General features: G+C 42.1%; 6 protein-coding genes and 8 long non-coding RNA genes across 21 annotated transcripts; 5 read left to right on the top strand and 9 right to left on the bottom strand.

The window, feature by feature from the left end:
* Positions 1-45,672: 45,672 nt before the first annotated feature.
* Positions 45,673-62,953, bottom strand: GDF6 (growth differentiation factor 6). The gene is made up of 2 exons (XM_020869612.2): positions 62,085-62,953; positions 45,673-46,905 (listed from the first exon to the last, which is right to left on the bottom strand). The coding sequence occupies exons 1-2, from the start codon at positions 62,506-62,508 to the stop codon at positions 45,923-45,925; spliced, it is 1,407 nt and encodes a 468-aa protein (XP_020725271.2). The 5' UTR covers positions 62,509-62,953; the 3' UTR covers positions 45,673-45,922.
* A 16,706-nt stretch (positions 62,954-79,659) lies between these two features.
* LOC110122198 (uncharacterized) lies at positions 79,660-81,178 on the bottom strand. The gene is made up of 3 exons (XR_002309139.2): positions 81,083-81,178; positions 80,493-80,592; positions 79,660-80,029 (listed from the first exon to the last, which is right to left on the bottom strand). It is a non-coding gene; the product is annotated as an uncharacterized lncRNA (long non-coding RNA).
* A 44,574-nt stretch (positions 81,179-125,752) lies between these two features.
* On the bottom strand, positions 125,753-132,778 carry UQCRB (ubiquinol-cytochrome c reductase binding protein). The gene is made up of 4 exons (XM_020869614.2): positions 132,568-132,778; positions 130,164-130,235; positions 129,166-129,332; positions 125,753-128,398 (listed from the first exon to the last, which is right to left on the bottom strand). Exons 1-4 carry the CDS (start codon positions 132,761-132,763, stop codon positions 128,321-128,323), a joined length of 513 nt encoding a protein of 170 aa, XP_020725273.2. The 5' UTR covers positions 132,764-132,778; the 3' UTR covers positions 125,753-128,320.
* On the top strand, positions 132,723-136,983 carry LOC139038492 (uncharacterized). The gene is made up of 2 exons (XR_011491531.1): positions 132,723-132,811; positions 136,661-136,983. It is a non-coding gene; the product is annotated as an uncharacterized lncRNA (long non-coding RNA).
* A 473-nt stretch (positions 136,984-137,456) lies between these two features.
* On the bottom strand, positions 137,457-158,008 carry MTERF3 (mitochondrial transcription termination factor 3). 2 transcript variants are annotated; one of them, XM_070477367.1, is made up of 9 exons: positions 157,710-158,008; positions 155,927-156,048; positions 154,596-154,944; positions 152,944-153,096; positions 148,356-148,545; positions 143,926-144,073; positions 143,466-143,537; positions 141,923-142,084; positions 137,457-137,725 (listed from the first exon to the last, which is right to left on the bottom strand). In XM_070477367.1, the coding sequence occupies exons 3-9, from the start codon at positions 154,927-154,929 to the stop codon at positions 137,531-137,533; spliced, it is 1,254 nt and encodes a 417-aa protein (XP_070333468.1). In that variant the 5' UTR covers positions 154,930-154,944; positions 155,927-156,048; positions 157,710-158,008; the 3' UTR covers positions 137,457-137,530. The 2 variants fall into 2 exon arrangements, with proteins under 2 accessions (XP_070333468.1, XP_070333467.1); XM_070477366.1 differs by lacking the exon at positions 155,927-156,048.
* An 81-nt stretch (positions 158,009-158,089) lies between these two features.
* Positions 158,090-226,164, top strand: PTDSS1 (phosphatidylserine synthase 1). Its single transcript, XM_020896768.2, has 13 exons — positions 158,090-158,402; positions 172,860-172,951; positions 184,961-185,005; positions 187,871-187,995; positions 194,425-194,583; positions 198,245-198,396; positions 200,434-200,575; positions 203,044-203,156; positions 205,779-205,844; positions 213,691-213,790; positions 222,004-222,072; positions 223,028-223,097; positions 225,096-226,164. Exons 1-13 carry the CDS (start codon positions 158,224-158,226, stop codon positions 225,203-225,205), a joined length of 1,422 nt encoding a protein of 473 aa, XP_020752427.1. The 5' UTR covers positions 158,090-158,223; the 3' UTR covers positions 225,206-226,164.
* Positions 214,471-224,077, bottom strand: LOC110139156 (uncharacterized). 2 transcript variants are annotated; one of them, XR_011491530.1, is made up of 3 exons: positions 223,869-224,077; positions 223,314-223,727; positions 214,471-217,813 (listed from the first exon to the last, which is right to left on the bottom strand). It is a non-coding gene; the product is annotated as an uncharacterized lncRNA (long non-coding RNA). The 2 variants fall into 2 exon arrangements; XR_011491529.1 differs by lacking the exon at positions 214,471-217,813 and adding an exon at positions 219,344-219,670 and having other exon boundaries at positions 223,869-224,076.
* Positions 226,165-293,415: 67,251 nt separating the features above from the next.
* LOC139038491 (uncharacterized) lies at positions 293,416-301,614 on the bottom strand. Its single transcript, XR_011491528.1, has 3 exons — positions 297,359-301,614; positions 296,813-296,936; positions 293,416-294,017 (listed from the first exon to the last, which is right to left on the bottom strand). It is a non-coding gene; the product is annotated as an uncharacterized lncRNA (long non-coding RNA).
* Positions 301,615-308,340: 6,726 nt separating this feature from the next.
* On the bottom strand, positions 308,341-318,910 carry LOC139038490 (uncharacterized). 2 transcript variants are annotated; one of them, XR_011491527.1, is made up of 2 exons: positions 318,595-318,910; positions 308,341-309,795 (listed from the first exon to the last, which is right to left on the bottom strand). It is a non-coding gene; the product is annotated as an uncharacterized lncRNA (long non-coding RNA). The 2 variants fall into 2 exon arrangements; XR_011491526.1 differs by having other exon boundaries at positions 308,341-309,792.
* Positions 318,911-388,127: 69,217 nt separating this feature from the next.
* On the top strand, positions 388,128-507,747 carry SDC2 (syndecan 2). Its single transcript, XM_070477365.1, has 5 exons — positions 388,128-388,271; positions 489,804-489,915; positions 498,018-498,154; positions 505,235-505,370; positions 506,485-507,747. The coding sequence occupies exons 1-5, from the start codon at positions 388,212-388,214 to the stop codon at positions 506,646-506,648; spliced, it is 609 nt and encodes a 202-aa protein (XP_070333466.1). The 5' UTR covers positions 388,128-388,211; the 3' UTR covers positions 506,649-507,747.
* Positions 507,748-545,002: 37,255 nt separating this feature from the next.
* CPQ (carboxypeptidase Q) lies at positions 545,003-1,082,300 on the top strand. 4 transcript variants are annotated; one of them, XM_070477362.1, is made up of 9 exons: positions 545,189-545,405; positions 575,156-575,245; positions 663,420-663,885; positions 729,110-729,317; positions 792,674-792,881; positions 897,163-897,274; positions 955,612-955,703; positions 994,442-994,643; positions 1,070,172-1,070,712. In XM_070477362.1, the coding sequence occupies exons 3-9, from the start codon at positions 663,420-663,422 to the stop codon at positions 1,070,333-1,070,335; spliced, it is 1,452 nt and encodes a 483-aa protein (XP_070333463.1). In that variant the 5' UTR covers positions 545,189-545,405; positions 575,156-575,245; the 3' UTR covers positions 1,070,336-1,070,712. The 4 variants fall into 4 exon arrangements, with proteins under 4 accessions (XP_070333465.1, XP_070333464.1, XP_070333463.1 ...); XM_070477364.1 differs by lacking the exons at positions 545,189-545,405; positions 575,156-575,245 and adding an exon at positions 545,003-545,103; XM_070477363.1 differs by lacking the exons at positions 575,156-575,245; positions 1,070,172-1,070,712 and adding an exon at positions 1,082,221-1,082,300 and having other exon boundaries at positions 545,187-545,405.
* On the bottom strand, positions 732,858-743,976 carry LOC110136589 (uncharacterized). 2 transcript variants are annotated; one of them, XR_002313680.2, is made up of 4 exons: positions 743,876-743,976; positions 743,055-743,120; positions 734,124-734,205; positions 732,858-732,992 (listed from the first exon to the last, which is right to left on the bottom strand). It is a non-coding gene; the product is annotated as an uncharacterized lncRNA (long non-coding RNA). The 2 variants fall into 2 exon arrangements; XR_011491524.1 differs by having other exon boundaries at positions 743,783-743,971.
* On the bottom strand, positions 885,649-897,716 carry LOC110123200 (uncharacterized). The gene is made up of 3 exons (XR_011491523.1): positions 897,620-897,716; positions 886,486-886,801; positions 885,649-885,873 (listed from the first exon to the last, which is right to left on the bottom strand). It is a non-coding gene; the product is annotated as an uncharacterized lncRNA (long non-coding RNA).
* On the top strand, positions 897,803-917,644 carry LOC139038489 (uncharacterized). Its single transcript, XR_011491525.1, has 3 exons — positions 897,803-898,293; positions 916,807-916,871; positions 917,349-917,644. It is a non-coding gene; the product is annotated as an uncharacterized lncRNA (long non-coding RNA).
* Positions 1,082,301-1,153,433: the final 71,133 nt, after the last annotated feature.

Here is a 1,153,433-nt window from a genome sequence, read left to right as displayed (position 1 = left end):
TTCTTTTCTTCAGGTGAAAGAAACTACTACTGTCAAAAGAGACTTTCCTTTATGACAAGAGACATAGAGCTCATAAGAGACATACAAGCAGGGAAACAACACAGGCTATTGATCCAGACATAGCTTGTCCCCAAGCCTGGTGTTTGGCCCATATGAAAACACCCTTTTGACATCAACCATGGTAGCTCCCTTGGGATGGCTTGAGTTCATATACATCAAGGGATGCTGAATCCCTCATTCCAACTTACAGTCTTACATCTGGGCTCTGGTTTGGAGTCTGAGGACATGACTCTTTCCCAGACAGTGGTACACCAAATGATCACACCCATCCTGTGGGATGCTATGCTTGAAGTCAAAGTTAAAAAGTAATGTGATTTCAAAGGTTTTTCCAGTAGTCATGTATGGAAGTGAGAGTTGGACCATAAAGAAGGCTGAGCACCAAAGAATTGATGCTTTTGAACTGTGGTGTTGGAGAAGACTCTTGGGAGTCCCTTGGACTGCAAGGAGATCCAACCAGTCAATCCTAAAGGAAATAAATCCTGAATATTCATTGGAAGGACTGATGCTGAAGCTGAAGCTCCAATACTTTAGCCCCCTGATGCGAAGAGCCAACTCATTGGAAAAGACCCTGATGCTGGGAAAGATTGAAGGCAAGAAGAGAAGGGGAGGACAGAGGACAAGATGGTTGGATGGCATCACTGACTCGATGGCCATAAGTTTGAGCAAGTTCTGGGAGATGGTGAAGGGCAGGGAAGCCTGACGTACTGCAATCCATGGGGTCTCAAAGAGTCAGACACAACTGAGTGACTGAGCAACAAAATACGATTTCAAGAGCCACTGTATTCCTGTTAAAATAGTATGTGTATCCTTTCTGGAGATTTCTCTTTGCCACCTCTCCTCTGCCTTCACCTCCCCAACAAACACCACACTGATGCCTTTCTTTCCTCCACAACTCCCTACTTATGTTGGCTATAAGCCTCCATCTACCCTCTAAACACACACACACACACACACACACACACACACACACACACATGATATTGCTGAAATTTGCTCTTCCCCTGGATTCCATGACAGTATCCTCTTTTGAAATCACTTTCATTTTGCTGATTCTTCTTGCCCTGTGTCTTTCTCAAGCCCCTTTTCCCTCTTAAATGAGTGGTTCACCAAGGATGTGGGGTTTTTTCCACTCCACTGGTAGCTTTCAACCTTGGCAGAATATCAGAATTCCATGTGGAGATTTGAAAAGAACTGTTCTGGAGTTACTGATTCATTGTGTCTGGTGGGAAAGCAGCCATTCAATTTTTTTAAGCTCCCAAGTGATTCTGATAAACATCTAAGATAGAGACCATTGTTCTGCTCTTTTTCTTCCCAAGAAATCTCATCAAGTACATGAATGAATAAATGATTGAATGAGGGAATGAATGGCTCCTGATATTAAAACTAGGCTCACAACATCAGGTCAAATAAACTACAATTTCCCCCTGGATATAATTTAGCATTTTAAGAAAGCATTTGGTAATTTTCTCGTGCCACGAGTCTGAGACTTTGTTCCAGCTTTAAACACTTTACTGGTTTCCAATAAATAGTTATTGAATGACTAGTGGAGTCTTATGATTTCTAGCCCTGACATCTCTTATAAGCTCTGACCCAACAGGTCCAACTGCCTGCTAGACTATCCACATAATTCTCACTCTAGATGTGTGATCATGTGCAGCTCAAGATAAATCTGTCTAGAGCTGAAATCATTATCTTTCATGCAAAAATTGAGCTTCTAGCATCACCATTATCTCGATGTCTCCTGAAATGTCAGGGTCATGTTTGTCTCCACGTTTATGCAAAGAATAGGTCTGACCTGTTGCCAAATCCTTTCGGTTCTTCTCAGCAGTGTCTTGTACATCTTGGGAGTAGAATGTCTGGGTGTGAAATATACTCCCTTCAAATGCTGGATGCATTACGTTGCCTCTGTTTTAAAGAGGATATCTTGGCATGTTCTAGACCACTGGGCCACTGGGCCACTGGGCCTTGAATCTTCCAAGGTTAACCTCTTGTCCTCTGGAGTCCATGTATTTTATCAATACTCTGATATGATTGCCGCTTTTAGTCATTTGGTCTGATTAACATGTTGCCATCATTAGATTGAGTGTTCTAACACTCAAATGGCCCATGTTTCTTTGACCTATATAAGACAGAGGACAGGAGGCTTACTATGTCCTGACACAAGACTATAAGTGTGTTTTGTTGCCCATTCCAAATGAATGCAGACTGTTTCTGCGCCTCCCTTCTAATATGCATGGGGGAAAAAATATGCCCCAGCTCAGTAGATCAGTGGCTGCACATCACATCCCTAAGGCCAGGTCAAACCGCTTGATTTGAGCAAAGAAAGCACATCTAGAATAACAGGAGTTTCTATTGGTTGAGGGTGTACTGTGACCTCCCACAATCATCTGATTTTTGTAAGGGTCAAACTGATTGAATTAAACATAGATATAATGAGGCCCACCGCCCTTGCATGTGTCAGACCCAGAAAGGTGACAATAATCTCTCAGTCCCCTGGCAATTTTGGTTGTTTTGATTTGCTGTCTTGGCTAGAGGGGGTGAGCAGCCAAAGTTTGGTGAGCAACCAAACCTTCATTTGACTTTCTCCACTAAAAGAGCTCTTACCCCAGAAGCCAAAGAACCAATGTGCAAATTGCACCAACTACTAAATTTGTCCAGCGGGTGTTCCTGGTCCCATGAGAGCCGTTGTGAGTCAGATCTGGGCCGGAACTCCACTTAATACTGAGCCCCTGTATGTCCTTACTCTAAGAGCAGGCTAGGATGCTGCTTTGGATCCTCAAGAATAAAATCAATCAGGACTTGAAATGTTTGGCGATTTCCAAGTACATAGTTACAGCATCCGTGACAGAGGAAAGCTCTCTGTGGAAGATTTTCAGCTCATAAAGCAGAAAGAATGGAACATCATTTTACAGTCTCTAGTGAAAGGATGCATGCCAGCCACAATTGTCAATGGATATTAAAACAATCAATTAAATGGACGAGAGTGAAGTTCATAATGAATGGATAAGACTAACAGCTCCCAAACCCAAGGCTCAACATTAGCATCACTGAAAAGGAAATACCTACACATCAGGTGCCTGCTGACAGAACAGAAGAGGAACTACCCTGCCCTTCAAACAGCCTTGCCTAAATTAAATGAATGCGAACTGAATTCATCCTAGACCTAAACCTGTTTATAGGAAAATGAAAGAAATAAAATAATAAATTAAAGGATTGACTTTTAGTCAATCAGTCAAATTTAGAAAGTGAAACATTCTACAGAACAAACAGTCCAGTTGTTTTAACAAATAAAGAGCATAGGATGGGATCAGGGAGTGGGGTGAGAGCAAACTGATATGAATGAAAGAAAAACAAGAGATAAATGCAATAAAAGATAAAATGCAATGTATGGATCTTGTTTGGATCATGCTGAATGAACCAAATGTAAAATGGCATTTTGAGACAAGGAAATTTTAAAAGAAATTGTGTATCCATGATATTTAGGGAACATTCTTAATTGTGGTAGATGTGATGGTGATATTGTGATGAAATTTTTTTTTAAATGGCATTTTGTCAAATGATATGGAACTAGTTTTAAAATATCCAAGCAAATTAGTGCTAGGGTGTATTCTTTTTTATTCATCTTCTTTATTTTCCTACATCTCACTTCCTCCCTTTATCAACCAACATGGCAAAATGTAACATATGATAAAACATAGCCAGAAAAAGTCCTGTAGAATATAATAGGAGGCACCAATGAACACTTCAGGAGGAATTACATTGTATTTGGATGAGATACAGAATCCATGTAAGCAACAGGTATCCAGCCCAAATTCCTGGTCTGGTTCAGCAAGCCGAGGGTGCCCAGAAAGCAGATCAGTTCCACAGCCATATCTGTGCACTGGCCATGAGTTCAAATACCTCCGAAGTTTTGAATGATGTTCATGTGAGCAAATCTTCCTGCCCGTCATTTAGATTTTTTTTTTTAATGTAGTGGCTGTGAGCCAATTTGGGGCAGTATGACAGGTCTCCCCTGAAGAGAGTTTCATGCATGTATCTTGCAAACAAACACAGGATATAGGAACCAAAATTCCCAGAAACAGAGAATATTGTTGGATATCACTCCATCTCAAAATATCTGAATTTCCTCCAAATAATAATATTTCATACGATACGATCTACTGAAAACCAAGATATCAAAAGTGAAACCAATGTGCAAATATCGGAAACAATCACTAACAAAATGTCTCTGTGCATACCTATATGATTAATCTAAACTTTGTGATCCATAAATTGTCTACAGATTGGGAGTCTTCTGGGTTAAACCTCTGCACAGAAAGGACCTTTTAAAGATCCAGACAACTATGGGTCATGATCACCCATTTCATATAAATCTGTTTCTGTTTATACACCCATTTAATCCCAGGCATATTGCTATGCTTTAAGCATTGGCCCAGCAATGAGTACTTGTTGAGTGAATGAATGAATGTTTAGAGTGTTATATTAGCTCAGACTTTCTCGATATCTGATGATTTATAAAGAAAAACTCAAACTGGCTTGTGAGTTTAAAAGATGGAGATGGGATTTATTTCCTTGTATAATTAAAATACTTCAGGGCTGTCCCGGTTTCAGGCCCCCATGAATCAGGCAACACAAATAGTATCAGCCGCGTGGTTTCTCCCCATCTCTCAGGGTGGTTTTCCTCTGAATGTCTCTATTGTCAGGCATCCTTTGTCCATGGTTAAGAACAGTCCAGGACTACATACTCTCCTCTAAAATTGCAGCTAGAGAAAGGATTACGCCAAAGTTCACTCCGATTAAGTAGTCCCACAACCTACCTTTTATCCCTTCACCTATCATGGGGACCAAGAGAGTGTGGGCCTCTGGTTTACTCACCCAAGAAGTGAGTGGCGTCTTAACCCTAACAGACCTGCCAGCAGAAATCCCTTTTGAAATCACCTTCAGAATCAGTTTGCAGAATTTTGTGGAATCCAGGGAACTGGTCTATCTCATTGACTATAGACACTCCAGAAATGGACAAAGCTTGGTATAGATTAGGTGCTCAAACTTTTGAATGGATACATTAAAAATTTTTAAACTTTTCAGACTGACTTTTAATTTTGACACTATCCTTTCTGAAAAAGGACACAGTTTTAACTGGCTTTTGTCTTTCAGCAGCAGAGTAAAGAGGAGAAAACATCCTGAAATTTGAAGTTTCTATCATGTTATAACATCTATTCTCATTCTAATTACTCCGAACTGAGGACAGCATTACTGTTATTATACTGTGGACAATAGCCAGGGCTCCTAGAACTTAGGTGCTAAGGTCACCTGGTAATTTAAGTGGCCCAGCCAAAATACGTAGCTCGTTCCTGCTCCATCACACACCGTCCAATTCACACATTGCTGTGATCTATCCGTGTGACTGGCAACAAATCTCTAAAAGGGGGTTCGTCTCTAAAGTAGTTGAACTCGATACAGTGATTTTCAAATATTTTGTAGCAACAGAACCTATTTTAGAAACAAAATATTAACCAGAACCCCAAACTAACATGCTGCTGCCGCTAAGTCACTTCAGTCGTGTCCGACTCTGTGCAACCCCATAGGCGGCAGCCCACCAGGCTCCTCTGGACCTGGGATTCTCCAGGCAAGAATACTGGAGTGGGTTGCCATTTCCTTCTCCAATGCATGCATGCATGCTAAGTCGCTTCAGTCGTGTCCGACTCTGTGCGACCCCATGGACAGCAGCCCACCAGGCTCCTCTGTCCACGGGACTGTCTAGGCAAGAATACTGGAGTGGGTTGCCATTTCCTTCTCCACCAAATTAACATACATACATACAAAAATGTGAGACCTCTCTGGTTGAAAGAGGTGGGGATACTTGGGGATACATTTGCTAAACCCTAAACCTATTGAACAAAATTTGATGATCCTTAAGTTTCTTTCCAGTTCCTGGTGGAAAAGAAAGAGAAAGAAGAGAAGAGAGAGTACTGTGATGGAAAATGTTAATGACCATTAGGAGCCAGTACCAATGACCACCTCCACTGGGTTTTAGATAGAGTCCTATGAATTCTAAAGGTTCTGCAAACCAATGTGTTTAGCAAATCAGCCTACAGAGCAGAATTGCTGGGGGAGCGTTTACACTGACGCCTGTGTCCCACATTGGACACATCAGAATCTCCAGGGGTGTGGAGCTGTTGTGTGTATAGGTGTATATTTCATGCCCCAAGTGATTTTATTCTGCCTCAAAGATTGAGAATCTCTGACCATAGGCCTGATGTTCAAATTCTCCCTACCTTCTCTCTTTCTCAATCTGTTTTCTCAAGACTCTCTGGGCTCTCCAGCTAAGGACACCTGCTTGCCAACAACTTCAAATGACTTGTATAATTACAGTGATGAGTGGCACTTCCCCAGTGTGTCTAAGAAAATCTGATGATGCCTCTGGCTTCTAGGAGCAGAAAAGTTGGGGTTTTTTTGGGGGGTGGGGGAATGGGGCTGCACTACATGGCTTGCAAGATCTTAGTTCCCCTACCTACACCCCAGCAGTGAAAGCATCAAGTCCTAACCACTGGATGGCCAGGAAATTCCCAAAAGAGTATTGAATTAAAGTTTGAATGACAGAAGTGCACATAAACGGGTGGATTTTCCATACACAGAGCTCAGTTAGGAGGCTGGTTGCGAATATGCCCTAAATAACATGTGGAAGCATCAATTAACTGGAGGAACGAAGACAGCCATAAATGTGAAAAACAATGAAGCACAATGTTATCTCTTTGGAAAACATGATGCAGTAGGCCCTAAAAATCAATGAGGTTAAAAAAAATTAGACTACCACAGAAAATGAATGAGGTGAAAATAGACTAGCCTCTAAATTATATTCCCTCCTGTATTTGCACCTGTTTCTAATAGCCAGTGTCTGTTTCATCCCCACAACTGCCTACACTAAACCAAAAATGCAAACTCCCCCAGTTCCTTGACCCTCAGCCAACCCCCATTATTTCTCACCAACCCAGGTCCCCAGAATCCTTACAAGTCTTAGATGAAATTCATCTCATTACTTTGAATGTGTTTAGAGTCAGTGTGTGTATTTAACTTAAATGCAGTCACCCGACAAATATATCCCATTCATTTTTACCACCAAGGACCTGGTCTGTTAGGAAGATGGGGGAAATACCAGTGAGTCAATCAGAGAATAATACAAGCCAATATACAGCTAGAGTAGATTCAGACAGATAGGTTGTCATATGAGGAGTAGTCTGGAAGGCTTCATGGAATAGGTAACCTCTGTGCGAGCCTCGCAGACTATCCCGTAGAACTTCGAGAGGTCACAGAGGTCACTGGGTGAGTGGTTGAAAGGAACATCACAAATATGCCAGCTTTCATTGGGAAATGCTTGGCTTCTCGTGGTGCAGGAATCTATAAAAGGATGGTGATAGCTCAAGTTCCATCTGATTGTTTTTCCAAGTGAGGAAGATCGAGTCTGGTTTGTTTTTTTAACAAACCATATTTTTAGTGGAGTCCATTATGAATCTACATTTTTCAAGCTGTCTCAAAGCTTATTTTATGTTGACATATTTCAAAGCTTGCAAAATTCTTGCTCCAGCTGAGATGGGGAGTTCAAAATAAAAGGAAAGTGCATAGACAAGAGCATGACTTCATAACCCATTTAAGAGAAGAGAACTTGAGAGAGAAAAGATCATTTGTGGAATCCCTCACATTATCATCCTGCTATTTTAAAACACGGCTGTTTATAGTAGGCCTTGCTTGGTGAGAATTCACTGCAGTCCAGGTGGCCACCTCCTCCTCAGTCCCCTCCTCCCAGTCTACTTCATGACAAGTCACCCACTCTGACTGTTGTTAACAGATTGGAAACCATGAAACAAAGGGAGCCTTATGATTCTTGTATCTCGGTGTCCTGTGGCCTCATGTACTGCGAGGCAAAAATACATGCCCCTAGCCTTGACACAAGACTTGCCTCTTTCCATATATTTTGGCTCCTAATACCTGTTCCTAATTGACTTGTTTGATGAGCCCTTCAACAAACGTTCAGGGATGAACTGCCACATACAAAGCATGCTGCTAAGGGCCCAGGGAGGGATGAAGATGAGGCTTTTATCTCCAAAAAACCCAGGACCCTCTCTTCCCTTGGCTTTGAGGTTAGGTCCAGAGGTTGGTCCAGATAACTGCTCAGGTACATCGGAGTTTCCCTTGTTAGTGTGAGAAATCGAACTACATACTCCGATTTTGGAACTACACCCTTCTTGGGCAAAAGCCAAGGGAAAGTGTTGGCCACAGCCAAAGTCATCCCCCTTTCCTGCAGCCAGTTGTGGGACCTCCCAGAGACCCAGAGACTGCTCTGAGTATCCAAATGTCTCACTGAGCTGTGAAGCCCATTTGGTCACCCCTGATTTTCACACAAAAGTAACTCAAGAGAGCTGTTCTCCTCTGCTGATCTATTGGATGGAGTTTTACTCAACCATCAACCCAGTCAGTTATCAACACTCACAGCTAGGCTTGGCAGCCTGAACCAAGCTTACCCAAACAGAGCTCTGTGGTATCCAGAGGGAAGAAAACATTCCCTCTAAAATCTGATAAGTAACAGCCTTAATGTAATAATCAGAAACAGAGAGAGCAATAGCTCATTTCGAGTCCTCCACTCAGCTTCCAAATACACCTGGCTCTGATATTAACGGGAAAAGAGAGTGAGGTTGGGCCCCATAGAAGAAACATGCTGTTTTAATGCATCAGCTAAGCAAACCAAAATACTAACAATAATCATATCACATGAAAAAATATGGGCTTTTATTTTCATCTATTACTTTCTTGAGTTCCAAAACTGCATACATTATTTTTAATATAATGGTAAAATGCATTAATGTCACAGAAAGGCTAAAATAAGCAATCACAGCTAAGGGAATAATGGGTGATTAGTGATACCCTTATTCATAGCCTTCTCTTGGGACTTTTCTAATCCATTTTAGTTTGTGGCTGGCATGTTTCATGTAGTATCCAATTTATTTGCAGGTGTTGTTTTCGAGAATGAAAAACATTTATTTTGTTTTGTTTGTGAAAGAATTGCCTCCCAAAACACACTGCTGCTCTGGGACATTTAATTGAACTGGCATCATCCTGTTTTAAAACATCACAGTGTTAAGTAAACTTGACCCACAGTACCAAAGTGCTTGCTCCTCCCCAGCTGTGCCATGCCGCCGAAATGCATGTGCCCATGGGTCATACGGTGACTCCTCCAGCTGAACAAGAATAAGCTTCCCTCTGAAAAATAATTAGGACTTTCTCCCCACCTCCAGAACTCTCGGAATTGCACCCTTTTTTTGGTGCAAAATCCTTGCACCAGAAGTAGAGCATTCTTACTCACTACTCCCCAGGGAAAGTATTTTCCCTGGAATTGTTTCAGTTGCCTAAAGTTAAGTTTCCTCTGATAAAACTGGACTCCTCTAATGTGCTGTGGGTTTGTCTTAAAAATGGAGCAAAGTCTTTGAGAATCCTAAGAATCAGGCCAGGGTTTACACACAGACACATTCACTGCAGTTCTTCATAGAAGGAAAAGTAAGCAAAATACTCCATATTGAAAGATGGTTGAGTAAATGATAGCATAATTCCTATGATAGAATATTATGCATCCTTTAAAATGATGCTAATGGAAAATGTAGATGGCATGTGGAAATGAGCATTATATAACAAGATTTAAAGAAACGGAATGCAAAGTGTGAGTCAAAACAGAGGGGGAAAACTGCTGCAAGTTATAGGCTAAAGTGTGTCTCTGTCCTTGTGGTGGAATAGGGAAGTGGGAGTGAAGACTGGGATTGGAAGGTGACTGTCTTATTCTGTATTCTTTATTTTTCCCAAAGTTTCCACAATCAGAAATGACCTTCATGTTAGGTTGTTACTGTATTTGTGTTTATTAAGGGGAAAAAAAAAGAAAAAAAAACAGGATCTGACATCCCTGGAACACAACCTAATTAGCACCATGACCAACTTCTAACTTCACATTAAGACAGTTTTGTGATCCTGGAATTGTACAGTAGCGTATGCATTAGGGAGACGATTGAATTGCAGGAGAATTTAGAGACCCAAAGTATATTTTAACTTTCACTTTAAAATATATAGGGAGTCGAGGGAGAAAGATCTAGACAGGAAACGCCACTAAGTGGAAAAAGGCATGGAAGCTCTGAAGGACTCCACAACACAGCCTCATGTGAGGGCAGGACTAATGTGGCAGGTTTTGAATTCACAGCTAAACCTGTGTCTCCTGATGGAAAAAAACACATGAAACGCACAGGCTTCACACACACTCACCCAGGCGGAAAGACCTTTTCTTCCCTTTCGAGGGCCTAATACCACGATTTCCAAATGCTGGTCCCCCTTCCTCAATACTTAAAAAGCCATCAAATAAAGCTTGACAAACTCTCACACTACAAATAACCTCTCTGCCCCTCCCTGATTTAGACAGGCAAATAGACACCACCTAGCAGAGAAAATGAGCTTTGCCAGGCCTCTTTAAGGCAACGAGAAAGCTGGGAATAAGATCAAGCAACTGAGTCCCAACCCTTGTTCCAAATACACCAAGATCTGTGAGAATTTTACTAAGCGCAAAAACAATGAATGAAGACGAGTAGATAACGATTTGAAAAGAAATGCTCTGTTCTTTAAATCTGAGTGCACCTCTGGGTTGTTAGGTTACTTTTTTTTAAGAAAAGAAAAAGAAAGAAAAGCTCAGAAAAGAGCCCCTTGTGGTTACAAAAATCACATAGCTATGTTATGAGGACCAATAAAACTATTAGCTATTGGCCCAAAGCCAAGAATCCATTAATGACAGACTGGTATCTATCCAGGAATGTAAAATGTTTTACTAAATAAACACTAGAGCAGGAAACAGTCAACTTCTGTCATTATGTAAAACTTAAGTGTGATTCTATCCTGAAGTGGAATAGCAAACAGGCCCGTTCAAAAAGAAAAAACGCAGCGGCAGCTCTCTGGTACCAGGAGGAACCAACAAAACTTAAAAATATTCTGCAGAGGAACTTACAAAGCCTGCTATATAAAGGATAATACTATTGTTAGAGAGTGCCCGTAGCAGCATTTAAAAACAAAATGAAAGAAGGAACTTGTTTAGAAGGAAGTGGAGTTAGCCACCCAGGATAATGGTTAGTAATTAAACTATAATGACTGATTTTTACAGCTTTTCAAGGCTATACAAACAAAAGATTAAGGCTAATTGAAATATAAGATTAAAATAATGATTACTATTTGTTACTGGAGGCTAACTACTGCTTTCTCACACGTATTTACACATGTCTTCCGTGTTAGGAAATCTTGTGAAAAATTACCGATAGATATGTAGCAAATTCCCTAAAAGGATGGAGCATCCAAGGATAACTTGAAGCAGACAAGTGCCTACCCACTCCTAAAACACAGGATTTTGTACGTATCTCATGACATTTAGGACTTCTCATATGAACTTCATCTGTGTTCTCGTAGACTACAGGAAAAAGACCGCAATCTGATTATGAATCAGCATTAACTTTCATCAAGATTTAACACTTTATCTAACTGAAGAATCCATTAAGATCTATGAACGCTATATAAAATTGTGTCATTCATGTATCTGAAGACATGCAAAGATAGCACCAAACAAGTCGTTTTGACTAAAACCATCACATTCAATTAAAGAATACTCAGCTTGATATTTCCTCCTAACATGCTATCCCTTTCCCCTTCCGCCCTCCCTTCCTAACCCCATCTCCACCCTCCACCCAGCAACACGCAGCTTGTGGAATCTGAGTTCCCCAACCAGGGATTGGACCCATCCCCTTTCCAGTGAAAGTGTGATGTCCTAATCACTTGACTGCCAGGAAATCACACTCTTCCCTTCTTCTGACATGAATCTGTTGTGTAGCCTCTATACCCTCTGGATGTCTTTTATGCTAAAGAAGCCAAAAATAAATGTTTTAAAGAAAATGACAAGACACAAATTATGTTCTTGAAAGCGACTCAGTCAGTGATAAACCAGCTCAGATTTCTCTGTTTGTAAGAAAGGACCGTTTGCAGGATATAGTTTTTCATCCTCAGCTGTCAGATGAAAGCTCAGTCATATATGGCAGAGCTCAGGGGGACAAAAATGTGAATTTACGTACAGCTTCAAACCTAGGATATGAAAATAGAATCAGAACATAGAACCAGCTACTGCTACAACTTGACAGGCAAGCATGAGCTCCATTAAAGAGCTAGGAATTTAAGGGTAGCTCTACAGAATGCCAGGGTCAAGTTAGTAAAGTTAGACCCTTGATCTTTCAAATATTGTTACCACCTGTTGATAACACAGAGGTAGAAAAATCCCTGCCTGAGGACCAGTGAGAGTTGCCGTGGCAACAGCATTCACCCATACCCTTCTCCAACACTATCTGTATTTCCATTAGCAGTCCAGCTTTTTTTTTAAATAAGATGCAAAAGAAATACTTTAGAAAAGCACACTGTTGAAATCTACTTACTAAAAGTGCTTTTCTAGTACATCAGTAATTTAGAGGCAACCACTTTAACTGGAATAATAAATTCTGAATTCGTAAAAAGTCTGAAATGATAGAATTTTAAAATAAAGTTAGCCTATTTCAAACACATAGACTACTTCTTATAATAATCAGTTTAAAATTTGAGAATCTCTGCAATCTTATTGAATCACAATGAAAATTTGATTTCTCTAGATCCTGTTGAGTTTTTTGCTGCAGCCCACTATTAAAAGAATGCATCAGCTCACAACCCCATACACCTGCATCATAAAATGTCTTTTTAAAAACTTCCATAGACCCAATATTCTAAATATCAACATCTCATTATAAATGCAGATTTGTGACTATTGTTCAGAATAATATTCCTGAGAAAATATAATATCCATAAACTGACTGCAATTACCATATTAACCAAAACAGTAAAAGAGGATGCATTTTTACAATGTTTAACCAAAAAGATGTAAAAAATTCAATAACCCTATCAAGATTTCATCATACTAATCTAAAGTTCTCAAAAGAGTTTGCTCTCCACAATCTGCTTTAGAGCATTATTCGCTTAGCAAACCCCTCATTCTACAGCAAGGCTATATTTAAGCCCAGTTCAGGGTGAATTATTACAAAGTCTAAATTAGGGAGCTCTAAATTAATGGGCTTTTCTTTTTTTTTAACCATTCTAGGATATCTCTACCCACAACCTGCTTTACCAAAACCTATTGCTGCTAACAATCGTATCTGATTTGACCCTAAAGTTGAGAAAAACATTTTACCAAGCCCTGTAACATCAGTGTAACAATAAGTAAAGATATTCCCATAGCTTGAATCAGTAAGAATGATTTTAAAAAAATAAACTCAAGAGTGAAGGAAATTTTTTGACATGCTACAATAGTACAGAACTGACAGTAATTAGTAAAAGAGGAAAGATTAGGCTAAATCTGGAAAACCTCAGAACAAAAGTATCCAAGATTAGGAGTGGAAGCAGCTTTGCTATTTGAAAAAACAAAAAGAAATAAAATAATGGGCTGCATGTTATAGATAAAGCTTGGTAAGTCAGATACATTGAATTTTTAACATTCTCTAAACTTTGTGATCTAATTATTGGATAAAAAACAAAATGTGAACTAATTAAGCGATTATTTGTAATATGCACCAAGAAAGCACTGAAATAATATTAAATTTGAATGGACTGCAATACACAGATTTGGGTTTTTTTATTATTATACATACTAAAATACACATGAAGTATTTACATATACAAGTGCTAGAACATAGCAACGTCCTTCTTGGGTCCTGGTATTAATAAGTATATGGTGTGTGTGGGCACACATGTGCACACCAACAACTGGCAACAGTATTCCACAAAGAGATAAATGCTAAGGGTAGGAAACGTGAAGGTGGAAAAGTGATAAAGTCCTAATGACTGTCTTAAATGAAGTTAAGACCTATTAGGTCAAACCCTGCTGGGTAAATAAACTAGTCCCTGGTGTAAATTAGAAACTTTTGGAGATGCATTAACTTTCTCAGGCCCCTAAGGTACTGTTTCGTAAATTACTGTTCCAGTGAACTAAACGATACCCTGGGGGCCTGCAAGACTTAATGCATCTTCAAAAGTGAAGGACTGACTGTCTTCTCACCAGTAGGATATCACACACCTGTGCACTGTGCCTCACCAGCTAAGTACTACAGATAAAAGAAATTCATCCATTCATTCACTCACTTACTCACTCACTGTCTACTGAGATTCAGCTCTGAGCGAGGCCATGTTCTAAGCACTAGAAACACAGCAACGAAAGGACAGAAAGGAAGACGAGCTTTCACAAAGTTGATTTGGGATGAGGAAAGACAAACTTTAAACAAGTGAAACAAGACACATCACGAAAGACAATAAAACAATGTGACGTGCTAGAAAGACAAAGGAGAACCACTCTGTCCCAGGGCTTCAAAATCTTGAGAGCTAACTCGTAAGCCAGCACCTGAATGTGGAGAAGGAAACAGAAGGGACCACCTTGGGTATTACTATTACAGGTACCACAAGCTTCACACACAGAGTCCAAAAGGAACCTCATCAAAAAACAAAAACAAAGTCAGTGCAGCTTCAGTGAGTGTTGATAGCAAGAGGAGGGGTGCCCGCCGTGGAGCAGACACTCCTGGCTCTGTCCAGTTCACTCTTAGAAAGCAAGCTGATTCATGTCAATGTATGGCAAAAACCACTACAATATTGTAATTAGCCTCCAACTAATAAAAATAAATGAAAAAATAAAAGAAAGCAAGCTGAGGTGGAAAAGGGAAGTGGGGGAAAACTAATTTTTAAAAATTATAAGAGAAACATGTCTTTGGGATTCTTGGACAGAGCTTTCCTAGAGGGAGGAAATAACAAGCTGCAGGAGATCCTAAAGGAAAAGTTTGGTGATCATGAACAATTTTAAAGAAATCTTGTTCTAAATGGGACAGGGTCTATACTAGTTAGCTTTCTCCAGGAAAACAGGAACACCAAGAGAAATATATGTGTGTGTGTGTATACACATGTATATATATTTACACATGTGTATATATATATATACACACACACACATATATATATTTACTTATGTACACACATACATACATACATATATTTCAATATATGTAGATAGATAAATGGGAAGGTGAAGAGAGATTATTTTAACAAATTGGCTCATGTTATGATGAAGGCTTGCTGAGTCCAAAATCCCCAGGGTAGGCCAGCAGACTAGAGGTCCAGGGAAGAGTTCAATTGAGTCCAAAGGTAATCAGATACGAGAGTTCCTTCTTGCTCAGGGGAAGCCAGTCTTAGTGCTATGCAGAACTTCAGCTGATTGGGTAAGGCCCACCCATTTTATGGTGGGCAATCTGCTTTACTCAAAGTCTACTGATTTAAATGATTTAAATGGTATTGAAACTCATTAAAACAACACCCTCACAGAAGCATTCAGAATAATGTTTGAACAAATATCTGTGTCCTTTTAGTCCAGCCAAATTGACACATAAAACTAACCATTACAGGTTCACAAGAAGAAATGAGCACAAATGTCTCATGTCAAGGGTATAAACCCAGATCAGCATTTCCAGGGCCTTGAGTGCCCACTTCTTGTCTTCTCTTCACTGAGTGAGGGACTAAAGATCCTGAAGCAATTCTGCCATTCCTCATGGTTAGAACTCTAAGAAACCTAGAGCCCCAGTCCCTGTCATTCTGAGGAGACTCTGACTTCAGCGTCAGTCAGAGCTGGGTGTGAGTTCAGGCTCTGTCACATAGCAACAGCAGGAGCACAAGCAAGTTCCGCAAACTGCCTGAGCCCCACATTGCTCATTTGCAGAAGGGGGCGACAATTGCAGTCACTTCAGAAGAGAGTTTCTTGGTGATGAAAAAATGAAATGCAAAATGAGATCATACAAACTGTACCCAGTTCATAGTAAGCGGTCAATAAACCCAAGTTCTAATTGTTCACTGAAGAATCTGTTTTCCAAAATCCTTGAATCCTTGTGTACATGCATGGAGCTTTTGATTGTGTGCATGAGTGTGTGTGTGTGTGTGTGTGTGTGCACATTTATACATGTAGATGGCAAGGATGTGTCCACAGTAAAATTCCCCTGAGCATGTAAGGAAACTACAGTTCTCCCAGTGACTCAACATATTTCAACAATCAAAGAGAGAGGAAGAAACTTCTTTAGGGGACATACCCCATGCCTCAGGGAGCAAAGTAATTCTTATCACTCTCTCCTACTCTCTCCCACCTCTTCTTCCTCTGACCATTCTCAAAGACCCTTTTTTCTAAAGGTTTCAGGAAATTCTAAAGTCCCAAACCTTTGTTTTTGTGTACAGAAAAATAAAGTAAAGCAGACTAAATTAATTTTCTCAGGGCTGCTGAAGGAATTGGCGGCAGAGTCTTTTTAACTCATCTGTAGAGAAATTGGGGGGCAAAATAATATTTCCTAAATGATTTCAAAAGAGTATTTACTAAGTAATAATTCAGTCACTGTTAAACATCCACATGAATTGGGTGTTTTATAAGTAGCATAATAACAAATCCTAAAAATAATGTGCCTGTAAAATCAACATCTTGCTGCTAAAATACCACCAATAAACACGATGGGCTAAACCCCTACTGTGACCTGAGATGTATCTGTAAAGGGATGGAGTCTTGAGTCTCTATTGCTCACATACTGTTCAGTGGTCAGTTGCCTTACAATAGAGGATGTCTTTGAACGAGGAGAGCAAATGCAGCATGTAAGTTATGTTAAGTTGGGTCAAACCGCTTACATTGCAAGGCACAAGCCTCACAGTCAAAAGCACCCACTTGATGCAAGGTAAATCCTGGCCGGATTTTGTCATGATCACTTTGCTGAATGTAGAAGCTGCTCCACTTAATAGGACAGCTTTTTAAATAGACAACCCCCCATGCAAAAGCAAGAGGAAGAGATGATTATGGCCAAGAACTCAGTAGTAAGCAATCGCCTGTGGGTGGTAAGCCATTGAAGAAAGTCATGGGCAACCAGCTTGCCACTGGGCTGAAGATAACCTGATAAGATTTAAAAAAAAAAAAAAAAAAAAGATTCTGTTCTGGTCCAGTCCTTAAAAAAGGAAAAAAGATTGGGATCTAGGATCCAGTGGCCCTTTTATAGTAGTAATCCTACAGCTCACAAGCACTTTGTTACAATTGCTAGAAAGCGAGAAGCCCTGGGATGCCAACCAGAAGTAGGGCTTTGGGCTCTGAGACTTGGCTAATTCACTGGAGTCTGTGCATTTCAAATATAAAGTTTAACGGAGAATATGATACCCCAGCCAATGATACATCTTATGACATTTTCCTGTCTTTTCCTATTCATACTTGCAATAAACCCCTAGGACAATGGTAGGCTAAGGGTGGTGATGCTCACTGAGTCTGGTAGTCTCATGACTAGTAAGCAACACAACCAAATGAAGCCCTTACTTTCAATGTCAGTGCTCATCCACTAAACAGCACTGCAAATAATCTTACTCTTTGAGGGTCAGAATCTATGTGAAATAGGTGTGTGCACCTGTTTGTATCCCTCTATTATCATTCCAAGATGTCAACAGCAGGCTATCACTGACTGTTTTATATCTAAGACACATATAGAACATTAGTAATTGTGTAAATGACTGTTTAATAAGAATATTTTATGATTTTAAAAAATGTTCATGGCATTTTTAAATCAAAAATTTGCATAACACTATATACAATGATTCCAGTTTTGTAAGAAGCCAGATAAAGGCACATGAGGTTGTATGTGTGAATAGACACACATATTGATAGAAAGCAAGCCTGGGATGTGGATGTCAGCTGGTAAATAGAGGCTGTCTTCCAATAATGGGATTATAGATGATTTTTTTTTTTAGTTTTTGTACTTTTCTACATTTTCGAAATGTTCTAAAATGAACATATTTTGCTTTTTCAATCAGAGAAAAAAGAACATATTTGTAAACTAGTAGAATTTTTTTTTCAGCTATAACACAGCAAAGTCATTTGATGCTAAAATAACATTTAATTCCAACAGTGAGCTCTTGTCAATGACTCAGGAAAGTACACATTCCTGCCAAGCATTTGGAAGGGAATTTGGCATATGCATTATGGGAATTAAAGTTGTTCATACCTTCTGAGCAATAACTCATTTCTGGAACTGATTTTGAACCATTCATCCTCAATGTTTGTGCCTAGTGATACACACAACATTAATTATAACAGCAAAAAATGGAAATAACAAAATGTTTAACAACAACTATTAAGAAAATTGACATTAAAAAAAAGAAAATTGACATCCACTCAATGAAATAGTAAGCCAATATTAAAAATAATGTTAAGACAGAAACATTTATGATATTGGGAAAAATCAGGTGATGAAGTAAATTTGTAGAATGGCACAGATTGTAGTCCACAATCCCAAGGGTGAAAATAGTATTTTTCTATAACAATTCAACTTCCTCTCTGACATATATCCTTCAGAGTGCTAGAAACAACCTCAGAATTCCTTCCTCCTGGAAGCGCCTCAGTACCAACACAGTGCTCGGGCATCTACAGGGAAATCTATCCTCCACTCTGGACCATTTCCAGCCAAAGTCATCTTCCAATTTTGGGTCACCCTTATGCTTCCTGACCAGAACACAGGATTGGACATTTCATGAGGCTGGTTTAAGCATTCTGACCTGGACACAACTACAGCCATTTCTTCCCTATAATTTTGTCACTGCCTTACTTCTCACCTGGAAAAATGGGAACAACATCCTCTGCTCCCGCATTTGACTATCTGTCTTGAGTTGTTGCCATTTTCCCTGGAGAACAGACCCTGAAGCCCTTCTGAATCCTCTGAACACTTCTCCTGTTCCCTTTCTCCCCAGGAGGGTGTGTGGGTGTGGGTGTGTGTGTGTATGTAGAGGAGGCGGAAGGAAGGGAAAGATCCCGCAGTCCCCCAACCATGCTCTCAAAACTCTACTCCGTGATGTCTACGCACCCAGGCACGTGGGCATTTCAAGCCCTGACACCAGAGAGAGATTCTTTTCCTTTGCTCCTTACTGAGTCACATATTTCTCCAGAAGCAGGGAACCCAGAATAGTCCAGCTGGTTAGAAAGCATTAATAACCTAAGATGTTATGTTTATATAATCATGAATAACTTTAAAGGAATTAAGTCTAGGGAGGAAATTCACTAGAAGTAAACACGTTAAAGTATTAGTACTGGCTATTGATTTCTGGAGAATAACTTTATTTTTCTGGGTGATTTGGCTTTTTAATTTCTTCACTGTACCAAGTTTTTCTGAAAGTCTGAGACTATGAGGGGTAAGATATGGAACAGCCAGTCATTAGGGAAAGGAGGAAACAAAAAAAGATACGCATACTACAGGAAAAAATAAAATTGAGATGCTACTGAAAAAGCAATGTCTATTTTTTTGTATCTTCGAAGACAGATTAGGCCAAGGTAAAACACACAATACAGAAAAGAATGCCACTGAAATGATATTGCAAGAAAAACTTACACTGCACTGACTGCCCCAAAATATACATTTTACATCTCTTCAGTCTTTGTTTTACAGATAACATCTGGTTGCAAAACACTGTTAATTCCAGCTGGTGGACTTTGAGAATTTCTACAACCTGAGAGTCCAAAACACTTAAGGTATTCTGATGGTTCTGGTCATTTAAGAGTTCTGAGAAAATGAGATTTTTCATTGGGTTGAGCAGAGAATGTCTACGAAGAAGCAGATGTGAAAATTAAATTTATAACTGTGCCAGTACTACTAGCCTATCAACTGCTTAACCCTGTAAAGTCACCAAGAGCCACAGTCCACTTTTCTTTCCGTTGGCTTTGCTTATTGTTATTCTCAGTTTTACAGCATTTGTAATGTACTGTCTAATTACACGGTGGGTCCAGATGAGCTTCAAAGAACTTTCCTCCTTTACCGAATGTTCGGTCTCTGCCCCCGTTAAAATTAGGTGTTCTACTTCTGGCTCCTGAATATGCAAGTTCCTGTGAGAAGCACTTTGCAATGGTCACTGGCAAGCAACGAGACTTGAGTACATCACCTCTCCCTTCTGGGACTGGATTTATCCTTATCTTCAAAATGCAGAGTGCCTGCTCCACTCCGGAGCTTCTCTGCAGACTGTGGGCGCCGAGCGTTAACTGCTGCCCGTGCGCCTCCGCTTGGGACCTACCGACATCAGGTCACCCTGGGTGCCTTTGGGCCTTCTTCTCTCTCTAGATTCACTCTGAACGTGACTCCCCCTGACTCATGGCTTTCAACCTCTACCTTTTACAGCTTGATGGCTCCCCAAGCAAAGTCTCCAGAGGGGACATCCCTTCTGAACTGCAGGCCCGAACATCCACTGACTTTCTTGTGGAATGAAGTGATTATCGCCTCTGATGTAACATACCCAAACCTAACACCGACTCCTCCCTCCAAAACCTGCTCCGCCTGCCACTCGCCCCATTTCAGTTAACTCAGGACTCCTCCCCTCTTCCTGTGGCACACGGCAGAAGTCTTGGGGTCTTTCTGGATTCATTCATTTTTCTTAGACACACGCTTTCCAACTCATCAGAAAATTCAGCTGGCTTTCCCTTCGAATTTTCCCTCAGCGTGTCCACTGCTCCCACTTGGATCCCACCGCGGTTCTCACTCAGGAGGATGTCCTCCTGGCCTCCTGTCGCGCCCCCTACAGCCCTTTCTCAGCACAGCAGAGGGATGACCGCACTAAAATGCCTGCCAGCCCACGTTGATTTGCATTCCAAGTTCTTTGGTTGCTTTGCCCTCACTCAGATAAAGTCAGGTTTTGCAGGGGCCCCCAAGGCCCAGAGCCATCTGCCCTTCTCTCCCCCTTGCTCACTTGGCTCGATGCTCCCTGGGCTGCTGTCCCTCAAACATGCCCAGCCACCTGAAGCTTTTGCCCTAGCTGCACCCTCTGCCTGGACCGCTCTTCGTCCAGATCCACGTGGCTCACCCCCCACCATATACAAGTCTTTGCTCAAAAGTCACTGTCAGTGAGACTTACTCTAAAGATGTCAACTTTTAAATTGCACCAAATCCATCCTGCACACCCCTTCCCATCACATGGCTTTATTTTGACTTCATGACACTCGTCACCTTCTAACAAAATTGTCATCATTTACTTATACTTTTAATTGTGGTAAAATATACATAACACAAAGTTTACCATTGCAATCATTTTTTAGTGTATAGTTCAGTAGTATTAAGTACATTCACGTCATTATGCAATCAATCTCCAGAATTATCACAAACCCCAAACTCTCTACCCCTTAAACAACTAACTCTCCACCCCGACTTCCCTCAGTCTCTAGCAACCACCATTCTACTTTCTGTCTCTGAATTTGATAACTCTAGGTACCTCATATAAATGGAATCATAGAATATTTGTCTTTTTGTGACTTGATTTTATCACTTAGCATTATGTCCTCAAGCTTTATCCAGGTCCTAGTATATGTCAGAATTCCCTTTAATTTTAAGCCTGAATGATACCTCATTGCATGTATATATCATGTATATAATACTTTGGCCATCTGATGCGAAGAACTGACTCATTTGAAAAGACCCTGATTCTGGGAAAGATTAAAGGTGTCAGGAGAAGGGGACGACAGAGGATGAGATGGTTGGATGGCATCACCAACTCAATGGACAGGAGTTTGAGTAAACTCCGGGAGCTGGTGGTGGACAAGGAGGCCTGGTGTGCTGTAGTCCATGAGGTTGCAAAGAGTCAGACACGACTGAGTGACTGAACTGAACTGAACTGATCACATTTTGCTTTTCCATTCATCCCTCAGTGGATACTGGGGTTGCTTCCACCTTTTAGCTGCTATGAATAGTGGTGCTGTGAACATGGGGACATAAATATCTGAGATCCTGCTTTCAATTCTTTTGAATATACTGGGTTGGCCAATAAGTTCGCTGGAGTTTCTTCATAATCTGTTATAGAAAACCCCAAGTTTTTTGGCCAACCCGATGTTACATACCCAGAAGTGGAATTTATAAATCATATGATATTTTGTTTTTACTTTTTTGAGGAACCACAGTACTGTTTCCAAAGCACTGCACCATTTTGCATTCATACCAACAATGCACAAGGGTTCCAATTTCTACACATTCTCACCAATATTTGTTATTTTTTTACAGAAGCTCTCAGTGAGTGTGAAGGAGAATCTCACTGTGGTTTTGATTTGCATTTCCTTAATGACTAGTGCCACTGTACCTCTTTTCATGTGCTTGTTGACCATTTCTTTATCTTCTTTTCCCCATTTTTAATCTGGCTGAGTTTTTTTGTCATTGAGCTGTAGGAGTTCTTTACCTATACTAGATATTAACTGCCTGTCAGCTGTATGATTTCACATTTTTTTCCTCCCATTCCATCAGTTGCCTTTTCATTCTTTTCATTGGGTCCTTTGATGCACTGCCGCTGCTGCTGCTGCTAAGTCGCTTCAGTCGTGTCCAACTCTGTGCGACCCCATAGACTGCAGCCCACCAAGCTCCCCCGTCCCTGGGATTCTCCAGGCAAGAACACTGGAGTGGGTTGCCATTTCCTTCTCCAGTGCATGAAAGTGAAAAGTGAAAGTGAAGTCGCTCAGTCGTGTCCGACTCTTAGCAACCCCATGGACTGCAGCCCACCAGGCTCCTCCGTCCATGGGATTTTCCAGGCAAGAGCACGAGTGGGGCGCTATTGCCTTCTCTGCCTCTGATGCACAGACATCAGTTATTTATTTATTGCTTTATTTTACTTACTGCTTTTTCCTCCTGTCTCCTGTCTGGTATATGAGCTCTACAAGGGCAAGGCCATGTCTATTCTGTCTGCAGCCACGTCCCTAATGCTGAGAACAGTGCTTAGCACCTGGTGGGAGCTCAACAAATATTTGCAGAATAAGAGGACAAGGGAGCAGACAGCTCAGAGATGTGCTCCAGCCTTTCCCTAAAACCTGCATGGGTTGAGAAAAAATCTGAAGCATAATTAATACATCAAAAAGAAGAACGCTCTAAAACAATAACTTACAAATAGATTTCTTGAATAAAGGGCTTTTTCAAAGTTCTTCTCTCATGGGAAGCTGGTTTCCCAGGCTACCTGGAAAGCAGGCCTGCCTCCTCCTGTAGAATCCATTAAAGTGACAACTCTGGATGTGTCTGAACACAACCCTGCTCCGTCGTTGGCTCTCCCGCCCCCAGCCCACCCCTTCAGACCTGACCTCTCTCCCGCTTCCTCTTCCCCTTCCTGCCCTGCGCTCTATGGCCCTCTCTCACACTGCAGGGCCCGGGCTGGGCCCCGTATCTGCTTTATGTCCAAGGTCCCAGCCCGCTCTGTCAGGGATTCCTTTGCCTCCATTGTTCCACTGAGGACCACACACAGGGGCAGGGCTCAGGTACCCTTCAGTCTAAGGAGGCCTGTGGGAATCTGGGAGAAAAGCGTGAAAAGGGGCAATGATTGAACAGTACTTAGGAGGGGCTTGTTCATGTCAAGCCCGATTAATGATAATGGTAATTTAGGATCTGCTTATGCTTTTCCATTGTTAGGCTTTGCCAAGAAATTTCCAAGTGGTATTCCAAAGGTTTCTGGGTCTGGTTCATGCTGCAGGGACACCAGCGGAGAAGGGCAACCACACCTGACCTGACCACGCTGTGTCCTATCGTGAACGCGGGTCCCATCTGTGTCTTCCATCTTCTTTACCAGTATCCACCCTCTCCCCCCCTACCCAGGGCAGCCTTTAGAGACTAGAAACCTCAGTGATTTCCATTATAAAGACAAGCTGTTGAGATCTTCTCTTCACTCTGTCTTCTCGAGAACAAAGGACTTCAGCATACTTTGTCATGGGAGGAAAGGTAGACAGAAGTGGTTAAGTTGAGGCTCAGATCCTGATCCAGCTGCTTTCTAAGCTTGGGACTTGCAGCAAACCACTTAACCTCTCCAGGATTCACTCTTCTCATCAAAAAAAAAAAAAAAAATGGTGATGATTGTAAAACCTACCTTGTAATCTCTTATGAGAAATAAATGAGAGGCCATGTGTAAAATCCTAAGAAGAGTGTCTGACACCAGGCAACGGGTTGACAAATGTTAGTTATTAGTATCGCCGCACAATTAGTGAGGTCAGGGGTCTCCTTTAGAACAGGGTTTCTCAGCCTCAGCCCCATTGACATTGGGGCCTGATAATTCTCTGTTGTGGGAGGTTGTGTATTGACGGATATTCAGCTGCATCCCTGATCTCTATCTACTAAAAGTTGGTAACTATCACCTCTCCTACCCCCCTCCACTTACCCACCCAGTCTTGACAACTAAAATAAAGGACTCCAGATATTATTAAATGTGCCTGAAAAGGGAGAGGGTGACGTCCCTTGGTTGAGAACCGTTATTTTAGAATGTGTATGTGTTAGTCATTCAGTCATGTCTGACTTGCGACTCCATGGACTGTAGCCTGCTGGGCGCCTCTGTCCATGGGATTCTTCAGGCAAGAATGCTAGAGTGGGTTGCCATTCCCTTCTCCAGGAGATCTTTCCAACCCAGGGATCGAACCCAGGTCTCCTGCAGTGCAGGCAGATTCTTTCCCATCTGAACCACCAGGGAAGCCCCACGACTTTAGAATAAGCATCAGTAATTATATAAATGTGTGACTATCAGTGGCTATGACCCACTGGGGAAGGTATATGTGTGTGTGTGCTAGCTTTCCTTAAACTGGGAATTTCAACCCTCCCAGAGAGGCTTTGAAGAGTCATGAGGTCACAGAAAATAATCCCGGTACACTTCTTATTCTGTCTTGGTCGGCCACTTTTAACACCTCCATCCAGCCCCAGTCCCTGCCTTCCACAGGGTGGCCCATTCCTTAGCTCCCCTTGGTTCAGCCCCCTCTGCAGGAGGGGTGGTGTATATGCCTCCCTGCAAGATGCCTGGCACATGCTAGGTGCTTAAGGAAAGTTTACTGAATGAAAGCAAGAGGTGAGTCTAAGTGGTTTGGCTCAGATTCTTTTCTTTTTCCATTTTCTGTTTGGTTTTGCACAGTAGCAAAATATCATCTTTCCCAAAAGCAGCAAATTTCACACAAAGCAGAATCTGAGTGACAGAACAGGAAAACAGGGGGCAGAGAAAGGCCCCTAGGAATAAAAGAAAAAGAGAAAGTCCCCTAGGAATAAAAGAAAAAGAGAAAGTGACAAAGAGGTGACAGTGGGGTGTCCTGTGATACACACACCCAGCTCCTCTTGGGAATATTTTACTTTCTTCTTAGCTGTCAGTATAGTCCCTGCCCTGTATCAGACTGTGATGAGGGGATGCCATGAACAAGGGATGTAATGAGCAAGGGAACATGAGGAGGGGCTCCTATCTAGAGGCTGAGAGGTCAAGGTGGTTTTCTCTCCCGCCCCCAATCCTGGCTGTCCCAAGGAACAATAAAGTAGGGAGATCACTTTGACAACATGAGTCTCCTCCAGAGGAAAACAAAAGCTCAGAGCAGAACTCAGAGGTGAACTCAACATGGAAATAACATCAACACCCAGTCCTGAAGCTGAGTGGGAGAGAATGAGACGGAAACACAGGGAAACCAGGGAACCACCTGGAGATAGTACATGAAGGGGAAAGTCAGGATTAAGGGGAAAGTCAAACTAACCCTGAGCTTGTACTGGCTGAGAGTCAGCCATCTTGGTTCTCTTTTTCTCTTGGCCATAACCTGGCCTAGATCAGGTCCTCTGAATTGTGGTCACTTGGCAGTAGACCCATGGATGGGAGAAAGCCCCAGACAGAAATATTTTATTGAATTTTAATGGCCATCCCCTCAATTCAATTTCCAAAGAGAAAAAAGAGGTTCCCCTCCCTCAAGTTCCCCCCCAGTATAACCAAGAAAGGCCAGGACAGAAAATGCTAATTCTGGAGGGGAAATGGGCCCGTGTTGAAAGCTGGGTGAACTGAGATCCTCCTCCTTTGTTGAAATACACTTATTCTTTCTTGTGACATCCTGATTCTCTTGATTTTCTGAGACAACATGTTCTTACTGCGCTCATCCTCCAGGAATTCCACGTCAGCCATCCGTTTTCCTGTATGCTCACAGAGAAAGCTTTCAGACAGGACTTGACACTAAGCTGCTTAGATTGGGAGATTCCCTTGAAGAGCTGCTAGATAGTGGATTTTGCTGATGGCTGCCTTGAACCCTTGGGCAAAATGTTGTAGATAGTTGTCTTGACATTGTTGGGGATCTAGTCTTTGCAGTAGCTGCTGCTCTTTTTCTTCAGCTGAGCATCTGTTTATCTACTTTCTTCATAGAATTCTGCTCTCAGAAAATGATGGCAATGGGTCTCATGCTGCCATCCCACATTGGCATCAAGGGTTTCCTGGGTGAGCTTTGGTTCAGTTGGAACTCAATATTACCAGTTGGCTAGGCTGATGGTGAGGTGAAACCTGGCATAAAGAAATGAGTTAAGAAATAGGGACCATGCAGACTATCTGCTATGGAAGTTAGTGTTGAACTGCCCAGGGAAATAGAGACAGGCAGAACACCTTACGTGTCTTTGTTTGAGCTGCTATAACAAAAACGCCATCGATTGGGTGGCTTAGGCAATGAACATTTATCCCTGACAGTTCTGGAGGCTGAAAAATCCAAGAGCAATGTAACGTGCTGGCCAGTTCAGTTTTGGTGAAAGTCCACTTCCTTGCTTACAGATAGATGTCTTCTTGCTGAATCCTTACATGAAAGAGGGAGACGGAGGAGAGAGGGAATAAAAGGGACAGTGAGGGAGGGAGGGAGAGAGATAGGGAGAGAAAGGACGTTGTCTTATTTCTCTTCCTATAAGGGCACTTACCCCATCATGAAGGCTCCATCCTCATGACCTAATAACCTCCCGAAAGCCCCATCTCTGAAAACCATCACATTAGGAATTAGGTATTCAACATATGGATTTAAGGGAGATGGAAATATGCAGTCTATAATACTTAGGTCACATCTTGAATTTTCCAGAGCAAATGAGAGCACTTCACCAACCACTAATCAGTGGACAGAGCAGTTGGTATTTGGTCAAGGTGTCTCGGACTTTGGATAAGGCTACCATGAGGTGGTGAGGTCCTAGTCAAGGTCTTGCAAATGGTGGTGGTGCTACTGGTAAAGAATGTGCCTGCCAATGCAGGAGATGTGAGAGACATGGGTTTGATCCCTGGTTCAGGAAGATCCCCCTGGAGGAGGGCATAGCAACCCACTCCAGTATTCTTGCCTAGAGAATCCCACGGTCAGAGGAGCCTGGTGGGCTACAGTCCCTAGGGTCTCAAAGAGTCGGACACAACTGAAGCAACTTAGCATGCACGCGTGCACCATGAGGTGGTCAGGTCCCAGTCAAGCTCTTGTAAGTGAGCGAGGTGCCCATGCCAGAGCCCTCGTCCCCTACCTAGAGTCAGCAGAAAACCCCAAAGCCTGTGACAGTTCTAAATGCCCTGGATACCATCTCATGATGGAGTCGCTCATCCTTGCTTCCTCCTTCTGTGGCCCTGGCCCACTCCAGACTAACTAAAGACAGATTGTCTAGCCTGAAGATCCAGTTAAAAGGATTTGAGCAAATATATAGGCCTTGGTTTTAATCATTCTAGATGGCAAGAAGAACACATCAACTACCTGAGCTTTATGGCAACAATGGAGCTCTGAACTAGCTACAGATCTGTGCTCTACGGTAAGTACTGGGGGCTCATCACTGAACACTAGCCAGACCTTGGCACCACCTGATTGCCACACAGGACAGTTTGGGTAGGCAAGGCTTCCCTCAAGGGTAGAATTTATTTTTATTTTTCACTCATCTCAAAGTATGCGAAGAATGAGAGAATGGTACATTTTTTCTGCTTATCACATGCCGTAAGAATGGCACATGGCCCAGGAAGCTGCAGCCACTACATCTGAGTCCAGGGGTTCTGAAATGCTGCAGCTTTTTACATTTATTTTCCTAACAGTTTTTGACCATTTCAAGTTAGAAGCTTCTGAAAAAGAGGATGTCTTCTCCTTTCTACTAGCTGTCACTGTACCTAGAAGAGTGTTCAAGGCTGATTAAATAATTGCTGACTATTTAAAAGAAAAACCCTTTTGCAGACTGTCGACTTAACAGATGTCTCTCGTGTTTTTCATTTCTCAAACATGACACGTGGGTGGATTTGGCCTGAAAAAAGGAGAAATTTCAGTGATATCAGTGCAGCAATTTTTCAGGGCTCCATTATTTTCTGATGCTCACTTTTCTTGTTGTCAGAACTGAAGAAGCACCAGCTACACATACATCAAGATAAGAGCTGTGTTTCCATTAATGAAAAGGGAGGCTTCGCTGGGAATAAAGGAGTTTTTTTTTTTTCATTATAAATGGTAAAAGGGAATTTGTTTCAGGGTCTTATCTGGCTTATGATCATCTGGACAGGCTTACAGAGAGAGAAATGTTGGTGTTTCTTTTCAAGACAAAAATTGCTTTTTCATTGCATCGAATGTGTTGCAGCTGCTTAGACACATGGTTCTGAAAAGCAAATAGAGTGAGCCTGCCATTGGACCTAGATATACAAAATAGTTTTGTTATTTTTTTTTAAAAAAAGAACTGTACTTAGTGCAACCAGTTGGTGAAAATCAAGAGGACTTTCAAAACCTACATGTGATTGCCTGAACGAACAGCATCCTACAATAACCAGAGGCTAGCACAGTTAATAAGTCAGTGTCCATTCTCATTAAGAGAAACAGAACAGGAAAAGTGAGAGAACCACATTCCTCTTTTCTAATGTGGGACCGAGACTCCAAGAGAGAACAAAGTTCACCTAGACTGCCAATGCCAAAACCAGCAGTCATCTGAGGCATCTGATAGATGCACAACTTGCATGAACTTATGGCCACATAGATTCCTCCCTCTGGCTCCCTCTGAGCTCAAGCTCATGGACTTTTCTCCAGTCTGCAGACCACCCAGAACTATGATGACATCTGACTGCTGCCCTGTCTCAAGGAAGCACTTCGAGGGAGAAGACGATGCCTTTTCTACCTTCTGATTCTCAACATGGTGTTTTGCAGATGCTAACAAACTTTCACCAAGCAAATGAATGAATGAGAGAATGGGCTTCTATCAGTTTACCAGAGTGTGATGATCATCACTACAGGTTGTTCTCTTTGTGTTCATGAAAGAAATATATTTGAATCCCCAGAGCAGCTTCTATTCCCAGGCTGATGTCCATCAGTGAAATATACTATATTCCAAGGGTGCCCTCTGCATGTTAAATGTCCGGTCAGGCCATCCTCTCCTTTCAGTCCCTATTGACTTGATAAACTCCAACAATCTCTTTTGCTTGTGCCTCTCTTCCACTCCCATATTCAAGTATCTTCCTTCTTCAGTCACCTTTTGGTGTTTCCATAACATTCCCTCTATATCCTTTTATCCATTGTAACTTTCTATTGCAAATCAGAAAACCCAAACCAAAGGCCATCCAGAGCTAGGGCTCTCTTCAAGCTTGAGACTCAGATGATACCGTGGGGCTTGGTTTCTCTCTCTACCTGCGAACTGTACATTTCACCATGTTGTCCATAGTCTCTGATGGGCTCTCCCCTCAAAGTTGTAATGTATCTGTAGCAACTCCAGTTTATATTCTAAGATTCAAGTCCAGGGTTAAACAAAGTGTTCTCTCCCCCAGTAGCACCATAATGAATCCCAGAGTGGAGCCTCCCTCGCTCTGACTTAGCCATGTCATACACAGGTGCCAATCACCGTGCCCAGAGGGTAGAACACACTGTTAGGACTAGACTCGGTCTCACATTGCCATGCTGGGCTTCAATGCAATCAACCAAACTCTAATCATGTGAGTTAAATGTTGACTAAGGGTGCTTTCTCCAAAACAAACCCACAGCATTCTCACCTCAAGAAGTATGAATGTCAGGTGACAAAAACAACCGATACCCACTGTCATCGTCAACTTGCTTTCTGGTTTTCTTATCTTTTCCTGTGTCATCAGCACCCACAGGATTCCACACCCTCCCTCTTTTTCTCATTCCTTCTCTACTGACATATTAATCCCTATCAAACACACATCAGTTCCAGTTTTATCCTTGGCTGCTCTCTACCTCTTTAGCAACATTTCTTTTTCTGCCTTCCTTCCCCAGTCTTCACCTGGATTTTAACTCGCCAGCATCGTCTTCAAGAATTAGAATACCTGCTGGTACTAAACTTCTTACCAGAACTGTAACAGCTGCTGGAACTGTTTGCTTTCTTGGGTGACCACAGAATCTCCCTCATTTTTCATCAGCTTTTTCCTTCTGTTTCTATAACCCCATCAAAACCAAATATACCCAGGCTTTCCCATCCATCTTAGAAAACAAGACAAAACCACTTTCTCGCAGCCTTGGCAGCGAGCCCACCTCCACCCTTCTCCTTCCTGTTTTCTGTCTCCTCCCCCCATCACATTCTCACCCCATCTCAACCCCTCCAGGCTTAAGCTCTCTCAACCTGTCTCTGCTTTCTTTCACCAAACTCGTTTCTTACATCTCTGAAGTTCTGTTTCTGGGGCTGTCTCCTTTCACCACCCTCCCCAAATTTCCTCATAGTCAAAATATTTGAGTCGTCTCTCTCCCTCATCTTCCACATCCAAACTGCCCTTGGAACTTTTCGAGTAGACCCTCCAAGAGTCCCTGAGCACCATCCCCTCCTCTACGTTTCTTCCACTATATCAAGAGCTTTCTCAGCTCACCTGTCTCCCTTGTTCCAGTCTCTCCATCTTTTAATTTGTCCTTCCATCCAATGCTCAGAACTGATTTGTGAAATACTCCCTTGCTTTAACAACTTACGGTGAGCCACGGGATGAAATGTACGTGCTCTGGCTCTGAATTCAAGACCATTCACCCTGTGCCCCCACCTGCTTTCTAATTCTAGAGACACTCTCCATGCCCATTGCAGCTCTCTGCAAAACTGGTCCCTCCACAATGTTCTCATCTTCCCTCTGCCGACTCTGCCTCTGGAGAAGCCCTAGTCCTTCTCCAAGGTTGGCCACAGGGTGAGCCCCTCCCCTGCAGGAGTCTCTCCCCACCTTCCTGACTGCCCTCCTCTAACATTATCACACTGATTTATTGCTGTTTGTCATTGTCTTTAAGTGCCAGACCAGGATCACGGTGAGGGCTGCCCCGTGCACCACTCCCCACTGTTTCACGCCTGGTGTGGTTGCTGGCACACGCTAGACGTGAGGTCTTCACTGCCTCTCCAGCCCCGAAGCTTCACCTGCTCTACATTTCCTTCAGGCCCCAAAACATGGCCTTTGTATTTCTCATCTGTCCACTGAGGCCAACCCACTCGGAGCGAGAATCCACAGAGCCCTCCACACTTCTTCCTGGAAACTGAACCCTGCTTCCAAATAGTCGCTCTCAGGCTCTGGTCTCACCCCTTCTTCACATCGAGCTCTGTTCCCTCCACCTGCGCACAATTTCATTTATCTAACAAGTGCGGATTTTTTGTTCAACATTCTTTTATTTAATAAATATCATTTGTCCCTGGGGATTCTGCTATCAAAGGGATCGACTCACCATTCCCTCATGGTCCCCACACTATGTCCCCTTGCAACAAGGAATCAACAGTTAGGTGACTTTTCACAGTTCCCACTACCTGGTAGGGTTTTTCTCATGTGTGTGTGTGTGTGTGTGTGTGTGTGTGACAATCTCTCCAGAATATATGCCTCTCTCTCCATATGCATAGCTAAATAGGTGCTTTACTCCTTGACCACAAACCCTGTACAAACTAAGACTAGCATGACTTTGCCATTTACCAACCAAACCCGGACTCTAGGACAGTCAACAAAGGAGCTATTAAAAGTTCCCCCTGGCAGCAGGTATAAATTGGAACCTTACCTGGCTAATGAGTACATCTGACCTCCCCAATATCTTTGGTTTTACTTCTAGAATTTTTCCCCTATGCGACCCACTGCTTTAAATGCCTCCCCCAATATCTGAGGTTGCCAGCATCTCCTTACTCTTCAGGGAAGCCTCAGTCATTCCCACTGCTTTCATCTTCAAATGTTCATGTTTCATGTTCATCTTCCTCCGTCTGCCACAAGTCTGCTTGATCCTAATTCTTTATTCGTTCAGCTGTAAGCAGACACTGGTGACTGATCTTTTTTTACATCTCTTCTTCCATCCCATCCTCACCTGTAAGAATCACTTTCCCTTCTTCAATGGACTTTTCTCCTCCTAATTGAAAACTCAGCCTGAAGTCTTCACCTTTATCAGGAATTTGTCATGACTGTGAAGAATAGGGGAGAAAACACTCTCATCCAAAGCCAAACATTAACCTCCCCCATTTACTTGGATCCTATATTATTGGCAAGAAAGAAACCCAGAGAAATTAAGGAGGGGTGGAAATTAAGGCATTTGTCCACATAATCTCTTTTACATTTTTATCTTATTAGTACTTTGCACAGAAGACTCATGCCTTCTGTTTCAGACACTAGTACGTGGGTATCTTGACAATAACAGTATCAAGGATGTGGAGGGTCTTCTCAAATAATTAATGCACATTTAGGGACAGCTTCTTACCTTTTTAAATCAAGTTGCCCCAAATGGTATCCAGGGGCTCAGAACTACCGGAAAATATTGATAGTTTTCTGTCCTCGGGAGCATTTTTTCACAAATTTTTTTAAGTCCGAGGCTTTGGGGAGATGGGTGGCCATTCCGACGGGTGTCTGTCTACGCCTCATCTTCCAGCGGAAGCTGCTCCCTCTTCTGGTCAACAGCGAGGGAACGTGCCGGGGAAGGACCGACCTCTCCCGTTCCCCGGAGGGCGCTGAGATGGGGTGTGAGAAAGACGGTTCATTGTACTTTGGCAAGAGGAACGGCACAGATGTGAGATAGGCTCAACTCAATTATCGCATTTGGTTTAATCAGCTTTCTGAGGCTTGCAGTCTCATCAGAGACGCAGCGATTGCTCACCATCCTTCTCAGCAACCCCAGAGAGCCGAGCACAACTCCGTCCTTCCCCAGAAGATCCTGGAGTCTGCCAGCGCGCTGGACCGCTGGAGTTCGGGCCCACCCCCGAGCTCCGCACCGAGGAGCCCTGCCAAGCCCCAGAGGAAGGAGACGGCAGTTCGGGTCATTAGAAAGACTTGCCAAAAAGTGCTCAGAAAATGAACAATTAATTTCGGCTGTCAAAACAGATACTAGAGGAGCCCAGTTAGATTTCAAGCATTTTTCTCTCCACCAGCAAATCCAAGGCTTTGTCGGTGATAAGAGATGGAGCAGATTTTAGGGATGTTTGTGAGACAATATTACATAGTGGTTCAGACTGCTGTGGGCTGTGGGATCAAATTGCCTGGTGTAGATCCCAGCTTTGCTTCCCCCTCACCCACCCTCGCCCGCTGTCTCCTCAGGCATTTAATTTAACCTCTCTGAACCTCGGTTTGCTTATCTGTAAATTGGGGATGGTGGAAGTAGACAGCAGGAAATGCGGGGAGGGGCGGATTCGAGGAAGACACTTAGCTTGGCTTCTGCATGCAGTGAATAAATGGTTGCTGGGGTTTGGGGGTTGTTTTGTTTTTTTTTTTTTTTTTTTTTTTTGCTTTTTTTTTTGATCATTATTGGTGGTGGTGATGTTATCACACAAAAACTCCTGCTTCTCTTGGAAGTTAACGGGTTCAATTTGTTTGTTCCCTCTTCCTGAAATGATTAGTACTTTGCCCAAACTTCAGAAAATTTTCTGAAAATCAGTTCCTTTGGGGAACCCTCACTGGTAAGCAGCAATTTATTGACTCAGTAAAAATGTTCCCCACGAATGTAAAACCTCAAAGAAAAGAGAAGTATTTTTGTTGTCGCTCTCCCCCCGGTGAGGCTGCAGGGTCGATGACACATACATAAGTAAAATGGAATTTGAAAAGCAAGAGGCAGGGTATTTTGAAAAATTAAAAGTTTCTTATAAATCCTTACAAAAATGCATCTGTGTCAACACAATAAAAGTAATATCCCAGCCTACTGGTTTTCATCTTCTAGTCCTGGGTAAGCCCTAGCTGGTTAACCCTTCCAGTGCTGTTCAGAGAATAGGAAACCCAGCTGCTACTGCTCTTCAGGGCAAGCAAGTGAGCACTCACCCTTATCTTCTGTAACATGAGCTTTCTCCCCTCATGGGGTCACAGTTTTTTCCAGACGATTGAAGAAAGCAGTATCTGACAGTACATTGTACAATAACACTAAACAATATTAAAAATAAATCATCGTCATAATTGAGAAAATAGGCAATTCTTTTTTAATATGGAACATAGAGAATAGATTTGTGAGTGCCAAGGAGAAAGGATGTGGGAGAAGGATGGATTGGGAGTGAGTTTGGATTAGCAGATGCAAACTGGTATACTAGAATGGATAAACAACAAGGTTCTACTCAATAGCACAGAGAACTATATTTAGTATCCTATGATAGGCCATAAGGAAAAAGAATGTGTGTGTGTGTAACTGAGTCACGTTTCTGTACAGCAGTAACACAACATTGTAATTCAACTATATATCTCAATTTAAAAAAGAAAAAAAAATTTTTTTAAAGCTAACCCTACATTCCTGGCTACTCTTTCTCTATTTCCAGTGACAAGTCCCATACTTCTGGGGAGAATTTGTACTGATATTCTTCTTAAAAACCAGTATCCTCCCAATATCCACATGCTACCTCCTTCCATGACCACAGAAACTGTTTTATTCCCAGCAATTATGTGCCCAGGTAAAAGACTACATTTTCCACCCTCCTTTGTAGCCAGGTAAGATCACACAGCTAAGTTCTAGTCAGTGAGATGTGAGTAAAAGTGTTATGTGAACCTTTGGAAAGGGTCCATAAAGGTAGCTGACATTGCTAGGATTCGGGTGCCTTCATTTTTGTATTTCTTTCCCTTTCTTGCCTACTAGAGCATGGATGTGATGACTGGAACTCCAGCAGTTATCTTGAACTATGTGGCAAACTTGAGGATAGAAACCACATTTAAATGATGAAAAAAATTTCCTAATGACTAAGAAATCATTATATCAATATCATTATATCAACCCTGGAATGTCAAATTCAAAATTTTATTTTTTCTCAAAATTATGACAACTACCTGGTTTGAGTCACTGTTACTTGGGACTCTCTGTTTAAAGAGATGAACCTGATCCTGATATATTTTTGGCCCTAGAATGAATTCTCTGCATTGACTTATCTAATGATGCTTACTGCATTGTGCTCCAGTGATTTTAGCAAGTCTTCTCTTCTACAGAGATCTTCCCATTAAGTCATTCCTATGCATCTGGCATGGAGAAGGCAATGGCACCCCACTCCAATACTCTTGGCTGGAAAATCCCATGGATGGAGGGGCCCGGTAGGCTGCAGTCCATGGGGTCGCTAAGAGTCGGACACAACTGAGCGACTTCACTTTCACTTTTCACTTTCATGCATTGGAGAAGGAAATTGCAACCCACTCCAGCGTTCTTGCCTGGAGAATCCCAGGGACGGGGGAGCCTGGTGGGCTGTCGTCTCTGGGGTTGCACAGTGTCGGACACGACTGAGGCGACTTAGCAGCAGCAGCAGCAGCATGCATGCATCTGGCATATGATAGAGGCCAAAAATGTACTCATAATTCTTTCATGAATAAATGATTGTTCCTTAGGACCAGCTTGTTTGGACTGTCATTTCTATTGCCAGTCAAAAATGAACACAGAGTTCAAAAATATATCCAAAAGCAGTATAATAGTGATGATGATAATCAACAATAATTGCCAATATCTTCTAAGTACTAGTTCATTTGTTAAACTGGAAAAAAAAAAAACCTATAAGCGAGTTAAACATAGGTGTGTGCACATTTCTATGTTATAGCTCTGCCTATGGTCCACACTTGCAGATGGCACATACTATCAAAAGAAGCCATGTCATTTGGTGCCATGATCACTGAAAGCTCCTCCTCTTTATCCCCACAGCCACACCCACCTGAACTGGCTTCTGAACATCTTGCTGAGCATACTTTTGGGGAGAAATATTTGTTCTCTAGTCTACATTTGAGCAAAATAACATATGAAGCTACTGAGCCCTCAAAGCTTGGTTCATGAATGAAACTCCGCTGTTAACAATCATTAAAGTTTATCATTTTGCCCATCTGTAGAGTAAAGGCCAAAGTGTTAAATAATGAATAAGGTAGACTGTTTGCAATGTGGGGCAAAAGATGCCATTTGAATGCTGAGGCATTATTCACAGAACTTCACAGAAACCCTACTGGAAACATCCAAGTAGTGGAAGACTGCTCTTGGTTCTGTTTTTTATTATAGACGGTGTCAAAATTATCAGTGACACTATAATTTCTTGGAGTTACGTGGTCTTTTCATTTATCTTATTAAAGTTCTTTGGTCCAGAGGCTAAGGAGCTTTTGGTTCTTAATTATGTTTAGCCTGACTAGTTCTTACTTCTATCCACTGACCCCTGATCAAGAGCCCAGGTTAGCAAAGCATTTCAATCAAGTATGGCTTGGAACCTACAACTAACTTGAGTTTATACTTATTTCCCAGCATGTATAAATGACACTTAAAAGTGATATTCTCATGGTATATACCATGACATTGTCTAAAATAAATGAATTTTTAGCAGTGACTGCCAGCATTTTTTGAGTCAGAGTGTACATTGCATCTGGGAATGTCTGTAGAACACGGTGGAACACAGAGAGAGTCTGCTTTTGGGTCGAGGTGATCTGCTAAAACTTTGGTTGCCACAGATCCAGTATCTCAGCACAACTGTAATCCCTCCAGGCCCATTGATTGCAAAGCTCAGAGTTATAACATTATGCACGGTAATGCATACAGTACATGGAATATATAAAGATAGAGAATATATCCATTTGCATGTAATAACAGACTTATTTATACATCTATATGTATGGCTAGATATACATTCAGCATAATATGAACACCTATAGTAAGAGAGCTAATGTTGAGATAGGATCCTCCACATATGCTGTTTCCCTTATCAGCACTTTCTCACAGGAGGAGGAATTCCTAATCTGATCTGTCAAAGTCAACCGTTTGCCTTCCCAGTGAACATTTTCCTTAATAAGTGCTTGTTCTTGTCTTTCAGTTTAACTGTCGTTTTTTCTGCAGTTAAATAGCTAAATCAGGCTTGTGTGCATTTCCAGCTCTGGAGGATGGGAGTAAAGGGTTTTAGTCTTCCCAGCCTCAGCCTGGTTCTCTAGTCAGGCTTTTATTGTAGAGCCTGCGCTTCTCAACCATCACTTTAGGGACACTTGGCTTCCATTGTGGTTTTAACTCTACTCTACATGAGGAGTACTCAGGGCTAGGAAACCTCCAGGGAATAGGAGGCATAAGTGATGGGATTGGATCTATGGTTGTGATATCGCTCCGTTCTCCAGAAGATCTTCCAACCCAGAGATCAAACTCAGGTCTCCTGCGTTGCAGGCAGATCCTTTATCATCTGAGCCACCAAGGAAGCCCCCCTGATCACAAGACTACTTGTTGCCTAACCAAAGGATGGCCACATGCTATATAGAGTAAGACTACTTTCCCTAGTCTTCCTCAAAGCCAGCTGTTGGTATGTTCTGGTCAGTGAAAATTAAAGAGAAATGTTTGGGACCTCTGGGCAGGCTGCTTAAAGGGAGCTGAACCAGCTGGGAAAGTCCTTTTTTCCCTCTGGCTGTTTTCTTTCCTTTGACTTCCAGTTGGGATGTGACTGCTGGACTCCAGCTGCCATCTTGGGTCATGAGGTAACCTTGAATATGAAAGACATGAGCTAGAATGATGGAGCAAACAGACAGGAGTCTCAGACTCTGAAGACACTGTGGAATCCTCATTAAACCCTGAACTGCCTATCATTAAACTTTTCCTTTTTTATGTGAGAACTAACTTTCCTTATTTAAGCTATGCTTAACCAAAGGGTTTCTATTAAATAAAACTGAATAGGCCTAATTGATTCTATTATTATCATATATTTATCTCAAATGTCTTTTTTATCCTATGTTTTGGCCATGCATGGCATTCACGATCTTAGTTCTCTGGCAAGGGATCGAACTCATGCATCTGCAGTAGAACTGTGGTGTCTTAATCACTGGACCACCAGGGAACTCCCTATCTTTAATTTCGAATGGTTAAACTGACTGACCCTGCAACTACCATTACCACACCATTGTCTATACATTATGTAAATAGCAGAGAGTTGAGGCTCACCACCAATCACAAAACCCACCAACATGCCAACAGGAGGAGCAAAGTTCCTGCACTTATAACCTCTCCTTCACCTTCTTTACTTGCTAGGGAAGATACAAATTTTCCTGGCTACTTCCCTGCTAAGGAACATGGGTGGACCTACAAGGACCCAGGAAACCTGATTATAGAGTGACCACCTGCAGCCTACAAACCACCTGCAGTCACACCAAGAGACTGGAAAACAGTAATATGAAACTAAATCTGCCTGTACCTGCAGTCCACCTCTAGACAAATAACCCAAATTCAAAGATTTGGGATAACTTGGAGGAGTTCTAAGACACAGTGGTTGTTCGGAGCTTGGTATTCTTCAACCACTCTGCTGTCCTACTGTTCAACCCAGGACACTTTCACTGCCAGCTAGGCAACAACAACTACCAATGTGCTGGCTGAGATGTCACTTTCCAATTAACACAAGCAAATATTAGAAAACAGAAAATTGTTTTTTTAGTGAAACAATCATCTGTTTATTTGGAAAAACCATTTGTTCACTGTAGTGGCAGAGGTTCTGTCTCACTGGAAGCTCATTCCCAAAAACCTCTAGTAGTTAGGTTTTAGTAAAAGTTAAAATCTGGAATGAATACATACAAAATTATTTAAGCCTAAATCAAACATTCTGTCCATTTGTTCTGGACAGCAATTTTAAAATAAGCCACATTAAAAATGCTTTCTGATGAGAATAAACTATGAACTGAACTCTTGACCAAGGGCCTTGAATATATTTTAATCTTCTACCACGACGTAAATGCTATTGGTATCCAACGAGCATTAACCACTAGTAAGGACAAGAATATAACTCTGAAGTTAATTATCTCCATGGTTTGCTCAACTTATTGGAGATTTTAGATATAAAACTGGAGATAAAGGAAAGTTTCAAAATTAAAACAGAAACTCTGAGACTTTAAGACTATCTCAACATAGACAGGTAAGTATTTCTCCATGTAAATGATTGCATTAGTTTCAAAGGCAAAGAGGGAAGATATTTTGCAATCCAAGTGTCCCTTCATTCTGACAAATTGGAGAACATAATTTCCCTAGAAATAACTAATGAATTCTAACAAAATAGAAATCAAATCAAGAAAATTTAAAAAAAAAACTGGCTGGTGTAAATCAGTTGGTAATCCCAAGTAAACCATTAGGTCTTCAATATAGAGACAGAAGATTCTCTCTGTTGCAAACACAATCCAACTTGGAAGTGTGGACTGCTGAATCTCTGCATCAGGGATGTTTCCCAATTGGTCATTGCCTGCTGCTGCTGCTGCTAAGTCGCCTCAGTCGTGTCCGACTCTGTGCGACCCCAGAGACGGCAGCCCACCAGGCTCCCCCGTCCCTGGGATTCTCCAGGCAAGAACACTGGAGTGGGTTGCCGTTTCCTTTTCCAATGCATGAAAGTGAAAACTGAAAGTGAAGTCGCTCAGTCGTGTCCGACTCTTAGCAATCCCATGGACTGCAGCCCACCAGGCTCCTCCGTCCATGGGATTTTCCAGGCAAGAGTACTGGAGTGGGGTGCCATTGCCTTCTCTGGTCATTGCCTAGGTCAAAAGTAAATAATCCTGTTAAACTTGTTTTAAAATTCCCTTTGCACATACTGTTGATTCCCTAGCTGGTTTGAGAAGAAAAGGCATATTAACTAGCTTTCACATTCTTACTTCTGAGTGATTATCATGCTTAAGAACTCCCAGCAGAGGTGAAGGAATCATCACTGGAAAGAGGAATTTTCAAAAACAAAGTTGCCTCAAGAGGTTCTAATTTCCACTCATGTGATCATCCTCAGTTACATCTGGTGAATTCTGCCTCTAGTCACAGATGACACTAATATATAATAAGTATTTATTAAATTCTTTCTTTTTAAATCAAACACATTTTATTACTAATAAGTTTGGACTTTCTTGGAAGGGTTAGCGTTACACCCTTTGTAATTCTGAACATCTGAATGGTACAGAGAACCCATGGCTGCAAAAACTGCCCTTTTCCTCATCTCTCAACTCCTCATCCTACTCTGCCTGCTTCCTCAACATTTCTGGAGGAGGGAGGCTAAAGCTTTCAGAGAATTTGTCTGTTGGAAAGGAAATAAGCCATTAAAAGCAGAACTTAGGTAGAGAGAGCAGTCTGCCTTTAGGAGTCTGCAAAGTCTTGGAAGTTCAGCTCAATTTTGGAACTTCCCTTACCTCTAGCTCTATTTGTAGTTTCTCTGAGCCTCAAACAGAGCCTTCCAAACTATGGGAACTTAATAAATAACCACCGAAAGACTGAGCAGATGCAAATATGCTCTGGAGTCTATCAGATTAAATCTTAGCTTCGCCCCAGCAATTGCTTGAACCTCTCTCTAAGCCTCAGTTTTCTCATCTGTAAAGCAGAGCAATCGTAATTAGAGTTCTTGTAATGATTAGCCAAGGAGATAATAGTAAACGTAACAATTATAATATTCCTGTGAACTCCTCAAGCGCAGGGACTGTGTTCTCATTCCTACAATTTTGTATGGTGAACCATAGAACCAGGCAAGGAACGAGCATGTGCAGTTTCCATTAGATGTCATTTTCTTAACTGTAAGAGTTGTGGATTTTCCAGACAGGACAGATGCAGAAAAAGATTGCAGAATTTTGACTACCAGAGTTTGATAAAGTTGGAAGAGGTGGTGGAAAAATTATGGGAGGGCAGAAGAATTCAATAGAGTGGCAGTAATTTTAAAGCCAAAGGTGAAAACAAGGAAATGTCCTAAGGTTATGAAATAAATGTGAAATCCAGCTCACTAATGAAAAAAAGCTTCAATCTTAATGGGGAGCATGGAATTCAGTTTACTCAAATCAGAAGGAAAGATGGGTTAACAGCCTCTCTTGAACCCAGAGAGACCAACTCATAAAAGACGTGGCTTTGGAGTTCCTGTTGGTGTGGTGACTATTAAGAAGGAGTTGGCATGCTGGCCTCTCAGAAGAATCCATCTCCTTCCTCAACTGAACCTCTGGTAGGTTAGAAACCACACAGTCTGTGGACATGGTCTCCTCACTTGCTTGTGAAACTATACTTTGTCAGTAGTAGGTTAGTATTTTTAACACAAAGAAACTTTGGAATAGAGTACAAAGATTAATTGGAATTTAAATTATTAATACTTTATATAAAGTTCTAAAATAATGTTTTTTAATCATTTAGACAACCTATATGTATTTGATATTTTAAATGTTTGCACGTTTGAAGAAAATGTGGCTTATTAAGGTATCTAACAGCCTTCTGGTGCCAGTTTAAATGGTCAACTGGGCAATTAACTTTAGATTCCCACCCAATGTTAAATCAAATGGTGTAAGCAGTACTGAAATACTTAATAGAACTTAAGAATCATCAGAGTGGTTTAAGTACATGGGAAGATTTTTTTTTTCCCTGTTAGGGAAATGTGAAGGGTTTGAGGGGAAAATGAATATATTAAATTGACAAAAGCAATGTATGATATTTAAAAGAAGTTTATTAACTAGGTCTGTAACCAGAATTGGTTGATTAAGGGAGGTTGGTCCACTCAACTTGAGTTGAAAAGACGGAAATCAAAGGCTCCCTTGAAAATGCTTGTTAAAACTACTAGATTTAAAAGTAAAATTGGATTTGTAAATATTCATTCAACATATTTATTGAGCGCATGCCATATGTTGAGCACTATTCTGTATACTAAGAATATAGAAATAAAACAAGGCCAAAAAAAAAGCTTCATGGGGCCTACATTCATTAAACTTAACGAGCTTTAGAAGAACTAAGTTATTAACTGCTTGCTTTAATACATTGGATATTAATTTTTAAATGTTAGCTGTAAATAGTCTCTTTATTGCACAAAATGTCCCCCAATGGACACCAAAAAATTTCACATTGCTAAGTGTCTTCATTAATCCTTTTGTCCTTAGTGCCTAGCTCAAAATTGTATTGAGTCCTCCTATATTGACTTCACATCACTCACAAGAGATCTGAGTTAAGCAAGATTTTTTTTCTTAAACTGCAAATGTCTCCAAGCTTAGGAAGCTTGGAGATATTAACATCTTCATGTAATTCAATCAGATTGTTTCTTCTAACATGTGAGTTGAGAAATAAATTTTCTGATAGAGGAAAGAGAGGAAAATTACTTTGGGGATGAAAATATCTGTGCAGAGAAAGGAAATCTCTTTATTGGAAGCATCGTAGGGGGCAGGGCTGGAAGTCCTGGGGCAGTTGGGAGGTTGAGAGACTTGGGTGAGGGGTACAGAAAAAGTGGTGGAAAAATGCAAAGAATTTTCAACTATTTCAAAAAGAAACTCCACGCAGGAAAGAGAAGGAGCTTCTCTTTTACTTTCTCAGGTGATTGTCTGTGCCCAAAACCCACTGGTCAAAATTGCTTTGTTAAAAACTTCCATGGGGCGGTGGGGGGCAGAATTTCCATCAGGGTAAATAAAGCTTTTGCAAGAAGACCTGGCAATTCAAACAACATTGCTTCCAAAGGAAAATGTTTCTCAATTCTTAACAGTCCTCTTAAAACCAGTCTACTGAAACATAACCTATCTGTAAATTAATCAGTATTTTGATAACCAAAACTCACAAAAACCACACCCAAGGCAGTTCCAGAAAATTGCAGAGACGCTACAGAAGCCCAGCAATGACCTAAACCATGCATTTGCAGAGCGAGCCCTAAACTGAGAACTCCCAGGATTTTGCAATCCGTACCCATTTTTCAGGTTCCTTATTCCAGCAGTCATAATTCACATATTCCAAAACTTCAGACAATGCTGGTGGCCCCTGGAGCAGTAACTCCTCCTCCAATTGGCCATTCCTACGGATAGTGGCTAACAGCAAATTCCCCCATTTCAGGACCAATTAGAGAGCAGATAGATGTCTCACGGTAAAAGTGTATAGCGGTTAATTCTTCAGGTTCTAGAATCTGAAAGAACTAAGTTTAAATCCTAACTACCACAGCCAGGTTATTTAAACTTGCCACACCTCAGTTTGCTCATCTGCAAAATGGGGGTTATAATAACACCTACTTCATGGAGTTTCTGAGGTGTTTAAATGAGATAATCCATGGACAGTATCATGCCTGACACAATGTGAACATGTAGAGTTACTCTTATAGACGGGCTCCCTAACTTATAGCAAGGAGCATTTCATATCTTCTGCTCCCCCTATGCCATAATGTAAGTGGTAATTATGGACATCTTGGCTGGCCTAGCTAACTTACAATTTTTTTCAACATTAAAGAAACTAAGAAACAATCCAGTTCCTATCTGGACTTTTGAGATGCTGGAATGAGTTACAGGCTCATAAACGCTGTTCTAACAGTTGACAAGGATTTGGCTTTAATCTAGTGAATGAAAATTTCATGAAAAGAGAGTTATGGAAGAGTTGTGAGGAGAAACTGCAATGCTCTGAAAGATGGATTTCAAAATCATCAACACCTTTTCAGACATTCAGTCCCATACTGGACCAAAATATCACTGACAGTAATTCCTTGAGAACATGATTTTTATAAATAGATCCATATAAACCAGGCAGATTTATTAAGGGAAAAAATGAGTTTAATAATACAGTATTAGATTGAGTATCATCCAGGAAAAGTGTACTGTAAAAAAATGTTTTGAATATTAATTGACCTCTGGTAACTTTTGTGTCGTAAATACTTGTATTATAGTGAGGTAGACAGTTTTAAAAAAACTCTCCATTAGACAGACTTAAAATTTTGTAATAATATTTAAGAAAATGATAACATTATGAAAGAATGAAATATCTGATGAATGCTTAACTTTGTACAACTCGAATATAAACTTTAAAAATATTAGAAATTATAACATTTGAGTGCATATAACGTTTTGTACATTAAGATGAATTGCATGCTGTCCATTTCCCCTTTGCACTTTCAGTTACCTTAAATAAACAAATATATACAGCCTTAACAGAACAACAGTGCATCCAAAGCAAATGTGCATTTTAAATTATTTCTCCTGGCCAAGTCTTTTTTTTTTCTTTTTTACTTAGCATTTTATATTAGCATTTATTATCAGTCTCACCCTTTCTTGGATAGTTTGTAGTTCTCTGAACCAAACAAGCAACAGGTTTAGATCCAGAGAGAGCAATACCACTTAGGAAGAACAAAAAGGTCTTGTAATGGTTGGTACAAGTTCCCTTGTTTAAACCATTTCATGGTCAAAGACAAGAAGGAAGCTAACTCTTCAAAGGGCCTACTTATGGGCAATGTTTGAAAATAACACTGGTGCAGGCTGGGGAAAGTTCGTGCTTTTGGCAACCTGAGGATGGGTATTTAACTTGCACCGGGCTCTCTCTTGCTTCCGGAAGATGAATTCCACCCTTGCCTTCTTCCTCACCACCCCATTCCCCATCTCGCACCCCAAGCTCAATGTAACACTTTGCTCTTTTCACAGTTTCTCATTACTAAGTTTTAAAAACATTGCCTAACTGGTAATTACAATCTGAAACAATTCTTTGGGGGGAGCCCTGGGCTATTGCTGGCTGGTAATCTTTCAGGAATGTCAGAGAGAGGGGAGGGAAGAGAGATTCCAAAGAAACTTCGAAGACAAGGACATGTGCCTCCTTTCATCCCACTCCTCCCAGCTCCTGGGCCTGCCCCTCCATCCCCATCCTTGGGGAAGGAGGGGGCAACCACCTCCCCTCCAGACTTCACCCTTCCTTCTCTTAGGTCACTTTCCCATCCTCTGCATCTCTTACTTTAGTTCTAAGTTCCCCAGTTCTGCCCTTTTTTTTTTTTTAATTGGAAATCACCTTCCCCTTCAAAGGGGATGTCTGAATTTTGGCAAATTCTGGCTAAAGAAATCAGTGAGAAACAGACATGGGGAAGGGCTTTTCCATAGGTTACCTCCAGCCTGGGCCAAGGCACCTCGGTGTCAGCCCGTCGGAGGCTGGTCTTGTGGTTTCTCATTAACCTTCAGGGGGTTCCATTTGGACTCATTCTTGTCATTCCATCCATACCAGCTCCCCTTTCCCCCAGAAAAAGCCAGTGAAGGCGGTGACCTGAGCCCCCTGGAGTGAGATGCAGGTTGCCACTTCTCCATACCCGAAGAGGCCGGGGCAGAGCTGGGTATACAAGGAAGCGGCAAAGGCCCGTTTGCATCCGCCTCTTGTCTAGCAAAGCTCTTCCAAGGCAGGACCCCTTCTGACTTTGTAATATTTCTGCCTTAACCCTTCCTGCAGGGGCGTGGGGTCGGGGTCACTGAACAGGGCCAGAAAGACCCACCTCCTTTACACAAGTGGAAAACAATCCGACCGAGATGTGGTCGAAGGTGAGTCTTCCTTCCACAGGTTCCCTTCTTAAACTATTAACCACCCCCCCCCACCCCCCATCCTTGGAGCAGTTGAGAAATAGGTACGCGTCTCCCCTGCCCCCACCTCCCATGGAAATCTGTTGAGACACACGAGGAAACCCAAACCCACACTAAAAACGACAAAAAAAAAAAAAAAAAAACAAGTGAAGAAATCCTCCTTGGCTGGTTTTTCCAGGATGGCCCCCCCGGGCAAGGTGTGAAATTCCGTCTCTCCCTCTGGGCAGGCAGGTGGAAGGTTCTGGGAAGGCAGAACTCCCTGGTCTCCCACCAGCCGAACAAAGTCCAGGCTGCGGCCCCGCTCTCCGCCTCTTCGGAGGCCAGCTCCCCGCGGCCTCTCCGCGGTCGGGCCGCCCTCCGGGCCGTCCCGGGCCGAGGCGGCAGGAAGGCGCCGCTACCTGCAGCCGCAGGACTCCACCACCATGTCCTCATACTGCTTGTAGACCACGTTATTGCCCGCGTCGATGTACAAGATGCTGATGGGAGTCAGCTTGGTGGGCACGCAGCAGCTGGGCGGGGTGGAGCCGGGGTCCATGGAGTTCATCAGCGTCTGGATGATGGCGTGGTTGGTGGGCTCCAGGTGCGAGCGCAGCGGGAAGTCGCACACGCCCTCGCAGTGGTAGGCCTCGTACTCCAGGGGCGCGATAATCCAGTCGTCCCAGCCCAGCTCCTTGAAGTTCACGTGCAGGGGCTTCTTGCTGCAGCGCAGCCTCGACTTCTTGCCGTGCCGCTTGCCGTGGCGGCTGGCGAAGGCCGTGCGCCGCCGCCGGCGGCCGGGCGAGGGCGGCCAGGTCCCGGCGTCCGGGGTGCCCGACGGCGGCGGCGGCGGCGGCGGTGGCCCCGACCCCTCGGCGCCCGCGCCGGGGCCGACCACCTCGGTCGCCGAGCCCAGCTGCTCACGCATCTCGGCGAACAAGGTCTTGCGCTGGGACCTGGAGAACACGACGAGCAAGGCGCGCTCCTGGGGGGTCCGCACCCTCCGGCCGAAGCCCAGACTCCGCAGGTCCGGGGGCGGCGGCTGCTGGGGCCCCGGCGCTCGCGCCTCGGCCTCCCCGGCGCCCGGCTCGCCGCCCCACGCGGCCCGAAGCTCCAAGCACAGCTGCTTCCAGGGCTGGGGGCGCAGGCCCCGCCACACGTCGAAGACTTCCCAGCCGGGCCGGGGCGCCCCCTGCGGGTCCAGGCTCCGCGCTTCCAGCAGCAGGGGCGACTGGCAGGCGAAGAGCTGCAAGCGGAGCGGCCCGGCCGGCGGCCCCCAGGGCGAAGCGGGCGCCTGGCGAAACAGCCGCAGCTCCGCGCCCACCAGCTCTTCTTTGTCTGAGAGCGTGGACACATCAAACAAATACTTCTGTCTCCGGAGAGGAGTGTGCGAGAGATCGTCTGCGAGATAAAAAAATAATAATAATAATTACAGTCAGTTTCACTTAAGAGGGAGATCAGCCCGGAGCTCTGCGGCCGCCCCTGGGATGGAGCCGGGGCAGGTCGGTAGGGGTCCCGGGGCGCCCGCCCGGCGGGCTGACCACAACGGCTCCCCGCCCCGGCGGAGCGCGGCAGAAAGGAAGGCGCACCAGGGCGGCCCCCTCGTCCCCATCAGCGCGGGACACCCTGCGCGGAAGTCGGTGGAGAAGGCAACCGCAGCGGCCTCCCAGGTTTCCCCCCTCCACGCACCCCCAGGAGCCTGCGTAACCACTAATGCGCCCTTCGGCCGCGATGCCTCCACACCTCCGCTCGGCTGGCTTGTTCTCATCACTCCCGTCTCAGTTCAAATGTCACCTCTTCCGAAAGGGCCATCTTCGACCACCCTGATCTAAAGCAGGCTCCCTCGGTCACTACCAGGGGACCCTGGTGTATTACTTTCCCGGCACTGAGCACGATCTACAAGGACCTCGTTTGTATCTGTCTCAATGGTCTGACTTTCCCAGCAAGAGCCATGCCCGATCTCCAGCAGCCCATAGGAGCTAGCCCCCTGTGCGGGCCAATCTTGCTCACAGCATTGTCTACAGGCCTGTCTGACCTAGGGTACATGCCAGTCAGTAAGTGGGGAACTTCTTGGCTGCCCTTTATAACCATCTAGGGAGTTTTTAAATGGCAGCACCAGGGCGTGCGTTAGCCAACTGGATCAATATCTGAGGACAGGGCCTGAGTATTAGAGTTTTGTTGGGGTTTCTTAGCTTTGCTTTAAAAAAAAAAAAAAAAATCTCCAAGTTGATTTGAAGGGACAGCCCAAGATGAAACCCAGGGGTCCGGTGGAACAGTGGAAGGTGCTGCCCAGCAGACAGGCTTGCTGAAACCTTTAGGCCGAGCACGAAGTTCACAGGATGCAGAGCTGCAAGGCAATTTCTTTCTTTTTTAAATTCATCAGTCACTTAACAAACAAAAGAGCAAGAAGGGTTTCTAAAGTCTGCAAGGGTGCAAATGAATCAACGCTAACACCGGGCATCTATCCATTGAGAAGATCCTGCAGCCAATGAGAAATAAATACATCAGCAAGGAGAAGAACCTAAGCAACGCATACACATAGAGAGTGACATTCTCCCCTCCTCCACCTACCCAATCTGAAATCATCTTGCTTTGCAACTAATCCTGAAGATAAAATTTTTGGTTACCACTGAGAGAAAAAAATGGGGGCACCTGGAGGAAGGACAATAACAGGCTTTTAAAATTCAAGGTGAATTCCTGGGGACCCAGGCAAAACTGGACTTCTTTTTTGACACATCTGTGCATGAAGCCAATCCCACTTCAGTGTGCAAGGCGGAAAGCGAACCAGATTTTCCTGGGCTGCCTTCTCATAAAATATTTACAACCCAGCAAATACAAAAATCCCCAAAGCCCCCAGCTTGCCCCAGAAGCTAGTAAAGTTGGGGTAGACTTCAATAGTAAAAGTGTCACCGGGTCCTGGGGTCCGGCCCTCGATGCCTATCCAGATGTAGCCCCAGGGCACTGGATCTGGAGCCTCTGCCACACCCAGTCCCCACTCCAGGCTGACCGCTGGGCGGCCGGCCACCTCACTCAGTTGTGCAAGTCTGGACCTGAGATGGAGCTGTGGGAAGGGTTAGAGAGGTGAAAAGGGAGAAGTCGCTGGAGGCACTTGATTTATGGAAACCGAGACCTTCAAACCGACCAGGGTCACATTAAAACCAGTGGGAATTCAGCACACTTTATTCTCCTTTAAAGAAACCTGTGTCTGACAACATTCAACCACCACCCAGATCTCTGGACCTATTATTGCCTGAGGCTTCCCCTTCCTGTCTCACAAATTTCTCTCTCCCCAAACTAAGGAGGTGATAAGAGGGACAAACCTAAGGTTCTTGCTGCACCAGCTCGATGTCTTGAGGGCTGACATATTTTTCATCCTTACTTTATCCATGAGCACAGATCGGTCCTGCAAGGTAAGTACTCATATTGTTCCCATTTTACAGATGGGAAAACCAAGGCTTGGAAAAACTAATTACCCAAGTGGTGGTATTCAGACGCAAACCTGCTCCTTCTGCTCCGGAGTTGGAGCATTTAGCCAGTAAGCCCCATGGCTCCCTGGAGAAAGAAATGGCAACCCACTCCAGTATTCTTGCCTAGAGAATCCTGTTGATGGAGGAGCCTGGTGGGCTGCTGTCCATAGGGTTGCACAGAGTCGGTGGACATGACTGAAACGACTTAGCATGCATACATGCATGCATTGGAGAAGGAAATAGCATCCCACTCCAGTATTCTTGCCTGGAGAATCCCAGGGACCGAGGAGCCTGGTGGGCTGACGTCTTTGGGGTCGCACAGAGTTGGACACAACTAAAGCGACTTAGCAGCAGCAGCAGCAACCCATGGCTCCCATTGCCTATCCAATTAGAATCCAGGTCCTGGAGCCAAGGCAACCGGGAGTGGCCAGGGTATAAGTGATGAAGGATACAGTCCAAACTGTATTTTCAGGGATTAGTAGGAATCAAACCTGGGATCCTTTAGGAAATCATTTCCATCTCTGCTTACATAACTTTTGAGACAATTTGTCACTGGTTGGAGAGGCATAGGGGAAGAAGAGGCAGGTGTAAAAGATGATTTATTTAGTTTTCTCTCATGCAACACAGAGAAATCAGCCTGCTTTTGTTCTCATTCCTTTTTTTAAAAGCATGGACTGCCATACAACAATGCAAATCAGCCATAATTATACTCAATCCCCTCCCTACCTGCATTGTTGTATGGCAGAAATCAACACAATATTGTAAAAAAAAAAAAGTGTTTTAAATTTTAAAAAGTGAAAGTGTGAACTAATAAATACTTAGTCTACACAGCTGAGTCATGTTTTTCTAGTCCTCAAGAGGGGTCAAAACAGGAAACCAGAGGTTTCCACTGGTTCTGCAGCCTTGGGATTCATGTGATTTTTCTAGCAAGATCAGTCTGCTTCCCCACCCATTCCAGAGCTCGGTGAAAGAATACAAATGGGGGCTTCCACCTGTATCCTGCTCTTTTCTTCCTACACCAGCTCCATCCCACAGTTTGGGGGCCTCACCTGCACGGACACACTTGCCACAGATGCATGCTTCCCCAGCTACAGGTGCACACACTGAGCAGTCGACACACCCCTAGGAGGACAGACCCAGAGAAGCAGCTGACCGGGGCCCGGAAGTGGGCTCAGGGCCATGTGAGCAAGGATGCGGCGGCTCAGGCACCAGAGCAGAGCAGTGTGAATAGCTCTCGAAGCCACTGAACCTGCAGTGGTCCCTAAAAAGGCATCATCAGCTTTCCCCAGAAACCTGTTAGAAATGCATACTCTCTTGGGCCCCAGAGGTTTGAGGTGGGACCCAGAATTTGCATTTTCCTCAGTTCCCCTGTGATGCTGGTTGGGTCCCCACTGTAGAAACCACACATCTAGCCAAGCCCACCTCCTGGGCTCTTCAGATGCCCCACCAGGTGGGGAGGGCCCCATGGGGATAAAACACAGGGCCAGGGCAGGAGCTAAGGCAGCAGCACCAGAACCAAGTTCCTATTGCTCCCTGCTCCTCCTGGCCCCTGCCACAGCCACCCCCACGTTTGTTTTTTTTTTTTTTTTAACTCTTACAGCCACATGTGTCCAGAACCTCTAATCCACCATCCGTGGCTGGTCTGTGAAGCTCCCCTGCAGACCACATTCTCCACCTGTCTGGACCTGCTCTGGAGGCATGCATCACAGAAATAGCCCCAGAGGAGGCTTCCAGCTTGGGGAGTGCACACACCATCCACTGTGACCCTGCAGACACTTTGCCTGCCGATGCTGGCATCACAAGGCCTTGCTCACGCTGTCCTGCCATCTGCGGGTAGAAAATCAGCCCTTCACACTCCCTCCCACAAGCCTCCTCTCCCACCATTGGACTGTTAGTTGCTCAGTCGTGTCCGATTCTTTGGGACCCCATGGACTGTAGCCTGGCTAGGCTCTTCTGTCCATGGGATTCTCCAGGCAAGAATACTGGAATGGGTCTCCTTTCCCTTCTCCAGGGGATCTTCTTGACCCAGGGATAGAACTCGGGTCTCCTGCATTGCAGAAAGATTCTTTACCATCTGAGCCACCAGGGAAGCCCAAGAAGCAAATCTCAGAGCGTAAAGTAAAAGGATACCCGAGGGCGCCTTAAGTCAGGATACCCCGGAGAGCGGCGTAAGGCAGCCTCCCGCGCCTACCCGCACTAATCCAGCTGCGGGCCGCTCCCGCGCGCCATCCTGCAGACCGCGTCCGGAAACCCCAAACATCCTTTGGTTTGGGGCGGAAAGGGCCCGGCCCGCACTGCATTTCCCCAGGACGTCTTGCCGTATGTCCTCAACTTGAGGTCCCTCTTGAGAGTCTTGGTTGCATCCTGCATCACTCTGCGGGGCCCCGAGGGCTCCCCGCAGCTCCAGCTGGCCCCCCAAGGCCCTTTGCACCCAGACCCTGGGCTCCAGGACGCTGCCTAATAGCGCGTGTCCCGCTCGCGTCCTCTGAATCTGCCGTGACCTAAGCAGCCACTGCTGGGCCCCACCCGCCTCCACTGGCCGCCCACCGCTCGTCTTGCCGCTTGTCCTCCGGCGATGGGCTGCGGCCCAGAAAGCCGCGATGACATCGAGGTCTCCCACCCCTAGTCCGCTAGGTGGGGGCGGAGCAGGGAGGATAATCGCCTGTCTTCACAAAGGGGACTCCGGGAGTCTTAGCTGCTCAGCCTTTCCACACACCGCCCCCCGCACCTTCAAAAGCATCCCTGAATGCTCCCGGGAGCGCCTCTGTGCAGGGCACGTGCTCAGGGTTTGGTGGCCTCTGTCCCGTGAGTGAATTCTCAGCGACAGCGTTCGAGGCCCGTTCTAACTGTTACGCACTCACTCTTTTATAGGTGAGAGAGCACCCTCCACGGGGAGTCATCCCTCGCCCAGGGTCTTGCTACTCGGAAGGAGGACAAGATCTGAAAGTCTCGATTCCGACAGAAGCTCCGGGACCGGAGGCCACGCCCCTCTTCCAGGGTTCTGATTGGGCGGCCGGGCAAAGAGGGAGGCCATGAGACACACAACCATCACAAAGCCGCCAACACAAGAGGCGCTGGGCACGGCCGGGAATTCCTCCCCCTTCCACTCCCCCCACACCCCTCCCCCCTTTACTGGAAATCAGAAGACCTTCAAGCAGGGAACTCAGAGCTGGCTTGGAGCCTCTTCTTCCCAGGGCACTCGGCCCTGAGGTTGCCCAAGGCCGCAATTTGGAAATAGAGCCAGGTGCACTGGGTGAGTAAAAAGGAGCCTTCGGTCCTCTCTGCGCTGGGGTATGAAGGTCTCTGAGTAATTTCTGCTCCAAATATTACCCTCTCCTAGGACAGTGATCTCCTGGTCATCCCCCCGCCCCCCCCCACACACATACACTTGTCCTGAGCCCTGCCTCCACCAAGATCTGAGCTTTGCAAACTGCTGACCTTGCTGAGCAGTCCCACTGATTCATGAGGCCACCCGCACAATTCACGCTGTCTGGGATGCTTTTGCTCACCTCCAGCATAATCCTAACAGTAAACTCTGGTGTAAACATTCACTATGTGCATACTAAGTCAACTCACTCGTGTCTGACTCTTTGCGACCCTACCAGTAGCCCACCAGGCCCCTTAATACTGGAGTAGGTTGCCATTCCCTTCTCCAAGGGATCTATCTTCCTGACCCAGGGATTGAACACATGTCTCATGTCTCCTGCATTGGCAGACAGGTTCTTTACTACTAGCGCTACCTGGGAAGCCCACTATGTGCTGGGCATGATCTAAATTCTAGACTTATAGTAAGTCATTTAAGCTTCAAAATGACCTAAGTCATTTTCCTCAAAAAAGAAGAAAGGAAAAATATCATTATTATGTCATGATTCAGAAAACTAAAACACAGGGCTCAAGTGTCACTTGTCCAGGACAGAGGTAGATGTGGCAGTCTGGCTCCAGTATCAGTGCCACCACTCTGGACTTCCCAGCCGCTGACCTGTGTGTCTGGTAGAGACCCTGAGAATGCTCCAGCTCTTTTGTGCTGCCCATGACTGTGGGGAGGACCTCCACCCCTGATCTCCAAGTGTCAATCACTTCGTAATCAGCAGAACCAAAGGGATGCCAACAATGGGACTTATAAAATAGAACTTAGATGGAAACAACTTTCTCATCTGCAAAATGAGAACATCATGCCAGCTCACAGTCACTGGGGGAAGGCTGGCAAATGAGATAGAGTAAGAAAGACATTCAAGGATATGTGTACATATTAGTTACTACTGACGACATGGAATGAGCATAGGAATCTAGAGTCTGAGACATGATTGTGATCCTGACCTGTAACTTGCTGGTTGGATGATCATGGATGGACTGAATCACATAAGCTCTCCCAGCATCATATGCCTCATCTGTAAAGCAGGAAAATGACCCCCAACTTTGCAGAGTCATTGTAAAGTTCAGAGTGGAGGCAACCAGAGTTGGCTGTGCATTACAGACAGAAGCACCCAACGAATCTAGCCAATACTACTATAACTACCTACGGCCAGGTAAGGGGTCCTGGGGGGAAGATGCACCTGTCCTCCTCTTGGCCTTCTTTGAGATGCAGTCCAGTTCTTTCCACAAGATTTTCGGAAGTGAGTGGAGGGGAGGTGTGGGGCAGAGGGGTCAAGAGAGAAACAAGGGCTTCCAGGGAAGGGCCAGGCCCATAAGGGTTTCAGCTTCACCCCCATCACCTTGCTCCATCTCAGTCCCTAGGCTTTATCCACTGCTCTGGGTCCCTCCCACAATGCCGAGTGAACAACCAACCTCCAGCCAGAACCTCATCAAGGATGGGGCCCTCCTCTGCAGGAAGCAGGTAGGCAGTATGCAAATCTACCACACCCCTGAGAGCCCTAGTGACGGGTCTCCTTGCCCCTCACCTCCCACTCTCCTGTTGGTATCTTTGTGGGGCACAGACTGTCCTGTACAAATCTAGGGTACAGGAGAGGTGTTCCCTAGCTTCATCAGGCAGCTTGGAGGAGAAGGGGTCATAGCCATGAATGACGCCTTGCGCTTCAGTACGAGGAGGCCGTGGCATCACACTCCCTCAGAAGTTCCCCTGGGCCAGCGCTTCCTCACCACACATTCACCCAAAGAGCCTTCGCTCTCGGACTGTTGGCTTCCCCAGTGTTTTCCCCAATAGCTTGCCCTGAATTTCTCAGCTTCTTTCCACCTTTTACAGACCAGAAAGGCCCCGGGAAATCCTCCACAGAGGACTTTTCCACCCTCTTCCCAAAGCCTCAGCACATCCCTGCCCCGTCTCCCTGTTTCTAGCCAGGGGGCCTTAGGAACCACAAAGAATGAGTCTGGTGGCCAGCCTCCATCCGGAAGAGAAACCTCAATGTTCCCACAGCAGGTTTTCACTCAGCCTGTGGCAAACCAATGAGGTTGGGTGGGGAGTGAAGGGGAACCCCGGTTTCCACCCGGCTGGGAAAAACTTCGCTCTCCCAGGGAACTTTCAGCAAGTTTCTGGAAGGAGACAGGCTAGCCCTTTACCTGAGCTCTGGGCGCTGGGCGCCCCTAGTAGGACTCCAGAGGTACTTCGAAGAGACTCCTTTTGTCTCTCAGGATGAAACAGATTCATCTATAAAGCAGTTTCCATGCGTGTGGTGCAAACTCTCCTGGCTGCAGGGGCGCATGAGCCAGAGATGCAAAGCCCAGATGAAGGACACTGCACCAGGCGTCTCTCTTCACTGACATCCTGTCCTCGGCTCTTGACCACAGTGGCTCAGATCTTAATTTGACAGCACCGCAGTTGAAATCCAAACAGAAGCTCGGAAGCACGCCACACGTCGGACCTTGTACCTTTCCTCTGCCGCTAAGCAGCCTGTGACCAGCGGCTTCAGCCGCAGCGTCGTCTGCAAGCCACTGCTGTCTCCTGGACCCTCGGAGCAGGATCCACACCTGGTTGATTTGCCCAAGGTCTCCCCACCTGCTATGTCGACCTGTATAGGGTCACCTGGGAGCCCAGGGAGTAACATCGCAGCCCTGAAACTGCCTTTTGGGCTGAAACATGATCGCGACCTTTGGACTTGAGAGCTTGGAGATTCAAAGTAGAAGAAAAGCTTCCCATTTTACGTTGTTTCCCCTCCAAGACCAGTCCTGAAGTTGCAGGTGGGAGGATGGTCTCAAACTGGCGTATGGTTATGGGCGGGATATTGGAAGGTCAGCGCCGGAGCGGGGGCGGGGACGGGGTGGGGGGTTTCCTGCGCAGGAGAAACCTCAGTGATGCGTGTTTCTTCAAGTGCTGAGCCGGACACTCCTCCCGAGGCCGGCATCGTGGCAACTCAGCTCCACTGCGTTCACCTCGGGCTGAATCCCGAAATAACGCGCTAGCATAAACAAGATTCCTGGTGGCAGTTATGGCCCATAGTCTAGCATCCTTCAATTCCCTCCCCACCGCTCCACTGGGCGTGGGAGCGGCGGTCGGCTGAGAAGTGGGATCGCGACTGGACGAAGTTGCCCGGAAGCCAGATTTGCAAAACAGGAGCAGGGATCCTCTTCGGGTCCGAGGTTATTTAGGAGGGGAACGGGGAAGGGTAAACCATCCCCGATCGACCCCAAAGTTAACCCTCCGCGCTGCCACTGCTCCTGCTTTCCGCTCCGCTCCAGCCGTCAGACCCGCTCCCGCTGGGGCCCGGAGGCCCGCCTTCTCCTCCTCTGCACGCACGCCCACTACCGGTTCCCTAAACCCTCCCCGGCCCCCAGGCGCCCGGGCCACGGGCGGCTCTGCGGCGCGGCTCCCTGCGAACGCCTGTCCGCGCAGCCCGCCGGCTCCCAGAGCCTGCAGCAACTCACCCCCAGCGGACCCAACCCTGGGCCCCCAGCAGCGCTAATGGACTGTCCTGGAGGGCAGGTAGCAGCCTCCCTGGAACGCATTTTGCCGATGAGGACCTATTTGATCCCTGTAAACAAGAGACTGGAGAAGGGAAGGGCGGCCCACTCCAGGACTCTTGCTTGGAGAATCCCATGGATAGAGGAGCCTGGCAGGCTTTCTAGTCCATAGGGTCGCAAGAGTCGGACACGACTTAGCTACTAACCCACAACCACCACCAAATAAGAGACACCATTTAACCGGCACTGAGCTTAAAAATTAACAGCCAGGCTTTAAGGGCGCGGGGGTGGGAATGGGGTGGGGTTGAGGGAGGTGGGAGGTACCGAGCAAGGAAATGGTGCTGTGAATCCACATTCCTGCTCGCCACCCCTCGCGGCCTCCACTCGGACCCCTTCCCACGTCCAGAGAGCGATGCTTACCCAGGGGTATTCCATACCCGCAGAGTTCTAGAACTAGAGCCCTCCTCTGCACTTAAGAGGCTCCCAGGGGTTATTGTTGATTTGCTCTGGGTCGTTGGATACAAGCAGAAGTCCTGGCTGGAAACAAAAGTTTTCTTTCTGCCCTACTACATCTTTCCCCCACCTGCCTGCTCACTTGCCTTCTCCCTCTCCGACCACGCCGCCCCCAGGAAGATGTCACCAGTTTACCCGAGGTATGCGGCAAGAACCCCAGAGCTCCAGCTGGGAGAAAAAAACAGGGTGCACTAGAGCGCCCATCAGTCCAGCGGTCTGCGTTCTCCGAGGTCACTCTGGTCGGAAGGGGGAGCTTTCATGTCTTGACTCAGTTTGCGCGGGAAGGGATTCCCAAGGCCTGTAGTGGGTTGTGGCTTAGGGAATTTTTTTTTTTTTTTTAATGTGCAGAAACGACAAGGATGTTGGAGTACGTTTTCGATCCCCTCCCCCTCACCCCCAGCAACTCGCAAACTCCCGGGGCCCCAGAGCCTCCCACGCCAGGAAAAAGCACACTGTCCTTTTCTGATTAGTCTCTCCTGCTGAGGAAGCCCAGCCCAGAATTCTGGGGATACTTGCCCTCTCGCTGTAGACGACACTAGGCGTTCTTAGCCTCTTGCTAAAGCGGCATTTGTAAGGCGGCCCTTAAGGCCTTAGGGGTGGGAGTGACAGTATCTGCTGTTTAACAGCGAGCCCGTGGCCAAGGATTAGGTTTATGGCCTGAAAAATGTTTTAGTCATCCCATCCAGAAGGGCAGAACAAACTTCTGGTTTCAGGCTTCCTTCCCTTACCCCCCGGGTTAGTTCCAGGACCTGCCCGTTCACTGGACTTGAGCAGGATCCTGAATCTGGAGGGCTTTGCAAACCCTGCGCGGGGCTCGCGGGGGCGCGTCCTCACCCGCACGCACTTGAACGCTCAGCAGTCCTTTCCCAAGGCTGTTCCCTCTTTCCGGGGAAATAAAGCCTAGATTGGAACCTTCTGCCGGCTTCCTCACTTGGCCGTCTGGTCTGCATTAGTGTTTTTATAAGGGACTCAAACAAATCGAATACAAGGTCACCAAATAATTAACAGTTGTGAATTCCCTCCATCCCCATTAAAATACTTCCCTGCTTATATTTCATTTTCCGTTTGCCAACGACAACAGGGTTCGGGCAAAAGCCCGGCTGTGTTGATTGCACCACTCTGCGGCCCAGGTCCACCCAGAAACTCGCTGTTTTGCATAAACACACCGCGCCAGACGCACTTCAATCAGGAGGGAACGATGCCGCTCTTAGAAGTGCTTCCCGCCGCCAGACTATCCCCACGACTGTCCTGCCCTGCCCCCTGGCAATCGCGACCCAGAAGGTAAACCTAGAAGCCAGCGATCCCGGGCAAACTCTCCCGAGGTTCATTTCCAGGGTGTCAAGTTCTTCAAGGATGTTCAGATCTCGGTTTTTTGGGTGGGTTTTTTTTTTTTTTTTTTTTTTTTTTTGGTTGGTTGGTTTTTATCTGTTCCCTACTGCCTCCTTTCTGAGAGTGCTATTGTAACAACCAGGAAAAAAAAAAAAAAAACAGTATTCTTATTTCAAAATTATCTGGAAACCTAACTCACAGCAGTGTTGTTAGATTCATTTTGTTTTCTTCATCCTTAAGAGGCTGTTTTTTTTGGGGGGGGGTCCCTTGTTGGAATTAACGTGGTGCTTTAGGTTAAAAAGTATGAGTTTCGCCTCATTCTTAAAACGCTCTCCCTCACCCTCTATCTTACAGCCACACTGAACTCACAGTTCTCACCGTCTGCCTTTCCCAGGTCCCGGGGTTGGGGATCCAAGCCTCCTGTACTTGCGGTCTTTTAATGTTATCATGTGCTAACTGCAATGTCTGTATATCCAACCTGGTCCATCCTGATCCTATGACTGTGCAAACACACATACACACATTTTCCCATCTCTGTGGATCCAAAATCATCTTGAAAGCACAATTTGGAGGCATTCTTAAAGGTCAGGGCTTCCCTGGTGGCTCAGCTGGTAAAGAATCCGCCCACAAGTAGGAGACCTGGGTTCGATCCCTGGATTGGAAGATCCCCTGGAGAAGGGAATGGCTACCCACTCCAGTCTTCTGGCCTGGAGAAGTCTGTGGACTGTATAGTCCATGGGATCGCAAAGAGTCGGACACGACTGAGCGACTTTCACTCACATACATGCTATGTGAAAATTACCTTTAAAAATTAAAGATCAGGGATAAGGTGGGTTTTGACTTTTACAGGGATATCAAAGAAGAAGCAAGGTGCATCTCAGTTTTAGACCTGTGAATTCAAAGTTTCATTCCAACTCTTAACTGCGTCTTGAGAGATTACAGAGGTAGGGAGTCTGTCAATTTTCTACTTCTGTTTGCTGCCACCATCCTTTAGAAATCTCCTCTTGCCTTACTCTATCCATATAGCGCCAGAGGTAAGCATGCAGAACTGGCTATATGCTTCAGCTCTCATTAGCTGTGTGACCTTGAACAAATTGCTTAACCTCTCTGCCTTCTTTAAAAACATCTGTAAAGCAGGGATTGTAGCACTTTCTTCCTGGGGGAGGGAGGTGTTGCTAGAATTAAATGAAATAATTCATGTAACAGATGTTAGCCAAGCATTCGGTACACAGTAAATGCTCAACATGTCAATATATCCCAGTTACATCGGAAAGCAAACTGAAAGGGTGGGCATATTTTTAAAAGTTTGTCATCAAGTCTTCTGGTGGGTTGAGAGAAGGAGGCAGGGAGCGAGGCAGTACAGAACAGGCAGTCGTCACAGATCTAAAGCGCTCTGAATCCATCCGCGCTGGGCAGAGTTCATCCGCACGCTCCCATTCTTAAAACGCAAGCTTTGGGTGTAACTTTTGGGGTTCCGGGGTCCCCAGGTGAAGAAGACTTTTTTTTAGAAATACTGTACGTTAAGTAGTCCAGGCCTCAACAGCGGGCTTCAGGATTCCTTACGTGGTCTTTGCTCCTTCCCCTGCGGGACCCCTTGCTTCTCAAAGCCAAGCCTGCCACACTCGACGGCGATTTAAACATCCCCGAGGCAAGGCGCCAAGTCAGCGCGGCCGGCGCGGCTCTCGGTTGGCCGCTTCTCTTTGCTCCTAGTCCTGCCATCCCCAGCTGGGGGAGGGGAAGCCCGAGGGTTTGGCGCGGTTTGAGAGTCCCCACGTGAGAGGGGCGGAAGTCCTCGCCAGGAGCCCGGGATGCGCGGCTGGCGGGTCCCTTCCATCACGGGAGACTAGACACCGTTTGATGTGTTATGACATGAACCCTCAATTAGATCGCTGAGTTGAAACACTCCAATCAGGGGCCCGATGCTAAGCAAGCCCCGGAAGGTCCAGCCCGAGGTCACCGCCGGTGACACATCAAATCAAAATCAGTGAGAGGGAAAGTGAGGCTTTCCCTTTATCAAGCTGGGGCTGTGGCCCGCAACGCACCCCCTCCCCTGCGCGCCCCCTCCTCCGCGCGCCCCCTCCGGCCCGCGGCTTCGCACTCCTTCGCCCCCGCGCGGCGTGCTACCCGCCGCACAGCCTTCCCGCTCAACGAACTGCCTTTCTTCCCGTTTTCTGGGAACCTGAGGGCTCGGGGGAGACCGCGCCTTGGACGCGGCTGGCCAGGTGGTCAGGCCGCGCCTCCTCCGGCTGGGGACCGCGTTCGGGAGTGGAAGCCGGACGTCTGGATCTCGGTCCGGCTAGCCTGGAGAGCTTGGCTCCGGAACAGAGCCCCCCCTCCCCCAGCCCCCCCTCCCCCAGGCTGGGCGCGCAGCCAGTCTCCTCCCTACCTCTGGCGCCCAGGGGCGCCCAGCGCGTTCCCCGGGGAGAGGCTGCCGCGCAAGTCGGGGTGAAGCGAGCCCGCGTCTGCGCCCGACCTGGAGTCCCCAGAGACCTCCCACAGTTGCCCCGACGCCGCAGGCTTCGGTAGACGCCTCCCAGGAGCCCGCAGGGTCCCCTGGTCCTGTGCCAAACTCTTGGGGGGCAGCTTGCGAGTTAGGGGGCGTCTGTCTGGGGGAGGGGCAGAGGTTCTGGCCACTTCCCGTGGGCAGAAGAAAAGGCGCGCCCAACGCCGGCCACCCTGGGCCTCCGGGATTTCTTCCCCTGGGGAAAGGCCTTTAGAGTAATTCTCTGTTCTTCCTCAGTCTCTGGACTGGGGAACTCTGGGGTAAGTCTTTGATTAGAGAATCAGAGAGGATGAAGGATACACAGAGCATCTGGAGGCAGAGAAACAACAGAGGTAGGGCTACGGTTGGAAGTGGGGTCAGGGCGAACTGCGCCGGCAGCAGGGAGGCCGGGGACCCTGATGCAACGCTGCGAAGAAGCCACTTGTATTTGCCAAGGTGGCTTTACTAGTCCTGAAATCACCATAAAATACCTGGCGTTAATTTGCCGCCCAGACCTTTCGGCAGCTCGTGAACCTCGCTGACCTCCGGCTGCAGACGCGAACGCCTCGTGGGCTGGACCCATGCGGGTCAGGAAGGCGGCGGCAAGGAAGGGGGCTTGGGGCCTGAAGCATGGAAAGAGTTGGGGGCTCAGGGCCTGCTCTGTAAATTTCAAGGGCGTGCAAGTCCCCAGGTCAACCGGGTGGTCCTCTCGGTCCGAACCCCGGCATTGGCCAGCTCCTGGGAGACCCCACTTTCACTGACCTGGAAGTGGGAGGCGGGGAAGGTATAGCAAAGCCGAAGAGCTACGTCTGGGCGGGTGGCGGAGTGGACCGATGCCTCCTTCCTTTCTCCTCGCCCCCTACCTCCCCTTTGCCTTTTCCGCCTTCATCCCATCTCCTTCCACGTTATCGTCTCTTTAGGAGCTGAGTGCCCGGCGCCGGCGGATCCCTCCCCAATTTCTGGGACCAGGGGAGCGCGCGGTTCTCTCCAAGGCACTTGCCACGCTGCAGACCCGCGCGGGTGGCAGGGAGGGGGCTCAGGGGTCTCCGCAGCCACCCACACATGCACCCGAGCCCACAGAGGGGCCCAAAGACGGGGCCCCTGGGTCGAAGCGCAGAGAGAGGCGAGTTGCCTGGCTGAGAAAGGTGGGTGAGCACACCCAGGCACCCACGTGGATTAAGTACCAACAAAACACCCAAACTGAGCCCACTTGCCTCTGCTCCCGGCTCTCCCAGCCAGTTGTTGCCGCTGCCTCTGCAGAAATGACTTGGTTGCGGCCCCGAGGTCGCGGGGCTCCTATGCGGCTGACCATGCCCACACTCAGCGCCGGGAGCCGTCGGGTACGGGCGGAGCGGCTGGACAGGGGTACTGCCACCCGCCGCTCGCGGACTCGCTGCTCCGGACCGCGGCACTCGCTTCTGCCGGCTTTTCCCGGAGCCGATGGGAGCTCGGGGCTTCCCAGCGCTCGCTCGGGTCCCAGGGCCGCTCGGTCCGTCACCGCGCAGCTCCGGGCCTTGGACCGCGCACCCGGTACCATCCGGGATTCCTCGCCGCGGGTTCCATCAGTCCCCTCCGCGACCCCTCTCCAGCCCGGGTCATCTACCCGCCACCTCCCGCCTTCCACGCTTCCTCTAGCAGCCACCAGACGTGCGGCCCCCACGCTGCTTTCTGCAAAAGGCGAGAGGAAGAAGGAAGGAATAGAGAAAGAAAGAAACAGACGAGAGAGAGGCAGGGAGAATTGCACACTGGAATAAAATCTGCAGCCGCGTTCAGAAACGTACTTGGGCTTGAGGAAAAGCAATTTAAGAAAAGAAGAGGAGGAGGTATGCAGAGCGGGAAGGCAAATTCACAGATGCAGGGTCCTGCCAGCGCCGGAGCTGAGCCCTGGCGGCTGACCTCCAGGGAGAAAGGAGTCGGGCGTCCTCTTTGCCACTTACCTAGTCCCCTGTCTACAAAGCTAGTGATCGTATTAGCCGACTTGGAAGACTGGAAAAAGCTGGCATTGATGCCCAGCTTCTCGGCGATGGCGTAAGTCCTGTAGATTGACAGCATGTACTCGTGCGGCACCACGCGCGGGCCCCCACCGAGAGGCTCCCGAACCTCGGGCTGCTGTGGCGGCCGCCTCTGGGGCTCCCCCTGCGGCCTCGGCTGGGGCTCCTGGCGATCCAGGGGCGTCCGGGCCGTGGCCTTCTCTCTCGGCGCCCGCGGCATCTTTCCTTCCTTGCGGCTTCGCATTCCCTTGGCGGAGCCCAGCTCGGCGGATGACGAGGAGGAAGAGATGGAAGCTTGCTGGAAACCCGGCAGATCCCACAGGAAACTGATGAGGAAGACGGCCGAGAGCAGGACCCTGGAGGTATCCATGGCGAGCGTCTCCCCGAGAGGCGGCGGCACCGGGCGCGCGGGGCGGCACGGAGCGGCTGGACAGCGGCCGGGGCCCGGCTCCTCCGGCGGACTCGGAGTGCGAGGAGCCGGGTCCCAGCCACACAAATCCCGGCCCTGCCACGCCCCCTCCCGCCCCTCGCCGGGAGGGGAGGGGAGAGGACGGAGGGGAGGGGAGGGGAGGAGAGGGGAGGAGAGGGTGGGAGGAGAGGCCGGGTGGTGTGGGCAGGAGGTGTGGGGGAGAAGGGGCCTCTGTGGGTCGGGGTGGCCGGGGAGGGGGCACGCAGCACCCCCGCGGGACGCGCGCGGGGTTGCCGGGCGGTGAGTGCGGAGCGGAGCCCGGCGCGGCGGGCAGGAGTAGGCGCGCGAGGCCGCTCGGCGGCAAGGAAGCCAGGGTCCTCCGCAACGCCAGAGCCCCTCCAGCTCTGCTCGAAGCTCGGTCCCTCCGCAGCGCCGCGCTGCGCGGGCTCCCGGTCTTCCCCCCACCCGCCCCACCTCGGTCGCCTCCACTTGGCTGGGAGCGTGCAGCCCCGGGAGGAGGCAAGCGGCGGCGGCGGCGGCGGCGCCCCCCAGAGACAGCTCCGAGCAGGCGCCTCTGCAGCCGACTGAGCGTCGACTCCGGGCGGTGGTACCTTCCTTTCCCGGCCCCGGCCTCCCGGGCCAGGCGATCGCTCCCCTTCAATGGCCAGCCCAGGGGCCAGGGAAGCCTCTCGCCGCGCGCGCCAGGCGTATGGCTCAGCCCAGAACAGCACCGTTCTCTTGCTGGGGTTGCCGCTTTCCACAAAGACCGGGCGTCTGTTCCCGACCCTCGAGGTCACTCAAAGGCCAGGAGTCTTTGGAGTCTGGATGGATGCTGAAAGCTGCAGCGCTCTCGTGCAGGCCCCAGCCTCTTCGGACGCTGGGTTTAGGCGGCTCTTTTCTCCTCCAGCTGTCCCCCCGGTCCTCTCCCCTCTCGAGGCCTGGCCCCCGCCTACAGTGCGTCCCCATTTTCCCCTCTCTTCTTTCCCTCCCGCCTTCCATACTTCCTCCTTCCCCAAGTTCCTTCTGCATTCCAATCCCTCTTTCCCCAGCCTGCTTTTCTTCCCACACCGCCCTCCCATCTCTCTCTGCCTTCCCACCCTCTCCCTCCTCGGACCCCCCCCCCCCTTCCCTTTCGGTGGACCCCTCCCTTTGCAGCTCTTCCCCAATCTGTTTCTCTTCAGCTCAGCCTCGCCCGGTCACGTTATCTGTCCCCAGATTCCCCGTGCCTGTCTTCTCCACCCACTGCCTCACTCATTCCGGGGCCTGACGGCTGAAATCGAGGCGGAGGGGCTGCCTCTCACTCGCTGGTCTCCGTGCCCCTGGAGCGCTGTGGACGTCGAGTTTCCCGTGCTTTTACTGGGTGCTCCCGGCACCGACCATAAAATTCTCTTGAATCGCCCCAGGTTCTACGGGAGGTTGGCCTTCCAGTTTTCCACTTTCACAGATTTAAACAATGAGACTGAAAGGGGATAAATGACTTTTCCAAGGACGCTCCGCCAACAGGATGTGAGGCCAGAAACAGAATCTAGGGGCGCAGGCTCCAGACCCAGTGCTCATCCCATTCCTGGGCCGGTGTCTCTACTTCATTCTTGCTTTTTTCTTTTCTTTATGGTTTTACTTGCTGTCAGATCATTTCCTTGCCCACACCGCATTGTACATGTGTGTGTGCGCGCACACGTGTTCCCAGTCTTCATATTCCCCACCCTCTCACTTTCTTCCCCCTTCTCCCTTTTGCTATTTCATTCCTCCTTCTGTCCCTGCAGAGACCAGTCACCTGACTGCGTGCGTAGAGAGGAAGTTTTGCTTCCTTGCTCCCTTCGTTCCCAAACTTCCTAAAGGTCTGGGCACTGGCCTCCCTAGGTAATGGCAAACACCCGGAAGAACCTGTTTCCTTTCATCTTCAACATGATCTTATGAGATCAGGGTTGTATTATCCCCATTTTACAGCTAAGGGAACTGAGGGCCAAGTTCACACTGCTCCAGAACCTGACTCTTAACCGCTGGGCTATGAACTGGCCACTCTCCTCTCAGTCTCTGCCGTGGGTGTCCCTTCCAGCTGTATCCCAGGCCTACTTATGTCCCAGTTTTCATTTCAAGATTATCAAGCTCTGAGATGTTAGACTCAAAGATGCCTTACCATAACCTTTTCTTCCTTCCTTTCTCTGGGCTTCCAAATAGTTTATTTATTTATTTTACAAACTTAACAACATAAAAGGAAGTGGAACTGAACAAAACAAATTGTTTTTCAGATTTTTGCCAGTACAACAGACTTTCAAAATGTGCTTGCCATTATGGGTCCCCTTGTAATCTGTCTCTGTCTTTTGTGTACTTATGATTGTCACACAAGGATAGATGTTATGTCGTATCCACCCCTTGTCACTTAACGTTATGTCCAAAGCATGTCTGCTGGTCCTTCTTTCCGTTTGCTGGTTTGGTTTGGTTTTATTGCCAAGGCCGTTTCCTTGGATGTGTGTCTTCTGTGTCCTTTCTGTCCCCTCTGCAGGTCTTCACCAGCCCTCTCCTCCCTGCACATGCCACCTCTCCCAAACCACAGACTAAAACCCCCTGTTTCCCACTTGAAGCATTTACCCTTCCGCCTGCCGCTTGTATTCTCCTGTGTCAATCCGGAGAGGCCTCCTCCTTTCGGTCTCTCTCCATCCCTTCCCTCGGGGAAATGAACACTTGTGGTTTGGGTTATCAAGTATTTTAATTTCTGTCGTTTCGGAGTCTGATTAGTGGTGATTCATGGTTTCAGGCCCCACCCCCCACCCCCACCCCCAGTCAATAAGAAGGCTTCCTGCTTGCAGCCGCTGTCCTATTATGTTCTCTCTTCTTTTTGCTCATGGCAGTTATTATCTGCCACAAGTTATCAGTAAACAGGAACCAAAGTCATCAGCCTATTGTACCTTAGAAGCACTGGATGGAGTCATGGGCAAGAGGATATGACACTAGGATAGGGACCACAGAGGATGTGGTCTGTTCTCCCAGCAGGATTCCTCTGGTGCAAAGATCATCCTCCTGCATCGCTACCAGACTCAGGTCCAAGCAAAGGTGTTGGCTCTCCTTTGCCTGAAAGCACTTCTCATGACACCGGTGAGCAGACGGACAAACTCAGTGAATGGGACCCAAGGTCACAAGCCAGTCAGGGATCTACTCACAACTAGGAGGGAGGCAAGTCTTTCTGACTCTAAATCCAGTGCTTTCCCTATACTGGAAAGCATTTCACATCTCAAGTATTATGACAGCGATCCCCAGTAAGGGATAAAACTCTACCTCTCCCTCCCTCGTGGATATGTTTCAAATAAGAATTTCAGCATTAACAAGGCCACACTGAGGCCTTTGCTCCGTGTGCGTGTGTGTTTATGTCTTGTAAAAAATAAAGATATGAGAACAAACTACTAAGATCTGCCTCTAGACCTTCTCAGAACATTTTGAAAATTTGAAACAATGTTGTAGAATTTTTCAGTCCAGTCTTAGATTCTCTTGTAATTTCTTCAGCTGTTTCTTCTATGAGGAACAGCAAAAGGGGGGAGAGGTTCTTGAGCTGAAATGAGAAGGTCTGGTATAGGCAGCTTTCGCAGCTTAATAGGTATTCTTTTCATGGTTCGATTTTTTTCCCTCCAAAGGGAAGGGAATACCGACAACTGCGCAGTATGGTGTGTCCTGCCCCCCTGTGGACACTGAGGGAGTTACCGGTGGTGAATCAAAACTGCTGGACCTGGTGAAGTTTTCAAGGGGCTTGCAAGATAAGCAAGGGATAGTGACATCTACATTAACACTAGTTTGAGAAATTAGAAGGTCCCCTATTAGGTGTGTGAAGCACACAAAACATCCATAAATAAAGATCTACCTGCCCAGAGATACAGAATCAAAGCAAACGGAATTGCCCTGTTACTATCTGAAATCTGTGTTATTCTTGTCTTTAAAGCATTATTTCATACTAACCCAGGGAGAGAAGATTCTCTTAAGTAAACAGTTTATCTTAGGGTAGGGGAAGGATGGAGTGGGAATTTGGAGTTGCCAGATACAAATTAGGGACATAAATAGAGAGAATGGATAAACAACAAGGTCCTACTATACAGCACAGGGAACTACATTCAATATCGTGTGGTAAACCATAATGGAAAAGAATATAAAAAAGAATGTATATAACTGAATCACTTTACTGTACATCGGGGATTAACACCACATTGTAATTGACTATACTTCATTAAAATAAATAATACAATAATTTAAAACGAGCTTATATCTTGCATTATGCCACTTTTCCATTAGACTGTCACTTGAAGAGCAGCTTTTATGACAGAAGTGACAGAGGAGATTAACTTTTACCATGGGCCCTGTGTGGTTAGTCGCCCAGTCATGTCCGACTCTGCGACCCTATGGACTGAAGCCCACCAGGGTCCTCTGGCCATGGGGACTCTCCAGGCTAGAATACTGAAGTGGGTTACCATCTCCTCCTCCAGGGGATCAAGCCCACATCTTCTGTGTCTCCTGCATTGCAGGTGGATTTTTTACCCGTTGAGCCATCACGGAAGGGGGCCCTACTCACAGGGGAAGTAACCATTCTGTAAAATCTCTTGAAATATATTCTAGGAGGATAGTCTAACATCTGAAATTTGCACAAATGAAATACTTTCTTTAGTTTGTGATACTGTTTTCATAATGTCCCAGTTAAACAAATGGGGATCAGGTACGATCCCCATTCATCCTAAAGGAGATCAGTCCTGGGTGTTCATTGGAAGGACTGATGCTGAAGCTGAAACTCCAGTACTTTGGCCACCTGATGTGAAGAGTTGACTCATTGGAAAAGACCCTGATGCTGGGAGGGATTGGGGGCAGGAGGAGAAGGGAACGACAGAGGATGAGATGGCTGGATGGCATCACCGACTCAATGGACATAAGTTTGAGTAAATTCCGGGAGTTGGTGATGGACAGGGAGGCCTGGCGTGCTGTGGTTCATGGGGTCGCAAAGAGTCAGACACGACTGAACGACTGAACTGAACTGAACTGATTCTGAATAAACTGATGAACTGATAATCCAAGACCAGTAACTAGTTGACACCTGTGTGAGACTTAAGACTAGCAGTTTTTTTTTTTTTTTAATTGAAAGAAGGTTATGGACGAAAAGGACCCGGTCAGTAGGTTTAAAATTCTCTTCCTTTGAGCTCCTAGAGCTTTCAGCAAGAGGCGTGAGGAGAAAACCTACCACTGAGGCCCCGACACCCCACATTTCCACAAGCTGAGCATCCCTGCTTTGTGTTTCTGACCTTTCCTGACTTCATCTCCAGGCAAAAGTCCCTCAGAGAAGAAAAAAGAAAATACTTAGAGTACTGGGCAGTCTTCTTCAAAGGAGGTCAAGGGTGAAAAATCAACGGAGTCCTGAGCAACAGGAAGAAAGAAGAAAAGTGGTGGAGAAGGCAAAGAGAGGGGAAAAAAAAAAAAAAGCCCCTTAGGAAATGGTGCACATGAAGATAAAACTGCTCTTGCACAATTTAGCCTGAGAGGTACCAGCCTCTGATTCCCCCTGCTTTCCCCAGTGTGATATGGAGACCTATCGTGCCACTAGCTCTGTCTGCTTTGGCGATCCCCTTTTTTCACAGGCTGGATTTACAGACAAGTTAAATGAAGTGGAAGGAAGAGTTGCACCCCGTGATATAATGCTCATACCTTCTCTGGGCCTCAGTTTCCCCACCCTATCAGCTGAACAGGTGTGACTCACACTTTCCTTAGGTCAGCCCTGTGCCTGGCTCTAGTCCGACAGTACTGAGATTGGCAGGGAATTCGAATTCCAGTTCTGGATGTTGAAAGAGCGTGAACACCCATCAGGGGGCATCAAAGCAGCCCAGTCACTGCTGGCCTTGTTTGGCTACACCATGGGGCACGCAGACGTTCAGCCATGATGGAGTCAGCTTGCCACCACTAGGGGCTCTTGAAGGATGGCCCTTGGACCAGCAGCATCACTGTTAGAAATGCAGAGTCTCAGGTCTCACGTCAAATCTACAGAATCAGAAACCAGGGCCCAGAGGTTCATACTTTAACAAGCTCTCGGAGAGGTTCTAATGCAGGCTGAGGTTTGAGAACTGTCGGTCTACACTATGAAATTAGAGGCAAGCTACCTGCCAAGAACTTCAACAAATGCTTTGATCTTTAAGAGAAAGTTGTAAAGGAAACACACTGTATGTAACTTTATTCTTAAATGAATGATTCATTCCTAATGAGCGAATAATTTTCATTCCCCATGCAAACCAGGTGTATATTAATTGCCCACTCATATCAGGTCAAATTGTGGCTAGTTGGGCCAGATTTCTAAAAATAAGAAGGGTTGGGCCTGTTTAGAACCTGGGAGGGAGACCAAAACTGTATCAGGATGAAGCAACCTGTAGACACTTTCTTGTGTACTATGGAATGAAAGGGGAGGGGCTTGGAGCAGATGACCAGAATTCCAGCTTTGACACTTTTTAGCTATATGAACTCAAAACCTTCTGCTTTTAGTTCTGTCACTTGAGATGGAGGTAAAAATACATCCCTCTGGGATTTTTATGCAGATTGCATACAGCAAATTATGCAAATTCTTATTACAGATACATGTATGTATATGCTGTGCTCAGTCACTACAATTGTGTCCGACTCTTTGCAACCCCATGGACCACAGCCCACAAGGCTCCTCTGTTCATGGGATTTGCCAGACAAGAATCCTGGTGTGGGTTGCCATTCCCTTCTCCAGGGTATCTTCCTGACCCAGGGATCGAACCCGAGTCTCCTGTGTCTCCTGCATTGAAGGTGGGTTCTTTTACCTGCTGAGCCATTGGGGAAACCTGTATGTAAATATGGTGACTATTAGTGACTCAGCCATTTGGATTTTTTAAATGTCAAATAAATCTCTGATAATTTTTTCTCAATTTTTATACTTTTGCTCTGGAATTACATTTTAAAACTTCAATCTAACCATCTCTCATATTCTCTTAAGAATCTCTTTTGTTGAGTTGCTTCTCTAAAAAGGCTTAATTGCTTGACATAGTGATCTTTTACTGTATTTCACTGTGAATTTGTGGCAACACTTTTCTTCTATAATGATTCAACATGTTTTATGTTTGTCCAAATCATCTAGATTAAAAACACATTGTAGTTCACTAATAAGTATTGGGATACTTAAATTGAGCAGACAAAATGCCTTCTCAAATGAGCATCTAGTATGCTTATGAGAGTAGAGATGATTAAACTCTAGAAATTATTTGATCTTTGCCAAATCTTGCATAGAAAATTTACAATTATGTAGGAAATTGTCTTTCCTATTTAGGATCAGAGTTGGTTTTAAAAATCACTACCAACTTTGTCAACATTAAAGTAGAAGCAATAAAGATGTGAAATTTCACACAGGGGATCTACAATATTTGGATAATTATAAGCATATGGCTACTTTACATGAGATCTCTGTTAAAAATGTATTTACTAGGGCTCTGGGAAAACAGAGGTTCTCAAATTCAGGGTTTATTTACATGTGCTGTGAATGTCATGTTTACTATCAATGTATCATAATCTATTCTTGCTTCCGAACTCTAAGTAGAATTAGCTAAATGATCAGAGTATCTGTTGTTTATTGCTCTCTTGTCTGTTTGTTAATATCCCAGGCTTTACTTGTAAAAGAAATGGCAAAGAACAATTAGCTTGGTGAATGTTTTCTCAATCATTATAGAAACAATTCCATATATTTTGTTAGAATTTAGGGCAGGAGCCCATACTGACTAGGTTCAGTAGATTCTAGTCAAATAGAAAGGATTGGTGGAACAACAATTTAATTTCATGTTCTTTTTGAAGATACTTCAATGTATCCATTCCTAGGAATCACTAAAACAAAGACAAACTTGTTGTCTACTCATTTAGAATTAATTAAATGAATACTTTAAATGTGAAAAATAGTTGAAACGTTATTTGGAAATTAATAAATATGAGATTTAAGAGTCTGAAATGTTACCATAAGCCCTCCTTTTCCTTGAAAAGCTTTCCCTCCATGAGTTTGCTTCTCAAATGCTAAGATGATGAAATGCCACAGCTACAACTTATAATGAATTGGTCTTTAAAAACAGTCAGAAAGTAGAGTAGTAGCTGCCAGAGGCTGAGGGGAGGAGGGAATGGGGAGTTAGTGTTTAATGGGTACAAAGTTTCAATTTGAGAAGATGAAAAAGTTCTGGAGTTGGATAATCATAGCGGTTGCACAATAACCTGGATGTACTGAATGCCACTGAATTGTACACTTAAAAATGGCTAAAATGGTCCCTTTTAAGGTGTAGTTTACCACAATAAAAAAAAATACAAAGATTTAATAAAAACAATTCAAGAAATGCCCATTTATAAAACAATATGCTTAAGGGCAGAACTTTGTAGACAGCTTTGTAGACAATTTTGGCTTTTAACACCTTTACACAGAACCTATCAATATGCCTAACCAGGAGTGGATTTATGCCTATCTACACAAATGTCAATGGAAAATTCCATTAGTCTTTTGGGGCTTTCCAGGTAGCACTAGTGGTTAAAAAAAAAAAAAAAAAAAAACCCGCCTGTCAATGCAGGAGACATACCAGATGCAGGATCGATCCCTGGGTTGGGAAGGGCATGGCAAGCCCCTCCACTATTCTTGCCTGGAGAATTCCAAGGACAGAGGAGCCCAGCAGGCCACAGTCCATGGGGTTGCAAAAGAGTCAGACATGACTCAGCAACTAAACAACATTAGTCCTTTTAGGATTAAAATCCATCCCTGCTTCACCTCTCCAAATATATGGCAGCTATGCTAAATTCCTTTTCTTCATATGATTATTTTTTCCCTTAAATAAGACCGTTTCACTTTGCCTTCAGTTAATTCCACTCCTGCCTCCTTCAGACTTCCGGCCACGGTCCCTTTCACCCTGAGCTCTTGCTCCTCAGCTCAGCACCCAGCGGTCGCCTGTCCCCTCTCCTGGGTCCCGAGAGTCTCTCCTTACACCCCCACCCCCACCTCCTCTTTCTCCCTGCCTTGTGTTTCACTGTTGTTCATCTCATCGCTATTTCTAGTCTCCTTTAACTAGCTGCCATCGGGAATTGCAGCCCATTTAAAAACTTTCCTTTCACATTGATCCTAATTAAAGCACCAAATGAATCGAACCTTATATTTTCCTCTTTAAGAAAAACCAAAAAAACCTACCCCTTGAGACTAATCTACTTTCCCGTTTATTTACATGCGTGTCCCTTAAGAGATTTCTTTTCCCACAGTGGTCCTGAAAGGGTGGGAGGAGGGGGACCCTATCTCCTCCATGAGGATTTTATTATTTGATATTTGTTTAAACAGAGCATCAAGTAAATATGGATTGCTTCCTTGTGAAGTACATTTTTAAAATTGGGTGGAACCAACATGACGATTCCCGTGCTGCATTTTTTTTTCAAGGTTCAAATGGCTGTCGCGGATTGTCTGACCCTCTGTTAGAAGTCAGTTCATATTTTAGCAACATTAGACAGTGCCTGACTTGCCAAGAATATCAGTGTAGAAGTGTAACACAGTAATACCTGAAATTTTGATTTTCATTGCTAGTGGTCTCTTTTAGAAGCATCTTCAATTCTCCTGGCATTCAAGCCTCCTACTGCAGGCTACCCCTAACCTCTCTCCCATTATACCTGGCAGCTCTATTGACATCTAGTGTCCTGGAACCTCTGACCCGCCTGTGTATCCTCACCACTGACTTCCTGGAAGGTCTGGCCTGTCTGCATCCTCTCTACATCTGCGCTTAGCAGTAACAATCACAGTTCCATGGTTCCCACTTCCAGCCAGCACCTGATGTGGCCTGATGTGGACTGTGGGGGTGTGGAGATGAAGGGCGAAGAAAGAAACGCGCTTGAATGATTTTATCAGCTTCCCTGCCTTCCAGATTCTCTGACCACCTACGTATACACTCACACCTCTTCTGAGAGTAAGAAACATTGGTTGAGGTTCATCCTATAGAGGTAATAATGTTCTAGGACTATATATCACAGAGCTTTTCCCCAAAAAAAACACAAGGAGGATAGGCTGAGTCTTTGAGAAACTCCCAAGCACCATGACAAGGAGAAGCACAGAAAATCAGATTCAAGGAAGACCTAAGAGGTCACTTATTTTTAATGGGCCCCAAATAGATGTGGGCTTCCCAGGTGGTGCTAGTGGTAAAGAACCGGCTTGCCAAGGCAGGAGACATAAGAGACACGGGTTCCATCCATGGGTTGGGAAGATCCCCTGGAGAAGGGCATGGCAACCCACTCCAGTATTCTTGCCTTGAGAATCCCATGGACAGAGGAATCTGGTGGGCTATGGTCCATAGGGTTGCAAAGAGTCGGACACGACTGAAGGGACTTAGCATGCATGCAAATAGGTGGTGTATAATAACAGTACAGGTTGCCCAGGCACAGATCCTGGCTCTCCTATTGGAGGTCTACAGCTTTAGCAGGTAGACCTTAGCAAAACCTCTCCTGGACTTGCCTTCCACAGCTATGACATGGGGGCCAACATAGCATCTCACTGGCAGATATGCAGTGAATTGTGCACGTAAATACTTGGAATAGAGATCAGCACATAGAAACATCTTAACTGTTAACAATATTGTTATTTTACAGACTAGAAAAAGAGGCTGAGGTGTATCCTGAACAGGGTCTCACAGTTGGTGGCAGAACTGGGACAAGAGCTGGGTTGCAAAACCAGGTCTTCCCAACTCCCGTTCTGCCAGGTAAGAAAAAGACGGATGCACCTTCGTGAAGTTCAACTTGATTCGAAAGGCTGGTTTTTTTAGATCAGAAAGAGGACTGATTGGAGTGTAGAGAGCCTGATTAATGCCTCCTAATCACTTTCCAGGCATGCTGGATTAAAAACAAATGGGATTTTAATATTGTGACCCAATTCCAAATGCTCTAGATTACAATGTTTTACAAACTGTGGGTTGTAACACATTAGTGGGTTATCACATCAGAGTAATGAGTCATGGCCCGCGGCTTTTTTTCACTGAAAGAACAGAATGGAATGGGATAGAATCAAATAGAATAGGATAGGAAATACCAGCATGTCTTATGCTGCATAGTACAAATATTCTCTTGGAAAACTTTTGTTCAAAGGGTGTGTGTGTGTGTGTGTGTTGTGGGTTGCCCCTGTAAAAGTTTGGGGGAGCTGCTGGGTCTTCGTTGCTACGCAGGGGCTTTACCTTGTTGCCGCAGGCAGCGGACAGCAGGGTGGGGGTGCTACTGTTCGTCCTGGTGCTTGGACTTCTCATTGAAGCGGCTTTTACACGGGCGCAGGACTTTTGGCTCGAGGGCCTTAGAGTGCATGGGCTTCAGGAGTTGTGGCCCACGGGCTTAGTTGCTCCGCGGCATGTGGAATCTTCCTGGACCAGGGATCGAAGCCATGTCCCCTGCACTGGCAGGCAGATACTTATCTACTGCCCCATCAGGGAAGTCCAACATTCTTAAAAGTACTTTTTTTAGAAAGGATTCCACAATACTTTTTAGCAAGGCATACAGCTATTCCTTTGGAATAAATGCCCTTTTCTACTAATTTCTTTGCCTGAGTGCTCACCTACTTCAACAGTGTCATTCATTCCAGGCAAAAGAACAGAACAGAGGAGTCACGTATGGGGGGTGGGGGGGGCAGTTTCCAGGGAAGGGGAGGGGCTGCTCACGGTGGCCGTTCTCCAGAAAACCATCTGGGACCAGCCCGGACCATAGCCTCCAAGTTTCCAGCAAGACGGGTTGCATTGGCCATGTGATTAATGGCTGAAAAAAAACATTAGTGGCCATCAGTTCGAATGCAAGGAGGATTAAAAGCTGGAGTCAGTGTCTCCCAGGACAGAGCTCACCCAAGGAAGCCCATTAAACAAGCAGATGTTTCCTTAAAGGTTGTCTGCAAAATGTGCAAACTGACAAAATGTTTACAGAATCGCTAGGACTCCACCAGCTAGGCTTACCTTTTAACAAATTGTTCCGATGGCTCTACAATTAGCACAGTCCTGGGGTTATCTTTCTTATGTGGCTGCAGATGAAAGCAAACCAATAACTGAGGCCAATTAATTCAAGCTGCCATTCTCCCCACCCCCACCACCACCCCCCCCACCACACACACACAGAGAAACTGGAAGAGATCTTCACAGCAACTGTCCAAAGTGATTATTTCATTCGAGACTCTCTTTTATAAAGCTCAAATACGTAGGCAGCAAACTTAACCTGGTTGTTCCTGGCTCTTCACCTGCATGCATGCGTGCTAAGTGCTTGCTTAGTCGTTCAGTCATGTCCAACCCTTTGTGACCCCATGGACTATAGCCCACTAGGCTCCTCTGTCCATGGGGATTCTCCAGGCACGAACACTGGAGCGAGTTGCATGCCCTCCTCCAGGGGATCCTCCTGACCCAGGGATCAAACCCACGTCTCTTATGTCTCCTGCATTGGTAGGCGGGAAAACCCAGCTCTCTCTCTGGCTCCCATCAAATCCCTGTTTCTGAAATTCATTCATTTAGAAAAACTCAATCCATGCTGGATATCTTGAGGGTGTACTAATATGCTTTAGACCCAGATAGTCAAATGTCTCTAAGGAAATCAGTAAAGAAACCCATGAGAAATCCCTAGCAAAGAGCCTGAGGGATGGTGGCCTGATGGAAGGGCCAGCCATCTGGTTGCCTGTGAACCTCGCTGTCCTTGTGGGAACATCCTTTCATTAATAATTCACCTTAAAGCATCTGAAACCTGCATCTCATTTTAATGCTGAGAAAACCAGCATTTTCCTGCTCTCGATATTTCTGGGGAATCGTGGAGGAGTAGGTTTCCCTGGTTCCCTCTTGTTCTAGGATCCTCTTCAGGCAGAATACTCATTTGCTCTATCCTTCTCTGCTTCTTCTTGCTATCTTGTCTTCAATGTGGTCATCATCCCTTGATCCCTGGCTCCCCACAGCACGCAGGATACCACGTATGCTAGGCATGCTACACTGAAGGTGTAGAGAACTTACACAGCCACAAGGCCCAGAAGGTGACTGAAAAAGTAACTTTAGAGGTCTTTGCCCTTGAGCGGTACTCCCTGGACCCCACCTCTGAGACCACCTTTTCACTGGTCCTCTCTCTTCTCCATCCTCCTAGCTTCTTCCCTGTTTCCTCACCACCATCACCACCTCCCCCCCCCTTCTCTTGTAGATTGTCCTGGGAATCTCAAAATTCCACTTCTTTATTATATAAATCAGATCAACTCCTGTCTCCTCCCTCACTGCTGCTCAAAAGAAACAAGGCCCATGAAAATGCCTTACAAAGCAACAGTCACCCAGGAGAGCCTGCCTCCACCCATTACATATCAGAGCCTGCAAACAGGTTGCAATTTACAGCTTCATTTTCTTCGGTTTTCCAGCTTTTTGTTTTGAATCAGGGCTACATTCTTGGGGAAGGCATCCTTACCTTGGCCTGAAATATGTAATCTTTAAATGCAGAAGTGGTACCCATTTTGTAAAAAATTTGTTTCTAATATTTAATAGCATTTACCCTCTTCTATTATAGATATTTCAAAAACTTTCTTGACTCCGAAACTGATTTTCAAAACCTGTGACAGTCTTCCTGACCCAGGAGTTGACCCTGGGTCTCCTGCATTGCAGGCAGATTCTTTACCAACTGAGCTATCAGGGGAGCCCTGTAAATCTGAGGTGGATGATAAATGTCTGTTTTGCCATGTTTTAATATTTCTACTATTTCACCATTTCTAGCATGACCTGCCTGATGTCCCAATAAGGTCACATTTCTTTTTGAAGTGATCATTTGCTGTTAACAGAGCCCCAATTTCTCTTGTTCTCTCCCGTTACCTCCTTGCCACCTCCGGTTGAATGGTTTGAGAACCTCAGAGACTTAACTGAGTCCAAAGAAGCCAGCCTTTCCCTATTTCTCCAAAATTTAGCTCCTAAACATCTAGGTTCTCCAGCTAGAGCTTTGATGGTTGTACTCCAGTTCTGTTCTCAACTCTGCCTTTCTAACAAGATGTCAAAGTCAAGAGTGACTCCCAGACTCCAATATACGCTGACTCTCCCTCTCTCTTTCCTGTGCCTTCTCTTCAACGATCGTTGGGATCCTTTCTGTCCTGGACTTTAGTTGAGACCACCTCAATCCATCAGAAAGATTCTAATCAGAAAGGAAGGGCTCTGAAGTCTTGATTTCTTCTCCTCCTACTGTAACTCTTGCGTATTTCCCATCCTGCTCCCAAATCACCAGATCTACCAAGGAGCACTGGGAAAAGCATCTCTGCTTGGCCACAAAAAAATCCGATTACACTTGCCCTCTGCCCAAGGCCAATGAGCACTCACATATCTGAGGACTGTCCGTGTGACTTTCCCAGGAAAAATAAGATATGCTCAAGAAGTAATAAACAAGTTCTCTTGCTGGAGAAACCAGTCATAATAAAAGTTATAATTTAAATTCCCTCTCATCACACTATGTTTTAAAAAATCATGTATTTGTAAATAGGTCTCCCCATTAAAGTCTTTATTGTTGTTCTTCCTATAGGGCCGGCTATAGCTCACATGAGAGTTTTGGGGAGAAATTCCTGATAAAAGTAATTTGAGGTTCAAATACCAATGTTAACATCTGTGAGATATAATGCATGTGTCTGACACTTAATAAAACTCTGTAAATGTTGTAAATTGCCTTCCCAAACCATTCCTTTAGTTGCAGTTAACATCTTTGGAATTTTGGTGATCACATGCTGAATCTCATTATGTTTAAAACCTAGTTCAAGTGATAAACCTAAAAGAAAGTAGAGTTGGTATGAATCACAAGTGAAAATAGTTATTTTGGTAATATGCCAGAGGACACATTGATTCTTTCAAAATTTAAAACAAGGACATTAAAATCTGGGGATGTCTATGCTAATACCCTTAAGGAATCATAGCATCCTGCTTCTGGGGTAACTTGAATTTTAAACCCCTCTCTTGAGGATAAGCTATTCACAGTCTGATGACTATCATGGAGATCACCAAAGCAGCTACCATAATTATAAGATAGAGTAACTGTGCCCACAGGAGGCCTGGTCGGGTTATCTGTATGGGCCCTGACACCACGTGCTAAGTCACTTCAGTCGTGTCTGACTCTGTGTGACCCCGTGGACTATGACCCGCCAGGCTCCTCTGTCCATGGGATTCTCCAGGCAAGAATTCTAGAGGGGGTTGCCATGCCCTCCTCCGGGGGATCTCCCCGACCCAGGGATCGAACCCACGTCTCTTACATCTCCTGCATTGGCAGGTGGGTTCTTTACCACTAGCGCCACCTAGAAAGCCCCCCTACACCACACAGAATGGCAATAAAATTTTTCAAAGTGCTTTCAGAGCCTCTGCTACCAAGCACGCTCACCCCAGACATAGGAAGAGGTGTAGGACCAAGGCTGGGCCAGCCTTGGTACTCGACCCGTCCCCCGTCACCTCTGTGATTGGTCTGTGGTTGGAGAAAGATGGGCGCTGAGCCAATCAGGATCTACACCCAGATTCCTCTAAGAGAAGTTAGGAAGGAGGACCGCTTTACGCTACACAGGCAAAGCGAGAAGATGTCAGCAGGGAACTGCCAGCAACTTTGGTTCTCGTCCTCCAGAAAGAACTAGCTCTCTGGAGGAGGGAACGGAGCCCACATCCCGGAGAGGTGAAGGTGAGAGGAGAGCCTTGAGGGAAGGGGTCTCTAGAGCCACCATCTGCAGTTCACCCCTGCCCTCTTCAGCTGAAGCTGGTTTCAGTCAGGTGTCTGTCACTTGCAATCAAAAGAGTTTTGAGTAACTCGAAAGTTGCTTCCAGCTACTGAGGTCCCCAGACGCAAGCCCAAGGCTAGCATGGTCAGATGTTCTTTCGCGGCTATGAGTCACAGCAAGAGTGCATTCTGATGGATCCTAATTGCAGTGTACGCTTGCTCGGGCTGGGTTGCTGACACTTGTATTTGACTTTTCTGGATTCATTTTCTCTTTCCTCAATTTCTCCATGAGTCGGTGGCCCTCAGGATAAATACTGTTTCCACTCCTCCTCTAGAGAAGTACAACCCATTTCCTTCTATGAATACTATCAAAAAGAGAAAAAGAAACACCTCTCAGGTCAAAAGGAAAGACAGGAGTGTCAGCTCCATGTGGACCGGAGGAATCTGCCAGAGGTTCCTCCTCAGGGAGGGGCTTGTCCTACACAGAGCATCAGTGGGTTAGTTTTGAGAGCTTGTTGTTGTTTAATCACTAAGTCATGTCTGACTCTTTATGCTCCATGGACTGCAGCACGCCAGGCCTCCCTGCCCTTCACCATCTCCCAGAGTTGGCTCAAACTCATGTCCATTGAGTCAGTGATGCCATCCCACCATCTCATCCTCTGTCGTCCCCTTCTCCTCCTGCCTTCAATCTTTCCCAGCATCAGGGTCTTTTCCAATGAGTCAGCTCCTCACATCGGGTGGCCACAGTATTGGAGCTTCAGCTTCAGCATCAGTCCTTCCAATGAGTACTCAGGGTTGATTTTCTTTAGGATGATCTGGTTTGATCTCCTTGCAGTCCAAGGGACTCTCAAGAGTCTTCCCCAACACCACAGTTTGAAACTATCAATTCTTTTGGTGCTCAGTCAATTTTCATGTCTGTACATGACTACAGGAAAAAACCATAGCTTTGACTAGATGGATCTTTGTCTGCAGAGTGACATCTCTGCTTTTTAATATGCTGTCTGCATTTGTCATAATTTTTCTTGCAAGGAGAGCTTATAGGGCCCTGATTTCTGCAGACCTTGTCATGGATGCCTGCTACCTGGATGCCACGCAATGAATATGTGCAGAATGAATGAAAGCATGATCAGGTAAAGAATGATGGAAGGAAAAAGGCGTCCTTCACCCTCCAGACCACGTTGTTCTCTTCGTCTCTTCCAGGAGCACTGTTTACATTCCAGTCCTCACCGCACTGCACCGCAGTTGCCTTTCATGTATATTTATCCCCCATAAGACAATGAAGAGCCGGGGCAAAGGGGCGCCTATGGAACACAGTGGAGAATAGTGTTTCAAGAGTCATTAATTGAATGGTGGTGAATGAACAGAGTCTGAGTTATGAATTTTCTAAATATATTTTTATTATTTTTTAAATCATAACAGCTACCAGCGTTTCCAAGTGAAGGCCCTGATGAGACCAGCTTTTATGGCCCTGTTGAGACTCATTTATGAATTCAGTCTGTTTACACACAATAAAAAGTTGTGGACCAAATGCTTTGGATCACACACCCCAGCAACCTTTGCAGTGTTCATTGGCTTAAAAAGTGCCTTCTCCATAAACCTACTGTGGGTCAGGTAGATTCAAAAAGACGCCCAACAGATGAGTGCTGATGGCTGCTGTTGACCCCCTTGGGGACTCAGCTGGAGAGAGACGCTCTGGGGGCAGTGCTGGACGCCAGCGGCCTGACGGAATGCTGGCTCTTCAGGACCAGGGAAAGGATGAATCTTTCGAGATGAATGAAGAGGCAGATCTCAGAAGTGCTTCTTCCTGAAATTATTTCAAAGCCTTCCTCAACTTCCATAGAAAGCCACTTGCTTCTCATGCCCAGAATCACCATTTGTCCTTACGCCTGGAATTATCAGTTCTTTCTTGTTAACCCTAAGTCCTGTCTGAGTCTTTGTGACCCCATAGACTATAGCCGCCAGTCTCCTCTGTCCATGGGATTCTCCAGGCAAGGACACTGGAGTGGGTTGCCATTCCCTTCTCCGGGGGATCTTCCCGGCCCACCTCTTGCCTTGGCAGGCGGATCCTTTACCACTGAGCCACCCGTTAGTTCCCTGAAAACCGTTTAAAACCAGCCTCCTGGTTTCTTGTTCATCTTAAGATCGGGCAGGAAGGAGTCAAGGAAATGCTGCCTTATTTAACTGTTAGTGGCCTTACTTCAAAGCAATGAGCCAATTATCAACTCTAAAATGGATCTAAAATATTGTTTTGTTTCACGGGGCCATACCTGTCAAGTTCTCTGATCAGAGCAGCGGCGACTCCAGAAACCAGGCTGATGGCGCCCTCTGGTGTTCAAACAGCGACGTGAGCCTTTGAAATTATGGAAGCTGGGGCAGGGGGAGGAAATCAATTAATGCCCCCAGGAGAGGAACCGTCTTCGATACAACTTGATAGTCCTGTTCTTGTCTGAGATGGGGAGAGTCCAGCACCGCTGCCCTGGAAACGTGGCCTGGTAGCCCAGCATCATCCTGGGGGTTTGCTGGCCGGGAGGTCAAATCAGCCTCCTGTTGCATGATTAATTAAGATAGAATGTCACGGTCCTCCCGGGCGCTGGAGAGAACAATGCCCCACAGACCCACACTCAGCATGTCCCTCATATCCCGGCTGAGACGAGGCTAAGAAGAATGTGTAGCGTAGATGCATTGGGTGTTGGGTATAAAGTGATTCAAGAGGCAAGTGCTGAGCCTGGGGTGGGGAGGAAAGAACCACAGCGAGGCACAGCCGGTACTCTGGCCTCCATGCGCCTGCATGATGGGGAATCCAGTGCCCAGCCTGACTTCCTCCCAGTCAGCAGCGATCCAACCCATCAAAAGGTACCTGCTATCCTCCCGCCCTCTCCTCAGAGTGGCCCAGCCAGCAGCAAATGCAGCACGTGGCCTTGGCCCGGAGGAAGTGGGTGCCCTTTAGAACGGGCCTCCATTCTGGCAGCGGGCAGCTCCATGGCAACCAACAGAGGATGAATCCTGCCCAGCCAGTTGTTCCAAAAATCATGACAATGGGCTCTAATGGTCCAAGGGATGAGGAAGTAGTTTTTCTTCTGATCGTGTAGCATCTGGAATGCTTAGAAAAATGAAAGAATGGCATGCCTCTGTAGGCAATTTTCACCAAAGATGGATTTTTATGAAACTTGAATGGGACATAGGCTGAAGTTGTCTATGATCAAAGCCTAGAGAATTCTGGATTGTTAGAAATAAAGCAAGACAATAGTCAACCTGACCGTCCTTTTCTGGAAATGAAATTAATGGTGACAATAATACTATCATTGAGTTTTGAGTGAAAATTTAAGTGCTTTTAATACATTAATCATTCATTGAATGTGCCAAGCATGGGATATACGGCAGTGGACATGTCTTTGTGAAACTTACATGCTAGTCAGGGGAGGCAGACAATAACCAAGTACATAAGGAAAGTCCATTTTAGATCACGATTAGAGTTACATAAACAATAAAATGAAGTAGTGTGACAAAGGCGTTCAGGAATGGCCATTTTTGATGGGGTGGTCAGAAATGAGCTCTTTGTGGAGAGGATATTTTCTCTGAGGCCTAAATGGGGAAAAGAAACTCGCCACACAAATCTAATGGGAGAGCCCTCTGCATGGGCAAAGGTCCAGAGGTGGGAAGAAGTTTGGCATGTCTGGGAAACAGAAAGACAGAATCCTTCTAACTGCTCATGGCATATTGTTGTTTTCTTGTTGTTCTCATTTTGCAGATGAGAAAAACTAGAGAGGTAAGCAGCCCCAGACCCTGGAGCTCAAGAGATGGAGCCGGGACCCCAGTTGGGCTTCCCCCCAGGAGACCAGCCCTCTTGAGGGTGGGCATGCTGTTCTTCGTGGGAGAGGGCCAGGGGCACGAAGCCCTTGGGTGGCAGTGATGTCCCAATTCCCCCAGCTTCTCCTGCACCTGGTGACCTCGCTGCTTTTTTGTGAAATGTTCACTTTCTCTTCTCCTTGAGGCTCCTTCGCTGTGGCTCTTCTCTCTCCCAACTCAGGGGCAGCTCCAGGAAACTGAGAAGGGATCTTGCATTTATCTTGCAAAACCATTGACTTGAATGGGCTGAGAGGTGCAGGGCGACGTGTGAGACAGCAGAGGAAATCTGACCTGCCGCATCCCTTTCAGGAAAAGAAACTTTAGGGTGAGAGGAGGTCATTTAGTCCATCCTTCTGCCACAGAGGCGGGGGTGGGGGGGTGGGGGCGCAGGGGACTCAAACAGCTTCAGGCAGATAAAGACCTGTCCTACTGTAAGGAGCGGGGGCTAAATATCTCTTCACAGCTGGAACTTGCTGACTGTATAGGGGAGAATCTATAAATGCAAAAAAATGATTGACAAATAAATACACCCAACTAAATTTCAAGTAGAAATACAACAAAGCCAATTCTGTGTTCAAGTGTGTTGACTGAAATGGAAAATATCCTCCCCTGCACACTTTTAACTTGCCCTCTGGGTTTTCCCTGAGCTTGGGGCATCCCTTGGATTAGTAATCAGCTCAGTCACTCAGTCGTGTCTGACTCTGCGACCCCATGGACTGCAGCACACCAGGCTTCCCTGTCCATCACCAACTTCCAAAGTTTACTCAAACTCATGTCCATTGAGTCAGTGATGCCATCCAACCATCTCATCCTCTGTCATCCCCTTCTCCTCCTGCCTTCAATCTTTCCCAGCATCAGCGCCTTTTCCAATAAGTCAGTTCTTTGCATCAGGTAGCCAAAGTATTGGAGTTTCAGCTTCAGCATCAGTCTTTCCAATGAATATTCAGGACTAATTTCCTTTAGGATTGACTTTATTGGAATTGTATTAGTAGCAGCTAACTTAACTGAGCGCTTGTGATATGTCAGACTTTGGCCACAAATACGTCATGATAAATTTTGAAGCAGGTCCAGTTATTATCATTCTACATACTTTAATGACCAAAGTCTTACTTAGCTCTTACTCTGCATCAGGTACGATTGTAGTCCTTTCCACATATTAATTCACTTAATCCTCATTGGGCTCTTATGTGGTAGGTATTACCAACTCCATTTTATGCATGTGAAAACTGAGGCTAAAGGCAATTAGTATAAGGTTAAGTAACTTGCCTGGGTCATAGACCTAGTAACTGAGAGAAACAGATTCAAGTTCAGGCTGCCTTTAGAGACTTCATCCTGAGTCTGTTTACAGCTGTTAATTGGGAGTTTTTCATCTAAGAGACTGATACGGTAGGAGGGTGGATTCTCAGCCACCATCCCGCGGCCTGCAGCCACCTGCCACCAGCTCCACCAGGCAGAGGGCAGTAGGAGCCTGACCCCAACCCTGCCTCCCCCCAGGGCAGGAAAACATTTCTTGCCTAAAGATTCTCCCAGGAAGAGGCTCCCAGCCCCACCCTGGTCTCTCCACACCTCTCAAATTCATCTATGCACCTCCAAATGAGCTTTTTTCACATCTGATCATCCCACATCCCTGTCACACCCTCCCTCCTCAGCCCAGCTACCCCAGAGCTGCCAGAGACTTCCTCCTGGAACCCTCCAACCCTCCCACTGCCAGGAAAGGCTCCCCTGACTCTGCAGAGAGAGACCCGCAGGGCCCGCCCAGGTCCGGCCCCCACTTGCCTCTGTAGGCCTGTCCTCACCCTCCCAGGGGGGCCTCGGCTCCTCTTGTACCCAAGTACTTCTTTCCCTTTTGTATTTCTGCCTTTCTTTTCTTACATCTAGCATGCTTGGCCCCAATCTCTTTTCTCCCTTCTGTATTGTTTACTCAGTAGTAAATAATAAGGAATTCCCGGGTGGTTCAGTGGTTAGGACTCCACGCTTTCACTGCCCAGGGCCTGCATTCAGTCCCTGGTTGGGGAACTAAGATCCCACAAGCCGGGTGGGGCAGCCTGTACCTGTGTGCTTATGTGTGGCAGTGGTGGTTTGGTTGCTGAGTCGTGTCCAACTCTTGAGACCCTATGGACTATAGCCCTTCCAGCTGCTCTGTCCATGGAATTTCTCAGACAGGAATACTGGAGTGGGTTGATACATATGTGTGTATCATATATATGTGTGTATATATATATGTGTGTATATATACACCAGTGGGCTTCACTGGTGGCTCAGCAGTAAAGAATCCGCCTGCAATGCAGGAGATGCGGGTTTGATACCTGAGTCGGGAAGATGCCCTAGAGGAAGGCATGGCAATCTACTCCAGTATTCTTGCCTGGAGAATCTCATGGACAGAGGAGCCTGGTGGTCTGCAGTCCACAGGGTTGCAAAGAGTCGGACGTGACTGAAATGACTGAGTATATGTTTATATATATATATATATATATATATATATATAGTGATAAATGATAACGGCATTTCCTAGGTACCAGCCACAACTTTTTAGGGGTTTTTAAGTATTTATTTTTATTATTTATTTGTTTGATTGCACCACATCTTTGCATGCGGGATCTAGTTCCCTGGCTGGGGCTCAAACCCTGGTCCCCTGCATTGGGAGCCCAGAGTCTGAGCCACTGGACCACCTGGCAAGTCCACTAAGCATCATTCTGACTTGTGTCATCTTACTTCTCACCTATAGGATGTATACGATTATCATCCCCATTTCTCAGGTAACGTTCCCAGCAGTAGTGGCAGAGCCTGGATTCGAGCTTGCTCCCGGACGCCAGCGTCATATCTCCCAACCCCCTTGTCACACAGCCCCTGAGGCTGCTTCCAGCATGAAGTGCTTGGAGGTTCTCCTCTGTGATGACGTACCCAGCACCCCTGCAGAGTTAATACACTTCTTCCACTTCTCTTATATGCACGTCTAGAAGAGCATTGTCTTGGGGGCACGCTCTCCCTCGGTAACTGCTGCTCGCTTTGAACCCCAAGCTTAACTGGAACTTAATGGTCATTCAATGATGCTGGCCGAGCTCATTGGTCAAACGAAGACGCAGGACTCCAGAAGGCTGGGTCTGTTGCCGGTCACACTGCCGGTGCCAAGTTGCGCTCAGGCTCAGGTTTCTGATTCTCACTGGTGGCTCCTCCTTGCTGGGTCACTGCCTCACCTGCCCAGACCTCTCTGCAGATGTGCATATGGCAGCTACATTCGGACAGTTCTTGTCTCTCAGGCATAGAATGTGGCCATGAGAATTTTTTTTATTAATTCTCAAAAGAATTCTCCTTTCTTCCAAAAGTATCCATCATCTGTCACTGATGTAATGACGGGCACCTGCCATTCTATTTAGAACACCTCCACCTTAATGCCTTTCTCTATATAAAGGCAAATACCCTAGAGGAAAGGGTAACAGACTGAGCTCTTCTAAGCTGGTCACAGAGTGAATTCTGTGCTAGACACAGCTGCCTAATGACCAGAGCACAGAGCTGAGACAGCGATCCCAGGTCATGGGGGCCAGGGCAGGAGTGGCTCCTAACAGGAAGGAACACCCGGAAGGGAGAAAAGCAGGTGGACTTGAGAAATGATAACTAAAGTGAGGATCCCAGAAGCACCCAGCGTCCATGGACGAGACTCCACAGTGGCTTAGAAGAGGTTGGTGGATTGATAAACTCACCAGCTTCAGCCATTTGAAGTATCTGGGGTTTCAAAAGACAAAGACTTTATAATAGCTATGTAGACAATTATAATTGCGCACTGCACTCTGGTCCCTGCTTCCCTAAAAAAGAAGGCGCCTTGGTACATTTCCCCAGAATTGCTCCGAGACCCCTTCTGTGTCTCCGGCTCCTCTGATCCTCGACCCCCTGCCTTGCTGATATCACAGCATCTCTTTTGGACTCCACAGCTTGGTTCCTGCTGCAGAACCCTGGCTCTTGGATTTGCTACCCCAGCTTCCCCTCCTGGCTCCTCGAGGATGTAATTCTGAGTCTCTTTTCTGCAACTGGACACGTCCCAATTTCAACATCAGCTCAGCTTTACAAGGTCTGCTCAAGCCAGGCAGGCCCCAGCTCCCATCACTCAGCCCCGGTCAAAGCGGGACCACGTCCTGATGGATGTTGACCACGAATCCTGAAGTGTACTTGACCAACCCTCTGAAACAGAAGGCGGGAAACTAGACGGGCAACATGGTGCCACCCGGTGACTCAGAGCAGCCTCAAGGTTCTTTCAAGATCAGGGACTCCGTCCCATAAATAACTGTAAAATAATTTAGCTGCTTTATGTTGATTCTGGTTGAATATAGGGGAATCTGAAATGATTGATTGTAGTGATTTTATTTACACACCCATGCATGTATACATGTTCCCATATACATGCATACAGAGGCATTTTGAGATTCTCATGGCAATCTCTAATATGCTTTTAAACATGTGTGGGCCCTTATGTGGATGCACTGTCTTCTGATTTAGCCTTTGACAACTGGGTGCAGGGAGACACCCGCAGAGAATGCAGGGTTGTTGCTCCCAGGTGGGGAGGCAATGAGCTGCTGTGGGTTCCCTGTCTTGACTCCCAGCACTGAGCTTCCCTCTCCATCTTATATCAGCTGGGAATTGGGAACCAGGGGATAAAACTCCTCTGTTGGTCTTCCTCAACAGGAACATCGGAGCCTGATCTTGGCTTAGAATTACTGGGGGATATATTAAAAATCCCATCACCCAGGCTGCACTCCAGACCATTAATATCAGAATCTTCAGTGATGAAATTCAGTCATCAGTATTTGGAAACCACCCAGATGATTGTAGTAGGTAACCAAGGGTGAAGACCACTACTGTCAAGAAAACTATGTTTCAGGTTATCATTGTCATTACTAATATCATCTCCATCCTCATTTATTTAACTTCTTGCCACATCTTCCCTAGTGACTCAAGGGTAAAGAATCCACTTATAACGCAGGAGGCCCAGGTTCAATCTCTGGGTCAGAAAGTTCCCCTGGAAGAGGGCATGGCACCCCACTCCACTATTCTTGTCTGAAGAATCCCCATGGACACAAGAGCCTGGCGAGTGGTCTATGGGTCACAAAGAGTCAGATATGACTGAATCAACTGAACATGCACACACGCAGACACATCTTCTCCCAAGGCTACATATTTTGAATAGAAAAATCACTTGGCCAAGAATAATGCATCTAAGGATTTTTTCACTTCCATCATTCAGTTCAGTTCAGTCGCTCAGTCATGTCTGACTCTTTGCGACCCCATGAATGGCAGCACACCAGGCCTCGCTATCCAGCACCAACTCCCAGAGTTTACTCAATCTCATGTCCATCGAGTCAGTGATGCCATCCAACCATCTCATCCTCTATCATCCTCTTCTCCTCCCACCTTCAATTTTTCCCAGCATCAGGGTCTTTTCAAATGAGTCAGCTTTTCGCATCAGGTGGCCAAAGTATTGGTGTTTCAGCTTCAGCATCAGTCCTTCTGATGAACACCCAGGGCTGATCTCCTTTAGGATGGACTGGTTGGATCTCCTTGCAGTCCAAGGAACTCTCAGGAGTCTTCTCCAACACCACAGTTCAAAAGCATCAATTCTTTGACGCTCAGCTTTCTTTATAGTCCAGCTCTCACATCCATACGTGACTACTGGAAAAACCATAGCCTTGACTAGATGGACCTTTGTTGGCAAAGTAATGTCTCTGCTTTTTAATATGTTGTCTAGGTTGGTCATAACTTTCCTTCCAAGGAGCAAGCATCTTTTAATTTCATGGCTGCAATCACCATCTGCAGTGATTTTGGAGCCCAGAAAAATAAAGTCAGCCACTGTTTCCACTGTTTCCCCATCTATTTGCCATGAAGTGATGGGACCAGATGCCATGATCTTAGTTTTCTGAATGTTGAGCTTTAAGCCAACTTTTTCACTCTCCTCTTTCACTTTCATCAAGAGGCTCTTTAGTTCTTCACTTTCTGCCTTAAGGATGGTGTCATCTGCACATCTCAGGTTATTGATATTTCTCCCGGTAATCTTGATTCCAGCTTGTGCTTCTTCCAGCCCAGCATTTCTCATGATGTACTCTGCAGATAAGTTAAATAAGCAGGGTGACAAGATACAGCCTTGACATACTCCTTTTCCTATTTGGAACCAGTCTGTTGGTCCATGTCCAGTTCTAACCGGACATGCATACAGGTTTCTCAAGAGGCATGTCAGGTGGTCTGGTATGCCCATCTCTTTCAGAATTTTCCACAGTTTATTGTGATCCACACAGTCAAAGGCTTTGGCATAGTCAATAAAGCAGAAATAGATGTTTTTCTGGAACTCTCTTGATTTTTCAACGATCCAGCAGATGTTGGCAATTTGATCTCTGGTTCCTCTGCCTTTTCTAAAACCAGCTTGAACATCTGGAAGTTCTCAGTTCACATATTGCTGAAGCCTGGCTTGCAGAATTTTAAGCATTACTTTACTAGCGTATGAGATGAGTGCAACTGTGCGCTGGTTTAGCTGTGTAATCTTAACTAACACCACAGTTACTAATGGTATGGATGATGCTGATGATAACAGCTAACATGGATTGAGTCCTTATTATATGCTAGAAACTGTGCCAAGAACTTTATATACTTTAGTTCACTTAACCCTCACCCAGGAAAGTATTCATTTATAGAAGAAGAAATTGGGGTTCAGAGAGGTAAAATCAATTGCCCAAGGACATAGAATGCAGGAGATATGGGTTTGATCCCTGGATCAGGAAGATGGACATGGCAACCCACTCCTGTATTCTTGCCTAGGAAATCCTGTGGACAGAAGAGCCTGGCAGGCTACAGTCCACGGAGTTGCAAGAGTTGGACACAACTTAGTGACTAAACCGCCACATAAAATAAGTAAAAATAAGTAGCAGAACCAAGATTCAAATTCAAGTTGTCATACCTAGAAGCTCGCATTAACTGCTTTTTAATACCACCTCCTTCAATAACTTGCCCTGATTACAGAGCTGGTGAAGTTGAGAATAAAAGATTCCCTTCCACGTCTGCCCAACTTCAAAGCTCACCCTTTAACTAGGACACTGAACCACTCGTGTAATTGACATAAAATTTAAGTCAGGTTGGTAGCTCTCCTCCTGACCTACTCTCTTTCCTGAAAGAAATATGGACGAAAAGGAAAAACATTTTCATGGCTAGAGAGATTTAAATGATCTAATCCAGTGAAAAGGGTCTCTGCACCGAACTACAATTCAGGGGATAAGCAAGTGAATCTCCATCTAAATGTTCAGGGATTTCCATATATAAGAAGAAAAACACACGTCATAGGCAAGATTTAAGACCAGAAATTGTAGGTTTGCAAGCTGGTAAATTTTTCTCACACTGTAATCCATATGGCAATAGCAAACCAAGTCTCTGATTTCTTTCATTTCTTTACAGGCTATAAAAAACGTATATACATTTGCAAAAATTTTACATGATAGACAAACACAACCCCTGTCCCATAGTAGAAATTAAGTTGTGTTTTCAGATCTCCCCAAAAATAGGTACATAGAAATGTCTAAACTCATCAGGCAGTTTAATTTCAAGATGTTTTGGTGTCCTGGGTCAGAATCTCATGGGAATATACTTTCAGATGGTTCCTGGGAAGCTTCGAGGACCTCTAAGGCAAGATCTGAAATTGATTAGTGCAATATATTCCAGGGACATGTTTCGTATGGCCTTCCTGGAGGAGACTGTCATCACTCTTGGGTGAGACCCAGGAGGTCACAGCAATTCACACCTGACAACAGGACATAGTAGGTAGGGCTGGGCGAGAGGCCCACGGTCATCCCAGTGGTATGTGACCGAGGGATGGGTGTCTCTCCCTTTGCAAGCAGGTGAAGAAAGCACTTTCAAAACCTGCTCGCCCAGGACATTTCGTTGCAGGCTTATTCTAAGCAGGGCAGAGAGAGGAGGAGGAGTTAGGAGAGAGAGTCCACTGGAAGTTTATTCCCGCGGGGTCTCAGACCGTATCAGCCATCTGTAATGTGAAAAGTGATGGAGAGAGAGTTTTTTAAAAAGGAAGGATGTACAAGAAAGAAAAAGAACTAGAGAGAGAAAAAGATGTCTGTTTTATTCAGGAGCTTCGCTACCACAATCAGAAGGAGAGGTTGCCAAAACTAGGGGTCCCCAACCCCAAGAGCGTGACCCACACAGCAAGGAGGTGAGCAGCAGGCAAGACAGCAAAGCTTCATCTGTATTTCTAGCCACTCCCCATTGCTTGTAATACCGCCTGGGCTCCACCTCCTGCTCCGTGAACTCAATAAATGTAACGTGCTCGAATCATCCTGAAACCATCCTCACCCCATCTTCCATGAAACCAGTCCCTGGTGCCAAAAAGGTTGGGGACCCATGGCCTAAAGTAATGCAAAAAAGAAAAAAAAAAAATTCAAGCTGTACTCCGTTTAAGCCAAGAAGAATCAGATTGGTCTCCCTTATTCATTCATGGGTTTGTTGAAACACATTCAAGCAATACAGAGCCCCCAAGTTGGAGGTACAGTAGTAAACAAAAGCCCCATCCTGTGGTGATTACATTCTAAAGGGGCAGATGGACAATAAACAAAATAACCAAATAGACACATACTATGACGTCAGGTGATGATAGGAATCACAAGTTCAGTTCAGTCTCTCAGTCATGTCCAACTCTTTGTGATGCCATGGGCTGCAGCACCCCAGGCCTCCCTGTCCAACACCAACTCCTGGAGTTTACTCAAATTCATGTTTTGAGTCAATGATGCCATCCAACCATCTCATCCTCTGTCGTCCCCTTCTTCTCCTGCCTTCAATCTTTCCCAGCATCAGGGTCTTTTCCAATGAGTCAGCTCTTTGCATCAGGTATCATAAGTTTATCATAAGTTTATGATAGGTATCATAAGTTTAAAAAAAACAAAGACCAGAATAAAGCGTTGGGAGGGGGTGTCAGCAGGGCAGTCTGAGGACATGAATTTTGAGCAGAGCCCTGAGCTGGTGAGTAGCCCTGCTCTGCCAGAGACAGCTCTTCAGGCAGAAGGAAACATGAGGGCGAAGGCTGGGATGCATGAAAGCCTTGGCTCTTTGGAAGCAAGTCATCCCAGTCAGGACCTGCTGGACCAGCTCAGGGAAGCAGGGCACCCGTATCTGAAACCCGGGCTTCTCTGGGTTCTTCCTGCCCTGTCCATATCCTGGTGCCCTTTCGTACATCGCTGTGTATAATGATGACTTGATGTCCCAAAGACACGATTGATTTGCAGCTAGGTAGTGCTGACCGACCTGTGGACAGGCCCCATCATCACGAGATAGATTAACACCACAGATTAACATGTATTTATAAGCTGCACGTATATTTGTATATGTGCCTTATTTTTGTGGTATATTTTCTAAAAAATATGCCATTGATTTTTAACATACTGGGAAATGGTCACTTTATTTTAATTTGGACATCTCAGTATAGTGCAAATGATGATAGAAAGATTCATTTGTTCAGGCTTAGCTTGTTTTTTGTCTTGATACTAGGGGATAACCAAAAAAGCATAATTTTTATCATTTGTATCTTTCCTTCATTTCACTGGAGGGGAACCCCCAGGGCCTTGTAATAATCTGGTGGACCTATCTCCTGCTGAGCTGAGCTCAGAATAATGCCTGGTAAACCCAACACGAAAGTGAAAGTGTTGCTCAGTCATATCCAACAAACCCCAAACCCCATGGACTGTAGCCCGCCAGGCTCATCTGTCCATGAGATTCTCCAGGCAGGAATACTGGAGTGTGTTGCCGTGTTCTCCTCCAGGGGATCTTCCAGACCCAGGGATCAAACCCACGTCTCTTATGTCTCCTGCACGGGCAGGCGGGTTCTTTACACCAGTGCCACCTGGGAAGCAACGTGGTTCCTGGGAAACAGCCTGACAATGCCATTCAGAGCTCCCTCATACCATCGTCATTCCTCCTGATAACACAAAGGCTTTTTCCTGAAAGGACAGCCCGTCTTCCTTTTCTTTTGCATAATTATAAACTGCCACAACCTTTTCCAAGAGCCCAAGGCAGGTCGTCTTCAGCAGAAGGATCTCTGCACTCAGCCACCACTACTGCTTCCACTGTAAGGTTCTGGGAGAGGAAGTGGAGCGGGCGTTTCAGATATGTTGTACGTATGTTTGTACGCAGCAGATATTTGTACATGTTTGTGCTGGGTGTGGGCTTCCCAGTTGGTGGCAGTGCTAAAGAACTCACCTACCAATGCAGGAGACCTGGGTTCAATCCCTGGGTCGAGAAGACCCCCACCGAGGAGGGCATGGCAACCCGCTCCAGTATTCTTGCCTGGAGAATCCCATGGACAGAGGCGCCTGGTGGGCTACAGTCCATGGGGTCACAAACTAAAGCAACTTACCATGCATTCAGGTGCTATGTAGAAAAATACATACAGTATATACAGTGTCTAATGCTGTGTGTACATTTTAAAAGTATGAGGCTCACTTTTTATTCAATGCAACATTAAAATTAAATCAAATGTTGAATTTTTTAACTTAAAAATTAAAAGATATTAATATGTTTATAATTTATAATATCTGTAACTCCTTTTGCTGAGTGACTTTTAATGACTTTTACATAAATTGTAATATATTAAATTACCAGTGAAAATCAACTGATATAAATATTGAATAATAATATCAATGTGATCAAATTTTTCAAAACATCATTCACACAGTTATTTTTCCAACAAAAATATAACAATTGGAAAGTAAAGTAATTTCTTAAAATTGTTTGTAGTGAATTTAACTTTTTATTTTAACTCAATATGAGAAAGTAGCTTTAGCTGCTAGATATTCATTTGATATTGCATTAATAGACTTTTTTTTTTCCAGCACTTGACCTAATTACTGGTGGAATAATTTTTGTAAAGAGATTTATAAACAATAAACAGATTTTTTATTCAGTTAACTATTTGTATTTAATTCTCAAAGACGAAGGCTCTGAGGGGAAAACACAAACAGTATTCACAAAGCAGCTAATCTCAGCCAACAAGCACATATAGGCCACCTCTCCAAACACAATTACAAGATAGTGCAGTCAATTAAAAGGAAGACCTCCAATCACAACCATCTCATCACCATAGTTTTCTAGCACTAATCTTCCATACATTTTGTGTATTTTCCATGAAGTCAATGTCAAAGGTACTGGTATCCAAGAAAACCCATGGAGAGAAATTAAATAAGATTAAGATTTTGTCAAATAGAGTTGACCTTTGGAGGGCCACAGAGATTGTACTTTTTTTTTTTTTTTTTTTGACACCCAAGAACCAGTGTTCACCTTCTGAGGTGCCCTATTGCCCTGCTAAGAATGTGTGCCCTAAATTGTGAGTTCCTCAGTCATAAGGTCTGGGTCCTTTTCATCCCTGTATTCCATCCTCAGCAGAGAGAATTTCATAGAGTTGAAATTCTCTTTAAATATTTGATGAGTGAAAGAAAGAGAGAGGAAGGTAATGACTGAGTTAGTGAAACAACCTGGGCTCAGACGCTCAGTCATATTAAACTCTTTGCAACCCCACTAACTGTAGCCCACCAGGCTCCTCTGTTCATGGGTTCTCCTGGCAAGAATACTGGAGTGAGCTGTCATTTCCTTCTCCAGGGGATCGTCCCAGCCCAGGGGTCAAACCCCCGTCTCTTGCACTGGCAGGTGGATTCTTTACCTCTAATGCCACCCGGGAAGCCTCGTGAAACAATAAATATTGGTAATCTGAGAGACTATTGTACACGGGAGTCAGTGGAAGAATAATGAAGGAAAAGAAAGAAAGACAGGACATTCTTGGTAGGAGATGTAGGGAAGGAGGGGCATGGAGTGATTTTCAAGTAAGTGAGAAGAGTTCTGGGCCTGAGGGTGATAAAGTTCTGTGTTGGAGAGGCAGTGTGGCCTGGCAAGAAAAGCAAGCATCTCATAATGAAACCTCTTTGCTTCCCTTCCAAATATAACATGATTGGCTAAGATTTTAAGCAATTTAGGAGCTTCTATCTCAGTTTTCCAACTTTTAAAACAGCGATGATAAACATGTTTCTTATAGAAAAGATCAGTAGTAAATAAGATGTCAAAAGCTCTGCAAAGGAAAAATAAGTATAAAATGTATTTATTGAGCCTGACATGTGGAGAGATATGGAGGGGCCAGACTATGACAAGCCTCAAATGCCACGTGGAGATGCAGAACGGACTCAAGGGGAGCACCACTGTTACAGGTTATTGGAAACAGCAAGGGAACCGATGTTTATTGAGTGGCTGCTCTGTGTTAAGCACGTATCTCTTACCTTATGTAATCTTCAGAGCCAATCTGTAAAGTAGACCCTGATACTGTCATTTTGCAGCTGAGAACATGGAGGCTCAGGAATATTAAAGCTGTTAGACTATTAAAGCTGACAGAGTTGTTGACAGATTGGCTAAGGGCTGCCAGGGGAAAGGAAGGAACGATGAATGATTCCTAGGTTTTTGCTTTATCACCAGAAGAATAATATTGCTACTTACTGAAACTGGGAACACTTGGCAGGAAGAAGTAGGGGCACAAGTTTAAAACTTAGTGTGGACATGTTGAATCAGACATGGTTCGGAGACATTCAGATGGAGGAGAGTGGGACGTTGGAAACTTCCATGTGAAGCTCAAAAGAGAGGTTAGAGTTGGAGCTGTAATGTGGGGACTCATCAGTATAAATGTTGTGTTTCTTTTTTAAAAACCATGTTACTGAGAATACCGAAGGAGTTATGGGTAGAGAGGGAAAGAGGAATGATTTTAAGAGAATGCCACATGTAGAGGTTGGGATGAAAGAAACAAGCGGAAGCACGTGGTGCTCTGGTAACCAAATGAGTCAAGTGTTTTGAGAAGGAAGGGGTCACCAACTGGGACAAATGCTGCAGAGAGGGGGAAGATGAAGACCGAAGGTGGACCTCGGTGGCAGCATGCATGTGACTGGCGACTTTGTTGAGAGGGATCTCAGAGGGGTGATGGTAATACTGTGCTATGCTGTCACTCAGTGATGTCCTGTTATTTGTGACCCCATGGACTGTAGCCCACCAGGCTCCTCTGTCCTTGGGGATTCTCCAGGGAAGAATACTGGAGTGGGTTGTCATGCCCTCCTCCAGGAGAATCTTCCCAACCCAGGAATTGAACCGGGGTCTCCTGCAGTACAGGTGGATTCTTTACCAGCTGAGCTACCAGGGAAGCCCAGTGATGGTAATAGACCCCCTAAAATTAGAGAGAATTGAGGAAAGTGTGAGATGAGCAAGAAGCAGTGAGTATAAACATTCCTTTGAAAATTTTTGCCAGGGAGGGAAAAGGGGCTGTATCCAGAAGAGGAGGTTGGGTGAACAGAGAGTTTTTTAAAATGTGGAAGATGTTACAGAATGTTGATATGCAGGATATGCAAGGAATGATGAACCAGAGAAAGGTTGATGAACCAGAGAAATGATGAACCAGGACACGTAGGGGAGAAGTAGCATGGGTGGAGGGGTTCCACATGAGATTAGAAACAAACAAAAAACCAACAAAATTTATCTTTCATAACGAGAGGGAAGTCAGGACATGTGGGTAGATGCACAGACAGGTTGTTGTTCCAGTGATAGACAGATGACGTAGTTCTCTTCTGACTGCTTCTATCTTCACTTCTCCATGTTGTGACAGCAGAAGTCCTCATGAAGAGTGAGGAAGGGGAAGGGGAGACAGTTGTTTACGGAAAGAAGGAAAGTATGAAATAGTCATCTTGGGGAAGAAAAATGGAATTGACGAGAGGAAGAAGGTAAGATCACCAGCTGGTGCAGAGGACCTACTTGAGATTTATATGTCATAAGTTTGAAGAAGGAAAAATCAGCATGCTTGTGCCTCTTCCCCCAGCTGAGTTCATCGCTGGGGTGCAGGCATGGCAGAGTTGTCACAGAGTTGGATTCGATTAGAGCTGAGACGTTTCCAGTGTCATGCAGTAACTGAAAGACCAAGAATTTGAGGGCACATGTAAGAGAGTGGGGTTTCCCTGGTGGTGCTACAGGTAAAGAACCCACCTGCCAATGCAGGAGACAGAAGAGACTAGGGTTCTATCCCTGAGTCGGGAAGATTCCCCTGGAGGAGAGCATGGCAACCCACTCCAGTATTCTTGCCTGGAGAATCCATGGACAGAGGAACCTGGTGCACTACAGTCCATGGGGTCACAAAGAGTCGGACACAACTGAAGCGACTTAGCACGAAAGTAAGTGACTGCCGTCATGGACTGCAGAATCCATGCTGGGTTAAGAGGGAAATGAGGAGGTTGGGAGGGAAAAGAGACAGTGGTGAGGGACAATGAAAAAGTGGTAAAGTCAGTTGGTTTGAGTTGCTGATAAGAATAAAGAAATGTTGGTGTGGGAGAACTAATCAAAGGGATGAAGAGGGATGCTGGAAATCACAATTTTGAAGGCAGTGCAGTTACTGAAAATGGCAAGATTTAGGACAAGACCACAGGAGTAGGTGGTTAACAGGGGCTGCAAGAAAAAGGCATGGGAAGTGATGAGGTCACGGGACTGAGGCCAGAGTGTTGAGTGGATTCTCTCTATGGATGCTGAAGCCACCAAATGTGATGACAGCAGTGAAGACTCAGAAATGCAGCTTCAGGGATCCTATCACAGTGTTTGGTGATTCCCATGATGTTCAGTCTTTATGTAGGAATCCCCATCTCTGCAACTGTGGTGAGTTTCATTCCTTGCAACCATAAAGCCATAACGAGTTCAGGAGCTCCTCCTATTTTCCACTAAAAAAATAAAATAAAATTTACTTTCTATTTTATCTCCCCTGAATTATGCTGACTAGAGCTAGAAGGAGAGATGAGATGAGGTTGGGTCCTGGGGTAGACAAGAAGAGGAGGAGACTGAACACATTCCTATTTATTTATTTTTGACAGTGGACTGGACCAGGTTGCTCTAGAATTACCCTGAACTTTGAGAGTTACAAAATACCTTGAACTTTGAGAGTTTTAAGATACTTGAAATCTCCTTTATTACGTACTCTAACCATGGTGGATACAGACTATGCTTGACACATGCAGGTCAACCACATTGTGCTTTTTAAATTCTACTTGTAAACTTTGTTCGTTGTCTTAGATCCCTAAATATCATCCTTTTTTGCAAAGGAACTACAAAAAGTTTTCAGTCAGCTCACACAGGGTTCTATTGATTCTGAGACAGGATTTATGATGAGTTATAACTCAACTGAATCACTTAGGGAAAAAAATCATTTCCAAAAAAAAAAAAAGAAATGAAGGAATAAATGAAAAAATATACACAATGATGTCATTTGACAGATTTTGTTTCTGAGACTCATTGGCACATCATTGAATGGGATTGAAATTTTCAACAACCCCTGTGTTTGGGCTGGCTTTGATAGAATGAAACCTGCAGGGAGACATATCTGTAGCTATCTTTCCAAAATGAAAATAGATCATTCTCAGAAATGAATCCCTAAAATGGTTGCTTAATGTGTGGCAGATGTGCCTCACAAGCTGGAATAACATCCAAATGCTGGTCTTTTCCCTATTTCTCTGCAGGAAAACTGTGTAACAGAAATAGATTTATCTGGTGCATTATCACTAATGTTCTCTAGATGCCTAAGTGCCCCTGTGGGTTGGCCCGGATAACTTGGAAACAGCTGCTGCCTGACAGAACACAAGGAAGAGACAAACAAGTATAGCACATCCCAAGACAAACAAAATCCTAAAAGAAGTCCCCAAGCCCATCATGTCATCCAAAGGCATCTGGCATACGGAATTCTCGTTTTCCTGCCCAAGGATAGCACCAGCAGTTTGGGAGAGGTATGAGAACCCAAGGCTCCTGTGACTGTCTGCCTTTTACTCACCAAGGAGTCATAAAGGGATTCTGGACATAAGCCAGAAAACTTGCCTACGCATTTCTATGTCCTAGAACTACATGCTGCAACCTACAGCGCTATGAGCCAAAGCACTAGCAGCCCCGGCCCAGAACAAATCCTGGCATGAAGAAGCTCTGTTTGTTTGTTGAGTTATTTTCAGAGTGTGTGCTTAAAGCCACACTGTGCACGTGTGTGTGTGTGCACGTGTGCGTGTGTGTGTGTGCATGTTTAAGCTCTTTTAGGTCCTGAGGCTTTCTATGAAGGAGGGGAGGGAGGCAGGAAGACCAACCTCAGTTCCTGGATGAGAAACTGAGATGTGAAAAATAGAAGTTAATATCTGTAGTAATTAGAAGAAAGCTAACACCTGATGGAGAGTTCCTTAAAGGTGCAAACTATATCTTATTTATCTTTGAGGTGTTTTCAGGATTAAGAACTAGTATATGACTTGAATACAAATTGCATGTTGGAGGAATTTTGGTTGAAATTAAATGTGCTATACCTACAATGCTGCAGGTACATATATTGTCTCATATGATCCTGGAAACTATTCTATAAGATAGATGTCATCACCCCCGTTTTATAGACAGGAAAACAAACTCAGAGAGGTTCAATAACTTTTTCAAGGTCACACACAACTGGTAGAGTACAGTCTGTAAATATCAAGTCTTGACTTCTCCTCTCCTGGTCATTCTTGTAAATTAGCAATTTTACTAATTACCGTCTGTCTTTGCACCCAGAACATGAATTTCATGAAGGCAGGAACTTTTCTTAGTTGGTAGCTTTAGAGGAAAACACTGTACCCCACATCAGCATTATCCAGTCTCTGGCCTTTTTATCTTTGTTCACATGGACCCCTTTGTGCTGGATTCTTTTTTCCTGCTCCATCCTCTGCCTACCCACCTCCAACTCCTATTCAATCCTTATGACTCAGTTTAGATGCCACCTCTTTTCAGAGGCTTTCCTGGATTTCTTTCCAGGCTGGCAAATACAGCTCTACTTGGTGTTCTTATGTGTCCTCCTGATCACCACATTTCTGCCTTCCACTAGGCTATATGAGTTTTTCAGGGACAAAAACTGTGACTTACACATCTTTGTCCCACCATATCAATGGGAGCTTAGAAAAGAAAAACAGAGGCGGGTGGGTTTCCATAGATGATGAATTTGGGACAGTGAAACATAAGGAAAGAGGGTGGCAGTTTCCAAAAGTGGAAGACAAATTAAGGAAAGACCGAGGGCTGTATATTGTCACCCTGCTTATTTAACTTATATGCAGAGTACATCATGAGAAATGCTGGGCTGGAAGAAGCACAAGCTGAAATCAAGATTGCCAGGAGAAATATCAATAACCTCAGATATGCAGATGACACCACCCTTATGACAGAGAGTGAAGAGGAACTAAAAAGCCTCTTGATGAAAGTGAAAGAGGAGAGTGAAAAAGTTGGCTTAAAGCTCAACATTCAGAAAACTAAGCTCATGGCATCTGGTCCCATCACCTGATGGGGAATAGATGGGGAGACAGTGGAAACAGTGTCAGACTTTATTTTTTGGGGGCTCCAAAATCACTACAGATGGTGACTGCAGCCATGAAATTAAAAGACACTCCTTGGAAGGAAAGTTATGACCAACCTAGGCAGCATATTAAAGAGCCAACAAAGGTCCGTCTAGTCAAGGCTATGGTTTTTCCAGTGGTCATGTATGGATGTGACAGTTGGACGGTGAAAAAAGCTGAGCACCAAAAAATTTATGCTTTTGAACTGTGGTGTTGGAGAAGACTCTTGAGAGTCCCTTGGACTGCAAAGAGATCCAACCAGTCCATCCTAAAGGAGATCGGTCCTGGGTGTCCAGTGGAAGGACTGATGCTTGAAGCTGAAACTCCAATACTTTGGCCACCTCATGTGAAGAGTTGAAAAGACCCTGATGCTGGGAGGGACTGGGGGCAGGAGGAGAAGGGGACGACAGAGGATGAGATGGCTGGATGGCATCACCGACTCGATGGACATGAGTTTGAGTAAACTCCGTGAGTTGGTGATGGACAGGGAGGCCTGGCGTGCTGCGATTCATGGGGTCGCAAAGAGTCGGACACGACTGAGCGATTAACTGAACTGAACTGAACTGAAGCTGGCTGGAACATTTCAAACTATCAGAGGAGAAGAATGTAATTACAATAGGACCAACAGAGGGACAGAGACAGGAGGGAACAGAATGAACTTTCTTGGTATTTGCTGCCTGTAGCACGGGAACAGGCAATAGTAGAAGCAATCTGATTCTCTAGGTATAGACATTGCTGGGGTTTTTATTTTTGTTACCTAAGTGATTCTTACGGCATGTGCTGGACTTTTTATAAGTTTAAATGGCTGAGCCAACTTTGCATAGTGCACATATTCTGTAGAAATGAATATTTATGCTGAGTTAGTTGGACAAATACACAACTCATTGGAGTTTCTTTCCCCAAAGCTATCAAAGTGAAAGAAAAGTCAAATCCATGTATAATGGGATTTGCTGAGCCTTTATCCCAGGACTGTGCCAACATGGGACTAGGAGAAAAGTGATTCTATGTCTGTTAGGTGGTTAAAAAGTAGTTGCATAAAATCATCACTGAGTATCATTTTCATAGGGCCCCAATTCACTCACACCAAGTAATTCTAGAGTTAGGAACCTTTCCAGAGAATTCCTGAGGAGCTATACCGGGATAAAATCTGGCCCATTGTGAATATAAAATGGCAATTTTATTTAAACAGTTGTAGCTCCCTGGGTCTCTTCTGGCTGACTCTAATATTGCTCCTTGTCTATATACTTTGGACACATTTTCACTTTCTTCTAGAAAGAGTTTTACTGCTTAATCATCTTCCTCTTGCCGCCTCTCCCTTCTAGCCGAGTTCTGTGTTGGAACAATGGAATAATATTGGCTTGGAGGCCTGTTGATGAATTTCATAGCAAAGCTATCACTAATAATCCCTAATGTATGTTCCTACCTTTGGCACAATGACCAAGCCACTTAACCTTCCTACGCCATCATATTTCCAGCTGTAAAGTTCAGTTGATAAGTCTTAATGCCTCAAGTTTCTCTAATGCTACAGAGCCTCCCTACCATTTCTTTGCCCAGGGTGAGTAATGACTTTCAACAGCCAAATTTAAAAGGCTGACTTCAATTACTGTCCCACCTGTGACACTTCTCTGGCAAACATGGGCTAATAAAATGCACGTGACCTGGAAAATCTGTAGTATTTTTTTTTGCAAGGTATTTCTAGTTATGACCATGAATTGAACTGATTACTCATTGGCCAAATAATCTCATCATCAGATTTAGCCACCAGGATGAATTTGAACCTCATCCAATAATAGGTTATAATTTAGTTTTTGATTAGAAAGAAAAAATAGATTGACTTATGCAGCCAGGAAATAGTTGTTAGGTATGTGTGATGTGCCAGGTATGGTGAAGGGTGGTAAGGCTATTGGTTGGTTATATTTTCCCTGATTGGTGAGAGTGAACTAACCAAAAAGTAAAAGTCTCTTTGGGTTATAGGTAAAGTGGTTCCCATAACAATGGGTGTTGACAAAGATGTTTACTGGAGCCCAGTGTGTAGTGTCTGAGCAAGGACTCCATCCTGGTTCCTCTCTTCTGGTACCAGCTCCAGATGGCCATGACCTTATCCTTTTTCTCTACTAATCCCTTGGCCAGAGTAAAGGACAAAACCTACCTCTTTGGACACGAATGGTGATCATGGTAGGGCATAGCACAGCTGCTGAGCCTAGAGCTGCAAACTCTAGAGTTTGCTGAGCTGCAAACTTCCTTTACAGTCTATCCTAAGAATTCCCCTCAAGTAATCATTCAGTCTTTGCAACCAATTGCCTTGAAACAAAAGCCAGTGTTTGCTGCCTTGGTTGTTATCCCATTCTATCCCTTCTTCAGCTCATCTTCAACACCACTCACCGTGAGATCTAATCATATTACTTTGTGGCTCAGAGAGCTTTTTGGGTCTCCTGTGGGTCCACCATGTCAAGTGCAAACAATTCAAACTGTTCATATGAATTGAGGTCATTTCTACCTCTTTAGTGAGATATATTACAGTGAGAGACCATAGCTAACCTTTACTGACAGCCTCATATGCACCTGACATTGTGCTAAATGCTTCTTAACTCATTTTGTCCCCATAACAAGAGTGTGAAATTTATACAGTTATTAGCCTAGTTTACAGATGAGCAAAATAAAGCCCAAAGAGGGATAGTTACCGGCCCAAAGTCAGCTGTCTTGGGGCAAAATTGGAAATCAGACCTAGATCTGCCTGCTTGACCTCAAGTCTTCTCTGCCTGCTGCCTCCTGGCAGACTAACAGTGCCCCCCTTCCTCCTCACCCCCCATCTTAACAGGGTGGCCCAGAGCGAGAGGACGCATGGGCATCCCCTGAAACCATGTCCCTTTCCTTAGAGTTCTTGACCTAGACTGAGGCCTGCAGACCAGCTTGCCAGCTGAAGGCCAGAGTCCTGAGGGACACAACTGCTGTGTGAAAGAGCAAGCCCCTTGGTTCTGAGAGACACCAACAGCTACGCTCGCCCACCACCCCAAGACAAGATAAGGCGTCATAGATGTGTGGGGTCATGCTGGCAGACACCTCCCTTGGACAAAGTAGAGGAGGCATCCTGTGTGTCTTCAAGTTCATTTCCACAAAGGTCTAATTTTCTTCCCCCACTATCCCCCTTTCTTCAGTGCTACTCACTGTGGGATCCGGTCACATTACCACTCAAAGGGCTTCTCTGGCCCCCATAGGTTCCCATACATGGCAACCCCACACCACATGCCATGACCTCTTCCTCTGTGGGGTTCACGGCACCCCACTCGGGTTCTGTCAGGTCAAGGATTTTGTTTCATTATCCCGACGGCCGTTAAACCCCTTGAGGACCCATGCAGTGTTCTGTTGTCTTTGGCCCCAGGAGCCTGGCCATGTGATGAAGAGCTCCACCCTCAGCTCTCTGAGAGGCCTTCCCTCTCACCAACCCACCAACCACACTTCAGCCCAAAGCAGAGCGAACAAAGCCCCCATCTGTGTCCCCAGAGCACCGGGTTTATACCACCAGCAGAGCATCTGTGTTAAGAGACAACTGAGTGCCTCTCTGTCCCCTGCTATCTGATCCCTGGCTATCCTCCCAGCCACAGCTCCTGGTTTGATCCGTTCCAGCCTCACCAGCCTGCCGTTGCTTTTCCAAACCAAGCCCATTCCCACCTCAGCGCTTGGTACACTCTGGAGAGTCTCTTCCCCCACTTTCTTCAGGCCACGTCTCAAGGGTCCCCTCCTCAGAGAGGCTGCCCCCAGGTGCCCTACCAAAATCGCAACCCCGCCCACCATTCTGCGGTCCCAGTCCTCACAGCACTGACCCCTACCCACCAAATCATCACTCACTTCTTCGTCTGTGTGACTGCTGTCACCTCCAGTAAAACATAAGTTCCTTGAGGACAGGAATTTTGTCTCTCCCCTCCCAGAACAGTGCCTGACATGTAATAAGCACTGAATGAATATCTGTTGAATGAATGAATGACTTCCCCAAAGGACTGTGAGAGTCTCAAGAGCCAGCAGTCTGTCTTACTCACTCTTTAACCTCCAGCACCTAGTAACAGTGGGCCTAGGACAGACCATGAGCCCGTTACTTGATTTATGATGTGGAGTAGAGGTACATAAAGAAGCACCAGGCCTTTCCTGAGTGCCCCGTGACAGGTCTCTGCTGTGAGCCTTGAGTGCAAGGCTTTGTCTTATGCACACAACTTCCTGAGGCAGTGGCTATGGCTCCACTTGATGGGGCAGGAGACTCAGTGTCACAGAGCTGAGGCCACATGTCTCCAAGTCACAGCTAGTGAGGCGCAGAGCTGGGATTCGAACCCAGCTCTCACATCAACGCCTCTATTTCATCCTTCACCTTGCCTCTCCTGAGACCCTGGCTACATTCAAATGGGCATTTGACTCATATACAGTCCTGTAATTAATGAAGCAAATCAAAGTGGAAAATTCAGAAAACTCTTTTCTAAGGAGGTTATTTTACTGTCTCTGATTTTGAAATTTATTTTTCTCATAGGTCAGTGATATTTTCAGCTTTCCTTTCAAGAGGAAATAGAATGTAAGTGATTATGATAATAAACACAACAGTCATTGAAACTGATTGTGAATATAAAGTGCTGGATAAAGCATAGCAATTGTGAGGTGTAAGTCATTGTTATTGCCTTTAAATTAGCCACATCTTTCTCAGAAAAATTAATTAACTTGCTCTTGTGGCTCTTTCAAACTTAACAGAAATTTATTGCTCAAAAAAAACCAAAAAACAAAAAAACACAACCCCAAGGGATTTTTCAAATACGCTCTATTCCCCAGGTCTCAGTGGAAGATTTCCTTTTCTTACAGGTGAGCTTGGGGTGTTTGGGCTGTGCCTTTCTGGGGTGTGAGCAAGAATGCAACAGTAGACAGAACTCTTGCTCGAACTCTGTTAGGGAGAACCATTTGGAGACTGGGGGCGTATTTTGCAAGAGGAGTGAAGCTTGGACTGATTTTATAAAATTACTGAATTTTAAATGTTTTGCATTTTCCTAAGTCTGAAGTCAGCGCCATTGCCAGATGACGCCGTTACTCCGGTGGTTGTCGTGCGTGCACTCAGAGTCAGTTAAGGACATGTCAGGAGCCAACCAATCTGACTGTAGACATCTAGAGGCCCTTGCTTGCACTGCTTTGACTCAATAGAGGTTTTGCAGCGTGGTCATCCTGTCAGTTAAAATGAAAGAGCACAAAATGTAACAGAGGCTGCCCCTCTTGCGTAAGAGCCTTAAATATGACCTGTGTACTGTTGACTTGTCAGTTACATTGCCAGCCCCAAACCCTCATGTGGACTCCAGATCCTTATGTCAGTATCTCCACTTAGATGTCTAATAGGCATCTCAGAGAAGACACATCTCTGCACTTAACTGGCCCTTCATCTCACCCACCAAAACCAGCTTCTACCACTGTCTTCCCCATCTCAGCAGGGGCAACTCTACATTCCCAATGACTTAAAACAAAAATCCTGGAGTTATCCTTGACCCCGCCCTTATCGCACACAAGGCATCTGGCCTACCAGAGAGCCTACTGGCTTTACCTTTGAAGTATATCCAGTCTGGTCCCTTCTCACCACCTTCATTCTGCCACTCAGGTCCTAGCCATCGTCATAGTTCACTTAAACCTCAACAGTTGTCTCTTAACTGATGCCCCTGTTTCTTCCCCTTGTGCCCAGCATAGTCTCCAAAGTGATTTTTTAAACAAATGTCAGATCATGTTGTTCTACTACCAGTGGTACCCCTCCCTCCATCACTCAGAACATAAGTCAAATTCCTAATATGACCTCTAGAGCCTGTATTTCTTTTCTAGGTCTTCTGTAACAAATTGTCACAAATTGGTCACTTAAAAAAGCCAGAAATATGTCTTCACAGTTCTGGAGTCCTTGGCTTGTGACTCATCCATCACTGCTGTCTTTCCATCACCTTGTCCTTGGTGTATCTATCTTATAAGGATATGTGTGATTGCATGCAAAGCCCACGTAGATAGTCCAAGATAACACCGTGGCTCCAAAATCACTGTGGATGGTAACTGCCACCATGAAATTAAAAGATGCTTGCTCCTTGGAAGAAAAGCTATGACAAACCTAGACAGCATATTAAAAAGCAGAGGTATCACTTTGCTGACAAAAGGTCTATATAGTCAAAGCTATGGTTTTTCCAGTAGTCATGTGTGGATGTGAGAGTTGGACCATAAAGAAGCTGAGCACCAAAATTGATGGTTTGAACTGTGATGCTGGAGAAGACTCTTGAGATTCCCTTGGACAGCAAGGAGATCAAACCAGTCAATCCTAAAGGAAATCAACCCTGAATATTCATTGGAAGGACTGATGCTGAAGCTGAAGCACCAATACTTTGGCCACCTGATGTGAAGAGTCAACTCACTGGAAAAGACTCTGATGCTGGGAAAGATTGAAGGTAAAAGGAGAAACGGGTGGCAGAGGATGAGATGGTTAGATAGCATCACTGACTCAATGGACATGAATCTGAGCAAACTCTGGGAGACAGTGGAGGACAGAAGAGGTGGACATGCTCCAGTCCCTGGGGCCACAAAGAGTCGGACACAATTGAGTGACTGAACAACAAGTCAAGATCCTTAATCATACTTCTGTCATACAAAACACTACTCACTCTTTTGACAATAAGAGAATATTCACAGGACCCAGGGGTTAGGACATAGATATATATTCTGGGGGCCATCATGCAATCACTACGGGTCCTGCATAACCTGCCCTTGACTCCTCCCTGGCCTCATCTCCTGCTTCTCCATGCTCACTGGCCTCCTTGCTGTGCCTTATGTGTTGCTATTGTTGTTTAGTCACTAAGTCGTGTCTGATTCTTTTGCAACCACATGGACTGTAGCCCGCCAGGCTCCTCTGTCCATGGGATTTCCCAGGCAAGATTATTGGAGTAGGTTGCCATTTACTTCTCCAGGGGGATCTTCCTGGCTCAGGGATAGATCCCACATCTCCTATATTGGGAGGTGGATTCTTTACCACTGAGTCACCGTGGAAGCTCAAGTTAATTTCTGCCACCGGCCCTTTGCATTTGCTGTTTCCTCGGCTGGAATGCTGGCTCTCCTACGTCAGGCTTTAGCTCAACATTTATCTTCTCAGTAAGGTTTCATCTATGTAAAATTCAAATACCTGCTAGCATTTCATTTACCCCTTCCCTGCTGTACTTTTTCTCCTTAGCACTTATGTTGCAGATTTTACCATTTTATCTAACTTATTATCAGTTTCACATGATTGTTTATTGTCTGTCTTCCCCCATCAGGATGAAAACTACCGGAGGGCAGGGGTTTCCGTCTGCCTCATTCACTGACACGTCCCAGCACCGAGAACAGTGCCTAGCTTATAGTCTTTCAGTGAATATTTGTTGAAGGAATAAACGACTGAGCATTTAGCTACTTGCTACACACTGTGCAAAGGGTCATCACCTTATTCTAATCCTCACAACAATACAAGATACAAACTGTTATTCCCATTTGCAGAGGGGGAAACTGACGCTTCCAAATTTAGTAAGTCACCCAAGAGCAGACAGCCATTCAAAACCTAGGCTGGATTCAAACCTGCCTGTCTGCCCCTAAGCCTGTGTGCAGTGGTAACAAATACCTCTAAACTAGTTTGCTGGGGCTCCCAACAGAGCACCACAGACTGTGTGGCTTAAAACACAGAAATGTATTCTCTCACAGTTCTGGAGGCTAGAAGTCTGAAATCAAGATATTGGCAGTATTGGTTTCTTCTGACCTGATTTCCTTTTCTTATAGGGACACTCAATCAAATGATAGATGACACTACTCTAATGGCAGAAAGTGAAGAGGAACTAAAAAGCCTCTTGATGGGGGTGAAGGAGGAGAGTGAAAAAGCTCGTTTAAAACTCAACTTTCGAAAAACTAAGATCATGGCATCTGATCCATCACTTCATGGGGAACAGATGGGGAAAAAGTGGAAACAGTGACAGATTTTATTGTCTTGGGCTCCAAAATCACTGCAGATGGTGATTGCAGCCATGAAATTAAAAGATATTTGCTCCTTGGAAGAGAAAGCTATGACCAGCCTAGATAGCATATTTAAAAACAGAGACATCACTTTGCCAACAAATGTCAAAGATATGGTTTTTCCAGTAGTCATGTATGCATGTAAGAGCTGGACCATAAAGAAGGCTGAGTGCTGAAGAATTGATGCTTTCAAATTGAAGTGCTGGAGAAAACTCTTGAGAGTCCCTTGGACAGCAAGGAGATCAAACCAGTCAATCCTAAAGGAAATCAACCCTGCATATTCATTAGAAAGACTGATGCTGAAGCTGAAGCTCCAATACTTTGGCCACCTGATGCAAAGAGCCGACTCATTGGAAAAGACCCTGATGTTGGGAAAGATTGAAGGCAGGAGGAGAAGGTGATGACAGAGGATGAAATGGTTAGATAGCATCACTGACTCAATGGACATGAATCTGAGCAAACTCTGGGAAATAGTGGAGGACAGAGGAGGCTGGCGTGCTACAGTCCATAGTGTCACGAGCTGGACACGGCTTAGCAACTGAACAACAGTCCAGTTGCTGGACTTTATTAGGACCTCATTTTGGAGACCCTGTCTTCAAATACAGTCTCATTCTGGGGTGCTGGGGATGAAGACTGCAGTGCGTGAATTTGGGGCACACAATTTAGCCCATAACACCACTTCTCCATCAGTCACAAAAGAAAGGGCTCCCCTATTCTTAAATCTTTAATCCATACTTCATTTCTCTCTGACATCTTTAATCTTCTGATCTTTAGTGGCTCCTTCTGTTTCACCCACAAAAACATATGAATCCATTTAATTTTTTAAAAATCCTGAGGTTTTTCCATCCCCTTCAAGTTCATATCCGCTCTCCACTGCCAAACTTCAAAAAAATTCTCCTTTTTTATCACTTAAAATCATTCTCCTCTCAACACCAGTGGTATTGCTTTTGCTAAAGTCTTAAAGCCCAGGTCAGTGGCTACTTTCAAGCTTCCTACCCCTTCACCCACCTTTGCACAGTGCCCAGTGGCTGCTGGCTCTCACCTCACTCCACGTGTTCATCTCTGAGAAGAGGATGCTCCTTGGGTGCAAAAGGGAAAAGCAACTCAGGGGATAATTTCTGATTGTTGGAATAAGAGGTGATGTTTTAAGGGTTTAGTATTTAGGGTTACTATTTAGAGCTAGGGCTTCCCTGATAGCTCAGATGGTAAAGAAACCGTCTACAATGCAGGAGACCTGGGTTCTATTCCTTGGTCAGGAAGACCCCCTGGAGAAGAGAATGGCAACCCACTTCAGTATTCTTGCCTGGAGAATCCCATGGACAGAGGAGCCTGGCAGGCTACAGTCCATGGGGCCGAAAAGAGTCAGACACAACTGAGCGACTAACACGACCATTTAGGACTAACCCCAAATATAGGTTACCATGCCACACTGGGGACACATTTATACTAAAAAATTGCTTATTGTTTATCTGAAACTCAAATTTGTTTGTTATATGGCAGTTCCATAGATACTGGATTTAGGTGAATGGCGTCTCCTGACTTTGCACCTTCAGCGACGTCTACTAGTCACAGTGGTAATTTGGGGAGTGAGGATAGCAAGGTGGTGCTCGAAATGGGCAAGGATTTGAGGAAGGGAGAACACACACAAGAGACTGTAAGTTCAGAGAGAGCAGCTGACTAGGAGAGAGGTAAGCCCACCTAGCAAATTCCCAGAGATCTGGAAAAAAGGTGTACCAAGGTACCTACATTATGACAAAGAAGTTCAAGCCAATTGATTTCAATATGAAAGGAAGCAATCATTCATATCATCTGTAACATAATTTAGAATACTTCAGCCAAGACAGAGTGATATATATGTACCCAACACGACTTTGGCGACTGAATAACAACAAACTCCACCAGGAATACAGTTAGCCTTTAGAAGATCCTGCGAAAGATCTGGCAGCATCCACATGCTATAGAACTATCTCTAAACAGTGCTACATCCACATTAGTAGAAAGAGCTACTGCAGAAGTTTCAATGCTACCATCAGGCTTGTAAACTAGCATTACGAATTGTGATAAAATATGGAGAGAGTAACATGGAAACTTATATTACCATATGTAAAATAGATAGCCAATGGGAATTTGCGGTGTGGCTCAGGGAACTGAAACAGGGGCTCTGTGACCATCTAGAGGGGTGGGATGGGGAGGGAGATAGGAGGGAGGTTGAAGAGGGAGGGGACACATGTATACCTGTGGCTGATTCATGTTGATGTTTGACAGAAAACACAAAATTCTGTAAAGCAGTTGTCCTTCAATTAAAAAATTAATTTTTAAAAATAAAACACGTGAGAAAAAATATCTCACTACAGATGTGAGTGGTGCTAAAGATACGGGAATTGGCTGTACAGGCACCTTGCATGAGTGGGATGTCAGATCCGGGATCCAGCAGATCTTTGGACGGGCCTGTTTCAATCACCCCCTACTGACCCCCCTGGCTATGGAGATGGCCAAGCAGGTGACGCTTGGCACTGGACAGATAAGATGGACAGCGGTTTATTAATCACATATACTCAGAGCCTGGGGGGAGGACCCCGAATGCCACGTGGATTCATGCGGGCACTGTACTCACAAACTGAGTGAACAGCCAGGGACTGTGGGAGGCAGGCTTTGTGGCATCAAGAGGCAGGGGGTGCGGAGGGGGGTCCCTGGCTCCCTCTGGAGATGCAGCTGGCCTGTTTGAATAATTCTGTGGGCTTGCAGGGAACTGGAGCCTTCTGTTCGGGGATGAGCAGGGACTGTGCTGGTTCCTGCGATGAGGAGGTTTCTTTGGCCCCTGGATCTTTTCTCCAGGAGCTGTGTGGGAAGGGGAACCTGCAGTTAGGCCATTCAAGGCCCTCCTGATTTTATAAGAACTGTCAAAGCAGCACATAATATGGGGCCTTGAGTTTAGATGGCAGGGCTCCCCCGGGCCAGGGCTCTTCTTGGTCCCGCGTGCTCCTTCTTCAGGAGGATTCACCCCTCTAGCCTAAAGCTGGTCCCACGACCTCTGTGATGTTTCCCTAGGTGAACATGACATGCAAAGTATTGTTGGAAATCTAGAGCGCCACCAAACTTGAAAGAGAAGGTTGGATGTATGACTTTTTCTGCACTGGCAAAAGTGTGGCATCTTCTGAGACCTGCTGTTTCCATTGTACCGTACCTCCTGAGGAAGACAGTTTGTGGGAGAGACTATAATACTTCTCATGTGCCTCTCGTCTTCAGACCTCTATTCAAATTGTAAAAGGTCAGCTGTGGCCCTAGTGGTCTAGACGGCTTGGAAATGCCCAGGGGGCTGACCCTAGAGAAACGCAAGCACCCCTTCACATCTGTTCTCAGCACCCTTCTCCCCTCACTCACACTCACTCTCCAATGTATCTGTGCCTAGGGCTCCAAGTATAAGCTCTCTGTGGATTTTCTCAGGAGCGCTAGAGCCTGGTCAACTCCGGAGCATTAGATTTAGTTTCCTACCTATGTGGTGAGTATTTCCACATGACATCTTTAATTCATTAATTCAACCACTTATCAGACATTTATTGGGAAATAAGTGGTCTAGATACAAACATACCTGAGGTGTCTTGCTGTCTCCATGGAGTCTACATTTGGATGGGGGGTGTCGTCTAGGGACATAAACTCAACAGGTCTAATATATTATTACTATCTTCTATCCCCAAATTGATTCTTCCTTTTCCAACTAAAGACATCACCATCCCACTACCTGCTAAACCTTACAGCTCTAAAGTCATATCTGTTTCCTCTCTTTACCATCCTTCACCATCCCACTGAGCCAATAACACAGCAATATAATCACAATAAATAAACGACTTTGTTACAGCCCCTTAACCTCCATCTCCAAGCTTACTACTTTAATATTTTAAGTTGTCACTCTTAAGGTCCCTTTTAAGCATAGATTATTGTCTACAAAGGGTTGTACTTTCTGCTTTATGCATATTGGCTATCTATCTTTAAAACATTTTTTAATCAAGGTTCTCCTGATTTTTAAGGTGAAATCTCTAAAACTTCAAAAAGTCTGAAAACTCTTTTGTCTAAAAGACCAAAACAAGCCAATAGATATGGTCTGGTTTTTCAAGGCCAGATCTGAAGTGGGGAAAGAAACATCTCCGCTGCTGAGAAAGATGCTGATAGTGCTATTCAGAAAGGGACCCAGAGGACTCCAGTTTTAAACAAACTGTAATAACAAGACACTGTCAGCCAAAAGAGAAAGCTGATCCTCCGACGTGAAGGGTGCCAGCAATATACCACCTTCCTCCCCTCAGCGAGGCTGCTGACGCCTGATGACGCACCTCCCACCCGCTTTGTGGCAGAGCCAATCAGTTCCCTTTGAATGAAATCTTTATTCAATTCAACTGCTTCAACACTCCTGGGGGAAGGGAGGGAGGACAAGAGAAGGATTTCGGAAACAAATGGAGCCCCAAACGCCAAGTTTCTGTCCTTGTTACTGTTCAGGTTTTGGCCCTGGGACGACGGTCTCAATTCCATGTTTTTCGTTAAGCTGGTTTGTTTTGCAAAATCCACTGATAAATACAAAACTCTGAGGTCAGTCTCACCTTACTCGGAAAAGGGGGGAGCTGGGAAGAAGGTCAGCTTTCTGTGGTCGGGGAGACTCTGGAAGCCACTGAACTGCTGTTGACAACGGGAGGCAAAGATATGGGCCAGATAATTTTTTCTTTACAAATGTGTGAATCTAGGACCTTTTTTTTTTAACCCCCCTTTAAAAACCCAACATACAAACGATCCTTTGTTGAAGGTTTGGTACCAGAGGCCAGGTCGGGGAGGGGAAGGCAGGACGGATGTGTGGGTAGAGTGAATTGGTGGAATCCATAGATATAGGTCAAGATGTGTTTTTTTAGTGAAATAAACACCCAAACTGATCCCTGCCTCTTCTCCCTGATTTTCTTATCCTCAGCTACTCACAGGCAGTCATGCCTTGCCCCATAAAAAGGCAAGGTGGTGAGGGAAGTGGGAGAGGACAGGGGCCTGGGTATCCACAGGGCAGGTGGTCAGTCTGGGAGAGTCAGTAGTGGCTTCTTGGGATCCAGGCTTGTTTTTCTGGTTCTGTGCCCCTCTCCGCCCTCCCCTGGGTCCCTGCAGCCACTTTACTCTAAGTCAATAAAATTAGCCATTTCTCTCTTCCTGGTATTGTCAACTGCTCTCGCATAAAAACAAGACTCTAAATGTGAAGAGGAATCTGTTTCAATGCTGGAAATTGAAAGGCCAAGGTAAATAATTTTGTGTCAACACCTGTGAAATCATGAGTGCCATGTTTCAAGTGCTTCCTAAGTGCTAAGCACGACTCATTGGAAAAGACCCTGATGCTGGGAGAGATTGAAGACAGGAGAAGGGGACAACAGAGGATGAGATGATTGGATGGCATCACCAGTGCAATGGATGTGAGTTTGAGTAAGCTCCGGGAGTTGGTGATGGACAGGGAGGCCTGGCGTGCTACAGTCCATGGGGTCGCAAAGAGTTGGACACGACTGAACAACTGAATTGAACTGAAGTGCCAAGTGCCATTCTGCATGCTTACCTTCTTATCACACAATCTTATGAGATGGGTAATATTATCATCATCCCATATTATATAGGTGGGGAGACAGGTGCAGAGAGGCTTAGCAACTGGTCTGAGGTCACACAGTTGGAATCTGAGCCCAGGCAGTCTGACCTCAGAGTCCATGCTCTTTAACTGCCCCCCACACAGACCTGGGCTGTCCCCTGTATGTGACTAGTGGCAAGTGACCTAGACAACACTCCGCTCCCGCCCCCCACCACACACATACTCACTTATGTCCATGGATAACGGGCAGCAATGGAGGGCTGTCTGGAAGGACAAAGATAATGACAGTAGGAGAGGGTAGCAGCCGCACTGATTCCTTGGACCGGCCAAGATTACAGGTCTCACTGTGCTGGGCCAGGCACAAGCCCCTCCATGCCAGGATGCCAACCAACCACTCAGAGAGGGCTGAGCAGGGCCTCACCACTATGTTGCTGGTGATGGGTGCTCACCCCGGTGGGAGGAAGGCAAAGTCAGTAAATTGCCCTCCACTGTGAAGGAAACTGATGTGCTAATACTAGCATGTATGTATATATGAAATAGACATGTTGTATGTCACCCAGTGACCCACCAAAGATATGTAACTTGGATTCAGTCTGTGGACTAGAAAATAAACATCTTGATGGTCATAATACAGCCAAAGGTCTCCTGCCTGTTGTCTTCGTCAATTCGGGCTGCTCTAATAGAACACACTGGTACAGACAGACAGGCCTAGGCAACAAGCATTTAGTTCTCACAGACAGGATGTCCAAGATCAAGATACCAGCAGGGCAGCGGCTGGTGAGAAATCGCTTCCTGGTTTGTAGGCAGCTGTTTTCTCATATCCTCACATGGCAGAGAGCCAAAAAGAGAGGAAGCTCTCTTGTATGTTTTCTATAAAGGCACTAATTGCATCATGGTGGCTCCACCCTCATGACCTAATTACCTTCCAAAGGCTCCATCCAAATACCATCACATTGTGGATTAGTGTTTCAACATATGGATTTGGGGGGAGGGGGGACATGAACATATGGTCTTAAAAGATGCCATTCTATAAGTCTACACAGCATCGTTAGAAATTACACACACACAATGCACAGTCCTGAAGTGATTCAGAGAGACCTCTGGCTCACTCTCTGATGAGCACCTCTGCCCAAGCCTCGCGCAGCCAGAAAGTTTAATTAACTGTCTCATTGTATTCAGTGTGACACTCTACTCTCTCCCCACTATCCCATTGCCTAGAATATAGAAGTACTCAACTTGTTGCTGCTGTTCAGTCACCCGGTCGTGTCCGACTCTTTGTGACCCCATGGTCTGCAGCACCAGGCCTCCCTGTCCCTCATCTTCTCCCGGAGTTTGCCCAAAGTCAGGTCCATTGCATCAGTGATACCATCCAGCCATCTCATCCTCTGATACCCTCTTCTCCCCTCAGTTTTTCCCAGCATCAGGGTCTTTTCCAATGAGTTGGCTCTTGGCATCAGGTGACCAAAATGCTGGAGCTTCAGCTTCTGCATCAGTCTTTCCAATGAGTATTCATGGTTGATTTCCTTTAAGACTGACTGATTCGATCTCCTCACTGTCCAAGGGACTCTCAGGAGTCTTCTCCAGCACCACGGTTTGGAAGCATCAATTCTTTGGCACTCGGCCTTCTTTATGATCCAGATCTCACAACTGTTCATGACCACCAGGAAGATCACAGCCTTGACTATATGGACCTTTGTCAGCAGAGTAATGTCTCTGCTTCTCAACACACTGTCTAGGTTTGTCATGGCTTTCCTGCCAAGAAGCAATCATCTTCTGATTTCATGGCTGCAGTCACCATCTGCAGTGATTTTAGAGCCCAAGAAGAGGAAATCTGTCACTGCTTCCACCTTTTCCTCTTCTGTTTGCCATGAAGTAATGGGGCCAGATATCATGATCTTAGTTTTTTCATATTTAGTTTTAAACCAGTTTTTTTTGGTCAGCTAGAACTGTTAAATTCAGTTACTCAGACTGCCCTGTTTCTTCATGTAATTAAGGCCCAACAATACCTTCTTCCCAAAACTTCTTCTATGTTCATACCTCACGCAGTGGTCTCTAGATTCTGACCACACTAAACCACCTCTATTGACTCACAGCAGAGATGGCTACAACTTGCAGTTATTGCCAATATTTTCATAATTGAAAGGAAGCAAAAGTTCCAGAGTAAAGATCATACTGGGTCAAGAAGAATGTAAAGATTTTCCAGACTATCAGAGAGAAATCTAAAAATACTAATATCTCTATTTTTGTTTAACTCAGTCACAACTCCTCCATTTAAAAAACAAATGTGTCCAGTGAAAGAATCTCTTCAAATATTTAAACAGCTGCCTTCATCCATCTCTCTACTCTCAAGCCCCTATCTTAAATCTCTGGACCAAAGTCCATAGATCCTTTCCTCCTAGGAATGATGAAGCTATGGAATTAAGGTTATAAATTCAGTCAAGCTCCAGGACCAAGTTCCAAGTTGAAGTGTTAAGGTCTAATGTTGATATTTTGCTTTTTAAGTCAACCAAGTCATAATTTGAAACAGTTGTTCATCGGCAAATCAATTTTCTTACTTTTCCCCTGATCTTCAGATAACAGTCTCAACAATTAAAAGTTTAAAATGGGGGTCAGTGAGCTAAGCTATGTTTTTAGGTCTCAATACTCGAGTTAGTTAACTCACAAAATCTTATACCAAAATTTCAATGTGAATTGGAAAGAAAAGCGACTGGGAGGAAAAAAAAGAACAATGAACCATTGCCCCAAAATGTCTGTTCCTTCTTTTGGCTCACCCATTTGTGCTATAAATATTTGAGTAAGGTAAAGACATAAGGTACTCTCTCTAACCCCGGAGACCAGTTCCAGCCAGTGAGTCAGCATGTTCTTTGTCTTCTCAATCAATTTCCAGTAGGAAGCGCTCCCTCTGAGAAAAGGCATCTGACTGTGTTGTTTTATGCCAAGTTCTGCTCACCAAGTTAAGTCACTGAGTCTTGCAGTTTTCCAGTTAAGGGTGTTAAGGTTTGACCCTTGCTTTGGAGGGCAATTTAGGACTTATTCTTTCTGTCATGGGCAAACTTCCAAGGAAGTACTACAAAAGCAAATTTTTCTTATTTGGGTATTGAACATCATTAAATGGTGGCAAAAAGACAATGGCTTATATTCTGAGAGCTCTGCCAGCAAGTGAGATCCAAAATATTTTATAGATGATAACAGTGACACAAGACATATTGAAGGGTGAGGGAGTTCCAAGATTTAAGTTAGAATAGTACTTTCTGGTGAGATGCATGCTATTAAGAACTAAAAGGGAGGTGAAGAAATGAAGTTAAGGATTGGAGAATCATAAATATCTTACTTATGAAGAAATGAAGAGAGAGAAGGCATTACTGTCAGGGGAGGTTTGGCATTTCGCTTTTTTGTATGGGAAACATGTATATACATGTTTGAAATTCGTGATCTTTAAGCAGAGGTGCCCAGATGATTCTGAGGATTTTTTTTTCTTTCTTGCATACTAAATCAGAATCTCTGCAGCAGTAATGGGGTGAGGGTTAGATATGGATTGTGGAAAAAGCACTTCGGGAAGTTCTGACATACACTTCTGGTTAAGAAAACTTGTGCTCCATACACATTTTTCTTCCTTTATTCCTAAACTACAGCTTAATTTTTCCAGTGCCATTATATTTAAAAAAAAAAAAAAAAGCTCAGATTATAAAAGTAATTCATTGAAAATTTGGAAAACATGGAAAAGTGCATATAAAAAGTCTAAAATCTCCTCTAAATCTTTTAGCCAAAGATATCCTTTTTAGTCCAGGGAATCTATGTAGAACCTGTGGCTAAATTTCAGAGGGTCCATGGCCTGCTGCTGCTGCTAAGTCACTTCAGTTGTGTCCAACTTTGTGCGACTCCATAGACGGCTGCCCACCAGGCTCCCCGATCCCTGGGATTCTCCAGGCAAGAACACTGGAGTGGGTTGCCATTTCCTTCTCCAATGCATGAAAGTGAAGTCGCTCAGTCGTGTCTGACTCTTAGCGACCCCATGAACTGCAGCCTACCAGGCTCCTCCATCCATGGGATTTTCCAGGCAAGAGCACTGGAGTGGGTTGCCATTGCCTTCTCCGAGTCCATGGCCTACACCTCTGCAAATGTATGGAAAATCACTGTGCTTTCCCCCCCCACCCCAAACATATATATTAGTAGCATATTTTGTTTTGAAATGGCTTTCTTTCCAGTCAGTAAGACATATTCCTTTTGGGCCTCACTGCAGTGCTTGGGCTTCTCACTGTGGTAGCCTCGCTTGTTTGCGGAGCACAGGCTGTATGCATGTGGGCTCAGTAGTTATGGCTTATAGACTTAGTTGCTCCATGGGGTATGGGATCTTCCAGGACCAGGGTTCAAATCTGTGTCCCTTGCATCGGCAGGTGGATTCTTATCCACTGCACCACCAGGGAAGTCTTGGCATATTCTCAATATCCCATGTGCTTAAATGACCTTTGAGAATATCACTGAGTCAGTAAAATTCCAACAGCCATTCCCTACATTGTTGGACAGCGATGCTATCCATATTTGCTACTATAAACAAGCCTGGAATTAACATCCATGTATATAAATCTCTACATTTTTGTCTATTTCCTTTCCCTCTCCCCATCCTGAGATGTACCTGAGATGACCCAGAATCACTGGGGCAAATGGTATGTCCTTTGAAAGACTCTTGAAATCTACTGACTTTGGGGAAGATCTTGTCCAATCTACATACCCACCAGGAGTATATTGAAGTGAGAGTGACTCTGGTTTTTTGTTTGTATACTTTTAAAACAGATTGTGTGACTTCGCTTTCAAGTTTTTTATTATAATAACTAAGTTCTTTTGGAAAATGGCAGCCTGATAAAGGACCCCAGTGTACTTAAATGAGCTGCCTGAAGAAGAAAGACCGAAGAACTCGCTGAGTTAGTGTTAACGCCTCCCTCAGGCCTCCAGCCCAGGCTCCTCCTCCTCCAGGAAGATGCTCCTGGTTACTGGTTCATTCCTGCAGTGTACACGTGGTGGCGTGTCCACATCAGGGCCCCCAGCATCCGAGCATGCTCTTGGCGAGTCTCAGGAGGTAATCCTCAAGTGTGAGTCCTGGTGGAAGGCAAAGCCCTGCCTCTTGTCACCAGAGCTTTAGGAGCAATGCACCCTCTCCTAGCAGTCGGCATGCGGTGTCTGATCCAGGCTCAACCCACTGGATGTTCCACCTCAAGATTTTGTCTTTTGGGGACAACACAGGCACAGAGCTAGAAATTAACCAGGCCAGCAGTGGGGTCGAGCAGCTGCAGTGGCCGGTGCAGAGCTTCAGCTTCGTCCTAGGGCAGGACGGGGCTCTGTGTGTCCTTGAGTCCATCCATCCCTTTCTGGAGGCTTCTCTCTTGCCTTCCGTGGTAGGCTGAATAACAGCCTGCCTCCCTAGAAATATCCTGTAAATCCTCGACACCTGTGAATATGTTACTTTCCATGACAAAAGGGACTTTGCAGATGTGACTCAGTTAAGAATCTTGAGATGGGGAGATTATCCTGGACTATCTGGGTGGGCCCAGTGTAATCAACAAAGATTCCTTATAAGAAGAGGTGAGGGGGAGGGCGTTCGTGATGGGAGAAGGCCATGAGCTGATGGCAGCAGGGATTGGAGTGATGTAGCCACAAGCCAGGCAATGTTGGCAGCCTTGACAAGCTGCAAGAATAAACGAACAGATTTTCCCACAGAATCTGCAGAAGGAATCAGCCTTGCTGACCCCTTGATTTTAGCTCCTTCAGACTTATGGGCTTCTGACCTCCAGAATGGGAAAATGAAAGATTTGGCTTGTTTTAAGCTAAATTTGCCCTGATTTGTTACAGCAGCAGTAGGAAACTCATACACCTTCCACTGATTTCATGATATTCTCCAGATGAGATGTCTTCTTAATTCAGCCACAATCCATTCCAGTTGCTTATCACCCACCTCCAGCCCTCAGCATGGGATTGGATCCATCCTCTGTGCTTCCATATCATCCCCTGCTTTCCTTGAAGAAGCCCTGCTCACTCTGAGTGGTGATATTCTACCAGCTGGGCTACCTCCCCCTCCCGACTGCAAACTCAACAAGCAGGGAAGTTGAGTGTGCTCCATCTTTGGATCCCGGCATCTGGTACAACCTGTGAATAAATGTTAGTAGAAGGAACAGATCAGAACTTATTTGTGTCTAAATATGTGCCAAAAAGGTGAAAGCACCTTGTTGTTGTTTAAGCGCTAAGTTGTGTCCAACTCTTTTGTGACCCCATGGACTGTAGCCTGCCAGGCTCCTCTGTCTATGGGATTATCCTAGGCAAGAATACTGCAGTGGGCTGCCATTTCCTTCTCCAAGGGATCGTCCCCACCCAGGGATGGAACCTGTGTCTCCTGCATTGGCAGGTGGATTCTTTACCACTGAGCCACCAGGGCAGTCCTGAGAAGTTAAAAAAAAAAAATCATTTGAATAGATGGAGAAACATTTTGTATTAAGTTCCTTTTCTATGTGTGTGTGCTCGGTCGTGTCTGGCTGTTTGTGATCCATGGTCTGTAGCCTTCCAGGCTCCTCTGTCCATGGGATCGTTCAGGCAGGAATACTGGAGCAGGCTATCATTTCCTCCTCCAGGGGATCTTCCCGACCTAGGGATCAAACCCATGTATCTTATGTCTCCTGCATTGGTAGGCAGATTCTTTACCACTGTGACACCAGGAAAGCCCTCCTTTTCTATAGACAATGGAAATTATTTTAAAATGGTATACTTATCTTAAAGTGAACTTCTGCTCTGATTTATGACAAGAGTTTTAAAAAGCTGACTTTCATGTGAACATGAAATACTAAACATACAATATGTTAGCAAAATCTCTTGGATAGAACTGAAAGCAGAGCAAATGTAATCAATTTATGATATTATTAAAACCTAAGGGGAAATGAAATGTCCTTTTCAGGAACACTGGGCTGTTTCTCACACTTCAGTATTATTCTAGGACACTCCAGCAGCTGTTTGCAAAATCTTGATGGTCTGCTAAACCTGGCTTTATCCAGGCTGGTGTGGAACACACATTTAAGATATTTGGGCTTAAGAGAGCTCTCTCCCTAGCATGACAGGGAGTTTTAAAGGATTTTCTCCCCTCCCCAACCCCACTCTGTTCCCTAAATTTTTTAAGCCCTTGGACTCTATCCTACAAAAATGCAAAAGCACAAGTGCACAGAGATATTCGCTGCAGCTCTATTTGTAATAGCATTCCCTTGGAAGCAACCCAAATGTCAATCACCTGGAAAGTGGTTGAATAAATTATGGGACATCCATAATCTGGAGGGCTATGCATTCCCTAAAAAGAATGAGGTAGTTTTATACACAGAGTACCTGCTTTAAAATCATAGTTCACTGCTCTGCTCAAAACCTTCTGAGCCTTCCAGTTGTATTTACGTAAAATCCAAACTCCTTCCCCGGGAAGGCACTGGTGGTAAAGAACCTGCCTGCCAATGCAGGAGACGTGAGACGTGGGTTTGATGCCTGGGTCAGGAAGATCTCCTGGAGAAGAGTGTGGTGATCTGCTCCAGAGTTCTTTCCTGGGGAATCCCACAGAGAGAACCCTGGAGGGTGACAGTGCATGGGGTCGCACAGAGTCAGACACGACTGCAGTGACTTAGCGTGCACCCATGGATAAAGCAGCCCACGTGGGCGCTGGACCTGCCTCTCTGACCTCGGGGTTTTCTCTCCCTTCTCTGCTGGGATTCAGCGAGATGGCCTTCTCCATCAGCGTCTCCTTACTGCTCCCTGGCTCCCTGCCACCACAGGTCCTGGCACTTGATGCTTTCTCAGCTAGGAACATTTTGCACTTGACCTATGTCTCTTGGCTTTAGTTACACAGTAAAACCATCTGCATTCCAGGCCACATCCCAAACCAATCAATTCAGATTCTCAGGAGTGGGACCCAGGCAACAAAGTGGTTTTGGTTTGGGTTGCTTATTTGTTTCCAAGCTTCCCAGGTGGTCTCCTGCACAGAGAACCAGGGTGGCTTACCCTGGTGGCACCTCTCCAACATTCAGGGCACAGTTTAAATGTCACTTCCTGGGAGAAAAAAATGATTGCACTACTTTTAAAGCTAGATAACTGGTAGAGTTTAACAAGAAAATTAAAAGCAAAAGACAAGTACAAAATGACATCAAATTTCTAAACACAAAGATGGTGAGTATGAGATGGCATACACTGAAAAGACAGCATAGCAATAGAAAAGCAGATGGAATTTAAATTTCAGTTTGCCCACTGGCCAATTGTGATCCAACAGCCGTTCCTGGCTCTCTCTGAGCCTGTATGAAAAGCAGATGAACATACCCACCTTGAAGAGTTTTTTTAAGAAATAACAAGACCACACCTGGCACATAATGAACACTAGGTAAATGGTATTAGCCATGATTAAGTAACAAATGGTTTGTTGAAGCAGTAATGTTTCAGAACTTTAAAAATGTAGAAAATGTCAAATGTCTGGGGATCAGAGAGGGCTTCTCCAAGTAAGTGGAATTTTACTTTTGTCTTAAAGTAAAGCTAGAATTTGGGCAAGTGGAGAGAATGGTGCGAGTTGCGAGCGGTACCCCCAGGAGCAACAAAGGTTAGAAGGAGAATTTTGCAGAGTGCATTTGGCGAAGAGGGAGTTAAACAAGAAGAAAGAGCTTGCCCAGGAAGACAGTGCAGCCCCATGTCAGGGTGGGTGGACCTTCTGTTTTCTGTCATACAGCATCTTTTTAGCACTGGCATTTCCCTGAATTAAATTGTGTGGAAGAGTAAGTCTCTGATTGGAAGCAGATCCATCAGGCATAGAGGCAGAGAGGTGGGGGTGGTAGGAGACACTGCCTTCGACAGGAGCTTGTGTGACCCCTTGGAGGCTGACTCTGGGCCATGAACTGGCCAACCGAAAGGAAGCAGGCTTGTAAGTTTTCCCAGGGACAGACCACAAACCAGTTCTGCTGCCCGTGGTGCTCCCAAGGGAAACCTCAGCAACCCTCAGCGGGTGGGAGACCAGCTCTGTGTGAGTCGAGGTTCTCAGTTGCAGGTCAGGCTCCTGCCACCAAGGAACGTTCAACGAAGGATCTACTAAAAAAGGGCAGGCAGAGTTAAGGGACCAACAAGAGATGGATGTGGGAAGGAAAAGAGCTGCAGGAGTCCTGAGAGGGATGGCCACCCCGCAGCCCACAGCAGTGAGCTGGGGAAACAGACTCCCCAGTCCCTCTGCTTGTCGGTCCTCTTCTGCAGGTAACTTCCCATTGGCCAAGCCCGAGTGAGAAGCCAGAGGACAAGGCATCCGTAGATGCAGTCCATACACGCCAGTCTCTGGGGCGCAGACAGGGATGGAGATGTGCAGAGAGTGGATCTGGTATATCCAGCAGGGGGAACAATCTTACAGAAAACAAGCCCACAGAAGGGGCTGATTACCCGCTGGCATCCGATGCTGGTAAAGATTGAAGGCAAAAGGAGAAGGGAGCGGCAGAGGATGAAATGGTTATAGCATCACTGATTGAATGGATGTGAATGTGAGCAAACTCCGAGAGATGCTGAAGGACAGGGAAGCCTGGCGTGCTGCAGTCCATGGGGGTCGCAGAGAGTGGACACGACTTAGTGACTGAACAAGAACAATCCTCCGGGGATCCCCCTTAGTGGGCCTCCTCCTCCTGTCTCTCTGCCTCCCACCTCCACCCCTGCACACAAAACTGATCATCCGCCTTACCAACTGCACCTCCTAGTATCTCTCAAAAATATACTCAGCTCACACCATATACCTAATTCCATAGGGATGAAAGATTTATGGTTTTACTTCTTACAGCTAATAGTACTGGATGAAAAACCTCACTGGATATTTATATAACCATGGAGTAAACGGAGGACTTCTCAAACATGACCTTAAAGGCAAAACCACAGAGAAGACTGACAGACTGTACTACACAAAAATTAGGAAATTCCATTCGACAAAACCCACTATAAAAGAAGTGGAAACGGCGTCCAAAAGATAACCAGAACAACATTCAAACAACAGAATAAGAAAGTATCTTTTTAGCAAATTTAAATAAAAGGAGTACTGTCTAAATATATAAAGGTATCATACAAATAGATAAGAACTGACCCAAATTGGGGGAGAGCAGAGGAGCTAAGAAGAAAACTGAACAAAGAAAATGCTGTGAAAATAAAAATAGATGCAAAAAAATAAAAAAATAAAAATAGATGCATAGGCAAAGGACACAAACATGATAAAGGAGGAAAAACAACTTGATAATAGCATATGGAAAACATGTTTAACTACTCAATCCAAGAAATACACATTTAAACAAGAAACCCTTTCTCCAATCAAATCCACCAAGATTGTTCTTAATGAAATACTTGGTACAGGCAGGGGTGCATTAAAAAGAACCCTCATGATGGCCTGTTTGTTGTTATTTAGTCAATAAGTCATGTCAGACTTTTGTGACCCCATGGATTGTAGCCTCTGTCTTTGGGATGTCCCAGGCAAGAATACCGGAGTGGGTTGCCATTTCCTTCTCCAGGGGATCTTCCCGACCCAGGGACTGAACCCACAACTCCTGCATTGCCAGGTGGATTCTTTGCCACTGAGCCACCAGAGAAAGTGCAAGTTATTATGGTCTTAAAAAGCAAATTGGCAGTTCAGTGTTGAGAAACTTTTAACCCTCGTCCCCCTTAACCTCACTTGAAAATGCTGGGGATTTTGACTTGCTAGAATCTACTCAAACACTCTCCTGCTCACAAAATGCAAGCACCTCAATACGGCATGTACTTTCCAAGTTCCATCACCCTCACCTCCCAGACACTTGCCACTCCATCAGTGTGAAGTTCCTTTCCTTGGCATACGCCCTGCTCTGCACTTTCCCGTCTGCCTTCCTCCACGTAGCTTGGCTGGCTCTGCTTACTCTTTTGGAAGCCGCTAAGTTGTCAGTGGGTGTTCTCAGATCACCTGCCAAAGTGATTTAGTTTTCCCTTGTCCACGTATCCGTAACACCCAGTGTATATAGTTTTACTAATAATTTACACACTTGTTTACATATATTACATACCTCTATTTACATGTCAATCTCCACCATCTTGGTTTCTCCCTCTGTATCCCCTGTACTGGTGATTTTCAAGTAGAGGCACTTCTGTCACCCAGAGGAACATTTAGCAAATGCCTAGAGACATTTTGGGTGGCCAGAACTGGGGGAAAATGACGATGCTACTGAACACCCTAGTTGTTTAGTTGTCCAATCGTATCTCTTTGCGATCCCATGGACTGCGGCATGCCAGGCCTCTCTGTCCCTCACCATCTTCCAGTTTGCCCAAGTTCATGTCCACTGCATCAGTGATGCCTTCCAGCCATCTCATCCTCTGACACCCTCTTCTCCTTCTGCCCTCAATTTTTACCAGCATCAGGGACTTTTCAAATGAGTCAGCGGCTTGCATCAGGTGACCAAAACACTGGAGCTTCAGCTTCTGTCAGTCCTACCAATGAATATTCAGGGTTGACTTCCCTTAGGACTGACTGGTTTGATCTCCTTGCTGTCCAAGGCACTCTCAGGACTCGTCTCCAGCACCACAGTTTGGAAGCATCAATTCTCTCGCGCTCTGACTTCTTTACAGTCCAGCTCTCATAACTACACGAGACCACCAGAAGACCACAGCCTTACTATACGGACCTTAGTTGGCACAGTAATGTCTGCTTTTCAACACACTGTTTAGGTTTGTCATAGCTTTCCTGCCGAGAAGTAATCGTCTTCTGAGTTCATGGCTGCAGTCACCATCTGCAGTGACTTTAGGACCCAAGAGGAAATCTGTCACTAATTCCACCGTTTCCCCTTCTATTTGCCATGAAGTAATGGGGCCGGATGCCCATGATTTTAATTTTTTTAATATTTAGTTTTAAGCAGGCTCTTTCACTCTCTTCCTTCACCCTCATCAACAGGCTCTTTAGTTCCTCTTCACTTTCTGCCATCAGAGTGATTATCATCTGCTAGTCTGAGTTTATTGATGTTCCTCCTGCCTATCTTGATTCTAGCTTGTAACTCATCCAGCCTGGCATTTCTCATCATATGCTCAGTATATAGGTTAAATAAACAGGGTGACAGCAGACAGCCCTGTTTTACTCCTTTCCTAAACCAATCAGTTGTTTCGTACAGGGTCCTAATTGTTGCTCCTTTATATATATATACACACACACACAATTATGTATATATGCATGTGCATATATATAATGAATAAGCCCAATTTCTTCTTCCATACAATGGTTGTGATCATGTCAGAAGGTTGCAGGGAGGATTAAGAGACAACATATGAACAGTGTCTGCTACAAAATTGATACTCCATCAGTCAGTATTAATTCATCCTAAGTGCATAAATTAAAAATACAGACCCAGGATGTTTTGTTCCTAAAATAATGGCTCATTTCATAAACTGCTTCATTTTATAGCTGAGATGTCCATCTTTAAAGGATAATGATTGCCTAAATAGTTGGCATCTAGTTTCTAGTTTACTGGCACACCATGTTTTAACTGTATGCATAAGGAATCAGAAGCTGAGGCTTGTAAAACAAATAATTATCTTTTTTGACTTATAGATACAATTTCATTGGCATGTATAAAAACTTTCTTCAAAATAGATAGAATACTAATAGAACAATGATTCAATTGAATAATGTTAGCAGAAATTTCACAGGGATTTATTTTGAAATTACATTTTTGGCATTTATGCCAAAATAGGCAAATGTATTAAAATACAAAGTTAAACAAATAATACATTTTTTTTGACTGCAGGAGAGATATAGTCAGAATCTAGAATAACACTTTAAATAGTTTGTCATAATACACAATCCACTCAAGTACTAACAAGTTTTCTGGAATCTATGCTAAAAATTAACAACTTTGTATAACGATTCAGTTCTTCCTCCTTGCTCAGTTGTTAACACATACAAAGAAATTTCTTAGCAAAATATAGTTGAGAGGCACCATCTGACCTGAGATCTTAGATTATAACATGTTGTGGCTTTTAATATGAACACCAGTATAACCAGAATTTAAACAAATTATGGCAAATAAATTAAAATATATGTATTTTAACATCTTTAGACTTTATTAGGTGTTCCTTATACAGTCATCTGGTATGTTTAAAGAGTGAGCAATCATATAAAAGGAAATATGGTCAAAACTGATTGAAGTAATAAAATCCTGAAACTAAATAACATCTCATAATTCATTGCACAGCATATATTAGATTTCATTACATCAGTATATAGCTTAGTAGTAAATTCTCCTGATGGCCATAAACCTCATAAGGTGTTGTCATCCTGAAAAATGAAGGGGAGGGAGTCAGGGGTCCAGAATGGATAAATCTTCAGTAGTGGTGGTGCTGTGTCCCTTTTAAGTAGTCAAGCTGTAGTGCATCACCACCTAGTGGCTGAATCTAGTACCTCACTCAAGAAAGGAATCTTTTGCCTGTTTAAAGTGAAACGTTGGTCAAAATTTTATCTCTGATAAAAAATATGTCGGATGTACACACCCACTTTTGATAGTCTCAGGAATTTTAACTACAGGCATACCTCCTTTATTAGACTTCACATTTTTTTTTTTTTTTTTTTTTACAAATGGGAGGTTTGTGGCAACCCTGTGTCTGGCATGTTTACTGGTGCCAATTTCCAACAGCATTTGGAACTCATATCTTTGTGACATTTTGGCAATTCTTGAAATATTTAAAACTTACTGTATTTGTTATGGTGATCAGTGATTTCTGATGTTATTAGCATAACTTGCTGAAGGCTTAAATGATGACTGATTTTTTAGCAAGAAAGTATATTTTAGTTAAGGTACATACATTGGTTTTTTAAAGCACAGTGCTATTATACACTTAATTGCACAGTTGTTAATTTTTACATGCACTGGGAAACCAAAAACTGTGTGACTCACTTTATTATAGTATTTGCTTTATTGTGGTGGTCTGGATTTGAACTCACTATATCTCTGGGGCATGCCTCTGTAATACAAAAATTGTTTTTCACACTGTTTTGTTTTACAAGGTAACATCCCAATCAGAGATGGTCTACCACACAGAGCACTAGCTTGTGGAAGACTGTAGACTGCAGGTTCCACAATTCCTTTCCCTACTTGCTGTGGCTCTGTGTTCTCACTTTCACCAAAATGTTTTAGAATTTAGGGGTGGGAATGATGACATTATAGAATGGTTCTAACATGTATTAAAAGAAATCGGACTACAGCTTTACTTTTAAATAGCATTACTATCCAATGCTTACAATAGATCTTTTTTTTTTTTGGCTGCACCCCTAAGTATGTAGAATCTTAGGTTCCCTGACCAAGGGATGAACCTGTGCCCCCTGCAATGGAAGCGTGGCATCTTAACCACCGAACTGCCAGGGGAATCCCACAATAGACTTTCACGATCATTTCCTAAGTGGAAAAGTCACTGGGAGTTGGAAAAAGTGTCTCGCCTATTGTCTACTTTTTATTTTCTGATATATATAACAGGAGCACATATATATATAACTTATACAGACACACATTGGGATTAATATGCATACTTTTTTTTAAAAGATAGGATGCAAATTTATTTGGACAACAGTGGTTGATAATGGCTCTTTCCCAATCCTGGCAAACTAGGGGGTGAATCCTCTCCCCCTTCATTCAGTAACTTTCAAAGTCTGAGAGCCAGTCTGCGCCACAGTTTATATATGTTACGCTAAGTCGTTTCAGTCGTGTCTGACTTTGTGATCTTATGGATTGCAGTCCGCCAGGATCCTCTGTCCAAGGCAATTCTCCAGGCAAGAATTTGGACGGAGTGGGTTGCCATTTACTTCTCCAGGGGGACCTTCCCAACCCAGGGACTGAACCCGCATCTCTTATGTCTCCTGCACTGGCAAGAGGATTCTTTACGACTAGCGCCACCTGGGAAGCCCTGCGCTATTTACTTCAGATAAAATAAAGTCCCTGGTGCTCGTTTCTTGCTCCATTCCATCCCTGCAAGGGGGGGGGCCCGCTGGGGCTTCGAGGTATCTTGCTAATCTACAGTAGCAACATAAATTCAGTAGTTATTCAGACTAAGGTTTAGAATTCCAAAACTCCAACAATAATTATGATATTTATTTAAAGTAATACATTTACAGCCCAGATAGTTCTACATTGTACATTTCAGGTTTAACCAGCTTCATAAAGATACTTGAGAACAGCTGTACCCACAGATTTAGATTACTAAATTACTTCTTTGCCCATTCTTCTCTCTCTTTTCTTTCCCGAATAACCTCTTTCAGATATGGTTCAAGGTAGAATTTATCCTAAAGAATGAAGAAAAGAAAAATATTATATGCCACCATCACATACTGATATATCCCAAATATTCAACAGGTCTTAAACAACAAAAGAAATATACAAAACTTATTTCCAGCTTAAGAAAATATATTCTCAAGCAGACTAAAATCTGTCTGCTTTTTATTGATGTACAATGTCACAAAAATATTGTAATAAGCCGTTCTGATAGGTTATCAGAGGGTCTGTTAAAGAGAAAGGAATGAGAGTCTACAAGGTTTGGCCTAGTTTCAATGCAGCCCAAGGGGTGAGGGATCGCTTCAGAGTCCTTTCCAGGAGCCAGAAAGCCACTAAATGGGCCGATCACAGAAACACCACCCTTTCTTCATCCGAGCAGAGCGCAGAGAGAGAAGACCTGGATTCTACTCCTGGATCTCTATCTCAGGGATGTGCTTAATGATTTGGAATGTCATTTCATGTCTAGATCTCAATGTGTTTATCTCTAAAACAGAGCTAACATTTGCTCTACTAACCTCAAGAGACTATCATAAGGATATCGATCTGACACAACTTTAAGAACTCTAAGTGAAGTGAAGTGAAGTCGCTCAGTCGTGTCTGACTCTTTGCGACCCCACGGACTGCAGCCTACCAGGCTCCTCTGTCCACAGGATTTTCCAAGCAAGAATACTGGAGTGGGCTGCCATGCCCTAAAGCACTATCCAAATGAATGTGTTCTTTGTTTCTGATATTGAACCCTTAATGGCCAACCTTATCAAATACACAAAAGCTGTCCTACCTCCTCATATTTTGTCCACTGCTCTTTAGGCAGGATCTGCTGCCTCATGCTGAGGTCCAGTGCTCTCTTAATGCGAAACACTCTGTCGTTATAAAGTTTCTCAGGAAGCCTTCTTATGGCTTCTTTTACATCGTCATTCTCATGTATTGTGTCATCTCGCATTAAGCCTATGGTAAAAAAACAAAGTTAGAATGAACATGCATCTTGAAAATAACTTTTTAAAAGATAAGTAAAATTTTGACTTATAACAAGTCATTAACTTGGGTGATATATCAAGAAATAATTATGATGGAAACTCAATGCCATTTCATATACAATAATGGGTTATTTAATGGATTATTTCTTAAATGGTACTGTGGAAACAATGAGTCTTTTAAAATATATTTCCACAAAGTTCACATTTTATCTACAGTAATTTTAAAAACATTTAAAATGTCTACCTTGTTTTTAAACATGTACCAATAAACCATGTCTCTACTTTATTATAGTTTGTAATTCTGAGCTCAAGGAATTAAAGAACCTTAAAATGACAGTGTACTAAGGTACCATTAACATTTAATGATGCTTCCATCCAGCTTCAATTACAAAAGATGAAGTTCACCACAAAGTATAAAGTTCTAAAAAAAAAGTTCAGAAAACTAACTGTAAAGATGGCAGATAATTTTAACATTTGAAAAATCTCTACTTTCAAAGTTCACATAACTTTAATTTTAAAATGCTAAGGAGAGGAGCTGAGAGAGGGAACATATAATAAGGAAAATGTTCTGCTCTCATATTTCAAGAACATAAATCATGTCCACCTCATACATCTGGGACAGTTCCATCCATTTCTTCTCAATAATAAAAAGGAAATGGATTTAACAATAAAATGTGACTTAATTTTAAAATTTAACGTACACAGGTACAAATAGTGAATGTATTCTGAGGATGCATAATAACTCCTACAAAAGCACTATACTCAGAAAAAGAATAAAACAAAAGAAAGCACAAATACTCACCCAGTTTATTGAACCCGGCAGCATTGTAATACCATTTTCGAATACCCTCCAGCCACCTGCTTGATGCTGAAACTGATATTGTCACACTATTAATTGCTAACAATCCCACTTAAGAGAATGCAAACACAGGAAGGAATTTCATTTAAAAGCATATACTCTATATATTGTAGATAAAAACTGCTTACTTTGTCTATCAGCAAAAGTGACTGCAGGTAAAAACTGGACAGTAAGGAAAAAGGATAAACTCAAACACCTGAAAGACCTATAGGTATGATTACAGTCCCTCACTATCTGCAAGGGATTGATTTCAGGATCCCTCAGATATCGAACTCCAAGAGGCTCAGGTCCCCTATATAACATGGTACAGTGTTTGCACATAATCCAAGCACGTCTTCCTACTTTAAATCTTCTCTGGGGTGTGCTTAGTTGCTCAGTCGTGTATGACTCTCTGCGACCCTATATGGATTGTAGCCTGCCAGGCTCCTGTCCCTCAGATTCTCCAGGAAAGAATACTGGAGTGGGTTGCCCTTTCCTCCTCCAGACCAACTTCCCAACCCAGGGATCAAACCCGCATCTCTTGAGCCTCCTGAGGGATTCTTTACTACAACTGCCACCTTAATACAATGTAAGAGCAATGTAAATAGGTGTAAATACAAAATAAATGCTATGTAAATAGATGGCTGAGAGCAGCAAGTTCAAGTTTTGCTTTTTTGAACTTTGTGAAATTTTTTTTTTCAAAATATTTTCCACCAGGAGGTTGCTGAATCCTCCAGTGTGGAACCAGTGGATACAGAGAGCTAACTGTACTGCCACTTCAGCTTTTCAAAGTCAAGCATCCCATTCCTTTATCTCCCCTTGCTGCCGTTAGAATTAAAGGAGTGGGGGAAAAGAAACTGAAATTCTCCATCATTTGCAATTTCAGAAACAGTTTACAGGAAATAACTCTAAACTTTTCAAGGGACTTGGAGTTGTATGTAAAGATGAGATTTCAGGATTCACTAGCAGATCTAAATGACCCCCATCTTCCAAAACTTTTATTCTACATTACTTTTATTTCACTTGGCTACTCTCTCTAAAAATATGCGTATTTCTGGAAGGGTTTTGATCCCATATGGACTAGTAAAAGAAGCACATTTCCCTCTTCCCCAGCAGCTAACTTTCCATGGAGGGAATGAATATTTCAAAGTGTATGAGGAGAAACAGGTAATGTTAAAACTCCTTTCCGGAACAGAACTGAGCTTGCTGGGTTACACAGTAGGAGTCAAAGGCAGCATGACAGTGCCTGATGTTTACAGGAGAGATGTGGTACTGGAGGAGAGGTACGGAAAGTTTAAATTTTCTTTTAAAATTGTGTCTTAGGGATAGTCCCTAACCAAGGAAGGAAAACAAACTCTCCTTTGATTCAACCAGAAATAGGGACCAACAGTTTTTAAAAAACCTGGGGCGGGGGGAAATGTGGGTTCCGTCGCCTGCGACTGAAAAAGCTAGAGGGTGGTTGGGGGGTTGTGTGTGTGCTGAGTCGCCTGAGACTCTTTGCGACCTCACGGACTGTAGCCCACCAGGCTCCACTGTCTATGGAATTTTTCAGGCGAGAATACTGGAGCGGGTTGCCATTTCCTACTCCACAGGATGTTCCCCACGCGCGGTTCCAACCCGCGTATCCTGCACTGGCAGGCGGGTTAGGGACTGACAAAAGGGGGGGCGGGGGAGGAGTGGGGAGGGGACTGTATTTTTTCACGTTGTTTAAATATTCCAGTAATATCTGCGTCCTATTCCATAATAAACACATCTGTTCCAATTCCCAAAATAGATGCAAATGTCTCCAAATCCAAAGACCAAGTGGATGTTCCAGATAAGCCAAGGTTATTAAACTGAAGCTTCGCCGTAACTCACTCACTCAGCTGCCTCTAATTTCCTGTTTGAGAAGTGCGAGAGAGGTGCAGCGAGGCTTCCAATCCTGTTTCCTCCGGCCACTTGGCCTCAGTTATCTTACTAGCCTACAAGGAAAACTGACACTGTCCCCCTCGCGCTGAGAGAACAGACCTAGCTAACGCACACGACAGCACTTGGCTCTCATTAAACGCTCGGTTCACTTAGGTTGAGGGCCACTAATTATCTCATGATGCCCTTGAACTTCTTCTAAGGTCGAGAGGAGAAGGGCTCAGAGCTCGAGCATCCGGAGCGCCAGGGCTGTGGGGGCCACCGCGGGCACCTTCACCAATAGCCGGCCCTGGACCCTGAAAGGGGGTGGGCCCAAGACGTCTCTGAGGTTGGCTGGAGCCGCCTCCTTCCCTCCCACCATAAACCTGGCCTTTTAGACAGAGCACAGGGAGAGGAGCAAGTTGTTGAGAGTATAAAAGGTTCAGCGCGGCGATGCCCGCCAGGCAGGCAGCCCCTCACTCACCAGCTGGCCGGCCCGCCATGTTGACCTGACACAGAAGCGTTGCTTCCTGGGTAAGTCCTAGAGGTCGAGCAGGGTCCAAGGCGCAGGCGCGTTGCGTCACTTCGCTAGTCGCGTAGGGGGCGGGGAGACGCTCGCGCAGGCGCAGTTCTAGAGGCCAACCTTTGGCCTCTGAGGTCCTGCACCTGTCGGTCACCATTATGCTAATCTTGTAGGCGTGGAGCCGCTACAGATTCCCTGCGACAAGGTGGGAAAAAACACTAGGCGAGGAATTAGAACTGGAGAAGGAGATGGCAACCCGCTCCAGTATTCTCCCCTGGAGAATCCCATAGACAGAGGAGCCGACGGTCCATAGGATCGCAGAGTCAGATACGTCTGAAGTGACTTGGCACGCACACAGGCAAGGAATTAGAACACCAGATCTTTTAGCCTGGCTTCTGTTACTGGCGAGCTCTGAGAGGTTGGGAAGTAATAACTGCGCCCTTTGTGTCAAGCAGCACGCTAAGCGTTTATGGACTTATTTTCATTTCATTCTAAACCTATAAAATAAATACTATGATTGTACCCATTTTAGAGAAGAGGAAACTGAAGCTCCAAAAGGTTGCATAAATTGTCCAAGGGCACTTACACTAGGAGGGATCCAGATCAGTTGCTAAATCCTGTCTGACTCTTTTGCAACCCCATGGGCTAAAGCCCAGTCAGGCTCCTCTGTCCCTGGAAGTTCTCAGGCAAGAATACTGGAGTGAGTTGCCATTTCCTTCTCCACAGGATTTTCTCGACCCAGGGATCAAACCTGTGTCTGCTGCATTGGCAGCAAGAATCTCTACGACTGAATCACCAGCGAAGCCCCAAAGATACAACTTTGGCACTCTTTAATTCTAGGGCCATATGCTACAACCACTGATCCAGGGGAAACTAACCCTCTCTCACCTTCAGTTTCTCCAGGTGAAGTTCTGCATCAAGCCATTTCAGTGGTAGTCTTGTTGAGAAAAACAATTTAATACTACATTTGAACTGTAGCTGAATTTTAATGCAATTTTAAGGTAAAAGTACATTTTAAAGGTTTCAGTCCAATTTAAGTCTAAAGTATAAAAAACTAGGGACAGCAGGATCACAAATTGTTGAGGTAGAAGAATTTTACTAAAGGTCACAGAACAGAATAATTGGTTAATTTGTGGGTGAGGCAGGCAGAGGAGACAAGTCAGACCGTCTCTTTACACCTTTTATCAAAATAAACTCCAGGTGTATTAAAGAGATTTAAAAGTATTAAAAAAACACACACACAACAACAAAAACCTTAGAGACAAAACAGTCTGGTTTGGTTACCATGTTTGATGCTTACTGAGTTATTGATGAACTTCTGCACCACTACCATCTTGGGCCACTCAGTCTCTGGTAACAAAATACCATAGACTGAGTAGCTTAAAAAACAAATTTACTTTCTCAGTTCTCTCCAGTTAGAAGCATAAGATCAAGGCACCAGCATGGTCAGTTTCAGTTGAGAGCTCTTTTCCTGGGGCTTATATAGGGCGCCCTTCTTACTGTGCCCTCACATGGCAGAGAGAGCAAGCTCTTTTGTATACCTTACAAGGACACTGATACCATCATGAAGGTCCCATGTTTATAGCTTCATCTAAACATATATTATCTCCCAAAGTTTTGCAGTTTGGGCGGGGGGAGTGGTGATGGAGAGACACAATTCAGTTCATAGCAGCTACCCACCAGAAACCACTTCTGTTTTCTTCTGTCCTAAGCTAAGACTTGGGGCAGTATAGAATGCCATCTAATTGTAAATTTGAAAAGTTTAATGGTCTTAGTCACAATCCAGGTCTAAAATCTTGTTGGCTTCTACCTTTTTTTTCCCCTCTGTGCCACCACAATTTCTTGTATTACTCAGCCCTATATCCAGTACTAAAAAGGTGATGAATGGCTGCTCCCAGACTACATTAGCCAAAGTGAAGTTGGAAGATAGGAAGAAATGCAGTACATTTGTAAGCTGGCAAATTGCCTTACAAGAACTCAGTAAATTGTTCTCTCTTCTTTATCCTTCAAGTTTGTTTGCTGGTTACAGGGTGAAGGTGGCAAGAGAAGGAAAACCTTTTAAAGGGATCATACCCAGGACTGTCACAAAATCCAGCCCCTAAAGGTATTAAGGACGAATCACAAGCTGGAATCAAGATTGCCCAGAGAAATGTCAACGACCTCAGATATGCAGATGATACTATAATGACAGAAAGTGAAGAGGAACTAAAGAAGCTCTTGAGAGGGGTCAAGAGGAGAGTGAAAAAGTTGGCTTAAAACTCAATATTCAAAAAACTAAGATCATGGCATCTGGTCCCATCACTTCATGGCAAATAGAAGAGGAAAAAGTGGAAGCAGTGGCAGATTTTATTTTCTTGGGCTCCAAAATCACTGCAGATGATGACTGCAGCCATGAAATTAAGACGCCTGCTCCGTGTCAGGAAAGTTATGACAAACCTAGAGCGCATATTTAAAAGCATCCCTTTGCTGATAAAGGTCCATTTGGTCAAAGTTTTGGTTTTTCCAGTAGTCATGTGCAGATACTGGACCATAAAGAGCTGGACCATAAAGAAGGCTGAGCACTGAAAACCTGATGCTCTCAAACTGTGGTGCCAGAGAAGACTCGAGAGTCCCTTGGGCAGCAAGGAGATCAAACCAGTCAATCCTAAAGGAAATCAATCCTGAATATTCATTGGAAGGATTGTTGCTGAAGCTGAAGCTCCAATACTTTGACCACCTGATGGGAAGAGCCGACTCACTGGAAGAGGCTCTGATGCTGGGAAGGATTGAGTTGGTTAGATAGCGTCAGCAACTCAATGGACATGAATTTGAGCAAACTCTGGGAGACATTGGAGGACAGAGGAGCCTGGTGCACTGCAGTCCATGAGGTTGCTGAGTCGGACACGACTTAGTGATTGAACAATAGGCATTAAGCCCAGAGAGCCTGGACATTTACTGATAGCCATTAGAATTGATTAAAAAATCATTTTTTATTTTCTTTCTGGCATATGGCAGGATTGCACTTCTCCACCCTTAAAGATAGGCTTGCCTATGTGATGCTACCAAGAAAGATGTGAGAAATTTTTAAGAGCAATTTTTCACATTCCTTTCCCCTTCCATAGATGGGCTACATTCCAGGCATGGTTGAAGCTCCACCAACCTCTGTCACTTAGATAATGTGGAACAGAAACTATTTGGCCCCAAGATGGACATGTGTGAGATTAAAAACATCTCTGGTTCTAAATCATACGTGGTTTTAGGGTTGTTCATAACAGCAGCATAGCTAGCCTGTTCTGGTAGGCAGTTAATTAAGGCAAACTGAAGTTCTGAGCCTTAGAAAGACCAGGCAGTTTGGTTCCATGCCATGCCTCCTGGTTGAACCTTCTTTCACGTTCCCTGTTTATTTTTTTAAAATAATTTATTATTGGTTGCACTGGGTCTTCATTGTTGTGAGTGGGCTTTTTCTAGTTGTGGAGAGCATGGGCTTCTCTTGTTGCAGAGCCCAGGTTCTACGGCTCCCAGGCTATAGACTGTGGGCTTAGTAGTTGTGGTGCGTGGGCTTAATTGCTCTACTGCATGTATCTTCCCGGACCAGGGATTGAACCTGTGTCCCCTGCATTAGCAGGCAGACTCTTATCCACTGTACCACCAGAGAAGTCCCTGTGTTCCCTGTTTATTGAGCTCATCTGTTAGAGAACTCCATGAAGACATGGATCTCTGCCACACTCACCACTGTATCCTAATCTGTTGAGGGAATGAGTAAAATACATTAATAGGAAGACCCCGATCAATTACGAGCTTAGTTTCTCAGTTTCAGGACATTCAGCACACAGAACCCCAATGCACAACGATCCATCCCTAAAGTTGGTCGTTTTAAAACACCGTTGCTCCTAGTTCGGAATTTGGCTGAGTGGTTCTCCACGTGGACCCTGCTGAGGCTGCGATACCCAACATGGCCTCTTCACTCCTTTGTGGTGCTCAGGGGGCAGAGCTGGCACAACTGAGGTGTGGTCAGGGATCTCATTCCACCTCATTTCTCCACGAGACTCATCAGACTTTTTCCATCCTGGCTCAGGGCTCCAGGTGGACAAGCACAGATGTACACGTGTCCCATGAACCACTGTGATCAACCAGAACGCGCCGCCTGAGACAGCGTGGGAGTGGACTACAACTGGAGCGCAAATACCAGTGTGGCTTCCTGGGGGCCACCAGCGTCAACAGTCCACTCACTCTCGTGACCCTAAGGCAGATACCTGAAGTCATGATGCCTCATCTCACAAATAATCAGATCCTGTCCCCAGGATCACATGTCTAAATGGGAAACAGGAAAAAAAAGTATCATTTCATGCTAAATCTCTATACCCCGGCCATAAGACAAAGGCTTGTTATGTGGCCTTTCACTACGTCTCATTGCTGTCCTTCAAACGACTTTCCTATCCCCTTTTCTTTCCAGATTTTCAGTAGCCAACTGTGGGCAACTTTCAATATCTTTCTTTGCTCAGGAACATAACAGTGTATATAAACCAAAATCGAATGTGTTCTGTAGCAAAATCTAAGGGAGTAGTAGATACTAGATGGATAATATGGCATGCTCCGAACTCCTAACATATCAAAGAAAATATAGCTGTTTTGTGATGAAACAGTTTTAAAAGACCTTGAAAACAAGAAGGAAAATCCTTCACTGTTCCCGTCTTCACCAGGACAGCACACCAGCCTGGTAAACAGCCTCCCTTTCTCTAAGCTTACTGTATTTTAGTTTTCTTTCCCAAGAAGGAAGGAAATGGTTGAGTCAAATCTGAGTTAAGTCACCAGAAACTTGGAAGAAGCATCTATCAGAAGTGTCCCCCAATTTATAATAGAGGTCTGAAGCATTTATTTAAAAATATGTTAATTTATTCATATATATATTCACTTTACATCATTACATTCTACCATACATCAAAAACTAAAGAGTTTTTAAGAATTTTTCAAAGTCCCGTACTGATGCCTTGGCCATCCCTTCACAAAATATTCCATCAGGCACAGATACCAATTTGTCTAAAGAGATGTAGTTAGGTTTTGTCGGGTCATACTGTGCTCTTCCTAAATAGGCAAGGAACAAATGTCTTTCTTTGACTTTAAACAGCCTTGTATTAAATACCTAGAAAAGAAAAAAAGAGTTAAAAAAAACACTGTACACTAAAACATGAACTATCAAAATGTTTATCTGGCTAAACAGTTTAATAGATTAACAAATATAAAGAATTAACCACATGTTCAATAAATACGGTAAATGCTACAGGGTTTAAACCCTTTGGCTTCTACTAAGAAATTATGATTAAAAATTAGGAACTCAAAACTAATAATCAGAACAATTCTAAAATAATAAAGGGCTGCACTGTAGGCAAAGACCAGACTTATTTGGAGAGACCAGAGGAGCTGTTTAAAAAGCAAACCCGAAAGTCCCACCCCAAATCTACTAAATCAGAAACTTTGAGAGTGGGGCCCACAAGTCCTCCAAGTGATTATGATGCTTTCCAAGCTGGAGAACCAAAGTAAGAGCTGGAGCTTTATGGCATGAAAAATTGTGTAAGATTTCACAGTCTGTGAAGCTTCCCTATATCCCCTTCTTTCTTTTTAAATTCCTGTTGCTCCCTCTGACTGGTATTGAAATGAAATGAACCTGGACTTCAGGGGAGCAACTTAACGGCTTTGGAGTTAAAACTCCTGAGGAATGGGGTAAATACAGTAATTTTAAAAAGGAGTCAGAAGCAGGCTAAATCTGTAAGTCAGCTGCAAGGAAGATGGGAGAATTGCAAGATCTGGCCAGACCTGAATGGAGCCCTGACCTAAAGAGACATCTGTGAGGCTCCCTGGCAAGGCCCAATGAACCACATTGACTACTAGGTCTCAGGTCCTTCCCGTGACTGTATTTCAGATACACTGGGGACACTCCACATAGCACATAACCTCCAAGAGTCTTTCTTTATATTCAAGTGGAAACAAAATAATAATAGATCACTTGGCAAGGACATCATGAAAAACGATTGTTGAAAACTAAAGAACTTTGAGAACGGTGGCCAAAAGAAGTATAGAGTGCTAACTCAACATGAGATTGGCTTGCTTTTGGAATATCTTTTTCTCTCTCTGCAGAAACAAATTATGCACTACTCTGCCTTCATTGTGGTAACTGCATTCCGGTTATCATGTTGTTATTGCTCAAAAGACATAAGAAGCATTTAGATGTTTCTTAAATATGACTCTTCCAGTCACTCTCAGCTTACACAACATACAGACAAGGCCACACATGACTCCGAAGCTCCCAAACTTATTCATTTCCTAAATATAATAATGCTTTGAGGCAATTACACAGCTTATGACTAGATAACTATATTAGCTTCCCAGTGGTTCAAAGTGAATTCATTATCATCGATTTAGATTTGTATGATCTTTCAAGTCCAAAGTCACTGCTCAGATTAAGTTTTTCCCTCTCTCTCGATCCCCTTCTGCCCTAACATGGACTTCAGCTCTGCCTTCACAGAAACCCATAGGGAAAGAGGAGAAACAAGAGATAAGCCTCATTCCTGAAAGTGATTTCTTCCTTGTTATTACCCTCACTGCTTTTGTTACTTTTTACCTTCCACAGTTCCTGCTCTGAAATGACTAAATTAACCATAGTTTTAAAGTTAGAACTGTTTCTCCATTTTAAATTAATCATAAAATTATGTACCAACCAGAACTGTTATTTGCATGAGAAAATTATTTCATACCACTAAGTTTTTAAAGCACCAGACAAAAATTTTAAGGCTACATCAGTTCCCTCACAGTCCTGGCTGTCAGTTAGCCTATGTTTCCATTAATGAAGCTTTTTTTTTTTTAAGGAAAAAGAAAACAATCCTACATAGGAGTCTGAGAATCCTCCCAATGTGGAAGCCACACATCTATAAGCGGGCTTCTCAGAAGCTAGGATCTGGGGTACCTAAAAAAATTCTGTGTTTTTAAACAACTGATTTTGATGCATCTAGTCAAGCTAGTATTTTTCTCTACTTGCAAAGTTTCTGTCCATTGTTAAACCCAACTCATTCTACTGACAACTCAAATGTCAGTCTTTAGAGTAGCAGTAGATCTCAGGTGACAGCATGGGTTTTCAAACTGGCTGCCAGAGTTCTAATCCTAGCTCTGGCCCCTGTTACCTGGGTAACCTTGGACAAGCTACTGAATCTCTTCATGCTTAATTTCTTCGTTTGGGAAGTAGGGACAATAATACTACCTATCTCATATAGGCTGCTGTGAAGATTAAATGAATTAATACAAGTAAAGCAGTAGAGACAGAGTCGGCATATAGTAAATAAGCAACCAATAGCTGAATTATTTCTAAGATCTTCCTGCCGCTCCTAAATTAAATCAATAGCTGTATATGGTATCTGGCTAAGACTCTAACATAATGTAAAGCGATTAACATTCTAAAGACCTATCTTCCACATTAGATTACAAGTTCCACGAGAATACAGACCATGACTCATTGATTTTTACATCCTCAAATCACATTCCCTTATCATGCGCTACTGTCACAGAATTATCTATCAACCAAGTGGAAAACTGTTATTGCTTTTCAGTTGAAGCTTACTTACTTTATGATGGTTCCATAAAGCCAAATTTGCAACCCTGGAGGCTTCTAACACTTTTTATAATGAATACTTATGCATTTGATGAAACAAAAATTCTCTATTAAGGGCTCATTCACTGTGAAATATGATAGGTAAATAAATGTTGTTGTTTGTGAGGAAACTGTACCTAATGCAGGCTAGTTCTGAGAGTTGTATTAAAGTCATGTTTCATTGCCCACCTTTTCATCAAGAACACATGAAGCAAATGGAGGAATCATTTTAATGCAATTCAATCTTTCATTTATCCAATGAATACTCACTGAGTGTCTATTCACATGTCAAACAGGAAAGAAGGATGACTTTCATGAGATTCATTCATTTGTTCAACAGATATCTATCCAGTACCTACTAATTGGTCCCTTCTAATTCCAGGTGCAGGGAATTTAGCAGTGTATAAATCAGACAAGACCCGCTTTCAAAGAAACATTCTTCTGAACAAGCAGATAATGTCACTCATCAGGTAAAGAACAGGAAAGTCCGATCAGCTTAGAAAACATAATTATGGCTTTGGCATGATGACTAACTGGAGTTAAGAACTACATGCTTTGATAGGAGATCATTACAACATGGCTTGTTAACTAATGGGTTTAGGCAGACTGTGAATAAAATACATTTAGAATGGAAAGAAATCTTTAAGGGAAGTGACCTATTTCCATGTGAATAGAGATGCACACAGGAGAGAACACGTTAGATTCCAATAAGCAGAATGAGGGCTAGATACAAACCACAGGGAAAGAGTCATCACTAATTTTTCCTCCAGAGATGTATATGGATGCCCTTCTCTCTCACAAGTAATCCCGCTATTACATTTGCTAGATTGTGGTCTTAATACAAAGATGGACAAAAAGAAATATGGCCTTATACAACCCAGCAATCCCACTGCTGGGCATACACACCAAGGAAACCAGAATGGAAAGAGACACATGTACCGCAATGTTCATCGCAGCACTGTTTACAATAGCCAGGACATGGAAGCAACCTAGATGTCCATTCCCAGATGAATGGATAAGAAAGCTGTGGTACTTATACACAATGGAACATCACTCAGCTATTAAAAAGAATGCATTTGAATCAGTTCTAATGAGATGGATGAAACTGGAGCCTATTATACAGAGTGAAGTAAGTCAAAAAGAAAAACACCAATACAGCATATTAACGCATATATATGGAATTTAGAAAGATGGTAATGATGACCCTATATGCGAGACAGCAAAAGAGACACAGATGTAAAGAACAGACTGCTGGACTCTGTGGGAGAAGGCGAGGGTGGGATGATTTGGGAGAATAGCACTGAAACATGCAGACTACCATATGTGAAACAGATCGCCAGTCCAGGTTGGATGCATGAGACCAGTGCTCAGGGCTGGTGCACTGGGATGACCCAGAGGCATGGGGTGGGGAGGGAGGTGGGAGGGGGGTTCAGGATGGTGAACACATGTACACCCATGGCTGATTCAAGTCAATGTATGGCAAAAACCACTGCAATATTGTAAAGTAATTAGCCTCCAATTAAATTAAAAAAAAAAAAAGAAATATGGCCTTAATACAGCTCTCAGAACTGGACTGTGTTTGGTCTGATTCCTTCACAAACAGCACGGGATTTTCACAAGCCGAGAGCACGGTGTGCTTCCGGGAGTTCTGGACGAGGGGTGACGGCAGCTCTTCAGGGCAGAGAGCTGCGAGCGCCTCACCTGCGGGAACCTGACGATGATGTGGTGGGGCACACACATCACGTTGTGCACGTAGTCGAAAATCTCGGTGAGTTTCCTTTTATTTGCAGTCAGCATCTTTGGGATTTTGGTGATCATGTGTTGAATTTCATTCTGCTGAAAACCTAGTTCAAGCCGAAAAACCTAAAGGAAAGTAGGGTTGCGATGAATCACGAAAGTCATTGTTTGTTGTTGTTCAGTTCCTAAGTTGAGCCCAACTCTTTTGAGACCCCGTGGACTGTAGCCCGAAAGGCTCCTCTGTCCATAAGATTTCCCAGGCAAGAATACTGGAGATCTTCCTGACCCAGGGATCAAACCCATGTCTCCTGCATTGGCAGGTGGATTCTTTACCGTTGAGCTACCAGGGAAGCCCGTGAATCACCAACACAAATAGTTCTTTTGGTAACAGGCTAGAGGTAACAATTCTTTCAAAACTTAAAGACATTAAAATCTGGAGATGGCTATGCCAATGCCCTTAAGGGTTCATGACTCCTTGTTTCTGGGGTAACCTGAATTTTAAACCTTTCTCTTGAGGATGAGCTACTGACAGCCTGATGATCATCACAGAGCTTACCAAAGCAGCGATCATAATTACAAGACAGAGGAACAGTGGCCACAGGAGGCCTGGTCAGGTTATCTGCATGGGCCCTACATCACATAGAGTGGCAGGAAGATTATCAAAGTGCTTTCTGAGCCTCTTCTCCCAAGCACACTCCTAATCATGTCATCTGGAAATGCTACATGTCAAAATTCCAAACAGAGATGACTTAAAAAAAAAAAAAAAAACAAAAAACACTCAAATGTGGGAGAGGTCCTTTGTGTGCATTCACAGTATTCTATGCTCCCCACCATCCATCGCTCTCATCACTTTGCAGGTGACCCCCTCTGCTGGACTGTATGCTCCACAACGGCAGGGTCTGTCTCCCCGGAAAAGGACATGGGCAGGTGCTCAATACAAATGTCTTCAAGAACTGAGTATTGAACACCTCAGGCACCTCAGCAAATAGGCTTTATATAATAATTTCAAATCGCATGGCAGCTGTGGGATACTAACAAGTCAGCTGCCCCTGGTTCTATACAGTAGTAGAGTGTCTGGTGTGTTCTATGCTAGAACGAGAGCTGGCAAGTGGCACAGGTTCTAGGAGAGACATGTGCCGGCACCACCCTCTGGAAAGAAGCTCCGGACGCCGCCGCTCATCTCCCACCCAGGTGACCCCGACACAGACCCTCAACCTGGGCAAAGGAAGCGGCTCCCAGGTCCCACCCGGATACCTACCCTGCTCCTCTAGGATTACGGTGCCAATGTCTGCAAGGCAACTTACTCATTAACATCTGGTCAGTGTGTGAAAAATTATAAACCAAAATAAACCGCCTGCTGTAATTTATTATTTCTTAGGTCCACCTTCTTCGAAATACCTTCTTTTACAATCTGGTTTTCTTTAAGATGATGAAAGCAAAACCCATTCCCTTCAGAGGACTTAAACACCTCAGAAGCAGGTTTCTCCAAAACTTCTTATTGTCCTACCTTCATGTTTTCCTTCACAGGCTCCAGACTTCCAGTTAGTAGCCTTGGGAGACGAATTACCAGATCTCGAGTCTACAGTTATAAAATAATCTATTATTAATATACATGCATATTCAACTAGTTTGGAAAAAACAAGGCATAACTAGGATATAAAAGTAAAATTTAAAATATGACCCAGGAGAGAAATGCTAAGGAGCCCAGAAATAACAAATACTTATTACTGTTTGAGGAAAACAAAAAATGCTCAAAGTAATAGTTAAGGAAGCAACTTGATGGAATTATCATAAAATGACATAGCGATATCATTAACCTAGCAAGGTAATCCATTCTTGTACAGAAAATACCAGCCATTGATAGAATTCATATGGGCCAGGCCCAGGCATCTGTTAGAAACATGAGCTTTAACTGTTACTAAATGTAGCTGACATGGAAACATACGAATTCTCCAGTTCTTTTTTACCTTCTTCACACTAAGTTCAAGTTCTTTCTGAAAAAATCCCAGTCTGTTATCCAATCTCTCCACTGAAAAACTCAGAAGAAATGGTGCATTTCTGACCATCTGTGCAATATCCGCCTTACTGAAATTTTTTGACTGTAGATAAGCCACCCTAGAGAAACAAAATACATGCACAGATTGTAAATATTTACTAGTGTCTTGCTACCTTCGAAAGTAACAACTGTTTTTAAAGCATTCACAAACCAAAAAAAATAAATTTAAGCAAAAACATTCTATAATAATAACCCAAAATATGGTTAAAATAAATGGCTTTCCAGGTGGTACACTGGTAAAAAAATCTGCCTGCCAATGCAGATGTTAGAAACAGGTTCAATCCCTGGGTCAGAAAGATCCTCTGGAGAAGGAAATGGCAACCCAGTCCAGTATTCTTGCCTGGAGAATTCCATGGACAGAGGAGTCTGGTGGGCTACGGTCCATGGGGCTGCAAAGAGTCGGACATGACTGAGCAAGCACGCATGCGTGGTTAAAACAAGTACCCATTCGGCTTTTCCATTTATAATTAGAAACAGGAAATATTTCTGAAATCCACTAACAGTCAGTCAGTTAATGACTTGTTTTATTGGTTGGTAAAAAAAAAAAGAAATGAGATAGCTTCTGCTTCAGAATTTTTTTGCTAACTCTTTTTACAAAGAAAGATCGTCAAGCATGCAGCTAAGACTGGAAAGAGGAAATTGTTTTTTTGGCTGTCTCACTGTCTCATGGCTTTAGGGTCTTAGGGAACTAAGCAGTGAAAGCATGGAGTCCTAAACTGCCAGAGAATTCTTAGAATGTATTTTCATAAATAATTTTCACTATAGTCTTTCAATATGTATTTTGTTAACAACTGAGAAATTTCCTGCTGTTTCTGGGAATGAAAATAAGGCAGTAAAGTCCAGAAAGTATAACTATAAAGTATGACCATAATGTAACACTATTGATTTTTAAAATCTATAAACACAGAGAAAGTCAGTTTAAATGCCTAAAATATTCTAGGACATTATTTTGTTTGATTCTCATCGGAAAAACAAACCCCTGTAAGTCAGGTAAATTTCCCACATTGCATTTGAAGAAACACAGATTAAGAGAAGTTAAATAACTTGTCTTAGGCCACTAACTAATTACTGACAGAGCTGAAATTTGAACTCAGGCATGCCTAACTCTAGTGACTATGATATTTTTATACCATGTATGAGAACTTATATTTTACACTAAATGATTATTATTCCTTTAAACCAGTCCCTTAGAGGAGATGAGAGAGAAAAAAATTGATAAAACTATACAAAACTTTAAATGCAAGGCAAAAAAAAAAAAAAAAAAAAAAATCACTAACCAAGTCAGACAAGCGAGAGTCTGGGAAAAATATTTACATGTCATAGAGAAAGAACTAATTTTGCTAATGCATTAAAAAATGCTTACCAAAAAAAAAAAGAAAAAGAAAAAGGCCCAATTAAAAATGGCAAAGGACACATATCATTTATAGAAAAGGAAATGTAAACAGACATTCAACATATGAAAAGATCCTTCAAACATCTGATGTTCTAAACATCATTTCCAAAACTACAAGGTAATGTTTTTATCAATAAAATAAACTGAAATTATACAGCTCAATGACACTGTATTAGTGAGGATAATAAGGAAGCTGGCAAACGTGTACACTGTTGGTGAGAGTGTAAACTGGAAAGTCTACATGAGGGGCAATCTATCTATTAAAATCATAAATGCATATACCCTTTGACCTAGCAATTCTACTTCTAGAAATGTGTCCTACAGATATATACCAATATGTATGAAATGATTTCTATAAAAGGGGAGTCACTGCAGCTTCTCTGTGACAGTAAAGACTAGAAAATAACCACTGTGTTTACTAAAAGGGGACTAGACAGATCTGTAGCATGAACTGAAAAAGGTTTAAAAAGAATAGGAAGAGCCAATAAAAAACTATCTCCGAAATAGAGTTAAGAATGTGAGGTGCAGCATAGTTGTACAAATGCTACCAACTGTGTATGTGTGTGCTCTTGTATATGAGTGCATAAAGATTCACATACATGCTGGTGTATGATACAACATTCTTAGCTAGTTGAACAAAAAACTTGATAATAGTACCTGCCTACCTAGAGAAGTCTTGCAAGGCTGATGAGGAATAGGAATAAGTAGGCTGGAAAGGATAATTACGATTTTTTTTTTCTTCTATGGTCACAGGAGAGACCAATATCTGATTAAAACACTATTGAAACTGTTATCTACTGTGATAACTTTTCCAATAAGAAATTAAGATACAAGGGCCAGGCCAAAAAAAAAAAAATTCTAATAACTTAAATGCACACCATTCATTTGAAAACTCTTAAAAATAATCAACCAACTCTTTTATATGTTTCAAATTCTCTTCACTGAAAAGCAAACAAGTGTATGAACTCAGTGCAATCACAGAAATTCTAGAAAATAAATCTGTACATACCAGAGCCAGAAGCTAAGTTCAAAAAAAGATTATACCTTTGCCTCTTCCAGGAGAAGCTTACTTTTCATTGTATCACCTTTTAAGTTTATGTGGTAAATTACCTATTAAAAAATTCCAAGTAATTCTTTAAAAAATGTTCCAATTTAATTTGACAGCCAGGTTTAGGATCCATTAGACTATACTCTGTATATGAAAATAATCTTTGTTATTCTCATATGTGTATGTATGATCTTGAGCAAGTTAACTTAACCTCCTTTTAAATGTATGCTTCCTTCACAGAATTAGAAGTAGGGAGGCAGTACAGTGTAGTAGTGAGGACTCTGAAGTTAGACCAAGTGGATCTGAATCTCAGCTGTGCCACTTGGACTAGCTGGAGCACCTAGGGCAAATTATTTAAACTCTCTCTACCTCTCCCAAGGATATGAATTAATAAAGGTGCCTTGGACAGCCTCTGAAATGGTTCCCAGTGATCTCCACCTCTTGGTATGTACCCTTCCTTGAACTACATCCTGAGCGGAAGGGCAAGCTGGTTTTTACATGGGGAGAGAAGGAGTGTTCCAGACAGTCAGGAGCAGAGCTGGCCACATGACACTGAGTCCCCTAAAACCATTTCCACTCTTTCCGTCCTCTGAACTGTAACAGCCTGTCTGTGTTACATGTGACTGTAAGTCACATGAAGGGAGAGAGTACAGCTAAGTGCCTTGCTTATATAGTAAGGGCTCAAATTGTTCAACTATAATTATGTAAGAAATATGTGTGTTTTTTGTTGTTGTTTTCTTTTTTTTTGTTTTCCTAACTCAGAGACCTTCAAGGAACTACGGAGCTCTCTGAATCCAGTAGGAGAACAGTCTGGGTGAGAAGATGAGAGGCAGATTAGTTAGGAGCAGGTTGTGGCATTCTTCACATGAGACAATGGGGACCCAAGGTCAAGCGTTCACAGGGAAGATTAAGATTTGAGAACGATACAAATACAACCAACAGACCTTATGTTATTTCTTAGATGTGGATGATAAAAGACGAGAGGTCCAAGTTAATACCAGTATTTCCAATTTGGGCAGCGGAGTGGACAGTGCTCTCATGCAGTGAGTCTGGGAAAACCTGATTTAGGTAAGAGGTCGGAGTGATGATAAATCCAAGATGTGAACTTAAAAGACCAAGACTCTGTCTTACTCTCTGTGATGTTGCCAATGCCCAGTGGGATTCACAGGTCAACAGTACCTGACTATATCAATTCTCACAAATTCAATAAACTCCTTGAATATTAAGTGAAGTACACAGATATTTATAAGAGTGCTATTAAAAAAAATAAAAGGAAAAACCAAAATAGCCAACTGACAGAAGCAACTAAGCAAATTATATGGTATTTGCCAAAAGAAGGTTAAATATGTACCATCCAACCTTGGCCAGAAAGAACAATAGAAAAGATCAGGCTTTCATACCTTAAAGTGTGCTCTCAGATAATTCAGCCATTTGCTAACGGATTAAAAAAAAACTTATCCCAGTTTCCAAAGAGAAACAGTAAAGTAGTGGCTTAGCAATCAACTGAAAGCATAAAAATAACAATGGGTAGTTGAACAAAAGAAGTAATTTAGATACTTAATTTTTTTTAAGTATTTATTTATTTGGCTGCACCAGGTCTTAATTGAGGCATATGGGATCTCTGACCTTCACTGCAGCATGCAGGATCTTTAGCTGCATCACTTGGGGTCCAGTTCCCTGACCAGGGATTTAATCCGGGTCCCCTGCATTGGGAGCATGGATTCTCAGCCTCTGGACCACAGGGAACTCCCTAGATACTTAATTTTGATCAAAGAAGGTCCATAACAAAGTCACATTCACATTCATTATTTCAGTAGATCCTTATGCTGCTGAGACTTACACATGTTATTTCTTCACAGCCTCTTCTTGGGTTATGTAAAAATCAATCTAACAGCCCTACCTGGTCTTCAGATTTTCAAGGTCTTCAGAGAAAAAAGCATAGTTTTTTGTCAGGAATGGTCCCAGTTGGGTATCCTCTATGCCCAAATCTTTAAGAAACAGGAGCATTTGCTTAATGTCTCTTTCAAAATCCAGTCGCAGGAGGAGGTTGGCTGCATCGGGATGTTTTTCTATCTTGGATAAATCCACTCCTGGAATAAATGACAAACCCTGTGTGAAGATACCTGTCTGGCTGAGTCATTAAATGTCATGTACAGAAACCCAAGAAATTACTGATGAAGGTAAATGACCTGTCCAAAGGAGACCTGAGTTGGGCCAACAGAACTTCTAATTTGGTTGCAGAAATAAAAATACATTAAAAGCCACTATTTCTTTCAAAGTCATCTATAAAGGAAAACAGTGCATTTGGGGCTAAATTTCCACCCGTCGTCATCGTCATCTTTATCTAAGGGTTCTTGGATACTGTTTGCAGGGTGCTTACGAGCCCTTACTGATCTCCACGGTAACTGCTTCACTGATCACTCTGCAGGGTAACAAGCCCCATGAACTGCTACTTTCTTTGAAACTTATCATTTTAGTTATAAGCATTACTTTAAAATTTGGCTTATGATTCCCTCCATAGGAGGAACAAAAGCAAACCCTATGTCTCACTTACTGTATTCATTTCACAGGCCTTTAGCATAAAGACAAGAACCTTGAAGGAGCTCATGAAACAGCTCATGAAATATACACAGCTCTCAAGTAACAACAAAGCAGAAAGTATACTGCCTTCCACCTTCACAAGGTCTCAGAATCTGAGGGAGTCTAAGCAAATGAGACAATGGACAGGAAAGGAAGTCAGAAGGGGGAGAGAGGAACTCACTGGACTTTAGTTAGGGATATAATCAGACGTCCACCTCGATTAATCAAAGTAACTTTTGATTAAAATTCTCACTGAAACCGAGCGTTTTCTTGTTTTTCCTTTCTATCTGATTAAAGAAAAAAATCAAACACGAATAGGAAAGGCCTATTCCTTATCCTAAACATAATAAGGTATGATTTTGTTTAGACTTAAATTTTATATTCTTTTTCTAAAATTTTATATTCTTAAAAATATTTCTTCAGGTTAAAAAGTAACTCTCAAACTGTTTTCTAGATGTAACTTTACAGTCTTAAATATAAATGCGATGAAATAAAAGCACTTCTAAACCCAAACTTCGTGACATTAAACAGGCATTGATGATAATTAACAGAAAAACAGATTACACAAACACACATACACACAGAATGAAGACTAAAAACAGATCCAAGATGAACTAAAAATCTAGTGTTCAAATAATAACATTTAAAATCAGTTGGGGAAAAGATGGACTGTTAATTAAAAAACAATGTGACATCTAGCTATATATTTGAAAAATAATTACTGATTCCTTCTATAGCTGATACAAAAGTTAATTTCAGATAGTTTAAGACTCTAAATGTATACTAACTCTAAAGTTACTAGAAGAAAACACAGACTTAAAAAAACTAATAGTAAGTTTGACTACATGAAGATATAAGACCCACTGCATGGCTTTCTGTAATACATGCATTTGCTTAGAAAAAGAAGAAACTACTCAACAAACTGGTGATGGTGGTTACCTTCGTAAAGTGGAACTGGAGATGGAGAGGAGGTTAGGGTTCTTTCTCCTTAATAGCTGCAGTTTTAACAACTAGATGTAATTCTTCTACAGTATAATTTTAAAAATCGTACTAACAGAAAAAGAATTTAAATTAGTGGGTGGGTGGATAAATAAGATAGGAACTATCTTATTATTTACTTGCTAAACTATCTTATTTAAACAAAGTTCCAAAAATTGGTGATAAATGTGGGACGGGACGCTTTAAAAACCACATCAAGGGTTTGGACTACAGTTGAACTCAGTATTGCAGCTGACATGTGCTCAAATGCCTCGCTCAGCATGTGCTGTCACGCCCTGCCCTGACTGTGCCGAAACCGAATTCCTCAAAAGCTGCTTCTTAACAGCAAAGGGAGGGCAGAGTCTCACCAGGAGAGCACAGTGCTGTCAGCACAGATCCACGTGGGCTGACTCAACGATTTCATTAACTTGAAAAAAAAAATAGTCACTGATGCCTCTTATGGACCAGGCAACTTCTGCGGGTATAAAGAATGAATAATACATGATGCTAACTCTAGGTGACCATAGCCCTAAGCTGGCTTTGACCCATCAGTTCAGTTTGGTTACACAAACTCTGTGTATCAGCCAGCGTCTGGCAGGCAACAGAAGTTGCCCGAGCAAGTTCAAAGGAAAAAACTTGAATGAAGGGACTCTGTAGAGTGGTGTGAGCACAGTTATGGGAATAAACAAGGGCACCCCTAGCGCTAAAGAGACAGGGAGGAGGGGGTCTCCTGTGAACCCAGAGGGAGCTGCAAGCTATTAAGCAAGGGCTGCTCTCGGGAGGAGCCGTTGCCATGGCGAAAGGCATCTACACGACCCAAGACAGGGAGGGGACAGGGGAAAAATGCTCCCACCTGCCGCCCCCTGCCTCCTCCCACGGCTGAGGTTGCTCAGAAGCCAGCTGGCAAAGGAGCCCGAGCACAGAGGTGAGCTCCCGGGATACAGAACAAGCAGAGAAAGGCAGGAAGCAGATCTGAGGAGCAGAGAAGAACCAGGACACTTGGGTCCTCAGAAACACTGTACAGAGTCTCCCTGGGTGGCTCGGGGGTAAAGAATCTGTCTGCCAAGGCAGGAGACACGGGTTGATCCCCGAGTTGGGAAGATCCCTGGAAAAGGAATTTTCTTTCAGTTAAAAAAAAAAAAAAAAAAAAAAACTACTTAACAATGGGATCATGGTTCCGACAGGGCATTGTCACTTAAGTTACTGCCAGGACATATTGTTGAAGGATCAGTACACAGATGAAGGAATGGCTGAAACGTATTTCAAAACCCTAAGTATACTGAAGATTATTCAAAGGTAGAGGCCACATGCCCTTCCCGTGGGACCTCTCCCAGGGCCGAGGACGTCCTGGGCTTCCCTGCTTGCAGCAGATGTCATCTTTCTCTCTCCTCAGAACCCAAAGAACACTTTATTTGTATCTCTTATGTGGAATTAATCACCTTTTTCACACTATTTGACTTTTAGGCATGTGCATGTACTTTGATAAAGATAGAAATGCTAATTTTAAAAATAAGGCAAAAAAAAAAAGTGTGGGTACAATTTATGTACCTTTCATTTTTGAATTTCCATTATTATTTAGATGCTTCTGAAGACCTGAAGCTTCTTGAGGGCAAAGGCCATTCTCTATACATTTGAGTAACTCGCACAGGGCCGATGTGTAAACAACTATAGAAATGTTCTTAGTGGCCAGACTGAGGTGAGCAGGGGCGGACGCTAAGAGCCGAGAGGAGGGTCACTCTGTCTGAAGGGTCAGAGAAGACATTTGGGAAGTCACTTGAACTTGAGTTAAGTTCTCCAGTTGTCAGACCTGGCCAAACAAAAAGGAGGGGAGTGGCAAGCAAGTGGAGGTGCAGGGGTGAGCAAGCGTCAGACCAGGAAGAGCTCAGAAGGATTTGAAGTAGGTCACTGACACAGTCAGATCCGCATTTTAGAAAGAGCACTAATATTAGAGAGATTACCAGGGAACACTGCTCAAAGGGAGACTATTAAGTTAGGAAGCTCCTAACTTTTTACTGAAATCTAAGGCAGTGACTAAGACATGAGAGAAACAGACGGGTCTGAGATAATCCCAAGCCTATCCTATTCCTCTCAACCCCGCAATTCATTATCTGGGAATGTAGAATAAGAGAAGTGCCAGATCCAGAGATAATGGGAAAAGCACAAAGTTGCAATAAGGAGCTAGAGTGAAAAATAAAAGAGGACTCATCAAAATTTGCAGGGAGATCTCTTGGCTGCCTTCAACCATCCAGATCTAGGTGCATCCTACTAGTCAACAAGCTAAGATGGTTTTGGAGCACGCCTAGAGACACCATCCAAAGCAGAACAGTGGGCTCCAGAGAAAGGTCAGCAGAGTAGGAAAACGGAAGGAAAATCACTTGAGAGGGTTAGGAAAAACTGTCCTGAGCGGCCACTGGAAGGTATGCGAAAGTTCAAAGAAAACTAAAGAATGCAAAGAAAGGAATCAAACAAAAAACAAAGCAATTACTAACTCCAAGAAAATGGAAGGTTGTATAGGAAGAAAATCATAGCACACTTTCTAGAGAGCAGTGGGCAATATTTAGAATTATAATGGGATCAGTGACTAATGATCTATTTAAAAAATTGTTAATATAGCCTATTGGGAGAATTGAAGAGAATGAAGGGGAAAAGTATGTGTGTGCAAGAGATTAACTGATATCTAAAACTGACATAACAACCAAGAGCACTACAAGCAATTACATGGGCATTTAGAGAGAGCCTAAGCAGAGACAGTAAAAGCAGACAGTCCAGGATGCAGGTCAGCAGGGATGAAGCTGGGAGTACAGTTTTTCACTGGAAGCTTTTTCACACTATTTGACTTTGAGGCATGTGCATGTACTTTGATAAAGATAAAAATGTTAATTTAAAAAATAAGGCAAAAAAAAAAAAAAGTGTGGGTTAGTTAGACTTACCTAGAAGCACTAACTTCCTTAGAGTTTCGGAATGATCCACATAGTCTCGAAGTGTGACTGAAGATGGGGGCAAAGGAGGGCCTGCGATAATCTGAACAGCCTCCTCATCAGAAATCGGCTGCAATGGGGACAACGGAGGCACATCGTCCAGTCCTTTGCGGCCAGGATGTGGAAAAGAAGCAAGTTAGCTTTCTCATCTGTATACGTAGATGTTCTTTCTACAAAGGCAGTCTCTTGCCTAGTTTGCTTCTTTTTAAATCTTGGCATCATTTCTGAATTAAACATCTAAAAATTCCATATATTTTCTACCTTCTAAGAGGTAAGGTTAAGACTATGTAGATAACAACTACTATTCCTCCAAAGTAAGAAATTTGTTGGTGAAGTCCTGTACAAAATTCCTTTCCTTTTCCTTCACTTGTAATTAACAGGTGTGAATGCTTAATGGCCTACAGTACATTCTGAGAAAGATTGAGTCTACTACCATAGCTTGTTAACTCGGCCAAAAGTACAACATACCCTACCAGCCTGATATGGGTTAAAGTCATCATATCCTGAAATGTCATTTTGATCTGATCATTTCTCCTCCAAATTATTCTCAAATATGTCTGTAAGAGGATTTCCACGATTCTGTTTTCATCACCCGCAATCCTCTGCCACGGAGTGACCCTCTCTAGTACAGCCTTGAGTCAGGTTTCGTTACGGCCCTAGTGGTAAAGAACCCCCTGCCAATGCAGAAGACACAAGAGACACGGGTTCGGTCCCTGGGTCAGGAAGGCCCCCTGGAGGAGGGCACAGCAGCCCACTCCAGTATTCTTGCCTGGAGAATCCCATGGACAGAGGAGCCTGGCGGGCTATAGCCCATGGGGTCGCCAAGAGCTGGACACGCTGAAGTGACCTAGCACGCAGGCACCCAAGTCAAACACAGTATAAAAGACCCTGGGAACTGTAACCCACCTGAGGCTAAGGAATCAGAGCTTTGACTTTTTGTTCTATTTTTCTGTCTCTCATCACTACCCTTTCTCATTTCTCAGAGCCAGTCTTCCCTCGCGGACCTCACCCCCCAGCTCCCTTGTGTTTATAATCTACTTAACCAAACATTATCTCATCTGCAGTGAAGTATTCCTTGCATAGGAATATTCCTAGAATGGGAAGCACAGGCAGGAAAAGAGTGACTAAAAAAATTGACATGAGCAGCTTTTTGGGGTGTTCTAACTGTTCTTGTTCTTCTATTTGTTGACTGTGGTGGCTGCTACAGAACTAAAAGCACAATGTCAAGATTCATAAAACTGTATACTCAAAAAGGATGACTTTTACGTGAGTAAAATTACACCCTAATTAGGTATATAGAATAGGGTAAATTAGGTCCTAGTAAACCTTTTTAAAATATCTAAATAAAGAACATAGAAAGCAAGTGCTATTGGCATAGTTATAATCTAAAACATATTAATCTAAAAACTTTTTTCTTAGTCATTAAGTCAGAGGCCTAAAAAAAAGCAAGCAGATTATTGCATAATAGAAGCAAATGAAGTGGATTGTTCTTTTTCTTTCCTGACACAAAGTATGACTTGAAATTGGCAACAAGATATAAACAGGTAGCTTGTTCAAATGACCAAGGTGAGGCAAAGGTGAGTTTTCCGAAAGTTGAAAATTACCTTCTAGAGACATCTCAGAATCAAGGCCGGGTATCTTTGGTGTCCTCTGTGACGGCTCATTCACGGAAGGAAGCAAAGTGCTTTGGGCACAATTAATCTCTTGCCTACTTGAGTCGGCAGACTGGGAACTATTCCACAGGGAGGAAGTCCTGTAAGTCCTAAAACCCCACTGGAGAAAGCAACCCTCAGAGGACACATGGGGCTGAGCAAAAATGCCACACGACAATGTTGTTCCTGGTCTCTGAAAATGTTTTCTGAGTTGCAGAGCAGTCATGAAGCTACTCAACTTACTTGAGTTGAGCCATCTGGATATTTGTGGGGCTGACAGGGCCATTTTTCTTAAAGTTGCCTATAAAAGAAATACATAACCATCAAAAAAGTGAAACTTATTTCACTTAAACATTTAAAACAGTATTCAAACCACAAAAAGATAAACTGGAAATTATTTTTGCTGCTTAAAAGGTGTTTATTACTTTAGATGACTAAAGCAGTCAGATGTTTTTAAGCAAAGGAAAAGCAAAAAACAAGGCAGTTTCAGTTACAAACCAAAAGGAACTTCTGAACTGGAAAGATAAAGATATGCTTTACAATTTAAAAACAGAAAGCAAAGTCAGTGGCATGAGAAAAACATCTAAAAAAAATCTGTAAATATTAAAATTACAGCTGAACCTGTTAACTTAATATTTAAAGAAAACAAGGTGATGCAATTAAGTGCTCTTTTTTTTTTAAGTGCTCTTGAAATTTGATTTGAAGGACATTTGAGAAGCAGATTGCTGATCAAAATAACACTGAATTATTCAGATGCATTTTATCTATGTACATTAGTCACAAAAACAAGAATTCTACTTAGTCTTAAGTGAATCATCAAAATATTATCATTGTAGAAGGTCATTTCTTGCTTTATTCTCAGGGTTGAGCACTATTGATTATTTCACAGGTAAAGCTGTTCCTCAAAAGAGAATTGAACAAAACCAAATTCTGTTTGACTGCAGGAACAAAGAAAAAGACTTTCAAAACAGAGTGGTGGGGTGGGGTTCAAAACCAATAAGCAAAATCGACAGAAATGTATTACAAGCAACCAGCAATGGATACATGTATATTTTGACTGAAAAACTGGCTGCTTATAAAGAGATTTTTTTATCAGCAAATGACTTTTATATTTAGCCAGCTTAATTAAAGAGTAAACGATGCATTTTTTATATTAAATAAGACAATCCATTAAAATATAGCATAGAGTCCAGCATGTGGAAAAAGCCCAACACATGTTAGCCATATAATAATCATTATATTCACTGATTACACAACTAAACATAAATGAGTTAGGACTTAACTGTTGCATACAACTTTTTGATTTGTTTCTCTCCATACTGAATTTCAGCTTGTTTTATGTTTGGAATTAGACCAAATAAATGCTTCAGGGTCTAAGCTCTTCTTGGAGCTTTAGGGAAGTCTCCTGAAAGTAATATATAAAAGTGAAACGTCTCCTTGTCATTCTGAAATGATTTTAGGAAGGAAAAACGGTATTTAAAGAAGACTTATATGAGTGATTTTTGTTAAACTCTGGTGGGAAATGAGCCTCCAAATCTGTCGTGTTTTTCCTCAAAGCTACAACATTCATTCTCTGCACAGCAGTGTTATAAGGGCATTCAGTTGGAAGCCAGAAGACCACAATTATGCTACTTGCAGATAAAAGTTTCTCAAGGTGGTTCAGCATGACTGGACCATGATGAGGGATTCAATAACCACTCTTTAAAAGGCAAGTTTTTAAAAGGTTATGGGTACAATAAGATGATTCTTGAGCTCTAAAATGTTCTGACTTCTCAGTTTGTCCAAGCATTCTGTCCTCCTTCAAACTCCTGAAATCCCCAATTCACTTCAAAGCCTCTTGAGCCAGGCTCAAATCAAAGCTCTCCCCACTACAAAGGAGGAGAGGGTGAGATGTATGGAAAGAGTAACATGGAAACTTACATTACCATTTGTAAAACAGATAGCCAACAGGAATTTGCTGTATGGCTCAGGAAACTCAAACAGGGGCTCTGTATCAATCTAGAGGGGTGGGATGCGGCGGGAGAAGGGAGTGGTTCAGGAGGAAGGAAATATATGTATACTTGTGACTGACTCATGTTGAGGTTTGACAGAAAACAACAAAATTCTGTAAAGCAATTATCCTTCAATAAAAAAACAACAACCCCAAAACTCTCCCCACTTCAGAACGATCCGCTTTTGCATTCTACCCATGTTCATTACAAGGTCTTTATGTAAACAACTAATGTTTATCCTTCTGTTTTTCTTACAATCGCACTGTCTTTGCTACATCATTTCATCGCCGTGTATACTTCTGACAATTGATTAATTGTTCGTTCACTAAAGCAGGGCTCTGTCTTCATCCCTGCATGCACCCTCCCAAACTCTGTATCATCCCCCCCCAACCCCCCCACCCCCCGTCCCAGAGCCTCGCAAGGCTCCCCTGTTTTCTGGGCTGAAATGAATCGGTTCGCAACTACGGTGAACTCATTTGCTTACAAAACACTTAAAATCCGGTAAAGGCATCTGCGTCTAAAGACAAAAGGCCTTAAAAGTAAATTTTGAAACCCACTAACACATATAGACTAGTTCTCCACTGAACGCCTTAGTAGTTTCATTGGCGCTTAACTACATTCGACGAGCGTGCAAGATTTCGACCTCTGTCTGGAAGGCTTAGATCAGGAGATTGAAAGATGGGGAGGAGGACGGTTTCGGAATCAGGGACCTCGGGAACACGGCTTGACCCCCCAACCCCGCTCCCCCGCCTCAGGCCATTCTCCCAAGTCCGTTTTAGGTTCCCCAAACCCAACTTCCGGAGGAAACCCCCCTCGCCATCTAGACCTCCTTCCGCGTGCCCCCCCGCCCCAATCACCCCGCGCCCCCACCGCCCGGGCAAAGCGTGCTAAACACACAAGCGCCGCGGCGCGTCCTTTTCACCCGCCCAAGGGAACAAAACATCGCCGACCCTCGGCGGGGCGGCGAGGCCTACAGGGCCACGCGGCTCCGGGGCGCGGCCTAGAGCCGAGGAGGAGGAGGGTGGTGGGGGGGCCCGACCGGGAGCCCCCCGGGCAGGGAGCGCTCCCCCTTTACCTGCGGCCAGGCCGACGCCAGCCTGCCGGACCCCGCAGGCCGCCCCTCGGCGCGGCTCTGCCAGCCGGCGCTCGCTAGCCTGCCGGCCCACGTGGGCTACGGCCGGAGCGGGCCAGACCATCGGCGCGGCTGCGCGGGTGGGGAGCGGGCGGCACCCGGCAGGAAGGACAGAGCCGGCCGCGGGGGGCACACGGTCTCCATCCCCCGTGGGCGCCGCAGACCCTTCCGATGGGCCTGGAAAGGCGCCGCGCATCCCTGCGGACGCCCCTCCCGGGGGCCCGGGCCCGGCAAGCCGGGTCCACCCGCCGCCCGAGGCCGCGTGGACCGCGCCGGCCCCGCCCTCCCGCGTCGGCCCCGCCCGCGGCTCGCCCCGCCTGAGCTGCTCGCCCAACCCGGCCCCGGCGTCGGCCCGGCCGCCCGCCCGCCCGCTGCGGCTCGTCCGCCGCCCGCTCCCCCACCCCAGGCTCCCAGCCTCCGCGGGCCGGGGCCGCGCCGTGGGACCGGGAGGCGGGCCATGGCGTCCTGCGTGGGGAGCCGGACCCTGAGTAAAGATGATGTGAACTACAAGATGCATTTCCGGATGATCAACGAGCAGCAAGTGGAGGACATCACCATCGACTTCTTCTACCGGCCGCACACCATCACTCTGCTCAGCTTCACCATCGTCAGCCTCATGTACTTCGCCTTCACCAGGTGCGGGGCGGGCCGGGCGCGCCCGAGGGCGAAGGGGAAGGGGCTGGCTGGGGATGCGGCGGGGCGCAGGGGGGCGGGGAGAGCCATGGCCGGGAGAGGAAGCGGGCTCGTTCTGCTCCCCGCGCGGGCTCGCCCGCCGGCGGCTCTGTCCCCGAGCACACCCAGCTTCGCTCCCCTACCGCTCCTCGGGGACCGGCGCTCGTCCCTTCCCTGCGACCCACCTCCATCCTCCACCCACCCCCACGCCTGTCCCCATACCGCCTCTCCCCATGCAGCGCCTCGGGCCACCCCGGGAACACGCGTGGCTCCGCTGGCGCGATCGCCCTCCCTTCCTCCTCCCCGGCTCCCAGCCTCGCTCCCCTCTCCACGCATCACGACACCAGCCCCCTCCTCTCCGGCCTCCGTCCCCGCCTAGCACACCGCATGAATCATCTGGTATGCACCACTTACAGCACACATGTCCCCGCTGCAGACACCCCGGTCTACGGGCGTCTTTCACGCGCCTTGCCCAGGCCCGGGACACAACCCAGACCCCTTCCCCGCGGAACTCCTCCAGGGTTCAGCACTACCTGCCCACAGAATGCACTCCAGTGTGCGTTGCACGCAAGTCGTCTCGCATAACCCTTCCCGCAGCCCCAAACACGACCGCCTGTACCACAACACAAACTGCCAGCCATGCGTACACATCACAGCCAACATGCCAGTACTGCCACACAGACGCCAGCCCATCACGCATCACACGGTGCCTGCTCTGTTCCGTTCTTACCCTGGCATGCCTGCTGAAATGAGACATTGTCAGGCCACTGGAGCAATGCTCGGTGCGTTGCAGATGCTATGGAAAAGGTTAAATTAAACAGTCACACCACACACACTATAGCACAACTCTCTTACCACCTGAAAACATACATGCACACACACTCAAAACCCTTCTGATATGCACTTGTGCCTAGGAGCTACCCCGCCCAACTCTTGTTGACCCACAGCTTATAGCTACCTCACTGAACATTCGGTCCCTCAGCCCAAGTCAAGGAACTGATTCCTGCCTAAAGGACCAGGTACACCTTGGGTCCTACTTTTAAGGGCTTTTATTTTCTGAATGAACCTCTTTAAGGAAAGAAAATGTGTGTTTATACCAACCATGCTTAAGCACTAACTTAGAGATGTGGAGTTTTGGAGCCAGACTGTTGGTCGCAAGACTATTTGTGTGACCTTGGTTGAGTTGTTTAGCCTTTCTCTGAGCCTCAGGATTCTCCTCTGTATAATGGGGATAAAATAAGTCCTTACCTAATATGGAATTATAAGGATTAAATGAACATGTGTGAATGTACTTAACAGAGTACCTGGTACATGATGTATAATTAATGTCAGATCAGTTCAGTTCACTCAGTCGTATCCAACTCTTTGCGACTCCATGGACTGCAGCATGCCAGGCCTCCCTGTCCATCACCAGCTCCTGGAGTTTACTCAAACTCATGCCCATTGAGTCAGTGATGCCATCCAACCATCTCATCCTCTGTCATCCCCTTCTCTTCCTGCCTTCAATCATTCCCAGCATCAGGGTCTTTTCAAATGAGTCAGTTCTTTGCATCAGGTGGCCAAAATATTGGAGTTTCAGCTTCATCATCAGTCCTTCCAATGAATATTCAGGACTGATCTCTTTTAGGATGGACTGGTTGGATCTCCTTGCAGTCCAAGGGACTCTCAAGAGTCTTCTCCAACACCACAGTTAAAAAGCATCAATTCTTCGGTGCTCAGCTTTCTTTATAGTCCAACTCTAACATCCATACGTGACAACTGGCAAAACCAAAACTTTGACTAGACGGACCTTTCTTCTCTAATATATTTTATCTAACAATCAATGGTTCTCAGCCCATCTGTAGAAACTGTACAGGAGTATATTTGGTGACCTCAGTATTGGGGGAACTTTTGCTATTTAGCAGGTGGGGGTTAAGGATGCTAAATGTGTAAATGCCAAGGATAGTGTTTAAGACAAAGAATTGTCCCTGACTCACAGGCACACGTGTGCACCTACACACTTGTGTACACGCAAGTGCCAATGGTGTCTCCCTTGAGAATCAATGCAACTTTTTCAGATTTTCATAAAACTGATAATGTCCTCCTACATCACACTTGTTCTTTTCCTCCACTATCCATTTAACTCTTGGTTCTTATTTTGTGTTTATCTATTTGTGTGAATCTATCTAAAGGCATAAAGCATATGAAACAATTACTCTTAATGATTGAGGGAAACAGCTACTTTTATGGTAAAATATTCTGCTAATTCTCTGCTGTGGAGTAAGGACAGATCTTTTCAGAGTATCCAACCAAGAACATATTTCTAGCTTTGGAGAGAAGTCTTGTCGCTAATTATAGTTATCCTCAAATACTTACCATGTCGTTTGATTTTACCACCTAGTATTTTTGTTTGTGTGGCCACTTAATATTGCTAAGCCCCTGATTGCTTATCAGTACATAGAGTGAAAATATTTAGTAATACCTGTTAGGATTTCATTTTAAGTATTCAATTCATCTTTTTAGATAATATGTATTTAGCTTGTGCGTGCTAAGTGGCTTCTGTTGTGTCTGGCTCTTGGTGACTCTATGGACTAGCCTGCCAGTATTCTCTGTCCATGGAATTCTCCAGGCAAGAGTACTGGAGTGGGTTGCTATTGCCTGCTCCAGGGGATCTTCCCGACTCAGGGACTGAACCCATGACTCAGGTCTCCTGCATTGTTGGGCAGGTTCTTTACTCAATTCGTAATGAATAGTAAGTGCTCAGTAAACATTAACTATTATTATTATATCATTTCATTGTGTGCCGCTGCCTCCTACATTAGATTTTTCATTGAGTGAGTATGTGGTGTGCTCTATAATTAAGAAAAAGAATAAAGACTTTGGAAAATTGGACAATGCTTTGCCTGGAGAATATATATGCCTGTTTCATATCAACTTCAGTTTTACTTTGTCTCATGTGGGTTGGCAAGGATGGAGTTAGTACAGGAGTTTCTTTGGAAATTAGAAAAGTAATTATGCTGTTTTACTTTAAATAATAAGAAGCAAGAATGAGCAGTGTGTTTCAAACTTTCACCTTATTATTCTAGGCCCTTTCAGAGCAGATTTCTCTTCCTCTTTTCTAATATAGAAAGTCCCATTCTTCTGGAAGTTCCCTTTTACAGCATGTCCTGCTAAAGCATTCAATAAATTACAGCAGTGGAAGTATAAAAAATGAGTGTGAATTTTAACAACTTGTCAAAAGTAATAGAAAAGGCATAATCTGAACTGTAGGCCATGGTCTTTTCCAAAATTGATTATGATTTTACTTCTCCCGCTAATTTCACAGAGACAGAAATCATACATTATAGAACTACTTCAGAACAAGTTTCATGCTATATAAAATCATAAGCACCATTAGTACATTAGTACTTACTGTCTTACTCATTTTTGGTAGTGATTTATGACCTTTTAAACTGAGACATTACAGTGATCACTCTGTCTTCTTCCGTAAAGATTGAAAGTAATGACTTCTTAAATGAAGATTATTCATTTTGTGCTCTTTTGCAGTAAGAACCTTATTTTATAACAGAGTTTGAGTTGGTGACTGTTCAGAGCAATTCTTTCAGTGAAACTTTAAAAATATGTCTTAAAGTTTGTTTTTCAAAAACCAGTGGTTGAAGAGAGCTGGGGGGTAGAATACTTTCCTGGTGTCAGATTACCAATACGCATGAAACACTACCTGGGTCATGACACATGATGCAGAGAGACACAGCAAGAATTTAGGATTGCCAAGGATTAGGTGCCTTACACAGAAGTCCAAGACAAGTTTGTATTCGTCCAGTAGTGCTTTTGTTAAATGGCAACTAGGCCAACTCACTGTTGAATCATAACGTTTCAGTCTCCAGTCCCTATCACTATCATTCACAATAAAGCCAGATCTATTGAATCCTGCCACCTAAGATTGGAAAAAGCTCTCTTTGCCACATTTTAGGGTAACCAGTTTTAGAAATCAAATGCCTTGGCATATGTCTTATAAAAGGTGTTCAGCCAACGTAGGGGCAAGGATAGCCTTTGTCTTAAGCTCTGAGCTCGCCTTTCATAGGTTGGTAAACTTGGACAGGTTGAATAGCCTTAGTTTCAAATGCTCGGGCTTTAGATTTGAAAATGCCAAAATTTACTAGATCCCATTGGTAGCAGGTCACTCTCTCCTCAAGAGGCGCCTGGCAGTAAAGCAGTGAAATCACTCTCTCCAGTGACACTTGTCCACCACAAGTCATCACTTGCCCAGAAGAGATTGCCTTCCTGCAGCTTCTAGTACCAGAGGCATCATCCACTCACCTGGGCTAGTCTTCTCCTTAATGTGGGACTGAGGAGGCGGATGAGGGCAGACACATGGCCAGACTTCTGATGGATTGGTTTCTACTTGTTCGTGATAGTGGTTTTCACGTCATTTCCCTTAGTGGCTCTGGAGCTCCAGCTTTTCTTCATCTTGCCGTGGAGCCATCGTTCCACCTTCCGTGTCTCTTCCCTCCTGGAGACCTGCCAGCCTCCCCTGTTTTTTCCCTTTAGACCATGTCAATTCCCATTAGAAACTGTCTCCTGATACTGCTGATTCAGTTGTCTCGAGCCTGTTTCCTTTAGGTACAGCGTGTTCTTTCTCTCCCAATAACAGAAGGCCTTGGCTGTCCTTGTTCCCGGACACCATCAATGTTAAGTGATTGTCTACGGCAGCTGTGTGCTGGGGTGACCCCAGCCCTGGAGGTGGAAGCGTGCCCTGTGTTAGGCCCCCTCTAAAGAGGTCCAGTTAACCCTCTTAACATTCCTCTTCCTCACTTCCTATGTGAATCATTTCTTTTTATTGGATTAAAATAAACACCTCTTTATATCCTTTCTTGTCCTTATTTCTGGTGTTTTATGTCCTTAACTGGAGAAGGAAATGGCAACCCACTCCAGTGTTCTTGCCTAGAGAATCCCATGGACAGAGGAGCCTGGTGGGCTGCTGTCTGTAGGGTCACACAGAGTCAGACACAGCTGAAGTGACTTAGCAGGCATGCACGCGTTGGAGAAGGAAGTGGCAAGCCACTCCAGTATTCTTGCCTGGAGAATCCCGTGGACAGAGGAGCCTGGGGGGCTGCTGTCCATAGGGTCACACAGAGTCGGACACGACTGAAGCGGCTTAGCATGCATGCATGCATGCATGGCCTTAATAAGATTATTCATTTCTTGAAAGGGAAAATGTGTCATATTTCTTTGGGGTCTTTGTGTATACCCCAAAGAGATAAATATATATATGTATTTCTTTGTGTCATATTTCTCTGGGATAATGTATATAATGTGTATTTCTCTCGGGTAAATAAGCACCTGGGTGACACGAAGAACTATTTGGTTTAGATGATGCTTACTTTGGAGAGTTGCATGCATAGTATTGCTGCTTAGTGTTTAGCACTTTATATATAGTTCTATTACCAATGACAATACAGTTTATCTTGTGATAGAATCCCTCTCGCCCCAGATTTCTGTAGGGACGTTCACAAGTATTTTAGGGCCAACAAATTTGAAAGCCCAGGACTCACAGGCAGCAAGGACTGCTTCCTGAGCCCTCGGTTGTACTCAGTTTAGTTCAGCAGTCCGTATTCCACCCAGCCCGGGCCTCCGGCATCCTGGAGTCCATCTAGTTTATCTTCTCCAGGTCCAGCCAGGCCTCAGTAGCGTTCAGAGCTGTCCTTCACTGCCCATGCCCACAAACCCCAGCTCTTTGGCATAAGACACGCCCAGGCCTTGACCACCCTTCCCTCCAGACCATCCTCCACACTGCTTTCCTCATGACCTTTCAAAGTCAAGGTCGTGATCCCGTCTATTCCGCTTACAGTCTTTCCCTAGATCTCCATCACCTGTCAGGAGTGCCTGCTGGCCCCCGAGGGCCTTCATTATAGAGCCTTACGCCTGCTTCCGCTGTACACGGCACACGCTGCAGGCCCAGGCAGCCCCACACCTGGTGCCAGACTGGCACCTCCCTCTGACTTGAGAGCGCCTTCTGCCCACCTACAAGCCCGTGGCATCCCTGGCAACCCACCCCACGGTCCCCTCCCAGACACCTTTCTTGGTTGTTCCTGGAAGCTCAGAGGAAGAAGTGTTTGTGTACAGTTAAGTCTCCTACATATGAACGGATTCCTCCAAGGATGCATTCATAAGTCCAGTTTGTTCGGAAGTCCAGAGTTCACCGAGGTACCCAGCTAACACAATTGGAAGGCAGGCTGTTTCACTCAGGCCTGATGTTGAAGGAACGCACGTTTCACATCTCTGGTTGTTCACAACTTGAAGGTTCGTAGGTAGAAGACTTACTGTACTTCCAAACATCTTTTATTAGTATCTCTCTCCTATTGTAATATTTGTTTTTATATTAATTTATTGAGAGCAGATATCTTAATCATCGCAGAATACACACCCAGTAAAATGCTAAATGAGTCAAATATAAAAAATAATTTATTCAATATGAACTTTCAAAAAATATCACTCTTCTCTGCCAGTTGATATTTCAGCTCTAATTCTCAAAAAGAATCTTTAACATTTTATGAGATGAAATGAATGTGGCCTTCAAAGCTAATATCAAAGTTAGTTAACATTGGTCCACTTTGTAACTCAAGACTGAGTTTTCCATTGGGAGAGAGGATCCTTAACAGTGTGTAGCCTCCTAAACATGACCCTATCTTTGTGTCTGTTTCAGAGATTCCTCTTAAAGAGATGGAAAGGAGAAGATGGCAGGGGGTGAGGGAACAGCCAACTTTGCATTTAGGAGTCAGGGTTAAAGATTCCTTACCTTCTTGGCCCCAGGGAGACAGCCATGGTTAGAGATTGTCTATGAGCGGAAAGAATTTGCTTTTTATCCCTGGTCTTTTTGCTCACTGCCTGTAACCTGTTCAAGTTTAAAACTCCGAGGCCAAAGCTTTTTGTGTTCAAACCTTTGTTAAAAAATGTTAGGGCTTTCTTTTCACTTGTCCTGCTTTTTGGGTTCTCTCTTGGATTATAGGTGGTTGTTTAATCACTAAGTCGTGCCCGACTCTTTGTGACCCCATGGACTGTAGCCCGCCAGGCTCCTCCGTCCGTGGGATTCTCCAGGCAAGAATGCTGGAGTGGGTTGCCATTTCCTTCTCCAGGGGATCTTCCCGACCCAGGGATCAAATCCATATCTCCTGCATTGCAGGCGGATTTTTACCACTGGGGAAGCCTCTCTCTTGTGCTAAGGCAGGGTGACGTGATGTGTTTCAGCCCCTGGCTGGTCAGCGCCGAGGCAGGGGAGTCATCTGCAGGGGGCCTCTGGGCCTGGGCCGTGGCTCCTCCTCACGTTCCCTGGGTCACGCACCTGCCCCGCCCTGGCCTCTTCCCCTCTCTGGCACCCACCACGTTGAGAAGGCCTGCTCTGTGCCTGGCCTTGGGCTGGGCCCTGGAGCTGCTGTGGGTGAATGAGAAGGGATCTTAAATGACAGTTTTCTTGTCATCTGTCCATTTGGTGTTTTCGCTGTGTATGGTCAGGGCTACCCCAGCATGCTGCTGCTGGAACACCTCCTAAATTTAGCAGAGCAAGGGGAAAAGAACTTTGCTTCCCTGGGCTCCTCTGTATCATACGGGTCAGTGTAGCAATCTTGACCTCCAGCCAGCATTCCAGAGGCCCTGGCACCTACTTCATTCTGCCTCTGTCTGTTGTAACTGTGAGCAAGATACAGCAAGAGCTTTATTTTCCTCATCCTCCAAGCAATGATGATACTTCCCCGGAGAACTGTGGAGCGGTCCAACCAAATGGCAGCTGGAAAAGGCCTTTGGAAAGTTCAGCGGCTCCAAGACCAAGGTGCCTGTTGTTAGGGGCCTCAGAGGGCCTAGCAGAGAGGCCAGGGTGCTGCCCCAGCGTCTCAGTTCCCAGTCTGAAGTCCTCTTATTCTTTGTTGCTGCAAAGCAAAATGTCTTAGTTGAACAAGAATCCTGAGACCAGGAATAGTCAAGATGGGGCTCTGGCAGCCCTGACTGCAGATCACAAACTTCCCCAGAAGTGGGAACCATATTAGTAGTCGTAGTTAGTAGTTAAGTCGCTAAGTCGTGTCCGACTCTTGCGACGCCATGGACTGTAGCCCGCCAGGCTCCTCCGTCCATGGGATTCTCCAGGCAAGAATACTGGGGTGGGTTGCCATTTCCTTCTCCAGGGGGTCTTCCCAACTCAGGTATCGAACCCCGGTCTCCTGCGTTGCAGGCAGATTCTTTACCGACTGAGCTATGAAAAGCCCGAGGGAACCATATTGCCCCCTGGCAAAGCCTGAGGAGATGGTACCAACTCCACAAACAGGGACCAGTCTCGTGTGAACAATCGAGAGGGTTTTGGGGGTTTGGGGGGATTTTGTTAGGTTAATCAGAGGCTGTTCCATCAAATTAAAAACTTTTCTCACAGGCCAAAGTTATACTAAGAGAATTATTTAATTTTTGTGTCTTGCTGTGCTCTTCATCATGGTTCTCTCAAAAAGTCAGGACTATGTTCATCTTTATCCACAATGATAGGTGTCAGCTAGCTGAGTGGGCAAAAATTACAAATTAATTACTGACAGGTCGTCTGTGCCAGGCACTGTTCTAATTCCCTCACGTGTGTTGTTATTTTCTCCTCACAACAGCCCAGTGAGGTGGGACTGTTACTCTCCTTTGATATACTGAGGAGCAAAGCAAGGCACAGAGAGGAGGGATAATTTGCCTGAGGTCACACGGGCTGATGGTGTGAATTCAGAATTCTGGCCCAGGCAGTCTGGCCACAAACCTTTCCTCCTTGTCACTGCACCGAACAGCCTCCTAAAGGGGAAAACACTTAGCCTTTGGGGTCAGTAAAATGCAGACTGTGATCATTTCCCCCTTCAAGGGTGTTAGGAAGATTAAGAGAACTAATGTGCAGAGCAGCTATAGCTAGCCTTCTGAGTGAGGCACAGACCCAGTGGATGTCAAGAGATAAACCCTTTTCATCCTCTGATTCAAAGTCTCTGGAATCTGTAGTGTGGTCTTTGTAGCCTTAGTAGCCAAGTTGCTTTTCATGATTAACTATGGAAAATGTCCATATCCCATAGCGTTGTGGTTAAGTCTCTGGATGACGGGGAGATGAGGGTCTCACAGAATGGTCCCGGTCAGCTAGTCGGGAGGCCGTGGTCAGTGGGCCGCCTCCTCAGTCACCCATTCCATTCTTTCTACGCGCCCACCTTTTGGAGGCAGTGTGCGAGTGCCCTGTCTGCTCTCAGGAAACCCAGAGGGCCTAGTGGAGACCCCTAGTCTGATCTGACTCAGATTTCTTCCTTAGCTCACCTGCCTACCCTTTGGTCTTTGATCACAGGAGTGTGATCTTCCTGTACTGTATGTTTTCAGTTTTACCAAAGACCTTGCTGTCCATCTTTGATATTTTTTTTTCTAATTAGGCAAATATAAAACGGCCAACTTTTCAGACTCGCTGCTATTTTATTCAGGGTTAATCTGCCTTTTTTTTTTCTTTTCTTTTTTTAACTCCTGAAACTAGGCTATTCTTTGATCCCATCTTTCTAGTAAGATTGCTCAGAATTTACAAAATTGCAGCTTCATTGTTTATCGCCAATCCCAAGTTCTTACAAATTTAATGTTGATGTATAATCCACTTTTTTGGAAAGTAATATATCTACATTGCTTAAAATCCAAGATATTCCACCGAGTGTATGGTGAGAAATCTCCCCAACTCTTCATTTATTTTCTTGGGATAAAACAAAGTCACCATTTCTTGGGTGGATTCCCAGACACCCTGTGGAGCTCAGAGCACAAGTTACAAGTTACGTATACCTATTTGTGCTCTTCTTTTTGCACATAAAAGTTGCTTACTATACTCCTGTTCTGCAAATTGCTTTGTTTACTTCATGATCTCTTAAATTACTCTGTACCAGTTAATTAAAAGCATCTTCATTGTTTTTATGGCTGCCTACTTTGCAGACAAATGTCCGCCTAGTCAGAGCTATCGTTTTTCCAGTAGTCGTGTATGGATGTGAGAGTTGGACTATAAAGAAAGCTGAGCACTGAAGTATTCATGCTTTTGAACCGTGGTGTTGGAGAAGACTTGAGAGTTCCTTGGACTGCAAGGAGATCCAACCAGTCCATCCTAAAGCAGATCAGTCCTGAGTATTCATCGGAAGGACTAATACTGAAGCTCCAATACTTTGACTACCGGATACGAAGAGCAGACTCATTGGAAAAGACCCTGTTGCTGGGAAAGATTGAAGGCAGGAGGAGAAGGGGATGACAGAGGGTGAGATGGTTGGATGGCCTCACCAACCCTGTGGACATGAGTTTGAGCAACCTCCGGGAGTTGGTGATGGACAGGGAAGCCTGATGTGCTGCAGTCCACGGGGACGCAAAGAGTCGGACACGACTGAGCGACTGAAAAGCAGCAAGTGCTTGCTTGTGAGCCAGAGCCGTAATGTTTTAACATCTCTTTTGGGTGGGCATGTAGTTGTTTCCGTACAGTGCTACGGTGAGCAGCCTTGTATATATGTCATTTTTGCATAAATGAGGGTATATCTGTGAGATATATTCTTGTACATGGACTTGCTGAGTTACAGAGTATATGCGTTTATAAATTAACGTGTTGTCAAATGGCCCCCCATAAAGGTAGTGTGTGAGAATACCTGTTTATCTGTTTCTGCATATCCTCACCAGCTCAGTCATTAAATTTTTGCCTTTTTCCATAAGGTAAGGAAGAGTTATGTTAGTCACTCAGTCATGTCCAACTCTTTGCATCCCCGTGGACTGAAAGCCCTCGAGGCTCCTCTGTCCATGGGCTTGTCCAGGCAAGAATACTGGAGTGGGTTGCCATTCCCTTCTCCAGGGGATCTCCCTGACCCAGGGATTGAACCTGGGTCTCCTGCGTTGCAGGCAGGTTCTTTACCATCTGAGCCACCAGTGATAAAGTAGATAAAAGTGGCCTCTTTGTATTGTTCCAGTGTGTCCATATCTTACCATGAACAAGATTGAGCATCTTTTTTTTTTACTTGCCTGAGAGCTGCTGGATTTTTCTACTCAGTGAACTGCCTCTTCATATCCTTTGTCCACTTTTCTATTTGTTTTTCTCTGTCCATTTGTTGTTCTTTCTGTTAATTGATTTGGTGGGGAGAACTTTGTAATTTGGTGAGTTGACCCTTTGCCTTCATATGAGTTGCAAATATTTTTTTCCAAGTTTATCTATCACTTTTCCTTGGACTTTGTTACTGATTTCTTTGTCATGCAAATTTGTCAGCTTTCTCCTCTGTGACCTTGGGGATTTGTATCATGCTTTAGAAAGGCATTCCCCACGCTGAGGTTGGGGTGTCTTTTTGGGGGGTGTATAGGTTTGGTTTGTTTTTTTTTTTAGTTCTCCCATCATTTTTTATCTCGAATTTGTTTTGTTTCAACTTTTAGTTGTTTGAATCATCTAGAGTGTATTTTGGTTTAAAGCATGAGTTATGAGGCTTTATCTTCTTTTCCTTGGCCACAGTTACTCATTTTAGCTTTGCTTTTATTTTGTGACTTACCAATTGCGTGCCCAGTCCACCTCTCGTATACCATGCCTGTGTATCTCCCATGAGTCAGGTGGAATTTAGGATGACAGGTAAGTTTTCATAAGGCAGTTTGGCAAAGGGGAAAGATCATTATCTTCAGAGTCTAGCAGGCCTGGTTTGAAGCTGGCTCTGCAACTTCTTAGCTCCACAGTCTTGAGCAAGTTACTGAACCCTTCTGACCTTTGTTACCTCGTCTGTAAGATGTGGTTGATATCAGCCCATTTTGCAGATGGGTTGTGACAATTAGAGATAATGTCTAGAAACTGCCTGTTCAGTGCGTGAAAACACAGTAGATCATTGATAGACAGGACCTGTTACCCTGGCTGTCATCAGTAGCAATATCAGTAGTGTGACTTGGTCTGAATAAGGACATTGTGTCCCCACACCCGCTGTGTGTAGCCATTCTTCAGTAAAAGCAAATATTCCTGAGAGTTGGATACAGGGCTTCCCTACATAAGCCAAAGGGCATGGCAAGTGTGCCCCAGCCTGGCACTTTAAAGTTGTGTTTATAACTTCTGGGCAAATGTTTAATTGTTAGGATGACCATTAAAATAAGATTGCACTTTGTTATGAGAAGAAGTCTATCTGATCGTAAAGAATGGTTTTGTAATCAGATTTCTGAATTTAACCACCAAGTGTTGTTTGTCCAGGATTAGTTCAGTGCTGTTTGGCTGTGTAGTGATCTAGGAAACATTTAAGACCTGTATGACATCTTATTTCAGAACCTTATGTTCAGTCCTGTCATAAGTCTGGAAATAATTTCACTGGGTGCAGAAACTTAGCGGCCTAAACAGGAGTTGGTATCTAAATTAACACTTTTAAACCATCACCCAGGACTCAGTCCTTAACAAGGTAATAATTGCTTCATTCCATACTTTTTCATGTGTGTATTCTCATTCTCAAGATCTTTTTTCTATGCAAACTTGGTTTTCTTCTAAGATTCTTCTTTGACCTGTTTCTTTTCATTTAGTAATATTCAATCTTAACTAATTTAGCATTTGTCTTTTGAAAACTTTCACTATAGACAGTCCTCCTCCAGATAAACCCAGTTTCTTTTATCATTTTTCAATGTACTGCTACCAGTTTCATCATCTCTAAACCATGTTCTTCCATTGTGTTTCTTCTCATATTTTTTCTTACCCTTACTTCTTTCTAAACTGGAACACTGAACTTCCCTCTACCAAACTTCCTGATAATTATCAATACTTCAGAAAATCTTCCAGTTGTTTTTCTGTTTTCCTACTTTTTTTGCTTCTCTGAGCCCCAGATTTGTTACTAGAATCTTCTTTCTTAATTAAAACCTAAATTTTTCACCATCAGTGGTAAGAAAATTTCCATTTCGGGGATTTTTGTTGTTCAGTCGCTAAATCATGTTGGACTCTTTTTGCAACCCCGAACTGTAGCCCACCAGGCTCCTCTGTCCATGGGATTTCCCAGGCAGGAATACTGGAGTGGGTTTTCATTTCCTTTTCCAGGGATCTTTCCAACCCAGGAATCGAACCTGTATCTCCTTTGTTGGCAGGTGGATTCTTTACAACTGAGCCACCAGGGAAGCCCTTGGAGAATTTTACTTCATTGTAAAACAGTAAATTTTCTTCCATAATAATCAGTCCAGAAACATATTGAGGGCCTACTGTGTCTCCAGGTTCTGTGGATACAGGTGTGAATAATTCCCTGCCTTTAAGTGTTCACTTTCTACAGAGAAGACAGATAACATGTGAACCAACAGATGTAATCTTTTCAGTTTACTGGGGTTATGGAGGAGTTAAACATAGGAACACATGGAAAATGACCAGGCAGGGGCAGGGCGGAGAAGCTTGTCTCCTTCTTTACAATTCTTATGTTTAGAATTTAAATGCAAGTTTAAATCTGGTATTTTGTTTTCATTTTTCCTTTAACATTTTTTTGCTAGTGCTTTCTGATGGCGTTACACTGCCCCGTTTTTGTTCACCCCTTGAATAGCCAACTGCCCATATTTGACAAGTGACTGCATAATCTCATCGCCTCATGTCCTTCCTCCTTACTTTTTGAGATAATTCTTAGTTAATTGGTTTTTGGCTGTGCTGGGTCTCCGTTGCTGGGCCTTTCTCCAGTTGTGGTGCTTGGGTTTCCCACTGCAGTGGTTTCTCCTGTTGTGGAGCATGGGCTTCAGGGCGTGCAGGATTCAGCAGTCGCGGCTCCAGGGAACAGGCTCCATGGTTGTGGAGCGTGGGCTTCGCTGCTCCGTGCCGTGTGGGATCCCCGTGGACCGTAGATCAGACCTGTGTCCCCTGCCTTAGCAGGTGGATTCTTTGCCACGGAGCCACCAGGGAAGCCTTGCCCTTCCGCTTTATAATCCTGCGCTTCCTTTCTGACTCATGAACAGTTTTCTGCCACAGTCTCTGTAGTGACGGTCCTCTGTGTGTCTGTGTGTGCTCAGTCACGTCTGACTCCCTGAGACCCCATGAACTGTAACCCACGAGGCTCCTCTGTCCATGGGATCTCCCAGCAAGAATACTGGAGCAGGTTGCCATTTCCTTCTCGAGGGGATCTTCCCGACCCAAGGATTGAACACGTGTCTCCTGCGCCTCCTGCATTGGCAGGTGGATTCTTTATCACTGAGCCACGTGGGAAGCCCCTTTGTAAAAGAATGATGATTCTCAAATGCTTGTCCGAGTAGAACGTGTGTTGGGGTGTAAGGTTGACAGTGCCTTTATCATAAGAACTAGGCTTTACTATGAGGCTGTATTATTTTAGGAAATACTGTAGTGAATAGTAAATAGTGAATGTAATGACTTAGCTCAGCAAAATAAAGTTAGCAATCCCCAGTTTTTTAGAACATGGAACTTGTACTCTTCTAGACTGATTATAGATTCAAAAGTAACACTCAATGTTCCTTTTCTGTTTTCAGGGATGACTCTGTCCCAGAAGACAACATCTGGAGGGGCATCCTCTCTGTAATTTTCTTCTTTCTTATCATCAGTGTATTAGCTTTCCCCAATGGTAAGTGATGTAATGCTCTGTCACATTTCTCCTGTGCATTGTGCTCTTGTTGGTATTTTTGAGATGCATGTCATCTAGAAGATGAAACTGGAGGGTGGAATAAAAAAAGAATCGGAATGTTGCGTGGTGACTAGGGGAACAGGCTCTGGAGGCAGACTGCCCATTCTGCCATTCCTAGCTCTGTCTCCTCGGTCCCTCTTTAAGACGTTTCTGTCTGAAATGGAGAGAAGTACAGTAGTAAGAGTTAACTGACTTAATACCGTTAAAATACTCTGAATAGTGACTGATGAAACCATAAGCTCTCAGTGAACATCAACTGTTCTTATTGCTGTTTTTGGTATTATCAGCCAAGTTGTAAATTACGCAATTACTGCTCATTTACTCCTTTTTGCTAAAGATGGGGTCAGTGCTCTAATGAATATTAGTTAAATAACTTGTTGTCTTTAACTGGAAACTTTGCTGGGATATGAATTTTTATTATCAGGTTAAAAAAATGATTACTGTGAAATTTTCCTCTTTCAGTGTTACGGAGTGAGGCAAAAGCCTTGGTCTAAAAACTAATTTGGTATTCTGCCACACTTAAGATTCACCCCTTTCCTCTGAATTGTCCCTAACAAGTTACGTTACTTTTTCTTATTCTGCTTCAGTACTTCCTCCCTGGAATATTCTTTACTTATTTTCTAAATATTCACTTTTTGTATCCTGTTTCTTTAACATTTAGAGTATTTTGTAACTTGCAGTCTTTTTTTGTGAGCTATGCTCCATGGGCCCTGCTCAGGTTTTAAATATGATGATTTAAGATGTGCTTCTTCTCCATCCTCCTATCTATTCAGTAGAGTATAATCTGTAATATACAGAGCTCATTATGAATGTTACGGATGCTACCTGGAGCTGCACCCTGGTGATAGGATTCCAATACCAATTCCATTGTGTGTGTGGGTGTGGAAGGGTGGTGTCTCTCTGCCACCTAGCATTGCTGAACATCAGCTGGGCGTCCTGCAGTTCTACTCAATTTGACACTTTCTGCCTGGGGATAGATTGGATTTCGCAGGTTGAGTCCCACCAGGCTGCTCCTGCCTCCACTCAGATACCAGTCACAAGTCCAGGGTGTCCCCTGTCTGTAGATCAGTGGTTCCCGTGACCTCCTCTTCGGGTTTGACTATTTGCTAGAACAGCTTGGGAGACCAGTTTACTCACTAGAGGACTGAGAACATTAATCAGCAGCCAGACGCAGAGATGCTTGGTGGGAAGAAAGGAGACCCTTCCATGCTTTCTCGGGGCGCCATTCCCACCAGACCTCCACGTGCTCACCGACCCAGAAGCTTTCTGAGCTCTATCCTTTCAGGTTTCAATGGAAGTTTCATCACATTGGTAATGACTGATTACATCTTTGGCCATGGGCAATTGATTTGCCCGCCAGGCCCTCCCCCACCCCCAGAGGTCAGGGCGGGCGGCTGAGGGTTCCTATCTCTAATCACTTTGTGGGCCCCAGGGCCTCCTTCCTGAGCTGCTTCATTAATGTAACAAAGGACTCTTATCACTTAGGAAATTCCAGGAGTTTAGAACTCAGTTCCAGAAAGGGGGCAAAGATCAAATACTTGCTTCTTAGAGATCACAGTACTCAGAAAAGTCCCCTGCATACTAACAAGTTCTTTTCCAGAGTGCATTCGTAAGTCCAGTTAGTTCATAAATTCAACAACGTTAGGTACCCAACTAATACATTCGGCTACATAGTACATTGCTATAATAGATTTATAATACTTTTCACACAAATAGCATATTAAGAAAAACAAACCCAAAAGATAAAGCATTGTTAGTCTCAGAGTGCAATACTTTGAAAAGTACAGTGTGTTAGTCGCTCAGTCATGACCCTTTGCAATCGCGTGGACATTATAGCTCTCCAGGCTCCTCTGTCCATGGAATTCTCCAGGCAAGAATTCTGGAGTGGGTTGCCACGCCCTTCTCCAGGGGATCTTCCTGACCCAGGGACTGAACCTGGGTTTCCTGCATCATAGGCAAATTCTTCATCACCTGAGCCACCAAGGAAGCCTGATAAGTACAGTCGTACCAGCTATGCCGTGACTGCCTTCACACTTGCTTCTGGGCACCTCGGGCTTGAAATGCAGATACTGCACCACTGTACTCTATACAGTGAAAGTGAAAGAAAAGTGAAGGTGAAAATTGCTCAGTCCTGTCTGACTGTTTGCAACCCCATGGACTGTATAGTCCATGGAATTCTCCAGGCCAGAAGACTGGAGTGAGTAGCCTATCCCTTCTCCAGGGAATCTTCCCAGCCCAGGGATCGAACCGCGGTCTCCCACGTTGCAGGCGGATTCTTTACCAGCTGAGCCACCAAGGAAGCCCAGGGATGCTGGAGTGGGTAGCCTATCCCTTCTGCATCAGATCTTCCCCACTCAGGAACTGAACCGGGGTCTCCTGCATTGCAGGCGGATTCTTTACCAGCTGAGCTGTGAGGGAAGCCCACTCCAGAGAGTACTATACAGTAAAGGACACCAAAGCACAGCCGCTTGTAGAGGATGCGTGCACATGAGGGTGTACACCAGACACATGAACTCACTCACGTGATTGGACACGTAAATGCACGTTCACGTCTTTGAATGTTTACAACTTGAAGGTCCATGTGTAGGGGACTGGCTGCATTATACATGGCAAGTCTTTCAGGTTTTCCCACAATGTTGGCAGTGGAATTTTGTTCTGTATTATTATTTTTTTTTAATGAGCATCTTTCTTTTCCTTTTTTTTTTTTAATATTTATTTGTCTGTGCTGGGTCTTAGTTGTGGCTTGCAGCGTCTTTAGTTGTACCTTTCAAACTCTTAGTTTCGACATGTGGGAATCTAGTTCCCTGACCAGGGATTGAACCTGGGCCCTTGGCCCTGGAACTGCAGAATTTTAGCCCCTGGACCACCAAGGACTTCCCTGTTCTGTAATTTTGTGGGTTCTGCTGGTAGCGTAATAATCCAACCAGTAAAACCACGATTCTGAATCCTTTGGGGAGTGGATTATTCTAGATGACCAAGTTATTTGGCAACTGAGTTTAGTTCTCCAAGCCTCTCAAGCTTTTCGATTTTTACTTTTATTTTTATGTTTTTAGTGAAAAGCTTTCAAGATATGAAAACCTGTGTCTTAATGTAGGCTGCCGTGATAGAATATCATAGACTGAGCAGCTTAAAGAGAAGATTTCATCCTGTGACAGCTGTGAACCTGTGAAACCAAGCAAGCTCTGTGCTTGCGGAGTACAAGAGCCAGCCAGGCACAGGGCAGACATTGCCATTCCCAAAAGAAGACGCTGGCAAGAAGGAAGGGGTGACAAATTCTAGGCCAAAACTTAGGAAGGCAAACTCTATGAGATCTCAGGGTTTAAGAATAAGCCTCCTGGACTTGATGCTCCGCCTTCCAGACCCCCAGGGACAGCGGTCTGCCCCCACAGCTTGCCCAGTGAGGGTTGAATCCCCAAGACTTCAGTACAGTCTTCTCCCCGGCTCTGCTGGGCATCGGTCTTGCCCTTGGAAACTAAGGTGAGGCTGTCCTGCTCCTGTCCCCGCCATGGCCCTGTCATGGAAGTGGACAGATGATCTCTGAGCCACCATGGGGTCCTTCTTCCTAGGTCTAAAGGATAGCAAATGTTCACAGTCAAGTAGCTCTGTGGTTTGGGCCTGAAGGATCCAGGAAGTCCAACCGTCTTCACCTTCAGGGTTAGAATTTCAACATGTGAATTTGAGGGGACGCAAACCTTCCGTCTACACTACCTGCATACCTTATGCAGATAATGACCAAACATAATTTGGCCTTTCCTCGGTAGTGAAAGTTCTAATACACAGTGATTGCAGTATGAAGAGATGTTCAGGATACAGAGAGGTCATGGAATGGAGAGGGATTGGCCCAGCTATGACATTCACTCTGTAGGAAACATCCCCAGTGTTGAACAGCTTTTCAAGTTATTTGTCTTACTTTCTTCCTCTCACTTCCAACACACAAGGGCTTCACAGGCAGCACTAGTGGTAAAGAACCTGCCTGCAATGCAGGAGACATAAGAGACTCAAATTTGATCCCTGGGTTGAGAAGATCCCCTGGAGGAGGTCCTGGCAACCCACATCAGTATTCTTACCTGGAGAATCCCCATGGACAGAGGAACCTGGTGGGCTGCAATCCAAAGGGTCACAAAGAGTCAGACACGACTGAAATGACTCAGCACGCATGTGAGCCCCAGCACACAACATCTCAAGATTTTAGGTTTAGGGACAGGTTGGACTTCATGGAGCCCATCCTGTCTTTCAAGGGCGCTGTGCCATTGTGCAGCTTAAGTGGCCGCTTGGGGCATCGAGCATTTTCTAGACAGTGGTGGTCCCCCTGAGCTCTGGAACCTGGCCTTACAGAGGTGGCCTAAGAATGTAGCCCAGGGTAGATGGTAAACCGCATCTCAGGTTTGCTACCAACACAAGGCCTGCGGCTGCCTGAGCCTGGAGGGAGGGAGAGTAGGTGACAGTTCAGCTGGTGGTCCCTGTCTCCCCCTCAGCCCCTGCCTGCTGTGTCCTGTGTAGGGCGGTGGCCTACTTCCCAGCCATCATTTGATGCCAGGGCCACTGTTGATCCCTCTCTTCTTGTTTCTTATCTCATTTGTCCCCCACCATCTTTTTTTTTTTTTTTCTAATTTTTATTTTAGATCAGTCAATGAGAACATAGTATGTGTGCAGGAAACTAATCAATCCAGAGATGTGTGTGTCCTTCCAGCCTCCTGTTTTCCTTGGCTGGGTGTTAATTCTTGCCTGTTTTTTCTCAGCTTTGAAGGTTTCTTTTCTGCTTTTTAAAAAAATTTAGGCTTGCTAATTCTAAGAGCTGTACTAGAAGTTTAGGGATTCCCAGACTCAGCCCTCCATAGCTGTGATTTTACCGCCTTGCCTGCTGGGGGACTCCGGCAGGCACTGGGGCTGTGGTGCTTTCCCTAAGATCCCCAAAGTCCTGAACGGTGGGGATTGCGTCTCTCGGATGTGACATTTCGCATGATTTCTGCTGATTTCTCCTCTCTTCCCTCGTGCAGACCTGTCATCTTCAATGTGCAGGTAACTGGCTCAGTCTCTCATGGTGGAACTGAGCTTTTGTTTTACCTTTTGGAAAGATAAAAGCTGTTTGTTTTCATGCTTTCCCTGCCTGCCCTGACTTTGTGATAACATGCAAAGCACGGATGACCCGCAGAGTCCTGCTTGGTTTACAGCCGATCCCAAGGCCGGCCAGTCACTCCTAGACCACCCTCAGCTGCTGCCGCTGGCCTGGGGTTAGGGCCCAGCCCTGCACAGTCCCGGACTCAGCAGAGCCCTGGTCTTGTCTCAGGCTAGGCCGATCATGAGGTGCTTTGTCTCTGTCTCCTGTGCGTTTCTCTATCTCTCTGACAGTTTCTGTCTCTTTCTCCCAGGAGCGCAGTCTCAGGGCCTCAGTTGGCCTGTATCTGGGGTGCTTGACTCCACGTCCGCAGCGGGGAGGCTATGCCTTTCCTCCTCTGGTGCCCACAGATGTCAGCCCCCAGATTGATCAGACCCTTTGCCCACAAAAAGGACAGAGACCTTCAGCCTTCTGTGCAAGAAGAGTTAGGATGTCAGGGAAGCCGTGCTTGGAGGGACTGTTTCGCAGCCACATGTACTGAGCGAGCCCACCGTGTCTGCCTTGTTCTCTAAAGAGCCAGTTACTCTACATCAGATCAGTAAAAGCATAAGTTTCCACGTTAAAGAATGCTGTCCTTGAACATCATTTTTTGAATCGGGCGGTGGCATGGAGTTGATGCGGCCGGGGCCTGGCCGGCCCCCTGGGAAAGGGGCCCTCCGGGCATGTGACTGGCCCCTCCCCCAGCTGGCATTCAGACGCCACCCTTTGCGGGAGCCGTTCCTCTGGTGGATGGTTCTCTGAGTGGGATGGACACACCTCTTCCCATTCCAGTCTTGCCACCTTGTCTTGCACTCTCCCCACCCTTGGCACAGATTCTCAAGTTAAGTATTGGAGTGAATGGGAGGAACGGAGCCCAGCGTCTGCCTTCTCCTTGAAAGGCAGTTTTGGGGAAGTGCCCACAGTAGATGGCATTCCCAGAATGGCTCTGCTTTGGCAGATTCAAGTGCATTTCTCCTTGACCTAGTAAAGGTTGCCCTAAACGTTTACGCAGAAGCCTGCATTTGGTGCTCGCCATGTGTCTCGTGAGTGTGATCACGTTCACGTATGCTCTCTGCATGCTAGGACTGGCCTGCTCCTACAGGAGGGGGCCTTGTGGTTCTTTTGGTACAGAGTCTAGGTAACAAAGACCCTTGACTTTCTCCATAAGGTCTATAACAGTCGGTGTGCTTTTGGCCACAAATAATAGGAAACCTCTTTCAAAGTGGCTTTAAAGAATAAAGTAAACGTTTGCTTTCTTGCATCCATGAGAGGTGCTGAGAGAGAGTGGTTCAGGGGTGGCTAATTGAGCAGCTCGGTGACACTGAAGACCTGGGCTGTCTACCTGTCTCTGCTCCACCCGCTTCATCGGGACTGAGCTGCTGCCCTCGTGGCTTTGGGACAGCTGCAGCCGTGGACGGTGTCCAGCAGCAGAGGAGGCTCCATCTTCCCCTGCACATTTTTACGAGTGAAGAGGCCTTTTCTAGAAACCGAAGCATGCGTGCCCTCCCTCCTCTTCAGTTAGGCGTAGGCCCTACGCCACCTCTGCTCCAGGCTGACCTGCGGACAGGCATTTAGAGGCTCGAGGGCCTCCCAGGCACATTCATAGATCTCCAGTAGATCTCCACTGACTGGAAGGGTGGAAGAGAACCAGGACTGCCTCCATCAGCTTAGAATTTACTGCTGGGTTACATGGAGGAGGAGTGGAGGAGACTCAAGCAGACTTTTTCATTTGACAGTCGACAGAGTGAGTGATGGGGTGGGTTCCAGAGTTCCTTCCATCCGATAAACGCACAAGGAGAGAGACCCCAGGGGGAGACCTGGGAGGGGGAGGGTCTGTTACCTACACCCGCTTCTTTCCTGTCACCTTCTCTCCCATTCTCTTTCTTCTGGTTCCCTTGAAGAAAATATTTTAAATGCCACCTCCACCTCCTTAGAGCAACTGGCCCTCCCATGTACGTGTATTTTTAACTATGCCACTGTGTCATTGGAGTGTAATTATAACTGCGTCACGGTCACCAGAGTGAAATTTAGAAACCCGCTGCATCTCCAGCTGGCTGTGAAATTTCTTTCAACAGGTGACTTCTGTGTGCCTTTCCAACTTCGGAGTGCCTCCTTTACGGTTCCTCCCCTTCTACCCCACCCGACCCCAGCCACCCCGTCCTTATCCTGGGCCCCCATTGCCCAGCCCACGGTGGTCTTCTCAACAAATACATGTTGCATTAAGTAATGAATCTGTCAGGAAAGAAGTTCACAGAATTAGCCTTCTCTTGTCCTCTCCTCGTCTGCAAGAGGAGCACCGTTCAGCTCTTCTTCAGGGTATTTTGAAGAGGGTGAGATCTCTAGGATGTCTGGATTTTTCTGAGTTTACCCTTCTATTTGTCCTAATCTGATTTCTCTGAGCTTAGATAGTGCGAATCACATCTCCCTGAGGCATGAAGATGATCCAGAAGATTCATTGTCTCCTAAATTAAAAGAAGAAAAAAATATTATCTCCCCCCATTCTCTGTCTCCTGCTCCAAGACATTTTTTTTTTGATAGAAAAATTCTTTCTTAGGTTTGAAATTTGCTGAGAGATCGTTTTATTTGCCTTTTCTAGGTTTTTCGTAGAGAAATTTCAACTTTCAACTAGTACTAATCAAATATCTTGCAATTTCCTTTGTCAATTACACCCGATAAAGCTGAAAACGAGATAATAAAGGGAAGAGGCAGACTGCGAGGCTCCCAGGCACAGTCCTGCCGATGCCGGAGAGGCTGCTTCTGACTTGGGTTAAAAGGAGTCTCTCTCCCTAGGGTTGGTTCTTGGAGCTCAGATGTTCGTGGATGTGACCATAGGTTGCTGGCAATTCAGGCTGTGATCTTACGTTTTGATTTCCGAGGAAATGTTTTAAATGCGTACTCTCTGCTAGCAAAGACGTTTGGTTTCTGTTTTCTTTTGAAATCAAACTGGCTCTTAATATCTGATTGAAAATGAGGTATTCCAGTCATAGGGACTGATAAGAAAGTAAAATATGTAGTTTTTCATAATGTGTCTTGTGCGAAAACCACCTTCGTAAATCAAACCAGCACTGAATTCTCCATCACCACCCTGAGACACCTGCCCCGTCTCTCCTGCATAATTGAACTGAGGACCCAGACTTTTCCAGGCAGCTTTTACGAAATCAGAAATAAAGTATAGACAAGAAGTCCTGCCCAACCCCCCCAACCCCCACCCCATGAGATGGACCACCCCTCCTGACGTCCTGGCTGTAACACTGGGCAGAGGAAGACCACCGAGAAAATAGTTTGCGGGGGAGTAAGATCTGTGGGCAGGCATTGGGATGAGGTAAATGGTCCAGGAGGGCTCTGCCCGCGTGGGCAAGTGGATGCTATAGGAGGCGTGGTTTTAGAGGTGACTTGATTGGCGTAGCCAAGTGTGTGTGAACACCAGTGAGTGTAAGTATCAAGGCTCATCCTATAGGAAACCGCCAGCCTTATCTTCCATCTTTTAGAAGGCAAAACAGTATTTTTAGCAATATTATTGTCTCTGATAGTGAAGACACTGTTTGTGAGTAATACTGCTGGCATCTACTTCTGAAAATACTACATGAAAGCATTCAGAGTTTCTTCTTAGAAAGAAGAGGGAGGATTAGACAACTGAAATAATGCCTGGACTGGGTTTAAAGTTAGCTCCTGAAAGGTCACCTAACATTCCAGGCTGGCCTTATAGCCTACCTTTTGTGGTAAAAGGCCCTGGTGCTCTGTTCCCGCCCACCCAGTTCAGGGCAGAGCTCCTTGGGGCTCCGCTGTCTCTTCTGAAACCCCCCGCATCAGATTTCTGAAGTCTTCCTGAGATCAAATGTAAGGCAGAAAGGGCAGTTTCAAAAATTGTATTTTATGAGAAAGATTTACGATGTAATATTATGGTATATATGTGGGATGTTGGAGAAAAGGGGGAAAAATTCCATAGTCATAAATCAAGATAAGGCTTTAAAAAACCAAATTACAGTGCTGTAAAATGGACATTCGCTCTCCAGGTCTTGGGACTTGTCTGTCTCAGGAATGACAGCCGGACAGAGAGACATAAGTCTTGAGCTGAAGCAGTTGTACATTGGGTTACAGAGAGCTTAAGGCCCCATCAGCCCCACATTCCTCAACCAGCCTGTCCTCTTATTTACTCTGAAATGGCCCTGCTTAGGGTTAGCTAGAAGAAGGGGCTGAGTTCTCCTTTCAGAAGGCCGCTCTTAAAGTAACCACAGGCCAGCGATGACTTTGGAGGCCTTTCTGCTGGTCAGTGCAGGCTCTTGTGTCAGTTCCCTGCCCCCTCTCTCATCCTTCCCATCTTTCCAGACCTTATCAGTTCCACATCACTGCAGCACTAAGCTCCATCACTAGCTTGTTTCTCTCTGCCCCTCTCCCGGCCCCGAGACAGTCCTGGCTCAGACCCTCCATGCTGTGCCTCTCCCCGGCCCCGGTCTCCCGAGCTGGCCCAGTCCTGGCAGTTGATGGAAAAGTACCATGGGTTCTCCAGACCTGAAGTGGGGTCCTGGAGAGGTATGGCCGAGAGTTCCTTATGCCCTGATGCCTTTATCTGTAGAAAGGGAAAGATGGTGGTCCTCACATCATCTGCCAGGAGGACTAAGACGTAGTGTGTCTCGTCCCCCAGCCTGCTACCCAGTAAGGGTTAAAGGAAAGCACTGCTGAAACTATTAGAATCAGGAGTGCTCTTGAGAATAACACTATGTGGTTTTAAAGTATCGATCAGGCATGGAATTCTGTTGCAAGGCAAATACTAGATCTTTGAGTTTCAGAGTTCACCTTGTAAAAGGAAATCATAGAGAAAGCTGCAGTCCCCTGTTCTGTCTGAAAGGTTAATTCAGTAGTTTGGATGGAGTAACGCTTTCAAGCCAGACTGCTACTGAAAGACAAGCCATTCCTGGTGACAGGTGAAGCTATTACCTAGCATCCATGAAGAAGAGCATTTGGAAGAGAAAATTAACTTAAAAGACTAATGTAACCATCAATTTTCTGGTAATTTGCAAAGAAAGTTAACCAGGTTGTGTTACCTGGAAGGGGATTCTAGCTTCACTTTGCCTTTTTTGAGAAAAAAAACCAGCTGATTAAAAAGAATACAGGCATCCCTTGCAGTCCAAATCTTTGCTGTCAGAACTCAAATCTTTCAAATTCCTCAGTATCTGAGCTCTCGCTGCTTGCCATCCAGAACTCAGACACCATATTCGTTTGGATAAAGCAGAGTCCCCCACAAACTTAACTTCTGCACTCTAAACATGTAAACCCAGAATCTGAATCAGTATTCCTCATATGAATGTGGCTCATCCAAAGAAAGCAGTTAGAATATGTTTCAGCGTACCCTTTTTTAGGAAGAAATAGGCCATTTGGAATGAGTTACAGAATAAAAATTACAATGTAATGTTCGCTTCAGGGAGGATTCCAGGTCACAAGCAACAGAAGCTGACTCTGCTGATGCAAGAGCCTGTTCTCAGATGTTAACTGGCTGCAGGAATCCTGGGAGGGCTCGGAAACCAGCCGCCCGTCCCGCTGCCAGCTAACCTCTGAGCTGGCGCATCACCCAGACCTGGTCTGTGAGTGAGCCTTGACCAGAGTCTGTCCCATTGTCACATCTGCAGTGCCTGCTAAATGGAACTGCCCCTGCCTGCGGTGTCAACCGCGTGAGGGGTGCCGCCCCCCACCACTATCCCTGCCAGCCAGGATCACGGGGACCGAGGAGGGAGAGGACCACTCTATACACTTGCCTCCACTGTCCGCAGCCCCTGATGTTCCCTAGCACGGGTGCAGCTGTAGGATCGGGACCCAGTTAGAAAGAAGGCTGGGCTGCAAGTTCTGGCCTGTCTCCTGGAGATAAGGGATCATGCCGCTGGAAATCCTCCAAGTGCAGGAAGGCCTGGGCAGCCCCAAAATAGGTCAAGGGCCCTCTAGAACAGTGATCAGTATTTGCCAGCTGTAACCCTGCAGTTAGTGGTCACTCAGTTTAGTGGATCCGGGCCCAGATTACTTGCATTCATCTACTGTTACTTTTTTTTTCTTTTTAATGAGATAAAATAGAAGGCAACATATTGTTATATCACATGTAGTAAGTTTCATCCTGTGAAATTTTGGCTTCCCTTTTGTGAAATCTGGTATCTGTGTATCTGAACTGGTCAGAGGTATTTTGTTACCAGAGGTCATAATCAGAGGCCCCAGCATGTTCCCGGCTCCAAGGGTTTGCTCTCAGTGTTCACTCCCCATCTCACTTGTTTTCCAAGCACAGTGTTTCTGTCTTTTATTGTCGGTCTTTTACAGTCCTGTCTGTCACACACACACACACACACACACACACACACAGACACAGACACAGAGCAAGCACAGTGTTTCTTTTATTGTCGGTCCATCACAGTCTTGTCTGTCTGTCTGACACACACACTATTCCATCTATCTGTCTGTCTCTCTCTTTCTCTCTCTCTCTCACACACACACACAGGATGTCCAGAACAGAGCTGTGAGGTGTCTTGTTAAGATCCAGTAAGTATTACGTGCAGTAAAAGGCTGGTCTAGTGACCTACTCACTGTCATTGTGTCCATGGGAAGTTACCATCTGATTCTGAAGGCAAAGCTTTAAGAAAAAGAAAAAAAAAAGCGTCTGTTGCAATCATGCCTGTTACAATTGTGGGGACAGTTGTTACAATGTAGACAAAAGCTTTCAACCTAGACTTTGACCTCCCAGAATTCTCCTAGAGAAAAAGTTTTGACAGTAGAGAGGCTTTTTAACCCCTTATCTCTGTGGAAATCAGCAGCACTGTCTTTATTTTGGTCTTGGATTGAAGGCAGTCCATTCTGACCTTGTAATGTTATCTCCGCAGGTCCGTTTACCCGGCCTCACCCGGCCTTGTGGCGAATGGTCTTTGGTAAGTTACACATTAGTCGGTTTCAAAATCCATTCTACTCTCAAGAGACCTTTTTTCCTGTTATGTTAGGGCAGTTTTTCATGCCGCTGCACTGTAAAACTTAATACTTTTTTACTTTTTGGTGTTCTGGTCTCAGTTTGTTATTAAAATGCTTTGCCACAAAAAATAAAGTGCTGGTGACAGCGGAAGTTCTCATACACGTGAACTGTTTCAATCCCTACCCCCCTCAACCTCCCAACACCGCTGTCCATTAACCACAGGATCTGACGTGAGGGAATGCGGCTCGTTCTTCCTGACGTTGCTCTTCACGTCAGGCCAGGCCAGGAGAGGCAGAGCCCGGCACAGATGGAACCACAGAGCTTGGGAAGGGCTGGGGGATGCAACGGGAGGGTTTTTTTTTTTTTTTTTTTTTTTTTCAGGTAAGTACATGACTCATTTCCATTTCTTACAAGATAGCTCTGGTTGTATTATACTTACAGCTCATGGGCTTAATATGGCCACTTCAAAGAGAAGTGAAGCTTCAAAGTGAAGCTCGCATGCCTGGTGTGAGCGTGTTTGCCTCGTCAGCATCCAGGAGGGACCGAAACCCCAGCAATCTCCCCAGTGTCGCAAATGAGAAAGAACGCAGAAAAGGAGTGTTCTTAGCAAAGAGCCCTGATTTCAACTACGGTTTAGTGATGAGCGTCACATATATGTGTTGGGTCTCTTGCAACGTTTACTTGACTTCTAGTCCGAAGAGTAAAACCACCTAAGTGGACTGAAATCTTATCTTCAAAACTCTGGGACTTGGCTTCATCTTACCTAAGTAATCATCCAAAAAAATTATTCAAGGTTCAGAAAGTGTAATCTTACGCTTAAGGGACCCTTAAAATGGAGATTATGCTCAAGTCTGTTTATTTTTCACCCTTCAGAGATCACAAGTGAGTCTCTCTGAATTCAGTGGTGAGCCCGGGTCGTGTGCTCAGCGGGTGTTCACCGAGTCCCAAGGGGTGGCCCCTGTGGCCCTGAGCCTGCAGGCGGAGGGGCCGGGGAGGGAGGGCGGCTGTAGCAAGCACCCTGGGAAACAAATCAGTAATCTGAGCAGAGCAGTTGTCTCCCCGTGGCAGAAAGTTTATTAAAACCACAAGAAGCGACATTGACTAAGTAGCCACTTTCACTTTGGGGTGATGGGAGGCGCGAAGGAAGTGTGCTTAAGCAGAAACCTGCCTGCAAAGAAGGATCCAGGCAAAGATGCCGGGAGGCAGGCCAGGCCAGGAGAGGCAGAGCCCGGCACAGATGGAACCACAGAGCTTGGGAAGGGCTGGGGGATGCAACGGGAGGGTTTTTTTTTTTTTTTCAGGTAAGTACATGACTCATTTCCATTTCTTACAAGATAGCTCTGGTTGTATTATACTTACAGCTCATGGGCTTAATATGGCCACTTCAAAGTTGTGAGTCATTTTCAGCTAGATGGCTACATCTAGTTTTTCTAGTTTCGTATGGTTCATTCTAGGTGATGAGCAGTTTTATTTCTTCCTTGGAGTCCTGGAACCCTTTGATAACCTGATGAGAACTATAGACCCTTTCCCAGTATACACACACAGGCACACACAGAGTTTTACCTATAATATTCAGGCCTTCAGGGAAGGCATTTTAGAAAGCCTGGCGTTGAAGCCCAACTGTGAACTCTCATTCACGGAGCCTCCTGGTCCACACTTTCTTTGTATCCCAAAATAATTATTTCGAAAGGGTCATAATGAGAAGGTGTAGTGGGAGGTGTTTGCAGTGAAAGTCTGTAAAAGTAGCTGGCACATAATAATACCTAGAAGGCTATCCTATGGACTTGTCTAAAAACGCATGCGCCCTGGGCCCTGGGATACACGACTGAGTCAGCCGTGTACTCTCAGCCATCCCCCCGCCCTGAGGACCAGGAGAAGCCTCGTCTGCCAGCCGCTCCGGAGGATTCCATTCCAGCCAGGGACACTCTCTCCTCTGGAGCGGCTCCCTGGGGACCGGTGCCAGCCCACTTTGGATGGGGCGCTGCAGTCCAAGGTTATTTGTATCACAGCATCTAGATGTCCTCCAGAGGCATTTTCTTCCCAGCAGATTCGAAAAGGAGGGAAAGTCACAAAGCCGTTGGGGGCTGGTTCTCAAGTCTTCCTGAAATGTCTTTGCAGGCTTTTGTCTTCTTACAGTAGATTATTGACTTTCTTTTTCAAATGACGTGGGGTGATTATTAGGCTACCAGTTACGATGTGATCATGCCCACAGGGGTTAATGTGGGATGTAAGGGGGGAGATGAGCGACCCTGGGCCACCTCTCACCCCTCAAACTCCAAACTGGGCCATCTGTCAGGCCTTCCTTGCCCGCCTCCAGTCCAGTCTCCATGCAAATGGCCAGAGTCCATCTCCTGAAGTGTTCCCTAGGTCATCTGATTTTCCTATTTGGATCCCAGCAGGGGCTCCTCCTTTGACTTAAGGTCAAGTCTGCGGTCTTGGCGGTAGCCCTGAGCCCTGGTCATCCCTTCCTAGCGGCCTCACTCCCTTCCCGTCTCCGCCAGCTCCCAGCCATGTGCGGACAGCAGGCCCTCTTTCCAGGAACCCGCCTGCTCGCCTCTGCCTGCCTTCCTGGCCCAAGTGCAGCGTCCTCTTGTCCACCCCCTCCAGCTCTCAATGTCAGCATCCCTGCTCAGAGGGGTTACTCCACCCTTAGGTCTAGATGAGGATGGAGTGTCAAATTCTCATCGAAGGAAAACTGCTGTCACACGAGGGGTCTCCACAGCCCACGTTTCAGCACCAGTGGCTGCTTGGGGCCACAGGCGATCGGAGTTTGCCGTCTGGCCCCGGCTCCCTGCATGGTCCTGAGGGTGTTTCTTGTTCCTCGCAGGACTCAGCGTGCTCTACTTCCTGTTCCTGGTGTTTCTTCTCTTCCTGAACTTCGAGCAGGTTAAATCCCTGATGTACTGGCTAGATCCGAACCTTCGCTATGCCACGAGGGAAGCAGACGTCATGGTACGTACTTGTCCGCTGTGTGTTAGAGAAGCTGGTTGACCCCTTGGGTGCAGGAGGTAATGTTGGCTTCACATCTTAAATTGGTCCTACGTAGAAATTTCTCCCAAATTTCCTACGTAGATAACCTCGGCACCAGTCTCTGGGTGGGCTGGTGTGGTGCCTGGATCCACGAGTGACCCAGTCCAGGGATGTGAATCCTCTCTTGGCCCTAAGCGGGTGGTGGTAGGAAGAGGTGAATGTTACCATCAGTCATAGATGGGAACTCTGCCCCTGACACTTGTAAGTTGTGGGGCCTTGAGCTGTGGACCTGTAGCCTGTTCCTTCTTCTGCAAAGTGGCATAGTACTTCTCTTGGATGTTTACTGTGACCTAAACGAGGGCCTAACATGGTGCTTTGCATGCTCCTGGTCCTCCAGTGCTGGCAGCTCAGCTCCGTCAGTGTCTCCCGCAGCCCCTCTGCCCCCCGATTCCAGCCCTGATGCTCTGATCCTTCCCACCTGCTTGCCATGAAGGGGCCAAGTTGTAACGAGGGAGGCCATTTCATTCATTATTTTTATGAAGCCACAATAAATAATTTTGTTCTTGGCCAAAATGACTAGTGTGCTTTGGCTTTTAATGAAGAGATTACTTTATACTGTGATACTTTTTCAATTTTTAAAAGGCCTGACGTTTAGCAGGTTAAAGAAATACCTAGCGACAATCAGAAAAGAAGAACAGCATTTAGGCCATAGATAGGTCCTTGTTTAACAAGCAGGAATGCGGTACAGAGGAGTTAGCTAAAAATCTAAAAAGTGATCATTCTAGCATAGTCAAGATTGGTCAGACCCTTCTTGGAATAGTATTTCCAGATTTTATCTTTAACTTTTATAAAGGACGTGTTAAAGACAAAAATAAGAAAGCCAAAAATTATTTGAAGGTCTCAAGGAGCAAAGTCTGTCTTGAGATTCTTCCTCTAAGGGAAGAGAAAGGTACAGGGTGACTTCCAGCTTCTAATGATGCTGGTCATAACAGTTAGGGTGAGGTTGACAGCAGTTGCTGATTGTGGATTGTCTGCTCGGCCAGACGGAGCTGGGTGCTTCATATATAGTGCTTTACATGTAGTGTATGTGTTCATATCCCTCTTTTACCAAGGAGGAAACAGAAGCTTAAAATAAGATCCATCTGGCTCCAAAACCTACCTTCCCTTTAGGACAGCGCCTCAAACATATAGTTACAATATCAAGTGTTTGATGCTCCCAGGTGTCTTGTGAAACAGAGACTACGAGGATGTCCCAGGTTATAGTTATTACCCGCCACGAGTTTCTTGAGTCAGAATGGTCACATGATGAACTAGCATACAGGTAGATTTGCTGGTGTGTCAGGCTTGTTCTCACAGTGGGTGGGGGAGAGTAAATCTCATAACATTTTGACATCCACCTTCCCTAGGAGCTTAACATCACAGGGACATCTGATTGTCATGTCAATAATTACAGTCCCCCAAAGAGCTGACACTGGCGAGTAAAATCTAGCTTCCGAGGACTGGCTAAGTCTTTCTTGGCAAACAAAGCTAAGCCACAGGCAGTTTTCAGCTTCTGAGATTCCAGCTGGTGCTAGCCTGGCCTCAGTGCTCTCCATCTCTAGTTCCTCGTCGCTCTTCACTTCCTTAAAGTAAACTTTTGCAGTTCTGAGGACTTGTTCCTTGGTGGCTCTAGAGAAACGCATTCCTGTTTTAGGACCTGTGGTGAGGAGAAGTGTCTTTATGTAAGACAGAAGCCTGTAGTCCCTGGTTCCCTGGGCCTTCTGCCCTCCCCATTCCTTCAGCCACCACCGGCTCCTAATCCTGATACCAGGCTCTCATCCATGGCAGGTGCCACACGTTGAAATGCAGACACCCCTTCCCCCTGAAAATTAATATTGTAACTTGGGGTTGGGAGGGTGGTCATTGAAATCCTATGAGAGACAGTCTTTTATGTAATTGTCTGAAAAGTTTGCTGTGTTCCTAAATATTTATTCTGTTCAAAAATATGTGATCTAAGCTTCAGACAAGCTTTCAAGCCCATCTGATATATAGACTGGTCGTCTGGAGCAGCGGTCTATTGTCTAGTAAATACTCACTGGGCCTTTTCTGTGTGCTGGACACCATGCTGGCAGTAGTGGGGGAAAGACCCCTTCACTCCCTGTCCTCTCGGAGTTTAGAATCTACAAGAAGGCAAATTAAACAAGTTAATTGCTGGCTTTTTTTTCTTTGAGAATTGTTTAAGATAACTTGGTTAAGTTTTAAAAATTTTATCAGCACATGCCTAATGTTTCATCCCACCCTCTCGCTTCCATCTTGGATTATTATCAGACATCAATATCTAAATACATGGATTTTTAAAAATGTAACCACAATGCCATTTTTAGTTGCTTAAAGTTAACAGTATGCAGTGTTCACATCTTTTCCCCAGTTGTCTCATAAAGGTTTCTTTCTTTATTTTTTTAATGGTTGACTTATTTGAATTAGGATCCAGACAAGGTCCCCATGTCGCCTTTGCTGCAGCTCTTGTATCTCTTAATCTGCAGTCCCTCCATGCTTTGGTTTAACATCATTGTTTATTTGTGAAAGACACTATATTGTTTATTCCATGGAGCATCTCATGTCTGGATTTTGCAGCTTACATTTCCAGGGTATCATTAATGCAGCCCCCTGTCTCCCTGTATTTCCTTTAAACTGGAAGTTAGATGTAGAAGCTGGATGGGATCCAGATTCCAGGTTGGTTTCCATTGCAGGGCTGCTTGTAGATGGTGCCATGTATCACACTAGGCCACACAGTGTCTAGGGGTCTTACAATGTTAAGCTTGATCATAGGGTCAGGAGGTCAGCATCAGTTGTAAGATGCACTATCAATTACAAAGGTTCATCTAGTCAAAACTATGGTTTTTCCAGTAGTCATGTATGGATGTGAGAGTTGGACTATAAAGAAAGCTGAGCACTGAAGAATTGATGCTTTTGAACTGTGGTGTTGGAGAAGACTCTTGAGAGTCCCTTGGACTGCAAGGAAATCCAACCAGTCCATCCTAAAGGAGATCAGTCCTGGGTGTTCATTGGAAGGACTGATGCTGAAGCTGAAACTCCAATACTCTGGCCATCTGATGCAAAGAACAAACTCATTGGAAAAGACCCTGATGGTGGGAAAGATTGAAGGCGGGAGGAGAAGAGGATGATAGAGGATGAGATGGTTGGATGGCATCACTGACTTGACGGACATGAGTTTGAGGAAGCTCTGGGAGTTGGTGATGGACAGGGAGGCCTGGCGTGCTGCAGTCCATGGGGTTGCAAAGAGTCAGACATGACTGAGCAACTGAACTGATAAATCACAGGTATGACTTGGGAGGAGAAAAAGGAGGAGAAAAGCAAAATATGCACCAAACATTGTAATACATTGAAAGTGAAAGTCGCTCAGTCGTGTCTGACTCTTTGGGACCCTGTGGACTATACAGTCCATAGAATTCTCCCAGCCAGAATACTAGCTGTTCCCTTCTCCAGGGGATCTTCCCAACCCAGGGATCGAACCCAGGTTCCTGCATTGCAGGCGGATTCTTTACCAGCTGAGCCACCAGGGAAGCCCAGTAATACTGAAGTGGGTAGCCTATCCCTTTGCCAGGGGTCTTCCTGACCCAGGAATTGAACCAGCATCTCCTGCATTGCAGGTGGATTCTTTACCAGCTGAGCTACTAGGGAAGCCCAATACATTGAAATATCCACCCAGTTCTCAAAATGCTAAATGTGAAAAAGAGGTGTCATAGAATCAAGAAAGTGTAATGATTTCAATATGCAGTGCAGTGGGATAAAGAAAAAGATATGGTGCTATTAGAACTTGTCCACTCTGAGAGGTCAAGGAACGCCTGTGTAAGAGCTGATGTTTATTGTTGTTGTTGTTCAATCATGAAGCTGTATCCCACCCTTGTGCCCCCCTGGAATGCAGCACACCAGACTCCTCGGTTCTGCATCTCCCGGAGTTTGCTCACATCCTTGTCCATTGAGTTGGTGATGCTGTCTAAGCTGACAAGTGGGGATTAGCCAAGCAAAGTGGGAGAATAGGGGGCCAGGCCATTACTCAGGAAGAAGGATCAGTCTGCATGGAGTCCCCAGCTGGGGACCTGGGGTGAGTCAGTAGTAAAGGAGAGAGGGAATGAGAGGCAGAGGAGGGCCGTTCCTGAGGCTGGGAGATGTGGACAGGAGGTAGGAGTACTTTGTGACTGTAGTAAGAGACCCCAAACACTGACATGCCCCCAAACACACACACCTCCCCCAAGCACAAACACACACACAACAGTCTGATTTATAATCTGCAAAATCATTTCATCTGTAGAGAACTGATTATAGAGATACCTGTTAAAATCTTTACAGTCTTCAGCTGGAGGTGTGTAGTCAGAGTGTCAGCTATACATTTTATAGTTTTAGAAAGCTATTGCAGTTTTCTAAGCAAGAAATAACAGTGGCATTGAGTTGGAAGAAAAACACATTGGGAGGTTAAGTGAACAGGACTTGGTGTTTGGTCTAGTGTTGGGCAAGCAGTGGAGAGGTGGAGCTGTCCAGACCAGCGGCGGGTCGGCTGGGAGGGCGGGCTCCATGCTCCCCCTGCTCCCTCCTCCCTGCATGGCTCTGGGAGTCCTCATCGCACGCCCCTTCCTCCCGCTTCCAGGGCTGTGCCTGTGTGTGCGGCTCCCCAGCTGCCTTAAACCGCGGCGTCCTGAGTCCCTCCCACGACCAGGACCTCGACCTCGGGATGTTCCAGATGTGACCACTGGCAAATTTGTTCCTAATGATTATTTGATAATATAGTAGTTATACACCAGCAGACACTCTTAGCTCTTTGTGGTGCCTTCAAAGTGCCTTCCTGTTTTTCGAAGCACAGAAATATTCTCCTAGAGAGTCAAAAGGCCTCCAAAGTGGTCTTCAACCTACGATTGCCCTCAGAACAGCCTTCTGAAGGCAGAAGTCAGCCCTCTCTTATCCAACCCTCTGCAGTGTGCTGCAGTGTAAATAAGAGGATAGGGCGGCTGCGAAAATGGGAGTTGACCAGGCTGTGAACCCTCCTTAACCTAAGGAGTAACCGCTTTAGGCCGAGGGTGTCTCTGTCGTCTGTGATTCCTGCGACAGGCACCTGCTCCAGAGCCTGGAAAGAGAATTGTCATCCCATGGCAGTGCCATTTGGCTTTTTTTAAGCCTTATCTTGACTTACCCCTATTGATTTTTTCCCCCCTCTTTTTTTCTAGATTTTCCACTTACACATCATCATACCATATAAAAAAAAAAAAAATACAGTTTTTAAAAATGTCCTTTCGGCTTTGCAAATTAGAGTGCATTTGTTCTGAGAAAGCTTCAGAAACCTGAGGCAGTGGATTTCAGAAGAGAGAGGCGCACCCCAATGCTCTTTTGCTCCTTCAGGGAGTATTGTTTCTTGAATTTGAAAATATTGTACTTTACAGGAGCTCCGCCAGCTGCCTGAAATCTTACTCCTTCCTATTTGATTAATCTGGGAAAAGCGAATGGGAAATGTAGAACTCTCTGAGAAATTTTGTCATATGATAACTGCTTTCATACAGTTTAAATACAGAAATAAAAGGAAATTGATTTCAAAGTTTTTTAAACCATATTAAAAAGAAAAAGATACTAGAGACGGAACCTAAATTCTTGAAAGCTTTATAGTGTTTAAATATTTAGATTATGTAATATTATACATTCTTGGGCGGAGGAGTAATTCTGCTTTCTTCTTATTTCTGAAGTTGGATGTCTCAGCTTTTCTTCTTTCCTAATAAAAACATTTAAGGGTGTGTATTTTCCTCTAACTTCTGCTTAATTGTATCTCCTCATTTTGATGTGTAATATTTTCATTATCCTTTAATACTGAGTATATTTTAAATTTCTATTATGACTTCTTTTTAACTCCATGATATTTAGAGGTGTGTTTTTAAATTTACAAACCTATTTGGTTTCTATTTATTCTTTATTTATTAGGATTCTGTGTTTTTGTTACTGACTTTAACACAGTTGCCCTATGGGCAAGCGACATGGACTCTGTGATGTCACTTCTTTAAGATGGGTTAGTGAAAGTAAAGTTGCTGAGTCGTGTCTAACTCTTTGCAACCCATGGAGCCCACCTGGCTCCTCCGTCCATGGGATTCTCCAGGCAAGAATACTGGAGTGGGTTGCCATTTAAGTCTTTGTAAAATGATTTTGTGTCCCACTTTATTTAAGCTTTTGCAATTCGGAACAAAGCAATTCTAGTGTATAAACTCTAATACTTGTCCATTTTTCCTCAAGCATCTTCAGTTACTAAAACTTTTTATTGGGTAGGACATATATTAGTTGTCAAGATCACATCAGTTGTTTTCATTTTATCGTCCAGACCCTGAAGCAAGTTGATTTCTAGAGCATTACTAATTATTTCCGTTTTATCTTAAACAGGAGTATGCTGTGAACTGCCATGTCATCACCTGGGAGAGGATTATCAGCCACTTTGATATATTTGCCTTTGGACATTTTTGGGGCTGGGCCATGAAGGCCTTGCTGATCCGAAGTTATGGTCTCTGCTGGACAATCAGTATCACCTGGGAGCTGACCGAGGTAAGAAGGGGGCATGGGCTGCTATCTAGATGCCGTAGCGTGGACAGTTTGTATGTAGGAGGAAGACAGTCCATCAGTTAGCAGTCACGTCATCTATTCTCCAGCTCCTGTGGTATGAAACTATTTAAATCCCAAGGGATATTTTAAGCCTTTGTCAAACACACAGAGAAGCTCCTTGTCAGCTTCAGGCCTGCTCTATCTCACAAGTCTTAAAGAGAAACAACTGGAATCAAGCTAAAGAATGGAGTTAAAGTCCCGAACAACAGAATTCACTGGTAATGAGGACATCCGCTGAGAAGTTAATAGGTGCTCCACCCACTAACTAGTTTCCAGTTTGAGATAAATAGAATTGTGGTGTTTAGGACCTTATGAGTGCAGCCAGGACGCTTTGTAGCTGAAAATGAATTCCCAGTAGAGCTCAGCTATCTTAGTAATCAAAAGTTTGTCTCATTTACTGAATTTAAGAGATATATTCTTGAAAAACTATTAGTGAAATGATATTCTGGGAACTGGCTCATTTATTGTTCAGTTATTATATTATTCTTAATCATTCCCAGGGAACAGAATTTGGCTGTGTACACAGTTATTTCTTGATTATCATTATTCTTCAGTGATTGTGCACAGTCCCATCATTGCTCTGATCCTAACTTAGGGAGCGTTCCGGGGCCATGAATGTCACTTCTATTGATGTGCCTTTCATGGCCCCGGAGGCCAGAAGCCTGAGTCCAGGGTGTCAGCCAAGTTCACAGCTTCGTATCCTGTCCCGGGCTTCTCCTCTCTGCTTGTGGTTTGCTGGCCGCCCCCAGTGTTCCTTGGCTTGTAGATCGCCTCAATCTCCGCCTTTGTCCTCATGCGGCCTTCTCCCTATGTGCCTTCACGTGGCATTATTTCTTTGAGGACACTAGTCATATTGGATTAGGGGCCCGCCCTCCTCCAGGATGACCCCATCTTGCTAATTACATCTCCAGTGACTGCATTTCTAAATAAGCTCACCTTATGAGGCCCTGGAGGTTAGGACGTCCAATGTATGGGTTTTAAGGGGGCCACGATTCAACACGTAACAGTGCCTGCCACTGTTTGTACGTCATCCAGAATCTTCCCCATGACCTGGAAGGGCAGCGTGTATCCCAGTGTAACAGTGGAAACCGGAGCTCAGAGCCGAGAGTGGATCCAGGAGTGCTTGCTTGTGAGCACGCCTGTGTCCTTGCCGCTGTGCCTCACACTCACTCTCCGACTTGCAGGCATCCTCAGGACCTCAGCCCGTGTGACCTGTGCGAGGCGCTTGGCCTTCCTCACCTCCCTGGCCTCCTGACCTTCACTTTCTTTGTTCCCCGGCATCCTGTCATCCCCACGTCCTGACGCCTCTTCTCTAGACACCTCTCCAGGTCATCCCTCTGCTCCCACTTGTGTCTAATCTATTCTCTTCTTAGCTGACTTTCCTGTCTGCTCTTGTAGCACTGTCTATTTCAAAGTGATCCTTACAGACCTCAACCCCATCACGTGCTCTACCACAAACGCTTCCCTGTTTGTCCATCGCTCTTAAAGCAAAATCAGGACTGGGGTGGGGGCACTCTGAACAGCCTACGAAGGCCGGTGTTAGGGTGCTAGCTGGCCCAGCCTGTCTCCCCAGCCTCGCCGAGACCTCTCTCTGCCCTCTGCTCCAGCCAGCTCTGCTTCCTGCCTGCACAGTTGCTGACCTCCCCCCCCAGGAAGCCGTCCTCTGAATTCTTCCCTCTCTGCCCTGCGTTGTCCGCTGGCTGGGCTCACGTTGGTGCCCCTGCAAGTAGAGCACCCGGCCTTGCTCTGAAACACTCTGCCCACGTTAGATACGTGACAGGTGTCTCTTTTCTGCTAAATCTCATGCTCCAGAGGGCAAGGCCCGTGTCTGCCCAGTCCCAGACCCCAGGGCTCTGCCTCACATGGGCGGACGCCCCCAGATCCATAGTGAGTGAGTGAGGTGACTCTTTCCAGCTCCCCCGACTCCTCTCTGGGCTGTCTTACCCCCAAACCCGGTACGATGCCTCCAGATCCATAGTGAGTGAGTGAAGATGACTCTTTCCTGCTCCCCCGACTCCTCTCTTTCTGGGCCGTCTCACCCCCAAACCCGGTACTTTCTAGAAAGGCTCCTCAGGCGGATGTGTGTGTCCACATCCACTCCCCTGCACTCCTGTTTTAGCAGGTCTGTGTCATGGGCTTCTGCAGAAGTTTCTCTCTGCCTCGTGTGAGTTAATGCTCCATGACACGGCTCAGACCTCGGAGTCAGTCCCAGGCGGTGAGCCGCCTGCCAGGGGTCAGCCCACAGCCCCTCGCCCTCACACACAGTAGCTGTTCTGTATCTTCTCAGCAGCAGGCACATCAGGAAGACAGAATCCTTGTATTTGTGTTGTTTTGCAGCCTTTGAAAGGGCTTTCCACATGGCATTAGTGGTAAAGATCCTGCCTGCCAATGCAGGAGATGTAAGAGATGTGGGTTCGATCCCTGGGTCGGAAAGATGTCCCTCTTGCCTAGAGTCCCACGGACAGAGGAGCTTGATGGGCTACAGTCCATAGCGTCGCCCAGAGTTGGATACAACTGAAGTGACTTAGCACACCTGCGTGCACAGTCTATAAAATGCTTTCATGAATAGTTCTAATTTGTAGCATTTATTTTATTACTTTAGAGGTTTATAATTATGGGGTTGCCTCTTTCCAGAGAGCTGTCAGGCATTTATAATTTCAAACCCTCTTAAAAGCGAGCCTTCACGCAGTACACTGTGCTGCTCTGGACACAGCAAACAGGTCCTTTGTTTTGGACAGAACTATTTCTGTAAAAGACTTCTATTCCACCCTTGATCTCACTGTACCCTCTTTTCTGGAATATCTTCACTTTCATCTCCATCTCTTTAAACCAATCATTCCTATCCTTAACCACCCCACTCTAGCCTGTCTACCTTCCAGAAATCTGCCACAGTTGCCATCTCTTAAAATAAATCTCTTCAGTGTCCCTGCGGTTCCCATTTATGTCACTACTGTACCACTTGCCACAGCTTACCTGATTCGGGTGTTCTGAATACATGTCTGGTTCCGAATAAGTCTGGCCCCTGCCTTTGAGATCAAGGACCTTGGTCCATTTTTGTCTCACCACCTTGTATTGCTTCATCGTAGGCACTTAATGAAAGAGTATCACTGCAAATCGGTTAGTGTGAGATTTCCTGTTAAGCTAATTTACAGCTTACTATTTTATTAAAATATCTGTAGACTGTTTCTAAAATACACAGCTTAAATTCTCAAGCTGCTAGTTTCAAGGATTCAGTGCTCTGTAGGCAGTTCAGAAAACTTTGCTCCCTTCCCTCTCCAGGGTCCATGTTATATTGTCATGAACCAAGGTGATTTATTGGTAGTATTTTTCAAGATGGGTCATCATTTCTTTAAAACCCTGTGTTAAAAATAAATTTTAAAAAGGCACTGTTTGGATTAGCAGTATTTTGCAAACTGTCATGAAATAAAAAATAAGAACCTGGTTACAGAACTTGGTTTTATTTTTTTTTTTTAATACATCAGTGAAACCTAAAATGTCAACAAGTTTGAACAAAAGAGTATACTGTTAAAAGGAACGTTATCTTTCAGGATGGTACCCCAGGTTTGTTGTATTTTTCACAACCGTCATCTCTCGTGTTTCCCAGCTTTTCTTCATGCATCTTCTCCCTAATTTTGCCGAGTGCTGGTGGGACCAAGTCATCCTGGACATCCTGCTGTGCAATGGGGGCGGCATCTGGCTGGGCATGGTCGTCTGCCGGTTTCTAGAGATGCGGACTTACCACTGGGCAAGCTTCAAGTGAGTCGTCCTCCTCCGGGCCCCGCGTCACCATTTCTCACGATGTGAACTTAACTGCTCAGTAGCCCGCAGCATGAGTGCGTTCTCTGATGACGAGGAGTAAATTATACATCGGTCACTGGAGCTCAAAAATGGTTCTAAAGCCAGTTTCGGGCACTGATCCAGAAAATGCTGAATCATTTACGAGTTTCTCAAATCCATCCCCTCTTTTCTTATCCTTATTCCCCAGCCTGCATTCCGACTCCCACGGCTGGATTGATGACTGCCCTGTCCCCAGGTTAACCCCTCTAAGCCTCCTGCTGCCGTTGCCCAAGAGATGGTCTCAGCACCGTCAGAGCCATCGTGTCACTCCCCTGTGATGGTTTCTCATGGGCCTGAGGACAAAGTCCATGGGCTTGGCAATTATAAGTAACCTATTTATTCTGTGTCAAATTAATTTTGGTATATGGTATAAGGGAGAGATTTCACAGTACTGGATCTGATTAACCGGTTTACTCCATCCCTTTCATGAGTAATCCTTTCTTTGGCTACTGACTTGAAAGGACTTTTTAATATATTTCGAGCAGTATATACTGTAACAAAATCTGTAGCAGCGCTGGATTTTGCTCTCAGCAACCTTCATACACAGTATCTCATTTGAGCATTACATCAACCCTAGGGGTAGACACACCACCATTCTCTTCATTTTAGGGATGAATGTACTATGGTTTCAGTTTGGTAATTTGCCCGAGGACATTCAACTAGCAAGCTGAGTCTGAATTTGCATCAGGCTGCCTGGCTCCTTAAACACTCCATGATGCTTCCCTAATTTCATATATTTATGCTCAAATTCAGCTTGAGAATCATTCTGTCAAGTTCCCAAGACATAAGCACAACAAATGAACAAAAAAGTCCCCCTGGTTTCAAGTTACATTAAACATGAAGGAATACAGATCAGGTTGGATTAAACTCTTCACTCCATTAAATATTCAGTTCTCCATCACATCGCATCTTTATCTCCGTCTTTCTCTAACTCTTTCCATGAAGTTTCACTATTTTTTAGTACAGGCCCTTCCTCGTTCTGGTTGCTTTTTGGAATAGTCTCTATTTCTTTGTTGGCCTTGTCCCACAAGCCTTCTTGCAGGAGGTTTTCTCACTGCAGGCTTGTTGATGGGCGGGGTAAGTGGGTGAAGGAACAAACCTGGGTTCCCTTACTACCCCTCCTATCCCCCTCCCCACTCCAAGAATGAAAGGCATGGCCTGTTTGTCCTTGTGCCTTCAGCATCTAAAACAGTGTCTAAGACCTGAGGGTCCTCGACATAATGTTTTTGTTGAATTAAAAAATCTTTACCATTAATTAAATACTGCGACCTTGGATTTCGGCTCCCCTGGTCTCCCACAAGAGGATCAGAACCTGCCCCCAGCTCTGAGGCTTAGGAGGGGCGCAGGCATCAGCTGGTCCGGGTCTTGAAGCCTCCATGGTCTCGTTTGTGACCCATGGGACTGTTTGTTTCTATCCTGGGAATATAAAATTTTTAATTGAGTGATATCTAGGATGGAACCTAAGAAAGGTTAAAAAAAGTCACGGTTCATCACCTGAAATTTAACTGAAGCACCTATAGGGCCAGGAGCCGCTATGGGTCACCCCTCATACGGAGCATGCTCTGTGTTTTGCCTTGCACCCCAGGTTGGGGTAGGGGCGGTGAGCCATGGGTGGGAGTTGCGTCATTGCTGCGTCCTCACCCTTCCTGACCTAGCTCCAAGTTGCTGTCTTCAGTGTCCCTCGGCATCTCTTGTCACCAGCTCACAGACTGTGGCCTGTGATGGCCCTGCTGTGGCCTGGCCTTTGCGTCGTGCCTGTCCTCGCCGAGGCTCCCCACCAGGTGTGACACTCTCAGCGCCTCACCTGTGAACAGAGGCCGCTGTTAGAGAGACGCTCAAATAAGAAGGGATCTTTTGTTCTGAGTACTGGTTGTAAAATAGTCAGTCCAGTTGTTTGTTTTTTTTTTCCCTTCCTTATCTCTCTGGATTTTCAGCAGAAGTGTTTTCTCCTTTCAGGGACATCCACACCACCACTGGGAAGATCAAAAGAGCCGTGCTGCAGTTCACTCCTGCCAGCTGGACCTACGTACGGTGGTTTGACCCCAAGTCTTCATTTCAGAGAGTGGCTGGAATATACCTTTTCATGATCATCTGGCAGGTGATTTTTTTCCAGATGCTCAGAAGTAGGAAAAAAAACAAAACCAACATAAAAACCATCCATTGATTTAGGGCTCATGCTAGTTGACATTGCTTATCAGCTCCGTGCATCAAAAGATGTACTGTTCTACAGCTGCCATACAGAATAATTCAACAGTGATGCTGTTACACTTCAGGTCCTGCTTCATTGTGAAGATGTTTTAAAATATGGATCTTTGAATTGCAAATTGGAAACAGATTAAAATTCACTGTAAAAACCTGTGCTCAGAATCTTTCACCCAGTGAGTTAGGCATTGGATTGCTTTCTATCCATAGAATGGTCTTTTCAGGACCAAAGTAACAAATGTAAGGCTTTTTTTTTTATAGTCCAGACTCAGTGTTTGAGTGTTGAGATGGTACCTCAGCTGTTACCACTGCAGGTAATTGGTGAAGTGCTAAATAAAGAAGCTCCCTGAGGAGCCTGGAGCCCCCTGGGGACCCGGATCCTCTGGAGTGGCATCAGCAGTGGGGAGAAGCCCTCTTTCCAAGCAGACTGAGGTGATACAGACAGCCTGAGGTCTCAGAAAGAGATTACCAAACAACTCTTTCCTGGAGGCAGCCTTTTTTATTGACCCTCCTGTTCATAGGTTAATTGTTCCACAGCTTTGGGAGAGTAGCTGAGGAAAACTAGTTTTCATCTGAATTGTCTTCCAAAATCTTCCAACATTATACTTTGAACACGTGAACAGTATACTCCCAACACAAGGAGAAAATTGGCATGTGTCACTTGAAGACAGTCTTTGTCCACAGGAGAACGATAATACCGATCTCAGTAAATGAGGTTTATGGCTGTGGAAGTCTATGTGGATGAATAGGTATACAGTCACCATGGTTTGGGGAAGTCAGTGGATAAAATGGGCACAGAGGGACGTCCCTGGCAGTCCAGTGGTCGGGACTTCACCTGCCAACGGAGGGGGTTGCAGGTTCAATCCCCGGCCAGGGAGCGAAGATGCCTTATGCCTCGAGGCCAAAAAACTAAAACATAAAAAAAACAGTGGCAATATTATAACAAATTTAATAAAGACTTTAGTAATGGTCCCCATCAAGAAAACTTTTTAAAAAGGAGTGGGTTACTTAAGTGAATGACGGTCAAGTTTTCCCTTCTGGGGCAGTGGCAGGGCAGGGAGAGGCTCCCTTTGATTGTGAGGGCCTCAGAAGGATTTGGATTTTCCTAGGGTGGCAGAATTCCATGTCCCACTCTCTCCTGGATCATGAGCGCCATGCAGGGATCAGTTTCCTATACGTGGTGATGACGAGTGAACTGTTATTTATTGTATATCCTTAAAACCAGCACTATGATCCTCCAATTAAATAAATTTTAAGAAAAAGCACTGTGGGGAAAGATGCACGTTTTAGTCACTGAAAGGAACCTGCTGGTCCATGTGACGTACGTTTTTCTCTTTTTAATACTTGTGTTTATTTTTGGCTCTCCTGGGTCTCTGTTGCTGCATGGGACTGCTGTCCACTGTGGTGCTCGGGCCTCTCATTGCGGGGCGTCCTCTAGTTGCGGAGCACAGGGTCTAGGCGCACAGACTTCAGTAGTTGCGACACGTGGGCTGAGTGGTCGTGGCGCACAGGCTGAGTTGCCCTGTGGCATGCCGGCTCTTACCGGACTAGGGATCGAAACCCGCGTCTCCTGCATTGGCAGGCGGATTCTTATCCACTGTACCAGCAGGGAAGTACTCGTGTGCTCTTAAAGCAGTGACCTTTCCTAATCTCTGCCACTCACTTCATCTGGAGGGGACAGGAGCGGCCTCTGGGCATGAGCACGGATTTCCTGATAGACGTATTTTGTGCCGCCAGGACGGGTCACCTGATGGTGGCCCTGGGTGCTGTCCTCGAGGGAGCAGTCCCACTGCCGGCTGAAGCCTGGACCAGCCCCCGCACCCACTTTTAAGAGCTTTTCAGCCTTTGGTCAAAGATCTGCTTGGTCCCCAGCACGAGCTGAATGAGCCCATCGTCCTCTCTCAGTCACACACAGCATCTCAAGCTCCTTTTGGCTATTAAAGAGCCTGCTTCCCTGCTGTCAGATGTCTTTTCGACCTGGCCTGATTTCTGTCCAGCAGCGAAGGTGTTCCTCGGCACAGATTTGTTTTCCTGACTTCGCTCTTGAAGCATCTGTCTCCCGACTGTCCCAGCTGCTCACGCGTATGAGCCAGGTCGCAGTCACGTGAACCTGGAAGCATGACGAATGGCCGATGCCCCCTGCGCCCCTCTCAGCACCTGGCACCTCCCCTGGACCCCTGCTTGGTTGGTGCCCATGTTGGCCTGGCTGTACCTAGGCTTAAACAGCAAACTCTTAAGAGACCCAATATATTTTCTGGAAATGATTTGAATATACCAGTTATTATTTACAATGTCCATTGAAGGACTAGATGCTCATGACTTAGCTCGAAGCACCAGGTTGACTCACGCCTCCTTCTTTTGCAGCTGACCGAGTTGAATACCTTCTTCCTGAAACATATCTTTGTGTTCCAAGCCAGTCACCCACTAAGCTGGTGTCGAATTCTCTTTATTGGTGGCATCACGGCTCCCACAGTAAGGTAATTCTGTGTTAGCCTGACAGTCATTTGAACATGTTGACCTGCTTTATGTTTTCCTGTGTAGCATAAAGGAAGTCATATAAACTGGCAGATTTTCCATGAGAATGTCATTCTAGACAATCATACTTCCAAGGGAACAAAAAGACTTATACATCCAGAACATGAAGAAAACATTTAGCTTCTCCAACCTCAGTAACATGAAGACTGACACCACCCCATTACATTCAGACCCCTTTATGATCTTCACTGCTGTTTTTTTTTCCCCTTTGCTCAGTCACTAAGTTGTGTCCAACTCTTTGTGACTCCATGAACTATAGCCCGCCAGGCTCCTCTGTCCATGGGGATTCTCCAGGCAAGAATACTGGAGTGGATTGCCATTTCCTTCTCCAGGGGATCTGCCTGACCCAGGGATCCAACCTGTATCTCCTGCATTGGCAGGCAGATTCTTTACCACTGAGCCACCTGGGAAGCCCTTTTTCCCCCTGTAGCATCCTATTTAAAACAAAATGAGGAAGAGACATGCTGAGGTTTTCTTCATGAAATTATCAAAAAATACAAACACTTTTATGGTGGATTGAAGTCATAAATGTTGTTATTTTTAGAATGAAACTTTATTAGTTCTTTTAGAGCCAATTAAGTTAACTTCCTTTTTCAAATGTCCTTCCTGTGAGCTTCCAGGACAGCAGGGACAAGCTTGGGTGTTCATCTTCCAGGGAAGCTGTCTTATCCTGGAGTCATGATTCATGTAGGACCCTAGAGATGAGGTGCTGTTCAGAGACTGGAGTCCCCCACACGGACCCATCTCAGTGAACTTCAGAGTGAAACATTTCCATTTGTTTTGTTGTTCCTATTTGGAAAGGATGATTAGGGTTTTATAACTAGTATGGAGTCTCGGCATTGATCAGTAGAAACACCCAGAGTCTCTGCACCGCTGATTCAAAGTAAACTTCTTTGGAAACTGTGGGATAATTTAATTATTTTTTAATGTGTGAGCGAACTACATAGGTAGAGGGTCTTATCTGCCAAGGAGAGTGGGTGTTTTCCTTGGTCAGACATAGCCCTCACCCCCAGCTAGCAATTCTTATTGTCCTCATTCGTTATTACAAATATATGTTAATATATACAGGAAGGTAACAGTTGGTACACCGTAGCCCTTTGGCACTTTAGGGACCACTGATCTGCTGAGATAGTTATCTCATGAATGCAGTTTTCCTTTTTGTGGATTGGCACCTCCTTATCTTATTTAAAATTTGATTTAATTTGAGGCTACTGTTATTTTCAGGAAAGATTAGCAGCAGTTCCTTCATAAAAATGAGGAGCAATCAACAAATAAGTGGGGAAAGAAATCTCTTAGAAAACAGAACAGCAAATCACATGTGATTTATCATGAAATTTCCTTACTGTTAAACATTTCATAGCAAAAACTAGAGACTCAACCAGAAACTAAAAATCCAGTGTTTGGACTTTTTGAGAGCTCCTTAAAATTTTTGCCAAACTCTATGGGTTTTCAAATGATTCTTTTTTTGTTTAAAAATTGGCCACTTCCTTTGTTCCTACATCACTTGAGGCTAAGGAGATGGTTGGCAAGCTTCTTGGAAAGATGGAAATGCTAATGGATTTTAGGTTCCAATGAGTAAGTGCCAGGCCCAGAAAGAAGCGAAAATGCAGGCTTCAGTATAAATCATACATACTTACCAGGTCTCTCGTTTTTGGTTAGACTTTCATATGACTCTTCTTTGAGAAGATAATTTGAGTGACATTCTTTTAATCTAATATAATGTGTAGTATCAGGGCTTGGATACAATTAATAAAGTAGCTGAACTGGTAAAAGCAAATTAGGTAATGAAAATGTGAAGTTAGAGGAAAACCTGAATTCTTTACAGCTAGAATTCTTCACTTTGGGGTACAGAGCCGATAGTTCGTGGATGAGCTTTAGGCATTCGTGAATCCCCTGAAGTTTAATGCAGAATTTTGTGTGCATGTTTTATGTGCCTTTATCGCAGCTGTCATCAAACCCTCAAAGGGGAGTCTGTAACCCCAGCTCTTACCCCCTGGTTCAGATGTCACCTCCCCAGGGATGGGTCGAGTTTCAGGGGCAGCTCTAAGACTCCCAGCCTATGTTGTCAGACAGGCAGCCTCTCCCACGTGTGGCTACTGAGCACTGGGAGTGTGGTCATCACCTTGAAATATTTCTGAGAGCCAAAATAAATGGATTTCCTGCCTGGTTACAGTCAGAGCAGCCTTTGTCCTAGAGAGAGCCAGAGGGGACAGAAACAGTGTAGGTGAACTTCTGGAACTGCCTCCATGGAGAGAGACTGAAGCACCCACCTGGGGTGACTTTGGCTCAGGAGTGTGGGAGTCTGCCTCTGAATCAAGACTGCCCCTGCCAATAATCTGGCTCTTTAAACCACCTCCCTCCAACCCAGTCCAAATTCTTAGCCTCTTACAGGAAGGTTTCAGCAGGCACTGGCTTCCTATTCCTTTGAATAGAACTAGACCAGGCAGCTTGAGTATGTGGAACAAGGCAGACAATTTTTATATTCACGCTGTCAGTGATTTAGTTCTGTATTGGCTTGCTGGTCTTCCTGGGGCGCTCAGTGAATTTCACCTTTGTTCTTTCAGACAGTACTATGCTTACCTCACCGACACTCAGTGCAAACGCGTGGGAACACAGTGCTGGGTGTTTGGGTGAGTAATCTGTTATCATTTGAAACCACTTACATTTGTAAATTTCTTGAGTTCTTTCTTGACCCTACATTAAGTGCCTTTCAGTGCAGTTTTATTTTTGTGTGTCTTTTGCTTTTAACATTCCTTTTCTGATTTAAATTTAGACTAGTTAACTGGCAAGTTATAGAAAGAGGATGTAGAAATTATTTTTTTAAAAGACAGTAGGAAATCAAAAGATATTTTCCACACAGAATTGGAGGCTTGTTTCCTGAAATAAATTAGGAAATGAATTGTTAGAATTGCCTCTGAAATCGATGGTAAGTTTGGGATGTCTTGTGATGGGCTTGACCACACTTCATGTTACTTTCCACCAGAAAGGGTCTGGTTTGACTGTCCCAAAGAAAACTACCACGTAGCCACATGGTCACAATTTATCATCTTATTATAGATACAAATGCTGTATCTGAATTTATAATTACTTAAATGATTTGAAAGAAAGCATAGGTTATCCAGTTTCATCCCCAGTATTAAACGTGAAATGCTGTTCAGTATCTCAGGTAATTGCTTCCTCTGTATAACACCATCCACATCTCACCATGCCATCTAGCAATAGATGTTCCAGAGACATCCAGCACGTCTGTGTGTGAAGTTGTCCCTCAAGGAGCTTAAATTCAGGACCTAATCTAGATTTTAAACTGAGCATAAAGAAAATCTGATGAAAACCACAACTGATTTTTAAACAGAATTTTTTTCCCCATGTAATGCATATTGATAATGTAGAAAAGAATAGACTAAAAATCATCCAAAGACATCAACTGTTTAGAGATACTTGCTGCTTACATTACATTGTCATTCCTTCCAAACATGTATGTGTGTGTGTGTGTGTGTCCAGCTCTCACCCAGATTCTGGAAGGGTTACTCAAGTTTCCCACCGCCTTCTTTTCAAAAGACAAAAGGCCTTTGTCACTGTTTCTCACAAACTCTGTGATGTAAGCTGATTTTCCTATCCAAAGTAGCTTAAAGGGTAATAGGATGGATTCAGTTTCCATTGTTTACTGCTCTGGTGGGAGAGAGAATCTACATTTACCAGACTCCTTACATACTTTTGTCGCAGGAAGGTGGGCTGCCTTCTTACTGTCTTGTCCAAGGACTGGGAATCTTTTCTGCCTTTGAGCTTTTCCTCTGTCCCATGCATCTTCTTTCCACATGCATTTTTCTTTTCACATTTATAAGTCTTGCCACATTTGTATTTCACATTTATAAGTCTTGCCACAGTCTTATTCTGCTGTGACTGGAGAACTCTGTCTAGTCACCTGTTGAGGAAAAAGGAAATGGTGGATCAGAGAGACAGGTAGTTCTCCCTAATCTGGTATCTTGAAAGTTTATTCCCTGTGGTGGGAGATATAGCTCTCAGGAGCTAGGCCAAAGTGTGGGACCAAACGCAGAAAGCTGCACCTTGCTGGAAACAAGACTAGGAGCCGACTGTGACTCAGATCAGGAACTCCTTACTGCCAAATTCAGACTGAAATTGAAGAAAGTAGGGAATACCACTAGATCATTCAGGTATGACCTAAATCAAACCCCTTACAATTATACAGTGGAAGTGACAAATGGATTTAAGGGATTAGATCTGATATACAGAGTGCCTGAAGAATATGGACAGAGGTTTGTGATACTGTATAGGAGGCAGTGATGAAGACCATTCCGGAGAAAAAGAAATGCAAAAAGGCAAAATGGTTGTCTGACGAGGCCTTAACAATAGCTGAGAAAAGAAGAGAAGCTAAAGGCAAAGGAGAAAAGGAAAGGTATACCTATTTGAATGCAGAATTCCAAAGAATAGCAAGGAAAGATAAGAAAGCCTTCCTCGGTGATCAATGCAAAGAAATAGAAGAAAACAAAAGAATGGGAAAGACTAGAGATCTCTTCAAGATAATTAGAGATACCAAGGGAACATTTCATGCAAAGATGGGCACAATAAAGGATAGAAACAGTATGGACCTAACAGAAGCAGAAGATATTAAGAAGAGGTGGCAAAGAGATGGGGAAACAATGGAAACAGTGAGAGTCTTTATTTTGGGGGGCTCCAAAATCACTGCAGAGAGTGACTGAATGAAATAAAAGACACTTGCTCCTTGGAAGAAAAGCTATGACCAACCTAGACATCATATTAAAAAGCAGAGACATTACTTTGCCAACAAAGGTCCGTCTAGTCAAAGCTATGGTTTTTCCAGTAGTCATGTATGGATGTGAGAGTTGGACTATAAAGAAAGCTGAGCGTCGAAGAATTGATGCTTTTGTTTTCTTTTTGTTGTTTTTTTTTCAATTTATTTTTATTAGTTGGAGGCTAATTACTTTACAATATTGTAGTGGGTTTTGTCATACATTGACATGAATCAGACATGGATTTACATGTGTTCCCCATCCCGATCCCCCCTCCCACCTCCCTTTCTACCCAGTCCCTCTGAGTCTTCCCAGTGCACCAGGCCCGAGCACTTGTCTCATGCATCCAACCTGGGCTGGTGATCTGTTTCACTATAGATAATATACATGTTTCGATGCTGTTCTCTTGAAACATCCCACCCTTGCCTTCTCCCACAGAGTCCAAAAGTCTGTTCTGTACATCTGTGTCTCTTTTTCTGTTTTGCATATAGGGTTATTGTTACCATCTTTCAAAATTCCATATATATATGTTAGTATACTGTAATGGTCTTTATCTTTCTGGCTTACTTCACTCTGTATAATGGGCTCCAGTTTCATCCATCTCATTAGAACTGATTCAAATGAATTCTTTTTAATGGCTGAGTAATATTCCATGGTGTATATGTACCACAGCTTCCTTATCCATTCGTCTGGTGATGGACATCTAGGTTGCTTCCATGTCCTGACTATTATAAACAGTGCTTCGATGAACATTGGGGTGCACGTGTCTCTTTCAGATCTGGTTTCCTCAGTGTGTATGCCCAGAAGTGGTATTGCTGGGTCATATGGCAGTTCTATTTCCATTTTTTTAAGAAATCTCCACAGTGTTCTCCATAGCGGCTGTACTCGTTTGCATTCCCACCAACAGTGTAAGAGGGTTCCCTTTTCTCCACACCCTCTCCAGCATTTATTGCTTGTAGACTTTTGGATAGCAGCCATCCTGGCTGGCGTGTAATGGTACCTCATTGTGGTTTTGATTTGCATTTCTCTGATGATGAGTGATGTTGAGCATCTTTTCATGTGTTTGTTAGCCATCTGTATGTCTTCTTTGGAGAAATGTCTGTTGAGTTCTTTGGCCCATTTTTTGATTGGGTCATTTATTTTTCTGGAATTGAGCTGCAGGAGTTGCTTGTATATTTTTGAGATTAGTCCTTTGTCTGTTGCTTCGTTTGCTATTATTTTCTCCCAATTTGAGGGCTGTCTTTTCACCTTGCTTATAGTTTCCTTTGTTGTGCAAAAGCTTTTAAGTTTCATTAGGTCCCATTTGTTTATTTTTGCTTTTATTTCCAATATTCTGGGATGTGGGTCATAGAGGATCCTGCTGTGATTTATGTCGGAGAGGGTTTTGCCTGTGTTCTCCTCTAGGAGTTTTATAGTTTCTGGTCTTACATTTAGATCTTTAATCCATTTTGAGTTTATTTTTGTGTATGGTGTTAGAAAGTATTCTCGTTTCATTCTTTTACAAGTGGTTGACCAGTTTTCCCAGCACCACTTGTTAAAGAGGTTGTCTTTTTTCCATTGTATATCATTTGCCTCCTTTGTCGAAGATAAGGTGTCCATAGGTTCGTGGATTTATCTCTGGGCTTGCTATTCTGTTCCATTGATCTATATTTCTGTCTTTGTGCCAGTACCATACTGTCTTGATGACTGTGGCTTTGTAGTAGAGTCTGAAGTCAGGCAGATTGATTCCTCCAGTTCCATTCTTCTTTCTCAGGATTACTTTGGCTATTCGAGGTTTTTTGTATTTCCATACAAATTGAGAAATTATTTGTTCTAGTTAGTGAAAAATACCGTTGGTAACTTAATAGGGATTGCATTGAATCTATAGATTGCTTTGACAATATTGATTCTTCCAATCCATGAACACGGTATATTTCTCCATCTGTTTGTGTCCTCTTTGATTTCTTTCATCAGTGTTTTATAGTTTTCTATGTATAGGTCTTTTGTTTCTTTAGGTCGATATACTCCTAAGTATTTTATTCTTTTTGTTGCAATGGTGAATGGTATTGTTTCCTTAATTTCTCTTTCTGAATTGATGCTTTTGAACTGTGGTGTTGGAGAAGACTCTTGAGAGTCCCTTGGACTGCAAGGAGATCCAACCAGTCCATCCTAAAGGAAATCAGTCCTGGGTGTTCATTGGAAGGACTGATGTTGAAGCTGAAACTCCAATATTTTGGCCTCCTGATGTGAAGAAGTGACTCTTTGGAAGAGACCCTGATGTTGGGAAAGACTGAAGGCAGGAAAAGGGGATGACAGAGAATGGGATGGTTGGATGACATCACCAACTCGATGGACATAAGTTTGAGTAAGCTCTGGGAGTTGATGATGGACAGGGAAGCCTGGCGTGCTGCAGTCGGGAACGTCAGGAAAGCATGACTCCATGCTGCAGTCATGGAGTCACAGAGTCAGACATGACTGAGTGAGTGAACTGAACTGAACATGCTCCTTCACGATAAGGGTGGCAACAAGCGCAAAGGGGAGGGAGAGTCCTGGGTTCCATCCAGCCACAGATTGGCCGTCTTACTCAGCCTGGTCAAGATCCGAGATTGAAATTGGCCCTAAGTTGAGGGCAGTACCACGCAGGGGCTGCCCTGGGTGAGATGGTTGGTGTTTCCTCAGATGCCAGGCTTCATAGAGATTCCCACAGTGCCCAGGCCTCTGGCCTCCAGCCCCAGGCCAACAGCAATTTGAGTCCCATAAGGAAGTGATGTTGACCTCACAGGACGGTGTTACATATCAGGACTCCCTCTAAGGGCCAGCGTTGCTGGGTAAGGGGTCCGTGGATAGCTGGGGTGATGCATCCCCGCTCCTGCTGCTCCCCACATCCCACATCTCCTCCAGGTCCTTGTCCTGCTCCATGGTCTCCTCACAGCAGTTCTCTTCCAGCTGCCAAAATGAGTCTCCACAAAATGAATCCAGTTCAGCCATCTGCTGCAATGCCTCCAGGATTCTCAGGTTCCTCAGACTGAAATCTGAGCTCTGGGGTGGCCTTCAAGACCCATGTCACCTCATGACCTCATGCTGCCCCTTCCCCTCTGTCCTGACCCCTCTCCCACCCAGTCTCTACTCAAAGTCACCTCCGTGAACAACAGGTTAGCTCAGATTCCTCAGAATGTGGGAACAAGTCATCCTGAAGTTCCTGACTGAAAAACACTGTTCTTTAGAGCAAATTTCAGGTCGTTATGGAGTCAACCGAGTGAGTCATGACCAGCATTTTTCTGACAATGAAATAGAGTAGGAAAATGTCAGAGCAAGGGGACAGTTGTTTTGTGTGTTTTGAAGCAGGTTGTGTGTGTGGTGGGGGTACAAAATAAAAATTGTGTTTCTTGCCATGGGACTCAGGTCACAGAAGTCTGAGAAACACAGCTCTAACCAGCTGGTCACGGAGCTCTCCAAGGGCGCCTCAGTCAGTTGACTAGAAGCCTGTCACAGTAAAGCCCGCTGTTCTGTCCGCTCCAGGCAGGTGGGCAGACTGACTTCCTGTTGCTGTGCCTCAGGCCGTCCCAGCCCTATGTTGCTTCCCGAAGCTGCTTTGCTGCCCCCTAGTGTCGGCTGGTGGTCTCGACCTCAGGGTGACAGCCGACCTCAGCCCTGCGCCCCCTAGGGCCTCCCATGATGCGGGGCTGAAATGCTGCTTTCCCACAAGGGCTGGGCTTTATTGGGCTGTGTGCTTTATTGGGCTGTGTGTGTGTGTGTGTGTGTGTTTATTGGGTTGTGTGTGTATTTATTGGGCTGTGTGTGTGTGTGTGTGTGTGTGTGTGTGTGTGTGTATAGGGCCTCCCACGATGCAGGGCTGAAATGCTGCTTTCTCACAAGGGCTGGGCTTTATTGGGCCGTGTGTGTGTGTGTGTAGGGCCTTCCACGATGCAGGGCTGAAATGCTGCTTTCTCACAAGGGCTGGGCTTTATTGGGCCGGGGTGTGTGTGTGTGTGTGTGTGTGTGGTCTTTAAAGATTCAGGCAACCACCCCTAACCCTTGTTCACCTGGGGACAAGACCCCCCAGCCTCTCTGGAGATACACACGTACTGCAGACTTTCTGCTTTGGTGGTTCTGACTCCAGGTGTTCAGTTGTTTACAGCTGTCCATCCATTTGACCATGGCAGTGACCTCTGTGTCTGCAGTAGAGAGGGGACCTGGGGTCTACCAGGCCCCTTCCTGCCTTTTCAGAAATTATGCCTGTAATAGGACCATTCCCTGATTGTCTCGCTTCCCTCCTGAGCAAGGAATTCCTACCGTGGCTTTGTCAGAAATCGCTATTTCTGGGCAGTCATTGGGATTAAGGGATGATCTGTGTTACCTCACCTTCTCAGTTCTTACCTTCATTTTCTGAACTGTAATAAAGATCTGATTCTAATATTCATAAATGAAGTTCTATAATACAAGATTGGCTTTTTTCTTTGATGTTTTAATTCAAGAGTAAAACATGGAAGTTTTTTTAAAACATTTTTTTTTTTTATTTAGCAAAATTCCTTATGGATGCAGAGGATAAAGGGTTTCTATCGTCAGCAGAACTGGACATATTAAATCTGGAAATTCCTAGATGGCTGGGAGGGAACATGACTGCTGCCTTCAAGTTACTGAAAGCCTCAACTGGAGGCTCACGCTCCCCTGTATGACTGTGGAGGGCAGAGTTAGGACTGGGGCGGGAGGAGGCAGATACCTGCCAGAAATGAGGAACAACTTCCCCAAAGTTAAAGAGACTGAGAGGGCAGAAGCAGCTGCCCACAGAGGTGGTGGATTTCCTGTCCCTGCCAGGGTCTCAACCAAGGGGGTGTCTGTCCCCCTGTCGTGACGGCTCTGACTGAGGTGACATCAGGTGACCCGCGGCTATGAAAATGTACACATTGAGATTGTGGTCTGTGAGGAAGGAAAATGTGAAAAATAACTCATTTCCAGGGAGGAATTAAGGGATGAATAGGCAGAACACAGTGGGCTTTTAGGGCAGTGAAACCATTCGGTCTGACCCTCTAGTGGTAGATGCCTGTACACTAAGTCACTTCAGTTGTGCCCAACTCTTTGCAACTGCAGTCCATGGGATTCTCCAGGCAAGAATACTGGAGTGGGTGGCCATGCCCTTCTCCAGGGGATCTTCCCAACCCAAGGACTGAACTTGCGTCTCTTACGTCTCCTGCCTTGGCAAGCAGGTTCTTTACCACTAGCACCACCTGGGAAGCCCAGTGGTGGATACGTTACACTTTGAACATCTATCCAAACCCAGAGAATCTACACCATCAGAGTGAACTCTGAGGTAACCTGTGGACTTTGGGTGACTATGTTCATCATTTGTGACAGATGTACTGCTCTGGTGGGGGATATTGATAGTGGGGGAGGCTGTGCATGTGTGAGGGCAGAGAATGGTCAGAAATCTGTACCTTTCCCTCAAGTTTACTATGAACCTGAAAAACTGCTCTGAAAAAAGAGAGGAGTAACAGTAAAATAGCCTTTTTTATTAAATATATATATATATATAATACATATAATATATATTGTCTCTAAAGAAAGCACAGTAGACTAAAACACTGTCATTTTGTAGGGGACTTGCTTCCAGTGTTTGGAGCAGAAATCTTTTGACCTGTTGAACTTTCTGATGGAATTATGCATATTTCTGGTAATGCGTTATGTTCTGATAAGGTGAGTTTGTTATTCAACCTCTTGTTCTGTGTCACAGGGTCATTGGTTTCCTGGAAGCTATTGTCTGCATAAAATTTGGACAAGATCTCTTCTCTAAGACCCAGATACTCTATGTTGTGCTTTGGCTTCTTTGTGTGGTAAGTCATTACTTTTCTACCTTGAAGTGTTAAACTCCCCATGGTCTCTTCTAAAACAAAACAAGACCCTCTTGTGCACCAAGGTTTCTTAGACATTTATAGACAAGACATACTACTTGTAGTAGCCCAAGATTGGCCATAGTATGAAGTTCAAGAACAAATACACAGGACCACGTGGCACCCTAAATTGGTCCCCTTTGTAGGTCTGATCACATGCCTCCAGCAGGTGCATTATACTCTCATTTGTTTCACTTGTGAGCATTCGTCTTCATTTGCTGAGAATGTCAGGTTTGCCTTGAGGGGACGATAGTTACCCATGCCCTGTAATGTGTGTATTACCGTCCAAGGATTTATGTACAAAACGACAGATTCTGGTTTACAGGCCATGTACGGGGAGGGGGTTTGGAGGTAATCAGACCACGAAATCCCCCCCCACCTTTCCCCGGGCCAATGTATGTTGGGCATGTTTTCCTCTCTGAAGGGAAGAGTCCTGGGGGCCTCCAGCTTCATTGTCCTGGGATTTTTCCCTCATCTCTCAAATGAAACAATATCTTACCTTAAAATTTTTGAAATTTAAAATACTGTGATTGCCCTTCTTAATTTGTTTTGTTACTTTGGAGAAAAGTCTTATTTTACATTTAAGATTCTTCACGTTTACTTACTTGGTCTAGAAAATTAAGTCGGGCTTTTAAAAAATTTTTATTATTAGCACATAAATTTCAAACATGTGGAAGTAGATAAGATCACCCAGATTCAGCAGTTACCCACCAATGGGCAGTCTCGTGTCCTTCTGTTCCGCACGTACCATCCCCAGCCCAGCTTACTCCGAAGCAGGCCCACCTTTCCTATTTCAGGATGTCTCTCTAAAAAAAGACATGAATGCTTTTTTGTTTAATGCAGCCACCGTGACATTATCACACCGGAAAAAGAATTCATTCTTTCATACTGTTAAGTCGCTGATCAGTGTTTACATTTCTCATGTTTTCTTCAGGTTTGTATTTTCTGAGTTTATTTGAATCAGCATCTACTCCTTGCAGTTGGTTTGCATGCCCTTTTTAATCTACATATTTCCCTCCATCTCTAGTGCTCTCTCCTTTGCAGTTTATTTGTTGAAGAAACAAGCTCTTTTGTCCTGTAGGTTTTCCCGTCTGGTTTTACTGATGCCATCCTTGCTGTCATTTGCCAGATTTCTTTGTCCTCTATACTTTCTATAAATTGGTAGCTGGATCTAGAGGCTTAATCAGATTCAAGTCCTTTTGTTTGTTTTTTCCTTTTGGCAGGACTGAACTTTGTATTTTTAAAGCGTTTTTATTGCCTTTCACGGTGTCTATTTCTAGGATTACTTGTTAGAAATCCTAACTCTGACACGGCACCTTGAGCCTGTACTGTTTTATCTTGAACAGTGAAAGGGGAGAAGGATCTCTTTTGTCCTCAAACCCCAGAATTCATGCTCAGATGTATTTTTTCCATCACAGTGAGACTAGATGTAAGGATTGGTTGGGGGGGAGTGTGTCAAACAGGCCAGGAAATGTTACCCTTTGCTCCTCACGTTTCTCTCTGGCATGGGCACCCCGGCTGTGTGAACTGTAGCGGGTACTCACGGCGGGCAGGGGTGGGCATAGCCCTCACCTGGCACCAACGGGACCACAGGCAGGTTAGAGCAGGCAAGGCTCCTGAGATGTGGGCAGAAGGTGCTTCTTATCAGAGCTTATTGCAGGCCTCCCCTGGGGGGGCATCAATAGCCAGAAGAGTCTCCCCACGGTCGGCCGAGTCCAAGGAGCTGTCTCTGGTCACCCAGCTGGCCGGGCCCCTTCAGTCTCTAAGTTTTAGAGACTTTCACTCTGTTTTACTGATTAGACACTTAGCATCCGCCCCCTTAAGTTGGTGAATTTTGACGCACCTTGGTGTCTATGCAATGGTAACTTTATCGAGGACACGACCCGTTTTTCAGTCTCTCCATCCCTTAGCGTGGTCCCTTGTAAGTCCATCACGTGGCCAAGTGCTCATCAGAGCTGCCCTGATGTGGAGCTGCACAGGTAGGTGAAGGCAGAGATGAGATTTATTCATGCTTACCCTGCGCCAGGCGCTGCTCCAAGCACTTTTTACACATTGCGTATTTGAGCTTCACACTTTGAGGGGAAGTACTTTGTTATCCCCTCTTTCCCAGATAAAGGAATAGAGAGGTCCCCCTAACTTACCTAAGGTCACACAGGTCGTCCATGGCAGAGCCAGGGCTCAAAGCCAGAGAGTCTGGCTAGAGATTTCCTACTCCCCCTCCACGGGGTCCCCCTCGGAGGCCCTCCAAGGGCACGTGGGAGTTACCTCTGCCCACTACTGATGCTCAGACATCATCTCGATGTGTGCGCGCAGAGCCGGAGGAGCTCTGGAGAGAGCAGCCGACAAGCTGGGGTGCAGCTCAGGCGGTCACGTGTGCTCGGGGTCACCCGGGATCTCCCATCTCTCCGGCGCCCAGCCTAAGCCCCGAGGCGAGGCGGCCGCCACCTCCCGACGTCACCCCTCGAATCAGCCGTCAGGCTCCCTGCCATGTGACCCACCCAGCTCCACCCCGTCCTCTCCCATCTTCTCCATCCTGCCCTTCGGATCCGTCCTCCACTCTGCTGCCAAAGGGGTCTTCCAGAATTCAGGTCGGACTCCCTTCCTCCCCGCTTAGAAGCCCCAAGAGAACAGTATTTCCCCCCGACCACCAGGTTCAGAGCAGTTAGGAGACAGGCAGGAAGAACGAGGGCTGTGGAGTCAGAAGCAGCCGCTTCATGACCGAGCGCCCACGTTCTCAGTATCCGCAGCTGATGCCAACGACAGCCTTCCAATCCTGAGCCCCAGGAGCAGACGCACTTTCCTCTCCGGCCTCAGAAAAGCCGGCTTCCCTGCGCTGAGAAAGGATATGGCCCGCTTGCTCATCCCTGTTCCCCAGTCAGTTAAGACACACCGCCCCCTGGGGAAGGGGCGAGGAGTGAGGGAAAGCCGCAGGGTTGCCCCGGGGGCGCTCCCTCTGGGGGGCAGAAACGGCGGAAGGAAGATGGGTCCCCAGCGCCCACCCAGAAATGGAAATACGAAGTCGTGCCCGCGCGTTCGGGGCCTCACTCTGGGTGGTTCACACGCCCAGCCCTACAGTACCCCGTCCTCAGGCTCCTCCAGACTGTTCCCGGTTACTGAACACCTCAGCGCATCGTCCTTCCTGACCTGTCCTGCCTGCACCCGAGAGGTTTCCTCTGTCCACGCTGAGCGCTTTGCCCTGCTTTTTCCTCCACCTGGTGAACCTTAATGCCAAGGCCAGCCTTCCATCTGCGCCCCGCGTGCAATACACTCCAGCCTGCAAGGCAGACGAGAGGACTCCCTCCTCGGGGGGAACCGTCCCATTCCGTACATACTTCCTCAAGCTCTGGCCCCAGCGTGACGTTTTCTGTGGTGGTTTATGTCGGTCTCCTCAACCTGGCACTTCCTGCTGCTCACAGAGCTCCATCGTCCTTCAGTCCCACGGACGCTAGCACAGCGCCTGAGGCACAAGAAACACTCATCCAATGCGGGGAGACCAAGGGGGTGAGGTCCAGAGACGGAGACCAGGGGGCCCAGACATATTTGACGAGGCAGGCAGGAGTGAAGACTCGAAGTGCCCCCGCCCCGGCATCACAGGAAGATGGCGGCCTGTCTGGGGAGCGAGGGCGAGAGCAAGGCGGAGGAGGAGGGGGTCGGACGTGTCTCAGGACCGGCTCTGTGTGTTGCTGGGAATTCAGAGGTTTTTTTTTTTTCAGTGGAAAGACTGCCTCACGGAGCAGCTGGAGGCCGGGAGAGCGTGCAAGGGAGGGTACGGAGGAGGGCTGAGCTGGAGGGTGTCGCTGGGAGCTCAGTGAGGACCTGTCCCAGGCAGTGGCGTTGAAGGTGCAGCGAAAAGGGCGGCAGAAACCCGGCCCAGCAGGCGTCCCCTCGGCAGCGCTGGGGAGGGCCGCTCGGCTTTCCTGTTGGGCCACTGGTGGCTTCCGGTACTGGTGACTGCTTGAGGGGTATCTGAGAAGGGCGTTGAAAGGAGGTGTGTTAAGGTGTGAAGGACCCTTAGATTTTACAGGTGAGGGTGTCTTGTGTCGTTGGAAATTCTGGCCTGTCCAGGAGCTCTGGAAAGACTCGGTCAGCGGTGGAGACGCAGGAGTCGGGAGGCGTCCACGCCTGGGGTATGGTAGGAGTCATTGGCTTGGTAAGAGTTGGGCGCAATAGTGAGGGAGGAGAGGCTGGCTGAGGATGGGGACCGGGGAGCAGTCACATTTTAGAAGCTGGGCTAGGGACGGAAACAGCCACAGGAAAGAGGACTTTACAGATAAGCCAAATCCCCCTGTTAGTGCTCTCAGTGAGGAGTGCCATGGAAAGGGAGCTGGCCTGAAGAGAGGCCTTTGGCTGGGATGATTAGGGGTCCCCACGGCCTTGCACATTTATCAGAGATAAAGAGTGGAAATAAAGTGTGGGTTTAATAAATAGTAAAAAAAAAAAAAAAAAAATGTGTGTGCCCGGCACATTTTTATAATCATGGTTTTAATTGAAGATCAAGATTGGTCTCAGTCTTAGGAGGGAGGCAAACATTTTTCAGTAAAAGAACACTGAGTTTATGCCATGTCTCCACGCTGAGAAACAAAGCCCCCAATTATTCGCCTTGATTGGGAAGAGAGTATACACAGAATGTGTGATTAATGTAGAAATAAAGGCCCCGTATGCTGGTTGATAAGCTGCCGCAGCACCAGTTGTCTAATAAGTCTGGGTGGATTTGAATGCTGGTAACCATAACATGGAAGCCACACCTGGGTCTGTGTGCTGCCTTGGCGCTCAGCCCTCACGTTTTTTCTTTTTTTTTTTCCTTCTCTATCTTTAAACAAAATCTGCACAATTGCAATTTAAATGCCAGGCCTTGACATTTTAAGTGGGTCCTTGCCTAGATTTCCAGAGGTGTGATTGCAAACCCATAAATAAGTTTTTGTCTCCTGGGACAAGTGTGAAAAAGGGCCTCTTGTACCCAGGTGAAGTGGTAAATTTGGCCACCACAGCAGGTCCTTTGCATGGCGATCGTGATAATAAGCATCTGCCATGCAGCACCTGCCAGTGTTTGCCTGCCCCTCCTGCAAAGCAAGGTCTGCCCAGCTGTCTGCTTCTGGAGCAGCCCCAAACTGCCAGTCTGCCCTCCCAGGGCAGGAGAGAAAGCTGAAGAGGAGTCCCACACGCCTGCCCTCTGGTGGGCGAGATGCGCAATGACGACCCCCGCCACACAGTCATCCTCTGGTCCCTGAAGGTGGAACCCTGCCCCTCTCCCTCCTTATGCAACATAAGCTGTCTTGCTTTCTCCGTCAAGGAGCTGACACGTGCTGCAGATCCCCTAGTCTTCCCACTCTTGCCATGCCGTGAAAACGGTACATTTAAAAATCTGAACAAGTACTGGACTGTGTTAAAGATTAGAAGTCGTTTTTTCATTTTATAATTTTCGTATATTCATTCATGGCTTAATTTTTTGATGGGGAGATATGAGCTTTCTTAAATAAAAAAACACCCTGCTCTATACCAGTTTCAATAGGATTTAATTTTAAAAAATGAACTAGTGGGTCTTCTTTTATTTCATGTTATCTCTCTGCCATTCCTCTATTCCCACTTCACTGGCATGGAAGGGCCACGGGAGCACTCAGACTCCTTTCTTTTTTGACCTGTAAGGTGACTCCGTGCAGCTAGCAGACACTCCGTGAATGTCGCTGACCGGGAGGAACTGGACCCGGGCTAGGCTGCAGGTCGCCCCTGACAAGAAGGCGCAGCCCCATGTCCCCTGCAGTCCGGGCTCCATCCTCCGGACTGCGGGCTGGGCACACTGGCTCCTCCCATGATGTCTTTCTTCCCCTGGGAATGGATGAATGGACAGATAAATAATGGATAGCACTCTAAAGACATGTAAACCTGAAATTAGCGTTTCTTTTGATAGACACCCCTAAAATTTGATCCAGGTATGTAAAGACACCTGTGTTTTGGTTTCAGTCTTGCCACCCTCTAGCTATGTGTCTTTAAGAAGGTCATTCGCCTCTCTGAGCTTTATTCCTCTGCTGTGAGATGAGGATTGAGATTAACATCTCTAGATTTAAAGTTATGACTCTTAGAAAGAACTGAAATTATTCAAGAAGAGACAATTACAGCATTTCACAACTATTTCCATGATTGAGTCAAGGGGTCAGGTCCCAGCAGGAAACACAATGGAAGAGATGGAGGTTAGACCCTGAGGAGGATGTTCTGTCAGTGGGGTCCCAAAGTAAGGAATTCTGAAGAAACAGAACAGCAGAAGTGCTGAGGAATTGATGCTTTCAAACTGTGGTGCTGGAGAAGACTCTTAAGAGTCCCCTGGACAGCAAGAGATCCAACTAGTGTATCCTAAAGGAAACCAGTCCTGAATGTTCATTGGAAGGACTGATGATGAAGCTGAAACTCCAATACTTTGGCCAACTGATGCGAAGAGCTGCCTCATTGGAAAAGACCCTGATGCTGGGAATGATTGAAGGCAGGAGGAGAAGGGGATGACAGAGGATGAGATGGTTGGATAGCATCACCGACTTAATGGACATGAGTTTGAGTAAGCTCCAGAAGATGGTGAAGGACAGGGAAGCCTGGCGTGTTGCAGTCCGTGGGGTCACATAGAGTTGGACACGACTGAGGACTGAACACCACATAACAGCAGAACAGACAGTTGTTTGCTTGGTTTTGGCGACTCCCTCACGGTCACGAGAGGAAACTGAGGCCCAGCTAGGGGGCCTTTCCTGTCCTGTCACATGGTGTAGTCCAGGCAGCCAGGAACTTCCCCCAACTTTCAGTTTTTTGACACATTTTAAAACTCTAGATTTTTAGGTGCTATTTTTTCCCTTAAATTAGAGCATAATTTAGGGTGTAGGGGGGCTGGTGGGGCTTACCAGGGGGGGAGTGGAGGTGATCCCAGCCTCTGGGTAACCATGGACCATGCCTGTGTCTTTTCACACAATCTCGGAAGACAACTTGATTTTCTGTCTATTTTCCTATCCACCTAACAGAAAAACGGAAGCAGCCAGAACTGGGATCGTGGTGGGGCTGCTGAGACTAAACAGCAGTGCCACACCCAGGGCAGTGGTGTCCTGCTGGGCCCTGCCACCTCCACATGGACGTGTGTCCTCAGGGCCCTCTGGTACCACTGTGTCCCCAGATGGAAGAAAACTGCTTTTTCATTCAGAATCCTTTTCCTGGGCTTCCCTGGAGTTCCAGTGGTTAAGAATTCACCTGGCAACGCAGGGGACACTGGTCCGATCCTGGTCGGGTGCAGATCCCAGCTGCAGAGGGGCAGTCAGCCCCTGCGCCCCAACTCCGGAGCCCACGTGCCCTAGAGCTCATGCTCTACAACAAGAGAAGCCACCATAATGAGAAGCCTGCAGGCCGCAAGGGAGAGGGGCCCCTGCTGGGCACAACTAGAGAAAGTCTGCATGCAGTGAGGAAGGCCCAGCGGAACCAAAAAATAAATATATATATATAAAAAGTCCTATTCCCCTCAGAAGGTGACCAGCTAAGTCCTCTTAACTGACTCCAGTGATGGGGGGCAGGGTCCAGAGGACGGACTATGAGAATCAGACCCAAAAAAGAGGTACAAGATAGAGGCCTATACGTGCTCTTAGCCGGAAGCTGCAGAGCTGCTCAGAAAATGCACCTACCTGATCCCACACTTGGAAGAGATCTTCATTCTGACAGGCAGACTCACAGTGATAACCACGGAAAGTGAAGTCGCTCAGTCATGTCAGGCTCTTTGGGACCCCGTGGACTATACAGTCCATGGAATTCTCCAGGCCAGAATACTGGAGTGGGTAGCCTTTCCCTTCTCCAGGGGATCTTCCCAACCCAGGGATCGAACCAAGGTCTCCCACATTGCAGGTCGATTCTTCACTTTACCAGCTGAGCTATCAGGGAAGCCCAGCCAGCCACAGAGACACTGGTAACCGAGGTCTCCTCCCAGCTCCTCTCTCAGAAAGCCCTAGCGGTCTTTCCTGCTGCCTCCCGGGATCGTCGCTGCCGCACCCAGCAGTGCTGTACCGTTGTCAGGGGCAGGAGGCAGAAACTCCTTGAGACGTCATGTGTGAATTCCCATCGAACTCCTGAAGTTCGGGAAAACGGAATTTTTGGTTGCACCCTCACTCTAAAACCGTTTTGTGCTTGTTTTTCTCTTCCAGGCTTTCACCACCTTCCTGTGCCTGTACGGCATGGTTTGGTACGCAGAGCACTACGGTCACCGAGAAAAGGTACGGAAGGGAAGGCAGAGATGGCCTTTTGTGTCTGATCACGCCCAGCCTGGGACTGTAGCCCGGAGCACAGTCACGGAGGATGGGGCGTGGCCGGCAGAGTGTCCCTGCTCCCCAGAAACCCAGCCAGTTCAGAATTCACTTCCTATAGTTGCCATCCCTGCTTGTGACTGCCCTGTTCAATAGGTCCCGTACTCTTATCCTCATTTCTTAAGAGGGTTGAAACTTAAAATTATTTGTTAATTTTTTTGCTTGTTTTTAATTGCGGGGCAAGCCCTGGACCAGTTTTTGCAAAGCTGGGTCTTTCACCCTGTGCAGGCCTCCTCCTGCGTCCCGGCCTGGGTCCCCCTGCTGAGCTCTGGCCCTGCTCACTTAATAGTGCGTGCATGGTGCGGGCGTGCTCAGCCACTCGGTCGTGTCCTACTCTCTGAGACCCCATGGACTGTAGCCCGCCAGGCTCCTCTGTGGGATTTCGCAGGCAAGAGTGCTGGAGGGGGTTGCCATTTTAGTCCTCCAGGGGATCTTCCTGAGCCAGGGACTGAACCCAAGTCTCCAGTGCTTCCCGCCTTAGCAGGCAGATTCTTTACCACTGAACCACCTGGGGAGCCCTCCTTTCCTAGTAGAGAAGGATTAAGGTAGAGGATTGATGTGAGTGGGCTTAAAATGCTATAGCAGCCTCGTCAACTGGGATCTTTTTTTTTTAAGTGAAAATAGCTTTCATCCTCTATTTATCCTTTTAGTCTTAAGGAGCTAAAGGCACTTTCTAGAAGATCTGTTCTGCATCACTTGGGAGTCTTCTTGCTCTAGAGCTGACAGCCTGAGTACCAGGCGGTCCTGCCCTTGCTGATGGGGTCCCTAGCCCAGGAGAGGCCGGGGTGGAGCACCCTTCCTTGTTCGCTGGCTCCCTCCTCCTGGGAGCACTCCATCCCACCACTAAGCCTGCCTCTCTCCCTAGACCTACTCAGAATGTGAAGATGGCACCTACAGTCCAGACATCTCCTGGCCTCACGGGAAAGGTTCAAAAGGTATTTATCTCCCTCTTTCTCTTCGCTAAAAGCTCCCCTAGGTCCTCTTCCCTCCCAAAGCCCAAGTAAAGGGATTTCGAATCAGAATTTATCCTCTGAATATTGATAAATATTTGCCCTAAATGGTCTCCAACCTACTCACTTGCATGTCTCCTCTCACTTATTAAGAAACAAGCAAAAAAAAAAAAACCAAAAAGAAATAAGCAAAGTGCTCACAGGTTCTGCCCAAGAAACTTGGCTTCATAAGAAGAGGCGCCGTGTGGTTCTGCCTCTTCTGAGATAGAAGGACAGAACAAGACCCCACTGTCTCAGCTATCCTGATGAGGATGTTCCTCCTCTTGGCTTTCATTGTGAGTGAGAGGGGTTAGGAAGAGCTGTGTGCCAGGAGAGAAGCCTTTCAAAAAAGAGGCGGATCACCTTGATCGCGTTGATTCAAGAGACGGACCATCATCAGAGGAATTTCAGCAGTGTAGTCAGGGATCTCCCACTGGCCTCTCCCCAAGGAGCATTCTGGAAAGATTCGGGGCCACCTGGTTGTTTTTAAAGAATTTGGCTTGTAGAAAAATGACCCCGAGGAGGCTCCACTGGACAGTACTTCCTCTTCAGTTATGGACTGATCATGGGACTTGACTAAAAGGAAAGAAGTGAACACCAGAGACCTTGAATGTCAATCCTAAGACTGGCTCAGCAAAGCCGGGGTAAGGGAGGGACTGCTCTGCTGAGTCGCTCTCCTGAGTTCTTCAGGGTGAAGCTCAGCACAGCACAACTCACCCTGGGAAAACGCTGCGGAGTGCTGGTCACCCTGCTGGAGGTGGTTTCTCCTGAATCCGCCAACTACTGTGGAATGCGGATGGAGGTGGGCACAGGGTTTCTCCCCAGGGCTCCCTTATTCAGAACCAACCCCCCTGCCCAGAGATCAGTCCATGGCACTTCTAGGATCTCCAGTGACAAGACCACAAGATATAAGCAATGGTACAGATATATTTAAATGAAAGGTAGGCTGACCTTTTAACAAACCAAACAAACAAAACCTGAGCCCTGGAGCAGAGAATCTTGGCTCTGCTGCTAGGCCAGAGGTTGTCCACATGCCCAACTCTGGGGCAGAGCCAGCCTCCTGCCAGGAAGTTCTGATGACCTTCCAGACCTTACACACGCCCTGCCCGGAATGCCCCAGCCCCACCGTCCAGCTGGCTGATAACCTGCTGATTGCTTAGCACTCAGCCCATGTAGACACCTTTCTCTGAGCTCCCACGCGATGGAGCATGACAAAGGATGCCGGCCCTGTAGACCCTGAGCCTCTCAAGGGCCCGCGAGTCTTCCCGGGTGACTCCCGTCTGCCCATCCTGAGTATCGGGGGACATCCAAGTCAGACCCCTGACCCGTCCTGAGTAGCAGGGGAGCTCCAGGTCAGACCCCTGAAGTCGTGTAATAGCTTTCATTTCTATCAAGTCAAGAATTCATTACAGTTTAGGGATTTAGAAACAACCCCAACCAAGGTGGGGGAAATGCCACTAATGCGTCCTTTGGTTGCAAAGGTAGACTCAACACCCACATGGTCTAAGTTTTCACGGGCTCTCCTCTGTGATTTGATGTGATCTGTGCCCTCACTAATAGCCCCCATCCCCATGGACCACAATCCACCCTGCGGGGAGTATAAAACATCCTCAGGACACCCAGGCCTTAGCTGTGCTAGTTAGCCGAGGGCCGGGGCTTCTATCCGTCAAGTCAGTCAGTTCAGTCGCTTAGTTGTGTATGACTCTCTGCGACCCCACGGACTACAGCAGGCCAGGCCTCCCTGTCTATCATCAACGCCTCGAGTTGATTCAAACTCCACTGGTTCGTCTATGCGTTGGTTTATTAGCAAGGCCACTAGATGGCGCCGGAGGATCAGTGGAGGAGCAGCGGGCGGCTGGGTTAGGGAGCCGGGGCAGAGGGGCAGAGCCTGGGCCCCGCAGCCCGCAATGATGCTGACCGTGTGTCCCGAATCCTCTTGACCAGGTTCTGAAGACGGCCCCACCAAGCATCCAGGCAACAACGAGAGCCATTCTTCCAGAAGAAGGAATCGACATTCCAAGTCAAAAGTCACCAACGGAGTGGGAAAGAAATGAAAAGACCCTGATTCTTCATAATCCAAGATGTTTCCAGGGAGTGCCTAGAACTGGGAGGGGACGGAATCGGCTGGACTTGCCGGGAGGAGGGAGGTCGAAAGGCACAGAGTGATTAGGAAGGAACGGGGGCTGGAGTCGTTATTTGAGAGCGTGGGTCTTGTTTCCCACAGACCCGGCCCGCGGGGCAGACGATTGTGGGAGGGGGTTGGGCCTTCGCCCCTCGGGGGTCCCTGGTAACTTCAGCACTTGGCCACCGGTAGCACGACGGTTCTCAGAGGAGGAGACTGTAGCTCTTTACTCAATTGCCGGAGCAGCTTTGTGCTTCCCGTGTTGTGGGTGTGGTTTAAACGTTTTCACTAAGACAGGGCATCCCACCGGGACAGTTGATGGACAGGTCACCACCGTTTTCTTTCTCTGAATCTGCCCTTCCACTTTTCTGTGTTTTATTTCGTTACTGCTTGTTTTTTAAGTCGGGATGCTTAATATAAGCCTTCAGAAGCCATTGCTGAAGTTGAATTGGAGGAGAGCTCCCCTCTCTCCCAGAGGAAAAAAAGTGGGGAGCGTTGGTGTTACATTTAGCAACCTTCTCCCCCAAGGACCTGAAACCACATGTGGTAGGTAGAAACCAGGCTACGGAAAGGTTAGCTCCCCACATAGGATCCTGGGCGTTAGACCAGAATGTTCCCGTTCCCTCTCCAGTGTCCAGACTTAGCCACAGTGCACAGGTGGGAACCTGCCTGAAGGCAGTGCTCGCTGCGACCCCTCCCCCAGCCAGGTGCCTTTTCCATTTTATTTGTTTTCTTTCATGGTGTGTTGCTGACATTGTCTTTTAGTCCCATGTGAGGTGCTGGTGAGTATTCCCTTTCATCCGTGCCATGCTCTAGACCATTGACCCTGATAGTTCACCACCTCTGATGGATCCCTGTTTTAAATAAAATGGTTCGCGTTAAAACCCATCAGATTCGGCCTCGTTAAGTGCTCATTTCTTTGCATCTTATTGGTACTTTTCACTGTTTGTAAGCGATCACTGTGTTTTTCAAGTGGCTTTAGGATACTGTGAATATGTTTGTGTTTTATGTAGTGAGAAGAAAAGAGGAAAAAATATATATTTTAGAGGGCTTGCAGACACATATGTTCCTTTTTCTAAACTTCCCAAGTGATCAATAGGAAATGAACAAGATAGTCATTGTTGTCTTTTGTGTGTGCGCACTATGGGAGTGGTTACATCAGCCAAGTTGGATTGATTTTTCTAGCAAGTGACCAGTACCCAGTTGATTTTCTCATAAACTCGCTAAAACCAATCACTTTGTTCCCTCCTTTCATAGAGCGCAAAGGTTTCGATGTCTTTCCCCCTTTAAGGAAATCTTGAACCATAGCCGTCATATTTTTCTTTTTCCGCAAAGAATTCCAGGGTGGAGGGGTTAAATGAATCATGCAAAGCTCAGGTCACTTCCTGTGCCCTGGGCCTCTGGCAGCCACTCAGTTGAGAGCCCACACAGACTTACTCCGGAGAAGTGTCGCCAGCCGCTGGGCTGGTGTGGGGAGCTGCGGGGGTTGCTGTGCTGGCTGCAGCTGTGAGCGGGCACGTACTCTCCTAACAGCGGCCCCATCCTTTCAATTAAAGTCCCAAAGAGAAGCCAAGAGGTGCCCGCTCTGTAGACCCATTTGCTTTTTCATCACTTTCTTAAACAGAGGCACCATGTAACATTTGTCTTACTTCCAAAATTAGGTGAGTGTGTTTTGTTTGGCTTCTCTGAGAGCTTGAAGGTACAGAATTTGTATCCCGGACACAGTGTTCAATTCCACTTCCTCATGCTGGGCCATGTCCCTGAGCATCTCCAGGTTCATTTTCTTACCAGTAGCTGGTCCAGCTAAGGAAGGGGGTTGCTTCTCCAAGGCTGCTCTCAAGGAGGCTCTGCCCAGCATGGGGTGACCCAGAAGTGCGGAGGGCACGTGAGACATTGTTCCTCCATGGCCTTGTACAGAACGGCCAGGAAAGTTCCCAGATACTTTCCACGTACTTTCTTTGCCATGAAACTTCCGTTTCCCCTGTCAGTAAGAGCTCTTGACTACAGTGGTTCCAAAACCAGTGCTTCCCTTGACCAGCCAGAACCACAACTGCCGCTCCTCCTAGAAGCCATGACTCTGGACTTGGTCTGCTGTTTCCACTCATTTCTAGGAAACTAGGCTTCCTTGATTGAAGGAGGTCCGAGTTGTCATATAATATCAGAAACGATTCAGTTACAAGTGATCTCACCTTTGTCATTTACAAAATGCCCTGTTATAAGACGCCATTGTTTTGGAGGTGATCCTCATAGAATGCTGTATGTATATTTCTCTGTAAGTAGCATCACATCCAATGTTTTGTTGTTCTTGTTCAGTCTCTTAAGTCATGTCTGACTCTTTGAGACTCCATGGACTGTAGCCTGCCAGGCTCCTCTGTCCATGGGGATTCACCAGGCAAGAATACTGGAATGTGTGGCCATTTCTTCCTCCAGGGGATCTTGCCGACCCCGGGATTGAATGCGTGTTCCCTGCATCTCAGGTAGATTCTTTACCGCTGAGCCACCAGGGACGCCCCAGGTGTTCAGTACTTTTTCCTCTCCGTCACTCTCAAAGGTCTTTCTGTGGCCTGTCCCTGCTTTGCCTGTGTCTGTCTTCACCGTTTGTAAAAGCCTTGGACAGACTGCTCCCACAGCAATGCTAAGACGCTTCATTGACCCGTTTTTAGGCATTTTGATGATAAAAGACATCTTACAAACGCCAGTCTTATTTTCACTATGATCACTTCTGTAGTGAGTTCATGAGAAAAGTACTCACCTCAGGGAAATAAAGTTCTTTACCAAAGACATCAGGCTCAGCCCTCCTGGTCCCCCTCTGAAGCCACTCTGCATCATCTTTAAGTGATACCTCCCTTTGTCAGGGATCTCCCTTTGGAATTGGGTCCTTGGGTTGTCTTATTTGTTGGTAATAGTGCACTTGGTCAGGCCCTTACAGGAGAAAGCTAAATGTAGGGTGGAAAAGAACATTTTTAACCACTAGAAACCAGAGGAACTGAGCACTCTAAGCAGGGGCATTAACTCTGGTGCTCTGTGCCCTTTGAATTCTGCTCAGCGACCTCGGCAGCCCACCTCATGTCCACCAGGTGGGCCTCATGTTCAGAGTTCTTGCTAGTGAGACCCAGGGATGCCCCAGCTAGGTGATTGCAGTCCTTAATGTAGTGCCCACTTTTATGATTGAAATCAACATATGAGGAGAGCTGAGACTTCTGTTCTTTAGTGTTTTATTCCAAGTGCATCTCTTGCCTTCATTGTGCATGTACATTCTGAGGGTCGTATTATTGGGTTCTTTGCGAGTTTCAGCATTAGTAATGGCTGAGGCTGAAGGGCTGCAGATTCTTGTTGCTTGGCCATAATAAATTTTTATAGCATTTCGCTTTATCAGTTTATTCTAAACCTGATGCCGGAACTATCACAGGTGAAGGTTACCAGGTTTTTTAATTGAACTCTGATATTATCTTTGATGCAGTAAATACAGCTTTTTTTATTTTGCTATCTTCTGTGAATTTAAAGGACTCATTAATGTCTTCCAAAGAAGGGGGGAATCATTGGATGGATGTGTGTTTGTTTATTCAGTGTGTGGGAGTGCTGAAATGTAAAACTTTTCCTTGTCTCCTATATTTACTAAAGACTGCCTTTAATCCCTGTCAGAAATTTATCTGCAGTTCTGTCCACCTTGATATTCCCTTTCTTCTATCCCCTTCTCATAAACCCAGAGAGGACAGGGACATCATTCAGAAAATAGAACTTGCCTCAGAGTTTTGCTTTTCCAGCTGATGCAACTCACCAGCCAACCTCCTTAGCCATTCTGGGCTCAGGCTTGAATCTCTTGGGCCCCAGGTATTTTGTTTGTTTTGTTATCTGAATGCTCTGAAAACATTGCTCTTGAGGGCCTGCAAATTGTGGGCATTGATAATGCCCCAAATGACAGGAAGGTTTTCTCCTGCGTGCTTGGCCTTCTGCCCTCCCCCCGACACCCCTGCCCTGCACACAGTCTCCCCAGGCCCTCAGATACCAGTGTCCCTGTGTGGACACACTTTTCTGGATGCTGAGTCAAGGGGCCTCATGTGTGGCTTTACAACCACAGGAAATAAGGTTTATTTGCCTTTCAACAGAAAGGTAGATGAACCTGAGATCACGACCTAAAATACTGCATCCTCATGTCTGAAGTCTACCTACAGTAGCCTTAACTGCAGTTGTTGAAAGGCAGGCAGGGTTTGTGTAATAGTCCATTCTGGAAAATCTGGACTGTCAACCTTGCTGTTCCCACCCGCCTGACTCCTCAACCTTATCAATCCAACTACATCCATCACAACGCGATTAGAGATATTATGGGTACAACCTGGGAAAATCTTACGAAGATTCCCCAGGTTTCAGAAGGCTTAGAATTCTCTCCCTTCTCTTAGTCTGCATGAAATCCAGGCCAGGAGCTGGGGCGGGATAAGTTCACTAGGGCCACTGCTCACAAATCTCCCAGACACAGGCACGCGGGGGACTGGGATCCTTCCAAAGGCCTCCGGACGGGGGCTCTTGGAGCGCCCCTCCCTCCCCTGTGTCTCCCGAGTGGCCACTGCAGCACTCAGCTGGCTTTCTAGAGAGCTGAGTGCCAGCGCGGCCCTTGCAGTTCCAGGAAAAAGGGGCGCCGGAGGCACCCGCCCCTCCCACTCCCCTGCTCGTGCCCCTGTGGCGCGTGTTCTGCCATCCTCTGAGCTTGCTCTTATCCCTGTTTTCTGGAGTCATGGGGCTTAAGGACTTGACCAAGAGCGCACTCGGGGGCATCAGATCGGCCCAGAGCCTAAAGCTGTCTCTCCCACTCCAGGCTTCTTAGTCTTGTGTGCGTGTCTTAAGCCCTATCACTGGCCCTGAGCCTGCACCCATGCCCCCCGCCCACCTTCCTCCCAGCCAGCCTCAGCAGAAGGATGATGAGAAGCCTCTGGCAGCACCCAAGACTTTGCCTCCCCCGCTCTGGGACTCACTGCAGAGTGGTGGTCAAACCTCCAGGCCACCGCAGACGCTGACCCTCGGTGTGGTTTCAGCTAGTTGCGTGCGTGGTGGAAGGAATGACCGGAGTCACGTGCTCCTTGAAGCAGGGTCCTTGCTCCACATGGGCCCTTTCGCTGATGTTTTGATGCATTCTGCAAACCGTTGGAACGCAATTCTTCCTGCCTGTCGCGGCTCCCTCTGCCCTCAGGAATCTGATTTACGACCTGGCCAGGCCATAAACCTCGGCTCTTCTGAAAAACGGCAAAGTATGGGAAAGAATGTAAATTATAAATACTGAATTCCTATGGTCAGCAATAATGTAGTGGCCTGGCTTCTTGTGTTTTGTGTTTTTTTCTTTAAATACGGCATCTGTATGGCTTTCCTTTCTAAGGGGCTAAGTTCACCACCACCCCCCCATCACCACCATCACCATATTTTCTAGGGAGAAAAGATAACCATGAAATGTCCCACTGGGATAGGGTGTTTTTTCCACAATGAGAAGCAGCACTTTCCGGTGTGATGACTCACTGGTCCAAGGTGGACATGCCACTCTTCTCTGAGAGGGACGGGACCCTGGGTCACAGTGACATCACCACAGTCTGGTCGCTCTGCTCCAAACCAGCCCCTGGTGTTGTTACTTAGCAAACCCCACCCCCAGTTTTGACTTTCTAGGAGGAGTTTTCTTGTAAGATTTTAAAATCCTCTCCCTGTCCCTTTTACCAGTCAAGTTCTGCTTACTCACTGGGAACAGACTTCTTACTTCCACTTGCACCACTGCTGGCGCCATCATCAAAGACAGCTTCAAACTCATCCTGAAGACCAGTTGGCTGGGTTTGAATATTTGTTCCAGCAGTGGGTCAGCTCCTGGCTTAAATTTCACACACAGGGCAGGAGCAGCTCCTTGCTCTGCTGAGGCAGGACAGAGCCGCTGATCACTGCATAAATTCCTGCTGCCCTCCTCTGACTGCAGAATCCAGTGCTTCAGAGGGCTGTGCTGGTCCTCAGCATTTCTGCCCTTAAACCCAACCACGTCCCTAGTACAAAATGACAGGTGAAAGCTATGAAAACACCCAGGGTCCCAAGCTGTTAGAACAGCCCTAGTCTACCAGAGCATCTGCTAAAGTCGATGGGATTGTGTTTCCTTTGGTCGGGACGTGTGCTAACAATAGCAGAGGAGGGTGCGTGAGAAAGTGATGCTCAAGCTCACAGGAGTGTCTACCCACAGAAATATATAGGCTCGCATGCACCTTTTCACTCCCACACTCGCCTTCATGCCTTCTCTTCATTTGCTTGGATCGTATTTGATCCACAAAATGCCAGGCCCAAATCCAGCATGGGACCTGCCAGACCACACATAGGGTGTGGAGGAGAGGGCCAGAGTTCTCAGAAATGTCCAAGGGGCGGTTGTATACATTTGGACCACGAGGATAACCTCAGTTGCAGTTCTATTCCTCAAAATTGTGTCTCTGCCAGAAGGTACTGTGTATGTACCTCTTAAGTAATTTCAACAGAAATCAAAGATAAACCCGGCAGTGATGACCAAAGAACACGTACATGTCAACTGATGGTTAATTTTATGTGTCAACATGACTGGGCTAAGGGATGCTCAGAAAGCTTGTAAAATGGTATTTTGGAATGTGTTGTCAGTGAGGGTGTCTCTGAAAGAGACTCGCATTTGAATCAGTAGACAGAGTAAAGCAAATTGCTCTCCCTGATGTGGGTGGGTGGGCCTCACCCGATCTGTTGAGGGCCTGAATAGAACAGAAGTACAAAGGGAGGGTGAATTTGCTCTCTATGCTTGATGTGAGACCTCCCTCTTCTTCCCTTGGATATTGCTGCTCCTGGTTCTCAGCTTTCAAACTCAGGCTAGAATTTATGTGCCCCCACCCCACTCCCCACCCCATGCACAGTGAGGCCTTTCAACTTGGACTGAATTCACAGCACCACCTTTCCTGGTTCTCCAACTTGCAGACAGCAGGTTGTGGGACTTGTAGGCCTCTGTAGCTGTGATAGCCAGTTCCTATAATAGCTCCCCTCATATGTATAGACATATATATATATATATATCCTATTTGTTCTGTTTCTCTGGAGAACCTCACTAATACTGCCAGCCTATATTTGGGCTAAGATTTGTAAGTTAAACTTATAAAGAGAAATGAGATAGTTGGAGTTGTAAAGAATGCTCCAAAATGTGAATGCTGACATGTAAACCAACTTGTATTATCAACTGGTTTTCCAGATAACATTGCTGTGAACAGCAGAATGGCCTTTTAAGTTTAGACTAGTGGTGCACACACAACTTTTTGTACGCTGCTGCAAAGATGGCCAGGGTTGTGAAACTTCCCCAAAGGGGAGTAATAGAGTTGGCCCAAGAACAAAAAACAAAAAGTCGGCATCGTACACTGGACTCATTGTCTCAACGTTTCCCACTTGTCCTAATCCAGTCCTTGACTGTTAAAACATCTTGGCCACACCACCATGAACACACCTGATGTCTGAAAAATCATTGCAAACAGTTGTATCTCGTTTAAGAAAATCCTCTACTGAGCAGCTACTCAGGCTGGGAGAGGGAGAAAGAACATTCATTTTTTCCAAATAAATTTTTTTGTACTTAGCATGTTGGCATCACCCAACTGCTCTGCTGTTGAGATGCTAATGTGACTGGCAGATAGTGGTTTTGTCCTACATGACAAAATAATTAACAGTACAAACGAATGCTAACTATTTGCTGAACACACGCTTGGTGCTTGCCATGGCTCATCCACCTCTCCAAGCTTATGGGACGGGAGACGGGAGAGGCCTTCCAGAAAGAAGCAGTGGGGCCAATACCCAACGAGCGAGGAATCGGGGATGGAGCCCACACTCCTTGGCATCTCAGGGATCAGAATGGGGCAACCCAGCCATGTGTCCAGCATCAGCTCTTACTCACCCCCGGCACCCCAGGGTGCCCCATCCCCCACTGATAGTGCTGCGGGATCCCCGCCATTCCCATCCCCCCCCCCCCCCCAGTACACTGCTTTCAGGCTGCGCGGCGTCTGGGACGCGCCTGGGACGCGTGCCTCTGGCGCTCTGCCTGACCGGTTTCAGGGTCCTGCAGAGCTCGGCTCAGATGCTCTGTGCTCTGTGCCACTCCCCCGATCCCCGATGTGCGTGGCCACGCTCCTTCCCGTGTGCTCTGTCCATCTTGGAGTCGGGGGCTCTCTCCGGTCTCCTGGACTCAGTCCAGGCTCCCAACAGGGTTGATCGCCAACACCTTTCTCATGGCAGGTGCTCAGTAAATGCTGTGAATGAGCCTGTGAGTGAGCGGGTTTGTGGGCCAGGGGCCACAGACCACCCCTTCCAGGATGGACCCGCAGTGTGTGACTGTTCCATTTCTGGTTTCAGGGGAATCCTGTATGGGGTCCTCTGGCCCAGGTGCAACTCAGCCTGCCTTTGGGTCTGCAGTTAAGTTCTGTTGCCTCCACGCTTTAATTTTTCTTCAAGGGGAATTTTTGGCCTACTGAAAAATTGAGCAGAAGATAGAGTTCCCAGGTACCCTCCACCCCTCCTTATGCATAGCCTCTCCTGTTATCAGCATCCCCCACCAGAGTGGGACATTTGTTACAGTTGATAACCTGCACTGACATGTCAGGATCACCCAGTGTCCAGGTTACCTTACTGTTCACTCTCAGTGGTGTACACTGTGTGGGCTTAGACAGGCGTGTAATTGGCAGATTCCCACCATTTTAGTATCATACAGAGTATTTCCACTGCCCCGGAGGTGTGGATCCAGGTAGAAACTGGCCAGCATTCTCAGTCTGCCTTGCAACCTGCTGGGATGCTCAGTTTAGACAGCATACAAAGTTTCCTGGATACAGGACAAACCCAGGCCTATGGAAAGAGCAGGAAGGTTAAAGTGTGTGGTACTTTGAGCAGTGACGAAGGTGTAACCAGGGAGCTGACCTGTTTGCTTCAGCGCCAAGACTTCCAGGACAATTTGTGATTCAACCGAAGCCAGTGTAGTTGCTGCAAAAAAAGAAGCCTGGGAACATACCTTGTTCTTGTTTTTGTCTTCCTGAATACCCATTCTGTTCTCTAGTGCTGTGGTGAAGATTGCTGACATCAAAAACAATGTCTGATGCTGTTTGCTGTTCTCTTTCTTGCAAGAGAATAAGAGGCAGGGCTCTGGCCAAAACATGCCTCTTATGTGCTAAAGGCATCAGCTTCCTGAAAAGCCTTGACACATGCTAACCTACTCCAAGAAACCATGGTTGGAGGCGCTTAGGAAAATCCTAGGTTTTATCAGGAATTATTTTTGCCAGATTAAGCCTAGCCTGAGGGCATCAATTACCTTCTTTCTTTTTCTTAAAGTTTTATTAAATAGAAGGGAAATAAAAACTTGGCTTGTCTGATCTGCCAAAACCCAAGTAGTTCCATAACTAGTATCCCAGAACCTCACAGACAGGTGTGTGAATGGGCTAAGAATTGTTCATCAGCTTGTTTCAGCACTGAGAGTATTCTGGAGAAGGAAATGGCAACCCACTCCAGTATTTTTGCCTGGAGGATCCCATGGACAGAGGAGCCTGGTGGGCTGCAGTCTGTGGGGTCGCAAGAGTTGGACAAAACTGAGTGACTAAGCACACACAAAAAAATCCTCTATGCTCTGACCATTCATTTCTCCCTCCAGGATTTCAGGCAACAACGGACTTTTTCTTATTGTCTCCATAGTTTTTGCCTTTTCCAGAATGTTGTATAGTTGGAATCATTCAGTATATAGCCTTCTCAGATTGACTCCTTTCAGTTGCACTGAAGATCCCTTCATGGCTTGATTGCTCATTTATTTTTAGGGCTGACTACCATTCTGTCATCTGGATGGGCCAAAGTTTGCTTATCCACTCACCTACTTGGAGACATCTTGGTTGCTTCAGTTTTGGCAATGATGAGTAAAGCTGCTGTAAACATTTGTGTGCGGGTTTTTGTGCAGACATACATTTTCAGCTCCTGTGGGTAAATCCCAGCAGGGCAGTTGCTAGATCATATGGTAAGAATGTACTTAGTGTTATGAGAAGCCACCAAACTGTCTCCCAAGAGGGCTGTACCATTTTGCATTTGCACCAGAAATGAATGAGAGTTCCTGTTGGTATCCTTGCCAGCATTTGGTGGTGACTGTGTTCTGGATTTTGGCCATTCTGATGTAGGGATATGTAGTGACATCTTATTTAAATTTTCATTTCCTTCAAGACATGATAGACCTGCCTCCACTTCTTCAGCTAGTGTTTTTTATCTTTGTGCCCACACCCTGGCATTTTGGAGGGCTGCCTTTCTTCCTTTTTTTTCCCCCCTCTTTAAACTTCCACCAAAGTGAAAATTTGTAGAGCCCCTTTGGCGTGTTAATCAGGAAATACCTTATTTTCAAGTTTCTTAGAACATCTTCCCTTTGAAGGTGATGACTAGGGACCACTTCTTGATTCTCAACACGCAGGTGAGGGGTGCAGAGTACAGGCACCAAAGGCATCCACTCTCCTGCTTAGGACTTGTTTTGATATTGTAAACTCCAGAAAAATGGTCTGATTCTCTCCCTTGGATCCTCGTTCATCCATATAACTCAGAAAATTTTATAAAGTGCTCCAGAATTGTACAGCTCCTTTAGAAAAAACTAATATATAAAGCTCTTACTCCCAATATTTGATTTTTAAAAATGCAAATGCCATATAGCCCCAGCTCTAGGTTACTTCCTAGAGCTTGGGGCAGGGGGCTTGGAAGAGGCCAGGTGAAAGAGGGCTGGAAAGCTGAAGCATCACCAACTTTGCAGTAAACCTACCTCCACTGGAACCAGTACGACTTGTGCTTCATCTGCTGGGGGAAATAAACCACATCTTGGATCCTTCCAGTTAACTGCTCAAACTGCCATTATCCGCAGGAAGCGTAGCCTTTCCCCCTGCGGCTTTTTCCCACCCCACTTAGGCACTCTAAGAACATTCGGGGATTTGCTCCATGCTGTGAGTCAGAACTGAGCGATTCCATCGGTCGTGGAGCACTCTGACTCAGGTGCTCCACCTCACAGAGCAGTGAGCGACTGTCCGCTGGGCCGGGACGCCTTGTCAGTCCTCATCCCATAGTCACAATGTCTGCACGTGGGCAGCCATTTGGCACCACCATACCATCCCCGGAGCAAGAGGCTGGGCCAGCGCCAGGGAGTCCATTGGACGGTCAAGCCTCAGATCCAGCCTTCCCACAGACCCATCTCTTGTTCCTGGGGGGCCGAGTTCACCAGGCCCTCCCACCCTGTTCTCTCACTGGGGCTTCAGCATCCATCACCACCAGGGGCAACCTAACCCATCCAGAGATTCCCCCAAAGCCAAGAGTGGAGCTTTTGGGGCCCCTCTCCTGCCCACTCTGCAGCCCTGGCCCCTCCTGCTGGCAACAACTTGCCAATAGAGGGTGTTGCAAGCGGGCTCTTTGCAAGGTCACAGAAGCGGGCCCCTGGTTTTCCAGTCCTGTGGTTCTCTCCCCATAAGGAGCTGCCTGGATCTGACACAGAGGCGTTTCTGCTCCCGTGTAAGCTGCTTCCTTCCTGATGGAGCCACAGCACCTCTGGTTTTCAGATGGTGACTGCGGTGTTCATGGGGATTCTTTCCGGAGCCATGGAGTCTGGGCTGCCAGCAACTGCGTCTGCTGTGTGTTTAGGAAAGACGTCCCTCCTTCCGTATCTTGACGTGCCTGGTACCCACTTTAATGAGGAAGGAGTTGCAGTGAAAAGGCACTTCTGTTGGTGACTCTCCCCCAAGTTGAAATAATTATCTTTCATCCTGCTAACTTTAGCCTGCTGGGACCAGTTTAGTTTGGGGAACTGTTTTGGCTTTTGAACGCAAATGTTCATCCCCCTCGCATCTGCTCCCCACAAGCTTTCCAAACATGCAATGGCAGACCATTGAGTTAGAATGTTTTATCCCCTCAAGAAAGCACTTACGTGTTTTTTAAATATACGTTTTCTCAAGAAAACTGCCCCTATGTGGAGCATCCGCCTTTTGTGGGCAGGCGTCTAGGTGAACCTGACTTCCCTCCAGGGTTAACTGAGCCAAAAATGAATCACTCATTTGGCTGCAGGGAGAGGTCAACCTCCATTCTGCAAGGTTACCATCCCTGTAACCAGCCAGCCAAGCTCTTCTGCTGGTTGAAGCCAGTAGACAAGTTTTATTAAAAGATGATGAGGAAATGACCCAGAAGAACAGATTTTCACCTCTTTTCCTGTCCAAAGAGAGCTGCTCCCAGATGCTGTTTCTGCAGTCCAGCTTCTGACTTGCAAGCTGTTCAAGAAGGAGGTGGTGGGCTGGATGGCCCAGAGCTCGCATGATGTAAGTTTCATGCTGTAACACACACATGCACAGACCGAGGAATCAGACATTTGGAGGAGAGGCTCAGGGTCAGCCCATGGTTGTACCCCTATAGTTCATATGTCAAGGCACCAAGGTCCCCTCATACCCATCAGGGTGCCTACTATCCAAGAAACAAAGCAAAACAAAATTAGTGTTGGTGAGGAATGTGGAAACCATTTTTGTGCACTGTTGGTTGGGATGTAAAATGGTGTGACTGCTGGAAAACAGTATGGTGGATCCTCCAAAAAGTGAAAATAGAATTACCATATGATCCAGTTAATTACACTTCTGGGTATATATCCAAAAATTGAAGGCAGACTCATAGAGATACTTGTACATTCATGTTCACAGAAACACTATTCACAATAGCTAAGACACAGAGGTAACCCAAGAGTCCACTGACAAATGAATGTGTCAGCAAAATCTTGGTATTTACATACAGTGAAATATTCAGTTCAGTTCAGTCACTCAGTTGTGTCCAACTCTTTGCAACCCCATGGACTGCAGAACGCCAGGCTTCTCTGTCCATCACTAACTCCCAGAGTTTACTCAAACTCATGTCCATTGAGTCGGTGATGCCATCCAACCACCTCATCCTCTGTCATCCCTTTCTCCTCCCACCTTCAATCTTTCCCACCATCAGGGTCTTTTCCAATGAGTCAGTTCTTCACAGCAGGTGGCCAAAGTGTTGGAGTTTCAGCTTCAGCATCAGTCCTTCCGATGAACACCCAGGACTGATCTCCTTTAGGATGGACTGGTTGGATCTCCTTGCAGTCCAAGGGCCTCTCAAGAGTCTTCTCCAACATCACAGTTCAAAAGCATCAATTCTTCAGCGCTCGGCTTTCTTTATAGTCCAACTCTCACATCCATACATGACCACTGGAAAAACCATAGCCTTAACTAAAAGGAAGGAATCCTGGACTTCCCTGGTGGCTCAGTAGATAAAAATCTGCCTGCCAATGCAAGGGACAAAGGTTCAATCCCTGGTCCAGGAAGATTTCACTTTAGAGCCCAGGAGTCACAGCTATGGAGCCTGACTGCTGCAATTACTGAAGCCCACATACCTGGAGTCTGTGCTTTGCAACAAGAGAAGTCACTGCAATGAGATGCTTTCGCACCACAACAAATAGTAGCCCCTGCTCGCCACAACTAGAGAAAGCCTGCGTGTAGCAATGGAGACCCAGTGCAGCCAAAATAAAAAAAATAAGTAAACGTTTTTTTTAAAAAAGGAAGGTATCCTGCAATATGCTGTGACATGGGTAAATCTTGAGGACATTGTGCTGAATGCAATACGGCAGTCACTAAAGGATGACTATTCTATACAAGTCCACTTACCCGAGGTAGGTAGAGCAGACAAAACCATAGGGACAGGGAGGAGAATGGTGGTTGCCAGGGGCTTGGGGGAGGGGAAGATGGAGAATCCTTGTTTAATGGGAGCAGAATTTCATTTTGACAAGATGAAGGCTTGTGGGGGTGAGTGAATGACAGAGACGTTAGCACATTATGAGTGTATTTTAAACCACTAATCTGTACACTTAATGACTAAGATGGTAAATTTTATATATATTTTACCACAATTTAGAAAAACAATTGGATTTAAAAAAAAAAAAAAAAGACACCTAGGCCCAGAGTGGTGAAGCCACTTGCCAGGGTCACACAGCTGGCTGCACCAGGCCCAGGCTTCAGGCTGCCTCCAGAAGCCTGCTGCAGCTCTCCTGCCCAGTACACCGTATCCTCCCACCAGTCACCCAAGAAGATGAACTGTGTGTGGCTTGTGCAGCCACCCATGCTCATGCATTCAGGGGACTTGTCCTTTCTCTTCCCGCCCCGCCCCATCACTTTTCTCACCTTCAGAATTTCTCACCTTCAGAATCTGACTCTACTCTCTGAAGCCTTCTATCACTGACTAACAGGTTTAGAATTTTAAAGCACATGTACAAAAATAGAGTGCACATAGGTGCACTGAAGGTGCTGGTGAAAAGGTGGCAAAACCCCCATAAAATCAGAGTATTCAGAGTGACCAAAGCCTGAGGTGATCTGAGGAGCTTGGGAAGTGCTGGGAACAACTTTTCAAATGAAGTTGGGGAGAGCTTTTGAAAGTCATGTATATAAGACAAAGAGGGAAAGCAAAAGAATGGTGTCCCCTGTTTGGACAAAGAGTTCCATCTGATGATGTCCTTCTCTGATGCAGGTCCTTTTGTGATGTCTATTAAGTCTTTATTATGTCAAATCAAGTTTATCTAAGTCAAGTTCAGGCCCTCCTGCACACACCCCCACCCCATCTCTATATTCAGCTATTCTGACCTATTTTCGTTACTTGAATATTCATCAAGTGTCTTCTCCATCACATCCTGTTCCCCACTATTCCTCTAGCAAATTGACCCACATCCTTACATTCTCAGACATCACCTGGGCAGGAAGACCTTTGTTGACACTCAGCCTAGGTTATCTGCTCCGTGGCACCATCCATCTCCTTTTGTAATTCTTAGTCCCTGTTCAACAGCTGTCTTCCCTGCCCAAGTTATTAACTTCCAGATTATTTTTGGTTTGTCCACTCTCAGATACCCAACACTTACCACGACAGTACTCAGCAAACATGTTTCAGATGAAAGACTTCTTCAATGAATAGATGATAGAGAAAACAGGACAAGTCAATACAGGCATGACAAAGAAATGAAGGGAGGGAGAGATGTGGTTACCCAGGAAAGAACTGGATGAAGCAAGGGATGTTCCAGCTAGCTTAGAAGGAAATGATATGAATTAGAGGAGATTCAGGAAGTCAATGAGAAACATGAAAGTCTGAGGCAGGGTCAGTTAGGAATCTGCCTTGACTAAGAGGCTGAGTGATTTATATTTCATTTTTATAGTCTCCATCAACAGAATGATATTCAGCCAGGAAAAGACAGAGTATGCATTAGTAGGAGGGAGCGGAAGCCCGAGATGGCACCTAACTGTGTTAAAAATGTCATCTCTAGGTAAATGTCATGTAAATATCATGGTGCTGAATTTCAGAGCTGTTGTGGGTTAAACCTGGGGGGGAAAAGAAAGTGTCATTTAAGAGAGGAGGAAAGAGGCTTTTGAAAACTGTCAATGCACAAGCTTGGTATTAAAGCACAGTAAAGTTCTAAAGCAGGTTATTAAAGATGGCCTGTGTCCATACTTTCTGAAGAACACATTAATCACTGGGCATTAACAGAAGTTCAATAAACAAGCCACGCAAGGCTAATGTGTCCTTTTTTCACAGAATGCTGAAGAACGGGTGTTTTTGAACTGTGGTGTTGGAGAAGACTGTTGAGAGTTCCTTGGATTACAGGGAGATCCAACCAGTCCATCTTAAAGGAGATAAGTCCTGGTTTCATTGGAAGGACTGATGTTGAAGCTGAAACTCCAATACTTTGGCCACCTGCTGGAAGAACTGACTCATTTGAAAAGACCCTAATGCTGGGAAAAATTGAAGGTGGGAGGAAAAGGGGCCGACAGAGGATGAGATGGTTGGATGGCATCACTAACTCAATGGACATGGGTTTGAGTAAACTCCAGGAGTTGGTATGGACAGGGAGGACTGGCGTGCTACAGTCCATGGGGTTGCGAAGAGTGGGACATGACTGCGACTGAGCTGAACTGAATTGTGCACAAGGAAAAGGGGGCTGATCTAGGGGCTTACTCTATGTTCCACCCAGTCCAGTGACTAGACAATAGAAATCTCTGTAGCCCCAGATAAGATCCTCTGGATGGAGACTCATTGTCTGGTGTGGCTCGGTGGCAGAGAATCAGGGTTGCCCAGTACTTACAGGTAGATCCGCCCCTTAGCAGGGCCGTATGGGATGAGTAGCTCCCATCCTTGGAGGTCATAGGCGACAATTCTCAGATTTTTCAGACAGAACTAGGCATGTAATGCACACCTTCCATGTGCCACATGCAGTGTTAACTGCTGTCACATCCCTAATGCCACTAAATCCCTTATCTATACTGTGAAAAAGCTTCTGCTGACTAAAAGAAAGCATTCTCCATCGGACTCAACTTGTGGTTTATGCACAAGGTCATGTCAAGGCCACCACTGGTAAAAATCATCTCCCCAAGGGTAGGAAGGGGCCTCCTTGAAATGCGATTGCCAGCCACAAAGTTTGGTTTACAGAAGGCGGTGTCTTCCAGTCACCAAAACACAGGGCTTGGAGTCCCTTCTGGTGAGTGAGCTGCACTGGCCAACAAAGAGGTATTTCTGAAAAACACTTTAGAACCCATCTGATGAAAGAGAATCTGTTACAAATAATATTTGGTTCTTAAATAGTGATCTGTGAGTGGCCTGTTTGAAAGTCCTTCTTGGCCTTTATTAAATTTGATGTTACTCTTTAGAAAGAATGATTGGTAATGCCTGAGGCTGAAGGTGGAGAGCAAGACACAGGGAAAAATTCGTCTTCTTTAACTTCAGCAGTGTTTACGGAGTAGGCAGAATCCAAATCCAAACCATATTTTCCAAAAATATTTTTCCTCTTAATTCTTAAATCCATGTGTACTATGTGAGAAATCTAATCCGTATGTTTCTTACTCATTTACACTTAACTCATCAAAGCATTTCCTCTGAAGAATTATTTGATGTCCAAGGAGACTGTAGAGACATTTTTCTTTTCAACAAGGCTTTGTTCTTAGAAATAAAGAAGTTGCTGCATTTCTGCATGCAAAGAATAAATGAACTTGAACCCCAGAAAGGTTAAACTTTGTTTCAAGTAGGTTCTATATTCAGAAGAAACAATTTGAGAAATGAGCTTTCTCTTTTAAATTTTTTAAGGGTGGGGTGGGAGAGAGCCTCCAAATGGATGCTTGGGATTTCATGACAGTTTCCTCTTCAGCTGTTGGTAGGTGCCCTTAGATAAAGTCCACCTTTATCTCTGAGGTGGTCTTTGACATTTTTGTTAGAAAAGGCTGCATCTAATTTGATCTCTGTCTCAATCTGTGACAGAATGTGCCCAGAGGAAGACAGAGGTATGCTGAAATTCCGAGAATGTGTTTGAAAGAACAAAGCTCTTGATGAAAAAGGTGCCATGAAACCAAGACACGGGACCACCACTTAACCCTTCTGTTAGGACGAAGAGCAATCTTGGAGGGAGACGCAAAGAAGCTTCTGGTCCTGAGAAAGCATGGGTGACCCTGAAACCTGGCTGTCAAGGCAGGGCATGGCTTTGAAGGGAAGGATCTGAGTCTGTTGTGTCTGAAGTTCCGGAAGAACTACCATCTAGGCTCCTGGTCCTCTCTGGAGAGTGGTCAGCGCTGAATCAGAGCCTCAAGTTGAGGAACTGACACCTATGGATGGACCTCCAGACAAGGAAGCAGGGCAACCCACCGAACACTGGACCTTTGGGACCACCGCCTTGAGTTTCTCACAATCCGATGTGGCTGCATCTCAGCGGGGGCTCTGCAGGCTCTGAGGTGGAGTGAGGGGAAAACAGAAGGGAAGCTTTGGGCTATCCCAGTGGCTGGAGGAGGCCACCCACCTTCTGCAGGTGCACAGGGTTACAGGGATACGAGATGTCCTACCATGCAGCAGACAGCTCTGCTCAACGTATATGAACTTGTAGATAGATTTTTCACTTAAATGAATGTCCAATAGGATATTTAGAAGTCAAGAGGAACCCAGAGTAATTTTTCGGTCTCTGAGCTTAGAATCTAACTACAGTTTCCATATATGCATATACATTTTGCTCCATTTAAATTGATGATCAGTTTCACAAAAATGGAATCATGTAGATAAAACATTGTACTTTGTTTTGCTGGAAGTGAGCAGTTGTTGCATTTCAGAAAATCACATCTCTCATTTCAATAATTTGCTAGAATTTGAGTTAGTTCTCTGCATTAATAGCAACTCCATCAAAGGTGATTCTGCATATGTAGTCAAGCACCTGATTACTTTGTCTTCAAGTACTCATGTCCAGCCATAAGTTGAAATACATTTTTTCCCCCAAATAGATTCTTTTCTCTTATCCTTCACATTAGAGTTAGGCCATTGTATTGCTTTTTTAAAATTATGCCTATAGATACGTTGCATTATCTATAATTTTCATTTCAGGAAAGTATAGGAAGTGTATGCTTAAAAACAGTTAAGATGATAAATGTGTATTCTGTTTTATATATTCTTTACCAAGATTTAAAAAAAAAGAACGTGAAATAAATGTTTATATTATGCATTTAACCCAGTTCAGTTCAGTTCAGTCACTCAGTCGTGTCCAACTCTTTTCGATCCCATGGACTGCAGCACACCAGGCCTCCCTGTCCATCACCAACTCCTGGAGTTTACTCAAACTCATGTCCATTGAGTCGGTGATGCCATCCAACCATCTCATCCTCTGTCATCCCCTTCTCCTCCCACCTTCAATCTTTCCCAGCATCAGGGTCTTTTCAAATGAGTCAGTTCTTCACAGCAGGTGGCCAAAGGGTTGGCCTTTCAGCTTCAGCATCAGTCCTTCCAATGAATATTCAGGACTGATTTCCTTTAGGATGAACTGGTTGGATCTCCTTGCAGTCCAAGGGCCTCTCAAGAGTCTTCTCTAACACCACAGTTCAAAAGCATCAATTCTTCAGCACTCAGCTTTCTTTATAGTCCAACTCTCACATTCATACATGACTACTGGAAAAATCATAGCTTTGACTAGACGGACCTTTGTTGGCAAAGTAGTGTCTCTGCTTTTTAATATGTTGTCTAGGTTGGTCATAGCTTTTCTTCCAAGGAGCAAGTGTCTTTTAATTTCATGGCTGCAATCACCATCTGCAGTGATTTTGGAGCCCCAAAAAATAAAATATGTCACTGTTTCCCTGTTTCCCCATCTATTTGCCATGAAGTGATGGGACAAGATGCCATGATCTTAGTTTTCTGAATGTTGAGTATATCCCAGTATAGTATCCCACTTGAGTATTTAATCCAGTATATCCCCAAATGCTATCATTTCAACATATAATTGAAATATCAACTTAAATTAATCAATAGAACAACTATCAACGAGATATTTTATATCCTCTTTCTTATACCAAGTCTTTGAGATCTGCATGTATTTTATTCCGACAGCAACTATCAAGCCAGACTGGCCACTCTTCTGGCACTCAGTGGCCGCATGTGGTTAGGGTTACCATACCGGACAGTGAAGTCCTAGATAATAGCTAACACTTGTTGAGCAGACTCTAAGTACCAGGTACTGCTGTGAACGCTTCGGGTGGAATGGCTCATTTAATCCTTACAACGGCTCTGTGAGACAGACACAATGGCTGTCCTCATCACATGTGACGAAACTGAAGCTCAGAAAGCTTGAGTCGCTGGCCCAAGGTCACACACCATTATGACCCCAAGCAGAAAGCTGAATGCAGGCATTCTATCTCCCGAGCTCTGCCTTAACCAGTGCTGTGGGCACCGTCGTAGGACTTTCCCCTCAGACTCCTTTTCTGACCTGGGGGCATCTACACTGCCCTGGCAGCCTTGGGGCAGCCGGAACCTGGCTGGTCCACCAGGCAGACTCGTCTTCCTGGCCACTCCTGATGAGCATGGAAGAGGCATGGGCCAGCCCGTCTGAGAAGCAGACAGAAACCTGTGATTGCTTCACGACCCCTGCAACCTTCTCATTCTTATCTGGATTTCCATTAAGAGAAATGGTGGGTCTGGCAAAGAAAGACAAATATCATATGATATCACTTAAACGTGGAGTCTAAAATATGATACAAATGAACTTATTTACAAAACAGAAGTAGACTCACAGGCAACTTACGACTTAGAAAACAACTTACAGCTACAGGGAGAGGAGGGAAGGGATAAATTAGGGGTTTGGGATTAACAGACACACACTGCTGTATATAAAATAGAAAAAAAAAGATAAACAACAAAGGTCCTACTATATAGCACAGGGAACTATATTCAATATCTTGTAACAAATTACAGTGGAAAAGAATATGAAAAAAAATATATCTATGTGAAACTAAATCAGTTTGTACAGCCCAGCTGTACACCAGAAACCGACACAACATTGTAAATCAACTATTCTTCAATTTAGAAAAACAAAAAAAGAGTAGCGGATCTGGGCAAATGGGGTCTGGACAAAGCACAGATGGGGCAGAAAGATTGTCCCAACTCATGCATCTAATAAAGACTTGCTCCCAAGACCTTGCTGGTGAATTGTCTGCATTCCAGTAACTTTTTCTCCTGGGTTTTCCTTAATAAGGACAGATTTCTTCATTTCCTGGGACTCCCTCAAGATTATACTGACAATTTCCCCATTAATTATCAAATTATGCCCCATCACAAAATGATTACATTTGCTTCCTACCTAAACACCTCCCCTCATTGATGAAAAGTCTCCTTTAAACTAATATGCCTTTAACTTGCTTCATTTCAACACCTCCATAGAGGCTACTAACGAGCTGACTCCTTGCCCAGCTGGTCCCTCCACCCTTCCTTATGTTCCCTGTTCCAAGACCAATTTAGATCTGGCGGAACAGGAAAGGGGAGGACTCATCCTCTGAATCGGAGGCTTGGCTAGAGCCTTCTTGAGGGATGAGGACACTTAGCACATGACCTTGAGCCTGCGCCCCCCCTCAAAAGGGAGACTCCACTCGCTGCTTCCAGAAACAGGAAACTTGCCGGAGAGTGCAGCCACTGGAGTAAAACAGCCTCCCAGTTTTGACTGAGCAGCTTAATGAGTCAGGTAATTATACCCAGATTCCCTTTACAGGGGCCTCTTAATTATTATTTAATAAAGAGATGATTCTAGGCTGTGACCCATGAGGCTGGCAGCAGGATAACCATCTCGCTGGAGGAGGGCCTCCCCTCAGACGTGGTCCTCCTCTGGCAGGGAGATGGGGTGCTTTCAAAGGACCCCTCAGGCCTGCTTTCAAGAACATCACGTGCCAAGAAACTCCCTTCCTGGCACTGCCTCCTCTGGGGTGTCAGATGGGCCCCTTCCATGGAGTGCTCTGAATCAGGTCAGTCTGCTCCTCTGAGGAACCCTGATCTCATTCTGTTGGCAGCAGGCCGCAGCCCGAGGCCCTGCTGCCTCCGAAGGCTGCCTGCTCACGCCGGAAACAGGAAGAGCTCCCTGCGCTCGGGCTGTGAGCCAGGCTCCATCCTACGTGCTGCCGATGCCTGTTCGCACATCTCTCCCCATTTTACAGATCAGGAAACTGAGGCTCCCTGGGGTTATACACATTGCCCACGGCCATACAACGAATGGAACTGCAAGAGCAAGGATTTGAACCTACATCTCTATGGCTCCAGAGCAGAAGGGCTTAATTCCTGTACCATACCACTTGGTGTTAGCTGGCCAGAGAGAAAATTATTTGGATCATGTTTTTCATGGCCAGAACTTTGGTAGAGTATCTAAGGACATCCATTTTCATCACTACTGATGGTGCATCCCTGGTCAGGGACCAGTACTGTAATCATGGTTTCCCTGCCCCTTCTCAGTATATGAGACCAAGGATGATGGGCTTCTCATCCTGGCCAGACCTGCAGGAGGTCTCCCCTGGAAATTTACAATTGGAATTGAAGAAAAGAGGTGTTTTCTTCACTCCAGTGGCACCAGCAACTAGGTAGGTATGAACTCCAAGTGCCCAGGGGTCATGGTCCAGGCTTGTGTAAAAAGGCAAAGACAATGTTGACAACACATAAAGAGAGAAAATTCCAGTTATATTCAAGCCCCTGATTCAAATTCCTGGGACATAGCCCATGTTATTTCCTACAATTCAGCTCTGTAAATCAGTAAAGTTCCACTGAAGTTTCTATCACTTGTAATAAAACTTCTAAGAAACCATGCTCTGGAATTTGGTCTACTGTGGACAACAGGAGCTTCTTAAGGGTTTTAATGCGGGCAGCAGAGAGGCAGCTGTGGCCTGGTAGAGAGGCAGGCATGCGGAGGGCCATGCGGTGAGGAGGAGGGCCACATGGAACTTCTTGCAACGCCGGCAGCAGTGGTCCAACCGAGAGATGACTAGAGGCAGAATCAAGGAGACTGGGGATGGGGTCAAGAGACACTTAGCTGGGAGAAGTTTTTAGATTTGATGGTTGATTAAAATTGGGAGATGATATTGGAGATGCCCAAGATGATCCTGAAATGGATGGTGATGCCGTTAGCTGAAAGGGAAACACAGGAGGCAGAGTGTGCTTGGGGGAGGTGAGTGGTGATGTCAGAGGTGACAGGCTTGGCAGTGGAGAGTTGACAGGTGTCCAGCTGCCTGTGGCTCTGTTAAGCTGCATGATGTGTTCTGGCACCGAGACAAAGGTATGCTCTGGCAATCACCTGCTGGTCACAGCCTCAGTCCTGACTCATCCATCCTGACCTGTGCAACACACCCCTTTCCATCCGTCTCTCAGGCCCCAGTCATCAAGTGGTTCTATTTTTGTCCTCACATCACCCTGCAGACTTGTGAGAACTGGTATTGTCTTCCATAGAACTTGGGCTTTTTTTCATGCGATTCTGTTCTTCCTGCTGCTCTGTTGAATTGAGCCACCTTGGATAACTCCCTGCCTAGAGTGGTGGGGAAAGATGGCTAGCACTTTAAAAACAAACAAATGAATCTTCCTGTAGGAAACTGACTCCAGCCAATTTGACTGCTTATAATTATTTGGGGTGTGTGTGTGTGTGTGTGTGTGTGTGTGTGTGTGTAGGGTATCTATAGCCTACTATAGTTAAAGGGAGCTGAGGATCACATTGATAGATCTCTACGAGGACTGCCCAGCTAAGGGGTTGATTGCATTGGGTAGGTTGCAGTGAAAGCAAGACCCAGACCAAATTCTTCTCTACATATACATACTTACCATTCATAAAACAGGCACTGCAAATGTGCACAACATTTATTCCTAAATTCAATGAAATCTTTGCTCTCTGTCTGACACACACCTTGTACAACGAGACAGTATTCTAGTGGCAGAATTCATCTGGGCTTCTAGTCGGAATCAGGCAACAGCCTCATCTGTTAATTGTGGCTCACAGATTAGGTGGAGTCTTAGGCTTGGTGAGCCAGTATGAAGGTTGTAAGCCCTTGAATTTGCAAAATTCTTCACCCTGCTCATGTAAGCATAGGGAGCCCATATTGTATTTCTAAATATCCACCCTATCTTTTTCAACATACATGTAATGAATGAAAATTATTTCTAAATGAACAAACTCTCTAGTGAGAATGAAATATAAAGATTGCTGAAACTCTACCCAAAAATAAACCCATGCATATATGGCCATTTAGTATTTGATAAGGAACCTAAAAAGACTCAATGGAGAAAGGAGAGTTGCTCCAATAAATAGTGATGGGAAAACTGGATCTTCACATGCAGAAGAATAGAATTAAATCCCTATCTTACACCACTCACAGAAGTGAATTCAAAATGGATTAGAGACTTGAATATAAGACATGAAACTATGAAACTGATAGAATAAAACACAAGGAGAAAACCCCTAACATTGGTCTTGGCAAAGGTTTTTTTGGTTACGACACTAAAAGCACAAGTAACCAAAGCAAAAACAACCAAGTGAGACAACATTAAAGTAAAAACTTCTTGCACAAAAAAGGGAAGAATCAAGATAAAAAGGAGAGCAGGAGAAAATATTTGCAAACCTAATATGGAACAGGAGAAAATATTTGCAAGCCATCTCTCTGATAAGGGGTTAATATCCAAAATATAGAAGGAATTCATACAACTCAATAACAAAAAACCCCAAACACTCCAATTTAAAAATGGGGAAGGGACCTGAATAAATATTTTTCCAAAGAAGATATACAAATGGTCAACAGGTCCATGAAAAAATGCTCAACATCACTAATCACCGGAGAAATGGAAACCAAACCACAACAAGGTATCACCTCACAGCTGTTAGAACAACTGTCATTAAAAGACAATATATAACTTTTGGTAAGAGTGTGGAAAAAAGGGAACCCTTGTATACCAGTTGGTGGGAATGCAAATTTGTACAGCCACTATGGGAAACAGTACAGAGATACCTCAAAAAATTAAAAAGACAACTGCCATATGATCCAGCAAACTCCTTTCTGAGTGTGAATCCAAAGAAAATGAAAACATCATCTCTAAGAGATATTTGTGCACCCATGTTTATTGCAACATCATTCACAGCAGTCAAGACTTGGAAAAAATCTAAGTGTCCCTATAAAGTCACCATATAAAGAAAACATTGTATATATAATATAGCTTAATATATTGACTACACTAAAGCCTTTGACTGTGTGGATCACGACAAACTGAGGAAAATTCTTTAAAAATGGGACTACCAGACCACCTTTCCTGCCTCCTGAGAAACCTGTATGCAGGTCAAGAAGCAACAGTTAGAATCAGACATGAAACAGCTGAGTGGTTCACGATTGGGAAAGGAGTGCATCCAGGCTGTATATCGTCACCCTGCTTATTTAACTTATATCCAGAACACCATGCAAAATGCCGGCTGGATGAAGCACAAGCTGGAATCAAGACTGCTGGGAGAAATATCAGTAACCTTGGATATACAGATGACACCACCTTAATGGCAGAAAGTGAAGAGGAACTAAAGAGCCTCTTAATGAAGGTGAAATAGAAGAATGAAAAAGCTGGCTTAAAGCTCAACATTCAAAAAACTAAGATCATAGCATCTGGCCCCATCACTTCAAGGCAAATAGATGGGGAAATGCTCAACATCACTAATCACCAGAGAAATGGAAATCAAACCACAACAAGATATCAGGAAATAGTGACAGACTTTATTTTCTTGGGTTCCAAAATCACTGTGGATGGTGACTGCAGTCATGAAATTAAAAGACACTTGCTCCTTGGAAGAAAAGCTATGAAGCCTAGACGGCATATTATAAAGCAGAGACATCACTTTGCCAACAAAGATCCATATAATCAAAGCTATGGTTTTTCCAGTAGTCATGTATGGGGTGAAAGTTGGACCATAAAGAAGGCTGAACACTGAAGAACTGATGTTTTCAAACTGTGGTGTTGGAAAAGAATCTTGAGAGTCCTTTGGAAAGCAATGAGCTCAAACCTGTCAGTCCTAAAGAAAATCAACCCTGGATATTCATTGGAAGGACTGATGCTGAAGCTGAAACTCCAATACTTTGGCCACCTGACGCAAAGAGCCAACTCATTGGAAAAGACCCTGATGCTGGGAAAGATTGAGGGCAGGAGGAGAAGGGGGTGATAGAGGATGAGGTGGTTGGATAGCATCACTGACTCAATGGACATAAGTTTAAGTAAGCTCTGGCAGACAGTGAAGGACAGGGAAACCTGGTGTGCTGTAGTCCATGAGGTCACAAAGAGTCAGACGCATCTAAGAGACTGAACAATAGTATAATATAATGCATTATAGTAATATTATGTTATATAACATTTGTATTATATACACACAAACATGTATATATATATATATATATATATATATACACACACAACAAACATTATTTACCCATTAAAAAGGAAGGAAATCCTGCCTTTGCAATAACATGAATAGATCTTGAGGACATTATACTAAGTGAAGTAAGTCAGATACAGAAAAATGAATTTTATGTTCTCACTTATACTGGGAATCTAAAAAAGCCAAACTCATAAAAGTAGAGAATAGAATGGTGGTTTCTAGGGCCTGGGGATGAGGGAGGTAAGAGATGTTGGTCAAAGATACAAAACTCTCAGCAATAAGATGAATAAATTCTGGGGAATCAATGCATAGTAGGGTGACTATAATTAATGACCTTGTATTAAATATTTGAAAGTTAATAGAGGAGATTTAAAATTTTTTCACCACAAAAACACAATGGTAACTATATGAGGTGATGAAAGTGTTAACTACCTTTATTGTAGTGATCATTTTACAATATATACATGTATCAAATCATCACACTATACACATTATATTTACATATAAATATCTCAATAAAGCTGGGAGGGAAAAAGATGGCTGAAGCTCTGGTAGAAGGTACCTCTGGAATCTGACATTCAATTAGCATCTATCAAAACATAAAAACTCTGGAATGCATAGTCCTGAGAAGGGTACTTCAGATGTTAATAAATTGCTCCTAGAATGTAGATTAAAAATAACACATCCATCTCTCTGTCTAGGCTGAAGTATTTGAAATTAAATTGTATGGAATATATATCATGCCATATACTCATCTCAGAACCTTTGCAGAAGTATTCACTGTGTACAATGTCTTCATTGCCTTCTCACTGATTTGCCTGGGTAACTTTTATTCAGTCTTCAAGATTTAGAATAGCTGTTCCCTCCTCCACAAAGCACTCCCTGATCTTCCCTATCCCTACCAAGGCAGAATTGAATGAGTCTCATGTCTCTCGTAGCATCTGTGATAATTTTTCATCATGGAGAATCAACTGGTCTTTCCCCACCACTTGATGATAATCCACAGTCCTTTTATCCTTAGTACCAAGCAGAATACCTGGCCATTAACACAGGCCCAATTTGTTTGTAAAATTGAACTTAACTCACACAAGAAACAAATTTTCTTCTTCTGTTTCATTGCTTCCCATCCATGCATTTGGAAAAGAAATTAAGGGTGATGATTTGTTGGCCAAAGATACATAACTGATGAGAAGGAAATAAATGAGACGAGTCCTAGATAGACCATAAGTATGAGAATAATTTGGAAGTGACCAAACATAGAACCGTTTTTAGTTTGTTTTACTTTAAATGCTCCAAGTCTTCACAGAGTTTGCTCTTAAGGTGAGCTATGGGGCTTCTGCTGGTTGATCTCTGATATTTATCCTAAAGAGAGAAAGCAATCAAAAGTCTTATTCACTGAATGCTTTCCTAGAAGTCCTGCAATTCCTAGTGGAGAGAAGGTCGGTGAGGTGTTCTCTGCCAGACAGAAAGCCCGTCAGGAGATTGATAACCCCATTTTATCCAAATACACAGACTTGGACTTGACATTTGCCAAAGTGCAGCTACACAAATGGTGGTAAAATGATGCCCCACCTATTTAACCCACATCAAAGTGGCTAAGTGGGGTTTTCGATGGTAGAAAATAGACTTGGCAGGATACTTAGATACAGCCATTTATTCCCAAGGACTCTTTCCCTTTGCAGCTATTGATCTGTAATTTTAAATAAGACCAAGCCTGCATCTCATTGGACATTTTGTCTCATTTAAATAGTGAAGAAGGAGAAAGGATAATGTGGAATTTGTGCATTCAAAATATGTCAAGTTCACACTCTTGGATGTTAAGGAAAATACTGTGAGCAAATGAGTGCTGTCCCCAGAGGCTTCTAGAAAGAACGGGAGGCTGGGGAGGGGCGCGGTTTCTGTTTCTCTTGTGCATCTCTATCCACAGCTCCGACATTCTCCCCACCTCAACCCCCTTTCCCGAGGCACCACAGAGTCACCCCAGGATCAGCAATCTGGGCAGGAAAAGGATGCAGGACTGTTCTAACACGGAGTGGAAAAACTGCGGTTCTGGGAAGGAGAGTGGGCAGCAGCCACTGGGGAAGCCGGGCCAGCATTCACGTGGAGGACTGGTCAGGGATGCGTGTCCTGGGGCTGGTTATCCTCCCTTGTGGGGAGCAAGGGCTTCTTTGAGGAGCACTTGGATACAAGGGCTTTTAATGCAGGTCATTCTGTGAACAAAATCTGGTGTGTCCGTGTTCTTGGCTCTGAAACTCACTCAGTAGTGTCTGACTCTTTGCAACCCCTCAGAGGGTAGCCCGCAGGCTCCTCTGTCCATGGGATTTTCCAGGAAAGAATACTGGAGTGGGTTGCCATGCCCTCCTCCAGGCGAATCTTCCCCACCCAGGGATCAAACCCAGGTCTCCCTCATTGCAGGTGGATTCTTTACCGTCTGAGCCACCAGGGAAGGAGGCTGGTTTAAACCCAACCTGTGGCCCCCTTCGGCTGTTTGCTGGATACCAGGGGGCTGCTTGGCCTCCGTGAACCTCAGCTTATTCAGCTACAAACCCTCTTGCAGGGCTGTCATAAGAATGAAATGAGGCTTTCAAATTGCTGACATTTATGAAATGCTTACTCTGTACAAAGCATGTGTTAAGAGATCTACATGAAAGGCAATTCTATAAAACAGATATCATCCTTGTTTCATAGACGAGGAAACTGAGCTCAGAAAGCTTGACTAACTGGAGCCATATTGCTCTCAAATGGTGAAGCTGGCATTCAACGCTGAGTCATCTAACCCCTGTTACTCTCAACCACTCGGCTCTAAGGGCTCCTTGGATGGTCAGTGAAATGTTTCACACAGTTTCTGAAATAGAGTGAACTCTCAGAGTAGGAGAGCTATGATGTCATAGTGATGATGTTAAAAGGGATTTGATTTCAAACTAAGCAGAATCTGGAGGCAGACCGTGGGGTGACTTGGTCGTCACTGTCAACGATTACCTATGTGATGGTCCTGACTTGACAGCCTAGGGATAACCCCCCGCAGCTCTGTCAATATCCTTTTTAAGTAGAATCTCACATATAGCTGGCTCAGGGTTTTTAAAAGTGCTATCAATCTGTCTTCCATGTCCTCTAGTTCAGTGATAAAGCAGCACTACTGTCTTAGGTCAGGTTCCTTGGGGGAAAAAAGCAACCCATAGGCAGAAAATTGATAGGCAAGTGCTCTAGGGATCATCGACTATGGGGAATGAAGGCTGAAGGACTGAGCAGAGAGGAGAATTGCACTGCAATGCAGTCCCAACAAAGACCTCAGCCTATCCCACTGGGACCACTGGGGCTGAGATGGTCTGTGGTGGTCAGAAATCTAGGATGGTACAAAGATTACTGCTCTGCGGTGTACATATGGCTTTCCAGGTGCTGCTAGTGGTGAAGAACCTGCCAGCCAGTGCAGGAGACACAAGAGACATGGGTTCAATCCCTGGGTCGGGAAGATCCCTGGAGAAGGAAGTGGCAACCCACCCCAGATTCTTCCTTCCTGGAGAATCCCATGGACAGAGCAGCCGGTAGGGCTACAGTGCATGGGGTCGCAAAGAGCTGGACACGACTGAAGTGACTCGGCACACAGCATGCTGCATACGTGCCGTGGGCAAGTCCTTTATCTTGAGTACAGGCAGAAGACTTGAATATGGTGGACTGTCACACCCATGGTTAGGCTACTAATTGGTTGACTTGGAGTTATTACAAAGGAAGAGTATCTGGATGGGGCCTGACCTAGTCAGGTGAGGCCCTAAGTGGATCTGAGCCCTTCCTGAAGTGGGATTCCAAGCATGCGAGGGAATAAAGGAAAGGCTTACATAGCAAGAAGCAGCAGGAAGGCCCTAGAAAGCTGAGAATGGTCTCAGGTCTGTCCAGGAAATGGGAGCGCCATCCTGGAGTCACAAGGAACTAGTTCCTCCAACTCCTGATGGAACTGGCAGGAAGACAGTGAAACCTCAGCTGAGACCACAGCTCCGGCTGGCACCTTGGGTTCAGCCTGGTGAGACCTGAGCAGAAGATCCAGTTGTGCTATGCTTGAACTTCTGACCTGGGACATGACAAAGGGGTGTGGTTTTTGCTTTACTATTTTAATAAAATTTTTTCTTTTGAGATAATTATAAATTCATGTTGTAAGAAAAAACACAGAAAGATCCCGTGTACTCTTTACCCAGTTTCTCCCAAGGGTAACATCTTGAAAACTTATAGTACAAAATCACAACCAGCATACTGTCAATGAGACAGTCAAGACACAGAGCCAACACCATCACCACAAAGATGCCTTCTGTAACAGCCAGTCCCCCTTGCCTCCTGCATCTCCTTCTTTGGTTTATCTTTAGCTCTCTGCAGTCACTAGTCCATTCTCTATTTCTGTAATTTTGCCATTTCAAGAATTTTATATGAATGTAGTAATACAATGTGCAACATTTTGGAATTGGGTTTTTTTCACTTAGCATCATTCCTTGGAGATTCATCCAAGCTGTTGTGTGTACCAATTTCATTCCTTTTTACTGCAAAGTATTCCATGAATGTACCACAGTGTGTTTAGCCATTTACCTGTTAAAGAATATTTTGGTGGCTTACAATTTGGGGCTGCTACCAGAAAACCTGCTTTGAGCATTCATGTACAGCTTTTTGTTTGAACATGTTTCCATTTCTCTGTGATAAATACCTAGGATTGAAACTCAGGTTGTACAGTTGTTGCATTTTTATTGCCCAACCTTTTTGGCACCAGAGACCAGTTTCCTGGAAGACAATTTTTCCCCAGACTGAGTGAAGGGGATGGTTCAAGCGGTAATGCCAGTGATGTGGAGTGGTAGATTAAGCTGTGTGGCCTGGTTCCTAACAGGCTTTGGACCACTGCGCTTCCATGGCCCATGGTGGGTTGGGAACCCCTGATTTAAGGAACAGTCAAACTTTTCTAAAGTGGCTACACCATTTTGCCTTCCCACTAGCAATGTATGAGTGATCAAGTTTAATGTCATCACTACTTTTTAGATTTTCTGATAGATGTATGGTGATAACTCATTGTATTTTTAAATTACATTTCCCTAATGGCTAGGATGTTGAACATCTTTTTACAGGCTTATATACTATTTCTATATCCTCTTCAGTTGGAGAAGGGAAAGGCTATCCACTCCAGTATTCTGGCCTGGAAAATTCCATGGACTCTATAGTCCACGCAGTCGCAGAGTTGGACATGACTGAGCGACTTTAAATGTAAATGTATCTTCTTCAATAAAATGTCCCTTCATGCCTTTCCCCTCAAATATAATTGGATTGTTTCTCTTTTATTATTTACTCTTGAGTTTTGAGAGATCTTTAAGTATTTTAGATACTAGATTTTTGTTTGAAAAATGGTTTGTAAAAATTTTCTGTCTGAAAATTATCTTCTCTAATAATGAAAACTATCATTCTCTAACAGAATATTTGCAAAAGCAAATTTTAAAATTTTGATGAAAAATTGTTTTTCTTTTATTGGTCATGCTATTGGTGAAAAGTCTAAGAATTCTTAGCTTAGCCTTGGATCCCTCAAATTTTTTCTGATGTTTTCTTTTCTGAAAGTTTCATAGTTTTACATTTTGAATTTAAGGTCATGATCCTTTCAAGTTAACTTTTTAATAAGATGTGAGCTTTAAGTTGAGGTTCATTAAAAAAACAGCCTTCCTCCATTGAACTACTTTTGTAATTCTGTAAAAACTTAGTTGGATATATGTGTGTGAATCTGTTTCTGGATTCTCTCTTCTATTCCATTAATTTATGTGTCTATCACTGTAAATATCACAGCTCTGTCTTGAAATCAAGTGGACTGATTCCTTCTGTTGTATTCTTTTACAGAACAATTTTAGCTATTTTAGTTCATCTGCATTTCCAAGTAAATTTTAGAATAATTTTATCTATATCTATAAAAAAATCTTACTTGGATTTTGATAAGAATTTCATTAAACCTGCATATAAATTTGGGAGAATTGACCTCTTAATTACGTTGAACCTTCCAATCCATGAATACACTATGTCCCCATATATTTAGATTGTTGATTTCTTTCTTTTTTTTCCATTGATTTCTTTCAACATTGTTTTGTTGTTTTTAGCATAGAAGTTTTGTAGATGTTTTGTTAGATTTACACTTAAATATTTCCTTTTTTTTTTTTTGAGTTATTGTAAGTGGCATTGTATTTTGAGTTTTGATGCACACCTATTCATTGATATACAGAAATACAATCACATTACTATATACAATTGTGCATACAGAAAACAAATGTGTACAATTTTTGTATGTTTGTCTTGTATCTTGCAACTTTGCTGAACTCACTCATTTGCTCTAGGAGTTGGGATGTTTTTGTTTGTTTATTTACAGATCCCACGGGATTTACTACACAGCTAACCATGTCATTTGCAAATAGGGACAGTTTTATATCTTCCTTTCTGGTCTGTATGCATTTTAATTCCTTTTTGTGCTATTCATTTGGTTAGAACTTCCAATACCATATTGAGTGAGAGTAGTGACAATGAACATCCCTTACCTTGTTCTTAATCTTGGCGGAGAAACCATTCAGTCTTTCACCATTAGGTATAATTTTAGCTGTAGGCTTTTGCTAGATACATTTCAACAAGTTGAGAAAGTTGCCCTCTATTCTTATTTTCTTCTGAGAGTTTTATCATGAACACGTGCTGAATTTTGTTAAAATTTTGCATCAGCTGATAAGACCATGTGGTTTTTCTTCTTTAGCTATTAATATGGTAGATCACAATGATTGATTTCCAAGATTGAACAGCCTTGCATTCTTTGAATAAACCTCCTCTTGGAGGGTGAGGAAGACCATTGGGAATGCTTTGTTGAACTTTAAACATCTTGAGAACAAATGGTGAGGTGTTCACCAGGCAATTATGGAGGGAAAGAACTTCCAAGGCGAGGTATTACAGTTACGAAGGCACTGAGGCATGAAACTGGCTTCCTTGAAAAAAATGCAAATATTTCAGAATGTCTGGAGTGTTGAGACCCAGAGGAAGAATGGCAGGAATGAGACTAAGCTGTAAGTAGAGCGCAGTTCCAAGGCTTTGTAGGCTGTGCTCTGGACAGCGACCTTTCACTGGAGGTGATGGAAACCACTGAGGCTGGACACAGGGAATGATCCTGTAAAGTCTGCCTTTTGGAAACCCCATGAAAAGGGAACTAGAAGACTGAGCCTGGAGAAGGTGAATCAACAGGAAGAATCCAGGAAAGGAAGGATGGAGTTTTGGCAACACCACTAACACTGAACTTACTGTCTTCCATCTTCATATGCTTCTCCTCAGAGCCCCTGACCAAGGTCATCTCAGACCCTTAGCCATTTGCCCAAGGTCATCTCAGACCCTTCTTTCTTTCTCTTCTACAACTGATCGGTCGACAGAGCCTTTGTGTCCTCATCTCTTCTGTCCCTTTGCTCTATTCACTGCCGCCAATTCAGTGAACCTGTAGTATTCCTGAACTGCTCACCGGCCTCCTACGTCTGCATTTTCTCCATCTTCACTTCATTCTCCTGGAGTAGGAAATGGCAACCCACTCCAGTGTTCTTGCCTGCAAAATTCTGTGGACAGAGGAGCCTGGCGGGCTACAGTCCATGGGGTTGCAAAGAGTAGGACATGACTGAGCATGCACACACAATTCATTCTCTGTCCTTGCCGCTACTTTCATCTTTAAAATTCTCTGGTCAGATCACTTCTATTTCTCTATAAAAGCTTCAGAAAGGGGTCACTTGGTCTGGATCAAATGGAACAGGCTCCTGGCTGCCTGGGGGCATGGACTGGGGTTTGAGGAGAACTGCTTTGGAAGGTATTTAAGAGAAATCTCATGTGAGTTGTCAGGGGGCCTCCAGTGCCAAGGGCAGCCTCTTATAGGGCAGAGCATTGATGCCTGAAAAGATACCCTCTCTTTAGCATGCCTGACCTCCACCAAACTGCTCATTTTTTTCTTGTGGCCTCCCTCTCAAGCAAGCTGGTTCATGACAGGCACACAGAGACACTCAATAGGTACCTGGTGAATTGAACATAGTTCAGCCAGCTTATTGCTTTATTATCATTTGCAATCTAATCTGTGTTTCTGGGACTTTTTTCCCCTGCTCTTACTTACCTCAATGTTAGAAAAATCTCTCCTTTCTCTGTGCTTTTCTGTGCTTGGCTTGGGGACAAATGAGGCAGGAGCCCTAGGGTCCCAGCTCCCAAGACCGCTGACTGCTGTGTCTTTGCACCAGGGTCATCCTGCCAGGCTCTCAGGGCACATTTTGATGTGAATTGTAACAGTCTTTGGGGGCAGGGATTGAGCTGTCTTTGTGATAAGGGTGGGGGCACGACACTCCAGTCCCTGCTAGTCCAAGGACAGAGAGTATTTATTTAGTAAATGAGTGCTAATATTTGGTTACGTGCAAAGCCCTCAGGGAGTCATTCCAAGAACACAAACGCACATCCCAGGCTTCGAGTTCCCTGATCCAGTCTATCACCATCCCCAGCCCCCACCACGCTCCTGAATGCCCAAGATGGAATTCTTGGCCTTCCTTCATTATCTTCCTTTCCGGTCTGTTCCCTAAGTCCTTCTGAGCCTCTTTTATGGCCCTTTGCTGCCCAGGCATCCACTCTTGGCATTGTTGCTGCCTATGCCTCCCTCTTCCTGTCCCAGGTCGTTTGTTCAAACTTGTGGTAGCTCCACTTACAATAGCTATTAAGGAATTCCTCCCCGGTCCCACCCCTCTCTGCTCTTGAGTACTATCCACTCACCTCTTGACCATGATGACCTTCTGGTCTTGGGTCATCTTATCTTCTGTGTCGGGAACAATGGCGGCGGTGTCAACAGTGAGAAGAGTGGCCTCAGGGTGGTGCAAGTGGTTGCCAGGATGTGCTGGAGCCTTGACTAAAGGACAGAGGCCTTCAGAGTGCAGAATTCTAAGAATTATCTTCAGGAAGGAATACAAAGACACAATGGCAGATCACAGATTTAGCTTTTCATGACATACTATAAAAATCAAGCCTCTGTTAACATCACACCCAGTTTTATAAGACTGGTGGTGGTAAATGAAGCTTTATGTGGATCAGGTGGCTGGATCTCACGGCCACAACTCCCAGGGAACAGCTGCCTCTTTCATTTACTGCCCAAGCCCTGCCCATAGTGTGGCTCTGTATTCAGTCCATCCAATGAGACCATGTTGGAAAACAGACACCCCTTAACCAGCACACCTCGACTTCAGAGGACCCAGGCTCCCTGGCTGTGTGACCCTGTAGCATCAGCAATTCCCATCCTCAAATGCTGTAAATGATCATTGGAGCATTATTAAGCATGAATGGCTGTCACTAGTCTGCCTTCCCTGGTCTGTCTGTATGTCAGTCATTCCCATAACCTACATCATAGCTCAGTGACTGCCACAGATTGACGCTCAACGGATATCTGCTAAATGAATGAAGAAATGGGTAGATGAATGACTAAATGAATGAATGAATGAAGTTTGTCTACAGCTCAAGGATAGCAAAAGAGAAAACAGACGCAGAACGCTAGCTACAGCTAAGGAATTCGGCTTACTCAGTGTAACTTACCCATCTCCAGCTTGTGTTCCTCTCCAGGGTCTCCCTTCCTAACTTCTGGCCTATCCCCACACCTCTCCCTTCCCACCTAGTGCACTCCAGCTAGACCTCAAGACAGATGTACAGGGCAAGGGAAACAGGAACTCCCTCCATGGTGGATAAGTTGAGTCTGAATCCACCCTCTAAGATTCCAGATTCCTGTATAAGGGCCTACATCTTCTTGGGATGACATGTCTACTCCTTCAGGGAGTGTGTACTTCCTCTAGGCCAGAAGGGTAAAGAGCTTTCACCTCACTTGGCAATGTTCATCAGTTTCTCCTAAAGTACTCTTTTGAGAATTAGCAAGAAAGCGTAGGTGATCCATTCACAGTGTCTGCCATGGGTGTGGCCAGGAGGAGAGAGCTTCTGTGGTGCATATTTGCCTATGGCCTCAGCAGGACAACCTTCCTTATACAGCAGAGAAATCTAAGAGCCACACTTAGGGGGATTGTTTCATACTTACCTTTAAGGAGCTAAGGTTTCCTTTGTCAGCCTTCGCAGGTACTATTCCACTACAGAAATTTGTGCTAAGTTGCTTCACTCATGTCCAACTCTTTGCAACCCCGTGGACCTGTAGCCCACCAGGCTCCTCTGTCCGTGGGATTCTCAAGGCAAGAATACTGGAGTGGATTGCCATGCCTTCCTCCAGGGGAATCTTCCCAACCCAGGGATCGAACCCCAGTCTCTCTTTTTTTTTTTTCCATTTATTTTTATTAGTTGGAGGCTAATTACTTTACAATATTGTAGTGGTTTTTGCCATACATCAACATGAATCAGCCATGGATTTACATGTATTTCCCATCCCGATCCCCCCCTCCTTCCTCCCTTGAACCCCAGTCTCTTACGTCTCCTGCATTGGCAGTCAGGATCTTTATCACTAGTATCACCTGGGAAGCTTGGTGAGGGACATTCTTTGTGTCCTTTTCTGTTGTGATTTTTTTTTCTTCTGAGATATAACGGAGGCTGAAGGAAACAACTGCAACAGGATAGTATTTCTTAAACCCAGTTCTGTCATTATTAATTTTGTAAATTTTATAATTTCATTATGAGCCTTTAATAGGATACTATTGGGCTTCCCTCATAGCTTAGTTGGTAAAGAATCCACCTGTAATGCAGGAAACCCTGGTTCAATTCCTGGGTCGGGAAGATCCACTGGAGAAGGGAAAGGCTACCTGCTCCAGTATTCTTGGGTTTCCCTTGTGGCTCAGCTAGTAAAGAATCCATCTGCAATGTGGGAGACCTGGGTTCAATCCCTGGGTTGGGAAGATTCCCTGGAAAAGGGAAAGGTTACTCACTCCAGTATTCTGGCCTGGAGAATTCCTAGGACTGTATAGTCCAGGGGGTTGCAAAGAATCGGACACCACTGAGCGACTTTCACTTTCGTCCTCTTTGGCAAGCATCATCCCTGAGCTCTGAGCTCTGTCAATGGTGATGGCTAAACCCGGGACAGGGTACCCACGGTGCCTCTTGTCCTCCTTGGGTCTGAACCACACCTTCCGACGGGCCCCAAAGGGAGTCTGGCTCAGCATCTACACCAGTACTCCCGAGACTGAGGCTCTTGTTGGGAAACCAAGAAGCAAGGTCTGTTGCTGGGCTCCTTTTTTTGTGAGAAGTATCTTCAGAGCATGAACCAACTAGGCCTGTGAGTGATGGTGGCCAGGGAAGGGCCTGAGTAGGTTTAGGCGGGTTCTTGGATTAAAACAATACAAACTCATTGAGCAGAGGAGGCGGAGGACAGTCTTTGTCTCACAAACCCCTGGCAGGGAGCTACAGAGCCAGAGCAAAAACAACAAAATGCCAGGAAGAGCAGAGACCAAAGGTGGGGAGACAGACAGCCGTGCAGACGAGGGGAAGGAGCTGGCACGAACAAGATGGGAGAGGTGGCCGAGACTGAGTGTACCTGTCCGGTGAAATCGAACGTTTTCTTTGCAGGTTCAAATTACCCTGTGAATATTTTCTAGTACTTTCTCATATCTCTGAGACCAAATATGTGCAGGGGGCATGTTTAAAACGCATGTATTTAAAGCAGTTTTTGAAGAAGCTGGTAGAGATAAGCTTCTAACTTTTAAATAGGGGAAGGAAGGAGTTTTCCCCTGACTTAGTAATGTGACAAAGCAAGCATCAACACATCTCTTCACTCAGAATGTCTCAGCTTACCTTCCTACATTGTCTCCAGCTGTTTCTCAAACTTAGGACTTTTTTTTTTTTACTTTCATTTTTATTTTATATTAGTGTTTCGGTGGAAACTTTCCTATTTCTTCCTGTGGGGCTTCCCTGGTGGCTTAGATAGTAAAGGATCCTCCTGCAATGCAGGAGACCCGGGTTCAATCCCTGGGTCAGGAAGATCCCCTGGAGAAGGGAATGACAACCCACTCCAGGATTCTTGCCTGGAGAATTCCATGGATAGAGGAGACTGACCGGCTGCAGTCCATGGGGTCACAAAGAGTCAGACATGACTGAGCAACTCACACACACACAATATAGCTGATTTACAATGTTATGTTGGTTTCAGCTGTACGGCAAAGTTTATACATATACAAATATCCATTTTTTTCAGGTTCTTTTCCCATATAGGTTATTGCAGAATACTGAACAGAGTTCCCTGTGCTGTATATTAAGTCCTTGTAGCTTAGGAGTGTTTAATCTTTCCCTTTCTTGGTGGGCAACATATCTGACTTGAAAGTAAAGGATAGCATCATGTATAATGGGTAAAGATTGAATAGATACAAGTGTTTATTTTCCTATTGTTAAAAAAATCATTTTACTAAGAAGTTTAAGAGACACAAAACTCTGTGGATGATTTAAAAATTGCACTGATAATGAATGAAGAGGAGAAAGCTCATTCTGCCTCTTCAAATCATCCCACTAGTGTATGACACAGAAGGAGATTTTTTTCACTTTCACTCTTGATCTTTCCATTAAATAATGGAATTTATTAATTAATAATTTAATAAACCATGATAACAATAGCAGTATATAATATTTGTAGTGATCATGTAATTTACTATCCAAACTGGGACTTTTAAGAGTGAAAGGGAGTGCTAATGATCTTTAATCCAGGATAACATGCTGGCAAAGATTGAGGGCAGGAGGAGAAGGGGATGACAGAGGATGAAATGGTTAGACGGCATCACCAACTCAATGGACATGAGTTTGGGTAAACTCTGGGAGTTGGTGATGGACAGGGAGGCCTGGCGTGCTGCGGTTCATGGGGTCACAAACAGTCAGACATGACTGAGCTACTGAACTGACCTGAACTGAAGAGGCTTAATCTTATATCCTGACGTATGCTCACCCTAATAACAGAAATGGCATGGATTCTGGAGTTAGACCCAGATTTCAGTTCCAGTTCCCCACGTACCTAACTGCTATGTGAGTGCAGACATGCTTTTCACCTCCAAAGCCCTTCTTTGTTCATTTGATATTAATACTTACCTCGCAAGAGTGTTCCAAGGGTTAAGTGAGATAGTATATATGAAATCAGCTAGCCTGGTACAGGGCTGGCATCCCAAATACAGACATATTCTTTGCTTCCTAGCAGTATTCCAGGGTTAGTGAGTTTGTCCCTTTCCTCATTTAGTCATGCACTCCTGAGTGAACTGGACAAGTGTTTTTTTTTTTTTTCTTTTGTCCATGCCACCCAGCATGTGGGATGTGGGATCTTAGTTCCCTGACCAGGGATTGAATCTGCAACCCCTGCATTGGAAGCATGGAGTCTTAACCATTGGACTACCAGGGAGATCCCAGACAAGCATGTATTGAACAAAAGCAACACATCTCCACAGGGGACATTATGGAAATTTGTGGAGGTGTATTTGGTTGTCACTATGACTTTTGGGGCCACTGTTGGCATTGAGCAGGAGGTGCCAAAGACACTAGACCTCCTGAGATATGCAGAAAAATCCTGGACAACAAAGGCTCGTCCTTCAAACTCTCTGGACTTCTTAGTGTCCCAATGGACATTCATTTTGTTTAAAAACAAATCTCCTCACAAATCTGAGCTTAGAGATCAATTTTATTTTACACATAAATGCACAGCATTTGTCGCAGAGTTTCAATATGCATTAGATTTTCCAGGAACATATCAGCAATGTAAATTAAGGGAAGGCTACCCTTCATTCAGAATCTTACCAAGAGTTGCTCACCATTTCAGGAACTCCTGTTACTAGTAGCAATACCTCTGTTGGACTACAATGATAGAACAGGGAAGGATATGTCAGTCACTAATACAACACAACTGTCTTCAGCTGCAAGGGATTCCCCATAGAGGAATCAGCATTTGACCTCATGTCTGCTAGTATGGCCAAGCTTGAGGATTTACATAATGAAAATTACATTTTTTCTTATAAATTATTTTTCTTTTTCACTTTTTTCATTTTTCCTTTATTTCTTTTTACTAATAGGATATTGTATTCACCAGGGCTTCCCTAGTAGCTCAGTGATAAAGAATCTGTCAGCAGTAAAATATCTGCCTGCAATGCAGGAGATGTGGGTTCGAGCACTGGCTGGGGAAGATCCCCTGGAGGAGGGCATCACAACTCACTCCAGTGTGCTTGCCTGGGAAATGGCACGGACAGAGGAGCCTAGCGGGGTACAGCCCATGGGGTCACAGAAGAGTCGGACATGACTTAGTGACAAAACAGCAAAAGCTGTATTCACAGCAGAAACTGGTAGAGGCCCACTAAAAGGCAAATTCTCCTCTGTCTCCTGGGCCCCTGACTAGACTTGATTTCCCAGCCACTCTTGCAGGTAGCTGTGGTCACATGACGGAGTTCCAGCCAAAGGCCTCTGAGAAATGATGCACAACGCTTCCAGGCCTGGCCCACGAAAACCTCGGGCGCTCACCCCTCCATATCTGCTTCAGCTCACCACCACTGTTTACCTGCCCAGTCCTATCATAGGAGCTAGAAATAAATTTCTGTTGTACCATTAATTATCGGGTTTATTTGCTTTAGCAGCTGGCGAACCTTAACAAAGGCAATGTGGTTTTCTTTTTTTTAAACACTTATACATGGATTTCATTTTAAGATAGTAAAGAGGACATTATAAAATATTAGCTATAAAGGGGGCCTTAGGTTTAATAGAGTTGAGAACCACTAGCTTAGATTGTAGGTTTTTTAAGAACTATAAAATGAAGAACACATGGACTGAAATTCATCACGTTCATCATAGTGTACGACTACAGACACACACGTGTGCAGAATTAATCACTAATTCAAGGCAGTGTGTAATAAGAACAACTGAATTGTACAGATTGGTAACCTCTAACTTTTTTCATTTTGCAACTTTATTAGTTAAAAACTTTGTGAGCAAGCACAAGCACACTATATATATACATTTTTCATAGAATTCAAGACACTATCAACTGTATATCACATTTTACGTCCCATGAAGAGAGCAAAATATTTTTGCAAATTAAATTGGGACATAAGGCTTTCTTAAGGCATCAGTTATAAAATACATCCTAATATGAGGATGTTAAAATGTGAACCAATGAGGATCTTAGAATTTCTGAAAACTGGTCATATACTTCTAAATGAATATATTAAGTCCATTTAAAAATATTCACAAAAATTGATATTTAAAAGGCTGAAATTTATAAGCAAAATTTTCACTACTTTCTTATCCCCAAAGGATTGCCATAGGCACCCCACTTTGAAAACCACAGACATAGGTCCTCTGTGGGTTCAGAAGAGAGAGGGTTCCTGTTGGCCATGCCTACGAGGCTCTGAAAAAGTGGAACAGAGTCTAGATGGAAGATGCTTTCAAATACAGAATAAATAGAAATGTTTGGGGGACTGAGAATGGACCTCAGGTTTGGAAGTGAGATTCTGAGCTTCCATGTTATGGCTAATGACAGAAGTATAGCAGCCAGGAGAGGAACCAAGTCTTGGGAGAAATGATAAATAACTCAAGGGGAAAAGAGGCTGTCCAAGGAGAGCTCACCTTGAACAGAGTGAGCAAATGATGGCTCATGTGGATTTCATGTCCGTGTGGGAGAAAAATTTCAGTAGTTGCCATGTAGGTTGGATCCGATAAGCCAGGTCTGGATTTCCTGTGTCAAAATCTCCTCACTACTGACTGTCACAGTGCCTGAAATTTCTCCTTTGAAAATTTACCTTTGTCAGGCAAAGGACTGGAGGCCCCAATTAAAATACAATTCCTCTGACAGAAGTAAGGTCTTTATTTCTTGTGAGTTAATATATCAAAGGGAACAGGTTGCTGAGAGGAAAATGGTTTAGAAATACAGTGGGAAAGCTGGAGGTGAGAGAGAGGAGTAACCCAAAGAGGAGAAAATGTTGTACTAACGGGAGAGATGGGAGGCTTTGGGACCTACTGAAGGAAATTTTACATTCACCATCTGCTTATGGAATCTTGGATTCTGCACTGGATTTTATCTGTATACATTTATAAATTACAAAACATATAACATAAACAATTATATATATTAATCACCTTATGAGAAAACACACATACATATATACTGCAATCATATATAACACACACATACAATGTATAATATAATTATATGTAATATATGTCTTTATGAGGATTTTTATCATATACATGCCCCTGAATTTTTTTCTTCTGTGAAAACACACATACATATATTTGATACATAATACAATTATTACATATAATTATACTCAATTAAAATAATAAAAGAATTGCATCATTATTATATTAGAGTTATAATTATGTGTCATGTGCATATGTTTTCTTACAAGGTGGTTTCTAGTAAGAGAAAAATGATAAGAAAACTCAGAAATAACCATTTTTAACATTTTCTCAGCCTAAAAGCAAGAGAAGAAATCATAAGCGAAAAGGCCCATTAGGTTTGAATAGATAATTTCAAAATTCTGTAACAAAGGGAAAGCACCACGAAAGCCAAGATTAAAAGGCAAGCAGAAGAATACATTTCCAGTAAATACAACAAAGGGCTGCTCTCTTTGCTGTATAAAGGGCTCAAGCAATTCAATGAGGAAAATGCTAAAAACCCTAAACATAAGCAAGGATGCATACAGACAGTTTGAAAAAGAACTCTCATTAGTCAGTGGACACAAGGTCCATGAAGAAGGGACCGTGTCTGTGTGCTCACCATCGGAGCCCCAGGTCCTGGTCAGTGCTGCGTCACCTGTTAAGTAAATATTTCTTGAATGATTGATTTAATGAATGAACTCATTAATATAAGAAAAAGTCAATCTTGAGCTAATCAAAGGCATGAAAATTAAACTTTTTTGTCCATCACTAGAGCAAATTTTTTTTTAATGGAGGAATATCCTAAGAATATCTAAAGGAATATCCAAAGTAATTAATATCTGTTGAATCACTGAAAAAGCAAGAGAGTTCCAGAAAAACATCGATTTCTGCTTTATTAACTATGCCAAAGCCTTTGATTGTGTGGACCACAACAAACTGTGGAAAATTTTTAAAGAGATGGGAATACCAGACCACCTGACCTGCCTCTTGTGAAATCTGTATGCAGGTCAGGAAGCAACAGTTAGAACTGGACATGGAACAACAGACTGGTTCCAAATCGGGCAAGGAGTACATCAAGGCTGTGTATTGTCACCCTGCTTATTTAACTTCTATGCAGAGTACATCATGAGAAACACTGGGCTGGATGAAGCACAAGCTGGAATCAAGATTGCTGGGAGAAATATCAACAACCTCAGATATGCAGATGACGCCACCCTTATGGCAGAAAGCAAAGAAGAACTAAAGAGCCTCTTAATGAAAATGAAAGAGGAGAGTGAAAAAGTTGGCTAAAAGCTCAACATTCAGAAAACATAGATCATGGCATCTGGTCCCATAACTTCATGCACATAGATGGGGAAACTGGAAACTGTGACAGACTTTATTCTTTTGGGCTCCAAAATCACTGCAGATGGTGACTGCAGCCATGAAATTAAAAGACGCTTGCTCTTTGGAAGAAAAGTTGTGACCAACCTAGACAGAATATTAAAAAGCAGAGACATTACTTTGCCAACAAAGGTCCGTCTAGTCAAAGCTATGGTTTTTCCAGTAGTCATGTATGGATGTGAGAGTTGGACTATAAAGAAAGCTGAGTGCTGATGAATTGATGCTTTTGAACTGTGGTGTTGGAGAAGACTCTTGAGAGTCCCTTGGACTGCAGGGAGATCCAACCAGTCCATCTTAAAGAAGATCAGTCCTGAATATTCATTGGAAGGACTGATACTGAAGCTGAAACTCCAATACTTTGGCCAACTGATGCAAAGAACTGACTCATTGGAAAAGACCCTGATGTTGGGAAAGATTGAAGGCAGGAGGAGAAGGGGACAACAGAGGATGAGATGGTTGGACGGCGTCACCGACTCAATGGACATGAGTTTGAGTAAACTCTAGGAGTTGGTGATGGACAGGGAGGCCTGGCGTGCTGCAGTCCATGGGGTCACAAAGAGTCAGACAGGACTGAGTAGCTGAACTGAACTGAACTGAAAGTAATTAAGTATAATGAAAAGGACTTTCTCATGGGAATCGATGGTGTGACTCCAAAGGAAAGCAGTTTGTCAATGACATTAACCTTGATGTGTCAGAACTTTTCACTGCTCACCTCCTTTTTTAAAATTTTTCTTTTATTTAATTAATTGATTTATTTAGATTGCAAGGGGTCTTCATTGCTGTGCACAGGCTTTCTCTAGTTGAGGCAAGTGGGGGCTACCCTCTATTGCGGTGCATGGGCTCTCATTGCTGTGGCGTCTCTTGTTATAGAGCACAGACTCTAGGCGTGTGGCGTCAGTAGTTGCAGAAGGTGGCCAGCGGTGGTGGCTCTTGGGCTCAAAATTGCGGCACATGAGCTTAGCTGCTTCGCAGCATATAGAATCTTCCTGGACCAGGGATCCAACTCCAGTCTCTTTTATTGGCAGGTGAATTCTTTACCCTTGAGCCATCAGGGAAGTCTTAACCTACTTCTTGTGCGTGGCAAGAACACACCTCCTCACCCTGCTTCCCGTCCTTGGAGTCAGAACCTGCTGTGTACCTAGTTCTGCCCACTGGGTTATGGGCAGAGGTGATTTCTGGATGGAAGCATTTAGGAACATGCCTCTGAAGATGTGATCATGGAAGAGGCCCCCGCTGAAAAGGTGGAGCCGAAAGACTGGAACAGCCTGGACTGCAGAAGGAAGACAGCAGCTTCAGAGAGTAACCTGAACCAAAAGAAGATGTCGTGGGACTAGGAAGTAAATTCTTAATCACATTTTGTTAGGTCATCGAGATATGAGGGCTGCTTTTACTGTGGCACACCTAGCTTATTTGATTAATATATTTACTTCGTTCTGTTCATGTGAATATCTATTGAGCTAAGCACCTACTATAAGACAGACCCAGAAATTCCTTTTATGAGGAAAGAGAAAATCATCCTAAAAAGGAAAAAAGATATTTATATATGAAGATGCTCATTGTAAGGTTATTTTAAAACCAACATTCCCATAATAGAACAGTAACTCTCAAAAGAAAAACGTATCACATGCACTTAGTAGATATTTATAAAGAAGTAATAACATGGGAAAATATTTGTGACTGTCATTCTCTTAAATTTTCTATGCATATTGGAAAATCAGATTGAAAGAAAAAACACGAAAAATGTTGAAGTATGGTTTTGTTGAGTAGTGAAAATTAAGATCATTTTTCCTCTTTATTTCTTTCTACTGTTTAAAGTTTTCTAAGTACTTAAAAATAAAACGGTATTCATTTTCATAATGAAAAGAAGTCATCCTCTCTTAATGTTTAGATTTATAACAAATAGGTATTTTTTAATATCTTTTCAGTAAGATTTAAAAAAAAACTTTGGAAACAAACCTTTCCCAAGTTACTCTAAAATCCAAATGGTGGGTGATCTTTATATTTTTTTGCTACGTTTTTTGTAGAAATGCAGACATTGTAAATTTTAAGGAAAATTTTTCTATCTATTCATCTTTTTTAAAGACTTTGCAAACTGCTTATTGATGTTTTTAAAATAGAATCTGATCTTGAGCAAGACCCTTCTCCTCTCTGGAACCCATTGTCTTTGAACAACAGAAGGCTGGGTCTAATAATCTCTTAGACTCCCACCAACTCTTGCAGCCTAACGTTCTATATTCAAGTGAAATAAGAAGTTAATAATTTCATATGGCAGAGGTGTCATTCAAGCAGGTTTTGGAAAACATTTGTCTCATCAGTTTTGTGAACGGGTATCTATGGAAACAACTTATATTTGCATTCAAGGGAGATAATCATTTATGAGTTTATCTCCATATTATCTTCACAAAGATAAGCTGTACTGGGGCTAAGCTGCTAATAGTGTGTACTGGGAGATACAGTTTTACACCTTTTTTGGTTGAATCAAGTAAAAATCAGGATGAGATACCATCAGAGTTTCAAAAACTGGAAGGTTTCACTTGAAAATAAGCTATAGGGATCCAGAGAGTCACAGCATTCAGTAGACACGATTTTTTAAAGCTTGAGAAAAACACTCTTGGAGGATGGCAAAACTAACCAAGTAAACATGGAAAGCAGAAGAGAAAAACTAGAAGCAAGCAGTATCATTTTTCCTTCAACCTGAGTCATTTTTTAAAAATTATTTATTCTTAATTGAAGGATAATTGCTTTATAGTACTGCATTGGTTAACCGGGTCATTTTAAACCAATGATTAGCTGCTCATCTCTGGGCCTGAGCTTCTTCTGCATGTAGAAGAGGAGAGACCTTAACCAGATGATGTCTAAAATTCCTTGAAGCTCTAATATTAACACAGTGACTGAGCTAGCATTTAGTATTTTTGCTATCATGTGATGTCTTTCAGCACCAGATGAAGAACCCAAAACCCAGGTTATGTGCAAAGAGGTGTTCTATTCTTTGATATTGTCTAATAAAGAGCACCGATATCTTCCAGTTAACAGTTCTTGACTCCTCTAGCTGCATTGTTCAGGGCTCTGGCCACCAATGACAAAAGCTGAACATGAGTTAGCTTAACGAAAGGGAGAGCCTTGGCTCACATAAACACATCACTGGAAGAACACGGGTCAGTGACAAAGGACAGTGGATTCAGGAACTCAGACTCTTTCAAGGTTCTCCCAGCCCTTTGGGTGTCAAGGGCTATGTGTGTCATATCCCCCTTATTGTGAAGGACATGATTATGAGCAGCTCTGGGTCCTAAGCTTAGGACCAGAAGGAAAACTAGGTCTCCAAGCAAATCAGGTAGAGACACTGATCACACAGCTTGGGTTACTGCCCAACACCTGAGTCGATTATCATGCCCAGAGGCAGGAAGTATGATGATCTGGCTCAGCATTTGCCCAATCTTTGTTGTCAAGAAGATTTGAGTCTGTTATTAGGAGTTGAAGGAAAAGATGCTGAGCAGAAAAATCTAGCTGACGTATTGTTTTCTGCTTCTTGAATGTAGCAAGTTATCACAAACATTATGGAGCTTAAAACAGTTCCATCTGTGAGTTCACAGAGCTGTAAGTCAGAAGGCTTACAGTCAGAAGACTGGATTCTCCACTCAGGATTTCACAAAGTTAGAAGGTGTTCACAAGGTTTTGTTCTTCTTGGAAGCATGAGGTCATCTTCCGAGTCATGTGGTTTTAGCAGTATTCAGTTCCTTGTGGGTGTGGGACTGAGGTCCTTGTTTCCTTGCTGGCTGCTCTCAGCTCCTAAAGGCTGCTCACCTCCCTTGCCACGTGGTCCTCTCCATCCTCAAAGCCAGCCAGAGTTGAATCCATCTCACTCTCCCAGTCGTTTTCACCAGAAAGAGCCCAATCCTTTTTAAGGGTTAATTTGATTAGTTCAGCCCTGGCCCCAGGATCATCTCCCTATTTTGAAGTCAACTGATTTAACACCTTAATTATATCTGCAAAATCCCTTTGCTGGAGTACCTACCTTAGTGTCTGAGTAGGAGAAGGTAGCTATTGGGTAAGAAGAGGGTGGAAATTGGGGACCATCTTAGAATTGTCCCGACTACCACTGCTACATGAGCTTAGGAATTTTAAATAAATCTTGAGCAGACCTATTCCAAAAGGCCAATCATTCCAAGACTTGAGTTTACTCAAGTAAGCAATTAGTCTGATAACTGAATTAGTTGCCCAAGACTTAGGTAAACTCAAGCCTTGAACTCTTGGGCAACTAATTCATTTTTCAGGCTAGTTGCTTGACTTATATATAATGAAATGATTGAATTTATTTTTTATTATTAATCTGAGTCTCAATTTTAGGAAGATGGAGTGCAAACTAAAAGCAGAGCTTGCTTAGTTAAAAGCACATTTTAAACATTTTCTGCATGCTCTTGCCCTGTGATCCCCTAAACTCAATTCAGTTCTCCTGTTGTACATTCTTATGGAGCCCTATTCTTTTCACTTACGATGCTTTTCATTGCTTATTCAACACCAGCCCTCTAGACTACATATTGATGATGCAGAATCTGTATTTCCTATGCATAATATAGCATAGTGCCTGAAACACACAATAAATATTTCTAAAACAAAGAGGACAGGTGTCATGTCATGCCTCAGTGTGGACTTCTGCGCTTAGGGCAGTGCCAGCACACATGGTTAAGTGTTCCATCAAAATGGAAGGAATTGAAGACTTCCTTAGTGGGCCAGTGGTTAAGAACCTGCCTTGCAATGCAGGGGGGACGCTGGTTCAATCCCTGGTTGGCGAACTAAGATCCCACATGCTACAGAGCAACTAAGCCTGCAGGTCACAACTACTGAGCCCAAGCACCACAACTGGGGAGTTTGGACATTAACAACAGGAACCGAGAGTTTTCGAATGCGGAGTGGTGTTAGCTGTGTGCATGCATGCAAAGTCACTTCAGTCATGTCTGACTCATTGGTTAGTTGAACATTCTCAAGCAAATATTTTGTCATTTGGAACCTCAGGTTTCTGGTAAGAGGAGTTAGGTTGCCCAAGGACAAAGAGACGTGCACATCCTCTGAGCACCATAATTCATTGCATAATTATATGAAAGTCATGGCATTTCGCCTTCACCTTTTTGCACTCCTCACAAGGCAAGACAATCTGCTAAGAGACCAACTCTGTGAAGTCCATTTCACTTCTGTTTATTTAAGCTGGACTACCCTTGTGACTGAGTAGTTCTTTCTAACCCTGTGGTGTTGCTGCCTTGGCAGAGGAAGTATCCAAATGTGGAGGGGATTAGAAATCCTTTATTATGGGGGAAAGTCTCCCATCTGCTTTGCAACTTTACTTCTAGGCAATAAGCAGAGATTCCTTTCTAACTTGTTAATATTCATTCCAAAATCTACCGAAGGAGATGAAAGCTCAAGTTTAAATTTGTCAAATATGTTTTAGCAGCAAAAAAAAAAAAAAAGATGATTGAAACACAGACACACACAGACACAGACGCACACACACAGACTTGCTGCTGTTGTTGTGATTCCCTCCTGAGGATTACTTGGTTTAGAAAGCTGATAATGCACTGAACACTTCCTATAAAATGTCCTAGCCGGGGAGTGAGCTATGTGATAAGGATCCCATATATGGGAGTGTGACTAAGCTCTGAGAGAAAATATGGCAGAGATGGCTGGCTACAAATCTGGGATAATTCCTTGAGAAGGAAAAAAAGAAGGAAGGATAACAAAACCCGCGGTACACAGGATATGCCTGGCTTGCAGAGGGCAAGCACGTTTGTGTGGGAAAAACACACAGCTTCGCCAGCGCCAGCTCCCGGCAGAAAGATGTTTTCAAAACACTGTCTCCCCAACTGCACCCTTTCAGATGTCTAAGAGGTTCTTCGGAGACTTTTGAAAAAGACCTCGGACCTTCAGGTCGGGACATCTTTGAACAGCCTTTCTCACAGGCTTAGCTCTGTGTTCCGTGCAAACTGCTAAATCCTTCAACCTCTATATTTTGTTTTGAAGTCATAAATTTCTCTCCAGGCATCTTGGTTTTCAGAAACCAGCACACAGCGTGCTTCATTTGTGAACAACTGGAAGAAAGCAACTTTACTGCCAACATTTCTTTTAAAAAGATTTTTTTAAAACTTTCATTGGCTTTTAATTTTACATAAAGGTATGCCCTGTCTGCCAGATGTTGGAAAGTGCAATGGAATTAATGTAGCTTAATCTTCAGAATTGCACTGGTTTGCTAGTCTAAAAATATCTCAGCTGGCTAAAATGTTGGGCTGAATTTGCAAAATATAAATGAGAAGAGGTGGATGTAATGCCCCTCACTTAGCTTCAAAAATTCAGCTGCACGAGTGCGTTTAGGAAGTTATCTACCTGTAAGTCCACTCATCTTCGCCCCATTTCCCAGCAGACCAGACCACTGGAGGTGGGTTCAGTGGGGCTTGGATTATAGCCCCAGCCCTGACCCTTGCATATGTGTATGTTTGGGGCAAGCCACTTCACTGAACCTAAGGGTTCTCACCTGAAACTTGAACAAAATTAAAAATCTTTTCCCAGAGATGGGTAAACATGAAGTGAAATAACAAATGTAAAGCATTGATCACTAAGTTCTCACCAAATACATGCCTGTTGTTATTAGATTGTCAGTCTCACCCTGTTGCTCAAACAGTAAAGAATCTGCCTGCAATGCAGGAGACTAGGTTTTGAACCCTGGGTTGGGAGGATCCTCTGGAGAAGGGAATGGCAATCCACCCCAGTATTCTTGCCTGGAGAATTCCATGGACGGAGAAGCCTAGTGGGCAACAGTCCGTGGGATCGCAAGGAGTTGGATATGACAGAGTGATTAACACACACACACACATCTACATGGGAACCACTTTGCAGGACACCAGTCAGCAGGCTCCACTTGGCTTTTGGTATTTCTGCTATAAGCCACATCTGTAAGGGTCAGTACATTAAAAATGTTAAAGCTAAAGCAAGTTTCTTCAGAATAACTTAACGCACACAATCTGCTACCCACTGCAGTATCCTGGCCTGGAGAATTCCATGGACTGTAGAGTCCATGGGGTCGCAAAGAGTCAGACATGACCAAGTGACTTTCATTTTCACAATCTGAAGAACACTATTTCTTCAATAAAGTTACTATTTCAATAATTATTTCATTATTATTTCAATAATTGACTATACTTTTTTTCCTTAGTGAAGCAAGTGAGGTATTTATTAGGAAGGAAAAAGAGTATGGTACATGTGGATAGACACATGGGTGGCCTCAGAGAGACAGAGAGTCACTGAGTGGAATCCTCATGGTAGTTTGAATCACTTTCGTGGGGACTTTTTTCCAGGCTTCCTTTGACCAATCATTTTGATTTTCCCGGTTCAGTCCATATTTGGTATATTTCAGGATCCTCCTATGTACACACACATCTCTTTCTCTTTTTTAACCTTAAGCTTTTTATTGTGTATTGGGGTACAGCTGATTAACAATGTTGTAGTAGTTTCAGCAAACAGTGACGGGAATCAGCCATATGTATACAGGTATTCATTCTGCCCCAAGCCCCTCTCCCATCCAGGCTGCCACATAACATGGAGCAGAGTTCCATGTGCTATATAATAGATCTTTGTTGGTTATCCATTTTAAATATAGCAGTGTGTCCGTGACCTTCCCAAAGTCAAGTTCGTTTTCTAAGTCTGTGGTGTGCACACATCTCTTAGCCGAGATGCATCCAACTGCAAAGGCCTGTGGGTTGACTATACATGTTTTTACCGTATCAGTTAACACCTCTGTATCAATCTTTCTTGTAAGTTCCAGGTTGAATGTCAAGGTCACTGCCCTCTTCCCTCACCTCCTTGGGAGGCTGGTGGCTAGAAGCAGCTCATGACCCAGGTAGAGTTGCTATTAATCCTCTTCATGTCTGCTTTCTTACTCCTGCTCACGTTAATGTGCTAATTTATATCTCTTCCCTTTTCTCCTGGGCTCGCTTACTCCCTCTCTCTCTCTGATACTTAGAGACATAAAGTTTTCAGACGAATGTTACTGCTACTGCTTTGCCTCTTTATAGTGATAGTTTGGGTTCAAATCCTCTGTTACTTAAATCTTTTGACCTCTCTGTGCCTCCATTTCCCTACCAGTAAAATGACTTGGAGCATGAAAAGACCTGCTTCTGACAGTGTCAGGGAGATCCACCTGTGCTGTGTTCCAGGGCCAAGAGGCTCAAAGAAAAGAGTGAGAACTTTAGACCTGGAGGCGCCTGCCTTCAAATTTCAGTGCAACCATTTTTCAGTTGTGTGGACGTGAACAGTTACTTCATGTCTCTTGGCCTGGTTTCTCGTTTGTAACACAGAGCAACAGACTGTTGTTGCTTGCCCCATATCCATTTCCCATTTTCTTTAACCAATAAAAGCCTGATTGTGTTTGGAGCTGAAATATGCTCAGATAAAATTTTTCATTTCCACTCTCCCATCTGATACTGGCCATGAACTGGAAGTAGAAACCACCGAGTCTAGCCAGTGGAAGGTTATTCTAAAAGAACAGCCTGGGCTGCTGTGAACTTCACCCTTTGCCTTTTCTCTTCTCGTCCCCCTAGAATCTGGACACGATGCCTGGAGGGACAGCAAGCGGCCCCATAACCCTGAAATGGTGAACTTGAGGATGAAGACTGTACACCAAGGAGGGCTGAACAGAAAGGGGGAGAACCCTTCTCTGATCGCCTCACAGGGTTCCCAGCAAGTTCTGGGCTGCCCACCCCCAGGCTTGCAAAACATGCTACCATGCAAATAGATCCCTATCTTTTAAGTTTTTGTTGGTCAGTTTGTCTGTTATTTGGAGTCAGACTCTTCTCAAAATGGACATCCACAAGAATTAAAGTGACACTTGCTTCCCAGGATCCTTGTGAGAATAAAATAGGTTCAGAGTGCAAAGCGTTTAGTGCTTTGGTATCTTGGCACATGGACGACTTCTAATAACTGCCCATTCCCTTCCTCTGTTTCCCGTCATCACATTTTGCATTCTCCTTGGTACAAGTAATTATCAGAGCTATTTGGGGACCATCTCGGATGTTTTGCACTTAATGTGCCCCTAAGTATGAATTGCCCAACTGAATGTGATCCCACAATCTGATGGTCACTTCCTAAAGCACAGATATTTCTAGGCTACCTTCCTAGAGCAGAGTCTCAGGAGAAGGGGTGCTAATGATCAGGTGTTCTCTGCACTAGTACAGGGCATTTATGATAAAGTCTACCCCCAACATTTCAGCACTGACATCCTTACTAAGAAAAGGGCCTTAAAAACCAATGTCCTATTGGATACCTTTATAGGGCTTCCCTGGTGGTTCATTGGAACCTGCCTGCCAATGCAGGAGACATAAGAGATGTGGGTTCAATCCCTGGGTTGAGAAGATCCCCTGGAGGATCCAGTCTAGTATTTTTGCCTGGAGAATCCCATGGACAGAGGAGCCTGGTGGGCTACAGTTCCTGGAGTCACAAAGACTCGAACACAACTGAAGTGACTTAGCATGTATGCTTATGTTTAGCTTTAAAAAGCAAATGTATGAGGGACAACATATGGCAGCTTTCTTTAAATATTACTTGGGTCCTGGGGAGACTCAGCCAAATATTTGGCTGTGTGGACTTGGAAACAGCAGCTTCTGGAAACCCTTCCAGTACTAGGTGAGATGCATTGTGGTTTCCTGATTTTGAAAGGATGACATGATATATTTCAGCAAGTGTTTAGTGAATTGATTAATTAATTAAAGAGTTAGGCATTTAGCCCTGATGTTTTTATGGGTAAATTCAGCTTGACTCCCAATACCCAATTCATTAGTGAGAATATGCCACTGTGTGAAATAGGGGTCACTTGGGTTTGGGGTCATTTGAAATCCAGCCTCTCTCTAATGAGCCCCTCTCTAAGAATATCCAGAGAAACTATCTTGAGGGGGCAAGACCTACAGCCTTCACCATCCCAATTTCAAAGGCAGTGGCTATACAACTGAAATTAATAAGGCCAGAAAACTGATTTATGCAAAAATCATTTTTTTTTCTGAGCCAATTGTTTTATTTCAACTGAGTTAGCATCACACATTCTTGGCATCTCCTCCAAGAAGTCTCCTCCAAAAGTTGACTCATTGGAAAAGACCCTGATGCTGGGAAAGATTGAAGGCTTTCCAAAGGGGAAGGGAGCAGCAGAAAATGAGATGGTTAGATAGCATCACCAGCTCAATGGACAAGAATCTGAGCAAACTCTGGGACATAGTGGAGGACAGAGGAGCCTGGTGTGCTGCAGTCCATGGGGTCCCAAAGAGTCGGACATGACTTAGCTACTGAACAACCAAAATGACAACAACGGACAAGAAGTCTACTCAATAAGACTGAAACATATGAAAGGTAGCCTTTGCTCTCAAAAATGTTACATTGACTGTACTTAAAGTTATTAAATCTTGAATGTATGGAAGAGAAAATGTCATAATGGCACCAGTGGAGAAGAGAACGCACACACAAAGTCTCCTAATGTGAAGACAGCATGTTGAAAATTGAAGCAAAAGGGAATTTTTCATTACTCATATCTGGGTTTTATGTTATAGTGAAAAGCACTTGGCTACTACAGTTGGTTTTATGTACACCTCCTCTATAACTGCCTCAGCACTCCATTGGGCAAAAATTTAATCAAATATCTTGGTTTCTAGTAAGTACATTTGCAGCAAGCATCAGTGACCAAAACAAGAAAATCTGAAGTATTTCTACCTACTTGGACACAATAAATGTTCACTTCTCAAATTCAGGTTGAAAAAGAAGGAATTCTCTGATGGAAACAAGGGAATGAGTTCCCTCACTTTTTATATTTTGGCTTAACTCATTCATTTTACCAAGGGCTCAGCATTAAGTTTGAAGTTCCAAAGCACCAGAACCTGTTTTGGAGGTGATATTGGAAAGCAGCATCACATTTTTTTTAAAATGCACTTTCCCCACTATCCGTAAAAGTGAGTTGAAACTTTCCCCATCACTCTGCACTTCTACAGCCTGCCTTAAATTTACCTCTCTATTCACATTTGGTCAAATTTCAAGTAAAATCCTCTTTTACAAATTACGAGAAATTTTGAGAAATGAAATTAAGCTACATGACTCTGGCAATGAGGGAAATGATGAGGTTCACCTGTATGCTTTCACTGTGACTTATTTGGATCCTCTAAAAAACCCTGACTTTCCCCCTGTTTTAATTTTTTTTTAAATTAAAAGAAATGTATACAGTTTTAAAAAGTTACACTTTCTTTTTATTTATAGTCACTACAAGACTTTGGCTATACTCCCCAGGTTTTACAATACATCCTGTAGCGTCTCTTACACCCAGTAGGTTGTGCCTCCCACTGCCCCACCCCTGTATTTCTCCTTCCCCATGGTAACCATGAGTTTGTTCACTGGATCTGTGGGTCCTCTTCTTTTTGTTTTATTCATGAAAAGTGAAAGAGAAGTCACTCAGTCGTGTCCGACTCTTTGCGACCCCATGCACTGTAACGTACTAGGCTCTTCCGTCCATGGGATTCTCCAGGCAAGAGTACTGGAGTGGGTTGCCATTTCCTTCTCCAGGTAGCTTGTTGTATTTTTTAGGTTCCACATATAAGTGATATCACACAGTATTTGTCTTTCACTGTATACACATTTCACTTAGCATCATGCCCTCCAAGCCCTCCATGTTGCTTGCAAATGGCAAAATTTCATTTTTAATGGTTAAGTAGTATTTCACTGTATATATATATATATATGTGTGTGTGTATGTGTGTATATATTTTATGTATATACATAATATATATTTTATATAATAAATTTATTTATTATATATTATATATATTTATATATAATAAAATAAATTTATATATTTTATATAAAATAAATAAATATATAAATAAATATGTATAATATATATAAATATATGTATGTGTGTGCATATATTTTATGTATATACATAATATATATATTATATAAATATATAAAATATGTATATATATAATATATATTTCACTGTATATATATGTGTGTGTGTATATTTTATGTAATACACACATTTACACATATGTAATACACATATGTATAGACACACATACAATGTATATATTATATGTCATCCAGTCCCATCACTTCATGGCAAATAGATGGGGAAACAATGGCTGACTTTATTTTGGGGGGCTCTAAAATCACTGCAGATAGTGAAATCACTGCAGCCATGAAATTAAAAGATGCTTACTCCTTGGAAATAAAGTTGTGACCAACCTAGACAGCATATTAGAAAGCAGAGACATTACTTTGCCAACAAAGTTTTGTCTAGTCAAGGCTATGGTTTCTCCAGTAGTCATGTATGGATGTGAGAGTTGGACTGTGAAGAAAGCTGAGTGCCGAAGAATTGATGCTTTTGAACTGTGGTGTTGGAGAAGACTCTTGAGAGTCCCTTGGACTGCAAGGAGATCCAACCAGTCCATCCTAAAGGAGATCAGTCCTGGGTGTTCATTGGAAGGACTGATGCTAAAGCTGAAACTCCAGTACTTTGGCCACCTGATATGAAGAGTTGTCTCACTGGAAAAAACCCTGATGCTGGGAAAGATTGGTGGCAGGAGGAGAAGGGGACAACAGAGGATGAGATGGCTGGATGGCTTCACCAACTTAATGGACATGAGTTGCATAAACTCCGGGAGTTGGTGATGGATAGGGAGGCCTGGTGTGCTGCGATTCATGGGGTTGCAAAGAGTCAGACACAACTGGGTGACTGAACTGACTGATGTATATATAAATATAGCCTTCCCAGGTGGCTCAGCGGTAAAGAATCTGCCTGTCAATGTAGGAGCTGCAGAGGATGCGAGTTTGATTCCTGAATTGGGAAGATTCCCCTGGAGGAGGAAATGGCAACCCACTCCAGCCTTCTTGCCAGGATAATCCAATGGGCAGAGGAGCCCGGAGGGCTGCAGTCCATGGGGTCGCAAAGGTCAGACACTTAGGCTGCTCCCATACTTGGCAATTATAAATAATGCTGCTCTGAACTCTGGGGTGCATGCACCTTTTCAAATTAGTGTTTTTATTTTTCTTTTAGACTATACCCAAGAGTGAAATTACTGGGTCTATGACTTAAAAATTGGCAGTTCTATTTTTAGTTTTTTGAGAAACCTCCATATTGTTCTCTACAGTGACTGCACCAATTTACATCCCAACCAACCGTGTCCATGAGTTCCCGTTTCTCCACATCCTTGCCAATGTTTGTTATTTATGTTCTTTTCGATGAAAGGCATTTTGACAGGTGTGATATGATTCTCATTGCGGTTTCAATTTGCATTTCCTTGAAGATTAGTGATGTTGAGCATTTATTCATGTGACTATTGGCCATCTGCATTTTCTCTTTGGAAAAATGTCTATTCAGTTCTTCTGCCCATTTTCTAATTGAGTTGTTTGGTTTTTTTGATGCTGAGTTCTAAGAGCTGTTTATATATGTTGGATACCTTTGCAAATATGTTCTCCCGTTCATTAGGTTGTTTTTTCACTTTGTTAATGGTTTCATTGCTGCATAGAGGCTTTTAAGTTTAATTAGGTCACATTTCTTTATTTCTGCTTTTATTTCCTATTTCTTAGGAGATAGATCCAGAAAATATTGCTGTAATTTATGTCAAAGAGTGTTCTGCCTGTGTTTTCCTTTAGGAGTTTTAATGGTATCCAGTCTTACATTTAGGTCTTTAATTCACTTTATTTTTGTATCTGGTGTTAGACTATGCTCTAATGTTCCAATTTCATTCTTTTACATGGGGCTGTTCAGTTTCCCCAGCACTACCTGTTGAAGAGACTGTCTTTTCTCCATTGTATATTCTTGCCTTCTTTTTTTTTTCATTTATTTTTATTAGTTGGAAGCTAATTACTTTACAATATTGTAGTGGTTTTTGTCATACATTGACATGAATTAGCCATGGATTTACATGTATTCCCCATCCCGATCCCCCCTCCCACCTCCCTCTTTACCCGATCCCTCTGGGTCTTCCTAGTGCACCAGGTCCGAGCACTTGTCTCATGCATCCAACCTGGGCTGGTGATCTGTTTCACCCTAGATAATATACATGTTTCGACGCTGTTCTCTTAAAACATCCCACCCTCGCCTTCTCCCACAGAGACCAAAAGTCTGTTCTGTACATCTTTGTTGTAGATTAATTGACCATAAGTGCATGGCTTTATTTCTGGACTCTACCCTGTTCTACTGGTGTGTCTGTCTTTGTGGCAGTGCATACTCTTTTGATTACTCTATCATTGTAGTATAGTCTGAAGCCAGGAAGCATGATTTCTCCAGCTCTGTCCTTCTTTCCATTCTTTTTGTGTTTTTCTTTCTTTTTGCGTTTTCATACAAACTGAAATGTTTTGTTCTAGTTCTATGAAAAATGCCACTGGTTATTTTGATAGAGATTGCACTGAATCTGTAGATTGCCTTGGGTAGTATGGTCATTTTAACAATACTGATTCTCTCAATCCAAGAACACAGTGTATCTTTCCATCTGATTGCATCATCATCAGTTTCTTTCATGAGTGTCGTGCCTTTTTTGGAGCACAGGTCTTTTGCCTCCTTAAGTAGGTTTATTCCTAGAGATTTCATTCTTTTTAATGTGATGGTAAATGGGACTTGTCTCCTTAATACCTCTTTGTGATATTTCATTGTAGTGTATAGAAATGCAACAGATTTCCTTTTTTTTTTTTTAATTGGAGGATAGTTGCTTTACAGTGTTTTGGTGGTCTTTGCTGTATATCAATGCAAATCAGTTATAATTACATATATATGTATATCACATCCCTCTTGAGCCTCCCCACCCCTCACCATTCTACCCTCTTGGTCATCACAGAGTGCCAGGCTGGACTCCTGTGTTATACAGCAGCTTCCCACTAGTTATTCGTTTTACACATGATAGTGTATGTATGTCAATGATACTTTGTCAATTTGTCCTACCTTCTCCTTCTTGTGCTGTGTCCAGCAGTCCATTCTCTACATCTGCATCTCCGTTTCTTCTCTGTAAATAGGTTCATCAGTACTATTAACATTTTTCTAGATTCCATATATATGCATTAATATAAGTTGTTTTCCTCTTTCTGACTTACTTAACTTTGTATAACAGACTGTAGGTTCATCCAAAAAAAGACATCCCACATCCAAGGACAAAGGAGAAGCCACATGGAGATGGTAGGAGAGGCACAATAAAGATAAAATCAAATCCCATACCCTCCTGGTGGGAGACCGATAAATCGGAGAACAACAATGCCAAAGAAGTTCTCTCACTGTTGCAAAGGCTCTAGGCCCCACATCAGACTTCCCAACCCGAGGATCCAGCAAAGGGTTGGAAATCCCCAGGGAATATGACTTTAAAGGGCAGCAGGATTTGATTATAGAACTTCCACAGGACTGGGGGAAACAGAGACCCTTTGAGGGCATAAACAAAACCGTATGCCCACTATGACCCAGGGGAAAGGAGCAGTCGCCCCACAAATGACTGAGCTGGACCTGCCTATAAGTGCTTGAGGGTCTCTTGTGGAGGTGGAGGTCAGCAGTGGCCTGCTGCAGGGACGGGGCACTGGCTGCAGCAATTCTGGGAGGCGTGTGTTGGAATAAGTCTTTTTGGAGGTCACCAGTAACCTTACCATTGAGCCTGTACACTCCAGGGCCGGGTCACCTGATGGCCAAACTGGGTCACCTGTCCAGGCCAAACAACTAACAGGGAGGGAGCACAGCAAGCAAATGATTAAAGATTTACTGGGCATGGCCTTGCTCACCAGAGCAAGACCCAGTTTTCTCCACAGCCAGTCCCTCCTATCAGGAAGCTTGCACAAGCCTCATCCTCATCCATCAGAATGCAGACAGAATAATCAAGAACTGTAATCCCACAGCATCCAGAACTAAAACACAATCACAGAAAACTAACCAAAATGATCACATGGATCAGAGCCTTGTGTAATTCAGGGAAGCTATGAACCATGCCATGCAGGACCACCCAAGATAGATGAGTCATGGTGGAGAGTGCTGACAAAGCATGGTCTACTGGAGAAGGGAATAGTAAACCTCTTTGGTATTCTTGCCTTGAGAACCTGATGAACAGTATGAAAAGGCAAAAAGATATGACTCTGGAAGATGATCCCCCCAGGTCAGTAAGTGTCCAATATGCTACTGGGGTAGAGTTGAGAAATAACTCTAGAAAGAATGAAGAGGCTGGGGCAAAGCAAAAATGACACTCAGTTGTGGATATGTCTGGAGGTGAAAGTAAAGTCCAGTGTTATAAAGAACAATACAACAATATCACATAGGAACCTGGAATGTTAGGTCCATGAATCAAGGTAAATTGGACATGATCGAGCAGGAGATGGAAAGAGTGAACATCAGCATTTTAGGAATCAGTGAACTAAAATGGGTAGTAATGGGTGGATTTAAATCAGATGACCATTATATCTACTACTGTAGACAAAATCCCCTTAGAAGAATGGAGTAGTACTTACAGTTAAAAAAAGAGTGCTAAATGCAGTACTTGGGTACAGTCTTAAAAATGACAGAATGATCTTGGTTCATTTCCAAGGCAAACCATTCAACATCATACAGTAATCCAAGTCTATGCCCCAACTACTGATACTGAAGAAGCTGAAGGTGACCATGTCTATGAAGACTTCCAAGACATTCCAGAACTAACACCAAAAAAAGATGTCCTTTTCATCATAAGGGATTGGAATGCCAAAGTATGATATCAAGAGATACCTGGAGTAACAGACAAGCTTGACCTTGGAATATAAAATGAAGCAGGGGGAAGGCTAACAGAGTTTTGACAAGAGAACACACTGGTCATAGCAAACAGCCTCTTCCAATAACACAAAGACAATTTCACACATGGACATCAGATAGTCAATACCGAAATCAGATTGGTTGTATTCTTTGCAGCCAAAGGTGGAGAAGCTCTATACAGTCAGCAAAACAAGACCTGGAGCTGAATGTGGCTCAGATCATGAGCTCCTTATTGCGAAATCCAGGCTTAAATTGAAGAAAGTAGTGAAAACCACTAGACCATTCGGGTATGACCTAAATCAAATCCCTTATGATTATACAGTGGAGGTGACATATAGATTCAAGGGGTTAGATCTGGTAGACAGAGTGCTTTAAGACCTATGGACAGAGGTTTGTAACATTGTACAGGAGGCAGTGATCAAAAAAATCCCCAAGGAAAAGAAATGCAAGAAGGCAAAATGGTTGTCTGAGGGGAACTTACAAATAGCTGAGAAAAGAAGAGAAGTGAAAGGAGGAGAAGAAAGGGAAAGATATACCCAATTGGGGGATCCCACTTGCCAAGGAGACATGAGATGTGGGTTCTACCCCTGGGGGAGGGCATGGCAGTCCACTCCAGTATTCCTGCTGGAAGAATCCTATGGACAGAGGAGCCTGGTGAGCTACAGTCCATAGGGTCGCAAAGAGTCAGACACAACTGAAGTGACTTAATGTGTATGCACATGTACCCAACTGAATGAAGGATTCCAGAGAATAGCAAGGAGAGCTAAGAAAGCCTTCTTAAGTATGCAATGCAAAGAAATAGAGGAAAGCTATAGAATGGGAAAGACTAGAGATATTTTCAGGAAAATTAGAAATACCAAGAGAGCATTTCATGCAAAGATGGGCACAATAAAGGGCAGAGATGGAAGAGAACCAACAGAGGCAGAGGAGGTTAAGAAGAGGTGGCAAGAATACACAGAAGAACTGTACAAAAAAGTCATAATTACCTGGATAAACGTGATGGTGTGGTCACTCACCTAGAACCAGACATCCTGGAATGTGAAGTCAAATGGGCCTTAGGAAGCATTACTACAAACAAAGCTAGTGGAAGTGATGGAATTCCAGCTGAGCTACTTTAAACCCTGAAAGATGATGCTATGGAAGTGCTGCACTCAATATGCCAGCAAATTTAGAAAACTCAGCAGTGGCCACAGGGTTGGAAAAGGTCACTTTTCATCCCAATCTCAAAAAAATGCAATGTCAAAGAATGTTAAAACTACTGTACAATTACACTTATTTCATATGATAGCAAGGTCATGCTTAAAATCTTTCAAGCTAGGCTTCAGCAGTACATGAACCAAGAACTTCCAGATGTTCAAAGTAGATTTAGAAAAGGCAGGGGAACCAGAGATCAAATTGTCAACATTTTTTGGATCATAGGGAAGGCAAGGGAATTCCAAGAAACCTCTACTTATGCTTCATTGACTATGCTAAAGCCTTTGATTGTGTGGATCACAAAAAATCATGGAAAACTCTTAAAGAGATGGGAATACCAGACTACATTACCTATCTCCTGAGAAACCTATGCAAGTCAAGAAACAAGAGTTAGAACCAGACATGAAACAACTGACTGGTTCAAAATTTGGAAAAGAGTCTATCAAGACTCATATTGTCACCCTGCTTATTTAACTTATATGCAGAGCACATCATGCGAAATGCTGGGCTGGATGACTCACAAGCTGGAATCAAGATTGCTGGCAGAAATATCAGTAACCTCAGATATGCAGAGGATACCATCCCAAAGGCAGAAAGTAAAGAGGAATTGAAGAACCTCTTGATGAGGGTGAAAGAGGAAAGTGAAAAAACTGGCTTAAAACTCAACTTTCAAAAAACTAAGGTCATGGCATCTGGTCCCATCACTTCAAGGCAAATAGATGGGGAAAAAATGGAAACAGTGACAGATTTTCTTTTCTTGGGCTCCAAAATCACTGTGGATGGTGACTGCAGCCATGAAATTAAAAGACACTTTCTCCTTGGAAGAAAAGCTATGACAAATCTAGACTGCATATTAAAAAGCAGAGATATCCCTTTGCTGACAAATGTTCATATGGTCAAAGCTATGGTTTTTCCAGTATCCATGTATGGACTTGAGAGTTGGACCATAAAAAAGGCTGAGTGTTGAGGAACTGATGCTTTTGAATTGTGGTGCTGGAGAAGACTCTTGAGAATCTCTTGGACTACAAGGAGATCAAACCAGTCAATCCTAAAGGAAATCAACACTGAATATTCATTAGAAGGACTTACGCTGAAGCTGAAGCTCCAATACTTTGGCCACCTGATGTGAAGAGCTAACTCATTGGAAAAGACCCTGATGCTGGGAAAGATTGAGGGCAGAAGGAGAAGGAGGCGATGAAGATGAGATGGTTGGATGGCATCACCAACTTATGGACATGAGTTTGAGCAAACTCTGGGAGATAGTGAAGGACAGGGAAACTTGACATGGGGTGACAAAGAGTCAGGCAAGACTTATTGATTGAACAACAACAAAGTTTCATCCACCTCACTACAACTGATTCAAATTCATTACTTTTATGGCTGAGTAATATTCCATTATACATATGCATCACATCTTTCTTATCCATTCTTCTCTTGATGGACATCTAGGTTGCTTTCATGTCTTGGCTATTATAAACCATGCTGCAATGAACATTGGGATTCATGTGTGGTTTTGATTTTTTTTTCAGGGTATATATCTCCAGTAGTGGGGTTTCTGGGTCATATGCTAGTTAAGCAATCTCCATACTATTCCCCATAATGGCTGTACCAATTTACATTCCCACCAAGAATGCTGTAGTGTTCCCTTTTCTCTACACCCTCTCCAGCATTTATTGTTTGTAGATATTTTGATGATGGTCATTCTGATTGGTGTGAGGTGATATCTCATTGTAGTTTTGCTTTGCCTTTCTTTAATAATGAGCAATGTTGAGCATCTTTTCATGTGTTCATTTGCCATCTGTATGTGTTCTTTGGATAGATGTATGTTTAGGTCTTCTGCCCACTTTTGGATTGGGCTGTTTGTTTTTCTGATATTGAGCTATATGAGCTCCTTATAAACTTTGGAGATTAATCCTTTGTCAGTTGCTCCCTTGACAATTATTTTCTCCCATTCCGAGGGTTGTCCTTTAACCTTATATACTTTGCTGTGCAAAAGCTTTTAAGTTTAATTAGGTGCCATATTGTTTATTTTTATTTCCATTACTCTAGAAGGTGGGTCAAAGGAGATCTTGCTGTGACTTATGTCAAAGAGTGTTTTGCCTATGTTTTGGCTAAAGACTTTATAGTTTCTGGCTTTACATTTAAGTCTTTAATCCATTTTGAACTTATTTTTGTATATAGTGTTAGGAAACACCCTAATTTCATCCTTTTACATATGACTGTCCAGTTATGCTGGCACTATTTAATGAAGAGACTGTATTTTCTCTATTTTACATCATTTCCTCCTTTGTCAAACATAAGTTTCCCATAGGTGTGTGGGTTTATCTCTGGGTTATCTTGTTCATTGGTCTATATTTCTATTTTTGTGCTGGTACCATCCTGTGGATGACTGTAGCTTTGTAGTATAGTTTGAAGTCAGGAAGGTTGATTTCTCCAGTTTCATTTTTCTTTCTCATGATTGCTTTGGCTATGCAAGGCCTTTTGTGTTTCCATACAAATTGTGAATTTTTTTTGTTCTAGTACTGTGAAAAATACCACTGGTAGTTTGATAGGTATTGCATTGAATCAGTGGATTGCTTTGGATAGTATACTCATTTTTACAATGTTGATTCTTCCAATCAAAAAACATGGTATATCTCTCCATCAGTTTGTGTCATCTTTGATTTCTTTCATCAGTGTCTTATAGTTTTTGCATACAGGTCAAGTTTCTGTATATGAACTTTGCATCATGCAATTTTACCAAATTCCTTGATGAGCTCTAGTAGTCTTTTGGTGGCATCTTTAGGATTTTCTATTGAGTTGGCCAAAAAGTTAGTTTAGCTTTTTCCATAAGATGGTACAGAAAAACTTGAACAAACTTTTTGGCCAAACCAATGTATATATATAGTATCATGTCATCTGCAAACAGTGACAATTTTACTTCTTTATTTTTTTCTTCTAGTTTGGATTCCTTTTATTTCTTCTTCTTGTCTGATTGCTTTGGCTAGGACTTCCAAAATGATGTTGAATAAAGTTGGTGAGATGGGCTTCCTTGTCTTATTTCTAATCTTAGGGAAAATGCTTTCAGCTTTTCATTATTATCTTGTTAGCAGTAGGTTTGTCATATATGGCCTTTATTATATTGATGTATGTTTCCTCTGTGCTGCTTTCTAGAGAGACTTTTTTTTTTTTAATCATACATGGATGTTGAATTTTATCAAAAGCTTTTTCTGCATCTATTCAGAGGATCATATGGTTTTTATTCTTTAGTTTGTTAATGTGGTATATCACTTTGATTGATTTGTGGGTTTTGAAAAATCCTTGTCCCCCCCAGGATAAATCCCACTAGATCATGGTGTGTGATCCTTTTAATATATTGCTGGACTCCATTTGCTAGTATTTTGTTGAGGATTTTTGCATCTATGTTCATTAGTGGTATTGGCCTGTAATCTTTTTTTGTGACATCTTTGTCTGGTTTTGGTATCAGGGTGATGGTGGCCTCACAGAAAAAGTTCAAAGTGGTTCATTCCCCTGAAATGTTTTGGAACAGTTTCAGAAAGACAGGTGTTAATTCTTTTCTAAATGTTTAATAGAATTCACTTGTGAAGTCACCTGGTCCTGGCTTTAAAAGCCCAATAGTTTATATGCTTAATTTTCTTTAAATCTGGTAAGAATGGGTAGCAAGCCTCCTTTTGGGGAAGGCAGGAGGAAGTCATGTGAAAATGAGTTGGTTCCTCAATACATGTCAGAGCCCTCTGCCAGTCTGGCAGTGTGTGACCTTGACATTGCAAGGGGAGCAGTGGGAAGTGGGGACTAAGGAGGAGCCGGGTCACCATGCTTAGGGTTTGTCAGACAGCAGCAGGGGTCTTGTGTTCAGCTCTGAAGGCCACATTTTAATCCAAGCACTTCAAAACCAGAGAGCCTCCAGAGAGATCCAGGGGTAGATTCCTGAGGTGCTGAGGTGTAATGTCTATTCATCTTACAGCTGCTTAAAGGAGAAGCTGATGTCCAGTGCGAAGAGATTCCCCAGAAAGGGCAGAGGGGCTGCCTCAATGCTTGAAGCTCTGTCACTGGTGAAGGGCAGCAAGGTCAGATTTAGCATCCAACAGCAGCTCCATCAGAGTGGAAGATACAGAAGGTTGGTTTCAGATGGCTGGAGGAGGTCATGGAGAGGGTGTGACCACCGGTTGATCCCCAAGCTGCACCCAGGAAACAGAGGCTCCTCACTCCCTCACCTGTACTTGGAATGTACGTTCCCACAGTGGGAGCTCTTCCAAGCACCTGGCTTTGAGAGAATACGGTGTTGCTGAGGCCATCTGGATGGGATACGTGACTGAGCCCAGTAAGTGCTCTGTATAAACTTTAAGATTCTAGTGGGCAAGTGCTGAGTTCTATTCACCCTAGTATGTAGCCGCCCTAGTATGTAGAAGCCAACAAGCTTTCTAAGTAAGTTCCCTTGTTTATTAAACCTGCTACCTAGCAGTCTGAAGTAATCTGCTCGGTCTTTCCTCTCTCCTCCCTGTATGTATGCAGGGGCCAGTTTGTGAACTAACACACATCAAAATGAAGAAACCTGTTCTGACATGGAGAACTGCCCCCAAATGAGAGGACTGGTCTCATCTGAGGGTCTGAAGGTCATCCTAATAATGACTGATGGCTGTAAATCTCTTTAAATTCTACAACAAACTCTCATATGTATCATTTCAGTTGAGAGGTACAATCCTTGTTTACTAAGGAGAAAAGAGAGATGCTGAGAGACCAAATGACTTTTAAAAAGTTGTAGAATCATCTTAGAGCCTTCGAGTTAGAAGAGACAAAGAATGTTATTCAGACAGAAAAGGTATTTATTTGAGATGCAAAGACCGATTTGAGACTCAAATCAGTTCTCCTCGCCTCCTGGTCCATGCCTGTAGATTACGTCCCATTTCCTTTCAGCTTGTTTTTTGTTTGTTTGTTTTCTGGGAATTTTCAAATTCTGTCTGGAGGGCTTGCTGTGTCATTCTTCACCCGTCTTTACTCCACCCTCAACCACAGCTTAACAAGATGCTTAAACCTGAGTGAGTTTCTTAAGCTCTCCAAGTTTCATTGTTTACCCACTGGGGATGATGGTGGGATTCAACTCATAGGTCTCATGCTATGAGTTAAATGAGACAATACATGTACATCTCTGGACACAGAATTAACACCCAGTGGGCTTTCAGCTTGATTTTTACCTTTGCCACACCTAGTCCCTGGAGAAGGAAATGGAAACCCACTCCAGTATTCTTGCCTGGAAATCCCCATGGACAGAGGAGCCTCGAGAGCTACGGTCCATGGGGGTCGCAAAGAGTCTGACACAAAGATACAGAATTAACACCTGGGGGTTTTCAAGTTGATTTTACCTCTGCCACCACCCAGTCCAGGCCTTTGTAATTCCTCACTGGGAACCATTTATAATTGCCTCCTAACCAGTTTTCCCACACCCATTTGTGCCCTGTCCAGCTGATTCTCCATACTGTAGATGAAGTGCCTTCCTAAAACTCAAATCTGATCATGTTACTCCCTGGCTTAAAACCTGCAGTGGCTTCTGCTGATTTTTAGATAAAGGCCAAGACCTGCAACAAGGCCCACAGCGCTGAGTGTGGTCTGGGCCCTGTGTGCCTCACTGGCTTCACCTCATGGTAATCTCCTCTCATTCAACACTGACTACACCAGGCTCCTTCTCTCACCATCTAGGCTCTTGCTCACCTCAGGGCCTAGAATGTTCTTCCACACCTTCAGGAAGCCCAATAGCTTCATGCCACCCTACATACTCTCAGAGCCCCATTTCCACCTCTTGGTGGCGCTATGCCTGCCACAGCTGTGTATTTGTGAGCATTTCACTATAGTCTGCCACAGGTGGCTTGAGAGTGTTGCTCACCAGTGTTTCTCAACATCCAGTATGGGGCCTGTTATTTAGCAGATGCTCAAAGAACATTGAGCGTGTACGGTTATGAGAGCTGGACCGCAAAGGAGGCAGACTTCCAAAGAATAGATGCCTTTGAACCGTGATGCTGGAGAAGACTCTTGAAAGTCCCTTGGACTGAAAGGAGATCAGACCAGTTAATCTTAAAGGAAATCAACCCTGAATACTCACTGGAAGGACTGATGCTGAAGCTGAAGCTCCAATATTTTGGTCATCTGATGCAAACTGCTGACTCATTGGAAAAAACCCTGATGCTGGGAAAGACTGAGGGTGGAAGAGGATGAGATGGCTGGATGGTATCACTGATGCAAAGGACATGAACTTGGGCGAACTCTGGAAGATGGTGAGGGAGAGGGAGACGGGCGTGCTGCAGTCCATGGGGTTGCAAAGAATGGGACACGACTGGGTGCCTGAACAGCAACACAAACAACATGAATTGACTGAAGAAAGGCTTTGTAGGGGGCCCTTCCATATAGATTTCTGTGAGGCTTAAGCTAGAAGGTAGGACTCGATTTACTCCAAGAGCCCTTCCTTCTCTGGAATTGGATTATTCCATCCTACCTTGTATATTTCCTTCCCTCCCCTCTCCAGACATTGTCACCTTTAGATGAGCTCACAGGAGTCTGTCAATAAATCCTTGCAAACTTATAAACAAATGACTCAGAGTAGTAGAAAACAAGCCTTGAACTGTACTCTGTGCAAATTCTCATCTTGACATTATTTTTACTCCCCCACAGAATGTGAAAAATGCCAACTCTTGTCATTGTTGGTGGGAGTGCCCATTGGTACCAACCATTTTTACAGTCCCTCTGGCAGTATCTTACAAAACTCAAGATGGTCAAACTCTATGACTCAGAAGTTCTATTCCTTAGTAGACATCTGAGAAACTCTTGCACTTCTGCCCATGACAAAGCCATGACTGGTATAGCAAAAAAACAAGCATAATCACCTAATTTCCATCAACAGAAAGATGAACAAATAAATTGTAATATAGTCATACAGTGGGATACACTAGACCAATAAAAGAAATAAGTAAACCAGAACATCATGTGTTAGCATGGTATCTTTTTAAAAAAAGCTTAATAATGAAAGCAAATCTCAGAAGGATATACACCAAACAATTCCATTTAAGGAAATTTAAATTTAAATAAGTGAAACCACAAAATGTGTTGTGTAGGGATTCTTAATGATGTAATAAAAATATAAGGACCTCAGACAGAATGGTAAACAGTAGAGCCCACCTCCTCCAGAATGGAGAGATTTGAAGGTGATTTGAACATGGGTACCCAGGGGCTTCAACCAGCCTGCTACTATATTATTTCTTAAGAGGGATAGTTGGTAAACTGCTCATCATTATAATAGTATCTCTGCCGTTTTGTATATCTGAACTATTTTATAATAAAAAACACTTTAATATATTTGAAGTTACTCATTCAACTTAAAACAAGAGCAGTCACTCTGGGTTTTATTGGGCTCCTATGCGTGTGTCTGGCTGGTGGTAAAGGGTTCCTTCTTCCCTTCCTGAGATGAGAGATGCCAGGTGAATTCTAAGCTTTCTTGCTGTGACCCTAGGACCCTCTCTCCCTGAGCATATTCTCAGAGGACCCTAGTGAGTATTTGGGCCAAAAATTTGAAAGATGTTTGCCTTCAGCCTGGGGACCAGGTACAAGATCCTTTCTGCTCCTTTCAGGATCTAGCAAGAGAAAGGGCTGAAAAGAAAGAAGGGCAAATAGATCAGAATTTAGCTCTAAAGTAGGTATTATTATGGACTTTCCCAGTGACTCAGTGTTAAACAATCCGCCTGCAATGGAGGAGATGCAGGAGACGTGGGTTCGATCCCTGGGTCGGGAATATACCCTGGAGGAGGCATGGCAACCCGCTCCAGTGATCTTGCATGGAGAATCCCAAGGACAGAGGAGCCTGGTGGGCTACAGTCTATAGGGTCGCAAAGAGCAGGACACGACTGAAGAGACTGAGCACAGATATTTTTATAGATGCATCTTTACTCTTCTGGCCAGAAGGAAGGCCAAGCCTTTTGGTATTTACATCAGGCGTGCAGATGAAAACAGTTTATTCCACCCAAGAAAGCCCATGGCAAAAACTGCATGCCTCCTGTTCCCCTCCACACCACGTACTACACACCTGTCTTTCAGCATTGCTCAGAGGTAGGAGGAAGGGGGATGTCATCCTACGTTAACAGGGCATTTTATTTGTCTCCTGCTGATAAACTGTATAAAATGATGTCAACACAATATCTGCTTCTGAATCTACCATCTCACTGGCTCTTTGCTCCTTCTATGAAAGAGCATAGGGAGATTATAGAGTCACCAGGAAAAGCCAGTTAGGGCCAGTGATGAGAGCAGAAGGACTCTGAGCTATGACACTGGCCCTGGAAGGGTGCTTCTGTTCTCTTGAACTCCAGATCAAACCAAAATTTCGTACCAAAAAAAACCTTAGACACAGCTCTCTGTTTTCCCTACTGTCCTAACTCAACACTTAAAACAGGTCAAATCCACTACATTTTGGGCAAATGCGTCATAATTAACTGAGCCCAAGGCTTGGGAAAGATGCTGTTAACATGTCTGGTTTATCCTCAGGACTAAGACTGCAGGAACCCCTTCTTTGACCTGTCTTCCTGCCTTGGATGACCTTGGTGGTTGTGGGATCCACTTCACAGGCTTGCCTTCCACCCTGAGGTTACTGTAGCCTCTGAAAAATAGTACCTCACAGTGAAAATCACTGCAAGTTTGTGTTGCTGTAAGCTTTCATCTTACTTTCTGTCTCAGAGCAGCCCTAAATCAAAGGCAGGTGGGTAGCAAAGGGTGAAGACTGGCAAGGGGATAGAGAAAGAATTTGGGGGTTGCAGGGGAGCAGGGAGGGAGTTGGGGGCTGCAGGACAGAGGGGCTGGGCCCAGCATTTAAAGTCACCCTGCCCCGCCACTCACTGTGTGAGGTGCCCCTGTGACTGGCTTGTAACCTGCCTCTCCTCTCCTTCTCTCCCGCTCTCTCTGTCTCACACACACACACACACACACACACACACACACACACACACTCCTGATGAGGGCAGGCTCTGAGGCCACACTGCCTGCATCCAGATCCTGGCTATGCCACTCAGAAGCTTGATGACCTGGGTCATGTTACCAAGCCATCAGAGGCCTCAGTTTCCTCCTTCTTTCCCAAAGAACATTAGTAGAAATAGTCTCTGCCTTGAACACATCGCCGGGAGGATGAAATGAGTTGATGTGAGTCACATACTTAGTACTAGCACAAAGTAAGTCTAACACTGGTGTTTGGTCAATCAAACTAGAGGGTAAGGTAACCGCAAGGGAAGGGGTAAAGTGAGAGACTGGGACTGCCACATAGACGCTACTATAAATAAAACAGATAACTAATAAAGGACCTGGTGTATAGCATAGTGAACCCTACCCAGTACTCTATAATGATCTATGTGGGAAAAGAACCTAAAAAAAGTGAATAAATTTATGTGTGTATAACTGATTCACTTTGCTGTATACCCGAAATTAACACAACATTGTAAATCAGCTATGTTGCGATACAAATGAAAAGAAAAAACAGCTGTGAAATGTCCCATTGATCATCCTGTCCCCACTTGTCCAGCCTCAACTCGGCCCCTGTAAAACTCTTGAAGAGCCAGGCGCCTTCAGACTGCTGTCCCCAGCTCTCCCCTAAGCAGTGAGCAAGGTCAGGAGGCCAGGGACTCAACCACAAGGGTTCAGAATAACCGTGACTGTGCCGGAGGACAGCCCAAGGCCCCTCTTGCCTCAGCCCTAATTCGAAGGCAGGTGGGTAGCAAAGGGTGAAGACTGGCCAGAGGACAGAGAAAGAGTCTGGGGGTTGCAGGGAGCTTGGGGGTCACGTTTTCTGCGTCTTGCTCAGGCCCGCTGTGGAGGAGGGGACATACGGTAGCCTTTGGCTGCTGGTGGTGTCTCTGGTCCATCAGCCTGCCTTTGAGTGAGGCTGGTTAGACACTGCCCTGTTCTCCCTCTCTGCTGTTAGGTGGGGATTAGAGAAATGGCAGCGTCTCGCACTCTTCCTTTCTCTGCCCTGCAGCCCTGATCGGGGCTCTTGCCACGTGTGCCTGGAAATACTGCTAATGTTTGTGAAATGATTAACATGTGCCTGGTTGTGGGCTAAATAGGGCTTTTCAGATGGTGCTAGTGGTAAAGAACCCGCTTGCCAATGCAGGAGATATGAGAGGCAGGTTCGATCCCTGGGTCTGAAAGATCCCCTGGAGGGCTTGGAAACCCGCTTCGGCATTCTTGCCTGGAGAATCCCATGGACAGGGAGCCTGGTGGGCTACAGTCCGTGGGGCCGCACTGAGTCAGACATGACGGAATCGATTTAGCATGCACACACGTGGGCTAAATGCTAAACTTTAATCCTCCCAAGAAACCCTCAAGGCGGGTACTACTACCAAACTCATTTTCCAAGGAAGGTCAAACACAGGTCAGGGAGTTTAAGTGACGTGACCAGGTCTTACCTTCCCTTAGACACTTCATATTCAGCCCGGAACTGGCTTGACTCTTGCACCTTATCTGTTCAGGGCCCTCTTAGACTTTGAGGGAGGGTGTGGCTCTGGTCCTCTTCTCTTCTGTCTGGGTTTCCTGAAAGCACATAAAGGTTTAACTCAGGGCTGAGTATCGAGTAAGTTGTTAACGAAAGGTAGCTATTATTATTACATAATATTTATTGAATTCGCTGTATTAGGCCCAGGAAGTGGGCCAAGAAAATAGGACACAATTCCTGTCCTCCAGGTGTTTACGTTCTAGCGTGGGGTGGGTGAGCTGGGGAAAAGACACTGGCACCAGAGTAAACTGCGGATGCTTTCGGTAACTGCTGAAAGGCAGCCGAAGGAGAGATAGGCCTGGACTGAGATCATCCAGGAGATGTCTTGGAGGAGGAGGAAGGATGGAGAAGATTTCAGAAAGAACAGAAGTTGTCTAGGACAGGATGGAGAGACTCCATTCTCAGAACCTCGGCAAGATAAGGGTCAGTGTGTGGAGGGCCTCACGGGTTTGGAACTCACCCCTGTGATCAGCATCACTGGGTGTCCGGGCCTGGCGATGACGGGACGCAACATGTGGCTGTGCCGGGAGCAGGACTGGAAGTCTGCCTGCGCAGTGGGGTCTAGTGGCTACATGTCATCATGCAGAAGTCTCAGACTTTTTTAACCATTCATTTTTTGTTAGGCTTTTATGTTGTTTCTCAATTTCCCACTATTATAAATAAGGCAGAGAGGCAAGATGGTAATAGACACGGAACTGATCAGCAAAGAGGCCTGTGTTTGAATTCTTTCTCTGCCGCTTATAAGCAATGTGACCACAGGCAAGTTACCTAATCTCTTGAATCCTCAGTGTCATTATCTATAACATTAAAATGATAATGCTACCTAGCTCACTGTGTTGCTATGAATCCAGGGAAACCACATTTAAGTGACAGATACTATCTCTACATATTTGACTGCTTATCATGTGATTATTAGCTGTCTGACTCTCTTCTTAATAAGACAGTTGTGAGGATCCTTTGCCTTTTTAAGAAGGCCTTGTCACTAACATCCTCGTGCTCGATAAAAGCGAAACCAGCAGGGACTTGTCCAAGGTCACAAGGCAGAAGGAGGACAGTACTCAATGTTGATAATCACGTGCCAGGTGCTTTCCAGGGGCCACTGGTGGTAAAGAACCTTCCTGCCAATTCAGGAGACACAAGAGATGCAGGTTCGATCCTTGGCTCGGGAAGGTCCCCTGGAGGAGGGCATGGCAACCCCCTCCAGTATTCTTGCCTAGTGGGCTCCTCTCCGTGGGGTTGCAAAGAGTCAGACACAACTGAAGTGACTTAGCATCACGCACACACGCAATCATGTGGCAGAGCCCGCTTCTTCACCACCCCTCTGCTCTCCTGCTCCCTAAGTGCTAGCTGGTACCGCGTTTATCATTGCCAGGCTGCTGTTGGCATTGTGGTGGATTCGGGGGAGGCTGAGGGAGGCTCTCAGTCACTTTCAGCTTTTCAAGCTCCTGGTGGAAATGAGAAAATGCCCAAACAGGGCTTTTTAATATGTGGTGTATTCTAGGTGTTTATGTTTCACCATTCACAGTAGTAAGTGTTTATTTAAAAAATGTAAAATGCAATGTCTTCATAGCAATAGGCAAAAGAGATAAGCCCCCGACTGAGTTCCCCCCAAGGATGTTCCGAAGCTTTGGCGTCCCTGACACCCACCCCAGAATCTCCCCCAGAGGAGCAGTGTTGGGGTCAGGAGCTGGGAGGACGGGGGTGCTTACCTTAGAGCTATGGGAGATGATCCCACCATCGCTGCCACTGAACAGTCTTCTGCAAGGCTGGTTTGTGGCGAAGATGAACAGCAAAGTGACTGGAGGGGACTTGGCATGCAAAGTAAATGCTAAACGTTCGTTGTATAAATGTTAACATTTTAGGATCCTGGAAATAATGCCATCCATTTATTTACAAATACACTTTCGTAGCTGGCAGTTATGTTAGATTCCAAGCAGGTTTTCTAAATTTTTTTGAGCAGTTGCCATCCTGTTTGTTCTTAGGGACCAATGCCGAAATCACTACCACCATCCCCCTCCTTCTTTCCAAATGAGAGTATAGACTAAAACTCAGTATTTATTAAACAAATGCTATTTGCAAAGTCCTTTGCTTGGAGTTGTAACAACAGCAGTGACATTAACCGCGGCATTTACTGAGCGCATAGTCAGCTAGGGACCAGGCTCAGTGCTTCCCACACATGGTTTTTACTTAATCCTCAGGACAGCCTTATGAGGTCAGCCTCAGGACAGCCTTATGAGGTCAGTGTGTTATTATCATCATTATTTTTCAGATGAGGAAAAGGAGCCTCAAAGAGGAGGTCTATCAGATTCTATGTCTGTTGGCTTATTGTTGGGACTCTGCTCTTACTAAAAGGCCCAAGTGACAGGTCAGACTGTCCCTTTGCAATTAAGTTTTGCCATCTGTAAAATTGGACTAAATTATTGCTAAGATCACTTCAAAATTCTAGCTTTCTGTCAGAGAGTAGACATTTCATATAATCTGGACATTTTTCTTTCAAATTGTACTTTCCTGTGGATTTTTTCTTATTTTTCTAAATTTTTTTTAAGCTTATAAGTTACAGAAAGAAAAGTGTATACATCTTGATGAATGAAGAGAATGGACACCCACTTGTAACCAGCACCTAGAAAAGAATCATAGGCTTCTATTTCAGTTTCAGAGATCTTATGTCATTAATTCACTCATCTCGTTAATAGTCACTGAGCACCTACACTGTGCTGATAAGGTGATGCAGAGTCAAGAGAATGAGAAGGCATGCCACAAACTGGGAGAAAATATTTGCAAAAGACGCATCTGATCAAGCACTGCTGTCCAAAATACAAAAAGAACTCTTAAAACGCAATAAGAAAACAAACAACTTGACTAAAAGATGAGCCAAAGGATTTAAGAGCTACCTCATCAAAGAATAAATAAATATATATAGCAAGTGAGCATGTGAAAAGATGCCCCACATCCTATGTCATCAGGGAAATAGAAACTAACACAGCGAGATATCACTACACACCTATTAGAACAGAGAAAATCCAGAACACTATCAGTACCAGATGCTGGTGGGGATGTGGAATAATAGGAATTCTCACCCACTGCTGGTGGAAATGCAAAAAGGTACAGTCACTGTGTAAGACAGTTTGGCAGTTTTAAAACTAAGCATATGCTCTTACCATATAAGCCAGCACCGCATTCCTAGATATTTACCCAAAGGAGCTGAAAACTTAGGTCTACATGAAAGCTTCCACACAGATATTTATAGCAGCTTTATTCATCATTTCCAAAACATGGAAGAAACCAAGATGTCCTTCAGTAGGTGAATGGATAAACTAAATTCAGACAATTCAGTGCTAAAAAGAAAGGAACAATAAAGCCATGAATAGACATGGAGGAACTTTAAATGCATATTACTAAGTGAAAGAAGCCCATCTGAAAAGCTACATACTATTTGATTTCAATTATGTGACATTCTGAAAAAAGGCAAAACTATGGAGACAGTAAAAAAAAATTGTTGTTGTTGTCAGGGAGGTAGATAAACAGGTGGAACACAAAGGTTTTGGGGGCAATGAAACTATTCAGTATGATGCTGTAATGGAGAATGCATGTCACTATATTTCCCTTACAACACACAGAATAAACATAACCAAGATTGAATACAAACTGTGGACTTTGGCTCCTAATGATGTGTCGGGGTGGGTTCACGGATGGTAACGAATGTACCGCTCTGCTGCTGGATGTTGATAATGACGGGGGACTGGGGCCAGGGTGTATGGAACTCTTTCCACTCCTGGCTCTGTTTTGCTGTGAACCTGAAACTGCTCTACAAAATAAAGTCTATTTTTAAAGTGATGCAGAGTGGAAGTTGTCATCAGGTGCCCCTAGTTTTAGTCTTGTCACTATAAAACCTGGGACAGACTACTCAATCCTTTCTGGGAAATAAAGAAACAAGACTTGATAAGATCAATGCCCCCCTTTAACTCTAGATCTTGTATCAGAAAAATTATATTCAGGAACTTAAATCATTCCACAAAGCATTTTGGTTTTGCTTGAGCTGAACCCCTCTTCATATTTAATTTTCTCCTGTGACTCTACCAAGAACAATTAATCAGAGTATGCTGTGTGCTGTGCTTAGTCGCTCAGTCGTGTCCGACTCTTTGTGACCCCATGGACTATAGTCCTCCAGGCTCCTCCGTCCATGGGGATTCTCCGGGCAAGAATACTGGAGGGGGTTGCCATGCCCTCCTCCAGGGGATCTTCCCAACCCAGGGATCGAACCCAGGTCTCCCACATTGTGGGTGGATTCTTTGCCAGCTGAGCCACCAGGGAAACCCAAGAATACTGGAGCGGGTAGCCTGTCCCTTCTCCAGGGGATCTTCCCGAGCCAGGAATCGAAAGATGGCCTCCTGCATTGCAGGCAGATTCTTTACCAGCTGAGCTACCAGGGAAGGTAATCATATCTAAAACCTTCCTACATTTGTTAATAGTACACAGAGCACAGACTCCAAACAGATCTGTGAAGAAAGCAAGCCTCCTGTTGCTGCCCTCACTTCCCTTCCCCTCTCTTCCATCTTCCTGGAGCCTAGCTTCCTTGGGCTCTTCTTCCCACCTTGAGGAGACCTGCTGTCGGGAAGGGCCCGCTGCAGTTCTGTAGCTCTCCCTGACATGCTGGTTTCTCCTGGCCCATGAGGAATCACCGTGGCTCCTTCAGTTGTGCCCTGAGGCCTCAGGCCCAGCTCTGTGATGGCGTCAGAGGTGTGGCCTCTATTTCCACGCCCAGCTCCCTGACTGGACTCTAAACCTCATGACAATAAGAACCATCTCTTTCTTGGAGCACAGGCTCAGTTTATACATGTGAATAAAGTCCCTTCCCATCAAACTTTACATTGCTGAGAAAGCCTGCTTTGTCCACCTGCTATGGGGATACATGTTCTCCTCATGATTCACGGATCCTGTGTTTTCAAATTTTCCCACTCACTGGAATGTGTTTGTAACCTCACTTGCATTTCTGTGGTCATTCAAGGACACATGCAGAACAAAGACGCACACCTGTGTCAGATGGTCTTTGTTCAGGCCTGAGTTTTAGTACTGATGGCTGTGAGTTCAACGTTAATGAAGCAACACTATATGCTCAGTAAGGTGCCAACAGTATATATCTATAATTATGTATAGTCAGCTGACAAAAAGTGACCAGAGACCACAGGAACCTAACCCTCCTTTTCCCCTAGGAGCTCATATCAGTATTTGCTAATTCAGCACTTATGGTGACTTTATAGAATTACTTTATAGAACTACTATGGATAATGGCAATCAAATGTATTTGCTGTTTTTTACAGGAAGAAAAGTATTGACTCTCTTTATAGGAATCCCCTGACCATCACAAACAAGTGAGTTTATTTGGCCAACAAACAAGGTGGAGGGCATGACCAGTCTCCAGGTCCCTGAACTCATGGTCCTCCTCTGAGTACACATGGCTTACAACATTCTGTCCAGTTGTCCCTAGAACATTTTCCAGAAAAGTAAAAAGAACAACCAAACATCTTGCTGCTCCCTTTCCAGCATATGATTTCACTGTGGGAAATTTAGACTTTGCAGTAAAGGAAAAGCCAATTGTTTCCGACACTTAACTCTATTAGAAACATCATTAATAAATAATCAGCTTTTTAAACAACTTACCATGAGAAAAACAAAATATAAATTCTTACCCAGTCCTCAGATCTGCAACACTCTAAATTCAGATTCTTTATTAAAGATTAAAAGACAATTTAAGTATTAAAATATGAATTGTACTGAAGCTCTGCACTGAAGATTAATATTGAGCAAAACAACTTTTTACTGCTCACTAAATGTGAAGAAAAAAGTATCAAAATTTGCCACTTAGAACTTGAATCTTGGGTCCACTAATTTCAAAAGCTTTTTTTCCCTCTCAAAAGACATAATGAATGAAGGCAGTAACGTTAAAAACAAATAGGAAAAATAAAAATTATAAACACAGATATTGTAATAATTCAACCAAATAGTTAAGTTTCCAGGGGCTGCTGTAAACACAACTTGGTGGCTTAAAATAACTTGGTAGAGAGAGATTTACTCTCTCCCAGTCCTAGACGCCAGAAATCCATAGCAGACTCACTGGGCTGAAATCAGTGTGTGAGCAGGACCATACTCCCTCTAGAGGAGAAATTGTTCTTTGTCTTTTCCAGCTTCTGATGGCCAATGCATTCCTTGGCTTTCGACCTCATCACTCTGTGGTCACCTTGTTTTCTTCTTTCATGTGTGTGTCAAATCTCACCTTATCTCTTTCTTATCAGGATTTATTGAATATTGGTCCACCCAGATAATCCAAGATTTTATCCCCATCTCAAATTCTTTAACTTAATCAAATCTACAAAGTTTTTTTTCTTCTATATAAAATGACATCCACACTTTCCAGGGATTAGGGGATTAGGACATATGTATCTTTTGGGATGGGGCATTACTTAGCTTGCTGCAGGAGGTAAACCTAATAATTCTATCTATGTACTTGTAACATAACCTAATGAGAAAGAGACGTGCCTGTGAGAACACCTCCTCTGTTCCTGAGACCCCCATACTTCATAGCTGAGATTTTTTTATGATAACAATGATGATAACTTTATCAAGCACCAGCCATGTGCCTACTCCTGTTTTAGGTATCCAAGCCTTGCCCCACAGAATCCTCACAATGACCCTACATGGTAGGACCGCCATGTTTTCACATTTTACAAGTGTGGAAATGGAGGAGGCCATATCCATCAAAACAAGACCCAGTTTCCCCCTCAGTCAGTCTCTCCCATCAGGAAGCTTCCATAAGCCTCTTATCCTTATCAGTCAGAGGACAGACAGAATGAAAACCAGTCACAGAAAACTAATCAAACTGATCACATGGACCACAGCCTTGTCTAACTCAACTGGGTGTTGTTTTTTCTTTGGCTCCATCTCCTTGTTCTTTCTAGTGTTACTTCTCCACTGATCTCTAGTAGCATATTGGGCACCTACCGACCTATGGAATTAATCTTTCAGTGTCCTATCTTTTTGCCTTTTCATATTGTTCATGGGATTCTCAAAGCAAGAATACTGAAGTGGTTTGCCATTTCCTTCTCCAGTGGATCACGTTTTGCCAGAGCTCTCCACCATGACCTGTCTGTCTTGGGTGGCCCTGCACCCGTGTAGCAAAAACAACACCCAGTTGTGGATGTGACTGGTGATAGAAGCAAGGTCTGATGCTGTAAAGGTCAATATCGCATAGGAACCTGGAATATTAGGTCCATGAATCGGGGCAAATTGGCAGCGGTCAAATAGGAGATGGCAAGAGTGAACATCGACATTTTAGGAATCAGCGAACTAAAATGGACTGGAATGGGTGAATTTAACTCAAATGACCATTATATCTACTACTGTGGGCAGAAATCCCTTAGAAGAAATGGAGTAGCCATCATAGGCAACAAAAGAGTCTGAAATGCAGTACTTGAATGCAATCTCAAAAACAACAGAAAGATCTCCATTCATTTCCAAGACAAACCATTCAACATCACAGTAATCCAAGTCTGTGCCCCAACCAGTAATGCTGATGAAGCTGAAGTTGAATGGTTCTATGAAGACCTACAAGACCTTTTTAGAATTAACACCCGAAGAAGATGTCCTTTTCATTATAGGGGATTGGAATGCAAAAGTAGGAAGTCAAGAAACACCTGGAGTAACAGGCAAATTTGACCTTGGAGTACAGAATGAAGCAGGGCAAAGGCTAATGGAGTTTTGCCAAGAGAATGCATTGGTCATAGCAAACACCCTCTTCCAACAACACAAGAGAAGACTCTACACATGGACATCACCAGATGGTCAACACTGAAATCAGATTGATTATATTCTTTGCAGCCAAAGATGGAGAAGCTCTATAAAGTCAGCAAAAAGAAGACCAGGAGCTGATTGTGGCTCAGATCATGAACTCCTTATTACCAAATTCAGACTTAAACTGGAGAAAGTAGGGAAAACCACTAGACCATTCAGGTATGACCTAAATCAAATCCCTTTTGATTATACAGTGTAAGTAGAAATAGATTTAAGGGACTAGATCTGATAGACAGAGTGCCTGATAAACTATGGATGGAGGTTCATGACACTGTATAGGAGACAGGGATCAAGACCATCCCCAAGAAAAAGAAATGTAAAAAAGCAAAATGGCTGTCTGAAGAGGCCTTACAAATAGCTGTGAAAAGAAGAGAAGCATAAAGCAAAGAAGAAAAGGAAAGATACTGAATGTAGAGTTTGAATGCAGAGTTCCACAGAATAGCAAGGTGAGATAAGAAAGCCTTCGTCAGTGATCAATGCAAAGAAATAGAGGAAAACAAGAGAATAGGAAAGACTAGAGATCTCTTCAAGAAAATTTGAGATACCGAGGGGAAATTTCATGCAAAGATGGGCTCAGTAAAGGACCGAAATAGTACGAACCTAACAGAAGCAGAAGATATTAAGAAGAGTGGCAAGAAAACACAGAAGAACTGTACAAAAAAGATCTTCAAGACCCAGATAATCAAAATGGTGTGATCACTCACTTAGAGCCAGACAACCTGGAATGTGAAGTCAAGCGGGTCTAAGGAAGCATCACTAGAAACAAAGCTAGTGGAGGTGACAGAATTCCAGTTGAGCTATTTCAAATCCTAAAAGATGATGCTGTGAAAATGCTGCACTCAATATGCCAGCAAATTTGGAAAATTCAGCAGTGGCCACAGGACTGGAAAAGGTCAGTTTTCATTCAAATCCCTAAGGAAGGCAATGCCAGAGAATGTTCAAACTACCTTACAATTGCACTCATCTTACTTCCCCTCATAGCTCAGTTGGTAAACTATCTGCCTGCAATGCAGCAGACCCAGGTTCAATCCCTGGGTCGGGAAGATCCCCTGGAGAAGGAAATGGCAACCCACTCCAGTATTCTTGCCTGGAGAATCCCATGGACAGAGAAGCCTGACAGGCTACAGTCCACGGGATCTCAAGAGTTGGACACAACTTAGCCACTAAACCACCACCACTGCCACACGCTATTAAAGTAATGCTCAAAATTCTTCAAGCCAGGCTTTAACAGTATATGAACCGTGAACTTCCAGATGCTCAAGCTGGTTTTAGAAAAGGCAGAGGAACCAGAGATCAAATAGCCAACATCCACTGGATCATTGAAAAAGCAAGAGAGTTCCAGAAAAACATCTATTTCTGCTTTATTGACTATGCCAAAGCCTTTGACTGTATGGACACAATAAACTGTGGAAAATTCTTCAAGAAATGGGAATACCAGACCACCTGACAGTCTGCTTGAGAAATCTGTATGCAGGTCAGGAAGCAACAGTTAGAACTGGACATGGAACAACAGACTGGTTCCAAATAGGAAAAGGAGTACGTCAAGGCTGTATATTGTCACCCTGCTTATTTAACTTCTATGCAGAGTACATCATGAGAAATGCGGGACTGGATGAAGCAGAAGCTGGAATCAAGATTGCTGGGAGAAATACCAATAACCTCAGATATGCAGATGATGCCACCCTTATGGTAGAAAACAAAGAGGAACTAAAGAGCCTCTTGATGAAAGTGAAAGAGGAGAGTGAAAAAGTCGGTTTAAAGCTCAACATTCTGAAAATTAAGATCATGGCATCTGGTCCTATCACTTTATGGCAAATAAATGGGAAAATAGTGGAAACAGTGGCAGACTTTATTTCTTTGGGCTCCAGAATCACAGCAGATGGTGACTGCAGCCATGAAATTAAAAGACACTTACTCCTTGGAAGGAAAGTTATGAGTTACCTAGTCAGCATATTAAAAAGCAGAGACATTACTTTGCCAACAAAGGTCCATCTAGTCAAGGCTATTGTTTTTCCAGTAACCATGTATGGATGTGAGAGTTGGACTATAAAGAAAGCTGAGCACCAATGAATTGATGTTTTTGAATTGTGGTGTTGAAGAAGGTTCTTGGGAGTCCCTTGGACTGCAAGGAGATCCAACCAGTCCATCCTAAAGGAAATCAGTCCTGAATATTCATCAGAAGGACTGATACTGAAGCTGAAACTCCAATCCTTTGGCCACCTGATGCGAAGAGCTGACTCATTTGAAAAGACCCTGATGCTGGGAAAGATTGAAGGTGGGAGGAAAAGGGGATGACAGAGGATGAGATGGTTGGATGGCATCACTGACTCAATGGACATGAGTTTGAGTAAACGCTGGGAGTTGGTGATGGACAGGAAGGCCTGGCGTGCTGCAGTCCATGGGGTCGCAAAGAGTCAGACACGACTGAGCAAATGGAGTGAACTGAACTGAAATCCATGTTAACTGAGAGGCATAACCAGGCTTCAAAATTGAGACTGTCCCCCGCCCTCGCCGGTGTCACTGGTTGATTGGGAGTGCACCGCGCCTGACTCCCTGAAGAAGAAGGTCCCACGGGCAGGAGCCTGAGCCGCCGCTGCAGGTGTTCCAAGACTGCTCGGTGTTAGAACACTGGCTTGTGGACTCCGGCTCCATGAGCTCCACAGTGCCCTAAAATAAAACACTGTGCTTGGAGAAGAAGGATATCCCTTTGTGTCGTAATGATAGCGTAGCTATTCAGATCATTTTGAGTTTACAAGCGCATGCAGGCAAATCTTCCTTTCCTGAAGGTGGAGCAGATCTCACACACTCACTCCTTTGATTCTGGATCCTGTGCTGTGCTGTGCTGAGTCGCTCAGTCATGTCTGACTCTTTGCGTCGCCATGGACTGTAGCCCACCAGGCTCCTCTGTCCATGGGGATTCTCCAGGCAAGAACACTGGAGTGGGTGGCCATGCCCTCCTCCAGGGGATCTTCCCCATCCAGGCATTGAACCCAGGTCTCCCGCATTGCAGGCAGATTCTTTGCTGCCTGAGCCTCTTGTCTGAGCACGCTGTCTCCTAGCTTGTGCTCACGCTGCTCTTCTCCTCTCAGTTCCCATCTCCTTTCTGGTCATCTGGCATCACATAGCGAGCACCTAGTATATGCAGGGTATTGGGCTAGGTGCTGCCCATATAAAGGCAATTAAACAGGAATCCTCCCAACAGCAGAATCTATAGTCAGTTTATTCCAACACTCTTAAAACTGGTTAGAGCTAGTCACTGGTTTATTCATTCTATTCAACAAATATCTATTGGGCGTCAAAGAATTGTGCCAGGTGTGAAGGGAGTAAAAAATAAAAAAGGTATCTAACCAGCCTGAGAGAGGGTAACTAGTGCTTCCAGGAGGAATTACGAAGCTTAAAGATGGATAGGAATTGTCTAGATTCAGTTTGAAGAGGGTTTTCCAGGGAGTAGGGTAACTTTGCAAGGCTGGGTGTGAGGGGACCAAGGAAAAAGTGGCAACGGATAAGGGTAAGGGGTTAGGGTCAGAACTTGGAGGGGCTTGAAGGCTATGTCAAGATTTCCAGACTTTATCCCAAGGGGGCAAATGAGCTCTTGAAGATGTTTTACTTTTTAATAAATAAAAAACTTATTTACATTACAAGAAGCACACAGACTCTGTACAATACATACCAACAGAAGTAAAAAGAGTACATTGTGTATCTTCCACTACAAGTTCCTGACACGAGAGTTAGTGCCCTTAAGTATATAATGCATATAAACAGAAGGAAAACAATAAAGACTTTTAAAAAATTGGCACAGGTTATATCAACGTCAATCTCTTGGTTGTGATTCTATACAAAAATCAGCTAAAATATTACCATTGGAAGACATTAAGTGAAGGGTATTATTATCACTATTATTTCTCACAACAGTATGTGAATCTACAAAGATCTCAGAACAAAAGTTTTTTTAAAGGCACACACATTCAAAAATAAAGTCAAAGAGATCTTCTTGGCAAGTAAAATACTGATATAGTAAAACAGCACAATGGAACTGCTGGTAGTTTCTGAACACCAGTGAGAGCAAACCATTCAGTGGAGCTTTGGATGTGACTAAAGGTTCAGCTGTGGGTCTGTAACCCACATTTTCACTGCAAAAAACAAACAAACAAAAAAAACAAAAAAAATCCTGAGAATGCTTAGAGCATTGATACACAAAGGAAAAAATGGAATGACTCAGATGGCAATGAAATTCTAAGAAAAGTAGGATTGTGTGGTTAGGGAAAGAGGTGGCTGCTGGACTATGATTCATAAGTGGGTTTAGATGTCCCTAACACCCAGCTTACCAGCAAATAAATTTATGTTCTTTCATTGGCTATTGTAGGATACAGTGCTCCCCAGTGGTTTCCTTGCCTGCAAGAGTTTCCAGTGATGTTTCTAGCAATGTTCCTTGGATTCTAATGAATACGTGATATAAACTGCATAGCGAAATTAACCCCAAATATGGAGTAGGACATGCTCAGGTCCTGATACTCAACTCATAAGATGAAGCATCCCATCACAAACAAGTTAGAACTTACCAGCCTCTTGAAAGGTTTTTAACAATAGGAGTAATGTAATCAAATGTGTCATCTAGAAGATCTCTTTGGCAGCCGGATAGACAATTTATTTGGGAGGGGGGTGAAAGTTCAAAGGAGAAACAGTAAGCACTTCCACTAAAGGGGCAGTGGCAATAGAGAGGAGATAGATTCTAGAATTATTTAGGAAGCAAAAAATAGCTGTCTTAATTATAAGAAATTCCCATTAGAAGTTGGCTCTTGAATCTGCTGGGATCAAATTTGGCTGTAAAGCAGAATGTTGGGTGGTAGTGGTTTAAACAAGATAGACGTTTATTTCTCTCATAAAAAGAAGTCCAGAGCCTTCAGTTCAGATGCGATCTGGTGGCTCCAGAGTCATCAGGGTGTCACGTTCCTCCCGTTCTGATCCACATTGCTGGTACATAGCTTCTGTCTTTAAAGATACAGTTTCGTCCAAGATGGCTGCCAGAGCCCATCTAACTGGTCCACATCACTGCTGGTGGAAAGGAGAGAGGGGGAAAACTGAGCCATCAAAACTTCCACAGAGCCTTCCCAGGATTTCCACATACATCGATGTTTACATCTCATCGGTCAAAACCAACGACTACACCTACAAAAGAGGACGATAGGGAAATAATATATTCTAGCCCTGATATCATTACCGGAATATCTGGAATGGATATTTGATGAATACTTAGCAATCTGTGTCACAGCCATCAACTAAATGAGAGACAGAGAAGGCAAGAATATCCTAGTCCTCCAGCGGATGAGTCACAGACTTTGGTGGACACTGTGGTATGTCTCCCAGGTCTCCTTCCAAGAAGGACTTTTTGCCTCAACTGCAGGGAGCATTGTTGACAGAGAGCGTTCATCTGTCAGATTCTTCTGAGAGCCTTTGCACCCAAGGAGCCTAGCCAGCCTACGTGTAATGACCATTGATACAGGAATATAAAGGCACATCCACCTTCATCCAACTGAGGACAACTCAGAAGGACTATGCTAGCTCCACATCCTTCCTTGCAGTTGGCCAAGGCCATCGTTGAGTTACATGGTAACATGAATTTTCAAGCTAGAATCTAAACTCCCAAAAGAAATGACAAAGTTCCCTTTTCTTGCCACAAATTTCTCTCTTTTTTTCCCCCCAGAAGTGACTCCTACTTTCTTGCCCTCCCTTCCACAGCATGGAGGCCATGTTCACTCTTTAATAAACATCCTGGGTGCCAAACTTTATATCAGAGTCTGCTTCCCAGGCAAGTCAATGTGGCAAGAAGGGAGGGTATATCTACCCAAGGTGTCAGAAACTTTAGAAGGAGGTGAAACGTTCACATAAGAAAGCAGAATGGGCTGGAAAGATGGAGATATGCTGCTGTGCACACATCCCTTTGTTCTGTATCATGCTTGCCTCTCATGGCTGTCAACGCACACGTCCTTAGCATCTTCTACATCCTATCCAATGTGTAGCTATCCATCTAGGTTTGGATAAGCAGATTCTCAAACTTGTTAAAACTGTGCGTGAAGCAAGGAAAATGGCCATAGGGTGAGAGCTGAGTCTCCCTGGAAAGGAAGTGTCTGAGCGTGCATGTGGTGGCACTTCCACCATCATTAGTTACACTTAGAGCCTTCCCCCCCACCACCCTTGGATCCTGGCTAGGCTTCAGAAAAGTGGGACTCAAAATGCAAGACATAAGAGGGAAAAATTACTCTAGTTTTGAGGCATTTTCCTCTCTAACTCAGAAGCCCACTCTCCTTGCTCCATCTGGGGGTTTACAGAATCTGGCCTGAAACAGTGTCATTACAGACATCCTTTCCTCTGGGCTTCCCTGGTGGCTGAGACGGTAAAGAATCCACTTGCAAATCAGAAGACCTGGGTTCGATCCCTGGGTTGGGAAGATCCCCTGTAGAAGGAAAAGGCTTACCCGCTCCAGTATTCTTGCCTGGAGAATTCCACGGACAGAGGAGCCTGGTCGTGGGGTCGCAGAGTCGGACCCAACTGAGTGACTAACACGTTCACTTTCCTCACTCCCTCTGGGGTTCCATCTGCCCATTTGTGAAAGCTGGTCTGCACAAATGTTCACTTAGGATAGGAAGAGACCACCTGAGCACCCAGTCGTGTGTGAGGGGTGCTCAGGACACATGGAGAAAAATGTCACAGAAGGGCCAGACCACGTCATCGCCCAGCTCTCAGGCAGGTGGTCCTTCCCGCAAAGCCCCGCCTCCTCACCGGTGAGTATGAGGGCCTCCAAACATTACATATGCACCTAAAACTCTGCGGTTAGAAATGCTTTTCCATTTTCATGACTTGGAGCAAACATTATTCACATCGTGCCTCTGAATACACCCACTTCTGGAAAAAAAGAGAAACTTGCGGCAAGAAAAAGAAACTTTGCCAAGGTTTCTTCCTGAAGTTTAGATTCTGGGTGAGGAAGCAGCAGCTGCTAGCAACACAAGCCTGCGTACTATGTGGTTTGTGAGGTTTGCATACTCACAGATCTCTCTGTCTCTTCCCATTTGTCTCTGTCAACAACTGACACTGCAGTCTTTATTCAAAAATTGAATTTGAGATAGCACCTTTTCTCACAAAAGCCCTTCTCAGGACAGGGTGAGCAAGCAGTTCACAGCAGTTTTCTCCTGGTTTTTTGTTTTATTTTAACATTTTTTTAAAACATTGGGCTTTTTTGTTGTATTAATTTATTTATGGCTGCATTGGGTCTTAGTTGTGGCATTCAGGCTTACTTGCCCCACGTCATAAGGAATCTTGGTTCCCAGACCAGGAATTGAACCCACATCCCCTGCATCGGATGGCAGATTTTTAACCACTGAACCACCAGGGAAGTCCCTCTCGGGGTTTATTTTAGGGAAAAGTTCAAGGAAAAGATCCTCTCTGTTTGAAAAACCCTAACTAAACTCACACAAATCTGTAAATAAAATTTCTTAGAAACTTTTATTCATTTTAAAATCTTCCAGGGCCTGCCACTTGGAGTATGGTAGATATTAATGTTTGTTGCATGAATGAATGAAAGAATGAATGAAAGAAGTAAGGAAATGAATGTCAATCACTGAATGAATAAATGGACGTGGGCTCGGGTGAGATCGTGATGCTCAGACTGGCTGTATCTGGCAGAGTCGCCAGGAGGGTTCACAAATCCCAGAGCCTAACCTGTTGAATCAGAGTCTTTGGGGGTGGACTCAGGCATTGGTGTTTTAAAGGCTCCTTAGGAGAAGCCAATGTTCAGCCAGAATTGAGAACGCTGGGACAGGAGGACCAGAAAGGGATTCATCAAGGAAATGTTTCTGAAAACAACCTTTAAGGATGGATAGAGGTTTTTTTTAACTTTTTGTTTTATAGTGGGGTATAGCCAATGAACAATGTTGTGATAGCTTCAGGTGAACTCCAAAAGGACCCAGCCATATATATGTATCCACAAGACCCCAACCCCAGCCATGCCTGTATCCATTCTCCCCCAAACAGCCCTTCCATCCAGGCTGCCACATTGCATTGAGCAGAGTTCCATGTGCTATAAGTTAAGTCCTTGTTGGTCATCCATTTTAAATACAGCAGTGTATACATGTCCATCTCAAACTCCCTAGCTATCACTTCCCCAAGGATGGATGGAGTTTTGACTTGTAAAAATGAGCAGGAACTGGGGAAGATGTCCTGACCTCCTTTCCCTCCAAACTGCAGTTTCAGACAGTCTAATTGAATTGTCTAATCCAGACAGATGTTGGCAACCGGTAAGGGTGAGCCTGGGCAGTGGAATGGCTTTCTCACCTCTGGACCATCTAAGAGCCTGGTCACTAGGGTCTGAGGGACTCAGGGGAGGGTCTGAACACTGAGTATCCTGGCCTGAGGGATTGCCCACCCCAGGGAATGTCGGTATCCACTGGTATATCCCAACTCAAGAGCTGTATAGAGAGGTTGAGGTCATTTCATCCTTGATGTTGGTGTCTCATGAAAAGATGGGAAATGTAAAGTCTTCCTTCTTGAGGTGCCTTCACAGGGACGGGACAACCCATCATTGGTTCCACTGCCAGCTCCCGTGGCAGGGACCCAGAATGCCTGCCATCGTTCTCAAAAGTGATGCTACAGAAGGTTCATAGCAGCTATACCCAAGCCCCAAGGGGTAAACAAAGAAAAATTATACATTAAGGCTAACAGGTAGGGAGAGAGAAAGAATAAACAAAGCAATCAGAACATAAAAAATAAAGACATAAAATGTTAGAGCTACTGGAGGAGACAGTGTACAAACTATACACAAATATAATAATAATGAGAAGTTGCAGAGACTTAAGAAAAACCTTCAGAAGACGGCCTGGCATGCAAACAGACAAATGTGATTTTTCAGATTAAAACAAACTGGAGGAAAGAGCAGTTGAGATTCACCTCCGGGCCTGGAGGATCAAGTAGAAGAAAGAACCCAAACCACAGAAATGATGGCTTCTGTCAGGGAAAACAGCAACTCCAGGTGGAGAAGAAGGAACAGCTGGAGAAGAGGCAACAATTAAACAATGATGCGAGACAATTTCCTACAGATGAAGAAAGATCCATACCTGTCTTGCAAGTTTCCACCAGATTCTACACCCACATATATCTTGGTCAAATTTCAAATTCCAAAGGTAAAGCAATCAATCTTTCAGTTCACAGGGGAAGAGAATAAGAAAGGAGAATCACATTGGTGCTCAACCCTGCTGCACTAAAAACTAGGAGAAGAACATTTATTGACTTTAGATAAAAAAAGGATTGCAACCTAGGATTCCTATGCTGGCCAAGTTAGTCTTTATCAATCATCAAAAAAGAAAGATATTTGGGGTGTACAAGAATTCAGAGAACATATTATTCCCATAGCCTTTCTGGAGGAAATACTGAAGCAAGCGCTCTAATTTAAAAACAAATGAATCATAACAGAGAACTCGAGATCAGGAAAAAAGAATGAGTAAAAGGAAAGAGTAGTGAGCTATGATGCTTGCTATTTATATAAATATATGTAATATATCAATCTATCACTGTAGGTTGCCTGAGGATGTGTAATATAAATTCCAAATAAGGATTCTTGAAATAGGCAATGAATGTTCCAAGGAAATTCTAATAATAATAATAATCTGGAATGAAGAGTTCTTCTGTATCTTAGCAAAACCTAGAAATGGGAGAACCAGCAAAGCAAAAGCACTTATTATATCTCCTTTGGAGAGGGAAGGGGAGGGAGAGAGGAAGACTAAAGCCTTCTAAAGGAGAACCAGTAAACATGAAAGATGAGTGAACTAAATAGGAAAGAAAATCACATAAGATACTATTGATTAAATCCAAAGGCTTGTTCATACAAAGTTCAGTGGAACTGATAAACCCTTCCTTAGTCTCTTTAAAGAAAGACAGAACAAAGAAATAAACAAGAACACCTGAAACTCACATAATGGTATGTCAATAATACCTCAATAAAAAAAGACAAAAATTGAGAGTGAAAAAAAGTCATCATCACAGATACAGAAAAGATTAAAATAATTTTAAGAATGTGTTATACGCTATTCTATAACAATAAATTGGAAGATCTAGAACAAATTACCAAAATTAATCTAAGTAAAAACTTGAATAACGATTTCTGTGGGAGAGAAGAGAAAGGTTGTTAAAGATCAGCCATTAGCTAGGGTGTCAGGACAGAAGTTTTAACAGCTCAGTTTTCTAATCTTCAAAGAATAGATAATATCAGTATTAATTAATTTATCCTAGACCATGGAAAAATTGAAAGCTTCTCAATTTATTTTATGAAGCAAACATGATTTTAATGCTAAAATCTGATAAAGATAGTTCAAAAAAGGAAACTGTAGGCCAATCTTATTTCTAAATAAATATTAACAAATAGAATTTAGCAATCTGGCAAAAAAAAGCACACTGTAACCAAGCAGATTTAGATTTATAAAGCACAACATCAAGAAATCTATCAACATGAATATTTTCATCAATAAATTAAAAATGAAAAACCATATCCTATCAATAGTTCCTGAAAAGGCATTTGATAAAACTGAGCAGCAATCCTTATTAAAACTTTAAGGAAAATAAGAATGAAATGGTAGTTGTTGGATATAATTGTCTCTTTATCAAAAATCAGTGGTCCATATCATTCTTACTGGCCAAATACAAAAGCATTTCAAAAAATCAAAACCAGACAGAAATGCCCACTGTTGCCAATGGTAACTCAACATTTTCTTTGAGACTCAGAGATTCAAACAAAGTGTGATAAGGTAAGAAAATGAAGGACTGATGCTGAAGCTCCAATATTTTGACCACCTGATGCAAAAATCCCACTCACTGGAAAAGACTCTGATGCTGGGAAAGATTGAGGGCAGTAGGAGAAGGGCACAACAAAGGCTGAGATGGTTGGATGGCATCACCAACTCAATGGACATGAGTTGAGCAAACTCTGGGAGCTGGTGAAGGAATGGGAAACCTGGCAAGCTGCAGTTCACAGGGTCACAAAGAGTTGGACATGACTTAGCGACTGAACAACAACAAAGAAAATGAAGAGATTAGCCCAAGCATGTAAAAGAGGAAGTAAAGTATTGGAATGTTTCTTTTTGCTCACAATTCTATCTCTGCGTTTCAGATTTATGCCTGCTATTAGTGTTTCTGGAGAAGGAAATGGCAATCCACTACAGTCCTCTTGCCTGGAAAATTCCATGAATGGAGGAGCCTGGTAGGCTACAGTCCATGGGGTTGCAAAGAGTCGGACACGACTGAGCAACTTCACTTTCTTTCTTTCTATAGTTTCTTTTCGAGAAGGAAATGGCAACCACTCCAGTGTTCTTGCCTGGAGTATCCCAGGCAAGATGGAGGGGCCTGGTGGGCTGCGGTCTATGGGGTTGCAAAGAGTCGGACACGACTAAGCAACTAACACGCACACACATTAGTGTTCCTGTTTAACATTGCCTTGAAGTTTTTTAAAAATAAAATAAGAATATAAAATAAACATAACGACCAGCACCCCACAAGCCCCCCATCCTCCCCTCTCCTAGTATTCCCCAACACAAAGGTGAGGCCATCTATTATCTTGGCTAATACCATATTTTGCCTTCAACAGGTTTGGTTTTTAGTTGAATAAAACATGCTTAGAACTTCCATGGACAATAAATGTTCAGAAGAAAATAAAAATAGGGAAAAAACTAACAATAAGAGATGCCTAACCTTATGGGATATCTGAGCACTCCAAAAAGCCATTGTAATCAAACCATTGTGTACAGGAAGAGACCAACAATGAGAGGGACAGACTTTGGATGAAAAAAATCAATCCTGGTACACGTGAGCATCTAATACATGACAAAGTTGATAAGTCAAGTCAGCAGGGAAAGAATAGATTATTTAATACATATACTAGTCTAGCTTGCTAGAACAAGTTAAATCCCATCTTATGCCATATCCATAAACAAATTTTAGACATACACAGAACTTATTATATTTCTATGAAATAAAACAATAAATAGCTTAGAAGGAAATCTAGGTAAATACATGGGTTGGGAAATCTTATCAGGACAGGAAACTCAGAACCTCTGAAAGAAAGACATATTTGACTTATTTAAATTGAAAACGCTGCTAAGATTATAGATTTGGAGGGGAAAAGTTTTACAGATAACTTGATAAATGATAAATAATGACACTATAAAAAGAGCTCCTACAAATTGCCCAATTTAAAAAATGGGCAAAGAGTATGATAGATAATTCACAGAAAAGCAAATCCAAATTCCCAATAAACTTGAAAAGATTCTCAAGCTCGCCAGTAGTCCACAGACTGCAAATTAAGTTTACAGTGAAATATCACTTTACAATGATCTGAATGGAAAACAATAAAACAAGAGTGATAGAGACTGTGGCTATACGGGTGTGGGTATTCTCCATACTTTACTGTTGAAAATATGATGGGCCTTTCTGAAAGCAATCTGGAAATACATGATTAATTTTAAAATACACATGCTTTTCAAACCTGGAATCTATCTTGTAGAAGCAAGAACATTAGCACATAAAGATACCTGCATAATAATATTTATTGCTTCACTGTTTGTAGGGACAGAAACTTAAAACAAAAATATCTTATCAAGAAAAAGATAAATAATGGATAAATTATGAAAGCGTATCATCAAGGATTATTATGTAGCCAATACAAAAAATGAATTAGAACCAGAGGACGGAGGATGTCCACGAGGTATCTTTGAATGAGAATTGGAATATGTACAAAATCTTTGACCTAATTTTTCCAGAGAAAACAATGAACTACCCAAAACCCTACATAGAGATTCTATCCATTTATCATCCATCTATCTATCTATCTACGTATTGTGTATATATGATCTTATATCATTATACAACAATGTAGAAAGTTAAAAGGTTATTAGCACCTGGTCATCTGGAGTTAGGGATTGGGGCACAGAGTTGGTGGGGTGAGTACTTGAGAGAACTAAGAAGCAGGACATTTCAGGGAGTCCATGGATGGGAGTGAACAGTTGCACTCATCTCTCCAGGGGACTTCGAGGGTTCTGGGTATACCCAAAGCTCAAACTCCAAGGATGCTGGTGGGGGCTCTCTTGGGGGATACTACGGCCAGCCTCTCCTAGGAGCATGTGGGTGCAGGACGTATGACAGAGCAGGTCCCCTGTCCCTCCCAACACCTGACCTGGTGAGATCACAGCACAATGACCACCAGGCACGCCCCGGGGCACACCTGGTCTGGGGTGTGCAAGACCTCACGCTGTGTGTGGGGTAAATGCGCCTGCAGGTCTCCTGCCCAAGGGTCCCCTGGTAACCACGGGATCACCGTGTGTGTGCACAGAGCCCAACAACCCCGGGGCCCTTAGGACCCAGTCTGGTTAGGTCAAAATCCTATCGAAGTCCACAACTACTTATTAAAAATAGACCCTAATTTTCACTTACATCTCATAAAAAAAAAATTCAGGGATCCAATTCCTATTCCATATCAACCATTTCAAACTATTCTATCTCCAGGTTTTACTTGGAGATGATAAAAATGTTGCAAAGCTAGGTAAGGTGGTGGTTCCACAGCCGGGTGAATGTAACTAAATGCCACTTAATTTTTCATCTTAAAAGCCTTAATTTTATCTTATGCAAATTTCACCTCAATAAATCATTTAAGGGGGGAAAAAATGCCCTTTCTCTCCCAGCCGAAAATTGCTTTTGTTATCTTACTCTCAGCTCTACCAAAAACATTGCTCAAAACCCAGTCGACAAACCCCTCCAATTTAGACCCTTCTCTCTTCCCGCCTGCTTCTAGTTCTGTCTGCATCCATCGCCTCCCCCTACCTCAAAATCCCAGGAGACAAGCTGGAGAGCATGGACTTCTGCACGCAGCTGAGAAAAGAGGGGAGCTGAGAGGGGAAAGACACATTTTCTTTTAACAGGTGGTGGGAACGGCGAGGCGAGGGCTGGTATTCCGCATTAGCAAGTGTGCCTCTTTCCCATGTGGGAGCTTAAGGTAATTCGGGTAGCAGCCGCCCTCAGCAGCGTGTCTTCCCCACACCCTGAGTCACTGCCCCTGCCTGTCACAACAGTTGTTCTCAGCCCCCTCTGTAACTGGGTGCCCCCATCTAAAAGTTACTTTTGAAAGGGGATAGGGAACCTTCCTCCTTCCGTGGGAGGGAGTCAGATTGGGAGAGCTCCGCTGAGCAGCAGGCAGTCTTGCAAAACAGGTAGCTTTGTTTACTTTTCTCCATTTCATTTGCAAAATTGTACCCTTTACTAAAACAGCCCTGGGACTCAAGCACAACAGGGACAGGCACAGTGAGAAGGCATTTCATTAAAATACAGAAATATAAGCAGTCAACATCATGATGGAGCGGCAGAAATCACTGCAAAACAAACATCCAAGCAGCCACTTCCATTTGGCTGCTCAGCCACTGGGAGGACAGGAGACGGGCGTGACCGGCTCAGCCCTTCACCCTGCTCATCCCCACCCTGCTCACCCCGGGCAGGGTGGAAGGCAGTCACCCTGCTCATCCCGGGCAGGGTGGGGTAAAGGCAGGAACAGGCCAGTCTGCAGGGCCTGGGCCTCCAAGGCTCCAAAAGGAACCCCTCCAGCCCCTGCCTCAAATGAACGTGGGTTTCCTGGTGCTTTTATGGGTTAACTGTGGTTTTAGGGAATCAATCTCTTCATATTACTAAATACCAAAAAACATTTTGAAAGTCGTTATGGTACAGCAGAAAGAGCTTTCTACTCCCACCCCACCCTCCCCCACAGTATTTTATTTTTTTTAAGTCAAATCAAGTGTGAAGTGAAAGTCACTCAGTCATGTCCGATCCCCTGGTGTATACAGTCCATGGAATTCTCCAGGCCAGAATACTGGAGTGGGTAACCATTCCTTTCTCCGGGGGATCTTCCCAACCCAGGGATTTCAAATCCTGGCTCTGTCCCTTACCAGCTGTGTTGAACTTGTACAAATCACGTCAATTCTGGAGGCTTCTGTTTGCTCATCTCTGGGGCAAGGTCAGAGTGATTTCACTGGTTTACTAGGAGTCTAAGTTCAGTGGGGACATAAACATGAAACGGTTTGTTTTTCCTGAAATTGCTTCCAAACTCTCCACGCCAGCCCCACCACCCCTCCCGCCGCCATTTCTCACTGGGTAGCAGCTCCTCTGAATGACGAGTCAGCCCAGTTCCATGTGTTTCAGTCGTTTTTATCATTAACGGGTTATATTCAGTCCTTAAGATTCTGCTTTGTTCGTTTTAAAATTTCAGTCTTCTATTCATTTCAAATACTTTCCCTACCCTCTTAAAATTGCCAGATGAAATGCAGAATGTCCATGAAATTAAGAGTTTTAGATAAATAAGTTTTTAATATAAGTACTTCTCATTTTGCTTGTTAAATCTGGGAACCCTCCCCCAAGCACAAACTTTAGGGAGATGGTTCCCAACCCAGGCCATTCATTAAAAATTTCAATGCCTGTGTTCCATTCCAGATCAGTTAAGTCGGGCATACCAAGAGGGTTATTTTTTTGTTTTTTGTTTTTAAGTTTCCCTAGGGTTGAGACTATTCCAGGGTTTTGCACGGTGGTCTGGCTTCCTCTGGCTCTACCAATATCTCCCACTTCCCAGCATGCTTTGGTTTGGCTTTTGGGTGTAGAGAAAGGTGAGGCCAGTCTCATTTTATTAGACTACCGATTGTAAACTAGCAACCCTTTCCACTGGTCACCACGGCGCTTCCATTTGATACCAACAGGCTGTTTGTTCCCAGTGCGTGGCGGGAGTCCAAATACGGACTCTCCTGTGAAGTGCATTTTGTTGGTTCTCTGGAGGGCCTGTGCGTGTGTGGCGGGGGCTGCCTCCTGTGTGCCCCCTGGTGCGGTGGTGGAGGTGGTTTAGTGTCAGTCGTGCCAACTCTTCTGGGAGCCCATGGACTGTAGCCCACAAGACTCCTCTGTCCATGGGGTTTCCTAGGTAAGAATACTGGAGTGGGTCGCCATTTCCTTCTCCGCTCCCCGGTGTAGAGATCAGGCTTTATTTGCCTGTCCGATTCAGCTCTCTGCCAGAAGTAACTTCCACCTCACAATTTCTTGCTGCTTGCTGCCCTCCTCCTGGTAGGCACCTTTCTGAGGGGGGGATACTGGCAACATAGCTTAAGCCGCAGCGCCTCTGGGGGGCCCAGACCACCCACAGGGCTCCTCTCAGCAAGCCTGCACTGTTGTCTCAGGCGAATGAATTTTGGTGACTGGCACTGGGCCGTTCGGCACCTGCTGTTCTCAGCGGAGGGTCCTAGTTCCCAGTTCCAGCACTCCCTCTGCACCCACCACCACGTTACACTCACAATAACCCAGGCTTGTTGAGTTTTTCTATGTGTCCGTCCCTGCACTCAGCTATTTCGAACGCTATCTTGCTTTAATCCCAGAAACAGGGTGGATTCCCCACTTTCCAGATAAGTCAATATTGACTAGGAGAGTTTAAGTAATTTGCTGAAGGTCATACAGCTAAGAAAAATCAGAGTTCAAGCTTGGCTCCAAAATCTTGCCTTTACCACTATAATTTATAAATACTCCTAGTGTAATGTGATTTATTAAACTTATCTTGCTGTCTAGGACACAGCAGGCCCTCAGTAGATATTAGTTCTCTTCCTAGATAACCTCATACTGGAAATCTATCATCATCGAGGACAATTTTATACCTTTCAGTCCACGTTACTTGGAAACAATTTAAAGTTTTGTTTCATCATCCCCATATAGTAATCTATTAACTAGTTTACCCTTTTAAGACATATAGTGTATGTCAGGTCCTGTGCTAGCACCAAGATAGAGAGTTAGAAAACTTCAGTGTTCGTTTCTTATGGCTGCTGCTACAAATTACCACAAACTTGGTCACTTAAAAATGTACTCTCTCACAGTTCTGGAAGCTGGAAGACTGAAATCAAGGTGTCACCAGGACCACACTCCCTCTGAAGATTCTAGGGGACCATCTCCTTGCCTCTTGCAGTTTATGGTGGCTCAGGGTATTCCTTGGATTGTGGCTGTTTCACCTGATCTCTACCTTGGTCTTCACATGACCTTCTCCCTGTGTTTATGTCTACACTTGTCATTGATTCTGGGACCTACCCACATAATCCAGGATGATTTCACACACCCTATTGGCAGAAAGTGAAGAGGAATTAAAGTCCCTCTTAATTAAGGTGAAAGAGGACAGTTAAAAAAGCTGGCCTAAAACTCGGTGTTCAAAAAACTAAGGTTCATGGCATCTGGTCCTATCCCCTAATGGCAAATAGATGGGGAAAAAATGGAAACAGAGGCAGATTTTATTTTCTTGTGCTCCAAAATCACTGTAGATGGTGACTGCAGCTATGAAATTAAAAGACTCTTGCTCCTTGGAAGAAAAGCTATGATAAACCTATACAGCATATTAAAAAGCAGAAACATCATTTTGCCAACAAAAGTCCATATAGTCAAAGCTATGGTTTTTCCAGTAGTCATGTACTGATGTGAGAGTTGGGCCATAAAGAAGGCTGTGCGCCAAAGAATTGATGCTTTTGAACTGTGGTGTTGGAGAAGACTCTTGAGAGTCCCTTGGACTGCGAAGAGATCAAACCAGTCCATCCTAAAGGAGATCAGTCCTGAATATTCACTGGAAGGACCGATGCTGAAGCTGAAACTCCGATACTTTGGCCACCTGATGACAAGAGCAGACTCCTTGGAAAAGTCCCTGATGCTGAGAAAGATTGAGGGCAGGAAGAGAAGGGGATGACAGAGAATGAGATGGTTGGATGGCATCACCAGCTCAATAGACACGAGTTCAAGCGAACTCCGGGAGATGGTGAAGGGCAGGGAAACCTGTTGTGCTGCAGAGGTTGTAAAGAGTCAGACAAGATTTAGTGACTGACCAACAACAACTCATCTCAAGGTCCCTAATTTAATTACATCTGCAAAGACTCTTTTTACAAAAAAGGTCACATTCACAGCTTCCATGAATTAGGATATAGCCATATTTTTGGGGGGGTGGAGGGTCCTATTTAACAATACAAAATTATAATGGAGCTTCCTAAGTGATGCTAGAGATAAAGAACCTGCCTGCCAGTGCAGGAGACTTAAGAGATTTGGGTTTGATCCCTGGGTCAGGAAGATCCCCTGGAGGAGGGCATGGCAATCCATGCCAGTATTCTTGCCTGGAGAATCCCACAGACAGAAAAACCTGGAGGGCTACAGTCCATAGGGTTGCAAAGAGTTGGACATGACTAAAGTGACTTAGCACACACAGCGCAAAATTATAATGTGATGTGTTGGAAAAAACTTGAGTTTGGTCTTTGGAGTGAAAAATACATATTTCAAATTCCACCCAAAGCATTAACTCAGGCAAATTATTCATATTTTCTAACATGCCAGTTCAGGTCTTCTGAGAAACAGTTGGAATTAGATGTACAAGAGGCTTATTGGAGGACATCCCTGTGGGATTCCTCAGGGATCCTTACTTGTAGTTTCACCAGATAGACTGTTCTGCATGATTATATCTAGCTGCAAGGGAGTCTAGGAAGAAAATATTAACTTCCCCGTCTTTATTGTACAGATAGGCAAGAGGGAAAGGGGATTGTGAGTATCTGATAAATAATAGCTAGATAATACAGTGCCTGAATAATACAATATTGGTGTCCACAGTGCCTGTGTCATGACATTTGGAAGCTTCAGTTCCCATCATGGAAGCAAAAGTGCCTAAATTGGCCTAAATCTTTGAGGAGGAGGGAAGGGTCATCATGGTGATGTTTGGAAGTGTACTGGTTTGCCAGATGAATGAGGACATTTCAGGCAGAAGATGTGCATATGCAAAGATGCAGATCTGTGGGTAAGAAAGGCCTGTTGAAGAAACGGTCAGCAGTTTGTGAAAGTTAGACCATAAATAATGAGGTAGAAAGTGTTGAAAACTGATGAAAAGCACATCTCGCATCAAGGCATTTGGATTTTATCCTGTAAAACAGGATCTCCGACATTTTGATTGTGTCATTTTAGTCATTAAAAATCTTTTTGGAGTGTACATCCTTCATGCACTTTTATTTATTTACCTATAATTGCTATATACCCATACTATGCTAATATGCCAGGTGGGTTATAAGCTCTATACTAGAGTATAATCTCCCTGAGGGTGGGGATTTATTTTATTCACCACCTATCCCCAGAGCCTAGATGGCCCGTGGCATGGAAAGATACTTAATAAATCCTTGTTAATGATGGAATGGAAATGTAAAAGAAGTGTAAGTGTAATTCTAGGTTTCTTCTTGCACCCCATAGATCATCTTGCTACACTTGGTATCATGCAATCCTTCCCTGGATTTCGACAGCGTGAGTAATAAGAGTTTCTGAAGGGTTTCAAACAGTAAAGATAAGATGGTAAAGTAATGATAAGATCTCAGAAATATCCACTCTGAGTGTATGGAGGAGACAGAGAGCAAGTTAGCAGGTAGGCTAGAACAGTAGTTCTTGAGCTTGTAGGATTTCATGGACCAAAACAAAATTTACTGTTTTAACCATTTTTAAGTTTACAGTTCTGTGGCCTTAAGTATAGTCACATTGTTCTGTGATATCAGCACCATCCATCTCCAGAACTCTGTCATCTTCCCCAACTGAAAAATCCATACTTTAAACACTGACTCTTCATTCTCCCAACCCTTTAGCTCCTGGCGACAACCACTCTATTTTCTGTCTCTATGTTTGACTTTCCTAAGTACCCCCATCCAAATGGAATCATATAACATTTGTCCTGTAGAGACTGGTTTACTTCATTCAGCACATAGTGTCCTCAAAGTTCATCTATGTTGTAGCATGTATCAGAATTTCCTATCTTTTGTAAGGCTGGATAATATTTCATTTGTGCATATTCCACATTTTATTTATCCATTTTTCTGCCAATGGACAGGTCTTTCCCACTTTTGACTATTGTTAATAATGCGGCTATGAACATGAATTTACCAATATCTGTTTGAATCCTTGCTTTCAGTTCTTTGTGGTATATACTTAGAAGTGAAATTGCTGGATCATATGATAATTATATGTTTAGTTTGCTGAGGAACCGCTATATGTTCTCCACAGTGGCTGCACAGTTTTACATTCCTACTAGCTGTGAACAAGGATACTTTCCTCACACAAGCACTTGATATTTTTGTTTTTTTTTTTCTATATAATTGCCATTTGAATGAGTATGAAGTAATATCTCATTGTGGTTTTAATTTGAATTTCTCCCATGATTAGTGATTCTGAGAATCTTTTTATGCATTTATTGGCCACTTGTACATTTTCTTTGGAAAAATGTCTGTTCAAGTCCTTGCCCATTTTTTAATCTAGTTGTTTTGTTGTTGGATTGTAAGACTTCTTTATATATTCTGGATATTGATCTCTTATCAGATTAATAATTTGCAAATATTTTTTTCCCATTCCATGGGTTGTCTTTTACTCTGCTGATACTGTCTTTTGATGCAAAAAAGTTTTATATTTTGATGAAGTCCAATTTTTAATTGCTTTTTCCCCTTGTTGCCTATGTGCTTAGCATCATACCCAAGAAATCATCACTAAATCTAATGTCATGAAATCTAAATCCCTATGTTTTCTTCAAAGAATTTTCTAGTTTTAGTTCTTATACTGAGGTCCTTGATCCACTTTAAATTCATTTTTATATATGTTGTAAGATAAGAGCCCAACTTTATATTTTAAGAGTGGGCTATCAAGTTTTGAGGACTTGATTTTAAATAAATTTAGATATATGGAGAAATTCACTGCAATGTCTTTAATTTTCCTTTTCCCTGAAGATTGGTGCAAACTTCATCAGAGTCTGTGGGATGACACTTGGAAACCATAGTCTAAAGGAGAGACAGTGGTGGCCTGAATCGGAGCTGCAGAGTGGTGTTGATGGAGGGGTCCAGTGTGGGAGATGCAGAAACAACAGAGTATCATGCTCTTCGTTGATAACGTTTGGTCATTTTTCAAGCATCCTAATTTCCAAATATAAACTTCAATATATTCATGGAAACAAGGTATAGTTGTTGTTCAAATTCCAGCTCTGCCCTTACTATATGACTCCTGATCCATAAAATGCCATTAACAGTAATACCTCCTTATAAAATTGGCAGGAGGATTAAGTCACTGAATATTTGTAAAGCCCTTAGAAGAGTGCTTGATACATGGCAAGTGCTGCTTAAATAAAAAACTACAAACTAGAAGTTTCTGGGATCCCTGATGGACCACTAAATTTTATCCCCTTTCCAGACACACATCTGCCTCCTTCCTCTCCCGACCCATGGCAGAGTCTACTGGAAAGGCAGTCAGTTGACTCTCCCTAACTTCTACAACATAGACTCATCTCTGGGGACCAAGAATAAATCGTTGGCCTGTTATTGATTAGACCTTGAGGTCACTCTTTCCAGTGACTATTGATCTACTTAGAATGCTATGCAGTCACTGATTTACAGAACAGTGTCCTGAGCACGCAGAGGAAGACACCCCGCCTAGAATGGCAAAGTTAATGGAACATTGCTCTGGCTGGGCAGACTCCTTCAGGAGATGCCAGCATTTAAAATCATATGAGGATCTATCCTAAATGCTTGATCATCATCTTCTTCTTAATCAGACATTCAGACAATGATTCAATGTACCATGATGTTTATTACGTTGTAATTTATAGCAATGAAAAATTGGAAATGGCTTGTATGCCCAACATCAGGGGACTGGTAAATAAATTAAAGGCAGCCACACGACAAATCTCAACAGATAAGATCCACGTTCTCACCAGTAGGATCCCTGGGCTACCCTGGATTCTGTACACTCTGCATCCTGGTTGTCAAACTCTCCTTCAATTTTGTGTGATTACCTTGTCTCTATCCAGTAATTTCCCCCTTTTGCTTAAGAAGGAAGTTAGTTTCCATTACTTGTAAATAAAAGAACTTTAATTAATACCATGCCCTAATTGCTTTAGGGACATACATCTTATATCCTCAACTAAACATTAGCTCTTCAATGCTAAGGACTGTCTTTGCTTTCTCGGCACCTCTCAGAGTTCTAGGAATAACAAGAATGCAAACACTGTGGATTTCCCTCAAGCAGGTGGGAGGCCTGAGGGTGAACCTAAAAAACCATTCCTGGATGGTCAGCCTGGTCACTGGGAGACTTAAGGTGTGGGAAGATGACAGAAAATAAAGGGCACCTCCCGTCTAATCAGCATCGAACGAGGGCACTGCTAGTCCTTAACCCGAAGGCCCAGCTCACGGAGAGGGTGATCAGCCCCTGGAGTCCTGAGCTGAATTCCACACCATCTAATTAGAAAGGGTCCCGGGGACATTTCAAGGGGTCTTTCTGAAGTCAGGCTTATACCTGCTTCCAAACTGAACCCTCCCAATCAGGTTTTCCTTTTCTTTGTTTTTTTAATTTTTTTAAAAAATTTTTTGATGTGGACTATTTTAAAATACTTTACTGAATTTGTTACGATATTGTTTCTGTTTTATGTTTTGGTTTTTTGGCCTTGAGGCATGTAGGATCTTAGCTCCCCAACAGGGATCCCCAACCACAGGCCCTGCATTGGAAGGCGAAGTCTTAACCATTGGACCACCAGGGAAGTCCCTTTTATCCTTCTTTTTTTGGAAGAAAACAATTTCATAGATGATGTCTACTGCGCAATGAAGTTTTTGTACAGTATCCATCCCTCCTCAAAAGAAGTACACTTAGACAGGGGTAAACCTCATAGCCGCTAGCCTGAGCTAGGCGGCCTGCCCCTCCTGTGCGCATGTCTCTGTCTTTTTCAGTCCTGATTTCCTCTCGGGTCTCGACTCTGCTCCCTTTGGCAGGAATGACAGTGCTCAAATTCCTTCCTGGCATCACCGGCCTAACATTCACGTGTTTTTCTGCTTAGACACACGTCCCCCAGAAAGCCTTCCCAGATCCCACTCCAACCCCCACCTGCCTTCTCCCCTCCCCCATCTCTAAGCCCACCCCCCACCCCCACTGCCCCAGTTCACACTCTTCCCAGCACTTTCATACTGAAGAGCAGCAGTCTGCTTGTCTGTCTCCCCGCTAAACTGCATGAGGAGTGCATGAGGCCAGGGACTGGGTCTTACCCCCACGGCAGTCCCGCACTGGCGCTTGGTATAGAGTTCACTCACTCGCTCAGGGTGAAGACTGCATCCCGTGTGCCGAGCACTGGGAGTGCAGAACAGAAACACCATGCCTGTGCTGACAGAACTGACCTTCTAGCTCAGAAGACAGGCCAATCAAAGAGATGCAAGTAAATATGAGACATCTCTGAGGTGCTAAGCTCTGTGCTAGAGGCCGGGACACAACTCTACACTGCGAGAAGAGGGGAGAAATACATTTGTGGTACAATGGAGAAAGGCACAGTGCCATGCAGCTCATGACTGGGGACTTGGCCTTGTCCAGGTGGGCGGTCAGGAGGGCTCTCCTGAGGAAATGACCCTCTTAACTTCTTAGGCCTGTGCTTGGGACACAGTAAGAGGGATGTGTGTGTGCGTGTCTAGATCTACATGTCAATCTAGATATAAAACTAGAGCTAGAACCGGAGATGATAGAGAGATATCCTGAAATGGGAGGGTGAGCAGCAGGTAGCTCAGCAAAGAGGAAGGAGCCTTTGTGGAGTGTGAACAGCAGGTTCAAAGGCTCCGAGGTGGAAGGGATTGCGGGGTGTCTGAGGCCCTGGCCGGCATGTAGCCCACAGTAGAGGCGTGGAGGCAGATGGGCTGCAGAGACCGGAAGTCAGTACGTCTGCATCGGACGACCGGAGCAGGAGCAGCGCTTACTGCTGGAGTGTGGCCTCCATGGACACCTGCCACACTGCTTGGGGTGGTTCCTCTTTCAAGCAGGTGCACACCTCCCTGCTCTCAGCCTTTGCTTCCCCTTCCAGCTTGCTGATTAGCTGCTGATTTATTCCACTTGGTTCTTGGATGTGGCCTCTCAGGGTCCAGGCGCACCCATCCGGTCTCATTGGTACTTCCTACGCACACAGCTCTCCCCTCACACCCTGCTTTCGACTGCCTCCTGAATCCCCTTGTCACACAATCCGCTATGCAGAGTGACATCAGGGAGCCAGGCTCTGTTATAAAGCTGCTGTGAAAAGGCATGCAGGTGGCTTAAGCACACTCCTTAAGCAGCACACACAAAAAAAGAGGCTGAATCATTTTCTAATTTTGCTCTTAAAACTTCCTCACCTACCTTATGTAAAGCTGAAGAAATCTTTAGGATGATAAATTGAATTTCCTTGAAGGAGTTAATGTAAGGCTTCTAAATCTATCTGTGATGTTGGAACAAATCAGGGAGATTCTCTTTAGTTTGCTTTTCTCTTTTCACATGTCTCTTTGACAGATAAAATAATATCCAGATGTTGGAGCGTGCTAAGTTGCTTCAGTTGTGTTTGACTCTTTGTGACTATATGGACCATAGCCCGCCAGGCTCCTCTGTCCATGGGGAATCTCCAGGCAAGAATACTGGAATGGGATGCCGTGCCCTCCTCCGGGGGATCTTCCCAACCCAAAGACGGAATCCATGTCTCATGTCTCCTGCATTGACAGGCAGATTCTTTCCCGCTAGCACCACCAAATTGGCTCTAAATACGTCTTGCATTTCCTTTGCAACTCATGGGCTCCTGGGACAATTCATTAAGATTTTGTGCACGAGCCCACTCCCCACCCCTCACCACATAGGAAGCTCAGGAAGCGGCAGCACATGAGAGGAAAGAACAAAAACAAAGGGTGAGAGAACTCCATGACCAAAGTTGTTCGTCAAAGGAACCTGGACAGTGAGAAAAGTGCCTGGGCCACTAGCCTCCGGGTGTCAGAAGGCTCACTTCTGCTCTAGGCACCCCCTGGGGGACAGTGATCAAGTGATGGCTGGCCAAAGATGAGATGACTTCAGTCTAGGATGAGTTTGCAAGCAGAGAGAGGGGAACCATGGCCATCTTCAATCGAGGAATGAAGACACGGATGATAACAGGAAACAGTGGGACTTCTCCAAGCTGGAGGCATCACTAAGCAGTTGACCACCTAAGGATTTCTTGTAAGGTATCTTGGATCTTTAAGAAGATATTTTGTAATTAGAGGCCAGGCTAAATTGATACCACGGAACAAACTGGTATCTTCATTTTTCTTGGAGGTGTGTTTTTCTGTCATAAAAAGTGGCATATACAGAGGAAAAGCATAGACACAAATAATGTAATCCCATGACCCAGAGCCTATGGATCTTTTCCTAAAGTCTGTGTTAATCTGTGCATCTAAAAGTACCCTCAAACTTTCCCTCCAAATTAGGAAATCTCGTGGCATATTCTATGTTCTAACTTGCTTTTCCTTGCTTAAAAATGTATAATGATGTTGTTCCATATCAATACATAGAGATTTGTATGACTTTTTATGATAAAATAGTACTCAATTATATAAATTTTGAGCAATTTAATTCCCTCCGGCTTAGAAATTTGTCTTTTTGTGTTTTTTAATCATTATAAGCAATGTTACAATGAAGTCTTTGCCAATGAAACTCAGTACATAGCCATGATGATTATCTCAGGGTAAATTCCTAAAAGTAGAATTGCTGGAACAAATGGCATATTTTTAAAGAATTTGAATAGGATTACAGAGTACCCTTATAAAGATCATGCCAATTTATATTCCTGGGTCCTACTGGCAATGTAAAAGCATTCCCATTTTCTCCCATTCTCAGTAAAGTGTATCTTACAAGATGTTAATTCAGGAGAATGCTGGCAATACTAATTAGGCAGACTTGAAGAGAAGTAAGCATCAAAACTTTTTCATGCCAGTCTTTCCATCGTGAGCTTCCCTACACTCCTCTATTCTGTCTCCTTGTTTTCTCCTTGGCTTGAGCTGGGTACCCATCTCTCTCCTGCATTAATTCTTAACAGGTTTGAAGGTAAGGAACATGACTGATTCAATTTATATTTTTCTGTACTCTTAGGGCCTAGCGCAGAGTTTTGTTGGTAATAGATTTGTTAAATATTTGTTTAATAAGGTAGGTTAATTGAATTAAAATGTATGATTTCAATCCAAAATAGCTCAAGAGACCAAGTGACACAGTGTAGAAAAATAGCATTCGGTAAAATTATGAAAAGAGTGAAAATGAGTGTTTTATCTTGACATCCGAAAGCTGCTTAGCAAGAATCTGTACTCTTGGGTTCCTAAAAGAATCCTTGCCAATGTCGCCCACAGTCAACAGGCTCATTTAGTTATTCATTCATTAATTCAGACAGTTACTAGGGGCCTGTCAAGCACCAAGTACATCAGTGAGATGAACCCAGTGGCTGCACTCAGGGATTTGCTATGGAGCTGCAGAGCTGAAACATACACACTGATTCCACAAGAGATGCTGAGTATCTGTGATGTGCCAGGCCCCAGGGATACAGAAATAAATAATATCTCAACCATGACCTCTAAGAGCTTATGATCCCGTAGAGCAGAGAAACTGTAGAGAAATAATTTCACCATGGTGTGATGAGGGATCTGCGTGTCGTAGCACTGCACCAGCAGAAGGCACTAGGATGTGGAAGGAAAAGAATGTGCTTCAGGATCAGGCAGACCCACGTTTGAATTTATGATCTGCTTTCCAGTTCTGGGACCCTGGGCAAGGCACTTCCAGCTTCAGTTTCCTTATACCAGGTTTACTAGGAAATAAGGTGTGTGAAAGGCCTTCAGTATCTGTAGCTGGTAAGTGATTGTGGTTAGCAGGATGAGGGCAGAGATTCACAGAGGAGCAGGTGCTAGGATTGGACCAGGGCAGGGGGGAAAAAGGGACATTACTGGGCACAAAACATGGAGGAGAACATGTCAAGGAAAGGGAACATCATGTGCAAAGTGGAAGCATAAAAACCACTTGTCCATTTGGAAAAGCGTGGTTGTTTAGTGATGCTGTACCAATCAATACAGAACACGGAAGGGTAGGAAGAGAGGAGCAGTAACTGAGCAAAGACAGATCACTGCATGGCTATGTCTGTCATGGTGAGAAGCATGGATGGTATCTTCTATAGTTGATATGTCCAGTATAGCAGCCACTAGCCCATGTGACCGTGTAATGTACGTGAATGACAGACATAGAAAGCAGACTTACGGTTACCAGAGGGAAAAGTGGGGGAGGGATAAATGAGCAGCTTGGGATTAGCAGATACAAACTACCACATATAAAATAGATAACCAATGGGGACATTCTGTATAGCACAGGGAACTATACTAACTAACTTGTAGAACCTTATATGAAAGTATACGTAGTACCTTATCTGAAAAAGAATAGTTTGTTCCAGAACACACACTGAAGCTCCCAGCTGGAGGTCTGAAACAAGCTAGGCAGCCACTGCAAATGGGCTGGTGTTGGCAGACAGGATCACAGCAGCCCTGCCATAGCATGCGGGGTGGAGACTGGCACCAGTAGCTGCAGGGGAAAAAATAACGGCCCGGAAGAATGTACGATCCACCCTGTGCAAGGACGCAAGATCCCAGAAGTTCTGCTTCTGAAAGTGTTTTCTGCACAGAATGGGCAAATTGCAATCACTGTTGATGAATAATTGAAGAAATAAAGCTTTTGACAGAGGATGAGATGGTTGGATGACATCACTGACTCTATGGACGTGAGTCTGTGCAAACTCCGGGAGATGGTGAAGGACAGGGAAGCCTGGGATGCTGCAGTCCATCGGGTCGGACATGACCGAGTGACTGAACAATAACAGAGCTTTTGACATTCAGAGTTTTTACAAAAGTGCCTATATCTGAGATGCAGAATTCTATATCTTGGCTTCTTTAAAGTTAGCACTACAGACAAAATAGAACTCTATATTTTTTGGTCTGTATTTTGTCAGGCAATGTAGACAAAAAAAAAAAAAAAAAGAACTCTAATCTTCCAACTAAAATAATTTCACATTGGGCTTCCTTGGTGGCTGAGTGATTAAAAAAAATTTGCCTGCCAATGCAGGAGACATGGGTTTGATCCCTGATCCAGAAAGATCCCATATGCTGCAGGGCATCTGAGCCCGTGAGATGCAATGACTGAACCTATGCTCTAGTGCCCAGGAGACTCAACCACTGAGCCCATGGGCCACAACTACTGAGGCCCACGTGCCCTAGAACCCATGCTCCACAACTAGAGAAGCCACCGCAATAAGCTTGTGCACCACAGCTAGACAGTAGCCCCGCTCTGCAGCTAGAGAGAGCCCACACAGCAACAAAGACTTAGCATGGCCACAAATAAATAAATAATTATTAAAAAAGAATATATATATTATATATATACACATATAACTGAATTCCTTTGCTGTGTACCAGGAACTAATACAACACTGTAAATCAACTATACTTCAGTTAAACTGTGAATCAACTATTCAGTTCAGCTTAGTTCAGTTGCTTAGTCGTGTCTGACTCTTTGTGACCCCATGGACTGCAGCACACCAGGCCTCCCTGTCCATCACCAACTCCTGGAGCTTACTCAAACTCATGTCCATTGAGTCAGTGATGCCATCCAACCATCTCATCCTCTGTCGTCCCCTTCTCCTCCCACCCTCAAAATTTCCCAGCATCAGGGTCTTTTCCAATGAGTTAGTTCTTCATAGCAGGTGGCCAAAGTATTGGAGTTTCAGCTTCAGCATGTCCTTCCAATCAATATTCAGGACTGATTTCCTTTAGGATGGACTGGTTGGATTCCCTTGCAGTCCAAGGGCCTCACAAGAGTCTTCTCCAACACCACAGCTCAAAAGCATCAATTCTTTGACACTCAGCTTTCTTTATAGTCCAACTGTCACATCCATAAATTTAAAAAAATGAACTGAAACAAATAAATGTAAGTGATTAAGAATGAAATAAAATGTAAAATTCAGTTCCTCAGTCACACAAGGTACCTTTCAATATTCACACTTCACCCCAACATTCACAAGAAGCTAGTGTCTACCATATTAGATAGTTCTGTTAGAGAACATTTCCATAAGAATACTTGTGCAACAGTCTATGAAGTGGCTCTGCAACTGGAGCCCAAGTACAGAGCGGAAAGTAACTAGAAAGATATAAAAAAGACATATACATTATATATAACACATATAATGAACTTTGAGATGTCGTAACAAATAACCTTACAAATACTCAGAACGAAAAGAAGACTTAGTTGTTGTATCGGTCCGACTTGTGTGACCTCATGGGACTGGCGAGGCTGGCTTGTTCACTCATAGACATTCACATTGGACAGTGCTTCTCTAGAACCCAAGTGGTCAGCAGACCAGAAGCATTGGTGTCATCTGGGAGCTTTTTAGAAATGCAGAGTCTCAGATCCCCACACCAAGTGAAGTGGAATCTGCATTTAACAAGATGCACCCCATCCCCTACCCCATCCCAGGTGATTCATATTGCACATAGAAGTTTAAGACACACTTCTCTCTAGAATGCAGAGCCACCGAATGGGTTAGGAAGAAACAACATGGTCAAACTCACATTGTTTTTCTTTATACTTTCTACTCAACATCCCCCCATTTTCCCCACCCCCCACCTCTCCAGCAATCACCATTCTACTCTCTACCTCTATGAGTAGAGACAGAATTCTCCTTCTGTGCCGGTCACATAGCAGGCTCATCCATGTTGTGGCAAATGGCAGGATCTTCTTTTTTAAGAATTTTTAAAATGTATTTTCTTCTGGCTGTCTTCTTTTTTCTTCATATATATCTCTCACTTTTTCTTTATCCATTCACCCATCGAGGGACGCTTGGGTTGTTTCCATTCTTGTCTATTGTGAACAATGATACAGTGAACGTGGAAATGCAGGAACCTCTTTGAGATGCTAATTTTATTCCCTTTGGATATATGATACTTAGAAGGGAGTTTCTGGATCATACAATAGCTATATTTTTAATTCTTTGAGAAAGGTGAACCAATGTACATTCCCACACATTGTACAAATGTTCCTGTTTCTCTACATTCTTTCCAGTATTTATCTTTGGTGTTTTGATAACAGTCATTCTAACAGGTCTGCGATGATATGTCATTGTGGTCTGAATTTGCATTTCCTTGATGACTAGTGATGTTGAGCATCTTTTCATATATCTGCTGGCCATTGGTATGTCATCTCTGGGAAATGTCTAGTCAGGTCCTTTGCTCATTTTTTTTAATTGGGTATGTGTTTTCTTGCTATTGGTTATTCCTTGTATATTTTGGATATTAACCTTTTATCAGATATATGGTTGGCAAATATTTTTCCTATTTCCATAGGTTGTCTCTTCACTCTATTCATTGTTCCCTTTGCTATGCCAAAGCTTTTTTGTTTGATGAAATCCCATTTGTCTATTTTTGCTTTTGTTTTCTGTGCTTTTGGGGTCATCTTAAAAAAAATTATTGTCCAGAGCAATGTCAAGAAGCTTTCCCTCTGTTTTCTTCTAGCAGTTTTACAGTTTCAGGTCTTAATTTAAGTTTTTAACTCATTCTTGAGTTGACTTTTGTATATGGAGAGAGATCAGAGTCCAATTTCATTTTTCTACATATTGATATCTGGTTTCCCCAGGACCACTTACTGAAGAGATTGTCCTTTCCACATTGTGTATTCTTGGCACCATCATTGAAGATTGTCTGGTCATACGTATGAGGGTTTATTTCTAGGTTCTCTTTTCCTGTTCCATTGGTCTATATGTCTTTTTTTTATGTCAGAAACTATACTGTTTTGATTACTGTAGGTTTGTAATATAGTTTTAAACCAGGAGGTGTGATGCCTCCAGCTTTGTTCTACTTTCTCAAAATTGCTTCAGCTATTCAGGGTCTTTTGCGATTCTCTGAATTTTAGCATTGCTTTTTTTCTATTTCTGTGAAAAATAACACTGCAGTTTTGATAGGAATTGCACTGAATCTGTAGATTACTTTGGGTAGTATGGGCAGTTTAACAATATTAATTCTTCCAGTTCATGAACACAGAATATCTTTCCAGTGATTTGTGTCTTCAGTTACTTTCATCAATGTTTTCAAATCTCCATTTTAGAAGTTTATTCTTGAATGAAGATAATGAAAAGAAGCCAAGACCAGCAGAAGAGAGACTGGTTAGGAGATATCAGCAACAGAGCTGCTGTTTCCACTTTTGAGTAAATTTTTAAAAGGCAATTTTTCTTCATAGAAGCAGCCTAGACAGGCCTGGCGAGCAGAATGAGGCTACATTTAAGCCTTGCTTCAGTCCAGGCATCCTTGTGCAATGAGCCAAGTGCAGGATCATATGAGGAAGCATCTTGGCAGTTGTCCGGGTGAGTGATGAGGGAGGCTGTAACTACATCGCTTCAGGATATTGATCAACAGCAACAAGCACCACTATATGTAGCATTGCTTTGTAACAAGCCATGTGTATTTCACACATACAAAAGCAAAGGCAGTGGGGGTCGTGAGACCACAAGGACCAGTGAGGGGGGCTGGCCTCTGCACATCATGTGCGAATGGGCAGTCCTGCCCTGTAGAGTGCCTCTTTCACTTCACATCAGGAAAGTGATTAGACTAATTTCCTTAGACCAATGCCGGTATTTCATGTGTATAATACCCATAATTTGAGGTTTGAACACAATTGTAGTAAATTATACTAATCACAGAAAAACTTCATTAAACTCATATAGGTTTATTCAAAAGAGTGTCATTTTAAGCAATCAGTATCCTCAAGTTGAAATATGCCTGCTTGTTTTATAATAAGGAGATCATAGACTTCAACAGTTTGTTTATTGGAAGCCTGGTTTTTCTAAAATAATAGGAGTTTTTTTAGAAAATGTTAACTCATTTGGAGAATGGTCACCTTTTAAATTGTGGGACATAATGCTGAAAAAGATTAAAAAAAAAAAAACCTACAAGTAGCCTTAAGTGGAAAAAATCTTTAAAACTCAGTTCTCTCTGGTCTGAATACTTCTGGATTTCTCAGACAAGGCAAAGTTTCTCTGTGCACTTTTCAGTGGCTTTATATAACATGAGTTGAGGCAGAGAAAATGTCTACCATTTGCGACACAGTGCTGTACACACACACAAATACACATAATTATATTGGTCAGAGTTCCTGCAGGCATTTGATTGGCATGCTCAGCCAGGTTATCAGAGGGTTGCTGAATAAAAGGATCATTCACAGCTGTGTAGGTGGGCTGAAGGGAATCGGTGGGGACTGCAGCAGCATGCTGGGTCTAGCAACAGCTGAGAGCTGTTACCAGCCTAGGCTGGAAGGGGAAAGGGGGAAGGTTTTTTTTTTAAACTCTGCAGTGAAGGCTGACCATAAGGAGCCTGGCCTTTGATAGAAAGATGCAACTAACTTACCCAACCTGGCAGGAAGGAAAACGAGGGAATAAATGTCCCAGCCTCACACTACTGCCTCCCTCCCTTCTCCAGGCACTTTCTGTTGGCCAAACCCAAGAGGAAGGCACATGGGAAGAGAGACTAGTGCTGCAGTCCCTTCAAGAAAGCCTCCCCAAACAAAAAGCGATGTGGAGAAGGGTGAAGAGTGAACAATACCCAGCACTCACTTCAAAAACATAGACACAGTTAAACACTTATTTTACATGTTCATAATACCTTATGGTTGGCAAGGAATTTCAAATATCCTTCAAATATGCACCTCAGAGCAAATACTTCGTATGTATTTATTAAGTCAATGAGATATATTATTTTCAATTGATCTAATTTTTTTCTTATTCCCAATAATTAGGTTTTTTATATATTTTTTATTATGGAAAGATATTTATAATTAACATTTTAGCTATTTTAAGTGGCCCTATGTACATTCATGATGTTGTATAACCACCATTATTATCCAGTGCCAAAAGTTTTTCATTATCCCAAATGGAAACCCCACGCTACAGGTTTATTTTTAAAGTGACAGACTTCTGTGCAAAAATTTGTGGAAGATAATTTGTATATAAGAGCTATTAAATGCTGTGACAATTTTCCTGTTAGGAAAGGATAAAGGATAAAAAATAACCCAAGTTTCAATATGACTCTGTCTATAGATATGTAGTGAAATACATGGAGTTATTACATTGGTACAGACATAATTACAGCTTTGGACCATGAATTTTAACTCGACTCAAATATATCTTTATTAATCAAAATAGTAACCATTACAATAACACATTTTTGCCAATGAGAAATAAGTTTATTCCTGTAGCATGAAAATCTATGCTTTGGGATTGAACAACTCTTAGAAAGCATTTTCTGCCTCCTGCTGATTGTGGAAGCATTTTCCCTACAGAAAGGTATCGAGATGCTTGAGGAAGTGGTAGTTGGTCGGTGAGAGGTCAGGTGAGTTTGGCGGATGAGGCAAAATTTCATAGCCTGATTCCTCCAACTTTCAAAGTGTTTGTTGTGTGACGTGCAGTAGGGCGTTGTTGTGGAGAAGAATTGGGCCCTTTCTGTTGACCAAGGCTGGCTGTAGGCATTGCAGTTTACAGTGCATCTCATTGATTTGCTGAGCATACTTTTAAGATGGAATAGTTTCACCGGAATTCAGAAAGCTGTAGTGGATCAGACCGGAAGCAGACCAATGATGGCCGACCTTTTCTTGGGGCAAGACTGGCTTTGCGAAGTGCTTTGGAGCTTTTTCTCAGTCCCACGACAGCTGGTCGTTGCCAGTTATTGTATCAAATCCACTTTTTGTTGCATATCACAACCCGATCAAGAAATGGTTCATTGTTGTTGAACAGAATAAGAGAAGAGGACTCGCCAAAATGATGTTGTTTTCTGATTTTGTCAGCTCATAAGGCACCCACTTATCGAGATTTTTTCACTTTTCCAACCTGCTTCAAATGCCGCATGACCATAGAAAGGTCAACGCTGAGTTCTTCGGTAACCTCGCGTGTAGTTGTAAGAGGATCTGTCTCGAAGAGCCTCTCAGTTGGTCGTTGTCAACTTCTGCTGGCTGGCCACTGTGCTCCTCATCTTCAAGGCTCTCATCTCCTTTGCAAAACTTCTTGAACCACCACTGCACTGCACATTCTTTAGCATCTGAGCCAAATGTGTTGTTGATGTTGCAAGTTGTCTCCACTGTTTCACGACACATTTTGGACTCAAATAAGAAAATCACTCAAATTTGCTTTTTGTCTAACATTTCCCTAGTCTAAAATACATACAAAATTAATAGCAAGTAATAAGTCATTAGCAAAAAAATAAAGTGAGAAACACACATTAAAATAATGAATAACATAACCACATTTATTTAAAAAATGTATTCAATGTCAAAGGCAAATTAAAACAATACAAAAACTGCAATTACTTTTGCACCAACCTAATACACAGAAATATTGGGCTTCTCTCATAGTTCAGCTGGTAAAGAATCTGCCTGTAATGCAGGAGACCTGAGTTTGATTCCTGGGTTGGGGAGATCCCCTGGAGAGGGACATGGCAACCTACTCCAGTATTCTTGCCTGGAGAATCCATGGACAGAGGAACCTGGCTGGCTACAGTCATGGGGTCGCAAGAGTCGAACACAACTTAGCGACTAAACCACCACTGATACACAAAATTGACACACCAACTGTAGTTAATTCAAATAGAGGACCTGGATATTTAAGGAAATAACTTCCTGTTGACCAACTTTATGACCAAATTGGTTAGAAAGTCGATCAGTGTGACTGTTCAGATGTTAATGGCCTGAGAGCGCAGCCTTCTTCCTTTTCCAATGAGGAAATAGCCATTTTCAATTCTCAGAACTTGCCAGTGGAGCCAAAACAAATTCCTGAAGGAGTTATGAGGAAGCGTAATTTCACAGTCTCAGCTGGCCTGTTACTGGCAGGTGGGAGGTCCAGTCCTGCGCCGGCCGTGGACTAGCTGCACATTGCGGAGCTCGCCCACCTCGCCTCCCTCATCTGTAAAACAGCGGGGCTGGACTTTGAGCCCTAAAGCACTTTGTGACTCTAGCCTCTGTCCAAAAACTTCTGAAGCTTTCCCTGAAAAAGTCTCACAGTCAGAAGACAGCAAATATCTAAACACGCGGTATTTACCCTTGTGATGAAATAGCCAATGTGGAATTTGACCCTCTGACAAATCATGGAGGTGAAAGTCAACATTCTGTGCATGTAAAGCCAGTGGAGAAACAAGTGAGCCAGATTCACTGACTAACGTACTTTTTAATGGGTATTTTAATGACAAGGAGAAGCTAGTTCTGACCTTTTATCTGCAGCACAGTTCTCCCGATGGTGCTGGCAGACTGGCACTGATCCATCCCCACCTGGTCTCCTTGGTAACCAAGGGCCTAGATCTGTGAGATGCTTGCAGGACATCTGGCCAGGATTAAGGTGCAGACAACCATGATAAGAGATCAAGCCCGTAGCCCCGGCCTTTGAAGACCCCTTGCTAATTAGGGCTGGGATGTGGAGCAACGAACACTGCTGGCAGTCAGGTTGGTACATTGGTTGAGAAAGTAGGAATCAGACGGCTCAGGACGAAGTACCAGCCTGTCTCTCACTAATGGTGGGACCTTGGGCTGGTTTTAATTTGCCTATCTGGGCCTCCATTTTCTCACTTGTAAAAGGAGTTTACTAAAAGTACCTTCTTCATGTGGTTGTCAGTATTAAATGCATTTAAATACTGAAAGTTCCTATAGCCGGGGCTCAACATGAATTAGCCAGCAGTAGTAACAGTGAGGAGCTTCCCTGGTGGTTCAGATGGTAAAGAATCTGCCTGTAGTGCGAGAGGTCTGTGTTCAGTCCCTGGGTTGGGAAGAGTCCTTGGAGATGGTAACCCACTTCATTATTCATGCCTGGAAAATACCATGGACAGAGGGGCCTGGCAAGCTAGAGTCTGTGGGGTTGCAAAGAGTCAGACATGGCTGAGAAACTAACACACTTAACAATGAGATGATTATACAACACCAATCAGAAAAACAGAGCTTTTTTTGAGATGATCACATCCAGTATTGTTTCAGGGAGATCCTAGCAAAGGTGGTGGGGCTATAAAAAGACAGCTGGAAAAGCCTCTGGTCTGTTCCTTAGCAAATATGCAAAGTTAGACTGGGCTTCTCAGGTGGTTCAGTGGTAAAGAATCCACCTACCAAAGCAGGAGACATGAGTTCGATCCCTGGGTTGGGAAGATTCCCTGAAGGAGGAAATGACAAGCCACGCCAGTATTCTTGTCTGGGAAATCCTCTGGACAGAGGAACCGGGTGGGCTACAGTTCATGGGGTCTCAAAGAATCAGATACGACTGAGCGCAAGCACATACACACACATACACACACACACACACACACACACACACATGCACGCAAGGTTAGACTATCAGGGCAGGGTTATTTGAACAGCAGGAGAAGATTGCGAAAGTTGAACTCACTGGTTTTGGCAACAGACAGATCTGAGTTAGGATCCTAGCTCTGCAGATTGCTAGCTGTGTAAATTTAATCTTACCCTTACTCTCCTCAAACATACAATGGGCAGAACCTACCTCAGAGGGTGTGTTGATGATGAAATGGATAAAGTATGAAAAGTGCTCAGCACCCTTCCTGGGACATAGCAAGTGGTCAATAAATATTAATGACTGTTATTACTAGGTCCCATCCTGCTCCATCTGGTCCAGTGGTCTCCCATATCTCTAAGGTCATACACTTACTCATTCATTTCATCTGTCAAACATTTCCTAAGACTACCTTTGTGTCTATTACCAAACCTGACCCAGGAATTCAGAAATGATTCTGAGATGAGGTTCATGTTTCTGAATATCTAAACAGCATAAATACCCTCCTAAATATCCTAATGTCCCAATCTAGTTTGGAAATGAGTCACAGATCCGCCCAGTCACAGGAGAGCCACCTCAAAGCGCCCCGTGATCTGGTGTGAGATTACAGAGGAGGAGCAGTCGGGTGAGGGGTGAGGGGGCAGGACTGAAGGAGGCGTCTGGAAGGTCTTGGAGGCTAAGGAGAGGCAGTGTGGTCTAGGGGTGAACGGTGCAGGCCCGTTTCAGAGGCTGCCTTCAGCATTCCAGCTGTCCTCCCATGAGCTCATACAGCATAGGTTAAGTTGCCTCATCCCTCCCTGGTTCAGCTTCCTGGGCCGTAAAATGGTGAAATGAAGCTTCCTCAGCTGTAAAGTGGTGAAGTGATAATACTTAAGAAAAGTGGCTCAGAGGGTAAAGAATCTGCCTGCAATGCAGGAGACCCAGGTTCAATCCCTGGGTCGGGAAGATCCCTTGGAGAAGAAAATGGCTACCCACTCCAGCATTCTTGCCTGGAGAATTCCTTGGACAGAAGAACCTGGTGAGCTACAGTCTATGGGGTCTCAAAGAGTCAGACTAACACTCTCACTTTCAAAGATTTAAATGAGTTGAAGCCTGATGAAGCATGCAGCTTGTATTAAAAATTATTGTTATGGTGTGGGTGAGAGAAAGGGAGAATTTTTCAGGCAAATAAGGTATCAGAAGCTTTTCTTTGTTAGTTTTTTAAAACTAGACATTGTCCACATAATGCTGCCACCGCGCTCCTTGAAGTTGAGAAAGGTGGATCCTCTTAGTTTATCCCCAAAGAACCCAGTCTTACTTGTGGCTTATCAGAAACAATGGGGCTCCTAAAGGCCTGGGTGCGTGTGTCAATGCTAAGTTGCTTCAGTCATGTCCAACTCTGTGCGACCCTATAGACTGTATAGTCTGCCAGGCTCTTCTGTCCATGGAATTTTCCAGGCAGGTTGTCATGCCCTCCTCTTGGGGATCTTCCAGACTCAGGGATCAAACCTGCATCTCCCGCAGTTCCTGCATTGGCAGGTGAGTTCTTTACCACTAGCACCACCTGGAAAGCCCAAAGGCCTGGGGTAGACCTGGCTCATTATTATGTGGGAACCTGGAAACCCCTTCTCTTTGGTCACCTACCCTCCCACAACCACTTTCATCTCCCTAGGGTCCCAGCTCCATCCTGTCATTGGCCCTGAGTGGGAGCTGCTGCTAAGTCACTTCAGTCGTGTCCGACTCTGTGCGACCCCACAGGCGGCAGCCCACCAGGCTCCCCTGTCCCTGGGATTCTCCAGGCAAGAATACTGGAGTGGGTTGCCATTTGCTTCTCCAATGCATGAAAGTGAACAGTGAAAGTGAAGTCGCTCAGTCGTGTCCGACTCTTAGCGACCCCATGGTCTGCAGCCCACCAGGTTCCTCCGTCCATGGGATTTTCCAGGCAAGAGTACTGGAGTGGGGTGCCATTGCCTTCTCCAAGTGGGAGCTAGTGAATGTCATCTCTCAGGGCTCCCCTCAGGTCCATGACTGAGGTCCTGTTTGCCCATGTTTTAAAATTCTTCAGGGAGGGCACCCACTACATAAGTCAGACTCTTTCTTTTTAAAAAATATTTATTTTTATTATTTCTTTGGGTGTACCAGGTCTCAGTGGCAGCACACAGCATCTTCGATCTTCATTGCGGCATGCAGGGTCTTTAGTTGTGGCAGGAAGGATATAGTTCCTTGACCAGGGACCGAACCCCAGATCCCCTGCATTGGGAGCATGGAGTCTTAGCCAAAGAACTGCCAGGGAAGTACAAGTCAGACTCTTTCAAGCTAAAATCAATCTCTTCCCATAGGATAATTTATATTTTATACTAAAGACCCCTTCCCTGCTAAGGAGAACAGGGAGGGACAATGGGGGTGAAAGCATCGACCCAACATAAAATATTAAAGTCCCTACTTGATCCTCCACACTGAAGTCTGGCAGAGAGACTGTTTCATGGCTTGGTTTAATTATAAGTTCACCCAGTGCCAAGCTTAAGCCCCCAAGGTCTAATTTAGGAGGGTTAAGGGTTTAGTAGAGGCTTTGCATTGCTGAAGAGCAGCTGGAGAGGAGCATTGCCCTGTGCCCCAACTAGGATTCTGATTTCCAGCAGCATCCAAAGACAGTCCCATCGTCCCAGAGACTCAGTGGGCAGCGTGGGCTCGTGTGTCACCATGAAGCTCATCAGCAGATGCGTTTGGCTTCCCCAGCCAAGTTTGGAAGAGCTCTTATTGTTTGATGGTCTGGAAACAACTAAGGCTGTCTTCACATTCTGTGCTGCTGTCTCATTTCTGTTTGGGAAGAGCAGACACTGCTAGGGCTTCCCTTGCCCTTGACAGCAGTGAAGGAGCCCTGTGGACTGATCCTTCCCATCACAGACAGGTAAGGACCAGTAGTTTAGAAGCATTTAAACAGCAAGCAGCATTTCTTGAACAACTAACGCACACACTACAAATGGCTTGGTCCAGTCGGGGGAGAGAGATGAGGAGAACGCCAATCACAGTAAAAGGAGAAAAGACCAGAGGAAAAAGGTATGTGGGAGGCCCTGGAGCTGAGAGACCCAGAAACAGCTTCCCCAAAACAGGTGCAAATCGTCTCAGAAGTAAGGTACAATTCATAGAGCATCTGTCTGGATATTGCACCTATTTCAATTAATTCTCTCACCAGAGTCACAGAGCTAATAAGTACCAAAACTGGGGTTTGAATCTAGGTTGGTTTCAACCCAAACCCATTTTGCTGTATCCTGCTGTCAAGGAACCAGGGAGGTCTGGGCAGGTTGGCTTGGGCGATGGGACCTCAGGCCAAGAGAATCACCTCCCCAGCAGAGGGAAATCTCTGTGGGGTCGAAGTCAGACTGAAAAGGCCTGCGTAGAAATCCCTTCCTAGGTCTGAGGCAGACACAGGGCATTGCTTATTGCTGGGCCCTGAAGGGGCCTTAGAATTTGTTCTCAGCAGCACATAGCAGGACCACTGTGGATCAGATCTGAAACATATTTGCCACATAGAATGGATCTGGAGGAGACAGAGAAGTTCTAAAGGAACCTCACAGAGCCAGAGCCTCAGGAAGGATGACGAATTTTCTCGTTTCCAGTTGCCGTAGGGGGGAAAAGTTAATAAAATTCCACTGCTAAAAAGTTGAGGCTACTGCTTACCCAAGGAAAGGAACCAAGGTCAGGATGACTTCTTTTTTCTTTTTCTTTTTTTTTTTTCCTAGTCTCATGCTGAAATCTCACCAATACTGTTGATAAACACTTGTTGACTACCCCAAATTCAGACTCCAGAATGGTACTGAAAGCTTAGGAAGGAGTGCCCCAAATTGGGCCCGGGCATAGAAAACTTAACAGCAGAACAGATTCATACCAGCTGCTTGCTTTGCTTTCTCTAATTAAAGCGCTCTCCAGTTAAGGAGAAACATTAAAGGCTACCCAGCTTTGGTTGAAACATGTATGTTGGACTGAACTAAGTTGAGACATTACTCTGACTCAGCCAGGTTTTGATTAAAAACCTGCATCATTTTCTGCCTCAAGTTTTTGAGCACTAGGTTGATGTCTGATACCCAAAAAAGGTTAATCTCCACACTCCATTAAGAGGAACAATGATTTCTCAGGTAGGGTTTTTTTTTTTTTTCCTGCCTGCATTATCTTTGTAATATTCTTCCAAGGGCTCCTGTGGGCTTAATATATACGACATTCAAAAAATAATAGTAAATGAATTTCTATCCATTTCACCGAGGGAGTTTTCCCCTCCATTTGTAATCTTTTTTTTATTATTGTCTTTGCCTTGCAGGAGACAGAAGTAGAGGTGGTTTGGGGCCATCTGTGTAACTCTGGGATCAGCTCTCTGTGATCAAAATGGAAACAAATCCCAGATGAGAGCCCCAACTGTTTCAGAAGAACATGGCAAAGCCCAGTGTTCCTGACCAAGTTGTCACACACAGAGCAGAACTATGGATGAGAGCCGTACAACATCTGTTGCCTGGGTAACCATCCATCCACTGAGCCAGCCCTGAGTCATAAGTGGTGTGGGGAGGAGGTCTGCTAGGATAGAGAGCAGTGCGAACCCTTCTCTTCCTTCCCCACCCCTATACATGGCCTAAGGGTGCCATACAAGGTTAACAGGAGCCTGTGTGTGTGTATGCTCAGCTGCTAAGTCGTGTCTGACTCTGTGATCCCATGGACTGTAGTCTGCCAAGCTCCTCTGTCCATGGGATTTCCCATGGCAAGAATACCGGAGTGGGTTGCCATTCCCTTCTCCAGGGGATCTTCCTGATGTATCTCCAGCGTTTCCTGCATTGGCAGGCAGGTTCTTTACCACCAAGCCACCTGGGAAGCCCCAACAGAAACGTACTAGATCTATATCCCTGAAGACCTAAAGACCCATCTTTCCCTAACCCTCTTTCAAAGATTCATGGACCTCCATTAGTCTCATCACAAAAGCTCTCCAGATTCTTTTTTTATTTTTAACAGCAAAACATTCTGTATTGGGGCACAGTCAATCAACAGTGTTGTGACAGTGTCAGGTGAGCAGTGAAGGACCTCAGCCATGCATACACCTGTATCCTTTTTCCCCAGCCCCTCCTCCACCCAGGCTGGCACAGCATTGAAAAGCTCCCCAGACTCCTACCAGTGCTAGCGCATTATCATGCTGAGCAACACTGCTCAAAATGCCATCCTTGACTGGCGCTCCATCGGTCACACACCAGCACGTGGCTCCAGGCTGCATTTTGAGTATTACTAGAGCCCTGACGCCTTAGGACCACTATGGAAGCCCACCAGAGCTCACACACTTACCTGCAGGGATGGGAAAGCCTACCATGTGGCTTTCTTCTCATGTATTTCATCATATCCTTGATATTGCACACAAACTTAGAGGGAAAAATTAACAATATGCCTTTGCTGAGTAATTAGTTCCACTTCTCTAAAAACACCCTTAAGTATATTGCCCAAAGAATTGAAAATAGGTATTCAAACAAAAACTTGTACACAAATGTTCATAGCAGCACTATTCACCATAGCCAAAAGTAGGAAACAACTTAAATATCCATTGATAGATGAATGGATGAACAAATTGTGGTATATCCATATGATGAAATATTATTCATCCATAAAAGGAATGAAGTACTGATATATATTATGACATGGATGAACCTTGAAAGGGCTTCCCAGGTGGCTCAGTGGTAAAGAATCCACCAGCCAACACAGGAGCTGGAGGAGACATGGGTTTGATCCCTGGGTCAAGAAGATCCCCTTGAGGAGGAAATGGCAACCCACTCCAGTATTCTTGCTGAGAAAATCCAAAGGACAGAGGAACCAGGCGGACTCCATGGGGTTGCAAAGAGTCATACATGACTTAACGACTGAGCACGCATGTACAAACCTTGAAAACATTATACTGAGTGAAAACCTAGGCGCAAAAGGTCACCTATTGTATGATTTCACTTAAATGAAATATCCAGAAAGGTAAATACATAGAGATAGAAAGTAGGTTAGTGGTTGTCAGAGACTGAGATGTCATGTGAATTTTACCTCAATTAAAAAAGAATATGCATTAAAGAAAGGCAGAAAGAAAATGTATTTAAAAAAAACACAGAAAGAAAAAGTATTTCCCAGAGTTGCACCACCCAAAATCAAATACTCTTCTCACTTTGTTCCAGTTTATGTTCCACAGTAATAATTCATATTGCATTTATAATTTACATTTTGTTTTCAAATTTAATGTTATTTTCAAAGTATTGCCTATGGTCTATATAGGCAATGTAGAGCTTAAATACTGGGTAAAGCTCTTTTATATTTATTTTTAAATTGCTTCTTAATATTGTTGTATTAATTTATATATAGATATCTGCAGTATATGAAAATATATATTCATATACATAGTTGCCAGCACTGACTAGTCTTCTAAAATATAAAAAAAGGGAATAGTGTATGGTTGTTTTAATACTATTTCATTTGCTTGTTAGTAAGGTTGTCGTCTTATATTTTTCTTTTTCAAATAATAAATGTTTAATAGAGACTTCTTTGCTTTGTCAGAGTAGAGAATAGCTAATTATTATTGTTTGGGGGAGAAGTTAATAGTAAAGGCTTTAAAAGACTGGAGTAGATTAAACTAGACACATTTGTCCCTAAAGAAGGAACTAAAGAATTAGAAGATTGATATGATCAGATAACCTGGAATGCAAGACTGAACAGAGAGAGAAAATATGCAAGATAAGAACATAGAAGATAAAAGTTTACAATCCTGGTGAAAATAAAGTAGGTTAGACCTGTGAAGGATCTGACCTTACATGATTGAGGAAGCTGGTTAAACACTCGGCAAGACTATTGTCTTCCAGAATGATGCTGGAAGAGCTACGCTCCAGCCCTAAGAGATGCTGACAGAGTCACAGAAAGAACACAGACGAGCATCGGAACAGATTCTGAGATGCAGACTGTTCAGTCTTACACGTCTTACCTGGTTATACCTCAAGGTATGGAGTGGGGGACAGTGCCAACAGGAGCTGTGATTGTGGAAGCCACTTAGTCTGTCTTTTCCAGGAATTAATTAAGATACTAAATTCCAGGCTTGAAACTAAGAAATAACAGCAATATAAAAATTTTAATTTAATCTAAAGCTTTATAGTATTGAGATGCTGCTGCTGCTGCTGCTAAGTCGCTTCAGTCGTGTCCGACTCTATGTGACCCTATAGACGGCAGCCCACCAGGTTCCACCGTCCCTGGGATTCTCCAGGCAAAACACTGGAGTGGGTTGCCATTTCCTCCTCCAATGCATGAAAGTGAAAAGTGAAAGTGAAGTCGCTCAGTTGTGTCCGACTCTTCACGACCTCATGGACTGCAGCCCACCAGGCTCCTCCATCCGTGGGATTTTCCAGGCAAGAGTACTGGACTCACATGGCAATGTGGCCAAAAGCCACCAGGGTCACACTAAATTACTGAGCCTTGTTAATGAGTAGTTGAGGATGGGACATAGGCCCACCATGTCACTGACTGGCTTTGGACCCTGGCCCAGAGCCTTGCTGATCCTCAGCTTGGTCTCCTTGCTAAGCATCCCTTTTCAGGAATGCAAAGAACAGCTGAAAAGAACAGAAATTTTAGCATTACAAGGAACACTGCCCAACATTAGTCTTGTCTCTGCTATTCTTTAGTAAATCCAGCGGAGAATCTCACAAATTAAGGACTACTGAGGGTGGTGGTCTGTCAAAATGTAGAAAAAATGACCCTCTCTTTTCCATTTTTGAGTAAAAACAACAGGAAAAATGGGTTCAACTTTAGTGTGCCCAAGGAGAAACTGTGATTGAACTTGACAAAATTTGTTGAAATAATGAATGCATGACAGAGGAACTTCACCTTTGGTGAGAAGAAGCTATATTCTCAGCGGTCATGTCTCAGTCCTTTGAGGCTGAACTGTGACACACAGCAGTAGTTTCTCACCTTCTGTCGCTCAGAGCGTGATATTCTGCAAGCCAACCCTGCCTTTCAACCAGAGCAGCTCTGCCCACCATCATTTAAATATTGGAGTTGTATTAAGATACTGCTTGAAAACACAGTCCTACTTAAACTCAAAATCTTTTGCACAGCAAAGGAAATGACAAACAAAATGAAAAGACAATCCACAGATTGGGAGAAAATATCTGCAAATTATGTGACCAATAAGGGATTAGTCTCCAAAATTTACAAACAGCTTAGGACAATAACAGCATCAAACAGCCCACTCAAAAAATGGGCAGAAGACCTGAACAGACATTTTTCCAAAGAGGACATACATATGGCCAACAGGCACATGAAAAGATGTTCAAAATCAGTAGTTATTAGAGAAGTACAAATCAAATCTACAATGAGATATCACCTCACACCAGTCAGATGGCTATCATCAAAAAACCCACAAACAACAAATACTGCGGAGTGTGAGGAGAGAAGGGAATCACACTGTTGGAGGGAATGGAAATTGGTACAGCCACTCTGGAGAACGCTATGGAAGTTCCTTAAAAAACTAAAAATAGAGCTACCATATGACCCTGCAATCCCACTCCTGGGCATTTATCCATAGAAAAACATGATCTGAAAGGATACATGCATTCCCTGTGTTCACTGCAGGACCGTTTATAATAGCCAAGACATGGAAGTCACCTAAATGTCTATCAACAGAGGCACGGATAAAGAAGACATGGTATATGTAGACAATGGCATATTACTCAACCGTTCAAAAGAATGAAATAATGCCATTTGCAGCAACATGGATGGGCCTAGAGAGGATCATCTGGAGTGAAGCAAGTCAGATAGAGGAGAAATATCATATGACATTCACTATAGATGGAATCTAACAAGAAATGACACAAATGAACTTACTTACAAAAACAGAAAGAGACTAACAGACTTAGAAAACAAATTTATAGTTGCTGGGTGTGGGGGAAGGGATAGCTGGGGAGTTTGGGAAGATCATGGACACACTGCTATATTTAAAATGGATATAGCACATGGAACTCTACTCAGTGTTATGTGCCAGCCTCATGGGAGGGAGGTTTGGGGGAGAATGGATACATGTATATGTATGGCTGAGACCCTTTGCTATTCATCTGAAACTACCATAACATTGTTAATTGGCTATATCCCAATACAAAATAAAAAAGTTTAAGGTTTGGGGAAAAAATGATTCAATCAGAAAATTTAGTTAAGTAAATCTTGGGAAAGAAATAAATACAATGGTATAAGTTAAAAAAGATGGACAATGTAGACCATACAAACACTAATGCAAAGAGAGCTATAATGGCTACATTAATAAAAGACAAAGTAAATTTCAGAGCAATGAAAGTTACTAGGGATAAAGATAGACACCACACCACAATAAAAGTGTCAATTCACAAGGCAGACCCAAGCCTATGCATGCAACTAGCAACAGTTTCAAAACACATGAAAAAAAAGCATATAGTACTAAAAGGAGAATTGGAAAAAACCCACAGTTACAGCTTTAATATTCTTCTCTCAGGAGTTGATAGAATAAATAGACAGAAAATCCACAAGGATATATGAATTGAACATACAATCAACCAACTACATCAAACTGGTGTTACATCAATTTGATGTAGTTGGCTACCAACCACAAAAGCATGCAAATAGCTTTCAAGTAATTGAATATTCATCAAAACAGACCATATTTTGGGTTCTAATGCAAACCTTAACACATTTAAAACTATTGAAATCATATAATATAAGTTCTCTGGCCACAATGGAATTAAATTAGATATCAATAGCAAAAATATAACTGAAAATATTCATATAGTTGGAAATTCAAGAATATTCTACTAAATAATCCATGGATCAAAGAGCAAGTCTCAAGAGAAATTAGAAAATATTCTGAACTGAATGAAAATAAATCTACATTTCAAAATTTGTGAGATAAAAATACTAAATTGTGTCAATAAATCATGATTCTCAATTTTGATTCCCATTTGAACCACCTGGAGAGCTCTAAAAAATACTGATCCCTTGGCCCCACCCCAGACCAATGACATCAAAATCTCTAGAGGGTGAAGTCCCTGCAACGGTGTTTTTGAAAAGCAACCTCAGTGCTTTTGCTATACAGCCACCATTGAGAACTACTCTTTGAAGTACTGAAAAAGTGATAGAAAATTATCTGGGGGCACAGATGAACTCCCAGGGCCATGGCTACAACGAGGGGGTCACTGGGTTTGAAGAATATGCTTGAATTTATCTCGTGGGAAAGGATTAGGAGGACAGGCCTTCAGGCATGGGAACAACATGCACCAAGCCACAGAGATATGAAAGGGTATTTAGGGAATGAAGTACAAAGCATATCTATTGTGCCACCTTATACACACACACACACACACACACACACACACACGTATATATACATAACATGTATACTGTAATTCAAATGCTTATTCCTACTGTCAGGGTGAAACTTATGACCTAAACTTTCACAAAGCTGTATATGGAGAAGGGATAGAAAATATCTGAAGATAGGTTCTCACTACGTAGGAGAAATTTGGGGAGTGAAAACTACTAAAAAGCATTTGTTTGTATCTCAATTTACATACAAGGATTTAAATACTGTATAAAACTGTGGCAGACTGAAACAGTCACTCAATCCATAAAGTGAAAGTGAAAGTCGTTCAGTCGTGTCCGACTCTTTGCAACCCTGTGGACTGTAGGCTATCAGGAGCCTCTGTCCACGGAATTCTCCAGGCCAGGATACTGGAGCGGGTAGCTGTTCCCTTCTCCAGGGGATCTTCCCAACCCAGGGATGGAACCCAGGTCTCCGGCATTGCAGGTGGATTCTTTACCCTCTGAGCCACCAAAAAGAAAGAAAGAAAGTGAAGTTGCTCAGTCGTGTCTGACTCTTTGTGACCCCACGGACTGTAGCCTACCAGGCTCCTTCGTCCATGGGGTTTTCCAGGCAAGAATACTTGAGTGGGTTGCCATTTCCTTCTCCAGGAGATCTTCCTGACCCAGGGATTGAACCCGGGTCTCCCGCATTGTAGGCAGACTCTTGACCATCTAAGCCACCAGGGAAGTCTGAGCCACATAAAGCCCACCGGCATAGAACGTTTTGTGTTTAGCCTGGGCGGGTTTGGTTTTTCCTTTTGTTCCCTCTCTAGCTCTCTAGTGTCACTTCTGGCTAGTCTCCCTCTGCCCCCCATACCACCTTGTAGTTTATTCTTTAACAGCAGAAAGAACACTGGACAGAGTCGCCTCCATACTTCTTGCTTCTGTGCCTTTGCTTATGTCATGCTCCTTGCCAGGGTGGTCTCGCTCTCCGCCCCCCAGCCCACCCTGTTAATCCTCTACTCTTCAACTCAGGTATCACCTCTTCCAGGAAGACCTCCCTGAATGGAAGTGCTTTGGTTGGGTCTTAAAGATCCTTTAAGATCCTTGTTTGTAAATTCAGAATACTTTGCATTTTTCTGCATTGTCTTCGGATATGCAGTAAGGTTTTATAATTTTATTTCTTAATGTTGAAGCACAGATCTGAAGGAGGTTCAAAAAGCTTATGTCATTTCTGAGTCTCAGGAGAGCAGCTGGAATCCTCTATTGTGGTTATTTTGCAAGAAGCAGATTTGAAAGATTGTAGCAAACAGACACTTGTTTGTCTTGGGTATTCCAGAAAAACATTGAGGAGGACCTTAGAAAACAAAACTCTAAGCTGTGGCAGGTGGTGTTATTTCAGAGAAGAAATTAGGCATTAATAAGGTTGGTAACACTAGACCCTGATGACTATCTCCTCTTCCTGTTGGGAAGTTGCTGGAAGGATGCCCGGGTGCTCCATGGACACACTCTAGGCTTTCTAAGAAATATAGAATTGAATCCCCAGAGGCCCTTTAATGTAGGGGGAGATTTGTCAGCTGTAAAGTTTTTTAACCAGAAGTGAAAACCCCACATAAACATTCATTCTCCCTCCCTCTGTGGCAGGGGACAGAAAGGGAGGAGCACAAAAGTCTTAACAGAGTAAGGAAATGAACCTGGCAGTGGAACAGCCACGGTGATGAGAGTGTGATGGGACAGAACCGCCCACTGCCCTGCTTAAATGATGTGACTGTGTAAGAACAAGACTATGTTTGATAGGATGTTACATGAAAATAAAAGTAAGCTACAGAATACTACACGAAGAGCCAACTCATTAGAAAAGACCCTAATGCTGGGAAAAGACTGAAGGCAGGAGGAGAAGGGGATGACAGAGGGTGAGATGGTTAATTGGGGCTTCCCTTGTAGCCCAGTTGGTAAAGAATCTGCCTGCAGTGCAGGAGACCCGGGTTCAATCCCTGGGTCGGGAAGATCCCCTGGCGAAGGAAACGGCAACCCACTCACTCCAGCATCCTTGTCTGGAAAATCTCACAGACAGACAAGCCTGGTGGGCTGCAGTCATTGGGATCACAAAAAGTCGGCCACAACTGAGCGACTAATAGACACACAACTCAATGGACATGAGATTGAGCAAGCTCCGGGAGATGGTGAAGGACAGGGAAGTCTGGCCTTCTGCAGTCCATGGGGTCACAAAGAGTTGAACACGACTTAGTGAGTGAACAACAACAGACTACTAAGGTCTTCCTAGGTGACTCAGTGGTAAAGAATCCCTGGGTCGGGAAGATCCCCTGGAGAAGGAAATGGCAACGCACTCCAGTATTCTTGCCTGGGAAATCCCACGGACAGAGGAGACTGGTGGGCTACAGTCCATGGGGTCGCAAAGAGTCGGACATGACTGAGTGACTAAATAACAGCAACAGATGATTATAATTGCTGTTGTCCTAGCTCTATTCAAAAACAGGAACACAGGTGTCTTACAAAAACAATTGCGGGGAATGTCATCAACTTTTCAACAGTGATCATCTATGGCTATTGAGACTACAGGTAATTTTAAAACATTCTTTTCCATTATGGTTTATTATAAGATAGTGAATACAGTTCTCTATACTATACAGTGGGACCTTGTTGTGTGTCCCTTCTTTACGAAACAGCTTACATCTGCCAGCCCCAACTTCCCACTCCATCCCTCCGCCAACCCCCTCCCCCGGGCAACCACGAATCTCTTCTCTACAGGTAATTGTTTTTGCTTGCTTGCAGTTTTTGGTATTTTATCTATTTTCTGTACTGAGCCCATATTGTGTTTACAGTACAGAAGCAGTGAGCTTTATTCAATAATAATAAATAAATAATAGTAAATTAAAATATGAGACTTTGTGCAGGAAGAGGGCATGAGCTGGACCTAAGAATTAGATCAATCCAGCCGTGAACTTGCAGGGTGAAGATGTGGACATGGTCGTTGCTTATTCTTTGCCAATTTGACAAATGAAAAAGGTAATAACTCAGCGTTTTTATTTTTTCTTATTTTAACACCAGTATTATTGAACACTTCTCTTTTGGAAAAAACACTGAGAAAGTACTGTGGGAGTCTGCCACACAGTATGATACCATCAAAGGGGCACCCACAGTATTCTCTGTATATACAAAATTCACATTTCTATCATCAGGGAGTTTTCCTCCAAAACTGGCTGAGCTTCCAATGAGTGCATAAATAAGGTTTGTAGAATTCTATGTTCCACCAGGGAATCTGTTAGCCTCATGTAGAAAACCCAAACTCAGAGTGGGCCCACGGGTGGTAGGTGAGGTGGGTGGGCTCTGGAGAAAAACTGACAATAAAAGAGGAGAAGGCAGTCCAGTGGCTATACTTTTCATACACAACTGGTACCCAGGTACCTCCATGCCAGCCTTTATGTTCCGCCACTGGGCTAGGGCCAACCATCTGCCATCTGGAGGAACCTGGTAACAACACTGTCCACCTATCAGAAGCAGGGTCAGTCACTGAGAAAGAGTCAGGGCTTGATTAGAAAGTGACAAGCAAAAAAGAGGTAAGCCAAACCTCACAGGTATTTCTGTGGCTTCTACTCTCTGGGGCAGACCCATTGAGAGTTTGTCCAGGAAGCTGAAAGAATCATTCCGTTTCTCAGAATCACAGTGATGTGTCACTCTGGGGATTCCCCTGAAAGTCCTCGCACCATTTTGAGCCATGACTTGTTGACTTTTATGCCTATGGAAAGAGTTAATGTAAATTTATCTGTTAGGATCTCTCTACACAAACGAGCCATTGAGAAAATGTTCCTGAGCTTCGGGATGCTGTTTTCATACCTGGTATCATCATTACCGTCATTACTAACTTCCACTAAATCGATGGTGTAATCTTCATAGCATTTGATGACTATCCTTTGCTGAGTCAATTTTCTGAACAAAATCTTCCTAGTCTGACTGTGGAACTGAATAAGGTTTTAGAACACAACAAGCATGAGCTTGATGGCAGGTTGAGCAGGGTGTGGGAAATGAAAACCAGGAATACTTACAACTAGACAATGACCAGTGACAACTATTATTTACATAACAAACACTCCAATAGCACTGATGACTAATATTTGAATTAATTCTATATTTTAAATTCTCATGTAGTGAAACCAACTCTGTGTGTGTGTGTGTGTGTGTGTGTGTGTGTGTGTGTATACAGTGCTATGCATTTTAATATTTGTAGGGATTGCTCTATCCACCAGCACATCAGGGTACAGAACAAATCCATCACCTCAGAAAAGTCCCTCACGTTGCTCCTTTGCAGTCACAGTCTCCCCATCCTTACCCCTGGACACCGATCTGTTCTGCATACCTACAGTATTGTCCTTTGCGCTAAGGTGCTTCCGTCATGTCTGACTCTGCGACGCTATGGACTGTAGCCTGCTGGGCTCCGCTGTCCATGGGACTTTCCAGGCAAGAAGACTGTGTGCTATGTCGCTCAGTTGTGTCCGATTTTGCGACCCCATAGACTGTAGCCTGCCAGGCTCCTCTGTTCATGGGATTCTCCAGGCAAGAATACTGGAGTGGGTTGCCATTTCCTTCTCCAAGAATACTGTAGGGGGTTGCTATTTCCTCTTCCAGGGGATCTTCTGGACTCAGGGATGGAACCCACATCTCTTATGTCTCCTCCATTGGCAGGTGAGTTCTTTACCAGTAGCGTCACCTGGGAAGGTCTTATGGTCTTTTAGAGACTATCATATAAGTGGAATCATACAGTATATAACCTTTTGAGATTTTCTTTCATTCAGAATAATGCTTTTGAGATCCATGCAAATCATTGCATATATTAGTAGTTGGCTCGTTTTTGTTGTTAAGTAGTATTCCACTGCATGCCTGTATCACAGTTTATGGATCATTTGTAGAAGGACATTTGGGTTGTTTCCAGTTTGGGGAAATTAAGATTAGGGCTTCTCTAAATATTTGTGTTCAGATTTTTGTATGAGCACAAGTTTTTATTTCTCTAAGGTAAGTGCCCAGGAGTGAGATTGCTGGGTCATATGGTCTGCATTTAAATTTATGGGAAAGTTGCAGAGTAGCTGTACTATTTTGCATTCCCATCAAATATGAGTGAGAGTTCCAGCTGCTCTGCGTCCTTAGCAGTACTCTGAGTTGTCAGTAATTAACCATTCTACTAGGCATCTACTGATATCTCATTGTGACCTCAATTTGCATTTCCCTGATGGATAATAATATTGAACATCGTTCCTCATGCTTCCTTGCCATCCTTGTATCTTCTTTAACGAAGTATCTGTTCATCTTTTATCTGTGTTTTAATTGGTTTGTTTATTTTCTTACTGTTGAGTTTTGAGGGATTTTTTGTATATTCTGGATATATATCATTTGTAGAAAATTTAATTAGCCAATATTTACTCCCAGTTTGATAGCTCCTCTTTTCATTCTCTTAACAGTATATCTAACAGACAAAAAGGTTTTAATTTTGATGAACTTTAACTCATGGTTGTATTCTTTTACGGATCATGCTTTTGTGTCATCTCTAAGAACTAACCCCAAGTTAAACAAATATTTTCTCCTGTGTTTTCTTCTAAAAGTTTTATAGATCTATGATCTATTTTGAGTTAAGTTTTGTATAAGGTGTGATGTTAGGTCAAGTTTCTCTTTTTTTTTTTGCCTGTGGATGTCCAAATGTTCCAACATATTTGTTGAAAATACCATCCTTTCTTCATTGAACTGCTTTGGGGCCTTTGTAAAAAATCAATTGACTATATTTGTGTGGGTCTATTTCTGGGTTCTTTATTCTCTTCCATTGATCTATGTGTCTATAGCCCTTTACCAATACCTCCACTGTCTTGATATCTATAGCTTTATAGTAAGTCTTAAAATCAAGTAGTGTGATTCCTCCAACTTTATTCTTCTTTCTCGAAATTTTGTCAGCCAGTTTTCAATGAGATTTCCTATGAATCCAACACCATGCCAAGCACCTTATGTGAATGATCTCATTTAAGCTTCACAAAAAACCTTTGAGGATCTGCGTCAGTTCAAGTCTGCCAAGAAGCAGATGTCAAGGTGGATTTAAAAGTTCAAAAGATTTATTGCGGGCAATTTCTATAGAGGATGAAGGGGTTAGGGAGCAGGGGCAATGGGGAAAGATTTCAGGTCATGATGCTGTGAAAGGTCTGACACTGTGAAAGGACCAGATCAGGAAGGAGGCTTAAGCAGGAGGAGGCTCAGACTGCAGCACAGCTTGGATAAAATCTCAGCCAAGCTTACAGGGGACAATCTAGAACAAAACTTTCCCACTAGAGGAGCCCCATATTGAGCAGCAACCTCCAGGCCCTTGTACCCGACCCCTACCCCACAAGCTAGGCTGTGGGTTGGAAGCAGCCTGGGGAATGTCTGGCCTCTCTATAAACACTGCAGAGAGAGGAGTTAAAACTCAGAGAGATCTGCTTCTAACTCTTATTATTTCCCCAAATGCAAATTTCATCTCCTGATTAAATTTAATTGTAATATTACAAACAAATAAAATAATTCGAAACCCCCCTCCCAACTCAAAAATGAAGCTCTCACTGTTAAAAGAGTTAGAAATTCTATGACATTTTTCTACTCTGGCAAGATCCAAATATTAGTAGAACTCAGTATACTGCATTTCTAATGGCTTTTAGATCCATTTCCCTGGCCATAGATGCAGAACTGGACCTGGAATCTATTTCTTGCCCTGGTTCCTCATTAACTGATGTTTTTTTTTCCTTAATAACATTACCCTTTCCTCTTTTTCCTTTCTTATCTCTCCGTGTAAATTTCGTCAAAGATCAATGTCAACATCCACTCATATCCTCCTATCTGGTCAACAGAAGCCAGCTGTCTTCTGTTTTATTAAAAACCACATTCAGAATCGCTTTAATCAATGTGCTCATTTAATATTTGTAATAAAATGCTAAAAAAATGAGAAAACTTCTGTACAATGTTTATCATTGACTGGCAAAACTTTCACTGCACTTTGATACTTTAGGGTACCCTGTTTAAGCGTTCGAGATATTTCCATTTGTACAAGATATTTTTAGTGAGATTTAAACGTGTATACTGACCAGTGGCTGGCAAATCAAGACTTTTTCTCCACTGATTTTTCACCAGTCTTTATATTCCTTAGGAAAAGAAACAGTTAGAAATGTAAAAGGTGTTTTTAGTAACAGCAATGATAACATCAATGTAACTCCCATTTTACAGATGAGCAAAGTGTGGATCAGAAAGTTAAAGTGACATCTAAAGCAGAGACTGTGATGAAAATCCAAGTTTTATGACTCAAAACATGTGCTCTCTTCTCTATACATGAACATCTGTATATAGCATCATAATTTATAAACATAGAAGGCAAACAAACCTTTAAAAAGTAAATAGTTGACAGAAGGTTTGGAGTGTTTGTGAGCATGGAACATGCTAGGCATCGCATGTTTATGTAGGAGCTCAACCACTCACGCTAATGAAAGACTGACCTCGAGAAGTTTCAGAAACAGTTGGATGAATGAACGAATGAATGAGGGCCTGCCCCAAACCCAGGCAAAGCCGCCACTGCCAGCATCGGGGTCCAGAGGGCAACCACGGAGTCCCACCTGTTTCATATCATCTCTTCTGTTCATGATGTCACATTTTCCTCCTATTTGCCTTAGAAGCCCTCCAGGCAGCCTCTGCTAAGAGGCAGTGAATGCAGAGGGTTTTCTCCCAGCCCTGGACAAAAAAAGCACTTTCACCCTCTGGGAAGGCGTGGAAATGAGGGGTCAGCCTTTCCAGAGAGTATATCTAGGTGAATTAAGTTCACCCAGAGCATCCTCCTTCTACCCTGCTCCCTGTGACCACCACCCCACCACTTAACTCACCACATTGTCTACATGTTTGTCTCCGTCATCACTGAGTGAGCAACGTGATTTCAGAAGCACACTCATCCATCTTTATACCCTATACCTTTATAGCCCATCATAATGGGCTTCCCTGGTAGCTTAGCTGGTAAAAATCTGCCTGCAATGCAAGGAGACCCTGGTTTGATCCCTGGGTGGAGAAGATTCCCCTGGAGAAGGGATAGGCTACTCACTCCAGTATTCTTGCCTGGAGAATCCCCATGGACAGAGGAGCCTGGCGGGCTACAGTCCATAAGGTTACAAACAGTTGGACATGACTGAGCAACTCAGCACAGCACACAGTGCCCATCACAGTTCCTGATATAGTTGACACTTCTTAAAAAATTGTCCAAATGAAGGAATGAGAACCTAGTACTCTGATGAGGAAGAGGAGGAAGATAAAATGATGATGACAATAATGATATCAGTTAATATTTATCAGCACTTATATGCCAGGCACTCTGCCACATCTTTCACACACACAATCTAATCTAATTCATACATCAGCCTTTACGAGGTAGCAATTTCCACTGATCACATACACATCCTAGGAAGCTGGGGCTTATTCGGGTTGAATAATCTGCTCAGGACCAAACACAATGAGGATGCGGCAGAATTTTATCTGTTAGACTCCAGGGAGCATAGCCTTAACTTCTATATTATTCTGCTGGTCATACTGTCCAATCCAGAAAATGAATGCATGGTCTAAACTATGGTCTTTCAAAGAGGACAGGAAAGATTACCCTGAAAGATCTGGGAACCAAGTCACCTTAGCAAAGGGGGAAAAAAAATTTAGTGGAAGTTAGGGCTCCATCTTCAAGGAGCTTACAGCCATAATAAGGAGATGAGATCAACATACATATTATATTAATGAGATAGTGACCCAGACACATGAAACTGACTGTCTAGATATCCACCATTTATCTAGACAGCCATACCAGTTGGTACCTGCATCCTATATGCCCCACACTATGCTAAATGCTTTACATGCATGTTTGCATGCTTAGTCACTTCAGTTGTGTCCGACTCTTGTGCCCCATGAACCATGGCCTGCCAGGATCCTCTGTCTATGGGATTCTCCGGGCAAGAACACTGGAGTGGGTTGCCATTTCCTTCTCCAAATCTTTACATCTACTTTTAAAACAATCCTTCCAACAACTTTTAGAAAGTAGATATTATCTTCAATTATAGAGGAAGACATTCTGGTTAGGAAAAGTAAGCAATTTGTGCTAGACCACAGAACTAAGAAAAGTGGTGGATTTGAGTTTCCGAGCCAGGTCACAGGACTGCAGACCCAAGATGACAAACCGCATCCTTCAAGTTCTCTGAACCATGAGTGGTAGAGATCTGGCAGTTACGTCATTAAAAGAGAATGTGTTTCCAAAATGGGGACATCTTGATGAAAAATGAGGATTCTCAGCAAAGACTTGTAGATCTGGTATAATAGTTCTTTTTTCAGATTGGCTAATAATTCAGTCAGGTTGTTATGTACATAGAGAGCAGATAGATATTTTATCTTCTGCCCAAAGGTGATAGGTCTCTGTAAGGGCCACATGAGGCATCCTGAGTAATGGGGTGATGGAACATGAGGAACATAGAAGTCCTATAGCCCAAGGACTCTGGAAGCCTGAAGAGCAGCAGGTCTGCAAAGTTAATGAGGGAATGATGAAGGCCAAGTCCACAATTTTACCAGGGACTGGCTCTGTTTAAGGATGTGGAAGAATCATGTCTTGGAGTCTTATTCTTGGAGGTTATTCTGCTTATTTTGTTATTCTGCTTACATAAGCAGAATATTGTCTAGTAAAAGAACTAACATTTTGGAGCACTTAATATATGTGCCAGTGTTCTAAGCAAGTTTTACATGATTTCTAATTAAGTTTTGCATGAATTATACCTCATTAAATTCTCACAACTAGCTATTAGGCAGTTGGCTCTCAAGAAAATAAAAAAGGATTGAATAAATGAATACTATATGTATTAATCTGTGCCTTGTGTTAATTTAACTTAGCGATTTGTTTGGAGCTATTTCCAGAGGAGCATATAGTGATCTACTACATTCTTTTAAATGGATACATATCATTCTACAGTACTGATGTACTGTGATTTATAGAACGATTCTCTTATCGTTGGATGTTTATGACATTTCTGTTCTCTTTATATAAACAACAATCCAATGAATGTTTTTGTTCATACAACCTTGTATACACTGCCAACATTTCTGTGGGATAGACACCATCTTAGAGTGTCACTGTTCTTTTTTAAAAACTAAATACCCAACTTTATTCGTTGTTGAGTTGAAGAAACAACTCTAACTTCTGGCCTAAATTGACTTTTGAAAGATTCTTTTTCTGTTTTAATATAAAGTTGAAAAACATTTTTTTAAAGATAGGAGGCATAAATTATAGGCCTTCTATTTTGGATAATAGACCAAAAAGCTACGCATAATCATAAAAGAGCTCTAAATTTCTATTCTGTGCTTCAGCATGAGGCAAATAGAAATTTTCAGGATAATGAATATAATTTGGGGTATTTTGATGTCAAGTTTAGGCTTTACATCTTATAGTAATGCTTTCCATTACTATTTTCAAGCTTTTTTTTTTTTTTTTGTAGATTTGTTCTCTTATACATAGAATAACAAAATATGGGAAGAAATGTACTAGTGACTCCTCATGTATTTTTTTAAAAAACATATTTTGCCTCTGTACATACTTTGATTCAGCTACCATTCCTAAATCCCCGAATTTGTCATTTCAGAATTAGAATGCAGTAGTAGCGATAGTGGAATGGGAGGTATAAACTATTGGGCATAAGACAGGTTCAAAGATGTATTGTATGAAACAAGGAATATAACCACTGTTTTGTAATAACTGTACCTTGAAAGTAACCTTTAAAAATTGTATACAAATAAAAAAATTAAATAAAGATGAGGAAAAGAAAAAGGAATGCAGTTGGTGGCTAGAATCTGTAGGAGGTGAAGAAATAAGCCAAACTACAATGTTGTCTGTGCGGTCCTCCTCCTGTGAAGACGTCTCCTACACCCTGAAAGAATTACAGATAAGCTACTCAAATGTGCATCAACAGATGAATGGATAAACAAAATGAAATATATACTTACAGTGGAATATTACTCAGTCTTAAAAAGGAAGGAGAGTCTGACACATGCCGCAACTTGAATGAACCTGTAAGAAATTTTGTTAATTAAAGTAAATCAGTCACGAAAATATACCTTCACTATGATTCCACTTATATAAGGCATCTAGAGTAGTTAGAATCAGAATGTAGAATGGAGACTGCCCATGGTGGAGGGCGGAAGAAATGGAGAGCTATTGTTTAATGGGTGTAGAGTTTCAGTTTTGTGAGATGAAAAAGCTCTGGAGATCTCTTTCACAACAGTGTGAATATACTCAACACTGCTGAACTCTATGCACACTTAAAAATGATGAAGATCATACATTTATGTGTATTTTATCACAATTTAAAAAATTATAGACGGGGACTTCCCTGGTGGTCCAGTGGTTGGGGACCCACCTTGCAGGGCAGCAGGTGTGGGTCTGAACCCTGGTCAGGAAACTAAGACCCCACATGCCGTGGAACAACTAACCTTGCGTACTGCAACTGGAGAGTTTGTGCGCAGAAAGGGAAGATCCTGCCTGACGCGGCAAAGATCCTCTGTGCCACAACTAAGACCCGAGACAGCCAGATAAACAAGTATTTAAACTTTTAAAAATAAAGCACTTAAAAAAATTACAATCATTTAACCCAAATAACAAGGCATCTGCTAGACTCTGAGGTACCTACCCTCTAGTGCTCACATCTAAAGTTGCATTTTTAAACTTAGTTATAGCAGTTGGCGTAGCCTAGACTCCAAAACAAGTTGACCTCAAAAGTGTCAAGTGGCTAAAACATACTAAAATATCATTTGTCTCATGTAACAGTCTCTGGCAGGTGGTACATAAATGTTGGTTAAATGAATGAATGAATAAATGTGGCTTATAAGATGTGTATGAAAGTGAAAGTGGCTCGGTCGTGTCTGACTCTTTACAACCCCATGGACTATACAGTCCATGGAATTCTCCAGGCCAGGATACTGGAGTGGGTAGCCCTTCCCTTCTCCAGGGGATCTTCCCAACCCAGGAATTGAACCAGGGTCTCCTGCATTGCAGGTGGATTCTTTACCAGCCGAGCTACCAGGGATAAGATGTGTATACAAGCCCCAATACCAAGTATGAATCTCAGTTTATCAACTCAGATGTGAAAGAAATGAGAGCTTCTTCTTCCAGAGTTAAAATTGCTTGCATGCTTAATCAGTTGTGTTCAACTCTTCGTGACCCTGTGGCTGTAGCCTGCCAAGCAGCTCTGTCCATAAGATTTCCCAGGCAAGAATACTGGAGTGGGCTACCATTTCCTCCTCCAGGGGATCTTCCTGACCCAGAGATAGAACTCGCGTCTCCTGCAATGGCAGACGAATTCTTTACTGCTGAGCCACCTATAATTAAAATTAAAATATATTAAATCTTCCTTCTGCCAGGCTAGGTGGCTAAAAATAAATCTGAGACTGCTCTTTGCCACACTGTGGTGGGCAGTGTGCCTGTGCTCAGTCGCTAAAACGTGTCCGACAATTTTGTGACCTCGTGGACTGCAGCCCTCCATGCCCTTGTGTCCACGGGGTTTTCCAGGCAAGATTATTGGAGCGGGTTGGCAGTTCCCTCTCCAGGGTTAGGCAGAATAGTGGCCCTCAAAGATGTACACACCCTAATCTCCAGAAAGTATGAATATGCTACTTCAGCAAAAAGTACTTTGCAGATATGATGAAATAAGGGAAGATTATCCGAGATTATCTGGGTGGTCAAATGTAGTCAGTAAGGTTTCTCATAATTGAAAGAGGGAGGCTGGAGAGTCAGAGTGAGACAGAGATGTACCACTGATGGCTTGAAGAGAGAGGAAGGGGCCACGAACCGGGGGATGCAGGAGCCTCCTAGAAGCTGGAAAAGGCCAGGAAGCAGATTCTCCCTGGGTCCTCCAGGACCCAACTGATACCTTGATTTCAGCCCCACGAAATCCATTTCAAACCTCTGCTCTCCTGACTTTAAAATCATAAATGTGTGTTGTTTTAAGCCACTAAGTCTGTGATTATTTGTTTCAGCAGCAATAGGAAACTCATACCCACCATCCTCACTGGCATGGTAGCTAAATTCTGGAAAGGGGAGGCAATGGTATGCATAAAGGTCATATAGAGCACAAGGACTCAGAGTAGAAACCGTCTGGACCCAACACTCACGTCAGTCACCTGCTTGGTTTATAACCCGAGTGAAGTTACATAACTTCTCCAAGAATGGCTACTTCCTCACCTGCAAATTGATACTCTCCCCTGTTAATTGGGAATAAGATCAGTACCTACTTCTTTGGGCTATTGCAAAGAGTGAATGTGTTCATTAGGTAGAGGACTTAGCTCAGGGTCTGGCATGCAGCAAACACTTTATCACTATTAGCTGTTATTGTGATTACTCTTACTATTATCATTTGGTCTTCAGCCTTAATTGGTCCATGCTGGTTCCTGCCAAGTGAACCCTAGACCCAGGTCTGCCTGTGTTGCAGTTAATTCTCTTCCAGAATGTTCCCCCTATTCAGGAAACATGATGCTGATTCCCATACCAATTGGAAACAGGTAAGGGACCCTCTCCAGAACCCTCGGAGTCCCTTTCATCTGCTGGTTGGTGTGCTTGTTCCCCTTGCTTCTTTGTGGGCTCCGACTAAACCCTCTCCCCTGCAAGCTTGTCCAGAGGATTGCCCTTGGGCAGTGGCAGCCACCTTGCCCAAAGGGAAGATGCCCTCATCCAAGGTCAGAGCTCAGGGGGAGGGTATAAAAGCCTTGCTCACCTGTTTGAAGGCCAGACAGACTCTGCAGTACACTTTACTCCAAAGCTTGAAGAGGACTGGATGGAACTCGCCTCCTTCCCCTTCCCATCCCGCTGCACTCATCACCCTGCAGACGCCTCTCGCGAGAACGCCTTCAGTCTATCACTTGCACGTGAAGATTTGTCTTTGGTTCTGTTTCTAGGAAACTTCATCTGAAGTGTGGCCTAAGTTCTTGAGACACTTAGTAGGGGCTGTTTAGGGCACATGATAGGTGACCTGAGAGATGATAATAAGAGGCTGTGGGACTGCAGAGGAAGGAAAGATTTGGACTGGAGGAGCAAGAAAGGAGATCCAACCAGTCCAGCCTAAAGGAAATCAGTCCTGAATATTCATTGGAAGGACTGATGCTGAAGCTGAAACTCCAATACTCTGGGCACCTGATGCGAAGAACTGACTCATTTGAAGAGACCCTGATGCTGGGCAAGATTGAAGGCAGAAGGGGAAGAGGATGACAGACGACAAGATGGAAGGCATTACCGGCTCAATGGACATGAGTTTGAGCAAGCTCTGGGAGTCGGTGATAGACAGGGAGGCCTGGCGTGCTGCAGTCCATAAGGTCGCAAAGAGTCAGACACGACTGAGAGACTGAACTGAACTGAACTGAGCAAGGAAGGTGTCGCAGGTGGCCTGGGCTAACATTCCAGATTTATGCACCTCATCAAAAAAGCATCCTTTTAGACCAGGCTTTGTTCTGTCGGCCATCTGCAGATGTCATTGTGTCCTATGCACACAGAATGTGTAATGCTATTTTCCACTCAACCTTAGTTGTCACAAAGTCATTTTTTTTTTTCTCAAAAGTAATGATACTTCTACCCCTTAAGTTTCCCCTTAGGTCCTCTATGTTAAAGGTGAGACTTAAAAGGTCAAATATTTTTTGTACCTGGAAACCAAATACAAAGTTTCTAAGACAAGTAAAATTATGTTTGTAGTTTTTCCTGAATAGATTAAAAAAAGACCAAATAAACCATTAAAATTTGAAACATCTTACCAATTCATACTATGATCTTGTTATTGTCCCTTTAGGTGACATACTTCTTAATATGTAAGCATTTATTGCCATTGCGTCTCAGAACTTCAGGATTTTCCTTTGTTACATTTTCTGAGTTTTGCATATTTCTGTTCCTTCCTGATATTCCGCACTACCCAAGACAACTCCCGCCCCCATTTCAACTCTTCTCTCTCACACCTGCCATACAAATGCTTCTCACGTGGATGCTAAGTCACTTCAGTCATGTTCAACTCTTTGCGACCCTATGGACTGTAGCCTGCCAGGCTCCTCTGGCCAAGGGACTTTCCAGGCAAAAATACTGGAGCGGTTTGCCATGCTCTCCTCCAGGGGATCTTTCAGACCCAGGGATTGAATGCACATCTCTTGTGTCTCCTGCATTGCCAGGCGGGTTCTTTACCACTAGTGCCATCTGGGAATCCTTTACATAAGCCTTTTTAAAATTTTTAAACAAAAGAACCGTGGCCAATGGCAAGCCATTCTGGGAGTGATAAGAATATCATATGAATTCCCTGAAAAAGACACTGACTATATGTTCCATCGGCAGCACAGATAACAAACCTAAAGGACAGTGAGCAACAAGGTCCTACCATAGCACAGAGAACTATATTCAGTGTCTCATGATAAACCATAACAGAAAAGAATGTATATACATACACATGTATAACTGAATCATTTTGGTGTGCAACAGAAATTAACACAACATTGTAAACCAACCTTACTCAACAAAGAAATTTAAATTAAAAAGTCTGAAGGACAGCATCTTTCCCAACAAGTAAAAGTGTTCAATGAAAGGAGAAACCAACAATGGCCAATCATCCGCCATTGAACAGGACGAGAAAGATGGTAAACAGACTCTCCACCACCCATCTGCTTCTTTGTCCCTTTCTTTCTTATGCATCGGCACCTTATCTTTTCTGGACTGTTGCCAGGAACCAAACACGAACCAAACTCAATGGTGGGAACCGGCTCTGAGCTGATTCAATTTGGGAACACAGCCCCTCCTCCAGTGCCGCTAGGGACCCCGTGGAGACCCGGGCCCTGCCAGGGCGGCGGAAAGGCCACATGAAAGCGAGATTCAGACGGGCCTCCTTACCTGCCCTCTCTGTCTACGTCCCACTCAGAAACACACTCACAGGTATCCTTGGACGCTATCACATGGAGAGTCTCCAGTGTAATTCTTTGATCTTTGCTTGAATGACAAAAATGATGCTTTTACTTCTTCTCATTCCTTTCTTTAAAATATACATTAACGTATGCTTTGGGGCTTTTGTATAGTCTTTTTTTTTTAGTAGGTCTTTGCTTTTCCTGTTTTTAGTTCTAAACCAAGAGTGGAGATAGACCAGGATCCAGATGCCTTCTGAATCACTTCAAGGGCAAATAAGGAATTGCACTTGTAAACAGCATATAGTAGTTAATCATACCGAAGTATTTTTATTTCTAACAAAAGCCTTGTAAAATGTCATCTCCATTTAACATAGTAACAAAAGCAGCTGAAAAAAAGAGTGATTTGTTCAAAACTCATCAGATTATGGCAGAAGCAAAGCAAGAAACCAAGAACTCTTTGATCTGAACCCAAAGAGCTGGTGTAACTTCCAGTTTAATGGGGCAAATGTGGTGAGTACACATCTTTGAACATAAAACAAAAACAGAAATATAACTTCTAGCTCATTTAGTAATTCTCAGAGAATGCAGCCTCCAGTTTTAGAGTTTTAAAGTCTATTTCAGCATTTGAATGGTTTTAGCACCAACCTCAATAAGGGCTTTCTTTAGATTGCTATTAGCGGCATTCCTTTATAAGAGACTTTTCTAAATAAAAGGAAATTAATGTTAACATATCATCCCCTTATCTCCACCCCTAAATGTGTATTGCGGTTTCCTATTGTCCATAAAAGCAATAAAGCTATCATCAACAACTGCCACCTTTATGACTCACTCCTTGGGCACCTGTCTTGAGGACACTAAAGCTGTGCGGAAGAACCATAACTCAAACGGTCCCTTAGAAAAGTACTATCTTTCAGTCTATGACAAAGAATCTTCAGTGAGAATGTTAAACACAAGCAAATTGAGAGGGATTAAGAAGAAAACATCACCAGGGAAGAACACGAGAAAATAGCAGAAAGAGATGAAATAATCTATGACGTTTCTCAAAATTATCAAGTTGGGGTAAGTTTTCTGCATTTTATCCATTTTTTTTTTTACAAATATGAAGATACTTATGACTTTTATTATTAGGTAAAATATCTATCCAAGCATATGATCTTGTATTTGAATTGTAAGAAGGGCTTTCTTACTCTATTTTCTGCCCATGATTGGCTAAAATGGAACTATTGCCTACTTAATGATTTCTGCCCCTTGTCTCCCTGTTATTTAAAGAAGTTCCAAGATTTGAGAATTAGCTTTAAACTCATAGTTTGCAATTCATTTTTTGGTATTTTCTGGCGCTGTTATTGTGTAAAACAATTATTATTTCTAACTCTATTCATGTATTTATTCCCTCCCTTTGGAGGTCAAAAATAAATGGAGTTAGACTTAAATATAATTAAATGTATGTAATATTTTTCAGGGTTTTTCCTAGTGGCTCAGACAGTGAAGAATCTGCCTGCAATGCAGGAGACCCAGGTTCGGCCCATGGGTCTGGAAGATCCCCTGGAGAAGGGAATGGCAACCCACTCCATTATTCTTGCCTGGAGAATCCCATGGACAGAGGAGCCTGGAGGACTATAGTTCATGGGGTCACAAAGAGTCAGACATGACTGAGCAACTAACACTTTCACTACTTACTCAATATTTTTCAATTAAAAAAAGATAACTATTCTCTATGCTATTAATGATCCCTGCCATCACCACCTCAGTGCTCTGACTCTTATTGTCCAAAAGGGAAGCAAATGTTTTACAGGTCAGTGAAAGTTTTAATGGACAAGTGTTCAAAACCTTTATCTATAATTCTAATTTAAACTAATTTGAGTTTATGATCTTTATGGAGATTTGTGATCCATGTGCAGATTATTATTACAATAAATTATTTTTCAGTAGGGTTCAATATAAAGGAAATGAGCATGATTCTATGACTAGGCAGAGGAGAAATTTTCTAAGAAAAACAGCCAAGGGTTGGAATGAGAAATCTTTTCCCAGAGATATCTTAAAATGTGAGTCAGATACTAATTTGTCCTGGGCGATTTAGTTGAAACATCTCTGGGGGCTGAGTGATGAATTATATGACTCTGAAAGCTCTTTCCGTTCCTGCAATGTGATGATAAATCTGGGCATTGCATTAGATTTGTGTTCTTTCAAATGGGTGACATGGCTTTCTCCTCTTTGATTCCAATGAGAAAATATCTGCTGTGAGATTTTTCTTCTTAGGCCTTCTGTCACTTTTCCTATTTGAAAACAATGAAGACAGATACAATTATCTATAAAAGGAAACAAAGTGAAATTGAATCCCTACCTCATACCAAATACAAAAATCAGTTATATGTGGATTAAAGATTCTTTGACAAATGCAAAACTTTAAAACGTTTTGAGTTTGCTAGGTGACTGACTATAGATCTTTTAAATACATCAATCCGTAATGGTTGTCAAATAAAAGCTTGAGCTATTCAACTGCATTAAAACAAAGAACTTTGGCTCATCAAAAAGACTTTTCAGAAGTGAAAAGATAAGACTGAGGTAAGGTATCTAAAACATGTATAATAGAGAATATTGTTATTAAGGTATACACAGAACTCCTTCAAGTTAATAAGAAGATGACAAATAATCCAATAGAAAAGCAGAAAAAGAAATGAAGAGTCACCTCACAGAAGAGGTAATGTACATGGCCAATGCAAATCAAGACTATGAGATAGCATTTCATACCCATTTAATTGGCAAAAATTTAGAAATCTGAAGATGCCAAATATTGTAAAGGATATGAATCAGCAGAATCACCTCTATATTGCAAACAGAAATGTAAATTGCTACATCCATTCTGGAAAACAGTTTGGCATCATCTTGTTAAGTCATTTCTTAGGACCCTGCAATTCTACTCCTAGGCATATACTTGTGCAACTACCCAAACACTCATATTTTGGGGAATTAAAAAAAGGATACTCACCGTAGCCACATAGATAAATTATTCTGTGACATAGTCACCCAATAGAATGAATGAACTACACCCATGACAACATGGGTGAATTTTAGTTACATAATATGGAGTGAGAAAAGTAAGTCTGAGATATTAAAAAGACAAAGCAAAATGAAACAATATAGGGTTTAAAAATAACATAAAAAGTAATAAAGAAAATTTAGGATAATTGTTTCTGGAGTTTAGGAAGACAGCACATAGGTAGGTTTAACTTAGGGATCACTGTAGATCTTACATTGAATGGCAGGTTCTTAGATTTTCATTAAATAATTGTTAATAAAAAAATAACTGAAAAGAAAAGACAGTTATGCTCAGACCGAAGAAGAGCGTGTGAACCAAGTATTATGATTAACTAGGTTATATATATATATAAGGTCTCCCTAAGCTTCGAAAACAAATAAAAGTAAGACTAATGTTTTCACAATTGGATTATTTGTGCTTTTTTGTATTTCAAGTATTATAAAATATCTATGAGCCTCCACTCATAGATTCTATACTACTTAACCATATGTACATCCACCTTCTCCCACTTTATCTCTTATTAGTGTTTCCTTTTGGGTTACAGTTGAAAAAACTGGGCAAAAAACCCCCCAAAAAACGCTTAAATGTTTTTCTCAAAAATCGGTGAGCCTAGAAAAATGACTTTCTAGACTTTTATCTCTACACCCAACAGCACGTGAGTGCACATCTCCCCTAATTAACAGCAGTGACTTCATAGCTCTCTGAGTTTTTCACTTTTGCCTATGGGGCCACTGTTTTTCTTAATCAGTCTTGCTAGGGGGTAATACTTTTATCAATTTTTTCAAAGAACTGACTTTTTAATTTATTTTCTTTATGGTTTGTCTACTTTCTATGTTGCTAATCCCGACTTGATCATTTTCCTTCTTTCTACCCATTTGAGTTTATTTTGCTTTTCCAAGTTGAAAATTTAGGGAGTTGATTTGAAAACCTTTCTTTGTTTCTAGTATAAGTGTGTAAAGTTATACACTTCTTGGGACTTCCCTGGTGGTCCAGTGGTTATGAAACCACACTTCCACTGTAGAGGTCATGGGTTCAATCCCTGATATGGGAACTGAGATCTCTGCCTGCCACATGGCACAGCCAAAAAATAGGGGAAAAAAAATTAAGTTATGTATTTCTCTCTAAATGCTCTTTATTTATATTTTACAAACTTTAATATTTTCATTCACTCAAAAAATCTTTCTACTGTATTTTACGATTTCTTCTTTGACCTACCGGTTATTAAAAATTATAGTTTAGTTTCCAAATGTTCGTGCCTTTTCTAAGCATCTTACTGTTATTGCTTTTAAATTTGTTATTAGCTTCTAATTAGTTTCTACTGTGGCCAGAGAACATATTCTGCATGATTTAAATTGCTGCTGAAACTTATAGATGCTTATTTTATGTGACAGATTATGGTGTACCTTGGTGGATATAGCTTGAAAGGAATGTACATTCTGCAGGGGTTGGGTATGGTGTTCTGTAAATGTTAATAAGGTTAAGTTGAGAGATAGGCTTGTTCATATCTTCCATGTCCTTATTGATTTTTAAAATCTATTTATCCTGTCAATTACTGAGAGCATTAAAATACCCAGCTATGATTGTCTTCCTTAGTCTGTCAGTTTCACTTCGTGCCTTTTGAAGCTCTGGTACTAGCTGCATACATATTCAGGATCATATGTTTCCTGATGAGTTGACACTTTAACACTATGAAAAGCCTTTTTAAATCCTTTGCAATATTTTTTGTCTTGACGTCTACTTTGTCTGGTATTAATACCACTATGTTTGATTTCTTAGGCGTACTGTTTACCAGGAATGTTTTTTCCATTTTTAAAATCACAACCTATTTGGGGCTATATATCTATAAATGCATTTCTTATTAACTTCCCATAGTTGAACCTTACTTTATTTTTCATAAAGCAGTCTACTTTATTTATTTATGGCCATGCCATGGGGCATGTGGGATCTTACTTCCCGGACCAGGTATCAAACCCGTGCCATCTGCAGTGGAAGCAAGGAGCCTTAACCACTGCACCGCCAGGAAAGCCCCAAGTCTTATTTTTTCATCCAGGCTGACTTCTGCTTTTAAGTGGTATGTGTAGTCATTCTGCATTTAGTTCAGGTATTGCTACAATTGGGTTTAAATGTACCATCTTGCCCATTTTATTTCATTTGCCTCAAATATGAGTTAAGGTGACTAAACATTCTGGAAAACAACTCAGTTCCAGGCACACCATAAAAGCTTGGTTACCCTCAGGTCACAATATGGATCCTCACCTTATCAACATCTAATTTTAATTAATATTCTACCATTTCATATAAAAAGTCAGAGCCTTAGCACGCATGCCATTCTTTTTGCTATTTCTCTCACGGATTTTATTAACACTAACAACACATTATAAATTCTAGACTAAAATTGTAATTTTTTTTTACTGTAAACAATCAAATGTTTTTTAAAAAAATTAAGAGAGAAAAAGGTTTAAAACTGTTTACAGTTGACCCTTGAGCAACATGGATTTGAACAGCATGGGTCCACTTATACATGGAGTTTTTTTTTTTCCAGTAACTATTATAGTTACACAATCTGTGGTTGATTGAATCTATGGATGCAGAACTACAGATTTGCAGTGTTGAATAAGGGGCTTGAGCATCCACAGTATTTGGTATATTTTGGTGGTGGTTTAGTCACTAAATTGTGTCTGACTCTTGCAACCCCATGGACTGTAGCTCTCCAGGCTCCTCTGTCCATGGAATTCTCCAGGCAAGAATACCGGAGTGGGTTTCCATTTCCTTCTTCAAGGGATCTTCCAGACCCAGGAATCAAACCCAGGTCTCCTGCCTTGCAGGCAGATTCTTTACCGACTGAGCTATGAGGGATGATCCTTAGTATATTTTGGTGGATCTTAAAACCAGTTCCCCTACAGGTGCCACAGGATGACTGTACGTATATTTACCATTCCAGGTGTTCTTTCATTCCTGCCTGTAGATTTAGCTTCCATTTGGTACCATTTCCTTTCAACATGAAGAATTTCCTTTAATATTTCTTATAGTGCATATCTGCTGGCAATAAATCCTCTCAGCTTTTGCTTATTTGATCATGTCTATTTCATCTTCATTTTTCAAAGATACTTTTACTAGATAAAGAATTCTGGGTTGACAGTTATTTTTTCCCCTTCTAGCACTTTAAAGATAATTTTTCACTGTCTTCTGGCCACCAAAGTTGCAGAAAACTCAGTCGGTAATTTCTGTTGTTATTCCCCTGAGCCTAATGTGTCTTTTAATCTTGACTTCTTAAAGATTTTATCTATATCATTATTTTCCATCACCTTGACTAGAATGTGCCTAGGTGTGGTTTGTTTTGTATTCATCTCACACACTATTTGTTGAGCTTCTTGACTCTAATTTTGGGAAGATCTCAGCCACTGTTTCTTCAAACATTTTTTCTGCCCTGTTCTGTCTCTCTCTTGCTTCCTCTTTTTCCCCCTCTTCACTCCCCTCCCCTCCTGTTTCCCCTCTTCTGTCCTTTTCTCTTTTCAGACGCTAATATACATACATTGGACTACTTGATATTGTCCCACAAGTTAAAGAGACTCTGTTCGTTTCATGTTTACGGTTTCTGATATTTAATTTTCTGTTCTAGCAGCTTCATCTAACTCTTCTTTTATAATTTCCATTTATGTGCTAATATTCCTTGTTTAATCCTTTTCTTATTTATTTTTAAATGGAGGATACTTGCTTTACAATATTGTGTAGGTTTCTAGCAAACATCAACGTAAATCAGTCATAGGTTTATCCATGTTCCCTCCCACTGAACATTCCTCCCCCGTTTAATTTTTACATCCATCTTTTCCTTCAAGCCCTTGACATATTTATAGTAGTTATTTGATAGTCTTTATTGGCTAAATATAACATCTTGGCCACCTCAGGGTTAATTTTTATTGAGCATCTTCCCCCCCCTCCTTAATTACTGGTCACATTTTTCTGTTTCTTTGCATGTCGAATAATTATCAAAGGTATTCTGGATATTGTGAGGGACACCTTGTCAGAGTCTGGATTATTTTGCCTTTCATCAAAGAGTATTGAATTTTTTTCTGGCAGGCAGTTACAGTAGTGGTAGATTTTCATGTCAGGCTTGGTTTTATGCCCTTAGGGTAGGTCTATGATTTTATCTTTAGTCCTAAGGAATGGCTAGAACTTACTGTTAATATATGGTCTTACTCTGATATTTAACTGAATGCAGTGATGTTTGTCTACTGTGGCTAGTCCAGGCACCATCAGCCAGCACTATGCAATCTCCCTTATCTCTATTCTGCTCTTCGCTTCACAATAGCTGTCTCCAACTAGGCTGCTAGCCCTCTCCAAGGACATATGATGCATCCCCACCAGAGCTCCAGGGTCACCTTTGCCTAGCTACTTCCTTTCTAGGTCTCTGCTCACAAATTCAGCCTTCTGCAGCCCCATCCTTTCATCCCTCCTCCTCAACTCAGGTCAGACTGCTGTTGGGCTTTCCCTTCCTGAACTACAGGCCACAAATTCTCCCTAGGAAGAAAACTAGGGTAGCCATAGACATCCTTTGTGTATTTCCCTTCTCTCAAGAACCACTGTCCCGTGCTTCCCATTATCCAATGCTTTGAAACAGCAACCTCATTCGTTTTGCCCAAATTTGTAGTTGTTTATGATGGAGGGGGAGGCAAACCCAGCAGCAGTGGCTCCATTCTGGACAGAAGGAGAAGTGACATTACTTGATTCTTATAAGCTTTCATTCTGTTTTTATAAAACTTTGAATTTTTTATACTGTTGCAAAGGAAATTGAATTATGACTTATAGTCACAGCTCAGAGATCTAATTTCTCATGCTTTTGCAAAGCTGTCACATCCCAACTGCTCTAAGTTTTCTTTGTTTTTTTCCCTCTCAGTTGTCAGGATATTTTTCTGGGACACTCGTGACCTTTCCTTCCACCCGATGTTTTCCTTCTCATGTTAAACTTAGGCTCACTTCCCACAAAGTTTCTTATTGATATCTTCTGGAATATCTACCTCAAAATTTAAATTCTAAAAATCCTAAACCCTTTAAAAAAATCCAGCATTCAGTCATTATTTGTGCATTATAAAAATGATTCCAGAATCTGTTTCTATTTTCAGTCTAAGCCATATTTGGGCAAAAGATCTCTAATATGTGATTTTTCTTACTTTTCTGTATGTTGAAATTTTGTATAATAAAATGTTATAACAAAAACAAAAAGAAAATTCCAAAAGTTCATAATTAGTTCGCTCTCATCTGTCCTAAAACTATTTCCTTCAAAACTAAGTGATGCTCTTGGTTCCAAGTCTAGGATTTGATGGGTGAGTATCTCTCCAAGATAATTGTCATTACTCTATAAGCATCAATCACTTTCCTGTTATCCTTAATCTTGTCTGAGCTTGACAATTTCATTTAATCTCTCCTAATTAGATAGCTCCTAAATCCGCACGCATTTTTGCTACTTTTCTCTAGAACCTTCAAATGTCCTTTTCTGTCTCTTTTTAAAGCACAGTAACCCCAGCTGCATCTGGTTCTCCAGGAGAGCATCCATGATGCATCTAGACAAGAAGATAAACATCACCCAGTAAGAAGGTGCTGAGTCCACACCTGGAGTCCTCTTTAGCTTGATACACATAAAAATCTTCAAATTATGTTCTCTAATGACAGTACAAGTCATTTGACACTTGGTATTAAAAAACAGTTTACAAAATCTGCAGATAAGAAAACTAAAAAGTACAATAGAAAACAAAACTGGAAACTCCCTCAGTGAAATATTTATAAATTTTTGCTTAAGCCTTTAAAAAGCTAGCAAGTAACTAGTGCTTCCAATTCCTGACTAAGAAGAATTTATGGAAGAAATTTCAGAAGATTTTTTTTAAAGTTCTAGACACACTGGGCTGGGAATCCTGCTTCTAAAACTCAAAAGCTGAGTCAATTTGAGCAAATGAGGGAATCTCTGAGTCACAGTTTCTAGCCTGTTACATGAAGACATTTTGTGGTTTGCATGAAGTTTTCCCTGAGATGTTCACCTTGCAAAGAACACTTGCTCTTTAAACCTTCTCTGTTCTCACTAAATGGGTTTTAAATCCTAGATCTGTCTGACTCCATAGCCTGTTCTAGCTACTCTGTCATAATTTCAGTAGTGTATTTCATTTTGGAAAATATAAAAGATAGAGCTTCCCAGGTGGCTCAGTGGTAAAAGAATCCTCTTGCTAATGCAGGAGATGGAGTAGACGCAGGTTTGATACCTGGGTGGGGAAGATCCCCTGGAGTAGGAAATGGTAACTCATGCCAGTATTTTGCCTGGAAAATCCATGGACAGAGGAGCCTGGCGGACTATAGTCCAGGGGTTGCAAAGAGTCAGACATGCCTGAGCCACTGTGCATGCACACAAAAGTAAACAAAGTGGGACTTCCCTGGTGCTCCAACGGTTAAGAATTCACCTTGCAATGCAGGAGACGCCGGTTCTATCCCTGGTGAGGGAATTAAAATGCCACACGTGGTGGAGCAACTAAGGCCACACACCACAACTAGACAATTTGTGCACTGCAAGAGAAGATCCTGCACGACACGCAAAGATCCTGTGTGCCGCAGCTGAGACCCGGGGGCAGACAAAGAAATAAACAGATAGGTAAATACTAAAAATAAAATACAACAGATCACCAGCCCAGGTTGGATGCATGAGACAAGTGCTCAGGGCTGGTGCACTGGGACGACCCAGAGGGATGGGATGGAGAGGAAGGCGGGAGGGGGGATCGGGATGAGGAACACATGTAAATCCATGGCTGATTCATGTCAATGTATGGCAAAAACCACTACAATACTGTAAAGTAATTAGCCTCCAACTAATAAAAATAAATGGAAAAAAAATAAATAAAAATAAAACACAAGATAGCTGAGGAGGGTCCATCCTCAGTGATTTTGGACCCCAAGAAAATAAAACTTTAGGCTTTTCTTTTCCCCTTCCACTTTTCCCCTCCTATATGCCGTGAAGGGATGGGATAGGATGCCAGTGTCTTAGTTCTTTGAATGTTAAGTTTTAAGGTGGCTTTTTCACTCTCTTACCTTCATCAAGAGGCTCTTTAGTTTTTCTTTGCTTTCTGCCATTAGTGTGGTATCATTTGCATATCTGAAAGTTGTTGATATTTCTCCCGGCAGTCTTGATACCAGCCTGTGATTAATCCACCCTGGCATTTCACATGATACACTCTACAAAGAAGTTAAATAAGCAGGGTGACAATATACAGCCTTGATGTACTCTTTCCCCAATTTTGAATAAGTCTGTCATTCCATGTCTGGTTCTAACCATTGCTTCTTAATCTGCATACAGATTTCTCAGGAGACAGGTCAGGTGGTCTGATATTCCTATCTCTTTAAGAATTTTCCAGAGTTCGTTGTGACCCATACAGTCAAAGGTTTTAGCATAGTCAATGAAGCAGAAGTAGATGTTTTTCTGGAATTCCCTTGCTTTCTCCATGATCCAAAAAATGTTAGCAATTTGACCTCTGGTTCTTCTGCCTTTTCTAAATCCAGCTTGTACATCTGAAAGTTCTCAGTTCATGCATTGTTGAAGCCTAGTTTGAAGGATTTTGAGCACTACTCTGCTAGCATGTGGAATGAGTACAATTGTACGGTAGTTAGAGCATTCTTTGGCATTGCCTTTCTTTGGGATTGGAATGAAAACTGACATTTTCCAGTCCTGTGGCCATTGCTGAATTTTCCAAATTTGCTGACACAGTGAATGCAGTACTTTAATAGCATCATCTTTGAGGATTTGAAATAGCTCGGCTGGAATTCCAGCACCTCTACTAGCTTCGTTTTAGTAATGTTCCTAAGGCCCACTTGACTGCACACTCTTGGATGTCTGGTTCTAGGTGAGTGCTCACACCATCATGGTTGTCTGGGTCATTGAAGACCTTTCTTCTGTAGCCTGAGTCAGGAAAATACATTAGATCTCACACCTGAAAATAAAACTGAGAAGAAAATTCATCTGAGAAGACAGATGGAAATACAAGTTAAAAAAAAATAAGTGCACTTAAAGAGCTCAAATGCATCTGCAAATAAATAATAAAAATTAATACTAAAAATAAAAATATAATAAAAAATTCAGAAGGTGAAAAATGATCACTGCTAAGATCTAAACTTTATTTATTTGTTATAAAATAGGCTTTGTGTTTAGATGATTTTGCCCAAATGTAGGCCAATGTAAGTGTTTGAGCACACTTAAGGTAAACAAAGCTAAACTGTTATGTTCAGTAAGCTAAGTGTGTTAAATACATTTTTGACTTATGACATTTTCAATTTACAATGGTTTAATCAGCACGCAGCCCTATCATAAGCTGAGGAAGATCTGTATTAGCAAATATTAGCAAGTTCTCAAAAACTGATAGACTAAGATCAAGTAAGTTTTGTTAAAGGAATGTGGAAGTGGCTTGCTATAAAAAAAAAATCACTCTCAGGGAACATCAGCACAATTTATTACATCAACTAGCTAAAGGACAGAACCCATAGGATCTTAGCAATAAATCTGGGAACAGAAGGGCTTTCATCAAATTCAACAACTATTCCTAATAAAAACTCATAATAAGTAATGAAACATTTCATCTGCTAAAAACTACCTGCAAACCAACCACAACTATTATTCTAAATGCTAAGATACACTAAAGTATTTTCCTTAAAATCAGGAGCTAGATTGGAATGCCTTGTTATCACCCTCATTGTTTATAACTTCTTTTGTTAAATAACTGGCATAAATATTAGAAAAGATAATAAAACCACACTTTTTGCTGATGATATAATTGTATGCCTAGAAATCCAAGAGTCTCTATTAAAAAATATATGAGAGTAACTAAAGAATTTTAAAAGATGGTAGTATACAAAATGTAAGATAAAGCAGTTTTCCTCTAGTAATAACTTCCTAGATGAAATAGCAGAAACACTGTAACAGTGCTAAAATATATATTAATATGGGACTATCTATAAAAAGAAGCTCACATGATCTATAAGGATCTATAGGAAACTATAAAATCTTATAAAAAATGGAAAGATCTGAACAAAGTTGAATATAGCATTTTATGGTTTGAAATAACTTAATATCATAAAAATGTTAATTGTTTCAAAGCTAATAATAAATTTAGTTCAATCCCAAATGGAATTCTAAAATGGTTTATTTCAATTGCCTAAAATATTCTTAGAATTTATATGGATGAAAAAACACCCAAAGATATCTAAGAAAAGTATGGAAAAAAGAAAACAATGTGTAGTCAGAGAGTAGGAAAATTGGTTTTGGAAATATCAGAAGGCATTGTATTATCAAAGTAGTCAAATGATTATGGTATGACATGGAAACAGACAAATAAATCAGTTGTTAGGATAGTTAATTGGAAATAGATTTTAGTATATATAAAAATATATGTAAGATGTATATCTTACAAAATATATACATACAAAATATATGTAATACCACAGTTGTAGATTGATGTATTTAGAGCAATTATATAAGAGCTCATATAAGAAAAAAGCATGTTACCATGTAGAAAAATGGGAGAAGGATATAAACAGATAATACACATAAGACCAACTCCAACTATAACAAATACAAACAATGCTTTAGCAACTTCCCTGGCAGTTGGTGCTTAAGACTTTGCCTTCCAATGCAGGGGGTACAAGTTTGATCCCTGGTCAGTGAGCTAAAATTCCACATGCCTTGAGGACAAAAAAAAGAAACAATATTGTAACAAGTTCAACAAAGACTTTAAAAATGGTCAACATCAAAACACACACACACACACACACACACACACACACACACACACACACACAAAAGCTTAAAAAAAAAGATGCCCTAAAGTACTAGTACTCAGGAAAATGCACATAACACTAGCAATGAGCTGTCATTTCATACTTATTAAATGGCTAAGAAGAAAGTTAACATCTATTGCTGGCTGCAACGTGGAGAAAGAAAAAGAATGCTCTCAAACATCCCTGGCAGAAATGTGAAAACTTTCTGTTGTTGTGAAACTGTCAAACAACATCTCATAAAATTAAAAATATTTATACTTTCCAACCCAACAGTTCCACTCTTAGGAATCTAGCCTCTAGAAAGAAAATCATCATGAATTAAGGACATATATAAATGGTATTTCCTGTAAGATTGTTTTTAGGAAACCACTAGAAACAGACTGAATGCCTTATTACAGGGAAATGACTGAATCACGTGTGAAATACCCATACCAAAGGGAAATATGCAGCCATTTCAAAAAAATGAGGGAAAGTTCTGTCAAGTGACTTGGAGGAATTTCTACAAGATGAAGAAAGTATTTAATGTGAACTTTTTTGCAAAACAAGTAACAACAAAATTAACCAAAAAACTTATGTGTGTGTGTGTGTCATGTATTTGTATATGTTTTTATACAGGGTTATAGGAGTTGGGAGGGAAGGGAAGACATTCAGACTGGGCTGTTGACATAAGTCACCTTGGGCTGTTGGAGTGTGGGGGTGTGGTTAGTGAGCAGGTGGGAAGAGCTGCTTTCACAATGTGACACTGGAGTGAAATCTGCAGAGAAGTTCTCTTCCTTTGTGATGGGGGCATTACTAACAGCTACAACAAAAAAGAGCAAACATTAGACATATTGAATTCTGACATTATGATGCAGTGTTATTTCTTCCTTCCCAGAAGCATTTTCCTTATTTCTATCTGAATTCAAAAGAGTGAGGGTTTTTTGTTTAACAATTCAATTCTCTTTATTTCTCCTTTAGAATTTACAATTTTAGATTTTTACACTCCCTCTCTAGGTTTTTATGTAGGTTTAAATTTGTTATGGTGCACATTTTTCTAAAGGTAGAATGCTGGATTGTCTTGTTTACTATGCCCTTACTGACACTATTCTTCTTCTTCTTCTTCTTCTTTTGTACTTTTAGACACAACAGAACATATTTCTATGAGCAAATTTTATTAATATTCAAATATTCTATCCTAGGTTATAATTAATAGGTGAGAATTAAGTGTCTCAAAGGTCTCTTATACAGTTGAGGGGGATCAGGGAAGGCTGCCTGGAGGAGGTGTTGTGACACATAGTAGGCCTTCAAATGTTTGCCAATGAGGACGCCTCTAAACTGACACTGAACGGTCAAGCAGGAATCAGCCAGAGAACTGGGAGAAGAGATAGGTTATTTCAGAGAGGAAACACTAATAATGACAACTGGCATTTATTGGAAATTGACTATGTACAAAATAACTCAATAACTGCTTTGATGCATGAGTTCACAGATTCTACACATTAACCTTATCATTTCCAATCTATAGATGAGGAAACTGAGACTTAGAGTCAATGGGCTGTTGGGTGTCAAGGCCTCTTAAAGTACAATAAAGGGTGGAATTACGAATCAAACTCCAGTCTATGTGTTGCCAAACCCTGAGCTATTACCCACTGCAGTGTACTAACAGCAGGTGTAAAATGCAAGATTCTGTCACCTGAGTGTATTGAGTTAGTTAACAACTCACCCAGGCGTGACCATACTGCCTGTTTCACAGTTCACTACCTGAAAGAATTTGGTAACATCACACACCTGGATGTTTGTGCACTTTGCCATCTAGACCTTTTAGAAATATGTTCAATAAGGTAAACGCCAGTATTAACCTGCAGGTGGTCCCAATATTAATGCTATTTTATTCAAAGAAGTATCTATGTATTCTATTCTGCTTTTAGAATAAGATACCTAATTCTACTGAGTGGGAAAAATATTTTCCCCAAGGTAATGCAATGATTTAAACACCTTTTCCTAATTTTTTTTCCTGAAAATCTAAATAACTTTTATGGTAGCTTGTCTTCATGAAAGCTGTTCTTTACTCACATATGCATAAAGCAGTAAATGGCAAGGATTCTATTCTATTCCAAGTGAAGGAAACATAGTCAAAACTCTACCTCATTTTCAGCTCTGTCTTTGTCTGGGATCATTTGTTTACCAGAAACAGAAATCCTCTAAAACTAGCTAAGGAAAAATGAGGACTTCACCTTAAAGACTTGACTTTACCAGAGTATTCTGTAGATCCCAAAGGAATCGAGTTGATTTGGATCTCAAAAGAGGCTGGGAAAGGAACTGGGGAAAAAATCAGCAATCTTCCATTATTCTGAAGTCATGTGTTCTCTATTTCTGATTCTCTCCTCTCTGTCCACTTGCTTTATTCTTTCTCCTGCAGATCAGCCCCTTCTGTTTCAGCACATAAAAAGCCTTACTGGTGTTGGATAACTCCCAGGGTAATGTACAATTGAGTTAGATTCTAAGTTCCCTAGTTTAAATGATCTGAAGGGTGAATTTGGCCCGCTAATAAATTGCCTCCCCTAATATCCAGCCCCGGTCTGCATAATTGTGAGCAAGGGGATGTGGGCTTTTTAGTATATAGTATGTAGGGTTCCCCTCCAGGGTCTTGGAGAAGATGGATCTCTAAGAATAGTGGGGGGAGTGGGGTGGTAGGGCTTGCTGCCATTAAAGTAATAGTCTATGCAGACAGTAGTAACAAGAGGAATACCATTTTACATCAGATCAACCAAGATTAGATATTCCTGTCCAATTGGAATACAAGTGCAGTGCAAATAATTTGAAGATACCTTAATGGAACCTTTCTAATTTCACATATATAGCTCTTAGGAAAATGTTGTTTGATGCCCAAGAATGATATATTCTAGAAATAGTTTTCTTTAAATTTTCATATCTGATTTTAGGATGAAATTTGACATTGACCTTAGTGACAGACTTGTGACTCAAGGACAAGTCTCAGTTTAAAATGTGTAACTGTAACATATTTTGAGAAAATTCATGTGCCTACCCCACGAGGACCAGGCATGTGCAGGTGACCCACGTATATTTATCAAATGAATGGATGTCAAGTTCTGCCAGTCTTTCAAGAACCATGCCATTCTGTTAGGGAAGTCAAAAAGAGTGTTTTGCCTTCTGTGTTATTCAGGGATAATTTATGTACTCTATGATTTTGACTTTCCTGCCTGTGTCCTGCTGCCCAAAATGTGACAATTTTGCTCAACATTAGCACAGACTTAAATTATGAAACTCAAATCAGCCAACATCCCTGGCAAAGACTTGACAGAGGTGAACGGCAAGAGCAGTGTGAAGACTGAGGCTAAGAATAGATTTTCTTGGATGACCTGTAGACTTTCATCACGGCCTCCACTCACTTGCCATTATTAGCACTGGTAATATCTGGCTGGCTAGATTTCGTCATAGTCTCAGCTTCTGAGTGAATTTAGTCAGGGCTGATGCTACTAAATGGATGTCTAACCTAGAGCCTTGGGAACATTCCAGGGGATGCTGAGTAGAAGAACAACCAGGTGGCATTTTCTCCCCCTCTGCAGTTTCCTGCTCTGACAGCTCACCCTGGAACATAGTACCTGCTAGTCCACAGTTATCATAGGATACGTAGATACAAAATAACTTCTCATTTTTATTTTATGTTTCTGAATCTTAGTCTCTACATTCTGTTCATTTGTTATATTTTCTTTGGAAATTCTTGAGAAAGGGCATTTATTTTTAGCAATCAGTGAAGCTAATTGAAAAGTGATTGGTTTTGCTATTGTATTTGCTATGCCCCTCAAAGTACAGTCCTGAAATAAGGACTTGAAAACATAGGTTAGAGAGGAGCCTCTGACTCTAGTAGCAAGCTAGACGTACTGTATTTGATACAGTCCACCAAATTCTACTGAATTTTAGTCCATTATCAGTTTAAAAAAATTTCAACTAGGTAAAAGCACAGATAGGTGACTATCTGTAGTGATAGTCAGACTCATAGATTGAGCGATCGTGTCCCACCATACATGCTTCCCTGACGGCTCAGATGGCAAAGAATTTGCTTGCAATGCAGGAGACCCGTGTTCAATCCCTGGGTCAGGAAAATCCTCTGGAGAAGGGAATGGCTACCCACTCCAGTATTCTTGCCTGGAAAATTCCATGGACAGAGAAGCCTGGCAAGCTACAGTCCACGGGGTCGCAAAGAGTTGGACTGAGCAAATTTCACTTTCAAAGATTTCACCTTATCTCCAAGGTGATGGTACTAGGTGGTGGGGCTTTGGGGGAGGTGCTTGGGTAATGAAAGCATAGCTCGCATGGGTAGGACTTGCACCCTTACAAGAGGCTCCAGAGAACTCTCATACTCTGCTACTACATGAGGACACAGTGAAAAGACAACTGTCTCTAAACCAGGAAGCCTCTTCTCACCAGACACCGCAGCTGCCAGCGCCTTGATCTTGGACTTCCAGCTTCCAGAACTGTGAGAAATAAATTGTTGTTGTTTATAAGCCTCCTAGTCTATGACATTTTTCTTACAGCAGCTCAAATAGACTAAGACACAGGTCTTCATCATTTTCAAGTTCAGACATGTGTCTAACACTGGGGACCACCCCACTCCCACTCAGCAGGGCTAATTTTTTTGTACCCAGCTCTTGTGTAAGTGCTTTCACAGTCTGCAATTTTCCCATGGTCGGATTATCCTTTTGGCCACACCTGTTCATGCACTTAAGCACCAAGTCTTGGGTATTTGTTATCATATACCTGATATTATGTGACTCTCAAAGTAGTTGTTGTCTTTCAGTCACTACGTTGTGTCCGACTCTTTGCAACTCCATGGATTGCAGCGTGCCAGGCTTCCCTGTCCTGCACTATCTCCTGGAGTCTGCTCAAATTCACGTCCATTGAGTCAGTCATGCTATCTAACCATCTCATCCTCTGTCACCCCCTTCTCCTTTTGCCCTCAATCTTTCCCAGCATTAGGGTCTTTTCCAATGAGTCAGCTCTTTGCATCAGGTGGCCAAAGTACTGGAGCTTCAGCATCAGTCCTTCCAATGAATGTTCAGGGTTGACTTCCTTTAGGATTGACTGGTTTGATCTCCTTGCAGTCCAAGGGACTCTCAAGAGTCTTCTCCAGCACCACAATTTGAAAGCCTCAATTCTTTGGTGCTAAGCCTTCTTTATGGTCCAACTCTCACATCCATACATGAGTACTGGAAAAACCATAAAACAGTACCATCTCCTTATTACATAAATTCTCCTACAGATGATTTATTAAAAAAAAATATCAAGTCACTGAGAGTCTCAAAAATGCCAAGAGATTTGGGGTATGCCATCAGGTGCATAGATGCATTCCTTTCACAGATGCATCTGCTAATTCATTTTCACCAGTCTGCCTAAGCTGAAACAGAGCAGTCTCCATGCTCATTAGGTGGATGACCCAATAAACAGCAATAGCTGTGAAAGCCAGTGGAGAAGAGCTTTTCCCCCTTTCACTAAAATTCTAGTTTATTTGATGGGTTCTTAACTGTCGGCGAGATGGGGCGAGTGGCCTTGCCCAAAGCCTGGGGAGCAGACTGGGTCTCTTTTGGGAGTAGAGATGACATTTATATTGTTCATTGTCCTTGGGAAACTCGTTTCAGAAGTCTCCCCATCTCAAGAAATTCTTCAACCCATGGATGAATTCTATGGAACCCACAGGTTCTGAAACCCAGAGACTGGGGTTTGAGCCTCCCTACTTGGAAGCTGCTGACTCTGCATGTTTAGCCAGAGCCTTTTCTGCGGGGGGTGGTGGAAGTGGGGGTGGGAGGGGATGGGATACCCGGCGTTGGTGAGGGGAGCTAAGAATACTTTCATCCAGGTTACAGGATGACAGTGGCCCTTGGACTGGCAGCCCTGCAGAAGTAGGAATGGCCACGTTCAGCCGTGTTCAACCCACAAAGAATCCATCTTAAAAACACCGTCATAGTTCATTGTCCCCAAAACCAAACAAGACCCAGATCCACATTGATCCACAGGTACCAGCTCTATTTCTGTGGAATCAGAAACATCTGATGTTATAACTCCCAGTCTCCTGATATTTTTCTTTTCTGCCCACTCTTCCATTTTTCCAAATTACCTCTTGGCTGCCAACACCTTAGATTTGCCTGTTTGGAGCCTGGTAGTTGGGACTTTTAAACCAAAGAAGTGGACATCTCAGACTCAGTTCTCTTAATGTTTCCTCCATTTCTCTAAATTTCTTTCTCTGAGATTTCTTACATGAAAGGTTACTAGGACATTGTAATTCTCACTTAGAGTATGAATCTAATTTATCTCAAGTTCAAAATTTTTCACTGTCTAGTATCTGTATGTGCTCAGTCGTGTCTGACTCTTTGTTACCCTTTGGATTGTAGCCTGCCAGGCTCCTCTGTCCACGGAATTTTTCAGGCAAGAATACTGGAATAGGTTGCCATTTCCTCTTCCAAGGGATCTTCCCCACCCAGGGATGGAACACGCATTTCTTGTGTCTCCTGCACTGCGGGCAGATACTTTTGCAGTTTTAGATCAAAGTTTATCCAAGAAATATTTATTGTGTATTTTATGAAGCAGGAATGAGAATACAGTGGTGAACAAGACAGAAAGTTCCCTGGTTTCCTAGAGCAGGCATTCTAGGAGCAGAATGGCTCCATAATTCATTCACTTCAGAAGTCAGAGAGAAAAATAATGCTAGAAATAGGAATAGCCATGTTGTATAGTGTACTATAGACTCGGAATTGAAAAAAAGACTTAAAATATTTCAGATCGATTACTTCCATTCAGGAAATAACACCATTTTTTGCAAACTAGAAATTACTTAATCCCTCTTTCCTTTAAAGTTCTCTTAAATCGGTAATTATTCAAGGTCTCCATCCAATTCTCATCAAATTGCCCTATTTGTAGCTTCCTATTTCTGTGCTGAAATGGAGCCTATAAAATACCTTAGGGGCTTAAATTGTGTGAGGCAAAATGGTATTTAAGTCTTTAGTTGAAATTATAAGCTTTGAAAGTGTGGCATTTTTAATTTATGGGAGTATTCCTCCACTTCCTTTTTGGGGGGAGGGTGGTTAGGGAGAGTGGGAAATAGTCAATATACGTTTACTACATTGACTGTCTTCTCTTTTAAATATAATTTTCATGAACTGGAGACTTAGGAACACTTCACACCGCTTGCAGGCATCTGTAAACTTCGTGTCCTCCCCCCCCACACCCCCAACTCTCAAAGCAGTTTCTTATCGCTAATCCAGTTCTCGCAGGCAGAAAAGCTATTAATAAATACATATCTCGTTTTTCACCGATCTTTCTTCCAGAAAAGGGTACGTGAAAAGGAAATAGAGAAGAAGGAGTACGGAGGAGAGAGGAAAAGGAGGGAGAGACTAGCGGAGAAAGAAGCCGGAGAATGAAGGCGAGGCAGAGCGCCGGAGCACGGACTGAGGACGAGCCGACCCAGCGCAGCCGCGGCGCGGAGCCGCCTGTGGCCACTGGTCCCCGGAGCTGCCAATCCGGGCGTAATCCTGGAGGAATTTCTCCGGGTTTCGCTGGGAGTCACACTGCCGCCTCCTCTCCTCGGGCGGCCCGGAGGAGTCAGGAGAAGCCGGCTGGGGAGGAAGGAGGGAGGGAGCGGGTGGAGGAGGGGGGAGGAGGAGGAGGACCCGGGGAGGGAGGCGGCGGCGCGGGAGGAGGAGGAGGCGGAGGAGGGGCGCCGCGGCGGAGCCACTAGCCCGGCTCGGACGCGCTCCTCTCCAGATACTCCCGGAGCTCTAGCCGCGCGGCTCGCGCGCCCCCGCCGCTCTGCCCCCAAACTTCAGCTGCAGCTACATTCCAAGCCATCTAATTTATTCCTCAAGAAAATCCGAAACGGAGCAGCGACACAGGGAAGGAGTCCGCGGAGGAGTAAAACCACAGCAGAGCAACAAGAGCCTCCGAGAGCCGCCTCCCGCCCCGGAGCCACAATCCGGCCTCGCGAGTGGAGGGGCCAACAAGTGAGAAGGCGCCGCGGCCCCGGGGCGCAGCCGGAGGAAGCGGGCGCTCCGGAGCCCCGAGCCCCCCGAGCTCCTCCAAGCCCCCCGAACCGCGGTCGCTGCGGCAGCTCTGCTCCGAATCGTTCTGCGCGGGCAGCGCCGGGCGCTGGGCGAGAAGCTTCTTCTTCCTCGTTGCAAGCGGGCGGCTGGGAGCCACCGGTCCCGGAGGAATATGCGGCGCGCTTGGATCCTGCTCACCTGGGTCCTGGTGGCCTGCGTGTCCGCCGAATCGGTGAGTTGGGCCGGGCGGGGGGCGCGCGCGCCGTTTAGGGTGCAGAGGCCGAGCGGAGTCCACAGACCCCGCGGGGAATCGGGGAGCGCCCCCTGGGGGATGCCCCCCTAACCCCCCGCTGCCAGACGTATCGCTGGGGATCCCCCGAGGATCCAGGACAAATGCGCCCCACGCCTTCTCCCCTGTCCCTTCCCGCAGAAAAGCGCCTCTCGCCGAAGTTACCCCGAGGTCCCCCGGGATGAGAGCGAAGGTATTGCCGTTTTGTCGAACCGCAGAGGCCCCTGAAGACGTCCAACTTATTCGCCCTCCCGAGGGTCTTGCTGCGTGCCCGAGAAGGACCGATGGGGAAGTGGGGAGAGAGGAAGCGTGCATAGGGCTGCGAGGGAACTGGTCCCCTCCGCGCGCTCCCCGAGACCCGAGGATGGCCTGGAAACTTTGGGGGTCTCTTCCTCCGTGCACCCGCCCCCCGCGCCAGCTTCCCTACTGGATTGAATGCAGGTTCTAGGAAGATGGGGCTAAGCTTTTTAAGAAACCCGCGAAATGTCGGGAGAGGAAAGTTTGCGAAAAGTTCTTTTGTTTCATGTTCGCAGTGGCTGGGGCGAGGGAGCAGACGCTACGGGGTAACGCGACCCGCGGAGGCGCGCGGTCCTGGGTCCCGCTGGCGGGGGCGGGGGCAGTGCGTGGAAAATGCCCCCGAAAATGCCGGGGTGCGGACCCTGGACTCCCAGGCGACCCGTCCTGCTTGAGGGTCGAGGGGGCTCGCGGGCCATCAGGGGTGGGAGGGCATCTCTGTATGGATCGCGTTCGAGCGCGGCAGCTGGGCGAGACGGGGGTGCGTGCGGGTGGCACTGCGCTCGGCCTCGGGTCGCCTGGCCGCTCGGAGCCCGAAGCTTCCAGCCTGCCGTGCTCGCCCTCGCGGACCCCGGCCGGGGTGCCCCCAGGCCCGGGGGAGTCTCTTCTCCGGCCGGGCCGGCCGCGGGCAACACAGCCTCCCTCCCCGGCCTCGGTGGTGGGAACTGGGTTTCCCCTCCTCTGGCTCGAGGGTTGGAGCTGGTTTCCCTACGATGCCCAGTGAGCGCCCTCTACAGGGAAATGCCTCCCGGGCTTGCCCTTGTGCCTGGCGGCCCCTACCTGGGCGCCCTGAGCTTTGTCGGGTTGGGTGGGACCCCGACACCCACGAGCGGGTCTACAGCCTCAACGCAGTCCGGGGCCTCGGATAGGGAGGACAGCTGTTTCTACCCCCATCTCGTTCCCCATGCCTCCTCCCTTGGCTACTTAGGAACGTGTCCATTTCTGATAAACTGGACCGTCTCTTCCAAGACAAATCATGTCATCTTTAGGGGTCGTTTTGTGAGTTTTTTTTACCCCCTCGCCTTTGGCGTGTTATTCTTCTCTTCTCTACCCGCCCCCCCCCCCGCCTCCTTTTTTTTTTTTTCCTTTTAAATTGATACGATTTAGGATTGGGAAACCTTTGGCACCGAGCAGCCCATGTGGCCTTGATCATCGGTGCGGAGGGGCTCTGGGTGTGCTAGCAGGTCCCCAAACGTTACGCGAGATTGGAGAGTGTAGCCTGAACACATGAAAATTCGGGTGCTCCGGCTGGCTGTAGAACGCCGAGCCTTAATGGCATTTCTCTTTGGCAAACGATCGTTTTTATCCGTTGGGATTGGTAATCTCCCAGCCAGTTATGAACTTTGGCTCTTTGCACACCAAAAGAGACAGATTCTCTGTTTATTTCAGAAAAGCATATTGCTCATCTTGTTGCAAAACAGGGCAAAGGGAAAACTATCTAAAGGTTTTCTGGCGAAGCCCACCTAAAAAGCTGTGCTGGGCTAAGGAGGTCCCTTTTTGCTGAGTCCGGTTTGGGGGTTTGCTAGAAAGTGTTACTATTTGAAGATTCTACAGGAAGAATGTCTCCTTGGGTTTTTTTCTTAAATCCAACAGTGATTCATAAGGAAGCTTTTTGGCTGAACTATAGCTGTCTTCTTCCGTGACACCCTCCCCCCTGCCCCAACTCTGTATCTTTGGGGTTCTAGTATTTCTCATTTCCAACCAGAATTGGATACTTTTCAAATGAGGTGTTTCACTGTTGTAGATACCATTTTCAGGAGTTGGAATATCATTCAAAAGGGTGATTAGAGATTTTTAAAATGTCAACTGTAGCATGAATGAAGACTGTAGCAGAGAGTCTTTGTGAGGGAGGCAATTTCTCTCAAAAGCAGCTGTTTCAAGGCCCAGGAAGGCCAGTAGTTCATTTAAATTACTTTTCAGTCTCTATTTGTTTCAAGTGAAGCTGCATAAATGAAAGACTTCATTTTTCAACATTTTAGCCATTCTAGTACATTATTTCCAGAACTTTGCATTTTAATGGGAACACTGCAACTGTTTCCGGGAGTCAGAAATAGTGATCATCTGAACTCAGAGCCTCTCTTTTTTTGGAATGAAAAGTGTCTGCAGTTAGTGCATTCTTGAGTTTTATACCAAGTTCAAGGGGGAAAAGAAAAGGAGAGTCTCAGCAACTAAGGCTCAAGGCTATCTGTCTGTGGAAAGGAACCAGTGGCCCTTGGTGGTTCTGCATGCTGGAGACAGCCGGGAGAGCCTGGTCATGGCCATGCATTTATACTTCCCACTGACCATGCAAGGGGAAAGACTGACGGAGTGTGGCAGTAGTGATATGCTGCTGTTTTTCTGTCAATGTTTTACATGATTGTTTATCTTTAGAAATAATACATTGCAGACTGCTATAAACACGTAATTTGAACTGGAGGTATGTTTAAGAAAAGGAAGTGTTTTGAACTAGTGGAATTTTATACCCATGCTTAGATGTGTGTAAATTAAAAGAAACTGTCAAATCATTTGGACCCTTGCATTACCTCTCATGTATTATGAAAGGCAGGCATTGGAAAGTTTGCATTCGAAGGAAAAATTAAATTGGAACCATATAACCTTTTGCAGTTCCTTGAAAAAATAAATTTTGGCTGCTCTAGTAATGTAGCTAATTATACTTGCTAGGGAATCTTAGAGGAACAAGGGCTCTTTCTCTGTTAGATGGAGTTTAGCAGTAGGTAGATGTCTCTTAGAAAGGAAAGATCTTATTAAGATCAGGCCTGTGGAAGAATGGGTGTCCAGAGGAATTTGAGTACACCCTCCAACTCCTACTTCTGGGACCTGGAACATGTAATTTTGATGGTGCTTGCCATTTGAGGGACTGCATAACATGATTACACACGTGGCATCTTGAATAATCACTAGTTTGGAAAGGATTTCAAAAGATCATCTAGGTTTTTTTTCCTGGGTAGAACTAGTCCTCAAATCTCCAGAAGGCCCCCCCAGTGACCTCACTGGCCAACTTAAAGAGCCAGGAGTCTACCTACTCAAGTTGGCAAAACCCAAGGTTGACCCAACCACACAGAGCCTGGCCAGCTCTGTCATTAAGGTTTATAGGGAGTCCGGTTAAGTCTCTGTGTTATCGGCCTGTCTGCTGGCAGGGATCTTGGGTCACAAGAGGAATGTCATCTGAGTTTAGATTCTCATGAGATTGTCTCTCCTCCATTGCCAAAAATCAAACCAGAAGATCTTGCCCATCGTTTTCTTCTTCCTAAGACAGAAGACCTGCTGTTCCTGCCACTGTTGAAGGTACATTACTGTATTTCACAACCACCTGATTCTTTCATGTACCAGAAGCCAAAGAAAGTTTTAGAGAAAAGCAAGAAGTAATGAAGAAGTAGCTTGGTTTTGCAGAAAACAAGCCACTCTTTTTCAATCGCCTGCCAGTACCCTCATCTTAATTCTAGACTTTCAGATTTGAATCTTGAAGTCAGGTCCCTGACGTATTCATAGTTGCTGATTTTGTGACCCGTTGACCACTGCTGCACCGACATGTTGTTCATTCCATGATATTTATTCAACATCTACTAATTGCTCAGCGTAAAGGCGTGAGCAAGCCAGGCAGCCTCTCTGTCTCCTTGGAGCTCATATTTTGGTGATCGAGGTAGCATTCCTTTTCACGTTTTTCTTTGTTGGGGCCTTGCCAACATGTAAAGCTGACCTGGTGGCTCAGTGGTAAAGAATCTACCTGCCAATGCAGGAGACTCCAGTTCGATCCCTGGGTCAGGATGATCCCCTGGAGGAGGAAATGGCAACCCACTCCAGTATTCTTGACTGGAGAATCCCATGGACAGAGGAGCCTGGCAGGCTACAGTCTGTGGGGTTGCAAAGAGTCAGACATGACTTAGCAACTGAACAAGCTAACATGTTTCCCATGTTAGCAGCCATGTCAGCACCCTTCCTAGCCCAAACATTTATCCTGTTTGATTTATTTACAGGATAAACCAAACAACACCTGCTCTTTGATTTATCCTGTACCACTTTGTGTTTCCCTTTTTACCCTGGTGTGGAGTCTGAATACCTCTGCTTTTTCAGGTGGCGCTAGTGGTAAAGAATCTGCCTGCCAGTGCAGGAGACATAAGAGACATGGGTTTGATCCCTGGGTTGGAAAGATCCCCTGGAGGAGGGCATAGCAACCCACTGTAGTATTCTTGCCTGGGATATCCCATGGACAGAGGAGCCTGGTGGGCTATAGTCCATAGGGTCGCAAAGAGTCGGACGTGACTGAAGCCAGTTAGTGCAGCGCATAGCACAGTTAGCCACCTCCCCGACCCCAATCATTTTACATCACGTCTCCCCACCCTCGCCCACTGGCCTCACTTTCATGAATGCTCCCTGGACATGGCCACATCTTCAGTGTTTCTCCTTTTGAATTCTGTTGATTCATATTCACGCTCCCAGTGAGCCTTTTATGATTGATCTAGCCCTGTTTTTCTCTTTCTGTAAATAGTAAGGCAGACTGACAATCCAGATCACTGGAAGTATGTAAAAAATAAAGATTTCAGGGCCTTCTAACAATCAGAAGCCTAAAAGGGGACAGGTAATCTGTATTTTTATGAAGCATCTCAAATGATGCTAATAAAGTAGCCACAATTGATAACCACAGGTCCAGTCACACACTTTACGCCTTCTTACATGCTGTTTTGTATTAGTCCTGAAACTCCCCCTGGGTAAGAACCTGTCACCCCAAGGACCAAGATAGACAAAGGACTTGGGGCAGGGAGATGTTGGCACTTCGCTGCTTACTTCCTGTTAGGACTTGAACAAGATACTAAATATTTGAGTCCTTAAAAAAATACATATGTATGTGTGCATATAAATTGCACTTGAGAATGCCTTTATAACAGGACTGTTGTGAGGGTAAAATGAGGGAGCATGGGAATCGTACCTAACGTACAGAAAATAATAGTTTTTTTTTTTTCTTTTTTTTCTTGGCCTCTGTTTACTTGGCTATGATGTTCCTGAAGCCCCTGAGCCCTCTGAGGTCATGGAGATTGGCCCCATCTGAGGGGAGGGCCTTTGTTTCCATACCTTTGACCCCTGCAGTAAACACCTGTTGATGCTCCATGTTTAAGTGCAGGTGCCCATGGTCTGGGAAGTTGGAGTCTATCAGACCTTCTGGCGCTCAGCTTTGCTGTGGCCACTGAAGATGGTATGGTCTGGAATCAGCTGAATCCACCAGCTCCAGGGGAGGACCTGGGCTAGTTTGCTGCAAGTTTTGACACTGTCGACCTCAGTTTCATCAACACTGTAGTGTTGGTGTGAAGAATAAATGAGTCCAGTGCTTCCCATCCATGTACATTCCTGCCTCCTTCTGTGTCTGTGTCGGTGTCCTTCAGTTGGATCAAGATTCTAGCAGGTCAGAAAGAGAGTTACAGTGGCATCGTGTGCTTGAGTGCCCCTGGGTGTCTAGAATGAGGTGGCATGGGAGGTGAGGTGTGTTGGGGAGCTGTGAGTAGAGATAGGAGGCACTTTGGTTCTTTAAGAGTAGAAATGCATGGGAGAATTTCTGAGCTGATTGCCTAGAGGGGTGATTGGCTCTGAGTAAGAAAGGATTCTTGAAATAGACGGTGTATATCTTTTTTTCTCTGGTGTTTCAAAGAGTTGATGGGACTGGGGGAAGCCCTAAAGTCATTGGAGAATTCTCCATTTGAATCAGCAGAGTGAGGCCAACTGGTAGTGAGAGCCAGGTCATGGTCTTGGACTCCAAGCTATAGAAAAAGTTATTAAAAATGAGATATGTTTTCACGTTTCTCTCCTCTGCTGTTGAATCTGTTCTGTGAGAAATGTCACAAAGATGCAGTAGTTGCGTCCTTTGTAAAGTGTTTTGATGTTTATTGTCTTTTCTTATGATTATACAGATATATTAAATACGAATAGTTCAGATGTTTAAGGAGAATGTACAATTAATAGAGTTCAGTCTCATGGTAAGAATGACACATAGAACAAGATACCCAATGAAAAGAAAATTATTTTTTAAAAGTTCTTGTCAAAAAAGAGTAAGTTAAAAATGTACTTTTGTACAGTTTATTGTTAAGTATAAAGACAATAAAAGTAAATGTATAATGTTGAAGGCAAAAGTGATGTTTTGCACACATGTAATTAGCAATCATAATCCCTGTGGGCCCTCAGCTTTCCCATCTATAAAATGATGAAGTGAACTAGAAGAACTTTCTGTCTTTAATGTTTATCTTTTTCTATGTGCTTAAGGGTATAATTGGAGCAATGTTAAGATTAACCTAATCAATAAGTAATTATTAAGCTCCTGCCAAATACTTACTATTCTATTACTGGAGCAAGGAATTTACTCATGTTACAGAAAAGCAAGTCATTTCTACTAGCTGGTGGTAACCAGTTAACTTGAGCTAAGTATTCATCATGTACTGGGATTATGTACATCACTCTGAATATTCAGGATATAATGTCTAGTGCTTTTCCATATATATTCTCATATAAGCCAGTGTATTACAGCCTCAAGAGCAGTTAATGTGATAGAACTCACTTTCATTCTAGAGGGAAGACAGCATGACTTGATGTAATTTGGAGGGCTTTTTGAAGCATAAACCACTGCGGGGGGGTCTTAGGCTACTCTTTTGGTTTCTGGCCTTGACCTTCATTTGCAGAGAGGGGCCTTTAACTGCGTTCCCTATGGGTTTTTTCTATAGCACTGGAGCCCAGCGTCAGTGCTGTGAAGACAAGAATCTAAATGAGCAGATAGTAGAGTGGCTCAGAGCCTGGGCGTTGGAGTTAAGACGTGCCTGGGTTAGAATCCACTTACTGTGTCACCGTGGGCAGGTTTCTTAACTTCTCTGTGCTTAGTTTCCCCATCCGTAAAGTGGAATATCCTAAAATAGGGTCATAGGATTATGTAAGACAGAATACATTGGAACTTTTAGCACAGTAGCTATCTACACTCTATGTCACATGTTAGTCACTAGTATTCTAATTCCTGGTTTTCTGCCTCTAAAGTGTGGGGATTTGACGCACTGTATGGGCTCATCTGATAAGTTCCAGTCCAGAGAGTGGCCCAGAATATGTATGATTGAATGGTTTTTCACAGCTGGGTTCTTTCTCTGACTTGGGGAGGCCTAGCTCTACCTTGAGATATTGGGGACATTTTTGTATTGATATACTCAAGATACTGTCGGTTTGATTCTAGGCCACCACAATAAAGCAAGTATTGCAATAAAGCAAATATCACAATAAAGCAAACCACATGAATTCTTTGGCTTCCCAGTGCATATAAAAGTATGTGTATGCTATAGTATATTCTATAGTTCTGTTAAAAAAATCAATGTACATTATCTTAATCAAAAGTACTTTACTGCTAAAAATGCTAACCATCATCTAAGGCTTCAGCAAACTGTAACCTTTTGGCTGGTGGAGGGTCTTGCCTTGATGTTGATGGCTGCTGACTGATCAAGGTGGTGGTTATCAAGGACTGGGGGTGGCTGTGGCAGTTTCTTTATAGACAACAGTCAAGTTTGCCACATAGATGAACTCTTCCTTTCATGATTTCTGCATAGAATTTGGGGCTGTGTGATAATTTTACTCACAGTAGCACTTCTTTCAAAACTGGAATCAGTCCTCTCATACCCTGGTGCTGCCTTATCAATTTAGTTTATGTCATATTCTAATCTTTTATTTTCATTTCAAAAAGCTCTTTGAAAGATCAAAAAGATCTATGAAGATATTCATAGCGTCTTCAGGAGTAGATTCCATCTCAAGAAACCACTTTGTTTGCTTATCCATGAGAAGCAACTCCTCATCCATTGAAGTTTTATCATGAGAGTGCAGCAATTCATTTACATTGTCAGGCTGTGCTTCTGATTCTAGTTCTCTTGCTATTTTCATCACATCTGCAGTTACTTCCTCCGCTGAAGTCTTGAACTCCTCAAAGTCATCCCCTCAAAGGGTTGGAGTCAGTTTCTTCCAAATGCCTGTGAATGTTTATATTTTAATTCTTCCCATGAATCACAAATGTTCTTAATGGCATCTAGAATGGTTAATCCTTTCCAGAAGGTTTCCAGTTTACTTTGCCCAGATACATCAGAAGAATCACTATTGATAGCCTTACGGAACGTATTTCTTAAATAGTAAAAGTTGAAGTGATCCACGGGCTACAAAATGAATGTTGTGTTTGCAGGCATGAAAACAGCATTCATCTCTTCTCTCAGCAACCACCAGGTGCATTGTCAATGAACAGTGATATTTTGAAAGGAATCTTTTTTTTTCTGAGCAGTCCGTCTCAACAGTGGACTTAAGATATTAAGTAAACCATGTTGTAAACAGATGTGCTGTCATCTGGGCTTTGTAGTTCCTTTGACAGAGCACAGGCAGACTAAATTTAGCATAATTCTTAAAGGTCCTAGGATTTTTGAAATGATAAATGAACACTGGCTTCAACTTCAAGTCACAAGCTTTATTAGCCCCTAACAAGAGAGTCCTTTGAACTTTGGAGTCAGGCATTGACTTCTCCTCTGTAGCTATGAAAGTCCTACATGACATCTTCCAGTAGAAGGCTGTTTCGTCTACACTGAAACATCTGTTTAGTGTAGTTAGTTTCATGAATTATCTTAGCTAGATATTCTGAATAATTTGCTGGAGCTTCAACATCAGCAGTTGCTTCTCACCTTGCACTTTCGTGTTACAGAGATGGTTTCTTTCTTTAAACCTCAAGAGCCAACCTCTGCTAGCCACAACCTTCTGCAGCTTCCTCGCTTCTCTCAATCTTTGCAGAATTGAAGAGAGTCAGGGCCTTGCTCTGGATTAAGCTTTGGCTTAAGGGAATGTTATATCTGGTTTGATCATTAAACTTTTTCTATATCAGTGATGAAGCTGTTTTACTTTGTTCAAATTTGTCTGTTCACCTGAGTAGCACTTCCATTTCCTTCAAGAACTTTTCCTTTGCATTCATAACTGCAACTGTTGGGCGCAAGAGGCCTGGCTTTTGGCTTCTCTCAGCTCTAGACATGCTGTCCTCACTAAACTTACTCATGTCTAGCTTTTGATTTAAAGTGAGAGGCTCTTCTTTTTACTTGAACAGGTAGAGGCCACCGTAGGGTTATTAATTGGCCTAATTTCAATATCATGTGTCTCAGGGAGTAGGGAGGCCAAAGGAGAGGGAGAGAGACTGGGAATGGCTGGCCAGTGGAGTGGTTAGAATACACACATCATTTGTTAAGTTTGTTGTCTTGTATGGGCAAAGTTCATCCCCAAAACAATTAGAATAGAAACGTCAAAGATCACTGATCACAGATCACTATAACAAATACAATAATAATGAAAAAGTTTTCAAAATGTGAAACAAAGACACAAAGTGAGCAAATGCTGGTGGGAAAATGGCACAGATAGAATCGCAAGATGCAGGGTTACCTCAAACCCTTAATTTCTTAAAAATTCTGTAACTTTGAAGCACCATGGAATGAAGTGTGCCTGTACTGTCTTTTCTCTAAATGTGGGCAATATGAGCGAATGTGTCATTGATTATTTCTGGCCCATGATCAGTTTCTCCAGTAATTTCATCTCTACAAATCTCTCCAAAGGAAATAATTGTAGCTGGGTAAATATATTTATTGGAGCCTTACTTACAATAGTTAAAAAACTAGAAACAACCTTAATGTATAATACTAGAGGAATGGTTAAACAAAAGATTCTAAATTACACATTAAATATCATACAGCCATTAAAAATGTATTTGAAGAATGTTTATAACTTGGAGACTGTTTATAATAGAAAAAACTCTGATATACAGCTGTATATAGATGACTTTGTAAATCAACTTCAATAAGAAAAACTGTATAGTAAAACCCTGATTATCTTGAATAAATTTGTATATATCTATATATATACATGGTGGTAGTGGTGGCTTAGTTGCTAAGTTGCATCTGACTCATGCGACCCATGAACTGTAGCCCACCAGGCTCTGTCCGTGGGATTCTCCAGGCAAGAATACTGGAGTGGGTTGCCATTTCCTTCTCCAGGGTATATACTATGTATTTATGCATCCACAAATCTATGCATATAACGAAATTGCATAGAACTAAATGAACACAGACATAAACACAAATGAATGCAGGTAAAACTGGGGAAGTCTGAATAGGAATGGTTGATTGAATCAATGTCAGTATCCTTGTGGTGATGTTTACTTTAATTTTATAAAATGTTACCATTGGGGAAAATTGGGTAGCGGGTACAAGAGAAGTTTCTATATTATTTCTTACAATTTCAGGTGAATCTACAATTATCTCAACAAAAAATTGCATTAAAAAAGTGGCACCAGATCTAGGTGGTTTTACAAATAACTTCTGCTGATCCTTCAAGGAACAGATAATTATTCCAAAGCTTGGTTGGTTGGTTTAGTTGCTAAGTCATGTCCAACTCTTGCGACCCCATGGACTGCCAGGCTCCTCTGTCCATGAGATTTTCCAGGCAAGAATACTAGAATGGGTTGCCATTTCCTTCTCCGTGGGATCTTCCCAACCCAGGAATCGAACCCAGATCTCCTGCATTGCAGGCAGATTCTTTCCCAACTGAGCTACAAGGGAAGCCCATTCCAAAGCTTAGAGAATGACTGTGGACTGTTCTTTCTCATTTCACGAGGTTAGCATTATGTCAAAAGCAGACAAGGTAAGCACAGGAAAACAAGTGTTTGGGCCAGTTTCGATTGTGATCATAGATGCCAAAATTTAAAATCGAATGTTATCAAATTGAGTACAGAAGCTTACTGAAAGAATAATGAGTTCAAGTAGGGTTTATCCAAGGAATGCATCAACATCAGAAAAGCAATGCAGTTATTGATAGTTTAAGGGAGATAACAATATGGTCATCTCAACAAATGCAGAAAAGCATCTGATAAAAGTTTATAAAAATGTTAATGTAAGGGTCTAATATCTGGTTAGGTGAAGACTTACTGTAGAAGCCTTGGTACATCTGTGCTGAAGGCTCAGTTCATTTGACATGTTTAGGAACTGGAAGGGCCACTGTTTACTGGGTTGTTAGGCAACAGTCTGTGCTTGCATGGATGACAGGTGTGTGACACTGCAGTAAGTGTGGGTCATAACACATATAGATCTAACTCACATGCAGTCCTACTTCTAGGGTTGTCACGTTTCACTTGTGTGCCCGCCCAAATGAAGATAACAGAGGAGATGATATTGAAGGTTTTGGAATCAAGTATTCTGTGGTTCGCTTTCTGGTATCACCACCTAAAAGCCATATGACCTTGGGGCGCAGTTGCTTATTATCTCTGAGCTCATTTTTTTTTTTTCAGTGTAAAATTGGGAATTATAATATTTTGCTTTTGGGTGAATTTTCAAGACTTGCCCCTATAATGACTGAACACTGCTAACAAAAAAACTAACCCATAGTAGATGTTTTAAACACATTTGGTTCTCTTTCCTTTCAGCGTTAGGTTCTGTGATTCTGGAATGTATTATATATGCATCAATATGTATGCATGTTTCTTGTTTCTCGCTTGCATTCTGACCCTTGGCACCAAGGGACATACATTTTCACACAATTTATGACCAGTTTGGTTTTCACTAAGCAGGATGTGATGCTGCATTGTTCTTGTTTGTTTTTTTTTTTCTTTCCTGCATCATCTGTTTCCTGGATTATATTCAGGTGAAGCTCAAAATAGACTTGCATACAGGTTGGAAATTTAGTTAAGACTTGAAAAATCTGATCTAGTACCTGGGATTGTAACTGTAAAATGCTTCAAGGTGGTCGACATTGGAATCCTATTGTAAACACTGATTCATCTGTTAGGTATACTAATAAATTAAAATCTTAACTTCGTTTATGTCTCACCTCTGAACTCATTTAACTAAGAGTAGGGAGTATTTTTTAAATTTTAATTTCATGGCTGCAGTCACCATCTGCAGTGATTTTGGACCCCAGAAAAATAAAGTCAGCCACTGTTTCCACAGTTTCCCCATCTATTTGCCATGAAATTAAAAGATGCTTACTCCTTGGAAGGAAAGTTATAACCAACCAAGACAGCATATTGAAAAGCAGAGATATTACTTTGTCAACAAAGGTCCATCTAGTCAAGGCTATGGTTTTTCCAGTGATCATGTATGGATGTGAGAGTTGGACTATAAAGAAAGCTGAGCGCTGAACAATTGATGCTTTTGAACCGTGGTGTTGGAGAAGACTGTTGAGTGTCCCTTGGACTGCAAGGAGATCCAACCAGTCCATCCTAAAGGAAATCAGTCCTGAATATTCATTGGAAGGGCTGATGCTGAAGCTGAAACTCCAGTACTCTGGCCACCTGCTGTGAAGAACTGACTCATTTGAAAAGACCCTGATGCTGGGAAAGATTGAGGGCAGGAGGAGAAGGGGACGACAGAGGATGAGACGGTTGGATGGCATCACTGACTCAACAGACTTGTGTTTGGGTGGACTCCGGGAGTTGGTGATGGACAGGGAGGCCTGGCGTGCTGTGGTTCATGGGGTCACAAAGAGTCGGACATGACTGAGTGACTGAACTGAACTGAACTGCAGGGAGTATTTTAATTGTATTTGAGTTGATTAGATTTTGTAATTATCCTGATTAGTTATTGGAGGAAGATTTGTATTTGGTAAGGCAGTTGTTGTTTAGTCATCTGACTCTTTTGTGACCGCATGGACTGTAGCCCACCAGGCTCCTCTGTCCATGGGATTTTTGAGGCAAGAATACTGGAGTGGGTTGCCATTTCCTTCTGCAGGATCTTCCCAACCCAGGATTGAACCTGTGGCTTCTGCCCTGTCTCCTACTTTGTAGGCAGATTCTTTACCGCTGAACCACTGCGGAAGCTGTGGTAAGTTAATTCATGTTACTGCATATCAACCAAGTGCAAAGCTCTTACTTGTCTCGTGAGTTAAAAAGAAATGACATGATACCTACCTTCAAGCCAGTATTATCTATCTTTTGATTATTCAGGGTAATTACAGATGGGTTGGGCCCATATTTAACATATGCATTCTCTGTAAACTGTGGATCCCTTTGTTTTTGTCCAAATCTAGTTTGGCATATCAAGCCATCACAATTGCCTGAGAGCTACAGTTGAGAAGGATAAGAAGAACCGCTTGTAGAAGAGAAGTCACTGCTTTGCCAGGCAAACAAAAAGCCTTGCCTGAAGTGGGACAGTGTCTTAGAGAGAAACCAGAATTAGACGCTGGGTTTTGATCCTTTTTTCTTTTCCTCCACCTGCTCTGCAAGGAAAGACTTCTGAATATTAAAATGTACCAAAGGCATAAAGAGCAAGAAATTGTTTAGGACCTGAGTAGTCTATTGATATTTATATCAGGGGAGAAAGAAAGCTTATGTTTCTTACATTTCATCCAGTTTAATTCTCCACACTCTGTAAGCTTTGGAATCTTAAAGATTAGAGCTGGATCTTATGTTTGAACAGTTGATCAAAAGGTCTTAGTTGATGAATGAAAGAGGTATAAAAGTGTTGGGATGATTTTCATTGTGTTCTTTTTGGATTCTGCCTTTTCAGTATGTGACAGTGTATTTGGGGGCTGGAATTGACTTGTCCAAGATCCCATAGTTAGCTAGTGGTAGATGTATAAATTGGGCCCAGTCTATCTGATTTATTGCTGTTCTTTTTCTTGCCGTAACACATTTCCTATTTGGCTCCTTCTTCATTCCCTACACTAATGACTAGCACATAATACACTTCTGGCCATGTTTGATGAATAAATGAAATTCCAAGTGGAATGTACATTATTTGTTATATACTCTGCATCATCGTGGTTCATGTGTTTTTGTGCAAAGTGAATATTTAAAGTGATGTTTAGATAGTTTCTGAATTTCCAGCCAGAAATATGCTCCTGCTAACTCCTTTACTGTCTGTGAACCTTTTGGTTCATTCGGGGAGAAGGGCTGAGAGCACTGGGATCTGGAAGACCTACAGAGATCAGGGACTGAAATCAAGTTGATTTGTAAATCTTGGGAAGATCCTAGGCAGAAAAGGAGATAAAAGCTTCTTGGAGATTAGAATCAAAACTAGAAGCAAAATCCTCATGAATTAATACCACATTTTATGTGTGTAGCAAACTGCTGTCTCAGGTTGAGGGGAACATTCTTTGGATTTTTAGACTAAAATTATGTCAGTGCCTTCAGGGAAAAGAGTCTGTGGATCTGAGGGCCCAAGTAGAAGCGCTTTTTCCAGTGTTGGGTGAAGGTTTATCTTCTGACATCTTTCTCTTGAATACTAATGTAAATCTTAGTGTAATAACGTAAAAAATTTGAGCCCTAGTTTTTCAGAAAATAAGTCTGTGGGATGATATTTTTAAGAAATGAATTTTGTTAAGAGACAATAACATGAGAAATTAAGACACTGACCTACTCTGTACTCAGAACTCTGATAGGCACTTTATTACTTGCCACGGCTGTATTTTAGGTGACTGAGCAGAAGTCATGTCCTCAGTTTTTCTACCTTTAGATAGTCCTGATTTGATACTATCATCTTTCAAGAGAGCAGTGAGGGTTTAATCACTTTTTAATGCAGTCTCTGATGGGTACAGCCCCTATTAGTGATGGGTCAGACCCTTCATTTGCATTGTTGAGCTAATAGTCTAGGTCATCCATTTCCTAATTTCTTTACCAACATTCAGCATCTTACCTTGAAAACTTTTCTCCACAAGCTTCAGTCTGGTAATGGTAGAACTGAGTGTAGAATTAACAGGAAACTCTTTAAATGCCAGATCGGCTGGTTCCTGGCTATAGGGCTTTCAGCAGGTTACTTAGTTTTCTCGTCCATGAAAAGGAGATGAGTCACAGAGGCCGTTCATCGAGATGCTGTGAGGATTAATGAGCACTTAGGAGAGGGCCTGGCGTAGACTTGGCGCTGGTCTCCGGCTGACGCGCGTTGAAATGGATGGCTAATAAGATATGTTGATCAAAGAACCTTTTTTGAGGTTTTAAACCTGAGGCTGAGAAGAATGATGGTGCTGCTGACTAGATAGGAAAGACAAAAGGAGAGGCTGACTTTTTTTTTTTCTTTTTTTGTGGCTGTTGTGTTTTGGTGATAAGAAGAGGTGTCTTCCCTCTTCAGCTCCTAGTCTTCTGTGAAGAACAACTTCAGGATCAGTGATTCTGTCTTTCCTGGACATTAAACTCACCTAGGGAGCTTTTCAAAGCTTTCTGTGCCTGGGCCCCACTCAGGACCAATTAAACCAGAATTCCAGCCAGCTGGGAAAGCTCCCTGGGTGATTCTCACTTATAGAAGATTTGAGAACTATAGTTCTAGATGCTTTTTTTGATCTCCCCCCAGTTTCTAGGAACGACTGAGGGCAAGAGGAGAAGGGGGCGACAGAGGATGAGATGGTTGGATAGCATCACTGACTCAGTGGACAGGAGTTTGAGCAAACTCAGGGAGATAGTGAAGGGCAGGGAAGCCTGGTGTGCTGCAGTCCATGGGGTTGCAGAGAGTCGGACACGACTTAGTGACTGAACAACAATAACAGCTTTGAAAGAAGTCTGGCACGCAAGATTTTGTCCTCTTAAACCACACTGTCCACTGCACATCACCAGCTATGTGGAGTGCAGTGGCTTCCCAGGACAGATCTGCTGCTGGGCACAGTCTAAGCTACATACAGTTGGGAAATACTCACACCCTCCCGGGGCTTCCCTTGTGGCTCAGCTGGTAAAGGATCCGCCTGCAATGTGGGAGTCCTGGGCTCGATCCCAGGGTTGGGAGGATTGCCCTGGAGAAGGGAAAGGTTACCCACTCCAGTATTCTGGCCTGGTGAATTCCAAAGAGTCAGACACGGTGGAACAATTTTCACTTTTCACGCCCTCCCAGCCTTTTCCTTTTCTACCCTACTTTTCAACATCTCTTTCTGCTGGTTCACACTCTTCTGATAATTATGTTGGTGGATTAGGATGCATTTGAGAACTTTTTAGACAAAAGATTTTACATGTTGAGGACGTCTTTAAAAATTTGAAATGCATCCCTTGCCTTTTGAAAACTCTCCTCGGTGGAATGAAGGGTGCCTGTCTTCTTGGTCTGGTTGCAGAAAAGCATGTTTGGTCAGCTTGTTAGATTTGCCTGAGTTCAGGCTTTGAGCAGAGAGATGGTGTGTTTCACTGATTGGAAATGTATTCTTGGGCTTGTCTGAGTATACTGCTCATGTGTAAGCCGTCTACACGTGTCTTAATGATGGCCCTCTTATTGTAACTGCTCTTCAGTTCAGCTATTTGGACCTAGTTCAAGTCGAATTAATTCCATGGAACTAGAATGTTTCCGGTTGGAGCCTGGAAGAGAGACTGCTTTAGGCTGTCCTGTGAATAAGACATCCGAGCTGTCTTTAGTTCTTGCTTTAGTAAAAAAGCAGCAGCCCATTATCTAATCTATTCATAGTTTACTTTGTTCAGATAGCTAATTCGGGAGCATGTTTGCCCTCACTCAACTCTAAAACACAGTTTTCCATCCCTTGAATAAAAGGGGGTATCTTTAATTGACTCAGGGGGAAAAAAAAAAAAAACCCTTGTTTAAGAATTCTGGAGTTCTCAAAGCTTTTAAAAACTGCTCCGCAGGATAACATTAAAATGCTGACCCTTTAGAAACTGCCATTCAACATGGATCTGTCCTACAATACAGTTGGAAAGAAGTATTATTCTGAGCAAGCTGTTAAAGTGAGCTGTTTGCTATGATTCATAGGCTTTTAAACCTGACGAGTCTGTAATAGCCAGAATAAAATTCAGCATTATTACTGTTTATTATTTTAGTGAGAACAGGGTTAAGTGTGTCCTTAGAAAAATACTAAGCCTTCACAGAGACTAGTCTTAGAAATTTAGGAAGCGGACATGTGAATTCTGGAGGGCATGGCAGCCCACTCCAGGATTCTTGCCTGGAGAATCCCTTGGACAGAAGAGCCTGGCGGGCTACAGTCTACAGGATCACACAGTCGGACACGACTGAAGCGACTTAGCACACACACATGCACACACCCACAGTGTGTCCCTGATAGATGTTCCAGAGCACCGACAGAATAAAACTGGCAGGTAAAGGCATTTGCTCTTAGTGGAAATTTTGGTCTGTTGGAGGCATTGTTAACTTTAGCATTTGCTCAGGGGTTCTCAAAGTGGACAGATCTGAGCTTCTGTATCACCAAGGAACGTGTTAGACATGCAGGTTCTGGGCCTAACTCCAGGCCAACAGAATCAAATCTGTGAGTGGGACCCAGCAATCTGAGTTTTTAAAAGCCCCTCAGGTTATGTCTGTGGCTTACTAGAGTTTGAGAACTACTGAAAAATGGTTCTCATCGCTAACAGTCCAGGTGCCACTAAAGGAGGGCTCCTGGGGGAGCCCACATGTCAGTGGGCTTTTGTTTGGTTTTGCTGTTTGTTTTCAGCTGCCTTGGTGATTCTGCTGTGCAGTCAGGCTTGTAGACCACCGCTTTAGGGCGTCACTACCAAAAATGTGGGCCCTATTCTGGCAGCCTGAGCATCATCTGGGAGCTCGTTAGAAACCCAGCACCCCAAACCCCACCTGAGACTGCTGACTTCTAATTTGCATTTTAACAAGACTCCCAGTGACTCATAGGCACATTATGGTTGGTGAAACACTACTTTATAGAAATAGTGAGTTCCCTTTATAGAAGTCAGCCCCTAGAATGCCCTTAATTTACAGTTCTGTTGAGGAGACAGAATAGCTGCTTCGGCTTCTGTCTGGTGTTGACTCAGGGAAGCAGGCAGTGATCGGGAAGAAAGAGATGACTTGGGAGGCCCTCCTGGGACTGTTAGATTTAACGGTAGCCCGTAGTGATCGTCATTTAAGCAGTGAAGACATGGTCAGGTACAAGTAACAAAAATCCCAACTCGGATTGGCACGCGCAATAAAAAGGAACTTTTCGGCTAAGATAATGCAGAAGCCCAGGAGTAGTTTTGTCTTCAGTCTGGGTTGCATCCAGAAGCTAAAGTATCAGGTCTCAGGTTTTACATGTCTCTCAATACAACTTTCCTTTCTTAGGTTTATTCCCAGGACTTATACTAGTTAAGGTAACAGCTCAGCTGTTGTTAAAAAGAAATCCCCAAATACAGTGTCTTAAAATAGCTGTTTTATTTCCCTTTGACATAACAGGCCAAAGACAGGGCTGCTGGCATGGTTCTGCTGTGTTCACATGCAGCTCTCATCTGTGGCTCCAAGGTGGCTGCTTCATCTTCACTGTCTCCCAGCCAGGAGACAGGGTCAAGGAGAAGATGGGCCCATTCCTCTTTTCTTTTTTTTTTGGGGGGGGGTGGCTATACCCTACAGCATGTGGGACCTTAATTCCCTAACCAGGGTTTGAACTGGCGCCCCCTGCATTGGAAGGTGGAGTCTTAACCATCGGACTGCCAGGGAAGTCCCCGTCCACTACTCTTAAGGCCATAGCCTGGAAGTGTATACATCACTTCCACTTATTAATACACCCCATTGGTCAGAGTGTACAATATGCAGTGCAGGTTGGGAAATGTAGTTTTTCCACGGGCAGCCACATGCCTGGTAAAAATCTGGGGAGGTTGTATTACTAAACACAGGAATATTTCAGATATCGATGACAACTAGAAGAGACCACTCCCCTTGCGGTGGCAAGATGGGTCTGGCAGCTCGAGGTTAGCAAGCAGCCCGTCTTCTCAGCAGTTGTGGTAGAAAGAGCTTCAAGAGAAGCTCTTTTATTATTCTACTAAGCCCAGTTATTCTACTAAGAATCCAAGAAGAGCTTGTCATCGACTATTGATTGACTTGGCCTGACTGTGTCTGGCCTGGGTCACAAGCATCATCCCTGGAACTACAAGTGGAGGAAGAGGCTGAATCCCTTAGACGGTGCTGGGAAAGGCTTGGCTCCCCAGGTGAAAACGGGAGGACTGTTGCCTGAGTGGGGAGAATGAACCCTGGGGAGTGGGACACCTGGTCTTCCCTTCACCTGCGCTCTGGCTTTTACTATAATCACTTTTCTTTCCTCTTTCAAGCCTGATCTTCCCCTTACTTGATTTTTCCAGAGTAAAATGTTTGGCACACACAACATTTGGCCTTGGGGCTTACACTCCTGAGGACCCGGTCTTGGAAGTGGGCTCATATCTTGCAAGGGGAGAGGGGGTCATAACTGAGAAGGTGTCCTAACTGGGAAGTGGAGGTCATAACTTGGATGTAGGTTCAGGCATTGCCCTCTATCCACATGAAAACTCCTGTATCCATCTATTTAGTGACCAGTTCAATAGCAGATGTAGTACAGAGTAAACTTACTCTTTTAACTGGCATTTGGACCTAGACAGGCAAGGGAAGTGGAGAACTGGGGGGTGCTAAAGCCAGGGGTGGAGGGTGTTTACTGTCAACTTAGTTGTGTATGAAATATTTGAAGATTATTGGCACGTTAGATAAAAGACATTTTAAGAGCAAATGTATTTGATGAGTTTAATAAACATAGGAGACTGCAGCAATGTACTTTTGATGTCTTATTTTAGTGATTGGTAAATATTAATAAAGAGAGGTTAATTTGTTTATCTTTGACTGGTAAATGCTTTTTTAAAAACATTCTAAATAGTTTGCATCTTTAACAGCAAAAGATTGTATAAATAGAGGTCTCTAGTACATCAAACAGTGATGAATGTTATAAAAATGATGAATTGTGCTGTTTACCTCTCGTTCTCAAGGTTTTGTTTCCTCTAGTAAGTTATTCATTGCACAAAACATCTGAGGTGGTTTCCAAGACCGCAAACTTTCCCACAAACTTTAAAAGAAATGGTATAAGTGGTTGAATTATATGCAACAGGAGCATTTTTAAAGCATACATGTTTAAAAACATAGTTGTAACAGTTAAATAATAGAAAAATAATGCATAATATTCAAAATAACATGCAGAGTTTCCAAGCCTCTCAACTGAATGCTTATTGTCCTTTTTAATAAAAATATGGATTGCAGGCATATCTGATATAAATGAATTAAAATTTCATTTGCCCAGAACTTGGTGTATTACGTTAATAAGATTTACCCAAAATGCTATTGTTGGTTTAATAAATATTGAGAGATGCCTCCTAGTCTTCGCTGTTTTTCTCCCTGGGCATTAAGTGCTCTTGTGAGCCTTTACCAGACTGCTTTTGTTGTTTTGTGCCTTAAGGTATAAATAGAGACAGAAAACCCAAAAGATTCAAACAAGTTCCATACCGTAAACTATTTGCAGATGTGTTTAGTATTCATTCAGAAAAGCCTTTTAGTTAATTTCATATAAAACTACTCTCCTCTCCATGTGCAAGAGCTTGTATTTATTTTGCTGGAAAATTTAAAAACAATAATAAAAACATTTTTCTGAAAAGCATCATCATCTTACAAGCACCAGGAAGACATAATGTGATGACTTAACATCTGACCCTTTGCCTTCTTAGATCTTTCGTTGTTTTGTACAGTTAGGAATAAAAAGGATGGTCGCTTCCAAGGAGACAGATTTTGATTGAATAAAAGGAAGCCCTTTCTGAAAGGCAAGCAGGGATGGAATAGGCCACTTCAGAAGTAGTAAGGCCCCAGCCTAGAAGTGAGTGAGCATGTGCTTGGGTGGCCATTTGTTTGGGATCTTTAGAAGGATTCAGCGCATCAGCTGGCTGGGAGATTAGTTGACCTTTATTGCTTCCTTCTAACCTAAGATTCTATTGTTCTTATAACATTTTGAAGTTAGACGCTGAGCAACTTAAAATAGATTTCCTTTCCTTTCCTGATAACTTGGTTTTAGACTACACATTGTTTCCTTAGTCGAACCAATTTTCTGTCCAACTGAAAATTGGACAGATTTCGATTGGCCAACTTTAGGGGACAGGGAAACTATTGAAATATGACATTGCCTCAAACTTCAAGGGACCTTGACAGGTACTTAAAACAGGCAGAATGGCCAGCTTGATTGCCTAATGTGAGCCAGAGAGGTATGTACCTGGGAGATGAGCAAACTCACATCACAGCGAGGAGCCGGGACTTGAGGGCGAAGGAAGAGACTTCAAAGGATGAGAAGCAGCTGGTCTCCAAGCCAGCATGGAGGGTGTCGGGGAAAGCAGCCACCGTCCCAGTGAGTGCCCGCTGTGGGAGGCCGGCTTAGCTGCCCGACCTTTGTGACACACAGCCAAGGTCCTCTGCTTAGACTGGATGAGATAGTCACGCTGTGTCATGATCACCCATGACTCATGGGTTGTGAAAGTCGCTCAGTCGTGTCCGACTCTTTGTGACCCCATGGACTGTAGACCTTGGAATTCTCCAGGCCAGAAGACTGGAGTGGGTATCCTTTTCCTTCTTCAGGAGGGTCTTCCCAACCCAGGGATCAAACCCAGGTCTCCCGCATTGCAGGCGGATTCTTTACCAGCTGAGCCACCAAAGGAAGCCCTTACACCTTTCCTTGTGAGGCTAAAGCTGCCTTTGTGAAAAACACCACCAAAACAAATGATAGGCTGTAGGTTAGGAACTAACAGGAGGACTGTAGGTTGGGAACCATTTCTCTACCTCTTCACTGTTGTCCACATAGCACCTGCTTCATGTTTTCTTGTTTATTCTGCACGAAGCAGGAGACTGCTGGCCAGGTAGCCGCAAGACTTGGGTTCCTCTAAGCTGGCCTTTCTCTGCCAGTAACCCGCAGTGACCTCTGGCACATCTCTCAGCCTCTTCTGTCTCATATTTCTAAAATCCATGATCTCTGCCACTGAACATGCTATAGCTCTATAAAGGCTACAGTTTTTCTTTTTTTTTAAAGGAAATAATTATTTTTTTTCCTCCTTTCTACCTACTGCTTCGGAATAAAGTTTTTCAAAATCCCAGTCCACATTGTCACATGGCACTCTGCTCTCCTTTGTCAGCTGAGTACTTTGGTTCCAGTTGTCATTTAGAATGCTATAATCTTCATGACTAACCATTTCCTCTCTCGGAGACGCCACTCCATCTAGCTGCTGTCGCTCAGATTTCTTCCTCCCAGATAGGAGGATGGAGATTGCTTCTGAATATGGGAAATAGAAATTTTTTGGAGTAGGAGGTGAAATTCTCACAGTAGGGAGAATGTGGTCCACCTGCTGGAGGCAGGAAACAGCTGCAGTGTAAAGGCCAGCTGTCCTTCTTCTGTGGATCAGAGTTCCCAGCAGATTTCTTTCCTCATTTTCGGCTCTGAGTATTACACATTACATGTACAGTTTTGTTGTCCTGGAATCTAATAGTTCTGTTGAAAACTGGCAAGCAAATGCACTCTGGGTTGTTCCTGAGGCTTCGAGTAGCTCAAATATGGTATTCTGGGGGGAGGGGGGTCCCGAAGACTGACTGACTCTCCTCTTCCAAAGGTGGACATTTCACTCAGCACAATTCAGCCACAGATTTTCAAATTTGAATATCTCCCAAATGCCTGTGAAGTTGATGGCCAGAATTATTATGAAAAATGCTGCCTAACAGTGATCACGATACACCCACTGATTTACAGCTCATTAGCCCCAGGACTGCCCAGAGATGCCTTTCCAGGTGGATGGGTCTCCCTGCTCAAGTACTGTCCTCACGCTGCCTGGATTAGAATCATCTTGGGGGAGAGAAGGGGTGGTTTATTGAAAGTGTGCGTTCTTGGCTCCCACCGTCGACTCTGCATTTTAACGTCTAAATACTGAAGTTATAGAATAACTGCTCTAGGCTGGAGAACTAAAAAGCTTGGAAGGACTTTCTATGGACTCCACCTCTCTGCTAATAACCTTTTTGGTGTTTTTATTTCTGGTCTGAGTGGTTTAGTCGTTAAGTCGTGTCTGACTCTTGTGATCCCATGGACTGCAGACTGCCAGGCTCCTCTGTCCGTAGGATTTTCCAGGCAAGAATACTGTGGTGGGTTGCCATTTCCTCCTCCGGGGGATCTTCCTGACCGAGGGATCGAACCCAGGTTTATTCTTTACCGACTGAGCTACCAGGGAAGCTGGTAGCTTCCTGGTCTGAGGTGCTCTATTAAATACGAAATTTGACACTGAACTCAGGATCGAAACATACCTTGCATTATCTGAAAACAATTAATGGATAAAAAAAATCGTTTGCTTGGCCGTGCATCACTGGCAAACAGTCTTTCTTTTTGCTCTTTGTAGTTGATGTACATATATTTGTATATAATGTATATATGTATACATATACATAGTGTATATGGCTTTCTTAAGATATAACTCATATACCACAAAGTCACCCATTTAATGTGTACAGTCTAGTGATTCTGGTATTTTCACAATTGTGCACCATTTGCCACAATTTGATTTTAGAACATTTTTCATCACCGCAAAAGGAAACCCTCTCATTCCATCAACAGTCAACTCTCATTCTGCCCCCACTAAGTCCTATGTAACCACTAATCTGCCTTCTGTCTTTATAGATTGTCTCTATAATTTTGTCTGTTCTGGACGTTTTGTGTAAGTGAAGTCATATAATATGTGGTCTTTTGTGACCAGTTTCTTTCACTTAGCATAATATTTTCAAGGTACATAGATTTGTACCTTGTACATAGATTTGTACAAAATACATATGTATTTTTGGTACATAGATGAGTACTGAATTTCTCTTTATTGCCAAATAATATTTTGTTATACGGATGTACCAAATTTTGTCTACCCATTCATCAGTTGATGGACATACGGGTTGTTTCAACTTTGGGGCAATTGTGAACAATACTCCGGGGCTTCCCTAGCGGCTCAGGCAGTAAAGAATCGGCTTGCAATGTGGGAGACCTGGGTTCAATCCCTGGGCCAGGAAGATCCCCTGGAGAAGGAAATGGCAACCCACTCCAGTATTCTTGCCTGGAGAATCCCATGGACAGAGGGACCAGGTGGTCTACAGTCCTTAGGGTCACAGAGTCGAACATGACTGAAGTGAATGAACGGGATGAACAATGCTGTTCTGAAAATTCCTGTACAGGTTTGTGTGTGGGCATATGGTTTTGTTTCTCTTGGCTATATCCATAGGAGTGGAATTGCTGGGTCATATGGTAACTCTATGTTTAACATTTTGAGAAACTGCCAAACTGCTTTCCAAAGTAGCTGGAATATTTTGTATTTCTACCAGCAGTGCATGAGGGTTCTCTGCATCCTTGCTAACACTTGTTATTATCTGACCTTTGATCATAGTCCTTCCAGTGAGGGTGTCATGGTACCTCATTGTAGTTTTTCGTCTACCTAATGACTAATGATATTGAACATCTTTTTGTGTTCTTATAACCCACTTGTATTTCCCTTTGGAATAATGTCGATTTAAATCTTTGCCCACTTTAAAATTGGGTTATTTCTCTTATTACTGACATTTGAGTGTTCTTTACATGTGCCTTAGCTGGGCTTCCCTGGTGGCTCAGAGGGTAAAGCATCTGCCTGCAATGTCGGGAGACCCAGGTTCGATTCCTGGGTCAGGAAGATCCCCTGGAGAAGGAAATGGCAACCCAGTCCAGTGCCCTTGCCTGGAAAATCCCATGGATGGAGGAGCCTGGTAGGCTACAGTCCATGGAGTCCTAAAGAGTCGGACACAACTGGGCGACTTCACTTTCTTTCTTTACATGTTCTAACTGCAGGTCGCTTATCAGATGTTCAGTTTGTAAGTATTTTCTCCCATTCTGTGGATTGTCTTTTTATTCTCTTGGTAGTGTACTTCAAAGCACAGAAGTTATAATTTTTATTAAGTCCTGTTTATTTTTCTTTTGTTGCCATTTGTGAGGAACCCTTTCCTCACTTTATTGCTATGTGTTTTGAGAATTTTATGTTTTTAGGTCTTACATTTAGGTTTGTAATCCATTTTAGGTTAATTATTAATTTTTGCATGTGTTATGAAGTAGAGGCACAGCTTTTTTTGGCATGTAGCTACTAGGTGTCCCCACATATTTTGTTAAAAAGAATATTCTTTCCTCCATTGACTTGTCTTGGCACCCTTGTCACAAATGACCATAATGACCAGTAGACCATAAATGTAAGGATTTATTTCCAAACTCTTGATTTTACTCCCTTTATCTGTATGATCTATATGCAGTATTACATGGACAAATTTATCTATATAAATTTATATATATTTGTTAAATATATTTAATATCTATTAAATATATCTGTTCAGTTCAGTTGCTCAGTAGTGTCTGACTCTTTGTGACCGCATGGACTGCAGCACGCCAGGCCTTCCTGTCCATCATCAGGAGTTTACTCAGACCCATGTCCATTGAGTCGGTGATGCCATCCAACCATCTCGTCCTCTGTCGTCCCCTTCTCCTCCTGCCTTCACTCTTTCCCAGCATCAGGGTCTTTTCAAATGAGTCAGTTCTTCGCATCAGGTGGCCAAAGTATTGGAGTTTCAGCTTCAGCATCAGTCCTTCCAATGAATATTCAGGACTGATTTCCTTTAGGATGGACTGGTTGGATCTCCTTGCAGTCCATGGGATTCTCAAGAGTCTTCTCCAACACCACGGTTCAAAAGCATCAATCCTTCGGCGCTCAGCTTTCTTTATAGTCCAACTCTCACATCCATATGTGACTACTGGAAGAACCATAGCTTTGACTAGACAGACCTTTGTTGAATATATCTATTAATATATATTTTTTATCAATTAAATTTTATTTATATGAATATGTGTGTCTCTTTATATAGACACATGTATAGAAGAGAATCTTCAGACAGACTTGGTTGTGACTGATGTCTTTCCTTTGGCTTTAACTTATGTGGCTGGGAAATGGGATGAATTAAAAAGTAAGATAGTAACTTGTTTCAGGAGACCTGGCCATGGGGTTCCTCAAGTCTCATTGAGCCCATTTGCGAGGAAATGCAGAGTGGCTGGATTGCTTTTAGTTTATATTCTGTTTTTCTCCCTTCTGAAATGGAATGCATTTCTGAATGTCTGGAGTGGAGTGCATTTTAGATCTCTGATCCCTGGCTTAGCCCTGCCAGTAAAAACTTGGTTAAGTGACCTTCCTGAGCTCTGACTGCCCTCCACCCTGCATACCAAGTCTCTGGGCCTGGGTTCCTGTAGCCGTGAAACGTAGGAGCTTTAGTGGATTTTAATACTTCCCTCCCAAGTTAGCTTGATTCTGTGTTTTGTGTGCCTGAAAGTATTGCTCAATCGTGTCTGACTCTTTGCAATCCCATGGACGGTAGCCTACCAGGCTTCTCTCTCCATGGAATTCTCTAGGCAAGAGTACTGGAATGGGTTGCCATTTCCTTCTCCAGGGGAATCTTCCTGCCTGAGGGATCAAATTTGGGTCTCCTGCATTGCAGAAGGATTCTTTATTCTCTGAGCCTCCAAACCTGGTGGGTCCCTGTGTGTGCCTGGCCACCCCTTAAACAATGGTAGGTTTTATCATTGTTGCCTACTAACTATAAGAATAAAGGTATATCCAAAAAAAAAAAAAGAATAAAGGTATATCCTACTATTGATCTCATATTTTATCGGTAATTCTGGTGAGAAGAGGTTAGGAAGCACGTAAGAAGGGGGATTGAAGTGACCAGTGCTCTTAGTTTAATGGTATGAAAAGCCTAGTCACGTGCTCTCAGGATATTTCTTGGTTATTTTAATGTTTAATGATAAAAATATGTGGCATAGAAAGAGTAAGAAACAAAAATTTGCTGTGACAGTGTGTGCTTCTGCCTTGTGGTAATAGTTAGGAAGAGGGCCTTACCTTGAGAGCAGTTACTTTACAGATAAATAGCTGAAACTTCTTTCAGAAATGTCTTACTTTTGTTCTTGGGTTCATGGGAATTTTAGGGATACGGGCTTTTAATTGTTCACAGCTGGTGCATGAATATAGCGGTAATAATAATTAGGAACAATACGGTTCACCTCTTAAGTTGTTAGTTTTAATCCACTGAAGTTTTTTGATCTGAAGTCTGGCAGTGTCTTCCAGTGGGAACATTTGGAGGGGTTCCATCCTAGTTTTCAGTCAGGAAGTATGCTGTCTGCCTTGTCTTGCTAATTTGTTACAATGATTTCCATGGTTTGATTTTCATGTCTTCCACCTAAAAGCACACACACAAAACCAGCCCATGCTCAACAAAACCCATCCAGACATCCTTACTGCAGGGCCCTTGAGCAGGTGCAGTCAGCACCATGAGCCTGGATCAAGCATATCTGGGGAGTTTGCGGCCTCGGGTGTGGCCCCTTACGTGATGGGGGCCTTGTTAGGAGAGGAAAAGTGAATTTGAATTACGTGCTTGTGAGTGTCAACCCCAGTGTGGTTGACACTCATGACTTCCTTGGGATGAAAAGAATGCTTCCAATTCCCTAGATAGTAGAAGCAATCATAAAGCTGATTTTGTAAGTTATTTATTCCTCCCACCTCGCTTTTTGTCAAGTCTTCAAATTCCAGAGTGTTAAGACAAGTTTCTGGAGGCATTCACTCTCCATGACTCCATCTTAAGGAAATTTTTCTAAGTGATGAATATTTATTAGTGAGTAAGTATGGACTTCCCTGGCTGTCCAGTGGTCTATCCTCCCTTTCCCCTGCAGAGACTGTGGGTTCAATCCCTGGTCAGGGAACTAAGATCCCACATGCTGCATGCACAGCTAAAAAAAAAGAGGAGGAGAAAGAGAGAATAAGTATTAAAAAAAAAAAAAAGTATATTCTTGAACAGTGACTTCAGTGGAAGTAATATTCTGAGAAACTTTCAAGCAACAACAAAACAGATTTTGTATGAGAACGTGTAATTATATCAAATTGTTAAAAGATCCCTCTTTTACCTTGGATACCTCAGGGAGAAAAAAATCTTAAATTGACACTGCATATGTGAAAGAAATGTAAATCCTAATATTAGTTATTTTTAGAAGTTAGTAGTCGAACATTAATTACATGACCAAATTTATAGCTTCTCATAATTCACGCTGACCCCTGGTTTGGCCAAGGCGACCCACTCTTGTGTTCTGGAAGTGATTTCTCCTAGCACATCCTCTTTGCTTTTCCCACAAGGCTTCCTGGAACAAGACAGTGTTTGCCAGGTAGAGTTGATACAAGAATCCTGCCAAGATAACTTTGTGATGACAACCTTTTTGCTTTTAAAAGTACACATTGTAAAAAAGCTCCCTTGAATCTACAAATAAAACCCATTTTATGAAGTTAGGTTGTTATTCACATTGTATTTCCAGGAAAGCAAATTGGAATTAGTTTTCATTTCAGAGGGCTGTGAAAGTGAAGTGGAACAAGTCAGAGAGCCGTGGAAGAGGTTGTGACCTTGTGGAAACACCAGGTCAGTATCGGGAATTAGTGTGAGATCCCTAAATGCAGCAATTTCTAAGTGGGTGATTTTTGTCATTTTATTCACTTTTGCTAGCTCATGAAAAAGTGTCAGAGTGAACAGAGGGACAGCAATAATCCCCTGAATAAGGAGCCCTTACATCCCTGCCCCTCAAAGACTCTTTTTTTCATATCCCAACCTGTTTATAGGTGATCAGCATGAGGACACTGTATGTGCTTATGTCTTCTAAGTATTTGCTTCTGGAGAGCCAGCTTGAAAAAGCAAAACAGAAAAATCCATTGGCATTTTGAGAGTTGAATCCACAGAAGATGTTGTTTGCAGTGTGCTGAAAACATAAGGTTCAAACAGCCGGAACAGGCCTGGTGCCAGGCAGTTTTACTGTGAGAGAAAGAGGAGGTCTGAAGCAGTCCTTTTAGGATTGTCTCCAACTCAGCAGCTGCTGTCTGAGTTTGATTATGCACATCCTGCTCCGGGAGACCTGCCTTAACCCTCAGGCCCCTGGGGAACCTCAGGCCTCTCTTTTAAACAAAGGCTCTTCCCCTGGACACCCAAGGGCAAAAGCCAAAACAATATGGAGGTTAAAAGAAAGTGGAGCTTTTGAAGACTGGATTTGAGAGAACAGTCTAGGAAGGAAACTTGAGTGCCGAAGTTTGGAACTTCCAAGTGCCTTTTAAGACCCTCTGATTTTACAGATGAAGGAGCAGAGGCTTGGGGAAGTTAAGTGACTTGCCCAGAGACAACCAACCAGTCAGAACCGAAATGCAGGTCTCCTTGCCGCCCTCCTACCCCTCAACCCTTCGCCACCCCCCTTCCCCCACCCTGGGTTATAGCTGTTTTGTATAGGATCACATGCTTTAAAGATGGGATCCTCACATCCATATAAATAACGCATTGTATATTTTTGAAAATTGAGCTGAAAGAGAAGAAATGTTGAAAGAGCATTTGGAGTTATGAGCTAACCAGGCTTATTCAGATTTTTCTTTCAAGCAGCAGAGTTTCCTCAGTGTGTAAATAAGTGGACCAGTAAATAGATTATTCCAATAAATTCTGCGTAAGATTTTTAAAGGTCAGTTCAGTCGCTCAGTCATGTCCGACTCCTTGCGACCCTATGAACTGCAGCACGCTAGGCCTCCCTGTCCGTCACCAGCTCCCAGAATTCACTCAAACTCATGTCCATTGAGTCGGTGATGCCATTCAACCATCTCATTCTCTGTCGTCCCCTTCTCCTCCTGCTTTCAATCTTTCCCAGCATCAGGGTCTTTTCAAATGAGTTGGTTTTTAAAGGTAGAACCAGGCGATTGGAGAGGTGTTGGGAGGGAAAAGTTGAATCCAGGAAGATGGTTCTGAAAACTAGGAAGGGTGTTTGTGTAAGGAACTCTTATTCAGTGATTGTGTTACCTGGAGCTGGGCTACAGCCTCTGAGGATTTGTGACCTCCAGTCTGGAGCAGGTAGGTGGGCTTCCATTATCTGTGTTGAAGAATGTGTGTGCGATCCTTGAGCCTAAGGCTGTCCTGGTAGCAAAAGGCTTTGTCAGAGAAGATGGCTGCCTAGAGTTCTTGGAGGGAATGTGGTTGGTTGTTTTACATTTGTGTTGGGAAGTGAGAATTTTCCCCTGCTCTGTGGTTGAAATAAGATGAAGTTTTCTTCCTTTTGAAGTTTGGGAAGCTAATTTCTTACAGAAAATAATACTGAAATCCAGGGATATTACTAAAATGTGGATCCTTTCTCTCTTGCCTGGTTAAAGGATTGAGCTGGTAGTTTTGTTTGGTATAATGGCACTGCGTAACATTGTTGACCTAAAAGGGTTTTGATTAAACGAGAGAGAAAAATCAGAACGACCTTATTCACTAATATGCCAAGCGGATTTGCAGCCTATTTTTATACTTTTTAATAGTGGAATTTTTATTCTCCTTTTAAGGTTATATTGAATGTGAGCTGAGTATCCTTTTCTACACCCCACCATCCTTTCTGCAAAACCTAAAAGAAAAAGACTACATTTAGGATACCCTGAGTTACACGGGGATGTCTTTCTTTGCACTTAATTCTCTTTCTAGGATTTTGGTGACATCTGCAGCTGAAAATAAAAGGAGCAATGGGTGTTCCGGAGCATATCTCAAACAGGCAAATGTGAGAGTCTTCTTTTAGAGCTATGCCTTAGAAATGTTTTACTTAGTGGCCTAATTAGGACAGGCCTGTGTCCATTTATTGATTGACAAGCTTTTGAAGTATCTGTTGCCTGCAAGTGTGAATTTTTAAAGCAGTTACCTGATTTTCTCTTTTTTCCCTCTGACTGGAGAAAAGTTAGGGCTCAAGAAGACACTGTATATTATTTTCCTTGTTCTTCACCAAAGACAAAGTTTTGGGTTCTTTGGAAAAAGAAGTTTATCCGAAGGTCATGAATCCTTTCCTCCTTTGTTTCCCTTAATTGATGGCAGTGGTTTTTTGTCCCACTGGGTTACGTTGTCTTAATGCTATTCTTATGGCTGTAATGATATCAAAGGAGGCAACTAAAGTGATTTTCTCTGTAGGCAATTTTTCAGTTTATGATATATTGTAAAACTTTTTGAAGAGCTATTTATACTCATAAGAGAGGGGGAAGTGGCTTAAGAATCTATGAGCTTTATTTGAGATAGTTTCTCATCTGTCTAATTGGATCTTTAGAGCAAAATGGGCAGTTTGTGGATGTGTAATATAAGATGAATTCTGTGTACGTACCATGTCTGAATGGTCAGCTTGCCCAGAAGTGACATTTCTCAGCTGGGAACTTTCTCTGGGTGGTGGTTGTTCTGTTGCTAAGCCATGTCTGATGATTTGTGACCCCACGCCAGCCTTCCTTGTCCTTTACTAACCCCAGCAGTTTGCTCAAACCCTTGTCCATTGAGTCTGTGACGCCATCCAACCGTCTTATCCCCTGTCGCCCTCTTCGCCTCCTTTCTCTAGGAAGGGAATATATATATAAAATCTATCTATTTCTGGATTAGTTTCATACAAGTGAAGTGTCTTTCCCACCTGCTGCTCTTTGCCTGGGGTTGGGATTTTTCCCTTTTACTGCTTTTCACTTGGCCTTTGAATGGAAATATGCCCTCCCTTTCAGAGTCAGAAGATTCTGTAATTCATCAGGAGAAATTTCTCCGAAAACTTATTAATTCAGTTGCTCTGTAGCAAACTCCACACACTACAATGATAAACCTCTGAATTTGAAATCTCTTAAAATTTTTTTCTTCCCAAAATGTGTACAATGAATTTCTGAGCTGCTAAAAATACCACATTGTAATGCACTGTCATTCTCTGTAATCTCTTTTTAGAGGATTTGGTGGTGTTTGGCTGCTTCAGCTAAACCACATTAACATGAAATTCAGGCTTGAAGTGTAGAAGCAGTGCGGGAAGAATAACGGGAGATCCTAGGTTTGTCCCTTCCCTGGGGCATCGGATGGTAAAGAATCCGCCTGCAGTGTGGGAGACCTGGGTTTGATCCCTGGTATTCTTGCCTGGGAAATCCCATGGACAGAGGAGCCTTGTAGACTAGAGTCCATGGGGTCACGAAGAGGCGGACACGACTGAGTAACACATAGGCACGCTCAACCATGTTTGAAAATGTGACTTAGTAATTTTGGTTGGTAGTTAAGCTTGGTCCCTGTGCCTTGGGCCTCTTCCAGGAGTGCACTTGGAGTCCTAGGTACTGTTGGAGAGGAGCCTTTCATTCTTGGCGTTCTGGGGGAGATTTACATCTGTAAGCCGGATAAAAATATGTGGCAAGGTGATTAGTTTAATTGGCCCACTAGTGTAATCATTCAGTAGGAGGTGACTGTGGGATGGCTATTCTAGCCCAAAATGCCTGGTAGGAAGGGGCAGGAGACTCACTGAAAACAGCAGCAATGTTATAAAACGTCGGTTTAAATGTGCATTTAATAGCAAATTATCCTGTCACTTTAAGAAGGATGGAGGGATTCTTAACCAAGTGGGATTAGAATACAACCCCGCCCCCCCCCCAAAAAAAAGGGGTGGGCTTTTTTTGCAAGGATAATTGTGTGGATTTCTGCGCAGGATCTCTCTCCCTTTAAGTAGTACCCAGGGGTAACAGGATTTAGTGGATGTAAACTCGCCCCAACCCTCAGCTAGTCATCCTTCCCCCAGGTATTGGCAGGGTGGCCGCCAGCCGGTGTGGCCCCAAGAGTGGGGGTGTCTTGGCTTCTTTCAGAAAAAGCCCAGTGGAAGGGAATGTGGTAAAGCTGCGTATTTTTCTTTCACATCAAAGGGCAGGGAATGTTGTGCAGACTGTGAGCTAAGGAGGAGGGAGCAGCCCTTTCGGTGCGCGCTTTGGGAAAGTATGTGTGGAACGCGGTGGTCCGGGGACCGGGGCCCCCCCACCCCCCAGAGGGTCCAGGTGCCTGCCCCCGTCGCCTTGCCGTGTTCCTGGAACCCAGTGACCGGAGGCTGAAATTGCAGCCAGATGAACCGAAAGTAAAATTGATGGCTTTATTGAACATTCTTTTCGTGAAATTTAACTTTCTAATGTGCACATTTATCACTCTGGGGATGGCGTTATCCGTGGCTGACCTTTCATTTGGGGGAGCTGCCGCTCGCTGTCTGCTGCTCCCTTCAGCTTTGCTTTGATTCCCATTCACATCTGTTGAACATGTGAGATATATATATATATATATATATATATGCATGTATATACTTTTTCCTCTGAAGCACTCTGACAACTGGCTAGAAAGATTTGATAAAAACCAGTCAGAACTAATTTTAGCTAGCTCTTCCAGTTTAGGGTCCCAGCTCTCCTGGTTTCCCTTCTGATGTAGACATTCCTACAAGTTGCTGGGGGGAGCATGGGGCAGCATGGGGAAGTCTCCTTGGGCAAGGGGCTGGGGGTCTTTGGCTTATTTCCACCCCCCTCCCCACTGCCCCCCCCCCCATTAATGATTTAGGGGTGGCTGGGAATAATAAGCCGGCAAGGCTTGTTATCAACGTGCTCAGTAATATTTAAAAATCTTCCTTCCTTCCCTTCCTCCTTTGCAGTAGGCATCAGAGCATGGCTGTGATTACACCTAATAAACCTCAAAGACTTCCCTGGACTCTTTAATGGGACCTCATGGAATGACAACCCACTCCAGTGTTCTTGCCTGGAGAATCCCCATGGACAGGGAAGCCTGGTGGGCTGCAGTCCATGGGGTCGCAGAGAGTGGGACACGACTGAGCGACTAAGCACGCACGCAGTGGAGTGTTATGCGCCCTTCCGTGGGTGGTGGGTGGTTCTTATTTTGAAAAGATGTCCTCACATCTGAGGACTTTCCAATTATTACAGTCTTTCAGGGGATCAGAACTTGAGGGAGACAAGACTTAGGCCATTATTTAACAGATCATCGGCGCTTCCATGTGAGCGTTGAGGGTGCTGGAGGCATTGGGTCACAAACATAAAATTGCAATCTGTGTCTCCGCTTGCTCCAGAGAAGTGGCTGGAACGCCTGCTCTCGTGTCTTCAGGAGAATCCCAGTCAGGATGTCACTGTCTCCCCAGGTGTTCCTGAGTGTTCGTGGTTGCCCACTCCCTCTCCCCACGACATCCTCTGTCTCATCTTTGGCCAATCTGGAGGCAGGATGTAGTGGGACTTCCGGTTTGGGTGTGAGGTCACTAGGGCAGGAGGTGGCCTTGTCTTGAACGTGGTCATCCTCTCACCTTGGGGTTGATGGAGCCTCTTTTCCGCAGCAACTCCATGCTCAGCCTCCCACCTGTGCATGGTGAATACTGCTTGTTGCTGCCATGCTGGACGGTCGACTTAGGTCCCTGGACAGATTCCTTGTCAGAAGACCCTTCCCAGTAGAGGGAGGCTGCACCCTTCTGCCCCTGTGTCCTGGTGGGACTGCATTATCTGTGAGTTGCTTAGGCGGTAGGGACACGGTTCTTGTCCTGGGAGCTAAAAGTCAGGCCCTGTTGCTCTAGTCTTTGCCTTCTCCTTAAAGCTTCCTTATGACAAAATATTCTGCTGGTAAACCCTCCAGGCAAGTTTGCTGAACTCAAACAGAAGGTAGTGCTTAGAAGCATTGAGACTCTTCTCCTCCAAGATCATGCCTTACGACAAACTGGATTCCCAGGTCTTTATTGATTTCTGGGGGTTTCCCTTGATGGTTGCATTCTCCCCCCCAACCCCTCCTCTGGAAAAAAGCATTATTTGGGCTTACTTTGGCCACAGATAGAATCAGAATGAGACAAGGAACTCATGTAACTGAAAGGGTGGTCATCACAGTGCCTCCAGAGGGCAGGACTCAGGATGTTTGTATATCTCTTATCAATTTACAGAGCTTTTTAAAGTTTTACAAACTTATCAAGATCACTCCTCACAGTCTGTAGGGTGGGTGTCATTGACCTTGTTTCACAGGGAAGGAAAGTAGTCACCCCTTGAGGTTGGAAGAGAGACTTAGCAAAACTAAACATTTGATCCAAAGTAAAGCATCCAGTCAATAAAGCAGAAATAGGTGTTTTTCTGGAACTCTCTTGCTTTTTGGATGATCCAGTGGATATTGGCAATTTGATCTCTGGTTCCTCTGCCTTTTCTAAAACCAGCTTGAACATCTGGAAGTTCTCGGTTCACGTATTGCTGAAGCCTGACTTGGAGAATTTTGAGCATTACTTTACTAGCGTGTGAGATGAGTGCAATTGTGCGGTAGTTTGAGCATTCTTTGGGATTGCCTGAGAAACCTGTATGCAGGTCAGGAAGCAACAGTTAGAACTGGACATGGAACAACAGACTGGTTCCAAATAGGAAAAGGAGTACGTCAAGGCTGTATATTGTCACCCTGCTTATTTAACTTGTATGCAGAGTACATCATGAGAAACGCTGGGCTGGAAGAAGGACAAGCTGGAATCAAGATTGCTGGGAGAAATATCAGTAACCTCAGATATACAGATGACACCACCCTTATGGCAGAGAGTGAAGAGGAACTAAAGAGCCTCTTGATGAAAGTGAAAGAGGAGAGTGAAAAAGTTGGCTTAAAGCTTAACATTCAGAAAACTAAGATCTTGGCATCTGGTCCCATCATCTCATGGGAAATAGATGGGGAGACAGTGGAAACAGTGTTAGACTTTATTTTTTTGGGCTCCAGAATCACTGCAGATGGTGATTGCAGCCATGAAATTAAAAGACGCTTACTCCTTGGAAGGAAAGTTATGATCAACCTAGACAGCATATTAAAAAGCAGAGACCTTACTTTGCCAACAAAGGTCCGTCTGGTCAAGGTTATGGTTTTTCCAGTGGTCATGTATGGATGTGAGAGTTGGACTGCAAAGAAAGCTGAGTGCCGAAGAATTGATGCTTTTGAACTGTGGTGTTGGAGAAGACTCTTGAGAGTCCCTTGGACTGCAAGGAGATCTAACCAGTCCATCATAAAGGAGATCAGTCCTGGTCATTGGAAGGGCTGATGCTGAAGCTGAAACTCCAGTACTTTGGCCACCTCATGTGAAGAGTTGACTCATTGGAAAAGACCCTGATGCTGGGAGGGATTGGGGGCAGGAGGAGTAGGGGATGACAGAGGATGAGATGGCCAGATGGCATCACTGACTCGATGGACATGAGTTTGAGTAAACTCCAGGAGTTGGTGATGGACAGGGAGGCCTGGCGTGCTGCGATTCATGGGGTCGCAAAGAGTCAGACACGACTGAGCAACTGAACTGAACTGAACTGAACGGAAAGCATCCAGTGGTAGAGATAGCCTTGGCTCTTGGACTTGACTGGTAGTGTTTTGCCTTGGAGTATTTCTCTGTGATTTGGGCCTGGCCAAAGTGGCTTTGTACCAATTTCTGTAATAGGTCTAAATTGATTAGATTTCAGTAAATACGTACTGATCATCTGTGATTCAAGATTTAAACATAGGAATCTTTAAAGGGATGGCAGGCTTGAAGTTTTGTAGAGAATGTAGTATCAATAATCATTTTACAGAAGCAAAAGAAAAAAGTTGGACTGAAACCACCCTGTTATTACATAACAGTGTGTGTTTCTCATTTTGCCTCGCTGGCCAATAAATGCAGAAATTTCTTCACTCCCTTCTTTGCATTAAAAAGGTGGAGCAAGTGTCTCTAGCCTGTTTTCAATGCTATGAGGGAGAGAGAGGAACTTCTTTCTAGATTATAAGAGTGCCAAGGGAATGGTCTCCTATTAACAGTGGGTAGATTGTGCCTAGAGTCTGTGGAAACCCCATCCCCATTGAGGACAGGAGAGTAAACAGTTGAGCAAAAAGTGAGGAAAGGTCTTTCCCATTTCTTTTTGAGTATGAAGGGCCTTTGTAAGAACTTGGGGTATATCACAAAGACAAAATGGTCAAGCCAGGGAATCCAGAATTGGATTCTATATTGATTCCCCTGCATGTCACCGTGGGTTCACTTGGCTCTGTTGACCCATCCGTAAAACCGGGATGGTAATACAGCTTCAAGGAAGGCTTGAAAGGTACTCACAGGGCTCCTGGATCTGCAGGGGGTGGAGGTTGGGAGCTGGCCAATGGCCTGGTGGAGAGAGGCAGGTGTCTTCTGGAAGGTGATGGCTCCATGCAACAGTCTTTCTGATGTCTGCATGGCTCCAGTTCCTGATACTTCGCTCTGTGTCCGCGTGTCAGAGTCACACTCTTCGTTTTCCATGACTCCTGTTGATTTTTGGCATGGATGCACCTAGGATTTATTTCTGCAGCTAGCATGGTGATTGACCCATAATGGGTGCTCAGTAAATACTGGTTGAGTGAATGTACCCCAAGGGGAAGAGGGATAATGTGCCTATTCACAGGCGGGGAGAGACCATGCCTGGGGACAAGTTTGGAGCTTCTTTATTTCTGCCTCTGGAGTGTTTGAATGCACTCTTCACAGCAACGGCGGCAGTGCTGCCACGCCATAAATAACACCAGAATCGGTCTTTGTTTCCCACTGCGTTGTCCAGGTCACTGCTTATCAAGAACTGGTACCGAGGGAGGTTCCCGCCCTTCTCCCGCCTCTGCTGGATGCTCTCTGCCTAAGCTAGCCACCCATGCTCACAGTTACATTTGTCCTTCTCAAAGAGAAATCTGATCATGGCACTCTCCTTACTAGCGAGTGCCCTCAGTGGCTCCCTATCGCCCCAGTAAAGTCCATACTCCTTGCTCTCGGGGCGCAGGGCCCTCTGACCCCGTCCCTCTTCTGTGTTGGATATCAGGATCCCCTTGGGCGGCCCTGCAGGCTGTTTGGGGTTGGAAGGCGGCGGGGGTGGGGGTGGGGGGTCTTGATCTACCAGATGGAGTTAGATCTTCTGGGTTTAACCGGAGAGTTTTAAAACCTGCTCTGAGTTTGGTCTCCAGATGAGCTGAAAATCAGCATATTTGGGACTCATCAGTACAGTACACTAAGAAAAAGGCGTTGGATGTTTGGAATAGGAGTGCAATAGTTCATGTTAAGGGACAGAGAAAATCACAATGCTAAAGGATCTTTGCATATAGTCTTCAAAGACGTATTCCATAAAAAGTGTTTTCAACTGACCCTGTAGTTTATTTGGAAGAATACGTATATGTTTGTATAGGTGCACATGTATCTACACTTGCATATATCTTTTTAATTTGGAGAATAAATGAGACAGAGGCTTGTATTACTGGAGATTGAAAATTACTGTAAAGCTATAATAATAAAAGAGGATGACGTGGGTGTAAAAATGTACAAACAACCAAACAAAATAGCACCTCTCAAAAATTTTCAGTGTGTGGAATAACAGTTATATGATAAGTCCTTGGGAGAAGGTACTGGTCATCTGGTAAAGGAGGTTGTGAAATTGGATACTTAAAAAATAACCCACACCACCTATTTAGATCTTTGCTTCAGGTCATCACCAAAATACCATTCTTGTGCATTGGGTTATGTATTTTTAAAACCCTAAACCAAAAAAATATTGAAGTAAATTTGATCTCTGAGTAAGGGTGTCTTTTTGAGGCTGAAAGCAAGAAGCAGTGGTTGCTCAACTTGAGTACATAAAATTACTACTTTTACCGAGGAATTAACAAATGACCAATAATGATTACTAGTACCAAAAATGCAAGCCCAGACAAGTATTCATTCTTCTAGCATCATATTAGGCAAGATTTAGAAAATGCAAATACTCAGTACTCATTAGGATACGCTTAGACATCCTTTTCAGGAAAGAAATGTAGTTTTAAAAAGTCTAGATATTTTTAAGTGGTTTAGATTTTATATATACCGGGGGAATAGTTCTGTTTAAAAACTAATGTGAATTATTTAAACATGAAAATCTCTAGCTTTATAACCTTGGTTTTTCATCTTAGTTTTGTGGTTGCTTTTTAAATAACAAAGGCCCTTTGGCCTTTGAGTTGTCCAAAAGAGAGATACCTATAATTATAATGCTTTTGATCATATACTGTTCCATATAAAATATGGCAAAGAGATAAACCATCAGGGAAAACATGACTTATACAGGGGTTTTGTGACCCTTAAAGACCATAATAGTATTAGAAGACCATAATGAGGCATCATATGTAAAAGACAAGTCAGCCTAGACTCCAGTTTTGAACTGTTCACGTTGTAAGCCACAGGGTGACTTGGACACACTGCTTTAGCTCTCTGGGTCTCAACATCCTCATCTGGAAAATGGGAGAGTTGAGTTAATTCAGTTTCCCAGCTAGGATGCTGTGGCATAGCTCTGCTGAGATTTTGATGTGTCTGGTCCCTTGGGGCCGCTGAACAGAGCCTGTGGTGGAGGCCACAGGTCCGTCACCTCCAGCCAAGAATAGCCACTTCTTTCTCCCAGTGGGTTGTGCAAATACTACCCCAAATCACACTTACCTGCATCAAACCTGGATGAAGCAAGTTGTTCTACTATTAGATTCAAGAGGTGAAAGCTTAGTAGGGAAGGAGATAATTTCAGATATCACGGTGAGCCACTCATGCTTTTGACTCTATATTCAGTAGTGTGTTAAAAAAATGAATGGAGGAAAATACATCGGAATGTTATCAGTGATTGTTTCTGGTGGTGGGCTTATGGGTAATTTTTTCCTCTTATTTATAATATTCTATATCGTTCAAATTTGCTGTGTTAGGAATGGGTTAAGTTTAAAATAAGAATAGTCAACTAAAAACAAATTCTCCTGTAGACATCGTTATATTCCACAACTCCATGAGTACAGGTGGCCACTGTGGCTGTCAGTGTTATGATTCTGACAAAAATAAAATGCCAAACCTGGGACCCTTTTCTCTTTATGTAAATGTCCTGGGGGATTTTCATCCCAGGGTTTCTTGCTTGGGCCGGTTTATGCTGTGAGGAGTAACCTTTGAGCAGAAGGCCTGCTGTTGAGGGAGTTGACTCAAGGGTCGCCTACCCCAAAAGTCATCTTCTTCCCCAAATGCTTTCTGCCCTTTCCCCCTTCCCTGAGATCCCTGGAGTTACTGAGTGATTCTTTCTTTGTTCTTCTTGATCCCCAGTGTGTATGTAGTTAGATGTCCCTTGTGCCCGCTCAGCTAAGCAATGGAAATTCTGTTTTTAACTTGTCCTCTCTATGGCAGCCCTTCTAGGTCCTTTGTCATTATTATTTTTCTTCTCCCAGCTCCCTCCTGCTTATTTACATCTTTCTGATAATGAGTTGCCTGGAACTTTCCAACCTAACAGATTAAACCAGACCAGAGATTGTGGGCTTTTTTTTTTTTCACCTCTTGTTGGTTTTGCTTTACTTTGAGGAAAAAACAGTATAGACATTAAAGGTGTTTAAACCCTATTTTCTCTGGCTTCTTAAAAAAGCATTTTTGAGTGACTCCAAACATTTTAGTTCTGTGAAAAGTGTGATTGTTTTGTCTAAATGTTGGAGGTGGCAGGCCCATGGGTCATGAGAAGTGCCATTATAATTCTTCAGCAAAATTTTAGAATGACTAATAGGAAGGCTACTGGGGCATATAGTAATGACTCATAAAAGTCAGAATATGCTATAATACTGTATGTGTTAAAACTGTGCTAAATATTGATTTCTTCCTTTTATATAACACTTTAGTGTCTTACAGGGTGCCTTGACTTTCTGAACAGAGATGATAAACTAAGGTATTAAGTAATAGAAATTTCCAGTTGGTGCAATGCTAGTAAAGGACGTTGTAATTATATATTTAATTTTTATACTAATGTTGTTTTCATGGAGTGATGATGCCACTGCAGTCTGAGCCATTGTAACAAATGTGTTGGGTGTTTCCTGATTATGCAGCACCATGCTATTCGTTGCAGGGGATAGATAGCATCACGCAGTCGCTGGCCACGGGCCGTAGCTCAGACTTACAAGATGTCAGACTTGGTGGGGACCTTGAGGTCATCTAATCCAGTGCTTCCCAGTCATTTTCACTTCATAGAACACATTGAAAAGGTTTATACACTCACTACAGGGAGACAAATGGCTGCTTTTGGCTGGAGGTGATGGTTCTGGGGCCTCCAGGGTGGGCTCTGTACAGGTGCCCCGAGGGCCCGGGGGCATCAGAAGCCTGGCGCAGCTGGGCCAGCACATGCCAGTTGGGGGACTGCGATCTAACCCAACCCTCCCATTTTACAAATGAGACATCTGTGTTTACACATGGAGACCTAGAGAGGTAAAACAGCTTGTTCAAGGTCACACCGTGAATTAGTGATGTTACAGTAGATAGAATTGGAGCATTTTGGAGTATGAAATGGCTTCTCTTTTACATAGAATGATCTTTTTCAGGATTGTTAAGGACCATAATGACCTTTTACGAGGCATGTTTTCCCAAAAGGTTTATTATCTCTTTGCCCTATTATATAAAAGAGAAGTATATGCTTAAGAGTAGTAAATTATATATATATTTCTTTTCAACAATCCAAAGAATAAAAGGTTGTTTAAAAAAAAAACAGTAAAATGAAAGTTATGAAACTGAAACAGTACTGTGTATATAAAAACCACCAGAACCATTTTAAAATATTTTATTTACACAAATCAAAAATGTACTCAGTGTTTAAAAACTCTAAGTTTGGAATTGTCTTGCTTTTGAAATTCAAGAGATAAAAGTACGATGGAAAAGGAGATGAAAAATGTTAATAATCACAATGAATTGTCATCACTTCCATCCTTACATTTACTGACCGACTATTTAAGACCTTTAAGAATACTAAGTAGCTGTGGTTATCTGGGATAGTTTTATGATTCAGTACTGGTAGTTTCTGAGTTCTCCTTCCACCCCATGGTATGACTCACTGGTTCTAGTACCATCATGGCTTAGTTCAGACTTACCTACATCCATGTGTGTGCCAGTGAGGATGGTACTAGGACAGGGCATCTCGTTTTCAGTTCTATGACTGAACTACAAACCCTGTGTGCCAGTTTAGGACAGTAATGGCATGCCAGAGTTGTGACATCAGACGGATTTGTTCCACCATTACCTCAAGATATGTAAGTCTAGACTAGCATCACCTACCATTTACAGCTATATCTGAATCTCTGTCTCCTTTTTCTCATCTATACAGTGGGGGAATCATAGTACCTGTCTGCTAAACTTTTGGCATAGGTTAAATACTTTTTATAAATGCAAGGACTCAAGAATAACATCTGGCACATAGTAGACCCACAATAAATGTTATCTACTGTTATTATTTGCCACCATGATTGTCTTGGAGTAGGGGGCAGGTGAGGCCTTCAGGTGTGAGTAAGAGCTATCCTACCTTGTCAGTTTCAGATTAACGTATTTTATAAAAATAGCAGTCACCTAACTGCGTTCTTGGCAGCACCAGGGAGTGTGAATCTTTTGCCAGGTACCTCCAACGGGCTCCTTTTGAGGGGGCTTTTTGTTGGACTTTCTTCTTTGGAAGAAAGATAAAGAAAGCCTGCCTCCTGGGACATGGGGAAAATATATTTTCCCCCATATTTAACATTAAATACTCGTCATTATTTTGCAGACTGTCGTGGAATAAGGAGAGATAAAGATCCGAGCTTTTGAGTTTCCTAAGACTAGCAGCTAACCAGTATCATCGGCATGGTACTTTCTGAGTCATGCGCTCCTCCAGACGGTCTTGGGGGAAGGGCCGGAGCTTTGAAATCAGACAAGCTGGCTTTGGCTTCTGGTCACATGTGACTGAGCACATCCCAGCTGTGCCTTCACCTTCTCTGACAGTCCTCCAGGTGGGAGCCAGCTGCTACAGGTGTCCCAGCCAGCAGGGGTGCGAGTGAGAGGCTAGCGAGGTACCTGGAACGTAGCCTGTTTGCCATGAATGTGCCTTCTCTCTTCTGAGTTCATTGTTGCCAGAATTGGGGTTTCATGTTTCGATTTTTTTACCTGCATCTTTGGGCCGTCTTGTGTGGTGGCCCAAGGCTGTTTCTCACCAGTGGCCTTTCCATGGTGACTTTCAGTTAATGGTTCTCAAGCTCCTCGTCCTCTGCCCTCTTCCCCCACCAACTTTTGAGCATCATTCTGAGCTTCTTCACCCTCTTTAGTTTTTTCACCCAAGTTGTCAGTCCCTTCACCACAGTCTCTGGCCTCACTGTGCTTCTTGCTGTCTCACTGTCCTATCCCCTTACCCATAGGATTGCCAGATAAAATACAGGATGCTCAGTTAAAATACAATTCTGGATAAACACCTAATTTTTTTAACATGAGTACACCCCTTGCACTTTGTGGGACATACTTATACTGAAAAGTATTCATTATGTGAAATTCAAATTTGACTTAGCATCTCTTATTTATGACTCTGACAACCCTATGAATATCTGTTACCAGTTACACTGCTGTGGCATATTTTGGCTTTAAGAATGCCAACAGGAAAAAGAGAGGCTTTCCAGGTACCTCCTGAGGCCGCGTTTTGACTGCCTTGAAAAGAAAATGCTCAATGGCTAAGAGGAGAATCTGACAGTTGGTAGGAAACTCTGTGATGTCAGGGCAGGAGATACATATCCACTTTGATTTGGGAGATTGATGTGATATAAAAAAAATGGTCATTTAGCAGTTCAGCATTACATTAGGCAGTTTTATGAAACGTAGAAATGGCTTTTTCATGCAGCTCAAAAGCATGATGTTGAAATGGAAAACCCAAACAGGAATGATTTGTGTTCATCAACTCTGAACACTTATGGAAATGTCCATGGGGAATACCAAGTAATCAGATGACATGGACTTACCCTACAAAGAATCTAATTTATGGGTGAGAAATTTGAAAACAGAATGGCTTACGCCAACTTTCCTTTTTCTTCTCTTTGTTTCTTCCTTTCACTTCTCTCCTGAAAGGCAGAACTAGAGCTGCCACAGCTGTGGATGAGAATAATCATGTGAAGGTTGGTTATGGCCTGAATGCTCCCAGGTAGGGGTTTCACTGATGGCTCCGTGATACTTGTTGAGTGTCCTCTGGGTGTGGGTGGTCATCGTGTTTCTTGAGTGCCTTGTGTGTGCCTGGTAGGGCTGCTGTTGCCAGGATTGCAGCAGGAAGTGGCCTAGGCACAGTTCCAGCTTCATGGAGCTTGTGCCCCCATCAGTGGGGGCACTTTGAGAAATGCAAAGATGTACCAGGTCGGGAAGAAATCCTGGCCTCCAGGAGCCCAATTAGGATTGCTTCCTGTGTGCTTTTCCTCTGTTCAATTGGAGAAAGGGTGCATCGTTGGCCAGAGCACTGGAAACCTGTCTGGTGGGCATTGTTGTTCGGAAAGCTCATCAAGCCTCAGGTCCCTCATTGGGGAGTTTTATAACAGAATCTTCAGTCCAACCTGACAGTGGCAGACTGTAATAAAATAGCTAGTCAACCATCCAGTCAATCTGTCTTCACAAAATAACAAAGGTATCTTCCTGCTAACATTGGCGCATTAGCGGTACCTTTGTAGGCGTCTGCTGTTGTGAAAAATGGTGGAACTTGGTTCATTCTAATGACATTATGAGAAATTTGAAGGGACTGAAAAGATTGTACTGTGATAGGTCTTTCTTCCTTACCAGGAAAATTTAGAAATGGTGCAGAGTAAGAGCGAAGACTGGTGGTTCTGGAAGTTCTCAATTTTTTTTAAGATAAGAGGAAAAGTAAGCCTGATTTTAAACCCCTTGGAGTCTGAACTCTTGCCTGTATTCTAGAAGCTTCTTGGGCTGCTTGAGATCCCCAGCCTGAAGTTTTTACAGGACATCACAGTGTCCAGATATTTCAGAGTTGTCACAAAGTTCTCTAAAAATTCTGGAAGCAATATACTTAAGGAATAAATGCACGCAGTAGAATACTCTTTAGGGCTTATTTCTCTGTGACAGTAATGAGGTGGTTATCAGAAAGACTGCCTAGAAATCAGTGGTCTTAGGTGTTCAGGAAACTCAATAACTTTTCTTCTGAAAGATTTTTGCATTGGGATATTTTGTTTATTTTGTACTGGTTTCAAATGCTCTTTTAATGGGCCTAGTATTTTATAGTAGGCCTATAACCTAGCCATGAATTTTAAGGATAATTTAGGGGGAAAAAGTTCATTCTTCTATTCCTTAAGGGCTAATATACTTAAAAATATCTGTCAGCTTTGTCTTTAAAATCTTTTTATTTATAAGTGACCCCTGACTTCAAGCCTAATTGGTTTCTGAACGTTTAGTCTTGAGGCCTGGCCATAACACAAACTCTTGTTTCCTGTAGGCTGTGTTGAATGTAAAGCTCGTGTGATGTATTGGGCTTCCCTTTCTGGACATATGCTTTATAGTGTTAAAAATAACAAAATGGATATGAAAATGTATCAGAAATTAAATTGTCCTTTTTAAAAGACAAGTGTTTATTAAATATTTTAAATGAAAGATAGTAAAAAAAACACTTTGCTGTAAATAAATGTTACTTTGGGGAAATTTTCCTGCTTAGGTTGGATTGATTGAAGTTGTTACTTCCATTTCCCTTAAGTAAAATTTTTTGCCATTGCTTCAAGTCCCTTAAAATTGTATTATATAATAGGATGGTCTGCCTCAGATTCTCTTGTGCATGAAAATTGATAGAAATGCCACCAAGTTTCTTAATTGCTGAAAACTGAAGAAGGGGCAGTTGCCACGGCAACTTCCGTAGCCACCCATGCTCTGATATTTCAGAAGGATCTTCTTTGCTGAGCTGTGAATGAAATATTAAGAATTCATTCAAGTCTTCAGAATGAGAAATTGCCGGAGAAATTCATTGCCCTAAGTACAGTTAGAGCAGACAGTTAGCTGGATGTGTGCCGTCCCCAGGAGCATCAGCCATGCCAGTCCACTGACCGGGGTGTTGACTTTCGGGTTTTGTTATCCGTGTGAGGATCTTATAAGAGGACAGGCAGTTGCAAATTGAGCTGTCTTTGGGGTTTGTTGCCTGACCGTTGTTAGGATGTTCTCCTCTAATCTGTGTGTGTTTGTGTCTCAGAAAAGTGAGCAAAACCAAAGTGTTGGCTAAGAGAACAAATTTATGCTGTAATCATTTGTTGGTTTTTCTTTTCAAGAAGATAACGAAGCAGGGCTTGGCATTACTTGTAAATAACCAGCACCGACCATAGAATTTCATGTTGGAGTTCTTTTAGAAGTGACATTAAAGGAAGATCTTTTATCTCCCATGTTGTCAAAGATGAAACACATCTAAGTGTGAATGAGATGATATTAAAGTATTTTCTTCAAACATCTTGGGTACTTCTTTTTTTCTTACAGATCATCTCATTTGGTTTTGTGCTTTGTAGAGTTGCATACATGGTAAATTACTTAAGAATGTGTGGATGTGTTGACTCTCACTTTCTGGTTGAATTTTGTTTTTTAAAAATTACTGAATTATGTTAAGAAAGGAAGAAAACCAATCCTCTTGCATGATTGCTCATGGTCAAGGAAATATCAATCTATAAATCAACATGTGTTAACTGTGGTAGGTATTTGCCTAGCACCAGACCACAGGGATCAAAGGAAAGCATAAGGAATGACCTCAACTCCCCTTAAAGTCTCCTGACCATTATTAGTGATTAAAAGGCAATAAGACACGAGTTTAATGAATTTTTCACTACTAGCGCATTCTACTCCCATTTTTTTCATTCATCCTGTTTGCTTGTGTTAAATAACATTTCTGGTCTTCTTAGTCTTGTGGGTTACTCCCCTCCTCAGATTTTCCAGTTTTCTAAGGTGTCCTTTTTGGATCAGGGTCTATTTTAACAGTTTCCTACCCTTTGGGAGGGCTTCCTGGGTAGCTCACCTGGTAAAGAATCTGCCTGCAATGCCGGAGACCTCAGTTCAATTGCTGGGGCGGGAAGTTCCCCTAGAGAAGGGGTAGGCTACCCACTCCAGTTTTCCTGGGCTTCCCTGGTGGCTCAGCTGGTAAAGAATCCACCTGCAATGCGGGAGACCTGGGTGTGATCCCTGAGTTGGGAAGATTCTGGTAAAGAATCCGCCTGCAACACGGGAGACCTGGGTTTGATCCCTGGGTGGGGAAGATTCCCTGGAGGAGGGCATGGCAACCCACTCTGGTATTCTTGCCTGGAGAATCCCCATGGACAGAGGAGCCTGGTGGGCTACAGTTCATGGGGTGGCAAAGATTCAGACACGACTGAGTGACTAAGCATAGCACAGCACCCTTTGGGACGTCATATGAGAGGAACAAACAGAAGCAGTTCGGACCAATTAACATGGTTGGTAGAATAGGGCCATATTGACAGGAAGTGTTCCAGAAGAAATGCTTCTAAAACAAGTCATTATATTTAGCTTCATGGAGATAATTCGATCAGGCTTCCAGGAAGTGCCAAGGAGTAGGAAGAGAAGTGTCGTGTTCGTTATGAACAGCATCTCTGTCTACGTGTGTCTGATGTCTGCTTAGAATCTCAGGATGGTGGAGGAAGGAAATGAGAAGCCCCTCCAGGTGCAGCGGTGAATGCCTCAACGACTCAGAAGTCTGTTGCTCCCGGCAGGTCCCCAGTGCTCACCTTGGAGGTCACCCTTGTGGAGACAGTGGCTGCCCAGAACCTCCCCCCACCCCCCACCACACACGCAGCTTTATTTAAGCTTCTGTGGTTTGTAGAAGTCAGGATTTGAAAAGCTTTATCAGTTGTTTATTCATTCTGTAGTGGCTTTCTCTTTGCAGATGAAGAGGCTACCCTCTTGGCCTTCATGAAAATAGGTTTTCCTCCTGCCCTGAAACAGAAGCTTTAACACATAAACTGATAAAAGCAAGGCGGTTTACCAGGCAAATCTCAGTTCGCACAGGCCCAGTGAGTTATTAAGTCCCATGCTCTGCTTGAGTGGTAGGGCATAGCAGAGAGCCTTGGGAAGCATTTTCTTACCTTTTTTTTTTTTTATTGCAAGTTCATCTCTGTTTCTCTGGAAAGTGAAAGTGAAAGTCGCTCAGTCACGTTCAACTCTTTGTGACCCCATGGGCTATACAGTCCATGGAATTCTCCAGCAGAATACTGGAGTGGGTAGCCTTTCCCTTCTCTGGGGGATCTTCCCAACCCAGGGATCGAACCCAGGTCTCCCACATTGCAGGCAGATTCTTTACCAGCTAAGCCACCAGGGAAACCCTTAAGATAGAGACTTAAAACTCACGTTTGAGGAGACTGTGTTCCAGTCTCTGAGGTACTTTGATTCAAAAGGTATTTACTATAGAAAAAAAAACACATATGTACAATGGGTTATTACTCAATTTTAAATAGAGGAAATTCTGAGACCTGCTCCATGGATGAACTTTGACGAGATTATGCTGAGTGAAATAAGCCAGTCGCGAAAGACAAGTGTTCAGGGTTGTAGGATTCCACTTTCATTTATGCAAGGCACCTGGAGCAGCCAGATTTCTGGAGACAGAAAGAAGGTAGAAGGGTGGTGGCCAGCGACTGAGGGCAGGAGGAATGGGGAGTTGTTTAATGGGTATAGAGTTTCAGTTTTGCAAGATGAAGAGAGTGGATGGTAGTGATGGTGGTGGAACATAGTGAATGTAAACACTACCGAACTGTACAGTTGAAAATGGCTAACATGATATATTTTATGTTCTGCATATTTTCCTATGATTTTTAAAGATACTTATTGAGCGTCTGATTTTTGGATGCCAATTATACTGCAGTGACTGACACAAGTGTCCCCAGGTTTAGGGGAGCTTTACAGGTCAATGAGAGGTGAGGGTGTGATGTTGCTGGACTGAGGGGTGCACTTCCATCGTGGTAAAGGATGCTTTGGTCCTAAACTCAGGTGGACCTCAGGAGCCATGGAAAAGGACCACACCTGCCTCTCTGGGATTCCCATTTCTGCCTGGCTTCGCCTCTCAACACGTGGTCCTGCCTTGCTGTGTCCCCAAAGCCCGTGCCTTCAGGGTCACTTGAACCAGTTTTCTCCTTTAACTGGTTTGCTTTCTGCTCCATTCCGAAATCCAGTTCTGCCCTTCCTCTTTGGCCTCCGTTTTTGAATCACCTGTTTGGTGTGTGAGGATCTCCAATTTTACAGCCCAATTTTACATCTCCATTTTATATCATTTTCCTCCTTTGGACTATCCATTCAGGGAGGACATGGGCTCTGTAGCCCTCTGACCTTGGCAGCATCCAGAACAGTAAAATGCACTTAATGAATGTTTTGGATGAGGATGAGCCTCTGAAGTTGGAAGCTGATGTTGTTGATGCCTATTTAATTGAAGGTTATTAATGCCTCTGTAACAATGAAGGATAGTCTTTGGTCTGTTTCTGCCAGAGACCAACAAGCCCTCAGGTTTTTCCAGTGGTCCCATAGGGTCGCAGAGTCAGACACCATGGAAGCGACTTAGCATGCACACGGGCTTAGCATATGTCCTGGGTTTTTATACCTGATTTTCTGGCTTAGTTATTAATAGCTATCCTCTTTCCCTCTCCAAAGTGCCCTGGTTAAATGATAAATTTTATTGCTACTGTGGTTAAAAGGAGGAACTTGTGAAGAAAATCAGTTATTAAAGAAAAATGGTGAGCAGAGGAAGGCAACTTGAAGTTGCTAGGTATTCAGGAGGTGAGGAATTTGAGAAATAGCGCTGCATAGTCTGGCATGTTAGGGGTTCTTTGGATGGAAAAAAATTGTTTGACGCTTAAATTATAAGCATGCTAGTTAAATTATAAAGCATATGCTAGTCTAATGTGTTAGAATTTGAAAGTCTTGAGGGCTATATGGGATCAAAGGAGGATTTATTTTAATTAGTCACATTATAGAATCCTTTAGTGCAGGTTAACAGGTTAATATGTTTACTTAGCTTCAAACATTTATATGGCTAATGGCAAAAGAGTTCAATGTAAGGTACAGATGTGTGTCTGTGTCTTGCATTTGTTTCTTTAACTATGAAAATGAATTTCAGTCTGTTAAAATTCTGTTTTTTATGTGCATATGTGTTTAACTTAGATAATTGTATAGTGGATATTTATTATTGATAGACCCTAGCTATTTAAAAAAGCCAAGATGATAATGAAGGAAACTAGGTAGGACCATAGTAATATCTTTATAATTATTGAGGGAGCATAATGTAATCTGAAGAAAATAAGTGGTTTTTTTTTTTTAATCGAATATCATTTAGGATTTTTTTATGTTGCAGTTTTTAATTTAAACAAATTTGAGCTGATTTTCTGTTAAGGAGGTGTCTTTGTTTTTTAAACAGAAAGACTAGCTGTAAGCTGCTTTCAGGATTGGTTTTCTAGCAGCCCAACAATTTTAGCATCATCTTGTTTATTTCCATTTTTCCGCTCTGGCGATCTGCTTCTGCCTGAGCCTCGCGCTCCCCATGCTGTGGACAGTCATATTATTTGAGGGTTTTGTTTTTTTTTTTAATTGAGACAACATATACTTTAAACTATATTTTAAAACTTTTCAAAACTTACCCAGTAATATTGCCTTACATTTTGAAAAGCTTTATAATGTTACAAAGGACGTTCACATCCATGTGTTGGAATAGCACTTTTACTGGGTGGGGAAATTATCATTTGCATTATATTTTGCATACGGCGAAACGGAGTGGGAGTGACTGACTCAAGGTGTTACAGCTGAAGAAGTGAACGTGACCCGGGTCTCCTGACTCGGTGTCCCTTGCTCTGCCAGAATGCTCCCTCTCACTTCTTCTTGTCTAATGTGCTGCCGAACATAGTTTTCCCCCAATTTTCTTTCCATGGAGGCTTAATTTGAGGTTGGGCCACACTATTCTTAGGAAAGAAGGAACCTGTGGGCCTTCGACTGATTGGACATGGTTTGCCCATCAGCAGAGTGACTTGACTGATGTAAAGTCATCCCTGTCCTACAGGTGTACCCAAGAGAGGCCCAGGAGCGCCAGTTCAATTATCCTTTCAACAGCTCTGCCTCAGTTCTGTCCCATCCCATTCCGATCATAAGGATTTTTCGTCTGTGTCCCTAAGCTCTTGCCCTTCCAGCTTGCTGACTGTCCTCTCAGTTCTAACCTCAAGAACCAGGTGAATAGCTGCTGCTGTTTTCTCTGTTTATTCTGGTAATCACCTCTCTCCTGAGCCCCTTTAGTAGCACGACTTTCTCTCGTAGCACTTACCGCACACTGCTTTGCACTCTAGCTGTTTGTCTTTATTATATCCCCTCCTACAAGACTGTGCTGAGTCCTCAAGAGCAATTACCATTTCTCGTTCAGCTTGGTGTCCCCTCTGCCCTTAGCATGGTGCCACATATCTGGGAAGCTTTGCAGTTAATTTTTTTGAGTAAATCAATGGATTTAGCAAAATGGGAACCCACTCCAGTACTGTTGCCTGGAAAACCCCATGGACTCAGAAGCCTGGTAGGCTACACTCCATGGGGTCGCAAAGAGTCGGACACGACTGAGCGACTTCACTCACATGCCCACTCATGGGCTTCCCCCGTGGCTCAACAGTAAAGCATCTGCCTGCAATGCAGAATACACAGGTTCGATCCCTGGGTCAGGAAGATCTCCTGGAGGAGGGCATGGCAACCCACTCCTGTATTGTTGCCTGGAGAATCCCGTGGACAGAGGAGCCTGGCGGGCTACAGTCCATGGGGTCGCAGAGAGTCAGACACAACTGAAATCACTTAGCACACTTGCACACATGCCTACTCATAAGATGTGAGGATTGAAGCTTTTTGAAACACATGCATATTCTAGGGCACTTTATTATTGGTATAATTATCACCCGATTTGTGCATAACTTAAAAAAGTAATTGTATTTTTATGCAACAGGTTATCATGTGGAGTTTTAAGCCTGCACTACTTTTTATGGACCCGTTGTTTAATTAAATGGCACAGGGGTTTTTGAGACGCTGCTGGGAGGAGGGGGAGGGGCAGAGTTGAGGTCTTTTCCAGAAGCTCTGTGAGCTGTCTCTTCGCGCTGTCTGTATATCCTGTTAGGCTAAGCCCTGGCACAGCTGTCTCCACCTGACTAGCTTTGCTCTGGTAGCTGGCATCCATTGCATTAGCTGAGAGAGCAGGTTTAAAGACTTTAACTCTTCTCTGCCTGGACTCTATCTCAGAAATATATTGGAGGCGTTAAGAGTTCTTTCTTTTAATGTTTACATATTTACATTCATTCCACGTTCTTCCAGTTCTGTAGAACCAGGACTGGGCTAATCACTAGTATTTTAAGGACTAAGTGTTAGTCGCTCAGTTGTGTCTGACTCTTTGAGACCCCATGCACTATAGCCTGCCAGGCTCCTCTGTCCATGGGATTCTCTGGGCAAGAATCCTGGAGTGGGTTGCCATTTCCTCCTTCAGGGGATCTTCCTGACCCAGGGATGAAAGCCAGGTCTCCCGCATTGCAGGCAGATTCTTTACTGTCTGAGGCACCAGGGAAGCCCATTTTCAGGACTAGGTAGTTCAGATGTGTGAAGTTAGAGAAAGAATTCACTTTGAGAGAGATCAGAATAGATTAGTCCGTGTTGGGGAAGGAAGGGCTTTGAGGTAGACCTCTTGAAATAGGTAACGTTTAAGTAGGTGGAGAATATTCTCATGTAGAGATAAGAAACAGAACAAAGTCTTAGGTGAGAATAAACACATAAATTAATATTAGGAAGGAGGCAGGCAAGGAGAATCTCACCCAGGCTTCAGTGAAATAACTTGTGAGCAATGGTTCACCAGCTGTGGGTGCATGAGAAACGTCCACGAACTCTGTAAACACGCACATTCCTGCACCCTACTCTGAAATTCGGTCAGTTCAGCGTGTTCTGAGGTTTCGGGTGTGGCCTGGGCATCTGCATTTCCGACAAACATCCTGCTGACCATGAACTCCCCAGAGTGCTGGGACCCCCTGCTTTGCGAAGTAAACAGGATACGCTGACGGGGTAGCAGGGATGACATTTTGGCATCCCCTCCATTTTTGGATGGGGTTTTGGGACTTAAGGTGGGGAGACCAGAGCTCTGGCTGGGGGATCAGTTCTGGGGCTGCTGAGTTATCCTGGTGAGGTGGTACAAGCTTCGAGGGGACAGGGAGAGGGGAAGATCAGGAATTAAAGGGCAGAGCTTTTCCTGCGAAGAAAGTATTAGCTGAAAAAGGAGTTTGCCCATCTGTAGACTGCTTGGAAATTGCAGAGGAATTTTCCACTTACATAATCTATTGCAATTTTTCAGAAAGGGAACCCTTTACATCCACCCCTTGAAAGACCCAACAGTGGTTCCTCACAGAATCCAAAACAGCCTACGGTCAGAGAGGGATCCAGTTTGACTAGGAGTCCGTGAATCCTGGATGGAACCTAAGGATTTCATGAATGAACTGCCAGAAACTATAGAATTTTGTGTGGACACACCAGTTTCAGGGGGTGGGGAGGGTCCACAGTCTTTCTTACGTTCTCAGAAGAACCCTTACTAGCATTTAGGGTAAGATAATTTAGTAGAAGGAAATGGCAACCCACTCCAGTATTCTTGCCTGGAGAATTCCATGGACAGAGGAGCCTGGCAGGCTACAGTCCATGGGGTCACAAAGAGTCAGACACGACTGAGCGACACACGCAATGACACGAATTTAGTCCTTGGGCTTCCCCGGTGGCACTCGTGGTAAAGAACCTGCCTGCCAAAGCAGGAGACATTAGAGACACAGGTTTGATCCCTGCATCGGGAAGATCACACTAGAGGTGGGCATGGCAACCCACTGCAGTATTCTGGCCTGGGGAGTTCCGTGGACAGAGGAGCCTGGCAGGCTATGGTTCATAGGGTTGCAAAGAGTTGGACACGACTGAAGCGACTTAGCACAGCACAGCACAGCAATTTAGTACTTGACTGATTGGCTGGCCTGCTCTCTCTGTCTTCTCTGTTTTAAAAATCTGAAACAAATTCCTATTAGTGAAAAAATCAGCCAGTGAAAGAACACAGAAGGCTCCAGTCCAGAGAGTGGAGTGACGGAGGATACACGGACTTCCCTACAGAAGACCCTGTCTTTCTTTTGTGTGATGGGAATGCCATCCTCATGGTAAACTGGAGGAAAGGGGGAATGGGGAAATTTCTGTAGAACGTGCGATGGAGTTTTCTGTCCCTCAGTGGTCTCAGTTAAAAGTACAAAGAGAGGGAGGTGAATTATTAGTTATTGCTGTCAAGTTTGGAGCCGAGAAAAAAGGCTGGTGTGTGAAACAGCACTATGTGTGGATGGATTTCTCAAGTGTTTCATTAAAGATTTGTCAGAACGGTTAGTCCCGTAACCATCTAGAGTCCCTCACCTCTGATTCCTTATGTGGAATTACAGAATGCTTTGGGGAAGCGGGTTTGCACACACCTTTTGTTTGAATTTCCATATATTGATTAATGGGCCCAGCAGTGCATCCTGCTGTGAATTCCCTCTGTTGGTGGGAGCCCTCACAAAGAGCAGAGCTCTTCTGAACCAGCACTTTCCACGCAGACCACAGGCTGCTATATTGGGTGTGACCCTTTTTTTAAAAAGCCGCTGTGCTAGAATGAAAACGGACCATTTCTAAATGGCCTATTGATTCGCAAAACCTTTTTGTGTCAGATTGAATGGTCTCATATCCGAGTTGAGTGGAAAGTGCGGGCTATTTTCAATTTATTATTGTGTCTCAAAGGTTTGAGTTGATGGCGTTTAGGCGGTGATGTACTGTCCCCTGCCCCCCGCCAACCCCCCGTTGAAAGTTCCACTCACATCCGATACCTCGGATGTACATAGGAAAATCTGGTTCAGTAGCTTATCCTTTAAAAGGCTCCCACAGCCGCACTTACAGTGTGAGTCACAGTTGGTAAATATGGATCCAGGAGGCCTAATTATGACTCAGGCTCACCCATAAACTTGAGGACCACCTCCCCACCACCGCTTTCCACCCATCATTTAGAGAAGAAGCTGCCGGCAGTTGTAAGGGTCTGCCTTCATTCGCTGCACCCCAGTTTTTAATTGTGAGGCTAGTCTGGACTCTTCATAAAATTTGCACATGGTAATAAATGGTTTCAGGGTGTACCTCGATAGAGGATTTTTTTTTTTTTTTTCGCCTGCTGACATAGGATATTGAAGTGGCTCTTAGGTAAAACTGTGGGGTCTGAATTTAAAGGATACTTTGTCGTAATGGCTGACCTGACTTGGGTGGTTCCTGGTTTGGCTTTTTATGCAAAGTTTTAGGCAGGTTTCATAGATGTTTGTTACAATAGCAGCAACAACAGTACTAAAGGTAGTTGAGATGTCCACACTTTATCTTTCCCCAAACATGAAAGGTCAAGGAGGAAGAAAGTTCTAAGGATCACAGATGCTTTTGCTGCAGACTGCAGTGTGATCCATCTTGATAGAAGGATTCTGCTCGCCTTCAGGCAGTCTTCCCTGCAGGGAGCGAGCTGCCATCCTTGTCTCTGTTCTTAACCTGTATTCTACCCCATCATCTCAGTGTTTCCTTTTTTTCCTTCTTGAAGTGACAGGAATATTCATGAAAGGTGAGGAGCTGCTGAAAGTAGCCATGACCTGAAATGGACCAATGAAAATGCTGGTCTATTTAAACTGTCAGTTTTAATGGGTGAGAATCTGCTTTGCAATGAACACAAAACAGGGAATTTGCAGCTTTGAGGGCATGCGCTGCACTCATCTTGATGTTGATTTTGGGGGTAAGAAGGACCACATGATCCCCAACTTTAGAGCATCCTAGACAGGAGTACTCACATGGAGTAGACATCATGTCATGCGTCTTTGCAGCGTATTATGTGCTGGGTGAAATTTCTTCTTATCACTGTTCAGCAAATTGAACTCAAATGTGTCTGTGTACCTTTTATCTTTATCTGTCAGAAGCATTTCTTGGGTAGTCTGAGTGTAGGAATCTAAAAATGGAGTGTTAAAAGAACACTCTTATACTGAAATTGAGATCCTTAGTTCTTCAGGTAAACTTAGGGAAGAGTGTTGTATGAAAACAGTCTGGTGTAGCAGTGTTTCTCAAGTGTTCTCCTATTTGTCTCCTTTGCAGTCATTTTCCTCCCATGCTGAGGTCTTGATACTGGAAAAAGCAAACAAATTTCCCCTCCAGTGTTTACATATGTTTCCTGCTCTCGAATCACAATCCCCCTAAACAACTAGGAGGCTTGAGGCTCTCCTGCCGGTGTGGGATAGCTGAATAACAAAAGTCATATCCTGTTAGTCCTATCTAACTCAGAAAATGGAGCTGAAGTGTATTTGAGAGCTGTCCAGCAACTGCTATGAACTGAGTGGCCTTTTTAGAAACGAGTGGCTTATGAGATGTTGGGAAAGAGGTGGGTTCAACCCTAATAACAGTAACTCTAGGAAGCGTTAATACAGCTTGTAGATAGAACCAGTTGTCCTTCAAAAGTAGGCCCATTGGAACCAGTAATTCGGGGAATGTTTATTAGTTGGCCCTTTGTTTCTCCTTATTTGGAGTGTTTTCTGGGACAATGTGGTTTTAAAAGACGTTAAATCAGTTTTTCTTCTGAGGGCTACAGTGATAACTTCTATATGTTTGCACTCTGAAATGCCTTAGTATAGGGATTTGGTAAGTACTGAATATTACTCAAGTAAGTATTCAAAATTATTGAATTTCATATTTTAAAATTTAATGAACAGTGTTTAAAACAAAACTTATTTCTTTAGGTTGAACCAGAGCCTAAAAACTGTTGTAGTGATCAACTGTCCTAAGTCTTTTAGCTCAAAGAATAGAGTTAGAAGAACTTTTCTGATTCATTGGTTTTGAAATCCAGCTCCCTTTCGAGACTTCTCTCTTGCATTTTGGTTTGAAATTTTACACTTGGGCCTTTGGGGTTTCTGTAGTAGTGTGTAGTCCCTGAAAATATGGGCAGCTTAGATAGGCTGGGGCCTCTTGGCTCACATGAAAATTTGAACCCCCAATGCTTGTCACTGATCTCATATTTACAAGTGTGTATAATGTAAAATGCAAGAATTAAAATCAAAGTGGAAGATGGGATAGTTGCCCCAGTCTAAGTGTAAGATTTTTGATAGAATCTCGCGGTAATTCAGTTCAAGCAGTTGATGGAGAATGCTAACAGTCATTCCCAGAGAGAAGTTCTACTGAAGAAGAAAGCTTAATGGCCATTGATACCATCATTATAGGCACACTTGTGTCAGCTGTGCAGTGAGGAGGGAGTTTTGATACCACCCCCCCAACCCCCGCATTGTGCACGTGTAGCACTTCCATTGACGTGGGCCGATTCCCAACCAACAAACAGACCCCTAGAACCCTAGGGAAATAACTTAGACAGCCCCAAACAAGACCCCTGACCTCCCTTCTCCAGGCATGTCTCATTAAAAACTAAAGTGCTCCACTGAAGTATATTAACAATGATTCTTACTTAAACTGGCCAATCATAACAATACCAGTAGTTATATATGGATGTGAGAGTTGGACTATAAAGAAAGCTGAGTGCTGAAGAATTGATGCTTTTGAACTGTGGTGTTGGAGAAGACTCTTGAGAGACCCTTGGACTGCAAGGAGATCCAACCAGTCCATTCTAAAGGAAATCAGTCCTGAATATTCATTGGAAGGACTGATGCTGAAGCTGAAACTCCAATACTTTGGCCATCTGATGCGAAGAACTGACTCATTGGAAAAGACCCTGATGGTGGGAAGGATTGAAGGCAGGAGGAGAAGGGGACGACAGAGGATGAGATGGTTGGATGGTATCACTGACTCGATGGACGTGAGTTTGAGCAAACTCTGGGAGATAGTGAAGGACAGGGAAGCCTGGCATGCTGCAGTCCATGGGGTCACAAAGAGTCGGACACCACTGAGTGAACTGAACTGAATTGAACTGAATCATAACAACCCATTGCCCTTTTCTAAATATTCCTCATCAGCGTTTGGAGCCCGCAGGAACCTCTTGTGCGGGTCTTGCTTCTGGAGTTGCGGGAGTCAAATAGCTTCTTGTCGATGAGTGACCTGATCATTTTTCTAGTCTAGTATCATCAGCTCCTGGTTCCTACCCACCATCTCCTTGCTCATCGGTCTGGAAAGGTCCCCGGGTTGCACATAACTCACAGGTTACTATTGAGGAGGACTTGAAACTTGTCTCCTGCCCAGCCAAGTCCCACCTGAGCGGGGCTGCTGGCAATAGGAAGTGACTGTCCCCGGGGAGCTCCAACTTTCTTCTAGCCACTGGCCCATTAACTCGTCCCCTGGGGGAGGGATTCTCCAGCCCACGCCTCACCCAGGCAGGTGGTGTAGGTGCAGAGAAGATACCTGTCGCTTGCTGTGGGTTCCTACAAACCCCCAGAAATTCACCTCTCACCCACTAAATGGGATTAAGAGAAAATCTGCTTAAGAGATAAGAATCTTATTTCTTGATAAGAGTAATTTTTCTTCTCAAACCCATCTCTACATAGGACATTAGAAAAGTCACTTCATCAGTAAAAAATTGCTAGTAAATAATGCCGTGCACTGCTTATTTGGGTCCCAAGCAGCTGTCCTAAGCTCTCTGTGTCTATGCAGTCATAGAATCCTCCCTGCCTTCGTGTGAGGCGGGTATACTGTTACCCAGCCCAGGTTACAGGTGAGTTAACCAGAGAGCCCCAGGGCAGGTAAGTCACTTGCCCAAAGTCACTGACCTCGTGGAACCAGGAAGTAGCCTAACCTATCCAGCCCCAAGCTTTGTCCTTAAGCTCTTATACTGCTCATCACCAGTGCAAGCTAGTTTCAGGGTGGGTCATTTTGGATTCTAATGGGCTTTTCTGGTGGTTGACTCTGCTTATTTATGAGAGCAGGCAGATCGTTTTGAGACTATGGAGGGAGAGATACCGAGGAAGAAACCAGTAATAGAAAAAGTTCTTAACTAGCTCAGCGAGCTTGCCAGGCCCTCTGCTCTGAGACTTCAGTTCTTCTGCTCTGATTCCACCCCCGCCTCTACCGTGAACTCAGGTGCCAGAGTCTCTTGTGCCCATTTCCTTTTTCTTAGAATAGATTTTCTCAGATATCTCCATTTCCTTCAGTTCCCCTCTTCCTCCTTCCTCTTCCTTGAACAAGATCAGCCTGTGTTCACTCTTGGGGGACAGGGTGAGTGCCCCATGAATCAGGGACTTGATCGGCAGTGTGAGGGACCAGTTCTTGCCGCCTTCTTGGAGGACTTGATGGGTCCTGGTTTGGGGAAAGGAGCAAACTTCAGCATTCTTCAGCAGAAGCCTTGAAACACTGGTGTATATTTGACTTGCCCCTGACTTGATGGTGTTCTTTTCCAGCTGGGCTTGGCTTAAAGCCTTACTTCACCCAGACTTTGTTCAAGCTGGTGTCTCAGCCACCACGTGAAATAAGGAATGAAATACAGATTCTCGTGTCTGATATTAAACTCTAACTTGTTTTTACTCATGAGTTCCATCTTGAGACTCTTCTACCCAGAGGTCCCGAGGACCTTCTTTCCCTCTTTTGATATATTCAAGTTCTTAGATTATATTCCATGTTATTGATCTTGGCATATATGGGTTTCAAAACTGAATGGGAAGTAAATGGTGTGGTGTCAAACCATGCATTTGTTTGAATTCTATTCAGCATCTAAAAGAAAGGCATTCTATCCAGTCACTGTTTTTTGACTTAAAATCAGTTTGCACTTTACCTTTTAAAAAATGGATTGTTTCAATCAATACATTTGGTGTTTGTGTACCTAGGCGTTTATTCTGACTCAATATCATTGTCAAGTCCTAACTTTTACTTAGGACAGCATTTTCTAATATTCTTACTTATAGGCACTCTTAATCTGCTTTCAACGCTAAAAGGGACAAAAGAGTTTTAGGTTTTTGTTCCTAACTTTTACCATACAATTAAAAGTATTTTTATACTGTTTTGAAGGCTGTCTATTTTTTTTCTGTGGTCCTGTTGTTCTGTAGAAGGGATACTTAACAATCCTTCAGTGTGTACTTACTTAGCTTTTCCTAGCGTGGTCTCCCCTCCCCCATCCCACGTTGGAAGATGGAATGATGAAATTCCTGTGGCTTCTTGAAGCTTCTTGCTTTTGTTAGCTGGTAATGCTTCTCCAATTCATTAAGCTAATAAGAGTTTTCTGGTATGAAGGAAAAAAATCTTGTAGGTATTTCAGTAATGTCAGAATAGCTATTTTATAATCAGACTGATGAAGAGAAAAAAGCAATTTTAGGCTTGAAGTTAATATGTAATGAAAATTTCACATTTTAAAAATGATGCAAAAATCTGACACCTTTATTTTACAAAATTTTAGACCTTTATTTTACATTGAGGGAGATATTGCTAAAAGGCATAAAATAAAGTTTCATTTGATAAATATTTATAAGAAAAAAATGTGTTTTACAAGGCATACTTTTTAAGTAGACTCAATCCCTATAAAACCAGTATTAATTTCGGAAAATATTAATTACAGGCATTCAATTTTGATAACAACTCTGTAAGTATGCTATACTCATGGGTTGTTTGAGAATGTACTTTTGTAAAATTTTATACTATTTTATTATTTTGATTTTTAAAAAATAATTTTTTGAAGATTCCTGTAGCAGTTTTAGCTGTAAATGACCTGGAAGTTACACTGTATAATATGAAAATAGCCTAAACAGTGTGTGTGCTTGTATGTGTGTGTATGTGTGTGTGTGTGTCTACTGAGTCACTCCTCTTGCTAAATTTGATTGCTTTAATATCTTCCTTTTAGGAAGAGATAAGGGTCATGGGAAGTTGTACAGATAAGCAAACCTACACCAACATCAGTTTTAGAGCACCCTGCTTTTTTTTTTCTTGCTCGCTATATTTTGGCAGCAAGAACTGCACACACCAAGAACGGAGTAGATGATACAGTCATTTATCCATTGTAAAGAACCACAAATGTATTTTTTTCTTTATGCTTTATTGCTCTACTTTAGAATATTGCCTTCAAACCATGAAAGCCACTTGTACTTACTTATGTCTAATTATATACAAGGATTGGTAAGCTTTCTGTCTAGTTTGGCTCCAAGCTCTCTGTGTAATAAGATAATTGATTGATGACATACAATTATGGATTTATAACAGATTTTTTTTCTGAGGAAGTTTACATGGTGATTGTTTAAGATTCTGGTATATTGAAATATAATATATGGTGTATTGAAATATATGAATATCTGAAGAGTAGGCCATCCATCCATAAAAGATCATAGTGTAGGTTAACATCTGAATTTTAATTAGGTCTTAAGTTTTGTAACGGAGAAGGCAGTGGCACCCCACTCCAGTACTCTTGCCTGGAAAATCTCATGGACGGAGGAGGCTGGTAGGCTGCAGTCCATGGGATCGTGAAGAGTCGGACACGACTGAGCGACTTCACTTTCACTTTTCACTTTCCTTCATTGGAGAAGGCAATGGCAACCCACTCCAGTGTTCTTGCCTGGAGAATCCCCGGGACGGCGGAGCCTGGAGCCTGGTGGGCTGCCGTCTATGGGGTTGCACAGAGTCGGACACGACTGAAGCGACTTAGCAGCAGCAGCAGCAGCAAGTTTTGTAGATATCATTTCCTTCAGTGAAGCACAAGTATGAGAATATTACCCTTAAAACAGATATATCCACCTGGGAAGCCCCCACCTTTGGGCACATGTTCCTAATATGATGTTAAAAGGAGAAAATAGAATTTATGCATATCATGGTTTATGTTCCGACATTTAATTTAAAATAACCTGTAATCTTATAATGCCAATGATTTGCTAAACACTTTACAAAGCAACTTCACCTCTTTTACCTAAGGCCTTCCTCACCAGTGCTGGGAGGTAGGCCTTGGTATCTTCGTCTGACACCCTGACTGAGGCAGAGGTTGGCACCCACTTGTTTTTGATCTGGAACTTGGGACTGGGAATCACTCGTCTGATTTGGGATCCAGCCCACTTTGTATTGTTGCTACATGAAGCTTTTTGGGTTTTTGTTATTTCCTCTTGTTTAATGTTACGGCGTGGACACATCCTTACCTACATGCTGCACGTCTGGCCTCTGCCTGCTTCTCCGCCCCGTCGCCTCATGTTGCCTGCCCTCCTGTCACCCAGCAGTGTGGGCAGATTTCAGCTTCTCCTGTGGGCCACTTCCTCGCTCCAGGGACTTTAGCATAAACTGCTCTTTCTTTTATTCTTTTTACGTTTTGGCCACACTGAGCAGCGTATGGTATCTTAGTTCCCCGACCAGGGATTGAACCCTCGCCCCCCGCTCCCCCACAGTGGAAGCGCAGAGTCTTAACTGCTGGACCACCAGGGTTGTTTGGTGTTGTTCACTCAGTCGTGTCCAGCTCCTTGCAACACCATGGACTGCAGCACACCAGGCTTCCCTGTCCATCACCAACTCCCGGAGCTTACTCAACCTCATGTCCCTTGAGTCAGTGATGCTGTCCAACCATCTCATCCTCTGTCGTCCCCTCTCCTCCTGCCCTCAGTCTTTCCCGGCATCAGGATCTTTTCCAATGAGTCAGTTCTTTGCATCAGGTGGCCAAAGTATTGGACGGCCAGGGAGGTCCCAGAAACTGTATTTCTGTGTGAAACGTTCTTCCTCTCTGTTTCTCTTTTCTTTTCTTCCTTCCTTTAGTTAAGGCCTGTCCACCTTCAGGCCTCGGAGCAGTCTCCTTTGTCCACTCCTCTTCACCCCTAACACACACTCACAGGCATACACACACTTTCTCATGGCTCTGCTCACCTCTCCTGGGAACACTTATTTCTCTGATCTGTTTTCATGGCAGTTGACTCTCTCTCATTAGACCAAGCTCCAGAGGGATGGGGACTCTCTTCAGTTTCGTACCTTGTGTTATAAACAGGGTTGTACAACCTCCTTGTGGGGTCTTTAGGGGTCATCACAGATGGCCACAGAGGTTACCCCCCAGAGAGGCATATGAAATTAAAGGCGTTATCACACTCACAGGTCCTGGAAGAGGGAGGCCCAGCGTGTGGCGCAGGGGGCTGTGCGTGAGGAGCTCCGGGGGGCACACTCAGGCAGGCAGGTGTGGGCGGGGAGGACCCTGGTCGGGCGCCTTTTCTGGGTTTGAGTGGAGAGCAGCAGCGCAGGAGGTGAACTCACTGGTGTGTTTGGATGTCACTAGCTCACAGTTGGGGGAGGGCAGGAAGGGGGACGTGTGGTAGGGCCAGCTTTATTGCACTGGTGCAGCTGGTCATCTGCATGAGGTGTTGACAGTCTATTTGTGGGGATGTTGAGGCAAAGGAAAATAAGAAGTTGGAAAAATTTACACAGATTATATTCTCAGCCTTTAGTATGGTGCCTGGCACTTTAGAGGTTTAATATTCCTGGATGGGTAGATGGGTGGATGGTTAATACAGACTTTGTTTTGTCTCCTTTCTTAGGCCACTAGAATCATGGGGCGCTCATGGGATTCAGTTAGCATTCATTAAGAGTAGCTGGTGTGGGAATTCCCTGACAATCCTGTGATTAGGACTAGGCCCTTCCACTGCGGTGGCCTGGGTTCAATCCCTGTCCAAGGAACTAAGATTCTGCAAGCTACAAATCAGGTTAAAAAAAAAAAAGGAGTATCTGTTATGGCACTCAGCTAGATTTGAATAACTTAGAAATGTTTTGTTTAGTTCAGAGTTCAATCAGTTAACCAATGTCTATTGAGTATGAGCCAGGGTGTGACGTGTTGTAGCTTTCTGGTCTTCTTTATGTCTCCATTGTAGCATTTACTCATGTTTATAGAGCAATGAGAATGATTCAGGTAGTTGAAAGAAGCCACCAGGTAAACGTGCACAGCTAATAAATACTGATATTTATCTAAGGGAGCTGCGTATACATTTAAACGCAAAATATATGTCACTGGAGGAATTTAATAAAGTGGACTAGATTAAAATTTTTTCCCTCTGGTGTATAATACTTCATGGTCTTGAAAGTTTTCAGAAAATGTGGCTACTTCTCAGTTACTCCTGACAACACTTACTCTTCAGATTTAGTAGCATTTTCTGCACCAGTGTCCTTCCTTTGTTCATCTCTCAAACTCCCTTTATTGACCCTGGAAGTTGAGGCATCCATACAAATCCACAGGCTTAACTTATTTGCCTGCTGTAGAGAAAGTTCGAGTTAGTATAAATTTTCTCTTGGTCTAAGAATAGTGTATTTCCAGCTTGAGCTGTAATAAATTGTAAAACTTTTAGTGAAAGCTAGACCTCTCAACTTCCTCTTGAGCTTGGTTGTTAAAACATAGTTTGTTTGGAGTGAATTCTCAGAATATCACACAAACACGTATGTTCAAATATGATTAAGTACTTGGAAGTCCAAGTATGAATTAGAAAATTTATGGTTTGGATTATTTTTGTAATGTAAGTTCAGATTTTTCATCATTATATTTCCCTCTTTGGGGATGATCATTTGAGAAGTTAACTACATACAAGCCAGCTTTAAGAAATTTTATTATGTTTAAAAGAGAAAAAGCTAAACATGGAAATGATTCTTCCTCTTTGGCCACACTACTGCTCTCATGCTGTGGATTTTAACTTTTAACCAGTTTTAAGATTGGATAAATTGAACATTTTGTCCTATGTGTGGTCACTCCATACCTTTATATTAGAATGGTGTTGTTTCTTGCTAAACACTATTTCTATCTCTTTGATACTAGCCCCAAGCCCAAGAACACAATACCTCTGTTGTATAGTAGGAAGGTCCTAGAATGCCAGGCTGGGATTTTTTTTTTGGGTGGGGGGCGACTAAGGATGTTTTTTTAAAGAAGATACACAAGTGCAAGAGGAAGGTAAGTATGTTAAACTGATCCTGAGGCTAGATGTCAGGGCGTGTCTGTACCGTGTCTACACGCAGTGTACTTTGTAAATAAAGCCCATAATTGGTACGCATGAGTAGTTAGCAGTTCTAATTGCATGAAACCCATCTGAGAAGGATCCATTCTGTTCTTGGTGGTTGAGGAGATTGTAAGTGTAGGGTAGAGCTGTGTGTCATTTAGAAATGGTTTGCTAGGGTTCAGACATGCTGCTTTTCTGGTGGGTGGAGATGGGGAGAGAGGAAAATAGCTGGATTTATCTTGATTCTTGGGAAAGAGGAGGATTTATGATTCAGGCTCAAGGCTTTGGTAACTAGGAACAGTGCCCAAGCAAAAGATATAGCCAATGGTGGCTTCATGGCAAGAAGCTGAAAGACCTTCATTGATAAGGATATTGCCTGTTTAGGCGCCTGTGTTGGTTGTCTTCAGTTGATACCTTGATGTGTATGGAGGAAATCTTTTGAAAGTGAACCCAATGACAACATATTTCTGAATGTTAACTTTTAAAATAGGCTTTGAGTTCTGATGACTAACTTCCTGACACCTTGTGGGTGCTATAAAATATTTATTGAGTGGAAGTATGAATGTGATTTTTAAATGGAGTAAGTCCATATACAGCATATTAAAAAGCAGAGACCTTACTTTGCCCACAAAGATCCATCTAGTCAAAGCTATGGTTTTCCCAGTAGTCATGTATGGATGTGAGAGTTGGGCTATAAAGAAATCTGAGTGCCGAAGAATTGATGCTTTTGAACTATGGTGTTGGAGAAGACTCTTGAGAGTCCCTTGGACTGCTAGAAGATCCAACCAGTCCATTCTAAAGGAAATCAGTCCTGAATATTCATTGAAAGGACTGATGCTGCATCTGAAACTCCAATACTTTGGCCACCTGATGTGAAGAACTGACTCATTGGAAAAGACCCTGATGGTGGGAAAGATTGGAGACGGGAGGAGAAGGGGACGACAGAGGATGAGATGATTGGATGGCATCACTGACTCAATGAACATGAGTTTGAGTAAAATCCAGGAGTTGGTGATGGACAGGGAAACCTGGTGTGTTGCACCGGGGATGCAAGTCCATGGGGTCGCAAAGAGTCGGACACGACTGAGTGACTGAACTGAACTGAACTGAACTGAACTGAACTGAAGTCCATATAAATCAAATATCCATTCTTGTAGCATTTCCGTAAATCACATGAAATGTTTTGTTATTACTGTGTAATAAACTGACATATAGTTAAACACCTCAATAGAAAACACTTAAATCATACATTGTCTTATATCTCACCTATAAAGATAATTTCTAGATTATTTCATGGGTTGCTAGTGAAGGAACCTGGTATATTTTTTGACTGTTTTGCATGCCTTGTTGGAGTTTGGGAGTAAGTCTACTCATGGTAGTTTAATGACTAAGTTATCTCCTTTATACACAGTCCTGATCTATGTGCTTGTCACATGGGGACTCTTCCCCAAAGAATGATGATGTAAACAAGCTTACTGTATTTGGTACAAGGTTCAGTCGTGACTGGATGGGATGTAATGTGAGAGAGGAGAGTCAAGCCTGAATGGTCAAGAAGAAGGTGAGACTTGAGGTAGGCTTAAAAGATATAGGAGTTTGAAGGCTAGTGGAAGTCAGTCGCTCAGTCGTGTCCAACTCTTTGCAACCCCACGGACTGTACAGTCCATGGAATTCTCCAGGCCAGAATACTGGAGTGGGTAGCCTTTCCCTTCTCCAGGGGATCATCCCAACCCAGGGATGGAACCCAGGTTTCCCGCATTGCAGGCAGATTCTTTACCAGCTGAGCCAAGGGAGAAGAAGGGACGGGATTGCTGGAGAATCTCCCCTAACTTGGAGATGAAATTGAATGTGAAAGAGTGAGGAGGGCAACCAACTAGAGGCTTTTATAATAGATGGGAGATGAGAGGGGCTGTGGTGCCAGGCAGAGAATTTGGAATTTAATAAGATAAATAATAAGGGACCATTGAACACTTCTGAAAAGGCAAGTGGAGGAATGAAACTGTGGTTTAAAGATAAGCTTGACTTGCTATGTTTATGAGTACTTCTCATGACATTAGTATAACTTGCTATTTCCATAGCCCTAATGACCAGTTGGATCTCTGTAAGGAGATCCAACCAGTCCATCCTAAAGGAGATCAGTCCTGGGTGTTCATTGGAGGGACTGATGCTGAAGCTGAAACTCCAATACTTTGGCCACCTCATGCGAAGAGTTGACTCGTTGGAAAAGACCCTGATGCTGGGAGGGATTGGGGGCAGGAGGAGAAGGGGACGACAGAGGATGAGATGGCTGGATGGCATCACCGACTCGATGGGCATGAGTTTGAATAGACTCCGAGAGTTGGTGATGGACAGGGAGGCCTGGTGTGCTGCGATACATGGGGTCGCAAAGAGTCGGACACGACTGAGCGACTGAACTGAACTGAATGACCAGTAATAATTTAGTGATTAGACCTTTCTGAGTGTCAGGTTTTTGTCTCCAGTTTTGTGTCTCTAAGTCAGAGTACAGATAAGTAAGTTCAGTCCGGATCCTGCAGGAGGGAGGGGTAGAGGAAACTCCAGAGGTCTTCAGCCAGATTCTGGCCAAGCTGGAATTAATCCAGGAATAGTAAGTCAACTTTTCTCTTCTAGCTACTACTGACCTTCCTAATGTGAACTGAATTGTAAATACTTGGGGAAACAAAAGCACCTATGTCATGAGTTTTTGAGTTATATTCATCTTGATCTTAAAGATGACAAAATATTGAAAATTGGTACTCTCCTTTAGTGTTCGTTTGATGTTGTAACAGCTTTATTGGGATGTAATTCACATGCTGTATGGTTCATCCATCTAAAAAGTATACCGCTAAAGATTTTTTAGTGTATTCAGAGTTGTGCAGCCATCAGCACACTCTGATTTTAGAGCTTTTTCATCAAGCCCCTGGATGAAGACCGTATCCGTTAGCAGTCACTTCCCTGCTGCTCCTCAGCCCCCCACCATTCTCACCTCAGCTCTAACGCCTCCCAGCTCTAGGCAACCACTAATCAACCTTCTGTCTCTATAGTCCAGTTCATATTTATTTAAACTAGTAGTTTACAGAACGTTACCACAGATTTTGGCATCAGAAGACCTGGGTTCAAACCCCAGCTTTCTAGTACAATGACCTTCAGAAAAAAATTAGCTTTGTAAGTCTGTTTTCATACTTTTAAAACATGAAAGCTACTTCACAGCTTTTTGTGAAGATGAAAGGACGTTTATATAAAAGTATTAAGTGAGGTATGCTTTCCACAGGAGATATGTAAGTGAATTATTAAAGGGTTTCAAATATTGATCCTTTAAAATAGTTGGTGAAACACAATATAATGCGTAACAAATGTCTGGATACAAAAGGACAGGGTTTATGTTTTTAAGGCTATAGTTTTATTGTTGGTGTGACTTTAGGGTTTGACTTTTAAGATGGAAGAGTGCTTCTGGATTTCCCTGTAGAACCAAGTATAGTGCTACTTAAAGCTATTTTTGGATCACAGACTCCTTGGAGAATTTGATGAAGGCCGTACACAAACACTTGATTTCATTTCTTTTAAAAATCAGGAGGCTGATGGATCCTTTAAAACTATCCATATACTCCCTACATAGTATATTAAGAGCCCTTAGTCTTTTAAAATTAAAAGAGAGAGAAAATAGCTCTTCAAAGCTAGAGTGAACAGTCCCACATACTGGCAGGAAAACAGAACCTTTAACTTGAAGGCTATTTGTTGATCTTCTAGTTTTTAGCATCCAAGTCAAAGTGTGCCCAGTATGTGTTTGGCCCAGCAAAGTGGACTTTCTTCCAGGCACAGAAATGTATACACATCTCACGTAGAGAAGAAATGGAGGGTAGTGTCCCTGAAAGACATTGCTGGCAAGAAGAAGGAAAAACAACCAGAGCATCTGACATATTGTAAGCAGTGCCCCCTCACCCACCCCCCGGTTCTGCCCATTTTAGAACCCTTGTATAAACAAGCACTGGATCCCCACAGGTCCGCGGGGAAGCGGGGATTCACAGCAGCCTTACTGTATGTGAGCGGGATGGCCTTGATTGAGTTTATTCTCCAGATAGCTGCTGCTTGATACCGCTCCCCTCTTGTTTGTTTCATCGTGGTTCTGGGGCCCCGTGGTGTGGCATCCTTCAGTAGATTTAACAAAGTTCTTATCATATCAAAACAGCAGATTTCTTCCTTATCGTATCTATTTTCCCAGTTCCTTCCCTTAGCTGGAAATGTTTATTATTGTGGGAAAATATGTGGGTACCAGCAGTGAAAGGATCTGACAAAGAACAAAGCCCAGAGGGTTGTGATGGGGAGAAAAGATGAGCTGAAAGCGAAATGAGTACTGGTGAACACAGAATGGCCAGGTGGCCCTGACAAAGAAGAAGACCACTTGCTGTCCAACCTTTGGATGAGAGTCCTCTGTCAGACATGTTTTCCATAAATCTTTTCTTCATCTGTGGTTTCTCTTCTCGTTTTCTTGACTGTGTAGTTTGCAGGGTGGAAGTCTTTGATTTTAATGAATTATTATCAATTATGCCTTCCATGGATTATGCTTTTGGTATTGTTTCTAGTCATTCTCATACCCAAAGTCATTTAGCTTTTCTCCTATGTTATCTTCCAGGAGTTTTGTGTTTGACTTGTCGGTCTATAAGCCATTCTGGATTAATTTCTCTGAAGGATGTAAGGTCTGTGTCTAGACTTTTTTTTTTTTTTTTTGGCATGCGGAGCTTCCCAGATGGTAGTGGTAAAGAATCCACCTGACAATGCAGGAGACCTAAGAGACGTGGGTTTGATCCCTGGGTCAGGGAGATCCGCTGGAGGAGGTTATGGCAGCCCACTCCAGTTTTCCTGCCTGCAGAATTCCATGGACAGAGGAGCCTGGTGGGCTACAGTCCATGGAGTCATAAAGAGTTGGGCACGAGTGAAGTGACTTAGCACTCATCCAGCAGCTCTAGCACCATTTGTCAAAAAGACTGCTTTTTCTCCATTGTATGCCTTTGCCTCTTTGTTAAAAATCAGTTGACTACACAGTTGACCCTTAAACAACATGGGTTTGAATTGTGCTGGTGCACCTATATGTGGGATTTTTTTTTAGTAGTAAATATTACAGGCCTACACAATCCCTGGTAGGTTGAATGGCTAGCGTGATAGACAGATGGGGAGGATACAGGCAACAGTGGATACAGAGAACAAACTGTAAGTTGTGCGTGGATTTTCAACTGCAAGGGAGGTTGTCACCCCTAACCCTGCGCTGTTCCGGGATCAGCTGTACTTCTGCATCTGCTTCTGGGCCACAACCTGTTAGTGACTTAGAGTGACAGAGGTGGCACAGTCACTGAACTGCCCTGCCTTCCTTGCTTGCTCTTGGCAGGACTTCTGCAGGCGATGGTCAGCCAGAGGAGCCAGAGGGCAGGGGGCTGACATGGCAGCACCCCCCCCCCCCCCCACCCAGTCATTTTAGGAGCTCTGGGAGTTTCTGAGGAAAAAACTCATTGTTGCCTGGGTAAAAGGAAAAGGTTCTATAATAGAATAACAATGAGTCTAACGCTTATTTCCTGCTGTTTGTCAGGTTCCCCATTCATAACACTCTCATTCTTACTGATAAGATAATTAGAGCAAAATTCTCTGTAACTACTAGAACCAGGGATTCCTTTGAAACAAATATAATTGGTAATCCTCACCTTCAATTCTTCCTTCTAGGGCAACCTAAAATACAATTAGGGCTGTTTTCAAGCAGAGCTGTTGTGCTTTAATTATCCCACGTGTCTCGCTGTCCGTATCTGCAGGCTGATCTCAATTCCAGATTTCCCACTTGGGGACTTGGATGGTTCTCATATTTGGTGATAGGCTAGTAAATGTAAGAAAGAAACTCACTGTGGAATTCCATTCTTTTTTTTTCTTTTCATTTGCCCCGCCAATATCACTTAATTCTGTGGCTTCAGACCATCATTTTCACATGCCCACATCATTTCTAATCTATTTTTCTGGCTCTGTGCTCTTTTCTTTTTCACTGCTCTGATCACCTGGTAGACATTTTCCTTGGATGCTCTGTTGGTATCCCAAACACCAAAAACAACACCGTCTGGTCTTCTCCCACATGTACCTTTTTCATTGCTTTTTCTATAAATGGTGTCAGCAAGATGTCTCTGCTGCCAAGTCTTACTGAAATTTCCAGTCTTGAGACCTGATAAACCCCTCCATTGTCCCTATTTCATTATCTTGCTCTAGAGTAATCTTCCTGATAGCCTTCCATCAAGGCTTCCCAGCTCTTCCTAATCTACCCTTCTAAGGATCTCACTTCCTGCTCCCAAACTTTCAAGCATGCCAGCATCTTGGTTGTTCTTTCACAATTCCCAGTTCAGAGTTTGGACATCCTGGGCTGGCACTCAATATCTTCAGTTTCGTGGTCTTTAAACCTAACTTTCCTCTTATTTCTAGTACATTTCTTCATGCTCTTTTCTACCTGAGTATTCTTTCTCCATTCCACCCCATTTCATATAAATATCTTATACTTTTTTGCTTTTGTGTCTTCATTCTCTTCTAAGCTAGTGGTCCTCAGACTTCAGTGGACTTTAGAGCCACCTGGTAGTCTGGTTACAACACAAACCAGCAAGTCCCACCCCCGGAGTTTCTGTTTCAGTAGGTCTGGGGTGCAGTCTAAGAATTTATGGTTCTAACAAATAACATCGTGCTAAATGCTGGGCTGGATGAAGCACAAGCTGGAATCAAGATTGCCGGGAGAAATATCAACAACCTCAGATATGCAGGTGACACCACCCTTATGGCAGAAAGCGAAGTAGAACTAAAGAGCCTTTTAATGAAAGTAAAAGAGGAGAATGAAAAAGCTGGCTTAAAACTCAACATTCAGAAAACTAAGATCATGCCATCTGGTCCCATCACTTCATGGCAAATAGATGGGGAAACAATGGAAACAGTGAAAGACTTTATATTTTTGGGCTCCAAAATCACTGCAGATGGTGACTGCAGCCATGAAATTAAAAGACGCTTGCTCCTTGGAATAAAAACTATGACCAACCTAGACAGCATATTAAAAAGCAGAGACATTACTTTGCTAACAAAGGTCCGTCTAGTCAAAGCTATGGTTTTTTCAGTAGTCATGTATGGATGTGAGAGTTGGACTATAAAGAAGGTTGAGTGCCAAAAAGTTGATGCTTTTGAACTGTGGTGTTGGAGAAGACTCTCAAGAGTCCTTTGGACTGCAAGGAGATCAAACTAGTCAATCCTAAAGGAAATCAGGCCTGAATATTCATTGGAAGGACTGATGCTGAAGCTGACACTCCAATACTTTGGCCACCTCATGCAAAGAATTGACTCATTTGAAAAGACCCTGATGCTGGGAAAGATTGAAGGCAGGAGGAAAAGGGGACGACAGAGGATGAGGTGGTTGGATGGCATCACCGACTAGATGGACATGAGTTTGAGTAAGCTCTGAAAGTTGGTGATGGACAGGGAGCCTGGCGTGCTGCAGTCCATGGGGTCACAAAGAGTCAGACACGACTGAGCAACTGAACTGATGAACTGAACAAATAACCGGGTGATGTTGATAGTACAGAACTCCACCTTGCACCTTGAGTGCTGCTCTTCAAAGCAATTTTCAAAGCTGACACGGAATTATTACAGTGCATATTTAATACATTTAGGTTAAATTTAGCTCATAAGAAGGTTGTCCGTTATCCACATCTGTGCACTGGAGTTCGTGTACAGCAGTGCTAAAATGGAGTTTTGAACTTTAAAATGTGTATAATTTAAGCTCTTACTCCGTGCCAGCTGACAGGCCCTCTGCCTGTAAAAGCACTGTTGAATTAGGGGTTATACTTCTGTTTCCTCTCTACATGCTGCATGAGGATACTTGTCATCTTGGCTCGTGGCCACAGATGGCCTTGCTCTGTCATTACAGACCAACAGTCTACAGCCAGTCAACTGCCAATTACCAAACCACAGGGCTGTACTCTGAAAGTAATGCCAGCATCTTGGTTGTTCTTCTGTTCTCGGGCCTAGGTACAGTCTTGTAGCTTGGTGGCTTGGGAATTACACCCTTTTAAAGACTCAGGTGTCCCCATTTGTCCTGATGAGGAGGCTTTACATTTTAGTCTTATTTTTAAATGTAGGGATCTATCCTTGTCCCATTGAAAATGGGTGTGTAAGCCGCCTGTACCATCAGCAGGGGGTAGGAAAAGAGCAGGTAGGAAGGCAGTGTGGCCTCCAGCTTGTTAGAGCCACTTCTGTGCTTTTCACTTTGCGAGGGCAAGTCCAAGGGTGCATGTGTTTGAGGAGGGGTCTGGAAGATAACCAGAACCCTAAAAGAAGACTTTTCACTCGTCTTCTCATTACAGTTACGTCCTCTGGGTCTAGCTTGCAGTCCTTTAAACTTCTAGCCTGTGGTGTGGCCTCATGCAGGGAGGTCAAGGACCTCTCATTTCATGGGACTTTTGTAAGGTACTCTAAAGGGAAGGCCTGAAGGGTGCTTGCTGCTGAGTGAATGTGCCTAAGATGTACTTACCTCTGGGCTTTGGATATCTAACCCCAAACAAAACATTCTGAGGAAATGTCCTCTGATTCTAGATATTTTTTCCTTTGGTTCATCTTAGAAGTTTTCTCATTTCTGTGTAGGTTGGTGATGAGGCTGGCCTTGCTGGTGCTTTGGCAAAGTGCCTTGCCCATTGCTTTGGGAGTTGAACTTTGTGATCCTTTAGAAAACTGACTTCATGCCTTTTATTGCATTTTAGCCATTGTGTGTCCATTCTTTACTTCACGAACTTTGATAAATTAGCAAGCAGTGGGATACGTATCTTTTTCTGCCCAGGTATATTTATTTATTCTTTAAAGTTGTACATTGAGGAAAAGAAAGTAGTTTTTAGGAAAACTGTAATGCATTAAACATCTACAATAAAGGCATAAAGCATATCAAGTATTTTAATTACAGTTTTTTGTAGATGAATATTGTATGAATTATTATATGAATAAATAGTGTATGTTAAAACACTGAGGCCTTATTTCTGAAGTTTGTTTTTAGAAATAAGATTATTGTTTAATAATAGTCTGGTTAAGTGTATACATTTGCTGTCTATAAGTTCAATTTTTAAAAAATTCTCAGAATTTTTTTCTAGAGGTGAAAGTTTTATTAGAGATGCCCAATCTCTTATTTTATAGGTAAGTGCAGTGATATCCTTTGTTTCTTGTTAGACAAGAAACGGAATCTCTTTGGGCTTCCGCTTTGGCTCAGCAGTAAAGCATCTGCCTACAATGCAGGAGATATGGGTTCAATCTCTGGGTTGGGAAGATCCCCTGGAGGAGGGCATGGCAACCCACTCTAGTATTCTTGCCTGGAGAAGCCCATGGACAGAGAAGCATGGCCGGCTGCAGTCCATAGGGTTACAAAGAGTTGGACACAACTGAAGTGACTTAGCACACACATGCACACACGCAGTGAGGCCCTGAGAAATCACACTGATTTCTGAAACCACCCTGAGTGTGACTTAATCTTTTATTCAGATGATATCTCAGGGTCCTGTGGGATTGTCATACTGAAAAGAATCTTCCGTGTTTCTTTGTGTGGAAGAAATAAATTTAGGTTGAGTCTTAGTTTAATAGAGTTTTGGATAAACAGAGCATAACACGTGTAAACCCTAGCACCGTGTTCTTACGTGGTCTTGTTTGTCATGGTAGGGACAGGGCAGGCAGTGGTCTGTGACGCCAGCACCAGCAACACTCCTCTCACAGTGGTGTTGAGGGGGTTGCCTTGTGGCTGTGTCTCAGGCTTCCTGACTCCCATTGTACCCCCATCACATATCCCACATAGACTGGGAAAAGCTACCTTTCCTTCCACAAGCCCTGCCCTAGGTGTGTCTGATCCAAAAGGCCTCATAGATAATGGTCGTGAAGAAACTGAAGACATTTGGAATGTAATGGTGTTTCACTTGGGGTGGGAAGGGGAGGGCCCAAGGGTGGAAGGCTGATCAGGATCAATGACCCAGAGTGTTGTGGAGTTGAAGTTCTGCAGCCCGCTGAAATACCTGAGTTGTCACCCCCTAGAAGACTTGTGCTGTGAGGGAAGAATGCCATATGCATGATGCTCTGGAGATCTGGGCTTGAATCTGCCTTCTTTTCTGCCCCTTACGTCACTTATTAGCTGTGTGATCTTGAGTAGGATTCCAGACTCACTTTTTTTTTTAATTTTTAAAAAACTTTTTATTTTATATTATAGTTGATTAACAATATTGTGATATTTTTAGGTAGACAGCAGAGTGGTTCAGTTGTAGTTACACATGCATCTATTCTTTTTCAAATTCTTTTCCCATTTAGATTGTTACATAAAATTGAGCAGAGTTCCCTGTGCTATATAGTAGGATATTGCACCTCTTTTTTTTAATTTTTAAAATTTATGTAATTTTGATTGAAGGATAATTGCTTTACAGTGTTGGTTTCTGCCAAACATCAACATCAGTCAGCCATAGGTATATGTATGTCCCCTCCCTCTTGAACCTGCCTCCCACCTCCCTCCCTATCCCACCCCTTTAGGTTGTTACAGAGTCCAGGTTTGAGTTCCCTGTAGAGTCACTTCTTTTTTTTCAAACAAAAGATCTTATGTATTTATTAGGAAGCCAGCTCACTAATACAGAAACACTGAAACAAAGAGACAAATAATTTTCCCAGTAAAGCACGTTTAGCTGTCCAGATAGTAGTGATGTTTTCACAGCGATATGGTAAGATGCAGGTGACCTTGATACAGCATAAATATGTGTGCCAGCTTAGGTGCATGATTCCTTACAGACCCAGTTTGGTTCTTCTCCGGTGTCTCCTCTTGGAGTTGTACCTGATTTTGTTATGCGTTTTCATCCAATCCATTGGGGCGTTGGGACAGTTCTGCTTTTGTTTCTTGGCCACGAATCGCTTGATCCTGGAAGTCTTGTGAGAAGACTTGGTGAGAACAGAGAGAAGTGAGAGCATCTCATGATGGAGAAAAGGAGAGAGCACCCTTTTGCTGCTGATGGTGCCCACTGCCTGGTCTCCCTCATCTGGGTGCCAGGAACATTAGATGCCTCACCTGGCTATGGGAAGCCATCATTGGATGGCATGGAGGTGTGGCATAAAGCAGCCAAATGGAATATCTGGTGTTTTATCATGATAATTATCCTGGTTATAGTGTTTATTATATTGGTTGACTTTATTGTGGGTTTCTTAGATGCTTTCTCTTAAAGAAATTGGGAATTTTAATTTGAAAGCACAGTTCATGTAAAAGCGTTAGAGTTGGTAAATTCATGAACTTAAACACTTAAACTCTCTCCAAGCCCTTAATTATTTCTTGATTGTTTAAGAGCATTTAATTTGTCCTAATGCTATTGCATTATAAAACCATTAATAGTGTTATGGCTTTGGAAGCAAAGGCTGCAGCTAATTTCTTAGAATGATAAGAAATATTGTGAAAGGGTTTTGAGTTATTATATTCACAATATTTCTGGGAAAATAATGGAGTATGAACTATTACAGATTTTATTTGGGCATGTTTTACATGTCTAAAGAAGCTTTTATAATAACTGTTGTAGTTATTTGGTTCATGTGAAAGACAGCTGATAAGCAGATGTAACATAACAGAAAATATTTTTGCTGATCTTAGTTTCCCTAAGATGTTAAGATTTTGTTTTAAGTCATTCTGACCTTGCAATTTGAGAAGCTTGGGCATTGTTATCATACATTAATACCTTGGTAAGCATTTATATTTAAGGAGGGGTGTGTGTATGTGTTTGTGTATGTATGCTCAAGTATATCTTTATTCCTGTCTATATAGTGAAAATTTTATAGTAAGTTGTCATGGCTATAACAGTTTCTATCAAATGTCATCAAAGTCTGACTTCAAGAATTCTGGTAGCAAAAAGATAGGGAGAATTCTCATTTCTCAGTTGCAGTTTGAAGAGAAAATGGTTTCATAATGATTTCTTGTGAAAGTCTTAAGTTTTGGCCTGTTCTGCCATCTTTATTTTGATCAAGTGTTCACAAGGGTAATTTAGTAGTCATAGATGTTTTTTCCCTAAACTTATGTTTTCCATAAAAACCTCATTACCTAACTGTATTCTGAGAAGTGGAGCAAGAGTAACATCTTTGAGTACTGACTGTGTGCCAGGCACTGTTACACATGGAGGTGACATTGTACTATTGCAGAGGTATAATCTTCACTTTTTAGGAGAGAAAACGCCTGTGAACTCTTGATCTGCTTCAAACCTAGGTCTGCACATCTGTATTTTTCCCACTGCTTCCTTTTGTGCATGCTCAGTTGCTCAGTCGTGTCCAACTTTTTGCCACCCCATGGACTACAAAGGCTGCCAGGCTCCTCTGTCCATGGAATTTTCCTGGCAAGGTTACTGGAGTGGGTTGCCCTTTCCTACTCCAGGGGATCTTCCTGACTCAGGGATCGGACCTACATCTCTTGTGTTTCCTGCATTGGCAGGCAGATTCTTTACCACTGCGCCACTATTGCCCACTCTTTATCTAATACTCTAGTAAAGGTGCTTCTCAACTTGAAGGAGTTTTCTTTGTCAACTTTTCCTTGAAGGAGTTTTCTGACCATAGCTCAGGCTGCCATTTTGGAAAAGTGGGTCTCTTCTGAATTTTCTCAGTTTTCTTTGCTTTGTCTTAAAAGTTATATGAGGTAGGGGCTAGGTAAACCTGATCTGCAGCAAAGCCTGTGGGTTTTTCATCTCTTACTCAGAAGTACTTAATTACTCTTGGCACATCCTATAGTGAAAGAATACATCTTGTGGGGGTGGAAAAAGAAATGGTAACTATAATGAATAAAATTGTTGGCCAGTCCAACAAGTTGGTTTAAACAAAAGTGGGGAGGAAGCAGTTCAAATGAATTTGCTTTTCATAATGTACCTTTAAAACGTAATCAGAATTTGTTGAAGATACTAAGCAATCATCCAGTTGCTAAAATGGTTGGGTGAGTACTTGGTGACAAAGCCCTGAAGCCCTGTCTGTATTAGCCAGTCAGGCAAGGTGGCTGGAGCGGTGATGCATGTGGGTCAGCCAGGCTCAGTGACTTGCCTGAGGGAAAACCTGGAGGTGGAACTCTCACTTGGTGTTCCCGATTCGTAGGTGGGAAATAAATACCACAGAGATTGAGTTAGAGGCATCTTTTCTTGTATCTGCAGGTTTGAAGAATGTGAACTGGTTTGATACTGTAAATTGAGCACGAGTCTGTTGAAGCCAGGAGCTGGTTGGTGTAGCCCGGGGGGAGAACCATGGCTCAGGCAGCCATTTTGGAAAAGTGGGTCTTCACTCCTAAGGAAAAAATAGGGGGAAAGTTAATTCATTCAGTAAACATGTCCTGAATGTTTTCTCTGCTTAGTAGGAAAGCAAATGATGAGGGAGACTCTTCATATGTGGGGATAGGAAGACATAAGTCAGAGTATAATACAAATGAGAGTCACGAGGAGTAGTGAAAAGTCATTATGTGATCAGGGAAGGGTAAGGAGTTAAGTGTGACTGGTGCTTAGGTGGAATGTTCTTTCATGTTCACTCTCCCTTCTTCCTTCTTATTAACTAAGCCTAGAGATCCTTTCCTCCATGAAGGTCTCTCCTGACCCCCTATCCCAAGACTGGGTTAGATTTCCTTGTTGTGGGGACCTAAAATTCAGTATACCACCCCTAGCAGATATCTGCCCACTGGATGTTAGCTGACTCTTATCTGACTTTAAGCTCCTGTGATAGAAAGGGCCATGTAGACACAGCACCCTTCAGTAGGTTCTTAAGTATTTGCTAAATGAAGCTATAAATGTTGGAATATAGTTGGGGAGGGCCCTGTAATAATAATAGATATTTGTTGAGTGCTCATTATGTGCCAGGCAAGGCTGAGTCCAGGCTCTTAACCAGCGTCCCATGCTGCCCTGAGCCTTTTTGTGAAAGGGAACATCTGATTACTGGTGGTCTCCAGGGATGTTGCCATTCCTGATAATAGAGGGTCTCAGTGATATTTTGGAGATGGAGTCTTCCGTTTGTAAAAACATCTGCTCTAAAAACATCTGTCTAGAAATATTTAAATAATTCTGTGCTACTTAATATATGCTTGGCTTAGAGCAGAAAACAAAACAAACAAACAAAAAGCAGAAGACACAGGCCCTGCCTTGAGGAGCTTATATTCTGCTGAGCATAGACATAAAAGAAAAAATAATTTTAGCTAAAGAAAAGTAAGTGAAAAACGTTAAAAAGGTGATGTGATAGACCTGTGCTATCCACTATAGCGGCTACACACCATGTGAACGTTGAGTACGTGAATCACGGCCACTCCCCACTGTGAACAGCTGTTAAGTGGAAGATGCACACTGCATTTAGAGACTTAGTATGAAAAGAAATTATCAATATCCCAATTTTTACATTGATTACGTCTTAAAATAAATTGTTTATGTTTTTAGTCCAACTCTTCTGTGACCCCATGTGACCCCATGTGACCCTGCCAGGCGCCTCTGTCCATGAGATTCTCCAGGCAAGAATACTGGAGTGGGTTGCCATTTCCTTCTCCAGGGGATCTTCCCGACCTGGGAATTGAACCTGTGTCTCTTGAATTGCAAGCAGATTCTTTACCACTGAGCTGCCAGGGAAGCCAATTGTTTATGTATTGGGTTAAATAAAATATAATTAAATAACAGGTGAAATATGCTAGACACCAAAGGACAAATATTGTATATTCCACTTATATGAGGAATAATCAGATTCCAAAGACAGAAAGTAGAATGGTGTTACCAGGGGCTGGAGGGGCAGGAAATGGGGAATTATTGTTTGATGGCTCCAGAATTTCCATTTGGGATGATGAAAAGGGTCTGGAGATGGAAGGTAGTCATAGTTACTTGACAGTGTGAATGTACTTAATGCCACTGAACTATACACTCCCCACATGGTTAAAATGGTGAAATTTATGTCTGTTTTAACCACAGTTTTTAAAAAGCCAAACAAATGAATTTAATTGGAAAAATTTCACTGCTAAAAATTTAAAATTACACATGTGATTTGCATGATAGTCTTTTCGGAGTGTGTTGGGATAGAGAGTGGTGGGTAAGATGGTCATGAAAGGCCTTTTTGAAGAGATTTTCTAAAAGAAAGATGAGTCCTCTGAAATGAGAAGGAATTGGCCACGCAGAAGCCTGAGGGAGAGTTTCAGGCAGACAAAGAGCTGGTGCAAAGATCCTGTGGTGGAAACAAGTGGGAATGCTTGTTGTGGGGGTACGGTGAGTGAGATGAGATGGGAGCAGATCCTGCAGTCTTACAGGCCATGGTGAAGAGTTTAGATACTACTTCTGCTCAACTTAAGAACAGAAACAAAGCAATTAAGAAATGCAAATCCTGTATAGATGAAACCATACAAAGTTGCTGATGTTTCTGACCTACAAAATGGTAATTTCCTCTGATCAGACCTCATAGCGGGATTTGTTTCACCCGCGATATGCCCTTTCTGCAAGCAAAGAATGCACTTTGATTGTTTCTAATTACTCATTCTTGGGTGCCTTCCTCAGAGGACAGCGCCCCATCCTGTTGGCTTGCAGAGCACAATGCCTGACAACACGTCTGTGTGGAAACGGAAGAAAACCTAGCTGATCACAAACTGACACTGTCACAAGTAATAAAAAAAAATACTGAAGGCAGTCTCTGGAATGTTTCCTATTTTATAAACCTTTGTCTTGGTCAGCTTGGTGATTTTTGGAACCTGGAAGAAGAGATAATAGTATCATTAGTACCTTTGCATCTCTTGCCTCTATCAAGTCACCGGGGGCGTTTATTATTATTGCACAGGGGGACTTTTCCTTTTGGAAAGGCCTTGGCTCAGGACAGGTGAATTGAAGGGTTGGCCTTCCCTGCAGTTGGGGAAGGTTGGTGGGAAAGCAAGTTGGGGTGCTTTAACCTCGCATTAAAGGCCATCCGCGCCGGCTCAGGTCGTATCTCAGCTGTGCTCTGCTCCCCGAGGCCACCAAGGTGGTCTTGTGGTATGTTCTCACCACCTCTCCTGGAGCAGGGACCCGGGGACAAGGAGAGGTGAGCCCACCGGAGGTGCTGCAGGCCAAATCTTCTTCTTAATCATCTTTGGTTCCAGAGCCCCTGGTGGAAAATATCTGTTCATATTAAAGAGGAGGATGGTTAATACCTAAAACTTTTCATTTTGTGAAAACGGTCCCTGGGCTTGGAAACCTCTCTGGCCACCTGCTGGGGACCACTGAGCCCAGCCAGGGATAAAGATTACTGCCTTGGGCCTTGGGGCGTCTCAGGTGGTGGAGGTGGAAGAGGTGAGTGCAGATTCCTCAGGCTGCGTCTGATGTTAAAAGTTGTCTGTACTTTGCCTTCTGAGCCCTTGCTTTTGCACAGCTCTTTGAGGTTCTGCAGCCCCCCCTTGCTCCTGCCTGTGAGGGGATTTCCTCCTGTGTGAGACCTTTTCCCCCTTCAGGATTCCCTCCCTCCCTTGGGGCAGAAGCTCAAGGCCTGGGGAGCAGAAGGAGAGGGTGAGATGAATGGAGAGAATTTCATGGAAGCATATATATTAACACGTATTAAATAGATTGCCAGTGGAAATTGGCTGCATGACTTAGGGAACTCAACCTGGGTGTCTGTAACAACCTAGATGGGTGGGAGGGAGGTTTAAGAGGGAGGAGACATTTGTATCCTTATGTCTGATTCATGTTGATATATGGCAGAAATCAAACCAATGTTGTAAAGCAATCACCAATCAACTAAAAATAAATAAATATATATATTTTAAAAAGCTGGCTGGATGTGTTGTGCCCTCCTGGGATGACTAGACATCTTTTCCTGGTAGCCTAGGTGCTGTGCAAGCTAATTTTCTAAACACAGTAGAGGCGTGTGATGTATTTTTTGATGTCTGAGCCACAAAGCAGGAATCTGTCCCATAATTTCCAGAAGACCTCTCAGCTCTGCATATTGTGATCTGTTTCTGTGGGTCACTGTTGTGTCATCTTTGCTTACTGTCAAATGGTCAACTAATAGAAGTCATGAGCTGCCTTCATTCACCACTTTCTAACCACACGAGGAACTCCATATTCGGGTAGCTCATATGAAGGTGGAGTTGGGTTTAGGGTAGTTACAGAGCCTTTCCTTTATTTTTCAGTACTGATAAGCTTGTTTGCTTTATTTTGTATAAAGGTTAGCCAGATCATTGTAACCCCCTGGCTTCATTATGACACAGACTAAGAAAGTTGTGTGACTCCTCAGAGTGGCCTGGGTTTGAGGAACAGTCATTTTTTTTTTTTTTTAAACAGTATCATGATCGCTGATCTGCCTAAAAGAGCAAATCTACACAATTATAAATAATCATCCATTGGGTTTTTATTTTCCAGTTTACAGTGCTGGTTCACAGGTTGTCTGTCTTTAATTTTCCCATGAAATCTGGGAGACAGGCATTGTTATTTTCTCATCTTACCCAAAAGGAGATGGACTAAGCCTCTGAGTTTCTGTCCGGGTGCACTGATTTCAGGTTGGAGACTCTTAAGCCCCTTCTAACTCTCATGTTGCCTAACTGTCTGGCTCGTGGCCCAATGGACTATAAAAATCCATTCATTCAATATAAGGGGAGGAATCTGTCACCCATCATGTTTCACTTCTGATTCTCTCCCTAAAAGTGTCACTGGCACGTCCTGCTTGCTCCATCTCCAAGCTCATCAAATCTCAAACCACCTTCTGTGGGAACCCCATGCCTGCTTCTGCCTGTATTTCTGAGTCAGTGAAGGACTCCTACCTCTCATTCCTATCCTGGGTGTTAGGGTTGTATATGAGTGATGGTGGGCATACCATGTGATCACTAAAGCTCAGGATTCTCCAGCTATAAAATGGGGCTAATTAATACCAGCCCTACACTGTGAATATTTTGAGGTCTCATCCATTTAAATTTGGTACACAAATGCACTGTAAGGATAACAACCACTATTGTCATTTTAAAAAGTCCTTATATCCTCTTACCCCTCATGTGATCTGTTGGCAGGTCCTACAGATTCTAACCACATTAATGTCATCCAGTCTGTCTGCCTGAGACTTCTTACATAATTGCTGCCATAATTTGACTCATCAACTGTGGCTCCAGTCCAGCCCCTCTAATCCATCATCTGCACTGTATCCAACCTGATATTTCCAAAAGCACAAATTTGAACTTCTCCTTTAAGCCCCTCATTTACTTACAGAATAAAAATTCTTTAGTTTCTCCCCAAAGGCCCTTCATGACCTGCCCCTTGACACAGCCTCCTCTCACTATCATTCCTAGTCCTGGACACACACACTACCCTCCAGAGTGTAGAACTGAGGCTCCTCTGAATAACTTCCCATCCGATCTTGGTTCCCTCGAAGCTGGCATTCTCTGCCTCCAGTTTCCCTTCTTCCCTCCCGCACCTCAAACCTCCCCCACCCCCACCTCATGTCTAGCTGGTGTCATCTCATCTTCAGTTTCATGGTCTCAGTACTTCACACAGCATCCTGCATTCAGTAGGTGCTCAAGAAGTGAATACATTAACTTGGTTTCAGTGGACACAGGTTGGCCAGGCGCCTTTAACCCTGGGTCTTCTCAACTTTCTGGCATTTCTGAGGAGTTGGCAAGGCTGGACCACGGACTGGATCTTTAGGAAAGACCCTGGATGAGTAGCTGAGCCATGAGGAGACCTGGAGTCTGCCCTTGGGAACTTGAGGTGAAGAGAAATGAGGTCACTGTCACCACAGTTCATCCACTTTATCACTGTAAGAAAGCCTACATGTGATTCACATATATATAGCAGCGGGCTTCCCTGGTAGCTCAACTGGTAAAGAATCCACCTGCAATGCAGGAGACCCTGGTTCAATTCCTGGGTCGGGAAGATCTGCTGAAGAAGGGATAGGTTACCCACTCCAGTATTCTTGGGCTCCCCTGGTGGCTTAAATGGTAAAGAATCTGCCTGCAATGCAGGAGACCTGGGTTCAATGCTTGGGTTGGGAAGATTCCCCTGGAGGAGGGCATGGAAACCTGCCCCAGTATTCTTGCCTGGACAATCCCCATGGACAGAGGGGTCTGGTGGTCTGCAGTCCACAGGGTCGGCAAAGAGTCAGACACCACTGAGCAACCAAGCACAGCATAGCACGTGTATAGCTGCAGCCGTCTCACCAGGAATTTATCCAGAGTTGTCACTTGACTACTCAGAATTTACTCCAGAATTGTCCCTAAATATTCCTGGCAGAAGCAGCCGTCCGCATCCTCCCCCTACCCTCAGCGACAACCAGCTGGGAGCCATCAGCCGTGGTTACCGTGTCCATCAGCTGAAGAGTAACAAAGCCGGGCCTGCTGGCCCTACAGGCTGTAGGCTGTTACCCTGTTGTGACCGACATCACACCTGTCCAGAGTCATCTGACAGCTTTCCACAGAAGATTGTGAGGTGTTAGTCTTACTGTTTTGTGAGAAAGACATTGAACACTTCTGTCCATATGTAATGCTCTGGAAAACTCGAGAACCATCTAGGACTTACTGCATTACATGTTATGCTCAAAACCTCTAGAAATCCAAGCCTCTCTCCTTCATGAAAACTGTGGGGATTTGCTTTGTCCCTTCCTAAAAAAGATGCAAAGCCTGCTGAATGTGTTCCTGAGTGGGTTCTGACATCTCTGAGTTTCGTTGTTGTTGTTGTTCGATTGCTCAGTTGTGTCTGACTCTTTGCGACCCTGTGAGCTGTAGCATGCCAGATTTCCCTATCCTTCACTATCTCCTGGAGTTTGCATGCTCAGATATATAGAAGTGCCTGAAAAAGAACCCCATGATCTACCTGCTGTGGGTCTTAGAAATGCAAGCCTGTCTTGAGAGAGAAGTCTATGCCAGGGAAAGGATTTATTCTCTAAGACTCCGGTTGCTATCTTTATTGGTTGGTTGGTTTTAGTCGACTTTTTACTGAAGCCTAGTGCCTTCAGGAAAGGACACAAACCAGAAGTGTACAGCTTGAATTTGCAAATCACCCTTTTCATATAGTAATATATAATACTTTCTAGGACTCAAGTGCCACCACCAATTTATTGAATTAAATGGAGAGAAGGTGAGGATGGAAGTGGGAAGTTCTGAATCCTTTTCCCTTGACACAGCTGTTTGATAACCTTCCTGTTACTTATGTGCTCAAGGAGGTAGTTTTGTTTTCCTGGTGCTAATATTTGAGCCACTCACAACCTGTAATTTTTGCCTCCAATTTGGTTTCTTTTGCCTTTTAAATGATGAATCCCTTGAAGCCCCCCACCCCATGTATGAAAATTGCCTGCTCCCATCTGTGTGTGTCAGATACTTGTTTGTCCAAAGAAAGGACACCTAAGAGTTTTCTGCACACTTGGTTCTGATAAGGGAGTTCCTGTCTAAGGTGGATTTTTCCCCCCCTTATTCTGAAGATGGCTCTCTTATCCCCATGTCTTTCCCTTTTCTGTCTTCAGAGGTAGAAATTCTTTAGGGCTGTAGTTTATGTCTCAAATTCATGACCTTCTTTTCTTCTGGAAGATTTGTCTGATCGCCTCCCCTCTTCCCATGTGGTCCTTTGTGGGTCCAGTTAGTTGAAGCAACTTAACACAGGCTGTTACACTTTTTAGTGAAGTTCAATCTACTCTTCCTCCTGGTTAGGAAAACATCACTTTCTTGACCCATTAGTGATGAGCTGTTTACCTTATGATCAGCCTCAGTGTCACATGAAACGTTTTCAACTGTAATTGTCTCCCCCATTACCCTGAAACTTTTTAATTATAAAATTCTTAAATATGCATTAAAGTTGAAAGACTGTCCTCCACCTGAATTCAGTAATTATTAGTCATATTTGCTTTCTTTATGTATAGATTTTGGAGGGTTGTACTATTGATAGTAAAATTAGTCCATCAGGATATTTTATCCCTGAGTACTTCAGCACACACCCGCTGTGAGTAAGGACAGTATTTTATATGAACACGGTCTTACCCAAGAGAGTTAATTTCAGGTCCATGCTATCTTCTAATATCTAGTCCACATTCAGATTTCCCCAGTTGTCTTAAGAGCGTCTTTTGTAATTTTTTTCAAAACCAGGCTATACCAGAGTTTTTATTTCCTGTGGTTTATTAGTGCATCAGAGACTATCTGGGTGACTGTGACAGGTCAGGGGACAGAACAGTGGTGCAGTCATGTAGACAGTTCCCCAGGAGAAGACTGTGTGTTGGCAGTTTCCTTACTTGCTTGATGCCACAGTGGAGGCAACAGTGAATGAATGAGCATGAATGCAGACAGCCATCACCACTATTAATGGACCGCTTATCACTCCTAGAAGTCCAGAAGGTCTCATTCATTTCGTGCAGCTAATTGTATCTGCCGTTGCTTTGATGCAGCCATGTACACATGTTTTTAGCACCTAGGAACCATCTCGTGTGTGCTGGTTTGCCAGAGAGGTGTGTTGTTATTCTTGAAGGGAGCATAGCTCAGGAGAGATAGATGGGCAAGAATTCTCCAGAGATTTGGATTTCATGATAATTAATAGAGTTTATTTTGGGGGAGTACATGTTAAGATGTACAGAATAATGGAATAGATAGTATGTAGTTTGATTATCTCTCCCAGCACCCCCTCATTTCCCTTACTCTTGCACACATTGGTTGTAATTAATGAACCAATATTGATACATTGTCATTACCTATAGTCCATAGTTTGCATTAAGGCTCACACTTCGTGTTGTATATTTCTATGGGTTTTCAAAAATGCTGATTTGTTTACTTGGCTGTACCGGGTCTTCGTTGCAGTACGCAGGATCTTTAGTTGTGGTAGGCGAACTCTTAGTTGTTCCATGTGGGGTTTAGTTCCCTGACCAGGGATTGAACCCAGGCCTCTTGCACTGGGAGTGCAGTCTTAGCCCCTGGACCACCAGGGAAGTCCTCATTCTCTGGGTTTTGACAAATGCATCATATCAAGTATTAACAATTACACTTTTCCACAGGATAATTTCACTGCCCTAAAAATGCTCTGTGTTCCACCTGTTCATCCGTTCCTCCTTCTCCCTGAACATCTGACCTTTTTATTCTCTCCAGTTTTGCCTCTTCCAGAATGTCATAGTTGAAATCATACACTGTGTAGCCTTTTCAGACTGACTTTTGTTACTTAGTAATATGCATATATGTTTTCTCCATGTCTTTTAGTGGCTTGCTAGCTCATTTTAGCTTATCACTGAATATTATTCCGTTGTTTGGCTGTATCACACTTTGTTTATCCATTCACAAAGCTTACTGTTATTTTTAAACATGATAGAACTTTTCGGCACATAGTAGGTGTTTGGTTAATCAATAGTTATTAAATGGCTTAGATTGAATCCTTACTTTTTTCTGACACGTGTGTAGTGCAAAGCGAGTGTTTTAATGGAAAAGGCAATTCTGTGTTAGGAACTGATTTCTGCTAATGTTCAGTTATTGTTTAAGGAGAGAGCATTTAACACCACAGCCACTTAGCCCAGCAGCTGCAGACAACTTTGATATGCCCAGGCTTCTAACAACAGTTTAAACATTCTCCCTAGCATTGCAGTGTCCAATATAATAGCCACTAGCCACATGTGGCTATTGCCATTTAAATTGATTAAAAAATAAAACTAAAAATTCAGTGCCTCTGTTGCACCAGCCATATTTCAACCACTTGATAACTATATGTGTCTAGTGGCTTCCATGTTGGACAGAGCACATCTAGAACATTGTCATCATCACAGATAGTTTTGTCGAATGGCCCTGATCTAGAGCGTTCAAATAGAAGGATGGGATTGAAGTGAGTTGACCAGGCTGATTCTGGTTTCTCTTTAAGGCTTAACTGTTTTGAGCTGCAGCAGTTTTACAATGGAAGAGAGGGAGGCCAGAGATTTGTCTGCTGGAGCAAAGTTGCTTAAAATAACTTACGAGGGATAAAAAGGCTGCCCAGGGCAGTGAAGCTGTGAAATCCTCCTTGTGTGACAACCCCAGGAGGCCCAGCTTGACAAAGGTTTAGGCCCTTGATCAGCTAGTGTTGAGGACTTTTACAGAACTCTGAGTTCTTGCTTATTTAGCTTGGTGAAAAAGCAGGGGCCTTCTCTAATTTGAGGGGTTGGGGTGGGTGTGGAAAGGGAGTTAAACTTCTCAACTAATAAGTTTGCAAATTGTACACGCATCCCTGAGTAAAATCCTGTGGTCCTTGGATTCCAGGAATGTGCATCTTGAACGAATATCAGATATTTGCCACAGAAGTTGTAGCTCTCTCCCTTGAAATTGAAATTACTCTTATTTGGGATCAAAAGCAAATGGAAGTTAAGTTTTCTTGTGTGTGTGTGTGTTCCTTCTTTTTTTCCTAGCTCTTGGAGATCAGATCTGATTTCATTCACATGGTAAGTGCCATGCTGACGCAAAGTATTATGGGTTGTCAGTCTACTTAGATCTCAGTTCTGTATTCATTTTATGTATGGCATTCTACTGAAGTCTTCAGGTTTTTTTCTTCTACATTGATGTCCAGATATCAGACATTATATGAAATTGTGCTTTTCCTTAATGCCTAATCCTGAAATTGGCTGTTGATGTTGCTGAGGGTTTTTAATATAATTTTCAACTGAAAGCACCAAATTGCTCTGTTTACACACTGCAGCTTTAAATATTGACTTTTCACCTTTTGGCATGCTCAGGCTTCTAAGGGGCCTCATGTGGAAAGGCAAATTTGACAGAATAATATATCAACCAGAATTCCTGTGAAAAGGCTTAAAATATTCTGGTATTTGGACGTCCAGTCAGGATGTGACCACTTGGAATCATGACTGTCTATAAACACAGGCTTAGAATTGAGAGTTTCTCTAAGAATAGGCACAGAGAAAATAGTATATTATCTTGCAAATGAAGAACTGGAAATGCCAGACCTCAAATGAAGACAGATTTCCCTTTAATCTTTCAGCTAGTGTCACCTGCTAAACAACTCTCAGAAGAGTTGCTGAGATTTAATCAGTATTTAATAATTATTGCATTTGTTCAATTGACTTTGCTTTAAAAACTAACACGTCGGCCCTCGAATAAAAGGCGGGGTAATGGATGGATTTCTTATATTTACTGTGATTTTCATGTAATTTTAAAAAGTATATTTTTAATTTAGACACTGTTTCATGTTAGCAAAATCTTGAGAAATTGATTATGGTTTCTTCACATGGGGTTGTTTTCTTAAAAGCCATGCAAGGGGAAAGAATCAATATTAGAGCTTTCCGAGTGGCAGCTTTATACAGAGCCCCCCAGCACGATTGATTGCAGCTGTTTTTGTAAAGGATTTAAAAAGAACAATCCGTATTAAAAACCTCCTTCTTTGCTATGAGCTCGGACAGTTCCAAGCGGGTTTCCATGGGGGCTCCGCTGCAGTGTGACTACTTGAAGAGCTTGTGGCCACACCAGCGAGCCAGGGCAGTCAGATGGGAAAAGGCTATTAGGTGAGGGGGTGTCGGGGTGCATGCCAAAGAGGTTACCGTGGCAGCTGCAATCATTCAGCCAAATTCCTCAGCCTCCAAAGCAGGAGAGGCAAGAAGCAAGTGACTTCTACCAGTGGTGTGTAAAGCAGCCGGAAAAGAGAGATGAAAAGTCAGCCTCTGTTCCAAAGCATTGGCCAAAGGCAGGGATGTTCAGGCCAAGTAAGGAGGCATGGAAACGGATAGCCCACAGCTTCCACATCCCCATCTGCTGCCTGGAGGCTGGTGAGGAGTGGACGCGTCTTCCGTGGGCCTCTTACACTGAGCCCCAGGAGCGAGCTCTAATCAGGCTGCCCGCTGATGTCGTCCCAGTTAAATAATAAACTCCACTCTGTGGGCAGAGATGCTGTGTGGCGGCAGGTGCCTGGCGCAGTCACATCTATCCAAAACGGGTCCCATCTTGAACGGCTGTGGCAGGACCAAAGTGGGAGCCCAGGAATGTGGGCTGGGCTCCCCGGGCTTTACTTCTCAGTAAGACCTGTGCGCTTTAGGAAATGAAGATGTAACAAGCAGCCCCGGGTGGCTGTCATCTGAAAAGGTGGGGCGTGTTACATAGACCTTGCCATGGGTTGCTTTGCAGAAGGCACTTGCCGGCCTGGGGTGGCCCGTTAATTTGGGAAGAAGTCAAAATCCTGGGGAGTGTGGGAATTTTTAGAAAATATTGTTAGATTTAGTACCCATGAGTGCTAAATCACCCCATAGGCCTTTGGTATGGCTTGCTTTAGAACTGATGGAATCAGTTGGTAAGCAGCTTTTGTTACTGGATTTACTTGGGGGAAAAAATTCCTTGAGATGATCTGATATGTTTTTGACTCCCAATGATTAATATTTGCTTTTTTTTAATCTCCTGTATTTTTAGAAAATGAAGTGCTATTTCTCTTATGAAATGTGCTTATGAATGTGTGTTCCAGCTGAGACTTCTAATTATCACTAGGGAATTACCATGAATCAGCCTCACTTGGGTGCAAAAAAATAATAGTGATAGGCTTTTTTCGAAAAAATATATTCTTGAAAGCATTTCTTAAATATTATTTTTTAATTGAGCATGTAATTTTACCATCTTGCAGGCTCCTCTTTTCCCTTCATCTTCCATACCCTTGTATCATAAGAGTATAGGATTCTATCAGCAGGATGTTAGAATGTCTCCATAGACGCTGATGGAGGTAGACCAGAAGGACAGAAGGCAGCGTTGTGTGATGGGGATTAGGTTACCTTTTGGATTTTTGAAGTTTTTTTTCCCCACATATCAATTTGAACAGCCAACGAAGTGTTTATCATTGTTGGGAAAAAATATGATTGTCCACACAGCTTCTTTCCTCTTCCTTTGGTAAGATTGTTACATAAACGACACTTGACAACACCAACATGAGTGCTTTCTCAAATGCATTTGCATAAGAGATGGCACAGGTCACATGACTATAAACGTACTCCCTGTGAAACAGGTGTTTTTGTCTGAGAGCTCAGGTTTCATTTCTTGTGGAATTTCATGCAGGGTCCGCAGTGGATTTCGTAATCAGTCTCTAATACCTTTAAATCTTTGCCTGCTTCCTTTGTTAAGGAAATCATTTCTTTAAAGGCTGCGTGGCCTTCATTGTTAATTGGTTGAAGAGTTTGGTCAGGAACAATTCCTTTCTACAACAAAAAGAAATACAGGGCCAGGGGCTATGAGTCTTGGGCAGAATCAGGATGTTTTTCTGAGAGATAATCAAGAATGTGATTACCTTCAGCTCCCAATATAACCACCTCTGTGACTTGACACTTGGTATTAAAAATCCACCCTTCAGAACAGTTTGACTTCAGTTTTGAAATCTATGGTCTCATCACCTTTGGAACTGTCTCCTTCTGTCTAGCTTTGTTCCTTTTATTTAGATAAGCACTGTCACGTTTTCAGTCTTCCAGGGTAAGGAAGTAGTCACATGTCATTTTCTTCGTTGAAAAAGTCTCCTAGATCAGGTAGTCACCTTGGCAACCCAGGGCTTTCTAGAATCAGCAAAAGGAGAGATAGAACAAGAGGCTCCCCTTACAGACAGACAACATTGATGTAAAAGTGAAACTCGCTCCATCGTTTCCGACTTTTTGCGACCCCATGGACCGTGCAGTCCATGGAATTCTCCAGACCAGAATACTGGAGTGGGTAGCCTTTCCCTTCTCCAGGGGGTCTTCCCAACCCAGGGATCGAACCCAGGGCTCCTGCACTGCAGGCAAAGTCTTTACCAACTGAGTTATCAGGAAATGTAACAGAATTGCCCCTGAAAAACAGGAGCAACTCAAAACATCTTCAGGGCTCACTGGCACATCAGCCCTGGAGTGTGTCCAGGGCACAGTGCTTCCAGGTCAGATAGTGGCCACTGCAGGTGGGGACTAGACTGGAAGGGAGCTTGTTGACTGGGGCACCGACAGCCACACCTTGACGTGGAGTGTCTTCCCTGCTTTAAATAACCCGGAAGCAAAGAGTAACTAATGAGATGGGTAATGAGACCCAGGGCATTTTAGAACCTAGAATCTTGTGATTAAATATCCATTTTAATAGACCTTTCGCCTTTATGGCTTCAGATAAACTGGATCAGGAGTGACCAAATCACTGTGGTGCGATTCTGTGGCACTTTCCTTAAGTGTGCGCTTTTTTTTTTTTTTTTTAGTGTTTGTCACTTAGATACCATGTACTTCCATGATGCTTTCTTTAGGCTCTTTATACATGTGTGTATCTGTCTGTTTAAATACATCAGCTGTTAAAAGTCCTGTTGATGTTTGGAAGCTGGTTCCTGGACATTTCCATCGTTTGTGTCTTTAGCAGCATATATATGTTGGGAAAACATAACAGTAATTAGGAACAAGATCATTCACAAGCCACCACCCTCACTAATTAACTCTTCATTTTTCTACTGATTTGAAACTTTTAGAGTTGTAATATTAGAAAATATTAAAGCAATATATACTTTTTAAACATAGTGTGTTGTCCAAACATGTTTCCTCATTTTTCTGTGGGATATGATTTTTAATGGCTAGGTTGAAAAAATTAATGCATGATACATAATTGACATAGCTATCCTTCTGTAGTTGCATTCACATTGTCTCAGTGGTTTTGCCTTAATTCAGTAGTGAACATTCCACCTCGCCTTCTTTTTAGAATATTTCCTTAGGATAGTTCCTGAGAGTAGAAATATCTGATCAGATGGTAGAAAAGATTTTCTATCTTCTTAAAACACATTGCCAGTGTGCTTCCCAAAAGGGCTCGTGCCCATTTCTGTAAGTTGGCATCTTTTACATAGAGCTCCTCTTTACAGGCATGCAGTAAAGTGTCCGTATCAACGTTCAGTCTCAGTGCTAGCTTAGACCTGAAATAGGCTCAGTTGGAAATTCCATCCACCAACTGCCCCACATCTCTTGAGAGCAGGTTTATTCTCCAGCATTAGTTGGAGCCTGGCAAGGCATGGTCTGCTCTTTGGACCTGAGGTCTTTCCCATTTTCCTGTCCCATAGGCATCCTGGGGCACTCCGTCAGCTCCCGTATAGGGTGGAGAATATATGTGGCTGTGCCTCAGGGCTTAAAACTGTAGCAGTTGAAAAGCCTTTAGAGTGAATTATTAAATCTAAACCAGAGCCTCTTGGCTTCCTGTGCTTGACTTGGAGTCTGTTCCATTGTGGTAGTTTTTACAAAACACTTCTGAATGAGAAATACATTCCAAATCTCTTTTTTTGCCCCCCTCTCCTGCCAAACACCACCAGGAAACAGAATCTGGTTATTTCAGTTAGAATATATTAATCCTGACCCTCTCCAGCCCTTGGGGCTTTTCAGGTTAGGCCCACACAGCTTCTATTTTTACTCTAGTCTAAACTGTGGTCATATGGATGGCAAAATAAATACTAGAATATTTTAGTTCAGGAGGGAGAGAGGCAGCAGTGCTTATAATAACATGGCAGCAAACCTCTCTCTTCCCTCTGTTTGATATTCCAAAAAAGGAAGAAAGCACCACTCAGAGCACATCTGTAAGTCATGAACATTTTCCTTTTGTGTGTCATGCATATTCAACATAACCCCCCTCCCTGTGCAGCCCAGGCATTGCTTTAATATCCATTGCTCCATAAGAGCCCTAGTTTTGGTGCAGACAAATTTAATTCAAGACCAAGGTAACTTACCTTCTCTCTTTGGACCAAGAATCCAAACCCTTTCTCGCAAACAGAAGTGTGAAGTTGTGGTGTGTTCTGCCCTTATCCCCCACTGCCCACCCCTCACCCCCTAACTCCTTTTTGACATCCATGACCCATGAAGAGGAAGACTGGTTTTGTTTACATTTGAAAAGACCCTGATGCTGGGAAAGATTGAAGGCAGGAGGAGAAGGGGACGTCAGAGGATGAGATGGTTGGATGGCATCACTGACTCGATGCACATGAGTTTGAGTAAGCTCCAGGAGTTGCTGATGGATAGGGAGGCCTGGCGTGCTGCAGTCCATGGGGTCGCAAAGAGTCGGACACAACTGAGCGACTGAACTGAATTGAACTGAATCCTAAGAAGAAAATTTTTTTTTTTTAATGGATTGAATTTCACAATATAGATGTTTTGAAACTCAAAAGTTACAAATGGACATAAAGTGAAAACTCTCTCCAGGTGAGAGATTTTGCATTTAATTAGTTGACCCTGTAATTTTCTCTAGGTGACAAAGCATAAAGTATGTCAAGAATTTAGGTGCAAGGTTTAGATTTCTTTCTGCTCAGCTTAGTGGACAGCTTTTCTTTGTGAAATGGTGGCCTATAGAGACTGAGGACTGTGGAACGGGGCTTTGTAGAGTGATATGGCAGTGATACGATTATTGGCAAGGGAGCATAGTCTTGCATATTGGCAAGGGAGTGTCCGTAATCAGGGCCATTTGTTGTTACCAAGGTCTAGTTTAAAGAGAAATGGGACCGAGGCCCTGAATCCTGCCTGTTCTCTGTCGTAATGCTTGTGGGTGGGGGTGGGGCTGCAGAGGAAAAATGCATCCTTCAGTTAAGTAAGCAGACAGGGGCTTCTGGGTCCTCCTATTTGAGATGTTGGTTTAAATTTACCCACCAAACCACTTACTGAGCCAGGACCATACTGTAGACTCAATAGACAAACCCTGTAGGAGGAAAAATAATTTTGAAGCAGCTACACCAACATACCTATGTTGACACATCTTTTGTGACAATGATACAAATTCTGTTGAATCATAAATGATACATTGAGTTGAACCAAGTAATCCTTTGGTCAGATTTTTTTGCTGTTGTTTTTCTCAACATGCTGATTATTGGGCTGAGCATTTTATTAGAGAAAGATTTTGTTTGAGCTTTGTTGGCTAGGAAATCGAAGTGCTTTGACCCACATTCTGTTCTTTTTTTTAAACAAAGAAGAAAATTTCTACTGTGAAGTACACTCACTCAGTGTTACTTTTTGAAACACTTTTCAGCCATTCCGATGTACTCCAGAGACTAGTGTTGTGCCCAGCTCGTTGGAGGCATTCTTAATGAGTTGGTGAATTCTTCTAAAGTCATCCTTATCTTTCTGTTAGTCCTCCTCACAATATAAGGCTAAATTCCATTGCCCTTTTCATAAGGAGAACTTGTAAAATTCGTGGGTTGAGTTTTCCCTGATGTGTGGTAACCGGGTAACTTGTTTAAAATATGTGGTTATTTGCTTTCACCCAATGGCTTTAAGCTTGCTTTTAGCCTTTCAGAAAAATGTGACCTCTGCTACTCTTTGTTGAACCTTTGCCCATATGCTGGCTCTCAAGCAGTGGGGGATACAGAAAACACCAGAACTGCTCCTCGTTCCTCAGCCTCTTCAAGGAATGTACATTCTAAGGGTTGAGGTAAGATTACCGCATCCAACAGGAAAATCTGCCATGACTAGTAAATTCTGAATGAGTGGTTCAGACCTGCAGGATTGTAAGTAGTTACTTGTAGGAATTCTGTCATCTCCCATGATTTGGTTTGTTTCAAAAGGTTCATGGAACTAGTTGAATTTTTTGACAGTTGCTGATGTTTTGACTCTCTTAGAGTTTATTTTTTGATGTGACATTTTTCTGAGCAGCCCAGTCATCTTTTTGCTTCATACTTCACACCCAAATGTGATTCTGCCTTCATAAACCTGATATTTTTTCTTTCCAGAATTGGGTTTATTTTCCTAATAGACACAAATAAATAATTTAAACTAAATTTCCCCTTAATGGAAGGCATGCTGAAGTGTTTCTTAAAGTTAGAGACTAGCTTTTTATGTAATTAAGGACCTTTTTGAAGCAGGTCTGAGCTAAAGATCTTTCTTAAGGATTTCTTAAGTAGGAATTTAAGAATCTGCTTTCATGTGTGACCTCAGCTTTTGTATGAGTTACACACAGGATGGTAGAATAAGTCTAGGCCATTGTTAGATAGCAGAGCATTTTCTGTAAACAAGTCCTTAGAATAAGTGCTTGGTAAATACAGTAGCACTTGCCTGTAAATATATAATGCAGTCACATCTCACACATGTTCAGGGACCACAGTATGTTTCCCAACAGTAAACAGAGGTTTCTTTCCTTCCATTACATCTTTGATTTGGATGGGACACCTAATAGAGATGAAGGTGTTACTAAAAATGAATGAGTGACAGTTGGCTTCCTTCAAAGGGGCAGTGTACAGGATGTTAGGCAGAGAAGAAATTGTTAAGCTAGAATTCTAAATCTTCACGCAGATTTTTCCCCATCTATAATGCCAAAAACACTAGCTCTGAAAGATGTTAAATAGATTTTCGGGGCAGGTGGGGAGAATTTCCATGGCCAAAGTCTGAAAGTGTTGGATCAAGCAGAGTTCAACAGGACTCTTTTATTATAGTTCTTCTCAGGGCCTTTATTATGATTATGTGTGAATTACAAGGTGGGGTGGGGGGCGGGGATAGTGGGCAGGCCCAGCAAGGCCAACACTGTCAATGAGCACATACTTTGAAACCTTGACTTGGACATGAATCCTTGTTCCCCACTTCTGAGCTGTCTGTCTTTGGACAAGCCTCAGTTCCTTGGTCTGCAGTGGAGATTGTTGAGATGATTAAATGTGCCAGTGCTTATAAAACACTTAGCACAGAATGCCTGGCACATAATAAACACTTAGCAGTTAGCTACAGTTAATCCTTTTGAACCCCAGGCTGACTAGCTCTGATAGCTTCGTGGGGCATTACAGTTCAATAGCAAGAGCCCAGAATTAGGCGGCAAACGTTTTGGGCTCCAGTTTGGCCACCAAGTAGACCAGATGATTTTTAAGTGACTTTATCACTGTGGTGTTCTGTGTCTTCACTTTTGAAATAAATAGGTCATCCGGATGCCTATAATGTCCAGTCAAGCTCTAAGATTATATGTTTCCATGGGCTCTACCTAAGCCAGAGTTGGCAAGTCCATCTTAAGGGCAAGTGTATCATCTCTGTGGGAATATGTAGGGGAAAATTTTAATTATTATTTCATTTACAGTGTGTGTTAACTAGTAATAAAATAGTTTATTAAGTCATCTCTGGAAAAATAAGCTAGAGTTACAGCCAGTTTGGTGCTTTGGAGTCACTATAAAAGTAAATAAACATCTGAGTCTTTGAGTCCAAGTCAGGACTGAATGTGCCTTTTATGCTAAAACTAAGAAACATCATCCAGGTGTTTGTTTTCTATTATGTGATTCAAAGTGTCATACCAGGCCACACAAATATTTAACTTTTATGTCTGAAGGCTAATTTTCTGAAGGTTGGGTTTGAGGTGATGGTATCCATAAATAGGCTTTCTACTTTCTGACTTTGTTATCAGCCTAAGTTTCCACTAGGTGTGCGTGCATGCTAAATCACTGCAGTTGTATCCAACTCTTTGCAACCCTATGCACTGTAGCCCGCCTGGCTCCTCTGTCCGTGGGATTCTCCAGGCAAGAATGCTGGAGTGGGTTGCCATGCCCTCCTCCAAGGGATCTTCTTGAACCAGGGATCGAACCCACATCTCCTGCAGCTCCTGCATTGCAGGTGGATTCTTTATCACTGAGCCACCAGGGAAGCCCAAGTTTCCACCATAAGGTGAATTTAACACCTGCTGCTTTGAGCTTTAATTATCTTGACCACTGTTTATCACTTGCACTAGTTTAAGGCACTTAGAGGACATCCATCTAGTAGATAAGGCAGTGTATCTTTTAAGGAAGACCTTAATTTCTAAATAACAGATTTCCATCCTGGCAGTTTGAAACATGATATTTGCCGAACATAAGCTTTACCTCATAGTAAAAAAACCCAGCAAGTAGATTTATTCAGTTGCCATCTCACAAATTTTCTTTGCTGAGACAATGGGAATATTTGTGATATTTCTTATTTTGAGATTAGTGCACTTGTGGTCTTCTATGCACCAAACCAGCATTTTCTCTGTTCATTTTTATTACAAACATCATGTGTGTTTGGGCTGAACTGTTTTGTCAGAATATTGGTTTTCATCATCCTCAGGTACGCGAGCCCCTCAATTTTCTGTCCTTGGAGGAGTTTATTTCCTCTTAGGGGTTTTGTATAAAGTAAATTGATGTCACCAGGTCTGAGTGGAGATTTTTTTGTTGTTTTTGATTTCTGTGTGTATGTGTATGGGGTTTGGGTGGAGGAAGTGGCAGTAACTGACTGGAAATGCAGTGAGGTTGTGTGGTAGAAGAATGTCTTTCAAGGCCGAGGAGTTTGTATTTTATCCAGTGGAAGATAGGGAGCCAAGAAAGGGTTTTTATCAGCAGGGGAGCATTGTGGTCGTGTTTAAGAATGGTCCCTCAGCAGATGATGGATTCGAAGACAAAGCCCTGGCGGTGGCTGAGGAAGGAGGCCCAAGGCGGCGCAGTTGCTGCACTTTGAAGGGTAGGGAGGGAGCGGTAGAGTTGGGAGACAGCCGTCAGGCATCACCTCCTCTGTGGAGGTGACTCAGGGCTCGGGTTCTGGCTGAACCTCTGTTTTGTCCTGCGGTCGCTCCTCCTCCTCATTGTACCTCGTTGCTTCCCACATCTTCCCTCCGCGCTCTTGCAGCATGTCTCACGTCAGCTGAGGGGAGAAAGGTCTGAAAGACCAGCTTTGTTTTTCTTCCAGCTTGTACTCTGGGCCCTGTTAGCCAGCAGGATTGACGCTGCCCCTTGGTCACGGGCTGTCCCGAATGAAACCAACTCGAGAGGAAGTCCTGCTGTCGGGCTGGGCCTCTGCACGCTTCCTCCCCGTTGCTTTCTTTCATCCAGCGGCTCGTCTCATCGAACACGAGAGTGTTCGTGTGTCTCGGGGTTTTCTGCTCAGTGAGGCAAATCACAGTTGGCTGGTGGAGAAGCCGTAGTCTTGAGTCACCCCTTTTCTTGGCTTTTGGAAGATGCGTGCCTCGCCCCCAGGGAATGTGAGAGCAGAATTCATTTCCCTTTCTGGGCATGTTAACTGCAGCAATCCTCTCTGTACAGAGTCGAATCTTCACCAAAGGAATTGTCATGTTTGCAAAGATTTTTTTTGTTTGTTTAGAAGAAAAGACAGTGGAGGTTTTCTTCGAGTGTTATCTGCTACCATGGGAAAAGAAGCCTGCTTATTTGAGATCAGACTATGGAAGGTTTTGTGTGTGTGTGTGGGTGCGTGTGCACGCTCATGTGCTAAGCTGCTTCAGTTGTATCTGACTCTTTGCAACCCTATGGACTGTACCCACTAGGCTTCTCTGTCCATGGGATTCTCCAGGCAAGGATACCGGAATGGGTTGCCATGCCCTCCTCCAGGGGATCTTCTCAGCCCAGGGATCGAATGTGCAGCTCCTGCGACTCCTGCATTGGATTTTTTTCACCGTTGAGCCACCAGTGTAGCTCTCTATGGAAGGATGGATATTAGCAATTCCTCTTAGGCGCTTGGTGCCCCTGACGTCAGAGCAGGAGATAATGTTTAGTGTGATGTCATAATTATTTGTACCACAACAGACAGTGGAGGAACAAATCCTTTTAGCTGCCCTCGAACACATTAAACGTCCCCTCAGCCCCAGGACTGCCCTGGAGCCTCGCAGAGCCCGAGGGGCTGAGGGGGTGCCAGCTTCATTAGATGCATCCTGAGTCCAAGTCTTGTAGCAATTCAGGTCCTACAGCCTTCTCCTAAGGAGCTGGCTGTCAGAGAGAAGTGAGTTGCTTGTCAAGCCAGTCTGTGTGGTTGAGTCGCGAGGTGGCCACAGTCCTCTGGGAGACATGTTTTGGCCCATCAGCCTGTGCATGTGACAGACGTGCCCGTCTAGCAACTGGGTCACCTAATGAATAGACTTACAGTTTACAAGTAGGGACTAAATATTTCGTGTGGCCCATGCCACCTCCAACTTTGACAGAGCCAAGAGGAAAAAATCATTCAGTGTTGAGAAAAGGCAAACAGGTTTCTGCTTTTAAGCTCAAGGTTGCGCAAATAGGTCCCTGTCCACGTGTATAGTTTGGGACCGATGATCTCCGAGGCTTTGGATGGAAAGATGTCAACTGTAGAAGTCCTGAGGGTCATGTGTTAACTCTGAAGCCTGAGTCAAAGTCCAGTTTGTTTTAGGTAATCTCAGTCAGCAAATATTTATTGAATCCCCATGCCTTCCGAGAGGGCCAGAGAACTCAGATCATTGAGGCCCTGCCTTCTCCAGGTGTGCTCTGCTGTGGGGCCTCAGAAAAGTGCTCACCAGACAGTTAACAGTAACACTGAGCCTTTGTCTTAAATTGTTCACAGGCTACAAAATCCAAAATAGTAGTCTCTAACAAGGGGACGTGGAAAGTCTGAAAAAAACAGAGCCTGTTTTGTAGACTGGACTTGAGAGAAAGAATGAGAGGGTCCTGCCGATGGAATTCATAGGGCAGAGTTTAGTACACGCAGGACAGCAAACAGCCCTAGTGGTGTTTGCTAAGCACCTTCTGCCCACCAGATACTGTGATTGTGGGGGTTTGGGTGAACTGAGGATGTGTGAAGCACAGTTCTTGCCCTTATAGGAGCTAAGAGACTGCCAGGGTCAGTGACGCCGATGGTGGGGCTGTGGGACCCATGGCTCCTGATCCTGTAGGTTCGCGAGCTTTCAGAAACCCGGCCGGACTAGTAAGAGCCTTGGAGACTGCTATCATGCAGCATGGCCTCAGAGGGCAGAGTTAAGCTCTGACTGTTCTAGGGAGATTCCAGCACACTCTTGTCTCGGGGTGGTTATTCAGTGCCTTCCGGCCAGGCCACCAGGAAACCTCTCCCTGGCTAAAGTCTCAGTTCTCAGAATGTGCTGGTGTGGCCGCTTAAGCAAAGTGGGCATCCGTGCCTTCACGGTAGTTGTCACTGAGGCCTGGAGGACACCAGCTTGGGTGTAGGACACTTCAGTCTCTCCAATCAGCTGTCGAAACCCGAGAGAAAAGAGTGGTGCTGTGGTGGGGTGGCCCTGGCGTCCTCTTTGGAAGGTTCCAGTCCAGTGACAGCTGGAGCAGAAGAAGGCTTTATTTTATCAATAAAAGGATATCTGATGAAAGCCACTATAATGAGGGAAACATTTTTTTTGTCATTCCTGTTAAGAACAAACCTTCCATTTGATTTTTTAAAAAATAGGACAATAATGAGTGCTGCCTTTTTCCAAACACAAGGGTTTTTTAGTGGCTGACAGGCTGCTGTGTTTGTTTCTGGGCTTTCATGAGATACTAGTGGTAAAATATCAATTTACTGAAACCATTTAAGAAAAATTATACATCTACCCAGCCTCCACTTCATGTGAGTGACTCTCTTGGCAGGATTAGGTTGAATTTTAATACTAAAACTCTTACTGAAGAGCTAAGAAGCTGTGGAACTGGTCGACTTAGTGAATGATCCCTTTCCCTATTCAGCGTGTGATTTGCTGTTACCCAGTGCCAGGAATATAAAAAGAATGCGCTTGTGTGGGTTTATCTGCATTTGTCATTAAGGCTCCACTAAGCCTGTGGGCCCCAGATGTGGCTCGCGGTGGGCTGTTGCCCCGGTCCACAGTCTCGTGGGCTCTGATCCTGGCGGGGTGTGGTGCTGGCCTCTGCGTGGCCCCCGAGAGCTCCTGGCCATGATGGTGCCTCTGTGAGTGTGGCCGGGCCTGTAAATGTCCAAGGGACCTTGATGCATCCCTGGGAGGTGATTTTGCCCAAGTACCCTAATACATCCCCGAGGAAGTCTTAAATGAGTTAACTGTCTTGTAGCTTTTCCAATCAAGGAGCCTCACGGTGACTTTGGGAAAGCAGATGGCTCCAGCTAGCACTGGGGCCACTGGAACTCAGACGGCTTTAGTGGAAAGTGAGGAAATAAGCCTGTGGGTAGGTGCTTCTGAGGCATCTTGGGTCCACTGGGTTAGACTCCGTAAGCTTCCCTCAGGAGCATTGTCTGGTCAGCCCTTGACATCATGTGACTTGTCAGGGTGTGCCAAGGAAAGGAAGGGACAAAAATGTCGGTTTAGAGGAACAGGAAAGAGGGACAGGTAGTCACTGAGGTATAAGCCTGAACAGTGAGATGAATGAATAAACTCATTTCCTAATTTCTCACCATCCTAAACCCCTTCTCTTTCCTTTCTCAGCGGGCAGAGCTGACATCTGATAAAGACATGTACCTTGACAACAGCTCCATTGAAGAAGCTTCAGGAGTGTATCCTATTGATGATGATGACTATGCTTCTGCATCAGGCTCGGGTAAGGCTAGCTACATCCACACTCATCTCTGTTCTCCGTGTTTGTGTATGCATGCGTGCACACACACACACACACTCTCACACACGCATACACTCACACTCGACTGGAACATGCTTCAGGGAAACAGGTAGGAGGCATAATTGTTAAGGGCACACTCTGTGGAGTGTGCCTGGGTGTGAATTCTAGCTCCCAGCTACTTGAGCTGTGAGATCTTGGGAATATATTTAATTTGGCTGAACCTCAGTTTCCTCATTTAAAGAATGGAAGATAATAATAATCCCTCCCACATAGGGTTGTCATGAATCTTAAGGTGTTGATACATCTGTAGCTCTTAGAGCTTGCTACTTGGCATGTAGGCAGTGTTCTGTCAACATTATCAGGGTGATGTCATGAAAACCACCCTTCAATATGAGTTTCATAGAACCGCCAATCTTACCTTAAAGCTTATAAGTGAGACCAAGAAGAGTTGCACTTTGTTACTACTAGTGTATTGCTCAAAAGTAGGAGGGAGAATGTAGCAGCCAAGTAAAATGATTGTACACTGATATCTTCAACTCCTGTGGTGTATCAGTTACCTGTTACTTCAGTAATGCCTCGTAACAAGCCATCCCAAAGTGTAGTGGCTAAAAACAACAGTCATTTTGTTTCACTCCTTATTCTTCAGGGTGGCAGTTTAGGTGGACTGACTGGGCTCTTTCCCGTGTCAGTGGTCAGCTGCAGGTTGAGTTTGCTGATCTTGCTGGGCTCTGTCATATCTGTGGGGTAGCCGGGCAGATGTGGCTCTGGTCATTGTGGGCTCTCATTCTCCAGGAGGCCAGCCATTTGTCCACAGGGAGGAGACAGAGATCCCAGGATGGCAAGTAGGAGTGTGCAAAGGCTCTTGAAGTCAAGACTTAGAATGGGCACAATTTCACTACCATGTTTGATAGGTCAAAGCCAGTCCTAGGCCCAGCCCAGACTCTGCTTTCTAGTGAAGGGAGCTGTAGGGTTGTCACAGTGCAGAGGAAAACATTACAAGGAAGATAAAGGATTTGATCATTTTGCAATCAATTTCCTATACCTGGGACATGTTTCACCTGTGCCAGGATTGGCTCCCAGGAAACTGAGAAAGAGGAGGAGCTTGTGCATGTATTAATGATCAGATCAGGAACGTGAGGTCAGCAGCCTGCTAGGGAAGTCTTATCCAGGATCTGTTTTACATTTAACATTTGGTTAAAGTCCATATAGTCAAAGCTATGGTTTTTCCAATCATCATGTACAGATGAGAGTTAGACCATAAAGAAGGCTGAGCGTCAAGGAATTGACGCTGAAGACTCTTGGGAGTCCCTTGGACAGCAAGGAGATCAAACAAGTCAGTCATAAAGAAAATCAACCCCGAATATTGATGCTAAAGCTGAAGCTCCAGTACTTTGGCCACCTGATATGAAGAACCAACTCATTGGAAGAGACCCTGATGCTGGGAAAGGTTGAGAGCAGGAGAAGAGGATGACAGAGGATGAGATGGTTGGGTCGGTCCATTGGACCAACTCAGTGGACACGACTTTGAGCCAACTCTGGGAGATAGTGAAGGATGGGGAAGCCTGGCATGCTGCCGTGCATGGGGTTGCAAAGAGTCAGACATGAGTTAGCAACTGAACAAATGCTGAATGTAGATGTCTCACAATCAGATCAGCGTGGGCTTCAGAATAACCCAGAGCAAATTAAAATCGTGTCTTTGGGAGAGATCTAGCTATATAAGAATGAGTATCTTAGGTTGGAAAATGGCAAGTCTGAGAGAGACAAGAAAGGTTGTAGCCGACCTAGATAACAGTGAGCTTACAACGCAGTCCTCATGTAAAAATAGCCCTAGTTATTCTGGGGAGAGTGATATATATCACACACGCAGGATGAGTGTGAAAAGTTGTTCTCCATAGCCCACAACTCTATTAATATTGTTCACTCATGGCACCTCTTTTTTTTGTTAACACCTCAAAAGTGCTTTGTAACTGTCTTCTTCAAAATGTCTCAGGAAATATACCTATACATACATTTTGGTCTTCATTGCACAGATCTTAGAATCTGAGAGTTGTCAGAGACTTGGAGAGGTTGTCCAAGTCATTTTTCTGATTTCTGCTAAGATTGTCCTTAAATTTAACATAAAGAATGCAGATTCGGTCCTGGTCCTCTGGAAGCCCCCCATGTCCTCCATCCGGGTGGAAGGGGATTGAAGTGGTTGTTTGAAATCCTGAACCACTCATCAGACAGATTGAGCTCAGACTTAAATGTGGGCCCACATTGCTTCTGCTTTGGCTGAAACCTTGGGCAGATCATTGCTGCAAAGAAGTGTATTGTTCTGGATTTTGGGAACCTCCTTGCACTATACTGGGGGTGTTGATTTTCAGCTTAAAGGTAGCAGAAGCTATAACTAAAATTTGTAAAGCCCTTTACTTATTACTTATTTACTGCATGTCAGACTCTGTTCCCGGTCTTATAACATCTCTATAAAGACAGATTCTGTTATCTCCGTTTTTCACAGGAGAAAATCTAAGGCCTGAGAAGATTGAATAGCTTGCCTCAGATCACACTGTTGGAAGGAAGTGGAGCTGGGCCAGGGGCCAGGGAGCTGGGCTGGAGAGTGTGTTCTCTTCACTCCTTCGCTCTAGTGCCTCCTTGTGTCCTGAAACCCCACTCTAGAATGAGGAGACCCTGCCTCGCTGATGCACAGCCCCTGGTGGAGACGGGGATCTCCTGGGTTTTGGCCAGCGTTCCCTCTGTTCTCACTGTCACACCGTTCCGTAGAGGAGCACAGGGACTGCAGGCATGGCCTGAGACCCAGAGGGTACCTCCCAGGGGAGAAGATAGATCATCCTCATACTATATATGTGGACTCAGGGGTCAGCACTCACAGACATGAAAAGTTCAACCATCCACTTAAACCTTTCATGGGCGTTCACTGTGTGCCAGATGCTTGACCATATTCTTTGGACACAGAGATGAAAGACTAGGTCTTTGTCCTCAAGGAACGAAGAGTCAGATGAGAAAAATGCAGAAATGAGAAAAAAAAATTGTTACACCACGTCATAGATGATATAACATAAGAAGGTGCTGTACAACAGAAGTGTAAGAGTTAAGTGCAGAGTTCTGGATAAAGGTGGCGGATTGAAGGTTTATACCTCCCAATACCCAGCTAAACTGACCATAAACAAATTGGGCCTAAACTCATGAGGACAAATGGAACAGTATAGGAGTCAAAAGCCACAATGTTTTGAAAGCTGGGAGGCAGATGGGCTTGTAGTAACAGACTTGGCAGACGTGAGAAAGCTGAGTTAGCCAGCTGTGGGGTGTGGATGGGGGCAGGTTTGGGAAGAGCAAAGAAGCAAACTAATTTACACGGCAGAGTCCCCACGGGGCCCTAGAATTCATGCCACTAGATGGAGGGTGAAGATGTACTAAACTCAGGATGACTGACTGAAAGTTTAAGAAGGAAGGAGATTTCCCACCTGAAACTATCACAACATTGTTAACCCAACTATACTCCAATACACAATAAAAAGTTAAAAAAAAAAAAAAAAAGTAAGTAGATTCCCTAATTCCTTCCCATCAGAACGCAGCAAAAGGATTGATGCTCCTGACCTGAGAAGAAAACTGGAGGTTTGTTATCTGGAGAGGAAAAACAGAGGGTCTTTGGACTGGAAATGTACCAGGCACATTTCAGGATGGGGGCCCCACGTTGAAAACAGGGAGAACAAGTTCTGAGATTAATGCTTGGGTTAATGCAGAGATTTCCCAAGTTATCTTCTCCCAGTCGGTTCCCAGAACTCGGCCTTCTCCCCCTCTAGGGACTTGAACCAACTCAAAGGAAATAACTCTAAAATGCTGACATTGGCATTTGACAGGCTTCTTCTGTGTGCTCAGAGCTTCTAGTCAGCTGCTCATTCTCTCCCTCTTGAGTATGAGAAGACAACCAAGGCTCCCTGGACATTTACAGGAGGACTTCTGAAAGACAGAGACCTTCCTATAGCCCCGAATTGGAAGAGAACAGAAACTCACAGTGAGAACTTAGAGAAAAACTTACTAAATTTGGAGAGATGAGGTGCTTTAATGTTGAAACAAGAAGAGGATACTACAGAAAAGGAACATTGTAAGAGTGCAAGTGTCCTTGGAGAGTGAAACGGTCATGTCAGAAATGAACAGCTCATTAGGAGATGAGATAATATGCAGATATTTATTCAACTCATTCAACAAGTATTTCACAATGACCCATAACATGGGGGAGTAGACACCATTCTAGGTGCTAGGGACACTTTAGTAAATAAAATCTAATGACGCTTTCTGTGATGGTAGAATTATTTTATTTATTCCTTCCTATATTCTCTATTTCCCAATTTCATCTGTGAAAAAACTGCATTATTTTTTTAAAAGATGTATTTCTTCAGTAAGTAGAAGAAAATGTTATTTTTTTTAAAAGAAGAAACTCAGTGAATGATGGAAGCAGATAAAAATAGTTCCATGATGGAGAAAGAGAGTATGACACTGATTTTAGGAATGAGAGTTTAAGCAGGAGAGTTTCCAAGGTGGAAGCAGGCTTTGGACTCAAGTCTAAGCTGTCTCAGGCAAAGAGGACAGTGAGAGCTGAACGTCAGGGGTGAGGGAGATGTGATCAATGGGGTCCCCAGATTTCTGGTTTGGGTAAGAGGGTCAATATTTTTAATAAAGATGATAAATGCAGTGGAAGAGCCACCTGAGGTGGGTCACTCATCTAATTTAAGAAGTACTAACTTGAGAGAATTTTCTACTTTACAAAATCTCTTCTTTCACAACAAATTCTCCAAACTCCTAATTTGGCGATTCATATTTGTAACTGTTGTAAGCCAAGAGAGTCTTGAAGACCTTTAATTGAAAATTTTTCATTTCGCATTGAATTTTTTTCCTAAGATGCAAATCAGTCATATTATGTATAAAATTTTGATGGAAAATCAGGGAAGCTGATATGAGAGAACAGTGTATTTGGACCCATCATTATTAATGATTTACATTTATGTAGGACTTCCCTGGTGGCTTAGATGGTAAAGCATCTGCCTACAATGCGGGAGGCCCGGGTTCGATCCCTGGGTGGGAAAGATCCTCTGGAGAAGGAAATGGCAACCCACTCCAGTACTCTTGGCTGGAAAATCCTATGGATGGAGGAGGGTAGTAGGCTACGGTCCATGGGGTCGCAAGGAGTCAGACATGACTGAGCGACTTCACTTCACTTCACATTTATGTAGCATTTTGTATACACCGATGCTTTCAAATATATATATATATATCATGTTTGCACCTCTGAGAATTAGTGGTTGTTATCCCCATTTTACTGATGAAAAAACTAACTCAAGCATTATTTGTCCAAGGACACAAAGATAATAAATGCCAAAACAAGTACTAAGTTTGTTTAATGCCAAATCCCATATTTATTTCAATATACCCTTCACCATTTTTTTTCTGAATAATGAGTGTACATGCTGGAGGAAATCAATATATTAAAATATTTAAAATGAGTCATATTCATAGCTTTGCACTTTCCCTAGTATCTTACCTCATATTTTTTGAACTGCTTGTTATTTTAACATGATTCCATGCGGAGTCTGGGACTATTCATCATTTTTTCCTGTCTGAGGAAGCAGGTTAGTTTGAGTTACAGACTTTGAATTTTTTGAGTTGTTATAAGTTTGACAAATGATCAACTTAAAAAGAATGTTGTATTTGAATGTGAACAATTCTCAAATGTTGTTTTTGTAAAAAGGCAAAATGAACCAACAAAAAGACATAGTGCCCAGTTGGAAGTCAGTGGTTAGTCCTTACTGCACAGATACTGGGTCAGTGCCTGGAGGTGTTGGGATTTTGTTAGACATTCTGTTGGGGAGCCGATCAGATCCAATCCCTCAGCCGTAGGAAGCTTCGGTCCCTTGCCCCTCAGGGGAGACTTTAGTCAGTCATCACACAAACAAACGCATTGTTACAAACTTGTGATAAATGCAGTCTTAGGGTAAGAAAGGTGGTACTAAATAAGCAGGTGATGAAGACTCTAATGTGGAAGGGAGGCCTTCTCCAAGGAATGACATTTGTGCTGAAATCTAGAGGTGAGGTTTAGAAATTAACTAGGCAAAGACTTCTGGCCGAAGATCAGGGGACCACAGCTGGAGTCTAGGGGATAACAGGATAAATGGTGCTGAAGGAAACTGGAAAGGTAGGCCAGGACTGGACTACACAAGAAAAGGCAGTGGCGTTTATATTCACCTCAAGAGCAGTGGAGTGCCGCTGTTACAGTTTTAAGCAGGAGAATGATGGGGTTGCAGCCCATCTGCACAGTGGACTGGAAGGAAATGAGGAAGAAGGGAGGTCCAGTGATTGATGGGAAGATTGGATGAGGGTGGTAGCCCTGGAACTATAGAAAGATGTTAAGAGTGCAGACGTAAAAAGAAGGTAAAATCCATAGAACTGGGTGATGGATTCAATGTGGTGGTGAGGAAGAGGGGAGGGAACCAGAGCTGTGAGTTACAGGAACGAAGGGTTCCACTCACTGCCAGATAACATAGGAGAAAAGACTGCGTTTGTAGAGGGAGAGGCAGGGAAATCATGAGTTCTAGTTTTTTTAAATTTTATTGAAGTATAGTAGATTTACAATATTGTGTTAATTTCTGCTGTACGACAGTTATTCAGTTGTGTATATTTTTTCAATATTCTTTTCCGTTATGGTTTATCACAGGATATTGAATATAGTTCCCTGTGCTATACAATATGACTTTGTTGTTTATCCATTCTCTGTATGATGATTTGCATCTGTTAATCCCAAACTTCCAGTCCTTCCCTCCTTACCTCCTCTCCCCTGGCACCCACAGGTCTGTTCCACGAGTTCTATTTTGAACGTGACCGAGATGTATTCACTACCTTTGAGTCATTCAGGTGAAAATGCCAAGTAGGCTGGTGGATATGTAGGTCTAAATTTTGGAGGAGTGATAGAAGGGAACCACTTGGGTTAGCTTGGGTTTCATTTGTATTTAGATGTAACAGAAGCCATGGGTGAGAGAGAAAGTGTAGAGTAAGGTGCAGCCTAGGGCTCAGCCTTAAGGAACCTTTCATATTTTGTGTCCAGGTGGAAGACAATGAATCTGCAAAGGAGACTTAGAAATAGCCAGAGAGGTGAGGGGAAAGTCAGGAAGTCAAAGCCATGGAAACCCAAAGGTAGTGTATCAGAAAGGAGGTGGGAGTTGACAAGCATCCAGTGATATTAGGAGGTTCAATTAGATGAGGACCGCTCTGGAAAATGCCACTGGATATGGTATGTGGAGGAGAATGGTGACCTTAACAGAACAGTTAAGTCACCAGCAGTGTGGTGACAGGGGACATTTGGCTGGGCGGAGTAGAGCAGAGAGTGGGATAGGTGGTGTGCGAGGAGCTGGTGAGTCTGCACAACACCGCTGAGACTGTCTGACTATGAACAGGGGAAGTGCAGCAGCTCACTCAGATAACGTCGGTGTTCCCTTTTCAGGCTGTTGTGATGGAAAATGGAAAATATTGCATGTTTCAGCATAGAAGGGAAGCAGTCTCTTGAGGAGGAGAGACTGAACACACAAGTAAAAGAACAGCTACTTGAGGGTCTTCCCTGGTGGTCCGGCAGTTAAGAATCCACCTTGCAACGCAAAGGACATCGGTTTGATCCCTGATTGGGGAACTAAGACCCCACGTGCCATGGAGCTGCTAAACCCATGCACTGCAACCAGAGACCCGGGGTGGGGGGCCAACTACTGAACCCACAGGCCACTACTGGAGAGTCTGTGTGCCACAATGAAACATCCCTCATGCCGCAGCTAAGACCTGATGCAGCCAGATAAATAAATTAGCTACTTGAGAACATTCAGGATAATAATAATATAGAAAAAAATGCCAGGCTCCCCACAGATCCACTTTGAAGTCACTTCTTTATTGCTCTGGAGGCTGCAGGAAGGTTTATGCTGAGTTCCTGAGGAGCAGGTATTGTAAAAAAACGTGACTCTGTCATGGTCAACTTTAGACCACTTAGCCTGATACTGTAGAATTCTGTGTCGTGACTCATGTGCTTAGCTCGTCTTTGCTTATTCTTCCAGGAGCTGATGAGGATGGAGAGAGTCCAGAGCTGACCACATCTCGGCCCATTCCAAAGATACCATTCACTAGTAGTGCCCCAAGTGTGGAAACCACAACGCTGAGCAAGATACAGGACAAGATCGCTGCTCAGACAAAGGTGTGTTTTATTTCGCATCGCGTCATCAGGTTATTGTCAATGTGCCTTTTAAAAAAATTGTACAGAATGTTCCTTTTAAGAGGCACCTTTTAAAACTGTGTAAGGACAACTGGTCTTTTCATTATATTGTAAATGGCTCCTCTTTACTCTTCATGATCATTTTGACATTTGCCACCTACTGCTTTTCTGTTGTTGTTGTTAAATAGGCTTTGCTTTTCAAAGCAGTTTTAGGTTCACAGCAGAATTGAGTGGGAAGCACAGAGAGTTCCTGTATACCACCTGCCCCCACACATGCTCAACAACCCCCCCACTGTCAACATCCTGTGACAGAGAAGTACACTTGTTACAACTGATGAATCCACACTCAGTTCAGCTCAATGTCTCAGTTGTGTCCAACTCTTTGTGACCCCATGGACTGCAGCACGCCAGGCTTCCCTGTCCCTGTCCATCACCAACTCCTGGAGTTTATTCAAACTCATGTCTATCATGTCAGTGATGCCATCCAACCATCTCATCCTCTGTCGACCCCTTCTCCTCCTGCCTTCAATCTTTCCCAGCATCAGGGTCTTTTCCAATGAGTCGTTTCTTCACATCAGGTGGCCAAAGTAATGGAGTTTCAGCTTCAGCATCAGTCCTCCTAATGAACATTCAGGACTGATTTCCTTTAGGATGGACTGGTTGGATCTTCTCGCTGTCCAAGGGACTCTCAAGAGGCTTCTCCAGTACCATAGTTCAACACTCGGTTTTCTTTATAGTCCAACTCTCACATCCATACATGACTATTGGAAAAACCATAGCTTTCACTAGACGGACCTTTGTTGATAAAATAATATCTCTGCTTTTTAATATGCTGTCTAGGTTTGTCATAACTTTTCTTCCAAGGAGCAAGAATCTACATTGGCAGGTCATAATCTCCTAGAGTCCAGAGTTTAACTTAGGGTTTGCTCACCGTGATGTATTACATTGTATGGGTTCTGACACATTTCTAATGGGCGTGTATCCACCATTAGTGTAGCCTACAGAATAATTGCACTGCCCTAAAAGTCCTCTATCCCCCTACATGTTTGTTCCTCCTCCCCTCCCAGCCCCTAGAAACCACTGATTTCTTTTACTATCTCTGTAGTTTGTGCCTTTCCAAAATGATGCATAGTTAGAATCATGTAGTATGTAGTCGTTTCAGATTGGCTTCTTTCACTTAGTAATATGCATTTACAATTCTGCCATGTCTTTTCATAGCCTAATGGCTAATTCTACCTATTATTTTTATCACCCGGGCCTAGCTTATAAACAAATCTTTTTTACAGGGTTCTTCTTCTTAAGGAACTCACAGCTCAGTTAAGAAGTAAAACCTTTTCAGTTTATGTGACGTACATTAAGAAAATTTGTTTTTATTTCATAAAGAATGGGTTGTGAGTTAAAACCATTGTAAACTTTACATCTGCTGAAATAGGTTATGGACTCAGAAGCCTCTAGGTACTAATCTCAATAAGTATTTTCCCAAAGTCTTTTCATACCACCAGTGGTATGTAAACTTCAGCTCTTCCAATGATAATGATGGATGTGGGTACATCTCTATATTCATTTTGAGAGCTGCCTTATTAAGAAAGGCCAAAGAAAGGTCTTTGGCCTTAGAGCAGAGCAAAAGTTTCTAATGGAAACTAGGGGACTGGTGATTTGGGCTTTATTAGCATGGTATTGCATTCAGCTGACCAGCTACTACTAGGTAAGCTACTTAAGTGAGAAAATACATGCTACAGTCTGAAGAAGGCTGAAGTTTCAAGTCCTATTGTTGTTCAGTTGCTCAGTCATGTCTGACTCTTTGCGATCCCATGGACTGCAGCATGCCAGGCTTCCCTGTCCCTTCACCATCTCCCAGAGTTTGCTCAGACTCATGTCCATTGAATTGGTAATGCCATCCAACCACCTCTTCCTCTGTCATCCCTTTCTTTTCCTGCTTTCAATCTTTCCCAGCATCAGGGTCTTTTCCAGTGAGTCTGCTCTTTGCATCAGGTGGCCAAAGTATTAGAGTTTCACCTTCAGCATCAGTCCTTCAAATGAATATCCAGGACTGATTTCCTTTAGGGTTGGTTTGATCTCCTTGCTGTCCAAGGGACTCTCAAGAGTCTTCTCCAGCACCACAGTTTGAAGGTATCAATTCTTCGGCACTCAGCCTTCTTTATGGTCCAACTTTCACATCCATACATGACCACTGGAAAAACCATAGCTTTGAATAGACAGACCTTTGTTGGCCAAGTGATGTCTCAAGTCCTAGATCTGGTCAAGTGTCTTAGTTTCTCTGACCCATTTCTCTTGGGTCCTTGGGAAGATGAAATGTGAGGGCATGCAGCATGGCACCTGAGACCCAGCAAGCACTCTGTAAATAGGCTTTCATGGAAGTCGGTTAGAGCAGTAGAGACTGAGGCAGTTCACCAAGGGAAAGTGTGGAGTAACAGCGGCAGGAGACTTCAGACAGTGGAGGATAGCATGCTCCCTACGAGAACTTGGAATCACAAGTGTCCCTGTTTAGTGCTCACCCATCTGTTGGCTAGAAATGAGATGCTGCCAAAGTTTAACAGCAGCCAGGATGTGGAAGACTGTGTCATGAAGGTAGAGACAGGTTGTCTCCGGAGAAGTGCCCCCCCTGCAGGTAGGACTGCACATGGGCTTCCAGCCCGATGACGCCCCTCCCTTTCCCACAGTGCACTTGTTCTTCCCCTCCCCTTCCCACAGTGCACTTGTCCTTCCCCTCCCCTTCCCACAGTGCACTTGTTCTTCCCCTCCCCTTCCCACAGTGCACTTGTCCTTCCCCTCCCCTTCCCACAGTGCACTTGTCCTTCCCCTCCCCTTCCCACAGTGCACTTGTTCTTCCCCTCCCCTTCCCACAGTGCACTTGTTCTTCCCCTCCCCTTCCCACAGTGCACTTGTTCTTCCCCTCCCCTTCCCACAGTGCACTTGTTCTTCCCCTCCCCTTCCCACAGTGCACGTGTTCTTCCCCTCCCCTTCCCACAGTGCACTTGTTCTTCCCTTTCCTCACTAACCTACCCACCCCACTCCCCACACAAGTGCATAGGGTGGTGAGGAACAGAGCTGGGTAGGTTTCTTCAGATGTGGAGCAGCCAGGACAGTCCTCTCCAGACCGGAGTGCTGTCTGTTGGATGGAGAAGGGCTTGTTGCCGTTAGCAGTAGACCAACTTCACAGGCCAGGCGCTAGGAGAAGGAGGAGCTGTGAGCCATGAGGCAGACCCATCTGGCTCCCTGCATGGTAGCTGCTCCAGAAATGGATTCTGTTGAATGAATGAGAAGAAAAAGGGAGAAGAGGAGAAGTGAAAAGCAACAGGTGCAGCTGGGGATAGATCATCCAGGGTGGCCGCTGAAAGACGCATCTGACTCTACTGCACATATATATGACCACTTGTCGTGACTGAATCCCCTGAGGTCAGGAACCATTAGGACTCACTAGCTTGAGACAAGAAACTCAGTTTTGGCTTTTTGTGGTAGTTTTTATCCTCAGCAAAACCTAATTTGACATAGAGCTGTCTGGTCAGTTGACAACAATGGATTGAAAATTGATGTAAGTTTTTAAAAATTGACTTTAAGGGAGCAATTGTGTTGGATTAAAGAAGATAGATGCTTGACAGGTGAGTTCAGAAATGAAGGACCTCAAAACATTTTAACATATTCTTGGTGTCGTTTGTTTTTGATGTAGTAATAATACAAGTTCATCCATTTGTGGGAGATTTATTGAGTGCTGCTCATTGTGTCGAACACTTTTTGCAGTACTTATCATGATAATATTAATATTAGTGATTACATTTTCTATTTTGTAATTACATGGCACAGCTAAATTAAACATTGCCTTTCAGATACCATTAATACAGACTTTGCTTTTGAGTGGGCATCACAGTGGCATTGATGTCACTGTTATAGATATTCTGTCCAGTTTGTTGTAAATTTATGTGACTAAAATAAAAAGAATACAGGTATTTGTTCAAGCATACTCTGTTACATTTTCATGGTATCCAAAGAACCAGATGTGGATATGACAGATCTTTAATTGACTTCATCTAATCATCTCTGCTGCCTTTTCATAATTTCACTTTGCACACGTATATAAGAGTCTATGCATTTCAGATTAGTTCTGTACTATAGAAAGTATTATTAGTCAAACTATTCCTTTCATAAAATAAAACTTGTAAACTTAAAGAGTGACTGTTCCATCCAGAGCACTTAGAAGCTTGTGTACTCATTCCTGTGAGTACCTGGTAGCCCCATTTCTGTGGAGACCTCCTGTCTCCCAACCCGCAGACTGCCTGAAATGCAGCTCATTCCTGGCTGTTGGATCAGAAGCTGAGTAAAATGGAAATGTTAACTGTCTCAAAGGATTTTAGGGACTGAAAAGACCTGAAGGGAACTCATGTGATCTGTCATAAAAATGAGACAAAGATGACATGGATGAATTAAATTCCATCACTAATGTCACAGTAGCTATTTACCTTCACCTCATTCACCACCAGAACTCACTTCCTCTTTCCCTCATGACAAACCTGGGTATCAGCCTACTTGAGCTTTCTCTTCCCTTTCCTAACACTCCCTTAACTGCTAATGAGCAGTGAAAAGTCTCCTAGATTAGAATCCAGATAATTCGTTTTCTCATCTGTTGAGTTGTCTGTCCTTCTACCAGGCATCCAGTTAACGATGGGCTTTCCATGAGAAGAATGGAGGAATTGAGGCAAAATACTGTCAATGAGCTTTTCTCTTTTGCTCTCCCTTGGTACAGGAAAGCCAGGGGAGACCTTTATTTTCTTCTCTCACAATAATGTGGAGAATAGTGAAATTTGGAGTGCATGTTGAATGGCAGTGAAATGATCATTTTCCTGTAGCCTCTGACTTTTGTAAGTCATGGTGGGTTGAGGGTTAAGTCAGTACAAGATTTTCGTGTGGCTTGGGAAAATAAGACAGGCATTCTTTATCATGCTTTATTATACATCATCTTGAGTGGAAACCAGTCTAGTGCTCTGTCCACTGAGGCAAGGCCCACTGACCTGGCGCTCAGATGGATACACCTAGTGATCCTTCTTGGAAACATTGATGACCTTAAGGCACCCCAGAAAGGTGAGGTCTCTATGCTTTTGAACCCTCTAGGCTAAGTAGCTAATGGCCGTATTGGATGAATGCTGGCCTTCAAAAAGCCATCAGGCATTTAACTGGGCCACAGCTTAGAATCCTAATGAAGGTGATTGGCTGCTCTTAGGAAGAGTAGTAAAGCTAAGAAGTACTTTTGTCTACAGTGAGAGACCAGTGGAATTGACAGTGTTTTTCATCAGTAGCATTAGCCAATAGGAACTTGAGCCTGATAGAGAAGAACCAACTCATTTGAACTGAGCTTCTCTAATTCAGTGGTTCTCAAACTGTAGAATTGTCTGGAAAGCTTTAAATAAGTACCAACAATAAGCAGTGCCAGTTTTACTCAGTCCAGAACAGTGAAACAGTCTCTAATGGTGGTCTTTTTACATATATATATATTTAACTTTTCAGGTGCTTTCAGATTTCAGTGTAATCTTAGGTCATTGGTACATGATGGCCAACATTGGTGCTGAAGCTTAGAAAGCCAACAGATGATTTATGTGATGGTATAATGGGCTATAAAGTGTTCTGGGGTTTTTGAGAGGTGGAAGATCAGGGCTTCATGAAGGACAAATAGACAGTGAAAGAAGTGAAAATTTTGTATTGGAGTTAGAGGAACTGTATGAACCGAAGCACAGATGTTAGGAATCAGTTTTGGTAAGTGCAGTGGTAGTAGAGATGGCTTTTCAGGGCTTCCTACTGGAGATTAAGCAGTGGCCTTGGGAAATGGATTAGAATTCACCTAACACATGCAGTTGGGTATGATGTGGTAAAGACCTAGATAAGGCCTCAGGAATGAGAATCCATGGAAGATTCTGAATTTGAAGGAATGGTGAAAGGCAATAGTCTTTTCAATATATATATGATATATGAGATATCACTTAGTCATGTCCACCTCTTTGTGACCCTGTGGACTCCTCTGTCCATGGAATTCTTCAGGCAGGAATACTGGAGTGCATTGCCATGCCCTCTTTCAGATCTTCCCAACCCAGGGATTGAACCCAGGTCTCCCACATGGCAGGCAGATTTATTAACATCTGAGCCACCACCAGGCAATCCCATTGAAAGGATTGTGACATACCAAAACATATAACTTGAAATGTGCCAAAATAACTTTGGGGGCCCAAGAGAATAGTAGTTACTATTGATGAAAATGGGGAGAGGGTCGATGTGTTATGATGGTACAGCCAAGGATGAGGGTCCTGTAGGGTGCTGGTAGGTAGGAATAATGCTGCCTGGAGGTGAGATGGTGAGAGTTGTAGAGTACTCAAGAAACTGAGAGTGCCCTTCACTGGACAGATAGAAAAAGTGAGGTCCAGAAAAATAGTGGATCAGGGCCACACAGGAGCTCCTTACAGAACCCAGGGCCTTCTGAAGTCTAGATTTTAATCCAGGGTGTGGTGAAGGTGAAAGAGTGAATAAACAGTGGGGATCATTGCAGATGAAGCCTGTTGACTGTGCCCCCAGAGTGGTAGCAGGCAGAGCCCTGGGAGAACACTCAGAGAGAATGCCTGTGGGGACGCTGCCGTCACAGTACCCCATGTAGCAGAAAGGTGATGAAGGAGTGAGTTTAACTGTGTAATGCTGTTAGGTTGGAGCAGCCAGAGGGGATGGTGGCCTGCAAACTGAAGAGTGGTAAGGAAGCTAGAGATTCTTGTGAAATGGCAACTTAGAGATTCTAACCATGCCATTAGGACTGTTACAAACTCAATAAATTGTCCATCTTGCCTGTACATGTGATGGGTGTTATATAAAACCATGAACAATGCGGGCCCACCATAGGACTCACCCATTGGAATACACATCACACAAAGTGATTATTTCATTTATTTTCTAAACCCAGTGTTTGAAAGAAAAAAAAAAAAAAAAACTTGGGAAAGTACTTACTATTTCTTTCTTCCAGCACATTAAAAGATTTTTCTAATCTTTCTTTCTTTTTTGTTTTGCCTATACCAGTCACCTGAAGAAATTGATAAGGAAAAAGTTCCCCTCCCCGACTCAGAAAGGAAAATGGACCCAGCTGAAGAGGATACAAATGTATACACGGAGAAGCACTCAGACAATCTGTTTAAACGAACAGAAGTCCTGGCAGGTCAGTAGCTGGGTGGAGGGTCCTTGAATAGGCTTCTGTTTGTCTGAGTGATGTTCAGAAGTATCAGCAGAGTTTGCCTTACTACTGAAAACCATCTTGAGCACCTGTCTCATTCAGAGCGAGTGAGGCAAGAGTTAGGCAAAGGTTGTCTCTATTTTCTGTCAGCTCCCTCAGCCTACATTTTGGCCCGCCATTTGGGTTGGGGTTGGGAGAGGCAGGAAGAAAGTTAAGGCCTAAATTGGTCTAGAACAACTGGGTGTCAGGTATGGCAGAATGTGAAGCTCAGTCAGGCTTAATCCAAGTCCTCCTGATCTCAAGATAAATTTAAGAGAAGAGAAGATTCTTTATGGAGAGGGCCGTTGACACAGTGCCCACGGCACAGAAGGATGTTGTCTCTAATCATAATTTACCTGATGAAAATATTAACCTTTGATTTTAAAGGGGAGGATTTGCAAGATTTTAGAACACAGTCCTTTTAAAAATTTTTTATTTTTATTGAAGTATATTTGATTTACAACGTTGTGTTAGTTTCTGATGTACAGCAAAGTGATTTCATTATACATATAATAGTTTGCATCTGCTAATCCCAAACTCCCAGTCCAGCCCACCCCAACCCCCCACCCCTCCCTTAGCAACCTCAGATCTGACCTCTGCCTTTGTAGAGCACTTGATCCTGGAGAGGAAGGTCCCAAATCCAAGATGACAAAGGAAATTTGCATGCTTTTTTCACAGTTCCCTTTACAAAATTTAAGCCAGTTATATCATGTTTTGTGTTTTCATTGAAAAAGCAATTAGAAGATTAGATTACAAAAATGTGAATGCTGAAAAGACATAAGAGTTTTAATGTATGGAACTAGTTGAGGTCACAGCCAGATTTTTTCTTATTGAGGCTTTTGGGTGATATTAATACTAATCAAAGGAAGTATTATACCTCTTGAAGAATGTCAGCTTTGCTTAATTACCTGGTTGCTTCATTGAATCCAGTTTTTTTTTTAATTTTGGGGTTTTCAAATTAAGCTTTTTATGAAAGTGTCAATAGATTGGCCTTAACGAAGCTAATTTCTGCCATCCTTGAATCTCTTCTAAAAGTAATCTTCGTTTTGGTGTGTTTCAGCTGTCATTGCTGGCGGAGTTATCGGCTTTCTCTTTGCAATTTTCCTTATCCTGCTGTTGGTGTATCGCATGAGAAAGAAGGATGAAGGAAGTTATGACCTTGGAGAACGCAAACCATCCAGTGCTGCTTATCAGAAGGCACCTACTAAGGAGTTTTATGCGTGAAAACTCCCATTTAGTGTCTCTATTTATGAGATCACTGAACTTTTAAAAATAAAGCTTTTGCATAGAATAATGAAGATCTTTGTTTTTTGTTTGTTTTTTTCATTAAAGAGCCATTCTGGCACTTTAATGATAAAAATCCCATTGTATTTAAATCTTTTCATGTATTTCTTTAGAACAACAACATAAAATTCAAACTTAACATCTGCAGTGTTCTGTGAATAGCAGTGGCAAAATATTATGTTTTAAAAATGCTCAATGTACATGGAATCGGTTTAAATTTCTATGCGCAAATATGAAAAGAGTGTTTTTATCCGATGGTTCGAAGATGAAAGCTATTTCATTTGTGTCAGCATGTCTCAGAGTGACCTTATCAAGTTGGTCTTACTTTGTTAATTTATCTGTTGTTCCCCTCTCCTCTACTCGCCCTTGAAAACAAAACAAAACTCTATGCCTTTTGTAGCTGTTATGGTGCAATTTGTCTTTGGGTAATTCAGATAATGGTAATTTAGTGTATATGTGATTTTCAAATATGTAAACTTTAACCTCCACTTTGTATAAATTTTTAAGTGTCAGACTATCCATTTTACACTTGCTTTATTTTTCATTACCTGTAGCTTCAGGCAGATTTGCAACAGCAAATTAATGTGTAAAATTGGATTATCACCACAAAACTGTTTAGTCATGTCTATCCATTCAGATCTTCTTTTGAGAGGATTTGATGTGAGTTACTGACAAGCCTCAGCAAACCCAAAGATGCTAACAGTATTTTGAGAAGTTGCTGCAGATTCCTTTGGCCACTGTATTTGCTAATTTCTTGCAATTTGAAGGTACGAGTAGGGACTTAAGGAAAAAATCAGTTTTTGTTCTTACAAATGCATTTAAGTTGTAAACGTCTTTTTAAGCCTTTGAAGTGCCTATGATTCTATGTAACTCGTTGCAGACTGGTGTTAATGAGTATATATAACAGTTAAAAAAAAAGTTGGTATTTTATAAGCACAGACAATTCTAATGGTAACTTTTGTAGTCTTACAAATAGACGTAAATTGTAATTTGGGAATATAAAAACTACTGAATAAATCATGTGGCCTAATATTGAAAATGTCACTGTTATAAATTTTGTACATTTTCGATCAAATGTACACCTCCCCTTTGCTAACGACCGTCTGCTCTCAAGGATGTTGTGGGTTTGATTTCTGAGTGTTCCATGGTGTCTGTAAATCAAAACCAAAGAACTCATTTGATGAGGCTGTTTATTATCAGATTCGCTTCTGAATTGGCCAGAGGAAATCTGAATGTATCATCCTGTGTGTGTGTTTGGATGTAGATATTGGAAGGCTGCCAGGGAAGGAATTGTGAGTTTCACAACCTTTATAGAGATAGCTGATGACAATATTGAGATGGATACCTGCTCTGGCGAATAACTTTTAGGACTATAAATTCCAAAGAACTGAAGAGGGCTTTCCTGATGTCGATGTCTATGGTTTAGTCCTCTGGATTGTTTTACCTTTGAAACTGTGCTCCGAATCTCTCCTGAAGTTGAACCGAAGAAGTAATAGATGGAATACCATAGTTCACACTGTGGGGCAGAAGGGTCACTCAGGGTGGTTCTAGCGTTGAAAGGAGAGCTGCACTGCTTAGGAATGAGATCGCCAGGAAGCAGTGATGCCTGAGGAAGAGATGGAAATGTGACCGTGCCCTGGCGCCCCGGCTGGGGACTTCCTTCTAACTGAACATTTCCTTTTTTCTGTTTTACCACCAATTTTGTTTTAAAGTGTGAGCTGCCAAAGTAGGACGAAGACAGCAAAAACAGCAACCTTTCCAACATATAATTTGCTTTTAATGAAGCATGAATACTTACTTCATTTAGAGAACGTTCCCTGGAATTGCCACACAACTCAATTAGAAAAAAAATTTTTGATGCAGCACTAAGAACAGTGTTTACTTAAATTCTTAACGGCCTTAATTCTCAAAGTTCTGTCCCATCACTTACAGAATCATTCTACTGCGGAGTGATTAAAAGGAAGTGATAGCACTTTCTAAAGCTGCACAATGTCCCTCGGTTATGGAGGTTATGAGTATAGTGGGTATACCTCTAACTGTGCAAAGCAAAGTTCAGTTCATAGAATATTAACTGCTTGGAATATTCATGCCAGGAAAAGGAAATTTCTGGCAAATATTTTGTCACTGCTGTAAAGCAAAATACTTGTTAAAGTGCCAAAATAAAGTCTGTCATGCTGAAAGTAAAAAATCATTGTATAGACTGACATCCAGTTTTCTTCAACTTTATGTTTTCTGCTCAGTTTTTTTTTTTTTAAAGATTCAGTAAATACTACTACAAAAAGTGTTAGTAATGATTACCAAGTTCAGGGAAATTTTGGTAAAATATAAATATTAAAGCCAATGTGAAAATTTCCTGTTTCCTTAACCACATCTAAATGATTTCCTGTATGTGAATATGGCTTTCTTTGAGAAGCTTGCAGTATTCAAACTGTCCCATTTTGAGCATATGTGGGTAATGGTATGAGCTCATTTTTTAAAAAAGTTTCACCTGCAAATGCCTAGTACCCTAACTTCAGGATTAGGACGTGGTTAATAAAGTTGAATTTAGGTTAGACAAGATTGCAGAAATTACCATCTATTAACATTAAAACATAATACCTTAAGATCAGATGTTGAAGGAATTATATTTTGGTAACTTTTTTTTTTTTTTGCAAGTAAAAGACAATATACACTTGCTTATTAAGGATATGGCCTGTTTGTCTAGGGTCTAGGAGACAGCTAAATGAGGAGAACAAAATTAATTTACCTTGGTTGCCCTAAAGAACCAAAGGGTACAGTAACTTTGTCGTTTTTAAGAATTTATTTCTTGAATATCTCAAAAATTTTGAAGCCATAAGGAAAATTTTTAAGTGAGGAGCAAAAATATAAAACAAAAAATATTGCAGGATTAATTTTATAATCCTACATGCATGCTCAGTCGTGTCTGATTCTGCGACACTTTGGATTGTAGCCTGCCGGGTTCCTCGGTCCATGGGGATTTTTCAGGCAAGAACACTGGAGTGGGTTGCCATTTCCTTCTCCAGGGGATCTTCCCAACCCAGGGATGGAACCCACATCTCCTGCATTGCAGGCAGATTCTTTACCATTGAGCCATCAGGGAAGCCCTAATTTTACAATAAGGATACTCTTTACAGCTTTATTATAATTACATAATTAAATGCTAGAAAAGGTGTATTAAAATGTATTTGGTTTAAAAAGGTAATGACTAAGCAAAACGACCTCTGAGTTTTTAAGTTCTAAGCCTCTGGCAGACAACAGCAAGACCCTGAGAGATTTCCGATTAAAATAAATCAAGCCAGCTGATAAATGGATTTATCTAAATTAAGTAATGACTAAGGTTTTCTTCAATGCCAATATTTTATGACCATAGTGAAATTTGAGGTTTGTTCATTTCTGGGGAATTAGATTTAATTGGCATTGAAAACTTGAAAAAGGATAAAACAGCTGTCTGCCATATCGATTCAGTCACTCAGTCGTGTCCGACTCTTTTGCGACCCCACGGACTGCAGCACACCAGACTTCTCTGTCCTTTACCAACTTCCAGAGCTTGCTCAAACTCATGTCCATTGAGTCAGTGATGCCATCCAACCATCTCATCCTCTGCCATCCCCTTCTCCTGCCTTAAATCTTTCCCAGCCTCAGGGTCTTTTCCAATGAGTCAATTCTTCTAATCAGGTGGCCAAAGAATTGGAAGTTTCAGCTTCAGCATTAGTCCTTCCAATGAATATTCAGAATTTATTTCCTTAAAGATTGACTGGTTTGATCTCCTTGCAGTCCAAGGGACTTTCAAGAGTCTTATCCAACACCACAGTCTTATCCAACACATCTATTCTTCAGCACTCAACTTTCTTTATAGTCCAACCCTCACATCCATACATGACTACTGGAAAAACAATAGCTTTAACTAAGACGGACCTTTGTTGGCAAAGTAATGTCTCTGCCATTTAGAATTGGTAAGACAGTATCAAGATAAATTTTGTTCCACTCTGTCTCTTAACTCTGGGCAACTTCACTCTTAATGATTTATGGCTCTAGGATTTCATTCCTTTTTGTTTATCTGCTGCATATGGTCTTTAGCAGAGCTTTTTCTGACCAAGAAATCGTGGTAACTTTGGGAAAATTGGTTTCCTGTGAATTAGCTGGAAGGGCGTAACCTGAGCAACTATCCTAACCCGTAAATAGCAGAGTAAAGCTTTAGATTTTGATGCTTTAGATGTGCTGAATGCAAGACTCATTCATTCCAATTGCCTCAACAAAATAGCACACATAAGCCACAAATGCTATGTGCAAGGCATTGGAGGTTTAATCAACAGATATTTGCCTAGTGACTTGTCCTGGGCTCCCTCCTAGAAGATGGGGGTATAGTGGTGAACTAGGTAAACAGAAATCCTTCTCTCATGGAGTTTGGAGAGGGCTACATAAGGGAAACAAAATTCATGGATAAAATCAACAAGTAGAAATTATCACTTGGTGGTAGTATTTCCACAATGGACCTGACACAGGCTGATCTAAGGGACTAAGGGCTTATTTCGGTCCAGGTGGACTAGGTCTGCTGTGGTCACCATCTCAAAGTCTCAGCACCTTAAAACAGGAAACGTGTTGCTCATGACACAAGTCCGTGGGTTGGCAGAGAGTGTGGCTCTGAACAATCATCATCTTCACTCCAGGTCTCAGGCCAATGGAGGAGCCGTGATCTGGAACACTGCCAGTCCCGTGGCAGAAAAAAAATCATGGTGAAACACACAGTGACCCTTAGGCATGCCCTTGGCAGTGATGTATATCACTTCACCCATTTTTCATTGGGCAAAACAAATCATATGGCCACAACCAAATCCCGAGGTGCAAAGAAGTACAATCCCACTCTATGCCCCTAAGGACAGAGGTGGGATATTTGTGAACTGCTGTAATTACTACCACCTGGTCAGGAAAGCTCTCCAGGAGAGTAGGGCCTGAATGATGAGTCAGATGTGCTCACATTAGGATGGACATCCAGGCTGTGGGATGCCTTTTGGAGGGAAGGGGCTTGGAATGTTGGAGGCACAGTGAGAAGGCCAGTGGTGGCTGAGCAAGTGCACAGGTGTAGAAGAGATAGGATAAGAGTGCTGAGATGAGTAACTGCCTCCTGATAAGTCTTCCTTCTTCCACCTTTGGTCCCTTCTATTTTAGTTCCTGTGAAGAATCTAGGCTGGTCTCTTTATGATATTAATTATTTATGTCACTTCCTTCAGTGGCTCCTATGTTACTGAGAATAACTTCCTGACTCCTTATACTTGCCCTCCAGATCTTTAGGAACTGAACCCTGGACAGTGGATGTAAGGAGATGGGGCAGACGCTGGGTGGGTTGGTAACCATTACCAGTTTGGAGGTCATGATTGTTACCTGGCAGAGAAATGATGATGGCTTGGCCTAAGGTGGTAATAGTGGAGACACAGAAGACTGGATACGGACTGTTGTTAGGTGGAATCAATGGTTCTTGCTGAAAGATTGGAAGGAACAGAGAGGAAAGAGAGGAATAAGAGGTCACTCATATATTTGACTGAGTTGGGTGATCCACATTTTGAGAAGGAGACTATCGGGAGAGTTGGCTGTTAAAACAAGATCTCTTTGGACCAGGTTAAGTTAGAATGGTTAGACACCCACATGGAAGTGTCTGGTGAACAACTGAATGTAGGAATCTGGAGCCCAGAGAAGGGGTCTGAGCTGGAGATGTAAATTTAGCAACAGTGTTCATCATTGCCTGTTTGCACTCTGACTCACTTCCTTCTCTTCCTGGCTCTGCTCTGCATGGAAGTTGGGGTGGGGGTGACCCATGCAAGCTATGTTCCCCAAATTTCCCTGCCAAGTGACTTCTGAGAAAGTCTGACCAGTGCTGGCAGAAGGCTAAAGTCAAGAGGAAGGGAAAAGCCAGAGTACTTTACCCTACCCCTGCTTTGAGCAGCATCTCCAGCTTGAATGCATCTCCTCTATGGTTTGGATCCCATTGGTCCGACTCTCCTCCGAGTCCCCGTCTCCCTTGCACTGTTCCCAAACTCTCATAAACCCCACTTTGCCCTCCTTGTCTCTGCAGCCTCAGGGAGGGTCACAGCTTCCTGCTGTTGCTCTTCTCTGGGTTATCCGACTCTCCCCGGTTTGTCCACACAACTTTTCCAATGTCTCTGTCAGTAATTGCCTGGATTAAATTCCTTCTGTTTTGTTACCTGGTGGGGGTTCTATTTTCCTTCCCGGCCCCCCGACTGATGACACAGGAGTGGAGAGCATGCAGACGGTATTAGAGCCGTGGGACTAGATGCGATCACTGGGGAGGGGGACGGGGAGCTGGAGGAAGGCCCTCGGCCGGCGGACTCACTCAGTCCTTCTTTGCAGATGAACCACTATCAGATTCACTCTTTAGCGCTGGTCACAGCACTGGATTTTCATTTTGGCAGATGCTTAGCAGGAAACAATTTTTAACTGCCGGAGGGGAAGAAATCCCCATAATGCTTGATAGGGTGCTCATTTTTGAGCATGTTAATAAGCATGTTAAAGTATCTACTTCTACCAGGTCATTAATAACATACACGATGGACTGTTGTTAAAACTGAAAAAAGTCATTGGGAGGTAGTAAGAACTATCTGAATATTCAGGAAATATCTCTGTCTTCTGTGTTTACAATAGGAAAATACTAGTACACTAAACAGTAATTCTCCTACTTGTAACCTTGTCCTGGGATTATTGAAAGCAGAGCTTTATTTGTTCCTTAATTACATTCTGCTCAGGTAAATACCAGAGTAATCTGGCATTTCCTCTGCTCAGACCGATTGCAACAAAAACTGGTAAAGATGGCACAAAATGTAGTTGGATTTGGCTCCCTGTCAGACCCAGAACTTGGAGATTAGGAAAGATTTCCTTTTCTGATCACCCCATATCTCCATCCTCTCCTTTTTTTTTTGTTTTTTAAAGCATCTATTACTACTTTGTTTTTCTCATTCAGTTCACTTTTTCACATGTAAACTAAAGATGATAACATAAACTGCATGACCTGTTGTGAGAATTCAGTGAGGCACAGTCGGTGATGTAATGCTCTTAATACGCTTTCTGGTATGGTTCTGGTAGAACCTTGTTTCAGGATCGTTTATTCGTTCTTTCACCAACTATTTCCTGGGCACTCACTATGTGCCAGGTACACAGGTCCAGCCCTGGGAATACAGGAGCCAATGAAACAAAGTTCTTGCTCTCAAGTAACTTACATTCTCGTGGGAAGAGACAGACTGTAAATATGCAATGTGTCAAAAAGAAAGTGACATTTGAGCAGAGAAGAAGGTGCAGAGGGACTGAGCTCTGGTGGGTGTGGTAGGAGGCCTGGGACCCTGGGGAACATTCTAGGCAGAAGGAGCAGTAAATGCCAAGACCCAGTGTATGGCCAAGGAGCAAGATAGAGACAAGTGATGGGCTGTCAGTGAAGGGTCCACATGCCAGGTGATATCTGGATGACATTGTAGCTGAACCAAGGAGTGACTTACCACTCCTATGCTTACAATTCATTCTCAAAACTAAGAGGCATCAGAATCAACAGGAGGGCTTGTTGAAACAGATTTCTGGACCCCGCCTTCTGATTCTATAGGTGAGGAGAACTCAAGAACTCTCATTCCCAGCAACTTCCCAGCTGCAGCTGCTGCTGCTAGTCCCAAGGACCCCAGTTTGAGAACCACTGCTTCAAAAGGATTGCTTTGATTATGGTGTTGAGGACAGATTGGTTGTGGATGGTGGATGTGGGCAAAAACACAAGTGGGAAGACTAGTGAGGCCATTTCAGTTCTCAAGAAGAAGAAACGACCATCACGGATGGCAGTGGTGAGAAGTGGTGGATTTTAGAAAACCAAAAAAAGTTTTAGTCACATCTGACTCTTTTATGACCCCATGGACTGTAGCCCACCAGGCTCCTCTGTCCATGGAATTCTTCAGGCAAGAATACTGGAGTGGGCTGTCATTTCCTTCTCCAGGGAATCTTCCCTACCCAGGGATTGAACCTAGGTTTCCCGCATTGCAGGCAGAGTCTTTACCGTCTGAGCCACAGGCTGTTGCAGTCATTGACAACCATAGAGAGACAACCATATTGGAAGGCAGTGGCAAGAAGTGATGGCCAGATGTTACATGCCTGCTTTGGTTTCAGTTTTCATTGTATTGAGGAATTAGATCAGGTGTGATTCATTTTGCTGCTTGCTAGCCTGAGCACACCTAGGCCAGGTCTGGAGAGCCACAGTGGCCAAGTCTGAAAATCCAGATGAAAACATAATAAGTGGTTTATTGATATTATATTTTAATGCATGATTACATTCTACAATTCACATTTCCAAACTTTATGGCCACCCCGTATTTTGAAAGCATAGCCAACAGCAGTTACTAACAAGCCCTGGGTGACACTCTTCTCCCAGATGGCTGCAAGTTCCTGACTTTTTCCTTTTTCTTTAGATATCAGGAACCACTGTCATGATCCAGTCCCCAATCAATCCACTCCTCCCTCTTCACTCCTACAACTCTCAACATGTACCTTTGTCAAGCCTCATGTTACATACCTGCTTTCGCTTCAGTTCTCATTGTACTGAGGGACTAGATTAGGTTTGATTCATTTTGCTGCTTCCCACCCTGAGTACCTGGGCCAGTTCCTAGCCTTGGATAATGGACACACGCCTGTATCATCAGCTCTTTTACTAGCTCTTACAAAATTCCTCCCTGAAATATTGTAGGGCACCATATGTCTGGGACATTCAGCCAAGCCAAACCAAACCAAACAATCTATATCATGTCAAAAATCTAAACAGAATCCAAGCAAGTAGGTGTTCATAGATATTTTTTAAGACCTTGGACTTGAATATCCCCCACTTAAAGCACAGAATGTGCTCTTGAGGGGTTAATGGTATTCTTGCAGATACACTTTATCATTTTGTAGATAAATATTTAGCATTTATACAGGGAGCTGATTTGTGTTTTCGTCCTTTGTTCTCTCAATATTTCCGTTATGGTGCCACATAATCACCAAGCTGAATCCATGCTGTCCTGAGATCAAAAACTACCCTTTTTATGACCTCCCCTCCCATTTATGTGAAGGAGGCTGGGCTGTAAGCACGCTATGAAAAAAATTCTTATATGCCATCTTGATTGCTAACATCTGTTCAAATTTCCATTCATAAATTTAAAATTCAGGCTTCTGCAGCCATCTGTTTTCTTGCAACAATCTGAAAAGAAGAAAAGCCCAAGGCAGATGTGCAGGTGGGAGAGACGCTTTCTCCTGGCTTGGCCAACTTCAATGTTTCAGCTTTGCTTTCTCTCACCTCCTCAGCAGAGGCAAGTGTGACCGTCATTCCTGCTGGGAGGCATTTCAACCCCTATGTGACAGTTTCCTGTTGTACTGGGACAAGGGATTAGGAAATGAGTAAGGTGTTCTTTTTCTCCACATTTCTCTTTTTAGTTCATTTGATCATGTTAACCCCATATTCTGGACAACTTGTAAAAAAAAATTACATTTATTTGTTTATTTTGGCCTCAAGGTTTGTGGGATCTTAGTTACCTAACCAGGACTTAATCAAACACACGCCTTGGTGGTGAAATCCCAGAGCCCCAACCACTGTACTCCATCCCCCCACAAAATGTTTTTTGTTCATTTTGTCATTGCTTTCCTGTGCCCTCTCTGCCACTCCTTGTCTCTCTCTCTTACACACGCACAAAAACACTATGGGTGGAGTGCCCATTTTATGAACAAGAGGACAGGAACTGAACTCTTCCTACTGATCTGCTCTGATCAAGTCTGCCTGGCAGAAGCTAGAGAACTGGAACCCATTGCTTGCCCAGATCCTGGGCTATTTTGTAGCTTGCTGGGCCACTGGGCCTCTCATGAGGAATTTCTCCGAGGATGACTTTGGCATGGCTAATGGATATGATTTGGCAGCTGTAGGACCCAGATGTCAAGCTAGGCAATGGTCCTTTCTGATTTTGCTCTTGGCATTGTTATCGATGTCTAGGGGACTGGGCTGCTTCTAACGCCGCTTGGCTTTATTCCATCAGTGCTGTTGCAGCAACTGTGAAATGCCTTTGAAAGCTGACATGACATTTTGGAGGCCTGCTGGGCTACAGTACTCTTTTAAATGCAACCTAGCCTGAGACTCACTTTTAGCTTTATCTATTTTTTTTTCTAGTTTATCTTGAGAAATAAGCTGTCAGCAAACCACATGCAAAGTCTATTTCACATTCTTCTGTGCCTCTCTGAAAACCTCAGCAGTATGAGCAAGGATCCACCCATCCCAAACCCTAGTTTAACAGTCCTGTACGTAAGCTGGTGGTTTGTGGGATCTTCTTGCTGGGCTCTATGTACTTATTTTCATTCTACTCTGACATTGCTTTTATATATAACTCATGACTGATCTCATTATGTGACCTTGAATGAATCATTTAACCATTGTGATAACTTCTTGAAATAAATGCCATGAGAGTAGACAGAAACGCCTTCCTTAAGCTTGCTGGTGGAGATCATTGGGAAGATGTTTGCCTATGTGGGGAAGGGCTAGGCCAGCATGACTGACACACAGATTCTCAACTTGCAAGTTACCCGTGATTCTGAACAGCTGTTGTCACCCCATCAGAGGAGTCCTGGCCACTAATCTCACCCTCCACCCCTGCTGTCAGTGGAAGCCTCGAGCAGTTTCTGCCTCCCCCTTTGGTTCTCAGAATCCCTGCCATGTCCCTTCCTTCCACTCCCTGGACTCCTCAGGACTCAACAGTGAGACTCATCCAGAGACAGGGTTGCAAGCCTCAGTTTACAGCTTCGTGTCAGAGTGAAACGAATCCAGAGCGGAGACAGCAAACGCCCAGCTTCAGGGTCTCTCTTCCTACATCTCTGTTCATGGAAGACATTATTAACTGATTCTGGTCTGCTAAGGACAACCTCAGAATTCTTCTCAAGACAGCACTCACTGCCTTGTATAGCAGCTAGTCATTGATTAGAATTGTGTTGGGAGATAAAACCTCATCACCATCCTTTGCCCAGGGGGACACTGGTCTTAAGGCCAAATTTGTCATCAATCAACCGTGTTGTTAAATAAGGTTGAAATATTTAAAAAGGTTGGCCTAGGAACCAAACAATTTGCAGTACTGTTTTGGTGGGAATATATTAGAACTTAAAATATGAGCTTGCAAGTGAACTTTTGGAAAGCAACTGGCACTTACATGTGCTTCCCTGGTGACTCAGTGGTAAAGAATCCACCTGCAATCTCGAGATGCAGGCTCCAACCCTGGGTCAGGAAGACCCCCTGGAGAAGGAAATGGCAACCCACTCCAGTATTCATGCCTGGGAAATCCAATGGACAGAGGAGCTTTGTGGGCTACAGTCCATGGGGTGGCAAAGAGTTGGACACAATTTAGCGACTAAACCACCACCAGCACATAAATATACCAGCCCAAGTCCTGTACTTTGGTTATGTGGTGGTAAGAGCGGCTACGTGGGCTGAGGCTAAGAACTTGGACTGCCTCGTTCTAATCCTGTCCCTGCCTCTGGCTGTGTGCCTTTATACAGCTTAACCTCTTTGGGGCTCAATTCTTTCAACTCTAAAATGGGGAAGGTAATAGGATTACCCTTCTCATAGGATTATGATGATGATGAAAAATGTTTTCTTTGGGACTTCCTTGGTGGTACAACGGATGAGAATCTGCCTGCCAATGCAAGGGACACAGGTTCAATCCCTGGTCCAGGAAAATTCCACATGGGCAATTAGACCCATGTACCATAACTACTGGAGCCTGAGCACCTAGAACCTGTGCTCTGTAACAAGAAAGGCCACCACAGTGAGAAGCCCACACACCGCAATGAAGAGCAACTCCCACCCACTGCAACGGGAGGAGGCCACGAGCAGCAGCAAAGACCCAGCGCAACCAAAAATAAGTCAATAAACCATTTTTTAACGTAGTAAAAATGTATTATTTGTAAAGCCCTTAGAATAGTGCCTAGCATATAGAAGGTACAATAGAAAACCTCATGAGTTAAAATAAATGCCACGTTCCTATCTAAACTGGGAGGTTCTGTTTCTTTTCTGCTTAGGGGTTGTCTGGCTGTATCAGTCCATTTTAATACCATATAGAAGCATTTCAGTTACCTCACCTGTAAAATTGGAACTAACGCCCAGCTGCAGAAGGATATTGGGAGTACTAAATGAGTTAATACATTTGTAAAGTGTTAAATGGGCTTCTCAGGTGGCTCAGTGGTAAAGAATCCAATGGCCAGGCAGAAGACTCGGGTTCTCCTATAACCCGAGACTTGGGTTTTATTCTCTCTAGGAAACAAAAAATGAGATGATTGCAAATTTTGTAGTTGTATAAATGAGGTGCTATGTGTACCTACTAACAATTTATTTAACACTGTTTTTGCTGCTAGTTGCTAAGTAGTGTCCAATTCTCACAACCCCCTAGACTATAGCCCACCAGGTTCCTCTGTCCATGGGATTTCCCAGACAAGAGTACTGGAGTGAGTGGCCATTTCCTTCTCCAGGTGATCTTCCTGACCCAGGGATCTAACCTGACTCTCCTGCTTGGCAGGTGGATTCTTTACCACTGAGCCAACTGGGGAGCCCATTCAACACTTCACAAATGTATTAACTCATTTGGTAGACTCAACATCCTTCTGCAGCTGGGCATTAGTTCCAATTTTACAGGTGATTTAAGTGAAATGCTTCTAAATAGTGTTAAAATGGACTGATACAGCCAGATACACCCTTAGGCACCTCTCAGACACATGGAACAGAGGTGATCACCCCATTCCAGAGACAAGCAGACACTTCAAGGACTTTTCCCAACGTCTTCTGTAACATCAACACATTCCAGCTGATAAAAATGTGAGTTATTCAAGGTTGTGTACACTGATCCCATTGATTCTTTCCAGCTAATTCTTCTATTTAAATTTTACTTAAAAATTATCTTTTACTATCACAGAAAGAGGGCATGGACATTGTTGTATATTAGAAAATAAAGACAAACAAAAATAAGAGAATAAAATGTCACTCAACGAGTACCAGTACTAGGGTTAGTACTTATCTTTCTAGAACTTTACTTGTATTTCTTTTTTGTGTGTGAAATGAGATCACACGATGCATACTACTTGTTGTATGTAACCTGCTTTTTTTTTTTGCCCGGTCAACGATGCCCATTTTTCCATTTCAGCATGTTTCATCTCATCTAATAACAAACCTTATTTACATCGCTCAGTCATCCCAAAAGTGTGCTTTGTTGCTGTTTATCCAAATTTGAATCTCAGCCAAGACCATGTTTGCATCTGCTTGTCATAGCCCATAAGACTCTTTTAATCCATCCTTGTTTCCATGACACAGATTCTTTGAAGAGACTGGCCCAGTTGTGCTGCATCCTTGACCTTTTCCTTTCTTAAATTTGGGAATGATCCTAAATTTACAGAAACATTACAGTACAAATAATTTGTATTTTTTTTCTGAAGCATGTGAGAATGAGTTGCTAACATGATGTCCCATCACATCCAGACATTTAAGTATTTCTTATTTAAAAAAAAAAAAAAAGACATTCCCCTACATGATCACCATGCCACTAGTAAATCAGGAAATCAACATGGATACATCACTACCAGCTAATCTTCAGACCCTCTTCAAGTTTCTTTAATTACTCCAGTAAAGCCCTTCAGAAGAGGGATTCAGTCTGGAATAATATGTGGAGTTTTGGTGTCATTTTAGTTTCCTTCGATACAGAACATTTTCCCATCTTTCCTTGACTTTCATGACCTTGACATTTGCGGAGATTTGAGGCTTTCATAGAACATCCCTCCACACAGATTTGCCTGATGTGTCTTCCTGATTAAATTCAGGCTGTGTGTCTTTGACAGAAATATCATAGAACTGATGCTGCCTCCCATCAGGTGTCAAAAGACATAGATTTGCCCCATTACTGATGATGTCAGGGCTCAGTGGTAAAGAATCCACCTGCAATGCAGGAGATGCAAGAGTCACGGTTTCGATCCCTGGGTCAGGAAGATCCCCTGCAGGAGGAAATGGCAACCCACTCCAGTATTACTGCCTGCAGAATCCCATGGACATAGGAGCGTGGCGGGCTGCAGTCCCTGGGGTTGTAAAGAGTCAGACGAGACTGAGTGACGAAGCACGATGCAGCGTGATGGTGAGGCTAACACTGACCATTAAACTGGTATCTGCCTCCCAGGGATCTGTCCCTTTTAATCTGTCAGTGCCTTATGGGGAGTTATTTTGAGACTAGGGAAATATCTCATTGTGCTATTTCTTTTTTAAAATACTTGTTTATTTGACAGCACCAGGTCTTAGCTGCTGCATATGGAATCTAGTTCCTCAACCAGGGATCGAACCCAGGCCCCCTGCACTGACAGCACAAACCTCGATGAGAGCACAGACCACCAGGGAAGTCCCTATTCTACTTCTTATCATACTTTAAGTTTATTTATTTATTTATATCAGTATTGATTCATGAATTCCTACTTTAATGGGTCATAACCTGTAACTACCTTTATTTATTTTCATGTTTAGTATTATTCCATATTTGGCTAGGGAGAGTCCCTTTAAACTGGCTTCTGTGTCTTTTTGATGTGATGTGTCTCTAAATTCTTTGATCACTTTTCAACTTTCTGAAACAAAAAGAGGTTTCAGGGCGATCTTGTACTTTTTGTAGCCCGGTTCTGGAATCAGCCATTTATCCAAGGATCCCTGATGTTTGTTAAGTGCAGAATAGTGTTTAGAAATCAAAACCTAGACACTTAGGATGTTCACTGATATTGGGCTATCACTACTCCCAGATCCTCTCATCCTCTCAGCACACAGAACTAAGGCATGTGTATTTGTGTGCATACATGCTTACATTTTAAAAATCTATTTATCATCTCTCTGTTTATTCTTTATATATCTGTATTGAAAACTGTGTGTTCACGGACCCTTCTCCAGAATAGATCACATCCTGGGCCATAAATCTGGTCTTGGAAAATTCAAAAAAATTGAAATCATTCCAGTCATCTTTTCTGACCGCAGTGCAATAAGATTAGATCTCAATTACAGGAAAAAAATTGTTAAAAATTCAAACATATGGAGGCTAAATAACATGCTTCTGAATAACCAACAAATCATAGAAGAAATCAAAAAAGAAATCAAAATATGCATAGAAATGAATGAAAATGAAAACACAACAACCCAAAACCTATGGGACACTGTAAAAGCAGTGCTAAGGGGAAGGTTCATAGCATTACAGGCTTACATCAAGAAACAAGAAAAAAGCCAAATAAATAACCTAACTCTACATCCAAAGCAATTAGAGAAGGAAGAAATGAAGAACCCCAGGGTTAGTAGAAGGAAAGAAATCTTAAAAATTAGGGCAGAAATAAATGCAAAAGAAACTAAAGAGACCATAGCAAAAATCAACAAAGCTAAAAGCTGTTTTTTTGAAAAAATAAACAAAATTGACAAACCATTAGCAAGACTCATTAAGAAACAAAGAGAGAAGAACCAAATTAACAAAATTAGAAATGAAAATGGAGAGATCTCAACAGACAACACTGAAATACAAAGGATCATAAGAGACTACTACCAGCAGCTCTATGCCAATAAAATGAACAACTTGGAAGAAATGGACAAGTTCTTAGAGAAGTATAACTTTCCAAAACTGAACCAGGAAGAAATAGAAGATCTTAACAGAGCCATCACAAGCAAGGAAATCGAAACTGTAATCGGAAATCGAAACTGTAATCAGAATTCTTCCAGCAAACAAAAGCCCAGGACCAGATGGCTTCACAGCTGAATTCTACCAAAAATGTAGAGAAGAGCTAACACCTATCTTACTCAAACTCTTCCAGAAAATTGCAGAAGAAGGTAAACTTCCAAACTCATTCTATGAGGCCACCATCACCCTAATTCTAAAACCAGACAAAGATGCCACAAAAAAAGAAAACTACAGGCCAATATCACTGATGAACATAGAGGCAAAAATCCTTAACAAAATTCTAGCAAACAGAATCCAACAACATTTTAAGAAAATCATACACCATGACCAAGTGGGCTTTATCCCAGGAATGCAAGGATTCTTTAATATCCGCAAATCAATCAATGTAATACACATTAACAAATTGAAAGATAAAAACCATATGATTATCTCAATAGATGCAGAGAAAGCCTTTGACAAAATTCAACACTCATTTATGATTAAAACTCTCCAGAAAGCAGGAATAGAAGAAACATACCTCAACATAATAAAAGTTATATATGACAAACCCACAGCAAGCATCACCCTCAATGGTGAAAAATGGAAACCATTTCCCCTGAAATCAGGAACAAGACAAGGGTGCCCACTCTCACCACTACTATTCAACATAGTGTTGGAAGTGTTGGCCACAGCAATCAGGGCAGAAGAAGAAGTAAAAGGAATCCAGATAGGAAAAGAAGAAGTGAAACTCTCTCTGTTTGCAGATGACATGATCCTCTACATAGAAAACCCTAAAGACTCTACCAGAAAATTACTAGAGCTAATCAATGAATATAGTAAAGTGGCAGGATATAAAATTAACATACAGAAATCTCTTGCATTCCTATACACTAACAATGAAAAAACAGAAAGAGAAATTAAGGAAACAATACTATTCACCATTGCAACAAAAAGAATAAAATACTTAGGAGTGTATCTACCTAAAGAAACAAAAGACCTATACATAGAAAACTATAAAACACTGATGAAAGAAATCAAAGAGGATACAAACAGATGGAGAAATATACCGTGTTCATGGATTGGAAGAATCAATATTGTCAAAATGGCTATTCTACCAAAAGCAATCTATAGATTCAATGCAATCCCTATCAAGCTACCAACGGTATTTTTCACAGAACTAGAACAAATAATTTCACAATTTGTATGGAAATACAAAAAACCTCGAATAGCCAAAGTAATCTTGAGAAAGAAGAATGGAACTGGAGGAATCAACCTGCCTGACTTCAGGCTCTACTACAAAGCCACAGTCATCAAGACAGTATGGTACTGGCACAAAGACAAAAATATAGATCAATGGAGCAGAATAGAAAGCCCAGAGATAAATCCACGAACCTATGGTCACCTTATCTTTGACAAAGGAGGCAAGGATATACAATGGAAAAAAGACAACCTCTTTAACAAGTGGTGCTGGGAAAACTGGTCAACCACTTGTAAAAGAATGAAACTAGAACACTTTCTAACACCATACACAAAAATAAACTAAAAATGGATTAAAGATCTAAATGTAAGACCAGAAACTATAAAACTCCTAGAGGAGAACACAGGCAAAACACTCTCTGACATAAATCACAGCAGGATCCTCTATGACCCACATCCCAGAATATTGGAAATAAAAGCAAAAATAAACAAATGGGACCTAATGAAACTCGAAAGCTTTTGCACAACAAAGGAAACTACAAGCAAGGTGAAAAGACAGCCCTCAGAATGGGAGAAAATAATAGCAAACAAAGCAACAGACAAAGGATTAATCTCAAAAATATACAAGCAACTCCTGAAGCTCAATTCCAGAAAAATAAATGACCCAATCAAAAAATGGGCCAAAGAACTAAACAGACATTTCTCCAAGGAAGACATACAGATGGCTAACAAACACATGAAAAGATGCTCAACATCACTCATTATCAGAGAAATGCAAATCAAAACCACAATGAGGTACCATTACACGCCAGTCAGGATGGCTGCTATCCAAAAGTCTACAAGCAATAAATGCTGGAGAGGGTGTGGAGAAAAGGGAACCCTCTTACACTGTTGGTGGGAATGCAAACTAGTACAGCCACTATGGAGAACAGTGTGGAGATTTCTTAAAAAACTGGAAATAGAACTGCCATATGACCCAGCAATCCCACTTCTGGGTATACACACTGAGGAAACCAGATCTGAAAGAGACACGTGCACCCCAATGTTCATCGCAGCACTGTTTATAATAGTCAGGACATGGAAACAACCTAGATGCCCATCAGCAGATGAATGGATAAGGAAGCTGTGGTACATATACACCATGGAATATTACTCAGCCATTAAAAAGAATTCATTTGAATCAGTTCTAATGAGGTGGATGAAACTGGAGCCCATTATACAGAGCGAAGTAAGCCAGAAAGATAAACAATATTACAGCATACTAACACATATATATGGAATTTAGAAAGATGGTAATGATAACCCTATATGCAAAACAGAAAAAGAGACACAGATGTACAAAACAGACTTTTGGACTCTGTGGGAGAAGGCGAGGGTGGGATGTTTCAAGAGAACAGCATGTATATTATCTATAGTGAAACAGATCACCAGCCCAGGTTGGATGCATGAGACAAGTGCTCGGGCCTGGTGCACTGGGAAGACCCAGAGGAATCGGGTGGAGAGGGAGGTGGGAGGGGGAATAGGGATGGGGAATACATGTAACTCCATGGCTGATTCATGTCAATGTATGACAAAACCCACTGAAATGTTGTGAAATAATTAGCCTCCAACTAATGAAAATAAATGAAAAAAAAAAGAAAGAAAGAAAAATGTGTGTTCACATCAACATCTTCAACTCTAATCCAACACAGAGGGTTCATACTAGTTTTCCTTTTTCTGTATTTGTAATTTCCTTCTCCAACCATGAGACATCTAGCTTTCCTTGTCCTTAATATATCTTTTTATTTAATCAACCCACTTCTGTGTAACCAATCTTTCATTTGTCCTCCTTATACCACTCGGGCTCCAGTACCCCACACTGTGCTGACCTACCACATGGATGCCCTATTCATCCAGCTCAAGCCCTGTCACTTCACACTACCACCCCCTTCTCTCTGGGCATCCTCCTCACCCCACTGGGGCTCCCACTCCATAGCAACATCTCCCCCCAACACCCAGTGCAGACATCTTCCTCACTCTGCTCAGGCTTTACTGTCTTTCGCTGAGTAGCACCCCTGTGAGGAAGAGACATCCTCCTCACTTTGTCTGGCCATGACACCCCATACGGGGTCACGCTCCCACACGGAGCCTCGCCTCTCCCCACTCAGCCTTCAACTCCTCACTCAGGCAGCTCAACCACAAAAACGCCCTCTTCACGCTTCTCAGGCCAAGCTACCTCGTGCCAGGCTTAGCCCTGTGTGGATACCCTTCTCCTCCCACGCATCCTCCCCTGGGCCACCACATCTCACCAACCCCCTAGGCCCCCAACGCACACGCATACACACTTTACTTGCTCAGCTCCATCTAATGGATTTTGCACAAGTTGTTCAGGAAGAAGAAAGAAAGGGAAAGAGGAGGAGGAAAAGAGGCTGCAGTTGACTCGTGAAAGAGACTGTCATCATCCTCTCCCACCAGTGATCAAGACCCTGGATCCATACCTACTGGCTGATAAGAAAATGTTCAGCAGTAATTCCACAAATACCATGAATTTCTTTTCTGTGGGGTTTTTTTTTTTTTTTTTTTTTTTGAGAGTGAGAGGGAAAGAGAGAGAATAAGCCAGGAAGAGATTCCTATTGGTCTTTCCCAATGGATTTGGTGAAGAGAAATGTCAGTTTGCTAATAATGAGTAGAGAACTGATTAGTTTGCAAAGGAAGCCATAACAAAGTACCTCAGACTGATTGACTTAACAGATGTTATTTTCTCACTGTTCTGAAGACTAGGAGTTCAAGATCAGTGTGTCCACAAGTTTAGTTTCTTCCAAAGCCTCTTTCTTTTGCTGAGAGATGGCCATGTCCTAATCACTTCTTCCAATAAGGACACCAATCCTATTGGATTAGGGCCCACTCTAATGACTGCTTTTTAACTTAATTACCTCTTTGAAGATTCTGTCTCCAAATACAGTTACATTCTGAGGCACTAGAGATTAGGACTTCAATAGGAATTTTGAGGAGACACAATTGAGTACACAATAAGGACATACTCCCATAAGGCTAAAAGTCTTATGTAAGGCTAAAAGTGACCAGAGTGCCTTATGCAATATGGATTTTTAAGACTTCCATATTTTTATTATTATTAAACTTTTTATTTTGTATTGGGGCATAGCCAATTAATAATGTTTTCACAGCTTCAGGAGGACAGCAAAGGGACTCAGCCATACATATACACGTATCTATCTTCCCCCAAACTTCGTCCCATTGAGGCTTCAACATAACATTGAGCAGAGTTCACTGTGCTATACAATAGGTCTTTGTTGGTTATGCATTTTAAATATAACTGTGTACTTGCCCATCCCAAGCTCCTTAACTATCCCTCCCCCCATCCTTCCCTCCAGCAACCATTATTTTGTGCTCTAGGTCTGTGAGTCTGTTTCTATTTTGTAAATAATTTCATTCGTATTATGTCTTTTTAGATTTGCATATAAAGGATGCCTTGCTATGTTTCTGTTTCTGTGTCTGACTTAACTTCACTCAGTATGACATTCTCTAGGTCCATTCATGTTGCTGCAAATGACATTATTTCATTCTTTTACATGGCTGTGTAATATTCCATTGTACGTAAGTATCACATCTTCTTTATCCATTCTTCTGTAGGTGGACATTTAGGTTACTTCCATAAGATTTCCTTATTTGAATGACTAACCTCTTTATAAAAGTTTGTTCTTCCTTCTCTTTTCCCATCAAAAATTCCTATTAACAAATCTGGGGGAAATAGTCTGAATGACTTTGGTGGACTACAGAGGAAGCTTTTGTTGTTGCTGCTGTTGTTTGAATTTTGGCAGGAGTTGCACCACATAGCACGTGGGGTCTTATTTCCCTGACCAGGGGTCAAACCCATCCCCCCTGTTGTGGAAGCTTGTAGTCTTAACCACTGGACCACCAGAGTCCCTAGAGAAAGTTTCGACTTTTGGGTTTCCTGAATAATATAAATTAAAGCCAAGGGCAACAATGTGAAAAGAAGGGGAACATATATTAAGGGGACCTGGAAGCTTTGCTCCAGGGCCCATGGAAAGAAACAAAATGACAATGTGGCTCTTGCTTATGGAGACATGTCATGCTCAGGGGTCCTGGGCCAGGCACAGCGGTTGGAGATACAGGTCCACAGGATATGAAGGGTGCAGCTCAGGGTTTTTGGAGGAACTGCTTTCAGGGTGAAACTGAAATAGAAGGCCGGGCTCAATGGACCGTGAAGTGTCAATCCAAAGAGATCTGGATACCAGACCACAGGACAGAAGTAGAGATAAGCAACCAGAGAAGAGGTTTAGAGTGGAGAGTACACAGTGGAACCTGGAGCAATTTTCTGAACCCCTGGGGCATAACTAGGAACTGTCTTTGGCTCCCCAGCAGACTTAGCTGTGGTGAACTTAACCCTTTTACCTCTTAAGGTCATCCAGCCAAATCATGTACTTTATGAATTAGGACCCTCTGGGAAGCAAAGGGCAAAAACACTAACTAAATTAAGCTTAAATATTAATAAAAAGAAGGGAATTATTGGTGCATATAGCTGAAAGGGGCAAATCTACTTTTAGAAACAACTACATCTTGGGGTTCACATGGTATCAGTACTTTCCATCTTGTTTTTGCTCAACTCTGCTTCCCTCTTTGGTTTGACTGCATTTTTTTAACCACATGAAAAGGGCTAGGAAAGGTGTTTTCAGATAGATCATCTTCCACTTTCCTTTATCTGTCCAGAAGAATCCACCCTCTTTCTTCCAGTTTTTGCAGTACATTTTAAGGAAGACTCTAGGTCAGTTTGAGTCATATATCCGTTAACAAGCCAGTCACATGGTCAGGAAGATGGCATACTCTTAGTGGTCATTCTGGGTGTGGTGGGAGTGGGCACAAATGTACCAGAATCACGTGGAATGGCAGTGCAATGGATCTCTAGAAGGGCTACCAGAGGAACAGAGGGTGGATGCATGGAGGGGGTTGGGGGAACCATACAACCATTCCAGGCTGCTCTACCCACACCAAGGGGGATACATTTTACAAATTCCAGTCATCTCCTGTCCTGAAGTATTCTGTGTGCTAGAATTATCTCTATCATGTCCAGGAATGACCTTGGAAGGCTAGGTCTGAGGACTGTTAACATTCTTGCTATGGCACTGGCTTCCTTTTGAGTCAGGCCCTTTCTCTACATGCTAAACTAGTGTCTACTCTCATCCATTAAAAAAATAATAATTAATTAATTGGCTGTGCTGGGTCTTCATTGCCAATCTCAGCCACTTTTGTTTGTCATTTAAGTGTCCACAAAGAGATCAGTTAAGAGTTACACTGATTCGAGTACATGTAGTGGGCAAAGTGTGTCCAGGCTTGGCCAAGCAAAGAAATGAAGCTTCAGGTCTCTGGTGAGATATTCCTTGCCAGGGCGACCTAGTGACAGTTTCTGCCTCTAGGAGAAAATGTTATAATATACTCACAGAGAAGGCAGGTAGTGTTGACTTGTTTCTCATCGCACTTGCTTCATTCTATCTATCTATCTATCTATCTATCTATCTATCTATCTATCTGTTACCTTCTGTCACCTATTACACTTGTATACACTTGCCATGTGCCAGGTATCATTTTACAAACTTTTTTTTTTTTTTACAAACATCAGCTTCTTTATTCCACATAATCTTCATATCCTAACATTTTGTGTCAGAGTTGAGGAAAGAATTTTTCTTCTGCAGGTTTATGAAAATCCTCAAATTGATCCTAAACATTTGAAAGTATTCAATAATTAAAATGAACAATGAGAAACTTGTTCAGTCACTAAGCCATGTCTGACTCTTTGTGACCCCATGGACTGCAGCACACCAAGCTTCCCTGTCCTTCACCATCTCCCAGAGTTTGTTCAAACTCATGTCCACTGAGTCAGTGATGCCATCCAACCATCTCATCCTCTGTTGCCCCCTTCTATTCCTGCCCTCAATCTTTCCTAGCACCAGAAACTTACCTCAGAGCAAATCAAGGTTACCTCCCTCCTCCACCAAAAAAAGAATAAAAAGAAGAAGAAAATGTTAAATAAGTAAAGAAGCAACAGTGAGAACTGGACATGGAACAACAGACTGTTTCCAAATTGGGAAAGGAGTACATCAAGGCTCTATATTGCCACCCTGCAGAGAACATCATGCGAAATGCTGGGTTGGATGAAGCACAAGTTGGAATCAAGATTGCCAGGAGAAATAACGATAACCTCAGATATGCAGATGACACCACCCTCATGGCAGAAAGCAAAGAAGCATTAAATAGCCTCTTGATGAAAGTGAAAGAGGAGAGTGAAAAAGCTGGCTTAAAACTCAACATTCAGAAAACTAAGATCATGGCATCTGGTTCCATCACTTCATGGCAAACAGATGGAGAAACAATGGAAACAGTGAGAGACTTCATTTTGGGGGGCTCCAAAATCACTGCAGATGGTGACTGCAGCCATGAAATTAAAAGATGCTTGTTCCTTGGAAGAAAAGCTATGACCAACCTAGACAGTAAATCAAAAAGCAGAGACATTACTTTACCAACAAAGGTCTGTCTAGTCAAAGCCATGTTTTTTCCAGTGGTCATGTATGGATGTGAGAGTTGGACTATAAAGAAGGCTGAGTGCCAAAGAATTGATGCTTTTGAACTGTGGTGTTGGAGAAGACTCCTGAGAGTCCCTTGGACTGCAAGGAGATCCAACCAGTCCTTCCTTAAGGAAATCAGTCCTGAATATTCATTGGAAGGACTGATACTGAAGCTGAAGCTCCAATACTTTGGCCACCTGATGCAAAGAACTGACTCATTGGAAAAGACCCTGATGCTGGGAAAGATTGAAGGTGGGAGGAGAAAGGGATGACAGAGGATGAGGTGGTTGGATGGCATCACCGACTCAATGGACATGAGTTTGAGTAAACTCTGGGAGTTGGTGATGGACAGAGAAGCCTGGTGTGCTGCAGTCCATGAGGTCACAAAGAGCTGGATACGATTGAGTGAACTGAACTGAAATATTTAGTCCTTGGGTCTTCTGAAAATTATAATTTCAGACAGTCCTCTGAACTATCTTAATGTGATATAAATAAATGGAATTCAATTTTCTAGGTACTAGATACTATGGTAAAAAATAACAAAAAACCTGTGTGCTTCATTGCTTGGTGATGTCTGACTCTTTGTGACCCCAGGGACTGTAGCCTGCCAGTCTCCTCTGCCCATGGGATTCTCCAGGCAAGAATACTAGAGTGGGTTGCCAGGCCCTCCTCCAGGATATCCTCTCAACCCAGGGATCATTTGAACCCAGGTCTCTTGCACTGGATTCTTTACTGTCTCAGCCACCAGGGAAGTCCTTGTAAAAAAAAATATACTTACTTATTTGTTCTTAGTGAATGAGTCACAGTTCCTGCTCTCATGAAACTTACTCTCTAGTGAATAATAGTGACATGTGGCAGAGACTGATAACTGCCTCCCTGTTTATTCCATCCTTCTTCATATTAGTAACAGAATCCCCAGGAGTCTTAGCTGTGCTTGTGGTGGGCAATGAGAAACTACTTTCCCTAGCACATGTGTAACTAAATGAGGCTATGAAATTATATTTTGGGTAATTAGATGTGAGCAGAAGCAATGCGTGCAACACCCAGGCCAGTTGATTGAAGAATCTCCTTTCTCTCACGTCTTTTGCCTCCCTTCCCATGGAGGGAAAAGTGCAGATATGGTGCTGGGGTCTACCTTCAACCATGGGTAAGAACCACACTCTAGAAGCCTATCTCAAAATCAGATCCCTGTAAGAGAAATAAATCTTAGAGAAAATGACTTAAGTAACTCTGATCTCCATTATTCCAAGGATGGTACAAAGCTATACTATTCTAGATACATAAGAGAAAGGTTAATTCATTACCACCATGGATGCTTTATAGCATTAAACCTTAATTCTCTTGATTGGGAAGGGCTGCTTGAGGATGTTGAAGAAAACATTAAAAGAAACCTGCGTTCCTGGGTGTCCACATGGACCTCAGCCTCCAAACCATTTTGACTGCCTGCTCATTTTGAACAATATGAAAGAGAACTGAATATCATTATTGTTTGAGTGTCTATGTTTTGTGCAGTCTCATATTCAGCAGCTTAGCCTTTTGCCTATCTAATTTATGCCAACAGGAGAACGAGCATTGTCATGGGACTCAAGAGAGCTGGGTTCAAAGAGGTTTTTGATGTTGGGCCAGTTGGTCTTGATCTGAGAAGATACAGAAGAATAGCTTGGGGGTTGTCCTTGTCTCAGTGCTTTGGCCAAGGGAGCCCATCTGGACAGAACAGTGTTTGCACACTCAGGGAGAGTGTCTGTGCACCAATGCCAGGAGCTGCTTTTCCCACCTGCCTCCTGCCCTGCTCTGTCCTAGATCCTTGTGGGGCAAATACCCCTCTTATTTATGAATGAAAAGTTCGAACTGCCAAGGAGTAAAGTGAACATGTAAAAGAGCTGTCAGACCAAACACCTATCATTCAACTGACTTTCTCTGGAAGACACATCTTTCCTTAAAGACAGAAAGTTGTAGTTGCCGGCAGAGAGGATATTAGGGGTCATCTTAGGGGAATGCTGCATTCTGGGTTCTACTCAATTTTTGTTTCTCTCCTATATGTAGACTTGGTGGTACCAAACTGATCTCCCTTCTCATACTTCTTATCAACAGCCAGGGCACATTGTAGATAGCTAGCATTGGTGCCCAAAATGCAAAGCCCATGGAGTATACCACGTGCAAGTCTTGCAATCACAAGGTAGGGGAGATATCAATCTATATTTTATGGATGAGAGCGCTGATGTCTAGAGAATTTTAGGTAACTTAAAAAAGGCAACAAAAATACTAAGTGATTGGTTCCACAACTGAAGTTCTTTCTATCGACCATGTAGTCTCTAAATATTGAGTAAAAATGTCCTCTATGGTAGATTTTTAAAATGCTTTGAGCCTATGCCAATATCAAACTTTTAAATTTAGTTTATTTACTTGGCTGTGCCAGGTGTTAGTTGTGGCGTGTGGGAGTCCAGTTTCCTGACCAGGAATCAAACCTGGACTCCAGGCATTGGGAGCATGGAGTCTTAGTGTCTGGACCAGCAGGGAAGTAACTTGGATTGAACTATTGATCCCAGTTTTCACTTCTCCTTGTATCTACATTCTTTACAAGTGAGTTGATTGTTTGTCTCACTAGAGGCACAGTGTACTGCCCTGCCTCTTTATGTGGGTGGACCTCACCAGGTCCCTGTTCTGAGCCTCGGCCTTCAGAGACATTACAGTTTCTGCCTTCCCTCTGGGGCTTCTGTCATTATGGAAAGAAGATGCCCTGGATGGTCAACTGTATCAAGGAGGATAAGAAGCCCCCATAGGCAGTGTTTCCCCAGGGCCCAGAATTAACACACCTGGATCAGATATGGAGGCCAACCTACAGCCAGGGACTGAGCCCAGACAGATTTGCTGAGCAGAGCAGCCAGCTGAGCCCAGCCTAGAATGGGCCTGGCCAGCCTGAAGACATGAGCAAAAATAAACGAGCTGTTTTAGACACTGAGAAGATTTGTTATACATCAATAGTTGGCTGAGACAATCTCTTTAGAACACTTTTTATCCACTGTAGAAATTTTTGCACTGTCCTGAAATTGGGATGAGAGAGGTAATTACTCTGCTTGTAAAAGTTCCCTGTAGCTTCTAGGATGAAGTCTACACTCTAACTGATCTCCAAACAGTCTTGGTTCTTATCCTTGCCTGACTGTCCACTTTATCACCTCTACACACTCACCATGTTGGATCCCCATGTCAATCACTATGTTTCACACCTTCATGTCTTTGTGTATTCAGCAGCCTCTCCCTGGAATGTCCTGACTCCTCTGCCTAATTAATTCCAATCATTTTTTCAAGATGAAGCAAAACTTCACCTCATTCGGGAAGGTTTCTTGGCCCTCTGGTATAATTTCGATGCTTCTTTAGGTATGTTCACCTTTCGTCTAGCCCTTGTCTCACTGTCTCAAAACCATCTTTTCAAGTGCTTGCCTCTTCCACCTGCCTCTAATCTCCTTGAGAGCAGAGGCACTGTTTCATTTGTCTGATTCCTGGAATCCATCACAATGCTGAGGACAACCCCACAGGGAATGAATGCTAAGAAAAAACGTAAATATCAAGCAATCACTTAAAACATTCCCAAGAAATCCTTCTGTATTTAAGAGGAGGCTCTTTTTCCTCAATAGGAGAAGGATTTTAACTGTACATGATCTCCCAGGCCCCCCATGAAGTACTTACGGGCTGCCACTATGTTTTTTAAAAAATTTAATTGTCAAGAAATGCACATACCATAACACAAAATTTGCCATCTTAACCATTTTTAGGTGTACAGTTCAGTAGCACTAAACACATTCACATTGTTTTGCTACCATCATCATTGTTTATCTACAGAACACTCTTCCTCTTGCAAATCTGAAATTCTCTACCCCATAAACAATAACTCCTCATTTTCCCCTAACTCCAGTCCCTAGCAACTACCAGCTACTTCCTGTCTCTATGAGTCTGACTATTCCAGATACTTCTTACAAGTGGAATTATCAGTCACTGTCCTTTTATGACTAGTTTACTCGGCATAATGTCCTTGAGGTTTATCCTTAAAGCATACATCAAATTTTCCTCGTTTCTGAGCCTGAGTAGTGTTTGTGGCTAATATTTTAGAAAATCTTAATCTATAAATATGTTTTAACGGTATAGTAACATCTCATGAACAATGAGACCAAGAAAAAAAAAAAAACCAACTGGATTTGGTCCTGCAATTCTGGGAAAACTAAATTGTTAATCAGATAATTGCAGAATAGCACATTCAAAATAAATATCAAGCTATTCCTTTGAAATTCTGATGTTGGAAAACAGGGCCACCACCTGGTATATTCTATATTTATTTGGTTTTGGGGAGTGTAATTTGGCTGCAGTTCACTATAATTAAGAACAGTATTATAACGGAGTTTAGCTCAACTCATATATTGGCTTTGACTTATGTGACACATGTTATCATTTGGGTTTGTTACGTGAGCCAAAAGCTTTATTTCAAACATGGTTTCTACCATAGTGCTGTTCTCTGCTGGGAATGGAGGAATGGTTTCGAAATATAATCCATTCCCTTATATTTAATTTCTTTCTTTTTCTGGCCATGCCACACGGTGTGCGGGATATTTGATCCTGACTAGGTATCGAACCTGTGCCCCCTGCAGGGTAAGCATGGAGTCTTAACTACTTGACTGCCAGGGAAGTTCCTATGCTTAATTTTACTTCTCGGTTCTTAAATGGCTCTGCAAGTCAATATACTTTGCTCCCATGGTTATCCTGGCCAGCTCAGTCTTAACTATTACTAGGACTTACAACACGAATATTTATTGAGTGCCTATGATGTGTCAGACAGTGTTCTAGATGCTGGAAATACCGTGGGTAAAAAGGAAAACTCCCTGCCCTTGAGAAATTTTCAGACATCATATAATAAACATGATAAATAAATACTATTACATAGTATGTTGGAAAATCTCATGCATGGGGAAAAAATACAGAGCAGGTTAAGGGTGGTTTGGGGCTGGTTACAGTACTAAATAGGAGAAAGTGAAGTGAAAGTGAAAGTCGCTCAGTCGTGTCAGACTCTTTGCTACCCCATGGGCTATATAGTCCATGGAATTCTCCAGGCCAGAATATTGGAGTCAGTAGCCCTTTCTTTCTCTAGGGGATTTTCCCAACCCAGGTCTCCCACATTGCAGGCAGATTCTTTACCAGCCAAGCCATACAAGGGAAGCCCAAGAATACTGGAGCAGGCAGCCTATCCCTTCTCCAGGGGATCTTCTCAACCCAGTAATCGAACTGGGGTCTCCTGCATTGCAAGCAGATTCTTTACCAGCTGAGCTATCAGGGAATCCCATACAGTAGGTAGTCAGGGTTAACCTTAGAGAGAAGATGAAAAGTGATCCAAAACCTGAAGGACATGGCTGAGGAAGAGTTGGTTAAGTCTAGGAAGAGGAGCAGCTAGTGCAAAGTTCCTAATGCACAGTGTTTAAGGAGTGGCAACAAAGAAAGCAGTTTGGTTGGAGAAGACTAACCCTGGGGAAAAGAAGTGAGGATGGAGGCGACATCATGCAGCATCTTGTAGGCTGTTATTAGCACCTTGACTCTCTGGATACAATGGGAAGTTACTGGAGAGTTTTGAACAGGATGATATTATCTGACTTTCACTGTTAAAAGTTCTATTCCAATATTTAAATTTAAAATGCTTTAATTATGGTAAAAAACATGGAACATAAAATATGTGACATATACATTTTAAGCATACAGTTCAGTAGTGTTGGGTGTATTTGCAATGTTGTGCAAATCTCCAGATCTTTTGCATACTACAAAACTGAAAACTATACCCATTAAACAACTCTCCATTTCCCCTTTCTGCTAGTCCCAGGCAACCATCATTCTACTTTCTGTTTCTTAGAATTTGACTACTTTCATTACCTCATATAAGTGGAATCTTATGAATATTTGTCTTCTTGTGAGTGGCTTGGGCTTCCCTGGTGGCTCAGAGGTAAAGGATCTGCCTGCCAATGCAGGAGATGTGGGTTCAATCCCTGGGCCGGGAAGATCCCCTAAAGGAAGAAATGGCAACCCATTCCAGTATTCTTGCCTGGAAAATTCCATGGACAGGGGAGCCTGGTGAGCTGCAGTCCATGGGGCCACAAACTTAGCATAATGTCCTCAAGATTCATCCACATTGTAACATTTAATAGGATTTCTTTCCTTTTTAAGACTGAATAATACCCATTAGATCTACATACTGAATTTTGTTTATTCATTCATTCACTGACGAAAATTTGGATTGCTTCCACTTCTTGGCTCTTCTGAACAATGCTGCTATGAACATGGATGAGCAAATGTCTCTTTGAGACTTTACTTTCAGTTCTTTTGGATATATACCCAGAGTAGGATACCTGGGACCTATGATAATCCTATTTTTACAGTTTTGAGCATTTTTCTTTTTCTTTTAATTTTTTGCCACTTTTTAAATTTTTTAATTGAAGGATAATTGCTTTACAGAATTTTGTGGTTTTCTGTCAAACAACAACAAGAATCAGTCATAGGTACACTCATCTCCCTCCCTCCCATCTCCCTCCCCATCCCACCCTTCTAGATTATCACAGAGTCCTTCTATAGTGACTGCACCATTTTACATTCCAACTAACAGGGTGCTACTGTTCCAATTTCTTCATAACCTTGCCAACACTTGTTATTTTCTATTTTTGGTTTTGTTGTTGGCTGTACTGTGTGGCATTTGGGATCTTAGTTCTCTGAGGGATCGAATCTATGACCCTGCAGTGGGAGCTTGGAGTTTTAACCACTGAACCTCCATTGAAGTTCCTGTTTGTTTTTTTTTTAAACAGTAACCATCCTAATGGGTATGAGGTGCTATCTCTTTGTGGTTTTGATTTGTATTTCTCTAATGATTAGTGAGCAACTTTTTATATGCTTATTGACTATTGTATGTTATCTTTGAAGAAATGTCTATTCAAGTTCTTTGCTCATTTTTAGTTCTGCTATCTGGGGGTCTTTTGTTGTTGAGTTATAGGAGTTCTTTAGATATTTGAGTATAAGCCTGTTATCAGATACATGATTTACAAATATTTTCTCCTGTTTTTAGGGGGAAATTTTCACTCTGTTGATTGTGTCCTTCAAAGCACAGAAGTTTTAAAGTTTGGTGAAGTCCAATTAACACATTTTTACTATTGTTGCCTGTGCTTTTGGTGTCATATCCAAGAAATCATTGCCAAACCCAATGTCATGGAATTTCTTTCCAAGGTCTTCTTCTAAGAGTTTCATAGTTTTAGGTCTTATGTTTTAGGACTTCAATCCATTTTGAGTTAATTTTTGTATATGGTATAAGGTAAGAGTGGAATTTTATTCATTTGCATGTGGATGTTCAGGTTCTCAGTATCATTTGTTGAAGAGACTATCCTTTCTTTATTGAGGACTCTTGGCATCTTTGGCAAAGAACATTTGGCCATATACATGAGGATTTATTTTTCGGGTCTCTGTTCTAAGCCATTGGTCTATATGTCTGTGTCTATACCATCAAACGTAAAGGAGTCAGATAGAAAATAATATAAATTGTATGATTCCATTTATATAAAATTCCAAAATGATTTAATCTATTGTGTTAGAAGTAAGGGGGTATACTTGTGGGTGGGTAACAACTGTAAGGGGAATGAAGGGGGTTTTGGTGGTACTGGTAATATTATCTATTGATCTTCATGTTGATTATACAGGTATGTTCACATGAAAAGTCACTGAGCTAAACACAGGTATTTAGCATTCATAATTATCAGACTCTTTATACTATTTAATATAATCTTAATTAAAAGTGGTTGCCTAGAGACAGAGAAATATGATCAAAATCCATTGATTCTATACTGCTTTTAATTATAATGACACTCATTTTCCTGCACTGGATTTACAGTAGACAAGTTAAAGGAATAGATATACATTTCAGCCTTTCCTGTTCAGGGAGCCCTCTTTTTCACATACCTGGGAGAGCTGTTAGAAGTGAGTGATGAAAGGAAATAAGTAATGCTTCTTATTGCATTCTTTGAAGAATCAACATAACATTGAATTTTGTTAGCTGACATATAGCATTCAATTATAACACCTTCTCTAATCGCAATATTTTGAAGATGCCAACTTTGACAAAAGACAACTTTTTTTTTTTCATAATGCCAAGTTGATCAGGACCCATCAAAATAAGGACCCACAGTTATTCCTGCAAACCCACGTCAAGGGAAAAAGAAGGTGCAGACCTCTCTTCAGTAGTGTGCATATTAGAACTTCCCAGTCTATGTGCCTTGGTACACTGTGTGCTGGGAATGAATTACATGTGTATGGAGGCTGGATTCTACTCAACCTTCAAGAGTGGTTAAGCCAGGCCTGAAGAGGAAGAAATTACTGGGCTGGTCATTCCTACAATGAGATACCTCGTTCTTCAAATCCATTTTTTCCTATAGATATTTTCCCTGTGTGCAGTAATGTACAAAGGGTTGGAAAGTCAGTAATGAGAAAAATAATAAGAGACTCCTAGCAGTGAGGCAGTGGCACCCCACTCCAATACCCTTGCCTGGAAAACCCCGTGGCTGGAGGAGCCTGGTGGGCTTCAGTCCATGGGGTCGCGAAGACCCGGACACGACTGAGCAACTTCCCTTTCACTTTTCACTTTCATGCACTGGAGAAGGAAATGGCAACCCACTCCAGTATTCTTGCCTGGAGAATCCCAGGGACGGGGGAGCCTGATGGGCTGCTGTCTATGGGGAAGCACACAGTTGAACGCAACTGACGCAACTTAGCAGCAGCAGCCGCAGCAGCACAGTGAAGAATTCCATTTATAAACAGAGAATATTTCTAAATTCTGATAGTAACTGAGCTTTCTGGGTGGGCCAGAGGAGTCTCTAGGGAAGAAAAACAAGGTATAGGGGTTTCCAGGGAAAGTTCTGCAGTCCAAGTACTTGTTTTTGAATGATGGCTCTATCATTAACCAATTGCTTTGAAAAGTACTTGAAAAACAAAATGACACTGCCCTGTGCCTCATTTTCTTCATCTATGATTCATAGAAATCTACTTCAGAGAGTTGTATGAAAATTAAATTCCATTAGCTCAGTGCTTAGCTATATGCTAAGTGATCAAGAAATATTAGCTATTGTTAACACTGACTACCACTGTGTACCACTTATTGAGTACCAGGCTTGAATGCCAGACTTGCAAGGAATTTTTATAAAGCTTATTCAATCTAATCCTCAAAGTAGGTTTATTATTTCCTATTTTATAGATAAGAAAATTAATGCAGAGAGAGGCTAAATGATTTGTCCATGGCTAACAGCTAACAAATGGCAGAGCCAGACTTTAACTTCTAGGTCATGTAAACTCATGGTCTTTCAATGTTTTTGCTAATATACTCCTTGGGACATTAAAAAAATTACTTCTATAATTTTCATTATAATTATAATAGTTTCAAAGAATACAATTTCCAGCATTGTGAATACTGACATTTCAAAATAAAACTGTTATATCACTCTTCGTATCCAATGGCATTTAAATTTCACAGTGATTGGCACCATAGTCCATTTAAAAATACATGAAAAAACTTATAATAGTTATAAATTTTGCACAGTTCCTTTCCTTCCATGAACTTATTTTTCCATCTCAATGCCCTTATTCCAGGATTTTACCTCCCAGTTTTTATGATTCAAAGTAATTTTTGGCTTCCCTACCTGTCATAATTCTTTACATTAATAAATACACATAAATTTCCTGTGACCATAAGGTCTTGTGTTGAAAATTTTTTCTGAATTGTATTATCATTATATTTACCAGTAGTTCAAAATTCATTAAAACATATTATGAATTCACTAACTATTGAATATGGGCTTCCCTGAGCGCTCAGTTGGTGAAGAATCCACCCGCAATGCAGGTGGCCCTGGTTCAATTCCTTGGTGGGAAAGATCCCCTGGAGAAGGGATAGGCTATCTGCTCCAGTATTCTTGCACTTCCCTTGTGGCTCAGCTGGTAAAGAATCCGCCTGCAGTGCAGGAGATCTGGGATCGATCCCTGGGTTGGGAAGATGCCCTGGAGAAGGGAGTCTATTCACTCCAGTATTCTGGCCTGGAGAATTCCATGAACTGTATAGTCCATGGGGTCGCAAAGAATCGGACACCACTGAGCAACTTTCACTTCACAACTATTGAATATAAATGTGAGATACTGGAATGAGATAGATGGGGGTCATGTAGATCTGCAGAACTGATTGAGGGCGGTATCGAAATGTCCCTTACCCTGTCCTCAGGGACACCTCTTCCCTCAGGACAATGCACTTTAGGGAGATGAAGGATACGTGAGAGGAATTCTTTCCTGAGCTTCTGGATCTTAAGCCTCTTCACACCTGTCTGCCTCTTGGAAAGTCCTTCATCACTAAGATGACTACACATTCCAGTTTATGCCTGTTATTCTGGTTTAAGTATTAACAGAACCCCTGTCACTCTCTTAAGTATCTCCGTTTGGAGGATAATATTGACCGTCCCATCAAGTACCCCTTGTGGTTCCCCAAGTGAACATTATTCAGATCTGAAGGCCACTCTTGTAAACCAAGGTGCCTGACTGACTTACTTTTCTCCTGTTAAATTGTAAAAATATTCATTGTACACTTATGTTCCCTGTACTATATTAGTTACTCTGACATATCTTGTCATCAGAATATACCCCATTTTTCTACCCCTCTTTTTTAACAGAAAACTGCAAACCCAGAGAGCTTAAATGACCTGTCACAGGTAGTAAGTGACTAAACCAGAACTCAAGCCTTGCTCCCTGTTTCTAAACCTGCGCTTATAATCAGGTGTAATCTATGGGTCTCCAGCCTTGTGTTGATTTCCTTCCCTCAGGCACGGGGGTCCTACCTTGCTGGAACTTGGGTTGTAGTTTAGGTCTGCCAAACTGCCCTTTTGCCTGAATCTCCACATCAAACACTTCCTACCAGGCTCCCTTTTACAGTCCTCAGCACTTTCTCTTCATCCCTATCCTGGTTCTGTTCACCAGCATCTCTTCTCTAGGTGACCGAACAGTGTCCAGTCCTTTTAGCAAAGGCAGACAGAGTAATTTCTCCAAATGTTAACATTCTGCTCACCTTCCTAAGCCAATGTGGTGCTTCCCATAAAGATGAAGTCTGAACCTCTTAAGATTTACCAGGCCTTTCTTCTCAAATGCACATGTCAGCCCTACTGAACTTTCTCCTTTTTCTTCTCCAACCTCACCCACTTTGCCTGTATTTGTCCCACACATATACCCACCTCCCAAACCCATCTTCTATTGATACTTGGGGCTTCCCTGGTGGCTTAGATGGTAAAGAATCTGCCTGCAATGGAGGGGACCTGAGTTCAATCTCTTAGTGGGGAAGATCCCCTGGAGAAGGGAAGGGCAACCCACTCCAGTATTCTTGCCTGGGAAATCCCATGGACAGAGGAGCCTGGTGGGCTATAGTTCATGGGGTCACAGAGAGTCAGACATGACTGAGCAACTAACATTCATACTTGAGATCCTAGGTAGATCTCCAGGCAGCTTGGTTGGACTTTGGGAGCCACTCTCTGTCCCACTAACTTGGTGTCCTTCCAGTGGTGTGCTGGAGCCAACTGAAACAGTCTTTCAAAGCCGGTTATTCACATCATTTCCCAAGTTCAGTGCTGCATGACATCAGGTTGGCATCTTGAAACTGGCCAGAGTGGAAGTATTCACACAAGGGAAACCGACAAATGGTGCAAATCAGGGACTCTCTTTTTTTTTTCAACTGATTAGTCAACATTTATCAGAACAACACTGTGACCCTCCTGTATTTTCATAACGCTTAGAACACCATTTATTTTATTCATTCAATGAATGTTTACCTACTTCCTACTACATGTCAGATACGGTTCTTATTGATGAGGCTATAAAGGTGGGCAAATAAGATAATCCTTGCCATCATAGAGCTGACAGTGCTGAAAGGGGGAGATTGACCTTAGTCAGATATCCATATGAATTAAATTAAAAATGACAATTATGTTAAGACTGAAAAATTCTTTAAAAATCTACAATAGGTGGGGCTTCTCTGGTGGTCTGGTGGTTAAGAATCCACCTCCAATGCAGGGGACATGGATTCTATCGCTGGTTGGGGAACTAAGATCCCACATGCCCTGGGGCAACTAAGCTTACATGTGACAACTAGAGAGTCCATGTGTCACAACAAGAGAGAAGCCCGTGTACTGCAATGAAGACCTGGCACAGCCAAAACATAAATAAGTAAAATAAAATGGAAAGAACATACATGAAAAGAACAATCTGTAACAGGATATTTGACCTAGTCTAGGATGGTTTTCCTGAGCTAAAATCAGATGAAGGGTAAGTGTAGGTTTAGGAAGGAGCAAGATGAAGGAGCATTCCAGGTCCAGGAAACAACATGTGCTTCGGCTGGAGGGAGCATGACCCTCAGGATCAAGGGAAAGAGGACACGTGTGGCAAGTGGGAGCTTGGTGGGAGGTGCACCTGCAGAGTTAAGGCTGCACAGGGCTTTGCAAGCCCCACCAAAGAGTGTTGTCTTTATCCTAAGAGCAATGGAAAGTCACTGAAGTGTTCTGAGCAGGTAAAGCACATCGAACAAGTGGAAAATCAGTACAGCGTGGCAGTTCAGAAATCAACTCTGGAGCCAGCTTGCCTAGCTCGTCGAAAGGCTGACTCTGTGACTTACTAGCATTTTACTAGTAACTTCTATGTGCCTCGGTTTCCTCATGGGTTAAATGGTGATAAAACCTACTCTGCAGGCTGTTTATCAGGTTGTAAAGCTCTTAGAACAGTGCATAGCTCATCATAAATGCTAACGAAAGGGCTTGTTCAATTAAATAAACAAAAATATCTTTGGTAAGACAACTGAATGTTGTCGGTGGTCTGTGGTCTAATAGGGGATGCAGATAAAAACAAATCATTATAAAATAGCATGGAGTAGGCACAAAACATAGTGGTAACACAAAGATGAAGATGAACTTTCCAGTTATTAGGAGCAGGGTCAAGAGCATAAAGGATGTTCCATTTGGAGAGAGCAGCACTAAGAGGGGTAGAGATTCACAAATGTCACTGACTCTGATGCGATGCTTAAAACTTAAAGCCAGACATCAATAAAAACCAATGAGGGGGGTGGGGGTGTAACGGTGGGGGTTGAAATTCCTGGTGGTCCAGTGGTCAGTGCTCTAATGGTGGGGTCACATTCCATCCCTGGCCAAGGAACTAAGATCCTGCAAGCTGCCTATAAACAACAACAATAAAAACACCCCCCTCCCCAAACAACAATGAGGGGAGAAATGTTGTGGTAGAGGGACTAAGGTGTGATTAATTTCAACTCCAAATGCAGAGGTTTTATGGAGGAGGGCTCCCATTAAGGTTGACTGCATAGGCCTGAACAGGTCACAGTGCTAACTCTGCACCTTACTAGTTTTGTGATTTGACTTCTCTAACTCTTAATGTCCTCATCTGTAAGGTGGGAATAATCATTATAATATAATAATAATAACTCATAGAGTTGTTAAGAAGTCACAGTTAATGCATTAAAATCTTAGCATAAAGTACCCAATAAATGTGAAGCTATTATTATTATATTATGAGTTGAAACTTGAGTGAGAAGAACTTTGGCACTAAAGGAATAAAAGGTCCCAAAGTCAAAAAGCATGTGACACATCTGAAGAATAGCAAGTCAAAAGGCACTTTAAAGTTTGGTCATCAGGGCCAATCTATGAACAGTTTTTACTGGTCCATGATGAGATAAATATAGAAATTGAGAGCAAACATTTAAAAATTAAAAGAACACAAAAATAAATTGACAGTAATTTTATATTTGTATACCTGCTAAATACCTGTAATGAAAATTGGTGTTTGTAGTTTTTTTTTTTTTCACTTTTCTAGCAAGTTTTAAATTGTATCTTCAAAAATGACAGTTCCTGACTTATTGGAAATAATAAATAAACTATCTTTACCTCAGATAATTTGAGAAAAAGTAATACTACAGAGCTGGAGATAGCAACATAGAGATGATCCTGGTGGGCGAGGGTCACCTTTGAGGAACTATTTTGAAAGTCTGAGTTCACACTTAATTCAATGGGCAACGGGGTTACTAAAAGTTTAGAGAGATTCTTAACTGAGGGTTAAGTGTACGGAGGTAAATCGATATTGCAAATTTTGTACTTTTTAAACTTCCCAGGGAGCATGTGTTTTTGTGTTGTTGTTGTCAAAGAGAAGACCTGAATTGCTCTGTGTCTCACAAACATAACTGTTTGTATTTGATAAGTGTAGTTATTCAAAGGAATTCAAATTTATCAAAACAGAAAACGTTGAAAATACGTGAGCACACATTGTGTGACCAACGATGCGAGTGGCTCGTTGATACATAAAGCTACGCCAGGTAGCCAGACGACTCTCCTTGATTCTCCTGCACCCTCATATAATTAATGCATCAACCAAAGAGGCAGGACTGCCGGATCTCTCCCAGCGCGGGTCTTCTCATCCACCTTCATCACCGTCGCTCTCCAACAACCCTGAGGCGCAGGATGGGACAATAACGCTCCATCACCAGGTAGCCCTGGGAGGCGTTGGACAGCTCACCTAATCCCGGGGTTTCCAGACTGCCCTCACCCAGGTGCTGAGACAGCAAAACCTTGAGCATTTTCCTTTCAGCGCCTCAACCACTTCCTTCGCTACCTGCCCGGGCACTCCTGAGAGCACACGGCAGCTCGGGTGAGCCCTTTGGCCACTGAGGTCACATCTCAGGTAGGCCCTTCGGTCACCTGAGCTCTTCAGACCCCCTCGTGGCTCCGAGGTCCAAGGCCGTGGGCACCCGCGAGGCCTGAGAGCGACGTTCTGGCCGAAGGACTCCAAATAAAGAAGCAAGACTGCGAGGGGCTCAGGACACTGTGGAGCCAGATCCAGAAGGTGAGGTGACAGCCGGTAGCCCGCGGCCCTCGGGTCGCTTGAGTCGCAGCGAGGCCGTCGTCTGGCGTCGTGGAGGCGGCGCTTGGCTCCCCCGCCCGCCCGCGGGCGCCCGGAGTCTCTGGCCGCTGCGACCCGCCTTCTCGCCGCGGAAACCCGGCAGCCGCCAGGACCAGGTTGGGCGGGCGGTCCGCGTCGCGGGTGTGGCCGCCGCCATCTGAAGGCTGGGCCTTGAACCTGGCCCTGAGAACGGCCACCCCGCCGCCGCCGCCGCCGCCGCCTCCATAGCTCCAGCGGCCGACCAGGTGCGTGCACCGTCTGCCCGCCCCTGTCAGCCAACGGCTGGGCCTGGCTCCTCCGGGCGGGCGAGCCGAGGCGGGTGGCCGACCCCAGAGTGAGGGGAACTTTCCGAGTAGCTCGTTCGTGGGAGCGACTGACATAGGGGGTGGGGAAGCCGCCGGGAGACCGGCCTGGCCTGTGGCTTCCGCAGCGAAGGGCAAGAAATGAGGACATCGAATGAGGGCGCCGGGATGGAGGAGGATGCTGGGCTCAGGCATCATGGCTCCGTTTCCCTCTCGTCCTGGGACGTGGGAGGGGGAGCTCAGGCCCCAAGCTGCCAAATGCTTCCCTCGCCCGCATCTGGAAGCAATTCCTAGTTCCCCCTTTATCGGGAGCTTCTTTGTGGTTCTTTTCACCTTTTATCTTGTACTTTCATTTTTGGTGTGCAAGTCTAAGCTCCACGCCGGCTCTTAAGTTGCGCGGGACAGAGCCCCTGTTGGACTTGTCAGGTCCTCAGTGGTTCAGACGGTAAAGCGTCTGCCTGCAATGCGCGAGACCCAGGTTCGATTCCTGGGTTGGGAAGATCACCCGGAGAAGGAAATGGCAACCCACTCCAGTATTCTTGCCTGGAAAATCCCATGGATGGAGGAGCCTGGTAGGCTGCAGTCCATGGGGTCGCAAAGAATGGGACTGAGCAACTTCACTTTCTTTTTCTTTCAGTAGTACTGAGGAGTTGCGCGAATAAGTGAGTTCCTATGGAGGAGAACTGGTGAATTAACGTCAGTGAATGAATACACTTGAAATAGAGCTGAATGAAGGAATACATGAATGGATATAAATACACACAACGTGGAGGCAGTGGAGACAGAGGCTTACAACCCTTATCTTCTGGTAGTTTTCCAAAAGCTGTATAGATGTGGCACTCATAAACACAGTCATTCTGATTGTGGCTATTTAAAAGTTCAGTGCTGTATTAAAATAATCCACAGAAGCACTCCTTCATATTTTCATTTTAGGTAGATTTTCCTTTATGTATTGCTTAAAGTGAAGTACGTCTAGGCTGCTGCTGCTTTTTCTTTTGCTTGTATTTTGTTTTCTGACTTTGCAGAATCAGTGTCACTATAATATCATTTAATGTATTTATGAAAGATAAGAGTGAATCTGAAGGCAGTACCACGTGATTCTGCTTTTAGTAATTTGTAAAACCAGACATTTCTTTAAATTCAGGATTGTGGAGGGTCTTGTTTGCTTTCCCGAGACAGGTGCTGGCTGGTTTGTGGGTGACTGAAGAAGGCTGACTATCGTTCAGAGAGGAAAAGAGAGACATTTATCTGTGCACAGGCACTTTGGAAGTGACACAGGTGGAGACTGCTTTAATTCAGTTGGTCACTGCTTCAGTTCCATGTTTCCAGGCCCGGGTTTCAGAAAACCTGGGTGACTTTAGACTTGTTCCTTGATCTCTTTAGGTCTGTTTCTTAATCTTCGAAATGCAAGTGGTTGGATAGGGCCCCTTCCTGAGGTAGACTCCCAGGATTCTCTTTTATTAGGTAAAAGGTGAAATTGCAGGTGATTTTATGAAAGCTTAACTCACTTCAACTGCTCTGCTTGGGATTCTGTAGAATGTTGGCCCCACTGTCTTATCTGCAAATTACAACTCATTCCTCATCTTCTTCACATCTGCTACAGAAGGACCTGGGAGTTTAAAATGAGAATTATAGATTCTGGGCAGGAGGGGAGAAAGGAGGGCAAGAGTGTTTTGTGCATTGCCACAGGCTCCCCATCCTGGGTCTAACTTGTTTTCAATGCAACCAACCTGACAATGCCATATATTTTCAGTATATCTAGGGAATTATCACTATTAATTTGCCTGCATTTGAGATTAGTTATCATAGATCACAACATTTTGGAAATGGAAGGACCTTAGAGATTTTTAAAAGGCACTTAAAAAATCATTTTACATACATATTAAAATATTTCTTGCATGCTACATTTCATGAAGTCCCAAACGTGTTAAGTAAAATAAAATTAATGTTACCCACTTCAGTTCTTTCAAGTCTCTTGGGAGAAGTGAAGTCAGATGTGGTGCTTGGTGGAAAAAAAAAAACAACCTTTTGTGACTGTGTTCTCAAAGATCCAGTTGTTGGGTCACATGTGGTTCCGACATGGAATTTAACAGAGATGATATTTATGGGGCAATAACCACTCACCAAGCACTGTTGCATTTAACCTTTTTACTTGTTTTGCCCATTTCATCCTTGCTGTAAACTTCAGTCCTGCATACCTTGGAATCCCTATTCTACCTTCCAAAAACAGAAATAGTGCTTGGAAAATGGGAAGGTCAGGTATTCAAAACACAGACAATCCCTGCTAGGAAAATCTGTGTAACATTGGAGAATGTGGTCTCTGTGTGTGTTCCAGGATATATATTAAACTCTGGGGCATTGTGGATAAGTGCATTTAGAATGGGAGCTCAGGAGGGGGATAATTAAGACTGAATTACAGAGAATTTGTATAGCATTTTGAAAATTATTGAGTTCCATTGGTACTCCGGAAGACTCTGACATTTTTACATAGGTGCAGATGCATCCTAATGTTAAATGTGCTCAGATTTAACAATCCAGGGAGTATAAAAAGGATCAATCACATCAAGAGATATATGGGTGAGTGGCACCTTTGGACATCGAACTGAGTACAATGTTGTTTCTTGGGTTAGCTTCCAATCCTTGATAAGTTGCTATCTCCCAACCTCCTCCTTTATAAGAGTGACAACTCCTAATGCAAAATACAATGCCTACTTTGCTGTAATCTAGGGGCAGGAATGCAGGATGAGTTTCCAGAACTCTTATAATTAATTGACAAGAGCAAAAGAGGAAAAGAGAGGCCCATGAAGTAAGTGGTAAATTATTTTGTTTCTTCTTTGTCAGTCAAGTTGAGTTTCATAGAAGGCAGAGACCAGTTGCAGCTGCTTGAAAAACTGAGAGTGATGCCAGTTTGATTTAGCTCAGGAGGCTGAAACTTTCCGCCCTGAAGGCTGGTGTGATGGAATAGACCTTCCCATTGCTCACAATATTATGAAAAAAACATTAAAGCAACAATTTTTATTACTTGCCCTGGAGCTAGAGCTTTAAAATGTACTTTCTTTTCCCCCTGCCCTCCCTAAACCACTTAGGCTTTTTAAAACAAACAACCCATTCATGTGTTTGCTGCATCAGATTATTAGTCCTTTCCTTTATTCTCGGGCCCTGTCTCTTTAGTGCAGCTAAGATGAAGGACTGGTGTGCTTCTGTGGAATTTTTCTTTAGTTATTATTTTCTTCTGTGCGTGTTAATTTCAGTAACCGTTTATTGAGTGCATACTGTGTGCCAGATAAAGATGCATGAGATGCCGAGTTTATGGAGGGAAGTGATCCATCCATAAATAACTGCAGCACAGGGTGATGTGGAAGTAGTAGCCACTCATTCTCCCAGGAGAGAGGTTTGGTTAGAATTTAGGAAGACTTCATAGAGCAGGTGAATTTTGACTGGATTTTGAAGCCTAAAGGCCAAAAGGAGGGAGAAGAGTGTTCTGAGCACAGAGAAGAGGATGGGCAAAGGAAAGGAGGCAGTTGGAGCACGACGCTGCCAGGGAGAAACCCGGATTGGGTGGGTCTTGTGAGGCTGGGGCCAGAGAGAGAAGGTCCTTGAATGTCATGTTATTTCATCTTTATCACAGTCTAGAAAATTTTATTTAAGAGTTTTAAAGCTAATTTTTTAATAGGAGGAGTGCTATAATTGGACTTTCTCTAGAAAATAGCTCCAGCAATAACATTTTGGGGAAGCTAGAGATGGAAAGCTGGGAGGCCAGAGGGAAATGAGGATGCTGGTGCTATAGTCCAAAGGAAATGGAATTAAGGGTCTAAACTAGCATAGGTTTGAGAGATATTCAGAAGATAGGGAGAGCAGGGTTTAATGACTAACTGGATATGGTAAGTAAGGTTGACAATAATTCTGAGGTTTTGGTATTGCTTACCTAGGGAGATGGAGATGCCACTAATGAGGGTAATAAACATCAGATGAGGAAGAGGTTTGGGGAGGAAGACAGTGAGTAGAGACAACTGTGGAATATCCACGGGAGATCCTTGATGTATACCCTTGACTAGTGACTATAGTTGTACTGTGACATCATATAGCCAAGACCAGTCAAATTTTATGACAGATCTGCAGTCTAAATAGACAAATCAATTCAATAAATCATGTAAAAAGAAGGAAGAAAACACACTAGACTTTACTAATGACCATTATATTTCAGGTGCTTTTTTCTTAGAACTCTAATTCTTATGTAAGTTCTACTGGAAAAAAAAAAGATACTCAAACAATGAGGGGTTATTAAAAATCATCAAGAAAACCAAACTAGAGTGACACAGAGGGGAGTGGTTGAAATGAACAAAGATAAGCAAATGGTAGGACTGTAGCAGAGAGGACTGATTGTTCAAGACACAGGTATGGGCAGATTTGGAATACAGAGATGGTATTTGAGCTGGCTCTTGGAAACAATGTATTTCTTTGGTGGTAAGAATATCACAAGCTTTGGTTTCTCATCTAATTCAACTTGTTCAGTTCAGTTCAGTTGCTCAGTCCTGTCTGACTCTTTGCAACCCCATGGACTGCAGCGCACCAAGCTTCCCTGTCCTTCACCAACTCCCAGAGCTTGCTCAAACTCATGTCCATCGAGTCGGTGATGCCATCCAGCCACCTCATCCTCTTGTCCCCTTCTTCCCCCACCTGCAATCTTTCTCAGCATCAGGGTCTCTCAGCATCAGGGTCTTTTCCAAGGAGTCAATTCTTTGCATCAGGTAGCCAAAGTATTGGAGTTTCAACTTCAACATCAATCCTTACAATGGATACTCAGGACTGATTTCCTTTAGGATTGACTGGTTTGATCTCCTTGCAGTCCAAGGGACTCTCAAGAGTCTTCTCCAACACCACAGTTCAAAAGCATCAATTCTTCGGCACTCAGCTTTCTCTATAGTCCAACTCTCACATCTATACATGACTACTGGAAAAACCTTAGCTTTGACTAGATGGACCTTTGTTGGCAAAGTAACATCTCTGCTTTTTAATATGCTTTCTAGGTTGGTCATAGCTTTTCTTCCCGGGAGCAAGCGTCTTTTAATTAAACTTATTAGGGAGAGACAAACAGGTGATTGTTTAGAAGTACTGTGCAGAGGGTTTGTTCTTATTTTGCAGATAAAGTGTTGGAAGACCTTGAACTAAGAGAAGAATAGCAGAGTAAGATAAAATGAAAGGGTAATAATTAGGAGGAATTTTCAGAGCATTTAATGAATTCTATAAGAAATAGTTGCTAACAAAGAAAAAGTTAGATTGATGTAGTGTTCTCTTAGGGTCATGGCATTAGACTTGCTTGGAAAAAGGATATATTAGCATAGAACCTTATATATTAAAAAGAATTTTTGCATTTGATTGTTACATGAACCCTCAGAAGCATGTGCAGCCAGGCACTATTATCTTTCTTTTATAAAATAAAAATCTTGATATGAAAGAGGCTGTAGTTTGTCTCAGATCCTGTAACTGGCAAGCACTCCAGGCCTTCTGAATTTCAGCCCACTGCTCTATCCATTGTTTTGGAATCTTGCTTGCCTGGGAAACTTGATGTGTTACAGTGTATCCCCTCCACTCCTACCATGTCCATCATGTAAAAATAAGAATAAAGCAGATGATATTTGAAGGTCAAGAAAACCAAGATTGGAGAGAGAGGCAGTGATGGAAAGGCTCCTTACCACCGGCTGTGCTACATGCAGTAGGGATGGTCATGAAGTCTCTAGAGAATATCTGTGGAAATCAAACAATAGTTGAAATGTAATAGGGGAGTCTACAATATAAAACAATTTTATGATTAAGTCTTCCAAGAAGCAAATAACCCTTTAATTAAGCGGCATGTTAATGGCCACTAGGATCTGGTAAAGGCAAAGATCCTTCCCTAGAGCCCCCCAGAAGAAATGCAGCCCTGCCAACATGTTGATTTTAGCTGGTAAGTCCAGTGTTGGATTTCTGACCTACAGAACTATAAGCATTTGTTTTGTTTAAGCCACCATGTTTTGTGGTCATGTGTTACACATGTGTTTCTATTGTGGTCAGCAATAGAAAACCAATGCATTATCATATAGATTTGCTGTAGGGTTAAGAAATGTAAGCATTTAGGAAAGGCCTTCCCAGTCAATATTAGCTACTGTCATTATTATTTTTTTCATTGGTACTTTCTCTTCTGTCTTTGCCTTTTTGTAACAGCTGTCCTGTGGTTACCCCAGATTGTTGGAAATCACTCCCCTCCTTCCCTGAGACTGTAACCTTAGGAGATCCTTACTCCCAGGGTAGCCAGTATTCAGTCTTCAGCACTTTGTTAGAATTACTGTTCAGGAATTCCTACGTTTTATGGATTCAGTGGCTTCTGCTCCAGATAAGCCAGATCTGGGCTGTGACTCTCTGGATTTACCTGTCTCTCTAGATTTTAGGGTGGTGGTTTGCTTTTTACTCTCGCTTCCCTGCTCTAAGGAGAGTGGTTGTCATCTTGTTCAGTGTTGTTTCTTTCTATAAGGACAGGAATACTGACGGAAGTGAAAACAGTGCTCTCAGTACCCTATAGCTATAATGAGCTCCTCTGTTCTTAAGACTCTCCATCTCTACACTGGATCTATTTCCTTTCTTTGGTTTTCAACTCAGTTTCATTCCAAAGAATGCTTTCTGGGTTTTCTCATAGATTGAGATGCCATTAACCAAAATAGAAAACCCAGAAAGGATTCTGTGATGTGTCTGAAATACAGGGCACAAACAGGCTCAAAACTTGGGGAGAATAGCCTTAACTCTTCCCTATTCCTCATCCTCCCAGATTTTAAGTCACCAAAAGCTGTTGTGTATACCTTTGACAGCACCTGAAATTTTCTGTTTTTTTAATTGTCCCTGTCCTTTCTATCCCCTTCATGGATCACGGTCTTGTTGGAGTGAAGGGATTGGGTAAACTCAATGAAGCTATGTGCTGTGCCATGCAGGGCCACCCAGGACAGATGGAGTCATAGTGAAGAGTTCTGACAAAAGGTGGTCCAAAGGAGAAGGAAATGGCAGCCTACTCCTATATTCTTGCCTGGAGAACCACATGAACAGTATGAAAAGGCAAAAAGCTATGACACTGGAAGATAAGTCCCCCCAGGTCAGAAGGTGTCTAGTTTGCTGCTGGGGAAGAGCAGAGGGCAATTACTAACAGCTCCAGAAAGGATGAATGGCTGAGCCAAAGCAGAAATGATGGTTGGCTGTGGATGTGTCTGGTGGTGAAAGTAAAGTCCAATGCTCCAAAGAACAATATTGCATAGGAACCTGGAATGTTAGGTCCATGAATTAAGGTAAATTGGATGTGATCAAGCAGGAGATGGCAAGATTGAATGTTGACATTTTAGGAACTAAAATGGACAGAATAGGCAAATTTAATTCAGATGATCATTATATATCTATATCATATATCATTATATATATATATGGATATATATATATACATATATCCATGTATAAGACGATCCTTATATAAGGGCAAGAATCCCTTAGAAGAAAGGAGTATGCCTCATAGTCAACAGAAGAATCTGAAAGGCAGTACTTGGGTGCAGCCTCAAAAACAACAGAATCATCTCAGTTTGTTTCCAAGGCAAACCATTTAGTATCACAGTAATCCAAGTCTATATCCCAGTCACTGATGCTGAAGAAGCTGGAGTTGACCGGTTCTGTGAAGACCTACAATACCTTCTAGAACTAGTACCAAAAAGAAAAGAGTTTCTTGATGCTTTGGAATTGTGGCCCCAGGGAAGACTTTTGAGAGATCCTTGGACTTCACGGAGATCAATCTAGTCCATCTTAAAGGAAATCAACCCTGAATATTCATTGGAAGGACTGATGCTGAAGCTGAAGCGCCTATACTTTGGTCACCTGATGCTAAGAACTGACTCATTGGAAAAGACAGTGATGTTGGGAAAGATTGAGGGCAGGAGGAGAAGAGGGCAACAGAAGATGAGATGGTTAGATAGCATCATCAACTCAGTGGACATGAATTTGAGCAAATTCTGGGAGATAGTAGATGACAAAGGAATGTGATGTGGTGCAGTTCACAGAGTTGCAAAGATTTGGATGCGACTTAACAACTGAACAAGAACAGCAATCCTTTCTATCATGGCTCTAGTCATATCCTTTATTGTTTCTTGCCTTGGACAGGCAGAATCTTTTAAATCATTTAATCTTCCACACTGCTTCAAGAGTTGGATCATAGGCCAGATCATATTATTTTCCTTCTCAGAAGACCTACATTTTGAGAAATTACCCGTGAAATAAAGTAGAAACTCCTAATATGACATTTAAGGTTCTTAAAGATTTGGCATTAAAATATATTTCTCCGTGTATTCCTAGTGCCTTCACTTACTGTATTAGTTCTCTAGGCCTGTCATAACAAAATACCACTGACTGTGTAGGTTAAGCAGTAATTTATTTTCTCATAGTTACAGAAGTTGAAAGTCCAAGATCAATGTGTCAACTGGTCTGAAGCTTCTCTCCTTGGCTTTCAGATGTTCATCTTCTTGCTGTTTCCTCATATGGTCATTTTTCTCTGTTCATGTGTCCCCTGGTGTCTCTATATGTCCAAATTTCCTCTTCAATGAGGTTGTTAGCCCACCTCCCCCAGTGCCCTCATTTTAACTTAATTACCTCTTTAAAGTCCCCATCTCCAAATATTGTCACATTCTGAGGCACTGGGTTGTAGTATGAACTGGGGTGTGGCACAGTTCAGCCCATAACACCTTTAAGACCCCTCCATGTATTATTCTATATGTGTATATTGGGCTGCATCATGGGTGCACATCTTGACATGGGAAGATTTGAAAGATGCTGATTTCTGGGTCCCACCTAACTCTGTGGGTTCTGAACCACTATGTCTGAAATGGGACTGGGAATACATTTGTTGTATGCGTGTGTATGTTTCAATTTCTCCCTAGTGCTTTATAATACTGCAGCTTTTTATACCCCAGACTTTTTAAAGTAAGTAAGTTCTGGAGAACATGTTATAAATATTCACATCTTTGCTCACGGTTGTTCTTTAACTAGAAAGACCCTTCCTACTATACAACTGTGAAAATTTGTCTATCCTGCAATGCTGAGCTGAAATACCATCCTGTTATTACTTCCTTGTTCTCTCCTGTGATAATCCTGCACAACTTTATTATTACAGTTGACCCTTGAACAACTTGGGGATTAGGGGCACCAACCCCTTAGCAGTCAGAAATCTGAGAATAACTTTATAGTTAGCCCGACCTATCTGTAGTCCTCAGATTCAACCAACATTTGATCCTGTAGTACTGTGGTATTTATTTAAGAAAAATCCAGATGTGAGTGGACGCACCGTGTTCAAACCCATGTTGTTCAAGGGTCAACTGTACTTTGTTAGTACTTGAGAATCGGTTTCCTATTTTGTGTGTGTGTCCTAGTCATTTGCCTTCATCTTTCACTAGTTTCCTAAGGCCTAGGCCTAGGATGACATAGTCTTTATTTCTGTATATCTGAAACAGTTGCAGTTGCTCTGAGCACATTAGGTAACCAGTCACTGTCTGTAGTATGAATAAATGAACTCATTAATAAATGCTAATAATTTTCTTTTTCTTTAAGTGGATTTTTAAAAATTGGGCTATTGTTGCTTTACAATTTGATAAACTTATTTGTTTTATCCAGTGCTCTCCACTGGATAAAAAGTCATAAGAAAATTATTAGCTTTACAATGTAAAGCTAGTGGCAATGTTTTACAATGTAAACTAGTGGCAGATTTTATTCTTGAATTGGGTATCCGATGCTTTTGAACTATGGTGTTAGAGAAGACTCTTGAGAGTCCCTTGGACTGCAAAGAGATCCAACCAGTCCATCCTAAAGGAGATCAGTCCTGGGTGTTCATTGGAAGGACTGATGCTGAAGCTGAAACTCCAATACTTTGGCCATCTGAGGTGAAGAACTGACACATTTGAAAAGACCCTGATGCTGGGAGGGATTGGGGGCAGGAGGAGAAGGGGACGACAGAGGATGAGATGACTGGATGGTATCACCGACTCGATGGGCATGAGTTTGAGTAAACTCTGGGAGTTTGTGATGGACAGGGAGGCCTGATATGCTGTGATTCATGGGGTCGCAAAGAGTCGGACACGACTGAGTGACTGAACTGAACTGAACATGATTCAAGAACAATATTTTTCATGTGTATTTCCCACTTAGAACTTTAAATATGTAAAAATTTTTCCTGTAGAAGATGTTTGATAATAGGAAGAGAATATAGTGAAGGCATCATAACAATTTGTGATAATGACAAATTTTTCTTTTGCATTGCATTTTCAAGGCAGAGTGTGGATGATTCAATTCTTAAAGATGAATGGATTTCCCGGTATCCACTTGTATATCCTTGTTTATCCTCCCAATCAAGAACTGATTCCTTTTAGGGGGGATATGTTAAGGTGGAAATCTATTAGCTGAGCTAATAATAAGCTGTGTTTTTCTGGGTCAGTGAATAACAGAAACAGTTCTTGAAATAATTACATCAGTTAAGACCCAGTTTCCGAGTAGGGATCAAGAGTCCGACTTATCCTTTGTCAGTCTTCTCAAGACTACTAAAACTTCTAGAGATAGAGTAATCGCCTCTTAAATAATAGCTCCAAAGCCTTTTCTGAACCAGAGCAGGCTGTAACAGGGATTGGCAGGGGAAGGACTGATGTCTACACGCGAAGGGAAAAATGACCCTGCCTCGAAAAAACAGATGAGCCTTTGGATGTGGAAATTTACAAGACTCAGAGAGCGCTGAAACATCTTTAGAAGCTGAGCCCAGCTGAATAATGGGAGGCTGTGTGCTGGCTTGGCATGGGAGCCTGTCTGGCACAAACTACACTGAAAACAACTCTTCAAACGTTTGCATCTGCATACATGACATTAGATTCTCAAAATGCCCAATTAAACACTTTTCAATAAAAGACATGTTTGCTTCCTCAGTTGACCTGATGTCAGCCTGGCCTTTCTGATGGGGAAGGAGTTGCAGCTGATACTGTTGAATGCCCTTCGTTTCTGGACCCAGTCATGTCCTTCTGGTGGTTAGGACTCAGTACTTTCATTGCCTTGGCCTGGGTTCTATCCCTAATCGGGGATGCACAAGCTAAGATGCACAAGCCGAGAAGTGCAACCAAAAAAAAAAAAAAAAGGTCTTCTTGAAAGCTGTGGAAACTGTGCCAACCTGTGGGCCATGGGATTAGGTCAGGTTACTGGAGGAAAACACTGAGGCAGTGAGTGCTTTTCAAACTCAAGAAAACCTACTCTGTGCTTTAGTTGTTTTGTTCCTTTGAGCTTGAAAAATTATAAAAGTTATAATAGTAGCTGAGAAAGTGAAAAAGGGCAGTGCTGATTTATTTTTAAAATATTATTCTCTTGAGAACTATAAGAGAACTATATATAATTCAGTTTTTCAACATTTCAGCAAATATATATTGAATGAGTGTTAATGGTGTGTAAGTATGTGTGTCTGTAGTGTATGCATTTCCTTGTCTGTGCTGACAGATGTGGAACTGCTCAAACTGTGATTGGTATAGCAATGAAGCTTTTGGACACACGATGTAGACGCACAAAGGGAGAGAGGAAGGAAATAAGAGAGAAGAATCAAATTTAGATTATTCTTTAGAAAAGTGGGCATGTATAAGGAAGTGACCTTGAGTAAATTTTTCAGTGCTACTAGCTTCAGTTTCCTAGTCTGTAAAATAGGGAATATAATATCAGGAACATCAAAGTTTATTGTCAGGATTAATTAAAAACGATCTGTATAAACTGCTTACAGGCTTCCCAGGTGGCTCACTGGTAAAGAATCCTTCTCCAAATGCAGGAGACGTGGGTTCAATCCCTGAGTCAGGAAGATCCCCTGGAGGAGGAAATGGCAACCCACTCCAGTATTCTTGGCTAGAAAATTCCATGGACAGAGGAGCCTGGTGGTTTATAGCTCATGGGGTTGCAAAGAGTCGGACACACTGAGGCAATTGAGCACGTATGCAAACTGCCTACGGTGGCACTTGCCACATTGTGAGTGCTCACATTCAGCGTTAGCTAATGATGGAATATTAATAACTTTTTGGACAGAGGAGATTTAAGCATTCCTGTATGGTAAAGGGAAGGAGCCAAGAAGAGGGAAAAAACTGGATAGCTGGTGTGTGGCTGTATCACACTGACTCCATCTTGTCAGCTTTATTTTAGGTCCACAGTTCCAACCCCTACCCCCCTTTCTGTGAGACTGAGCTTTAGCTTAATTGACAAGGAATTCACCCAAGCCAGATATGTTCCCCATTAACATTTACCCATGTCTTCTGATATGAAAACTGGAAGCCCACCTTATGCTTACACAGATGGCTACTGGTCATGAGATCCCTGGGGAGGAAGAAAATTCCCTGTCCCCTTCGGTGTAGTCATGCTTCACACTCGATAGTTGGATTCTGTTTTTAGCTTTGGCCCCTTTAGATCCCCGGCACCCCTTTCTGTGGTGCAAGGTGCAACTGCAAATGCCTCCAGATCATTCCATCTGCCTGATCCTTCCTGCCAGTATGTAGGTTACCCACAGCAAATTCATAATTACACTTAATGGGATTGCCTGCTTTGCTTTCTGGTCTCAAAGTTCCTGGTCAGTTTGGAGGATATTCTTCAGTGTCTCTGCCTCTCAATAATTGCTACAGTATAGATAGAGAATTTGGCTTTGGAAAGGAGAGTACACAGTTCTTTCACTGAGATGGGAGCTGAGAAGAATTGTGTAGATAAAGGGATAGAGAAGTTCTGGGTTGAGGATGGAGAAAGCCAAGTCATCTCATGGTCATAATATCATTTTCTCAGTTATGTAGAAGAGGAGAGCTTTTGCTGAGCATGAGGGGAGTAGAGGTTGAATCTGGGGCTTAAGGAGAGTGGAAAAACTTTGTAGCAGCTGCTGTGGGGAATTTGATAGGAGTCAGTTGAAGATAAATAGAAGGGTTGCTGAGCAATGCAAGGGACCCAGCTGAGATCAGACAGCCTTAGTTCATAGTGGAGATATTTGCCATTTTTAAGAAAATGTTGATGATAATATCATGGAGCACGTACAGTTTTGAAGAATTGGCAGCTTAGATGAAGAGGAAAGGCAAAGGTGTTCTAAGGTGCTAATGAAGGCATTGTTGGAATCATTAACCACCAGGTGATGTTGTGAGCCAAGATTTATCTGAAATGGTGAGTTGGGTGGACAGAAATACAATCAGACTGGACACAAGAAAGTGTCTTAGTTAGCTCCAGCTGCTGTAACAAAGTGCCATAGAGAGGGTGGCTTATGCATCGCAGAAATTTACTTCTCACTGTCTGGAGGCTCGAAGTCTGAGATCAAGGTGCCAACATGGTCAGGTTCTGCTGAGGACCCTCTTCTGAGTTGTAGACTGCCACTTTCTCATAGTATCATCACATGGCAAAAATAGAAGGTGCCCCTCTTACAGGGGCACTAATCCCATTCATGAGGACTATATCTTCGTGACCTAATTAACTATCAAAGGCCCCACCTGCTAATACTGTCACATTATTATGATGGTATTATGTGCATTTTATGGTGACACATTCAGTCTATTGTAGGAGGCTCTTTACTTAGCTGGCATCAACCTAGCTTCTACTCTCTGCCACACATGTGCTGACTGGAGGGGACATAAGGATGAAGAAAACACAATTCACTTTAAAAGCTCAAAAGCATTTATTGAGCTTCTGCTATATACCTGGCAGATCATACATAGGACATTGATCTTTCCCCTGAAAAGCTTTAAGACTGGTGACATAATCTAGATAATTTTGATTCAGAATTTTGATTCAGAAATGGTAAACTTTAAAAGAGATAAGCAGAGGATGCTAGACAATTGTATAAGAATACATGCAACACATTCTGTGAGAGGAGGAACCAGGTCAGGAGAAGCACCCTGTGCTTCTGGGTTGACTCAGAAAGATTGAACAAGAGTGGAGGTGGAGAAAAAGCAGAGCGAGGGGATTGCAGATAAGAAAAGGTTTCAGAGAGAAGGTGATCTTTGAGATGTGTGATGTATGATACTACTGCTAAGGTAGAAAAATAAAAGACCAGAATTGCAGTGGTGACATTTTTGTTGGCAGGGAGGAAAGGAGGATAGGGTGATAAGATTTAGTGACATTGAATATGTGGGGAAATGAATAGATGAGACTGAATGATAGGACCCTTATGTTTGCATTAATAGAAAGAGGCAAATCCTCTTTCTGGGTTAGAGGAGATTCTGGGGAAGGTGATGAGTTTGGAGATTTTTGAATCAGAACATCTGGTTAGAAGTGAAAGCAATCTAACTAAAATGATACTAAACCAAAAAGGGAGATCTGTAACTTTCGTAACTGGGAAGTTCAGAGATACATTTGGTATCTCTGATACATGGTGTTAGGTATGGCAGGATTCAGGTTACAAATGATGTGGTATGGACCGATCTCTATCTCTTGGCTTAGCTTGTCCGGTTTAGTTTCATTTTGCAGATAGTATACAATACAATAGGCAAAATGGATACCTATAGCTACAGATGCCCATTCTGGCAATCCCAGTGGACACAGCATTTCTTTTTTCGCAATTTTATACATGAAGACTTTATTTTACCATTTCTCAGTTATAATTTTAAAAATGTAAATTATTTCAAATATTCAGTATTCAGTGTAGTCTGATTGAGGGACAGCTATAATTGTCTTCCAATCATTTAAAGTTAAAGACATTTGTATTTTCCAAATTTATTTTATTTCCATCAATCTAGGAAACTTTTAAACATCTTTCTACCAAGTTTATTGAATTTTTACCCCTTTATTTATTTATGCTGTTCTAATCTCACCTCACATCAGATTTTTCTGTTTATTTTCTCTAATCAGAAGACTCAAGAAAATCCTCCCTTTAAAATAATTGCATTTACTTTGTCATTGTATTTATTGCAATCAATGCAATTAAAAAGTAATTCATCCAATATTATTTGAGCATCTTTTTTATTTTAGACTGAAATATGGAGGAAATCAAAATACATAGTTATATAAAACAAAGCTCTCTGTTTTCAAGATAGTCACGGTCTAGCTTCAGAGACAAACAGAACACTCGGATGATCAGCAGTGATCCTCAGGAGGAAAATGAGCAGAGGGCTCTGACGCCCACAGAACAGAGAGACTTGCTTCTGTTCCAAGAGGGAGGCCTCAGGGGCTACACAAAGATAGGGCAGAAGCAAAGAAGGGGCCAATCGATGTGCAGGATTTTGAGGGAGAGAGAAGAAGGGAAGGCTGCCTACTAAGTTCTGAGAATTTATATGTGGAAGGATAGTGTGTTCTATCACGAAAGGGAATCTAGAAAAGAAAGATGTTAAGGGGAAGGGGTCATGAATTTAGTTAGGCTTTGAAGGTATCCACAAGTTGAGATGCCTCCCAGGCGCATTTGAGAATGTAGGTCTGGTCCAAGAAAACAAACACAGGGTTTGGTTAAGTTGGGTGAGAAAAGTATTTGGGTAGGAGAATAATAGCAGAAAACTCAGTAGATCTTAGAGGGATCTAATGTCAGCACAAAAGGAACATTTAGAAAACAAATACCAGTGATAGATGCATGTCTGAGTTCATATCTTTTAATTGCAAGGAGAGGCTTTTCTTCCTCCCTCCCTCCCTTCCTTCCTTTCTTTTTGTACTTAAAAAAACAAATTGTTCACCCTTTTCTCCCAGCCTTAAACCCTTTCCTGTGGCAGCCACCAGTCTGTTCTCTATATCTATGAGCTTGTTTTCTTTTTAGTTTAATTTTTTAAGATTCCACTTAAAAAATTAAAAAAATTAGGGGAATGCCATTTATCTTTGTCTGACTTATTTCACTTGGCTTAATGCCCTCATTTTTGTCTAAATTTCTATTTGTATTTTTCTGTTATGTTTCTTACCCTGGAGAAGTGGCTGTCTGTAGGGGATGTCCTATGTGTTCTAGCAGTATACTCCTCTCTCAACCCAAAGGCCAGGGACCAACTTGCTCCCAGGGTAGGTTTTTATCTGTGTGTGTGAATTTGGTTCTCCAGCATGCTGAATTGTAGGTTTTTTGCTTCTGGTGTCTGGCTTCCTGGTGGGAGGGGCCAGCCCTTGCCCACTTGTGGGAAGACCTGGGCCTGGGTGCTCTGGTGGACAGGGCCACATCAAGGGGTGTGTCTAGAGGTGACTGTGAGTTCAGAAAGTCTTTTGTTTGCCTGTCTGCTGATAAATGGGTCTGTGTTCCAGCTCTGTTGGTTGTTTGGCCTGAGGCATCCCAGCCCTGGAACCTACAGGTATTCATTGGGGCCAGGTCTTGGCACCAAAATGCTGGCCTCCTGATACCTCCACCACCAGTGTTCTTGTCCATAAGTGTCATAGCCATCCCCTGCCTCCCCAGGAGACCTACTAAGACCAGCAGGTAGGTCTGGCCTAGGCTCATATGAAGTCCTGGTGCACATGAGACCTTGTGTGCGCCCTCCAAGAGTGGAGTCTCTATTTCCCCCAGTCCTGTGGATCTCTTGTACTCACTCCCGCTGGCCTTCAACACCAAATGGTTTGGGGGCTCCTCCTTCTGATGCCAGACCCCCTGACAGGGGAGCCTGTCATGGGACTCAGAGCTCACACTCCTGTGGGAGAACTTCTGTGGTATAATTATTCTCCAGTTTATGGGTCTGCCCTGGGGGGATGGGAGGATGGAATTTGATTATATCAGTAGTGCATTGCTCTATGGAGAAGGAAATGGCAACCCACTCCAGTATTCTTGCGTGGAAAATCCCATGGATGGAGGAGCCTGGTACGCTACAGTCCATGGGGTCTCGAAGAGTTGGACACAACTGAGTGACTGAACTGAACTGAGGATGGATAATGTAGAGCATCTTTTTGTGTACCTGTAGGCTTCCTGTATGTCTTATTTGGAAAATATTTATCAGATCTTATGCCTATTTTTTAATTGGAATCTTTTTTTTGTTATTAGGTTATATGAGTTATTTATATATTTTGTATATTTAGCCCTATGATTTGCAGATATTTTCTCTTATTCAGTAGATAGCCTTTTCATTTTGTTGATGATAGTTCTATTTTAATTTTTTGAGGAGACTGTTTTCCATAGTGGATGCACCAATGTGCATCTATACTTTGCTGTATAGAAGCATTTCAGTTTGATATAGTCCCACTTGTTCATTTTTGCTTTGGTGTCAGATTCGAAAAATCATTGCTAAGACTTATGCCTAGGAGCTTACTGTTTATGTTTTCCTTTAGGATTTTATGGTTTCAAGTATTATATACAAGTTTTTAATTTATTTGGGGTTATTTTTTGTGTGGTGAAGATAGTGGTAGAGTTTCATTCTTTTGCATGTGGCTGTCCTATTTTCCCAGTACCATTTATTGAAGAGACTGTCCTTTCCTCATTGTATATTTTTGACTCTTTTGTTATAAATTAATGATCATGTATGCCTGGGTTGATTTCTGAGCTCTCTATTCTGTTCCATTGGTCTATGTGCCTGCTTTTATGCAAATGCCACACTGTTTTAATTACTATAGTTTTATAGTATGGTTTGAAATCAAAGAGCATGATGCCAGCTTTGTTCTTCATTCTCAAGATTTCTGTTGCTATTTGGCGTCTTTTGTGGTTCTGTACAAATTTTAGGATCATTTGTTCTATTTCTGTGAAAGATACCATTGAAATTTTGGTAGGGATTGCATTGAATCTGTTTATTGCTTTCAGTAGCATGAACATTCTAATAGAATTAATTCTTCGATTGCATGAACACAGAATATCTTTCTATTTATTTGTATCTTTCTTAGTTTCTTTCATTAATGTCTTATATTTTCAGTTCACGTATCTTTCATTTCCTTGGTTAGATTTGTTCCTAGGCATTTTATTCTTTTTGATGCAATTGTAAGTGGGATTGTCTTCGTAAATTATCTTTCTGATATTTCATTATTAATGTATAGAAATGCAGTAGATTTGTGTGTGTTGATTTATTATTCTGCAAATTTACTGTGTTTGTTTATTCTATTAGTTCGTTTGATGGAGTCTTTAGGGTTTTCTATATATCTACAAAGAGTGACAGTTTTATTACTTTTTTCCTAATTCGAACACTTTTTATTTCTTTTTCTTGCCTAATTTCTGTAAGTAGGACCCCCAGTAATAATTTTTTATTTGCAACATCTGTATGTTTTAAAATCTGTTTCATTGTTATTCAGGTATGGTGAGGCCAACAGATTAGGAAATGATTGCCAGTGAATCATGTTGCTCACAGTTCCCAGGAGGGAATTTTCTAGTGCTGCTCACGGTTCCCAGGAGGAAGGGCATGCCACGCCATGTGGGGTCACATAGGGAAGCATCAGGATTGGTTAAGAGGTAAAAGGAATGATGGGGAAACATGGGCAAAAGACTTTATTGTGCTTTTGGCAGGAAAGAATGTGTTAGACTGGGTAAGCAGGCTTAGTGTTGGCTAATATGAATAATTTCAATGGACTCTCAGGTATTGGAACTGTCCCAAGTTGTTTGGTACCTGGCCCTGGGTTGATTAGGGCAGGGAAAAATTGGTTTGGCCTGTGAGAGTTAGATAAAGGAAGTGATTGAACAGTATGGGTTTTAGATTGGTTGACTGTATATGAAAGGGATGTTCATTAAGAATTCACTTATCCTGGGAGGGGTAGTTCTCCCAGTCTGTGAGGTCCAAGATGTCAGAGCTTCAAGAATATAGACAATAAGAAAATATAGTTGTTATTTTACAACATCAATATCGATGAAGGTTCTGATTGGCCTTGCTTGGGTCATCCTATCTCTATAGTTTGGGTATGGATTGTGGATAAGAATGGTACTGTGGTTGACAGCCAGTCTAGACTAGAGGATAAACTTAAAGCAAAAGAAAACAGAAAGGAGGAAGCTCTATTGGGAAGCCAAAAACTATAGTTACTGTAGTACCCTACAAGGTGCCTGTAGCCGTGGTGATTGAGCTGAGCAGGTTGTAGTTCAAATATGGCTCTGGGCTTCCAGACTTCAGACAGGTTAGGAGTTTGTCTTTGTCTCAGCAACTCTCATTGCACAACATGCACTGTTCCCAGGCTTGAGGCCTGTCCTTTATCTTGCGCTTCTGGAAGTCTATAGAGTTCCTGAAACTCAGTGAGTACATGTGTGTTTTCCAGTCCCTTTGACTAGGTACCAGTGTTCTCCTCAATGCTTACAACAGAATCTTAGCTTTTTCTCCTTGACACCTTTCCTTTCCCCTCTCTCAAGTCATCTGTTTCCTTCTGAATCTCTCCTAGATTTATCCCTTTCTTATGCATATTTTGCTGCCGACCTTCTAGTTAGGGTCTTTATCAGTTTTCTAGTCTCTTCTTTTTAGTCCATCTTTCTTCATATTGTCAGATTTATCTCACTGGGGGAAAATCAGCTCCTACTCCTGAAGATAATCCACCTCCACCCCCAGCAAGTTACTTGAACATTATATATAGAGAATGGTGTGAACACAGCACAAGGGTGAATGTCTGAAGACTGAAATTCAAGTCACCTTCTCTGAATTTCATTAAAGATATTTTATGGCTTATATGAGAAAATGCTTGCTTGAAAAATCTTTATAAACTGTAATGTTCAGATGATAGTGGTTTCTTTCTTTCTCTTTCTGTGCTGTATGAATTCTAAGTCTTTTCCAAACTCTAATTTTCAGCCTTTTCTCCTCTTTTTTAAGTGAATTCCTCTCTGTCTCCACATTTAGCCCACATTTGGTTCTATCTTTCTATACTGTTGCTAAACCTGAAATGCTCTTCTCTTTGCTCTTCTGACAACTAAGTCTTAACCATTTTTTTTTTTTTTTTAAAGACCTGGCTAAAGTCCTGCCTCTTTTATGAAGTCCTTTTTAATATTCAGGTCACCCATATTCTCTTTTTTTTTCTTATACTTCATTTTTCACTATTGATCATTTACTCTTTAATTTTTGCTTATCTTTTAGTCTATATAATGTGTTTTATACTTCTGAGGGCAGGAATCCTAACTTTAACTACTTTGGTACCATGCATAGCTCTGGTCATATAGTTTTAAATAAATGACTGATAATTAATTGTTAATTGGGAGGAAAGTGCTAATCTGCAATAATTGCACTTTGGATATGCTTAGTGAGCTTCTCTTTTCCCCATAGGAAGAAATAATTGTGGATTGATTAGACTGACAGATGCAGAAACAGCTTAGTCCAACTTAACAAACCCTTATTGAGTTCTGGAACATATGGCAAGTGCTGAATAAATGTTCATTTGTTCACTTATTCAGTCAACAAATATTTGTTGAGTATCTACTATTTCCCCACACTGTGTGAGTTATTGTAATTCATGTAAACTACTAGACATTCAGACATTGAGAATCCAAGCATGAATCTGACATGGTCCTCATCGTCAATTTGCTTTACTTTAGTGACCAATGATGACACTGTTGGATGATTGTAATTCATTTTAGAAAAGTAAATAATATGCTATGGACACAAAAAGAAGGGAGCAACTCATTCTGACTTGAATAGTTCAGGAAAGGATTCACAGAGGAGAAAACATTCAGGAAAAAAATGAAGTGGGCAGGGAGGTAGCTTTGATTTGCTTTGTGACAGTTTTGTACTTGACACAGTGTGTTGTTAAAAATTAGCAAGCTGGGAGGTTTCCACTTCCAGGAAGATGGAGTAGATGTACTTTTTTCTATTTATCCCACTAACTACCACTAAAAAACCTATCTGTCTGTCTGTCTATCTACCTACCTACTCCAACATAATAAGACTCTGAAAGGTGGACAGAAGGTAGACCAGCTGCAGATGTTGGGACCTGAGTTCCTCGGGTTTTCTTTTTGTCTCATGTATCTCAGACTTGGAGCTGGAAAAGCTGGCAACTTGTAAATGCCAGTGAGTACAGAAAACAAACTAACAGAAAAAACCCCCCACAAAACTCTGCTCTCTCTAGTTGAAGAATCAGGAAAAGGAGAATCTAATAAGACAGAAAACTTTTAGAAAGTAATCACTCTATTCTAGTCAAACATTACAGAAACAAAATGTAGCCCATTGTGAGCCATGCCAACAAAGATTGAGTGGATAGTTTAGACTTCTACCCTCCTAAGACTGTTATGGGATATCCCAACATACCTACCAGGTGGTATCATGGAAAACCAAACAGGGAACCAGGACTTTTGTGCCCACCAGCGACTAATGAGCCTCCCCACCCTCAACTCCATCTGTAGGGTAAGTAGAGGCCATGTGGGGAGCCTGGGCTGTGATCCATTTGGCAACAATGTACTCCTCCCCTTCTCTGCTGGAATGTATCAGAGGAGATATTCTGAAGGGTCAGTGCTTTCACCATTGCCAGCAGTAATGAGACCATCTCACTATGTAGTGAAGACTATGTGGAAAATCTGAAACGCCCATCCTCATTCAGAATTTGTAAGGAGACCCCTCTCTGAGTCAGTGGAGGCCAAGTAGGAAACCTGGACTGCTATCTCCAATGGCAGCATTGGGCTGCAGCATCTCCAATCCCCTTCTACTGATGTAGTATCAGAAAAAAAACAAAAAACAAAAAAACAGTTAAAATAAAAGGTTTAAAAAATATCCAGCCCTGGTGGCTCAAATGGTAAAGAATCTGCCTGTAATGCAGGAGACCTGTGTTCGATCACTGAGTCAGTAGGATCCCCTGGAGAAGGAAAAGGCAGCCCACTCCAGTATTCTTGCCTGAAGAATTCCATGGACAGAGGAGCCTGGCAGGCTACAGTCCACGAGGTTGCAAAGAGTTGGACATGACTGAGCGGCAGACTTTCACTTTCAAGGAATAACCAGCCTGGTTCCAACAGTCTTGACAGCCACCTCACCTCTAAAGGGAGATTATTATTTTGTCATTTGGATGGTATGGGATGGAAAATAAAACAATATTTCAGGAGCTTCCAGGGTAAGGAGATGCCAGGGAAAAAAAAACAAATGGCGCGTGCTGGAGGATACACCCAAACTGTGGAGACAGGATGACCCAAGTGAGGCCAGTCAGACATAGTATTACTAGGACACGCTGTGCTGTGTGTTTAGTTGCTCAGTACCAAATGGCAAAAACAGTCTAAAAAAAAGAGAACTACAGACAAATGTCCCTCCTGCATATAGACACAAAATCCTTACCACAATATTAGCAATTAGAATTCAGCAACACAGAGAAAGAACTTTATTCCAAGGATGCAAGGCTGATTCAGTATTTGAAAATCAGTCAGCACTGTGATGACTGGAACTATTAGGAGTACAATTATAGAAGCATGCAATTTACAGTATGTGCAAACCTAAAGTATGAGTGTGTTGGCCAAAAGCAGATGCAAGAATGTTTTAGTAGAGTAGACGTAATTCTTCTTTTTCAGTGTTTCTAATGTTTTGTTATAAATTGTGAGAGCTATACAGTAGTGTAATGTGGCATTTGTAATATTTTTAGCCCTTAAATTGCCAAGAAGAATATCCTCTCTCGGGATATATAGCTTCACTATACTACTAACCACTGTTTTGTCATATCCATGTGAATTATGCAAAACAAAAGATAAACAAATGGTCTAGCTAAGGTTTGGCAGCTGTGGCAAGGAACCTATCAATTTGAAGTTTGTTTTTATGGATTGCATTTAAAAGTAATTCTAAGTGCTTGAAATGAATGAAAAATCTACAACTCATTTCCAAAAACTGGAAGAATAAAGAAAATAATGGTCTTGCCAACTTTCCTTGATTTGTCTTTATGGAGTATATGGAAGTTTAGAATTTCATATGCTCTCCTAATTATCAGTTAATTTGTCTGATCTAGTTAAAACAACTAAGTTTTAACTAGAGTGGTAATTCACTACTATGATATTTAGGAATCTGGCAGAAAAATAGATTCAATCACATCTTATGGTTTAGAGGAATTCTTACAGATTTAGGTGTAATAGATTTTTGCTTTAATAGAACCAGATAATTGTCTTTCTATTCAGTGTCCAGTTGTTGTTGATCAGTTGCTAAGTTGTGTTCAACACCTTGCGACCTTGTGGACTGTAGCACGCCAGCCTTCTCTGTCTTCCACTGTCTCCCGGAATTTGCTCAATATCCAACATCAGCTTACTATGTAATAAAAATGAAACCAAAAGTCAAAAAGGAGGCAAAATAAAGCTTCAGGGACATCTGAAACCATTTGTGAAAGCTGCTATATTAAATATCACAAAGCAGCTAGTTAACAAGCTCCGGATGTCTTGTCAGGACTACACCACTGTGTCACTCCTAGACCTTGTGATGATGTCCTCTGGGGTCATGTATTACACAATCAGCTCAGTTCTGTGTAGCAGCCCTAACACCTACCATGTGCCTGATACTCTTCTAGGTAGTGGGGATACAGCAGTGAACTAAACAGGTAAAATTTCTGCCCTCAAAGAGTTTCCATTCTAGACTGGGAGTATGGACCACAAGATAAATGGGTAAGTTAATTTTATACTATGTTTAGAAGTGACATGTTCTATGCAGAAAATAAAAGTGAGGGAGGAAGAGGACTGGTAGGGTCGGGGAGGCACTGGAATTTTGAATCTGGTGGTCAAGGAAAAAGTGAATTTTGAGCACAGCCTTGAAGGTACTGTGTTCCTTCTGGGTAAGAGTGTTCCAAACAGTGAGAACAGTTAGTACAGAAGTTCTGAGGTGTGGACTTTGTGTTTTAGCAAGGAGACCAGAGGGATTGAAGCTGGGGAGGGAGTGGGAGAGAGGAGGTCTGAAAGTAGCAGGGGCCTGCGGGTATCTGAGCGAGATGGGGAGCAATTTGAGGGCTTTAAGCAGGGGAACAAAATCTTACTTTTGTTTGAAGAAGAGACATTCCCTTTGTACGCTGATATAACTACATCCCACTAGCTGTTTGACAGCTAGCCTTGGCTTGAGTACCATATTGCCTTGCTAGTAAGGAAGCCGCTCAAATACCACAGTGAAGCAATTTAGCCATAAAATGCTGTTAGGGCTGCAACTGGGGAAAAGGGTGGTTAGACTGATAAAAAGGAAAACCCCTTTTTCCTTTTAATAGAAAAGATGAGACTTTTTATTACTCTTAAGATAGTGGAGGTGGAGGAATTGGAGGTAGTCTTGTAATAAAAACAATCTTGTATCTCAAATAATTGTTGGGCTAGAAACAATGAAACTGATCACAGATCTAGTTTAGTAGGTGAAGTGAAGTGAAGTTGCCCAGTCATGTCCGACTCTTTGCGACCCCGTGGACTGTGGCCCACCAGGCTCCTTGGTCCACGGGATTTTCCAGGCATGAATACTGGAGTGGGTTGCCATTTCCTTCTCCAGGGGATCTTCCCAACCCAGGGATCGAACCCAGGTCTCCCACATTGTAGGCAGACACTTTACCATCTGAGCTACCAGGGAAGCCCTATTTTAGTAGGTAGTGCAACAGTATGCCAACCATTACCACATTATCTTAAAATTTTCAACATTGCAAAATACCCTGAATACTTGTTACAGCTTGGATTCCTCCCACTGGAAAAACCTGTTAAAAACAGAAAAGGTTTTGAAGAGGAAGGAGCCTGAGAAGAAGAAGGGCCCAAAATGCATGAATTTTCTGAACTTTTTGTCCTTTCTTTAATGATGTTATCTTTAATACACTTTTGTGGTTTTATGTTTATTGTTTAATCAACTTACTCCTTTATGTCTCATTAAAGTCAGATCTACATGGCTGGGACTTCCCTGGTGGTCCACTGGCTAAGATTCCAAGCTCCCAATGCAGGGGACCTGGGTTTGATCCCTGGTCTGGGAAATAGATCCCACATGCCACCGTTGAGAGTTTGCATGCTGCAACTAAAGATCCTGCATGCTGCGAAAATCGAGATCCCACCTGCCACAACTAAGACACAGTGCAGCCAAGTTAAAAAAAAAAAGATCTAAGTGGCTGAATAGTATTGTTTTGTAGTCTCTACTGTGTAAGACTTCATGACCTAAGTAAATTTTTATATTACCCTAAATTAGTGGTACTAAGGCTATAAGTTTCCTGAAGAAATATTTGTGGAGACTAAGATAATGAAAAACTACCTGTCTTACTTGGCTAAGAATTATTGCATCGGATCCACATTTCTCTAGATAAAAATCTGTCAGCATGCCCATGACAGGCACATATTTTCGGGTTGAAACTTGGCATGGCAGTTATAAAGGAAAAAGAGATTCAAACAAAATGCGAACAAAATCTTACTTTTGTTTGAAGAAGAGACATTCCCTTTGTACGCTGATATAACTACATCCCACAAAAGTGGGAATCTTGATTTTTATTTTGTTTCTAGTAAAATAAGGAGTACCTTTGAACACAGTTTATCTTCAGATGCAAAGGTGGAGAAACACCTTTTGATGTTTGGCAACAAATTTGCTTAAGAACAGAAATGGTTTAGAGGGCTTTTTAAAAAAGAAGCAGTATTGTCTACTGTTTTTTTCCTCCTGATTATCATAATCAGATTGAAAATTGAAACACTGATACCCTTAAGGGTGCAATTTATCTGGCCTGTCCCTGGAACAAAGCAAGAATACCCACAAAGGTGACACCCTCTTTAGAAGAATAGATAGGCACTAAGTGCATATTTGTTGAGAATTTGAGAAGAGACATGACAGACAAAAGAAAGCATATGAAAAAGGTTTTAAATTTTTATAGTGTTTGAGGCAATATGTGCAAGTGGAACACCACTCAAAAAGGGTATGCAGTGAAATGTCGGTTTCCCTCTTCCTTCTGCCCTGAGTTACTGGATTACTCTTCACAGAGGCAACCCCTGCTCTCAGAGGAACCCCTTGTCATCATATCTTGTGTATTCTTCAGGAGACAGCACGTTCTCTCTCTCTCTCTCTTTTTTTTGGTAGTTAAATGGTAGTTTATTATGCATTTTATTCTGTGCCTTATTTTGTTTTTCTGACATTTCATCTTCAGGCTGATCAATGTCTGTTCAGAGAGAGCACTTCATTCTTTTTAACAGTTTCATGTTTTACCTGAACAGATGTACCATGATGTACTTAGTCTCCTATACACAGGCATTTAGGCTTTTCTACACTTTTCCTATTATAAACTATATAACAGTAAGTATCCTTGTGGACTTCCCTGGTGGCTCAGATGGTAAAGAATCTCCTTCAATGCAGGAGACACAAGTTCGATCCCTGAGTCTAGAAGATTCCTTGGAGAAGGAAACGGCAACCCACTCCAGTATGCTTGCCTAGAGAACTCCATGGACGTAGGAGCCCGTAGGATCGCAAAGAGTCGGACACGACTGAGTGACTAACACACACACACACACACACACACACACACACACACACACATCCTTGTGTGTAGATCTTTTTGCTTGAATATACCTGTAGGATAACTTCTAGTAGAGGAATTCTTATGTTAAAAAGTGCATGCTCTCTATAGAAATTGTACACTCCCAGCAGCAATAGGTAACTGTGCCTATTTCCCTATTCCCTTGTCACCACCATGTATAAACCTTAAGATATTTGGCAGTCTGATGAAGGGAAATTGTGTACTGTTTTGGTTTTTATCTCATTGTGAATGATGTTGAGCATTTTCTCCTAAATTTAAGAGCTATTTGTATTTTCTGTGACCTGTCCATTCATGTCTTTTAATTCTTTTTAAAAGCATTATTATAAACAAAATGAAAAGACAGTCCACAGAATGATAGACAATATTTGCAAATAGTGTGACTGTCAAAGGATGAATCTCCAAAATATTCAAACAGCTCATACAACTCTGTCAAAAAGAGCAAACAATCCAGTAAAAAACAGGCAGAAGATTTGAATAGACATTCTCCAAAGAAGATATGTACATGGCCAAAATGCACATGAAAAAATACTCAGCATCACTATGTATTAAAGAAATGCAAGTCAAAATGACAGTGGGGTATCACCTCATACTGGTCTGAATGGCCATCATCAAAAAATCTACAAACAGTAAATGCTGGAGAGGGTGTGGAGAAAAGGGAACCTTCCTTTATTTTTAGTAGGAATGAAAATTGGTACAACCATTGTGGAGAATAGAATGGTTCCTTAAAAAGGAACAGAATTTCGTTAAAAAACTAAAAACAGAACTACCATATGATCCAGTAACCCTATTCCTGGGCATTTATCTGGAGAAAGCCATGATCCAAAAGAACACATGAACCCCAGTGTTTATTGCAGCACTATTTACAATAGCCAAGACATGAAAGCAGTCTAAATGTTTGTCATCAGAGGGATAGATAAAAATGTGGTACACGTTTCTCAGCCATAAAAAAGAATGAAATAATGCCATTTATAGCAACATGGATGGACCTAAAGATTATCATACTAAGTGAAGTAAGTCAGAGAAAGACAAATACCATATGATATCACTCACATATGGAATCTAATTAAAGAAAAAAGATACGAATGAACTTATTTACAAAACAGAAACAGACTTGCAGGTACTGAAAATAAACTTAGTGGTTATCAAAGGGGAAAAGTGGAGGGGAGGGATAAATCAGGAGCTTGGGACGAACACACACATACTATTGTATATAAGATAAATAACCTACAAGGACCTGCTCTATAGTGCAGAACTCTACTCATTATTCTGTATATGAGAAAAGAATCTAAAAAAGTGAATATATGTATATGTATAACTGAATCACTTTGCTACACATCTGAAACTAACACAGTATTGCAAATCAACTGTACTCCAATAAAACTAAATATTTTGAAAAAGCTTTATTGGCCTTATCTTATTGACTTGTGAGAATCCGTAATGAATTTATGAAGTTAGCCCAATGTTTTATGGTGTATAAATATTTTCCTTAGTTTCTCAGTAAATTGTCTTTTGACTTTTTGCTCTTTTGAAAAACTGTATTTTAATTTCCATTTTTATTAGTCAAACATAAATTATCTATGGACTCTGGATTCTGTGACATAATTAGAAAATCTTTCACCAGTCTGAGCATATTTTTTAATTCTCTTGTTTTCTTATAATACTTTAATGGTTTTTATGCTCCAATATTTGATCTATCTGGGATTTATCCTTCTAAAAATTTATTTATTTTTAATTGATCATGCAATTGAGTTGCTTTCCAATATTATGTTGGTTTCTGCCAAACATCAACATGAATCAGTCATAGGTATACATAGGTCTCCTCCCTCTTGAATCTCCTTCCCCCATCACACCCTATCCCACCTCTAGGTTGGCACCGAGCACCGGTTTGAGCTCCCTGTGTCATATAGCAAATCCCCACTGACTATCTATTTTACATATTGTCGTGTATATGTTTCCACATGATTCTCTGCATTCATCACACCCTCTCCTTACCCCTCCATGTCGACAAGTCTGTTATCAACGTCTGTATCTCCATTGCTGCCCTACAAATAGGTTCATCAGTACCATCTTTCTAGAGTCCATATATATGTACTAATATATGATATTTGTTTTCTTTTTCTGACTTCCTTCACTTTGTACAATAGGCTCTAGATTCATTCACCTCTTAAGAACCAACTCAAACGCATTCCTTTTTATAGCTGAGTAATAATCCACTGTATGTATGTACTACAACTTCTTTATCCATTCATCTATTGATGGACATCTAGGTTGCTTCCATGTCCTAGCTATTGTAAAAACTGCTGCAGTGAACATTGGGATACATGTGTCTTTTTCAATTATGGTTTCCTCAGGTTATATGCCCAGTAGTGGGTTTTGGTCTTAGTTTTTAAAGGAATCTCCATACTGTTCTCCATAGTGGCTGTATCAATTTGCATTTCTACCAACAATGCAAGAGGGTTCCCTTTTCTCCACACCCCTCTCCAGCTTTTACTGTTTGTAGACTTTTTGATAATGGCTGTTCTGACTGGTGTGAAATGATAGCTCACTGTAATTTTGAGTTGCATTTCTCTAATAATGAGTGATGTTGAACATTTTTTCATGTGTTTATTAGTCATCTGTATGTCTTTGGAGAAATGTATGTTTAGGTCTTCTGCCTACTTTTTGACTGTCTTCTGTCCACTTTTTGATTGGGCTGTTTGTTTTTCTGGTATTGAGTTGCCTGAGCTGCTTGTATATTTTGGAAATTAATCCTATGTCAGTTGTTTCATTTGCTATTGTTTTTTCCCATTCTGAGGGCTGCCGTTTCACCTTGTTTATAGTTTCCTTTGCTGTGCAAGAACTTTTAAGTTTAATTAGGTCCCATATGTTTATTTTTGTTTTATTTCCATTACTCTCAGAGATTAGTCAAAGGATCTTTCTCTATGACTAGGTTTTCTCTAAGAGTTTTATAGTTTCTGCTCTTACATTTAGGTCTTTAATCCATTTTGAGTTTATCCTTGTGTATGGTGTTAGAAAGTGTTCTAATTTCATTCTTTTACATGTAGCTATCCAGTTTTCCCAGCACCACTTATTGAAGAGACTATCTTTTCTCCATTGTATATTATTTCCTCCTTTGTCAAAGATAATGTGCCCATAGGTGCATGGGTTTAACCCTGGGCTTTCTATCTTGTTCTATCACTTGTCTGAAAAGCTTTTGATTTCTCAATCAATTTTGAATGAGATCCTTGCCAGGTAGAGTAATCTTGGTTTTAGATTTTTCCCTTTCAGAACTTTAAATATATCCTACCATTCCATTTTGGCCTGCAGAGTTTCTGCCAAAAGATCAGCTATTAATCTTATGGGGTTTCCCTTGTATGTTGCTAGTTGTTTTTCCTTGCTGATTTTAATATTCTTTCTTTGTGTTTAATCTTTGTTAGTATGCCTCAGCATGTTTCTTCTTGGATTTATCCTGTATGGGACTCTCTGCACTTCTTGGACTTGATTGACTATTTCCTTTCCCTTATTGGGTAAGTTTTCAACTATAATTTCTTCAAAAATTTTCTCAAACCCTTTCTTTTTCTCTTCTTCTGGGGTTCAAATGTTGGTGAGTTAATATTGTCCAGAGGTCTCTGAGAATGTCCTCAGTTCTTCTCATTCTTTTTCCTTTATTCTGCTCTTCAACTATTATTTCCACCATTCTATCTTTCAGCAGACTTATCATTCTTCTTCCTCAGTTATTTTGCTATTGATTCCTTGTAGAGTATAATTAACTTCAGTAATTATGTTGTTCGTCTCAGTTTGTTTATTCTTTATTTCTTCTAGGTCCTTGTTAAATGTGTTAATTGATTCTTCTGTTTTCTCCATTCTGTCTTTGAGGCTTTAGATCGTCTTTACTATCATTACTCTGAATAATTTTCAGATAGTTTTTCTTATTTCCTCTTCATTTATTTGGTCTTGTAAGTTTTTACCCAGTTCCTTCATTTGTTCAGTATTTCTCTGTCTTTTCAACTTTTTCTGTGTTTGTGGTCTCCTTTCCTCAGGCTGTTGTATCGTATTCCTTCTTCCTTTTGGTTTCTGCCCTCAGTGGCTGAGTTTGCTCTGGTGAATTGTGTAAGCTTCGTGTGGGGAGGGACTTGTGCCTGTGCTCCCTGTGGGAGGAGGTAAGGTTTTTTTTCCCTCTGATGGACAGTGCTGTGTCAGTTGGTATGTTTTGGGGTGTCTGTGGGAAGCCTGTCTGCTGATGACTGGGTTTCTGTTTCTGTCTTGCTTGTTGTTTGGTTGAGGCATTCTGCAGTGGGTGTTGCTGACAGTTGGGTGATGCCTGGTCTTGGGTACAGGTGGAAGCCTTCGTGGGAGTTCTCACTAATTAATACTCCCTGGGGGCAGGCGTTCTCTGGCAGTCTAGTATCCTAGACTCAGCATTCCCACTCCAAAGGCTCAGGCCAGTCTGTGGCAGGGGAACCAAGATTCCACAAGCCGTTTGTTATGGCAATAAAGGGGTTTAAAGCAAATACACAAAAATAAAAAATAAAACAAGAAAGAAAAAATGAACCCCAGACAAATGATAAATACAAAATCAGACAAATAATAACAAAAACAAAGGAACACACACACACACACACACACACACACAGATACAAAACCGAAATAATCGAAAGAAAGGAAAGTGCAAGAGAGTGACCTGGTGAGCAAAGGAAAGCAAAAACTTTATTGACCAATTAAAATCAAAACAAGCTAAAACATAAACCAGAAAACAAGGCCAAAGCAGAGTGCCAACTGGGGAATAAAGCAAGGAAAACAAAACAAACTAACAAACATGGCGAGATAAAGACAGAAAAGGAGGAAAAAAAAAATAGAAAAGCAAAGTTAAGTAGAAGTATATAAAAAAATTGTATATATATTAAAGAATACCTGCAGCAGGAAAAGAACAACAAGAAAAACAAGCCAAAATAATAAAAAAGATAAAAAACTGCACAGAACTTCAAAAATCCAACTTAGAAGTATATAAAGGAAATAAAAACTTAAATAAAGTTAAGAATAGTAATAAAATCAACAACTACAGCAACAGAGGGGAAAAAAGAAGAACAAGAATCCAGAAACAACTACAGAGTGAATCAAAAGACAATAATAATAATAAATGTTCTTCTCGGATCTCAGCTCTCAGCTTCCTTTCCCTCAGTGTTGAGTCACGGTCTACCTTCACCTCCCTAGATTGCCCTCCAGTACTGGGCTGGTCTCTATACCTGCTGTGGGGGCAGCTCAGACTCTAATCTGGCCCGTCCCCTGCATGTTCTTGCCTCCAGTGTCCACTGCTGCCAGAGCTAGGGTGTTTTCTTTTGCGGTAACTCTCATTGTCCTTTTATATGTTCCATGGACACCTAGTTGATTGCATGGATTTAATCTGCTGCTCGTAGAGCTATTGAAAAGGTTTTCGATCCTCTTCCTCAACCTCCCTGACCCTGGAGTTCAACTGTGGTTTTACCCCCACCTCTGCAGTAAGAAAAGGAAAGATATTCCCGTTTGAATGCAGAGTACCAAAGAATAGCAAGGAGAGATAAGAAAGCCTTCCTCAGCGATCAATGCAAAGAAATAGAGGAAAACAACAGAATGGGAAATACTAGAGATCTCTTCAAGAAAATCAGGGATACCAAGGGACATTTCATGCAAAGATGGGCTCGATAAAAGACAGAAATGGTATGGACCTAGCAGAAGCAGAAGATATTAAGACGTGGCAAGAATACACAGAAGAACTGTACAAAAAAGATCTTCACGACCCAGATAGTCATGATGGTGTAATCACTCACCTAGAGCCAGACATCCTGGAATGTGAAGTCAAGTGGGCCTTAGGAGGCATCACTATGAACAAAGCTAGTGGAGGTGATGGAATTCCAGTTAAGCTGTTTCAAATCCTGAAAGATGATGCTGTGAAAGTGCTGCATTCAATATGCCAGCAAATTTGGAAAACTCAGCAGTGGCCACAGGACTGGAAAAGGTCAGTTTTCATTCCAATCCCAAAGAAAGGCAATCCCAAAGAATGCTCAAACTACTGCACAATTGCGCTCATCTCACATGCTAGTAAAATAATGCTCAAAGTTCTCCAAGCCAGGCTTCAGCAATACATGAACTGTGAACTTCCAGATGTTCAAGCTGGTTTTAGAAAAGGCAGAGGAACCAGAGATCAAATTGCCAACATCCGCTGAATCATCAAAAAAAGCAAGAGAGTGCCAGAAAAACATCTATTTCTGCTTTATTGACTATGCCAAAGCCTTTGACTGTGTGGATCACAATAAACTGTGGAAAATTCTGAAAGAAATGGGAATACCAGACCACCTGACCTGCCTCTTGAGAAACCTATATGCAGGTCAGGAAGCAACAGTTAGAACTGGACGTGGAACAACAGACTGGTTCCAAATAGGAAAAGGAGTACGTCAAGGCTGTATATTGTCACCCTGCTTATTTAACTTCTATGCAGAGTACATCATGAGAAACACTGGGCTGGAAGAAGCACAAGCTGGAATCAAGATTCCCAGGAGAAGTATCAATAACCTCAGATATGCAGATGACACCACCCTTATGGCAGAAAGTGAAGAGGAATTAAAAAAGCCTCTTGATGAAAGTGAAAGAGGAGAGTGAAAAAGTTGGCTTAAAGCTCGACATTCAGAAAACTAAGATCATGGCATCTGGTCCCATCACTTCATGGGAAATAGATAGGGAGACAGTGGAAACAGTGTCAGAGTTTATTTTTTTGGGCTCCAAAATCACTGCAGATGGTGATTGTAGCCATGAAATTAAAAGACGCTTACTCCTTGAAAGGAAAGTTATGACCAACCTGGATAGCATATTAAAAAGCAGAGACATTACTTTGCCAACAAAGGTCCGTCTAGTCAAGGCTATGGTTTTTCCAGTGGTCATGTATGGATGTGAGAGTTGAACTGTGAAGAAAGCTGAGCGCCGAAAAATTGATGCGTTTGAACTGTGGTGTTGGAGAAGACTCTTGAGAGTCCCTTGGACTGCAAGGAGATCCAACTAGTCCATCCTAAAGGAGATCAGTCCTGGGTGTTCATTGGAAGGGCTGATGCTGAAGCTGAAACTCCAATACTTTGGGCCACCTCATGCTAAGAGTTGACTCATTGGAAAAGACCCTGATGCTGGGAGGGATTGGGGGCAGGAGGAGAAGGGGACAACAGAGGATGAGATGGCTGGATGGCATCACCGACTCAATGGACATGAGTTTGAGTAAGCTCTGGGAGTTGGTGATAGACAGGGGGAGGCCTGGCGTGTTGCAACTCATTGGTTTGCAAAAAGTGGGACACGACTGAGCAACTGAACTGAACTGAACTGAACTGCGGTAAAGAACCTGCCTGCAATGCAGGAGACCAGGGTTTGATCCCTGGATTGGGAAGATCCCTGGAGGAGGAAATGGCAACCTGCTCCAGTATTCTTACCTGGAGAATCCCATGGACAGAGGAGCCTTGTGGGTTGCGGTCCATGGGGTCACAAAGAGTCGGACATGGCTGAAGCGACCTAGCATGCAGGCATGCATTGGAGAAGGAAATGGCAACCCACTCCAGTGTTCTTGCCTGGAGAATCCCGTGGACGGAGGAGTTTGGTGGGCTGCTGTCCATGGGGTCACACAGAGTCGGACACGACTGAAGTGACTTAGCATGCATGCTTGCAAGCGACTAACACTTTCACTTTCTACAAGTGGGTTATCCACAGGAGTTTGCTCCCGAGGCTGCCCTGGAGGACTTGGGTCTGCCTCGGTGGGGACCAGGTGTGGGCATGGTGCAGCTTCTTGGATCATGGGGGCCCTGGCACTGCCAGGTACACAGGGGACCTGGTAGCCATGGGCACAGGAGATTTGGCCCTCTTCGAATTTTCTCTAGCCTCTGGCACCTCTGCTCCAGTGAGGATTGAGTATGGAGGTGACATAGCAGCTTGGATAGTGGGGACTCTGGCAGCTCCACATGTGCAGGGCCACCAGCGGCCTCAGGTGCAGGAGCTGTGGCACGCCTAGGGTCTTTTTCTAGCTTCTGACAGCAGGTGTTGCAGGGCCACCTTGGTTCAATAGCCCTACAAACTGGTGAGAAAACTGTGATCTCAGAAGGGTTCTCACTGTACCATTCCTGTGTTTCTTATTGTCCTGAATGCCACCAATTGGAGGAGGAAATGGCAACCCACTCCAATATTCTTGTCTGGAGAATTCCATGGACAGAGGAGCCTGGTGGGCTGCAGTCCATGGGGTCCCAAAGAGTCAGACATGACTGAGGGATGAACACACAACTGCCACCAATTCTGATTGACTACACCAAACTTTTCTTGTCTTGGATTTCCTGCCAAGGATCTGGCTCAAGCCATTCTGCCTTTGTGCCACCATTTGAATGAACACCAGCCCCTAAGTAAAAGCTTTCTGTGGTCTATAGAGGTGGTCATTTAATTTTATTATATTATTAATATGCAAAATTATTTAATCAATTTTAATTATAAAATTACTCTTTTATTTTGGGAAAAAACTCTCCTTGGTAATGGCATACTATATTTTAATGTGATCCTGGATTCTGTTTGCAATATTTGTCTAACGTTTTCATCAATATTCATAAAATGAATTTTAACTGTAGTTTTCTTTTTTCTACACTATCTTTATTGGAGTTTTATATCTTCATAAACATAATTTTGAGGCTTTTCTTCTTTTTCTACGCTCTGAAACACTTTAAATGGCATTGGACTTATCTGCTTCTTAAGGATTTGGCAGAATTTCTCTTGTGAAACAAACTGTGTGTTGAGCTATTTTTGTAGGAGTGAATGTTTGACAATTTGTCCTACTTTTTCTATGGACGTTAATCTGTTAAATTTTCGTTTCTATCTGGGGTAGATTTCTTAGTAAATAATCTGTTTCATTTTAGTTCTCAAATTTACTCACATTGAGTGACTAAAATGGTATTTTAGGATTTTAATTTCTTATGTTTTGTTATTTTCTCATCATTGTTTCTTTCCTTCTAACTAAAAAAAAAAAAAAAATTAGGCAAATTAAAAGTTTTCTTTTGTATTCACCACTCCCTTTTCACCCAAGAAACCGTTCTTGGATTTAGTTATTAATTCTATCATGTTCTGTTCTTCTAATTTATTAATTTCAACATTTATTTTTATTAACTTTTTCCTGCTGTCTTATCTTTCTTTTCTTTTATTTTGTCTTCTTGGGTGTTTAAATCATCTTTTTCATTCATCCTTGTTTCTTAATATTTTGGCTGTATTGTCTAGATAATCTAGTTACCCTGTTTTTCTAAACAGTGTTTTCAATCCACATAGTTCTTTTTTTATCATTATTTTCTAGATATCCTACATCTTCTGTTTTTTAAAACTTACTTACTTTATTTGTTTGGCTGTATCGGGTCTCAGTTGCAAATGTGGGAATCTTCACTGAGTCACAGTGGATCTTTCGTTGCAGTGTGTGGACTCTAGTTGTGTCGCCTGGCTCACTAGTTGTGGCTCACTGGCCCCGGAACACACAGTAGCTGTGTTCAGTAGCTGGGGGCCGGGCTTCGTTGCTGTGCAGCACTGGGACTGGAATTCCTCAACCGCTTGCATCCCCTGCATTGCAAGGCAGATTCTGAACCACTCGTCCACCAGGGAAGTCCCCCAACAGCTTCAATTTTGGTATCATCTTTGAAATATGATATGAGTTACATCATATTTGGAAGCAAAGAAAACTTTAGCAATAAAATTTTATTTATTTATATAGAAGTACAATTGATTCACAATGTTGTACCAGTATCTGCTGTATAGCAAAATGACTCATTTATACACATATATACACTTTTTAATATTTTTTTCCATTATGATTTATCACAGGATGTTGAATGTAGTTCCCTGTGCTATGCATTAGAACCTTGTTGCTTACGCATTCTGACTGTAATCGTTTGTGTCTACAACCCCAGACTCCCAGTCCATCCCCTACCTCTCCCTTCCCCTTGGCACCACAAGTCTGTTCTCTGAGCCTATTTCTCTATAAGTCTATTTGTAAATAAATTCATTCATACCATATTTTAGATTCCACATATAACTGATATCATATGATATTTGTCTTTTTCTGACTTACTTCACTTAGTATGATAATCTCTAGTTTCATCCATGTTGCTGCAGACGGCATTATTATTATTTTTTTTGTGGCCGAGTAGTATTCCATTGAATATATGTACCACATCTTCTTTATCTGTTTATATGTAGATGGACATTTAGTTGTTTTCATGTTTGTGAACAGTGCTGCTATGAACATTGGGATGCATGTATCTTTTTGAATTATAGTTTATCTAGGCATATTCCCAGTAGTTGGATTGCTGAATCATATGGTAATTCTATTTTTATTGTTCTGAGAAACTTTCATTCTGTTTTCCATAGTGGCTATACCAACTTACATTCCCACCTACAGTATAAGAGGGTTCTAAAAGTTAACAGAATTTTAAGATATCTCATGGTAGAATATTTTTTATGTTCTAGTTTTGTTATTTTAAAGTTTTATTGCATTGTGATCACAGATATCTATACTGTTTCTACTTTTTTTGGAACTTGCTAAAGTTTTCTTTGTTTCCAGATAGTCTGTTTTGTAAATGTGTCTTGGGAACTTGAAAGAAGGTATGTTCTCTATTTTCTGAGCATATCACTTAGCAGTACATTATTTTATTTATGTTTTCTAAATTCTGAGATATATTTTGTCTGTTCTGTCATGTACTGAAAGAAAAAGAATCAAAGTTTCCTGTTGCTGAGATTATATTTTCTAGTTTAAAACTTGTATTTTTTTTTAATAGATTTTTCTTTATGGATAGCAATGCTATGTTGATGGATACTTAGATATTTGTAGCAATTAATCTTCATTTTGGATTGTACTATGTAACATCATAAAGCTTTTTTTTTGTTAATGCATTTTACTTTGCATTCAAACTCATCTGATATTAATATCATGAACCTTGTTTTCTTTTTATTTCCTATTGCTTTTTAGAGCCTTTGCTCTTCCTTTTATCTTCAATCTTTTTTTTACTGAATCCAAAACTCTCCTCTTATATGCAGCAGATAGTTGGATTTTGCTTTGAGATTCAGTCTAACAGTCTCTTTTTTCTTTTAATAGTTGTGTTTAAATTATATGTAATTTATGGAAATAAATGTTTGCTTTTAGTTCTATCATCTTTTTGTTTGTTTTTAAATTTACAGTATTAATTAAATGCAGTTTAGTGGGTGAACTGCTTTGTTGGGTTGTGTGTGTGCTTTATGATAATTTGGAAGATTTGTATTTTTGTTCTAGTAGTTACCCTTATGATCATCTTTACATAGTTCTCACTCTTCTCCCGATGAACATTGATTAACTTGGCTATTTCCACTTCTTTCCACTACCTTCACCGCCAAATTCATAGTGTTATATTTCTTTGTGTCTCTTTAAATATAATTCTACATTTAAATATGTTATATATATTGAAAACATTTAATTCTAAAGCTTGATTTGTCAGTTTTAAAAAGATATCTTTTGACCTCAAGTATATCAGAATATTTTCATCAGTGAATAACTGAAAACTGTCAGCAAATCTAATGATTGCTTAATCAATAAAGACATGTTATCTCAATAACAAATGTCCAGAGATAGGATAGTTGTAGTATCTCAGTAGTGTCTTTAGGACCTTGGGTTTTTGCATCTTTCCACTTTGCATTCCTTAGCATGTAGGCTTTATCTTCATGGTTATCTCTTTCTGGTCCCATTACAGGGATGGAATAGCTATGAAGCTTAGGCAAGAGACAGAAAAACAGTGCTGTTTTGCCTTCTCACATTTCTTCACAAGAGCAAAGAAACAAATGTTTCCTCATTCGTCATTGGTCAGAACTGAACCACATGTTCATGCTAAGGCATTACTGTTAAGGCAAACAGACTTACAAAGCCTGGCTTAGACCATTCCTCAAAACTGAGGAGAGCCCCTCCCAGCTCTGCTGAAGAAGCAGCTGGGGAGAATAGATTGTGCAGGTAGGACCTACACATTGGTGTCAGCTTCCTTGGTACCCTGCTTCCTTAAGATGAGGAGACCAGCAGAAATAGATTATCACTAGTTTTCTTGTTGCTTTTTTGCTTTACTTGTTAATATACTTTTCTACATGTTATGGCTTATAATGTATTAATTCTATCCTATAATCATAACCTTTATATTTGTTTTGTTCTTAGTTATAGTGAATTCAGTACTGCTGTTAGTCATTTTTTGCCAGAATTTTTTCCATTTATTTCTTGATTAGCTGAAGTTAATATACACTAGCAATTTCTTCTAGGGATGGTGAAGAGGAGGGAGAGAATCAATTTGGGTCCTTCCACGCTCAAAAAATGTTTGTCAGCTGTCATTATACTTCAGCAACAGTTCTTTTGGATACAAAATACTTGGTCTTGATGTATTTCCTTGAGAATTTTTCTCCAGATCAAGAAATAAATATGGATTGAATCCTGTCTGTTTCATTGTTTTGATAATGTGCTTTGGAGACACTATCTATGCACATGTTTGATTCCGTTTTTTGAATTCCATATATTTCATTTTTGCTGTAATCATTTGAAAATTTTTACTTTGTTGTAAATATTTTAAACTTGCATTTGCATTTCATTCTGTTCACTGTTCTCATTTGCATCCTTCCTGATCCTTACTTTTTTTAGCAGTCTCTTTGGGCTGTCTCTAAAATGATTTTCATTTCTCTGATGATTTTATTTTTCTCTTCTGTTTATTAATTCCATATCAATACATAATTAATCTCTTTCTATTGACTTGGTTTATTTAACTTAAGCTCTTGTATGTTTACATTGAGTTTTTGTTTTATAGAGGCATTTTCTTATTTTTGATTTTGTGAAATTATATCTGGCCACAATTTTTATCTGTTCTGTGGCAATATTTTTTTATGTCACTTTTTTTCTCCTTTGTGACTTTTATGTAATTTTTTTTTTTTAATGTGGCTGTGCTGCATGGCTTGCTGGCTCTTAAGTTTCCTGCCCAGGATCAAACCTGTACCCTGGCAGTGAAAGCTCTGAGTCCTAACCCCTGGACCACCAGAGGTTTCACTTCCCTCATTTTTTATAGTCATCTTTAAATGAGGCATGTTCTTTCCGTATCAGTTATTTGTGTAAGGCTTATAAGAGAGAGGGACTACTGCTGTGTTCTAGGCTAACAGCAGATGTCCCTGTGACATGGGATTTTATTGGAGAGTATGGTTTTTTAGCTTTTACTTTCTTCCTCAACCCTTCATCATCAGCTTTCTGAAAATAGGGCTTGCACATTTGATTTGTTATCTATTTCCAGCTGCCCGCTTTCTTCTGTGCTAACTTTGGTCCAGAAAATCTGCTGCTACTTCATGTCTCTACCATCATCATTCCAAACGAGGGGTTGTTCGTCTTTTCCTTCAGGTTGGGCAGTCTGGAAAGCTGTCCTCTGCTGGTGTTGTCTCAGATCAGTAGCCACCAGTGCTCTCTTCTGACAGCTTCGTGCAGCCCTGTTTGAGCTGTGACACAGATTTATGTATCTAACGCAAGGGAAATGAGGTACGCCCGCCTCTTTTGAACGCTATAGTTGTTGACTTGTTCAGACTCTCTCGGTTTCTCCTGATAAGCGGGGATTAGGAAAAGCTGACCTAGGGTACTCTTCCTACATACCTTTTAAGAGTCATGTTATGACTTCCCATTCTCTGGACATAAACATATGACTGCACCTGTGGTCTTTTATGAAACACAAAGTAACATGTCCTACTGGTAACTGACTCCCCAAACCCAAGAGGTAACGATAACTGCTTTAGGAATATAAATTTTCCCAAGGCAAGATCCATGTGTAAGACATCTTTATGTATATAAAATTCTTGTGCAGTATCTATTTTGTATGTAACAACCTCTTGAGTATTTTTCTTTTTTTTTCATTTATTTTTATTAGTTGGAGGCTAATTACTTTACAATATTGTAGTGGTTTTTGCCATACATTGACATGAATCAGCCATGGATTTACATGTGTTCCCCATCCTAATCCCCCCTCCTGCCTCCCTCTCCATCCCATCCTTCTGGATCTTCCCAGTGCACCAGCCCTGAGCACTTGACTCATGCATCCAACCTGGGCTGGTGATCTGTTTCACCCTTGATAGTGTACTTGTTTCAATGCTCTTCTCTAGAAGCTGGTTGTATTAGTTTCCTGAAGCTGCTGAATTAGCACAGTCAGTAACTCAAACGAACAGGAATTCTGCCTTCACAGTTCTGGAAGGGAGAAATTTCATGTCAAGGTGTGGGCAGGCAGGACTGTGCTCCCTCTCGAGATTCTAGAGGAGAATCCTCCTGCATTTACCCGCTTCTGGTGGCTCCAGGCATTCCTTAGCTTGTGGCCACGCAATTCTCCACCTCGACATCCATCTTCATGTAGCCTTATGCTTTGTGTTCTGCATCTTCTCTTATCCTATTTTTTTTTTTTTGAGAAAACTTGTCATTAAATCTAAGGCCCACCAAGTAATTCAGGATGATTTCGTCTCGGGATCCTTAACTTTATATTTACAAAGGGCCTTTTTCCAAGTCAGGTCCCAGTTAAGTTCTGGGTGTTCAGGTATGTACGTAGATGTACATAGCTTCCTGGAGACCACCACTGTTCAGTCCACTACACTGGTGTTTCTTTTTATATCACTTTCCTTCATGCTTTCAGCAGACCTTTACAGAACACTGCCTTTGTGAATAACTCTGTTCTCGGGTTAGGTTTAGGGGTTCAGAGGTTCTAGGAGTTCTAGGGGTTTCAGAGTGCTTACTATTATTAATAGTATCATTAGTATAGTACTACTACTAGTTACCAGGGCTTCCCTTGTAGCTCCTGCCTGCAGTGCAGGAGACCCGGGTTCAATCCCTGGGTTGGGAAGATCCCCTGGAGAAGGAAATGGCAACCACTCCAGTATCCTTGCCTGGAAAATCTCATGGACAGAGGAGCCTGGAGGGCTGCAGTCCATGGGGTCACAAAGAGTCGGGCACAACTGAGCGACTAACACTTACTTACTACTAGTTACCAGTATTCCTCAAAATGTTTATAATTTGATTGAGGACTTAAGAACTACATTCAAACAATAATACAAGTTTTAAAAGTTAATTTAAAAAGTGAAACATTTTGGTAACTAGTATAAGAATTACTTTACTTGGAGAAATGCCTTTTTTGAGATGATGCTTCGATAAGTTTGGGCAAGAATTAGGCTCCAAGGCCTGGCAGGTGCTCAAGTTTCTGCAAGAACGAACTTAGAAAGCAGGAGGATCAAGAGGGCCATCGATCGTGGTATGAGAGATGGCTTTAGGGAGAGGAAAGCCAAAAGGGGATATTTTTCATGTGAAATTTTCTGTTTTCTGAAATGTGATCCTTTCTTATTCCTGCATACATCAGTAATAACCATAAAAAATCACAATAAAAGTTTGTTGAGTGCATTTCCTTTGGAAACCAGTAAAGGAGCTGGGATTTATAAAAACACACACTTGCATATGATTAAATTCAAGACAGTGATGCTCTTAATAAGTCCTGTAGTTTTGGAGAAGGGCAAGGACTCTGTGGTTTGAGTTGTCTCTGGGAAATGGATCTTGAAGTGAATCTGAAAGGCTGGGTGCAATGTGACTGACAAGGAGAGCATTCCGTCGGCAACTGTGACATTGGTAACTGCAGGGATGTACCTAAGACAGGCTTGAAACAACACAGGAATGGTCTGGTCTGGCTGGATTCCTTCAGGCTTTCAGTGGGAGTGCAAGATTGCAGATTTGCGTGTGAATGAATATAAGGACTGTCCTGAATAAAGTTGTATTTTTTTTTGCCTCTCTATGCCCTGTGGGATCCTAGTTCCTCCACCAGGGATCAAACCCACAACCCCTGCAGTGGGAGCATGCAGTCCTAACCCCTGGGCCGCCAAGGAAGTAATAAAGTTGTGGCTCTTAGTGGAGGGGAGCCTTCCCCAGCCTGTGAGTTTGCTTTTTACTGTACTTCACGGTGAGGGCCAGCATTCATTTTGTTGTGAGACTTGGCCTTAATAGGGTTCAAAAGGGTGGATTAAGGGAAGGAAGGAGACAGAGAGAGGAGACTGTCAAAAATACAGAGACGGAGCCACTAGAGATGGGAAAATCAGGATAGACTGCTGTCACTGGGGCTCAAGGAGGAGAAAATTTTGAGAAGCATGACTTGACCTACAAAATCCCACAGCCGAGAGAGGTCACAGAGAAGAGCCTTTTGGCAATTTGGAGTTCCTGATGGGTAATAACACATCTCAGTAGTGTGGGTGTGCGGCTGGATGGAGGACGCTGAGAGGCATGTGGCAGAGAGTTAGGAGGAGGGGGGTGGTGAGGAAATGGGGCCATACTGGTAATGAACGGAAGGAACAGAACGAGAGGCAATCCAAGCAGGTGGTCCAGTCAGATCACTCTGTTACCAGGCAGAGAGGACTTTAGCACCAGGTAGGAGATTGGAAGGAAAGAGCTTAGAGACAGGGACTAGAAATGTAAGAGTGAGCGGCCCCATGAAATTGGCCAAGGTGGACAGGATCTGGACAAGTAGGGCTAAGTGTAATTGACAGGAAGAGGGACATTCTCCCTCTGGGTGTCTCCTTCAGGGGGTGCTTCTGTTAGTAAGAATTCCAGAGAAGGGGAGAGCAGAGCCCTGACCTCCAGAATCAGTGAAGTACGGGGTCAGGGTCTTTTGGGCTCCACTGTATGGAAGGGGTTTAATTTTTGTGAGCTGTGGTTCTGGTAGAGAATAGGAGCCAGGAAAGAGACTAAGGGAAAATATGGGTGAATTTATTTGATTACTAAAGTTTTGATGCAAGATTAATTGAGTTAAAAAAAAAAAAAAGCATTTGCAGAGGGAACAGGCAGAAGAGGCAGGCCGTGACGTATAAACAAGCATCTCTGGGGGCCAGGATGGCACGAGTGACTGAAGGGGGCAGGTTGTGGACTGGAGAGCTCCTGCCCAGGCTCCGGGGGAGGGGGCGACCACTGCCCAGCCTCCACAGCTGTCACCGTGTGGGGTACATGGCTAGCATTGCCCGTCTTGGGAGATCTGGAGTTTACATGAGACCTCTGGATGAACTGGCACTTGTTTCCAATTTAAAAAAAAGGCTGTGTGACTCAAACCAAAATGCCCATTGGCAGTTTTGGGCCCTTGGCCACCAGTTTGTCAGCCCTGTTAAATGAGGGCTGAGGAAGCCTTTGGTGTGGCACTTTTGGTTTTTTGATGGCTGGCTTTTATTTGGGACCACCGCTTAACGATGGAGAGTAGGGACATGTTTCTTCATCAGTTTCAATTGAATGGCATTCTTTTGACTCCACTGACAGACGGGCAACATTTAAAAACAGTTTTCACTGAGGCACTAGACTTTCAGCATCCTTTGAAAGAATCTATAACCACAGCTTCATATTTGTACTCCACTAAGTTCAGTTAAAATTTAAAAGGCCTGGTGGCTATGGGGCAATTGGGCAGAATTTCTGTTGCATTGTATTGAATGGAATTCTATGTCACTTTTCCTGTCACTTGAAATTGATAACAAAGGCCCATATATCAAGCACCCCTTATTGTAAAGTGAGATGCAAATAACATTTGCATTTGACATTTCTCCCAGAACTCAGTAAGAGGTGGCCAGCCTGTTCTCATTCTGAACTGTCACCTCATACCTTCCCCATCCTTTCTCAGCTGATGGAAGAAAGCGTGGGGTAGAGAGGAGAAAGAAGGCATTGTCACAGTTGTGAGATGCTGACCACAAGTCCAAGTGTGGCAACGTTTCCCTCCCTCCCCCACGGGGCCTTCCTGCGGACCTCCACGGCCTGTGGAGGGGAGCTGCCGGATGAGAGCCTGGCGGTGTCCCGGGAGCCTGGCTTCTCTCGCTGGCCGTTAGATGGTGGATGACATGGGGCAGCAGAGGCTGCCATTAGCATGGAGTGGAGCTAATCGTGGGGAAGGAAGGAGAGAGACCGACACGGCTGTCTGGAGCGTAGGGCGGAATGTGAATTTGGAAACTGGTGGCTGCTTATTGCCTGGTCCGGGAGTCTGCCAAAATGATAAAGGAGGCACCACAGGGAACGTGTCTAAGAAGGCAGAGGGGATCTCCCGCCCCCTGGAAGGCCCTGAAGGGGATTTCCATGGTTCCTGTGGCTCCGCAGAGGAAGCAGAGAATGCAGACGGGGAGGCCTGAGTTTTGGGATGATCAAGTGACATCTGGTCAAGGGCTGGGGCAGATCCTGGGGGGCATGGATTGACGGCAGAGACAACATGGAGACACGCTGCCCAGCTCTCTGAGAGCATTCTCTGTCACAGACGGAGATGAAGCAGGGCGTCTCCCCAGGTAAACCACGCGCACCTCCTGGGTAAAAACCACCAAATCCATGATGACCTCCGGTGGCTGAGAGAACTGGACTCGGCCAGAGTGGACACGTGGATAGATGCGCATGACCGCCCGCCTCTCGCCGGCAGCTGGCCTGAGATCTCGAGCCCTGTCACCTCACAGATCTCACTCTCTCTGCTCCGGAGCACTGGCCGGCTGGAGCCTGGAAGGCGGGGAAGGGAGGAGGTGCCCTGGGCACTGAGCAGGTCTCCTCTCCACCTGGAGGGTGAGGAGGAGAGAGGAGCAGACCAGGGCCCCTGCCCCTCCAAGTCCAGACCTGCCCTGAAGCAGGGCTGCCCCTGGGAGATGGAAGGAGGGGAGCTTGAAACTGGGTGAGAAACAGGGAGTCCAGGAAATAAATGGGTTTGTATCTTAAAAACTGCACTGAAACTCTTCTAATAACTGAAAATGATCCGAAAATTTTGGAGTCTGTCCAGATGTTACTAAGGGATGAGAAGGTATATGGTGCTTTGTGGCACAACTTACAGGAAGGACTGGGGAAAAATAAAACCATTTCAACGTGTTTCATTGAATGCAGACCATACAATTACCTGGTTATAGGCAATAGAGTAGAAAGGATACAGATATTAAACTCAGGCTGACTTGGGTTTGAGTCCTTGCTCAGCCACTTACTTTCCACATGATTTCTGGCAAATTACTTTCTGCACAGTTTCCTTAACTGTGAAATGCGGATGGGTTATAGCAAAAACCTCCCAGGGATTTGAGGGAAGATTAAATGAAACAAGTTCTAGGAAGTGTCTAGTGGGATGGCTACAGCATGGATCCTTGAAAGGGGGAGTGATCGTTACTGTAACTCGAGACAGATGTGATAAGTCAAGGACTAATGGCCAGTGTAGCTGTCACCTGTCATTGCCGCAGTTAGACGTGTCAAATCTGCTAAGTATTTGATGTTTTCTAAATCCCAAACTTTCAGTGAAAGCAGTAACAGTTTCAAAGCATTTTTCTGCTTGATTTGCAAGTTTAAACGTATCTAACTGGAATCTAATTCTATGAAAACCATGAAAAAAGGGTCTCTTGTCCTGATCAGAAACACGAGGAAGCTCCAAAGAAGAGACCCAAGGCAGGGCTTCTGTCAGCCTCCAAATGTGCCACACACGCTTCACTGGGAAAACGCTCTGAATGACATGCTCTCAGCCTCGGGAGCGCGTTCCTCGGCAACCTTGGCAGAGGGGATTTTTATGCTGCCAGCCAAAGCCCTGCCACTTGGGGCTGGCTTGAGTGCCTTTGCTGCTGACGGATTCCTTCTCCCCCATCCGAGGAACTTTGGTTCGGGTGATGGTCACTGTATCTCTTCCCTTGTACTCATTGGCCCTGACCCAGGCTTCCTCCCCTCTTCTCCCAGCTCGGCATGCAGCAGCGGGAGGTTTGCTTTGAGAAGGCCCCGGCTTTGGCACTGCCATCCCACCTGGCTCCTCATCTCTGTCTTCACTTTGCCTGGAGCCTAGATTCCTTGTGACCCACTGAAAACTGATGGAGCGGCTCTAGTCCCTTGCTGCCAGGGGGAGGGCAAGGCTGCCCAGTTAACAAGAAGACTCCTGCCTGTGAAGGGTCGATTCCTCCCGTTTCCCTTCCTTCCCTTCTCTCTTCACTCATACGGTAAACAAGTGTCGTTTTTGTGGTCTCTTTTGTGCCACTTTTTTTTTCTTCACATTTTTGTGCTTTTTTGGGGGGTGATTACAGTGTATAAACTGGCCTTCAAATGTAATGCTGAAGTGCTGTCCAGCATTCCAAGTGCAAGAAGGCTGTGATGTGCCTTACATGAAAGGCAAGGATAGATAAGCTTTGTTAGATAAGCTTTGTTCAGGCATGAGTTATAGTGCTATTGGCAGTAGGTTAGATGTTTATGTATCACTTGCCTGGAAAATCCCATGGATGGAGGAGCCTGGTAGGCTGCAGTCCATGGGGTCGCTAAGAGTCGGACAGGACTGAGCGACTTCCCTTTCACTTCACTTCCATGCACTGGAGAAGGAAATGGCAACCCACTCCAGTGTTCTTGCCTGGAGAATCCCAGGGACGGAGGAGCCTGGTGGGCTTCTGTCTATGGGGTCGCACAGGGTCGGACATGACTGAAGCGACTTAGCAGCAGCAGCAGGTGTTATATATGGTGTCTTTAAAAGAAACACACGTGAAACAAAGTTATGTATTGATAAGTTGCCCAAAACCTTGTAACCAGAGGACAAGGAACCCAACCCTGTATTTCCCTAGGAGCCTCAGTTTAGTATTCTATAGTCCAGTGCTTGTGGTGACTTTATAGAATGTAACTACCATGAATAATGCGACTTGATTATATATATTTTTCTGGCAAAGGTGATAGCAAATATCTCTTTGCCGTCTAAGTTTGGCCAGACATACGCCATCTTATAAGCCATGCTGTCAGTTTCACGGCTTTGCTTCCTCACGTCGTAAAATCCCATACCCAGTGTCTCACACAGTACCTGAAGTGGCTGATGTTCAGTAAATGCTGAGTGAATGAGTGAGCTAATAAATGAGTGAGTGCTTCATATCCATAAGATAAGCTAGTTTATTATTCCACATCTTAAGAAATATGAGAATGGACATGGGAATCAATATTTTCTTTCTTTTAAGTAAGCCATAAAACTTTTAAGTTGCCTTCTATTGGATTATATACTGTTTGTTAAGCACTGGCTGTTGGGATTTTCTGAATGGAATTGTGCAGTTTGCTATATAGATTGTTTATTTCCCTTAGTCCTGTCTGATAAGATTAAGGTCCATCCGTCTTGGGTGAGAGTGCAGTGTTGACTTACTAAGAGCACTTTAGTAAACAGAGAGGTTATCAGCCACCAGAGTCACTGCCTTGTCATCTGTTTGACTCTTGTTGGGTTCAGAGCTCAAGAATCAGCAGCTTGGAGAGGCACATTATGTAAGGCATTCTGGTCCATGAAGAACCTTATAAATGCCTGGGGACCTATAGATGTGAATGTTTTTGTTTCATTTATTTATCTATGCAATGAGGATTTTGAGCAAGTATTTTGGTGATGTAATTTGTAGTGTAAAAATGTATTTTGGTGATGTAATTTGTAGTGTAAAAATGTGACTTCCCAGAGATTGCAGCTATTCTGTGGCATATTGGAAAATAGCCCTATTTAGAAAGCAATATATTTCATAATTTATTCCTTAAATATTCATTGAGCATCTGTTATGTCCAGGCACATGGGATATAGCAGAAGACAAAGCCTCTGCCCTTTGAAGTTTACATTCCTCCAGGAAAAGCAGATAGTAAACAATAGATCAGTGCTTTCTCCTTTGGCCTTGTTCCTAACTCAGCCACTCTCTCACATCATAAGTTTTATTGTCCCCATGTTATTATCTGAAATTATCATGCTTTGTGGGGTCTATTTGTTCGTTGTCTGTCTCCCTTCATAGATGTATCGCTCCAAAAGAGTGCACACCTTGCTGTCTATTTTGTTAACTAAATCTTCATCACCTAGAATAGTGTTTGGTTTAATAGTAGGTACTTAATAAATGTTTTCTCTACTACATGATGGCTCAGATGGTAAAGAGTCTGCCTGCAATGCAGGAGAGCTGGATTCAATCCCTGGATCAGGAAGATCCCCTGGAGAAGGGAATGGCAACCCATTCTAGCATTCTTGTGTGGAGAATCCCAGGGACAGAAGAGCCTGGCAGGCTACAGTCCATAGCATCTCACAGTTGGACGCAACTGAGTGACTAACACTAATAAATGTTTGGTTTTATTTATTTGTAATTGTGGTAATGTTCTGAAATATATTCTTTGAGATTTTGACTTAGTGCAAGGAATCAGGAATGTCTTTAAGAAAATACTGATTGAATTGAACTCTGAAGAAGAAGAATTGACCAAAGGGGACAAGGAGGGTGTATTTTCCAGGCAGAGGAATCAGGACAAAGCTTGGCATGATGGAGTGTGTGAGATTAAGTCAACATATCTAGAGTTCAAGAGTTGGAGAATGCATAAGAAGAGCCTACAGAGGGAGGAGAGGGCAGGACATCAAGGATTTCAGGCTCTGTGAAGGGATTTAAAGTTTTATCCTACAAGCAGTGGGAAGCAACTGAAGAACTGTAAACAGGAAATCAATCTTGTTGCTCTATAGATTGGAGGGAGACAAATGAGTGTGACCTTTTGTGGTTTTGAAGATTAGGCATTCAGTTTTGGAAATCTTGGAGTCGAAGTTCCTGTAAAACATCTCTAGTTGGAGATGTCAAATAGACAGTTGTGTATACATATTATTAGGTTTAGAGAAGAGGTCTGAGATGATTGTACACATTGGAGTAAAAACACTCCGGTGGCTCAGTGGTAAAGAATCTGCCTGCAACTCAGGGGTATAAATTTGATCTCTGGGTTCGGACAATCCCCTAGAGAAGGAAATGGCAACCCACTCCAGTATTAGAGAATTCCATGGACAGAGAAGCCTGGTGGACTTCAGTCCATGAGGTCACAAGAGTTGGACACAACTCAGTGACTAAATAAACAAGCAAACAAAAAACTGTAGATGATATTTGAAGTAGAGGGTATTGATGAATGGCTAGAGAGAAAGTATAGACTTAAAAAAAGAGAGAGCTTTATTTAACTAGTCTTAAGGAACTTCACCTTTAAAAAATTTTATTTATTTTATTTGGCTGAGCCAGTTCTTAGTTGCCCCATGTGGGTTCTTAAATTGACACATTCAAACTTCTAGCTGTGGTATGTGGGATCTAGTTCCCTGACCAGGGATCGAACCTGGGCCCCCTGCATTGGGAGTTCAGAGTCTTAGCCACTTGACCACTAGGGAAGTCCCAAGGAACTTCAACTTTCGAACACTTGACAAAAAGGATGAACAGGGAAGAATCTTAAAAACGGAGGAAGCTAAAATATTATATTTACATCAATTTCTATAGCCTCTATAGACAGTTTTGTTGTCAGTTGCCCAAAGATAGTTACATCCACCTTGAGCCTAATTTCTCTACTGAAATTCAATTTAATTTCAGTTCAGTTCAGTTCAGTCTCTCAGTCGTGTCCAACTCTTTGTGACCCCATGAATCACAGCATGCCAGACCTCCCTGTCCATCACCAACTCCCGGAGTTTACTCAAACTCATGTCCATCGAGTCAACTTAATTTATTATATTCTAATTATTCATTTTCTTGTCCATTCCTTCTATTGTCCTTGAGAACTGAGACTTTGTCTTTGAAAACCATGCTTGAAACCCTAGCATCCAGCACACCAACAAACTAGTAGGCAAGGTTTGTGTTTGTCATAAAACAGATGTCTGTGTTTGAGTGGGAATGAGGATTCTCCTTAGGAAAGATGAGTGAGGACAGAAAGCAGAGCTTTTCTCACAAGGCTTCTCTGGGTGGCAACCATAGACAATTTTAAGAATTTTGTCTAAAACTGTGAAATGGTGACCTTCAGGTATCAGGAAGTATATGGGACCATTTCTAGGGGTAGAGGAGTTCAAATTCTTCATCTATGATGTCTTTGCACGGATTTGTTCCTATCCCAAGACCTGTGGCTGCTAGAAGCTGCTGCATCACAGTTTGGTATCCACCAACAGGCCTCTCTTCTCTTTTCCATTGATTGCTTTTTTTTTTTTTGGTCGTGTCCTGCTGCTTGTGGGATCTCAGTTCCCCTGCCAAGGATCAAACCCATGCCTGCTGCCATGGAAGCCTGGAGTCCTAGCTGACAGGGAATTCATCATCTCCTTCTTAATTGTGTACTGCCACTTCCCCTAACTTTTTATGAATCCTTCTTTTTCCTTTGCTGGCAGAATCCAGGAATATGTTTCACAATTATAGCCATTATTTTTGTTGTTCAGTTGCTCAGTTGTGTCCAATTCTTTATAACTCCATGGACTGTAGCATGCCAGGCTTCCCTGTCCTTCACCATCTCCCAGACCTTGCTCAAACTCATGTCCATCGAGTCGGTGATTCCATTCAACCATCTCATCCTCTGTTGTCCCCTTCTTCTCCTGCCTTCAATCTTGCCCAGCCTTAGGGTCTTTCCTGATGAGTCAGTTCTTTGCATCAGGTGGCCAAAGTACTGGAAGTTCAGGATCAGTCCTCCCAATGAATATTTGGGATTGATTTCCTTTAGGATTGACTGGTTTGATTGCCTAGCAGTCCAAGGGACTCTCAAGAGTCTTCTCCAGCACCACAGTTGGACAGCATCAGTTCTTCGGCCCTCAGCCTTCTTTATAGTCCAGCTCTCAAATCCATACATGACCACTGGAAAAATCATAGCTTTGACTAGATGGGCCTTTGTTGGCAAAGTAATGTCTCTGCTTTTTAATATGCTGTCTAGGTTGGTCATAGCTTTCCTTCCAAGGAGCAAGCATCTTTTAATTTTATGGCTGCAGTCACCATCTGCAGGAATTTTGGACCCGAGAAAATAGTCTTTCACTGTTTCCGATGTTTCCCAGTCTACATGTCCTGATGTGGTGGGACCAGATGCCATGATCTTAGTTTTCTAAATGTTGAGTTTTAAGCCAACTTTACTACTCTGCTCTTTCACCTTTATCAAGAGGCTCTTTAGTTCCTCTTTACTTTCTGCCATTAGAGTGGTATCATTCATATATCTGAGGTTGTTGATATTTCTTCCTGCAATCTTAATTCCAGCTTGTGATTGATCTAGCCCACATTTCAGATGATGTACTCTGGATATAAGTTAAATAAACAGGGTGACAATATACAGTCTTGACACACTCCTTTCCCAATTTTGAACCAGTCTGTTGTTCCATGTTTGGTTCTGATTTTTGCTTCTTGACCTGCATACAGGTTTCTCAGGAGGCAGATAAGGTGGTCTGGTATTCTCATCTCTTTAAGAATTGTCCACAGTTTGTTGAGATCCACACAGTCAAAGACTTTAACGTAGTCAATAAAGCAGAAGTAGATGTTTTTCTGGAACTCTCTTCCTTTTTCTATGATCCAGTGGATGTTGGCAATTGTGTGGTAGTTTGAATATTCTTTAGCATTGGGCTTCTTTGGTATTGGAGTGAAAACTGACCTTTTCCAGGCATATTCTTACCAAAGATTTAATATTTTTGTATGGTTAGTGACCCTTGTCTCCATTTTTTATTCTGAAATGCATTATTTCATTTCATATAATTTTTACTTTTGATAATGGGGTTTCTGTATTCTCTTTGATAATGGATCTGATAATGATAATATCGGTGTATGAAGGTCAGTGGTCCATCCCGTCCTCACATTATTCCTCATTCGTGTGGGGGTGTCTGTACTGGCGTAGCCTCTCATGCCCACGTTTGGGGACTGGTTCTTGGCTGAAGCAACAGCTATAATATTGAAACCTTGCTGTCAGCTAGTGATCTGGCCCTTGATGCCTGGACTCTGCTTTAATTCATAATCTTTGCTGCCTGAGTTTTCTTTTCATAAGACTTAAACTGTTTGTTCTTGACCTGTGGAATTTTATGCTTACTTGATCTGTGGAATTTTTCTTAAGTTCCTAGTTTTGAACCAGTGACTCTGTTCTTTTAAGCCAGCTATGTGTTTTCAGCTTTTGCCTGTTATCTTTTCTGCTGCCTGTTATAGTTCTCGTCTCCAGGATGACTTGGATGACTGGGCATTTTGTTAGCTTTGGGCAAAGGCATCAGCATGACCTGCATGTGACTGGAGAAGAGTGGTACTCAGCTTTGGAGGGTTGGGGTAAGTGCGTGGAGGGTGTCAAGGCAGAGAGTCTTAGGGAAACAGGGACTGCTTTGGTGAGAGACTTTCAGCAAAATAAACTTCACTGATTTCAAATCAAGGTGAATATGAAATTCTGTCTACATGAGTGAAGACCAATTAAAAAAAAAAACACTTGAAGGCATACATTTAAGATGACAACCTGATGTTAAAGATGGGAAGTTATGCTTTGTAAGCAATAGTATAATGTTGAATAGCATAACCTTTTTCATTGACACTAACTTGCTTTGCATCTTCAGGTTTCATTATATTAAGACTGTGAGTAAAACCCAGAAAACTTATAGAGGAAGAAATGATATTTTTTTTATTCAGTAGTCATTACTTATATCCCTTTTGCGTGATTGCAAATTTTAAATTGCAGTAATTATCTTGCTACTCAATTAGCCCATTTCTTACAGTTGTAACCTTCTGGAGTAGCCACAAATATAGGAGAAAACCGATAATAAAAAGCTTTGAGTCCAACAGAAACATGTTTCCCACAGTCCATGAGTTCACTCTGTAAAGCTAGAATGGCATTTCCGTTTTTTGTAGTAGGCCTGGAACTTATCTGATTTAGCTATGTCTATGGAATTTTATTTATCTTTTTCCTGGAAATATATAGTTCTTACTTTTGACCTAGGAAACAAAACAAAAGATTATGGCCTTAAAAACAGCCCCGTACAAAGTTACTGGCCTGAAAGCGTAATTGAGAGAGACACTGAGGGGATCAGTGCTGTTCAGAAGGAATTTCTGTGATAACAGACATGATTGTCTGTACTGTTCCATACAGTGGCCGCTGGCCATGTGGCTGTTATGACTGAGGGAACTGAATTTAAATTATTATTTCATTTTAACTTAAATAATCACATGTGGATAGTGGCTCCTATCAGATGACACAGTTCTAGGTCATTGTATTGGTTTCCTATTGCTGCAGTTAAAAACGTTATTATAAAGTTAGTGGGTTAAACACATGGTTTTATTTTCTTATGGTTCTGTGGGTTAGATGTCTGGCAAAGGTCACAGTGACCTAAAATCAAGGTGCTTGCCACGCCACTTTCTCTTCTGGCGACTCTAGGGTAGAGTCCATTTCCTTGCTTTTTCTGCTTTTTAGCAGTGGCCCACATTCCTTGGTCCATGGCCCCTTTCCTTCATTTTTATGCAGTGTTACATTTCTCTGTCCCTTTCTTCCATAGTTACATCTCCCTCTGACTCTCCTGTCTCTTTCTTCCACTTTTAAAGACTCTTGTGATTACACTGGATTCACCTGGATAATCCAGCCTACTCTCCCTGTTTTAAAGTCAGATGGTTAGCAACCCCAATTCCCCCATTTCCATGTAACCTAACATATTCATAGGTTTAGAGATTAAGAGTTGGACATCTTCAGGAGGACTTTATTCTGGATACCACATCATTTGATAAATATGGAGCCATTTAGTGAAAGGGCAGGCTAAGCCCTGTACATCTTTTTCATCTTTTATTTGTTGAGTCTATGCCTGTTTTTCATTCACTGCTGTTCAGAGTTCTCATAATGATTTGAAAACAGTAGAAATTTAACTTGAACATGTTTATAATTATTTAAGAGTTTCGATAAATTCAGCACCTGGGCCATGTTGGAGTCAGTTTCTGTTGATTACTCATTTCTAAACTGTGGAACATATTTTTCTTTTTCTTTGCAGATCTAGCAGTTTTTGATTGCATGCTAGATATTTCAGGTGATACTTTTTAGATACCATGTGATCTGTTATTGTCCTCTGAAGAGTATTTTTTCTTTTTAGAAGGCATTTGCATTTTTTTTTAAGAAGCTATCTGATTACCTTGAGCTTGGATAAGCTTGGGTTATGCTTTGCTAGAATGGTCCTATGGAAAGCTCTAGGTGTTCCCAAAGCCTAACTTACTGAGACTCATATAAATACTCAGTTTTCTATGAAGATCTTGTTTAGGCTTAGTTTTAGACTTTTCTTGGTAAGGTCTAGAGTAGTCTGTACTTTGGGGCATTATTTGTCAATATTTTAAAAATGATTATCCACCAAGGAGACATTTTAGACATTTTCACTCCTTCCCCTCATCTTTTGGCCCTGTTCCCACCTCCCTATGCCTCTTGTGAAGTGTTAACCATGTATCTGTTTATAAGCTGTGTAATATCTAAGCTATTTTTCACTCTCCTTCTCTCCCCGGAATCAGTTTTCACCCTTTTGATGCTCTCACCCTTGTTGAGCATATGGGTTCTAGGGTGTGGTCCCTATTCATGAAATGAAGCCTTTTTGGCCTTTCTCCTGGGTGCCAGGGGTTTCACAAGGTGATGATGAGTTGTTTTTTCCTCTTTGGCTTTGCTGGAACACCAGGGTTTTCCACCAAGCCTCAAGCTCTGGTTTTTCTGTTTGTTTTTCAACCCTCCAGCAGCTGCTCTCTGGGAAGCTCTCAGTAGTCTCAGCCCTCAGCGGAGGACTTGCAGGGACACCCACAGTGACTTCCCGGGCTCCTTGTGGTATGACTTGCTCCTCTCCATTGCCCTGCCTGGCAGACTCCAGCTCTTCAAACTCGGAACTCAGCTTTCCCAGCTCAGAGAGCCTGCTGTGCTCTGTGTGAATTCTAGCTCCCCTTGCTGCTTTTGACAAATTGTTCCTAGGCAAAGAGCTGGGCAGTTGGGGTCACCTTGTGAGTTTTTTTTCTCTCAGAGATTGTGGTCTTGCACTGAAAGATGTTTTCAATGTCTGAAAATCATTGCCCTCATTCAGTTTTATGGTTCTGTGGGAATGATGGAAGTGTTAGCCCTATATGAGTAACTCCAGTCTCTTGTACTCCTATTGGAAGCAAAAATACTATGAAGCCAAAATGACATAAAGTGCAAAGCATATCTTGCTAATGGATATACAGAGTAAACTGAGATACAAGTAGAAAGTCAAGAGCTACCTGGAGTACCAGGAAAGTTTGGCCTTGGAGTACAAAATGATGCAGGGCAAAGGCTAACAGAGCTTTACCAGAGAGTGCACTGGTCATAGCAAAAACCCTCTTCCAACAGCACAAGAGACGACTCTACACATGGACATCACCAGATGGTCAATACCAAAATCAGACTGATTATATTCTTTGCAGCTGAGATGGAGAAGCTCTATACAGTCAGTAAAAACAGGACTAAGAGCTGACTGTGGCTCAGATCATGAAGTCCTTATTGCCAAATTCAGGCTTAAATTGAAGAAAGCAGGGAAAATCACTAAACTATTCAGATATGACCTAAATCAAAGCCCTTATGATTATACAGTGGAAGTGACAAATAGATTCAAGGCATTAGATTTGATAGACAGAGTGCCTGATGAACTATGGATGGAGGTTTGTGACATTGTATAGGAGGCAGTGATTAAAATCATCCCCAAGAAAAAGAAATGCAAAAGGCAAAATGTTTGTCTGAGAAGGCCTTACAAATAGCTGAGAAAAGAAGAGAAGCTAAAGGCAAAGGAGAAAAGGAAAGGTACGCTCATTTGAATGCAGCGTTCCAAAGAATAGCAAGGAGAGACAAGAAAGCCTTCCTCAGTGATCAGTGCAAAGAAATAGAGGAAAATAATAGAATGGGAAAGACTAGAGATCTCTTTGGGAAAATTAGAGATACCAAGGGACTGTTTCATGCAGAAATGGGCACAATAAAGGACAGAAATGGTATGGATCTAACAGAAGCAGAAGATATTAAGAAGAGGTGGCAAGAATACAGAATTATACAAAAAAGATCTTCATGATCCATATAGCCGTGATGGTGTGATCACTCACCTAGGGCCAGACATCTTGGAATGCAGAGTCCAGTGGGCTCTATGAACAAAGCATCACTATAAACAAAGCTAGTGGAGGTGATGGAATTCCAGTTGAGCTCTTTCAAATCCTTAAAGATGATGCTGTGAAAGTGCTGCACTCATTATGCCAGCAAATTTGGAAAACTCAGCAGTGGCCACAGGACTGGAAAAGGTCAGTTTTCATTCCAATCCCAAAGAAAGGCAATGCCAAAGAATGTTCAAACTACCGCACAATTGCACTCATCTCACATGCTAGCAAAGTAATTCTCAAAATTCTCCAAGTGAGACTTCAATAGTATGTGAACTAAGAACTTCCGGATGTTCAAGCTGGATTTAGAAAAGGCAGAGGAAACAGAGATCAAATTGTCAACATCTGTTGGATCATCAAAAAAGCAAGAGAGTTCCAGAAAAACATCTACTTCTGCTTTATGCCAAATCCTTTGACTGTGTGGATCACAATAAACTTTGGAAAATTCTTCAAGAGATGGGAATACCAGACTCCCTTAACTGCCTCCTGAGAAATCTGTATGCAGGTCAGGAAGCAACAGTTAGAACTGGACATGGAACAACAGACTGGTTCAAAATTGGGAAAGGAGTACATCAAGGCTGTATATTGTCACCCTGCTTATTTAACTTCTATTCAGAGTACATCATGGCGAAATGCCAGGCTGGAAGAAGCACAAGCTGAAATCAAGATTGCCAGGAGAAATATCAATAACCTCAGATATGCAGATAATACCACCCTATGGCAAAAAGTGGAGAAGAACCAAAGAGCCTCTTGATGAAGGTGAAAGAGGAGTGTGAAAAAGCTGGCTTAAAATTCAACATTCAAAAAATGAAGATCATGGCATCTGGTCCCACCACTTTACGGCATATCATTGGGGAAACAATGGAAACAGTGAAAGACTTTATTTTCTTGGGCTCCAAAATTACTGCAGATGGTGACTGCAGCCATGAAATTAAAAGACGCTTGTTCTTTGGAAGAAAAACTATTGACCAACCTAGACAGCATATTAAAAAGCAGAGACATTGCTTTGCCGACTAAGGCCCATCTAATCAAATTACTGGTTTTTCACGTATGGATGTGAGAGTTGAATCATTAAAAAAAAAGCTGAGTGCCAAAGAATTGATGCTTTTGCACTGTGGTGTTGGAGAAGACTCTCGAGATTCTCTTGGACTGCAAGGATATCAAACCAGTCAATCCTAAAGGAAATCAGTCCTGAATATTCATTGGAAGGACTGATGCTGAAACTGAAGCTCCAATACTTTGGCCACCTGATGTGAAGAAATGACTCATTAGAAAATCCCTGATTTGGTCAAGATTGAAGGCAGGAGGAGAAAGGGATAACAGAGAATGAGATGGTTGGATGGCATCACCAATTTGATGGACATGAGTTTGAGCAAGCTCCGGAAGTTGGTGATGAACAGGGAAGCCTGGTGTGCTGTAGTCCATGGGGTTGCAAAGAGTCGGACATGACTGAGTGACTGAACTGAAACAATCCATATTCTTACAACCATTCTATTCCAGACAACTCTTGTGTTTGTCTGGGAACAATATGATATAGTACTTCAGTGTAATATTGAAAAAATTACGTGAGATATTTAGCACTTTCGTATAAAATAGGCTTTGTGTTAGACGATTGTGCACAACTCTGGGCTAATGTAAGTGTTATGAGCATGCTTAAGGTAGATTAGGCTAAGCTGTTTGTTTGGTAGGTTAGATGTCTTAATTGCATTTTGACTTAAGATATTTTCAGTTTACAGTGGATTTTTCATGACCTAACCCCAGGTTGAGAAAGTTGAAGAAAATCTGTAGACTGAAAATGTATCCTATTAATTGGGTGCTATAATTTAGAGGGGTGGCTTTTAAGTTCTCCTCCACCATTCTGTTTGTTATAAGCAAGAAACTCTTTCCAACAGATGAAGTCTTAGGAGGCAGCTCTATTTATAAAATACATCAAGGGAGCTGTTGTGATTTAAGAGGACTAGCTCTGCATCCCTTTCTCCTGGCCCCTGTTTTATTATCCATGTCCCCTCTCTATATGGGCACCTTTGCAGTAGCCTTGAAGAGTGAAAATCACTGCTTATGGAATCTCCGGGTTTGATCCCTGGTTTGGGAAGATCCCCTGGAGAAGGGAATGGCAAGCCACTCCAGTATTCTCGCCTGGAGAATCCCATGGACAGAGGAGAGCCTGCTGAGCTACAGTCTGTGGGGTCACAAGGAGTTGGACATGACTCAGCAACTTTCACTCACTCACTTGGCATCTATAGGACAGAATTTTGAATTGGTCTGGTGAGCAGTCCCTGCTTCTGATGTGGGTATAAAAACACTGTTCATGCCTGTTCAGAGCTAGTCTCTGCCGTGTTCTGCAGTGCTGCCAGAAGCAGCTTTCTCGGTAGCTTTCTCTAGCTGCTTGAGTCCTGATGGTTGTTTTTCATCTCACCTAGCTTTTTGGTTTCAAAATGTGACAAGCTGTGGCTGAATGTTGTAAAAAGGTAACTCGCAAGACTCAGTGGCTTCCAGACACGTGACCTTTTCTCACCTTTGGCAGCTGGGGCTCCTTGAACCAGGGTGACATGTTCAGATGATTATTTGCTCCAGGATGGGGACACTAAGGAGTGACTGAGGAGTAGCCTGACATTGTCAGGAGCAGTGGGACTAGGCCGACCCGGTGACTGGTTAGCCACTTCTCATGGGGCTGCTCGCAGGTCTTCTGATTTTTCCAGAAAAAAAAGTAGAAATCCAGTATTTTGTATGAAGTCTCTTGACCTTTTAATGTCACTAATTGATTTGATATTTGGAAAAATACTGTGCAGGCCAAGCAAAATATATCTGACCTGGCTGCAGCCCACAGATCACTCATTTGTAAAAGAAAGTGAAAGCAAAATCACTGTCGTGCCCGCCTCTTTGCGACCCCGTGGACTGTAGCCCACCAGGCTCCTCAATCCATGGAATTTTCCAGGCAAGAATATTGGAGTGGGTTGCCTTCTCCTTCTCCAGGGGATCTTCCCAACCCAGGGATCGAACCCAGGCCTCCCGCATTGCAGGCAGACGCTTTACCATCTGAGCCACCAGGGAAGCCCATTTGTAAACTTTGCCTCAAAGCATGGCTTGTCTGCCTTTTGCTTTGGTGACTGCCTGGTCTCTGCCCTTCTGCTGTTTCTGCCAGGGTGTCACCGACCCCTTGGGGTGATACTTCATTGCAATGGCTGGCAAGTTAATGTTGACTTCCAAGTCATCTGGTACCGAGAACACGCAGTGCAATGTCTGAGTACTTAGCCTTACTGCTTGCCTGAAGTTCTTCTACCAAAATGCTGGTGCTTTGGAGTCCTGACTTGTTTTGATAATTTTGGTAGAAGGGAAATGTCATATGGAAGGCTATTTTTTTTTAACTATTGAAAAAGTCTAAAAGATACCAGCATTGTATTTTTCAGTGACTCAAATATTTTTTGCACTTTAGGGTTTCTCTGCTTAATTGTGCTCTAATGTGAATCAGGTGACTTCAATTTAATTAGAAAATTGGATTCCTTCCTCTTATCCTAATAGATTGGTGGGCTAAAGAGCAGTTGTGTTTTTTTTTTTTTTTTTTTTTTCATGAAAAGACATTTAACCTTCTACCACCTTAGGACTTTCTCTATCTTTTGGTTTGTGGATTTTAAGCTTTTGAGCATTTTTGGCATAGCTTTCTTGAAACAGAAAACCTTTGCTTTCCTTGGGATTATTTGACACATTCTAAGGGTGGATGTGTTCAGTATTATCTTGGGAAACCAAGAAAGCACTTCATAAATCACAGTGTCTTCTTGTTCTTGAATCAGAATCAGACATATTTTCTGAGTCAGCCGTGCTGGTTTCCCAGGTGTGGGATTACGGGTATCATCCCTGAGATTGAGCTAGTGAAGTTCTTTAGAGCAAGGTACTAGTGAGCACAGGGTTATGTGTTCCAACCCTATTCAGGTCTCTTAACTCAGCTTAAGGAGGGATTCCTGGCTCAGCTAGTCTGGCAGATGTGTGGCTTCAGGCCCAAGCAGGACTGGATTAGAGAGTAAGCAAATCTCTCATCACTGGGGGAAAAAGAACTCAAAGCACATGTCCTGTTGGATGTATCATGTCATTTGCCGATGGAGTCAGCACTTAGATTACCTACATATAGGGAGATGTGCATCACATTACCTCTCCCAGAAGGATGTGATATCCATCACACAAGTGTAAAAAACCAGTGGAAACCAAAGACTTCCAAGAAATCTGGGAAGTGACAGGGAGTCCTAATGTAGCAGATGGAGCTGGACCTTCATGGAGCTCTGTGACTGTGTTAAAGAGCTCTGTGTGATTCCTTGTTAGGCATGAAGCCATGTGCATCCAGTCCCATCAATCACTTCATGGCAAACAGATGGGGAAAAAGTGGAAAAAAGTGACAGATTTTATTTTCTTGGGCTCCCAAATCACTGTGGATGGTGACTGTAGCCATGAAATTAAAGACACTTGCTCCTTGGAAGAAAAGCTGTGACAAACCTAGACAACATATTAAAAAGCAGAGATATCATTCTGCTGGCAAAGGTCTGTATATTCAAAGCTGTGGTTTTTCAAGTAGACATGTATGGATGTGAGAGTTGGACCATAAAGAAGGCTGAGCACCAAAGAATTGATGCTTTCGAACTGTGGTGCTGGAGAAGACTCTGTCCCTTGGACAGAAAGGAGATCAAACCAGTACTAAAGGAAATCAGTCCTAAAGGAAATCAACCCTGCATATTCACTGGATGGACTGATGCTGAAACTGAAGCTCCAGTACTTTGGCTGATTCATTGGAAGAGACCATGATGCTGGGAAAGACTGAGGGCAGGAGAAGGGGGTGACAGAGACTGAGATGGTTGGATGGCATCACTGACTCAATGGGCATGAGTCTGAGCCAACTCCAGGAGATTCTGAAGGACAGGGAAGCCTGGTGTGCTGCAGTTCATGGGGTTGCAAAGAGTCGGACACGACTTAGAGACTAAATAGCAACAACATGTTCATGTACCTTGAGGCAACACTTTGCTCACCCAGGGTGAAGAGAGTCATATTGGGCCTAGGATGGGAGACACTTGTCTTATTGCTGCCTTATACATCCTGAATATTTGTACATCCTGGTTTTACATTTCCTGAACATTTTCCTATGAAAATTTTCATTATAGGTAGGACAGTATTTTCTAACTGTACCTATTTTTCAAGGATGAGAATTCTAAAAACTATTTTTTATTATGAAAAATTTCAAAATAGCATATAATAATGAATATCCATATACACATCATCTGGATTTAATAATTGTCAACATTTCACCACATTTGCTGTATCATTTTTGTTTTATTGCTAGTATTTATCATCCCTACATATTTCTCTAAAAATATGGCTCTTTCTTGCAGTGCCATATACTATTATTGCTTTTATTAAAATGAGCTAAAATTCCTTAATATCATATAATACATTGTCCATATTCAAATTTCTCACTTGTCTTCAAAGTATCTTTTGTAGCTGCTTTGTTCAGTTCAGGATCTAATCAAGGCCAATGCATTTCATTTCATTCTTATGTCTCTTAAGCCTCTTTGAGCTTAGAACAGTTCTTCATTATCCTTACTTTTATATGGGTGTGTGTGTCTTTGTGTGAACACATGACATTGACTTGTTAAAGAGACAATTGGCTTACACCATGTCTCATTTCCTGAATTTGTCTGCTTTTTCAGGATGGGTTTTGATACTTTATTTGATGTTGAACATCTCCTTTGGTCTGAAGATGGGCAGCAGCTGGGAGACCCTGTACACAGACAGCCCCAGATAATAAGGAGGATAGACTAAAAAGGCAGTAGGGTATTCCATGTGCCTGTGTTTTGCTTCCTGCCAGAGCTGATAGACTCATATGAACACACAGCACCATAGTCCCTTCAGAAAGAACCAGCAAGTTTTTTCTTTTTGCTAGGTCATTAGCACAGAGCTTGAGGATATAATGATCCTATTCGACATATATTTTGAATAGCATATCTTGAGTAGAACAAGTTAAAATAAAGAGACAGGAAGATGAAACTAAAGCTATGAGAAGGCCATAGGAAATTACCAGTAGCCTGACAGCTTGAGTTTGTTCTCCTCTCCTGAAGTCTGTTCATCTCTCTTGGTTGTAGCAGGAAACCAAATTTGGAATAGACAACTGCAGAGGACGAAGTGTCTTGGGAGAAGCTGATGACAGACATTAGGAGATGAGGCTTGGGAAGTAGAACACAGCCAAAGAAGGAAGTGTAGTACAGGGAGGCAAACAGTGAGAGGGTCCAGCTCACCTCTTTACTCCTTCCCCCCAAAGACTGGTGTTGTGAGAAAGGCTGTAAAATCTTTCTGATCTTAAAGGTTTTGGAAAACTACTCAGTCCTTATTAGCGTTCTTAACTTACGCAGGGCATCTGAAACTTGAATGGTATCGTGTGGGAAGATTTAAAAACAACAAATGCCTCGGTCCCACCCTCAGAAATTCTGATGTAATCGGTCTCAGATGTGGCCATGACAACAGGGTTTTTAAAGACTCCCCAGGTGATTCTAATGTGCATCTATGTTTGAGACCTACTGACCTAGAGCGATAGACCATATATACATTATTATTTTTTTTTAAGACATTCAATCATCTTTCCCACCTCCATTAAACTGTATGGAATTCTAATGCATAAAAAAAGATAATAGTGGATTTTCTTTATTTAAGGTGTTTGTGAAGTCTTGCTCATTGGACACCCTTTGCCATCTGCATTACTAACTTTTTTCCAAGCTCTCATTTGCTTCCTGTAGCAGCATCTTCATAAAACTAAGTGCCAAAGAGGAAGACTATTCAAAAACATCACCGATCTAGAGTTTACTGGATTTTAGCCATCTAGATCTGGATTTAAACGCTACTTGTTAACTGTGTGACTTTGGACAACTACACCTATACTCTCTGACCCTCATTTCTTTTATCTCTTAATTAGAGATGATACCTATCTCACAAGTTGTTAATAAAAAAGAAAGTTGGATATAAGCTTGTGTACTCTCAACAAAGATTAGCTCCTTGGGTACTTCATGCTTTCCTTGAGGCCACTGTAAACTTTCAGGTGTGTTCTGGCATGGAATTGATGGTTTGGCTTAATCCAGGAAACTTCAGTTGCCTTCGTATTGTACTTGCATTGTCAGATGAACACAGATTCGCTCTATCCATGACAGGTAGCCTCATGGGAACTTGTAGCCTCATGGGAACAGATGGAGTGGGGGAGGAGTTGTTCCTGTTGAATGATGAAGGAGAAGCCAGGAGCTTCCATGAAATGTCTCAGGAAATACTCTGTAACTGTGTAAATTGAATGAACTGAGATAATCATTGGAGAGGGAAGCAGGCGCGAGCCTATTTTCATGAGAATGAAAGCAGTAGGAAGGTCTAGAAATGGTGGTGATGGATGGGCTAGGAGTTTGATATGGGCAGGAGTTCTCTGTGGACCAGAGATGTAGGTTCATAGATGAGGGAGGATTTTTTTTTATTCAAGAAACTTTTTTTTTAAATGACAATGGAATTTTAAGCAAGTATGTAAGAACATGAACATATTCTTTCCTATTTTGCTGTTCCAATATGGTTAAACAAAACTCCCAGGTAGTACAGACACCTCACATTTTTCATTGTGTATATGCTGAGAAGTGTAACTGGGTGATATGAATTTAACTTCCTCCTCTTCCTTCTTCCTAGCCAGACTTTTGTTAAGTTGTGAAATGGCTGGAGGTGTTCAGGAAGATGACAAAGGAGAAGTCAGAGGCTTGGAGAATTACAAAACTAGATGATCTGTAATTGAATAATGTTGAGTAGAATACACAAATCAATGTGTCTAAAATCTGTTTAAAGAAAACTCATTTGGGTTTGGCCCCATCTTAATGACATTGAACTAACCTTTCAAGTCTCAACATGGCTAAATGTGGTATTTCCTGTTTATCTTTCACAAGCTGGCATTGATTTCCACATTGTGTTTCCTGCACACCCCCAACCTCTACAGAATGAAAAATGCTTTCCTAGTTCCTCAGCACTCACAATGAAGAACCTTCAGAGTCCTTTTATTTCTGGCGTCTGACTAAGTGGAGGAATAGCATCCTGTTACAATAGGGGTTTGAGCCAACTAGGATGTTTGGTGGGCTCACGGTGGATTATCTTTAGTCTGTTAAAAAAGATTTTTTTTTTTGAATTATTGACAGGTTATTATCCAAAATATGTGAGTGTGTTGCTAACCCATTTTAATGTAGTAGTTGTATATTTTTTATTTCCATTCTTTCTTAACAGACAGATGAGGAAAAAAACAAGACACTTTTAAGAAGTGAGAAGTAGAAAACGTTCATTTGGAGCGATGAAATCTTTTGGTCATTTGGAATTGAACCAAGGCAGTTTCTGGCAGACTGTGAGCTGTGGTCTTGTCTCCGGTGGCCCGGCTGCTGCTGTCCTCCCGCCCCCTCTTGCTGTCTGGCCCACCTCCGCTCACACCCGGCGCTGCGTCGGGGCCCCATGTGACTGTGCGTCCAGTGCACTTGCCCACAGTGTCCTATGAGAGCATCCCCTGCAAGGCCAAGGTTTTATTCACTTATTTTTAGCATGTCTCCTTCCCAAGAAAATTATTATTTTTTTAATGCCTCAGTGTTAACGAGCTATCTGAGGAATGAGTTTGGTAAGGATAGCTCAGATGAAGTTTTATGTGGCATCAGTGGTAGGACTCAGTTTTAGCCTTCTGTAAGTGTTTACATTTCAAGAGTAGTTCCCTATAAACCCCAACTAATGCATCCATCTGTCAACAAAGGCCTTTCCAGGATTTCATGTATAGATTTTAATGACTGGGGCAGAGTGGTGTACAGTCATTTATACAGACTTCCTCAAGTCTCAATGTAAGGTTTATGTTTCAAACCGATTTTAAAGATAAGGCTTACTTAAATTTTAGCTTAATGTCACTAAATTCCCTTTTAGTTATACCTCCCCATTGCCAGGACATTTAAAAGTCCCCTCCCTTCCTACCAAAGATAAGAAGTTGGTGACTTCTCAGTTTCCACCCACTTGTGACTACTCTCAGTACTGGTGAAGAGGGGAAGCTTGTAGAGTATAGGGATTTCAATTCCTCCCTTTGCATTCAATTAACAATTGACTCCCTTTATTATGATACTGACTTTTCAGTGTGAGACACATCTTTATTTCCCTTTCACTGGTTTTAACAACGAACTTTTTCACTCCATTGTTACTTAATGAAGACATGGGTAATAGTGAATACATGGTCCAGATAGTTCTTAGAACAGCCCTGGTCAATAGAAATAGCATGTGAGCTCCCTACTTAATTTTGAATTTTGTATTAGCCACATTAAAAAATAAAAAGAAACAGGTAAAGTACATTTTTAGTAAATATTTTATTTAATCCAATGTAAAATATTATTTCACTGTGTAATCAACAAAGAAAGTGAACTATCTCATACTTGTTTTTTTCCCCCTCTGTTCATAGTCTTTGAAATCTAGGATGTAGTTTTATATTTTATAGCACATCTCAATTTGCAATAGCCACATTTCAAGTGCTCAGTAGCTAAATGTAGCTAGTGACTATATTATTTTTAGACTTGGAACATTTCTGAGTAAGAAGACTATTGAATTGTGAGCTTAGGTTTAGTTTTAACTAGACTGTATTCTTTGTGAAAAACGTCTGTTGAAACTGACGATTTTTATTCCTAAATCTCCCCTGATGTTCTCCACTTTGGTAATTGGCACTGACAGGTTTGCTCTGTATGTTTTTACAGGTAGGGCACTGTGCACCTCTCAGAGCTACTAATAACAATGCACATGACTGGCTGCAGTCGTATTGTTTCAGTAACACTGCCTAATTGTCCATGCCACAAAGGGAGTTCTTTGTGATACTTTATCTCCTCCACCCCCTTGCCCATCTTCTCCAGTCTCTCTTTCACTGAGTGATGTTGGTTCTGCCTCCAAAATACGTCTAGAATCAGACTTCAGCTCTGAGTCTCTGCTACCACCTCTTTAGAGAGACTGCTACCAACTAGATTAACGCAGTGGCCGCTAACTGGTTCCTCACGTCCACTTTGGGTGTTCTCCAGTCCATTCTCCATGTTGCAACCTGTGTTGGAAAAGGCAAGTCTGAGCAGGCCTCTCTCCCTCTGAAAATCTTCTAACAGCCTCCGTGCTTTTAGGATAGAGTCCAAAGTCCTTTGGTGGCCCCCAGGGCTCTCTGAGGCTCCTACCTATCTACTATTCCTTCCTTCTTTACTTTGCATTGCTTCTCTCTTCCTTCCTAGGACTTTCACATACTTTTCAACTTTTACTTCCAGGGCTTGTTGCCTCTCTCTTTGCCTGGCTAACTTATTTTTGCCATTCCAGGTCAAACAGGACTTCCTTGGGTTGCCTTCTTTTCTTCCTTAACTCTTGGGTTCCCATTCTACATGTAATGTGTGTTTTCATAGTACCACTATGTCTCCTTCAACATTTATCAGAGTTTTATGATTATTTGCGTAATTTTAGTGTATTACCTGGATTGACCAGTGTAAGATTCACAATAAAAGAGCACCCTCTCTCCTTTGTTCATGATCTTTGTATCTTTAGTACCAGCCCTGGGTCTGGCATATGCAAGCCTTCAGTAAATTCCAGCTGAACCTGTAAATGGTTCAGCCTGTTGTTTCTAGCAGTTTGGTAGCTTTAGGAGGCTTCTTGAGGTTGCAGAACCTCATGTTGATGTGACTACAGTGTTCTAGCTTCTGTTTTCCTGTGAACATCTTAGGGTATATCCTTTATGAAGCTACTTCTTTGGCAAATTGCTGATAGATTTGGGAAAATTCCACTGGGCATTGAGATAATGACCACAATATCACAAAATTCGCTTTGTAGAATAAGTGTACTTTTACCATCAACCTCCCCTGTCCTCATACCAGCTCACATGGTTGTAGAATTACTAGGTCATAGGTATGTGCATGTTCAAATTGACCATATAATTCCAAATTGTTTTCCAGAGTGTAGGAATTCTTTGTTTGCTCTATGTTATCTGCCATACTTATCAGACTTTTGTGTTTTTGCCAGTATTGTGGTATAAATGATGTTTTATGATTTAAATTTATAGTTTCCTGATTTCTAATGAAAATCTAATGAACCTTTAATTTTTTAAAATTCACCATTCCTGTTTTCCTTTCTCTGAAATACCTTTGGCCTTTTTTCTGTTTGGTTGTTCATCTTTTCCTCATTGGTTTTTTGAGATTTTTCTACATTCTAGGTCCTAATGCTTGATGGTATTTGTATTGCTAGTTTTCTCCCAGTTTGTTGCTTTTTACCTCCTAAGTCATTCTATGGTCTTTTTATGAATCAGGATTATTAATTTTAATATAGTAAATTAGCCAATCTTTTCCTTTATGGTTCTGCTTTCTAAAATCTCATTTAAGTATACTCCACATTATCCCAAAGTTATGAATCTGTCTTTAGCTTCATTTCATTTATTTTGATCGATAGTATTTTTGTTATCTTTCAGTTCTATGTATTTTCTAATTTTAATTCTTCTGTAACCTCTGGGTAATTTAGAAGTGTGTTTCTGAATTTCAAGTATATAATTTCCTTTTATAGTTCTTCTTGCTACTGATACTTAATTTAACTATTTACTTTCAGATAACATTGTGAGCTAAGAGAATTTGAAATTTGTTGAGATCTATTTTATGGTCTGGAATGTCGTTAATTTTTATAAGCCATGTGTACTTAAAAAGAATGTATATTCTCAAGTTGTTGAATGCGTTGTATCATAGGTACTCAGTAGATCGAGTTGGTTGTGTAGCTCAGATTTTTGTGTCCTTACTGATTTTGTTGTTGTTATCACTTTGTATTTCAGTTACTGAGAGAGTATGTTAAAATCTTCCATTATTATGTGGATTTACACTTTCTTTTTAGTTCAGACTCTTTTTTCTCTATATACCTTTGAATCTATGTGATTAAGTGTATATACATGTAAAATTGTTACATATTCCTGGTGAACTGAACATTTTTATTAATGATTATCTTTATATCAGTAATCCTTTTGCCTTTAAATCTGTTTTGTGTGATATTGATATAGCTTTACCAGTTTTTTCTTGATTATTGTGTTTGATGTATTTTTTTCATAAACTTTACATTAAATTTGTGTTAAGCCTTATAGATGGCTCTTGCAAATAATTTAAAATTGTATCTTATTTTTTAGTCCAGTCTGACAACATTTGTCTTTTAACTAGACAATCAGGTTCATTTACACTGATTGTGATTAATGTTATACAGGCATACTTTGGAGATATTTTGGGTTTGATTCCAAACCACTCAATAAAGCAAATATCCCAATAAAATGGGTCACATGAAGTTTTTGGCCTTCCAGTGTATATAAAAGTTAGGTTTACACCATACTGTGGTCTGTTAAATATGCAATACTAGTGTTATATCTGCAAAAACAGTGAGAAAAAGAAAGCAAAGCCTAAAAAACAACAATGACAAAAAGCAATGTACCTATTTTAGTTAAAAATTACTTTATTGCTAAAAAATGCTAACCGTCTTCTGAGGCTTCATCAGGTTGTAATCTTTTTTTCCCTTTGAATATTTGTTTATTTCGCTGTGCCAGGTTTTAGTTGTAGTGTGCTGGGTCTTCGCTGCAGCATGAGAACTCTTAATTGAAGCATGTGAGATCTAGTTCCCCTGACTAGGATAGAACCTGGGCGCCCTGCATTGGGAGCAGAGTCTTAGCCACTGAACCACCAGGGAAGTCCCAGCATTAGGTAACCTTTCTGCAGGTGGAGGGTCTTGCCTCAATGTTGATGGCAACTGACTGATCAGGTTGGTGTGGTGGTTGCTTGAAGGCTAGGGTGGCCATAGCAATTTCTGAAAATAAGACAATGATTGAAACTTTCTTTTAGGAATGATTTCTCTGCAGCATACAATGCTGTTTGATAGAATTTTCCTGACAGTAGAACTTCTTTCAAAATTGCAGTCAATCCTCTCAAATCCTTCCCCTGCTTTATCAACTTTGTTGATGTAATATTCTAAATTCTTTGTTGTCATTTCAACAGTCTTCACAGTATCTTCACCAAGAACAGATGCCATCTCAAGAAACCCCTTTGCCCACCCATAAGAAGAGCTTCTCACCTGTGAAACTTTTATCATGATACTCCCAACAATTTATTCACATCTTCAGGCTCCACTTCTAAGTCTAATTCTGTTTCTCTTGCTATTTCCACCACATCTGCAGTTACTTCCTCCACTAAAGTCTTGGGCCCCTCAAAGCCATTCCATGAGCACTGTAATCAGCTTCTTCCAAATTCTTTGAATGTTGATATTTTGACCTCTTTCCATGAATCATGAATGTTCTTAATGGCATCTAAAGTGGTAATCCTTTCCAGAAGGTTTTCAATTTACTTTGCTTAGATCCACCAGAGGAATATCCATGGAAGCTATAACATTACAAAATACATTTCTTAGATAGTTAAGACTTGAAAGTGGAAATGACTTCTTGATCCATGGGCTGCAGAATGGTTATTGTGTTAGCAGAAATGAAAACAACATTAATCTCATTGTACACCTCCGTCAGAACTGTTGGATGACCAGGTGCATTGTCAATGAGCAGTAATATTTTGAAAGGGATCTTTTTTTTCTGAGCAGTAGGTCTCAACAGTGGGCTTAAAATATTCAGTAAGCCATATTGTGAACAGATGTGCTGTCATCCAGGCTTTATTGTTCCATTTATAGAGCTCAGGCTGTATAAATTAAGCATAATTCTTAAGGGCTCTGGAAATTCTGAAATGGTCATTTAAACTTCATTCAGCTTCAAGTCATCAGCTTCATTAGCCCCTAACAAGAGAGTCAGCCTGTCCTTTGAAGCTTTTAAGTGAGGCACTGACTTCTCTTCTCTAGCTATGCAAGTCCCAGATGGCATTTTATTCTTATAGAAGGCTATTTCATCATCTATATGGAAATCTGTTGTTAAGTGTAGCCACTTCATTAATTATCTCAACAAGAACTTCTGGGTAATTCCTGTAGCTTCTCCAACAGTACTTGCTTGCTTGCCCTGGTACTTTCAGGTTAGAGAGATGGCTTCTTTCCATAAAGCTCAAGAACCAACCTCTGCTAGCTTCACACTTTTCTTCTGCAGCTTCATCACCTCTCTCAGTCTTCACAGAATTCAAGAGAGTTAGAGTCTTGCTCCGAATTAGTTTTTGGCTTAAGGAAATGTTTAGTTTTTGGCCGATCTATCCAGATCACTCAAACTTTCTTCTTTTTTCACTAAGGCTATTTCACTTTCCTATCATTGGTATGTTCACTGGAGTAGCACTTTTATTTCTTTCAAGAACTTTTCCTTTGTACTCATTCACAGCTCGGCTGACTGTATGGTTCAGGAGGCTAGCTTTTGGTCTCTCTTGGCTTTTGATGTACCTTCCTCACAAAGTGTAATAACCATTTCTAGCTTTTGATTTACAGTAAGAGATGTGCAGCAGTTTCTTTTACTCAAATAAATGCTTAGAGGCCATCGTAGGGCTACTAATTTGCCTAATTTCAATATTGCTGTGTCTTAGACCCAAGGAAAGGGAGAGAGTCTGGAGTGGTCAGAACACACACAACATTTATGAAGCTTGTCATTTTATGTAGGTGCAGTTTGTAGTGTCCCAAAGCAATTATAACCGTGACTTCAAAAGTCACTTCAAAGGTCACCATCACCATGACAAATAATAACGAAAAAATCTGAAGTGTTATGAGAATTACCAGAACGTGACACAGAGATTTGAAGTAAGTAAATGCTGTTGGAAAAATGGTACTGATAGAGTTTACTTGATGCAGGGTTCCCAGAGACCTTTGATTTTTAAAAATACAGTATCTGCGAGGTACAGAAAAGTGAGGCACAATACAATGAGTTATGCCTGTATTTGGCTTTATTTCTTCCATCTTGTAATTATTTGAAGTGTTGATCTGTATTGTGTCACAGTCTTTGGCTGAAAGATGTTCCACATCACTGAATAACTCAATCACCTATGTTGGATTATCCCTATGACCCCAACATGATAGTGACTCGGGATTAAATGGCAACAGAACACAGTGCAGAAACTGGAGATAGTTAAACACCAGTGTTAGGAAAGGAGAAGTTCACCTTCATCATATGTTTGAACAACTCTCGTATGCATATAAAAGAGGAATTAAAACATTAGCAGCAAATGACAGAGCTAGAACAAATGAATGGAATAATATTATACTTTGTTCATTGAACAGCTGTTAAGTTCCATATACATTGCTAAGCACTTTTCACATATAAATTACTTCACACAACAAACTCCTAAGGTAGGGAGTTACTGTTTTCATTTTACAGGGGGAAACTGAGGATCAGAGAGCTTAGAGAAGATGCCCAAGGCTGAACAACTGGTAAATGGCAGAACTGGGAATTGTGTTCAATCCTGTATGGCTCTACATCTCTTGTTTTTTCATTAAGTTATATCGCAGGGAGTTGAACAGGTAAATAGCAAATAAAAGAAGACCTGTCTTTTAACTAAACTTGATCAAGAGCTTAAGGACCTATCGTTTGGGGGAAGCGAGCATCCCATCTTTGGACATTTCCAAGCGGAGTGAAGGTGGTCATATATCAAGGCTGTGGCAGTGGGAGTTTTACTTTGACTGGGAAGTTGATCGAACAGATGCTTGGATTAGATGACCGGTAAGGTTTATCTAGCTCAGTTTCCATCATCTTACTGAAACTGTGCCAAAGCTTAACAAGTGTATGTCTCTCAAAACTCTCCCTCCCTTTTGAGGGGAGCCGCAATGTGAACCTGTCCTTTCTTCACTCAGGCTGCTCACTCGCCGCAGCGTTACATGATGTGCACAGGTGGTGGCTTAATAAAATGTTATTTGATGATGACTTGATGAAAGTTGACTTAGCCTGTTTAGATAGGAGAAAAACAAGTCATGTGTATTTTATAGAGTGAAAACACGAGTGCACCATAAGGTTCATTAATTTGGCATGCTGAGCCAAGAGATGCAAGAGCTGAGAGACTCTATTTAACATCAACCTCCTTACTTGAGAAACTGTTAACAATCAAGCAGTACCTTATTTTTAAATACAGTGTTTTAAAAATGAAATATTATTTTATAGATAGGCTTTTGGTAAGTAGCCAGAACTGGGGGGAAAAGGTCTGTCCTCTGTTTCTTACTTTCTTGGTACATTCTGCCTTGTGAAGGCCAAGAGCCCATAAAAAAACATTAGTTGGTTTCTGTCAGCAGTTTTATCAGGCTGCCTGTCCTGTAGTCTCTTCTTCTGTCCACCTTATTTTCTTTATCCTCACTGCCACTCCATCAGTAACCACTTCTTCTTTTAAAGTCTTGCCAAAAGCAAATTTCTTCCAGATGCTTCTATTGACCTATGCTGCTGCTTGTACCTGTACCTCTCAAAGTGTCCAAGAGTGGCAGGTGAAGTAGATGAGAAAGAATTTTGTTTCTTCGATAGTCCTTTTAAAATGTGTAAAAGTAGTGTCACAACTACCTGCATCCTATACCAGGTCTCCGAGGGGTGTAGGAGAAGTCTCATCGCGGTCTTTTGTGAAGAAACTGAGGCATAAGGAGGTCGTGAATTGTAAATAGTTAGCAGTGTTAGCGTCTTTTAGCCCCTTGGCTCTCACAGTTAAATGCCGCGTTCCAAACTACTTCCCACTAATTTCTGACTCTTGGTGTTTAAGTCATATGACATGGCTGATACCTGGGGCTTGGGGTATTTACAATTTGCTGAGCTCCTTGCTGCAAAGGGCCAGCCAAGTGCTACTCAAGGCATGGAAGGAGGAATGGCTATTAAAGCCTCCTAGCATGTGAACGGAGAAGGCGATGGCACCCCACCCCAGTACTCTTGCCTGGAAAATCCCATGGACAGAGGAGCCTGGTGGGCTGCAGTCCGTGGGGTCGCTAAGAGTCGGACACGACTGAGCGACTTCACTTTCACTTTTCACTTTCATGCATTGGAGAAGGAAATAGCAACCCACTCCAGTGTTCTTGCCTGGAGAATCCCAGGGATGGCGGAGCCTGGTGGGCTGCCGTCTATGGGGTCGCACAGAGTCGGACACGACTGAAGTGACTCAGCAGCAGCGGCAGCAGCATGTGAACACACTTTGAGGAGGGCCTCCCACTGAGGTGAAGGTGCTGTCACCTGCAAGTGTGAGACTAAAGCCACCCCTCAAGTTTTTTACTTTCGGAATTTGGCCCTGTGACTCTTAGGTATACGTTGTTCTGGTTTCATCTAGTTGCGCACACTGACTTTGGATTGTTTGGGGGCAGCTAGAGATGTGTAGTGTAAAGATTCTTGGGAATTGGGAACCTAGGGCTTGAATTCTGAAACTTCCTGAGATTATATTCATGACTTTGGTTGCCCTGGCCTCAACCTTCTCATCTGGCAGTTGTACCCGATCAGTGATTCTTTTCGAAGGTGGCCCTTGGATCACATGTCTCAGAACTACTCCCGGGGGCTTGTTAAAAGCCGAGGTTCCTGAGCTCCACCCAGGCCAGCAGGATTGGAGCCTCTGGGGGAAGGAACTCAGGGGGCTCCCTTCTAACTCCTTTTAACAAGCTGCACAAGTGTGTGCGCTGAGGTTCGGTCACCAGAGACATCCTATGATTTTCTGGGTGAGAAGATGAAGAAAGGTAGCAGTTGTAGATTTAATTCTGACAGAGATTGCTTTACTCTTTTTGTGCGTAGGACTTTTTTGGCATACAAAAGCTGAACGTATTTAACGTACTCAGCTTGGTGGGTTTGGGGATCAGCACACACTTGTGAGACCATCAGTGCAGTCAATGCCATAAACACATCCGTCACCTACAGATTTTCCTCTTCCTCCCTCGCTACCTCCCTCCTTCCCCTCCTGCTTCTTCCCTCCCTTCCTTGTGACACAACATTAGATCTACTCCTCTACAAAGTTTGAAGTATGTAATACAGTACTGTTAACTGTGGGCACTGAGTTGTGCTTGTACGGTAGATCTCTAGGACTTACTCACCTTGCATAACTGAAACTTGGTCTCCTTGAACCAACATTGCCCCATTTCTCCCTCCTCCCAGGCCCTGGTAACCACTGTCCTACACTCTGCTTCTATGAGTTTGACTAGTTTAGAGTTCTCATATAAATAGGATCATGCAGTATTTATTCTTCTGTGTCTAGCTTATTTCGGTTAGTAGAATGTCCTTCAGGTTTATTTATATTGTTGCAAATGGCAGGATTTCCTTTTTTATAAGACTGAATAATACTATACTGACTGTAAATACTACATTTTATTTGTCCATGGGCATTTAGTTTGTTTCCATATCTTGGCTATTGTGAAAAATGCTGCAGTGAACCTGAAAATGCAGATATCTCTTTGAGATTCTGATTTCAGTTCTTTCAGATAAATACCCAGAAGTGGAATTGTTGGATCATGTGGTAGTTCTATTTTTAGTTTTCTGTGGAAACTCCATACTATTTTCCATGGTGGCTGCACTAATTTACTTTCCCACCAGTAGTATATCAAGGTTCTCTTTTCTACACATCCTTGATAACATTTGTTATCTTTGTCTTTTTGATGATAGCCATCCAACATTCAGAAAACTAAGATCATGGCATTCGGTCCTATCACTTTATGGCAAATAGATGGGAAAACAGTGGAAACAGTGACAGACTTAATTGTTTTGGGGTTCCAAAATCAGTGCAGATGGTGACTTGCAGCCATGAAATTAAAAGATGCTTGCTTGCTCCTTGGAAGAAAAGCTATGACCAACCTAGACAGCATAGTAAAAAACAGAGACATTACTTTGCCAACAAAGGTCCATCTAGTCAAAGCTATGGTTTTTCCAGTAGTCATGTATGGATGTGAGAGTTGGACTATAAAGAAAGCTGAGTGCCAAAGAATTGATGCTTTTGAACTGTGATTTTGGAGAAGACTCTTGAGAGTCTCTTGGACTGCAAGGATATCAAACCAGTCAATCCTAAAGGAAATCAGTCCTAAATATTCATTGGAAGGACTGAGGCTGAAGCTGAAACTCCAATACTTTGGCCACCTGATGTGAAGAACTAAGTCATTGGAAAAGACCCTGATGCTGGGAAGGATTGAAGGCAGGAGGAGAAGGAGACAGCAGAGGATGAGCTGGTTGGATAGCGTCACTGACTCAATGGACATGAGTTTGAGTAAACTCTGGGAGTTGGTGATGGACAGGGAAGCCTGGTGTGCTGCAGTCTATGGGATTGCAAAGAGCTGGACACAACTGAGCCACTTAACTGAACTGAATCCTAACAGGTGTGAGGTGACATCTCATTTTGGGTTTGACTTAAATTTCCCTGGTGATTAGTGATGTTCAGCACTTTTTCATGTACCTGTTGGTCATAACTGAATGCTCTTCTTTCATGTCAAAAACTCTAGATGTTTTAAATTTGCCAGAAATCAACTAATTAGTATGTGATGACAGTATGTTATTTTCATTATTTGTGTCTCTGTTTCCTAACTTACAATCTGCTTTGGTCCTATTTCTTTCCTGCATAACTGCAGTACCTTCAGTCTCTTCCTAAGGATGGATTTGTCTGAGGATATTTTGGTCTGTAAAATAACAAACACAAACAAGTCCCTCACACAATTGATATGTTATTTCCTTGTGTTATAAAACAAATTCTCAACATGTCTTACTAGAGCTTTTCAAGTACTACATCTTACCATATCTTTGTAGTTTTATCTACCAAATTTTCACCCTCATCCATCCATCCATCTACTGATCTATCCATGCATGCATCCATCCAGCCAGGAATCCTTTGGTTCTCAAACTAGCATAGGTAGCTGATTACCTATGCTTAATATATTTTTTTAATATGAAGTAGTTTTACTCCATCATTGGATCTAGGGACAATCTTATTCATACAAAATATGCTAAATCATTAAATCAAAAGCATTTATTAGTAAAAAAGCAAGCACTGGATTTAGTTTAGCTTTTTGAGTTTTTTATTTCATATTTTTTGTATTTATTTTTACTGTTTGCTACTTATTGCTATTAGAAAATTGAAAAAAGTACCAAAGCAAAGATGAAGAAAATTATCATCCACAAATAACCTGTAATAGCCAAAGCAATCTTGAGAAAGAAAAATGGAGCTGGAGAACTTCAAACTCTAGTATAAAGTTATAGTAATCAAGACATTATGGTACTGGTACAAAGACAGACTTATAGATCAATGGAATAGGATAGAAAGTCCAGAAATAAACTCTTGTATCTATGGTCAATTAATCAATGACAAAGGAGGCAAGAATGTACAATGGAAAAAAGAGAGTCTCTTTAATAAATGGTGCTGGGAAAACTAGACACAGCTATATCTAAAAGAATGAAATTAGAACATTCTCTAATGTCATATAAAAAAATAAGCTCAAAATGGATTGAAGACCTAAAGGTAAAACTCTTTGAGGAAAACATAGGCAGAATGCTCTTTGACATAAATTGCAGCAATATCTTTTTGGATGCAATTCCCAGAGTAATGAAAATAAAAACAAAAATAAACAAATGGAACCATAGTGGAACTTACTCAAAAGCTTTTGTACAGCAAAGGAAACCATAAACACACACACACACACACACACACACACACACACACACACACACACACAGAAAGCCAGCACCCAAAATGGGAGAAGATATTTGCAAACAATGAAACCGATAAGGGCTTCATATTCAAAATATACAAACAGTTCACGCAGCTCAAAGTCAAAAAAGCAAACAACCCAATATATAAGACATAAATAGACATTTCTCCAAAGAAGACATATAAATGACCATATAGATGACCAAAAGGCACATGAAAAGATAATCAGCATCATTAACTATTAGAAAAATACAAATCAAAACTACAATTAGGTATCACCTCACACCAGTCAGAATAGCCATCATTAAAAACAGTAAATCATCATTACAAACAGTAAATGCTGGAGAGGGTGTGGAGAAAAGGGAATCCTTTTACACTGTTGATGGGAATGTAAATTGGTACAACTATTATGGAGAACAATAAGGAGTTTCCTTAAAAAACTAAATAGAACTACCACATGATCCAGAAGAAACCGTAATTTGAAAAGATATGTGCACCCCTATGTCCATAACAGAACTGCTTACAATAGCCAAGACGCAGAGGCAACCTAAATGTCTATTGACGTGAATGGATAAATAAGATGTGGTACCTATTTACAGTGGAATATTTGTTGTTATTCTTTAGTTGCTAAGTTGTGTCCAACTCATTGCGACTCCATTGACTGTAACTTGCCAGGCTCCTCTGTCCATGGGGTTTCCCAGACAAGAATACTGGAGTCGGTTGCCATTTCCTTCTCCAGGGGATCTTCCTGACCCAGGGATAAAACCCTGTCTCCTGCATTGACAGGCAGATTCCTTACCTCTGAGCTACCAGGGAAGCCCCACAGAGTTACTTAGCCATAAAACAGAATGAAATAATGCCATTTGCATCAACGTGGGTAGACCTAGAAATTACCATACTACATGAAAAATCTCAAACCAAGAAAGACAGATATCATATGATTATTTATATGTGGGATCTAAAAAAAATGATACAAATGAACTGATTTACAGACTAAGAAAACAAACTTATGGTTATCAAAGGGAAAAGGTGTGAGGGGAGGGATAAATTAGGAAGCTGGGATATAACATATATACACTACTATATATTTAAAAAAAGATCCTAAAAGATGATGCTGTGAAAGTACTGCACTCAATATGCCAGCAAATTTGGAAAACTCAGCAGTGACCACAAGACTAGAAAAGGTCAGTATTCATTCCAATCCCAATGCCAAAGAATATTCAAACTACCGCACAATTGCACTCATTTCACACACTAGCAAAGTAATGTTCAAAATTCTCCAATCTGGCTTTAATAGTATGTGAACCAAGAACTTCCAGATGTTCAAGCTGGATTTAGAAAAGGCAGAGGAACCAGAGATCAAATTGCCAACTTTCTTTGGATCACAAAAAAAGCAAGAGAGTTCCAGAAAAACATCTACTTCTGCTTTATTGATTATTCCAAAGTCTTTGGCTGTGTAGATCACAACAAACTGTGGACAATTCTTCCAGAGATGGGAATACCAGACCCCCTTAACTGCCTCCTGAGAAATCTGTATGCAGGTCAAGAGGCAACAGTTAGAACTGGACATGGAATAATGGACTGGTTCAAAATTGGGAAAGAAGTACATCAAGGCTGTGTATTGTCACCCTGCTTATTTAAGTTCTATGCAGAGTACATCATGAGAAATGCTGGGCTGGATGAAGCACAAGCTGGAATTAAGATTGCTGGGAGAAATATCAATAACCTCAGATATGCAAATGACACCACCCTTATGGCAGAAAGTGAAGAGAAACTAAAAAGCCTCTTGATGAAGGTGAAAAAGGAGAATCAAAAAGCTAGCTTAAAACTCAACATTCAAAAAATGAAGATCATGGCATCCAGTCCCATCACTTTATAGCAAATAGATGGGGAAGCAATGAAAACAGTGACAGACTATTTTCTTAGGCTCCAAAATCTCCACAGATGGTGACTGCAGCCATGAAATTAAAAGACACTTGTTCCTTGGAAGAGATTTATGACTAACCTAGACAGCATATTAAAAAGCAGAGACATTACATTACTGACAAAGGTCCATGTAGTGAAAACTATGATTTTTCCATTAGTCATGTATGAATGTGAGAGTTGGACCAAAATGAGAGCTGAGTGCTAAAGAATTGATGCTTTTGGTCTGTGGTGTTGGAGAAGACTCTTGAGAGTCCCTTGGACTGCAAAGAGATCCACCCAGTCCATCCTGAAGGAAATCAGTCCTGAATTTTCATTGGAAGGACTGATGTTGAAGCTGAAACTCCAATACTTTGGCCACCTGATGTGAAGAGCTGAGTCATTTGAAAAGACCCTGATGCTGGGAAAGATTGAAGGCAGGAGGAGAAGGGGATGACAGAGGATGAGATAGTTGGATGGCATCACCGACTCGATGGACATGAGTTTGAGCGAGCTCCGGGAGTTGGTGACGGTCAGGGAGGCCTGGCGTGCTTCGGTCCACCGGGTCGCAAAGAGTCGGACACGAGTGAGTGACTGAACTGAACTGATATATAAAATAGATAATCAGCAAGGACCTATTACATGGCAGAAGGAAATCATTTCGATAGGCTTAAAAAAATTTTTTTTTTGCTTTATCGTTTTTACTATGTTGTTTTTGTTTCTGCCATACAACAATGTGTATCAGTCATAATTATACATATATCCCCTTCCTTTAGAGCCTCCCTCCCCCCCCCCCCAACCCCTCTGGGTCATCACAGAGTGCCAGCCTGGGCTCCGCGTGTTATAAAGCAGCCTCTCACCAGCCATCCACTTTACACATAATGTTGTATGCTACTCTCTCCATTCGTTTCACTCTCTCCCTCAGTCACTGTGTCGCAAGTCCATTCTCTACATCTGCATCTCCATTCCTTCACTGCAAATAGATTCATCAGTACCATTTTCTAGATTGCATATGCATCCGTGCTAAGTTGCTTCAGTCGTGTCCGACTCTTTACAGCCCTATGAACTGTAGCCGCCAGGCTCCTCTGTCCATAGGAAACTCCAGGCAAGAATACTGGAGTGGGTTGCCATGCTCCTCCAGGGGATCTTCCCGACCCAGTGATGGAACCCAGGTGTCCTGCATTGGCAGGTGGAGTCTTTACCACTAAAACCATGTGGGAAGCCCCTTGATTCCATATATATACATTAATATATGATGTTTTGGAGAACGGAATGGCAACCCACTCCAGTATTCTTGCCTGGAAATTCCATGGACAGAGGAGTCTGGCAGGCAACAGTCCATGATGTTACAAAGAGTCGGACAGGACTGAGTGACTTTCACTCACTTACTCATGCAATGTTTTTCTCTGTCTTACTTCATTCTGCATAACAGGCTCTATCTGAAGGAGAATATATATATATGTACATATATATATATGTATATTTATAGCTAAGTCACTTTGCTGTATATCTGAAACTAACACAACACTGTAAATCAACTGTATTCCAATATAAAATAAAAATTAAAAAACCTTCCAGGGCTTCCTTGGTGGTCCAGTGATTTAAGAAAGCACCTTGCAATGCAGGGTATATCGGTTCCATCCCTGATCCAGGGAAATCCCACATGCTGAGGAACAAGTAAGCCCATGTGCCACACCTACTAAGCCTGCTCTGTAACGACCATAAGCTGCAGTTCCTGCAGCCCACGTTCCTAGAGCCCACACTCTCAACAGGAAGTCACCCCCTGAAAAGCCCACACACAGTAGCTAGAGAGTGGCCTCTGCTCTCTGCAACTAGAGAAAGTCCAGGCGCAACAAAGAAGACCCAGCGCAGCCAAAAAAATAGTTGAAAATAAATAAATACAAAAAAACCCCTTCCAGTTACAAAATACTTGAGTCCTGGTCATGAGATGTACAGCATGAGGAGTGTAGTTAATAACTATGTAATATCTTTATATGGTGACAGATGGTTACTAGACTTATCATGGTGATCGTTCTGAAATGTATAGAGAGATTGAATCACTATGTTGGGCACCGGAAACTCACATGGTGTTTAGGTATATATTATACTTCATCAAATAAATAAGCTCGTAAAAACAGAAATCATATCTGTGACCATCAGAGGTAGAGAGTAGGAGGAGAAGGAATTTGATAAAGGCAGGGACAAGGTGCAGACGTCCAGTTATAAGATAAATAAGTGCTATGGATGTAACATACATCATCAGCATAATTAACACTGCTGTATCTATGTTTGAAAGTGATAAGAGTAAATCCTAAGAGTTCTCATCGTGAGGGAAGATATATTTTCTTTTTATTTGTATCTATGTTAGATGATAGGTTTTCACTAAACTTCTTGTGATAATCATTTCATGGTGCGCATGGTGTCAAATCATTATGCTTAAACTTATTACAGTGCTTTATGTCAATTACATTTCAGTAAAACTGAAAGAGGAAAAGCTCCAAAGATATTTTTATCCAAGAATAACATAAAATTTAGAATTCCCTATATGTTACTTTAGAAATAAAGGTTTGTTGCAGCAGATTGCCAGTCTATAAACTACCTTGATTCTGTTTGTGGAGCACCAGGGTTCTCCGCGAAGTAGCAGAACCTGTGAAGCTATGGTTTCTCTCTTTCTGGATTGCCTTTTTGAAGCTTCTCTGTTTGAAGAATTCTTACTCATTGTTCAAGACTCAGTGGATCGTCACCTTCTCTGTGAAGCTGTCTCTGACACATATGGATCCAGTGAAGTACTCTTTCCTATGTATTTTCCATGTTATTTGGGATATTTGTCTATACTTTTTAATAATTCATATTGAACATAATAATAAACATTGGGTTGGAAATATCCCCTGGAGGAGGGCATGGCAACCCACTCCAGTATTCTGACCTGGAGAATCCCCATGGACAGAGGAGCCTGGTGGGCTACAGTCCATGGGTTCACAAAGAGTTGGACATGCCTGAGAGACTAAATGTATTATTATGTTTCTGTCTCTCTTACTAGGTTATGTTTCATTCTACTTTATATCTAAGTGCTTCTATAGCACAAAGTGATGTTCAATAATTGATGTTAAATGAAAATTTTCTTTTGGCCAAGATATTTGTTCTTTAAGAAATGTATCCTTCTTATCCTTATTCTGTAATACCTGGATCACAGGATCTTATGTGTGTACCCACTTAGCCATAACAGACTGGCTAAATGATCTGACTTCTATCTTCACTCTGGGAAATAGCTCCCCCTGTCAAAGAGCAGTCAAGAAAAATTGGTATATTGAGTGTGATGTGACGATGGCTATTTGAAAAGCTTGGAACTACCTTTTTAGTTTAATAGACTTGTGTCTGTCTCAAGTCTAGATAAAGGCCAGTGTTTGGTTATCTCAGTGAGTAAGGATCAGAACTCAGAAATTCATAATCTTTCATTCTGACCTAAAAATTGCTGAGATGATTTGTCAGTAAATAATGCAGACCTTCTAGGACTAGAAGGAAGAGGCAGGAAGGCCTCAGTTTGGAAGGGGTGCTCTGCTGGTAGCGTGGAACTCAGAAAGGAGCCTTAGTTCAGGTCTAATAAAGAGCTTGAGAATGAAGGAAGCACAAGGGTATGGCCGTCAAGAAAGTATCTTAGTGCTGGGGTTGACTCTGGTGTGAGAGAACGAGGACTTTACACTGTTGGTGCATACAGAAGTGTAAACTGATACAGCCTTTCTAGGGTGTGGTTTTGCAGTGCATGGTCAACATTTTAAGGGTGTTTACATTTACTTTTCTTACAAATTCTACTTCTAAGGATTTTTCTTAGTGGAATCATATGAGAAGAGTACCAAGATGTTTATATAAAGATACTTACTTGGAATCAGCCTAAAGTTCCAAAAATAGGGAACTGATTAAACATATTGATTCGTCTGTACAGGGGAATGTTCAGTTCAGTTCAGTTCAGTTGCTCAGTCATGTCCAACTCTTGGCGACCCCATGAATTGCAGCACTCCAGGCCTCCCTGTCCATCACAAACTCCCGGAGATTACTCAAACTCATGTCCATCGAGTCAGTGATGCCATCCAGCCATTTCATCCTCGGTCGTCCCCTTCTCCTCCTGCCCTCAATCCCTCCCAGCATCAGGGTCTTTTCCAATGAGTCAACTCTTCGCATGAAGTGGCCAAAGTATTGGAGTTTCAGCTTCAGTATCAGTCCTTCCAATGAACACCCAGGACTTACCTCCTTCAGGATGGACTGGTTGGATCTCCTTGCAGTCCAAGGGACTCTCAAGAGTAAGTCAAGTGGGCCTTAGAAAGCATCACTACGAACAAAGCTAGTGGATGTGATGGAATTCCAGTTGAGCTACTTCAAATCCTGAAAGATGATGCTGTGAAAGTGCTACACTCAGTATGCCAGCAAATTTGGAAAACTTTGGCAGTGGCAGTGGCAGTGGCCACGGGACTGGAAAAGGTCCGTTTTCATTCCAATCCCTAAGAAAGGCAATCCCAAAGAATGCTCAAACTACCCCACAGGGGAATGTTACATAGGCACTTATATAATGATGTAGGCTTATATTTACTAAAAAGGAAAGAGGTACATGATATATTAAAAGAAAGCTGTCCAAGAAACCATAGATGACTATGATTATTCTTTGTAAAACATACATACTTTGGTATATAGGGACCAAGCAATTATGGAGAGTTATCCACTAAAACACTTTTTTTCTTCTGATTTAGTTTTACAGTTTTCTACAGAGAGCATATAATGCTTGACTTATAAAGAGAACAGTTTTTTAAATATTGTTACCTGCAGAAAGGATAGTTCATTCAGATTTGTATTTTCTGGATTAAATGAATAGTACTTGGAATAGAATAAATGTATCATTGTATTCAGTCCTCTTTGTGGCCCCATGGACTGTAGCCGCCAGGCTCCTCTGTCCATGGGATTCTTCAGGCAAGAAGACTGGACTGGTTTGCCATTTCTTCCTCCTGGGGATCGTCCCAACTCAGGGATCAAATTCGGGTCTCCAGCATCTCCTGCATTGCAGGCAGATTCTTTATCCTTTGTGCCACCTGGCTTTAGCAAATTAAATGAGTGCATGAATAGGCAAACAACTTTACTCCCAGTGTGGCAATGGTAGGTAATAATGGGGAGATTTTTCTAAATTTTATTCTTTCATCTTCTTCCATTGAAACTGTTTCTGAGGGACAGCTACTTTTAGTTTTTCTTGAGATCTTTTCTCCTTCCATGGATTTCACTTCTCAGAGACTCATTTATGAGGTTACATACCTTCCTTGGTGTGAGGTTTGTGCCCCTTTCTTTTTCTGAATGTTGCTGGTGTATTATATTTCTGGCTGGTCATTCATTATTTTTGTTCATTTCATTAAAGGTTTTGAGAGTCAGGTTTCATGGTCCCATGTCATTTCATTATTTAACCTGTGGGTCCTTCCAGAGGCTATTAGGTCTAGAAAATTCTTGCTCTCTAAAATTTGGCAGGTATTTATCTATTCTGCTTCAAAAATATGTTTTAAGTTAATTCTAAAACCTGTTTGAAATCTATTGTTGTATGGTTTGAGGTGAGACCATGCATTATTTTTTTTCTTCCAAAACACTTGTCCAGTTTTACAGAAATTATAGAGCAACCCATTTTATTCCATATGGGCTTGTGACATGTACTTTGTCATATATTAGTTATAATATATGTAAGTATTTCAGGCCTGTTTTTTTTGTTGTTGTTGCTGTTGTTGCATTGTTTTGTCTGTTGATTCCGACACTGGTATTATCCTGTTCTGATTTTAAAATACAATTTAATGTCTAGTTTGGGTACATTTCCACTGATGTTACTATTTTCATGCACACTACTCAATGCTCGGCATTATGCCAAAAATATAAATTTATTTGGGAATAATTGACATTTTCCATTATTTAGTGTGCCCTTTCGAACATGTTGGTTTAATTTGCTCCTCTGTTTTGTCTCTCAGGGTTTTCCTTAAGTAATTTGCAGTCTGCAGCTATTGTGAATTAGACCTTCCCCTCATTACATTTTCTGACTGGTTATTGTTAGTACACAGGAAACGGAATCTTGAATATATATTTTATAATTAACCAATTTGTTGAGTGTTAGTTGTTATAATTTTGGTTTTTGATTCTCTTATTTTTCTAGAAAAGCAATCATCTTATGCAGAAAATTATAACTTCTATTCTATTTTCAAATATTTATGTATCTTTCTTTTTGATTGTTGGTAGTGATCCTGGACATCCTTGACTTTCTTCCAGATTTTAATGAGAGCAATTTTAGTAATTTGCTGCTAAAAGGGATTGGCAGTTGGTCTAGGAGAGATTAAGAAATATACTTTGCTTTCCAGCTCACTAGGAGGCTTAAAAATCAGAAAAAAAAAGTGTTGAATTTTATCAAATGATCTTTTCTCCTTTTTGATAATAATCTTGGGCTCTTTCTCGTTTGACCTAGTGATGTAATGTGTTATATTAATATACTTTCTAATATTAAATAATACTTGTATTCCTGAGGTAATCCCTCCTTGATTATGCTGGCTTATTGTTTTAATATACTTTACTTAAACTCACTGGTCTCTCATTTAGGATTTTCACAACTGTATTTGTAAATGAATCGTATCTGGAGTATGTATCATTAGTTGAAGTGTTTTCTAGAAGGAATATTATGAGGGAAAAAAAAGTTTCCATGGTCAAACACATTTAAGAAAGACAGATTAAAACATTTAAAGAACTTTGTTTGCTTCTGGTCTCTCAGAGACTTTAATATGCTAATTAATACATGCTGTAAATTTCTGAGAGAGTGTTTTCCAAACTAGTGCACAATAGGCTTTTCCCCTCAGAAACTTAGACACTAATATCCACAGAACCCTCTTTAGAATATGCTAGTCATTTTCAGATTTTAGCATTAGAGTTATGTTAACCTCACAAAGTGAATTGGGGTAGCCTTTCATAATTTTATATGCTCTGGAATAGATTATACAATATAGATAATAATTAGTTTCTTGAAAACTTTCAAAGCCTTGCCCATAGCATTGTCTTGGCCTGGAACAAGTTTCGCAAATTATCTCTTGATAACATTAGCAATGTCTTCCATGAATATTCAATTTCTTATTCCACTGAATCAATTTTATTAATTCATATTTCTATACAGTTGTTCATATTATTGAGATTTCTAAACTTTTAAAAATGTAAATGTGTAGAATTTTTGTTAATTCATAAGACATGTCCTTATTTGTTGGTAAACACAATGGAAAGAAATGATTTATTCCAAATATTTGAAATATAGTGTATAGCACTTTGTAAATGGTGAACTCCTTTTTTTTTTCTATTTTCCTTCCTTCTTTTTTATTTAGTTTGTCAGAACTTCGTCAATTTAAAAACTTTCCCTGCCCAGATAATCATTCCTTCTACTTAACTATTTGTCCACCTATCCATCTATTTATTTTATTGATTTTCTGCTTAGATTGTTATTTTATTCTTCCTATGTTTCTTGCAGTTTTTTTTGTTTCTTCTTTTTGTAGTTTCTTAAGTTGACTGAAAAGTTATTTAAACAAAATTCTTGACTAGTAATAAAAATAAGTCTATTAATTTGATTTTAAAATAGTTGTGTATTTTTGGTCCTTTATGCCCATGGTGCAATATTCAAAGTTTACAAAAAGACTTGCAGAGAAAATTGAGTCTCCTTCCTTCCCCTGCCCCAGTCATCTACTCATCAATCCCCAACTATGGTTCCCAGTTCCTTGTGAGAGCTCCTTTTAAGTGGCTTTGTCAGGAATGAATACATTTATGCTTAGTTTTTATTTTCATTAGGTATAAGACCTGCTTTTTAAAGGAAAATTTTATTGGCATATAGTAAATTTAAATTAAAAGATGCTTGCTTCTTGGAAGGAAAGCTATGACAAACCTAGACATAGTGTATTCAAAAGCAGAGAGACACCAGTTTGTCAACAGAGATCCTTACAGTTAAAGCTGTGGGTTTTCCAGTAGTAGTGTATGGGCTCCAAAATCACTGCAGATGGTGACTGCAGCCATGAAATTAAAAGACGCTTACTCCTTGGAAGGAAAGTTATGACCAACCTAGACAGCATATTAAAAAGCAGAGGCATTACTTTGCCAACAAAGGTCCATCTAGTCAAGGCTATGGTTTTTCCAGTGGTCATGTATGGATGTGAGAGTTGGACTATAAAGAAAGCTGAGCACTGAAAAATTGATGCTTTTGAACTGTGGTATTGGAGAAGACTCTTGAGAGTCCCTTAGACTGCAAGGAGATCCAACTAGTCCATCCTAAAGGAGATCAGTCCTGGGTGTTCATTGGAAGGACTGATGCTGAAGCTGAAACTCCAATACTTTGGCCACCTGATGTGAAGAGCTGACTCATTGGAAAAGACCCTGATGTTGGGAAAGATTGAGGGCAGGAGGAGAAGGGGACAACAGAGGATAAGATGGTTGGATGGCATCACTGACTCAATGGACATGGGTTTGGGTGGACTCACGAAGTTGGTGATGGATAGGGAGGCCTGGGGTGCTGCGGTTCATGGGGTCGCAAAGAGTAGGACATGACTGAGCGACTGAACTGAACTGAATGTATGGATGGGAGAGTTAGGCCATAAAGAAGGCAGAATGCCGAAGAATTAATGCTTTTGAACTGTGGTGCTGGAGAAGACTCTTGAGAGTCCCTTGGACAGCAAGGAGATCAAACCAGGCAATCCGAAAGGAAATCAATCCTGAATAGTCACTGGAAGTACTGATGTTGAAGCTTCAATACTTTGGCCACCTGATGTAAAGAGACAACTCTTTGGAAAAGACCCTGTTGCTGGGAAAGAAGGCAAAAGGAGAAGGGGAAAGCAGAGGATGAGAGGTTAGATAGCATCACTGATTCAATGGACATGAATTTGAGCAAACTCCAGGAGATAATGAAGAACAGGGAAGCCTGGCATGCTGCAGTCCATGGGGCCGCAAAGAGTCGGACACAACGTAGTGACTGAACAACAGTAAAAACAAATGGTTGATTTACAATGTTGTGTTAGTTTCAGGTGTACAGCAAAGTGAATCAGTTATACAAATACATATATCCACTCTTTTTTAGATGCTTTTACTATGTAGGCCAGCTCAGAGTGTTTTTATCTTATTTTATTTTTTTAACTTTTTATTTTATATTGGAGTATAGCTGATTAACAATGTTGTGATAATTTTAGGTGGACATCAAAGGGACTCCACCATCTATATACACATATCAGTTCTCTTCCAAAAACCCCCTCCCATCTGGGCTACCGTATAACATAGAACAGAGTTCCCTGTGCTATACAGTAGGTCCTTATTAGTTATCTATTTTATGTATGAAAGTGAAAGTGAAAGTGAAAGTGAAGTCGCTCAATCGTGTCCGACTCTTTGTGACCCCGTGGACTGTAGCCCACCAGGCTCCTCTGTCCTTGGGATTCTCCAGGCAAGAATACTGGAGTGGGTTGCCGTTTCCTTCTCCAGGGGATCTTCCCGACCCAGGGATAGAACCCAGGTCTCCCTCGTTGCAGGCAGACGCAGTCAGACGCTTTAACCTCTGAGCCACCAGGGTATAGTAGTGTGTATATGATCTTCCAATTTATCCCTCCCCTGCTTACCATCTGATAACCATAAGTTTGTTTTCTCCATCTGTAACTCTATTTCTATTTTGTAGAGGACCTACTTTTAATTTAGTTTCTCATTTGATACAGTAATAGGACTGTGGCTTTAAAACTTTTTCACAACATTATAAATTATTTTATTCATTTCTATTTTTATTGCATTGTGATTAAGTAGTTTATACTCTGTACTGTTTGGAAGGTGTTGACATCCATCATGTAATCAAGTACATGGTCAATTTTTATAAATATTTCATGGATATTTTAAGTTGTATTGTCTTTAGAGGCCCAAAGTGTATAATGATTAATCAAAACATTTTTTGTTTGTTGTTATTTAGTTGACCTATTATTATAGAGAGAGGTAAATTGCTTTCTTTTTCAAATTTAGCTTTTGTCAATTTTTATTTCTATTCTTGATAAATTTTTTGTTTTATATTTTATGCACATAAGCTTAATTATGCTTATATATTCATTTAGGAGTCTAACTTTTACTTCTTAAAAAAAATTCTAAAGGTAATATCTATACCTGGAAATAAGAATTCAAGTAATAGAGAAGGACATCAGATGAAAAGTAAAATATTTTTTCAAATTCCCCACCTACAATGTCACACACTTAAATTGTAATTATTTTTATTTTTCTAAGTGGTTACTTCCATAAGTTTTAATAATAGGCTTATATCTTTCATTCTTAATTTATTAACTTCATATTACATGTTGACTTTTCAATATGAAAGATTAAGATTTAATTTATTTATGCAAACTTTACCTCTCCTCAAATTCCTCCTAATTTTAATGTTTTATTAACTTTTATAATTAAAAAAAGCAGTTAAACTGTAACTTCTTGATTCATACATTTTAAACATTTTTTAATGCTGTTATTTAAGATTTGGAAATTAATTTCCCAATTTAACATCTTTTGTGCCTCTCTTTTTCTGCCATCCAATTATGTTATCACTTTTGTTTGGAGAAAGCTTAGAGCATTTTGTTCTCTAGTTATAATAACCATTCCATACTTTGCCTATAGATTGACTTTGAAAGTTAAAAGTTGATGGATGGCAGTTTAATATAACAAGTCATGTAAATATTCACTGTATATTTGGTAGGAATATTGAATATGTAGAGAAGATAGTGGAATTCAACATGCATGCCCCTTGAAGGTGTATGTTCCAATATCAAGGCTAAATGGATTCTTTCTCTTTTAATATTTCATCTATTACTCAGACTCATTCAATGATTTAACTTGTTTCATATGTGGACCATTCTTAGAAAATGATTTTGCTTTTTCTTTTTGGAATTTCTGATTGTCTCTTTTCTTAACAAAAGAAGCACATGCCACTCTAACCACATACCAATATATGGCAACTGATAGTCATAGTATTTTTAAATACTTTAGTTTGTGTTGACAAACTATTAATTATTTTATTACATCCTCATTTTTATTACATTTTTTCCTCCTTGCAGTTCATACTCAAGTGATTTGTTTTTTTCAGAAAAGGTATATCAAAGATAAACTTTCCAGGTCCAAGTTTTTCTGAAAATATCTTTGTTTTGACTGCTTGACTGGTATTTTGCTAGGTATAAAATTCTAGATTTAAAATAACTTCTAGCGATTTGGAAGTATTGCCCCTTTGCCTTTTCATTTGTCTTTTAGCATGTACCATTCCTGGTAAAAGTGAGGCCAGGTGGATCCTCTTTACCTTAGGTAACCTGAATTATTCCTTTTGGAAGCTCCTAAGATTTTCTTTATAACTTCAGTATTGTGCTTTTGTCAAAAGTGACTAAGAATTGTTTTTCTACTTATCCTAGTGAACATTACTGGATTCTTTTAACCTAAAGACAGGTATCTTCAAGTTTGAAAGTTTTTTATTCTATTCTTTTTTCAGATATTTCTGCTTTTCTTTTGTATTTTTTTGAAACTGGCATTTCAGAGAGCTTATGGGAGGGAAGAGTTATTTGTAAGTAATTGGTCTGCTTCCTGATATGGAGATAAAGCTCATTGTAATTTTTTTTCAATGTTAAGTGTGCTTCCTTCTAGTTAATAGTTTTCGTCTTGAATTCCTTTATGTTTGTATGTACAGTACCATTTCCCTTTCATTTTTTCTACTTTTGGCCTATATAGCTTTATTCAGTCTATTAGTTTATACCTCATTTTCTTTTAATTTGTTGATTGTAAGCAGTGTTGAGTTGGATTAATACTCACTAATAGTGTTTTAAAATGGTGACTTTCCTATTAATCAGTTCTTAATTTTGATTAGACCCTCCCTACAGGCAGAATATGCGTAAGTAGTATTTTCAGTAAGTGTGGGTATGTCATATTTGCTAAACATATTCACACCTGAAAATGTTGTTCTACTGCTTTGAGACAAGCACAGTAACTTGACCTGGTGTATATTCTTTGGGCACAGCTTTTTCCTGTAAAATCTGTCTGTAAATGCGTACCCCTTTGTTCCTATGTTCTGGGTGGGGAAGTCTGAGATCAACCTCTTGCTTCTTTCCATCCTTTTCCCTCTTTATTTCCCTTTGTGGCAATTATTTTGTTGCCTGGATCTGGGGTGTGCAGGTGTGTGTGTGTGTGTGTGTTTAGGGTGAAATTCAGAAAATTTTCTAGGTATTTTTTTCAATGATTTTGAACAGTGTCTTTTTCTTTCATCGACCCCTCTTAAGTTGAGACACATTTTGTTTGTTTATTGCTTTTAATCTTATTTTTTTTCCATTTAGCAAACCTATAGGTGGTGAATATATATTCTGTGTTCATCCTACTTGTCATCTTCCTTTGTGTAGTTTTTTGTTTCTCTGTATTCTGGCAAAATTTTTCAAACTTTTTCTCTGTATTTTTGTTGTGTACATGGTCTAAGAAGCAGCAGTTTCAACACCTCCCAGGAGCTTGTTAGGAGTGCAGAATTTGGGTCCCCCTCCAGAACTGCTGAGTCAGAATTTATATTTAAGAAGGGCCTTAAGGGATTCATGCACACTTGAAAGTTTGAAAAATGCTATCCTATCACAAATTCCATTTTATGCAATGTCATTCTATTCTTCATTATTGTTAATATGTTTTAAAATCCCCAATTGCATTTTGGGTTTCTAATATCTTCATATTTTAGCCAAGTCTTTTGGCAGTTTATTCTCCAATTATTGTGTTCTGATCTTGCTTCACAGAGATGGTAACCTTTTTACATCTTTATGAAGAGGACAAAATAAGATTTATTTTTTCACCTGTAGAAAACTTTTTTTAGTTTCTCTTTCTTTTTGGTTTTAGGGCATTATTTACTTTTTCTTTTGATGGAAGCTTTTTGTTTTTCATAAGCCCATTATTGACTCTTTTCCTACTTTTTTTATTTTTGAATTATATGAAATCTAGCCAGGATTTGTTCTTATTAATAAAAAGAGTAGGTGAATTATTTTTCACTCTACTTACTGTTCACATTGTTCTGCTCAGATTTAATGTAAAAATTTAATTTCATGTTTTCTTCATTTCTTATTTTTATATCTAGCAGGCATTCATTTATCAAGGATTTAGATGGATTACAGTTAATATCGTCTTAATACAGCCCTTGCAATTATTTAAACTCTAAGGTTATATGCTATTCGCAGTTTTTAAAATAGTGTAAAACATTAAATATACTCTTAATGTGTCATCCCAGAATGTGAACTCTTCCTGTTTTTGTTTCTATTTGTGATACTTTTTCTAAAAGTACTGCGCTTCCACCTATATTCATTATGTTGCTAAGTTAGGAGAGCTGAGGTCTCTTAGCCAAGTAGTATGGACAGAGCCAATAGACAGGAAGCTGTTCTATGAGAACTTCTGACCACTGCAGCTCTTGTATTCTAAAATTTGGTGCTGACTTTTGAGGTGATAGGGATCTTTTCCTTTGTTCTTTGGACCATTCTTTGTCTGGATTTAAAGATGAAGCCTGTGATGCATGGTCTAAGGACGCTCTTCCTAACCCGTTCCTACTGAGGCTGTATTCAATGGAATTTTGATACCAATGGTGATCGATTATCCCTTCAGATCTTTGGCTTCTGTACTTTGCCAGCTATTACGTGTGTTTGTGTTTGGGTTACCAGCTATGCTATATGGTTTTTATAGTGAGAAGTGAGGATAAGCCCTGTTATGCGCGTCTAACCTGCCACCACGCTAAGAGGACCAGTCATTACCTGTTACTGAAGTTTGATGAGCTGGGGGTCTCAGGTGGCTTCTGGTTTTCTCTTTAGTTATTACTATTGTTATTATTAAGTTTTCATGCTTTATGTTTATTTTTGTGTTTTTAATTCATCCTCAGAGGCTGAATTCTCTCTCACTTAACTCATCTTGGGTGATCTCCAAACTTTTTCCCTCGAACCTTTTTTTGAGTCTTCTTATTGCTTCCACATCCTGGTTTATCACTTGCATGGATGAGTATCTTAGGTACTGAATCACCAATTAGACCATGAGCTACTTTCTTGAAGATCAAAGTTGTCTTGAAAGTGAAAGTCACTCAGTCGTGTCTGACTCTTTGTGACCCCCATGGACTATACAGTTCATGGAATTCTCCAGGACAGAATACTGGAGTGGGTAGCCTTTCCCTTCTCCAGGGGATCTTCCCAACCCAGGGATCAAACCCAGGTCTCCCGCATTGCAGGCGGATGCTTTACCAGCTGAGCCACCAGTTTAACTTAAGACTTAAAAAAAGTCTTAACTATTTGTATTTCCCATTTAGTGGATGTTCGATATTTATTTATTGATAAACTTCATGAGGGGCCAATAGCTCCTACTCCTCTTTCTTCCACCAAAGCTTGAAAAAGGACAAGGTAGGATTGTTTTCGAAGGAGAATCTGGAATCCAGACACCTACTGTGCAGGCCTCTTCCCCTTGCTTTCTGATCTCCCGGTGGGGGAAGCATGTGCTGCCTCACCTGTCTCCTGGGACCAAGCCAATAAGTGTGCTGCTCCGGGGCTGTGGGGGATGGCCTGCCTCCCCCGGCTCCGTCCCTGTCCTGCCTTTAATCTGCCTTCACGGGGCTCAGCTTATTCTCTTGTTTCCTTTCTTTTCTTTCCCCTGAACCTCCAGTGAGAGAAAAGATTTTAGTATTAGAAAAATGGGCTGTTGAATTCCACAGTCAGAAATAGACCACATAAATATGTATGAAGCATTAAAATCCTTCTTTGAAGTGTGATTTCCTGACTAATGGATGCTTCTGGCTTGATTTTTTTTTTTTTTTTTTTTTGCACTCAGTTAAGCCCTATTCAGACCAACTTGCTTTTCGGATGAACTTAAGAACCTTATGATTAGTATCCATGAGCATTTCTATAACATTTTGTATTATAATAATCTTAACTTCTGAAATTTCTGTATCATATTTTTTGTGGTGATTTATGGTCATTATTTTATTTGATACTCTCAACAATGCTGTGAGGGATGTAGGGAGGCTATTCTCATTCCTGTCCTATAGGTGAGAAGACTGAGGTGCAGAAGGTTTAAGTGACGCGTCCCGAGTCCTGCAGCGAGTAAGGTGGCAGCATGCGGACCAGGAGCTAGGTCTCTGGCCAGGATGAAAAGGGTGTGCTGCCTATCGCTGTTAGTAAAGGAAGCGATCATTAACACCGAGTATTTACAGCAGACCAGCCTCTGTGCTGGCTTCCCTAATGGCTCAGTCGGTGAAAAATCCGCCTGCAAAGCAGGAAGCTCGGGTTCCATCCCTGGGTGGGGAAGACCCCCTGGAGAAGGAAATGGCAAGCCACTCCAGTATTCTTGCCTGGGAAACCCCCTGGACAGAGGAGCCTGGTGGGCTACAGTCCATGGGGTCACAAGAGTCAGACACGACTTTGCGACTATAAATCACCACCATCACCAGCCACTGTGTTAGATCTTTTATATTCATGATGTCATTTTTGTTCCTTTGGTGTGGACCACTTTTAAAGTCTTTATTGAATTTGTTACAGTATTGATTCTGTTTTACGGTTTGATTTTTTTGGCCCCGAGGCATGTGGGATCTTAGCTTCCCAACCAGGGATCAAACCCATGTCCCTTGCTTTGGAAGGTGAAGACCTAACCACTAGACCACCAGGGAAGTCCTTTCATGTTGCCACTTCATACTCTTCCTAGCACAGCAGAGCCAGCCATGTTATCCCCCCAGTTGCACACAAGGGAACCGCAGCTTAGACAGGTTAGGCAACTTGATCAAGGTCACACAGCTAGCACTGATAGGGCTGCACTTTGAACCTAGGTTTCTCTGATTTCATAACACAAGCTCTTAGCTACTTGGCTCCCTCTTAGCTTTAGACTGGACAGAGCCAGTGAGGATGTTCAACACAGCCTAGCTTTTAAAAGACTGCGCCGTTTCTGATGATTTCCTGAGCTATGATTACAAACTTCATTCTCTTCCCTGTGACTCTTACAAATCTGGGATCTACTGTCAGGGGTAGAATTGGGAGAGCTGTGTGTGTAAGAGGGGCAGAGAAAGTGACTGAACACTGATTTTATGCCCAGAGACCTGTGTCACTTTTGAGAACTCTAGAAATCTGATGTTACCATTCCCACACTGTGAGGGAGGAAACACAGTTTCGGAGAGGCGAAAGAAGTTTCTGCAAGCTTATGAGTAGAGGAGTAAGGATTTTTTTCCCAGGTCTGTCAGTGATGATACTCTCATGGCTAATGAGAGGGAGCGATATTTCTCAGGGCCCAAAGGAGGACTATAACCAACAGAGAGGAATTTAGCCCCTGTTGGTTATAAGCATTATAATCAATATTCTGGAGCCGCATAAAGTATGCTCTGAAGGAACTCACAGAAACCAAAGAGAAGAAAAATTGGCGAGTTTTAGGCTACATTGCTTAGCTTATATCATGATGCCAGCAGGTCTTTGACTGAAATACATAAGAACTGGGACTTAAGCTGCAAAAACACATTGGTAAACATCATAATGACACACACATTCAGGAAAATGATGTTTTTAATTTTAAATGCTATGCAGCCTTGCCTTATATAGTCAGTGCTGGGAAGTTGTGGTATACCAGGAAATGATTTACATTTTAGCCTTAGGGCAAAAATATGGAACTTGTAATTATGTCAGAGAGAGGCACAGTCTTCTAACAAGAAAAACTAAAGCTATAAAAGTCTCAGGATGTGTGTTGATTAAACTGTTGTGTGGCTGAGCATTTTGCCTGAGACTTCTTAGGAAATAAGCAGCTGTTTCAGGTAAAAACCTCCCTTCTGAATCTCTAATGCTTTAGTGACAAAGTGAGGAGGTCGTAGGTGACAAGCGTTTTCCTGTTCTAAGACCTTTTTGGTATGAGGTAGTTTTGAGTGAGGAGGCCTGGCCAGGCTGGGTTTTTGGCTCATGGGAAGAAGGCTGCATGCCTACTTGACATGCCTAAGCCAGCCTGAAGCCTGTGATGCCACCACATGCAGATAAACTGCCTTGCAGATACGTGGCCCTCCTCTGTGACTTCACCGCCTCCAGGGGCCAGAGCTCTCTCCACCATCCACCCCTCTCAGCACCCCACATATTCCTCTCCCAGAAGCCTTACATTGACTTCCCCAGTGGGGCTCCCCCTCTGTGGGGTCTGTAGGGTGACCAGGGGGTGACTGCCCTACCCTCGGGAACTAGAGTGAGGGGACACCGAGGTCAGAGAACTCACTCAGCGTGGAGAGGTTTTCTGTTTTCTGCGCTCTCACTCGCCATGAGAGAGGCACTCTGCAGCACAGGTTCAGAGGGTCGGCTCTGCAGTCCCAAATTTGGGTGCAGATTGCGTCTCTGTCCCTCATTTACTGTGTGAGTTTGACCTCGCCATTTATCCTGTCTAAGCCTTTCTTTCATCTATAACACTACATTATTGATACCTAGCTTCCAGAGTTGTGAGAATTAAATGAGATAATGTGATATTCAGTCCCTATGACTTGATAAGGAGTAGATATTACTTGGGGTTTCCCTGGTGGCTCAGCTGGTAAAGAATCCGCCTGCAGTGTGAGAGACGTGGGTTCAATCCCTGGGTTCGGAAGACCGCCTGGAGAAGGGATCGGTTAGCCACTCCGGTATTCTGGCCTGGAGAATTCCATGGACTGTCTAGTCCATGGGGTAGCGAACAGGCGGACATGGCTGAACAGCTTTCACTTTCAGATATTAATTTAACTGTTGCCTCTACTAATAGCATCAAATCTAATCAGGGTCCGTCCCTTCACTCCTTGTGTGACATTAATACACTCATCACCACTGCCGTCCTGGCCCTCTTCTGTGTAGAGCGCAGTAACCTAGCTTAGCTCGGCCTTTCGTTGTGGGTTAGTCGCTGAGTCGTGTCCTCCTCTTTTGCAGCCCCATGGACTGTAGCCTGACAGCCTCTTCTGTCCATGGGACTTCCCAGGCAAGAACACTGGGGTGGGTCGCCATTTCCTTCTCCAGGGGATCTTCCTGAGCCAGGGATCAGGGATTAAATCCTGCTTTGGCAGGCAGATTCTCCACTGCTGAGCCATCAGGGAACCCCTGAGCCAGGCTTTTAAACAAATGGAATTTCCCAGCGGCACCCCCCATGCGCCACTCGCCTGATAGTAGTGAAGGGGTGTGTGCGCGTGTGGGAAAGGGGACTTGCCAGAAAACTTGGCCCCAGAGCACACTATCACATGCTGGTGTGGCTTTATTGGAAGTATATCAGAATGTTTATAATACATTATTTTTAGCTAGCATTTATTTTTATAGGGAAATAGTTTCATGTTTTAGAATTGACTGTTATTTTGTACAACTGGTTTATGGCCACAAAAGGCTAGATTCTTATCTTTAATGTTTGATTTCAAGATACTGTGAGATGTCCCTGAAAGATTATGGATGTGGGGGTCAGAACTGGATTCAGATTTCACCTGTGAAATGTATCAGCTATGAGAGCCTTAATTTTCCTCATGTGTGAATATAAATAACATCAACGTCATGGGATTAAAAGGAAAAAAGCAAATAATAAAGTGCCTATCACATTACATAACACCTGAATAGCCTCTCAGTAAAAGCTAGTGGTTATTATTTTGGGCAGATCCAAACATCCTGTTAATAAAATCTAACGGCTTCCACTTTTTATTCTTTGAACTCTGTGTTCTGCAGAGATGTCTCAGAGACATCTTCCTCACACAAAGGAAGGTGACGGAAGGACTAAGGAAACCATGCAGAATCCTTGCCTCTTCAAAAGAAGCTCTGTTTGTCTGTTTTATGTATAAGGGCTCTGCATAAGATTTTTTTTAAAGGAAAAATGCTTAAAAAGTGAGCCCAAGTCATCAGTTTTTTCTTTATGAATCCTACTTTGTGTTGTATCTTAGAAATCTTTGTGTAACCTGAGGTCACAAATATTTTTTATATAGAAGTTATTATAGTTTTAAGTTTTAAATTTAGATCTGTGACCCATCTTGAGTCAATTTTTATATATGGTGAGAGTTTTGGGTGTTTGTTAGGGCTGTTATAACAAAGCACGGTAGACTGAGTGGCTTAAACAATTCATTTATTTTCTCACAGTTTTGGAGGCCAGAAGCCCAAGGTTGGAGTATCACCAGGGATACTTTTCCTGAGGCCTTTCCCCTTGGGTTCTGGGTGGCGGTTTTCGCCTTCACATGGTCCTTCCCCATGCATATCTGACTTCTGACTTCTTCTAATAAGGGCATGAGTCATGCTGTATTAAGGGCCACCCATATGACCGAATTTTAAATTATTACCCCTCTAAAGACCCTCTCTCTAAGTAACAGTCACATTCTGAAGTACTGTGAGTTAGGACTTGAACATATGAATTTTTTTTAAATATTTATTTATTTGCTGTGCTGGGTCTTAGTTGTGTCATGTGAGATCTTTTGTTGTGGCATACAAATTCTGTTTGTGGCATGCAGGCTCAGTAATTGTAGTATGCGGGCTTCATTGCTCCTTAGCATGTGGAATTTTAGTTCCTTGACCAGGTATCGAACCCGTGTCCCCTGCATTGCATGGTTCATTGCACTGGACCACCAGGGAAGTCCCCAACATATGAATTGAGAGGGGGACATAATTGAACCCATGATATATGTATTGAAGTGGGATTTTTGTTTTGTTTTGGGTATAGATGTTTAACTGTTTTAGCAATGTTTTTTTTTTTTTAAAGAACCTCTTCTCTTTCCTGAAGTGCCTCTGGGCCTTGGTTGAAAAGCAGTTGTTCATATAAATGTGAGTTGATCTCTGTAGTCTGTTCTGCTCTATTGATCTATATGTACTCTAATACCATGCTGTCTTGATTACATTAGCTTTATAATAAGTTTTGGGGGAAAACTGATAAATTGGGCTTTTTCAAAATTGAAAACTTCTGTTCTGCAAAGACACTGCTAAGAAAATGAAAAGACAAATCACAGATGGGGGAAAAAAAAAATATATATATATATATATTTGGAAGTTGTAGATCTGATACAGAACTTATATCCAGAATATATGAAGAACTGTGAGATCTGACTAATAAGAAAATAACCCAGCAAAAAACAGACAAAGGATTTGAATATATACTTCTTCAAAAAAGATATGTGGTTGGCAATTAAGCACATGAAAATATACTCAGCATTGTTAGTCACTAGAGAAATATAAAATAAAAATACAAAGCCACCATTAGGAAAATAAAAAAAGACTGACTATGCCAAGTGTGGCAAAGATATGAAAGAACTAGAACTCTAATATACTATTGGAATGTAAAATGGCACAATCACTTTGAAAAACAATTTGGCATTTTTTAAAAAAGTTGAACATACGTTCATGGTCCAGCCATTCCATTACTAGGGCGTATATTCATACAAAGAGTTTACACAAATGTTTATACTCATTCTATTTGTCATTGCCCCAAACTGGAGACCACCCAAATATCTATCAACAGATGAATGGATACATTAACTGCAGTATATCCATAATGATGAAATTTTATTCAGCAATAAAAAAAAATGAACTTAACTTATACATGTTACAATGTGTGGATCTCAAAATAGCTATGATGGGTCATAGAAGCCAGACATAAGAAGAATACATACTATATACTTCCATTTATATAAAATTCTACTAAATGCAAACTAATGTTTATTAATGGAAAGCAGATCAGTGGTTTCCTTGGGCCAGGGGTAAAAGGGTTCAAGATGGAGTAGAAGGGAGGGATTGTTAAGCGGAGGGCGTGAAGCAACTTTTGGGAGTTTGAATGAATATGTTCATTATCTTAATTGCGATGGTCCCATGAGTTTAAACATATGTCAAAACTCATCAAATTGTGTATTTTAAATACACAATGTTACTATATGTTAATTATACTTCAATAAAGCTGCTTTAAAAAGTGGCTGAAAACATTTGGACTAATGGTATGAAGACTCAAAAAATAAGGTGAAAAGTACAAGAATATTAGCCATCAGCTTTCAGGCCTATTAGAATTTCCACTATCCCGATAGCAATTGGGCAACTCTTTTCTTGTATGCTTTAGGAAGTATCCAGTCCAGCCAGTCAGGAGACCAAGAGGAGATTCCTTACAATGTTGGCAGACCTGCTATTTCAGCATGGAACTACAAAATACCATGACAAATTGAGAAAGGTTGAGCTTTTTTTCATAGAGTTCAGTACCTTTGAATTAAATGCACGTTCAACTTTGGTTCTAGTAGCTAGAGGCTACTTTTTTAAAATCCAAAATTTGCTATCCCCACTGGGTGTGGAATTCAGTAAAACGAGGCTTTGCACATGCCTCTATGAAAGTCTGTACCTAGATGTGTTTGGAACAAGAGAGAAAAGTGACTAGAGGCAGGTTTGCTTCGTTCTGGACTCCGTTGTTTGGCCGACCTTTTTACACATTCCTGGTGGTCAAGTCACTTATTTTTTGCTTTGGAGTCAGGCATTGGAATATAATTGCTGAAATTATTGAGTGGGTTCTATGGTGCAGAAACCAGAATGTCTCCTGAAAACATGGGCTAAGAGGTATTGATACTTTGTCTCTCTTCTTGTTCCCATCTCTAAAAGAAAGAATCCACCAAAGTTCAGAGCACCTTAAACATTTTGAAGTTGTGATATTGTGTATGAATGATTGGTGTCTGTGGGACTCCAAGAGTGAAGACTGAACTTACAGTGTTCTCATTACTCTATGGAATAGAACCTGGGAAAAAGCTACTGTCAGACACAAACATTTCCACCTAACATTCATTTTCAACCAGGGAATAGCAAGTACCGTGGCATTGTATAGTCACTTGCATTTAAACACCCTATTTCTTTCACAAGTCCATAACCGTGTTCCACATAATAGCATTAGTACCATTGAGACTATACAGTAGGAGCTTGAAAGTAGGACACATTTAATCTTTGCAGCTTCTCTTTTTCAGTTTGCTAAGCACTTGGTTAAATTAAAATTCCAAGCAGTACTATTCAGAGACAGCATGGGGTGGGACTCTCATTTCTGGCCAGCATTCCTCAAGCGCATATAGCCCAGGCATTGTATTTAGCACTAAGGGACACTGAACCACAGCTGTTGCCTTCAGTGAGCCTTCAGCCTAGAGACAGAGATTGAGAAACAGGCGATTTATGATGCAGAGTGATATGTACCATGGAGAAAGTACTTGGAGCAGAGTAGCACTGGGGCCTATAGGAAGATCATCCAACCCAAACTTATCAAGTCAGGCAAGGCTTTTCAAAAGTTGAGTCAAAGTTACCCCTTCAGAGAAGCAGAGGAAAAGCTTCTGCTTTTTAGTACTCAAGTGGCAATGAGCAAATCACTCAGATCGCATAAGCACATCACCTGATGTTCTCTGAACCTCTGTTTTGGAAGTAATTATTATTATTTCATTCCATGATTGGGGAAGAGGATTAAATCAGATGATATATATGAAAGCACGGAGCCCAGTCACGTGCTGAGGCAAGGGTCAATACTGGTTTTCTCCCTTCCTTTATCCCCTGCTCCCGCCTGCATCCAGTGAGGAACGTGATCACACAGTGGTCAGTTCTGGAGGATTTTCAGCTGTCATCTCTGTCACTTGTCGTTTATCTTCCTGCTTCCAATTCACCCGGGGCTTTTCCCTCTGATGCTGGTCTGGACCATCTCATGGATGGCACAAGGTCTTTCCTGTCCTGCCGGTGACACGTTGTGAGGGGAAGCTGTTGGCCTCTGAGCAAGTGGTGACGGCAGAGGAAAGATGAGAAATAAATAAATGAAGCACCGTGGGTGGTGCTGAACAGAACAGCATGGAGGAGGGAGGGCGGGCAGGCGGGTGGACGGCAGCCCTCACCTGTGCGGAGCCTCAGAGATGGCCTTCGTGACTGGGTGGAGGGAACAGGCCTGGATGCTGGTCTCCGGGGAGGACAAGCGGAGAGTAAAGTCATCTTGGAGTATAACTCAAGTTTACTCTGCATCTATGCATCTTGCAAGTAGTACATTATTCCAGCTCTTGGTTAGGCCTTAACTGCCATAAAAGCTAATGGTACAACTGTGTTGGGTGGGCGTTCCCACCGATGAGCAGGTCTTTCTGACGCAGAAACGATGCCAAGAAGTCTGTACCACCGGCTCTGCTACTTCCGCCGCACTGCATTTTTCTCTTGTTCATTTCTCTGTGTACTCCTCATCTGAAGACGCCTTTGCTTTTTCCAAACCCAAACCACCATCTCTTGTCGCAGATCCACCTAACCTTCAGGCTTGTTTTTCTGCCCAGCTGTCACAACAAACTTCCCCTCATCTGCTGCTAAACGTATCCGACACTGCTGTGCAGCCTGTGAGCTGCCGACTCATTACCTGGGGGCTTTCCAATCGAAGCTGATGTTATCCAAAACTTCTCATCTGTTTCAAAGGGTACAATTTCCTGCATCCTCTGGAGGGAAATCACACGCACTGCGTTTAGGAAACAGGCCGATCCTTCACAGATTGAGCAGACCTCTAGGCAATTATGGGCGATTATTCCCAACTTCGTGTTTGCTCACCTCATTTCCCATAACAATGACTTCAGTGACCTGACTATATAGGCTTTTCATCTTTTGAGTCAGATATAGAGAATAAATCACCAAAACCCAGACAAGCTGTGGTACCTTTTATTTCTCCATCCTCCTCCCAAGCCTTTTTTTTTCTCTCCCCAGAGGTAACAGTTCTCTTTTCCTTTTTTTTCTTCTGCAGTTTCTATCTGGGATCCGAGAATCTTTTCTTTAAGCCCGTGTTCGTTATCCTTTAAATCATACAGTCTCCTGATATGTGTGATTGTCTTTTAATAAGTTCCTTTATGGATTTAGAAATTTCCCGTTAGGAAAAGTTACTTTCAGCTGGTGCTCCATGCCTCTTTATGGTTTTTTTCTCCTCCCTTCTCACCTCTGGACCAAGATATATTTTCCCCACTGTCGTCGTTCCACACTCCAAACTCATCTCTCTCTAAGTGTCTCCCTAATTCCTTTTTTTATTTTTTAAAATTGGCTTTTTAATTTCCTGCTGTCAAACATCTGCTGTATCACCTTGCTTTCTCCACTTTGTAGAAAACTTGTTTTATGAGTGTTCTTTCTCCCCAGGATAATTTGGCTGGCTGTGCTCTGATGGAGTGCTACAAGGGTTTTATTTTACATTGACTGATTAAGCACTTTGAGTAATTGTTTTAGCTCCATTACTGTGAATCTGTTTGGCTTAAGTCTTTTCTTTTGCCACCTCTGATTAATGTGTGACCACTGGGACAGGGAGTGCTCAGCGCATTCATTTCCCCTTGACACCACTGAGAGGTGCAGGAGCCTGAAGCGACAGGTGCTGAGTGCTCCCACCACAAGAGGAGGGAGCACACACTGTTGTCAAGTGAGCGTGTGTGTGTGTGTGTGTGTGTGTGTGTGTGTGTGTGTGTGTGTGCTGTCTCAGCTCACGTTTGCTGATGGTGCTGTGTGGCAGCCATCTCATAGCAGAGAGCAAATGTTAGGATTTGGGGCAAAGAGTATCGGCAGATCGGGTTTTAAAACTGAGTGGTGAGTTTCTGTTAACAGTGCATAGCTAGATGGTATTTTCTTTTTAAGCTCATGAAACTTAACAGCTGCTTAGTGAAGCCCACATTTTCATCCATGTCTGTCTGACAGGTTTAATAGCAAATTTTGCAGTTAGTGACTTGCTGAACAGGCCTCTCTGGCTTGGGCTGTTAATAAGAACTGTGTTTGCAGCACGATTCAGTGAGTCTTTCTGCTTTTGTGTTTATAGAATGGGGTGTGGGGGGCTGGCTAAAGCGAGGGAAACAAAAAGGCATGTTCCAAAGGAAATTACTAATATCTCTACCAGAGTGTTCCTTGGAACTTATTATTAACCAGTTCAGGGGAAGAGAGATGGGGAAAACATGCTGTTTAGCAGTAAAAACCCATTAGTACAGTCAGCTTACTGTAACCCTGTATTGGCAAATCATAATTAAGTCTATATATCTTTAACTTTATAGTTTTCTGCAGCTGAGTCTCTGGAAGCCTTCTGCATTTTGTCTGATTCAAGAAGGGCCATATTCTCTGCCTTCCCTTTGGAAGAGACTGCTGTGACTTGTAGTAGTTTTTTTTAACATCACCAGATCGAAGACAAATGCTTCACTGGTTTTATTGACAGAAACAAAGCACTTCCTATTATTACTCTTACATTGGGGGTCCAAATTCTAGAAAACTAGGACTTAATGAGACTAAAATCCCATGGCGTTCTGTCCCTTTCTTCAGTTCTCTCATATCACAGGACCTCAGAATTACTTATGTCTATGATTACCTGCTTTGTATTTGGCTCCCCAAAGGGTATAGGCTGCATTCTTCATGACTTGTCTGTATTTTTGTTGACTGTTTGTGCTTGGCATGGCTGCTGATTGCAGATGTGTGCACGTGTGGCAGAGTCACTGATCATGGACCCCTGTTCTCAAGGGGATCCACCCTCCTTGTCAGTCCAGCATCCTTCGCTAACAAAGGGACCAAGAACTGTCTCATTATCCATTTGGAGTTTTTGTACAGATTTTGCAAGCCAAGAAGATGAAGTTTGTCCTAGAGTTCATGGTTGATTTAATTTATTGGCATTTTAATCGTATTGTTTCACTGACGCAACATGTAAGGAAGCTTCATATTTATTGCTCTTAGTCTCAGCATGATGTAGGTCAAAAGCCAGTTGCATTCAGCTATATGAAAAAGATGCCTGTTTTGAACAGTAGGAATTAAGGGTTTGTTATCTTAAACAGTCAAGAAAGGGACAAAGAAATCTGGAAAAAAATCAGTAAAGTGAGCCCAAATAATTTGCTTATAATTTCTCAAAACTGCTCACTGGTAAGCAATAAAATGTCAAGGGACAAAAAGGAGTTAGCCCTCTGGCTCATCCTGATGGGCTGAGAGGGGATAAGAGAGAGAAGGTCACTTGACATTTGTAGACTGGGGCCATGAGTGTTCAGTGTGGCCAGTGGAAGGAGAGAGGTCTGCTGGTAGATATCTTAGGCTATCACCCCCACACCTCCCAACCCAGAGCTCCTGGGATTGCCTCTGCGAATGGGACTGCCACTCAGGGTACCATTTGCCCTGCTTTCATTATTCACTAACCCACTGTTACTGTACTAACTTCCGAAAGAAAGAGGAATATCATACTCCGGGTTCTTTGCACAGCGGTTAGAATTTGTTTCTCTTCCTTCAGTTCTCCTCCCTTGTTTCTTCGATGCCCATACCTTATTCATGTTCGGGGTGATGTATTCAGTGGCAGAGACATTTAATGAAGCCTTCTTATGGTGGCTTATGGAGAAATCCCTAGGAAACAATAAACTTTAAAGGATGGATGGAGAAAAGGGACCCTACAAGAAAGACTGAGAAGGAGAGTAGAAATACAGAAAGAAGAGTGTTTGGAGAAGGCGAGGCTGTCCACGATGGTCAATGCTTTAGGTGTTACATATGAGAGGAGTTGAAATGTTTTTATTGGATTTAGCAACAAGGGCATCCTTAATGACCTTGTGAGTTCAGTTTCGGTTGGCTGGTGGGAGGAGGAAAATGGTATAAGGTGATTTGTTCAGGTGCTAGTATTGAGTGTAAAGAAAGTGTGATTGATATTAAATATTTAAGAAAATCCATAATAGAATGTTAGAGGTGGGATGTAACCCTTTATTTTATACATAAAGAGAGACTTCAAAACAATTGTTTAAAGTCATGCATCTAGAGAGAGACAGCCAGGACCAAGTCCAGGTCACTTGACTCCCTTTATGAAAGAAAGTTGCGAATATGCTATAGTTTAAAGGAGCAAACTAGTGTCTGATGCTGGAAAAGTAATCATTAAACTGATGAATCAGAGCTGTATACTTCTGTTGTGAAATATAACTGCTTGTTTGATGATTTTATTTTTCTATAAATATTTACTGGCAGATATTGTGTTATTTGGGCTTCCCAGGTGGCACTAATGGTGAAGAGCCTGTCTGACAATGCAGGAGACATAATAGGTATGGGTTCAATCCCTGGGTTGGGAGGATCCGCTGGAGAAGGAAATGGCAACCCACTCCAATATTCTTGCCTGGAGAATCCCATGGTCAGAGCAGCCTGGTGGGCTACCCTCCAGGGTTGCAAAGAGTTGGATACAACTGAAGTGACTTAGCATGCACTAAGCATTGTGCTATTTGCTTAGTATAAAAAACATATAGAACACATTCCTTTCAGAGAACTTGCTTGGTGAATTTTATAAAAGTGAAATATTACTGCTGTTAAGTGATGTATACTCCAACAGGGTGACAGACACAAAGACATACAGCATACAGTGTACTACTGAAAAGGTAGCAAATGATTCTGCCTGGAGCTGGAGACTGATGAGCTAGACCTTGGTGTTGATCATGACTTCTCCAAGAGGAGAAAAGATGAAAAGGCATTTTTTTGGCAGAGGAAACAGCATGAGCAAAACTAGAGAGGTGTAAAGACTTTTCTTTGACTTAAAGGAATGGTCGATGTTCATCAGGGCTTGCAGCGTCAGGATGGGAGAACACCAGGAAACAGCTGTCGAGAAAGCCACGTCCGGAAGACCAAACAGTAAGCTGGGCAACAGATGCTTTAAGCCAGAGCCATTCAGTTTGGCTTTGAGATAAAGCTGATGGCAGTATGGAACACAGATTGGAACGGGACCTGCGTTTAAGGCAGGGTGATGTGTGAGGAAGGGTTTCAGATGAAGGGTGGTGAGGTTCTGAGCCAGGGAAGTGATGGTAAAGTGGAGAAGAGGGAAATGGGTCAAGAAAGAATCTGAAGGTGGAGTTACCTGATCTGCCGACTGTTAACCTGTTTCCCTGAGGAAGAGGCAAGAATCCAGCCACACAGTGTAGTTTCTAACTTACTGACCAGGGGTGGGGAACACGGGCAGGTTTGGAAGGGAAGATTCTGAGTTTGGTCCTAGATATTTACAATTTAGATGCATGTGGGAAGTCTAGGTAGACCATATGCCAAGTGCTAGACCTTGCTTATGTTCCTGAGTTCAAGGTTGTACTGCTTGTCACATGACAGGCCCGTGAATCAAAAAGGAGTTGTTGGGGCAAGGAATAGTGACTTTATTTGGAAAGCTAATAGACTGAGACGGTGGTGGACTAGTATCCCAAAGAACCAACTTACCTGAGTTAGAATTCAGGTTCCTTTGTGCTAAAAATGGAGGAGGTGTTATTGGTTGTTGCAAACTTCTTGGTGTGGGAATCCTTTGTTCTTGCAACTGTCCTCTTAGGTCAGGTCAGGATGTTCCTGTAAACTTCCAACAAGACACATGTTATTCTCTATTCTGCAACTTTTTATCTCTATATGAATGGAAAAGCATTAAACCTTTAAAGCTAAGAACCTTCAGAATGGGCTATCCTATATATTTCAGGCTATGGGTAACATTCTTAACTTGAAGGAAAAGCGTAGAATACAAAGGCTAAAGTAAAAGAAAAGATCCAATATGGAGTCAGATTTATTCTTCCCTATTATGCATATGGTGTTAATTAGTATGAATAATATATTTAATTATGGATCCCCGAGAAGGCCTGAAAGTACTATGGCAGTTAGAAATATAAGGTGAAAGTGAAAGTTGCTTAGTCGTGTCTGACTCTTTGTCACCCCATGGACTATAAGGTCCATGGAATTCTCCAGGCCAGAAACTTGGAGTGGGTAGCCTTTCCCTTCTCCAGGGAATCTTCCCAACCCAGGGATCGAACCCAGATCTCCCGCATACCAGCTGAGCCACAAGGGAAGCCCAAGAATACTGGAGTGGGTAGCCTAGTCCTCCAGCGGATCTTCCCAACCCAGTAATCGAACTGGGGTCACCTGCGTTGCAGCAAAAGATTCTTTACCAACTGACATCTGTAAGTAACAGAAAATCCAACTAACAGTGGCTGTAACAAATGTAGTTTATTTTTCTCACATAACAGACAGATGGGTGGTGCTGATGTTGGTTTAACTGCTCAGTGATGTCAGGACCAGTACTCTTGGAGTTACCCTTATGGTTACAAAGTAGCTGATGCAGCTCTATTATTATGGCCATTTTCTTGTCAACTGCTTCTGTTTGGGTTATCTTTGAGTAGAATTGGATCACAGAGTCTTCTCTGGCTAAAAAGTAAGCAGGAAGAGTGAGGAAGAGAATTGTTGAATTCACTTAAATCACTAGTTCTCTATCCTATTAGATGCAGTGCCTCTTAAAAAAAACAAAACAAGTTACTTATAATGCCTGCTTTATTATCCTGAATAAAGCATCACAAATAATATGCTTTTGCGTATTTTCAGGTAAATCACTGTGCTATCCTAACTGTAATATAAAGAAGCCATTAAAGAAAAGTAATTTATAATAAAGTACTTCAAAACATACATTCCCAGGCATGACAGCGCTAGGTGACATAATGACATATTCAGACGCTTACATAGTGAACGTGACCACAGTGAATGCAGACGGGTCCAGGGGTGATGGTGTTTCCACTACCAGTAGCAGTGTAGTCCCTGGTGTTTCACCGGAATGACAGCCGCTCTTAGTGAGATCCTGAGAGAGCGCAGTGCGGCCTCCCCTGTGTGCATGGTGGCCGCTTCCGAGAAAGTCCGCTCGCATTCAGTTCAGTCCAGTCGCTCAGCCGTGTCCGGCTCTGCGACACCATGAACTGCAGCGCGCCAGGCCTCCCTGTCCATCACCAGCTCCCAGGGTCCACCCAAACCCATGCCCATGGAGTCGGTGATGCCAGCCAGCCATCTCATCCTCTGTCGTCCCCTTCTCCTCCTGCCCCCAATCCCTCCCAGCATCAGGGTCTTTTCCAGTGAGTCAACTCTTCGCGTAAGGTGGCCAAAGTACTGGAGTTTCAGCTTCAGCATCAGTCCTTCCAATGAATACCCAGGACTGATCTCCTTTAGGATGGACTGGTTGGATCTCCTTGAAGTCCAAGGGACTCTCAAGAGTCTTCTCCAACACCACAGTTCAAAAGCATCAATTCTTCCGTGCTCAGCTTTCTTTATAGTCCAACTCTCATATCCATACATGACCACTGGAAAAACCATAGCCTTGACTAGATGGACCTTTGTTGACCTAATGTCTCTGCTTCTCAATATGCTATCTAGGTTGGTCATAACTTTCCTTCCAAGGAGTAAGCATCTTTTAATTTCATGGCTGCAATCACCATCTGCAGTGATTTTAGAGCCCCCCAAAATAAAGTCTGACACTGTTTCCACTGTTTCCCCATCTATCCCAAAGAAAGGCAATGCCAAAGAGTGCTCAAACTACTGCAAGGTTGCACTCATCTCACACGCTAGTAAAGTAATGCTCAAAATTCTCCAAGACAGGCTTCAGCAATATGTGAACTGTGAACTTCCAGATGTTCAAGCTGTTTTTAGAAAAGGCAGAGGAACCAGAGATCAAATTGCCAACATCCGCTGGCTCAGCGAAAAAGCAAGAGAGTTCCTGAAAAACATCTACTTCTGCTTTATTGACTATGCCACAGCCTGTGACTGTGTGGATCACAATAAACTGTGGAAACTTCTGAAAGAGATGGGAATACCAGACCACCTGACCTGCCTCTTGAGAAACCTATATACAGGTCAGGAAGCAACAGTTAGAACTGGACATGGAACGACAGACTGGTTCCAAATAGGGAAAGGAGAATGTCAAGGCTGTATATTGTCACCCTGCTTATTTAACTTATATGCAGAATACATCATGAGAAGCGCTGGGCTGGAAGAAGCACAAGCTGGAATCAAGATTGCTGGGAGAAATATCAATAACCTAAGATATGCAGATGACACCACCCTTATGGCAGAAAGTGAAGAGGAACTAAACAGCCCCTTGATGAAAGTGAAAGAGGAGAGTGAAAAAGTTGGTTTAAAGCTCAACATTCAGAAAACTAAGATCATGGCATCTGATCCCATCACTTCATGGCAAATAGATGGGGAAATAGATGGGGAAACAGCTTCCATTAAAACTGCACAAAAACCATTTTTGCATGTATTTGTATGTACAATAGAGTTAGGGTCAAGGTTCAAATAATAGGTTTTCACATTAAAATAAAAATCTTTGTAGAATATAGGAGAGTTCTTAGTAGACAGGATTTCCCTCCACATAGCTGTATGTCTAGTGTCCCTGTCCTTTGCCAACTAATTACTGCTAGGACCCCTACATCTTTATGACAACCAAATACACTCTCCCTTACCCACCACATTTGGAAAATATCTTCTAAGACTGGTGCCATCCATATTAAGAGCAAAAGGCCTTGATTAATGGGGATGGACACTTTGTACCCCAAATAAAATCCAGTTTTGTTTAGCAAGAAAAGGGAGAGTTGGATATTAAATAAGTAATTAACAGTGTCTACTAACAGTAGGAACTGAGTTGTGCTAATTTTTATATCTTTTCCAAATTCTTGCACAACTCCTGGCAGATAGTAAGCTCTCAACGAGCTTTCTTGAAGGACTGAATGAATGAATTATTGGATATAAGCTATGGAAAGCAGAAGCCCGTTGTTTGAACTTTGAATTTAATAAAGGAAAGAATCTTCCTTAAGATGGTTAAAGGGCTAATTATTATAAAGCTAGGAGCATTAGTAGGAGTCAGGAAGTGAATTTTGATGTGCCAGTTTCTAAACTAGTATTTAGTAATTCTGGCCATTGTATCTGCTACACATGCTAGGCTAAGGCAAAGAGTTAAATTTATATCAGTGAATCCTGTTCGGCAATGTAGATTTAGGGAAAATATCTAAGTCTTTATATAAGTAGTATATGCAGTCTTTAGAAGAAAAAGTGACACAATAAAAAAATCAATAAAAATCTCAGTCTTTAAATCTTACTTTTTGTGTCTTTCAGCACATTCTCTTTTCATTGTGTCCTTTTCCACTTCACTTAGTCTATTCATTGTGGCATTTCTATCATAGTTTGAGACATTTTCAAACAATAATATTTCAGGGAAAAGATTTAGAAATAGAAGCAAGGATTTTGTTTTGTTTCCTCAAAATATAAACCTATTATTAGAGAGAATGTAATTCACAGCAGAAGCAAAGTTGGTTTTGCTTAAGTTTCCTTCCAAATTTAAGTAGAAAAGAATGAAAATGACATTTCAATTTTATCTCTTTTTGTGAAAAAGATAATCTGTAACTATGGCTCATGAAGGCAATATATGAAAAGAAAGTCCTTTTTCAAATAGTGCTCCAAAGGTTGCTTTGAATATGTAACTTTCTGAATTCAAAGACATGATACAGCGTGAGTTTTAAAAATAGTTGCTTAAGATTTTGAAGAGTATAACGTTTAATATTTCTGCAGTTGGAAATCAAGTAAAGGAACAATGACTTCAAACTTTTGTGTATGAAAATAAAGAATTTTTTAAAAATGTGTTTCAGTTCAAGTTTAGACATTTCAAGTGTCCTGTGATTTGCTCAAGAGTATGCTAGAATTTTTTTTCAATCGGGTTATTAGTATTTTAGGGATATTAAACAAATAAAATCTCGAGTGTCTTTGTAAATGAATTATTTGACAAGCACATCTTTTGTAAGCATGGGTTATTTTTCTCCCTGTGAAAATTCCAAGGAATAACCCACACAGGTAATAAATAGTGGCTTGTTTGGGGATTTTGAGGAACTACATGCTATCCTTGTCCTGATGTGGAATCTGTGTGGATTCTTTGTGCTAAGGAGCAGGTCGTACTGAAGATCAGAAAGAAAACTATCCTTCCTTCCTTCCTTCTTCCATCCCTCCCTCCCTCCATTCCTTTTCCTACACAGATGGTGGGAGCTGTATATTAAACCCCCCCGTTACAGTGCCCTGGGGACTTCTGTCCCATATACTTTGCAGCTCCATACAGAAGACCTTTTTAGTTAGACCTTGAGGAATAATTCCTTTCTATCACTGCTGTATCTTCCATACTTATCCAACTCCTTGCTCTTTTTTTCCATAGCCCACGTTTTGTAAAGCCCCCCTGTCTTTACATTCTTTGTCTGTTCTGCTGGCTCACCTCTCCTTCAGGGCCACCCTGGCCTTCTTCACACACCGTCAGGAAACTCCTCCTAATCGCCCCCTCCACTTTGTTTTCACGGAAACTCGCAACCGTCTCAGTTATCCGGCTTTCACGGTATCTGTCCTTTACTGTACCTGATGGCTGTTTGAGGGTATGAGGATCACCTTAAACGTTTGTGTCTTTGGTGCTTAGGAGGGAAGGTGCTCAGTACAGTCTTGTTAGATGGCTGGAGAAATGAAGCTCCGTTTACAATTATAATGGGGAAATGTTTGAGATGAGTAATTCTATTTGTTTTTATTGATCACCATAGGATTATTTTCTCCCTTTGCAGACTACAGAAAAATACTATAGCTTGCTTAATTTAATTTGACAGAATGACTGTATAGGGACATTTTCTGTCTCTGAGCTAGGGCAGACTGACAGTCTTTCAGATCAGCAAACCTTCCTGGTGATCCTATAGGAAACCTTACTTAGGTCAGTGTGGTGCCACTGTTTCGTGGTACATTTAAAAGCATTCAGCTTCAGTGACTGTATCTTTCATAATTTTAGCCAATCCTCTTTTTTCCTAGGTAAAGCGTTTACATGTTTATCATTTACTGTATAAAAGCATACATTTTGATTTTCTGAAAATTAGCTCTGAGCTACTAGGGTTATCCCCTGGTACTAGTGTGAAAAGATTTGGCAAGTAAATCTATATTCATGTTTTCGAAACCCTTCTTGATTTTATGCAACAAAATGTTTCTAATTTTGGCCTGTGTATATTCACATTGGGGTGGGCTGTGTTTTAGTCTTTTCCTGCAAATAAACTGGTATCTTTGGTCATCCTTCTCATTTGGATTGACTCTAGTTCTAGAATGAATTTTTTTGTTGTATGGTGATCCTAAACCTGTGAATTAGGGACAAATTTCTTCAAGTTGTTTTTGATTATTGGCTTTTATTTAGTCTTACTCTTATTTGTATATTTCACTATTTTAACCCTTTATTTCTTGCTAGGAATGTACAAATTATGTATCAGACTTATACAAATTATATATCAGATTTGTACAAATTATATACAGTCCTTGTGTTTTAAAATTATATACAATATTTTGTTTTTTTCTTGAGTGAAATGTGATATGGAAATATCTTGGACCCATTTTTATGGACCCATTTTTCTTACCTCCCCAAATATAGACTGTTAGTTATAATTATTTCTGCTAGTTATTAGTAAGGACATATCTTAGTTGGGCTAATGTACCTTTCTAAAAACAACAGTAATAAAATAAACTATAATATTCTTGTAGTGCTCCATTGGAGAGATATATAATTATGCATTCTAGCCAAGAAGTACATTGGTAATTTTCTGATTATGTTACAGAGGAAAACTAGGTTTAGAATCAACTAACATGTATTTAGTGTTTACTTATGTCAAGTATTCTAGGTGATTTCTCGTGTAATGCATTGTTTTGTGCCTTTGATCTTAGAAAATTTTATACTCAGGGAAAAACTGATCCATTTAAAAAAAATAGTTAAATTACCTTTAAAAGTAACCATTTATTGCATTTGTGGGATTTAAAGAAACAATGATGTTAAGGTACTCAGAACAATACTCAAAGATACTGAATTATGTCTTAAAGTAATTACATCATTTTTAATGCCAAAATTTATTTAACTGACCATGTTAAGAAGCATTAAAAATTATTATCAAAATGATGTGTGTTACCTGTTAATTCAGTTGACATATATGCAAAATGATGTAAAGATGATAGACTCAGGCCCCATTATTTTCTGGACATATCTTTTAACCAGGATTGACAAACAGATGATGTTCTTGTGGCCCTCTGATAGGGATACCATTCATTCTTTTCTGCTTCTGTAGCCATTTCTTGGGGAGAAGGAAATGGCAACCCACTCCAGTATTCTTGCCTAGAGAATCCGTGGACAGAGGAGCCTGGTGGGCTGCTGTCCATAGGGTCGCACAGAGTTGGATACAGCTGAAGCGACTTAGCATGCCTGCATGCATTGCAGAAGGAAATGGCAACCCACTCCAGTATTCTTGCCTGGAGAATTCCAGGGACGGCAGATCCTGGTGGGCTGCCGTCTATGGGGTCGCACAGAGTCGGACACGACTGAAGTGATTTAGCAGCAGCAGCAGCAGCCATTTCTTGAGCCTGTCTTGAGATATTTTGTCTTTTTGGTAGCTTTTCATGATTCCCTTTGTTCTTCTCTTTGTTCTGGTGCTACTCTATATACATATATTTTATTATATGTATTTGCTTCTCAGACTGCCTTTAGATATCCTTCAGTGAATTTCTATTATATGTTAATGCGTATAATTTCCTATAAGAAAGTGAAAGTGGCTCAGTCTTGTCCGACTCTGTGACTCCACAGACTATACAGTCTGTGGAATTCTCCAGGCCAGAATACTGAAGTGGATAGCCTTTCCTTTCTTCAGGGGATCTTCCCAACCCAGGGATCAAACCCAGGTCTCCTGCATTGCAGGTGGATTCTTTATCAGCTGAGCCACAAGGGAAATCCAAGAATACTGGAGTGCGTAGCCTATCCCTTCCCCAGCAGATCTTCTGACCCAGGAATCTAACCAGGGTCACCTGCATTGCAGGCAGATTCTTTACCAACTGAGCTATCAGGGAAGCCCTTCCTATAAGAAAATCATTCTTAATACTTTAGGAAGTATGTACTAGTTGGACCACTTACCTGGTTGATTGTAGTTGCTGGCTTGTTAGCTGCTTGGGAATCACATCACAGGCCTTGATTAACTTTCTATAAAAGCAGGGTATGGACTAGGGATCCCTAAGCTCACCTGTATCTCTACAGTGTTGTCATAATATGATTCTAATCCATCACTAGAAATGTATTATGAAATCATTAATTAATGTTTGCAGAAGGCTTAGAGAATTTTTTAATAAGAAGTAGATACTTGTGGTTAGTGCTAATTAATAGATGAGTTAGTAAACTCTTTTTTTCTTTCCTTATAAATGGCAATCTGGTGAAATCTTTTGATGGCTTGATGAAATTTAGCTTTTAACACAAGCATCAGTATAGTACCTGTAGAAATGACCCTTGAACAAGGAGGGGTATTGGTTCCAGGACCCATGGTGGACCCTGAAGTCCCACAGTCAGCCCTCTGGATCCATGGTTCTGCATACACAGATTCAATTAACCCTGGATCTTGTACTACTGTAGTATTTATCGGAAAAAAAATCTGCCTATTAGTGGACCTGGGAAGTTCACACCAGATCAACTGTAGTTCAGGGGTCAACTGTAGTTGGAAAGAAAGAGAAGCAGCAGCAATGTATAGTTTTTATAATTTTTCAAAATAATTTCAAATATGATATCAAGTTTTTAAGTCCTATAGCTTCTTTGTGAAGGAGGCAAAGACAAACACTCTCATACTCTAGGGAGGCTGAGACTTAGGGAGATTAAAGGATTATTAATTCCTTCATAAAAAATATTGAGTGCTTATATATGGATATAATGATGAAATGATGAATAATTTACCCTACTTGGCTTTGAGAGCAGGAGAGACAGATTTATAAACAAATATATTAGTTAAAAATACAGTTAATTATGGGCTTCCCTGATGGCTCAGATGGTAAACAATCTGCCTGCGGTGCAGGAAACCCAAATTCAAACCCTGGGTTGGGAAGATCCACTGGAGATGGGAATGTCAATCCACTCCAGTATTCTCGACTGGAGAATTCCATGGACAGAGGAGCCTGGCAGGCTACAGTCCATGGAGTTGGAAAGAGTTGGACATGACTGAGCTACTAACACACACACACACACACACACACACACACACAGAGTTAGTTATGGCCGGCACACAGAAATGATGTTTGTACCTCTGGGGTATTGTTTGGCAAGGCTCCATAGAAGGGGTGATTTTTAATGTATTCTCATTAAAGAGTGAATATAGACATTTGACAGAAAGGGAGCAGGGTGAAGAGAAGGTCCTTGTAATAAAAGGGAATGAACATAAGTAGAGACCCAGAGTTATGAAAGGACCTGGGTATTTGAAGAACAGGGTCCAGTTCAGTGTAGGTAGAATATTACTAATTATAATATAAATGTTATATAAGTTAAAAATTTCTAATAGCCATATTAAAAAGTAAAAAGAAATAGGTGAGATTAGTAATAATGTATTTAATCTAATATATCTGAAATATTTATGTTGTTTTCTCATACTTAAGTTTGAAGTAGTTGATTTTTTTTTCGTTTATTTTTCTTAGTTGGAGGCTAATTGCTTTACAATATTGTAGTGGTTTTTGTCATGAATCAGCCATGGATTTACATGTATTCCCCATCCTGATCCCCCCTCCCAAGTAGCTGATTTTAAAGACCAAATCAGGTATGTGTTTTACATGTACAAAGCATCTCAATTTGGACTGGCCACACCTCAGGTGCTCAGTTTCTCAAAGCTCAGGGGCCTACATGTGTCAGTGCCTGTGAGAGAGAGAGGGAGAGAGAAGAAACAAGAATGGGAATGAAACCGTGTGCACTCTAGAGGGGCAGGCGGAGAGATGAGCTTGAAGTGGTTGTTGGAACCCTATTCTGAGAGGCCTTGTATGCTGTCTGTCTGAATCTGGAATTTATTCTTATAGTAGTTTATGACTGTGCTTCTCAAACTATCTGTCATGAAGGACCAGATTCTTAAATTTAGAATTTGTTTCAGACTGACTTTTGCAAAATATAACAGTGAATTAGAAAAATACAATGAGTTATACAAAGAGAAGTACCATTTTTTGGTTACTAGATTTGACAAATACACTGTCGTTCTGTCAATTATCTGTAAAGGTGTCTGAGCTAGTGCTATTCAGTGGAACGTTCTCTGATGATAGAATGTTCTCGCTGTGCTGTCCAATGCAATATCCACGAGTCACATGTGGGTACTGAGCGTTTGAAATGCATCTAGTGTGACTGAGAAGCTGACTGTTTAATTTAATTTAATTGAAATTGTAATCACCACATTAGACTATTAGCTACTGTGTTGCACAGCACCAAGTGTGTTTACTCTGTTTATTTTTGGTTCCGCTCAGTCTTTGTTGCCGCTCTCTGACTTTCTCTAGTGGTGCCCGGGCTTCTCACTGTGGTGGCTTCTCTTGTTGCGGAGCACAGGGTCGAGGGTGCTTGGGCTTTAGTAGTTTCGGCATGCAGGCTCAGTAGTTGCAGCTGCTGGCTCTAAAGCACGGGCTTAGTAGCTGTGGAGTAGTCGTGGTCCATGGGCTCAGTTCCCCCGCGGCACGTGGGATGTTCTCCGACCAGGGATAGAACCCATGCCTCCCGCATTCCAAGGTGGATCCTTACTCACTGGACCACCAGGGAAGCCATGAATATGTTTATTCTTAATCTTTGTATTTATATGTTGTGGAAAAACAGCTGTGGACTGAGATTGGTCCACAAACCATACTTGGAGTAGCACCATGTACATCATCGTCTCTAGAGCTAGAAAGCCTTTGTGTGTCTTTGGAAAGTTACTTAATCTCTCACTATCCCAGGATCCTCAATTCTAATATGAAGGTAATAATAAGAAACTGTCTCAGAGAGTTGTCATGAGGATTAAAGGATGTGGAGGGGATAGGGTTAGGGAGAGGATCAAGAAAAGATAACGTGAAAGGGCCTCAAAGGATGAGTTCCATAGGCCTTTCAGGTAGAGGGAACTCTGAAATGGATTTGGATCATACTCTGTTTAGAAGAAGGGCCTTCCAGGTGGAGCTAGTGGTAAATAATCTGCCTGCCAATGCAGGAGATGCAAGAGATGTGGGTTCGATCCCTGGGTCAGAAAGATTCCCTGGAGAAGTGAATGGCAACCCACTCCAATCCCATAGACAGAGGAGCCTGGGGGGTGGGGGGGCTACAGTCCATGGGGTTGCAAAGAGCTGGACACAACTGAGCACTATACTGTTCAGAAAAAGGGCAGATAACACTGCCCGAGCCCTGTCACTGGGTTTCCCTGCTGGCTCAGCTGGTGAAGAATCTGCCTGTGATGCAGGAAGATCGCCTGGAGGGGGGCATGGCAACCTATTCCAGTATTCTCGCCTAGAGAATCCCATGGACAGAGGAGCCTGCCAAGCTGCAGTTCATGGGGTCACAAAGAATCAGACATGATTAAGCACAGCACGGCACATTCCTATCACTATTACCGCTATTTCTTCCTCTCTTTCCTAATTATCTTCTTATTATAATCTTTTGGCATATTTTAAACTGATTTCTAGGCAATATGTGAATTTGTGGTTTTAATAAATGCTACACTATCAATAAGGACAACTGCTGTCTCTTTCCTTCATTCCTGGGAGTTATGAATTTGGTGGGAGACTGGGTACCAGTTGAGAAGGGAAGGGGAATCCTATTTGAAAAGCAGTCCCTGGGTTATGGGCAGGTAGTTGTGAGATTCTTTTCTCCTAACGTGTATTTCTTCCTTACACAGATGATTTTAGGAAGAAAACTGACTGGAAAAACAATGAAGTTTCTTCTCTTCATATTTGTCGGTGTTGTTCACCTTTTACCCCTGGCCTCTGGGAAAGCTATACATGGGAATGGCACCTCTCAGAGGACTTTTCAGGAAATCAAAGAAGAAATAGCCCACTATGGAGATGTTGCTAAAGCAATCATCAACTTTACTGTTTATGGTAAAGGCCAGAACAGATCCTATGAGCGACTGGCACTTCTGGTTGATACTGTTGGACCCAGACTAAGTGGCTCCAAGAGCCTAGAAAAGGCCATCGAGATCATGCAGCAAAACCTGCAGGGAGATGGGCTGGAGAACGTCCACCTGGAGCCTGTCAAAATACCCCACTGGGAAAGGGGAGAGGAATCTGCTGTGATGCTGGAGCCGAGGATTCATAAGATGGCTATTTTGGGTCTTGGCAGCAGCATTGGAACGCCCCCAGAAGGTATGATTTGCTTTTTCAAGTCAGTTTGCTGTTTTCATTATAAAACTAATGCCATGTGACGTAACTGATTATAGTGTGCCTGGTTCACATTATAATTGGGTGATAAAAGGAAAGAATCATTTTCCATTTCATTGGCTTCATGAGCTCTTTACACATACTCTTTTTTTTCCCCTTCCCTTTTCCCCCTCTCTTTTCTGAAAGTGTTACTTTTTAAACTGAAGCATCTACAACTATTGGTCCATGATACTTATGAACTGAATCACTTAATAATTTCTATCTAGTATAACATTAGTATCATTTTGTAGAGAATGTGATATATGTAAATAGGTCACAAAAGCTATGATCTCTTTTAAGTGGCCTCAATGAACAGAACTTCTTAGAATTAATGAAATAGAGGACAGAGCCTTGCACATTGAATTGATTTGAAGTAATTATTTTAACAGAATCCAAGGCCTCTAGTGTAAGGAGTTGTCTAGGATGGAGTTCTGTCTTTACTCAGCAGCACTCAGTCTCAGCTTCATCAGACATCAACAGTGAGCCATTGATCAGTAATGGACTGTTCATGTACTATGCATGTATTCATGGGCTGTTTTCCTATGACACAGTAACTATAGTAGAGTTGGTGCACCAACCCTCCACACAGTTAAAAATCTGCATAAAACTTATAGTCATCCCTCCATATATATGGTTTGGTTCTTCTGTATCCATGAGTTTCTGCATTTGCATATTCAACCAACTATAGATCATATAGTACTGTTGTATTTACTATTGAAAAAAATCTATGTATAAGTGGACCTGTGCAGTTGAAACCTGTGTTGTTCAAGGGTTAGCTGTAGTTGATAAAAAAACAAACAAACAAACAAAAAACCTTCAAACAAACAGTTGAGCTTTTCTAAAAACTTTATAGGGACCTTTGACCTTCCCTAATGCCAAGAGAAACATCCAGTAAAGAAGCAGATAGTTAGCTTTTAAAAAGCATCTTCAGTGAGATATCGGGACTTCCCTAGTGGTCCAGTGGTTAAGACCCCCCATTTCTACTGCAGAGAGCACAGGTTTGATCCCTGGATGGGGAGTTAAGATCCTGCATGCCACTGGGCACAGCCAAGAAAGAAATCTTTATTGAGATATAGTTCCCATATCATAATTACTCACCCATTTACACTTTAGTGGTTTTTAATATATTCACAGAAGTAACACAATCTTAACTGAAGAACATTTCATCACCCCCTGAAGAAACTTTAAACTCATCAGCAGTCATGCTTCATGACTTTCTTACCTTTCCTACCACCATCCTAAGCCCCAGGCAACCACTAATTTATTTCCTGTCTTTATGGATTTTCCTTTTCTGGATAATTCACATGAATGAAATAATACACTAGTATTTTCTTTTGTGACTGAATTTTTTCACGTAGCATGCATTTCAGGTTCATCCATGTTGTAGCATGTATCAATACTTAATTCATTTTTATTGTTGAAAAATTTTCCATTTTATAGACATACCATATTTTATTTATCTATAGATCAACTGATGAACATTTTTTCCCACCTTTCAGCTATTAAGAATTATGCTATAAACATTCATGTGTAAGTTTTTTGTACGTACTTTATTTCTCTTGAGTATATACCAAAGAGTGAAATTGCTTGTGTATATCATAACTCTCTGTTTAACTTTCAGAGGAACTGCCAAGCTGTTTTCCAAATTGACTGCACCATCTTACATTTTCACTCATGTGTTCTAACTTTTATACATATGTGTCAGAACTTGTTTTCTGTCTTTTTGGTTACAGTGGGTATGAAGTGATATTCATTGTGGTTTCCATTTGCACTTCTCTAATGGCTAATGATTTTGAGCACCTTTCCATGTTCATGTTGCCATTTGTGTATCTTTTTCAGAGAAATATATATTTGAAGCCTTTGTCCAGTTTTTTTTAAGTTACTTATTTATTATTGACTGTACTGGGTTTTTGTTACTGTGTGTGGGCTTTCATTATTTGCAGCGAGTGGGAACTACTCTCTGGTTGCAGTGCATGGGCATCTCATTGCAGTGGCTTCTCTTATTACTGAGCATGGACTCTAGGCACACGGGCTCAGTAGTTGTGGCCGTGGGCTTATAGAATGTAGCTCTTTGGCATGTGGGATCTTCTCTTTGGCATGTGGAATCTTCTCTTTGGCACGTGGGATCTTCTCTTTGGCACGTGGGATCTTCTCTTTGGCATGTGGGATCTTCCTTTGGCATGTGGGATCTTCCTTTGGCATGTGGGATCTTCTCTTTGGCACGTGGGATCTTCTCTTTGGCACGTGGGATCTTCTCTTTGGCACGTGGGATCTTCTCTTTGGCACGTGGGATCTTCTCTTTGGCACGTGGGATCTTCTCTTTGGCACGTGGGATCTTCTCTTTGGCACGTGGGATCTTCCCGGATCAGGGATTGAACCCGTGTCCCCTGCATTGGCAGGTGTGTTCTCAACCACAGCACCACCAGGGAAATCACTTTGCCCAGTTTTTAATTGTGTTAATTGACTTTTTATTATTGAATTGCATAAGCTCTTCATGTATTCTGGATGCAAGTCTCTTATCAGTGTGATTTACTAATGTTCTTTCGCATTCTATGGATTGTTTTTGTGTGTGTGTTTTTTTTTAAACTTTCCTGATGGTAGTATTTCCTGCAGAAATGTCTTTAATTCTGAATTAGCACAATTTCTCTAATTGTCTTCTGTTGTTTGTACTTTTACTGTTATGTTTAAGAAACCATTGCCTAAACCAGGTCACAAGGATTTATTCCTGTTTTATTCCTAGTTTTATTTATTCTTCTAAGGGTTCTATAACTTTTGCTCTTACATTTAGGTTTGTGAGTTAAGTTTAGATGTGAGGTAGGAGTCCAACTTTGTTCTTTTGCTGTGGTTATTCATTTGTCTTAGCATTATCTGTTGAAGAGACTATTTTTTCCCCATTGAATTGGATGCATTTCATTTATTGATTTTCAGATGTTAAACCAACCTTACATTCCGGAGTTAAATCCCACTTGATTATGGTGTAGGAAGCCTGGTGTGCTGCAGTCCATGGGGTCTCAAAGACTCAGACATGACTGAGCGGCTGGACAATAGCTCGTTACCCTGCTGTGTCCAACGTCTGTTCTCTAGGTCTGTGTCTCTATGCCTGCCCCGCAAATTCACTGGGTTCTTTTTTAAATTTATTTATTTTTAATTGAAGGATAATCACTTTACAATATCGTGTTGGTTTCTGCCATACATCAACATGAATCAGCCATAGACATGCATATGCCCCCTCTCTTCCACCTACCACCCCATCCCACCCCTCTAGATTATCTCAGAGTACCAGTTTGAGCGCCCTGATTCATAGAGTTAATTTTCACTGGCTATCTATTTTTCTATTTTATATATGGTGGTGTATATATTTGCTTTCATCAGATTCTTGAATCACAGTTTTTTATTACTTCTGACACTTTGAATTTATCATTTCATTGTCTTCTGGCCTCCATTGTTTCTGATGAGAAGTTAGCTGTTCACATTACTGCAATTCCCTTATACAGACATACCTTGGAGATACTGTGGTTTGGTTCCAGACTTCTGCAATAAAGTGAATATTGCAAGAAAGTGAGTCGCATGATTTTTTTTGTTTCCTAGTACATGTAAAAGTTATTTTTATACTATACTATTAGTCTATTAAGTGGGTAATATCAGTGTGTCTAAAAAATGTACATGCCTTAATTAAAAAATAATGCTGTTGGGAAAATGGCACCAATGGACTTGCTCAACACAGGATTGCCATAAACCTTCAATTTGTTAAAAGGAAAAACACAGTAACCGTGAAGGACAGTAAAATGAGGAGATTGCCATAAACCTTCAGTTTGTTAAAAGGAAAAACACAGTAACCATGAAGGACAGTAAAATGAGGTATGCTTCTATGTGACCAGTCATTTTGCTATTACTGATTTCAAGAGTTTTATCTTTGTTTCCAGTTTTCAGTGTTTTGATTTTGATGTATCTAGGTGGGAATCTCCTTCCTTTTATCTTGATTAGAGGTTGTTGAACTTCATTTATAGATTAATATTTTTCATCAATTTGGGAAATTTTCAACTTTTTTTTCTATAAATATATTTTCTACCCTCTTCTTGCTCTTTTCTCCTTCTGACTTCAGTTATAAGTATGTTGCTGCACTTAATGGTGTCCCACACTTCTCTGAGGCTCTGCCCGTTTTCTTCCTCTCTTTCCCCCCCTCTCTCTTTTCTTCAGATTGCATAATCTGTATCAATCTATCACTAAATTCATTAATTCTTTCTTCTGATAACTTGAATATACTACTGAGTCCCTCTACTGATTTTTTTCTTTTCGTTATTTTACTTTTCAGCTCCACAATTTCCTTTTGGTCTTTTCTCTCATTTCTGTCTTTTGATTGGTATTCTCCATTTGACGGAACATTGTCATCATACCTTCCTTTAATTCTTTAAGTATGATTTCCTTTAGTTCCTTGAGCATATTTATAATAGCTGCTTTGAAGTCTATGTCTGCGACAACTTGACCCCCTCCAGGCAATTTCTCTTGCCTGCTTTTTTGTGTGTGTATTGGTCACACTTGCCTATTTCTTTTCATGTCCCATTTATTTTTGTTGTTGTTTAAAACTGATTTTTAAATAATGTATTTTAGCAATTCTGAATACTGATTGTTGTCCCTTCTCCACTGCCCACTGGAGGTTGATGTTGTTTTTATTGTTTTGTCCTTTATTTGCTTAATGAGTTAATTTTACTAACTTTGTGAAGTCTCTTTCTCCCATAGTATGCAGATTCTGACCTCCCTATTCACAGTGCTTTTATTTTTCCTTTAGTCTGGCTCTCTAGGTGTCATCCTGAGGTCTGTACAAGCCATTTACTGGCCAAAGGTTGTGCTTAGGTCCCCTTAGCCAGTTATATCTTTACCCTTTATTGTTGGATGTTTATGTTGTTTAAGGGCTGTTATTAAAATTAATGAATTTATGTTTTTGCCCCAGGTTCAGTCAGGGCCTAGTGGCTTGAACATCCCTTCTCCAATCAGTCTTGAGAGGTCACAGCCTTGGACATGCACATAGTGTTCCAGCTTGCGAGGATGCAGATGATTTTAATATTAAGCCTAGCTTAAAAATATTTTCCCCTGTGTCAGGATAGCTTATTTTACAGCCAGTATTTGGTTAGAGGTTGCACTTAAGCCTCTTGTGCCAGTAGGGCCTCTGCCCTTTGTTGAGGCATCTGTGTGCAGCTTGGAAAATGTTTTCAATCTGACCCATGTCTAGTTTCAATTGTTTCTAAGTAGGAACATGTGCATATAGCCTTCCCAACCCCCAGGCATTATTGTGATCCAGGGAGGGCTTTTCTTGGTTATTGTTTCTCCTTCTTTTTTTTTTTTTATTGTTGTTGCTGTTGTTAAGTTTCTGATTGTTCTCCCATTTAGCTTATTGCTAGCAATATCATGAAACACCCAGTATCATGAAGTATTAGTGTCTCCAAAGCTCTCCATCATTTGCAACATCCTCAGGTATGGAATTCTCTGTTTTCTGTTCCAAATAAAATCACCACCCTGGTTAAGAACTTCATCCACCTGGCTTACCTCTTCCCTGGGAGTTCCTAGGAGCTCAGCACAGTGATAGTGGCCTACTTCCCTAGAGTGACATCTCTGGCAGGTGCTAGAAGGGAGGGGTGGTAGCTGCTGGTCTTTTCAGCTTGCTTGTCCCACCGTCAGACCTCTGCCTATGAACAAGCTAAGATAGCCGTGATCAGGTTCCAGTCTTCTCATGGCTATATTTAGTATAGTGTTTCCACCAGACAGGTAGAGGCTGGGTAGAGAAATGGGGTGAAGCAACCAGAATAGAGTTTCTGTAACATGGAACTGGGGATGGGAGGAGGAAGCAGATCATGGCCAAAAGCTACAGACTCATAATTCTAACTTAGATTTATTAATAGTGTATTTTCTTGAATGAGTGTTTCTCCACTTGCTGTATGCCCTTAGGACAATGTTGAGAGACTTCAAATGATTTTTTAAAAATATTTTTTCCCAGTTAAATGTTTCATGGGGAAGAAGATCTGCCAAGTTTTTCACTCCGACATTCTAGATATACCACTGGGATGGCTATATGTGATCTCTCTGAGGCTGTATGAATAATTGAGAGAGTCCTCTAAGGTTTTAGAGGTCCCTCTACTTGGGTTCTATATTGTCAACTAGGGGTTTGCTTAATTGCCTTCTATTGTCACTCATCTGTGTTAGACACCAGTGTGTGTGTGTGTGTGTGTGTATGTGTATATACATATATATTTCCTTTTTAACTCTCTTAACTGTCTTTAAAGGTCTACAGGTTTTTGTTTGTTTTGTTTTCAACAAATGAGAAAAGCAGACTACAAAAGATTAGACAATTTGCCCAGGGTTACACAATTAGTGAGAGGCCAAGTTCAGGCATGAACAAACGTCAAATTCTGGGGTTTGTGCTTTTAGTCATTAGACTATATTGCCTCACATACAAATAACTTAATGTTATTTTCACTTCTAAGATTTCCTTTTTTATCCATTTGACTGAAGCAGATCTGTCTCAAGAGTTGCTGGTACCTGTACTGTGATGATACTGGTGTCTGTACCTTATTTTGGACATTTTTTCTCATTTCCCTTTCTTTTTTATCGTCATTTCTTGCATTTGTAGCTGGGCCTGCTCTTCTCTGGCTCTCTGCCTGGGAAAACTAAGCCAAATTACTGATTACTCCTGGGGCCTTAAAAACCGAAGGGGAAGTGAATTTTACTCATTGGAGTCTACTGTGGTGTTCTGAGACTCACTTTCACCGCATTCCCTCTTCCATGGAGCTCAAGATACATAAACAATTGTCTGGCAACTGGGCTATTTTAAGCTCTGAGAAGACTGGAGAGTTAGGCTGGATCAGGTGGGGGAAAATTCCCATGGGAGATAGAGTAAGGTCTGCAAAAAAGGACCTCAAGGTACAGGTATTATGGTCCAGAGCTCATCTCCCTGGAAACCCATGCTGTATCCTTGGTTTAGCCACCTAGTTATGTGACCTTGGCCCAGTCATTTAATCTCTATGGCCTTAATTTTGTCACGTATAAAATGAAAAATGGCTGACTTATAAGTCTATAACATCTTTCTAGATTAGAAAGGCTGTTGTTTTTCTGAGAATCCACAAGGGATGGGTGAAGATAATCAAAATATTAAAACAGAAGTATTCTAGGCACATACTGTGGAGCTAATGTTTTTAAACTTTCCATTTCTAGACTTTAGTATTATAGTGTGTATTAATTTGTGTGTCCAGGTTAGGACTCTGTGAGCTATATGTGGAAAGCTGGAAGAAGACTTTCTGCTTGCATTTCAGAGAACTACTGGGTGTCTTGCAAACCCACAAACTGAGCATCCTGTCTCTCCAGTGTTTCTCATCTTTGTTAATACCTTTGCCAATCACCCAGGTGCTCAGCCTCAGAGCCTCAAAATTTTGCTAATATCATATATGGTATCTTACTTTCATGTTTTTGTCACCTGCCAGTTCAGTTTAGTTCAGTCACTCAGTCGTGTCTGACTCTTTGAGACCCCCATGGACTGCAGCACGCCAGGCCTCCCTGTCTGTCACTAACTCCCGGAGTTTACTCAAATTCATGTCCATCAAGTCAGTGACGCCACCCAACCATCTCATCCTCTGTCATCCCCTTCTCCTCCCGCCTTCAATCTTTCCCAGCATCAGGGTCTTTTCAAATGTGTCAGTTCTTCACCTCAGGTGGCCAAAGTATTGGAGTTTCAGCTTCAGCATCAGTCCTTCCAGTGAATATTTAGGACTGATTTCCTTTAGGACAGACTGGTTGAATCTTTTTGCAGTCCAAGAGACTCTCAAGAGTCTTCTCCAACACCACAGTTCAAAAGCATCAATTCCTTGGTGCTCAGCCTTCTTTATAGTCCAACTCTCAAATCCATATATGACTACTGGAAAAACCATAGCCTTGACTAGATGGACCTTTGTTGGCAAAGTAATGTCTCTGCTTTTTAATATGCTGTCTAGGTTGGTCATAACTTTTCTTCCAAGGAGCAAGCGTCTTTTAATGTCATGGCTGCAGTCACCATCTGCAGTGATTTTGGAGCCCCCCCAAAAATAAAGTCTGTCACTGTTTCCACAGCTTACCCATCTATTTGCCATGAAGTGATGGGACCGGATATCATGATACTAGTTTTCTGAATATTGAATTTTAAGCCAACTTCTTCCCTCTCCTCTTTCACTTTCATCAAGAGGCTCTTTAGTGCTTCTTCACTTTCTGCTATAAGGGTGGTGTCATCTGTATATCTGAGGTTGTTGATATTTCTCCTGGCAATATTGATTCCAGCTTGTGCTTCATCTGGCCCAGCGTTTCTCATGATGTACTCTGCAAATAAGTTAAATAAGCAGGGTGACAATATACAGCCTTGACATACTCCTTTTCCTATTTGGAACCAGTCTGTTTTTCCATGCCAGGAATGCCCTTATTTAAGGATTCAGCTTTAATGTCTCCTCTTCTATGGAGACTTTTTCTGTGCTTACTTACCCCCAAAGAAGTATTGACAACTTCCTCTTTTCTCACTTTTTTGTACCCTATACTTGCTTATGTCATAAGCATTTCTCTACATGTAATAGCCTCTTAGAATTAGATCCCAGTGTCAGTGGTTCTCGACTGGGGATAATTTTGCTCCTTAGGGGAAATTTGTCAATGTCCGGACTCAGTTTCAATGGTCATGACTGAGCGGCAGTGCCTTTAATGGGTAGAGGTCAGAAATATTGCTAAACATCTCATGGTGTACAAAACAGGCCTCCCTTTACCCACATCAAATAATCATCCATTCTAAAATGCCGGTAGTGCCAAAGTTGAGAAACTCTGTCTTAGCTCTTAACATAGTATCTCATATACAGAAAAGTTTTGAGAAATATTTGTTGAATGAATGTTTCCAGTTATCACACTCCAGCACTCAGCTGGTCACTGAGACTTAAACATCACGTGACTCCACTTTTCCACTCTCAGGTTCTCCTGCCAACAGTGGTATAATCGCTTGCTAACTGGTTTTCCTGAGGCCAGGCTCATTTTAATCAGTTTCCATACTGCTGATTCAGTTGTCTTTGTGAAACAGAGATCTCATTGTGTCACTCCCTTATGTAAAAGCTTTTCGTTTTTCAGGGTATAGTTCAGATCCTTATGACCTTTTAAGAAGTGAACCCCGGCTGTGCTTCTAGGCTTGTGTCTAGTTTCTCCCAAGCCATCCGCCTTGTGCTTCAGCCACGTGATCCTTACTGCTCTTGCTTGGACATATTCATTCCTCCTTGACTTAAAAACTGCTGCCTGGGTCTCTGCTAACCCAACCCTAATCCTAACCCAACCCAACCCTTCTCTGTTTAGAGAATTCCTACCCATTTGAAAGACTCATTTAAAGTGGATCTCTTCTCTAAGTCTTTCTTGAACCCCAACCTAAATAAATGTAATTGGTGTAATTGTTCTTTCATCTTCATTCACATAGCACTTTGTTTGCCTGTGTTATACAGTGATCACAGTTTACTATAGTTGTTGTTTACATGGTTATCTCTTGAGAAACCATGACCTACTCCAGGGAAAAGCACATCTTAATTACCTTTGTATCTCTTTCAGCACTACACCTAGTAATGTAATATTAATGCATATTAATTAGATATTGATTTGATGAGTAGATTGTGATAAATATTACAGATTTTAAAAAGATATTTAAAGTTTGCTTTGCAGCTGAGCTAAAGGCACAAGGGAAAGAGGAGGATAAATGAACATCAGTCAAATCACGGTGAGGTTGTTTACGAGTGTATTCTTTTTGAAAATTTTAGCAACATGGATCAGAAAGCCTGGAAAGCTACAGCATAATCTTATACCAAATTCTCACCATATTAATCTTATGGGAATTTAAAATAGCCCTCCTGCCTACTCCCAGCACATCCATCAAATGAAGGCCTTCTACATTTGATCCATTTCTTAGTGAGGTGCTAACTAATTTATGCCCAAGAACCTATCATCAGATAATTAGTTATTTGCACCTGTCCTATTTTCCTCCTTTGGTATCATCAGGAAAAGAGCATTTTCACTGATTTTTTAAAAACTGGTTTGTTTGTTTGTTTGTTTTGTCAGGGCTTAGTCTTTGTCTGATACATAATGCAATATGGGCAGAAGTGCTCTCAAAAGCCTATGTCGACCGATGATACTTGGAATTTGGAGGTGTGGGGTCAGCTGAAGGATCTGATTCTAAAGTGTCCCAAGTTGCAAATTCCCTTCTTCAGCATCACATCAGGATTGGGAATGAGAAGAAAGGGGGCAAAGGAACTCACATTTATTGAGAGTGCATGTATTATGCACATCGGGCAGATTCTGTAACATATTGTCTTTTGGGATAGGTGTTGTTCACACTTTCCCCATTGCGGGCTCTGGGAGGCTCAGCCCTTTGTCCAGAGTAACACAGCATATAACATGTGGCAGAGTCAGGTCTCAGGTCGTACCTTCTCAGTAGCCTTCCCTCTTCACCTTGCCTCTTGGTGGGTCTTTCTGCCAGCACTTTGCAGGTGTACCTGTTTTCCTCTTGGCTGTTTCCTCAAGAATAGGGCCACTATATCTGTCTCCTATGTGCCTTAACACTCTCACACAAACATAGCTTAAAAAGCATAACCCTTAATGATGAAAACATTCCTAAATTTTATTGCATCAGAATTAAGTTTCTATTTAACAAAAGATACCATGAACAAAGCTGTTAGGCAGATGGAGAAATGGGAGAAGATATTAACACTATCTAAAATTGTTATGAGATTAATATGTAGGCTATGAACTACTGAAAATCAACAAGAAAAAGACAGTGACCTTATTAGAAAAATGGACTAAGGCTCTGAATAAACAGTTTAAAGACGAGGAAGCCTGAAAGTTGACAAGTGTATAAAGAGATCTTAACTTATTAGTAATCAGATCAATGCAAGTTTTAAAAATAATGAGATCATTTTACAGCTGAGATGTAAAAATTCATTGGTAGTGCTGTGGTGACATAGGAACCCTTATACATTGATTGGTGGGCATGAAGCATGGTGCCACCATTTCTGGAGAGCAAACTGGTAATGTTTAGTCCACTTAAATATATTTTCATACCCAGTGAGCAAGTAATTCACTTCCTTAGTATATTTCTCAAAGAAATTGTCACACAGGTATACATATGTACTACCTAAGGGCATGAATGCAGGATGATTATTGTAGCCTTATTTGTGGGGGTAGGGTTCATCTGGAGGTCCATCACTGGGAGAGTAGACATGTAAAATGTGGTAGATGCCCCCCAGGGTAGAAGTTGGAAGCAACAAACGAACTCTCTCTCTCTCTCTCTCTCTCTCTCTCTCTATATATATATATATATATATATATATATATATATATATAAACATATATAAATATATATATAGTTTATATATATATATATATATCTCAACATAGATGTATTATATTGTTATATCTTGCATGTATAAAGCTGTGTAATAAAATAAAAAATAGAATGACATACACAATATAGTTGCATACATAAAAACACAATTTTTCATGTATGTAGAATTAGAGTTCACATTTTACAAGAAGACATATATGCAAAAAATATCTTTAGAATGGTTACCTACCCAGGACATGGGTTGGAGGTAGGAATGAAGAATGGGGGTAAAATAGAATCGGTTCAGTTCAGTTCAGTCACTAACTCGTGTCTGACTTTTGCGACCCCATGGACTGCAGCACTCCAGGCTTCCCTGTCCATCACCAACTCCCGGACCTTGCTCAAACTAATGTCCATTGACTCAGTGGTGCCATCCAATCATCTCATCCTCTGTTGTCCCCTTCTCCTGCTGCCTTCAATCTTTCCCAGCATCAGGGTCTTTTCAAATGAGTCAGTTCTTTGCATCGTGGCCAAAGTGTTGGAATTTCAACTTCAGTATCAGTCCTTCCAATGAATATTCAGGACTTATTTCCTTTAGGATTGATGGGTTTTATGTCCTTGCTGTCCAAAGGACTCCCAAGAATCTTCTCCAAAACCACAGTTCAAAAGCATCAATTCTTTGGCACTCAACTTTTTATGGTCCAACTCTCACATCCATACATGACTACTGGAAAAGCCATAGCTTTGACTAGATGGACCTTTGCCGGCAAAGTAATGTCTCTCCTTTTTAATATGTTGTCTAGGTTGGTCATAGCTTTCCTTCCAAGGAGCAAGCGTCTTTTAATTTCACAACTGCAGTCACCATTTGCAGTGATTTTGGAGCCCAAGAAAATAAAGTTTCTCACTCTTTCCTTTGTTTCCCCTTCTATTTGCCATGAAGTGATGGGACCGGATATCATGATCTGAGTTTTCTGAATGTTGAGTTTTAAGCCAGCTTTTTCACTCTCCTCTTTCAATTTCATCAAGAGGTTCTTTAGTTCCTCTTCACTTTCTGCCATAAGAGTGGTGTCATCTGTATATCTGAGGTTATTGATATTTCTCCTGGCAATCTTGATTCCAGCTTGTGCTTCATCCAGCCCTGCATTTCACATGATGTACTCTGCATGTAAGTTAAATAAGCAGGGTGACAATATACGTTCATGATGTACTTCTTTCCCAATTTGGAACCAGAAATAACTCCAAAAAGAATGAAGAGATAAAACCAAAGTTAAAACAACACCCAGTTGTGGATGTGACTGGTGATGGAAGTAAAGTCCAATGCTGTAAAGAACAATATTGCATAGAAACCTGGAATGTTAGGTCCATGAATCAAGGTAAATTGGAAGTGGTCAAACAGGAGATGGCAAGAGTGAACATTGACATTTTAGGAATCAGTGAACTAAAATGGACTGGAATTGGTGAATTCAATTCAGATGACCATTATATGTACTACTGTGGGCAAGAATTCCTTAGAAGAAATGGAGTAGCCCTCATAGTCAACAAAAGAGTCCAAAATGAAGTACTTGGGAACAATTACTTTTTGCCTCTTCATACTGTTCATGGAGTCTCAAGGCAGGAATACTGAAGTGGTTTGCCATTCCCTTCTCCAATGGACCTTGTTTTGCCAGAACTCTCCGCTATGATCCATCCATCTTGGGTGGCCCTACAGGGCATGGCTCATAGTTTCATTGAGTTAGGCTGTGGTCCATATGATCAGTTTGGTTAGTTTTCTGTGATTGTGGTTTTTTTTCTGTCTTCCCTCTGATGGATGGGTGGGGCCATGCTCAGTAAATCTTTAATCCAATTTTCTGTTGATTGTCAGGGCTGTGTTCCCTTACTGTTGTTTGGCATGAGGCCAAATCATAGTAGGGGTAATGAGGATAATGGTGACTTCCTTTAAAGGGTCTTGTGCACGTGCTGTTGTATTCAGTGCCCCTGACCCCGCAGCAGGCCACTGTCAACCCATGCCTCTATCAGAGACTCCTGGACACTCACAGGCAAGTCTGGCTCAGTCTCTTGTGGGGACACTGTTCCTTTCTCCTGGGTCCTGGTGCACACAAGGTTTTGTTTGTGCCCTCCAAGAGTCTGTTTCCCCAGTCCTGTGGAAGTTCTGTAATCAAATCCCATTGGCCTCCAAAGTCAAATTCCCTGTGGGTTCTCAGTCTCTTTACCAGATCCCCAGGTTGGGAAATAGAATAAATAAATTAAAAACAAGCATATAAAATATTTGCCTTGAAGAGGCCAATGAGGATGGTATACTATAAACTAAGGAGTATAATTGGCCCAGTACTTTGATCCACCTACCTGTCTGTGAGCCGTGAGGTTAAGGTAGGCATCTGGGTAATTTATTCTCTCCAAAGGAAAGGAAACCATTTCTCTTTTACTTTTTATACATTATCCAGTTACCTCTTCATCCGTAATCTTATGGTAATCACTTAGATTTATGTTTACACAATGTAAAATCTTTACTTTTTACTTATATGTTTTTAGTTTGAATATAATATACAATATTTTTCATTTTTATCTTTTAACTTTCAAAACTTCTGAAAGCAGGGATGATGTCTTTTTTTTTTTTTTTGCTTTGTGTAGCCTTTAGCATAGTCAGACCCTTAGGTCACATTAGTTTAATTTTTTGGAAAATCTTCTAGGAAGAAGCTTTGTTTTTAAATGTAAATGTATGGATGGTGTTCCCTAGAGGCTTGATGATGAAATAATGTAGGTTGATAATATCCAGGTATCCTTTTTAAAAAACACCCTTTTCCAGCTCACATTTCATCCTGTCCTTTCCTTTAACAAATCTCTGACTCCCTTTTACTAATGGACAATATCATTAGTTAATAACTATAGATTTTTGATAATTGGTGTTGTGGATGAACCTAAGAAACGTGTTCAGTAACTAGAACAAATAATTTCACAATTTTTATGGAAATACAAAAAACCTCGAATAGCCAAAGTAACCTTGAGAAAGAAGAATGGAACTGGAGGAATCAACCTGCCTGACTTCAGACTATACTACAAAGCCACAGTCATCAAGACAGTATGGTACTGGCACAAAGACAGAAATATAGATCAATGGAACAGAATAGAAAGCCCAGAGATAAATCCACGAACCTATGGTCACCTTATCTTCGACAAAGGAGGCAAGGATATACAATGGAAAAAAGACAACCTCTTTAACAAGCGGTGCTGGGAAAACTCATCAACCACCTGTAAAAGAATGAAACTAGAACACTTTCTAACACCATACACAAAAATAAACTCAAAATGGATTAAAGACCTAAATGTAAGACCAGAAACTATAAAACTCCTAGAGGAGAACATAGGCAAAACACTCTCCGACATAAATCACAGCAGGATCCTCTATGACCCACATCCCAGAATTTTAGAAGCAAAAGCAAAAATAAACAAATGGGACCTAATGAAACTTAAAAGCTTTTGCACAACAAAGGAAACTATAAGCAAGGTGAAAAGACAGCCCTCAGATTGGGAGAAAATAATAGCAAACGAAGCAACAGACAAAGGATTAATCTCAAAAATATACAAGCAACTCCTCCAGCTCAACTCCAGAAAAATAAATGACCCAATCAAAAAATGGGCCAAAGAACTCAACAGACATTTCTCCAAGGAAGACATACAGATGGCAAAAAAGCACATGAAAGATGCTCAACATCACTCATTATCAGAGAAATGCAAATCAAAACCACAATGAGGTACCATTACACGTCAGTCAGGATGGCTGCTATCCAAAAGTCTACAAGCAATAAATGCTGGAGAGGGTGTGGAGAAAAGGGAACCCTCTTACACTGTTGGTGGGAATGCAAATTAGTACAGCCACTATGGAAAACAGTGTGGAGATTTCTTAAAAAGCTGGAAATAGAACTGCCATATGACCCAGCAATCCCACTTCTGGGCATACACACCGAGGAAACCAGATCTGAAAGAGACACGTGCACCCCAATGTTCATCGCAGCACTGTTTATAATAGCCAGGACATGGAAGCAACCTAGATGCCCATCAGCAGACGAATGGATGAAGAAGCTGTGGTACATATACACCATGGAATATTACTCAGCCATTAAAAAGAATTCATTTGAATCATTTCTAATGAGATGGATGAAACTGGAGCCCATTATACAGAGCGAAGTAAGCCAGAAAGATAAAGACCATTACAGTATACTAACACATATATATATGGAATTTAGAAAGATGGTAATGATAACCCTATATGCAAAACAGAAAAAGAGACTCAGATGTATAGAACAGACTTGTGGACTCTGGGAGAAGGCGAGGGTGTGATGTTTCGAGAGAACAGCATTGAAACATGTATATTATCTAGGGTGAAACAGATCACCAGCCCAGGTTGGGTGCATGAGACAAGTGCTCGGGCCTGGTGCACTGGGAAGACCCAGAGGAATTGGGTGGAGAGGGAGGTGGGAGGGGGGACCGGGATGGGGAATACATGTAAATCCATGGCTAATTCATTTCAATGTATGACAAAAACCACTGCAATGATGTAAAGTAATTAGCCTCCAACTAATAAAAATAAATGGAAAAAAAAAAGAAACGTGTTCAGTAATCGAAAGACTACAGTTAGTATTGAATTACATCATGAAGCACTAGGAAATTTAGATATTTCTTCTCGACAGTTGTGAATCTTTATTTCTCTTTCTCTCTGTATCCTGTTGTTTGTGCTCTCTCTGTTGTTTCTTTCTCTGTACCTCTCTGTACTAACCATCTCTGCCCTTCTCTCTTATTACTCTCTTTATTTCATGCTTTCTTTCTTTTTATTCTTTGCTTTGGACTCTGTCTTTTTATTTTGTCTTCTTTCGTTTCCTACTTCCTGGTTTCTGGCTCATTGCCTCACCAACCGGGTGGTCCAAGGCTGATGTCTTTGCGGCTCTGTCAGTTTATTGCTTTAGATACAACTGGAACTGCTGTCTTTTTCTTAGTCTGTAAAGGTCCTCTTTGACAGCCTCGCTGTGTGCTTAGAATTACAGTCCCTTGAAGCAAGTTGGTGAGCACGTGTCTTGTACTCTTACAGCAGTAGAGGGGATATTTGTGATGTGTTTCACATTGAAAGGCTTTCCTGGTGGCTCAGATGGTAAAGAATCCACCTGCAGTGCAGGAAACCCATGTTCAATCCCTGGGCCAGGAAGATCCTCTGCAGAAGGGAATGGCTACCCAGTATTCTTGCCTGGAGAATTCCATGGACAGAGGGTGGGCTACAGTCCATGGAATCTCAGAGAACTGGACGTGACTGAGCAACTGACACTTTCATTTTCACAGTGAAAATGATTTCCTCAGAATCAGTGTCGTTTTGATGGCTATTGGGAAAACACATCAGTGATATCGATTAGCTGAAAGTACTTTGATTTCTCCAGGGTCACTCAATAGGCCAAGGCTTGTGGGACTCCTCACATTCTTGATTTTCTTTGTTTGAAGAAAACTTGTGTGTACATTTTCCAGGAAGTTTTAGAATTTTATATCATCAAATTGAAACATTTTTCTGAGGAAACGTTAAGATTTTTCTTCTTCAGAAGTAGATGGCTTAGAACTACTGGTAAATACATTGGATTCCCAATGCCTGATTGACAAAGTGAGTGATAAATAAACCTCTGGGACCAGATGGCATCCACCTAGTGTTTTCAAAGAAAGTTGACGGTAAAACTGTCAAAACTTGTTTACATTATATTTAATCCTTGTTGCCACTGAACCCAAGAATTATCAGATTTGTGACCACCCACCATAGGAATTCTTCCAAGAAGACCTTGAGAAGTAAATTTTGTTGGTGATCATAAGTTTTTATTTCACCCTTATATATGACAAGGTAATATGTAGGACACTTATGAAAGGTGCATATAAATGACAGAAGATGATGTCTAAATAATGGTGAAAACCTAAGATAGGGCCAGACCAGATTTATAACTGGTGGGAACTGCTGTGAACTTATAAATAGGGAAATTTCTGGATAAACATTTTTCAGAAAACATTCTCTTGGCTCTGTGACAAATCGATGAGAAAGGAGGAAGATCACAGGGAGTTCAGATTTGAGGGACTAACAGTTTGGATAATGATTTCATAAATGGAGACATGTGTATATATTGGTCAGCCTGTGTGGCTTGTGGGATCTTAGTTCCCCACCAGGGATTGAACCTGGGCCCCTGTAGTGAAAGTGCTGAGTCCTCACCACTGGACTGCCAGAGGGTTCCTCCATGAATATTATTAAATAAAGATCTATGAATACATTTTGGATATGAGAGATCAGGAATGGGAGGAATTAAAGATTACAGAGCTTTCAAGTCTGAGTTAATAAAAAAACCGTAATGATACCACAGAGAAAGAAGAGAATCAGGGAAAGAATTAGACTGAAGACAGTTGAAATTGGTTTAGTTTTTAATACACTGACCTTTTGAGAGTGATTCCATAGAAAACTTTCATGTTCTCTTATAGAACGTTCCCAAATGCCACAAAATGTTAGGAGTGGGCCAGGATGGTCACTAATCTCACCTATGGGACATTTCTTATTTTCTTTAGTTAAATTCTACAAACAATCGAATTCTCTACTGATACTGCCGTAACGGTGATTCATGTTTACTTATCTGTCAAATCAATGTACTGTGAGCTTGATTCAGACAAGAGCTGCGAATAACCTCTTCCTCTCCAGGCCCTGAGGGTCACAGGGCAACAACTGGTTGTTGTGTTGGCACCCTTTGTATGCCTAGCACAGGATTAGGTGGCAATGATACCCAGATGAGTCAAACAAGGAGAAACGCTGGTGTAAATAAGATGGCAACATAGAGAAGCTGCATGTGTAGATTAAACAAGCCTGTAGAGGGGCATGACACTGAAGGGTGAAGGATTCCCTGGGGCTAAGAAGGAAAAAGAGATATTCCTAAGACTGGAAAGAAGAGAAGCAAAGCCATGAGGATGTGAAAGTGTCTGATGAATTTGCCTGATGACTGGAGGAGCGTGTTTATAGAGAGAAGGGGGATATGATAGGGCTGGGAAGGTACAAAGGCAGACTGCCGAAAACCTTGCTAAGGTCATCTTGTGCATTCTTACCTTTCTTAGGACAGAAATTATTTCTAGGGTAAGGAAAGAAGGGAAGGGGAGATTAGATAGTAACCAAATTGGTATCTCCTAGTAAAGCATAAAGAACTAGCTATGAAGAGTTTTGAGTTTTAATCTTTGTTACTATATCATGTGACCAGGACAGTTAAAAAATTGTCCGAATGATTTGGGGTCAATTTCTTTGGTATTTATAATTATTAGTAGTAATTGTGCAATTTATATTTGATATGAGAATTCTTGAGAGTTTTTAAAGTAAGATGTCTAGGTTTTTGGTTTTAAAATATCTAATGCACCAAACAGTAGCTCATAGTTTCTTGATCATACCAGATCAACGAAATAATTTCCAGTCTTGCCTTCACACGCAACTGCTAACCTCGTGGTCTACTCTAAATAAAGTTCACCTCCTTCTTTATGCTACCATTTTGTGATCTATCTCTATCAGTCTTCCTATGATCCAAATGACTTTAAAGCTAATGTAGCTTTTAGTAAAAGAATGCTTTGCAAAGTGTATGTTTTTTAAAAAGTTCAGACTTCCATATTGTGCTGCCCCTGAACCTTACTCTTCAAGTGGATTTTCTCTACTTTTTGGTGAAATTAACATCCAGGACTTTGCTGAGAAGGCTCTTGGCTGTCTCTCTCAGTTCATGGGATAGGTCATTTATTCTCGGACTATATTTAATGCATTATTTTCATCCCAGAGAGCAATTATTCAGCAGTCATCTTTGGGTAGAGTAGTGCTGTACCTGGTCTAAACAAAAACTAAATAACTAATGATGTGCCAGCAGAAAGTATCAGTTCCATACAGTTCTTTAAAACAATATTTTCATGATATTAAAAAGTAATGCATTTCTTTTAAAATGTAGAAATTCAAAAGCTAAAGAAAAGCACAAGTAGGAATACAAAATAACATGAAATCATATTGCCCAAAGGTAAGAGATAAGAATATTTTGATCTATATACATCTTCTATTTTTTTCTTCATTTGAATGTTTATATGCATTTACAATACATTGTGAACATTTCTATGCTTTTTAATGACTGTGCAGTATAATTGTTCAGAACATGGCTTTAAGGTTGTCTCCTGATTTGATTGCTAATTGGCAATGTGACCTTTATCAAATTATTTAACCTTCAAAAGGCTGTGTTGTATCTTCTGCAGAAACGTGATAATAATAGTGCTTACCTCATAAGGTTAGAGTCAGGACAAAGTGAGATGATACATATAAAGCATTCAGTGCCTGGCGCATAGCATTTTATTATCTGAGTCCTTTATTACTGATATTTCAGTTGTTTGTAGGGTTTTTTTTTTTCTGCATGTAATATTTGCTAAGCTACATGACACAGTTGGTGTCATCAGATTTCTTACTGTGCAGTTATTGATTTGTGTCTAGTTCAATTATAAAGAAAGAACTGCTGAGCCAGACTCTCACCCCATTGCAGGTTGTCCCCTGTGGGAGTTTTTCCATGGATTTCTGACACTTGGGACTTCTCTCAGTTGTCCTCCTCATATGGCATTGGTCATACCACATGGGCTTCCCTGGTAGCTCAGCTAGTAAAGAATCCACCTGCAATGCAGGAGACCCTAGTTCGATTCCAGGGTCAGGGAGATCTGCAGGAGAAGGGATAGGCTACCCACTCCAGTATTCTTGGGCTTCTCTGGTGGTTTAGCTGGTAAAGAATTTGCCTGCAATGTGGGAGACCTGGGTTTGATCCGTGGGTTGGGAAGATCCCCTGGAGAAGGGAACGGCTACCCACTCTGGTATTATGGCCTGGAGAATTCCATGGACTGCATAGTCCATGGAATTGCAGAGTTGGACAGGACTGAGCGACTTTCATTTTCACTTTCTTTGCATACCACATGACCTCACTTGGTCGGCATGAGGTTTATTTATGCACTGGCGATGCTCTCGCATGCCCTCCACAGTAGGACTTGGTAGGAGTGAAACCTGGGAAGATGGGGCTGGTAACAGAGGTGTGGTTGGCCTTCCACATGGGTCTCAAGGCTGGGTCTGAGTCATGCTGTCATAGGATTTTATAAGTGGCCACCAGAGCCCCTATATGCATGGTACTGAAGTCTGGGGATGAAACCAAGTTGGAATTTAAGGAGCAGAGTCAGGTATCAGCAGCACAAGGTAGGACAGACCAGGGAATGACATTCACATAACTTTAATGAATTTGGGTGCTACTTTGGCTGGAGATACTAACTCAGTAGTGCATTTGTCTGTTTGTATCTTGGTGATGTCTTGGAGCCTCACAATGCTCCTCCTCCACTCCAATTTATATATTTATTAAAAGTATAATACAAATGAGGTAATATTAAAGTTTAAAAAATTTTAAAGTTTGACTCTAGCAAAATGCTCTGGGACAGAAGAAATTCCAAGTGCTCCTGGAGTATGAGTTGCTACTTTTTGAGAGGTGTTATACAAATGAGTAAATCCTATATGAAATTAAATAACTTTCAAATAATGCTGTGTTTATACATTTATATATAGTAAAGGTTTAAACACATGTGTAATCTGAACATCACATTTAGATAATAAGCATTATCTCTGGAGAAAAAAAGAGAATGAGATGGGGGAGGTAAAATATCACAGATTTGTGCTCTATGGATATTTATTTAAGGAAAAGAGAACTGAAGCAGAGATGACAAAATATTAAGATGTAAAGAGGGTGAAGTATGTCTATACTGTATCTATTTTTCATATGATTAACATGCTTCATGATTTACTAGAATGGGGAAGAGGAACTTAATACATGGTCACAAAACAAGAGAAATTCCAGCAACACAAATGAAAGTAAGTGTTTCCTGAGCCATGATCTCTGTTCCCTTTATTAGAGAAAACCACTTAGCTGTTGACAGTCTGTGATACAGAAGTATGTTGTGTATTCATTCCCTGTCTACCTGCACACTTAATGCTGTTGTTCTGAACTAAACATGTCTTGGGATCATTTATCCTATAATTTCTCACAGTTTCTTGTCAAGAAACTTTTCCTTCATGAAGGTAGGTGTAACCATAGTTTCTTCCTTGTTATGGACACAGAGTTGATGTACAACAGCAGATGATGAATGGTGACTGCAGTCATGAAACTAAAAGACGCCTGCTCCTTGGAAGAAAAGCAATGACAAACCTAGATAGTCTATTAAAAACTGGAGACATTACTTTGCCAACAAAGTTCCATATAGTCAAAGCTATGGTTTTTCCAGTAGTCATGTATGGATGTGAGAGTTGGGCCATAAAAAAAAGGTTGAACACTGAAAAATTGATGCTTTCAAATTGTGGTGCTGGAGAGAAGACTCTTGAGAATCCCCTGGCTAGCAAGGAGATCAAATCAGTCAATCCTAAAGGAAATCAACCCTGAATATTCACTGGAAGGACTGATGCTGAAGCTCCGATACTTTGGCGACCTGAGGTGAAGAGTTGACTCATTGGAAAGGACCCTGATGCTGGGAAAGACTGAAGGCAGAAGGACAAGGGGACAACAGAGAATGAGACTGTTGGATGGTATCACTGACTCAATGGACATGAGTTTGAGTAAACTCTGGGAGATGGTAAAGGACAGGGAAGCCTGGCTTGCTGAAGTCCATGAGGTCACAAAAAGTCAGACACAACTCAGCGACTGAAACAGCAAAGCTGATATACAATATTATATGTTACAAGTGCACAATACAGTGAATCACAGATTTTAAAGCTTATATTCCATTTATATTATGAAATATAGGCTATATTTCCCATGTTGTACAATATATCCTTTTAGCTTATTTTATATCTAATAGTTTGTATCTCCTACTTCCCTACCCCTATATTTCCCCTCCTCCCTTCCCTCTCCCCACTTTTAACCATTAATTTGTTCTCTATAGCTGTGAGACTGCTTCTTTTTTATTTTCACTAGTTTGTTGTATTTTTTAGTTTCCACATGTAAGCAATATCATGCAATATTTGTCTTTCTCTGTCTGACTTATTTCATTTAGTAATTGTGTGCTATGTGCTTAGTCATTCAGTCATGTCCAACTCTTTGGGACACCATGATCTATAGCCTTCCAGGCTCCTCTGTCCATGGGGATTCTGCAGGCAAGAATACTGGAGTGGGTTGCCATGCCCTCCTCCAGGGGATCTTCCCAACCCAGGGGTCGAACCCATGTCTGCTGCATTGCAGGCGTATTCTTTACTGTCTGAGCCACCAGAGAAGCCAAAGAACACTGGAGTGGGCAGCGTATCCCTTCTCCAGGGGAGCTTCCCCACCCAGCAGTCAAACCAGGGTCTTCTGCTTTGCAGGCGGATTATTTACCAGCTGAGCTACCAGGGAAGCCCTCATTTAGTGTAACAGTCTCCAAATCCATCCATGTTACCACAAATGGAAAAATTTCATTCTTTGTTATGCTTGAGTAGTATTTTATATATAAATATATATACACACACATATATACATACATACATATATACACCACACACACATATACATACATACATATATACACCACACACACGCACACATATATACACCACGACCATAGTTATTGTTGTTGATATTTTTCTAATTCAACTTTGGAATCACTAATCTAGAATATGTGGGATCAGTTTTAGATGCTAAATTGTAAAGATAGATTGTGCTCAGACGCAGAACAACCATGAAATCAAAGTATATTTATATGCAGATTTGAAAGTTTCTTTTTCCGTTTTATTTTGTCGGAGAGTTAAATGTATTGAGCTGAAGACCAGAGACAATGTCAAGGTGAACATATGTGAGGGGGTTCACATCCTTCAAGGAAAAGTGTGCTTTTTATGGTCTTGGGCAAAGTTGGGGTTTGGTACTGTTGTTAATTTTACAGATCTCTCTATTGAGACTGTGACTGCATCTTGGGGTTGCTCTTGAATCCAGACAACATTAATTTTGTCCTCATTTGTATTCTGTTCAGTTTTATCAAACTAAATGTTTATCAGTTAGTGATTTTTAGGAAGGTTGTTAAGATTGTAACAATATAGTTTTATTTTAAGAAAATGGAGGAAAAAGTAACACCTTTTAAATTATCTGTGTCTTTTTATGAGCTAAAGAAAAATAAAACTATGAAGTAGTAAGTGGGTCTTGGTAGCTGAGCTGTAGCTGCTAGGTGTCTGGCCTGGCTTCGGGAGAATTTGTTGTGGGATCACACTGTGCTTGGATACACAGAGTGTGGGAAGTCCCTTATCCTTGTCATCACGGAATTTGGCGTTCAGTTCTCTCCTCTCAAAGATGGAGGCTTCTAGCATCTCTGATACTGTTTCTATTCCTGTCCCCTCTTAGAGTGAGAAATCCAGTGTATTTTTGCTAAAATTCTCTAGAATTCTATTTGGGAACTTCAGAGGACAAACTTCTCATGCAAAGCCTGTGGAGGGAAAGGTACACTTTCTGTCTAATTATAGTCCAGTATCCCCCAAACTCACCCGTTTGCTCCTTTGTGGTGCCTGTAAGATATGGAAAAGAGAGGAGCTTAGAAGATCTAAGTGGGAGTTTGTTGTCCTTGTGCTTTTCCAGGGTCTTATGGTGGCCAAGATTCTTAACTTTGAGCCTTAGTTTCCTCATATTCAAATGGGGCCTACAGGACCTACTTCAAAAGTGATGTTTAAAATACCTGACTGCTCTGGCTGTTGATCTATCAGACATCTGGGAAGGTTGTCTCTGATACTTAGCAGCTGAACATCAAAAAGGACTATTTTATGGAGTTGCTGTAAGGGTAAAATAGGATCACCCATGTGCATGTGCTTAGAAAATATAAGTAATAAATCTGTGCTGTTAATGCAAAATGAACGGTTTAGGCAGGACATTTGAGAAGTGCTTTGAGCAGCAGTTTGACCAAACAATTCTTCATTGAGAATAAATAATTATTGCCCCACCATTTCACTTATTTAAAAAGTAGTTTCCTACATAGTTAAACATATCCTTATTATTTGATATTGTTGTTTAGTCATGAATTCCTGTCTGACTCTTTGCCACCCCACAAACTGTAACTGATTAGGCTCCTCTGTCCATGGGATTTCCCAGGCAAGAATAGCGGAGTGGGTTGCCTTTTCCTTCTCCAATGCTTATTATACAACCCAGCAATTCCGTTCCTGGGTATTTACCTAAGAGAAATGGAAAAAGATGCCCATACAAAGGCTTGTCTGTCAATATTCTTCTTAATTGTATCCATAACAGCTGAAAACTTGCAGTGCCTCACATGTTCATCACCAGGAGAATTGGATAAACATACATAGTGCATCCTTGCAATGGAACACTGCTCAGCAATACAGAGCGAGGGTGACAGGTGGATACCACAATACAGATGAACCTCAAAAGCGGTATGCTGAGCGAGAAAAGACGATAGAAAACACCTCATACCCTGTGATTCTATGTATATGAAATCCTGTAAAGGCAAAAGGCTGGTGGCAGAAAGACTTGTGATGGCCAAGGATCAAGAACGGGAGGAGGGACTGCCTGAAGAAGGCGTGAGGGAGCTTTTTGTAGTGATGAGAATAGTCTGTACCTTGATCATGGTAATGGTTCCATAATTATATATGTTTGTTAAAACTCACTAGATTGTATCTGAAAATGGGTCCATTTTGCTTTATATAAATTATACCTCATAACAAGTTGATTAAAAAATTGAAGTAGTTAAAAATAGTTTTCTCATGAAAAATAGAAAATGTAGTGTTGAAATAGAAAGGAGGAACATTCTATTACACATCAAAATAGACCCCCTTTACAGTTTATATATTTCAGTTTCTGCCTTTAAGTAATACATTTCTCTTGCATTGAGCATTAGTCTCTAGTAATATGAAACTTGCTGAGAAGTCCTCCCTATACACTGTACTGTTTCTCTCTCTGCTATCATTTGCTTATGCTGAACACTTGGGTGGATTTGCTCCCTCTCTGTCCTCACCTGGGGCTCCCACTTCCTCTCTCCTTCACCTAGCTGACTTCCACCTACCCTTGAAGATCTGGTTTGGAATTCACTTTCTCCAGCAGGCTTTCCATGATTTTTACCTCACCTCTAAATATGGGACACCCTTGAGTATCCTCATATATTAGCTGTATCACAACATTTTCCAGATTACATTATAATTAGCTCTTTATGGACTTGACTTCCCTACAAGATGATAATCTTTTAGAGGTTGGGTACTGTAGCTTAAATGCTTTTTATCCCCAGAGCCCAGTGTGTTGCTGATGTCTGTAAAGGAAAATGAATGAATGAATGAATGGGAGTATGTAAGGGAATTGTGGTGAGGCAGTGTGAGATTGTGAAAAGTTTGGGAAAGAAGGAAGATCTAATTGAAACCCAATCTCTCAGTGGTTAGAATAACTTTGAGCAAGCTGCTTAATGTATCAGTTTTAGCTTTCTCGTATAAGAAATGAGGGAAATAGTCCTATCTACTGAAGAGGCTTCCTGAGAGACATGAGTAAGATGTATGTGAAAGTACTCTATGGAGTGACACAGTTTGCACACATGAGTTATTTTGTATCATTGGAAGGATATAATTTCTCAGCTCTGGAATATAGTGATGCAAAATCAAATCAAATAGGTAAAGTCTGTTCACCGTCAATGATTTAAGATTGAGTTCAGTCAGCATTACATTGATTTGTTTACCCAACTCCTTGTGGCATTAGTTAGAACTTCCTGTGCTTGTGAGAGACATCTATAGTCTTGTCAAATCCATTCACTCTGTTATTTCACACTGAAGCAATTGGCAACCAGTGTGTAAAATTTTTGAAGGCAGGGCTCTTATTTATCTCTGGGTCCTTCTTAGTGCTTAACAGAAAGCAGTGCACCCAGAAATGTGAAAATGATAAACCAAGTAGTGCTTACCGTAGAATATAAAAGTCTAGAGAAATGTTATCCAGTTTTCCTTAAGAAGGCTAAATTTCAAAATCAAGTTGTAATTACATCTACTTTTCAGAGTCTGTTCATGAGTCAGATAATTTTGGGTAACCACAGAAACTCTCCAAGTTGAAGCTAATAAAAATCTCCTGGATCTTTGGGTATTTACCAATGTCTTCAGTTGGAACTTTGTAAGACTAATGATGGAGAAGGAAATGGCAACCCACTCCAGTATTGTTGCCTGGAGAATTCCATGGACAGAGGAGCCTGGTGGGCTACAAAGAGTCCATGGGGTCACAGAGAGTCAGATATGACTGGACTGAGTGACTAAGGCTGAGACTAATGAATTCATTGCCCTTAAGACCCATTTCCCATAACTTTTAAAATCTACCATATAATGTCTGTGTGGTATTCCTTTCAGCATTTCATAGATATTTTCATTTTAAAAATAATATTTTACCTTGGTTGTAGAAAGAATGGGGACTAGGTCTTATTTGTAGGTAATAGATCAAGCACTAGGCACTTGACCTGCTCTAATTGGATAGATACATCATTAATTTTAGTTTCTATTAATCTAATTGATATTGCTTGGAACAAAATGGGAGAAAAACTAATTAGATGCATAAATTTTGAGGTACATTAAGAATTTAACCCCCTTCACAGATTGCAGTCTTGTTGTGGCAAAGGGGCTTGCATAACTTAATGAATCTATAAGCCATACTGTGAGGGCCACTCAAGACAGATGGGTCTTAGTGAAGAAGTTTGACAAAACGTGGTCCACTGGAAGTCACAGTGAAATGGCAAACCACTCCAGTATTCTTGCCATGAGAATCCCATGAACAGTATGAAAAGGCAAAAAGATATGACATCAGAGGATGAACTGCCAGATTAGAAGGTGTCCAATATGCTACTAGGGAAGAATAGAGGGCAAATTACTAATATTTACAGAAAGAATGAAGTGGCTGGGCCAAAGCAGAAATGACCCTCAGTTGTGGATGTGTCTGGTGGTGAAAAGAAAGTCTAGTGCTGTAAAGGGCAATGTTTCATAGGAACCTGGACTGTTAGGTCCATGAATCAAGGTAAATTGGATGTGATCAAGCAAGAGATGACAAGATTGAACATCAAAATCTTAAGAATCAGTGAACTAAAATGAATGGGAATGGGTAAATTTAATTCAGATGACCATTATATCTACTACTGTGGGCAAGAATTCCTTAGAAGAAACGAAGTAGCCCTCATAGGCAACAAAAAAGCAGAGTTGCAGTACTTGGGTACAACCTCAAAAATGACAGAATGATTTTGGTTTGTTTCCAAGACAAACCATTCAATATCACAGTAATCCAAGTCTATTCCCCAATCACTGATGCTGAAGAAGCTGAAGTGTTCTGGTTCTATGAAGACCTACAACACCTTCTAGAACTAACACCAAAAAAAGGTGTCCTTTTCATCATAGGGGATTAGAATGCAAAAGTGGAAAGTCAAGAGATACCTTGAATAACAGCCAAGTTTGACTTTGGAGTACAAAATGAAGCAGGGCAAAGACTAACAGAGTTTTATCAAGTAAGCACCCTTTTCCAACAACCCAAAAGACCACTCTACACGTGAACATCACCAGATGGTCAATATAAAAATCTGAGTGATTACATTCTTTGCAGCTGAAGATGGAGAGGCTCTATACAGTCAGCAAAAAGAACTGGGAGCTGACTATGGCTCAGATCATGAGCTCCTTATTGCAAAATTCTGACTTAAATTGAAGAAAGTAGGGAAAACTACTAGCCCATTCAGGTACGACCTAAATCACATCCCTTAAGATTATACAGTGGAAGTAACAAATAGATTCAAGGGATTAGATCTGGTAGACAGAGTGCCTGAAAAACTATGGATGGAATTCGTAACATTGTAGAGGAGACAGTGACCAAAACAATCACTAAGAAAAAGAAATACAAGAAGGCAAAGTGGTTGTCTGAAGAGGTTTTACAAATAGCTGAGGAAAGAAAAGTGAAAGGCAAGGGAGAAAGGGAAAGATATACCCAACTGAATGCAGAGTTCCAGAGAATAGCAAGGAGAATTAAGAAGGCCTTCTTAAATGAACAATGCAAAGGAATAGAGGAGAAGAATAGAATGAGAAAGACTAAAGATCTCTTCAAGAAACTTGAAGATATTAAGGGAACATTTCATGCAAGAATGGGCATGATAAAGAACAGAAATGGTAAGGACCTAACAGAGCAGAAGAGAAGATGGCAAAAATACACAAAAAGTCTTAATGACCTGAATAACCACAGTGGTGTGGTCACTCACCTAGAGCTGGACATCCTGGAGTGTGAAGTCAAGTGGACCTTAAGAAGCATTACTATGAACAAAGCTAGTGGAGGTGAAGGAATTCAAGCTGAACTATTCAAGTGCTGCACTCAATATATCATCAAGACTCTCGAGAGTTCCTTGGACAGCAAGGAGATGAAATCAGTCAACCCTAAAGGAAATCAACCCAGAATATTTATTGGAAGGTCTGATGCTGAGGCTCCAATTCTTTGGCCACCTGATGCGAAGAGTTGACTCATTGGAAAAGACCCTGATGCTGGGAAAGATTGAGGGCAAGAGGAGAAGGGGGTAGCAGAGAATGAGATGGTTAGATAGCATCACTGACTCAATGGGCATAAATTTGTCCAAATGCCAGGAGATAGTGGAGAACAGAGGAGCCTGGTGTGCTGCAGTTCATGGGGTTGTGTAGAGTTGGACACTACTTAGCAACTGAGCAACAACAACAGTTCATCAAAATAATATTGTAGATGATATTAATATTTTCAGACACAGATGGAAATAAGTGAAGTTGACAAGAGTATGTGAGAGATTCTGGAATATTTTACTGGTAATGTATGTTCTACAAATATTAAATTTATGAGATAGCATTATAGTAGAAAGCAAAAAATTCTCTATATTATTGACATTTTTAATAAGTGAATTTCTATTTCAAGGTGATTTAAAACTATGTTCTATTTTGGTAGGCAATTTAAAATAATTTAATGATTTGTTGGCTTAACTTTTCAAATATGCCAAGGGGCGGTAACTTCTTGAGGCATTTATAGATATTTATCCAAATGTGTTCTTGGTCAGGATATGAACATATTTGGGGAATAAATCCAGTACTTGTTCATATTTACTTTACACAAATCATAATTTCCCATGAGTGACTGTATAAATTGGGGGAAGTGGAAAGAAAGAGGAACTTGATAAACGAAATATTTGTTTATAGTCTTTATTTAGAAATCCGCCTTAGTGACTCTGATAGTTGGGATATTAACCCAATAATTCCTTTTCTTTGTAGATTATTATTTTCATATAAAATTATATACGCTTATAAGGCAATTCTCGTTGGCGTGCTCAAAGAGAAACACTACATTTTTACCAAGTGGGTAATCTTCAATATTCTAATATAGCAGAACAGTTGTCCCTTGGTACCTGTGAAGTATTATTTCCAGGACCCCCAGTGGATATAAAAATCTGGGATGCCCAAGTCCCTCCTATAAAATGGCATGGTATTTGCATATACCACGATGCTTGCTCCTTAGAAGAAAAAATATGACAAAGCTAGACAGCATGTTAAAAAGCAGAGACATTACTTTGCCAACAAAGGTCTATATAGTCAAAGCTTTGGTTTTTCCAGTAGTCATGTCTGGATGGGAGACTTGGACCATAAAGAAGGCTGAGCACCAAAGAACTGATGCTTTTGAACTGTGGTGTTGGAGGAGATTCTTGTGAGTCCCTTGAACAGCAAGGAAATCAAACCAGTCAATCCTAAAGGAAATCAGTCCTAAATACTGATTGGAAAGACTGATGCTGAAGGTGAAGCTCCAATTCTTTGGCCACCTGATGCGAAGAGCCGACTCATTAGAAAAGGCCCTTATACTGGGAAAGATTGAAGGCAGGAGAGGGGACGACAGAGGAAGAGATAGTTGGATGGCATCACCGACTCAATGGACGTGAGTTTGAGCAAGCTCCAGGCAATGGAGAAGGACAGGGAAGCCTGTCATGCTGCATCACTGGGGTAGCAAAGAGTCCAATACAGCTGAGTGACTGAACAACAGCAACAATTTGCGTATGACCTACCCACATCCTCCCATATACTTTACATTATCTCTAGATTATTTATAATGCCCAATACAATGTAAATGCTATGTAAATAGTTGCCAGCACATGGAAAATTCACGTTTTGCATTTTGGAATTTGTTGCTTTAAAAAAAAAAGTTTTTATCTGTGGTTGGTTGAGTCCATAGATGCAGAATCTACAAATACAGAGGGCTTTATTTTAGTGTAGCTTTTTGGCACAAATATTTTCCTGTTCATATCCTCCCCCACCTCCAGGGGTTGGGGGGAAAAGGTGGCATTATAACTTCTCAGAAGTTTACAAGCTTTCAAGGTGGTTTGGCATCCTTACTGTGTTATATGCCATAGGAAAAATGTTTCTCAGCCATTCATCTCTAATTATATTTAAATTTACATTAATTTTTAAAAGGATTAAAAGCACCTTCCAAAATGATGTGCCTATTTACTAAACAGCATGTATTAATTTATAGCTGTTTATTGAAAAAAATGTGGTTGGTCTAGGTCTTTTGCCTCATGCATAATAAAGAACTTCTCTTTTTGAAAGTAATTGCTGTAAAATATTGCTAGAGGGATCAAAATGTTAGTGTGATTGGGAAGTAGTATCTTTGCTCATAGGCAGACTGTTTTGAATATCTCAGATGCAAACATAAAACTGGAATAGTATTGTCAAGGTCAAGGAATGAGAGGAATGGTTAGAAGAGATCCTTAGACAATGGAGTCTTTGAGAACAGGAATGGGTTTCCTTGATCTTCCTTGATCTGTGAAGTGCCTCAGTGTTGGTGCAGCACCAGCCACATAAGAGGAAAGGACACTGTTGCCGCTAGACCAGACAAGAGAGAAAAGAGGTGATCTTAGAAAATACCGGTCCCCACCAAGGCTGTCCTCTCAGGCTGAGCAGATGTCTGGTTTTCTGGCCATATGTTATTGCTTCTCTTTATCAAAACATAAATAAAACATCCATTTTTAAGAAAGTCAAAATGTTTGTCATCTGGGTTGACAGTGATTTGGGCCCTCACTCAGACTGAGAGGCCTCTTCCTATAGTTTTGGTCCTGTGTTTGATACTGTAGATAAGTGCAGAAGGATGCATTTATAAAATAAATGGTGATTTCACTTTGTTCTTCCCCATAGGAAAGACAGGAAAATGTCCAAACACTTAAGCGTTGGTGGCAGGTGGAGGCCTTCTAGAATTTGGCTCCAACCTAAACATAACTTATACTGCTTTGCAACTTGAACCTCAATTTTATCTCAACCATTCATGTATTTAGTTGAGATATTCTAGGCATCTCTGGTGGGAAGGAGACAACAGGCTAAATCTGGAAGGGGGCGAGGCCTGGGAGCTGTTGCAGAGGTTGGCACCCAGATCACTGAGTTCAGAGTGGCATGGAGACTTCGGGTGCTGCCCACTCCTGATAGTCTTTCTAAGATGAGGAAACAGTGCTTGTCCAGGTGACTGTGTTTGGATAATGAGACATTTCTTGATGCTGGGCTGTCATTGTACTCTTAGGTCAGGCCATGTTCTGTGAACTGACTTGTTCATTTCCAGAAGGAGGAGCCAATCTGAAAAGACAGGTAGGAATTAGGTGAGGAACTCAGGCTACCAGACTGTCACCAGAAATGTCTTCTATTTATTTTTTATTTTCTTTTAAGTACTTCTTGAGTCATTTTGGTCATTATCCTGTCTACTTACCTAAATCAAGGATGAGACCATGAATAAACTCAACTTCATTTAAAATAGCCTCTATGTTTTTTTCTAAATGTACAGAAAATGAGTCTGTTTCCTTAAGCCTTCCCCCAAACCCCTTCAATGGGATACAGGGACTCTATCACTTAGATTAGGGATTGGGAGTCCTGCAAAGGCAACACAGCACCTTTTTGGAAACAACATATCTTTCACTAGGAAGACTAGAAGTTGAAAAGTCAAAGGTTTTTGGCACAATCCTGTGAAAGGACTCTGGATGGATAAATGTTCCTGGGGAGTTTTCATTCCAAGTTAAGAGAATTGGGCTCCAGTGAAAGAAGCAGTCTATTTGCTTTCATAAGATTAGTTTTTAGGGCTATCTAAGGGCTAATGATTACTTTGCCAACAAAGGTCCATCTAGTCAAGGCTGTGGTTTTTCCAGTGGTTATGTATGGATGTGAGAGTTGGACTGTGGGGAAAGCTGAGCACTGAAAAATTGATGCTTTTGAACTATGGTGTTGGAGAAGACTCTTGAGAGTTCCTTGGACTGCAAGGAGATCCAACCAGTCCATCCTAAAGGAGATCAGTCCTGGGTGTTCATTGGAAGGACTGATGCTGAAGCTGAAACTCCAATACTTTGGCTACTTCTTGCGAAGAGTTGACTCATTGAAAAAGACCCTGATGCTGGGAGGGATTGGGGGCAGGAGAAGGGGACAACAGAGGATGAGATGGCTGGATGGCATCACCGACTCAATGGACATGAGTTTGAGTAAGCTCTGGGAGTTGGTGATAGACAGGGGGAGGCCTGGCGTGCTGCAACTCATTGGTTTGCAAAAAGTGGGACACGACTGAGCAACTGAACTGAACTGAACTGCGGTAAAGAACCTGCCTGCAATGCAGGAGACCAGGGTTTGATCCCTGGATTGGGAAGATCCCTGGAGGAGGAAATGGCAACCTGCTCCAGTATTCTTACCTGGAGAATCCCATGGACAGAGGAGCCTTGTGGGTTGCGATTCATGGGGTCGCAAAGAGTCGGACATGACTGAGTGACTGAACTGAACTGAACTGAAGGGCTAATGAATAAATAATCTAAATCTAGATATTTGTATTTTTTAAAGTTTGCTCTCAATATATAACTGCTTTCAATAAATGATTTTGAAACCCTATTATTCTTTTATTCATCGAGTAAACTTTTATTGAACACCTACTATATGCCAGTAAGGTGTTGGTGGTGTTGTTATAGAAATGAGTAATATACAGTTGGTGGCATCAGTTCTGGGGTAACAATGCTCACTGACTTAAAACATACTCTTGCTGTCTGATCCATCATTGTACCTGTTGACATATACCCAAAGGATCTGAAGTTATGGCCACATAAAAATCTTCACAGAGATGTTTATAGCAGCTTTATTTAAGATTGTAAAATTCAAAATCAACCAAGATTTTCTTCAGTATATAGGTAGATAAATAAACTGTGTTACTTATAGACAAGTATTCAGGCCTCAAAAGGAAAGAGCTATCAAGCCACGAGAAAACATGGAGGACATTTAAATGAATATTATTAAATGAAAGAAGCCAATCTAAAAAGGCTAAACTTTGTATGATTCCAACTATATGACATTCTGGATGAATAGGCAGAGCACATTTAGGGCAATGAAATGATTCTGTATACAATACTATAATGGTGATACGTGTCCTTATACATTCATCCAAACTCATAGAATGTATATGACTAAGAATGAACACCAATGTAAACCATGGGTTTGGATAATGATGTATCAATGCAGATTCATCAGTTGTAGCAAATGTACCGCTGTGGTGTGGGATGCTGATAGTGCGGGAGGTTATTTGTGTGTAGGGGGGAGTGAGTATGTGGGAATTCTCTGTATTTTACCCTCAATTTTGCTGTGAACCTAAAACTTATCTAAAAATAAATTTTATTAATTAAAAATATATATTCAAAAGAAAGAGGCCATTAAAGTCTATAATCAGGAATGTCCCAATGGGGAAGCTCTCCTGTGTATGGGGAACACAGAGCCTAGTGCAGGGTTGAGCTCTCATATTCGATCAACATATAGAGAGCTTAGCTATGGAGGAATGGTCCTAGAAGACCCAACAGTAAGTGAAGAATATTGTCCTTTCTCTCAGGACATTTCAATAAATACTTGTCATTTGAGTTGCAACCATCCTGCATCTTTTTTCTAATTGTTGAGGTCAAAGAATGTGTGGATTCACATACTTGCAAGTGATAGAAAATCCCATTTGGCTTAAGGAGATTTCCAATTGGCTTAAGAAAGTGTATCAGTCTAAGTGACCAATAGTAGGGCTGACCTCACATAGCTTCTGCATTCAGGCACTGCCCTCCTTCATCTTCAGCATCTGTGAGGTACTCTGCTCCTGCATAGCTCCAGGTTCTCTCAGACCCCACAACTTATTATACTGGCCAGGGAAAGAGAAACTGTCTCTTCCAGTGGTTCCCATGGGAAAGACAGACATCCTAGGGAACAAGCTGGTTTTATTTATTTATTTATTTTAATACATTTCTTATTTATTTCAACTGAGCTGAGCATCTGTCATATACATTATTTTACTTAATCTTTTTTTTTTCCATTTATTTTTATTAGTTGGAGGCTAATTACTTTACATCATTGCAGTGGTTTCTGTCATACATTGACATGAATCAGCCATGGATTTACATGTATTCCCCATCCCGGTCCCCCCTCCCACCTCCCTCTCCACCCGATCCCTCTGGGTCTTCCCAGTGCACCAGGCCTGAGCACTTGTCTCATGCACCCAACCTGGGCTGGTGATCTGTTTCACCCTAGATAATATACATGTTTCGATGCTGTTCTCTAGAAACATCCCACCCTCGCCTTCTCCCACAGTCCACAAGTCGGTTCTATACATCTGAGTCTCTTTTTCTGTTTTGCATATAGGGTTATCATTACCATCTTTCTAAATTCCATATATATGTGTTAGTATATTGTAATGGTCTTTATCTTTCTGGCTTACTTCGCTCTGTATAATGGGCTCCAGTTTCATCCATCTCATTAGAAATGATTCAAATGAATTCTTTTTAATGGCTGAGTAATATTCCATGGTGTATATGTACCACAGCTTCCTCATCCATTCGTCTGCTGATGGGCATCTAGGTTGCTTCCATGTCCTGGCTATTATAAACAGTGCTGCGATGAACATTGGGGTGCACGTGTCTCTTTCAGATCTGGTTTCCTTGGTGTGTATGCCCAGAAGTGGGATTGCTGGGTCATATGGCAGTTCTATTTCCAGCTTTTTAAGAAATCTCCACACTGTTTTCCATAGTGGCTGTACTAATTTGCATTCCCACCAACAGTGTAAGAGGGTTCCCTTTTCTCCACACCCTCTCCAGCATTTATTGCTTGTAGACTTTTGGATAGCAGCCATCCTGACTGGCGTGTCATGGTACCTCATTGTGGTTTTGATTTGCATTTCTCTGATAATGAGTGATGTTGAGCATCTTTTCATGTGTTTTTTTTTTTTTTTTGCCATCTGTATGTCTTCCTTGGAGAAATGTCTGTTGAGTTCTTTGGCCCATTTTTTGATTGGGTCATTTATTTTTCTGGAGTTGAGCTGGAGGAGTTGCTTGTATATTTTTGAGATTAATCCTTTGTCTGTTGCTTCGTTTGCTATTATTTTCTCCCAATCTGAGAGCTGTCTTTTCACCTTGCTTATAGTTTCCTTTGTTGTGCAAAAGCTTTTAAGTTTCATTAGGTCCCATTTGTTTATTTTTGCTTTTGTTTCTAAAATTCTGGGATGTGGGTCATAGAGGATCCTGCTGTGATTTATGTCGGAGAGTGTTTTGCCTATGTTCTCCTCTAGGAGTTTTATAGTTTCTGGTCTTACATTTAGATCTTTAATCCATTTTGAGTTCATTTTTGCGTATGGTGTTAGAAAGTGTTCAGTTTCATTCTTTTACAGGTGGTTGACCAGTTTTCCCAGCACCACTTGTTAAAGAGGTTGTCTTTTTTCCATTGTATATCCTTGCCTCCTTTGTCGAAGATAAGGTGACCATAGGTTCTTGGATTTATCTCTGGGCTTTCTATTCTGTTCCATTGATCTATATTTCTGTCTTTGTGCCAGTACCATACTGTCTTGATGACTGTGGCTTTGTAGTATAGTCTGAAGTCAGGCAGGGGACTTCAGGTGGATTCCTCCAGTTCCATTCTTCTTTCTCAAGGTTACTCTGGCTATTCTAAGTTTTTTGTATTTCCATACAAATTGTGAAATTATTTGTTCTAGTTCTGTGAAAAATACCGTTGGTAGTTTGATGGGGACTGCATTGAATCTATAGATTGCTTTGGGTAGTATAGCCATTTTGACAATATTGATTCTTCCAATCCATGAACACGGTCTATTTCTCCATCTGTTTGTGTCCTCTTTGATTTCTTTCATCAGTGTTTTATAGTTTTCTATGTATAGGTCTTTTGTTTCTTTAGGTAGATATACTAAGTATTTTATTCTTTTTGTTGCAATGGTGAATGGTATTGTTTCCTTAATTTCTCTTTCTGTTTTCTCATTGTTAGTGTATAGGAATGCAAGAGATTTCTGTGTGTTAATTTTATATCCTGCAACTTTACTGTATTTGTTGATTAGCTCTAATAATTTTCTGGTAGAGTCTTTAGGGTTTTCTATGTAGAGGATCATGTCATCTGCAAACAGAGAGAGTTTCACTTCTTCTTTTCCTATCTGGATTCCTTTAACTTCTTTTTCTGCCCTGATTGCTGTGGCCAACACTTCCAAAACTATGTTGAATAGTAGTGGTGAGAATGGGCACCCTTGTCTTGTTCCTGATTTCAGGGGAAATACTTTCAATTTTTCACGATTGAGGGTGATGCTTGCTGTGGGTTTGTCATATATAGCTTTTATTATGTTGAGGTATGTTCCTTCTATTCCTGCTTTCTGGAGAGTTTTAATCATAAATGGATGTTGAGTTTTGTCAAAGGCTTTTTCTGCATCTATTGAGATAATCATATGGTTTTTATCTTTCAATTTGTTAATGTGGTGTATTACATTGATTGATTTGCAGATATTAAAGAATCCTTGCATTCCTGGGATAAAGCCCACTTGGTCATGGTGTATGATTTTTTTTAATATGTTGTTGGATTCTGTTTGCTAGAATTTTGTTAAGGATTTTTGCATCTATGTTCATCAGTGATATTGGCCTGTAGTTTTCTTTTTTTGTGGCATCTTTGTCTGATTTTGGAATTAGGGTGATGGTGACCTCATAGAATGAGTTTGGAAGTTTACCTTCTTCTGCAATTTTCTGGAAGAGTTTGAGTAAGATAGGTGTTAGCTCTTCTCTAAATTTTTGGTAGAATTCAGCTGTGAAGACATCTGGTCCTGGGCTTTTGTTTGCTGGAAGATTTCTGATTACAGTTTCGATTTCCTTGCTTGTGATGGGTCTGTTAAGATCTTCTATTTCTTCCTGGTTCAGTTTTGGAACGTTATACTTCTCTAAGAACTTGTCCATTTCTTCCAAGTTGTCCATTTTATTGGCATAGAGCTGCTGGTAGTAGTGTCTTATGATCCTTTGTATTTCAGTGTTGTCTATTGTGATCTCTCCATTTTCGTTTCTAATTTTGTTAATTTGGTTCTTCTCCCTTTGTTTCTTAATGAGTCTTGCTAATGGTTTGTCAATTTTGTTTGGGACTCTCTGGGTTTCTTGGACTTGGGTGGCTATTTCCTTCCCCATTTTAGGGAAGTTTTCAGCTATTATCTCGTCGAGTAACTTCTCATGGCCTTTCTTTTTTCTTCTTCTTCTGGGACTCCTATGATTCGAATGTTGGGGCATTTCACATTGTCCCAGAGGTCCCTGAGGTTGTCCTCATTTCTTTTGATTCTTTTTTCTTTTTTCCTCTCTTATTCATTTAGTTCCACCATTTTATCTTCTAACTCACTTATCCTATCTTCTGTCTCTGTTATTCTACTCATGGTTCCCTCCAGAGTGTTTTTGATCTCATTTATTTCATTATTAATTTTTAATTGACTTTTTTTAATTTCTTCTAAGTCCTTGTTAAACATTTCTTGCATCTTCTCAATCTTTGTCTCCAGGCTATTTATTTGTAACTCCATTTTGTTTTCAAGATTTTGGATCATTTTTATTATCATTATTCTAAATTCTTTTTCAGGTAGATTCCCTATTTCCTCCTCTTTTGTTTGACTTGGTGGGCTTTTTTCATGTTCCTTTACCTGTTGGGTATTTCTCTGCCTTTTCATCTTGTTTAGATTGCTGTGTCTGGAGTGGGCTTTCTGTATTCTTGTGGTCTGTGGTTCCTTTTTATTGTGGAGGTTTCACCCAGTGGGTGGGGTTGGACGATTGGTTTGTCAAGGTTTTCTGGTTAGGGAAGCTTGTGTCAGTGTTCTGGTGCGTGGAATTGGATTTCTTCTCTCTGGAGTGCAATGGAGTGTCCAGTAATGAGTTTTGCAATGGGTCTATGTGTTAGGTGTGACTTTGGACAGCCTGTATGTTGACACTCAGGTCTATGTTCCTGTGTTGCTAAAGAATTTGCGTGGTATGTCTTGTACTGGAGCTTATTGGCTCTTGGGTGGTGGTTGGTTTTGGTGTAGGTATGGAGCCTTTTGGATGGTCTCTTATTCCTTAATGTTCCATGTAGTCAGGAGTTTTCTGGTTTTCTCAGGTTTTGGGCTTAAGTCTCCTGCCTCTGGATTTCAGTTTTATTCTTCCAATAGTCTCAAGACTTCTCCAACTATACAGCACTGATAGTAAAACTTCTAGGTTAATGGTGAAAAGATTCTCTACCGTGAGAGACAACCAGAGAGGTTCACAGAATTACATGAAGAGAGGGAGGGAGAGGGAGGAAGGAGATAGAGGTGAGCAGGAGGAGAAAAAGGGGACTCAAGAGGAGAGAGACAGATCTACGCAGTTATCTGTTCCCAAAGTGTTCTCCGTAGCCCAGACACCCACAAAGATTCACAGAGTTGGATTGGGAAGAGAAGGGGAAAGGAGGAAATAGAGGTGTTCTGAGGTAGAAAACAGAGAGTCAAAAGTGGGAGAGTAATCCCTACACTCCTGAATAGAAATGGGAACTGAATATTGGATTCTTAAATGTCCAAAATTTATATCACATACTGAAAAACAAAGATTTAAAATCTAGTGTAGAGGTTAGACTCTTTGAAATATAATATTTAAAAACAAAAACACACAAAAAATTTAGAAATGTATATGAAGTTCAGTTTAAAAATAGGGTTTCTCTCTCTCTTTTTTTTTTTTTTGGCAAGGTTATAGTGAAATGAAAATGAAAATTAAGGAATAATAGAGGAGTATTAGAGGACTTTAAAAGGAAATAGGAGAGAAAAACAAGAAAAAGAAAAAAAGAAAAAAAAATTTTTTTCCCTAATTAAAAAAATCATAAAAATATATGAAAATGAAAGTTGAGGAGTAATGGGGGAGTAATAGGGAATTTTAAAAGAAAATAAAAGAGAAAAAATAAAAAATAAAAAAAAAGGAAAGAAAAAAAATTTTTTTTTTAAATTAAAAAAAAAATACATATATATCTAGGAATTTCTCTGGAGTTGTTGCGGTCAGTGTAGGTTCAGTTCAATTTCAGATAGCTCCTCTTTCCAGCTTACACTTCTCGATATCTATAGGCCCCTTCTGGTGTAGTCGGTGTTACCTTCAGGGATTTTAATCTGTTGCACGGGTCCTTTCTGAAGCGGTTCCCTTTGTTTATTTGGCTTCTGTTTGCCGTCTCTTCGGTGTCTAATTTCCGCCCTGACACAGGCGGGCGGAGGTGATCTCTTACTTAGGTTCTCTAGTTCAGTTCAGTCCTGCTACGGGGAGGGCGGGGCGCTGCAGACAGATACCGCTCTGTGTGGATAGCACTCACCGTGTTCCGGCCACACTGGGTTTGCCCTGCTCACGGGTGTCAGTGCTTTCCCCGTCTACACTGCTCAGGCTCCCGGCTGCTCTATATGGAGCTGGCCCTGCGTTGAGTGCGGTTCCAGTTTTCGGGTACTCCACAAAAGCGCGGATTCGGTTGTGCCTGCGTCTTGTGCCTTCCCCGGCCTGAGTGGCTCAGGCAGCCAGAGGCTTGGGCGCACTCTCCCCGGGTGCAGCGTGCCTTTTCATTCCGCGGCGAGCGGCTCAGGCAGCCAGAGGCTTGGGCGCACTCTCCCCGGGTGCAGCGCACTTTTTCCCTCCGTGGCGAGCGGCTCAGGCAACCAGAGGCTTGGGCGCAATCTCCCCGGGTACGGCGCGCTTTTTCCCTCCACGGCCCCAGCGCGCGCCGCCAGTCGGGTCTCAGGAAGTCTTTAGATAGGAACCGGGGGCCTGTTTGCAGTGTGGGAGGAGGTGGCTTCTCAGGGGCTGAGTTTGCCCTTTTCCCCTCCCCCCTGCCTCCTACCTCCAGCGGGGATGGGCCGGCTTTTCTCTGGAGTTTCTCAGTCCCTTTGTTTTGCCACCCGCCGGCAGTGTGTTCGGGCCAGTTAATTTTGTCCCTTGCTATCCCACAGTTTAAAAAAGCTCCCTCTGATTGCTCTCAGGGTCTTCGGCCCGGTCCTTACCCTAAGCAATGCAGCCCGCTCCTCTCCATTCCGCCCCCGCTTGTTGCTGGCGGCTACGGGTGTCTGGGGTACTTTTCTGCTGGGAGTTGCTTTTAGGCACGTAATCTGTGGGCCTTGGTTTAATTTTTCCTCCCAGTTAGATTGCTGAAAACTTCCCCCAGTCCCGCCAGTGCGAGGGTTTCCTGGTGATTGGAAACTTCCTCTATTAAGACTCCCTTCCCGGGACGGGTCTCCGTCCGTAGCTCTTTTGACTCCCTTTTTATCTTTTATATTTTGTCCTACCTCCCTTCGAAGACAATGGGCTGCTTTTCTGGGCGCCTGATGTCCTCTGCTAGCGATCAGAAGTTGTTTTGTGAAATTTGCTCAGTGTTCAAATGTTCTTTCGATGAATTTGTAGGAGAGAAAGTGGTCTCCCCGTCCTATTCCTCCGCCATCTTGGCTTCTCCCTCTACAAGCTGGTTTTAAAAGTCACAGGTTACATGTCTCCTCTGAATCCAGTGCTATGGTCTTGATGATGGAATATGCTGACTACTTTAGGCCAAGAAAACCCACCTTTAGACTTAAATGAGGGACCGATCCCACCTAAATCATATGGCTGGGAATGGGCGGCCTTCACCTACTCTCAAATAGAGGAGAGATGGCTGGTTGTTGGATAGCAAACAATAGATGGCCACCACAGAGCATATCTCTTGATACCGCCCAAATATGTGCACAATGTTTTCTTCCCATATTCTGAATTCAGTACATGTTTGCTGGATTGAATTAAATTGACCATATTTTTCATGATCCATTTTAGCATAATAAAGAGGTTCTCAAGTCAACAAAATGATTGGGAAGGTTTTGATAAGTTTATGAAGAGCTACCAATTAATGAAAACCAGGCATCCATTTAACACCACTAATAGTTTATTAATTGATACCAGAAACCTAAGCAGAAATGCTATGGTAATAGGAACATTAATGTACCAGGAGCCCATGGCTCATTTGGTTCCCAAGAATTCATGTGGCCGATTTATAATCCTTGAAGCATTTCTAAGAAGCTACTATTCTAGACAACCTCATGATGAAAAAGTAAAAATTTAAGACTTTCCATTAGATTTTAGGGCAGACGTTTTAAAGAAAAGAAAACAGCAGATGCTGTCTGTATTCAATATAATAAACCTTAGAGATGAAAGGTAATAATTCTTCAGTTTAAAAGATTTATAAGAAACTAATAACAGGAAAAACTTGTTGGCTGGATATACTCTGGTTGGATTTCATATATACATACTCTGACTGGATTTCATACAGAACACTTCAACTTGCTTTATTTCAGGTAAGTCTTATGTTTGTATGTGTAACTATCACTCTCCCTGTTTACTGAAGTGAAAACTGAAGCTTAACCTAGGCCCCAGAGTTCGGTATATCGTAGATGAAAGATTCCAGACATATCTGATGGAGAGCTACTAACATCAAAAAAGGTAGATTGAGAGCAACTATCTTTCTGGTGATTGAATCCTCATCCAGCTAATCAGCAATATGTGTTTATAAGATGCCTAACTACTGGACACATGAAATGTCTTAGAGGCCATATCTATTAAGACTTTAAGCATATTATCTTATACAGCACATATATTTTCTAGCTGCTACATAGATTATAATCCACAGACATGGAATAATCATTGATGAGTGGCCCTTAAATATATAACTTAATCTTTTACCTCTTCATTTAACCTATTTCTAGTGTTCATAAGACTCTCTCTTCAAGTAGGTTTACTTGATGGTCACTTCAGTAAAGATTCAATTTTAATAAAAATACTGAATAAATATTTACGTAGTTCTTACAATGTGCCAGCCACTGTTTTAAATGTTTTGCTTTAACTCTTGATTCTCTCAGAAGCTGTATGAATAAATACTTTTACTATCCTCATTAAATATACAGTTTTAAATTTGCTCATTTATATTTGTATTTTATTTGTTTTCTACCTTATTACTGAAAGACTTTGAGAGGACTTCAAAACTACACTGAAAAAAAATGAAGAAAGTAAACAGCTGCAGTCAAATAAAATAATGCAGGATTAATATTATAGAAAAAATACATATCCTAAAGTTTGTGCAGTTGCTAGGGATCACCATAAGTTTAGCTACAAAGTGCCTGGCAAACAAAGCAAAGAGTGAAACATAATCAGACACAAGATTCACAGTGTCCATAGTAGGAAAACAAGCCAGGAAGTACAAATTCCTGCAAGAAAGCTATTTTGCAGTCCATCATAAAGAAAATGCCATGTGATATAGAAATAGCCCAGAGTCCATTTTACCACAGCTATAACTGTGGGGACCTTGTTTCTTTTCCCCATATCCATTTCACCCTCTGCTTTTAATATTCTCCCCTTCTGCCTCTTCCTCCCGTCTTTTCTTTTCTCCTCCTCCTCTCTATGTCCTTTTTAATAACAGCTTTTTTGAGATGATTAATAAAATCACTTAACATTCAATCTGGCTCAGTCTCTGTGGGGTCTCTGTGTCCTGGGGCACACAAGGTTTGTTTGAGCCCTCTGGGTGTCTCTGGCGGGCATGGGGTTTGATGCTAAACATGATTTCGCCCCTCCTACTGTCCTTCTGGGGCTTCTCCTTTGCCCTTGGACATGGGGTGTTTTTTTGTTGTTGTTGGATCCAACATTATCCTGTTGATGGTTGCTCAGCAGCAAGTTGTAATTTTGGAGTTCTTGCAGGAGATGAGTGCACGTCCTTCCACTCAGCCATCTTAGTCTGGAGTGTCGCCCGCGGAGGTATGGGTCAGCAGAGGTCTGCTGCCGGGGCCGGGCTCTGAGTGCAGCAGACCTGGGTGTGGCATAAGCCCTCGCGAAGGAGGTAGCTATTATAGCTACCAGAACGTAGCTATAATATAGCCGCCAGAACGTGCACAAAACTGGGGAATCAGACTCTTGGAGGGCACCAAAAACACCTTGTGTGTCCCAGGACCCAGAAGAAAGGAGCAGTGACCCCACAAGAGACTGCCCCAGACTTGCCCAGGAGTGTCCAGGAGTCTCTGGTGGAGGCATGGGTTGGCGGTGGCCTGCTGCAGGGTCGGGGGCACGGAGTGCACCAGTGCATGCTTGGCACCTTTTAAAGGAGGTCGCCATTATCTTCATTACCTCCACCATGGTTTGGCCTCAGGCCCAACAGCAGGGAGGGGACACAGCCCATCAACAGAAAATTAGATTAAACATTTACTGAGCATGGGCCCGCTCATCAGAACGAGACCCAGTTTCCCCCTCAATCAGTTTCTCCCATCAGGAAACTTCCATAAGCCTCTTATCCTTATCCATTAGAGGGCAGACAGAATGAAAACCACAATCACAGAAAACTAATGAAACTGATCACATGGACCACAGCCTTCTCTAACTCAATGAAACTATGAACAATGCCATGTAGGGCCACCCAAGACACATGAGTCGTGGTGCAGAGTTCTGAAAAAAACATGGTCCACTGGGGAAGGGAATGGCACACCACTTCAGTATTCTTGCCTTGAGAACTCCATGAACAGTAGGAAAAGGCAAAAAGATAGGACACTGAAAGATGAACCCCCCCAGGTGGGTAGGTGCCCAGTATGCTACTGGAGATCGGTGGAGAAATAACTCCAGAAAGAATGAAGAGATGGGCCAAAGCAAAACCAACACCAGTTGTGGATGTGACTGGTGATGGAAGTTAAGTCTGATGCTGTAAAGAGCAATATTGCATAGGAACCTGGAATGTTAGGTCCTAGAATCAAGGTAAATTGGAAGTGGTCAAAACAGGAGATGACATGAGTGAACATTGACACTTTAAGAATCAGTGAACTAAAATTCACTGGAATGGGTGAATTTAACTCAAATGACCATTATATCTACTATTGTGGGCAAGAATCCCTTAGAAGAATGGAGAAATCATCATAGTCAGCGAAATAGTCTGAAATGTAGTACTTGGATGCAGTCTCAAAAATGACAGAAAGATCTCTGTTCTTTTCCAAGGCAAACCAATCAATATCACAGTAATCCAAATCTATGTCCTGACCAGTAATGCTGAAGAAGCTGAAGTTGGATGGTTCATGAAGTCCTACAAGACCTTCTAGAACTAACACCCAGAAAAGGTGTCCTTTTCATTTTAGCGAACTGAAATTCAAAAGTACGAAGTCAGGAGATACCTGAAGTAACAGGCAAATTTGACCTTGGAGTACAAAACGAAGCAGGGCAAAGGCTAACACAGTTTTACCAAGAGAACGCACTGGTCATAGCAAACACCCTCTTCCAACAACACAAGAGAACACCCTACAGATGGACATCACCAGATGGTTAACACCGAAATCAGACTGATTATATTCTTTGCAGCCAAACATGGAGAGGCTCTATACTGTCAGCAAAAACAAGACCAGGAGCTGACTGTGGCTCAGATCATGAACTCTTTATTGCCAAATTCAGGCTTAAATTGAAGAAAGTAGGGAAAACCACCAGACCATTCAGGTATGACCTAAATCAAACCCTTTATGATTATTCAGTGGAAGTGACAAATAGATTCAAGCGATTAGATCTGATAGAGTGCCTGAAGAACTATGGACAGAGGTTCGTGACATTGTACAGGAGGCAGTGATCAAAATCATCCCCAAGAAAAAGAAATGCAAAAGGCAAAATGGTTGTCTGAGGAGGCCTTACAAATAGCTGAGAAAAGAAGAGAAGCTAAAGGCAAAGGAGAAAAGGAATGATATACCCATTTGAATGCAGAGTTCCAAAGAATAGCAAGGAGAGAGAAGAAGGCCTTCCTCAGTGATCATTGCAAAGAAATAGAAAAAGACAATAGAATGGGCAAGACTAGATATCTCTTCAAGAAAATTAGAGATACCAAGGGAACATTTCATGCCAAGATGGGCACAATAAAGGACAGAAATGGTATGGACCTAACAGAAGCAGAAGATATTAAGAGGTGGCAAGAATACACAGAAATTCTTCATGACCCAGATAACCACGATGGTGTGATCACTCACCTAGAGCTAGACATCCTGGAATGCAAAGTCAAGTGGGCTTAGGAAGCATCAGTACAACAAAGCTAGTGGAGGTGATGAAATTCCAGTTGACTATTTCAAATCCTAAAAGATGATGCTGTGAAAGTGCTGCACTCAATATGCCAGCAAATTTGGAAAACTCAGCAGTGGCCACAGAACTAGAAAAGGTCAGTTTTCCTTCCAACCCCAAAGAAAGGCAATGCCAATGAGTGATCAAACTACTGCACAGTTGCACTCATCTCACATGCTAGTAAAGTAATGCTCAAAATTCTCCAAGCCAGGTTTCAACAGTATGTGGACCATGACCTTCCAGATGTTCAAGCTGGATTTAGAAAAGGCAGAGGAACCAGAGATCAAATTGCCAACATCCATTGGATCATCGAAAAAGCAAGAGAGTTCCAGAAAAACATCTACTTCTGCTTTATTGACTATGCCAAAGCCTTTGACTGTTTGGATCATAACAAACTAGGAAATTCTTAAAGAGTTGGGAATACCAGACCACCTGACCTGTCTCCTGAGAAATCTGTATTCAGGTCAAGAAGCAACAGTTTGAAGTGGACATGGAACAACAGACTGGTTCTGAATTAGGAAAGAAGTTTGTCAAGACTGCATATTGTCACCCTGCTTATTTAACTTATATGCAGAGTGCATCATGCAAAATGTGGGGCTGGATCAAGCTAAGCTGGAATCAAGATTGTCAGGAGAAATATCAATAACTTCAGATATACAGATGACAGCACCCTTATGGAAGAAAGTGAGGAAAAACTAAAGCGCCTCTTGATGAAAGTGAGAGGAACATGAAAAAGTTGTCTTAAAACTCAACATTGAGAAAACTAAGATCATGGCAGCCAGTTCCATCACTTAATGGCGAATAGATGGGGAAACAATGGAAACAGTGAGAGCCTTTATTTTGGGGGGCTCCAAAATCACTGCAGATGGTGACTGCAGCCATGAAATTAAAAGACGCTTGCTCCTTGGAAGAAAAACTATCATCAACCTAGACAGCATATTAAAAAGCAGAGACATTACTTGGCCAACAAAGGTCCGTCTAGTCAAACCTATGGTTTTTCAGTAGTCATATATGGGTGTGAGAGTCGGACTATAAAGAAAGCTGTCGAAGAATTGAATCTTTTTGAACTGTGATGTTGGAGAAGACTCTTGAGAGTCCCTTGGACTGCAAGGAGATCCAACCAGTCTATCCTAAAGGAATCAGTCCTGCATATTCTTTGGAAGGACCTGCTGAAGCTGAAACTCTAGTACTTTGGCCACCTGATGCGAAGTATTGACTCACTAGAAACGATTCTGATGCTGGGAAAAATTGAAGGTGGGAGAAGAAGGGGGTTACAGAGGATGAGATGGTTGGATGGCATCACTGACTTGATGCACATGAGTTTGTGCAAGCTCCACGAGTTGATGATGGACAGGGAAGTCTGGCATGTTGCAGTCCATGGGGTCACAAAGAGTAGCACACACCTGAGTGACTGAACTGAACTAACATTCAATTGACCCACTTAAAGCATACCATTCAGTGAATTTTATTATATTTGGAGTTATGTTATCATCACCACAATATATTTTAGAATGTTTCATTACCTTCAGGACAGGCACTACCATTAGCAGTCATTCCTCATTGCCAGCCCCTGGGAACCACTAATCTGCTTTCTCTATGGATTAGCCTATTCTAGGTATTTTATGTGAATGGCATCATACTAGTGAGATATTTGTGACTGGGTTTTTCCATGTATTCTAATGCTTTTGAGGTTCATCCATGTTTTGGCATGCGTTAGTCCTTCATTCCTTTTTATTTCCAAATAATATTTTGTTGTATCAATATACTGTGTGCTGTGCTGTGCTGAATCATTCAGTCATGTCCAACTCTATGCGACCCCATGGACTGTAGCCCTCCGTGCTCCTCTCTCCATGGGGATTCTGCAGGCAAGAATACTGGAGTCAATTGCCAAGCCCTCCTCCAGGGGATCTTTCTGACCCAGGAATTGAACAGGGGTCTCCTGCATTGGAGGTGGATTCTTTACCAGCTGAGCTACCAGGGAAGCCCTACTACTATTACTATCAATGTACTACTTTTTAAGAAATCCATGTATCAGTTGCTTAACTGTGGTGTAGCCTCTCAAAGGCTATACCATTTTTCATCCACAACAGTAGTGAATGAGCTTCTGTTCTTCCATATCCTCATCAGCACTTGTATTGTAAGTGTTGGTATTCATTTTGGATTTTGTCCATTTTAATAGGTGTGCAGTGTTATCGCATTGTTTTAACTTGAAATTCCCTAATGACACATGATACTGAACATCTTTTCATTTGCTTACTTCCATCTATATTTCTTCTTTGGTAGAATGTCTGTTTAGATCTATTGCACATTTTTAAATTGGGTTGTTGAACAACCTATATATTTTTAAAGTTGCAAAATAAGTGTATATGCTTATAGTGGCATTACTGTGTGCCTTATTCATGGGAGAACAAGATAAAGGATACATGAAAAGTATAGCATTTCCATTCTACAATTCCCTCCAATGGAGTGAATTTTTAAAATATTCCAAACTTGTAGAGAACTGTTCCTTGGTAACATTTAATAATTGTAAAATTTGGGGCATATCTGCTTCATACTCACAGACATAAACACATTCATATATACTTTTTAAAATAAAGAATAAATAATTTTTTATACAGTTGAAGCGCCTTTTGTACTTCTCATCAATTCCTTTCTCTTTTCTTTCTTCCCAAGTATAATATCTATCCTGAAGTTTATGTTTATTTCTCCCCTACATATATTTATTCTTTTGCTTTATATGTATGTGTCATAGACTACACATGCAATTTTATTCTGTGTGTTTTTAAATGACACATTAATGGAAGAAGTTGGTCTGAAAATGCTTCTTTTAAAAAACTTTCTTTATATGGGAAGACCCAGAGGGATCGGGTGGAGAGGGTGGTGGGAGGGGGGACTGGGATGGGGAATACATGTAAAATCCATGGCTAATTCATTTCAATCTGTGACAAAAACTACTGTAATGATGTAAAGTAATTAGCCTCCAACTAATAAAAATAAATGGGAAAAAATAAAATAAAAAACTTTCTTTATATGATTCATCCATGTTGATACTGGCTTCCCTGGTAGCTCAGACAGTAAAGAAGTTGCTTGCAATTCAGGAGACCTGGGTTTGATCCCTGGATCGAGATGATCACCTGGACAAGGAAATGGCTACCCACACCAGTATTCTTGCCTGAAGAGTTTCATGGACAGAGGAGCCTGGTGGGCTACAGTCAATGGGGCTGCAAAGAGTCGGACACGACTGAGCAACTAACGCTTTGATTTTCATGTTGATACATGTGGATCTAGTTCATCCAGTTCAACAACTGTGTATTCTTTTGAATGAATATATAAGAATTTATATGTTTTTCCTATTTATGGACACTTTTGTTCATTATTTTTGCTTGTATTCTGTTATTTATGCTTTTATTCAGTTAAAAATAATGCTACAGTATCTTTGTACATTAGCTCCACAATACACATGTGTGCGAGTTTCTTTAATTTCTTTGAAGTCAATGTTACTTCAGTGTGAAATTGTTGGGTATTAGGACTTCTTGAACTTTACTTGAAATTGCTAAATTTCTCTACAGCATGTTTGTGTCAATTTACACTACCATTAGCAATGTATGAAGGTTGCATTGTCCTCACATCCTTGCCAACCCACGGTATTGCCAGACTTTTCAACTTTTCCTTTAATGGCTGTGAAATATTATTTCACTGTAGAATAATTAGAGGCTAAATGCCTTTTGGTTTATTGGTCTCTTGCATTTCTACTTTATACACATTGCTTATTTATATTTGTTGACCATTTTCCTATTGTTCATTTTTTCTTATAGATTTTCCTGAGTTCTTTATATAGTTTGGAAACTAATTCTCTGTTAGTTGTATGAAGGGCAGATATCTTCTCCAAGTCTGTGGCACTTTAACTTTGTTCACTATGTGTTTTTCAAACATAAGTTTTTATATTATTATGTTTCACTATAGTCAAATTTAGTAAAAATTTCATTGTGTTTGCACTTTGTATCTTTTAAAAATTCCTTTCCAGGACTCCCTTGGTGGTCCAATGGCTAAGACTCTGTGCTCCCAGTGCAGGGGGCCTGGGTTGATTCATGGTCAGGGAACTAGATCCCACATGCTGCAACTAAGAGTTTGCGTGCCACAACTAAGACTTGGTACAGCAAAACAGATAAAGTATTAAAAATTCTTTTCCTACTCTGATGTCATAAATGTTATTATAATTTCTTCAAAAATTTTAAAAACTATGGTGAAAAACACATAGTGTACAACTTAGTACCTTAGCCATTTTTAAGTGTACAGTTCAGTAGTGGTAGTATATTTACATTATTGTGAGACAGATATCCAGAACTTTTTTATCTTGCAAATCTGAGAAACTATACCCATTAAACAATAAGTCCCCTTTTTCTCCTCTTCTAGCCCCTGATAACCACCATTCTACCTTCAGTTTCTATGAGGTCGATCATTGTCATATAAGTGCAATTATATACTACTTTTTGTGTGTGTGATGGTTTTACTTCACTGAGCATAATGTACCAAGCTAAGCCATGTAGCATGAGATAAGATTTCTTTCCTTTTTGAGGCTGCATAATATTCCATTACGTGTATATACCACGTTTTGTTTACTTGTTCATCTCTTGATGGATATTTAGGTTGCTTCCACCTCTTGACTATTGTGAATAGTGCTAATATGAACATGAGTGTTCAAATATCTCTTTGAGACCATGCTTTTAATCCTTTGAATATATTCCCACATGTGGGACTTCTGGATCATATGATAGCTCTGTTTTTAATTTTTTGAGGAATGGTGATATGTTTTGTATTTTGGTTGTGCCATTTTACAATCTCCCTAGGAGTGCACAGGAATTCCAGTTTTTCCATATCCTATGAACTCTTGTTATCTTTTGTTTTTGTGATAGCAGCCATCTTAAGGGATGTGAGGTAATATATCATTGTGTTTTTGTGTATTCATGTCTTTCCCCATTTTTTAATCAGTTAATCAGGTTAACTTTGTGTTTTGTTGTTGTTGTTGAGTTATAGGATACTTTTATGTATTCTGAATATTACCCAATTATGAATTGCAAATATTTTCTCCCATTCTATAGGTTGCCTTTTCACTCTGTTGATTGTGTCCTTTGATACACAGAAATTGTATAAGTTTGATATAGTCCCAATTGTCTATTTTTGTTTTTGTTGCCTGCCCTTTTGGTAACATACCCTAGAAATCATTGCCCAGTCTAATGTAATCAAGCTTTCCCCCTGTTTTCTTTTAGGAGTTTTATAGTTTCAAGTCTATGTTTAGGTCTTTCATCCATTTTGAGTTAAATTTTGTATAAGGTGTAAGGTAAACTTTCAATTTCTCTTTTACATGTGGATATCTAATTTTCCCAACATCAGCTGTTGAAGTTGTCTTGACATCCTTGTCAAAGATCAGTTAACTATATCTGCAAGGGTTTTATCCTTGGGCTCTCTATTCTGTTTCACTGGCCTATTTATCTAGCTCTGTGCCAGTGTCACACTGTTTTTGTTACATAGCTTTGTAATATGGTTTTGAAATCTGGCCATATGAATTCTCAAACTTTTTCTTTCAGATATTGTTTTGGCTATTTGGACTCCCTTGAGAATGAATTGTGAATTTTAGAATGAATTTTTCTATTTCTTCAAAACATCTTGTTGGGATTTTGATAGAGATTGTGTTACATTTCAAAAGATTTTCATTTTTCATGTCTTTGGTCTCTCTATAACTTATTTTTCTATATATTAGAAGGTTGAGGGCAGTTTTATATTATTCAGGATCATTAATAGAATGAATTATCATTTCTCCACTGATTTGGAATGTTGTATTCTTTGTCATCTTGTATCATATACCAAGCTTCTTTCATGGCTAGGTGGGTCTGTTTCTGGACTCTTCTTTTCCGTTAGTTTCTTTTTCTTTCCATGTAGTACTACTATATTTTTTCATTATATAAGCTCTATAATAAGTCGTACTATCTAGCGATACCCTCTCTGTGTTTTGTTGTTATTGAGATATTCCGGGCTATTTTTGGCCTCTATTCTCACAAGAATGAATTTTTTTCTCTAATATATTCACAATTTTTAAAGTTAATTTCTGTTGCCGTTAATAATAACATACTTTTCTCTGTTACATTTTAAAAATCAGGATCTCCTTGGTATATAGGGTGTTTTGATTTGTGTATATTGATTGTGTAAACAGTGCAACTATTTTCTCTATAGATTTTTCTCAGATTATCTACAGATGATTATGTCATTCTCAGATAAAGACTTCTTGTTCTTTCCTTTCCAATACTTAAATATTTGATATATGTCTTGTCTTGCTTCATTGGTTAAGATGTCTAGTATATTGTTGAATAGAAGTTGTGATAGCAACTTTGTTTTATTCTTATTTAATGCTTGAAACATGAACTTACAAGGTCATCAACACCTTGGATACAGTCCTATATGATCTTGAAAAATAGAAGATGGATTATCACTGTTCACACTTAAAACCTCTTAATTATTTGCAACTAATTGATAAATACCCGAATTCCTTAAAGTGGCCCTCAAGATTCTGCCTAAATTGGTTCCTTCCACCTGTACCTCTTCATTTTGTATCACCCTACCACCCTACCTGTTCTTCTTTCAGTTCCTTGGATGTCATCTCACTTCAGAGCTTTTGCATATGTTATTTGGTCAACTTGGAGTATTTTATTTCTCCCTTTCCACTCCTGCTCCACCTGCTTAATGTCTATTCATCTCACAGTTTCTTAACTAAATGTTTACTTTTCTTAGGTTTTCAAGATCCTTTCAGACCAGATCAAGTCCCAAGGATTCCAATTTCAGAGCTTCATGTATTAAGTTGTAATTATATTATAATATGTTTGCTGGTTTTGATGGTTACCAATCCTACCCACTAGAATGTAATCTTCATATAGTGAAATCACTATATCATTGATTGTATCTTTATCTTTTTTTTATTGTATCTTTAGCACTTTGGAATGGCCTGGCATAATGGAAGGGCTCAAATACATTTATTGAATAAACAAATTATTGTAGGTGAAAATCTCTTTTAAAATGGAAATATAGGGACTTCCCTAGTCGTCCAGTGGCTAAGACTCCATGCTTCTGCTGCAGGAAGTGTGGGTTCAATTTTGGAGAACTCAGATCCCACATGCCATGGGACCACCAAAAAAAAAAATGTGTATATATATATATATATATATATATATATATATACACACACACACACACACCTCTCCCACTCTAACATCACTTATTTGAGTCTAGTTTGATTCAATTATGTGCTGAATCAGGTAGATAATTGGCTGATCATAGAAGGATGGGTTGTTTGTAAAACAAGAAGGGATAGGGTAGAGGATGTAGGGAGTAAGTGAATTTGGGTATCCCGAAGGCAACATAAGATCTTTGAATATTTGAAGAGTTAGTGGTACATATTCATTTGTGAGGCTTCAGAACATTTTTGCTTTTCTTTTCCACTTTCTAAGTCCAGGGGTTTGTGGAATAGGATCCGTTGTCGGGCACCTTCGAAGATTATTGGCCACCTGAGGACAGAGTCCTAGAAATCTTATCAGTACATGGTTACTTAACTTCATTGGGAGGGCAGCTATGTGGGATGGGGTGAGAAGAGCATGGATTCGGAGTCAGTCTGACCTAAATTCATATTCAAATTCTGCCACTTTCTAGTGTGATAAGATCTTTGAACTTTCCTGTACCTTCCTGAAACTTCATATTTTCTCACCTATTAAATGTGGTTAATGCCTTTATACTTAAATCACTCCTGCTTAAACCGTATGGTGATGGCTTTTAATTATAATTGTAATGGGATTGACATTGATAGCTGAGTTTATATCCTTTCAGTCAATGGACTTTAATAAACAGCATCCTGGAAATTTTCTCATGTAATGCATATGGTTCTGATATTTCAATCATGTCTCTAGAACCTTCTTTTAGAGGCAAATTGCTGTATCAAGCTAATCATGAACCTGAGCCAGGTTTCTTATTATTGAGAGTAGAAATTCTGTTTGGTTACAGTATTTTTTCCCCCAACTTTTCTCTAAGAAGAGCATAGGACAGTTAACATTTCAAAACAGCTTTACAAAAATCCCATTTTGGAATGCCAGATTGTCACAGAGTTATTTTATCTCTCTGATATAACACTACAATAACATTATTTTATACTTGGTACAAACATAGCCACACCAGTTTCTATCATTTTTGCCCTTGATTTTTGAAGATGGAATTTAGAAAATGCATTTAGCTATGAAATATTGAAATCTCCTGGAAGTATATAGAATTATTTAACTGCACAACAGGGCTTCTTGTTTCTTTAGAAGTAACATCAGGTGGGTTAGCTAGCTGAGCTGCCAAGACTGTATTTTAATGATCTCTAGGGCTTATCTCCTACTTAAAATTCTTTGTCATTTAGTCTATGTGTGTTAAATCACTGACGCTTACTAAATTCTTCTTCAGATTTGTTTTCTTTCTACTGTTTGGTGTTTGATCGCTTTGATGTTTGATAGGAGGAAGACAGTAGTTATCTAATTTTCACTGAACAGTCTTCCCTAAGGCATTAAATACATTTATTCTTTATCTTATCTGTCATCAGCTGCAGATTGTAAAATACCGATAGAAACGTGGAATTCAAGGCTCCCACATCACTCAGCTCTTCCTCAGTAATGCATGATGATATACAATGCCCAGATCTCTCTGGCTTGCAGTCATTGTTTCGTGTCACATGCATGCATGCATGCTAAGTTGCTTCAGTCACGTCCAACTCTTTGCCACCCTATGGATGATAGCCCGTCAGGTTCCTCTGTCCACGGGATTCTCCAGGCAAGAATACTGGAGTGGGTTGCTATGCCCTCCTCCAGGGATCTTCCTGACCCAGGGATTGAACCTGCGTCTCAAACCCGCGTCTCATATGTCTTCTGCTTTGGCAGCTGGGTTCTTTACCACGAGTGCCACCTGGGAAGTTCCAAGGTTTATGTCATATATATAACATAAGTTTATAAATGTAAACTTTTAAAATAATATATTTAAAATATATTTATATATGTATTATATATAAGATATATATATGTTTATATAATATGAATGTAAAGTTGGTGATGCCTTTGTTTCTACCTCAGATACCTTTTATCACCCCAGAATTCAGGCTGAAGGAAAAACCCATCTGGGACACTCCATTCTTGTGGTTGAAAGTGAAGGGCTCTTCAAAGACAGTCAAAACTTAACAATGGCTCTGCATTTCCCGCTCAGTTGTGACCACACACCCTAGCCACTCACATTCCATTGGCCAGAACAAATCTCATGGCCAAACCCAGTGTTCCAAGAGATACCCTGCAGTTTACAGGGCAATTGATGAGTGTGTGGTCATTTTTTAAGCAGAGAAGCGTAGAGGAAATCATCATATAGCATAGATGTAATTTTAGATAGGGCTACTGGCATCTTTTTCTGTTTTGGCCTGTTCTTCTGATGCTACTTAAAAATTTCCTTCCCTCCTCCTCTCTCCCATCACTCCTTCTGTACCCATTGCTGCCAAGCAGACCCATGAAACCTACTCAACTTCTTTGCCCAACCTGACTTGAGTTCTTTATGATATACTGCCTAAGTTATCAATTTAGTCTAAATTGACAAGGAGTCAAGCAGCCTCTGGAGCTGTCTGACCTGATAAAGACTAGCTCTGCTCTGAGCCAAGAAGCTCCCTCTTTGTTGAAGTCATACCCACTATTTTTGTTTTACTTCTGGTAATCGTTTGAAATGAAATTTTAAATAAATCATTTATTTACTGCTTATACTTATTCTATGTATGTCCAGAACCCTTATATACCTACTCTTGTCTTACAATGCTTTGTTATACACAAAGTAATGTTTACCTCTGTCATCTTATACAGTGCTCCCATGAATCCTGGTGGTATCAATATTATTGTCATTCTCATGTTATAAGCTGGGGAAGGTTGGGCAACTTGTTCAGGATCAAGGGCTACTCTGCTTTGTAGCCAATATATAATGATGGAGACTTCTTATTACTGATAAAGAAATACCCCATTTAAAGTATATTGTGAAGAATAGTGTATATATAATGTAATATATAAACACTTTGTAAAAAAGTTTTAGAGTAAGATGCTTGTTTTACCAATAGGATTCACATTATTCACATGGAGAAAGACAAATATCATATGGTATCACTTACATGCAGAATTTTTTAAATAAGAGTATAAATGAACTTATCTACAAAACAGAAATAGAAAACAATTTTATGATTAACAAGGGGTAAGGGGAGAGGGATAAACTGAGAGATTGGGATTGACATATACACGTATACACACTACTGTAGTATATGTAAAATAGATAACTAATAAGGACCTACTGCATAGCACAACTCTGCTCAGTACTCTGTAATGACCTATATTATGGGAAAGAATCTAAAAAGTGAGATATGTATAGCTGATTTATTTTGCTGTTCACCTGAAACTAGCACAATATTGTAAGTCAACTACAATAGAAATTAAACAAAAATTTTCAAAATTGTCTTCTTCATTTTGAATGATTTGGTCACTAAATTTCAGTTTATATATAACTTGCATCAGGAAAATCGTTATGTAGATTGGAAACTATGGATAGTGGAGTGCAAAGCTCCAAGTCAGTCTCCCCATCACAGTGAAAGATGTCCCTTCCACACTATTGCCCAAAGTGGGTTCACTGTTCTTTTTCTCTACTGCCCCGCGCTACTCCAAGCCACTGTCACCTCTCAGGCAGAGTGTGGCGGTGGTCCCCTAAACAGCGGTCCTCCAAGCCTGCCTCCTTTCCTTACCTCCTCCAGTGTTCCATCACCCTGAGCCCAGTGATGTTTCCTAAATGTAAATCTGAATTTGCCTGACTTCTCGATCCCCATCCACATGCCTCCCGCAGTACAGCTACAGGGCTCGCTGGGATGTTGCCCACATACCGCCCGTCTCCTCTCAGGCCATCCTCTCCCTTACTGTCTGCATACTGGAATCTCAGTACTCTGCTCCCTTCCACCTCTCCCCAGCCTCCCTGCCAGTGTCCCATAGGCCCTCAACACTCATTCCTGGGATCGCAAGGACTTCCCTGGTGGCTCAGATGGCAAAGAATCTGTCTGCAATGCAGAAGACGCGGGTTTGATCTCGGGAAGATCCCCAGTAGAAGGAAATGGCAACCTACTCCAGTATTCTTGCCTGGGAAATACCATGGACAGAGGAGCCTGGCGGGCTACGGTCTATGGGGTCACAAAGAATCAGACACGACTGAGCAACTAACAACACAACTTCTCAGCAAAGCTAAAACGAATCCTGTTTTCGTCTATAGAAACTTACCTCTGTATCCCCACTGTCACTGAGGCCTGTGGATTTTATTCCTTACATCCACTAGAAGCTGACCTAGGTGCACAGTATCTTGCAGCTGCTCACTTTACCAGAAGTATTAGATAACTGGTTCTGGCGAAAGCCCTCGCTCACCCACACCAATCCCCGTTACAAGGAAATACCAGGGTCTGTGGGGAAGGCTACCACTTCAGACGTGTTTCAAACCAACCATGTTTCAAAGTAACTGTGTTTCAAACACAGTGCACCTCATGTTCTAGGCTATGAATGCTCCCTTTGATAATCACTAAGGTTGATCAAAATGCCTAACTGTGTGACTGCCTTCCCTGCTGTAGAAGAAGTTTGGATTCTAAGTGATCAGATTGCTAAGGACGGGTCTGTGCTGTGTGCTGTGTCTAAGGGTGTTGCTGAGTTGGGTCTCTGGACAACCTGAGTGGCCTACATTACATGTCAATTAAACATAATGGTCCTGGGAGTAGGTATCTCTCCAGCAAATGACAAAATGTGCAAATTCTGTATTTTAGAGGTCAAGGTAGACAAGCTGCTTTGCTTGTGGCCTGTCCTCAAGTGTTAGTGTGGAAAGATGGCTTGCGTCACTCTGCGATGTTGAACAAGTGAAATGGTGAGAATTTATTGTGTCCTTGGATTGTGATGAAGTCAGGTCCCGGCTCACTTAGCGGACGGACAAGGTTTGATTGGAGCCGGCTCTCGGAGGCCAGTGTGGAGAGGGCGATTCAGTCAGTGGGACAGTGCTTTGCCTCTTGCTCTTCTAACTTTCACTAAGATAATAGCTTCATTTCAGTTCAGTCATTCAGTCAGGTCCAACTCTTTGCGACCCCATGGACTGCAGCACGCCAGGCCTCCCTGTCCATCACCAACTCCCAGAGTTTACTCAAACTCGTGTCCATTGAGTTGGTGATGCCATCCAAGCATCTCATCCTCTGTCAACCCCTTCTCCTCCCACCTTCAATCTTTCCCAGCATCAGGGTCTTTTCAAATGAGTCAGTTCATGAGGTGGCCAAAGTATTGGAGTTTCAGCTTCAGCATCAGTCCTTCCAATGAATATTCAGGACTGATTTCATTTAGGATGGCCTGGTTGGATCTCCTTGCAGTCCAAGGGACTCTCAAGAGTCTTCTCCAACACCACAGTTCAAAAGCATCAATTCTTTGGTGCTCAGCTTTATCTATAGTCCAACTCTCACATCCATACATGACCACGGGAAAAATCATAGCTTTGACTAGACAGACCTTTGTTGGCAAAGTAGTGTCTCAGCTTTTTAATATGCTGTCTAGTTTGGTCATGACTTTCCTTCTAAGAGTAAGCATCTTTTAATTTCATGGCTGCAGTCACCATCTCCAGTGATTTTGGAACCCAAAAAAATAAAGTCTGCCACTGTTTCCACTGTTTCCCCATCTGTTTGCCTTGAAGTGATGGGACTGGATGCCATGATCTTAGTTTTCTGAATGTTGAGCTTTAAGCCAACTTTTTCATTAGATAATAGCTTAGTTTAACCATATTTTCCTGAAAATTGTTTCAAGAAGACTCTTCTACTTGCCTTCTTAGAATTCAAAGAATGATAGGGGTCTATAAATATCTTGGTTAATAATTAGAAGATTTTAGAGTGTCCCACTGTCTGTTTTTTGGGACCTGGCAGGAAGTCGCCTATTCACTGAATTTGAATAGATGTTTCACCTATTTTGGGGTTCCCTTCTTTGTTCTTTACCTGGGAATGCCCTTTTCTTTATTTTCAGCCTACTGAAATCTTCTAAGTCCCACTTAAGTTTTATCTTATTAGGAAACTTGCAAGATTTCCCCCTATCAGAATTGATATTGATTTATGTTACTTTTTTCATGAAATTTTACTCTATACTTTCAGCATTTTTGACATCATCTGCTTTTTAAAGTTATTGTTTACCTATTTTTCTTCCCCAGATTATACAGCTTTTGAGGACAGAAATGGAACTTAAAATTGCTATTGTCCCCAATGCTTAACACAAATCCCACCCATTAGGAGGGCTGTAAATTTTTTGAATGACTCTGAATCTTTAATGCTTGTTCTTCCATGAAAATGTTGGTGCACAATCATAATCTTCTCCCCCAAAAGATGGACGCTCAGAAAGGACTGTTCTGAAGTTCTTTTTATTTGCCTTGCCATGAATTTGCAATTCCCTTACCACTTCAGGCCAAAACATCAAATTTCTAAGAACAGCTCTTATCCTTTTTTCTGTAATTGAATTCAGGAAAACCAACCATTCCTTTGGACCTAGTAGCTTTGTATAGCACACTTGGTATAAGATTACGTGGTAAAGAGTGAGACATTAGGCTTTCTTTTAGGTGTGGCTGGAGTAATTCTTGTTTGGGGTTAAGTCTTCTGAAATCAGAATCCATTTCCTGAGACTTCTTCCCACTTTGAATTGAGCCCCAGAGACATGTTTTTCTGTCTGTAATCTTTTCCTTTTAATAACAGAAAACATTATGAAATTCTCACATCACTATCTTCATACTCTTAACTGTTATTGGGAGGAATCAGAGCAGAGATTTGAGATTTGAGTCTCTGTATCAAATTTTCCGTAGAATGAATGATCCCAGCCAACACCACAGCAGTCAGCATCTGTTGTCTCTGCAAGAAAACTGTAGCACTAATTATGCACAGGGTAAGGCGTTTAAAAAAATAAGTGAATTGATTTTGAAAATTAAGTGTGGAGAGTAGAAGGGAACCTGAGGCTTTTTGTACTATTTTTTATCACATAATCAGCTTTAGCTAAGAGAATCACTTTATAATATGAATATTTTTATCTTCAGTCTTACATTTCCTTCAGAGTTAACTACCACCATTCTTTTCACTACTCTAACAGTTTGATGACTCCCTAGAGTGAAACATCCCTCACAACTCCCCTGTTAGAAGATTGGGACCTAGTGTGATAACAGTGCTCTGATATGTGAGCAAGATGAAGAAAAAATAAAGGATAACTTTAGGCAGGTTTTTATATACTTACTTGTTTCTTATTCCTCTTCAGATGAAAATCCAGAGCTTTTCTTTTGATATGTTTTACATTTCGAAAGAAGATAGCAATGATGTTAATAGGAAGAGCATGACCCTTGGATTCAGATGACCAATAATTCAACTCTCAGTTTCAACACCTCATAGTTGTGTAAATTTATTTCTATGCACTTCCGTGTTCCTAATGACTACTTTGCAGAGTTGCTAAGAACACTGGTTTAAACAATAGATACTCAATATCACTATTATTATTTTCTCAATTATGCTCACAGAAATATATAAGTCCCTTGAAAGTATACATTTTAGGGGAGTGATCACAGATGGGGTATTATTGCACTTTTATTTTTTGGTTTCTCTTTATTTCATTCTGTATATGCATGTGTACATGTGTGTATTTGTGCCTATGAATGTGTATGAGTAAATTTCACATATTACATGTCAGGTACCACTTCAGGCATTTTGATAATATTAATGAATAAGGCAGACAAGAATTTCTACCCCCCTCCACAATATCTCCTCCCCCCGCCCCGCCCGCTCTGCCCATGGAGCTTGCATTACTGTAGTAGAAGCAGCTGGAAGCTGACAACTGCTATTGAAAAATTAAGCTGAAAAAGAGAGATGGGGGTTGGGAGTGGGTTACAATTATTAATAAGAAGTTCAGGACATCTGATAATGGTTTTATGTTTGAGGTTTTCATAATCTAGTTTCAAGAATGAGGGTATGAAAAGAAGGGAGCAGAGAGGAGAGAAAAGAATAGGAGCCTACTGATTTGTAGGAGAGCAGAAGGATTTCCTTTGTGTAACGTGTCAAAACACAACTAATATGGAAGAGTGAGGTTTTCTGGATGGCCTGGTTTTATTTTATTTATTTTGAGCAAAAATCTTACTTAAGTATTTTTGTACATACCCTGACTTCCCAAACAGTGAGTACTGAATACAGGCTGCCGCAGGAGGCCCTGCCGTGATGGCCACGTCTGTTCCCGACCTGTCCTGAAGCAAGGCCCCCGGGGCCAACAGAGATGCTTTTGGCCATCTGACTACATAATAGCTGAGCCTGCGGTGATTATGCATTCTATACAGTAGCCACTATTTACATGTGGCTATCTAAATTTGAATATAAGTTGATTAAAAGAAATGGCATTAAAAATTGAGTTTCTGAGTCACATTAGTCACATTTAAAGTGTTCAGGGGGACCCCGCTGGTAGTCCAGTGGCTAAGACTCTGCACTCCCAATGCAGAGGGCTGGATTTGATCCCTGGTTGGGGAACTAGATCACACATACCACAGCGAAGAGTTCCTATGCTGCAACTAAAGCCTGCATGTCAAAATGTAGATAAAAAATCCTGCATGCCACAGCTAAGACCTGGTGCAGCCAAGTAAATACATAAATAATGTGCTGGTAGCCACATGTGTCTAATGGCCACTGTGTTAGCCCAGACACAGAACATTTCTGATGCTGCAAAAATGTCAGTAAGTGCATATTCGTTATGTTTCATGTTCCTGTCTCTGACGTTGCTTTTTTTTTTCCCCTGTGGTTACTGCTATCAGCTTCCAAACTTATCTCTTCTTTCTGATTTATTGTTTCTCATAGTTCATAGGTTTAAGCGCTAGATTTAGAATTTTATATAAATAAGGGTAACTAGGCTTTGAGAGCAGAAGAGTTTCCTTATGTTCAAGTGCCTGAGTTTTTATACTTGGGATTTATATTTCTGTTCTGACTGCCCCAAGGCCTTTTTTGCTTGGTTATTGTTGTGCAGCTGTGCTCCGGGTGGTCAGAGTCAGACTGCTGAGTTATTGTGGGAGAAGTGCTCTCAAACTTTAAAGATAAAATTGCACTTCTATGGAAATGCTTTAGATCCAGTCAATGGCCCCTTATTTGGAGCAGTGCCATTTGAGGAAAGCTTATTGACTGGCTGCCTACACACACACTGAGCACTATGTTAGGCCAAGGAGATACAAACCAAAGTACACACGGCCCCAGATCCTGAAGAGTTCCCAGTTTAGGTGGTATTTATTGTCAATCACAAATAAGCAAAGTTTCATTGTCTCTTAGGCATTCCTGGTGGCTCAGTGGTAAAAAATCTGCCTGATGATGCAGGAGACCTGGGTTTGATCCCTGAGCTGAGAAGATCCCCCGGAGAAGGAAATGGCAACCCACTCCAGTATTCTTGCCTGGGAAATCCCGTGGACAGAGGAGCCTGGAGGGCTACAGTCCATGGGGTTGTGAAGAGTCAGGCACGACTGAGCGACTAAAGAACAACATTGTCTAGTGCCTGGGTATGCCCTGGAGACTCTGAAAGTCAAGAGTTGAGTGGTGCACAGCCTTCCTGGAGGTAGCGGGAGAGGGATGGGACAAAGAGGCCAGAGGCCTTGAGAATGCTCCCCTAGAGTAATGGTTCTTTTTTTTTCTATTTCTTATTTAAAGTTTATTTTTATTGGAGTATAGTTGACAGAGGATGAGATGGTTGGATGGCATCACTGACTCAATGGACATGAGTTTGAGTAAACTCCGGCAGTTGGTCATGGACAGGGAGGCCTGGCGTGCTGCAGTCCATGGGGGCGCAAAGAGTCGGACAAGACTGAGTGACTGATCTGAACTGAACTGAATAGTTGATATACAATGTGCTAGAATCAGGTGTATGGTAAAGTAAATCAGTCATACATATTCATATATCTACTCTTTCTTAGATTCTTTCCCGATATAGGTTGTTGCAAAATATTGAAGAGAGTTTGAGGGAGTGATTCTTAAATAGCATCTGAGGGATAAATAGGTGTTAGTCACACGACAAAGTTGGGAGAGCGGGATCAACAAGACATATGTACCACACTGTGAACAAAGACCCTGAGAAGTGAACTTCTGTGGTGAGAGTGGGAACTTTTAACTTTAGCATTGACCGAATTTAAAATAAAAGGGAGCCCGTGTCTATAGAGATAGACAGGCTTTGACTGTTACGTTGAAGTGACCAGTAATCGGCAGAAGGGGCAGGGGGCAGGGAGATGGTAACACAGGCTGCTGTGACTTTTCAGCAGTTCGAGTCCTTCACTCTGGCAGCTCTGCGGAAGTTAAATTTGAGGGAGCTGGGCTGGAGGCTGGGACAGTAGTGGTGGTGAGGTGAAGGAGGAGGGACTCATGGTCCAAACAGAAGGACACCAGAGCCTGATGTGAGAGGTGTAATGTGGCAGAGCAGAGGACCTGCTTTCAGTTAATACTTAAGGAGTAAGAGTCTCAGTATTTGAGGACTGATGGGACCTAGAGGATGAAGGAGACAGAGGAATCAGAGATGACCCTAAGCTTTCAGGAAAACAGATTAATTTGAAGACTTCTTGCAAGTTCTTGGTGGTAGATTTTGACCTATAGCTGCTTCTAGTGTCCTGCATTGGCAACTGATGTCTAGGTTAGATTTTGGCTCATTAGAACTCTGTCACTCACATTTATTAAAAGAACTTAACTATAGACCCTAGTGAAGCACTCCCCTTGTATGATTTTAATTTTGCAGTGGCCAATGAAAATTTATAGAAACGTGGCTTCATTTCTAGTGGCTCCAATCCAGATGCCCAAATTACCCCATTTCTGGGACACCCCTTGGGTGGACCATCGAATCTGTTATTCATTAGAAACAGCTGAAAAGCATCAACAAAATTCCTGGGACATGCCAACAATAACACCAGTCAAATTTCAAGGTAACTCCAGGTTTCAAAAAGTTATGAATCTGAAACTCCGTCTAGCCAAGCTTTTATTTGTATTCTTAAACATATTTATCATGTGAAAAAGCTAGTGGCTTCCTTACTTTTCATAATTGTACATTGCTTTCCTTAGATTACAAACTAAGTTCTGAGTTCTGAGTGTTGGTGGAGACATACTTATAGATCTGTAGTCAATCACTTTAAAGTGATAGTACAGATTCAGTCTGATGGTGGAACCAGAAGCGGAGAGCAGCCAGCTCAAAGGGTCCATTGTGGTGGGGCCCATGTTGAAAGCAAGAATTCTCTCATACCTGCAGTGCATTTAAGAAGGATTTTCCAAGTAACAGTTACTATTTTAATGACATGTTAAGCTTCCAGAAGAACTTGATTCTCTAGTTTGCAAGATTAAAGAAATATGCCAAATCCATGTTGATACTTGGGTTTTTTACTGCCATATTTCATGACTGCCTGGCTAAAGCTATAAAACAGTAGGCGCCTGCCTCTTTACTTTAGATCGTTATATTTAGCTACTGCATCTGGCCTTTGTTGCTAAATATTTTTTTTCTTGTCACTGTAACTGTGCCATCAAATTGAATCCTCAGTGGTCTGGCAGTTTTTGAATGACTTCTCAGAAGCTGTGAAACCCTGTCCTAATCAGGAAGATTTGGGCAAGACTTGTGGTGTGAAAAAATATGTCACATCTTTCTAAATGAGACAAGAGGATTATAGAACAGTTATATAGCATCTTCAGAGTTTTTAGGTGAAGAATAGTGATATGTTTGGTAATGAACAAGTCCTATAAATCGAGACATGGGCAGTTTTCACATTCTTTAAAAGGATTCAGTACAAAGAAGGAAAGAAAATAAGCTGACTTTTTGTGACTCTTGGGAGGAGTTACATTAACTATTTGTTAAAACTTGGAAGTATGAAAATCATTGGCTCCTAAGAATATTTTTTGTATAAACTGCCATCCTTTGTATGATGTCAATGAACGTTGTTTAGCCACATATCAAAATAGTTTTATGAAAAGATAAATGTGTTTCACTAATCCCAAGGGGAGCTTTCTAAAATGTGTTTTTTAAGTAAATAATTAGTGTCATTTTGTGAAACTCATGACCTGTTAGGGTGGGAAAGAGACAAAAAAAGACATCTTTGCAAGCAATTTGTGATTTAATAGCAGCTGGTCAAGCGAGTTGAAAAACCTAATGAGTCGTATATTAAATGTTTTGAATGCCTTTTCTCTTTCTTGGGAAACTGGCTAACCCCCACAGTCTTTCTCCCATAGCAAATGGCTCTGAAACTTTGATCTTTGCAAACCGGTTTGCCAGATGTAGTGGATAGAGCATGTGTGACCTTTTGTGTGCCAATTCAACCTGGCTGATCGGAAACCATGCGTTAATCTTGCATGACTTTTATTTGTAGGCATTACTGCGGAAGTTCTAGTGGTGACCTCTTTCGATGAACTGCAGAGAAGAGGGCCAGACGCAAAAGGGAAGATCGTCGTTTACAATCAACCTTATACCAACTACTCTGCAGCAGTGCAGTACCGCGTGGAGGGGGCGGTGGAAGCAGCCAAAGTGGGGGCTTTGGCATCCCTCATTCGATCCGTGGCTTCCTTCTCCATCTACAGGTTGGTCATTGAGTTCATTAGAAATGCTTTAAAAAACCAGGGTATTCCATCAAAGAGAAGCCCTTACAAAATAAAAACAAACTAGTCAAGTGAAAATACTGATTGTTCATGGAATTTTTCCCCATTGCACATTTGGTCATTTGTTTGTAATATCTTCTTTGGCCTTTTCAGGATTCCAAGCATCATTTGTGCGTTCCTTTAAAAAGTTTTCCACATCCATGATGATCCCATAACATTCCTTATATAACCAGTATGTTTTATGTATTTTCATTGGAGGGAGAACTGAATTCACGTCTGCATTTCATCAGAGATTCCTAATGACTTCAGAGGAAGCCAGGCTGTTTTCCATTGTTGCTAGAGAAGTGAAACACAAATAGTGGGTAACGTGATGGGGCCATCTATGGTGTAGTGGAGAGTGTTGAGGCAGCCGAGGACCTTGGGTATAGACCTGCTTCTGCTTCTAAAGAGCTAAGAGGCCTTGGGAATGTTCTTTTTTTAATTGAAGTATAGTTGACTTATAGTATTTATTAGTTTTGGACGTACAGCAAAATGAGTCAGTGTTTTTGCAGATCACACTCCATAAGTTATTACAAGATAATGCCTATAATTCCCTGTGCTATACAATATATTCTTGTTCCTTCTCTATTTTATGCATAGTAGTTTATACCTATTAATCTCATACCACCTTGGAATATTCTTAAAACTCTTTGGCCCTCAGGATTCTACTCTATTAATTGGTGATAATTAATGACAATACTTTCACAAAATTATTTTAAGATTGAGGTAAACTTATGAAAGATACTCAATTTTCTATAAAGGTCTATTTTGAGGGCAATGGAAGCTTTGTCTTTTTCTCTGTATTTCTGATTGAGGTATTTGCAAAGCACTTTATTGACCCTCAGCCCTGGGAGGAAATTTGGCATTGAAGTGGATAAAAGTTCTAAAAACTGACCTGGAGACATTGGGCCAATTTAATAGCTACATATGGTAGTGTCACATATCAAGGATAAAATATTTGAGAAACATGGATAAAAGAAACACCATTTTAGCCTTGTAGCTCGGTCTGTTTAAGATAAAAGAAACATGCAAAAGTAATTGCAAATAGGGTTTATTTGGGTCTCAAGACTAGATCCTTAGTATCTTTTGTAAAGGAAGACTTCTGTATTCTGCACAATTGTTCTTTGGCGCTGAAGTCACAGCTGAAGTCACCTCAATTAATTAGCACCCTATGTCCTTGAAAATAACTGAGACATCAGAGCCCAGTCAGAGGAGTTGTTCAAAAGCGCACAGAAAAGGAAAGGGACATTTTTCTTTTACAGGGATAAGATATCTTCCCAGGGAGGAGGTTGGGGCATGCTAAAACCACTTGTTACAAGTTTTAAGAGAGAAAACCTAGTTACAGTGATGTCATAGTGCTTAAAATAATGCTCTTTGTAGAGTCCTTAAAAGTTTGGTGACTAGTGAAATAATGATTGGGCCATATTCTTTCAGATGGTTAGTCTTCCCAGGCAGGAAGTCCTGAGATGGCTAGCTCACTTCCCAGAATACTTCAGTCACTCCTTAAAATAACATACTCAGCAGCCTGTGGCCATTCACCATGGTTTCACTGGTCCTGAGACCTAAATTATGGGGCTAGTCTGTTGCTTTGCAAAACTGGGTAAATGCCAGAAACATTTATTTAAAAACTACTACTCATAAGACTGAAAAATTCCCAGATGATTTAATGCACAGCAATTTGCTCGGGTTCACTGGCCTTTTTTTTCCCCTGGTATAACAAAGACATCTGGAAACTCAGGCTGTAACCTAGATGCACCAGAAGAAATTTGTCCAGCAAAATTAGCCTGTGTCATTAACCTCTAAGATTTGTGGTTGCCAACATGTAGTGTGTGTTCAAAAGCCATTTTGCTTAATATTTCTAGATCTAGACTGATTATAATTTTTCATTAATTTTATAGCCAGCCATATTTCAATGGCCTCTTAACTTTTATAACTCTATATATTCAACATTTATAAATACAAAACATTGCTATTTATGTAGAACTTTAGACTTTCACATATGTCATCTTTCATCTTATTTGTTCTGACAACAATCCAATGGACCAAGAAGAAGAGGCCTTATTACCCCCATTTTACAGAGAAATAAAAGCTCAGAGAATTCAACATGTTAACATGTTTAAGTCTTGCTTCTTGAAAAATGAAAATCCAAGTGAAACAAACTCTCTCTCTCTCCACTTGGGGCTAATTGTTTTTTAGAAACCAGTTTTCTTTAAAGAGTATTCTGTATTCCAGTCTGTAATTCTTTATCCCTCATTCACTCTCCAGGCCATCTTAACTTAGCTCTTCCTGATACTGAAATGGAACTTGCTAAGGTCACAAATAGCTGCCTAATTGAATATAGTGGACATTTTTCAGGCTGTCCTCTTATTTCACCACTCTGAAGCGTTTTTCCACAATCTTTGGCATCTGTGGCTTCTTTCTCACATTCTTTTTCTTGCCCCTTCCCTCTTTCCCACTTCCTCTTTCCTTCCCTGTTTCTCTGGCTTCTCGCTGTGAGTATTCTACCTGAGCCGTCCCACCCTGCCTCTGGCTTCAGCCGGCACCTGTGCAGCGGCCCTTCCCAAACTCGCCTCCCCTGTCCTTGCTGCTGCCTGAACCCTAGGGCCACACGTCCAGCCACCTGCCGATTCGTCTTTTGGGGGTTCCATAGCTATCTCAGTTTCTTTCTTTTTCAAAATTGAACTCCTTCTTTCACATTTTTCTCCTGCATTTTCTATCTTGATGCCATCTCTTCTGCCTTCTAAAATTAGGTGGTTCTTGATTATTTTTTCCTCTTCCCTTATCCATCGTCTCTAGTAGCTACTACATCTCCTAGGTTCTGCTCTTTGTCATTTTAGCAAATACATACTGGCAGGAATCACTAAGACTTCCCCAATGCAGCCCATTTCCTCAAAGTTTCATGACTTTGCAAATGCTTTCTCCTCTGCAACCTTCTATTCCCTTTCTCACTATCTCATACTGTCCTTCAAGATTCATTTTAAGCACTTCTGAGGAGCCCTTCCCCGTATCCTGCTTCAGCTCAGGTGAGCTGCCTCTTTTGGGTATCCCATTTCAAGCTATGCATACTCTGTATCATATTATCTTGGAGGTAGTTTGAGTTCATGCTTTGGTATGATAGATCAAGTATTGTAAGGCTTCCCTGATAGTTCAGTTGGTAAAGAATCAGCCTGCAATCCAGGAGTCCCCAGTTCTATTCCTGGGTTGGAAAGATCCCCTGGAGAAGGGATAGGCTACCCACTCCAGTATTCTTGGGCTTCCCTTGTGGCTCAGCTAGTAAAGAATCCACCTGCAATGCAGGAGACCTGGGTTTGATCCCTGGGTTGGGAAAATTCCCTGGAGAAGGGAAAGGCTACCCACTCCAGTATTCTGGCCTGGAGAATTCCATGGACTGTATAGTCCATGGGATGGCAAAGAGTCGGATACAACTAAGCAACGTTCACTTTCACTTCAAGTGTTTTTGTAACAAACAATTTAGCCACTTAACACAATAGGAATTTCTTTCTTGTTCACATAATAGTTCCAAGAGAGTGTTCAGCAGGTGGCCTTTTGCTCCTTTCCATCTTGTGGCTCCATCACCTCTAAGAAATTAGAGTCCTCGTCAGGGTCCCTTGCATCCAACTGGCAAATAAGGAGATGGAGAGAGAAAGTCAATAATCAAAGGCGAGGCTTTCTGTGGTCAGGCCTGGGTATGACACACCTCATTACTCACATTCTATGTCCACAATGCAGTTATATGGAGGCTGGGAAATTTGGTTTGTTTTCATGCTCACCATGAAAGGAAGACAAGTTTGGTGAACAACTATACAGTCTTCTCCAACTGTCTGACTCTACAGTAGACTGTAAGTTCCAGGATAACATGGATTAAACACTTTACCTTGGTATCCCCATCATCTTGTATAATATTTGATACATAGTGGCCACTCAGGAAATGACTATTGGAGGAATCAACTTGTCTGAGTTTATGTGATCAGTTATGGCAGATTGCTCTTACAACAAACCAGGGATCAAACTGTGTAGCCTCTGTATAGTGAATTTAAAATAACTTGAACTTTTATGGCACTTTGCTCTGTATTTGGAGGAAAATATCCAGATGCCAATATGCCAGGTTATATCTTTTTTCTGTCACCCTTAGCTCTATGCCAGTGGGTTATACTGGATTCTGTTTAGGAATAGTGTAGAAGTCAGCAACTCTGGAGAACAGAATAGAAGCTGTAATTTGTTTCTGCTTGATTTAAAAATTAGAGAATCTCCTAAAGGACAGGCAATGTGTTTTACCAACATCTTGACTTGACATCTGTCAGTAGAGTTAGCAATATGTGTCAGCCGTTTTGGAAGTACAACGGTCACGTGGTTACATGAAAGAGGTCCTCGAAAGGCAGCCCATTACTTGTTACAGCATTATCTGTGGGCTTTTTGTCATTATTTCTCTGTGTTCCCATTATTAGTGTTTTTGTGTTCAAATTGACTTCAAAGAGAAGATTTTTCCTTCATTGATGCTTTTATAATGACTTTTCTCTTGTTCAGTATTAAGTATCAAGTGGGGACTATCTAATAGGGATTCTCATTAGATCTATTTTAGTTTTCCTGTGTGTAAAATACAGTTTGCCTTGTCATAGGAAGATATTTTAGGATGAAAGTGATTGTAAGAGATTTAAGCTCTGCAGAGAAGATCTGCTCTATGAAACCACTTGCCTTATGTTATTCCTCAAATTAATCATATTTTTTAGTAAATGTTTATTGAGAGTTTACCTGTTGCTCAGAAGTTGTCAGGCACTGGGGTTGCTAAGATGAATTAGACATGTTTTTGGTTCCTCAGAAATATTCTATCTGGCTAAAAGAGAGGAGAGTTAGCTTAAAATGTATGATTAGTATAATATATTTTATATTTAGTGCTAAATGCATGATTGGGAGAAGGGACCAAGATAAGAAATTGACATTTATTAAGCATATTTTGGTTATACTTCTTAGAAGGCTTAAAATTTTTGTTTTGATTAATTCTTTACACAACCTGTGGAAATAGATATTATTATTGCTCCTTTATGGAGGGAGAAACAGTTTCAGAAGGGCTATATAACTAGTCAAATTACACTGCTAATGAAAGAACCAGGAGTCATACTCAGAAAGGCTCTGACTTTAAAGTCCATGCACTTTAGATTCAACCAGAAACTTGGAGAGCTAATGCTCTAGAAGTCTAGAAGAGGTAGCAGCGGTTTGATGGGGGCTGGCTGCATTAAGAATGTGGGTTTTGGGTACTCAGTGAAAAGGTTGAACTTGAACAAGAGATTGGAGCTGGAGAGACTTTCTATACATGATCAAGGCAAGAAAGTGGGACTGCTTGATGTATTGCGTAATATCTAAGTAGACCAGTTGGACTGGAACAGGCTTTCATGGGAGATCAGAGAAATATTATTTTGAGGTGAGAGGAAGAGACCAGCTTTATGAAGAATCCAAAGTACCAGGTTAAGGAGTTTTAAGTTTAAGGTGGAGGAAATGGGGAATCATTGATTGTGTTAAAGTTGGAGGTGACATTTTAGAGCACTGTTTCTCTAAGTGTGGTCCCTGGAACCTCATCAACCTCAGTTCAGTTGCTCAGTCATGTCCTACTCTTTGCGACCCCATGGACTGCAGCACGCCAGGCCTCCCTGTCCATCACCAACTCCCAGAGTTTACTCAAACTCATGTCCATCGTGTCTGTGATGCCATCCAACCATCTCATCTTCTGTCCTCCCCTTCTCTGCATCATCAGCCTCACCTGGGAGCTATTGATATGCAAATTGTTAGGCTCCACTTGAGACCCATTAAATTAAAACATGCTTGGGGGGTGCGGTATGTGGTTTAAACAGCCCTCCAGGTGATTCTGAGGTATGTTAAAGTTTGGGAACTACTGTTTAGATCAATTTGGTGAGCATAGATGATGTGCTTTGTGAACGTAAGGACACTGATCTCCTAATGCAGATGTGAAGTAATGAGGACATGGCTGGTGGGAGTGGAGAGGAAGAGACAGCAGAAGGGTGTTGGGCTGTGCCCGGCAGGCTGTGTAACTGCCCAACCGTGAGATTGAAGCAAGAGCCCCGAGAGGGCAGCAGCCATCAGCAGTTTATTGGGTAGAAGATTTTACGACTCGGAAGCAGAGTCCTGGAGTGACACCCCACTGTGCATGGCAGATAGCAGGCAGGGTGTGGCAGCAGTGTTTGCTTCTTGGGGTAGAGGAGGGTGGGGGAAGGGACGTCAGGTTGGCTCATCGGTTATCGGAGAAACCATCAGTGGGGCAGGAGGCAAACGTAGGCAAGCACGACTCCGATTAAGCCTTACGATTAAGAGAATTAGATAGTCATGAGGGTGCATGTTGGTGAAGCAGGGACTGGTTGAGCAGGGGATGTACTGAGAGCAAGAGAACAGCCATCTTGAGTGGCCTGATCATACAAAAAGGTAATGAAAAAATATCAAAACTTAAGGACCGGTTTCATTTGAAAGGAGGAAAGACGAGGAGTCAAAGTCAACAGTACGTCAAGGATTGAAAACCAAAGGTTGAATCTGCATTCAATCCAGCCCAGTATTTTAAAGTCATGAGTTTTATGTAAAAATAGGGGTTCATGGAGGAGACACCTTGTATTTTTGTAAGGTAAACTGCAGCCTCGTGGGTTAGCACCAAGTCCTTTTGGTTAATGTCCTGTGCCTTCTCTGGTCTGCCTCAGTTTCCGTTTCCCTTCGCCCAGCTTGGGGACTGAAGAATGATAAGAGACGGGACCATAGAGAGGCACCACAACCAATGGTTTTTAGACCTTTTGAACTTGAAGTGGCTGTGAGATTGTCCCATTAATCTGCTTTTTATGTTTTGTAAGAAAAACAGTTAAGCATTTCCATTTCTCTATTATCTACTTTTTGGATCACCCAGGGCAGTTTAAAATTCTAGGCTGGCTTCCTTGCAGTGTGGTATACCTTGGGACTTCTGCCTCCTGCTCTCTCAATGTGTGAGCTCAAGAATGCAAAATAATTTTTATGTTAGACCAAGCAAAATATAATTGAGAAAGGAACTCTGCTGAGGCCAAATCGTCTATTGTACTCCCATTGCCAGATATACATTTTTTTTTCCTAGTTATTTTCTCCATTGCCCCAGATAATTGAACACAGACTGTAAGTTTTAATCAGCTAAGGAAGCAAAAAGTCTCTCCTTTCACTTTATTGTGAGAAGTGTATCATCATACTGGGGAAGAATTCATTGAGGTGCGAATGAGCTGATAATAGAACTTGGCTTTGTAACTACCACTGGTTTATGTTTTATATCACTTGGCATTTGTGTACTGTATTGATAGAGTATAGTGAAGAGGAGGAAGAAGAGAAGCAATCCAATTTGAAGATGACTAAGAGCTGATTAAACATTCAGCTGGAGAGAAATATGAGTGAATCCAGGTGATGTTTATAGAGTGTCAGAGAGAGAGAATGTTGGACCATCTGGCGAGAGAGCTGTGAGGAAGGATATAAATCAGTGCCTATAATGATACTTAATTAATACAGAGTCGATAAGTGGCATAATTGAAGCAATGGTCGGGCTACATTGAAGCATTTAATAGCTTCAAAGAGGGTTCTGATTAAAACCTTTACAATTTATAAAACATTCTTCATCTTAAGAAAGCATCTTGATGAGATTTAACATGAACATTTTTGTAATCAGAGGACCAGTTTCAAACATTCAGAGCAGAGGTGAAATGTCTTAAGAGGTCTATTTCAGATGATTATTAAAAGCCAGTTTATCCTCAAGAGAGTAAAGAAGCTTGTCCCCCTCCCTTTGTTTTTTAATGGGAGAAAAATTAATGCTGCTACTTTGCACTTAGACTGTCTTGGATATTTGATGTCCTGGTGGTTTGCTTCTTTGGCATGACCTCAGCATAATTAACTATCAAGCTTGATTTAAGTTGTTTTGAAATATTTTTGCAACTTAGGGGGCATATGTGCCACTGGTGATTACAAAATAAAGAGAGTATCACCCTGACTCAGATGGTACAACTGGACCAACCTCGATTAGTAGGCACTTTTTCTTCCTGCTTTTGTTTTTGCTCGGTTCACTCTGAGGCCCCTAACAGATGCACGGTAATCAAGCAGAATGCAGGTGGAGGGCCGCAGTGCTCCCAAGGGGGAAACCAGAGAAGGCCCACACTGAACACTGCATTTTTTTTCTTCTCATCATCCATTTTTTTTCATGTCTCTCTGATTTTTGAAAGGCAGATCCTTTGTTTAGAAAACCTTTGTTAGAAATTCCAAAATGTCCTTTAATCACTGAGTTCTTATTACTGCTTCAGGTAGTGTGACAGGCAGGCCTATTATCTGGTAACAGGTAGACTCAGACAGTGTATTCTCTAGAGTACTCCAGCCCCAGTTCTGGAGTCACAGTGCCTGGGTCTTTATTCAGTCTCTTGACAGGGTGTGACCTTGGCATACTGGGTAACTCTCTGAACCTCAGTTTCATCTGTATAAAGGGGAAAATTGTACCTTCTTCCAAGAATTTTGTGAGGTTTAAATGAAATTCTATTATTGCCTGACACAAAGTAAGTTTTGCATACATGTAATGTACTATTATTATATAATTTTGCTAAGTAATGAATGGATATACTCACTGAATAAAAAAGGAAGGGAGGGAAACATGGAGAGAGGGAGGGAAGGAAAAAGAAAGAGAAGAGAAGGAAGGAAGGAAGACAGGTAGGAAAGAGGGAGGGAAGAGAGAGAGAACTTAATTTACTTAATATCACTGTTGTAATTGCTGCTGTCTGGTTGGGAGACAACGCCTAACATTGTATTGCCATTTTGATCTCAATCTGTTTAGTTTGTTCAAACTCTGTTAGGGTTGTGTGTTTACTAGTCTGTTTCTCTTTCTGGATTGGAAGTTCTGCTGGGGACACACTCTGTGTCTTATTCATCTCAGTGTCTCCAGGGCTGGGCACACTGCCTGGCACACAATATTGCCGAAATGAATGAATAAAAAGCATTAGAGGCAGTCTATTAGGTTTGCTAACATGTAAATTCAAGGTGTCACCATTTCATATTCATAAAAGTGGAATAATAATAGAGATGAGGTAGCTAACCTTCTGAATTGCTACTTATCAAAAATAGAATCTCTAGAATCTGAAAGGAGACTATACAGTTATGTAAATTTTGGTAAAGAATTGCAAACTGCTATTACTTGGGTGCTTTGTGAGGCTGCTATAATTAATGGTCTGTTTGCATTCCCAGTACGGACTGTCATTTTTCATCTGCTTGTAACCTTGATATAAAGATTTATTCTTGGCTGATATTTTGCATTCATAATTTTAAAATATTTGTAAATGTTCATCTTCTATTTTCCAGCTTTCTGATTACCGAAAGCATAAGCTTAAGAACCGTATCACTATGGCATGTTTCTCCAAATCCTTAGTGGTAAAAAGAAATTAATGCATTTTGAATTCAGGTTTCAGGATTATGACAGTGTTGTTTGCTTATACAGCGTCCTTTGAAAAATGTCCAGTGTAGCATATGAACCAAAATAATCCCCAGTAGCCTCAAGTCTGCTTTTTACTATTGCCTGCCCTTTTGTTCCCTTTCTCACATCAAAGCTGAAGACTGTTCCAAAAGTCCTCTTGAATCCAAAGGACCCTTTGGCATCTCTAGCCCCCTGGAGAAAGTATTGATCAGAAGGTACTACCCGGAGGACTGTATGTGGGTGTTAGGTCACTTCGGCCATGTCCAACTTTTTGCCAATATAGTCTGATGAACTATAGCCCACCAGGCTCCTCTGTCCATGGGACTTCCCAGGCAAGAATACTGGAGTGGGTTGCCATTTCCTCCTCCAGGGGATCTTCCCCACCCAGGGATCGAACCCGCATCTCTTATGTCTCCTACATTGGTAGATGGGTTCTTTACCACTAGTGCCACCAAGGAAGCCCACCACAAGGACTGGAGTTGAACAAAGTAACAATACAGAGAGTGGGATTTGGGATCAGACAGACCTAGATTCAAATGCATGTTTAGCCACTTAGAGGTTGTGTGAATTTACATACATGGTTTAATGTGAGAACCTCTCTGCTCATCTGTAACATGGTGAGAATACTCTTTATCTTATAGAGTTGTTAAGAGAACTGTATTGGATCAAGCATTCAATATAGAGACTTTGACACATGAGAAGCAATTAGTGAATTTTGTACCTGACATCTTATCTTTGTCATGGTTATCATCATCATCATTATCTTCCTTGGATGAGGACAGAATGAAGTAGGTGGGTTGATATGAACTGAAACACCTTAAAAAGCAGCAACTCCAGAACTCTCCTTGGTTTAGGCACCGAAGACCTTGGTTCTGTTTATCTCCTGATTTCAGGAGCCCACTCTTGTAGTCTCCCTCAGCCTTTGGCTTAAAACTCTGTTCTCTCCTCACCCCCTCTGACCTGACTTTCAGTGCTCCACACCGTCCCCGCACATAGTGCCAAAGATACCGTAACTCAGACTGGTGATCAGTGGCCAGACCAGCGATAAAGCGAGTCCTATCAGTGGCCAGGGACCAGACCCCTGATCAGCTTGGCAATTCTCTCTGTCTCTCTCTACTTGTTCAGTGTGTGTTTCTCCATGAGAATATAAACTCCACAAGGACAGGACTACATCTTTCTTGTATATCATTGTACTGTCAGTACACAGTATTGGCACATGACAGTTACTCAAGAACTATTTATTGATTCAGGTTGTGGTTAGCACACCTGCTCTTTACACAGAAGGTCCTGGAATCCATCTGCAGTGGAACCGGCTCCTGGGGTAGGTCTTTTGGACTTCTTTGGAGGCTCAGATGATAAAGAATCTGCCTACAATGTGGGAGACCCGGGTTCAATCCCTGAGTCGGGACGATCCCCTGAGAAGGGAATGGCAACCCACTCCAGTATTCTTGCTTGGAGAATCCCATGGATTCTCAGGACACAGGAATCTGTGTCAGGACAGAGGAGCCTGGTGGGCTATAGTCCATAGGGTTGCAAAGAGTCGGACACAACTAAGTGACTAACAGTTTCACTTTTTCACAGTTACTATTAAAAATTATCTAAGATTAAAAGAATGGAGAACCAACTATAAATGGATATATACTGACTCATGTCTATTTTCTGAAGCCACATTCTAAAGCATCATAGATGTTTTTCCCCAACTTTGTTTTTTGGTAAAATATCAGTCTGTGGTAAAATTGAAAGACTATTAGATGACTCATATACCCTTTGTAAGAAATTGCTGGACTTTTTCCTGAAGAGATGGTACCTGTGTCGCGTTGCTACCTGCCACTTGTAAGAGTTCAGCCTACTCCACTTTCTCACTGAAAAATGGTGTTTTCATTCTGTTTAGTTTTAGCCATTTTCCCTGATAACTAATGGTGTTGAGCACACATTCACATATTGGTTGGCCATTTCCAAATCTTCCTTTGTGAATAGTCTGCTCAAGTCTTTTCTCTATTTTATAATTGGGTCATTTTTAAATTATTCAGTAATAGGAATTCTCTATATATCCTAGATGAAAGTCCACTATCAGATATGTGTTTTGCAAATATTTTCTCTCGGTTGGTGTCTTACCTATAGTTTTAGGGATTCTCTATATATCCTAGATGAAAGTCCACTATCAGATATGTGTTTTGCAAATATTTTCTCTCGGTTGGTGTCTTACCTATAGTTTTGTTTTTATCTTAAACAGTGCCTCTTGATGAGAAGTTTTAAATGTTGATGGATTTTAACTTATCAAGTTTTTTAGTTGCTTTCTGTGTCCACTCATAGACCCTTCACCTACATTCTTTATTTAATTTTTACCACATTTGTTCTCTTTCACCTTTTAATCAATTTAAAATGAGGTAGGTACAGCCACAGAGTATTTAAATCATAAGTATATGAGCGTGTACTTCTTGAGATCAAGGACCTTCTCTAACATAAGGCAGTATTGTTAAATTAGTATGTTAAATTAGGAAATTTAACATAGTTGTATAAATGTTATATAATGTAAATTCCATTGACATTCAGATCTCCGGTTATCCCCAACTCTCAATAATTAATGTCCCTGCTTTCTAAAAAGTTCTAGAACCCAATAAAGGATATGACATTACATGTAAGGTTCATGTATCTTTAGTCTCCTTAAATCTGGAATTGTTCCCTAGTCTTTTTAATATTTTAATACTTTGACATATTTGAGGATAAGGGCAATTGTTTTGCAAAGTGTCTCTCAGTTTGGAGTTAGTTATTTCCCTATTATTAAATTCAGGTTAAATATTTTTGGCAAGAATTCTAAATGGATGATGTTGTGTCCCTCCTATTGCATTATATAAGGAAATGAGTAATACCAGTTTTCCTTAATAGTGAGGCTAAGTTTGATCACTTGTCTAAGGCAGTATCTCTGGATTTCTTTGTTAGAGAGGTTCTCCTTTGTAGGGTAAATAAATACATTGTAATTATGGGGAGATGCTTTAAGACTTTGTGAATTTCATATTCTCCATTAAAATTTCATCCAATGAAAATTTAGCATGTGTTGATGATCCTTGTATGCATCAGATATTACATTGCCTGTTACAAATGTATTCCTAATTCAGTGATTCCTATTATGTACATTTTTTAGCTGGCACTTTTTTGTAAAGAAGAGCTTTCACTCTTATTATTGTTTCTGATTATCACTTCATGGATTTTTAAAAAGGAATGTATTAAAATTTATTACTGTCATTCTTGTTGATAAAGCATCAACAATTTCAAAGCCCTTAAGTGTCAAAGCTAATATTTTATGATAAGCTTGAATATTGGAAACATTGACAGGAAATCACATTTTTTTTTTTTTAATCCAAAGGAACCCAAACTATCCGAGGTAGTCAGATAATTAGCAGGGTGTAATCAATACCACCCATTTCCTCTGAACTTTGTCACTAACAGCATGCACTCAGGAGTAATGGCTCTGGAAATATTTTTAGAGTTTATCATTACCAGTGTGTACCATATGTGAGTGAAAATCCTCACCCCATCCATAATTGCTGTTAATTATTAAAATAAGCAAAGATCTCAGATCCAGAGATAGCTTCTTCAGAGTTTTGTTTTGTTTTGTTTTAATCTTTTCTCTTCTCTTTTTTGCTGTGTGGTGCTGATGTTGAAGAGCGTGTTCCCAAAGAGTTCTTTCCAGGAGAAATGTGTCTCAGTGTGGGTTTGCAGAGGCCTGTGCGAATGCCTGTTTGGGAGGAGTTTACCCAGTGTCTGTGGTGGACTACAGAAAACTGGAAATTATCCACCCACTGCATCTTCCCCACGTCATCGGTGGTTGTGAAGGGGTGACCAACCTTGGCCAATGAGTCAGCGGGTAATAGTTTAATAGCTCAATGAATGTCTGTTTCTGCACTGGTTGCTCCTCTAAAAATTAAATATTTGACATCTAGGAGAAAAAATTAAATTTTTGACATTTACCAACTTGATTCATTCAATAAATATTCATCAGGTGTCTTTTATATTCCAGGCCAGGAAGGACCCAAGTTTTGTAGGGCTAGGCACTTATATAATTTGAGGGTCTCTTTACAAAATAGAATACGAAATCACAAAAACAAATTTAGATATAAAGTCAATACTTACTTAGAATAGCAAATTGTAGCAAGTTACAAATTTAAGAAATCTGCCAAATACTATAAACATTACAAAATTCAAAAATAATATTTTTAAAAAATAACTACCTGTCAAGCTTCTATATTTTTCCTCTGTTTTTTTTTCTTGCATAGTCTGATTGGTCTTTATATTTTCTATAGAGAGAATAAAAATAAAATTCAGTTTTTTCTTTACCATAGTTGAAATTTAGATTTTATTAGTGATAGTTTGGGAAAGTTTATTTCAGCTTGACAGATTTTTGTTTGCAATATCATATGCATTTTAAGGCTGTCAGATTTCAGAAAGTTGCTATCAAGTTATTTTCACATGTGAGTTTAAGGACATTACAGATGCTCTTGTGTATAGTGACAATGAATTGACAGCAGTCTTTGGATACATGTTATGACTTTCTGTTACCTTTATATTTTTCACTATTTTGTGTCAGATCAATAAGAAATGTCAATGTTTTTCTCAGGTGATTTATCTTTCATTATTTGTATTATTAAATAATCTAAGAGACTATTCATCATGAATACTTGAAACACATCTCTTTCTCTCAATAAATCATGGCTTTTGTATGTCTTTTTTTCTGGTATTTATTGCCAGACTGGTTAGAACAGAGATGTTATATATGCTAACACGCTATTTGATCTGTTAACGCAAATAAAACGTGTGACTTCATCAGTGCACTGTTTGCAGTACAACCATAGGCTTGTGCCCTATGAACATAGGGTTTCTGACAGATTGCATGTTACATGACTTTCTCAAAAAAGAAAATTAAAATATAAAATTAGGAGGTGTTTTCATAATAGCATACCCTGAATTACAGAACCTGCTCTTGACAAGTGAGACTTTCCATTTTACGTAGGCGCCCATGGGAATGGAACCCTTCAGCTGCAGTTTTGCACACCTGCTAACTGGAAGGAATTTTGAGTGACCAGCTTCTGAACCTCTACCACTCACTCCACACTTTCATCGCCAGGTGTGGCAGGATCCGGCTTCAGCACTGTGTGACCTCTGGCCCCGCCCCTTTGTATTATGACACCAGTAGTCCTTGGAGCCTCTCTCATACCAGGTGGAGATTGTGACTGTGAATCCTGTAAATGGATCCCTAGTCAACTTCCTCAGAATATCTAGATTCATTCTGATTTTGTCTAACATGATGGGAGGTATGACAGAATGGAGTCAGAGTGCATTAGGAGAGTTAATACTGTAAAGTCCGTGGACCTGAGCTGGGCTCCTGGTGAGGCCTCCACAGACAGAGCTGGTAACACGATGCTCACCTTCCTCCTCCTCCTCTTCCTCATTTCTGTGTGTGTTTTAGAGGTCTTCTCAGTTTTCGGTGGCTTGGCACTTGCAATTCTTTATAAGCAGCTTCTTCCTATTTCTACTCCATTTCCCTTTTAGGACCTACATTTCAAAATGGTAGAGCTGGATGAGAGCTGGATGAGCCCTGAGAGAATGTCTACTCCACCCCTTCATTTTAGAGTTGAGTACTGACCTTGGCACTGAAGGTCACCCCTTCATTTTAGAGATGAGGAGCAGTGACCTTGGGGCTGAAGGTCACCCCTTCATTTTAGAGATGAGGAACAGTGACCTTGGGGCTGAAGGTCACCCCTTCATTTTAGAGATAAGGAGCAGTGACCTTGGGGCTGAAGATCACCCCTTCATTTTAGAGATAAGGAGCAGTGACCTTGGGGCTGAAGGTCACTCAGCTATGGTAGAACAGGGAAATGTGCCTTTTAGCTCCTGATCACATGTTTCTTTTCTCTCATGTCTCCATGGGTAGATCTCTATCAGCTATACGCAGCCTCCCAGGATTTGAGTCAATTAACTTAGACATGTATTGACTTAATCTCTGTGGGACTCCTCCCCCCACCCCAATGGATATTTTTAAGAGTTAGCATGCACAGTGTGCTTCTAAAATGCCACATAATAGGGTTGCCTTGCCCATTTTGATAGTACTCTCAGCAAAGTTCACTATATCAGGAACACTGTCACAGAAAATGGAAACTCACCTGGTGAGGAAGTAAGCTTTCCACGGACTTTGTGTTTTCTTCCCTCCGTGGGGGAAGAGACTATATGTCAGCTACCTGGTCTTCCTCTGGGGTTTGGTTTTTAATCTCCAGGGAGGCGAGGCCGACAAAATCTCATCTGTTTCCTTGCTAAGGAAAGAAGCTGTGAAATAGATCTTCATTGCTTACGTGCCTTATGTTGCTTAGCATCAGCTGTATCCATAACACCATGGTGAATTTAAAATACTGCTCCTTTGAAATAATTGTTACAAGGGACTCTGAGGCTCATAAATAGCACAAATAGGCATTGTAAAAGTATACCGATTTTTAACTGGATTTATTCCTCTGAGAAAAAACTTAAGTTCATGAATGTATGTCCAAATACTGCCTATTACTGATGTGGATTTTTCTGCTATAAGTCCTAGGAATCTCTTAATTCAAAGTGGGGAAAGGAAATGAGCTAACATATATTCAACAGCTTTTAAGCATTGAGTTCAGTTCAGTTCAGTTCAGTCGCTCAGTTGTGTCCGACTCTTTGCGACCCCATGAATCGCAGCATGCCAGGCCTCCCTGTCCATCACCAACTCCCGGAGTTTACTCAAACTCATGCCTGTTGAGTCGTGGATGCCATCCAGCCATCTCATCCTCTGTCATCCCCTTCTCCTCCTGCCCCCAATCCCTCCCAGCATCAGGGTCTTTTCCAATGAGTCAACTCTAGTACTTTATATTAAATCTCAGCTGAACCCTTGGGTTGCAGGGGACTTGAGACTCATTTTACATTTGAGTAACTTGGTCGAGATTGTATCCTAGGACATTTTGAAGAAAATTTCTTTGATCATCTGTTTGCCAGCTTAAGAACTGACAGTGCTGATGTAACCAAACTGGAAATAGAGAAAGTAATGTATCGATAAGAGTTTTTGTAAGATCACTTTGGTAAAAGTGGAAATGATACCAAGTGATGTGTTCCAGTTGAGAAGATCGGGTCGAGAGAATGAAAGGAGGCAAACTGCCAACAAATGTACGAGCACCAGCATTAACAATAGTGAAGAGGCTTCTGCAGTCCTGGGCCTTTTCCCTTTGGAAGGTAGATTTTGAAAGACGTCTTTGATCATATTGCTGTGAGGCGCTTCCTCTTGCCCCTCCTACGTCTCTTTATTTAGTACCTTCTTGTGGCTCCTAAATGAGATTCCCTGTTACCTGCCAGACTAAAAGGCAGAGGCACAAGCTGTACCCTCCTGGCAACTGGTTATATCTCCACTTTCAGAGCTTTGCCTGTGGCAGCTTCAGTCCATTACCATCATCCCTTTTGCACATATTGGCAGCTCCCCAAGACCTGGGGAGGAAAAAAAAAAAAGCAGATCTGTAGATATGCAAAGCTCAAAATCAAGAAATAGGTAATGAATCACTCCTCCACTTACCCTTGCCTGCTACTGAATTCTGTTCCAGCTGGGATGGAAAGGAGCGCTGGCCATGCTGTCCCGAGCAGATCAGACTTCTCCACTGCCTTCTCTTCTTTCATAACTAAAAACAAAACCCCACACCACAGTCAGACCCTGAAAGAAAAATGACACTAGATGAGTGTGATGGTAGTTTGTACTGTTTTCCTATTTTGTGTGTTCAATCATATTTGCCTTAACAAATATGATTGGAAGTGGCCCTTTTTCTTCTTTTCCCACCTTCTAGCATGAGATTTATAGGTGAAGATAAAAATGCTCTGGCTCTTCAAGGAAGAGCTCCTTTTCTGCTCTCCTGCTCTGCTCCTATCCCATTTCCTTGCCCTCTTCTCGCTCCTGCTGACTTGCTTACTCTCTCTCTCTGCCTCCCTCTCTCCTTCAATCAGGGCTTAGAGAAATCTTTCACTCTTCTTTTGACAAGTGTCAGATAGACAGTATGAGCTCATTTAAGCTGAACTGTCTGGGGGAAGCTAAATTTGTTGAGGAGAACAATAATTTGGATGACAAGTGCCAGGACACACCAGATGGCTCAACAGGAGAAACTCTTATCAGGCTCCCAGCTCACGTTCCAGGTGGCCTGTCTGTCTCTTCCTCCCCTATTCTTATTTGTTCACGGCTGACCCAAATGGAAACCTTGAAATACAAATGCAGTTCTCCTTGGAAGTTACAAAGAAAAAAAAACGTGATAGTGACTCAGCCTAGCGAGTCTACAATTCCCTCCCCTCGTGTGCTTATTACTGCTGATGCTCCGCAGAACCCTTTGGGCACATATTTGAAGAAGCCTCACTTGTGAGCCCTGCTAGTTGTTTAATAAACAGGTCTATTATTCAAATTGCAAAAACTTTGACATTTTGAACAATCACCCACCTTGACTACGTTTGGCACGTCTTGCCAAGATACAAACAGAAATATTCTTAAATATAGGATCTTCCCTATAGTTCAAATGGTAAAAAATCTGCCTGCAACGCAGGAGACCTGGGTTTGATCCCTGGGTCAGGAAGATCCTCTGGAGAAGGGAATGGCAACTCACTCCAGTATTTTTGCCTGGAGAATCCCATGGACAGAGGAGCCTGGCGGGTTACAATCCATGGGATCGCAAAGAGTCGAACACGACAGAGTGACTAACACTACTATTCTTAAATATTCTTTCCCAGTTGGACCGATTTTTTTTTGGGGGGGGGGGGGAGTGGGGTGGAGGGCAACTCTCACTTGCCAGGCAGGGAACCTATAGACATAATTGTCACTGGAAGTTATTTAGTAAAAGGAGAGATTTTTTTTTTTTGGTCCATGTGAAACATCCTAAAATTCAAGGCCAAGGCTCCATGGCAGGCTATAATCTATGAATCATTAAATTCTTAACATACCCTGAGAACAGGAAGAGGAATATCAACCTTTACAGACACAGGTGGAATTTCTCCTCTGAACACTGGTAATTCATGTGACATTTGCTGTTTGCTTATGTTTGCAGTGAAATTCTTTCCCTCAACCTTGCACTGTGCACTTGTGCTGTTACTGGTCACTTAGAAAGTCTTTTGAGAGAGCAACACAAATTGATGTTCCAAGTGCACAAACAAAGCAGGTGTTTTTAATGCTGGGCATTCATTTTTTTTAGTCAATACTCGGTTCACATGAGAACCTTTATTTTTTCCAGCCTGTAAGCTTTGGCTCTGGATTTACGTGTTTTGTAGGTTTGATGTTGTTGCTAATTCAGTGATGAAATTTATTCATAGAAAAGGATTATTGTGAGCGAAGAAATAAAGTACCAAATAGTGTAGACAACCCAGGATACATGTGCTTAGTACTAGGAACTGCATAGTTGGGGCAAAGCCAATTGATGGCAATGGCATATTTACTTGGAGGTTGGAGTTTCATTAATAACTTAAAGTGGGAATCAAAGAAAAAGACCTCTGAGCAACCTCATCTAGCTGTTACAACCCTCATGTGTCAAGATAGCATGTTGATACTTTTGCTCTTCTCTCCAAGAACTCTTGGGACTTTAGCCCATGAATGTTATTAAAAACTATTTTTCAAGAGGAGTTTTAGGTTTACAACAAAACTGAGAGGGAGATACAGAGATTTCACGTGTACTCACTACCCCCGTACATACATAACCCACTCCACAAACAACATCACTGCCCAGAATGGTAAAAATTTTCACCAAGGATTAGCCTACAGTGATGCATCGTCATTACCCAAAGTCCAGAATTTTCCTATGGGCTCACTCTTTTTTTTTTTGGCTGTGCTGTCTTCGTTGTGGTGTGGCGGCTTCTCTCCAGTGGCAGTGGGATCTTAGTTCCCCAAGCAGAGATTGAACCCATGTCCCCTGCATTGGAAGGTAGATTCTTTTTTTTTTTTTTTTTTTTAATTTTTATTAGTTGGAGGCTAATTACTTTACATCATTACAGTAGTTTTTGTTATACATTGATATGAATTAGCCATGGATTTACATGTATTCCCCATCCCAGTCCCCCCTCCCACCTCCCTCTCCACCCAATCCCTCTGGGTTTTCCCAGTGCACCAGGCCCGAGCACTTGTCTCATGTACCCAACCTGAGCTGGTTATCCGTTTCACCCTAGATAAATACATGGAAGGTAGATTCTTAACCACTGGACCATCAGGGAATTCCCTAGGGTTCACTCTTGATATTGTACATTCTATGGGTTTGAACAAATGCATAGTGACAGATATCCATCATTATAATAGTATACAGAATGTCTTCACTGCCCTAAAACTCCTCTATGCTCTGCCTGTTCTTCTGTCTTTGCCCCTGCCTTTGGCAACCATATCCTTTTAGTATCTCCTTAGTTTTGCCTCTTCCAGAATGTCATATCATTGGAATCATACAGCATATAGCATTTTCAGTTTGGCTTCTTTAATAATATGCACTGAAGTTTTCCCCATGTCTTTTCATAGCTCAGTAGCTTATCCCTTTTTAGTGCTAAATATTATTTCACTGTCTGAATGTTTCACAGGTTGTTTATCCATTCACCTATTGACAGAGATCTTGGTTGCTTCCAAGTTTGGGCAGTTATGAATAAAGCTGCTATAAACATTTGTGTGCAAGTTTCTTTTAACTCTTTTGGGTAAATACCTAGGAGTGTGATTTGTGGATTGTGTACTAAGAGTATATTTAGTTTTGTAAAGAAAGAAAGAAAATGAAGTTGGTTAGTTGTGTCCAATTCTTTGTGGCCCCATGGACTGTAGCCTGCCAGGCTCCTCTGTCCATGGAATTTTCCAGGCAAGAAGATTGGAGTGGGTTGCCATTTCTGTTTGAATCATTTTTGCATTTACACCAGCAGTGAATGAAGGTTCTTGTTGTTCCACATCCTTGCCAGATATGGTATTGTCAGTATTTTAGGTTTTGGCCATTCTAATAGGCTTATACTGGGCCTCCTGGGGGCTCAGTGGTAAAGAATCCACCTGCCAATACAGGAGGTATAAGTTCGATCCCTGGGTCAGGAAGATCCCCTGGAGAAGGAAATGGCGACCCATCCCAATTTTCTTGCCTGGGAAATCCCATGGACAAAAGGAGCCAGATGGGCTATAGTCCATAGGGTTACAAAAGAGTCAGACATGACTTAGGGACTAAACAATAACAAACAGGCTTATAGTGGTATCTCATTGTTTTAATTTGCACTTCCCTGATGGCATATGATGAGTAGAATCTTTTCATATATTTATATCCTATCTGTTTATCTGAGGTGTCTGTTAAGGTCTTTGGTTCATTTTTAAATTGAGTTGTTTGTTTTTTTAAATTGTTGAGTGTTAGGAATTCTTTGTATGTTTTGGATAACAATCCTTCATCAAATGTGTCTTTTTTCCCCAATCTATATCTTATCTTCTAATTCTCTTGATATTATCTTTCACAGAGCAGAATATTTAATTTTAATGAAGTCAAGTTTATCAATTATTTCTTTCATGTATCATATATTTGATGTTGTATCTAAAAACCATCAGTATAACCAAAGTCATGTAGGTTTTCTCCTATGTTATCTTCTAGGACTTTTAGAGTTTTGCATTTTACGTTTAAGATCCGTTTTGAGTTAACTTTTGTGAAGGGTATAAGATGTGTGTCTAGGTGCGTGGTTTTTTTTTTTGCATGTGGATGTATTCTAGCTGCTTTTGTTGAAGAGACTTGTCTATTCCATTGTGTTGCCTTTACTTCTGTCTCAAAGATCAGTTACCTATATTTATGAGATGGTTTCTGGGCTTCTAATTTATCCCATTGGTCTATTTGTCTGTTCTTTCACTAACACCACAGTGTTTGATTACTGTAACTTTGCAGTAAGTCTTGAAATTGAGTAGTGTCAGTCCTTCAACTTTGTTCTCCTTTAATATTGTGTTAGCTATTCTTGAAACTTTATTTTTGATAAATGTAGATTTCTGGGTTTTAAGGACATGCCAGATTAGCAAATGTAGGAATGCTAGAAGATATTTTTGACACTAAGGGAAGAGACCAAAACTAAAGTGTAGCCACAAAGTTGGATTGCCATACCCATAATGATAGAAATTCATAAGAATAGTGTTGAGTCACCCAGAAAAGTTATATTGTGTCTTTTTTTTTGAAGTAACGGATTAGGGGAACTAACCTTTATTTAGTATAAGAAATTGGCTCACATAGTTACGGAGGCTGATAAGTCCCAAGATCTGCAAGATCTGGAGATCTAAGGTTGCTGACGGTGTAATCCCAGTCCACGTCTGAGGGGCCGAGAACCAGGAGGGCCAGTAATGCGGTTCCAACCCAAAGACTGCAGGCCTGAGACACGGGAGGAGCCATTGTTTCAGTCTGAGATGAAGGAAGGAGAAAACTGCTGTCTCGGTTTGAAGGCAATCAGGTAGGAAGAATTCTCTATCACTTGCAGAGAGCCATCATTTTATTTCATTCAGACCTTCAACTGATTGGGTGGAACCCCTTCATATTAATCTTATTCAAAAACACCCTCACAGAAATACCCAGAATAATGTTTGATCAAATATCTGGCACTTTGCGGTTCAGGCAAGTTGACACATAAAGTTAACCACCTCGGACATTTCTCATCTGTTACATTAAGATGTCGTCCTGTCTCTAGACAGCAAGTGACTGCTGGGAAAAGGGAACTGATGGCATCGTGTCATGAGCCCGAGGATCCAAGGCAAAGACGGTAAACTCAGTCCTCATAGGAGAATTCTTGGTTCTGGGAGATAGGTAGATAAACTTCTAAATGATGTAATTCATTGATTCATTCTTTTTTTTTTTCCATTCCAGCCTCATTCATATACTGCTTCCTCAGGGGGCTGTCCCTAGACACTGCCTAAAGTAGTCCTTCCAGCTGCTCTCATTTATTCATTCACAGAAGTTTACTGAGAGCCTGTCCATGAAAGGTATTGGGAATTCAACAGTGACTGTAGGTAAGAGACAAGGTCCCCACCCTTGTGCATCTTACCCACTAATGGGCCCAAATGGAAACAAAGGAACAAAGAAACAATGTAATTTCTGATAGTATTAAATGCAATAACAGATACAATAGATTAATGCAGTAGAGTGTAGACTTGGCCACAGTGGTGGTTACAGTAGCTCCCTACAGTAGCAGGGAAGACCTTTCTAGAAGATCACATTCAACTTGTATTTGAGTGATGACAAGAAGCTGTCCGTTCAGAGACTTGGAGGAAGAGACTCTTGGTCAGAGGTAACAATCAGATAGGACGACAGGGAGAATCATTTGACGTGTTCCAGGCCCAGAGCAGGACACGACTGGAGTGACTTAGCAGCAGCCGCAGCAGGCACCTAGCAGAGCTGATGTGCCTGGAATAGAGGGAGCAAGAGGGAGAGAGGTAGGAAGTAGCTGGCAGAGAGTTCAGCAGGGCCACGTCTTCATAAAAGGGGTCATATAAGCCTTGGTTTGGAGCTTACCTTTTACTCTAATGGAAAGGGGTTTTTAGTAGAAGAGCAGTACAATCTGGGCTTCCCTTGTGGCTCAGCTGGTAAAGAATTCACCTGTAGTGTGGGAGACCTGGGTTCGATCCCTGAGTTGGGAAGATCCCCAGAGAAGGAAAAGGCTACCCACTCCAGTATTCTGGCCTGGAGAATTCCATGGACTGTATAGTTCATGGAGTTGCTAAGAGTTGGACACGACTGAGCAACTTTCACTTTCAGTACAATCTGTGCTTTAGGAAATGACTGACCTCAGAGTGGGATACAGATTGTAGGCAAAAGGAATGGAAGTCAGAAGACTACACATTTAGGAGGCTGTTGCAAGGGATATGTGACACATTGTGATACCTGGATTGTGCTCATAGCAGTGGGGATGGCCAGCCATGGTCAGATTTGGCTGTTGAGTAAGCAGAGTCTTCAGGACTTGCTGATGCATTGGATGCAGGAAGTGAAGAAAATAAAAGATTCAAAGGTGAATGCTAGGTTTTATTTTCTAAGTGGCATTTATCTTTATTTGAAATTATCTTGCTTATTCATTTGTACACTTGGCTGTTTGTCTCCTCCTGCCAGGCTACAGGTACAGTGAGAGAAGCAACCTTGCCTATATTATCAGATGCTAATGAATTGCTTACCCTCAACATTTAGGACAGTGACATGGCTTGAATGTGTGCATGAGTCAATTATTGATGGAATGATTTGTATGAACCAGGCCTGTCCTAAAGCTGAAGTATAGAGGAAGACAAGAAAGAAGGAACCTCTACAGACATGCAGTCTGCATTCTGGTGGAGGAGATAGATAACAAACATGTGAAACAAGTTGTTTCAGGTTTTGATAAGTGCTATGTTGTTCTTGTTGTTCAGTTGTAAAGTCATGCCCAACTATTTGTGACCCCATGAACTGAAGCATACCTGGCTTCCTTGTCCTTCACTGTCTCCCAGAATTTGCTCAAACTCATGTCTATTGAGTCATTGATGATGCCTTCCAGCCATCTCATCCTCTGTCACTGAGTTGAGAAAATCATAAATAGTTTATCTCTTGTTCTACATGTGTTCAGTAGATGGTAATTTCCATGGAAATAAGGTCTAGGTCTTATATTCTTTATATAGTGTCAAGCAGATAATATGTCCCCAGGAAATACAAATAGGCTGGTCATGCCTGGAAGCCACCCTTGGTTCCTAATGTGCCTTAGGCACCTGTTTTGTTATCTGTGCAGGTGGACAGCTTACGAAAGTGGCCAAGCCTCTCCTTTCTCATGTAGGTCAGCAGTACCTAGACCATGGGTCTTGCCTGGAAAGGCCTTGTAAATTAACTGCTCTCCTAGCTTCGGTTGTCACTAAGCATGGACAGTCCACCTATGGACTCACACAGTCACACACAGCCTTGCTGCAAATTTAGCTGAAGATCATGCCTCAAGGTCAGTAGGGAAGAATTAAATCTGTAAGGAAGATACACTCAGGCCAATAAACATGGAGTGCCAGAAATCAGTGCCCAGAGGGATCTAAGAGCATCCACATGTTTATTAAAAAACAAAAGACACCTCTTCCTCCCCTACTAAAGGAACATATTTAGACCTCCTCTGATGAAATTGTTTCCTCCATGGTATCTGCTTTGAACAGATTTTCGAAAGAGCTTTGTTTGCCCTTAAGCAATCTTTTCCTCAGATAAGGATGCACAATCAGGGGAAATTTTTCACTGGGTTGTTGGTCAGCTATGAAAATGAAAAATGAAAAATCTTCCCTGACTGGAGTAACCTTCAAATGCTTTGGTAGCACAACATTTTTCAGTTGTCCATTTACAAGTGACTGTAAACATTTTAGCCAGAACAGACTTTTTGGTTGTCAGGTAGTCTATAAATATTTATTCATACTTCCTGTTTACTCATTCTCCACTAGGAACCATTCCTAAGGCTTTGCCTTCTTGTTATTTAATGCTTTTTCTGTCTCTGTGTTCTTCATAACTCAAGGTCACTAACCCATTTCGTATTTTTAGGAGGAAATATTGATCAGAAAGCAGACTGGGAAGAGGTGAGTCATGGCAATTCTTATGCTGTGAAAGTGTGAGCTTAGCATAATGCTAACCAGACTGTAGATGCTCACTTCATGATTCAGTGGTTTGATGGTTTCAATGAATGATGCCCTGCAGAGTGAATGTCTGTTTTCTTGCTAAGCACTATGGTCAGAATGTCTTCATTTGGTTTAGATCATAGACAAATGTAGAGTACTGACCTCATATGGACACTCTACTAGAAGTGAGGCAGGATACTGAGATCCACCTAACACACTGCTGTCCTCTGGGGCCTCAGTTTTGAGTGCAGGAAAGAAGTATGCATGAGCACTGTCTCTCAAGGAAGCATGTGCCTATTAATAGGTTAATAAGGGAGATATGAAGTCTTATGAGAAGCAGTATGTGAACAGAGAACTTCCAAATGTTCAAGCTGGATTTAAAAATGGCAGAGAAACCAGAGATCAAATTGCCAACACCCACTGAATCATAGAAAAAGCAAGAGAACCCCAGAAAAACATCTACTTCTGCTTCATTGACTATGCTAAAGCCATTGATTGTGTGGATCACAAAAACAACTATGGAAAATTCTTAAAGAGATGGGAATACCAGACCACCTTACCTGCCTCCTGAGAAACCTGTATGCAGATCAAGAAGCAACAGTTAGAACAGGGCATGGAACAACAGACTGGTTCCAAATTGGGAAAGGAGTACATCGAGGCTGTATATTGTCACCCTGCTTATTTAACTTATATGCAGAGTACATCATGCAAAATGCCAGGCTGGATGAAGCACAAGCTGGAATCAAGATTGCCAGGAGAAATATCAATAACCTCAGATATGCAGATGACATCACCCTAATGGCAGAAAGAGAAGAGGAACTAAAGAGCTCTTTGATCAAAATGAAAGAGGAGAGTGAAAAGCTGGCTTAAAACTCAACATTCAAAAAACAAAGGTCATGGCATCCGGTCCCATCACTTCATGGCAAATAGATGGGGAAACAATGGAAACAGTGACAGACTTTATTTTCTTGGGCTCTAAAATCTCTGCAGATGGTGAGTGCAGCCCTGAAATTAAAAGACACTTGCTCCTTGGAAGAAAAGCTATGACAAATTTGGACAGCATATTAAAAAGCAGACACTACTTTGCAGACAAATGTCCATCTAGTCAAAGCTATGGTTTTTCCAGTATGGATGTGAGAGCTGTACCATAAAGAAGGCTGAATGCCCAAGAATTGATGGTTTTGAATTGTGGTGTTGGAGAAGACTCTTGAGAGTCCCTTGGACTGCAAGGAGATCAAACCTGTCAGTATTAAAGGAAATCAATCCTGAATATTCATTGGAAGGACTGATGCTGAAACTGAAGCTCCAATACTTTGGCTACCTGCTGCCAAGAGCTGACTCATTGGAAAAGACCCTGATGCTGGGAAAGCTTGAAAGCAGGAGGAGAAGGATGACAGAGGATGAGAGGGTTGGATGTCATCACCAACTCAATGTACATGAGTTTGAGCAAGCTCCGGGAGATGGTGAAGGATGAAGAAGCCTGGCGTGCTGTAGTCCATGGGGCTGCGAAGAGTTGGACATGACTGAGAAATAGGGGAGATAGATGATAATCCTTTGTAGGTTAATCCAGGGCTTACTAGGGATCCTTCTGTAAATTTTCTGCCAGATTTTAATTTTGAGTATTTTTCGTGGATTGTTAGTTCTCTCTAACTTGTGGCAGGCCATATGAAGACTGGTATGTATGCCTATGTTCACTTTTATCAGATAATCTTCTATCTGTTTTGAGTTTATGCTTTGTTTCCACTTACTTAAATCTTGAGTTATTTATACAATAGTGTTAAATATCCTGAATGTTACTCTTCTTTTTCCCACCCAAATGAAAATTGCTAATGCAAAATTATATTAAAAAAAATGAGTATAACTGAAATCACCATTCCTAGGGTAGTTAATGAGGTCTCCCACTCTTTCTGTCCTTCCACAAGCTTCTTTCCTTCTATCCTATCAAGGCAAATAGGTTACTGACTCACTAATTTTCCAGCTATTATACATGTTTAGTTTTATGTTTAGCAATATTTTAAAATCAATTTATATAAACTACTAAATTGCTTTTATTTTCATTTTCTCTTAATTGTCATTTATGTTCTTCTAAGTCTTTGTATGCCTACTAATTTTTGTGCAAATACCATGTATTAAAAAAGAACCACAAAAACTATAGAGGCTTCATAGGCTTACCTTTCCTCTACTAGACAAAGCAAGTTAAGGGACTGATCTTCTTAATTCAACTGCAGACTAAATTGCATCAGGATAGGTTGCAATTTTGTTAGACTCTGTACCTTTCTCCCTGTTCTAAGCATGGCCCCCTAGGGCTTTCCATTGAAAGTCTGGTATATCTCTGAGTCCTTAGTCCCGAGAGAATGCAGAATGCTTTTGAGAAGTTTTGAGTTAACTCTCTACTTTTATGCCATATGCAACTTCATAATCTGACTTGATGGGGAGACCAGCTCTGTGGTCAACTCCCTCACATGGCCAGCCTTGTCCCTGAAGTCCAAGTGGCTGCCAGAGGACCTGCTGCTTTCCCTGTCCCAGTAGCTGTCTGCTGCCTGCGCCAACCCCGAGTCTGTCCTCTAGACCCTCTAGCCTGAGCCAGCTCATGAGTGGCAGATGTCCCCCGTGGGTAGTTGCTTATACTTAGGTCACCTCTGAAATCTTCCTCTCTGTCTGGAATTTTGCTTTTCAGTCCTCTGCTTCAGTAATGCTCTCATATCTTAAATATACGATTTCTTGTCATTTATTTGATTTTTCTTATTGTTTATAGTGAGAAAGTTGGCCTTCTATGAGTAACTCATTATACACATGGCTTTTATGAATAACTCATTATATCCAGAAGTAGAATTTCTCACTACTTTTTTTTTTAACTCCTACAGATGATTTCATAGCATGATATACTATCTTCTATAGTTTATTTAGCCGTCTCCCTGTTTATGGACATGCTGATTATTTCCAGGTTTTCATTGTTGCAGTCTTGTAATTGACATTAAAGTACATGCATCTTTGTGTATTTTAAGGTGTATGGAATTACTAATATCTGGAACTGACAAATATGGATTTTTGACTTTGATAGCGATTACCAAATTGTTCTCTGAAACTATTTAAATTAGATTCTTGGAGGCTTCCCTTCAACTAGTTGGTTACTTTTTAGGTCTGCCTTTGACCTAGCACCAAGTAACCCTACTAGGAACATGGAGAGGTCTGCAGATCTGTTTGAGAGCCACGGAGCACACGGGGGCCGCTGCCGCTCTGACCCCGAGGGTCTCCTGAGGGCACGTCGGAACTTGTACAGTGAGTTAGATGATCATGCACTGGATCACAGCGCTTGAACACACTCTCTGAGACCCCAGGGGAGCGGAACCAGCACTGAGGAGACAGAAGAAAGGAAGGAATCACTGAGAGCAGCGTATTCCCAGCACAGGCAGTTCCCCAGTTGGAAAGCTTAGCTGTTACTGCACTGAGAGGATACTGGTGACTGCTTTAACGTTGTGGGACCTGCTCCTTAATCGTGTCAGTGGTTTTTCTCATGTGTTTGCTATAAAATCAATCTTATGGCTGGTTCACTCAGTGCATGTGAATACCTTTTCAGATTCCCTCACGCTCCTTGGCCCAGTAGTGATCCCTTTTCTTGCCAGAGCATGGGGAGTGAGAAGGTAGCTTTTTCTGAGCATTTATTGGTATTGAGCAGTGGGAAGCGTCAGAGCTGGTAAGCGCGGTGTTCACAAATGTGCTTAGTCTGTAGGAGCTCCTCCAGTTCATAGGGTGGGTCTGCTGGGATAGTGACCTTGGGTCTCCTTTCACTCCAGGGTAGAATTAAACTCTTGGCTGAATAGATAGGAGATAGGGATAAGTCTCAGGGCTCTGGACACTTAACCTAAAATTCTAAAGAAAAGTTCCTTATTCCTTTTTCCTTTACTGTAGCTTAGCTTTAGGCAGTATTCATAAGCTCGCTGTTGTACTAAAATAAGAAACTGTAGTGCTTATTTTCAAAGCTAGTAAATGGATTTTCAATGTGAGTTTTTCTAGTAATACATGATGGTTTATTTTGAATTTAAAAATTTTGAATTTTGATTTAGTGGTGTCATTTTAATTCTTTGAATATAGCAGGGGAGGGATCAGAAATAAAACAACCTCTTTTCTGGACTCATTCATTTATTCACTCTTCATTAAGCAGTTATTTAACTTCCTCCTAAATATTAGACATTGGGCTTTGCATTAGCGATAGACAAATGAGTAAGCCAGTGACACTTTTGTTGGTGGTGTGTCATGAAAATTGTCTGGATTGAATTCTAAGCCAGCACGAGCACTTTAGAATATAGAAAATAGAAATCAAAGAGAAATACTCCATTTAGAATCGAAATTATACAGCTAGTTGTCTAAGAAAGTGCTCTGCTTCTTACCAGTTATTCAGAATCTTATGACTAACACTGAGCAGAAAAGTGGGAAGAACAATGAAAGAGGCAAGCAGTTAATGGAATGAGGACAGAGTTGAGAGGACAGAATTTAAACAGAAGGAGGAAAAGCAACAAGGATTGAAGAAGGTTCTTTAGGTCACTCAGCTTACAAGATCCTCTATTTCCAAATCAGTACATTGTGATCCTGAAGACACAAGGACATGAATACAGTATACTAACGCATATATATGGAATTTAGAAAGATGGTAACGATGACCCTATGTGCGAGACAGCAAAAGAGACACAGATGTATAGAACAGCCTTTTGGACTCTGTGGGAGAAGGCAAGGGTGGGATGATTTGAGAGAATAGCACTGAAACATGTATATTATCATATGTGAAACAGATCGCCAGTCCAGGTTCAATGCATGAGGTAGGGTGCTCAGGGCTGGTGCACTGGGATGACGCTGAGGGATGGGATGGGGAGAGAGGTGGGAGGGGGGTTCAAGATGGGGACACAGGTACACCCATGGCTGATTCATATCAATGTATGGCAAAAACCACTACAATAGTGTAAAGTAATTAGCCTCCAATTAAAATAATTTTTTTTTAAAAAGAAGGACATGACGAGGATATCGCTGGGCTGTGATACATTCTTCACAGTCTCACTTCCCTTGGCTAATTCTGGCCTCAGAGTTGACGTAGAGCACATGCTGAAGAGCGTATGGAGATACGTCTCAAACAGGTGTGCTTGTTCTTAAGCAAACTTGAGGTTTCAGTTCAGACTTACTTACTTTACAAAAATTAGATGATTACCCAGAATGCCTGGCACCCAGTGCTCCCAAACTGGGGATGTACAAGACAGCACTGGCCCAACCTCTGAGACCAGGAAGCCACGAGGCAGGACAGGCTGTGCGACAGTCAGCCCTGATATAAGAGAGGATAGGATGAATATTCTTATTTCAGGAGTATTTTAAAATTGTATCCTAGATCTGTGTCCTCTGTGTTTTCACCTATAAGGAAATGAACCCCAGTAGCTAACTGGAGTGGTAGGGTGAGGGATGAGGCATAGAATGGCACGGCATTGAGAGGCAGCATGTCTTCCCCACAAAACATAGGTATTGGCAAATTTGTGGTTCAAATTTCAGTTCATTTAATTACTAGCTGTGTGTTATTGAGCCAGAGTTTAACCAGAGTTTCTCCATTTAAAAAATGTAACAATACTGGTTCCAAATCAGGAAAGCAATACATCTAGTCTGTATATTATCACCCTGCTTATTTAACTTATATGCAGAGTACATCATGCGAAATACCAGGCTGGAATCAAGACTGCCAGGAGAAATATTAATAACCTTAGATATGCAGATGACACCACATTTATGGCAGAAAGCAAAGAACTAAAGAGCCTCTTGATGAAAGTGAAAGAGGAGAGGGAAAAACTTGGCTTAAAACTCAACGTTCAGAAAACTAAGATCATGGCATCTGGTCCCATCACTTCATGGCAAATAGATGGGGAAACAATGGAAATAGTGAGAGCCTTTATTTTGGGGGACTCCAAAATCACTGCAGATGGTGACTGCAGACATGAAATTAAAAGATGCTTGCTCCTTGGAAGAAAAGTTATGACAACCTAGATAGCATATTTCAAAGCAGAGACATTACTTTGCCAACAAAACTCCATCTAGTCAAAGCTCTGGTTTTTCTAGTAGTCATGTGTGGATGTGAGAGTTGGACTGTAAAGAAAGCTGAGTGCCAAAGAATTGTTGCTTCATGGTGTCGGAGAAGACTCTTGAGAGTCCCTTGGACTGCAGAGAGATCCAACCAGTCCATCCTAAAGTAACTCAGTCCTGAATATTCATTGGAAGGGCTGATGCTGAAGCTGAAACTCCAATACTTTGACTACCTGATGCAAATAACTGACTCATTTGAAAAGACCCTGATGCTGGGAAAGATTGAAGGTGAGAGGAGAAGGGGACGACAGAGGACAAGATGGTTGGATGGCATCACCGACTCTATGGACACGAGTTTGAGTAAACTCTGGGAGTTGGTGATGGACAGGGAGGCCTGGCGTGCTGCAGTCCTTGCAGTCACAAAGAGTTGGACACGACTGAGCAACTGAATTGAACTGAATTGAGCAATACTTGCCTTACATGATTGTTGTGAGAAGTAAATAAAAGTTATGAGGACCTGCTTCGTAAGTTCTAAGTGACAGTGCAAATGTTAGATGTTGTTACTGATATGAACAACAGTGTAATAAAATACTAATAATTGGAGCACTGCCAGGGAGTAGGATCCATGGAGGAAGGCATGAGTGCAAAGCTTGGGTGGAATGTGTGGGTTTTGGGCCTCTGGATATGTAGGAAGGCAAGTGGCTCCAAAAAGTGGAATAATAATGATGGTTGCGATTTTAAATTACAGTGGGAGACCCAGAGATCAAACCTGGGTCTTCTGCATTGCAGGCAGACGCTTTAACCTCTGAGCCACCAGGGAAGCCCAGACACTTTGTATAAGCTGTTCTAAAGACTCACCAACACTCTGAGCTAGATATTACCTGCATTTTACAGATGAGAAGTCTGAGGCCGAGCCTGCTTGTGCAAGCTACTCTCGGTTATCCTGTTAGTGTCAGAGGTGGATTTGACCCTGGTTGCTCTGGTTCACACATCAACCCTGCCTCTCCAGGATTCACCATGGGATCATCAGCTCCCTGAATGATAGCTGAGCTCTGTCCAGTCTGAGTGCTTTCAAAGGCTCGCTCTCACTCAGCAAGACTGTGAGTCTGTCTGGAGCAAAGAGGCAGGTATTGACAGTAAGCCACCGGGGCAGCTAGGTCTGTCTTTGCAGAAAGGAACAGAGAAAGAGGCTCTGCTAGATCTGACTTAGCTTTGAGCAGCACATAGATGATGTGCTGAGATATTCAGGTATCCCTTTCATTAACAAGTGCATGTGAGAGTTGCCCAGCAGGACCCTTCTTGGCGTGTGCAGTCAATACACTGCCCTGTGGAGGGTGGCCATTTACTGGATTCCTATTCCACTCAACTTCAGTTCATTTAACTTTGGAGGGCTTACAACATGCCTTTGCCTCCTAAACTGCACTTTCTCTGGAGTTGTTGTGTGACTGATGTTTGTCAGACTTAGTTAGAAATTCAGATGATATTGATTTTAAGTATACCCACAGGGTTTGAGAACAGTTAGAGAGAGTACAGATGAGGAGAGGTTAAGTATTTCCAAAACTCAAGTTGTCGATATTAGGCTCATCATTCTCTAGTAAGGGACATAATCATGGATACAATAATGTGTATTTTTTTCATTGATCCATCAAACATTTATTAAAAATGTACTGTGCATTACGGTACATACTAAATGCTATGCATACAGAGATAAAGATATAAACAATGCTTGTCCTAGAGAGTGAAATAGAGAGACTGAAGGTGGCATTCAGGTTAAGTCTCAGAAATAAATGCTCAATAACCTCTTGCAAAAATGTAGAATTTCTTTTTTCCTTAGAGGACAAGAATTGCGTTTGTTTTGTTCAAAGATGTAGCCTATCTCTATTGCCTTAGCAGAGAATTTGGTTTAGCTGAGTACCCAAGACATTTTGTTAAATGACTTAATATTTTAAATATAGTATTATTATAATATAACTTATTATAGTATTAATATTTCTAATTATATGATCAAGTGGCCAGAATGAGTTAATTTAACCCATGAGTTCTTTTTACTCCCTTTAGTGAGCTTGAAACTTTTGGTTGCCAAAGTCAACCTGGTAGCCAAATGCTTAAATTCTGGTAATTAATGATTGTGCTTAGTCACAGGTTTGGTGAATGATTTATTTTTAATAAAAGCAGAAGACTCATGACAAGCTCAGCAACTCTGTTGGCAGTTTTAAGACACTGTACCAGATTGCTTAGGAAAATTTCTCAGTAAATGAGACCTATTAGATTATATAATATTCTTGTAAAACAACTAGGAAAATAACTAAAAATTACATCTATCTTGGCATTTAACAGCAGAAATTACATGAAAGGGGGGACGATTATGGGAAATTTATATGTTACTTGATGACTTTTTATGATTTGAAAGAATAATAGATATTATTATAATTTCTCATAGAAGTTTAATTGTAGTTCTAAAGTAGAAATAATAGTTTCTGTTTGATTACTATTTTTTGGAGTTAACTTCCATCTATTTTTGGATGATTTTACTTACCCCTGCCTTTAAAATTAAAACTATAAATTTAAGGCTAAATACCTCAAGATAGTGTTTATGAAATGGATTAAATCATATGGAATGTTCCAGTGCAATCTGAAACCACAGCAGGAACCAGAGATTTGATGTTTGAAAAGTGTTTCAATCAGTGATGGATTTGGAATTATTGGGGGCTGATTCCTGAATCTTTAGGCCTAGGCCTTAGGAATGCATTATCCAGATGTTTATAAAATGCCATTTTACTAATGTCCTGTTTATACTTTGACTTTGTGGTTAAATGTGTATATATATATATATATATATATATATGTTTGCCTACTTCAGAGTGCCAGATGAAAGTATTTTGCACCAACTGAATACACTAGAGTTGCTCTGCAGCCCCTCACTCCCACCCTTCCGCCTTGAACAGGCTTATTCCATATGATCACCTATTTTTTCCATGACATTTGACAAGAATGCAACCTGTTTGGGGGAATTTTGTGTGAATGCTAAGCCCTTGGTAAGGCTTCCTGTGCCTCCCTTAGTTTTCCTAGTTTACTGAGAATATACTGTATGAAAGAAAATTTTAATTTCTCAATTTCTTAAGCCAGATTATTAATTGAAACTACATAAAATGAACAGAAGAACATGCATTACTTCCTCACAACTCAGCAGCAGATTCTAATCCTTTGCAAAAGTCTGTCTGCTAAACTCATAATTATTATTAATCAGTTTAAGACAACTTAGAAAGAGACATTGGGAGAAAGAAGTAGGAAAAAAAGAGGAGAATAAGGCGATGTTAAAGGCTTCCCTGGTGGTCCAGTGGTGGAGTCCACTTGCCAGTGCAGGAGACGCAGGTTTGATCCCTGGGTTGGGAAGATTCCCTGGAGAAGGAAATGGCAACTCAGCTCAATATTCTTGCCTGTGAAACCCCACAGACAAAGGAGCCTGGTGGGCTCTAGTTCGTGGGGTCACAGAAGAGTCAGAAACGATTTAGTGACTAAACAACAACAACAAGGACGTATTAAAGCTTATATTTTATATTCAGGTTCAGAGGATAAAAAACTTTTATCTTTTCATCTATTTTTGAGTCATATCTTGCTGCATAAATTTACATATATACTATTGGGGTTAGAGTATATGCACGCTATTGAAATATGTCTTAACCATTTTCTAGTGTCATTAAAGATTCATCAGAATATGGTGTTTAATGGCTGGATAGTTGTTTGTGATTTTACCACCCTTTATTTAACTTTTCCTATCTTTTAAGGTGGTTTCCCAGGTGGTGCTGGTGGTAAAGAACCCTTTCATGGTGCCAGTCTTAGTCTCCTAGTGATTCACATCTACTTTTGTCTTCCCTGAGTCCCTCTTAGCTCACTATGGTATTTGTAGAGTTGAAAACGGTGGTCACAAAGACCCTCGTTGAGGTCAGGAAAGAATGTATGAATAAAGTGAGAATGTCTACAGAGACAAAAATATAAGAAAATACCAAACAGAACTCACAGAGCTGAAGAATATGATGTGTGCTCAGCTGCTTCAGTTATGTCTGACTCTTCGCGGCTCTGTGGACTGTAGCTTGACAAGCTCTTTGGCCCATGGGATTTTTCCAGCAAGAATATTGGCGTAGGTTGCCATGCCCTCCTCCAGGGGATTGTCCTGACCCAGGGATCGAACCTGTGTCTCCTGCATCTCCTGCATGGCAGGTGGATTCTTTACTGCTGAGCCACCGTGGAAGCTCCAAAGAATACAATTACTGCATTAAAAATTTCTAAGAGGGATTTAATAGCCAATACCAGATCAAACAGAAAAAGAGATCAGTGAACTTGAAGACAGGGCATTGAAATTTATCCAGTCAGAGCAGCAAAAAGAAAAAAAGAATGAAAAAAAGTGAAGACAGCTTAAGGGATTTATGGGACGCTATCAAGAGGACTCTTGATGGTGGACCTATGATGCAAATATTGCACCAGAAAGAAAAGGAAGAGAGAAAAGGGCAGAAAGCTTATTCAAACAAATAATGATCAAAAACCTCTCTAGCCTGGAGAAAGATAGCAATATCCAGATACAAGAATCCCAGAGACCTGCTCTGTAAAAGAATCTAAAAAGACCCACACTGGGACACATTATTATCATTACACTGTCAAAAGTTAACACCAAAGTGAGAACCTTAAAAGCAGCAAGAGAAAAAAACAGCTTATTATGCACAGGGGAAACCCTATAAAAGACTAAAGGCAGATTTTTCAGCAGAAACTTTGCAGACCACAAGGCCTAGCATGATATATTCAATATTTGGGAAGAAAAAGCCTGTCAGACAAGGTTACACTCCCTGGAAAGGTTGTCCTTCATAACTGAAGCAGAGATAGAGCTTCAAGACAAGCAAAAGCTGAAGGATTCATCACCACTAGACCAGCCTTACTAGAAGTATTGAAGAGAATTCTCCAAGATGAAATTAAAGGATGCTAATTAGTGACAGGAAAACATAAGAAAATATAAATCTCACTGGTAAAGGTAAACACACAGTTAAATTCAGAATACTGTAATGTTGTAATGGTGGTAGGCAAATCACTTATAAATACTTCATAAAGGTTAAAAGACCAAAGTTGTAAAATAACTGTAATTACAACAATTGGCTAATACATGTGCATGCTAAGTCACTTCAGTTGGGTCCGACTTTTTGAGACCCACGTAGCCCACCAGGCTCCTCTATGCGTGGGATTCTCCAGGCAAGAATACTGGAGTCGGTTGCCATGCCCTCCTCTAGGGGATCTTCCCGACCCACAGATCATCTCTTTCATCTCCTGCATTTGCAGGTGGGTTCTTTACCACTAATGCCACCTGGGAAGCCCTGGTTAATGTATACACAAGGAAAAGAGATATGATTTGTGACATAAAACATAAAAAGTTAGGGGGAGAGTAAAAATGTAGAACTTTAGTATGTGTTTGAAGTGAAGATTTAAAATAGGCTGTTATAAAGCATATAACATATAAGATGCTTTATGTAAGCCTCATGGTACCACCCCCCAAAGCCGAAACCTATAGTAGATACATAGAAAATAAAGAAAATGATTCTAACCATACCATTAATAAAAATCATCAAATCAAAAAGGAAGAGAACAAAAGAAGAAGAAAGAAACAAAAGAATTACTAAACAGCCAGAAAATAATCCTCAAAGTAGCAAATAATAAGTGTACTTGTAAATAGTTACTTTAAATGTAAGTAGACTAAGCTCTCTAATTAAATTAAAATTACTCAGTGACTGAATGGATAAAAAACAAAACAAAGCAAAAAAGATCTGACTATATGCTGCCTAAAAAAGATTCACTTTAGCTTTAATAGAGTGAAGATGAAGGAGTAGAAAAATATATCCCATGTAAATGTAAACCAAAAGAAAGCAAAGGTAGCAACTGATATCAGACAATATAAACTTTAAGCCAAGGACTATAATAAGAGACAAATAGACAAAAATCAATTACATCTCTATACACTAATGAGACACTATCAGAAAAAAGAAAATAAGAAAATAATTCCATTTAAAATTGCATAGAAAATGATAAAATATCTAGAAATATATATAACCAAGGAGGTAATACCTGTTCTTGGAAAACTATAAGACATTGATGAAAGAAATTAAAGACACAAATGAAAAGATATTCTGTACTTACAGACTAAAGGAATTAATATTGTTAAAATGCTCATTCTTTGCAAAGCAGTCCCTCAAAATTTCAAAGGAAATTTTCATGTAAATAGAAAAAAAATAATTCCTTGAATGGAAGCACTAAAGACCCTTAAACGCCAAAGCAATCCTGGGGAATAATATAATATAGATAATAATAATATACCCTATAATAGGATAATTTAATATACAAAAGGGTAATTTTTTTCAATAAATGATATTGGGAAAACTGGATAGCCATATGCAAAAGAATGAAGCTGGGTTCCTATCTTACACCACATATATAAAATCAACTAAGATGGATTAAAGGATTTACCACAAGACCTAAGTCCATAAAACTCTTACTTGGAAACACAGGCAGTAAGCTCCTTGGACTTGGGAATGTTTCTTTTTTTTTGATTTGATTTTTTAAAAAAAGCAAAAATAAGTAAGCTGGGCTATATCAAACTAAAAATCTTCTACACAGTAAAGGATACCATCAGCAAAATGAAAAGGTACCTTACTGAATGGGAGAAAATACTTGCAAATTGTATATCTGTTAAGGATTAATACTCAAAGTATATATAGTATATATATATATATACTGTATATATAGTATATATAGCTGATACAACTCATAGTCAAAAAATTGATTAAAAAATAGGCATAGAAACTGAATAGTCATCTTTCTGAAGGAGACATACATATGGTCAACAGGGAAATGCAAATTGAAACCACAATGAGGTATTGCTGGAGTATCATCAAACAGAAAAAAGATAATGAGTGTTGGTGAGTATGTGAAGAAAAAGGAACCCTTATTCACTGTTGGTAGGAATGTAAATTGGTGCAACCACTATGGAAAGCAGTATGGATGTTCCTTAAAAAATTAAAAATAGAACTACCATATGATCCAGCAAATCCACTTCTAGGTATAAATAAAAACAATATTAAAGAGATATCTGCAACCCCATGTTCAATGCAGTAATATTCACAGCAGACAAAATATATAAGCATTATATGCATCTGTCAACAGATAAATGGATAAAAATGCTGATACATGTGTGTGTGTGTGTGTGTGTGTGTGTGTGTGTGTATGAAAAAAGTAAAAGTCGCTCAGTCATGTCCAACTCTTTGCAACTGCATGAACTATACAGTCCATGGAATTCTCCAGGCCAGAATACTGAAGTGGGTAGCCATTCCCTTCTCCAGGGGATCTTCCCAACCCAGGGATCGAACCCGGGTCTCCCCATTGCAGGCAGATTCTTTACCAGCTGAGCTACCAGGGAAGCCCAAGAATACTGGAGTGGGTAGCCTATCCCTTCTCCAGGGGATCTTCCTGGCCCAGGAATCAAAACGGGGTCTCCTGAACTGCAGGCGGATTCTTTACCAGCTGAGCTACCAGGGAAGCCCGTGTATGAATATACATATGCAATAGAATGCTATTCGGCCATGAAAGAGAAAAATCATGCCATTTGTTACAACACAAATGGATGTTGAGGGTTTTATGCTAAATGAAGTAAGCTAGACAGAAAAATGCAAATACCGCATGGCATGGCATTACTCACATATGGAATCTTAAGAAAGATCTAACTGATAGAAACAGAGTAGAAGATCGATTACTAGGGCCTGGGTGTGTAGGGGTGAAGGAGGATAAGGAAAAGTTGGGAAATGTCTTCAGATTTTCAGCTATAAGATGGCTAAGTTCTGAGGACCTAATGTAAAATATGGTGACATGTAAAACATGATAACACTGTACAGGTGACCCTTCAGGAACTCTGGGGTTAGGGGCACTGACTCTGTGTGCAGTCAAAAATCTGCATATAAGTTTATAGCTGGCCCTCCGTATCTGTAGTTCCCCATTTGAGGATTCAACCAACCCCAGATTGTGTAGTATGGTAGGACATATTTATTGAAAAATAATCCATGATATAAATGGACCTGAACATTCAAACCCATATTGTTCAAGGGCCAATGATATTATATAGTTGAAATTTGCTAAGAAAGCAGAAATTAAAATGCTCTCAACAAAAAGTGAAAGAAAAAGTTAAATATGTGAGTCAACAGGTGTTTGAATTAACTCAAGGGGGAAATCCTTTCACAATGTATACATATATCAATCATTCTGTACAATTTAAATATCTTGCAATTTCATATGTCAATTATAGCTCAAAGAGGCTGAAATTTTAAATAAAACTATCATTTTTAAAATTTATTTTTTGTTGAAGTATACTTGAATCACAGTGTTGTTTAATTACTACTCTATAGCAAATTGACTCAGTTATACTAAATATACACACACACACATATATATATATATATATATATTCTCTTTCATATTCTTTTTCATTATGGCTTATCACAGGATAGTGAATATAGTTCCCTGTGCTGTACAGTAGGATGTTGTTCATCCGTTCTTTATATACCAGTTTGCATCTACTAATCCCAAACTCCAAATTACACTCTCTCCCACTCCTCTCTTCCTTGGCAACCGCCAGTCTATTTTCTATGTCCCTGATTTTAAAAATTGTCATTTTAATTAATGGAATTGTAAGGGCTGTTTGTTTTCATAGTATAATTTAGCCTATTGTGATTGGTACACTGATCATGCGTATTCAGACTTGGAATCTGGTTTAGACCTTGTGATCACCAAATGGATCCATATTTACCTTCATTTTATTGAATTATGTGCCAGGTCACTGTATACAACTTAAGATTCTCAAACAGTTGGGGGATATTTCTTCCTACACTTCTGTTTTTAAAGTGTTCCTTTGACTGACTTCAGGTGTATTTAATAACTCATGTCACATAGAAATACGAACATTCATACTTTTTATTCTCACAATATTTATGTTAAGCTTTGCCCATATTTTTCTGTTACTCTGGCAAATGCCAATAGCAAATTTAAGATAAAAATTTGCTTTTTAAGTCTAAATTTTGTAGTTGTATAAAAATGAGAAAGTTCACAAGCAAAAATTGTCCCCTGCCATCTAAACTTATTTCTCTTATCCTCTATTTTCTCCTATTCCTTGGGTATAACTTTTATATTACTTATCATAGTTTATATAGAACTTAGCATTTTCTCTATATCAACAATTTTCATGTGGTTTTATATGTCTCATAATTAACATTTTAATGACTGCAAAAGACTCCATTGAAATTGAACACCATAATTTATATTGCAATTTCCTTGTTACTGAACTTTCAGGTTGCTCTCATTTTAAAAAAGAAATACTGTTGGTAAGTCATTTGCTACAAGTACACTAGGATATATACATCTAATTAGCATTATTGTGTAAATACCTTTTAAGACTAACCACATATTCTAACATCGTTGCCATTGATGCAAATATTTCTGATACCTATCTTGAAATTCTTTAGAGCCAATTAGTTAGCCATTCATTAACAGTATTTTAATTATTTTGTAACATTCATTCATTTTTTCATAATATTATTTCATAATATTTTGACTATTCCAAAAAATAAAAAATTTTAAATGTCAAATTTTGCCTCCATTTTTAGACCATTTGGAAGACTGCCTAATTCTCTGAAGGTGGTTTTGGAAGAAAAAGTTCCAAAAAATGTCTAGAGCAATGGGCGATTACTGCATTCATTGTGCAGTCAGCCTCCCATAGTGACAGGGTTTAACAGTCCTTTTGATACATGAGTGTCAGTAAGTTTATCACTATATCCATTAAGTCCATAATGCTATAGTCACACTCTGTAGAAAACTAATGTTGTTAGAAATGTCAGATCTTTGGGAGTAAGGACTGATTTTTTCACAGCACTTCTGTTACTATCTTGTATATGTACCTGTGTATATTTGTGACAGATTCTCTGCAAATGAATGCTCTGTTCAAAAGTTACTTTTTCAATTGCTCCGTGCTATCTCTGAATAAATTCTTTCTTCTAGTGAAGTCTCAAATTCTTCAACACTACCCACATCATCTAGGAATTTGTTAGAAATGCATATGCTGCAGCCTCACCCTGGACCTATTAGAAATTCGGGTTCTTGGGTCCAACAGTTTGTGTTTCAGCAAGTCCTCTATGTAATTCTGATGCAGATTCATGATAAATAAATAGTAAAGTTGCCTGGCGAAAACTGAAAATAAAGTTCAAGAACATAGTACTATGATGAGAGAAAGTTGATGTCAGAGGCCGCAGGTTAATAAAATTCAATAAATGTTTTCTGAGCATGTATTATGGACTGAAATTTGAAAATTGTGCTGTAACATCAAGTGAAAGTGAAGTGTTAATCACTCCATCATGTTTGACTCTTTGTAACTCTGTGGACTGTAGCTCACCAGGCTCTTCTGTCCATGAAATTCTCTAGGCAAGAATTCTGGAGTGGGTAACCATTCCCTTCTCCAGGGATCTTTCTGACCCAGGGATCTAACCTGGATCTCCCGCATTGCAGGCAGATTCTTAACTGTCTATACCACCAGGGAAGCCCTAACATCGAGTATGTTGCAGAGAAGAAGCCAGTTCTGATTCCATGTCGGAAACTGTTTCTTTGACTTGCTTTTTGTTGCTTTTCTTATTAGTCATACATAAGGGCCTGGCTCTAAGGACCCTATACCTCTGACTGACCGTAAAGGGCCTTCGTTCAGCTCATAAGAGATAATCTGACCCTGCCCACCTGTGAATAGCTACAGAAAGAAGAGATTACAATAGAAGATACAATAAATACAAAAAGAAGAGATTAATACACCCCTTCCAAAGACTGGCCATTTCTGGAGATATTTTGCAAGACAGAAGACACTTTCACTTTACTTCCCTCTCCCTCTCTCTTCTGCCTTTTGACTAGTTCCACATTGCTTCTGTCCCTGACTCTATGAAAGAAACTGGTATCCAGACCCTAACAATATAGTTACTCTGAGACATAGTCTGCCGTCTTCTCGGTTTGCTGGCTTTCTGAATAAAGTCTTATTCCTTGCCTCAACACGTCGTCTCCCTGATTCATTGGCCTGTCGTGGTGAACAGAGTGAGCTTGGACTTGGTAGCAAGTACCCAAAAGCAAAACTGATCTTGTCTTTGTTTTCATGGAGCTGATGGTCTAAAAGAGATAAAATGTATAATGGATATAAAATGTGTAAATAAATACAATGATCTCTGATACTTTAATGTAGAAATATATGAAGTATATGGGTGGTGATGATAAGTATTGTTTATAAGCTACATATTACCAGCGAGGCCCAGTACAAGTGTGTAATCACAATGTATAATCTCTTTTGGTCTTCCCATCAGAAGGAATATAAAAGTTTAAAAGGTGCTGTATGGCTTGAATAGGTTCCCTTGAATCTGGAAAAATAAAATTTTTGTCTCAAAGTTCACTGTTTCTTACCCAGAGAACTTGAGCTATTCATGAAATCTGTATTTGTCAGTTCATTTCAGAAATGGGTATACGGGCCCCTATCTCAGAATTGAGATTAAAAATAAGGCAATACATGAAATGGTTTAGCTCAGTATATGTCTTACTAAACAATGCTGCTGCTAAGTCACTTCAGTCGTGTCCGACTACTATACAATAGATAGTGATTATTGCTGTTAACTAATTAGCATCATCTAGATGATCATCATTGTTACTAGCATGGTGTATGGCAGATTCTGGTGTATACAGATTCTAGATAGTTTAAGAGGATGGACTTGAGACAGAATTGCCAGGGTTCAGTTCTAGCTTTGTCAGCTTCTACCTGTGAGACTGTGGACTTTGCCCCTCTCTGCTTCATTTTTGTCATCTTTAAAGTGGGGACAGTACAAGTCCTTACTTCATAGGGTTGTGGTGGTGGTGTGGTTTAGTCTCTTAAGTCGTGCCCGACTCTTGCAACCCTATGAACTGTATTCACCAGGTTCCTCTGTTCATGGGCTTTCCCAGGCAAGAATACTAGAGTGGGTTGCCATTTCCTTCTCCAGAGGATCTTCCCAACCCAGGGATTGAACTCACATCTCTTGCATTACAGGCAATTTCTTTACTGACTGAGCTACCAGGGAAGCCCTCATAGGGTTGTGGTGACTGGTAAATGAATTAATGCATATAAAGCACTCAGCACACAGCCAGCCCCATAGCAAGTGCTTAGTAAGTGCTATTATTATCATTAACATCTTTGGAACATTCCATAAACCACTCTGTCAGAGAATTTGACTTCTGTTCATGGTATTTGTGATTTTGATAGAAGGAGTTATGTTTTAGGGGTCCATGGAACAGAAAGATCACCTTTCCTTAAATCTGTAGGGTTCAAAGCTCCACTGCTTATTTGAGTAAAGGTCTTTTCATGATGCCTTAAATAAGGGAAAACATGTTGATACCAAAGTAAAGCTTTAAAAAAGGCCAAGAGAAGGAAAACTTTAAATCTAAGGGCAAGACATCCATTTTTATTTCATGGAAATGTACTATTTAAGCACACTTACTGATAATGATGCACAGATGCTGTTTGTAGACATAATTTTCCTTTTTTGAAGTGACTAAGGGCTGACTTTCTGTCTGTGCCAGAATCCTTTTCAGAATTAATTCTAAGCCCCTCTGTATCGTTGTGGGATGGAGACCTCATGAATGACTTTGCTAAAGTTAGAAGACTAAAAACATGTACCTGTTGACTCCGAGGCTGAGAAGACGTACACAAGCTGGAATAAACAGTTGAAACACTATCAGATGTATAGGGAGAGCCCTTGAATGCAGATGCGACTGACACCAAGAAAATATTACCTTTGTAGTTCTGCCTAGATGGCGTGTTGACGGACTGGCACTGCAGCAGAATTCAGCTGCAAGGATTTCATGTAATTGATGGTGGAAGAAAAAATTTCAACACATATTTTTCTATTAATTTGCCACAGGTGCTGAAATGCCCATGACCTAGAATTTCAAGGATTCAAATTGCTACTGTGATAGCTTCAGATTTTGCTTCCAGTTTTTTTTCCTTAACAGACTGACACAGACTTCTAAGGATTTAATTCTGTTTATTGCTAATACTGCAGTTCACATGATTTCAGTCTAACAAGATGACTAATTTCTCAAAGAATCAAGTGACTATTAACTCAGTTGACTTCACTCCAAATTCATATTCGATCTTTATTGTACCTTTATTTAACATTATTTTATCTACATGTTTCCATGTTTTGGGCCATTTATTTGCAGTGTAGCTCATTGATTTTCTGCCACCTCTCCTGAAATTCCTCTGCTGGACTGTTTCTAGATTTTCATACTTACACACAGAGACATAGAGAACATATTATTATAATTTTCTTATTTTATAATATTTCCATGGAGTTTGTTCTCCATAGCAGACTAACTGAAAAAAATAAGAATTTTTTAAGTTATTGTTACATTTTGGGGTATCACACTATAGAAATATCAAACTAATTTGCAGTACCATCAGTGTGGGATATATGCATACTTTCCTCCCTGTTTATACAATATTGGATTTTATTTTAATTTATGTATGCAGTGGCTTTAAAAATAGAAGTAACAAATTTCACCATCTTAACCATTTTAAGCATACAATTCAGTGGTATTAAATACATTCATAATGTTCTGCAGCCATCAAATCACTCATCTCCAAAACTCGTTTCGTCTTGTAAAACTGAAACTCACTACCAACTATACAATAGTTCCCCATTGTACCCCTCCCCCAGCCACTGGAAACCACGATTCTACTTTCTGTCTCTGTGATTTTGACTACTTTCAGTACCTCATAGAAGTGGATTTGCATGGTATTTGCCTTTTTTTGATTGCCTTACTTCACTTAGCATAATGCTCTCAATATTCATCCACATTGTAGCATATGTTAGAATCACCTTCCTTTTTAAGGCAGAATAGTATTCCATTGTATATAACCACCACATTTTGTTTATCCTTTCAACTGAGTTGGTAACACATTTTAGCTGTTGAGATAATGCTGCTATGAACATGGGTGTACAAATATCTATCTGAGACCCTGCTTTTAATTATTTGGGGAATATGGCCAGAAGTGGAATTGCCAGTAATATGGTAATTCTATTTTTAATTTTTCAAGGGACAGTCATACAGTTTTTCAAGGAATCTGTACCCTTGTACATTCCCACCAATGGCATACAAGCATTCCAATGTCTCCACATCTTCACGAATATCTGCTATTGTCTGCTTTTTGATAATAGATATTCTAATGGGTGTGAGGAGGTATCTCACTGTAGTTTTGATTTGCCTTCCCCTGGTGATTACTAATGTTAAGCATCATCTCTTGTTTATGTTGGAATATAGCTGATTAATGGGCTTCTCTGGTATCTCAAACAATAAAGAATCTACTTGCAATGCAGGAGACCCGAGCTTGATCCATGGGTGGGGAAGATCCCCTGGATGCCAGTGTTCTTGCCTGGAGAATCCCACAGATAGAGGAGCCTGGTGTGCTGTGTTGCATGGGGTTGCAAAGAGTCGGGCAGACTGAGATAATGGACTAACACACATAGCTGATTAACAATGTTGTGATGATTTCAGGTAAGAAGCAGGGTGACTCAGCCATATATATATGTATCCTTTCTTCCTCAAACTCCCCTCCCACCCAAGCTGCCACATAACATTGAGAGAGAGTTCCCTGTGCTATACAGTAGGTCCTTGTTGGTTATCCATTTTAAATACAGTAGTGTATACATTTTGATCTCAAACTCCCCAACTATCCCTCCCTCTCCCCTTCCCCCTGGTAATGGTGAGTCTTTCTCTAACTCTGTGAGCCTGTTTCTATTTTGTAAATAAGCTCATTTGTATAATTTCTTTTTAGATTCCACATATAAGACACACTATATGATATTTCTCTTTCTCTGTCTGACTTACTTCACATTCAGTGTGACCATCTCTAGGTCCATAGATATTGCTGCAAATGGCCCTATTTCATTCTTTTTAGTGGCCGAGTAATATTTCATTGTATATATGTACCACATCTTCCTTATCCATTCCTCTGTTGATGGACATTTAGGTTGCTTCCATGTCCTAGCTATTGTAAACTATACTGCAAAGAACGTTGGGGTACATGCATCCTTTTGGACCATGTTTTTTCAGGACATTTTCTCAGAAGTGGGATTGCATGGTCATATGATAGTTCTATTTTTAGTTTTTTAAGAAACCTCCATACTATTCTCCATAGTGGCCATACCAACTTATGGTCCCACCAACAGTGAAGGAGGGTTCTATCTCTCCACACCCTCTCCAGCATTTATTGTTTGTGGATTTTTTGATGACAGACATTTTGGTTGGTATGTGATGATATTTCATTGTAGTTTTGACTTGCATTTCTTTAATGATTAGTGATGTTGAATGTCTTTTTATGTGCCTCTTGGCCATCTGTGTGTCTTCTTTGGAGAAATGTCTATTTAGGTCTTCTTCCCAATTTTTTGGTTGGATTGTTTGTTTTGATGATATTAACCTCATGAGCTGTTTGTAAATTTTAGAGACTAGTCCCCTGTCAGTCCCATCATTTGCAGATATTTTCTCCCTATCTGTGGGTTGTCTTTCGTATGTTTATGGCTTCCTTTGCTGTGCAAAAGCTTTTGAGTTTAATTAGGTCCCATTTATTTATTTATTATTTCCATTATTCTGGGAGATGGATCAAAAAATGTATTGGTGTGATTTATGTCAGAGAGTGTTCTGCCTATGTGTTCCTCTGGGAGTTGTAGAGTATCCGGTCTCACATTTAGGCCTTTAATCTACTTTGAGCTTATTTTTGTATATGGTGTTAAAGAATGATCTAATTTCACATTTTTACATGTAGCTGTCCAGTTTTTCCAGCACCATTTGTCAAGGAGACTATCTTTTCACCATTTTGTAGTCATGCCACCTCTGTCATAGATTAATTGACCATAGGTGTGCGAGTTTATTCCTGGGTTTTCTGACCTGTTTCACTGATCTCTATTTTTATTTTTGCACCAGTGCCATATTGTTTTGATTACTGTAACTTTGTAGTATAGTCTGAAGTCAGGGAGCCTGATTCCTCCAGCTCTGTTTTTCTTCCTCAAGATTGCTTTGGCTATTTGGCGGTTTTTGTGTTTCCATAGAAATTTTAAGATTTTTTTTTTCTAGTTCCATGAAAAATGCTTTTGGTGATTTGATAGGGAATGCATTGAATCTGTAGAAGAATATATAATTTCTTATGCTTATTGACCATTTCTATATCTTTGTTGAAATATGTGTTCAAATCCTTAGCCCATTTTGGAATTATGTTGTTTGGTCTTTTGTGTTTGAGTTTTCAGAGTCCTCTATTTATTCTAGATATTAATCTCTTATCAGAGATATGATTTGTAAACATTTTCTCTCATTCTGTAGATTGTCTTTTTAACCTGTTGATACTGTCTTCTGATGCAAAATTTTCTAATATGCATGAAATCTAATTTGTCTATTTTTGTTCTTGTTTTTTGTACCTTCAGTGTCATACCCAAGAAATCATTGCCAAATCCAGTGTCAAGAAACTTTTGCCATGTTTTCTCCTTCGAGTTTTACAGCTTTAGGCATTACATTTAAAGTTTTGATCCATTATGAGTTAGTTTTTGTGTGTGATGTTAAGAGTCTAACTTCTTTCCTTTGCAAGTGGATATTCAGTCTTCCCAGCACCATTTATTTAAAGTCTGCCCTTTCTCCATTGAATGGTCTTTTCACACTTGTCCAAAACCCCATATATTCAAAGGTTTATTGGTGGGCTCTCTATTCTGTTTCATTGGTCTACATGACTGTGTTTATGCAAGTATAACACTGTTTTGATTGTGTTGGTTTTGAAGTAAGTTTTAAAATCAGGAAACATGAGTCCTTCATCTTTGATCTTATTTTTCAGGATTGTTTTGGGTATTAAGGCTCGTTGAAATGCCATATAAACTTTTGGATAAATTTTTCTGTTTCTTCCCAAAACGTCCTTGGAATTTTGATAGGGATTGCTTTGAATCTGCTGATGACTTTTGGTAGTATTGACATATTAACAATGTTAAGTCTTCTAACTCATGAACAGGGTTTGCCCTGGTGGCTCAGTGGTAAAGAATCCGCCTGCCAATGCAAGAGACGCAGGCTCAATCCCTGGGTTGTGAAGGTCTCCTGGAGAAGGAAATGACAACCCACTCCAGTATTCTTGCCTGGGAAATCCTGAGAACAAAGGAGCCTGGTGGGCTACAGTCCATGGAGTCCCTAAAGAGTTGGATACGACTTAACGACTGAACAGTTGGTGAACATAGAATGTGTTTCCATTTATTTGTGTGTTCTTTAATTGCTTTCAGCATTGTTTTCATTGTATAAGTCTTTCACCTCCTTGGTTAGTTAACTCCTAAGTCTTCCTTTTTTTTATGTTATTGTAAATGCAATTGCTTTTAAATTTCTTTTTCAGCTTGCTAATTGTTTATGTACAGAAATGCAACAGATTTTTGCATGTTGGCTTTGTATCCTGCTACTTTTCTGAATTCATTATTACTTCCAATAGTTCTGTGTGTACATTGGGGGGGGAGTCTTTAGGGTTTTCTACGTATAATATTATCTGTGGACAGAAATAATTTTACTTCTTTCTAACTTAGATGCCTTTTATTTATTTTTTTGTCTTGCCTGGTTGCTTTCACCATTGCACATGTTCTTTTGCCTTCTTCCTGATCTTAGTGAAAAAACTTTTGTCTTTCACTATTGAGTATGATGTTTGCTGTGGGTTTTTCATATATGGCTTTAGTTATGCTGAAATTGTTTCCTTCTATTCTAATTTACTAAGTGTTTTTATCATCAAAGGGTTTGACATTTCTTACATGTTTTCTTCTTTATCAAATGAGATGATCATGTCAGTTTTTTCCTTCATTCTGTTAATGTGGTATATTACACTGATCAAATTTATTTGCCGTACCATCCTTGCATTCTAGAAATAAACTGCACTTGGTCATGGTATATATTCCTTTTATTATGCTGCTGAATTTTGTTTGCTAGTATTTTGTGGAGAGTTTCTGCATCAAATATTAAGGGATGTTTGTGGTAGCTTTCTTTCCTTGTAGTGTCTTTACCTGGCTTTGGTATCAGGGTAATGCTGGCTTCATAGAATGAACTAGGAAGCATCTCTCTTCTTAAATTGTATTGGAAATAGTTTGAGAAGTATTGGTATTAGTTCTTTAAATGGTTGGTAGAATTCACTGTTGAAGCTATCAGTCCGGAGATATTTTGATTACTGATTTAATTTCCTTACTAGTTATAGATTTATTCAAATTTTCTATTTTTTCATGATCCAGTTTTGGTTAGTTTCGTGTCTGTAGCAATTTGTCAATTTCATCTAGGTTACCCAACTTGTTAACATATAACTCTCTTAAAATTCTTTTTATTTTTGTGCAATTGATAGGAATGTCCCGATTTTCATTTTGTGTGTTGTATTTATTTTTTCAGTCATCTCTAAATATTTTATAGTTTCCCTTGTGAGTTCTTTGAGCCAATGGTTGGTTAAGAGTCTGTCATGTACTTTTCAGAAATATGTAAATTTTCAAGTTTTCCATCTGATATTTGTTTCTAACTTTATTTTGTTGTGGTCAGGGAACATACTTTGCATCTGTATCTTTTTAGATACATTGAGAATTAGATTTTGGCCTAACATTTGGTCTATCCTGGAAAACATTTCACGTAGATTTGGGAAGAATGTGTATGCTGTTTTTGTTAGGAAGGGTAGTCTATATATGTCTGTTAGATCTGGTTGGTTTATCTCCTTGTTTAAGTCCTCTGTTTTCCTATGCATTTTGTGACTGGTTGTTCACCATTACTGAGAGTTGAGTATTGAAGTCTATGACTATTATTTTAGAACCATCTATTTCTACTTTCCAATTCTAATTCTGTCAGTGTTTGTTTCATATACATTTATAGTCTGTTATTAGATGCATAAATGTTTATAATTCTTATGTCTTCTTCCTGTATCAAACCTTTTATTAATAAACAATATCCTTGTTTTTTTCTCTTGTAAAGTTTTTTGATTCAAAGTCTATTTTTTGTGATGTTAGTATAGCCACTACTGTTCCCTTCTGGTTACTATTCATATGGAATATCTTTGTCCATTCTTTAGCTTTCAATATGTTTGCATCTTTGACTTCAAAGCAAGTCTCATGCAGATAGCAGATGGTTGGATCACTTAAAAGAATCAGTTTTGCCAATGTTTGTCTTTTGATTAGAAAGTTTAATCCATTTACTTTTAAAGTAATTATTGATAATTAGTACCTTCTGCCATTTTGCTCCTTGTTTTCTTTTTACCTTTTAGCATTTTTGTTCCTCATTTCCTGTGTTGCTATCTTCTTTTGTGTTTAGATGATTATTTTCTAGTCGAATGTTTACATTTCTTTCTCGTTTCCTTTTGTTTATATTCTAGAGCTATTTTCTTTGTGGTTACCATGGGGATCACATTTAACATCCTAAAGTTATAACACTCTAATTTGAATTTAGAATAGCTTAACTTCAGTAACATATAAAAACTGTTCCTTTATAACTCCTTCCCCAACCCTTTTGGTTGTTGATGTTACAGGATTACATCTCCATATATTATGTGCCCCAATACATAAACTAATTATTTTCGATGAATTACTCTCTTAAATCATGTAGAAAACTAAAAGTGGAGCTACAGTCTGTTTTACAATAAAAAATAGCTCTTATAATTGCCCATTTATCTTTACTGAGATCTTCATTTCTTTATATAGCTTCAAGTTATTGTGTCCTTTCATTTTAACCTGTGGGATTCTTTTGATCAGTTCTTGAACAGCAGGTTTATTCTATCATCTTCCAAGAATCTTCTGCAATGGCTTATTTCAGTAATTTTCATTTGAACTTATTTATTTGATATGGAGCTTATGTTTTTAAAAGGGAAGCTTTAATACTTATAATTTTAAAATATTCAATGTACTGATTTTTCTACCTTGGTTGTTGCAAGTTTTCGGAATATATTTGGCTGCAAATAAAAATAAATCTGACTTTTAGTCAGGATTCTTTGGAAAAAAGAGACTCTATAAGATATATATAAACTGTTCAACAAATATATAGAGCACATATGTATTTATTGAGCACTTTAAAATATGGTAGGAAATATAAATACTTAAATTATGGTAGAAGCTACAAGTTCTTGCTGTATAAAGAATTATTAGACATGGTCTAGACTCTTGAGTAGCTCATTTCTAGCTGAGTTGATCATTGAAGGAAAATACCCAGGCATTTTCTTAGTCCTCCTTTAAGGAGAGTGAATCAACTTTTTTGCTCAGATAAGACTGAGATGATAAAAGTGTTACACAAAAAAAGGATCCTTATGTCAGTTAAGTTTGGGAATGCTTACTCAAACATTTTTCTTTGCTATGTTGCTTTTCAGAGCTATCAATAAACTAAAGTGCTTTGTAACTCCTCAAAGCAGGGAAATAATGCTCAATGTTTCATGACTGTATTTCACCATGGGATCTTTCACCCCTTACAAGGTTTCTTTGGCCTGGTATTCTGTGGAAAACACCCTGAGAACATGGCTCTAGTGTTTCCTTCGGTACTTAGCTGATACTTTGTGTTTTTTTTTTTTTTTAACTTTTAAATTTAAAAATTAGTTTACTTACAGTATAGTGTTAGTTTCAGATTCATAGTAATTCAGATTTTTTGTTTGTTCATTTTACAGATTCTATTCTATGATATTTCAAGATATTGGGTATAATTCCCTGTGCTATATAATAAACTATTTGTTGCGTATCTATTTTATATGTAGTAGTTTGAATCTGTTAATCCCATATCCCTAATTTATCTGTCCCTCCCTCTATTTTGGTATCCATAAACTTATTTTCTATGTCTCTGTGAATCTGTTTTGTATATGTATATTCAATCTTGTATTACTTTTTACGTTCCATATATGAATGATATCATACAGTACCTGTCTTTCTCTGTTTATTTCACTAGGTATAATAGTCTCTAGGTCCACCTGTGTTGGTACAAATGGCAGTATTTAATTCTTTTTTATGACTGAGTGATATTCCACTACACACACACACACACACACACACACCACATTTTCTCAAGCCAGGGGTCTGTTGGTGAGCACTTGGGCTGCTTCCATGTGTCAGCTATTGCAAATACTGCTGCTGTGAACACTGGGTGCACGTATCTTTTCAGAGTAGTGTTTTGTTTTTTCTGGATATATACTTACGAGTGGTGTTACTGAATCATATGGTAGTTCTATTTTTAGTTTTTTAGGGAACCAGCATGCTGTTTTCTGTGGTGGGAACACCAATTTTACATTTCCACCAACAGTGTATGATAATTTCCCTTTCTCCACATCCTCCCCAATGTTTGTTATTTGTAAACTTTTTGATGACAGCTATTCTGACCTGTGTGTGGTTTTGATTTGCATTTCTCTAATAATTAGTGATTTATTTCCTCTTTTCTTCTTGCTGAGCCTGGCTAAAGATGTGTTCATTTTATGTATCTTTAAAAAACAAAACCAAAAAAATAGCTCTCTGTTAATTTAGGAGAAACAGTTACCTATTGTGGTCTTGAAGGGGTATTTTTATGTGGGAGTGTTGCTGTGTAGACTGTGTTTTATCCAGTGTCTTTGGCATGAGGGCTGATTTTGATGTAGACACCAGCCACATCTTTCCTCAGGGTGTGCTGGCCACTATCACCTTGATAGGGAGCGTGGTTGGTGTTGGAGGGTGTAAAACCTGTGCAGTGTGTGAGGTGGAACTTGCTCTGCGCTGTAGCTCTCCCTGGCCTGTCAGGGGTGGGGTGTGCTCCCCATCTGCTATAGCAGAAGTCCTGAGGGTTGGGCCTAAGCAGCCTGTTCCCTTCCAGTGTGTGTTTTGCCCCAAAGGACAGGAGTGCTGAGGTCAGTGAGGCTTCTGTGCTCACAGAGATCTGATGTGCTGCCCACCACTCAGACACAGCCCAAGTTGCATTCCTCCCCTTGTTGCAATTTCTCGAGTAAGGGCATCTAGTGTTGCGTGATCTAGGGTGAGGCTGTGGTGTGGAGTGGGCAGGGGTGGGGCATTCCCTAGGCTGGAGCTGGGAGTTGGGGCACCTTGGCTGGAGGAGTTGAAGGGGCTGTACCACTGCCAGTGATCCGGGCTGCCTCTGTAGTGCAGATTGAGTTAGCACCAGCACTGGAGCTGCTGCCCCACCTGGAACATACCCCAGACCCCGCACCCCAGAGCCTCCTATGCGTCCCTGGACTGAGTCTTCTCCCAGTGCCAAGGTGTGGTGTGGAGTGGGCAGAGCCGGGGTGTTGCCCCACTTGGATTCTGCAGCACGGTGAGGTGGCAGCCACGGTGCAGGGCTCTCTCTACCCTGTTCATTCGTAAGCCAGCACCTGCACACTCTTTGTGAGTGGAGTCTGGACTTCTCCAGCCTTTCTCCAGTTCCTGCGGTTCTCCCTGAAGCCAAGAGGGCCTATCTCCTCCATGCAGGACTCCAAGACCGAGATGTTCAGCTGTGGCTCAACCTAATCCATCACCAGGTCAAGGATCTGACCGTGCAGACCCTTTTTTCTTTCAGATCCTAAGGGTGGAAGTCCTGACCCTATGTCCTTTTCCATCCTACCCAGGTATGTGGAAATCTCCCCTACAGCTTCTGCCGTAGAGTTCTGCCAGTCTCCGACTAGTTTTCCGTGAGAATTGTTCCACATGTAGATGTGTTTGTGGGGGAGGTGAGCTCCACGTCCTCCACTCTGTCATCTTGCTCTGACCTTGTATGACTATCTGATGCTTTGTTTTGAAAACATTTTCTTCATGTCAAGAAAGAAATCAACCATTCCTTACCCTCCGACTCCAGAGTTTTAATCAAGAATGGATAATAAATAATTCAAATGTCTTTATCTTGTTTCCCTTATGACAAAATGTGCTATCTAGTTTGTTTTGGCGTTTGTAACAAAAATACCATAGACTGGGTGGCTTATACACAACCAACAGTTATTTCTTACAGTTTTGTAGGCTGGAAAGTCCAAGATCATGGTGCTAGCAGATTCAGTGTCTGGCGAGTACCCACTTCCTAGACAGGTGTTTTTTCACTACAACCTCATGTGATGGAGTGACGGATCTTTCTGGAGCCTCTTTTCTAAGTGTACTAATCCCTCTAAGATGGGCTATATCCTCATGACCCAATCACTTGCCCAATGCCCCACTTCCTAAAACCATCACCATGCAGGTTAGAATTCCAACATACAAATTTTGCAGGGACATAAACATTCAGTTTATGTGCTATGAGTTATATCTTCAGTTCTATTCTAATAGGAGGATATTTGGGCTCTGAGGGTAATGAGAGATTGGCATAGTTTAACAGAGTTAATAACAGAAACGGTGTATTTCTTACTGAAAAGACAGCGATCTTGGGTTAGATGATCTTTAAATACTTTCCAGTCCAGTTAATCAAAACTGTTTCCCATTGAGACTTAAACTAAAAACAACATTTAATTAGTTGGACAGAACATTTCATTGGTTAAGGTTACCATCTTCATTTATAAAATGATTCTTATGTTGCTTCATATCTTTATCATTATTATTTTTATTAAAGGAATTATCTGTTGTAATATTTTTGTTAATCTAAGGTAGGTTTTCATCTTAATACAGAAGTGTGTCTTTCTTTTAGAAATTGTAAAGATTCAAGGAGAAAATAAGAAAACAAATTAAGATGATGAAATGACTAAATATTAGCAGAAAATTATAACTTACATAGAAGAATAAGATCAGAAAGGAAAAGGAACAAATACATGTTTTGATGTTTTTGCAAAATATCTAAAAATAACAAAACTAGTATTTACATAATGCTTTCTAGATGACACAATCTTGTGTAAATTTTTTTAGATATCTTGAATTCTCTTTTATATTTATTTTACAGGCAGTACCTCCTTATATCTTTAATCTTCTTTATTTATTTTTTTTTTCTTAGAAATAAGCCAAAACCTTCATATATGCTGTGGATGTTAAAAAATTTCATGGTCTTGTTCCACTAAGCACTTTGACCATTTTCCTTCTGTCTCACACTTGTGGAGCTGGCTGGGTTCCTTTGTTTTGGAAGAAGGCACAGCTCTCTGATGCTGTGTCACAGTATCTCTGATGATGTCTGCTATAGTCTCCTTACTAAGATCTTTCATGAATATAATATTAATAGGTTGGTTGAGTTTTGCTCATGTGGAGTCTGTCATCAGTATGGACTAGAATTCAAGAATTTGACTTTCTTTTCTCTTTTTTTCTGCCATTTCAAATGAATTATAAAAAAATTAGAAATGAAATTTAGCCCTACTTTCTCTCTCTTGATCAAGATTTTCTTTTGCTTTCCTTTTTTAACCTGTGGGAGTTGGAACTATTTCAGTGTTTCAGAAATTATGGTGTAAATGAATCCTTTTGCTTTTGTATTCTAATGACAGTATAAATGCCTGAGATCAATTTACTCTTATTGTTGTTAATGACAGTAGAAAAGTCTGAGATGAATTTACTGTTAAAGTGCTAAATCTAAAAAAAAAAATTAGTGAAGTCAATTGTTTTCAAGCTGATTTTTGAAACAAACAAACAGAATTTGTTGTTTAATCACTCAGTCATGTTTGATTATGTGACCCCATGGACTGTAGCTTGCCAGGCTTCTCTGTCCATGGGATTTTCCAGGCAAGGATACTGGAGTGGGTTGCCATTTCCTCCAGGGGATCTTTCTGACCCAGGGATTGAACCTGCATCTCTGGCATTAACAACCGAATTCTTTACTACTGAGCCACCAGCGAGGCAAATAAACAGAATAGATGCTCTTTTAACCTTCCTAATAAGGAAGTTTAAAAAACACTCTCACAAAAACAAAAGATGATAGCTTCAAAAGCTCCCAGTCCTCATAATCATTCCCACCTCTTTTTTCAGGAAACATTCCAAGACTTCACTGTGTTGTGAATGATTTTTACTTTAGTCAGTGTCTCCGTGCCCCTGTGGAAATCTACCTGTTCCTCAGTAAGGATACATAATTTTCCTTTTGTAGGATATTTAGCATCACAAGATGACACCCACTTTCAGCGGTTGATTTGAACTTTGCAGATTTTTAAGTACTTGGAAACAAAGTGTACCTTGTATCTTCTATAAAGAGCTAGTCAAAACTTACTAGCTTAAGGGAGTTTGACTGATGCATGGTAATGGGTGGGAAATATCAAACCTACTTGTTTAAACCTCGCACTTATTTTATGTAGATAAAAGACAATATTCAACCTACTTCAAATTATATCACTTTACACCACATACACAAGAAATTTAGTAGAATTTGGAAAGCTGATTTAAAACTTAGTTTCCATATTCATCTTATATTTTGGGATTACTCTCTTGCAAGCCCAGAGAGCATCAGGCTTTGTTTTCATACATCTCATAAACCAGAGTCATGAAAGCAAGGTTTTTGAATGAACTCTTTCCCTTGAAGAGAAATCTGGAAACTTAGGTTTTTATTTTGATATTTTATATTAAAAGTTTTATTAGGATACATTCACAAACCATATAATTTACTTTTTAACACATACAGTTTTTTTAGTACATTCAAAGATTTTGCAAGCACTGTCACTGTCTAATTTTAGAACATATTTATCATCCTGATAAGAAATCCCCATATTGGCATTCACTCCCCATTTCCCTCTCCTTTCCAACAGCACAAGACAACCTAAAATTTACTTCCTACCTCTATGAATTTGCCTTTTCTGAACATTTCTTGCAAATGGAATTTTATGATACAGTAAGTCTACGTGTAAACAAGTTTCATCCTGAGAGCACATTTATAAGTATAATTTGTTTATAAGTCCAACAAAGTTAGTCATAGGTACCCAAAGTTAGTAGGTACCCAACTACATAAGCTGATAAGCAGTATGTAAGATTGCCGGAAGAAATATCAATAGCCTCGGATATGCAGATGACACCACCCTTATGGCAGTGAGTGAAGAGGAACTAAAAAGCCTCTTGATGAAAATGAAAGAGGAGAGTGAAAAAGTTGGCTTAAAGCTCAACATTCAGAAAACTAAGATCATGGCATCTGGTCCCATCACCTCATGGGAAATAGATGGGGAGACAGTGGAAACAGTGTCAGACTTTATTTTTTGGGGCTCCAAAATCACTGCAGCCATGAAATTAAAAATCGCTTACTCCTTGGAAGGAAATTTGTGACCAATCTAGATAGCATATTAAAAAGCAGAGACATTGCTTTGCCAACAAAGGTCCGTCTGGTCAAGGCTATGGTTTTTCCAGTGGTCATGTATGGATGTGAGAGTTGGACTGTGAAGAAAGCTGAGCACCGAAAAATTGATGCCTTTGAACGGTGGTGTTGGAGAAGACTCTTGAGAGTCCCTTGGACTGCAAGGAGATCCAACTAGTCCATCCTAAAAGAGATAAGTCCTGGGTGTTCATTGGAAGGACTGATGCTGAAACTGAAACTCCAGTACTTTGGCCACCTCATGCTAAGAGTTGACTCATTGGAAAAGATCCTGATGCTGGAAAGGATTGGAGGCAGGAGGAGAAGAGGACGACAGAGGATGAGATGGCTGGATGGCATCACTGACTTGATGGGCATGAGTTTGAGTGAACTCCGGGAACTGGTGATGGACAGGGAGGCGTGGCGTGCTGCAATTCATGGGGTCGCAAAGAGTTGGACATGACTGAGCGACTGAACTAAACTGAACTGAACTGAATAGACTTTACTTTTCACACAGATAACACATAAAAAACAAATACAAAAAATAAAGAAAGCGTTTCTAATCTTACAGTATAGTACCTTGAAAAGTACGGTAGTACGGTATAACAGGCAGCATACAGAGGCTGGCATCCAGGGAACAGTTACTGACTGGAGAAGGAAGAAGGGGTGGAAGATGGTGGAGCTGAAAAAGTCATCAGCAATAGGAGACAGGGCAGGCTGCAATTTCACTCACATCCTGGGCTTGAAATGAAGATACTGTACTATACAGTAAAGTACTCAAAAGCACACCACTTATAGAGAATGCATGCACATGACAATGTATGCCAGACATATGAACTAACTTGTGTGATTAGACATGCAAACACATGTTCGCGTCTTTGAAAGTTTGCCACTTGAAGGTTCATATGTAGGGGACTAACTGTGGTGTTGTGTGACTGGCTTCTTTCACTTAGGATAATGTTTTCAAGGTTCATTCATGTTGTACCACACTTCAGAACAATTGTTTTTTATTGCTGAATAGTATTTCATAGTATAGATATACTGTGTTACCCACTCATCAGTTGATGGACGTTAGGTTTGTTTCTGTCTTTGGCCTCATCTGAATAATACTGTAAACATTTGTGTGCTCATTTTTGTGTGAACACATGCTGTCATTTCTTTTGAGTTTATACCTAGTAGTAGAACTGTGGGTTGTACGGTAACTAAATGTTTAACTTTTTGAGGAACTGTCAAATTGACTCTGCCGTTTTATATTCATACCAGCTATGGACAAGGGCTCAGTCTTCCACATTATTGCCAGCGTTTGTATTTACCTTTCTTATTGTTCATGGCCATCCTATGCAAAGTGGCACTTCATTGTGATTCTGACCTGCATTTCCCTTATAACTAGTGGTGTGCTGCATCTTTTCACATGCTTTTTATACATTTGTGTATCTTATTTGTTAAAACTGTCTATTCAAATTCTTCATGCATTTTTAAATTGGGTTGTCTTTTATTGTTGAGCTTTTAAGAGTGAGTAATATATTTTAGACACGAGTGCCTTCTCAGATATTTGATTCGTAAAAGTTTTTCTCCTGTTCTGTGGTTTGTTTTCTTCAGTTTTTGGCGGTGCCATTTGGAATACAAAAGTTTAATGTTTTGATGATTCAGTTTATCTCTTTTTTCTTTTGTTGCTTATGACTTCAATGTTGTATATAAGAAACAATTTCCTTACCTGAGATTGTGAAGTTTTATAGTTTTAGCTCTTACATTTGGGTCTATGATTCCTTCATATTTTATGTGATATAGGGGTGCAATTTCATTATTTTTCATGCAGGTATCTGGATGGGTCCAGCACCATTTGTGGAAATACTTTTCATCCCCACTGAATTATTTTGACCCTCTTGTTGAAAATGAATTGATCATTCTTATAAAGTTTATTTCTCAATTCTCAGTTCTATTTTATTGATCATTATATCTATCTTTATACTAGTACTATCCTTTTAATTACTATAGATTTGTAGTGTGTTTTTAAATGTGGAAGTGTGACTCCACCAATTTTGTTCCACTTTTTCAACTTGTGCTGGTTATTTTGAGTCCCTCACTTTTCCATATGAGTTTTGGAATCAACTTGTAAATTTCTTCAAAAAAGAATTTGATAGGGATTGCGCTGAATCTGTGAAATAAACTGGGGGACTATTGCCATTTAAGAGGGCTTCCCTCGTGGCTCAGTCAGTAAAGAATCTGCCTGCAATGCAGGAGATGGAGGTTCAATCCCTGGGTCAGGAAGGTCCCCTGGAGGAGGGCGTGGCAACCCACTCCAGTATTCCTGCCTGGAGAATCCCGTGGACTGAGGATCCTGACAGGCTACATTCCGTAGGGTCGAAAAGATTTGTACACAACTGAAGCGGCTCTGCACAGCACGCACACACCATCTTAAGACTGTGAAGTCTTCTGATCCATAAACATAGGGCACTTTTCATTTGGATCTTCTTTATTTCAACATTTTGCAGTTTTCATTGTGCAAATCTCGCACATCTTTTGTTACATTTATTTGTAGTATTTTATTCCTTTTGTTGCTAGTGAAAAAGCGATTGTTCATTTTCAGATTGCTCATTGCTGTGCTGTGCTTAGTCACTTAGTCGTGTCCAACTCTTTTCGACCCCATGGACTGTAGCCCGCCAGGCTCCTCTGTCCATGGGATTCTCCAGGCAAGAATACTGGGGTGGGTTGCCATGCCTTCCTCCAGGGGATCTTCCCAACCCAGGGATCGAACTCAGGTGTCCCTCATTTCCACTGTATTGCTACTATACTGTATTGTTTATTACTATTGTACAATTGATTTTTGTATATTGATGTTACATCCTGCAACTTGCTGTACTTGCTCATTAGTTCTAGTGGTTTTTTTGTGTGTGTGGTTCCTTATGATTTTCTATATATTTGACCATCTGTAAACAGTTTTACTTCTTTTTTCCAATCTAGATTTCTTTTATTTCTTTTTCTTGTCTGATTTTTCTAGCTAGAACCTCTAGTTCAGTGTTGAATAGAAGTGGTCAGAACAGACATCTTAGTCTTGTTTTTTGATCTCAGGGGGAAAGTATTTAGTCTTCTACCACTAATTAAGATGTTTGTTATGGGTTTTTTATAGATAGTTTTTATTGAGTTGAGGAAGTTCCCTTCCATTTTTAGTTTGTTGAGTGTTTTTGTTATGGAAGAGGATTAGATTTTTTCCAAGGCTTAGTCAGTATCTATTGAGATGATCATGTGATTTTTATCTTTTGTTACATTATTATATGTACTACATTGATTGACTTTTTGATATTAAATCAATTGCATTCCTGAATAAATTCCTTTGGTCATGGTGTTTTCATATGTTGCTGTATCAGTTTGTTTTAGTTTCTTTCTTTTTTTTTTTTTGCATTTATACTTATAAGTGATTTTGGACTGTAGTTTTCTTTCCTAGTAGTGTCTATGTCTGGTTTTGTTGTTAGTAGTAGAGGCCTTGTAGAATGAGCTGGGAAGCGTTCCCTTCCCTTGTATCTTTTGAAGACTTTGCAAGGGATTGGTATTAATCTGTAAATGTTCTTATTTTGATTTTTTTTTTACAGCTTCCTTTGTCATTTATGCTTTGTTATTGTTAAATTGCACACGGGGCTTGTAAATGGGGTCAGGGAGCTGATGTTTACGCTGATCATCTCCTGTAGAACAATTGACAGTGACAATACAGAACTTTAACCAAAATTATTGAGTCTTCTTTCTGTCTACTTCTACTAAACAGTGCTGAATACTCCACCACAAGAGCACATGCTTAATTATAGAAATAAATTAGAAGCATTCTATATCTTGAATTCAGTACCACAGTTGGAAAATGCCATTTTCCTCAGTAGAGCTATGGGTGTATGCCCAGTTCACTGTACCTGGATTAAGAACTCTTACCTGCAACTTATTAGTGCCAATTTGTTTGGAAACATTATTTAAAAGAGCCTATTAAGAAGTGTTACACTGACCTCCTTTCGAGTCAGAGAGCCTGAGAACAAGGAGAGTTTGTTGGATCCTAGACATCACGTAAGGTAATATGAATAATAAATATTTAGATTGTCTTCCTACATGTTTCAAAATACTTTTGGTCATTAATCACTCTACCAAGTCAGTGGGGAAAATTAACACTGAAGAAATAATAATAATAACAACTAATGTTTACTAAGTAATTCCTATGTGCCAAGCACTTTTAAATACTTTACATATGCTATCTCTTTTATTCCTCATAGCAATCTTATGAAGTCAGTGCTGATATTATTCTCCACGTTTCAGATGTGGAAGCTCAGAAACAGAGAGATGATCCAAGCTGCTTGGTATCAGGCAGGCAGAGAGTGGCAGAGCCAGGATCTGACCTGGGTTATGTGACTCCATAGCCTTCCCTAAATCAGAAGTCAGAGTGGATCAGACATATTCTGGAACAGGGATTCAGATTCAGGCTTTGTTTTATAAGTTTTAGATTTAAAAGTCATTTGTCTCTCTCTCATGAAGGATAAAATTTCCAGCCAACAGTTAAGAAATGTCTATAAAGAATGTGCTTAGATGGTCCTAAGGACTTGAGCTGACACAGTCTCTCTCAGCAAGATTAATGTAATAGATAAATTAGTATGATAAATATTTAACATTCATCAAGTGCTTACTATATTCTAGGGTAAGTGATATGTTTGTATAAATTAACTAAATTTGCAAAATAACTATGAAGTGGATATTATAATTACCATCTTCAATCACAGATGAAACCAGTGAAGCAAAGATGTATAACTTGAGTTATACATCCTCAGTCACTTCAGTCATGTCCGACTCTTTGCGACTCTAGGGACCATCACCCACCAGGCTCCTCTATCCATGGGATTCTCCAAGTGAGAATACTGGAGTGGGTTGTCATGCCCTCCTCCAGGGGATCTTCCTGACCCAGGAATCCAACCTGGGTCTCCTGCATTGCAGGCAGATTCTTTACCCGCTGAGCCACCAGAGAAGTCTGATGTATAATTTGCCCAAGGCCAATTAGTAATAAGTGGCACAGTCCAGATTTTAATCCAGAATCTCTATCCTTAATCACTGTGCCATGCAGTTTCTCTAAGTCAGTAAGTCATCACCTAATACATGGTCACGAGAATATAGTCACACCAAGAAAGCAGTGGTAAGACTGCATCATCATGTCTGTGCATGTGAAGATTGAAGTCAGTTCTCCAGGAGAGAAATGTGTTATGGCTAAAAGGAGGAGAAACACTTTTCTCTGAATATGAGACAACTTGAAGCAAGTATGGAAATATTAAAAAAAAATTTAATTTGGATAAGGAGGCTCTTAGCTTGTGCTTCCACAGAAGACAGGAATAGACTGATGGGATACGGGGAGCATTCATAAGCCTTTTTCTTGTAGTGGTGACATCACCGGACCTGGGTTTATTTGGCACTTTTCCTTATGGAAACACAAACATTTCCTCCGACATTGTTCTGTGGTTTTCCTGCAGAACATGCCACACTTATGCAGGGCTACATTGCCGACCTCTGTGTTCGGCTGGGAAGACAGCAGCACTCGAGCCAGACCAGAGAGCCAGGTGTGTCCATGCCAGTTCGTGGGTCCTCTGGTCTGTAGCTGCGATAGTTTTGTCTCCTCGAACACATGTATTCACCTCTTGGTCTTGAAGACACTGAGTTTGAAGCAATTTGCAACTTTTTAAAGGATTATTCAAATTACCAAAATACATTATATGGAATGTTTTCAATGAAATTATTATTAAACTGAAGTTTCTAAGTTATTTTTATTAAAAAAAATACCTTCACATCAAAAGCAAGTAAACCAATATTGCCCACCCTTTCCATTCCTCACATGCAAACAAAGACCAGTGAAAATCAAATGTCAGATACAGGCGCTTTTAAAAAATACGTTTGGTCCATTTCCACTGTCAAGGTAACCTGGTGACTTCTTTTCTCAAGTCCTCACACAGGTATTCAGGAATACCAGAATGGTGTGCCAAAGATCCCAACAGCTTGTATTACGGTGGAAGACGCAGAGATGATGTCAAGAATGGCTTCTCGTGGGAACAAAATTGTCATTCAGCTGAAGATGGGGGCAAAGAGCTATCCAGATGCTGATTCCTTCAACACAGTGGCAGAGATCACTGGGAGCAAGTATCCGGAGCAGGTGAGTGAAGACAAAGGCAAGGGATGGACTGTCTGGGAACAGGATGTTGCAGTCAAGTTTCAGTTTTTAGAAACAGTTTAGGAAAGAGACCACGGATCTGCAGAGCTGATCTTCACAGACTCGTGAAAGGCAGACACTTCATACACACACACACACACACACACACACACACAAGGCTTCCCTGGTGGTTCAGATGGTAAAAATCTACCTGTAATGCAGGAGACCCGGGTTCGATCCCTGGGTGGGGAAGATCCCCTGGAGAAGGAAATGGCAACCCACTCCAGTATTCTTGCCTGGGAAATCCCATGGACCAAGGAGCCTGGTGGGCTGCAGTCCATGGGGTTGCAAAGAACAACTGAGCAACTCATACACACACACACACACACACACACACACACACACACATTTTCCCTATTAAAATTTACTATACTGAATGAACAAGGGCAGGACTAACCGAAGGACAAAACATGACCTGCTGTGTGGAAGTTCAACTCTGAATAGCTGAGGGCGGTATTTGTCCATTTGTGTTGTATTTCTTCCATTTGGAACCAGCTTGGCATTTGAGATCATGCCAGTAGTTGATAGTACGCTTATTGTGTGACTTGTCTTACTTCATCTTTTCGAAGCTCTGTGAAGTAGGTCCATTTTCTTCATTTTACAGATGAGGAAAAATAATCACTTGCCTAAGGTCCATACAGCTAGTAAATGGCTGAGCAGAGACTCAGACCCAGGACCTTGTGAATATTAAACCAAACTGTAGGCCACAGTTTATGTGAAATCTTTAGAGGTTTTGTTTTGTTTTTTTTTTTTTTGTTTTGTTTTAAAAAATCAAATAGTCTTAGATGTATATTCAAACTCTATACTGGCTGAAGATTAACTAACTTCATTGAGTTACTTATTCTCTAAGAGAATTTATCTACAAAGAAGGGGAAGAACAGGATTATTGTGAGGACTAGATTAGATAATGCACACCCAGTAGCCTCCTAATACAGTGTTTGTGTAACAGGCACCCACTGAATGTTAGGTTTTCTTCCTATGACATCAAGTGTACAAAAAAAAAAAAAACAAAACAGCTTTTATAAGCTTTCTGGTATGAATCCTATTTATTAGTAGGTATTGGAATTCTGAAAGTAGTCCCTAAAATAAAGCTGTTTGGGAAGTTTAGATTTGTATTTTGTTTAAGGAGATCAATGGAATGAAAGAACAAGTGCACGGTGTTGGAGAAACTTCTGCATGTGTCCTAGCTTGGGGCCTCTGTCAGACTTAAGGGCTGTGCTGCCGTCCAGATTCACATTAAGTTCAGAACCCTTTTCTCTCTTCCTAAATGAACTGTTCCCAGGGCTGGGGCATGCTTCAACCCTGGGGTTATAAGCCACAGATTCAGTGGAAAAGCAAGATCTCAGTAGGACCAGGGAAGTCAGACAGCCATAGCGAAATTGTAGTTTTAAGTGTTGAGAAAAAAAACAAGCCCCTTGTCTCTTCAGGAAACAGAGGCGATAGAAGAGCCAAGAGTCCAGGTTCCAGGAACAGAGTAGGCAAGACCCCTGGGAGTGTAACCCTTATTGCCAGCACCTCCAGGACAGAATGTTTCTGTGTGAAGGTTGCTGATCCAGGTGGGAGGGGTGCAGGATTATGTTTTATCAGCTGTCCAGGTGCGCCGCTGGTTCTAGCCAAAGGACAGGAGGCAAGGTGAGAGTGAGTTATCAGAACCGTAGTCTAAAATGGCCAGTGGGTGTCAGGGTCTGTGGCTGAAGCATTAGAACAGAGGCATTCTCAGGCAGCAGCAGCTGGAAGGGTGAGGTGGTGCTGGCTCAGAGCTTCCCAGGAGCCACTGGCATCTTCCCACTGCGCATGCTCAGCCTGCTCCTCAGCCTTGCAGGAATGTTTTTGTTTTACTGAGGCATAGTTCCCATAAAATAAGCTTACCAAATTAAAGTGTACAATTCCATGAGTGTTGAAAAATGCACCCAGTAATATAACCCCAACCATAATGGAGAATATTTTCCTCACCCCAAATGTTCCTTGGGCCTCCTTGTAGTCCATCTCTTCTACTTCCCTGTTCCCGAGGGACCACGATCTGCTTCCTGGAACTATAGCTCTTTCTTCTCTAGAATTTCATGTAGATAGACTCATGTACGTGGGGTCTTTCACACTGGCTTCATTTACTCAGCATAATGCTTTTGAGGTTTATCCATGTTGTATCTGTTTCTCATTACTTTATTCTGCTGAGTAATATTTCATTGTGAGGCTAGACCACAATGTGTTTATACATTTACCAAGGATGATGGACATTTTGGTGGTTTCTGGTTTTTGACTGTTATGAATAAAGCTTTTGTGAACATTCTTGCATAAATCTTCTCCTGACCATATGTTTTCCTTCTTTATAAACAACAACAACAACTTGGAGTGGAATTGCAAGGCTTGCCTGAATCTTAGCACCCTCATCTCTGTAAAGATGCTTCAGTCTGTAGTCTGTGGGTAGCACCTTCTCCAGGTGGGTGATGGACCAGTGCAAAGAGGTCCTGGGAATCAGGATTTCACCTCAATCACAGTGTTGCATAGCATTCCAAGAGTTAGTTATAAATACTTTGTTACCTAGATGTAAAAGATGGAAGATTAGCAAAAGGTCTCCCACAGAGAAGTCACAGCATTGCCTCCCCAGAAGGAGTGTGGGTGAGTGCTGTGGGGTGAAGTCCACGTGGCTGTGTGTGAGGGGGGTGTCTGCCTTACAGTCTGCCTGGAACCACAGAGGGTGTCTAGGCTGTGAAGGGAAGCCGAAAGCCTGTGTTTTCCCTCTAGGGGTTAGGCAACGTAATGAACCTGAGTAAGCACAGTGCATCCCTGACAGAGCCTCCTCGGGGACCCTCCCCTCATTCCACCACTTTATGCCGTTGCTGGACCGCCATCTCCCACCAGAGCTTGTTGCAGATGCCATAAGCCTTGTTTACTTTCTGCCTTTTTTCCCCTAACGCCTATCCCAGAATTTGGCAGGCAGGGGCTTCTCCATACATATTTTATTTCAGTGAAATGAGAAGAGAAATTTAAAAAAAAGAGAAGAAAATGAATGGATGATTTTCTTAATCTCTATTCTTTTTAAATCCAGAAGTTTTCCTGCCTATTTAGAACATTGGTTGTCCATGGGCATATTGGACATCACCCCTAAATGCATTTCTATGTGGCTAAACTCAAGTTCATCAACTCCCTCACACCTGACACCTCACCTTAATTTCTTGTCTCTATTAAAGGAACCATATTTACTTATGAGCACAGTTCAGAGACTTCAAATTATTTTTCATTCTCTCCTCTCTATTACTGTCGTACAGTTAAGAACCATATCCTATTCAGTCTACTTTCAACCTATTAAAAAAAAAAAATCTATTCCTGCTTTGTCTTTATGTTGTTATTGTTCTAATTCAGGCCCTTGAAATTTTCCTCCTGACTTTCTTTTCTTCTGTTCTTTTTCTACTTCTGCATTTTTGCAATGCAATTCAGTTATCTTCTAAAATGCCAATCTCAAAGTGAAGTTTCCAAGCTGCCAAGTCCCTCCCCTGTCCCCTGTAAGACATAAATTATGATAAAGGTAAATGTTGGGACTTTCATGGCAGTCCAGTGGTTGAGACTTCACCTTCCCATGCAGGAGGTGCAGGTACTATCCCTGGTTGGGGAGGGATGCCTCACAGTCAAAAAACCAAAACATAAAACAGAAGCAGTATTGTAATAAATTCAATACAGATTTGGAATCGAACTGGGATCTGCATTGCAGGTGGATTCTTTACCAACTAAGCTGCAGGCAAGCCCCACCCCCCAAAAAAATAATAAATAAAAGTAAAGGTAAATGCTGAAGTGAGTGATCGGAGGTGAGAAAGACAGAGAAAAAGAGATCACATTGGGAAAAGTTTAGGGGAGTTAAGTATGAGGCAGTTATGGTTAAATTATATAGTAGTATTCATAAATGAGTAGAAAATTAGAATGAAGAAAGGGGGAAAAGAGATGTATGTATGGTGGAGATCCCATACCACCTAAGACCCACTCTTTCATTGGCTAGTGAAGGAGTTCAGCTCTCCTAAATTCTGACAAGATTTTCTAAAATCATTTAGCTTTATTTTTAATTTGAATTTTAATAAAATTTTAATATGTTGACGATGACATAAATGTTGGTCTTGATAGTTTGCGTTGACCTATTTATCCCTGACATGTCCTTGCTACCTTGCTGCTTATTAATGACTGAGAAACAATGCTACATAGTGCTGGACAAACCAGTTGCAGTGGATATTATTGCTAAAAATGAAGAGGATATGTTTTGAAACTATCATTATTCTGCCTGCAGCTAAGCATCGTGGGTGACCTGAAAGTGGTCTAACACCCAGGCAGTGGCCGATACTCTTTGGTGCTGACACCCACCTTATATCTCAAACAGGCAAAGCACCCTGATGAAAGGAAAGCATTTAACACATAAAGAATCCTTCTGATTTGGCCCAAGATCTATGGACAACATGTTGTGAATTTTGGCTCTAGAAAAGTGTGTATATGATTAACGAAGCCTTAGTTACAGAACCCTGTTACATAGTGCAGACATAAGCCTTGACTGAATTAACCACAGGCTTTAAAAAATGTCAGTTATACAAATACTTTATTGGAATTCAATATATGAAAAGGCAGAATAAGGGTATTATAGACAAAAATCCTACCCGCTTCCTAAAAACCCCGCAAGATGGTTCCTCCAGGCCTGGAATTCTCTCTCCACTCTTCCCTCTTCTGAAACTGCTCCTCTGTGATTTGGGCGTGTTGTGCAGGGTTCAGCAGACCTGAACACTTTGAGAGGGTGCATTTCACAGGCGAAAAGCAGGTCGCAGGAAGCTCTGACATTAGGCCATTTTTTTAAATATTAATTTTTATTGAAACATAGTTGTTTTACAACGTTGTGTTAGTTTCTGCTGTACAACAGTGTATCAGTATATAGATAATTTCCTTTTATGAATTTCCTTTCCATTTCAGTTCAGTTCAGTTGCTCAGTCATCTCTGACTCTTTGTGACCCCATGGACTGCAACATGCCAGGCCTCCCTGTCCATCACCAATTCCCAGAGCTTGCTCAAATTCATGTCCATCAATTCAGTGATGCCACCCAACCATCTCATCCTCTGTCATCCCCTTTTCCTCCCACCTTCAATCTTTCCCAGCATCAGGGTCTTTTCCAATGAGTCACTTCTTCGCATCAGGTAGTCACAGTATTGGAGTTTCAACTTCAGCATCAGTCCTTCCAATGAATATTCAGGGTTGAGTTCCTTTAGGATTGACTAGTTGGATCTCCTTGCAGCACAAGGGACTTTTAAGAGTCTTCTCCAATACCACAGTGCAAAAGCTTGAATTCTTCAGCTCTCAGCTTTCTTTATCAGAGAAGGCAATGGCAACCCACTCCAGTACTCTTGCCTGGCAAATCCCATGGAAGGAGGAGCCTTGTAGGCTGCAGTCCATGGGGTTGCTAAGAGTCGGACACAATTGAGTGACTTCACTTTCACTTTTCACTTTCATGCATTGAAGAAGGAAATGGCAACCCACTCCAGTGTTCTTGCCTGGAGAATCCCAGGGACGGGGGAGCCTGGTGGGCTGCCGTCTATGGGGTCGCACAGAGTCGGACACGACTGAAGCGACTTAGCAGCAGCAGCAGCAGCAGCTTTCTTTATAGTCGTACATCCATACGTGACCACTGGAAAAACCATAGCTTTGACTAGACAGACCTGTATTGGCAAAGTAATGTCTCTGCTTTTTACTATGCTGTCTAGTTTGGTCATAGCTTTTCTTCCAAGGAGAAAGAGTCTTTTAATTTCATGGCTGCAGTCACCATCTGCAGTAATTTTGGAGTCCCTCCCCCAAAATAAAGTCTCTTTATTTTTTGGAACTCCAAAAAAATAAGGTCTGTCACTGTTTCCATTGTTTCCCCATATACATGCCATTGTTTCCCCGTCTACATGCCATAAATGAAAATGCCTTTCCGCTTAGGTCACCGCAGAGCATTGAGCAGAATTGCCTGTGCTACACAGTAGGTTCTCACGAGTTACCTATTTTAAATATAGTAGTGTGCACATGTCAATCCCAACCTAGTAATTCATCCCACCCTCACCCCACTTGGAATGTACATGTTTGTTCTCTATGTCTGTGTCTCTGTTTCTGCTCTTCAAATAAGCCTATCTGTATCATCCTTCTAAATTCTGCATATACATGGTATTATATGATATTTGTTTTTCTCTTTCTGACTTACTTCAGTCTGTTTGATAGCCTCTAGGTCCATCTGTGTCTCTGCAAATGGCACAATTTTATTCCTTTTATGGCTGAGTAATATTCCATTGTATATTTGTATTATATCTTCTTTATCTGTTCCTCTATTGATAGACACTTATGTTGCTTCCATATCCTGGCTACTGTATTAATAAATAGTGCTGCAGTGAACATTGGGGTGCATGTATCTTTTGGAATTATGATTTTCTCCCAGTGTGTGCCCAGGAGTGAGATTGCTGGGCCATATGGTAGTTCTATTTACAGTTTTTTAAAGAATCTCAATACTGTTCTCCAATTTACATTCCCACCAACCATGTAGGAGGTTTCCCTTTTCTCCACATCTTCTCCAGCATATATTTTTTGTAAATTTTTTGATGATGGCCATTCTGACTGGTGTGAGATGATACCTCATGGTAGTTTTGTTTTTCATTTTTCTAATAATTAGTGATGTTGAACATTTCTTTCATGTGTTTTTTGGCCATCTGTGTGACATTAGGCCTTGGAACTCCTTTCTCTCAGACAGCTTAGCCCCTGGGAAATCACTGTATTTGTGAGGCCCACCCATGGATGAGAATGAATCTGAGAGAGTGGGAATGAGAGCTCCTTGACTTTGAGCTTATCCTCCCTGGCCCTAAAATAGCCAGGTTATTCTACTCCCATTTATTAAAGAGCGAATGTGCACTGGAAAATCCATAGGAAACTTATCGTCATTCATGAATGGGTTTTATTTGTTAGTAAGTCAGTAGAGGGTATCACACCTATCAGAGGAGTCTTACATAAGAGAGACAGACAGGTAAGGCTCTTAGCACTCAGCACCCATTCCCTGACCTGCAGACGGGGAAACTGAATCTGAGCGACTTTGTCCAAGGAAACACAACAAATGTGTGATAGGTCACATCTGGAAGGTGACTACAGGTTTCCCGACTCCCATTTCTTTCTACCTCAAAGGTACTCCATTGTGCCTGGGTGCATTTTGGCTGGACAGATAGTGTGTTAATCTGTGGGATTTTGTTGATTCACGATTCAAGTCATGCTATGCCTGCTAAGTCATTATTTGTGTCTTTCTCTCATGTGTTTTCTTCTGATATCACTTTCCTGGGCATGAAGAACTCTCAGATATACTGGCCCTTGTTGCCTTGCAGTTTCCTTAGAGCACCCATGAGGGTTGTTACCTGGGGAACCCACCTGTGCTCGGTCCATTTTTGCTACTCATCCTCTCTCCATTGAGTCTGATCTGGGTCTCAGTCTCTTTAGCGCCCTGTCCTTTGGAGGAGGAGCTGATGGATGCAGCACTTCTTCGGTGTCAGTGACACTTTATGATGCCCTCTTCCCCCGTGCCCCTGTTTATACACCTTTACCCTCACCAATCAGGTAATCCGGTGTTTCTGTTTTAGCAAAAGACCAGAGACAAAGACAAGATAGATCTACTACCAATCTCATCATCTAAAAAACACCTTTTTTGGGAAATAACTTTAAGCTCCCAAGAATTTGCAGAAATAGTGCAGGAAGCTTGGGTGTATCCTTTGTTCAGCTTCCCCAGTGATGACACCTTAGAGAACGGTGGCTCAGAAACCCAGCGAGGAGGCCCTCTGAGGACACTCCCGAGAGTGAGCCTCTCTCCTGGAAAGCAGAGGCTGCCTGTGAGCGACCTCTGTGGAGCCCCAGTGTCGGTGGCCCGTGCTAGCATCACCCGTGCGGTCCTTTCCCGGGCTTCCTTTGTGGTCCTTCCAGGGCCTCCCACTCAAACAAGCAAACACAGAAGGAGAGCTGTGCTCAAACTCACGTGACTGGGGCCTGGGACCAGGGCCCCGGGGCAGCTATGGGGGAGACTCACCGAGAGCAGAGTCTCTTGCGCTGGCCTAAGGCTGGCCGGTTGCTATTGCTCCTCAGTGATCCCCTAGGCCTTATTCTGAGGTCTTGCTTAGTAAATGCAGTATTTTAAAAAGTTAATACATTCAAGAATTCTTCCGAAGGAATGGTATGTAAAGAAGAGTTTTTTTTTTTGTTTTTTTTTTTTTTTTGGTTGATAATATCCAAACCCATTTCAGTAAAGCCTTGATGGGGGAGCAGGGTTTTTTTTTTTTTTTTAAATCTAAGCCTTTTTCCAACAGCAGTTATTTTCAGGGATTGAAAGGGCAATTTCATTTTCATATGCCGGTATTATTTCAAATATAATGCAGCACTATGCAGGCTAGCGGGAAATGTTGAAAAGAAAGCTCTAGTCTGTTCACTGGACAGTTTGCTTTTTCCTTTGTTTAGTGTGGGACAGAGTTTCTCAGCGTCATCACTATTGATATTTGAGGCCAGATAGTTCTTTGTTGTGGGAGGCCGTGGTTTACATTGTGGAGTATTTAGCAGCGTTCTCCGTCTGTCCTCTACTCCCCAGCCGAGACCATCAAAGGTGTCTCTGGGCGCTGCTAGACGTGCCCTGACGGACAGAGGTCACTGCACACGGAGAGCCACTGGTGAGGACTCATGCAAAGGACTCACTGGGTGGGAGCTGCCAGGCCTTGTTTCTGGTTTTATTTCTGCCACAAATAACCTGAGCGACTTTGGGCCACTTAATCCTTCAAAGACAGAATGGGGGACTTTGTCTGGAAAAGCTCAAAGGTCATTTCCAGCCTGAAAATTCCATTCTTTAAAAAAAAGAAAAACCTGGAGATTATCAGGAGCTTGACAGTGCAGACTGTATGCCCTCAGATGCTCAGCTACAGCGGGAGCCCTTTCAGTCTTTCACAGAGTAGGGGTGTTGGTAGGTGTTCTTTTCTTTTTTTAAAGAAAACATTCTGTGTTCAAATACAGTTAGGAATTCTTCTATTCAGAAAAGTTAAACAAACACCCCACTTTTTTTTTTTTAAGAATTTCTTAAGCCTTTAATGTGCTGATGTGCACTGGAAATCTCTAAGAGGTCGTTTTGCAATAATGCCCAAACTTTCTGAGAAACAGGAGAAAAGAGGAGTAAGATCTATCAGATAGTTTATATTTTGGTGTTTTTTATATTCCTCCCATTTTCAACTATTCATTCATTCATTTAACACACATTTATGGAATATGCGGTGTGTGTCGGGCACTAGGGTTACAGCAGTAGCATTGGGTGGGCAACATAGCCCTGTGGTTAGAAATGTAGCTTGTAGAATTCACATCCTGCCTCTGACATTCTGTTGGTAGGTTACTATGCCTTTCTGACCCTCAATAAGTGTTAGCCTTCTTTGGAGAGGGGAGAGCTTATGCAGAAGTAAGGAACTGAAAATCAGGAAGGACTAACCACAGAAGACTGGCGTGCCCCTTGAAGGGCTGGGCTTTGGCCTGTTAGTAGCAGGGAGGGACTGAAAGGTGTGGTCAGCAGTAGATTTTTCGTTTTGACTCACTCTACCCACTGTATGTATTTGAGGGACAAAGACTGAAATTCAGCCAGGAGATTAGCTGGATTTGAACAGAGACAGTTGAAATAGTGTTGGAAAAGAGGAGATGGATTCAGGAAATATTTAAGAAATAAAATTGGCAAGAGTTGTTAAAGTTTGGAGAGAAGAATAAGTGCAGTTTGGGTGACTTGGAGAATTTACTCACTAATTCTGCAGGAATTTACTGAGGAATTCTGTATAGAATTTACTCTATGTTGATATATTAATTTGCCCTCAGTAATTTGTGAGGTTTCATGGTAGAGACAGAGAGTTAAATAAGTAACTGCAGTAACAGGTTCTAAGTCCTATAATATGGTAGCCAAGTGGTATGATGGGGAGAACCATCCTGGTCAAGGAGGCCAAGGAAGACTTTCTGGTGAGATCCAACTTATTCCTACAGCAGAATAGTTAACCATGAAGGGTTAACCATGCAAAAGGTTGTGGGGATGGAGTTGGGATGGGGAATATTCCAAGCAGAAGGAGTAGTGTATGTGAAAGTCCGAAGAGTAATGTTATTCTTTTTTAAGGAGTGTAATGCGACCTCCTGTAATTTCCCAATCAATTTGATAATGAACTTTGTATTCATGGAGCTAAAGAAAAAGGCATGGCCTATTTCCTGTATATGTGTTTTTAAAAATATATGATTGAAAAACTTAGCAATCCCTTTGGAAACTGCCTTAACACTGATGCTGTCAAGACCCCTGCTGAAGGAATAAACAAAACCTGATTGACCTGATGGGCAAACTCATTCCATACATAATTGAATAGTTAGAGGCTGTGCAGCAAAAGCAGCTTTCCTTTCATCTGAATACATAGTCTGGTGATTTGTAAAACCTTCTTAATAGGTACAGCAAGTTATTCTGCCTGGGTGGGAGCCTTTTTACTCACTTAAGCAGCTGTTTAAACTTTCATAAGCAAAGTAATTATTAAATCTTTCATGAACATATTGGTTGGAACATTTGTTCGCATCTTAACCTTGAGCTGAAAAGTTTTGAGGGCTGGGGTTAAAGAGTTTTAAACTGGGAAATTTCATTCTTTTTTTCTTTCTTATTATAAACTTTTTATGGCTTAGAACCAGCCAACCTAAATCATGGTAGGAAAAAATGCATGTGTGGCAAGCGTAAGACATTTCATTGTTTATTTTTCAAATTTCTGAAATGTGCTCATAGCTGTGCATGCCTCTGGGCTCATAAAGACAGCAAATGGAAATAGCTCAAGTCAGACAGGCTGTTTTAGATAGATAGCCACCCAGGTAGACAAGGTAAGCCTGGAAGAGCTCTTTTTCCTGGACCCAGTAAGTCATCCTGGAGTGCAAAATGGGACTGGAAAGCAGGGAGGTGCCATCTGTCATGGGTCTGAATACCTTTCCCTTGTTAATAATGGAGCCATTTCATAATAATCATATGGTGAATAATAATACACATTAATGGAGTACTTAAAATGTGACGGGCAGTATTCTAAATGTTTCTCATGTATTATTGCCTTTGATCTTCATTATGACCTTGTCAAATAATCAACGCTGTTATCCCCATGTTACATATGAAGAAACTGAGGCTTAGGGAGTTCACAGAGTTCAGAAGCTTCTGAGTGGCAGACATAAATTTAACCCAAGTCTGTCCCAAGTCTGTTCCCAGAACCTGTGCTCTGAGCAATTCACGGTCCTGTACTTCTTAATAACTTTCTGTTCTAGTTTGTGCCATACAGCTGTTTAAAAAGTTTCCTCTGTTTAACCTGAAATGAAAAGAAAATCAGGACAACTGTCAGTATCATAGTGAACAACAGCAAATGTTTATGGATTACCTTCTATGTGCAAAACTCTGTGTTACAAGCTTGGAGATATTCTGAGGCCGAGAGGAGGGGAAAGGTGATGAAGGGGCTCTGGTGTGGTGACTGATAAGTAAACAAGGCAGTCAGTTCTGGAAGCCAGACTCTGCTCACACAGGGCTTGCAGTACTGACTGCATCCTGCCTGGTTCAGTAATCACACAGTGCCTCACAGTTTGCAGTGGACTCTCCCCTGTATTATTCCACTTCATCCTACCAACAGGGCTGGTGGTTACAAGTCCTGCTTTAAAGACCAGGAAGCTGAGATTCAGAATAACTAACTTGACTAAAGTCAGACACACATCTATTTAAGTGGGAGATGAGATTCCTCTATAACTTAATTTTAAGTTTGATTCCTGTGTAACTTAACTATAGTCAGTGCCCAGATCTTTAGTTTTATATAGGGTAAAATAAATGCCTTAAGGATGTCCTAAAAAGCAACCTAAAAATGAAAGTGTTTAAATAAATAATTAGAATGCAGTTAAGAGCAGTCTTGGTGGCTTTAAAATATGCCCACAAATTCTTTGATCTCCTTTTAAAAGACGGAGCTGGACTCTCTTCCCCTACGTGTAGGCTAAGCTTGAAGTCTTGCTTTATCTTAAACTGGAGGATCGCTGCTTTACGGTGTTGTGTTGGTTTCCGCTGTGCAGCGGTGTGAGTCAGTCATCATGATATATATGTCCCGTCCCTCTTAAGCCTCCCTCCCCTCTCCCATCCCACCCCGCTAGGTTGTCAAAGAGCACCAGGCTGGGCTCCCTGTTTTATATAGCAACTTCTCACTGGTTACCTATTTTACGCATGGTAGTGTATATATGTCAGGGCTGCTGTCTTCATTTAGCCTACCCTCCCCTTCTCCCACTGTGTCCACAAGTCTGTTCTCTACATCTGCTTCTTCGCTCCTTCCCCACAGATAGGTTCTTCAGTACCACTTTTCTAGATTCCATATATATGATATTTGTTTTTATTGTTCTGACCTCACTCTATGGTACAGGCTCTAGGTTCATCCACCTCACTACAACTGACAAACTCGTTCCTTTAATGGCTGAGTAATATTCCGTTGTGTATGTACGACATCTTCTTCATCCATTCATCTGCCGATGGGCATCTAGGTTGCTTCCATGTCCTAGCTATTGTAAATAGTGCTGCAATGAACATTAGGGTACAGTTATCTTTTTGAATTGCGGTTTTCTCAGGGTATATAGACCTAACAGAAACAGAAGAGATTAAGATGTGGCAAGAATACACAGAAGAACTATACAAAAAAGGTCTTTATGCCAGATAACCATGATGGTATGGTCACTCACCAGAACCAAACATCCTGGAGTATTAAGTGAAGTAGGCCTTAGGAAGCATTACTATGAACAAAGCGTGTGAAGATGAAGGAATTCCAGCTGAGCTATTTAAAATCCTAAAAGATGATACTGTTAAAGTACTGCACTCAATATGTCAGCAAATTTGGAAAACTCAGCAATGGCCACAGGACTGAAAAAGGTTAGTTTTCATCCCAATCCCAAAGAAGGGCAGTGCCAAGAATGTCCAAACTACCACATGATTGTACTCATTTCAAATGCTAGGAAGTTTATACTCCAAATCCTTCAAACAGTACATGTACTGAGAATGTCCAGATGTTCAAGATGGGTTTCAAAGATGCAGCAGAACTAGAGATCAAGTTGCCAACATTCACCGGATCATGGAGCTAGCCAGGGAATACCAGAAAAACATCTACTTATACTTCATTTACTATGCTAAAGCCTTTAATCGTGTGGATCATAAAAATATGTGGAAAATTCTTAAAGAGATTGGAGTACCAGACTGTGTTACTTGTCTCCTGAGAAACCTGTATGTGGGTTAAGAAGCAGCAGTTAGAATTGGACGTGGAACAACGGACTTGTTCAAACTTGGGAAAGTAATATGACAAGACTGTATATTGTCACCCTGCTTATTTAACTTTTATGTAGAGTACATCATGATGGGCTGGATGAATCACAAGGTGGAATCAAGTTTTCCAGGATAAATATCAACAACATCAGATATGCAGGTGATACCACACTAATGGCAGAAATTGAAAAGGAACTAAAGAGCCTCTTGATGAAGGTGAAAGAGGAGAATGAAAAAGCTGGCTTGATAAAGTAATTAGCCACCAACTAATAAAAATAAATGGAAAAAAAAAAGCTGGCTTGAAATTTAATATTCAGAAAACTAAGATCCTGGCATCCAGTCTCATTACTTCATGGCAAGTAGAAGGGGAAAACACGAAAGCAGTAACAGATTTTGTTTTCTTGGGCTCCAAAATCACTGTAAACAGTGACTGCAACCATGAAATTGAAAGAATCCTGCTCCCCAGAAAGAAAGCTATGACATATCTGGACAGCATATTAAAAAGCAGAGACATCACTTTGCCAGCTGAGGTCCATATAGTCAAAATTATGGTTTTTCCAGTAGTCATGTCTGGATGTGAGAATTGGATCATAAAGAAGGCTGAGCACCAAAGAACTGATGCTTCTGAACTGTGGTGCTAGAGAAGACTCTCGAGAGTTCCTTGAACTGCAAGGAGATCAAACCAGTCAATTCTAAAGGAAATCAACTCTGAATATTCATTGGAAAGACTGGTGTTGAAGCTGAAGCTCCAGTTCTCAAGCCACCTGATGTAAAGAGCCAACGCATTGGAAAAGACTCTGATGCTGGAAAAGACTGAAGGCAACAAGAAAGGGGCATCATAGGATGAGATGGTCAGATGGCATCACTGACTCGGTGGGCATGAATTTGAATGAACTCTTGGTGAAAGTGGAAGACAGAGAAACCTGGCATGCTGCAGTTCATGGGACACAAAGAGTCAGACATGATTTAGAGACTGAAAAACAACAATGGTAGTTTTATTTCTAGAATCTCCATACTGTCTCCCTAATGGTTGTATCAGTATACATTCCTACCAACAGTGCAAGAACACTCCCTCTTCTCCACATCCTCTTCAGGACTTATTGTTTGTAGATTTTTTTTATGATAGTAATTCCGACTCGTGAGAGGTGATACTTCATTGTAGTTTTGATTTACATTTTTCCAATAATGAGCAATGTTGAACATCTTTTTGTGCGTTTATTGGACATCTTTCTTTGGAGAGATGTCTGTTTTTTATTTTTATTTTTTTGATTGTGCTGCTTGTTTTTCTGATATTGAGCTGTATGCGCTGCATATATTTTTTGGAGATTAATCCTTTGTCAGTTGCTTCTTTTGCATGATTTTCTCCATTCTGAGGCCTGTCTTTTCATCTTGTTTATTGTTTCTGTTGCTGTGCTAAAGCTTTTAAGTTTGATTAGGTCCAGTTTGTTTATTTTTGTTTTTATTTCCATTACTCTAGGAGGCGGGTCAATGAAGATGTTGCTGTGATTTATAAAATGTCAGAGTGTACTACCTATGTTTTCCTTTAAGAGCTTTGTAGTTTCTGGGCTTACATTTATGTCTTCAATCCATTTAGAGTTTATGTTTGTATATGTTGTTAGGAAGTATTAGAATTTCATTCTTTTACACGTAGCTGTACAGTTTTCCCAGCACCACTTATTGAAGAGATTGTCTTTTCTCCATTGTATATTGTTGCCTCCTTTGTCAAAGGTAAGTTGTCCATAGGTGCTTGGCTTTATCTCTGGGTTTTCTATCTTGTTCCATTGGTCTATATTTCTGTCTTTGTGCCAGTACCATACTGTCTTGATGACTGCAGTTTTGTAGTATAGTCTGAGGTCAGGAAGTTTGATTCCTCCAACTCTATTTTTCTTTCTCAAGATTGTCTTGGCTTTTGGGGATCTTTTGTGTTTCCATACAAATTATGAAATTTTTTGTTCTAGTTCTGTGGAAAAATACCACTGGCAGTTTAATAGGGATTGCATTGAATCTGTAGATTGTTTTTGGTAGTATAGTCGTTTTCACAACATTGATTCTTCCAATCGAAGAACATGGTGTATCTCTCCTTCTGTTTGTGTGACCTTTGATTTCTTTCATCAGTGTCTTATGGTTTTCTGCATACAGGTCTTTTGTCTCTTCAGGTAGGTTTATTCCTTGGTATTTTATTCTTTTTGTTGCTATAGTGACTGGGATTTTTTCCTTAATTTCTCTCTCTGGTTTTTCATTGTTAGTGTATAAGAACACAAGAAATTTGTGTATATTAATTTTATATCCTGTGACTTTACTACATTTATTGAATAGCTCTACTAACTATAAAGAAAGCTGAACACTGAAGAATTGATGGTTTTGAACGGTGGTGTTGGAGAAGACTCTTGAGAGTCCCTTGGACTGCAAGGAGATCCAACCAGTCCATCTTAAAGGAGATCAGTCCTGGTGTTCATTGGAAGGACTGATGTTGAAGCTAAAACTCCCATACTTTGGCCACCTGATGCAAAGAGCTGACTCATTTGAAAAGACCCTGGTGCTGGGAAAGATTGAGAGCAGGAGGAGAAGAGGACAACAGAGGATGAGATGGTTGGATGGCATCACTGACTCGATGGACATGGGTTTGGGTGAAGTCCAGGAGTTGGTGATGGACAGGGAGGCCTCAAATGCTGTGGTTCATGGGGTCACAAAAGTTGGACATGACTGAGCAACTGAACTGAACTGAACTAATTTTCTGGTGACATCTTTAGAGTTTTCTATGTATAGTATCATATCATCTACAAACATTGAGGATTTTACTTCTTTTTTTCCAATCTGGATTCCTTTTATTTGTTTTTCTTCTCTGATTGCTGTAGCTACAACTTCCAAACCTATGTTGAATAATAGTGTTAAGGGTGGGCACCCTTGTCTTGTTCCTGATCTTAGAGGAAACACTTTGAGCTTTTCACCTTTGAGAATATTGTTTTCTGTAGGTTTTTTGTATATGGCCTTTATTATGGCGAGGTAGTTTCCTTCTTTTTTTTTTTAATTCTTCATCATGAGTTTTTATTTACTCCAAATAGTAACATACCAGGCAACTTGAAACATTTCGGGCTTTTTCTTATCCACAACACTTAGAATGGTTTTACTTTTTTTTTTTTTTTCCATTTATTTTTATTAGTTGGAGGCTAATTACTTTACAATATTGTAGTGGTTTTTGTCATACATTGACATGAATCAGCCATGGATTTACATGTATTCCCCATCCCGATCCCCCCTCCCACCTCCCACTCCACCCGATTCCTCTGGGTCTTCCCAGTGCACCAGGCCCGAGCACTTGTCTTATGCATCCAGCCTGGGCTGGTGATCTGTTTCACCCTAGATAATATACATGTTTCGATTCTGTTCTCTTGAAACATCCCACCCTTGCCTTCTTCCACAGAGTCCAAAATTCTGTTCTGTACATTTATGTCTCTTTTTCTGTTTTGCATATAGGGTTATCATTACCATCTTTCTAAATTCCATATATATGTGTTAGTATACTATATTGGTCTTTATCTTTCTGGCTTACTTCACTCTGTATGATGAGCTCCAGTTTCATCCATCTCACTAGAACTGATTCAAATGAATTCTTTTTAATGGCTGAGTAATATTCCATGGTGTATATGTACCACAGCTTCCTTATCCATTCGTCTGCTGATGGGCATCTAGGTTGCTTCCGTGTCCTGGCTATTATAAACAGTGCCGCGATGAACATTGGGGTGCACGTGTCTCTTTCAGATCTGGTTTCCTCTGTGTGTATGCCCAGAAGTGGGATTGCTGGGTCATGTGGCAGTTCTATTTCCAGTTTTTTAAGAAATCTCCACACTGTTTTCAATAGCGGCTGTACTAATTTGCATTCCCACCAACAGTGTAAGAGGGTTCCCTTTTCTCCACACCCTCTCCAGCATTTATTGCTTGTAGACTTTTGGATAGCAGCCATCCTGACTGGCATGTAATGGTATATTATGGTGAGGTAGGTTCCTTCTATGTTGATTTTTCTGGAGAGTATTCATCATAAATGGGTGTTGAATTTTGTCAAAATCTTTCTCTGCATCTATTGAGATAGCTTTTATCTTTCAGTTTGTTAATGTGGTATATCATATTGACTGATATGTGTATATTGAAGAATCTTTGCGTTCTTGGGATAAGTCCTACTTGAATGATGTATGATCCTTTTAGTGTGTTGTTGGATTCTCTTTGCTAGAATTTGTTGAGGATTTTGCATCTATGTTCATCATTGATATTAGCCTGTAATTTTCTTTTTTTGTGCTATCTTTGTTTTTCGTATTAGGAATATACTTGTAATGAATAGAGTGTGGCAGAAATGATTGGTGTGATGTCTGAGATTAGACCATAGAAAGCAATGTGACTTTCTCCTTGTTATTTCTCATGATTCACTCACTCTGGGAGAAGCCAGCTGCCATGTTGTGAGGATACTCAAGCAGCCCTGGGGAGAGATCCACTTAGTGACTTTCTGTACCAGCCAACACAGATTAGCCGTCAAGTAGATGCAGTAGCTCTAGTCAAGCCATCAGATGACCGCAACCCTGGCCAACATCTTGATCTCAGTGTCATAAGAGACTCTGAGCCAGAGCCACCCACTACGTCACTTCCAAATTTTTGACCCACAAAAGTTGTATGGTATAATAAATATCAATTGTTTTAAGCCCTTAGGTTTTGGAGTAAGCTAATATAGCAATCAAAGAATATAGGAAACACAGAGAACAGTAACTCAGTCTGAGCTATCAGCAAAACTGACTACTGAAAGATGAGAGTGATGAGTAGGAATTTAATAGGTGGAGCAAGAATTTATTGGGAAGCATTCTGTGCAAATAGAAAATGTGTAAAAAAGTTTAAACACTGCAAGGCACATTTTAGAAACTGCTAGTGAAGAACAAAACAAAACTCACAACTCAAAAGTCATAGCATTTGGAGTATAAGAATCTCACTAAGAACTTATTATAGTGTATGATAATTCAGTAACTGATGTTCCTAAAAGTTACTTGAATCTACAAGAAAGTATCAAATGTAATATTTAGTAAGATAGGAAAGTAATTAAAACATTGAAGTATTTACTCCAAAAATTAAAACAAAAAGTACTGTATAAATCCTAAGTGAAGGGGATAGTTTAGGCTATCCAAAATAGCCATCTCCCTATGTTGTAGCTTCACTAGTGTCTGGGTCTGTGTTTTGAAAACCTTAGGCTTGAATGTAGGGCCAAGAAACAGCCAATGAAGAACACCTGGACTTCCCCAGGATTTCACTCGACCAGTTCTGCTGCAACAATCAGGGGGAAATTAACATTTTATAACCAATTACGTGTTTTGCTTGGCATCGTGCTAACGAACTGAAATTTTATAAAAGGGAATAGCTCAAATTGACTTGTTATTCTATGCTATGTCTTATTCATTGGCTATTTATTGAGTGCTATCCATGTGTTACCCACTCTGACAGGCTCATAAAGCAAACCTTTATGTTTGTGTTGTAGAAATCTCTTTGAATCCCAGGTCCAGCTCCACTGTTTTCTAGAGTTAATAGCAGCTCCTGGTAGAAAGACTCCATTTATTGTTTAAGTTGGACTTTAACATAAAATTAATACCTACTTATTTGAAAAAATAAAGAAAAATGAGAAGAATTTCACTCAGAAGCACATTAACTCAGAAAATTTCTCTCAACATCTTGCCGCTTTTACTTCCCTGTGTTTTCTTCTCTGAACATTTTAATAGTTATATTTTATAGACATTGTCAGATCAAATTTTTGTTTGACATCAGGCAAAATATTCCTTGAAATAGAAATGTTAGTATCCCAGTTATTCAGACAAATGGTACTTTATAATTAACCTGTTATAAGATGTTTTGGTTATACATGAATGTTTCAGTGAAAATGATATTCTAGCTAAATAAGTATTCAGCTAGGGAATATTGAAGTTGTCTTTTGAACTGTTCATGGGCTTTGCTAAAATGGAATAATTTTAAATAATAACCAGTGGGAAGCTTAGCAAGGGGTTAACAGAATTTCTGTCTCTGCCAAAAGAACTGCCTTTGGAAAGTTCTAAGATGACTATGCAACCATATGCCAAAAGTGCCATCATAGTTATACCATTAGTTAAATTAAACACGGATGATTGGAGGAAGAATGTTATTATTCTGTGCACATTCTTGACTCTTAATTTAAGGTTAAAGTAACTTAATTTAATGTCATGTGAATTTTTAGCAGCAATTATGGCCAGTTAATGCATGTTCTTCCTTAGTCATGCTTCATCTCTTTGCAAAATTATAATATTTCATTCCAGAGTTATTCTGACCAGTTTGTAAGTAGCACTTTCTCCCATTTTCCCTCAGTGTTTATATCAGAAGACTTTTGAGTTTATACTATAAACCACCATTTGAGTATTTTCATAATAAGCCTCCAAGAAGTGGGATTGGATTTGAGAGCACAAGACACAATGCAAAACAGGGTAAGGGCCCAGTCTTTCTTTTTCATCCTTCAGGGGATTTGGGTAGACAATAGTGATGCCATCTTAACATCTTTGTTCTGGTATTTCTCATCTCTATCTGTCTGGTACACCACCAACCAACCAATGTCCCTCAAGTATGCCTTTATGCTTATTCCTTAAGTATGCCTCTGTGTACCATCAATTCTAAAAAGTCAATGAGTCCCTACTTCCTGTAAGATAATAGGCAAAACTTCTTAAACCTTTCACTTAAAGCTTTGTGTCTGCAAGCTATTATACTGGTCATACCTTTTCTCTCAGGTGATCTGTGTTCTGGAAGTCCAGAAAATTCTCCGTTCCATGTGTTCTGTGTCACTTCCAAGTCTCTTTGCCTTCCCCATACCAGCTTCCTTTTCTGTATCCACCTGCTGAAATCTTACCTGCTCATTCTAATTCACTATTTAATGGAGTGATTGAATAACATTAATTTCTTTAATAAATATTTACAGAACATCAGTTGCATATCAAACACTGTTCAAGGACCAGCTCAAGTGCCAGAATGCCTTTCTGATTAGGATGTGCTGTGTGTTGCACTCAGTCGCTTCAGTCAATCCCATGGACTGCAGCCGACAGGCTCCTCTGTCCATGGAATTCTCTAGGCAAGAGTACTGCAGTGGGTTGCCGTGGCCTCCTCCAGGGAATCTTCCCAGCCCAGGAGTAGAATCCATGTCTCTGGGGTCTCCTGCATTGCAGGCAGTTTCTTTACCAACTGAGCCACCTGGGAAGCCCTTCTAATCAGGATCAGTTCAGTTCAGTTCAGTCGCTCAGTCGTGTCCGACTCTTTGAGACCCCATAGACTGCAGCACGCCAGGCCTCCCTGTCCAACGCCAACTCCTGGAGTTTACTCAAACTCATGTCCGTTGAGTTGGTGATGCCATCCAAACATCTCATCCTCTGTCGTCCCCTTCTGCTCCCGCATTTAATCTTTCCCAGCACCAGGGTCTTTTCAAATGAGTCAGCTCTTCGCATCAGGTGGCCAAAGTATGGGAGCTTCACCTTCAGCATCAGTCCTTCCAATGAATATTCAGGACTGATTTCCTTAGGATGGACTGGTTGGATCTCCTGTCAGTCCAAGGGACTCTCAAGAGTCTTCTCCAACATCACAGTTCAAAAACATCAATTCTTCAGTGCTCAGCTTTCTTTATAGTCCAACTCTCACATCCATACATGACCACTGGGAAAACCATAGCCTTGACTAGACAGACCTTTGTTGACAAAGTAATGTCTCTGCTTTTTAATATGCTATCTGCTGCTGCTGCTAAGTCGCTTCAGTTGTGTCCGACTCTGTGTGACACCATAGACGGCAGCCCACCAAGCTCCTCTGTCCCTGGGCTTCTCCAGGCAAGAATACTGGAGTGGGTCGCCATTTCTTTCTCCAAATATGCTGTCTAGGTTGGTCATAGCTTTTCTTCCAAGGAGCAAACGTCTTTTAATTTCGTGGTTGTAGTCACCATCTGCAGTGATTTTTGAGCCCCCCAAAATAAAGTCTGTCACTGTTTCCATTGTTTCCCCATGAAGTGATGGGACTAGATGCAATGATCTTAGTTTTCTGAATGTTGAGCTTTAAGCCAACTTTTTCACTTTCCTCTTTCACTTTCATCAAGAGGCTCTTTAGTTTTTCTTTGCTTTCTGCCATAAGTGTGGTGTCATCTGCATATCTGAGGTTATTAATATTTCTCCCGGCAATCTTGATTCCAGCTTGTGCTTCATCCAGCCCAGCATTTCTCATGATGTACTCTGCATAGAAGTTAAATAAGCAGGGTGACAATATACAGCCTTGATGTACTCCTTTCCCTATTTGGAACCAGTCTGTTGTTTCATGTCCAGTTCTAACTGTTACTTCTTGACCTGCATGCAGATTTCTCAGGAGGCAGGTCAGGTGGTCTGGTATTCCCATCTCTTGAAGAATTTTCCACAGTTTGTGGTGATCCACACAGTCAAAGACTTTGGCATAGTCAATAAAGCAGAAGTAGATGTTTTTCTAGAACTCTTACTTTTTCAATGATCTAGCAGATGTTGGCAATTTGATCTCTGGTTCCTCTGGCTTTTCTAAATCCAGCTTGAACATCTGGAAGTCCACGGTTCACATACTGTTGAAGTCTGGCTTGGAGAATTTTGAACATTGCTTTGCCAGCTAATTAGGATAGTTACTCTCAAAAAAGCCCAAAGAAGCCTTTCTAGTTAGGATAGTTATTCTCAGCCATACACAGTGTTTCTCTCTTCTGAACTTTTATTGTTTTTTTTTTTAATGCTTCTCTTGTCACAAATCTGTATCTCATTGCTATGTATATAGTAGGCTCTCAAAAATTCTTTTTGAATTAAGAAAATGAACGGGTAGATGAATTAACTAACAAACAAGGAAAAGTTTTGCCTTCTTTAGTAGGAAAAGCTAACGACTAAAATAAAATGGTTAAACTAGGATAGAAATTTAAGATTGTTATGGGTTTCACGTCTATGAAACACTCCTATGTGGTTTCCACGTTGGATCATTTCAACAGAGAAAAGAATGCCTGGAATCCTTATCTTCTGGTTTCTAGATCCTTTTTTTCCAGCATGTCACCACATTCTACACTATATTCTAGAAGTCAAAAGCAGTCTTACACTTTGTGATTGCTTTTCATTTTAAGACATGGTTTTTTAGGAACATCACTAAATAGGAAGCAGGCTTCCCTGATAGCCCGGTTGATTAAGAATCCACCTGCAATGCAGGAGACCCCAGTTGGATTCCTGGGTCAGGAAGATCCATTGGAGAAGGGATAGGCTACCCACTCTAGTATTCTTGGGCTTCCCTGATGATTCAGCTGGTAAAGAATCCGCCTGCAATGCCAGAGCCCTGGTTTCAATCCCTGGATTGGGAAGATCCCCTGGAGAAGGGAGAGGTTACCCACTCCAGTATTCTGGCCTGGAGAATTCCATGGACTGTATAGTCATGGGGTTCGCAGAGTCAGACACGACTGAGACACTTTCACTTTCACTAAATAGGAAAATTCTTTCAGAGGGTCAGTAACCTATTTTAGCTTTTAAAAAAGGCAATATGTTAACCTGAGTCATAAGAAAAACATAAAAGATTAAGTAATTTGGAAAAACTGTTTATTTTGAGCAATGAGTAAGAACTGCGTGGCTTGGTTAGTTCATGATAGAAGTGAGACATCAAAAGAATCATCATAACGATCAGCTCGTGTTTACCATGCATCTGGTTCCTCATTACCTGTCCAGTTCTTCATTTCTCCCCTAAAGAAGTCTATGAATCAGATGCTTTTCTCCTCTGATCTTTGTCCTAGTCTTTTTCCTCTCCATCTGTCCAGTATACCACCACTCAACCAACTTTCCTCAAGTATGCCTTTAGGCTTTAAAGAGATTCGACAACTTGTTCATGCCCACTAGATTAATAACTATGATGGGGAGGCAGATTAAACCTTAGCTCTATGAGTGACGGATGAGACTGGGATTTTTTTTGTTTTGTTTTTTGCAGGAAGCTATTGAAATCACAGAAAGGTGAAATCTTGAACAGTTGTGCTGTTTCTAGTAGTTGGTGGTTTCATTTCAGTCTGTACACCATACCAAAGCAGAGTAGGTGAGACTCTCCTTAAGATGATCATGTCATAATCTACAGTTACTCTGAATTCTGTTTTCTTATATTTCAGTTAAAGAAACAAAAAATAAGTAGTGGGCTTCCAATTAAGGAATTAGAACTTGAGAAAGGTGTGTCTGCCCAGAGTCTCTCCCTTTGGGAATGTTCCCTCTCCCAAAATTTGTGCTTCCAGTAGACCACCAGCTTCTACTATAACACAAAGAACTGCAAACCTGAGCAGAGACACAGAGGGACAGAGGAGACTGGGGCTGAATCATCCATGACTTGCCCTACACAGTTCAGGATCTCTGGGCCTCAAGTTTTCCTTTTGCAAAATGGGGTTCATATGCCTCACTGAGTTCTTTGAGTAGTCAGTGAGATACTGTCCATGAAAGCTTTGGCACAGATTTGTTATTCAATGAATGCTGTTTACGCACTTTGAAATTAGTCGCCTTAGGAATAATTCTTTTTCCCTCAAAGGAAGAAAAGCAAAAGTAGATTCTTTCTCCTTAGGAGACAGCATACACGGAATTATTAATGGTGCTTGTGAAGAACATCCAACCATTCACGTGATGAGTTAGCAAATGATGCTCAGGGTGATTGTGAACTATGGGATGATACACTGCTGCTTTGTTAGAGTTCTGCTGTTAAAACTCACAGTGATCCACTCTTACAAAATCAATGGTCTCTTGGGAGGTGGAGGTTTGGTGGGGGACATGGAGGGAGTAAGAAAGATGGTAGTCTGTAAAGAAGTAGCCATCTAGGCATCCATTTGCCAAGCCTCACCATTTTAATGAATGGGGAGGCTCCAGCATATTAATCATCGTTCAGCTATGGGTGGTAAGGACTTCAAAAGCGAAACAGTGCAGATTGGATTTGATAATAAGAATATAGAGAATTATAAATGAGATGTCCAGGAGGCATCTGTGTTAAGGAAACCTAGGATCAAGACTTTGTTAAATCAGCTGATGAAAGGTTCTGGGCAATTTTAGGGTGCTGTGATGGAAAAAGAAAGGATCCTGCTGGCTGGTGGAACACTGATGTGAAATGTTGGGGGAGTTTTGATCAAATGTGTACCTTTGATCTTTAGTATAGGGGCCTGGAGAGAGTATTAGAAGCCATAGGTGCAGCTACATAGCTATTTAAAGCGACCTTTTGTTATATTATTTAAGTTTGAACAGTTGCCAATTTATCTGCCATTGTACAAAAAGTAGGTCACTTGGAATTTTGAGCATATTTGCAATAGATATGAGGCTGAAAATGATTGTTTAATTTGTATTCTAGCATTTAGATATACCAGAACAAAGTTCTAGAATAGCAGAAAGTGTGAATGAACAGGATGATAGAGAAGGAGACTTTCCTCTCTCATCTAGAAACTTTGGGCCAGTTCTTGGCAAAAACAGGAAAAAAAGAAAACAGTGTCGTCTTTTTTGTCCTCTTCTTCCAGTTCCTCGTAACTTTTCTCCCTCATAGGGTCCCCTTGTTGCAAGACAACCCAATGAAATAGGTATTATCCCAATGATCTAACTAAGAAATATGAGACTCAGAAGAGTTTATGTAACTTGCTGATGTCCATATAATAATGGAAAAAGTCAGTCTTATAAATCAACTCTGTCTGGCTCTGAAACTCACAAACTCTAACATTTTTGGCTTGGAATGTTTGAGCTAATAGACCACCATTAACAAAATAAAGGATTATAGAAGAAATATGAGCTGGAGTGTGATATGGACAAAGGAAAGGTGAGCTTGGTTTTAGATATGTAGATTTTGAGCTGCCTTAGAATAGCTATGTCCTGCTGTCTGGTCCCAAGAGAAATCTTGGTTTGTTGCCCAGTGGTGGTGATGGGTATACCTGGAATGATTCATTTACTGCAGAAGAGCAAAGGATAAATAGGTGGATATATTGACAGAGACAGCTAGGTAGATATGTAGGTAGATGAACAGATGTTTATTGGTGAGGTGAGTGTTTGGAAGTTGGGAAGTGTTTGCAGTCACTAGTCAGTATGCCTATTGCTTAGCAACTTTATTTCCTCATGGAGCTGTGACAAATAGAACTTTCATATTTATTTCTTGCGCCTAAGGGCTGATAGTGCTGCCTATGAATGATGCATAAGTGACAGTTTTGTATTATGAACATTGCTCTGACTCTTGGAATCAGAGAATCTCAAGGTTGGAAAGAAACTTGATATTCTCTCTTGGGTTTGCTCCATATGCAGACTTTGTTTTACATCTGCGTTAAGATCATTACTGACACATCCCAGTTCTTTAGATAGCTCTCCCTACACCTCACTGTTGAGGTGAAATCTTCCTACCCATGAACAGATATTCACCAGTTGTTTCTAGTTTTATCCACAGTATCTCTTCCACATGAGAGCTCATCATATATCTGGAAACAGCCTCCCTGTCTCTCCTGATTTTCTCTTTGCTGGGCTGAGGTTCTCCTCCAGCTCTTCAGTGGTTCTTTGGGGGACATGTTTCTTCAGGGAAGATGTTGGCCCAGGATCTGGGCATGAACTCCACAGATGGCCTCCAGCATCACCCCATTCAGGGATTGTTTCATGGGCAGAGAGCCATTCATCCAGGGTCACTCCCTATCCTGGAGTGGTCCACATTCAATGACTGATTCATATGAAGGTATGAAAGCCCAGTTATTTCAGTCCAACACGTGACAATTCTGGCAAGCCAGTTTAGTCTTAGGCTTCCACTGGGGTCAGGGGAGGCCATTGTTGGGCTCATTACGACTTGACTTATCCACCCATTCCTTCCTGTATCCTTCCTCTGTTGTCCTCAGGTGTGCCTCCCAGGGATGTCTGGGAATGTGCAGTCTGCCTTCTGAGACACCCCACCTGCAATGGGTGGTTTCATGAACCATGGTTCCCATGAACTAGTCCACTTTGTTTACAGACCTAGATACTTTGGAAGGGCTTCCAGAATGGATGGGTACCTAGGATAATCTCCTATGTGACCATTATGCTTTTGACTCTGAATAATATTTTAAATTAAGTTTCATTGCTATGAATCCAATGTGTAGAGCTGATATAGTAGAAAAAAAAATTTTCAGCTGAGGTACCCCGCTCAAACACAGGGCTGGAGACAGGGCTGACTTGTGAGTCGTTCATTCTGAGAAATTATCTCAAGCAATAGAAGTGGAAGACTGGAAACAGCAAAGGAGGGGAAGCCTATCCAGTGGTTCATCATTGAGCTACTCACCACCGTGGGCGCCTGGGGTACACTCTCTCTGTGACCTTCCGAGAAGCAGGGCAGAGTTTTCTGCCAGAAGATGAAAGGAGAGCATTTTTCCACCTGTTCCTGATCCCCACTGGTCAAGACTTTCCCTGTGAGGTGTCCACTCGCTTGCCGGTCCAGGCTTGCACAGGCCCAGGGACTGCTGAGAGAGGGCCTGTGACCTTCCCAGGAGGCACGCACTGAAGCCCTGGGCAGCAAGTGAGAGGCACCCGGTGCAGCTGAGGCAAAATTCTGTCCAGTTACAGCTGCACAGAACTGGCCACTGCAGCAATCATGGGTCTGAAAAGTTGAGCTGAGATGAGACACAGCTCAAGAGGGGACCAATCTATGGTGGCAGTCACAAACATGGGATTTTTGTGACTACAGGATTTTCTTTGTGTGTGGATTTTATGAAGGATGGAGTGCACACTGGACTGGATTTACTCCTAACAAGTTCACAGAATGATTGTCAAGCTTTTTTTTCTCTGATCATAAGAGGTAGAGAAACTTTCTAATGAATTGGAAGTAGTGAAGTGGTTGCTGACTCATGAGTAGAATACTGAACTTGGCTAGATGTGTCGATAGCTAACTATCACAAAGAGAATTTACAGAAACCCCCATTTAAAGGTCCATATACTTGGCATGCTTTTTTACCAATAGCAGACATGTATTGCTAAGTATTTTGACAGTGGTTTTCTAAGAGTTCCTTTGATGTCTTTGATTTAACTACCGTGTCCACTATATTTTGAATGTTGCAGCATTTTGACTCCGATGATGTTAAGCCAGGTAGTGCTTTATTATTCAGTCGGGGTGATGAGTGAGGGTTTGGGAGGTAGCTTGGGTCCAGATGAAGCCTGTCTTTCACTGTGTGAACTGAGGCCCTGTTTCAGCATCATTTCCTGTGGCGGTGCTGCTGTCCCTGTGAGTGACTCAGCTCTGAACAGGTTAGTCACAGTGATCGCCGTCATCTCGCTGCTGAGGTTCTTCATCAGCAGCTTCCTAATGAGCTCATCTTTGGGGTGTCAAGTGGCAGAGCTATGGGCTTTTTTCAGGAGATTTGAGAGATGTAGTCAGACAACCAATTAGCATTTTTATTTACTTTGGGAGAGCTGTGAGTCCCAGGACCTGCATAAGAGGGTCCTGGTAATACTTGCACTGTCTGAAAAAACATGTCAAAGATTTCATACTTGTCATCCCAGGAACCTGGCGGTAACAGGACTGAGCAGACCAGGACTGAGCCTGGTGACAAAGGAGAGGCTGATGAGAGCTACACGTCCACAGCCTGAGATCCCCAAGAGCGGGGAAGAGCAGCAAAGACGCAGAGAGACAGCCTGGGTTAAGTTTACGAAGCTCATTGCAGAGCCGAGGAGCTGGTCAGGACTCAGTGGAAAGAGAGAGACGGGCCCCCTAGCCAGAGCGCCTAGGAAATCAGATGTCAGACTGTGGAACAGATGTCCAGTGATGGTGAATATTTTTTCTGTGTCCCTTATTACATACATGTCAGGTGCCGTTCTATTCATTTTGTGTGTGTGTGTAATTTCATTCCCAAAATAAGTCTAGAGGTAGGTATTATGGTATGAGGAAGGGATGATCATTCAAACCTATTTAGCAGATGAGACAACTGAGGCACAAAGTGGTCCGAAAGCTTCTCCAGTGTCACATAGCCCTTAAGTAGCTGAGCCTGGCTTCAAACCCAGCTTTTCCCCCAAATTTATGCTCTTCTGAATATTGCTCATTGCTTACATAGCTGCTTCTGAGGCAGAAGCTTCTTGTATATTACAACTTTCCCTGATGAAAAGCCAAGAGTGAGTATGTGGGAGGGGAGGAGATGGGCATACCAGACACACGTTCTCTGTGCCTTTTCTGATCCATCTGTCCCAACCACCTCTGCACTCATAGCCCAGGGAATCATCCAGCCATCCACTGGATTCTGGGTTCTTGCCCTTGCTTGTCTCTGTGCTGCTGGCCAGCTAGTCTTAAGAGTTCCTGGCTCTTTCTTGTTGCCACTTCAGAACCTGGATGAGATACCAAACCGTGGGCCCTGGAATGCAGCCCTAAGAGCTTCAGAAGAACCTAGGGGATACGACCCAGACATTCAGGAGGGTTAGCTCCCTGTGGGGTGAGACTTGACCACAGGAATGCAACGATCAGGGGGCAAGTGGCCAGTGTATCCCGTTACCTGCTGTCCCATCAATGAGGCATAGGTTTTTCCTGCTAGACCATCCAGAGAAGTCCCTTGTGTCAAGTGGATTCACCTGTCTGAGGATTTGTGTCTCTCTGTGGCTTCTCTCGAAGCAATAGTCTGACTTGACTTGGCATTGCTTGGCATCCTTCCTGGTCCCCCTTTCCTTCTTTATAACTCCTGCTCTTCTGGGTTTACTGCCTTCCCAGCCCCCTGCCCCCCCCACCCCCACCCCCCCACCTTTACTTGTGAACAACTACAAAGGAGGAGGGGCTCTTAGAAGTGAAGAACATCTCCAGGTATGCTCTCCCTGATTAGGCTAATTGGAGATCACATTTGTTTTTACCGCCTCTTATACCTATCTCCTGCTCCTCTTCGTGTTACCAACAGTGGAAATAGCCACCATTTTCTAAACTCCTGTGTGTATACATGCTCAGTCGTGTCCGACTCTCTGTGGCTCCATGCACTGTAGCCTGCCAGGCTCCTCTGTCCATGGAATTTTCCAGGCAAGAATAGTGGAGTGGATTGTCATTTCCTTCTCCAGGGGATCTTTCTGACCCAGGAGTTGAACCTGAGTCTCTTGTGTCTTCTGCATTATCAGGTGGATTTTTTACCAATCTAAACTCCTGACACAATGCTAAATGGTGAAGAATGTTTCATTTATTCCTTTGAGGTAGAAAAGTGAGACTCAGAGAAGTGACTATGGAGCTGCTAATGAATGCTGAAGCCCCTAGGGCTGCCAGACTGCGAAGCCTGTACTCAAAACTGATATCTTCCACTGCCTTCTGTGAAGTTCCTTATCAAAGGAAGTTCTTTGCAGCAGGGAAAAGCCACATGGAGAGAAAAGATGGCATGAGAGCATCTTATTCCCTTTGTTCTAATTTCCTCCAGAAGCAACTTTTGATGGAGCCAGCTGCTTGTGTTTGGAGTGTCCTTGCCTCCCATGAAGAACTGCCTGTTCCTGGGTAGCAGACTGTTGATAACATCTCAAGCCAAGAAGAGCTCCCATTGTAAAATAGTAAATGGGCCCTCTGGCTCCTGGACCATGCTTTTAAGATTTGGATTGGCATGAACCTGTCCTCTAAGTCTGCCTGGCAGAGCCAAACCCTGAATGTGGTGATCTTTTGAAGGTCACCCAGGCCAGAGCAGCCAGCAAAATTCCTCCTTAATAAATTTCTTGATAGGTGTCCTTAGGGGAGCCAAGTTTTCTTTAAGCTTATTCCTTTGACTTGAAAGTCCTTACCTCTCAGCTTTCCCTCCTTGCTACATCCCCAGAGTTTTGTGTTTGTGCACAAATAGGACCACGTTCGCCATGGAAGCAAGTCGTGGTACAGTCGATCCATCCAAATGGAAACACAAATCGCGTTTCATATTTGACTTTGAGATGTCTCGCCACTTTTTACCCTTCTAGTAATGTTTCTGTTGTTGTTGCTTAGTTTTCCTTTGTTTGTGTCATTTACACAGCTTTGTTGTGTAAACAGTATTTGTTGTTTAAATAATGGAGACAAAGGCCCTTGTTGAAAGTCTTGAGATCTGGGACCTAACTGCAGTTCTGCCTCACCAGCTGGTTGTAACTCATCTAGTCCTTACGGGACTCCGTTCATTCACCCGCAGAATGGGTGAGTTGGGTGAGATTACTTATTCCCAAACCATGCTGAGCATAGACCCACCACTAATGCTTTTTAAGAAGGACCGCATCTTAGGCCTAGTCACACTCTGGTAGAGGGAAGAGAAAGCAGAGTGGAGAAGAAGCAGAGGCCCAGAATCCGTCATTGCAGCAGCTCCCGAGGCCACTCTGATGCAGTTTGGGAGCCGCTGAAGGCAGCACTGCCAGCAGCGTGACTCCAGGGCTGCCGTCTGCCTGCGCGCCCCACGGGCCCTGTTCCCAGGGAGGAGACCGCGGCTGCTGCCCCTTGGAGCTGTGCGACACAGCAACCCCAGGGGCGCTGGTGACTGCAGATGGTCGTTTCCAAGCATGGATGTTCTCTGATTTCATGCTATCGGAGTGGAGTGAGGTGTTGAATAGACGGTAACTCAGAAGCATGTTGTTAAGCACAGAGACACAGTAGCTATGATACAAGGATAGGAAAGTGGAAGGCAGCTTAAGAACAGCTAATGAACATCGCCTCACAGGAAACTGGTTATCAGAGTATCTCCCTCATTACATCTGGTACCCATCTGAGGTGAGGAATAGATCTGTGAAGAAAGCAGGGCATCGAAGGCAGCCTGCGTCAGGGTTCATCACACAGAGTTGAGTGGAGGAAGAGAAGTAAGACTTTCTCCCACCTAAGACAAGCTTGTCATTGCCAATTTCTCCTCTTTGCAGGTTACTTGGCTTGGTTTTCTCTTTCAGTTTAGTCACTCAGTCGTGTCCAACTCATTGCATGCCAGGCTTTCCTGTCCATCACCCACCCCCGGAGCTTGCTCAAATTCATGTCCATCAAGTCGGTGATGCCATCCATCCATCTCATCCTCTGTCATCCCCTTCCCCTCCCGCCTTCAATCTTTCCCAGCATCAGGGTCTTTTCCAATGAGTCAGTTCTTCGCATTAAGGTGGCCAAAATATTGGAGTTTCAGCTTCAGCATCAGTCCTTCAATGAATATTCAAGACGGATTTCCTTTAGGGCAGACTGGTTGGATCTTCTTGCAGTCCAAGAGACTCTCAAGAGTCTTTTCCAACACCGCAGTCCAAAAGCATCAATTCTTTGGTGCTCAGCCGTCTTTATAGTCCAACTCTCATAACCATACATGACTACTGGAAAAACCATAGCTTTGACTAGAAGGACCTTTGTCGGCAAAGTAATGTCTCTGCTTTTTAATATGCTGTCTAGGTTGGTCATAGCTTTTCTTCCAAGGAGCAAGCGTCTTAATTTCATGGTTGTAGTCACCATCTACAGTGATTTTGGAGTCCAAGAAGATAAAATCTGTCACTGTTTCCATTGTTTCCCCATCTATTTGCCATGAAGTGATGGGACCAGATGCCATGATCTTAGTTTTTTGAATGTTCAGTTTTAAGCCAGCTTTTTCACTCTCCTCTTTCATTTTCATCAAGAGGCTCTTTAGTTCCTCTTCACTTTCTGCCATAAGGGTGGTGTCATGTGCTTACCTGAGGTTATTGATATTTCTCCCTTTAATCCTGATTCCAGCTTGTGCTTAATCCAGCCCAGCATTTGCATTATGTACTCTGCATATAAGTTAAATAAGCGGAGTGACAACATACAGCCTTGATGTACTCCTTTCCCAATTTGGAACCAGACTGAAGTTCTGTGTCTGGTTCTAACTGTTGCTTCTTGACCGTACAGATTTCTTAGGAGACAGGTAAAGTGGTCTGGTATTCCCATCTCTTGAAGAATTTTCCAGTTTGTTGTGATCCACACAGTCAAACGCTTTGGCCTAGTTAATAAAGCAAAAGTAGATGTTTTCCTAGAACTCTCTTGCTTTTTCGATGATCCAGTAGATGTTGGCAATTTGATCTCTGATTCCTTTGGCTTTTCTAAATCCAACTTGAACATCTGAAAGTTCATGGTTCATATACTGTTGAAGCCTGGCTTGGAGAATTTTGAGCATTACTTTTCTAGTGTGTGAGATGAGTGCAACTGTGTGGTAGTTTGAACATTCTTTGGCATTGCCTTTCTTTGGGACTGGAGTGAAAACTGACCTTTTCCAGTCCTGTGGCCACTGCTGAGTTTTCCAAATTTGCTGGCATATTGAGTGCAGCACTTTCACAGCATCATCTTTAGGATTTGAAATAACTCAATTGGAATTCCATCACTTCCACTAGCTTTGTTCGTAGTGAGACTTCCTAGGCCCACTTGACTTCGCATTCCAGGATGTCTGACTCTAGGTGAGTGATCACACTATCGTGATTATCTGGGTCGTGAAAATCTTTTTTGTATAGTTCTTCTGTGTATTCTTGCCACTTCTTAATATCTCTGCTTCTGTGAGTTCCATACTGTTTCTGTCCTTTATTGTGCCATCTTTGTATGAAATGTTCCCTTGGTATCTCTAACTTTCTTGAAGAGTGCTCTAGTCTTTCCCACTCTGCTGTTTTCCCCTATTTCTTTGCATTGCTTTCCCTTTACATTTTTTAAAGTCCTTTTTGAAAAAATGATCCAGCCATTTCTTAACCAAGTTTAAAAAAAAAAGAGAGATCTGTTCACACTTAAGCCTGTATAAAGATATTACAGTAACTGCCAGAAGTCAGGTTACATTGGTAAATAGTTGAGTACTCTAGTTTAAGGTTAAAAGTCTGGGGGGAAAATGTTGAGGTTCAGTTTTGATTAGATTAAATGTTATAAATGATTTTTTTCCCCTCACAAACCAGTAAAGTGTTTCTGAGATGGCTTGAGTTATGTCCATTGTCTAGAATATTTTGCTTAATTTGCATCAGGCACTTGACGGCAATGCTGATTTCTGCCAAACCTCTGGCCAGTTCTGATTCAGTGGGGATGAGGAGACACCTGGGCTCTGCATTTGTCATGAACCTTCAGGGACCATATTTTGAGATTGCTCTCCTGACAATGAGAGGAAGGATGATGACCTCTGTCCCAGAATAAAGCCTTGCATTGCAGGGGAATTATACTAACTCCTCTGAGCCTCAGTTTTCTTTCATGGAATATAAATAGATACTTTCTCCTACTAAAATCACAGGTCTCCGAAAAATATTTCAAAATAAACTGTGTAGGTAAAAGAGATGCTGCTGCTAATTACTTAGAAAAGAAATCTACATGAGTAAAAATCTATTTCTTGGGCTTCTGTAAACTCACCCCCTACATCCACCATTGGGCACAGGAATATGTGTACGGAAGGTACACAGGAAGCCTGGTGTTCCACGTGGATGTGCAGATTTCCCAGGCTCTTATTGGTAAAGGAACATTGTCTGCCAAGGAAGGAAGCATGTGCGCAGCAGAGTCGATGACTTAAGGGTCTCTGATACGATTTGCACCAGAGAGCATTTTATTTCCCCTGTGCTTGGAAACCTCTTCTCCTTCCTGATATTATCACCTCTGATGGCTGAAGAATATGGACAGGTGTAATGATCCTGCTTTTCACCAAAATCTGTACACAGAGATGAACAGGTGTTCGCCTCATCTGTTTTGGTTTGTTTTACTTTCAGTTCTACATGAATTAGCTTTTTCTCAGATGTTAAAACTTCAAATGTCCTTTTCTGATGTTGTTTATATTGCAGTAGTATTTATTTTTTAGTGATGAGAACTGTATGTCACGTTAGCAAGTGCAGCTCGAACTTACATGAAATAGACATACTGCAGTTTCTTTTGATTCATGTGCAAGGAATGCACATGCTGGTGAGACTCATGCACTTTTTCTTCTATGTAAAATAATTTTTGATGAGGCTCTGAAATTGTACATATAGATTAGAATTTGACTTTGGGAGAAGAGATGCTGTCATTCAACCCCTTGGTGCTAAAAATAAGAAATCCTCAACTATATATATTAAGGGGTGGAAACAAATGGATGTTTTATTTGCTGTTTTGAGAATTAAAAGGCTATGATGGCCTGGCAACATAATATAATGGAGAATATTGAGTCCTGGATGGTAAGTAATGGACTTTATTTTGCAAAATGAACACAGCTCAAGTATTTACAAAGTGGGCAGTAAAGGATAAGGACCCGGTGTGTTTATTCTGATCATGGTACATTTATCACTAAATTAAGCCATCAGGGAAAAAAACAAAACAAAAAAAGAACACTTCTGACTTTTCTTTTTCTATGTATACTCATGTCCTCAAATTCCAACATTTCTCACTGAAAGGGGGCATGTATCAAACCTCATCGTTTTCTTTCATTAATGCTGATCTTCAGATTAAACCCTTTGGTGCTAGGAGCTGATGTTTTCCAAAGAAGCCTATGAAGTCCAGAGGGCAGGGGGCCCTTGTTGGCAAACTGGAGTCCTCACGACTCCATGGAGTCATCATGGAGATGTATTTTAGTTAAACTGTCTGACAACTCCCAAATGGAAGACTACAGCGAGCCGTAGTGTTATGAGTGCATTGTATGAAAAACCAAGTGACTTTCTAAGTCATGAATAGGATGAGTCATATTCATATGCAGATGCACTAGCCTCTTGACACTGAAAGTGTGGGTTTATAGACAGGAAACCACTGCTGGCAGTGGGTGGACCACTGGGGCTGAGAGGAGGTTAAAGGCCATTTAACTAAGGCAGCTAAGACATATTCAGACATAGATTTTATCCTAATTTTTCATATCTCTATCTGAGTGAAGTTCATCCTTAGTACTGAGTAGGAAGTTACAGTCAATGGTAGTTCATTCTTACTTATACATATAGCTCAACTTTTTTTTTTTTAATTATGTTGAATGTTTCCCTTTGACAAGGAAGTAGACTAGAAGGTATGTCCTATAAGTTGTCTTGCATCCGTTATCTAAAAAAGAAACAGGTGTGAGGAAGAGAGGAAAGCTGAGACTGGCAGGCATTCAGAGCATTCATTTCTTCAGAGGGAAAGTATAGTACCATATACTAAGCACACAGATAGTTTTGGGTTTTGGTTTTTGGTTGGTTGTTTTGTACCCACCCCACCCCCAAATCTTAAGGTAATTTCTATGACCTTGGCCAAGGGCACTTCCTTTGGATTAATGACAGCATTGACTGTGCCCCAGGCTGGCCACTTTGCACAGCCGGCTCTCCATCACCAGCTGGTGCCTGGGGCTTAGTCTCATATCCCCTCTGAGATTCCGTTAGTGTCACACGAGGTGTTTTCTTGGCTTTGACTTTGAGAATCCTTTACTTTCATTCCCTGATCTCAGTCAGCTGGCATGCAAAAACAAGAGACAAGCAGAAACTGCGTTTAGAAGGAGATTCTAAAACTTCCCACGTGTCTGCCCATAGCTGCAGTTTTGGATTCTGGCAGATGGAAAGGCCTGAGCCGAGAGTCTCTGTGTTCAGGAGGGACTGAAGTTCAGGCTTCATAGCAGGAGTTCAGCCTCTGCAGACTCCTTTCTGTACCGACCTTCACGAAGTCTGCCTCTTGGCCATAATGCGGCCATCCTGGAGGAAACTGGCCGTTTCTATGTGGATTTCTGGCAGGGCTGCTCAGAGCTTTGCTTTCCACACTAACTGCATAGCAGTGTTTCCCAGTATTCCAGTGTTTCCCATTTCCCATACTGGTCTCCAACTTCTCAAAGCTGGCTGTTCTCTCAAGGGCCACTTGCTTCTCTTAGAGCCCATAGTAAGGGCCTTCCTTCCTAACTGCAGGGTCTTTCTATTACATGTCAGTGTACACACTTCGCTGCTATCGTTTGTACTGTCTACAGTAGAATTTCCTTATCTTGCTCCTGGTAGTGCATTACAGGCAAGCATGAAGTGTGAAGTGTTTATTTAAATAAAAAGAAAAACCTCAAATTGGTCATTGAATTACTTCCCTGTAGTTTTATAGTTTGTGACATTTCTTGACCTTGCTAGTTCTTTCATTAGGTTCACACAAGATCTAGTCATCTGGTTAAGGATTTTAAGCAGACACAAGTATGAACCCAAGAAACTGTATTTACTATTACTGTTGGTCATAGTAACAGTGTTTCTTTCCTTAAGTATATGACTCACAAGGATGTGAAATAACTACAAGAAACTGTTTTTGTACATTCTACATCCTTAGTATTTTTACACGTATATGATAGGGATGTACATTATTTTCCTTCGTACAGACAGCTTAAATAAAGCACTGTGTCAGTCTGCTAAAAAATAGAAAGAAAGAAATCCACATGAGTAAAAGTCTATTTCATGGGCTTCTGTAAACTCACCCCCTACATCCACCGTTGGGCACAGGAACATGTGTACGGAAGGTACCCTACCTAAGCTGACCTAGTTTGCTTAGAAGCCTTTGAAAGATTTCTAGAATATCAAATTGGCAAAATTGTGTTAGTTACTCATGTGTGCTCGGTCACATTCAACTCTTTACAACCCCATAGACAGTAGCCTGCCAGGCTTCTCTGTCCCAGCGAATTCCCCAGGCAAGAATACTGAAGTGGATTGCCATTTCCTACTCCAAGGGATCTTCCTGTCCCAGGGATTGAACCCATGTCTCCTTCATCTTCTGCACTGGCAGGCAGATTCTTTACCACTGCACCACCTGGCTGTTAGTTATATCTCTATGCTTTTAGAAATCAGGATCTACCAAACTAATGTAGAAGAATTTGCCAAGGCAGATTGATAGAAGGAGCTCAGTAGATGAAAACAAATACTGACCAAAGAATTATGTATGTGTGTGTGTGTATATATACATATATATATATATATATATAAAATTCTGTATTTTATATAGAACTATATATATATAGTATATGACCACTATACACACACATATATATAGTATATGGCCAATATACACACTATATTTTATACTTTTGATGTATTTTGATCCTATTTGGGTAATGTATTGGTCAAAGTCTAGCTGCCATAACAAACTCCACAATATAGTGACTCAAATATCAATAAGATTTATTTATGGCTCATGCGGCAGGCCTGTCATGAGTGGTCCATGTCTACTGAGTCCCTCTGCTCCCTGTGGTCATTCAGGCCAGTTTCCTTCCATTTTGTTGCTCTTTCATAACCCAGGGCGGTGTCATCATCTTTATTGCAGCAGCTGGCTTGTCAGCTGGAAAAAGATAAGAGAATGTGGAATATCTTAAGGTTCAGACCTGAAAGTGGCCCGTGTCACTTCCACTCACGAGCCATTGACAAGCTTGAAGCAGCACCAGGCTTAAGTGAAAGGGAGGCTGGGAAGTGCAGGTTCACTGAGTAGCAACACACCCAGCTACGCCTCTATGGTTAATGCTCCAGCAGGAGGGGAGGATAGAGTTGGTGACCGTCTAGCAGTATCTGCCTGAGAGACGGTATACGGGGCTTTGAACGTGGGGTCAATCGCTGCACGTCCTGGCGTCACTAGTTGGCTGCTGTGCTGGAGCATTCTCTTGGATTTGCTGTTCCCAGCCTGCCCAAAACCTCACTCCTGGCATCCGGCCACGCCTGTTTGCTCTTCTGGGCCATGTGGATGCTGGCTTTCCTTTTTCGCAGTCTTAGGGTTCTCCTCCTATATCCTGTGCACCTCAGGAGAAAAGACTTGTTGAGTCACATTGAACAGTCAGTAAATGTGCTATTAGTTGGAAAATGTTGGTAAAAGCACTGGTATGAATTGTCTTCCATTTGCTTTTCTGACAGTTGTGACACAATGAATCTCAAATGTGACTTTGGTCATGTAATCAGAGGCTCTGAACACTACGGACATTTTCTTAAGGATCATCCAAGCAGAAAAGGAATTCACAAATTTTCAGCATCTTTACCAGTGGTTCCCAAGACTCCACCTGCCCCTGCACTCTCTTTGTTCTATACTAGCTCCTTATTTAATTTCTCGCTCTCCCTCTCTCACCCCCTCTCTGTTGAGGGTGGGGACAAAATTCAGGGAGAGACTGTTCTAACATGACAGTGTATTTCAGAATTCTTAGAGTTGGTTCCTCATTATTTTGTGATGTATAGCACTATTCATAGTGGAAAGGTCTTATAATTAGATGCTGTGAGGTGTTCTAAAGGTGAAACCATTCTGCTGCCACGCACCTTGCGTGGTTAGTGACTTAGACTGGAGGCTGGCAGGAGACAGACACTGCTAAGGACGACGGAAGCAGACAGATGTGAGCGCGAGCTGCTGCCAGGATGGGTACCTAGATTCAGCGAGTGACCTGCCCCCACTGTGGGAACCGGATCCCTGTGGGAGCATGGTGTGACTCCAATGAGATGAGATTATTTCAAAGAGGAATCTGAAGGCAGGTTGAGCTGAGAAACTGTTCAGGAAGCTCAGATTACTAAAGGCAAAAACACTCATGTGTATCAGTGGAGAATGGGAGATAGATTACTTTCCCAACAGCTAGCTGATGTGGTCACTAAAGATTGTCTTACTGGAAAAAATTGGACAGCCATTCTCCTTTCCGTTTTTACACACACACATACACACACATATACACACTGCATAAACACATATATTTCGTGAGGAGGGGAGGGGCAATTTGTTTTATTTTTGTAGCAGAGTTTAATAGCCTCTTATGTGCTCCAGGAGACCCAGGCTGCCGGCCATGTTCCCACCGCATTCTGGAATTTTTCTCTTACTATCAGCCTGCCCTGACCCCCACGTGCCTTTAGTGATTTTCTAGTGCCTCACCAGCTGCATTTTCATAACTTGGTGCAGGTTCCACCTTGGACTTTATGTTTTACCACTTGTGATGGCCATTTGTGATACGTGATGTGACCCATTCTGTGTCCAGCAGCGAGTGTGGCTAGGAGGCCGCCTGTCATATGCAATGTGCGTTCAGTGAGGGGACAGCTGTAATGGGAATGGATTTGTGATGGAGAAAGAGGCCTTCATTTCTCAGCCTCTTTTCCCATGGATATAAAACTTTGTTATGGTAAACTGAACCTCTGATATCATATACAACTGCTGGCATTCTAGATTGTTTTAATGGCCACTCCTTAGTGCTTAATACTAAGCATTACCATCTGTTTCTTTCTTAATTATAAATGCAGCAGGAATTCACAATTACATCAGTGACAGTGGAAATAAAATGGAGTTAGAGGCCTTGTACTTAACACAAGGCAGCCTTCCTCTTAACGCTTTTCTTCTATGGCAGATGTTGGTCAGAGAGAAGAATTCCTCAGTGGTTTCTCTCTGTTTCCTTCTCAAAGCGGGTACCATGAGCATATTATGCTTTAAGTTCCTCAGTTTTCTTTTAATGAGAGAAAGAGTGTTTATTTTGTCCTTGGGACTGGGGATGTGTGGGCAGATTGTTCTCACAGTATTGGAAGCCAGGGGTTTGCTTGTCTTGCTGTTATTGGCCTGTGTTTTTGTGAGAAGAGAGATGAGTTGTATTAGCCCAATGCCATGAGTCACAGCCATCCCCCAGAGAAGTGATGGGAGTGGACATCTGAGGAGCTTTGATCAGCCCACTAGTAGCCAGTTTGCCTGACCCTGAAAAAACAAGGGAACATTTGTGGAGGGAGCTCACGTAGAAACTGGAGAGATATTTAGCTCTGCGTGACTCAGGCTTTTATTTTTAATTAAATGGAAAAATCACCAAGTTTTAGACTCATGATATTTTAGAAATAAAAGAAATCCTTAGAAGCCACCGCGGTCAAAGTCCTGGCCACTCTGCCTTTTCTGTGTGGCTCTCGACCAGGCTGAGCTTGCGCTTTGGAGTTGGAAGAGCAGGGTTTGCACCAGGGGCCCCCAGGTCGTGCTCTGCGTCCTTTTCACCAAGTTCTCAGGGTCTCTGGGCTCTTCACCTGCACCAGTGGCTGCATGATGCGTCTCAGGAAGCCTGCCATTTGGATTATATGCGAGAAGACGTGTACATCCTAGCCCATGGTTTTCTTCCCTTCTTTCCATTCATGTTTATGACAGATGAAGTGCTGGTACAAAGAAGCTAAGCGCCTTGTCCAGGGTTGTACATTTAGGTGATAGCAGACCTAGAACTGAGAGTAACGTTTCTAAGACTTTTCTCATTAGGTCACATCTAGACCTCTGGCTGCCTTTCCCTTCCTTGTCACTCACTGTACTTTTATACAATGATGACCTTAATCATGATCACTTGTGTGATACTTTTTAAATTTGTAAAGTACATTTAAAATGAATGTGTGTGCGTGCATACTAAGTCACTTCAGTTGTGTCCTATGCTTTGCAACCCCCATGCACAATAACCCACCAAGCTCCTCTGTCCATGGGATTCTCCAGGCAAGAATCCTGGAGTGGCTTGCCATGCCCTCCTTCAGGGGATCTTCCCAACCCGAGGATCGAATGCGTGTCTCTAACGTTTCCTGCTTTGGCAGGTGTGTTCTTTAACCACTAGCGCCACCTAGGAAGCCCTTTACAATGAACATTCCTATCTAAAGACCCTAATACTGAGAAAGATTGAAGGCGGGATGAGAAGGGGATGGCAGAGGATAAGATGGTTGGATGGCATCACCGACTCAATGGACATGAGTTTGAGTAAACTCCAGGAGTTAGTGATGGACAGGGAGGCCTGGCGTGCTGCAGTCCATGGGCCCGCAAGGAGTCAGACACAACTAAGCAACTGAACTGAACTGATTTAATGTGCAGTGGGTGAAGTGTTGTTACAATCATGTCATTGCCTCTTACTTTAAGGTTGGGGAAAGTGATCCTCATGGAGACCAGGCATTTTGTTGGGGGTCTCACTGAGGACCGACTGAGGGCTCGAGCCCAGGTCTGTGCGGCTTCACCGTGTGGGCTTTCCTCTGTGCTCAGTGGACGCTCGCTGCCGGGCCAGCAGCTGGGGGAGAGGACTGAGAGATGGAACGAGCCAGGATCCATGGCGTTAGCTATAACTGAGTGACCGCAGTTAGGATTTTTTAGGATGAGGGTGCTGCAAGACCACCAAAGCAATTTTTGGAGTTATATTAATATTTTAGTGACCCATGTGCTTTCGAGCCACCAGACCCCATCAGTACATACAGAGATCAAGCTTAAGACAGCAGGCTTCCTGTGGGAGTAATTATAAAATCAAACCAAATGTACAAGAAAACAGCCAGGAAGGGCCCTTGCTCCAACATGTGAATGAGTCGTCTGCTCCTCCAAAAATGCAGCTCGTAAATGAGGAGACGGTCTGAGTCATTTGTTTCTGCCAAGTGCAGGTTCAGGCCAGTAAGGGTAAGGCTGGTGCATGTTCTCAAAAGGGCACCTGGCAACTCAGCAGGAGAGGCGTCTGTGGGCCTCGGCTTGCCCCTTGTCAGGTGCCCGGTCCACGTGAGGAGCCCCTCTGCACTCCGCCAGCCCCCCGCGCCGTGTGTTCTGTCTGTCCCCTACTCTGCCGTCAGGGTTAGGGATCCTTGGTGAGAGGGACACGCAGTGAGTTTCACTTCCATCTGGCCTCTCGCATTTAAGGCTCATGCCTGCTCCCCCTCACCCCCATCCTGCTGTCACTGAGCCATCCAGACCCACCATATAATAATCAGGCTTACTGAAAAGCAGTTCTTTCCGGCAATACAATGAAATCTTTAAATCTCAGAAACCCTTCTAATGGCCACATGTAGAAAACCATGCATATTTTTAAAATGTAAATATTAGCATTCTGAGGTTTCCCTGTGAAACCCAGTGCAGTCTGATTTTCTCATTATTTCGTCTCTTTCTGTGGGCACTTTCCCGAACGGAGGTTGATGGAGCCGCACAGGGCAGCGTTATTCAGAGGGAGTAGCTAGGACTGGCCAGTCAGCCAGGCCTGGCGCCGAGCCTTGGCTTTGCTGCCTGACTGCGGCACCCTACGAGTTTCTGAGCCTAACTTTCCCCACCTGGAAGGTGACAGTGATGCTCCCTCCCGCCTGCTGTTGCTGCTAGGATCAAAGGAGCTGCCCCATGCAAAGTGCCATAATTCAAGAACAGCATTTTGCTTGATCTTGCTCCCCAGAACCAGGTGAGTGACTCATTTGTGATGTTTTTTCCTCATTAAGAATCTTTAGCTAGACAAAGGTCATTCAGGATTCTTTTCAACATTTGAAATGCATTCATTGTATGGGAAAGATTAAAAAATATTCTTTTTAAAGCTTTGTACCTCACTTTAGAAGTCAAATCTTATAACATCAGTAAGTTTTCACTCCAGGTTACTTTCATTCCTTATCCTTTCACTGCGAGGAAGGCAGCTAGGAAGGCATTCTCTCTGTTAGCTTGCAAATTAATGTGAAAATACCCTGTATGTGCCAGGTTCATCTCTGGGAGCATAGTGTTTGTTTTAATCTAGCCTTTTAATGTCAGAAAAATCTCAAATTTCCAATATAATAATAATAATAACTAAAAATGCTTATTGAAAAGTACGTTAAATGATAAGGTTATTTTTGAGGACTTGGGGACATATAAAGAGGTTACTATTTTTTCATAAATGTATGACATCAGACATGCACCAAATTCATTACTTTATGTAGGATTTTCTTTAGGGTTTTATAGAAATAATGCTAAAATAAAGGAATGTGAATTCATCGGCCAGCTCTTTGAAGGAAACAGCAAATCTGACCTACCTCGAAGGAGCACTAAGAGAAACAATCAGTTATATTGCTGCAAACTTAGACTCTTTAATCTCAGAAATCAAATCTGCCTCAGTACACAGAATGATTCCATGTGCTCTCCTCTGACACCTCCTCTCTGTCTGTAAAAGGGGCTGTTCTTAAGGCCCAAGTGCTGGTAAAGAATCCAGCCGCAATGCAGGAGACCCCGGTTCTACTCCTGGGTCCAGAAGATCCCCTGGAGGAGGGCATGGCAACCCACTCCAGGATTCTTGCCTGGAGAATCCCATGGAAAGAGGAGCCTGGTGGGCTGCAGTCCATGGGGTCGCAACAGAGTGGGACCAAGCACAGCATGAGGCCCACGTGAGTAAGACACGGTGGGACAGGAGTGCTCTGACGAGGAGTGTGTGCAAGCCATGCCCCGTGCAGATGGTTCATCTGATCATGACATTCTGAACGTGCGAGGCTAGGACCCATGTCTCCTCCTCTGCTTTCCTCTTGCTCCTCTCCTCCAGCCACACACACACAAGCTACCATTACTTTCCCACGTGAAGAGGACTCTGTATTAAACCCTTCTATTCTACTAAACATGCAGAAGCACTGAGCAAGGCAGTCAGGCAACCGCATGTAGCTCCAGATGTACCTTACATATGGGGCCATTGTCCACGCTGCTTGCAGGCCTGGCAGCATTTTAAAGAATGGTTACAACACATATGGTCCCTTGCTTTTCACTCTGGCTTTCAAAGTCTTGCTGAGCCAAGCACATCATCCTTATGATGTGTCCAGGAGAGCAAGTATCTATCTGCTCTCAAGTTGTGAACGCCTGTGCTCCTAGGGCATGAAGTGATGGATAAGTCAATTCCAGATCAGAGGGAGGGGCAGCGGGCTTTGCCATACCCATGCAAGGGAAGGCGGCTCTACCCATGTGCGGGTGGGGTGTCGGAAGAGGAAATTAAATGGATAACTCTTCTCTTAACTCAGGACTCTGGACTCTCATCTATTCCATGCTTTCAGGCTTTATGGGACAATACTTTGCCATTCCTTTTCTAGTCAAGACTCTAGTTGTGATTTCAGGATGGAGAGTAAACTGTCTATATTCTGTAAATATACTGTCTTCCATCTCTCATGAAAAAAAAAAATTCTCACCAACTAAAATTTCCAATAGAATTTAAAGGATGTTATTTTGGTTGTCTGGCTATTTATAAATTATTATTATTCAGTCTAAAGCCTTGCTGATTGCTGAAAACTTTACCAAAACAACAACAATAGTATTATGATCATTGAGATCTAAGTCATTAAGTCATTACTTTGCTGTTTACACTACCCACATGCTTCCCTTGAACACCACTGAAAAGAACTTGTGAAATAATGCTTCCTAAACACCTGTTAGATTTATAAAATGATTATGAATGGCTTTTCAAGAAAATTATTTTTATTCCTTTTATTGTATTCAAGCTTCTCTACATAACTGTGCCATGTATGTGTTGGGGGATTGTGGTGGTAAGCTTGGGTACATAGCCAAAACAAATTTAGTTGTTTTTCAATAAACAAATTATATTAGTGCTACTTTCATTTGGGCTTCCCAGGTGGCATTAGTGGTAAGGAACCTGCCTGCTAGTGTAGGAGATCGGTTCGATCCCTGGGTCAGGAAGATCCCATGGAGGAGGGCATGGCAACCCAGTCCAGTATTCTTGCCTGGAGAATCCCATGGACAGAGGAGCCTCCGGCTACATCCCAAAGGGTCGCAAAGAGTCGAACACAGCTGAAGCAACTGAGCATGCACGCATGCTTTCATTTTTAATTTATATAAACATTTATTGAGTACCTTCAGTGTATCATAAGGAAACTTCACCTCTTCACCTATCTCTGGGTTTGAGGTTTTGATTTTGATTAGCTTTGTGAAAGGAGATACCATTCCAAGGACTGCATAGCTTTGAAAAGGCAGCCATAGTTACTCACTACAACCTAGACATGAGGGAAAAAATAGTTTTGGTTTATTCCTTGAATGCCCATATCACAGAGCAGTCCATAGCAATGGTAGTGAGATGGAGAAGCGACTGGAGTAGGGCCCAGTACAGAACTCTGGAATCATCTTGTGGTACTTTCAGCAGGTATTGCTGGTAGGAAATTAATAGATATACACACTGCGAGGTTAGCTGGCATTTTATCTATACTCTGAACAGCTTTAGGAAATATAATTGACTTGTGCTCAAAAATCCGAAATACAATTTCTGCAATAGTAATTTTCCCTGCAGCTTTGGCATTTTATTTTCCATTAAACTCTTTCGTTTTCAGTGAGGGGAACAAAGCCCTGGTTCTGCTTTGTCATTTTGGTATGATTTATTTTTAAATTATAGTAAGGGATTTTTTGGTCAGAATTCCACCAGGCTACTTTCAAGCTGAGTTTGCTGACTCCAGCCAGCCATAAACGAGCCCCACATCCAGCGTACAAAACAGGAAGTGGCATGCTGGGTGCCAGGAATAAGGCGATTGCTCAGATGGAATAACACTTGGCAAATTGGAGGAATTTGTTGATGTAAGCCTGAATCGTGGGTTAGAGACTGACTTGTGGGATGCATTTCTGCCAATTATGGTCCATTGTGCAGTCAGAAATGGGAAAAAATTACTTACTGCAGCTGGCTCTTTGGCATTGAAATCACTGATGGAATAATCTGAGGGATATCTTCTAAATTATCAGAAAAGATGGATTGTGACACAGGAGGCTGATGTCCTGGGTTATCTGCTCTACCTGCCTTACATAACACACAAGAGAACTAATGAGCCAGAAACAGTTGAGTGGGCCTTAGCACTGATTTGCCCAATGAGAAGTGAAACCAACAAAGACCTTTCCTTCCTGCCATTGCAGGAACCTCTGTTTTCTAAGAGTCAGGGTTTAAGAAGGTTTTCTGGTATCCCTCCTGTGTGCAAGGCTCTTTGCACATCGGGGAGGTGGAGACAAGTCCACCCAAGTGTTGATAGCATCCTGTTCTAGGAGCATGTGACTTGTGTACCTAAAAGTCCACTGCTGACAGCCTGAACACTAAAATAGCTAAAGTTGATCATTGGAAGCACCCTTGTGACTGAATATATGCTTTCTTTTTCATTCATAGATTTGTGCATATTCTAGAAAAAAAATTATATTGATTTGCAAAAGAAGAAATAAGAAAAAACACATCACCCACCCATGTAGACAAGATGCGCTACTCTCAACATTGATTAATAGTTACGTCACTTAGTTGAGTTTTCCATACTTGTTTCTCACTGAATGCTCCCTTCCCAGAAAACATCACAGTTTGACTCTGATGTCTTCCATCACTGTGCTGCCAGTGTTGAGGATGGATCCTGAAGAGTCCTCTCTCGAGGGACCCACCTCTTGCCTTTGTAATTTGCCACCTCTGTTCTGTATTTCATGATGCTTGGGTCCAAATGTCCTGTTGGCCTCAACCTTCCCTTTGGATTTTAAGGAAAAACTGTGGTTGGACGGCTGATATTTTGACCCACTGAGCATCTGCTTCCTCTTCTTCTGGAAATGCCTTAGTTACTTGGGAGAACTTACTCTTCCACTTTGCATACAGGCTAAGTAACATCGCAAATAAGCTTCTCCACTCTACTCTGCCTAGAGGTGGTCACATGATTCAAATGAGAAGAGATCAGCAGATCCTGCTGCCTGTCTGGGAGCTGCCTGCTTCCTGTCCTTTGCGAAGCCCAGCTGGGTAGCTAGCTATACCTAAGAGTCTGTGAGCTGCCCTGAATCTTTCTAATAAATCCCTTTATTTTGTCCCAATTGGCCAAAGTCAGCTATTGTTTGCTGACAAAATACACATATTGACCTTCAGTGCCAATTGATGTCACAGAAGTGTACAGCATGTTGAAAACATAGTGTAGATTGTTGCCTACAGTTCAGAACATTTTAGAATCCAATGGGATCTTGGATATGAATTTAAATAATGTTCCCTGTTATGCTGTTTTATTTCTCCCAAGAGTTTTAGAAACTTATGGGTTTAACATGGAAAATTAGAGCAAGAATTATGGAAATTTGTGACCGTTATCTTCTTTTTAAGTAAAGTTTTTATTTTGGAACAGTTTTAAATTTACAGAATGATTGTGAAAATAGTACAGAGTTCCCACATAGCCCACACCCCCGGTTTTCCGTTTTTAACGTCTCATGTTAGTATGGTACATTTGTCATAATTTGTGAACCAATATTGATGTTGATCCATGCTTTACTCATGTTTTTTCTTACCCCGCTGACATCCTTCTTATGTTTCATGATTTTTATCCAGAAATGCACACTACTTTTAGACGTCTCACCTCTTACACTCCTGTTGGTTTGATTATTTCTCATGTTTTCCTTGTTTTTGATGTCCCTTACAGTTTTGAAGAGTGCTGATCAGATATTTTATAGAATGTCCCTCAATTGGAATTTGTCCAATATTTGCTAGTGATTAGATCAGAGTGGTATGTTTTGGGGAGGAAGACCACAGAGGTATAAGTGCTATTCTCATCACACGATATCAAGGGTACACATCAACAATATGAAATTACCATTGAAGTTGACCTCATTTAACAGTTTTCTTCACCTTAAAGTTTTCCCTTTACATATTTTATTCTTTGGAAGGAAATAATATGTGCATCCAACACTTAGAGTTGAAGAGTTACGCTGTACTTCTTAAAGGGTGGAACACCTATATAAATTATTTGTAATTTTTCTGCACAGACTTGACTATTTTTATTTGTCTATTTACTTGTTTATTCAATTGTTTATGTTACAATGGTTCATAGATACTTATTCTACACTTCAGGTTATAATTGAATGAAAAGTGAAAGTGTTAGTCACTTAGTCGTATCTGACTCTTTGCGACGCCATGGACTGTAGCCTGCCAGGCTCCTCTGTCCATGGGGATTCTCCAGTCCAGAATACTGAAGTGAGTTGCCATGCCCTTCTCCAGGGGATCTTCCCAACCCAGAGACTGAACCCAGGTCTCCCACATTGCAGGCAGATTCTTCACTGTTTGAGCCACAAATTCAGTACTAGTTTATTTTTTTGCCTGTATTGTTGCAGCTGTGGCCACTGGGAGCTCTTTCATTTGGCTCCTGTATCCCTTTGACACCCTCCCGTTATTGTTGCACGGGTTGTTGTGTTCTTGTTTTTATGCACTTCCTTGCTTTCTGACACTACAAGATGCTCCAGGCTAATCTTGCATGTTTCTGCCCCAGTTTGAGAATCAGCCATTTGTCCAAGGAGCCTTAGTTCTTTTACTAGGAGACTGGCATTTAAAACAAAGATCTGGCCCTGGGTATGCCTGCTACTCTATAGTAATAAGTGGATGTCATTGGTTCTAGGTCCTCTCAGCTGACAGAGCAAGGAGATATGTTTATAATACCAACCCATCTGTATATACACATCTGTAAATATTTCTGTATAGGACCATCTGTATCTATTGATATGGGCTTACTTGGTGGCTCAGTGGTAAAGAATTCGCCTGCCTATGCAGGAGACGCAGGTTCAATACCTGAGTTGGCAAGATTCCCTAGAGAAGAAAATGGCAACCCACGGCAGTACTCATGGCTGGGAATCACCATGGACAGAGGAGCCTGGTGGGCTGCAGTACATGGGGTCACAAAAGAGCTGGATATGACTTAGCAACTAAACAACATCCATTGATATATTAAACTAAACTTGAATTCATCCTGACATCTCTAGCTCTAATCGTTTATCGCATTATAGCCTTATCCTCTTGCTTTTCTGTAACCTCTCACCCAACAATGAGAAAACTGGCTCCCATCACCCACCTTCCATTGAATTCCAGCATACACATTTTATTGCTTCAGCATTGTAACTCATACCCCTGTAGGAAGCAACTTTATCAACAAGTGTACAGTGCTTATAGTTTCATTTTTTTGTCATGTAGCCGCTGCTCTATTTTCCCAACATCATTTATTAAAGAAGCTATCTTTTCCCCATTATATACTTTTGTCACCTTTGTTTTTGATTAATTTTTCCAATCCCTAATCATGCTGTATCTTTCTATTGCTTGTGTTGTCTTCAGTTTCTGTCATCAGTTCTTAGAGTTTTCAGAGTACAGGTCTTTCACCTCCTTTATTCCTAGGTATTTTATGCTCTTTGATGCAATTGTGAAGGGAGTTATTTTCTTAATTTCTCTTTTTGATAGTTTATTGTTAAAATATAGAAACACAACAAACTTCTGTATATTAATTTTGTATCCTGCAACTTTACTGAATTCATTATTAGTTCTAATAGTTATTGAAGTTTTTAGGCTGTTTTATATATAGTATTATGTCATTGGCAAACAGTGACAGTTTTATTATTTCTTTCTTGTCAATTCAGAGTCCTTTTATTTCTTTTATTGTCTGATTGCTGTGGCGAGGACATCCAATAACATTTTGAACAAAAAGTGGCAAGAGTGGGCGTCCTTATCTTATTTCTTGTTTTAGAGGAACTGTTTTTAGCTTTACATCATTGACTATGATATTGGCTATACACTTGTCATATATTGCTTTTCTTATGTTGAGCTATATTCCCTCTCTACCCACTTAAGAATTTTTATTATAAATGGAAGCTGAATTTTGTCAAAAGCTTTTTATGCATCTATTGAGATGAACAGATGGGTTTTATCCTTTATTTTGTTATTGTAGTGTGTAACATTGATTTCAGGATATTCAGTTATCCTTGCATCTATGGGATAAACCTCACTTGATCATGGCGTATGATCCTTTTAATGTATTGTTGAATTCAGTTTGCTGATATTTTGTTGAGGATTTTTGCATCCATGTTTATCTGTGATATTGATCTGCAAGTTTGTTTTTTTTTTTTCTTCTTTTGAATGTGTCTGGTTTTGGAATCAAGATGATGCTGGCCTAGTAGAATGAGTTCAGAGCATTCCTTCTTGTCAGTTTTTTGGAGTAGTTTGAGAAGCTCAAGTATGATGGTGGCCTCATAGAATGGTACTGGCACAAAGACAGAAATATAGATCAATGGAACAGAATAGAAAGCCCAGAGATAAATCCAAGTACCTATGGACACCTTATCTTTGACAAAGGAGGCAAGGATTTACAATGGAAAAAAGACAACCTCTTTAACAAGTGGTGCTGGGAAAACTGGTCAACCACTTGTAAAAGAATGAAACTAGAACACTTTCTAACACCATACACAAAAATAAACTCAAAATGGATTAAAGATCTAAATATAAGACCAGAAACTATAAAACTCCTAGAGGAGAACATAGGCAAAACACTCTCCGACATAAATCACAGCAGGATCCTCTATGACCCACCTCCAAGAATATTGGAAATAAAAGCAAAAATAAACAAATGGGACCTAATGAAACTTAAAAGCTTTTGCACAACAAAGGAAACTATAAGCAAGGTGAAAAGACAGCCCCCAGAGTGGGATAAAATAATAGCAAATGAAGCAACAGACAGGATTAATCTCAAAAATATACAAGCAGCTCCTGCAGCTCAATTCCAGAAAAATAAATGACCCAATCAAAAAATGGGCCAAAGAACTAAACAGACATTTCTCCAAAGAAGACATACAGATGGCTAACAAACACATGAAAAGATGCTCAACGTCACTCATTATCAGAGAAATGCAAATCAAAACCACAATGAGGTACCATTACATGCCAGTCAGGATGGCTGCTATCCAAAAGTCTACAAGCAATAAATGCTGGAGAGGGTGTGGAGAAAAGGGAACCCTCTTACACTGTTGGTGGGAATGCAAACTAGTACAGCCGCTTTGGAAAACAGTGTGGAGATTCCTTAAAAATCTGGGAATAGAACTGCCATATGACCCAGCAATCTCCCTCCTAGGCATACACACCGAGGAAACCAGATTGAAAGAGACACATGCACCCCAATGTTCATCACAGCACTGTTTATAATAGCCAGGACACGGAAGCAACCTAGATGCCCATCAGCAGACGAATGGATAAGGAAGCTGTGGTACATATACACCATGGAATATTACTCAGCCATTAAAAAGAATTCATTTGAATCAGTTCTAATGAGATGGATGAAATTGGAGCCCATTATACAGAGTGAAGTAAGCCAGAAAGATAAAGACCATTACAGTATACTAACACATATATATGGAATTTAGAAAGATGGTAACGATAACCCTATATGCAAAACAGAAAAAGAGACACAGATGTACAGAACAGACTTTGGGACTCTGTGGGAGAAGGCGAGGGTGGGATGTTCTGAGAGAACAGCATTGAAACAAGTATACTATCAAGGGTGAAACAGATCACCAGCCCAGGTTGGATGCATGAGACAAGTGCTCAGGGCTGGTGCACTGGGAAGACCCAGAGGGATGGGATGGGGAGTGAGGTGGGAGGGGGGATCGGGATGGGGAACACATGTTGATCCATGACTGATTCATGTCAATATACGGGAAAAATTACTACCATATTGTAAAGTAATTAGCCTCCAACTAATAAATGAAAAGAAAAAAAAAAAGAGAGAGAAGCACAAGTATTAATTCTTAAATGCTTGGTAGAATTCTCCTGTGAAGATGATTCTGAACTTCAGTTTGTCGGGAGTTTTTTGATTACTGATTCAATTTAATTACTGTAGTTGATCTATTCAGATTTTCTCTTTCTTTATGATTTAGTCTTGGAAAATTGTATGTTTCTAGGAATTTAACCATTTCTTTTAGGTTGTCCTTTGTTACTGTATAACTGTTTTAGTAATAGGATCCCCTGTATTTCTGTGGTGTCAGTTTGAACCTCTCTTCTTTCATTTCTGGTTTTATGTATTTGGGCCTTTTTTCCCCTTTATCCATTTTGTTTATATTTTCACCTTCCATTGACCTTTAAAATTGTTCTCCTGTGTCTATTTCATTTATTTTTGCTTTGATCTTTATTACTTCTTTCCTTATACTAACTTTGGGCTTTGTTCCTCTTTTTCTAGTTCCTTTAGAATAAAATTGGATTGCTTATTTTACCTGTTTCTTGAGGTAGGTCTAGATCACTATAAACTTTCCTCTTAGAATTGTTTTTCCTATGCCCACTAGATTTTGGTACATTATGTTTCCATTTTTATTTGTCTCCAGGTATTTTTTTATTTCTTTGATTTCCTCTGTAATTTCTTTAATAGACAATTATTTTTCTTTGTAGCATATTGCTTATCTTCCACTTGGCTATTTTATTTTTTAAATTTTTCTTGTAATTAATTTCTAGTCTCATATTGTTCTCTTTAGAAAGGATGCTTGGCATGATTTCAGTCTTGTTATGTTTACTGAGACTTGTTTTGTGGTTTAGCATGTGATGTAGCCTAGAGAATGTTTCATATGCACCTGAAAAAAAAATGTTTATTTTACAGTTTTTTTTGCATGGATTTTTCTATATATATATATAGTAAATCCTTGTGTTGTAATATATAGTTTAAGGTCAGCATTTCCTTACCATTTTCTTCCTGAATGATCTGATCATTGATGTAAGTAGGGTGTTCAAGGCTCCTACTATTTATCCCTTTATGTCTGTTAATATTTGTTTTATGTATTTTGGCGAACCATGTATGTTAGGTGCTTGTATATTTTCAAGTGTTATATCTTGTTGGACTGATCCTTTTATCAGTATGTAATGCCCTTCTTTATCTCTTTTACAGTCTTTGTTTTAAAGCTCATTTTTTCTGATAAGCTCCAGCTTTCTTTTCATTTTCATGTGCATGAAATACTATTTTCCATCTCCTAACTTTTAGTCTGTGTATGTCTTTAAATGTGAAGTCAGTCTCTTGGAAGCAACATATACGTGAGTCTTATTTTGTCTCCACTCACTTACTCTTTTTCTTTTGATTGGAACACTTAGTTCATTTACATTTCCAGTAACTTGTTATTGGTATGTAATCACTGTCACTTTGTTCAGTTTTCTGATTGTTTTTTTGTAGTTCTCTGCTGTATTTTTCCTCTCTTGCTCTCTTCCCTTGTTATTTGGTAACTATATTTAGTGTTACATTTGGGTTTCTTTCTCTTTTGTGGATCTATTACAGATTTTTGGTTTACAGTAAACATGTGTGTATTTTTTAAGTTTATGATCTCTTAGGCTTGAATATATTTTAAGAACCCTACACTTTCATCACCCCCATGTTTTATATTTTTGACATCATATTTTATATCTTTTAATTTTATGCTAACTATTAGTTGTAGAGATACAGTTGACCCTTGAATAAAGTGAAGGTTAGGGGTGCCAACTCTGCATGCAGTAGAAAATCTGCATTTTCCTTTATAGCTGGCCCTAAATATCCACAGATTCAGTCAACCATAAAACTGGTAAAACTGTACATTTTCTATTAAAAAAACCCACATATAAGTGGACCTGTATAGTTCAAACCCATGTTGTTCAAGGGTGAACTGTAGATGATTTTAATTTTTTTTAACCTATCTACTAACTTTTATGATTGGTTGATCCACTGCCCTTACTATATGTTTGCCTTTACCAGTGAGATTTTTACTTTTATGATTTTCTTATTTCTAAATGTGGTCTATTCTTTTCCACTTAGAAAAGTCACTTTTTCATGTTTTTAAGGCTGGTTTAGTGGTGATAAATTCTTTTAACTTTTGCTAGTCTGTAAAACTTTATCTCTTTCAATTCTGAATAATAACCTTGCTGGGTAGAATATTCTTGGTTATAGGTTTTGCCTTCATAATTTTAAATATATTGTGCATCGCCCTTCTGGCCTGCAAGGTTTCCATTGAAAAGTCAACCAATTGTCTTATGGGAGTTACCTTATATGTAACTAGTCACTTTTCTCTTGATGCTTTTAAGAGTCTCTCTTTCTCATTAATTTTTAACATTTAAATTACTGTGTGTGTTGGTGTGTACCTCTTTGAGATTTTCTTGTTTGGGACTTTCTGAACCTGGAAGTTTTCCACTTTTATTGCTTCAAATAATTTGTCTGTACCTTTCTGTCTTTCCTTTTCTTCTCAGACCCCTATAATGTGAATAGTAGTCTCAGAGGACCCTTAAATGATCCTCATGCTATATATATATATATATATATTTTTTTTTTTTTTCTCTTCCACTTGAGTGATTTCCACTACCCTGTCTTCTGGATTGCTGATCTACTCTTCTCTATCATCTAATCTACTGTTGATTCCTTCTAGTATATTTTTAATTTCAGTTGTTATATTTTTCAGCACTGACTAGTTCTTTTTTATAGTTCCTAGGTCTGTTGTAGTCTTCCCTGTATTCATCCATTTTTCTCCCAAGATAAGTGAGCATCTTTATGATCATTACCTGCAACTCTTTATTGGGTAGATTGTCTATATTTGTTGCATTTGGTTCTTTTTTTCTGAGGTTTTTCTCTTATTCCTTTGTTTGGAACACATTTCTCTGTTTTGCCTAATTGTGTATGTTTATTTCTGTGTACTAGGTACAACTGTTATGTTTTCCAATCTTGGAGAAATGATCTTGTTTTGCCTAATTCTATGAGTTTATTTCTTTGTATTAGGTAAATCTGTTATGTTTCCTGATCCTGGAGAAATAATCTTATGTAGGAGACAGCCTATGGGACCCAATATCATACTTCCTTCTGGTCATCAGAAGAGATCCTCCTGGGATGTTTCTTATGTAGCTGCATGGGTCCTTCTCTTGTGGTGGGGCCAGATACCATAGGCATGCTGGTAGTGAGGCCATGAGGCTGTGACTTATGTAGCTGCTGTGGGTCTGCTGGTGGGCGGGGCCAGCTCCTAGCATGACTGGCCGTGTGGCCCAGCCATTTGTGGTTGCTGTGAGTTTGCTGGTGAGTAGGGAAGGCCCCCTCAATATCAGACTGGAAGGAGCATTTCAAAATGGTACTTGCCAGTGCCAGTCTCAGCACAGTAGAATGAGGTCCAAAAAAATGTCTTCTGTCGGTGTCTCAGTCCCCAGAGGGAGTCTTGGTTGCCTCTCACCTCTCCAGAAGAGTCTCCAAGATCAACCCACGTGCCTTTCAGGTTACTTCCTCTGCACTGGGACTTGGAGTATATGAGCTTTCTCACATGTCCTTAAAGAGGAGAGTTTCTATTTCCTACACAGCCCCAGCTCTCCTGAAGGTAAGCCCTGCTGGTTGTCAAAGCCAGATGTTCTGGGATTTCATTTTTCTTGGTACAAAACCCTGGGTTGGGGGCCCAAAGTGAGGCTCAGATCACTCCTTAGGTACCCACCTCACTGTGTTTCCTTCCTTATATCGTTAGTTATAGAAGATCTGTCCTGCTGGCCTTATGGCTGTTCTCATGAAAAGCTGCTCTGTGAGGAGTTGTCATTTTGGTGTGCCCAAGGAAGGTGATTCAGGGTATTCCTACTCTGCCATCTTGATTCCTTCCCAGTCACACAATTTTAAAACATAATCTTTTTAAAATTGTGTTTTATATTTATCCAAGGAATAACATATAGTTAAAAATGTCAAGTAGTACTGAAAGGGTTATATATTTTTTTTAAGAGGCTTTATAATAAAAAAATAGCAGTCCCCTCATCCGACTGCATCTTGACCTATTTCCCAAGAGCAATACAGTCACCTCACCTGTTTGTATCCATAATTCAGAATAATGTGCTTTACAACTTCTACTGAGAACTTTAAACATTATCCATTGATTTCCTAATATTTTAGATGAGGATTTAACTTTTATTTTGCCTCCTTCCTGTGACCAGTTTCTTGATAACATAGTAATTTCCCAACTTTTTAAAATTAAATCAGTTTAGTTTTGGATTATTTAATTTCTTATTAATTAAAAAATCTTGGAATTAATGATTAATTTTTGTACCTATCACTGTCTTCTGGTCTAAAATTTTTTCCCACATGATCAAATTTGTTAATAATTTTCAGTCCTTCTTACCACTCATCCTCACCTCCCAGGATCCTCTCTTTTCTGAAATGCTTCCTTGAGAATAAGTATGTAAGTGCCAGGAATAAGGTCACTGGTACTTGGGGACTGGATGAAAAAAGAAAGTGAGGGTTCTGTTGTTTTATATGAGGCTCTCAGTTAACCTCCCTGTTCTCAGATTGGTGCCTTATCCTGCGCTGGTCACTGAGTTTCAAGCCTTTGCTTCTGTGAGACTTATACTTCTGTTTGCTGGCATTGGGAGAATGCATGTAAAAGTCTGTCCCAGTTTTGTGCCCCCAAACTATGCTGCCTCTAAGAGGTGTTCTTGGGTGACCTGGAAGAATTGTGGGAAATTGAGGATACAAGAACTGTGGAAATTTCCAAAAAAGCTAGACTTGTCTAATTAGATAGAGGTACCGCCCATATTTTAATACAATTTCCTGGAGATTTGCTGTGATGTGCATGTGTGTGTGCTCAGTTGCTGCAGTCATGGCTGACTCTGTGATGCTATGGACTGTAGCCTGCCCGGCTCCTCTGTCCATGGGATTCTCCAAGGCAAGAATACTGGAGTGGATTACCATCCCCTCCTCCAGGGGGTCTTCCTGACCCAGGGATCTAATCGGTGGCATCTCCTGCGTCTTTTGCATCACAGGCGGATTCTTTGCTGCTGATCCACCTGGGTAGCCCTTGCTATGATGTTCAGTTCAGTTCAATCGCTCAAGTAGTGTCCGACTCTTTGCGACTCCATGAACCGCAGCACGCCAGGCCTCCCGGTCCATCACCAACTCCCGGAGTTTACCCAAACTCATGTCCATTGAGTCGGTGATGCCATCTAACCATCTCATCCTCTGTCGTCCCCTTCTCCTCCTGCCTTCAATCTTTCCCAGCATCAGGGTCTTTTCAAATGAGTCAGCTCTTTGCATCAGGTGGCCAAAATATTGGAGTTTCAGGTTTAACATCAGTCCTTCCAATGAACACCCAGAACTGATTTCCTTTAGGATGGACTAGTTAGATCTTCTTGTAGTCCAAGGGACTCTCAAGAGTCTTTTCCAACACCACAGTTCAAAAGCATCAATTCTTTGGCATTCAGCTTTCTTTATAGTCCAACTCTCACATCCATACATGACTACTGGAAAAACCATAGCCTTGACTAGATGGACCTTTTGCAGCCTTATCTTTAGAAAGAGACATTTCATCAATGGAATTAACTGACAAGTCCAGTTAGGGTTAAGACAAGAGAGCCACATGAGGTAATTAAGAATATGGGCTCTGGAGTTAGACACAACCAAGTTTGAATCTTAGCTCCTTCACTAACCAAGTGGGTAAGTCATTAACTTCTCTGAGCCTCAGTATCTCCACATTAAAGTTGAGATAAAAAGAATACTCATTGTTGTTGTATGAGGGTTGTATGAGGATAAAACAAAATAATGCATATAAAACACTTGGCATAATATCTGACAGGCGGTAAGCTTTCAGTATTACCTATACTTGTTGTTATCTGTCATGACAATTAATAGAATGTCAATCAAGTATTAGATAGTTGTCTAAACTTGCTTGGTAAAGTTTAGAGGGTAAAATTGTGAGGTGGGGAATAAAAAATTTACCAGTCTAAATAAGCAATGTACTTTCTTCATTGAGCCCCGTTAAATTGAAAGATTGTGTTCCAGCAACCAAAGAAAAGAGCAGCTATACGAATCATTTCTTATGATCTAAAGTCCATTAGCTACTCCATTTAGTTGTTAATGTTGTGAGGCCATTGGTGTAAATAAATGTGTTATTTGGTAATGGACTTGTTTTCTTAACAATCATAATATATTATTCTCTCCAAATGCTATCATTTAACTCTGGCATTCTGCTAATTAGTCAGCAGATCAGCCTTCAGTGTTGTTACAGTATCTCATCCCCTCACCACACTTTTATATTAAAATATATTTAGTTGATATTATTGGCTAAATTCTGTCCCCACCCCCCCCAAAAACACTGAAGCCCTGACATCTAGTACTTCAGAAAGTGACCGTATTTAGAGACTGGGTCTTTAAAGAGGTGATTCAGCTAAAATGAGGTCTTTAGGGTGAGCCCTAATCTAATTGATGTCCTTCTAAGAAGACATATAGACAGGCACAGAGAGACCAGGGGTGGGTGATCACAGAGGAACAGTCGTGTGAAGAGATAAAAGGAAACCATCTTGCAAGCCAAGGAGACTGGCCTCAGGAGGAATCCAACCTGTTCGCACCTTGATCTTACACTCACAGCCTGTGAGAAAACGTGAGAAAAAAAAAATTTCCATTAAGCCACCTACTCTGTGGTGTTGTGTTATGGCAGTCCTAGCTGACTGACCCAGCTGGCAGTGAGGAGAAAAATTCACTCTGGAATTTCTGATTTTATTTTATTCCTTATAGTTTATAAAGCACCTGTCACACACATCATTTGAATCTTGCCCAGCCCTTAAAATAAGTGTTATTATTTACTCCATTTTACAGATGAAGTGCTTGGGCCTTCAGAGAATCTCTGCAAACACAGAGCTGTTCAGGGGGCCGGCGGGAGTGAGGCTTTGCATTTCATGTCTCCTCCTCTTTCCCCATCGCCCTGAGTGTGCAGTGTGCATCTGTTTCTTCCCAGTGGAGTCTGTACACCGGATTTGTTATTAGAGAGTTTTGACAGGTTAACTGTGGCGCGTGATCACTGGTGACTGCAGATTTCTGCCTAATGCTGGGATGAAGAAAATAGCAAACTTGCCAAATCTGAAAAGAATATTTTTATTTATTACTCAGCTTCCAGAATCCAATACCTTTAAATTTTCTATCATTGTTCCACTGAAAGTGAAGAGTGGAATATTGACATACCTTTTTAAATCTATTTTTTAATTGGTGAAAAATTGCTTTACAATTTTGTGTTAGTTTTTCTTGTGCATAAATATATATATCTTCTCTCCTAAGCCTCCCTCCTGCCCCTCCATCTGGCCCCCTCTAGGTTATCACAGAGTGCCAGGCTAGACTCCCTGTGTTATTTAGCAACTTCCCACTAACTACTTTACACATGATAGTGTATATATGTCAGTGCTACTTTCTCAGTTCACCCCACCCTCACTTTCCCCCAACTGTGTCCTCAAATCTGTTCTCTACTAGCTCATCAATACCGTCTTTCTAGATTCCATATATATATATATATATATATATATATATATGCATTAATATACAATTCTTGTTTTTCTCTTTCTGACTGTATAAGAGGCTCTACGTTCATCCACCTCACTACAACTGATGCAAATTTGTTCCTTTTTTATGGCTGAGTAACACTCTGTTGTATGATTGTACCACAGCTTCTTTAGTCATTCATCTGTCAATGGACATTTAGGTTGCTTCCATGTACTGGCTATTGTAAGTAGTGCTGCAGTGAACATGGGGGTACATATGTCTTTTAGAGTTGTGGTTTTCTCAGGGTGTATGCTCAGTAGTGGGATTGCTGGGTCATATGGTAGATTTATTCCTAGTTTTTTAGGAACCTCCATCCTGTGTTCCATAATGGCTGTATCAGTTTACCTTCCTACAGACAGTGCAAAAGGGTACCCTTTTTCTCCACACCCTCTCCACCATTTATTGTTTGTAGATTTTTTTGATGATGGCCATTCTGACTCGTATGAGCTGATACCTCATTGTAGTTTTGATTTGTATTTCTCTAATAATCAGCAATGTTGAGCATCTTTTCATGTGTTTATTGGCCACCTATATGTCTTCTTTGGAGAAATGTCTGTATAGATCTCTGCCCATTTTTTGATTGGGTTGTTTGTTTTTCTGATATTGAGCTGTATGAGCCACTTATATATTTTGGAGATTAATCCTTTGTCAATTGCTGCTTTTGCAATTATTTTTTCCCATTCTGAGTTGTCTTTTCATTGTTCTGTTTCTGTTTTGATTTGAAGCCTCTGTATGGGTAGATCAACTCTTAGTTGTTCATTCATTCCACAGCTATGTGTTGAGCACCTGTTGGGAGGCCCGAGTTTGGACCTCAGCTTTTGAAGCAGGATGTCATGTGTGCGCATGGAGGAGTGTGGCTAAATAGAAAACTGCAGCCTTTGAGTCAGGAAGGTTTCTCCTTTCTGTGAGATTACATAGTCACTTCTTTGCTGTGTTGAAAGTATACCTCCTCCCACCCCAAAATTAAACTTCCAACATTCTCCTTCATTTTCAGAAAGATTTCTACAGTAATTTGAAGAAGTGTGCCTCAAAATAATATAGTAAATAATCTGATATTATGGGTCTTATACAATCTTAGTTTGCTGTCATAGTCATTCATAATTAAAGTTATTATAACTCTTTGCTCACGTGTGGAAGTATCTTGGGGGAGAAGGTGAATAGATAGGACATTCAAGTAACAACTTTGATTTGGGATTTCTCTATTATTTTTATACAACAATTTAAAAGGAGCCTGTGTGTATTATTTATTTATTTTTTACTAAAAATCTTACTTCAGGAAATGGAGACTGCTTATATTTACCCCCTAACAGTAGCAGTTATTTTTTTTCAAGCATATTTTTAAAATTAAACTAAAATTTTAAATTTCAGAGACCTTTGTTTTTCTTGTGAGACAACACAAAGTATGTAACTTTAATTCTCTGGCCATGTAATTAGAAAGATGTTTCCTAACTGTCATCAGTATTGGAATTGGTCCAGAGCCCATATTTATAAAACAGTAACTATGACAACCCATTTTCCTAAGCAGGATCAACCCTTAATACTTTCCCAACTGTCTGTTTTACAAGATGACATAAGTAGTGAGTTTGGTGGGAAAAAAATAACAACTTTGGATGATAATCAAAATGCTTTTGCAAACAGAGGCTTTAAATCTGTTTGTTCAGCAGCATGTGATTCGGACAGTGGGAGTTCATCAGACAGCAAGGATTAACCCCCTAATTTGTTTCCCTTTTTCCTTTTGGAAAGGGCTAGACTGTTGTGAATTCCATGTACTCAACCTGAGCTGCCAAACAGGATTGGAGACTGACTAGTGGCTGTAACAGGAGGCAGGGATACTTTTATTGTTTTCCTGTTCTTCAGGAGTCTTTGCAACAGGGTTTTGTTTTAAAAGAATTAAAAATTTATTACAACTTTTGATTCAATGTCTCTCTGAACCTGAAAGGCTTTTAGATATTGCATGCTTTTCTGATTAAATAGGACAATATGGAACCTCCCTGGTGGGGTCCAGTTGTTAAGACTCCACGCTTCTAATGCCAGAAGCCTGGGTTCGATCCCTGGTCAGGGTACTAGATCCACATGCCGCAACTAAAGGTCCTGCATGCTGCAATGAAGACTGAAGATCCTTCATGCCACAACTATGACCTGGAACAGCCAAATAAATAAAAAGATAAAAAATAAGACAGTGTTGCTTATCTATCATAATTTTCACCAAATTCCTTATAGTTACCTCCAGTGCAGAGACTCCTTTTAAAAAGTGATTACTTAGTGTTTGTGTTAGTCACTCAGTCATGTTCGACTCTGCGACCCCATGAATTGTAGCCCACCGGGATCCTCTGCCCATGGAATTCTCCAGGCAAGAATACTGGAGTGGGTTGCCATTCCCTTCTCCAGGGGGTCTTCCCAACCCAGGAATTGAACCCCTCCTGCATTTCACGTGGACTCTTTTACCATCTGAGCCACCAGGGAAGCCTGTGAATACTTACCAAGGCCAGAATGTGCTTGAAAAGCCAGTGTCTTTCAATGAATGCATTCATGGGTGGTGTTGACTAGATTACCTCATGGTATGCAGAGGGCTCAGAGTGCCCTAGGCAGGGTCAGAACAGTCCTTTGGTGCTTGATTATATGTTTCATCCCATAGGATTAGCTGACCTCCAACATTAAAGTAGTGGCAGGGCTGTGCAGTTGAGACCACTCCTTAACATTGACCTTCCCCTCAGTCCATTCCCATATGTCTCAATGAGCATAAACTCCCTGTAGGGATAGGACCTACCTCTACCAGAGCGACTCCATGTTTCCTTGGGCCAGAACTAGGTAGAAGGTAGCAGGCTGCAAACTCTTCGTTGATATCTCCATGAGCCATTGCCACTGAATGCTGAAGTCATCTTCGCCAAGACTCAGCTATAGGGATAAGAATTTCTCAGTCAAGATCATAGCAGCCCTCTTAGTGGCACAAGGCGCGCTTAACCAGATTAACGTTCTGAGAGTCTTTATTCTCTTGGCCTCTATATTATCCTCGCTTGATTTATTTAACGTATCATCTCTCTGGAATCAGAATTCTAATCTGGAGGTTAAAAGAAATGCATTAAATATTAAACTAACACTATTAAGATTAGGAAGCAATCAAGTATAAGAAAATGGTGTAAAATATGAACTTGAATCATCAGTGGCTATATAGTTAAGCAGATGGTGGTCTAGGCATCCAGAGAGAATGCCTTTTTGACGTCCCCGAGTTAACTATCAACCGAAGAGGACAAGAGTCAATGGATAAACCTCTAAGCTGTGCCCATGAAGTGCTTCCTTCTCCTCTTACACTGGCACTGCTCTTCCATCAGAATCATTCAACTGGATCCTGGAACCCGGCCAGTGGGAATAATGCAGTCTCCTTCTTCAACTTCTGTTTCTCTTTCCTTCAAATGTTATTCCCCATGGCTCCAGTATTAACTTTATATTTTTCTGTTGTCCCCAGTAACATACTTTTGTTGGTCCATTCATCCATCTGTGGATCTATCCATCCATCTTTGCCTCTGTTCCTGCATCTAATCATCCACCCATCCATCATTTGTCGAGTAACTACTATGTGCATGCAAGGCATATTCTCAAAGCATTGTTTTTCTGGCCAGCCTAGGAAGACAATGAAAGGTTGCATGCTCTACTTGCAGTTTGACTCTTCAAAAGCAGAACATATAATAAAGAATTGGAGGGTGCTGGTAGTTTATTTGATAGGTGACTCAAGGAAGCCAAAGTTAAGTAAAGGAGAAAGAAAGAGGAAAAAACAGTAAAGGATGCATTAAGACGTGGGTAATTGAGATGCAGGTAACTTCTATGGGCAAGTGGGCTCAGTCCTGCTGGGAGTTTTTTGAGAAACTTTCTAGAGCACACTTCAGAATTGTCCCACTGAAAGATGGGAAAGCTGAGAGACTTATCCACTGACTCTCGCCCTCATTGGTTGAGAATCGCCTCGGGGGCGTTAAATCCCTGACATGTTTCGGGACTCCCTCCCAGTGGTCTTGTAATGCCAGACAAAGTCCTTGGGTATAAAAGCAGAGAACAGAGGCGTGCAGGGGTTCTGCTCACCCAGGCTGCAGGCGAGCCCAGAGGTGGGCCCAGAGGCCGGCCCAGAGGCCGTGGCATGAGGTTGCCATAGCATCTGCGTCCATCCTAACTGCCTGAAATAGAAACGCATGAGACTTCCATCTTCCAGTTAAAGTTTACCAGAGTGGGCATTTACTCTATTTCATGTACAGAAACACGGTCCTATGTTTAGAACTGGACTTACTCATTTCCTGAATATATATAGCTTTCCTTTTCTCTACAACGTCTTTTCAGCAGATTTATGCAGACAAGAAAAATATTGCAACCGAAAGCACCACTGCAAGTTTCCCTGTGCTGATATTAATCATGACCATTTGATTTATTATCTATCATTTGAAAAGAATATTTCACAACTATCATGCAATGATTTTTTTTTACAAAGAATGATTACATCTATATAGCATAACTCTTTTAATGGCTAATGCAGTTTGTTTTATTACCCATTCACTCTCCAATTATTGTGTGTTAGTAAGCAGACACTATACATGGAAAGTTGGGAGAGAAATATCTGATTCAGCCCACCTTTCAGAGAAGAAGAGATGGATGTAACACCAGACTAGATACAATGACTGATTGCTGTATGCTCAGTTTGGTGGGCTTAATTTACCAGGTACCATTGAATTAATTAAATTATAAAGAAACTTCTGTGGTTATTAATACTTTCAAGTATCAGAGAAAAGATTTTTACTAATCTTTTTTATAATTGAATTGTCCTTGTCATTTTTTAAAATGCAGCCTCCCCTTTTGTTTAATCTTTTCTACACTACACATCACTGGGCTGAGGACAAACATAATTGTAACTAATATAGGGGAAATATTATTGAATGCTTGAAAGAAATTCATTTGGAATTAATATCTCAGAACAAATACCCATAAACTCTCACAAAAATTAGTAAATTAACCTTCTTTTGGTATTTGTTTATGGTTGCTGTGTAGAACATAAACACATGTTTTATATAGTATGTTATTTATAACATGTTTATCAAACACATACCAAGTTATATCAGAAATTTCTCTCTTTTTCTCTCCGCTTATTCAAATCTTGTCCAGTGTTTAAGGCTCAGACATAATTTCTCTTTCTATAATGAATTTTCTTCAGTTTCTTCTAACTCAGTGCTTCTTATATTTGGATGCAGTTGGGGAGCTGTCAAAATCTTCCCCCGCCCCGGGCTACTCTCAAGATTATTTATATCAGAGCTGCTAGGGGTGGGATCCAGGCTTCTAGATATTTAAGAGCTCAGGTGGTTATAATGCGCAGCCAAGATGGAGAACCACCATCCTACCTGCATGGCTTCGCTCCCTTCTCTGAAGACCCAGAAAACCTTGATTATAACTCTAGGAGTCAGTTGTAATTGCCCCTTGTTGTCTGAATCAAAGTACTTTGAGGATGAACTAACCCAGCCACTCTTCCAGTTCCCAGATACCTCTGACAGCATTCTGGTTGTCCAGCTTGAATACCCTCAGTGGCAGGGAACTCATTCCCCACTATAGGCTAATCCATCTTTCAGTTCAGTTGCTGAGTTGTGTCTGACTCTTTGCGACCCCATGGACTGCAGCACGCCAGGCCTCCCTGTCCATCACCAACTCCCGGAGTTTACTCAAACACATGTCCATCGAGTCGGTGATGCCATCCAATCATCTCATCCTCTGTCGTCCCATCCTCCTGCATCTTTGGACAGCTCTGAACAGTTTATATCCAAGTCTGTCTCTTTGTAGCTTCACACTGTTTTTCCTCTTTCTACCACTCTAGGGGAAAAAAAATCTTCCCCCAGTTTTTTTTTTTAATGTTTAAATAATGCATTCAAAAAAATTTAAGGAATACCTACTACATTTGGGACATTGGGTTACCTCATTGGAAGTAAAAGTACAGATTCCTAGGAAGATTAGAAGTCAGTTTTCATTTCTATAAATAAATTCTGCTTTGTTTTAATATGCCACATTTCTTATATAAAAAACTGTCTAGGCTTGAACACTAGGAGACCACATGGGCTTAAGCTACAACATGAGAAATTTATGTTATGACTGTAAAACTTTGGGAACAGTTTACCATGTGAGGCTGTGGAATCTTTTCTTGAAACTTTAAATAGGACGTACTCTCATGTGACTCCATTTATATACTGCCTTGAGGACCAAGGGCAGTGTCTTGGGTCACTTCTCAGAGTTCCTTCTGGGTCATTCTATGTCTCTAAATGAAACCAGGCTAAATGATTAAGATAGCTGACTTTTGATACTTTGGGGAGAGGGAAAGATGGTCAAGATTGCCTCTCCTTTGATTATTCCCCATGATGCCAGCAGCCAGCAGGGGTCTCCCAGGAGAACCTTGGTCCAGAAGTGCTTGATCATACCAGTTCCCTGACACTGAAGGTTTTTCTGGGAAACAAAGTACATTAGAGGCCGGTCTGGGTCACACTAGCCTTAAATGGGTTCCCAAGGCTTTTTCAAGGAGAGGAAGCAGGCTGCTGAGACTTGGAGCTCTGGTGGCTCCATTCCTATTGTGTATCCCAAGGATTTGTGTTGGAAGATGTCAGGAGAATGGTACTCAGGGAAGTGTTTTGAGACGGCGTTGGCACCAGGGCACAGTGGAGATAAGCAGCCGTGAAAGAACCAGTGCTGGAGAAGTGTTGAAACTCTATGCCATCCCGTCACAGGGAAAGTCAGGGGTGCCGGGGATGCTTTACTGGGTACCAGAACAAGGTTCCACTTCCCCCAAGTTAGAAACATGTCAGAGAGGCATTTTATACTCCAGACACCAGCCTAGCTAAGATGTTTCCACCATCATCCTCTCTTTGACCTCAGGTTCTTGTTTCCTTCAAATAAACCCAGCCCCAAGATGATCTGAATTCCTTCTGAGTTTCTCAGTGCAATGAAATTTGCATTCTGGTGATGAATCCTGGCTTATCCCTCCACCCTGCTCTGCCCTATCCCATGGTATACATCATGCCAGGACAGAGCTGCACCCCCTGCAACCACATCAACCTTAGAACAGACACAGGCAGTGAAAATATGCAGGGCCGGTCCAGCAAGTGCTGCACAGCTCAAGCTCATCATGATGTTTTACAACCAACTAATTACTCAATTCATTTTGTGGGTTGACCGTACCCATCTCTTATTCTCAGGAAGCATTTTCTAACATCTCTAAGACAGGGAGTGAGGGGAAAGTGCTCTTTGAGTTCCAGACCCTGGGGCATTTATGCACTAATAACCTTCCCTCCTTTGTGCTTTTGAAAAGAACGTAAACCAAAGCAATTAAATTAAATGAAGTTAACATTGGCATGGTAGCATAAATCAGTTGTCAGGAAATTCAATATTCAGGGGTTAACGTTCCTTTTGTATGTGCTGTCTAGTGCCTGCCTACTTTGAATTAAGAATCAGCCAAAAATTAGGTCTTGGTTTAAGATAGGATTGCACGAGAGAGAAAGAGAGGTGCTGGCCTTGTGTGGAGCAGCAGAGACACGGCCTAGTGATCTGTGGGTGATGTGTGCTTATCAGATGTTGATCTTTTGGCCAGCTACGGGCCTCTTAATCAGCTTCTCCTGACGTCGGTATTCTGAACAGGCGGGCACAGTTAAGCAGTTTCCCTCTGCTTAACTCGATGGTTCCCGAGCAGAAAGCACACAGCCCTGTGTTTAGACTGCACCCACCCAGACTGCGCTCTCAAGAGCCGCCAGGCCCTCCACGTCAGCGACTCTCCCGCTGAAAAGCAGAAGTCTCTTCACTTCGTTCGTGGGCTGAAAGCTGCTTGCAAGATGGGCTCCTGAAGTTCAGACCCCGATGAAGGCAGATGATACTACACATCCGAGGGTGGCAAGTCAGAAGAAACAATTTGCTTGGACTGGTGTCTGATTTTTAATTTGAGGAGTCCCGGGCCTGAAGGCTTTCTGTTCAGTCTGGAAACAAAATCCAGACTCTTCAATCCAGGTCGCTTTCAAGGAATTGTGAATGATTTCAAAACCCATGTGTTTCCTATACTCTATTCCCAGTGAGAGGACTCACTCCCCTTCCATCCTCATTCTGGAGCATGACTTTCTTTTTTTTTTAAGATCCAACTGTAGTTTTTTTAATTTATTTATTTATTTTAATTGGAGGCCAATTACTCCACAATACTGTAGTGGCTTCTGCCACACACCGACTCGAATCAGCCACGGGTGTACATGTGTCCCCATCCTGAACCCCTCTCCCACCTCCCTTCCCATCCCACCCCACAGGGCCATCCCAGGGCACCGGCCGTGCATCATGAGTGCCCTGTCTCATGCATTGAACTTGGACTGGTGATCTGTTTCACATATGGTAATATACATGTTTCAATGCTATTCTCTCAAATCATCCCACCCTCGCCTTCTCCCACAGATGGGGCGTGACTTTCTAAGCAACTTTTAGCAAGCATTTATCTTAGAACATGAGCAGACTTTTGAATGGTGGAAGATCGTTCTGATATAAGTGAGTGATAGCTTAAAATCCCAGGTGCTTGCTTTCTTTGTTAATTGGACAAGGATAGGGGAGTAAGACTTCCTAAGGAGAACCTTTCCAAGGTAAAGAAATAAAATGTGTAACATTAATTTTATTCCCACGAGGAAGGCCTTACTGAAGCAACCTATTGGTTGGGTGGAAGGAATGCAGCAGGTAGGATTTATTTTTTCCATAGAAGTTGTTTAATTATAATATATCCTTATTAAGGAACGCTCTGCAGAGGTTGAGAAAAGTGGAACTGTATGTACTGACATAGAAAGCTCACCAAATACATGGGTCTGGGGAAACCATTCTGTTTTGAATCCTACTCCTAGTTAACTTGTGTTTTACATAGTATTTGTAAAATTTATTTTAATTGGAGGAGAATTACTTTGCAACATTGTGATGGTTTTTGCCATACATCAGTATGAATCGGCCATGGGTATACACGTGTCCCCTCCATCCTGAACCCCCTCCCACCACCCCCACCCCAGGTTGTCACAGAGCACCGACTTTGGCTGCCCTGCTTCGTATACCAAACTGGCACCAGTTGTCGGATGTTTTGCTTTCTTTGAACATGGCATGTCATGCTGTAAAGAGATTGTGCCCGGGGCTATTTTGACCCGCTTAATGAGAGGAAACAAAAATGCTCTTTCTAGGCTTTCTTGTATGCTTCCTCGAATGTCGGTTTCTCAGTTCAGATCCTAGAGAATCAGAATGCAGTCCCTTCTCAGGTTATCCTGCTGTGGCTTATTTCAGAAATCCAAGTGGATATTCCTGCCGTTTTCTTCAGCCTGGTTCAAAGCTTGGCTTCTCTCAAGTTCTGACTCTCCGAAACATGCTTAATTTTTTCTTACATCGGCCTTTACACCATAGGGTTTAGGTTGAAAATGTGCTTTCACTCTGTTTTTTTATTTTCAGGAGTGTGTATATAAACACACAAGTGGATTGTACTCAAATATTATCACTTGTGCTTGCTCGCAGCTGAAAGCATCCACTGAAAAACGTAGGTAGAGAGTTCACTTTAGGTCTGTGTCTCAGAGACAAAAGTTTCTTCACGAATTGCTTTGAAAACAGCCTTTTCTGTGTGCTGAGTACCAAGGGGCGCTGTGTTGAGGTCAGGAGGTAAATCAGGAAACATCCCCAGCTAGCGCAGTCAAAAACCAAGAGAAGGGCGCAGGTCCTTCCCAAACATCACTGCTACCAGATCAAGAGGGAGACACAAGTTTCCTGAAACGTATTCAAAAACAGTAGAGGTTTCTATGACAACAGAAATGAACAGGGAAAGTATAGTGTTATCATCTCTCCTTAAGATCCCTCAGCTTCACATGAGCCCAAAATCAAGAAATCGAATACATCGAGTCACAGAGCAAAGAGGGACATGTACTTCTTTGGCCCAGCAGATGGCTAGCAATTGGAACTCCTTAGATCTTCACTGGATGAGGACTTAAAGAGAACTTTTACATTTTTAAAATATACAGAGTGATTTTCTTTTTGGACATACAGAAATGTTAATCTGTTCACTTGTGCAGAGTTTCTTCAGAATAGAGAATCTCTCTCACCTCCTGGTCCCCCATTTAAGTCTATAGAATTGCTGTTTCAGAGATTGGATCTTTGCGTAGCTGTTTCTAAAGTGTAAGTCGGACCCTCTCAAACATAATTACCAGAAAGTTCTATCTCTGACAGTAAAAGATGGTGTTCTTTGGGGACTTTTAGTTCCCCCGGAGGCATAACTTGCATGCAGCCATTTCCCAGTGGTTAGAGGCAAAGCCGTCACTGCCCTCCTGGTTCCCAGTGATGACTTCTCAGGTGTGCAGAGTGCAGGGGACCGTGCCAGCTCCCTTCACAGGACCACAGCGGATGTGTTGTCTGACCGCCTGGCCAAACGGTAGGAATGGAGATTGGTATAGCTGGCTGCATCCCAAGATAAGGAAAGAATTCTTCTGGGCAGTTAGAATGTCAGACAGATTATTTCTCCTTGGACTTGTGTCCGTCAGCCCCGAGGAAGGAGGGAGATGTTTGTCCCCTAGAAAGACGTTCACGTGGCAAGATCGACATCACAGTGCTGAGTCTCATAGCCTGCTTTGCATCAGTCCCTGAGGGTGGTCCCCAAGCAGTAATGAGCATCCAGGGCAGAGGGACAAGAAGAAAACCAGGAGTGCACTTTCTCCCTTTTCTGTGGGTGGCTTTTTGCTCACCGAAGGTCACAGACATAGTCTCTCCCCCTCTTCCCTACAAAGGACTCATCGAAGCAGTGATCATGGTGTTGGCTAGGAGGTGACCGACTTTCACTTATAGAGTATTCCAGGGATCAAGGCTATTCACCTACGTTCAGCAATTTCTGGTCAGACTTTTTTGCCTTACCGCCATGCTGGCTTCAAACACGAAGTAGGTAAAAATGACTTCACTGTCGGCTTCTTTTCTTTTTACTTCTCTTTAGCTTCTTTGTTGTGCCATAAAGGACACACGCGTCCCCTGCTTATCTGAAGATGTTTTGGCAAAAGCGAAGTTTTGCTCCTAGAGTTTTATGGTAACCCCAGAGAAATTGCCATGCAGTTTCCACAAAACTGTTGGGTTTTTTTGTTCATTTTTATTATAGTCCCACTTTTTCTTTGCTCCTGTTTTATCTCCCAACTTGTGATCGCCTTCACTGGTGGCTCCAACGGTAAAGAAAGCGCCTGCTGTGTGGGAGATCCAGGTTCGATCCCTGGGTCAGGAAGATCCCCTCGAGAAGGAAACGGCAACCCACTCTAGTATTCTTGCCTGGAGATTCCCATAGACAGAGGAGCCTGGCGGGCTGCAGTCCATGGGATTGCAAAGAGTTGGACACAACTGAGGAAGTAACACTTCACTTCTGTGATCGCCTAGACTGGGTGACACTCGGTCTTCAGAGGAGTAGGCTCATCAGGAGAAACGCAGAGGAGGCTGCCGTGGGCTTAGCCTGCTTCAGTTGGTCCTCCCTTTCTTCGGCTGGAGTGCCTGTCTCAAGCTCAGACAGCTGTTCCAGATCTTTGCGTCACTGAGCCCTGGGATTAGTCTTTAGAACGACTGCTCTTCCCTCTCCTTGACCCCACACACCCTATTTCTCCCAGCTCCAAAAAGAGTCCTGTGAGCAAAACTGCTCCAAATAGAAGTGCCTCATTTGCTAGAGCTGAGAGGAGAAGAGGGACCAGGCTGTATCTTGGTATGATGAAAGGTCTTAGACCTTGGTTTCATACACCAAGGTCTTTCTGGTGTTAGTTTAGTCCCCTTGCCTTGAAATGATATTTGTGGTTCTCTGTGGATTCTTTCTCTCTAACCAACCAGTAACATCCCTGGAGAGGAAACTTGAGATTTTTTTTTTTAATTCTGTATTTTCTTAATGTCCCACTCCCTAATTCGTCTCAATGTTTCTTCTTTTAAAACTTATTTTGAATTCTAAAAAAAATTCAAACATTTTAGAAAACCACAAAAAAAGATCAGAAAAAGACAAGCCCCCTGTAGATACAAAGGGGTGACTGTACTGTCTTGGTCCAGCTCCTCCTTGGTCCTGCTTTCCAAAGAATCATTCACCTCCTTGAGGAACTGCCTGTGCCTTGACTCCAGCAAGCACGAACAGCCTGATGAGCAGCCTCTCCCAGGAAGAGTTTCTCGGTGACGCCAGGTTCCATTTGTTCACCATCATCTCTACAGCATCCAGGAGGGAGCTTGTTTCTAAACAGGTCTGCAGCGAGTGCTGGTTCAGTGTCTGTCTGCTTGCCGCGAAAGGAGGTGTCTGTAGAATAAGGGTTTAATGCTGTGACTCTGAATGCCTGGGAGAGGGTGTTAAGGCCTTTTCTGAAGGAGGTGTCTGTAGCTGCTGCTGCTGCTGCTAAGTCGCTTCAGTCGTGTCTGACTCTATTCGACCCCACAGACGGCAGCCCGCCAGGCTCCCCCGTCCCTGGGATTCTCCAGGCAAGAACACTGCAGTGAGTTGCCATTTCCTCCTCCAAGGTGTCTGTAGAGTAGGGGTTTCATGCTGTGACTCTGAATGCCTGGGAGAGGGTGTTAAGGCTTTTCTGAGTGTTCTCACCCCCCTCCAGCAGCCACTGATTTCTCGTTGATTGCTGATTGATTTATTCTTTACAAATTGCCACAAGAGATAAAAGAGATGATTTTTGCCCACTCGTTCAAGTTGTGGAGTCCTTCCGCATGGCTCAGTGAGGACCACTGGATGTTTGCAGAGAGTCACCAAAACACTCTTGCCACAGGGAATCGGTGATTTGGAAGGTGCGGTGGATGTCCTGCTCTCCTGCCGTCTGTCTCTGGGAAGTAGCTTGGATCTGGCTGTGACTAGGCCCCAGCAAAGTCACGAATACCACGCCGGGTGAGAAAACGCCAAGTGTGCAGCCAAGTGTCACAGGGAGATGACTTCCCCCCGATGCTGCTGCACTGGGCAGCCAGGGCCACTTGTTCTTGCTCTGCCTGAAAGTGAACGCGCCCTCCTGGAAGGAGTGAGCGGCCAGGGCGAAACGGAAAGTGTGCTGTACCATCAGCAGAGGCTTCTTGTGAATATCTGTCAACCTTATTTATTCAAGAGTCATTTACTGAATAAGCAGCCCTTCCCAGGTGGGGCCAGTGGTAAAGAAGCCACTTAACAATGCAGGACACACAAGAGACGCAGCTTCAATCCCTGGGTCAGGAAGCCCCCCTGGAGAAGGGAATGGTAACCTCACTCCAGGATTCTTGCCTGGAAAGTCCCACGAACAGAGGAGCCTGGCAGGCTACAGTCCATGGGGTCGCACAGAGTCAGACACGACTCAGCGACTAACACTTTCACTTTCAAGCCGCTGACAAGGCATTGACCCTCAAGTTGCTTTTAATTCAGTGGAGGAGATAGAAAGCTGGTCTTCTCAAGACAGTAGCTAAATGCTAAAAGGAGAGGAAGCGTGGTGACAGGAGTGGAGAGAAGACGTAGGAGGGACGCTAAACTCAGCGTGGGGTGGTGGTCAGCGATGGCTTCCGGGAGGCAGTAACCTCATCTGGTTAAGATGAATGTCTACATGGCAAGGCGGGGAGGATTTAAAGTAATATCTCTAAATTGCTGCTCTTTGCTAAGAACAGTAATGATAATGTGGCGTTGGTGCTGCTGCTGCTGATGGGGCGGGGTGGGGAGGGGGGGAATGGCCCGACAACTAGAGAGTCCTGATTTCAAATCCTAGACCTTTCTATTCTTAGCTCTGTGATCTCAGACAAGTCCCCCAGCCTTACTGCGCCTCGTCTGTGAAATGGGACTGGTGATGTGTACTTCCAGGAGAGTTGCAATGATTACAGAAATGTTTTCAAGCAGCCTAACACAGTGCCTCATACACAGGAGGTTCGGGAAGAAGTTTCAGGGGCAAGGAGATTGAAATGAACATTCAGTTAAAAGGCAACAAGCGTAGGAGAAGGTAGCAGTAGGTATGGTTGGTGGATGTGGAAGGAAGAGCCCTGAATCTGGGGGCTGGGAACCTAAGTTCTCACCCAGCGTCTGTCAGCGGGGACAGGGGTGCCCTTGGGGGTGTCTTCTCTGGCATCCCTTGGGGTCTCCCATCATTGCCAAGACGCCCATCCACAGTCAGAAATTTTTAACTGAGGGGAACATAAACCAAAGGACCCAGGATGAAGGGCCATAGAGAGAGCACTGGGTGACGTGATGATGCTGGAGGCTTCGTGGAGAAGAGCCTTGAGCTGGGCTCTGAAGGTCGGGTGGGCTTTAGACCAGGAAGGGTTCGTTGAGAAGGGCACTGCAGGCAGGGACTTACTGGAGCAGAAAGGACCCAGCCACACATTAGTGTGGCAGCCACATCCTTCTTCTCCTCACCTCTAGGGCAGCCTTACTCCTGGAGCAGAATGGTTCACACAGGTCTCAACTTTGACTCAGAAGTGTCTATCTTTGATAGTCAGGGCTGGTTCTGGCAAAATGATTAAGTTATTGAAGTTCATCTGCACGATCATTCATTTTCCTGTCAGCAACCCACCTTCCTGGCCTGTGGGTCCCTATCAGCTCGGCTCAACAAGCCTCCTTTGCAAACCTGCAAAGTATGCCTTTCTTTAGATCTCTCCACTCTCAGAAGTATGTCTGTAATCATAGCATGTCAAAGCTTAAAGGGAGCTTAGAGTTCATTATCATCTGCACCCCCCCCCCCCCCGCCGTTGTTTTTATGAAGAAATGTGGCCCAATGTTAAGTATTTAGGGACAGAGCCAGATCTTTGTGATCTCCAGTTCTGTTCTTTTCCTTCCAATCTGTAGCCTGTGTTTTTCTCCACCATGCATTCTGATTAGGGCCTCAGCACCTATGTATAAATCAGAACTTTTGGAGTTTCAAGTTTCAGAAACTTGGGGAGACTGGTTTAATAAGGGGGCAGTGTCTTGGCTCTTGTAACTAAAGCACTTTTGTGGGGCTGAATCCAGGTTTCTAGCATATGTCTGGTGTTACCCTCTCCTACACAAGGCTCTACTTTTTTCAGTATGCTTCATCCCTGGGAAAACTGGGAAATGGTGTCCCAAAGGCCTTAATAGCATCCAGGCTTATGTTCTGTCATTTTAGCATCCTAAGAGAACTGTGGTGCTAGAGAAGATTCTTGAGTTCCTTGGACTGCAAGGAGATCAAGCCCGGCAATCCTAAAGAAAATCAACCCTGAATATTCATTGGAAGGACTGATGCGGAAGCTGAAGCTCCGGTACTCTGACCACCTAATGCGAAGAACTGACTCATTGGAAAAGACCCTGATGCTGAGAAAGATTGAAGACAAGAAGAAAAGGGAGCATAAGAAGATGAAATGGTTAGATAGCACCACTCAATGAACATGAATTTGCACAAACTCCAGGAGATAGTAAAGGACAGGGAAGCATGGTGTGCTGCAGCACATGGGGTCGCAATGAGTCGGACATGATTTAGCAGCTTGAACAACAGCAAAGAGAAATGGAGAAAAATTTGTTTCTAGCAAAAGTCCTGGAGAAAGCTTACATTAGTTTGACTGGAGTCATTTGCCTCCTTTCATTGTGCTGAAGGGCTATAGACCTGTTCTTGTCAGCACTAGCTAGGGTGCTCACGACTAGAACCAGGGTTCGTGGTCTGTCCCAAACTGTGGACTGAGTGTGGAGAAGAGATGGTTCCCAGGACAAATCCAGGTTTCTGTTTTCAAAAGAAAGGGAAATGGGTGTTGAGCCAGTGTGTATGAACCCACTCTTGCATCACCCACAAAACCTACCACAGGGTGATAACACTTTCAGCTTTGTATCCCTGGTAGAGTTTGCCTTCTCATGAAGGACTATCAGTGGCTTAGCGTGTATAACGTGGGAATTTTGTGTCCCATGGAAAGGCCCAGGGAAAGGGGTTGGAGAAGATGTAGAGTTTGGATTTCAGGATCTCCTGAAATCATAGCACAAAGTAACTGTCCACCCTGTAACACTTAAAAATCTTATCTTGATGGTAGCCTAGGAAATCAGCCTAAGATGAAAAGGTCTCCACTAGTTAACCACATGTGGGTAGCTGAAAACTGACTGTTCATCACCATTTGTTCTATCATGTATTGCTTACCTTTCTAATGAGCATGGCCAGTGTCTGATGAGCCCAAGTCAAGCAGTGAAAATCAGATAGAAAATTGTAATTTTATGTGTTAGTTTTATTCTTTCTCTCCTTTTCATAGTCTTTTAGTGTGCTTCTCACGTGCTTGGAGAAAACCCTGAGCCTTGTTAAGAAGGAAAGGCTTGCATTCTCTCATCCTGATGCCTTGTGCCAATGGGTACATGTTAGAAGAAGATAGGGGTGATGAGCAGTCAGACAGTAGCATTGTTCAGTGTGGTGGGACGGACAAGTGCAGTATTTCTGGGCAGAATTGAATAGAATTTTGCCTAAGATCTTTTGGAAATTATTTTCAAGTTTGTCTTAATTCCTGATGTTCTCTTATATGATTTCTGACTCATTTGCCTAATGGTATCATTTGTGTTTAAAAAAGGAACACTAAGCCTTCATTATTTACTTTTCCTGATGCTTTTCAAATACCACAGAATTCTGTAAAGCCATCAGAAAGACAGAGGGGGTCAAAATTAAACATTCATCTTCATTTCTTTGGCAAAGAATTCTTGAGATAATTCAGCACAGAGGAGCCAGTGCAGGTCTCTGATAGCTGTACCTAATGCTAATTAACTCACGTAATCTCTTGCCTGACAACAATTAGTAGAAAGATGCTGTATATCTAAATACTCCAAAGATCTTGAGAGATAGTTCAAAATAAATATTTCAAAACATTTAGAAACATCAGAAGTTTGAAAAGCAAAATACCCTCACATCTATGCAGTAAGGGACTATGGTCTGTATTCTTTCTCACAATTATATCAGTGGCCCCTAGCAAAGTGATTTGTGAAAGGGAAGTTCCCAGTAAGTATGTGATAAATCAGAAACTTCATCTTTACATTGGATATTCATCTGGAATATCCATTGCTTCAAGTCATTAGTCACTCAGTTATGTCTGATTCTTTGCGACCCCACAGACTGTAGCCCTCCAGGCTCCTCTGTCCATGGAATTCTCTAGGTAAGAATACTGGAGTGGGTTACCATTTCCTTCTCCAGGAGATCTTCCCGACCCAGGGATCGAACCCTAGTCTCTTGCATTGCAGGCAGATTCTTTACCGTCTGAGCCACCAGGGTAAAGGAAACAGGGTGTCTATTTTGTATTGTCACATCTATGGATGCAGCAATGTGTGGTTTCTTTTTGTTTCTTCCTTCTTTCCTTCCTTCCTTGGTTCCCTCATTCCCTCTCTTCTCCCTTTTCTTTTTCCCTTCCAGTATTTGATGAATCCCTTCTCTGTGTCCGTGTCCCTTCAGATACAGAGGTGACTAAGACTCAGTCCCTGTCCTCAGAGCTTGTACTTCAGTGAGAGGTGCACATGAGTAAGTGGGAAGCTTCAGTAGAGTATAACAGTATCATGATGGGGGAAGCACACAGTGTCTGTGGACCGTTAGAGAAGAGGAGCGCTTAACCCAAGCTCAGGGAATCAGGACAGGCTTCTCAGGGGAAGTGAGTTTGGAAGGACAGCTTGAGTTAACCAGACCTGGTCTTCCATGGCTGAGTGGGCCAACCGGAGGGGAGCCTGGCCCCGGGTTTAAGCTCCCTCCTGGGCCCGGACAGGTGTTGATGGCCACCCCCAGTGTCAGCTGCCCAGATGGCATTCAGCCTAGACATCATCATCAAAGGGCCAAAGGGTTTAGCCACAGAGTTCATAGCCCAGAGAAGCATCCAGACCCTGGGTACCAAGAGGGGAGATAGTAGCACTCAGTCTCTCAGGCCTTGGAGAGAGCGGTGCACGTGCCTGAGAGTGGTTAGATGCCGTTCTCATGCCCAGAGGCCATGGCTCAGCTCAGCCTGCAGAGGGCCTCAGCCGTGGGCATTCCCCAGGCCAGGAAGCAGGCTCACACCCAGTCGTCGCCTGCGCCTGTCGTCCCCGGGACCCCCATCGCCCACACCTCCAGGAAGCCCCTGCAGAGTTAGGCTAGCAGGTGTTTGCTCTTTCCCTTTTATGACTTAACTCTGCAGAATCTAGCTTTGCTTCTGAGAAATCCTTTACGTCTAAGGTTCCCTGGATTAGAGTCAGCGTTTCTCATCAGCACCTACCGCGTAGCTGGCACTGTGCTGGGGGCCAGGGATATAGACATGAAAGGACCTGATGTGGTCCTTTAGCTCTGCATTTAAACCACTATTGTTTCTGGTACTCATAAAATTTATTTTGCTCAAATACATGTATGCTTGCCTCTTAGAAATAAGTAACACAATACAAAAATATAGAGGCTGAAACCTTAGTGTTTCCTTCTTCCTCTAATTCTAGCTTCTTTCACCCATGTTAACCACTGAGAACCTTTCTTGGGTGTATTTCTAGTCCTTTTTCTAGGCATGTATGCTTGCGTGCTAAGTCGGCTCCAGTCATTTCCAACTCTTTGCCACGCTATGGACTATACCCCCCACCCCCTGGGCTCCTCTGTCCATGGGATTCTCTGGGCAAGAATACCGTCCATATATAATTGTGTCAGTTGGACTCACGGCAGGAAACGGATGGAGCCATCAAATTAGGATCCTTTGAGTTTAATAAAGGGACAATTTATGAAGCATGAGAGGATGGAGGGAAGCCACAGGAGATAGTATTTACTAGTTCGAGCCTGAAAGAGCACAGAGAGGGAGTGTCAGGGATACCTGGACGCAGGGGACATGCGGCAGACAGGACCCTCTGAGGGTGCCGAGACCTTTGGTGGAGAGATGCGGCTGCACGTCCCAGGAGGCACGTGTCTGGGAAGACGCACACAAACTGCCCTCTTTTCGCTCCCTCCACTCTCCTGCTGAAGCTCCCCACCACCCCCGCCATCGACTGAACCCTATGGGAAGCCTGGGGCATGGGGCAGGAAGATGGATTGATGCCATCCATCTAGGTCAGCCTCCTTGGTCAGAGAACAGGATGGAGCGTAGGTTAGAGGGTCAAACAGAAGTGATTCAATACAAATATATACTTATCACATAGTTATACGAACTTTTAGTATCCTTGCTAACTTGTTCCAGAAATGGGGGTGTCCCATGGCATTCTTCTGTCTTGCTACTTTGTTAATCTAAACAATTTGTCTTGATCTTTTCCTATCAGAAGATATAGATCTAATTAACTTATTTTAATGGCTGTGTAGTATTTCATGAGGTGCTGTATCAGAATTTTAAATATTTTATATATGTCATAGGTGATGTGTATAACAGAATGTGTACCACCTATGTACATTAGGAAGCCTAACAATGAAGCAGTTATAATGAAACAAGTATATATAACGAAACGATCTCAATCTAAGATCTCATATAAGGAAGCCTAACAATGAAATGGTCATCTGTAAAATGAAACGATGTCAGCCTAGGATCACTCGTCCCATTGACTCTACCTTGGACTTTGACTCCCCTTGGCTCTCCCGGACTCTCTGCATCCCTTCACCCTGCAAATGCTAGTCTGGACTTGCTGTGTTAATCCTTTTATGTTTTTTCTTAAATAATTTTCCCATATATGTATCTCTAAACAATATATTCTATAATTTTGCTTTTTAAAAAGCTTTACAAAATTATTTTAATTGTGTGTAGTCTTCCAGAATTTGCTTAAAAAAAAAAAAGCATACATTTTGCTGTGTGCAGCTGTGCATCATTTATTTCCACATTTTATAATACTCCATCGTGTGACTGCCACAGCTTACCTTCCAATTTGACTGTTGATGGACTTTTGGGTTGATTCCAGTTTCTACTGTTTCAAACAGTGTGGCTTATAAACATTTTTTTGTCCATGTCTCCTGGTACATACATGCAAAAGTTGCTCTAGGGCATATACCTAGGAGTGGAATTTCTGGATCAAGGGGTTTACACATATTCAGCACTGCTAGGTGATGCCAAATTGTTTTCAATGGGATTCGTCCAGTTTGCATTCCCACCAGAAGTACGTAAGGGTCTGGTTGTTCCCTGTCCTCCCCAGTGCTTGATGATTTCAGATGTCTTAATTTTTTCAGGGATGCCAAATGAAAGTTTAATGAGAGTCTGACTCTGTTATCATAATAAATATTTTTAACTAGCTATCCTAAAACATGAATTCTACTTTTCTCAGTAAAAATTGTTTCCCTTTCCTTCCCTATTTGATTTGCCTCATTGTTCCCTGACTGTTACCCAGTTTGATATTGATACATTGAAAATGAATATGCCAAATCAATTTTAAATTCTTCTCAACTCTAAAAATTGGAGAAAGTAATGGCAACCCACTTCAGTATTCTTGCCTGGAGAATCCCATGGACAGAGAAGCCTGGCAGGCTTCAGTTCATGAGGTTGGAAAGAGTCGGACACAACTGAGTGACTGAGCATGCACACATCTCTAAAATGAATGTGACCTGATAGGACTCCACATAAAATTATGGTTCATGAGCCGAAGGTCAGGGTTGGTCCCATGTGAAGGACTTAGCTCACAAAGGGAAGAAAGCCAACAGTTCTCCATGGTCCCCTTTTACCAACCGCCAGACCACCTTGATTTTCACAGCAAACTAGATGATGTGCTTTTTGAAAGGAACTGTGTCTCCCACCATCTCTCTCTCTCCTTCTCTTCTATTTTTCCTTCCTCATGTATTCATTAACTGACCAGCTAAAATCCTAGTGGAAAAGGCAAACTAAATCCCTGAGTAACTTCCAGATCGGGTGATGTGAGGGGCTACCTGGCTTCCGGAGTACCGGAGGAAATTGAAAGACTTCTGTGCTCTTGAGCCCACCTCAGTTCCTGGGATGAGGTAGGCTGTACTGAGCATTTGCTGAATGAATGAGGAATACTACAAAGAGTTTTCAGTTCTTCATTCATTGTCATTTAGGGCTTTCAAGGTGGCTCTAGTGGTCAAGACCCCACCTGCCAGTACAGGAGACATAAGCGACGTGGGTTCCATCCCTGGGTTAGAAAGAGTCCCTAAAGGACAAAATGGCAACCCGCTCCAGTATTCTTGCCTGGAGAATTCCATGGACAGAAGAGCCTGGTGGGCTACAGTCCATGGGGTCACAGAGAGTCGGACACGACTGAGTGACTAAGCACACTGTCACTTAGGAAGAGCTGCACGGAGTTGAACTCCTTATCAACTAGTCCACCTTTAATTGCTGGGGTTAGTCTTCTGTAATTTAATATTCAGAACACCTTGTATTATCTCTTGTTTAATTCCTTTCGGAGATGATAACGATCCTATCAATTTATTTTACTTAAACCTTTGCATTCTTTCAAGCACTCCGTCCTCTTTCCCCAAATCTTGGGAACTGGCATTAGCTCCTTATAATGGGCCAGCCTGCTTTTTCCCCTTTTCGTACAAGTAAGAGCTTGTAATCACCCAGCGTTTCTCTGACCTAGAAAGGCTGAGAAATTCACATTAATGAAAACACAGGGACTTTACCAAATTGCTCTCAGCCCTCTCGCATAGAAGTCCGTCTGGTGCTTGGTAATTAGCTGGATGGAATGTGGGTAATGGATGGAGTGCGGAGCTGCCTCTGCTGCAGACAGGCTTATGGAACTTTGCGATCAGGAAGCGCATTCGTGGGCTGGGGAGAACTGCTTTTAACAAGCTGCTGGGATTGGCTGAACTCCTGCTGGCCTTGCACTCTTACTATTACAACCTTGATACCTTTCTCGTGTGTACACTTCATTTGCATTCCAGACCCAGCTGCATTCGCCGGGATCCCGCGTTTCTTTAACCATTTGTCTTGGCCGGCTTGCGTGCAAAGCAGGCCTCTTCAGACTTTCAGCTGCCCGTGTACTCCCCCAGTTTACACTCTGTAACGATTTCCTTCTCTTTAGGCTTCTGCCCACAGCGTGGCAGTGCGCCTGAACACTGGACAGTATGGTTGCTATGAGTATTAGTAGTAATGCTAATTAATATATTAATTATATTAATGTTAATATAATGCTGATTGAGCATCAGCATGGGTTTGAGAGGATGGGGTGATCAAGATGCTTGCAACTGAGGGTTTCCTGGCCGGCCCACTGTGGGATTCTGGAGAATTTGCCATCCACTCCAGGTTCCCCCCCAACTCCTGCCAGAGGTGACATTTTCCTTTCCCCGCTAGGAGCATAACTGAGATCCATGGTTCTACTGGAGCAAAAGTGTGCAGTACTCCTCCATGTCCTCACGGTAGTAGGGCACGCACAGTTTCACACCTGGGCATGTCCTGTACATCGGGATGTCATATTCTCATGCCTGTGGATCAAATGTAAGCATTTTAATATTTTAAAATATGCAAATATAAGAAAACTGAACAGATAAAAAGAGAGAATAAGGCAGCTCACTTTTAAAGATGAAGATGCTTATCCATTCAAGCTTCTGTCAAAATATTGGTTTTCTTTGATGGTGATATATATATGCTAGATTATTTTCCTTATCCTTTCTCCTTTCCTTTTCTCCAGAGAAGATAACTTATTTTGCAATGTCTAGAAAACGTACAGGTTCACGTTGATTTATAATTTAGAGAGAGAATCAGGCTATTCTTGTTAGGAGAACCTAATATAGACTTTTAAAAAACTGCCTAACTTGATTTCACAAGTAAATCAGAAAAAGCAATTATTGGGTATATTTTCTTCTCTCTCTCTCACTCTTTTTAATTTGGTACATTTTCAATATTTCATTCTCTTCTTACATCCCTCTAAGGAAGGAGCCGAGTGGTTTCTTTCTCCCTCTTTCTTTTTCTTTCTCCCACCTCTAGGTTTCTCCCCCTCTCTCCTTTCTTTGTTTCCCTCACCCCTCAAGCCTTTCTGTCTTAGGCTGAACTTCTGTAGTTTTGTTTTTTTTCTAATAGAAATTGCTTCTCTTGTGGCTCAAACAGTAGAGAATCTGTCTGCAATGCTGGAGACCTGGGTTCGATCCCTGAGTCAGCAAGATCCTCTGGAGAAGGGCATGGCAACCCACTCCAGTATTCTTGCCTGGAGAATCCCATGGACTGAGGACCCTGGCGGGCTACAGTCCATAGGGTCACAAAGAGTTAGACACGACTAAGCGACTTAACACTTGCCAAAGTGTTAAGTCTTGCCAATAGCTATGTTTAGGAAGGAATACTACCGAGTCAGCACTGTTGGAGCCAAGTTCTCAGGATGGCAAGCTCTGCCCATTTGCCTCCTTTGGTCCCAGTACGATTTGTTGAGTTAGGTTCTCTGTTTGAGGCTGGGATAAGGCACAAGGATGAAGCAAATGAAAGGGACACTTGGGGTAAAGGAGAGATAAGCCAGAGCTACACCAATTCACAGTTCCTCTAGCTGACACAGAAGGTTCATCACCAACAGCACAGATTTATGACTTAGTCCCACAACCTGAGTCAAATATCTTGTGCTGGTCTTCAAACTTTAGCATGCACAGGAATCATCTGGGTGACTAATAAAAATGTAGACTTCTCAAACCCAATCTCAGATTCAGTAGGTCCAGGATGGGACCCAGGAATCTGCGTTTGTACAGATGTCACAGATGATTCTGATGCTAGCTAGTGGTCTGAGGACCATGCTTAGAGAAACACCATCTTGGTGCCTCTTGTCTCTTCCCTTCTGCTCTTTCTCTGCTTCAGGAAAGGACTCTGAATATGATTATTTTAGTGTCACCACTTGAAGCACCAGGAATTCCTGTGATATACCTTTATCTAACCTGGTTGAACTCCATCTGAGAGGGCGTTAAGTGTATTACTTACTGGAGATCCACTTCTGGAAGACTCTTACCAGACAATCCACCTGCAATGCAGGAGACCCCGCTTCGATTCCTGGGTTGGAAAGATCCCCTGGAAAGAGGAATGGCTACCCACTCCAATATTCTGGCCTGGAAAATTCCATGGACAGAGAAGCCTGGCAGGCTACAGTCCATGGGGTTGCAAAGAGTCGGACACAACTGAGTGACTTTCACTTTCACTAGACCCATGTACTGTCCTCTGGTTGGAGTGAAAGCTGCTGTCTTCAATTGAGAGATGCTAGCCTTCCAGACTTACCCAAGTTCTGTTCCTTTGGAAAACCCTTTAGTAATGCAGTGTAGAATAAGAGATACTCACAGGATGGAATTTTAAATAGAAGAGCTGAGCAACCTGAAAGTAAATTACCGAAAACTTGAGGGCTTCCCTCGTGGTCCAGTGGTTAAGACTCCACCTGCCAATGCAGGGAACACAGATTGGGTCCCTGATCCAGCACGATCCCACATGCCGCAGAGCAGTTAGGCCCTGTGCCACAGCTACAGAGCCCATGCTCCATAACCGGGGAAGTCAGCGCCCCCGACAAAGAGCAGCCGCCCACCCTCCTCAGCTAAAGAAAGCCCACGCGTGCAGCCACGAAGACGCAGCACAGCCGGAAATAAATGGCCAGATGTGAGTTTATTTTTTTTAATTGAAAGTTTGACCATATCATGGTTTGACCTATTTTGATGAATCTGTAAAACACTAAAATAATACAAATAATTGATAATTAACTACCGTGAACCAGGCTTTGTCTTAAATGATTCGCATGTTCAGCTAATCCTCGTAATAACCACTACTTTAAGTATTATTATCATTATTCTTCTTTTATAGATAAAAAACCAAAGCACAAGGAAGTTAGGGAACTTGTACAACTAGAGAATAGCAGTCCGGTCCTCTTGGATTGTGTAAGTTAAAATGAAACTGTTATGGAAACTCTAGGAATCTGAAGAAGCCTTTTTTTTCTAAAGAGAAAGAAACATAAAGAGGGCATTATAGACCTACAGTGCAACCACTAGTGAGAAGTATTGTAGCCCCCCCTTTTTTTAAAAGTTTTTCAGAAATGTGTCTAGGATGCAGATACAGTAGCTGCAGCCTTTAATGCATGTTGGGGTTAATTCCAGGACTTTTATTGTCACTCAGGATTTGACAGTGTAATAGCTATTTGTGTCACTAGGCCTTCCAGGATGGAAGGTTCTGTACATTAGTAACTGGTAAAGATCTTATTGCAGAAATTACTGTCATGATCTTGGAAAGTCTAATTTAACCCACATTGGTCACAATATGTTTCTGGCATGGTCAAGAATTTTCTTCCGATTCAAGTAGCTTTATAAAGCATATTTAAGGGCTGGCTCCAATCTCTCTGTAGTTACACAGCCCTTCTGTTAGTTCTGCCAAAATCCCTTTTGAAGTTTTTTTTTTTTTTAGTGTTCTGGAAAGAAGAGCTAGGAAGACAATTGGCTTTGAATTCCAGAGTCCTGGGTACGATCAAAATGCCCCCTGGCCCCACCAGTCAAGTGCTGAGATGGGCTCGTTAACATTCATGTCCAGTTTTCCATTCTATGACCCTTGCTCTAGAAGCCCAGGTCTCCAGGCCTCCCTTCAAAGTCCCTTCAAGCAGTTCTAGGAGTTCCCCATGGTACCTGCCTTGTTCTCAGTCCCGTTTGTTCATGACCACCTGTTTCTGTTTCCTTGTTAGTGTATCTGTAGGTGAAGAAGTTTGAATATGTGATCTGTGATAGAGAGGAGCAGAGTCCTATGCTTTATCATTTCTTTCTGAAGAGAGGCTTTATACAAAGGGGACTGGTACAAAAATTGCTTCTTCTAGAGGTGTAGAGTTTTTCATATGTCAACCAGCTGTAACCTTTTGAAGGTTTAATGAAATCAGCAAATATAATCCAACGTGCAAGAGTGGATATGAATCAAGTCTATTATTGTTGAACAAATGGCATTAATTTTCAGTGCACATGTGGACCTGAGTTTTAAAATATTTGTTTGAAAAATGTCAAGCTGCTCATTGTTTTAGAATATTTGAGCAGCTTGCCAGTATGCTCTTTTTAAACAGTTGTACTTCTGAAAGGTTACAGTGTTCCCATATTTATTCTTCAACCTTAAAAATTCTTCCAGTGGCAGAGGGTAGTGGGGAAATACCTCAAATTCCTATTTTTAATGGTTTAATGGATTGCATTTCCTAGAGGGTATAAAAATTCTCCTTCACTTTCAGCAGTGGCCTCAGGCTCTGGGACTCATGTTACACCCCGTGCTTGTCATTCTGTCACTGTGTGGAGAAGTTCTCTTTAGCGCCCCTAGCCCCAGAGGTTATAGAATTAGATTGCTTAAAGCTAATGTCTAGTCAAGGCTATGGTTTTTCCAGTGGTCATGTACGGATGTGAGAGTTGGACTATAAAGAAAGCTGAGCACCAAAGAATTGATGCTTTTGAACTGTGTTGTTGGAGAAGACTCTTGAGAATCCCTTGGACTGCAAGGAGATCCAACCAGTCCATCCTAAAGGAGATCAGTCCTGGGTGTTCATTGGGAGGACTGATGTTGAAGCTGAAACTCCAATACTTTGGCCACCTGATGTGAAGAGCTGACTCATTGGAAAAGTCCCTGATGCTGGGAAGGATTGAGGGCAGGAGGAGAAGGGGATGACAGAGGATGAGATGGCTGGATGGCATCACCAACTCAATGGACATGAGTTTGGGTAAACTCCGGGAGTTGGTGATGGACAGAGAAGCCTGGCGTGCTGCGGTTCATGGGGTCGCAAAGAGTCAGACACAACTGAGTGACTGAACTGAACTGAACTGAAGTGAAAGCTAATGAAGAAGCTAGTATCACCTGTGTCTAGTGTCAGCTCCCCCCAGGAAGGAAAGGACTCAAGGGAGATCTAATACTTGCTGAGTACTCTAAGGATACTGGGGATTAGAGAATAATTAGAAGGCAATGGCAACCCACTCCAGTACTCTTGCCTGGAAAATCCTGTGGACGGAGGAGCCTGGTGGGCTGCAGTCCATGAGGCTGCTAGGAGTTGGACACGACTGAGCGACTTCACTTTCCCTTTTCACTTTCATGCATTGGAGAAGGAAATGGCAACCCTCTCCAGTATTCTTGCCTGGAGAATCCCAGGGATGGGGGAGCCTAGTGGGCTGCCGTCTATGGGGTTGCACAGAGTCGGACAGGACTGAAGTGACTTAGCAGCAGCAGCAGCAGAGAATAATCAAGGCAGCCATGGGCCCCACCCTCCTAGAGGTCATGATGGTAATTTAGCAGAGCTCAGTGTGGGTAGAGAACACAGAAGTCTCCAAGTGGGCACAAGGAGGCCCTTGGATGTTGGGGGAAAATGTAAAGCTTAGGTTTATCTTATTGCTGTGGGTGTTTCATAATGCACATAGTATGTCGGTGTTGTGAGCCATCTTTTTATAATACACTTAATTATTTCATACACACATACAGATCTACTTCAGGACTGCTTCTGTTCTGTTCCACTGATCTTAGCTGATATCTTTAAGAAAGATTGACAACTGTATTTTAAAAATCTATCTAGTCAGGAAATCGATTTAATCAGAATGCTCCATCCTACAAATGATTTGATTGAGCTTGCTTTTTTTTTCTCAAGATGAAAGGGGCCCCAGCAGCATGGTTATCTTTTGCACTTAAATCCAGCTTAGCATCCCTTTCAAGTTAGATTTGAAACTGGAGGAACTTACATTTCTCAAAGGTAATCTGTTGTAATAACGGTAGTCCATAAAACCCAGTACACAACCCTCATCGCTAACTTGTTCACTTGTCCCCGTTTCATACAATTTACACTGCATAAATTCTTCCTTAACTGATTTCCCCGTGTTCCGAAACTGCATCCTCTTCTTGAGGAAGTTCTCCACACTGTTAGTTTGCTTTCACGTTCCCCCGAGTTTGCTCTCTGCCCATCTTTTGTGACACTGAATTGCAGTCAGCCCAGGCGACTCCCAGGTGACTTGCCTTTAGCGGCGGCCGCTCGCTGTGCCCTGCGGCATCCCAGGGGCATGCTGCCTAGTTGGTACCCCCAGTGCCACAGACCACGGCCCCTGAGGCTGCTTTCAATGACGTCGCCTTTCCCAGTGACCGCGAAGTGGTCTGTGTCTGCTTTGATCTTCTGTTTATCCAGCTCCTCTTCCATTTGATTCTGTCTTCAGTGCCCATTCCTTCCCCAGTTTTCCCTTGTAGATAGATTTTTTTTTCCAAAAAAAAAAAAAAAATCCTTTCCTATTGGTTCCCTTCCCCAAGACTTCTATGACAATTAGGCATTCACGTTACTTTCATTACCAAAACAATATTTGATGACTGTCTCTGATTAGAAAAATAATCCTAGAAAATCTCACTTCAGTTTGCTATATCACACCTTTCCTGTGACTTCTAGATCTAATATGTTGCACTTCCCTACTTGAAAGAGAAAATTATTATCATTTCCAGATGGATCTGTTTATGAGCATTTAAGTAATTTCCATAGTTTCCTAAATCAGCATGTCCATTCATAATTCCCAAATTCAGATTAAACCAGTATTTCTGGTACTTTGAATATTTCCTACATGTGGTTCCTTGATTCACTGTTCTGCTAAATGGTGACAAGTTGTTGTGAAGAAAGACTTAACCACTCAAACTCATTCCAACCCCTGGATCTTTGCACCAGCTGCTCCCTTTGGCTGGAGTTTTCTTTCCCAGATCTTCATGTGGCCAGCTCTTACCATTCAGTTTTCGATCGGTCTCTGCTTCCTTGGAGAGGTATTGTTCTGGCCAGTGACCCTTCACCATCCTTTGTCACATCATACGGTTTTATTTTTTCACAGCATATGTCACTGTCTGGGGTTATCTTTGTACACCTGGTCACCACCTGTCCTTCAACTGGAATGTGATTTCAGAAGGCCAGAGGCCATGTCCGTCAAGTTCATTGCCCTGTCCTCACTACATATGCAGTATGATTTCTAACAGTGGATTCATAAATGCTTGCAGAGTACATGGATAAAACATTTTGGAAATGGTGGGTAAAGCTAAACAGGTTTCTCTAGAGTGGTATAGCATTTTCTAAATATATTTAGATGGATGGGATAGATAATTGTGGGAACATAGAAGGGATGGAATATGCCCAGATTAACCTGGGGTGTAATGAGGACATATGGATGGTGGGTATGTACTTTGCTTTTTAGCTTTACAGAAATTTCTAGCCCCTATACTTTTAAGATTGTGTTATAGAACGTTGAAACATAAACCAAGATGAACCCTGTAGGGTGTAGGAGACCCCTCTCTCTGTGACCCCCTCATGTATCACCATGCAGTGCAACTCACCTTCTTGAATAGGTTTTTGAGCTAAGCCAGGTCAAAGGTAAACTTCTCTCATGTCTGATTTACCTATGTTACTTTGATTTAGAAGCTGATTTTGAGATAATTATCTGTAGCCCTGGAAGCAGAGCTGGTTTTTCTTGACACATGGCATGAGCTCCAATAGCTCTGTACGTAAAGAACTCCCAAGGTTGCCTTCCTAAGGAGAAGCCTGTGGGCAGGGCAGGCAGTTAGTGCTTCAGGGCCCCTGTCTGGCACAGAAGACAACTGGGAACACACAGTCCTATATTTCTGTTCTATTGTTTTGTTTTCTTTTTAAATTGTTGAATATTTCATGGATACTTCAATAGTGTGAATATAAAACACAAATAAATAAACTATGGTGCTAGGGTACCATGCTGTTAGGCTTTACGTATGTGGGTAGTGGAGCAGGAGTAAATGAAGTAGCATGCTCATTTTCTGCTCAAATTAATTCTTTAATCTTTGGATAACAACCTGGAGTTTATCATTCCAAATGCCATGGCTGTGTGCACAGATCTACTGACCCCGCCATGTCTATAATCAGAAGTATCATGGATTTCATTTTTTTCATAATCACTAATTTATATTTCACATTTTGGACTGAAGCTTTTTGTCTATTGTTTTCTAATTTTATCAATTAAAATTGGAGGAAGTTGTGCATCATGTTTAATTGTTTAATAATTTTGCATTCTATTCAGAAATAAGGTTGGTCTCTAATTTACTTTATTTTACTGTCCCTGTCTTTTTTTGGTTTCGGTGTAACACCTTGATAAATGAGTTGGCTAAGTTTGAGAATATTCTATTTCTTTTAATTGGGCGAAACTCACCTGTAAAACTTCTTGAGTCTGGTGGCTTTAGTTTGTGTGCATGTGTAAAATGGAGGATACTTTCTGATTCTTGATTGACTTTCTTAATGTTTATTGATATTTCCAGGTTTTCTATTTCTTCTTAGGTCAATTTTAGTGGTTTTTCTTTTTCTAGAAAGTTAATCCTTTGATCACCCTAAGCATAATTTTTAAAAAATTGTTATACAGTCTTTCCACAGATTAATCTGGGGTGGAGGTTTTATTTTCAGTTGTTGATTTTGTTGACATTTTTAGCACTCTATTCCTTCGTGTGTTTTGAAATTTGGGTTTGCTAGCTCTTTTTGAGTAGGATGTTTTAAAATTCAGTTTGTATTGTGTTCCCTCCCTCTGGGTTCAGTTTCTCTCTCTCTCTCTCTCTCTCTCTCTCTCTCTCTCTCTCTCTCTCTCTCTCAAGGTTTTGTGGTTAGTCGAGAACCAGGCTGTATTATGTTGTATCAGCTACTCTTGCCATTGGTGATAATGAGGATCACATATCCTGTTACAAGGCCAGCGAATGGCTTGATTCAGTGCCTGGTTTTGAATCACATCTTTGTTCATTTTTCCTTCATAGGCTCAACTATTTCATAAAGCTTCACCTCTTGGCAGGTTTCTTTTGTTTTCAGCCTCCTCTCCTGAACTCAGTCCTCTTGCTTGCTTTCACACCGTTAGCCTGGCTGAGGTTCCCCTTTCTCCAGTGAAGGGATTTTAGATTTTTGTCTGCCTACAGGGACAGAAAGCCCAGCAGTCATGGCTGGCTTCTACATCTGGAGCCTTGCAGGTCCCCTGGCTTCAAACTCACTCACTGCCTTGTGATTCTAATCCATTTCTAGTTCACAGAGATGTTTATCTGGTTTTTGGAGCCAAATTGCAACCTTTCGGTTTTCTGTTTTTATAATTTCATTTCTATTAGCCACATGTTTGGAACAAAGGAGGTTCATGAAGATGTGAATTTGCTGACCAGAAGTTTTATAGTTAACTTTTAAGCATGACTTTAATTCTGGTCCTGATTTCTTGTCCATAGCTCTATATGGTTCTGACCTTCGAAGAATGCAGTAAAGGTTAATCTTTTTTTAATGTGCTCATTGTTTATACTCATCATTGAGAGGAAGACAGTTACATTATCCATTATACATAGTTGAGAGTAAACTTCTTTAGTAGGTTTATGTGATTAAATTGTAAAAGTCAAAATAATCAATTGGAAATTTGTTTTAACTGTGTATTGATCACAACAACTAATATCTTTTTCTGTAACGGACTGAACTATTTTGATTCTGAATCACATTCTGTTACTAAGTAGAAGCAAATCAACCATTGATTTGTTGATTCTCTACCACATTTCAAGTCTTTTGAGAAACATATGCAAAGGATGTAACTGCCACTAGGAGGGCACAGTTTCTCAGCTGAGAGGTGGGGCTGTGGGCGCATCCTCCCCTCTCCCCGGCAGAGGTGTGCCAGATCAGGGATGGGAGCCTTTTTATTTTTGAAGTCTGCCCACTCTTCCCCCTTCCCAGGCCCCTACCACAAGGGGAGGGTAGTTTATTCCTTTCCCCCAGTTGCTTGAGAATACCATCAAGAGATCCGTTTGTACTAAGGCCAGACACCATTTCATCAGGACATCCTGCTAACAACTAAACATGTAATGAAACACTGGGATGAATGATTAGGAAACTAGGTGGATGGAGCCTGTGCTGGGTGCCTTGCATGAGTCCCTTTCCTCATGCTTGCGGGTACATCAATGCTGTGGACATTTGTTAATGTTCATTCTTAGATCCATGGAAATGGGAGCCCAGAGAGCCCAAGCAGCTTACTGAAAGTTCCTTGTAAATGACAGAGTGCTACATGTGGGCGTGTAAGTTGCTTCAGTCATGTCCGACTCTGCAACCCTATGGACTGTAGCCCACCAGGCTCCTCTGTCCTTGAGATTCTCCAGGTGAGAATACTAGAATGGGTTGTCATTTCCTTCTCCAGGGATCTTCCTGACCCAGGGTTCAAGCCCATGTCTCCTACATCTCCTACATTGACAGGTGGCTTCTTTACTGCTAGCACCACTGGGAAGCCTGGTGGGCAACAGAGGTGCACTTAAAATCTTACCCTTCTACCTCTAGAGCCCATGGTCTAACTACTCTGTTGAAAGAAGAAGGGCAAAGACAATGTTGAAACATGCTGTACCTCATTGAGTTTACTGGAAGAACATATGGACACTGAGATTCATAAATTGTTATAGAGTTGAATGAGATAAAACAATGCTCCTTTGATAAGCCATTTAGTTATTTCTTTGATCTTCAGAAAATGCTACCCTTAAATTTGTCTACAATAGCATAAACTATTGATATCTGCCCTTTGTCATCCCCTCCCCATTCTTGGTGATTTTTTTTTTTTACCTTCTCTACAGAGATTATGCTCAAATGTGATGTCAGGATATGCTTTTTGTTCCCAGCATAAGCTTCTCACTTCTACATGGAATATGCCAGGATTTTGATGCTTCCTCCAAGGCTCTATTCTGGACCCTCCTGAGAAGAGATCTATTGTGTGACCAGTCTTACCAGCTCTGTAAATGCAATTGACAGTGGAGTCATTCGTTCAGTTAGCCATCACCAGGGCAAAACTCACCTCTGGTACATGGGCAGCATCAGTTCAAACACCTGAATTTATTTTCACCCAGTGGTAGCTGGTTACCTAGTAACTGCAGAGTTATTTAGAGAGGCCTGTGTGTTTGCGATTGCTTGAGCTCTAACTTTTTTTTTTACCCCCTTTGCAACCTACTGTTGAAATGAAAATGTAACTTAGCTACTTCATGGCATATGGATGTTTTCAGATGGAAGAAGTTCATGCTGTTTTAAATTAAGCTCACCAAACAACATTTTTAGAATATTTGTCATATTTCTAAATAACATGTGCTGTGATTGATACTCCCTGTAATTCAAACTGGCAGCACATAGTACCCAAAACCTGTGCCTGTGGCAGTGGGCTGTGTGAAACCCACTTACGTGTTCCAGCCCCCCAAGTGAGGCTTTCCTTGAGAGAATTGTTTGCAGCATTTGAAGTCGTCTTAAAATAATTATGGTGTAATCAATAATGTCAACCATTTAGGTGTTCTTGCTCTGTGCCAGGGACCGTGACAGTGATGAACATGTTATTTCATCTCATTTGATTCTCACAATACACTTTAAAGATTTGTATTATTCCTACTTTACAGCTAGGGAAGCAAGGTTTAGAGAGGTTAAAGAACTCAGCCATGTCAAGCGAATCGGGATAAATTGTTTAAAAAACTCTTTAGATTATGTGATAAAGCTAAACATAGCAGATTAATTTTAGCTCTTTGCGACCCCATGGACTGTAGCCCGCCAGGCTCCTCTGTACATGGGATTCTCCAGGCAAGAATACTGGAGTGGGTTGCCATTTCCTTCTCCAGGGGATCTTCCCAACCCAGGGATCAAACCCAGGTCTCCCTCATTGCAGGCAGATGCTTTATCCTCTGAGCCACCAGGGAAGCCCCATTTAATTCTCACAATACACTTTAAAGGTGTGTATTGTTCCTACTTTACAGCTAGGGAAGCAAGGTTTAGAGAGGTTAAAGAATAGCCATGTCAAGTGAATCGGGATAAATTGTTTAAAAAACTTTTTAGATTATGTGTTAAAGCTAAACATATCTGATTAATTTTAGCATAGTCAAGTAAAATGTAATGTATTAGAGAAAAGCAATCAAAGTAGGCTATGTACCATTTATATGAAGCAGGCAGAGGGATGTGATGGAAATAACCCTTGGCTGTGGGTCAGAAGTTCTGGGTTCTATTTGCAGGCCCTGCCACTTGGGCAAATTACTTCCCTGTGTAAAAGCAGGGTGTTGGCCATAATCTCCTAAGGTTATTTTTACTCTAGTAGAGTGTGAATGTAGGAGCCTGAAAAGAAGTTCAGAGACAGATAGGTTTCTTAATCTGTGTAATTCTAAGCAATCAAAGAGACCAGGTAAATTCTGGGAACTATCAGGAAGGTTACTGCAGTTTCTTTATAATACACACAAAAATCTGTGTCATCCATACATTTGATTGCCATGTCTCCAAAATCCAGTGGAACTGGAGAAGGTTCAGAATGAACCATCGAAATGGTATAATGAGACCCTTAAAATGAGTGCAGCAATCTTTATGCCCTGCAAAGGAAAAAAAAAATTCATTTAGAAATGTCTGCAAAGTCATAATTTTTATGTATTATGTACTTGAGAAGATAATCTTAGGGCAGATAAAGGGAAGTACCATGTGGAGTTGCTAGACTCATGGGATTTTTTACCAATGGATGCAAAACATGAAGATAACTTTGATAACATTTAATTGAATGAAGAGGTGATGGTCCATCATGAAGTAGTAAAGGAAACTGTAAGAGGTGGAGCTCCCCCCAAAAGATGGTGTCATATTATTCTGCCCTCCCACAGGACACCCTAGGTTCCAGTGGAAGTTGATGCAGCCAGAAAGAAAATTTGAAATCATAAAAATATTTTTTTCCAGCACAGCATATTTCCTTAATAATAAATGTCACTAGCAATATAATTTCAATTTTTAGTTTCAGCCCAGTCAAAGAAAAAGCATGATAATAGAAATTTACCATAGAAAAATACATTAGTATCATAGGAATTGCTGAATAATGGCCAAGAGAAGTCCATTTTTCCTTTGAGAATCATAGAATCTTGGGGTCGACGCTGCCTTTAGAGATTATCAGCTCAGTGCCCACCTTCCACTCCCACCTCAGGCCAGAAATCCATCTTTACCTGACAGGTGTTCCTTCTGCTTCCACTTGAGCGCTGCCAACATTTGGCAGCTTACTCCTCTGAGGGATACTATTGGAACACTCGTTGAAACACTCAGATCCATTCCACTGAGCTGAAATCTATCTGCATGTACCCTCCACTCCCTGGCCTGGTTCTTCCTCTTCTTGTGGATGAAGCATTTAGCCCTCTGAAGCCTTCACTTCGTCTGTGTAACATATTCAGTTGCTCTTCAACCAATATGATGTCCACATCCTGTCTAATTCCAACAGCTCTTCTCTGGCCACAGTCCTTTCCTCTAGAAGATCTGCTTAGGTATCTAGGTGGGAAAAAAGGGAGGAAAAAAATATTTGATTGGTTAGAATAAAGTGAGAGTCAGAATCCCATATTTAATCAACAAACCCTAAATTTTTATTAACTTTTTACATAGTTGAGACATCCTCTTGGCTCAATATGCTTAGGCCCATGTGAATGTTCTGGCTGTCCCCAAGTGAACTACGATCAACCCACCATCAAAAAGTGCAACGTGCACCTTCATATTTATCCTGCTAAATTATCTTGTTGACTATAAGCTATTATTTCTGTCTCAGGATATTTTTGAATCTTGATTTGATCCAACATATTAATGATTCATCTTATACTTCTATCTTCCTAAAATTCATAAGCATATCTTTAAGATATTGATGAAAATGTTGAACCTGATTATACCAGTTAGGCAGGTGCTGACATTAAGAATTTGATGCAAATTATGTGACTTGTATTGATGCTTATATTTCTCTTTATCTTGCTATAGTTCTGTATCCTATTAAAATACAGTGATTTATGCTACCAAATACAAGTTAAATTAATAAATAGTTGTCTTATTAGCATTTTGATTTTTCAGAAAAAGGACAATTTGGGAGAAAGAGTCCATCTTCTTCCCCTCCTCCTTCCTTTCTTTCCCCAAAGTATATGATTAACTATTCAAACCACATGGCTATAATCAACATTTAACTGATGAGAATATAACCTCATAACAAGTCAAAATACTTAGGAGGACCATGGACGGCCTCATAAGAGTTGACATTAAGAAATTTAGCCCTACAATGTTATAATGATGTCACAATATCCATTTATGGAGAAAGTGAACATTCTTTTATCACAATGTTATCTTAGTCTAATTAATTTCATTTTGGAGAGACAAAAGATAAACTATTCATTATCTTTTTGTGGCCGCTGATAAGTTTTGAAAATTACCTTGTATTCTCATTAGTTTCTTCTCTCGATAGGCACTCCTCATGGACTCTTGGTCCCTAGGGCCCATTTTTATTCCTTCCTGTCTAGCACGTCTGCCTTTACCAAACATTATGACATTCAAGCTGCTCCTACTTCTTATCCTTGAAGGTCACTTTAAGAAGGACAGAGGACAAGTTTTCGGGTTGTGCAAAGCACAGCCATGCTTCATAACTTTGGACTTAGAAATCACTTCCTGGCAATTCCTTTTGAGTTGTGATGTGCAAACATACAGTTAACCCACTTTTTAGCTATTAGTGACTTATGATTCTTGTGAGACTAAAATTGTCACTTCTCTTCTTCATATAGGTGTGTTATTTGCCTGTGAATATTGAAGTTGAGCTTCAATTTATTGTATTTTGAATGGAAAGAGAGAGTTTTTCAGCTTGGGTAAATATATGTAGTGTATACTTTCCCCTGGATCTCATAGCATATATATTAGGTACGATGCTAAATAAGAGGTCTATTCTGGATTTTTTCCCTAGGACACGTAAATTGAAATAAAAAATAAGACAGAATCAGGATTAATGGGCAAAGTAATATTCTTTTGCACAAGGTTGCAAGAATATAAAATGTTTAATATTTTCAACACCTTTCTCCTAAAACAAAATCTACCAGTGGAAATCTGGTTTCTTTCTGGAGTCTTAATACAGAGATTATTGACTCCTATGACCCGGCTGATAGAATGTGAGGTCAAGTATGATGAGAGGACTAAAAGACCAGGAAGGGCTACCCTTAAGCAGCAAACCTATGCTTTGGCTCCTTGACACTTCTGTCCTGAAGTTAAAAACTAGGTCATCAAAAAGTTCTGAAAAGTCCTCTATTGGGAATTCCCTGGCAGTCCATTGGTTAGGACTCTGTGCCTCCACTACAGGGGGCACAGGTTCAATCCCTGGTCAGGGAACTAAGATCCCACAGGCTGCATGATGCAGCTTAAAAAAAAAAAAAAAAATGATGTCCTCTATCTGGGTAGCTATAACATGATTTGACTGTCTTTTGTTTAAGCTATACTTTATGCATCAAAATTAAGCTTGTCTTAAGTGCTGATGTCATAGGAAGTCATGGAGCTACCCCTGAGTTCACTACCAAGTTTTAGGACTTGGGATGGTTGACTTCTGATTCTTTCTTACCACTGTGGTCCAGAAATAAGACAGGCAGGAGCCAAGGGAATTACTTAGATGTTTGAGGCAGAAATATTTTAGGTAACTTTTCTTTAAATTACACAGGCTATCATGACCATGTAGTATTTCCAATGCCTCCTTCCCACTTCTGAGCTTACCTAGTCTTAGAAACATCCATGAGGACATCTAGCTTATGCACATCAGAACATGGAGAAACATCTTCTCTTAACTTTTGTCAGGTGATCCTCAGCAACCTGACACAAGCCTGAGTTCACATCTTGACCTGGGTTTACTTCTGTTTTCTTCCTCTGCGTTTCTCAAAGTTTCTTTGCCACCTTTTTCCCTTCTAACTGGGCTTCTCTGGTGGTTCGGCTGGTAAAGAATCTACCTGCAATGCGGGAGACCTGGGTTTGACCCCTGGGTTGGGAAAATCCTCTGGAGAAGGGAATGGCTACCCACTCCAGTATTCTGGCCTGGAGAATTCCATGGACTGTATGGTCCATGGGGTTGCAAGGAGTTGGACATGACTGAGCAACTTTCACTTTTACACTTTCCCTTCTAATCTGTTCTCTACTTCATCTTCTGTCTTGTGCTAGTCATTCCTTTCCTTTCCCCCTCTCCTTCCTTCCTTAATTCTTTCCTTCCTTTCTCAGTCATCACAATTAAAGCAAGTTAACATCCCTCATCCTCATACTAAATTTCTTTCTGTTAAGGAAGAAGTATACAGAAGTAAATTCGTATACTAATCCATGCTAATTTGACTTTCTCTTTACGGGAACTGGTGGTAGAGAAGGAATTATTGTATAACCTTTCAGGGACTGTGCTTTTCAAAATGACAATACTCATTTGAATAGGTAAATCTTGGCCTGTTATTTAGTTTTGTCTCATGGCTCAGAACTGGAAGCTGTAGAGCATTTTATAGACTGAGCCTTTCAGCTGATCTTGCAGACCAGCTTCTGTAGGGAGTGTTCAGAGTATCAGAGGAGGTTCGGTAATTGAGAAAGTTTCCACAATCAATAGACAAACAAGCATCAAAAACAGTACTCTAAGCTGCAAAGGCTCCTGGGATTTTAGAAACCATTAGGGGACAAGAAGAATCTTTTAGCTTATAAATCTAAATGGCAAAAAAAAAAAAAAAAAAATTCTTTAGGTAGGAAGCACCTTAGCCTCCATTTTCTATAATGAAAGTGATGCTACTGCTATTAACTTGTCTAAATAAAATCATGAAAGCATCTGTAGGATATCAAAGTACCACGGGCCTCTGTTCTTTCTATTTCTAGTCCTGTACACCATGCCTAACAAAATTCTGGAACACAGTGGTCAGTGAATGGTTGTAAGAAAAGTGAAGTTTTGTCTGGGCGCGGTAATAATATCATAGTTGGATTCAATCACAGGAAAGATGGTCATCAAGGTATAAGTTGCCTAAAGTCTCTGTCTCTCACTCCTCCCCTGAGAAGGTTCAAGTGCGATGTTATAAGTCAACTTTTCTACTCCTCCCATCCTCTTAAGTGAGGCAGCTTATCCTGTAGTTGCTTAGACCAAGGGAGAGGGCATGCAGGAGCATAGTTCTTTCACTTAAAAGAGTATCATCTCCAGTTACAACCAGTCCTGACTTCTGGATAAAACTCAATCACCTCCGTTTAATCAGAATGATTTCCTTCCATAGATAGTCTCTGCTGTGCCCCATCCACAAATCAATGTTTAATAAATTTCAGCCATTTCTTCCAAATACACTGCAACCAGATTTTCTAAATCTACTGGAGACTTGGTTTTTGTGAGTCACAGATGAATTAGGCCCATCTTGTTTTTCTCCTCCAGTATCAGCTCACAGAATTCAACTAGGAATAGACATGATCTTCCTTTTCTGAGGCCAGTGTGAGGGCCCTGCATGAGTAAGGGGGTCCTGTAGGATGGAAAGAGCCCCTCTGAGAAACAGCTCTGTGATGTGTGAGCATTTGGACAGATGGACCATTTTATTGTGAAAGAAGCATGTAACCCACAAGCTATCAACACCCAACAGCTTCACTAAACATGGTTTGATGATAAGAAACCAACTCAAGAGAAGATAAGACGTTTGCTGGGTTATTTCTGAACACCCTATGTGTCAAGAGCCCCATTCTACTCTACAAACCACCTGGTCTGTTCATTGGGGAGGATAATATCTGTTCAAACATTGTCCCCTTTGTCTGTTCCAGGCAATCACATGAAACATTCAGCAACTGCCCTCTGAAAGCCAAGTCTTTGTCTCTGACGGGGATTATGAAACAGTTTTCTTGAGAGGTGCCTACCCACCTGTGTTTAGATTCTAAATAGTGGGAAGACTGTGGCAGCCAGAGTACCTAGGAGATGCTGAGGGAAAAGTCTGTTGAGGTTATGGAGACTTTCCAAAGGACAGTTTCCCCCTTTAAAGTGGGTTGAATAAGACAAGAACTCGAAAACTGTCATAGGCTTTGGACAAGATGGGACCTTGAGAGGTTGCTTCTCTGCTAGCTTTACTACTACGACCTAAGAATGTGTCCTGTTTTAGAAACCCTCCAAGGAATGGAGTTTTCCATAACCTTTTCCCTGTTATTTTTTTTTAACTTCTACAAAATCCTTCCATCAGAAAATTCTTTATCGTTTCTATGACCCTAAATGCTCACTGCTGCAGCCCAAACCTGTTCCTTTGCTCCATCTTCTGCTGCTCGTATCTGTCACAGAGGGGCCCATCACAGCTGAAGCCCATTATTAGATCACTCCCTGGCTTCTCCTTTAAGGCTAAGTAATGAGAAGGTTTCCCTTCTCTTTTTGTAGGTCGTATTTTTCAACTGTTTAATGAATTTTGTTGTTGAAAATTTGATCGGGGATTTCCTATGTCTGGAAATGCATTAGTCCTTGAACTCTGTAGCCCTGATACTCCTCCCCACTAGCTCTTTAAATACACCAAATAAAATGAGACAAAGAGAATGAAGCAGCTGAAAACAAAACAAAACATCACAAAACTAAAAAATGAAACCACCAGGTCGTTGTCTTTCTGGCTTTTGACTGAGCAAAACATTTATAAAATGAAGCATGCTTCAGAGAGGTTAGCATCTCATTTATTGAAGATTGATCAACAAGAACTTGGTCAGGTTTAGATAAATGCCTATACAACTCACAGTTTAAAATGCAGACTCGTCTCTGCCCAAACCTCATCTGATATAAACACTATCCTAAGTTTGATTTACTATAACTTTGCTGTTTCTTCATGATTTTATCATATTTTTATGCACTGCTAAAGATTACTGAATTTTGCAATTTATGTTAGGGACTCATACTCTTCTATTTCTTCTGCGATTGATTTTGTTCTTTCTTTTCCTTTCATATTTCTGTTCTTGTATTCATTTACAAATGTAGCTGTAGGTAATTTTAACTACTTTATAATATTCCACTGTGTGACTATACCATAGTTTACTCATTTCATTGTTGCCGGACATTAGAGTTGGCTCTAGTTTGAGAGAAGGGTCCTGGAAGCAGGCGTATTTGCCACCTGCTTCCCAGCAGCGCCAGTCATCATCTGCACCCCTGCATCACGAGGTGGGCCCTCAGGGCTTCTGCCAGGCTCTCAGTTTTGCCTATGAGCACCTAATGGAATCTTGTGGAAAAGATCTGGAAAATGGATACCTAGAGCCCTTATGTAGGAGGTCCCCACAGGTTCTAAACTCTCATGTTAACCACACTCACCCTTGAAGAGTTTGTCAACACTTCATTGTCTTCATTCCTGCTTTTATGTCTGTTATCTCTCCCTCTCCTCTTTGCTAAAGGAAGACTGTATCCCACCTCTACTTTGATGAGCTCCTTATCCTCTGGAATTCAGTTCCTCTGACTGAATGACAATCTGAGACCTCTGATGGGCTTTTAAAAAGTTACAATTCTCAACATTATCCAGATTTCTCTCATCATTAAGGTGGGGGCAAAATTCTCCAATGCTGTCTGTGATTTAGGAGGAAGCAGACTGATTTTTCTTCCTCTTCTTGCCACCACCATTCTCTATCCCCTTTCTCTGCCTGATTTTTCTTTGTAATACTTGAAACTATCATTAATATTTATGTAGTGCCCATCTCCCTCACAAGCACGTAAATTCCATTAAGGCAGAATATTTGTTTTATCCATTTCTATATCTCTGGCACTTAATAGACGCTCAATAAAAATTGTTGACTAAGCACAGGCAGGAAAACCCAAAGACCAGGACGTTTTCTCCAGTATTTCGCATCTGCCTGTTTTCATGAGAATATACTTCCTCTGATGTCCCTCTCTCCCTTGTTCTGCCATGTTTTTCATATGTCCCATTCCAGCTATATTCGTATTCATCTTTTAATCGAGCCAATCTGTTTGCCTTCAGCATCTCCATATGCCCTGATAACAGAGAAGTGGGGACCCGTCCCTGGGCTGCTGTCTGTCTTCCCCTGATTTGCTGTGTCTTTGCTCTCAGCCCCGCAGCTGGCCTGCAGGTGCTTCTGCACCCCTGCCCGTCTGACTCTTTGTCCTGGCGGGCTGTCATCCCGGGATCTCTGCCCTGCTGCAGAAGGCCCTCCCCGCTCCCACCCTGAGGCCAGTTCCTGTGGTCAGGACTGATGTGTGCCTCAAAAGAGCGAACTCTATTCAGAGCATTGTGGCTCCCATCCTGCACTCCTGTTTGTTTTGCTGTGGCTGTTCTTGGCTCCTGCTGAGGGTTTTAATCATTTTTACTCATTACTGATTTAGAAGAGACGGCAGTGAGAAGGAAGTTGGAGGGCGTGGAATTGGTCAGTGCTCTGCTTGCCTCAGGGAGCAGCACAGAGGGGTAGATGGGTGGGCGTCCCCCTTCTCTGTTGATTCTGGGCCATGTTATTGCTTGAGGGGCTCCACTCCTGCAAGAGAACCAGTGCATTCTCCTATCTTTTATAAAGTGATCCTTTTTCAAAAAAATCTGGACTTTACTGTGTCTCAGAGTTGTATGTTTTTGTTTTGTTTGCTTAAATCAGATCCAAATGTGTTACAACTGATGTTCCGTTTCTGCCTGACCCTGGCACAAGATGTAGCGACTTTGTTATGTTTTACTGGGTTATCCTTTGTGAGACTGCATTAAGGAATGCTCAACAGACACCACGTTGACTGAGACCTCCTGCACTACTGTTTTCCAGGTGTAGGTTGGAGCTTTTATGATTAGGAAACTTCAAGTTTGTTAAACATGTCACTGAATTTGAAGTCGTTTTTTGTCATCACCTAGTTTTGAATCAGTTAATATTAAAATTACTGTCTCTTGATGATCCCCAGTATATTCTTTTCTGTAAGAAAAAAAAAAAAGTAAAACAAACTCTCCTAATCCAAATGGTTTGTAGTCATTCTTCCATATGACTATGAGATATGAGTCCTTACCCTATGAGATAACATTTACTCCTCTATCATTCAAAACCACTTCCATCTTTGAACTATTAGTTTAAGTAATAATTCTGGATTGGAGAACAGAGATATTTCAGAAAACAGAAAGAAGTATGGTTGTAAAAACAACCTCAGTTATTCCAAAATCTGAAGGTTAAAACAATAGCTGCCTTGATTTACTGACTCATGTATTATCTGAGAAAAAGTTGATTAAAACAGATTTTGACACTTTTTATCCACTGGAACTTGAACTTCATTGGGAAAATGGTTCTGAGGGGGTAAGCATGTTGACTAATTGGCTTGTTCATCCCACATGGGATTATACTACTTTCTGAACCAGAATTTCCTGCTATTGCAACATGTTTTTTTCTTTATTCTTTTTTTTTTTTCTCCTTAGAAGCAATCCATTTGGGTTCATTACATGGCCATTTGTTAGTCTGGGGCATTGTACTTGTTTGTAACTACAGTGAAGTCATAGTAAGTCAGGACTGTGTATACACAGAGTCAATGGGAGATCCTGCAGCTGCTCAGGGAAGGCGGCCGTGCTATGGGTCACTCTGACATTTGAAACCCCAAATCCTGCTTTCCCAAAGTCCTGGGGCACTTTCATGCTGATCATCAAGAAGATTTGTTCAAGTTTGGTTTGCTTATTTACTGTATGCTGTTCATAGGATAAGACTGTTGAACTTGGTTTTTTAAGTTTTTATTGAAGTGTAATATTCTCAGTATTGGGAGAAAGCAATGGCACCCCACTCCAGTACTCTTGCCTGGAAAATCCCATGGACGGAGGAGCCTGGTGGGCTGCAGTTCATGGGGTCGCGAAGAGTCAGACACCACTGAGTAGCTCCACTTTCACTTTTCACTTTCGTGTGCTGGAGAAGGAAATGGCAACCCTCTCCAGTGTTCTTGCCTAGAGAATCCCAGGGACAGGGGAGCCTGGTGGGCTGCCGTCTATGGAGTCGCACAGAGTCGGACACGACTGAAGCGACTCAGCAGCAGCAGCAGCAGCATTCTCAGTATTGAAGTGTAAAATTCTCAAGCTGGAATCAAGATTGCTGGGAAAAAATGTCCACAGCCTCAGATATGTAGATGATACCACTCTAATGGCAAAAAGCAAAGAGGAACTAAAGAGCCTCTTGATGAGGGTGAAAGAGGAGAATGAAAAACTGACCTAAAACTCAGCATTCAAAAAGCTAAGATTATGGCGTCCAGTCCCATCACTTCATGGCAAACAGAAGGGGAAAAATGTGAAAACAGTGACAGATCTTATTTTATTAGGCTCCAAAATCACCACAGATAGTGACTGCAGTCATGAAATTAAAGGTTCTTGCCCCTTGGAAGAAAAGCTATGACAAACCTAGACAGTGTATTAAAAAGCAGAGACATCACTTTGTTGACAAAGGTCCATATGGTCAAAACTATGGTTTTTCCAAAGCTATGTTTTTTATTTTTATTTTTTTGGTGGTTTTTCCACTGAAGCATCAATTCTTCGGTGCTCAGCTTTCTTTACAGTCCAACTCTCACATCCGTACATGACTACTGGTAAAACCATAGCCTTGACTAGACGGATTTGACTAGACATGGTTGACCAGACTAGTCAACCACAGACTTGACTAGTATTTATACTCACACTCAATATAGGAGAGTTCTAGTTATTCCACCTCCTCACTAATGTTTTCTATCTTTTTCATTTTAGCTATTCCAATGGCTATGTACTGTGATTTAATATGTATTTCCTTGTTGATAATGAACCTGAGTGACTTTCATTAGTGATTTGTGTATCTATCTTTGAGAATTGTCTGTTTAAGTTTTTTTTCCCACTTTTCTATCATTTTACTCTCCTTTTTGTTACTGTTTCATAGGGGTTCTTTATATAATCAGAATATGGGGCTTTGTTGAAAATGTTACATAAATATTTTCTCCTCTGTGGGTTGCCTTTTCACTCTTGTAATGGAATCTTTTGATGAACAAATACTCCTAATATTTTTAAAGTCCAGTTTTTTATTTTTTCATTTTACAGTTTGCACTTTTCTTATCCATTTTAAGAAACCTTTGAATACTCTAAGTTGACAAAGCTGTCTTCTGCTTTCCTCCAACATCTTTATTTAAATTTGTAATTCATCTGACTTGATATTCATATATTGTATAATCCAGAGATCAATACATAATTTCCATGTAGATATCCTGTTAGCCCAGCATCATTTCACTTGGTTTTTAACTTGTTTAAAGTATATCTATGAAATTTAGTTTTACTGAGATATTTTTATATTTTCCTAGAGATAATTATTAATGATTCTCAGAAAATAATTTAAGTCTATGATGGTGTAAAATTTATAATATAATCTATAAATTTATTTAGCATGTAAATTGAGATATTTCTTAAAAGTTATTCTGTTTAATTAGACTCTAGTTTGTAATACCAGCATATTTATTCAACACTAGAGTGATTTATAATGCACAAACACAATAATTAAAAACAAATTAATTGTTCTCACTTTTTCATTTAAATTCAATTCAACACATGTTTATTATTTGTCTGCTAGAATTTGGAACAACTGAGAATATGGTTGAAGTTTTGAGCTCTATTTGCATGTCATTTAGATTTCAAGCCATATAATAAAGTTGTCAAACATTCATCAATAATAAATAATTTTTCTTTAGTATTCAAAATTATATTAATAGAGGTACAAGGTGAGAAGTTTTATTCCTATTAAGATGACCTTATACCCCTTATGTAATGCCTCTATACCAAGTTTTCCATTAGCAATGACACAATTCTTTTAAGAAGTAAAAATAGAAAAGAAAATATAAAGCTTCTTTTCTGTATTTGGAATGCCTGTGAATGCTTCTTCTTTGATGTCATTTCTGCTTGGTTTTTATTTTTTTCTCTTTTTATTATTTGTTCTAGATTGTACTGGTCAGTGGACATCTGGACAGCTGGGATGTCGGGCAGGGTGCCTTGGATGATGGTGGTGGAGCCTTTATATCATGGGAAGCCCTCTCGGTTATTAAAGATCTTGGTAAATATTTAGAGAGTAGTTAACCAATGTGTGAGGTTGTCAGTGGTGATGTTTAACTCAACACACAAAATGCTCAGCAGATTAGTTGCTGTGGAATGTTCAAAGATTCTCCTGAGGTCTGTATGTTTTTTGTCAGTTGATTCCCAGAAAAGAACTAATTTGTCCCCTTAAAGAAAGAAATTTTTATTCAAGTGTCCACCAGACAGCCAAAGTATCAAATATAATCAGCCACTGGGGAAAATGAACAAGCTAATAAAACTGCAGCAAATGCAACCACATCAGCTAGAGACTATGTAAGGAAACCATAAACAAGTGGAAAGAAAAATCAGTAGCTCCCCCACTTACTTTTCCTTGTTTAAAGACATCATCAAGCTGCTCGGATAGCTTTGCTACACTCATCTTTCCATATCCGAAGTCAAGGAGAACAAAGTAGGCCTGGAGGAATGATTCTTTTTGCCACAGTGAGGAATCCAAGATGAAAAACTGGACCTTGCCTGTTAACCTAGACATGGGGGAAGATAGATAGGCATACAAAGCTAGGACTAATTGTGAAAACGGGTTTTTTTGATGACCCTATTTGCAAACAAAAAACATACATTTCCTCTTTGTGTGCTGGTCAAGAGGTGGATTTTGAGTGATGTTAGAAATAAATCAAACAATCTGAAATGAGAATTCCATGTCTGAATCAGACCAGTGGTGGTTTGGGAAAATGCTTCATCAGCAGAATGTTTCCTATTGTGACTGTGGAGTTTCAGATGTCATAGAGATCAGAGCACTCCCCTTGGTGAAGGCATTCCATTGCTTACTTAAATACCCATGTGTTTAGATCTAAGCTTTGCCTCCGACTTTTAATGAACCCTTCTAACCCTAAATCAGCTCTTTAAATGATTATCTTTTTTTTTTCTTGGACTGGAGTCCTGTGTTTTTTTTTTTTATTAATTAATTTATTTTAATTGGAGGATAATTATCTTACAATATTGTGAGGATTTTTGCCATACATCAACATGAATCGGCCACAGGTATGCTACTGTTCATCTTAACAATAGACTACTTGAATTGTCTTGGGTTGGGGCAAATCTTTAGTGTATAATTTTGATTTTTGTCTTACTTGTGTTTTAAAAATGGAAAAATGGAAAGGTGACTGTGCAATTTCTTTACTTCTAAATAGGCCAATGTCTCGCAACCCTGGCATTACTGCTGTTTGAGGCCGGATAATTGTTTTTTTTTTTTTTTTTTAATTGAAATATAGTTTATTTACAATGTTGTGCCAATCTCTGGTATACAGCAAAGTGACTCAGTTATACATATATGTGCCTTCTTCTTTTGTATTCTTTTCCAATATGGTTTAATCACAGGTTTAATTATTTCATCGAATACAGTTCTCTGTGCTATACATTAGGACCTTGTTTTTTATGCATTACAAATTCAGTGGTTTGCTCTGCCGTGAGGTCTGTCCTGTGCATTGGGATGTTTAGCTGCATTCCTCCTAGATGCCAGTAACACAACTCCCCCCACACCCAAGTCGTGACAGTAAAAAATGTCTCCAGACGTTGTCAAATGTCCCCCGGTGGGCTGCGGGGGGAAAGGGTGGCATGTAAAATTGCTCCACTAAAATAGGCTAATTAAATAACTCTAGGACACCTGAATACAAGGTCATTAAAAAAAAAAAAAAACAAACTAATTAGTAACTTTGTATTGTATATACTTATACTTTAAACATCATTACCATACTAAGCACCTGCTATGTGAAAGCATCCTGTAAAAGCTGAGCACACTACATACTCTCTGTTCTTAAGACCCTTAGAATATAACTAAAGACATACATATGCACCTACCTTCATAGTTATCAATAAAGATATAATATCAAGTCTGCTTTTACAATTGAGTAATGTTTGAAAGATAAATTGTCCAGCAAATAAAAACAGAAACACTCATTCCTTCAGAGAAGATCTGGGAAACTCTACATGTGAATTCTTTCCTCTTCTTCCTTAAAAAAATATCCCTTTGGCTATCTGCCCTTAATTTCATTCCAGAATGAAGTGGGTTCGAGAGATGAGGCAGGCAACTATCAAATCCTCTCCATAGGCACAGATATTTATTTTGGAAGTTAATTTTAATTCAGTGTGTTCCAACCAGCTTGACTGAAGGCACAATGGTAGTGTGAAAAGAGAACTAGACCCATCTCAATTAGATTTTTAGGTCACTCTGTGCCACAAACGACTTTTTTGGCCTGGGGCAGGTCATTTGAACTCTCTGGATTCATTTTTCTTCATCTCTCTTCAACTGTTAGCTTCCAGAGTATTTTACCTGCTCTTGTTGTTGTGCAGTCACTCAGTCATGTCATTCTCGTTGTGACTCCATGGACTGCAGCACGTCAGTCTTTCCTTGTCCTTCACAGTCTCCTGGAGTTTGCTCAGATTCATGTCCATTGAGTCAGTGATGCCACCCAACCACCTCATCCTTTGTCTCTCCTTTCTCCTTCTTCCCTCAATCTTTCCCAGCATCAGGATCTTTTCCAGTGAATGGACTTTTCCCATCAGGTAGCCAAAGTACTGGAGCTTTAGCATCTGTCCTCACAATGAATATTCAGGGTTGATTTCCAATTAATTGGTTTAATCTTGCTGTCCAAGGGACTTCTCCAGCACTACATTTTGAAAGCATCAATTCTTCAGGGCTCAGCCTTCTTTATGTTCCAACTCTTACATCTGTACATGACTACTGGAAATGGTATAGCTTTGACTGTATGGACCTTCATCAGCAAAGTGATGTCTCTGCTTTTTAATATGCTGTCTAGGTTTGTCATAGCTTTTCTTCCAAGGAGCAAGCATCTTTTAATGTCATGGCCACAATCGCCATCTACAGTGATTTTGGAGCCCAAGACAATAAAGGCTGCAGCTGTTTCCATTTTTCCCCCATCTATTTGCCATGAAGTGATGGGACCAGATGCCATGATATTAATTTTTTGAATGTTGAATTTTAAGCCAGCTTTTTCACTCTCCTCTTTCACCTTCATCAAGAGGCTCATCAGTTCCTCTTTACTTTCTGCCATTAGACTGTTATCATCTGCATATCTGAGGTTTTGATATTTCTCCCTGCATTCTTGATTCCTGCTTGTGATTCATCCAGCCCAGCATTTCACATGCTGTACTCTGCATATAAATTAAATAAGCAAGGTGACAGTATATAGCCTTGATGTACCCCTTTCCTAATTTTAAATCAGTCCATTATTTCATGGTGGATTCTAACGGTTGCTTCTTGACCTGCATACAGATTCCTCAGGAGGCAGATAAGGTGGTCTGGTATTCTCTTCTGTTTAAGAATTTTGCATAATTTGTTATGAGCCACACAGTCAAAGGCTTTAGCTTAGTCAATGAAGCAGAATTAGATGTTTTTCTGGAATTCTCTTGCTTTTTCTTTGATCCAGCGGATGTTTGCAATTTGATCTCTGGTTCCTCTGCCTTTTCTAAATCCAGCTTGTACATCTGGAAGTTCTCAGTTCACATACTGTTAAAGCCTAGCTTGAAGGATTTTGAGCATTACCTTGCTAGCATGTGAAATTAACACAATTTTATGGTAGTTTGGACATTCTTTGGCATTGCCCTTCTTTGGGATTGGAATGAAAACTGACCTTTTCCTATGATCGCTGCTGAGTTTTCCAAATTTCCAGGCATAATGAGTGAAGCCTTTTCACAGCAGTATCATCTTTTAGGATTTGAAATAGTTCAACTGGAATTCATCACCTCCACTAGCTTTGTTTATAGTAATACCTTCTAATGCCCACTTGACCTCACATACCAGGATGTCTGACTCTAGGTGAGTGACCATACCATCATGGTTATCTGGGTCATTAAGACCTTTTTTTATATAGTTCTTCTGTGTATTCTTGCCACCTCTTCTTAATCTCTTCTGCTTCTGTTAGGTTCATCCCATTCCTGTCCTTTATTGTGCCCATCTTTACATGAAATATTCCCTTATGTCTAATTTTCTTGAAGAGATCTCTAGTCTTTCCCATTCTCCTGTTTTCCTCTATCTCTTTGCATTGTACTCTTAAAAGGACTTTCTTATCTCTCCTTGCTATTCTTTGGAACTCTAAATTCCATTGGATATATCTTTCCCTTTCTCCTTTGCCTTTCGCTTCCCTTCTTTTCTCAGCTATTTGTGAGGCCTCCTCAGACAACCACTTTACCTTCTTGCTTTTCTCTTTCTTTGAAATGATTTTGGTCACTGCCCCTGTACAATGTTATGAACCTCCATCCATAGTTCTTCAGGCACTCCATCAGATCTAATCCTTTGAATCTATTTGTCACTTCCACTGTATAATTATAAGGGATTTGATTTTGGTCATACCTGAATGGCCTACTTTCAGTAGGGAAAGTAGGTTTTCCCTACTTTCTTCAGTTTAAGTCTGAATTTTGCAACAAGGAGCTCATGATCTGAGCCACAGTCAGCTCCAGGTTTTGTTTTTGCTGACTGTATAGAGCTTCTCCATCTTCAGCTGCGAAGAATATAATCAATATGATTTTGGTATTGACCATCTTATAATGTTCATGTGTAGAGTCATCCCTTGTGTAGTTGGAAGAGGGTGTTTGCTACGACAGTGTGTTCTTTTGGCAAAACTCTGTTAGCCTTTGTCCTACTTGACTTTGTACTCTAAGACCAAACTTGCTTGGTACTCCAGATATCTCATGACTTCCTACTTTTGCATTGCAGTCCACTATGATGAAAAGGACATCTTTTTTTTGGTGTTAGTTGTAGAAGGTCTTGTAGGTCTTCATAGAACTGTTCAACTTCAGCTTCTTTGGAATCAGTGGTGGGGGCATAGACTTGGATTACTGTGATGTTGAATAGTTTGCCTTGGAAGTGAACTGAGATCATACTGTTGTTTTTGAGATTGCACCCAGGTACTGCATTTCGGACTCTTCTGTTGAGTATGAGGGCTATTCCATTTCTTCTAAGGGATTCTTGCTCACAGCAGTAGACATAATGGTCATCTGAATTAAATTTGCCCATTCCTATCCATTTTAGTTTACTGATTACTAAAATGTTGATGTTCACTCTTGCCATCTCCTATTAGTGTTTTTTCTAGGCTTTGAATCTTACTTCTTTCATCATGGGACCCTAAATCACTGTTAATTGAGTTGAATTCAGTTGCATGAATAAATGCATGCAATGGTGAATTGAGTTATCTTTCTCCAGCTTTGAAACTACACTGACTTCATTTGCTTTTGAAAGTAGTAGTAAATCTCCTTCAATTCAGGACTTAACTCTTCTACAGATTTCTGAAAACCTATGTAAACATATGAATACAACTCTAAAGAGTAACATTTCTTTTGAGTAGGTGTTAAGAGACTGCATGCTATACTGTTAAAACAGCACTATGAGGCCAGACTGCCTGGGTTCAAATCCCACCTCAGCAACTCACGAACCTGTGGCCTTAAGTAAGTTACTTTCCCTATCTGTGCTTATTTTCTTATCTGTGAGATGGAAATAATAATAGTCCCTATCTCACAAGGTTGCTCTGAAAATTAAATAATCTATTTATATAATGTACTTAAAACAGAGCCTAACCCATCCCCAAAACTCAATAAATTAACTTTTATTATTTAATAAGCATGATCTGACAGTACTGTATTTTTTACTTAAGGGATTTTTTTTGTCTTTAACCTCTCATCTGCTTAGTGATTGCTTTGCCTCCTAACTTAATATGTTAATTGTAACTCTAGGGCCAGATGCTATGATATCCCGAAATATCCTTTTCATTTACTATTAAAGTCACCATCCATTGTATTATGGCGATCCACTGACCCCCGCCCTGTTTTCCACTTTCATACTAAATTTTCAAGAGTCTAAATCTCTCCCGGTCATTTCCTGCTTCCACTTTCTGCTTAAGTTGAATGCGCAGAATCCACACTATATCTCACACTCTGCAATTGCACCTACTGAGTCTTACTCTTTAATTTTAATATTAAAATTAGACTGTGGATTTGTTTGTAGATGCCTATGTGTTTTAATATGAAGAACTAGGTCTAACATGTGACTGATGCCTTCTAGATGAAGATTACTGATTTACTTGAACAAGAGCTAGCACTTCGGGCTAGAGGCCAAGAAATGGGTTCATAATTATGTTACTTAATTACATTGAGTCCAGGCTATTTAGTTGGTGAAATATGAAAGCTCTATGGCAATCTGTTTTTCCAAGAAAAGTGAGACTTCTTTTGGCTGCTGTCCCTTGGACAATATGTCATGCAGAATGCATGTCAAAGTCCCTCAGTGGGGCTTGTTAATTTGAAGTGTTGGTCTAGTGGGACTTTCTGATATTTAAGCATATTGTTCTAAGATTCATTCTTCATGTCTCTTCTCCTTTATTCCCTTCTCTCACTACTTTTATAGATTCACTCTTTTGCCCAAGCCATCAGCTAAAACCAGATTCAATTAATCTAAGAGAAGAGATATTTGTACTTTGCAAATATAATCAGTCATTTCTGAGTAACTGTCAACAGAAGGCTATTTGCTGTGAAATGCTATTGAATACTTTTTTTGTTTTTGTGGTTTACTGGACTTGAAACTCAATGTTTATTTGAAATGTCATTTCCTGGAATGTTCTGGTGTCAGTGGACAAAGCCTATGGCCAAAGAAGTTATGCTTCAAAATGTTCATTTGGCACTTGAATAATAGACCACCATCCATCCCCAAATTCTTCCAACTTTACCATTTTCCATTAAGTTAGAATTTTTAATTTTCAGGCCTAAACAAGGGGAAAAAATAGTTTACCTGGTTGTTGAAATGTTGGATATATGTGAAACATCTTTTTAGAGAAATTTTAACATGAGCATCTTGACTGTAGTTTTTATACAGTTTGAAGTCTGTGTGTTAGAAAATATTTTATTTATATTTCATTGAGCCAACAAATATTTACTATACTGATTGAACGTCAGTGTGCCAGATACCTTGCAACAAAGAGAAATGAGACTCAATCCTTGAAGTCTTTGAAGTAAGGGAAACATTTAGTTTAAAAATTGCAATTAAATTGTTATAAACCCTTTAATTGAAATATGTGCAAATTACTTCAGGCAGCTGGCAAAGAGGGGGGACCAGCATGGCTTGTCTGGGTCAAGGCACCTTCACAAAGGTGGTATTTGAGCTTTCTTTTAAAAGATAAATAGAAGTTCCAGAAGCAAAGGAGGCACAATGAAGGATTCCCAGCAGATTATAGAGCTTCCAGTGCTGTGCATCATTAAAAATGAGGAGAAAACTGTTGACAGTTAACAGTTATGGGATTGTGGGGAGAAGGGAGGATTTGCAGAATTGCAAGAGGTGCTCTTTTTACCTCCTATACATATATACCATTAAATTTTTGAGTAGTAAGGTTGTGTTACTTTATTAAGGAAAAAACCCTCAAAATTAAAAAAAAAAATTATTGGTATTGCCATCGCTATAAATAGTCTGCTAACAAGAACTCCAGAGCAGAGGTATGAAGTAGGAAGAATCACACGTGAGTCACCAAGCCTTCCAGGCCCAGAAGTGTACACAGCCAAATGCATGCCAAGGCTTTGGTGTAGTTAGAGCTTTATGGAGTCATTTCTAATGCAGTGGGTTGCCTCTTAGAGATGGGGACCCATCCAGGAAAAGGGTTTTATCCTCCCAGGCCCTGGTCAAGCCTCCCTTGGAAAAGCCTCAGGAAGTTCAATCCAGAATATCTGAGTTAGGGATACAAAAAACTTCCAAGAGAGGGAAACCTGAAGGGTTGAGCCAGAGACAGAGAAAGCCTAAAGCCAGCTCAGGACTAGCCCACATCTCGAAAGAAGAGCCCGTTGCAAAGAATCTTCTCCCTCTTCGTAATTTCATTATTCATTAAAACAAATTTGTTGGGAGAATCCTCCATGACTCAAGTGTGCTTTGGAAGCATTGCTCTGGGCCATTACTGGTGTTGGCAGAAGTGAGGAAGAATCCAAGAATGCTTGCTGAGGTACAGTTCATGGAACTGTACTGTAAATGGCCTTGGATTTATTTTCATTCTAGATTTTGTGGGCTGTCTTTGGGCTCTTGCGTTTGCCAGAATATTGACAAGATATAACGATGTAAAGTTTCCTTAACTGGCATGGGAGAGATTATTCTTTTACTATACTTCTTGAAGAGCATTTGTACCCACCCAAGTGAAAACTTTACCCAATACATAACTTTATTTCTGCACTATCTGAGCCTGTTTTATTAAGATGAATGTAGTATTACTGGAAATGTTTGACATATGCTGAAGGCTCTCTCTGCCAGGTTTTTCTGTGGCCCCAAGTGCATTAGAATTTGGTAGGATTTATTTTTTCTAGGAGGCATTTTTATCTTAAAACATTCCACAAACTTCCCTCCTCCCATTTTAGATGCTGTTCCTCTGCAATTATTTTGTGAACACAATTATTTAGGAAACTTACAGCCCTGGGAAAGATTTCCTATTATACCTCAATCCCTTTAGGAAATAATATGTCTGCTTCTGGAACTGCCCAAGAAATTAACTTGGAAAAAAAAAATTAACTTAGAGAAAATGTTTTTCCCAACATTAAACTTTATTAGTTTGAATTTTAATGTATAGATGGTTGTTTGCCTTTTTTTTCTGAACAAATTTTGGTCTTGATATTTTATGATTATATTTAGTGATGCATATACCTAGAACAACGAAAGAAGTAAAAACTGTGATTTGCTTGCTTTTTCTCTTTTTTTTCTAAAACTAAAAGTAGATTTATAGTAAGGGGGCATTTATGGCTCATTCTCCTGATCTTTAGAGGATGGTACTCTCATTTTTATTCAGATAGGTTATTTCCTCTAGTGGCAGGTTATGTAATGTCTGGCTTTACCTTAACACTTGTGGCAGATACATATTTTTGCAGCTGGGAATTGCTGAGAACTTTTCTTAAGGTTTGAACACATTGATAAGTCTCAGTAAAATACTTTGCATCTTTATGTCTCATTCAGCTAAAATAGACATTTCCACTGGTATGTGTAAAGAGACGTAACTGCGTAGATTGATATTCCAGATATGTCATGAGATAAAGTAAAATGAATCACTTGGAAGGTGTCCTCCCTTTTAGTGTGGATGTGATAGGGGAGACTCTGTAGTCCTTCTCAATCCTTAGACTACATTAATATTGCTGCTATTATTTTATCAGTTAGCGAAAATATACCATTTCTTTGTAAAAATAGACAAGACCTTGGCCCAGTGGCATTCAGCATCATGACTAACTCCTCGCTGTCTGACAGAATCTGGAGGGGTGGCAGGTGAATGCTGTGAGAGGAAGGATCTCAGGGGGCCCCTCTGTCTGGAGCATGCTCAGGTTCTGCTCCCACATCTAATTTGATTTGGCCTGTATGCCTTAGAAAGCTAAGAAATGTGGTGTTGGTAAAGGAAATGGAAGGTTTAAAAGTTGCTACTATTTATCCTGGAAAAGAATGGCTATGGAAAAGCTTAATGATGGTATCCTTAGCACCCCAGTGGATTTCTCCCCACTCAAGAATGGGATCCATATAAGCCCAGGGCAGGGCCGTCTCAAATGGAGACAGCCTCTCAAGTGGAGACGTCTCAAATGGAGATGTCCCAAATGGAGACGGCCTCTCAAATGGAGGCTACCTCATTAAAACAGTATCATCAGTGTTACACAACTTGGCTCACAAGGAGATCTTCTCCTTCAGTAATAAATGTTGAACACCCACTTCATGGTCAACAAATAAAAGGGATAGGACACAGATCCTTCCATCAAAGAGCTCACAGTCAGGAACTGGTAGCTTCACATGGAGAGAGATTCGAGCCAAGCCTTGAATGGGTGGGAGACAGGAGAAGAAAAGACAAAATTGGAGCTCAGGAAAGTCCACGGCTTTGAGGAGTGGAGGACGCTTTTGTAAATCTAGAGCAATAGGTGAGTGAAGAGTGGTGGGAAATTAGGGTCAGTTTGTAAAAAGGCATTGGACACAAAGTTCAACTTTGGAGTTGGTGTTCTAGGCAGTAGAAGCCATTGAAGCTTTCAAGCATGGGATTGACTTCTTCTAAAGATACTGGGTAGGCTGTCCTTTTAACTTATAGGTAAGTGGGATGAATAGAATGGAGACAGGAAAGTAGAGTGGGGGAGATTCTAGCTATACAGAGCCTGGAAAACCACAGTTTGGGAGTTACTAAGCAAATTTTATTTGCCATGTAGCTGACAAGCCAGCTTCTACCTCTCTATGCTAAATATACCAAAGAGGAAGTGCTGGGGTTTCCAAGGATGCTGTGTTCTTTGCCTACACACTTCTCTGCATCATGCTAATGCTGCATTTTGTGAAAGCTGAGGTCTATTGAGCTTAGAATGAATTCCACTCCAGTAAGTGTGCCTAAAAACAGAAGTCTGCAGACCAAGAAACAAGGAAATATATTATGAACATCTGCTTGGACCTTTATGATTAACTGGATTTTTTCAATGGCCTTGGGAGATAAGGATTTAGTTTAGTTCATTTTTAGGCACCACCAACCCTGTGAACATCCTCAAAATCGAGCTCTAGGGATGGAGAGTTTCTACTGGGTGTGTGCCAGAAATGATAAGCTAAGCTAAGTATTAAATGAAGTTGACTATTATAAGATTACTTGTTTGTGATCCTGCTAATGCCATCCTCATATTGTATAAATCATTGCTGACTAACTGATGCCCAGTCCATGTTCTTATTTGACCTCAACATCTCCAGACTGTACCATGTGACCCAGATCTCATGGACTTTTTAGCCCATGAAATCATCCTTCCTTAACCCACAAATAACTCAGAATCTGTAGGCAAATGAGAGGCAGCATGGAGAGTAGAATACGTATACCCTCCTTGTTGGAGTATCAAGGGTTCAAATCCTTCTATGCTACTGAGTAGCTGTATTATGTTGGACAAACTTATTTAACCTTTAGATCTCTATTTCCTCTTACTTACCATGGTAACAGCTTATGTTGAATTGTTAGAGGATAATTTGAAATAATTTAGATAGTATCTGCCCCCCCAACTAGATCATCAGTAATAATAACTATTATTATTAGATGCTAATTGCCAAAGCAAGGGTGGATATTCTAGCAGAGGGTATAATCTCAGGATTGACTTTGTCTCTCAAGGCTTGATGTCTGTATTCTTTGCACAATTGGAATTGGCTGGGGTCATCCCTAAAGCAGATGTTCTTTCATAATGAAAGAACAGAGGCTGGTTCCAATGAGCCCAACTCACGTACCATCTCCCTAGGATAGCTCCCATCCATGAGCATATATAAGGCTAATCTCCTCATTGCTGTAGAGAAGGGCACTAAATAGAAGCTTCAAAAATGTGACACAAAATTAAAGTAACATGCCCAGCATATGGGGATGGAAAGAGCTCCATCTTTTTCTGTGTCCTTTTATCTTCCTGCCAATATCCTTAAGCTAGTAATACTGTATTTACAAAGACTTATAGTAACTACCAGGGAAGCCCTGTATAATATCCCTGAAGAAGAAAAAAAAGAAGTAAAATCAGGAAATAGCTGTTGAGAGCAACATAATTTACTACAAAGTAAATCGAAATATAGAAAAAACTGAAGGCAGAGAAAACAAAGAATCAAATCTAGTTCTTAATCTTACATTTTACTCTTATACCTAAGTTCCCAAGAAATCTTTCTGCTTTTTAACATAATCCAAAAAACCCTGCAGTTTCCGGTCTTTCCCAGAAGATCATCATGCATAGAAAACTGAAGACAATGACCACTGATGCTTGTATTATTGTCCTTTCTCTGTAATAATGGCATCTTTTAAAAGAAATATATTTAAAGTATAATTGAAAGTATTCCAAGTTACTGCTTTGATTAATGTGTATAAGAAAACATGTCAAGAGGACACAAACAGATGGAGAAATATACCGTGTTCATGGATTGGAAGAATCAATATTGTCAAAATGGCTATACTACCCAAAGCAATCTATAGATTCAATGCAATCCCTATCAAACTACCAACGGTATTTTTCACAGAACTAGAACAAATAATTTCACAATTTGTATGGAAATACAAAAAACCTCGAATAGCCAAAGTAATCCTGAGAAAGAAGAATGGAACTGGAGGAATCAACCTGCCTGACTTCAGACTCTACTACAAAGCCACAGTCATCAAGACAGTATGGTACTGGCACAAAGACAGAAATATAGATCAATGGAACAGAATAGAAAACCCAGAGATAAATCCACGAACCTATGGTCACCTTATCTTCGACAAAGGAGGCAAGGATATACAATGGAAAAAAGATAACCTCTTTAACAAGTGGTGCTGGGAAAACTGGTCAACCACCTGTAAAAGAATGAAACTAGAACACTTTCTAACACCATACACAAAAATAAACTCAAAATGGATTAAAGATCTAAATGTAAGACCAGAAACTATCAAACTCCTAGAGGAGAACATAGGCAAAACACTCTCCGACATAAATCACAGCAGGATCCTCTATGACCCACATCCCAGAATTTCAGAAATGAAAGCAAAAATAAACAAATGGGACCTAATGAAACTTGAAAGCTTTTGCACAACAAAGGAAACTATAAGCAAGGTGAAAAGACAGCCCTCAGATTGGGAGAAAATAATAGCAAACGAAGCAACAGACAAAGGATTAATCTCAAAAATGTACAAGCAACTCCTCCAGCTCAACTCCAGAAAAATAAATGACCCAATCAAAAAATGGGCCAAAGAACTCAACAGACATTTCTCCAAGGAAGACATACAGATGGCTAACAAACACATGAAAAGATGCTCAACATCACTCATTATCAGAGAAATGCAAATCAAAACCACAATGAGGTACCATTACACGCCAGTCAGGATGGCTGCTATCCAAAAGTCTACAAGCAATAAATGCTGGAGAGGATATGGAGAAAAGGGAACCCTCTTACACTGTTGGTGGGAATGCAAACTAGTACAGCCACTATGGAAAACAGTGTGGAGATTTCTTAAAAAGCTGGAAATAGAACTGCCATATGACCCAGCAATCCCACTTCTGGGCATACACACCAAGGAAACCAGATCTGAAAGAGACACGTGCACCCCAATGTTCATCGAAGCACTGTTTATAATAGCCAGGACATGGAAGCAACCCAGATGCCCATCAACAGACGAATGGATGAGGAAGCTGTGGTACATATACACCATGGAATATTACTCAGCGATTAAAAAGAATTCATTTGAATCAGTTCTAATGAGATGGATGAAACTGGAGCCCATTATACAGAGCGAAGTAAGCCAGAAAGATAAAGACCATTACAGTATACTAACACATATATATGGACTTTAGAAAGATGGTAACGATAACCCTGTATGCAAAACAGAAAAAGAGACTCAGATGTATAGAACAGACTTGTGGACTCTGGGAGAAGGCGAGGGTGGGATGTTTCAAGAGAACAGCATTGAAACATGTCTATTATCTAGGGTGAAACAGATCACCAGCCCAGGTTGGGTACATGAGACAAGTGCTAGGGCCAGGTGCACTGGGAAGACCCAGAGGGATTGGGTGGAGAGGGAGGTGGGAGGGGGGACTGGGATGGGGAATACATGTAAATCCATGGCTAATTCATTTCAATGTATAACAAAAACTACTGTAATGATGTAAAGTAATTAGCCTCCAACTAATAAAAATAAATGGAAAAAAAAAAAAAAGAAAACATGTCAGGAACTGATTCAAAGGCTGTATTTTTGTTCTCATCACCATAGACCATATATCCACTTAGCCATCCCATATTCAGTTGTTTCAGGCAGCACTTTAGAACAAGGGAAGATTTTATGAAGTGATTCATACTAGAATTACTCTTTTTATGAAAGATATAAGTGTGAATTAATCTTTTAGAGTTGAATAATTTTAGATGAAATCATTCGAATGTCATTTTAGCCACAAATAAAGAGCAGAATTTTTGAACTTTATATGTTGCAAAAGAAACCAGTGGTTAAGTTAATAAAACATAGGTTTTTGCTAAAACTGGAAGACATATATCAAAAGAGGCCCATATGTTTTCACTTAATATTAATATAATAAACAGACATAAATTAAACAACATATCAGCAAACATTAATTGAACATCTGGGAGCAAAGAGGAGAGAATTAATATATGAGTAATATTTCCTATGCACCAGTTACATCACATGACCTCTTTTAATCCTCGAAAGAGCCCTTTGATGTATATATCATTATGCCTGGAAGGTACACTGGACCCATCTAGCCTTTAGTCCCTTAAAGTAAAGTAGATGACAATATGCTTGCAGGACTGTTACATGAATCAAACACAACGTAAGCAAATGCGTATCTATCAGACTTGTAAAGATGAAAAATCCATGACACAGATGTTGAAGAACACTGTAGTGGCAATGCTGCCACTGATGGTGGCCGTCTCACCGACGTGGAATTCTAACGGAGCACTTCGGTGGAGAAGTGATTTGGGAGGCAGGGAGACAAGGCAACCTTAAAGCGGTTGTAATAAGAAAAAGCTTCAATGATGTCCTACAACGTTTTATAACAGTAGCATCATTTTGCTAATTACAAATGTATAACATTCCTCTTTCTACGAGTCAACCGTAGCAGTGAATATTCTTGCTTTAGGGACTTAAATCAAGGAGGATCAAGTGAGATTTCTCATCCAGGTCTCCTTAGATTGATGTGAAGATGAGAGGAGATGCTCCTTGACTTCAGGATGAAATAATGGCATTTAGCTTGCTAGAGCACAGCATACCAAGCTCTGAGCGACTGATGGTACTGGGTATGCAGTTCTCACTGAGTCTGGAAGGAGAAAATACTATTATCCCTTTTACAGATGAGAGGCCTAAAGCTAAAGCTGGTTACAATTTCTGAAAAGTAGAAAATCTCTTATTTCTTTTTCTTAATGTGTTTCTTTTTTTCTTTGCCCCCTCATTTTTAAACAAATAATTCAAATATTTGGAAACCGACATAAGATAATAAATACCAACAATTTTCTACCCAGATCTCATAAACGTTAACAATTTCAAATATTTGTTTCCAGACATTAGTTTAAAAGAAGTTAAAAATTACCAGTATAGTTGAAACCTGTTTTGCACCTCTCCACAATCCATCCCTTTTCCCCTTGCAGTTGTCATCATGCTCTGATTGTTATAACATTATTCTGTAAGTGTGTTTATCCAAAATCAATATCATATAGTTTTTGTGAGTTTGAATTTACATAAATGGTATTGTTCTCTCCCATGTGTGGATTTATTGTGTTTTATTTATTTCTTCTATCTTCTTCAGGTGACTGTTTAGTCTACTAATATTCAGCCTTTCTTATGATATTTACATTTAAGGCCATACATCTCTTGCTAAGCTCTGGTTTAACTACTTTCCACAAGTTTTGAAATAGTGTCTTAATGGCCATGCAATCTAAACATGTTAGAATGTTCATTATGATTTCTTCTTTGACTACTTAATCGTTACAGCTTTAAGTTTCTAAAATATTAGTTATAGAGTTCTAATTTTGCTAGAAAGTGGTTTTTAAACATGGATTGTGTAGTACTGATTCTTTGGTATTTTTGAGATGAAATATTGATTTATTATTTGGTCAAATTTTAAAACCTGTGTTCTTTGGACTTACAAAGAATATGTGCCCTCATTTTCCTGAGGATAGCATTCTACATATGCATTCATTAGAGAAAATATATTAATCGTGCTCTTTATTGTTACTAGTTTTTCATCTGATTACACCCACTAAGATTGTGATTTTATAAATTTCTTCTTGAATTTCTATCAGCTTGATTAGCTTTGTATAGTTTGAAGCTTTGTTGCTGTATCTGGTTGAGTCTAAAGATCTTCTTATCCTTAATAATGTTTTTTCCCTGTAAGTCTATTTTATATTAGTATTGTATCATGACTACCTCTCTTTTGATTACTCTTTCTTTTTGTATTTTTAATTCTGATTAATCTGGGTCATTGTGTTTTAGTTGATTCTGTTGTGAAGAGCATATAGTTAGATTTTTAAATATTCAGCCTCACAATCCCTCACAATGTTTATTCTGCTTATCTTTATTGAGGTTACCTATTTTGTTGTGTTGCTCAGTTGCTGCCGCTGCTAAGTCGCTTCAGTCGTGTCCGGCTCTGTGCGGCCCCATAGACAGCAGCCCACCAGGATCCCCCGTCCCTGGGATTCTCCAGGCAAGAACACTGGAGTGGGTTGCCATTTCCTTCTCCAATGCATGAAAGTGAAAAGTGAAAGTGAAGTTGCTCAGTCTTGTCCTACTCTTAGCGACCCCATGGTCTGCAGCCTACCAGGCTCCTCTGCCCATGGGATTCTCCAGGCAAGAATACTGGAGTGGGGTCAGTTGCTAAGTCATGTCAATTTTATAATTTTCAATTCTTCCTCCGTTTCTCTTTTTATGAGTTAATGCTATGCATTAAAAATGGTTTTAAAATGCATAGTTTCTAAGAATTTATACATATTTATTGAAAGTTATGACCAACCTAGACAGCATATTAAAAAGCAGAGACAGTACTTTGTCAACAAAGATCCGTCTAGTCAAGGCTATGGTTTTTCCAGCGGTCATGTATGGATGTGAGAGTTGGACTATAAAGAAAGCTGAGCACCAAAGAATTGATGCTTTTGAACTGTGGTGTTGGAGAAGACTCTTGAGAGTCCCTTGGACTGCAAGGAGATCCAACTGGTCCACCCTAAAGGAGATTAGTCCTGGGTGTTCACTGGAAGGACTGATGTTGAAGCTGAAACTCCAATACTTTGGCCACCTGATGCGAAGAGCTGACTCATTTGAAAAGACCCTGATGCTGGGAAAAATTGAGGGCAGGGGGAGAAGGGAACGACAGAGGATGAGATGGTTGGATGGCATCACCAACTCAATGGACATGAGTTTTAGTAAAATCCGGGAGCTGGTGACGGACAGGAAGGCCTGGTGTGCTGCAGTTCATGGGGTCACAAAGAGTCGGACACGACTGAGCAACTGAACCAAACTGATACATATTTATATGAGAAAGGGTCCCTTTGGCCTCACCTTGAGCAGCCAGAAGTTCTCTAGTCCTTTTCAAAGAAAGCAGAACACTTTTCATTCATCCTGATGCTTGGCATCTGGAAAAGAGAAGAACTGGAAAACCAGGATGGTGAGCTGTCTATGGCATTTGCTGTCATGGAATAATGAGAAAGGGACAAGGAGAAAAGCATGGAGGGCCAAGGCCAAAGTCCCCTATCATTTTACCATCCACTTTCCTTTGTGTTTTCATCTTTATTTGCATGCTTTGCAAGATCTTGAAAACAAACCTGTTAACTAGTAACGATTTATTTTCAAGCTTTGTTTTTCATTAAATTTTTTAATAACCATATTTTTATCATGGGCTGACCGGCATTACTCTTATCTAGTTGTTATTCTTCCAACCAAGAGCAAAAAAATTAAATTCTCAATTTAATTTACACAGGGAACCATTTCACATATAAAGGTGTAATTTTTTGTTCTGTGTTTTTAGAAATTGGTTTATAGACGCTCTCATGGAAACACTGACATAAAGGCACTGATAGAGCCCTAGAAGGAGAACAGCCATTCTTGCTTACCTCCTTCTCTCCCAAAGTCTGGCTGTTGCTGGCTGGCCCAGAAACTGCATCTGCCATCATTGCTGACCCTCTTCTCAGCATCTACAGAGGTTGGAGATACAGCTCCTAAATGGTCTGAGCACAGGTGTTTATTAGTTTTCAGAGGATGCTATTTGGACTAGCAGCAAGATTATCACGCAAAATCATCTCATTGCCACCCTTGATAAATGACCCCAATTTTCATATCAGATTATAAAGTCCTGGGCCATCCAAGCAAATGTGTTCTTATCAGTGATTCTGCCAGCTTTTGTAAATGCAACTTACGTAATCAGCCTCACTTAGAGATTTTCACTGTGGGTTTTTGTTTATTTTTTCAGAACAATACCTTAGAAAAATCTATTTGATTTTTCTTGGCAATTATTAAGCAGTCTCCTCCATCCCCCCATCTTGCAGCCCCCAACACCCATCACTGAAGAAGAAACAAATCCCTCATTCCAAATCCAAGCCATGCATGACACTTGCAACTGAGCTTACTCAGAAGCTGTCCTGTTATTGAAGGACAGTGGGCAAAGCCCTGGCCACTGAGCCTGAGGAGACAGTGGGAGGGGGGATCAGGAAGCCACCAAGAGGAGCAGCCATTTCTTTGTTGCTTTATGTAGTTAGAGAGCACCGTTCTGGAATGGACTTGCTAGAGGGATAAACAATGCAGCTCTATTATCCAAACTTGTGAATCACACTTCTAGCCTCATAATTTGCCTGATTTACTTCCATGTACTGTTCTTTCTTTTCATAATGAAAAAAGGTCATTAAGTGAGGGATGGGTACATTAGTGAGGACAGAATGATTCACCTGCAATGAGGGAGACCCGGGTTCGATCCCTGGGTTGGGAAGATCCCCTGGAAAAGGGAACTGCTGCCCACTCCAGTATTCTGACCTGGAGAATCCCATGGATGTATAGTCCCTGGGGTCACAAAGAGTCAGACATGCCTGAGCAACTTTGACTTTGTGTGTGTGCTTAGTCACTCAGTCATGTCCAGCTCTTTGTGACTCCAAGGACTATGGCCCACCAGGCTCCTCTGTCCACGGGATTCTCCAAGCAAGAATACTGGAGTGGGCTGCCATGCCCTCCTCCAGAGGATCTTCCCAATCCAGGGATTGAACCCAGACTTCTCGTATTGCAGGTGATTCTTTACCATCTGAACCACCAGGGAAGCCCATTGAGGACACTTATGAGTACATATTTAAATCTGGGGAACATGGATAAAGAGAATGGAATAGAGAGTGATGTTGGTCACTGTTGGTCAGTGGCCTGGAAGGAGTGGGCATAGGTCCCAGAGTGGGCACAGGAGGGAGTCACATGGGAAGTGGGTACATATTCATCCTTCAGACCCTTCCATGGGAGCTGCCACCTGCTGTGTGTCTTCAAGAGTATTTTATGTGACATCTACGGCAGGTCCCTAAATCTGTCATACTGTTTCATCTCTTCTCTGTCACCTCATCTCCAATACATTACATGTGCCTGTTGTTTCCATAGTCAGATTTGAGCTCCTTAAGCATGACTTTTAATCTTTGCATGTTCAGCCCCCAACACAAGATAATATCAATAGTAGTGTTTGTCAGATTCAGCAGAACTGACCCCAGTGAAATATTCTGGGGCAGGAAAGTGAGAAGGGAAGCTTGATTTGGCTGGTGTAGGAGTCAATCCTCAGAGGCCCTGGGTCTCTTACAGAAACACAAGGCAGGTAAGGAAGCCAGCTGTGACTAAAGGGATAAAAAAGAAGAGAAGAAGGTAGAGGCACAACCTGGTAGAAGCATGCCCTGGTTGAGGGAGGCACCGCAGGTTGAAGGAATGATGTTTGGGTGCATGTTGTAAAGTCAGATGGGAAGTCCACGTCTTAGTCTGGTTGATCTGGGTGTCATCATTACACTGTCTCTGGATTTTAGCCTTTTGGTAATCACTTAGCCTTTATTTAATTGTTTAGTCATTTTTTTCTCTTCTCCTTCCTAAGCTACATCTTAACCATCACATTGGTATTAACTCAGAACACCACTTCTAACCTCGGCAGTCTCCCAGGTGAGCCACATTCAGTCCTTCTGCTGTACACGTCAGGGTGGTGGTTACTGGAGGCTGGGGTGGCTTTGGCAATTTCTTAAAATAACAATCAAGTTTGCCTCATTGATTGACTCATCATTTCCCTTTCATGAATGATTCCTCTGAAAGTGAAAGTCACTCAGTCATGTCCAACTATTTGCGACCCCATGGACTTATTCAGCCCATGGAATTCTCTAGGCCAGAATACTGGAGTAGATAGCCTTTCCCTTCTCCAGATGATCTTCCCAACCCAGGGATCAAACCCAGGTGTCCCACAGTGCAGGCATATTCTTTACCAGCTGAGCCACAAGGGAACCCCTAGAGCATGCAATATTATTTGATAGGATTTTACTCACAGTAGAACTTCTTTCAAAATTGGAATCAATCCCTCAAACCCTGCCACTGCTTTATCAACTCAGTTTATGTCATGTACTAAATCCTTTGTTGTCATTGCAACAGTCTTCCCAGCATCTTTATCAGGAGTTGGTTTCATCTCAAGAAAGCTATTCAATACTTTCTTTGCCCATTCATAAGAAGCAACTCTTCATCTGTTCAAGTTTTATCATGAGATTACAGCAACTCAGTTATATCTTCAGGCTCCACTTCTAATTCCAGTTATCAAGTTGATATTCTACAACCAAGAGCAAGACTCTCACCAGCAAAAATATTATGGCTCATTGAAGGTCTAGATCATGGTTAGTGTTTTTTGGCAATAAAGTATTTTTTTTTATATATCTGAATATCTATTAAATCGGAGAAGGCAATGGCACCCCACTCCAGTACTCTTGCCTGGAAAATCCCATGGACAGGGGAGCCTGGTGGGCTGCAGTCCATGGGGTCGCGAAGAGTCAGACATGACTGAGCGACTTCACTTTCACTTTTCACTTTTATGCACTGGAGAAGGAAATGGCAACCCACTCCAGTGTTCTTGCCTGGAGAATCCCAGGGATGGGGTCGCACAGTCGGACACGACTGAAGTGACTTAGCAGTATCTATTAAATAGATTTTCTCTTGTAGACACTCCTTTTACAAACATTTTTAAGTATAGTTAGTAAAGTAGTATGACCAATAAAGTTTGTGGATTTTTTTTTTAAAGTTTGGGATAAAATATACACATTGAAAAAATTTTAAATATGGCAGTATTTTTTAATAAAAAATAAAGTGACAGTTATTTCCTCTTATGGAAGAAGATAGATTTTATTGAATAATTTTTTCAAGTGGGGATATTAGTTGTGGTCACAGTGGCAAATTCATAATTCTCCAAATGCTATAAAAAGTAACTTAATGGCATCAAGTGAATTCCCATGATGGGAGTTGTCCTGGCATTGTGAATTGCGGTGATCATCTTTGAAGTAATTTTTCTTTCCACACTGTCTGTCATCAACTATGTAGGGTTTGTTTTAGACTCAAAAATGTGTGAGATGAATTGATCTACATCCAAGAGATTCAAACATTTTTGGTTGTTGTTTTTGGATCTGGTTGCTGTTCACTAGTTCAGTTGTGGGGTAGTTTTGTTATGTTTAGCTGTCCTGAAATTTCATGTTAATATGCAGTTTTTACATGCTCTTCCCCCTCCCCAACTTCATTTACTGAAAGATGCCTAGAGAAGAGAGGGGAATCTTTTATCTTTCCTCAGTGATACTAACTTCATTATATTCATTTTTTCAAATAAGTCATATACCTACTATTCTATACAACTCTTATTTCTAAAATGTTGTTATATGTATTATTTAAGACTGATTAGCATTTGCTCCTGTCTATTGCATACACCTCCAGGGTTTCTCTTTTCTTTTCAAATCTTTCAGACTGGAAAAAAAATGTGCTCTTTGTGAGCAGATGATTTAATTTCAATAAATGTCTTTTTATTTCTCTCTCCCCATGATTTATTGCTTGAAACCATGAGAAACATGCAAGTACAGATGCTGTTTCCCAGTTCTGACCAAACCTTGATTGTTGACCTCACAAACTTGGGGAGATGTGTCTCTTGTGACTCGGTGGTGGAAGTAGTCATATTCGCAGATAAAAATCTTATGAGACATCATCAAGAAAAGGAAACTTTGGTCATTCTGCTTCTTGTTAAGAACAGCCGGCAATTTAAAACAAACAGTTGCTAAGGAGGAGATAAAAATGATCAAACAGAAACGCCTCCTCCTTCAGTTAAGTATGAACTGAGGATACTGCATAGTAGTAATAAAATCAAAGTCTTAGAGGCTTTCCCTTGATGAGTATGTGTATATTTTTATTTGGTGCTTATTTTTATTTGGCCTTCAAAAATGTATTTTTCTCATGTATTTATCCTCTTTAAGATAAACACATCTCGATCAAACTGGTTTTCTTATAAAATCCTTGTTTTATATAGGAGCCTACTTAAGAGGTCCTGTTTGCCCCGGCTGTGTTGAGACGAAGACAAGATTTTTATCCGCTGTGTGAACGCCCCCTGCCAGAGATAGGGCCTGGCCTGCCTCCCCCAGGCCATCCCCTCGGGCCCCTGCGATGCCAGGCGGCGGAGGTGACCCCCGTCCTGGTGACACCACAGAGGGGAGCCAGCCCTCTGCGGGCCCCAGTTCTGAGGCACCAAGTGAAAACTGTCGAAGTGGCCACTGAACACATTGTTTGTGAGGAAGCATCTTCTTCAAGGGAAAACGATTCTGAAGAAGCAGTGGGCTAGGCGGGTTTTACAGGGAGTGACGGGTGAAGCATGTCTTCCTGTCGAAAGCGAGCACCGCAGAAAAGCAAAGACAGCAATGTGTGAGCTGGATTTCCTCAAACCCCAGCAACCGTGGGCAGTGGGTCCTGGGAGGAGAGGATCAGGGAGCCTCAGCACCTCCGTGTGAAACCACTCAGACTTCTTCCTTCTGTTTAAGAGGTTCCAGCGGTCTCGACTGTGCTAAACCATAATCGGACATTTTCCTGTGGGTCTTGGTTCTCTGTTTCCCCCTGGACCTTTTAGCCAGAAGTGGAGCCCGCACATCTTTGAGAATTGCAGGATCGTAGTTGCTAGAGCTGGAAGCAGATCTCAGAGATCATGCAGTGGAACAGTCCGCTCGTGGGGATAGAGTAGAGGCCGGAGAGAGTGTGGCTTGTGCAGGGATACAGAGCAGTGTCTGTCGCGGGCCAGGTTTTCTGGCGTGTGGCCCTGGGCGGGCGGCAGTAGACCCACCAGCTGAACCTCACTGCTCTCCGGGACACGTGTCTACTTCTGGGAATGCGCCGCGGTGGCCCCCCTCCTCACTCCCACCTGGGCGCCTCTGCTGACGCCGTGTGCCCTCTCCTCCAGCTCCCCTCGCCAAACGCACCGCCTCCCGAAGCACACAGTCTCCCGCGTTTCCCGAGTGAAGACTCTACAGCTCTTCCCACCTGAACGAAGCTCTCCTCTCCCTGGACTCCTTCAGCCCACTTTTATCCTCCGTTTCATGTTTGCGCTCAGCTCCCTAATCAGAGCACACCCTCCAGTGTCTAAGGTGTTGTCTCCGGCACCGAAGTCCTCCCAGTCGCCCCACTAGGCTGAGCGCACAGCGGACTCCCGGCCTGTTAGCAGCGGGGCTGCACAGCCTCCAGTCAGGCAGGTGGAGGCCGGGAGAAACACAGCCACACAGAAGTCACTAGCACCCCAGCTCAGGTCCCCTTCAGAATCAGTCTCCACTGGTCAAACATTTCTAGCATCTGTATCAGCAGCCGTTATTTATTTCTTCATTTTAATTAGAGGATAATTGCTTTATAATATTATGATGATTTCTGCCTTGCATCAACATGAATTGGCCATAGGTATACAGTGTTCCCTCCCATCCTGAATACCCCTTCCACCCACCCCCCCACCCTATCCCTCTAGGTTGTCCCAGAGCACTGGCTTTGGGTGACCCGCTTCATGCATCAAACTTGACTTGCTCTGGTCATCTATTTTACATATGGTAAATGTCTATGTTTCAGTGCTATTCTCTCAAATCATCCCCCACCTCTCCTTCTCCCACTGAGTCCAGAAGTCTGTTCTTTACATCTGTATCTCCTTTGCTGCCCTGCCTGTAGGATCGCTGAGACCATCTTTCTAAGTTCCATATATATGTGTTAATATACAGCATTTGTCTTTCTCTTTCTGACTTACTTCACTCTGTATAGTAGGCTCTAGGTTCATCCACCTCATTAGAACTAACTCAAATGTGTTCCTTGTTATAGCTGAATAATATCCCATTGTATATTTGTACCACAACTTCCTTATCCATTCATCTGCTGGTGGATATCTGGGTTGCTTCCATGTCTTAGCTATTGTATCTAGTGCATCAGCAGTCATTTTTATATATCCCTTCCCTCCAGAGACAGTTCCAAAAAGAGCTAATTCCTATTATTGTTGAGATGGAAGTCTCCCAACAGCCTTGCCAATAGTATAGTCATGCAACCCATAGTTTCATCTAAAGCTCTTCTTTGAGAAGGGATGGAAACCACAGGAGGGCTGTTATGGTAGATGCTCAACAGAGGTATCTACTGACTGGTGACGGTGAGCCCTAAGAAAGCTGCAGGTATCCTGATGATAGAAAGATTTTTCATGGAAACTAATACAGACCATAGTTTTCATAAGCAAAAGTCCTGTGAATCATAATGCAATTCAGAGACATGCTTTCTACCTCCTTTTTAAAACCCCTCTGAAAACAATAGCCCTGCAGTTTAAAGCCGAGGAAGGGAAGGACACAAGGTCAGCTCCAGGATCTCCTGTCATCTATTTACTCTTTTCTCATCCTAGTCTGTATTCACCATGTTCAGCTTTTAGTAGACTCAAAGCATGGGGCCTTGATAGAAAGGGGTGCTCAGAGGCAGGCAGTCAGGTATGTAGCAACAAGGAAGGAGCCCTGGATGACAAATACGAAGACCCATGTTTGAGGCTTGACTGTACCACTTACCGGTTTTAAAAAAACGGTACTCAAAGCCTCTTACCAATCCCAGCTTCAGTCTTCCTGTTAAATATGAGTAAGAATGCCTGCCCTACGTCTAGATTCTCCACACATAGAATTTCCTGACGTTTCCTTCACTGCCAGATTATCAGCTACACGAGGGCAGGGTCTGTATGGGTCTTGTTTACCGCTGAACCTCTGGAACTTGGTCCACAGTGGTTGGTTGATGAAGTGACAGGAAAGAGTTAAAAGCAATTTCTAACTGTTATATGATTCTTGTTATCTATGACGTTCCTGTCCTGGCTCTATAGAGGATGGTAGTTTTTAGTTTGGGTTCCCATTTTCCACTGTCCATGCCTGAGAAGGCAAAGACTCAGCAAATCCGCCAACCCACACTGACCCTCGGCTGTAAGCGAGGCCCATCGAAAGTTCATGATATTTCTTTGTAGAATCTTCCCTGGTCTCACAGTACCTGGCACACACGAAGTGGAGGCGTTTGACCTTCTCTCGGGTCTGTTCTGCGTCCCGTGATGCATGGGTGCTGGTGACCATCGACAGCGGGGTGACCTCTGCTTATCACCACTGACCGGCTCTCCTGCAGTTCTCTGCTTTGGTCTTTGATGTATGACTATTTTTAGTGGCAGAGATAAGCTTCTCATAGCGCTGCACTAAATGCAGCTCCTGCCTGAGGGTGTACATGTGTCTGAGGAGGCTCTAGCTTATCCAAGCGAGCTCTTGTTTTAAAGCCTCCTTACAGGTGGGCTCTGACGGCCTCTGGCACCAGACAGGTCTGCATGCGAAAGTTTCATGTAGCTGATAGTCTGGTAAAGAAGGGAAATGTTAAAGAAACAATTCCATGTGTAAAGAATACCTAGTTGTAGGGTAGGTATTAGCAGATGGGAAAACTGAGGCTGAGAGAGACAGGAAGCTTGGCTCAAAGTTTATGAGACAATAAACAATACAGTCAGGCCTCCTTACTATAAAATAACAGTCATGCCTTGAACGAGAGATGTTGTGATTTCTCAGGAAGGAAATATGTCTGAATTAGTGAGCCCAGAATCTGGTCCAGAGTAAATATTTAGTGAAGGTGAGTTTCCACTCACTTCCTTTTCCTTCATTTTCTTTTCTATAAATTAACCTGAACAAAAAGTGGCAGAATTAGACTTCATCCCGGAGTGGCTCACCTAGACTGCTTACTCTCAACTCATATTTATCTTTCAGATTGCTTGGGAACCCATGTTTCCTGTTAACAAAAATTGCAGGGAGTAACCTGACCTCCATTTGCTGACAGAGACACAAACAGGCAGAACACAGTGATGAGCATCTCACTTCGGGCAGGAATTGAGTGCTGCCTGTGGGGTAGGCTGGCTCTGGCAGCTGCACTGACCGTACATCATCCCTGGAAATTAACCCATCTTCACCACAGTCACTGAGGTGGAAACAAGGGCCTGTCCATTGAGCATCACCTTCAGATGGAAAGGACAGATATCTAGCACAGTACATATACGATGCATCTACATCTGCGATCACACTAACGCAAATGTTTTAAGACATTCTGTTGCATGAGTGCGTTTGTATATGTATTATTACGTTTCTTGATAAGAGTCGAATAGGAGCTAATAGTTTTCTCTGAACATATACTGATTACTAAGTTCAGGAGTCAATGTCCTGTTTCACATCTACTCTTGCTCATTTTATTACAACCTTACGCATCATCAGGCATGTTGGTATAAAAAAGATAATGATACGGATCCTGGTCTTTACAGGTACAACAGATGCAGTCCTTTATAAATTTCAAAAGCATTACTAATCACAAAAAATAGATGATTTTAATTCAAAGGAATGGTAGATGTATGTAGAAATAGGTTACATATCAACAAAGTTTTGTTCTCTTTATTTAAGGCAATAATACCTTAAACAGTAAGGACAGTTTAGTCTTTACTGTTGAATTTATTAATTCAAACAATATCTATCAGTAGGTATATAAGCTAAGCCATAGCATGTATGTAAAATTTTATGTAAGATAATATATTTGTATACACAAACAGCAAAACTAATAATTACACATTTGTGTAATGATAAATGTAAACAAATGATAAATGCCTGTTCATAAAGTTAATATATTTAGTTTCTACAACTATGTATTAGTTCATAGCGTATCCAGAAGAAGAGCAGAAACTACCTCAGATATTTCAAGCAGGAAGGGATTCAATTTAGGAAATTTGAGCCTATGACAGAAAGTTAATGTTTACCAAACTTTGTAGTGTTCTCTCATCCTCTTTTGCTATGAGGCTGGGAACTTACGATAGTCAAAGGACTATGGAGGAGAATGAATTAATTTCCCAGGGCAAAAATGGTTAAGAGCTTGTATGCCTCTTCCAACACTTACTGCCCCTGGGAGCAGCCCTGGAAGCTGTATAAAAAGATGGAAGAATCTTGGTTGTCTGAGTCATCAAATGGAAGCGAGCTCTTATCAACCTGTGTTTGGACTTTGCATGAGCATAAGTCAACTTTTACCAGACTAACAGGAAGAGATTTGAGAGTGTTGTCTGTAAGGTATCTACCATGATTGCCTTACAAATAAAGGGAATTTCCCTCTCCCAGGGCAGCCTGGGAGAGGGAATATCAGGGATGCAACTACTGATATTCAGAAAATCTTGAAGCACAGGAACTACTGGAAACTTTCACCAATGATTTTAGTTGTCCCCAGCCCCAAAGTGAGTGGTTTTTAGGAAGACACTATGAAACTATGGGCAAAAGCGCATATATTCTATCTATCCAGCCCTAAGTGACTATCCAGCTCAAAAGAATAATAGTGGTTTCTATTTCTCTTTTGTCTTTGAAATCTCAGGTGAATGAAGCTCACTGTTTTCATCTCACCTCATAACACTGGTGGCAGGGATTCCTGGAATTGTAGCCCCTGGGTTTCCCATCCCTCTAATACCATGGAGAGTAGTGAAGGAGAAAACAGTGTTGAGTTGCAGAAAACAGTTTGGCATACACAGGTAACCCAGTTATCAGGGCGATGATAGGTCTCAGTTTGTCTGGAACAGTCCCAATCTATTCCTGTTGATGCAGAGTAACTATTGATAGTGCCCTGTTTCAACCACAAACTTTCCCAGTTTGGACACTAAAGTACATGGCTGGTGGTGGTTTAGTCGCTAAGTTGTGTCTGACTCTTGCAACCCCATGGACTGGAACTTGCCAGGCTCCTCTGTCCATGGGGTTCTCTAGGCAAGAATACTGGAGTGGGTTGCCATTTCCTTCTCCAGGGGATCTTTCTGACCCAGGAATCAAACCCGGGCCTCTTTCATTGCAGGCAGATTCTTCACCTACTGAGCTACGAGGATACATAGCTATCTTCCTATTATTAACACGGTGAAAATATTTTGTATCCTCTGTATTCACTTATTGAAGATCTACTAAGTGCTAATCACTGTGCTCAGCACTGGGGACATTGATAAACACATGATCCCGATCTTCATGGAATTAGAATCTGATCTGGTAAATGATGCGAGTGTAAACAGAGCAATACTATAAGGATGGAGCATAGTAGATATATTTGAAAGAGGCTGAGAAATTAAACTCTGCAGTCTTGATAACCAATCTGCATAGTGGTTAAGGCCCTTAGGCTCTTGAGTCAGACTGTCTGTATTTGAAAACCAACCCTACCACTTACTAGCTATTTTACCAACTAATCTTGGCCTCAACTGGCTAATCTGTAAAATGGGGTTAATAATAAGCTGTCATGAAAACTAAGTGAGATAACTTATAAAGCTTATGAGTGTCTATCATATAGTAAACACTCCGTGAATATTTGTTATGATCACAATAATTAAGAAGAAGGAGGAGGAGGGAGCAGAGGAGTAGGTTCTTCTGTAATGAGTGAATATGACAGAAGCATCTGAGAAACACAGATTTTTTGACTTTGGAGTCTTGATAGATGGTTGTGTAAAACAGAAAATGTGAAGAACAAGTTCCTAGTTTGTTTGATCTTTTCTAATGTCTTTTTAGTCTCTGTTTCATTTATTTCTAATCTGGTATTTGTTGTTTCCTTCTTTATGTTAACTTTGGGGTTCTTTGTCCTTTCTATAGCTCTGTAAAGGTATAGTTAGGTCGTTTCAGTCTTCTCTTGTTTCTTGAGGTTAGCATTTATTGCTGTGAACTTCTCCCGTATAATGACCTTTGTTGCACTCTATAAATTTGGTATGTTGCATTTTTATTTTTATTTGGCAAACCTTTAGCTAGACACATCAAGAAAAAAAGAGAGGACTCAAATAAAATAAAATCAGAAATGAAAGGAGATGTTACAACTACTAATATCATAGAAATACAAAGGATCACTATAGACTAATATGAACAGTTATTCACCAACAAATTGGAAACCCAGAAGAAGTGGATAAAAATCTAGACGCATACAACCTACCAAGACTGAATCATGATGAAATAGAAAATCTGAACATATCAATTACTACTAAGGAGATTGAATCAGTAATTAAAAACCTCCCAAAAAACAAAATTCCAGGATCAACTGCCTTCACTAGTGAATTCTACCAAACATTCAAAGAAGAATTAATACCAATCCTTCTCAAAAAATCTTCCAAAAACAGAACAGAAAGGAACTCTTCCAAACACATTTTATGAGGTCAACATTACCCTGGTAGCAAAAATTAGTACAATGCATTCTTGATAAACACAGATGCAAAAATCTTCAACAAAATGTTAACAAACAGAATTCAACAATACACTGAAAGAATTATACACTGTGATAAAATGGGATTTATTTTAGGGATGTAAGGATGGGTCAATATCCAGAAATCAGTCAATGTGATAGACCATGTTAATAAAATGAAGGCTAAACATTATATGATCAACTCAATAGGTGCATAAAAAGCATTTAACAAAATTCAACATCTATTTGTGATAAAAACTGTCTCAACAAAAGGAGTGCAGAGGGAAAAAACTTCTACATAATGAAGGCCATATATTACAAGCCCACAGCTAATATCACTGAACAGCTGAACACTTTTAAAGATCGGGAAAAAAATAAGGATGTTCACTCTTCTCACTTCTATTGAAAATTTTATTTTTATTGGAATTCCCAGTCACAGTATTCAGACTGAAAAGATAAAAGATATTCATATTTAAAAGGAAAAAACAAAACTTTCACTATTTGCAGATGACGTGATGTTATATATGGAAACCCTAAAGACCATCAAATTTAAAAAACTGTTAAAACTAACAAATTCAACAAGTTGTGAAATACAATATCAATACTCAAAAATCTGTTTCATTTTTATACACTAATAATTAACTGTCAAGAAAAGCTAAGAAAACAGTTCCATTTATAATTGCATCAAGAAGAAGAAGGTACCTTGGAATAAATTTAACCAAGGAAATCAAAGACCTGTGTATCAAAAATTACAAGACATGAATGAAAGATATTGAAAAAGACACAAATAAATGTAAAGATATTCCATGCTTAAGTGATGGAAGAATTAAAATTGTTAAAATGTACATACTACCCAAAGCAATCTACAGATTCAGTGTAATCCCTATCAAAATTCCTATGGCAGTTTTCACAGAAATAGAACAAACAATTCTAAAATTTGCATGAGATCACAAAAAGACCCCAAATAGCCAAAACAATCTTAAGAAAGAAGAACAACGCTGGTGACATCATGCTTCCTGATTTAAAACAATATTACAAAGCTATAGTAATCAAAATAGAATGGTTTTGGCATAAAAACAGGTACATAGATCAATGGAACAAAATAGCCTAGAAATAAACCCACATACATATGATCAATTAAATTATGACAGAGGTGGCAAGAATATACAATGGAGAAAGGAAAATTTCTTGTTAGGAAAACTGGACAGTCAAATGAAAAAGAATAAAACTGATCACTATCTTACAGTTACATATGCAAAATTTAGGTTGAAATGGATTAAAGACTTGAATAAAAGCCCTGAAACCATAAAATACCTAGGAGAAAACATCAGTAGTAAGCTGCTTGACATAGGCCTTGGCAATGATTTTTGGACTCTGGTACCAAAGCAAAAGAACAAAAGCAAAAATACACAAGTGGGACTATATCAACCTGGAGAGCTTCTGCACAAAATGAAAAAGCTGCCTACTTACAGGGCGAAAATATTTTTAAATCATCTATCTGTTTTTCAGTTGCTCAGTCATGTCCAACTCTTTGTGATCCCATGGACTGCAGCACACCAGGCTTCCCTGTCCTTCAACATCTCCTGGAGTTTGCTCAAATTCATGTCCATTGAGTCAGTAATGCCATCCAACCATCTGGTCCTCTGTCATCCCCTTCTCATCCTGCCTTCAATCTTTTCCAGCAACAGGGCCTTTGCTAATGAACTGGCTTTCCGTATCAGGTGGCCAAAGTATTGGAGCTTCAAATTCAGCATCTGCAGTTATTTTGGAGCCCAAGAAAATAAAAATCTGTCACTGTTTCCATTGTTTCCCCATCTATTTGCCATGAAGTGATGGGACCAGATGCCATGACCTTCATTTTTAGAATGTTGAGTTTTAAGGCAACTTTTTCACTCTCCTCTTTCACCTTCATCAAGAGCCTCTTTAGTTCCTCTTCACTTTCTGCCATAAGGGTGGTGTCATCTGCATATCTGAAGTTATTGATATTTCACCTGGCAATCTATCTTTTGGGGGCTAATATCCAAAATAGATAAAACATTTATACAACTCAGTAGCTAAAAAAAAAAAAAAAAAAAAAAAACCACCCAAACAACCTAATTAAAAATGGCCAGAAGATCCAAATAGGCTTTTTTTCTGAAGAAGACAATAGATTGCCAACAGGTACATGATGATCAGGGAGATACAAATTAGTACCCCAAAGATATCACCCCACACCTGTTAGAATGGCTCTTCTCAAGAAGACTAGAAATAATAGATGTTGACAATGATGTAGAGAAAAGGGAACTCTCATGCCGGCTGGTGGGAATGTAAGTTGATACAAGTCACTGTCGAAAATGGTATGGAGATTCTGCCAAAAAAATTAAAACTGAAAATCCCATATGATCCAGCAATTACACTTCTGGGTATTTGTCCAAAGACAATGAAACCATTAACTTGAAAATATATAGGCATCCCCATGTTGATTACAGCATTATTTACAATAGTCAAGATATGGAAACAACATAAATGTTCACTCCCCTGATGAATGGATGAAAAAAGAAACTGTTACATATGTATGTGTGTCTATATGTCTACATATGACACATATACATACACTTCCTTGGTGGCTCAATGGTAAAGAACCCACCTGAAATTCAGGAGATGTGTGTTCTATTCCTTGGTTGGGAAGATCCCTTGGAGGAGGAAATGCCAACCCACTCCAGTATTCTTTCCTGGGAAATCCCATGGATGGAAGGAGCCTTTCAGACTATAGTCCATGTGGTTTCAGAAAGAGTCGGACATGACCTAGTGACTAAACAACAACAAAATCTATCTATCTATCTATACACACTAAACAACAACATCTGCTACATATGTACATGCACATATATGTGTGTGTATCACACACCCAGTGGAATATTATCCAACCATAAAATAGAGAAGGGGGAGAAGGGCATGGCAACCCAATCCACTAGTCTTGCCTAGAGAATCCCACGGACAGAGGAGCCTGGTGGGCTACAGTCCATGGGGTCGCAAAGAGTCGGACATGACTGAGTGACTAACACACACATAAAATAGAATGAAACCTTGCCATCTGCAGCAGCATGGATGGACCTTGAGAGCATTATGCTAAGTGAAATAAGTCAGACATAGAAAGATAAGCACCGTATGACCTTTCTTATATGTAGAAGATAAAAGCAAATAAATAAAGAAAACAAGTTCTTAAAAATAGTAAATGCAGGGGAAACACTTATGTGGGGGAAATAATGCCTACAGTTTGGATATATTACTAAAAGAGTTGACACAGGAAAAGCCAGTTTAAGTGGGGGGAAATAAAAGTTTGTGTTGAGTTTCACGGACCTGTCGGGTATCCAAATGACAGTGTCTAATAAGAAGCTGAATATCTAAATCTGGGCTTAGATAGAGATCTGAATTGGAACCTAGATTTGTGAGTTTTTAGGATCTTAGATGGTGGTTGGAACCAGGGAAATATGGGAGGTCAAACTGTATTCAGACTGAGAAAAGAAAGAGCCATTGCTTGATATCTGGGATAAGCCAATATTTGAAGGTCGGAGGATAAAGACTCTTTAAAGAGACAAGGAATACAGCCAGATAGGTAGAAGAGAATCAGCGATAGGTGTGAAGGAAGAGCAAGATGGGTGACAGTGTTGAGTGCCAAACACGACTCGAGAGGATAAGAACAAGTGAGTTCTATGGATACAAAAAGGAGGGTCTATTTGTGATTTTAGAAAAAAGTAAGTTCAGTGGAATAGGGAAAGTAGAAGTCTGATCACAAAGAGATGAGGATGAGAAGAGAGAGTGCGGAGATAATGAAGCATTCTTTTATTCAGGACACTTAACTGTGAAGGAGAAAAAATTGTCAGGTGGTGGCCGGAGCCTCTTTAAAAACAGAGCTTTGGGGATCATTTGGCACCCAGGTTGCAAAAGAATTTGCAGACAAGGAGAGGTTTTAAATTACATGACCCTCAAAGTTCTTTCCACCTCAGTGTTTATTATTCCATGATTCTCTACTTAATAATTTCCAAGGTTCAGCTTTTATTTTCACAGGGTGATACCTGTACACAAATCATAAAATCTGTCTTATCCTAACAAATTTAAGTTAGAATTCAATTTGATCTTATGAGTCTTTTAGGATATATATCTTCAAACATAAATCCATACCTAGCGTATTTATTAATAGGGCTCTCAATTTTTTAGCATCACATCATTTAATTCCTTTACAACCTACCTCTTTAATTGGTTACTTTTTGTAACCAGTTGTTTATGCTTATTTGCAGTTTATCTTTTTGACTGTTGTTTTTTCATGAGTATGTATCCAGCTTTTTGCAAAGAATAATTATTGAATCATTAGATCATAACATTGGATGAGGTTTACTGAATGATAATTCTTTTCAAAGACTTTAACATTTTCCCCCAGAGCTTTAGTTGGATTATTGACTAGAGTAAAGCAGTTAGTTTGCTACTAGTGGGATAAGGTAGACTAAGCATCTGGAAATGTTCTACCAGGAGGAGCCAATGGCCTTGTTTTTAAAAGGTCCCAGGTCTCCCATCACTCACCTCCAGCCTTGCTAGGGCATAAGAGAATCAGAATTTATGACTGCATCATTATTCAGGACTGCTGCCTTTTATCTGAGATCTTCTGTTTGGAAAATCTCTTCAAATGTTTTCTTAGTCTCAAGGGAAAAATTTCTCCCAGAGATACCTCAGTTTTGGCCAAGAGCATTCAGAAATCCCCTTTTTAGTTTCTTCTCTACCAATTAAGTTCCTCTTAAACTCATAAACATGGTTCCACTTGTTTATTAGAAAGCTCATGTTAGTTTGAAGAGTCAAAGTTGCTCATATAGACAGACCCTAGGGAGCTAGGGAAAGATTGTTTTCCTCCCAAGAATTCGAGACATATAATTTAATTTTCCTCTGGTTTTGACCAAACTTGTATTTTTGCTGACTTCATATATAACAATGTCACAAACCTCCATCCATAGCTCTTCAGGCATTCTGTCTTTTAATTTCATGACTGCAGTCACAATCTGCTGTGATTTTAGAGCCCCCCAAAATAAAGTCTATCACTGTTTCCATTGTTTCCCCTTCTATTTGCCATAAAGTGATAGAACCAGATGCCATGACCTTACTTTTCTGAATGTTGAGTTTTAAGCCAATTTTTTCACTCTCCTCTTTCGCCTTCAAGAAGTTCTTTAGTTCTTCGCTTTCTACCACAAGGGTGGTGTCATTTGCATATCTGAAGTTATGATATTTCTCCTGGCAATCTTGATTCCAGCTTGTGCTTCATCAAGCCTGGCATTTTGCATGATGTACTCTGCGTATAAGTTAAATAAGCAGGGTGACAATATACAGCCTTGATGTATTCCTTTCCCAATTTGGAACCAGTCTGTTGTTCCATGTCCAGTTTTAACTGTTGCTTCCTGACCTGCATACAGGTTTCTCAGGAGGCAGGTAAGGTGGTCTGGTGTTCCCATCTCTTTAAGAATTTTCCACAATTTGTTGTGATCCACACAGTCAAAGGGTTTGTCATAGTCAATAAAGCAGAAATAGCTGTTTTCCTGGAACTCTCTTGCTATTTTGATGATCCAACGAATGTTGGCAATTTGATCTCTGGTTCCTCTGCCTTTTCTAAATCCATCTTGAACATCTGGAAATTCACAGTTCACATATTGTTGAAGCCTGGCTTGAAGAATTTTGAACATGACTTTGCTAGCATGTGAGATGAGTGCAATTGTGTGGTAGTTTGAACATTCTTTGGCATTGCCCTTCTTTGGGATTGAAATGAAAACTGACCTTTTCCAGTCCTGTGACCACTGCTGAGTTTTCCAAATTTGCTGGCATATTGAGTGAAGCACTTTCACAGCATCATCTTTTAGGATTTGAAATAGCTCAGCTGGAATTCCATCACCTCTACTAGCTTTATTTGTAGTGATGCTTCCTAAGGCCCATTTGACTTCGCATTCCAGGATGTCTGACTATAAAGAAAGCTGAGTGCTTAAGAATTGATGCTTTTGAACTGTGGTGTTGGAGAAGACTCTTGAGAGTCACTTGGACAGCAAGGAGATCAACCAGTCAATCCTAAAGGAAATCAGCCCCGAATATTCATTGGAAGGACTGATGCTGAAGCTGAAACTCCAATACTTTGGCCACCTGATGTGAAGAACTGACTCACTGGCAAAGACCCTGATGCTGGGAAAGATTGAAGGCGGGAGGAGAAGGGAGTGACAGAGGATGAGATGGTTGGGTGGCATCACCGACTCGATGGTCAGGAGTTTGAGCAAGCTCCGTGAGTTGGTGATAGACAGGGAGGCCTGGCATGCTTCAGTCCATGGAGTTGCAAAGAGTCAGACAAACTGAGTGACTGAACTGAACTGACATGTGTAACGCAGCCTATCCATTTCAGTTAGGGACTGGTCTCTGTTGTTCCCATTTAATTAGAAATTTCCAAATTGTTTTTATCATTTTATTTTTCATGCAGGTGTGTAATGCCTTTTCATAATTATGGTATTAAAATATTCTATTTCTTTAACTCCAAATAACATTAGTTGAAAGATACATCTTTGCAGTAAGAAATTTTCATGAGAAAAAAAAAAACCTCTTTGAATGTGTATGTTGATCACAATTCTATTTTAAAAGCATTAAATGTTAAAAAAATATGCTCTTGTAATTGAAAAGTTCTGGTATTAATGATCATTTCATTTGACTGAGACTTTCCATCTGAAGGACTCATCATTACTTAATATTCATCCATCTATTCTTCATGCATCCATTCAACCTGCAGTTATTGAGAGCATTTGGGTCTTAAGCTCTGGCTAAGCAAAGGATGATGAATGCTACCTGGGGATAATTAGAGTTTTGAATTTGTAAAGTCAAGTCATTTACTATAGGTCTTAAGCTATTATATTTCTTAAAAGTGTATTCAACACCTTTCTCTAAATATTTTAAAATCCAAATTGAGAAGAGTAGAAATTAGATGGTGGCTTTCTCACGTTATCTCCATCACCTCCATTCTTCTGCTTATACCTTTCCTTCAATCTTATATTGTCTTTTATTGTCTAGCAACCTGAGTTTATACCCATTTGCAGCATGCCATGCTACCCTAGTCATCACAGGGTGGAAACATTATGGTGGAAAAGATTTGAAAGTAAGAAACAATTATGTTTAAAATCTTCAAAAAATAAAAGAATGAATAGCATCCAGTTAAAAAAGAACAAATACTTTATGAAATAATAACTAAATAGCAGAAGCTAGAGTGAAACTAAATGTCCAGATACAAAACAGAACCAATTATAATTATTAGAAATAAAATGTATAGTCACTCAGATTATAAAAAAAAAAAATCTCAACAGAAGGAATAGTCAAAGAGAGACTATGGTTTGGAACAGGTAAATTAGAAAATAACCAAATTGCATAAAAGAGAGAAAAGAGAATTGAAAATATTAAAGATTTTAAAATATAACAAATTCTAGTATACATTAGTAAATATTCCCAGTAGGAGAGAACAGATAGAAAATGGCTGAATATTTTCTGAAATTAAGGCAAGACATGAGTATTCATAGTCACAAAATTTCAAAGAATGCCAAGCAATATTACATTTTTAAAACTTCTTGTGTTTATGTTATAGTGAAACCAAAGAACGTCAAGGACACAATGTTTACCTTTGTGAGTGAGGAGATATGAAATAACACTGAAGCTTCCCTTGTTCCTGAAGATTTATTCAGGCATTCTCCTTGATAAAGCTTTCTTTTATATTAACTTAGTTGTTTGCTGACTGTCATGTAGTCATTGCTCTCTCCTCCAGCTGTTCTAGTTTGCTGCTGTTCTTTGCTATTTATTAGACAATCCAAAAGCTGCTTTTATTAAGAAACTTTCAATAGTTAATAAATAAGAGTAGCCCATGGAACAGAGGATAGGCTTACAGCAGCACATAATCATACCAGAGTAACGATAGCCTCTATTTATAGAATGTTTACTATTTATGAGACACTTTCACAAGACTTTTCTCATATAATCTCCATTCATGATATCCACATGAAGCTAGTACTACTGTATCATCCTCATTCTCCAGGTGAGAACCCTGGGTTTTAGTTACAGAAGCTGAGTCACTTGCCCAAGGTCTGTACGGTCAATGATACATCCTAGATTTTAACAGAGTCAGTCTAGTACTAAACCCCATTTCTTTTATGAAAAAGAGAAGCCTTTAGGAAATCGACTGGCTGTCTTTCTCAGCAGCCTTTCTCCTGTGAGGGTTGTATTCTAGAACATTGACATTAATGACTTCTGATCTCCAGACAAGTGATTGGGTGGTTTATAGATGGTTCACTTTTTCAGATCTACATATGGCCAAGATCATCCAGGCTACATAGTCATAAGTACTGTCTCAGCCCGTCTAGTTACCCCTGTGATATATATTTCTGGGGAACCCTTTAGTTTCACAAGTCATAGTACTTAATAGCGTTTTGTAGATTCTAACAAAAGGGCATCTTCTCTCTACTCCTTTGTCTTTCTCTTGAAAGCAGGCACTGGTTCCACTTCTAAGTTTTATAAAGTTTAGGTGAGAAGACAAGTTGAGCTTTCCATTCGGGTTGCAGGAGAGGTATCCACAGAAGACCAGCAAGGCTAGGAATCATTAATGACTCAGAGTTGACTGGTCTTACAGTTTAATAGGTCTGTCTTTGATTCTCAGCTCTGCAAGCTAAAAGCTCTATGATTGTGGACACCTCAATGAAATTCTATCTTAGCTATTGTATCAGTAAAATTAATATAATCATTTAAGCACTGAATTTTTGGGAGGATCAACTGAGAAATTAATGTTAAAACCGTTTGAGCCACCTCAGAGCACTGTATACAGTTTAGTTGTTATTAACCTAAAGTTTTTATTTGAGGTGGATATATTTGTCTGCAATTCTTTGACTTTGCTTCCTATGACTCTTCCCACTGTATAGACTTTATACACTCCTTCAGGTGTACTCCTTGAAGCCTGAGAGCCTTGGCCTTTTCTTCAGTGGTAACCAGCTTTGCTGTACTTTGAGACCCCTGCACTAGCTTCCCACCTATGGCTTACCTTTCTGATTTCCCAGGTGGCTTCATGCTATATAACTTGGTCTGAAGTTATCTGTGTGCTTTGTCGAGTGAATTTGGTAACTAAAATATTTGGTAAGGACTCAGGTGCATATTGATAACTTCTGCTTTGTAGGGGCCTTTAAAATTACACTCTTCCTCATGATGCCAAACCAAGTAGGGGGAAATAATCCTGGTTGTTATCTGAGACATACATGGAGCACTTACCTTAAAACTTATCACTCAGTGAGATATGTTATTTTGTTGAAATCATCATCACCGTTATCTAGGATATGTGTGCCTGTCTCTATTACTCAGACTTAGGAAGGAATTTTAGCATGTTGAGCAACATTGAATTTATAATATCAGAGAATTACATTTTGGATTTAACTATTCTGACATCTTTTTCTTTGTCTCCTAATTCATTTTTATTATGAGATATCCAAAACCATCCTTTGAAATGTTAACAGAAAGACTGAGGATTAAGAATGACAGATAGTAAAATCACAGAATTGAATGCACAGTACATGAAAGAATTCCAATAAAATTATAGCCAATAATATCCCTAATATATAAAGTGTTCACACAAATCAATGAGAAAGAAGTCCTAAGACTGCAATAAATAAATGAGCCAAGAACCATAATATATAATTCACAAAAAAATTTAACATGTTAGACCTCAGTAGCAATCAAATAATGTAATTCAAAGCAATGAAATAATACTTTTGCCTTTTAAATTAGTTACTTTAAAAAAAAGAATAATACTGGGGCTTCTCTGTTGGCTCAGTGGTAAGAATCCACCCGCCAATGCAGGAGACACAGGTTTGATCCCTGATCTGGGAAGATCCCACATGCCTCAAGGCAACTAAGCCTGCGTGCCCTAGAACCAGTCCTCCTCAACCAGAGAAACCACTGCCTTAAGAAGCCTGCTCACCGCAACTAGAGAGTAATCCCCATCTCTGCACCTAGAGAAAAGCTCTCACAGCAACAGAGACCCAGCCCAACCAAAAATAAATAAGATTATTTTTTTAAAAGAGTACTGGTAAGAACACAACAAAAAGACATCTTTATACACTGTGTATAGGAGTATAATTTGATACTAACTAGTTGGAAAGCAATTTGGCAATATATCTCAAGAGGTAAAATTACCCTTTGACTAGTTCTGCTTCTCATAATCTATCCTCAAAGTATCCAAATATCTGAAAAAGCTTTATATTGAAACTAGTCATTACAACATCATGTATAATATTAAAAGTTGGAAATAAGTGAAAAGTATAACAAGTGAAGAACTTATGCTTCACCCTTACAATGTAATATTTTGAAATAGAAATTTACAGAGATAACACAGATTAACATCCAGGTTGTAATGTAAAGTGAAAAATCTACATGTGTAATGGATCAACTTAGAGCAATTTAAAAGCATGGAAGGGACTTCCCTAAGGTCTGGTGGCTAAGACTCCAGGTTCTCAATGCAAAGGGCCTGGGTTTGACCCCTGGTCAGGGAACTAGATCCCACATGCTGCAAGTAAGAGTTCTCATGCCACAACTCAAAGATCCCCCATGCAGCAACAAAGCCTGAAGACCCTGTGTGCTGCAGCTAAGACCCAGCACATCTGAATAAATAAATAAAAGTGTTGTTGTTCAGTTGCTGTCGTGTCCAACTCTTTGCGACCCCATGGACTGCAGCATGCCAGGCATCCCTGGCCTTCACTATCTCCCAGAGTTTGCCCAAACTCCTGTCCATTGCGTCAGTGATGCTATCTAATCATCTCATCTTCTGCCGCCCTCTTTTTCTTTTGTCTTCAGTCTTTACCAGCATCAAGGTATTTTCCAATTAGTCAACTCTTTGCATCAGGTGGCTAAAGTATTGGAGCTTTAGCTTCAGCATCACTCCTCTCAGTGAATATTCAGGGTTGATTTCCTTTAGGATTGACTGGTTTAATCTCCTTGCAGTCCAAGGGACTCTCAAGAGTCTTCTCCAACACAGTTTGAAAGCTGAATTCTTTGGTGCTCAGCCTTCTTTATGAACCAACTGTCATATCTACACATGACTACTGGAAAAGCCATAGCTTTGCCTTTACAGCCATTTGTCAGCAAAGTGACGTCTTTGCTATATAACTGCATATCACTACATATAAATGGTACTGATTACAAATGAACCTTATCTATTCATTGAAGAGGTTATCAGTTTAATAAGGTGAAAACTAAATGTCTACTTAAATAGAGTTGTGTTTTTTTGTTTGTTTGTTTGTTGTGAATATAAAATCTCAGTCTGTAGTCCTTCGAGGCTAATCTTCCCACTCTGGAAGTATTGCATACAGTGTTTCACTGAATAATGGGAACCTTAAAATTTTTTAAATTGCCCATTTCATATGCTCCATAAATAACCACCAATATCCCAAGTACCCTCCTCAGTTTAGAACCCTAAAAAAGTCCTCAAAAGTGTATGATGAGGGAAGTATAGTCTAAACAAGCCCAATGGTGCCCTAACAGAGGCCTTAGTTTCAGGCAGTTGAGTCTGAAATCCTTGCACCTGTGGGTTTTGAGGGATTATTCAAAGTTATCAGAAGGTGGCTCTCAGAATTTGAATAAAAGTGAGGAAGCAATTTTGAAACCAAGAAAACCGTTACAGTTTGCAGAAGGGATAGAAGTAAGATTGAATAGGAGTGAAAGATTCTAAAAGTAGAGTTGCCTTTTCTGCATCTCTTCTGTGTACCTGTCCTGCTGTTCCTTAGATTTATTCAAACCTGACCCAGAAAAAAGTGTCAGGAGCTGGACTCCCACAGTCTCATAGGCTCTGTTACTCTACCACACCTGTTACCATCCGTGACTAGGGCAGCAGGGAATTGCTCTGCAAGAGATGTGAAAGGACTTTATGCAAAGTACATTTGTCGCCTTCTAAACATTTGTCCTGTTGGAAAAAGATTCCAGCTCAGATTTCTTAGACCAAATGGCAGTTCAGCCCAATGTAGCTGCTTCTACCCTACATGTGTCGATTATAACTGTGTCTCTCCGTTTCTTAGAACCCCTGGGAACAAACAAGAAAAAGTAATAACAACAAAATATTCATTAAAATGCAAATATCATGATGGGTTCCTTGATGCGAGGCAGCCCGGGAGGACCCAGGTGCACAGGGAACCAGCTCATCTGGTCGCAGAGCAGCAGCGCCTGGAAACTGACAGGCTCTGAAGGGAGCCTTTTGTTACCTGACCTCCGCGGTGGGTTGCCAGCTCATTCTCCTGCATGGAATAGTTGAAACTTGCCTTTCAACTAACCAGAGTACATGGGGGCAGAGAGAGAATCTTTTTCCCTTTGGCAACCTAAGTAAATTAGAAAAAAAAAAAAAGCCACTGCAAAATAGCAGGAAAGCATGAAAAATGCTTTATGGAGAAACATAAAAGAAAACCAGAGGAAAGCTTATTCAGCCTTGGTCATTAAAAAGCACACTCCTGCGCCCAACCCTGTCTCCCCCCTCCCCCCCGCTGCCCCCCACACCAAAGTTGGTTTGAAGAGTTACTTCTATAGAAGAACAGATGCACCCCAAGTACCCCGATGTCTGTAACAGCTGGTTCAGGAATGAGAGGGGCTTCTCTCAAGAGAGGCAGATCTGTTTCATTTGGAGTTGGACACAACGGTTTTCTGTGTGGCTTCATTTTTGGCATCCGACTGTTTTGACAGAAGCTGTGCAGTGTTTTTTCAGCCAGATCTTTGAGAGCTAGTGTCTTCCCACGATGCCCTGGCAGCTGATGAAAGCAGGCCCACCCTGCAGAAATGCCACAGGTATTGCCTAGGATAAAATGATACACAAAGGCTACTGAAAACTTGTTTGCCTCCTGACTCATGTGTTATTTTCCTTACAGAGGCCGTTTTCAAAGCCTACTGTGTCTGCAGCCGGGGCATGGAAGATAACAACTAGTATACCAAACTGGGAGTCACCATGAGGCTATTTGACACTGTTCTTAGAAAAATCCTTCTCTTGCTCAACAGCCAAGGCAAAGAACTATTTCTAAATGACAAATGTGTATACATTTTCAAAAGGGATTGTGATTTCTCAGGCAGCCAGAACACAGTCATGCTTTACAGTCTAAGGTGATCTAATTCTTGAAATAAGCTTCATTCTGGGCAATGACATGCATTTTCTAGATGGGAGGAAAAAATGTTACTGCTTATAATAAAGAACAGGCTGTTTTTCTTATTTGAGAACCTCAGGGGGATGAAGCAAGTTTTAATACCGTAAAGAAGTGGGCTGTGAAACACTGGGATAAGTCTTGTTTATTTAACATTTAATGCCCGTGGTCTGTTAGGTGCTGGAGAGAGCCACTGAGGTGCTGTTATTTAATGCTGGAACAGTAAAACAGTCTGACTTAGATTAGGCAGTTGACTCAAAGTAATCCAGGTCCAAGGCTCAAAAATGAATCCATTAACATGGTTAGCACACAGAGCATTTGAACCAACACATGGCTGGCTGATGGGGTGGTGAGTCATGCTCCTTCCTTAGGTCCTTGTGAAGTCTGGGCCTTGAGGAAGTGGCCTAGCATCTCTATGTTTTTTTTTTTTAAATCTCTTTATTGCCAGTTGTCATTTGAAGAATTTAAAGACAGAATTATGTGCCCAAAGCAAATTAATGCCTTGTGCCACTGATTCCCCAGCACACAGAAATAGATTTAAGCAAGTAGTGAGTCAGGCCGAGGAGAACTGGGAAGCTAAATCAATAGCCCAGCAGACTCTGTAATAATGTGTTGGTTTATACTTGGGCATTTTAGACTGTCCACTACCCAAATGTGTATACATGTACCTTCAGCTTGCAGCCAGCATGGGGCTAGTGCCAAGAGATTAGCTCTTGGCCTTGACTGGGTTCCTCGCTTCCCAGTTTGGTGACAGGATGAGAGCATAGTTTTCTTATTGGAGTCTTGAGTGTGTATCAATGATATCATGTTATCGTCTTCATCAGATATCTATGCCTCTTCCCTTAGGACTAATCCCCATGTGAGTCAGTCCTGGCCCACCAGGCTCATTGAAGACCCCCTGGTCAGGCTAAATCCATGGGCTCTGAGGTCAGAAGGGCCTGGGTTCAAGTGCTACTTCTGCCATTTTATATATATGACCATGAGTGAGTTGCTTCATTCACCTTCCTAAGCCTCAGTTTCCTAGTTTGTAAACTAGGAATAATAATAATACCTGTATTCTTGTGTTACTCTGGGGATCAGTTGAGAAAAATTAAAGGAACACATAAAATGCTTAACAGACTGTAAAACTTCCTTAGCACCTTGTAAGTACTCAGTAAATGGTAGCTTCCTTTTGACTTTACTTCATTAGCAAACATCTCTATCCTCTAGTTAGTGTTCTCCTGTCCACATCAGGATGAACATGACACCATGGCAGTCTGCCTGGTCTGTATTTCAGGTGTACAAACGTAATTTGTAATTTGAAATTTTTATAGAATACACTCCAAAAAGGTTACTATAAAATATTGACGATATTCCCTGTTCTGTACAGTGTGTGTGTGTGTGTGTGCGCGCGCATGTGTCACTCAGTCCCTGCAACCACCATCCTTATTGGTCCATTGTAGCCTCGTAACTTATTTACTTCTTCACATGCTGACTTGGTGGGCTCCAACGTCGGGCTGTGGCCCCGGCTTGGGGTGCAGCCAGCCCTGTGCACAAGGTCTCCTGACTGTCCAGGGTGGAAGCCTCAGTCAGCCAGCTGCTCAGGCCCCACTGAGCAGCCCCGGGGCACTTGACATCATCTGCAAGGCTCCATGCTGGCCTGCAGCAACCACAGCACACCTTCCGGGTCGCAGAGAGCCAGGCCAGATGGCACCTGCCTGTCGGGACTCTTGGAGTCTCGGTTTGACAAATTCCAGCATTCTTTCTACCCAGTCCCGACATTTTCCGCCTCATCTCCTGCACGTCACATCTGATTTTTCCTTATCTTAGAGGATGGGTGTAGAGTCTCAGGAGTGAGTGTGGCTTGCTGACAGCCGCTCCAGCCAGGGTGGTGTTGGCAGGAGGGGCTGGGAGGGACAGAGGAAGGCATCCACCTCTTGAGTTTGTGACAGTGTTTTTTATGGTCAGCAGTTTTTATTTAGGGAATTATTTATCTACTGGGAAAAGAAACGATGTTAGTTATTCTGTATTAAAAGAAACACAGGTTACCATATGATTTTCATCTCTTGAAATGAAACTTGAGAATATCTTGAGAATGTCTGTATCATATCTATATCACTATACCCTAGTCATTTGCTTTCTTGATTTTCTTAAATCTCGATTAGTTTTCTTTCTTCTTTTCTTTTATTCTTTTGTTTGTTCATTCATTCATCTGCTCATCCATGCATTAAACCAGGTGAGAGATCTGGCCCTGCTAAATGATAAGAGAAGGTGACGACTTTTCTCAGAGCAACGTGTAGAGTGTATACTTGAGAACAGCGATGTGATGGCTCAGAGCCTACAGCTCCCAGCGTGATCTGTCTGTATCGTGTCTATGATTTCTGCAGGCAGCAGGTTGGTGATGGTTAATCGGCTGTTATGCTTTGTGTCTGTCTTTGTACCACTTCTTTCCTTCCCTACACTTTGCATTTATCTCAATCTTTGTTTTTCTGATGAAGGTTGCTCTGGAAACTTGAGGGATTTGAAGGTAGGGACCTAATAGAAATGAATGAAGTGAAGTGTTAATCACTCAGTCATGTCCGACTCTTTGTGACCCCATGGGCTGTAGCCCGCCAGGCTCCTCTGTCCATGGGATTGTCCAGGCAAGAGTACTGGAGTGGGTTGCCATTCTCTTCTCCAGGGGATCTTCCTGACCCAGGGGTTGAACCCAGGTCTTCTGCATTGCAGGCAGATTCTTTACCTTCTGAGCCACCAGAAGACACGTAAGCAGGCCCTGTTCTCCACAATGGCGATGCCGGTAACCTAACACCAATGACTCCATACTCGTGGACTCAGTGAAACGTACACTGGGGAGCAGTTCGTTTACCTCCACATCGTACTGAAGTTCATGTCCCTATGGTTTCCCTGTGGCTTCGGTATTTGTCCTGTTATCTTTGTCTTGTTTGTCAGAGAATGTCCCTACTGTAAGAGAGCCTGAGTCAGGGTGGTCTAGTAGGTGAGGCAGGGACACTGGGTTCATATCCAGCCTCTAGCTCTTACCTGCCCTGTGGCATAGTGCAAGGCATTTGTGTTTTTTTAGCCTTTATTTCTTCTCTGTTACTTGGGGATAACAGCCCCAGGTATCATCATACTCCCAGGTACTGTAGGATTGCTATGAAAATGAAGTGATGTCCTGTCTGGAAAGAACTTAGCACCATGTCCAGCTCAATGGCTAACATCCAGTCTACCCTGCTCTCCTCTCCCCACCTCCCCGTTTCACCGCCCCACAGCTAGTCAGCCGTCTCTAAGACAGGAGCAGTGGAGCTGTAAATAGTTTCACTCTGATGAAATCACTCTCTGCCACTCCACTCTTTGATCCCCTTCTGCCCCACCCCACACCCCCTGCCCCAAAGTGGTCCTAAACTCAAGGACCAGGTCCTAAACTCAAGGGAAGGCAGCAGCATGATGTGGTTAAGAGCGTGGAGTGGGCCCCAGACAGCCCCCTATGGGAATCCCAGCTCTGCGAGCTACCGACTGTGTAGTAAATACACACTGACTCTCTGATGAAATCTCCTTCACAAAGACAGTGAAACCTTGATGTTTAAAGAAATCATTTTTCTTGTGAAGAACTTAAAGCTCCTAGAATACCTTGTGAGTGTTTCTTTTCCAATAGGTTTTATTACTGACAGTAAAAATATATTTACATTTGGAGTTTATTTTTCACAATAATCTTGACAGTAGTATTTTCTGACTTCTGCAGAGCCCTCTGATTTTTGTGTGCAGAGAAAAGGTCTTGTCTAATTTATCTCAACTAGGCATCTAATTTTTTAGATTTCATTTGAATATTTTGGGAGCTCAGGTCCCCAAAATGTAAGTGACTCTTCAGCACCCCACACAGAAGTTAAAGTATTCCCTTTCTCTGTCATTTGAGTCGGTGATGGTTTTCGGGCCCAATACTTTATAAGACCTTTGTTTTCCTCTTGCTATAAATCTCAGTACTCAAGTGTTGTTCAGTTTCTGCATGTCTCAGTGTCTTGCTTATCTCTATTGGCCTAACAAGGTTCCTTCTTTGGTTTGGTCCCAACCCTCACTCCTACTGACCAAACGCATTTACCCAGCCAACTATCTAGAGCCATATTCTTGCCACTCTGTCTCTTGAAACTGAACGGTTTTAGATGGAACTTGAAGACCCTTAACGTGGACCTCTGAGTAATGGGACAGACACAGTAGCTTTGTTAGAGTGTATTATTTACTGACGTGAGGGGTTCAGCTGATAGAGACCGAAGGCAGAGGTTGCACAGGACGGGTCAACCCTTTCCATGCAGCTGACTGCTTGGGAAGGCGGTAGCATGATGTGGTTAAGAGCATAGGATGGGCGTCAGACAACCCCACATTAGAATCCCAGCTCTGCTGGCTACCGACTGTGTAGTATTGGGCAAGTGACAATTTTTGTGTCTCTCAGTTTCATTATTTGTAAAAGAGGAAGGCAATACTACTTGCTTTGCAGACCTAAATGAAGTCATGTTTCTGAAATTATGTGATACAGCGTCTGACAACATCTCGGCAGTGTCTGGTAGGGAACTGATGGAGTGCCCATCCATCTTGGCCCCATCTTCCTGCATCTTGTGCTGAATGTTGGCCGTCTCTATAATCACATCGATAATGCTGTCATTGCTTTTACTACTACATCATTGCTCTCCCCCAGTTCTTTTCTTCATTACCTTTCTGCCCTATCTCCCAATTCTACCCTTGAACCTAGTTAAGTCACCATCCAGAGCAATGATAAATTAATTTTTAAAAATCTGTTTTCATTAAACAGATTCAAAGTACCTACAACAATGATTGATGGTGATGGCAATGATGATAAGAATAAAGTGGGAATTTGTTACTCACTCTGCCTTTTTGATTGTAAGTTTCAAAGAGCATGACTGTCTTTTTCAGTCCTAAACTCCTTGCTCCTGGACCAGGAATAGTTGTTGAATGAAGGAGTCTGATATTTCAAGTAGCTTTGACTTTGCCATTTAATCTTCTTGATTTCTGCACAGTTAGTCCAGATGAGTATTTGTTGATTTGTATGTTCACCTGTCCTATCACAGAATGTTAGTTTCCTCTTTTATGGCATAGAATTCTTAAAACACATGCTTGTACATCCAAAGATGGACCGTGCTGTGTTTTAATAAGCATTATATGTACATATTAAATATCAATGACAGGAAATAATGTTCTTGCAATGTCAGTGTCTACACAGGGAAAAAGAATTCTAGTAGCTTGATTTTAAGGTTTGAGGACAAGGGGTCCTGGGAAAAGTTCCGAGATTGGAGGCATCACATTCCTTCCCACACTAAGCACATAACTGCATGGGTTTAGTTTCATTTCAGAAGCAAAGTGTCCACAGACTCTGAACATACCCTGGGCACTTGGCCCTGGGATGGAGCAGCTAAATTTGGAGAGTCTTTCTAAGATGACAATCCCCTGATCTAAAGAACATTTTTGCAAGTGGCTATAAATACTTTAACAGAATATATAAAATCTCTCCCTTACCCCAACGGCTTTTGTATGTAAGATGTGACATAATGACCTGGAAGAGCAAGAGGCCTACAGGTTCAGATAATCCATTACCTTGGCAACGTGGCATGCATAGATTATGCAGCATTGATTTCATGGAAACACTCTGAGTTTTCTCTAAGCTTTTTTTCATCTGGAGACTATAAATGGGTTCACACTTTTCATAATTGAGAAATGAAAGTGTTTGAGATAAACAACACATCTTCTGTAAGGCCAAATACTTCTCTTGAAAAAATGTCAGCCTCACATCCCTGTGGGTGGAGCTCAGTATTTGCAAAGTCATCAATCATAATATTCTAGATCTAACAGAGATGGCAAAGATTCCAGTCTGTTTCCATGTTCCAAACCTGTCCAAGCCCAGCCTTTTTTCCAGGCTTTACTCTCTCTTAGGCAAATGTAACTGATAACTGATTTAATGTTTAAAAATATCCTGGGTCCAAAAGTTCTTTTTACAGATCTAGTCTATATTTGTCTTGTTTCACTTTAAAACAATTTCCATTAGCTGTGCTAATCCATTCTTCATAAATACGTGTAGGGCTCTTCAGTTGACCAGGGACTGGTTTGTGGAGATCAAGAGCAGGAAGTATTAATACATTAGTCATGATTAATTACCAAATGGGTAAAACAGAAAATAACTGCTTTGGAGCTCAGAGGAAGAAGAGAGTGGAACTGAAGGTCTTAGAACTGAATTTTAAAAGATGGTTGGGATATGGGTAAATCAAGAAGGAAAAGAAAGAGCAAAGAGGATGGGATAAATGGTGTGAGCAAAAGCACAGCAGTAGGAAGAACACGAAGAGACCAGTTTACTCGAGAGGAAGCTTTGGGGAGGGCAGAAGTAGAGGCAAGTCTGGGGGAGCAGATTGGAACCTATCTGCCTAGGCTCTTGAATGCCATACTAACTAACAGGCCAGACTGCACTATGAATCAGTGGCCATCAGAGCAAGGTGCTGTGTAGGACCATCAATTGGGTACAGGAAAATATTTATTCTCTGTCTAAAACAAGACATTAATTTCTTGCTAATATTTATTGCACATGTAGACAATATTATATAAGTGTCATTTATTCGTAAATATACATATGTGGTGATGCATGCTCAAATGTTTTACTGGAAGCGATGCATGTTCAAAAAAGTGTGGAGGCAGACTCCTTCTTTAGATGACGAATGATTAAAGATGTTCATTTAATCAGTGACATATTCAAAGCAGTATTTTAAGAAGATAAATCTGGCAGCAGTCCTACAGAGAGAAGAAGCAGTTAGTTGGCGACCACAGCAATTCAGAGGACTTAAATAATGCTGGCCATGGTGGGAATGGAAAGAAGGGGGAGAGTACCAGTGACATATTGGTAATCTTGTTCCTTTCACAGGGAGATTTTCCCTTAGCAAAAGCAGTCAGCAATCACTTTGGGAGCCAAAAATGGAGCAGTGCTGAAGATGATGAGTTTTTTTTGTTCAAAATGGATTGCAAAAATGTATTGATACGACCAAACATGCTGTGGTCTGAAAACTGAAACTTAAATAGAAATAAGAATAAGAATTATGATTAATTATTGGTCAAAAGCAAGTTTAGATAACTTTACAGATCATTTTATACCCAAAGAAAATCTTTAAAAATATAGGTAGCATCCTCTCCTCTCCACCATAATCCTAAAAATGAGCCTTTGGAAGAGTAAACAGGAGCAGCTTAATGATGGTGCCTTCATTATACTGATAAAACTTCTATGCTTCATATCTGCTGTTTGGTGTTGAAAAAGGATTCCAGAAATCTTCCCTTTCAGTTGTTTGTTGGAGATGCATTATTTGTTGATAATCCTTGATTGAAATACAAATACTCTCATGCTACCTCACACAGCACCATCTTCACAAGAAATACAATTTAGAGAACCATATTGGCGAATGTGAATTTGTAAGAGAGGTAGGCTTTGGTACTTTATTTACCATATTTTTTAAAAATTTCACTATTTGTTTAACTTTCCCATTTGATGTTGCAAGGTAGAACTCTTAACAAAAGTGTGATTCAGAGTTCAAATCTATCATTAAGCAAGCTTCTTGATTTCTCGTTGCAGATAAAAACCCTCTAAATAATGATAGGGAAAAAGAAATTGTACGTTTTAAAATGGCAGCTAGATCAGGCTTGTGATCCCTACAAGACATAACATTATCTTAGAAATATTTTGATGAAAGAGTTGTATGATCAGACATTTTAAAAAAGAAAAACAAATTCATATATTTTAACTCTAGTCAGGCATCAGATATAAACTTAACATTTGTCTCAGTCAAGTTAAACTCCACTACATATTGTGTGTGTGTGTGTGTGTGTGTGTGTGTGTGTAATTATTTTGGCTGAAAATGAGTAGAATGTAGCATAGAAAAAAATATATAACATATGGACAGACATAAAAATTAAAGAGGTAAGATTAAAAGTCCCACATTAAGTAGAAGTGAATATACTCATACACCGCTGGTGGAAATATATATTGATAAGCTTTCCTTAGGGCATTGCAGACATGTTTCAAGAGCCTTAAAATTTAAAAATATTTATAATATTTTGACATTATTTCTACTTTTAAGAACTTGCCCTAAGGATAAAAATCTTAAATATGCAACAATGAAAGACTAGGTAAAAAGTTTAAGAATTATTTTCTTGAAAATTATTAATTATAATAAAAGCTATATATGTCAAGATTTTTAAGTGAAAAGTAGAATAAAATTAAATATAAAAATCACTGTTTGTATATGTATACAAATACAAGCATACAAAAATTATAAGGAAATACCATATGCTTATAGGTTCTGTTTTCTAATTTTTATTGTTTTTCATGTTTTAAGGATATATTGTTTATAATTACAAATAAATTGAAGTGAAAAATTAGAGTTATCAAAGTCTAAAATGTAAATACCTATAATTTAATACAATAAGCTGATAGAATGATTTCTGTGACCATAATATATTTATTCTATATTTAGTGACTTGATCAGCAAGAGCTATTGATTAATAATTTTGACTATTAATAGGTCCACCTGTGGTACAAAAGTAGGTAAATGTATCAGTGACTGAAGCAGATGCAGAAGTTGAAGCATGTAATAACCTGTGTTATTTGGACTTTGGTTTCACAATAAAAGTACATCTTAACTTTCTGAACTAAGGAGTAGCTAGTATGCTTTAGATTAAATGGAAAGACAGTAGCTATATATTTACCTATGTAATATGTTTATTCACTGCTTCATTCAGTCAATCAGTAAACAGTTACTCAGCACTTGTTGCGTGTCAGGTACTGGGTCAGGTTTATGAAAAAGAGAAACAAGTAACTCAGAAAATTAATGATCTAGTGGGGAGATCAACATGTAAGTGTGGTTGAAAATGGACAAAGAAGTCTGTAGAAAGTTCTAGAACACTGAGAAAGGAACAGCCAGCTTTTCCCTAAAGTTAGGGGCTCCTTCTTAAATAAAGTAAATGTTAGCAATGGACTTTGTCAAATGAATAGGAGCTTGCCAGGTGGAAAAGTTGAAGGAGCATTCTAGATAGGAAGAAGAGCATCAGTCTACAAAGGACCAGAAATCTGAGATAGCGTGGCATCTTGGGTCAGGGGCTAGTAGGAAATATGATGTGGCTGGATCTTAGGGTGAGAGGTAAAAGCAGGATGAAAAGAGAGGAAAACTGGATAAGAGCCAGAAACAGCCTTCACACCCTGGTGATCACAGCGTTTCTACTTCAGCAGTGATTAATCGTGATTTTCCTGGCTAATAGAATCCTATTCTTTATAATGAGGTAGGACTGTTCCCTTTGAATTATGGAAATTATAACTATTATGACCTGCTCCACAAACACAGGTTATAAATATGATCACATCCTTCAATCTTCTTTACCATTAATCATCCAAGCCTCCATAGGCCTTATTAGCAGGAAGTCTATTATCTCCTCCAGAGGTTCCTGGGACTTGACTCAAGACAAATGGGTCATTTCTCCTCCAGAAACCTGTGGCTGGATCCACTTGTGACTGCTATACTTTGCTGCATGGCGCTGTTCACAGTCTTAAGTTACAGTGGTGCCCATTTTGGGTAACAAGGTTACAACTCCCTTTGTTGATATTCCCATCCTCAGCTCTTGTTCTCTAAATCATAACCTCCACTAGACTGGCTGGATCAGAGGAGCTTCTGGACTTGGCCACAGGCTAGACTAAAATTCACCTTTCCCCTCAATCTTAGTCCACTGTGTCTAGAACAATAATAACCCAGATTCCTCTCTTCATCGAGGTCATTTTGTTTTAGTGGTTTCCAGGACCTTCTCTGCCCTGGGTCCTTTAGTCATGGTCACCCTCACCAAAGCTGTGGCTTTCCCAGTGGTCATGTATGGATGTGAGAGTTGGACCGTAAAGAAGGCAGAGCGCCGAAGAATTGATGGTTTCGGACTGTGTTGCTGAAGAAGACCCTTGAGAGTCCCTTGGACAGGCAGGATGTCAAACCAGTCAATCCGAAAGGAAATCAACCCTGACTATTCATTAGACGGATTGATGCTGAAACTGCAACTCCAGTACTGTGGTCACCTGATGCGAAGAGCTGACTCATTGGAAAAGACCTTGTTTCTGGGAAAGACTGAGGGCAAGAAGAGAAGGGGGTGACAGAGGATGAAATGGTTGGATGGCGTCACCAACTCAATGGACATGTGTCTGAGCAAACTCCAGAAGAAGTGAAGGACAGGGAAGTCCATGGGGTTGCAAGGATTCGGACACGACTTAGTGACTGAAGAGCAACAGTTCTCTCGTCCCCAGTCCTCCAGCCAAGGAGGCAGCAGTTGGAGCGCTGGGTCTCCTCTCAGAAGGCCCCTTTTACACTCTGATTTATCTCCTGCCTGGTACCCAGGTTGTTCCGTCAGAGAGCTCAAGAGGTAGTAGCCAGCAAGATGGGGTCTTACAAGTTTGTTGCCCTGCCCCAGTGCCCCCCAAAATTGCCTAATTGCTTTATATTTACATGACTATGAAAGATACCAAGTGATTCTTCTGAGAACAAAAGATCTTCCTCCGAGTGATTTTCTGCTTCTGCCTATAAAGAGTAGTCACAATTTACTTCACAAAAATAATTAATCTTTATGCAACCATGCCCTCTGTTTTAAAAAATCAGTGTAATGTTTTCATATATAATGAGCTATGTAAGTTGTCCAAAATGGAAATAGGTCTCAACCCCAAAACCTATATGCTTAACCACTATGCTCACTGCCTCATCTCATTCAGTTTATATACTAATATATCATTATAGGCTTCCTTGGTGGCTCAGATGGTAAAGAATCCTCCTGCAGTTCAGGAGACCTGGGTTCAATCCCTGGGGTGGGAAAATCCCCTGGAGGAGGGTATAGCAACCCACTCCAGTATTCTTGCCTGGAGAATTCCCATGGACAGAGGAGCCTGGTGGGCTATAGTCCATGGGGTCACAAAGAGTCAGACACAACTGAGGGATTAAGCACAGCACATGTCATTATTTAATGTTTAATTTAGATACTATACTTATACTAGTCAAGTTTATTACAGAATTGCATAATAGATGCATTCATGGCCAACTCTTTGCAACCCCATGGACTGCAGCCCACTAGGCTCTTCCATCCATGGGATTTTCCAAGCAAGAATAGTGGAGTTGGTTGCCATTTCCTCGTCCAAAGAATCTTCTTGACCCAAGGATCAAACCTGAGTCACTTGCATTGGCAAACTTATTCTTTAACACTGAGAATTAGACATCTCTAAACGCAGATACTGAATTGTTGATAAAGGGGAACTGGATGACAAGTGTATTTATGATCTAAACCTGCATATATGTAGAAACTGAGTATATTTACTGTAAGAGAAAATTGTGTTTTCTCTGCAAAATTTGGGATTCTCAGGTGCTGTTAGTGGTAAAGAAGCTGCCTGCCAATGCAGGAGACATAATAGACACAGGTATGATCCCTGGGTTGGGAAGATCCCCTGGAGGAGGGAATGGCAAAGCACTCTAGTATTCAGGCCTGGAGAATCCTATGGACAGAAGAGCCTGGGGGGCTGCAGTCCATGGGATCGCAAAGAGTTGGACATTACTGAAGTGACTTAGCACGCACGCATGCTGCAAAATTAGGTCTCAGACCAGAGAAGACTATTTACATAGTTTCGGTAGGATTGAAGCGGAGTAGTAAACAGGCATTTGGGTTAATACACTTTGCTTATAAATAGTGTTCTTTAGAATTCATAATTTGGAAAATCTATCTCCAAGGGTAGATTAATCCAACTTTGGCTCACTCCTCAGCCAAGTGTAGGACAGTCAGTTGACCTTCCCAATTTATCAGCCTCTTATTTTTAAATTTGATAACAATAAAAAATAAACTACTGCCAGATTATTTTCACCCTTCCTCATAGACACTGTTTTCCCAGTAGTGTTATTACTCTCCTCAATAAAATGAAAGTGAAGTGCATGTACGTCATAGTTCGTAAACAAAGGCAAAATTCTGACATATTAGCCATAGTCTGTGTTCTCTTAAAGGAAAACTGTAATGCCATATAATGTTTCTTGTACTCTCTGAAGTTCTTAATTAAAAATTCCAGGAGGTCAAGAGATCTCTGGGCAGGTTTTGTTACATTTATGGGGGAACTAATTGCTTATCTTTTGAGAAAACCTTAATGAGACCTGACTCCGAGGCTGCTCAGCCCAGAGTCCTTCCTCTCAGCTCAAAGACTTATTTCCTGTGCTTGCCTTAGTCTGGCTCTGTGAACCACTGAGCCAGGGCCAGAGCTGTGAGCTAAGACTCCTGCGGATTCATTTACCCTAGTTCTGCTGCAAGATGAGAGCCCTGCCCTGGACCTTGAATCACTTTGCTGTGTTGCTGTCAGTATTAGTGCTTTACTATTGTTGTTAGTATTTTTGTTACTTTATATACTTAAAATTCCCAGCTTTTAAAACCAGTTTGAATTTGAGATACATAAGAAATTCTGTTATTTAAAAATGATAAATATAGACATCCCTTGTATCAACGTCACTCAGCTTTCAGATTTATTGTGTTGTGGTTTGTTTTTTGTTTTTTGTTTTTGTTTTTTGCTTTATCCAGAAACTAAAAATTCTGATTGTCTTCAGTTTTTAAAGCGAGGAAACAACTTCTGTTTACTTGGAGGTAGACATGCTCTGTGTTGGAATGAGGGCATATTCCACTGAATATGTGTTTTTCCACAAGCTGAAAGAGATTCTGTGTTTTTCCACAAGCTAGATGAAACTTGTATCTTCCCCTTGGCTGCAAGTGCATTCTGTGTAAACAAAGATGTCCTGTGGCTCCTAGGGAAGGGGAAGGAGGAAGATGCCTCTTTCCTTGTTCTCTCGCAGGCGCTCCCTGGAAATCACTGGCACAGGCTGAAGTTCGTGGAGTGATGTAGAGGGAAGCTAACACACGATTCTTGAAAGCCTACTGTGTGCCAGGAACTGTGATTCATATTTACTTAAATGCCTGGTCTCATTTAATTTTCTTAACAAGGCCATGAGGCAATTACCCTTTTCCTTACTGTGTAGATGAAGAAACCGAGGCTCAGAGAGATTGGGCAAGTCCTCTAAAGTCACAGAGCCAGAAGGGGCAGAGCAGGGACCCCGAGTTTATTGAGATCCCGCAGCCAGCACCTCTCCATCCCAACACTGCCCATCTGTGGCCTCAGGTGGCCTGGGAGCCCAAACTCCAGGCTAGAGGCAGGGTCTAGGGCTGAGTGAAGTCCCTTTCTCTTAGGTTCTGGGGGCAATCGAAAGGTCAGAGCAGAAAAGGGACTTTGCAGCCCAGTCGGTATCTGCTTAACCGCCGGTTTCCTAACCTCTTCTGTTGGGCCTTCACCTCGACTGTGGAGTAGAATGGGGACTGAATTTCTCCAGGACTGAGTGGGGCTGGGGGACTCTCTTTGTCTCCTCAGGGTCAGCTGTACACTGACTATGCTGTTGTTGTTTGCAGGTTTTAGCTCTCATCACTTCAAACAGACCACTGTTTTGTTATCTTAATGGAACATCACTGGCCACCTGGCTGATTTGAAATGTGAGGGAGACTAATCCCGTACAGCAATGATTTGCAAGTTAGAACACCAAGTCTATGGGAATATTCAGAGCATTTGCTTTGAAATATTAATTTTTCTCTAACTCGTGCTAAACTGTCACTTGATCCTTATTTAGAGAATTCCATCATTTTAATAATTTGGTACTGTTTCGCTGGTAAAGGCAGAGATATGTAAACAGAAAGTTTTTTTCCCCTTTTTTATGGGTTTAAAAAAAGATTCAGAATTTTCATTTGCAGCACTTATCCTTTTTTCTTTTACTTTTTTCTATGTTGCAAGCAAAATGTCATTTGGTTGAAATTGACATTAAGCACATTTCTGTTGGAGGAGCCAATGATTGTGATCTTTAGATAGACTGATTAGGTTTCTTTCTCCAACAACAGTTTGTGCTATGAAGGTGAGTAGGCAGTTTGTGGAGCAGGCAGCGGGCCCTTCAGGATTCTTCTTCAGCAGGGACTTGAATGACTTTGGAAGATTGTCTGTACTGAGTGTTTAGATGCTCCTTCTCTCTCTGGGTAAAAGCATATGCTCTGTGCCCGGCTATCCATTATGTAGTTTTATAATTCATTCACTGACTGTCTGCCACATGCCAGATACAGAGTGTCTTACATACATCATCACATCTCGTTTCATCCTCACAGCCACCCTGGGAAATTGTTATGTTATGAACATGTAATATTCCCTCCACTCTTCAGATAAGGAAGCTGAAGTTCAGGTGGAAAAATGTCTCAGTGGTTACACAGCTGGTGCTTGTTGATAGCGGGGCTTAGCAGATCTGTCCACATTTTTCAACTGTAATACTTTGCCTGGAAAATGAACTAGCAGGAAAGTTTTAGGAGATGAGGCTGGGATAGTGATAGAGAGCTTTGAATTTTACTCTAAGACACCACACCTTGGATTTATTTATTCGTTTGGTACGTATTTATTGGGCACCAAATATGTGTGCCGAACAGTCTAGGCACTGGCGGCATCACCTTGAACCAGAAGCTTACACTGTGGCTCTTGGAGGTCTTGAAGAGAGAAATGACGTGCTCTGGTATATGTTCCACAAGGGGCCTGCTGACTGCAGTGCAGACCTCACCTGCAGAGGGACGTGGATTGGGCAGGGAGCCCAGCTTAGAGGCGACTGCAACAGTCCAGACAGAAATGGGTGGGGCTTGGGCCAGCATGGGAACAGAGGTGAAAGGTTGGATTCTAGATAGACTTAGCAGAAACACCAATGGGATCGGCTGAACAACTGGATGTGGAAATTGCTTTTCTGGGCTTCAATTGGAACTAAGGTCAGCCTGTCTCAACTCAACTCAACAGCTGGAACTCAACAGCCTGTGCTGTTTGATGTCAAAATTGCTCAAGTGTAAAGTCATTTCACAGTGTTTCATTTAGTAAAAAGCTTAGCTCCTTTTCAGTACCTTAGCACTAGACTTACGCAAGGAGAATGCCTGTCGGTGTCCAGAGGAGGAGGAACAGAGCTCCATTTCCCAGGAGCACTTATCATCCAGGCTGCAGTCACCCAGGCTGCTCCCTTCAAGAAGGCCATGTGCCTGGGTGGCAGCACTGGGTAGCCATATTTGATGTTTGTTTTGTGTCCGTCTCGGAGCCATTCATAGTCCTTCCCTATGGCTTCCCTGCAGTGAGGCAAGAGGAAAGGTCTTCTTAATAAGCTTTAAGCCCCGTTTCATGTTTTTCTGCACTTATTATTTCTCAGAAACAACATCATCAGGTCCAAATCAGAAACAAGTTTCCAGTCTTGGTCAAAAAGTGGAACTCCCATCCTACTATTTGACCTTTGTAGTTAACTTTTACGGAGCTGACACCATCACTCAAAAATGGTTCTAAATATGCCAGATCTGCCAGTAACTTCAAGGACTGCAGGATGTAAGTTTGTATTTCCCAAGTCAATGAATGCAGCATTGTGTTTTCTTCGTGATCATTCATTACTAAGGATAGCATGGCAGTTGGCTATACTTGTGGATTTAGACTAAGAAGCAACCCCTTACATACCTTATCTTGAAGTAGAGACTAATCACTGGGTTTTAGTTAATCATGGGAAGGAAGGCCTCAGGATCTGCCTAGAGTCTTCCTAACTACATCTTCTGGATGAACTCTAGTAGCCCAGTGAACTTGGCCATCAATTGTGTCCTACCGGGTACGCTGTCCAGTTAAAAATATGAATAGAGGCTCTCACTCCCTGGGCTGCAGACAGCATTCGTCACAATCCCTTTCGTCATTAACCTGCCCTGGAGATTGGCCCTGAGGGTCCTGACCCTCTGCTGGGTCAGCCACACCGTGAATCAGGCAGCCACACCAGCAAGAGATGAAAGGGCATGCCTCTCATTCCTTCCTGCAGAATTCAGATGAGCGGCCCTGCTATTTTTTTTTTTTAATTCAAAACCAACTGAAGAATCACTTATTTTATTATTATTCCCAGGGCTGCGTCCAAAGAGAACTCTGCGTTTGGTGCTCTGGACGGCGGAGGAGCAAGGTGGAGTGGGTTCCTCCCAGTATTACCAGCTGCACAAGGTAGGGGAGCAGCCACGGATCGCTGGGCGTTTGCACAAGTGATGTCAGTGTAAATACACCAAAAGCACTGGCGCTTTGGGTTTGAAAATGTCCTCTATTGTCCTGAAGACTCAACGGCACTCTGTGGTAGGCTGACCCTGGCAAACACCCCTTGCAGAAATCTTCCTCATTCAGCCCTATCAAGGAGAACACCCTGGTGAGCTGCGGGATTTTCTATTTCCACATTAGTCTGTGGCATTCGGAAGATTCCACTTGCTATGTAGCCATTTTCGTTGACTCTCCAGTTCTGCTATGCTCATGTATGCCAGAGAAGCAGTAACAGGTTAACAGTCCCTGTTCCTACTGAGCCCACCCCCATGCCCCAATGTCCCAAGTGCTGGTATTTCAAAGCCACATCCTGAGACCTTGAGTCAGCCAGGAGCATTGATAGCGGCCGTGGGAATGGCAGCAACCGGAGGTCTCAGACCTGGGAACATGGAGGGCAGTGTGGTTTGACACTGACCTAAACAAGGCAAAAGTGAAGCTTGAGGCAAGAAGGTGATAGTGGAAGATCATATGTAGAAATACAAGACCACATTTAAGACAGGGAAAAGGGGCTCTCAAGGCAAAAGAAATAAAAGCAAAAATAAACAAATGAGACCTAATCAAGCTTAAAAGCTTTTGCACAGCAAAGGAAACCATAAAGAAAACAAAAAGGCAATCAGTGGAATGGGAGAAAATGCTTGCAGATGACTTGATCAACAAAGATTTAATATCCAAAATGTACAAACAACCCAATCAAAAATGAGCAGAAAACCTTATAAGACATTTCTCCAAATGGCCAAGAGGCACATGAAAAGATGTTCAACATCACTAATTATTAGAGAAATGCAGATCAAAACCACAATAAGGTATCACTTCACATCAGTCAGAATGGACATCATCAAAATGCCTGCAGATAATACATTCTGAAAGAAAAGGGAACCCTCATACCCTGTTGGTGGGAATGTGAATTGGTGCAGTCGCTATGGAAAACAGTATGGATGTTCCTTTAAAAATGAAAACTAGAACTACCATATGACCCAGCAATCCCATACCTGGGCATGTATCTGGAAAGGATGAAAACCCTTAAACTGAAAAGGTGCATGCATCCCGATGTTCATGGCAGCACTAATTTACAGTAGCCAAGACATGACAGGAACCCAAGTGCCAGTCAACAGATTTATGATGTGGTATATATATATATACACACACACATACAGTGGGGTATTATTACTCAGTCATAAAAAATTGACATTTGCAGCAACATGAATGGACCTAGAGAATATCATACTAAGTGAAGTAGGATAAAGAAGACAGAGAGGACAGAGAAGGATAAATATTTTATGATTTCACTTATATGTGAAATCTGAAATAATACAAATGAATGTATATACAAAACAGAAACAGAAGCGCAGACATAGGAGACAAACTTAGAGTTACCAAAGGGGAAAGGGAGTCAGGGTGGCGGGGGATAAATTAGGAGCATGGCATTATCAGATACAAACTACTATATAAAATCGATGAGCAACGAGAATTCGCTATATAACAGGAGATGTACAGAATCTTGTAATAGCCTATAATGGAAAATATCCTGAAAAAAATATGTATGCATAACTGAATCACTTTGCTGTACACCTAAAATTAAAACAATATTATAAATCAGCTAAACTTAATTTAAAAAAAAAATGAGGGGCAGGGAGATTAATATCAAGGACAACCTTTGAGAAAGGGGAGAGGGGGCAAAATGTACAAGCTCAAATCAACTGTTAGTTTAAAGAGGAATTCCCCAGTACAAACCATGTTTAGAAGTTTGAACTTTGTCCAGAGGACAAGCGAGTAATTAAATTATTTTTAAGAAAGAGCGTTTAGAATCCATATATCTTGGCCTCTATTAAAAACAAAACACCTTAAGGAACTCTTCTGAAGCTCTGTCATTCTCTACTTCAAGGAAAAAAAATGGATTTATTAATATAACTGCAATATATAACCAGCTTGAAATTTTCTCAACCATTGAAATTCCTTAGATCTAAAGCAAAATTTATTTCTCTGAAGATTTTGAGTTTTGCTGTAGCCTACTACATGGATAAAATTAGAAATTACTTGATTTTAAACTTCTAAGAGGTTGGCAAGTATAAACACACACACACACACAAATATGAATATATACTCAACGGGCATGCAGTGTAGCTATTTAATCTTGAAAACATCCATGTTGCCTTCATACAAATGTTTCTATATACTGGTGGCTGGTCTGAATTGCAGGTTCAGGGATCGAAAGAAGAAATTCCAGAAAGAGAAAACACAGGCCTTTTGTTTTAGGATAGCTCTTTATCTCTCCTTTAAAAAGACATTCTGTGTGTTTTACAAGACACAACCAGTTCTGAAGGACTTAATTCTGTATTCTTATGATTAGCACACGGATCTAAGAATTGTCAAGAGCATAATGATTTCTGGGTGGCTGAGTTTAACTTTAAAGTAACTCTAATAAGGACCTCATCCTTGAGGAGTAAGTGGGTTTGAGTGAATAGTCAGGAGGGAGGAAAAAAGAGAGCCACTCTCCTTCATATTGATGAGAACTGCCTGACAAGCACCCTTGGCATCGGTATGTGTGATAATAAACAGGAACAGAATTTAATTTGGCAATTGTAAAAAGAAAAGATTTGAACTTTTAAAATAACTATGCTAGCATTTTTATGATATAGTATGGTTATTAATGATCTATATCAAGGATCAGTAAGTTATGGCCTGTGGACTCAATCCATATGTTTATGTACAGACCTCAAGACAAGAATGTTTTTATATGTTTTAACTGATTATATGACAGATCGTATGTGGCCTGTAAGCCCCAAAATATTAAGTATCTGACCCTTTACGGGAATGGTTCATTGATCCTTAATTTATATGATAAAAATCATAAAACATTTTCATGTTATTTCCATACAATAATTTATTTATAACTTTGTATGACCTAAATTATAATTTTATAGATTTTGTTTGGAGCCAGTTAAGTGTTTTGGAGAAAGATATTATTTCAATAACACAAGTTACATTACCACTCTTTTTTTATGCATTCTTATTTGGTGTAGAGTTTTACCATAAAGTTAGCTAGACTTTCATAGCATTAATTATAGAGAAAACCAGTATGTAAAATTTCTTCTTTTTGTATGTTTGTAAAAAATTATTTCTTCTTTTTTGTTGCCTTGAATATATTCTTTTTCATCATTATAGAATCTTTTCAACAGTAAAAATTCTATAAATATTACTTTAATGGATATGTATATAAGCTAAACTTTCATGGGAATAAAATTAATATTACCATTTATTATCCTTTTCTTAGTAAATATATCTTTGTTTATAACTAATATATTCATAGAAAAATATATAAAATTAAAATGATTTAAAATCATATGCTTAAACTTATTACCTAATTTTCAAAATTGTATACAGATTAATAGCTGCCTTTACTTCATAATTATGCTTTCTTATAAAGTATTAGTTCAATTATTATAATAATTGCTAGCCTTACTTAATTGTCATGAAATATGTGAGGCTATTTGTGGTTTGCATATAAATTTTGAAACAAAAATCGAACTTTATTGTGATATCTAAAACACTTTACAAGGAAGTAAATTCCAACTGAAAAAGGTCTATGAGCATTTTAGCCAGCATGACTAATAAATAATTCAAACAGGAAATACCTAGTTTTTCACTATATTTTGAAGTCAACTTGAATAGAAATCATTCCTGGTGTCCATCCAGCATGCCCATAACAATTCATAGCATAAAGTCCCATAAGGGCTGTGGAGCTGTGTACATATTATTCTCTCTCTTTTTTTTTTTTTTTAATGGCAAAAACCACCACAGTATTGTAAAGTAATTAGCCTCCAATTAAAATAAATGAATTAATTTTATAAAGTTATTTCACTTATTTTGATAAACTGTAAACTTTTCTCTCCTAGTGTGGAAGTCCTTTCCACAGGCTCCTTACATTATCACACGAAGTTGAGAATTATTTAAATGTATATTGTTTGTACTTTATTGATTCATTTAAAAGTAACACATTTTTCAGGAGTTTCCCTGGTGGCTCAGTGGTAAAGAATCCGCTGGCCAATGCAAGAAGACCCAAGAGACCCGGGTTCTATCCCTGGTTTGGGAAGATTCCCTGAAGAGGGAAATGGAGATCTGCTCCAGGATTCTTGCCTGGAAAACTCCGTGGACAGAGGAGCCTGGTGGGCGACAGCACAGCGGGTCGCAGAGCTGAACATGAGTGTGACTGAGCACACTCACACAGTGTGAGGTGCGCTCATGTGATAGAGTAGGGAAGTCCCATCAGTCGGCCAGTGGGGAACTTTTCCAGGTCCCCTAACTATTTTGGAGTACTGATGGGGGCGTATTAGGGGTGAGGCTGGTGAATTTCTTGGTGGGATTAGGCGGCCATTGGATGTTTAGGTGAAAGGGCTGCCTCTCCTTACCCTCAGCTGCTTAATGCATGGCTTCACAAAAGAGGCAGACGGGACTTAGCAACTAAACAATAACAATAATACATTTCTCCTGCTGTTTTATTGAGGAATAATTAGCACTCAGTGATAAAATGAGCAGTTATGCTTTCTAACTGTCTCATCCTCTGCTGTACTCTTCTCCTCTTGCCCTCAATCTTTCCCAGAATCAGGGTCTTTTCCAGTGAGTCCGCACTTCGTATCAGGTGGCCAAACTATTGGAGCTTCAGTTTCAGTCTGTCCTTCCAATGAATATTCAGGACTGATCTCCTTTAGGATGGACTGGTTGGATCTCCTTGCAGTCCAGGGACTCTCAAGAGTCTTCTCCAACACCACAGTTCAAAAGCATCAGCTCTTCAGTGCTCAGCTTTCTTTATGGTCCAACTCTCATATACATATGTGACTAATAGAAAAACCACAGCTTCTGTACATCTGTGTCTCTTTTTCTGTTTTGCATATAGGGTTATCATTACCATCTTTCTAAATTCCATATATATGCGTTAGTATACTGTGTTGGTCTTTATCTTTCTGGCTTACTTCACTCTGTATGATGGGCTCCAGTTTCATCCATCTCATTAGAACCGATTCAAATGAAGTAAAGTAATTAGCCTCCAACTAATAAAAATTAAAAAAGAAAAAAAAAAGAAAAACCGCAGCTTTTACTATATGGACCTTTGTCAGCAAAATGACATCTCTCCTTTTTAATATTTTGTCTAGCTTTGTCACATCTTTTCTTCCAAGGAGCAAGCATCTTTTAGTTTTGTGACTGCAATCAATGTCCTCAGTGATTTTGGAGCCCAAAAAAATAAAATCTGTCACTGCTTCCACTTTTTCCCCATCTATTTGCAATGAAATGATAGGACCAGATGCCATGATCTTATTTTTTAAATGTTGAGTATTAAGCCAGCTTTTTCACTTTCCTCTTTCACCCTCATCAAGAGGCTCTTTTAGTTCCTCTTCACTTTCTGCCATTAAAGTGGTATCAACTGCATATCTGAGGTTGTTGATCTTTCTCCTGACAATCTTGACTCCAGCTTGTGCTTCCTCCAGCCCAGCATTTCTCATGATGTACTCTGCATATAAGTTAAATAAGCAGGGTGACAACATACAGCCTTGATGTACTCCTTTCTCAATTTTGTACTAGTCCTTTGTTCCATGCTTGGTTCTAACTGTTGCTCCTTGATGTGTATACAGATTTCTCAGGAGGCAGGTAAGGTGCTCTGGTATTCCCATCTCTTTAAGAAGTTTCCACAGTTTGTTATGATCCACAAAATCAAAGGCTTTAGTGTAGTCAATGAAGTAGAAGTAGATGTTTTTCTGGAATTCCCTTGCTTTTTCTATGATCCAGTGTATGTTGGCAATTTAATCTCTCATTCCTCTGTCTTTTCTGAATCCAATTTGTACATCTGGAATTTCTCAATTCACATACTGTTGAAGCCTGGCTTGAAGGATTTTGAGCATTACCTTGCTTCTAGTCCTATTGCCACTGCTGATTTTTCCAAATTTGCTGACATATTAAGTGCAGTACTTTAACAGCATCATCTTTTAGAATTTGAAATAACTCAGCTGGAATTTCATCACATCCACTTGCTTTGTTAATAGTAATTCTTCCTAAGTCCCACTTGACTTCACACTCCAAGATGTCAGGCTCTAGGTGAGTGACCACACCTTCATGGTTTTCTGGGTTATTAAGACCTTTTTGTATAGTTCTTCTGTATATTCTTGCCACCTCTTGTTAATCTTGTCTGCTTCTGTTAGGTCCTTGCCATTTCTGCCCTTTATTGTGCCCATCTTTGCATGAAATATTCCCTTGGCATCTCCAATTTTCTTGAAGTAGCTCTAGTCTTTCCCAGTCTATTGTCTTCCTCTATTCCTTTGCATTGTTCACTTAAGAAGTGATCTCTCCCTGCTATTTTCTGGAACTCTGCATCCAGTTGTATATATTTTCCCCTTTCTCCTTTGCCTTTCGCTTCCCTTTTTTCTCAGCTATTTGTAAGGCCTCCTCAGACAACCACTTTGCTTTCTTGTATTTCTCTTTCTTGGGGATGGTTTTGGTCACCACTTCCTGCACAATGTTACGAACCTCCATCCATAGTTCTTTGGACACTCTGTCTGCCAAATCTAATCCCTTGAATCTATTCATCACCTCCACTGTATAGTCATGAGGGATTTGATTTAGGTCGTATCTGAAAGGTCTAGTGGTTTTCTCTTCTTTCTTCCATTTAAGCCTGAATTTTGCAATAAGGAGCTCATGATCTGATCCTCAGTCAGCTCCAGATCTTGTCTTTGCTGTCTGTATAGAGATTTTCCATCTTTGGCTGCAAAGAATATAATCAACCTGATTTTGGTGTTGATCATCTGGTGCTGTTCATGGGTAGAGCTGTCTCTTCTGTTGTTGGAAGAGGGTGTTTGCTGTGACCAGTGTGTTCTCTTGGCAAAACTCTGTTAGCCTTGCCCTGCTTCATTTTGTACTTCAAGGCCAAACTTGCCAATTACTCCAGGTATCTCCTTAGTTCCTACTTTTGCATTCCAACCCCCTATGATGAAATGGATATCTATTTTTGGTCTTGGTTCTAGAAGATCTTTTTTTTTCATTTTTTTTTATTAGTTGGAGGCTAATTACTTTACAATATTGTAGTAGTTTTTGTCATACATTGACATGAATCAGCCATGGTTTTACATGTATTCCCCATCCCGATACCCCCTCCCACCTCCCTCTCTACACGATCCCTCTGGGTCTTCCCAGTGTACCAGGCCCGAACACTTGTCTCATGCATCCAACCTGGGCTGGTGATCTGTTTCACCATAGATAGTATACATATTTCAATGCTGTTCTCTCAAAACATCCCACCCTCGCCTTCTCCCACAGAGTCCAAAAGTCTGTTCTGTACATCTGTGTCTCTTTTTCTGTTTTGCATACAGGGTTATCATTGCCATCTTTCTAAATTCCATATATATGTGTTAGTATACTGTAATGGTCTTTATCTTATAGGTCTTCATAGAACCATTTGACTTCAGCTTCTTCAGCATTAGTGGTTGGGGCACAGACTTGGATTACTGTGATGTTGAATGGTTTGCCTTGGAAATGAACAGAGATCATTTGGTCAATTTTGAGATTGCACCCAAGTACTTCATTTCAGACTCTTTTGTTGACTATGAGGGCTGCTTCATTTCTTCTAAGGAATTCTTGCCTGCAATAGTAAGTGTAATGGTCATCTGAATTAAATTCGCCCATTGCCATGCATTTTAGCTCACGGATTACTAAAATGTAGATGTTCACCCTTGCCATCTCCTGCTTGATCACATCCAAGTTTCCTATTGTGTGGGTTAGTATATAGCACAACTTCTTCATCCGTTCTCCTGCTTATGGACCTTTGGGTTGCTACTAGCTTTAGCTATTGTAAATAAGGCTGATATGAGATTTTTGTACAAATCTTTAGGTGAAGATATGCATTTCTTTTCTCTTCTAGTAGTAGAATTGCTGGCTCATGTGAGAGATGAATGTCTACCTTTGTTAGAGACTGTCAAAGTGGCAGGAGGTTGTACCATTTGACATTCCCACCAGCAACATATGAGAGTCCTAACTGCTCCCCCATCCTACCCAATATATAGTAGTGTTTGTTAGACTTTTTATTTCTGACCATTCTTGTGGGAATAATAATTTTACGAGATACAGTTCTGAAAAGTCCCAGGAAAAGTTCTGACTCCACTTCTAATGACCATCATTGTTTCACCCTTTCCTGCTTCCTTGCCTTCATTCTTTGTTCTGTCTCATGATTTACCAAGATCAAAGGCCTTTTTACCCAGCATGAGGTTTGTGGAGCTATTCATGGTTGGAGTGACCTTATTTCAATTTGGGGGAACACGGGAGAGCCCTCCTCTCATGTCCACAGGGGACTCCCTAGAGACAGACCTCCCAGCGGGGTGGGGCTGCTGGGACTCAGCTGGAACCAAAGCCGGCCTGAGGCTCCAGCGGGTTTGGGGAGGGAGATTTCCCTCGTGCCCCCGAAAGAGTTTATTCTAGAAAGTGGGAAAAGGATATCAGAAAATGCTTTGTGTTATTCTTTGTTGATAAAATTATTATTTTTAAAAAATATGAACAGGTCTTTTTTTTTTTTTTTTTTTGGTTGAATTCAGCTTACATTCACTGAGAAAGGAATGTCACCACATGTAGAGGATATTATTGTGCTCTGGTGATTTTTAAGAGTTTACTTATCAGAGTGGAATTTAACTTTGGAATTAAAAAACATTGCAGATGATTTTATTGAATTTTCATGTCAATGAGTCAAATGAGTGTTTTCCAGATGCCATTTGCCTAATCTGCTTTTCATGGGAACAATGTTACTTTCTTCTGTACTCTTAGAAGGAGAGAAGGATGTCATTTCTCATGTCCTGAAACATACAAAGGAGGAAAAACACCCTAGACTAGTTTCAACTCTATTGCTGGCATTTTTAAATCTTTTCCATTTTAAGCAAAAATATGATCTGGCATAATTATAATGAGTAAGGTAATCTGGCCTTGAGAAAGCCTCATTACACAAAGTAATCAAATAAAATAGATTGATATGTTCTATTCTGGCATGAAAAATATTTTAACCTTTTCCTGATTTATTGCACAAACTACTGGCAATTGAATTACTGGGATTATGAACACTGCTGTGTTCTGGTAGTCATTAATAAGGGCAATATTTTAAACAGCTTTATTAAATGAGGGATGGGATGTATGATCATTCTAAATACATTAGTTTATCCTAACTCAAGCCAACTCTAAAACAGAAGAAGTTAAAATGAATATGTATAATATTTTGTCAGAATTTCTGGTGTTGCCACGCTGAGGAACAAAATTTCCTCTTTACTTATGTAAATATATAAAAATGCCAGCTTCTTTTAGTAGTAAAGTTCTTGCCAACTTCCCAACCCACGCTGGGTTCATGTTTCACTCTAAAATAAAAGATACTTGGAAATGCATTTGAGAATTCTTCAATGTTATCTGGGCAAATGGATTTACTTTGGCATTTTTATTTCACCAACCCTATTGCTTCCATGTAATGTTGATTTAGCTAGGGTAACACTGCTAGAGAGAAAACAGTGTTGTACTCATCTGCTGCTCTGGTTATAAAAGTAATAGACCTGATAGGCTCATTCAGCCTGATTGTGTCTGGACTGGGTCTCCATTTCTTATACCGTTAATGTTCCATGCAGTATAGATGTACTAATCAGAGGTTATGGTTTCAGTCATTACTGCTGGGCTTCGATGCATCCACGTTTCTCTTTCAGTGCCTAGGTATTTGCATTAGTCTGTCACGCACATCACAAAATTGGTTTAAATTTCATTTCTCTTAGTGTCTTCTTGGTCTGGAGTCCCATGTAGTTCCAACATTCACATAATTTCTACAGCACGCCTGGGAGCTCTTTTGAGGTCTTATTCGAATTTGTGAATTTTATTTTATATTTTAAGGAAAATGCTGTCTTTTGCATTTGTTTGCTTTCTCCTGAGAATTCCATTATGACTATGGGACTTTAGAATATTCTGTATTATATTTATGTAGATGTTATGTCAGCCTGGGCAGAGATGTCAAAATATTTCCTTTGATTTTAGGACAATCACAGTATGCCACCTTGTCAAAGAACATGAGTAGGTTTGGACTCACCTCTTTCTTTTAACTCTTTAGAAGGTATACTTCTTAGCTAAGTTTTTATTATTTTTTCCCATATAGGAGCAAAGAAGTCATTTAAAGTAAAAAGACTACCTGTGACAACTAGAATGGAATCTTTGATCTTGCCTATAGTTGTGGGGCAATATTTATCATATGACCTTATGTCACAGGTCACAGTGAAGTCTGGTTTGAGTATTGGTTTTAGCCCAAACATGTAAAGAACCACATTCTGACTTCTCTACTACCATTACTAATCCAAATAAGGCAACCACCTTTCAAAGTTGGTTCCAAGAACACTATGCCAAAGCCCCGAGGTTTATTGTGAATTCTTGTGGTTGGCATCTTACCTCATTTGTTCTCCATTTGTAAAACCATGGCTGACTTCAGTTTGTATCCAACCTGTTTTACTAGCTTACTAGAGGTTGCCTAGTAGGCACAAACAGCTTCTGCCTCTATTGCTAACCAGGTCAAGGACCCATAACATATTTAGTGCATGAACTTGCTAAGAAATCAGATTGGCTCACAAGGAAACACAAATCTGAAGTGAGGTGTCACGCTTAGGGTCCCAAGTGACTTATGCATCACAAGAGCCTTTGGGATTAAATTGCCACATCCCATGCACAAGGTACAGAGTCAACAAACCACTTTTGAACCACCAGCACTATTTCAATTCACCTAGGAATGTCATCTTCCCTTTGTCTTCTAAAGTGAGGGTTGGTCAGCTTTTCTTAAGGATCAAGTAGTAAATATTTTAGGTTTCCAGGACATATGACCTCTCTATTCAACTCAGTCTTTATACGTCCAAAGTAGTCAGGGACAATACTAGACAAATGAGCCAGACTTTTCCAATAAAATGTAAGAAGGAGAAGGAGAAAAAGGAGAGGAGGAAGAAGAGAGAAGAGGGGAGGAGAACGGGCAGAAGGAAGGGAGAAGGAGGCGGTCAGATATGACGTGCTGGCCATAGCATGATGATTCCTGTTATTGGGAGGAAGTTCAGAGAACTTTCTTCCAAATCTTTTTTCAGTTTCATAACCACACCTTTTGGAGAAAGAGGTTTGTAGCACATGATGGTATGCTAACATTTAGAGTGTCTTCAGCTAACATTTAGATTTTAATATGACTGTTATTTGTACGCTCAGCACTCAAGAGGTTGCAGTTTTTTCCCCTTAGATATTTGGCCAACAGAATATACCATTGCCAGGTCAGTCTGTCTCATTAGTCATAGCCCAGTGAGGCACACAACAAGTATAGTAAACTGATTGGATGACAGGGTTAACATACTTCCTCAATATTTCCTAAAGAAGAGCAGAAGCTTTTATTAAGATAACTAAATATGATAACATTTGAAAATATATTTTAAATGGCATTTTTAAAATGTAGAAGCATCTTCGAAAGAAATGAACACTCTAATGTATATTATCTTGGCAATTTTCTACTAATCCATAGCAATTGTCATTCACTGTTTAACCACATCCTAGTTTTATCCATAGATTTACCTGCTGTGTCTTTTTAAATCTGAATTATTATGTGAGAGAGAGGCTTTTCCCAGGAGACCCCAAGAACCTCATGTCTTTTGGTAATCAGTAGCCCTTCTAGAAGCTAGGACAAATGTAGACAGCATATTAAAAATCAGGGACATAACTTTGTTGACAAAGGTCCATCTAGCCAAAGCTATGGTTTTTCCAGTAGTCATGTATGAATGTGAGAGCTGGACCATAAAGAAAGCTGAGCACCAAAGAATTGATGTTTTTGAACTGTGGTGTTGGAGAAGACTCTTAAGAGTGCCTTGGACTGCAAGGAGATCAAACCAGTCAATCCTAAAGGAAATCAACCCTAAATAGTCTCTGAAAGGACTGATGCTGAAGCTGAAGCTCCAATAGTTTGGCCACCTGATGTGAAGAGCTGACTTATTGGAAAAGCCCCTGATGCTGGGAAAGATTGAGGGCAGGAGGAGAAGGGGGTGACAGAGGATGAGATGGTTGGATGGCATCACAGACTCAACAGACAGGAGTTGGCGCAAACTCCAAAAGATAGGGAAAGTCAAGGAAGCCTGGCGTGCTGCAGCGCATGGAGTCACAAAGAGGTGAACACGACTGAGTGACTGAGCAACACCAACACGTCCTTCTAGAAGCTTGACCTCTACCCTGGCTGCTGCGGTTTTTGTGTACTTCTGCTAGAATAATACATAACCATTGAAAAACGGTCTGTCAATGACGGTTTGAGGAATAGGCAGAATCAAGCTAGCAGGGCTGCCAGCAAGGTCAGTGCTAGAAAGCAGATACTGGATGGTGAGTTCACTTGGTACTCTGAGAAGGAGTGTCCAGAAGTCACATAGGTAGTACTGAAACTGCGTTACTTTCAGGACTGGAGATCAAACAGGGACCTGAGAAGCAGAATCGTAGGACACAGCTGAGAGCACAGCCTGAGTATTGCCCGCAGTCCTTTGTCTTTCCCTCTGGAATTCATCCCAGTAGGTCATTCCTATGAGTGTTAACCCAAGCCCTGTGTTGTCTTAAAGAAACCACTTGTCCCGTGATAGAATAGATTGTGGTCTGGCTTTCTAGCTTGCTTATCAGTTAGGACACAGCTATAATTCCTTCTGACTCATCTATTTCTGTTAAAAGCATAAAGGTATAGTTTTTTCCAAACCAAATGATTAGAACTCTCATTCCTTATTTTCTTTCAGAAGATCTCACTCTTGCATCATCTTATCAAATGCTTGTACTGCATTTAAAATTATTCATTCTGGAAGCTGAGGTTACCCCTAGCAACCAGCAGTTTGCCTAAACTGCTTTGGTTTCAGAGTTCTCTTAAAGGAGAATTCTCAGAATCAATTGCTCAAGAGCTTTTATACCCCTCACAGCACAATATATATAGACAACAATTCAAATTTTAAAAGCCTAGCAAGACCTTTCAGTGGAGGTTTAAATTGGTTTCATAACATGAGTTATTTTGAGGCTAGACAGAATATTCATTACTAGTTAAAACAAGACTGTAATTTACTTTTAGAAATTTCTATAGTTTCATTTAATGAAACTCATCCTCATGAAAGTACAGATGATCCTATGTTAAATATTTGTAAATTTGCATTTCAGGAAACCCTGCAGGTACTCACTAACACCTGGGGGTGGTATGGCGCACCTCCAAGCCTGGCACGGGCAGAACTGGATGGTATTTTCCCCTACAAAGCTCTGGAAGACTTTATTATGCCCCACAGAACTAAATGGAAGACAATGAAACTGTTTTATCCTTTGAATTGAATAGGAAAGGTCAAAGGGAAAATAATGCAATAGTAGACAGAGGGAAAAGTGCTTTGTGAAAATTGTTCAATTTTTCCATATAAGAGAAAATACTTTGTTCCTTTTAATAGATCTGGAAATGCAACACTAGAGATTTTTTGGTTAGACTTATAGAGAGAAAAGAAACAATCAAGACTTTTGAGCGATCCCATTTCCCAAACAAATATGTACTATGTTCTTACTATTTATAAGATGTTATTATAATCATTTGCATCTGTATGATCATTTATAAATCTGAAAACTTTTTCATAGACACTGGTAATAGTAATGACCCTGGTAGTTGCCAGGCCATGTACTGCTTTCCTTATTTGATATTTGAAAAAATAAAGCTCAAGAGATTAAAAAAAAAAAAAAAAACATGTTACACAGCACAGATATGCCCTACAGAACCTGAACCTGAACCTAGCTTTTCTGTCTCCAGACTTGAGCTGTAATGATTTCTCTGACCATGTACTTCTCTATATACTTATATATAGGGTCTACATACATTTATGTGTGCGTTTATCTGCTTGTCATAATCTGAAGCATATACATACCAATTTATTCAGGCATGCTGGACACAAAAGCTTTAGCGTAGTCAGTGAAGCATAAGTAGATGTTTTTCTGGAATTCCCTTGCTGGCTCTTTGATCCAACAAAAGTTGGGAATTTGATCTCTGGTTCCTCTGCCTTTTCTAAACATAGCTTATACATCTGAACGTTCTCAGCTCATGTACTGCTGAAGCCTGGCTTGAAGGATTTTGAGTATAACCTTGCTAACACATGAAATGAGCAAAATTGTACAGTGGTTTGAACATTCTTTGGGATTGGAAAGCAAACTTACCTTTTCCAGTCCTGTGGCCACTGCTGACTTTTCCAAACTTTCTGACATAATGACTGCAGCACTTTAACAGCATCATCTTTTAGGATTTGAAATAGCTCAGCTGGAATTCCATCACCTCCACTAGCTTTGTTCGTAATAGTGCTTCAGAAGGCCCACTTGACTTCTCACTGCAGGATGTCTGGCTCTAGGTGAGTGACCACACCATCATGGTTATCTGGGTCTTTAAGACAGTTTTTGTATAGTTCTGTGTATTCTTGCCATCTTTTCTTAATCTCTTCTACTTCTGTTGAGTCCTTAACATTTCTGTCCTTTATCATGCCCATCCTTGCATGAAATGTTCCCTTTGTGTCTCCAATTTTCTTGAAGAGATCTCTAGTCTTTCCTGTAAGGAGTACGACAAGGCTGTATATTGTCACCCTGTTTATTTAACTTATATGTAGAGTTTATCATATGAAATGCCAGGCTGCTTGAATCACAAGCTAGAATCAAGATTGCCAGGGGAAATATCAGCAACCTCAGATATGCTGGTGATACCACTCTATTTATTTATTTTTTTCATTTATTTTTATTAGTTGGAGGCTAATTACTTTACAATATTGTAGTGGTTTTTGTCATACATTGACATGAATTAGCCATGGATTTACATGTATTCCCCATCCCGATCCTGATCCCGATCCCCCGGTGATACCACTCTAATAGCAGAAAGCAAAGAGGAACTAAAGAACCTTTTGATGAGGGTGAAAGAGGAGAGTGAAAAAGCTGGCTTACTATTCAACACTCAAAAAACGAAGAATATAGCATCTGGTCCAATCACTTCATGGCAAACAGAAGAGGGAGAAGTGGAAGAAGTGACAGATTTTATTTCCTTGGGCTCCAGAATCACTGCTGATGGTAACTGCAACCGTGAAATTAAGACACTTGCTCCTTGGAAGAAAAGCTATGACAAAACCTAGACAGTGTATTAAAAAGCAGAGATATCACTTTGCCAACAAAGGTCCATGTAGTCAAATCTATGGTTTTTCCAGTAGTCATGTACTGATGTGAGAGCTGGACTATAAAGAAGGCTGAGCGCCAAAGAATTGATGCTTTCAAACTGTGGTTCTGGAGAAGACTCTGGAGAGTCCCCTGGACTGCAAGGAGATCAAACCAGGCAATTCTAAAGGAAATCAACCCTGAATATCTATTGGAAAGACTGATGCTGAAGCTGAAGCTCCAGTACTTTGACCACCTGATGCAAAGAGTCGATTCATTGGGAAAGACCCTGATGCTGGGAAAAGCTGAAGGCAAATGGAGAAGAGGGCAGCAGAGGATGAGTTGGTTATATAGCATCACTGACTCAATGAACCTGAATCTGAGCAAACTCAGGGAGATCGTGAAGGACAGGGAAGGCTGACGTGCTACAGTCCTTGGGGTCATAAAGAGTCGGACACGACTTAGCGACTGAACAACAACAGCAATGCTGGATGCAGCAACACATGAATGGATGAATGGAGAAGTCACTTCTAAATGCTTAGTTTAAAACACATATAACACAGAATCATATTTTACTGTATTTTGGAGCATAAAGGTCAAGAGACACTGTATAATCATGCAGACATTAGCTGTCACCAATAACATTAGCTGTCACCAATAATTCTCAATGTTTTATATTCACCCTTTCTCTGAAGACTATAAAAATAAATATATTTATTTGTTCCTGAGGTTAATTCTCTAAATCCTGTTACAATAATATTTTTAAAAATTTTAATATTCATTGTAATTTGCTTTTAGTTTGGGACATTTTCTAAGTAATATTTTAGCTAGACAACAGATTAAAAAAAAACATAAAAAGAGAACTCTTAATGATATGAAACTCTTCACACTAATAAAAGTTAAAATCATTTCACTGTTTAAAATATTGACTTCAGATCAGAGGCTGTCCTGGGTACCACCTTAGGACATTTTCCAAACATTTCTCCAAAGAAGACATACAGATGGCCAACAAACACATGAAAAGATGCTTGACATCACTAACTATTATAGAAATGCAAATAAATACTGCAGTGAGATGTCACCTCATACTGGTCAGAATTTTCATCACCATAAAATATAAAAACAGTAAAATGCTGGAGAGGATGTGGAGAAAAGGGAACTCTTGCACTGTTGGTAGGAATGTAAGTACAGCCACTGTGGAGAACAGTATGGCGATTCCTTAAAAAACGAAAAATAGAACTACCGTGTGACCCAGAAATCCCACTTCTGAGCATATACCCAGAGAAAACCATAATTCGAAACAACACTTGCACCCCAGTGTTCATTGCAGCACTGTTTACAATAGCCAGGGCCTGGAAACAAATGTCCATCCCCAGAGGAGTGATAGGGAAGATATGGTGCACATATGCAGTGGGATATTACTCAACCATAAAGATAAACAAAACTGGGTCATTTATAGAGATGTGAATGGACCTAGAATCTGCCATACAGAGTAAAGTCTGAAAGAAACAAATATCATATTTTAGCACATATATGTGGAATCTGCCTCTAATCTTGAAAGAAAGGAAAATGAGATGAAAAGTCTGATCCTTGAGAGATGGATATAGCATATATATTTATCTGTTTACATCTTTTATGTATGTATTGAGCTTAGACACCTAGGAAAATATACTGAGACTCTCCACAAATGGAGTTGAGCTTACTTGCTCCAAGATAGCTGTGCCTGGTACACTAAGTCAGGAGGATACACCAGGATGGATCCCTGCTTGTGTTATTTTTACAGATTTCCAATGACAGAGATTTCACTGTGTCAGTGTTTTTTTCTAGCATTACCAGACAATAAGCATATTGCAGGCCATGTCCACTTAGCAATGTCTTAGTTTAAGGATATAACTTAGAATAGCAGAGGAGCACTTATAATAGAAGTTAGCCATGAGATCTGCATTAGGTCTCCAAAAGTTAGTATACCTCAAGCCTTCCTTGCCTTAGTAATCTCTGAGTAAAACACTAAGGAAGGAAGGACAAATTGTGGGGTGTGGGATGAATTGTGCATTGCGAAAGAGGAATTTAAACACTATTTACAAACTAAACTCAAAAAACAAATTGTTTAGCACTTGTTCTGTTTATTTATTCATTTGTTCTTCTTTTAAGTAAGGGGGATCTAATTTATTCTTTCCTTGGTGGGGAGATAAAATAATTTATACCTTCAGTATGTTCTTTTCTCCATAATTGAGACCTCGGTTTGTTAGTGCTTTTGGCGAACTGTTTTCTGAACATGAGGCAGATTGTGCCTGCCAGAATAGATCGGTGTTTGCTCTTCTTCACTGAAAGGTGCCGACCAAGAGCTGCCTCTCTCAAGCAGTTCAGTCTGCAGAAGTCTAATACAACAGGAGTGGAAAGGAAAGTGAAAGGAAGGATATGTTCAAGAGTGTATCACATCTTTGGAATCTAAAATACTAAGTCTATTGGCTTGCACTAGAGTTTGGCAGAAATACTGACCACCCATGTGATTTTTATCTTCACACTCGTTTAGGCAATTACCTTGACATGGAACACAGTAGTGATGGTTTCCACTGAAAGGCTCTATTTAAACCTCTTTTTTTCTGAATCACTGAGATAAGAATGGAGCAAATGAAGATGGAAAAAATAGTCGCTGGTATATAAGGTATCTACTTCCAGTTCTCTTAAACTGTGTTAATGCCTAATTAATGACATTCCAATTGTACAAAAATATTGAGAATGCAAATATAATTTCTCAGCTAATTGTTTCATTATATTGAAGTGACACATGTGAAGTAATAACTTAATATGGTTTTCATAAGAACCAGCAATCATGAATGTTCACTTAAAATTTTCAAGTGGAAGGAAATGCACTTTTCTCATGACTACTGTTATTAAGTAAAAAGTGCCTTCTGTATTTATGTATATAGTACTACCTTATTTTAGCAAATATTTATCATTGAAGTAGGGTAGTGAGTAAATTATTACTGACAGTGAAACCCAAGGAATGTAAAGGCATATGGCTACCAACAGCTGCAAGAATCTGGACTATTCCTCTTTTTCAAAACACGGCTCCAGCAGTTGATGTTCGAATAGTGGTGGAAGAGACGTCCTTTTACATAAAACAACAGCAAAGAAACCCTCAGCCACTCACAGCTCTTCAGCTAGAGCAGCAGGATATCAAATACTGTAGTCTCAAATTTAAGCTGTAAAATAATGGTGGGGCCTGAGAGAGGGGAGAGAAAACGGGAGAGGGACTTGGTGGGGTTGATTGAGAGAGATTTGATTCTCCATTTATTTGATTTAAGGGTTATCAGTTTTAAGGAGCACAATTAGAAATAATGAAGCTTTTTCAGGAAAAAAAAAATATGTACATATGTGTTCTCAGTCCTTTCCAATGTAGCCTTCCAGGCTCCTCTGTCCCTGGGATTCTGTAGGCAAGAATCCTGGAGTGGGTTGCCATTTCCTCCTCCTCAGGATCTTCCCAACCCAGGGATCAAACCCACCTGTTTTGCATTGGAAGGCGGATTCTTTACTGCACCACCTGGGAAACCCCTCAGGAAAAGTGAAACTACATTAAATGTACAGTTTTTAAACATTGACGATAGAATATAGTATCTCACACTTTTGTAGTTCTCGCCAAGTCTAAAGATGGCTCTGAATACATTTTGGCCCTGAGCAATGAGGCCTCGAGTCTGATAAGAGGCCACGTGGTGTAACCTGTGCTACTCATCTTGATGAGGGGCTACGGATGGCCTCTTATGGTTGACACAATTATGAGGCATATTGAATATAGGCTTTCCTCCGTATTTTCTGTATTTGGGCTAAGGTTTTTTTTTCTTTTCTTCCATTTAAGAATTTTAATATTTCTGAAAGTCATACAACTTCTTTTGAAAGTCTAAGGAAGTTGTCAATAAATTGTTCCATACCCGAGTAGAGGCCTCCATGATGCATGTTTGGTGACACCCGTCTTCACTAACCCTGAACACTCTAGGATTTAGTCTGGACATCTGGCAATTTCTACTGCCTTTCATTGTTTTGCATAATATATGGAAATCAATCTTCTGTATACATGAAAATTATGAGGAATTTTAGTCAATAATGAGGGGCTGAAATTTAAAATTTAGGGATCTGTTTTGATACTAATGCAAATAACCAAAGCATAAAATGAAATCTCAGAGACCCTTTGTGTGTGATGATGTTTGTGCATAGATAATGACAACTAATAAATGGCATAATTTGTTTATTTGCCTGGAATTTGACAAGTATCTTATAGAATGTATCAATAACAAACTTAGTCACTCAGTAGTGTCCGACTCTTTGTGATCCCCACAGACTGTAGCCCACCCGGCTCCTCTGACCTTGGAATTCTCCAAGCAGGAATACTGGAGCGGGTTGCCATTCCTTTCTCCAGGGGCTCTTCCCAACCCAGGGACTGAACCGGGTCTCCTGCATGGCAGGCAGATTCTTCGCCATCTGAGCCACCAGGGAAGCTCCAACAATCAATAACAAGGTGCATTCCAATTTCCAAAATGCTAAAATAGGAGGAAAATTTGATTCTTATAATCAAGGAAATTTGGTGTTTATCTGTTGAATTTTACAGTGGTAGAAATAGGAAGTACCAAAAAAAAGAAAGCTAGTATTCAAGTAGCTTCTTGGTTCCTGATTTCCCTTAGATAGTCCACTTTCCACCCATTGTTCTGCCATAATTATTGACCTTATGCTTTTAAAGGAGTCATTGGTTTGGGTGATCATTTATATGACTGTTCTATGTATTGGACACTTCTTGGTGACACTAACAGTGATAAGTCTCAAGAGAACTGAATAGTTTGATATATAATATATTATTAAATACATATAACAAATTCATATAATCCTCAGAAAAACCTTGTTAAATTAATCATTCCTTTGCTGAAGAGGATACAAAGCTCAGTGAGATTAAATGGCCTGCCAAGCTCATTCAATTTTATGTTACAGAAACAGGACTCCAATCCAGATGTCCAGGGCCAATGAATTCTAATGATTTTAATAATAATAACAGAAGGAATGATTGCCATCGTCATCATCACTTTAATAGTAAAGCTATCACTTCCCCAGTGGAGGTTGGTGACTATTGTTTGTTTCACTGACCACTTTGGCAATTTGGTGAAGACTATGGACATCTTTTCAAGTACTATTTTTTAAAGCATAAAATAAAATGCATAGTATTACAAGGATATGAATTTTATTAAAATACAGTTACCAAAATTTTAAACTAAATATGTGATATTTTTATATTTTTAATGCATAAAATAAGATCTTGCAGTATTATCTATTATTGTAATTTCAAAGAAGTGGTGAGCATAAGCATTATTTTGAGATTTCTACAACGAGTCTAACATGATATGAAAATATCTCTGATGTCTACTGGTGACAAAGTGGCTGGTTCTGCTAATACTACTGTGATTTGTTACTTTCATTCATAATTGAAGGAAATTCTAAATTTCAGTTAGAGGATATTGAAAATAAAAATGTACCTTTTTGCCATTCAAGTGGGACCACCTCCAAATTTATGAACTCCCAAAGGATTCTAGGTTAAGAACTCTTGGTTTGACTAAATTGGCAAAATAACTATTATTATCCCCATCATGCAACTGAATAAACTGAGGCCCAGAATATTGAGTAACGTGCCTAATTATTTTTCGCCTAATAGCCAAGAAGGGTGTCAAGTGATACTAGCCTCTGGGCATCACCTCCTCTGACTCCCCAGTGGCAATCAGTGTTGAGATGGGAACTCAACAGCACCCACCCCTCTCTGAGACAGATGACCCCATCAGGATTAAAATCACTTGCACCTTCTTCAGACACCAATGATATCCTCGGTGAAAATTGAAGATAACCAAAGATAAATTTGGGACAAGGTCTCTGTGCCTGACTGTTTTTATTCAACTTTCCTCCAAGCACTTTTAGTGTTCAGTCTCCCCGAGTGGTCCTCAAGGTGGCTTTTCAGGATGATCATTATTTCTGATGTATTTGATGCTATTTTCTGCCGTGGCTGCTTTCCTCTTCTACCTTTAGGTGATTACTGCTGTTGCTTATTACTATTCTCAAATGAGGGAAATTGTTTTTCTACACCTCCCCTAGCTCAATATAGATACTTATTTGGATTTTTTTCTGTAATTGCTGTAATTCCTTAGCCTCTTTTTATCTAAACTATACCTATTAAATTATCTTAACTCTTCTCAAAGCTAAATTGCCTCATCTGTTTATTATTTTTCCTTCATTTTGTCTGAATACTTTAAAACTTACGAAGTATGCAAGGCAATTGTTAGAGCTCTAAATAGTCCCAGGATGCATTTATTAGTTTCTGTAATTGAGTCTTACCGATTACACTGTGTATTATTGGCCTCATGTTGTACTAACTCTAGCATAACAAACCTTAAGATTTCTTTTTAAAATTATTTACTATTTTAAAAATTCTATGTACATGCCCCCTTGGCAGTTCAGCTGGTAAGTGCTCATTCTTCCTCTTCCTGTTCATGGTGGCCATTTTATTTTGACAAATCTTGCACATTAGGGTTTCTCATCTTTGATGGTGAAATGACCATGACATAGAGTCTGCTAAGGATGTCTTCTTACACTGTTTTCATGTGAGAGAGAGTTTACTTTGGCTGCACAGCTTTGCAAATAAGAGTGTCTTAGTATTCCATTATTGAAGGAATCTTAGAACTTTCACTTGCAGTTAGGTAATTGAAAAGCAGTTTTTATTGCTATCAGTTTATATAGCCTTCTAAGAAGGATTTATTTTTAGTGCTTATAACAGATGTTGTAAAACTTTATATATTTGAAGAGCTTTATAAAATATACCCTTTCATGGATCACAGCCTTGTCATGGTGAAGGGGCTTGCATAACTCAAGCTATAAGCCATGCTGTGCAGGGCCACCCAAGACAGATGGGTCATAGTGAAGAGTCCTGGCAAAGTGTGGTCCACTAGAGAAAGAAGTGGCAAATGACTCCAGTATTCTTGACTAGAGAACCCCGTGGACAGTATGAAAAGGCAAAGAGATATGTCACTGGAAGATGAGCCCCTGGTCGGAAGGTGTTCAACAGGCTGCTGGAGAAAAGTGGAGGGCAATTACTAATAGCTTCAGAAAGAATGAAGCCTCTGGGCCAAAGTGGAAATTATGCTCAGCTATGGATATGCCCAATACTGTAAAGAACCATGTTGCAAAGAAGTCTGGAATATTAGGTCCATGAATCAAGGTAAATTGGATGTGGTCAAGCAGGAGATGGCAAGAGTGAATATCAGCATCTTAGGAAACAGTGGACTAAAATGGATAGGAATGGGGGATTTTAATTCAAGTGACCATTATAACTATTACTGTTGACAAGAATCTCTTAGAAGAAATGGAATAGCCCTGAGAGTCAACAAAAGAGTCCAAAATGCAGTACTTGGGTGTAACATCGAAAACTGTAGAATGATATTGATTCATTTCCAAGGCAAGCCATTCAACATAACAGTAATCCAATGCTACGCCCCAACCACCAATGCCTAAGAAGCTGAAATTGACCAGTTCTCTGAGGACCTACAACATCTTCTAGAGTGAACACCAAAAAAGATGTCCTTTTAATCATAGGGGGTTGGAATGCAAAAGTAGGAAGTCAAGAGGTACCCAGAATCATAGGCAACTTTGACCTTCCAGTACAAAATGAAGCAGGGCAAAGTCTAACAGAGTTTTGTCAGGAGAACATGCTGGTCACAGCAAGCACACTTTTCAACAACCCAAGAGATGAATCTACACATGGACATCACCAAATGTCAATGACCAAATTGACCAAATGGTCAATATCAAAATCAGATTATGTTCTTTGCAGCCCGAGATGGAGGTGCTCTATACAGTCATTAAAAACAAGACCTGGAACTGACTGTGGCTCAAATCATGAGCTCCTTATTGCAAAACTCAAGGTTAAATTGAATAAAATAGAATCCCCATGCACAGGGGACCCTGGTGGGCTATAATCCATGGGGTCACAAACAGTCAGATAGAACTGAAGCAACTTAGCATGAACACATACACAGGGAAAACAACTAGACCATTCAGGTATGACCTAAATCAAATCCCTTATGATTATACAGGGGAGATGACAAATAGATTCAAGGGATTAGATCTGGTTGAGCGAGTGCCTGAAGAACTATGAAGGGAGGTTTGTAACATTGTACAGGAGGCAGTGACCAAAACCATCCCAAAGAAAAAGAAATGCAAGAAGGCAAAGTTGTTGTCTGAGGAGGCTTTACAAATAGCTGGGGAAAGAAGAGACGTGAAAGGCAAGGGAGAAAGGGAAAGATATAGACAGCTGAATGCAGAGTTCTAGAGAATAGCAAGGGGAGATAAGAAGGCCTGCTTAAATGAACAATGCAAAGAAATAGAGAAAAACAATAGACTGGGGAAGACTAGAGATCTCTTCAAGCAAACTGGAGATATCTAAGGAACATTTCATGCAAGGATGGGCATTATAAAGGACAGAAACGGTGAGAACCTAACAGAAGCAGAACAGATTAAGAAGAGGTGGCAAGAATACACAGAAGAACTTTACAAAAAAGGTCTTAATGACCCAGATAACCACAATGATGTGATCACTCACCTAGAGATGGACATCTTGGAGGTGAAGTCAAGTAGGCCTTAGGAAGCATTACTACAAACAAAGCTAGTGGAGGTAACAGAATTCCACCCGAGCTATTTCAAATCCTAAAAGATGATGCTATTCAAATGCTGCACTCAATATGTCAACAAATTAGGAAAACTCAGCAGTGGCCACAGAGCTAGAAAAAATTTTCATTCCAATCCCAAAGAAGGGCAATGCTAAAGAATTTTGAGACTACCATATGATCGTACTCATTTCACATGCTAGCAAGGTTATACGCAAAATCCTTCAAGCTAGGCTTCAGTGGTACATGAACTGACAAATTCCAGATGTACCTGCTGGGTTTTGAAAAGTCAGAGAAACCAGAGATCAAATTGCCAACACTTGTAGGATCCTGGAGAAAGCAAGGAAGTTCCAGAAAAACATCTACTTCTGCTTCATTGACTAAGCTAAAGCCTTTGACTGTGTGGATCACAACTGTGGAAAATTCTTTAAGAGATGGGAGTACCAGACCACCTTACCTGTCTCCTGAGAAACCTATATGCAAGTCAATAAACAGAAAGTTCCAGACATGGAACAACTGACTGGTTCAAAATTGGGAAAGAAGTATGACTTATATGCAGAGAGCATCATGCAAAAGACCAGACTGGATGAATCATAAGCTAGAATCAAGAGTGCTAGGAGTAATATCAACACCCTCAATGATACCACCCCAGTGGTAGAAAGTGAAGAGAAACTAAAGAGCCTGTTGATGAGGGTGAAAGAGGAGAGTGAAAAATCTGACTTGAAACTCAGCATTCAAAAAACTGAATGTTTATGGTCTGGTCCCATCACTTCATAACAAATAGAAGGGGGAAAAGTGGAAGAAGTGACAGATTTTATTTAATTGGGCTCCAGAATCACTTTGGACAGTGACTGCAGCCATGAAATTAAGACACTTGTTCCTTGGAAGGAAAGCTATGATAGAACCTAGACAGCATATTAAAAAGCAGAGACATTACTTTGCCAACAAAGGTCCGTATAGTCAATGCTATGGTTTTTCCAGTAGTCAGGTACAGATATGGTAGTTGGACCAGAAAGAAGGTTGAATACTGAAGAATTGGTGCTTTTGAATTGTGGTTCTGGAGAAGACTCTTGAGAGTCCCTTGGACTGCAAGGAGATCAAATCTGTCAATCCTGAAGGAAATTGACCCTGAATATTCATTAGTAGGACTGATGCTGAAGCTGAAGCTCCAGTACTTTGGCCACCTGATGGGAAGAGCAAACTCACTGGAAAAGACCCTGATGATGGGAAAGATTGAAGACAAAAAGAGAAGTGGGCAGCAGAGGATAAGATGGTTTAATAGCATCGGGGACTCAATGGACATGAATTTTTGCAAACGCTGGAAGATAGTGGAGGACAGAAGAATCTGGTATGTTGCAGTCCCTGGTTCACAAAGACTGAAGGGGGACTAGAACTGAACAAGGCTGAATAATCCAGGTGAGAGATAACAATAACATGGACCAGTGGATGGAGTGAGAAGTTAGTTAGCCTCCGGGGATATTTTAAGGAAAGAGCCAACAAGATCTGATGGTGAATTGTATACAGAGTGTGAGAGAAAGGCAACAAGTGTGACCCCACAGTTGGAAGCCTGAGCAACTCAAATGGGAGGAGTTGGTTAGAAGGGTCTGAGGAGGTGATAAAGAGCTCAGTTTTGGACATGTTAAGTTTGAACTATCAGACATCCACATGAAGAGGTCAAATACACAGCTCAGTAAAAAAGACTAGAGTTCAAGGGAGAAGTCTAAAGGTAGTCATGGTTATGGAGTTTTCTCCATATAAATGCTCCATCTGTATCAACGTTACTACTTTCCTTGTCTTGGTACCTCTGCCTCCTGTCCATTGGAAGCCCAGCTTCCATGCTTTCAACAGAAGGACTGCTATCTTTGCCCTCCAGCAGATATAAGAGCCTCTAGTCCCCGGGGCTATGGGCTTCCCTGGTGGCTCAGCCATAGAGAGTCACCTGCCAATGCAGGAGACATGGGTTCAATCCCTGGGTGAGGAAGTTCCCCCAGAGTAGGAAAATGGCTACCCACTCCAGTATTCTTGCCTGGAACACCCCATAGACAGAGGAGCCTGGTGGGCTACAGCCCATGGGGTCTCAAAGAGTGGGACACGACTGAGTGACGAAACAAGTCTCTTGGGTTAGCATTCTCCACAGGTCTCCTCCATCCCATCCTTATGAGACTCATTGAAAGTCATTCTGTCTGGGCTGTTCTCTCCCTACTCCTGATTCAGTTTCCATCTCTCCTTTCCTTCCCCCAAGGTCCTTAGATCCACCGGCCCCTTAAGGCATTGGAAGCTCCATCATTCCATTCAACAAGTCAGTTGATTTTGCTTGGTTGAGATGGTTTTGTTCATCCTTATTTGAGGTTCAATTCAATCATCTATGGACAGCTTGAGGCTACTTTAATCATAGAACCAAATAACTAGTAAATCTTGCTCCCAGATTCTTCCTGGCCAAAATCATTTCTTCCATTCTTTTGGTGAAAAATTCTGGAAATTCAACTAAGCAAGTAATTGGACATTTCAGCATATCTGAAGGTGCTTTTTGAGAATGTTTTTTATATTTGTTCCTAAACCCATGTCAGCAGAGGAGGGATGGTCTAACACAAGGGCAAGATTACAACCAGACTTTTTAATGTTTTAATGATAAAAATTCAAACTTTTCCACATATCCAAATTATATATAAACATATGAATCTTCTTTGAATCAATAATATAGAATATCCACTCATTCAACAAATGTTTATTGAGAATCTGTTACATGTTCTTGGTGTTTCAGGTACCCTGTTGTTAAGGAGTTCCCTGTAGTTAGGGAGCCTCAGTTCAATTCAGTTCAGTCACTCAGTCGTGTCCGACTCTTTGTGACCCCATGGACTGCAACACGCTAGGCCTCCCTGTCCATCACCAACTCCTGGAGTTTACCCAAACTCATGTCCATTGAGTCAGTGATGCCATCCAACCATCTCATCCTCTGTCGTCCCCTTCGCCTCCTGCCTTCAATCTTTGCCAGCATCATGGTCTTCTCAAACGAGTCAGTTCTTCGTGTCAGGTGGCCAAAGTATTGTAGTTTCAGCTTCAACATCAGTCCTTCTAATGAATACTCAGAACTGATCTCCTTTAGGATGGACTGGTTGGATCTCCTTGCAGTCCAAGGGACTCTCAAGAGTCTTCTCCAACACCACAGTTCAAAAGCATCAATTCTGCAGCACTCAGCTTTCTTTATAGTCCAACTCTAACATCCATACATGACTACTGAAAAAACCTAGCCTTGACTAGACGGACCTTTGCTGGCAAAGTAATATCTCTACTTTTTAATATGCTGTCTAGGTTGGCCATAACTTTCCTTCCAAGGGGTAAGCATCTTTTATTTTTTTTTTATTTATTTTTTTTTCCATTTATTTTTGTTAGTTGGAGGCTAATTACTTTACAATATTATAGTGGTTTTTGCCATACATTGACATGAATCAGCCATGGATTTACATGTATTCCCCATCCCTATCCCCCCTCCCACCTCCCTCTCCACCCAATCCCTCTGGGTCTTCCCAGTGCATCAGCCCTGAGCACTTTTCTCAGGTATCCAACCTGGGCTGGGTGATCTGTTTCACCCTTGATAATATACATGATTCGATGCTGTTCTCTTGAAACATCCCACCCTCACCTTCTCCCACAGAGTCCACAAGTCTGTTCTGTACATCTGTGTCTCTTTTTCTGTTTTGCATATAGGGTTATCGTTACCATCTTTCTAAATTCCATATATATGCATTAGGATACTGTAATGATCTTTATCTTTCTGGCTTACTTTACTCTATATAATGGGCTCCAGTTCCATCCATCTTGTTAGAACTGATTCAAATGAATTCTTTTTAATGGCTGAGTAATATTCCATGGTGAATATGTACCACAGCTTCCTTATCCATTCATCTGCTGATGGGCATCTAGGTTGCTTCCATGTCCTGGCTATTATAAACAGTGCTGTGATGAACATTGGGGTGCATGTGTCTCTTTCAGATCTGGTTTCCTCGGTGTGTATGCCAAGGAGTGGGATTGCTGGGCCATATGGCAGTTCAATTTCCAGTTTTTTAAGAAATCTCCACACTGTTCTCCATAGCCACTGTACTAGTTTGCATTCCCACCAACAGTGTAAGAGGGTTCCCTTTTCTCCACACCCTCTCCAGCATTTATTGCTTGTAGACTTTTGGATAGCAGCCATCCTGACTGGCATGTAATGGTACCTCATTGTGGTTCTGATTTGCATTTCTCTGATAATGAGTGATGTTGAGCATCTTTTCATGTGTTTGTTAGCCATCTGTATGTCTTCTTTGGAGAAATGTCTGTTTAGTTCTTTGGCTTTAGTTCTTTGATTGGGTCATTTATTTTTCTGGAGTTGAGCTTCAGGAGCTGCTTGTTTATTTTTGAGATTAATCCTTTGTCTATTGCTTCGTTTGCTAAATTATTTTCTCCCAATCTGAGGGCTGTCTTTTCACCTTGCTTATAGTTTCCTTTGTTGTGCAAAAGCTTTTAAGTTTCATTAGGTCCCATTTGTTTATTTTTGCTTTATTTCCAATATTCTAGGAGGTGGGTCATAGAGGATCCTGCTGTGATTTATGTCGAAGAGTGTTTTGCTTATGTTTTCCTCTAGGAGTTTTATAGTTTCTGGTCTTACATTTAGATCTTTAATCGATTTTGAGTTTATTTTTGTGTATGGTGTTAGAAAGTGCTCTAGTTTCATTCTTTTACAAGTGGTTGACCAGTTTTCCCAGCACCACTTAATAAAAGAAGTTGTCTTTTTTCTATTGTATATCCTTGCCTCCATTGTCGAAGATAAGGTGTCCATAGGTTCATGGATTTATCTCTGGGCTTTCTATTCTGTTCCATTGATCTATATTTCTGTCTCTGTGCCAGTACCATACTGTCTTGATGACTGTGGCTTTGTAGTATAGTCTGAAGTCAGGCAGGTTGATTCCTCCAGTTCCATTCTTCTTTCTCAAGATTACTTTGGCTATTCGAGGTTTTTTGTATTTCCATACAAATTGTGAAATTATTTGTTCTAGTTCTGTGAAAATTACCGTTGGTAGCTTGATAGGGATTGCATTGAATCTATAGATTGCTTTGGGTAGTATAGTCATTTTGACAATATTGATTCTTCCAATCCATGAACACAGTCTATTTCTCCATCTGTTTGTGTCCTCTCTGATTTCTTTCATCAGTGTTTTATAGTTTTCTATGTATAGGTCTTTTGTTTCTTTAGGTAGATATACTCCTAAGTATTTTATTCTTTTTGTTGCAATGGTGAATGGTATTGTTTCCTTAGTTTCTCTTTCTGTTTTCTCATTGTTAGTGTATAGGAATGCAAGGGATTTCTGTGTGTTAATTTTATATTCTGCAACTTTACTATATTCGTTGATTAGCTCTAGTAATTTTCTGGTGGAGTCCTTGGGGTTTTCTGTGTAGAGGATCATGTCATCTGCAGAGAGAGTTTCACTTCTTTTCCTATCTGGATTCCTTTTACTTCTTTTTCTGCTCTGATTGCTGTGGCCAAAACTTCCAAAACTATGTTGAATAGTAGTGGTGAGAGTGGGCACCCTTGTCTTGTTCCTGATTTTAGGGGAAATGGTAAGCATCTTTTAATTTCAAGGCTGCAGTCACCATCTGTATTGATTTTGGAGTCCCCCAAAATAAAGTCTCTCACTGTTTCCACTGTTTCCCCATCTATTTGCCATGAAGTGATGGGACCGGATAGCATGATCTTAGTTTCCTGAATGTTGAGCTTTAAGCCAACTTTTCACTCTCCTCTTTCACTTTCATCAAGAGGCTCTTATACGCTTCCAAATATCACATAGGATGTTCTTATACTAAAAACATCGAATTTAACTGAGTATCCTACATCTTACCTGGTCACTCAGGTTGCAGTCACATGACAGCTTGCCTGGGCTGGGTGATCAAAGATGGTCCAACTTACAGAAGTTAGGACTGGACAGGCTGTCATCTAGGCTGATCTTCCCATGTGGTACCCCAGGCTTCTTTACATGTGAGTCTTAGGGCAGCAACAGGTCAAGGTGGCAGCTGTAAGCCTTCTTTTGGCCCATACTCTGAAGTCACAAATGGTCACTTCTGCCAGAGTCTCTTGGTCAAAGAAAGGCATGGGACGAGCCTACATTCAGAGAATGGGGGAAGAGATTTACATCTCCTGATGAAAGGAATGTCACATTCACATTGGAAAAGGCAATATATACAGGGAATGGGAGGGTTTATAGCCATTAAATAATCAGTCATAAGTACTAAACATAATAGAGAAGTCCATGCCATCAGGGTCCAAACACTATTCTAAAAAGAGACTAGGGAAAAAAGCCCTCTTGACTATTTTTAACCACCTCAACATCTAAAGATCAGAAGGATGAGAAAGCCAGCCAAGGAAAGTGAGGAGGCACATCCAGTGATGCATGAGGAGAGCAAAGAGTCTAAGGTCCCAGAAGCCAAGGGAAGAAAGTGTTTGCAGATATCAGCAAGTGACCAGTTCAGCTCCACCAAATATTTGCAATTTAATGCTGCTGCTGTTGCTGCTGCTGCTAAGTCGCTTCAGTCGTGTCTGACTCTGTGCGACCCCATAGACAGCCCACCAGGCTCCACCATCCCTGGGATTCTCCAGGCAAGAACACTGGAGTGGGTTGCCATTTCCTTCTCCAATGCATGAAAGTGAAAAATGAAAGTGAAGTCATGTCCAACTCTTTGTGATGCCATGGAGTGCAGCCCACCAGGCTCCTCTGTCCATGGGATTTTCCAGGCAAGAGTACTGGAGTGGGTTGCCATTGCCTTCTCCGAATTTAATGCTAAGTGATCTCAATTTTGGAATTTTCACTAACTTCTCCAAAAATTCTAGGAGGGATAATTGATATTTGAGAGTGGGATAGAAAAAGGAGGCACAGTTAATAATCATACCATGACAGACAGACTGCCCAGAGCAAACAGTGATGTATGGTCATCCAATTAGGTTTCTGTCCCAGTAACTGTTAAATAAATACAGTTTGCTTCCTAAAGAAACAGCTTTCCTGAAGTGTGACTTAATATTTTGTTTTTGGATTTAATTGAGGATCAATATTTAGGAAACAGTGTTATGAAAGGAGTTTCTGCCTCTTTTATAAAAACTATTATTGGAGACCCTTTCATAATTTTGTTCAATGTTCCTCATAGAAAGAACCATGTGGCAATTCCTCTCAGAATTGATTGCTGGCAAAACTGTTAAAAGAGGATAATCTGGAGCTGAAATAGTTTTCCAAGGAGCTGGTTATATCCTTTCTTTTCCTAAGTAATGAGAGCTTCATAGCACATTGTTTTCTCCTCTTACTTTGACAGCACTAGCTAAGTTACATCTCCAAGTTGCTGTTGGGGTATCATGTCAGATTTTCCCAGTTGTGACCTTATTTCTCCTCACATATTTCTTGAGCACCCACCATGTACTGAGCTCTGTTATTTAAGCTAGAGGTGTGGTAGAGATCCACACAGATTCAATCCTTGCCTTCAGGGCAGTTTTTTGATTCTCGAGTTTACAGTACTTTTAAAATATGGTATTAGTATCTTATAAGTTCTAAGTTCAGTCGCTCAGTTGTGTCCGACTCTATGCGACCCTGTGGACTGCAGCACACCTGGCTTCCCTGTCCGTCACCAAGTCCCGGAGCTTACTCAAGTTTATGTCCATAGAGTCAATGATGCCATCCAGCCGTCTCATCCTCTGTCATCCCCTTCTCCCGCCTTCAATCTTTCCCAGCATCATGGTCTTCTCAAATGAGTCAGTTCTTCGCATCAGGTAGCCAAAGTATTAGAGTTTCAGCTTCAGCATCAGTCCTTCCAATGAATATTCAGAACTGATTTCCTTTAGGATGGACTGGTTGGATCTCCTTGAAGTCCAAGGGGCTCTCAAGAGTCTTCTCCAGTGCCACAGTTCAAAAGCATCAATTCTGTCAATTAGTGTCTTATAGGAAGACTTGAATTCTTTCAGGAGCAAGGTGGGTATAAAAAACAAATTGAATAAAGGGTAACAGTGCAATGCATTAGGTAGGGGTCTGGTGTGTTAGAAATGGAAGGTGAGGGAAGAGGCAGAGTGTGAAGCCTTGAGTAGAGCCAGAGCACTGATGCTCATATTTGTGTACAGTTGTCTTTCATGAGGTTTCAGACCCACCATTGTGCTTCTGAGAGAAAAGAAGGCATGTTTAAGAAAATAAAATTACTTTTAAAGCTGTGTTTAGCATCTTTACTAATATTAGTAAAGAGTGCTTGATCAAATAAAGCACTTAAGGATATTATCATAATCCAAACATGCTCTAAATGCTTATCTACTGGCTGTGGAAAAAGGAAAATTAGTGATTAACAGTGCTTTAATATGATATGCTGTTGGATCGAATAAATATTTCAGTTCCAGATTATAAAGTAGCCTATTTTTACAGGACATGAAAATAAGCACTATTATTTTAAAAGAAATAACCTGTCTACATATAAGAAAAGGAACTGCTCATCAGTTATAACCTTGAATAGGGATTTAAAGAAGCTGCCGTGGGCTTTCCAGCCAAGAGAAGGGGACTGGTTTGAAGTCAACTCAAAAGCTCTGCCTTGGCTGATAAGACCCCACTGTCAAAAACAAGAAACACATCTCTGTGCCTATTAAGCATGTAACAGTGTCAGAGAAGAAAGGTCAGATGAAGGAAGGGATCCTCTTTTAAACAATTTAGTTCTTACACTTTGAGGGCAGCATGGCAGGTACAGAGGAGAGAGGCAGGGAAAATCCACGCGAGGGAGGAGGTTGAGAGAGGGATGGAGGATGAAAGAGGCAGAAGCAGCTGCTTTCACAAAGCCAGCTGTGTTGGAGATTTCTCTTTATAGCTGCTTATTGAAATGTGTATGAAACTAGCAGTGCAAAACACTTGGGCGATGTATTATGTTAAAGGAATCAAAATTTAATTGTGGAGACTATGCGTCCCACTGATTTCAACTATTGATTATGTTGCCTCAACATGCAGGAATAAAATTAAAAGCTAAGATAGACAGCGAGCTGCCGTGTAAGCTCTTAAGCCTGTCTACCAAATACTCTGGGTACTGGGTCATTTTTATTCCTCAAAGAAACGTGAATACAGTCATAATTCCAGTATAATATAAATAAAATCCTTATTTCTTTTAGCCTATGTTTATGCCATATCTTTCAGCCTTCCGACTCACTGTCGTTACCATAGTGACATTTATAAGAGGGATTGTGTGTTTTCCATAAGTTTAAGGGCTATCCGTGGGCCTTAACCAGCTCAAGAGAACTCACTGAGATCTAGAGTGCTTGGAGCAACACTGTGAAAATCGAATCGCCCGAAAACACAGGTTTGAGTCACAAGAGAAACCTCCTGTGCACACACAGAGAATGATAGGGTTGGAAAGGGGTCTCCAGAAGCCGTTTATTCCGTACCATCTCCAGGCAGCATAGTGGCTAAACCACAATAGGTGTCTGGAATTTTAGTACCAGTGTAACTTACCCAAGACTGCCCATTCTCCTGAGCCACAGCCAGTTTAACTGTCAAATAAAAATAACATATGGTGCTCCACCTTGTCATCCTCTCTCTCCTGACTCTCCCTGCTGGGTCACCAAGGTTGTTCAAAACTGAATGCTGGAGACTGCCAGAAATAAAAGTCTGAACCTCGGGGTAGACATGACCAGAAAGGAAAACCTCTTCTTGGTTTTGCCCAGCAGGAAGAAACCTCTTTTCCTATCACCCCGTCATGACAGGTGTTTGACCTAAAGCTCCATGCAGCACTCGCCTACCCCAGTTATACCTTTGAAATGGGAATTCCAGGGTCACTGGCTGCACTGGAGATGACTGTAGCAACTCAGCGCCTGGTCTCGTCGGATGATTCCTTCTGAGAACTTGTTTTGAGCTTACCACCCGACCAAAGAGCGTCACCACCATCATCTGTAAAATATTAACTTTTACCAGAACAGGGACATGGTACCAAGACTTGATTGCTCTGTGTTGGGGGTGGGGGGGTGCCTTTACTTCTTTAAAGATTGAACTAAGGAGGCTAAATGATTAATTCAAATAATTAGGAGTATCTTTTTCTCATCATTTGATTTTGGGGATTGCGGTTTTCGTTCAAAACTAAAGACAGGTTGCCTAGGTTATGAGAAAATAAAAGCTTTAAAACAAAAAAAGATGCCAAGTTTGGGAGGAGAGGAGATGTCGAGTTTGGGTCTATGTTTCTGAAGAAGAATTATCTGGAGTTTTATAAAATCAAAGAACACAAACATCACCCTGTGTTTATGTTAGGAAGTAAGCTTTTGAAAATATGAATATGTATTTTAAACACTGTTCTACTTTTTAATCTTGCGTTGCACCCAAAGATTGCTAATGGTTACCGAATTGTTCTTTGGCAGAGTAAGCTGACCCTTAGAAAAAGAAAAGAAGTGATAGGATGTGATTCTGGCACAAAACAAACGTCTGACTCTTCAACCCTAAGCAGATATTAACTACTCCAGCAACTCCAACCTAGGAGGTTAGCCAGGAGCTTTTCTCTGCATTGCATTATGTCCATTACAGGGCAACGAAAGACAGTTTCCATGACTCCTAAGGAAGAGGTGTTTCTCCTCATTAAGAGAGCAGGGCGAGGAGTTTACACGTAGTATCTGAGCTTGTCACTGAGCTTCTCAGCCTCCCCATCTATACGTTTGCCTCAATCGGTGCTGGTTATCTTAGCAATAACACATTCAGTCTCCAGAAGGGAGGTTTCTCCCCACACCCTGTGAGTAGGAGGACGGATATTTTGCTTTGTGGGCAGAAATGGGTCGAATGAAACCAGCATGGGGCTGCTGCACTCTCACTAGCTATAATCAGCTTTCCGAATCCACCCTGAGTGTGTCCCCACAGCCCGTAGCATAGCGAGGGGCCGGATATTTGTGACAACACATGCCTGAGAAGCCGCGGTTGTAACAGCCTGTGACCCGGCATCTTCATCCCGGTTTCTCTGTGCAGAGACGGTTTGTTTTCCCAGCTCTTTGGCCATGTGCTAACGATTAGACAATGATGCCATCGACAAGGAGGAAAAGCAGTGTCCCGGATGGTGGGTGCTTTGTTTCTTAGTTCCTCGTTGAAAACATATGGAAATGTTTATATATAAATAGACAACAATAGACTGCTGCCGTCGTGTTAGCAGCAGCTAATAAAATTCTACATGAATAGACATCTAGCACGCCTCTACCTACGACAGAATTCTGAGTTACTGAAATCTGCTCATCCGGTCTAATTCGCGTTGAGAAAGACATTTTATTATCTTAGGCTTTTTATTCCTAGTTGGTAGGAAATGGTGGAGCAAGGGTTTTGTTTTTGTTTTTGTTTTCAATCTTCTCTTTGCCTAATCAAATTACTGTGTTAGCAGGGACAATAAATTCTGTCCAAACAGATTTTGTATTGTGATCATGCAAGAATATTTTAAACTCTGTACATTTGTTGGACTACAGTCTTTGTATTTTTGAATTAAAAGCAAGGACCTGTGGCCTGACAATTGAAAGTAAGCATGAACTGACAAGCTTGGGGAGGCAGACCTCTAGGCTTGAGTTCTGACCACTCTACTCACTAGCTAGGTAAGCCTGGGGAAGTTAGTTAACCTGACCAGACCTCAGTTGCTTTGTCTGTGAAATGAGAAATATAATAGCACTTATAGAATGATTATAAGCATTACCTGGGCTAAGCTATAAGGCATTTCACACAGTGTCTGGCACATTGGAAGCACTGCAAAAGTGATACCTGTTATCATTATATGCAGCTAACGGAAGGGTTTATATGGAGTCCTTTCTTGAAAACCTGAGAGGTATGGATCTTTAGTGGTAAGACCAGTAACAGCAACTATTGATGAAGTGCTTGTTATGTGCCGGGCTCTACAATGCCCTCTTTCTTACAACACAGTGAACCGAGGTGCCATCATTATCCCCATTTCAAAGCAAAGGAAACAGAAGTCCCAGACTGCCCAGTGTCACAGAGCTCATGACTGGTCAGTCTGAGGATTAAACTCAGACTGAATAGTCCCAGGGCGCATACTTGTTATCACTGTGCTAAACCTTTTGCCACATAGCATCTGACACCTTTGAAAGTGCCCTTATTCAAATTATTCTCAACATTCCTATCAGCATCCTGGCATTGCATGGTACCATTCACAAACGGTGGGATACCCTGGCCCTTGTTCATTTGTAGGTGTAGAGGGTCAAGAAGCCTTTCATGCATATTTTTTAAGGAGCTTGGACAAGCTCAACTCACACAACCACTTTCACTGTGGACCCACAGTCCACTTTGTGGACCCACAAAGATCTTTTCTTTGAAGACCTCAAAGTTCCATGTGCCCAGGCTCATTGTTCAAGCCTGGGTGCACGCTCAGTCGCTTCAGTTGTGTCTGACTCTTTGTGACCCCATTCACTGTAGCCCACCAGGCTCGTCTGTGCATGGGGTTCTCCAAGCAAGAATACTAGAGTGGATTACTGTGCTCCTCCAGGAGATCTTCTCAACCCAGGGATTGAGCCGGCACCTCTAACATCTCCTGCACTGGCAGGTGTGTTCTTTACCACTGTCTAGAAGGAAACGGCAACCCACTCTAGTACTCTTGCCTGGAGAATCCCAGGGACAGTGGAGCCTGGTGGGCTGCCGTCTGTGGGGTCACACAGAGTCGGACACGACTGAAGCAACTTAGCAGCAGCAGCAGCAAGCCTAGAAAAAAGCATTTGTTCCAGCCTACAGATGGAGATGCTAAAGGTCAAGGCATCATGACTTGGGGACAGAGAGAGAGGCCAGACACTCCTCTCGGCCATCCAGTAGGTTGGTTGCTGAGCCAGGAGTAGAGTTGAGTGGGTCCAGGGCTGGGCACGCCTCGCCAGGCTGATGCCCAAATCACTACCTAGCTCTACTTTTAACTAAAAAGCATATAGTCAGGAGCAAATTGGGTAATATTCTTATTGGAAAGATGGGAGTCTGTGAGAGGTATGGGAACCCTCACAGACATGACCCAACTCTGTCTTTATTTGAAGATATATTGTGCTATTTCTCTTCTCATTTTTATAGGGGAGGAAAAGAATTTGGGGTGGGAGCTGTGGGCACATAAGAAGACAGGGTTAACCCTGCCAAATTCATGTCAACTTGTTGACCTAGCACCAGTGTGCTGGCTGAATAGCCCTGAATGTAAGACATTAATGCAAATATTTTTGCATGTTATTAACTCTAATGACGCTACCTTCTTGCAGTAGCCACAGCTGAAAGCAGAGAAAAGTGTTTTCCTGGGTTTTTTTTAAATCATAATTGTCTTGGGTCTTTCTCTGAAAATCACCATGAAGACAGAAATTCCTTAAAAGTGAAAGTGGAAATACCAACAGACTTCTGCTTTGTCAACCTTCTCATCATCAGTGACAGCAGAATGGGTCACAAAATTCAGGACCACAAAGTTCAGTCCTATAAATGTTAGAAATGTCCTTCTTTAGAACCCACCACTGTTCTTGCTGTTGTAACAACAATGCCCATCCACAGCAATAGGAAATCATTATAAAAAGTATCTGTTTTACAAAAGAAAAAAAAAAAAGTTATGCAACCCTGAAATTGTTATGCAAGTGAAAAATCATTCTAATTCAGAATAGGTGTAACTCCATGCTAGCTATAGCAGTGTGGAGTTTTGGAAGGCATAGTATTTCAGACCTAGCTCTCTCATTTGCCAACTGTGTGACTTTGAGCAAGTCACTTAACCTCTCTGATCCTCAGTTCCTTTTCTATAAACCACTATCAATGATAAAACTGCCCTGTCTACTTTATGGGTTATGGAAGCAGATCAGAGGTGATTGCAAACATGAAAGCTCTCTGAAAGCGATGTAAAAATGTTATTATTGATTTTAACCAGGTGAGTAATGACGATGCCAGCTTGAGAATAACTTGACCAAGGTAGTATCTGGTCCGTCTTGAAGAAAAGAATGGCTCTTGGGAAATAGATGGCCAGGCCAGTTTAAACTTGAAAGAGCCTTAAACTTGAAAGTCTTTGGGCCGGGTGGCAACTGAGCTGTGCAATCTGGTGAGCGCCTCTTCTAGGCTCTTGCTGTGACAATATTGGCTACACGAAATCACTGTGCTTTCTCACCAGACTTCATTTGGGAAGAGTTTACACACTGGCGGCCTGGCAGAGCTGCTGGGGTGTGGAGTTCTACAGCTGTGCCCTGGAGAGCAGCATGTCACTGGCGTTCTATTACCGCCCTCCCTGGGGGCTCAACAGATGGCACGGCGTCAGAACCAGAAACCCAAGACAAACCTGTCGTTTGATGCTTTTAAGCCTTTGCAGAATCCACAATTAAAATAAGACAGAATGTCCATCAAGAGGAAAGAGGTACAGCGAAATAGGCCCACAGAGCATACTTTTTTGGGGGGCCTAAACATGGCTAAAGCTATCTGGAGATCCCCACTGTAGAAAAGGAATTGTATCTGGTACACGTTAAGCTGTTAGGAAAATTAATTGAAATAATGCTATTGATAATAGCAATAATTAAGTAATTTTAATATGGAGCTTTATATTTATTTTCATTGAATTTAAAGAAAATCTTTCCAAGTCAACTCAAATTTGGCAGATCCCAGGATGAGTAAGTTGCATCTCAGAACCGTTAGTAATATGCAGACCAGACCCAAAGTTGAGCAGAGCCTGATGTGTTTTGGCAACAACTAGTGAGGAGATAAAATCTCTGATTGTTGTTTTTTCAGTAACTCCCAAAGAGAAAGCAGAGTTGCAGCAGATATGAACCAAACACTTATCTCTTTTGTTTAGGCAAATAGCTCCAACTACAGCCTTGTGATGGAGTCTGACCTGGGGACCTTCTTACCCTCTGGGCTGAGGTTCACTGGCTCTAACTCGGCCAGGATCATCATGGAGGAGGTCATGAGCCTGCTGCAGCCCATCAACATCACACAGGTCCTGAAGAATGGAGATGGGACAGACATTAACTTCTGGATCCAAGATGGAGTGCCTGGTAAGAGCAGAAGATGAACTTGGGGTTCTTTACATACTGCCAGCGATTTAAAACAAAGTTTCTCTTCTGACATGCCACAACAGATACTGGTAGGTCAATTAATACACGAAAACCCTTAGCTTTTGTCTATAAGATATAATCTGATGATTTCCAATATTGGGATAATAATACTCCTTTATGTTTGTTTATCCATCTGTCTGCTCTTTCTAAAGTACAAGTTCCTCTCTCCAAGAAATTCTGATTTAATGACTCAGGGATTGGGCCTAGAAATTGGTTTGGTGTTTTTTAAAAACAGGTATAAGGTGATTGTAGCTCAAATGATCTCCTGACCAAAATTTATGAAACAGAATAGAAGACAACTCAGTTCAGTTCAGTTGCTCAGTCATGTCCGACTCTTTGCGACCCCATGGACTGCAGCACGCCAGGCCTCCCTGTCCATCACCAACTCCCGGAATTTACTCACACTCATCTCCATTGAGTAGGTGATGCCATCTAACCATCTCATCCTCTGTCGTCCCCTTCGCCTCCTGCCTTCAATCTTTCCCAGCATCAGGGTCTTTTCAGATGAGTCAGCTCTTCACATCAGGTGTCCAAAGTATTGGAGTTTCAGCTTCAACATCAGTCCTCCCAATGAACACCCAGGACTGATCTCCTTTAGGATGGACTGGTTGGATCTCCTTGCAAGGGACTCTCAAGAGTCTTCTCCAACACCACAGTTCAAAAGCATCACAATTCTTTGGTGCTCAGTTTTCTTTACAGTCCAACTCTCACATCCATACATGGCTACTGACTAGATGGCCTTGACTAGATGGACCTTTGTTGGCAAAGTAATATCTCTGCTTTTTAATATGCTGTCTAGGTTGGTCATAACTTTCCTTCCAAGGAGTAAGCATCTTTTAATTTCATGGCTGCAATCACCATCTGAAGTGATTTTGGAGCCCAAAGAAATAAAGTCGACCACTGTTTCCACTGTTTCCCCATCTATTTGCCATGAAGTGATGGGACCAGATGCCATGATCTTAGTTTTCTGAATGTTCAGCTTTAAGCTAACTTTTTCACTCTCCTCTTTCACTTTCATTAAGAGGCTCTTTATTTCTTCTTCACTTTCTGCCATAAGGGTGGTGTCATCTTCATATCTGAGGTTATTGATATTTACTACTACTGATATCCTTCTAGTTCTAGTCCTGTGCTGCAGAAACTTCTCTGACCCAAGTAGTCCCCTACCCAAAATCAAAGTATCTGAAATTTTACCATCAGAGATTTATTCTTTGAGGTTGGGAACATTTTGTTAATCAGTTTTTCCTAATGCAAAGACTGCTTTAAGAGGTTGGACATAAACTAGTTTATCCTGATCAGGTTCATCAGGTTGATATTTTTAAGATCAAGTCCTGGGCAGGTATGAAATTATGTAGTAGGACTAGGCATGGGATGATTACAGGACAAGAAAGAAGACAAACAAATTTCCTTCATAAATTTGCTGAGACTGGCTGTGGGAGAGGGTTATTGATGATATTAGACCTCTGTGATCAGAAGTTGTTCCCTCAATACCATTATATCCACAACCAAAAACACTGTTAAAAAATCTATTTGCATATTATTCTGTACTTGTATTATGCATATAGTAAGTCTAGCTTTTGAATAGTCTTAAAAATTACAGTTTCCAGAACCATTTTTATAGCTACAAAATATTTCACAAAATTTTTTTAAAGTCTCTCTAGATCCACCACACTCTAGCCTTTTTTTTTTTTTTCAGCCTGCAAAATAGGCTTTAACAATAGCATACTGTATGGATTTAAGGTTTTTTTTTAAAGTTCATTCTTTAGATATTACAGATTAAAGCATATTTTAGATGTTAAGGTTGGTAATAGTCTTTTATAACTAAAAAGAGAAGGAGATTTTCTTTAAGACACGGACCTAAATCCTCTCCAGTGGTTTGTGTATATTTTAACCATATTTTGAAATAACTTAAGACAACATTTCCATTTTCAGTGCTGTGGTTCGTCTGTACAGAACCGAGACTCTCTACATATATGTGCTTTTAATCATGATCAAGGTCTAGGGGAAGGACTTTTGCCCTTTGAATTGTATAAAATGTTTTTGCTTGAATTTTAGATTTTTCTTGACCCTTAAATTTTCCAGAAAGAATCTTCTTAAAATTTCAGAAAAGCCCAGCACGTTTTCTGGGTGGTAAGAAGTGAGAAAAAACTTGACAGGTTGTGGGTGAATTAGAGTGAAGACTGGAGGTGGTTAAAGGGGAGGGGAGGAGCTGAAACCAAAGACAGAAGAACAAAAACATGTGTGCTCCCTCCTACCAGGTAGCTTCTGCTTTTGTTGCACTGGATACTTGAGAATCAGCTCTAGCTTTATTCCTTCTATGTAGATATTCCATAAGAATGGTTCTATTTGGAATTAACAAGTTGATTTGATTGTCTTCACAAAGGTAAGGAGGGCTTCCCCTCTTGCCACAGAGTAGTGGGGAATTGAACCCCATTGTGATTGCTTAAGAACTAATGTGAGTTATATACTCAACATTTAAAAAACTAAGATCATGGCATCCAGTCCAATCACTTCACGACAAATAGAAAGGGAAAAAGTAAAAGTGACAGATTTTATTATCTTGGGCTCCACAGTCGCTGCTGATGGTGACTGCAGCCATGAAATTAAGATGCTTGCTCCTTGGAAGGAAAGCTGTGACAAACCCAAAAAAGAAAGTGAAAGTGTTAATTGCTCAGCTGTGTTCAACTCTTTGCAACCCCATGTGCTGTAGCCTGCCAGGCTCCTCTGTCCATGGGATTCTCCAGGCAAGAATACTGGAATGGGTAGCCATTCCCTTCTCCAGGGGATCTTCCCAAACCAGGGATCAAACTTTAGGACTGACTGGATTTCCTGCATTACAGGCAGATTCTTTACCATCTGAGCCACCAAGGAAGCCCCTAGACAGCATATTAAAAAGCAGAGGCATCACTTTGCCAACAAAGGTCCATCTAGTCAAAGCCATGGTTTTTCCAGTAGTCATGTATAGATATGAGAGTTGGACCAAAAAGAAGGCTGAGTGCCATAGAATTGATGCTTTTCAACAGCGGTGCTGGAGAAGACTCTCAGGTCCCTTCGACTGCAAGGAGATCAAACCAGTCAGTTGTAAATGACATCAACCCTGAATATTCATTGGAAGAACAGATGCTGAAGCTGAAACTCCAGTACTTTGGCCACCTAATGCGAAGAGCTGACTCATTGGAAAAGACCCTGATGCTGGGAAAGATTGAGGACAGAAGAAGGAGGCAGCAGAGAATGAAGATGGTTAGATAGCCTCAATCTATCTAAATGGTCATATAGATTCACGACTCAGTGGACATGAATTTGAGCAAACCCAAGGATATAGTGAAGGACAGAGAGGCCTGGTGTGCTGTAGTTCATCGGGTCGCAAAGAGTGGGACAGAACTTAGTGAATGAATGACTTAGCGACTGAACAAAAACAATGTAATTTACTCAACTCCTGCTAGCTGTCAGACACCCAGTTAGGCTTTTTGCATACACTGTCTTTTTGCTCTAGATGACCATCCTAAGAGTTAGGTACAGTTACTCCTGTTCTGAAGATGAAGAAGCAGACTCAGAGGGACTGAATGACTTGCCCAAGTCTATCTGGCTCTTAAGTGCGGAAGTCACCCTGAGAACAGGCCACTTTGGTTTCAAGGCTGGTGGCCCGTTTCCCACACTATGCAACAACACGGGGTGTCTGGAATGCTGAGATGGTCTTCCAGATCTATGACAGTGTCTGAAATGTTTATCTTGCTCGGCTCTTGCTTATGCAAAGGATTTCAGTTCATTCCTGCTCCAGAATAATTTACCCCTGGGGAAAGGAGTTTGTTATTGTAAATAACTACTTATTTCTTCTCACATTCTTTGTTCCACTCCTCTCTCTATCAGGAGGGTTTATGTAAACTTGGTAGCTCATTTAGACTGCAACTTATGTTTCCTGGAATTCTTTTTCATTCAGTTTAGAGTATTGTAAGATGGAACCAAATTATTGCTGTTTTCCCCTATTATTATTGAGCTATCTTCTGGTATTTCAGGTTTGAGGTCTTCCTGGAAGAAATAATGGAACTGTTTATAACTCTTGTTACCCATCGAAAATTTTAGGAACGTTAGAAAAAAGATGAAGAACCATAGTTAATCCGAAAAAGAAAATTAAAATATACTAGTTGTGTACTCAGAATTCTTGAAGACATGGCAAGTTACAGTGAGTTAAAGCTAAAAATAGGACTCAAAATACTAATTTAGTTATGATTGAAATAACTGTTCAGCTCACTTTTGAAAAATTAGTGAGAAATATTTCCAAATTCCATTCATCCTTTCTTCTTTCTCTTTTTCTTTCCTTTCTTCCATTGAACTAATAAATGCTTATTGAGCCCTTTCAAGTCGTTGGCCTATCACATTTCTGTAGTGTGATGACTGAGCCCCATTTTTTTAATGGTTTTTGTATACTCTGTATCAAAATACTAATTAAGAGCACAGATAGGATTAAAATTCAACATGATTTTCATTAACTATAGAAGTCAAATGGATAAATTTATGAAACTATAATCTTTGGAGAGGAGATAGGATATCCTTCATCCATCTAGGTGATGTCCATGATGAACAGGATAACTATCAACATAAACATAAGGCTTTGGATGGGAGGAAAGTTTAAAAAAAAATCTTAGATGTATTTTTCACATAAACTCTCTGTTCTAGACATCTTCATACTCCAGCCACCACCCACTTCCTCCCTCTGCCATACTTCTTCCTATTTTCTCCTCCAAATCCTAAATGCTCTTTAAGGCTCACTCCATGTTCATCCGTGTCTGGGAATCCTTCTTTAACACAGCCTGGTGCTCTGTTGCTTTTCTGAATTTCTAAAACACTTCTGTAGCCCCAAGTATGGCACTCAAGTCACACACTAACATTGTCCTTGGGTTACTAGGAATTTCCCTTCATCCTGCCTCCTATACTCAATGATCAGTTATTTGAGGTCAAGCGTTTCTATTTCTTTGCGTCCTCTTTAGCTCTTAGTTTAACTTTGGGAAACATTTAAATTCTTGTAAATACCACAAGAGAAAAAAAAAAGTAGAAGTAATTGTTTTCTCAACAAGCTTTGGGTCCTTCAGCTTAAGAGTGTGGCTAAATTAAAAGATGCTGGGAAAAAAAAAGACATACAGATGGAAGGATGATGTAAATTAAGGAGGTTAGAGTAATTAGGATTATTTACCTTAAAGGAGTAAAGACTGAGAGAAGATGTTGATTAGTATTTTCTAGTACATTAGTGATTCTTATACCTAAAATGGTATAAGAGAACAGTTGTTCTCTGACTCTCTTTGAAAGATAATGTAAGAGCATCAAAAGTGTCCAAGATGCATTTAGGTTAGTCTCTATTGATTCCAGATAGCAGAGAGGCTTTCAATCTTAAATTTTTGCCTGATTTTCCAATTATGAGGTCTGAGTTAGAGTGACAGGAATCTATTTCATCCTGAACATGTCAGTAATAAGATATAATTCATGGTGCTCAGATGTCCATAAATGCATCCTTCTTGAATAATTTTCTTTAGAAACTCTTCTATAAAATATACATTAATGAAAAAGTTAAATACTCTGTTAAGGTGACCTGAGGGAGTGATCCCACCATGACTGCCCATCTTCCAATAAGAGTTTCTTCCTCTGCTTCAGAATCTGAGAAGCAGCCTTTTGTTGATGATCTTGGCAAGTAGCAGACAGTGTGCTGGGAAGGATTAGAGAGTGTGTTCTGGGCTCACAACTTTGAACTGCCTGTGCCATCTTGGACAAATGATGTAATTTTTCTCAGCCTTGCACAGTTATTATTGAGCATTCTTTTTGTATAACTTTTAAATTTATTTATTTATTTATTTATTATTTTTGGCTGCACTGGGTCTTCATTGCTGGGTGCAGGCTTTCCCTAGTTGTGGCAAGTGGGGGCTACTCTCTAGTCGCGATGTACTGGCTTCTCATTGCAGTGACTTCTCTTATTACAGAGCACAGGCTCTAGGGTGCACAGGCTTCAGTAGTTGCAGCCCATTGGCAAAGTCGTTGTGGTGCATGGGTTTAGTTACTCCACAGCATCTGGAATCTTCCCCGACCAGGAGTTGAACTGGTGTCCCCTGCACTGTAAGGCAGATTCTTTTTTTATTTTTTGTAAGGCAACTTCTTAACCATGGCACCACCAGAGAAACCCAGACTGTTCTTATCCTGCCGTATGGCACTTGGGAATTAATAGTAAGGGAGACAGACAAGATCCACAGTCTCTACAGTCCAGCGAGTGAGACTGGATTATCTCATGTGTAAAATGGGTATGGTCACCGCCAGGCCCCCACATATGTTCCTCCTCCTTCTCTATCCTCTCTCTCACTGACCAGGACCACCTTCCAGAAACCACACAATCATCCAGGACACAGAACCAAACGCTCTCAAGTCCTGTTTACTCCAATTCCTCTTATTTTTAAAGCCCATTCCCTCCTCTCTACCCCACAAACCTTATCTCAGCAGTACTCACTGATTTTCCTGTAGCAGCCTGCTGCTAGCATCTCAGCCTGCATTCTTTGTTCCCTTCCATCTAATTGGCTCACTTCTTCCAAAGTGAACTTTCTAGATTAAAAATCAGACTATCAGTTGGGTTGCCCTTGGCTGCAAAATAACACAGAAGCTGCAACTTAGAACAGTAGTAAGGGGATTTTTTAATTTACTTTTAAAAAGTAGGAGTACGTGGTTACAGAATGCTTAATTTAGTCATCAGTCATACCAAAGATCTTGGTTCTTTACATCTTTCCACTGTGCCATCATCAGCATGAATTCTGTCTTCAGGCTTGTTCCCTCGTGGTCCCAAGTTGGCTGCGATTGTTCCAGGCAACAGATTCTCACACAATGGACAGTAATGGAAAAGAGGATGTCCATAATGGCTGGCCTTTTATAACAGTGAGGCTTCATCCAGAAGCTTCAAAGCAAATGTTCCTCATTTTCATTGGCCAAAATTATAACATGTTTGTGGTAATAAAGTGGAATTACCAAAACTAGATTATATTGATTAAGTTTTACTTCCTGAGTCTAGGATGGAGCCCAGTCTCCCCTGAAAATGTAGCCTCCTGATGTGTGAGAATAACTGGGATTCTTTAGGAAGAAGATGAGGGTTCCCACTTGTGAGCAGCGAAGAGTAGCAGCATGTTTAGTCATCTCTCCTCCTTGCTTAAAACCCTTCATTGTCTCCCCATTGTTCTCCATGTCAGGTCTTTGCTTAGCCTGAAATTCAAGGCCCTTCTGGTTTCACCCTGGGCTGCTGTGCAGCCTCCCCTCTCATGGCCATCCCATTTCTCTCTGTCCATCTCTCATTCATACAAGTCTCGTTCACTGAGATTCGGTGCACCCTGCCTCATTCTGTCTTCTTCACCAGCTAATTCCTACTCGTCCGTGATTCAGCAGCCTGTTCTCTTCTCACAAACCTTCTCTAATCCCTAGCTGTCTGGGTGAGTAAACCTTGGGTGTGTTCTCATAACCCTCTCTTCACCTCCTCATGGCAGTTACCCTTTTAGAGAGGTGATTGCAAATTCCTCATCATTTCCAGCACCTAAGGAGTGCCTGGCCCTTGACAAAATGGCCTGAATCAAATGATGAATCAGTAGCGTCTAGGTTTGTGGGAAGAGTGAGATGTTGTACGAGAGGTTTGTAAACTGAAATGCCATAAGTTGTGATTACTATAGTAATAACTTTGCTTCACCAAGCTGTCCTGTTACGTATTGTTTTGAAAATCACATTTTAATTTCTTGCATTTTTTAAGAATAGTTCAGACTCCATAGTATAGTACCAAATATGCAGATTACTCAGAATTTCTCATATTTTCCATTTTGCTTCTTTCTGATACTTTATATGGCATTAAGCAGAACTAAATTTAAATGTTTCATTTCTACATTTCCAAAGGCCTTTCTCCTAAAATTTTCCAAGAAAGGAGAAGATCAGGGCACAAATAGGAATGTACAGTAAGTTGAAGGTTTAGCCTCTGGGCCCAGGGCTCAATGTTTTCCAGTCCCAGATGGAATAGTGCAATATAGTAGTTCTATGTCCCCTGCTGTCCCTAATGAAAAGATGCCCCTTTTGTGGTAAAAAAAAAAAAAAAAAAAAAACCAAAAAGCACTAGTGATATGTGAGAGAGTGATGCTGCATGGTGAGTAGACTTCACACCACTGGGAACATGAAAAGGACACTCCCTGGTTTGTGACTATAACCCTTATTTACATAGTCCAGCAGTTTCATTCCATCAGCAAGCCTGTCTTGAGTGCCTACTATAAACCAGGCACTCTGGACACTGAGGCTAGAGCGTGAAAAAGACCAGCTATCTGCCCTCGTGGAGCTTACATTGTAGTGAGAGGTACAGAGAAAGCAGTTGGAAGAGACAAACTGTAACAAAGATGTCCAGAATGGAAAACAAAACAAAACATTAGAGAGTGATAAGGGCAATACAGAGAATTATAGCAGGGGTATCACAAGAGAAGTGACAATTCCCCTGATTTTCCAGGAAGAATAGAATTTTGTGGGATGAAGAGGGAGTGCATTCCACATGAAAAGATGAGGATACACAGGACTAGAGGTGAAAAAGTTCAGTGGGTCCTTGAAATGATGAGTAGTCTGATTTGGCCACCCCTTCAGGGATCACAGGCTTCCCTGGTGGTTCAGATGATAACAAATCTGCCTGCAATTTGGGCGACTTGTGTTCGATCCCTGGATCAGGAAGATCCCCTGGAGACAGAAATGGCAACCCACTCCACTATTCTTGCCTGGAGAATTCCATGACATAAGAGCCTAGTGGGCTACAGTCCATAGGGTGGCAAAGAGTTAGACATGACTGATCAGCTAACACTACTAGTACTCAGGGATCAGAACCTTGTCACGGCGAAGGGTCTTGCATAACTTAATGAAATGGTAATGACCTAATAGAGGCAGAAAAGATTAAGAAGAGGTGGCCAGAGTACACAGAACTGTACAAAAAAAAAGGTCTTAGTGATCCAGAAAACCACGTTGGTGTGGTCACTCACCTTGAGCTGGACATCCTGGAGTGTAAAGTTAAGTGGGCCTTAGAAAGCATCACTATGACCAAAATTAGTGGAGGTGACGGAAATCCAGCTGAGTTATTTAAAATCCTAAAAGATGATGCTGTTCAAGTGCTGTGCTCACTATGTCGGCAAATTAGGAAAATTTAGCAGTGGCCACAGGACTGAAAAAAAATTTTTCATTCCAATCCCAAAGAAGAGCAATGCCAAAGAATGTTGAGACTACCATATGAGTTGTACTCATTTCACATGCTAGCAAGGTTATGCTCAAAATCCTTCAAGCTAGGTTTCAGCAGTTTGTGAACCAAGAACTTCCAGAGGTACAAACTGGATTTTGAAGAGGAGCCAGAGATAAAATTGTCAACATCCATTGGAGCATAGAAAAAGCAAGGGAATTCCAGAAAAACATATATTTCTGCTTCAGTGACTGTGCTAAAGCCTTTGACTGTGTGGATCACAAGAAACTGTGGAAAATTCTCTTAAGAGTTGGGAATACCAGACCACCTTACCTGTGTCTCCTAAGAAACCTGTATACACGTCAAGAAGCAACAGTTAGAACCAGACATGGAACAACTAGTTCAAAACTGGGAAAGGAGTATGTCATGGCTGTATATTGTCACCCTGCTTATTTAACTTATATGCAGAGTACATCATGCAAAATGCTGGGCTGGATGAATAACAAGCCGGAATCAAGATTATTGGGAGAAATATCAACAACCTCAGATATGCAAATGATACCACTCTAATAGCAGAAATTGAAGCAGAACTAAAGAGCCTCTTGATGAGGATGAAACAAAAGAGTAGAAAAGCTGGCTTGAAACTCAACATTCACAAAACTAAGATCCTGGCATCTGGTCCCATCACTTCATGGCAAATAGATGGGGGGAAAGTGGAAATAGTGACAGATTTTCTTTTCTTCAGCTGCAAAATCCCTGCTGATGATGACTGCATCAATGAATTTAGAAGATACTTGCTCCTTTGAAGAAAAGCTATTGACAAATATACACAGTGTATTAAAAAACAGAGATATCACTTTGCTGATAAGGGTCCACATAGTTGAAGCAATGGTTTTTCCAGTGATATATATGGATATGAGAATTGGACCATAAAGAAGGCTGAGCCCCTAAGAATGATATTTTTGAGTTGTGGTGCTGGAGAAGACTTTTGAGAGTCCACTGGACAGCAAGGAGATCAAACCAGTCAATTCTAAAGGAAATCAACCCTGAATATTCTCTGAAAGGACTGATGCTAAAGCTGAAGCTCCAATACTTTGGCCACCTGATGCAAAGAGCCAATTCATTGGAAAAGACCCTGATGCTGGGAAGGACTGAAGGCAAAAGGAGAAGGGGTCAGTGGTAGATGAGATGGTTAGATAGCATTGCTGATTCAATGGACATGAATTTGTACAAACTTCAGGAGATAGTGGAAGACAGAGGTAGCCTGGCATGCTGCAGTCCATGGGGTTGTAAAGAGTCAGACGTGACTTAGCCGCTAACAACAACAACTGATTTGGCCACAGTTTAGTTTAATATGGGGAAATAGAGCTAAAAACTAAAAAGGTCTCTTGGGACCCCAGTTGGACCCTGACTGTCATTTAGGAATTTGGGATAGCCAGAAAGTTTTGAAAGTTTAGAACAGGAGGGAGACGAGATGGGGCTCAATTCCTGCCCCTGAGAAGGCACCATCTAACCCACAGCATTGTCCTTGAGAGACTCAGAACAAAAACCAGCACATCTCATGGGTTGGTCTGCATGTCCTCTAGCAATTTCTTGCTAAAGTTGCACTGTTTTGGATGTTTTGCTACTTGACGGACTATCCTATTGGAAAGACAAAGAGAGTAGTCCCATAAAGCATTGCGCCGTGATTGGCAGTGGCAGCAGGAGTTCCTAGATGTTAACAATGAAGTCTGACTGTAATTGGAAATAATCTGCCTGTTGAATCTCCTTTGAGTCAAACAAATCTTTGAGTACAGTGACAGCTCATCGATTTCTTTTCAGCTCTTCTAAAAATATGCTTATCAATTTAATTACTCTAATAAGCATAGGATTATGGAAACAACAGAAAAACATCACAATGCAAGAGATATTGGTAAAATTGAGTTTCTGATTGAGTAAAGTCTTCTGACTATAGAAGTAAATTCTATCTCAATTATGTATGATAGATTCCTTAGATCATGTAATTTCATTGGCTTAAGATCCTTCCTTTTTTTTTTTTTTGTCTCAGTATTAAAGTTCAAAAATGACTACTTAACCTGATATTTTTCTACATTCCCCTCATGGGGATTTCTAACAGTGAATTAAGTCTCTCTATTATCTCATTTTTATAAGAAAGTGTGAGATTGCCTAATTCTAGGTAACTAAACTTTCTTTTCCAGTATGACACTTGCTATCTTAATTGTCCTTCCAGTTTGTACTGCATAGGTCAAACATGGGTGAGCTCCGTGAAATCTATTAGTTGTGGATCTTTGTGATGTGATGAGCTGTTGCCTGTAGTAGGACCAGTTATGAAGTGCATCCTCAGTATCTTTCTTTTCTTCCTTTCTTCCTCCTTCCTTCCTCTTTTCCCTTCCCTTCCCTTCTCTTCCCCTCCTTCCTCTCTTCCTCTGTCCCTCCTTCTCCTCCTCCTCTCTCTCTTCCTTCTTCCCCACCCTCTTTGCTCCTCCCTCCCCCTTCCTTCCTTCTCTCTCTCTCTCTTTGTGTCTTTCTTTCTTGTTACAATGGCTGCTATAACCTCCTGACAGTTAAGAGAACAGAATTGTATGTAAAGATGGGCATGGCTTTCATCAGGGCTTTCATCACCCAAAACCAGCCAGTTATGAACAATTTAAACCTACCTGAAAATGTTTGTTGGACACATGTTTACAAAAATCCACATTTTTGGCAGAAGTGTTTCATTAAGTATTATTGATACCATATTTAAAGCATGAAGGTCCTCATAGATATCATTTTAATATCTTTAGTCAATGCTATAGTGCAAAGCGCAAACAAAAGGGTCAGTAATTCCACACTCACTATTCCTGACAAAGGATTTTTACTGAGATATCCAATTATCTGACATAATTGTAGTCACTTGGCATGTTAACTTCAGTTGCTTTAATTTTTCATTTTGTGTTGGTGTAGACCCAGATATGTGTTCAGGTTATAGCTGTGGTTCACAAACCCAATTGAACTTTAAAATCACCTGGAGGCTTTTAAAAACATGTCGGCACTTGGGCCCTACCCCGAAAGGTTGAGATTTTATTGGTCTGGCTGCAGGGCCACAACAGTTCCACGAGTTCAGGGAGAACCACTGACCAAGAACACCATTGTGTTCCATGTTGAAAGGCGTCTGCTCTACTTGTGGAGACTTGGGGCCTAGAGAGAGGGCTGGAGAACACTGGTTCCAGAAGCCACCCGGAGGCTCCAATATGCAGCCAAACTTGAGAACCATTTTGAAGTAAAGCATAGCCTAGGCCTTAAGAGCATGGAGCTCTTAGGAGCCATGTAGAAATGGATTCAAAATCTTGCTTTTCTCTCTAGCTGTGTGACCTTAAGAAAGTCATTTCACCTCTTGAAACTTCAACTCCTTCATAAATAAAATGGTGATAATGATACCATCACATGAGAGTATATTGAAAAAAATAAAGACAATCCAAGAGCAATGCGTGACACAAAGTTAACTCTCAAGAAGCCACTGTTACTATTTCAGTTATTAAAGCATAATCTCTGTATTAGTCCAGACTCCTGCAGTGCTGAGTGACAGAAGTCCAACTCCAAAGACCTGAGACAGAAATGGAGACTCAGCACACCACAGGAAGAGAAGGGCTGGATCTGGTCTCACGGACTCTGGCCTTTGGATGCTCTTAGCACATGTATCCTGTCTCTGGTGCTTATCCCACCTTCTTTCATGCTGCCTTCATTCTCTCAAGCCAACTGTCTCCGTAGGTGCTAATCTTTGACCTTAGGCAGCTTAAAGCTCAAAGGCTTTGATCTTTACAGCCTCTTTAGCACAAAGAGTCTAGTAACTCATCACCTCCAACTCAGTTGGGAAAATCACAGTGGCCCAGCCTGGCCCCTTTGCTCATCCCTGTGACCAAGATGCACCATCCTTAAAGTGGGGAGAATCAGTGGTGTGCAGGTAGACGAACACAGAAGCCACCTTTATTTACACTGTTAAGACCTGATTCAAAATATGTAAAACACAGAAAACCTCTGCTATCTAAGATCTATAGCAGATAGAAGGACAACAATGAAGTCCCAGAAGCAATTAAATATATATATATATATATCCTGAATTTATAATACCTAATCTCTCAGCTTTTCATGACAGAAGATGAGTTTAAGGCAAAAAAAAAAAAAAAAAGCATTCCTTCACCTTTTCTGACTCAGCTTACCTGAGACACTCAGGTAACCAGGTAGATGCAAAACTGGATAAACTGATACCTCACTCCCAGCAACCCACGTGATCTAACACCGCAAGTGCTCTCTGCCACCATTGCCACCCCACGATCTCACCTTCCTTCCACAAAAGGGAAAACTTAGCAGACTTGTTTATAGGAACACAAATGCTACAAATGCTCTCAGTATTTATCCAAGAAGAAGGCAATGAGGAAGAATGTCCCAAAAGACGCAGCCACACTCTCTAACGTTTGCATTGTTCTAACCACTTACCTAACATTTGTGTTAGAGAGGCAGCAAGTGTCGTAGAAGAGCAAACAGGTTTCCTAGCTTTTCATCTCTGTACCTTTGACAAGTCATTTAACTTCTGTGAGCTTCAGATTCCTGATCTGCGAGGTGAGGGCAATAATACTGCACAGGACTATTGTGAGAATGAAATGCATTTGATAAGTGATGATGTATTTGAAAGTCAATTACACTCTACACAGTTGATCTTCAATAAGTGGTTTCAGTGTTTGGGGGATAGTTTTATACTTTAAAGAAATACTGTAGAGGCCTTGCTGTGAACATGCTCTTATGTGTTTAGACCCCGGAGAGAGGATGACCTGAATATTCTAGGAAATATTGCAAAAGATGCATGAGTATTATTGGTATTCACTGACCTTGGGGTTTTAGCATGCTTACTTTGTGGTTGCGCAAATGAGGGATGAAAACTGCTGACATTCACCGCAAGCGACCCTGGTACTTGACTGGTTCAACAGCATTATCTAGGAAAGCACCTGACTCCCTTCATTACAACATGGTGAATGCTGCGGAGAAGGAAGCAAAGAAGGAAAAAGCCACACGTTAATACCGTTAGTAGCTCTTCTATGTCAAATGATACTTCTGGGATTTTGAGGCCTCTTTAATGTTTCTATTCAGCCAAAGTAAATTGATTATGGGTTGATAAAAGTTGGTGGGAGGATTATATAAGTGAATGTGTTAAAGCCAACTGGCTCATGGCCAAGGACACAGATGGCACTCTGACTCTCTTGGGCAACATCGAGTTCTGGATTCTGTGCTGTGAACAGAGTAGGTATCCTCCGCTGGCAAGGAGCCTTGTCACAGACGATTGATATTCAGATAGCATGCAGCAAAAAATATATACAGTGCATCTTCTCTGACCTAAAAAATGGGAGAATTACGTGTCTAAGCTTCTTCTAGTGTTGACTTCTTAACCTAAAGCCCATATTTTTCCAGAAGTGAAAATTGCTTTTGATAATAAAACAGAGGTGTTTTAAATGAAAGAGAACTGAGATTACATCTACCTTTTAGGAGCAAGAGATTAAATAGCACAGAATTGCCTATATCAAACAAATATGAATAAAGGTCAGCTATGGATTTTAAATTGTTCAGAAGAACGGTACTTCAACATCACTAAAACGTAGGGAGCAAATTGATGAGGATATCTCAGCCGTGAAGAGATGTATTTTCTTAATATTTTTTACTGTCTGGTCTTGGTACAATTTTATCTCAATTTCTGCTAATACAACCATATAAATGCCTGATTTATACAGCTTAGGTATCCCATGGCAACATGAGCTTGTGCTTCTGTCTTTCATTTCCTTCCTATCCCTCCCCTTCTTTTCTTCTTGTGAGTGGCCAGAAGACGGTTCCTATTTTCAACTGTTGAATCTGTTTATGAAAATTGGAACTAAGCAGTTTAGCACAATTAAGCAGGGTGCCTCATTCATCAAACCTTCATTTTTCTAAGACTCTCAGCCTGTCAGTCACCAAAAAAGCATTTGTTAAGTGGAAGCTGTATTTCTAGTCTTCTGGCATGCCACATCTGTTGACGATTAAAGGGGCACATACGGTGCCATTCATGTCACGGCATGTTCTTCCCTGTGCCTTGGGTCATGGGCCCTCAGGGACATTTACAAGTGTGTGCTTTTTAACTGTCCTGGAACTAAAGGGTTTAATTTCACCTGATAACATGTTTATGTGTCTTGTAAAGGAACTAATCATTCCCTTTTGCTTTCCCTTATTATGGGGTATGTGTGTGTGCGTGTGTGTGTGTGTGTGTGTATGTGTATCTGCACCAAAAAAGAACCATGCCATATAATAAGTATAAAGACCTTTTTCTACATAACCACCCACTTTTCTTGTATACTGCTTCTTTTATTTTTTATTCATTCTTTTGTTAAATAGCACATTTCCTGGCTTTTCTTGGATTTTATCTGTTCTTTGAATACTACGTAATTCTTACTTCATTTATATTCTTAGTCAAGATTTGGATCAAATTTTTCAATATATGATCCATGTGGTTAGAAATCACTGGGATTCCCCTGGAGTTATGTTTTCTTTCTTTCAGACCTCTAATTGACCTGAGAACATATAGCCTTTTTCATTCTATAAACCGTATTATTCAAGAAGTATCTAGAACCTAGAAAAGTGAAGCTGAATTTACAAGTCATCCATCTAGGTATTTTATCTCTCTAAGTCTAGCACTTGGAATATTTGGCAAAGTCCAAAGTATTGACCTTTTTTCCTGCTTTCACTCAACTATTTAGCATTGGGTATGCATGACTATAGGAATACTAATTTTGTTTTCATTTAAGACATAGGTACTTTTGGACATTGTACCTCTTATTAACATTATGAGCAATAAAATGAATTAGAGTAGAAGAGCTACCTCAAAGAGTTATTTAATGGCTGAAAGAGAATTAGAAGAGAAAGAAGTTCAGACTGAGATTAAAGCCAGTGGTAATTTCATCCATGGTGGATAACAGTGTTTCTTAATTTTTAAATATTAAGTATGTTGTAATGTTTAACTATCCCTAATATCTAAATGAATTACCACCATATTGGAGAAGGGTGGAAGTGACCCACAGATTCTTTAGTGCTTGTTGAAGAGGAACAGCTCAAGGAGTTTTGAGAATTCTACAGAAGAGAGAAAGCTGTTACATTCAAGGTACCACATCTTTCAAGTGGGGAAAACAGGATGCACGAGCATGCCTCTTCTCTAGCATTAAATTTTGTACCAGTTTGCTATTAAACACAAGGATTTGTGAAGGAAGCAATTCTAATTGCTTGGCACTTCAAAAACTTGTTCTGCTGTTCAGTGGGTTAGAAACAGTTTGAAAATTTGATGGCATTATAAGTCATGCAAATTTACCTGTAATAAATTTTTGCTGTACACCTAAATAATGTATTATTCAAATGCAACTATAGAATTCTCAGAGGGGGAAAAAGAAGCTAATATTTATTGAAGATCTGCAAGATATAACATTCATTGTTTTATCTTCTCCTCTTAATATCCATGAGAAAATACTGCTGTTTCTATTCTACAGATGAGGAAACAAGCCAGGACTGCCTAGGAGCATTCCCCTGACTGGTGCGAGGTGTAGCACAATCCGACATCAGCTCTGCATGACTGCAAAGCCTGTTTCCTTCTCTGCTGTTTTTGCATCCCTGGGATATTGTTGAAAACAGCAGAGTGGCAGCTTCTTAGTTCACTTAGGCTTTGCAAGCAGTGCAGCCTGACTTGCCAAAGACACACACCCAACTTCAAACCTACAAATCAGCTTGTGGCTTGATTGATCTGGATTTGAGTCTAAATTACCCCATAGATCAAATAATGCTGCATCCAGTCTCTAGTTTCTACTTTGTAGCCAGCTTAAAATGTCTCAAGACTCACATTGTCCCAGGGAACACAAAGCCTCATCTTATGTTAAGTATATGCTGTGCTGTCTCATATTCATTAAAGGTATGGCACCTAAATTAAGAATCCTTCAGGTTGGTTCTTGAACCGATATGGGAAGACCCCATTTTGAGATGTTTCTACACAAAAAGAAAGCTACCACTGTGTATTGTTTCCAGCCCTCTTAACTATTATCCCCAAACATAAGAGGAACCTAGTTTCTTATGGAAGCTTTTATGGAAGCTTCTTATGGAAGCTCTTAATGAACCTCATTGCTTGACAATTAGTCAAATGTCTTAAATACAGCATTCCTTCATTCTTTATTTTTCCACTTATGGTTATATGTTAAAACTCTTTGGCTGTTGTTTGCCCCCCAGGTGGTGGTAAATGACCATGACTGCTAACAGGCACAGGCGCGTGCTAACAACTGCCTCATGCATATTCAACAGGGGCGCTCTGTGCAAAGGGCTGGGAAATTAGGTAACTTGCCAAGTCTTTCCACATCTAATATCTATGATCATGGCTGCAAATTACATGGGACAGAAGGAATGGCCTTGCACTGTGAAAGAATGAGAGGGAATCAAGATAGCCTCTGGCCCCTGGCTTGGGCAGGCAGCTGCCCCCGGAGTCCACCTCTCCTGGCCCAGAGAGCTGAGGTCACCCTCAGCCTAACGAGCTTTCAGCCCTGCCTAACGAACAGTCCTTTCTCAGCAAGTCCTCACCACCCCGCAAAGTAGCAGGCTCTTCTCTTTATTTTAATCTTTTGTTATAATGGTAATTAGCATTACATCTTGAATATTAAATTAAGAAATCCAAAACAGAATTTTAAATTTTAAAAGCTTTTCCTCTAGGAATCCAGTTGCATTAATTTTGTGGACGGGAGGTAAGCTAAATTGGCCAAGTTTGTGCATTCATTACCTCATTCTAATCCTCAGCATCACAAATGCAAAAGGCTGTCATTAAATTTGAGAACTGACAAGAACTGGGATTTCTCAATATCAGTGTTGAAAGATTAATTTGAAAAGATCTCACTAAAAAACACAAAAGGTTATTGCTAACATGGGATATTTTATATTCATAGTCTGTAGCTGGTTTTAAAAATACCTATTTGCAGAACCCGATTGAGAAAGAAGTTATACATTTAGAGCACTTTATCAAATTTTAAATTTAAATAGTTATTATTTTGTTCTGGTGAGATGCAATCACAGTTTATAAGATAATATCAGAAGTTTCTTTTCTCATCAAAGGATATTTGACTTCCAGTTATTAAACATTTTACATCCAAACAGACGTTAAAGAGAGAAAAAGGAAGAAAATTACCTTTTTTTTCACCTATTTTCTTCACAGTATGATTTTAAAAGAGAAAGTACTTAGTTCTTTAATAATATTTCATACTTTGTGTTTGCCCTAAAATTACTGATGGCAAAAAGGAAATGGTAGTGATGAAAGGAGTGGTAATAAATTTCAGGTAAGTATAGTTAATTTTCACCCAACTATTTGCCAAGCTGAAATTAGGGTAAAAAATGTAAATATTTCACCTTTGATCAATGGAATTTTAATTTTATAAGTGGCTATATACCTTGATGTATACATCTGTAGCACATTTTAAACATCTGTGTTCAAGATGACCATTTGGGAAAAGGAAGCTAAAAGGTTCATTGACTTCACTTAATACCTGCTTTCTGGTTCTGTATACTGTATTCAGATCCCAAATGAAACTTTTATAAAGAGAAATTTTATACAAGTTGATTACCTTAGTTTAAACTGTTACCTAGAATGGCATTTTAAAAACCAGAATGTGATTTTGCTGTGAGTTTTTAAATGTTATACAGTTGTTGAAGAACTGAAACTTAACTGGTTTCAGCCATGAAAATGAGAATAATTGAGACTGAAATGCTAGACAGGCTGATGATGGTCTCAGCTCTGTTAACACAGGCCCCTCACTCCCTTGTGTTGCTTTTATTAATCAGGAGAGATCTCTGCTTTCAGACCTAGGGCTTGGTTTCAAAAATGCTGCTTTAGGGTAACAGAGTGGTTTGTCGCATTATTTTCATCACACTTGATTACTTTTAGCCATAGATAGCTTAAAAAACTTGATTAAAACTAACTACATATACAGGAAGAAAATAAATAGGTTGCCTAAAGCATAGCTATAAAAAATAAAAAGTCCAAGCTATGCTTGAAATAACTTTTATAGGTGAGCCTTCTATTAAAAAATATAATAATCTACAATGTTGCACTCCTAAGATTCCTAGGCAGCCATTGCTAATAAGAAAATTACATTGCTTCTGCCTCCCCTTGCTGTATGTTTGCTTCTTTCCTAAAAGCACAGGCCTAGAAGCAATTTTAATGATCTGGAATATATCCTAAGGCCCCATTTCAATCAAGACCAGACCTAAAGCCGCAGATTCTGCTAACATCAAAATAGTCGCTAGTTCTTGCTATTAATACAGGGATTACCTGCCTGCCCCATGAGTATAAGAACAGCAGTTTTGTTGTAAGAGGATCTGAAAACCCTCTGGATCCCTTTATGCTGGAGATCTCTTTATTTTGTAGTCAATAAAAACTAAGAGGGCCCCTTCTGACATTTTTGTTTGGTGACTCCTGAATTAAACATTTGCCACTTTTTCTTTTTCAGCACTATTCCTAACAAGTAGAGGACAGGGGTTCGAGGTGTTGATCCTTTAACTTTGAGTGGTTTTTAAAAACACGTGCTTACCCTGCACCAGTAGTATTCAAACAATGCAATTAGGAAGCTCTCGGAAAGCTTATTGAAAGTGCAAATTCCTGAGTCTCATGTCTGAAACACAATTGTAGTAAGTCTGTGGCGGGACCTGGAATCTTCATTTTTCTCAAGTTCTCCTGATGATTAATAAGTAGAACATAGGCTGTCTGGGAACCATCCTTTGATGAAGAAGATGGTCTCTGACTTTTTACTCACACATCCAGAACAGCAGGTATCTGCTGTAGCCCCCTGAGGACTGGGTGACCTAGGCAGTGTTTTCCTGGGTTTATTGACGTCATCAGGTTCAGTACCAAAGGCTACTTTGCTGAAAGCAATTTAGTGGCTACTGCGAGTGCCCTGGGGTGGGAGGACCTGGGTGAGTTCCAGGGCCCTGTTGATGAAGCTTTGGCAGCGTTGAGCGAGTTATTATCATGACTCAGTTTTCTAGTAGATGAGTAGAGATAATTAACTTTGCCTCCTACCTACCTAATACCAAGGCTCTGACAAATGTTGAAGCACAACTTGTGAAAAGAAGCTAATCCCTATGTGGTGGTGCAGTTACATAAGTAACAGATTTCCAGAAACCAAACACCTGTGGAAAACCTATCCTTTTCCTTATGTTTTATAATATTGTCCCTCAGTTTTAGATGATGGTTTGTAAAACTACTTCCTCAGAGACTTTGCCCATAACTTTCAACGTTTCCCTTCGTCCTGTCTCAATTCATTTCTATAAAGGTATTGAGATGCCAGATTACGTGTCACATTTCTAAACCACCCTCTGACTGGTGCCCTTGGAAATTTCACATTTCCCATGCTCAGAAGCTAGGAAGTCAACCATATTTGACTCACCAAAAATAGCAAACAGCTGCTGAGCTTGCCTGAGACAGTGTGTGATAAAAAGTCAGGTTAAACCACAAAGCCTTCCCAATCACGAATCAGCGTGTGGGTGCCTGTATATAGGACTTCATGCGAAAGAGACGGGGCCGAGTGAGGGAAAGCTCTCGAGTGGCTCTTTGGAATTGGAATTTTTGCAAGGAAGCTTCCTTGCATCCTCACTAGGGGAGCCTCTCTCATTTTACCTACTTCATCCTTTCCAGACCCTGTGTGAACTTCACTTCAGAGCAGTGTGCTGCCAGAATTCTGTCACGTCTGCTTTGTCGACCCAGGGAGATGCCTGTGATGGAACCAGGCGAGTTTATCCCTCGTTGCAATGAGGGAGGGCACATCCCATGAGGAACCTTGAGGCATCTCAGTCAAAGGATGTTAGAGAAGACTTGGGAGATTCAGGGTTTGGAGAGGAGAGGGTTTGGGAAGGTCCAAGGAAGTCTGAGTAAACTCTGGGAGTTGGTGCTGGACACGGAGGCCTGGCATGCTGCAGTCCGTGAGGTCGTAAAGAGTCAGACATGCCTGAGCAACTGAACTAAACTGAACTGGAGGAAGCAGGGCTTTCCTCTAACTTGGTTGCCTTCTGGAAGAGGGACGGTTCAATGACTGGGTATCTTCAGTCTCATGTGTTGGAAGCAGACCAAATGCAGACTAACATGAGTAAAGAAGGAACAGTCACTCATATTACTCAGAAAAGGGGATGTTTAGTATTTTGTGGCTTGCACAGTAACTTTGTTCGGGTCTGGACTTATGCAGAACAGTGAAGTGGCTTGTTTTTGACTCATTTTGTCAGTCACAGAATGGCCTTTCTGACGCTGGTGTTCTGTGAGGTTCTTGATGTGTCCAGCAGGAGAACGAGATGGCCTGGCTTCTAACAGCCCTGCCACCTACCTGTAAGTGTCACATCAGTTTCTGAACATCAGGGGCTACTTTCTCCTTATTCTGATCAAATGTCCTTGTAGTGTAAAAATCAGTTTTAGAGCAGCATGATTTATTTTGTTGTGAATGTTTCAAGTTCTCTTTGTAGATTTGGTTTTTTTTTTTTTTTTTAAGTAATCTTCAGCTTTGCCATTGTTTATGATTGGTTTATCTGATCTCAAGTTGCCTGCCCCCCTACCATTTAGGAACTTGGGCATTAGGGATATTTAGGGACTGAGGAACAGTAAGAGTGAGGAGATGTTCCTCCCCATGAAGCAGTAGATCAGTAGGAAAATGACAAGGAGGGGCAAGGAGAGAGGCAGTTGAGGCCAAAGTCTACTCAAGCTTGGAACTGATGAATGGACAGACGGGTGGGTGGATGGAAAATACCAAGTCCACCTGAACTTCTTGCCACCCAGACAAGTTGCAGTTATCCTAAATACCTCTAGAACCAATAACCAACAAGGCATATGATTCCTCCCATTTTATTACTTGTTTATGTGTGTATACATATCCATACATACATATTCCACCTGGCATTGACACATAATACTGAAATTATGGGCTACTAAAATTATGGGAAAAAGCAACTAATGTTTCAGGAGATTTTCTTAACTAAGGGGAACATAAGTAGGATGAAGACTCAGTAAAAAAACTATTTGCAATGTCTCCCACGTGGCAGGCAGATTCTTTACCAGCTGAGCCAGAAGGGAAGCCCAAGAATACTGGAGTGGGTAGCCTATTCCTTTTCCAGCAGATCTTCCTGACCCAGGAATCAAACCGGGGTCTCCTGCATTGCAGGCAGATTCTTTGCCATCTGAGCTATCAGGGAAGCCCGTTTTAATTCCCGTTGCCTTTGAAATGTATCAGAAGTCTCTTGCTGACTGTGGTTATCATCAGCATCATACAGTTTGAAGCCTATGAAATGTTCATTTTTCATACAAACATAGTAGAGAGTCAGGGTGTGAGGGATGCATTCCTTTCCAAAAGACACTTCTGTGGAAACACTCGGTGGAGAGGCATCCTTCCTCTAGAGATGTGGGAAAGGACCCAGTGGCGCCAGGTGAGTAGTATAGATGACTACAGAGACTGAACGCTCACTCAGTGTTTAGGATCCTGGCCACAGGACAGCCGTCCCTCTTCTTTTCTGGATTCTTTGTAAGGACTAACCTACTGAGAGGTTAAACCACCAATCAGAGTTTGAAATCTCTAAGGGAAACAAATGGCCTGTGATTTCTTTTCCTTCTACTTCAAAGCCTTGTCATAGCCAATATCTAGAACCTGTGACATCATAAGGTCTGAGGCTTTATAAGTAAAGGCAGGGAATGCCCTTGGGAAGCTCCTCCTACTACTCTTGTTGGAGTATGTGAAAATCTCCTTGCTCTTCTTTTTTTTTTTTCTCTTGTTTCAAATTGAGCATTCCACAAAGAACAAAATTCTTCTCTGATAACTCTTATAAAACATTTTGTGCTTGGCTCTCCAAGGATTAAGAATTGAACACATAATTCTCCATTCATTTCTCAAGTGTCAAGAGAAAATGGAGTTTGAAGGCTCCAGTTCCCTCGCAGGTTACCCTGTCTATCTAGATGAATTAGTATTCAGCACAGCTTTGGAAAAATCTCAGATGATTTGCAGTTTTGCAAATTGTTCTGACTCATAATGAAATCTCGGGCTGAGGAAATCACTAAACAGTTCATGGGCATGAGCTTTTCTCCGGATGTCTGGACACCTTGGATCAATTCCTTCGTGTGCCTTCTTTGCCTCTGAACAACCAAGGGCTGCTTGAGAAAGTCACGTACACACTAACTTGGTGCCCCTGCAGACTCAAGGCCCCCGACCTTAGCTGAACCCTTGATGAAGCCTCAAACTTCGGCAACATGTCCTCAGTCACTTCCTCCCCCAAACCATCTCCACTGACATTCCCCTGCACTGCATTCGCTTCCTCTCTCAGCAAAGAGCCATCCAATATCCATCCTTTCTCATTCTCCCTTTTGGATACAGTAGGGTATGTGTCGCTCTTCTTATCTTGGGCTACATTCTGGGTCCTGTATCCTTGTATGCCCTCAAGCACCTCCAACTGAAAATTAGAGTTTCTATTTGGAAGCTTTGGCTTCCCAGGTGGCTCAGTGGTAAAGAATTCTCCTGCCAAGCTGGAGTCACAGGTTCAATCCCTGGGTCGGGAAGGTCCTCTGAAGGGTGGCATAGCAACCCACTCCAGTATTCTTGCCTGGAGAATCCCATGGACAGAGGAGTCTGGCGGGCTGCAATCCATGGGGTCTCAGAGAGTCAGACATGATTAGCAACTAAACAACAACAGCAAATTCTATAGCCTCAGTCCTCTTTCTTCCCTGAAAGATTTCCCTTCAGAATGTAAAATATTCTCAAGTCTTTAGCATTAAGAAAAAAAAAAAAAACACGTTTACATTACTCCATGACCTTCCAGCTCTTTCTTTTCTTTGCATCCCAGCTCATGTCCTCCCGTTCATTCCTTTTCACACTACAGACTGAGTTCCACCTGAAGCAGTCCACCAAGAGTGCCCTTCCCAGGACTCAAAGAACTCCCTTTTGCCCAAATCAAATGGGCCCATGTTAGTCCTTTTTAAACTTGATTCTTCTGAAGCATCAGCACTGTCAAACCCCTGTCCACATCTTGCAGCTCTTTACTGCCTTAGCTTCTTTGCACTTCTCTTCCCCAGTTTCGCACCTCCTTTTCCCTCTTCGTTTTCAAGTTTCTCTCCTTGCACTGGCTTCTTCAGTGTTAGTTTGTATAAGGTATCATGCTTAAACTCTTATTCAACTCACTGTTCCTAGAAGATAACTCCATAGACGCCCAGATCTGTATCTCCAGGTACTGAGACCCATGTAGCCACTGTCGCCACTTGGGTGCTCTGTGTTCATAGTCGCTCAGTCCTGTCCACTCTTTGCGACCCCATGGGGTGTAGCCCACCAGGCTCCTCTGTCCTTGGGGATTCTCCAGGCAAGAACACTGGAGTGGGTTGCCATGCCCTCCTCCAGGGGATCTTCTCAAACCAGGGATCAGACCCAGGTCTCCCGCGTTGCAGATGGATTCTTTTTTTTTTTTTCATTTATTGGTATTAGTTCGAGGCTAATTACTTTGCAATATTGTAGTGGTTTTTGCCCTACATTGACATGAATCAGCCATGGATTTACATGTGTCCCCCATCCCGATCCCATCTGAGCCACCAGGGAAGCCTTTCAGTGCCCTGTAGGTTCTTAGCTCCACATGTCGGAAGCTGAACTTTTCTCTCTCACCACAGCCCATCTCCAGGAAGAGCAGAGAGTCATTCTAGTCGCTCAGACCTGCAGGCTTTGTACTGACGTGGCCCTCTCTTCCCCAGTCAGCCCTGTCCATTCAGTCAGTCCCAAAGATACACCTTTTAAATGTAGCCTCTTCTCTGTTTATTGTGCTCTAATTTACAGCACTCAAATTCCTTATTACCACATTGTTTCTACCTGTTTTCCTAAAATGTCACTTCCCACTGCTTTCTAGGCAAACTCTAGAGCAAGACGTATGAGGTCTTTCATGACCTGACACCGGTCAAATTCTCTAGCCTGGGCTTTTACCAGTTTTTCATGTGGACCTCCACTCTGGCCATAATATCCTACTCAAAGTTCCTTAAGTGAAGTGAAGTCGCTCAGTCGTGTCCGACTCTTTGCGACCCCATGGACTGTAGCCTACCAGGCTCCTCTATCCATGGAATTTTCCAGGCAAGGTACTGGCGTGGGTTGCCATTTCCTTCTTCAGGGGGTCTTCCCAACCCGGGGATCGAACCCAAGTCTTCCACATTGCAGGCATTGAGCCACCTGGGAAGCCCACAAAGTTCCTTAAAAACACTAAATTATTTCACAGTTTCTCCTTTTATATACTGCTTCCTCTTCTAACTGTCTTCCTTTCTAATCCTCCCAGCTAATTTCTAATTTTAGGCTCAGCTCAGATAGCTTCTTTACATGCTCGTTCAGGAAATGTTGGCAATTATCATAGTTGCTGCTGCTGCTATTATACCTCCATTTGGTATGTAAGGCGGTTTGGTGCCCCTCCTGTGTATTCTTCTCATAGTAAACCTGCAACACAGCATTAATCATCTTATTATATGTACGCTGTAATCAGCTACTTGTTTTCCTCACCACCTCCTTCTGAACTTCAAGCATCTCACTTTACTCATCCATTCTACTTTATTTCACTCACTCACACTACCTACCTGGACCCTAAAGGCATTTGAGTTTGCTATCCCTGTTTAAAATAACAAAGACCATCCATAGTTTTCTAGTGAAATCTTGTGATGCTGATAATGATTACATTTATTGAGTTCTTACTATATGCTAGGCACTTTCTAAGTGTTTTATATATATTGTTAATTTAATTTTATGGGTGAAGAAACTTAAGATGAGAGAAGAAAGTACCTTAGCCAAATGATACAACTTATAAATAGTGAAGTGGGGATTTGAACACATGGAATAGTTGTCCAGAGCCCAAAAAGAGGAGAAATATCTCCGATGTCCTGATACTAACCTTAGTCTATCCTGTTACTCTGTGAGAGAGAGAGCCTGGAAACTCAACTCAAATGTTCATTATATATCTAATTCCTAATTGAATTATTAGGTTGGTGCAAAAGTAATTGCAGTTTTGCATTGTTGAAGTTAGCTGTTTGATATCAGGATCCTTCCTTAAATAAATGTGGCTATGTTATACATCATTTTAATGCACATTTCTCGCCTTATGTTTTCTGCTAATGGCTTCCCACTTGCTGTTTATTTTATATTTATTTTAGTCTAGGGAAATGATGTTAGAAAAAAGGCAGATTCGAGAGATTTTCTTGCTCAAATTCAAAATGGGTGGTAAAGCAGTAGAGACAACTCTCAAGATCAACAATGCATTTGGCCCAGGAACTGCTAACAAACGTGCAGTGCAGTGGTGGTTCATGAAGTTTTGCAAAGGAGATGCGAGCCTTGAAGATGAGGAGCACAGTGGCCAGCCAGCAGAAGTTGACAACGACCAGCTGAGAGCAATCTTCGACGTTGATGTTGCAACTACACAAGAAGTTGCTGAAGAACTCAGTGTTGACCATTCTACAGTCATTAGGCATTTGAAGCAAATAGGAAAAGTGAAAATCTCTGTAAGTGGGTGTCTCATGAACTAACTGCAAAACCAAAAAAAAAAAAAAAACATCATTTTGAAGTGTTATCTTCTCTTATTCTACACGACAACAGTGAACAATTTCTTGATCGGATTCTGACGTGTGACCAAAAGTGGATTTTATAAAGCAGCCAGTGATGACCAGCTCAGTGGTTTGGAGCGCAGAAGAAGCTCCGAAGCACTCCCCAAAGCCAAACTTGCACCAAAAAGAGGGTCATAGTCAGTTTGGTGGTCTACTGCTGGTCTGATCCGCTGCAGCTTTCTGAATCCTGGTGAAACCATTACATCTGAGAACATCTGAGCTCAACAAATTGATGAGATGCACCGGAAACTGCAACACCTACATCCAGACTTGGTCAACAGAAAAGGCCCAGTTTTTCTCCATAACTACACATCACACCACCAGTGCTTCAAAAGTTGAATGAATTGGGCTACCAAGTTTTGCCTCATCAGCCATATTCACCTGACCTCTTGCCAACTGACTACCACCTCTTAAAGCATCTCAATAACGTTTTGCAAGGAAAATGCTTCCACAACCAGCCGGAGGTAGAAAATGCTTCACAAGAGTTCACTGAATCTTGAAGCATGGATTTTTACATTACAAGAATGCACAAACTTATTTCTCATTGGCAAAAATGTGTTTATTGTAATGGTTCCTATTTTGATTAGTAAAGATGTGTTTGAGTCTAGTTATAATGATTTAAAATTCAGGATCCAAAACTGCAATTACTGTCACACCAACACAATAGGTCTTTGAATAAAATATACTTCTCTCAAGTTTATCACCTAGACATGTAAATAATATACAGCCATACCACAACAACTAGGAAAAATATTATAAATGGTAGAACTTACAAATGAAATGAAAATTAAGTAATAAGAAAGCTTAAACCTGGTTGAGGAAAACTCAGGAAAGCCTTTTTTTAGAAGAGGTGGCATCTGACATGCTCCTGAAAAGTTGGGTCCTAGTGGGTGAAGATGACCAGGGTGCAGAGTAGGTGGCATTTAAAGAGTGGTTGAAGGGAAAAGAACAACCACCTTTTATTACATGACTTTATGGCAGAGGAGTAAAACAAAAGCAGGAGGCTTCAGCAGTCTTTCCAGAGAAAGGAAGGGTAGAAGACAGTCACTCCTGGCTCAGAACCCCCTGGTCGCTGCCATGCAGGGGTCTCTGGAAGCAAGGAAGTACGCCCCAAAGCTTTAAACTGACGCACACTGCCTTCCCAGAATGCAGTGTACTCACTCATTAGTTGGTCTAAGGGTACCTACTTCCCTGGACAATAAGGGGAGCTTTTTTTTTTTTAATGGTATCTTAACATCCCAGGAGAGAATTGAGCTATCCCAAGGCCTCAAAACTGAACCTTGTGCTTCTAGTCTTGAAAAGTTGTTGGTTCCTAGAAAGCAGCACAGTGAGCCTGGCTCTTCTGCTCTGTGGATTTCTCAGGAGATTGCAAGGATTTTTGCTCAGTGAAACTGATCACTTTTTTGTTTAACACAGAACTATTTTTTTGGATGCATTTTCTTAGGGAAAATAGGTAACAGTCATAGGAAACCTGATGCTTTTGTTATTCAGTCACTAAGTCCTGTCTGACTCTGTGACATCATGGACTGCACCACACCAGGCTTCCCTGTCCTTCACCATTTTTCAGAGCTTGCTCAAACTCATCGAGTCAGTGATGCCATCCAACCATCTCATCCTCTGCTGTCCCCTTCTCCTCCCACCTTTAGTCTTTCCCAGCATCAGGGTCTTTTCCAAGGGGTAGGTTCTTCACATCAGGTGGCCAAAGTATTGGAGCTTCAGCATCAGCATCAGTCCTTCCAATGAATATTGACATCCTGAAGCCAGTAGCAGCCAGCTCTTTACATGACTACTTGGTGAATATGTCAGCCTTAGACTCACTCCTTTTAATGTATGAATACACAAAGAGTCATTTTGAAATGCCTTGCTTGCTATTTGATGCCTTGCATATGGAAAATGCTTAAGAAGTTGCATTTGTGATTCAGTGTACACATACGCACATGACCGTAATCCTCATTTTCTAGTCCTACCCTCTGTCAGAAACCAGTGGATGCCAGGTCCCTATAACCGACACAGAATTCTGTGGCCTTTTATCAGTCAGAGCTGTAATGCTGGCAGCTACGACAAACAGCCCCAGCTCAGGCACTTAACAAATAAACGCTTTGATCTTGCCCAGGTCATAGTCCAGTGGGGGTGAGTGTTTGGGAGGAGTGTTTGGGAGGACTGTGCACCACCCAGTCTTGAGGTTCTCAGGCTCCTCCCCTCTGCTGGCCTCGCTGTGACCTCAAACCTTTGAAGTCCTCCACCAAAACCTCTGCGTCTATTCAGGGAGAGGGGGATGAGGAAGGGAAAGAAGGGGAGAGGGGAGGAAGGAAGGAAGGACTTGGAAGATGACAGGACAGGAGCTTGGAGCCAGGCCCTGGGAGTAATACAGTTGTTTGTTTTTTGGTTTTTTGGCCACACTGCAAGGCTTGTGGGATCTTAGTTCCTCAATCAGGGATCGAACCTACGCCCTCTGCAGGGGCAGCACGGCGTCTTAACCACTGGACCACTAGAAAAGTTCTGGAAGTAGCACATATCACCTCTGCCCTACATCCCATTGCTCAGAGCAGGTTACATAGCCCTGCCTAGATACAAGGAACCTGAGAAATGTAGCCTTCCTGTGTTCAGGAGAGAAATAAAGTGGCTTGGTGAACACGTAGTATTGTCTCTATCACAGTCCTTATCCTCTTCATCATTCTGGTTATTATGCATATTTTGAAAGTTTCCCAAAGTTGCCTTCCCCCACTCTCAGATATCCATAGGTTGGTGAAGAACATTGGGAATACACAAATAATACAGTCTTCTCAACTTTGCCCTCCCTACTTTTTCCTTGATCATAGTTTTCTGCAGCTGCTTCTGATTTAGTTCATTCAAACACACTGAGGTTCCACCATGAGTCGGCCCCTGTCCTAGGTCACGGTGAGACCATCACGAACAAGACAGTGTCTGCTCTTAAGATGCTCAGTCTGTTGGGGGCCTTACCGTGTCATGTTCTAACATCAACTCCAGAAGGTTTTCTCCAGAGACATTCTCCTTCAAGGACATAGGTCCTTCAGAGAGAAGGCATAGTCCCCTCTCCACATCAGCTCTAGACAACAGCTCTTTACAGAAAGCCTACTTGTTCTTCCAGAGGTTCTCTGTTTCAAAAGGTTCAAAACCTTCTATAAATATCCCTAGGATTAATTTTGAGAGATAAGTGTAGGGAGCATAAGCCAGTGCCATACCCCTGCTTATAGCTAAGATTCTGTTTCAACAACTGTGTCCTGAGGCATGGCACAAATCCACTGTGTTGGCAGGTACAAGGTGAGTGCTCACACTTCTCTGTGTGGCTCGGGATATCCTAGGCTGGCATCACAGGCCTCTGGAGGAAGCTTGCTCTGAGGCAGATAGAAGAGTTGGCAGGACTGCAAGTTCCCCTTCCCCTTCTCCTATGTCCTCGCATAAGGAAAAAGGGGACTTTACGCAAATCAGTTCCCACAGACAGCCACTGAAGTCTCATGATTCCTCAAGGAAGGCATGGGTGTGGGTGTGTGTGGGTGTCGGTGTGTGTGTGTCTACAAAATTCAGAGAGAAATTTTGTGGAGGAGACTGCCTTAGGCTGTTAAATATAAGCTTAGTTTAACACAGCAAGCAAGTATCTTTTTAAATCAAGTTTTAAAAACATTCTAGATGCCAAATTTCCTAAGATGAATTCTCTGGAAGAAGTCCTAAAACAACTTCTTTGATCACTTCCTATCATACTTGAGAGGGAAAGTGGTGTTTTTTGTTGTTTATTTGGTTGGTAGGTTCAATTCCACCCTTGTTCATTTTGGTTATAATAAATCAAAATATGGGTTATTTTTTTTTTCTGAGCAAGTAGTTTCTCATAGTGCCAAGTTTTCACCATCCCTGAAATGTTGCAAGAGTAATTCTAGTTATCCTCAAGGAAAAGATCAAAGGAGGGAAAAGAACATGCTAATGAGGCATAATGATTCAAAACCTCTTAAACTGTTGTTCCCAAGTTTGGTGGAACTTCCCAGACATATCTCTGAAGAATGAATATTTTGGATTTTGCTTTAGCATAGACAAGGAAGCATCTCCAGGCAATATCCTCCTCAAGACTTTCTAAAGTCACTTACCCAACAGCGTTGTAGGTTCCCCAGTTAGAAACTTATTAGCGAATGGAGTGAGCTGGTATCTCAAGTGAGGTTGCTTGTCCAGTCCTCTGACATTAGCTGGCTATATACTCACACCACCAGGACACCACTTTATCAGTGACAAGCTGGACAGCAGTGAAGTTACGTTGCTCTTTCATAGGCATAGAGAAGATGCAAGCATGGTTGCTGTTGTAAAGACGCTTAAAACCCAGAGGTGGACCCTAGAGGCAGGAACCCCGATTGGAACTCCATGAGAAGCAGCCTTATGCACTGCTGAATCCCTAGTGCCTAAGTAGGACTTGGCATGTAGCAGCTCCTTTTGTGGCCTCATATTTGTTAAATGAACGGAGATGAAGAAGCATAGAGGGAGTTGAAGGAGCTCGGCACGAATAGCAGCAATCTGTGAAGATGGTAGATTTGAACAGAACCATGAAGAGTTATAGACTTGGAGTGGATGGAGGAGTGTCAGATGGGCAGGCTGAGCCAGGAGACAAGGAGAAACAGAGAAGAGGGAAAAATCGCAGTGCAGTGGGGAAATGGGCTTAACTCAGGTCAGAAAAATCACACAGTGACGTGATAGAATCCAGGCAGACCAGGCGTGCAAGTATGGACTTTGTCACACCATTTGGGTTTCTATCTAGTTTGGCCATTTATTCAATAACCTAATTTAAGATCTATAATTTGGGGATAATACTAAAAGATATATTAAATAAATATCAAGAAGATACAGCAGGTGAAAAGTTGTAAACTTGACCTATTTAAGAGATGGTATTATTTTTGTTATTATTCATGAAAATAATGTGTTGGGTGACCTTTTGATTGTGGAGGATTCTCTTAGAGTGGGGAAAAAAATGGTTCATAGAACGGCCTAGGATGTGTGCCTGGGAAGAAGTAGGTAAAAAGATGAAATCTAGTGACTTCTTATTGAATAATTTCAAAATACAACAAGTGAGAAAAGTCTTTTAAGATTCCTAAGTAAACTTTAAAAGTGACTGTAAAGTTAAATTTGTGTAATTAATTTAAATTACTATGAATTGGATATATTCATATCACAAAGTTATATGTGGGAAGTAAAGATCCATTGATTCACTGAGTCAGTGAAGGAACTAGATTAGAATAATACCCAAGCACACTTGTATTGTTTAAGAATGTTAAACAAAGCTTGATTGTTACTGATGTTTTGGGGACATGTATAGCATTCCTTATCTTTAGAGGACTTGACAAACATTGATTTAAATTTCTTTTCAAATACATTTTCAAATTAAAGTCATTGTTTCCGAGTATGCCTAGAAGCAAAAAGTAAGATCCAGTGGTTGTCAGTGAAAGAAACTATTGAAGAAGCAGAAGTGAAAACTACATATTCATAGAGTAGAGACAGTTTCAGATGATGGCATTGTCTTGAAACGAATTTGGACAGTGAGCTTTGCCCGTAGTTAGCTGTGTGGAAGTTTCCCACAAATGCACAGCACTCCTCTCTTATTCTTAGTTCAAAGCAGACATCACTAATCAATCACACATTCTTTCCAGCCGAGTCTTGGTTTGGCCATTAATTCTTTTTGCCATATAGGGTTCTAGAAGCCTGTACCACTTGGAGAAGGAAATGGAAACCTGCTCCAGTATTCTTGCCTGGAGAATCCCATGGACAGAAGAGCCTGGCCAGCCCCAGTCCATGGGGTTGCAAAGAGATGGACATGACTGAGCGGCTAACATCCACTAGGTCAGAGTTGACAGAGACAGAAGGAAAACTACTTACTCTCCTGGAGTGAGGGATGGCTCCACAAAGTTTCAAATAAAGAACCCCCCTTGTCATTGTTAATGGCCCAGAAGTGTATAAGTGCATATGATTAAAATGCATAGATTCAGAACTGATACGAAAGTAAGCTCTCAGCTTCCCTTCCCACATCTTGCTTTCTTCATTTATTTGGCTCTTCTTTATTTATTTATAGGACTAATGAATCCGCCACCCCCAACCCACTTCGGTTTACTTATAGCTCACCTTATACTGAGTGCTTAAGAGAGAAAAGTTATAATGAGACCATTTCCTGCTCTGGAAGCATATATAGTACTGTAAACTTAGACAAGGTCAAACTATGTGAACCAGACAAATCCTGCTCCCTTTTCAGATGTGATCACTTGAGCTTTTAGTTTGTTTTTAAAATGAAAAAGCACTCAAACTGGAAAAAAAAAAAGTAAAAAAGAATGTGTTTCATTCTGAGTAGTTTCAAAACTACTCGTGATTTCTAGAAAGCTACTGGAGAATCTCTTGTTAGCTCAATTCTGATAGAAGACAGAAGATAAGAATACCTTAGAAAGCAAAACACCTAATTACTAAATTACCCTTGTCCAACCAGCAGAATGTTTGGGTTAAGCTGCCCTTTTCCAGAAACATGGAGAGGAACAGGAAAGAGGTTCTATGCTGGGAGAATGGTGAGGACCAGAGCGATTTGTGTCCAACAGGAAGGTTGTGCATGTTGCTGTTTCTTTACTGTTTCTCTTCTGTTCATCATACGGCGGACGGCCAAGGCGGCTGCGGTGCAACACTGACAGTCAGGGTCCTTTCATCCTCCTTTTACCCTCAGTGTTGAGGATTCAGATTTTGGAAATTTTATTAGAAATGTGGTTTGGGGTCAGAAAGGCCTGAGTTCAGGTATTAGCTTGTGATTTGAGGCAAGTTCTGAACCTAAGTCTCAGCTTCCTCATCTCTAAAATGAGTAAATTAGAAATAGTTCCTCACTATTTTTATGAAGACTAGAGGTTAGATGGTCTCACAAAGTTCCCAGAACTATGCCTAGACACAGTCAGGGCTGAATAAACATTATCTGTTATTATTTAACTATTATCACTAGGAATAAACATTATCTGGCGGTGGTTTAGTTGCTCAGTTGTGTCCAGTTCTTGGAGACCCCATGGACTGTAGCCCACCAGGCTCCTCTGCCCATGGGGTTCTCCACGCAAGAATACTGGAGTGGGTTGCCTTGCACTCCTCCAGGGGATCTTCCTGGCCCAGGGATCAAACTCAAATCTCTTATGTTTCCTGCATTGGCAGGTGGGTTTTTTACCACTGAGCCACCAGGGAAGTCCAAATATTATCTATTATTACATTATCATTATCACTGGTAATGTTTAGCTGACTGTGTCAGTTCCCTGTCAGCCGTGTAATAGACCACCACAGACTTGGCTTAAAACAACACAAATTTGTTCTCTTACAGTCTTGGGGGTTGCAAGTCAGAAGTCAGTTTCATGGGGCTACAGTTAAGGTGTTAGCAGGCATGGTTCCTTCTAGATGGTGTGAGGGAAAACCCATTTCCTTATCTTTTTTGTCTTCCAGTATTGATAGGTTGTGGCCCCTCCCTCCATTCTCAGAGTGCATCATTCTGATCTCTGCCTTCCTCACTCCATTATCACCTTCTCTGACTCCTAAATCCCTCTTATAAGGACCCTTGTGATTACATTGTATCTACCCAGATAATCCAGAATAATCTTCCCATCTCAAGATTCTTAATTTAGTCACATCTGCAAATTTCCCTTTTGTCATATAGACATTCATGGACTTCCCTGGTAGTCCAGTAGTTAAACATCCACCGTCCAATGCAGAGAACGTGGATTTGATCCCTGGTTGGGGAACTAATATCCCACATGCCATGGAGCAACTCAGCCCATGTTCTGCAGCTTCTGAGCCTGCACTCTGGAGCCTGCATGCCGCAACCAGAGAGTAGATTGCAGGCCACAACAAAAGTCCCACAAACTGCGACTAAGACCTGACCCAGCCAAACAAATAAAATTAACCAATAAATAAAAGAACATTCACAGGTTTGGGGGTCTGGAATTGTGGACACCTTTGGGAGCCATTTTTCAACGTCCCACATGGATCACATTTGTGAACAACATTGTGATAATTTGCTTCATGTCTCTATGATGCAAAGTGGTGGGTAGAAACTCAGAGGACATGAGTACTTGAGATACTAACCAAACACATCATTTAGAAATCTCAAGAGCTTTTTCTGAAACATCCATTGTCTCTTTCTATCTTATCTCTACTTAGTCAGGAAGGAAGATGTAATTAAATTTGTAGAAGAGCAGCGTGATCCTCAAACATAGATAGACTTGGATTCACCATCCAACTCTGCAACCTGGTGGCTGACTGGGTTACCTTGGAAAATTACGCGATTGCCCCCAAAGCATCCCTGAGGCAGGGATTTGAGGCAGGTAGTTTATTTGAAAGGTGACCCCAGAAGCACTGATGGGGAGTGAGGAAATGAGTCTAAGAATGGAAGAAAGTTAACAGGTAGCATGCTCTTGGGCAGGTTACTCTTGGTTCTGGGAGACAGTATAGAACTTACCTCAGAGATACCTAACCTGGGAGGGGGAAGCTTTCTTCATTGACCAAGTGCTGATCCAGCGGTGTTGTCCTCAGAACTCCCCGCCTCCTCAGGTTGCCCACAGTTGGTGAGAAATGCTATGTGCGCTGGGACCCTGAACATGGCACTGACCACATCTGCTGGTATGAATGACCACCCTGAACTTCAGCCCCTCCTCTGAAAACTGAGGACAGTAGTTCACTCTGCAGGGGTTTTGTGAAAATTAGCAATCACATGGTGAACCTCCTAATAGTATGCCCCACATATGTTAACTGCTCAAGAACTGGTAGCTCTTCAATAATGATGATATCAAATATCTCCCTTTCAGTTTCTGCAGATGAAACTCATTCACACTTGGAAAGATCACTCAACACTTAACAAAGATCACTCAATATTTCTAAGTCCCAATTTTTTGTCTCTAAAATCAGGGAGGGGAGTAAACTAAGCAATACATTGTTATTTTCCCAGGATTAATAATTCAAGTCTTCACAGTTTGATTTCCTGTGTCCTTTGACACTAGAACTTTCCTCTTGCCTCTGTATGTGTGACTGTGACCTTAACTGGGCTGATTTGGCCATCTGTCACCCTTAGATTCTTCTTGGTAAATCATGTTAGCCCCTGAAGAACTTTCGAGGTAAGAGTTTCCTACTTAGCTGACAGCTTCACTACTAGATCATTCTTATGCTCAGATGGAGCAAGTATGGGGATGGTCTCAAATAATTTCTGCCAGTCCACATCTGAATATAATGTCGTATTTAAATTTCTATAATGAGAGCACATTTCTAACATTTACCATGCTGCATCACAGACTACTAATTTCATCAGTTAAAAGAACCATTTCTGACTTTCGGTATAATAATTGGCACAGCACTGCTTGTGACCTGAGACACAGAAAACAGACCCCTGTGAGAGCTAACTAGAAAGACCAGCCCACACTGTGCTTTTTTTATTAGAATGTGGCCCATTCCAGCACCCGGTTATAGCTTAACCTGAGGGATGGCCACACAGTATCACACGGCACATGCTGATAATTTTTGTCTGTCTTTGTTCAGTAGTAAAACATACTTAACAGAAAACTCACCCTTTTAACCAATTTTAAGTGTACTCTTCTGTGGCATTAAGTACATTTGCATTGTTACCCATCACCATGCCCTCCATCACCGGAACTTTTTCATCTTCTCAAACTAAAACTTTGAGCTCTATACCCAGAAAACAATATTAACAATAATTCCCCTTCCCAGAGTAGAAATAACCATTCCCCTTTGTCTCTGTGAATTTGACCATTCTACGTTTCTCATATATATGAAATCATACAATGTTTTTCCTGCATTATTTTACTTAGCATAATGTGTTCAGGGTTCATCCATGTTGTAGCATGTGTCAGAATTTCATTTCTTTTTAAAGCTGAATAATATTCCATTGTATGTATATACCATGTTTTATTTGTTTTTATCAAAATATTAACTCTGAACATTTGAATTGGTTCCACCTTTTGGCTACTGTAAGTAATGCTGCTATGAACATGGGTGTATAAACATATGCTGAAGTATTTTAAAGTTAAAACTAGAGACATAAAAATCTATTGCTTTTAATAGGAACCTAAGGAGCTAGTCAGATAACACAAGGAAAATATTGCCTAATCCTTAGCATTATTGTGGCTTAGTAAAGCACTTTTAACTTCTTCACTACCTTAGTAATACTGAAAGCACTGGTCTTATGGATCTTCAAAATAAGATTTTGTAAGGAAACAGCTTAAAAATCTTGATTTGGTATTGTAAGACTGATACTCTACTTCATCTCCAAAATAGCTTTTAAAATACCATTCACACAATGGCTATTTAATATCCTGCATGGTATGTTCATTCTGCCAAATTCACATAAATTTCCACAACTCTTCAGTACTGCTGCTTGGTTTCCAAGATGCGATTGCATAAAACCTTGTATTCCATGACCTCAGCGTTTTCATCAGTGATGCTGATACATGCCTTCGTATTCCTCACTGTTGGGATGGTGTACCGCTTTACACATTCATATTAACCTTTCTCTGCAAGACCATGCCTGTGGGGAGCCTCTGCCCTGAATTCTGATGATGGCTACAAATGAGCCGAGTTGGTTACACATTGGTAGTGATTGGAGATTGGATTCTGTGCAAGAGAGACTCTTTGTTTTCCTAATTTATATGTGCGAGGCACTGTGCTTACTTAGAGGGCCCTTGCTTACAGAAAACCCTTGCCTAGAGTTTACTTACAGGGCCCTTACTTACAGACAGCCCTTGCCTTGACTTATGGATCTTTTTTGATATGCTGGGAAACTGGGCTTCCTGTTGATGAGTTCCTGATTCTGCCTCTATATCTTATCCAGTGGTAGACTACTGGACCTTGGAAAAGTTGGCCTTGGACTTTGATCATACATTCATTAGCACATTTTTATTGAGAACCTACTGTGTGTCATGCATTCTACTGGGTATTTGGGTGACGCTGGTGAATGAAGCAAAGTTCCAGGTCTCATGGTACTCAGATTCTGGAGCTGTTCGTGGTGCTAGCCACAAGCCATGTGTGGCTACTTAAACAAAATATAAATTTAAATTAATTAAAATTAAGTAAAATTTAAAATTCAGTTCTAAGTACATTTGAAGTGCTCGATAGCCACATATGGCGGGTGGCTACAGTACTAGACAGTACAGATGTATAACATTTCCATATGATGTAGGAAAGAGAAATATTAAATAAAATATAAAATGTTAGAAGATAAGTGGTATGGGGTACAGAAAAGTAGAGAAGATTGTGGGGAATTAGGTGGATGGAGACAGGTTGTGATATTAAACAGGGTGGTCAGGGTCAGTATTGCTGAGAAGGTGAGATTCACACAGACTTGAAAGAGCTGCAAATGCTAGTTAAGCGGATAACTGAGAGGAAAACCTCCCGGCGCACTGAACAGCCGGAGCAACATACTGATTCAGGAATCCCCGTGACACGTTTCCGGACCTTCAGAGACTTGAGTGGCTAAGGCTGAATGAGCCAGGGAGGGAGTGGTCCAAAGGTATCACGGTCTAGAGAACATAGGACTTTGAAGAATGTTAATGATTTTCACTTTTACTCAGAGTGAAATGGGGAAACCATTGCAGGATCTTGAGCAAAATGACATGATCTGTCACATTGGGATTGTATCACACTGGTGTCTGTACTGAGAATAGACCAAAAGAGAGACCTATGAGAAGGCAATTGCAATAGTCCAGACAAGAGGAGATTGGAGCGTGGACCAGGGTGTGGCAGCAGAAGTAGTGAGAAATGGTCATATTTTGGATATATTTTAAATGTAAGCCAGCATGGTTTCCTGACAGATTGCAAGAGTAAAAGGCGATTCCAGAAGGCTGCAAGGTTTTGGCCGAAGCAGTTGGAAGAGGGGGTCGGCATAAAGTGGAATGTGGAAGGCTGTGAATAGAACGGATTTGGGAAAGAAGACAGGAGTTTATTTTGGTACATGTGCACATTTGAGATGCCTGTTAGGCATCCAAGTGGAAATGTCAAGTAAAGAGTATGAAACTAAGAAAGGGGTGTGGGCTGGAGAAACCATTTGGGAGTCATCAGCAGTCTAGCCATGGGTTGGGTGGATCAGAGGGGAGTGAGTATAGAGAAGTGAAGAGGCTCTGAGGCTGAGCCTTGGCAACCCCAGCATATAAGAGATTGGGATGAGATCAAAGAAGGAATCAGCGTATATTTTCAATATGTAAAATTTCTGTAAACAGCTAACAAACTATTAGATAAAAATGTTTTTTTCCATGATACTGACAAATGCACATTTCATAAGAACCTGGGAAACTAGGTTCAGGTTTAGAACCCTTGACGCTGGAGTTCTACACCATAACTTGGTGGCAGAGGGAATGGGCCTGTAGCCCACACCCCTTGATTGACGGCGGAAGCAGAAGAGGGCACCAGAGGATGAGATGGATGGATGGCATCATCGATGCAATGGACATGGAGCTGGGCAAACTTTGGGAGATGGTGAGAGACGGGGAGGCCTGGCGTGCTGCTGTCCACGGGGTCGCAAGGAGTCAGACATGATTGGGCAACTGAACAACAACATAAGCCTGAATGGTTCTCCTCCGGTAACAGGCAGGAAGACAGAGCACCTGGGTACTGATGCTGATGAGGAAGTAGCTGCAGGGGTGGGAGGGGATGGGAGTTCTCATCTTATTAATCAGCACTCATTTCTAGAAGATCTCTGATTAAGAGTACCTTGTCAGAATGCTGTTTCAGGTCTAAGTTGACTTTTCTGTTGTTGCTAATTCTATTTAATGGCTCACTAACTATTCAGTTTTCTTAGAGTATTAAAAATCCCAACCTTGTATAGCTCTTTTACTTGCACAATTTCCCTGTGAGTTACTCGAAGCACAAAGATGCAATATTTTGTCAAGAGACTACACAGTTAATAAGCAGTAGAAACAATTCTGCTGCCATTTCCTTCTGATTCATGATATACCAAAAAGCCCCCACTGGCCTTTGGAATATATTTCTTGATGTACGAGTCTGGGAGTCTCTAAATAAGAATTTTGATTTTTTAAGGGCTTGAAGGAATTATTCCAATAAAAAGATCAATAAAAGAACTGGAAAGATGAATAACAGAACAACTTATTTCTTCCCATAAATTTTACTTTTGAAGTGTCAAAACATACAGTACAGTTATTTTCAAACATTGAAACCTGTGCCCTTCTGTGCCCTTTCTGAAGGGCAGTCCCTTTCTGCATAGTCCGGTGATTTCAGCAATTCCTCTTGTGAACCCACATCCTACCACCATCAGAAGGAAGGCTGTGGCAAGGAGCCTTGTGTGAAGTAAGGCTCCTTTCCTCATTTGTAAAAAGAGAATAAAAACTACTTTGTGTTACTCATAGAGACTTGATTAAAATCAGCTTTAAAACATACCCTGAAGTATTTTCATCTTCATAGAATAGAAAGGGTTAAATATAGCCAATTGCGTACTATTTAAAGCAATACTTTATAATTCAAGCACAGGTCAAGTTCCACTTCACCTGGGGAGAGAGAGGAACTTATAACTGGGGACATGCCACCGCATTTGCAAGGACTTCAGCCTTTGTCTCAGTCTCCCCTTCTATGTGTCTTCTGCCATCATCCTTGTTGACTCCCAACTTCCAAGGCTGTGTCATCACCATTCCACCCGGCCATCGTTCAGAACCACTCTCCTTCAGACACGGTGAATTGGAAAACCACCTTCACTGATCAACACTGACGTGTATGCTTAGTTGCTCAGTCGTGTCTGACTCTTCGTGACCCCACGGACTGTAGCCCCCCAGGCTCCTGTGTCCATGGGATTCTCCAGGCAAGAATACTGGAGTGAGTTGCCGTTTCCTCCTCCAGGGGATCTTCCTGACCCAGGGATCAAATCTGGGTCTCCTGCACTGCAGGCAGATTCTTGACTGAGCCACCAGTCAAATGTCATGCCTCCTGGACTTGCTTCTCATCTTCCTGACAGCCAGAACCTTGACCATTCTGTGATCTCCATTGGCCCTGCGCTATCTCATCCCTATCCTCTAGCCATGACCCACTTGGAGTGTACTCTTAGTGAGCACCATATGCTTTCATCCTCCATGCCCTGCCAGTCCCCAGCCTGGACAATGATCTCCATCGGCAATCCATGATGCGTAACTCTCAAAATGTGTCCATTCGTCTCGGGAAAACCCCCTTCCTGATTCTCTGTAGCATCCTGTTCTGAGCTTTGTCCATGGTCCTCAAGCCCCAGCCCTCGCTCTTTCTCCCTTTCACTGAGGGTCTCTCCTCCAGCTGTTCTGAGACTGAGGACATCCGCTGGGAGCGCTGACGAACCGCGCCCATCACAGCTTCACTCGAAGCTGCTCAAGGCAGCATCTCCATGAAACCATGCTGCCCTTTACCCAGATCCTTTCTTGTTTCATACGTTTTTTACTGAAATAGAATTGACATGCAGTAAAATGCCCTCACTTTGATAAGTTTCGATAATCGTGACTACCTTGGTAACCAAAACCCAAAGTTAAGATACAGCATTTCCAGATGGGTTCTTCATTCTCCTTTCCAGACAACTCCCAACCTCACCCCATCCCCAGAGGCAACCACTATTCTGATTTCTATTATCCAAGCAGTTTTGCCTGTGCCTGAACTTCGTGTAAACGGAATAAGCGCAAGGAACTGTGTCACACTTAAGCACGATCATGTGTTTGAGCTTCATCCATGTTGTTGCATTTGTCAGCAATTCATTCTTTTTTATTGATGAGCACTTTCCATACACAATTTGTTTATCCATTTTCTTGTTAAATGCACATTTAGCTTTTTCAGGGCTGTTTTTTTGTATTTATGCATAAAGCTACTAGATATATTCTTTTTATTTTATTTTTTATCAGGTTATAGTTTCTTTACAATATATTCTTATACAAATGTTCTGTGTGGATACATGTGTTTTCCTCGTTAGGGAAATATCTAGGAGTGGAGCTGTGTTTAACTTTGGAAGAAACCGCCTGTTTTCCTAAATGGTTTTACCATTTCCCATTCTTTATATTCGCACCTGATGCGAAGAGCGACTCATTGGAAGAGACCCTGATGCTGGGAAAGGTTGAAGGCAGGAGGAGAAGAGGGTGGCAGAGGATGAGATAGTCAGTTGGCATCAACGACTCAATGGGCATGAAATTGAGCAAATTCTGTGAGATAATAAAGGACAGGGAAGCCTGGTGTGCTGCAGTCCATGGGGTCGTAAGGAGTCGGACACGACTTAGGGACTGAACGACATTCCTGCCAGCTGTGGACAACAGTTCCAGTTGCTCCACATCATCTCTTCAGGTCCTCATTCTTGCTTTTCTTTGACACGTAGCCCTGAATCACTAGAGCACCTTCTCTCTGTTCCACTCGAGCTTCTTCAGGTCTGCAGCTGTGCCTTGATGGTCTTTGCGCAGCCAGCGCAGCCTTCCTTAGAGTTGGCTCTCTCTACATCGGTACAAAGCAGGAGGGAATGGAACCCAGGGAGCAAGACAGGGGCTCTGGGGATTCTGTACACACAGCCCGAGAGGCCCAACAAAATCAATATGATCTGACTCTCCTGGCCATGTCTTACAATACTGCAGCTTGAATGCAGGGCTCCCGTGGCCATTTGTTACAGTCTTCAGGAAAGGCTTTTTATCAGATTCATAGCGGCAAGTGATACAAATTATTGGATTTCTTTTCCAACATAAAAAATAGCTATTTTCAGCCTTTTGAAGCTGAGTAAATGAGCCATTGATCTTACCTGTAGAGCACTGCAGGGCGTTTTTGTCCTGTCTCCACTTCCAATATTCTGACGGGAGCTTGCCTCTCCAGCCGAGTCATTCTAATCGGTATTCCCTGGGCATGCCCCATTCAGGTCCTGCTCCTGGCCTTTGCCCACATTATGGGGGAAGTGCTTACATGGAATGCCCTCTCTTCTTCCCTCCTAGGAGTTACATCTTCAAGGCCTGGTATATGCCAATATCTCTGTGATGCTTTCCCTACCACTTTACCCTTCAGTAACTATTCTCTCTTGTGAATTATTATAACCCTCCCAATGGAGGGTGGTAGCCCCCATCCTGGCTTCCAGGGGCTTCTAGGTCAATAGGGGCATCCCAGGACCCCTACATGACAAGTGTACCCCAAATGTCTGTGGCCAACATTCCAGGGGGCCAGCTGCTATGCAGAATCTTTTTTTTTTATATCCTTTGCTCAAAAGGATCCACTCGACTTCTAGCCAGAACTGTCTGCCTCCTGCCATCATCTTGAAACGATAAATTGCTTCAGACCAGGTTTCATCACTCACCAGTCAGTCGAGAGCTTGAGTTGCATTTCAGAGCACTTGTGAAGGCATTCAATGCTGCGGGCATGCAGAGAGGCACCCAGTGACATAGCTCTCACCCCATCCGCACAGGCTGCTCACTTTCCAAGGGATGCACAGAGACAGCTGGCTTAACTCTGGCAAATACCCTGAGCAGGACGAGGGAGGGGCCTTCTAACCCCCCAGGTTTCCTTTGCTGTCCCCTCTCACTCTCTCGCAAAACAAACTAGCGCCTTGTCTCTTTCCTCCTAGACTCTGGGCAGTCTCCCAGACATCTTCCTGAAAGATAGGCTGGATGAAAGAGTCTTCTCTTTCAATTCCCTTTGTCTTTATTCAACTCCAGAAAGATCCTTCATTTTAAATATTGGACAATGTGAGCAGGAGTACTGAGGAATATTACCTTCCCAAGCTTCCTTAATTCTGTCCTTCTGGTCATCCCTTCACCAGGCTAGGCTGCTTCACTTTCTCCTCACCTCCTAGTTCCTACAAAGCATGCTTGTTCATTCAGAAATATTTAATGCTACTTTAAATTTTTAAATGTTTTCTCTAAACACTATTATTGTTGTTGTTCCATCACTAAGTCATCACCAACTCTTTGCAACCCCATGGACTGCAGCATGCCTGAAGGACAGGCTTCCCTGTCCTTCACTGTCTCCCAGAGTTTGCTCAAACTCATGTCCATTGAGTCAATGATACCATCCAATCATCTCATCCTCTCTTGTCCCCTTCTCCTCCTGCCTCTAATCTTTCCCAACATCAGGGCCTTTTCCAATGAGTCTGCTCTTCGCATTGGTAAACATTATGTGCTCAGTTGCTCAGTCACGTCCGACTCTTTGCAACCCCATGGACATCAGCCCACCAGACTCCTCTGTCCTCTGGACCTCCCAGGCAAGAATACTGGAGTGGGTTGCCATTTCCTTCTCCAGGGTAAACATTATGGTAGCAGTTAAAGTTGAATGAAAGTCAAGATACAAACAGTGCCTACTTCTGGAGCTTGTGTTTACTAGGAGACATAGATACATAAAGAGACAGCTACCCGACTGGCATCCAGGGCACTGTAGGGGCACAGAGAAGGAACACTGGGTCTAGGCTCAGGAGGTCTGGGAAGGCTTTGAAAAACAGCTGACCTTTAAGCCAGTAACACTTACCTAGAAGTCAGCTGGAAGACATGAGCACAGGAGTAGGGTGTTTCATGTAATAAAGGCCGTATGTTGGGACAAGTGGAAACCGTGAGAGTGTGACACAGCAAGGAATGAGAGAAGTGTGATGGTTTGGAACACAGGATGCAGGAGAGACCCTGAAAAGTGAAGCCCTAAAGGCAATTGTGGGGATCCTAACAGGCCTTGCCTGTACATTCTGATAAGGAGTAGGGACGTCTCATAGCAAAGGGGAGTCATTCAAAGGCTCATGGAGAAGAGAGAGGTCACCCCTTTTGTGGCTGCAAAGGTCACTCTGGCAGAAGCTTTGACAGTGTGGATTGGAGAGGTGAAGCCGGAGTGGCTGGTGGACCAGCCGAGCAGGACAGGGGCTCAGCCAGAGGAGTGACAGGGGGACTGGAGAAGGCAGTGGGCTAGCGACTCTCACATTTACTTACGAGAGTTGGGGGAGTAGGAAGGGTAAAGGGCGAGGCCAGGAACGGGCTAGAGAACCCAGGAGAGGGGAGGGCTGAGGACAGCAAGGAGAGCGGAGGAAGAGGAATATACAGAGAAGACTGGAAGCGGCGGCCAGGGAGGGGGCAAACCTGGAGACGGATCACCCTAACAGGAGGCAACGGGTGAGTCTTTCAAGAAAGATGGATGGTCAACCAGGTCTGATGTCCCAGGAAGACACCCTTAAACCCACTGGAGTTACCACCCAGAAAGGCTGCAATTTCAGGGGAACAGTGGAGGTAATGTAGACTGAACAGAGAGCCGGAGGTGAGGAAACAGAGATGGCAAGACAGGAAACTCTCAAGAGGACTGGCTATAAAGGGAGGAGATAGAAAGAGCAGTAGCTAGAGAGGGGTGTTGGGTAAAAGAATGGGTGGTATTGTAAGGTGGGAGAAACACAAACAGGACTGGAACGTGCTTTAGAATGAGCAAGGAAGATGAAAACACAAAATCTGTGCTGAGAAGCAGTTGTAGGATATAAAGCAAATAACAGATGGGACAATATAGGCCCTGTGTTCACTCGATAACAACAAAGTTCTACGAGGTTGGGCTGTGTCCCCAATTTGCCAAAGGGCTGAAGAATCTGATTCCACGTGGCTGCAGGGGGCGCTGGTCCCGGGGCAGACCCTGTGGCACATTCGAAGCTGAGGCTACCCAATCTCTGTGCCCGAAGTCGGGATAAACATCCCCACCTCATCAGTGCAAGGAGCTAAGACGCGGAAGTACTTAAAGCAGTGCCTGGCACATGCAGGCAAGTGCTAATGCAATGTTGGCTGGAATCGTCTAAGGAAGCCTAACTTTCCAGGGAAGGGACTCACCTAGTGGCTTCTCACCTGGGCTGCTAATGAGTCCGAGAAACACGTCCTGTTCCGTTACTCTCTAGACTGTAGAAAATCAGACCCGTCCTGCAGAGCTGGGTCCCTCGTGCTAGAGGCTTGGCTCCGCTCAGAGGGGCAGGAGATGTGCCCATTGGGAAGGCGGTGTGAGCATAGCCCAGAAATCTCCTGTGGACCCCACCCCGTTTCTTTCCAAAGCCTTTCCTCTGGTTTTCAGATGAGATTTCCCTGTTCAGGAGGGGTGCCAGTGCTGGGGATCTCATAGTACTCCCAACCCCAGGCACCGGGGTTGTGTAATTGCAGTGGCAGAGATTTGAATTGTCTTTTTAAAGAGACCACACACTGTTTGTCTGTCAAATCATCTGTGTGTGGGTGGTACTGAAATTGTGGGAGATGAAGAATGTGAGAGTGTGTTCCAGAGTAACTGGCATATGGTTGGTGTTGATTCTTCAGTGTTGGTTTCCTTTCTGGAAGGTATGGAGACTGTATTCTTGGAGGGCAGCATGACCAAGTATAAGTCAGATGGGTTCAGTTCAGTCCAGTCTCTCAGTCGTGTTTGATTCTTTGCGACCCCATGGACTGCAGCACGCCAGGCCTCCCTGTCCATCACCAACTCCCGGAGCTTGCTCAAACTCATGTCCGTCAAGTCAGTGATGCCATCCAACCATCTCATCCTCTGTCATCACCTTCTCCTCCCACCTTCAATCTTTCCCAGCATCAGGGTCTTTTCCAATGAGTCTGTTCTTTGCATCAGGTGGCCAAAGTATTGGAGTTTCAGCTTCAGCATCAGTCCTTCCAGTGAACATTCCAATGAATATTCAGGACTGATTTCCTTTAGGCTTGACTGGTTGGATCTCCTTGCAGTCCAAGGGACTCTCAAGAGTCTTCTCCAACACCACAGTTCAAAAGGCATCAATTCTTCGGCGCTGAGCTTTCTTTATAGTCCAACTCTCCATCCATACATGACCACTGGAAAAACCATAGCCTTGACCAGATGGGCCTTTGCTGGCAAAGTAATGCCTCTGCTTTTTAATACTCCATCTAGGTTGGTCATAGCTTTTCTTCCAAGGAGCAAGCATCTTTTAATTTCATGGCTGCAGTCACCATCTGCAGTGGGATTTGCCCTCAAATTTTGACTCTGCTGTTGAGCAGCTAAATGAACTTGGGTTATTTACATCTTCTTGAACTTTTTTGCTCATCTGGGAATGAAGACTAATAATACCCCCTGCATCAGTGTGAGTTTGGGGTAGAGACAGAGGAGATGTAGTACCTGGCACACAGTAAGCTGTGTTTTTTCTTTGTCCTTCCTTGTGTGACTGTTCTAACTGCTGGGTAAACATGCTTACTCTCACAGCCCTGATATATTTCCTCACGTCTACTCAATATATCAAGTATTTAGGCATTCTGCCTCCTGATGCCTAGATCTCAGGGCGTGGAGTTTATACCATCACTGGACCCGCCATTGTCTTGTTAGAAACAGACAGACCTTTGTGTGACTACAATAGAGACATTATTGCCGGTTGTCAGTATTGAAATGATGCTCTCCTTCACTCTCCAGTGAAATATCTGCAGGCGTTCCTTCCCCCTTATTGAACATTTTGCAATTGCCTTTAAAAACAGTGCCCTCCTCCCCCTGACCTGCCTCTTCTCCTCCCTCCCAGCCCCCTAAACCCCACCTCGTTTCCCTGTATTGTTTGCTTAATGGGCACTTTAATGAGTATAGCGTTTCCATCTTGAAATGCACAGAACCCAAGACAGAAATTGGATTTCTTCCTGGACAGTTTCCATCCCTTCTCCTCATTTACAGCTTTCTCCCTTGTTTTTCATTCTGCAACACAAGTGAAATTTGCTGAACCAGAAAGGGGTGGAAGGAGGTGTGAAAGGAGAGGCAATCCGCCTTCTCGTTGTTGCAGGAAGAGCTTATTAGCGACCTGCTCTCTTGAAGAGACCAAGTGCTCTAAAGATACTCCAGGTACCTCTTCTGTTTCCACAAAAGCCCAAGGCCTGAGTACACTGTGCATGACAGAATCTAATTACAGAGATAATTACCGTTACCTGGACTGCCCAACTGTTGTGCTTCGTAATCAAAAGCAATACTGGCAGGTGTGAATCTGAGCCTGCTGAAACTACTGAACGCTTACCAACCTGAAGCAATTTTATTCTAGCCAGTGGGCCTGTGTTGCTCAGCCTTTATGTTAGCAGAAAGTCAGGGGATCTGGGAAATATACCAGGCACTTCTGCCAACACACAGACATCAGTCCCCCTGTAGGGGTGTCCTCGGCTGAGTCAAGTACTCATGCTTTTGAAACTGGACTTCGCAGCAGTTTCAGAAAGCTCTGGGCCAGTTTTGAATTTGTTCTCTTCTTTAAATAGTGGATCAGTACCTGACTTCGACAGCCTTCATTTGGCATTCGATAAGGAGAAATTGATCTTTCTCTGGGCCCGCACAGGCTGTAGATATGCGGTGAGCACAGAGTGTGCTGAGCTGGATGGAGGTGTGTATTCATGCTCCTCGCCACCTGCTTTGTATTCATTCTGGCACAGAGCTACAAACTGGCTCTCTTCCGCATCTCAGCCGGCTCTAGTTAATTTACGTCTCTACCTCTCTGCCACAGCATGCTAAGGAAATAAAGTCTCCACTTTCGAAATCAAGTTTACTAAAAATGAAGCAGCACGGCAATAATTGTTCTTTTTTTTAATAGTTAAAGAAATTCCAAGTGGAAAGCAAGAAACAAGTTCCGAAAGAGGAAGAAAAATCAGGACACAGAAACAAGGACAGTTCAAAAGAGAGAGGCAGATAGCAAAGAAAAGTGGGAGAGGTTGACGGGGATACATCAGAAAGGGAGAAAGCCTCAAGGAAGGAGCAGAAGGGAAGACAGAGACAGGAAAAGAAATGATGTGGACCTGAGTAACAGACTTAACAAAGGAATAGAAAAAGTGAAGGCCGAAGTAAAGATTAAGGGGGAAAACATCAAAGCCAGTGAGGGCTCTAGAACTGCAGGATACTGGGAGGATGTGGGCAGGGCTAGGAGTCCCTAGTGGGTTAGGTGTCTGAATGCCTTAGGACAGGTGATGGTCAGGGAGACCGCACCCTGCAGATGCTAACTCAGACTCAGAAATAAGAGCCAGACAGACTCATTAACTGTGTTTGGCCAGCCTGTGATGGGCAATACAATTTACTGATGCATATTTCTACTGAATTTTCTAACCAAGTTCTTAAATAAACAGTCACCAGATGTAACTGAAAAAGCAGAATAAGGCTTTCGATAGTGAGCATTTCTATAGGAAAATCTGAAAATCCTCTGTGTTGCTTTTTCCAAAGTTTTTAGTCATTTGTGGTTTTTAACCCTGGCTAGTATGGTAGCAAATGTTCCAATGCTGGACTGTGTGGATCCTTCTGGTATTTACTTTTAACATCCTCCAGGGTAGGGAGAGTGGCCAACACCTGTGGTGGCTAGAGAAGCCCCTTGGCAGGAAAGTTAACTCCACCAGTAACAAAGGGACCTTTGAGAGACTTGGGTTATAATGGGACCACCAGAAACTCCTTACCCCAAAGTTGGGAAATCAAGAAAGAGCAGGTCTTCTCAGCCAGCCCACATTTGCAAAAGCAGAACTATCAGAGGAAGGAGAAAAGGCAGGAGGCCTGAGAGAAATCTCAAGAAGGTGTCATTTGGCCGATGGCTTCAGATCCAGGGTCTGGAAACTTGGCATCACCTCCTGGCCTTGCTCTGGATCCCGTGTTGGCAACTGGATATTCTGTTGAGTCTAAGAACTGATGCTCTCCAGTAGCCTGTGGATAGTCCATGTTGAGCGGACACCTTCTGTTGTAGTTGGAGCTAAAAGCACTCTTTGTTTTTGTGTTTCTTAGATTAAGTGACTGATTCCACGATTTTCATCAATGAGTGGGAAAAGTAGCAACAGTAATCGAGACTGGTTTCTATTTGTCAGTAAACTAGTCTTTCGATACCTTCTGATATTTTAATATCTTTGGGTTTATATAGTTAGATTTCTCTACAAAGTCATGAAGCCCTGTCATGCTCAAGTGTTCCTGAGAAGCTGTTCTTGTCCCCCAGTCCCTTTCCAGAGGAGCATCACTACCTCCAGGCATGCAGAGTTATGGTTAGTGGTCAATTCATTGAACACAGATGATTTAGCAGTCAGGGTAACCATTTTCCTGGGACTTTTCAGGCTTGAGCACTGGAAGCCTTGTATTCCAAGAAACCGCTCAGTCCCAAACCAGGATGATTGATCACCTGATCGTCTTCCATATTCTGACAGAGCCTGAAGAGACCCTAGAAATCACAGTGACTCCTACTCAGCAATTCCTTTTGAAGTTCTGGTTAAAACCAAGTCCTCTTTACCAATTTCTTTCTTTCTGATTCACACATTCCTTGGATCAGAGGAGATAATTAAATAGTGTGACCAAAGGTCACATCAGCATTCAAGAATAAAATTAAACAAAAGGTACTGCTGTTTAATTTTATAAAAAGAATTTTATAATCCAGATTGGGATTTTGAAAAGTAGTCAGAGACATTAAGTGAATCACAATTCATTATTCTCCATCTGGATACCTCAAAGAGATCATTTCTAAAATGATATCGTTTCAGGAAGTTTAAATAATGAAATACAATGAAAGTGCCATAATTCTATCTAGTTACACCATTTTTTTTCCCCAGAAAATGTTCACAATAATATGAAGGGATAGAAGACCAGAAGACCAGCCTGGAAGCCAACAGATGAGGTTCTGATCCTGGCTCAAGTCACTAAAGGATCACTGACCCCAGACAAATCATGCCTCCCCCGGTCAAAGCATTTTCACATTTCAAAATGAAAGTGTAGATAACAACTCTTAATGGAATAGCTAGCAGAAAAGAAGTATTATAAGTCAGGAGACTTGTATTGCAGTCTTGACACTGCATTTACAACCACCTGGCCTTCCGTGGAGTCTCAGACCTTAAAGAATTCACCTGCAATGCAGGAGACCTGGGTTTGATCCCTGGGTTGGGGAGATCCCCTGGAGGAGGGCATGGCAACCCACTCCATTATTCTTGCCTGTAAATCTCCATGGACAGAGGAGCCTGACAGGCTACAGTCCACTGGGTTGTAAAGAGTTGGACAGGACTGAGCGACTAAGTGTACACACAGCCTTAGACAATGAGCTAGCCTCAGTTTTATCATATATAAAATGGAAAGTCATTAATAACCTATATAGCAGGGTTCTTGTGAAGACCAAGTGAAAATGCAAAAGCAAGGACAAATGTCACATTCTATTGTTATGTAGTATCCTTTTGATCCTAAGGTAGCACCTAACATGGGTCACAATGTGGTGTAAGTGTTGTTAAACTTTTAACTGTGGGCCCAGTGTGGCCCATCACCTGCCGTGTGTGTGTGTGTGTCTGTGTGTGTGTGTGTGTGTAGAGAGAGAGGGAGTCAGTCATAATAACCAGCCGTGCTCATTCATGTACATTTATACTCTGTGGTTGATTTCATGATACAACAGCAGAGTTGAATAGTTGTGTTGCCACAGAAACAGTATCACCCACCCAGTCTAAAATATTTAGCCTCTAGCTCTTTACAAGAATACTTGGCTAACCCTGATTTAGCAGAAAGGTTTCAAGACTGGTGTTCCAAGGTCCAGGATTCTCTTGGTTTCCATGTCACTGTAGGATATCATGCAAATGATTTAGTCTCTGGTTCTCTGGTTCTCATACTCTTCAAAAGTGAATGTGTGTGTGCTAAGCTGCTTCAGTTGTGTCTGACTCTTTGCAACCCTATGGACTATAGCCCTCCAGTCTCTTCTGGTCATGGGTTTCTCCAGGCAAGAATACTGGAGTGGATTGCCATGCCCTCCTCCAGTGGATCTTTCTGACCCAGGGATCGACCCAGTGTCTCTCTCATCTCTTATGTCTTCTGCATTGGCAAGCAGGTTCTTTACCACTAGCACCACCTGGGAAACCCACTCCTCAAAAGATACAGATCCAACCCCATTTTTTCCTCTTAGAAATGTTGTTAAGGTAGATAAGAGAACAAGTGTACTGATATTTTTTATGAAGGAAATATTATTTAAATTCAAGTATTATTTATAGGATGGGCTTCCCCTGTAGCTCAGTCAGTAAAGAATCTGCCTGCAGTACCGGAGACCCGGGTTGGATCCCTGGGTTGGGAAGATCCCCTGGAGAAGGAAATGGCAACCCACTCCAGTATCCTTGCCTGGAAAATTTCATGGACACAGGAGCCTGGTGGGGTGCAGTCCATGGGGTCGCAAAGAATCGGGCACGACTGAGCAACTAACACTTGCTTACTATTATTCATAAGGCAGATGCCGTTAGATGATTCAGAAGCAATAACTGGTGTGTTATTACTCGGTAATATTAGTTGACTCATATAGATCAGTGGGGGGTTACTTAGATCAGTGATAGCATACGGACCCCTGTACCATTGTACCACATCAAAAGCTACAGTAACACACCAGAATCTGATTTAATCAACAGTATCCAGTCAAGAGATGGAGTTTTAATTGCTTCTTTATCCCTTTATTCACTGAAGACTTTCATTAAACATTTACAAGACATGAACTTCAGATCATGCCAGCATCTCTGCTGAGGTCATCTGAGAGCTGGCCATTTTAATCCAGGACCAAGAAACAAAAAGGACTATTCCCTAAACAGAACAGTGGTGGTGGGGTAACAGATGGGCTGGTTTGCCAAGCAAATACCAAAGATATTTGTCTATGTTAAAATGTTAATTCATATTTGATTCTTAGACACATGACTGATAATAAGGCTGGTTAAGCACATACACAAGTGAGTAACAAACCTTTGCCTAACACATGTAAATATTAAGACCTCCTCTTTCTCAAGAATCCCCGCAAAGACCCAGAGAGGAGCTCCCTAAAGGAACAACACTTAATATGTCTCAAAGCAGCCAGCTAAGTCTTAGCTAAGTCAACCCTACTCTTTGAAGGTACCATTGGCTCAGGTGCAGCCCATTTACACACATACAAATCTCTAGATTTATGGCAGAGATAAATTAGTGGGCAATCATATGCTCTATAAAAGAAATCTACACTTTACAAGCAGATTCACTGCTGTGCTCCTTTAACTGATGTAGCGCCAGTGGTGCAGTTCTAATAAAATCTCATTGTTAGAACAGCAGTACACATGTGCTTTTTCATTGCCAACCTAGATGGAAATATGAAGAGCAGGGCGCACTTAAGTCCCCTTAGATCTTAATGCAGCTTTTGTCAAGGTCCTTTTTTCTCAAGCTAGGAGCTTACTGTTACTTATTACTTACAATAGGCTGGGAGGGGTGGAGGTCCGTGATTCTTTAATACAACAATGAAACAATATCATGTGCTTTCACTGATTAACCTACTCTGATTATCTGCATGAGATTCCAAAATAGTGAAGGATCAGTCATACAGGAATAAGCTACCTGGCCCTTTGAAGACAAGTCATCATAGTATTAGAAATAGCACTAGTACTGAATATTATCATATGCCAAGCAGTATTTTAACTCGTTCAGTTCAGTTCAGTTCAGTCACTCAGTCATATCCAGCTCCCTGTGACTCCATGGACTGCAGCGCACCAGGCCTCCCTGTCTATCACCAACTCCCGGAGCTTAATCAAACTCATGTCCATTGAGTTGGTGATGCCATCCAACCATCTCATCCTCGGTCATGCCCTTCTCCTCCCACTCTCAATCTTTCCTAGCATCAGGGTCTTCTCCAATGAATCAGTTCTTCACATCAGGTGGCCAAAGTATTGGAGTTTCAGCTTCAGCATCAGTCCTTCCAATGAATATTCAGGCCTGATTTCCTTTAGGATTGACTGGTTTGATCTTGCAGTCCAAGGGACTCTCAAGAGCCTTCTACAACACCACAGTTCAAAAGCATCAATTCTTCAGCTTTCTGTATAGTCCAACTCTCACATCCATATATGACTGCTGGAAAAACTGTAGCTTTGACTTGATGGACCTTTGTCGGCAAAGTAATGTCTCTGCTTTTTAATATGCTGTCTAGGTTGGTCATAGCTTTTCTTCTAAGGAGCAAGCGTCTTTTAATTTCATGGCAGTCACCATCTGCAGTGATTTTGGAGCCCCCAAAAATAAAGTCTCTTACTGTTTCCATTGTTTCCCCATCTATTTGCCATGAAGTAATGGGACCAGTTGCTATGATCTTAGCTTTCTGAATGTTGAGTTTTAAGCCAACTTTTTCACTTTCCTCTTTCACTTTCATCACGAGGCTCTTTAGTTCTTCTTCGCTTTCTGCCATAAGGATGGTGTCATCTGCATATCTAAGGTTATTGATATTTCTCCCAGAAATCTTTTTGTTCCCCTCCCAGCAATCTTGATTCCAGCTTGTGCTTCCTCCAGCCCAGCATTTCACATGATGTATTCTGCATATAAGTTAAATAAGCAGGGTGACAATAGACAGTCTTGACGTACTCCTTTCCCGATTTGGAACCAGTCTGTCATTCCATGTCCAGTTCTAACTATTGCTTCTTGACCTGCATACAGATTTCTCAAGAGGCAGGTCAAGTGATCTGGTATTCCCATCTCTTAAAGAATTTTCCCACAGTTTATTGTGATCCATACTGTCAAAGGCTTTGGCATAGTCAATAAAGCAGAAATAGATGTTTTTCTGGAACTCTCTTGCTTTTTTGATGATCCAGAGGATGTTGGCAATTTGATCTCTGGTTCCTCTGCCTTTTCTAAATCCAGCTTGAACATCTGAAAGTTCACGGTTCACATACTGTTGAAGCCTGGCTTGGAGAATTTTGAGCATTACTTTACTAGCGTGTGAGATGAGTGCAATTGTGTGGTAGTTTGAGCATTCTTTGGCATTGCCTTTCTTAGGGATTGGAATGAAAACTGACCTTTTCCAGTCCTGTGGCCACTGCTGAGTTTTCTAAATTTACTGGCATATTGAGTGCAGCACTTCCACAGCATCATCTTTCAGGATTTGAAATAGCTCAGCTGGAATTCCATCACCTCCACTAGCTTTGTTCATAGTGATGCTCCTAAGGCCCACTTGACTTCACATTCCAGGATGTCTGGCTCTAGGTGAGCGATCACACCATTGTGGTTATATGGGTGGTGAAGATCTTTTTTGTACAGTTCTTCTGTGCATTCTTGCCACCTCTTCTTAATACCTTCTGCCTCTGTTAGATGCATACCATTTCTGTCCTTTATTGCACCCATCTTTGCATGAAATGTTCCCTTGGTATCTCTAATTCTCTTGAAGAGATCTCATCTTTCCCATTTTATTGTTTTCCTCTATTTCTTTGCATTGATCACTGAGGAAGGCTTTCTTTTTTCTCCTTGCTATTCTTTGGAACTCTGCATTCAAATGGATATATCTTTCCTTTTCTCCTTTGCCTTTAGCTTCTCTTCTTTTCTCAGCTATTTGTAAGGTCTCCTCAGATAACCATTTTGCCTTTTTGCATTTCTTTTTCTTGGAGATGGTCTTGATCACTGCCTCCTGTACAATGTCATGAATCTCCATTCATAGTTCTTCAGACACTCTATCAGATCTAATCCCTTGAATCTATTTGTCACTTCCACTGTATAATCTTAAGGGATTTGATTTAGGTCATACCTGAATGGTCTAGTGGTTTTCCCTACTTTCTTCAATTTAAGTCTGAATTTGGCAATAAGGAGTTCATGATCTGAGCCACAGTCATTTCCTGGTCTTGTTTTTGCTGACTGTATAGAGCTTCTCCATCTTGGGCTACAAAGAATATAATCAATCTAATTTCAGTATTGACCATCTGGTGATGTCCATGTGTAGAGTCTTCTAACTCATTAGCTCGTTGAAACTCAAAGAAACCCAAAAGCTAGGTTATTACCATTCCTGTATTCTAGATGGGAAAATTAAGGCACAGATAATAAAATACCCTTCCCCGTCTCACAGGCTGATACATGTGGTCAAGATTCACACTCAGTGAGACTGGCTTTATAATTTGTGCTATTAATCACTGTGCTATGTTGACAAGTAAAGTATCTGTCAGATGCTGAAATGTAGGAGCCTATGACATATTTCATACCTTCAAGAGGCTAGTAAGGATGTCTACTTCAAGCCGTAAGAGAGAAACTTAGACTTCCCCTTGCCATTAAAAAAAAGAAGAAACTAGAAAACTAGACAAATATATCAGACAACTAATTCATCCACTATACAACAAGATGGTGAGTACTGTGATCCCTGGACTAAAGAAAGCAAAAGATGACCTCTGTAATTGCCCTAGTTTTCAGTCATGAGGCAGGGAGGGAACACCCAAGTGCAACCCAGTGGACTCGCTGAGTTACAAAGATAGGAGCTCAGGGAGTCTGGGGGAGCTGGGTTTGTGGGACAGGGTACCAGAGCAAGGAGCTACACAGAAAAGTGGCTGCAGAAATCTGCATGAGGCTCCCCTTCAGTCCTTTGCTGCATACTAAGCTGAGCATGTATAGAGTAAAATTCCACAAGAATCAGCAGAGAACAGCTATCAGGAAGCTGGAGGCTGAACAATATCCACAGACCACAGGACTGCAAAAATTTTACATTTTGATCAGCCAAAAACTGGATCAAGCTTGTTGAATATGTGGTACATTCAATGGAAGAACAAAGAAGAAGTGACACAAATGCAAAACAGCAAGATTGTAGACTAAAATTCAAGCATATCAATAATTACATAAACATAAACAGACCAAACCCTTTAATTAGAAGGCAGAGATTGTCAAGCTGAACAAAAAATTAGACTTACCTATATGCTATTTGCAAAAAGCACACTTTAAAGACACAAGTAGGCTAAAAGTAAGTGGATGAATAAAAGATATACAACAAATTCTGAACATGTGAAGACCATAATAACTGTACTTCCCATAAAAATAACTCTCAAAGTAAAGAATGTTGTTATAGAAAAGGGGCATCTTGTAATCATAAAAGAGTCTATTCATCAGTAAGGCATGCAGGTCTTAAATGTGAATGCACTCAATTACAGAGCTTCAAAAATACATGAAAAAAAAAGACAACAGAACTAAAAGAAGAACCAAATAGATAGTTATGGTTGGAAATGTCAACACATTTTTTAATGATGTTAGAAAAATTAGATAGGAAGTCAGTATGGGTATGGAAGATTCAAACACACTATCAACCCACATGATCAAATTGATATTATGGGATAATGAATTCACTAATAGCAGAATGCACGTTCTTATTTTAAAGTGCACATGGACATATACCATGATAGAGTATATGCTGAGTCATTAAAAGCAATCTGAATGAATTTAAAGGGATTGAAATCATATTTGCTGACTACCATAGAATTAAATAAGAAGTCAAAAGCAGTAAGGTATTAAGAAAATGTCCAAATATATAAAAATTAAACAGCATACATGGGTCAAAGAAGAAATCACATGAAAAATTAGAAATTGTTTAGGATCTTCTTGATAATAATACAACATATCAAAATGTGTGGGATGAAGCTAAAGTAGTGCTTTATTGTACAAAATGATAAGCTGATTCTAAAATCCATGCAGAAATGCTGTGGACCTAGAATACAGAACAATTTTGAAAAAGAAGAAAAATGTTGGAGGACTTACTCTATCTGATTTTTAAATTGTCCTGTCTACAACAATTAGAGCAGTGTGGTATATTGACATAAGAATAGACAAACAGATCAATAGCAGAGAACAGAGAATCCAAAAATAGATACATATATACATTATCACATAAATTTTAAAAAGCACTACATTCACATAGAATATACATAAATGCCCAATAATTACATCAAAAGGTGCTTGACATTATTAGTCATCTTAGAAATCTAAATTCATACAAAGACGAGACTTTCCTACATATTCAATGGCCAATAAAAAATAAAAAAAGAACAAACTATGTGGTAGTATAGGTGAACTCTAAAATCATCATGTTAAAGAAGCCAAACACTAAAGACTGTGTACTGTATAATTCCATTCATGTGACATTTTAGGAAAGACCATGTAATCTATAGTTCCTGGAAACAAATCAGTGGTTGCCTGATGCTAAAGTTAGGAAGGAATGAACTAAAAGGGGAACTTTTAGTAGCAGTGGAAATGTTCTATAGCTTGATTGCAGCGGGAGTTACACAGATGTGTACATTTGTCAGAACTTAAAGAATGTATACTTAAAGTGGGTATATTTTGTAATTATAAAATTTTTGTAAAAATTTTACAAAAATCTTTTTGTAAAAAAAAGATTATATATAAAAGAAACTAAATGTTTGTTGCATAAACAATATTAGCACTTACTATTGCCTAACTCTTTCCCAAACTTATACAGTACATTGAATTCCTTTGGTGAATCTCAGAAGTCGGGGTGGTCTTGTCTGATTGAATATTATAATTGAAGTTGACCTGTTCATCCACTGGGCTCCTACAGAACTTTGGATCTCATGCTTTAGTTCTTGGTGTGCGTGTCTTAGCTCCCTTAGTTGGGCCTCATAAAGCACAGGGGCTTGGTAGAATTGTAACAGTTCTTTGCTTAAAACTTGCCCCGAAGCTCAATTTATGTAGTTAATGCTGAATGAATGCATTACTGGAGACCACTTGGGTTGGGCCACTTGGGAAGGTCCCTTTTCCTGTCAATAGAGGCGTTTAAGAGAAGACTGAATGACTATGTATTAAAGATGCTGCAAGGGGACTCAAACATCAGATGGTGGTTGGACTAGAGAAGTTCCCTCCCATCTCTGATTTATGTAAAACCAAAGCTTCCAGGATGAGGTGTTTCCCCACAGAGAGAAGAGATTCTAAAAATTAAGAGGAATAGCAGACGTCCTGACAATCCACTGACCACAGGTAGGGTGGGGTTCACCCTGAGACAGCAGAGTGGGATTCAGTGTCTGTTACCAGGCAAGTGAGATTTAATTATAAGCAAGGGAAGGATCTAATTCTGGAATGTACAAACCCGATATTCTATTATGAAATCTAATAGAAGGAATTTCAAAAAACACAGATTCATGTGAGAAGTTCCCTAGAAAGAAAAGATGGAGATGATATGGGCATGGATCACCTGAAGATGGGGAGGATGGCAGATTTATAGAATTGCCCTTTCACCCCACTCTGTGAGGGCAAGCCTCCTCACTCCTATGGGCCTTCATCCTTAAGATGAAGGAATGGATTCAGCACAACGTAATAAGTTCTGCACATCCTCTCATCAGACTCCTTTGCTTAAAATTGTCATTAAAATCTTTAAGTCTAAGTTTATTCATCTGCAAAAATTCTATAAAAATAATTATAGAATCTTCATGAGAATTTGATAAGACCTTGCATGTTTAGTTAAGTCCATTGCACATAGAATGTACCTAGTAAGTCCTGGCTATGAAAATGGTTATGATTTATTATCTTTCTCATCATTAAATAATATGTCATTGGACCCTGCCAACACTCCAGAGACGATAAGTAGGAGTACCATGCCCAGAGCGAACCAGCCTGTTCCACCCTCTAGTGTCCTCTAATCTTTACGGCATTAAAATCAGAAACCTGGGAAGAATGAGCTTTCTCCTTTTTAAGTTTCATCTGCAGAGTCCTCAGCAGTTTTGATGTGATATACTTTGCTTTCCAGTCAACCTCATTTTTACAGAGATGTATTCTACTAAATTAAAAGTTCTGTGAAATTCCATGAGAGTGGACACTTGTAAATTATGTCCATCAATGTTTGCCCAGGGCCTCGAAAGATACTTGGCACTTAGTAGGTGCTCAACAGGTATCAGATGAATGAATATGATCTCCTTTCCAAAAGCCTTGCATACACACCACATCTGACACAACCCCAGGTGGTTTGGGGTTATTCAGCAATAAAGTCAAGATTCCTACTTTGTAAGTGTCACTCTAATCATACTGAGTAGTCATTTAACCTGTCTACAGCAACTGGAAGACTGGTCTTCGGCTGTATGAAATTAACAAGAAATAATTAATGCTTCATGTTCCAAGTCCGTCAATAATGAGGGCTTCTTACCAGCTTAATTAGCTAGTAAAGGACAACATTCTTTTCTTCCCACCTTTTGTCAAGAATTCTGAAGACTCTAAGAAAAGTGACTCAGAAGGTGAAACAACTGGACTCCTGGTGTTACTTATAAACTCTGCCCTGGAAATTATTTCAGGATCTGTAGCAGCAAATCTCAAGCACCATTCACCTTGCCCATAAAGCTGGAGTCTGAGTAGAAAGGATGGGACAGCTAAGGACATGTTGTCTCACAAAGTCGCATTAGCTTCCTTTTTCATCATCAACCTTTTTTAAAAGAACACACAGAAATGTATAAATTGTGGTTTATCTCACAACAGGAGCATTTAATCAAATGTACTATAATTATATGTTGGGTGGCTACTGAGAATAATCACTGTTTCTTCACTATCAGGATGGTCCTAAGAATTGCATTAATGAGGGTGAACCATAATAGCATTGGGAATTCAGCTACATTTAAATGTTAAATTTACATCTCAGCCTTGTAGATTCCCTATAAATTGATTACTATGGGCCAGGATCTTTTCATGAGCATCGGCATTTAATGGATATTCCTTGAATTGATGCTTTACTTTAAGTGAAACGTGTTTGCATTAAAAGCATATTCATTTCCCAGTCTCCTTCTTATACATTTGTTTCCTTTGTTTTGGAATCCACAAAGCTTTTGATGTTTAGCTCATTTTTCCCCTCACTGCATAATGATTTTTAAAAGGTTGTACTTTAAAAGGTTTTGTGTTTTTAAAAAATGGCATCCCTTAAGCAGATAGTCAATTAATGGGGCTGCATTTAACTGTCAAGTGGGAGCCAGCCAGGTGACCAAGAAAGAAACGGGGTATTGGTTTAAATAAAAGAGTGTATTAGAATAACTGAGCCAATAGTCACCAAATTTTTCACCAGTGTCAACTTCTAAGTTTACTTGCTTCATCTTCAAGGCTTATGGTTTGAGGCAGGACTATTCACCATGTTTCTATTTTCCTTGTAGTTCTTTCCCCAGAAGCTGAGTGTGGAGAAAATTTGACTGTATTTTGCAGCTTTATTCAAGTGGTTTGTGAACTTTTTGAAACCAATTGACTTACACAAAAGTGTGGACATACTTATTCTGGATAAATCCATGCTACCTGACATATAAACAAATAATAAAGAATCAAAAGGAGTCTAGAGGTGCTCCCTCCCAGATCAATTTTCTTCATTGGCCTGAGCTGCCTGTAAATTGATTCACAAGGTACCAGTCTCATTTTCCTGGATTTTGATTGCATGTTATTCGCTAGTGTTGTTCAGTCGCCCAGTCATGTCATACTCTTTGCGACTCCATGGACTGCAGCACGCCAGGCCTCTCTGTCCCTCACTATCTCTCAAAGTTTGCCCAAGTTTATGTCCATTTCATTGGTGATGCCATCCAGCCATCTCATCCTTTGACACCCTCTTCTCCTTCTGCCCTCAATCTTTCCCAGCATCAGGGACTTTTCCAATGAGTCAGCTGTTTGCATCAGGTGACCAAAATACTAGAGTTTCAGCTTCAGCATCAGTCCTTCCAACGAGTATTCAAGGTTAATTTCCCTTAAGATTGACTGGTTTGATCTCTTTGGTGTCCAAGGGTCTTTCAGGAGTCTTCTCTAGCACCACATTTAGGGTTACTTTTTATTGTTTTTAATGCTGCTATCTTTTCAGATGGGATTTTTTTAGTAGTAAAGCTTTCTTCTGTATATTCCCTATTTTCTGTTGTACAACTTCCCATGACCTTCACACTATGATATCAAAAAATGAAGGAGTCCATCTTGGTACAGACTCTTGGTCCCTCTAGCCCAGAATTCTACTGCTGACAATAACCCCCAAAGCCATTTTGTGGAGGACTTGGCTGCCCACCTTGCCATGACCCCTAAAATTTGGAGTGCATACTCTAAAATAATGTCATAACTCTTTGTAACCCAATATGGCTTGATCAGCTCTGAATTTAGTTATATCCCTTTAAAGGGACAGTTTTAGCCTGGGTGAGGGCAGGCAGGAGAGGGGAAATGGAGAGCCACAGTGTAACTGGAAGCGCCAGTGTGGGTTCTCAAAACTGATTCCAATTCCCAGTAGTGATACCAACCCTCAGGCGGCTGCCTTCAGCAGTGAGAAATACCCAGCTGCCTCTGTCCCTCATCCCGCAGCCAGCTGGACCCATGTGCAGGCACAACATTCCCTGCAGTCCCACAGCAAGTGTGACTTTTTGATTGTCAGCATAGTTTTATCAAAGTTTTTTTGAATGGGTAAAATATCCCCTTTCTCCTTTTTTGTAACTTTTTATAAACCTTTTTAAAAATTGTAAAAACAATACAGCTCTTCCTTTTACGAAAACTATGACCTCTTTTTCCCGATAGTCTATAGGGAAGTGCTTTAATATTAATAACAAACCTTTTTTTTTTTTTAAAGTAAATTTTACAGATCCACCAACCTGGCCATGTGGCAGTGAGTATCACTAATCAGAGGTTCGTAGAATCTCCCTTGCAGCCTCTCTCATGAATGGACATCTTCCTATCGACCTGTTGCCCTCCAAAATGGTAGTCAGTTACAGTGGCTCTCTCCAGCTGCCCCATGTCCCCCAGGCATTCCTGCAATACCCCTGCCAGCCAGCCTTCCAGAATCATTCATATTCAGTACAGGAAGTGGGTCTAGCACATGTCCATGCAATACTCCCAGCTTCTCTCTTTCCTTTGTGTCTACTTGCCAACAGAATGGAGGTGGCAAGCAGAAACAAAGGTTTACATCTACTGACAGTGGTCTTCCACTGCACATGTAGCTTTGTGACCTTTATATATCTGTATCGAAAAATCAAAATCTTTCCATTTGAACACAATTGTAGAACACCATGATGATTTTAAGGCTTTCATTATAAACTCCACCGTGGCACCAATTTTTAGAGTGTTTCCAAGTCTGAAGACCTGTGTGTGATGAATGTTCTCACAGTGTACTCTGTCAGAGACAGTTTTTACTGATGTTTTCTTAGGAGCATCATTCCCAAGTGTGGGAGAACTGCAGAAAGGCATTTACAAGAGTCGCACTGACTCAGATAGGTGGGAGCTTTCTTGACATCAGGCCATGAAAGAAGAATGGGCAATCATTTCTATATGGACAAAGAGGGATTAATAAATTAGGACTGACATGTAAACATGAGTAAGATTCAAAATTACACTCTCAGAAGAAGTGTCAATATTAGTTTGAGTTGCAAAACAAGGTAGATGGAGAGAGTGGTATAGATGTTCTTTATAGCTACATATGGAAGCTATGACTACACATGCACACATATAAAATTATGAACTCCAAGATAAAGAACCAATCATATATGAATGTGGTTGTACTTTTAAGGTTTCTAGCAAGTGGTATTAAATTATAATTTTCTGAATGGCAAAATCATGACTCATGGGGAAGGTGCAAAGTCGGGAGAGAAATTAGGATATTAAGAGGTGGGTGGTAGATGCTGAAGACAAGTCCAATTTTACACACACACACACAAACACACACACACACACATATGTTTTTCTAGAGAGAGAGAGATACACATAGATATATACACATATATTTACATTAGTATGTGTGTGTCTGTGTATAAAATTTGTTTTTCTTTTCCCCCCAACACTCCTCATAACTGGGGACCATATAGGGAGAAGGCAGAAGACCAGCCCTTATGTTGGTGACCACTTTGCCCAGTGCTCTTAGAGTAATCATGGATAAAATCATAGACAGGATCCATGAGTCACTGAACTTTGGAGAAGAAACATGAATATGATTATTCCTTTAAGGTGTAAAGTTGTAGATGGGTGGTATTAAATTATAACTTTCTAAAAGGTAAAATCATGATCACATGCAAATGAAAAATGAACACATGTCATGTCAAAGATTTTATTCAATTCATTCATTAATATGAGAATCAGTAAGATATTCCCACTAATTCAAAGAGCATTTGAGAAACCGAGTGTGTATGATTTAATAAATACTAACCTAAGATTTGGAGAAGGCAATGGCACCCCACTCCAGTGTTCTTGCCTGGAGAATCCCAGGGATGGGGGAGCCTGGTGGGCTGCTATCTATGGGGTCACGTAGAGTCAGACACGACTGAAGCGACTTAGCAGCAGCAACCTAAGATTGCCAAGTTAGATAAAAACTGGTTAACTGGTTAATGTTTTAGAGGCCAATAAACTGTAACCTTTGGAACTAACTGTTCTTTGGGACAAAAATAATCTTCATCTCTGTTCGACTAAATATCTATTTGTTAACATAAAACATCACTAAGTCTGGGACCTTTAATCAGTAGTAAGCAACGAGTCAAACTAAGCACGTCGTCCTAGATAATCTCCGCGTGGACTTTGCCTCTGAATGACATTGGGAGTGTACACTACCCAACTTTTTTTTCAAATTGTGGATAATTTCCATAGCAGTGGTGAAAATGAAGGAACATATTGAGTAGCACAGAATAGAGTGTTTAGATCTCAGCTTATACGTGAAATATCCCATGTTTTGAGGGGAACAAGAACCTTCTTGTCTTTCACCAAGGCAGCAAGTGAGAGGAGAATCCCCAGAAAATAGGATTTACTTAGCAAAATTGCTACAGAGTCAGAGAATGCAGTCAGTGTATCTCTCTACTTTTGCCCCCTTAGATGTTTAATAATTCATTCATTTATCCATTCAGTGACCCAACAAAGAGTTACCGAGCACTTACTACCTGCCAGGCATGGGGGATTAGAGTGAAAAAGACAAAGCCCTTGCTCTTACTTTCTAATGGGAAAATCAGGCAGCAAATAATGAAATCATTATAAGACTAACACAGGCTTAGGTAGTAGAAATTGCTATGAAAAGCGAGGGGAAAGAAGCAGGGTAAGCGGATAATGGATGACCAGAGGGGAGGGGTGGGCTTTAGATGGGATGGTTTTTAGCTCCGGGGAGGACTGGCAGGTCCTGCAGGAACAGAGGACTTGGTGTCGGGAGGGGTGCTGCCATCCATCGTCTAGTAAGGAGTCCCAGGCTGCCTGTGCCCACTGTCAGAAGGTGATTGAGTCTTGACTCTAGTTCATGGCCCAAGATACCTCCAGCTTGAATTTCCATCTTGTCATGAAGCAAAATAGGGATGGGGGACTAGTGCTGAGGGTGGAGCAAACCGCACACACACCGTTCTCCACCAGGGAAAATAAAAACTTTTACAGGTGTCCTGGGATAGGGCAGGGAGAGAAGGTACAGAAACCTGGTTAGGAGCAGAGTTTTCAGGTCAGAGACACCTGGATTTGAATCCTATCTCTATCACTTACAACCCTGTGACTCCAGTTGTTTAAATCAATTTTCCATGTGTCAATGAGGCATGATGGTCATTCCCTTATGGGGTCACTTGGAAAATTAAATGAAATAATCTCCAAAAAGCCCTGGGTACACTGGAAGTCCTTAAGAGACAGTATTGTTCCTGTTGTTCCTACAGTTTTAGAGAGCCTGTCGTGCCGTCTTCCTGTAGCAGTAATTAATTAGTCTTATTCAGACATACAGTTCCTTCAGCTTTATGGGAAGATGAATCATTATCACAGAGTTTAGACACCTGTGAGCTGGAGGTCCTCCAGATATGTGGGTATTGCCCTTTGATCTGTGGTCAAAATTATCCCAGCCACCAATCCAAGTTTTCCAAAGAGATGGAAGGAGGAAGGTCTTAGTGACACTTGAAACTTTTTAGCACATGCTTGGAAATTCTTGGGTGAGAATTTAGAAAGTAAAATTATAATCCTTTTCATGGAGTTTTGATCTGGGATGTTTTTCCAGTTCGTCTCCTGTCATGTCCTTTCCTTTCCTTTGTTTTACTGTTCTTTTCTCTTATAAGTTGCTTCTCTTCTGGAGTGCTAGGGGTTAGGAAGCTATTAATTACCTGCATCTCACTCCAATTTTCAATGAAATTCAATATAGTAAGGATAAAACTGCCCCTTTTGAAAAGAGAGATTAAATGTCTGCAAATTTCACAAATTGATTTTCTAATTGTTTTGATAATAATGTTTTTTCATCTGATAATGTTGCTGAAAGAAATAATTTTAATTAAACTTTAAATGTAATTTTGTATTTTATACAAGAGACTAGGTTTTCTTGCATGGAATAAGTTAAGGCCATAACATTCTTCTCTAACCCCATAATTATTATGATCAGGAAATGTCTGTAATACATTACACTGTAATTAAATTGCATACCCCAGACTGTTCAAGATCTGTTTATAAAGGAGAAATGGATTTTCCACAGCTGCTTGCCTGTGAGTGCATCCTTCATGAAACATTGCTTCAGTCAATGTATGCCCGGAAATAACAGACTTGAATTGAAACTCTGAAAGCTTTCAAATGTCTTTCAAAAACTTCTCATAACATGAATTGCTTAATTTGTGTACATGAAAACCCACTGATTACATATGAATGAGTCAACCTACGATAAGAGGGGGCCATGAGAATCTTTGTGTATTTACCACCCATCTCTTCAGAAATTAACAGGTATTCATTTAATCTTGTTCCAAATCCTGCCCGGACCACGGTCATTAATGGGATTGCTCTGTGAAGACTGGAATCTGCTGTGAGCAATGAGGGGCAGGTCAGGTATTTCTTACAATATTCACTGGACCATCTTCGCCCAGTCACACAGCTGGAAAATATTTTGTGAGATGAATGTTTACAGAAAGGGATTCAGAGAGGAGAGAGAAGTGGGGAGAGCCGGAGGAGAAGGGAAAATAATCCAAACCCGGTTCAAGGCGGGGTCACATGGAAGAGACCTCACAGCCCAACTGGTTGATCTTGAAGAACGATCATCAGGCTTCCCTGCGGCTCTGTTGATAGACTCCTCCTGCCAACGCAGGAGACACGGGTTTGGTTCCTGGACCGGGAAGATCCCACATGCCCCGAAGCACCTAAGCCCGTGAGCCACGACTGTTGAGTCTGTGCTCTAGAGTCCAGGAGCCAACATTACGAAGCCGTAAACCCTAGAGCCCACGCTCTGCAACGAGAGAAGCCACCACACAAGGAGGCCGTGCATCACTCGAGAGTAGCACCCCCCAACCCCGCTTTGCCGCAACTGGAGAAAAGGCCACACAGCAACGACCCAGGGCAGCCAAAACTAAGTGAATAAAAATGTTTAAAAAAATCATCAGAACCTGATTTATTAAATGAGAAATTTAAATCCTTCAAGTTGTATTTAATTGGTCATGCTGTTGTGGATGTATTGGGTCAACCTTGGTGATACATAATGCCTATAACAAAGTATTAACTGAATGCCTAGTCATCCTCACCAGCATCTTGAACTTGGGTATCATCAGCCCTGATTCATTCATGAGTGGGGAAAACAGGCTGGGTCGCCTTGCATGATTTGCCTGAATTCACCCAAGTTTGAATTCAAACCCAGTCATATCTGACGCTCACCCCTATGTTCTCTCAGCTGTATCTCCCTGTCTAGGTCCAGTTCCTTGACTGACAAGTTCAAGGACATATCTTCACATCCTTAAATTCCAAACTTCCATTAGAACTAACTTCCTAAAGGTGAACTGCCCTGAGCCTGCTGTAGTTTTTTCCCAAGGGATGAATGTTGGCCTCCAGAGCAGGCTCCTTCCTACCAGCTTTCTACTTCTAAAAGTCATATACGATGGAATATTACTCAGACATAAAAAGGAATGCACTTGAGTCAGTTCTAGTGAAGTGGAAGAACCTAGAGCCTTGAGTCAGTTCCAATGAAGTGGATGTTTGCATTTGAGTCAGTTCTAATGAAGTGGGTGAACCTACACAGAGTGAAGGAAGTCAGAAAGAGAAAACCAAATATTGTATATTAACTCATAGCATATGGAATCTAGAAAGATGGTACTGATGAACCTATTTGGAGGGCAGCAATGGAGACAAAGACATAGAGAATAGACATGTGGACATGGGGCGGGGGGAGGAAGAAGAGGGTAGGATATATGGAGAGAGTAAAATGGAAACATATATATTACCATATGTAAAATAGATAGCCATTGTGAATTTGCCATGTGACTCAGGGAATTCAAAGTGGGGCTCTGCAACAACCTAAGGGGTGGGGTGGGGAGGGCAGTGGGGGGAGGTTCAAGAGGGAGGGGACGTAGGTGTACCTACGGCTGATTCATGTTGATGTTTGGCAGAAACCAGTACAACTGTTTGTTCAGTCACTCAGTCATGTCCAACTCTTTGTGACCCCATGGACTGCAGCATGCAAGCTTCCCTGTCCATCACCATCTCCCAGAGTTTGCTCAGACTCATATCCATTGAGTTGATGATGCCATCCAACCATCTTCTCCTCGGTCATCCCTTTCTCCTCCTGCCTTCAATCTTTCCCAGCATTAGAGTCTTTTCCAATGAGTCGGCTCCTTGCATCAGGTGGCCAAAGTATTGAAGCTGCAGCTTCAGCATCGGTCCTTCCAATGAATATTCAGGACTGGTTTCCTTTGAGATTGACTGGTTAGATCTCCTTGCAGTTCAAGGGACTCTCAAGAATCTTCTCCAGCACCACAGTTAGAAAGCATCAATTATTCGGCGCTCAGCCTTCTTTATGGTCCAACTCTCACATCCATACATGACTACTGGAAAAACCATAGCTTTCACTATATGGACCTTTGTTGCCACAGTAATGTCTCTGCTTTTTAATATGCTGTCTAGGTTTATCACAGATTTTCTTCCAAGGAGCAAGCGTCTTTCAATTTCATGGCTGCAGTCACTGTCTGCAGTGATTTTGGAGCCCAAGAAAACAAAGTCTGTCACTGTTTCCATTGTTTCAATTATCCTTCAGTTAAAAATAAATTTAATTATTAAAAAAAGAATCATTTGATGATTCCCTGTTCAGAACTCACATACCTTTCAAGACACGGCCATTTATCCCTAAGGATAGTTGAGATCCCCCTTGCTGCCCCACCCGCATCGTCAAGTGCTCTCAGGAATTGAAATGCAGGCTGTCCCCCCGTGCTGGTCTTTCCGATCAGTGGCTGTCACTGATGAAACGTCTCCTTGGAACCGCAGAGACAAAGCTGCAAGGCTGCCAGCAGGCCGGCTCTCATATCTCCTGTGGTTATCAGCGTTCTCATTGGTGGTACCAGATCTTCTGGAACTGTTTCAGTTTTGTAAAATGTTCATGGGAACTTCGATGGTCTCTGAGGAAATGCTTTCCTTAAGTCACCAGTTCTAAAGGGAGGCAGCCAAGTTCCCAGCCATCTGGCAGTTTCTTTCAGTCTGAGACAGAAAGGGAATTTCAGAGGCCTTGAAGAGGGCATGCACAAATATTTCTTGCTTCTATTTTTTCAATAAGGAATTTGGAGCCTTAGTCTGTCAGCCACCATGCCGAGTCTTTAGGAAACTAAATGGGAGCAAACCAGCCCTGAGCAAGCCTGTCTGTTGGAATTAAATGTCCTTTCCTGTTTCTGCAGGTTCACAATTCTGATTGACCTTCTATCTAGCTTCAGTGACTTCCATTCTTTGAAATCCTTGATGCCGTCCTTAACAGATCCATGAATAAGACATCTACCCCATGCTAGCTGGCTTCCAGAGAGCACGTGCTTCTCATCAGCTTTAACTAGATCCAAAATGTCATGATTTCTGTTAAACTGCTTCTTTTTCCTACCAGAGTAAACACACCAATTTGTCTCTCCTGGATTGTGCTGTGAGTTCATGGCATAAGTTGTCTTCTAGTTTAAAAATGGACTGCTGCCCTTTTCACTGTTTGGGGGTTTGGATATCATCGTCTGGCCCTATTCTTTGTCACTTGTCCCCCAAACGGTACCTTCTCCCCAGCCATTTCCTCACCACCACAGTCGTTTACACAGTTCCAGCTCCACATTTTTCTGGGATGTCTCCCTAAGGTGCAGCTCCAGTCTCCCCATCTTCTTGCCCGTTGGCCCCCCCAGTGGCTCCCCATATAAAGACTACATTCAGTCTATTTTCAGCCTTATTTAGGACTTTTCATGGATAAATCAGTTGCCAACTTTTTTCTGCCTGAAATTAGCCCACATCACCCAAATGGAATGCTCACATGTTCTGTTCACCTAGAATATCTCTGTCTGTTGACATCCTCAGTACTTGTGCTAGTATACTAGTACTAAGTACTAGTAAAGAGTACTTATACTCTCTTTTACTACTCCATATCAATCCTCACCTTCCTCTACCCTATATTGTGCCCTAGGAGGCTAACTCTTACGGACTACCCTCTGGCTTATGACTGGATTTGGCCAAGGGAGCCCAGTTGGATATGAGGGGCACCAGCGGGGACTGATTCTCTGGCTTCTATAGACAAGCACAGCTCCTCTGGTGACCCTCTCCAGCAGATAGATCTGTAGCTATCGCTGCTTTCTTCTGTGTCCTTTGAGGCTGAGAGGTGGTAATGACCTTCCTTGCTGCTCCTTTGGCATCCCTTATTAGTTTTACTTAACCCTGACCACTCTTTGTAAATAATACTTTCATTAAAATTTCCCAGTTTTCTCCTTGGAGTGTCCCATCTGTTTCCTACAATGGCTCTGACACAGCACCCTCAAGCCTCAGTTCATGTATAAAATTTGCTGATTTCATTCATTCACTCTGCAAATATACATTCATCATCTATTTGCTGTTTCATTTTAGGCTTTTTGTGGTTGTTCAGTTGCTAAGTCGTGTCCAACTCTTTGGGAGCCCATGGACTGAAGCCCACCAGGCCTCCCTGTCCCTCACTATCTCCCAAAGTCTGCCCAAGTTCATGTCCATTGAGTCGGTGATACCATCCAACCATCTCACCTTCTGCTGACCCCTTCTCCTTTTGCCTTCAATCTTTCCTAGCAATGGGGTCTTTTCCAATGAGTCAGCAGTTCACATCAGGTAGCCAAAGTATTGGAGCTTCAGCTTCAACTGGTGACAGAGTAGAGAACAAAACAGTGGCCTTGCCTTCAGAGAACTTACAATATAGTGGAGAAAACAAACATGAAACAGGCAATTGTAAGAAAGAATGGTGAAGATTCCGATAGAAGAAGTATGGAGCACACACAGCAAAGGGACTTAACATAGGGCTCAGAAAAGGTCATTCAACTACTTGAAGCAACTACTTGAGGTAGCCACTGTTTTTTGTCCTTTCCCCACAGCATTCAGTACATTCTGATTGTGTTACTATTACTTGTGGGCACATTTTTGCTGCCTCTACTACAGAATAAGCTTTTGAGAGCAGAAGCTGTCTTTTTCACCTTTATATCTTAGCCCGCTGCTAGAATGTTGTAGGTACTCAATTATTTGTCCAGTTGAATTGGATAAAACCTTCTGGACACTTATGAACCTCAGCTCCAGCCCACCCACTGAAGGTTGTACATCATTAGGCTGGATAATGGTGAGACCTCACCCTTTCAGAGCTATTTGAGAAACAGAAAACATGTTTTACTAGTTTAGAAAGAAAAAATCACTGAACAGGAAGAAGCCTCCTCAACACAGGTGAAGGGTTCGATAGGTGTTATCAGCTTAATACACACTGTTTTGGATATTTGCCGACAGGTATTGGAATCTTTAATTGTCAGAGTTGAGAGCTGAGCTTTCTTTTGTGTATTTACTTTGCTTCAGTGGCTTGTGTTATATTTGATAGCACCATAGTTGAACTCAGGGTGAAATATGAATGAATAGAGAGAAATTCATATCTTACTCCAGAGCAAGGAGTTTGGGAAGATAAGTACAGGAAAACCTTGGTACAAAGTTTTTAAAACTTGGGTTGGTGGAAAGAAAACCTGGACAGCATTCTGAGGCAATAGAGGGCTCAGGAACAATGAGACTGTCCACTGCACAGACCAGGAAGTAGAGAAATGGGAGAAGAGAACGCTGCAATGTGGTAGACCAGAAGCTCCTAGACACATCAAGCCACCCCCACCCCCTCAAAAAATAATTTTTGGGTAAAACAATGACTGTCTTTCTATAATACATGGTTTAGTAAGGCAAAGTAAGGGAATTCCTCAGAGGTGAAAAATGATGAAGTGAGAATTTGTAAGAAGTAAGAAAATTCCAGAGCCTTTGTCTGAGGGTATCTTTGCCCATCCTTGTTGGCCTAGAGCATGGATTTTAAAGAGAAGTGAATGCATCTGGGACAGGAGACAAAACTTAGGATCCTAGTGTCCTTTAATGATTAACTTTATATAAATATGTCAGCTATTGAGAGATCAATCATTTGAGATCTCCAGTGAGAGAACTGATATAAAGTGTGTGACTTCCAAACAAGAAGAGCTGGGGAGGTGGCAGAGGAATAATAGGAGGAAAAAAAAACCTAAACAAGGAGAGCAAGAAAGAAAAGGAAAAAAATAACAGAAAGCAAATAAACAAATAGAAAGCAAAAATTGAGATGGTATAAATGAGTCCAATTTAACAATAATCAGAATCTATATTAATGAATTATAACCTCCAGTTAAGACCCAAAGATTGTTAGATTAGTTTTTAAAATTGAACTTTATTCATAAGAGAATTCCCTAAAAATATAAGGACAGAGGCAGACTGCAAATAAATTGATGGGAAAGACACATGAAGAATGAGGTAAGGAAAGGAGGTTGTTATTAAATACTAGGAAAACTAGACTTCAAGACAAAAAGCATTACTACAAATGGCAAGGATGACCACATATTAATAAAGATGTTCAATTTATTAATACCAGAAAGATGTGATTCCAAGTTTGTGTGCTCCTACAAGCATAACCTTCAAATACATTTAAAAAAAAAAAAAAACATTGTTAGAATTACAAAAAAGAGATCCAAAATCATAGGTCATTTTCTCACATTTCTCTCAAAATTGCTGAGACAATAAATCAATAAGGTGTTAAAAGATTTGAAGAATACAATTAACAAACTTGTTTTAATGCTTGCATACACAGTACACTGAAAGCACTTTCTTTTCGACACATGCAACATTTATAAAATGGATCATCCAGTATGCCAGGGAGAAAAATCTCAGCAAAACTTGAAGAATTTGTATCATATAGCCCACATTCTCTAACGGTTACATTGGAAATCAGTAATGAAAAAATAACTAAGGAAACCCTGTACCTTTGAAAATTAAAAAAACAGACCCAGAGGGATCAGGGGGAGAGGGAGGTGGGAGGGGGGACCGGGATGGGGAATACATGTAAATCCATGGCTAATTCATTTCAATGTATGACAAAAACCACTGCAATGATGTAAAGTAATTAGCCTCCAACTAATAAAAATAAATGGAAAAAAAAAACAACATACTAACTCGTGCATCAAAGAAAAAAATCAAACTAAGAATTAGTAAATATTTAGAACTAAGTGATCATGAAAATACTCATCACAACTGATGGGATATAGAGAATGAAACAGTAGCAGGGGGAAGACTGTAGCCTTACTGCTTATGTAAGCAAAGTGTTGTTGTTTAGTCGCTCAGTCGTGTCCAACTCTTGTGTGACCCCATGGACTGTAGCCTACCAGGCTCCTCGATCCATGGGATTTTCCAGGCAATTAATAATTTCCCAACTGAAATGGGTTGCCATCTCCTTCTGCAGGGGATCTTCCTGACCCTGGGATCAAACCTGCATCTCCTTCACTGGCAGGCGGGTTCTTTACCACTGAGCCTCCAGAAGGAAAGTGTACAAAGGAATAAACTGAGCATTCAACTCAGAAAGTTTAAAAAAGAAAAAAAAAAGTGAATCAACCCAAACAAAGAATAAGAAGGGAAATAAGCATGAGTAAAAATCAATGAAGGAAAACTACTACACATTAGAAAATATTATCCCCCCAAAATTATCTCTCTATTTATTTATTTTTAAGAATAATAGAACCTACAAACTGCTGGCAAAATTAGTGAACAAAAAGAGAGAGAAGACTTCAATAACCAGTATCAGGAGTGAAAAGGAGCACTCCCTATAGATGCTGCAGACGTAAAGAGTAGAGAAAAAGGATGGACCAGTCAAATTTTGCTGGAACACTGAAAAATAAAAATAGAAGCCTACCCTACAGCAAAATCAGTTCTGGTTCTAAGTGGTTGAAGAATTTAAAAATGAAAACCAAAACTTTAAAAGTTTTAGACTAGGACCCTAGGAACTATTTTTGTGATATAAAGGTAAGGAAGGATTTCTTAAACAACAGAGAAAAGTAAAAATCATAAAGGAAAGTGTGCATAAATTCAGCTGCATTGAGTAAGAACATCTATTAAGAGTCATAAGCTGGGAAATGATTTATATAAACTGACCACCAACAAAAGATTAGTTTCTAAAATATATCAAGAACTCCTGCAAATCAATAAGAAAAGGCAAATCAATTGAAAATAGGCAAGGGGCATGAACAGGCATTTCATGGAAAAGAAATGACAAAAAATACATATATGAAAACATATTCTCATTAGTAATTTTAAAAATTAAAATCATATGAGATAATATTTCACATCCACTAGATCAGCAAAAACTAGCTTAACAACACTGAGTGCTAAAGAAGATGTGAAGCGAGAGGAAGACTCATATACTAACAATGGGAGGATAGACCAAAAAGCAATACATTTTGAATATACATGATGAAATTAAACATATGCATGCTCTATAGCTCAACAATTCCACCCCTACATTTACAGCCTGGAGAGTGTTGATTATATTTATTTCGAAAAACTATGAAGAAAAGCAAGGAGTGGCTAACACACAAGCAGAACAGGATAGTGGGTCCCTCTGGAGAGAGGAAGGATCCATGGGGTTGTGAGAAGGAGCTCATAAAATGGGTTTTAAAGGTATTGGTGATGCCTTTCTTGCACTGAATCATGGGCATATGTGAACTTTTATATTGTCACCCTTTATAATATATATTTTTGTTCTCTACAATCTTATGTATGTATGGTATATATCTTAATAAAATGGTAAGTAAATAAATAATTAGGCCTGAGGCAAAAGAACCCAGAGTGGGCCCAGTAGATTCTGAAGGATGACTAGGAGGTATGAAGATTCCCTGAGGCTCTGATCCACAACTAAACTAGATGAAAGCCTCACTAAAGTGAGAAAGTGAAAGTCACTCAGCCGTGTCCGACTCTTTGTGACCCCATGGACTGTACAGTCCATGGAATTGTCCAGGCCAGAGTACTGGAGTGGGTAGCCTTTCCCTTCTAGAGGGGATCTTCCCAACCCAGGGATCAAACCCAGGTCTCCCGCATGGTAAGCAGATTCTTTACCAGCTGAGCCACCATTCCCTGAGGCTTTGATCCATGACCAAACTAGAAAAAGACCTCACTAGAGTAAGAAGAAAGTTCTTAAGGGTGGTGGAGACTCCTGTTGGTGGGACTTGCTGGGAAATTTCATGGGAAGTGACTGAATGACTTGAGAAAAAAAATCTCAAGCAAAGGAGTACTGACTTTCTTTTGTATCCAGGGATGTACATAATTTGCACTCTGCTGATACCAAAAAAAAAAAAAAAAAAAAAATACACATATAGTCCTTTTATAAATAGAGGGGACATTTGTATCACTTGCTTTTCAAATAAAACTTACTTTCCTTCCCATGGCAGGAAGTTCAGAATGAGGCAGTGTAGTGCTTACTCAGCGGGCTTGCAGTACTTTCTAAACCCAGTCGCTTTCTGTGTTTCCACCTCGCCATTTTTAGTGCGGAGGCTTTTTGCCCCTTGCAGTGCCAGTCTTCTCATCTCTTTTAATTCAGCACGAGAGCATTTCCTGACTCTTGTCAACCAAGTTAAGGCTTTCCTAGAACTCTCCCACGCCTGCCACTCATCTCACAGTCGTCAGAACGATGGCATATGGCCATTTCCTGCTGCAAGGGAGGCTGGGAATGTCATTATTTTGCCATCACAGCCTGTCTAATAAGAGCAAGGAAGATGGCCAATAGTATCTAAACAGCTATTCAGCAACGTCTGTCAAAATACTTCATTAAGAGTTCTTCCTCTTTTCTCCCCAGGAGCCAGTCTACTTGATGACCTGTATAAATATTTCTCCTTCCATCACTCCCATGGAGACACCATGACCGTCATGGATCCAAAGCAGATGAATCTTGCTGCTGCTGTTTGGACCGTTGTCTCTTATGTCATTGCAGACTTGGAAGAAATGCTGCCGAGGTCTTAGCAAGAACAAGAGAGAGGGCACTTTTGTCCTTTCTGGCCAGGAATCCTGGGTCTGCAGCTTTAGGAAGCCCCTCTTCACCCAACAACTTATTGATCATTTACAAAGCGCAACACTTTGCATACTTTCTGCTATTATCTTTCCTGATACTTTCCAAATTCTGTTTTCCTAGTGTAAAGAATGATCCCACATAGAATCAAATCAAATCCCACCCCCACATAAAATCAAAATATGGTAGAGATCCCAGTGGGGGCATTTCTTTATACCACTTACTAAAAATATTGTTTCTACTTCAGAAGTAAATACTGGATAAAGCTTTGGAAGACCTCTGGCTTTTATGCATGTATTTATGAACATTAAATCAAATATAGTGACACCAATTTTTTGTTCTAAGTTATTCATTGAAAGGTAGAGGAACACACAATTGTAGTATGGTCTTAATTGAACATATGCAGGCATCTGACTTTCTAATTTATGCACTTTGATATTATTAGAATTTTTTAATGAGGTATGAAATTTTTTAATTAATAGAAAAAAATGTCACCACTTGAGGAAAAAATCAAGTATGTAAAATCCAATTTCCTTATTAAAGATCTACCATGAGCAAATGATAATACTATTTTATATTTATGTTTTATATATTTCACATAATATATCTATGAAGTTGGGGCTTATTCATATTTTGCTGATAAGAAAACTGAGGCTAATGGGGGAAGACTCTGTGCTTCCACTGCAGAGTGTAGGGGTTCAATCCCTGGTCAGGGGACTAAGATCCCACATGCTGTGCAGCAAGGTCAAAAAGAAAAAAATATTGGGGCTCATAGAAGCTAAATAATATTCACAGAGCAAAACACTTATCCTCATCTAGTCTGAGAATAATCTCTACTATTCTTTCACACACAGTGTCCAGTATTCAATTTAAAAAATTACAAGACACACCCCAAAATACAAGAAAAGAGTTTAACTCATTGTCAAGAGTTAAAGCAATTAAGAAAACCAGACAAAGCAGCATCATATTTCCAGATGTTGGAAATATCAGAGAGCAACTTTAGCATAACTATGGTTAATATGTTAAAATCTAGTAGGAAAATGGGACTATATACATGAACAGAAGGAGAATTTCAACAGAAAGATGAAAACTATAAAACAGCATCAAATGCAAATACTAAAATAAAATATACAACATCAGAGATGGGTAATTTCCTTTGGGGGCTCATCAGCAGACTGGATAGGCTGAGGAAAGAATCAATGACCTTGACAATAGGTCAATAAAAACTATCCAAACTAAAACATGAAGAGAAGGAAAAGTGAAGGAAAACAAACACCAGAATGAATCACCCCAGAGTGTGATCTAATATGTACATGGCCTAATATACATGTAATTTGTTATCAAATGGTCTAATATACATATAACTGAATTCTTGGAAGGAAAAAACAAAGTATCAGTTTTATTAATGGTAATAATTTAAAAGATCTTTCATTCCTGGCATGATAGCAGACTGGTACACTGACTGACCCTTACACTGAACACAAAATGCTGGATGATGTCTGAGAAACACTTTTTTAAATATATGAATTAACTGATTAAAAGATAAAGACCATTAGACCGAAAATGAAGTGAAGGCATGAACCAAGGTGATACAGAGCACTTTGAACCAGCTTTCTTTTTGAGGAAATTAGCAGAATATGGTGAACTTAAATTCTGTTTTCACTTTTAGTGGCTTGGGGACTATCAACAAATTCCATAGCCTGCCATATTAAGGATACTAGACAACCTCAATGAAACTGAGACCCCCAAAGGATTATGCAGGTTTGATACCTTATGCAGAAAGATAACTAAGCCCATCGCACAACTGCTGAGCCTGTGCCCTAGAGCCCAGGAGCTACTGAGTCCACGCGCGGCAACTACTGAGTCCCGAGCGCCCGGAGCCTGTGCCCCCCCAGACAAGCCACCGCAGTGAGAAGCCTGCACACCGCGGCCAAGAGTAGCCCCCACTCGTCGCAAGTAGAGAGAAGCCCGAGCAGCAAAAACTACTCAGCGCAGCCAAAAATAAGTAAGTAAATAAAATTATATAGTAAAAATAACTCTGAGAACCATAAGAAAAATTACCGTTTTAAGTAAGGGCTGAGTGGAGAGTCCAGAGAAATTCCCACAGATTAAGTTACAATAACTATTAACTCCCAGTTTAAAAAAAAAAAAAAAAAACACAGGAATCTTAGCATTCTGAGCAAGAGCAGTACAAAAAAGAAAACAGCAAAATTCAAAATATCCTCTGATATTGGAATGTTTAAATTGATTTCCAAATCTATGTCTATGATGTTTAAGGAGATAAAGAGAAGGGATTGAAAATAGAAGAGAGAGCAATGGGGTATAAAAAGTGACCAAGTGTATTGTAAAAAAAAAAAATACATAGAACTTCTATTTCTATTGAAACAAATAGAACTTCTATTCTATATGTGTAAACTATAGTAAATGAAATTTTAAAATTAGAGGACCAGCATAACTGCAGATACGAGAATTCATGAACTTAAAGAAAATAGTGAAGAAATTAATGATAATTCAGCATCAAAAGAAAAAGATATGGAAAATATGAATGAGGTTAAAAAATATGAAAGCTAGTGTTATATGGTCTAGTTTATATTTAATCAGGGTTCCAGAAAAGGGGAAGACAGAATCATCTTAATAATAAATGAAAAATTTCCAGAAATAAATATGCCAGTCCACAGAATCTAGAAACCCAAAGAATCCTAAAAAGAATAAACAAGAAATCTGCAATGACATGTTATAGAGAAACTACAGACCACAAAAGATATAGGGAAAAAAGTCATGTAAAATCCTAAATCCATTTATGATAAAGAAGACATCCTTACCTGATGAAAAACTCCTACCAAAAAATGTTAAAATGTTAAAATATCACAATTACCAACCACTTTCCTTTAATATAAGAAATAAGACATGAGTGCTTACTGGAGTCATCTGGAGTCAATGGTATCTTAGATGTCCTGGCTACTGTCGAAAGGCAGCAAGGGCAAAGTCAAGTGATGGGAAAAAGCGGGAAAATTTTATCTGTAAATAAATATGATTGCCTATGTAGAAAATTCAAAGGAACCTACAAAAAAATCAAAACTAAAAGTTTAGGAGTTTTAGAGAAAAAATTATATAATGAGAAGCATTTTCATACATATACTTAGAAAATGCAACCAAAACTATATTATATTAGTATCTAATAATATAAAATATCTAGAAACCAATTTTACAAAGAGATGTGCAAGTTTCTTTTAGGGAGAAAATGGTAAAACTCCATTCATATATTTTAGTGAAAGTGTTAGTCGTGCCCAACTCTTTGTGACCCCATGGACTGCAGCCCACCAGGTGGCTCTGTCCGTGGAATTCTCCAGGCAAAAATACTGGAGTGGGTTGTCATTCTCCAGAGAGTCTTCCCAAGCCAAGGATCGAACTCCAGTCTCCTACACTGCAGGCAGATTCTTTACTCTCTGGCCCACCAGGGAATCCCTCATGTGTATTAAGACAGAACTAAATAATTGGATAAATATGCCATGTTTAAGTTTTGGAAGACTCAATAGTAAACATGTCTATTCTCCCCAAATTTATCTATAGAATCAATGCAATCTCAATGAAAATTCACAATAGGATTTTTTTGGTTTGAGTTCTTAATCTTGGTTTGTTGGTTGGTTTTTTGGTTTACAGCCTGATTTTAAAATGTAATCGGATGACAAGAGACTAACAATAGCCAGCATTCCTGAAAAAGAAAGTAAAAATAAAAGATCACAGTAGCCATCAATGTGATTTCCAAGCATTTTTATTTTCTTTCTCGGCAAGATTGTACCTTCTTGACCCCTTATAATTTAGTACCACCATGTGCTTTTGACAAAGAAATAGAAGCAGGAGTGGTTACCTCTGGGTGAAAATTTTAAGACCCAGTGCATGATTTTGGTAGACTCTTTCTTCCCCCATCATAATTAAGGACAATGTTCTCAAAAGTGCCTGCTCCAGGAACCTCTTTCTGAGTGATGATGAGGCATGACCCAATTTCCAGTCTACCCATGATGACATGATGCATGCACAAGAAATCAATCTTTATTATATATAGACACTGATAATTTGTGGGGTTTTATTATCATAGCTTACTCTGATTTTTTTTTAATTTTACCTCATCATATATCAAGACTCCTCATCAGATGTAGTATTTAAGATGACATGGCATTAGCACAAGTGTAGAAAAATAGACCAATGGAACAGAATAGAGTCTAGATCCAGAACCACACATTCATGAAGACTTGGTTTATGGCCAGGTTGGTAGAGATCAGCAAATGATACAAATAAAAGAAAGACTTCTCAGTAAATTCTAGAACAGTTGCCTAATACAAGTCAACAATTCAACTCCCACTTCATACCTCCTCTGTAGAGTCTTGTTGAGAATAGATTGAAAACAAGTGATTAAATCACTTGCCTAATTTAAAGGCACAATCCCCTGAAAAATATCTGAAAGCACCAAATAGAGTGCATAGTACATAGTAGCTTCACAATAAATGTCCTCTGATTGGGGGGCATCAGCTCCTTCAATCTTATGGCAAATCCATTTCTCAGTTTCCTTTCCTCTGTTCTTCTCTTCTTTGAGGAAATGATAGAAACAAGTTGAAAATTCCCAACATAGAGCCATCTCAAGAGAGAGCTAAACTGAACACCAGGAGGAAAGTCCTGGGATTCTCTTGAGGCTTAAGCAGGATATATGGGAAGCTGCCAACGAGGGAGTCTTCACAGTTGTGCTTTAGGTGGTCCCATTTGTATCCCATCTTCACAAAAGGAGACAGAAGCCATAAATGGAGACTTGGACTGGAAGTAACCCACAAGGTTGTCAGTTCCTACCACGTTGGCCCTCCAGAGACACAAGAAGATCCCTTGACTGAATACTGGTCATGCAGTTTACGAAGTGCTGTCTTCCACCTCAGTCCAAAATCCAGTCATTCTCAGATTCATGCTGGATTGAGAAATATACCACATCCTAATTCTTTAGCCAGTCTTTGTGAGGTGGAACTATAAGAGCATTTATTCTAGGCTAATTTTGTCTAACTCCTAGAGCTAACCTCTCTGCTCCATTGATGCCCCATAAATTACGAGGTTTTCCTCCCTGACTGGGAGAACAAACAATGTCAAATGATTTCTGAGCTCTCTCTTCTATTCCTTTTTTTTTTTCCTTTATTTTTATTAGTTGGAGGCTAATTACTTTACAGTATTGTAGTGGTTTTTGCCATACGTTGACATGAATCAGCCATGGATTTCTTCTATTCCTTTTAGGTAGCTGTTTCCCCAGCCTCTGAGGGTTTTCTCTAACACATGCACGGATCAGTGCTCAGCTGCGGAGGGCTGGGCGACCCTCCAGAGCTCTCCAGCATCTCACTCTGCGAGGCTCCCCCTCTCTGACTGTGTCCTGTGAACCCCTGCTGCTGTGGCCTCCCTGGACATTCAGAGTCCTCTCTTCGACTCGTTGTGGTTCCCAGACTCTGCTTAGGTTTCCCTTTCCTGAAGTGTGGCTGGAAACTCCCTCAAGGTTAACTAATGCCATCATTTAGGGCCCATTTCAATCATTTTCTGTATCTCGGGCATGATTGTCCTTCATTTCCTGATGTGTACTGTCTTAAAAACTATTGTTTCATATATTTTACTTGAATTTTTAATTACTTCATACCTAAAGATAAGTCTAATCCCTATTACTCCTACTTGGTCAGAAATGAGTGTCAAGTCATCAGTTTTTATCCAGTGTATACACTCATTTTCTTTTTACATTTTGCACATTTTGAATCATTCTTTTCTCACTGCTTGATTCCAATTTGGAAAAGTAGATTCTTAGAGATTTCACAAATTGTCCAAAGACTGAACTAAAATTCATGGCATCTCTGCATTATCAGAGTCCAAAGATAATCTAATGGTTTAGCTGGTAATTATCTTTAGCTTCAGGATTATTTTCTAGAAAGACTATACCATATACATGGATATATACATTTACATATATATTTGCATATAATATATATAAATAGAGCACAATAGGTGGTGCAGTGGTAAAAATCCACCTGCCAGTGCAGGAGATACGAGAGACCTGGGTTCAATCCCTGGGTTGGGAAGATCCCCTGGAGTAGGAAATGGCAAACTACTCCAGTATTCTTACCTGGATAATCCTATGGACAGAGGAGCCTGGTGGGCTACAGGCTATGGGGTCGCAAAGAGTTGGATATGATGGAGCACAGTGAAGGACTGATGCTGAAGCTGAAACTCCAATACTTTGGCCACCGGATTCGAAGAAGTGACTCATTTGAAAAGACCCTGATGCTGGGAAAGTTTGAAGACAGGAGAAGAAGGGGATGACAGAGGATGAGATGGTTGGATGGCACCACTGACTCAACGGTCATGAGTTTGAGTAAACTCCGGGAGTTGGTGATGGACAGGGAGGCCTGGCATGCTGCAGTCCATGGGATCACAAAGAGTTGGACATGACTGAGCGACTGAACTGAACTGAGCACAGCAGCAGAATAAATATCTTATACTATATATTTAATATATAAATGTATTCCCTTCATGGATCACTGCCTTGTCATGGCGAAGGGGCTTGCTTAGCTCAATGAAGCTATGATCCATGCTGTGCAGGGCCGCCTGAGACAGATGGGTCATAGTGAAGAATTCTGACAAAACATAGTTCACGGGAGAAGGAAATGGGAACCCACTCCAGTATTCTTGCCTGGAGAACCCCACGAACAGTTTAAAAAGGTGAAAAAACATGACACCAAAACAAGAGCCCCCCCGGGTCAGAAGTTGTGCACTGGAGAAGAGCAGAGGGCAATTATCAATAGCTCCAGCAAGAATGAAGCAGCTTGGCCGGAGTGGAAACGATGCTCAGCTCTGTATGTGTCTGGTGGTGAAAGTATAGTCCCATGCTGTAAAGAACAGTATTACATAGGAACTTGGACGATTAGGTCCATGAATCAAAGTAAATTGGATGTGCTCAAGCAGGAAATGGCAAGATTGAACATCAACATCTTAGGAATTGGTGAACTAAAATAGATGGGATGGGAGAATTTAATTTAGACGTTCATTATATCTACTACCATGGGCAGGAATACCTTAGAAGAAATGGAGTAGGCTTCAGAGTCAACAAAAGAGTCTGAAATGCAGTACTTGGGTGCAAACTCAAAAACAACAGAATGATATTGGTTTGTTTCCAAGACAAACCATTTAACACCACAGCAAGTCCATGTCAGTGCCCCAACCACTGACGCCAAAGAAGCTGAAGTTGACCAGTTCAATGAATACCTACAGCATCTTCTGGAATTAACATAAAAAAAACAGAAGTTCTTTTCATCATAGGGGATGGAATGCAAAAGTAGAAAGTCAAGAGGTACCCAGAGTAACAGGCAAGTTTGGCCTTAGAGTAAAAAATGAAGCAGGGCAAAGACTAACAAAGTTTTGTCAAGAGAACATGCAGGTCATAGCAAACACCATTTTTCAACAACCCAAGAGATGACTCTACACATGCACATCACCAAATGGTCAATACCAAAATCAGATTGATAAGTTCTTTGCAGCCAAAGATGAAGAAGCTCTAAAGAATCAATTAAAAGAAGACCTGGAGCTGACTGTGACTCAGATCATCAGCTCCTTATTGCAAAACTCAGGCTTAAATTAAAGAAAGCCACTCAGCCACTCAGGTATGACCTAGGTCAAATCCCTTATGATTATAAGTGGAAGTGACAAATAGATACAAGGGATTAGATCTGGTAGAAAGAGTGCCTGAAGAACTGTGAACAGAGGTTCGTAAAATTGTACAGGAGGCAGTGACCAAACCATCCCAAAGAAAAAGAAATGCAAGAAGGCAAGGTGTTTGTCTAAAGAGGCTTTGCAAATAGCTGAGGAAAGAAGAGAAGCAAAAGACGAGGGTAGAAAATGCAGAGTTCCAGAGAATAGCAAGGGAAACTATGAAGGCCTTCTTAAATGAAAAGTGCAAAGAAATAGAGGAAAACAATAGACTGGGAAAGACTAGAGATCTCTTCGAGAAAATTAGAAATATCAAGGAAATATTTCTTGCAAGAATGGGCACAATAAAGGGCATAAATGGTAAGGACCTAACAGAAGCAGAAGAGATTAAGAAGAGGTGGAAAGAATATATAGAAGAACTATACAAAAAAAGTCTTAATAGCTCAAATAACCATAATGGTGTGGTCACTCACCTAGAGCTGGACATCCTGGAGTATGAAGGAAAAAGCTGGACATCCTGGGTCTTAGGAAGCATTACTATGTACAAAACTAGAGGAGGTGACTAATTCCAGCTGAGCTATTTAAAATCCTAAAAAATGATGCTGTTCAAGTGCTGTGCTCACTACGTCAGCAAATTAGGAAAACTCAGAAGTGGCCACAGGATTGGAAAAGGTCAGTTTTCATTCCAATCCCAAAGAAGAACAATGCCAAAAATGTTGAGACTACCATACAATTGCATTCATTTCACATGATAGCAGGGCTTCCCTGGTAGGTCAGCTGATAAAGAATCTGCCTGCAGTGCAGGAGACCCCGGTTCTATTCCTGGGTCAGGAAGATCCACTGGAGAAGGCAAAGGCTACCCACTCCAGTATTCTGGCCTGGAAAATTCCATGGACTGTATAATCTGTTGTGTCACAGAGTCTGAAGCGACAGAACAACTTTCACTTTCACTTTTCCGCATGCTAGCAAGGTTATGCTCCAAATCCTTCAAGCTAGGCTTCAGCAGTTCATGAACCAAAAAACTTCCAGATGCACATGCTGGGTTTCAGAGAGGCAGAGGAACCATCAAATTGTCAACGTCTGTTGGATCATAGAAAAAGCAACAGAATTCCAGAAAAAAACATCTACTTCTGCTTCATTGACTATATTAAAGCCTTTGACTGTGTGGATCACAACAAACTGTGGAAAATTTTTAAAGAGATGGGAATACCAGACCACCTTACCTGTCTCCTGAGAAGCTGGTATGCAGATCAAGAAGCAACAGAACCTGGCATGGAACAATAGACCGGTTCAAAATTGGGAAAGAAATACAATAAGGCTGCATATTTCACGCTGCTTATTTAACTTCTAGGCAGAAATACATCATGTGAAATGCTGGGCTCAGTGAATCACAAGCTGTAATTACGAATGCCGGGAGAAATATCAACAACCTCAAATAAGCAGATGGTACCACTCGAGTGGCAGAAAGTGGAAAGGAACTAAAGAGCTTCTTGATGTAGGTGAAAGAGGAGGGAGAAAAAGCTGGCTTGAAACTCAACATTTTAAAAAAAGATCATGGCATCTGGTTCCATCACTTGATGGCAAATAGAAGGGGCAAAGTGGAAATGGTGACAGATTTTATTTTGCTGGGCTCCCAAATCACTGCAGGCTCTCAAATCACCTTAAGGAAAGCTATGACAAACCTAGATAGCATATTAAAAAGCATTAGCATCACTTTGCCAACAAAGATCCATATAGTCAAAGCCATGGTTTTTCCAGCAGTTGTTCTTTCATTTGTACAGTATTTCTCTGCCTTTTTCATTATTATTTTTTTAAAACTTATTGTCTTTGAGGTCTCCTTTTTCCAGGCTTCAAGGTTTAATTCTTTTTTCTTTTTGGTTTCTGCTGAAGAATTGATGCTTTCAAATTGTGGTGCTGGAAAAGACTCTTGAGAGTCCCTTGGACTGCAAGGAGATCAAACCAGTCCATCCTGAAGGAAATCAGTCCTGAATATTCATTGAGAGGACTGATGCTGAAGCTAAAGCTCCAATACTTTGGTCACCTGATGCGAAGAGCTAACTCACTGGAAAAGACCCCGATGCTGAAGAAGAATTGAGGGCAGGAGGAAAAGCAAGTGGCAGAGGATGCGATGGTTGGATGGCATCACTGTCTCAATGGACATGAATTTGAGCAAGCTCTGGGAGATAGTGGAGGACAGAGGAGCTTGGCGTGCTGCAGTCCTTGGGGTTGAAAAGAGTCAAATATGACTTAGTGACTGAACAACAATAACATATATTTTTTAAATAATATATAAATACATATAAAGTGGGGGTGGTTTAGTCACTATGTCATGTCTGACTCTTGTAACCCCATGGGCGGTAGCCTGCCAGGCTCCTCTGGCCATCAGATTTTCCAGGCAAGAATACTGGAGAGGGTTGCCATTTCCTTCTCCAAGGGATCTTCCCAACATGGGGATTGAACCCAGGTCTCCTGCACTGCAGGCAGATTCTTTACTGACTAAGCTACCAGGGAATTCTCTATATTTAAAGTACATAGTTATTATACAAACTCATAAACTGCTAGCTGCCTCCTTGATGCTCCCTAAAATGGGATGTTTACGTCTTATTGGACCAGTGTCTCCGTTTCCTTCGAAGCTCATCAGAGAGGGACACTCACGGGCCCCACCTCCCTTTGACTTGGAGTTGCTATGCCTTCTGCTTGTTGCCCTGTCTGGTATCTCTAGGTCTCCCTCCCAGATGGTGGAACTCCAATACGTCCCTTTTTACGTTCTCCACTCTTTGCCACCACCCTCCTCCCCACTCACTCTAGAATTTTAAGTTTTGAAGCAACTTTGAAAAACAGATTATATTCTAGCTTCAAATTCCCAGCAGTTGGCAAGACTCCACTGCCCGCCTCACCAATTGCCTCCTGAGTCTGCACCCACCGTCCCTCTAGGAAATGCAGACTTTTCTCCAGCCCACCTTCTGCACAGGGTTTGGGGGTGTACCTTCACTGCCTATATGCTAGAGATGGATCTCATTCCATCCTTTCCCCATAAGGTTTTCTATTTCCTTGGGGGAAAAAATAATAATTGCACAGGCCAATTGAAAGCACACCCTCACTGGGCTCTCTGCTGCTGGCTTACTGGAGGAGAAAGGAGCTGCCGAGAACTGCATGGGGTTGGGAAAACACACGGTGGACGAAGAATTATGAGGAGAGGGGTCTAAAGAGTTTCTTCTCATGATAACTCCACTTGCACGTCATAATCACTTAGGTCTCCCAGGCAGCCATGTAGCCTAGCACATGCTGTTGAATCACTATGGCTACAGGCATTTTCAAGTACACTTCCCTTATTTTCCATAAATTGTAAAAGGCCCTGTTCATCTACTAAGAAACAGCATCTCATTTTGAGCGGCGGCCTAGTTCCTGTGCACACAGCAGCTTTCCAGTTTGACTTTAGGGTCAAGATGCTTTTCTGATTCATTTGACTGCGTAGACTTAAGTGCAAATTGAGCAGAGAAACCCATTTAAATATTGTACAATGTGAAAAGGGTGAATTCTGTAACAGAAAAAGGAGGGGATTAGAGGAAAAGGAGGTCGATTGCTGAATTTGCCCTTGACATAGTTAAAGATGTGGTTTTCAGGGTTCTGGCATTTCTGTGAACGATTTGGAACTGAAGTTCCCCAGAGTGCCCCAACTTCCTCACAATAATTACATTAACGACACCAAGAATGTTTTGAGAATCCTCAGGCATCTCCACTGCATATATTTCAGTGCCACACAGTCCTATTTGCCCAGTGTGCTTCCCTCGTAATAATTTGAGATGCTTCTCACTTACCTTGAGTAAATATCAAACAGATCTTGATATCTATATCTGTCTCATGAAATATACATCCTCTCTAACTGTGCCCAAATGATTAATTTACTGCTATGTGATGATTAGCATAAAAATCTCATCACGACACGAGATAGAAATGTTATCAACTAATTGCCATTTGAAGTGAAGAATGTTTTTGCATAGAAATTAATGATGCATGCTTACTTCTCAATTCTCAGTTAAACCAGAAAACCCAAGACTGTTTTTGAAGCAGAAAGGAATTACTTTTGAAGTTTTTTTTTTTTTTTTTTTTGCTTTCCCTTTAGATGATCTGCAGTTCAGCAACAGAATGGTGACAAGCATGGTTGATGGGGTTTTGTACACAAGATGAGACGGGTGAACTCAATTCTCAGCAAATCAGGCCTTCCAACCAATCAATTACACAATTTCAGGTAAAGGTCTTTTTCCTGGATGTTAGAGCCTCCCTGTGGCCCTGAAACTTGACAGAGAAACATTCATATATACACAGCATATCCTAAATATGTCCAAGTCCTTTGGATGTTCTTATTTGATGTTATAAGAATCTGATGTTCTTATTATCATTGGTGACCATTCCAGATCTGCTCAAGCCATACAGCTATCTCTGAATATGATGGTACCTCAGAAAGCTTCATTTTATCTTCCAGATTCAAAGAACATTTAGTTGTGACTCAGATCTTGATGATAAAGTCACACCCTAATCCAACTAGTTCTCTTAATTCTAAGGACCAGCCAGTCTATCCCTGAGATTGTGAATTTTCCCATGTTCTGCCTTGTCATCCAAATCATATCACGACCATCACTAATACCCAGTCTGGGCCAGTTATGCTGTTGGGAATTTTACGTGCATTTTCTCATTTAACCCTCACCCAATGCAGTGAGATCAGCCCTATTTTAATTCCCATTTTAGAGATGAGAAAACCTGGATATACAGCTCACAACTGACTTTTCCAAGATCATGGAGCTGATAAAACGTGACTAACATCTAGAAAATTCAAACTGCAAAGTCCCACTCAGACAAACATAAACCCTCTGGATAGTGACCCCTCTAGGCTTTACTGCATGGGCAGATCCAGTCTAACTGGTTGATTTTCATTTCGAGAACTAGAAAGTAAGGCTTGAACAGTGCCAGGCTTTGGCCCAAGAAAGAGGGACCCTGCATATCACAAAGTCACACCAGTAACCAATTTATTGAGAGATATAAGGGTGCTTCCATCACCAGCTATCTGACACTCAGGGTAGGCACAGCAAGACTCTTGGGTCTAAGCGTCCACCTCCAGGCAACGCCATGTTGGCTCCAAAGAAACACTGTCCCTCAAGTCCTGCCTTTGAGAGACAACTGTATCCAAATGTTGTGAACATAGATACTGCCTCAGAGCAAGAAGAGGTGAGGAAATGAACTCCTGAAGAAAAGACAAGTTCTTTAACTTGTCAAATCTTTCCTCTCAGATAGCAAGAAGGCAATCAGTTCAGTTCAGTTCAGTCGCTCAGTCATGTCTGACTGTGACCCCATGGCCTGCAGCACACCAGGCCTCCCTGTCCATTGCCAACTCCTGGAGTTTACTCAGACTCGTGTCCAGTGAGTTGGTGATGCCATCCAACCATCTCATCTTCTATCGTCCCCTTCTCCTCCTGCCTTCAATCTTTCTCAGCATCAGGGTCTTTTCCAATGAGTCAGTTGTTTGCATCAGGTGGCCAAAGTATGGGCGTTTCAGCTTCAGCATCAGTCCTTCCAGTGAATATTCAGGACTGATTTCCTTTAGGATGCACTGGTTGGATCTCCTTGCAGTCCAAGGGACTCTCAAGAGTCTTCTCCAACACCACAGTTCAAAAGCATCAATAGTTCTTGCATAATTAGGTGTTTCCCAGAAGTGTGGGGCACCCATTGGCTTGATTCTCATCATGTTCCAATTTGTGGTTCTGAAAGTACTCATGAATAAACTGTGTATTCACAATAATTGTACATGGCGGCACATTACACTATTTAATATCTTCAATGTTATTTAATATTAATATCCATAACTTAGATTAGCAACTTGATGGACATTTCACACTAGAACTGCAAATAGTTTTATATTTGTAAAATTATCAATATTCAGCATTTTGAACTTTAAAAAGAAAATGTTTAAATATTCTTATTGACAAAATTTGATGTTTATTCATTATAATTTATATTTGTCTTTCACTTAACAATTATTTATTATTTTTAATTGTGGTAGAATATACATACTAAGGCCATCTAGTCAAAGCCACGGTTTTTCCAGTAGTCATATATGGGTGTGAGAATTGGACCATAAAGAAAGCTGAGCACCGAAGAATTGAGCTTTTGAACTGTGGTGTTGGAGAAGACTCTTGAGAGTACCTTGGACTGCAAGAAGATCAAACCAGTCAATCCTAAAGGAAATCTGTCCTGAATGTTCACTGGGAGGACTGATGCTGAAGTTGAAGCTCCAATATTTTGGCCAACGGCTGTGAAGAACTGACTCATTGGAAAAGACCCTGATCCTGGGAAAGACTGAAGGCAGAAGGAGAAGGGGACAACAGAGAATGAGATGGTTGGATGACATCACCGACTTGATGGACATGAGTTTGAGCAAGCTCTGAGAGTTGGTGATGGACAGGGTAGCCTGGTGTGCTGCGGTCCGTGCGGTTGCAAAGAGTTGGACACGACTGAGTGACTGAACTGAACTGAACTGATACATAAGATGAAATTCATGATCTTAATCATTTTGAAATGTATAATTCAGTGACATTAAGTACATCCACATTATTTTTTGCAACCATCATCACCATCCATCTCCAGGGCTCTTTTCATTTGTAAAACTAAAACTCTGCACCAGTTAACCAGTACCATCCCATTGCTCTCTGCCCCAAGCCTCTGGCAACTACCTCTCCACTTTCTCTCTCTGAGTCTTACTCCTCTGTGCTGTGCTTAGCCACTCAGTCACGCCCAGCTCTCTGTGACCCCTGTGAACTGTAGCCCGCCAGGCTCCTCTGTCCTTGGAGATTTTCCAGGCAAGAATACTGGAGTGGGTGGACATTCCCTTCTCCAGGGAGTCTTCCCAACACAGGGATTGAACCCAGGTCTCCTGTATGACAGGCAGATTCTTTACCATCTGAGCCACCAGGGGAGCCCAAGAATATTGGAGTGGGTAGCCTATCCCTTCTCCAGGGGATCTTCCTGACTCTAATCGAACTGGGGTCTCCTGCATTGCAGGCAGATTCTTTATGAACTGAGCTATCTAGGTCCCCTATATAAGTGAAATCATATCATATCTGTCCTGTGACTGGAGTTTCACTTTTCTTCAAGTTTCATCCATGATGTAGGATATGTCATAATTTCCTTCCTTTTTAAGGCTGAAAACTATTTCATTGTATCTTATACCACATTGTGTTTATTATTTATCTACTGATGTTAATTCATTCCTAGGTTGTTTTCACTTCTTGGGCTATTGTGAATTTCTTATGAACATGAGTATATAACTATCTCTTCCAGCTCCTGCTTAAACTCAGAAGTAAAATTGCTGGGTCATATGGCAGTTTTATTTTCCATTTTCTGAGAAACCACAATACTGTTTTCTACAGTGGCTATACCATCTTACACTCCCACCAACAGTGCACAAGACATCTGATTTCTCTACTTCCTTATCCACACTCATTATGTTCCTGTTTTTTCCCCTGTATTTTGGGGGATTTTTTTTTGTGGGGTGTTGTTTTTGTTTTTTGTAGCCACCCTAATGCGTCTGAGGTGGTATCTTGTGCTCTTGGTTTGCATTTCCCTACAGATAGTGATGCTGAGCACCTTTTCAAGTACTTGCTGGTTATTTGTATATATCTTCTTAGAGAAATATCTTCTCAAGTCCTCCCCCCGCTTTTTAATCAGGTCATTTTTTGTCACTGAGTTGTAGAAGTTGCTTATATGTTCTGGATGTGTGTCCGTGCTAAGTCACTTCAGTTGTGTCTGACTCTTTGGGACCCTATAGACTGTAGCCTTCCAGGCTCCTCTGTCCATGAGATTCTCCAGGAAAGGGAACTTGAGCGAGTTGCCATGCCCTCCTCCAGGGGATCTTGACACAAGGATTGAACCCACAGTTCTTACATCTCCTGCACTGGCAGGCAGCTTCTTTACCACTAGAGCTGCCTGGGGAGCCCATATTCTGGATATCAGCCCCTTACCTCACTTCATACTTTATCACTGGAGAAGGAAATGGCAACTCACTCCAGTATTCTTGCCTGGAGAGTCCCATGGACAGAGGAGTCTGGCGGGCCGTGGTCCATGGGGTCGCAGAGAGTCGGACATGACTGAGTGACTGAACACTGAGCACGAGCCCCTTCCCAAAGATTTGATTCGAAAATACTTTCTCTCATTTCATGAGTTACCATTTCGCTCTGTTGATTGCATCCTTTAATTTTTATATAATTCTGTTTGTTTTTTCTTTTGTTGTCTGTTCCTTTGGTATCCAGTGCCAAATCCAGTGCCATGAGGTTCCCCCCTATGTTCTCCTCAGAGAATTTTATAGTTTTAACATTTACTTTTAGGCCTTTGATCCATTTTGAGTTAGTTTTTGTATACAGTATAAGATGAACATCCAACATCATTCTTTTGAATGTGGATATCCAGTGTTTTCAACAGCATTTATTGAAAAAAGACTGTCTTTTCCCCATTGAATGGTCTTGGCACACTTCTCAAAAATAATTTGACCACATAAAATGAAGTATACGTTTCTAAGTTCTTTTTTCTATTCCATTGATCTATATGTCTGTCTTTATTATGTATCACACTGTTTTGACTTACTATAACTTTATGAGTTTTAAAACAACAAGCATAAGGCTTCCAACTTTTTTCTTTTTTAAGTTTTTTTTTTAACTCTTTGAGATCCTTTGACATTCCATATGAATTTTTGAATATATTTTCTATTTCTACAAAGTTTTACTATTAGGATTTTGATAGGGATTGCATTGAATCTGTAAATCATTTTGAGTAATATTGACATCTTAACAGTATTCAGTCTTCTAATCTACAAATAAGGAGTGCTGTCTTAGCTTGGGCTGCTAAAACAACATACCTTAGATTGGGTAACTTACACAGCATACATTTATTTCTCACAGCTCTGGATGCTAGAAAAGCCAGGATCAAGGTGCCATCTGATTCAGTTCTTGCTGAAGGCCCTCTTCCTGGCTGATTTTATGCAGTCACCTTCACAATACATGCTTACATGATCTTTCCTTGGTGTGTGCTCATGGAGAGATCTCAGGTCTCTTCCTCTTTTTATGAGGGCAATAATCTCACCATGATGAGAGCCCCACCTTCGTGGTCTAATCTAATTCTAATTACTCCCCAAAAGCCCTAACTCCAAATATCATCCACTGGAGACTAGAGCTTCAGAATAAGCGTTTGGAGGGAACAGAAACATTCAGTCCACAGCAAATGCCTTCATATCTGTTTGTGTCTTAATTTCTTTCAGCCACAATTTGTTGTTTTCAGTGTACAGGCCTTTTACCTCTTTGGTTAGGTTTATTCTTAAGTGTTTTATTCTTTTGAAGCTATTATAAATGGAATTGTTCTCTTAATTCCCTTTGCAAATGGTTCATTGTTAGTATAGAGAAATGAGGCTCATGGGACTTCCCTGGTGGTCCAGTGGCTAGGACTCCAAGCTCCCAATGCAGGGCACCTGGATTTGATCTCTGGTTGGGGAACTAGATTCCACATGTCACAACTAAAGATCCTGCCTGCTGCAACTAAGATCTAGTGCAGCCAAATAAATAAATAAAAATAAATGTTTAAAAAATGCAGCTGATTTTTATATGTTGATTTTGTACACTGCAACTTCACTGAATTCGTTTATTGCTTCTAACAGTTTGTGGGATCTTTGGAGTTGTCTACATATAATATCATGCTATCTATGAACAGAGATAATTTTACTTCTTCCTTTCCAATTTAAATGCCTTTTATTTTTTTCTTGGCTAGTTGCCCTGGCTTTAGTAGTTAACCTTCAACATTTTAGAAGAGCAATCACTTTTTTGAAAATGTATACAGATGTTTTAATTGTTTATATTTACTTTAATTTACATTTTTATTAAATGTATTCTAATTTTCTAGACTTTGAATACAAGTGCATTTTATTTTTTCATCCTGTAGAACATTTTTTTTTAGCAGAGTACAAATTATGTAAAAATCTGGACTATAAGAACACAATTAATGACTTTGCTGAATTGAAGACAATAAAAATGTAGTTTTGGAATACATATAAAATAAATTGCAAATTATGTATGTCTAGGCCAATAACAGAACACCCAGGCGTGGATGATAATAATTAAATTCAACCATGTTTTATATTTTTCTGACTTTTAGTCATTATGTGTGTATACTTTTTAAAACAGGATGCTACAACACATTTAGTTTAATAGTTTGATAGTTTCATTTATAATGCTTAAATATTTAGGCATATCTTAAAGTTTCTCACAGTCAAGAAGCCCAAGAATAGCTAGCCCAAGCCGGTCTCCTGCTCTATACTCTTAGCGCAGAGCCTCACAGTGTCTGATAGGGGCTAACTTGGACTTGAAAGTGAGCATACAGTAGACATCTCATGGATGGAAGTTACTCTGGTGTGATAACCGCCTCTCTATACCACAGCCAGGATGATATTAAACATTTACAGATCTGATTATGCACTCCCTTGCTTGGAGCCCTCTGGTAACTTCTCTTTGCACTTGAGATAAAATTCACAATATGGAGGCCCTGCATGTCCTCGTCCACCATGTCTTTCTTTCCCATTTCTGTGTACATCCTGCTTCATCTCTCTTCACTCTGGCCACACTGACTTTTATTCTAGTTCATCCTACATACCCCCTCCCACCCCAAGACCTCTCCAGGTGCACTTCCTTCTCCCTGTGATGTTCTCCTCGCCCCTTTCCTGTCTAGTTAACTCCTGCTTGTCCATTGGACTCCCCCTAAGATGCCTTCTTCCAAGAAGCCTCTTTTGAATCTTTGGACTAGATAGATCCTAATAAAAATCCTAAAAATTATTTTGATGAGCATATATAAAATTATTGACTATTCACTCTCGAATAGGCAGAGATGTAAGCGCTTCACATGTATACATTCTTTTCATTCTTCCAAATGTCCTCCCATCCATTTTTACAAAGAGAAAAATCAAGGCTTAGACAAGTTAAGTCACTTACCCACAGTCACATTAGTAATGAGGTGAGGCAAGATTTTAATCAAGGCTGTCCAACCTCAGAGCTTATCTATTTAATCTCAGCAGTTTTCTTTGTAAGGGCCCTATTTGGTCACTCATTCCACACGTTTATTCTGTTGGGTGCCAGGTACTGGGAGCTACTGTGGGTAGAGTGGAGAGCAACAAGACAGATACGGCTCCTGGACTCAAGGAACTTCGTTCCACTGGGGGATTGAGGCCAGAAAAAGTAAGAATAAACAAATGAACAAGATCACTCCTATGGAGGAATCAAACAGGTTCCATGACAGAGAGTAAGTGAGGATAGCCTGCTCCTGAGAGGATGGGTTCAGACGATCTCTCTAAAGAAGGGACATTTGAGTTGAGTTCTGAAAGGTGATGGGGCAGGGCTAGCTAATTGTCCACCAAAATCCATTCTACCTTTTTTTTTTTTTTAAATAACAGACCCTTTAAATCTTCACTAGAGTGTATCCTACAACCCTCCTTGTGATTAGAGGTAGCTACGTGATTACATTCTGGCAAATGGCTTAAAACCAGACGTAGCATGAGAAACTTTCAGAAAGTCTCCTAACGAGAGTTGGCAGGGATGGGAGTGCCCTTCTCCTCCCATCCTTTTTCTCCTTGGAAGGTTGAAGCAGCAGCAGCAGACTTGAACCACGAAGTGAACTTGGGAAGCATACTCAGCAGAGAAGCAAACAGGCAGGACTATGGGTCCCTGAGACTGTGGAGTACCCTATCGGGCCTGGACTGACTCACTCAAATATGGCTGTTGTACTTCCTACTGAAGGGTGACTGGACTTCTTTATGATTCTGAAGGTTTAATACTGCTGCTTGGAAAGTGTAGACTACGCACTTCATGCGAAAGCTTTTAACCACCATAGTGACTGACTAAACATCCTCAGGAAGTCACTATAGACCCCTTCAGCAGCTGCTCCAGGCTCCCAGTCACAGGAAATGGCTGGTTTTCCTTTCTGGCTTGCCTTTGGAAGGCGTCTGGAAGGCGTTTGGCATGCCGGAAGGGCCACCCACTTGATCAGATGGCACCTGTCAAACTGATAGATAAAAACTGTCAAAATGCAGATCTCTGAGAATTGCCTCCATGGCATATTAGCAATTTCACAAACACATTTAGAAGCTTAGATAAAGCTTTTGATGTCCCTGATCTTTGCACTTCCAAATGGTGGCTGAACAAACAGAAATCAGTCTTCTTTGAAAGCCTTCAAAGTGGTGAAATTGCCTAAATCAGTTTGTGGATTATTCTCTGACTTCCAAAGGTCAAGGAAGGGTTTTTATTTGTTCCTCCTTCCTGAAACACTTTCACATTCTCTCCTCGGTACTTTTGTTCTAGGAAATTGAAATCCATTATTTATCTGTTTGATATACAAGTCTGAATTCGCAATAAGGCCTGACCACCCTTTCCAAAAACTGAAAATGATTTTTTTCAGAAACAGTTGTATAAACATTCTACTAGGAAATAGTAAATAGAACTTTACCAGAATGGAGGTAAATGAGTAAGGGCAAGAACTGACTCTTTTATATCAACATAGTTAAAGCTCATGAAGTCACAAATGTGTTGTTACCCCAGAAATCCTGTGTAAAATCCAGATTTTATAAAATTCTGTGTGCTGAGGTTATTAGGCTACCCTTTGTATGAACTGGGACTTGAGCATGGCAGCAAGAGGGATATATGGTCTTGTACTTGTTTTTCAAGAATTTTTAACTAGGTCATCAGCATGTAAAGGTGACTCTCACTGTAAGGATGACAGAATTAAAGTGACCACACATTGAGATGAGCTCAGAGGCTGAGCCTGGGAGTCTTTACTGCCATTATGACCCTCTTTAGGTATGTCTGTAGGTAACTGACAGAAATATACTTTAACTTCACACACACAAAAAAGGGCAGGGGGGGTGGATATCAGATAGAATGGAAAGATACTGAGGTATGAGGTGAGTTCAAGGTCTTAGTATAGTGAGGCCCCATGGATTGAACCAGAGTCTGAATCCTGCTCAGCAACACTTCCAAACCTTTTTCCCCTTACAAGTATTAGACAAAACAATGATATTTCTATGGCCCCTGGGGATAAAATAATGAGAATACTTCACACAACAGGGAAGTGACTTACTCCTTGGCACTTATTGGCTGCCCAGATCCAACCCTTTCATTAGTCTCTCAATTACCAAGTTCTTAGGAAACAATCAAGCTTCCCTTGTGGCGTACCTAGTAAAGAATCCACCTGCAACGCAGGAGACCTGGGTTTGATCCCTGAGTTGGGAAGATCTCCTGGAGAAGGGAAAGGCTACCCACTCTGGTATTCTGGCCTGGAGAATTCCATGGACTGTATTCCATGGGGTCACAAAGAGTCGGACACGACTGAACGACTTTCACTTTTTAGTAGGAAACAATCATGGCCAACATTTACAGAGTCCTGTTAAGGCAGGCACTGTTCTAAGCACTGTACATGGATTTCATTCACTCATGTAATCGTCACACAATCCTGTACATTGGGTATTATATGCTCCCACAGTATAGACAAGAAAACTCAGGACTGAGAGGTTAATGTGCCCAAGGTCACGTGGTCAGCAGTGGAAGCCACGTTGTAATTTACTTTGGCTGGAGTTTGCCCTTCACCCTAAATTAGGGTGCCTCTCCTGGGCGTCAAAGCCATCTATAGAAGGAAATGAGTTGATTGGCTGAGCTTGAGTCAGGCAGCCATCCCTGAACCAATCAGGGATAAGAAGGGTGTAGGATCAACCTGGAGGAAGCAGCTTGGTGCCCCTGCTACACCCAGGGAAGGAGGCAGGAAGCGGCTCAGCTTCGCTCAGGAGAGCTTTGCAGCTGAGGAACCTCTGCCTCCTCTCTTTCCGCCTCTCAGGGGCCCAAGGCTGACTTAGTTATTCTCTTCAGTTCACAACTCAGTGCTGTCACCGTGTTTCTCTTTCTTCATTTCATCTTATCCCTATTCTCTGCTTCTGTTCCCTACCCATCCTCAAAGGCAGCCACGCTGCTCTGTTTGATAGAAACTGTTTCATTCATATGTGTCATTTATATGTTTCATTTATATCATATATGTTCTTTTGTGTGCATGCATTTTTTATTTACATATATGACATCAGGCTACAGGGCCCATTCTTTGTCTTCCTTTCGTCATTCAGTCTTGTATTCAAAAGGTATATAAAAGGTTGCCAGGTTGCCAGCCCATTGCTTCCAACAACAACATGTACATATGGTCTGCACCACTTTACTGTTCCCCCAACCCATGTCCGGCCCAGTCATGGACACATGGGTTCTGTGGATCAGTTTGTCCAACCTGGGGGCCCCCTCATCTGGCGAGGCCCCCTCCTGCCTGCTGCAGAGCCCCCCTCCCTGCCCTCACGGTCCTCCATGCTTGCCTCCAACGAGGCGGAGACCACGGAGCAGCTCAGCTAAAAGTGCAGAAATGCGGCCCGATGGCCTGGATTCAGAATCCTGTCTTTTTTGCTTAAAGCTATGTCACATAGCCTTTCGTTACATTGGCAAAATGATAACCACAGCTACTCATGGGATTGTTGCGAAGATTAAAGGAGAAAAATCTATGAAAAGTGCTAAGAATGGTGCCTGGTACAAATTAAGTGCTATTTGTACATATTATAATAACATTTGTGACATGTTTTGGAATGGTCTGTTTACATGTCTGTCGCCACCACCAGATTATGAAATCCTCGAGGGCAAGGACCTTGGATGTTGATCTTCTATGTGCCAGAGGCCTACACATTACAACAACCCAGGGCATGCTCACTGGATACTATGTTGCACTCATCCTCTGGTTTGACGTGGCTGCAGGCTTTGTATCTAGAAACGAACTGGGTTGAGGAGGGACTAGATAAAACAGACTGGAGATGTGGCTTTAAAAAGGAGAATTTTCCTGGACTCTAAAGCTGTGTAATAGAAAATATATTAGCTACCACCAACAGTCAGGAAGGTCAGCAGGTCACCCAAGACTGGTCTCTAGAGGACACCCTTACCCAGGCACCTGGAGCGTGGCCAGGAGCCAGTTCTTGGTCATATGCCAACATTTTCTGGCTTTGTGTATATTCACCTCAATGTCTTCATCTGTAAAATAGGACCGAGAGCCACTACTTCATAGAGTTGGCCTAGAATTATGTAAGGGAGCCATTACCAGCTGCTTAGAACCGTGTCTGGCATGGCCTCAATTGGCAATAAATGTTAACGCTTCTTAGTGTCATTATCACCAAATCGGTTGTTCTTACAGAGTTGGGAGATGCCACACTCATTTTTTATCTTGTTTCAGGATCTTGGAATTTTTGTTTATTTGTATGTTTGCTTTTTGCTTTTATTTATTTATTTGGCATTCTGTTGGGAACTGTGAACAGGTTGTCTGTTGGAAAGTTCTAGCCCTTTTTCCCTTAGCCTCAATGTTTGTGCCCCTGAATTCACAGGTGGGTGGTACAGCTTTCCATCTTTCTTAAGAACAATATCACTCTCTGGTTGAAAGTTCTCTGAAATCTCAGCTTCCAGCAACCTCTGGTCAGATGTTCCCCAGAATATGAGAGGGCACCATTTACAATCACACAACACGCTTAAATGGGAATGAACCTAATTCCTTCTGTTGTTAAAATAAATAAATAAATAAAGGGGGAAAACAATGAAATCAAACAGTGGTCCCGCAGAACTGTCCTCAGAGTAATAACGGCTTTTGCCATGAGCTTTCTAAGCAACAGTTTAGCTGCTGTTGGGCCACGGAAAGGCTTTTTAACAATGCTTGATTTCATAGATGGAAAGAAGCCCTCAGGGTGAATTACTGGCTGCCCTACACTAGAGCCTTATCTGTAAGAACCATTAGCTACAAAAGAAAGTTAATTATAAGGAGAACTCCACGGCCTGAGCTGAGGGGTTTTAGTGACACCCAGCGAAAGGGCCAATCAGGTGGCCACGGTTGGTGACAACGGCCCCCTCCCAGCAAAGGCTTTGCGGGGAGTCTGATGCCACATGCAGCCTTCGGGCCTGTGCAGGGGCCTGGAGGCCTGGTCATGTTTGGGTTCATTAGCTTTGGGGACCGATGCCGACGGGGATCATTAACTACTGTCGGGGGAAGGGGACAGGAGCAAGAGGAGCTGACAAAACGCAGCAGCTATAAAATGAGGCTCTTGGTGAAGCTCTGAGCAGACCTTGCCCCGGGGCTGGCTCCCTGGTCCCTGGGCTCAGTGAGTTGATGGAGACAGCTTTTTCACGATCTTCCTCCCCAGTCTCCCCTGTGCCCGGTGCTTCTGCCTTCAGCTGTGCCTGAAAACACTCAGGTGGGAAGCACTTATTTCCAAGAAACTGCGTGAGACATTTTCTTTCAGAGGCCCTTGGAAACTAAATTTTGTGTTTTGTCAAGAACATTGTATTTTGAGCCAGGAACTCAGTTCCCAACCCACTCACCCATCCTCCAACATTCTGAGGACAAAGAGGAAGCCAGGATGGGCAAAATTTAGGAGCTCACTTCCAAAAGGACTATTTTAACAATATGTATACACACTTCAGATTCCACTGTGCTCATTACTAAGCACCTACTGTATGCCAGACCCTGTGCAAAGTATTTTTCCTGGTCTTGCTCCCCCATACCCACAGCATCCAGACCCACAAGCACACATGATGCTCACCAGTTCTACAGATGATACACTGAGAGTCAGGCTCAGAGACCAACAGACCATGTGATGAGCACAGAGGTGGCCTCTTTATCCTTTGACCCATGTTGGTCCTTTGCCATTCTCAGCCCTGTTTCAACAGAATAACCCAGACAGGAACTTGGAATGTTCAGATTGTTGTCATAAGCATTCAAGCACTCCGATCCCTCCCACCCTACCTGTGCTTCTAGACTTCTTGCTTTTTTTCTTAATATTCCTAACTTTCAAAAATGTGTGTAGGCAGACAAACTTTGTGACAAATACCTGACCAATCTGGAATAGTTGTATGCATTGATGCTCCATGAATGTTGCTATATGTTTTCAGTATTGCTATGGATAAGTATTTTTTTCTCCTACCACTTCCAAATCAAATTACCTTTTAAGAACACCCCCTTCACTGTGCTAGCACTGGATGACATTTTACCATTTCGGACTTCTACTCTTCACATCCTTTTGCAGTTATGATAGTTATAATACATTCCCCTGAATGGTGGTGTTGTCACAGGTTAATATAAACGAACGCATTCTGCCACACTCTAGTTTCTTATCAACACTGAGCTTAAGCATTTTTAATTTTCAGATACTTTATATTTAGCAATGTTTCTGAGGCATTTCCACTTGAGTTCATCCAAGGCAGTGAGCAAATGAGGAGCTGACGCTGTTGTGGAAGTGAGCAGATGGCTGTGACCAGGAGCAGGGTTTGTGGAGCCAGCTCTCCTGAGTTTGAGCTCCAGCTGTAGCATCACCTCTGTTATCGATATTGAGCAAGTTCCTTCACTCATCTGCATTTCATATTCACCTCTGTAAAAATGAGATTAAAATTGCCCCTACCTCATAGGGTTCCTGTCAAGCATGAATTCATGTGAGGTGCTTTTAAAAATGCCTGGAACATAGTAGCTCTATGTGTGTGATTGCTGTTATTATCACAATTATCATTATTCCCCAAGAAGCACGGAGCAGGAGCTCAACGCTTTGGGAGGCAGCCACCATGACCAGGAATCAAGACTCTTCATGTTCATTTCCGGAACCAAAGTGCTTAGAGCCCAAGAGCACTTAGTGACATATTCGTGCCTCTCATCCCCTAGTTCACCAATCAGACTGTGCCCTATGATGAGCAGGCTTTTGAGATTATTCAGCTCTAGTAAATAAAGAAAGCTGTAGTTTACACACATAGGCAAACTATCTTAATATGTTTAAAGACAAATCAGTAGCTATTAAACAAGATGTGTGATTGTCATCAGCAGAATTCACGGAACGTGTTAAGTTACAAGATAAGTAGTCAGCAGGTAGAACATGTACACGTTAAACACAAGTAGAGAAGGAGTGGAGGAAGCAAGAAATACTTATGTGTATAATGTACCTGAGTGTTAAACATTCATAATGTATTAAATACACATGAGATTAACTATCAAGAGTCATTAAATATACATGAGTATTTAACATTCAAGATCTCCTAATTTGAGAACCTACTAGTTATACTCTGTGGGTCATATGTCCTCTACCCAAGAAACTCAAATAGAGTTCATAACTGTTCATCAGGCTAATTGGCATGTGATAGCAGAGACCAGGGACACCACATCTCTCTAGGAGGACAAGTATGTGACATTGACCCAGGGCACCCACCAGGTGTGGGCCCTGTGTGAGGGATCCCCAACACCATTCTCAGATATGATTTTCTAGGACTCATGGAATTCAGAAAAGCGCTTAAGTTCTTGGTTACAGCTTATTATAGCAAAAGGATGCAGGTTAAGATGAGCAAAGTAGAAAGGTGCATAGAACAGGTACAAGTTTCTCGCTGTCCTCTCCCATTGAGCTGTACATGGATGACGCTTCATTCTCCTAGCAGCAATGTATGACACCAAATACAAAGTGCTCCCAGCTAGGAAATTCAACGGAGCCTTGGTGTCCAGGGTTTTGATTGGGGTTCAGTCACATAGGCACAGAATGCCCATGGGAATGACTTCACTACTCAGTTCCCAGCCCCCAGAGGTCCAGCTGATAGCGTGTGACCAAAGCCCCTTCCGTTAATCACACTGTTAGCATAAACTATCTGGCAGATTCGAAGACCCCAGGTAAACAAGACATTCTTATCAAGCAGGATATTTCAAGGGCTCAAGAATTACCTCCCAAGAGCTGATCCAGGGCCAGTCCTCTCTTTTGAATGAACAGAGCTTGAACACCCAAGCCTGCTCAGTTAACCCTTTACCACCCACTCCTCTTGCTCAAACCTCAACTCTGGTCCAGCAACCACACTACCAGCAGGAAAAGCTGAGTGCAGAAACGTTGTGTACCTTGGGAAATGTGGCCCTTGCACCCCACTTGTACCCTATCCTGAGTGAGTTAACTCACCCCATCTTTCTTGCTGTATGTTTTGAATGTATCTAAGTCCTTGTGACTTAAGTACTTTAATTTGTTCTATGAGTCTTCCTGGGGTAGCCTGCCTGAGGGTATATTTAGAGGCTACCACCTCATGGACTTGGAGATAATCTTCCTACACGACATGTCTCACCTTCATCATTTATTTACCCTGGGTGGAGAGCTGTGATCTATTAGTCAGCTGTTGTTGAGATATGCCACAGGAGCAAAGGCTTATGACAACCATGGTTTGTCATGAATTAGGAATAATAATGCAATCTCTACAAATGGGATAAAGAGGGAGGAGAAAGATAAGAAGGCAAATTCATGAGCGTATTGGTATGACTGTGATCTCATTCATTGTCTCCAGACACTGCGGACCACAATTTGTGTCTAGCTCCTATTTATTGAGTGCTCACTACAGATCAGGCTCCACACTAAACACTTGGGCTAAATTTGCTTATCCTCACAGCAAGTCATGACAAAGGCCCTGTCTGTCCCCTCACCATCTTCTAGATGAGTAAAGGTAGGCACAAAGGAACGTGTGTGAGGTCATGCGCTCTGCCAGTGATGAAACCAGAATTCCTATGTTAGCACAGTTTACACTCAGCACTCTGCCAAACTGCCTGGGCTCTGAGACTGGTTTGTCTTGGTCTCAGCACCTACCTAGCACAGAGTACACAGAACTCTTTCATTTGCAAGTGACAGAAACCCAAGCCAAATGGTGAAAAGGAATAGTTTTTCACTCACAAGCCTGAAAATTTTAGGGACTAGAACTGAAGCTGCTAGATCTGTGGGCTCAACTAGGCAGGGGGATTTGCCTGCCCAGTCATCATCTCTCAGTTTTGTTTCTTAACTACTTCACTACTGTCAACTCTAAGTTAATATTCTTGTAGCTTGGCAATCCGGAGAAGGCAATGGCAACCCACCCCAGTGTTCTTGCCTGGAGAATCCCAGGGACAGCGGAGCCTGGTGGGCTGCCGTCTATGGGGTCGCACAGAGTCGGACACGACTGAAGTGACTCAGCAGCAGCGGCGGCAGCAGCAGCTTGGCAATCAATGCTATGAGAGATTCTATTTCCCAAGAGTTCCAGCCACAGACCAGTGACTCCAGGTCACCCAGTTAATCCAGTCTCTGAGTCAGGACAGTGTCCAGCCTGGGTGGTGTACAAATCACCCGATTTTAAGTCAGTCCCACTTGAACCACATGGATTGAAAATGAATGAGGACGTTTTCCTAAAGAAAAAATGAGGTTGTTGCCAAAAGAAGAGGGAATATCTCTGGGCAGGCAAAAACAACAAATCCTCTCATAGGGTTCAATAAAGGCATGAGTATTTGGATGGATGGATAAATGGTTGGATGCATGTGTGAATGAATGCAAAAATGCAATGCCTGAGGCAAGGGTCTCTATAATGAGAAACAAGAAAAAGGCTTTCTTCTATATGTTAACAGTGAGAGCAGTCCAGGCTAGCAATTCCTTTGGTTCTCTTCGACGAAAGAGACACCAGGAGTTTTGAGGGAAGTGGCTGGGGGAAGACTATTGAAAAATACAAAGAATGAGAACACGGGCAGGAGTTTCTCTAATGGAGGCCATTGCAGTTTTAATAGGACATCTGCCTCAAACAGTGTGCGTTTCTGGTTGCTGCTTTCATTGGCACATCTCTTCGTGGTGCAGTAAGAAAAGCGCAGTTGTCAGGGGCTTTCGCAGCCCACTGCACAAAGTGGCAGGACCCATCTGGAAGGACCGGTCACCTCCACTGGCACAAGCCAGCAGGGTCCTCAGGAAATATGAGCTCGCTCCACGGGGAAGCTCAGAGTCTCTTTAACTTTCGAACTCAGGCCGATCCTGTAGGTCGACTCCCTTGTTTTCAGCCTTGTCTGTGGCCCTGTGAGGCTGCCATTTGGAAAGGTGATTTTCAGAATGGGATTTGGCAGGGCAAATAGAACTCCAGTTGGGAAAGTACATCCACCCTGCAGAGAAGGTTATGAAAAAGGACAGGACGATAGATTCCAGCAGCAGGTTCAGGGAGAGGAAAAAAAAAGAGCCACACACACCCTCACATACATAAGCACCAGGCTGCTTTTGTGCACAGCGTGGGCTCAGGGAGATCTAGCATATTTCAGTCCCGAATCCTTTTCTTATTTTTCACCATAAGTTCCATTTCAGGGAAAACATAATGCGCATTTTTCTACTTTGCCTGCACTTCGGTTTTGCCCTTAAGATTTATTAACCCATTTTTTATGTATTAACTCTTATAGTTGCTCTTGTGTGACAGCCTGTGTTCTAGGGCTAAGTGGGCGTTTATGTCTTTTGTGTTTAAATCAAGGATTTGGGGTAGTTTTATGCCTCCACGAGACTGAAATTTCTTTTTCAACCTAGAAGTTTCTAAGGGTCACAGGCATCTGGGCTGCCAGGCTAGAGAGCTTAAGTCCAAGGTGTCTGTTGAGCGGTGATGCGGGATGCTTTCAGCTCTGACAGGTACTGAGCTTGTCTGCCACCTGGAACCCTACATCCTGATCTTTATCCTCCAGCATCAGGCCTTTCAGTGCCAAACTCAAGCCAATTAAGGTTGAATGGAAGAAAATGTTCTGATTAGAGAATGTGATTCACCAGCCTAGAGTTAGACCAAACTTGAAAGCTGAGGGAGGAGAGAGCAAAGCGCATGCCCTTTTACACCGGGCTAAACGAGGCACGGAGGCTGACTTCTTTCTCACTGCACTTCAGTCAGGCGGGCGAACAGAGGTCCTGCAGGAATCCCGGAGTCACCGTCACAGAATTAACTCCTATGGACCCTGCTGGGGCCCCAACCCAGCCAAGCTCTCTGCCTCGGCTGGAGAGGGTTTTTTTTTTTAAGCTGCTGAATTAAAAAAAAATCGAAAATGAGATAAGATGGATGCAGCATAAACTACTCAGTAGCCAAAGAACGGAGAAGCAAGAACTAAGTTCACAGATCTGTTAAATCCCACCTGGTGACAGGGATTTAATTTTAAAGAGTAAGACAAACGGAGGGGGAGGGAGGCTAATGATGGGGAAGGATGTGCATTTTTCTACTGGGGAAGGGGCAGAGCTTTTTCCAGGAAGTGGTTGCCACCCTCTTTTAATCCTCTTAAGGGCCTTAAAGTCCGGTCCTGGATACTCAGGTGTGCCGTTTAATGTGCTCCTGTAGTAAAATCAGCATATAATGAGACTCAAGGTCTGTTGGAGGTCAGATTCATCACCACCTTGACCCTGGCTGGTTCCATCTGGGTTTCGGTCTGTTCGTTTATACCTTCCTTTCTTGTCTGTGGACACTTTAGCTTAAAGATTTATGTTGACTCTTGCTAAAGGGCTTTCCAGGTGGCTCAGCGGGTAAAGAATCCGCCTGCCAATGCAAGAGCCACAGAAGACATGGGTTCAATCCCTGGCTCAGGAAGATCCCCTGGAGAAGGAGATAGCAACCCACTCCAGTATTCTTGCCTGGAAAATCCTATGGATGGAGGAGCCTGGCGGGCTACAGTCCATAGGGTCACAAAGAGTCAAAGACGACTTAGTGACTAAGCACTCCTTTAAATGAAAGGGTGGGTTGGCAGGTTTTGAGCCCAGATCTGGAACAGCTCTGGCAACATCACCTCCTTAAGAACCAGAGGAAATGGAGACAGTTTCATCTGAGAGGAACCTGAGCCCAGTGAGGCTGAGGCACTTGGCCAACGGGGTGAGGAGCCCCAAAGCCAGACCTCCGCCCTCCAGCATGCTTCTCGGAGGGCTGGGTCTGAAGGTTCCTGCCTGAACCAAACACAATTATGGAAAAGCAACGTCTCTCCTGAAGTATTTATGCTTTTCTTAAGTGCATTAAGTTTCCACCTTGGCTATACATTAGAACCAAGGGGGAAAGCTTAAAAAAAGAAAGAAAGAACAGAAAACTGAACATCTGGGCCCACCCAGCCCAATTAAATCAGGCCTGAACATCAGTATTTTGTTTTTAATTTTCCTGGGCAATTTTGATGCATGGATAACTTGAGAACCAAAGTATTTATCTGGGCTGAGGCAAACCTACCTGAGTGTTGTCAGCCAAACTGAGTCAAGAAAATATGCTGCTGGCGGGGAAGGGAGGGCTCTAGTGATGCACCACACAGGGCAGAGAAAGGATGGTACCTGATGCTGGGTGGTGACTCTGATGAGCTTGCCCCTGGTGGGGGTTGTAGGGAGAGAAGAGGACATAGGGATGGGCATGTAAAATGTGTCTTCTGCCCTGAGAGACGGTTTCATCCTCCTGAGCTCTGCCCGCTTGGATTCTTTGCACAGATAATCCCAAACCCTTTCCAGGCATGGGTAGGGGTATTCTGCAAGATTTTCTGCCTCGTCTTATTTTATTACCAACCCATCTCCACTAGTTCCAGTTTTGAACAGATGTAATTAATGACAACAAGGGCTTTCCAGTCTACAAAATCAATACAGAAATGGCTGAAAGAGTGTCTTGATGACAGAAGGAAGGGACAGCTCCTTATACGTAATTCACTGGGCAGACAGGCTTCTATGTCCATAACTGCTCCTTCACACATGCAAATCTGGGAGGTGATTTGATATATGATCTTAACTGGGCCTCTTTAGGAAAGGAGGTCACGTCTGAACTTGGCTCAGAGAAGTCTACCCCCATTCACTTTAGTACTTAAGGTTGAACTAATATTTTTAGGTGAATGCCAGGCTATATTTCTTCTCTGCACCCCCACCATCCCACCTCCACCATAATTTCATTTGGATTCAGCTCTCTTAGTCCGAGTATTAATACTGACAACTCATCTGACTGTTTAAAATAATTTTTTTTGAAAGAGACACTCTCTCACATGCTAAAACAAATAACTCACTTTCTCAGACTTGATGATGTCGTGCATAACTTAGTCTTCAAAAGGATGGAGCCAGTAGCTCAGGGTGGTGAGAAGTCAGGTGGCCGGTCAGATTGGTTAGGTGGAAGGCTTTGCTCAGACCTTTAGACTGGAGGATTGGAAGCAGGAAATGACATGTGATTTGAATTAATTCTTCATTGTTTTATTTTTTATTATTTTAATTAGGATTCAAATTGTATTCAAGAAACTGCTGGGTCCTAAAGAACCAGGTGTCACCATTCAGGAGGCTTGTTCATTACAAAAAGCAATCAAGAGCTGCCCAAATTCTCCTCTACAAATGGAGCAGTCCACGCTCCACCAAGCATCTTGCCCCAGAGGAATACGTTTTGAATAAAGTCAAAATTTTACTATATCATTTCTTTATCCCTAAATAACTACATAATATCATTTCTTTCTTTATTATGTAACTTGATAGACTTTAGGAATTGTGCTTCCGGGTGAATCTAAACTGCCCTTGGCCACGGTGGCTTCAGCCTCTGCCTTGCAGTGCTTTGTCATTGAAAGGTCCTGGCTGACCTTGGTCAAGTCACCCTGTTTGTTGGACTCACTTCCCTCTCTGGTACATGAGCCCCACAGGATGAGCGCTGGGGCATTTCCGTTCTGTCCTCTTCTGAGTCTCCTCTACCTTTAACCCATGTTTCCATTTAAATGAGTGAAAAGAAGTGAAAGTGAAAGTTGCTCAGTCATATCCAACTGCTATCCCACGGATTGTACAGTCCATGGACTTCTCCAGGCCAGAACAATGGAGTGGGTAGCCTTTCCCTTCTCCAGGGGATCTTTCCAAACCAGGGATCGAACCCAGGTCTCCCACAATGCAGGCAGATTCTTTACCAGCTGAGTCATCAGGGGAGCCCAAGAATACTGGAGTGGATAGCCTATCCCTTCCCCAGAGGATCTTCCAGACCCAGAAATCGAATCGAGCTCTCCAGCATTGCAGGCAGATTCTTTACCAGCTGAGCTACCAGGGAAGCGCAATACCACCTAATAAAGTGGTGACCACTGGCATCCAGCTTACCAGGGAGCTTGTTAAAATGCAGTCCTGGCTCCCACCCAGAACCTCTGACTTTGAGTCTGTCTCCAGAGTTATTTGTTTAGTTATATACTTACTTGTGTGTCTGTTTTGGTCACTGCTCTATTTTCAACTCCCAGAAAAGCTTTAGGAACAAAGTAGATGCTTAATAAGTATGTGTTAAATAGATGATGAATGAATCAGCATATTGCAGGCCCTTGGCAATGGTGGTTGGTTTAGAAATCTGAGCAACATGACCCAAGCCATTCCGTTAGAGGCTGAATTCAAGTTCTAGGACTTTTCTTGGGAATAAGAAATTCTTTTGTAGCTGGAATCAACACAAGAACTGTGGGATGATTTTGCCCAGACGAAAGCCAGCAAAGAGAAGAGGGGAGCCAAGAGATTGGGTGAGGGAAAACAGGGCCCATTGATGTCTACCTTCTGCATCCAGCTGTGATCTTGTCCCTGATGAGAGACAATAAGTTGCTCTCTGTTGAGGCCATGCTGACCTGGGCACTGTCACTCATGACTGAAAAAGAGCTTCCTGACAAGCCCTGAGCTCCAGGCTTCATTGGTGATTTGCCATCAGGATCACAGGCTCAGTCTAGGCTGCAGCTTTTAAGAGCGGAGACCATCCTTCATTTTTTCTATATCCTCTCTGCTCTTGGAACTTGAATGCATCACTAAAAGTGGTATGATTATTGTGAGAAATTTAATTTTGAAATAACTTAAGAATTTACAAACCCTTTGGTGCCTATTATCTCACTCAATACTCTCAACAACCTATAAGTCAGTGGAAGAACAATCCAGTTCACAGATGGGGAAACTGACCCTGCAGGAGATGGAGGCACCAGCCTTGACATCAGGTGGCTAATACCACAGCTGGGGCCAGCCAGGATGCTAACTCAGTTGCTCCGATCACAAAGCCTTCACTTCCCCTCATTGTCTTTCTGCCTCCTTTCCATGAAGAAATAATAGACCTAAAATTCATTGATTTTACCCTAGTGGGCCCATGAACTCCAGTCATGAAAATGAAAGCATTAGTCTCTCAGTCATGTCTGACTCTGTGACCCCATGGACTCTTCCATCCATGTAATTATCCTGGCAAGAATACTAGAGTGGGTAGCCACTCCCTTCTCCAGGGGATCTTCCCGACCCAGGGATCGAACCTGAGTCTCCAGCATTACAGGCAGATTCTTTACCGTCTGAGCACCAGGGAAGCCCAGAACTCCAGCCATAATAGACACTTAAGATTCCTTGGCCGCTGGTGCACTGGGAAGACCCAGAGGAATCGGGTGGAGAGGGAGGTGGGAGGGGGATCGGGATGGGGAATACATGTAAATCCATGGCTGATTCATGTCAATGTATGACAAAAACCACTACAATATTGTAAAGTAATTAGCCTCCAACTAATAAAAATAAATGAAAAACAAAAAGATTCCTTGGCTGGTCAGAATGTAGCCAAGCCCCACTACTGGACTTTGTCCATGGAGCACGTCTCTAGCAGGATCAAGCACAGACCCGGGTACTTAATGGGGCTTCCAGACACTTTAAGATGGAATATCAGCTGAGTTCATGTCACCAGCATCTTCCCAGCTGGTACACACCATGTGGATCAGGTCTACAAGACTGGGATAATTTTGTTACTGACCAGGGTTCTTGGCCTCCTTTATAAATAGAAATTGATCAGAGGCCAGACAAGAAATTCAGGCGAGGCTTTCCTGGGCCCCTACTGCAGCAGGGGGCAGCAAGAACAAACAACAGTTTCCCTTGCTGGCTCGCTCACTGAATGGGGGTGAGCTGGTTCCTTATATGAGGTGACAGAAGGGATGTGTCCAGGGATTGGGTCAGAGGTGTGGCTTAGGTGGCCTGCCCACCCTTTTGGGGGTGCTGTATGCAGGCGGGCATGTATAATACCCTGCCTTTGCCTCTAATACCCTGCTTTTGATCCCAGCCCTTCAGAAAGTGGCAGTGAGCTTTTTGGTCTTCTTGTATCTTTTTGTCCATAATTTGGTCCAGCAGAAAGTGAAGAGGCACTAAAAAGCCTCTTGATGAAAGTGAAAGAGAAGAGTGAAAAAGTTGGCTTAAAGCTTAACATTCAGAAAACTAAGATCATGGCATCTGGTCCCATCACTTCATGGGAAATAGATGGGGAGACAGTGGAAACAGTGTCAGACTTTATTTTTTGGGTTCCAAAATCACTGCAGATGGTGACTGCAGCCATGAAATTAAAAGATGCTTACTCCTCGGAAGGAAAGTTATGACCAACCTAGATAGCATATTAAAAAGCAGAGACATTACTTTGCCAACAAAGGTTCGTCTAGTCAAGGCTATGGTTTTTCCAGTGGTCATGTATGGGTGTGAGATTTGGACTGTGAAGAAAGCTGAGCACCGAAAATTTGATGCTTTTGAACTATGGTGTTGGAGAAGACTCTTGAGAAGACTCTTGAGTCCCCTTGGACTGCAAGGAGATCCAACCAGTCCATCCTAAAGATCAGTCCTGGGTGTTCATTGGAAGGACTGATGCTGAAGCTGAAACTCCAATACTTTAGCCACCTCATGCGAAGAGTTGACTCATTGGAAAAGACCCTGATGCTGGGAGGGATTGGGGGCAGGAGGAGAAGGGGACGACAGAGGGTGAGATGGCTGGATGGCATCACTGACTCGATGGGCATGAGTTTGAGTAAGCTCCGGGAGTTTGTGATGGACAGGGAGGCCTGGCATGCTGCAATTCATGGGGTCACAAAGAGTCAGACATGACTGAGCGACTGAACTGAACTGAACTGAAAAAGCTCAAAGTTATTTTTAGTCCCTTATACTTTCTGTTGGAGAAGGAAATGGCAATCCAGTCCAGTATTTCTTGCCTGGAAAATCCTACAGATGGAGAAGCCTGACAGGCTACAGTCCATGGGGTTGCAAAGAGTTGGACACGACTGAGTGACTCACACAGACAGACACGCACGCACACACACTTTCTATGTATTTTGTTGCTGAAGGAGACCTTTGTCCAGGTGCAAGCATTGCAGCAATGGGTCACAGGTCCTAGCCTGTTTCAACTGCGCCCTCATTGTACTTCACAGAGAATGGCATATTTGGGAACTTATTCCCAGACAATATTCCAAGGCCCAAGGGATGATTCAGAAGCTATGCCAACTTAAGCCTATTATTTATTTATTTACATAGTTATCATTTATTTATTAGGCTTTTAAAAACTGTGTCCTTTAGGAAATGACATTGGATACCAGCCAGGAATAAGATATGAATAAAAAAGCAAATATAAATATGATATTAATTTAAACTGTAGCAAGATAAAAAGATCTACCTAAAACACCACCCTGTTGAGAAGGATCAGTTTAAAGGCACAAGTCAGAATATAAAGCTTGGCAACAAGAGGTTGTCCTCAAGGGGGTTAAGAATTCCAGAGAGTCCTTCATGGATTTGAAACTTGCCATGGTATCAGAGCAATACTCACAGAATGTATCTTGAAATGATTAATAGTAGCAGGAATAATGGGGCTTCCCAGGTGGCGCTAGTCGTCAAGAACCCGCCTGCCAATGCTGGAGACATAAGACAAGAAGGTTTGATTCCTGAGTTGGGAAGATCCCCTGGAGGAAGGCATGGCAATCCACTCCAGTATTCTTACCTGGAGAATCCTATGGACAGAGGAGCCTGATGGGTTACAGTCCATAGGGTCGCACAGAACTGAAGATATGACTGAAGCTACTTAGCAGCAACAGTAGAAATAAAGATGATGATACATATGTTATCTGAAATAAACAATGAAACTTGTTTTTCAGTTAGCAAAAACTCACCCTCCACATATCATGTCAGTTGATAGATCAGTCCTGATGGAAACCTGGAACTCCTCACGCGTATTTCAGACACAACCCCACGTATTATCAGCTGATGCTCCAAATTACAGGCTCTCAGAGTAAGGAACCACTGAGCCCACCTAGCTTGCCCTACAGATGTTAACAGTAGCCTGTATTCGTGGAGCCAGGCTCAGAGCTACACACTTTATATTCATGATCTAGTTGATCCTCAAATCTTCACCCTCAGTTGACTGGTGAGGAGACCAAGGCTTAGTATGATGAAGTCACTCGTGGCCACTTAACTAGAAAGTGAGAGAGCTGGTCTCTGTGGCTCGAAGATGCTTCTGTGACTGCTCAAGATCCCCATCTTACACAAGCCAGCATTTTTTTCAACCAGAGAGTCAAAGTAAAGACAGATTTCGTGCCTTGGAAGCAGATGGTCCTAAAGAAGACAAGGAGAGACAGAGAAGACCTGCATTAACCAGCTGTGTGACCTTTTGAACAGCAAACTCCTACAGTCTCATTTTCACCTTCCGTAAAACAAGGCACTTAGATTAAACGCTCTCTGAAGAATCATCCGACACTAACACTCAGCGATACTGTGAAGTATGTCACGTCTGCTGACAGGCCAGTGTGACGGGAAGCGAAATTTTGCTATTAACAAATAGAAAAGAGAAGAACTGCCGTAGCCCCTTGTGCATTTTAGAGAAACAGAAGAATCCCTCCCAGGCTCCTTACTGAGCCTTTGGTTTTAGCATATTTCTTATACCAGAGTCTTACGAGTCCTCTGGCGCCCACCATTTACTGATCTCAGTGCTTCAGAATCCTTCTCAACACAGCGTCCCAGGCAGCCAACAAATGATCCAAGTGAACATCCAAGATAAAATGCATTTTATATCCCTCCCACACAGGAGTTATCTGGGTTTTTTTAGAAGAGTATGTACCTTACAGACGTGCCAAGGTTATGCTGTGATCAAGCGGTGGATTAGGGGCAGCCTCCTGAACACGTGCAAGTCTACTAAACACATTTGCAGGGACAAGATTAAAACGCATCCTGAGAGCCCACGCTGTGATAGTCCGGCAGACCTGACAGTCCCTTACCATAAACTCTCATTATTAGAGCTTAATTAACACCACCGAGGATAGGAATCAGTCCATTCACTTTCAGCCACGAGACAGAAAGAGCAGCTTCTGAGGGAGAGTCCACACCCAGACCTTCAGATTCTCTCTGGGAGAAAGAATGCTGCTCTCAGAATGCCAACTCCCACAGGCTCATGCACGAAACACACCGATTCTCTTATCCATCTATTTCAAGTCTTTTTCCCTGGGGAATGGAGATGAGCCTGTGGGATCAGGGCAGCGGGCTGTAAATAATGGTCACAGGGAGAGATGGATGATGAGAGAGTGTGTGGGCAGGCTCCCGGCTGCTATCGCATCCCAGCTCTGCCTGCTTCAGTGACCACCCCAGCTCTGCTTGGCAATGCCCCCAGGAAGGAGTGCGTGTCCTCCAGCCTTCTATTTTTGACTGCCCTTTGCCTCTGCATCCTTGCTGCCCTTTCTCTGTGCAAAGCTGAATGATACAGCTGTAGCCGAGGAAAAACACACCCTGCAAAGCCAGCTTTCTTCTCAAGAAACCAGGCACTCCCATGAGACCTTTTGATGCGCTGCATGTGTTTTTCGATGAGACAAGAAAAGGTATTTCTTGAGATCCCGGTTGGTGGTCAGTCAATGCCCGGGCCCTGAGTAACCTCTGAGTGACAGGCACAAGGGGACACGTGACAACAAGAAGACCAGGTCTTAGTCCAGGGAGCCGGCAGTCTAGATGGGAAGCTGGTAAAGTGAATGACTGCAGATGCTCACTGGAGTAATTGGTCACGGACCACGTGCTGTAAGGACGGCAGTGGGCCACAGGAGCCTGGCTGATGACCCAACCCAGGCACTAGGCGATGAAGAGCACCTGCTCCTACACACACACACGTGTGTGCACAGAGCCTCGTCCCCACAGCTACACCCCCAGCGTCACTCCTGCTCTGCATCAAGTTTCCTTACCTGTTAAAAATAGGGAGATGCGAGGGAGAAGAGCATGATTTTTTGTGCCAACTTGGTGGGACCACAGAACCCAGAGAGCCAGTCAAACACATTTGGATGTTGCTGTGAAGGTGTTTTTTAGATTAGATGATTGATTAGATCAGTAGACTGAGCAAAGCAAACTGTCTTCCATAATGTGGGTGGGCCTCATCCAACCAGTTGAAGGCCTTAAGGGAAAAAACTGACCTCCCCGCACACAAGAGTGATTTCTGCCAGCAGACAGCTTTTGGACTTGAGCTGCAGCATCAACAATTCCCTGGGTCTCCACCTGCTGGCCGATCTTGCAGATTTTCTACTTACCAAGCCTCCACAATTGTATGAGCCAAGTCCTTAAAATCTCCCTGTAGATAGGTAGATAGGCAGATAGATAGGTAGATATTATATAATATACATACTTATTATATATATATAATCTTCCATATGTATATAACACTATATATACATGTTATTTTTATATACATATAAAACACTATATATATATATACGTACATATATGTAGTGCCTCAGATGGTAAAGAATCTGCCTACAGTGCAGGAGACCCAGGTTCAATCCCTGAGTTGGGAAGATCCCCTGGAGAAGGGTATAGCTACCGACTCCAGTATTCTTGCCTAGAGAATTCCAAGAACAGAGGAACCTGGCGGGCTACAGTCCGTGAGATTACAAACAGTCAGACACAACTGAGAGACCAACACTTTCACTTTAATTTTATATATATATGAAAGTGATCTTCCTGATCAGGGCGATCTTCCCTACCCAGGAATCGAACTGGCATCTCTTGTGTCTCCTACATCAGCAGGCAGATTCTTTACCAGTCATGCCACCTGGGAGGCCCCTATATAAACCCACACATAGAAACACACACACACACACATCCTAGTGGTTCTGCTTCTCTGGAGGGAATAAGAAATTCTACTTTATGAAGGTATTTTGAAGTACTTAGGATGGTACCTGGTACCCTACAAGTATTCAGCGTTACCCATAAAAGAACCTAGTTCTGGAAAGAATGGGGTCTGAGACCAGCAGCCTCCTCACAGCCCATGGCAGGCAGAAACATTCCTGTCCTGGACTGTCCACGGCGGAGTCAGGAGAGCCGGAAGGGCCCCAGCTTTGCCCCAGGCCCACCCCCTCACTGCACAGAGAGGAGCAGGGGAGCTAGAGCTGACCCCCAGGCCCAGATCCACACCACACCCCGCTTTCCTTCAATGAGTTACCCCACCTTGGGTAGCAGCATGGCCGCTGGGAAGATGAAAGTAAGGACCTGCTTAGTGGAAGAGCTGATTCATTTGAAAAGACCCTGATGCTGGGAAGATTGAAGGCAGGAGAAGGGCAGAACAGAGGATGAGATGGCTGGATGGCATCCCCGACTCGATGGACATGAGTTTGAATAAACTCCTGGAGGTTCTGATGGACAGGGAGGCCTGGCATTCTGCAGTCCATGGGATCGCAAGGAGTCAGACACAACTGAGCGACAGAACTGAAGTCTCCCCAAAGCCTCTGGAGGCAGGTTTGCACCCCAGAGGTGCTACTGCTGGAAGCAGAGTTCTCCTGACTTTTCCTTTCCCCACCCCCTGGCCCCAGCTCAGAAGAAGCTATGCTGAGAGGTTACCCAGCTTGATCCACAAGTTGGTTGAAGACAGACCAGCTTGTGATGCGCAAGTTTATACTTTCGTGCATTGCTTTGCTGTGGCTGCTATAACAGATGACCACAAACTTGTTTTCAAACACCGAAATTGATTCTCACAGCTCTGGAGGCCAGAAGTCCTGAATCAAGGTGTCAGCATGACCTCACTCCCTCCAGAGGTTCTAGAGGAAAATCCATTCTGTGCCTCTTCCAGCTTCTGGTGGCTGCCAGTGTTCCTTAGCCAGTAGTTGCATTGCTCCAGTCTCTGCCTCTGTCTTCACATGCCTTCTTTTCCAGGAGTGTGAATCCCCCTCTGTAAGGACCCTTGTGATGGCGTTCAGGACCTGGATAACCCAGGTTCATCTCCTCATCTTCAGATCCTTGACTTATTCACATCTAGTGATGCAAACATGCTTTTTCCAAATGGAGGAATCTTTAGAGTTTCCAGGAATCAAGACCTGATATCTCTGGCTTCCTGGGGGGAGGAGGATGCCCTGAGCTCAGAGTTCACCCGATCCCCCCAGGTAACAGGGAAAGTCAGCAAAAGCCACAGCCTCAAAGACAAGAAGAGTGTCCCCAGGGCATCTGAGCAAGCCACTCCCAGACTCGGAAGATGGATGGAGCCTGTGTGCTGAGAGGAGACACCCTCTCCCTACACGAGACCGACTCTCAGATGCCTTCCAAGAGCTTAGCTTGTATTGAAAGAGGCCTTGGCTGGGCTCACACTTCTGGGGAAATGGGTGGAGAGAGCAAAGTCAGGTTGGCCCCAGTAGAGGTTTATACTGGCCCAGGGATTCATTTGGGGAAAACTGTCTCACTACTAGACCACTTAAAAGGAGGACTCAGAGGCTCTTTTTCCCCTAATCTGTGGAGGTTTTCATGCCAACAAAAGCAGCCTAATTTTTTCAACATGGCCAACTTTTTCTCCCATGTCCAGCTCCACTCTTGAGAAGGAGAGAGCCATCTATCTTCGTATCCAACACGATCCTCAGCATAAGAATGGGGAGGACTTGAATTATGAGGCTCCACGGATGATATCCAGCTTTCCTTTGTCCCGGGAACAGGCAACGGGCAAGAAAAATCTAGCCCTCAGCTTGCTGGCTCTGGTCCTCACCTGGTCCTACCTGAACTTGCTCTATTCTTGCGTTTTCTCTGTAGTCATCCTCTTGCTCTACAGCTTTCGTCTTTCCCTTCTCTCCCACCCGCCTCCTGCTTGTTTAGCCAGGGGCGTGCGGACGTGGAAAACTGCAACCCTTCGGTCTTCACTTCTGAGATAAGCTTTGGAAGGTGCCCAGCTGAGACGCCGTCAGCGCCCTGGCCGTACCCCCTCGCTCTCACCAGGGCCATACCCACCGGCCCAATCCTCCCTGTGATGCTCACCCCGGGGCTCTTTCTGGCTAAAAGCCCCCGCGCCTGCTGTGCCCACGGGAACCCTCCGGGAGTCAGTGGTCACACAGCACGTGGGAAAGGCCCAAAACCAGCCGCTGACCATCTCTCCCTGTCCCTGGTGGCAGGACGACTCCAAAGCCCACGTTCCACACTGGCCCCCAGCGTTCCTGGTGAGATTAAGCTGTCTGTCCACAGGGGTAGCTTGCTGGGTGATGTTCCCTTATTGGGCTGTATTCCTGTCTCATTCTCTCTTCCCCCTTCCCTCCCCCCACTGCTTCCTGCAATCACCTCCCCAAAAACTAATTTGCTCTCGAAGACTTGTCTCCGTGTCTGCTCAAGGAAGCAGCCCCAGCTGAGACATCCTCTTGTCATCAACCCGGGACCGCCTGTGTTTCCCACACACCCTTGGGCAGGACGCCCTGGAGAAGCAAACTTTCCACTCCTCTGTGCCAGGTTCACACCCTGAAATCTAGCCCCTCTGGTCCCAGTGTGAGAAAACGGATGTGGCATCTTCATACTTACTGTTCTTGGTCAGACAAGACTGTCCCCTCCTGTTTGCTTATTATCTCATGTTGCACCGAGTCTAGCTTCTCCCACAACAAACACAAGTTCTTCCTTTCAGAGGCTATTCCAGGACCAGTTTATGGTAAACCTCAAGCTTTTCTTGCTATTTGGCTTTTTTCTCAATTTTTGCCCATGTCTTTCTATGTGTAAGAGTGTGTGTATATATGTTCTCAGAGGAGACTGGTTAATGACGTCTAGAACAATTCAGGTTGATCACTTGACCTCTTTCCTCTACTCTCAAGCCAAATATGAGCAAATGGCTCTTCTTGGGAACTTTCCGTCATCTCTGGCCCCCACTACAACTCTGTCAAATCAGAAACTGGGCTTCCCGACTCAGCCCCCTCCACAGCTGTTAATATTTTTCTTTCTTTATTTCTTCAGTTTAATTGGCATCCTTTGACACAGACAGCCTTGAACTACATCCAGGATGGCTCGGCCTCCTTGACCTGCTCCATCAGTGAACAGACCCTGGCATCAGCTCTGCCCCACAGTGTCAGAGGGCCTCGGAAATTATTGCCCCACTACCGGGCGTCTCTCACCGTGTGTGGCCATCAACTCCTGGCTAATAGTCATGCCTGCTCATGTGATTCAAAACCAAATATGAATAGCTATTTCAGTTGTTGGTCATTTGATCAAACGCAGTGTTACCCTAACAGAACCCTTGACCTGGGTTTTAAATTGAGGTCAGTGGTCAACACAACTCTGCGGTTCCAGCTCTCTGCTCCCCCGCAAGTTTGTCCATGATCATAAGGCTGTGGGTGAAGGGCAGGGGGCATGAGAGACAGTGCAAAGCACTGTGGGCTTTAACAGCACACAGCGCTGGGCTACATCGTGGTTCTACCACTTCCTCATGAGTTACCCTGGACAGGTTAGGCAGCCACTCTGAGCCTCTGTTTCCCCAAAGGCAAAATCAGGGTGATAAAATCTACCTTGGAGTGTTGAGTGGAGATGAGAAAACATAATGTGCATCTTATTTACGGGTCATTAATGGGAAGAAGAGTGTTGGAAACTTTCACTATAATGGTAGATTTGTTGCTTTCCCCTTGAAGTTTGGATAATGTGAACCTAACCCAATGCAGGCCCAGAATCTACATTCAAAAGATGCACACCTGGGCCTTCCCTGACAGTCCAGTGGTTAAGATTCCACGCTTCCACTGCAAGGGTCACGGGTTCAATCTCTGGTCAGGGAATTAAGATCCTACATGCTGCCCAGTGTGGCCAAAACACACACACACACACACACACACACATTTAATAAGAAGAAAACTAAAACCAGCAGACTCCTATATTTTATCTTTAACAAGACATCATTCTAGACCAGGGGTCAATGAAACAACCTGTGGGCCAAATCTAGTCTACTACCTCTTTTTATATGGCTCATTTTTAGATATTTTTAAATGCCCAACTTAAAAAAATAAGAAGGAGAATATTTTGTGACCCGTGAAAATTGTGTGCAATTCAAATTTCAGTGTCTACAAATAAAGTTTTATTAGCACTCAGCCACACCCATTCATTTGGGTGTGGTCTGTGATTGATTTTCATGCTGTAAAGAGTCATGGCAGCAGAGACCACACAGGCCAGAAAGCCTAAAATATTTTCCATCTGGCCCTTTTAGAGAAAGTGTTTTCTGACCTCTGATCTCTGATCTTGGACTATTTAAGATATCTTAACTCTAAAGAATGTCTCCAAGTTGCCTCAGGTAACGGGAGCTTATTATAAGATTATAACCTTCCGTGGAAAGAGCTGAGGCAGCAGTAAACCAGGTGCTGGCCCACAGCATCTACCCTTGACCTGATGCCCCGCTGCATGTGGACCCCACCCTGGGGTTGCCCCCACAATTGACTTGAGGGCAGAGTAAAGAGGCAGCAAGCAGGAGCAGGGATCTCCTGGCCTGAGTTAGACTAGAAACTCTTTGATATTCCAGGTCTTCCAAAAGGCTGGCCTGTTTTTACTTCTGTACCGCCTGCTGTCTGTTGGGTACAGTCCATCTGGTGTCGCGTAAACACATTTGTCTCCTTGAGCGTCCTCAACAGCCCTAGGAGGTCAGTGTCATCATCTCATTTTACGGGTGAATAATCTGAGGCTGAAGAGGGTGAACACTACGCCCGAGGTCACCCAGCTAAGAAGTGTGGAGTGAAGCTTTTAAATTGGGTTTTTCTGACTTCAAAAGCCCTTGGTTCTACCCATTCGCATATGAAATTCACTCATGAATTTCATTCTGCGAAATGGAAAGTAAAAGCATATGTATTTTAAGGTGAAGGCTGAGCTCGCAGCTGGTTTCTGCTTTCCGGGGGTACCGACTGGGAGGCGCTGCCGCTGGTCTGTGAGCTTCAGTGCAGTGGGGTAATCACACTTGAAAGGGCAAGTTGCTTGCGCAGACCCTTATTGTACAACTACCAGCGTGTGCTGTGTCTCCCAAGATTCCAGGGACTAACTTCTCACACACCTGGGATTTGGGAACTTAAAGCTGAAAGTGAATAACTCCGTCATCCTCCAAATTAGACTGAGATGTAAGTTATCCCATACAGTGAAAAGAATCACAAAGTCTTGAATACCATGTACAGATTTCTGATTGGATGAGAGAACATGTCAAAGGACAGATCACACTATTGAGGAGGCGGTGATGACCCGGATGTTGACTTGGCGCCGACCCCTAGCGACCATCCTGAGAAACTGGGAAGCCACCATATGGCGGGAGACAGTGGATGCAGAGTAAAGAGCAGAGGGATTGTCCCAACATTCCCACAAAGAACCTGACATGAGACAGAGTTTTATAGAGAAAATTATTGCTTTTGGAAAGCAACTTAAAGCAAGATTCTGGGTCCTTAGGATAGGCTAATAGGATTTCTGTTTAAAAACACTGAAAGTCATCTTGTAGTACAGATGCTCCAAAACCACATGTAAAAATTAAATGTAAAAAATGAAAAGCACATTTTAATGCTATAAAACTTTATTTTTTTAATAAAACTGGAAAAAAGTTTTGTGATGTTTCTGAGATCCCATTTCAAATCATACTAACTCCAAAATAAATCATTAAAGAAATTTTACTATGGAATTTACACAATAAATCTCCCTTTGGGGGAAAAATTAAGTCAGTTCAGTTCAATTCAGTCACTCAGTCCTGTCTGACTTTTTGTGATCCCATGGACTGCAACACTCCAGGCTTCCCTGTCCATCACCAACTTCCAGAGCTGGCTCAGACTCATGTCTATCGAGCCAATGATGCCATCCAACCATCTCATCCTTTGTCCCCTTCTCCTCCCTCCTTCAATCTTTCCCAGCATCAGGGTCTTTTCCATTGAGTCAGTTCTTCACACCAGGTGGCCAAAGTATTGGAGTTTCAGCTTCAGCATCAGTTCTTCCAATGAATATTCTGGACTGATTTCCTTTAGGATTGACTGGTCGGATCTTCTTGCAGTCCAAGGGACTCTCAAGAGTCTTCTCCAACACCACAGTTCAAAAGCATCAATTCTTTGGTGCTCAGCTTTCTTTGTAGTTCAACTCTCACATCCATACATGACTACTGGAAAAACAATAGCTTTGACTAGACAGACCTTTGTTGGCAAAGTAATGTCTCTGCTTTTTAATATGCTGTCTAGATTGGTCATAACTTTTCTTCTATGAAGTACAGAACCACATATTAGGGAAGGGTTTAATTTATTTTTTTTAAGTAACATAAAATGTCAAACACAAATACCAAAAAATACCTTAAAAGATGAAAAAAACACTACAAAACAAATGATTAAATAAAACAAATGCTAAGTAGATTTTATGACCAGGCTTTCTATGTGGGACAGCAGTAAAGAACCCACCTGCCAATGCAGGAGATGCTGGTTTGATCCCTGGGTCAGGAAGAAGGAAAATGGCAACCTGCTCCAGTATTCTTGGCTTGATGGCCAGCACAGAATTCAACCAGAGGCCACTTCAAGGATATTTCCTTCAGGGAGGATTTTTCAGACCTGCCAGGCTCATAGAGGGACTCAATGGAAGGAAGCACCAGGGGTTCCAAGAAAACCAAGAATGAAGACATGAGTGTGCAAATAGCAGATGCCTCCAAAAGACAAGCATGGCACATAGTTAACCTATATCCTAGGGTTTATATAATCAGGTTGACAAAAAAAAAAACAACTTTTGGGGAAATCTCATCAAGGAGATGGAAGCTCACCTTATCTTCTAGGCTATGTTCTCAGTGGACAAAACAAAAAATCCCTCCAGAACTTGGTCAACCTACAAGAAGGTACTGAGGACATACCTGAACAATGTGGGAGACCAGACACAAGGCTTTTGAACTGTGGTGTTGAAGAAGACTCTTGAAAGTCCCTTGGACTGCAAGGAGATCCAACCAATCAATCTTAAAGGAAATCAGTCCTGAATATTCATTGGAAGAACTGATGCTGAAGCTGAAACTCTTAATACCTTGGCCACCTGGTGTGAAGAACTAACTCATTGGAAAAGACCCTGATCCTGGGAAACATTGAAGGCAGGAGGAGAAGGGGATGACAGAGGATGAGATGGTTGGATGGCATCATTGGCTCGATGGACATGAGTTCGAGCCAGCTCTGGGCATTGGTGATGGACAGAGAAGCCTGGCGTGCTGCAGTCCATGGGGTTGCAAAGAGTCTGACACAACTGAGCGACTGAACTGAACTGAGACTCGGGAGTGGGAAACTGTCAGAGAAGAGGAGACAGAGGGGTGGGGAGGGCAAGTCCTCTGTGGCACTAGCATGGCCTCCTTGTCAAAACTTGTTCTCCAATTTGGAGAGGTCCACTGCACTTTGAACTTGGAGGCATCCTGTGTCTATGGGCACCCATCAAGAGGAACTAGAGGCCAGGCAAAAGGACGAAATTAACCTAAAAGTGCCCCATCTTGCCAGTGCAGCCCTCAGGGAAATGAAGAGAGGTTGGTACAGTGGTTCCTGACAAGCCATTGCCTGGCGGGCCAGACAAGGGATCACAGGGGGCCCCCCACTCTGAGACCCCCGTCTGCTCTGTCGCCAGGCCCCAGCCAGCCTTCTGAGATCTGAGCTTCTCCCCAGGGCTCGATCTGGTGCTTTTCAGGTAGTTTGACAGTGGCAGGCACCCCCTACACCGCAGCTCCTGGACACCTGTGGCTGCAGAAATGCCCTTGCCATTCAGTGGTGCCCTTTGCCTGTGCCCACAAGCCCTCACCTCTCTGCCTGCAATGCCACAATGCTTCATCCTGAGCTTGCCAATCAGGCTCAGGTGTGGCTGACCTGGTCATGAGAGGCAAACACCTGGGCAAAGCAGGCAGAAATGAATTTGTTTGACAGCCACTGCCTTGAAGGCAACACTCATCCCTTTTACAAAGCATCTACCATTGGCAACTTCGATGTGAAATTCATGGGAACATTATTTGGCAAGTCACATGCTGACATGTTTATCTTGTTAGCTGTCAGGATGAGTAAGTATGCACGTTGAGTGCCATCATTCAGCCTGCACAGAGAAACACTACCACTCAAGAAATCTGACACAATAAATACATTTCCTAACACGATTTGTCAGACTTATATTAATCCTTTGTTCTGAGCTTGTCGTAATTGACCTTAAATAGACCTATGATGACCCAGGGATGAGAGGCCATGAACTGCCAGCGCCACCTGCAGAGAAGTGTGGAGAAGCAGCTACCCAGCCTGCATCGTAGATTGTATTGATACTTGTCTCTTGGCATCTAATCACCCAGAAGAGAGCCACCAGAAACTACGTTTGCTCCTTGACACCAATGTAAGAAGAAAGCCAAGGTGTGATTGAAGTAATTGCCACATTTCTTAACAGTCCTGTCCACTTTTCCAGAGGTTAAGCACAGCCCTGAAGTGAGTTCAAACGCTGGGAATGAGAACATGGATTCGAGGGAGACAAAAAATTGCAGGGTATTGAAGGACTTCAGCAGTGAGAAATGAATAAAACCGCCCCTAGCCTTCCCCGTTAGACCAGCTCTGTTCTGACTTCAGGCAGCATATTAATTGCTGCTTGTCTGTGACAGTTTAGGAGTCTCAAAAAGGGACCACATCCTATACCCGCTGGTAGGAATGTAAACTGGTGCAGCCACTGTGGAAAAAAGTACGGCGGTTACTTAAAAAACTAAAAATAGGGAGTTTCCTAGTAGCCTGGTAGCTGGGATTCCAGGCTTTCACTGTTGTGGCCAGGGTTCAACCCTTGGTCGGAAAATGAGATCCTGCAAGCCCCGTGACAAAGCCAAAAAAAAAAAAAAAAAACAATGAAAATAGAGCTACCATATGATCCAGCAACCCCACTCCTAGGCATGTATCTGGACAAAACTATAATTCAAAAAGATACATGCACCCCTGTGTTCAAAGCAACACTATTCACAATGGCCAAGACACAGAAACAACCTAAATAACCACTGATGGAAGAATGGATGAAGAAAATGTGATACCTGTGTGTGTGCATATCTATATCTGTATCTATATCTATATCTGTATCTTTATCTATATAATGGAATATTGGGCTTCCCCAGTGGCTCAGTGATAAAGAATCCACCTGCAAAGCAGGAGTGGCAGGAGACACAGGTTCAGTCCCTGGGTTGGGAAGACCCTCTGGAGGAGGGCATGGCAACCCACTCCAATATTCTTGCTGGAGAATCCCATGGACAGAGGAGCCTGGCAGGCTACGATCCATAAGGTCTCAAAAGTGACTTAGCACACATGTACGCATAACGGAATATTACTCAGCCATAAAAGACAATGAAATAATGAGACTTGCAGCAACATGGATGGACCTAGAGATTATCAGACTAAGTGAAGTAAGTCAGAACAAGAAACACTAACACTATATGACTTCACTTAAATCTGAACTCTAAAATATGACACAAACTCATCTATGAAACAGAAACAGACTCACAATCATAGAGAACAGACTTGTAGTTGCCAACGGGACGTGCGGGGGAGGGGGGGGGTTGGGATGGAGTGAGAGGTTGGGGTTAACAGATGCAAACTGTAATATATAGAATGGATACACAACATCGCCCTACTGTATAACACAGGAAACTTATTTGATATCCTATGATAAACCATAATGGAAAAGAATATATATATATAACTGAATCATTTCAGTATACAGGAGAAATTAATACAACATTGTAAGTCAACTATACTTCAATAAAATGAATTTTTAAAATAAATGAATATACAAATAAAAGAGAGGGCAAGCTTCACCCCCTCCCATTTCCTAGGGGTACAACTCCTCTGAGTGAGATTGGACCCAGGACTCTGTATTGTTACAGCTGCACAGAGAAGGGCCTGATCTGCAGACTTGAAGTAACCCTGCCCATCCCAACCCCTCCACAGGAGGGTGAGCTTCTGGTCTTAGGCCTGGCAACTCTGGAATCAAGTTCAGAAAGGGCAAAACAGACATTGAAAACACTCTTTTATTTTTGCCAAAGGTTCTGTTTTATCTTTAAGGTGGCTCAGATGGTAAAGAGTCCACCTGCAATGCAGGAGACCTGGGTTCAGTCCCTAGGTCTGGAAGATACCCCTGGAGGAGGGAATGGCTAACCCCTCCAGTATTATTACCTGGAGAATTCCATGAATCGATTCATGATTGAGCCTGGCGGGCTACAATCCACAGGTCCCAAAGAATCAGACAGAACTGAGAAACTAACACTTCCAACACTTCTAAAATATTTACACTGTGTGCTTGCTCTATTAAGATAAAAATCAAACCTTCTTCCCAACGGATTTTCTAAGAAAAAAAAAAAAAGTACCAGATTGTTTGGTCTTCCCAGGTGGCACTAGTGGTAAAGAACCTGCCTACCAATGCAGGAGACTTAAGAGACAAGGGTTCGATCCCTGGGTCAGGAAGATGCTCTGGAGAAGGGAATGGCAACCCATTCCAGTGTTCTTGCCTGGGAAATCCCAAGATCAAAGGAGCCTAGTGGGTCTGTAGTCCATAGGGTCTCAAAGAATCGTACAGGACTGAAATGATTTAGCAGGCATGCACACACCGGCTTGTTTACCCTGAGGTTTTCCTGTCCTAACAACATCCAGAATTTCTGGAGCACTTACTAAACACTAAGGACTGTCACAGAGCTTTACCTAAATCACATGAGCCTCAGGCTTGCTTTCTGAGGGACAATCACAACCCACGTTTTGCAGATGAGGAAGCTGAGGCTTCTCATCTGAGCTCTGGCTGTGTGAAATCTCACATAGCAGGAAAAAACAGAGGTGGAGTTTGTGTTTAGTTTTGTCTGACCCCCGCTCCCAACTCCAGCAGGTGCCCTTGGCCATCATGAATCACGGCCTTCAGGTCTAAGGAGCACAGTCATGGATCAGAAGCTGATCATTCATTCTGGTGGAGGATGGACTTTGAATGACACTCCCACAACAATGAGGATAATAACAGCAACAGCAAACAATGTGTGTGCAAGGCCAGGCAGTGAGTGTGTGGAAGGACTAGAACCCAGCACTCCTTCCTGAAGTCAGAGCCCCACCCAGCCACTCCCCAGGGAGAAAGTCTGGGGGTGACAGAGCCAGGGCCCCGCAGCAGGCCAGCCCGCCTTCCCTCAGAGCACGTCAGGGGGCGCTCTCGAGGAGCCCACACAGAGCTGCCGTAGTCCAGAAGACTCTGTACCCGCTGGGCGCCCTGGGTTTGCTCCTGTTCCAAAAAGGCGTGCGCTTTCGAAGGGCACTTCTCAAAAGAAATGCCGGTGCCTGCCTTCACCAGACACTTTTCCCTCAAATTATACTTCCTTGCAGGTTCCCTGTGAGAAAATAATGTGGGAAAATTCCTCTGGTCACCCTAAAAATAAGAGGCACCATAAAGGGCCTTCTCAAGATGCTGACTTGGATGTGTAGCTCTGTCTATGATGTGAAAGCTGAACGTTAACCAAGCTGGCGTCCAGTGAACAGGGAATATGCGTTCCTCGACTCAGGCCGTCATTCAGTTGCTCATGCTTCGGTTCATGGGGTATTTATTGAGCACCTACTAGGTGCCATGCACTGTAGCGGATGTCTTGCATGCGTTGGCATACGACGTACTTGCTCCTTTTATGACTTCAAAGTCAAATAGAGAAAAGTGACACAAATATCTGACTCCATTTAGAGAGCAGTAGACAGGAACTAATGAATTCATGGCAATAAATAACAAGAGCCCACGGTTGCTGAATATAACTGCACGCCAGACACTGTGTGTACTAAATCATTGACATGTATCACCCTGTTTAAACCTTGTAAAGTCCTTAGGTCCAGTTAGCATCCTAGTCTATAGATGAGAGTCCCAAGGCTTACCAATATTAAGTCACGTGCATAACATCATACAACCAGGCATTTCAGGCAAGCTTCTCAGAATTTGATCCAGAGCCATGACCTAAAGGAGCCTGGGTTCCAGTCCAGCGTGGCCAGCAGCAGCCATAGAATGACCTCTGACTCACAGAATTGCTGAGGGTTGAAGGCGTAAGGCCTGCAGGGTGTTTGCACTCACTTTAGTCATCAGCCCTGAACATGAAGGTCTCTGCCTCTATGTGACAGGGTCTGGACGAAGTGCTTCTTTGTCAACCTGTGGGTTAGGTGACAGTCAGTCAGGCACAGCTTTAGAGCAGTGACCTTTAATAGGTTTTGGAGGAGCTGGACAGGTTTACCAGATGCTGTGTTATGAGGGGTAAGAGGAGAAGGACAGATATTCTGGACGGCACAAGAACAGTGTTAGTAAAGGTGGAAGCAGCTATGTACAGCTGGAGGTGAGCAGGGGCCTGAGTGGGGAGAGTGAAAACAAGAGACAGGAAAGGTGGAAAAGTGGAGGGGAGAGGGGGGAGGACCAGATCTGGAGAACATGGATGTCATGCAGTATCAAGTCGCACTTGATCCTGAAGATGACAGAGACTGCAATGGAAAGGTCACTCTGCGATAATACTGAAGGTGGGTTGGGGGAGACCCAAGAGGTAGCAGGAAGCCCAGTTATAATTGAACCCTGTGGACACAGAACGATGAGAGGGTCATTCACAATCAGCAAATACCAATATTTAAAGATTGTCCATAGAGTAGTTCTCAAAGTATGATCTGGGTACCCCAGAGTGTAGGCAAGTCGTCAAAAGTATTTTCACAATACTGCCAAAATTCTACCTTTTCCACCCTCACTCTGTTACAAATGTCCCATGAAGGTTTCCACAGGTTACATGACCAGGGAAGACACAACATACTGAAGGCACTAGCAGGTATGAGGATCCCTTGACTTTTTATTAAGTCAGATTTAAAGAGATTTGCATCTGACTTAATAAAACAGGTGGCACTAGAGGTAAAAAGCCCACCTGCCACTGTGGGAGACATAAGAGACCCTGGGTTCGATCGCTGGGTCAGGTCAACCCCTGGGTTCAATCCCCTGGAGAAGAGCATGGCAGGCGACTCCAGTATTCTTGCCTGGTGAATCTCATGGACAGAGGAACCTGGTGGGCTACAGTGCACGGGGTCGCAAGGAGTGGGACACCACTGAGGCAACTTAGCATGTAACCAAACAAGGCCTTGGGAAAATATAATCATTTGTTCATAAAAGAAGCTGATTTGTGTTAACATGTAATGGGTTTATTATTTTTGATTGAACTAATAAATATGGGGAAACAGTGGAAACAGTGGCAGACTTTATTTTGGGGGGCTCCAAAATCACTGCAAATGGTGACTGCAGCCATGAAATTAAAAGACACTTGTTCCTTGGAAGGAAAGTTATAACCAACCTAGACAGCATATTAAAAAGCAGAGACATTACTTGGCCAACAAAGGTCTTTTTAGTCAAGGCTATGGTTTTTCTAGTAGTCATGTATGGATGTGACAGTTGGACTATACAGAAAACTGAGCACTGAAGATTTGATACTTTTGAACTGTGGTGTTGGAGAAGACTCTTGAGAGTCCCTTGGACTGCAAGAAGATCCAACCAGTCAATCCTGAAGGAGATCAGTACTGAGTGTTCATTGTAAGGACTGATGTTAAAGCTGAAACTCCAGTACTTTGGCCACCTGATGCGAAGAGCTGACTCATTTGAAAAGACCCTGATCTTGGGAAGGATTGAAGGCAGGGAGGAGAAGGGGATGACAGAGGATGAGATGGTTGGATGGCATCACTGACTCAGTGGAGATGAGTTTGAGTAAACTCCGGGAGTTGGTGATGGACAGGGAGGCCTGGCGTGCTGTGGTCCATGGAGTCAGGAAGAATCAGACACTACTGAGCGACTGAACTGAACTGAATAAACATTTAATTTTAAAAATGTTTTCAATGTGGCTAATACTGACAGACAGAGCCCATATGGAACACTAGGTAGTGCCCAGGACCAGAGGAAGAAAGCAATGTGCAGGCCTTCATCCCTGCCCTCGGAAGGTGGTGGTTCTAGTCAGGTCAACAGAGACCTTTCAGGAGACCGAGGCTGTGTGAGGAATACAGAGCTGGTAATGGATGGAGGGTGGCAGGTCGTGGGGTGGCTGCTGCGTCCCTGAGCGGTCAGCAAACTCACCCTCTTCTCTCGCTCTCACTGACCGCCACTCTCCCCAAGGGCACCGTGTCCCACGAGGCCACTTGCCCGTCCCACACCCCTTGTGGTACAGCAGAGCTGGAATGGCAGCTTTGCCTCCTCTAGCCCCCTCCCTCCTTCCTGTTCAGGCACTGATATTTTGTTGAAAGCTTCCCAGGACCAGCCAAGGATCATTTCCCGGGACAATCACACCATTCGTCTCATAGATGAATTTTTCACACTCTTTCCTCTTGAAACGACTCTTCCCTACCCTCATTCACAGCTTCCTAATGCACTGAGAAAGTGGAAAAATCCAAAAGGAAGTTGCACATCTTCCTAGCACCCACACACCCTCAGCACCCTCGGCACTGCAGATGCATCCCTCGGCTTCCCCACCCCTCCCCACCCTGCCCCCCACCCTATCCCAGCCCGGTGCCAGCCCCGCTCCCTCCTGAATCACCTCGAGGGGACTCTCTTCCTGCCCCAGGGAGACCACTTGCTCCCAGAAGCAGTTTTCTCTTTCCTGCTTCTTTCATTTTTCTCTCCTTCCTGGAACTTTCCTATTGGAACACAAATATCATTTCTCCCATTTAAAAACAAAACAAAACAAAAAACCTCCCTTTACCTCACATCCCCATCTCTTGTCCCATTTCTCAACTCTTTTACAACAAAATTCTTCAAAAGTGTTGTCTCTCCTCTGGGTTTCCAGTTCTTTCCTTCTCATTTATTCCTGAACTCGTTCTGGTCATAAAACTTCTCCCACTTGAAACAGTGTCTCGGTGCTGATGACGTCTGTGTCCCTACGTCAGTTCAGCTCCATCATCACCTTGTCTGCCCCTTTCAGAGCTTTTCACCCGGCAGACCATGGTCTTCTTCCAGACAGTTTACTTGCCTTCCAGAGCACCACCCTCCCCAGCTCCCTTCCCTCAGGAGCTCCTCCTTCTCAGTCACCTTTGTTGGACCTGCCTCATCTTCCTTAATTCTGTTAGAGACCCTGGGTTCAGTCATCAGATCTTTTCTCTTCTCTCAACTCTAATCACTCCATAAATGCTCTAGGTCAGTCTCAATGCTTTAAACACCATCTATGTGCTATTGACTTCCCAACTTCTGTCTCCAACCCAGACCTCTCATCCTTATGGACTATGGACTCCTAAGTCCAAACTAGTAACAGCCATCTCAGATATCTGGGCATCCAGAACTGAAGCCCTATTCCCACCTCTATTTCTTCCCAAGTTTCTCTCCCATTTTCAGAAGTGAAAAATCCATCCTTCCAACGCTCAGACCAAAAGTCTTGGATTAACCTTGAATCCTGTCCAGGGATGTTGAGTTATTCGGTCTCCCTGGATGTGGAAGAGGAAGACTGCTGCAGTTCTTTGAGTATCCTGTATCTCTCTGTTTTTGTTTACATATCTGCCTCCCAAACTAGAAGCAAATCCAGTACCTACCACAGAGTTGTGGTATGCTAGAAGTGCTTCATAAATATATTTGGTCCTTTTGAAATCAAAGGGGCAGAGAGGAGATCACAAGACATAGGTCTTTCACGTTATGAAAGAGCTGATTATTAAAATCTTCCAAAACAAAATCTGTTTTTTAATATTTATTTTTGTTTGTTGTTTAATATTTATTTTTTGTTTGTTTGTTTGTTTGGCTGTGCCAGATCTTAGTTGGTTTCCCAGGTGGCTCAATGGTAAAGAATCTGCCTGCCAATGCAGGAGATGCAGATTTGATCCCTTGGTCTGGAAGATCCCCTGGAGGAGGGCATGGCAACCCACTCCAGTATTCTTGCCTGGAAAAGTCCAGGGACAGAGGAGCCTGGTGGGCTACAGTTCATGGGGGTCCCAAAGAGTCAGACACAACTTAGTGACTGAGCATCCACGGTCTTAATTCTGGCATGTGGGATCTAGTTCTCTGACCATCTCCTGCAGTGTGAACTATGTCATCTCATCTCTGTGCAATCACATTTCTCAAACTCCCACTTATTTAGTCACTTAAGAAAATGAAGAATGAGCTCCACCCTACACAGCTCAGTTATTTTCTCCCTAAGACTTCAGATCCAATTCCTTTTGAACCCACACATCTTTATTGAGCAGCTACTACGTGCCAGACTCTGACATGCTAGGGACAGAGAGCTCACATCTCTCACCCTTTGTCTCAGGGAACCTAGGAAGCTGTCCCAGCAGAAGGATGGTGCGTCTCTTCTGAGAATAATTCCTTGGAAATGATTTATTTTTCTGCAATTGGGAGAACATCTCTCCAAAGCCCCAAATAAGCACAATGCTTTGCTGAGTTTCTGTAAATGGGGCCAGCACTGCCTTGTTAGTCAGGATTTTACCTTATTAAGCTGGGTCCCTGGTAGTTTTATTATAACAGAACTGGCTCACAGGGAATGCTTTCTTCATGTAACACTGATCTCTTAAAGCCCAAGTCTAACATACAGGCACTTGACATAGTGAACATAATGACAAGCTTGGCCTTTCCATCGTCACTGCTGCTGCTTAGTCGCCTCAGTCATGTCTGACTCTGTGTGACCCCATGGACTGTAGCCTGCAAGGCTCCTCTGTCCATGGTATTCTCCAGGCAAGAGTACTGGAGTGGGTTGCCATGCCCTCCTCCAGAGGATCTTCCCAACCCAGGGATTGAACCCAGGTCTCCTGCATTGCAGGCAGATTCTTTGCCACTGAGCTACCAGGGAAGCCCTTTGTCACTAGTCACCATCAAATCCAGGCTGCTCATGACTCCCTAGAAATCAGAGAGACAATCCCCTCCCCTCTCCCACTGTACATCACTGGTCCAGCTTGGTTTAAAGGTATCAACCCATTCTCACTTATTCTCTCACAAACTCGAATTTATTACCACCCACATCTCAAAGAAATAATTCCAAATTCCAAGTTTATCACCATCTTTATTCAACAATCCCAATTATTTTAGCTAAACCTATCTACCCACCATGTCTGTTCTTAAATCCTGAAATTTGAAAAAGGAATACCATTCAGTGTATTAACTCTATTTATTCATTATTTATTCACTCATTCATCAATTACGTGCCAGGCACATTACACAGAGTCAAGCAGGCAGGCAGGCAGGTATGAGAAGCAAGAATCGCGGTGCTGATGACAACTGCCAGCATGGAGGCGATACCAAGGTCAGCAGAACATCTGCTGTTTTGTGCCACATTTTTCTCTCTATTTGACATACTAAAAGCTGAGCTCTATAGAGCCCTTAATTATATGCCAGGGATGATGCACAATTTAATTTTCCTCAGAACTGAGTGTGATAACCATTTAACATCTTTTTGCCTCAGTTTCCTCATCTAGAAAGATTATTGAAGAGTTCTTAACTTGCTAGGCATAAACACCACACAATTTTCTTTCTTCAGTAACGGTAGGCAACCGCACTTTGCCACTTATAGTCATTTCACTGTTTGTTTTCTCCAGTTGAACTTGAGGTTATTTATTTTAAAGTGCCAACTTCAAAGTTCTTCTCCTGCTGGCTCCCCAGTGCTGACTGGATGTGTAGCTCCTAGGGTTTGGGGCCATGGGTGGGGTGGTCAGAATCCGCTTTCTCATCACCCACTCTCTGATGTGTCTTCCAGACCGAAAGAAGGAAGGGGGAGCTCCCTTCCTAGCTGACACCCATGGGGAGACAATTGTCTATTTCAACCACCAGAGTGCCAATCCAACTCCCTCTAGACATGGGCAGGGAAGGGGCGCCACACAAGCCCTGCTGACAAACCTCTTAGCTCACACAACTCCTTAGACATCATGTGGTCACTTCTGAGATTCTTCTGGCAGAAGCCCCACTGCATTCCTCTTTGCCCCTTTCTGGGGAAGTACCCACTGAACCAAAGCTCCCATCTCATCCCTCCAAATTGTGGAGTTTGGGGGATAACTGTGGTCTCCTCTCCACCTAACTGTGCCTTCTGACATCCTGATGCACTGATGAGTTGGAGGGGCAGGCACACAAACCCACACTGAGCTGTGCAGTGACCAAATAGTGAGGTCTGCATGGTCTCTGACGGAGTAATGTTTGTGTTTTAGGGAAGCAGGGAGTCCCTAAGAATTTTGGACAAGGAGATGTCATGATTAGATCTGTATTTTATTACAGGCATTCTCAGAGCACAGTAGAGAATGGCAGGAGTGTGAGACGAGCAGCAGGAACATCAGGAAGGAGCCGATGCCATGCTTTCTAGCTTGAGATGTTTGCAAACGTAGCCAGTCTTGATCAATCTTTCTTGCTTTATGACATGGCCTAAAAGCACTTCAACAAGCCTTGGACAAGTTGATCTTGTCTACCTTGGGTGGCTGTAGTGGGTTGAATGTATCCCATGAAGAGGTATGTTGAAGTCTTAGCTGTGAATGTGAAGCCTTATTTGGAGATAAGGTCTTTATATATGTGATCAAGTCAAGATCATTAGTATTAAAGTGAGCCCTAAATTCAGTGACTGGTGATCTTGTAAGGAAAAGTAGAACTGAAGACACAGATATGCACACAGAACAGAAGGCCATGAAAAGAGAGAGGCAGGGTTGGAGTGATGAGCTACAAGGCAAGGAATTCCAAGGACTACTGGTAACCATTAGACACTGGCAAAGCCCAGGAAGGATTCTTCCACAATCTCAGACACAGCGTGGGCCTGGTGACGCCTTGATTTCTAGAACTGTGAGACAATAAATTTCCATTGTTTTAAGCCACCAAGTTTGTGACATCCCTACGAAACAAATACAAGAGCAAAATAATGACAAAGCATTAGAGTCATCTAGACCTCTCGGATGAGGAAGCTGAGGCCCAGAGACCTGATTTGGCTTCCAAACATCCACAGAGAGTGCATGGCAAGGATGGTGTACTGGAAGGAACTGGCATGGCCCACCCAGTTGTCATTTCTGACCCTTCTGTGGCTGCCCACTTTCGACTTCAGGTCCTCTGCTCCTGCCCAAATGTGTACCATACCTGTGTTAGTCAGCTCAGGCTGCTATAACAAAATACCATAGACTGGGTTTATTTTATTTTAAATAGTAAAAATTTACTTTCTCATAATTTGGTGCTGGAAAGCCTGAGATCATGGTTCCAGCAGAGTTGGATTTGTTGGTGGGGTCTCTCTTCCTGGCTTGTAGACAGCCGCCTTCTCCCTGTGTCTTCACCTGGCCTCTCCTCAGTGTGTGCAGAGCAGCGGGTCTCGCTGTTGCTGTATGGCCACAGACTATCAGATTAGGGCCCCACCCTCATTTAACCTAGTTTCCTCCTTATTCTAGGCCATATCTCTGAGTAAGGTCACACTGGGAGACAGGGCTTCAATGTGAATTTTGGGGGTTTCTTGTTCAATCTGCTGCTATAACAAAGTACCATAGACTGGATAACTTATAAACAACAGATATTTATTTTCTCCTAGTTCTGGAGGCTGGAAGCCTGAGACAGGTGTGCTGACAAGGCTGAGTTCTGATGAGAGCCCTCCTCTGACTTCTCATTGTATCTGAACATGGCCAAGAGCAGAGAGAAGCAGGCTCTCTGGGGACCCTTATAAAGGCACTAGGCTCACTCATCGGGGCTCTTCTAATCTTGAAGTGAAAGTGTTACTCGCTCAGTCATGTCCCACTCTTTGCAACACTATGGACTGTAGCCTGCCAGGCTCCTCTGTCCATGGAACCCTCCAGACAAGATTACTGGAGTGGGTAGCCATTCCCTTCTCCAGAGGATCTTCCTGACCCAGGGATTGAACCTAGGTCTCCTATAGAATCGCAGGCAGATTCTTTACCATCTGAACCACCTAATAGCCTCTGAAGACCCCACCTCCTAAGACCATTACATTGGGAGATGGGGTTTCAGCATATGGATTTGAGGGGGACACATTTAACCCATAACAGGGAGGCACGCTTCACCCCATAACAGTACTTAAGGTAAGTTTATGTCATTTTCATGTGTCTCTTTCCTACTACCAGATTCATTTCAGTTCAATTCAGTTCAGTCGCTCAGTTGTGTCTGACTCTTTGCGACCCCATGAATCGCAGCATGCCAGGCCTCCCTGTCCATCACTAACTCCCGGAGTTTACTCAAACTCATGTCCATTGAGTTGATGATGCCATCCAACCATCTCATCCCCTGTCAATAACTCTCAACAGGTATGTGAATGCTCATGTCATCCCAGAGGAGAGGGAAAAGGTATACAGCAGACAGCGCGGACCGTGTGTAGAGAGACCCAGGATGCCTGCAATAGGCCCTGCAGCTGGCCCACGGCCCACCTATGCTGCTACTTGTGTGTGCCAGCCATAGTCAGGTGACCCTGCTGAGCTTCCTCCCAGAACTGAGATCTGACCCAGTGGATGCAACCTTCCATGTCTGGGCAGGGGTCCCCGGGGAGAGAGTGGGGTTCTTAGTGATGACAGTGAAGCCAGGTCAAGGAGGGCATGGCTGGTAGCTTTGCATCTCCCAAGCTGTCTCTCCTGAGTGCCCAGGTCCAAGCTTCCACTGACCACGCCTTAAGGCTATGGCCACTTTGAGTTCTGGCACCTTACATTCTTTCACCTCAACCCTAACTTGCTGAAAAACTCCCCTTCTCATGTTTACCATGCTCTGTTTCCCACTGGGCCACATCGGTTTTATTGCTTTCATGGGGATGTTGCTTGTAATGTTCTGGATCAGTAATATCCATAGAGATGCTAGCAAAACAACAAATGCAAGTGAACTAATCTGAAAAATGCCAGCCAAACAAAGGGAGGAGGGCCAATCGCATATTACAGTCCTCAAGCCCCAAACTCCCAACTTATCTTGTGCCCCCCAGACTCAGGGACAAAGACAAGATAAGCCTGCTGCTCCTGGGTGCCTGCCTCCTTTTTAATGAGGGCATTGGAAATGAGGTCTGGGAACCATTGCTTCAAGATTTCAGCTGCTGGCTCCCAGACAAGGAAGGATCTTGGGGAAAAACATTATAATGTAATTGTGATGAAAATCTCTTTTCAATAGAAGATTTGCAGAACATTAAACACTATCCACAGACATTTTCAGAGAGTCCCTAGTGGCTGAGGACTAAAGCCTTTGAATCTGAGTTTTCCGCCATCCCCCACCCCCTGGGTCTACTTGAAACATCTCCTTCCACTTGGGATGCTGTGTTTGAGGTTTGGCAATGAGGTGGCATTTCCTTAAAAGGGAAAGAAAAAATGCCTATCTAGGGGCCTATGGCTCAGGTAGCCTGTGTTCCCAGAGGAAACGCAAGTCTTTGCAAGGAATGTTTGCGTCATTCAGTATAAATAATGTTGATTTGTTTATGCCTTAACCCCTGTTTGGTGATTAATGAGCAAAAATATATCTTCCGAGACTCAGAGCACACTGGATGCTTTTTAGTGGGCCAAGCTGAAGTAAATAAAGATGAAAAGAAGAGAGAAGCACTGTGACTCCAATGAAATACAGCCTTCTTAGTCAGTCTGAAGTTTGGATGACCCAGGCTGTTTTTAGGGAAAATATTATCTTTTTCACTGGTATTTTTCTTTCTCTCTTTTTCTATTTGCACATCATGACTCCTGGAAACTTTAAATTACTTCTTCGTGTTTGGAAAAGTAAGTAATTAAATGATTTAGTTTGGACATTGAATGATGCAGTAGGATTGATGATTTGATGATTCCCTGATTTGATGGGAAAACCAGCTCAGGGACATACTAGAGGACCTTAGGAAAGTTGTTTGCCCTGTAATCCTCAATTACCGCAGGTGTTAAGCCCAGAGAGAATACTCACGTCACCTCCCAGGGCTGTTATGCAAATCAAAGCAGATAATGAACTGCAAGTGCTTTGGGAATTGCAAAGCATGTCGCAATTATAAGAGGGAAGGAAAAGGAAGTCCAAGTTTATTGTGCACCCAGTGTGCGCCAGGGACTTTGCAAAATGACTCTGACACTGAGCCTGCTACACCTCCAGTCTTGCCACTCCCACCCCAATCCTTCCACCAGTGGCAGGCAAAATGACATAAATCAGATCATGTCATTCTCAGTTTAAAAGGTTTTCCCACTGTAATTAGAATTAGCATGTAGATAAAAAACAAAGATGTGCTGTACAGTAAGTCCCCTACATACGAATGAGTTCCATTCTGAGAGCATGTTCCTAAGACCAACAAAGTGAACCTGACTACCCAAGTAACACAATCGGCAATATAGTTCAGTTCAGTTCACTTCAGTCACTCAGTCGTATCCAACTCTTTGACCCCATGAACCACAGCACACCAGGCCTCCCTGTCCACCACCAACTCCCAGAGTTTACCCAAACTCATGTCCATTGAGTCAGTGATGCCATCAAACCATCTCATCCTCTGGCGTCCCCTTCTCCTCCTGCCCTCAGTCTTTCCCAGCATCAGGGTCTTTTCTAATGAATCAGCTCTTCGCATCAGGTGGCCAAAGTATTAGACCTTCAGCTTCAACATCAGTCCCTCCAATGAACACCCAGGACTGATCTTCCTTAGGATGGACTGGTTGGATCTCCTTGCAGTCCAAGGGACTCTCAAGAGTCTTCTCCAACACCACAATTCAAAAGCATCAATTCTTTGGCACTCAGCTTTCTTTATAGTCCAACTCTCATATCCATTCATGACTACTGGAAAAACCACAGCCTGACTAGATGGACCTTTGTTGACAAAGTAATGTCTCTGCTTTTAAATATGCTATCTAGGTTGGTCATAACTTTCCTTCCAAGAAGCAAGCGTCTTTTAATTTCATGGCTGCAGTCACCATCTGCAGTGATTTTGGAGCCCCCAAAAATAAAGTCAGCCACTGTTTCCACTGTTTCTACATCTATTTGCCATGAAGTGATGGGACCGGATGTTATGATCTTAGTTTTCTGAATGTTGAGCTTTAAGCCAACTTTTTCACTCTCCTTTTTCACTTTCATCGAGAGTCTCTTTAGTTCTTCTTCACTTTCTGCCATAAGGGTGGTGTCATCTGCATATCTGAGGTTATTGATATTTCTCCCAGCAATCTTGATTCCAGTATATATATATATATATATACATATATATATATATATATACACACACACACATGTATATATCTGTATATATACAGATGCAGTACTGTACTGTAATAGATTTATAAAACCTTTCACACAAATACATAAAAAGCAAACACAAGAAATAAAAGAAATATTTTTATTCTTACAGCACAGTAGCTTGAAAAGTAAAGTGGTACAGGACAACAGCTGGCACACAGGGACCGTCATCGAGTAAACAGGCAAGAAGAGCTCCTGACTGGAGGAGGGAGAAGAAGTGAGAGATGGGAGGGCTGAAGGATCGTCAGCAATAGAAGATGGAGGGCAAAGTACAATTTCTCTCACACTTGACATCAATGGCATAAGTTCTAGTTCCTTGCTGGAACCAGATCTATGTTGGCATCTTTGAAAGTTTGCAACTTGAAGGTTCATATGTAGGGGACTTACTGTATAGCACAGGGAACTGTATTCAGTATCTTGTAATAACTCATAATGGAAACGAATCAAAAAAAGAATATATATACACATGTATATAGGTATAAGTGTATCACTTTGCTGCACACCAGAAACTCATACAATATTGTAGCTCAACTATACTGCGATTAAAAAAAGAAAGAGTAGCAGGCAAACTCCCTGCTATGGCCAGAGAGGCCCTGCCTGGTCCTCCGCCTCCTCCAGGCACAGCGCCCACCATCCCATCTGCTGTAGTCACGCCAGGCTCCCTCCATCCTTTGGCCATGCTCAGCTCTTCTTTGTCTCAGGGCCCTGGCACATGTCAAGCTCTCTTTCTGGGAGGCTCTTCTCCTTTCTTCACCTGGTCAATCTTCTCCATCCTTTTCAGTTTACATGTTCTTTCTTCCCTCTCAGCCAGGACTACTGCATTGACCAGATAGATTACAGAAGACAAAACTCCAGTGGATGCCACTCACAGAGATCACAGTCTGCACAGTAACAAAGCACATGGTGACCTCAACCTCCTCCTCTAGTTCCATGACACCCTTGATTTGTATTGTACATGTTCTCCTTCATAGCAACTTTCACATTTATCCTCATTTATTTGTTAAATGTCCATCTTCTCCACTAGACCAGCAGGATAAGGGCCATGATGCTCATTTTTGTTTTTTGTTTTTTCCGGAATCCTCAGCACCTAGAACAGTGCGTGAACACAGAAGGCAGTCAATAAATGTGTTTGGACTGACTTCCTCTGAAGTATGTTGAAGCCATGTGGTGTCAATTCAATGGCATTGGGTGAGCATGAGCATTGAGGCTTGACAAGTGTCTCCTCACCTGCCCGTTTTCTGCCTCCATCCCAGTGCTGGCATGGACCTGAAAGCTGAGAGATCCAGAAAAGCCACAGGCCAGGTTCACAGGACTCCAGAGGAAGAAGAGCATCAAGGCAGTTGGGAAAACCGAGTCCTGCCTTGTGCTGCTAAGAGGCACATCTCTGCCTGCTAGAAGGATTTAGCTTCTCTCTCCAGAAATGAATTATTGCAAGGAAACTATATGACAGCAGAGTCTGCAGTTCTAAAGGTTCTGAGTTTCAATCCTTCCCTATCACAGGCTAGCTGGGAATTACCGACGAGCGATATAAAATGTGCTGTCCTTTATCCTTGCTAAGATATTTTTAAATTAAGCAAAGCACTTTATAAGCTCTAAAGAATGGCTGCGCTCTAAAGAATGGCTTTAACAATGGGATGTAGCAGTTGATTATAAACCTCTTCAAGAATGTGGTCACCATTGCTTCCTTCTCACCTACTTCTTAGGATGCAGTTTATCTTTAGTCATAACTTGTTGATTAGCCACTCACAAAAGCCTTAGGAACAGAAGATAATGCCCACTCTGTATTTCGCATGAGATTAAAATAAATAACAGTAGCACACTCAGCGCTCTTGTTTGGTGAACCCTCACGCATTCGTTGATTCTTGGAGCAAGCTTTCATAAATGTCCTCTCTGCACCAGGGCTGTGTTATTTGTTAGAAGCCATGTGTTTCCTGCCTTGGAAAACCTGGCCAGCTAGGGCAAGGGGTTGGGTAAGAAAGAAACCCAATGTGCAACTAGGGGGAAGTCCATCTGATGGAGGTACCAACAGCAACCCTCGGTGGTACACCAGGAGGCTGATCAACCTGCCTGGGGGAGGAGAAGATTCTCAGGGACGCCTCTTGCAAGGCCACCCTGGATCTGGCAGGACACAGAGAAACATCCAAAAGGGAGGGGAGGGGCGGGAGGCTTCTGGAGCTATTCCTAGGCAGTGGGAACTGACTGGATCCCTTCCATCCTTTAGTTGTCTGCTTCAAAACTCTGAGCTTCCTGTCATCAGCCCTGGAAGGGGGAATGTTTGCGGAGCACTGGCCCCTCCTGGTCTCTGGGGCCCCTTCCTCCCAGCTGGTCTTGTTGGTAGGAGGCCTGTGGACAACAAAGTGATTCCAAATTCCCACTGAATGTGTAGGGGGCACTGGGCCCGGTGTGTTTTACTGCAATTTTTATAAACTTGTATATTTCAGAGGAAATGTCAGACTTGGGTTCCTGACTTGTTTACATTCCTCAAAATGTCATTTTCTAGTCAAGATACCAGAAGCCTCTATAAACCCTTTTTAAAAATTCTCCCCAAAGGCTGGAACTTTTTTTCATCTCCAATGTCCAGAGTGTGGTCTTCGAAGCTGAACCTGAAAAAGGAGTTTGAGTTAGACCCCTTCCCACTTCTGACACCTGGGCTTTCCCAGGGCTGGTGGAGGGACTGTGGAAGGTGGGAGGAGCCTGTGAGGGTAGGAGGGGCCTGCAGACGGTGACTTTGAGCTGAGGACACTGTGCTGCTATTATCACCACACATGGTAAGGCAGGGACCAGCTTTGTCAACCTACTGAAGCTCCACAGAGCTTTGGAGGGGCTGGCTACGTCAGGAAATAGTTTAATAAGATGTCACGTTTAAAAGATGAGGCCCAAGGAAACAAATGAGATCACTAAATGCTCCATGTTAAAAATGTGCAGAAACTGAGGGATGAAGGGAAGATACAGGAAGAAGGATGAGCAGTGTAGAGGTGGCGGGAAAGCTGAGAAACAGGATTGTATGACGCTGTGTGGCGTGTCTCTTCTGATGCTCCAGTGGAATTCCCTTCGTCCTCCCCAGTCTTCAGTAAAGTCACCTACACTCACAAGCGCCTGTGTGAGAGGTCTGTTTGGAGCAAGCTAAGGGACATGACTGCGTTGCGCATTTGGGTTGAACAACCCAAGTAGGTGATGAGACACTTGCTGAACTGACTAGTCGCGTGGCAGCAGGAGCTCACAGCATAAGGTGACCACAAGGCTGTGAGCTGCTCAGAAATTCCCATGACTCCTGAGAAAATAATCAGGTGTTCTGTGATCTGTAGGTTGAGGGTTTGAACAATGTCATCTAGCCCTTTAGAGGCAAAGGAACCCCAGCTAACATCTAGGTTTTCACTATTATTATCTCCTTTGCTCACACAATAAGTAGACTGCCATCATCCTCACCTTCCAAAGGCAAAGGTCAGAGGGGATAAGTCATTTCCCTGAGTCCCCCACCTAACAAGTAGCAGATCCAGAATTTGAACCCAAGTCTTCAGCGGCAATTTTTGCTTAACGTTTTGTTTTGAAATGCCCAGGAAGTTGCAAAAAGAGTTCAGAGAAGTCTCCCGTCCCCCAGCTTCTGCCACTATTTACATTCTTCCTGCCACCCACTGAAACCAGGGATAAAGAACCGAACTGCAGATCTGTGGCGAAAACAGGCTTTTTCGGTTTACAGACCATCAGGCACTGCCTCTCTTCCTGAGGACCCGAAAGTAACCATCAAAGAGATTAGCCTAAAGAAGATCAAACCTGGGGCAGTGGCCTGCAACCCCGGCCGCCCATTCAAATCACCTGGTGCCTTTTGTTAAAAATACCTGTGCCTACCCCAGCCTCCCAGGCTCTGATCTAATTAATAACACCCAGGGCTTAAGAGTCTGAATTTCCCCGAGCCCCGAGGGGTTCGAAGCAGCCAGTGTTGAGAACCACCGCTGTAAAACTACCCACCGACTCATCAGACCCCGGTGTCAAGATACCCTCGCTCGTGAATCCCATCACTGTGGTCTGAGATATCTGTAAAGGCCGTCCGTGAAAGAGAGGCTTCTGGGGGCACCTGGCAGGGAGTTTCTCTGCTGTGTTTACTGCAAAGCTCTGTGGTCCTGCCGCTCAGAGCCGTGCCTCCCTTTCTGAAATAGCAGACCAGCCCGGGCGCATCAAAGGAGATTGTCGTTCCTCTGGCACTGGCTTTGTTTTCCCCTACATCTAAAGGAAGCAGGTCCACTTATCTCCCGAACGCTTTCCCAGAAAGCTCAGCCGCCTGCTGTGTGAGGTCACCGGTCCACAATTTGCATCCATCACACCTTGTACGGAAGTGGGGAGGAATCGGCTTGCTTTGTTTTCCAGCACTAGGGAAACAGATTTCTTCTTAAGCTTCACACAATAAATTGTATTAAATCCTTTCAGCAGGGTTTCCATGGCTATGTGAAAGCAAAATCATACAGTAATTGTTTTAAATAATACAGCAAGGCGAGCTAGGGAGTACATCTTAATTTTTGTCATCTGTGCGATGTTTCTGTTTGTATGGAAATGTTCCCAAGGCAGGGGAAAGGTTTCTGCATTCACTGGGAGTTGCTTGGCAAATGTAACGGGAGGTCGAATACAAACTGAAATAAACAGACCTACCAAATCTCTCAGCCCCCTGCTCTGTCCGTGTGAGTCCTGGGGGCTGCTTTGCTTCTTTTAAGTGGGAATCAGGATAGTGATTATCTCTTCACTGCTTGGGCACCAAACCCCATCCTCCCACTGCACAAGCCTGGCTCCTGCTTCCCTAGGGGAGACTTGGAGGTATACCCCAGACAAAGGGGAACCTGGCAGGAACTGCTCTGCACCCCCGAGGATTGATTTGTCCCCTGGTACCCGGATACCCTTCAGAGTTGAGCACTTCCAGTAGTCTTAGCATAGGATCCACAACAATATCATGAATAAGAGTCGGTCTTCAAAACTGACCCTCCTACGTTCTGGTCCAAGCCCCATGCACCAGTCTGTGACAAGTTGCCTCAACTCTCGAGATTCCATTTCTTCATCTATCAACTGAAGGGCATACAGCAGAGGTTCTGAGTCTCAAATGAGGTCACACATGGAAAAGGCTTGTCCTGCTACAAAGCGACAAAGAGTTAGGGCTCAATAAATAGCATTCCTTTTTAAATTGTTATTACCATTATCATTATTATTCCTTGACTATACAAAAGTCCTCCTGATAATAAGGTGAGGCTGAGAGCTATTATCGGCCTGGTTGACAGCCTGGTTGAATGCCACAAACACTACTGACCCCTTCCAGATGTCAAGGAGGCTGCTGGATGCTGGAAAATTGGGAAGGCGTTCTGGTCTCTCCAGGAGCTCCCAGACCAGGACTGGGACCCTCACCCACTGATGCTGATGACCATTACATTCGGATTGTGTTTGGCCACGGCTGCTGCCCACATTGTGTTATAACTCCAAGGAGAAATTGATTCTTTTTTTTTCAATATTTTATTTATTTATTTTTGGCTGTGTCGGTTCTTCATTGCAGTATGTGGCCTCTTTGTTGAGGTGCGTGGGCTTCTCAGTAGTTTCAGCACTCAGGGTTAGTTGCCCCATGGCATATGGAGTCTTAGCTCCCTGACCAGTGATGGACCTGGTGTCTTCTGCTCGGAAGGTAGATTCTTAGCCCCTGGACCACCAGAAAAGTCCCAGAAATCGACTCTTGACTCAAGCTAAACAGTTAGTTGGATAAAGGACCAGAGAGTTCTACCCCATCACTGACAAAAATGACATCTTGGGGACCAATCCCATGTAGGCACTTCAACTTCCAAATATGGATATGAGTCCCTCAACCAAGCCCCAAAGAAATTCAGGGTAGACTCCATCCCAGGCCTTTGACCACAGCCGCTGTTGATGAGAACCTCATGTGGGCGGGGGAGCGGGGAGGTGAGAGGAAAGAGATGGGAGTTGGGGGGGCCCGGTCTCCCCAAGTGTGTGTGAGATCAGTCGGCGGACAGGCCCGTGTTGGAAGGGAAAGGACGTTGGCTCTAACCACAGTCTGCCATTTTGAACCCTGTGGAAGTTTATTTTAGCTTTTCCTTGCTGGTGTTGTTTTTTTTTTTTTTTTTTAGTAATAGAACACTCGAAGAAAAACATTTGCCCACACAGAAGTTGTCTCTGGAGCCAAAAACCAAGACATACTTGAGATGCTTTGCTTTCCATCTGAGCCTGAGAGAGATGGTCCCTCCCTTCACATCCCCTGGGAGGCTTGGAACAAACCTGCCAGATTCCAGGAGCTGAGCCTCGTCGGGGGGTGTGTGTTGGGGGGCGGGGATGGGGGGTGGAAGAAGAGGCTGCAGCCCCCAGGAGGTCAGGTGTGGCTCGTCCTTTGGTGCCCCTGTTGTGTTTATAGCCTCCACCTGAAGCTCATTCTTTGTTGATGCTGAGCCTGTCCTTTTTTTCCAGACGCAGCTCAAGCCCCACTTGCAGCTCCTTTCAGAGCTTTGTCACCAGCTTTGCTATAGATTCGATTCCAGGATTGGGGTCCCACCCCACGCTTTTACAACGCCTCTCCTGCGGTGCTTACTGTCTGGTTATACTTCCTGTTTACTCATCCGTCTCCCCCACTAGACTGTCACCTCTTGGGGAGAGACTGTCTCTTATGCATCATAGGTCTCCAGGGCACAGCACCCAGTCTGGTACACAGAGCCGTGCTATGAGTAGGTGTTGGATGAGAGGATGACTACGTGAATGAATGAATGACCAGAATGTGACCAAACACATCAGTGGGCTGATGCACTAAAAATCAGTGTGATGTTCCTTTAGCCCTCTCTACTGGGGCCCAGCCTCTTAAAGCTTGCCCTCATCCACTCTAAATTGCAGGAACTACCCCCAAAAAATCACCCCCACCCTCAACATGCACCTACACACGCTGGATGATAGCTCCATCCTAGGGCTCCAGGAAACCTTAGAGCCCTCCTCCTCTGCCCAGGAAGTCCACGAGTCGCACTGCGACCGGATCAGGGCTGCTCAGTCCCTCATCATCGCCTTCACGAACCAGGCCTGCTCAGCTCGTATGTTGGTAGTAAGACCCACCTATAGGGTCATAGCCACCACATCTTCAAAGGCCAATTGATATTAATTTTTCTGACCTCAGAATTTCTTTGGAAAATTTCTCCAGTGACTCAAAAATGCCCTCTTGACTTGTGGGGGTAAAAAGAAAAATAGAAAGTAAACATAGAGATGTTGACCTAATCTTGCTCTCAGGTCGTTAACAAAACACCAGACTCTTAAAGGAATTCCTCCCACATTCCCGAAGCTTTTCATCTACTTATACTTTTGAACAAAAGCAAATGATTTTCACTGATTTACTGACTATGGTAGCTACTTACTACCCACTTAATAAGACCTGCTCACTGGGCTTGTTGCTTTTCATACGTGATCTCTTTTAATCCCCCAAACAAGTACATTGGGTAGAGCCTGTTAACATTCTCACTCTGCAGAGAAGGAGATGAAGTTTTCAGAGATTGCAGTTTACCCACATTCCTGTAGCTATGAATAAATGAAGGACTTGAGATTGGAAATTTTATCAGCTTGTCTATCACTGTGTAGCAAACCACCTCTGAAATATAACAGCTTTATGCAAGTATACCGTTGCCTCTCCTGGTTCCGTGGGCTGGCTGGGCTGTCTTCACTGGTCCTCTGTCCTGGGGCCGCAGTCATCTGAAGGCCTGACCGGGCTAGATGTTCAAGAAGGCGACTCACACAAGCTGCCTGTCAGTGCTGGCTGAGGGCTGGGAGTTCTTCCAGGACCACCAATTGAGCACTATTGATTTTCTGTGGCTCTCAGGCCCACTCACTGAGATTTTGATTCTTCACTCTCAATTGTCCTTCCTTTTCCCTAGGAAATGGTCATGTTTGCAGCTTAGTAGCCTTCTTCTCCTGTTTCCCACCCATAGAAGGCTCTTTGCCTTTTGCATTACCTCTGTCTTTTTCAGTGCCAGCTGAAGGTACTTCCTCGTGTATAATGATGCTCTTAAATTTTTGTGAGCTTCGTAAGGACTCTTTTGAGTTCATGCCATCAGTCAAAATACACACCAGCAAATCTCTTTGAGACAGATCCGTTTTTGCCTTGGGCTGAGAGTCGGATGTGTGGGACAATACCCATTAGATTCCTTTGAAACTTGTCTGTGTAGCTGAGAAGGTCAATGAGGCATACTCTTAAAACTTTCTAAAAGCTTAACAAGTGTCTTGTAGCCATGCCTTGAGATGATCAATACCTTCGTATCATATCTTACTTTGAGAACCTTTTTCCAACAGGAGAGGCTGGGAATGAGAATTAATTTTATTGCTAAACCCAACAAGTCTGCTTCTTCATATTTCATCTAAGTTTACTTGAAACTGAATAGTTCAGTTTTCAACTCACATCTCTGTCTGTACCTGCCTGCAAGAAAACAGTGGGCACTTTCAACATTCCACCTAGATGTATCCTTAGCCAAGTCTGCTATGTCACATGTACTTTTCCTGTTGTTTGCATTACCATACACAACAGAGGACCAAACGACCCATCGTTACAAAACAAGGGATGCCTTTTTCCAGCCTGCAATAACTGTTCCCTCCTTTTCCTTTCTGTTTTCATTCATCTTTTCCTCAAGCACTTTCTGGCTTCTTCTTGCTGCTCGGTCACAAAGCCAGCATCCCAGGGTTTATGTTCTTATCATAGCAGCATTCCAGTTACAGATACCAAAGTCAGTTCTAATTATCTGTAGCTGCATAGCAAGCCACCCAAAACTTAATGGCTTACAACAACAATATGCTATTTCTCCTGGCTTTGTGGCTGGACTGAGCTCAGCTGGGTGTTCTCATTTGGGCTTTCTCATCCACTTGCTGTCAGGTAGCGCCTGGGGCCGTGGTTATCCGAAGCCTTGGCTGTGAAGGATGCTCAAGAAGGCTCACTCAGACAGCTGGCAGCTGATGCTGGCCTGGGCTTCTGACAGCCTGGCACCTGACTCAAGAGGCACCATTCTGAGAGTGCACAGTCCAGGAGCCCTAAGCAGAAATTACAGCACTTCTTATGACCTAACCTCAGAAATCCCAGAATATAATTTTCATTATATTTTATTAGTTAAGTAAGACACTATGGCCAGCTCGGATTCAAAGAGAGAGGATCTCATCTCTCAAAGGGAGGAGTGGGAAAGGATTTGTGGTCATATTTAATTTCCCACAAAGTTCCTAATCACTAAGATACGTGTCCTCTCGTTAAAAGTAATGTTCTATGAAAATTATGGGTCAGCTCTGCACAGCTGGTAACTCATCCCTTTGAATGTTGATGTTGATTCTTCTCCAAGGTCATCTTGCAATCTCTTATCTTATAAAAATATATACACATCCTAGAAATATAGGGACCCAATCAATTTTTCTGAGTCTGACATCTGCAAAACATCTGCTGAATCTGATATATGAATGACAAAGTTGATGATGGCTCTGCCAAACAATCATCTGTGGGAAAGCTGGATGAGGAATATTGCTTCTCTTTAGACAGTTTCTTCTCCAGGAATGATTAAGGTGAGCTGCCTGAAGCAAAGAAGAAAACACCCAGGTCAAACACATTAAAGTGTATGTTAGTCTCTCAGTCATGTCAGACTCTTTGGAAGCCCATGGACTGTAGCCCTCCAGGCTCCTCTGTCCATGGGGACTCTCCAGGCAAGAATAATGGAGTGGATTGCCATGCCCTCCTCCAGGGGATCTTCTCAACCCAGGGATCGAACCCAGGTCCCCCACATTGCAAGCAGATTCTTTATAGTCTGAGTCACAGGGAAGTCCAACCCACTTAGACCCCTCCTTTAATCACTACTGCTAAATGGCAGACCACGGTGTAAGTCTGTGTCCAATTACACACCTTCTGGATCATCAGTTTGGTGGTTAATCGTTATCAACACCACTTTACTGTCTTCATCCTTCAGCATGGTTGTGCATGTGGCTGAAAGTGAGCAATCATCTCCCACTTAGACTTCCTCTGCCTCCAAGAACAAACATACCAGGAGGAATGAGATTGTTGGAGAGGAAGGTGAGAGGCATAGCATGCAGCCTGGGTCTTTGCGATTTTATAAATATGTTGGGAATAACAGTAGATGTTCTGTGCTGGCTAAACTGCCACCTGGGTTTTCCAGGTGGCACAGTGATAAAGAATCCACCTGTCAACGCAGGAGAGGCAGGAGACGAGGGTTTGATCCCTGGGTCAGGAAGATCCCCTGGTGGAGGAAATGACAATCCACTCCAGTATTCTTACCTGGAAAATTCCATGGACAGGAGGAGCCTGACAGGCTAAAATCCAGGGCGTTGCAAAGAGTCAGACACAACTGAGCACAGCACAGCAGTGCCAATGAGACTAATGTGATAAAACTCTGGCTGAAGAGATGCAAATAAAAATGTTAAAAGGAAATGGTATGCCCCTTTCTCTCCCTCCTGCCCACCTGCTGGAATATAAAAGTAATGCTGGAACTCCAGCAGCCATTTTGGACTATGAGGTAATCTGAGGTATGGAAGTCCCTCATGGTAGAACAAAAAGCTAAGAGACTGGTCTACTACAAGAAGAATGTCCTTGGTCTAGAACAAAACAAGAAATGAATTTCCATCTTATTTGAGCCACTGCTATTTTGTTTGTTTGGGTCTTTTTTTTTTTTTTTTTGCTACTTGTAGATAAAACTAATGGCAATCAATACACTATGTCATCTAATTTTCACTCAACCTTAAACGTAGGGCATATTATCCACATTTTATCAAAGAGAATCCCGAGACTGAGAGACATTAAGTAGCTTAGTCAAGGTGGTCACATAATAATTGTTGAGCCAAGTTTTGAGACCTAGTCTATCTGAACAGCTCTTATTTTTCTATACCATATTGCTTATCTGAATGAGAATTTTTATCAAATTCCTAAGGTTTTTTAATAATTTTGTATCCAACTTTCTTCTGTATTTAGTTCTCTCCTGCATCACAAGTATAGAGCACGGACATCTCTGGCATCTGTTAGTGCCCAGAAGTTCATCTTTAGATCTAATATTAGAAAAGGTTACACTAAAAAAGGACATGTTACTTATTTGTTTTCTTTAGGGTCTCTAAAGAAATTCATCTGGCCTGTATTTGAATAGTTTCCTGCAGAAATGTCTTACCTGAATTATGACTCAATATGAAGTCCTCAGTTTTTATAGAAAATCAGTATTAAAAGGTGATTTGAAGAACATTTCTGGATCTTTGGGAACATATTGTTCCTTGTAAAATACAATTTTCATGCAATAAATTTCACATACAATCTAGTGCCAGAAAAAAATGAAAACCATCTATTGAGATGCAATTCTGTTTCCTTCTTTTTTTTTTTTTTTTGCCAAACATAGAAAGAATAAGAGAACCTAACAATGACTCTTTTGCTTTGGTTTCCAGGAATCTTGGAGCTAAATCTTATGTTATTTTCAGCCTTTCAATCAGCCCAGATACTAAAATATTTACTTCTGTTTTTCCTTTCTTTTTTTAAAACTATTTTTGTTTCTCCACTATTTTTTTTTCATATATACAATTATCCATTCTAGGATACATTTTTATTTTTACAGGTCACCTCAAGTCTGCCTTCAGTTATTTAACAAGTATTTTTTATTGCCTCCCTCACTCATAGGACTTGATGGAAGGAGAGGGCTACAGGCTGCTCCTAACTGAGCTTTTGCTTATAACCCATGAGCACTACTTTCTTTGTTTTGTTTTGGTTTTTTTCTGTTATCTTTTTTAATTTTTACTTTTAAACACTAAAAACATTTTGTATTGGGGTATAGCTGATTAGCAATGTTGTGATAGCTTCAGGGGAACAGTGAAGGGACTCAGCCATACACATACATGTATCCATTCTCTCCCAAACCCTCCTCCCATCCAGGCTGGCACATAACTTTGAGCAGAGTTCCATGTGCTATACAATAGGTTTTTGTTGGTTAACCATTTTAAGTATAGCAGTGTGTAAAACATGACTTTCCCAAAGTCCTTAACTATCTCTTCCCCCCAGCAACCATGAGTTCATTTTCAAAGTCTGTGAGTCTCTTTCTGGTTTGTAAGTCAATTCGTTTGTATCATTTCTTTTTAGCTTCCACAAATAAGGGCTGTCATACGATATTTCTCCTTCTTTGTCTGATTTATTCACTCAGTATGACACCCTCTAGGTCTATCCATGTTGCTGCAAATGGCCTTATTTCATTGTTTTTAATAGCTGAGTAGTATTCCATTGTATATATATACCACAACTTCTGTATCCAGTCCTCTGTCAATGGACATTTAGGTAGCTTCCGTGTCTTGACTATTGTAAACAGTGCTGCAGTGAACACTGGGGTGCATGGATCTTTCCAGATCTTTTTCTCTGGATATATGCCCAGGAATGGGCTTGCAGGGTCACGAGGTAGCTCTATTTTTAGTTTTTTAAGGAGCCTCCACGGTGTTCTCCACAGGGGCTGTACTGATTTACATTCCCACCAACAGTGTAGGCGGGTTCCCTACCCTCCACACCCTCTCCAGAATTTGTTGTTTGTAGGTTTTTTGATGACAGCCATTCTGACTGGTGTGAAGTGGTATCTCATTGTAGTTTTGATTTGCATTTCTCTAATAACTAAAGATGTTGCACATCTTTTCATGGAGCACTACATTGTTTTTTGAGAGAGGCTCACAAACCTCTAGGAAATAATCTATTCCAGAATTCAGGTGAGGAGCAACAGTAAACCCAGGAGCAACTGGGTTTACTGTAAATAGTACAATAAATACGGTAAAACGGTATTTCCCCAAATTCACTTTTTCTCCCCGTTTTGGAAAATGGACATATTGTCTTCACCATGCCAATCTCTGACAGACGACACCCCTGAATCTCCGGCACTTGAATAGGAGCAGCCCTAGAGGGAAAGAGTAGCAGGCTGAGCAGCCATTCTGCTCCCCTCTTTCTCGCCAGGGTAGGGGGTGCTCCCCCGGGTTTCCAAACACTGAGTACTGTTGGGCTCTCTTCTCACCCCTCTCAAGCTCCCAACATCCTTCTCAAAAGATGCTCACACGCTGTTTATGTCTGTGCAGAAGTCACCCTCCTCTCTCCCTGGGGACAATGGAGTCTTAGCCCTTTATAGCCTTTAGGGGATTAAAGGCTTTATCCTCATTAGAGGAAACATCCACACTACTCAACAGTGCCCCTCCTCCTCCCACATGGGAAAAGCAAGCCCCGAGGACCTTAGGGAAAGTAAGAAATGGGGGCCTTCTTGGGGTCTGAAATCAGCCCACGGAGTCGGGCATCCTCGTTGCCTTGGTGGCCCTGCTCCAGGAATCACCTGCAGGTTCACATCTCCATGGTGACACAGCTGGGTTTGTCGAATATTCCTGAGCTTTCAGTGATGCAAAAAAAAAAAAAAAAAATACACACACACACACACACACAAAAAAAAAAAATGAGGCTTTTTGCTTGGCCAGGGAAGTGGGGTTGGAATTTTGAGTTTCGACTCCCATCCCTGGAAACAGTTGACGCCATCATCTGAGAGAGGCTGCGTTTGCTGCTGTTTTAAGCCGAAAGGAGAGACCAGCAACAGTCCATGGTGCCGCGGCCTCCCCGGAGCTCACCGCCCTCTTCACAGAAGGTGCCTCCTGACCCAGCCCCTCCCAGCTCGCCGGAACTCGCCCACGGTGACACGTCGTGGTTTTAAAGCCCTTGCGGAGTAGTTTTATAAGCTCTGCTTGACTGTTGAGGAAACCACCTCAGGAAAATGTAGTGACTAGCTTAAGGCTAAAAAAAAATAAAAAAATACAGAGCTGGGGCTACCCAGCCAGAACTTTGACTCCCAGACGAGAGTTAGCGTCAGTTCCCTTCAGCTCACTGTGCAGGAGGGAGGCGGCCTCCTCCCTCTCGGGATCCTAGCCCAGCAGATCCTCACCAACCTCCATCCCTCCCTCCCTGGGGTTTTGCTCACACTTCTCACATCCTCTCAGCACTTCCGGGTCTGCTGCCCCTGGCCTGTGAGAGTATCAGTGGCAGTGACAGCGTCTGGTTCAACTCTGACCAACCTCTGCCTAGCATCGGAAGTTGAATAACAACTAATAAACAAGTGAATGAACTTGGGGATGTCTCCCATGCACATAAACTGCACTCTGCTCCATGTTGCAGCCTGTATAGGAAAAAAAAAAAGCAAAAAAACAAAACCCAAAGTCTTTTTCTTGGCAAAGTACTCCACGGCTACATTCATGTATAAAGAAGCAGGCATTGGATTTATGGGACATTTTGGTGAGAAAGATTTAAGACCCTGGAATAATGTCTGCTTCATCAAGTCCACATCAGAAAAATCAAACAAACCAGAGCATGATATTTTATTCTGTTTCTGTCTTAACAGCTTTTGGAATTGTGGTCAGTGGAAACAGCATCATTGGCAATACAAATATTCCTGGCCAGCCAAGTGACACATCTGGTTGGTTATGAACGAGAGAGAGAGAGAGAGAGAGAGAGAGAGAGAGAGAGAATGAGCTCTTTCATTCCCTGTGGCCTGAGAGAAGCCATGTGGGTAGGTCTACCTGGAGAACATTTGCAACATATCACTTCAGTAACTCCAGGAGCGCTGGGATGATGAATTTCATGACTGGAATCAGAACCTTCATCAAGAATAAAATGTGGGTGGTTTTATGAAATCGTGGAGCAGAAGAGGTCCTAAGTGAGGATAATTCATCTAACACGAAAATTATCCTAACAAATTCTCTCTCTCTTTTTTCAATCTGCAGAACAGGAAACTCTTAAAACCTCTTTGGATGACACCTTTAAGTACCTCACAACCTTCATAGGAAGAAAGTATTCCTTCTTTCTAACCCAAATCCCTATTGCTGAAATTCAAATTCATTCCCTTTTGCTTAAGGATTAGTCAAAGATGTAATGCCTTCGTCAATTTACAGCAATACAGGAAATAAAATTAGTGTTTTTTAAAGATGTTGTGAAGTATATCTATTAACAAGTTTCAAATATCCAACTCAGGGCTAAACAGGCGGAGGATGCACTGTCTAGGACATATACATCTAATTAGGACATGAGAATCACTAGCAATGCACTGGGAAAGTGAAGGAGATGGAGCTGAGGATCTCAATCCCTACAAAGGATGAGTAAGTATAGAGTTAAGTTAAGCTTTGGCACCTTAATAATGTCAGCAAAGGCTTGGTTTCTTTTCTCTTTTCTACTATGCTTTGCCCAGGGTCAGTCATTTAAACACTTTCCCCCTCATTGTGGCAAAATAACTGCAGCAGCTCCAACCCTCACATTCTTACAGCACACCATCCCTTTGAAGCCACAGGCCTAAAATCCCCCTAGATAATATCAGCCTGGGTCATGTGTCCACACTTAAACCAGGAATTTGAATGTAGTGGTTGGCTTGATTTAGTCAGGAACCACCTCTGGACCTGGGTGCAGGGGGAGTCCAGTGTCAGCTTCCTAGAAGCACCTGTGATTTGTAAGGAAGAAGAAAACAGACTGAAAATCTCAGTAGTGTTAGAGTAGGCAATTGGATGCTAGGTCATTGTGAAAATAACCAACCCCTTTTATCATAATTTAAAAGCATGATATGATTTTCTGCACCCAGGACATCTGCTCAGAGCTGTGGCTTGTTCACTTAAAAGTCAGGACCACACTCCCTGGTGATGAGGATCACCTCGAATACTTGTTAAAGATGCAGCTCTTTAGCTTCCTCCCCTGAAGCATCTATTCAGTGGGTTTCAGATGGGGCCTGAGAATTTTTAATTCAACACATTCTCCAGGTGATGCTTGTGAGACCACCACACTCCACAAACAATCCCAGCGCCTGCTCTTCCTGCTCCTGGAAGCAGGGGAGTGCCTCATGTCTGCAAAGATCTTCAAGGTGAGGAAGACCTATGCTCAAATCATGACTCAAACCATGGACATACTCTAGACTTCAGAAGGGTGTTTTTGGTCATTGTGAGTACTGGTCAGGAGGCTATGAAAATAATTGATAATGCTTGTTGAGCATGAAGTCTGTGAAGGCTGCTGAGTAGTTCACATAATTTCCTCCTGTGATACATCTCCTTCTGAAGAGAATTTTCAGGCAAAGCAGAAACCACCCTCCTTCTAAAACATTCTTATTAAGAATTCAGAGCAACATGGATGCAACTAGAGATTATCATACCAAGTGAAGTGAGTCAGAAAGAGAAAGACAAATACCATATGATATTGCTTATATTTGGAATCTAAACTGTGACAAAAAAGAACCTATCTACCAAACAGAATCATTGATCCAGAAAGCAGACTGGTGGCTGCCGGAGGAGGGGGGTCCTTGGGGAAGGATGGAGTAGGAGGTTGGGGTTAGCAGATGTAAGATTTTATGTATAGCATGTATAAGCAAGGTCCTAATGTATAGCACAGAGAACTACATTCAATATCCTATGATAAACTATGATAAACTATAATGGAAAACATTATTTAAAAAAAAAGAATGACTATATATGTATAACTGGATCACTTTGCTGTGCAGTAGAAATTAACACAATGTGGCAATTCAACTATAGCTCAACTTAGAATACATATGTTAAAACTGGAAAAAAGGAATTCAGGGACCCTTATAATTTATGGAAATTGGAACCCCCACATAATAACAGGTTTACTTAGAATCTTTCTAACAAGAAATCACTATTTTGTCAATGTTTCTTTGATTGGTTATGTGTGGGTGTTCAGTCATGCCAGCTCTTTGTGACCCCATGGACTGTAACCCACCAGGCTCCTCTGTCCCTAGGATTCTCCAGGCAAGGATATTGGAGTGAGTTGCCATTTCCTTCTCCAGGGGATCTTCCTGACCTAGGGATTGAACTTGTGTCCCCACATTGGCAGGCACATTCTTTACTGCTGAGCTATCAGAGAATTGGGGCTTCCCAGGTGGCGCTAGTGGTAAAGAAACAGCCTGCCAGTGCAGAGACAAAGAGGGTTCGATCCCTGAGTTGGGAAGATCTACTGGAGGAGGAAATGGCAACCCACTCCAGTATCCTTGCCTGGAGAATCCTATGGACAGAGGAGCCTGGCCGGCTACAGTCCATGGGGTCGCTAAGAGTCGGAAGCAACTGAAGCTTAGTACACACACCAGGGAATTAGACTTAATCAATTGTTAATGTATTGGAAGGATTCCTGGGATTGCCAGTAGCATCTGGGAAGAGAAAGGCTGGACCTGAAGAGTGCGAGGTTTTCAGCTGTGGCTTCCTGGATTTCTGCTTCTCTCCAGGTGTTAACAACACTTCTCCCCAACTCCCCACTTTTCACCTTCTTTTGAAACAAGAAGGTGATTCTGGCCCACAGTTGTCAGTTATGGATTACCTCTGTGCCAGACACCCGCACCTAACATTCATTAAACCTCAAGTCCAAGTTCTAGAAGGGAGATTTGGTCAGTTTCGCGTAGACAAGGCAGCATCTCCAAGTCCAGTTTGTTGTAACTGAGAAGAAGGGGGCGCGGGGGATATGAACATGAGCCAGGAGCCGTTTTCTAATTGGGGAAGGAAATTAGTTCTCAGAGAAAAAGAGTCTTTGGAGGCTGAAAAGATGCCCTGCGTAAAGCTGCTGATGTAATGACTATGAATTCTGTATCTCTTAAATGAATTTTTATTATATTCATCCCAGAGGCACTGGAAAACATTTGAAATACTGCAGAGCAATACAGGGCTGGATGCCCTCATGGGTGCCCAGACCTACTGCGGTGACCCCTAGGCTCTCTCGGGTGCAAAGCCAGCATACATACAGTGTTTCAGTGTAGGAAGAATAAGCTGGATGATTCCTGTGAGTCCTTGACCTCTCTGGTCGTGTCCTGGGAAAGATACGGGAAAAAGAAAGTTTCACCTGCTAGAAATGATGAAAAGAAATCCTTTGCCTCTGCTTCCCCCAGAACCCTCCCAAGGGCCCCCTCCACATTCTTGACCTGCCTAGAAGCCCCCTGGGCCACTGTGCCTCTGTGTCGAGTTATAACAGTCCATCCTTGGCCGGCAGTGGACCGCCCACTTGCTGGCAGCTCCAAACTGCAGGAGACTAATAAAACGAGCCCTAATGAATGACCGGCTCTGCGATAATATTGAACTCTCAGATTTATTCACGTTGGTGATTCGCGTGGAGTAGACCAAAGGGACTCTTAGCAGCGTAATGAGGAGATAAAACTTTGATGAATGAAGCATTACCTTGTTGCTTAAGGAATAGTGCCTAATTAAGAGAGTCGTTGACCCTAATTGAAATGACGTTGCCAAGGTGAAGCAGATAGCAATGCTGGACCAGAGAGAGGGTTTCTTGCTCACAGCAGACTCTCCTGCCAACAGAGGCCCTAACTTTGGTTTTGGCAAAGTTTATAAATGGGCTTTGTTAATGGGGCTTTTTAACCTGGGAATGGAGCTAGATCTGAGTGGGGCTAGGTGTCAGCTTTTGCCGTATACAGGCCTCCTGGTTAAGTGGAAGGGCCCAGAACAGAATCAGGGAGGGAGTCTCCGCCTTTCTCCCCTCCCTTCAGGAGGTGCTATTGTTCTGCTGGGTGCCCAAGCTTGCAGGGCCAGATAAAGAACTTTCAGAGTGGAAACACCAAATAAACACAGCCCCCCATGATGCATAATTTAAAATAAATGTAGTAGTAAGCTTTAAAATTAGTCCAAGAAATTCTAAAAATGTTCTAATTTTTTTTTTCTACTACAGCTTCAATGCATCTTCTTGAAATATCAAATTCTTTCTTTCAAAAGCTATTTTAGTTCCCCTGGGATAAGCCAGCTCTGCGGATAAGCGAGAGAGAGAGCCAGGACTGACACCAACCACCCCAAGTTCCAGGCCTTGGCTCTGCTCCTCCAGCGCCTGAGGGACCTTGGGCAAGTCAGGTAACCTTTATGGCTTTCAGAAAGGTCATCCAGAAAATAATGGTTCCTCACTGGGCAGTTCTGGGGGTCAAATGAAATGTCAAAGTGCTTCATAAACTTTGAAACACGATGCAGGTTCACAGAGGAGGCCTTGCATGATATTCATCACGCAAATGCTTGACACAAGGAGAGGCACCAGAAAGTGACAGGGTTCGTATCCCAACACTATCCACTGCTAAGGTACAGGGCTTAAAATTCTGTCCCCACACCAAACCTCCTTACCATTAATATAAGCACTCCTTCCTGCCAGAAGGGAAAGGTCTGTCCCTTCCTGAGGGTCTGATGCCCTCAAGAACTCACTATATTTGCAGATGCAATGCAAATACATGGCAAAATGAAACTGCAAATCTTGCAATAAATGAGGGCTTTCATGAAGTCGATGAAAGTAATGTTGGGGACTGCACAGTTCAGTGAGCTAAGACACTGACCAAGGAGTATTGGGCAGAGACAGGCAGCTACCAACAGAGAGAGGAAAAGTGCAAGGTCAGTGATGCATCAGAGAAACCCATTCGAAAAGCAAAAGCTTTTTAAGGGGCTTTTCAAGAAATGATAAAAGCTCAAGTATTTTTATAAATTACTAGTTTTTGGATTGTGCTACAAAAGTTAAATGTGAATAATTTAGTATTAGCTAATCATATGTTTTGTTGGAAATTTTTCACATGTAAAAATGTTCATTCACTCTTTAAGAATTAATTAATAGTTGTTATTAACTCCCTAAGTTTGGTCAACAGAAAATAATTTTTATAAAGTTATGTGTGTGTTCATTTGTTCAGTGGTGTCCAACTTTTTGCAACCCCATGGACTGTAGCCCTCCAGACTCTTCTATCCATGGAACTTTCCAGGAAAGAATACTGGAACAGGTTGCCATTTCCTTCTCCAGAGCACTTTCCCAGTCCAGGGATTGAACCTGCATCTCCTGTATCTCCTGCATGGGTAGGCAGATTCTTTACCACTGTGCCACCCAGGAAGCCCAATTTTTATAAAGGTTTTTATTATATATTTAATTTTCTAGGCAAAATCACATTCAAGATTTTTGAGTTCTGATTTTTCTTTTTTACTATCTTACCATGATCTTTTGATCAACATTTTAAGTGGATTCACTTTCACATTGCTTTTTTTCCCCACTAATATTAATCATTCTCAGATAATGAGGACTTTTTATAATTATTGAATTGCTATTGCTAATTTCATTATTTCCCAGTCTCCCTCCATGGAAATAGTGTTGACAGTCTCCTCAAGCCCAAGGGAAGAAAAGGAATGAGCTTCCAGCCCTTTGGAAGTGGAAAGACTCAGCATGTCACTCTTTCAGAAATAAAGCCAAATGGCTTGGAAACAATACACTGAGAAGCAAGTCCAATTTTCTGGGCAGAATTGAAACTGACATGCCAGGCTGGTGCAGAGCACCCTGGGAGAGGATGTGGCGGGGACTGGCTATGAGGCATGAATGCCATGGTTTCTGTACCACTGGGACCACCAGCCTGGACTCGGCCACTCCAGCTGGCCAGGAGATGCTCCTGCATCTTCTCCAGTGGGTGCACTGCTCC

This window comes from Odocoileus virginianus, chromosome 15, assembly GCF_023699985.2.
Source record: "Odocoileus virginianus isolate 20LAN1187 ecotype Illinois chromosome 15, Ovbor_1.2, whole genome shotgun sequence".
Lineage (NCBI taxonomy): Eukaryota > Metazoa > Chordata > Mammalia > Artiodactyla > Cervidae > Odocoileus > Odocoileus virginianus.
This window is presented reverse-complemented; position numbering and strand designations above follow the sequence as displayed.

Bases quoted from the DNA above. Each gene is read 5' to 3' on its own strand.
- GDF6 (XM_020869612.2), bottom strand. From the start codon at position 62,508: ATGGATACCTCCAGGGTCCTGCTCTCGGCCGTCTTCCTCATCAGTTTC. The intron at 46,906-62,084 runs GTAAGTGGCAAA...TTTATCTCGCAG, and splicing joins CTTTGTAGACAGGGGACTAG to ACGATCTCTCGCACACTCCT.
- UQCRB (XM_020869614.2), bottom strand. From the start codon at position 132,763: ATGGTGACCGACAGGTGCAGGACCTCAGAGGCCAAAGGTTGGCCTCTA. The intron at 130,236-132,567 runs GTGAGTGAGGGG...TGACAATATCAG, and splicing joins CATGGCGGGCCGGCCAGCTG to TTTCAGCATCAAGCAGGTGG. The intron at 128,399-129,165 runs GTAGGACAGCTT...TTCATTCTTTAG, and splicing joins AGTGGACAAAATATGAGGAG to GATAAATTCTACCTTGAACC.
- MTERF3 (XM_070477367.1), bottom strand. From the start codon at position 154,929: ATGGCCCTGTCAGCCCCACAAATATCCAGATGGCTCAACTCAAGTAAG. The intron at 148,546-152,943 runs GTAAGTCTAACT...CATTTATTCCAG, and splicing joins AAGGAAGTTAGTGCTTCTAG to GAGTGGATTTATCCAAGATA. The intron at 142,085-143,465 runs GTAGGACAATAA...ACTTTCCTTTAG, and splicing joins CTGTGAAGGAAAACATGAAG to GTTTTTCGGCTTGAACTAGG.
- PTDSS1 (XM_020896768.2), top strand. From the start codon at position 158,224: ATGGCGTCCTGCGTGGGGAGCCGGACCCTGAGTAAAGATGATGTGAAC. The intron at 158,403-172,859 runs GTGCGGGGCGGG...TTCTGTTTTCAG, and splicing joins ATGTACTTCGCCTTCACCAG to GGATGACTCTGTCCCAGAAG. The intron at 185,006-187,870 runs GTAAGTTACACA...TGTTCCTCGCAG, and splicing joins CTTGTGGCGAATGGTCTTTG to GACTCAGCGTGCTCTACTTC.
- SDC2 (XM_070477365.1), top strand. From the start codon at position 388,212: ATGCGGCGCGCTTGGATCCTGCTCACCTGGGTCCTGGTGGCCTGCGTG. The intron at 489,916-498,017 runs GTAAGGCTAGCT...TTATTCTTCCAG, and splicing joins TGCTTCTGCATCAGGCTCGG to GAGCTGATGAGGATGGAGAG. The intron at 505,371-506,484 runs GTCAGTAGCTGG...GGTGTGTTTCAG, and splicing joins ACGAACAGAAGTCCTGGCAG to CTGTCATTGCTGGCGGAGTT.
- CPQ (XM_070477364.1), top strand. From the start codon at position 663,420: ATGATTTTAGGAAGAAAACTGACTGGAAAAACAATGAAGTTTCTTCTC. The intron at 729,318-792,673 runs GTTGGTCATTGA...TCTTTTCTCAAG, and splicing joins GCTTCCTTCTCCATCTACAG to TCCTCACACAGGTATTCAGG. The intron at 955,704-994,441 runs GTAGGGGAGCAG...TCTTTTGTTTAG, and splicing joins AGTATTACCAGCTGCACAAG to GCAAATAGCTCCAACTACAG.